At 36.2% G+C, this 1,028,298-nt stretch overlaps 1 protein-coding gene, 1 long non-coding RNA gene and 3 pseudogenes across 3 annotated transcripts; 3 read left to right on the top strand and 2 right to left on the bottom strand.

Moving 5' to 3' along the window:
* Positions 1-7,013: 7,013 nt before the first annotated feature.
* Positions 7,014-7,723, top strand: LOC122484231 (annotated as a pseudogene).
* A 15,370-nt stretch (positions 7,724-23,093) lies between these two features.
* Positions 23,094-23,848, top strand: LOC122484230 (annotated as a pseudogene).
* A 32,902-nt stretch (positions 23,849-56,750) lies between these two features.
* Positions 56,751-814,759, bottom strand: LOC122483280. 2 transcript variants are annotated; one of them, XR_006297374.1, is made up of 3 exons: positions 814,384-814,759; positions 419,179-419,222; positions 56,751-56,850 (listed from the first exon to the last, which is right to left on the bottom strand). It is a non-coding gene; the product is annotated as an uncharacterized LOC122483280 (long non-coding RNA). The 2 variants fall into 2 exon arrangements; XR_006297373.1 differs by lacking the exon at positions 814,384-814,759 and adding an exon at positions 427,449-427,983.
* On the bottom strand, positions 62,186-62,843 carry LOC122483278 (60S ribosomal protein L28-like). The gene has a single exon (XM_043580109.1). The coding sequence runs from the start codon at positions 62,811-62,813 to the stop codon at positions 62,346-62,348; it is 468 nt and encodes a 155-aa protein (XP_043436044.1). The 5' UTR covers positions 62,814-62,843; the 3' UTR covers positions 62,186-62,345.
* LOC122483279 lies at positions 747,885-748,857 on the top strand (annotated as a pseudogene).
* Positions 814,760-1,028,298: the final 213,539 nt, after the last annotated feature.

Here is a 1,028,298-nt window from a genome sequence, read left to right as displayed (position 1 = left end):
TCCCTTCCCTCTCTTTCTGCCCCCCCCCCCCGACTAGAATTCTCTCCTCTTTCTCTCAAAAATAAATAAAAACATTAAAAAGTAAAAGTAAATTTAAAAAGTTTGTTATTGTTGTTTTGTTTAATATTTAAGGTTAAGATAAAATCTCATAGCAGGACTAATTTGATGTTTTCGCACTTTTAGCTTCTTCTTCAGATGGAAACGTTGACATTTGTTCATACCACCCTGTCTTTGCTCACAGTGCTTCCTTGGTTTACACTGCCCAAGTTCTGCTTTTCTATGGGGTAAACTTCTCCCCATTCTAGAATTTTTCTATTGCCACATCATCTATAAATCTTGTTTGACCTCCTTATGGTAGTTTTTTCTCCACTCATGTTTCTATGATGCAATTCTATTATTACCCTTATCATCAGTCACTGTTACTATATGTTTAAATGTTTGTATCTTGGAGATTGGAATCTGTCTCTAAACCTGACTTCATATTCTTGGAAACTAATAGAGTACTTGGAACATAGTGCTATTTTCATGTTCATCATTTTTTTTTTTGATCAATAGAACCTCATTTCTTGTGGGATTCATCTAAAAACTCTTTACCAGTGGTTCTACCAGAGAACCACATTCTGAGGATAGAAATGACTGATGCTGATGAAGTTTAGCTGGTTGGGAGCTGAAAATACACAACTTTGAGAAAAAGTCAGTTGCTGAAGCTAAGGGAAAACTGTACAAGAATGAAAGGATTTGGGTAAGAGGGGACGGAATTATTAAAGGTATGAAAAAGGAAGTGAAAATTCAAGAAAGGAGTATTTTTCAGCATTGTGCAAATGTTCCCAATCAAAACTTATATTCTAGGTGTGAATTTCCCTGGCTGATAAACTGATCATCTTATATTTTAGTTCTATCTTTTTCATTTTCTCTCCCAGATCTTCAGTACCATCTATCCTTTTCTCTGCCAGTGCAGGTTCTTATTTGACATTCAATGAATGATATTAGTTCCATGGCAAATTGACTTTGCAAAATAGGAGATATATAAGAGGAGAAGCATTTTACTAAAGAAAGACCACAATGAAATGAATAATAAACTATAAAATCAATGACTCATGCTTAGGGAGGTGGCCCAGGCTCTGGAATCACCCTGACTGAGGTTCAAATTCTTATTGTCACTCACTGGTTGTGAAAATTGTTTATTAACTCTCTGAGCTCCAGTTTCCTCCTCTGTATGACTGGATAATACCTACTTCATATGATGATTGAGAAAAAGAAAATAAGTTATACAGAGTGGTGAATGTATGCTCAGTGTGTACTGAACTCAGTACAGTTTTTTTTTTTAATTTTTTTTCAACGTTTTTTATTTATTTTTTGGGACAGAGAGAGACAGAGCATGAACGGGGGAGGGGCAGAGAGAGAGGGAGACACAGAATCGGAAACAGGCTCCAGGCTCTGAGCCATCAGCCCAGAGCCTGACACGGGGCTCGAACTCACGGACCGCGAGATCGTGACCTGGCTGAAGTCGGACGCTTAACCGACTGCGCCACCCAGGCTGAACTCAGTACAGTTTTAACACAACTGAACTTAGTTGAGTTAAAAGAAATTTGTATGGGCTTACAGATTTATCTCATTCCATTCAAGCAATAACCCATTTAAAAATTTTAGGGAACTTAAATTTAAATAAGTGAATTAACCCGTCCAAAGTTTCCAAGTTAATAACTGGTACAATCAGAATTAGAGCACTGGAAGAACAAAGAAAAGTTATTTAAAAGGACATATTGTAACAATTACCATCTCAGAAGGATTCTTGAGCATATAGACAATATTATAATATGACATATGAGAAAAAATAATTTTATTCTCTGTAAGTAGCAATTAATAACAAATTAATAAACATTTGCCAAATAATGAATCATACTTGATTTCCATCAGGGAATGACTAATTCTTATCTGTTTCATCACTTAGATTAAAACAAATGCATGGTTATGTTCAAGTGATATCATCTCTGATAGAAAAGTCTGAAGATCTAAGAGTTATTACTTACTGTGTGGAAGGTGTTAATACATCTCTTTGGAACCTCAGTGCATTTTTTGGAGAAGAAACCTAATGGAGCTTTGTGAGTCATTTTAGAATTAGAGGAAAAAAAAAGATGACTTCAGATTAATGAGGCAGTGGCTTCAGGATTCCATTCCACTCAACAGCAGGCTTTCCTTACCACTCATTACCAATCTAAAGTTTTCCGGGCAGTTTAAACTTTATTCCGGAAATGTAAGCCCATCTGCGGCAGATATTTATTGGAGAAGAATTAACAAAGGCCTGGGTATTTCTGGAGCTGTGCTCCTGGAAGCATGTGCAGGTGCGAGCACTTTCCCCCACCTTCCACTTGCAGTAGGGGAAGCTGGAGGCATTTTTCAATGAGGTTGCTCTGGGCAAACCCTAAGGGCCTGTCTTCCTGCTGTGTGTACCCAGTCCAAGGAGTTGAGTAGGAGGCAGTGAAACTGGAGAAGATGAAAAGTGGCATCACTGAAGCCTCCCTCTAACTCTCCTTCAGGTATGCAGCATCCGGTAAACAACAATTAGAACATACACCCATGCCCTCTTGTCAGCACCTATGATCAGCTGGTCAAGCATTGGTGACTCCTGACTGTACTCAGCAGCCCAGAAAATCACACCCGAAGGCAGAGTCAGCTCACCTTTGTCAGAGTAGGAAAGGCTTTTCCTGTTCTGGGGCCTATGGGCTTATCTAAGAAGCCTGGTATGGACATCTCAGGATGTAGTGATAATCATTTCACGGATTTACAGATTTGATCTGGGAAGTTCTGGGCAATTACCTGCTTACTCTGCTCCCTGCCCTCATGGAGGTGACCTTTGTGAGTGTCCATGTCAGAGTTTTCCAGTTTCAAGGCTTCAAGCACATCTCCCAGTTATTGATATCACTGTCTTTCCAACCAAAATAAATTAAATTTGAGACAAGTTGTTCATTCCCAATCACCTACACTTTTCAGTACATCTTACAGATAAAGGCAGACTCCAGTTTTCATAAAAAGCCAGCTCAGTACTTGTCTGGACAAGTGGGATACCCAGGAAAAATGAAAGATCTCCAGACTGTGCTTCTAAAAGCTATGTTAATCCTGAGACGATAGCACGTTATTAAAGAGTGAAGATAGCACACGAAAAGTAGCTAGCTAGCAGGGCAATGTCTGATGCACCACTAGCATTTAATAATAACAGAAGGTACAAGGCATTCCTTCTGCATGGTATTAGTTCTTTTGCTCATGTCTGCACCTTGCCCTTTCATTGTCCAGATGGAGAGGACTCTGTTACTTCTTTCAAGTGTAATTACTGCAAATTGCTCTTGGCTCAGCCCCTTCCCAGATACTGGGTTGTCAAGAAACCCCACTTCAGGGCTGTCCCATGCATCTGTATGAGTGTACATCTCTCCCCTTCCCCAGCTCTCTCTCTCTTTGTGGATGCATAAACATATCTCTCTGTGTCTCACTTTCAAACCTGTGGCCTTTTAGTTTTAGGAACCTGAAGATGCTCAAACAGAAATCATTACCATTAATATACGATAAGAGGATGCCTGTTTGACCATCAAATAAGCACATTTTTAATTCAAGTCTAAAACTGACAAACTCTAAAACTATGTACTACAAGACAAGAAAAAATACATTATCAAGATTAGCAAATTAAAAAAAAATAACAAAATAAAGCCTCTGCAACTGAAAAAACTAAGTTATCAAAATTTACTTCAGAAGAAAGAGTGTTTTTTACTGAAAGCCTGAATTAGAGTCCTGGCTCTTCCATTTTCTAGTTAAGAGATGGAGTGGGGGGGACTTAGTTCATTTCTCCTGCCCATGTTCCCTCCACCCGTGAAGTGAGATTAATAAATGTTTCCTTTCCAGGCCTGAGGTGAAGAGTTACTTATAAAGACACACCAATGACAAACATTTACATTCACGAAGCCTTAGTATGTACCAGCACCTTAAGCACTTTGCATGATACATGATACTCCATATGAGAAGGAATATTTATATTCCCATTTAATATAGGAGAATCTGAGTCTGTATTATATAATTATAGTACAAATTACTTTTTTGCCAAAGCATGCCCTGTAATGGCATTTGTTAGTTGTTATTATTTTCCCTTCCAAAAGTAAGTGAACACAAGATTTTTGCAAAGAACCGTGTTTGGTTTCTCTCAAGGAAATGAAGCTGTCCTGTGCCCACCATTTTCCCTCCACTGCCAGGCTTTGGAGATGTACCATCTACACTTGCAGACTCCAATTATGTGTGACTCTTCCCTTCTCATGCTCCTGCAATCTTCATCTCATTCCCACACCTCCTGATTCAGAATGAAAACGGAAATAATATTTCTATTAAAATAAAGGGACCAGAATTGCATCATTTCTTAATTAATTAGAAGATGCCTGTCTCTCTCCTCTCGTAATTACATGCTTCTCTTTTCATTTCTTTCTTGTGATGAGAATCTACACTCTTAAATGAAATCAATATAAGATTTGAGTTGAATGGGTATCAACTTTACTCTGGGGAAAAATGGCATTTGCTCACTACACCAGCTCAAAAAAGAACTTGAGGGTTGTGAGGATTAAGTTAGCTTATTCTTGATTTACTCCACACATCTTTATTGAGCAATGCTAAGTACTGGACACAAATCAGTCAATAAGAGAGATGTGCTGTCTGTTCTTGTGGGGTCACGTTAGCAGGGGGAGACAGACCTTGTCTGTGCCACTTATGAGTGGGGATGGGAAGTGTGCATCTGTGTCTTATTTCACTTGATAGTAGGGCATAGCAGTAGTTATGGGTGTTACAGTAAGGTCTCACAGGGCACTGAAACATCACTTGAAATAAAACTTGATGGGGAAAATCGTATTTACCAGAACTCTTTTTAAGAAGAAAAAAGTGGTTGGCAAAAGTAGTTTATATGGTTACTGGGCATGGAGGCTGAAAATCTTCAGCAGGGATGAGTTACTCTAAAGTACCTTCAAAAGAAGTTGGGTCCTGTTAACTTTCACCTTTGTTTGTCTTTGTCAAAAGGCAGTGTGCATGATGGAAACAAAACTGGGTTACTCTCTGTAACTGATGAGACACTGAGCATTGACAATGTTCCCTGCCAGTCCCTCATGCAAACCCGAGTTTCCTCCAAACATATGTTAGAACTCAAAAACTATGATTCAAACAAACACAGGTCATAGTCCCCCAAATCATTTTCACTCTTTAGACAGGTCCTGAACTTTACAATTATGTCAAATAATTTCCTGCTTTACAAATCCTCCCTTTTCTGGTATCTATCTTTCTTTCCTTAACTGCTATCATCCTGCTGCTATATATGTATGTATACTACTATGTATATATGTATGTATGTACTACTATTACCTTCCCAATTTCTTTTCTAATCATTTTTTATCTGACTTCACTATCAAGTGTGAGTTCCATAAATATAGTGATTTGTCTTATTCATCTTGGTACTCCATTGCTAATACCCTGAATCCATATAGGTGTAATAAATATTTACATTATGTTATTATTTAAATAATAATTTTCTACTGAAGGAAAAATTCCAGTAACTTGTTTACTAAGTCACACCTACTACACCCAAGAAAACTGTATTCACAGATCAGACATCCAATAAATATTTGTTGAATGTCTATATGATTGTCTGATCCCTTGTTCCTCTAAATGATGTTAATTTCCTCTAATAAGAGCAAATCATTTTCTTTTACTTTCTTTGGATAGTCTTTTTGCTATTCTTATATTTCAGAACATTCAGAAGCGGTTTAGTTTCAAAACTGTGAAGTGTGTTAAAAATGTGTTATTTATAGACTAATTGGCAAAGCCATATAAACGTAATGATGGCAGCTCAATTTCTGGGTACAGTCTTGTTTGGTTCATCATAATTTGACAAGTTGGCATGCATGAGGTTAATGAGAAAATTCATTTTATCTGACATACTAGGCATTTAGGAGAGCAACAGTCACACTAATAAGGAATTACATGTTATACATATTGCATAGTCTTTGCAATTTTTCTTAAAAATATTTAATGAATGGTTTGCTTTGCTGAACTCTAGATAAGCAAAGAAAGAAAGGGCAACACCAAGGACTTCAGAAGAGAAACAGAATGTCTTAATAGCTTCATGTTCAAGGCAGAAGTTCAAGGTGATAGCCCAGAAGGGCAAACATAGACCTTACCCCTGCCTGGTGTGGAAGTACACAACAGAATTGAATTATTTGTCCACATTACTCTGAAAATAATTGTTTACAGTAATCATACCAGGAACATGCCACTAGCTCTCATAAACATCCTTTTAAAATAAGCTAACAACTAAGAATATAGGAAAACAACACTTTTCCCAAAGGCAGTGAACAGAGATCCAAATAGCATTCACATTACGCCCACTGGAAGGAAAAATTCAACTATCCTTTCTAGATAAATCTTTGTTGGTGCCTACTATATGACAAGCACCATGCAAGGTGCTAGAGAAACAGTGGACGGCAGACATATTGTCACTGCCCTCAAGGAGCACACAATCTAGTAGGAAAAGCTTACAGTTATGGTAGGTTCAAGGTTAATGTGTCCTGGGTGAGAACCTTTGCAGGTGAGATTCAGCAAGTGAATGATGTCAAGGAGAGACAAGTCTGGTTCTTTCTGAGTACACTGGACACCTGGTTAGTTCTATGAGGATCTCTGTCCTAACATGGGTTATTCCATAAGAAACAGAAGAGCATATACAATCTCTATTTTAAGCACCACATCTAATCATTTCCCAACTTGGAAAAACTTTCATTGTGAGTCTAATTTCTTGTGCTTGTCATTCACGGTCTTGCTTGCCACTTCTGGCCCCAGTGTGTGAACATACTTAGCAAAAAAATAAATAAAAATAAAAATAAAAATAAAACGAAACAAAAAACCTCATACCAAAACCAAACCAAAACAAACAAAATAGCAAAAACAACAACAAAACACTATACGTGTAAAGGGCTTGAGATCATTGTATTTACCTATTTAGATACTAAGCAGTAGTAGGTCCAAAAAAGATCATGGGAGGAAGGCTCTTTCCTTTCCATGTGGCGGCAGCCATCTGCTCAAAGGTAAGCAGGACAGGCACTTACACGTACCCCCAGGAACTAAGGAGGAAGAAACAGTCCAGTGTAATGCGCTTTCTTCTCAGGTTGTGCTGCTGCCAGTACCTCCAGCTCTCTACACTCCACAGGAACCCCTGACCAACCTGGCCTGATAAAGCACACAGACTGGGATACAAGGCCAAGCAAGGTTATGCCATATTTCAGATTCGTGAGCGACGAGGTGGCCGTGAACTCCCAGTTCCTAAGGGTGCTACCGCTGGCAAGCCTGTTCATCATGGTGTTAACCAGCTAGTTTGCCGGAAGCCTTCAGTCTGTTGCAGAAGAGTGAGCTGGATGCTACTGTGGGGCTCTGAGAGTCTTGAATTCTTACTGGGTTGCAAAGATTCCACGCACAAACCCTTTGAGGTTATCCTCATTGATCCATTCCATAAAGCTCTCAGAAGAACTCCTGACACCCAGTGGATCACCAAACCAGTCCACAAGCATAGGGAGCTGTGAGGGCTGACATCCTCAGGCTCCTGCATGGCCTTGGGAAGGGTCATAAGTTCTACTACACTATTGGTGGTTCTCACTGCACAGCATGGAGAAGATGTAATAGTCTCCAGCTCCACTGTTACCGCCAATATAAGTAAAGTTTGTAAAAATCTTACCTGGTAAACAATTTAGGACAGTCAAAAATAGATACTACACAATCATCACAATATCTAGCATTTGTATTGAGATTCACTGTTTACAATATGCTTTCAAAGTGCATTTCTTAGTGGTTCTCAACCCTGGCTGTGCCACAGAATTACTTATATGTGTTGTTAACATCACCAATATCCAGACTGCAGGCCAGCAGATTCTGATTCAGTAGATCAAAAATGGTATTTTTAAGCAGCTTCATGGATGATCTTGAATTGCAGTCAGGATGGAGAAGCATGGCTTCATGTCATTTGTTTCTTCCACAGTGTTCCTGGGAAATAGGTTTTATTTATACTCCATCAACTTTCACTCCCTTATGCCTAGAATGATTTTCCTGAGGCACCTCCTTGGGGAACCCTCCCCTAACCACATCGTCTTCTCACCCAGTCTACCACACAGGCAGATCCAAATCACAGATGAGGATACTGAGCATACCACTGATTTGTCATTCTAATGTGCTGGGTTTTTTTGTTTGTTTGTTTGTTTGTTTGTTTGTTTTGCTTTTAATCACAGTACCTTATTCAGTTAGTCTTCTACTTACTTGTGAGCTCCTTAAGAGCATGGACTTCCTGGGACACCTAGGTGGCTCAGTCAGTTAAGCAGCTGACTCTTGATTTCAGCTCAGGTCACGATCTCATGGTTCACGAGATCAAGTCCCATGTTGGGCTCTGTGCTGACATCAAAGAACCTGCTTGGAATTCCCTCTCTCTCTCCCTCTTTCTCTGCCCCTCCCCCGCTGTGCTCTCTCTCTCAAAATAAATAAATAAACATTAAAAAAATAAACATGGACTTATTATGTATTTGCTCTTTTCTCTTAAGAATGCGTTATATTACTTGGACATGGTAGGATTAAAATTAATAATAACAATAATAATACATTATGTTACTATGTGCCAGTTACCATCACCTGCATTGTATAGATATGAATCGATTTAATCTTCATGCCAACTCTATGACATAGATGAGGTAAGTATTGTTCTTATCCTCATTTTGCAGATAAGGAAACTGGAACACAAAGAAAGTTAGAAGCCTGAGGTCACGTTGTCTGATCAATGGAGAAGCATTAATATCACGTCCGTATCACAGGATGAAGAAAATTCTTTTCACTTCACAGATGAGAAAATGGAAACTTTTCCTATTATACCAGCATGGACCATTTATACTGTGGTTTGGATACTTGTTCTTTATTACAATATCTGGAGTTTGGGGGATTCTTTCAGTTCAGTGTATCCTGTGTGTAATACTTCTACATTGTTCTATTATCTTTTAAATGGGGGAGACAGACGATACCAGCAGAACCACTGCAGTGCATGTACCTCCAGTTGAAGACAGACGATGTTAAGGAGAACTGCCAGCCATCTGTTGACATACTGATTTGCCACAGAAAAAAATGGGAGTGCATTTGTTCACACTTCCAGATTATTTAAAAATAAGGAGCAATGGGAGTTATTAAGTTGGGCAATCTGAGTTCTAAGTAGCATTTGTACACTTTTTTTTCCTGGATGCCTTCCTTAAAATTAAATTTTTAATAACCTTTAAGCCTTGCAGCCTTGAGGGAATAATTTCTTTCACAGTAGTTCAAAGGTTTAATTTCACAGTAAAGCTTTTGAAATATGGTATTATCCCTTTTGTTCTAGAAAATTACTGTTTAAAAAAATCATATTTCAAAGTAATGATTATAATGAGAAAAAGATATGAGGCCCAACTTCAAAAGGAAAAAATGATAACCTCGCCTGTGATGTCCTCTAGTGAGCCTTTCCCTCGTGGATTCTAATTTGTAACAGTTCGAAAAATCTCTGGAATTGTGCAGTCTCTGCCTGGTAATACAGCCCGGGCTGCGGTCTCACAGTGAGGAGGGGTTGATATAGACATAACGGAAGCCATTAACTTTCTTATGTAAGTAAAATGCGGTATGTCTTCAGTCCTGCTGCGTGTGTGTTTTCTGTAATGCTATTTCCAAACAATGTTATCTTTGGAGTTCTAAAGCCATTTTGTGGACATTAGAGTTGCTTGGAGTTGCAGAGCAGGCAGTGGGTACCGTGAAGCATAGCAGAGTCTGACAGGGAAAGAGGACGAGAACCATCTAATAACAGAGCACCCAGTCTGGGCTTTACAAATGTTTTATCTTTTTAATCTTCATAGTAGCTCTCTGAGATCAACAGTATTGGCCCCATTTTACTAATGTTAAGGCCTCCTATAAAAGAAAATACTCATCTGGTCTAATTAGTTTAAGAATCAAAGTCCTCACTGCAACTTTCATTCAGAGCTCCTTGGCCTATTTATCACTTTATAAGAGTTTTCGTTTTTTTGTTTGTTTGTTTGTTTGTTTGTTTGAGAGAGAGAGATAGAGTGTGTGTGTGTGTGTGTGTGTGTGTGTGTGCATGCACACACGAGCAGGGGAGGGGCTGAGGGAGAGAGGGAGAGGGAGAGAGGGAGAGAGAATGTCTCAAGCAGGCTCCACGCTCAGCATGGAGCCTATCACAGGGCTTAATCCCATGACCTTGGGATCTTGACCTGAGTCGAAATCAAGAGTTGGATGCTCCACCAACTGAGCCAACCAGATGCCCCAGGACTATTTGTTAAGTTGTAAATTCATAGACATGAAAAAGTTAATGAAGAAAGACTCATCATATGCAGGATACAATTAGAACCATAAGTATCCAAAATTAAAAAAAATACTACTGTTAGCTATTAAAGGACTGACGTTAAAGGAAATGTTGGGTAGTAGGGACATGGGATGAGATCTCAAAATACATGCATTTAATCTCTAGGGCTATAAAATCTGGGACAATTCACTGAAATCCTCTTAGCTTCAATTTCTGCATCTGAGAAATGGGCACAAAAGACATAAAATATTTCCCTCAAGTGATAAAAAGGATATGGATGTGAGAAAGCTTTCTGAACTATTGACTCTCACGTTAATGCACCCATGGTCATTCACTCTGCAGCTCTGTGTATGCATGTGTATAATTATTGGTTTTTAGATGTTTCCAACTCAGTATTTATCATACTTCATGGCAATGATCTATTTAGATATTTTTCCCACAAACATACTCTAAGATCTTTAGGGCAGAGATTGTATTTTGTTCATCATTATATTTATCACATATTATATACTCAGCCACCTGCTTAAAATTTAATACTGCATTCCTATTTATGCATTCATACATTCATTCAATTAGCATTAATATCTACTAAATGCAAGATAATCAATAGAATGGAGTCAATTTAATCTAGGAGCTTTCACAAAATAATATATTGAATGAATTATGGAAGTATGGGCCATAGATAGTAATATAAATTTTATTCTTGTTATTCCCTCTGTGCCCTTTAAACTTTGGTAAACACAATAATAGTAACTAACTTTTACTGAATGCATACTACTCACCATGCTGTATGATAAGTAACCTGCATGTGTTATCTCACCAATATCTCCCCCAAAATAAAAAGGTTAGTACTGGAGAAAGAAAGAAAGAAAGAAAGAAAGAAAGAAAGAAAGAAAGAAAGAAAGAAAGAAAGAAAGAAAGAAAGAAAGAAAGAAAGAAAGAAGAAAAAAGAAAGAAAAAGAAAAGAAAAGAAAGAAAGAAAGAAAGAGAAAGAAAGAAGAAAAAAGAAATAAAGAAAAGAAAAGAAAAGAAAGAAAGAAAGAAAGAAAGAAAGAAAGAAGGAAGGAAAAGGAAAAGGAAAAGGAAAAGGAAAAAAGAAAAGAAAAGCATAGGCTGGGGGCACCTAGATGGCTCAGTCAGTTAAGAATTTGACTTTGGCTCAGGTCATGATTTCATGGCTCCTGAGTTCTGGCCCTGCATCTGGCTCTTGCTGACAACACTGAGACTGGAGCCTGCTTCCGATTCTGTCTCCATCCTCCTCTGCCCCTCTGCTGCTCACACTTTCTCTCTCACACACACAAAAAAATAAACATTTAAAAATTTAAAAAAAAAAAAAAGAAAAGAAAAGAAAAGAAAAGAAAAGAAAAGAAAAGAAAAAAAGAAAACCACAGGCTGAAAATAGTGTCACTTAGACCAAGTTCCCAAACCAGGGCTTAATATCCAATCTAACTGCAGTTTCAACCTCCCCCAGAAATGTGACCTTAACCAGTCAGTCAGGAAATGTTTTGTTTTGTTTTTCATCAGCACCAATGAGTCTGTCACCTGGGTCCTCTCCATTTACCAAAGAAAGATGAGGTAATCTGCAAGATAAGACACCTTGCTTTTTCCCCTAGCAAACAGCCTCCTGGGGAACAATCCTTTTCTTGTGCTAATAACTTTCTTATTCCATGCTCTGTCTATAAAAATCTTCCATATTGTGTAACTCCTCAGAGTGCCTCTCTACTTGCTAGGTGGGGTTTTGCCTAATTCATGAATCATTTAATAAACTCAATTAGATCTTCAAATTTACTTAGGCAAATTTTATTATTAAACAGTACTATCACTATAAATATTGAGGAAACTGAGGCCTTAATAGGTTAGGTAATTTGTTCAAGGTCACAGTAAATACTGAGGTCAAGATTCAAAACTAGGTCTTCCCGATTCGTTTATTCAACAAATCTTTATTATACTCCTACTATGTGCCAGATGCTAGGCTACTTACTGGGGACTCAATGGTGAATAAGAACTCAGTGCTTACCTTTGTGTGCTTATTGCCTAGCAGGAAAAGAAAGATTAAACATAGAAATATGTGATTGATTATTATAATTATTTTAAGTTTCCTTTAAATGTTTAAACTGATACTTATAAAATCCAAACTCAGAACTGTCTTCTTATATTCTAAATATACAGAGAAGGGGCGCCTGGGTGGCGCAGTCGGTTAAGCGTCCGACTTCAGCCAGGTCACAATCTCGCGGTCCGTGAGTTCGAGCCCCGCGTCGGGCTCTGGGTTGATGGCTCAGAGCCTGGAGCCTGTTTCCGATTCTGTGTCTCCCTCTCTCTCTGCCCCTCCCCCGTTCATGCTCTGTCTCTCTCTGTCCCAAAAATAAATAAAAACGTGGAGAAAAAAAAAAATTAAAAAAAAAAAATAAATATACAGAGAAATTTTCTCCTTTCTGATAGGTACCTGATAGAGATGGGCAGGTGGTGGTCTTTTATTCTCTCCAAGTTCAGAGTCATTCATCATAACTAATCTGCTTAGTTATGATATTTTCAGCCAGTAATTCAGATTTTCATGTTTACATTCAATTTTAAACACTATGGAACTATAATGCATCAACATAAATACATACATACATACATACATACTAAATATTTTTTAAATGTTGGATACATATTCTCTTAAGTAGCCAAAAAGTCCTGAGGTTGGTCTCTAAAAGGCACTTTTCAGGAATGAATTCCCTTCTGGTACTAGAACTAGGTCACATAGATTGATATATTTCATCTTTGTAGCACATTGACTTAATCTGTCCCATCATAATTCCTTTTCTCTGAACCAAGAGGCCCTGTTGGATAAATTTAAGCTTATGAGTAGGATAAGTTTCTGTGATCTGTATTAAAAGAATGGATGGTTACGGTAAAATTAAAAAAAAAATGTGTATTTGGTCTTTGTCTCTGGATCCTGGCAAGAGTTCCTAAAATCTTTGGAACTCTCTGAGTGATAAGAGTTTCTTTTATCATCCATAACAGGTCCCTTTTGACCATATTAGAGTTTATGGTAATGAGGTAACTCTCGGTAGGCCCCTTGATAGCCTCAAGATGGGTTACAGAGGAACCAATCACACGATTAGAAGGTTAGAACTATCAGTTCCACCTGACCCCCAACCTCTGAGGAAGGGAGAAGGGCTAGAGATTGAATTCAGTCACCACTACCCAATGATTTAATCAATTGTGCCTATGTAATGAGACCGTTAAAACCTCTGAAACAATGAAGTTTGAAGGAGCTCACAGGTTGATGAATGGAGAGTTGTAAGAACTCCTAAATTTGTAGCAAGCTAGGCAGAGTGCAGGTAGCATAAGGACCCCATTTCCTGCTGACATCTAAAATATAGGCAGTCTTGTGGAATTAAGCTCCCTTGGTTCTGCACTAACTCCAGGTTGTTAGTGTCAGAATTAAATTGCATTGTAGGACACCTAGTTGATATCAGAGAATGGGAGAACTGATTGATGTTGGAAAGATGTATTTCAATTGTTTTAAGGAAACACACAATAGTACTAAGTGTCTGACTTGGTTTTGCCAAAGGGCCATCACCTTAAATAGCTTCAGTTCTAGTTCTGGCATTTAGAATTTGTGTGACCTTGAACAGATTACCTAATTTCTTGAAGGTTCTGTTTCCCTATCCATAAAATGGAAGCATTCATAACAGGATTGTTAGAAAGATTAAAATAGTAACTGTAAAAATAAGCTTTTTTTTTCAATAGCTGACACCTAGTTAAGTATTTAGTCATTTTTAATCTCACTCCCTCTTCTTTTCCTTTCCCTCAAATTTAGTTCTAGAACAAACTATTTAGTAATAGCCCAGAAATCCAGTATGGTTCTAATTATACTTTTTACACTTCAGAAATTCCAGTATTTCTCTAACAATGGATGTCTTCTCTCAGGCAGTTTACAGCTGTGGATCAGACCATCTAGTAGGCAACATGTCCCAGTTTGGGGTTTGGGAAATATAGTTACCACTCCAGATTACATGGTGATTAAAATGCAGGAGACAGTGCAAGACAATACTGAATTCATTAACATTTACAACATATTAGCTATGGGATTATTTCCAGGGGCAAGAGCCAGGAAAAAAGGGGTTGAGCATTTGCTTCTAATAGGAGGTAGAGGTACCTTTAAGGTTTAACCACTAAAGTTCTAACAAACCAGCTTCTCTGATAAGGCAGACCAGCCAGCCTCTGTGTGTTTTGCAATTTTCAATACACAGTTCCGCTTTCACACTTCAATAATTCATTTTCTAGCACTTAGAATCCAGAAACCTGCTCTCACTGATGTAGCTAAAATGTAAGGAACAGAGTTTAATACCAACATCTCTACTTATCTCATCTCATTCTCCAGTAAATTGTATTGGAAAACATGTGTAAATAGTACCAAGCAAACAGAGCATTTATGGTCTCCGTTAGAATGTGTTCTATTTGAATTCTAGATTTATAGAGGTAATAATTTTATAGAGGTAACAATTTTCCATAACAAAAATGCAAAACTTTCTAAAATGAAAATTCTAATACTATCAAAGAATTGTAGAATCTTCAGACTTACATTCAAATAGAACAAACATATGTGGAGTACCCAATTTCTCCTCGTAGTATTCTGAAAGGTTTCAATCTCTGTGTGGCAGGTATTATCACTCTCATTTTGCAGACAAAGCCCCTTAGAATACTAGAGGTTAAATTATTTTCCTATGGTTGGAGTAAAAATAGAGCTTGGAAAATCCAAATAGAATTGAATGCTCCTCATGTTCAAATATGAATAATCATTAGATATGTCAAATTAATAAAATAATCTAAAAAGGTCCTCCTTCCAATGATCTTAAATTTTAGAAAATAAAACAAACATCTCAGAGCATATGAGATGCCCTTTAAGTGCATGGGTGTCATACACATTATCAGATATTTGTTTTTCAAAATTTATTTAGTGATATTTAGATACATTAAGCAACAATCACAATTCCGTTTGACTGGTAGCCAGCATGGCTCTAACCTAATCCAGGCGGAACTACAGCTGGGTTAAGAATTTAAGACCATCATCAATATAAGCTTAAACTGTGAAGGCCACCAATATTTAAAAGGCCCATGACAAAACTTTCTTCAATGTGTCTCCAATGACTTAAAGGTGATGTTAAGGTACATGGGCAATCTCATGAATATTAAGAATTTTGTTCATGATGTAGTAATAAATCATTACTTATTTGGTATTAAGGCAAATAACACTCGCAATCATAACAGCTAACAATGATTAAGCAATCTCTTTGTGCTAGACACTCCGATAGTTAATTTACATATTTTACATATTTCAACTCCAGATCTATATAAACATTGTTAACGTCTGCCACGGTCTAACAATTTTACAGTAGAGGATACCAATGCTCAGAAAAGTCAAGATAGCGCAAGGACCTGAGCTAGGATCCAAACTCAAGTATGTTGGACACCAAAGGCAGAGCTTCACTCCTCACTGCCACTGTTGAATATTTGAAAAGATTAGAGCAGACTTTAATAAAGTAGTGTCATTCATCCCTAGCCAAACAGAGCTCTTCATCAGATGTCCAGCAGATTAAAAACCTAAAATATGGACTGTGACAACAATGGCATTCTGACCACCAAAGATTAATGCTTCCTTTTCATAATATGAAAAGTCAGCCACAGACTGCATTTTGTCAGCTCCCTTGAATCTAGAAATCGGTCTAAGTCTGACCAAGTAATACTGATAGAAGAGATGTACAACATTTCCAGGCCTGGTCCAGCCTCCTGAGTGATGCTTCATTGTGTCTCTTTTCTTTATGCTAGTTTTCTATCAAACTCCAAGATGATCTTGGAAGCCAAATGTTGAAAGGGAAGAATCTCTTTTGGTTAGGTCCTTCAAGCACAGTAACTGTCCTTTATTCCTACCTTATACTGTCTGGTCTCTAGATGAATGAGAAATAACTTCTATTATATCAAAACACTAAGACTTGGTATTTTCTCTCTTGGAGTAGTTTGTGATAACTGATAAAGATTATTAGATATGCATAATAGTTCCAGTAATGTGGCCACTCAAATCTACAAACATCAAATTAGTCTTGTAGAAGAGCAAAATATTACAATAGCTTTAGTTCCATTTCACTTTTAGAGAAGAATTTTAACTTTGGTTAATGATGGAAGGAAAAAAAGAAGTGTTACTTTGGAATGCAGTACGGCTGCACCTTTCGCTGGTGCTTCACAGAACCACTAGTTTTAATAAGAAACCATTCATTTTCAGAGTCCTTGAGGCCAGAAAGCAGTAGAGTTTGTTTTAGTGGTTGGAGATGAAGTAAAATATCAAAAGAAATGATAAAATGTGATAATGACATTTCACTGTTTTCAGTTTAAAAAAACAGGAATATTTTGAGTAAAACTTAAAAAGTCAAAGTTAACTATACAGTTGAAATCTTTCTCTTTTCTGTTTCTCTAACCACCTTGAATATAGATAAAAAATGTTGACCCTGATAAAAATATTGCCTACCATCTACTACAAACCTTTTATATTTTAAAAAAGTATTGCTACATACTCTGCATATTATTGTCACAATAATATTCAAAACAGCACCATAAAATAAGCCTTATCCATTTTATAGTTAGGGAAATCAACTCATAAAGATTACACAAAATGCTCATGGTCATATGGCAGACATGGATGGGAACCGGGGCACATCTGCTTAGTCATCCTCCTCTACCCACAATATTTCAGGCTTCCATCTCCAACAACCTGTTGGCTCTACTCTCTATTTTTGTCTGTGACTGTGTAAATGGTAAAACTAATATGATTATCAAGCTGCCCCCTACTTAGCCACTCTACAGAATCTGACTCTGCTGGAAATTCCCTCTTTTGGCTTACCCAGCACCATCATCTTGTTCCTTTCTTAACTGTGCCTAATCCTGGGCATCCTTCCCTCCTGTCTGCCCTAAAAGACTTGATCTACTGCTCTCCTTACTGGTAAAATTTCAGTTTTCAGTTCCCCATGTGGTTCCTCAACACATGAAAAAATTTCCCCCAGTAGACTGTTGTTACGGAATTTATGTTCGGGGCTCATATATTCTTAGAGAAGAAACACATTTTATTCTTTATGGAAGTCTGTATTTTATGTTGTATACTTATGCAAAGGACATGTTCTGTATAAATCTTACAAATGAAAATGTGAATATGAACATGCAAATCTGGTAACAACTGTGAATTGAGATATAAATAGAGGAGCAAATACATGAAACATTTCTTCAAGGCAGGAAAAATAGATCAAGGGAGACAAAAAGATTTGCTTCAGGGCTTGGGACCTTGTTTTCTGCCAAAGTCAAAAAATATAAACAACAGTATTGACTTTGTAAGGTCAAAGTTACTGGGTTTTAAACAAAATGACTACAGTGGAAGGAATATTTTTTTGATGTGCATCAAAAAAGAAAAAGAAAACATACCCCTCAGAATAAAAGCTGAAGCTTGTCAATCATTAGCATTTTAATCTTTAGACACATGAAACTATTTATAATTTAAAAGTATTCTGTAGGATTACAAGTAGAGGCAACAAGCATTTATCAAGACCTTACTATGTTTCAGGAATTTTACTAGATTAATCATCACAAAAGCTCTTTGAGGAGAATTATATATTTGTTTGTTTCAATTTAAAGTCCAAAAATTTGTGCCTGAGAAGTAGGTGATCTTCACAAAAGTCTTAAAGCTGGTGAGAGGTACGACCATGATTTAAAATTAAGTCTGTTTACAAACAAAAACTAAAGGAGTTCATGAACACTAAACCAGCCCCGCAAGAAATATTAAAGGGGACTATTTGAGTGAAAAGGAGAGGAGAGACCAAAGTAACAGTAAAAGGTAGGAAACACAAAATCAGTAAAAATGAATATTTCTGTAAAAAAGCAGTCAAGGAACTCACAAAATAAAAGGATATAAAATATAAAAACATATACCTTAAACAAGGGGAGGAGAGGAGTAAATAATGGGTTAAAACTTAAATAAACATCAAGTATAGACTACTATGTGCAGAATAGGTTATATGCAAATCTAATGGTAACCATATATCTAACACTACTAATATATATGCAAAGAATAAAGAGAAAGAACAGGACTCCTGGATGGTTCAGTCAGTTAAGCATGCGACTTCTGCTCAGGTCATGATCTCTTGCCTCATGGGTTTGAGCTCCACATCAGGCTCTGTGATGACAGCTCGGAGCCTGGAACCTGCTTCAGATTCTGTGTCTCCCTCTTTCTCTTGGCCACTCCTCCACTTGTGCTTTCTCTCCCTCTCCCCGCCCCCCACCTCTCTCTCTCAAAAATAAACATTAATTTTTTTTAATGAATACAGAGCATTCCTAATACATAATAAAGAAAAACAGCAAAACATGGAAGAAAGACAAGTAAGGATAAGAAATAATCTTCAGAAACAATAACAAAACAAATAATAAATTGACAATAAATATATATTTATCAATAATTACTTTGAATGTAAATGGACTAAATGCTCCAATCAAAAGACATAGGGTGATAGAATGGATAAAAAACACAAACAAAAACAAACAAGATCCATGCATATGCTGCCTATAAGAGATTCATTTTAAACCTAAAGACATGTACAGATTGAAAGGCAGGTGGAAGTTGAAACATCTTTCAAGCAAATGGATGTTAAAAGAAAGCTGAAGTAGCAATACTCATGAGACGAAACAGACTTTAAAACAAAGGTTATAACCAAAGACAAAGAAGGACACTATATAATAATAAAGGGGACAATCCAATAGGAAGATATAAGAATTGTAAATATTTATGCTCACAATGTGAAAGAACCCAAATACATAGAACAGTTAATAACAAACATAAAGGAAGTAATCAATAATAATAGGGAACTTTAACACCCCACTTATATCAATGTACAGATCATCTAAACAGAAACTCAACAAGAAAACAATGGCTTTGAAAGACACCCTGGACCAGATGAATTTAACAGATATATTTGGAACATTCCAATCTAAAACAGCAGAACATACAATCTTACCAAGGACCCAAGTGCACAAGGAACATTCTCCAGAATAGATCACATACTAACTCACAAAACAAGCCTCAACAAAGCCAAAAAGATAATAGCCATACTATGCATCCATTCTGGCCACAATGCTGTGAAACTAGAAGTCAACCATAAGAAAAAAATCTAGAAAGACCATAAATACATAGAAGTTAAATAACATGCCACTAAACATGGGTCAACCAGGAAATAAAAGAAGAAATAAAAAGTTCATGGAAAAAAATGAAAATGAAAACTCAATGGTGCAAAACCTTTCAGGTGCAGCAAGAACAGTTCTAAGAGGAAAGTATACAGCAATAAAGGCCTACCCCAAGGGGCAAGAAAAATTGCAAATAAATGACCTAAGTATTCACCTGGAGGAGCTAGCAAAAGAACAAACAAAACCTAAAACCAGCAGAAAGAAGGAAATAATAAATATCAAAGCATAAATAAATGAAGTAGACTCTAAAAAAAACATGACAAACCAAAATAGAACAGATCAATGAAGCCAGGAGCTGTTTCTTTCAAAAAAAAAATCAATAAAATTGATAACCCTCTAGCCAGATTTATCAAGAAAATAAGAGAAAGGACCCAAATAAATAAAATTGACAATGAAAGAGTGCTGATGCTGGAAGCCAAGCTATCCCAGCCTGAGTTGCAGGGCCCGGGCTGTGGTGGATTGGTGACTGCAGGGCGGCCTGCCAACAGTGTAGCTTCTTGTCCTCCCACTTTTAGGTAATTTGGCCTTAAAAGTACCTGGGGTATTGTCTGTTGGGGAATTGCCCTCAGCAGGCCCCTGGGAAAAGAACCATTAGGGAAGAAAATAAGGCTCCGCAAGAAATTGTGCGGCCTTACGTTTAGCCCTTGCCATCCTCTATGGAGACTCCTCTACTTACAGGAAGGATGATAGCCTCATACCTTTGCCAGCCAAGAGGGCCTGTAAAGGAGAGACATATGGATTTGAAAGCCCCACTCCAGCAACTAAGGAGTGTATCTCTGGGCACAGGTGACTTTAACCCCTAGGCCCACCTGGCCCCCCGGAGGCATTCCTGATGATGACTGAACCCAGTCGGTTAAGCTACAGAATGGTTCTTTGGTTCCTAGGTGCATTATCTCTCTGAGAATGTATGAGGCATGGGTTTCTAAGGCCTTTTCAGCCCCTTTCTGGCACCTCGGACCGAGGCAAACACATTGTTCTTCTGGCCTCATGTGGTTAGGAGGTCATGTTCCTGTAACTGTTCCACTTGAGGTGCTGAGAAATGGAGGGCCTTTCACGAGAACAGCAAAGCAAATGCTTTGTAGATTATAGATAAACGCAGATGCAGAATGGAATAATGTAAGAAATTAATCTATAATCAAAGGGTATGCAGGAAAGTTAGGGGAAAATTGCCATGTTATTTCTTAAAGGTTGTTTATACATAGGAACATTTTCAAAATTAGGTAATGTTAGAAAAACATAGATGACGTATGCTACAAGGAAATCATAGCATATATAATGCCACGTTTACTACAATAAATTGGCCAGTTCAACACACTGCTATTGTCTGTGTCCATTTTTATTTTAGTTTTAGTTTTTTATTTTAGTTTTTATTTTCTAGTTTTTTATTTTAATTTTGTTTTATTTTCACTGACGCCGTTCTTCCTTCGGGAACCCCTGGTTGCTGGAGCTGGTCTCCGGCAAAAGAGAAGAAATAACCAACACCCTGGAAATAAAAACAATTATAAGAATGTTATGAAAAACCATACCCCAACAAATTGGATAACCAAGAAGAAATGGATAAATTCCTAGAAACATAAACTACCAAAACTGAAACAGGAAGAAATAGAAAATTTGAACAGACTGATATCCAGCAATGATTCAAAAAACTTCCAACAAACAAACAAAAAAAATCCAAGACCATATGGCTTCGCAGGCAAATTCTACCAAACATTTAAAGAAGATTTAATACCTTATCTTCTCAAACTATTCTAAAAAAATACAAAAGGAAGGAAAACTTCCAAATTTATTACATTGACACCAAAGCCAGATAAATACAGCACACACACAAAAGAGAACTACAGCATAATACCCCTGATGAAGACAGATGTAAAAATCCTCAACAAAATACTAGTAAAATGAATTTCAACAATACATTAAAAAAATCATTCACTGTGATCAAGTGGGATTTATTCCTGGGTTACAAGGGTGGTTCAATATTTGCAAATCAGTCAATGTGATATAACACGTCAATAAGACAAAGGATAAGAACCATATGATCATTTCCATTAGATGCAGAAAAAGCATTTGACAAAGTACAACACCCATTCATGATAAAAACCTTCAACCAAGTAGGTTTAGAGGGAACATAGCTCAATATAATAAAGGCCATACATGAAAAACCCACAGCCAACATCATCCTCGATGGGAAAAAACTGATAGCATTTCCTATAAGGTCAGGAACAAGACAAGGATGTCCACTCTCTCCACTTTTATTCAACACAGTATTGTATTTGCTAGTTAAAAGACAACAAAAAGAAATAAAAGGCATTCAAGGCATCCTACCTTTCCAAGGTAAGGAAAAAGTAAAACTTTCACTATTTGCAGACGACATGATACTATATATAAAATATCCAAAAGACTCCACCAAAACAACTCCTGGAACTGATAAATGAATTCAGTAAAGTCACAGGACACAAAATGAATCCACAGAAATCTGTTGCATTTCTATACACCAATAATGAAGCAGCAGAAAGAGAAATGAAAAAAAGATCCCATTTTCAATTGCACCAATAACAAGAATATATCTAAGAAATAAACATAACCAAACAGGTGAAAGACCTCTAGTCTAAAAACTATAAAACACTGATGAAAGAAACTGAAGACCACACCAAGAATTGGAAAGACATTCCATGCTCATGGATTGAAAGAACAAATATTGTCAAAAATGTCTATACTACCCAATCAATCTCTATCAAAATACCAAAAGCATTTTTCACGGAACTAAAACAAACAATCCTAAAAATTTGTATGGAAGCACAAAAGACTCTGAATAGCAAGGCAATCTTGAAAAAGAAAAGCAAAGCCAGAATCATCACAATGCCGACTTCCAGTTACACTATAAAGCTACAGTGAATGAAACAACATAGTACTGGCACCAAAATAGGCACACAGATCAATGGAACAGAATAGAAAACCCAGAAATAAACCCACAACTGTATGGTCAATAATCTTCCACAAAGCTGGAAAGAATATCCAATGGAAAAAAGACAGTTTCTTCAACAAGTGGTGTTGGGAAAACTGGTCAGCAATATGCAAAAGAAAGAAACTGGACCACTTTCTCTCACCATCCACAAAAATTAATTTAAAATGGATTAGAGACCTAAATATGATACCTGAAACCACAAAAATCATAGAAGAGAACAGAGGCAGTAATGTCTTTGATATCAGCCATAGTAACTTTTCCTAGATAGGTCCCCTGAAGCAAGGGAAACAAAAGCAAAAATAAACTATTAGAACTAAATCAAAATAAAAAGCTTCTGCACAGTGAAAGAAATAACAAAACTAAAAGAGAACCTACTGGCGTTCTAGTATTTCAGGGTGGAATGGGTGGAAGTGGGGGTAAGAAGTGGCTGCAGTGTGGATGGAAGGAGGCCAGAAGCTGAGAGCAAGCATGGGCTGGGTGGGCACCATGGTAGGGATCACCACCATGTAGGCGGTGAAAGGCAGGATCTACGTTCTGCAGCAGCAAGCAGGTGACACAGAGGAATGGGTGGAGAACCTGCAGTGGGAAGTGGAGGAGGAAAGGTGGCCAAGAGCAGGCTGAGGCTGAGGTGGCCTCCTTGATCCCTAGGATGCAGCTGGTTGATGAGGAGCTGAACAGTGCCCAGGAGCACCTGGCAGCTGCCCTGCAAAAGTGGAGGAAACTGAGAAAGCTGCTACTCAGAGCAAGAGAGGTATGGATGTTATTGAAAACCTAGCCTTAACATATGAAGAAAAGATGGAACTCCAGGAAATCAACTCTAAGAAGCTTAGCACATTGCAGAAGAGGCAAATCTAAAGTCCAAAAAGGGGCTCAGAAGTTGGTGATTATTGAGGAGCACGAGGAATGACCTGAGCTGGCATAGTCTCGTTGCCAAGACATGGATGAGCAGATCAGACTGATGGACCAGAACCTGAAGTGCCTGAGAGCTACTGCAGAAAATTACTCTCAAGCAGAGGACACATATGAAGAGGAGATAAATATTCTTACAGATAAACTCAAGGAAGCAGAGACCCGTGCATGATGAGTTTGCTGACAGGTCAGTGGCCAAACTGGAGAAGACAACTGATGACCTGGGAGATAAGCTGAAATGCACCAAAGAGGAACACCTCTGTACACAAAGGATGCTGGACCAGACTCCGCTTGACCTGAATGAGAGGCAGAGCATCCCAGTCCTGCTCTGACACTGCTCCTCCCTCTCAGCCCGACTCCTCCTAAGGTTGAAGCTGGCCTTGAAACTGAGAGCTGATCTTTAACTGGAAGGCTGTCTCCTTTTGCCACCTCTCCCACCCCAACCCCTGTGTCTTTTTCGCCAAACTGTCTCTGTCTCTCCCCAGGCATTCCAGTTGGGCTTCAAGCTGAGCACCCTGGGGACAATGTTTTTTTGCAATGTGTGCACAATGCAAAGTGTCTTTAAAAGCATGTTGTGATGTACACACTTTGTAATTACCTTTTTTTTCTGTTGATGTAGTAACCATTTGTACAACATCCAAATAATTCCACAGTTCTGAAGCAGCAGTCTAACCCCTTCCTCACATTTGGAAAGAAATTTTTCAGCTTAACATATACTGCCCTCTCCAAATTTATTTTGAAACTTCACTTCTTTAGGGTTGGGGCACATTGGCCACCCCGTCTGGCTGAGAACTCTCTCTACAGTCTGTGGGCTGATAATATGCTGATCTTTTAAGTTTCTTTCCCTGCCCAGTTCCCCTTTTTGGTGAGGTTACCATGAGGTCTGTTAGGTGTTTATCCTGCAGCTTATTGGCTTAAAATGCATTCTCCTTTGGTTTGTTCTCTGTGGCACTGATTGAGAGAAAGAAACCAATAGTAAAACTGTTTTGATATAATTGTCCTTTTGAAATAAAGAAACAGTCCCTCCAACCCCCCCCCCAAAAAAAAAGAAAGAAAAGAAAAGAAAAGAAAAGAAAAGAAAGGCAACCTACTGAATGGGAGAAGATATTTGCAAGTAATTTATCTCATAAAGGGTTAGTATCCAAAATATTTAAAGAACTTATAAAACTCAACACCTAAAAAACAAATAATCCAATTAAAAAGTGGGCAGAAGGCATGCACAGACATTTCTCCAAAGACATATAGATGGCAAGCAAATACATGAAAAGATGTGCAACATCACTTACCATCAGAGAAATGCAAATCAAAACTACAATGAGATACCACCTCACACCTGTTAGAACAGATGAAATCAACAACACAAGAAACAACAGGTGTCAGTGAGGATGTGGAGAAAGGGGAACCCTCCCACACCATTGGTAGGAATGAAAACTAGTGCAGCTACTCTAGAAAACAGTATGGAGGTTCCTTCAAAAGTTAAGAATAGATTTACCCAATGATCCAGCAATTGCACTCTTGGGTATTTACCTAAAGAATACAAAAGCACTAATTCAAAGGGACATAGGTACTCTTATGTTTATAGCAGCATTGTTTGTAATAGTCAAGATATGGAAGCAACCTAAATGTCCATCAATAGATAAATGGATAAAGAACAAGTGTCTGTGTATGTATATATGTGTACATGGTCTGGAGACTTTATATATATATAAAATCTACTGTGTGTCTGTGTGTACACACACACAGACACACACACACAGAATATTATTCAGCCATAAAAAAGAATGAAATCTTGTCATTTGCAAGGACATAGAGCTAGAGAGTATTATGCTAAGTGAAATAAGTCAGTCAGAGAGAGACAAATAGCATATGATTTCACTCATATGTGGAATTTCACTCATATTTGGAAATAAAACGAACAAGCAAAGGGAAAAAAGAGACACAACTTAAGAAACAGTCTCTTGGGGCGCCTGGGTGGCGCAGTCGGTTAAGCGTCCGACTTCAGCCAGGTCACGATCTCGCGGTCCGGGAGTTCGAGCCCCGCGTCGGGCTCTGGGTTGACAGCTCAGAGCCTGGAGCCTGTTTCCGATTCTGTGTCTCCCTCTCTCTCTGCCCCTCCCCCATTCATGCTCTGTCTCTCTCTGTCCCAAAAATAAATAAACGTTGAAAAAAAAAATTTTTAAAAAAGAAACAGTCTCTTAATTTTAGAGAACAAACCCAATAGTTACGAGAGGGGAGGGGGATGGAGGGATGGGTTAAATAGATGATGAGGATTAAGGAAAGCACCTATCCCAGTGAGCACTGGGTGAGGTATGGAATTGTTGAATCGCTGTATTGTACACCTGAAACTAATATAACACTCTATGTTGACTAACTGGAATTAAAATAAAAATATGAAATCTAATATGGCTAAACATTGTAATTTTAAATAAAATCAGTCTTAAAATTTCATCCTCCAAAGGCTGTATTTACGAAACCGATCATATGCAAATTTTAGAGTACAACCTTACAATCCTGTTGGTGGACACTATGAATGCCTAGATTTAAGATGAGATAGATTTATCTCACTTCCACAATCAACTTCTGATAACTTTGCCATCCATGGATTTCATACAACTAATCTAGTTTTACCATCAGTTTGCATCCAATATGAATTATGGATTCCGATGGCATCATATCACCTTCAAAATAATGAAAGCATAGAACACAGGATGAGAACATGACATGTGGGGCCAGATCTGCATGGGTTAAGACCCTTGGTTCCTTGTTCTAAATGTGACCTTGGACAAGTGACTCTATCCTTTGGTGCTTCTGTTTTAAGACCTATAAAATGGGGATAATCATAGTTCCTAACTCATAGAACTGTTACAAGAATCTAGTAACTATATAAGCAATATGCTTGGAACATCGGTCTGCATATAGTAGGTATTAGAGTTTAATTATTTTTATTACCTCTTCCAGTTCTTTCCATTACCTCCTCTATACACAAACAGTATATCCCTGGCCTACAAAATTAGTTGTGGATTACTGTGGACTCTGAGTTCTATAACACTATGCCTTTGAGTGATTTGTTCCCTCTGCCTTAAAATTCTTTCCACAGTTTCCAGGCCTTGGAAGACTCTTACTTTTCCATCAGACCAAAACTACTTTCACCTTATCTCAGATTTCCTTGATTATTTTTGGCATGATTAATTACTGTAACTTACACAACATCCAGGGACTCTTCTTTTAGAATATTTGATATAATTAAAAATACTCAATGACATATCTGTTTTCACTCCTAAGCAAAATTGTTTTCGATGACAAGAATGAAATTGCATTAATTTCTACATTTTCAAAAAGTAGTGTTCTTATGGTAGACATTAATAAATAAGTGTATTTCGAATAAATGAATGAATGAATGGCAACATCAATGTGTTTAAAAACAACATAAGGGCTGCTCTCATGCCAGGTGGGAACCTCACTATACTGTTTTTTTGAAGTTCTTGCAATAAGTCTGCCTTTCATGCAATACAACATGATTAATGGGGTCATTTTAATATGTTAGCAATTAAGTCTTCGGGTATGGTCTGGATCCTACTCTACAATCAAGCATATTATAATAAGACTTCAGGATATTTGAAACAGGGCTATAAAGAGTAAATCACATTTTTTTGTGAAGAGTAAAATTCTTATTTATGTGGAAGACTAGGGAAAGGAAAAAGAGGGGGAAAAATAAGATTAGCTGCTTTCTTACATTATTGAGTGTCACACCTGCTCTCAGGACCTTCACAATGAGTCTCTCATTTCTCATTCAATTTTTATGTGAGGTTAGGTTGTATCCCACATCACAAAGTTATAGGGATATTTTTCAAATTTTATTTTTGCAATATTCTGCAAACGTTCCTCCTGTGTGTTTGCATTTGTACATATGTGTGTAGTCAGGTTTTCTGAGGTGTAATTTATACACTGCAAAGGCTTTTGTGTTTTCTATCACTTTTCCCCATAAATAGGGTGACCACAAGTATCAGTTTGCCTGGTGTTTCTGGTAGGTTTCCCTGAGCAGCAAACTTGGAGATGGACTATGGATGCTAGAGTGAAAGATACTGACTAGACAGTATCCTGGGATTTACATTTGTGGAAGGGAAGGGAAAGAAGCAGCACTGGACAGAAGGAAAGGAGGAGCTGCAATGAACCTCAGTGTATCTCCAGCCAATCTCATAGGGAGCTCTGAAGCTGAGTAGACCCGACAGAATTGTCCTGAGTTGAAGATGGCAAGCCTTTATATCTCCTCTGCACCAACACACACACACACACACACACACACACACACACACACACACACACACTCTGGATCAGTCATTTATTGCTCTGAAAAAGGAGTGTGATGGTGGGTAAAGTGACTTCCCTACACTGAGTCCATCTCCCTTAAGGGGGATATGGGTAGCATATCACAGTATCTACCACGCCTGCTTGTTCCTGGCTTATGCCCATTGTCCCAATGTATTTATGAATAGTGCCCCCCTTCACACTCAAGATTATCCTAATTTGAACAACAATCCCCTACCCTTAAATCATGTCTCCTGGGCACTACAAACCTGGGGGAAAGGAAGTGCAAAGGAAGAGGGATATTCTGGAAGGAAAGAAAGAAAAAACTGAACTCATAAGTCCTTTTAACCATGAGGGAATATAGGCAAGAAAAAGAGATAACAAAAGGTCAAAGAGGAGTGAGTCCTCACTTTTTCTTTCTTAGTGTGAAACTTAGAGGAGAAGAGAGTAATAGAACTATCCAGAGTTATGTTTCTGGTGACACCTGAGAATATGAGCGGTACAGAGATCTATGGGTAGCTTGTAGCATCAAGTCTCTAGAAGAAGCTCTGGGTGTGGCATCTTCAAGAAGGTATGGTGCTACAGCATGAAGCGACAGCAATGTGCAATATGTCTAGATAGGTGGACTGTGGCAGCTCTATCAGATCCCACAGCATGGAGTGGGATGTGCACAAAAAATGGGAATCTGTGCATGTCCTAGCATGAGGATACCAGAATCTAATAGAGCTATAAAGATCCTCTGAGGGAGCAGGGAGACTTCGTAGGCTCTCACTCCAGCAGGGCGTGTCATCACATTGGGGCAGCAGACCAGATAAGCCACTGTGCAGCAAAAAGCAAGGAAAATGCAGAAAATACAAAGTAGAATATTATAATATTCATGGATTCTATCCACATCCTCATACCTATTTTGGCTTAACTGGCTTATTAGTCTGAAAGGAGAAACAGGTTTGTGAGGCAGAGCCCTTTCTTCTTTCTATTGGCAGCAGCTATTTGCTGGTTGCACCAGAGCCTCTGTGTCAGTAGGTCAGTCCATCTCTGTTTAGTATTAGAAAGATCACTTGCTTGTATATATTAATCACGCTAAAAAAATCCACTTCATCAGTAGTGAAGGCTCACTGTTGGCCAGGCGGTGGTCATAACAGTGGTCACTGCCTACACATTTACTAATATTAAATGTTCCTATATCAAAACTTGCTGAATGGGTATCAGAAAGAGGACTGGAGAAAGTCCTCAGGATTGTTTTTAAGCCTTAGGAACCAAATAGTGAGGAATTACATCTAATATGTTTAGGAACATACCCTGTCAAAGCATGAGTGAAAATGAGGCTAGTTCCTCATGTTTGAAAAGCCAGTTTAAAAGTCCAGCAGGGCACCTGGTGTCTCCATCGGCTCAGTCGGCTCTGACTCTTGGTTTCAGGTCAGGTCATGATCTCACAGTTCATGAGTTCTACCCTTGCATCTGGCTCTGTGTAGACAATGCAGAGCCTGCTTGGGATTCTCTCTCTCTCCTTCTCTCTGCCATGTGTGCGCTCTCTAAATAAATAATAAAAGCTTTAAAAAAAAAAAAAAGTCTAACACAATGACTTCTGGATTTTTTTCTAAGGGCCTATTTTAAGAATGCCATATCGCCAAGACTTCTGACAGGAGACAAGCAAAATTATACAGAAAAAAGCTCAGAAATTGATCTACCCAAGTGAAAAATAACAATCTCTCAATACAAAGATGCTTTATGAAAACCTTTGCCAGTTTAGTTGGTTCACATTTTCTTTATGTTTGGATAAGACTAATGCAAAATAAAAATACATGAACTAAGTCTATTTTTTCAAGCGTAAAATAGAAATTACAAGTTGTAAGAAAGTATATTGTCAAATATTAATTAGCAGTGCTTTTATCTAAAGTATATAAAATAATGGTATGCCTTAAAATAACTACATTTCCCTGGATTCAAAGAAATGTGATATTTTGGTCATTTTATTTACTTCTTTGCTGTTATTTCTCAACTGGCTCAAACTTTGGAGGTGAGGGGTACTATTTATAGAATCCTTTCAAAGACTCCCAATGCCATTCTTGTGGAACGTGAACTTTTAAACAAAAGTGAAAGTGACTTTTTTAAATGAAAGGGGATTATTTAAAACAGAAGAGACTCAGGTATGTATAATTACTAAGCTTATACTATCATACTATCCAATAGTTTAGGAGATTCACAGAAGAAACATTAGGCCTGCTACAGGAAATAGAAAAGCAACATTTAACTCATGAATTTTAATAATACTCAGGAAATATACAGCTTACTTGCACCAACAATTGTTGGAGATGAGGACAAACATGTAAAAGGGCTTGATTAACCTGCCCAAGACCACACAGCTAGTACAATTTAGCTAAGAGTTAAACCCCCAGGCCATTCCATTCCAAAGCCCTTTCTGATCCCAAAGTAACATACTCTCTTCCCTTTCCACACATTGTACTATCATTGTGTGAAGTTTAATTCTGTCTCAACTTGACAATCTTTAGTGTTACCTGAAGTAGGTAAGAATAAGGAAAAAATGAATGGAACCAAAGTGTTCTGTACAGCATCTGGTTTTTGATTCTGGATTTTGATAATTTAAGCTTTGGGGTCAGTGTGTACATCTGAAACTATAAAGAGATTGTAAAAAGGGAAGGTCCTTAAATTCATGCTTGAAATAAATCTATGGTTAACAAGGCTCAGGTTTGAAGCTAATGAATATTTAATTAAAATGTTTGACTTCATCAAGGAGACTTAGTAAATTACTGTCAAAAGTGCTACGCCTATTAACATCCTTTCCAGCTCATGAATGTACCTAGAGCTAAAGTACAGACAAGATGATCAAGATTCAAAGGATGTTGCACTCTCAAGGTCTTTAGAGATCATCTCATCTGGTGCTTTTTGACATGTGTTCTGCTCAACGCAGTTCCTAGATATTGTCTAAAAACAGGGGATTCTTTTATCAAATGAGCTGAAAATACAATCACCTGGGAGATTCTAGGCCCCATCAGCCTAGAAAAGACTTCAAGAAATCTTCTAATTAAAAAACAACAACAATAAAATTAATCCATTTAATTCCCAGCTTTTCCTAAAACTGATTTGGCCATTTAAAAACGGTTTCTCTATATTTTAACAGATACCAAAAGCTCAAGGAACAAGTGGTTCTAATGCTCATTTAATGTAAATACCACATCATTTTGCTTACAGTAAGGGAAATGAAGCTCAAAGTGAGCTTCTGGAGCTCAACTGACCTACTGGAGCCATCTAATGAATTAATGATCAAGTCAGGGGGTCTACTGATCCAGATCTACATTTTTTTTCCCATTAGAAAGACTTTAGAACCTACTGTTTGAGAAGGTGTCTCATGTACCCCATAACATTTAACGGTCTTTAGTGAGCTCACAGGTTTTGTAGTTTTCCTTCCAGTTTTAACATATACCTGAGGGACTACGTTCCTCTTCCACAATTATGCAAAGACTTAGCTTCACTTCATTTCAACATTTAATCAAATCTTGCTTAGTATCCCTCCCCCATCCCTTCTCCGGAGCTGCTAATTGCTTTATGTGCATCTCTACCCTGAATATTCTTAATTGTGAAAGAGTTTAAATGGATATGGGGTTTAAATTTGATTTATAAAAATCTCTTAAGTGGTCTTCATTGCCTTTAGTGGAAAGTATCCTTATTTCCTTTTCTGTTTGAAGAGGTGTTAATTAAATACTTTGAGTTAATTTAAAATTAACAGTGGATGTAATTTGATGTCTTTCTATTGAATCAGCAAGTTCTAAATGAAGATTCTCAGGTCAAGAAGATTCTTGTTTTAGGTGTGGTTAATCTAAGTGAATAGACCATTTCGGAGAATGAATCATCTGTGCTTCTATAATTATATTATGTGGAAGGGGGATCTCAATGCAGAGCCCAGTCCACTTTGAAATGCAAAGAAAATTGTGTGCCTAAACAAATTGAACCTACCCACAAGTACAGAGGGGCCAGTGGCTTTCATGGAGCCTGTCATCTGGCAATACACTTGATAATTCTATAGAGTTGTCAAAGCTGGAAAATCTTTGGAGATCAAATTATCCAACTCCCTTACTGTGAAGACTAGAACACTGAAACCCATACAAGAGAAAAATGAGCTCAGGGTTACCCAGTAAATTAGCACTAGTGTCTGAAATTGAGCAATTGCGGGGCCCCTTAGTGGCTCAGTCAGTTAAGTGTCCAGCTTTGGCTCAGGTCATGATCTCGTGGTTCTTGAGTTTAAGCCCCCCATTGGACTCTGCTGACAGCTCAGAGCCTGGAGCCTAATTCAGATTTTGTGTCTCCCTCTCTATCTGCCCTTCCCCCACTCAAGGTCTGTCTCTCTCTCTCTGTCAAAAATAAATAAACATTACAAAATTTTTCAAAATTAAAATAGAACAATTGTCCTTAACTTATAACCCCCAGATACATCTACGAGTCACAAACTTATAGGTTAAGCCAGTTTTTGTTCTTGTAAAAGTCATGGAGGCAACAATCACTGCAGCATATGAATTTCAAAGTGTGGCACACCATTCTTTTTGGTTCAGCTTTCCTGATATATTTACTTTTCAATTGCTGTATAACAAATTATTACAAATCTAACAGCTTGCAACAATACATACTCATTATTTCATAGTTTCTACGGATCAGGAGTACAGGCGTGGCTCTTCTGGGTCCCCTGCACAAGGTCTCACAATGCTGCAGTTAAGATGTTTGCTAAGCTATGTTCCTTTCTTTTTTTTTTAATTTTTTAAAGTTTATTCATTTTTGAGAGAGAGACAGAGACAGAGCATGAACAGGGGAGGGGCAGAGAGAGACAGGGAGACACAGAATCCGAAGCAGGCTTCAGGTTCCAAGCTGCCAGCACAGAGCCTGATGAGGGCTCGAACTTACGAACCACAAGACCGTGACCTGAGCCAAAGTTGGACGCTCAACCAACTGAGCCACCCAGGTGTCCTAGGACGCATGGGGACATGCTTTCTTTCTGGAGCATGGGGTCCCATTCTAACCTCATGTAGCTGGCAGAATTTTATTTCTTGTCCTTGTATGGCTAAGATCCCTACTTTCTTGCTGGCTGTCAACTCTTAGTTCTTAAATATTGTTCACAACTCCTTACCATATGGCCCTCTCACAATGTGGTATCTTATTTCTTTACAGTCAGCAGGAAAACTATCCCCATATCTCTTTTATGTGCTCACCTGATTAGGTGAGGTCCACCAGGATAATCTCCCTGTGGATTTACTCAACATCAAATGATTAGACACCATAATTGCACCTGCAAAATTCTTTCACCTTGCCACATAATGTAATTGAATCATGATGGCACATCCATTATGTCCACAGGTCACATTACATGGAAACATTCACTAGGCAGTAGGAATCTTGGGACCATCTTAGAATTCTATTCACCATACCAGACCAACTTCACCTTCTTCCAGAGACGGACGTAAGGGGAAGTTTATGTTGCTTACATTTCAAGTCTTTTCACTTGCATGGCCACTGCAAGTACTGGGAATGGTTGGGAGTTACAGAATATTCTAAGCAGAGAGAAGAAGATAAGTTTTGATATGGCAGCATTTCCATTTAAACATTTCTAAATAAGCTAACTCAGAAAGAAAGGGACCTAATTCTCTAAAAATCTAGTGTGTGTGTGTGTGTGTGTGTGTGATTTCTTTTCTTATTCTAAATAAATATGCCCTATATCTTACCTAATTCTATGTGTGCTTTCCTCAATAAGGGCTCCTCAACTTTTGCAAGCTTCAGATCTCAAAACTCATGGCCCTGTCACTCGCATGATTTTAGGGCAAATACCTGGAGCCACTGCTTATCTTAGAACTCATTAGGATTTATAATATTTATCATTTTATAGTTGTAACATAAGCTATGGAAACCCTAATGACCCTTCTATGCTTGCCTGTCTCCTATCATCTTCAAAAATCAACAAATGGGCCTCATCTCTCAGTTGGTTTGGGAACCCTACTTCAGCGCTTATTTTTGTAATACCACATGGATTTTAATTATATTTCCTTTCGTATCCTGTCTCTCTACCTCCATTATCTCAATCTTAACACTCCACCTAACCCAAGCTTGTCCTTAAGAAGGGAGGAGTGCATTTTCCTTTCTAGTTTCTCAATGCTTACTCTCATTAGGCACTCACAGATTTTTTTTTGCATAAATACAGAATAAATAGTCAGAGTGTGTGGTTGCATTTAAAATTATGATAAAAAGAAAAAAGTTAATGGCATTGGTTTTAGACACAAAACTCATTGAATTTTTTTTTTCAAAATTAAGTTTCTCCTTTATACTATTGTTTAAAGGATTACTTTTCACACTAATTTTTATTCACAGAACCATAAAATGTGAAGGCCCTGGGCTTAGTGAAGAGACTTTGCATATTGAAGTGTAAATCTGGGCTTGGGAAAATGACCAGGTCAGTTTGAAACCCGAGTATCCTCATCTGTAAAATAGACTTAATTTCAATCCCAGCATTGCTATGAAGATTGATAATGAGATGACATATCTGAAAGTACCTAGTAGCTGCCTGGCACATCAGTAAATAGAATTAAACAAAAACACTAATAATAACAACAAACTAATACATTAAAAATCCACCCTAGGCACCAGATGGAATAATTACAGTTATTACCATTTGATAGTTGAGACTCAGAGACATTAAGTAACACAGGAGAACTAATACAGGCATATGAACTTAACCCAACTATTTAATCTCTCTTAGCCTCAATTTCCCCATGGGAAAAGTGGGAATAGAAACAGATAATGTTTATATTACTGTGGGGATAAATTGAAATAGCATATGCAAGAGTGGCTAGATGGTACATAGCACAGAGTCAAAAAAATTAAAAAAATTAAAAAAAAAAAAAAAAAAAGAAAAGAAAGGAAGCAAAAACCAAAAGGTAATGGAGAGAATGAGCCAAAAACTACAATCTGGGAATCAGAGAACTAATTATTTTTTCCTATTTTGAAACTGCAAAAATTGAGGCTCATAATACACAAATATCATGTCCAGCATCACACAACTTGATGCTGACAAGATGGAACTTAAGTCTCCTTGCACTGTGTAGGTTCTTTCTATTGCTGAGCTCATCTGTGGCTCCTCAGCAAATGCATATCCCACAAGGCATTAATTAATTCCTAGCTGCTCTGCGGAGACTATATTAGTGTTATGAGCAGATCTGTACTTTAGGCATACAGAGGAACTTGGTTCACAAATGCCATATTGGAATTACAGATTAAGGGAATGCCAGGTTATACACAGAAGGCTGTAGGTCATTGCCAGACAATAATTTCCCTTTAAAATATTCTCCTGTAGAGAAAAGGATTCAATTTAATAAAATTGAGTAAATTGAAAAAAAAAAAGAGTATGGCATGGTAGCTAAGCAGTCAGGTTCTAAAGTCAGACTGACAAGGGTATTAGCCTGAGCCTACCACTACCTTAGGCAAGTCAAATAAATTTCTTTTCTATAAAATGAAGATAATTTCTACTTCTTGAGATTGCTGGGCAGATTAAATGGCAAAATGCATATAAATTCTCAGGAAAGTGTCTAGAGTAGCTCTCTGTTAATGTTAACTACATAGTAGTCCAAGCGCACCTGTGTAAAGCCTGCATTCCTATGCAACCTCATACAGGTGCTTCCTGGACTGTGTTATTCTCCATGTTTACCCACACCTAAAATGGACAAGGATTTGTAGTGCAGCTCTGTATTGTAAATGTTCCTATTGGAATCATTTGCTTCTGCGTTTGATACATAGTTTGATACATTTTTGCAACTAAACACCACTCATGTAATTAGCAAGGAAATCCAGACCATAAACAGCACCCAGAACCCCTTTCGTACTCATCCAGTCACAATCCCACCTGTCATCCAGAAGTAACTTTGATCCGATTCCATCAACATATATTAGGTTTACCTGCTTTTAATTTAATATAAAATGAATTATTACAGTGTTTATATTGTGTGAATTTTCCCTCAATATTATGTTGTGAGATTCATTTATCTTTGTGAACATAGTTGGAGATCACCCAATTCTCATTGCTTTATATTCCGTTGTATGAACACGCCACAACTACTATCCATTTCATTGTTGACTGACATTTGTGTAGATTCCAATTAGGGGCTGTCACAAACAAAGTTGTGATACATGTTTTAGTATGTAGACTTTGGTAAACATGAAAATGCGCTCTGTTGAGTATAAAGCTAGGCAGGAGTGAATTGCTCAGGTTACATTTAATGGTCAGGTTTAGTAGACATTCTCAAACAGTTTACAAATGTCTGTACCAAACTGCAGTTTTACCAACAAGTGTAGGAGAGTTCTGGTTCATTCCCATCCTTGCCAACATCTGATATGTTCCATCTGGTTCATCTTAGCTTGATGGATATGTAGTGATAAAGCATTATGTTTTTAATTTATATTCCCTCATGACCAGTGAAGTTGAACAATTTTTTCATATATTTTGATAGCTATTTGGATATCCTTTTTTGTGTGTGAAATACCCAAATCCTTCGCCCCACTGGTCCATTGGGTTGACCACCTTTTTCCTATTGATTTATAGAAGTTCTTCAGGTCTTCTGGATGTAAGTCCTGTGTCAGACATAATATACTGAAAATATCTTTACCACTCTGTGAGCTTCCTTTTTTGTTCTCTGGGTAAGTAGATGTTCCTAATTTATAACATATTGTGATTGATGTGGGAAACAAAGACAGAAGGAAATGGCAGGTCAAATTAAATTTCCTTATAACCTGCAGCCCATTGACAAATACTTGAGGCTGGCAGAGTTTCTACAGGAACCCCCTACTGTCTTAATGCTAATGCTTTGCTAGAGGGAAAAACAACTTTAGCTTGGCAGTAGCTAGGCCCCCAGTATCCTGTGAGTCTTCTTTAGCATAGGAAAATCTCACTGGAAACTTCCCCCAGACTTTACCTCCCCAACTGCATAGTATATAACCTGTCTCTCTTCATGGTCCCTGGGCAGCTCTTCCTGCCCATGGGTCCTGTCCCTATGCTTTAATAAAATCACCTATTTTGCACTAAAGACGTCTCAAGAATTCTTTCTTGGCTGTCGGCTCTGGACCCTAAGAACCCCACTGTCACTCCCAAAAAGCTTCATCAATGATTATTTTATTATATTTCAAAAATATATATTTAAGGGTTCTGTTAGCTGTATTAAAAGCAACGGTTTCCTTCTGCTGCTGAATAACAGGAATGCAATGAGGTTCAAATATTATAGCTACCCAAAGTAAGTTCAATGCTTCCATCCAAATCCTGTGCTCCACTGTGATCTACTAGAGGCCCAAGCTAATCTGTCTTGCCTTAGGATACCAAGCCCTCTCTTATTTTCTTATTTCTTCCACAATTAGCTCTAGCCATTAAAATCTGTAATAGACTCATCAGCATTATATGGGCAAAATAGTACTGCTTAATAATTTTAAAAGAAAGTATGGCACATAACAAGGTAGATTGTAGGGAGAATTATTATATTTGGGAAGAGGTAGAAGATTGTAAAAAAGACCTGTGTAAATGTAAGTTGAGTTAAGTAGTATGTTCAGGAACTTCACCTATATACAAAAATCCTTTCCCACCATGTCTCTTCGATCTCTTCTGCCAAGGATCTCAAAATCGAATGAGTGAGATGCAGCTCTACCGTCCTGTCAGGAACATGTTACAGTATTGTCAAAGACAGTGTTTTTCAGCCAGTGTCCTGGGAGCATGGAGATATTTAAGATTGTGATGAAAACAATCTTCACAGTAACAGATGCCTAGAGCTAGGTTTGAAGAATGAGGACGTCTTCAGGTATAAAAGGAAGGAAATGCTAGATTTTTTTGGCTGGCTGGTTGGTTTTTAATCGCCAGGAATTACCCAGAAGGCAGGGTGTAAGTAAAATCAGTGTTATTTTACTTACATAAAATACCATTTACTTCAGGCAATGGATGAGAATTTGTAAGGCTGGGATATAGCTACCCATTGTTCACTGGAAGAGCACATACAGTTTTAGATAAAAAGGGAGAAAGAACATTTCTCTACTTTGTTTTTGCTACACTATGGGGCATCTCATAGAATCTGCAAGGGAAGATAATGCACAGAGCAATCTTAACAGCACAACAGATGGGTGCTGCAGGTGACATCTGAGGTGACATGTTAGCTAGCCTCCAAGACCATCCATCAGACTGCATAGGCCCAGTCTAGTCTCAGGTGCCATCTCAGGCAAATTAATAACAATATGTAAAAATCTCCTCCAAAGGCTAAAACTTTTTATTTTGATTTTGTCTTTAAGTTTTTGGGTTATCTTTCATTAAAAAAAATGTGTATCAACAACAAAATGTGGAAAATCACATATAAACCAACATTTTAAGTAAACACAGAAAATACATGCTCTGTTCCTCTAAAATACCCAAACATGTCCTCGTCAATAGCTTTGAAATATAATGTGAATCGCATAAAAATGTTAACATGTTTTAGTAGTTACATTAAAACAGTAAAAACAAGCAAAATTAGTTTAATAATATATTTTATTTCATCCAACATATCCAAAATATCATTTTAGTAGGTAATCAATAACAAAATTATTAATGAGAATATTTTACATTCTTTTTTTTTTGTATGAACTAAGTCTTTCAAATCAGGTGTGCATTTTACACTTAAAGCACATCTCATTTTCCATGAGCCATATTTCAAGAGCTCAGTAGCCTCAGGTGGATAGTAACTGCCATATTGGACAATGAGAATAATTTTTAAAAGGAATTTAAATTTTTAGTAATAAATGTTAAAAGAATAACTTCAATTCAAAGCTAGTTATGCCTTGCACATATGTGTTTTATAACACATTTTACAACACTTGTGTTTTATAACACAAGGCACATTTATAATGTGCCTTTCACATTATGTGTTTTTTTTTAGAATAATTTCAGGTTGACATAAAAATTGGAAAGATAGAAGTTTCTGTCTACACTGCACCTGATTTTCCCTACTGCTAACATGTATATTTTCTACAGCACATTCATCACAATCAATGGGACCGATATTGACAAATTCTTATTAACTAAACTCCATACTTTATTCATAGTTTGTTAGATTTTCTTAATGCCCTTTTCCTATTCCAAGATTCCATTCAGGATACCACATTACATTCAGTTGTCAGGTCTTCTTAGGCTGCTGGGCTTTGACAGTTTCTCAGATTTTCCCTGATGACCCTGACAGTTTTGAAGTAAGACATTTTACAGAGTGTTCTTCAATTTAGGTTTGTGTGATTTTTTTCCCTTATGGTTAGACTGGGATTATAAGCTTTGAGAAGGAAACCCTCCACAGGTGAAGTGCTATTCTCAACACATATCAGTGGTACATGTGATCAACATCTGATTTATCACTGGTGTTGACATTAATCAACTATCTAAGGTAGTATTTGACAGGATTCTCTACCATAAAGTTATTTTTCCTCTTTTCCATACTGTGCTCTTTGTAATCAAGTCACTAAGTGTAGTCCATAATCAAAGAGTAGAAGGGCAAGTTTTTATATAAATTATTTGAAATTCTGTGTGGGAGATTTATTTCCTTTTCTCTACTTATGTTTATCATTTATTTATATCAGCATACACTTTATTTTGTACTCAGATGTAGAGGGTAATACTACATTATTTTGTGACTAAATTGTTGCATCTTTGGCCATTGGGAGCTTTTTCAGATGGCTTTTTTTCATTTCTTCATCATTTGTGTTCTGATCAATTCCTTAGTTTCTAGCACTACTAGATGCCCCAGGTTTAGCTTGTATATTCTATGTCCCATCTCTAAAATCTGCCATTGTTCTGTTCAAGGGCTATTGGAACCTTCTGTTGGAACATGGTGTTAGAAACCAAAACCTGGGTACTGGGTCACATTATCTTTTGATGAAGGAGTCCTGTCCTCTTCTATAAATGTACAGACTACTGTATACTTTGATGAATTTGGTATTTCAGGTTGAGCTTGATACCCCCCAGGGGCTGCAACTTTTAAGCCCCATTTCTCACTCCTACAGCAGGTAAGAAAGGCAAGCTATATGTTGATTTTTCACAAAGAACTCCTCTTTTTTCAAATGAAGATTGACAGTTTTTACGTGTGCATGAACACTTAATTGAAAATATTCTCTGACGTAATATGAATAATAGAGAACTGAAAATGAAGAACTTTCTAGGAAACATTTTCTATGAAAACATCATTTCACAGATTTATCTATCCTTGTGGATGGGCTATCTGTCAGAATGTTTTACTTGAACTTGAAAAGAACTGGCCGTGGAGACCTCTACAACCACACAGCATCGACAATCACATCCATAGTTTATTCAGTGCTACTTGCCGGGCACTGGGCTAATTAATCTGGACCAGGATCTCACTTAATCCTTAAAACAGTCCCATGCATAGATGCTATTTGTGACCTCTCATTTCTACTTAACAGTTAAGGAAACAACCTGAAAAATGAACTTACCTATAACCACACTTGTAGACAATGACTGAGATGGAGCTTTGAGTGTGAATCTCTCTGACCCAAATTAGCTTCACTTACCCAATCACTGTACTATATGGCCTGAAATAGGGCCAGTCTTCTCAGACTGCCTGCTTCAATATAACTTTAGTGCTTAATATATAAGGGTTACTTGTAATTTTAAGAAAAAACAATATTTGCTTCCAGAACACTCAAATTTTGAATGAGCAAGCACAATCACCATAAACATGGCTGGAAAATTCCACCAAAACTCATCTATATAAAGACTTAGGAGAAAAGAGGGCATATTCATTGGGAAATTCTCTGGGAAATCATGTTAAGTAAGAAAATTTACATTTGCTTTTGCAATTCAATGTTTTATACAAATACTGATATAAATATGCAGATTTGGTTGGTATAAATAGCAATACCAAAGGATTGCCACTAATAAATGAACATTTCTTATATTTTCTTTTATGTTTAATATTAAGTTAGAAAACAGCAATGAAGAGTAGAAAACACATGGGTTTGGAACCCAGTAGAAACTTGATTTAAGTTCTGCCACTTATGAACTGAATAATTTTTAAAAAGTTTCTTGAATGCTCTATGCCTCTATTTTCACACTAGTAAAATGAAAGAATAAAGGAATGCTATGAAGGGTAAGCAAGATAGCACATGCAAAGTACAGTATTCATTCCCACTACTCTGCACTATTCAGCTACGCCACAACAACATGAACATATAACGATAACATGCACAGTGCGGATAGCTGAGTTCAGTGGTGTGGATGCCTGGTACAATACGATTCTCACAGAAATCCTTTCAGATGTGCATTACTGTTATAGTTAATTTCACAAATAAGGAAAAGATACTTAGGAATATAAAGAAATTTATCAGAGACAGGGTGCAGAAAGTCGGAGTTTGAACCCAGTGTTGTCTAAAAATTTGTTCACACTATGGTCTAACTGTTCTGCTTAATGCATGATAATGCACATTAGGGTCAATAAATGAATGGGGACCAATGAGTGAATGAGAACTAATCTTTTTTTTCTCTCTCCAACTAAGTATAATTTAGCCAAATTAGAAAGGAATTTCTTAATCCTTAGGCCCAGCTTTATTCCCTTCTCTTTCTTGCCTCCAAACATGATTTTGTAACAAGTCTGAAACACTCATCGCTCATTCTTTTGTGTGAAAATTGCACCAGCAAACTCCAGTCCCATCCAACTTATAATAAAAAAGAGTAAATGACAAGTCTATTATTAAAGTTTTGATTAGTACTATTAGCCAAAGTCCAAAGAGGGTTTTTGTTCAACAGATCTGAAAAGCCAAACAGGCAAATTTTATGTAGGTTTCTATGCATTTGCCACAGAATGAATGACTGACATTTCAGATTGTCAAAATGTCAAATTCCTTCAAAGATTTCCAAATAGGATGGAATAGGGGTAACTGCTTTTCATGTTTCCAGAAGACTGCTAATTTTAAAGTTTAACCTCTCCTTTGCCAAATAAATTTAAGTTTGGCATTCTTGCTTTCTATGCTTGCTAAATCTTAGAGATTGTCTGAGAAGCAATCTAAGCTGGGTTATATTAGAGATACTGCTCTGGAATCAATATGGAGCACTGCGCCCACAGTGGCCCACAGTAAGCCATGCAAGACAGTGAATTCCCATTTTAATCACTTTTAATCTGTGTCACTTTGGGGATGATCTTGGAATGTGACTTATATTCTCAAATAAAAAGCTGTAGATGTAATCCATTATTGGTATAGCCTACTCAGCTTCCATTAAGAACCACTGCAGCAGACCGTGGCATTATATAACATCCAGTCTACATTCTGATTTGAGAAAAGACTTGAAAATTCTGAAAATTTCCCATTAAGTTTTGGAATGAGGTTTGTACCCAGGTAGGGGAGGGCATGTGTAGTGGAAAGAGAAATAGCTTTGAATCAGACAGGCTTAGTTTTCAGTCACTGCTCTGCCATTTACTAGTTTGTATGCCAGTGTGGGCCAATTTGTTTTAATGGCTACAGAGTAAGTCCCTAACCCCACCAGCGCTTTTTCAAATATATGCTAATTGGTTTCACTGGAAATCCTGCAGAGATTATTTGGAACATTTGTTGCAATTCCATTATAATGTTAAAAAAAAAAAAGAATGTGTGTTGCCAGTCCTCTCCCTTCACGGCTGCCAATCACACTGCTAAAATGCAAATAATGTAACTGGCCCACTAACCACCTTCAAGGGCTCTACACTGCCTGAAGAATAAAGTCTAAGGCCCTGAGAAGGATGGGGGAGTGGGGGTTAGACTTGTACACCACTCTTGCTCTCTTTGCTACCATTGTCTGTCTCAATATTTATTTTTCAGCTCTTTCAAACTTTTGTGCTGTAAATGTATAGTTTAATAATCATTGATATATATAGATAGAGATATAGATGATACAGATATAGATAGAGATTTAGATATAGATATAGATAGATAGATTTCCTGAAATCATCACCAATATTCAGATAATGAATATATCCATTACCCATTATCCATATACCCAAAAATTCTTCTTCCTTATTTTATTATTTTTTTTAATGTTTACTTGCTTTTGAGAGAGACAGAGTGTGAGCCGGGGGCGGCTGGTGGGAGCAGAGAGAGAGGGAGACACAGAATCAGAAGCAGGCTCCAGGCTCTGTGCTGTCAGCACAGAGCCCAAAGTGGGGCTCGAACTCACAAACAGTGAGATCATGACCTGAGCTGAAGTAGGATACCTAAGTGACTGAGCCACCCAGGTGCCCCATCTTCTTCCTTATTTTAAAACCACTCCTCCCTAATTCTTAGTTTCTGGATAACTACTGATTTGTTTCTTGTCACTGCTGATTAGTGTCTACTTTCTAGAATTTTATGTAAATAGAAATCAAATAATATCTGCTCTTTTATATGGCTTCTTCATCACAGAAAATTATTATGACATTCTTCGGTATTACTGCATGTCAGAAGTTTATTTTTATTGTCTCTTATTGTGGGACTCTGTTGTATGGCTACACCACAGCTGATATATCTATCCATTCACCTGTTGGTGGATATTTGGGTGGTTTCCAGTTTGGGGAGGATACAAATGTTGCTACAAGCATTCATCTATAAGTCTTCACATAGATGTATACTTTAATTTTTCATGGGTAAATACCTAAGAATGTAATGGTTGTATCAATTGGGAAGTGTTTTTAACTTTCTAAGAAATCACCCAAATGTTTTTTCAAGGGTTTTTACCACTTTGCCTCCCTACCAGCAGGACATGAGATTTCTAACTGCTCCACATCCATGTCAACAATTGCTGTCATCGTTCCTTTTAATTTTAGACATCCGAATAAGGTGTAGAGTGGCATCTTTTGTGGTTTTATTTATTTTATCTTTTGTGGTTTTAATTTATATTTCCCTAATGATTAATGACAAATGCTTACTTACTATACATATGTTTCTCTGGTGAAGTTTATGTAAAAATGTTTCACTTGTTATTTATTTAGTTGACTTCTTATAATTAAGATTTGGAGTTCTTTATATATTATGAAATGAAATCTTTCATCGGATATTTGATTTGCAAATACCTTTTCCATGTCTGTAGTTTTTAAATATTCTTAGTCTTCTAAAGAGCAAACATTTAATTGTGATGAACTCTAATTTATTATAACTGTTATAGATCTTGCTTGCAGTGTCATATCTAAGAAATTTGCCTAACCCAAGGCCACACTGACTGTTTTTTCCCATTTTCTTCTAGAAGTTTTGCAGTTTTATATTTAAAATTTAGATATATGATCCATTTTGTTAATTTTTGTGTATAGTAAGAGGTATGAATCCAAGTTCACATTTTTGCGTATGAATAGCCAATTGTTTCAAAACCATTTGTTGGAAAGACTATCTTTTTTCCAATGAATTGCTTTTGTAAAACCTCAGTTAGTTGTAAATAAATGTATGGATCTATATCTGTGAATCTCTATTCTGTTCCATTGGTCCATAAGTCTTTATGCTGCTACTACACTGTATTAGTCCAGGAGCATTATAGTAAGTCTTGACATCAGGTAGTATAATTCTTCCAACTTTATACTTCTTTTCCAACATTGTTTTGGCTACTCCAAGTATTTTGTATTGTCATATGAATTTTAGGATCAGCTTGTCAATTTTTACCAAAAAAATGTTTTTTTATGGGAAATTTATTAGAATTGCATTGAATCCACAGACAAATTTGAAGAGAATTAAAATGTTCATATTGATTCTTACCAATCATGAACACAGATTATCTCTCCACTGATTTGGTCTTCAAAATCTTTCAGGAATGTTTTTCGTTTGTTTCTTCTCAGGATATAAGTCTTGCACATCTTCTGTCAGATTTTTCCCTAATCATTTCACATTTTTGACACTACTTTCCTTTTTTTTAAGTTCATTTATTTATTTTGAGAGAGACAGAGACAGCATGAGTGTGGGAGGTGCAGAGAGAGAGAGAGAGAGAGAGAGAGAGAGAGAGAGAGAGAATCCCAAGCAGGTTCCATGCGACTAGCTTGTGGAGACCAATGTGGGACTTGAACCCACAAACCACAAGATCATGACCTGAGCAGAAACCAAGAGTCTGTCACTTAACTGACTGAGCCACCCAGATGCCTTGATGCTACTTTAAGTAGAATGTTAAAAACTAACAGTAAATTTCTAATTGTATCCTGCAACCTTGCTAAACTTACTAGAGTCTAGTAGCTGTTTTATAGCCTCCATAGGGTTTTTTTTTTTACATGGACAATTATACCATCTGCAAATAAAGACAGTTTTAATTTTTCCATCTCAATGTTTTCTATCTCCCTCTCTCTTCTTCTTTTTCTTTTTTTCCTTATTGCATATACTAGAGTCTTCAGCATAATGTGGAAAACAAGTGTTAAGACAGACATTCTTACCTTGTTCCTGATCTCTGGGAGCAACATTCAGCCTTTCAACATTCTATACTGTTTCACAGGCTGAGGAATTTCCCCTCCTGTCCAAGTTAATCAGGAATAAGTTTTAAAAATACTTTCTACACCTCTATTGAGATGGTTACGTGGTTTACTGTTTAAGTCAACCTTGCATTCCTGTAATAAGCTCCAATCGTGTAGCAAGAATTGCCCATTTTACATATTGTTGGATTTTGCTGAAGTTTTGTTAAGAATTTTTTCACGTGGGGCACCTAGGTGGCCCAGTCGGTTAAGTGACTGACTCTTAATTTCAGCTCAGATCATGATCTCACAGTTCATGAGATAGGGCCCTGAGTCAGGCTCTGGGCTAATGGTACAGAACCTGATTGAGATTCTCTTCCTCTCCTTCTCTCTCTGCCCCTTCCCTGCTGTTTGTCTCAATACAAATAAAAAATGTAAAAAAAATTTTTTCATATATGTTCACGAGGGATATTACTCTGCAGTAATAGTTTTGTCTGATTTAGGCATTAAAGTAACACTGGCTTGAAATAATTAGCTGAGAAACATAGCTCTTCAGTTTCCTACAATAATTTGTATTAAGAATTAATACTATTTCTCCTTTAAATGTTTGCTGGAATTTACAAATAAAACCATCTTGGCATGAACATTTCCTTGTGGGAGGTTATTAAGTACAAATTCAATTTCATTAATAGTTATATTATCACTTTATCAATTTATTTTTGAATGAGAATGGCTGTAACGCACTGACACAAACTGGGTGGCTTGAAACAACAGGAATTTATTTTCTCACACTTTCTGGTGTCCAGAAGTCTGAAATCAAGGTTTCAGCAGGGCCAACGCTCTCCGAAAGATCTAGAGAGAACCCTTCCTTGCCTTTGGCAACTTTCTGGTGGCTCCTGGAATTCCTTGGCTTGTGGCAGCATAACTCTAAGCCCTGCCTCAGTCTTCACATGGCTTTCTTCCCTGTGTCTCTCTATGGGTAAATCTCTCTTCTTTCTCTTATAAAGACATCAGTCATCAGATTTAGGGTCTAAGTTCCGGAACACTTCATCTCAAGATACTTAGCTAATTACACCTGCAAAGACTGTAATTTTGGGGACACTTGTACTTTGTATCTTTCAAGAGATTTGTCCATTCCATCCAAGTTGCCAAATCTATTGGTATGAAGTTAGTCATCATACTCACTTCACACATTCTTGATGTCAGTAATATGTGTCTATTTTATTTTTATGCTAGATTAGTCTGGCTACAGGTTTATCAATTTTCCTTATCTTTTCAAAGAATAAGCTTTTTGTTTCATTGATTTTCTCTAATGTTTTTTCTGTCTTCTTTTCATTGAGGGAGATTGCATTGAATCTTTACTATTCCCTATCTTTTGCTTACCTTGTATTTAATTTTTTTCTTATTAGTTTCTTAAGGTAGAAGCTAAAGTCATTCATGTTCTTATTTTCTAAAATAGACATTTTGTGTTCTAAAATTTCCTATAAGCTCTGTCTTAGGTAAATCCCATAAATTTTGATGTTTTGTTTTCACTTTCATCCAGTTCAAATACTTCCTGAATTTCCTCTTATTTTTTTCTTTGAGCCATGGGTTATTTAGGTGTGGTATTTAGTTTTCAAATTTTGGGGATTTTCCATGTATCTTTGTTACCGATTTCTAATTTCATTTCATTATAGTCATAGAACATACTGTGTAACTGTAATTATTTTAAATGTACTGAAATACATGTTTGGGCCAGAATATGGTCTATCTTGTTAAATGTTTCATGTGTACTTGAAAAGAATGTATAGTCCACTCCAACTGCATTGGGGTACTCTATAAATGTTAATTAGGTCAAGTTGGTTTTTAGTGTTATTCATCTATAACCTTACTGATTTTCTGTTGACTTGTCCTATTTCTTATGAGAAGTATTCTAATATCAAATTATGATAATGATTTATTGATTTCTACTTGGAGTTCTGATAGATTTTGTTTCATATATTTTGAAGCTCTGTTGGTACATACACAATGGCTTATAATTGTTACTTCCACTTTCTGACTTATCACCTTTAAAATTATGAATGACCCTCAATTTCCTTGTAGTATTTCTGTCTGAAATGTATTCTGTCTGATATATCTACTGCAGCTGTTTCTGTGCTTAGTGTTAGCATGACATGTTTTTCTATTTTTTTTTTAATTGTAACGTATTTGTATTTTTATATTTAATGTATCTTACTTGTATTCGAAATACAGTTTTGCCTAATCTCACAATCTCTAACTTTTAATTGAGGTATTTAATCCATTTATATCCATTTATATTTAATGAGTTTATTGATGCTGGTTTTAAATCTACAATCATTTTAACTATTTGTCTCATATATTCTTAGTAGTCTTGTTCCTCTCATCATGCCTTCTTTTGTATTAACTAAGTATTTTTAATTGCTTTTTACTTCATTTTTAGCTATACTTCCATTTTATTATTTTAGTGGTTGCTGTAGAATTTATAGCATAGATCTTTATATATATATATATATATATATATATATATATATATATATATATGGGGGGGCCATGAGTGTGTGTGTATTTTAGAAAGAGAGAACACATTATCAGGGGAGGGGGCAGAGGGGGAGAGACAGAGAAGCTTAAGCAGCCTTAAAGCTCAGCACAGAGCCTGACATGGGGCTTGATTCCATGACCCTGGGATCATAACCTGAGCCAAAATCAAGAATCAGACACTCAACTGACTGAGCCACCCAGATGCCCCTATAGCATGTATCTTTGATTTATTAGTCTACCTTTAAGTACTAGGATAATACTTCATATATGGTGTAAGAAGCTTACATAATAGACTCTCATTTCTTCCCTGCTGCAGTTTCACTATTATTGTCATATATTTTGCTTCTCTGTATGATATGAAATTCATAATATGTTGTTAATATTTTTGCTTTAAATAATTATCTTTTAAATATACTTAAATAGAAGATTCTTTTTTTGTAATATATACGTACTCATGTAGTTTCCATGTCTGGTGTTGTGCATTACTTTTAGTGGGCATGTGTGTTGACAGGTTTTGACCATTCAGTGCAAATAATGTACCCACACATTTTATATAAGCAATTGTCTTTTCAAGTCATGACAAAAAACTTTAATTGCTTTATTGATACATATGCTACAATTCACCCATTTAAAATACATAATCAAGGGTGCCTGGATGGCTCAGTCAGTTGAATGTCTGACTTGATTTTGGTTCAGGTCATGATCCCAGGGTTGTGGGATATTTTTGTACCCATCAGGCTCCACAGTAACTGTGGAGTCTGCTTAAGATTCTCTCTCCCACACCCTCTGGCCTCTATCCCACTTGGGCGTGCTCTCTCACTCTCTCTAAAATAAAACAAAAATTAAAATAAGATAAAATAAAATATATAATCAATGATATTTAGCATATTCACAGAGTTAGGCAAGCACCATGACAATCTAATTTTATAAACTTTTGAATATCAAATAAATAAATAAGTATCCATGATCACTCCTTATTTCCTCCCCATATTTTTCCTGCATACTCTTAGGCAAACCTTAATTTACTTTCCCTCTCCATATGTTTCTCTATTTTGGACATTTCATACAAATGGAATGACACCATAGTTGGTCTTTTATAGTCTGTTGAGAATGATTTATTTCACTTAGCACAATGTTTTCAAGGTCCCTCCATGTTGTAGCATGTATCAGCATTCCATTTCTTTATATTGCTGAATAATATTCCATCATATAAATACACTATATTTTGTTTACCTATTCATCAGGTGATGGAAACTTGGGCAGTTTATATTTTGGGCCCATTTTGAGTATTGCTATAATAAACATTTACGTATAAAGTTTAATGTGGAAACATGTTTTAAATTATCTTAGGTATATTACTAGGAGTGAAATTGCTAGAAGTCATAGAACAATTCTATGTTTAACTCACTGAAGACAAGCCAAAGTATTTTCCAAAGTGCTATACCATTCTATATCCCTACCAGAAATGTATGAGGATTCCAATTTTTACATAGCCTTGCCAACATTTGTCACTATCCTTAATTTTTATCAGTTATGGCCATGAAGTAACATCACATTGTTGTTCTAATTTGTACTTCCCTAATGAGTAATGTTGTACATTTCATCACATGTTTACTGACCACATGTATACTATCTTTGAAGAAATATGTCTATTTATATTCTCTATCCATTTTTACTATTTGTAGTCTTACTTGTTATTTATTTATTACTGAGCTATAATAGTCATTTATACATTCTAAACACAAGACTCTTGCCACATAAATAATATCCAAAACTTTTCTCTCATTCACTGGGTCTTCTTTTCACCTCATTAATATTGTTTACAGGGCAAAAGTTTTATAATTTGGTGAATTTATCTTTTTTTTCTTTCATCATTTACAATTTTGGCTTCATATCTAAGACTTTGCTTAGCAAACAATTCCAGCAGCCACTGAGCTCAGCTCTAGAATGAAAAAAGGGATGGTTCCTGTTTTCACGTAGTTTGTTTAGTTGGAGAGATAGGCATTTATTTATTCACATTAACACACAAATACATAATTGCAAAGTAATTAGTTATGTGAGAGAAAAAGAAAAAAAAAAACCCAGCAGCTGTAAGGAAATATAACAGAAAACCAGAAGTGTATGTGCATATATATGTGTGTGTGTGTGTGTGTGTGTGTGTGTGTGTGTGTGTGTGTGTGTTTCAGGATAAAGTAGTAAAGGGAGTGTTTCCTAAGGAAACAATACTTGAATTGAGACCTATAAGTCCGAAAAGAGAAAAGGGTAATGGAGAAAGCCTTCTATGCAGAAAGGCATGTTACCGAAAGAAACTGAAATTGGACAGTATTGAGTTGCAGAGGGAGGAGGGCTGAGAGGCTCATCACGTAAGACTATAGAAGTAAGCAGGGTTAATGTCATGCAGAGACTTGTAGATCATTTTAAGGACTTTAGTATTTTCCCTAAAAGCATGGAGTGATGTAGGATTAATAACTTTGGCTGCAGCATGTAAAACTAGATTGTGGAGAGAGTAAGTAGCAATGAGGCAATAGGTTAGGAGGAAATTGCAATTGTTCAGGCAAAAGATGATGCTGGCATGGTGTATGATGACAGCAGTGGAGGTGGAATGAAGTAAAGAAATCAGGGAGACATTTACTTAGAAAAATGAAAGAACTGGACTTGGATAGAATATGTGAGGTACAGGGATTGGTAGCTATGTTTGCCCTAGAAAGAAGGCGTCCTTTGAGTCTTGAGTCTGTAAGTTAGCTGCTCTGGTTCACAAATCAATATGCAGTTGTCCCTCAAAAAGACTGAGTACCTGAACTGCTTGCTTTGTTCTGCTTCCAAATATGATCTCATTAACTTGTTATTTCTGATATTTTCTTTTTTTATTAAGTTTTTAATTTTAATCCCAGTATAGTTAACATACAGTGTTATTTTAGCTTCAGGTGTATAATATAGTGACTCAACACTTCTATACATTACTTGGTGCTCATCATGATAAGCACGGTCTTAATCTCCATCACCTATTTCACCCATTCCCCACACCCACCTCCCCTTTGGTAACTGTTTTTTATAGTTCAGAGTCTGTTTCTTGGTCGGTCTCTCTCTCTCTCTCTCTCTCTCTCTCTCTCTCTCTCTCTCTCCCCCCCCCTTTGCTTGCTTGCTTATTTATTTATTTATATTTTATTTTATTTATTTATTTTGAGAAAGAGACAGAGACAGAGTGAGCAGGTGAAGGGCAGATAGAGAGGACAGAGAGAATCCCAAGTAAGCTGTGTGCTGTCAGTGTGGAACCTGATGTGTGGTTCGATCCCAAGAACCAAACCCTGAGATCATGAACTCAGCTGAAATCAAGAGTCTGATGCTCAACCAACTGAGCCACCCAGGTGCCTCTGTTTTGTTTCTTAAATTCCACATATGAGTGAGATCAAAGTTGCTTGTCTTTCTCTGTTTTATCTGGCTTTGCACTATACTTTCTAGCTCCATTCTCCTGTACTCTCTAGCTCCATTCTCCTATATCGAGACTTCATATTACACTTCAGACACAACCCTTGGTACAGCTCTCCATGTACTAATATTGCATCCACTACTCTTCTAAATGCTGTTCATTTACCTCCATAGGTAATTTTTCTTCTGGCAGCCATTGGTACAACCTGCCCAATCAAGTTCCATCTTTCAGAACATTACCAGGTACTAGATTTTGTAGTTGGCATTCTCATGGGCAGAATTCTAGATTGTGGAGCAGGCAAGGAGAACTTTCCTCTCACCCACTGAAAACCAGTTTCAAGTAGAAACAAGCAAGGCCTATAACTGACAAGTAGGTCTTAACAGCTCTAGAACCAATATGCTTCCAAAATACAAACATCCTCCACATTCACAATATCTACTCATATTCTGCTTCCCTAATCAGACCACCCATTCACCACACCTTCTGCCGAACACAATAAAATATTTAATGTCTCTTTCAGATATAAAAATGGGTGAATTTCTTCCTAGATGTTGAAACTTTAGGGAACATGATATATAATTACCCTCTCCTATAATTTCCTGTATTACAACTCTGAAGTTTGCAGTGCATATCCCTATAATTACTTCTATATGTAATTACATTTACATAATACTTACATGATTTTTATTTACATAATGTATAAGGTAATGATTCATTTTTCAGCAACTTTTTATGTGTCCCCAAACGGGACACATTGGAGCTATATTATTTCTTACATGAAATGCTAAAAATATAAGCATAAACATATACATTAGCTTGTCATCATTTGGCAAGTTTTGAGAAATTTCGGGATAGATATTCAAATAGATGTAAGTAAAATGAAAGAGTAGAAAAGGTATTCTCATGTCAGAGTGACAACACATTGTTTCCACGTAACATCAAGAAGAGGTACATTACATCCTAAGTATAATCAACATTACAAGCACTCCATAATGATGAAAAGATTGAACGCATGGATTTTTCCCCTGGAGTTGTAGCTACTCCACCCCAGGTGTGTGTAACAACCAGTGGGTTTCAATACATAATAGGAAGATTTAAAGCTTTGGAGTCAATTACTTCTGGCTTTAAATCCTACCTCTGCAACTTCCAGTTGAATGATCTTAGACAAGTTACTTCCTTTGAATCAAATTTTTCCATCAAAGTTCACATAATAATGTATACTTCAGAATGTTGCTATAAGGATTACATAACTAAGAGAAATCAAAGAGTTTGTTGCATAAGGTAGGTGATCAGCAAAATTTCATTTCCCTCTCAATTATTTTCAGAATTTTATGTATCTTCATAGTGGTTTTTGCCTATTGGTAGGTAAGCCATGTAATTAAGATTAGTTTACAGATGGAACTAATTTCCAAATAATTTATTTAATATAGCCCCAGGAGAGCTTGTTAATCCATGAGTTCTCAGCACCCCCCCCCCATCAGAATTTTTGACATAGGTGGTTTGAGTGGGCCCAAGAATTTGTATTTTGTTTAAAAGTTAGGCTGATGTTGCTAGTTGGGTACCATACTTTGAAAACTGCTACTAGTTTGCACCCACCAAAATGATACCATTGGCAAAAAGGGAGGAATAGCCACATTTCCCAAAGCCATATTTGCTGTCCTAAACTATAAATATATTCTAAGAGTCAACATGATCCCATAGATAGGAGTCAGCAGACCCAGACCTGTCCTTCTCTCAGTGTGTGACCTAGGTCATGTCACTTCACTATGTTTGGCTTCAGTTTCTCCATCTTAAAATGAAATGAACTGGACGAGGTCAATGTTTTCCTTTCTTCTTTCTTTCTTTCTTTCTTTCTTTCTTTCTTTCTTTCTTTCTTTCTTTCTTTCTTTCTTTCTTTCTTTCTTTCTTTCTTTCTTTCTTTCTTTCTTTCTTTCTTTCTTTCTTTCTTTCTTTCTTTCTTTCTTTCTTTCTTTCTTTCTTTCTTTCTTTCTTTCTTTCTTTCTTTCTAAACTGTGTTCTCTAAGCATTGCAGGCAGGGGGTCTTCAGAGCTAACTCAGGGATGGGTTGGTGACAGAGTAGAAGAAACAAGAATTTGAGCTTCTCTCATTCCCAAATAGATCAGCTCTTCTTCCTCCTCCTCCTATACTTCTTTTTTATTTACTCATTGAGACGGGGGCAGGGGGGAGAGAGAGAGAGAGAGAGAGAGAGAGAGAGAGAGATTGAGAGAGAGAAGAACATGTGGGAGGAGGAGAAAGGGAGAGAGAGAATCCCAAGCAGGATCCACACTACCAAGCACAGAGCCCCATGTGAGGCTCAAACCCATGAACTGTGAGACCATGACCTTAACTGAACCAAGAGTCAGACACTATTTTAATAAACTGGTCCACCCAGGCACCCTTAGATCAACTCTTATATTACTTTTATATATAGTTTAGTTCCATAAACACACATAAAAATCAAATAAAACAAATTCAAACAAATAATCCAGTCTGAAAAGTCTTTGTGCTAGATCATATCTGTGGCTTTTTTTTTACATTGGTTTTGCACACATATTAAACTCCATATATAGAACATTCTATACTCCTAGTTTTCTGTGCTTACAATGATAGTCAGTAGTGATAAATCCTGAAGCACTGTAAATCTTAAACTTCAATCTATCTTCAGTGTACTTTTAGGGTTAAGATTTTTTTTGTATACTAATTATTTGAGAACAGATATGCCATCCTCATTCCTTGTGGTGATGCTATTAATCTATATATATACATATACTACTCTAATTAATATTCTAGGCAATTTCATGATATAGTTAACAGGGTTGAGTATTTCCTTTGTGCTGCACAGTATACTAAGAGTTTGAAATGTATTACCTGTTCAATCATTGGAAAAACTCTTTTAAATAATATCATTGTTCCCTACCATTTACAGATGTGACATCTGTAGCAAGGAATCACAGTTGGTAAAAGATGAGGATAGAATATAATCCTAAATCTACTTGCCTCTAAAGCTTATTCTATTTACACTATAAAAAGATCAAACACTCATGTAGTTGTCAAATGGATCAACCAAAATATATTTAAATAAATATCTAATACTAAAAAAAAATTAAAAGAACAAAGATACTATATCCCAATGAGAGGAGTCATCCCTACTCCAACAAAGGCCTTTCATACAGTGAATAAAAAGGAAGATTTAAATGGTTTGCCCAGAATCACGGAGGCAGTCTTATGAACTATGAAACATTATTATTTCATTATCTATTTGATTTTTCACAGTTTTCAAATGTTGAATGATAGGCTTAGGTTAAGTTAACGAAATTAAAACAAACAACAGCACATGTTAACTAAATACCATAGTCTAAGGCAATAACACGTTTGAGTTGGAAGTGTAAGATTTGAAGTAGGGAAGACATCATGAAACACTGAAATCCCACTGTAGTGCCACCTTCTTGACCAGGAAAACTAATAACCTCTTAATCATGGGTACTGACTCCAAAGATGCTTCATTTTGAACCTCTTATTCTATGTGAAGTAAGCTTTAATGGAGATTAGATCCATGGGTCATTATCTAAAGAGACTTAGATAGTAATTCTGTACAAACTCTGAGAAGGTCAGTAGACAGAGGAATCATCCTTACCCCAAAACACTCATCATCTTTTTATTAACTCTTCAAGCAATTCAGACAAAAAACAATTGGCTACCTCTTATCAGCCTGATGATTGAAATATGATAACCCTCTTGAAGTGGTTAACTTACAATTTGCATTGTAAATTAGGGTTTTAAGGCTCACCCTATTATTCTTCCTTGGGAGGTTAGCTAACTAGGCATTCTTCCCCAATGGGGCCTATCATCTGTATTCTGCAGCTGTATTCATTACCTATTTGCAGGTACTATTTGTGAAGGTTGTGAGAAGGAATAAACACAAACTTTATTTAAATAAAGGTGTAAGTTACAATACGGACAATCCCTGACTCATGATGGTTTGATTTAGCATTTTTTGACCTTAAGAAGATGCAAAAGTAATACACATTCAGTAGAAACCATAGTTTGAATTTTGATCTTTTCCAAGGCTAGCCAGCAGGTGTTATGATACGTTCTCACAATTCTGGGTAATGGTAGTGAAGCTGGAGCTCCCAGGTGGCCACAAGATAACCAGGGTAAACGACAAAACACACTTACAACCATTTTATACTCAAATGACTATTCTGTTTTTCAATTTCAGCAGTGTGCACAATAGATTACATGATATATTCAACACGTTATTATAAAATAGGCTTTGTGTTGGGTGATTTTCCCTGACCGTAGGCTAAATGTAAGTGTTGTGAGCATGTGAAGGTAGGCTGGATAAGCTATGAAGTTAAGTAAGTTAAGTGTGTTAAACTGATTTTCAACTTAACAATATTTTCAACTTACAGTGGATTTACTCATACATAACTCCACGTTAAGTAGAGGAAGATCTGCACTGTTTTTACAAACAAAAATGGGAATCACCTTGGCCTCAATTATTTCCTCAATTATGAAATTAAAGTTAGCCATTGAGACATACATTATATTTAATTTTTTTTTCTCATGGCCTTATAAAATCCCAGTAAAAAATATTAGCTAAGGAATACATGTAGAAACAGGAGATAAATATTATCAACATGAGAGAAATCAGATTTCTGTTACAGTCTTCAAATTTTGACAATTAAATGTCATATGCAACTGATTTTTTATAGCATTTTCAATCAAAAAGCAAAGACACATCTAATATTAATAACAATAGTAATATACTAATGAATGACAATCCATTCATAAGCTCTTATAATTCTTCTGTTAATTCCCTGATGCATGAATTCACCTGGCATGAAATTCTGATTGTTCTGTTTTCTACTTTCATGTTTCTCCTAGTCTCCTTGTCAAAATCACCATCCATTGAAGGCAAATAGCATTTCATGTTACCAACATACTAGAGTTCTTTGTCTATTCTCCAGAGTGGACAGTAAAAGTAAAGTTATTTCCAAATATCATCTATTTTGCAGGTCACAGATCTTTAAACTTTGACTGGTACCTGATTTTCACTACACAAAAATTTGTATCCAACCATCTTGAAAAATACATGCAAAGACTGAATATTCAGTTTAATTTGTGGTTTTAACCCCTACATTTTCACATTCAAGGGAAACATCTGTCCTACTAATCATTGTTACTTTCATTTCAACAGACAATGCATTCAAATACTGATTAGAATAAGATGCTGGGAGCTTCCAGTGCATATCAAACAGAAGAACAATGAACACCCAGATTACATTAGAAGGACTGTGACTAAAGACATTTAGACAGAATATGTGTTGATAGGGTAATTATTAGTTGGAGTAAATTGCAATGTAGAAGCTTTAACAAGTACTTGTATAGTTTCTTTTCCACAAAAGAGATCTTGTGGTACAGAAAAAAATGGTTCCTACTTCTAATAATTTCCAAAATCAATCGCCTCAATCGTAAGAGTATTTTTAAACTTTCACTCTGAAGTGTAGTATATGTATTTAATTTGAGTGAGTACTTTTTTTGTACTGGAAGCCATACCTGATCCAGTGATTTCTTCTTTGCCCCGTGCTGTGAGAATCAACAGAGAACTGATGCTGTAAGACAAGCTACCTGGAGTGACCTAAAATGAAAAAGGCATTTTGAAATTAGGGAAAGAAACCTGCAAACTTTAGTAAAGATGGCTTCATAATAGGATGTTTTTCAGTCATTCAACATTTACAGTATTGAGCCCAGTTAGCTGTGGGCATGCAAGTGAAAAAGAGAGAATGGAAAAAACCTAGCTAAATGTCACTAAAATTAGTGATATGAATGGATGAGCAATGAAAAATGAAAAAAAATTCTTTATCTGCATGAGTTTATAAATTATTTGAGAGAGAAAATACCATATGAAAAAGATCCACTAATTGTAGTATATCAAATACATAAATCTGAATTATTTTATACAAAGTTTCTTTTTTATACAAAGTTTCTAAAATAACTTTTTAACTGAGGATGCAATTAAAAGGAAAATGTGAATGGGATTAAAATGGAGGCTTCCCAGAAGATGGATTACTTCTGGAGAAACTACAGGAACCCCCTAGGTCACAAATGTTTAGTCCTAATTCTAGAGAGCAGATGTCCCCTGGAAGAAAAGGGATTACAATAAACACACACACACACACACACACACACACACACACCCTATACCCACACATATATGTACACACACACCTATATACATATACATATGTGTGTATAGATATGTAAGTTACCACAAATGGCTTTATTTTATGAATGTTATTGGTTTTGGATATAAATCTCAGTTACCCTAATTAAAAACTACATTCTATGGTGTTCACTCGGCATCATATTAAAAAGACTGGTGTCAGCTACAAGGGCTTCTTTTATACATCTCCATCTACACCTGAGGCTTTCATAATTAATCTGATGAATGTAAAAAAAAATTTCTGCACTGGTGAAATTAGTGGCTTATTGATTAGTATGTTTAAGATATGCAGATCTGCTTGTATGCTTTAGTCAGGCTCCCCTCTCCTTTCACAAGATGTAAGAATCATGATATAAAATTGAGTGAGGCTTGTAAACTATTTCCTCAAAGATAGTGGACACATGGATCCATGTATCCATGTATAACTTAATTATAACTATAATGCAGGAGAACACAATTGCCTAACGACAGCTATATGTGTTACCTGTTCACATCCACCTCAAGTGAAGTTTCATACCAGGTGGTAGTCAGAACAAGTAAAAGCACCACATGACTTCTGGCCACATTGATTTTGACCACATTGAGATTAAAATATAGGTTGTAATAAATTGTTTTATGTTTGATTGCCAATGGATATCTATACTTAATAAATTTATATGTGTATGTCAGAATTTGGCTTAACTCGTTTTTATTTTAACTTGATACCAAAATTACAGGTGTAGACAACCCTCAACCTGAAACTTCTTTGGTAGTTAGCATTATCTACCGGAAAAAAACCTGCGAGGTAAGGGTGACCAAATGGGTATAGCTCAGCTTGCATCAATTATCTGAGTACAGTTCTCCTAATCTTCAAGTCCTCTCCACTGACCCCTTATGGTGAGGGTCATTGCTCTCCAGAGATCTCTATAGATCAATGATTTCAATCCAGAAGCAGTCACTGAACACATTCTCTTTGTTAGGCTCTGAATTTAGCACTGGTGATACAGAGATATACAAGTAAAAATCATTACTGTCTTGGAGTTCACAGTCTAGTAAGGAAGCCTAACAGTTTATAAGATAATTATGATTTAGTATGATAAATAGAAGGTGAGATAGGCTAATAGCTAAAAGCAAAGTTATGGATAGATATACAATTGTGGAGAAGTTATTAAATTCCCCTAAGTTTTATTTTTCTTATATTAGGAATAAAAATAACAAATGCATATGCAAAGGTTCGCAGAGCAGCTGGCACACAGTAAGTGATCATAAATGCTAGCTGTTATTATGTTGTTAAATGAATTCCTATATGTATTTATTTAATCATCCAACAAACACTTTAATTCATATTACTTACTATGTATCAGGCATAGAGAAAAAGAGACATAGTCCCTGCCACTTTAAAGCTTTTTGAGCTGTATATATACATTATGAACACATAGAGGAGCTGAAAATTATGAGATCTCATTCTGCTTGATATATTCCTTTAAGAAGCTTATTCAGGACATAATTTTTATCTTTCAAAAATCTCCAATTTTAACATGACTATTTCCATAGAAACTGGAATTAAGTTAATGAACACCCTTTACAAAAGTGTCAAACCCAGGTCTTCTACTGCTATCAATTTATCTTGACCATTACCCATGGGTAGGTATAAGACAATTCACCAAAGGCAATAGCAAACCAAAGATATGGATGAACAATGCTTAATTTAACATGGATCAACAAAAATGTGAGTCAATGGACTCAAGACTTTATGTTTTGTTCTTTATTGGATATGTAGTTAACAAAATGCCTGGTAAACTAGGTGAACTTAAAAAAACGTAATGAGTGAGAAACACTAGCATGTAAGATAGCATTCAGACATGCATACCAAAAATGTGTCCAAATGATTCTTAGCATCATCTTTCAATTATCTATGATAACAACACTTATATAAATCAGTGTTATATTTAAAGTAGAAGAAATGTCACTTTGTCAGCTATAGACACAGCCACCTCAACAGACACTCAAACTTCTTCAATGGGAGCCCACTGCTCTGAAGTGCTTTGGTGCTGTTATTCAAGTTTGACAATTGAAGTTGTTAAAAAATGAACCGCTTTGCAAAATAGAGAAGAATTTGGGGATGCCAGGGTATCTGAGTGACAGGGAGAAAAGAAGAGGGATAGGGACAGTAGGAGTGTCAGAGATGGAAGGAAGGGATCAATGAAATTGATGGTCATGCCCACAAACTTCCAAATTTTCAGTAAAACAAGCAAAACTCCTGACTAATGTGATAGTTATATTTTATGGAAGTTACTAAAAGAAATTCCTTGCAGATGGCATTGACACAGTGTAGAAGAGTGTAAGCTCCCTGGCAATTAACAGACTCCTTAAAGAAGGGCTTTCAAATGTCATAGGCTATAAAGTCCAGAGAAGTAAGTGTTCAGGAAAATTTCATAGAGATAAAGAAACTCATTAAACATAAAAACAAAACAAAACAAAACAAAACAAAACAAAACTAGGGGCACGTGGGTGGCTCAGTCAGTTAAACATCTGACTTTCAGCTCAGGTCATGATCTCACAGTTCTTGACCTCAAGCCCCACATCGGGCTCTCTGCTGTCAGCATGGAGCCTGCTTTGGATCCTTTGTCTCCCTCTCTCTCTCTGCCCCTGCCCCTCATACATACTCTCTCTCAAAAATATATAAACATTTAAAAAACCATAAAAACATATTTAAATAATATTCATGCAATATAACACATTTACCTAAATCTCAGTGTAGTTGGCTGAATGACAACTCCTTCCTTCAAAGGTGTCCACATCTTAATTTCCAGAACCTATGAATGTTCCCTTACACAACAAAGGAGACTCTATAGGTGTGATTAAATTAAGGATCTCGAGATGGAGATATTATCCTGGATTATCTGGGTAAGCCCAAAGTAACTATAAAGGTCCTTATAAGTGAAAGCTGGAGGCAAGAGGAATTCAAAGATGAGATTTCTCTCATCTCTCCATCTCTTAAAGAGAGAGATTCAAAGATGTTATACTGCTGGCTTTGAAGATGAAGTAAGGGGCCATGAGGAAAAGATGTGCATAGTCTCTGGAAATTTGAAAAGACAAGGAAATGGATTCCCCCTAAAGCCTCCAGAAGAAAAGCAGCCTGGCTAACACTGTGATTATAGCTTAGAAACATCTCCAACCTTATTAATAAGATACTAAATTTGTGTTGTTTTAAGCCATGAAATTTGTCATACTTTGTTATACCAACAGTAAGAAACTAACACACTCAGATGAGTAAATCTTGATTAAGAATCAGATCCACAACGTTTTCAAGACATGGCCAAGTAGTAAGAAACATACATGAATTAGATTGCTAAGACACAGACAGAAGGGAGGATGAAAACCACTGAACTGTACAGTTTAAAATGGTTAATTTTATGTTAAATGAATTATATCTCAGTAAACATCAATCTATAATCAATCAATAATTTACCGAATACAGATTATACAATAATAGCCAAGTTTTGCTTTAACCTATTGTTTGTTTCAATGTAACACTGCTGCGCTTTGCTATTTTTCTGAAAATGGAACTTTAATGATGGTGGTGGTAATGATGATGATGATGATGATGATGATGATGATGTTGTTGTCAATGACAATGTTAAGAATTTTTATGATGACAACCAGCTTGTTTATTGTCCAGTCTGTTACTTTAATGTCTGTTCCCACCCTAAAGAAATATAATAAGTGAATAACAAATATCATACCCATTATTCATTGACCTGATTCTGATCCACTAGCTTTGCCTCCCTAGCATTATCCCTTAATTTTTTTTTTTTTACCATCTCCTTTCCTACTGACTTCCACCCAACTTAATCTCAGTCTAAAATACTCTTCATCAACTACCCTGAATATTGTTTTTGCCTCTATTCCGGAGTGACCCTGTAATCTGCCTTCCAAGAGGGCATCCAGCCCCTGGACTCTATCTTTCTCTAAACTGAGATACGATTGGGCAGTTCACCCCTAAATGGAGATAAAGATTTTGTATCATCACCACTAGAATACTGGGCATGATCAGGTAGAAAAACAGACTCATGAATGAAGGAGGTAGGTCAAGTCAGTAGCAGGTAGGGAGGCTATTTTGCAGTGCAGGCTTGAAGACTGTAAAGAACTTGGACCACATCATGGGGTGATGTGAGCTCAGATGTAGAGAGAGCTAATGAGCTATGTTGTCCCAGCAACTAAGAGTATTGGCCCAGGTATTAAAGACAATAGGAAAATTTGAGCTTAGTGGCTTCTTGTTTAAGAATATTGAAGGCGCTGGGGTGCCTGGGTTGCTCAGTCGGCTAAGTGCCCGATTTTGGCTTAGGTCATGATCTCTTGGTCTGTGAGTTCCAGCCCCCAATTGGGCTCCGTGCTGACAGCTCAGAGCCTGGAGCCTGCTTCAGATTCTGTCGCCCTCTCTCTATGTCCTTCCCCCACTCATGCTCTGTCTCTCTCAAAAATAAACAAACATTTAAAAAAATTAAAAAATACAAAGAATATTTAGGGTGCCTGTGTAACCCCGTTAGTTAAGCCTCTGACTCTTGACTTCAGCTCAGGTTATGGTCTCAGAGTTTGTGAATTTGAGCCCCACATAAGGCTCTGAGGTGACAGTTGCAGAGCCTGCTTGCAGTTCTCTCTCTGGCTGCCCCTCCCTCCCTCTCTCTCTCTTTCAAAATATGCTTTAAAAAAGAATATTGCACATAGTATATTAATAAATGTCCCCCCCCCCAAGAATCCATTATGAGGATGCATCACACTAAAACAGACATTTGAGTCTTCATTAGGGTCAACTGTACAGATTTTTATGAAGCTTACATCTTGGATTCACTTTTAAGATGATGAGATCAATAGGAAGCCTAGGCAGATATTTCAATCTGTATGAAGCATTATGTGTATTTATTTATTTTTTAGGTGGCTGACATCTTTATTGCTTTGGAGTTGGGGGGTAGGCATTCAGGAGCTCTTGATAGGGCGACCTGCTCCCTCTTCACCATCTCAGGCTTGTTCTTGTGGATCATGTGCCTGATGCTGCTGAGAGTGCCCTGGGCAGTCTTTTTGGTGACGGGCCACAGGAAGGAGGTGGCGGGCTTTTGCTGGCTGGATTTCCCCTTCATGGCCACCACTACACCTTTGCCATCAGCCGCCAGCTCCACACTCACAGTCTTGTGGTGAACCAGCCCACTGTAGCAGAAGTAGTTACGAGCCTTCAGGTTATTGAGTTCTGTGTTACGTGTCTGCTTGTTCCTCTTAATCAGGAAGCTGGAGCAGTTCTGCACGACCATCCATCCACTGCAGGTGGACAGAACCAATGGCCAGAGACAGAAAGAGCTATTTATTTTTAAGCTAACATTTAGTGATTGTGATGGACCAAGCATTGTGGTAATCACCTTCTCTGTAGCATATTATGTAATCATCATAACAAACCCAAAAATTTGGTTTAACTTTTCTATTTTATAAGTGAAGAAACTAGAGATCAAACACTGAATAACTTTACCTAATTAGTAAACACTGATACCCTGATTCAGTTCTACATCTGTTTCACTGTAAACTCATGCTTTAAACCTCCTTTGTTAAAAAATAACCTATTTTTTAAAAAATATAACAGTGTACTAGATCTACTATCACTATAATTTAAGCTTTAAAAAATCATTTGAGTCATTATTTTTTTCTTTTCATTTCTTTTAAGGCAGATTGGGTAATTCACAAAGCAAAATACCTTCTAATAATTTTTACTATATTTACTGCCTTGTCCTTTCATTTGAAGACATATACACTAGAGAAAATGGCTGAATTTTCCTATGGAGAGAGCTCTTGCATTCTTTCAGAAATTCGCTACTATTATAAAATAATTATCTTAATTTCAATGAACAAATGCAAGGACTAATGGCAAATCACGAATGGAGATTTTTATCAGGCACTCAGTTAAGTTACTAAGACTTAAAATATATGGGAAAGTGTTACTCTGGAAAAGAGAATTATACAGAATTACACAAGGCTATAATAAATATTGCAGCTTTACTGCATACTAGGAAAGGGATGCAAGTTATTAAGAAACACATCAGGTTCAGAGATCTATAATTAATCTTGTCAACGGATGTGGCAGGACAGATTTCTATTTAAACTTGCATTCTGATGAGGCTTTTCCCTCATTTACTGTATCAGTACAGAGCACATTGGAGACCCAAGGGACCTAAACCCATTACAGTGGTTTCATAGTCAAGTTCATGCTCATTGCATGCCCTGCCTTGTGCTTGGTGACATTAAATATTTAACTAACTGTGACCATGATGTTGTTGAGAAAGCAGCAGCTTTTAGTGCATCTTTTATACACACTGTTGAAGAACAAATACAAAACTAAAACCTCTCTAAGATTCAGTGTAGAATAAATGGTCAGGGGACAACATAATCTGTTTAGCTCCTGTAACTGAATTATACTAGAAAGCTTCCTCATTATATGTAGGTATCATATTCTACAGCAGCTAAGTGAAATGTAAAGAGTCATAAGCAATAATTCTGTCATTTGATTTTAACATGTAAGCACAACTTGGATAAGAAAGCATGCTTCTAAACCCTGAAACAATACTAGAGAAGGTAAATTACTTTGGAAACTGAGAGATGAATTAAATTATTATCTTTTAGTAACATTTAAAACAGAGGAAACAGTTGTACATCAAGGAAAAACGAGGTCTCTTTAGTAAACAAATGGGTGAGCTGTGGAGTTTTATTTTGATCAGATTTATTCCTCATGATTTGCCTTTGGGAAAGAAACAGCGAAGTTAATTTTTAGTTTTGCTCATACGCTTTCTATTAGTTACAGTTCTTTTTTTAGAAGTTTCCATTTTTAACCATAATTCAGCAGCATGCCACTTTAGCTTATGATATGACATGATTTTATACATTTATATAATTAATGGCACAATAAAGTTAATGGAAAATGAGAAGTGTTTCTTTTATTAGAATACTACAAATGACACAAAGAAGACCTGTTTCTTTTCTATCTCATTCTCAACCTCCTGAGTCCAAGTAATTTCTTATCTGCATGGTATCAGATAGGTGGAATATGATCTATTCTACAACATGCAATAGAACAGTGGACAGGAGGGGAGCCTGGGTGGCTCAATCGGTTAGGCGTCTGACTTCAGCTCAGGTCATGATCTCACAGTTTGTGAGTTCAACCCCGCATCAGGCTCTGTGCTGACAGATCAGAGCCTGGAGCCTACTTCGGGTTCTGTGTCTCCCTCTCTCTCTGCCCTTCCCCTGATCATGCTCTGTCTCTCTCTGTCTCAAAAATAAATGAAACATTAAAAAAAAAAAAGAACAGTGGACAGGAAAACAAAGAAAAAAATACCATTAGTAGATAAATGTTTAGAATTTACTGGATCCAGTTAGAAGGATTCTAATATCCTGTATAAAAAGTTCCTTGGTTTAAGAGAAATCAGAGAAGTTTTATATAACTGTTATCCTAAGGGCCCATTTTATAGCATTTTCATTTGATTTAAGTCACCAAGCATTAATTCTCTTCATATTTTATTGATATATAATACAATATTACACATTTATTTGTCTACTTGTTATCTTCTCCACTAGAATGAAATTTCACTCAATTTTTTTTTGTCTTTTAACCTTCCTATATAAAGGCTTTTGAAGATTACTTCACTTTGATGGTCTGTGAGAAATAACCAAGGACTATTCCTTGCCTACCATGCAAACAACAGGCAGTAATTATTATTTTTCTCTAGGCACATCAATCCAGGGGTCTCTGGACCCATGGGGAGTAAGGGAATAGTGAGCATTTATCTTAAAGGTTAGAGAAGTTTACACAGAGAAGCCATGTGTACAATTTTGACTTTTCTCAAAGTTATTGTAGTTCCTTTTCTACTATAATACCTTAACAATGTCTGTCTTCTTGCTGATTTACACCCTAGTCTTACTGAAGTTCTTCCACTTCCTAGAATATATCACATGCCCCACTTGTCTCTGGTCCTTTGCATCTAACTGCCATCTGTCTGGATTAGTGTCTTCCTTCAAACCCCACTGCTCATCCTTATGGTCAGTCTGGTGTTACCTCTTTTGAGAAGTCTTTCCTAATTCTGACTCTGCATTTGGTGTTCCTTTTTGTGATCTCATATTATCATGGATATCCCATCCCATGTTTACCACTCCTACCACCACGCCAACTGTAACTGTTTTCAAGTTTGATTTCTTCAACAGAGCAGAAGCTTACTGAAGGTAGATCTCACGACATGTTTCTTCATCATTGTTTCTCCATATATTAACTAGGTCCCTAATACAAATATATTTACATTTTATGGGCATATGTGCACATATAATGGTAAGGTATTTACATTTTACCAGTGATAAATGGAAATATCACTTGTCACAGAAAAATATTATCACTAATATTCTAAAATGAACTATAAAATGTCAAACTATTTTCAAAATATTTTGCTTGTAAAAAAAAGTACTCTATTAATGAAAATCTTCTACTTATTGCCATATATTTATGCCAGGTTCTGGCACTTGAGAGGCCAGATTTTGGCCACCAGGAGAACTCAGGCATAGAGTTCAGCATTCTTCAATGACCACTTTGGATCCCTAGGCTGAAACGATGCTCTGAGCTTTCATGACGTTGGCTCAATGACATGAATGCCAGTGGCTGTTACACATGTTCACTGAAAGGAGACAAAAATTGTGCCATAGCTGGAAAAATCAGAAATATTGATAGGAAGACATGTATTATTATTTTTTCTATATTGTAATAATGACTCAATATTTTTTTCCCAAATGATTACCCTATTTTCTTGTAGGGGCATTAGATTATTCTATAAAACATCCCTCCACCATGGTATTACTACCACTTTATTTTTACCTATCAGCATTTGTATATGGTTCTGTGGCTTTCAGCAGCCCCTTTTCTTCCCATAAAATCCTCACTCTATGTATGATGCTGTGTAACTTGAAGTTCCGCAGTGTCCTCTCACTGTGAGCAACATCTGAAGGATAAATGTGCACTTGTGTCACTTATCACACCTTATCACACCTTAGTGTGTACATGGAAGTTAGTTTCTATAATAGCTGGGGAAATCTGAATCACAATGTCATGCAACTGAGACAGAAATTGCATCTAAAGTGACAGGTAACAGCAGGTACAATATGAGGTGGATGAGCTGATATATATGGATTATGATAGGGAGACCAGGAGTGTGAGCCAAGATTTTGTTTTAACAATCATCAGTGGTGTTTTGACCTTTATAGCACTTTCATATTGTGACTATTCTCTGAAGCATAGAATTCTGATCACTGACAATCAATCAATAAGCTGTGATGGATGAGGAAGGTATCCTTCTGGTCTGAGGCAGACACCAATGTGAAAGGAACCACTCCTTGTGAATACCTGTGAAGTGCCAGATGCTGAGATTCTTTTTTTTTTTAATGTTTATTTATTTTTGAGAGAGAGAGAGAGAGAGAGCGAGCGAGCGAGCAGGGGAGGGGCAGAGAGGGGGGGACAGAGGATCCAAAGCGGGCTCTGTGCTGACAGCAGAGACCCTGACGTGGGGCTTGAACTCACGAACCGTGAGATCATGACCTGAGCCGAAACAAAGAGTCAGGCGCTTAACTGACAGAGCCACCCAGGCGCCCCTACTGAGATTCTTTTTGATACACAGTACTGACACAAGTCTGAGAGGTAGGTATTACTATTCCAGTTTTATACATGTGGAAACTGAGGTTTAAGTTAAGTTACAGAGAAACCAGGGATGAATCTAGAAATTGAATCCAGTTATCCCAGAAATCAAATTCCAGGCAACTGGGTATCAAAATGCTGCCAAAGCTATAATTATGGATCAGGGTCCACCTTTTTTTCTGTATTGAGATTTCCTGGGATGCCCTCAAAAAGGCTGATGAAAGTGACAGATATTCTTCCTGGAAAATAAAAATACTTATTTTTGTATATTCTTTTCGAGAATTCATGGACTCTGAAATTTATCAACAGACACCCGGATCTCAGAATAAAGACAATCTATAGGGAAGAAACCCAGTCTTATTAACCTTTGCTTTCTCCTTGTTACATAAGATCCTTTCCAAGCATGGAACTGGTGTAAAGATTGTTGAATGAATTAACTGAATTAAAGAATGAATGAATAAAAAAGTTCTTCTAACTCACTGCTGCTAATTCACATTATGCCTGTGTGGGTGTCTGGCTTAATTACATACCATTATATCTCATGTTCTAATATTTATTGAGGATCTATTAAATGTCAGGCCCTTTTTCATCAGTCTATGTGCATTATTTAATTTAATCCTTACCATGGTTTTCAATAGCAGACATTACCTTTTTATAAACAGTGAAGATTTGTAGCAAATCCGCATTAAGCAAGTCTGTCAGCACCATTTTTTAAACAACATTTGTATACTTTATGTCTCTGTATCACATTTTGGTAATTCCTGCAATATTTCAAACTTTCTCATTATTAATGCAGTTGTTATGATCTGTGATCACTGATTTTTAATGTTTATTTTTGAGAGAGAGAGAGAGACAGAGCATGAGCGGGGAAGGGGCAGAGAGGGAGGGAGACACAGCATCCGAAGCAGGCTCCAGGCTCCGAGCTGTCAGCACAGAGCCCGACGCGGGGCTCAAACCCACGAACAGTGAGATCATGACTTGAGCCGAAGTCGGATGCTTAACCGGCTGAGCCACCCAGGTGCCCCTGTGATCGCTGATTTTTGATGTTACTATTACGGTTGTGTTGGGGCTCCACAAACAGTGCCCATAAAAGCCAGCAAACGTAATTTGTGTTCTGACTGCTCCACCAACCGGTTCCTCTGCTTCTCTCTCCCTCTCCTTGCACCTTTCTATTCTCTGAGATACCACATGTTGAAATTTAGGCCAATTAATAACCCCATAATGACCTCTTAAGTGTTCAAGTCAAAGGAAGAAAGAATCTCACATATGTCACTTTAAATCAAAAGCTCGAGGGGCCCTTGGGTGGCACAGTCGGTTAAGCATCTGACTTCACCTCAGGTTATGACCTCATGGCTTGTGAGTTCCAGCCCCTCATCAGGCTTGCCACGATCAGCACAGAGCCTGCTTCAGATCCTGTCTCTCTCTTTTCCTGCCCCTTCCCCACCTTGCACACACACACTCTCTCTCTCTCAAAAATAAACAGACATTAAAAAATATTTTAAAAAGCTACAAATGATTAAACTTTTAGTGTGGAAGGCATGCTGAAAACCAAAATAAGCCAAAAGTTAGGTCTCTCACACACAGCGGTCAGCCAAGTTGTGAATGCAAGGGAAAAGTCCTTGAAGGAAATTAGAAGTGCTATTCCAGTGAACACATGAATGGTAAAGCAAAACAGCTTTACTGCTGATATAGAGAACATTTTAGTGGTCTGGATAGAAGGTCAAGCCAGCCACATTACCTTAAGCCAAAGCCTGATCCCCCAGAACAAGGCCCTAACTCTTTCCATTTTGTGAAGGCTGAGAAAGGTGAGGAAGCTGTGGAAGAAAAGTTTGAAGCTAGCAGAGGCAGGTTCATGAAGTTTAAGGAAAGAAGCCATCTCCATAACATGAATGTGCAAAGTGATGCAGCAAGTGCGGATGCAGAAGCTGCAGCAAGTTATCCGTATCTAGGCAAGATAATTTATGAAGGTGGCGACACTTAACAATGCATTTTCAATGTAGATATAACTGCTTTTTGGAGGAAAAAGATGCTGTCTAGAACTTTTATAGCTAGAGAAGAGGAGTCAACGTCTGCCTTCAAAGCTTTAAAGGACAGCATAAGTCTTGTGTTAGGGGCTAATACAGCTGATGACTTAAAAGTTGAAGCCAGTGCTCACTTACCAGTTGGAAAATCCTAGGGCCCTAAAGAATTAAGCTAAATCTACACTGCTGAAGCTCTGTAAATGGAATGACAAAGCCTAGGCGACAGCATATCTGTTTAGAACACAAGTTCCTACTTATTTAAATTCCATTGTTAAGACCTACCACTCAAAAAAAAAAAAGATCTCTTTCAAAATATTATTGCTCATCGACAATGCATGTGGTCGCCCAAGAGCTGATGGCCATGTACAATGAGATCATTTTTTTATGCCTGCTAATATAATGCCCATTCTCCAGCCCATGAATCAAGGAGTAATTCTGACTTTAAAGCCTTAATATTTAAGAAATATACTTCATAAGGCTATAGCTGCCACACATAGTAATGTTTCTTGATGTATCTGAGCAAAGTAAATTGAAAAGCTTCTGGAAAGAATTTACCATTCTAGATGCCATGATAACATTCATGATTATTGGGAAGAGGTTAAATATCAACATGAACAGCAGTTTGGAAGAAGTTGGTTCCAGCCCTCATGAGGGACTTTGAGGAATTCAAGACTGCAGTGGAGGAAATAACTGTAGATGTGGTGGAAATTACAAGAGAACTGGAATTACAAGTGGAGCCTAATGATGTGACTGAATTGCTGCCGTCTCACGATAAAACTTGAACAGATGAGGAGTTGTTCCCCATGGATGAGCAAAGAAAGTGCTTTCTTGAGATGGAATCTACTCCTGGTGAAGATGCCATGAAGACTGTTGAAATGACAACAAAGATTTAGAATATTACATAAAATTAGTTGATAAAGCAGCAGCAGAGTTGGAGAGGATTGGCTCTAATTGTAAAAGTAGTTCTACCCACAGTAGGGGTAATATGCCACCCTAACCTTAAGCAAATACCTGACCAGTCAGCAACCATCAACATCAAGGCAAGACTCTCTACTAGCAAAAAAGATTATGACTCGCCAAAAGCTCAGATGACAGTTAGCATTTTCTAGTAATGAAGCATTTTTAATTAAGGTATGTATGTTGATTTTGCAGATACAATGCTATTGCACAATTAATAGACTCTGTTATAGTTTGAACATAATTTTTATTTGTACTGTAAAAACAAATAAATATTTTTGACTCACTTAATTATAAGATTCATCTTATCGCAGTGATCTAGAACTGAACCAGCAATATGTCCAAGGTATGCTTGTATATAAATTTTACATCCAGGCACTACAACAGTGTCTAACACATGGGGATAAAATACAAATTATAGGAAAAATTTGATATACATGTTCAGTAATGCTTACATTTATTAAATGCTTGTTATGTACAATGCAGACATCCAAATGTTTTACCTATATTATCCTAACTTAATCCTCACAACCCTATGAAGCTAGTATTCAACGGGAAATTTCTTTTACTAAATATATAACTGAGATTTAAACAAGTAAAAGGTCTTGCCTAAGGTCAAAAAGCTATTAAGGAACAGAGACAAGATTTGAATCTAGGGCTTTCTGACCTTAAATCTCATGCAAAGTGAGACAAAGAGACACAGTAGCTTGTCTGGAATCACAAAGCTACTGTATGACAAAGCAGGAAGATTAATCCCATCTTTCTTTCCACTACACCATTTCAACTCTACATACCATCAATCATTTCATACCCCAAAATTGACAAACACAACTTTAATGCTAGCCTTGATTTATAAATTGTTAGCACTAACTAGCTGTGGTGTCTATAGTTCATGGGAGAGCAAGGGGAAAATGAATACTAATTTGGCCACAGAACTTGGGAGCTTCATTGATCTTATGAGGCTCCAAACATTTGGGGACCAGGATGATCAAACATGCTACAAATGCTTAAACTTGACAAGACACTTATTTAGACTGGAGAACTTCCCATATCTTTTTTCAATCTCATTTCAACTCAGTCCTGTATTAAAACTACAACTGTATCTCATAATAGTCATTCAAAGGAAGTATGAAAAGAGGCAAAATGTGGTCCTTAGCACTTTATTTTATGAACTATGATTAATTATAACAGTCTATATTAGAATGTTCAATCTTTAGCTACTCCTAGGCTCTTGCCATTTTGATATTTAATTACACAACTTTAGTTCATATGTGCTTTCTCCATAAACCAGCATCTATACATCAAATAGTAGGCTATTTACATACAACTTAACAAATGGAAGTAAATTTAAAAATATACCATAAAGTATGGCTTACAATCATGGGTTTTAAATTCAGTAAGATATGAATTTAAATCTTGGCTCCATTCATCTGATACTTGTGGGCCCTTCAGCAAACTATGTATCTAGTCTAAATCTCCCTCTTATCTTCAGTAAAGTAAAAATAATAAGACAGGTGTCTCATAATGTAATGGATATTAACATATAATTGTACAGATAAACACATGGAATAGGCCCTGCATATAAAAAGTGCTAAATAAATGTTAACTTTACTAAATACACATCTTGTACAAATGACCCTCGAGCGACACTGGTTTGAACTGTGTGAGCCCACCTATATGCTGATTTTTTTTCAATAAATATATTGGAAAATTTTTTGGATTTGAAAAAACTAGCAGACAAGCCACAAAGCCTAGAAATTAAAAAAAAAAAAATTTAAAAAGTTGGGTATGCCGGGGCACCTGGGTGGCTCAGTCGGTTAAGGGTCCAACTTTGGCTCAGGTCACCATCTTGTGGTTCATGAGTTTGAGCCCTGCGTCAGGCTCTGTGCTGACAGCTCAGAGCCTGGAGCCAGCTTCGGATGCTGTGTCTCCCTCTCTCTCTGCCCCTCCCCCACTCATGCTCTCTCTCTCTCTCTCTCTCTCTCTCTCTCTCTCTCTGTGTGTCTCTGTCTCTCTCAAAAATAAACATTATTTTTTAAAGTTGCATATTTCATGAATGCATATATGTTGATACCAGTCTACTTTATCACTTATCCTATAAGATATACACAAATCTATTACAAAAAGTTAAAATCTATCAAAACTTGTGCATATAAACACAGATTGTACAGGGCATAATTCACAGTTGAAATAAATGTAAACAAATGTAAAGATGCACTATTAAATCATAACTGCATAAAATTAACTATAGCAGACACTTTACTACTGTAATAATTTTGTAGCCACCTCTTGTTGCCATTGTGGTGAGCCTAAGTGTTGCCAAGTATTTGCTTAAAATGCTGTGTGACTCTAATCATCTCTGCATGAGCAGTTCTTGTCTCCAGTAAATTGTGTACTGAAATAAAAAGTGATCTCTTGAGGTTCTTACTATTAGTAGTTAAGTTTTTAGGGAGTCAAAAGTTCTATGTGAATTTCTGACTATGCAGGGGAATTGGTGCCCTCAAGCCTCATGTTGTTGACTAGTCAACTCTATTTTCCTTAGACTTACACTTCACTTACTGAGTACTGCTCTCAATTCTATCTTTCTACCTACCTACCTACCTACTTATCTACCTATCCATCTATTCATCTAAATCACTGGTTCACTTAATCCTCACCTCACCCCCACGATATTTGATTATTATCCCCATTTAATGAAAGAGGAAACCAAATCTGGAAAGATTAAGTAATTTGCAAAAATATCAAACATTTAGTAATAAAATATAACTTTCCTGGGGGTGCCTGGGTGACTCAGTTGGTAGACTGTCCAACTCTTGATTTCAGCTTAGGTCATGACCCCAGGATCATGGGGTTGAGCCCCTCATTGGGCTCTGTGCTGAGTATGGCGTCTGCTTAAGATTCTCTCTCTCTCTCTCTCTCTCTCTCTCTCTCTCTCTCTCTCCTCTCTCTCTCTCTCCCTTTGTCCCTCTCCCCCACTCATGCTTCTCTCTAAAAAAAGTAAAGTAAAAAATTAAAAAGATTAAAAAATTTAAAAAAATTAAAAATTTACCTGTAGTAGTATAATCATAAAGGGACAATAGACAGCTCTGATGAAAACAGAATACAAAATATGCACAATTATCTCCACCCTGGACTTATGCCAGGAATGCAGGCTTAGAAAAACAACATCTGACCATGAGAACAAATTTAAAAAGCTACTAGTATGGACACATTAAAAATGAAAACTATTTGTCTTAAAATGTATACCCAAAGTTGTTCAACTCAATTTTCAAATGATATATCCAACAAAAGGTTAATATCCAAAATATAGAAATAATTCATACATCTGAACACCAAAATCATCATCATCATCATCATCATCATCATCATCATCATCTTTATCATCTGATTAAAAATGGGCAGAGGACCTTAACAAACATGTTTTTCCAAAGAAGACATACAGATGGGCAACAGACACATGAAAAGATGTTCAATATCACTCATCAGGGAAATGCAAATCAAAACCACAATGAGTTATCACTTCACACCAGTCAGAATGACTAATATCAAAATGACAAGAAATAACATGTATTGGTGAGGATGTAAAGCAAAGGGAACTCTCATGCACTGGTGGGAATGTAAATTGGCATAGCCACTGTGGAGTATAAGGTGGAGGTTCCTCAAAAAATTAAAAATAGAACTACTATATGATCCAGTAATTCCACTGCTGAGAATGTACCCAAAGAAAACAAAAATACTAATTTGAAAGGATATATGCAATCCTATGTTTATTGCAGCATCATTTAAAATAGCCAAATTATGGAAGCAACCTAACTGTCCCTAATTAGTTAAATGGATAAAGAAGCTGTGGCAATATATATACAGCAAGTGTGTATACACACACAAACACAATGAAATATTACTCAACCATAAAAAAAGAATGACATCTTGCCATTTATGACAACCATTTATGACAACATGGTTGGACCTAAAGGGTATCATAGTAAGTGAAGTAAGTCATACAAAGGAAGATAAATAATATATGATTTAAATGTAGAATATAAAAACAAAAACAAGACAAAACAAAACAAATGGAACAAATAAAAAAAAAACCAACAGAAACAGACTCGTAAGTACAGAGAACTGGTGGTTGCCAGAGAGGAGGGTGGTAGGGGATGAGCCAAATAGGTGAAGGGCATTAAAAGGAACAATTTCCAGTTATGAAATAAATAAGTCATGGGATGAAAAGTACAGCATAGGGAATATAGTCAATAATATTGAAATAGCGCTGTATGGTGACAGATGGTAACTACACTTAAGGTGGTGAACACTGAATAGCCTATACACTGATGATGCATTAAGCTGTATTCTTGGATCTAACATGACATTTTAGGTGTAAAACTAATACCACATTGTATGGCAACTATATTTCAATGAAAAAGTCCAATTAAAAAAAATTCAATATTATTACTTTAAATCTATTGTACTTCTTCATTATTTAACAATGTTTTGGGATAAAACAGTTACACAGAAAAGAATTAAGGATTATAAAAATGCAAGTTGCATGAAACAGCTCCTTTTATAAAGGAAAGGAAAGGAAAGGAAAGGAAAGGAAAGGAAAGGAAAGGAAAGGAAAGGAAAGGAAAGGAAAGGAGACCCTGTGAATAGTAAAGGATGTGAGACTAAATAATATAATGGAGAGGGAAAGAAACTTACTATCTATCAACCTACGTTCAAATCCTGGTGACCTTGACAATTAATTCACTTCATCTCTCAGAGGCTCATTTTTTTCTCATCAATAAAGTGGAAATAAAAATAAAACAAGGATTCTTGCTACAGACAGTCATATTTCTGTGATAAAGAGGCATCTTAGTTCACCATAAATGGCGTAAACACTAAGGAAGAGCTGGTTCTGTACTCTAAGAGCAAAACCGACCACAGAAGTATGCATTTTAGGTTATCAAAAGTCTCTGTAAGCAGCAAGTACAAAATGTGTATTTGTTGATTGCTTTAATAAAGCACTTTGGAAACAATTTACAGAATAATAAGAATGTGTATAGAATTGGATCTTCAAAGCTCAAAATCCATTATATATTTGGCTCCTGCCTTGCAGTGAATTTATCTTCACCACCCTTTAGCCCCAGGTACAGTACTTTGTTCATTTAACTCTATTCAGCCAAATGCTTTCCCCTGTCTAAGGTTAGGACTATGGACTGTTGAGGTCAATTTGTGAAGTTTGGCAACAGCTGGGATTTACAATGGTGATTCAATAAGCACTACTGTGTGAGTTTATTAACGTTTATGAGAAAGTAACACTAAATGAATTCTATGGAAAATTAGGGGAGTTTGATCAACATTATAAATCATGTTTTTGTGATTTTTTTCAGTGTTTTTCCATCTCAGTGAAAATATGATTTAGAAGGCAGTAGTCATCCTTTATCATGCCATATAAAATCATTATGGACTATTACTAGCTTTCTGAATTTATCAAATTATTAGCTTTGAGTTCCAATTTCATTTTTTTAAAGTGGCAGTAAAGTACAGACACTAGAAAAAATAGGTTCATGAATTATGTTACTCCTTACATTTCTACAGACAAGTCTAATCATTTGTTTAAATACAAATTCTCTTTTTATAGAACAAGTTAGGGCTAAGAAACTCAAACGACAGTTCCTTTTGATTCCACATTATCATGCCATCTGTCACTAAAGTATACAAATTATCTGCTTCACTCACTTTCTGTATTCAATGTCCGCCGGCTTCCTGAAGCTGCATGCAAATGTTCCTAAAATATTCATACTCCTCCTCCATTACCATTGTCACTGTCCTAGTGAAGGAACTCATCATCTAGACAGCTATCCCAGGTCCCTACTCAGCCTCCCACCTGCCTTCAGTCTCTCTCCCTTCTGACCTTCCACGAATCACATGATCAGTGACTAAAAAAAGCTCTCCCTGTGCATCATCTGCCTCTGGATTAGTTTTAAAAAAATCAGTCTGGCCCTTCTGTGGCCCCTGGTTACAGACTGGAACTAATGCTCAAGGTATTGCAATTCAGCAGGTAACCACTAAGCCTGATGAAATGCCATTTCTGAAGCTTAATCCCCACTGAGGCAGCTACATCCTTACTCCATCCTCAGAAGTGGTATGGTTTATTTGCAACTTACCTTCTACACCACCACCAGTTACGTGTCTGAAAACATCTGACATAGCTCATGAATGATACTCTTTAATTGTAGACATATATAATATAGCATGTAACCAGTGTCAGTAAATACATATTTTCATCTCCTATCACATGCATCACTGTGTAGTTTTGCACATGCCGTCCCCTCTCTGTAGAATGATCTTTCGCCCATTCCCTGTCCAGAAAATGCTGGATCGTCCTTCAAAGCCCACTTTACAGGGAACCTCCTACCTGAATCTTTCATCAATGCAATTCACCTGCTTCCTAACAAGAGGCATTGACAGTTCTCACATATCACTTTGATTTTAAGAATCTCGCTGAAAACTGCTCATACTGTATTTGAATTGGGTATGTCTATCCCTGTCTCCTTGACAAGGCTGCAAATTCCCTAAGGGAAGTCATCATGTTGTACTCATTCCTATATTTCCAATGCATGCCATAGTGGTTGCCACATATGAGGGACACAATAAAAATCTTGTTTGAGTTTTTGAAGCCCTGTTTAAAAGATGTCTTTTAGCTAAAATGAGACAAATAGAAGAGATATTGGAATTGGGAGTGATAGAGGGCAAAGACAGAAAACAGAACTTCTCTGGTCCTAAATTAATAATGTCAAAGCCAAAGATCTGAAGCAAAATACCAGTCATGGGTGGAACAAGTGACTCAAATGGTCTCTAAACACATTAAGAAATGAGGGAAGAAAACTAGTATTTATTAAACACTTATTGTATGCCAGTCAGTGTACTAGGCGCTGTAACAGTTTTAACTCATTTAATAGATACAACCTTCTGCATTATATATAATTCCAACAGTGTTAGGAAAGTGATGTTCAGTGAGATGAAATAGTTCACCTACAATATCATCGCTGTTAATAGTAGAGCTAGGATTGCAACCCAAATGTGTGCAATTGTAGAGTTAAACATTTTCCCACTTAAATGTTCATTTTAATGACTTGTATGTAACAGGAACTAGAGACAGGTGTTAATAATAATAGTATTAATAATAAAAATTCCTAACATTTACTGAACATTTATTATATGTCAGGTACAGGGCTGGGCACTGGGGACAAACAGGTAAATTAGACACATCTTCTTCTCAAAGGTTTTAAAATCCACTTGAATTGAATTGAATTGAACCTAAAGCTTTAGTGTATCCAACCTTAAAATAATTCTGGGGTTTATCAAACAAACAGAAAGTGCTTAGTTTTGTTTGGCTTCTGGGACTATATAAGGAGGAAAAAGAGTCTCTTTATCAAATAGTGTGGAGGCAAGAGGCTCTCTTCCATGCCAGGAGAGTGACTTCGATAATTACCAAAGGAGCGGGAGACATCCAGATCCTTCCAATTAACTTCTGTTACAGAGTGCTGTTGACTGCTCGCCTGACAGCCACACGCAGATGGGGGAGAGAAGTGCACACAAGATTTCTCTGCATTTCATAGTTCACAGATTAAAGGCAGTGTCAAGTGCAAGTCAAAGTTGAAAAATTGATTTATTTGGCATGGAGTGTGTGAGGAAGGACCACTTCTGAGTCATTACAAACAAGGCTGAGCTGCTTTCATATCATGCACTGCCTCTTGGTACACAAATCAAACCATTTTTTCCTTTCAGATGCATTTACTCTGAGAGTGTCACTGCCACAAAACATGGCTAGATCCAGCTTTCTTAAATCCCAGCACTGACAACCTTAGTGGTAGCTGTTATAATTATTCTAGCCCTAGCTCAAATGTTTACTTGTAGCTGCTGATGGAGAATGGGAATAAGCCGTCGTAGACTGGTTAGAGAAGATTCAGGAGAACCTGATCTTGGCTAAAAGGAAAGCAACCCAGATTGCCAGACCCAGAAACATGAAAATAATATATTAAAAACAACAATAGTAAACTTAATAATAGCAACTAGTCAAATAACATCTGCATGGTGTAAGGCTTTTTTAGGAGTGTGTGTGCTTATGTGTACACATGTATACATGTATACAGTTACATGTATGTGTGTATACACACACAATCTATATATATATGTGTGTGCATATATGTGATAACAGACTATGCAGATGCCCTATACCTCATCAAAATTTCTACCTGGATTAGCATCCACTGATGGCTCTTTTCTGATCCTGTTTTCACTACAACAATGCAAAACATTAGTTTTCCAAATTGTACACTTCCTCTGCATTAAACAATTGGCCGTTGGAATTTTACTGTACTCAAGAGCCCTCTCTTCTCTCCCAATGACTGACTCATTGATTTGATCTATTTATTATTGGATATGGCTAAATTAATGTCTATTTTCCAATTGTTTATAACTCTTTATTGTACTTAATCTTTTTTATGTTCAAATTGTTACAGATTTGTCCAGTGGAAGCCCTATCATACTACTCATGTTCATGTGGCATGCTACCATTATTTTTTTTTTTTGAGAACTCCATGGGTTTTAGCTAATACAATGTGTCAGGCTCATCTTATACCTACCTTCAAAGTCCTAGGATTGGCCACTTCTCTGAAGGTCACTGCTTCATTACAGTGAGAAATCGTGTTACATAACAACATCTAGAAACTAGATTTACTTATTGCTGTTGGAGTGTCTTTTGTTCCTGGCTCTTTTACCCAATGGAACTAAGAAACATATGCATGCACACATACATAAAAAATACACATGAATGAATACACCAAAATATATGGACACATGCAAAAGCGAATATAAATGTATGATGCATATACACATATGTATAGTAGAAATCATGAATTCATAAATTACAAGGAATTTTTTTTGGTTTTTGCCATATATCTTTTCACATTTGTATTCTACTTTAATCACATTGAAAAGCCAGTCTTCCTTTAATATCAACATATATACTGGCTGACTCAACTCTAAAAAATACCTAAAATACTTTCATAATTTTTTTGTCTATACTACCACCAAAAAAAGAAAAGAAAAGAAAACTATTAAAAATATTTTGGTTTGTTGGCATCTATTCCTCCTACTCACACCTCTTACTCCTGTAACTGAGAGTTCAAAGTCAAATACTATTACAATGTTACCTTCAATCAATCCTTTCCTCTTTCCCCTTTAGTTTTATTATTTTCCTCCTTAATCTAATTAATTTTATTTTAGAATATGTAGAACATTAACACATTTGCAAAAATCAAAACTGGCACAAAAACAGACACATAGATCAATGGACCAGAATAGAGAACCCAGAAATGGACCCATAGCTATATGGCCAACTAATCTTTGACAAAGTAGGAAAGAATATCCAATAGAAAAAAGGCAGTCTCTTCAACAAATAGTGTTGGAAAACTGTATGGCGACATGCAGAAGAATGAAACTGGACCACTTTCTTACACTATACACAAAAATAAATTTAAAATGGATGAAAGACATAAATATGAGACAGGAAACTATCAAAATCGTAGAGGAGAACAGAGGCAGCAACCTCTGACCTTAGCCAGAGCAACTTCTTACTAGACATGTCGCCGAAGACAAGGGAAACAAAAGCAAACATGAACTACTGGGAAGTCATCAAGATACAAAGCTTCTGCACAGTGAAGGAAACAATCAACAAAACTAAAAGGCAGCCTATGAAATGGGAGAAGATACTTGCAAATGACATGTCAGATAAAGGGTTAGTACCCAAAATATATAAAGAACTTACCAAACTCAACACCCAAAAAACAAATAACCCAGTTACAAAATGGGCAGAAGACAAGAATAGACATGTTTCCAAAGAATACATCCAGATGGCTAACAGACACATGAAAAGATGTTCAACATCACCATCATCAGGGAAATACAAAGCAAAACCATGATGGGATGCTACCTCACATCTGTCAGAATGGTTAAAATTAACAACACAAGAAACAACTGGTGTTGGCGAGTATGTGGAGAAAGGGGAAGCTTCTTGCACTGTTGGTGGGAATGTAAACTGGTGCGGCCACTCTGGAAAACAGTATGGAGGTTCCTCAAGAAACTACCCTATGATGATCAGCAATTACACTATTAGGTATTTACTCAAAGGATACAGAAATACAGATTTGAAGGTATACATGCACCCCAATGTTTACAGCAGCATTATGAACAATAGCTAAACTACAGAGAGCCAAAATGTCCATAACTGATGAATAGATAAAGAAGATGTGGTGTGTGTGTGTATATATATATATATATATATATATATATATATATATATATAATGGAATATTACTCAGCCATCAAAAATGAAATTTTGCCATTGGTAATGACATAGATAAAGCTAGAATGTATTATGCTAAGCAAAACAAGTCAATCAGGGAAAGACAAATACCATATGATTTCACTCATATGTAGAATTTCAAAACAAAAAAGAACATATGGGAAGGGTGGAAGAGAAGAGAGGGAAAGAAGCCACAAGAGACTCTTAATTATAGAGAATAAACTATGGGCTGATGGAGGGAGGTGGTGGGAGATGGGCTAGATGGGTGATGAATACTAAGGAGTACACTTGTTGTAATGACAACTGGGTGTTTAGTAAGTGGTAAGTGATGTAACTGATGAATCACTGAATTCTCCTGAAACAAATATTGCACTGTATGTTAACTAAATTTTAAATTAAAAAAAAACTCAATTGTCATTTCCCCCTGTATTCTTACCACCCCATTTTCAGCTCATTGTACCCCTTATGTTTAACCAGTTCCTATTGTTTCCTGGCTTGTATTTCTTGTTTTTCTTTTTGCAATTACAAGAGGCATATTCATATTTTCTTATTTTCACTTCTTTTGTACATAAAATTCAGGATTCCATATATGTTTCTATGTACTTTTTAAAACTTATGCTATCTCCTGAAAATTTCTCCATATCGGTTCAGAGGTCTTCATCATTCTTTGTACAGCTGCATAGTACTCAAGTGTGTGTGTGTGTGTGTGTGTGCATGTGTGTGTGGTGTGTGTATGTGGTGTGTGTGTGTGTGTGTGTGTGTGTGTGTGTATGCATGTTTACACACACCATAATTCAACAAACACTCACACCATAATTCAACAAATACTCTTTGGTTAGAGATTTGGGTAATTTTCATTATTTTGCAGATATAAAAAATGATGTAATAAATACATTTGTATACATGTAATTTTACATTCTTGGTGGTACACCATCAGGGTAATCCCTAGAAGTGAGTATTCTGGGTCAAAAGGGAAGTACATCTGTACAACTTCCATAAAGGTTGTACTATTTGGTGTTCTCACCAGCAATGCATGTGTTTCCCTACCACCTCACCAATAGAGTGTATGATCAAGTTCTTCAATTTTTGACAATCTACTGCATGACAAATAGTTCCCTGTTCTAGTATTAATTTTAATTTCTCTTATCTGAGTGAAGGGAAACATCTTTTCTTATGTTTAAGGTCCACTTTAATCTTTTGGTGAATTGCAGGCTAATGGCTTTTAACCAATTTTCTAGAGGCCAAATTATATTTCCTTTTCAATTTTTCCTTTAAAAATTAGGAATATTGGTCTTTACTCTCTGATGCGCATTGAAAATTTTATTTTCAGTTAGTTATTTTTTGTTTGAATTGGTGCTATTCAAAATGTGTTTTCTTATTTTTATGTACTCAAATTTATCAATTTTTATTTTTATTTGTTCTTTTAAAGTTTATTTATTTTTGAGAGAGAGAGCATGAGCAGGTAAGGGGCAGAGAGAGAGAATCCCAAGAAGGCTCCATGCTGTCAGCATAGAGCCCAATGCGGGGATCGATCTCACAAACTGTGAAATCATGACCTGGGTCAAAATCAAGAGTTGGATGCCTAACCAAATAAGCCACCGAGGTGCTCCAAATTAATCAATTTTTAAAATTGCATGTGGGTTTTTACTCATAGTTAAAAAGATTTTTCCTATAATCATGTTTACAGAAGACTTTACCTGTTTTCTTTTTTTCTTATTTTTTCTTTTTTTCTTCTTAAGCAACTTAGACTCCCTAGTTGCTTTGGATTATCTATAGCTTTGGTTTCTAAACAATTCTACAAAACCTTACAGCTCCACAGAAGAGACTCAGGAGGAATGAAAATGACTAATTTAAAATATATTTTGTCAGTTAAAATCTTTAATTAAAAACAACATATCTACTTAAATATGTCAAATAAAATTTTAACATATTGAAGATAATTAATATACTAAAATTAGCTGCCAGACAAAATAATTTCAGTAAAGCTAACACAGTATAATTTCTCCTTCTATATCTGGATATATATTGAACCTTTGGGAATATATAATTGACTAGCAAGATTGTAGCCCTTCCCTGATTTTTTTTTTTAATTCAGGCCTATACATGTCTGATAAAACAAAACAAAACTCCAATAAACCAGTACATCAGATGTGCCATGCTTAATTAAGACTATGCAAAGCTCAGATATATCTGCTTTATTCATACCCTTCATACACTGCAACAGTGAGATGTGAAGGAGCAAGTAAACAATTGAAACACAGTATGAGATGTCAGAGTGTTGGCATCTGTAGAACACAATATGAGTTTTAAGTCCTTCTTCTCTCACTCTTATATTAATTCATTCCAAGATCATTTGTTAAAAACCTAAGATGTACCAGGAACACTACTGGGTCTGAGATGTAAAGCAATGAACAAAGTGTTCATGTTCCTTGCTATTTCAGAAACTTTTAATTCATAAAAGTACTTTAACTTATAACAGCTAATTTATATGTCCAGGCAAGACATATTAAACACTTAATTATAATAAAAAATGATAAGAGTTATAATAGAAGAAGTACTACATGTCATAAGTTTCTATAAGAGAATATATGGCCCATGGGGTATGGAAGGTGTTACTCATAAAACAGCACTTAAACTAAGTGCTTATGTACAGCTTATATGTTTTAGATATTAACCCTTTAAATGATACATGGTTTGCAAATATCTTCTCCCATGCCATAGGCTGCCCCTCCATTCTGTTCCTTATTTCTTTTGTTGTTTGTTAGGTGTTTCAGTTTCCTGTAGTCCTACTTGTTTATATTTGCTTCTTCTACTGCTTTTGCTTTGGGGTCATATCCAAAAAAATCATTGCCAAGACCAATGTCAAGGAGATTTTTCCCTGCTTTCTTTTGAGAGTTTTATAGTTACAGAGCTTATATTTAAGTCTCTAATTTATTCAGAGTTAACTTTTGTGAGTGCTTTAAGACAAGGGTCCAATTTCATTCTTTTGCATGTGAAGACGTAGTTTAACCAACACCATTTATGGAAAAAACTATCTTTTCCCCACTGAATATTCTGGGATCCCTTGTCAAATATTAGTTGTGCATGTATGGGTTTATTTCTGAGCTCTCTATTCTATTCCATTGGTCTACGTGTCAGTTTTTATGCCAGGATCCTACTGTTTTGATTACTACGGTTTTATAGATTACTTGAAATCAGGAAGTACAATGCTTTCAGCTTTGTTCTTTCTCAAGACTTCTTTGGCTATTTGAGGTCTTGTGTGGTTACATATTAACTTTAGATTTGTTTTTCTTTGAAAATTGTCCCTGGAATTTTGATGGGGATTGTACTGAATCTACAGGTGGCTTTGGGGAGTATGGATATTTTAACAATATTAATTTTTCTGAACCACAAATATGATTTATCTTCCCACTAATGTGTATCTTCTTCAATTTCTCTCATTGATATCTCATTGTTTTTAGTATACAGATTTTTCATCTCCTTGGTTACATTTCTTCCTAGGTATTTTATTGTTCTCAGTGCTACTGTAAATGAGACTGTTTCTTTATTTCTCCAGATATTTTGTTATTAGTGTACAAAAATTCACATCAAATAGTCACATTGTACACCCTGAATTTATACAATGCTATATGGCAATTATATTTCAATAAAACTGGGGGGGGGACTTAAAAAAAGAAGAACTCAGTAACTTTGAAAGCCTCCCTGTCAACCTCCACCATTCATCACTGTTACATACTCCTACTAATGTATTAAGATTTGTGTTGTGTTGTGTTGTTTAAGATTTGATTCAGGCATTGAATTTAAAAGGATATATTCCTGTTCCCTGTTCTATGTCTATGCCTATGCTTTCAGTTCTTATAGTATCCTGTATATTTCTCTCTTTACTCTGACATTTATCATACTTCACTCTGTTTCTCTGGCCTCACCACTAGATAGATGCTCAGATCCTCCAGTCAGGATCAAGTCTTATTCATTCAGCACAATTGCTAACACTTTGCAGTCACTCTATATATATTCAGTAAATGAAGATTTGCCAAGATAAAAGAGGGAAGCATATTGTAGAAGAGAACTGCATGTTATAAAAAGAGGACAAGGTAAAAAAGAGTATTTCAGGCTTAAGACATAGGGAAACAGGTGTTTGGAAAACATTTTTTTTCTAGGGATACAGAAAGCCATCATGGGATATCTGAGAGAAAGAGAGAAAAAAAATGGAGGCCAGACACATAGAGGCCTGTAGTTCCTGATAATAAGTGTGGACATTAGTTTACAGGCCATGGCAAACTTGTAAATTCCATGGCAGGTAGATAATGGTCACCAAAGACATCAGGTCTCTGGACTCTGAAAATGTTACCTCCTAAGACAAAGAGTTTCTGAAGATGTGACTAAGTTGAGGACCTTGGGATAGGATAGAGACCTTATCCTGGATTATCCAGGTGGGCCCTACATGCAACCACATCTACCCTTGTAAGAAAGAAGCAGAGGGAAATCTGACACACAGAGAAGAGAAGGTGATGTGAAGACACAGCAGAGAAAGATCTGAAGATGCTGGTCTTAAAAACTGGAGTGATATGACACGAGCCAAGAGATGCTAGTGGCCACCAGTAGTGGGGAGAGGCAAAGCACAGATCCTGTCCTCCGAGCCTTAAGAGGGCATATGGCCCCACCAGTAGCTTCAATTAGGCCCAGAAGTACTAACTTAGGACTTATGGTCTCCAGAACTGAGAGAATAAATTTAAATTGTTTTAAGCCATCAATTCTGTGGCAATTTGTTACAGCAGACACAGGAAACTAATACAGCTTTAATGTAGGAGAGGTGGAAAATTACTTATTTGTAACAAGAGAATTCTGGCATTAATAAGGAAGGAGGCCTAGAGAGGTAACTGCAGGGGCAGAGGAGGAAGCCAATTTGGAGATAATGACATTAATGCAGGTGAGTCATCGATGGAGACTAAAATAATGTGGCACCATTATTAAATAATGGTGAAAAGCGAATGAAAGTTCACTTGTAAAATATCCCTAGCTACAATTATTGATTTATGTGGTCAAGAAAATTTTACAAAATTTATATAAAAGAGTTTTTATGGTCTTGTGGTTTAAACAAGAACACCTAAAATAAATATATTTTAATCGTTAGAAATACAATAATAATTGTTACAGTACTGTGTACTGGGTTGCATCAGAATTAAACTTTCTTCCAGATGGGAAAGCAACAGTATTTCTTGGATACAGAGAAACAATCCCAATCTTTTTGGATCTTAGAAAATCGGGGCTAGAAGGGAATTCAGATATCTAACTTGGTCTCTTTAATAGTTTTTCTAGCATTTTAGAGAGGTGGTCATTTGACTTCTGCCAGTCCAACAAGCAATTCACTTCTACCACAGACAGCCCATACACAGAGCTTTGCTTGTTATGCACTCATATAGCAAATATTTATCAAATGTCTTCTGTGTGTGTGTGTGTGTGTGTGTGTGTGTGTGTGTGTGTGTCGGGTACTCTTCTAGTTCTAGAGATTCAGACTCATGGAACTTCCATTCTAGCAGGAGATAGATGATAACCAAGGAACCAAATACATAATAATCGGATTCTGACAATATGTGCTAGGAGGAAGATAAAACACAGTTATAGGATATTGGATATTAAAATTCTGTGGGTAGAGAAGGCATCTCTGAGGAAGCAACCTTTGAGCCCAGGCCTAAATGGAGGGTAGGAGCTGGCTATGCAAAAGCCTGGGCCAGAGTATTCCAGGCTGATGTAGCAAAAATGCAAATTTCTGAGGGTGGGGACAAGCTTGGTTTGTTTAGGGGACAAAGGTCAGTATTGCTGGCACATAATGAAGGGTAGAATATTTAAAAGTTCATAGTTCCAATTATAAAAGTCACAATTTTACACAATTCCCCACTACATATAATTCAGAGCATGGGTAGCATAGCGATGTGTTAGAAGGAGAAAAGCAATGGTTAGGAATTCAGTGACCTGAGTTTTATTTCTTGCCCTTTACTTCAACAGGTGTGTGTTCTAAGATTTTTCTTTGCCTCTTTAGATTTACATCTTCTGCTATTTCTGATAAGTGATACAGTCGGACTAGATCACTCATTTTCCAGTGGTACTATATAGGGGCAGTAAGGGGCTTAGCTTATGGGGCTCACATCTGATCACTGGTTTGATCAGAGAAACCCTGTTGCTTGCATTTTCAAAACAACTATATTTAAACCATGGATTCTTGAAGTCAAGAAAGTTTATAAACCAGTAGCCAAAATTAACTATTTAATTATTTTAAACATCACATCCAGTGATTCTAAACTATAGAAAAGACAATTCTGACTCAGTTCAATGGAAAAAATAAACAATATACATATGAAATGTATAGTCTTGTATAGTACCTCCTCAGCACAGGAGTTGTGCTAAAACAAAAGCAAAAGCAAGCAAAAAACAAAACCCTGCATTTAGGGAATGCTGGGTTACACATATTTAAATGATTTATTTATTGCAAATATTTTCAGAGCCTTTAGTGACCCAATGTTATTTATGAATTTCCATGAGAAAAAAATGCAATGTGTTTCATAGCCTAGACTTTTTTAGGACTTTTGTTTTATGGAGTATAAGATTAGTGTTCCATAGATCCTTTATTAAAACTATTACCTTATCACTCTGAGATACTAGGATTCTATGCCTTCATTATAATCCCTTAGAGAAATAAGGTCATCTCTGTTCTGTTCACAGCTGTATTTGTAATGTTTTGTATACTGCTAAGATGGCAATATTCCATTAGTAAATCATTATATAATGACAGACTGAATGTATGAGTGAAAAAGGAAATATGAAATCTAACTGTTCCTGAGGAGAATAGAGCCCTGTAGTGGCTCTCTGACATCACCAACACACCAAAACCAGAAACAAGCCAAGCACCCATTATTCTGACGCTACATCCCTAAGCTTCTTCCAATGAGTTTCTAGTTTCTCTAAGGACCCCAGTTTCTCTTTACAGGCATTGTTCATTTATTCAGCAATATTGTTTGAGTATCTTATGTTCCAGATACTTGAGTAGGTTTGGGGAAGCAATGATGAGCTTACAGCCTAAGGGGAAATATGGATGGTAATAAGATAATCAAATATATAACTACAAACTTAATACTGTCAAGGGCACATACAAACAGCTATGATTTGATTTAGTATTGAGAAGCGTGAAAGGAGTTCCTTGAGAAGTAACATGTGAGCTTCGAAATCTGAAGACAAGTGGGGGTTAACTACATATAGCAGAGGAAGGAGAGTGGTTAACAGACAAAAGAGCAAGACCCTGAGGTGAAGGTGAGCATGAGTAAAAGGGATGAAGACATGGTGAGAGAGGCTAGAATGAAGGAATCAAAACAGTTGTTACTGAGGTTGGGGACCTGGGTAGGCAGTCTATTCAGGCCTTGTGGTATATTAAGGACTTTTGCTTATTTTTTTTTCTTAACTCTAAAAGTGATATTAAGAGATAAGGAAAGGAACATCATCATTTTCTTCACTTTTTTTTTAAAGAAAACTTCACTGTGGCTGCACAGTGTACGCAAGATTAGAAGAAAAAAATAAAATGAGAGGGCTTAACCAGGAGTGATAGCAGTGTGGACAATGAGATTCCTGAGATATTCAGCAACTAAAATGTTTACTATAATGTGATACTATAACACATGTAGCATATAAAAAAATAATGATTTATAACTTTTGGACCTGTGCCACTATGCTAATGGGTGCCATTCAAGGGAAACTAGGAAAAGGATTCACTTTGCAAGGGAAAGAATAGGAGGTCAATTTCAGACCTGCTGCATTATGGTTTCCTTGGGATATCCAATCACAAATGTTGAAAATAAGACTGGAACTCAGAAGAGAAGTCTACATTAAAGATATGAAATTATAAATTTCAAGAATTAAAATAGTACTTAAATCCTCCAGCATGAAAAAGACCATTTTGAGACAAAAATACAGCATGAAAGGGGAACCATGATATGACTTGAAGAACAGGTATAAGAAAATAACAAATTTCTTTTTAGCATTTAAAAAAATTTAACATTTATTTACTTTTGAGAGAGAGAGACAGAGACAGAGACAGAAGGCAAGCAGGGGAGGAGCAGAGAGAGGGAGACACAAAATCTGAAGCAGGCTCCAGGCTCTGAGCTGTCAGCACAGAGCCCGACATGGGGCTTGAACCCATGAACAGCAAGATCATGACCTGAGTTGGAGTCAGAAGACTGAACTACCCAGGTGCCACTCTTTAGCATTTTCTATGTCTCAGGCACTGTCTCAAGCAATTAAATTTGTTACTTCTTTCAAAAAAATATTTTGATGAAGTTAACAGTATTATTAGCATTTTTACAGAGGAGTTATCTGTGCTGACTTACTGGTGATATGATTCACAGTCAGGAATTGAATCTGAAAAGGCTGGCTTCAGAACCTAAAATCATGAGGTTACAGGATGAGCCAATAAAGAAGCACAGGAAAAGAACAGGAGAGTGGGGGAGGCCAGGGCTATCATCAAAGTTAAGAGAAGAAAGTTTTAAGAAAGAAATAGACTGAAGGCTGATGGGGAAGTAAAATAAATTCAGCATAAAAATTGCCTACTGCATTTAGCAACATGGTGATCACTGGAAATCCATCTTGATGGAAAGAAGAATGCAGAAGATACTTTGAAGAAGTAGGGAGATAAAAGAAGGTGAAGAAAGGGAAGAAAATGCAAATACACACTTTCCTGAGAATCCTGATTATAAGGGGAGAAAGCTTTTAAGGCACTGGCTGGTAGAAGAGAAGCCAAGGTAGTTTTCTTTTGTTTGAAAATAGAGAGTGTTGGGCATATTCTGGTGCAATGGGAAGAATATAGTAGAGACAGAGAGATTGAAGACACAGGAAAGGTTAATCAATACCGGTAATCAATGTTGTGAGATTCAAGAGACAGCAGGAAAAATCAGGATACAGCCCAGTGGAAAACTACATAGGATGTTGAGGCAGAGCACAAGAATGTAACCGGCAGAAATGGAAAGAATAAGGGGGCAACTACTGGTCAGAGCATAAATTGGGAAGGCGAAAATTGAAGGTGAAAGTGTTTGATAGCTCTTCCTTTGTTGTTTGTTTTTGAAGGGGGGATGTAAGCACAGTATCTAGTGCAAAAGGAGAGATTAGCTGGCGGGGAAGACTCCAAAATCTGTCAGCTACAAAGAAGGTTTGAAGTAGTTATCGAAACACAGGAGGAAGTAGACCAGAGTAAGAGAGTAGTGCTGCTGGGTAGTGTTGAGAGATAGTTGATTACGACCTTAATACATTTTGGTGATGCTAACTGCTGTATGGGTCATTTGTTTTAGAAACGTTAAGCTGCCCAAGTATGTGCCCATACACATACTAAATAGCAACAGTATGTGTATGGGGGAGATTTCACATAGGTATGAATACACAGAAAATATAGATTTCATACACACACACGATGGATTTTGTTTTTAGTTCAGATTGTTCATAATCAGTATTTATATTTGTTTAGATGACACATATTACTCCATAAGTACAGATCTTCCTCAATTTACCATGGAGTTATACCTCAATAAAGTCACTGTGAATTGAAAATACCGTAAGTCGAAAATGCATCTAATACACCTAACTTACTGAACATCGTAGCTTAGCCTAGTCTGCTAATGTGCTCAGCACACTTAGTCTACAGTTGGCCAGAATCAATACAAAACCTGTTTTATAATCAAGTGTTGAGTCATAGTTGATTGAATACTGGCTGACTAGGGGCTGCCTCCCTGCTACTGCCCAGCATTAAGACAGAGTATTGTGCTGCACAGCACGAGCCCAGAAAAGGACCAAGGACTCAAAATTTGAAGTACAGTTTCTACTGACTCAGTATCACTTTAGCACCATTATAAAACTGAAAAATTGTATATCAAATCATTGTAAGTCAGGGACCATCTAAATTGAGTTTACACATACTTGTGATACTTTTAATCATGGCCTGTGTCTTAGCTCCCACAAGGAGTTCATCTGTTCTCCACTCCTCTCCATTCTTCCTAGTTCCTTTCCTCCCTTTTCTCCCTCTTTTTTTCCTTCCTCTTCCTTTCCCCCTTCCCTTCCTCCTTACTTCCTTTCTTTTTATTCTTTTCTTCCCTCTTTCTTCTCCTAACTTCCATTGTTTCTCTCCATACTTATAAAGCAGGGATTTTTAACTCTGGTTATAAATTAAAGTTACCTAAGAAGCTATAGAAAACACCTATCTCTGAAAAAAAAAAAGAAAGAAAAAGAAAGAAATTACCTATATCTGGATTACAACAAAGTCAAAATTAATTCAGGATATGTAGGGTGAGGTTCAGGGCATTAATACCACATTTGTTAAATGAACAAATATCATTCCAAATCAAAACCCAATTAAAACATTTTTTAAGCCAATTATTTATTTTGAGAGAGAGAGAACATGTGCAGGGGAGGGACAGAGAGAGAGAGAGAGAGAGAGAGAGAGAGAGAGAGAGAGAGAATCCCAAGCAGACTCCACACTGTCAGAGCAGAGGCCGACGCAGGGCTCGAACTCACCAACTGCAAGATCACAACCTGAGCCGAGATCAAGAGTTGGGATGCTCAACTGACTGAGCCACCTAGGTGCTCCAAAACAGTTTTTTTTCTACAGACTTTTACAATACATTAATAGGATAACATGCACAGGAACAGCAAAATTCAAAATAAATCAGTAACAGAACAAAACCAGATGCTCTCTGCCCCTCACCCTGCATCTTTAGTCAGTCTGATAGCTCACTGTGCTTACCAGTCATTCTGAAGTGTCCCTAGCTGTGCCTAAATTAACCTAGTAGAGCTTGGGGAAGATTAGGAGCTGTCTTTTTCTAATGAAATTATGTGTTGGGAGAAGTAAGGAGGACAGGGTTTTCTCTCTTCTTCTTCCCTCAATGTGAAACTTCCAGCATGTGACTTCACCCCTCTGAATTTCAGTTTCCTCATTTGTAAGTAGAATTTTAGCATATTTCTTATCAAAGATGTAGAGAGAGCACCCCATAACACATCAGTTTCACATTTGCACCATAATAACAATTTATTAAACGCCTTTGGCATTCAAAGTGCCTGGTATAATTGCGACATGTGCTAAGGAGCACTGAAAGATCTAAAGTGACCAGGGCTTTAGTAAATGGTTTGTAAATACTTGGTGCTTTTCATTATAAAATGAAGTTGTTTATATGAATGTAAGTCCTCAGACAATTTTAGAAGCCTTGAAAATAAGAGGTCTCAACCTTTCCTTGTTCGATTACCAAAAGAGATCATTGTGTCCACAGTGAAATGAAATTAAACCACCAGCCACTGAATCATTCCTAGGAGACAGACAAAGTCAAATGTTCGGGAGTTTGGATACCATCAACCAAATGAATGTAAGTATTACCTGAAAGAAGAGAGGTATCATTTCATTCAGGATGAATCCTACACTTTAAATGTATTTAAGGTACTGAATCTTTCTCCCTAAAAATTTTTATTCATTTTTAGAAGAGGCCTTGGTCCAAAGTTGGCTAACATTTTACAATTCAAGCTGAAAGACTTTTGGCTTCTGAGCGCAGTTCTAAGCTTTCAGCCTAACATGGGGCTTTCATTCCTTGCCAGACCAGAGTGACCACAGAGCTGCCGGGCAAGCCTTCTGAAATCTCTTTCTGGATTACCATCACATTTTTCAGACAGCAGGAATCTGGCTGTATCACCAAGTCTTCTCAGCTTTCATGGGGCTCCAAGACTATTTTGTTTATAAAAGAGGAAGGAAGTCTGGATAAAAATTTACTTTTATATTTGGTATACTGGCCTTCACTGAACAGGAAACCATTTTTGGATTATCAGACACCTACAGTGGTTCCCTTAGCCAGTTTTGTCATCTGAGAATAAAGTAAGTGTATCACTGTGCTCTTTCATTTATTTACCCACTTTTTAAAACATATTTAGTATACCAAGTAATTGCTAGACATCAGTGTATGAGGAAGGTTCCCAGAATGAAACAAATGGCAGGACCCTAGAATAAAATCAGATTTTCACGATTCGAGGAGGGTTTAAAAAGAAACTATTTACAAAGGTGAGGGCAGGGTGAATAAACACTCAAGGGGTAGTGTAGATTCCTCCCCACCTTGCCCCGAGGCTAGTGAAATAAAGGTGCTATTAGCATTTTCAGGATTGAAGGGAGAAGAAAAGGAAAGAGTAGCCCACCGGTATTCACTCTCCCTCTACTCTGCCTCCATCTCCTGCCAGGGCTTCCCACTGGTTGAATCTTACCAGAAGGCAGAAGGCAAAGCATTCTCTTGAACATAGACTTGTAAGTCAAGCATCTCCTGGCAGAAATCAGAGCAGACCAGGCTACAGAATGGATCCAGAGGGACAAACAAAAGGTAATTATCATCCTGGAATTGCAAACATAGTCTGAAGGATATATTTCCATTCTTATTTTTATCTAAAACATAACCATAAAGGTGGGGGGTGGGGGGAGCCTGGGCGACTCAGTTGGTTGAGTGTCTGGTTTTGGCTCAGGTCATGATCTCATGGTTTGTGCGTTCGGGCCCCGCATCAGGTTCTGTGCTGACAGATTAGAGCCTGGAGCCTGCTTTGGATTCTGTGTCCCTCTCTCACTCTGCTCCTCCCCTGCTCATGCTCTGTCTCTCTCTCTCAAGAATAAATAAGAAAAACATTTTAAAAATTAAAAATAAATAAATAAAGCCATAAGGAAAACCACTGCTGAAGCAGAAATCTAAAATTTCTTTTCTGATCATTCACCGAAAAAATAAAATTCCAGTAAATTAGTTTCAATCCACATGAAATGGTGTTCTCTCTTAAGCAATTAAGCTCTATTCTTTTTCTGAGGCCATGCACTCAAAGGAAAAGAACAAATGCTTGGTTTTTTAACAAACCACATTCAAATACAGACTTTGTGACTTACTATCTACATGACCCTGGGTAAATTATTTAATCTTTCCGAACCTCAGTTTCCTGGCCTGCAAAACTGGGATTAGTTACACCTGCCTGGTACTATGCATGACACACAGTAATAGCTCAGAAGATACCTTTCACAATGCTTAATAATGTTCTTGATTACCTAAGAAGTAACTTGTGTGAAAGGATTCGTTTCTTCTCACTACTTAGAGCATGTGCAGTGCCACCCCTCTTTCATGACTTATACTTTATTTCTCTATTTTCAGAAATAATGAATTTTGTAACATTTTCTGATTTTCCTTATTCTTTCCCACTCTTGGCAATTTCAATGTTTCCTCTGCCTAAAATAATCTTCTCTCTCATCTTCCTTATTCCTCCACATCCTTCTTTTTTTTCTTTAAAGTTTATTCATTTATTTTGAGACAGAGAGAGAGAGAGAGAGAGAGAGAGAGAGAGAGAGAGAGGAGAGAGAGCATGTGCACAAGTGGGGTAGGGGCAGAGAGAATGAGAGAGAGAGAGAGAGAGAGAGAGAGAGAGAGAGAGAGAGAGAGAATCCCAAGCAGGTTCCATGCTGTCAGCACAGAGCTCAACATGGGCTCAATCTCAGTGAGATCATGAGCTGAGCCAAAATCAAGAGTAGGATGCTCAACTAACTGAGCCACTAAGGTGCCCCAAATGAGTTACGGTGTTTTGTGTTTTTTTTTTTTAAGTATGCTCCATGCCCAATATGGGGCTTGAACTCACCAGCCTGAGATCAATGCAGATTCCCTGCTGACTAAGCCACCCAGGCACCCACCTACATATCTTTCTTATTTAGACTTCACATCTTCATAAAAACCTTTCTTTGATTCCACTGGTGTTACTTTTTTTTAAAAGATTTATTTATTTATTTTGAGAGAGAGAGAGAGAGAGAGAGAGAGAGATCACAAAGGAGGAGGAGAGAGGGAGGAGAGAGAATCCCAAGCAGGCTCCATACTGTCAGCACAGAGCATAACTCAGGGCTTGAACTCACGAACTCAAGATCATTCCCTGAGCCGAAACCAAGAGTCAGGTATTCAACTGACTAAGCTACCCAGGGGCCCCTCCACTCATGTTACTTTAAGTGTATGTACCTGGTTATATGCTTTAAAATTTCCTTTTTCATAATCACTGCATCTGATATTTCTCATTGTAATGTCTGAGTTTCTTTCTAAGCAGTTAAGTTCTCTGATGATATGGCCCATTTCTATCTTGTTCACTACTGTATCTTCAGTGTCTACACCAGTACTTAATAACCAATAAATATTTGTGTAAAGTGATAAGCAAATGAACCACTTTCTTCTTCTGCACCTTATTTCAACTTTATTTAATTCTCTTCATCGTTTATCATTCATTAAAAATACTGTCCTGTTTGTTTACTTTGAGGTAACTAGAACAAAAGGCAATTCTTATTCAGTAGACTGTTCCTTGCCCTGCTAAGAATAATGGAGGCCCCACCAGCCTGGGTCCTTGAGGGACTTGTGTAAGGGAGAACCACCCCTCTTCCTTCCCATCATCCCAATGAGATATCTAACATGAACAAGATAGAAAATTGCACTGTAAGAATTTATTATTGCAGCATAACCAAGTTTATACGGACTACCTCAGGAATAATAAAGTTTCCTTTAAAAATAATCTATTTAGTCCACGGCCATACCACCAAAATAAAAAAAATAAGAAGAAGAAGAAAAAAATAAAAATAATTTAATTTAAAATGAAAAAAAAAGTAAAGATAAAATGAGACGATTTGTAGAAATATATTAAGCAAATGACAGTTCAATCTGTCATAAAAACCAAGAATTCCACTTCTGGGTATATATCCCCAAATACTAAAATTAGGGACTTGAACAGATATTTGTACAATCATGTTCATAGCAACCTTATTTACAAGAACCAAAGGGTGGTAACACTCCAAAGATGAATGGATAAACCAAGTGATGTATATGTACAATGGGATGTTATGAAGCCTATGATGAATGGCTTGGTTTTCAGAATATTTCACATATTTACCTGTAACAGGTCATCAGTCTGTACACTTTAAGTGTATGCAACTTTTCATTGTAAATTATACCTTAATAAAACTGAGGGGGGGGACACTGAAATTCTGATACATGCTATAACATGTATGAACCTTGAAAACATTATGCTAAGTGAAATAAGCCTGACTCAAAAGGACAAATTGTATGATTCCACTTATATGGGGTACCTAGATCAGTCACAGTCATAGAGACAGAAAGTAGAATAGTGGCTAACAGGGGCTGGGGGTAGGGGGTGATGGTGAATTAGTGTTTAATGGATACCAAGTTTCAGTTGGAATGATGAAAAAGTTCTGGAGATGGATGGTGGTAATGGTTACACAACAATGTGAATATACTTAATGCCATTTAAAATACTTTTTTCAAGGTTTAAAATGGTAAATTCTATGTTATGCATATTTTACCACAATAAAAATATTTCATGTGGTATTCAAATATCACAAAAATCATCAAGACTATAAAAAATTAAAGGTTCTGAAATGCTGACAGGGAATTAGCATGAGCTTTCAAATCAGAGAATCTTTGGCATTTGTTGACTTTTCTCAGTCTCCCTTTCAGTATGTGTAACATAGGGTCATTGTAAAGATAAACAAAGTAACAGGCAAAGCACTTAGAACAAAGTAGGTACATTGTAGAAACCAAATTAATGTTTCCAGTTAATATATTGTCATTGTTTTTGTTATGTTTTAAAAGAAAATAGGAGACTCCAGTGTTTTCTAGGCAGTGGGTTTTGGTTGTTGTTTTGTTTTCACATAACATAAATTTGGTTAGAAATCAAGTTATGAAAAACAAGATTCCGTTCCAGTAGAGTTATTGAATATTTTATCATTTTAGAAGTCCAATTTTCTTTACTCATTCTCAGTGTCTTCTGTCTTTATAAGATAAGGGACAGATTCAATTTATACTGTCAAACACTAGCTGCCTAGCTATCTAAAAGACTCCTCCTTTTAACCTTCTTTTATGTTTACCTTGCTGAAACATAGTTAAATGCTTTCAGTAAAACACAAAACCTCTGAGAGTCAAAACCTACCAAATAATTCTATACCTCCAGATATAAACAGATCTTTTGAGAAAAAGGAACTATTTAACTTAATAAAATTTTACATTCTTGACTTTGTAGACCACTTGTAAGCAAGCCTGACCATTCCTATTTTGTCGAATAAATTTTGTTCAATGCCCATTATGTTATCATAATATGTCTGGGGTTATGGAAGAGCAGAAATAAGGATATTTCCACAGACCCTAATCTGAAGGAGGTATAAATTATACAGACTGATGATGTGAATGACCACTTTTAGACAAGCCTTCACTGGTAGAGTTTAAAGCAGGGAATAGCGACTGAACACTTAATTCAGTATTCCCTAAAACAAAATTTATGCTACATGATGAACTCCCCCTATAATATTGGTATCTTGTTGTATTATTTCTTAACTCATTGTTTCTATTCATGCTTTGCTTCTGGAAGGCCCTACTCTCTTGTACATAACTATCTACATCCTCTACCATCTCTAAAGTCCTGTCTAAAGTCAGCCCTGCCTATTGTACTATATAATAGTGTGTCACAAATCAGTATCACCTTTAACATAAAATTCTAATACCAGATTGCATACAGTTCTCTGTTTACTACCAAGGCCTAGAGAGAAGATATTCATTTCTATTTAAATTTAAAACATCTTGAAGAAGAAAAATGCATTCCCTTATGCATTTATATTCATAGTTTTCCGAAAATTGATTATTATAATTTAGGCATTCAATAAATACTTGCTAATATGACAGCTAAGATAATTGGATACAGGGAGCTTTCCTTGGTCTTTCTAGTTACAAAGTGCAGTGATAATGCACTCTTTTTGTTATAGACATTGCAGAAATTCCACAAGAGTTTAAGTTGTATTGGTAGCCCTTACAGGAAATTAGTTCCCAATATTTCACCTATATCTTGGGCATTTCTGCCTTATTATTCTAATTATTCCATGGGAAGAATTTACCATGAAACTTAAATGCAATCTACTATGCAAAGACAAACAAATCAACCAAGTCAGTCAAACTAATAATATATTTATAGGGTGGAATAACTATAGTACAGGGTTAAATTAACATTATAATTTAGGGAAATGTCCTCATACAATGAGAAACAAACCATACATTTTCAATGAGGCAGCCCTGTCACTAAAAGTTTTCAGTTCCCTACGTATTTAATTTGGTCACTTTATAGACTGTTACTATCAAATAATCTTTTGTCCACATTATTATACTCTCTTTTTAAAACCTTTAGTAATGACCACATGCAGTCTGTGTAATGAATCAAGCAAATTAATAAGGTAAATTTAGGGACACTTGGGTGACCCAGTCAGTTAAGCTGATTGAGCTGACTCTTGATTGCAGCTCAGGTCATGATCTCATGGTTCTTAGGAAAGAGCCCTGCATCAGGCTCTGAGCTGACAGTGTGGAGCCTGCTTTGGGATTCTCTCTCCCTCTCTCTGTCTCTCCCCCATTTGCACAGGCTCGCTCTCTCTCTCTAAACAAAGTTTAAAAAAATTCTTAAAGTAAACGGTAAATTTAGACCTACTGATGACAAATAAGGAAAATAAAAGATCAGTCTTCCCAAATCCATTCTTATCATACACCTAAATGAGGATTTTCAAAAAGAAAAAAATCCAGGAGGAAAACAATCTATTTTTTCTTCGTTTTTAGACCATTACAGAAAGACCTTACTTAAGGTAATGACTCAACTGTAAGACTTTTCATGTTTAGCTGTGTTTGAAATGACACCAGAAAAAAAAAAGTATTATTTTAAAAGTATATCAGACATACAATTATAAGGCTACTGATATCTACCTTGAGTTCAAATGTCATCACTTCAGTTGAGTCTCCTTTTAATCTCTCATTTAAGTAAGTTCATTACTCCATTATCTATGATAGCCTACGTGACATTTACATATCTTTATTTTATTGAACTTTAGTTTACTATCCACCTTACTTGATCCTTACATCCTTGAAATATATGTATATATATTTCCTACCAATAACCTGGGACTGTTTACATTACAGTTTGGGCTAAACATTGAAGCAATTCTAAGGTAAATTAACTGCACTAAGTAAATTCATCTGTCAGCCATACAAAGAAAACATATCAAGAGATGAAAATTATGATGTTCTGCCATTATTAATATTATTAAAAATAATGTAACAACAAGAAGAATAGATTGGTATAGTTACTAAGATCTAGCACACTAGATATTCTACAGATCATCTTACTGAATCCTCCAATAAATTTGAAATTAGGTATCATTCTCCCATTTCAAAGATGAGGCCACCACAGCTTGAAAATTGTAGGGGCGCCTGGGTGGCACAGTCGGTTAAGCGTCCAACTTCAGCCAGGTCACGATCTCGTGGTCCGGGAGTTCGAGCCCCGAGTCAGGCTCTGGGCTGATGGCTCGGAGCCTGGAGCCTGTTTCCGATTCTGTGTCTCCCTCTTTCTCTGCCCCTCCCCCGTTCATGCTCTGTCTCTCTCTGTCCCAAAAATAAATAAACGTTGAAAAAAAAATTAAAAAAAAAGAAAAGAAAATTGTTAAGTAACCAACCTGCACAAAGCTATACAACTGGTAAGTGGCAAAGCTGAAGTCCAACCTCAGGTCTGGTTGGCTGCTGCCCAAGCACAGCCCTGTCACAATGAGTCCTGGGCCTGGGTTTATTTCTGGTTGTGAGCCATTTCTTTCACTCTGCTGAGTGGCCCCAGTATTGGACTGTCTTTGCTTCTCTTTCTATCTGGCACCTTTATTTCATTGTTGCACAATGCTTCCATGGATATAGCTGCCACTCCCACTGTAACCCATGGTCAGATTTGGCTCTGTTTAGGTAATTGCAAACATATGCTTGAAGAGAATGGCTCAACATATAGGCAACTGGCTGGCTTTTAAAGCTTTCATTTGATGTTTAGTATTACATGGCACAAATCTTACCTTTATACAGTCCTTTCATTGAAACAGATGTGGCTCAGGGAAGATGGAACATGGGGAATCAATTAATACAAAAGACTGATTGGTGTATTTTAAAAATGGACAGTGATGGCCAGATACACTAACTATTCACACGTCTAGCAATGGGAACCACAGTGATGTCCCCATGTCTATGTATTTTTGGTGAGTCAGTAATTCTTCCTGTCTGTGGGGATTATCCAGCTGTCCTTTTTGGAGTGGATCAAGTATTTAAAGAAAAGCAGAGAAAACCTTTTCATCTCTCTGGCCTGGGAAAAGTGAAATAAGCCCTGTCAATAAACATCTTTGGACTTCACAAATTTCCATCTTCCTCGATTATTCATGTCTTTTCAAACCTCAAACATATGTCATGGGGATTTGATAGTATACAATTTTCAGTTAAATTGCCACAAATACCCACAGAGAATTCAGTTTGACTTGGGGATTATCCCTAATTTTTCTTTGATCAAAGTTGCAGCCTGTGGATTTTTTTTTTTTTCGGGCCACTTCAAACAACTGCGTTGGAAAGAGTTCATGTGTGCATTTCTGCATGCTCCAAACTCTGATCATGTAGGCTCTATTTGGGTCAACTGAACAGAATCTTGGACTCTTTTCACAGACTCTCTTAATTAACAAGGAAATGAAATTGACACCCCCATGAAAAAACTAGAACTCTTTAGAAAATCCATTCAATTCTTTGGAAGTTAATAATCTCATGTTATAATTCTAACTTTAGAGATCTCGTTATCTTTATGCCACTTGGAGAATTTCATATGTGATATTACCTTTCAGGGAGAAATCAATTCTTCTATGTGACACACACTCTTCTTTCTAAAGGTATCTTGGTAAAAACCTTAGTGGCTATCTCAAAAAAGAAAACAAAAACAAAAACAAACAAAGAACATGGAAGAACATGGCATGATAAAAATAACTCCTTCTTCAACAATCACTTAGCATCTGCTCTGTGTCAGGATTTAAATACAGGCCGTGATAAACATTCCTTAATACTGATATCCAGGCCCTTCTCACCTCATAAACTTTTCCCCCCACTACTTTACCACCTCCTATCCCCACTATGATTTCCTCCCAGCTTCCTGAACACACTCTTCTTGTTCTTGCCTACAGCACTTTGCACAGGCTGATTCTTCTGCTGAGGATTCTCTGTTCTTGCTTTCCCATTTTGACGGACTGAATTCTACTATGCGTGGGACTCTCCTTGAACATAGATCTTTTCCTCAGTGAGACTTCCCTGATTTCCTAATTCTGTGTTCAATGACCCTTCTATGTATCTCCACAGCACCTTATTTTTACCCTGTCAAGGTCTTTTTCACACTGTAGGAACTGCTTCATTTGTTTTTAGCCCCCAGTAGATTGCAATGGAAGGCAGGGGTAGCTTTCCCTCCATTTAGCATTGTATGGCTCAGCATCTATCACAGCGACTAACACATAATAGGTCCTTAATAGACACTTCCTGAGTAATGACGACCACCATTTACTGTATCTATTATTTGCCAGGGGCTGCGTTGGGCACTTTAGATATGTTATATCTACTGCTTACATCATATATATACATATATACATATATATGTATTATTTTCATTTCAGATATAAGGGAAATGTAAACAGATTAAATAAACTATCTAAGATCTGTGAATCTTCAGCAACAAAGCCTGCACTTTCTCTCATTTTCACAGCACTTCCAAGAAGATAGTATCCCAGTACATATTTTAACCTCTGTTAAAACAGAGGTTTTCTCTTTATGTTTGTATGTGAAGCACATACAGATTCTTAACTAGTTTTCTTTGAAATGTTTTAAATTTGATAAGACAGTTATGAGACATAATAGTATTTATCTGCAAGCTGCTCCTAAGCATAATTATATCTACTCTTTCATTCTTGCTCTGTGAAGGAGTATTTTCTTCCTCAATGCTTGTATTCTTGGGCAAATAACCTTGAAAAAATAGGCAAAGAAACAGGCAAAAACATATCAGAGATAAGTTCAGTAAAAGGAATTCCCGTTAACCTTTTATACAAATAAATGACCAAATGTAGACACTACACTGTGGAGATTTCATTATTCCCAGTTCCTAACATAAACTGAGGGTTCGTGACACTTTAATAACAGTGATAGTAACAAAAATCCTGTTAGATTGGTATAAAGTTTTGACTTTTGCAAAGTGCTTTCATCTACATGATTTTATTTCTCAAACTTATCCATGAGGAAGAAAGGGCATTGTGGTTGGACTGGATAGGGGGAACATGAGGTTCAGAAAAGTTAAGTGCTGCTGAGGCAGTAGTGAAATGTGCCCCAAAGACTTCCTACTACAGGGAGCCTGGAGTGTAACTGCTATATAACGCATGTGCTATTCCCAGCCAATGACTGAGTACAGCTGGGCTACCAAGGCAGATCTATTTCTGAGAGGCCTGAGTCCCATCTGATGGCATCCTTTTGCTCATGTCTCCTCAATGGCTCTGCTGAAGCTACTTTAGCTGTACTGAGTCTGAAACACTTTCACCCAGCCTCACTCCTCTTTCCTTCACTCCAGCTCACACTTGCAGTTCAGCTGGTGGCACTTCCAGCTTTCTCCAGCTCCTTCCGTATTTCCAATCACAATCATTACCCTTAACACAATCTTTGCATGTATAATTCCAATGCGGCACCTGCTTCTAGGAGAACCAGACTAACACAGCTGGCCCTGTGTTAGGTATGCTATGTAGCACAAACTAGATCTCATGGTTCATGTCCGGAGTGAGAGAATCATTTCTTTACAGCAATCACAGTAACTACTGAGCCAGGCAAGAATCATTAATTAATGTTAAACGTAGAGAGAAATTTGAATCAGGGAGTAAGCTATTCACACCACGGTCTTAAAGCATACCGCCACAGATTACTGGAAATAAAGCGGAAAAAAAATAAGAACTACACCATGAGGAAATAAAACAATATCTTGATGGATTGATCAATGTGGCAGATGGACATACCTCCAGAAGTGATACTCTTGAGACATTCACAATATCACGTATCTAGTATTCCAGCTAGAAATGTATAACCTGAAACTAATCATGTGGAAACAGAAGAAGTAGAAGAAGAAGTAGAAGCAGCAGCAGGAGGAGGAGGAGGGGAGAAAGAGGAGGAGAAGGGGAAGAAGAGCCTATTTTTGAAAGAAGGAAATGCTATTTAAAAAAATCAATAGCATAAAATACCAAAAAAAGTCATAGAAATTTTCCAGATTACAGAAGACTAGAGAGGCATGATATTTTAAGTACAATATTAATCCTCAATTTGATCCTAAACTAGAAGAAAAAAATGTCATAAAGGATATCATTGGTTCAATCAATTAACACTGTAATATGGCTAACATACAAGGAAAAGCTTTTATCATATTTAGCCTAACTGATAACTGTTTGGATTACATATGAAGATATCCCAGATTTCAGAAAACACATTGAAGCATTTTAAATTAAAGGCCTATGATATATGCAATTTACCCTCAGGTGATTCAGAAACCAAAATCAATCCAAAAACATATGTATAAATAGATGGATAGGTAGATAGATAGATAATATGTGAGCATAAAAGAGAGAGAATGCACAAATTGTAAATGAAATAAAATGTTAACAATTGTTTTCTAGATAAAAGGTATTGTGTGTTCCTTGTACTGTCTGTATTCTTGCAACTTTTCTGTGAATTTGAAGTTACTTTCAAACAAAATGTAAAATATATTTTATTTACCCAAAGCTTTTGGCATAACAAAATGAAAAAATAAATAAAGTAAATGCAGAGAAGAGTATGACATGTATGTTTTCCACCTGGGAAGATGCAATTTGCCTTCTGGGGCTTACCCTGCCGTATCTGTATGCCTAATATCCCAAGAAGGACTTACCTGAACCCTTCCTTCCTAGACCTTGATCATGCTCCATGTTATACAGACCATCTTTACTATCACCATTCAGAATGCTAATAGGCTGATCAATAAGGTGAGACCTAGATTTGGCTCTGTGATATAATTGGGGGGGGGGGGAATGTGTCGTATGCTTACATTCAAAGACGCAGAGCAACCTTTGGCAAGTCTTCCTTCCTTCCTTCTTTCCTTCCTCTTCATTTGAACCTCAGTTTCTTTATTTATTTATACAAGTTATTACTGAGTTTCTGCTATGTGATGAATAAAACAGCCCATACACCTCAGTTCTTGTCAGTCTAGCACTTTGATTAGAAACACAGGCTCTAGAACAAGATTGCCTGGGTTCAAATTCTGGCTTCTTGACAAGTGTAATGTTGGGCTAGTTGCTTAATCTCTTTGGCATCAGCTTCCTTATATGTAAATGGGGGTAAAAAGAATAGCACTTATAGCAAAAGATTGTTTTGAGGGTCAAGAAAATGATGGTCACTACTTAATAACTTTTCAAAAAACAGTAATTATTTTCAATATCAACACCATTATTATTATTACTCACAGGACTCAGCTTCCTCATCACATCTTCTAATATTGTTGTTAGGATTTTATATAATACATGCAAAGCATCTACTACTCCCTAAACAAAAATCTTTCAACAAAGGTAATTATTATTCTTTAAATAAAGAGAGACAGCTGGTTGAGTTGGGTGGTCTAACCCAACTCTCAAATTTCCACCCTGAGAGCCAAACTCTCAGTACCCTATGAAAGCCATCCTTTTTTCTTGTGTGCCCTAAATTTCAATGTAAAGGCAATTTTCAAAACAGTTAATCAGATCAGGCTTATGTGTATAGCTTGGGATTCACATGTGGCCAATGGTTTCCCTAAATTAGGTCCGACTCTCTAACATTTCCATCTGGTCTGGAAGCATTTATTTTCTTTAATGATCTTGCTGGAGACAAAGATTCCCTATAAATGACTTTGCTCTTTGGCCATATGAGTCAGGCAATGCTCTGTATGTGGAAAGTAACACCCATTTCCCACCACTTTGCCTCCTTTTTTTTGTAATGTCTTTTAAGCTGCAAGCAAAATAGTTGCAATAACTGTCCCCAGACACTATCACATTTCTTCTTGCTTCTTTGATTATTGTCTAAAAGTGAACTGGGGAAAATATAACTAAGTTCTCTTCAATAATTAGTTCATTGGCCAAGGAAAAATTGGCTGAGGAAAAAGAATTAGCGATTCCATTCTGTCATTAAAGCCTCATTATTTGGGGGTCCAGTTAGCACCATTTTATAAATTAGAACTAAGAACAGCTGGTGGATAAGATGAAAGATGCCAAGTGCATCTGATTTCCTCTATATTCTGCCTCTCCTATTATTAAAAAAGAGATGAAATTTTATCGCTAAAAATGATAATAACTAAGGTATTGGCCAACTTAAGTTTGAATGCATGTTAATATCATATAATAAAATAAATACTAAATTAGCAGAATGTGTATTTGAGTTCTGTTATTATTTCTGTTACTGATTAACTCTGACCTTGGACAAAATCACTTAACCTTTCATGTTTTCAATTTCCTCATCACTTACATTGAAATAGCACATATCTTAACTATATTATAGAGCAATAACAATAATTAAATGTATAAATTTGTGTGTAAATAGTTTGAAAAGTAAAAAAAACTATACAAATTTTTATTTTTGTGTTATTCATGCTACTATGCGTAAAATCTTCTGAATGTAGCATTTGTATTAAAGTCATGTAGTTTCTGTGAAGACAAGAGACTATTATTCCAGTAAGTTTATATTTTCTTCAAAATTCCTAACAAATATTTTCTGCACAAGTGATTAAAAGTTAAAAAATAAAAGCACCTGTATCAGTCAGGTAAATTTGGATATTATCAAGTAGGTACATCTGAATAAACAGAAATGGGACCTTGTTTGATTTAAAATGATAAAAGTGATGATGATGGTGATGATGAGATTATGATGAGGAAAATGATAATGATATTAGTTGTCATGTATATATAGCACAGGTTTTTATAATGCACTGGTATTTCTTATAGTATTTTAGTTTTTTGAAACCTCTGAAAAAATAAAAATGGATACATATTATCCTTATATTATGATGAGGAAACTGATAGGTGAAATTTCCTGACGAAGTGAGAAACTCAAGAGTCTTCATTCATTCATCAGCTAATTCAATCAGTCATTCAGTCAACAAACACTGAGCATCTGCCACCTGTCCTGAAGTGTGATAAACACTAATGATAGAAGAATGACTACAATGCAGTGGGATTGAGCTTTGATAGTTTAGGAAAAGTGGATAAAATAATTAAATCAATAATTATAACATCAAAGTGTGAAAGCAGTAATAGCACTATTTATAAGATATTATGGATACAAAAGAGACCCATTCTATTATCCCAACTTGTTCCCATGTGATTTTTTTTTCCATAACCAAAAGGTTAACTCCACTCACATCCCTGCACTGGTGTAGATGCACATGGTTTACAAAATTAGTAATTTCATATTGTTCATCAATGTTTTCAACTTCTTTTATCTCCTATTAATACAGCCTCTCTAGATCAGTTAGCAGAGCTTCAAGCCCACAGAATGCTTCCAAGTATTCTGGCCATGACAATACTCTTTCAAAAGAGTAAGTCCTAAAGCTGGAAAACAAGAAAGAATCTATGAACTTTTCCTTTAGGATTTCTAGTTGACTAACCTTTTTCTATTTCCCTAACAATGATCTGTTCCGTTTAAAGATGCATCTTTGGAAATCATAAAGAAACGGAGTCTTAGAGGATCAATGTAGCCAGAAAATAGCTTTAACCATCTAACAGTAAACAAAACTCAGAAAATTAAATGTGAGTGGAACACCACAAATCACTGTTTATGCAATTTAGTACCATAGAAAATGACCCAAAAAATCAAAAACAGAAATATTTACCCTGAGAGAAGAGATGGATAATTCAAGACCATAAAAGAACTTAAGAGCCCTCTAATTAATATATCCAAAAGGATTTGAAAAGATATTCTATCCATAAAGTGAGGACTGATGTGATGGAGAAAAAAGGCAAAGTATAATAAATCACTCTTAGAGTTTAAATATAGGATCATAAACATTTAAAAAATATCAATAGGGGGGTCTACAATATAAAGATGACAAAATCTCACAGAATATATAATAATAGCAATAAAAATAGATAGACACAAAATAAGAGGAAAGGTTAGAGACAATGAAGCTCAAACCAAGAGATCCAATAGGCTACCAGTAGGATTCCTTGAAAGAATATTAAAACATAGAAGGTGGGGCGCCTGGGTGGTGCAGTCAGTTAAGCGTCCGACTTCAGCCAGGTCACAATCTCACGGTCCGGGAGTTCGAGCCCCGCGTCGGGCTCTGGGCTGATGGCTCAGAGCCTGGAGCCTGTTTCCGATTCTGTGTCTCCCTCTCTCTGACCCTCCCCCGTTCATGCTCTGTCTCTCTCTGTCCCAAAAATAAATAAACGTTGAAAAAAAAATTTAAAAACATAGAAGGAAAATCATTAAACATATAAGGAAGAGTATTTCCCTGTGGCTAAAGAAAGATGTAAGTCATCAGAAAAACAGGACCGCTAAATATCCTACACATGGATAATTTTTAAAAAATGGAAAAAATAAACTAATTGCATCCTTGTGAATTTCAAAATGCAGATACTAATCTTTACAGAGAGAAGGAAGAGAGTAGCATATAAAGGAATGAGAGAGAAGGAGACTGGTATCACCTTCTAATCAGCATTATTAGAATATTAGAAGCTAGAAAACAATGGGGTTAATGCCTTGAATATTTTTAGGGGAAATGATTTTTACTTGGGTATGAAACATGGCTAAAATATCGATAAAGCATGATGAGAAATCAAGGTACTGTTAAACACAAAAGTAATCAGGAAGTTTATGTTCCACATACTATTTTTTGAAAAGCTACTTTAGGATATACTCTATTAACTATATCAAAACAAGAAGAGTAAATAAAACGTGGAATCTGGGAAAAGGTAAACCTAGTCTAGTGGAGTAGTGCAGGGGTGTCTTGGGGTTGAGGCTGGGTAGAAATTACAAAAATCACTAGTTCATATCAATACAGGATTATAAAAGGTTCCAACAGAGGAAGTCCGGGGGAAAGGAGGGTGGGCATGAAGGTAGCAGAGTCACTTGCCAAAGTAGAAAATAACGATTCAGAACTTGAGGGAAATAGGAATTTTAAAAAATAAGTGACACGGGGCACCTGGGTGGCTCAGTCTGTTAAGTGTCCGACTTTGGCTCAGGTCATGATCTCATGGTTCATGAGTTTTGAGCCCCTCACTGGGATCTCTGGTATCCATGCAGCTTTGGATCCTCTGCCTCTCTCTCTCTCTCTGCCATTCCCCGACTTTCTCTCTCTCTCTCTCCCCCTCCCTCCCTCTCTCAAAAACAAATAAAAACATTTGAAAAATTAAAAAAAAATGACACAGGAAAAAATAAAAGTAATTAGAAATGCAAAAAAGAAAAAAAAATACAATCACTATGCAAGAATATAATGAACCAAATATGAAGCAACTTAAATATTGCTGGATTTTAGACAGATGATAGAATGCAAGAAAAAGAATTAATTTGAATATGCATCTAGGAGCATTCTCCTTTAAGAGGCCCAAGGCTTTGACACTGGATTCACAGAAAAGGAAATTCATTTTTGGACCAACACTGGACAATATGTATTTAGTCATTATAATACAAATGCTTTTGATTAGTCTTCAGCTTTTAGATTTAAACTATGCACAAAGCCACAAAGACTTGAGTGTGGCTGTAAGAGACAAATGCTAAGAATTTTGATCATGCAAACATAAAAATGGACCTGTGAGATGACAGATCTCAGAAAGCAAAAGGAAAATAATTATTAAGAGATAATATCATAAATTGATAGAATAAGATAAGGATATAAAATTATTAGATTGTAATAGCAATCAATAGAAAAGGTAAAACAGTAATATAAACATACACTGTTATTAGTCCAGGGAGAGAATAGCAATCAAGCATGTGAGCTAAAAACTGATCTTCATATTGTGGAGTCAATAGATGCTATTTAAAGTTGATATATTGGGGCGCCTGCGTGGCTCAGTCGGTTAAGTGTCCGACTTCGGCTCAGGTCATGATCTCGCGGTCTGTGAGTTCAAGCCCCGTGTCAGGCTCTGTGCTGATGGCTCAGAGCCTGGAGCTTGTTTCAGATTCTGTGTCTCCCTCTCTCTCTGACCCTCCCCCGTTCATGCTCTGTCTCTCTCTGTCTCAAAAATAAATAAACGTTAAAAAAAATTAAAAAAAATAAAGTTGATATATTAAGCTAATAAGATATATTATCTATAGGTTCAGGAAAAGCCACCATAGTAATTAAAAACTGAAACAATTAAGAGTCTGCCTCTGAGTCCAGGGTTGGGAATAAGATACTTATTATCATAAACCTCTCTTTGTCTATTTTTTTATCATCATATATGCAACTGAAAAAAAAAACCAAACAACTCAGGAATATAGCATTTCCTAAAATCTGTAGCTTAAATGTAAGCCCTACTATGTTGGGGGTAGGTGAGATGGGGGTAGACTCTATTGTTAAACACACTTGAGAATTACTGTCAGTTTGGTGACTCATAATGCAGAGTGCTTTACTAAAGCTCACAGAAGACTATACAAAAGAGATCTAGTGATCCCCAAACTTTGATAAAGGAAATATTTTTGTTTATTGCATTAAGACTACTCATTTTCAACCCAAGAAACAACTGTTCTTCAAAACTCACTTTCAGAAAACACTTTCCTAAGAAAACTCTATTCAAACAAGAAGAGAGACTTTCATGAAAATTGTTTGATTTCCTCTCCTTTATCCAAAATTACTATTTTAAAATGTAAACAAAGGCATGGATCTGTCAATTTTTGCTACATCAAAATTATATCCCCGAACTTCTTTTAAATCCTGCAATAGGCCTCTAAATTCCAGTCCTGTCCTCATATCCCAAATTCGATCCTTCTGAAGATATTACCTTGTTAATGTTAACCTTTCTTTACTTCATCCATATTATTTCTATATTTATTCTCCTCACACACACACACACACACACACATACACACACACACATACACACTACTGAAAAAGCTAGTAACAACTTCTATAACCTTCCTCTTTATCCCAGCCTCTAACCCAGTCACCACATTAATACCAAAAATAATCTTAGAAACATACATTTAAGAGGATTACTAATTATCTTTTAAAGCCTGGCTACAAGAGAGCATGATAGGCAAAACCCTGCCTATCTGAGAGCAAGTTCTGTTTGCAAACTCTTCTACCATATCTTTTCCATGAATGCTCTCCAGTAATAGGGAACCATTATTTAGGGTGAAAATATGTCTGTGTGTATGTTAATCGGTATACATCTTACACTTTCCACACATGCATTTCACTTTATCTACCAAACAAACTCCTACTCTTCCATCAAGACCCAGATAAAATATCCCCTTCTCTGAGAAGTCAATAAAGGAAAGAATAGTTAAGTGAACTCTTACTACGTAAGTGAATACCTAAGTGAACTCCTACTGTGTACTGGGCTAAGAGTAAAGGTACAGGTTAGATATTTACTCATAACAATACTCTAAAAGAGATATTATCATCACCGTATTGTAGATTAGAAAATGGAGTCTCAGAGGAGTTAAGCAAAATGCCCAAAGTTACATACTATAGAAATGGCTGAAAAAAAAAAATTCTGCCTGACTTCAAAGCCCAATCTTTTTCTGTTTTACCGCTCCATTAAAAATTTCTGCCTCTGTGTGTCTACAATCCTTTTTTACACATTTTATACAGAGCTGTATACCATAGCACTATATAGCATATTGTTATGTTAAGTAAAATACCATATTGTAATTACTTGTTTACTTATGTGTGTCCCCTATTTGGATCCCCATATTTTAAAGACCAGGAATCCTACCTAAGCTTATGTCTACATTCCTAGTACCCAGTACACTGAACTACAGAAGAAATATAGTAAATTCTTGTTGAAAGAATGAATGAATATAAAAATAAGGAAATTTCAGAATCAGAAAATCTTGTTATTTATCAAAATCTTCTTTTAATACTGACCCGGTAATTAATGATGGTATATTAAAGATTCAAAGAAACATAGCAGCATTTATATTCGGCTCCCATTTGGTTTCTTCTGACCCAGTTCATATTCCTGGGATTATGTGCATGGGTTAATCAACATAAAAATTTAGTTCTTCCAGGAACCTGATAGATTATTGAAGGTAATTCGTATTACTTTATTAACATAAGGCTCAGAGAGGGGGAACCACATTTCAGTCACTGAGCTTGTGAGATGTAGGGCTGGGAATTGAACTCAGGTACTTATTCTTCTAAGCCAAGTTTACTTTCCCGATACTATGAATAGAGAATTTCATAGCAATTTGAGAAATATACACAGATATAGGTTCAACCAGACTTCCACATACCTCAGACCAAGTGGAACTGTTTATGGCTATGTGAAATCAAGTTGCAACCAAAAGGAATCCATTCTTACCTGAGGATCCATTAAATGACCAACTCCTCCAGATTCACATTTTATATGTCCAAGTAATATGCCATAATTGGCTGATATTTCTCTTCCCACATGAGTTAGCACAATCATGAATATGGTGTAGACTTAGAGAGGAAAAACGAGCTAGCATTTATTAAGTATTTACTATATGCCTAGCAACTTACACAGTCATTTAATACTCCTCAATCCTGTAAGTTTTATAACTGTATACATTTTACACATAGGGAAAAAAAGGACTAAAAAAGGCAAGTAATTGCCCAAACCTCACAGTGTGTAGGTGGTGGGGTCTAGAATCAATCCATGCAGGGACACCTACAGTACCTTCTCTCTTAACCAGTAATCTCCCTTCTCTCTTCATTTCAATAAACCTTGTTTCTACTTGGTTGCCCTCAACAGGTAACATGTTACTGAGGTATCCAAGGTTGTTGGCTAATGCAATCCTTCACAATATTGTACTAGAGACCAGGCCTCTGGGAGCAGCCTGAGGCTTGGGAGGGAGGAAATTCACTGCAGACGAACCTTGGGAACCATCTGAACTCAACTCTCTAATTCCCAAGAAGATAGTTTTATTATAGAAAAGATAAAACTGACTGTTATGCTCACATAAAATTAATTCCACAGTTGTTCTTTACCAATGAATGCATTAGAAGTCTAAAAATAACCATTGTAAATGAAAACAGTTGGTTTATAGAGGAGTGGGATTCTTGAAGTTCCTTGCTTCCTCCCCTCCATTGTTTTTGTTTTGTTTTGTTTTGTTTTATTTTGTTTTTGCTTTCTGTTACTCTTGAAACAGTATTATTTATTGTTTGGTTTTCCATCAAAGTTATCATAAATATTAACAACACTAAAGAAATAAGTGTTTCTACTTTGTCCCCCCAAAACTCCAAGATGATAAAATTCCTAAGAGAACGATGGTTAATAGAGTTTTGCTAGAGTCTTAAAATGCAAATAAAGCATGTACATGGGGGGAAAGTAATGCCTTTTTAGTGCACCAAGCAATTTGCATTACAACTTGGAGCAACTCATCTTCTACATAGTCTTGCTTATAAAAACCGAGTACATATATAGCAATGGTAGAGATCTAGTTTTCATTGTGAAAACTATAAAAAATAAATGTGTGAATATAAATGATCTATTTGTAACCAGACTTCAGGAGCCCTGAAATAAAAGCCAAGAAGCAAGATGGTGTACAATAATATTGCTTTTGAGCATTGATTTATATGATATTCTGGTGCTGGCAGGAGTTCCTAGTTATTATTGCAGCTTAACAAACATACAGCAAGGAGAATTTGGCAGTCACTGTTCACTTAGAAGAAAGCTCATTTCTTATTTTTACAATACACAGCAGCTGGCAAAGCTATGCTGTCACTTGTACATTCTTCTAACAAATAGTGATGAAGTGCCTACTATGTGTAAGACATTGAACTGAGGGTTGTCATAAGGCAAGGTAATTAGTTGAAAGAATTTCTAGGAGATACATATGCGTGTTTTATATCTCACCCTCAAATGATCTTCGAAATGCTAAAAAAGACATTCACAAATACTCAGCGGACCTCTTAAACTCTGCTAGTGATGACTGCTATGGGTTTGTACTCCACTCATCCCACTAGTGTAATCCCTATTTCTTGACAATGCCTTTGCTTGACAATCTTCAGGTAAAATTCATCATTCTTTCCTTCATGCCTTTTCATGTAATAGTATGTATGTATCCACCATACATTCAATTGTCCATTACATTTATTTGTGGATATTTCAGTATACTACCATTGGACTATAAAATCTTTGAGGGCATTTCTGTACTCCCAGCACTCAACAAAATACCAGGCTCACAGAGGGTGCTCAATAATATTTTATGTATACATGGTAATTTTGATTAAAGTAAGAACCAGTACAATGAGAGTAGGGGGAAGGGAATGAATTGTAAAGGAGCTGAGTGGGGGAAAGGTTTTGAGCTTATCCCCAATGATAATTATAGTAGGACAGAGAAATCACTCTCTAAGTAGGAAAAATTACACAAGCTGCTACTGCTCAAAGATGATCTTGGTTCGCTCCTGACAAACATTTACTGAGGGGACAAAAAATGAAGGGAGGGGACTTCTGTACCTAGGTGCACATTATCTTCCTCCTTTCTCAAGAACTGAATGATTCTGACTCACATCCATATCTGATCATTCAACGCACCCTTCAACCTTCTTTTAATGAGTATTCACTATTCCTCACACCACTGGGTCTTTTCCGAATCTGTTTAATTTTCCTGCCTCTGTTTTTTCTCTTTTGGGTCCTACCTAGAAAATCTAATCTCTGCCTTCACATTCATCCCCACCTATATTAATAACCCACAGGTAGAACTCCCCACCTACATCCTTCCCCCTCTTCTGTACTTGCTTATCTCCAGCTGTCTCCATTATCAGTTCCTCTGTGTCACTGCCAGCTTTGACTGAAGATATGAAAAACAGTCACTTATTTTTTTTTATTCTTACCTTTTATTCTTCTTTCACTTCTCTATCACTGTCACTGATTATATTTCTTCCACTGCAAATACTCATAATTTGTATCACATTTGATCCTTAGCTCTCATTTGTATTATCATCTAGGTTTTAATTCCATAATAAATATAAATTGAATTTAGAAGCATTACACAAAATCTCTTCTCCATCATTATAGGTTAAGTATATACTAAGCATCTCTGTTTTAAAGATATCATAGTAGACTGCATGTATTGTAATAACCATTATTTACTGAGTTTACATGCTGCTCTGGGCCCTCCATAAGTTATCCAAAACACATAGGATTCTACACACACGCGCGCGCGCACGCGCGCGCACACACACACAATATTAAGAACCCATGCATGTACTTCCACAATAGGGAAAGGTCCTCTTTCAAATAAGTGAATAAGAAATATACTAGAAAACTATGGACCTGTGAATTTTTACTTTTTTGTTTGGTAGTGTTGTTTTGTTTGTTATTTTCTACAGCAAAATCTCAAAAGTGCTTCACGGTGTCACTACAAAATAGCTTTAGTTATATTCAGAGTATTAGAATGGACTTATTTATCTTAAGAAGCTATTTCCTAGGGGGGAAAAACACAAGTTTAAACCTTTATGATATGTAAGGATAGAGCCACTGACATGTGCATTTGCTTCTTGTTATTTATCTGAGGAGAATAACGAAATGTGCAGATACTTGTAGGTTCATTAGGATAGTTACGGTGGGGTAAGGATCGACAATTACCATAATTTTTAGTCCGTTTTGTCCTAGAAGACTTACAGACTTAAAAAAAAGAAAAAAAAAAAGAAACCTGACACTTTGCCCCGCTTCCAACAGAACTGTTTCCCATACACCAGTCAGAGGATAAAAAACAGTAACAAAACAGACAAAATAGCACTCTGCACCCTGAGATAAACCACAAATAACAGCATCACCTGATTAATTCTGGTCCCCAAGACAATAAAACCTTGGAGACTTCTCATAAACCTGGACTACCTATAAAACAATTTTATCTCTGATTTTAGCTGTGCTGATGTCTGAATATACGGCATGACCTTTATGAATACGATAATTCTGCGGGAAAGCTTCCGAACATCTATGAGCAGACTAATAGACATTTGGTAAGCTTCATTATTTTGCAGGGTTACCTTTAAATACTTCTGTATTTTATTTGGCCAGTAAGCCATTTGGACTTCCCTACACCATTCGCAGGTCACCTCTTCCATTCCCTTTCTAAATCTGCTTTGCCTTTCAGACCCTTCTGACAGATTCTAGGCTCTGGAGAAGGCAGCAGGCACACCACGGATATGCCTCTGAAATCTTGCATTCAAGTATCCTTCTCTGACCACAAACTTACAAAAGTTCAGCTCTCCGATTAAGTTCGTCCATGTCTCTGGACCGTCAGTCTTACATAGACATTCAGTCTCTAGAGGCTCATGATTAGGGTTCCGTGTACTTCCTAGTTTTGTTTACCCCCTCCCAAACTATAGCGCCCTCCCCCCCCCCCCCCCCCCGCCTTGTACTTCCCTGTTTTGTTTGTCCCCACCCCCCCACACACACACACACCCACCCCCTCACCCCCTTAGGTGAGCCGGGAAAGCTAAAGCAAGCTGGTATTTCTCTGCTTCCAGGTCAGTTAGACACTGGCAAAACCCTACTGGTTAGGCTCAGCTAAAACAGCTTCCCTTGAGGGCAAGCCACCTTAAGCAAAACGCACTCCTGGCTTATTTTGAAACAAATGGCTACTGAGTTGCCTGGCCCGCCTCCCCGCCCCCACCTTCTCAGAAGCGGAGGGAGGGGGAAAGACTTCTGTGGAGTCAACACTGGGAGAACCTGGAGGTAAAACTCACCAGAGTCTGGGTTCCCCCATGACTCGGTCCCCTTGCAGTTTTTAAGTCTCAAATCTGTTCTTGCTGCGCCTCCAGCAAATCCCCGATACAGTTCAGGTTTGCTTACCCGGTACTGGTTCCCGCAAGGGGGGGGGGGGGGTGGTGTTCCGGTGTGTATCTTTGCATGTGTCTTGTCTCTCCTTTAGGAGGGGTATCGGTCTGCCCTCGGATTTGCCCTCGGTTGGACCTACGAAGACTTGCTGAGTTTCAGTTTGTTCAGTTGTTTTTTTTTTTTTTTTTTTTCTCTTCGTGGGCAACGCGAAAGACGACTTTCAGCCTCCAAGCTGGCTTCTCACCCACCCAACCGGAACCGGAACCTGGAAGTCCGCTGTCCAGTCTCTAGTGGCCCCTATATGTGTTTCCCATGCATCTTCTCTTAAGACTTACTGCAATGCAATGCTGTTTCAATCACTCACCAGTATACTGAAACCCCAGTTCTGACTCAGCCCAGCTGGTTGGCTCTCTCCCTCTGGACTACTGAGGATTTTTGAAAAAACTTGCAAGCCCTTCAAGACTTGCTGTGCCTGTCCCTCTCAGTATTTCCTTCAGGTGTACCTGTCTCCATCAATCACTTGAAACGAAGTTGAATTCTTCCTTAGCTCCTTCCATCAAGGGAACTTACTGATTCTGTCTAAAAACTGTTCTTCCCTGTCCTTTTACGTTCACCATTAATGAAGGCAGTAATTACGGCATACTTAATTCCTGCTGCTTTCCTTCTGGGCTTTTATTTGCTCTCCCTCGCTTTAGCCTTGATCTCTCCAATCTATTTCCCCGTTTGTGGCTAGACAGATGATTCTAAAATGCAATTTAATTGTGATGTTCTCCTCAAAAATCTCCTTGTTCCTCACTGACTTCAGGATACAGTCCATACTCAATAGGGACTCCTTATGGTTTTCAGAGCCCCTCAGGATGTGGTGTCTTCCCTAGCTCTCCTGCCATGGCTCTTTTCATTTAAATTTTGTTATTTTATTGAACCAAATTGTTCATGACCTCCAATTTCTAGAAGGTACCATGGTCTCACGTCTTAGCAAGTCTGTATGAGCTGAACTCTCTTATATCTCAAACTAGATACCAATTATTCCAATAAGAATGACCAGTCAAGACTTGACTACTCCCCCGTCCTCCCTTAGAACCTTGCCCTCCTCTTATTATTCAATCCATACTGTCCTAAATTTTATTTGCCCTTTATTTTATCTCTTTCTCATGAGGAAAGAGATCTTGTCTCTTATTTATAATTGTATCCTCAGTATCTAGCATAGTGCCAGTCACATAAAATGCAAACAATGAATATTTATAATGAACTACAAGAGAATGCCATATGGGATTACATAAAACATGAAACTAGGCTCTATCTCACTATTCTTAACCTGCTTGCTGAACTTACATGGTTGTGTTCTTGCTGTAAACTATAGGATATTATACTCACCAGAAGTTGCAATAGCCAGCTTACAGGCCAAATGATCCCCACAAAAATGTTTGTTTTGGTACTTTCAGTGCTTGAGAGAAAATGGGGCCAATATTTAAATATCAGATGATTAAATATTTAAATTTTCAATTGATCATTAAAGTCAGAAAACCTAGAAATACAGACTATCAAACAGGCTTCGTGGTCACTCAAATATCGGTATGCATGGATATGTAAGTTTTCATTTACAAACTTATTGTGGTTGGTTAAATTTTTCAACATCTCTAATCTTTAATGAACTTCTCTGTGAAATAGACTTGATGCCTAGAATTATTGTGACTCTCGAGTTAATTAATTAGGTAATATATGCAAAGCATATCTCACATTATCTGGCCTAGGATAAGGATTCAGTCAATAAATTATTGATTATTATTTAATATTATTTAAATTAGCTATGGGCTTCTTGAGAAAAGTTTGAATACACATGTTACTCCTGCTAACTCATGAGTTGGTTCAAACAGCTATTAACTTTAATGAATTTGATATTGTAATGGAAGGTCATAAGCCATTGGGTGGTTCATCCCTTCCATTGTTAAGAGTTTTGCCTCTGTTTCTCTGTATTAGTCACCAGGTCCCCAATACAACTCAGTATAGTTCTCACATCCTTTCTCTCCCAGTACGTTATCAGTTGAGACAGAAAAAAAGTGTCAGTTCCTCTGCCTACCTCTGCCCCCACACTCCTATTCTCCTCAAAGGAAAAATAAATCTGGATTTTCAGAGTTCAAGGCATTAATTGGGTGACCTTCACTACTGGTTGCACCCATTCAAAGACCCTTCTCTTCTAATTCCTTTCTTCCTAGGATCAATAAATTTTAGGAAAACCTAATGAGAGTACACATTGTCATATCTCTTCTCTCATCCTCTCTTCCTTCTTAAGCAGCTGGATAATATGTTAATTGACTAAGAGGCAGGGAAGTGATGTTTCCAGATCTGCTTTCATCTTTCTTTCACTACCTAGTAAACTTGCCTTACAGCTATTGGTCTGATGTACAATCATATCCTAAGCCAGTCTGGCCCTAAGCATGAAGGGCAAACATACTCTTCCTTCCTATCTCTCTCTTTCATTGTTTGGAGCAATGATAGGGATATTATGAACAGGTGTCTCCTCACAATATAGAGGCCCTGAAGTATGGAAAGGTGAATTAGACAGAAAGTTGAAAAGACATACCTAAAATATAAGTCCAGCTTCCATAGGCATTCACAACAAATTATGACACTGAGAAACTAGGTTGCTATATTTAGCAAACCTGGACAGAATTAGTACTCAGAAGAACAGAAGGAAAAGAACAAGTTCCCTTATTGACTTTGGACCAAGGGCAGCTGTCCTTGTGGAGGTAAATTAGATGCCCAGGGAGAGAGTACACATCTCCCACAGAAGCACTGGTTACAGATTTTTCAACAACTGGTTCTGGAAGAGCTTTATTATCCTAGCTTGTCATTCAACTCTCTATCATGTTTCTAATCTACAGATGCAGACTAGGCTTTCAGGATATATGAAGCAACAAGCCACTGGTACATGAGAATTATGGCCCATGGGGTATTTATACTAGGATAAGGGGAGGTCCCACAGGTTGATTGCTTATTGCATATATTTTTGTTTGTTTGCATTGTTTTCAAAATTTCTCTCACCCCATCACTCTTCCATCTTGTTTCTCAACTAGATCTAAAGGAAATTGTCAGGAGAAAGTAGGGTACAGGCTTAATAGAAATAGAAATTTTTCTGCTACCACTGAAGTATGAAGGTTGAAAAATGTTTGGGGGGGATTAAATAAGAACCATAAACTAGTAGGCAGCAAAGTTTAGGGAGGAACATAGCAAATAACAGATTATTGGACCTTTGAAGGCACAGACTTGGAAATACTTACAGCATATATCAGGGCTTACAGGGTTTTCTGAACAGTCCAATAGAAGCCTACTGTCATTGCAATGGCTGTTGTGAAGATCGTACAACGTTGTGGCCTTAGAAATCACTTATGTATTCAGCGACATCTTGGTAAGGTGAAATAACAAAAACAACTAGTTTTTTTTTTTTCTTCCTGCATTCTCTATTTTTATTTTGCTAGATATCAGCAGATTTGATAAACATAACAGAAATATTACCTCTGCTTGGGAATATCTTCCTGCAATAGCTACATGTCATATTGAAATTTGTGGTCAAGGGACTGATATAGCTCTATACTTTTGTGATTGTGGAATCACTGAACTTTGGGAAAATGAACACACAAGAAACTAGGGGCTTTACTTTTCAACATTAGAGTGTTCTTAGGGAAGTAACTAGATATGCCTGTTCTGCGGGAAAACAACCCATGATGTAGTTACTGAAGACATGCCCCAGGCTGACCAGAAATGCGGGTGCTGTTGGAGGAAAAAAGGGAAATGATCAAGGAGAAGAGTTTGAGAATCCAACTACCTCAGGGGTGGGGAATAAGGTGAATTTTATATTTATATTCCTGTGGGTTTTTTTTCTTTTAACAATTTATTAAAGGAGACAGGGGATACTTCATAATAAAGCATTGCTACATTTGGGCAGCTGAGGTAAAGTAGTCTGGAGACTATGGGACAACATAATATAACAAGCAGATTTAAAATAAGGAGATGTGACATTTTGGCTTAATTTACAAACTGGCTTTCAAGTTAATTATTGTCCTGACTCATTTAAGGGACTTCTGAGATATTTGGTTAAACCCTCCATTGCACTACTCAAGGAAAGACGCAGAGGTACAGATAGGGTTTCCCTGAAACTCCAGTGATCCATCTCTGAGTGATCCATCATAGGAGTGACTACTTAACTGAGCACAAACCAAGTCACATGGCAGGAATTGAGGCAGTAAGGATTGTGTTGTGAGCTGTCTCTTATTCCCTCACTCCCTATTCTTCCCAAGGGGAAGTTTCTAACCTGACACATGAGAGTCCAGCATGTTGACTGGGAGTCATAGGGCCAATGTAGCTTAAAAAGTGATGCATTGGCCCATGGCTGCCTTTGGCTGTCTTCTATTTTCTATACCCATTATGTACCTCATTGATAAGCCAATCCAAGACTTCTCTCAGCATGCGTGCCTAAGGGTGCTAGTCACTGCACCGGGTTCCTAAACCATATAGGTCAAAGATGATAAGATCAGTCATCTTTTCTTTGGTAGGAGAGAAGAGGCCCCACCAGATCTTAGATTCTAAGTCACAGATTCCTACCCAGCATCCTCAGAGTTTTATAGGGAGTAATTGGAAGTGAGCCACTGAAGTACCATGTGGGACTCTGTATTCCATGTATGCCTCGCTTCTTTTAGAAACTTTTTTCATGGAGGTTAACTGGCAGGGCAATATTACTTCATCCTAGTTAAACCCCATCAATACCAGAAATACACAATAGACTGTTTACATTCTTTGTACGTTTATTTCCAATGGTCTAAATTCTGCTCTCCTACTTTTCAGCATAGTATTTTACAAAAGTTCCTTCAGAAATGTCTCTGCTGGTAGAGATGATTAACACATAACCCTGGGTCTGAAGGTATAGGCCAAAGCAACCCATCATGGGTTCTCTAAACAGCTCTCTAAAGTTCTACAAAATAACAATGGCAGCAGCAAAAACAACAACAATAACAACAGAAATAATAGTTATGCAACTATAGGATATAGCAAGTTTATTTTTAAATTATGTTTTAAGTTAGTTATTACTGATTAAAAGCAATTAAGCAGGGGAGGCAAGGAATCAGGCTTTGTAATACTGCAGCATGGGTTTGAACCCACATTTTCCATTTACTAGCTGTGTGTCCTACAGCCAGTTATTTACAACACTTTGAGCTTCACTTTCCTCATCAGTAGGAAAGCATGAAAGAAACAAACAAAAAAAAACCTACTCCATTGGTTTAATATGAAGGTAAAGTTATTATGTATAATATTATAATGTATGCTCAATAGTAGTTATAATTTTTAAAGATATATCCCCCTCTTTTGCACATCATATACATCCAGCCTTCTGTCTTCAGTTGCCAGGAGTATGCCAGCTCTGGTTTGAGAAGCATGAATGTTGGTGATGAGAGCCATTTCTGGAAGATGCATTCTCTCCTCCAGGCCCTACGCTCCACGTGGACATATACCGTGACTTATTTTACATTTGCTTCAAAGAATGAAGCAAAACGGCACTGTCCCAAGTTGCCTTGCCCTAGGGAAATGGATTCACAGTTTGCTTTTGGTTTAACTAATCCTTTCTTCCTCTGGCTGTTCATTTTTGTTTCTCTTTTTAAACATCTTCCAGATTTGTCCATGCCTTCCAGCTATTCCTGCTGTCCAAAACATGGTGATGGATTCTGATATAGCAGCGACAGCTGGAGAGTTTCGCATTTTCCTTTGGGAGAGCCCATTGGTTGGTGAAACTGAAAATGAAGACATTTTTAGGCATTTCCCTAAAGTGTTTCTCTACCATCCTTATGGCTAGTTTGTTTGCTCACACTGCTCTAGCAGTGGTCTGTTAACACAATGATTGCAAAACATCTGGGAGAAATATTTAGATATAAGGGGTTGCAGGAGTAGCTTTTATTGTTATTAATGAAAGCAGCTCACCATTTGGCACAATGTCCTATGCCTTCCGAGTGCTGTATAAAGTAATGCCTGATTGCCTGAGATATGCTTTGTCCCCAGGATTCACTGCCAATTAAAATAATAAATAAGCAACACAAGCTATAGAGATTAGAGGGAAGGATAATTGTCCTTCCTTGTCAAATAAATGAGAGGCTGGCTGGGACAAAGAAAAGGAGAACTAGAGAGGTATATATTTTCCTCTCCTGTGGTATCATTTTTATTGTTATTTTATCTACATGACAATGGGAGATTAAGTCACATCGCAGTAATAACAACCAACTGAACTGCCCCCATCCTCATAAGCCAAAGACAGACAGTTTCCTTTCAGCAGTTCTGACTAAAATCGCATCTCAAGTTCCCCCCGTGGCTCCTGTAGGAAGCTTGGATGCAATTACTTCATCCAAGTAACATGGGTAAGGGAAGAGAATACATTAGCTTCATTCTAATGGGGGAAACCAAGAAAGGCTGAATTAGTTCAGGACGTAAGTAAGTAAATACATACATACATACATACATACATACATACAACAAGGATATTCTATCTCAGACTGAGAATAACACAAATGAATTTGTCAATCTAATTATAACGTCAACAACAAATGCTTACTGTGTGCCATTCCCTGTGGTAAGAAATCACATCTATTATCTTATTTAACTTCCTAAAATACTTCTGGTGCTATTATTTCCATAAGGATGAGAGAATTTAATTAATTTGCCTATGATCACAGAAGATTCAGTGACCACTTCCATAAGTCACTTCAAAACAACATCTGATGTCAGTTATTCATTTCATTACTCTTGATGTGACAGATTTTTGGTAAGTGGATGTATAATAGTTTATAAAGAAAATAATCAGCAGCATTATCTGATAGTGTTAACAATGAATGTCTGCTTTTTATTACCCTGCTTAATTATAAGACTGGAATAACCTTGAATGAATAGGAGTTGGAATTTGAACTAACACATGTAGTTTTGTGTCACACTTTATTGAATTGTTTGTTTACATGTTCTCCCTCCCCTCCCTATGACTCACACCTATGCACATTTAACAGTGCTAAACTAAGGACCTAGTTATATTCATCTCAATATGTCTATATTTCCCTTCCTTATTACAAGCTCAAATAAGATCACGTTAAAACAGTTAAAATCAGAAAGGAGGGGAGATGAGAGGGAATTACTTTTTCTTTGCGAATTTATATTGTACTAACAGAATTACAGATCTATGTATTATTTCACATTCATGTTGTGGTTTGGAAGAAGGTAGGATGATCCTAGATATAATAATGATAAGGGAACAAAGTTTCCAAGAAGTTGCATGATTGTAGATCACTTAGTCGATGGTATAACTGGAGTGGGAATCTGTTTTTGCCAACTACTCAGTCAATGCTTTTTTTTTTTTTTTTTTTAACGTTTTTTTATTTATTTTTGAGACAGAGAAAGACAGAGCATGAACGGGGGAGGGTCAGAGAGAGAGGGAGACACAGAATCGGAAGCAGGCTCCAGGCTCTGAGCCATCATCAGCCCAGAGCCTGACGCGGGGCTCGAACTCACGGACCGCGAGATCGTGACCTGAGCTGAAGTCGGACGCTTAACCGACTGAGCCACCCAGGCGCCCCAATGCTTTTTCTACAACATAATGTTGAGCATGTAAGTTTTTACCACTACTGGTCTTACACAATTATGGTTAACTTAACTTCCAACTCTGCTCATGAATCAACAAATCACCCTCAGGACTGGGCGACTGGCAAACTATCCATCCAGAAAGAGCATAGAGGAAGAGAAACAATGTTTAGGTCTGTTTCTTTCTGGGCTGTTCAGTTTGAGGCAACTGTAGGGCACACAAAGGGAAATTTTCCATAGGAGCTGAAAAGATGAGTTCAAAATTGAGGAGATAAATTTGTGCAAGAGAGGAAGGTTTGGGAAATGGATTCTAAAGGTGGCAGTTAAAGTCATGGAAGTCACTGAGGTCCCTGGAAGAAAGATTACAGACTGAGAAGAGTGCTAAAGGCTAGCTTTATGAAATTGAGCCGAGCAAGTCTGAAGTGAAGAGCCAGCCAGTGAAGTAAAGAACCAAGACCTACGTATACCAGAAGATATGAGAAGAAAAACAGTTTTAGGAAAGAAGAAACTGGAATATATTAAAGTGATTGAGGATATTTCTATTAGATGTAACAACCAGGAGTTCTGATCTGTCAACTATTTGGATATTTTGAAGTTTTAGGGTTATATCAGAATAGCTTAGGGACACTGAGTTGAGAGAATGTTTGATTTAAGAACATCAATAAAGAAAACTCCAGGGTATACTTCTAAGTAACACTCAATATAAATAGAGAATGACTGATACCATGAAAGAAGATTCCATCTCTATCCTCACATTCTGACTTATTTTGCTTTATGCATTTATTATCACCTAATATGTTGCTTATGTATCTGTCATCTGCCTCCTCATGGTAGCATATATGGGGCACTTTATTTTGTTACGACAGTATCTTCAGGGTCTAGAACAAGAATTGGTCAAAAACAGCCCACTCCTTATAAGTGTAAATAAAACTGTATTATAACACAAGGCCTGTTCATAGGATGGCTACTTTGGCTGAGTTGAGTCCATATACGAGAGACCATATGCTCACAAACCAAAAATATTTACTATCTGCTCCTTTACAGAAACAAGTTTGCCAATCCCTGCTCTAGAATACTACTTGCACATGGTGGGCACTCAATAACTATAACAGACAAGTAAATGATAGAATTAATAAAGTGAAGGCATTAGTCTCAATTATTTAATGTTTTTGGGCAAACTGACCATTCTGAGCTGTGTTTCCCCATTTGTAAGATGAGATACTAATTATATCTATATTTATGTCGATATAGATATAGATATCTTAAAGGACAAAAGTGAGCATTATAGGAAATATATGTAACTGGCAAATGGACAAATCAAAAAACATAAATACTCATCCCCTTCCCTTTCTCTCCTTGAAATGTTATGTCTATGAAGGTGATTTCACTGGCTCCTTCAGAGCCCTTTCTAATCGCTCCGGTTGGGAGTGTCAGCAATATGAAGCCAACAAAATAATATCGATTCACCCACATAAGATGTCCTCTGGGGGCGCCTGGGGGGCTCAGTGGTTTGAGTGCCTCAGACCCTTGAGATGAGCTAAGGTTGTGATCTCACAGTTTGAATGGAGCCCCACATCCAGCTCTGTGCTGACAGTGTGGAGCCTACTTGGGGATTCTCTCTCCCTCTTTCTCTGCCCACCCCCCCCCCCTTTCACTGGCACGTGCGTGTTTCTCTCTCTCTCTCTCTCTCTCAAAATAAATAAATATATACATAAAAATATGTCCTCTGTCTTTGGAAATTGTGAGACCTAGATTGCATAATTGTGACAAGGGGTCACTCTAGGAAATCACAAGCCCCCAACTCCCAAGTCATCCCACTCCCTTAAAGCCTGTACATCAGCAGTAACATTATTTTTATTGTGGCAAAAAAGCAGTAGATAATAGACAGAGACATTTTGGATTGATAAAGACACTTGGAATAATTTTCCAAGGCACTGGCCTTCACCTTTCTAATCATTCCAGAAAAGCCCTTCATTATTCATGGCTTTCTCTGCAGTGTAGTGCCTTGTTCAGCATAGCTGTCAAGACCATTCAGCCTCTTATTTTTTTTGTATTTTTTGTTATTTTTTTTCTTATGGTTGTTGGATATCCAATAAAGAAGTTTTATTATTTTTTAAATCCATTTAGCTTTTAAAAAGCACTAGTACTGAAAACTATTATAAGCTTTTCTTCTTAAATGTGCACACTCAACCAAGGGACATATTTTCAATTTTATTTTGAAAAGGGACTTGAACATTAAAATTGAAGCCTTTGGAATTGGCAGTTGCTAAGAAGGAGAAAGAAGAAAAGGAAGATATTTCAATTTTCAAAAACATTTTATCAGGTAAAAAAAATACAACAGAGAGAGTATAAGAACAGAAGAAAGTTAGAAAAATAATGCTATGAAAAGCAAGTGTTCAACTCTTTTTCTTTTAGGCCCTAAATACAACTTTATTGTGTGATGCAACATCAGATTACATCATAAATTGCACAATTCTTATCTTCCCTGGATATCAAGTCCTTTCATGAATAAAATATACGGTGAGCTTCTGCATTTTGTGACATAGTATGCAAAGAAATAGGGGCACCACAGAGAATGAAAGACCAGCCCTGACCTCAGGCACACTGTCAATCAGGGGACCCTGACTCAAAAACATATTACATACAAGTACTACCTCTGAAAAGAGAAAAGTCTTCTTACAAAGAAAGAAGACCAATTACAAACAACATGTATAAAACATCATGGGATACATATCACTTATTCATTTGGTTGACAAACATTTTTCCACCATGTGTTAAACAATGTACAAGGGGCCAAGAAGACCACAATACTACCTCAAACAAACATAATAAATATTTCTTAGGAATATGTATGAGCTAGGAATATTTTTCACATTGGACTTTTGTCCCGTTAATGACAAATAAATTCCAATCAAAGTTAAATGAGATGTTAAAGAAGAATGTTTTGCAAACACATTTCAAAGATGATATATTTTATCTACTTGTATTTCATCTAAAGTTTTCAACCTTAAATCTTTGAAATTTATGACTAAATTAAAAAGTAATTTGGATCATTCTGTTTTGTTTCTAAATGGTGAAATAAGAATTATTTCAGGGTGCCATTCGCACTTTTCTACAAATAAAAAATTTAGGGGGTGGATAGTCTCAGTTGAAGATAAATGAAGAAGAGATTGTATATACAGTCACTTCTTTTTTCTCTCTTTAACAGTGGCTTTGGCAAGTTGGAGACACCTTGATGCATTACAAATTTTGATCAAATGACCACAATTTACAAACCTAGTAGATGTTGGCTTACCATGAATTTGCAGAATTAATTTTACCTTTGTGATCATCATTATCTGGTTTTTAATTTGTTTACACAAAGCACAGATGTTACTGACCAGTTTCTTCTGTCAGACTACCTGAGTTCAAATCCTCTTTCTACCTTACTTTTGGACAAAATCTAACCTCTCTGAGCCACAGTTTTTTGGGTTTTTTTTTTCCATCTGTAACATGAGTATAATAGTCCCAACTACCTCCTAGAGTAGTTGTGAAAATTATATGAATTAGTTCATACAAAGTAGGTTGGACATTTTCATGCTTATGTACCACTACTTCAAGGTATTACAGAAAACTCACTGTATATTACATAGAACACGGTGGTACTTTCAACTTTTCAAATTTTTCACATGGTCCTATATAAATCACTAAACATATCAGAATCTCCAGGGTTTTTTTTTCTTCATTTTTTTATATTGAAAATCCCTACTAAATAGGTTACTGATGGGGAGTGAACTGAATAATGAATGTAAATTAGCATACTCATTGGCCCGTTGTAGTACTGAATTCACATTTTTATTTTTATTTTTTTTAATTTTTTGATGTTTTTATTTATTTTTGAGACAGAGAGAGACAGGGCATGAACAGGGGAGGGGCAGAGAGAGAGGGAGACACAGAATCTGAAGCAAGCTCCAGGCTCTGAGCTGTCAGCACAGAGCCTGATATAGGGCTCGAACTCACAGACTGTGAGATCACGACCTGAGCTGAAGTTGGACGCCCAACCGACCGAGCCACCCAGGTGCCCCTGAATTCACATTTTTAAAAGATTTAGTCAAATTCATGGAAAAATATAAAATAAATACACCCAAAAAGTGAGTGGCAAAAGGCAGAAAACTCTTGCTATAAATATAATAGCAAGGTTTATATTTTTTTCATATACAAAAAGTTCTTAGAAATCAATTAAAAATCCACTAAGATTCCAACAGGTAAATGAGCATAGAACCAAAGAAGGCTAATTGTTAGAAGAGAAAATCCTAATGGCAAATGAATATATTTAAAAAATCAACTTTATCATATAATGAGAAAAGAAATCAGGTCCCCCCTCCCTCCTTATTACAGAGTGCTTCCCATGATGTGGTGGCTCAATCATATAATGCTTCTGGAACTTTTGATTAGTATAACCTAATGAAACCTCTAATTATTGTAACCTTTAAATAGAGGAGATTGACAATATGTATCCAGTTACTTAAAAATGATCACAGTCTTGGGGCGCCTGGGTGGCGCAGTCGGTTAAGCATCCGACTTCAGCCAGGTCACGATCTCGCGGCCCGTGAGTTCGAGCCCCACGTCGGGCTCTGGGCTGATGGCTCAGAGCCTGGACCCTGTTTCAGATTCTGTGTCTCCCTCTCTCTCTGCCCCTCCCCCGTTCATGCTCTGTCTCTCTCTGTCCCAAAAATAAATAAACATTGAAAAAAAAAATTTAAAAAAAAATGATCACAGTCTTGGGCCTAGTAAGTCATATAAAGGAAGGAACCAGAGATGCTGAATAATTGTTATGCATAAAGTTGTTCATGCATACCTTAATTTTTAATAGCAAAAATTATAAAAATTTCAATGTGCAATAAGAGGGGAATTGATTTAAAAAGCAAATAATATTTAATGAGAGAAAATATTTATAATGTCAAATGAAAACAGCAATTTGAGTTCTGTTTCTATATATGTGTTATTGATTATACAACCAGGTTAGTAATGAGCTAGACTCCTTAAGCCTCAATTTGAAAGAGCTTTACTTTTCCCTAATACTACATTCAATTTGCCATGCTAGCTCTCTCTTTTGCACTAGCAGGACAGTATCTTTGCATGGCATGTAACTATTCAGCCATTAGATCACTCTTACTTTCAAGAAATGAGAAGTCTGGTTCACAATGACTGGGGTGGACAAAGCAGTAGAGTGCTTTCTGTGCATATGAAACCCATTCAAGAAATCCTCTTATCTTTCTCGTTACAATAAAACTTCAGTCACTTTGTACATAGGTTGGCAATATGTGATGGATGGGCTAGTTTGATTTTCTGGAATGATTTTGGCCACCTCTCAGCAAGTTTGGAGGTAACATATCAAGCATTTCTCAGAACCAGGTGTGTGTTTATCACCTATCATTCTGAGCTGTGTTGTGAATCCAGCTTCTCTCTGTAGAATATGTGGGCAATTATCACTTACAGTACTCAGCTATGGGACATTTGTCTAAAAAATAAGAAAAAAATACCTTCTAACAATCTTTTAACTTTGGAATTATAGATCATTTCTGTTCTCTTCTTGATACTGTACCTTGCAAGTTTTTTAGGCATCTGGCCTTCTATTTATAAGAATGAAACAGTAACTACTAAGTAATTTCATTTTTTTGGTATCAGTGTGTATTATTACATCACCAAAAGTATAATCTACTTGAAGACCATGATCACTTTTATTTTTATACAAATCATAGGCACTGAATAAAATCACTGTTTAGGAAAAAGTCAACAGAGGTGGATAATAGATAACTCAATATAGACCTTTGAGAGCGAAAAAGGAAATCAGAGTTGGGATGGGATTTTACTCACCCAAATAATTATGTGGTATAACTATACCTTTACTCCTACCTCTGCTTGTGCCTCATAGCACTATACAACTGCTACTCACAGTGGGTTAAACTCTATGCTAAATGTGGTATATAAAATTTTCTAGCTTTGTCCCTGATATCTCTAAAAATACGAACTGGCCATTTCAGACAGAGGCTTGAAGAAGTGGTATATTTTACCAAGTTTACTTAACTACAAAGTTGGCACAACTGGTATTCAAACTGGCTGGATATAACATTGTCTCAGACTAGAGACAAATTTTATTAGAACTGTGGAGCATGGTGCTATCATTATATTCAAAATTCTCACTCTTGCCAAGGTGAAAAATTACCATGCATATTTGATCCTGCATAATCAAGGTACATAAGATTATTGGTATCTGGCATTTTGGGGTAAAGAAAGTAACTAATGTAAATAGGATATATAATATATATAAAATCTGATACAGTGTAGTATAACATGTTCCCATGCAGAACTTATTTTGTTTTGTAAAGGGAGATTTAATTATTACAGCTTGCAAAGTCCGCCTTTTATTGAAATTAACAAGGTAGAGTGCTGTAGCCACATGCTGAATCCCATGGCTGGCTCGAATCTAACAAGGACCAGTCGCTTCATTCAATTTCTTTCTTCCTCCAAAATGCAATTAACAGACTGTGATTAGTTGAACAAATTCCAAATCGTATTCAAATGAAAGCAATTTACCCTGAGTCTGGGTCCAACAGGTGATCATTTTCAAAGCTCCTGGAAGAATTAGATGGTTTCATCTAATTGTTCTCAGGAAGAAATGGATTTAAATGCATGACTCCAACAGGCCCCTCCAAGTACAGCCCATATGGTGGTGGTTCAGTGCTGGCCTTTCAGCTTCACTAGCCCAAAGGGCAGCCTGGGTAATTACATCTTGCTTCCAAAATATTTTTATGGTGAACTACAATGTTTCAATCTAGCACAAAATAACAGCCATAATTTCCTACTACTAGGCAAAGAAAGTCTAGGGATATATTTGAGGGAGCAGGATGTTTGTGTGAAGAAGGGTTGTAATTCAGAAGAAGGAGGGGAGTAGCAAAAGATTAATTGTAAACATTGTGTGCTAGGTATGAAACACTGGAAGTTATCTCTCTCTCTCTCTCTTTTAGGGTTAAATGGGCCTTGAAACTGTAAGGTATGCATTATTTTCTTCATTATTCAAGGAAGAAACAAAGGTTTAGGAAGTATTAACAAAATTTGCATAGAGGCACCCAGGTGACCCAGTCATCCACTGAGCATCCAACTTAGGCTCAGGTCATGATCTCAGTTTCCAAGTTTGAGCTGGGCATCCAGCTCTCTGTTGTCAGCACAGACTCTGCTTCAGATCCTCTGTCCCCCTTTCTCTCTGCACCTTCCCTGCTCACTCTCTCTTTCTCAAAAATAAATACACATTTTTAGAAATTTGCATAAATCATACATGGTTTGAACATGGAGAAGCAGGATATTCAAAACTACATCGCATAGCTCCCCTGTTATCAATAGGGGATACATTTCAAAATTCCTAGTGAGTGCCTGACCCTGTATATACTATGTTTTCTATATAGTACTGGACCCATCTATACCATGTTTTGTTTTTCCTATACACACATATCTATGATAAAGTTTAATTTATAAACTAGGGACACTAATAAATTAACAATAGCTAATAATAAAATAGAACAATTATAACATTATACTATCATAAAAGTTACGTGAATGTGGTCTCCTCTCTCAAAATATCTCCCCGTGATGACATGAGATGATAAATCACCTATGTGATGAGATGAAGTGAGGTGAATAATGTAAGCATTGTGACACTGTGTTAGGTTGCTGCTGACCTTCTGACAATAGGTCATAAGGAGGGTGACCTGCTTCCAAAAGGTGTTGCATCATGGGTAACTGAAACCATGGAAAGATAAACTGCAGAAAGAAGAAAGGAGGTGGGGATTAACGTACAAATCTATAACTTTGAAGGCCATTTTCTATTTTCACCATCAGATTGACTTTGTTTCTATTTTAAGTACCCTAGAAATTTGGCTGAAACCTTTTGTCTTCATTTCACCTAAGAAAGAAAGTCTAATTTAAAAAGAATTACACACAGAGACAGATGGACACACATGTACACACATAAACACACTCTTTTCCACTTCTAGTTCTGCATATAAGGAAGGAAGGAGCTTCAACATTACCACTCTATTGTAACAACAAGTAAAAAGCTGAACAGACTGAAAACACAACTCTGCTTGTATCCGTAAGAGAGATGAGGGCATAGGGCAAACTGTTGCCCCCACGACTGAGAAACAGACAGTTATATTCAAAGAGTCGGGGCTTATAGGAGCACTGACTCACAAGCACAAACCACCTTGTGAGCCAATGTCCAGGTAGACAAATCTAAACTCTAATTGATGAATTGCTGAAGTTTCAGTATAGACAAGTCTGGTAATTAGTTATGTCAGGGGGACCCAGAGCTATACACTTTTGTGAGTTTTTATCTCAATAACTTGGTCAGGAGCTCACAGTAAAGAGCAAAGAAAATCCCTCTCATGCTTTCAGTAGGGAAAGGGGGGAAAAAAACCATTTTGAAATATACCAGTGCACTTGGTTCTTTTAACAAGGCCTACCTTCAGTAGAAACTAGTTAACTAACACCTTCCCTGCTAGGGAATTATCATACCCAATTCTAGCACACTTTAGCAATCCTTTCCCACCCAAGGTGGGAGAAAACAAACAAACCAATCCAAGAAACACTCGTGAAGTTCACAGAGTAGAGGGATAGGCCTACTAAAAGAATGATATCTAATCATAGGACCATAGAATGTTCTCCCATCACACCTTGCCACCATACTATTAAAGCAGTTCTTTTCACCGTGTACATCATGCAACACTGTTGAGAAAAAAAATTACAAGCAATATGAAAAGAAAAACAAACACACAATTTGAAGAGACAGAGTAAGCATCAAAATCAGACATGATACGGATGTTAGAATTATCAGACTTGTAATTTCAAACTATGACTAATATGCTCAGGGCTCTAAGAGATAAAGTAGAAAGAACATAGTAACAAATGGGTAATGTAGGCTGAGGGATAGAAATCCTAAGAAAGACCAAAAAGAAGTGTTAGTCATCAAAGCACTATAACAGAAAGGAAGAATACCTTTGATGGGCATAATAGTCTGGACGTGATGTAGACAACCATCTCTAAACTTGAGGATATATCAATAGCAACCTCCAAAACTGAGAAGCAAAGAGAATGAAGAATAAGAAAAACAGAACAGAATATCCAAGGACTTTGGGATAACAACAAAAGGTGTCTAATATGCATAGAATGCCAGAAAGAGAGAAAGGAACAGAAGAAATATTTGAAACAGTAATAATTGAGAATTTCTCCCAGATGAATGTTCTTCCAAACACAAAGCCACAGATCCAAAAAGCTCAGAAAACACCAAGCAGAACAAATGCAAACAAAACAAAACAAAACAAAACAACAACAACAACAACAACAAATCCCGCAAAGTACATATAGGTATGTCATTTCAAACTACAGAAAATAAAAGATACAGAAAAAAATCATGAAAGAATCCATCTTACAACTGAAGCTTATTCATCTTACAACTGAAGGCTTATACCCTTTAAATAGCATCTCCCCCTCTCCTGCAAACCCCAGCCCAGGTAACTAATGTTTAATTCTGTTTCTATGAGTTTGACTTTTTTTTTTTTTTAGATTCTACTTGTAATTGTGATCATACAATGTTTGCCTTCATATAATTTCACATAGACATAATGTGCTCTAGGTCCATCCATGCTGTCATAAATGGCATTTCTTTTCTCCCTCAGAGCTGAATTCTATGCTATTATATATATACACGTATATATATATATATATATACATATACATATATACGTATATACACATACGTATATATGTATATGTATATACATATACATGTATAATATATATAATTATATATATATACATAGCTATTGTATACATAATGTGTATGTACATTATATATTATATACACATACATATATTTATATATTCACACATACATACATAAACATATATACGCATTTATATATTATATATCATTATATTATATATATATACATACTTATATATGTATATGTGTATATATATATACATATATAAGTATGTATATATACACACACACACACTCATACCACATCTTCTTTATCCACTCATCTGTCAAAACTTAGGTTGTTTTCTTATTTTGGCTATTCTGAATAATACTGCAAAGAAGATGGGAATGCAGATATCTCTTTAAGACATAGATTTAATTTACTTGAGATATATTTTCCAAAATGAAATTGCTTGATCATATGGTAGTTATATTTTTAATTCTTTGGAAAAATGTCTACTCAGGACCTTTGACCATTTTTAATTGGATTATTTGCTTGTTTTGCTACAGAGTTGCATAAACCTCTTATATATTGTGGATGCTCCTTATCGGATATATAGGTTTCCTTTGCTGTGCTGAACATTTTTAGATCAATGTAATCCTATTTATTTTTGCTCTTGTTTCCTGTGCTTTTAATATCACATTCAAGAAATTATTGCCAAAACCAATGTCAAGGAGCTTTTTCTCTATTCTTCTAGAAGTTTTAAAGTTACAATCTTATATTTAAGTGTTCAATCCATTTTGCATTATTTTTTGTGAGTGGTGTAAGATAGGAGTCCAATTTCATTCTTTAGCATGAGGATAGCCATTTTGGCCAATATGTTTAATTGAAGAGACTATGCTTTTCCTATTGTGTGTTCTTGATGCCTTTGTCAAAGATTAGTGGAACATGTGTGCATGGAATTATTTCTGTGCTCTCTATTCTGTTCCTTTGGTTTATGTGTCTGTTATGCCAGTATCATACTGTGTTGATTTCTAGAGCTTTGCAATATAGTTGAAATCAGGAAATGTGATGCTTTCACTTTTGTCCTTCTTTCTCAAGACTGCTTTGGCAATTCAGGTGTTTTGTTTTGTTTTGTTTTTTGTGATTCCAGCTGAATTTTAGGATTTTTTAAAAGATAAGACAGATAATTTTATTTCTTCCTTTCATACTCAAACACCTTTTATTTCTTCTTTTTGCCCAATTGCACTGGCTAGGACTTCCAGTATGATGCTGAACAGAAGTGCCCACAGTGGCTGGGCATCCTTTTCTTGTTCCTAGTTTTAGAAGGAATGTTTTCAGCTTTTCACCATTGAGTTTGACGTTAGCTGTGGGATTACAATATGTAGCCTTATTGGGTTGAGGTACATTCCTTCGATGCCCAATTCGATGAAAGTTTTTATCATGAAAATAAATGAATTTTGTCAAATGCTGTTTCTTTGTATTAAGATTATATAATTTCTAGCCTTCATTTTATTAATGTTGGTGTATCACTTTTATTAATCTGTATATGTTGAGTCATTCTTGCATCCTAACAATAAATCTAAATTGGTCATGATGTGTAATCCCATTAATCTGCTGTTTCCTTTGGTTGGCTAATAATTTGTTGAGGACTTTGTTTTTTCATCTGTGTTCATCAGCGATATCAGCCTATATTCTCCTTTTCCTTTGATGTCCTTATCTGGCTTTGGTATCAGGGTAATGCTGACCTCATAAAATGAGTTTGGAAGAGTTCCCTCTTCAGTTTTTTGCAAGAGTTTGAGAAAGATTGGTATTAATTCTTCAAATGGTTGGTGGAATTCTCCAGTAAAGCCATTTATGATCTGAGATTTTCTTTGCTGAGAGGTTTTTGATTACCGATCTAAATTCTTTATGCATTGTTGGACATTCAGATTTTTTTGTTTCCTTGTGATTGATTCACTCTTAGTAGGTTGTACATTTCTAGGAATTTATCCATTTGTCTAGGTTATCCAATTTTGGCATATAATTTTTCACAGATGTCTCTTATGCTAGTTTGTATATCTGCATTGCATTGTCCCCTGCAATGTCCCATTGCAATGTCCCTTCTTTCATTTCTGATTTTTTTTCCATTTATGTTCTCTCATTTTTCTTATTTTTTTTTAATTTTTTAAATGTTTTTATTTATTTTTGAGACAGAGAGAGACAAAGCATAAGCAGGGGAGGGGCAGAGAGAGAGGGAGACACAGAATCTGAAGCAGACTCCAGGTTCTGAGCTGTCACCACAGAGCCCCACATAGGGCTCGAACTCACAGACTGTGAGATCATGACCTGAGCTGAAGTCGGATGTTTAACCGACTGAGCCACCCAGGCGCCCCCCATTTTTCTTAATTTAGCTAAAGGTTTGTCAACTCTGTTTAACTCTTCAGGAAAAAAAAGTTCTTATTTTCACTGATCTTTTCTATTATTTTTCTGGTCTCTATTCTATTTATTTCTGTTCTGGTCATTGTTATTTCCTCCCTTCTGTTAATTTTGGGATTACTTCTTTTTCTAGTTCTTTGAGGTGTAAAGTTCTTTATCTGGGGCTTTTCTTTTCTATTTAATGTAGACATTTATCATTACAAACTACCTTCTTAGAACTGCTTTTGCTACATCATCCTATCAGTTTTGATGTTGTACTTCATTTTTGTTTCATGGTATTTTTATTCCCTTTTAATTTCGTCTTCGATAACACTGTTTTGTGACCTAACATATGATCTATCCTGGAGAACGTTTTGTGTGCACTTAAGAAGAATGTGTATTCTGCTGCTGTTGGATGCACGTTCTGTATATGTCTGTTAGATCCATTTAGTCTACAGGGTGGCTCATGTCCAGTGTATCCTTACTGATTTTTTTTTTGTCTGATTAACCTATTCATTGTTGAAGGTGAAATATTGATGTTCCCTATTATTATTGATTGCTGTCTATTTCTCCCTTCATAACTGTTAGTATTTACTCAATTTTTTAGGTATTCAGTGTTGGGTACATATATTTTTACAGTTGTTATATCTGCTTGATGAGTCAACTCCTTTATCATTATATAATGATCTTTTTGTCTCTTGTTAAAGTTTTGACCTAAATTTCATTTTGCATGATGTAATATAGCTATCTTTCTGTCTTTTAGTTTCTACTTGGAAGGAATATCTCCTTCTATCCTTTCACTTTGAACCTATGTGTGTCCTTAAAGCTGTATATTTCTTATAGGCAGTATACAGTTGAGTTTGTCTTCATCCATTCACTCACTGTATGCCTTTGGTGGAGAATTTAATCTATTTACATTCAAAGTAATTACTGATAGGTAAAGGCTCTCTAAAGTCATCTTCTTAAATGTTTTCTGGCTGTCTAGTAGTTTATTTGTTCCCTTATTCCTTTCTGGCTTTCTTCCCTCATGAAATGATGATTTTCCAAAATCATTTGCTTTGTCTTCCTTCTCTTTATATTTTGTAAATCTCCTGTAGGTTTTTGCTATGTGGCTACCCTTGAGGCTTACATAAAACATCTTATTGTTATAATATTTTAAACTGATAATAAACTTAACTTTGATGACATACAAATACTATCCTTTTACTCTCAACATTTGATGGTTTATGTCATAAATTACATATTTTTATATTGTGTGTCCATTAAAAATTAGTGTAGCTATAGTTATTTATAATGCTCTTGTTCTTTAACCCTATACTAAAGTGATTAACACACAACCATGTTGCAGTCTAGGTTGTTGTTGTTTTGACTATATACTTACCTTACCAATATGCTTTATATTTTTATGCTAGTAAGTATAATAAGTATATTTTAATTTCAACATTTGTTGTAAGGCAGGTCTAGTGGTGATAAACTCTCTCAGCTTTTGTTTGTCTGGGAAAGGCCATATCTCTCCTTCATTTCTGAAAGACAGTTTTACCAGATCAAGTATTTTCGGTTGACATTTTTTTTCCTTTCAGCACTCTGAATATATCATCCTACCCTCTCTTCTTCTGCTAGGTTTCTGCTGATAGACTTAAGAGTGTTCCCCTTATATGTGAGGAAGTGTGTGTTTTTTCATTTGTTTGTTTTTAATATCGCTCCTTTTAATGCTCTCTCTTTACCTTTGACTTTAGATATTTCTATTATAATGTATTTTGGAGAAGATCTCTTAGGGTTGAATCATTTAGGGAATCTATGAGCTTTAGGAACTTGGATATCTGAATCTCTCCCCAAATTTGTGGTATTCTCAAGCCATTGTTTCTTTAAATAAGCTTTCTATCCCTTTCTCCATCTCTTCTCCTGTGACTCCAATAATATATAGATTGTTCATTTTATAGTATCCTATAATCCCTAAGATTTTCTTCACTTTTTTTTGTTGTTGTTGTTCTCCTCTGAGTGGATTATTTCAAACAATCTATCTTTGATGACACAGATTTGTTTTTCTACTTCTGGATCAAGTCTGCTATTGATGTTGTCTATTGCATTTTTAAATTTCATGTATTCTTTTGCTCTAGAATTTTCTTTGGCTCCCTATTATGATGTCTCTTACTCTCTTAAACTTCTTGTTTTGTTCACATATTAGTTTCCTGATTTCATTGCATTGCCTTTGCTTATTTGTTTCTGTATAGTTAATTGAGTTTCTTTAAGATCACTACTTAGAATTCTTCAGCAGGCAAATCAAAGGTCTTCATTTCTTTGGGGTCATTACTGGGAAATTATTGCATTCCTTTGGTGGTGTCATGTTTTCTTGATTTTTATGTTCCTTGAAGTCTTCTGTTGCTGTCTTTGCAATTGAAGAAGCAGCACCTCCTCTAGTCTTTACTGATTGGCTTCAGAAGAAGAGTGCATTCTGTCAGTCCTGCCAGGGATTTTGAGGTGTTCTCAGAACTTCTCTATCAGTATGCCTGCTCCATATTTCTTGTTCCCTCTGTGGAGAAAATTCTTAAGATTGTATGTCTTCTCTCAATCCTGCAAAGCCTGGCTGGGTGCTGACAGCCTCCTGTTTGCTTTCTCTAGGGTGGTTAAATATTCAAGATTGTGTACTCTCTCCTAACCCTGCAGACTTAGTCCAGATTTCTGAGTGTGAAAACTAGCTATCTGTGAAATCTCATACTCACCACCATCAGGTGTGTGCAACGAGCTGGTCATGGGGTTGGTATGTGTGTGAGGGTAAGGCATGCAGAGCATTGGTCGTGTCTGTGGGGTCGCTGGGGGGATCTACAGGTGACATGATCCTAGAAGCTTGTGGGTGTGTTTCCTGATAAATTCCACAAAGCAGTTAGTAAGATCCACATCCCTTCAATATCCTTGGAATTCTGGCTGCTATTCTCCCAGTCCTTTAAGGTCCTCCAGTTGTATAGCACACTTCAGTATTCTAGATGGGGCAAGAAAGAAGTAGACCTCTTTGGCAGTGTCTTACACAGCTGGGAAATCCAGGCACTCGCCCACAAACTCACTTTTCCTTATGGGGGAAATTATAGGCTTAGAAGTTCTCTTCTGGCAGTAAGATGTCCTGCCTTGGGGGTAGGGTGATGCGGGTAAAGTGTAATGGCTTCTCTTACCCTCTTCAGTGGGTCCAAACTCAGAATTTTTTCTCCAGTAGTGTGCTGGAACTTCTTTGTTAGACTCCCAGAATTCCACAAAGGCATGTAAATCTGTGGCTAATTGTCACAATCAGTGTTCTCTGAGGGAAAGACAGTATTATACTACTACTCCACCATTTTGCTGACATCCACTAGTTTACAGTGTTATTTGAAAGTGAACTTGGATTAGTTGTAAGCGTATATTAAAAACTTTAGGATACCCAGTAACAGAAGTTAAAAAGAAAGTGTATCTGATATGCTAAGAAAGGAGAGAATATGAAATCACATAAAATGTTGAATTAAAATCACAAAAAGCAGAAAAATAGTGAAGAAAAAGACAGGAATAAAGAACAAAATTAGAAACAAATAGAAAGCTGTAACAAATATAGTAGCTATTAATCCAACTATATACACAACCACTTTGAATGATGATGGTCTAAATACACTAATTAAAAGACAGAGATTATCAGAGTGGATTAAAAAAGACCAATTAAATGATGCCTACAAAAAACAAAAACACTTTAAATATAAAGACAGATATATATTAAATACAGCTAGATGAAGAAAATATACCATGGTAACACTAATAAAAAGAAAGCAGGAGCCAACTTCAAAGCAAGGAAAGTTATTTGTGATAAAGGAGGACATTACAAAATGATAAAGGAGTAAATTCTCCAAGAAGAAATAAAATTTAATGTGTATGTATCTAAAAACAGAGCATATAACTATATAAGACAAAAATTGGTAGATTTTCAAGAAGAAATAGGTTAATCTATTATCATAGTTGGAGACTTATTAGAAATGGACATATTCAGCACACTAAAAATCAGTAAGGACACAGTTGGATTCAACATCACTATCAGTCACCTGGGTATAATTGACATCTATGGACGACATCATCCAACAACAGAAGAATACATGTTCTTCTCAAGCTCACATGGAACATTCACCAGAATACATCTTATTCTGGCTAATAAAACACACTTTGACAAATTTAAAAGAATAGGAATCATATAATAATGTCTGCTCCCAGACTACATGGAATTAAACTAAAAATATAACAAAAAGATTAACTGAAAAATTCCTAAATGTATGCACACTTTTAAATAACACATAAGTAAAAAAAGAAATCTCAAGAGAAATTTTAAAATATTTTGAACTTAACAACTACTACAACAACAATAAACCCAGACAATTTACCAAAATCAGTTGGATGCAGTAAAAGCAGTGCTTAGAAGGAAATTTATAACATTGAAACCATATATCAGGAAAGGAGAAACTAAAATCAATCATCTAATTTTATACCTTAAGAAACTATAAAAATAAGAGTAAATTAAATACAAAGTAAGCAGAAGAAAAGAAATATAATAATTACAGCAAAAATGAATGAAATTTAAAACAAGAAATCAATTAATTTTGGGGGCACCTGGGTGGCGCAGTCGGTTAAGCGTCCGACTTCAGCCAGGTCACGATCTCGCGGTCCGTGAGTTCAAGCCCCGCGTCAGGCTCTGGGCTGATGGCTCAGAGCCTGGAGACTGTTTCCGATTCTGTGTCTACCTCTCTCTCTGCCCCTCCCCCGTTCATGCTCTGTCTCTCTGTCCCAAAAATAAAATAAACGCTGAAAAAAAAAAAAAAAAGAAATCAATTAATTTTTTAAAAGCTGTTTTCCAAAAAGATAATATCAGAAATGAAAGAGGAGATATCACTACAGATCCAAAAGACAATAAAATGATAATAAATACTATTAACAATTCTATGCCCACAGACTTGATAACATAGATGAAATAGAACAATTTCTTGAAAGACACAATTTATTATATCTTACACATGAAGAAGCAGAAATCTTGAATAGGCTTATATCTACATAAAAATTCAATCAGTAATTAACAACTTTCTAAAACAGAAAATACCAGACCTACATGGGTTCACTGGTGAATTCTACTAAATATTAAGGAAGAAATTCTAACTCTCTAAAATTGGAGCACAGAAGCAGAGAGAATATTTCCTAATTCATTCTTTGAAGCAAGAATCACCCTGATGTCAAAGCCAGACAAAGACATCACCAGAAACAATTACCAGACCAGTATCTCTCATGAACATACACGCAAAAATCCTCAACAAAATACCAATGATGGACAAAAATAATTATATAATCCAATTTATCCCAGGTATGCAAGGCAGTTTCAATATTTGAAAATCAGTTAAATCAATCCATCACATCAACAATCTAAGAAAGAAAAAAAAATCACATGATCACATCAATATATGCAGAAAACTATTTTATAAAATATAACACCGTTTCATGAAAAAAACCCTCTTAGACAACTAGGATTAGAGGGGAACTTCCTTAACCTCATAAAGAATATCTACCAAAACATACAGTTAAAGTCACATTTAATGGTGAGAAATGAGAAGATTCCCCACTAGGATCAGGAACAAGGTAAATGTCCCCCCTCTTGCCACTCATTGTCAACACTGTATTGGAAGCATTAACTAATTCAATAAAAAAAAAAGTAAAGGGAATAAAATATATACAGTTTCAGAAGAAGAAATAAAACTATCTTGTTCATACATGACATCACGACCTATGTAGAAATTCTGAAGAAAAAGGAGAAAAAAACACTCTTGGAACTAATAAATCATTGCAGAAAGATCGAAAGATACAATGTCAATATACAATAGTAAATAGTTCTTATATACCAGAAATGAACAAATGTAATTTGAAAATAAAAACACCATACCATTTATATTAGCACCCCCCAAATGAAATGCATAGGTCTAAAGCTAACAAAATATGTACAAGATCTATATGAGAAAAAACACAAAACTGATAAATAAAAATCAAAGAAGTACTAAACAAATGGAGATATATTTCATGTTCATGGATAGGAAGACTGAAGTTGTCAAGATGTTGGTTGTTTATAATTTGATTTATAGAATCAGTGCGATCCCAATCAAAATCCCAGTAAGTTATGATGTAGATATAAACAGATTTTAAAAGTTTACACGTAGCGGCAAAAGACCCAAGATATCTAATACAATATTGAAAGAAAGAAATAAAGTTGGGGAACTAACAATATTTGACATCAAGACTTATGATAAAGCTATAGTAAATAAGACATTATGTTATCAGCAAATGACTAGACAAACAGATCAATTGAACAGAATACAGAACCCAAAAATAGATTTACGTAAATATATACAGTCAACTGATCATTGACAAAGGAACAAAAGCAATACAATGCAACAAAGATAGGTTTTCAACAAATAATGTTGGAATAACTGGACAGCCACATGCAAAACAAAAAAATTAATATGGACACAGACTTTATACCTTTCACAAATATTACCTCAAATGGATCACAGGCCTAACTATAAAATGTAGAACTATAAAATTCTTAAAAGCTAATATAAGAGAAAACCTATATGTTCTTGGGTATAGTGATGCCTCTTTTAAATACAATACCAAAGATGTAACCTATGAAAGAAATCACTGGTAAGCTGGACTTCATTAAAATTAAAAACTGCTCTGTGAAAGACCAAGCCAAGAGAATGAGAAGCCAACCCACTGGCTGGGAGAAAATATTTGCTCCAGATCCATCTGATAAAACACTGTTATCCCAAATATACAATAAACTCTTAAAACTCAGCAATAAGAAAATAATCTGGTTTAAAAATGGACCAAAGACCTTAACCACCATCTCACCCAAGAAAACAGACAGATGGCAAATCAGCATATGAAAAGATGTTCCATATCATATGTCACCAGGGAAATGGAAATTAAAATAGCTCTGAGATACCACTACAGTTGAACATCCACAAATACCAAACACTGGTGAGGATGTGGAGCAACAGGAACTCTCAATCATTGCTGTTGGGAATGCAAAATGGTATGGCCACTTGGGAAGACAGTTTTACAGTTTCATATAAACAAAACATAGCCTTACTAAACAATCTGGGAATCACACTCCCTAGTAATTACCTGAAAAGTTGAATACTTATTTCCACATAAAAATAAGGATTATAATGGATTGATTCATAATTGCCAAAACATGGAATCAACCAAGATGTCTTTGGTAGATGAATTGATCAAACAAACAAACAAGGAGACAAACACCTGTAGTAATCCATACAATGGAGTGATATTTAGTGCTGAAAAAGTTAAAGTTATCAAGCCATGAATAGGCATGAAGGAAACTTAAATGCATATTATAACACTCTGCTAAAGGTAAAGATACTATAGAAATAGTACCAAGATTAGAGGTTGTCAGGGGTTCATGGAGATGAAGGAGAGGAATGAATAAGAGTAAAGAGGATTTTTAGGGCAGTAAAAACATTTGGTATATACTGTAATGATGGCTATATGTCATTATACATTTATCCAAAATCACAGAATATACAACACCAAAAATGAACTGTAATGTAAACTATGGACTTTGAATATTAATGATGCTTCAAAGTAGGTTCATCACTTGTAAAAAATGTACGACTGTTGTTGGGGATGTTGATAATGGTGGATGTTATGGTTTGTGTAGGGGTGGGATTATATGGGAAAATCTCTGTACTTTCATCCTTCAATTTTACTATGAAGCTAAAACTGCTCTAAAAAATCATGTATAATATATAATATAAAATAAATTATTTCCACAAATATTATAGATAATAAAGTTATATATAATACATTATAAGATATTTTCTTTCCTTAAATGTATCAAAATCATTAGAGATGATACCATGAGGCATCATATTCAAATAGTATTCTAACACTGATATTAAAGGTTATCTTGAGAAATGTTCTGAGTTTTACTCACATTTTACAAAATCTTCAGTGTTCATATTATTTGAGGGTGGAAGCCTTGACAGTGGGGTAGAATAAAAAATAACATACATCTAAAAAACATCCAGTTATAGCACTTAGGGACCATGCAGGCATAGGCATTTATGCCAATTTTCTAGATTTCTAATAGATTATTTTAGGAAGCTATTCTCAAGTGATAAACTATTCTTTCATAAATTCTAAGCAATAAAAAAACATATTACAACAGCATTAGGAATCAAAAGAAACAAATATGTAAATGACTCTGGTGGGATCCCATTATATTTTGGGCAATAGTATATTATCATTATCTCTTCGTATATATCCATCAATACACCCTGAGCTCCTCAAAGGGTCAGGTCATTTTTTATTACAGTTGTCATTGCCTGTGTAACTCAATAACTGTTTACTGCTATAATCAACACATTAAAGCAATTTCATAATCATAACCTACATTTCAACCCTCCTTCCAGCCATTTACTTCCTAATCAATGCAGTCTTTATTTTTCTCCATCAACATGGAGGACAGAATACCTTGTTATTTCTTCTGGAAAAAAAAAATCTATCAAAAAGCATTACTGAAAATTATATAGATTGAATTGTGTCCATCAATATTCATATGTTAATCTCAGAATGTGACCTTATTTGGAAATAGAGTCATTGTAGAAATCATTAGTAAAGATAATTTCTGGAGTAGGTGGGCCCTTACTGGATGAAATGACTAATGTCCTTAGAAAAAAGTGTAAATTTGGATGCAGAAATGCACATATAGGGAACACCATCTTAAGATTAGAATGATGCTGCCATGAACCAAGGAACTACCAGAAACTAGCAGGAAGCCCTGGAATAGATCATCCCCTGATATCTTCAGAGAAAGCATGGCCCTGCTAACACCTTAAGCTAGTACTTCTGGTCTCCAGATTCCTGAGACAATAGATTTGTGTTGCTCACCCAGTTTCTGGAACTTTATTCCAGTAGCCTTAGCACTGGAATGTTCACTAATACAGTGAGTCATGAAAACTATATTGCCTCATTTCCCTTGTTCAAGCAAACATCTTACATTTCCTCAATAGATGCATTTTCCCTAGTCTTTTCTTGGCACCAGGAGGCATTTTATTTTCTTAGATCCTTCCCCAAACCAAGAGCCTCTTCTACTCCACAACTGCATATCTTTATCTCATTAATATGCAGAACAATTCAAAACTACCCCAAAATTCTACCCCAAGTAATGGCAGAGTAATCTGAATTACATATGTTAACTTTCTTTCCATTCTTATAAACTTTTACATTCTAGGTATTATCATATTCAGTTGACAGTTAAAGAAAATGAAATTCCAAATATTAAGTGGTTTCAGATCACAGAGCAAGAAGGTGGGGCAGCCAGCATTCCAACCCAGATTAGTGTTTTCATAGTCAAAAGCACCTAACTCCTATTTGGCTATGTCCACACATAGAGGTAGTTGGACTGAACTGAATCTTCAGTTTAGTTTAAAAACTGGTCAGATTGAAATGAAAAATTAACTAAATTGAAGATCAACTTGAATGATGGCTCCATCCAATCTAGCCAAACTAAGTGAAATGGTCATACATCAGATAGTCTATGATTTCCTTTACTCTTGTTGAATAAATCACCTGAGGATTTCCCTGAGGAGCCGTAGTCAGGATTCCTCGCTGTAGAAGACTTTGGCCTGTGCTTTAACATATGTTCAGTGATGTGCAGATTCTTCTGGGACATTCATACTAGATAATCAATTGTCTGCTTATTATTGTGAAAACCACTAGAGACATTTCCCTCCCCAACCCACATTCTTTTCACAAAAAGTTTAATGTATTACTCTTCACATATCAAACTTATCTCTTCCCTTTTCCTCCACTCCTACTCTCTGTCATGTCTCATATTTTGTAATTCACACAGACATATCTGATAAAGGCCCATCAAAACCACTGAAACTCATCCTTTGTCTTTCCAGTTCTCATCACTCATTAGTGACACATACAGATAAGTCTTTGACTATTTTGCTATCTCTCTCTCTCTCTCTCTCTCTCTCTCTGTCTCTCTTTCTTTTTAATTCCTCACATGTTAGTGTGCACAAAGAGCTGAGAGACAAAGGCTCATCAAAGCCATTATTAGGCTACGTTTATCTGCTGTGAAATGCCTTTGTCTTCTATTAGTTTTTAAAATGGTCCCGGCCCTTGTGTTGCTAGCTGGAATCTCTCATTACATTTGCTCCTTTTTCATCTGTTACTGAAATAGCAGGGTTACTTGGTGACTTTTTTGTCTTGCATATCCAGTGATGAGAGTATCTCTGAGCAATCTTCTAGAGGTTTGAATTCAAAAGGAAGGTTTTTTTTTAAATTAAAATATTAAGTGCTGCCTGCATTTATGCTTATTATCTGTGGAGTGTTCATTTTTCATACTCATTCCCTTGCAGTGTGAGAGCATTGTTATGCAATGATTATTCCCAATGCCAAACTATCAACAGGAGCATTTTGAGATAAACAATGTGTTTACAATAGGAACTGTAGTGGTGTCTTTTGTTTTGGAAGATGTTGGCATTTGTGTTATTATTCTGCTCAGGAACGAGCCTTTCTTTCTCAGCCTATTGGAGAATTGCTATAATTTTCTCAGTGATTGTAAACAGAATTGGACCTCTCCTCCATGTCACTACCAGCTGAGGTAAGGTTCTTTAGATTTTTGGTGACTCTAGTTACTTTATTCACTCATTTGTGCATTCATTTATTCACACACTCATTTATCAACCACTAACAGCACAGTTTAAAATAATCTCCAGGAAATTGTCCTTGTAACATCCTCTCATCAAACTCTTAATCTATGAATTTTCAGGGAAAAAAATAAAGTTTATAGTAACAGGGAAAACTAAAACCAGTAGACAAATCTAGGAGGGATTTTCACTGATTTAAAGGCTGAGTGATTTAGATTATGAAATATAAGTGGTACCTATTAAGACTTAACCTCACATAACAGTCAGTAGCCAGAAAGTTAATTGTCTCTTCCATTCTATTTTATACTGAAATATACTGGAGTAGGGTGACCCCAGCTTTAAAATAAATACACAGAAAGACAAATAAACACATATGCATTTGGAAAGATCATCTCAGAAATAATGGATACAAAGTAAGGGGAATTAGGAGATATGGAGGTAGTTTAGAGGAAAATGATGGCACTCATATATATTTCTTCAAACAAAATCCATGTAGGGGTGGAAAGTGGAACTAAAACTAGTGATCATAGAAATGCACTCTAGCCCTAGGAGTTATTTATTTGTGTGTTCTTCTCCTGCCCACCAAATCTCAGGAAACTCAGCAATAAGAGTGGGAGAATAGCCACCTGTCTCAGAAGAGCCACTGCACTAGAAAGGACCTATTCAACCCAGGAAATTGAGCTAGTGGTGTTTATCAACCTTCCTTGTAAAAAGGAACAGAGCCAAAAAAATGTAAAGGAGCACAGCCAAATAAAACTCTATACTATTTTGCATATATATATATACATATATATATATATATGTATATGTATATATATATATGACATAAAGAAGCAGAATCAAATAAAATTACTATACTATACTCTCTTATCAAGTGACAAATCAAAACAAGAAATTTAATAGCCCATAATTACCTATTTATGAATTTTGTGGCTATATCACAGATTTCTGATAAATGCCCTATTCTAGATAAACTTTTCTGAATGCTTTATTTTGAAAGACATTATTCAAAATTGGTATAGATTATCAGCTCTAACTCTGGCTTCTGTGGTCTCTGTCTTGTAATACCTATTGAAATAGCTTATGGAGATTTAAGATACCTCTGAATATTCAGGTTAATATTCCCTTTCCCTTAACATATACTATTAGGTTTTCCTTAATTTCTCCATTTTTCAAATGAGGAGAGTTAACAAATATTGCTATGGAGGTACAGGGCAAAAGCGAGGATATTGATTACCTGAAGTTTCCTTGGATTCAATTACAGAAAATTTAAGGCTCTTATTCTAAGTTGAGTATTTGAGAATAGTTACACCATGGGTCCTTGTGCTACTGTACTTTTAATAAGTGGGAATTTTTGTTTATATACTGTTTGAAAGTCTAATATAGGATGTTAGAGGTCTAAGAGGTTAAGGTCAAACAATGGTTAAATATCTATATATTAAAGTATCCTGGGATTGCTTCTGCTGCAATTTATTTTCTTTAAGGCTTCTCACAGAGTCTGCTTGGTGTAACAGAAAGGACATCAACTTTGCAGAGAATAATCTGGATTTGAATCCAGGCTTTATTAATTACTATTTTTGTGATCTTGAGCAACATGCTGATATCTCTGAGCCTCGTCAGTAATGAGAATGATGATTGTATTTGATTATCAAATGAAATTACCCATACAAAGCACACAGGGAATAAACACTCAATTAGTTGTTTCTTTATTCCTAGTGCATATTGCTAGTGTACTCATATCCACACACAATACATGCAACTTTTTAGTTCAAAGTCTATGGGGGCAAGTTATCACTATCTTAAAAATATTTTGCAAGAGTCTTCTCTTCTCTGTTTTTTTTTCCCCCATGGGCTGGGTGAAGATAGCCTAATAGAAGACGGGTCATCATAAAATTATCAAGTTTTACTTTTTTAGAACCTTCTCTGGAGACGGTGACTTTATTGACATTTAAATAGATAGTTTCATTGCATCCACACTTTCATTGTATGTATTTGCTCATAAACTTACCTGGGCTCATTGTCAGACCACATTTCCCAGTTTCCCTTGCAATCAGATGTTTCCATATGACTGAGTTCTAGCCAATGAAATAGAAGGTCCCTCTCAAGCCTGGTCCATGAAAAGTGTCTCTTATGTATTTCTTCTTTCTCTCCTTTTCCATTTCTTTCTTTTTATTTAATGATTATTTATTTATTTTGAGAGAAAGAGCGCGCACATGCACAATTGGCAAAAGGGCAGAGAGAGAGGGGGAGAGAGGAAATCCTCAGTGGGCTCCACAGTAAGCACAGAGCTCGCTGCAGGGCTCCATCTCAGGAACCTTGAGATCACTACCTGAGCAGAAACCAAGAGCTGGACGTATAACTGACTGAGCCACCCAGGCATCCCTCTCCTTTTCCATGTCTGCTGGCTGCAATAAAGGAGGTCTACAGGGAAATCTTAGGAATCACAAATTGCAGATGAGAGAGGCTCAAGGTACCAAGAGTTTGAACACTGCTTGGAAGACAGCTGCCCAACCAAGATACCAACTTATCTGAGCAAGAAATAGACATCCTTTGTATTAAGCCTGTATTGCCTTAATTAATAGAAGTACTTAGCACAACAGATAGCAAACAGTAAGCATCCAATAATTGTTCTCCTTTCCCCTTGTCAGCACATATTAATTCAATACATAGTCTAAACTGTGGACAGACCCTGGAAATAATCTCTGGTACTGCCCAACTGCAATTACAGCTTTGTGACCTGACCACTTGTTTATATATGTGCCTCCCACTACCACCCCGGTAACTTTTGAGCAGCTTAAAAATTGATTATTCACTGTTCCATCTCTGTTGCATTGCTCTAAATGCTTAATAAATGTTTCTTGAACGAAAGAAAGAAAAATGCCAGCAGGAAGACCAAGGCTGGAAAAGAAAATACAGTTAAGGCCAGGACATGTAAAATATAGTGGTGAAAAGCTCAGATTCTTTTACTCAGAAAGCCCAAATTTTGTGGCAGAATCCTGAGTAAACCCCTTATTAGCTGAGGTTAGTTGACCTCACTGAATTTCATTTCCTCATGTATAAATTGAAGATAATAATAGTACTCATAGGATTAGCCAAGGTTTGCTGTGTTATCATTGTTATTATCATTAGGAAGGGAATTTGTAGCTATATGAAGACAGCAGAGAAGGCCCATACACTCTTCAAAAATTCCTGGAGTGATAGGATCTGTCTCAGATCCTTCCAGTGAATATTAGTTCCTTTAAAAGAACAAACTCTCAGAGATACACCAGGCATTACTAAGCAATTACTCATCCATAGCCCAAAACAGTATTTGTTAATGTCACAGTGACTCTTATGTAGCTAGGAAACATCTTAACTTTTTGAAATTTTGAGCAAATCAAACTCATGCCTGGAATTCAAAACTATAACAAAAAAGAAAAAAAATGCAAGCCACAAGACAAACAAAACAAACACAAAAGAAAAGAAATTAAAAGAAAAGAAAGGGTGGAAGATAAGAGAAACCAAAGTAAATGAAATAAGTGAGAAGCAGTTTTTCACTGAATCAGAATGGAGAAGAATAAAATAGGTGTATATGACATAATCACTGCTTGCAGCTGAATTAACATTGGCAATGCTAGCATAATTTGACATCTAAATAAAGATATTGAAAGTGGGAAAAAAGGTGACATTTCAAAAGAGTCAACTGTGTGATTAGGCAGTGTAAAAGTTGTTTAAATATCAACCTTACAAATCATTTAGAAAGCATTTAACACACAAAACAGTTGGAGATTGAAAAAATAAAATGATTAGTTAAAGACAAAGTAGGTGGCTTTTAAAGAGTATAAACTGTCAGGGATAATGGAAAAGATAATTCTGTAGATATTACCTCTGCTTATTACTCTTTTTATCATTTCTTTTTCTTAAAAGCAAACAAAATGAGTTATGCAGCCCCAAAACCTTTGTATTTAGAATCTCCACTCAGTGTGCATTCTTCTTGCCTCCTTTCTACACATTAGAAAAACTGTTCAGGTTAAAAAACAATAGATGCCTGATATGTGTAAGTTTATCCTACAGATAGAAGTAGAAGATAGTGGTGTTTCAAGATTCCAGAATGGCAGTGTCTGAAGGAACCTTTAAGGCAAACATACTCGATTTCTAGCTCTGACGCATACATACTAATCGTGGATTATTTCATCTCACAGAACCTCAGTTTCCTCATCCATAAAAATGAATAATAACATATAACAGATTCAGGATACTGAAATATTCATAAATATACTTGCTTTTGTACTCCAAAAGTACTTTTGTACTTTTTTGTACTCTGAAAGATCTCCCTTGTCCTTGCCCCAGATCAAACAGCACATTAGTGCCAAAGATAAGATTAAAACATACAGCCTAATCTGTTATAAATCCACTTATTAACAAATAATTGTAAAGCATTTGCTATGTGTCCAACAATGTTCTAATTACTGGCCACACACTGGTAATCTGTGGAGACATATTGCCTGGACTTGAGGAGCCCATGGCCTGTCCAGGGACAGAAGTGGGAGGGCAGAAGACAGAAAATAAACAAAACAAATATCAGATGGTGGTACCTTGTAGTGAGTGAATTAAAATAGGATGCTTTGATAGAAAGGTGGCTCTGTTGGGGTTTTTACGGAAGACCTCTTTGGGGAGATAATATTTAATCTGTGAACTTAAGTACATGATGAAAGTCGCCACAGGGACGAAACTGGTGTGGAACTGGTAGAGCAGGAATTGGCTGAGCATATTCAAGAAACAGGAAGAAGTCAAACAGAGCGGACAGAAATAGGGTGGCATCAGACAAAGTCAGAGAGGTGGGCAGATACCATTTATGCCACCTATTATAGGTGTTTTCAAGCCAAGGTAAGAGTTTGGATTTCATTCTATGTGATATTAATAGACAAAACAAAACAAAACAAAAACATTGGAAGGTCTTAGCTGGAATGAAATAAACAGATTTAGAGCTACAGAAGAAAGTGAGAGAAAGCTTGGAAGAGAGTTTCCAGAACAAAGAAAGGAAGTAAGAGAGAGAGGGAAAAGAGAGAGAGAGAGAGAGAAAGAGAGAGAGAGAGATGAAGAGACAAGGAGAGGGAGAGAGAGATTGGAAGGAAGAGAAGGAGAAGGAATAAGGTATACAACAATGTGTTAACTGGCCATGATTTATCTTTGTTAGCATCAAAGTTCAAGCCACTCTTAGATACTGTCTCAAGAAAACAAAACAAAATAACAATAAATAAAAACCTGTAGATGAGTATCGTTCTAAAACAAGGGAAAATAGAGAATGTTTTGTTGAAGATATTGGGAACTAGGAAAGCAGGAGGAGGTGACTTTTGAAACACAAAGCAAAGCAGCCTCAAAAATGTCCTTTCCACATGTCAACTCCCCCCCAAATCCTCATCCTACAAACCTGCCTCATGTCTCCCCTTCTCTCTGCTTCTCAGCACACCTCTCTGCCTTGCCTCTGCTCACAGCACTGCAGGAATGTCTTCTTCTCCCTGCGCTGGAACTTCTCCTTAGGGTCTTCTCTCTCTGAAGTTGATCAATTTAGTCCTAATTTAGATCCAGCCATGTTCCAACTCAGGGACACAAAGGTTCTTTCTTTGGATTCCCCGGATTAGTAAAGGAAGAAATCTCACTGGTAGAAGTGGGAAAGTTGTGACTGACTAGTAATGGTGATAATTTGTTTTAATTTTTTAAATGTTTTTAATTTATTTTTGAGAAAGAGACCAAGCATGAACAGGGGAGGGGAAACAGAGAGGGAGACACAGAGATTTCTTTTTTTGTTGCTGTTGTTTTTAATGGAGGAGGATCATATATGTATCAATTCAGTGAATCCTTAGTGTAGGCAGCATTATAAGATCCTCCCAAAGATTCCTGTCCCTTATATAATCTCCCTTCCCTTGAGTGTGTGTGGGTCTTGTGATTGTAAAGGATGTCACTCTTGTGATTAGCTTACATTATATGTCATAAATAAAGGGATTGGCAGATGTTATTAAGATTCCTAATCAGCTGACATTGAGTTCATCAAAAGGGAGATCAGGTGAACCTTGTAGTAGAGAATGTAGGCCATATATGAAGAAACAAATTTGAAGCAAGGCAAACTCTGTTTTGCCATATTGTTGAGAAAGCCCATGTAAAGAACATGTGACCAAGATCTAGGTGCTGAGCAAGAATATGGCATCCTCAGTCCTACACACTCAAACAACTAAAGTCAGCCAACAACCACATGATTTGGAAAACAACTTCAGTCTGCAGAGAGGAAAGCAGTGCATTTGCAGCACACTTGAGAACCTGTGCAGAGGATGCAGCCTTGGTCTCTGGAACCTAGACTCCAGACCCATGGAGACTATGACCCGTATATATGATACATGTTGTAAGTGGTTCAATTCATGACAGTTTGTTATGCATCAAGAGAAAACTAATATAGTCTGTGGATAACATTTACAGACTGATCTCAATACTCTTACTGTGCAGTTATTTTCACTTTCTCTGTAAACTCCCTTTTTCTGCCTTTAGAACAATGTTTTTATCTCTATCTTAGCATTTTTTTTTTTTAGTTACTATTACTGGTTTAGTCTATCCACTTGATGGCCTGTTGTAACCATTTTCTAACTGGTTTTTCTAACTGGCATTATCAAACATTCACTCATTTCCCAAGGTCATATGTGTTTATTTTTTTATCCTTCTTTTAAAATCCTACTTACCCTTCTAAATATAGTTTAAAGCCACAACCACAATAAAGCCTCATCTGAGTACAGTAATGTCCATTGATTCTAAATTCCTTTAAAACTTTCCTTATGCATTTTTGTATTGCTTTTTGCTTTGTTTTATGGTTATTTGATTGTTTCCTAACTTCAATTGTATTGCAAGCTTCTTGATAGCAGAAATCATATTTTTTCACTAGAACGAATACAATATTCATTATTTGCAGCTTCTATATATGCAAATATATTTGTAACTCTAAAATCAATAATCATGGCATTTCCACAGGTTTTTCACACTTTTTAAGGGACAGGCACACATGCAGTGACAAAACTTGAGTTGCCTGATGCACATATTCCAAGCTGAGGTGGACCAAGGCAATCCTGATTTTTTTGTTTCCAGTCCCATACTAGAAGCAAGTGTTCTTTTTGTAGTCTACTTAGCGCCACACTTTTTGCATTGTTGTGCTTTTTTTTTTTTTTTGGTGATTTTGCTGTTTAAAATGGATCCCAAGCACAGCACTGAAGTACTGTCTAGTATTCTTACATTCAAGAAAGCTATGATATACCTTATGAAGAAAATACAAGTGTTAGGTGGGCTTCATTTAGGCATTAGTTATAGCATTGTGGACTGTGAGTTCAATGTTAATAAATTGATGATATATTCTAAATAAGGAGGTATCTTTAAACAGAGATGCACATAAAATAAGACTATGTATTGATCAACTGACGAAAGTGTTGTGACTTGAGGCTCACAGGAACCTAACCTTATCTTTCTCCTAGGAACAATGATTTTGCATTTGCTAATTCAGTGTTCATAGCAACTTTATAGAATGTAACTACTGCAAATAACAAGAATCAGCTGTATTTGGTACATTTTTTCACTGCCATCTAAGAATTCCCAAATGTGCCGTGTTTTCTTATACAACTGGTTCGTTTGTCCATTCATTCACCCACCTGACTGTTCATTAAATATTTATTTATCCTTTTTGCCAGACACTGCTTGGGATGAAGATGCAAGGACAAATAAGAGAGGCATTATCCTTGTTTAGGAATCTCACAGCCTAGCAGTGAATGACATAAAATGGTAAATGCTAAAATGCAACAGATACAGCATTTATGGAAGTTCACAGCGGGAAAACCAAACTTAGAATAGGATGTCAGTTTTTTTCTGAATGAGTAATAAATAAAAAATAGTCTGCTGAAGGAAAATGTCAGAAAAAAGGATGGGTCCTTAAGTGTGAGAAAACTTGGCATGGGTAAAGAGTTGAAACAATTCTAGTATAGCTGGAGGGTGGCAATTCAGAAAGAGAATGATACGGGGTAAAGTGAGAGATACAGAAAGGACTTAGTCTCCTTTTATTTATTTATTTATTTAATTTTTTTAATGGTTTTCTTAAATTTATTTTTGGCAGCAAGAGAGACAGAGCATGAGTGGGGGAGGGGCAGCGAGAGAGGGAGACACAGAATCCAAAACAGGCTTCAGGCTCTGAGCTGTCAGCACACAGCCTGACCCAGGGCTTGAACCCATGAACTGTGAGATCATGACCTGAGCTGAAGTCAGATGCTTACCTGACTAAGCCACCCAGGCACCCCAGAACTTGGTATACTTTTGTAACAACCTGCTCCTCTGCACAGAAAAATGCTCCTTAGAAGTGATTGTCTGGGCACCTGGGTGGCTCAGTTAGTTAAGGGTCCAACTCTTGATTTCAGCTCAGGTCATGATCCATGGTTCATAGGATTGAGCCCTGTATCCGCGTTCATGTTTGAGATTCCTTTTCTCCCTCTCTCTCTGCCTCTCCCCTGCTCTCTCTCTCTCTTAAAAAAACAAATAAAAAAAGTGATTGTCAAAAAGAATAATAAGAATAATCAATACATGATGGCTGAAGGGATAAACTAAATTTTACATAAATTACCCAAAAGGTAGATTTTTAAAATGGATTTATTCTAAATTAGTAGCAGTAACATTTTAAGATATATATGTATATGCCATTAGTTAAATTAGCTGTTCAAATGGTAAACTGAAAACTCCTGCAAGGTTAAAAATCAAAGCAAAACAAGCAACCCAACAAACAAACAAAACGTTTATAAAGCATTTTGCATAATAGAATAACACAATTTAAGGAGTGTCCTGCCAATACTTAATTTTCCATCAATAAGGTAAATTAATTCACTATCAATACAGCTTTTCAAAAGCACATAATCCCCTAGTGGTTTATGAAACATTAATACAGGTTTATCATATCATGAAACTATCATTCTCATTTAAAATTCCAGAGTGGATGAGTTTTGATTCCTGTTGCCTGTTCCAAAACCATAATAGGCTGATTCTTTTCCCTGGAGTCCTCATAAAATAGAGGTTTGTATCCTGTCAATTTTAACGTTAGTAGTTGTCTTAAATTTTTTAATTTCTTCTAAATTTAAAATTTTTCGTGTACTAATGACTTTCAGTCTGGCTAAATATCTCTCAAAGGAGATACAGTCATGTGGGATATTAACTATTTGCATCTGTACTTTGTTGAGCCCTTATGGATCAAGAGAGTTTTCTGTTGACCTTGGTATCACCTAATCTGTGACCACAGTTCTTTGTGAAATTAAATTACCATTAAAAATTTCATCACTGATATTAAATCCACTATAAATAAATACTTATTCCACTGAGAATATTGAAGCATGTAACCCACCTGAAGGGATATATGGTTAACTATAGTGAAAGATTATCTAAATCTGCAGCTATATCTGTATCTATCTGTTTATGTCTCTATAGATATAGATATATCCATACACTTATCACTATATATGTGTGTGTGTGTGTGTGTATATATATATATATATATAGCTGAAAATAAATATATAAACAAATCTATTTCCTATATACTAGGAAGGAAGAAAGGAAAATTATTCAAAAGAAGTAAGATTTATTCAAGGACTGACTACTAGTCCTTGATTTTTCCTAAGCCTCCAAGGAAATTTAATTCATGTTTTATGATTTAAGTAGATATGAATACATGAAAGAAAGTACACAAGATTAAATGAATTTTTGAATGTATATCACACTGTTTTATTTGGTACAGTATGAGAGAAGATTAGTTTGTTTTTTTTTTTTATTGTGTGTTCCATGGCACAGTAATTTTATAGGAAGTTAATGGATCTTGCTTGAAAAAAGAGAGAAAGGGCTCTTTATAGGATCAGAAGATCGAGAAAACAACAGAGGATTAGCAGAACGGAGTCGCCAGAGCCAAACGCAGACGAGAGGCTGAGGCTCGCGGAAGAGGGTAGGAAGGGCGGCGAGGCGGTGCGCGCTCCAAGGACTGGCGGGAGGGAGCCGGGGCGGAGGGGCGGCTCGCCGGCCAAGCAGAGTCCCCGAGTCTGGCTTGCAAAAGCGGAGGGGCCGGGCGGACTGTGTTCCGACAGCAAGCGCGACTTAGCGTCTGGGAGGTCATAAGTTAACAGCTCTGCTCGGAAAGCGGGAAGGCTGGAGGACAAAGGGAGGGAGAGCTGCTGAGCCCCCTGACAAAAGAGCTCAGTTTGGTGGGGAACAAAGGCGCTCGCCAGCGCCATCTCCCCCGCCCATCCCCCAGCCAAAATCCCAAAGAGAACCAGTTCCTGCCAGGGAACTTGCTCGCTCCGCGCAAACACCCAACTCTGCGCTTCTGCGGAGCCAAACCTCCAGCAGCGGATCTGACTCCCTCCCGCTGCCACAGGGCCCCTCCTGAAGTGGATCACCTAAGGAGAAGCGATCTAAGCCTGCCCCTCCTGCCCCCGTGCACCTTGCCTACCCACCCCAGCTAATACGCCAGATCCCCAGCATCACAAGCCTGGCAGGGTGCAAGTAGCCCAGACGAGCCACCCCACCCCACAGTGAATCCTGCCCCTAGGAGAGGGGAAGAGAAGGCACACACCAGTCTGACTGTGGCCCCAGCGGTGGGCTGGGGGCAGACATCAGGTCTGACTGCGGCCCCGCCCACCAACTCCAGTTATACACCACAGCACAGGGGAAGTGCCCTGCAGGTCCTCACCTCGCCAGGGACTATCCAAAATGACCAAGCGGAAGAATTCCCCTCAGAAGAATCTCCAGGAAATAACAACAGCTAATGAGCTGATCAAAAAGGATTTAAATAATATAACAGAAAGTGAATTTAGAATAATAGTCATAAAATTAATCGCTGGGCTTGAAAACAGTATACAGGACAGCAGAGAATCTCTTGCTACAGAGATCAAGGGACTAAGGAACAGTCACGAGGAGCTGAAAAACGCTTTAAACGAAATGCATAACAAAATGGAAACCACCACAGCTCGGCTTGAAGAGGCAGAGGAGAGAATAGGTGAACTAGAAGATAAAGTTATGGAAAAAGAGGAAGCTGAGAAAAAGAGAGATAAAAAAATCCAGGAGTATGAGGCAAAAATTAGAGAACTAAGTGATGCACTAAAGAGAAATAATATACGCATAATTGGTATCCCAGAGGAGGAAGAGAGAGGGAAAGGTGCTGAAGGGGTACTGGAAGAAATAATAGCTGAGAACTTCCCTGAACTGGGGAAGGAAAAAGGCATTGAAATCCAAGAGGCACAGAGAACTCCCTTCAGACGTAACTTGAATCGATCTTCTGCACGACATATCATAGTGAAACTGGCAAAATACAAGGATAAAGAGAAAATTCTGAAAGCAGCAAGGGGTAAACGTGCCCTCACATATAAAGGGAGACCTATAAGACTCGTGACAGATCTCTCTTTTGAAACTTGGCAGGCCAGAAAGAATTGGCACGAGATTTTCAGGGTGCTAGACAGAAAAAATATGCAGCCGAGAATCCTTTATCCAGCAAGTCTGTCATTTAGAATAGAAGGAGAGATAAAGGTCTTCCCGAACAAACAAAAACTGAAGGAATTTGTCACCACTAAACCAGCCCTACAAGAGATCCTAAGGGGGACCCTGTGAGACAAAGTCCCAGAGACATCACTACAAGCATAAAACATACAGACATCACAATGACTCTAAACCCGTATCTTTCTATAATAACACTGAATGTAAATGGATTAAATGCGCCAACCAAAAGACATAGGGTATCAGAATGGATAAAAAAACAAGACCCATCTATTTGCTGTCTACAAGAGACTCATTTTAGACCTGAGGACACCTTTAGATTGAGAGTGAGGGGATGGAGAACTATTTATCATGCTACTGGAAGCCAAAAAAAAGCTGGAGTAGCCATACTTATATCAGACAAACTAGACTTTAAATTAAAGGCTGTAACAAGAGATGAAGAAGGACATTATATAATAGTTACAGGGTCTATCCATCAGGAAGAGCTAACAATTATAAATGTCTATGCGCCGAACACCGGAGCCCCCAAATATATAAAACAATTACTCATAAACATAAGCAACCTTATTGATAAGAATGTGGTAATTGCAGGGGACTTTAACACCCCACTTACAGAAATGGATAGATCATCTAGACACACGGTCAATAAAGAAACAAGGGCCCTGAATGAGACATTGGATCAGATGGACTTGACAGATATATTTAGAACTCTGCATCCCAAAGCAACAGAATATACTTTCTTCTCGAGTGCACATGGAACATTCTCCAAGATAGATCATATACTGGGTCACAAAACAGCCCTTCATAAGTTTACAAGAATTGAAATTATACCATGCTTACTTTCAGACCACAATGCTATGAAGCTTGAAATCAACCACAGAAAAAAGTCTGGAAAACCTCCAAAAGCATGGAGGTTAAAGAACACCCTACTAACGAATGAGTGGGTCAACCAGGCAATTAGAGAAGAAATTAAAAAATATATGGAAACAAACGAAAATGAAAATACAACAATCCAAACTCTTTGGGACGCAGCGAAGGCAGTCCTGAGAGGAAAATACATTGCAATCCAGTCCTATCTCAAGAAACAAGAAAAATCCCAAATACAAAATCTAACAGCACACCTAAAGGAACTAGAAGCAGAACAGCAAAGGCAGCCTAAACCTAGCAGAAGAAGAGAAATAATAAAGATCAGAGCAGAAATAAACAATATAGAATCTAAAAAAACTGTAGAGCAGATCAATGAAACCAAGAGTTGGTTTTTTGAAAAAATAAACAAAATTGACAAACCTCTAGCCAGGCTTCTCAAAAAGAAAAGGGAGATGACCCAAATAGATAAAATCATGAATGAAAATGGAATTATTACAACCAATCCCTCAGAGATACAAGCAATTATCAGGGAATACTATGAAAAATTATATGCCAACAAACTGGACAACGTGGAAGAAATGGACAAATTCCTGAACACCCACACTCTTCCAAAACTCAATCAGGAGGAAATAGAAAGCTTGAACAGACCCATAACCAGCGAAGAAATTGAATCGGTTATCAAAAATCTCCCAACAAATAAGAGTCCAGGACCAGATGGCTTCCCAGGGGAGTTCTACCAGACGTTTAAAGCAGAGATAATACCTATCCTTCTCAAGCTATTCCAAGAAATAGAAAGGGAAGGAAAACTTCCAGACTCATTCTATGAAGCCAGTATTACTTTGATTCCTAAACCAGGCAGAGACCCAGTAAAAAAAGAGAACTACAGGCCAATATCCCTGATGAATATGGATGCAAAAATTCTCAATAAGATACTAGCAAATCGAATTCAACGACATATAAAAAGAATTATTCACCATGATCAAGTGGGATTCATTCCTGGGATGCAGGGCTGGTTCAACATTCGCAAATCAATCAACGTGATACATCACATTAACAAAAAAAGAGAGAAGAACCATATGATCCTGTCAATCGATGCAGAAAAGGCCTTCGACAAAATCCAGCACCCTTTCTTAATAAAAACCCTTGAGAAAGTCGGGATAGAAGGAACATATTTAAAGATCATAAAAGCCATTTATGAAAAGCCCACAGCTAACATCATCCTCAACGGGGAAAAACTGAGAGCTTTTTCCCTGAGATCAGGAACACGACAAGGATGCCCACTCTCACCGCTGCTGTTTAACATAGTGCTGGAAGTTCTAGCATCAGCAATCAGACAACAAAAGGAAATCAAAGGCATCCAAATTGGCAAAGATGAAGTCAAGCTTTCGCTTTTTGCAGATGACATGATATTATACATGGAAAATCCGATAGACTCCACCAAAAGTCTGCTAGAACTGATACATGAATTCAGCAAAGTTGCAGGATACAAAATCAATGTACAGAAATCAATTGCATTCTTATACACTAACAATGAAGCAACAGAAAGACAAATAAAGAAACTGATCCCATTCACAATTGCACCAAGAAGCATAAAATACCTAGGAATAAATCTAACCAAAGATGTAAAGGATCTGTATGCTGAAAATTATAGAAAGCTTATGAAGGAAATTGAAGAAGATTTAAAGAAATGGAAAGACATTCCCTGCTCATGGATTGGAAAAATAAATATTGTCAAAATGTCAATACTACCCAAAGCTATCTACACATTCAATGCAATCCCAATCAAAATTGCACCAGCATTCTTCTCGAAACTAGAACAAGCAATCCTAAAATTCATATGGAACCACAAAAGGCCCCGAATAGCCAAAGGAATTTTGAAGAAGAAGACCAAAGCAGGAGGCATCACAATCCCAGACTTTAGCCTCTACTACAAAGCTGTCATCATCAAGACAGCATGGTATTGGCACCAAAACAGACACATAGACCAATGGAATAGAATAGAAACCCCAGAACTAGACCCACAAACGTATGGCCAACTCATCTTTGACAAAGCAGGAAAGAACATCCAATGGAAAAAAGACAGCCTCTTTAACAAATGGTGCTGGGAGAACTGGACAGCAACATGCAGAAGGTTGAAACTAGACCACTTTCTCACACCATTCACAAAAATAAACTCAAAATGGATAAAGGACCTAAATGTGAGACAGGAAACCATCAAAACCTTAGAGGAGAAAGCAGGAAAAGACCTCTCTGACCTCAGCCGTAGCAATCTCTTACTCGACACATCCCCAAAGGCAAGGGAATTAAAAGCAAAAGTGAATTACTGGGACCTTATGAAGATAAAAAGCTTCTGCACAGCAAAGGAAACAACCAACAAAACTAAAAGGCAACCAACGGAATGGGAAAAGATATTCGCAAATGACATATCGGACAAAGGGCTAGTATCCAAAATCTATAAAGAGCTCACCAAACTCCACACCCGAAAAACAAATAACCCAGTGAAGAAATGGGCAGAAAACATGAATAGACACTTCTCTAAAGAAGACATCCGGATGGCCAACAGGCACATGAAAAGATGTTCAGCGTCGCTCCTTATCAGGGAAATACAAATCAAAACCACACTCAGGTATCACCTCACGCCAGTCAGAGTGGCCAAAATGAACAAATCAGGAGACTATAGATGCTGGAGAGGATGTGGAGAAACGGGAACCCTCTTGCACTGTTGGTGGGAATGCAAATTGGTGCAGCCGCTCTGGAAAGCAGTGTGGAGGTTCCTCAGAAAATTAAAAATAGACCTACCCTATGACCCAGCAATAGCACTGCTAGGAATTTACCCAAGGGATACAGGAGTACTGATGCATAGGGGCACTTGTACCCCAATGTTCATAGCAGCACTCTCAACAATAGCCAAATTATGGAAAGAGCCTAAATGTCCATCAACTGATGAATGGATAAAGAAATTGTGGTTTATATACACAATGGAATATTACGTGGCAATGAGAAAAAATGAAATATGGCCTTTTGTAGCAACGTGGATGGAACTGGAGAGTGTGATGCTAAGTGAAATAAGCCATACAGAGAAAGACAGATACCATATGGTCTCACTCTTATGTGGACCCTCAGAAACTTACCAGGAACCCATGGGGGAGGGGAAGGAAAAAAAAAAAAAAAGAGGTTAGAGTGGGAGACAGCCAAAGCATAAGAGACTGTTAAAAACCGAGAACTGAGGGTTGATGGAGGGTGGGAGGGAGGGGAGGGTGGGTGATGGGTATTGAGGAGGGCACCTTTTGGGATGAGCACTGGGTGTTGTATGGAAACCAATTTGTCAATAAATTTCATAAAAAATAAAAAAAAAAAAAATAAATAAAAAAAAAAAAAAAAAAAAAAAAAAAAAAAAAAAAAGGATCAGAAGATCATTCAGAGAAATGCTGAGCTGGAGAGGAACGACTGACCTTTACAAGATGCTGACCACACCTGAAATATGAATAAAAACAATAAGGAAAAGGAGATGGTTTTCACTTATATGACAAAAATCAAAAAGAATGATGCTATTCAGAACTGCATGAAGGGGAAATGATTTCAAGAAGTAATTAGGGAATCCAGCAAAACTAAATGGGCCTTTATGTTTACCACTGCATTTTTATAATATGTATTTTATAACACTGCAATAAGAAATAACCTAAACATTAGGCATGTGGATGTCAATTTCGTGCATTGTGATATATTAAAATGAAAAAATGTGGGGGGTCATAAGATGACTATGGAAAGACAATTGTTATGAAATACATTGTTAAATATGGAAAAGTATATTATAGTATTATATATATGAATATTCACTAATATATTAATAAGTTCAGAAAGATAAGGACAAAATATTAACATTTCTGGATGGCTTAGTAGTGATTCTATTTTATATTTATATACTATTTTATATGCTCACATGATTTTTAATTTTTCTACAATAATGATTATTGTATCATATATGTAAAACAAATTTTAGTTAGTACCTTTCACTCTATTTTCTTATATGTTCCTTTCTGACCTCCTCAAGTGATTTTAGTTTTGCTGGGAACTATCTGAAATATAGAAGTATTGTCTTATTGAAGTTAAAGATGAGCTTCCATAGGCTGTTTGAGCAGAAGAGGAAATTTATAAGGACTTCTACAAATTCAACCTTCAAAATCGGCTTCTAAACTACTTGTGGAAGGGTTCAGTTAGGCATGCAATTACCCATCACAGGTCTAATTGCCCATTTGCATGCACAATTTAGAAAGGCACAGTTGAAATTTAGTTCTGGGCTCTCCAATGCTAATTTTCTCCCTTGAAATTGACATTTCAAAGAACATCAGGTGGCTAAAACCCCAGATTTGTTATTTATCTCAACAGGAAGAAAACTATTTTCCCTTCCAAGTTTAAGGTTTGGTTTAAAAAATTAAATTAAAAGATGAAAGGGAAAAGACAAGCATGCAAAGGAATATACAGTCCCTCCACATTATCAAGAACAGACTCTTGTTTCCCTTGAAAGGAGTTAACATGTGATTGGTTATCCAATTAGCAAGGTTTGTCCATACTTCTGCATGGAGAGGGAAAGATATTTAACCATCCTTTAGCTTTATGCCTCCTTTTACAAATATCTGTAACCTCCCCTGTAAAATTAGTGGTAATAGCACATTATTTCTTTGGATAGTTTTGAGAATTAGAGTCAATAATGTATATAAAAATTTACATAGTAGGCCCTCAATATTAGTCATCTATTTGTTCCTGTTTTCTCATTTTCTGTACTGCGAGCCTTCACCTTCATAGGTTATAATATATAGAATTGATTCGTACCAGATAATGACTGAAAGGATTAGTAAGTGACAAAACAGAGACTTCTCTTACTTGCCAAGTGAGTTTTGTGGGCCTTAAATGAAGAGATTGGAAACAGGTGTATTTATTAATTTGCTAGTTAGGCTCACTCACTGAGCTGTTTAAAATAGTGGTTATCAACAGCTGGTATCAATGGTAAGGGAAAAGGTGAAGTCCTTACTAACTAGCAGGTATTGTGAAAATCTAGCAATCAATCTTGCCTGCACCATATACATTAAAGACAAAACAAACCAACCAAACCAACTAACAACTGTGGAGGCCCTTGGGAGTGTCCTACACACATAGAAGGTGTCTGACTTCTATGTAAATCCCGGAGGAGTAAGGGGTGGTCTGACTAGCTGCTTTGGCAGTAAAACAAGGTGTAATTGTGCTGCCTTGTGGCTAGCCTGGACTCTCAGAGAAAAACATATGGCTTCCTGTGGAGCATGATCTTAGACTTGTCCAAGAGAGCCAACTGGAGAGATAAACACCCCTTGGTAGAGAGAAACTAGAAGGCAACCATGCTGCTCTTGCTCTCCCAACTCCTACAGCTTTCCTGATTAATGTTCTCCCTGGCTGAGGGACAGACTTCGACTCTAAATCAAGGAGAGTTTTTACTATTCCATGAGCTTAAGCATGTCTTAGTGAGTACCAGCCTCTTATCAGACGTGTGGATGCCTGAAACATCACAAATAATCAACACATGGACACATGGATGGAAGAAAGGAAGGGAGGGAGGGAGGGAGGGAGAAAGGAAGAAAGGTTGGGAGGAGAGAAGGGAGGAAGGGAGGGAGGTTGAGGGAGGGATGGAGGAAGGCAGGCAGGAAGGAAGAAGTTCAATAATGTTTGTGAATATAGAAGCATATATTTGCCTATAAAAACAGCAGGGCAAATTTCAGGAATGAGGGAATAATCTCTTTTACACTTATTCCCCCTGTCATCTTTTCAGATCATCCTTCATCCTACTCTTTGTATCTTTCTCCTAGCCTTGCACAATCCCAGTCATTGATGTAAAGGCCTCATAACACATTTTTTTAAGAAAGAGAGAGGGGGACAGTGCACACAGGGGAGGGGCAGAGCAAGAAGAAGAGAGAGAAACTTAAGCAGGCTCTACCCTCAGTGCAGAGCTGGACACTGGACTTGGTCCCACAACTATGGGATCATGAGCCGAAATTAAGAGGGGACACTTAACTGACTGAGCCACCCAGGTGCCCCAACAATACATTTTTTCATGGAGAAACTTCCTTTATAAAACCTGATATTAGTGAAGGGAGTAACACCAGATTAAAAAGAGGCTTCCTGCTCCCCTCACCTCCACCAGGGTATAATACTGCTTCTGTTAATATTAGTCAAAATATGTGGGTTAAGGAATACAAACCTCCACCCCACACCTTTCCTGAACAAGTGCTCTTGCATCTGTTATGGCAAGGAGCTTCTATCGAAATCATTGAATAGCTGACTGTTTAACTCCAATATTTGGTATAGGTGGTAACGGTGAAGGAAACACTGATAAATTAATTCCTTAGTATGATGGTGAACACAGTACCTGAGCAGGTTTTTGAAGAAATTAAAAAGGAAATGGATATCACATAGTATTATAGTCTTAGAGACCAACAAGTATCTTTTGAAGTATCCTAGTTATATTATCTCTGGGTGCAATCAGTATTATTTCTGCCTGAGTTTCCCCTTGCCTCACGATCATTAAAAAGTGGATGAGTGCTTTTGTTGTCGTCTCATGAAGTTTGAAGATGTGTGAGCAGCACTGTAGGGGAAGAGGGAGATATGTGCTGGGCTGAGCAGGGGTGGAATGAGTAACATCGGCTGCTCAGATTTTTGCCACATTCACCACCCCCTTCTAAAGAGTTCTTTTGCTGATTATGGGGCAGCAGTCCTTCTTTAACTACAGATAACCATATTCTTTGTTTTTAATCCTTCCCATTAATGTAGCCTCAGTCTCCTTGGCTTGTTTTTCCTCCTCTGCTTAATTTTTGAACATTCAAAGACCTCTGAGCCTGAACCTCAGCATCATCTTTACTCTAATTCTACCATCTCTCTAGGTTATTTCTATCAATGATGACTAATGGCATTTGTAAAGCCACTGGAGATGATATGATATGATATGATATGATATGACATGATTAATATAATATAATATAATATAATATAATATAATATAATATATTCAGTTCTGATTTTACAGCTAATCTCAAGTCCAACATGCCTCTTGGACATCTCCACTTAGGTATCTAATAGCCATTTCAAAGTTAACACAAATAAAAAATTACTTTTGTTATCTCCACCCCCTGGAACACCCACGCCCAATTTTTTTTCTCCTCTAGTGTTTCCATTCCAATGGCTCAAGCATAAACTCAGTTACTTAAACCAAATATCTAGGAATTATCTTTAACACCTATTCTTCTTTTCTTTCTTTACCTTATACTCTTATCTACTCTAATAGCAAATTCTTCCCAGTCCAAAATATATTAAAAACTCAACCACTTCTCTTAATTTTCACTTTTCTCCATCTACCCTTCCCAAAGCCATCATCATCTTTCTTCCAGACTCCTGTAATACCTGACAGTTTCTTGCCTCCATTCCTACCCACACTCTAGCAATTAGATCTTTTAAAAACAGACTGCAAATCAGACAATCACCTCATCCACGACCTTTCCATAACAACCTCCAATAGGATCCCATTCATATTATTTTTTAATTTTTTTAACGTTTATTTTTGAGAGACATAGAGCATGAGCAGGGGAAGGGCAGAGAGAGAGGGAGACACAAAATCTGAAGCAAGCTCCAGGCTCTGAACTGTCAACACAACTCATGAACTGTGAAATCATGAGCCGAAGTCAGACGCTTAACCGACCCCGACCGAGCCACCCAGGTGCCCAATCCCAATCATATTTGTAACAAAAGCAAATTCCTTAAAATGAGTACAAGATCTTACATTGTTGGGACTTTAACTCTACTTCTCACTTTGTCACTCCCCACTCTCTTCCCAGGTCAGCCTGCTTTGGGCACATGACTTTCTCTCCATTCCTATTTTAGAGACTATTCCTCCTGCTTAAAATGCTCTCCTCCCACATACCAATGTTTTGATAACAAGTCTATCTGTCATTTAGGTCTCAGCATAAAGGTTACATTCTCTATGGATCCCATCTAATAACTCAAGCACCGATTGTCCTCTGTCTCTTCTTCACTGTACTCAACCAGTCTGAAATTACTCTGTTCATTTACAAATCCACTTGCTTGTTTTCTGTACTTCCCTACAAGTATGAAAGCTTTTTGTAGTGCATGGCATATTGTAGATACCCATTCATATGAATTTAGGAAATAATGTTCTGAATATAGTGGCCCAGATAATGGCCATATTCATAAGTTAGTCAACTGAGAGGAGCTGCCACAAAAATTCTACTTGAGTAAGTAACACTAAGACCTAACTATGACTCAGAGACATAAGTACTTAGCATGCATTGACTCTTCAACCATTGTATAAGATATTCCATATATATTGTTTTATAGATGAGCAAAGTGAGGCATAGGAGTGTAAATAAGTTGCCCAAGGTCATATCACATCACAGTACTCAGCTGAACTGAACTTTGAACCAGGCTGTCTGGCTCGAGTCTGTACTGCTAATCACCATATTTGGCTGGTGGCAGGAAGCACCCTTATTAGCCACACCACCCAGAAGTACTCTCTGGGATTATGAGTTTAGGAGAGACAGAGAATCAATCATTATTAGAAATAGGCAGGTAACGGAGACATGAAACAGAGACTGTACGAGACATTTTGTATCAAAGACTCAACCAATCAACAGCCACCCACCCACCTACCCACCCCCCCAAAAAAACCAGAGATCAGGTAGTTGGTTAGTAGCCTGGAGAAGCAGAGAAACAGAATGATGTCACCTTTGCTTTAGAGGCCACAATACATATCCTGATCCACTTGCTTCCTTGGATCTAAAATGACAGTTTAAGTGTCAGGGAGGGTCAGTTTCAAGCTACAGGGCTGTTTTTTTGTTTGTTTCCTCATGATATTCCCTTTATTGTTGTTATTTCTGTGTTTTTTCTCTATAATAAATCACCAGTACTTGAGGTGATATGTGGGAATCTCTGTTTCTTGAAAACAAAATTTCCCAGTATAGCCAGAAGTTATTACCTCAGAATTCCTATAATGTCTTCTTTCCACTCTCAATTAGATGTCAATGATTTTCTAAGATGTCACTGACTAATTACGGGTCTGGTTTAAGATGGCTTATAGAAGGGTTTCTCCATTGAAGTGCTCCTGGGGGCAGACGAGGGGATGGGGGTCCTTGGGATTTCAAGGTACTGCATGTGCAGTAACCTCTGCAGGAGAGAAAGAACTTTGAAGTCTTGCTTATTAGCTTACAAATCCATATGACTTTTGTATTCTTTCACAATATGAGCATGCTCATTTTACTAAAAATTGTATATTCCATGGTTTTGAGGACTACCTCACACAGTACCATGTACATTGTTTTGAAAGGCACAACATTGAAGTGTAAGCCCTTTCAAAAAATGTATGCAGTTTTAAAGTAGTCATCACAAAATGGAAAAAAAAATGCAGTTAAGCATCACACAATATATAAAAGCATTTAGTTATAATTGTGGAAACCTAAATAATGAAACTGCTATTTGCTGACATGAAGTCCTGACTTGGACACTTATCAAAGAGATTTATAGATCACATAAGCTGCAGAGGCATCCACAAGTGACACTGTTGGTTATTTCTAGATTTGTGTGCAGAGCAATGGCTTTCCAGCATTTTGCCTCAATAAGAAATACATTTTACATCTCAGTCTACTATATACAGCCACACACTCAAAGCCAAATATCCATGAAATAATAGGGTATCTTATTACATATTATACTCTCTACCCCATCATAATTTTATTTTCTGAGATATGCTGGTCAGGACCCATTAAACAAATTCTACAGCCCAGGAATATGTTACATAGTTTGAAAGACTATGCATTAGACAATATCCTTTCATGTGTCCTACAAGGGCAACAAATTTAGATATGGGAATGACACAGATGTGATTGGACACGAGGGAAATCAAGCTTAAAAGAGATCTACTGCATCCTCCAAATGAAGTTTAGAGCCTACGAGGTCACTATTTAAAGAATGAGACTTGTTTTTCCTCTTAAGAATCAATACCCTATTGAAGACTTACTTCTCTATTGATGAGACTGTATTCATTGCATCTCCTCTAACTGACCCTCAGATCTTGGGTTTCATCTCTTTATTATAAAACTTAAGCACCATGACTTGCTTAGCTCTTTTTTTTTTCTTTTTTAATTTGAGAACTGTGGACGTTCACAAGAGAAGTGTTCAAAAAAACCACCTGTTGTCCTGTGACTTATTATTTTTTTGAAGTATATAAAGTCTAAAGTGAAGCCCCCCTCCCTTCATCCTTCTTTCTCATTACAACTTTCAGAAATAATTTTTGTTAACAGTTTGATACATAAACCTGTAACTCTCTGACTATTCATGCATGATATATATATTCATGGTATATATAGAGAAATAATTTCATACATATACAAATACACTTTTAAATAGAATTTTGTCATATATAGTTACAAAGTGAGTTTCAAAACGAAACATAACATATATGTTTTGTGTTTAGTACATACACATGTACTCCATTGACACTTGTTGAATGACATTTAATTTTCATACTGTTCTCAACACTACCACATGCTACAAAGACTCTCTAAGCCATATATGTATATATTTCAAGTTTATTTATTTATTTTGAGAGAGAGTAAATATAAGTAAGGGAGGGGCAGAGAGGGAGGGAGAGAGAATCAGAAGCAGGCCCCATGTACTGTCAGCACGCAGCCCTATGTGGGGCTTGATCGCACAATCCATGAGATCATGACCTGAGCTGAAATCAAGAGTCTGCAGCTTAACTGACTGAGCCATCCAGGCACCCCACCCACATATATTTATAAGCCCAAGATATTTCTGTGATAAAGTAGATTCCTGAAAATGAGGACTGGTATTTCAATTTTTAATTGAGGCTTCAAATCACCCTCCAAAACATTTCTACCAGTCTATGATTTCACTAATATTATCTGAGACTGCTCATTTCCCAGATCTTTGTTAACACTGATACTATCACCATTTAAAATTTTTAGTAAATTTTGTGGGCAAAATGTGCATGTCTCATTATTATTTAATTTTGTATTTCCCTGAGTTTTGCAGTGAGTTTAAGCATCTTTTTATGTCATGTGCACTTCAGTGTTTTCTTTTCCGAATTATTGGCTGATACATGTTGCTCGTTTTTCTATTTGGCTTTATTTCTATTTGGCTCTGCACTTTTCTAAAACTTCATTTATAGAAAATACATGTGATAAAGTCCTGTGTTCATTCTATGTACTCCATTCTTTCCTCAGCAGGCCATTGTCTTTTAACATGTTTGGCGTTTAAACCTATATTTAAATTTATATTTAAATTTGTATTGGTATTTTATATTTAAATTTGCTTATTATTAGACATGCAGTTAAATGTGTTGCTATTTGTTGATGATCACTGTGTTTGGCCACACTAAAACAAGCTTCTCCACTTTAAAGAATAGTCCTGTGGATTTTTTTTCATAGACTTTTAAAGTAGTGTATTTTTTTTATGTTTATTTGTTTATTTGAGGGGGAGGGGCAGTGAGAGAGTAGAGAGAATCCCAAGCAGGGTCCACACTGTGAGCATAAGCCCAATGCAGGGCTTGATCTCACGATCTGTGAGACCATGACCTGAGCTGAAATCAAGAGTCAGATGCTCAACTGACTAAGCCACCAAGGTGCCCCTAAAATAGTATATTTTTAAATGTAATACTCCTGATATTTATTTTTGTGTAACTGGGCCAATTTCAATAATTTGTGTTTTTGCTAGAAAATCATCCATTTTATTATTCAAATTTATTTGCATATTTATAGAAATAAAATTACCTTATAGGGTTTTTTTAAGTTTATTTATTTTGAGAGTAAGAAAGACAGTGCAAGAGGGGCAGAGAGATTGGGAGAGAAAGAATTCCAAGCAGACTCCACACCGTCAACACAGAGCCAGAAGTGGGGCTCAAACTCATGAACGCTGAGATCATGACCTGAGCCAAAACCTAGTCAGATGTTTAACGGACTGAGCTACCCACGTGCCCCTCCTAGTTTTGCTTAATCTCACTTGTATCTATAGTTATAACTCATACCTTTTTACCCTACTATTGTATATTTTTGCTTTTTAAAATTTTCTGAGTCTGGCTTACTAGGCACTTACTGATTCTTCTGTTGACTTTTTGTTACCAAAATATATTTTACTTTCATAATTCTTACTTTTATTTTAGTTTTATAATATATTAACTTTTAATCATTAACACTTTTACTTTTCTGTCTTTATTTTGTTTTGTTTCCTAGTTCTGAAGCTGAATTTTAGTTTACTTATTTACAATAATTTTATTAAGGCATATAAAATTATAAATTTTGTTCTGAGTACAGTCACAATTGCATTCCATAACTTTAAAAACTATATTCCCATTTCTGTTAAGTTCCAAATAGTCTATATTTAACATCTTGATTTTCTTTTTGAAATATCTATTTGAAGCAGCAGCAAACATTTGAATTCATTTAGGAAAGTAGATATGTCTAGGCATACCTACTAAATGAATTAGAAAGAGAAGTATGACCAATTTCTTTTTCCTATACACTTGGTGTGGTTGAAAGGAGGGGGGGGGATCTGCAGTTCTAGAAGGGAAAGTAAAAGCAAAGAATAATTGTTTTCCTCAGACCTTGGCATAAAGCCCAGTGAAAGGAACAGGATACTAGCCTTCAGTCTTTTTGAAGAAAGATCTGCCTGCAGAAGTTTAAGGCACTGTTTCCACAAGGGGCTCTCTCCCTGACATACTAGCAAAAACAAGCGAGCTTTTGAAACCCAGTTGTATAATTAGACAGTGAAGGGAGAACAGAGACATCTCCATCCTTCTGTATCGGCCATAGTGTTACTCCAATACATTCAGAATGCCAGGAAAGGCTTTGGTACCTCTCATTTATTCTTTGTATAAATGTTTTCAAGCACCTGCTTCATGCAAAATGAGGTTACTTGGTCCTGGACAAGCAGTGAGGGACAGTGTTGACTGTATCGTGGGCTGAATCCTCAGCATGGACAACTGCTCTGTCATACTGAACACTGGTAGCTGAGGGCACTGGAAGGTTAGGATGGGGATCTGAGACCACTCGCACCCCAAGGAGTCTCAGAAGTTGAAGACAACAAAAAAGAGGGACAGAGGAGAACATGAGAGGGTTCTACATGAATACACATGAAACTTCTTCCTAGAATCCCCACAAATACGTGGGTGAGGGCTCCACATTTATAGGTTGCAGCAAGATCTAGAATTATGTAGGTTATTACAATTTGTGTCCCTGCATTGATTCCAAAGACTCGTAAGCCCATCACATATGCATTTGCTTATTACTGACAGTATACCAAACATTGGGAAAAGGAGGGGACTTCATCTTTTTTCTATTGTATGCCAACTTATCCAGTGTCTTATCCAATATAACAAGAGGATTTCAAATTTATCCAAATAAAATATGTGTCAGACTGTATGTCCCTGGGACTTGTGTACACAGCATTGTGTTTTTTAGTAAAACATCCCTCTACAGTAATTATCATCACCGCTGCTATAGGGTAAGAAACAGGGTGAAGAAGATTGAATCACTGACTAACACCATCTCACTATCACAGAGTAAAGTCATTCCCAGGAATTGCTCAGCCAGTGTCTGTTAAGCCAAGGATGGTGTCAGACACAGCTTCATTACCTGTTTGGCTGCAACAATTTAAATTGAGATTGATTTGAGTGACATCCACTGAGTAATAGAAAAGAACTCGAAATTACTCCCTACTTCAGAGTATCCTATAATAAAATATTTTAAAAAATATTTCACTTCTCACCACAGAGTTTTGTAGAGGTATGAAAAGATATTACAATATGTAATTATCTAGAGTGAAGCATTGCAGTGGGCACAAATAAATATGGAAGAAGTGAATATTAGTTTCATTATAATTGTTCATTAGATTTAATCATTTAGTTATTCAAATGCATGCCTTGAGCATCTCCACATTACCATTGCTAGACAGTATGAGAGAAAAAAAATATGGACTTCTTTCTAAAAGGAAGATAGATGAGATTTGTACTCTATATAGAAAACACTGTCTGTCATCTGAGACATAATAGTACCCAATAGAACACTAGAACTGAATTTTCTGCCCCTACCACACATCGGATGTGGATCTCTTTGCCCTTGGTGGGGTACAGGGGAGGCCACCCCAAAATATGCCATTTTGGTATATTGATTATTTTGAATTAAAATTACTCAAGAAACAGCCAGTGCAAGGATGCTGTGATCCTCCTTTGTCCCCTTGAAAGCAGGTGATATTCTGCATGTGAAAGCCCCTGGCCCTGGATAGTAGAGGCATCCTTATCACCAGAGGTAGGTAATTTAGGGCTGAGAAGGCTGTGGAAACAAACTACTTTTTCCATTCATTTGCTCTCCTAAGCCCAAATGCCTTCATCAATTCTTCACAAATACTTGTTTCTTTGTTTAAAAGGTATAAAAGCTACCTCCTTTGGTCATTTCAGGGAGTCTCATATTTCTGTGAGCTCCCATATATGTACGAAATTAAAATTTATTTTTCTCCTGTTAATCTGTCTTATGTCAATTTAATTATTAGGCCAACCAAACAAACTAGAAGGGAAAGAAGGAAAAATTTTCCTCCTCTGCACCCTTATGTTTTCTCTCTGGAGTTTGGTTTTCTCATCAGTAAAATGAAAATAGTAATATAGGGCAGAATGCTAAAATCTCCAGTATTTTTTGAGTATCAGAATTGTATAAATTATTTAGGGAGACTAATTCTGCCTGGATTGGGAAAAACATTAAAAAGGAGGAATTGCATTTGAGCCAATCAGGAATGATTTAATTTGAAAGCTTTCATAACAGACAAAGGGAGAATAAGTCAGCTTTTAGGAAAAAAATGTTTACTGCTAGAATATTCTATTAAATCATGATATTGGTTTAACGACAAAACATGGCTTAGTCCTCAGCATCCATGGAGAGTGTTTGGGGAAGTGGCAGGAAGAGATTGGAAGATTTAAGCAAAAATGTTCCAGAAATTGGAATTTAAATTCTCATCTCTGTGTGATCTATGCCTTTCAGTTTTTGAAACTCTGTGTCTTTACTATTATTTGGAAATTGTTTGCACACCAGCATGCATTCTTTTTAATTTAGCAGCAAACTTTTAGTTATGCAATTTGCCCACATTTCAACACCTTTCCTCTCATCCTATAAAATTGATGTATCTTGTTCAAGAGTTCCTATTTATATTGAAATCTTACCATTATCAATCTTTATCTTGCACACATTTTTGCAAATATGTCTTGATTGCCTCCCCAACACTGAAATATTCTCACGAAAATGAAAAAAATATCAATCAATCATCTTGGTATCAAGCAAACAGTTGGCTGACTGAACTATTTAGCATTCATCCAGATGTTAAGTTATAGTAATCAACCAAAGGCAGCATATGTGTATGTGTGTGCGTGCATGCACATGTGAACACGCATGTATGTGTTTTGCAGTTATCTGATATATTTAAATATTTTCTTTGGATATACAGATCTTGAAATTCTCCTGGCTTTAATCTGTGAATTAAATTAAAACCACTACTAATGGTGCCACCTTGTGTCTGAAATTTAAAATCAAGAGTGTATGTTTATACATTACAGATGTTTCAAGCTAAAAATTAGCATATACATCAATCTACTCTAAAGTTCTCTTTAGAGTAAGCACCTAAGCTTACTTAGGTAAGCAGTTGGAGGTCTAGGGAAGTGAAGTGACTTTTTTAAGCCACTCAATCATTGAATGGTGTGGGTAAGACCAAAACCCAAGATTCTTGATTTTAGTTTTTTTTTTTAATATATCACATATTTTAAATAATAATTTTTGATGACATAAAAAAAGTAATCAATTTTAGTTTTATTAAAGGCAGGTATAGATACTACATTAAGTTAGCTTTAATTTATAGTCACAGTAGGGTTCAATTTGGGTACTTAAGTACTTTAAAATCCAGGTAGTTAATGAATGTGTATAGCAATAATGTTGGCTTCTATTATTAATGGGTGCCAGGGACAATTAACTTGAAGAATTTTATCATTTTAATTGTTTTTTTTAAACATATTAATTTAAGAGAAGTCACCTAAGACATCTTTGCCCATATTATCTAATTTTATACTGAATTTAAGACATGAAAGCACATTTCTTTCCAGAAGTAATTTTTAAAAGAAGATTGAGAGTAAACGGCACAGTAGTGGTACAACAACAAATGATGCAAGATAAGAGGTTTGACAGATCTTTCATCCATGTATTAGAAAACTGGTTATCATGTATTTTCATAGAATATAAATTGAGGCCTCCTTTATCAGACTTTAAATCAGATTTTTCCATTAACAAAGAAGTGTATGCGTAGCACTCTTCTGGTCAGAATAGAATGCGAAAAGAGGTAGAATACATGGTCTCCATCCTGAGAACACACAAGCCTTCTTTAGTTATCTTTCAAAATTAAGTTTGATTTACTAATACTGAATCAAAAATTCATGCAACTCCTATGTTTTCTGGTGGTGAGAAAATGGAAACCATTTGATGGGAAATGGAAGGTAAACAAAGAAAATATTTCTTAGCCACTTTTGATATGCTAGGAGCATCACAAACATTCTGATCCAGTAAATTGGGAAAAGGCTTTAGAGATTATCCAGCTCCCACTGACCCTCCATAGTAGTGTTGCCTCCAGCTTCCAAGTTCCCATTCTGCTTCGCGGGCCCTTACAGTGGTTAAAAAAAAATCTCTAAAAAATATTACAGAGAGACAGAGATGGAGACAAAGAGAGAAAGAGAGAGACAGAGAGACACTGAGAGAGAATGAGTGTAAGAGAGAGTGGGCTAAAAATTGACTTCCCTATAATGTGGTTCCGAATCCGTCACCTAGTAGAAATATAGAACAAAACCTCCATTCACCCTGTCCCTTTCTAGATTTTTTTAATTAAGGCATTAATAAATTCAGCTTTTTTGAAGTTTGCTTGGTTTTACTGATGTCTAGAATGATCTTAAAAGATGAACTATGTTTTCTGGTCATTATTTTTGAACAGGAGCAAGTCAAGCTAATGTACTATTTTCCAAGTTTAAGGAATAAAGATTTTCAAATGCATCCAGTTGTCTGGGGAAAAAAAATCCTTTCAGAATGTAAAACAACCGTGAAGAAGAAATTAGGAACCATTTCTCTTAAGTGCCTCCATGAGTGTTCATAGTCATAACCTCTGAAACAAAAATCTGTGTATAAGAAGTGTGCAAAACCAAAGTCTTGGTTCGCTGCATTTTCTTTTAGTGACTTTATGTAAATTCAGTTGTGTCATCCTGGTTGCCATGATGGAAGTGACACAGCCAAGGTGAGAGTGCATAGCATGATGTTTTTTAAAAGGGGGTATGGGACAAAAAATAAAGCACTACAAATGTGGAAAAACAGAAGAGGACAGCAAGGAGGACCCTCAAAGCCACAGCTAGGTTTATCTGATGACCCATAAAGTAACTGTTAAACTCAAAAGAAAAATGAGCAAACAACAAACATCTTCCATGTCAAAAATCAGATCACTTGATGCATCATTCAAAATTGGCACATCTAGCTCAGAATAAAATTCCCCAAAGATGCTTTGTGCTGTCAGCTGCCTAATTAGGAAGGAGATCAGAGTATTAACCTTCAATACAAAAAAAAATGTAGACTTAAATGCCAAAAAATACGTAGCTTAACTCCCTGGCTTCTTTCCTAGTACTAGTCTCTATCAAGTGAGAATTTTATGAGTTTTGGAAGATTTGGCTTTCTGAAGGTTGCCACATAGTGACTATTAAGACTTCTTTGCAGAACACTGTGTTTTTAAAGAAATCACAATTCACAGTGCTCCTGGTGAAATATAAATATGACCTGCAAATTTGACATCTTCTGGGGTAAAGGATAAAATAAAGGCCGTGTCAAGAACCAAAGAGATTAGTTTAATGCTATCTCAGCACCGTTAACTAACTCCTGGAATTTATGAAATATTAAGAGAAGGATTTATCTACTGACCTGTAAGGGAAATGAGAAAGCTATGTACTGAGTAGAACTAAAATATTTGTCCCAGCTTAGAGACTTGATAAATTAACATGCTTAAGAGTCAGGCCTCAAATCAAAAATTGGAAAGATCAGTGTCCAGAAATATAAATTGGGTAAAGAGCAAAGAAGGTCTGGATTTCCAAAATAATGTCTGTAAGGGGGCTATAGTAGGAAGAACACTGCACAGGTATTCTTTGCAATCCAGCTTACTGTGAGAGGATTAGAGGAAACCACACACACACACACACACACACACACACACACACACATCTGCTACAATTGATTTTATAAATCTCAATATAGGTGGATAATTAAGGCATACATACCTGGGCACTATTTAAAAAAAAAACTGGAGTATTTTGGTATCATCAGTGGATATTAGTGTCAAAGAAAGAGGATCAACAATTTTTTGTTAAGTATAAATCAACAAATCAGAAAGTTAACTGCATCATCATTCCATTACAAAGAGAGAGAGAGAGAAAAGAAAAAATATGTGTGGAAGAAATGTATTTTTAAGGTAGTAATTTGAATGAAATTATGGAACATTTTTCTTCTTTTAGCTTATCTGTAATTTCATTGTTTTCCTATAATAAATAGATATCACTTTGACAAAAATAAGGTCACTATATGAAACCAAATAAACAAAGAAGAGGAAACAACAAACACAAAGTTTTAAGACATAATTTTTCAAAGAATGATTGGACATTCCCTGGGAGTCAGATGTCAGAGCTGTGGGTCATGGATCACTCACAGTGTCATTCATAGCAAGCAGATGTACTATTGCCTTACATCCATGTAACGAACCTCCAGAAAGCACAGTGACTTGGGACAGTCGAAGAATGAGACAATACACACAATAAAGGTAAAGAGGAGGAAATGGATGAAAAGAGGAAACAGCAAGGAAGGAAAGAGGGAAGGAGGAAGGAGAGAAACAAAGAAAAGTAAGGGGTAGGAAAAAAAAAAGAAGTAACAGAGAGAGGTAAAATGAATCATACAGTTCATTTAGTAATCACATATGCTGTATTTCACCCTTCCCACATATAATACTGTATAGTCTCACTGAAACCATTTTTAAAAATAGGTATCATAATACTTTCATCATGTAAAGACAAAATTAAAAGAGAGAGTGAGAGAGAGAAAAGACTAACAGAGTACCTAGCATACAGTTTATACACATTGCACATGTTGGGTATTTTAGAGAGCTTAGTGATCTGGTTTCACTCTGTGGTACACTGGGAGGTAGAAGGTGAAAATGAAGCTGGCAGCAGTATAAAACTGAGAGCAGATAGTTAGGAAAAGACAGAATAACTATGCAACACTGACAAAAGTGAAATGTGTGACATTGGTGATCACATCCATATACCCTTTTGGAAGGCATTACTTTTTTACAGATTACTATAATATTGGAATTACAAATGATGACTCGTGTCATAATGAAAATGTTATATTATGTACCACATCATTTGCTTAAGATTTCAGGTGTTTAATCTCTTCAATTAAATAATTTAAATAAACAAATATAATTTTTAAAGTTTATTTTAGAGAGAGAGAGCAAGTGAAGGAGGGGCAGAGAGAGAGGGAGAGAGACAGAGAATCCCAAGCAGGTTTCACACTGTCAGTGCAGAGCTCCATGTCAGGCTTGAACCCATGAACCATGAGATTATAACCTGAGCTTAAGTCAGATGCTTAACCAACTGACCCACCCAGGCGCCCCTAAGAAAATATAATTTTTAATTAAAATGTCATCCAGGACAGAAAAACATTAGAATTTCCATATAATGTTGGTGGTAAAATACATTGTACATTATTTGAGAGAAATAATGTATCATTATTCACTATAAGCCACAGAATTTTTTAAACCCTCTAATACAGTAAGCCCAAGAAATTCAAATATGAAGAAATATATATGAATATACATATATGTTCATCATAGGCTTATTTACTACAGTGTTTGACATGATAATGTTACCTAAATGCTCAACAACATGGCAATGGTTAAATAAATTATAGTATATCTACTTTGTGGAATATAATGAATGCATTAAATATATTACTCTGTGCCACTTCCTAAAAATAGCCATGATATAAAGTTAAGAAGTTGGAATGCAGAAAGAGTATAACCTCTGCCACTATATTAAATATGCATCAAATACGTACTGGAAAGAAAGAATCTAAAAGACAATACTGATTGAACTAGGATGGTGATACAGGCATATTTTCTGTCATTGCTTTCTTTTCTAAATTATTTTCTATTATTATCTTAATTTTTAAAAGGTATACGCAGTAGAATAAGTGTTTTGCTATGAAATCGAGATATAAATGTCTGACGTGCGTGTCTGCAAACGTGCACATACATAAATACCTTCCTTTGGAGTTTATTGCAGTTCATGTAAATAAAATAACTTGAAGAATTTTCCATCAGAAAATGTTCAAAATCTGTAAAGCAGTAGGGACCTCTAAATAAACACTTTCAGACAGTAAGATTTACTGTGTATAATCTCATGGAATGTTTTGTTTTGTTTTCTGTTATTCATTTACTTTTATAAATTTTTTTTTCAACGTTTATTTATTTCTGGGACAGAGAGAGACAGAGCGTGAATGGGGGAGGGGCAGAGAGAGAGGGAGACACAGAATCGGAAACAGGCTCCAGGCTCTGAGCCATCAGCCCAGAGCCCGACACGGGGCTCGAACTCACGGACCGCGAGATCGTGACCTGGCTGAAGTCGGACGCTTAACCGACTGCGCCACCCAGGCGCCCAGTTCATTTACTTTTAATTTGAGAGAGTAACGTGTAGTTTGCTGACATAAGGCATATGTGTCCAGGAAGACAACAATGTAAGTATGGCTGAGGCTGAGTGAAGGTACTAGGGAGGCAGGAAATGAAGCCCACAGGCTATGGAGTTTGCTCTTTGGTATGTGTGTGATGTAGAAAGTGGGTGTATTTTACTCAGAGGCATAACGTGGCTGTATGTGCATTTTTAAAAGATTGTTTCTCACTTCAAGTGACGGAGGGAGCCTAGAGGGAGCATTTGCACGGATGTCCCTTCTCCACTTCTTGGGAGGTTGGCTCTAGTAGGGTGGGGCTGGCACACCACACCTCTGGTTACGGCTTGTTTTTATCAGCTGGTGTCCACCTCTCTGGTTACACAGTGGATACTTCACGGTTTGGTTTGGTGTGTACTGATATAGAGATTATGTTGCTAAATAACTGAAATAATAAGAAAGAGCAGCATCAGTCCCTTGGTTTATTGTTCAGTGTTCACCTCAAAAAATATACATAAAAGTGAGAAAATACATTTGTAATTTTTACAACGATTGAGTCAATTATGGCACAGTAACAGAATTATAGAGATTTATATGAGATAATTCAGATAAGCAACCTACTTTGGTTTCGATCAGTCTGGGAAATTGCAACAAACAATGGAAAATTACCTAACAATTTGCCAAAATGCCACTTAAATTTTGATAGGATGTATTAAGTTAATTTTTAACATCTTTAAATTTTAGATATAGAAAAGAAATGTACATGTGCCAGGCTCTGTGAATTCCTCTCTTTATAAATCATTTTACATTTTTAAGTAAAAAGTATTTATATATAGAGGCGCATGAGTGGCTCAGTCAGTTGAGTGTCCGACTTCAGCTCAGGTCATGATCTCGCGCTTCCAGAGTTTGAGCCCTGTGTAGGGTTCTGTGTTGATAGCTTGGGGCCTGGAGCCTGCATCGGAGTCTGTGTCTCCCTCTCTCTGCCCCTGCCCCACTCACATTCTTACACCATACACAAAAATAAACTCAAAATGGATGAAAGACCTCAATGTAAGACAGGAAGCCATCAAAATCCTCGAGGAAAAAAACAGGCAAAAACCTCTTTGATCTTGGCCGCAGCAACTTCTTACTCAACACCTCTCTAGAGGCAAGGGAAACAAAAGCAAAAATAAACCATTGGGACCTCATTAAAATAAAAAGCTTCTGCACAGCAAAGGAAACAATCAGTGAAAGTAAAAGGCAACTGACAGAATGGGAGAAGATATTGGCAAACGACATATCAGATAAAGGGTTAGTATCCAAAATCTATAAAGAACTTATCAAACTCAACACCTAAAATACAAATAATCCAGTGAAAAAAATGGGCAAACGACATGAATAGACACTTCTCCAAAGACATCCAGATGGCCAACCAACACATGAAAAAATGTTCAACATCACTCATCATCAGGGAAATACAAATCAAAACCACAATGAGATACCACCTCACACCTGTCAGAATGGCTAACATTAACAACTCAGGCAACAACAGATGTTGGCAAGGATGCAGAGAAAGAGGATCTCTTTTGCACTGCTGGTGGGAATGCAAACTGGTGCAGCCACTCTGGAAAACAGTATGCATGTTCCTCAAAAAATTAAAAATAGAACTACCCTATGACCTAGCAATTGCACTACTAGGTATTTATCCAGGGGATACAGGCATGTTGTTTCAAAGGGGCACATGCACCCTAATGTTTATAGAAGCACTATCGACAATAGCCAAAGTATGGAAAGAGCCCAAATGTCCATCAATGGATGAATGGATAAAGAAGATGTGGTATATATATATATATATATATATATATATATATATATATATGTGTATATATATATATATATATATATATATATATATATATATATAATGGAGTATTACCCAGCAATCAAAAAGAATGAAATCTTGCCATGTGCAACTATGTGGATGGGAGGGTATTACGCTAAGTGAAATTAGTCAGAGAAAGACAAATATATGACCTCACTCATATGAGGACTTTCAGATACAAAACAGATGAACATAAGGGAAGGGAAGCAAAAATAATATAAAAACAGGGAGGGGGGCAAAACATAAGAGACTCTTAAATATGAAGAACAAACAGAGGGTTACTGGAGGGGTTGTGGGTGGGGGATGGGCTAAATGGGTAAGAGGCATTAAGGAATCTATTCCTGAAATCATTGTTGCACTATATGCTAACTAATTTGGATGTGAATTAAAAAATAAAAATAAAAATAAATAAATAAAATAAAAAATTAATAAGCATTAAAAAATTTTAAAAATATTTGTATCTACTCACAAGCATCTATTATGTCATTATGCTCTGAAATTCTTTCTACCTCCAAGTGAATTTCGTGATATTACCCTCCCACCCTCACCTATGTTCCTCATCCTAAACTGATAATGAGCAAATGTAAATGCTTTGTTAAAGTCATATAGTAATACTCTGGTCTCATTCAAAATAGGAGTATATTTTCAACATGAAGTATCTTGCACTGCTCTGAGAGTTTTATACAATGTCATCATATCTTTTTCTTCACTGTGTACTATACTTCCAAGATCCTTTACAACCTTTTTCTGAAGGAATTATCTCATATTAACAAAATATTTTATCTTTCATTATTTGTAAAAATCTCAAAGAAAATGAGAATATGAAATTTTGTCCAAAATTTATTTCCATTTTATTATTCTTATCCTACATTTAGTAGACATTGAACATTTTTATCCTATAATTTGAACAGAAACCTCTCTTTACATTAAGATTAATTTCAAGCTTAGTCATACAACAATGAATCCTAATGGTTAAGATAGGAAGGAAATATTACTTAAGATGTTGAGAAGTTTTATAATTAAACTGAAGGCCGTCATACTAAGACTTATGAAATAAAGATGTATAGCCAATATTTACAGCTTGGGCAGTAGCTGCTCCAGGACATCAATTAGTCCTAACCACATCTAGTTGGATTAATATAAACATAGTCAGGCCTTTATTGCTATGCCACTGCCTGGTCAAACTTACCCTCCAGATTGTCCTTTATCCCCCATCCTCAAATCCTTAGTGGTTAACTCCTCAAATATCCCCTTATGAAAAATAATGTCCTGGATTACTATCACTCCCATACACTATATCCCTCTGTTCTGATTCATTTTAACCAAAGCCCTTATCATCACCAATATGTCACATATTTTAATTATCTGTTATTTTGTATCTATTTGTCTTATCTCTCATTTCTTATCTAAAGTTATCTATCATCTAATAGCTATATCCCTTCATGAGAATACAAGGTCCACAAGAGAAGGTTTTGGGCATTGTTTTCCTCATGAGCATCAGAGTATCTGGCACATAGTAGACAGCCTACAAAAAAGTGTTGACTGAACTGAATCCATAAAAAGGATGATGTGGACCCTACCAAACTTAGGTAATAATACTAGGTCTGCCTCCAGTCCATGAGTAATTATTGGCAAAAATCACCTTACAAGGGGGGGAAATCTATAAGAAGGGGGTTTTTGAGGCTCACTGCATGGAAGAAACTTGAAAGAGTAAGGATGGAGGGGAAAACATGGCATCTGGATGCCCTTTCCTGCAGATGAATAAAATCTGAGCCTCAGAGAGGTGGAAGAATGCTATAGACTCAGGGCACTGAGAACTTAACACGTTAGCTCAGAAGTACTGTGGGTCAACCTGCATCTATCTATCTATCTATCTATCTATCTATCTACCTACCTATCTATCTACCTACCTATCATCTATCTATCTACCTCCCTATCTGTCTATCTATCATCATTCAACTACTTAAAAATAAAGATGAAGGGAATGGAGTATGTCCCCAGAGCCACCCTCCACAAGAACACAGCAGAAGAATGAAAATGACAAATGCTTAGCATACATAGCACAAAAAGGCTACAATATATAACAGTATCTAATGAGAGACCTACTAGAGTCTTCCAGAAATAAATGGCAACAGGGACCATTGTACAAGTTAGAAGGCCTATGAGATATGAGTGCAGTATTATATTGAAAATTTGGGTAAATGAGGTAAGTATTACCGCATTTGAACTCACAGGCTGATGAAGCACAGGGTAATATGGGATACACAGTGAATGATAGAGACACAACTGGAACAAGAGTGAAAATCATTTATGGTTGTTTATTAACCTCTTCAGATTAATAACTCCTCAGACATTTCAGGATGAAAACATTCTTCATTTTAGCAAATATTTAATAAACATCTGCTATATTAGCCAGACAATGTATTAGGCACAAGCATATGAAGATGAATAAAACAGAGATTTGCCCTTGAGCAGTTGGATCTCATCTCATCTCTCTCTCTCTCTCTACTCCAGTGTGGCAAGTTCCATACTAGAGATAAATGGGAATCTCTTCATCTTCCTAGATGATGATGAATATATCATAAATGTACAAATATTGGTTAATGGTTTTAGTTTACATACCTATGAGGGGTGTGGAGAAAAACAACTTTTATGCTTAAATAAAGAACTGACTTGAAAATAAATGATTAAAAGTAACTCATGAAATACATTCATTGCTTAATGGTTTGGTTACAATCCCCAAATTAAAGACACTCATTCATCTACAAACTCTGTTTCTACACACCACTAGTAGAACAGGTACAGAAAATTTCTAACTGCATGTTGTGATTAAGTTAAGGGGGATTTCATCAATATTTACAAGATCAAGCAAACATTGATGTTAGGTGGATGGATGCGCTTTGTATATTTCAATCACAATATTAAATTAGAAAAAATCACTTTGAAAATGCTTGGTGTAGCCACCTTTAAATTAATACTAGACAAGAAAGAGGTCCAGGTATAAGCAGAGGCCAGTACTATTATTCCTAGAATTTCAAAAGAATGTTCTATTCTAGAAAATTATGATGTCTGTAAGAGCTTTCTTTCTAATCCAGGGTTTCAAAGCACCATGTTGTAAAGCCTAGACTTTGTACAGGTATGGTTATAAGAAAGTCCTCAATAGCCATTGTTTCCTGCTGATAATTGTGAAGGCCTCTCCTTATGATAATTGAATCCCTTTTACAGAACAGTAGAGGTAAAAATGATATCTACATTTCTGTGAAAGCACCAGAGGAAATGAAAGTAAAAGTTACAGAAAAAGGAATAGGGGGAGAAGAGGAGGAAAACGCACAACCATATAATAAATCCTAAAGTTTTTGACTATTAATCCAGACAGTATACAGTGGTCAAGGCCACCTCAAGTAATTCTGGGGACATCTGGGTGGCTCAGTTGGTTAAGTGTCCAACTTCATCTCAGGTCGTGGTCTCACGGTTCATGAGTTTGAGCCCCACATTGGGCTTTGTACTGACAGCTCAGAGCCTGGAGCCTGCTTCAGATTCTGTGTCTCCCTCTCTCTCTCTCTCTGCCCCTCCCCCCGCTCACATTCTGTCTCTCTCTCAAAAATAAATAAACATTAAAAATAAAATTTAAAAAAAAATCCTGAAACATGTGGGAGGAAGTAGGATAGAATAAGGATTATTCTTTTCTCAGAATTTTATTAAGCTTTGTGCTTCCTTCCTGATAGATGACCACTAAACTTTCTCAAGGTTCTATTTTCCTATCTCCCATATATATCTTCCTATATGCTAATGATGATACAATCTCTTCCTGTCAACTCTTCCCTTTCCAGTGACTCTGCAAGTCCCACCTCACTGCTTCTCTGCTGCCAGACCAACTGAACTAGAATTTGCTGAAGAGAGGCCTAAGAATTGGTATGCTACCAACTCTCAAGGAGTTACTTTTATCTTTACTTAATATTCTGGATTGAATGTTTACAATCACCCAAATTCATAGTCATTGACACTCTAACTGGAACGTTTCTAGTATTTTGAGATTGGGCTTTTGGGAGATAATCAGGGTTAGCTGAAGTCATGAGAGTGGGGCTCTCTTGATGGGATTAGAGCCAGTATAATAAGAAACACCAAAAGAAACATCTTTTTCCCATTCAGTGCACCAAGAGGTCACATGAGCACATTGTGAGATAGTGACTATCTTCAAGCCAAGAGAAGATGACTCACAATGTAACCTACACTGCTTCCACCTTGATCTTGGACTTCCCAACTTAGAGAACTGCAAGAAATGAATTCCTATTGTTTAAGCCACCCAGTCTATGATATTTTGTTATGGCAGCCTGAGCTGACTTAGACTGGCTACTTCAATACAGCTTTGCTTCTTAGGCTGGGGGGTCTCCTTGCAAGTTATCTGGAAATTAGTATTAAGATTTAGCACTTGAGTCTCACCTTGAGAGATGACTTCCATAAAGTTTACTATTAGAATAGTCTTCATGGGCATACATCTAAGTGATTACATGACTCATAGAGCTTTAAAGGGCAGGGAACAATAGTTGAATTTGTCCACATGGACATTTTCTACAAAGGAATCTTATATTCTTTCCTTAAAGCAAATGGCTCTGTTAGCATACTTGTTTTCAGAAGACTATTGAATTTCTTTCTGGAGACATTTATTGGAATCATTTAAAGGATCTTTCGAGAATGGGTATAAAAAAGAAAAGGAAAGTAGGCAAGTTACCATTTCATACTATTTTTTCCATTTGGGATGTTTGGCTCAGGGGAGGAATTCACATATTAAAATGTATGGAGAAAAATGGGATCTTTCATGATTACAGGCATTGTACTCTTAAAATATGTATACAGGGAAAGTGTCAAGTGCATAGGATATTATTGGCTTTATTCATTAATGTGTCACAACGCTTAGAACAGTTCCTCGCCATTTGCAGGTGTTCCAGAAATATTTGTTGAAAGAATGAATTAAGGAGGAAATGGATGAGGAGGACTACCTCAGGAAAAATTTCTCTCAGGTACGTGGGATGGTCACAGTGGCAAGCTCTTCCATGAGTGAAAGATAAAAATGTGGCACAAAGAACTGGTGAATGTAAATGATGGGTATGCAGGTATTCACTTTACCTTTCTTTCAACTATTCTGAAGATTTAAAATGTTACAAAAATAACAAGTTAGGGAAAAACATAATGATAGGATAATTGATATATACTCCCATCCTTGTCACTGTTGACCTAATTCCATTTGCTTCCATAGACAACTATTTTCATTACTTTCATGTGTAACCCTTCACTTGAGAAAAGTTTAATGTAGATACAAGCACATATGAATATATATTCTTATTTCCCCCTTTCTTACATAAAAGACAACATACAACTCAGTTTTGTTGTGTGCTTCTCTCACTCATTCTCTCTCTTCCACTCCCTCTCTTTTTTCCTCTTTCTCCATCACTCTTGGTTTAACAATAAATCCTGGTACATTTTTCTTTGTATAAGTTCAAGGAGAGCTTTCTTATTCGGTATTCTAGCAAAAAATTCCTTAGAGTGTTTCTACCATTGTTTATGTGACCAGTGATTGGTAAAAAAAAAGTTCTATAATAACTTCATTACATATTAAATTCTAATAAATATATGTATATATATATATATATATAGACACAATATGATATTATTTAATAGTTGATATTTTACATGTTTTAATATCTGCTAGGGTCACTTCTCCTTTATTGTTTTTATTTTTCTTTTCTAGAGTTTTCTTCAATGTTCTTGATTGGTAATTTTTTTCATATCAACTTTAGAATTAGTCTAGTCTTGGGGAAGCAACCTATATGTAGATAGATGGATAAGTTGAATGTAGATTAAATTATTTGGGGAGTATTTTATATTAAATTTACTAATAAACATTGAGAGAATTGTTCTATTGCTGTTGAGTCATTATATTTAAAAACATGATATATCTTTCCATTTGTTTCATGTAATTTTCAAATTGTTGATCAAGTATCAGTTGTTTCTCTGAAAATATACAACTGAATCTCAACATCGAGTTATCTCTCCATTTTCTCATCTTATCTATATCTTACCATTTGTTCTATCACTGTAAGTACCATGTTCTGATAAAATTATTCCTTTTTATGACTATCTCCCTTTCTGACAGTAATTTCCATAAGAGGAGTCATGGATTTCATATGAGGGACTCAATATGTATTCACTAGAATGAAGAAAACTATAAGGTACAGTTCTCATTATTCCCGTGTAAGAGTCTTCTAAGGTATGGAGTGGTTGGGCAGCTCAGTTGGCTAAGCATCTGACTTCAGTTCAGGTCATGAAAACACAGTTCTGGAGCTCAAGCCCCGCGTTGGGCTCTGTGCTGACAGCTTGAAGCCTGGAGCTTGCTTCGGATTCTGTGTCTCCCTCTCTCTCTGCCCCTCCACTGCTCATGTTCTCTCTCTCTCTCTCTCTCTCTCTCTCTCTCTCTCTCAAAAATAAATAAACATTACAATTTTTTAAAAGAATTTTCTAAGGTAAGATTTAGAGATTTGTAACTTGGCTAATCTTAAAACTACCAAACTATTAATTGAAGCCTATTCCCAGATGAAGATTCTCTTATTTAAATCCTGTATTCCTCCATACCCCATGCAGGAAAGTTACCTGCTAAAATATTATGGTTTTTCAATTTTATGTCTTTCTACTTCCATAGAAGTTAGCATTGTCACAAATAATTTTTATGATAATGTGAAATCTAAATAAAGACACCTCTAAGTGATGAAATTTCATGCTATGGCACCAGGGAAAGAGATATACTTGGCCATTTGATCTTACACGGGGTAAATCACATCATGATCATCATCATAATAGAAACAAAGCACTGTGCAACACATTTTGAATCAGTATTTTAACATATGATTTCATTAAACTTTTCAACATTGCTATTACTATACTGTTTTTGCAGATGAGGAAACTGAGGCTGAGAGAACTTAAGCAACTTGCACAAGGACCTAGGATTGGTTAGGGGCAGAAGCAACAGTCAAATCCAGATCTGCTCAACTTCAAACTCAAGTTTTTTTCTGCTGAGCTGCTTTTCATGAAGGAGGCATGTACTCTATCCATGTCTAAATTTTGTATTCAACTGCTTTGGATTCTCTGTCTCCCTGTCTCTCTGCCCCTCCCATTCTCTCTCTCTCTCTCTCTCTCTCTCTCTCTCTCTCTCTCAAAAATAAATACACATTTTTAAAAATTTTTAAAAATTTGCATTCAAGGATATTTGCTCAGAATTTCCAGTTTTCATCGAATTAAGATGGATTTGTAACAAGGTAGCAGATCAAAGAGAGAGAGAGAGAGAGAGAAAGAGAGAGAGAGAGAGAGAGAGAGAGAGAGAAAGAGAGAGAGAGAAAGAAAGAGAGAGAGAGAGAGAGAGAGAGAGAGAGAGAGAAAGAGAGAGAGAGAGAGAGAGAGAGAGTGCCCTCTCCTGTTGATAAAGTATTCAGTGTATTCAGTGTCATTATTTATTTATTTTTAACCAAATGGCCTTTGGAGTTTTTAGTATTTCTTCTCTGTGAAAATGTATTTGCATATCCTGTAGCTGAAAAAGTCAATTAGTAATTCATGAGTAATTTAGGAAATGCTGGCTATAAAGTTGTAGATATTTACATAGTTCCCATAAATTATAGTCAAAAACTGTAATTTGTTCAATTGGAATTCTGCTAAAAGCTTGCATTTACATAGAATATCCAAATGCCAAATGTTGACATGCATTTTTAAAACCAACATATTGGGGCTATTTCCTCATATATTTTAAATTAAATTCATACTCCATACCAGAAGCAATAAGGTTTGTTTTCTTCTATCCAGGGGGAAAAAAAACCAAAACTATTTATGCACAGTTAGAGGCAAGCACATGGTGGAAATAACTGCAAACCTATAAACATGACAGGAGCAAGAAATGTTTAGCAAACATAAATAAACTGTCTGAGTAACATATACAATGCAAATATCTTTACAGAAATGGAACGTATAGTGCCCTTCAGAGAATTAGCTATCAGAATAAAATTATAACCAAACTGAAAAAAAATGAAGTGAAGGTGTGGTCAGGAAAACATGACATTTTCTGAGTGGAGAATACTGTGGGAAGATGAGGTTTATGTTGGGAATCAAGGGATGAGCTTTGTGTAGTTTCAGTTGGAGATCTTTGGCAAATGATCACAGAGAGATATTTGAGTAAGCTATTAGATACAGGACCCGGGGATGCCTGGGTGGCTCAGGCTGTTAAGCATCCGACTTCGGCTCAGGTCATGATCTCACAGTTCGTGAGTTAGAGGCCTGCATAGGGCTCTGTGCTGACAGCCCAGAGTCTGAAGCCTGCTTCAGATTCTGTGTCTCCCTCTCTCTCTCTCTCTGCCCTTCCCCCGTTCATGCTCTTTTTCTCTCGTAAAAATAAATAAACATTAATTTTTTTATGATATAGGACCCTGAAATCCAAAGAAAAATTGGACTATAGATATAAATGGGAAGTCATTGCCATATGGTAATACTTAAACCCACTAGAAAAAACAAGCATGATGCTACAAGAGACTTCCTAGGGAAACATTCCTGGGGAAAGAAGGTAGATGGAGAATATGGAATATCCAGGCAGAAATCCTAAGGTTTTCCAATATTCAGATATGGAATCAATGAAAAGGAACCCACAAAGTATACTGTAAGGAGTTACAGCTGAGGCAGGATGTGAGACAATAGAGAATGGTGATTTATAGCCAAATGAAGAAGAAATCTAATGAAGAAGAGTTGGTTAATTATATGAAACCCTTCTGAAAGAAAAGTAAGGTAAGGGCCAAAAACTATCCATTATATTTAGCATCAAAGAGGATATGGATGATGTTGTCAAAGGTGTTCAGTAAAGTCATGGGTATGAAAGCCTCATGGGAATGGACACAAGAGAAACTGCAGGAGACCATTGGGAAGAAGGGGAGTTAGCTCTTTTGAGGAATTTGGCTATGAAGTGGAGCAGAGAAGTGAGGTCACAGGAGCGGGAATGTGGATCGGAGAAATTTTTAAGATGGGAAGCAGGATAACACACATCTACGTGATATAAATGATCAAATAAAGACAGAAATACTAATGATATAGAAGAGAGAGGGAAAGGAAGTATGAGAAGAGGTGAGAGGAAGTGAGATTCAATGCACAGGTCAAAGAGGTGGCCTGAGGAAGAAGCATGGTCTGTTGACCAATTAAAAAAGAATTTTCCATTTTTTATCAGTGATAATAACTATTCTTGTCTGATATCTGAGGACCTCAGGTGTCCTGAAAAAAAAAAGAGAGACATGAACGTCTAATATAATTGTGACCTTCACTATATGTTGAATCTTTCAAACATACTATGGCTTACATGAGTAAGCCTAGTGGAGACAAACGTGTTAGGAAGTAGCAGAAACTTATCTTTAATAATAAAATATCAAAACCACAGCTTTCATTCACAAGCGATTTTGAGAAGTGTTTTGAGTTGAACTGAACTAAACTCTGGGGGTTTAAAATATGACAGTAGGAGTTCCTTTCTTAATTTATTGAACAAACTTCTATGGAAAGACTATATAGATGGATAAAATATAGTCCTTGCAGGGTGCCTAGCTGGCTCAGTCGGTTAAGTGTCTGACTTGATTTCAGCTCAGGTCATTATCTCATAGTTTGTGTGTTTGAGCCATGCATTGGGCTCTGTGCTGACAGCGTGGAGCCTGCTTAGGTTTCTCTCTCAATCCCCCCTCTCTCTGCTTCTCCCCCATACGTGCTCTCTCTCAAAAAAAAAAAAAACGTTATATATACATACCTACATATGTATGTATATATGTATATATATATGCACATATGTGTGTACATATGTATGTATATATGTACACACACACACACACACACACACACAGTCCTTGCTTTTAAGGGGCCAGTAAGGGGAGAGTGTAGAAGAGAATTAGCAATTTATAGTATAGTATGATTAGTGCAGTGATAAAAATTAATGCACATGGAAATGTGGGAATAAAGAATAGAAGTAAATCATTAGGGAGATAGGGCAGGATGAATAAAGACCTCCTCTATACAGATGCATCACCAAAGTTTTAAAGGATGATTTGATAATCAAATGAATGAATGAATGTGAAGGGTAGTGGAAGAAAGACTGCCCAGAATGAGGAAGCAGCACAAAGGTGAGAAACAGCCTGAGGTCATTAGCCCACTGAATGCTGCTGGCCACATCCCCTGGCATGTGAGTTAGTACAGTTATAACTACTGTTGCACAGCACTAGCAAGCTTCCCATACTTAATACCAACCGTGACTTTATTGTGAATGTATGTGTGAACTGTGAATTAACATTCACATTCCATTAATTGATCATTATATTACAATTGAGAACATATACTATGAACTATAAAACCTGTGTGAAGAAAATTCTCTTTTACTTTCACAGTAATTCTTATGTATTATTAGAAATACTTCAACGTCTATCATTGGTTCTCTTTCATACAATAATTTCTTATTTTAGTGGTTCCAGATAGGATCTATTCAGTTTGACACACATTTTAAGTGTTAAATGTTATTTTTCTATTAAAATTCATAAAGTCAAGGAAAACTTCAATTCAATACAAGTTAAATGCCTTACCTCCCACCTGCCATCTGCACAAAGCATATAATTTCCCTAAAATTATGCAAAAATTAGCTAATTAAGATTTAATTTGCTAATCCTTGCTCAGTTAAACTAGTGACATATGCAAATTGCCTGCTGAGCCCTTTAAAATTTTTGAAGCAAATGATAAACAGCATTTCTTTTGAGTTTAAAAAAATGTAAAGAATCAGGTGATTGGCACAACATAGCAGTAGACAGTTATTAAATACTATAGTTTTATTAGAAGCACAAATTGGTATATTGATGAAATGCCTGTATAGTCATGTTAATTACAATGTCTCAAGGACCATAAAAGCATTAGAACAAGAGGAAATTAGCAGTATGGACTTCTGGAAAGAGAATATATTTCCCGTCTTACTTATAAAATTATGGAAATCTCCATAGTTTTTCTAAAACATTGATTCGCTGCCTGTTTTTCACCTTTGATAAAAATTCCTGTTCAATGAGAAGCAGAATATCTACTATGTTTTGGGGGGAATTACTTGGAATGAGTTAGCAATGAAAATTCTTAAGAAAGGGTCAGTGAATATCAAAACAATTCCTTAAGACAATATGGTGTATGAATATTTTCTAGACCCCAAAACTCTAGTTCTTTTATTGAATTATTCAATGATAAGGAAGCTTTGTTGGTGTTGTATAGAAATGGATCAATCAAGAGGAAAGATACATTGAAAAATACATTGTGTGTGTATGTGTGTGTGCGTGTATTGTGTAATGCAGATGTCCCATATATAAGTTTCTATCAATACTTGACTTTTTAAATAGTTAAAACACAGAGGAGGTCTAAACAGATCCACATTAAGCACATCATAAAAAAATCTTTAAGAAGGAATTTATCTGTTGATAAATGCTATTTATACTTATAATATGATACAACATTGTTTTATTTTTTTAATTTTTAAATTTTTTTAAATGTTTATTCTTGAAAGAGAGAGAGAGACAGAGCATGAGCATGAGCAGGGGAAGGGCAGAGACAGAGGGAGACACAGAATCTAAAGTAGGCTCCAGGCTCTGAGTTGTCAGCACAGAGCCTGACGCAGGATTCCAACTCACAAGCTGTGAGATCATGACCTGAGCAGAAGTTGGACGCCCAACAAACTGAGCCACCCAGGTGCCCCTGACACAATATTGTTTTAAATAGTTGAATATTATATATCTGATGATCCATGAAATGATATGAAAAGTTCTCAATTGTTTACATAGAACAAACACTCTACTAGGTCATTTCCATATACTGTTTGGGAACAGCTTTGGATGTCTGATCTCTGGAATTATAAGGTAACACATGTGTATTGTTTTAAGCAACTAAGTTAACAGCAATTTGTTATAGCAACAATGAGAAATTAATACAGCTACTTATTATTATTACTGATACTAAGGGAACAGTTATTTTATAGCTTGATTGGGAAAAATAAATGCTTATCTCTGGAGATCGCTGGATGTGTGGTTTTGACTATTGGCTAAATAACAGGCAGTGAGATTGATCATGTGCTTGTAAAGTTTGAAATTCCCTTGGGGAATAGCAGAAGTCTGTTTACTGATGGCTTCACTTTACAAAACTGATTAGATAGTCTGGCTTGGCTATGTGACCAGAGGGGAAAAAAGACCCCACTGGAAATTCTTCCTTAATTTTTCCTAAAATCAAGATTCACAGCACAGTTCTTGGTGGTTCAGTCTGGAAACAAAGGTTTTTTCCACGTGTGAATCAGGATCCTGGGGAACTTAAACTTGGATGTGTCTATATCAGTAATGCTCTCCTGCACTATCTTCTCTTATTATATATATCCTTTGCCTTTAAATGAAAACCTTGTATGTATGTTTGGTAGAGACTTAGAAGTTCTTTAAAATATCCAAATTTGGTAAGTTTTTACACTATTATTTTAACATGTTTTTTTTTAACATTTCTGCTTTTGAAATTAGGTTCTAGAAATTGCACCAGCTTCCTAAGATATCCAGGAACCCCTATAAACTCCTATTATAGGGATTATTGGATATTTTAAAGAAATTTGTTATATGATGTCTTAAAAATTACACTAGGATATCACTCTTTGCAATTTTATTTCTTAAATATTTGTATCTCCCAACATATTATGGTGAATGCACTAATCACTGAACATTGAGTTAAGCAATGTGCAAGGGAAATGATCGAATTAATCTTACACACACACACACACACACACACACACACATACACAAACTGTAATCTCGTAAGATATGGCTTTTGGCATCATTTGCATCATTGGCTAATATTTCATAAGTTGATATTTCTTTAAAATGCTCATCAGAATGCTTCAGAGGATCCTCAAAACAATCGCCAATGTGGCAGATTAGCAAACACGCAAAGAGCCCACTTGCTATGAAGTGCATTTCATGTTATAGCAGCAGAGTGTAATCAACCAGAAATTAATCCTTTTCGTGTTGTGACCCATATAACTGTGAAGTGAAATGTGATCTTGACATTGGGAATTAGAGTTGCTCGCAATCAGACAGGAGTAATGCTATTCAAGTGACACCATTTTGTGAGGTTTCAATTAGTTCACACAATAGGGGGCTTTATGATGACAGGAGCATGAGTCAAACCAATATCAAGGGGTTATCAAAACAGTGTTGTTTCAGTGACTCACTCGACTATTCCCTCTTTGCTCATCACTGAGTTTAGATGGAGCTCTCAAGAGTTGGCTAATATGGAATCTTGTGGAGGTTTGGATCTCAGATGTTGAAGTTAGATAATCTTTCATTTTTTATGCTTCCTCCTGTAACACCTGCTTCTTTTATGCGATAATAATCAAGGCATAAAGAATCTCTGCAGGATTAATGATCTGAGGAAGGGAATTGTAAGCATAAGAAGGAGTTGCTAGCTATTAGCCCTCAGTGACCATTCATTATTGAAAAATATACCTGAAGTCTTACTTTCTTTTTGAATTAAACCGATAGCAAAATTAACCAAACAAAATAGAACAAAACACTCTACCTTATATCCATTTGAAAAAATTTCTCATACATTAAATGATCAACCATTTTAACTAGACTAGATGTGAAAATATGCTGTGCCAGTTATAGTAATGAATTTATTTATTCATACACATAGCAAAAAGCTAACTTGTTATATGTCAGGCTTTGTGTTGGATTGTACTAATACAAACTGAATAACAATTGTAGCATTTATGTATAGAGTCTCAAAACTACTGTATAGTGTAGGTTCCAGAATACTTTCTAGAAGTAGAATTGTCTATTCACTGAGTTCATATCTTCAATCAAAAATAAATTTTAGAAATCACATCTTTATACGAGTTTATATGAAAGCATCACTTATAGAAACAAATTCAATTATAAGAAGGGAAAAGCTAATTAAGTTATCATGCAACCTATAATGGAATATTACATGGCTATTCAAAATCATGTTATTCAAGAGTATTAGTAACATAATAAATCCTCAAGATTAAATGCTCAATTTATCAGCATATCAAACAAAATATGCATTATGAATCCAACAGTGATGGAAAATATATCACTATTAAAAAGGACCTGAAAAGTAATAAACAGTCATAATTCCAGGGGCCATGGTTTTTCAAAGCAATTTATCAAGAGGTATAAAAATCTTTAAAGATGTTTATATCTTTAGACCCAATAATTTTATTTCATCAAGGTATTATACATAATTTTGAATATCAAGAATTTTGAATATAATTGAGTAATAATCAAAATGTATGTAGATATTCAAAACAACTAATGAAAAAGTTCAGTGATATGAGAACTATTAATAGCACAATGGAAGGTGAAACCATCAAGATGTTTTCAACAATGTAAATATACACAAGCATGTTGGTAGTCTAACCTTGAAGCTGTGACCAAAGATTCAAATGTAGCCTTGATATCTGCAGAATCATTTTAGCATCTAGGAAGACAATGAGTTTCTCTTGTAGACAAGAAGACTCAAGACAATTCTGTCAATTTTTAATTCTTTACAGACAGTGGGAAGATAGTTTAATATCTTAGCCAAAGAAATACAAAAACTAAACAAGATATTTGGCAGACTGAGTAGATTGGAAGGTTCCTGTGTAGATTAGGATCTTGAACTATGTAAATTTTGAGGACTGTAAGACAAACCCTTCTTTATCAGGAAGTCCTTGACACAAACTACACTCAGCAAAGGCTCCAGCATGAAATTCAGTCAGGGCTCCAGCCAAATTTTATCCATCATCCAAACTCTACTTGCTGAGATGGTTGTCCATCAATTAGGAAAATACAATTACTTTTTTAGTGAGTAAATGCTAATTAAAAAAAACCATGAAAATGAAAACTATACATGAATAATTTGGATCTTAAGAAAGAAAGGATGGATATTTTGCATTTTAAAGACTTGTAATATTTAAAATAATCCAGCCTACTGGAGAAATATTAAGCTGTCTGATGCCAAATCACCATATATAATTGAGTAACTTAGTTATGATTTTTTTGAGTTTTTCTTTATATATTTTGACACAGAGAGAAAGCAGGGGAGGGGCACAGAGACAGGGAGAGAGAGAATCCCAAACAGGCTCCACACAGCTTGGAGCCCAATGTGGGGCTTAATCCCACAAACAATGAGACTAAAACCTAAGCTGAAATCAAGACTTGGACACCTAACTGACTGAGCCACCCAGGAGCCCCTAGTTAGGATTTTTGGTGGAAATCTTTTTAGATTTGTATACAATCTTGGAACATAAAATTCCTTATATTTGTGAATTTAACTTATTAGATGTAAGTTTTTTAATTATTAGTAAATGTTTTTTAAAACATTAGGAGTGTTTTTTTAATTATTAGTAAAATAGAACTGAAGTGCTTATAAATGGAAATCAAATACATAAATTTATAATTGTAGTATGAAATAATTGAAGGAACTTGAGAAACTTTGTAATTGGGACCAAATATTATCAAAGACACCCTACAATTGAATTTTTAAAATATTTCAGATTATACACTTGTCAAATGTTGGCAAAGTGAATTTAATACTTAATGGAGAGCTATGTTTCTAATTATTATAATATTAGTAGCAATTAGTAATTTTAAAAATGCACCTCTGAACGATAATCTTTTCTAGGCCCCTGTAACTGCTACTGCGTATATTGGACAGCCTGTATTAACAACATGATATGCATATATATAATAAATCTGCAATAACATACCCCAAAATTTTTATAGTATTAATCTCTATTTCATGCAATTACATATTTTTATATTGTCTTGATTTCCTACAGTCAATATATATCATGTTATAACTAAAAAATAGCAAAGATTAACCTTTTTGTGAGACTGAACTGTGATTGCCTCCTTCTCCTAAAAACAAGCACAGTATCTTACCTCTAAAAAGAGTTTAAAAATTAGAATGTAAACTCTTTGGAATTTTGAAATTAAATTGTATCAATTATTTTGCTGGTTAAAATAATACACTGCAATTGAATATTTGCCTTAAAAATAACAACAAAATGTGCTGTGATTTAAAAAAATATATATCAACATGTAAAGTTATTTGGTCACAGACTCACTGGTATTTTCAATAAGTATCTTACTGAAAAAAAAATTCCTTTTTCACAAGAAGTAGGCTAATGCCTGGATTCTGAAAATCTAGTTGAAATTTACCAATTCTAAAAAGAGAGAGAGAGAGAGAGAGAGAGAGAGATGAGTGGAGGGTGCCTGGGTGGCCGAGTCAGTTGCGTGTTCAACTCTTGATTTCAGGTAAGGTCATGATCCCAGGGTTGTGGGATCGAGCCCTGCATTGTGCTCCACACTCAGTGGAAGTTCTTTCTCTCTTTCTCTCTCTCTCTCCCTTTCTCTCTCTCTCCCCCCCCACCCCTCTCCTCCACTTGTGCACACTGTCCCTGTCTCTAAATTAAAAAAGAAAAGAAGAAAGAAAAGAAAAGAAAAGAAAAGAAAAGAAAGAAAGAAAGAAAGAAAGAAAGAAAGAAAGAAAGAAAGAAAGAAAGAAAGAAAAATAAATCACTAATTCTGCAACCACTTTACCACTTGACCACAATGTGACTCTGGACAAATGACTAAGCTCGCCTTGCTTCTTCCTGAGCAATATGGGAATAACACTATCACTTCACAGGATTATTATTAACATTTAAAGACAAATAAGAATAAATACACTGTTTAAACTATAAAATCCTATACCAATGGAAGGTTTTTGTTCTGATCATCTTTATAGAAATATCATAATGATAGAAAATAGATGTCTTGTCTTCAGGAAGATTATAGAGGGTATGAATCAGTCCTCAGTGAACAAATTCTTCAACAGGAATAAAGCAATCTGATGAAGAAAATAAACAAGAGGGTTGATGAATAGGTCCTATCAATGAGGAGAATATGAAAAATATTAAATTGATATTGTAAAAAGAGATTCCTTTGTTTAGAATTCCATAGACTAAGTACTGTGATAAACACATGAAATATAACATTAACAACAGGATATAACCTAGTGTGAGAAGTGACACCATAGTGATGAATATATATTGATTGGCAGTGGGGTTTATAGGTGTTTCAGAGGGATGATGGAGAACTTCACAGTGGTGTCTAATCAGGGTTTTTAAGAGTGAACAGAAGTTTCATCAGACAGAAAAGAGGAAAAAGGTTATTTTAAGTAAATAAATATAATTTATTTATATGTACATATAATTTATTATTAAATATAATTTATTTAAATATAATAAAAAAGGTTATTTTAAGTAAATAAATATAATTTATTGTCAAATTGGTTTCCATAGAACACCCAGTGCTCATCCCAACAGGTGCCCTCCTCAATGCCCATTACCCACTTTCTCCTCTCCCCCACCCAAGGAAAGAGTACTTTTAAAGGCAGAGCAGCAAAACATTCCTTGGTGTATTTGAGAATGTGTGTAATACATTTGGATGCTAGGCAAAGTTTGATCATGTATTCTGCAATATTGGAGGACAGATAAAATTCAGGGAACACAGGGAAGCACTGGATTGATGCTGTATACCTCCATATCTCCATTTTATGGTTATGCTTTTTTTTCTGTTGTATATATACACGTGTTTCTCTATGCGTTAAAATGTTAATTACAATCAATATACATAAGTGAGGATGCTATGAAGGTTAAGTTGGATTTCAGGCAAATATATATATTTTTTTACTTCAAGTGTATGCCACTTGAAGGAAAAATAATGTTTTTAATAAAACAACTATGACAAGTTAAAGACTCAGATTTCAGAATGATAGCAAAGTTTTTCATCACAAAATCTGATGACTACATGGTCCCAGATAACAAAATTCCCAGATTACACTGTTTCATTTGCCTTTTGTAGTAGTTTTCTTGTTTTTCCTTTGGTGTTTTCCTTACTAGTTTTTTTAGTAAGGTACAGCCATCTAATAGTGGTTAGAATTCTCTAGAGATCAATTAGAAGAAAGAGAATCATTTTTCCTGTCAGATGTACAATGCACTGACACTTAAGATCACTTACTAACTCATCTAAAAAATAAATCCCCCAAACTAATCTTTGGGATGAAGTCAACCAAGATTTGCTGTTTTTAATTCTATTGCCAATAGCAGCAATTTCATTTCTTTTTGCAAAATGAAATAATTATTTACTCACATAAAACTTCTTACACATCCCTTGAGAACATCAACAGAAAGAAAAGAATCGCAAATTATTTGACCAAGATTTTAAAATATTAATGTTTTGGGAAGATTAAATAGCATCGAAGAATAATTTTACCTCAAATAACAAGACAGTTTTGGGAAGGTGTAGAGAGAGACTATTCGGGTAATTTACAAAGTCAATGTTCAGTTTTCACAGGGTTTTACAGAGGCTCTCAAGTAATATTTTGTGTGTGTGTTTTGGTTTTGCTCCAAAGTTTATTGAGATATAATCTACATACTATACAATTCACCTATTTAACATGTAAAACTCAATGTTTTTTAAGTATATTCCCAGTGTTGTGCAACCATCACAAAATCTAATGTTAGAACATTTTGGTTCCCACTTAAATAAACCCATGCTCATCTATCTGTAGTCATTCCCTATTCTTCCCATCCCTCCCCAACCCTAAGCAGCAACTAATCTGTTTTCTGTAGATTATTACGTGAAAAAACGTTATTTTTTGTAAAGATTGTGAGGTATAATTTCAGCTCTATTCTTTTGCATATGGTAATCCAAGTGTCTCTGTACCATTTGCTGAAAAGAAATTCTTTCCAAACTGAATGATCTTGGTACTCCTGTTGAAAACCAGTTAATCTTAGATACATGGGTTTATTTCTGGACTCTCAATTATATTCTATCAGTCTGTGTATCTATCTCTACACCAGTATTACATCATCATTACTAGTGTAGCTCTGTAATAAGTTTTGAAATCAGAAATGTGAGCCCTCCAACTTCATTCTCCTTTCTCAAGATTGTTTGACCATTATGAATAATTGCCATTTCCATTTAAATTTTAGGATTATCCTGTCAATTTCTGCAAAAAAGTCAACCGGGATTCAAACAGTGATTGTGTTAATCTAAGACAAATTGGGGAGTATTTCTCCCTTAACAATAGTAAATCTCCTGATCCATGAACATGGAATGTTCTTCCATTTATGTCAATCTTCTTTACTCTCTTCGAAAAACATTTTATAGTGTTCAATGTATAAGTCTTGTACTTATTTTGTTAAACTTATATGTAATTTTTTGGATATTATTATAAATGGAGTTCTTTTCTTAGTTTTGCTTTCAGAATATTCATTGCCAATGCATAGAAATACAATTGATTTGTGTATACTGATTTTATATCCTGTAACTTTGTTATTTTTTTTTTAAGTTTGCTTATTTATTTTGAGAGTGAGAGACAGGGTGGGAGAGAGAGATTATCAAGCAGGAGCCCCACTGATGCCAAACTTGATCTCATGAACTGTGAGATCATGAACTGAACCAAAATTGAGAGCCAGATGCTTACCAACTGTGCCACCCAGGTGCCCCAACTTTGTTAAAAGTTTTAATAGCTCTAATCATTTTCTCCTTGATTACTTAAGACTTTTTCTGTTCAAAATCACATCACCTTTAAACAGAGACACCTTTACTCCTTCCTTTGAAATCTGGATTCCTTTGAGTCATTTTTCTTAATCACCGTGCCTAGAACCTTCATTAAAATGGTCAACACAGGGGCAGCTGGCTCAGTGGGTTGGGTATCTGAGTTCGGCTCAGGTCATGACCTCAGGGTTTGTGGGTTGGAGCCCTGCATTGGGCTCTGTCCTGACAGCTTGGAGTGGAGCCTGCTTTGGATTCTGTGTCTCCCTCACTCTCTGTCCCTCCCCTACTTGTGCTCTATCACTCTCTCTCAAATACATAAAGAAAGAAAGAAACATTAAAAAATTTTTAAAGGGTCAACACAATAAGGAGAGTGGACTTTATTTTTTTTAATTTCTAATGTCAGCAGGAAAGCATTTAGCATTTTAACATTCCATAAAATGTTAATTGTGGGTTTTCTATAGATGTCTTTTATCAAGTTGACAAAGTTCCCTTCTGTTCCTAGTTTGTTAAACATTTTGTCATGAAACGGTACTAGTTATGTTAAATGTTTTTAATGTGTTTATTGCGATAATCATATGATTTTTATCCTTTTTTTCTATTGATATGATAAATGACATTAATTGATTTTCAAATGTTAAGCCAACCTTGCATCTTTGAATAAATCTTACTTGGCTGTGGTATAATTATTCTTATACATTGCTGGATTCACTTTGCTAATATTAATATTTTATTGATTTTTTTTTTTGCTTCCCTGTATTCATAAGGGGTATTAGTCTATATATCTCTTTTCCTGTGATGTCTTTGGTGTCAGGGTAACTTTGGACTCATAGCCACTGGTTTGGAAGACAATTCCTCCCTTTCTATTTTTTAGAAGAGGTGGAATTTTTTATTAAAAAAAAGTGATATTGATGTTGGCATTGAATAATGCTTTTCTGAAGAGTTGATATTAATTCTCTTTTAAATGTTTTGTAAATGAGGGGCGCCTGGGTGACTCAGTCAGTTAAGCTTCCGACTTCAGCTCAGGTCATGATCTCATGGTTTGTGAGTTCGAGCCCCTCATTGGGCTCTGTGCTGACAGCTTGGAGCCTGAAGCCTGCTTCGGATTCTGTGTCTCCCTCTCTCTGTTCCTCCCCCACTCGCACTCTGTCTCTCTCTCTCTCTCAAAAATAAATAAAGATTAAAAAAATAATAAATAAATAAATAAATGTTTTGTAAATTTTACCAGGCCTGTTTCTTTTGGGGAAGTTTTTTTTTTTTTTTAAATTAAGAATTCAATATCTCTGCATGTATAAATCTATTTTGATTTTCTATTTTCTCCTAATACAGTTTTAGTAGTTTGTGTCTTGCTAGAAATTTTTCCCATTCTATCTATCTAATCTGTTGCCATATTCCTTTGTAAAGAGAAAAATGTTTACTTTTCTGTGGTATGCAAAGGATGTATCCTGTTTTATTCCTGATTTTAGTAGTTTGAGGCTTCTCTTTTTTATTCTGGACAGTCAGGCTAAATGTCTGTCAATTTTGTTGATCTTCTCAAAGAACCAAATTTTTGCTTTGTTTATTTTTGCTATAGTTTTCTTTTCTCTATCTCATTAGTTTACACTCTCATCTTTATTATTTCCTTCCTTCTGCTTATTTTCAGTTTTGTCTTTGTTTTCTCCAGAGTCTTAAGGAAAAATTAGGTTATTGATTTGAGATGTGTTTTTTCAGACATTTACAGCTGTAAATTTCCCTCTAGGCCCTGCTTTAGGTTCATGTCATAGGCTTTGTTATTTTGTGTCTTCATTTTTATTCATCTTAAAATACTCTCTAATTTGTCTTGTAATTTCTTCTTTGACTCATTGGTTGTTTAGATGTGTGCTGTTTAAGTGTCTCATATTTGTATATTTAACACATTTATTTCTATCATCGGTTTCAAGTTTTATCTAATTGCAGCTGCAGAGCATACTTAGAATGATTTTAAACCTTTTAAATTTATTGAGGCTTGTTTTATGTCCTAGATAGTCTATCCTGGAAAAATGTTCCATGTGCACTAGGAAAAAAATGTACATTCCACTGTTCTTGGGTGAAAGTTGTTATAGATGTCTATTAGGTCTAGTTGTTTTATAGTGTTTTTTTGCGTTTCTGTTTCCTTATGGATACTGTTCTTAGCTTTTCTATCAATTATTACAGTGAGGTATTAAAGTCTCCAACTATTATTGCTCAATTATCTCCCTTTAATTCAATTAGTTTTTTTTTTCTTTTAGTTTTGGAGCTAAATTCCATTTAGTTTTGTGTATCTGAGTTAATATCCAGGGGGAATACTGCTTATGCATGATTGATAACTTGGATTTCAAAATTATATCTATATGTTGGAACTTACATTAGGACATTGCACCACTTTTAATATTACATCATATGAGAAATTCACATGGTTTAAATCCCAATTCTACAGTCAAATTAATCTGGATTTAAATCTTGCTTACATGCCTTTGTAGTAATGGAACCTGGGTGAAATTACTTGGTTTTCTGAATTTCTTTCCTGTGGATTTCCATTATCCACCAACAGAGGCCTTTGTATCCTCAAGTCCCATCACTCACTCCCTAGCACCCAAGTTCTTATTACAGCCCTTTTAATAAATGCATTTGTTCCATATATTTATTTATGGACGTCCTTGTTCTTTCTTCATAGATTGTCTCTCCTATGTAGAACTTGAGAAACTTAACATGGGAGAAGGGAAGGGAAAAAAATAGTTTCAAACAGAGAGGGAGGCAAACCCATAAGAGACTCTTAAATACAGAGAAAAAACTGAAGGTTGACTCGGGAAGCAGGGCAGAGATGAAAATAGGTGATGGGCATTGAGGAGGGCACCTGTTGGGATGAGTGAGCACTGGGTGTTCTATGTAAGCGATGAATTACAGGAATCTACCCCCCAAACCAAAAGCACACTATATACACTGTATGTTAGCTAACTTGACAATAAATTATATTTAAGAAAAAAAGAACTTAGAAAATATTCTTCTACATCCAACTCAAGCATCGTCTTCTCTGCAACCCAGCAAAGATAATAATTGCTTTCATTATCTCACCATGCACCTCATATAAAATATTCATTTAAGATTCCATTTCCCTAAAATAGGAAGATTTCATTGTGGAAAGAAACTTTCCTCCTTGCCTAACTCCATGCCTGCTGCACGCAAGGTATTAAAAAAAGGTTTGCTGCATTGGGCAGAACTGAATCAAGAGTTATAAAAACACATTCTGAAGCAAAGGTCAAATGAAGTTGTTCTCCTTCATAATCAGTACATAATAATACTCAACTTAGGAAACACAGATCCAGGTTGGCAAGCCAGAATGATTGTGTTGTTCACAGGTCATCGAATCAGTATGAAAAAGAACATAGATTTTGCACTGGGAGTGCCTTTGCAATCCTTACAAATTTTCTTATTTTTCCTAAATCAGATTCTTTGCCTCTGAGCCTCAATTTATGCTGTTCCCTAACCTTAAAAAGTTATAATAATCTGTCCCACCAACCCAGCCTCATCTTTTTCTCCTATGTCTTTCATTTCATGTTGTACTACTACCAAGTTCCCTCTCATAAATTCTCTCTCACACTTCCTTGAATCACTATGCATGTTGTTACCTCTGCCTTGGACATCCTCCACCTCAATTCTAAACGTATTCATCTGGTAAACCTGCAATTTATTCTTGAGGCTGCATTTAAGCTACATCATCTGTGAAATAGTTCCTGACTTTCACAGCAGTTTTAGGGATATGTTTCCCTGTGTTTCCACTAGAATGTGTAGAAATGAGGTGATGATACTGTAATTAACTGCATTTATGTAAATTATTTGAGGTCATATAATGGTTATTTCACTCGAGTTCTCATAATATAACATGGTTCCTGGCATGCACTGGGGGCTTAATAAATATTAGTTAAATTAATGAACTGTAAATTCGTTAACAGTAAGATTTTCTTATCCTGGCTTTCCCTGCAAAATAAATATTAACCTAATCATAAAAGTTACCTCTTCTTTTCAGGTGGAAGTTACATGTTGGTAGTATATAAAATGAAACACATGTCTGAATACATTTATTTTAAAGTTAAGTAATAGCATTATGAAAGACATTTCTAATTTGAGAAAGACAGGGGCCTGTCATTAAAAAGTTCAAATTGTAGGGGCACCTGGGTGGCTCAGTCGGTTGAGCATCTGACTTTGGCTCAGGTCACGATCTCACAATTCGTGAGTTTGAGCCCCACATCAGGCTCTGTGCTAACAGCTCAGAGCCTGGAGCCTGCTTCAGATTCTGTGTCTCCCTCTCTCTCTGCTCTTTCCCTGCTCACATGCTGTCTCTCTCTCAAAAATAAATAAAGGCTAAAAAAATTTTTTCAAACAAAGTTCAAATTGTAGAATGTCTTTGAAGAAATGCTTGGGCAGGTTTTTAATTAAGTACAGTTCTTACATTGGTGTATACAAAGAGAAATGCTACAGTATTAATGAAAGTTTATCTGTGCACATGTTCATAACTATTCCACAAACATACACTGAATGCGAAGTACCAGTTTATTACCAGTAAGCCAACTGCAACACTATGTTGACATAAGGTGGGAAAAGGACAAGAGTGGGTTATTGACTGGAAATAAATAAAAAGTGAATTTTCCACCTTTTTTCATAAAATAAAAAATAAAACTTTATTTCAAAAATCCAGAGTTGATATTATTTAATACAGTAATTTACTTTGGCAGTCTAATAGGTATCAGACCACTATATCATGTTGAATATAGATTCACTATATTTAATTTAATTATCTCTCTCTGGTTGTATCCCCAGTATTTCATGTTTGTCTATAAAACTTTCTCACGCTTACTTTTTGTATGTTGTAAGTGCATTAAAATTCAGAAGTCTTATTTGAAGATGATATGAATAAATATTTAAAATTAATGAACAGTATTAAGAAAGTAAAAAGACAACCTGCAGAACAGGAGAAAAGATTTGAAAATTATATATCTGTGAAGCATCTAGTATCCAGAATATGTAAATAACTCTTACAATCCAACAGAAAAAAGATAAAAATTCAAAATGGGAAAAGAACTTGAAAAGACATTTCTCCAAATAAGATATACAAATGGTCAATAAGTGCATAAAACAATTTCAACATCATCAGTGATTAGGAAAATGCAAATAAAAACCACAAGATAACAATTCACATTCACTAGAATGTATATAATTTTAAAAAATCGGAAAATCACAAGTATTGGTGAGAATGTGGAGAAACTACAACATCCCTACATTGCTGGCAGGAATGCAAAATAGTTCAGCCACTACGGAAGACAGTTTGGCTGTTCCTCAAAAAGTTAAGTGTGAAATTACAATACAACCCAGCAACTCCACTCTTAATTTTCACTCCAGAGGAACTGAAGACAAGCACTCAAACCAATACATGGATGTGCATGTTTACAGCAACACTATGAACCATAGCCATAAGGTGAAAACCACCCAAATGTCTATAAACAAATGGGTGGATAAACAAAGGGTAGTGTATACATACCATGTATGATTCAGCTGTGAAAAGGAATGAACTACTGACACCTGCTACGATTTGGATGAACCATAACAACATTATGCTGAGTGAAAGAAGCCAGTAAGAAAAGGTTGCATATTATGATTTCATTTATAAAACAAATGTCTAGAATAGGTAAATTCATAGAGACAGAGAGCAGGTTGGTGGCTGGTTGCCAGAGGCTGGGGAGAGGGAAGGTAAGTAAAATAACTGCTTAATGGGTACAGGGTTCGCTTTTGGGATGAGGAAAATTTTTGGAGGTAGACAGCAATGGTAGTTGAATTGTGAATGTATTTAATGTTCCTGAATTGTTCACTTTAAAATGGGTTAAATTTATGTTATGTGAATTTCACCCCAATAAAAAAAAATCAAAATGATCATATGATTATATTGAAAAAGCAAAATATAAATGGAATTTCCAGAATTCGTTTAGCAATGTAAAATACAAATATAACAGACTGAAGAAGGTATGTCAGTGTATTGAGAGTGGAAAACTATGGAAAATATTATGGATATATCTTTTATTTATATTTGTTTGGAGTAGCAACTTCTATTACTGATGATCTCCTATTTCCTAGGTGCTGTGCTGGGTATCTTCCTTATATTATCTAATTTAATACTCACAGTACCTAAATATTATTATATTTACTTTATAGAGAGAAAACTGAGGCTCAGGCAGTATGTAAATAAAACAAAATAACAAAACTAAAAAGTGACAAAGCCAAGATCCTAATCCAGTTTCATCAGAAACCAAAGATTTGTTATTTAATTTACAGTATTCCCTTTTCATGATTTTTCTCTAAAATAATTCCTTAACAGCATTTCTTTGTCATCAGATGTTTAAAAATAGAAGTCTTACTCAAATCTTCCTAAACTTACTTAAGGTTAAAATTTGAGTTTTGCTATTAGTGGGCATGTTTGCTTTTAAAGGATACTTTGTCTCTGAACATACATATGATTTATAATGCCTATTTCCTGAGTAGAGGAAGGTAATTTTCAAAGTCAAGCTCCTTTTGTCCGTTACATTAGTTAGGACTATTAACAGCTGACCTCACAGACAGCACTTTCCTGGCTGGCCCACAAGCTCATGTGTGACATGGGCAGCCAACCAATATGATAATACAGCCAATCAACCAATGAAAAAAAAAAGCTGTGTCCCCACTCATGCAGGGATGGTATCCCTCATCTGTTTTGTTCAATTCACATCATCCTTCCAATCTTCAGTTTCTTTACAACTGTCATAAAAAGAGCTTCTCTAAATTTCCATTCGCTGTATGTTATCTCACAGCTGTACGTGATTTTGCAAAGACCGTGGATGTTAAGTGGGGCTTATGGTGGTAAATTTGGGCATGAAATAAGTTCACAGATAATGAGTATCCAGGTACTTTTGATCATAAAATCATGCATTATCATCTGGACTTACGATCACCATGCACAATTAAAAAAATCTGCACACATTTTTCTGCTTTTTTATACTCGTCTTGCAAGTAGAAAGCATGGGCTTCAGAGTTATATAGGCTTAAGAACAGTTGCTGGATCTACCATTTATAAACTGTACGATTTGGAACAAATTGGTTAACCTTACTAACCTCTGCATCCTCCTCCAGAAAAAGAAGATAACAATGTCATGGCAGGGTCACCACCAGGGTTGTGCCCAATACTCTCTGTGAAGTGTCCAGCAAAGTGCCTGATGTTATCATTGCTAAATAAATGTTACATTTTATTATATTACCATTTAATTATTATAGCTTATTCACAAGGTTTTTCAGGGCTGAGGCTTGTGGTCGGAGTATCTGAGAACTGAGTCTCAGCTAAGATGGGAGTGAGGTCACATGCAGAAGACAATGAGACTCAGGTAGTGAGCCTGCCATTACCCCCATCCATGTCTCAACTCACAGCAACCTGGCAACCAGGGTTCAGACATCCCAGAAAGGAGACTGCAAGATTTCCTTCAGTATAAACTGACCATAGCAACACACACACACACACACACACACACACACACAGATGCTGACATTTGGAGGTGCCCAAAACAAATTGCTGGGACTATTAATAGGTAAGTACCACCCAGGGCATACACAGTTTTAATAAGTGTTTAAAACTGTGACAGCATATTACATTCATTAGAAAAAATTTAAAAATAGCTTGTCAAGAAAATTAAATTATTTGTAGTTAATATTAATAAATATTTACCTAAGTTAACTATAAATGAGCCCCTATTAAAGTCTTTTGTGGAAACCTCTATTAATATTAAAGTAAAAATATTTTTTCTACTGGAAAGATGACTACATTTGGCATACCAAGGTCATTCTTGTGTTGGCATGAGATTTCCTGATGCCTTTTTAAAAAGATTTCTTATTGTTTCTTATTATTGAGGCTGAGATATAGCAGAATAAGAGGACTCTAGGCCCACTTCATCCGAAAGATAAAACTATATAACATTCACATCAGCATATATAATCCCCAAAATGACCTAAAGATTGGCAGAGCAAGCTCCACAACTAAAGATAGAGGAGAGGCCACACCCAAGAGGGTAGGAAGGGTAGAAGTACAGTGGGAACCTAAATGGACTGAAGCCATCCATGGTAGAGAGGGAGCCAGGGGTACAGAGAAGGGCAAGAACAGACTATCACACTGGGAAGCGCAAAGAGGAAAGATGAATCCCTACAACATTTGGCTTTGAAACCTGGAGGGGTTTAATTTCCTGAGTTCCTATAACTGGCAGTACTAAAAGCCTGGAATTTTAAACATTAGCAGACTTGGCAGAAAATATAAGTAAACAAATAAACAAACAAATAAATAAATTAATAAATAAAATCAGCTAATGTCATACTCACTGGGGACAAATTGCGAGCATTTCCTGTAAGGTCAAGAACAAGACAAGGCTGTCCACTCTCACCACTTTTATTCAACACAGTATTGGAAGTCCTAGCCATGGTAATCAGACAACAAAAAGAAATAAAAAGCATCCAAATTAGTAAGGGAGAAGTAAAACTTTCACTATTTGCAGATGACATGATATATATATGGAAAATCCTAAAGACTCCACCAGAAAACTACTAGAACTGATAAATGAATTTAGTAAGGTAGTAGGATATAAAATCAATGTACAGAAATCTGTTGCATTTCCATACACTAATAATGAAGTAGTAGAAAAAAATTAAGAAAACAATCTGATTTACAAGTTCACCAAAAATAGGTGAAAGGCCTATATCTGAAAACTGTAAAACACTGATGAAAGAAATTGAAAATGACATGAAGAAATGTAAAGATATTCCACGCTCATGAATTTGAAGAACAAAAATTGTTAAAATTTCTATACTATCCAAAGCAATCTACACATGTAATTCAATCCTTATCAAAATACCAACAGAATTCTTCACAGAACTAAAACAAACTATCCTAAAATTTGTATGGAACCACAAAGACTCTGAATACCCAAAGCAACCTTGAAAAAGAAAAAGAAAACTAGAGTTATCCTAATTCCAGACCTCATGTTACACTACAAAGATGTAGTAATTAAAACAATATGGTAGTGACACAAAAACAGACACATAGATCAATAGAACAGAATGGAGAGCTGAGAAATAAATTCATGATTATATGGTCAATTAATCTTTGATACAGGAGGTAAGACTATGCAATGAGGAAAAGACGGTCTCTTCAAAAAATGGTGCTGGGAAAACTGGTCAGCTACATGTCACATAATGAAACCAGACTACTTTCTTAGGCTATACACAAAAATAAACCCAAAATGTTTTAAGGACCTAAATATGAGACCTGAAACCATAAAAATCTTAAGACAGCACAAGCAGTAATTCTTCTGACACTGATCATAGGAACATCTTACTAGATATGGCTCCTGAGGCAAGGGAAACACAAGCAAAAATAAACTATTGGGATTACATCCAAATTAAAAGCTTCTGCACAGGAAAAGAAACAACCAAAAAAACTAAGAGACAACCTACTGAATGGGAGAAAGTATTTGCAAATAATGTATCAGATAAAGGGTTAGTTTCCAAAATACATAAAGAACTTACATAACTCAAACCCCAAAAAATCTCAAATAATTCAAATAAATGGACAGAAGATATGAATAAACATTTCTTCAAGGGCAACATACAGATGGGCAACAGACACATGAAAAAGATATTCAACATCACTCATCATCAGAGAAACGAAAATCCAAATCACAATGAGATATCACCTCACACCTGTCAGAATGGCTAAAATCAAGAACTGAAGAAACAACAAGTGTCAACAAGGATGTGGGGAAAAGGAACACTCATACACTCACGCACTGTTGGTGGGAAAGCAAACTGGTACAGTGACTGTGGAAGACAGAATGGAGATTTCTCAAAAAATTAAAAATAGAAATACCCTACCATTCAAGAATTGTGCTATTGGGTATTCACCCAAAGAATATAAAAGCACTGGGGTTCCTGGGTGGCTCGTAGGTTAAACGTTCGACTTCAGCTCTGGTCACCATCTCATGGTTCATGAGTTTGAGTCCTGCATCAGACTCTGTGCTGATAGCTCAGAGCCTGGAGCCTGTTTTGGATTCTGTGTCTCCCTCTCTCTCTGTCCCTCCCCTGCTCACTCTCTGTCTCTCTCTAAAAAATAAATAAATGTTAAAAATAAATTTAAAAAAAAAGAATACAAAAGCACTAAATTGAAGGGATATATGCACCCCTAGGTTTATAACAGCATTATTTACAATAATCAGATTATGTAAGCAGCCCAAGTGTTCCTTGCTAGATGCACAAAGAAGATACATATATATGATGGGATATTATTCATCCATAAAAAAAGAATGAAATTTTTCCATTTGCAACAATATTGATGGATCTACAGAGTATAATGCTCACCAAATTAACCAGTCAGAGAAAGATAAACACCCTATATATGTGGAATTTAAGAAACAAAACAAATTAATGTAGAGAAAGAGGGAAAAATCAAAAACAAACTCCTAACTATCCAGAACAAACTGATGGTTACCAAAGGGAAGGTGGTTGTGGAGTGGGTGAAATAGGTGAAGGAGATTAAGAGTACACTTATCTTGACAGGCACTGAATGATGTATAGAATTGTTGAATCACTATTGTATACCTGAAACTAATATAAACCTGTATGTCAAATACACTGGAATTAAAATAAAAAAGTATGTATATATACATGCACACATATATATTTTAAGTTCATGAAATTAAAAAAATTAACAATTCTCATTATTTGCATATTTTAGCGAATCCATTTATGTGCTGTCAGACCCTCTGAAAATTTGCTAATTACATTTCACATTGCACACCCATACAATTTAAACAATTATTTATATTCTCTACCACTCATTTGTGTTCCTTTTCAATATTTTGAGGTTTTAACTTGTAAATTACTTTCATTATGTATATTGCTTTTAATGAAAATATCAAGATAACAGAGATCATGTATGCTTAACTTTTTTGCCAAAAGTCACTGTACTCTACTACAAAAAAAGACTTATACGGTGTTCAGATTCAAATAGGCAACATGTATTTGCATAAACTTTGGCCAAGTGCTTCCACAGTCAGAATGTGACAGTCCTGAACAACAGATTGCTGCATGATAAACAAAATGTTCTTAGTGAAAGGACGGATGGATGATTTACTACACAGCGAGTTGTATATTAGCACTATTCCCATTTTATAGTAACAAAGAGACAATTTATGGATATGGAAAGGTACATGTTTAAGTTAAGACTGTTTTAGTAAAACAGAGTTGTTTTTTTTAATGGGAGTCACATGCAGTATTTAAAATAGGTTACATTTTACTGTCCATAAAAGGAGCATGGTACACAAGAATGTTGATCTCACTTGCCAAGAAAATGGAATAAGACTTGTCTGACTGCGCTGTCTTCCTGATCCCTATGGAATAGAAGGAGGAGAGCAAAATGGGAACATTACAGAAGCACTTTAACTCTGGGAAATTATGCAAAGATATCTCTAACGGAATTGTTATCGAATGGAGACCATCATGATCCACTGGGGACACCTGTGGTCACTTAGCTTTCCATTTTCCTCCCAACTGCATTAAGGGAAGCATTTGGGCCTAAAACAGTTGGGAGCAGCGGGAAGAACATAGTTTGAAAATCAAAAACACTGAGTCTGAATTCCATTTTTGTTGCTTTAGAAATTGTGCAAATTTAATACCATTATAATACCTTGAACTTTAGCTTTCTTATCTTTCTGTTTGGGCTGATGTTACCTCATTTCATACCAATTATGAAGGCTGAGTGACGTTAGATTGTGTATTTAAAAAATTTAACATAGTGTCACATTTATTTTATAGTAGTTCAACTATCAATCCTCCTTCCACTGAGGGAAAAACATAAGTAAGGGTTTGACACTGGGGAAACTGTGAAAGCACAACCTTCATCTCAAGTGGCTTTGAATGATGAGAATCAAATTCTCCCTGTACACACACACAAAAATATTAAGACCCCGAATGGAAGCTTTTGTAGTGAAGTCTACTTACAGTTAGGTTATATTTGGGGGCGAGTACAGAAGAGGAAAGGGACTAAATCGGAAACTGTGTGGGATGAAGGTACTGTGAGGTATACTGTTTCCCACCTACCCTCCCTCACAGAAAAGAAATGGAGATCTAGATTCACTAAGTAGCATTTTCTGGACCACAAGAAACGTTAGAGCAAGAAGTGGAGCCCACGATGGCTGACAGCATACTCAGTGCTCTTTCCATCAAGCCTCTTATTATTTCTGGGCTTTTCTTCTTCTACCCATTAAGTGAATGGGCTGGTCTTTATTTTTTTCATAATTTTTTATTTTTATTGATATATAATTAACATACAGTGTTACATTAGTTTCTGATGTACAATATAATGATTCAACAATCCTGTATATTACACAGTGCTCATCAAGATATGTGTATTCTTAATCCCTTTCACCTATTTCACCCATCCCCTACCCAACACCCCTATGGCAACTACCAGTTTGTTCTCTGTATATGAGTCCATTTTCATTTGCTTGTTTGTTTGTTTTGCTTTGCTGTTGTTTGTCTCTTATTTTCTTTGTTCATTTGTTTTGCTTTATAAGTTCCACATGAGTGAAATCATACGGTATTTGTCTTTCTCTGATTTATTTCATTCAACATTAAACCCTCTGGGTTCATCCATGCTGTGGCAAACGGCAAGATCTCATTCTTGTTTATGGCTGAGTAATATTCCATTTTATATATTCCATATATTCCTTATCCAGTCCAGTATGGATGGACACTTGGATCACTTCCATATCTTAGCCATTATAAATACTGCTGCAATACACATAGGGGTGCATGTATCCCTTTGATTTCGCACTTTTGTATTTTTTGGATAAATACGAAATAGTGCAATCACTGAATCATAGGGTAGTTCTATATTCAACTTTTTGAGGAAACTCCCTACTCTTTTCCACAGTGGCTGTACCAGTTTGAAATACCAGCAAGAGTGCAAAAGCATTCCTTTCTCTCCACATCCTAGGTAACACTTGTTATTTCTTGTGTTTTTGATTTTAGTCATTCTGACAGGTATGCGGTGGTATCTCATTGTGTTCTTTTTTAATTTTTTTAATGTTTATTTATTTTTGAGGGAAACAGAGACAGAATGTGAATGGGTTAAGGGCAGAGAGAGAGGGAGACACAGAATTGGAAGCAGGCTCCAGGCTCTGAGCTGTCAGCACAGAGCCCTACGCAGGGCTTGAACTCACGAGCATGAGATCATGACCTGAGCTGAAGTCGGATGCTCAACTGACTAAGCCACCCAGGCACCCCATCACTGTGGTTTTTTAAATGATTATTTATTTATTTTTGGGGGGTGGGGGGAAGAGACAGAGGGGACAGAGAGAATCCTAATCAGGCTCTGTGCTGTCATCATGGAGGCCAAAGTGGGGCTCGATCTCATGAACTGTGAAATCATGAAATAAGCTGAATTAAGAGTTAGATACCTAACTGACTAACTTTCCCAGGAGTCCCTCATTATGGTTTTGCTTTGCACTGAAGGGGTTGGTCTTTAATGGTCACTCTTTAAATGGGCTTTGGGGTATGTGATAGTCACTATCTGGACCAAAGCAGACATATAGGATAACAAAATAGGTTTTAGTTGGAAAACCAATTTCAAACTCTGACATTTTCTATTTGTTTGACCCTAGAAAAGTTAGGTAACTATTTTTTTTTAATTTTAATGTTTATTTTTATTTTTAAGAGAAAGACACACAGAGTGTGAGTGGAGTTGGGGCAGAGAGAGAGGGAGACACAGAATCCAAAGCAGTCTCTAGGCTCTGAGCTATCAGCACAGAGCCTAACACGAGGCTCGAACTCACAAGTGGTGAGATCATAATCTGAGCTGAATTTGGACACTTGACCAACTGAGCCACCTAGGTGCCCCTGTAACTATCCTTTTTAAATTCAATTATCTTATATGAAAATTAAAACCAAAAAAGCAAAAAATGGGAAATATATTAGCTAACACTCAGGGTTTAGTGGTAACTATGTTTATAAAGTCTGTAATACTTTGTCAACTGTATAGTAAGCACTATAAAACTGTAGATGTGAACTTTTTTGGATATATGTTCCAATATTATTATTGATCTTATATGTCTTAGTTTAGGAGAAAAAGTATGGAGTTATTTGCCTATAAAAGGGCTAAGTGAAGCTTTCACTTTAGGAGCACTAAAAAAACAAGCTTTGGCCCATCTTATAAGCACTTCATACTTGAATCTGCTGTGTTTTAGAGCCTTTATGTGTGGTCCCGTGGGCTCACAGGGCAGTGACTAAACATGGTAGGAGGGAGGCCGTTCATTCCCTACTCTCCCAATGTATATACATCAGCACGGCAGGGATCTGGAGGCTGAGAAGCTTATGGTGAAACCCCCTTGCCTCCTCCTCCTCAAAAGTCCTTGACACAGAAACCGAGAAGCATTAAAAAGAAATGAAAAAGGTTGCCCATGCCTGTCTGAAGTAACTAAGTTACAAGGACCTTTGAGGATTTTTGTGAGCTGCTGAAACGGGTTTTGGAGGGCTGAATTTGTATATTTCTTTACATTTTATTACATTTCCACCTGACCACAGCCCCTACAGATGCAGCTTCATGCTCCAAGTAGTTCAGCTAGTGAATCTGAAGAAGGCTCCTGGGATAGGCCTCTTGTAACACTCAACCAAGGTTTTTTTTGGGTTTTTTTTTGGTTTTTTTTTTTTTGTTTTTTTGGTTTTTTTTGCTTTTTTCCCCAGTCTTTTCCTCGGGCCTCTCAAGGAATCATTTTCTTGTGCACTTGAAGGGGCTTTTGTTAAGTGGCCTGGAAGGGAGGTTGAAGAGCGTCATCTTGGCAAAGTTAATCCGGGAGTGAAAATGCCAGAAGGGAACCAGTTGTTTCTATTCTGAACACTTTTTTCAGTGTCTGAATGCGAAAGCAAAATGCTTCCACCAAACCTCCCTCATAGCACCACTGAGGATTATCAATACCTCTTTCTTCCAATCAATGCCTTCATCAAAGCTGAAGGGAGGCAAGTCCTTAGCAAGCAGGAGACTTAATCTCACAATAAAAAAAAAAAAAAAAAAAAAAAAAAAAAAAAAAAAAAAAAAGACAGTTGCCAATCTCATCAGTCACTAGCAAAACTGCAATTGAATTCTTTAGAAATTATACAAGGGACACAATGATGCAGAGAAAAAATAGTTCATGAAGTGTTCAAAATGCACACACTCACTAGCTTCCCTGGGGGATAAAGGCATTGTCTTTGGGGTCAGATAATGAGCCTCAGAAGCTACTTTCCTACTTTACATTCATGAGGATTTGGGCAACTCAGTTTCCTCATATCTAAGTGGGATTGTTAGTGAGATGATGTTATGTGCAAAGCATGCAGGAATAGCGAGAAGTGATGGGGAATGTTTAGATAAAATAGGCACAGACTCAGGACAGAGATGGTGCATCAAAGAGAACCATTTGTACAATAACAGCTTTTGCAATTGATGTCTGGCCCTCTCTGTGTCCCTCGCTGTCCTCCCCACGTACACCCCAGGGTGGCATTTGCACGGTTCTGAGAGTGTTGCCTCCCTGCACTGCTCTGTGAGGTCTTTGAGGGCAGGTCTGTGACTGATCGTGTCTTATTTGGCTTTATTATCGGAATCTGCATAGGACTGGACTCTGAGAAACCACTTACCAAAAATGAATTGGATATATGCGTTAGGCATTGTATGAAAAAATATATTCTGTTTGGTTAAACTAACAGAATATGAGAACTGTAAGAGAGAACTGGAGTCACCTGACTCTTCCTTTACATACAGAGTTGTTGCAACCCAGGGAGTCTGTTTGTTCCATCCAAGTAACTTCGAAGTAGATCCAGAATTAGAATGCCCATCACTAGGCTCCGAAACACTGTGCCTTCTCTACTACGTCACACTGTTTGCCTTCAAGGGGCTGCTTTTTCAGTCAGATGTCAGAAAATGAGGAACTGGGGTCTGTAAGGCTTCTCATAAGAGCTACTGTTACTGCTTTTCTCCTCTTACTTTTAAAAATATACATTTGTATAAAGCGACCACAACATTTGCAGATTTCTTTTATTAGGTAAAGTGGATGCTGAAATGTTTAAATTCATTTTAACAGAATATTTTCTGGCAAAGCACATGGACCACAGATGTGACAAAAATGCTGATTCCAGGCAGAGAAAAGCTAGTGCTTTCTAATAAAACCTATAAAAGCACAGAGAAAAGTGCAGTGCTGTATTTAGGAACTGGCTGGATTATTTTACAATGAATGCATATTTGAAGTCTTCATTGGTTGGTACAATATAATTTCATAGCTGATCTTAAATACTTAGGCAGTTGAAGTAGTAGGAGTTCCCATTTTCAGAGTACTGCATGTTTAAATCATTAACTTCAAGGTCACTGATTCAGGATTTATGATAAGTATAATTGAGAAATGCTCACATTTATCTTTAAATTATCCTACAAAAAGAGATGTGAGCAAGTTTTCCTTATGGGTAAGATTGTCCCTGTGGTGATTAAATTCCTCAGGTGGAAGTTTATTTTGCCCACTTACCTATTAATATTAGTTTTGAGGGCAAAGCACTTTATGTTTGACTTCAGTTGAGTCTGTTACTTTGTAACTGTAACTTGGGACAACATAGTGGGCTTAACTAAGTATCAACTTACTACTGTGTCAAATGAGGATAATGCTGGTGACTTTGTGTGCCTTGCACCTGCAATGCAAAGGAAAGATTCTCACACTCAGCACAGACTGAATTATGATTATCAGCGATAATTATATAACAATTACAAATTAGTATCTCTCATCAAGCAAATCTAGCCGTTCCATATTGTATTTGCTTGTTTTACGCTTCTGGATATACTTGAAAATATTAAAACTATAATTTACAACATAATGTCAATTCAGAGCTGTCTCTAATTTATTCTAGTTTATCTCCTAATTATTTACTAGCGAGGTTTCCTCATATCTGAAATATGCCCAAATACCATCTTCTGTAGTAGACTGAATCATTGCTCAAAGTATTTGCAGTCTCCCTGCCCCGACGGTTATTTTTCCTGAGGAAGGATTATGTGCATGCCCTCATGTACCTACGAGTGGCCATGTGATTTACTTTGCCAAGAAAATGAGAGTGAATGTAACATACATCATTTCCCAGAGAAACTCTGTGTACAAGCTCATGGTTTTCAATGTCCCTTTTTTCCTCTCTGTCACCAAACTACCAGGGCCCCAGAGGAGGCCACTTTGTCAGTTTGGGTCCCAGAGAAAGGATGGCATAGAATGGGGTTACATGTAACCCATAATGAACATATGATATAAGCTGAAGATTTCAAAATATTAAGTGATTCAGATTTTATCACTACATAATTTAGCCTAAGTTGACTGAAACAGCTTTATAGAATACAGAGCTGTTCAAGCCCCTCCCTCCTTAAACATATCACCATCATCCATGGTATAATGCCCAGATCTGTAGCATGATATTTTATAATTCTCAGGCCCTTATTCCAGACAAACCTTCCCCAGCCTCATTGCCTTTATTCCCATATAGTCAATTACACCATCCAGTAATTTCAGATTGCTTCTAGTTCTCAGAAAGTTTTGGGCTGCAAAGAAGTCTGTGTGTATACCCCACTTTCTAGCATCCTAGAGATTCACATTTTTCTTGCAAAATCCAGGACAAACCACTCTTTCTTTAGGAAGTTGGACCCCGTACCCCTTGATCCTGATAGAGATAAATAATCCATCCCCTAAATTCTTTCTGTCTCTGTGTTTTCTTCCATAAAAACACTTAGCACAAGACACCAACAGTATAATGTTTTAAGTTCATGAGAGCAGATACAGGATCCTATTTACTTTTCCTTTCCTGATGATGGCTGGTACAATGCAGACATTCAATAAATGTTGATTTACGTTGCCTTCATTTATTTTAAAGTGAGGGAAATTTAAACACAAACCATATGTTTAAACGAAGGAACCACATTTTGTGGCCCAAGGAGGTCCATACTTCTTTGTAAGTCTGTTTTTCTCTCAGGAATGATAGTTTTTAAAATATAGAACGTGCTCTAAAGTTATCGTGAAGCACTAAAAGTAAAAGTTATTAATCATATTCAAGGTTATTTACAAACATATTTCATTAGCTCTCCCTAATTCCCACTAGGAAGAATTAATAGGGGTTTTATTGACAGAAATCTTTGTAAAAGAGAGTTGTCTCATTTGAAAATCAAATGAATGTGTCACAATGTAGATGGAATGCTCTAACCTTTTAAAATTCTTTTTCATCTATTTTACTTCACTGACATGCACCTACCCTTATAATATCGTTCTGAACCTGGTATTTATATGAGCAACTCTCCAGAGTTAAATTAGTCATATATTTGGGGGGAAAGGCAAGAATTTTACAAATCACAGCCTTGTAGGAAACTCGCAGGCAAGGATGACTTTTCAGACTCTACTGAGAATCCCCACTTTAAAATAAAAATGCTACCACTATACATTCTTAAAACATTTCTATCAAAGACCTGCATTATAATGCCTACTTTAGAGATGAGGAAACTGAGGCCCAGTTCGCCCTAGGTGCTCAACACAAGTGACATGGCAACATGACAAGTTAGGTGACAGACATAAGAGATTAAAATAATGACACTGGGCTCAGCTCTCTGTTCTCAGAAGTGTCTAGTCCAGTGAGGAGAGTACCTCATGGATTAAGAGAATTCTTTTGGTGACAGAACAGAGGTATGAATCAAGTCGTAGAGGTACAGAAGAGACAGAGTCTTCCTATAGTTGGGGTAGAGGAAGGGAGAGGAATGGATGAGGTAAAGCTAAAGGGAGCCGATATTGGATTCGACGTTGAAGGATGAATGGTGCCATGTGGACACGTCAGAGGACACAGCATGTGCCACGACATGGTGATATAAAAACAAAGCATACTTTTCAGAACTATGAATGACTTACGTCTGAATCAAACAGAAGGAAGGTAGGTAGGCCTATATTGATGAGTGACCAAGAGCATCATCTCTGGTCCCAGATTGCTTTTGTTAGAGGGTGGAGTATCAATTTTATGTGTGAGTGGTGAGGACATTTAAGATCTATTCTCTTAGTAAATTTCAAATATATGATACAGTACTCTTAACTATAGTCACCATGCGATACATTACATCCCCAGAACTCATCCCTCTTGTAACTGAACTTTACCCTTTGATCAACATCTCCACATTTCGCCTGCACGCCAGCCCCTGGCAAACCCCAGTCTACTCTCTATTTCTAGGAGTTTGGATTTTTCTTTAGATTCCACATAAAAGTGAGATCATGCAGTATTTCTCTTTCTCTGACTTAGTGCACTTAGCATAATGCCCTCAAGTTCCATCCACTTGTTGCAAATGACAAGATTTCTTTTTTTTTAATGGCTGAATGACATTCAATTTTATATATATTTCACATTTTCTTTATCCATTCATTTGTTATAGACACTTAAGTTGTTTCTGTGTCTTGGCTAATACAAATAATGCTATAGTGAACACGGAGGGTGTAGATATCTCCTTGAGGTAGTGATTTCACATTGCTATTGTTAGAATACTACCTATGCAAACCCTCTAGCCAAAAGTTCCATCATAATGGATGGATTTCAAACTTGGGAAGGAGGTATGGACTTGAGAAAAGGACATTTATACTTTGGGAGGATACAAGCACTAAAGGGCAAAGCACACTGAAGTTCTGAGGAACCAGGTCTCAATTGTCCATCCAAATCATTTACCACTCTAAGCAAAATTGTTTTGCTCTGCATGTATCTTAATCATTGGTTCATTAAATGACCATAGCCTCACAAGATGGGGCATCATGTGATTATTTAAATTTTGTTTATAAAAGTTTTTAATGACATGGAAAACATGTATAATAGTCTTTTTTTTTTTAATTTTAAATGCTTATTTATTTTTTTGAGAGAGAGAGAGAGAGAGAGAGACAGAGAGACAGAGTACAAGCAGGGGAGGAACAGAGAGGGAGGGAGACACAGAATCAGAAGCAGGCTCCAGGCTCTGAGCTGTCAGCATAGAGCCCAACATGGGGTTCAAACCCACAAACTGTGAGATCATGACCTGAACCGACGTCCTGAGCCACCCAGGAGCCCCTACAATGCAGTCTTTTTAAAATGTGCCAATAAAATTGTAAAATAGTGTGATTTCAACCTATGAAAAACAAGCATAAACATAAATTGTTGTAAAATTAGAAGGAAATATACTGGCATTGCCACAGCAGGTTTTTCTGGGTGGAAGTTTTCTGATTTTTTTAAAATTAATTTCTTCATCCACATCCCTTCTGTGTTCAGCAATTTGTGTAAAATGAATATATATGCTTATAACTACACACATAGAAAATAAATTTTGTCAAGAATAAAACTATAAACTACAAAGGTGAGTATCACAGTTTGTCCTTGGTAAGATTAGTTTTGCTTACACTAGGTGAGGTACTCCAGTCACAGACTTGGACATTCTCAATGGAAATAACTGAATCTTATTATGAAGAGTGCTTCACGAAACACTTATGATTTACCTTGATCAACCGTTCAAATGGGTTTCTACTCCAAGAATTGCCTTAACGTCTTACATAATGCAGGACTTGGTTGACCTTTTATATCGGATTAAAGCACCGTATAATTAACTTTTTTATATACAGAGTTAAAACTTAATGAAAACGTGAGGTGAAAAGCCAAGACTTAATTTGCAGACTGACTCCTTTCCTTGTTCACACCGTGAGCAGCTAAGTCTTAGTTTATTGCTCTCTTGCTCTCAGGCACTTTGATTCTGACCAGACCAAGATGTGCTAAGTGTATCCAGGTAGCTCACTCAAAAAGAGACCACAGAAAGAAGTAGGAGATGCAGAGCCCAAGGGGAAAAGGTGAAATTTGAGCTCCAGCAAGCCAAGCTACTTGTCACTCTTACACAGGAATCAGACCAACCTAAATTCACAGCTTAGCTTCTAAACTTAACAACAGCAAATTGTAGGAAAATTTCTTAGTATTTAAACCCTCATAACCTTAACTTTAAAATAGGAATAAAAATAATTGTATCTCGAAGAGTTATCTGAAAGATGGAAAAAAAGGCAGTATACATAAATTATAACTGACATATTTTCAAGGGCACAGTAAACATTTATTGTTAATTTGTTGAGGACTCTTCATGTGTGGCCCATGACATGCCTCCGACTTTCGATCACACCATTCTCCATCCCATCCCCCTCTCCACCTCTGTTTAAGTCACATGGAAATAAACAGCATTTCTTGAACATCTGACTATTTTCTGCTTACAGCCAAAGCTATTGTTTTCCTCCAAAAATCCAATCTCCTCTGCTTCCATAATAATAGAATTTTCACTTGACACACAGCCTCAAGGAACGTACACTACAGATCCCAGCCTCCTTTGCAGCTAGATGCCACTAGGTTTTGGGAAATGAGATGTAAGAGAGTGATGGGGTGATTTCTCAGAATATCTTTGAGAGTTAGCATGTACCCTCTGAACCCTATTTCTTTCTTTTTTTAAAAAAAAATCCTGCTGTATAAATACAGATGCCAATTGAGACTGAGAGAATGAGAGTCATGTCCAGGGACAGTAGAGAAGCAAGTGAGAAAAGAAGCCTGGATCCTCAAGGAATCCAGCAGTCCTGAAACTATATTTATGACAAAAACAAGCATCTCTTTAACTTAAATCCCTATTAATCTGATGTTTTCCGGCTACAAATCTAATCCTACCTGAAAGAGTACAGAACTCTTTATGTATACTAATGCTATGTAGATACTATCTCCTGGACTTATTATTATTATTATTATTATTATTATTTTGTCATAGATTTCTACTACTTTCCACGAAGATGTAGCCTAGGGAGTTCCCCCTCCAGGAATCTTTCTCTAAATTCCATAGGCCAGACATCCTCTCTTTTATGGCAATTATCACTGTGCATTTTGCTGATTACTTTTCTTGCTTGCTTCCCCCTCTACATTGTGAGATCCATGGGAACTAGGTGTTGTATTTTACTTCTTTCTTAATTACACATGCTCTGTAGAGAGGTCGGCCCAGCGAGGCATATGAAAACTGTTGAATGAATGAGTAAGTGGGTGAATGAATGACTAGAATAACTGATTGACAAAGAAAGAAAAAGAATCTGTGAGGATTTCTCTGTTCCTAGTCAGTCAGGGTCCTCATATCACTCAGTTTTGTTTTCTCATCTGCTTATTCCCTCCCCCAGCAGTAGGAAGGAGCTGCCTCAACACTGAGTAACAATTGCCTTCAGAGTTCCTTAGTCACATCAGAATGCCCTCCTCCAAGGTTCACCGTAAATTCCTATTGATTTTTCTAAACAGAAATCTCATTCACTGATGTGACCGCAAAGGAAAGTAGGAAGAACAGTGTGAAATCCATTCCCTACCTAAATCTTCATTACCTTCTGCTGTTCTTGTTCCAAGATGATTCAATTACATATTATGTTCTCAAGTTCTTTTTTTTTTTTTTAACCTTAGGGCTGCTTATGAAAAATTAAACTAGTTACATAAAAGAGATTATATTGCTGTTCTTCCACGACTCAGAAAAAAAATGAATCATCAGAAACTAGAATAGGCCAATACAAGTTATTTTGATTTAAATTTCAGATTAGTTCACTGGTGGGGTTTATGTGCTCGTATATTGCTACTACAAATTTTCCTAAAATATCAATACAAAATGTGATTAGATCTTTTTTCAAGGTCTTATTTCCTCCAATCTACAGAATATAAATTGCTTTCTAAAGACTCTCTTTACCTTACCAAATAATCCATATTGCTTAAATTTTTGTATGTGGTAAACAGCCCTTCCAGTATTATCACAACTCAGACATGTTTAAATTCAGATTCAATTGGCTCCAATTATGGTGGCTTCAGCCAATCAAAAAGGGATTTTAATCTAAAATATATACTTTAAATGGTTCAGAGGATTTTAGAATTTGAACTTTGCTTTCTCAGTTAGCTTCTTTGAGTGATATGGGAATGGGTAAGGCAAACAGAAGCTCATCTTGATTATAACATAATTCAAACTGAACTATTGGTAACAATGATTCACAAAGCCCCTAAGCAGTTTGAACTAGTTAGCATTAACTCTTTACAGATAGGTCCCAAACTATTTATAAAGTTCTATATTTGGGGGACTTCCTAAAGTCATTCAGGTATTATTACCTGAATGTTTTATTATTTAGGTATTATTTATTTAGGTATTTATTTAGGTATTTATTTATTTATTTAGGTATTATTTAGGTATTATTTAGGTATTATTACCTGAAGAGTTAGCATTAACTCTTTACAGATAGGTCCCAAACTATTTATAAAGTTCTATATTTGGGGGACTTCCTAAAGTCATTCAGGTCAACTTACACAATTTTTTGAGCACCTATCAGATGCCAGGTGCTGGGACAACGCCCTCAGGTAAATACAGCACAGTTCAGTGGACACTTAAAATACTCTGTCAGTTCACAAGGTGAAAAGCACAGAGTTCAAAGAGCAACACGGAAGGGGCAACTAGCTCAGTCTTGGCTGAATAAAAGCATCCTTTGGTTTTTACTTTTTTACTGTTTTCTTTAGAGAGAGAGAGAGAGAGTTTTTGGGGAGGCATAGAGACAGAAAGGGAGAGGGAGAGAATCTTCAGCAGGCTCCTCACCTAGCTAGGAGCCCGACACATGGCTTGATCTCACGAGGGTGAGATCATGACCTGAGCTGAAATCCAGACTCAGACACTTAACCAACTGAACCACCAAGGTGCCCCTAAAAGCATTCTTTACAGAGGACCTGATATTTAGGTTGACATTATAAAGACACATTGTGATTAGTCAAGCAAAATAGTGAAGGGGGCAGGTGCTCAGAGAGAAGAGGAGTTTAGGGGGAAGAAAGGAGGCAGTCGAGGTAAGGACTAGCTCAAGTTATCTACCATCTCTTCCACTTCATAAGTTTGGATCTGGATCAGTCCAGCACATAGGCCTCCTGCCAACTGAGGAGCAACAGTCATTTTTCATCCCCTCCTGAGAGGGATTATGGCATAGTAGAGTGAGGAGGCATGGAGACTCTGGAGGCAGACCACCAGGGTTTAAACCTCAGCTTTACAACTTCAGGCATTTATTCACTTGCTCATTATTTAATCAGGAATCATCTATTGAATGTTAACTATGTGTCAAAGGTTGTTCAAGTTCTTGGAATACAACAATGCACAAAACTGACAAACCCTTCACCCTTGTGGAGGTTATATTCTAGTAGGGGCAGATCAACAACATAAATGAGTACAGTATTTGGTATTTTATTTACATTTTAAAGTTTATTTATCTATTTTGAGAGAGACAGAAACAGAGCAGAGGAGGGGGAGGGGCAGGGAGAGAGGGAGAGAGAGAATTCCAAGCAGGCTTGATGCTATCAGCACAGCACCCACAGAGAGGGGCTTGATCTCACAAACCATGAGATCATGACCTGAACTGAGATCAAGTCAGGCACTTAACTCACTGAGCCACCCAGGTGGCTACTTTAGAGCAGGATATAACTGAGAGTGCAGTGGAGAGGCTAGTGTTATAGTCTTAAGTAGAATGGTTAGGGTGGGCTTCAATGAGAAAAGACTAAAAGACTAGGAGATGATGGGATTAATCATGCAAATGTATTAAGGTGAAACTGTGCCTGGCTGTATGATTTTTAGCAAGTCTACATCTCTGCTTCAGTATCCTTATCTGTAAAATGGGAATAAGAGTACTACTGGACTCATAGAGTTGTAATAACTAAATGAGTTAATACATGTAACTATGCTTAGAGTAGTGTCTGGCACAGAGTAAGCACTTATCTAAGTGTTTTCTACTATTATTGTTATTGTTTAAGTTGGGTCCCTTAAGTCCCGTCCTCCCTTTCAGAAAATCTACACGAAGTTATCTTTGTTTCCTTCCTCTCCGTCATTCTTGCAAAGCTAAGACAACAGCAAATCATATTTCTCAGTGTCCAATGTATATACTCAGTTTGTCAACCCCCCACCCCACCCCTTCTCCTCTGTTACTATCTTAATCTAAGGTGATCAGGATTGTTCAAAAGCCTCCCCAGTTGTCTCCTTGCCTCCTGTCTTGTTCTATTACAGGCCATTCTCCATGTAGGCCATTCTTTTTAAAACATAAATTGGGTCATGTTACTTTCCTACTTAAATATTCAGTAACTTCTCATTGCATTAATGATAAAATTTAAATTTATTCTCCCACTCTACGAAGTGATAGTCCACATTGGTTGTTTGGTCTCTCTCTGCTCTTTTGCTCTGGTCAAACCGAACTTCTTGTGATTATTTGTAGAAGCTGAGCTTGTATTCTACCTTGGGAATTTCTTTTTGCTCTTCCCTGGATCTGGAACAGTCTTCCCACCTGCCTTTGAATAGCTGGCCATTTCTCTGATTCAAGTGTCAGCTTAAAAGTCATCTCCTCAGAGAGGCTTTCAGTGACTATTCAGTCTAGAGTCAACCTCCAGTCACTCTCCAACATATTAGCCTGCATTATTTTCTTCAGGAGGCTATTTTTATATTATAGTACCTGTTCCTGTTTCTTTACTACTAGAGAACAAAGGTATGGATCTTATTTGTTTTGTGTACCATTATCTCCCCTGGGCTTAGTACTATAACTGGTTTTGTTAAATAAATAGATGAATGAAGTAATGATTTGTCTTGGCTGAAGGTTCAGAGATAAATAAGTCACTGAAACTTCTCTTGATCATAGTATATATGTAAACCAATGCTGGTGATTATTATCCAGACAAGGAGGGCACCCTAATAGATCAGCAATTGAACCTTCACAGTCTTTTCACAATCCTTTGGGTTCCACTACTATACAAACTGCTGCAGACTTTTTACTATTTTAAGTTATTTACAGTCTCCTGAATATGTTCTGTTGATATCACCTCACCATCTTTGCACCTTAGCATGCATTTTCTACTTTATCCGACTGGAAAATTCCAAGTATCACTTAAGAACCAACTCAACCATCATCTATTACAAATCATTTTTCTGAACCACCTGCTCTATGTCACCACTGAAATCCATGAAAACATCAATTTTAGTATTTGTCATGTTGTCTGGAACTATGCATCTATACATATTTCCTTAGCTTCCAATCTGGGAATTCTTTGAGAGAAGGGAAAATATATTAATAATCTTTGTACCATATTGCTCAATGCATAGGAGGTACTGAGTGCTTGGTAAATCAGTTATGAAGGGGGAGTTTACCTGCTGTTCATCTCATGCTTTATTTAGGTAGTGTTTTAACAATTGTGCTGACATGGTCATGAATCTAGACTCAGAATCTGAAGTTTTAACAGGTGCACCCTTTTGTTAAAACAAAAGACTCCATGCATCCATATTTGTGGTCAATTATCTCTAAATAGAACTCAGACACAAAGATGGGTTTGATAGTACAGAGCCATAAAGATTTAATTAATGTTTCACCTCAGAATGGGGTACTGTCCATTCAATTATTTAATCAATAAATGAACTGAATTGCTTCAGGAAAATTATAATTTATCTAAAATCCAAAATTAAATATTATGGAATAATGCATAGCTTTGTGTCACAAATGTCTGTATCTGATGTAGATAAAGACACATAATTCTCTCTCAATCTTTTAAATGGGTCATAAAAATATGGCGTTCAAACCTCGATGAAACAAAAGGGCCAAAATGTATGATATAATTAGTTTGTAATATAATCTTAAAAACTGTTTTTGAAAGATATTCATGAGCAAAGATGAAATCAATTTTGCACAAAACAAAGCAAAGAATAAATTATGCCAATACTCTTCAATTTTAATCATGTTATAAACACTTTCATTTAATTAAACCAAATGTCTTTCCAAAAAGAATTTAAAGTGATTTACAAAAGGTCATAATAATAAAAAGAAAAAAATGTAATTAGAAAAATTATAATTATGGATTTTTTTAAAAGAAGCAATTTTAGTCATTTTTGGTATTATCACTAGAGCTGTGAACTAAAATTAAAATTCAGTTTGTGTTTCCTATAGAAACACAATACTGTACATATCTCTATCAGCAAAGAGGTATTTTGCTTCAGGAAAAGAAAAGATTTTCCTAGCATTCATTCTAAAATAACCTGTCAGCTACAGACCTTGATATAAGGGAGATCATGTGACCTAGTGCAATATTTTTGGAATCAATGAGTAAAAGTCCAAGAGTAAGGGGCATCTGGGTGGCTCAGTGGGTTAAGTGTCCAACTTCAGCTCAGGTCTTGATCTCACAGTTCATGAGTTCAAGTCCTACATTGGGCTCTGTGTTGACAGCTCAGAGTTGGAGCCTGCTTCAGATTCTGTGTTCCTTACTCGCTCTGCCCCTCCCCCACTCATACTCTTGCTCACGCTCTCTCTCTGTCTCTCAAAAATAAACATTAAAAAATATTTTAAAAAGCCTTATAATAGTAAACAAAATAATAATGATGATGGCAGAAATAATAATAATGGCAGCATTCTAGTATATTCATAGGATACTCAGCATTTGCCATGCTGTATTTTTCCATATAATTTCCAGGTCACCATTTTATAAATGAGAAAACTGTTCAAGACAACACCATTACTAACATTTCCAACACTCCTTTGTCTGACTCCAAGATTCATACTTTTCCCACCATAATTTCTTTAAAATAAATGCAGAAGTGGATAATAGTCTAGGTTATAAGATTAAAACAAAAGCCATTAAATGCGATTTGATTGCAAATGAAGCTAATGTGTTCAAAAAATATATTGTCTTCTGTTGGTTTAACGTGATTATATGAACACAAATTAGAATCCTACAGGAGTAAATGGATAATATTCACCAGACTATCTTTCTTTATTGTTTTCTTGAGTAGCTAGATAAGCAGACAGTTTGCATTTATACTTGAACAAGGGGGAAGGAATGCCTACATACAGATTCAAATTCAGTGCTGAACTATCCTAGGTGCTGATATCACAGTTAACCTTAGAGTGATGGGTCATTATCTATGTTATTATTACTCACTCAACAAATCCTTAGTGAATACCTAGCATAGTCTGAGCACTATGCTAGGCATGTAACCCTGAACTTTGATTACAAAAATGCAAGTGGAAGAGTCAACATTTATTATGAGAATTGAAAATCCTGCTCCACGTCTGGCCACACATCTCTACAACTTCTATGAGCAGTGAACAGTTTAATCTCTACTGGAAACATTCAGTAGTGTTTCTGAGATTTATAAACTTTGAATAAAGTTCCCAGAGGAGATACCAGTGAATTTATAACATGAAGCCAAACCTCCACCACACACACTCTTCCCAAACCCATAAGTATTATAATTGCCAAATCAAAGCTGTTTTCCTATGCAGTTGGACAGGACAGGTAAAACCTTTCATTCATTTGAGGAAGATAAGTTAGTGACATTTAATGCAACAATTAACATGCTCCCTAGAAATAAAAGAGGATATGAGGGCACAAATAATTTTCTGATTTATTTCTTTGAAAAAACAAAACAAAACAAAACAATGCCCATCTACAACAGAAGCCCAACAATTTTCCAGCCAGAGAAGAAATCTTAAATTGCATGGAAATTGTACTTCAAACATCATCTAGTCTAGAATGTTACAATTTGTGAAAATTGTTTTGGAGTTTTTATCTCTGGGTGTGCAAAGGAAATGTCTTGTTATAATCAGTAGTAGAAATATGCTTCTATGCAGCATCATGGAATTTACACTCTCAGGGAGATCTCAGAACAGGTAAGCAAGCTCCCCAAATGCAATTATCCAGCATTAAAGAGCATTATCATTGATGTTTTATACTTCACCTGACTAACCACAAAAGGTAAGAATCATGCTACCTAAAATTACCAGTCACTCCTCCTCTGCTCTTCTCTTACACTTCACCTGATGTGTGGCTTTGGAATTTAAGTCTAATTGTCCTCTGTTGGAAGTAAATAGCAAATTCTTTCAAGGAGGCAGTAACACTCAGAGTTATAAATGCCTACAGCTTGCACTCCCAAACACCTGCTGATACCCACAGAAACTCTACTTCGTCTGTAATGGGCAGTTTCTTTATACAACTAGTATGCTTGTTGCATTTTTGAAACAAAGTATTTTTAATTTATTCATCCAAAAAGAAGTAGGTGGCACTGAGTTACCATTATACACAGATCAGCAAAAAGGTTATTTCATAGCAGGGATTTGTTTTATACTGTCAAAAGGAGAGACTATTCTAAATAAATTGCAACCAGACTTTATTGGTAGTTTCTCTCTTCTAAGAAGAGGAAATTATTTTGCTGAGGTGATGTAGGATCATGAAGACAGTGTTATTACTCCTCTGGATGTTTTGTTTAGTAGGCAGGGAAAGGAATGAAATTAACATTTATTGAGTTCCTGTATAGAAGCTGGGTACTATACTTGGCATCTATGTGGATGATATTTAATTACATTTCTGTAATAACACTGAGAGGGAGGTGCCATAATTCCAATTTTCAGGATAAAATAATAGCACATCACATTTATTGAGTGCCTACTATGTGCATGCCAGCCATAACAGTCAGTAATGCTAATCCTCCTTCATATGCACAATCACACTTAACCCTTATAAATCAATTCTTTTGAGACTATATGGGAATAACAGTGAAATGTCCCTGAAAGATATGTAGGTAAATGAAATAAACTGACCACTTTGAATTAGCTAGTAAAATTTGTACACTTTATATAATTAACTTTCTGTGTAAGGACATCAGCAGTGTGATCACTCTCAATTCTAACTAAAATGATTTAGTAATAATTCCTGAGACCTAGGTAAGTGACAGTTTAATTCAGTACACAGAAACCAAATTAATCGCATTATAGTGTCTCTAGACAAAACCTGTATGAAGAAATCGGTTAATCTAGATCAAAGTATTTCCAACGCAGAACCAAAATGTAAAGAATAGGTCTAATTTGGTTATTTGACAAAATATTCTATGGTTTTAGAAACTCTGACACGTCTCCCAAAAGACCATAATTTTCCCAGAGCATATGGAAAAATCCTTGAATTCGAGACTTTTAAAAAAGTGCCAAAGTCTTTATTCAAGGGCTGTGGATACAAACATCTCTGTTTCCATGACCAGTCTCCTCTTTAAGGTTTAATTATCTTCAAGGATACACTCAAGTCGCCTTCGGGGGAGAAAACAAGGAATTTCCTAAGGTCAAGTAATAATTATGAGTCTTGAGTTCTGGTTTTCTGAACAACAATATTCTGGTGATAAAATCCTGGGATCAGAGTCACAACAATGCCAAAAATAGTAGCATTTCTGTCCACAGTTTACAATTCTAATTGTAAATTAACAACTTATTATTATTTTTCACCCCCACCCACACACACCCCACAGACCTCTGCCTCCTAGAGAGATGAAGACACTATCAATGTGCAGCACCACTTGAATTCTGGGTCAGCAATAACCCTGCCACCAGACCATAGATGATGATGAATTCCCTGGAGGTAAATGTGTCCTTGGTCTGCTTCATCCTTGCAAACAGGACCTTATTTTTTTACTTTTTCCTTATATGATAAGTGTATCTCAAGAGGGATGATGGGTGCCTCCCCAGTGCCATAGGATGCATCTTGATTAATGGAAATCAATCATTGTAATCCTGTCCCCCCATGCAGTGATTCCCTGGCAGGGCTATGCATTCTTTGTGAGAGGAAGCTTGGTAGGGGGTTTGTAGAAGCTTTGCCTGCTTTCTTAAAAAGATACACAAAACAGACTTATTTTCTACCTCTGATCAATGGCATATGCTTATCATAGTGGGAACAGCTACTTTAGAAGTATGGGGGGCCACAGTGAAATTACAAGAAAATAAGCTGAGAAATGTTGTACACAAAGAGAATCTGTTCAATGAACAATCCCTCTACCATCAACCACTTGTGGGAGAGGGCTCATAAATTTCCAATTGTTCATTTTAGTTGGTGTTTTCTGTTGCTTCTAGGCATGTGAGAACTGAGAGAAGGTCCATTCAGACTTCTTCAGGCAACCTCCCTCTATAACACATACATGAAGAAGTTCAGAACTGATAACTAACATCTTCTCTTTTCAGATGAGCAAGCTAAAGATCTAACATATAGGAATGTTGTTAACATTTCCCAAGAGGGGGGTAGAGCTAATATTCTGACTTGACTGTGACTCCAGAGCAAGATCTTTCTGCTACATCATGCTTTGATGGACAGTGAAAGGGCTGTTAACTGTATGAGGAATCCGTATAATTCATAAAATATAAATTGTATGTCAATGTATATATCTTTTGAAACTAAATGAGGAAATCATTAAAAAAAAATGCAAGGAGTCTCCAAATACTCAGGAGATCTAGTGAATGTATCAAGCCCTTGAAAATTGTGTTGTGGTAGGATAACGTTTTATGTATGTCACATAATTTTCTTTTCCAGCACAAGGAGAACTGTACATTTCAGTCTTTCTTGTTCTAACTCAAGAATCATAGAAGGTGGAAGGAGCCTACAATATAAAAATTTGGAAAAGGCCAATTGCTTTAAAGTTTTACCTGTGTGTTTGCAAATTAGATGTCTTATTATAATCAATAGAAGAAATGTGCTTCTTTCCAGGATTATAGGACTTACACTCTAAGAACAAATAAGATCTCAGAACAGATATGGCAAGCTTCCTAAATATAATTACCTAGCATGAAAGAATATTTTTATTGATATATTATTATCATCCAATATTTCATACTGAATTAGTTCTCAAGATTTCTGTTAAATAATAGCAAGCTGATTGCCTCTACAAAACTTCTATTCTGGTAGCATACACACATAATAAGGAAGAAATAAGTAAAAAGTAGAGCCAATTAGCAAATATTAATCATTAAAAATAAACAGTAATAGGAGTAAGTGGGATATCAGTTGGAGAGAGACAGATAGTGAAAACTTTTGGTAGGGTTGCCTGGGAAATCTGTTCATGGAAGTTAACTTTTAAAAATTAATTGTATCAAGGACGCCTGAGTGGCTCGGGTGGTTAAGTGTCTGATTTCGGCTCAGTCATGATTTCATGGCTTGTGGGTTCAAGCTCTGTGTCTGACTCTGTGCTGACAGTTCAGAGCCTGGAACCTGCCTCAGATTCTGTGTCTCCCTCTCTCTCCCCTCCTTCGCTTGCTCTGTCAAAAAATAAACACTAAAAAAATTAAAAAATAATTATCTCAGATTATAATGTATACACAGTGCAGTGCACCTATTCTAAGTATATCATTTATCACATTTTAGTAAATGTCTATATCCTATTAGCATTGCTATAGTGAAACCATAGAACATCTCTATTACCCTAAAACCTTTCCATGTTCCTTTTCCTGATGATCCCTGATTTGGAACCTCAGGAAATCTTTAATCTGCTTTCTGACACTATATATTAGATTTTCCTTTTCTACAATTGTATATAAATAGAATCTTAAAGCATATAGTCTTTTGTATCTATTTGGCTTCTTTAGCTCAGCATATTGTTTTCGGAAATCATCCACATTATTGTATCAGTTTCACCCTATTTATTTATTTATAAGTTGTTAAAATTTATTTTTATTTATTTCCCTTTTAGGGATATAGTGTACTCGGTTTATCCACTCACCTTTGATGGACATTTGGGTGGTTTCTACTTTTCACTATTATAAAATGTGAGCACTATTTGTTGCTCATATGAAAATTTGTGTACACATCTATTAGTGGGCATATGTTCTCATTTCTCCTGGGTAAATAACTAGGAGTAGAATTGTTGGGGCATATGGTAGGTATTTGTTTAACTGTATAAAGAAAGCTACCAAACTGTTTTTCAAAGTGACTATAATGACATACTCTCCCATTAACATATGCGTGTTGGATCCAATGAGTTCATATCCTCACCAACACATTCTGTTGTCAGTGTTCTGTTGTGGTGGTTTTAATTTTCATTTTTCTGAAGATGAATGATTTTCAGCATATTTTTAGGTGTTTATTGGTGTATGTATATGATATATGTGCACATATATTGAGCATATTTTCAAGTATTTATTGATATATACATACACACACACACACATGTATATCAATAAACGTGCACACACACACAGTCTGCCCATTTTTAATTGAGTTATTTGGTGTCTAATTACTGAGGGTTTATTTTTTTAAAAAAATATTCTGGACTTAAGACCTTTTCAAACATATTCACTGAAAATATTTGGTTCCAGTTGGTAGCTTACCTTATTGTCTTCTTAATGGTGTCCTTTGAAGAGCACAAGTATTATTTTTTGTTTTTTTCTTTCTTTAGAGACAGAAAGCTAGCTGGGGAGAGGGGCAGAAGCAGGGGAGAGAGAGAGAAATGGGGGGTGGGGGGCTTGGAGCCTAGCACAGGGCTTGATCCCAGGACTCTGGGATGGTGACCTGAGCTGAAACCAAGAGTCAGACATTCAACCAACTGAGCCATCCAGGCACTCCTCAAGTATCATTTCTTGAATACTCCATGTTTTTTCTGTCCTATCTAAGAAACTTTTGCCCATCCCTAGGTCATGAAGATTTTCTCCTTTTTCTTTTGGATGTTTTATAATATATTAGCATTTATATTCAGGCCATTGTACAATCCTATTAGATTTAATATTTGTGTGATGTAAAGCTAAGGGTTAAGATGCATTTTTTTTCTACATGGAAATATGTTTTTTATAGTATTATTTGTTGGAAAGATTAACTTTTTCCATTGCATTACCTTGGCACTGTAAAAAAATTAGTTGACCATCGATGTATTGTCAATTTCTAGACTCTATTTTTTTCCATTGGTTAAATTATCTATCCTGAAATCAATACTACATTGTCTTGATTACTAGTAACTTAGAATATCTTGAAATTAAGTAATGCAAGCTCTCTAATGTTGTTTTTCTCCCTTAGGTATTTTTTTCCCCACATATGTTTTAGAATAATATTGTCATCTCCTACAAAAATTTTCTATTGAGATTTGAATAGGAGTTGTGTTTCCTAATTATTAGTTGAAGTAATATGGAAATAAAATTGAATTTTATATATTGATCTTGTTTCCTAAGATCTTGCTAATTTCACTGATCATTTAAAATAGATTTCTTTAGGAATGACTCAGTTAAGTCTCCAACTCTTGGTTTCAGCTCAGGTCATGATCTCACGGTTCCTGAGTTCAAATCCTGCATTGGGCTCCATGCCAGAGGGGAGTCAGCTTGGGATTCTCTCTCTCGCTCTCTCTCTGCACCTTTCCCCTGCATGCACACATGTACATTCTCTCTCAAAATAAATAAACTTACAAAAATCAAATAAAATAGATTTCTTTGTATGTTACCTAGGATTTTCCATGTACATGCTCACATTATCTGCAAAGAAACAGCATTTTATTTCTTCCTTAGCAATCTACCTATCTCTATGCTTTTTGTTTTAATTTTATTGCACTAATTAGAAACTCCAGTACAAAGTTGAATAGAAATGGTCATTCTTTGTTCCTGATTTTAAGGGAAATCATTCACTCTTTTAGTATGTATGATGTTAGATGTAAACTTTTCATAGAGGTTCTTTATCATATTGAGATAGTTTTCATAAAATATATTAGCAGTTGAATATTATCAAATAATTCTTCTGTATCTATTAAAATAATCACATTTCTCTTTTTTTGTCTTGTTATGAATTATAATGATTGATTTTCAAACGTTAAACCAAAATTGCATTCACGAGATAAAGTCCACATGATCTGGATATATTATTCCATGTTTTTAGGTTGCTAAGTTTCATTTGCTAATATTTTGTTAAAGATTATTATGTCTACATTAATGATCATTTTGGTATTTAGTTTTATTTTTGTACACTGTGTTGTCTAATTTTGGTGTTAAGGTAATGTTCGTTTCATAAAATCAAGTGGCAAGTGCTCCTTCTAGCCTTTGCTAAAGAATTGGTAGTATTAGTATTTCTTCTTTCTGAAATGTATGCTGGAGTACATAATGCAACCATTGGGGTCTACAGCTTTCTTTATGAGAAAGTATTGACTTATGAGTTCAATGTTTTTAATAGGTTATTCAGTTTTTTAAATATTTCTCCTGAAGTCAATTTTGATAATTTGTATTTTTAAAGGAATTTGTCTTTTTTTTCTATGTAGTTAGATTTTTTGGCCTGAAGCCATAAATGTATTTTTAAATTCCTTTCAATGTCTCTGTAGTCATGTCCTCTCTTTCCTGATATTGATCATCGTGTTTTCTCTCTTTTATGTCTTGATTAGTCCAGCTACAGGATTAGAAATTTCATTCACCTTTTCAAAAAACCAACGTTTGGCTTTTTTGAATTTCTACACTGTTGTTTTCTATTGTATTTATTTTTACTTCTTAGTGTTATTATGTGCTTTCTCCTGCTGAATTTGGGTTTAAGTTCCTTCTTTTCATTTGTTTTTCCTTTTCTTTAATTTCTTTTAGTTTCTTAATGTATATGCTTGAATTTAAAAAATATAAACCAAATTATAAATTTCTCTGTAAGTACTATTTTAACTCTCACCAAATTTGAATATATTGTGTGTGCATGTGTGTTTTCCATTTTCATTTAGTTAGAAAAATTTCCATTTCTCTTATGATTTCTTCTTTGACCCATGCATTATTTATACATATTTTGTATATTTCCAAATATTTGGAGTTACTTAGGCATAACTTAATTTGGTCATAACAAAAGACAAAATCTATATCATTTCAATTCTCTCAAATACATTTTAAAAATTTCATGACCCAGCATATGGCCTACTTTGATACATATTCTGTGTGTACTTTTATTTATTTTATTTTATTTTTTAAAATTTTTTTTACATTTATTTATTTTTGAGAAACAGAGTGAGACAAAGCGTGAGTGGGGGAGGAGCAGAGAGAGAAGGAGACACAGAATCTGAAGCAGGCTCCAGGCTCTGAGCAAGCCATCAGCACAGAGCCTGATGCAGGGCTCAAACCCACAAACTCTGAGATCATGACCTGAGCCGAAGTCAGAGGCTCAACCAACTGAGCCACCCAGGCGCCCTCTGTGTGTACTTTTACAATATGTGTGATTCTTTTGTTGCTGAGTAGCTTGTTCAATAAATGATAATTAAGTTGAATTAGTTGGTAGTATTCATGGAATCTTCTCTATACTTATTTGTCTATTTGTTTTTCTCAATTACTGTGAAACGAGTGTAGATGTTTCCAACTATAAACATGGATTTATCTATGTCAGTTTTCAGCTCAGTCAGATTTTGCTCCCTGTATTTTGAATTTTGTTTTTAGGGGCATACATATTTAGAATTGCTATGGACTTTTTTTAATGGCTCACCTTTATTATCATGAAAAGCCTCTTTTTATCCCTGGCAATATTTCTTCTGAAGTTCTCTTTTTTTTTTTTTTTTTTTTTTTCAACGTTTATTTATTTTTGGGACAGAGAGAGACAGAGCATGAACGGGGGAGGGGCAGAGAGAGAAGGAGACACAGAATCGGAAACAGGCTCCAGGCTCTGAGCCATCAGCCCAGAGCCTGACACGGGGCTCGAACTCACGGACCGCAAGATCGTGACCTGGCTGAAGTCGGACGCTTAACCGATTGCGCCACCCAGGCGCCCCTGAAGTTCTCTTTTTTGATGTTAAATAGACATTCTATCAACTCCGGGTTTCTCATATTTTTTGTTTGCATGTTATATGTTTTTCCATACAGTAACTTGATTTTGATGAGGCTTATTATTTTAATTACAAAATGTTTAAAGCCATTATTATTCAATTGCCTTTCACCCCTGCTCCATTATACTAACATATTAGTCTCTCTTGTCTTCAGCTCTATTGAAGTATCATTGAAAAACACAATGTATACAAATACCAAATCATCACACTGTACATTCAGTAACTTTAACCTGTGTATTTATAATTAAAGTGACTTTCTTTGAACAAGTGTTTGATTTGTCCTGCTTTTTAGTTCAGTTCTGACACTCTCTGTCTTTTAATTAGGGTGTTTAGACCATTTACATGCAAAGTAATTATTTATATAGTTGGATTTAAATAGATTATCTTAGTATTGATTTCTACTCATCCCCATCTGTACTTTGCTCCTTTTCCTTTCCATTTGCTTGTATTCTTTTGGATCGACATATACATTTTCCCATTAAATTTAATTTCCATGACTGGTTTATTAGAACTCATTGTTATTATTTTAAATTGTTGCTCTAAAGTTTGCAATATGTATCCTTAAATTTTCCATCGTCTATCTTTAAATAATATTATACTATTTCATGTAAAAAGTAAGGTCCTTAAAATATTAGACTTCCAATCCCCATTTCCCATCTTGTGTACTTCTGTCATATTTTACTTACCAATTTATATAACTTCTTTGTTATTCTCCCTTCCTTTGTATATTTCCTAGCTTCTACTTGAGATCATTTTGCTCTAGCTGAAAATTTTCTTTAACATTGCTTGTGGTGTTGGTGATAAATTCTCCCAAACTTTCTTTTAAAAACAAAAATCTTTATTTTGCTTTAAGTTTTAGATTTCTCTCTTTATATAAAATTCTAAGTTGGTTTTATGTTCTTTAATTGTTATAAATAAAACTCTTTAATTGCTATAAATATGTCCCATTGCATAGTTTCAGGAAATGTCTATGTTCATAATGTATATATTCCCCACCACCCTCCCCCCCAGCTAGTTTTATGTTTGTCTGTTTTCCTTTCATTGGCTTTCAGCAATTTGACTATTAAATGACTTCATCAGTCATCTTTAGGATTATCCTACTTGTGGTAACTTTAGCTTTTGTACCTATAGGTTTATAGTTTTCTTCAAATTTGGAAAATATTTCAGCCATAGTTTCTTTAAAAAAATTTTTTTTTTCAACGTTTATTTATTTTTAAGACAGAGAGAGACAGAGCATGAATGGGGGAGGGGCAGAGAGAGAGGGAGACACAGAATCGGAAGCAGGCTCCAGGCTCTGAGCCATCAGCCCAGAGCCTGACACTGGGCTTGAACTCACGGACCACGAGATCATGACCTGGCTGAAGTTGGACGCTTAACCAACTGTGTCACCCAGGCGCCCCTGGCCATAGTTTCTTAAAGTAGTTACTCAGCCCCAAAGCCCTCACTTTTATTCTGAACTCCACTGTTAGGGTATTTGATTCCACAGACTACTGAAGCTCAGGGATTTTGTTTGTTTGTTTTTTTGTTTGTTTGTTTTCAGTCTTTTTTGTATATGAACTTAAATTTGGATAGTTTCCATTGCTATGCCTTCAAGCTCACTCATTTTTCTTCTATAATGTTTAATTTGATATTAATCGCAGTAGTGATTTTCTTTTTCTTTTTTTTCCCCCTTTCCTTTAATTATACTTCCTTAATGAAAAGGTACATTTTGGGGGTCCATTTCACATCTTTTATTTCTTTCCTTATTATGTACACATTTTTCTTTCAGTTCCTGTGCATAATTACAAAGAGCTATTTTAACATTATTTTGTATTAGCCATCATCTATGTCCTCTCTGAATCTATTTTAGAGACCAATTTTTCTCCTGATTATAGATTGCATTTTCATGTTTCTTTACATGACTGGTAATTCTTCAATGTTAACATCTTCAAATGCTTAATTTTGTTGTCTTTTTTAAAGATAATGTTACACTTTGTCTGGTAGGAGCTAACTTACTTGTGAACCAGCTTGATTTTTTTAGGCTTGGTATGATAGGTTTACAGAAGCCTTTAATCAATGGCTAGTTTAGCATTACTCTTAGGATATGACCTTTTAGTATATCTACTGAATCTTCCAGGCATTTAACAAGAATTTCTTCTGTTTGGAGAATAAGAACACCTGCAAGCCATGTTCAGTTTACAACTCCATGGCTGTTCTTTGCCATTCTCAAGGAGTTTCATCCTATGTAAGTTATTAATAAGTTACTAATATTACTATGTGTAGTAATACTATATATATAATACTGTGTGTACTGTTCAGCCAAAGTCAAGGGGCTCCTAAGTAGAGTTCTGATGCAGTTTTGGATGCTCCCTTCTTTCTGGCACTCTACCCTCAAACTGAAATTACCTTAGTCTCTCCAACTTCTGATCTCTGTCTCCTCAACTTATCTAGACCAATATGTTTGCTTGGGATTCCCATCCTTGCACTTGAGTATAGAAAATGATTCAGGGGGTGCCTGGGTGGCTCAGTCTGTTGAGCATCTGACTTCAGCTCAGGTCATGATCTTGTGGTTTGTGGGATTGAGCCCCTGGTTGGGCTGGGTGCTGACAGCTCAGAGCCTGGAGCCTACTTCAGAGCCCCCCTCTCTCTCTGCCTCTCCCCTGCTGCACTAGGTCTCTCTCTCTCTCTCTCTCTGTTTCTCTCAAAAATAAATAAACATTAAAAAAATGAAAAAGAAAAAGAAAATGCCTCAGGTAGAATACCAAGAAGATGGTAGGGCTTACTTTTTTCTGTTTCCTTTGTCTCAGTGATCACTGTCCATATGTATTGATTATGTCTGAAAACATTGTTTAAGAAAAATATATTTGGTTTACTTTTCTAGTTATTAATTTTAGGAGAACAAATCTGGTCCCAGGCACTCCATAATTTCTAAAAACAGAAATTATAAGAGGATAACTTTGGAGTAAATCATGGTGCAAGGGTTAAATTGTAGTGTAGCGCTAACCTGTAGCCTTAAGAATTAACAGATTAAGAGATAACAGCCTTGTCCTATCAATCAAGGGAACAAAAGTTCAAGGAAAATCAACTGGATTAGTGTTTGATTGGATTGGAGCAAGGGCATGTCTGAACTGTTTCCACCCCCATCTGGGAACTATTTCTTTGTTCTGTCCCCAGGTGATGATAAGACGATGTGGTCAGCTATAAAGACTCTGTACTCTGTACTCTGTACTCCGGCTGTTTGGGGACCGCACTCTGGTCAAGAGTGTCGGTCCAGATCGGTTGGCCTTGCCTCTCATTGCAATAAACTTTGTCATGACTGTCACTGGTGCCCGTAGCATTCTGATTCAGGAGTCGTGTGGATGCAACAATGGAAGAATTGAAGGAACTTAACTTAAAAAAACTGGAGAAAGATTTATAGTAATAGTAATAGTGATCATTGTGATGGATCTAAGGCATCTGTGTGTCTGGTCAGTGTAAGAAACAGTAAGAAAGACAATGAGGATGGTCGTAGAAAAAGAGAGAGGAGAACAGTTAAAAGTTGAGGTCAGAGATTGAATTGGGGCCCACTCCTAGAGACATTTATCGTTCACAGTAAGGACACTAGCTTTTCCCTTGAGTGAGGTGAGAGAACTTTGGAAACTTCTGCTTGTTTGTATTTCATTTAGTTGGTATGATGGAGGACTGACATGACTTGACTTCATTTTAATAAAATTATTCTGCTACTGAAGGAGGGTGAGGGCAGAAGTAGGGACACAAGTCCGCAGGCTACTACAATAAGCCAGGAAATGCATATTCATGACTTGACCAGAGTACTTGACTGTCATTAGTTATGAGAAGTGACATCTTTAACATATTTAGGAGCTTTTTGTGATGTATGTGCAACACCTATTCATGTCCTTCTTGCCAACGAAACAAAGAAAAAGCATGTTGCTCCTGTACAGATAGAAGACTTTTACTTCCTTATTTAACTATAAAGTAAAATTAAACACTAAGCACATCTAGACAGAGTACTACATCTATAATTCTCTCTCATTGACTCATGTGTACTCTCCTTTCTCCCACTATCAAACCCTGTGGCTTCACGAGGGTGAAGTTTTGTCAAAAATTTCTCTGCCCAATTTCTATTTGGATGACACATATTCTTTCTAAATGTACATAATTCGTGCTTAGAACAATTTATGCTTCCAATCCACTTATTCTTTGAATTTGTAGGGTTAAACTGTAAGTAAAGCACCACTACCTAGCTCTGGGCTCTAAGAGGGCACAACTAGGGCAGGGAAGTCTGCCACAAGCTGTGAGGACTGCACTGAAACAGGAATGAGACAAGTGGCGATTGTTAAGAAGAACTTAGGATCAAACGCCAAGGTAAACAAATATAAAAGTGATGGCCAAAAGGCCAATGTCAGATGCTTAATTTCAAATAAAAGTTGAAGTTGAGAGGAACTCTTAAGAGAAAGAGGAGGTAGTAAGTTACAAACAAGTTTAAACTGAGGTCATAGAAGTACCTGTTAAGAATAACCTTTGGGTAGTTGCTGTTTCAGTGGATATATGGATACTTGTGAGCAGGGTGTGTATGTGTGTGTGTTACTGTGTGGGCACAAACTGCTCTGGATTAAAGTGCCAGAGGAGGGCTCATATTAGAAATGAAAGAGATACAAGTACAGGCCTAGTTGCTAATGCATTAATGAGTTATTTAAATAGAATACACCCCATGGAGCAAAATCACACATCTTTCACAATATATAATGTGGCTAGATGTGTTTCCACATTTGAGTTATACATATGTAACAGAGCACAGAGAAAAAACTGAGTATAAATGGGAGGTTCACTCAAGCAAATATCTGAAACAGAATTTTTTTTTAAATGGAACCAGGGTGGGGGTGGGGGTTGGAATCTACTCCCCGCCGTTTTTCTGATTTGTTCCTAAGCTCATTAGATGCTCAGCACCTCCTCCAGGGGATGAATCTCATCTTCAGACAATGTTAAACTCATTCTCCTGAGCAGAGGTGAAAAAGCTATTTCCCCACTGGAGTTTTCAAAGGCAAACATTTCCTGTAGGAAATCAAACAATTCTAGGACTTGATAAGGTAGCTAAGTATATTCAGTTTAGCAAGTAGTTGCCAGTAGAAACCTCTGTATACCTCCACAGGCAGCCTCAGGCCCCTGAGGGGATGACAAGGCCATTAGTTTAAGAAAGAAGGGAAGATCTCTGCAAATCATCCTGCAGCAAACTCTGATACTGCCAAAAGAGGAATGGGTAATCTCAGATGATGAAGATTAGATTCCAAATTTCTTAATTTCATTATTAGTACATACATGAATATGTATATCTTGCCTTCTGAAACTGGCATGTATGATAATTAGGCTCTGAATTCTTTCAGATTTCAACTGTTTATCTTTGTGGACTTTTTTTCCTTTAAATTTCCCTTCTCTAACAAGTATTATTTGAGTCCTAGTGTCTGTTAGGCAGTTTGATGGGGGTTGGCTGTACCCAATGGACAAGAAGGCACAGTCCCTGCCATGTTGCTCCATAACCGAGAACAGAGGATTGAAAATAAATCAGTCAGCAAACATATCACAAACTGTGCTAAGAATGAAGAAGGAAATGAGCAGAGATGGTGAAGTTTGGGGGTGATGGGGGGAGGGGGTTCTGGAGCCGACCACCAAGAAAGAATTCTTGAAGACATCTTTGGTGCAAAAAGTGACTTTATTAAAGCATGGGGACAGGACCCGTGGGCAGGAAGACCAGCCCTGGGACCATGAGGAGAGACTGGTTATATACTATGCAGTTGGGGGAGGTAAAGTCCAGGGGAAGTTTCCACTGAGATTTTCCTATGCTAAAGAAGACTCACAGGATACTGGGGGCCTAGCTATTGCCAAGCTAAAGTTGTTTTTCCCTCTAGCAAAGCATTAGCATTAAGACAGTAGGGAGTTCCTGTAGAAACTCTGCCAGCCTCAAGTATTTGTCAATTGACTGCAGGTTATAAAGAAATTTAATTTGACCTGCCATCTCCTTCTGCCTTTGTTTCCCACATCAGACCGATGAAAGAAAAATAGGTAAGATTCATTTACATAAAAAGGTCAAGAACTGTCTTTCTGAGGGTGAGACACCTATGTGCTGAGATGATGCCAACTTTGAATAGCAGTGGGGAGACTGTTTCAGACAGGAGAGTAAGGGCAGAGGCTCTCAGGCCAGAAGCTAACAAACTCTGTGTGGCAGATGTGGCAACATGAAGCAAGGAAGGGGAAGGCTGGCCTAATAGGAGGATGGACAAAGTTCAGAGAGAGATCATGTTAGACCTCTCAGACAGTGCTCAGATGTTGTGATATTATATACACAAGACAACAGCAAATAAATAGGAAGTGGTAGTCAAGTAAAACACTTTGTTCATTCATATGATGCTCTGTTTTGCTAAAGATCCTTTCTCTATTATTCTACTTTCTTCTTTAGCCCAACCAGTCCTTCCCTCCTCTCACTGGCAATGTACCTTTATTTTTAAGTTTATTTTGAGGGAAAGCAGAGGAGAGCAGAGACAGAAGGAGAGAGAGAATCCCAAGCAGGCTCGGCATTCTCAGCATAGAGCCTGATGTGGGGCTAGAACTCAGAAATCGCGAGATCATGGCCTGACCCAAATCAAGGGTCGGACGTTTAACCGACTGGGCCACCCAGGTGCCCCTAGAATTGTACCTTTTCAGTGAGTGAGGGAGAGAGAGGGAAACAGAGAGATAGAAAGACAGAGAGAAGAAAAATAAAAGTCTACTTTCTAAATAAATCTGATTAGAAAATACCCATTCCAGAAATAGACTAGAAATGCGAATAGGGAAACAATAAGAGTTGGTAAAGTTACCATCTAAATATGTATAATTTTCTGAAAATGAAAAACAGGTTCTCTTTCTAAGAAGACTCTCCTACTGGAATTTCTCTCCATTACCCATTACCATTCTCCCCATTCTTTCTTTCCTGAGCTCTCCAGAAATTACTTGGAATGCTGTAAATATTCTCCTTGCTCAGGTATCCCAACACTTGACTGATCATCAGAATCTCCCAAGTAAGTACCTTAAAAATAAATAGTACTTATGCATATGCATATACACACACATATATTATTGCTGTTTCCTCTTAGAAATTCTAATTCCTCGGATGAGTCTCAATAATCAGTACTTTACCTCTAGCCCTATTTTTCTGAGGCAGAATCAAGGGACATTCACTGTCCTAACTGGTTCTGTTACGGAAACTGGTCTAGATCACCCTGCAGAAGAACCAAGCGGCACTCAGAGTTCTTGTAAGGCAGGAGGTTTATTTTACACCATGGGCTCAGAGGAGATCATTGTGCAGAGGTCTGAGCCCAGAGAATCCGCAGAGGGGACAATTTGTCATCTGTTACTTCCTCATTCCTCATTACTAGTAATTTGGCACCTGGGGCAAGCAGTGTGGGAAGAAGAACCCGGAAGGGGAGTCTTCAGGCAGGGACTGGAGTTCCCCTATCAGTGCTGTAGGCCATCTTATAACAGATTTTCCCCTATCAGTTCCTCTGCCTCCCTTCTGCTCCATCATAGTCCACTCTCCACTCTGCAAACAGCCCAGCTCATAAAGTCTAAATCTAGTCATATTGCTCCACCATTCAAAAGTTTTATTTTATTCCGTACAGACTTAAAGCCACTTGAGATGGCTATCTGCAAAACTCTATGGATTTATGACAATCATCAACATCATCATCATCATCATCACCACTATGGTAATAGTAAAGTCTAAGAGGAAGCCTAAGACAGGTATGTATATTTAAAAAAAATAAAACAAACAAAACAACTTGTTTGTTTGAATAGCAAAGCACAGCAGCTAATGATAGTAGATAGAACAGTGCTTAGGTCATCTGAAACTCACAAAGAAGGCAATTATCTAGAAAGAATATCTGTTGATTAGAATCTGCATCTGTTTACCTGAATGATATATTGGCCCCAGAGTTCAACTTCTGATAATTACACAATACTTAGGTAGATTAAGTATTTTATACATTTTTGTTATACAAGTAATATTTGAATAAATCTTCATTACTAAAATGTAAACAATATAGAAGTATATAGAGCCAATAGTGAAAGGCTACCTTATAGCCTTGCCAATTATTTTATTCTTCTTAGAAGAAATAAAAATTAGTTTGGTTTTATCTTTCCAGATTTTTAAAAATTTATGTGAGTCAGTATATACAATTCAAATACAGAGCTTTGGCTTGCTGGGAATTTTTTCTTTAAAAATTTTTTGCGTATAGGAGATCATTTATTTTGCTATTTTATTTTTCTAGTTAAAGTAGTAATGTGTGTGTTTATTTCCTAACTCTTTCTAACTTTTGTATAATATTTCATAATATGAAATACCAAAAACTATTTACCTATGCTTTTACTGATTAGACATCAAGGTTGTTTCTAATTACTCAGGATTACCAACAATACTGTAGTAAAAATCCTTTCACTTCCATTTTTATTTACATTGACATTTTTTAAACAGTTAATTTTTTTCCATAGCTCTAGTCATGCCCTCTTTGTTATTCTTAACATTATATATTTGAATTCTCACTCACATCCTCTTTCTTGTTCCCTTTTTTCCTATCTTTAAATAATTAAATTTATGAAAGATACTCTATCATTTATTTCAAAACACCCATTAAAGATTACTTTATTATTCAAATCTACTTACTTCTATTTTTTGTGTTTTATTTATTCTGATATTTCGAGTTTGGTGCTTAGATATGATTTATTCTTTTTGCTTTCTAGGAATTTAGTCTATATATTTTTATTTGATTATTATCCAAAGCACATGTAGTAAGTTCATTGCCGTCCATTTCTAAGGAATTGGCAATTTCAGTTTCGGCTTTCTTTTTTTTTTTTTTTTTTTTTTTTTTTTTTTTTTTTAGCAAATAATGTCAAGGGCTTGAAAATAAAAAATGAAATTTCATTGATTTTTTTTTTCTGAGAATTTTGTTATTTCTAGTTTTATAAGCCAAAAAATTCTTACATTAAATAACATGGCCCTATAGGCAGAGATTCCCAATTTGTGACTTCACCCTCAAAAAAAGAAAAACAAAGAAGCTGCATTGATGATAAAGAATATTTACTTTACTAAGGCCTAACTGATCTTGGAGCACACTAATAGACCAGATTTTCACCTTGAGATCCGTTTTCCATACTATATTACAAACAGCTTCCTATTTCATTTACGGCACAGCGATAGATTGGAAATTAACCTAAGGTCTGGGCAGGATGCTGGGAGTGTAAGTGTATATTTGTGGAATATTATATATGAGGAAATTTTGTCATTCTTTTAGCAAACACTTATTGAGAACCTACAATGTACAAGGCGTGTCACACTTGGGGCTTATTAGTGAAAACAGAAAGATAATCTGTGCCCATATAGAGTTTGTGTTTCATTAAGGAAGCTAGACAATAGGGTTGCCTGGGTGGCTCAGTTGGTTAAGCTTAAGACTTCACCTCAGGCTTTGATCTCACAGTTTGTGAGTTTGAGCACTGCATTGGGCTCTGTGCTGACAGCTCAGAGCCTGGAACCTGCTTCGGATTCTGTGTCTCCCTCCCCCTCTTTCTGCCCCTCCCATGCTCATGCTCTGTCTCTCTCTGTCTCTTGATAATAAATAAACGGTAAAATTTTTTTTTAAAAAGCCAGACAATAAAAAACAAACAGAATATATGTTATGAGATATTTTTGAAATTGATAAGTACTTGGATAAAATTAATAAAATAAGTAAGAAGGATCAGGATTCTTAGTTATAATTAAAAACAATTAATGTGTATTTATTTTTGAGACAGAGACAGAGTGTGAGCAGGGGAAGAGGCAGAGAGAGGGAGACACAGAATTTGAAGCAGGCTTCAGGTTCTGGACTGTCAGAACAAAGCCTGACGTGGGTCTTGAACCCACAAGCTGTGAGATCATGACCTAGGCTGAAGTTGGAAGGTCTCAACAAACTGAGCCACCCAGGCATCCCTTAACTATAAATTTAAAATAAGGCAGTCAGAGTGGAATTAAGAGTTGAGGAGGCAGATATCTAGAGAAAGAGAATCCAAGGCAGAAAGTAAAGAATGTTCAAAGGCCCTGAGGTAGAGAGCATTTGGGGGACTGGAGGACAAACCAGAGGGCTTGGAAAAGTGAACAAGGCAGGAAACTGTGGGAGGGGAGATCAGAAATTAAAGGGAGGTGATAAGGTCATGTAAAACCTAAATAGGTAACAAGAATTTGTGATCCATAAATATTTTGAGATCTAAAATGTTTTCTGTAGGTATTTTGTACCAAGCCTTCTTCCTTTGGATTTAAATTGTAAAATTTCTTCATCTTTAATTAATAATTCAAGAAAGCTCCTGCTTTGTCACATTCCTTCCCTGCAGTTTGGGCTTCGCTCCCTTCCCTTGAGCACCTTGGAAGTAGAAAAATATCAAGTTCTAAAGATTTACAAATGCAAGTCTACAGTTATACCAAAAATGGCCAGGTATTTAAAGAATGGATCAGTTTTGACCACGAATGCTACCCAGGGCTCTGGGTACCATTTTGCCTTCTTTCTTTGTCTCCCCACCTTCTCCTGTCCTGTCATCATCTAAAGGTATTATATTTTGAAGCAGTGTCAGACATTAATCTGGCCTTTTATTTTTTTTTTTATTTTTTTTTTCTGAAATTTATTGACAAATTGGTTTCCATACAACACCCAGTGCTCATCCCAAAAGGTGCCCTCCTCAATACCCATCACCCACCCTCTCCTCCCTCCCACCCCCCATCAACCCTCAGTTTGTTCTCAGTTTTTAACAGTCTCTTATGCTTTGGCTCTCTCCCACTCTAACCTCTTTTTTTTTTTTTCTTCCTTCCCCTCCCCCATGGGTTTCTGTTAAGTTTCTCAGGATCCACATAAGAGTGAACACATATGGTATCTGTCTTTCTCTGTATGGCTTATTTCACTTAGCATCACACTCTCCAGTTCCATCCACGTTGCTACAAAAGGCCATATTTCATTTTTTCTCATTGCCATGTAATATTCCATTGTGTATATAAACCACAATTTCTTTATCCATTCATCAGTTGATGGACATTTAGGCTCTTTCCATAATTTGGCTATTGTTGAGAGTGCTGCTATGAACATTGGGGTACAAGTGGCCCTATGCATCAGTGCTCCTGTATCCCTTGGATAAATTCCTAGCAGTGCTATTGCTGGGTCATAGGGTAGGTCTATTTTTAATTTTCTGAGGAACCTCCACACTGCTTTCCAGAGCGGCTGCACCAATTTGCATTCCCACCAACAGTGCAAGAGGGTTCCCGTTTCTCCACATCCTCTCCAGCATCTATAGTCTCCTGATTTGTTCATTTTGGCCACTCTGACTGGCGTGAGGTGATACCTGAGTGTGGTTTTGATTTGTATTTCCCTGATAAGGAGCGACGCTGAACATCTTTTCATGTGCCTGTTGGCCATCCGGATGTCTTCTTTAGAGAAGTGTCTATTCATGTTTTCTGCCCATTTCTTCACTGGGTTATTTGTTTTTCGGGTGTGGAGTTTGGTGAGCTCTTTATAGATTTTGGATACTAGCCCTTTGTCCTAATCTGGCCTTTTAATTAAGCATGGACAACAGCTTGTTCCTGGCAGTCCCAATGCAGACAACTATTGATTTACTTCTCAGTTTACCATACGTACAATGTACCAGACTGACAGCCACACAAACTTGAGTCTTTTTTTTTTTTTCAACTTTCTAAACTTTCTGCTATGAATGCTACCTAGCTGGACCTAGGACTGCCTTATTTAAAATTTTTAAATTTAAATTTTTAAAAATTTATAGTTAAGTGATGCCTGTGTGGCTCAGTTCGTTGAGACCTTCCAACTTCTACCTTTCCTTAACCTAGAACACATGTGATCCATGCTGGATGAAACAAGGTATTCACATATATAAAAAATAAAATAAAATAAAATAAAATAAAATAAAATAAAATAAAATAAAATAAAATAAAATAAAATAAAATACGACGATCAGATACCAAGGATAGTGTAGATCAGAGATGGACAGCCTCATGATGTAAGAAACTGACTGTTTGGTTCACCACATGTAACTACTTCCACAGTATTTGATTAAATACTTGTGGAATAAATGGGTAAATGGAAAGTAGATATATTTTTTAGTAAGATACATTGCTAAGTACTGTTTCCTACTTATTAATTCTATGTCCTTGGCCACTGTGCATAACTTCTCTATGCCTCAGTCTTCATCTATAAAATGGGTCTAATAGTGTCCATTCATTGTATTATTATGCTAACAAAATAAACAATTCGATGCAAGTAAAAATCATCTGGCACATCCTCAGCTCTCACATTTTATTTCTATCATTTCTCATGCTCTACCACAGTTTCCGTGTACACATACTCATATATGATTGTCTTCCCACACAATTCTGTGTTTGAAATATTTTGCTAAGTGCCTCAGATATACCTGTTGATAACTTGTTTATTGTTCAAGGCCTGACTCCTTTGATTAGCCTCTCTGGTACCCCCATCTTCGGAGCATGCCTAGAACTTCATTTGCAGCTGCCTTTGCTGCTTCTTGTCTCCTGCTGCATTCTGAATATGAAAATCCTGAGAGCAAGGAATTCCAGCAGGACTTCTCATCGCGACTTCTTCCCTAAGCCAGCACTCAATAGATAGAAATGATTTATGTGGTCAGACTATCGGAATTATTGTACATTGCATATTGATATCCAAGCCTTTGTTATCCATAATCAGGCTTCCATGAATTAGCTGAAAAACTGGATACCTACAACATAGAAGAGTTTTCTGTAACCTGAATATTTACTTTTGGAAGTGTCACTCTTGGGCGAATTATTTCAACTCACTATTTCACAACTTACTCTCCTCTAAAATGGGGCGAGAAATGTACCTAATCCATAGTGTTTCTGTGAGGACTATATAAGTTAACACATGTAAACTACTTTGAACCATTCCTGGCTCATAGGGAACAGCTATATATGGCTGCTGTATGTGGTCCCTATTTTCTTTATTTGCTATTATCTTCACACTGGGGAGAGCCTATTATTTTTTGTAAGGATATATTTGCACTATATCTTCATCATTGACATCAAAGTGGTCTTAACTTGTGGCTCTCTGTAAATAGAAATGATCAATATTTAGTCAAGATGAAGAAATCGGGAAATATTTATTAAACAGATGAACACCAGGCCTAATGTTGTCTGGCTTCCTTCCATTTTCTGTCCCCTTCTCTTGCCTTTCTTCATATGTACCCTTTTTTCAGACATGGTGTTTTCTCAAGAAGAGCCTCCTCACTTCCACCATCCATTTTGTTCATCTGCTCATTCCCTAACTGCACTACAAAATGTTATTCAAGGCACACTCATGAGCAAGCCTCTCTTGGCCAACTGTATTTACTCAGTGCCATTTTAGTGGTTGTGAATGGGTCAGAGCTCAGGCTCTGCAGCAAGCCAACCAAGGCAATGATCCCGGCTCTGCCATGCCAATGCACAAGGGTGTAAGTTACTTAATACCTCCAGGTCGTACAGCTCAGTTCCTCCATATATGAAATGTACCTACTTCAGAAAGTTGATCTAGTGAGAAAATGCATCTAATGTTTCAACACAGTGTTTGCATACAGGAAAGACTTTTATTAACCTGGCCATTTTCTGGTCATTTTTACTGTTTGACTCACTCCTTAACTTTCATAACATTTTCCACCTTGCATTATAATCATCAATATACACATCCGTCTCTAATCCTGTCAGACACTTAAGACACATTTATTCAATGGAGGAATAATAAATGTGCCCCCAGGGGCACAGTCTGTCCCTGGTTCTGCAAAGCTAGGTTTGTGATACCAAGCACGAGTAACTTGAATTAGGGTTTCCAGATTTGGCAAATAAATATACAAGGCACCCAGATAAATTCGAACTTTAGTTAAAAAAAACAAACTAGTTTTAGTAACATTATGTTCCATGCAATATTTGAGATATACTTATACTAGAAATTTATTGATTGTTGACCTGAAGTTCAAGTGTAACTGAGTGTCCTACATTTTATTTGGCAACCTAACCCTGAATCCTCTTTCAAATCCATAAATCTCTCTCTTTCCACACCAAGATTGTGAATCCAGATCCCAAGACTGGATCTATGGGACATCCAGTCAAGGTCATGATGCACATAAATTGGATGTAATCCTATTATTATTCATCTATTCAATCTAGCTGTAAGTAAAAATCATTTCTTTTGAAGTGGCCACTACTATTAAATTAGCTTTCAGGGTACCTGGGTGGTTCAGTCAGTTAAGCATCTGACTCTTCATCTCAGCTCAGGTCATGATCTCACGGTTTGTGAGTTGGAGTCCGCATGGAGCTCTGTGGTGACAGAGTGGAGCCCGCTCGGACTCTTTCTTTCTCTTTCTCTGACCCTCCCCAGCTCACACACTTTCTCTTTCTCAAAATAAATGAATTAATTAAAAAAATGAAAATAATTAGCTTTCATTCCTCAGAATATGCTGGGGTGGACCATGTTGTTTTTTCCTACTAAAGTAGTAATAAAAAGTTGTGTAAAAGTTTCCAAAACTACAGAGGCAACAGTATACTGGCCGAAGGCAATGTTAAGTCAGGACTTCATTTACCCTTTTTTTTTTTTTTTTATTTGATCAGTTCCAGGGAAGAAGCAGAGCTTGTGGGCTGGTCCTGTTCATCCCAAGTCATTTTATTTGGGAAGTTAATTAGTTGCTGGGTTTATGGTTGATATCCCTGGCATCAGTGACAATTTTTTTCCAATATAATTTAGTTCTTAGACATTTTCAATCTGTAAATAGCCAGCATGGGTTGTTGCTACATGCAATACATATATTCCATATGTGTCTTGTGCAATTCTTTATCCTTAGCTCTTAGCAAAATTCTCAGTCCAGAGTTGCAGATCAATATACAGCTGGTGAATAAACAAGTGGTTAAGATCTTGGGCTCTAGAGACAGACAAAATCAGATTCAAATTCTGACTCTGTTATTTATTACATAGCTCTGTGATCTTCCAAAGTTCCTTATTCTCTCAAGACTTAATTTCCTTGTCTATAAAATGGGGATAAAAATAGCTGCTTGGACATAGTTATGCTTTGAAAAATAAATGAAATCTTGCACTTAAGCTGCTTAGTAGAGGGCTTGACCAAGCAGCAAGTGCTTTAAAATGTTAGCTAATATTATGTTACATGTTTTAATGCTACTGTGGGCAAAATGTCTACAAAATATCACCACTGCTACATAAGAACCTTCCCTTGAGTTAATTCTCTAGTGCTACTCCCCTAAAAAACCTGATAAGACTAAGACAGTCAACATATTTCTAGGCAACATAGCTAATGTAAAAGCTATCCCTGAGTGGTAAACTACATTTGGACTGGAAAGAAGTACAGCTAAACTATCTATACGTGATGACTACATCATGCTTTGGGATTCTCTGGGTGTTGTGTAACACGTATATTGTAATAAATCTGTCTTGTGTGGTGATTCTAGAAGTCATTTCTACAGAGTGTTAAGAGAGATATTGGCCCTTCAAAGCAGGACAGTCTTATACACACCAGTCTTATCCTCTTGGACCTCATGGTGTCATAAGGAAAGAAGACAGCTTCTGGAGGACAGTGGGTACTGCTATCTGAACTGTGACAAAGAGGAAGGCTTGACACTACCCTGATAGCAAGCTGTACTCCTCCCCTACCATCTCGGTAGACTCCCAGGGTGGCCTATTGTAGTCTCAAAGGTCTAAAGCTCATGTAAGCCTGAGAAGATGCCTGATGGATGTTCTAGCCCTTTCCAGGAGCAGGTACATCGGTTTTTGTATCCTCAATAAATTGCCCAAGGATCTTGGCATCTTAAGACTAGAAGCAGTTTTACATGCCATCACCTTTGACAGTTTGTCTAGTGTGGGAAGCTTTCTTCAATATTTTCAACAACTGGCCAGCTGACCTCATTTCCAAAACTTTTAGCCACAGGAAAGAGATTTTCCCCTTAGAAGTTCAATGCATTGCCAGCCAGTCTTCATTATAAAAGGCTTTGTTCTGGACAGAGATCTGCCTCTCTAAAATATCCTAACCATTAGCTGTATCTCCATTTTATCTTGAGAGCTACACAGAATGTTTAGATTCTTCCACATGACTAATCCTCACATATTTGCAGACATCAATTTTGTCTTTCACTAATCTCTTATTTTTTTCAACAAAAGCATGCCAAGTTTCCTCAGTTATCTCCTACTACATTTACCACCTATGTGCCCTTCTTCCTATATTAAGCTATCACATTAATATGTCAGTGTTGTTGCTAGAGCAGGTAGTACTATTTCTAACTCAGAGCAAAGGTATACTTCTTGAAATAGGGCTCATTTCTTTTGCATTAGAGGAATAATAAAGAATTAATCATTTTATAACTTTGGAAAGGCAAAAGCATAGAAAAGGCAGCTAAAATACTAAAAAAACATTATTATTATTATAAAATGCATATATGTACATGAGATGAAAGATAATAATTAATAAAAGATATCAGCAATATAATGCTATCCTTGAATTCATGCTTCAGAGTAATAATGGCACCTGTATTCACATGCTGTTACTACAAATTATTAGGCATAAAAATTTGGGAAAGTTATTCATTTTCTCTAAGCCTCAGTTGACCCATCTGAAAAACAGGGATAATAATGGTATAGATTTCATTAGTATGTTGAGAATACAAAAAATAATCTATGTGAAATATTCCATGTACACCTGAGAGTAAACAGGATAAAAACCAATATTGCATGCTGGTAAAGATCATAAACTCTGAACATGAATTTCTTTTCTACTGTTTACTAAGTATAAAATCTTGGACAGCTTATTTAACTTCCTTCAACTCCATTTTCTCAGATGAAAAAATGGAGATTGTTGTAGATTATATCTTATAAAGAAGGGCACAAAAATATTTCCAGTTTGACATCTCAACACTTGCCAATTCCTTCATCAAGAGGTGGCATCTCTACCCTTTCCTTACAACTGAGTATGTTCTTTGTGACTGCCTGAATGGTCGGAATTGGCAAAGTGATGCCATATGACTTTCAAGGCTAGGTCATACAATTTGATACAGCTTCTATTCTGTGTGTGTGTGTGTGTGTGTGTGTGTGAGTGTGTGCATGTGCGGGTGTGAAGCTGCCATGATGAAGAGATTACATAGAAAAAGAAAGAGCTGTCTCAACAGTTGCCTCTGTTCCAGTTTCCAGCTATTTACATCTTCCCAACACAGGCCATATGTGTCAGCAAGCCCTCAGATCATTCCAATCCCACCATCTGACTGCAATCGTGGGACACCCAAAATGAGAACACACTGCAAGGTGCGTTAATTAACCTCCAGAATCATAAGTGATAATGACAAAACTACTGTTGTTCTTTTAAGTCATCACCTTTTAGGATGATTGGCTAGGCAGTAAGAGTTAACTAATGCAAAAGTTGAATAGTATTTGACTCATAAGTTTTATGTGGATTAAATGAGATGACGCATATAAAGTATTCAACATAAAGGAGTGGTTCTCAAATTTAAGTGTCCAATATGATCACCTGGAGGCTTATTACAAAATGGATTCCAGGGCACCTGGGTGGCTCAGTTGGTTAAGTGTCTGACTTTAGATTTCACCTCAGGTTGGTGAGATAGATCCAGTCCAGCATGGGGCTCTGTGCTGGGTGTAAAGACTGCTTAAGATTGTTTCTCTTCCTCTCCCACTGTCCCTCCCTCCCTCTCTCTCTCTTTCTTTCTTGCTCTCTCTCTCTTGGAAAAAAAAAAAAGGATTCCAGGGCCCCTCTCCCTGAATTGCTGATTTAGTAAGTCTAGAGTGAAGCCTGAGCACTTGCATATCTAACATGTTCTAGCTGATGCCGATGCTACTGGTCCAGGAACCACATTTTGCAAACATAACATAGAGCAAACACTCAATTTATGAATTTTATTCTTACTACCATTTTTAGTACTTACTGTTTTTATTTCATGAAAATAATTATGCACCATCAGTTCCTTTGAGTACAAAGGAAATTTATGCCCAGTTTCTCTCCATAACTCACTGTCTAGTTTATCTTATCTAGCTCTAGTGTTGATCACAATAGCTCTCATGTCAAGCAAGTAACAACTGCTTGTTAGAGAAAATACGAACAGATCCCACTTTGAAGGGAGATAGTGTAAGAAAAAGAGCGAGAGAGATAAAGGAAAAGAGAGGGGAGTGGGGTAGGGAGGGCTGCAGAGGAGAGGGTACAACAAGGGTGGGAGTAAAATGTCATGCTTCTTGCTCTAAAACTTTTTTTCTTTATACTATGACAAGTTTTCACAATGTCCTTTTCTAATTTTAGGATATGCTCCTCAAGATAGAAGCACATTGTCTCCAAATAACCCTTTCATTTCTTCAGTTCCTTTAAAATTGAATGGTAAAATTATGAAACAACTCTATAACAGAACTAGTAAAAAAAACTACCATTAGACTATTTTATTTCACAGCTACTGCTTAGTCTGATAAAAAAAATGCATCAATTATTTAGATGTTTGAAAACTCTTTTTAGCTTGGAATGCTGGTACACTGGCATTCATCTTATTGACAAGATACTGTGGATATGAATGTATAAAAATATAACTGGACAGAGTAAGACTTGAGGATTCCCTGAAGGCCTCTGGTTTCCAGAGAGCCCATGTTTTAAGGGTACTTACAAGGTTGGTCACATCTATGAAACCTATCAATATTTCAAAGTACATATTTATGTTTGGCTCCCTCCTTTCCTATCCCATCTAGAGGTATGTCATGAGAACAAATGACACAATCTATATAAGAACTCTCCAAACCTGCAGAACTCTACTTATAAACACTTAAAGTAATTAATACCTGTTTCCTTATTTCTAACAGCTTGTATGTCATATTGAGAATTCAAATGCTAGTTTACATACTATAGAACTTATGTATGATGTGTTGAGGGTATCTAGTTCCCATCAATTCATAAATGCTTAAGGAAAATCACAAAAGGAGAAAATGTAGCCCTTGCCCTAATGGAAGACACAATTTTGAGAGAAAGACAACATCTGTAAGTGAGACAAGCTTTGCCTTTTTTAAACTGACATGGGATCATGTTATTTTCCTGCTAAAAGTCTTTTGTCTTTGTGATACCACTTTTAGGAAAAAGCAGAAAGTTTACAGAATTATTGGCAAAGCCCAATGATCTAGCTCATCTTCCATCTCTCTCTTTTTAAGTTTATTTATTTATTTTGAGAGAGAGGGAAAGAGAGAATTCCAAGCAGGTTCCATGCTGTCAACATAGAGCCCAAAGTGGGGCTCCATCTCATGAACCGTGAGATAATAACCTGAGCTGACAGGGAGCGGGACACTCAACCCCCTGAGCCATCCAGGTGCCCTCCTCTTTCCATCTCTAGCCAGTCTCAATTTTCTCATGTCTTCCATGTACACACAGTACTCCAGCCCCTTGGACTTGGCAGCCATTCTAGCACTCACCATTCCCTTTCACATTACCATGTTTTTGCACTCATGGTTTCCTTTTCCTGGAATATATCCACTATTGGTGTTTATACAGTGTCCAATACAAAGTAATCATACCATAGAAAGAATTTCTAGAATTATCAATTAATACTGCCTCTACTATGTTATTTTAACTATTGCCTATGCCAATAGACTGCAAGGTGAATGCCGAAGTTTGTGCCAACCTCTCCTTTGTATCACCCCACAAATCCTAGTGGAATTCCTAGTTAATTAAAATAAGAAAAATAGATATATTCTAAATAATAGGATGAAATTAAAAATAGAATTAAAAAATTCTAAACCATGTGGTATTAACAAAAATGACTAAGGACTGTGATTAAACTAGAAATCACTTTAGCTAAGGATGATTTCAAGGAAGAGGTAAACCTTGATCTCGGTTAACATGTGAAATTGAACATTTGGAAACAGGTTCATACTCTTGGTGGCAATAAGTGCACCACCAGCTGAGAAAGTCTTGCATATCCATCAACCTTATCTGTGAGAAGGAAAGCAGGATATAAAAGTTAGGGAACTCACACTTGCTAATTGCATATAATGTAATAATATTTCAGTAAGAGTTGGAACAATCCTACGAAATAAAAACTTACATCCATTATAATAGAGGAGTATTGAGTCTCCAAGAAGTAAATAAATTTCACAAAATCAACCACATTAAGTGGCAGATCTAGGATTCAGACCTAGGGGTCTACCAAAGCTCACGATCTTCTCCATTTTTCAGGAGGTTACTCAAAGTTACTAAAGGAAGAGAATGAAAAGGAACATAGCTTTCCCATCATAGCATGTTTTCTAGAAAAGGAAGAAAAAAGTATTAAAACTATGATTCATTCACTTAAGCTCTTAGTAAAGCTCCATTCTGGGGATACAATAGTAAGTACCAAAATAGCACAAATGGAGGGGCCTTCTTCTTGTGGAGTTTATGAGAAGCAGGCATAAGTAAAAATTTACATGAATCAATGTGAAGTTACAACAGTGGTAAATGTAATTTAAAAAACAAAGCTATTTGGTACTTTCAATTTGCTATAATATTAGAGGTAGAATACAGGAGTAGAATACAGGTAGAATACAGGAGTGTGCGTGTTGGCAGAGAGGAGCACTCAGAAGGAAAAAACATTTCAGGGATAGGAAATAGCCCAAGCAAAAGCCCTGGGAACAGGAGGGACCATTTTATGTTTGAGGAACTCAAAAGAGAATATTGTATTCTAGACTTTTTGACCTAGGACAATAGTATATATATGGCAATGTCTTACATTTAAATATTTAAATCCAGGAAAATAAGAAGATTTGTGTCTAGGAAAGAGCAAATTTGATTTAATTAAAGCATCAAGCTGAGCTCATCAAATTTCTTCCTTCTTTTAGGCACCTGGGTGGCTCAGTAGTTTCGGCATCGGACTCTTGGTTTTGGCTCAGGTCATGATCCCAGAGTTGTGGGATGGAGCCCCAAGACAGGCTCCATCCATGCTGAGCATGGAGTCTGCTTAGGATTCTCTCTCTCTCTTTCTGCCCCTCTCCACCGCTTACATGTGCTCTCTCTCTCTCTAGAATTAAAATAAAAACTAAACTAAAAAAATTCTTCTCTTCTTTAATCATCCCACTTCTCACCCCACAGTGCAGATGAGGAGGTAAAGTCTGAAGCCACAGATACTCATTCAAGCTGCAGCATATGATGGATTTGCTTCAGGGGAATCACCAGAACAATTGTTATAAATTTCCTTAATAATCAAGTAGAGATTGTGCGGAAATCTGGGATTTATAACAGGAATAAGCATGGTCTTTGGATTTTGCCAGGTTTTGGCTCAAAACCAAATACTTGATAGCTTGTGCAGGAAATTTAAATTCTCTGAGTTTCAGATTCTTTATCTATAAAATATTGTAATAAGTAAATAGGAAAAAGAATATAATGGGCTAAGCATACATTCAATACCTTGCCCTGGATTTCCCCTTTCCTTTCTTCATTCAATTCCATTTCATCTTCTTATACTATGTATATTGCTTTTGCTCTTCTGACAAAATTCCTTCTATCCATCCCTGCTGTCACTTTTTTTTTTTTTTTTTGCTTTGGTATTCTTTTTCCCTCTTTTATTCTTTGTGATAAATCAAAGAAAACCTTACTTTTATTACCTGCATGCTGTATTGAATCTCCAAGAGTGTTATTCTATCATAAGCCAGGGATAATCTCTTCTAAGTTATTTTTCCCTTAAAGAAATGATGCTGTATAGGGGCACCTGGTGGCTCAGTTAAGCATCTGAATCTTGGTTTCAGCTCAGGTCATGATCTTACAGTTTCGTGGGGTTCTAGCCCCACATCAGAGTCTGTGTTGTCAGTGCAGAGCCTGCTTGTGATTCTCTCTCTCTCTCATTCTCCCCCTCCACCCCAACTCTTCCCCAGCTCACACTGTCTCTGTATCTCTCAAAAATAAAGAAATAAACATAAAAATAGAAAAAAGAAAAACAATGCTATATAATTGCTTTCCTTTCTACAGCGCGCGCGCGCGCACACACACACACACACACACACACACACACACACACAAGACAGTGCAGGAGAATTATATTTTTATCCATTTCAAAGACAAGAGCTTCCTAGAAAATTATGTTGAATCAATGAGGCTCACTTAAGAAAGCAAAGTCCTTTGTGATGGAGGTGTGTTGAGGAGTCCAAGTGATGGGCTATATTTGCATTTGCCACACACAGTAATGCTTATTTGGGGTATAAGAATTCATGGAGATATACTTTTTTAAACCCAATTTGCAATTTATCCATTATTAGCAGCACTACAAATATGAGGCTTGGAAATGCCAGGTGTTTTGTTTTGCAATTCTCCTTAGATGAGCTTTTGCATTAGTGCTAGGAATAGCCCCTATTCTGGAAGCCAGCTGCGTGCCTACAGTCAAGATTGTTAATCCAGGGGTGGCAACATAGCTCTCCCTCTAAATGTTATTGTTTCAAGAACCAAAGCTATGAATAAAGGAAAGCACTGTCCTTGGCCCTTCTATCTAGATATGTAGTCACCCTTCACCTCTCTTCCTCTTACATCCCTATTTTCTTATGTGTAAGCGCTCCACTAAATAGTAAGCTCTTGAATCAAAAGACTTTTTCTTGTCCATAATTATATTCCTAGCACAAAGTAAGTGTCCCCTAAATAGGAGTTTAATCAAGAAATAGGGAGAGATTGCCCCTACCTCAATGCATCTACCATTTTCTGGCAGTGTATTCTAGGTTCTTTCCTATCATAGCCTTTCTCAAAGATTTTTCTCTCAGGAAGAGATAAAGAAAAAATAAGTACCTGGTAAGTGCTAGGTACCATGTTCTGTGTTTTTCATACATTATCTCATTTAACTTGTACCCAGTTATGGTAGTCCAGTACTTCCTCCCATGTTTTACAGAAAAGGTAAGTAGGGCTCAGAGAAATTAGATGACCTTCTCAATGTTATATGGCAGGGAAGTGTCAGAACATAGATTTGAAGACATAGCAAAGTTGGGAAAAACTGTTTTGGCTAGAGGTGGTGGTGGCAGGGGCTGATTTTTGGGGGAGGGGAAAGGAAAAGAGAACAATGATAAATGAGGAAAATTGATCACAAGGATTCTAATGGAAAGCCTAAGTGAATGGGATTACATATTTTGTGAATGTAACACCTATTTGAAAAGTCTCAACAGAAATTTGAATTTTGAATAACTAGATCTCTAAGTAGACTTTGATTATCTGTATATCTAGTTTTGAGCATAGTCAACATTTTTCAGTAAGAATAATCTATAAGAAGGCTAATAATAAAGCAACTGGTTGAATGAAAGAAAGTATTTATCATTGAATTCTTGTATGCTTTATGCAACCAGAATGTGAAAATTGAAGGCTAATACGGTCTTATGCTACAATTGCTAGGTCTGATTTTGTGAGCCAAATGGCTTGGCATAAAGGGCATGGGTTCCCTCTGGGGGGCATTTTGAACAGAAGCAATCAGGCAGTGATGCAATTATAGCACCTGCAAATATTATTGTAACCTTTTCTACCCACTATGTACCACAGGTTGGGTTCCCAGGGAAGCAAATTCTAAGATGGAATTTAGCATGCAGTATGCTTATTTAGGTATGCCTTTGGGAGCAACACCTGTGGAAGGGTTGAGTGGGAAGCAGGAAGCTGGCACAGGGAGAAGTCAAGCTGCAAATTAGCCAACTACAGCCTCCATCTACCACATGGAGGGCTCTGGGGCTAGAATAGCACCTCAGAATTGCCCCCAAATGGGCCAAGATGATCATGTTTTTATACTGCTGGCCTGATTAATCCTTCAATGTCAGACAAGCTAGAAAAAGGCTTTACCTTGGGTATGGCAGCTCTCTGCAGCCAGGCTAATCCCTGAAGGAGCTAACAGCTGAAGGCTATTGTCTGACAGCACATCAGCAGCTAGGGTGACATGTCCTTAATGGAAAAGAAATTTGGGTGGTGTTGGCACATACCATGTCCACCAGAGTCCAAATGATATAATACCCTCCTCAGATGTCCTTCCAAATGTAGGGAAATCCAACCATGGAGGTGTTCCCTTCTTCTAAACTAGGATAGCAGCCACATGGTTATTAGAGTCTGCTTGCATTTACTTATAAGCCCACTTATAGTTTTAATTTAGGTAAAACAAAGAGGGCTACTTTGTGAGAGTTTTTTGGGTTATATTATAGATGAGTTTACACACAAACTTTACAAAGTGTATTAGTCAACTCAGGCTGCCATAACAACATAGCACAGACTGGGTGGCTTAAATAGTAGAAATTTATTTTCTCATAGTTCTAAAGGCTTGAATTCCCAGATCAAGCTACTGGCAGATTCGGTTTCTGGTGAAGTCTCTCTTTCTGGATTTCAGATGGCCACCTTCTCACTGTGTCCACTCATGGCATTTTGTCCATGCACATATGGAGAGAAAGATCTCTGGTGTCTCTTCCTCTTTTTATGAGGGCACCAGCCCTATCAGAAAAATGTTGTACCCTTATAACATCATTTAACCTTAATTGCCTCCCCAATTGCCCCATCTCCAAATATAGTCAACTTGTGGGTTATGGTTTCAACACATGAATTTTGGGGAATACAGTTTAGTTCATAACATTAAGTAATTAAATTAAGATTTATAGGGGCACCTGGGTGGTTCAGATGGTCGAGTGTTTGCCTTTGGCTCAGGTCATGATCTCATGGTTCATGAGTTCGAGTCCTACATCTGGCTCCTGCTGTCAGAACAAAGCCTGCTTTGGATCCTCTGTCCCTTCTTTCTCTGCGCCTCCCCACTAACACATGTGAACCCCTATGCTCTCTCTCTAAAAAATAAATAACCATTAAAAATATATATTAAAAAAGAATTATATTATAATGTTGTACACAATGTGAATGTCTCTTTGGTTATTTATCCTTTGCAGAGACCTCATAAATATTTTTAAGGATGACAATGCCTTAATTGTTTGATTTTAATTAGCTGTCTGTTTAATTTATATTTAGGCTTATTCTGAATTTACTCTGCTATTTTATACCTAGGGCTGAATGCTCCTAACTTCAAAAACCTATCTTCTATGCTTGCTCATTTAAGCTTCATGTGTTCCACATATTACACAAAATATCTGACATTTCTTTTTGTTCTGTTGGTTTGACTTAAATTGCATGTATAGCTGAGATGTATGAAACTCACTGTTCCCTCATGTTAGTCGGGAAGAACAACCTATGATGAGTTGGGAGAAAATTCTGTCATTTTGATTATAATACAAATTGTTTCATTACAAAAAGACTTCCTCCAGTAAGCTGCCTACCCTTTGACCCTGTAATTGTAAGGTTTTACCCTGAGAAAATAAGTTTAAGCAATGTAATCATCTAATAATGAGGTTCTAGTACAATAAATTATGATACATAGACTCAATAAAATAACATGTAGCCAAAAAAAGATGCTTAGTATTTTATGACAAGGGCCATTTCCCTTATTCTAAATAAAAAACTATTTGTGCTACAAAGTAGTGTATAAAAATTTCTCTTTGCATATGAATATTTATGTACATAGAAAAACATAGAATAATACATAGCAAACTATCAATAGATGCTATCCCTGAGGGGCAGGAATATAGATAATGTTTATTTTATTCTTTTTTTTAGGTTTATTTATTTATTTTGAGAAGGGGAGAACAAGAGCAGGGGAGAGGCAGAGAGAGAGGAAGACAGAGAGAATCCTAAGCAGGCTTCGCAGTGTCAGAGCTCAAACTCATGAACTGCGAGATCATGACCTGAGCTGAAATCAAGATTTGAGGGGCTTGACCAACTGAGTCATGCAGGGTCCCTATTTTATTCTTGATGTTTTACTTATTCCTATTTTTTCAAACTTTCTATAATTAAAATGCCTAAGAAATGGCAAATGCTTACATTTTGTCAAAAATAATAAATTAGTATTCAATCTAATATTACTAACAATAAGGGTAGTTAATACTGATTGTTTACTATATGCCTATTGCTGCCCTAAGATCTTTATCTAAATTAGTTCATACAACTCCAGAAATTTAAGGCAACCATCCATATAAAGATTTCTGTATATTTATTTTTATTTTTATTATTTTTATTTTTATTTAGAAAGAGAAAGAGATCATGAGCAGGGGGAGAGGGGCAAAGGGAGAGAGAGAGAATCCCAAGTAGGTCCCAGGCTCAGCATGGACCCCAAAACCGGGTTTGATCCCAGGGCCCTGGGATCATGATCTGAGCCAAAATTGAGCTGGGCACTCAACCAGCTGAGCCACCCAGATGCCCCTCTGTATATTTCTTAAAAACAATGATGACAACAACCACCACAACAAGAACCCAGTTTTTTCTATACTATTCTTTACTGCCAACTCATTTAACAGCTTTGTGTTAAATGATGGACCAGAAAAAAACAGTTTTAAAATAAAGGAAAATTGGGGGACCTGGATGGCTCAGTCAGTTAAGCATCTGACTTCGGCTCAGGTCATGATCTTGTGGTTGGTGACTTCGAGCTCTGCATCGGGACTCTGTGCCGACAGTGCAGAGCCTGGAGCCTGCTTCAGATTCTGTGTTCCCCTCTATCTCTCTGCCCCTGCCTCCCCCCACCCCCACTCTCAAAAGTAAAAAATAAACATTAAAAAAATAAAATAACGGAAAATATAACAAACAGTCAGGAATTTATCCATGTATATATGTAATGGAAAAAAAAAACACTAAAGGAAATAGAAACTAAAGCATGAGAGCACATGCCAGACTTGAAGGCCCTGAAAAGTTACTCCAATTTGGTTAATTACAGATGAGGACAATCTGTTTCAGAGGAGGGGAAAAAAAATGACATGTGAAGGCCTTCTAGAACTAGAACTCAGCTCTTGTCTCTCAAATCCCTGATTGTTTGCATGTGAGGTATAATATAGCATGAGCAGCCCAGAACTGCTCAGAACTCAGAGCACAATATTCACAAAGTGTTCGTCATTTCAGAAGTTATTTCACCAACTGTTGGCTTAGGGTCTGGATTTTTAGTCAGAATCAACTTGCCTGAACCACCATATCAGAACCTAAAGCCAGACTTTTATGATATTTAATCTTGTGATTACTAATTTATAGATATGGAGATTGAGGGTAAATTTTTCAAAAATCTTGTTTAATATAATATACATATTAAGAACTTGGCTAAGGTAGATAATACTCAAAACCGAGGCCATTTTACTTGAAACTCCTTTTATTTTACAAGGCATTCCCTCATCACTCCAACCTCCCCCGCCCCCCAGGACAACCCTTTGAATTAGAGAAAAACCCCCATCAAGAGATGCAAAATAATAAAGATAAAAGTTTCTTCACTTTACCATTGGTAATAGAAGACCAAATTTATAAAATTCATAACATTTGCTGCCAAAATTTTAGTAAATGGAAAAAATATTTGGGGGAAGATGCAAAATTGAAATAGAAGTTATGAATCACATCAAATATTAGCCTCGACATGCAATTTATTTTTGTATTTTTTGGCAATATAATGCATTTGGAAAACTCAGATGTGCATTGTTGCAAATAGCAATTGCTTTTTAAAGTCATCTACCTTGTAATTTCAGGATATTTTTCAGTTAAATAAAAATGACAGGAAAAACTGATTCTAAGAGTTGTGTAAGTAAAATAAAATAGAGTCCTGTTTTACTTTGTTTAGTGCTCTCCCATAGGCTTACTGTTCCATCTCCAGGGTCTAGCAGACTGTCTGGCACATGGCAAGACCTAAAGAAACATTCTGGGAAACAAAACAGTAAAGAACCCACAGAGACTTGATCTTGTTCTTTGATGGCAACACTTCCCTGCCCCCCCAGCACCCCTAGTGATAGGTTAGTTATCAAAAATGGGCTGGAGAAGAATTAATTCTTTTGAGCCCACTACTTCTACTACTAGGGATTAACAAAACTTCTAAAAGTTATCTGAGAAATGAGGCTGGAGGAATTGTATAGTGAGTATACTGTGGTCTTCCCTCCTTTGTTCTCTGTACTCTTCTCTGTGTCCCACCCTGAGGGAATGGCGGTGAACTCCTGAGCTGAAGAGAAAATGCCAACCCTCCAGAAACCTGTCTGGGAAGAAATGGGAGGTGAGCTTTGGGGACTGGAATGTGGGATGCCAGACACAGGAAGAGAAGGTTAGTGTCCTCAAATTCAACCGATAAGACACAGGAGGGACCCACCCTATGTGCTCTTCAACCCCATAATTTATAGGGGAGTGGAACACAGCCTGCTGTATCATTCTTCCTTCCCAAGCCATGAACACAGGAAAATGCCCCGGATAGCCTCTGGAGCCACTGTATTTTCATATTCTACATCTCTATTCTGTCCTTTCCCTCAATGCTGGCAGGCATGGCTCTCCAGCCCAGAGTGTGTTTGTCTGCTAAGTAGCCTGTCTCCAGAGAGATATAGACCTTCTTTTAGAAAGGTCTGTCTAATCTCTTCAGTGAAGAGTAAATGCCAATGATTCTCTGGCCTCAAGGTTTGATGGGTGAGGAGATGCACCAGTACTCCTCATGGCCCATGATGCCTCACCCCAGCAACAGTGCCCTGCTCTGGGGCAATGGGAAGCCTTCCCAAGTCTTCCCATTTACTGTGAACTTGGAGGACTTTTGGAGTCCTGCAGGCCTTGTCTTATTGAATGATAACAGAGGCACACATTTTCACTCTGTTATGCAAAAAGGGATGTTTACTGTTTACTTTGAAGTCTGAAGGAATTAAATGTATTTGCCCTACTTTTTCACTTATACATCGTGCATTATTTTAATGTAAGTTGACAGACATCTAATAAGCTTTTCTCAAAGCTACTTTATTATTTTAAAGTTTATTTATTTTGAGACAGAGAGAGAGACAGAGAGACAGAGAGTGCAAGTGGGGGACGGGCAGAGAGAGAGGGAGAGAGAAGGAATCCCAAGCAGGTTCCACACTGTCAGCATGGAGCCCGATGTGGGGCTTGAACTCATGAACCATGTGAAATCATGACCTGAGCCAAAACCAAGAGTCAGATGTTTAATCGACTGAACTACTCAGGTGCGCCTCAAAGTGACTTTTAGAAAATGGAATTAATTTTTTTTTATTTTCTTTTCCCAAATAAAATGGACTCAAGTAAGGAAATACCATGTATCCAAACGTTTATTGAGTAGCTGCTATGTGACAGGAATCTTTCAAGATTCTCACAAGAGTGGGATAATATGATTTTAGATTGACAATATCAAAAATGATCACTTGTTAAGCACCTACTCTATGCAGTATTAAGTGCAATAATGGGATATATAAAGATATGTCAAAGAGCATATGTCAGATCACAGCTGCTGATTTGCTTGTGACAGGTGACAGAGGGTCTTGACAAAGCAACACAGATGAAAACTGCCTACTGGGCCTTGACCCCATGCATAGTCATGCCCAGTCACATTCTGAGCTGTAATGGGTGATGTCCTCAGGAGAAGAGATGGAGACAGCGGGAGCTCTGGGGCTGCTTTCTTACCACCTGTAGAACATTTATCTTGGATTGATTATCTGGTCTAAAACGGTCTTGAAGCCAATTCAGTATCTAGAAATCTGGGGATTTCTTCATTCTTTCAGTCAACTCCTTGTTTTTTTTTTTTTTTTTTTAATTTTTTTTTCAACGTTTATTTATTTTTGGGACAGAGAAAGACAGAGCATGAACGGGGAGGGGCAGAGAGAGAGGGAGACACAGAATCGGAAACAGGCTCCAGTCTCTGAGCCATCAGCCCAGAGCCTGACGTGGGGCTCGAACTCACGGACCGTGAGATCGTGACCTGGCTGAAGTCGGATGCTTAACCGACTGCGCCACCCAGGCGCCCCTCAACTCCTTGTTTTTCTGAAGGCATTAAGAAATTTACTGAACTCACAATTCTATGAGAGCCTGGTATCTGATTTTCTGTGCTAATTCTGTTTCTGATGGTAGCAAAATAACTAGATTTACAGTCAGGTGTTCTCACTACCATGAACATCAAATGGGATTAGTTTACTAAATATTTGCAGCCCTGCAGTCAAGAGTGCTAATATATGTTCTAATAATACATTTGGATCTGTGATAAAATGACCTTAGTAACTAGATCCACTAATGCAGTTAGCTAGACACTGGCACAACTCTGAAGACTTGAAGCATATCAATTTTAAGCATGTTCTTCCAAACTTGCACAACTTCTGTGATATCTATGAATTCTGACCATGGATAACTTTCTTTTTATAAAAGGCAAAGAGGAGCCATTTATTATAATTTATATATAAAAATCTAATTCAATATGTTAAACTTCTGTAGGCAGCTTCTCTTTCAAAATAAAATTTTATTTTACAAAGTAAAGAATTTAAGCAAATAGGCACCCAATGATTCGAAAATGGGTCACTGGATTTGGACACCATGACAAACAATTGAAAGTGAGAAGCTCAGAAATGTTAAGGTTCATTACTCTGACCCATTGAAACTTACTATTACTTCAATTTTACAATTCAGCATTTTGAAGTCTCATAGTTATAATAAATCATAAAAATTTCCCAGTTATAATAAATAGCAAACTGCTCTTTGGTAAGAGACAGTGGTAAGTTTAAATAAGCAATGAATGACATATGCTATAATCAAGAACAATTGGCAGACATGGTACAGAGCAGCTATTTTAGAGTTCATGGTCTCTTTCTTCATGTCCCTCCATGAGATATAGAAACTTTTCAAAGATTTCTACAAATTTTACCCGTAAAGACTTTGTTCCAGTATATTGTCAAAGTAGTGTTTTTTTAATAGCTGATACCTGGCTTTGCCAAAATGATTTTAATAAAATGTTTAATTGCATGTGCTTAACATAGAAAAACAAAGCAACTCAAACTTTAGGAATAAAGGGATCAAGGCATAAATGAAAGGTCTTCTGGTCATGATTTTAAGAAATATTTTTTGAGAGAATAATATAAGTCAAGCATTGTTCTAGGCACTGGAAATACACATATAAACAAGACAACTTGCATTCTAATGGAGAAGAGAAGCTATATATGTACTTATATATACTATATATAAGTATATATTAAGCATATATATATAAGCTATATATACCATAATTTATGGTAATGGTAATACATTTTGTTCACTTATCTCATATTTACTGAGCACACACCAGTGGGTGCTTAAGATTTATCAGTGAATGAAAACAGATATCTCTGCCCTCATGAGGCATGCACATTAACTCTATGAAAAAATGAAACAGAATAAAATGGGAATAAGAGATTTGGGTTTGTTTTTTGTTTTTTGTTTGTTTGTTTTCAAACAAGGAGGAGACAGGGAGAGCCTGAGAATGTGATATTTTAAGAGAGACTATTAAAGAACAAGAAGGAATGAGAACCATGAAGGTCTGGGGGAGTAGAATTCTGGGCAGAGAAAATATCAAATGTAAAGGCTTTGAAACAGACAAGAGGTTGGTGGGTGCTAGGAGTGGCAAGAGCCTTATTGCCTGGAGCACAGTGGCATGGGAGTGGGTGGCATGAGGCAAGATAAACGAGTTCCAAAAATACAGGTCCTTGAAGATCATGATAACACTTCCAGATTTTGATCCAAGAGTAGTGGGAAGTCATTAGTAAGTTTGAAGCTGGTGAGTGATATGATCACATTTATCTTTATAAAACATTCCTCTCAGTAATATTTGAGGACTAGATTGTAGAGGGAACAAGAGTGGAAGCAGGGGGACAATTTAGGAGGCATTGCATTAGATGAGAAAAGAGATGTTGGCTTAGAAAAGAGTGATCAAAGCGGATGTGGCAAGAAGTGACCAAATAGGGATATATTGCAAAGTTAGAGGACAAAATGATTTCCTGATAGATTCAAGGTTGGTTGTTAGTGAAAGCAAAGATTCAAGGATCCACCTAGGCTGTTGGCCTAAGTAGTAGGGTAAATCATGATGCCACCTACAAAGATGGAGAGTAAGAGAGAAGTGGCTTTTGATGGTGGGGTGTGGGAAATCATGAGTTATTTTTGGACATGAAAACTCAAAGGTACCTATTATACACTGAGATGTCAAGGAGACAGTGATTTGTTCAATTCTGTGGCTTCTGTGAGAGGTTCGGGCTGGAAATAAATTTGGGAATCAGTGGAATTTAGGTGAAAGTCAAAGTATAACACTTGAAAAAAATCAACTAAGGAGAGATGGAAATTAAAAAGACAAGAGAGGTAAAGATTGAGCCTTTGACACTGCAGAATTTAGAAGTGGGAAGAAGAGTCCACAAGAGTCTGAGAAGAAGCATTAGATGTTTAAGTGAGTTCTGAAGTGTTGGCAGTGAAAGGAAACGGGAGAGGTGAGATAAAAGCTCGGAGGACAGGAAAGCATGACCCAATAGGAATGGAAAACAACTTCTATACAGCAGGAGAGCAGAATACAAAGGGGAGAGAGACCAGAATTGACCCTGGAGAGGGAAGGATCAATAATAGTGAAGAAGGTTGTTATGGTTATCAAAGCAAACAATGATGGTGGCCTGCTCCTGGAGGTGGCAGGAGGAAGGGAACATAATAGTTAAGTTAGGGAGATTCCTTTGAGGCAAGACTGTCCCAAAGTAACAATGTTTGGATATTGGGGGTGAAAAGAGGAAGTTCGGGTTTTAGCTTGGCTGTAATGTAGATTATTATTCTAACTACTGTACTTCCTTTTACATTCCATAATAATATAGTTGTGAAAACAGGAAAAAATTACCTGTAACCCCAACTAGCTTAACAGAAATACTAGTATTCTTTCCACATTTTAACAGTATGCGTGCATATAATTTCTCAATGTGGTTATCCTAATAAATATACACATCTCTGTTTTTTTCCAATTTACAGTATGCCATAAACACTTCTATGCTGCTTCATAATATCTACAATTATCATTTAAATGAAAGCATATTATTTCATAGACTACAACTGTTTAATTTACTATTTCTCCCTATTTTAATGATGTTATTACTTCCGATATCTACCCATTGTTACTAGCAGTACATGCTCATGAACATGTATTTTTCCTATTTTTGAATTATTTATGCAGGATAAATTTGAAGACACTGAAAACACATAAATATTACCAACTGCTTTTTTAAACATTTTGCCAATAGACAATTCTCTCAGGAATATACCAGTGTGACAGATTTACCACATTCTCAATGGAATTAAATGTTTTTCTTAAAAACATCTGACTGAATCTGTGTGAATTTCAATTTCAGTTAGTATGTTTCATTTCTAGCAAGATTAATTGTTTATCTAACTAAATACTCTCCTTGTTGCTAAGCATTTATATTAAGACCTAAGTTACCTATTTTTTTCTTCAGACAGTTGTGTAGGTTTCTTATATAATAATGTTATTAATAATAATGAGTTCTTTTGAAAAACGTTCCTAAGATTAAAAAAAAAACACACAGAATCTAGAAATAAAGGATGAAGATTTGGGATGAAGATTTCCTGGTTTTGGTTTTTACTAGTTAGGTTAGAATCCTGGTTCTTATTTATCAATTGTGCTTTTTGAGCTGACTTGGGTTTAAAGTCAGGGTACCTGGGTGGCTCAGTCGCTTAAGCGTCCAACTTTGGCTCAGGTCAGGATCTCACAATTCATGAGTTCAAGCCTTGCGTAGGGCTCTGTGCTGACAGCTCAGAGCCTTGAGCCTGCTTCAGATTCTATGTCTCCCTCTCTCTGTCCCTTCCCCCATTTGCACTCTCTTTCTCTCTCTCTAAAATAAACACACATGAAAAAAAATATGGTCCTACTTTCTCAATACTTTACAGTATTATGGTTTAGGGTTCAAGTAAGTTAATATATATGTAAATGTTTAAGTGGAAAACTCCACAAGTTTTGGTGATGTTATTATCTGAGCATTTCAATTGGGCACTTGGGGGTGGAGGAGACTATATAATTCTTGACATCACTGAAGCCATAAGAGATAGTGTCCATCTCCTGTTTACATACCAGGTGAGTCTTGTGCTTAGTGAACAGAACAATCCATGAGATGTTGATGCTTTTAAATAAATATAGGTAGATATATTTAATTTTAATTTTCAACTTAGCCAAGTGAAGAAATAGTATAACAAATAAAGTCACAAAACTCAGAAATTATATTAGAATCCCATGATGGTTATAAAACATATTTTAGATGTTCATTTACTGTAATATAACAGAGACAGGAGAACCGATAAAATGTTTCCAGTACCAGAATGTAAATATATTTTTGATGGCATTTTAAAAATTAGAATTAGCCATGCAGTGTTTTTTACAAAAGACTGATAACTTAATGGTAACCAAACTGGACTTTCATGCTTTTAATTCATAGTTTTAAAAAATAATCTGAGAATGATGAATTTGGCAAAGACTCAAGACTCCAGATAATTCAGTAAGCTACATTATCAATTATAAAATAAAACAAATGCTAACTGCACTTATTATGGTGGGTACTGTATAATCTATAGAATTGTCAAATTACAATGTTGTCCACCTGAAAGTAATACAACACTACATCCACTATACTTCAATAATAAACATTTGTGAAAAAGAACATGCTGATCTGAGCAACAACAAAAAATAAGACTTTCCAACTTAGTGGATGATGATATATGACGGACACCAATGTGTTATATTTCATAGGGAGAAAAAAACTTCTTCAATAATAGGTATTTAGAATTCAGGTGTTCATGTTCTTTCCTAAATACTTAAGAGATAGTAAAATTACCAAAGATAAATTAATTCACAGAGACACAATTATTGTTTTTCTGTTTTCTTTCTCTTGCCCTAAGTATTTGTCAAACATAGATGTTGAATTCATCCAAATTATACAGTAAGAAATGGCTTCAGCCAAAGCACAGAAGGACTTGTCTGAGTTACCTCTGAAATCTTAAAAATTTTCTGATAACAATTATCATTTTGAAAATTGCAAATCATTTAGGGAAATACAAACTCTTTGTTTTCACCCCTAATTGGTTTTCATTTAAATATAGATATTAGGTACACATATTAGAACAGGCAACTGTTCCCACTAGTGTGTTTATCTAATTTAGGTGATGGAAGCTATTCAAGAGCTGTCTTTTGCTATGATCTTGGAAAACTCACTTGACAAATTTAGACTAAATACCACCTCTACAGCAGTGACTTTAATGGTTAGCACCTGTGCTGAGAATAGCATAGTCCTTCTGGACTGCCAAAAGCTTCATCTCCTTGCGAACTTTCCCATCCTCTAAAACTAATCATGAACTCTCATCTCTCTTAACCATATGCTTCACATTTGTGAAGGTATCAGTCATGTGTGCTTCTATAATCTGCACTTGTGGTTCGGAGTTAAATAGCAAAACCAAAATCACAGGGTGTCACAGAGGAATTGTTTCTGCCCATTCTTAATTATGCGCTTAAAATGGAAATGGTCAAGAGCAGAACGTATCATTTTCCTTGAACCAATCTGCTGTGAAGAGGATCTACGTCAGGTGCTGACACCACTTTTTACTCAGGAATCTGGAACCAAGGTATTGTCTGTCCTTCTCTCCTTTCTCTCCCTGCCATTTTTATATCCAAACCATTCCTTGAGCCACCTTCTTCTCATCTTCTGCCACTTTTCTAGTTGAATCAAAATCACAGTTCATGAGTGTTAGTGAAACAGACTTCTCACTTGTCATCTTGAATTAATCTCGTCCATCTTAAATATGTATTACTGCCAAACTGATTTATATTTTTATTTAAAACTTTAAATATTTCAAATTATAGAAAGGTAAAGACATTACTGCAAACACTCACGCACTCATCATTCACACATTCTGCTTTATGGCTTCAGATCATTTACAATTGTAGCTACTGCCTTATAAAACACTTTCATGCTCGTAATAGAAGTGCTGTAAGATGCTCATGAGCAAGGTACTTTTATTATCCCTGTCTTAGTCAGCTTGGGATGCCATAACAAAATACCACAGACTGGGTGACTTAAGCAATGGGGATTTATCTTCTCACAGATCTGGAGGCTGTGAGCCTGAGATCAGGAAGCCAGATTGGTCAGGTTCTGGTGACAGCCTTCTTCCTGGCTTGCCGATGGCTACTTTCTAGCTGTGTCCTCACATGGCAGAGAGAGAGAGCCCCATGCCTCAATGCCATCATGTTGGGAGTTAGGGTTTTAACATATGAGGTTTCAGGAAACAGAATGGAGTGCACAGCAATTCCTATTTTAGAAAAAAAAAGGAAACTGAGGTACAGAGTACTTTAGGAAAAAGGAAATAAGCACAGAAAGGATAAGTAATTTGCCCAAGGGTAGTAAGTGGCAAAACCAAGGCGGCCTAGCTTCAAAACTGACATTCTTAGCCATTATCCTATCACTTCTTAAAGAAAAATAAAGCATATATATTTATATTTATGTGTGTGTACCCATATGTATATATAATATAGATGCATATATATACCTATGTATATAATACATGCATATACACACATATACCTATCTATATCACCTATATTTCTATAATATATGCCTATAACATATTTTAAATATAGTTTACATAAGTGGAATCAACTTGTACTTATGTTTTCAACCCTTTTTCTTACTTGACTGTGTTTTTGAGCACTATGTTTATCGAAAATTATTATTCACCACATTTACTTTATCAATGTTTCTCATCTGCACCATTCTGTCATTTCCTCCTTACTCATCTTACATTCCATGACCAAAGATTGTCATCACTCCTTTGAATACATGCTCACCCTCCTCTCCCTTCCTCTACGTTGTCATACTTTCCTGTCATTCCCACAGAACCAGTTCCACCCTCCCTCCCCTACACTCATTCTGTGTATACACCTGCACATATGAAGATGGATACAGAAGATCATATAAGTGGTCTCACTTTATTATATTTATTTTATATAGAAGTTGAAAAACAACTTCAAATTTATGACTGGTAATCGAGTGGCCTATTGCTTATAGCTAACAATCATGTTAAGTCTCCATATTTCATTCCGTCTTCCATGCTGTCCGTGACTGTTCTCTATCTTCCCCTTTCTCCTCAAACCTCCATCATTCTAGTCTTTAGCTGCTGATGTCACTTTCTATTTCCCTGAGAAAATGAAAGCAATTATGAAGAGAGGTTCTACACCCTCCTATTAGAACAGCTGCCGACACCCCTGCACCTGTGCTGTGTGTACTTCTCTACTGACCTTTAAATAATCAACTGCCTGTGTTTCTAAAGTCAACTCCTTCCCACATGCAGTAGGCTTTCACCTGGGACATTGCTCTAGAAATTCTTCCCTCCTCCTGCCTCGTACATTTTCTCTCTCTATGGAATCATTTTTTCCATCAATACAAACATGCTGTACTATAAAAAAAAAATACAAACCTTTCTTGAGCCCACATTTCTCTTCATCCACTGTCCTATTAACCTGTTCTCTCTTTTAAGAAAATAGTCTGAGTCCTCTCTTTTCACTTGTTCCTGAACTCATACCAATCAGGTTTTCATCTATAACACTCTGCCCAATGCTGTACCTGTGACTTCATATTTACAAATTCAAAACCCAGTCCTCTTCTTACTTAACTGATCTACACCTTTAGTATATTTGGTCACTCTCTTTGCCTTTCCCTCCTTAGCCAGTGTGGTTGATTATTTTTACATGTTTTAGGTGGATGAAATTGCTTCTTCTGTGTATTATGCATTCATATCCTTGGTCCTCATTTTTTTTAACAGGATTGTGAAAAAAATAGATTGTGGATATAATTCTCCAGTTTCTTCTTAAAAAACATTTTTGTTGGTGTCATTTTGTTTTGCTTTAAATGTTATATTTTGAGGAATTCAAAACTCTTGATCTCATCTTTTGTGACTTATGTTTTTTTTTAAGTGCCTTGCTTAAGTAATAGTTTACTTCTAAACGTCCTAAATTCATTATTTATATTTTTCTTTAACAATAATAAATTTTGGGGGCACCTGGGTGGTTTAATTGGTTAAGCATCTGACTCTTGATTTTGCCTCAGGTTGTGATCTCATGGTTCATGAGTTCTAAGCTCTGCTTTGGGCTCTACACTAGCAGTGCAAAGCCTGTTGGGATTCTCTCTCTTTCCCTCTCTGCCCCTCCACTGCACTCAGGTACCTGGCCTTTCTCTCTCTCAAAATAAATCAACTTAAAAAAAAGTCTTTGCAATTCTAGTACACTTGCTCTTTCATATACATTTTATGAATTTATTATGATTTACATAAACATTGTTCAGAATTTTTGTCGAAATTGATAAAATTGAATTACATTTCTATTATCTGGATATCATTATTTTGAGCTCTCCATCTGTTATATGTCAATGTACTTATTCTCATCTCCTTTTATGACTTCTAATACATTTTAAAGAGTTTCTCCATGTACGTCTTACACATCTTTTATTAGATTTATTTCTTTGCATGTTATAGTTTGTGAATTTTTAAATACACCTCTGTTACTAGTGTATAGTAAGCTTACTGATTTTTTTTCCTATGGTCTTGTTTCAACAATCTTGATGAAGTCTTATTTGTATATTTTGTAGATGTTCTTGTATTCACATGTATTAACTTTGTACACAATTATAGTGTCTGATAATAACAATGTACTTCTTTTTCTTTTTATCCTATTTTCTCATTTCTTTTTTTTTTTTGACTAATTATATTACCATTCTTACAACCATTATTTATACAGTTCTTAATAGTCCGAGAATAGAAATTTCAATATATTGATTTTAAAACACTATTACATATTTTTTAAATGTTTATTTCTTTTTGAGAGGGAGAGAGAGGGGGAGAGAAGGAGAGAGAGACAGTGTGCGAGCAGGGGAGAGGCAGAGAGAGAGAGGGAGACACAGAATCGGAAACAGGCTCCAGGCTCTGAGCTGTCTGCACAGAGCCCAATGTGGGGCTTGAACTCAGGAACTAGAAGATCATGGCCCGAGTTGAAGCTGGATGCTTAACCGAATGAGGCACCCAGGTGCTTCTAAACGCTGTTACTTAGTATTTTTGAAGCTATGTCTGTCAATAAAAATAGCCTAGAATTTTCTTTTCGTTTCAGCAAGTTGCAAGTTATTTTTACCCAGAGGCCAAACTTACCTTCAGGGTGTTAATTTAAATTTACTATTTGTGCTTTTAAGTACATACATACATGTTTCTCCAACAGGAACTACATAATCATTTATCACTCCTGTGGCAGAGACAATTAATTGGCACCCGATATATATCCATTCTGCCCTCTTTTATGGTAACAGGTATGGGTTCTATTTATACATACATAAATATAATACATAAACATATATATTATATATGATATAGATGCACACACATGCATCATATACACACACATACACACATATACATACATATATATCAAGTATACATATATGCTAAGTCATCTGGACTAAATAAAATCATTTTTCAGGCTCTCTTATAGCCAGGTATGCACTTGTGACTAAATGTTGACCATGAATGTAAGTGGAAGTAATGTGTCCAACTTCTAGGAAGTGTAGATATGTGTTTTGCCTCTCCACCCTCCTTCTTCCTGTACTTTGGACTAAAACTATTTGAGAAAAGTGTTAAAATCCCTAATTTGTTAGATTTGTTAATTTCTCCCTCTGGTTCTGCCAGTTTTGGGTTTATGTATATAAAATTTTGTTATAGATGCATATACATTCAGGATTATTATGGTGTGGTGAACTGACATTTAACATTATACAGTTGAATTTTAGTTGTAAGTTGATATAAGGACAAAAGTTCACTTGGTCTGAAATTAGCATAACTTCATTGGTCTTCATGTGCTATGTATTTGCTTGACATATCATTTTACATCTTTGTACTTCCAACCTATGTGTGTCTTTATATTTAACACACATCCCATATAAATAGCGTATAATAAAGTCCTGATTTTTTAATCTAGGATGATGACCACTGCCATGTAATTCAATCTAATTATTAGTATGTTTGGGTATTAGGCTATAGTATTTCTGTTTATTTCCCCTTCCTTTGATATTTTTCTGTGTTCTTGAAGTTTGATAAATTACATTGTAGGATTTAATGTTTATATTCTCTATTGGTTTTTTAGTTTTTCCAATTGTGTGTGTGTGTGTGTGTGTGTGTGTGTGTGGTGTGATACATTTCTGGGTTTTTTTTCAAGTAATTTATTTTTATTTATTTTTTCAATATATGAAATTTATTGTCAAATTGGTTTCCATACAACACCCAGTGCTCATCCCAAAAGGTGCCCTCCTCAATACCCATCACCCACCCTCCCCTCCCTCCCACCCCCCATCAACCCTCAGTTTGTTCTCAGTTTTTAAGTCTCTTATGCTTTGGCTCTCTCCCACTCTAACTTCCTTTTTTTTTTCCTTCCCCTCCCCATGGGTTTCTGTTAAGTTTCTCAGGATTCACATAAGAGTGAAAACATATGGTATCTGTCTTTCTCTGTATGGCTTATTTCACTTAGCATCACACTCTCCACTTCCATCCATGTTGCTACAAAGGGCCATATTTCATTCTTTCTCATTGCCATGTAGTACTCCATTGTGTATATAAACCATAATTTCTTTATCCATTCATCAGGTGACGGACATTTAGGCTCTTTCCATAATTTGGCTATTGTTGAGAGTGCTGCTATAAACATCGGGGTACAAGTGCCCCTATGCATCAGTACTCCTGTATCCCTTGGGTAAATTCTTAGCAGTGCTATTGCTGGGTCATACGGTAGGTCTATTTTTAATTTTTTGAGGAAACTACACACTGTTTTCCAGAGCAGCTGCACCAATTTGCATTCCAACCAACAGTGCAAGAGGGTTCCCGTTTCTCCACATCCTCTCCAGCATCTATAGTCTCCTGATTTGTTCATTTTGGCAACTCTGGCTGGCGTGAGGTGGTATCTGAGTGTGGTTTTGATTTGTATTTCCCGGATGAGGAGCGACATTGAGCATCTTTTCATCTGTCTGTTGGCCATCTGGATGTCTTCTTTAGAGAAATGTCTATTCATATTTTCTGCCCATTTCTTCACTGGGTTGTTTTCCGGGTGTGGACTTTGGTGAGCTCTTTATAGATTTTGGATACTAACCCTTTGTCCGATATGGCATTTGCAAATATCTTTTCCTATTCTGTTGGTTGCCTTTTAGTTTTGTTGGTTGTTTCCTTTGCTGTGCAGAAGCTTTGTATCTTCATAAGGTCCCTGTAGTTCATTTTTGCTTTTAATTCCCTTGCCTTTGGGGATGTGTCAAGTAAGAAATTGCTACAGCTGAGGTCAGAGAGGTCTTTTCCTGCTTTCTCCTCTAGGGTTTTGATGGTTTCCTGTCTCACATTCAGGTCCTTTATCCATTTTGAGTTCATTTTTGTGAATGGTGTGAGAAAGTGGTCTAGTTTCAACCTTCTGCATGTTGCTGTCCAGTTCTCCCAACACCATTTGTTAAAGAGACTGTCTTTTTTCCATTGGATGTTCTTTCCTGCTTTTCAAAGATGAGTTGGCCATACGTTTGTGGGTCTAGTTCTGGGGTTTCTATTCTATTCCATTGGTCTATGTGTCTGTTTTTGTGCGAATACCATGCTGTGTTGATGATTACAGCTTTGTAGTAGAGGCTAAAGTCTGGGATTGTGATGCCTCCCGCCTTGGTCTTCTTCTTCAAAATTCCTTTGGCTATTCGGGGCCTTTTGTGGTTCCATATGAATTTTAGGATGGCTTGTTCTAGTTTCGAGAAGAATGCTGGTGCAATTTTGATTGGGATGGCATTGAATGTGTAGATAGCTTTGGGCGGTATTGACATTTTGACAATATTTATTCTTCCAATCCATGAGCACGGAATGTTTTTTCCATTTCTTTATATCTTCTTCAATTAACTTCATAAGCTTTCTATAGTTTTCAGCATACAGATCCTTTACATCTTTGGTTAGATTTATTCCTAGGTATGTTATGCTTCTTGGTGCAATTGTGAATGGGATCAGTTTCTTTATTTGTCTTTGTGTTGCTTCATTATTAGTGTATATGAATGCAACTGATTTCTGTACATTGTTTTTGTATCCTGCAACTTTGCTAAAGTCACGTATCAGTTCTAGCAGACTTTTGGTGGAGTGTATCGGATTTTCCATGTATAATATCATGTCATCTGCAAAAAGTGAAAGCTTAACTTCATCTTTGCCAATTTTGATGCCTTTGATTTCCTTTTGTTGCCTGATTGCTGATACTAGAGCTTCCAACACTATGTTAAACAAAAGCGGTGAGAGTGGACATCCCTGTCGTGTTCCTGATCTCAGGGAAAAAGCTCTCAGTTTTCCCCCATTGAGGATGATGTTAGCTGTGGGCTTTTCATGAATGGCTTTTACGATGTTTAAGTATGTTCCTTCTATCCCGACTTTCTCGAGGGTTTTTATTAAGAAAGGATGCTGAATGTTGTCAAAGGCCTTTTCTGCATCGATTGACAGGATCATATAGTTCTTATCTTTGCTTTTATTAATGTGATGTATCACGTTGATTGATTTGCGAATGTTGAACCAGCCCTGCATCCCAGGAATGAATCCCACTTGATCATGGTGAATAATTCTTTTTATATGCTGTTGAATTTGATTTGCTAGTATCTTATTGAGAATTTTTGCATCCATATTCATCAGGGATATTGGCCTGTAGTTCTCTTTTTTTTACTGGGTCTTTGTCTGGTTTAGGAATCAAAGTAATACTGGCTTCATAGAATGAGTCTGGAAGTTTTCCTTCCCTTTCTATTTTTTGGAATACCTTGAGAAGGATAGGTATTATCTCTGCGTTAAACGTCTGGTAGAACTCCCCTGGGAACCCATCTGGTCCTGGACTCTTATTTGTTGGGAGATTTTTGATGACTGATTCAATTTCTTTGCTGGTCATGGGTCTGTTCAAGCTTTCTATTTCCTCCTGATTGAGTTTTGGAAGCATGTAGGTGTTTAGGAATTTGTCTATTTCTTCCAGGTTGTCCAGTTTGTTGGCATATAATTTTCCATAGTATTCCCTGATAATTGCTTGTATCTCTGAGGGATTGGTTGTAATAATTCCATTTCCATTCATGATTTTATCTATTTGAGTCATCTCCCTTTTCTTTTTGAGAAGCCTGGCTAGAGGTTTATCAATTTTGTTTATTTTTTCAAAAAACCAACTCTTGGTTTCCTTGATCTGCTCTACAGTTTTTTTAGATTCTATATTGTTTATTTCTGCTCTGCTCTTTATTATTTCTCTTCTTCTGCTGGGTTTAGGCTGTCTTTGCTATTCTGCTTCTATTTCCTTTAGGTGTGCTGTCAGATTTTGTATTTGGGATTTTTCTTGTTTCTTGAAGATAGGCCTGGATTGCAATGTATTTTCCTCTCAGGACTGCCTTCGCTGCATCCCAAAGCATTTGGATTGTTGTATTTTCATTTTTGTTTGTTTCCTTATAATTTTTAATTTCTTCTCTAATTGCCTGGTTGACCCATTCATTCTTTAGTAGGGTGTTCTTTAACCTCCATGCTTTTGGAGGTTTTCCAGACTTTTTCCTGTGGTTGATTTCAAGCTTCATAGCATTATGGTCTGAAAGTATGCATGGTATGATTTCAATTCTTGTATACTTATGAAGGGCTGTTTTGTGACCCAGTATGTGATCTATCTTGGAGAATGTTCCATGTGCACTCGAGAAGAAAGTATATTCTGTTGCTTTGGGATGCAGAGTTCTAAATATATCTGTCAAGTCTATCTGATCCAATGTATTATTTAGGGCCCTTGTTTCTTTATTGAACATGTGTCTACATGATCTATCCATTTCTGTAAGTGGAGTGTTAAAGTCCCTGCAATTACCACATTCTTATCAATAAGGTTGCTTATGTTTGTTAGTAATTGTTTTATATATTTGGGCGCTCCTGTATTCGGTGCATAGACATTTATAATTGTTATCTCTTCCTGATGGATAGACCCTGATGGATAGATTATTATATAATGCCCTTCTTCATCTCTTGTTACAGCCTTTAATTTAAAGTCCAGTTTGTCTGACATAAGTATGGTTACTCCAGCTTTCTTTTGACTTCCAGTGGCATGATAAATAGTTCTCCATCCCCTCACTCTCAATCTGAAGGTGTCCTCAGGTCTAAAATGAGTCTCTTGTAGATAGCAAATAGATGGGTCTTGTTTTTTTTATCCATTCTGATACGCTATGTCTTTTGGTTGGCGCATTTAGTCCATTTATATTCAGTGTTATTATAGAAAGATATGGGTTTAGAGTAATTGTGATGTCTGTAGGTTTCATGCTTGTAGCGATGTCTCTGGTACTTTGTCTCACAGGATTCCCCTTAGGATCTCTTGTAGGGCTGGTTTAGTGGTGACGAATTCCTTCAGTTTTTGTTTGTTTGGGAAGACCTTTATCTCTCCTTCTATGCTAAACGACAGACTTGATGGATAAAGGATTCTCGGCTGCATATTTTTTCTGCTCATCACATTGAAGATTTCCTGCCATTCCTTTCTGGCCTGCCAAGTTTCAGTAGAGAGATGGGTCACGAGTCTTATAGGTCTCCCTTTTTATGTTAGAGCACGTTTATCTCTAGCTGCTTTCAGAATTTTCTCTTTATCCTTGTATTTGCCATACTATGTATGGCATAGTATGTATTTACATACTATGATATGTAATGCAGAAGATGGATTCAAGTTACGTCTAAAGGGAGTTCTCTGTGTCTCTTGGATTTCAATGCCCTTTTCCTTCCCCAGATCAGGGAAGTTCTCATCTATTATTTCTTCAAGTACACCTTCAGCACCTTTCCCTCTCTCTTCCTCCTCTGGAATACCAATTATGCGTAGATTATTTCTCTTTAGTGCATCACTTAGTTCTCTAATTTTCCCCTCATACTCCTGGATTTTTTTTGTTTCTCTTTTTCTCAGCTCCTTCTTTTTCCATAATTTTATCTTCTAGTTCACCTATTCTCTCCTCTATCTCTTCAATCCGAGCTGTGGTTGTCTCCATTTTATTTTGCAGTTCATTGATAGCATTTTTTAGCTCCTCCTGGCTGTTCCTTAGTCCCTTGATCTCTGTAGCAGGAGATTCTCTGCTGTCCTTTATACTGTTTTCAAGCCCAGCGATTAATTTTATGACTATTATTTTAAATGCACTTTCTGTTATATTGTTTAAATCGTTTTTGATCAGTTCCTTAGCTGTTGTTATTTCCTGGACGTTTTTTTTGAGGAGAATTCTTCTGTTTCGTCATTTTGGATAGTCCCTGAAGTGGTGCGGGACTGCAGGGCACTTCCCTGTGCTGTCTTGAATAACTTGCATTAGTGGGCGGGGCCGCAGTCTGACCTGATGTCTGCCCCCAGTCACAATTGGGGCCACAGTCAGACTGGTGTGTGCCTTCTCTTCCCCTCTCCTAGGGATGGGATTCACTGTGGGGTGGTGTGGCCCGTCTGGGCTACTTGCACATTGTGCCAGGCTCGTGGTGCTGGGGGTCTGGCGTATTAGCTGGGGTGGATTGGCAAGGTGCACAGGGGCGGGAGGGCAGGCTCAGCTTGCTTATCCTTCGGAGATCCGCTTCGGGAGGGGCCCTGTGGCACCTGGAGGGAGTCAGACCTGCCGGAGGGTTGGATCTGCAGAAGCACAGCATTGGGTGTTTGTGCAGTGCAAGCAAGTTCCCTGGCAGGAACTGGTTCCCTTTGGGATTTTGGCTGGGGGATGGGCGAGGGAGATGGTGCTGGCGATCGCCTTTGTTCCCCGCCAAGCTGAGCTCTGTTTTCCAGGGCTCAGCAACTCTCCCTCCCATTTCTTCCAACCCTCCTGTTCTCCGAGCAGAGTTGTTAACTTATAACCTTCCAGATGTTAAGTCCCGCTTGCTGTCTGAACACACTCAGTCCGGCCCCTCCGCTTTTGCAAACTAGACTCGGGGTCTCTGCTTTGCCGGCGGGCTGCCCCTCTACCCCAGCTCCCTCCCGCCAGTCCGTGGAGCGCGCACCGCCTCGCCGCCCTTCCTACCCTCTTCCGTGGGCCTCTCGTCTGCGCTTGGCTCCGGAGACTCCGTTCTGCTAATCTTATGGCGGTTTTCTGGGTTATTTAAGCAGGTGTAGGTGGAATCTAAGTGATCAGCAGGATGCGCGGTTAGCCCAGTGTCCTCCTAGGCCACCATCTTCCCAGGATTCTCTTGATACATTTCTGGTTTGATTAGGTCAAGCTACTTAGTCTGACAGCATTCATTCAAGTGGTGCTCAGGGATCCAGATTCTTTCTGTCTCATGACTTTGCCATTTTTAACATGGGATCATACAGGGTATTTTATTGTTTGGCCTCTATGTAGAAAAATCACTTTCTCCCATATTCCACTTCCAAAGCTCAGTCATATGTTGCAATGTAACGGAATAGGAAGTTAAGAAAGGTTAATGAAATGTATTTAATGTAAGAAAGAAAGAAAGAAAATATCCCAGGTGGAGGAAAGAGGATGGGTAATGAGCAGGAGATAACAATGTGGTGTGGGCTAAGCAAATGGATTATTTCAGATGGTGGTGATAACTATGGTTGAGCTGACAGGACATGTCCAGATTACAGAGTTTTGGCAATTTAGCCAGAAATGCTGAGATTTAGCTTTATGTTTGGAAATATGGTAGATTACATAGTTCACCATTATGCACTCTCTCGCCTGTAACAGGATTATCCACACAACCTGTCAAATGTGACTTGCTATGTCTTCCAGTAGGTGGAATATTTCCTTGCCTCAGTATAATGTGTAATGTATGTCCAGGGCCTAATATTTAAAATGTGTTTAGGGGCACCTGGGTGGCTCAGTGGGTTAAGTATCTGACTCCTGGTTTTGGTTCAGGTCGTGATCTCACAGTTTTGTGGGTTTGAGCCCCACATTGGGTTCTGTGCTGGCAACATGGAGCCTGCTTGGGAATCTCTCTCTCTCTCTCTCTCTCTCTCTCTCTCTCTCTCTCTCACACACACACACACACCCCTCTCCTCCACCCCTCCCTCCCCTACTCTTGCTGTCTCTGTTTCTCTCAAAAGAAATAAGTAAACTTAAAAAAATCAACTGTGTTTAAATGTCATCACCAATATAGAAACATTACCCATGCATACCAAACCAAGTTCATGGATTATCTCACATACGTGGGTGTGAAGAACTCAGTGTGGCCTGGAAGAAAAGTTTCAGGTGTTGGCATCCCAAAGACTGGTGTTCACAATTGTAGCTTTGCCGGCTTAGCAGCTGTTGACCTTCTTTTGCAAATCATATAAACCTTAGTCTCCTTGCCTTCAAACTGGAGGCAAATCATGCCTACTTCACATAATGACGTGACATAAATGTGATCACATGTGCAAGAACCTGTTTAATTCTGGATGTGGAATAAAGTAGATACTGCAAAGCATGTTCCTTTATGAAGAAAGTTGCAAAGGAGTGAAGTACAGAAATTGAAACACCTGATGAGAGTCATTTAATCACCTTGGGATGCAGAGATCTCAACTGGAAAATTGGGATGCTACTTCAAAAGCATTTTATGTGTTGACTAATTTACGATCAGGAGGCACTTTAAAACACCAAGCATCCAACTTCATAATAGCATATTAATAGCGATAAAAACTAGCATGCCATGCAAATTCTAAATCTAAAACACATTCTGTATAAACTCCCTTGGCAGATTCATTTGGCTCTAATAAAACCATTCATTTTCCATCTTAAGATGCAGTTCAGTGTTACTTTGGGTTATCACACAGTTATTTTATTCTACTCCAGGGGAGAACACTTGAGTTGGATGAAATGGTCCCTCTGTGAGGTTACTATATATTCCTTAGTTAAACTGGCTGGCATGGAGAGGCTTAATTAGCAACTGTAAAGCATTTCCAAGATCTTCAGATAGATTTCCAGGAATACTAACTTGGATTATAATTTTTGAACTCCATATATTTATTTATTAAAGGTATATGGACTCCTTTGTTTTTTATTTCTGTTTTAGTCACCTAAGGATGGGTAATTCTTAAGAAAAAGAAAATGTGTTACTAAGGTCTTTATGCTTTATTATTTGAATGTATATAAGTCATCTTACAGAAATGAGATGAACATGTTACAATAAACAAAAGGTAGAAGAGATTATCTGAGAACGAACAAGTCTGTGAAATAATGAGCACTCAATTATAAACAAATCTACAAAGGCTAGGAGTGACAGACCAGAGGTGTGGGAAGGAAGAGGCAACAACAAAAATTAAAAAAAATGCATATAAAAGAAAAACTAAATGTGAGATATGATTGTCTACATACAAAATGAAATATATGTTTATACATCAGTATAAAAAATTAGAGAAAAGAGTTTTACTTTTATCTGTAGAGGTGATGCTGTTGAAAGAAAATGGAAACAAATGTATACGGTATGATTTCATTTAGGTAAAAACAAAACAATTCCTAGTATGTTCTTTATATGAGTATATGTGTTTGCATATGTCTTTATGAGTGAAGAAACACAGGTGCACCATCCTGTTAAAGTTGGTTTGGAGATCTGTGTGGTTGAGTGAGGAATGAGAGCAAATAAGAGGGGGACGATGAACTTTGCCTTTTTAATCTTTTGTTGTGTTGCTTTATTTGTTATAAGTAGGTGCATATTAAGCTTGTAGTTTGAAAATTATCTAATAAAATGTTTAAATTTTTTTTAAGTTTATTTTTTGAGAGAGAGACAGAGACAGAGACAGCGAGTGAGTGGGTGAGGGGCAGGGACAGAGGGAGACACAGAATCAGAAGCAGGTTCCAGGCTCTGAGATGTCAGCACAGAGCCCGTCACAGGGCTTGAACTCACGGACCACGAAATCATGACCTGAGCCAAAGTTGGACGCTTAAAGTTGACTGAGCCACCCAGTGATCCTCTAACAAAATATTTCAAATACTTCACTATTTGCCTTTTTATTAAAACTTTCTCTTCAACTCAGAACCTTCAACAACTACCCTATTCTTTAATCTTCTCCACAGCCAAGATTCTCAAACCCTGTTTCTGGATCTGCTGCCTCCTCTGCTCCTCTCTTTCACTCTTTGCTCCTCCAATCTTTTCCTACTCTTACCACTTTTAAAAAATTATTCTAGGGGTGCCTGGGTGGCTCAGTTGGTTAAGCATCCAACTGTTGAATTCAGCTTAGGTCATGATCTCATAGTTTCATGAGTTCGAGCCCCACGTGGGCTCTGTGCTGAAAGCTCAGAGCCTGGAGCCTGCTTCGGATTCTGTATCTCCCTCTCTCTCTGCCCATCACCCACTCATGCTCTACTTCTCTCAAAATGAATAAACTTAAAAAAATTATTCTCACCAATGTTACCAATAATCACGTTGTGCTGAATCCAGCAGACTTTTTTTCAGAACTTATCTGAAAGCATTTAGGACAGCTGACCCTTCTTATCTCCTTGGATCATTCTCTTCCCATGGCTTCATTGTCCTGGTCTCTTCGCATCTATCTCTAAGCTCAGTGTTCTTAATATCTCTTCTTCTCCAAGTTGATGTGTCATTTGGGGTTGTTCTGTGTTTCAGTGCTGGTCCTACTTTTTTCTTATTGAACATTCCCTCCCCAGAAAATCTCATCTGCATTTTAAATGTCATCTATATTTCAGTGATTCTCAAAGTTAGATCTCCATTCCAGGTCCCCTGTCTGACTTCCCAAGTATATCTATGCTAGACCTAACACCTGTCTATCCAGCTGATTTTCATGCCAGAAAACCAGAACTGTACTTGCTTCTTCTTTTTTATTTAGCTCTTTTATCAATCATAATCAATGTTACAATCTTCAATAAATATAAAAGAACATGATGTTATTATAAAATAGCCAAAATAACTATGATGATAATGTGGTAAGCATAAATCTATAAAGATTTCCTGTATTATTTTATGTATTGCTTTTGTTATTGCTTTCAATAATGCAATGAAATAAACACAGGTATCCCATTTTACAAACGAGGAAATGAAACCTTAGAAAGGTTAAGTAAAGTGGTGAAGTTCAGAACCCACAGTCGTTACTATAATTCTACTGTCCACCTCTCTTCAGTGTTTTTCTGCTACAGGTAGGAAAAATTCGTAACTCACTGACTTGGAATGACCGTGCATAATCCAGTCCTTCTCTACATGTCTGACTCTTCTATATTCTAGGCCTAGACTAGGCAATTCGGTTATTTGAAAACTTCAGGCCCTATCCTCTTAGGGCCTTTGTTTACATGATTTTCTTTGCCTAGAACACTTTTCCACCACCTTTCATCTGGCTAACTTGTAGAGTCTTTATATTTGAACTTTAATGTTGCCTTAAGGCAGAGAACCTCTGACCCACTAATGTAAATTAGACGTCTCTTATACACATGTACTCTGTATCTTTCATAAGGCATAATTTATATATGTTTTTGTCTGTCTCATTTTTAGATGTAATTTTAAAAAGACAGGAACTGTCTGTTTTTCATCTTTGAATTCTCAAGATCAAATACAGTCCCTGGTAATTCTTGGAGGATTTCTTTCACTCTGTGATGCTGATTCACACATCTGAGTGTGTATGGCTTTACTCATGGAAAGTACACTACACAAGCTTATTTTTTATGGTCAGTTTATAACACTACAGAGTTTGCCATGGATGTGTGTGGTGTGTGGTACAGGTCTACACAACAATGGAAATAATCATCAGAGTGAAGAGACTATTAAATGGAAGAAAATATTTGCAAACCATATATCTGACAAGAAGTTAATACCCAAAATATATAACAAACTCGGATACTCAAAAGAAAAAAAAACAAGCTGACTAAAAAGTGGGCAAAGGACCTGAATGGACATTTCTCAAAAAATGACATGAATGGCCAACAGGTATATGAAAAGATGTTAACCATCACTAGTAGAGAAATGCAAAACAAAACCACAATGAGTTAGTATTTCACACCTGTTAAAATGGCTATTATGAAAAAGGTAAAGTAAAACAAGTATTAGTAAGGATGTAAAGAAAAGGGAACTCTTGTACACTATTGGTGTGAGTGTAACTCAGTACAGCCATTATGGAAAACAGTATGGAGGTTCCTCAAAAAATTAAAAATAGAACTATAAGTAATCCAGCAATCCCACCTCCGAATATATATCCAAATGAAATAAAATCAGTTTCTCAAAGAGATATATGTTCTCCCATCTGTTCATTGCAACATTATTCATAATGGCCAAAATATACAAACAATCTGTTTCCCATCACACAAGAACGGATAAAGAAAATACAACACACACACACACACACACACACACACACACACACACACACATGAATATCATTAAGCCATAAAAAAAAAAGAAATTCTGCCATTTATATGCCATGGATAAACCTGAAGGTGATTACTAATTGAAATAATTCAGATGTAGAAAAATAAATACTGCATAATCTTACCTGTATGTGAAATCTAAAAAAGTTAAACACATAAAGCAGAGAATAGAATGGGGCTGAAGGGTGGGGAAAATGGGGAGATGTTGGACAAAGTGTGCAACATTTCAGTAATTCAGAATGAAGGAATTCTGGAAAACTAATGGATAGTGTGGTGACTACAGTTAATAATACTCTATTGTATCTTTGACATTTGCTAAGAGACAAGATTTTAACTCTTCTCACCACTGTCACCACCACCAAAAAAGGTTAACTCTGTAAGGAGATGGATATATTAATTAGTCTAATTGTGGTGACCATTTCACAGTGTATATGAACATCAAAACATCATACTGTATACCTTACATATATATAATTTTTAAATGTCAACGGTACCCCCAATAAAGCTGGAAAAAATATAGTGGGGACAGCAGTGGTTCTCAAACAGGATTACTGAATAGATTGAGCAAGCTGGTATTTGCAAAGCTTATCCCCCATTCTTTGCAATTTGTGGATTTATTCACTCTTTTCCTGAGGGTCCCAATGTGTTTCTGCACAAAGCAGTGGAAAGGAACCTAAAACCTAAAATGGGAATCATGGCTGCACCTGTAACCACATGTGTAATTTCAGATAAGTAATTCCCTTTTCTGACTCGTTTGCTGTCTCTCTTCTGCAAAATGTCTCTAATAATAACATGTAACTCTCCAAGCTTCAGAACCAAATAAGACACTGTACATCAAAGTGCTTCCAGAAGACCAACAGGCCAAAGATAGTAAATATTATTATTTACCAAAACATATCTTTAGGAATAAAATTATGAAGTCATTCCCACTAAACCTAAATGACTGAGAATGTTTAAGGAATTATCTCTTCCATGGAGAGATTGCATTTTAGGAATAACCCAAACTAAATTTTGTTCTGTAGAAAACTAGGTTCAAGGGGTGTTAATATTGTCAAGGTATATTGCTTGGGAACAAAACCCCTAAGTTAAATATATTTCACAACAAATTCTGTTACAATACTTACCACATGCCCCTAATTGTGCTTATTCTGAAGATATAAAGATGAACAGAAAAGACATAGGCATTAGACCATTAAATCTTGTATTTTTATAGGGGAGACAAAAGATTTAAAAAAGCTAACAAGCAAGATAATTGGAGCTTGGGATAAGAGCTAATAACAAATGCTATGACAGCAAATAATGTGGGACAAGGGGACTACTTCAGATGAGGTGGTTGGAAAGAAAAGAGGCCTCTGAAATGACAGATGAGTAAAGACCTAAAGGCTGAGGAAGTTGACATATGTAGAACCATGTTCCAGGAGGAGGAAACAACAAGTGCAAGCAAAAGCAATCTGAGAGAAGGAGTTTGCATTTCCAGGGGCATTAGAAGACAATGTATGGGTGGGGGAATGGGGGAACTAGATAAAGAGGATTAAAAGTACACTTAACTTGATGAGCACTGAGTGACTTATAGAATTGCTGAATCACAATATTGTATGCCTAAAACTAATTTAGTGGGTAGTTATACTTCAATAAAAAAAATTTTTTTTTTTTTTTTTGAGAAAAGAAGACAACGAGGCTGAAGCATGGTGAGGTCAATTGGGATAGGGACAGAGCGGACACCTCAGGGTTAGGCTGGGCCAGAGTACATTCTTGATTTAGAAAGTACTGGTAAAACATTTGAATTTTGTTAAACAATACAATGGAAATGATATGAATAAATCTTAAGAACATTATGCTGAGAATAAAAAAGTGTGTTATGTAAAAGAATCCACACTGCTATGAAATGCTAGAAAGGCAAACAAAAAAATGGGAGAAATTAGATCTGTGGTTATATCTGGTTGGGTAGGGAAGGGCTTTTGGGAAAGACCATGATATCCTATTTTCTTTTCTTTTCTTTTCTTTTCTTTTCTTTTCTTTTCTTTTCTTTTCTTGAGAGAGAGAGAGAGAGAGCAACACATGCACATGAGTGGGGAAGAGGCAGAGAGAGAGGGAGAGAGGATCCCAAGCAGGTTCCACACTGTCAGCATGGAGCCTGGTGCAGGGCTTGAACTCACAAGTTCGTGACCCGAGCCAAAATCAAGAGTCAGAAGCTTAACTAATCGAGCCACTCAGGCACCCCAATATTCTATTTCTTGATAAAGGACTGGGTTATACAGGAATATGCATGTCACACTCACTGACTGCATTTTTTTTTTTAACGTTTATTTTATTTTTGAAAGAGAGAGACAGAGCATGAGCAGCGGAGGGGCAGAGAGAGAGGGAGACACAGAATCCAAAGCAGGATCCAGGCTCTGAGCTGTCAGCGCAGAGCCTGACATGGGGCTCAAACTCGTGAACCGTGACATCATGACCTGAGTCAAAGTCAGACACTTAACTGACTGAGCCATTGAGATGCCCCACATGGAATGCGTTCATAAGATTAATCTCCTTATATGTAAGATTTAATTCAAAAGATAAAAAAATCATAAATGTTGAGTTCTTGTTGGTATGTATAGTGAAGCAGTTGAGGGGGCATGTATGGCTGTCTGCAATTTTATTTTGAAATCTAAAAGAAATTTTAAAAAGGCTATGGACGATGGGAGACACAGGGATGGCTAGACACTTAATAAAGCAAGTATAGTAAAACATTATTTACAGAATCTAGATGATGGTTATATGGGGGTTCTTTGTAAAACTATTTCAACTTTTCAGTATGTTAAACATTTTTCATTAGAAATCCTGGAGAGAAAGAGGCATGAGTGCCATATTACACCATAGGGCATACTGAAATACAGGAATGGTGCTCTGATTGTGGTGATGTAAGTAGCCACCAACCTTTAAGAGACAAGTGATGATTTGTCCTCTCCATGCCCATGTGGCAGACATCCCTGTTGAAGGTATTTCTTTGTTTCTCCAATGTTGCAATAAACTAATATCTTCAAAAAAATGAATCCCCAAAGGTTATAAACTAAGTACCAATAAAGGTTATTCAGATCAAGACAGATGTAGGTGAAATGAAAAGCAAACTGTCTTTGACAGAAAAACTGATGAAGGTTAACGTAAATGTTAATGGCAGAGCTGCTTTGGAAGGTTATCCCACAGCCTTCATATGAAAAGCCAGAGCGAGAATCTGAGAACTTGAAATTACACCTTGCAGTACATGTCAGAGAATTTTAAAGTTATGATTATAGGAATTAGATATAGTTTGGAAGGCCTGAATCTTTGAAATTTATATCTAGAATATTCTACCTTATAAATACAAGACATGAAATATTTGGCATTAATATGAGGGCAACTGGTGAAAAGGTAGTTGGTCAACCTTATTTAATCTGACGTACATACACATTTTCCACAGATTTTTTTTTCTAATCTGTTTTAACCTTTCAGATTTAAAATCCTAAACCTCAGTTACATCATCAGAAAATTTAAGGTTAATACAAGCCCACCTCCCAAGGTTGATGTGAGCATCAAATTGATGCACATGTATGAGTAACTGCTAACTACATTCAAAATGCAAGGTATTATTTTCTATAAAACGTATTGAGTCTATAGAAGCCTCCCTGATTAAGGGTCTAAATCTATTTTGAATACCTGCCTCTTTACCACCATTTGTAAAGTGTCTGTCATTTTTACATCATCATAAGGAAGTAAATGGTTACTTCCTTTTCACATTCAATAAGAACTATCACTATGTTCTAGTTCAACACATGGTCCTGTCATTGTAGATGAAAGTCATTTTGAACTATGTGTCCATCCCCTGTCCAGAAGTTACTTTAAATGTTTTCCAAGCTCATTTCTGCTTCCCCCCAGCTACCTATGAGTGTCTAATAGAGTGAGGGAAGCACTACCAGTTCATCTGCAGGTTTGAAAAAGCAGTGACCTGTACATAGGGTTATAGGAAGGAGAGAGGAGATTTAAGAACTGCTTCAGGGCTCTTTAATAAAGACTTGAATCCATGTTGTCATTAACAGGAGTCAGTCTCTTGCTAGAGAATTACATTCATTCATACATTTATTTATTCAGTTACTCATTCCTTAGAAAACTTTTAGAAGGTGCCTTAAATATGCCAGACACTGTGATATAGTCTGTGGATATAATGACAAATTTGCAGAATCCATTGAAAACAAATTTAAAGTTTGAAAAGCATAACTCAGATTTAATTTTTGCCCTGAAAAATATATACATCGAGAGATAAAAATAATAGAAGAGCATGAAGATAATAAATGTATTGCTGCTAACACAGATAATATAGTACATAGTGATGCAATTTTGTCTTCTGCCATGTGGTCTCAAGGCACATAGCACATGCCCTAATATGTGTAGTGTTCAACAACAAAGGCCAAAAGTAATTGCATAAACAAATCTATTAAGAATGTATTTTCTACTTAGTAACACTATGTATTGTGTCAGATTCCATTAATGCATAGATGAATAAAACATAACCCTTGTTGGGTACCTGGGTGGCTCAGTTGATTGAGCCTCCAACTTCGGCTCAGGTCATGATCTCACGGTTGACAAGTTTGAGCCCCGCATTGGGATGTATGCTGACAGCTCAGAGCCTGGAGCCTGCTTCGGATTCTGTGTTTCTCTTTCTCTCTGTCCCTCCCCCACTCATTCTCTGTCTCTGTCTCAAAAAAACAAACAAAAAAACAAACAAAAAACCCCACAAAAAACAAACATAACCCTTGTCACTAATGAGATTGTGATTTCATAGAGGAGTGAGGCATATGCTAATATTTTTAATACAAGATTTCCAGGGCTTGGAAAGATTTCTCTTGCTTATACTGCTGGGCAAAAGAGGATAAACAACGTTGGGGTAAAGATGGTCTGGAAAGATTTTGGTTAGAAGGCCACACTCTAACTAGATCTTGAAAAATGATAATGATCATGAATGATAGTAGAATTCGTAACTTACTATTTGCCAGGAACAGTTCCAAATACTTTGCCAGAAATAAAATAATTTAATCTACATATGACCCTATGAGGTAGGTACTATTTACAATTCTATTTTATAGAAGAGGAGATCAAGGCAAAGGGAAGTTCAGTAACTTGACCAAAGAGGCACAGTAAGTACTAGAGCAAGCAAGACAACATGGGTAGATAGCACCCACACCCAAGCCCAGGAAAAGCATAAGGAAGCCTTCATTTAGACATTAGGGGCAAATAAGCATACCTACAGGAACCAAGCTGGAAACCTAAATGAGAGAAGAAAGGGGTATGTGACCTTGGGTAACCAGATCTCACGTGCCCAGTCTGAAGTGGCTAAATTACCCACATTCACTGACTATTGCCAGGGGACAGTGAAGACCTGATATTGCCAGAAGTCAGATCTAATTTTTATGTGCAATATCATGATCTTTCTTAAAGGTTAGCAACTAAGACTATTACTTCAAAAATACTCAGGGTACCAAAGAAAGTACTTCTGTCTGTTGAATCAGGCCTGTTTGTGATCTCCTAATTTAAAGGAAGAGCTGCAGGAAAACCAAACTCTTATATCCACACGTGGGGAAATAAGGCCTGAATGTTGTGGGCGCTCTACCTCTCAGGTCACAGCCACAGGTAATCCGTATCGTCATAGAGGGCATGCCTCTGGCTTCAGAGTGGTCTCTTCATTCACCCTAGAATACATAGACTTTCCTCACTGGTACTGTTTTTCATCTCATAAATCACATATTATCTATTCACTCATATGGGTCTTACCATTCCCTCCCTCATATTTTTTAAAAAAAAATTTTTTTTCAACATTTATTTATTTTTGGGACAGAGAGAGACAGAGCATGAATGGGGGAGGGGCAGAGAGAGAGGGAGACACAGAATCGGAAACAGGCTCCAGACTCTGAGCCATCAGCCCAGAGCCCGACGCGGGGCTCGAACTCACGGACCGCGAGATCATGACCTGGCTGAAGTCGGACGCTTAACCGACTGCGCCACCCAGGCGCCCCTCCTCCCTCATATTTTTAATTCTTATATTTCAACTTCATTGTAAGACACAGTTTGTCAAACTAAAATTCAGGAAAGGATACATGTTAGAATTAGTATGTTCCACTAAAATAGTTACAGTACTTGTGTTCTCCAAATGCAAAATTATTATTAAACTGACTGTCCAGCTTACATGCAATGACTTCTTAGGATAGAGGAAATACAGTATCTTCTCAGGTGGAAAGGTTTTATTCCCATTGAGATTATGCCTTGTGTTTTATTATAGCCTTTATAGCATCTACACCATTCATACTCAGTGTACACTCACTGCTTCGATTTTTGAATGTGGAAGCAAAAATTTCTAGTGTAATAAGATTATTTGTATTTTTGTTATATTAGATGGGGAAAATATTCCACTGGTAGAAAGTATGAGCTTTGCTCCACTGATGAGAATAAGAAAGTCACAAGTTTTTAATATATCCCAGTCAAATTTAATTATTATTTTTATTTTTAAAACTTCAACCTACTGGGCTGGAAGCAATTTCAGCCACAGACACAACTAGAGTTCCTTCTCCTCCCTGCAGGGATGAATGAAGGTTCTTGGCATCCTATATTCTCCAGAAAACTGTCCACTGCTAACATTTTTGCTGTCTGTGTCCAGAAGATAAGGAACTCAAATCATTTTTTGTTTTGAGAGAGATAGAGAGAGGGTGCAAGTGAGAGAGGGGCAAAGAGAGAGAGAATCCCAGGAGAGGCAGAGGGAAAAAGCGGGGCTCATGCTCACTGAAGTGGGGCTCAAGCTCACCAGATGTGGTATGCTCACCCTATGTGGGACTCAAACTCATGAACCGTGAGATCATGACCTGAGCCAAAGTCAGATGCTTAACGACTGAGCCACGCAGGCGCCCCAAGGAAGTCAAATCGTTTTGAGCTAAGTTTGAAGATGAGGTTTTTAATAAAGCAAACCCCCAGGATTTAAGTGCCCTCCAGGAACACCCCACAGCTGTTTCCTTCTGAGATTCCCCCCACTATCCTAGAGCCCTGTATGGAAACAGAAGGTCTCCTCAGACCAGGATCCTCCAGATTCCCCTGTCAGAAACATCTGCTAATTTAGCTCTCCTCCTCACTTTTGGTGGATCTAGATAGACTCCATTGCATTCTCCTACAGGAGCCTGCTTTAAAAATAAAGAAAACCTCTGCTTTGGTCATGTTAAAAAAATGGAATTTAGGGAAGACAAAGTTTTAGGTACAGATAAAAATGGCTGGAAAACATCTACAACTTTACTTAATCCAATAGAAATGTGTTACATGTCTGCTCTTTGCCAAGAGCATTTCTAGATATCAGTTGTAGCAATAAACTAAATAATGCCTTTTTCCAGTGTAGGGCTTATATTTTCTAGCAAAGAGAATAAAAAAGAAAATTCATTTCTTTACTCATTTATTCAATTAATGGTAAGTGCTTTGAGGAAAATTAATATAAAAAAAAGGAAGAGGGTAATGGAAGAAAACTATAGATTGTGAGGTCAGTGTAAGTCTGAAGTGACTGAATTGCCTAGAAACTTGGAAAAAAATGTGTAAGAGAGAAATAAATATATAGAAGAAAAAGTCATTCCGGCAAAAAAAAAAAAAAAAAAAAAGCCAGTGGCAGGTCCTAAGTTTGGTATCCCCAGGCATTAGCAAGGAAGCCAGTGAAGCTGGAGGTAGAGTATGGAAGTCAAGGAGATAGGAGAATTAATTAGGAATCTGATCATTGGGAGTCTCATAAGTCAGAAATTGAACCTTGAATACATTCTAAGTATGACAGGAAGTTTGGGGAATATTAAATTAAAAATTGTTGCTTTGATTGTTTGTATGTAGATATGACTAAAGATGGCCAAGAAAGAACAGAAAGGCTTATGAGGCTACTGAAGCATCTTAGTCATTATATAAAGTAGATTGGAGCAGGAGGGAGAAACAATGAGATGTCCATTGTACAGTGTGGATCTATTTTCATTTCTTTTGAAGGACATGTAGTGAATGCTTCCAAACAAGAAGCAAGTATTTTTCCTGACACAAAATTTTCTTGAAGCATCCTATTAAAAATTTCCTCCTCCACTAAAAAAGAATCTTTATTTTCTTGGCTGAGGTCATTTTAAAACTCTTATTATTTTGAAGACAGACCTCCCATGATTCTAATTTTCATGCATTTTCACTCTTATTTCCCTTCTCTTTACATTTTTGCTCCCCTTCAGCAATATTTCTTCAACTTCATATTTGAAGCATTTCATTGACAAAGGGCACCTAAGTGGCTCAGTCGGTTGAGCGTCCGACTTTGGCTCAGGTCATGATCTCACAGCTTGTGAGTTTGAGCCCCACATTGGGCTCTGTGTTGACACCTCAGAGCTTGGAGTCTGCTTCAGATTCTGTGCATCCCTCTCTCTCTGCCCCTAACCCACTCACATTTGGTCTCTCTCTCTCTCTCTCAAAAATAAATAAACAAAAAAAAAGTTGAAGCATTTCATTGAATTTTGATTTCTGATATTATATCTATATATGTTACTCTATGAAACATAAAATTATAGGGGCACCTGGGTGGCTCAGTCGTTGGAGTGTCCAACTTGGGCTCAGGTCATGATCTCGCAGCTCATGAGTTCGAGTCCCGCATCAGGCTCTGTGCTGACAGTTCAGAGGCTGGAGCTTGCTTCAGATTCTGTCTCCCTCTGTCTTTGCCCCTTTCCCACTCATGCTCTATCTCTCTCTCAAAAATAAATAAACTTAAAAAAAAACACATAAAATTATACATTGAATATATGATAATATACTATTAATATAAATATATATAAAAACTACATATAATTACTAAGAGTTCTTTGTTTTCTAAATATACCTTAATATAGCATTCTATCCTTGTTCAATAAACTATGTATTTTCTCCTAGTCCCCTGAGGGTGTCAATGATTTTGTTTGTTTTCTTTTTATACTTTTAGTTTATTGAGAATTGCTTTTTCTTTGTTGGTTTGTTATTTATATTTCATATTAGAGGCATTCTATTCTTTGTTGCCTATAACTTTTAGTTATCTTCTTATATTTAAGAGTGGGGAAACTAAAAATCTATTTGGAAGCTTGAGCCAGTATGTGAGACCTGTAGACTGTGGGATAATTTTAGGGTTATTGGCTGGTTTGTTTACTTTATGTTTTTCCTCTTGGGTTAATCAGTTTCTCCTGAGAGAGAATTTCCACACTTGTGCCTGGAGACTATCTGGAAGATAGGGAAGAGAGTGGTAGCTCTCAGCATTCCATGTGTAAACACACTTGACCTTTCTGTTCTCGGTGTAGCACTGCCCTGACAACCCCGGCTGATAAGTTCATACCAGAAATCCCCATTTCACCCTCTTTAGTCTTCTAATAGTTGGAAGATAAAGTGGAGAGATTATATGGAGATTTAATTGCTTCTCTCACATATTTTCAATCAGTCTTTTTAAAAATTTTTGGCTTTATCCCCAATCCCAGAAGTACTGATATTTAATCCCTGCCTCTTTTTTTTTTTTTTGAGAGGGTTTTTTATATGCATTATATATGCAATGGCTTTTCGTTTTTCTCATTACTGGTTTAGGATTCCGCTTCCTTGGATATACTCACCTAACAGTTGTCTATCAACTTCACAGCTCTCAAAATTTATTGCTTTTATCTCCTTTTCTCTTTTCCTCTGTGGGTTTGTGTAATTTAAGACATATTTAATTTCCATTTAGGGAATAAAGGCAAGTGTGTTTTCACCCCACTATCTCTACCCAGAGTCCATTAGTATGAATTATCTCGAAGACCATGTAAAGGTAGAATGCACCTATTTTACAAAAGTAAAAATTAAACTCAGAGAATGTAAGTAGTTGTTTTATACTCTCAAGGCTTACAATTGGTAGACTCAGAATTGTTGCCCAGTCCATAGTGACTCCAAACCTGTGTCTTGTCCCATTACATGCTGCTGCTTCAGTTAACACCCTTGTTTACAGTGGACTAAATGCAAACATACTGTCCACCTGCCAGGAATCGTTAGTGGCTTATCACAGTCCCATGTGGCCTGCACACACATCCTATTGACTTTGTCTTCTCACTCCCAAAGCAGACAAGTCTGCAAATCTCCACTTTCCAATTAGTCAAGTTAATGAAGCTTTTTAAAGAAATCCATAAAGTCTGCCTCTATGGTCCTAACATTTAGTAACTTCTGGATAGTGGTCTCTGGGGACCTTCTCCACTAAAATATTGTGTATGGTGAGTCCTAAAGTGCTGACTCTGAGAATTCCTTAGGATGGGATGAGGAGGCATTTCCTCTGAGTCTTCCCAAAACCCAGGATAAATACATAAAAATGACATTTTTAATAGTCAAGCCCACTAATAAGCCACCCTTAATGTAGTTGTCTCCTGTCAGATAATCTATAGCTTTCTGAATGAGGTGGAACAGCTGAATGTAGGAACAAAGGGAAAAGACAATGAGCCTGGGGTTGAGTCTTCTCATGGCCAAAATAAGACCTGTGAGTGAAGAGATGATCCATATAGTAAAAAGAAGATAGGTTATAAGCTGGACTCCTCAAAACCCAGGACAATGTAACCTCTTGGTGCTTCAGGTTTCTCTTCTGTGCAATCAGAATAATATCTTGTTCTTAATTTAGTCTTTAGGAAGGTTCAAATAAGAGCAAGAGTGGGGATATATTACCCATATGGAAGGAATTAAAAAAAAATCAACACTGTGATGTTCATATTAAGCTTGGACAGTACGGCTAAGCAAGTTGAATCACATTTCTAATATTTCCCCCACAACTTGGAGGCATATTTTTCCCCCCTTGGTTAATAGCCCTTTCTGTCACATACCTTACCCAAAACATAAAGCTTTCTGGAAATTTGCTTTGTTCATTTCGGTCACATATTTTGGGCACTTATTTGTATTTACCTATCAGGCTTATTTAATCTAATTAAATAGTGCATAAACCATCCTGGGGTATTTTTTGCCTCATGTATGTTTTGCTTTCCTGTACCACGTCAGAAGCTATGGGCAAGTCAGTGAATATATTTATTACTTCTTGTCATTTAATACCTATGCTGATGCTATGTATTTTCATTCACTTCTTCACCCCCATATTTATTGGTACTAGGGGCCCCTGGTGGTTCAGTTAGTGGAGTGTCTTACTCTTGATTTCGACTCAGGTCATGATCCCAGGGTCATGGGATCAGGCCCCAAGTCAGGCTCTGCTGAATTGGAGCCTGCTTAAGATTCTCTCTGTCTCTCTAGGTCTCTCCACCCCTCCCTCACTCACATTCTCTTTCTTTCTCCCTCTCTCTCTCTCTCTCTCTCTCACGCACGCTCTCTCTGTCTCTCTGTCTCTCTCTCAAAAAAAATAAAAATAAAAATAAAAATATTTATTTTAAAATATGTGTCAGATACTGAGTTAGGTGCTAGGGGACAGAAAGGAAACATGATTCTAGCTTGGAATATTATTGAAGGGAAAAGAGACTCTTAAGTCTCTTAAGTGCCTCTGTATCCACATCCTGTAGTCCTATGTGTTACAGTGGGATTAGAGATGAAAGGTATCCCTGCCCTCAAGGAAAATTCTTTCCATAGATCAGAAGCAGAGAAATAAAAGAACATGTACAACATAATGTTATCTGTTTAAGGTTGGAGGCGATCTTTGAAGACTGATGGGCACAGAGGAGGAATTTCTGTAGTGTTGATTTCCAAGAGTAAATCATCCTGACCTAAGTGCTAAATAATAGTGTCGAGACTTTTAGTCAAAGTTCCTGGCCAACTACAGCAACTATCACCCCTTACACCTTCGTTGACACTGGCATTTAAACTAATCCCTTCATCACTTAGCAATTGTTGAAAAGCATCTATGCTTTTAGACATCTACACTAAAATAATAATGATAATAATAATAATAATAATAATAATAATTCCTTTACCTACTTCTTGCCATTAGTACAGTGGAGCACAGATGTCACTCAAGCTACACATGCTCCACCTAGTGCTTTGTATTTTCTCATGGCCCATGTGATTCCAAAACAGTATGCTCTCTTTTGCTCTTATGATGAGAACATCACTCTTCACTTCTTCCCTCTGGTTAAGTATAACTTACGTGTCAAGACTCAGTGGAAGAGAAGCATTCTTCATGTCCCAGAGCAGAGGAAAGAGTTGGTACATGTGCATAGCACTGTGAACAGACCCTAAATTTAATTATCTTTATTCACTAAACCAGGGGCTACTCAAACATAGAAATAATGCCTAATTTTTCTCTGATCCTTCTCACCATCACCTAACCCAGTACTTGGCCCACAGCTGCACTCAACAACTGAATATTGAATGTGAATAACATCATGAAGACAAGTCTGCCAGAAGTCATTTCCATAAAAAATTGACAGTAAAATTCCACCAAAGAACAGCATTCTCTTGGTTGAATGCAATCCACGTTCTCAATACATTCTCACCTATATGATTTGATCCCTAACAACTTTTGCAGATTCATTTCCTATGTCTCTTCCTCTCGTTCATTGTTCTCCAACAAACTGATGAGGTAGGTACAGATATTTCCCCATTTTATAAAGAAGGAAACTGAACCTCAAAAGGCATTTATTTGATTGTGTTTATCCCTCTGGGAAGCAACAGAATAAGGACTGCACTCTAACTTTATGCCTCTCAGTCTAGTGCACTTTCCACTACATTGTGGCTACCCTTGACTCTTGCCTTTATTCAAAACCTGGGCAGCATTTTGCGGTTAAGATCCCTCTTAAATCATGAATTCTTATAAAAGCACTCTACTCCAGTGAGACAACTCTATATTCTAAAATAAGCAATGATCATTTAGGTCACTAGAAATCATTTATTACCCCCGATGCCTCTTCTACGTTTGCCGTTATTTTTACACAATGTTATTGCTAAGTGACCTTCTATATGCTTCCATTATTTCTCTCCCCTTATGTTCTCTGAAAAACAAACGTTGTTTATGCATAGGACTTAGTACATAGCTATGAATGTGGTAGGTGCTAGTCTGAGATTATTTCCTCAAGTGCTAACCCTCCTTTTACAATTAGTCTATGAGATATGTTTGGAATCCTCAAATATTTTGATGAAGTGATAATCAAATGATGCATAAACAATGAAAGTAAAGAAGGAGAGTGGGGTGAGGTGGAAAAGCCCAAAAAGCCATTGATGTCAAAAGTCCACCTTCTTTATCAACAAATCTTTTTTGGCACCAATAAACCTGTATGCCAAAGGTTAAAGAGAAAATATTCCCTTTTAGACTTTGGGAAATTCCTCCCTTTGTTTCCATGCTATTGTATTGGTCTACACATAGAGTTACAATTAGAAGATATCCACTCCCATTCTTGTATACAAATTATCAAAATATCGCTTGATTAAAAAGTGATTTTCATTATAAAAGAGTAATGCCCACAATAGATTTTTTTTTAAAAGAGAAGCCATAAGATTAAAATAGAAACTGGCCTATAGTTACAGCACCCAGATTAATCACTGTTGATATTTGATTTTAGTATCTGTACTAAGAAAATGTATACATTTTTTGTTTCTTTTTATGGTAATATAAAGATTATGAGAAACTAGCTTGTTTCATTTAACAATGTACCATGAACATTTTTCCACTTCATTAACTATTCTACAATATCACTTTAATGACTACATGAATATATTTTTATGTATTGCAAGAATATCATAAACCAATCCACTATTACTAAATAGTTAGGCTTTATCTAATGTTTTCCTTGTTATTACAAAGAATGTGCAAACTAGTAGGTTTTGTGACTTATCTAGCACTCCCTTTTTTAATTTAAAAAATAGGGAGAGCAATAGTACCTGTCATGATGGGGATTAAAAAGTACACTTATGATGAGCACTGAGAAGTGTATAGAATTGTTGAATCCCTATATTGTACACCTGAAACTAACCTTGTATGTCAATTATGCTGGAATTAAAATAAAAAGCTTAATAAAAAAATTGTACCTGTCAGAGTGTTATGTGAGAGATTAAATAAGCTAATTTATGGCAACCAATAAGTGCCAGTGATTATTAATGATCATTCTTAAGCTGCTATATACAACTACTGATACTTTCTTTGTACACATTTTTTTGTGTGTGCGCTCTGATTTCTTTGGAATTTCTACGTTAACAGTGTTTTGTCTTTGTGTCTTATGACATATAATGGAAAACTTACTTTCCCCTAAATGAACCAATGTACATACCCATCAGCAATGTGTGAAAGCATCCATTTCTTACATCGTCACCGACCTAGTTCTTGAAATTACTTAGTTTTCTCAAGCATGATGGATATAAAACTGTTATCTCTTTGCTATTTTAATTCACGTTCCTCTGTGGATGAACCTTTTTACATCAGTTTATTGATCCTTACTAAGTCTTCGTTTATGAGTTTCCAGTTACTATCCTTTACCTAGTTTCATAAAGAGCTTTTCATCAGTTTTTATTAAGTTGTAAAATATACTTATAAATGCAAGGTAAAACTTGTTCTTTTTCATATATATTACAATTTTATTTTTTCAAATTTGATTATGTATATCCTGTCACATCCACACAGAAGATGTAAATTTCTATGTAACTATATGCATAAATCTCCCTTCCTTTAGAGTCATGTTTATAAAGCCCTGCTTATTCTCAGACTATGCAAATATTCAACTATTCATTTTCTCCTAGAACTTGTATTGATTTGATTTTCATTTAGCATTTTTATAAAAGTTTATGGTGTAAAATTGAGATATCTTTTTTTTCTCCCAAATAGTAAGCTAAAGGGTTTAATATTCAGGAATTTTACACATATTTAAAATGATGACTTTTATAATATTTTCCTATCTGTACTTTTTAAACTAACAATATGTTCCTTATTGTTTTAGAGCTGGTAATATGTTAATAAAATATTTCTTGGCAAGATTTTAGTTTTTTAAACAAATTCTTCCAGCTGTACTTTAAAAGAGGATATGGCATTACTATTGTTGCAATGCATTAAAATTTTAAATTAAGGAGGGGCACCTGGGTTCCTCAGTTGGTTAAGTGTCCAACTTTGGCTCAGGTCATGATCTCACAGTTTGTGGATTCAAGCCCCATATTGGGCTCTGCGCTGACAGCTCGGGACCTGGAGCCTGCTTCGGATTCTGTGTCTCCCTCTCTCTCTCTCTGCCCCTCCCTGTTCATGCTCTCTCTCTCTCATAAATAAATAAACATTTAAAAATTTTTAAATTAATTATACAAATGTGAAGTCTTCAGTGTTGAGTTTTCTAATTCAAAAATGTCAAATATAACTCTCCATTAACATATTATATATACTTATTATATATTTATATATATTTGTAATATATCTCAATGTTTTGTAGTGCTCTTGATATTGACATATATATTTTTAAAATAGAGTCATACTTCATGAATTTTTATCATAAATAGAATTTTCTTATATTGAGGGGCACCCGGGTGGCTCAGTTGGTTAAGTGTCTGACTTCGGCTCAGCTCATGATCTCACAGTCTGTGAGTGCGAGCCCCATGTCAGGGTCTGTGCTGACAGCTTGGAGCCTGGAGCCTGCTTTAGATTCCGTTCTCTTTCTTTTCCCCACCCCTGCTCATACTCTGTCTCTCTCTGACTCAAAAATAAATAAACATTAAAAAAATTAAAGAAAAAAAAGAATTTTCTTATATTGATACAATCATTTAAATATAAAAGAAAATGCTGTTCATGTATAGCTTTCCTTTGCAATTTTCCAAGTCACTCCTTGCTTTTCAGAAACTTTTGAAAGATTTTTTAATAGTTTTATTTAGATGTATTGTGTACACTTTTAAGACCAAAGAAAAATGTTTTCCTGTTCCAAACAGGGGATCCACTTCAGCTAATAGCTAATCATTGTGTATCAATGGCTTATATATTTGGAGCTGAGAAGTATACTCCTTGCCTGGCCTGCCATTTCTTTTTGTTTCCTAGAACTTATTAGTTGAATTTCTTGGACACTGCAGGAAGAAAATCATAGAACTTAAAAAAATATTTCACTTTGCTATTTATAAACATTATACACTTTTCTTAGCTTATTGTATTGGATAGAAAGCTTAATCTTTCCATTCATTAAAAGTTTGTTTCACCTTATATGCTGAAAAAATGTTGACATAGGTAGGAAATCCCTAAGACTGTAGTACTACCACCTTACACCTATATAGTTCCGTTTAGTTTTCCAAAATCCTTTAATACCTTTTATCTATTTTTTTTTCTTAACAAGCCTGTGATATACAGGTGTTTTATATTTTTTTCATTTTAATATGAAAAAAACCCTGGAATTTTAGATAACTCATCCAAGGTACTATAGCCATCAATGTATAAAAACCGGACTAATCTTCAGGTTTTTCAGTTTCTAGGCTAGCACTCTTGTCAAAACAGTAGCTCAGCTAGCTACCTACTCTTGTGTAAATCATTTGGAAAGTCTTGAAATTTTGGGTATAATAAAAATATTTCTGGTATATATAGATATTTCCAGCGTGATGAGATGTTATTTGACAACTTTTATTTATTCAACAATATACATATGTGTTTCATCGAGGAACATGTAAAATAGCTAAATCACCACAATTTAACATCAGTTCAGAAAGTACTAATATAGACCAAGCCTTTAGGTGCTAGGGTATAAGAATTGCTAAAACACAACAAATATATTAGAATAAAATAAGTTTTGCTGTAATTAGCAAAATACTATCCCAAATCACTATGGCCTACAATTTTCTATCAAACCACATGACAATTTTTGGGTGACCATGATAGTGTTGTGCTCACACAGTAACGTAGAAATCACCACTGACTTTTTTTACACAGTTTCCCACAATCCACATGGCAGTGGAACAGGATATAGCACACCACACTCTGGTTATTGAAGGTTCACTACAGAGGTGGCTCAGACCACAAGACTATGAGTAATTTGAAAAGGGGTGAGGAAGCACAATCATACTATGTATTTGGAAGGAGGGGGTCAGAATATTTACAAACGTCCTAACAACTCTCAAAACTTCTGTCCTGGAGCATTCATGGTAATTTGGAAAAGACAGAAAGTAAATACATAAGTATGGTAATTACAATATGCATGATAAACTGGGCAAAGTTGGGAGCAAATTAATCTGTAGTAGAACACGATTAAGTGAATTTTCTTGGAGAAGACAGGAAATACTTCTCAGAGAAACTGGCATGTGACAGGAACTATAAAGATAAATTTACTAAGGAGATCATAAAAGAAAGCATTCTATTCACAAACTTCAAATTAATTCTTTTTATATGAAATTGAAAACAACCACTTTGAGAAATAGGCATAAAGAAAGATTTAGTTTCAATGGACTATTCACAATAAGTTACATGGCTTTAGATTAAATACATTGCTCTCTAGACCACAAGCTTCATGATAATATAAGGAAAGTGAGTTAATAAGAATATTTGCAGCTTTAACATTATATGTTGGAATTTTTTATGTTGTAAATTTGTCAGTAATTTGAAAATCCTAATATTTTGTTAATTGTTATGTATCAAAGAAAGGTAGATGGCAGCCACCATGAATGAGTTTTCAGCCTGTAGGCCAATTCTAATTATTTTGAAAGTTCTGAACAAGAGGCAGCCTGAAAAAAAGTAGTGTGAACCACTGACAGCGTCTTCCATGAACTCAGAAGTAAAGGTGGGATTGAGTACAGATGTAGAAGTTATTCCCAAGAGTTCTTGCTCTTGAAGTGGTGCCACTTTAAATGGTTGTTAGGCCTGTGATCAAAATAAATTGATGTGATATTGGTGATATATGGTGATATCACACTAGTATATTTTGATCACAGGCCTAACAATGGATGAAATGGCACCACTTTTATAGTGATATATTTTATGTATCACTTTTTTATAGTGGTATATCTCACACACACACACACACACACACACACACACACACATTCTGTGTGATACACAAAAATTTAACAGCAGTAGTCAGATGAATCATCTAGTAGTCAGAGTGCTCCTTTTCTTTCTTTAACATGCTTGCTCTGGCACTGATGAATACAGAAGACTAATTCACCCAGGACCCAGCACCTAATCCTAACCAGCCATACCCAACATCAGGTATTCCCTTTCCTATACTGAAATCTATTTTGAATCCAGGAGTATGTATGTAAAATTGGTGAAGAAAAGGAAAGCAGAGAAAAATTATACTGGTGATGAAGACTAGAAAATACAGAGAAATGTAGGGGAAAGTAATGAATCACTTTTAAAAAGTGGATACAGGGGCGCCTGGGTGGCGCAGTCGGTTAAGCGTCGACTTCAGCCAGGTCACGATCTCGCGGTCCGGGAGTTCGAGCCCCGCGTCGGGCTCTGGGCTGATGGCTCAGAGCCTGGAGCCTGTTTCCGATTCTGTGACTCCCTCTCTCTCTGCCCCTCCCCCGTTCATGCTCTGTCTCTCTGTCCCCAAAATAAATAAACGTTGAAAAAAAAAATTAAAAAAAAAAAAGTGGATACAGTTTCTTCCATCCTTTAAATGAACTATTCTCATTTTTACAAAATTTTTCCCTAAATAAACTGAAGGTTAAAACCTATTCTCAAAATATCTCTGTACTTTCTAAATACCTCCCTTAGAGATTTAGGCAGTTTTATAGCATTATATAAGTTCTGGCAAATGAGAATTTATCATCCAGTTGATATAATTATTAAATGTTAAGCAATTTTTTTACTTTCAGCTAAGAATAATGACTGAATGAAAATGACTTGTCAGACAATGAACTGTCTCTTAAGTAGAATAATATAGGTTTATGTTTTTCTTTTCTAGTAAATAGACTACTTACCTGTGCAACTCTGTCATAAAATGTGCATTTCAGATTGAAAAGTATAGATAGAACAAATCCCAGTGTATAATTTTTCGGCTTCACTCCAGTGGAAACTCATTTCCAGAAGTCAGCAGCTATGTATAATTTTCAAGTGGATTTTTTCCAAAACATTTCTTAGTTCAAGATTTATAACTATGTATTTACTCTTATCAAGTCCTTAGAGAGTCAAGACTTGTGCTGTGGATTACAACTAAACCAATTATAAGGGAAAATAAGTGGAAGAGATATGAAATATGTGAGTGAAAACGGTATATAACAACATAAGGTCTAGTTTTAATTGCCCCCAAGTAATACCAATTATTTCAATCTAGTTTGTGATAGAAATCCAATAAGGAATACAGAAATATTTTAATTAACCCATCAGAGTATAAACTTGCTTAATTTATTATTCAATTATTGGCTGTAAACAGATAACTTTCAGTGATGTTGACATGGATAAAATAGCTGTATCTAGAAATGACTTAATCCAATTAATAATTACAAACCATAATGATACCTCATTTGATTTTCTATTATTTCCTAACACTTTGTGTTCTCTTCTGCTCTGTACTCTTACAAACATATTCACCATACACCATCCATACACACTTAGAAAACTGTGTCAGCAAACCAACACCAACATTTCTTTGTAAGATAACAAAATTACATCTGGACATTGTTGTTTTATATATTTATTACTTACTTGTTTGTTTTTATTGCCATTGTATTTTCTTTTGAAATACTTCCATAGGGATAGATCCTTACAATTCAAAGATAACCCTTTGATACCAATGTATTTAGATGTATACAACAAACCATCATGATGTGCTATTTACATGTATTATTTCTCCAATTCGCCTAACAATTTCTGTGCTCTTAATCTTTGAAGAAGGAAACAAATTATTATTATTATTATTATTATTATTATTATTATTATTTAAAACAATGAGAAGACTGAACTGTAGACAAACTAAATGAATTTTCCATTTCTCCAATTCTCCTAACAATTTCTGTGCTCTTAATCTTTGAAGAAAGAAACAAATTATTATTATTATTATTATTACTATTATTTAAAACAATGAGAAGACTGAAGTATAGACAAACTAAATGAATTTTCCATTTCTCCAATTCACCTAAAAATTTCTGTGCTCTTAATCTTTTTCTAAAATTATTTTTAATGGTTATTTATTTTTGAAGGAGAGAGAGACAGAGCATGAATGGGGGAAGTGAAGCCTGGGGCTTCAGGCTCTGAGCTGTTAACACCGGGCCCCATGCAGGGCTCGAACTCACAAACTGTGACATCATGACCTGAGCTAAAGTCAGACGCTTAACTGACTGAGCCATCCAGGTGCCCCTGTGCTCTTAATCTTTGAAGAGGAAAGGAATTTATTATTATTATTGTTATTATTATTACTATTACTATTATTATTTAAAACAATGAGAAGACTAAAGTGTAGACAAACTAAATGAATTTTCCAGTGTTAGCAGTTATGTGATTTTGGACTCAAAATAAGGTGTACAAACTTACCTAATGTGTCTTATGTAGAAGAAAATTATTGTAAATATTTTCATAGATAACTGTGTAAAATAAAGCTACAGCTATGTAAAAATGGAGAAACCTTATGTAGGTATTGGAGGAATTTGCTATTAAGTTACAATGTCTCATTATTATGTCTAACTATCCGTAATTACCTGACTAGAAATCTCCACATTCCCATTGCTTGTAAACTGTAATTCTAGACTAGTGCCATCCGATAGCCACCAGCCACATGTAGCCATTTAAATATAAGCATACAAACTGACATTAAATAAAAGAAAAAATTTAGTATTCATTTACATGAATGCTCAAGTGTTCAAGAGCTCAATAGTCACATGTGGCTAGTGATTATTGTAAAGGACAGTATAGATAGAGAAGATTTCCATCATCACAGAATGTTCTTAGTGTTTCTCTAGACAAATATGTGAATTACTGGTTATTATGTCTGTTTTTATGAGGTAACTTCATAAGATAGATCTATATTTTATACTTTCCACATACGAGATTGTGGTTGATCACTATATGTTAGTCACATGTTGTAACATTACAGAGTAGAGCACAGACAAGACACCTCTGATAATCATTTGCTATTGCATAATCAATTAAAATAACATAAAGTAGTTGAACTATTTTTTTTTAATCCATAAGACCTGGAATTAAATCAGCTACTCCACTTAATACCACACAACCTTTGACAGTTCTGTTATGTGGGGTGTGTGTGTGTGTGTGTGTGTGTGTGTGTTTAAAGGTGCTTGAGGGGCTAGCCAAAACAATGATGTTTAGAAAACAAAATGAAGGGGCGCCTGGGTGGCGCAGTCGGTTAAGCGTCCGACTTCAGCCAGGTCACGATCTCGCGGTCTGTGAGTTCGAGCCCCGCGTCAGGCTCTGGGCTGATGGCTCGGAGCCTGGAGCCTGTTTCCGATTCTGTGTCTCCCTCTCTCTCTGCCCCTCCCCTGTTCATGCTCTGTCTCTCTCTGTCCCCAAAATAAATAAAAATGTTGAGAAAAAAAATTAAAAAAAAAAAAGAAAACAAAATGAAGAAAGCAGTCATCCCTGGATCAAGAATGCAATGATGACCTTTGTTCAGGGTATATAACTAATCATCCTCAGTGGCTTAATGAAGGGCATTTAAAACATGAGTTCAGTGTATTTCAAGTCTAATAGATAGGAATTACAAGTTAAGAGAACTAATCTACCAATATGTTTATTAATATCTTTGCTAACAATTGTTTTACTTTTTATTGAACTCCTTCTTTCTGGTTCAATATTATTTTACCTTAGGAATATTATTCATTGGATCTTTTAATATCAGAGTAGGATTAATTTACTTTCTCAATCTTTGCTAGTCTGCAAAAGGCTTTAAGTGTTACATTATTGACTAATAATTTAGCTTACTGTAAAATTCTAGGTTGACAATAATTTTCTTCTTCTAGTACATTGAAGTTATCAATCAATGGCCTCATGCTAAGTATGATCGCTGAATAGAAGCCTATCTTCAAACTATTTTATCATTGTTACTGCTCTGTACTAATCTTCGTCTTGTATTATTAATTTGATTTTCTCTTACACTTTGTTTTGATATTATACATTTTCTTAAAAAAATTTTTTTTAAATGTTTATTCATTTTTTAGAGAGAGACAGAGACAGAGCGTGAGTGGGGGAGGGGCAGAGATAGAGGGAGATCTAGAATTCGAAGCAGGCTTCAGACTCTGAGCTGTCAGCAGAGAGCCCAGTGTGGGCTCAAACTCAAGAGCCATGAGATCATGACCTGAGCTGAAGTCAGAAACTTAACTGAGTCACCCAGGCGCCCCTGATGTTACACATTTTTACTATGAGGTATCTGCTGTAAATTTCTATTTTTTTTTCCTGCTCAGGATTCAATGTGCTCTTTCTTCTTTTATTTTTTTTTAGGTTTATTTATTTATTTTGAGAGACAGAGAGAATGGGGAGGGTTGGAGAGAGAGGGAGAAAGAAAGAGGACAGAGAGGCGGGGAGAGAGAAAATCCCAATGCACTGTCAGCGTGGAGCCCGACACAGGGCTTGAAACCAAGAACCATGAGATCATGACCAAGCCAAAATCAAGAGTCAGATGCTTAACTGACTGAGCCACCTGGGCACTGGCCCCATTAATATGCTCTTTCTAAACCAAGAATCATATATTTAATTCTGAAAAATTCTTAGTCATTGTATTCAAATATAGAAGGACTTCACTAGATCTTTAATGCCCCATAAGTTCATTCATATTTTCTCTTATATTTTCTCAACAACATTTTGAGCTATTTCTTAAGCTTTATCATTTTGTTTAATAGAAATCTGTAGGAATATATGTCTGGTTTATTCTTTAAGTCATAATTTAGGTTATTATTTTTTCCATAGCTATACATTTGGTCTAGAAGTTCTACCTGATAATTTTTAATATTTCCTGATTTTCCCATATTATATTTTTCCTTAAGTTTATATTTTATCTTCAGCTATTTGAACACTTGAAATATCTCTTTCAGTTTATTAGTTCTACTTATATTGTGAATTCTCTTTGAAGTGTTGACTGATTCTCCCACAATGTGGATTGCTTCTTGTTGTGTTTGTAATTTTTTTTATTGTGGACTCATCTTTAGGAGTTTTTATTTTATTCATTTGTGTGTGTGTGTGTGTGTGTGTGTGTGTGTGTGAATATATGCATGTGCATGCGTATGCTTGTTTGTGTGCATGTTTGTGTGTGAGAATACTTTCTATCTTGAGTTACTAAAGCAGCATTTTTTATTTGCTTCAGTTCAGTGCCCTAAGTCTTCATCAGTTCCTGATCATTTTTTGTGTTAATTTCTCAGCTTCTGTCTATGTATAGGATAATATTATAATTTAATATCCAAACAGGACACATATGAAAGTGAACTGGAACTTTACAACAGTCATAAACCAGGACTGTCCTAGACCAATAGGATATATGTTCATTCCATTCACGTGCCACGAGAACAATGACATTGTGAAACTACAACCATGAATGGATAATGCATAGTGAAGATTTTTTTCCCCCTTAGATGACAAACCCTGAGGCAATGGAAAGCTCCTATCAAGGTCCTCTTAGCAAGTAAGTACAGGTTTTCTAATCACATTTTATGGAGTAGACAAGTCCTAGTCCGTAGATAAATTACCTTTGGGCTTCATCCAAGTAGTTCAGTTCCTGTGGCTTGGACTTGTTACACCAGGTGGACTTTGCAGCCCTAGTTTCCAATTATTAAAAGGCTTATATCTAGTTCTGATCTGTGTATCAGTGATTATACTTCAGATTTTATTCATCTTCACTGCATCTGGGCATTGTCCTTTATGGTTTAAACTCATAGTTATATTTTAATTTTTAATACAATTTTTTACTCAGCATTATTATTTATTTGCTTGGAGTAGAAGTAGGTGTTTTTCTATATCAACTTGCTCCACTGTATTTCTGAGTACAATTGTAGACAGATTATATTAACATATTGTTAAATAACATAAGATATGTTCTATTTCTTTCCATATACACTTATTTTCATTTATCTCTTCATCAAAGGACTCTAATAATCTTATAATTTATTTCACTGACTATATTTTCTACATTCTTCTCTTTTCCTTTTTGGTGTAAGGTTTCCCCATATATGTACCAGTTTGGATATAAACCAAGATTCTCTATATAAATGTTTTGTGATAGCCTGAAAGAGAGGATCACCTGTATCAAGGGTAAGCATATCAAGGTCTATGGGCCAAATACTGCCCACTGACTCATTTTGAGACTGTAAGCTAAATTTTTATGGTTGTAAACAATTTGAAAAAAAGTCAAAAGAATTATATTTTTAACTTATGAAATGATACAAGATTCAGACCAGTTGTCCATTTAGAGTTGTTTTTTTTTTTTTTAACTCAGCCACACACACTTATGTATTACTTATGGCTTCTGTACATTACAAAGGCAGATTTGAGTAGCTAGAGCAAATACCATAGATCTAAAACCCTAAAATATTTACTGACTTGCACTTGATAGGAAAGGTTTCCGGATCTCTCATCTACATAATTAAAAGAACAAAGTAATGGCAGGTACTTGTTTAACAAATCTAGAATTTCTGTGATTAACATCAAAGGATTCATTTTAATTGTTCAGGCAAAAATAAGTTTATGTGACATTATGCTTTAGAGATTGGAGTGAAAGAGGTGGGATGAGTGATATTTTGTAATTTATCATAAGGTAAGTTTGCTGGTACAAAAAGCAAAAGTAAAAACAGAAAACGACACATAATAGAAAGGAATAGTGAAATGTTTGTGTATATAGCCAAACAGTTTTCTAATAAGCATCATTATTTTAGGGCACAGATATAAATACATAACACTAACACTGGGGAAAAAAACAAACAGAAAATTCACCATGCAAAATCTTGGTGAATCTATGACTTCATGAAGTACAGAGGGATGAAAAACATTTGACTACATTAAATATAGATCAATAAAACCATACTAAGAGAAATGAGAGCCACATGCTCTTCTGGGGAAAAGCTCACAGAGGCAAAAAAGAAAGAGAAAACTGGTATTAGCAAAGAAGCTCAAAGGTTCCCTCTCCTGAGAGCCCTCTCCTAATGGAAACCAGAGTTTCCATTAACATATCAAGGGATTGATATGCTGGGAAACAATTGGTTGCAACAACAGAAAAATAAATCAAGTATGATATAAAACTAATGAATATTTCTATATAATTAATAGCATAATTTCTCTGAATTCCTCATTTTGTGGAAAACAATATAGGAGTGCTAACTTTTTTAAATAAGAAAACCAGGGGCGCCTGGGTCAGTTAAGCGTCCAAATCAGTTTTAGCTCAGAAACCAACACGGTTTCATGAGTTCAAGCCCTGCCTGAGGTTCTGCACTGGCAGCACCAAGCTTGCTTGAGATTCTCTGTCTCCTTCTCTCTCTCTGCCCCTCCTCACTACTGCTGTCTCTATCTCTCTCAGAGTAAATAAATAGGGGTGCCTGGGTGGCTCAGTCTGTTGAGCATCCAACTTCGGCTCAGGTCATGATCTCACAGCTTGTGAGTTCAAGCCCCATGTCGGACTCTGTGCTGACAGCTCGGAGCCTGGAGCCTGCTTTGGATTCTGTCTCCCCCTCTCTCTCTGCCCCTAACCCACTCGCATTCTGTCTCTGTCTCACTCAAAAATAAATAAACATAATAAATAAATAAACTTAAAAAAATTTAAATAATGAAGGACCTGTAATTCCTAAGGTGGTCTCTGGAACCAAATTTTATTTTTAACTCTGAATAACTGAACCAAATTAAAAAATATATTTTATGTGCTATTGAATTTACAAAGGTATTTTTATTTTTAGTTATTTAAAAAAATTTTTAACATTTATTCATTTTTTTTTTGAGAGTGAGAGAGACAGAGCATGAGTGGGGGAGGGGCAGAGAGAGTGGAAGACAAAGAATCCAAAGCAGGCTCCAGGCTCCAAGGTGTCAGCACAGAGCATGACGTGGGGACCGGACTCACGGATCGCAATCATGACCTGAGCTGAAGTTGTATGCTTAACCAACTAAGACACCCAGGCGCCCCTACAAAGGTATTTTTTAAATATTTATTTATCTATGTTTCAACTCTTGAGTAACTAGGAGTATGGAATTTCAGAAAAAAACTATTTTCATTGACAAATGTTCAGTAAGTGTCCAAAGAGAAATGTGTATCCTAATCAGATCATAGTTCTATAAATGGGTCAAGGGGAGTGATTACAGTATTATAGGGATTGTAGTAAGTTACTTATTTGTATTATTTAACCTAATATTTAAAAATGGTGACAAGTTACTCTTGCTTTACACATGAGAAAATTGAGATTCACAGAAAACATGTATCTGTTGTCTAGTTAGTAGGAAGTGATAAAGCTGAAGTTAGAAGCTATGCGTCTGTCTAAATCCAGAACTTACCGTTATCAGGACACTGCTCTGTTTGTATTTATGACAGGAGCATCCCAGGACAAACCGCAACTCATACAGACATAGCCAAAAGGTAAAAACCACAGGCTTTGGACTCAGATGGATCTGGATTTAGTGTTCAAGTCAGAAAGTACCAAGTCCAAACTGAGAAACTATTTAACTTCTTGAACTATAGTTTTCTTAACTGTGAAATGGGTGTAATATTATCTACTGCAAAGAATTGTGAAGGTCAAATAAGTTAATTGTTTCTATGAAGTTTCCCATTCTTTCTCCAGGTAGATTCACTCTGTCTACTTGGTGAACCTTATATTATTGTAGCATTTATCACACTGACCTTTAATATTTATACCCAGCATAACATGTTGCATTAGCAGATCTGAACTCATTATTAAAATAGTAAAAACTGGGACACCTGGGTGGCTCAGTAGGTTAAGTGCCTGACTTCGGCTCAGGTCATGATCTCACAGTCCGTGAGTTCGAGCCCCATGTCAGGCTCTGTGCTAACAGCTCAGAGCCTGGAGCCTGCTTCAGATTCTGTGTCTCCCTCTCTCTCTGCCCCTACCCTGCTCATGCTCTGTCTCTCTCATCTCAAAAATAAATAAAAACATTAAATTTTTTTTGAAAAATAGTAAAAATTATTTCATTTCAAAAATAGTCTGTTAACTTATTCAACAATAATTGAATAGTTTGGTTTACAACCGTGAAAGGTTTTTTTTCCTCCTCATAAAGCACACAGAAAATACATAAATAACAAAGGAAGAAACGTTTTCAGGTAATGATAAATGTTATAAAGAAAAATAAAATAGGGTAAAGGGACGAAGAAGATCTGTTTTAGATAGGCCACTTGAAGACTGCTCTTCTGAGGATACCCTGGAGGAAAGGCTTAAATGAAGGCAAAGTCAGGCAAGCCTGATTCAGGAAAAGACTGTACCAGGCTCAGGGAAGAGCACAGGTAAAAGCCCATGTAACCCAAGTGTAGGGAGGTAGAGAGGAGAAGGTAGGAGACGGAATGCAGAAGATAGTAGGGCTCACCCGTAGTTGTCTGGACTGTAATCTAAATGTTATGGGAATCCATTGGAGAGTTCTGAGTAGTGAGAGGCATGATTTAAGTTGTGTTTTTAAAAGAGCCTTCTGTCTTTTCCCTCAGGAGGAAAGGGGAAGGAAAGAGATCAGTGAGGTAGCTACATTGGTCTTGTTGAGGACAGATGGAATTGTGACTTGGACTAGGGACAAAGATGTGGTGACCAGTACTCTGATTTAGGAAATATTTTGTGAGTGGAGATAACAAGACTGTTGCTGGATTGGTTATGGGATTTCAAATACTGTACATTCCTTTGTTAAAAGATCTATTGATCTCACTGTGTCTACAGTAATGAATGAGAAATTTATGAAAGCAACATGTAGCTATGACTCCGTGAAAGTTTGTGAAAAACAAAGTGTTTATTAAAACCTGAGGCTGTGATAGACGCCAAACCACATGGACTGCTTATAAACAGTTTAAATGCTATTTAAAGTTAAATGCCTAACATTTATGAATTGAATGCAAGAAGACAGCGTTGTCAGGAGGCTTTGAGAGGTATTTTGACACCTCCTCCTACATCCCTTAAACCAACACCCATGTCCTGCTACTCTTTGATATGATCAGTGAACATTTTCTCTATCTTCAGGAAAGTGATATACTAATGCTATCTGAAGCCCCTTTCCCTCTTCCTGTCAAATTTCTGGACAGACTAAGCATTTCTTAAAAATGAACACAAACATCTACATGCTAACCAGGGTGTTTAAGGTTTTTTTGTCTTTATTATTAGTAGTAGCAGTATTATTGATATATATCACACACTTGCTTGGTAATTGGCTAAAGTGACCACATGAAATCTATGTTCATCATTATCTTGAAAGAAAACCTGTTAAATAAATAGAAAAGATGGGAGATGATTATGTAATGTTACCCAAGCCTCTTTTTCTTCCTAGGTGACTGGTACTAGTTACTGTTATGTTGGGGCTGGTCAATGTGTTCAAACCTGGACACATTGTGGAGCAGAGAGGGCTGCAACAGATAGTGTGCCTGGATTGATAGTTATGCCTAAAATAGGAATTCTGGAGCTATCCTTGGGTCCCAAGCAATTAGCTTATACTTTTTATCCCTTTCAATTTGGCTGTTCTGGTCAGTTTAATTGTAGCTGTCGTTCAATGTGAGTAATCAGTTTAATCACTGTATCCAGAGTGGTTAGTCCAGGCAGGCAGAGTGTCTTTGAATGTGTCCTATGCTCAGACTTGGGTTTTTATTGCAGAGTGGAAATAGAGGTTCGAGTGAGGAATTGTTGGCTCCTTGTAGGATGTGGGGTTTCCTGATACCAGAAGTTTCCATCTGGTTTTATGGAGCCAGTTTTTGAAAGATGACATCTAAGTCCTGAAAGCGGAAGAACTGATGCATACTCTTTCTTACCACTATCCAGTTACTTCTTTCAAACTTAGATCTCACACAGGTAAGGTACTGGAGGTAGTATGATCTTATGGGAATGGACTGTACAGCTGCCTACATCATAGCCTGGTTGACAGGACACTCATCTTTCTCTCTATGGCCTTCTCCCAAGCTTCTTACAGGGTGTGCATTCTTGTCATGATCCAGGGTCCCCGAGAGACTGTACTTCCCCAAACTCAGTACTTTCCTTCTTCCAAATACAGTGTGTTGTCAGAGGCAGCATGTGGGCTGAGAACTTTGGAGTTGGCCATCCTGGATAACTTAATTTCCCTTAGGTAAGTGACTTAACTCCTATGATGCTCAATTTCCTCATTTTTGAAACAGGTACATCATTTCTGACTTCATAGAGCTCTTGTAAAGAGTAAATTCACTTATGCATGTAACCCACTTAGCTCATGTCTGGCATAGTGTTGGTGTTCAACAAATGATGGATATTATTTTTCAGATTAAAAAAATGATTCAGTATACTTTTCCTAAGTGCACTATGTAATTTTCATGACAACACTATACTGGTATAATAAACAAGTGAACACCAAATCTTTGAGAACCTTAAGGAAATAGTCAATAACAACATTTAAATTTATGAAACATGTCTAAGAAATTTAAAAGATGTATTTACACTAATGTTTCTCTTTTTGTACTGAGCCTTATGAGAAAAGATACCATAACTTATTTATATTTGAGTATGCTCAAAACTTACTCATAATCCACATTTTAATTATCCTTCAAAGACAGTATGAGGCAATGAATATATGTATTTTTGCTCTTTAACTGAACTGCAAGCCCTAAATAGCAGCAAGAGTATTTTGTTAACTAGAATTAGAATATGTATTTTATTTCTTCAATTTATTTTTATTGAGGTATAATTGGCATATAACATTATATTAATTTCAGCTGTAGAACAATGATTTGATATGTGGGTATATTACAAAATGATAGGCACAATAAGTTCATCTGACATCAATCACTACATATAGTTACAAAGAAATGTTCTTTTTTTAATGAGGACTTTTAAGTTTACTCTCTAGGCAACTTTCATATATGCAATACAATATTATTAACTATAGTCCCTATACAGTAGTTATATCCCTATGACTTTTTTTTTATATATAGAGAGAGACGGGGCGGGGGGCGGGTAATGGGACAGAGAGAGAGAGAGAGAGAGAGAGAGAGAGAGAAAGAGAGAGAGAAAGAGAGAGAGAATCCCAAGCAGACTTCACGCTGAAGAGGGGATAAATCCCCCGACCCTGAGATCATGACCTGAGCTGAAATCAAGAGTTGGATGCTGAACTGACTGAGCCATCCAGGCGCCCCCCACCCATGACTTATTTATTTTATAACTGGGAGTTTGTACCTTTTGACTCCATTCAACCATTTCACTCACCTCCCACCCCCACCTTTGGCAACCACAAATCTGTTCTCTGTATCTACAAGCTTGTTTTGTTTGTTTATTTATTTAGATTCCACATATAAATGAGATCTGATGGTATTTGTCTTTCTCTGTCTGACTTACTTTGCCTAGCATAACACCCTCAAGGTCTATTCTTGTTGCAAATGGCAAGATTTTGTTCTTTTTTTTTTTTTTATGGCAGAATACTCCTGTGTGTATATGTGTGTATGTAACCATTTTCTTGTTTTCTTTTTTTTCTTTATCCCTTCATCATCTATAGTGTATGTATTTTAAATTATTTTTGAAAGCATTGAGTGACACATAAAAAATACATGCCTTGCCTAATGCTGAATGAGTTAGGTACTCCAGCTCTCTTTATAAGCCATCTGTTTGTATGTGTGGTCACTGACAAACAGAGCAAGCAGTTTACCTCATTATCAAAATTGGCCTGCACATGTCTTTAAATGTCAATTTTGTAAGAATCAAGTTTCCTCAAAAGACTACTGTCGTAGTTTGATACACTGTAATTTTAAAAACCCTGCTTGCCTTATGCCCAAGGTTGTTCTCAATACACTGCTAAGTAGCACATAACTAGCATAACTGTAGAATGAGGCAAAAAAGAGATGAATCATTCAGGTCCCTTTGTACTAGAAAGAAGGTGGAAAATCAGTAGTAATGGTCACAGTTAATTAGCAAAAGCATGGTCACCTGCAAACAGAGGCTCAGATGAGAGTAAGGGCTCAACCTGTGGCTACACTAAAAAGAACATTTATTTAAGGAAAGACAAGGATTTCTGCTGAACCAAAATATACTTTTGTGAAAATTAGAAAAAAAATTAAATTATATTTTTCATACCTTCAACAGCTGGCTCAGGAAAACTTTTCAGAATCCAAAAGCAGAACACTAGCTATACATGTGCACACATGCCCCAAAATTAGCCTTCCCACACACTCCCTGATACTACATGGACGCAAATGCCATTACTACAGAACATGTTTTGTGCCATGCCACCCCGACTCAGGTTGAGATGACTGTGTCAGATTCAGAATTGGACGAAGGGGAAGATTTTGGCCTCAGAAATCAGCGGGTAGGCAGGAGAAAGCAACCTCAGGGTACATCTGGAACATAGTTGGAACAAAGGCACAGCTGAACATGAATGGCTGCAAGGTAGATTTAAGCAGGTAGGGTTTACATAGGTCAATTTATTGCTGCTCTACTACTTGACTTGAAAGCCCAGAATCTCCGTGTCTAAGATGTGAATGGAATAGCCCTCGGTTGTGCCTTCTTTGTATAGTACACAACCTGAACACCCAGATGTGACAGATATGACTGTGAGAAAGAATAAGACATTTTCACACTTATATCTGATGTCCAGTGCAAATATTACACCCAGACACAAATATAGAATGGTCTAAGACAAGAATAAAAAGGTAATCCAAGATGACTAATAGACACAAGTAACGCATTTGAGAAATACGTGCCATTACGTAAGAGTCTGTATTTCTTCCAAAATTCTTTCTGTTATTTCCTTTTCGGTATTCTTTAGGTCACTTTGTTAACTATTTTGTTAGTTATGGACTATCACTAACATGGAATATTAAAGCTACATACGGATTTAGAGATAATTAACTTTTAATTAGTTAACGTCATAAGTGATGAACTTGACATCCTGAAAGATTAAGGGGCCTGAGATGACATAGCACCCAGAGAGGAAAGCAGAAACAAATTCTTAGCTGCCTGATCACTGGTATTGTTTTTGGTATGCATCTTTATTAGTCATTTTAAGGAAAAATAACTTAATCATTTTAATGCATGAGTTTAATTATTTTGCTTTTTGCTAGTCATGCCTTTTGTCTTCCCCCTTCAGTTTACCTTTTGTACTGCAATTGCTGTGATCATTCCAAAACAGAACTAACAGAAATAGGATCATGTAAATCTCCTGCATGGAATATTAATGCGTTTCCGCTCTGTGTGTATTGATTTATTCATTTCTTCAAAACATATCTATCACGTATCTGAAAGATGCTGGTTACACTGCAATGAAAACACACATAGTTTCTGACCTCATGGTATATCTGGTGAGAGACACATACTATGGCAAAGAAGCAAAACATCATATAAATAAGTACATAATTATAAATTTTGCTTAGTGATAATAAGAAAAATAGGGGTTGTTCTAAAGTTGATGATGCAGGAGAAAGAGAGATTCACTAAAGAGACAGAGTCATTCAGGAGAGAAGGGCAGGGTCTGGAGTACAGGAGACGGTGCCCACACACTTGTGGGCTACCAGCTGCAAGTTCACAAGCAGTCACACCGTTGCATCTCTCTAGCCTCATCTCTATCCCTTCTCCTTATTGCTCCATAAAATTTTCATGCACCCCTACTTCAAGATACTTCCTTTTCTGTTCGTAGAAATATAATTCAGACTCTAAAATCCAGTTAAAAAAAAAAAAACTTTCTCCTCTGACAAACCCATTAAGAAGAACTCACCATAGGCTCTCACCACTCAACCAGGGCTCTCATGTGCTTCGCACAGGTTCCAATTACCACTTGGTACTTTGCTGATCTATTTGCATTTGTTTGTACTATTAGACTGTGAATTCAATGAGAATAAGAACTATATTTTACTTATTTCTCTACATGAATAAATTAATGAGTTAAATTCCTCAAGTCACAAAAAATGTCACAAGGGTGTTAGTGACAGATTTGGGACTAGAACCCAGAACTGTGAATCCCGAACCCAGTTCCACTTGGCATTCTAAACATACAAACTGGGTGTATCTTTACAACATGACATAGTATCAGAAAGACAAAGGCAATTTATATGGAGTTTGAAGGGGGAGATGATATTGGTTCTCTCCATGCAAATCTAAGAAAATGTGTTTGGAAAATGACATTCAATTTAGAGCACTGCCAAACTGCATAAACATGAGGACACAGAAAAGAAAAACAGAACGTGTTAGGCAAACGAACATGCTGGCTTAGAAAGAATCACAAGGATTCACACCTGAATTGGCTACTTAACAAGAAGGAGGAGAACAGTGCAGTGCATAAATAAGAGAACGAAATACTGGATATTTTCTCAAAGGAAGAAATAAAATCATATTTTAAGCCAAGGTTTATTACAACTAATTAATGGAATAAATAAGTAACATGCAGTAGCTACGTTTTTTAAAAATTTCTTAATGTTTATTTTTGAGAGAGAGACAGAGACAGAGCATGAGCAGAGGAGGGCAGAGAGAGAGGGAGACACAGAATCCAAAGCAGGCTTCAGGCTCCGAGCTGCCAGCAGCCTGAGGTGGGGCTCAAACTGATGAACCGTGAGACCATGACCTGAGCCAAAATCGGACGTTCAACTGACTGAGCCATCCAGGCGCCCACAGTAGCTATGGTTTTTAAAGCATGTTTATAGTCACTGCCTCAAAACTGTACAATAAGATTAGGTAACTCTGTATTATGATCTTCATTTAACAGCTTGGGAAAAGGGGTCTGATTTGCCAAAATCATACCAGAGTTAGAATTACATGTGAATCATCTACTTCTTGGGAGAGTGTGCTCACAGCTATATCACAATGGAATCAACCTTCTGTAAATGAATACATGGTAGGCAAAATATGAGAAAAATATCTAGGAGCGAGAGCCCTGCCTTTGGGATCTGAACATTTTCTGACATGTCAATGCATGTTCCAGTGCAAAACATTACTGCTCTTACTTTAGAGGAGAGATATGCATCTTAACAGTTCTGCATAAATCTCTTTTGCTTTGGTAATTATATATTATATTATAAATGTACTGACAGCTTACAATTAAAAGGAAACCTAAAATAAAAACTTCTGTAACATAATCACATAATTATAATAACCATTCCATTTCATAGTACAGGTATCTTGTAACTTCCACATTTTAAAAAGCAGGAGCAACTTTGATTCATGTTGATGTCATATGATTTTTGTATCCTACCATTCAGGAAAACCTTATCTTACCGCTGTCTGTTGCCTTCTCCCTGGTACATTCAATGTTTGTTCCCTCTTTGCCTTTTCCTGGATTTCTCCATGTCAGTAATCATATGATTCTTACTCTTCTGTCATTAACTATTTAAAATTCTGCTTCTTTTCCAGAAAATAATTTTGATGATTTGAAAATGAGAAAGGACATCTTAGTGTCCACCCCTGCTTTTGATCTTTTGCTCCAGCGCAAGATGGAGAATATAGTCCTGACTAGTGGGGAGACTGGGAAATGGAGCTGTCATATCCAATACCCATATCAACTGGTGACATGACCTTGAGCAAATTCAATCATGTTGTATACCTCCTTAGACGCAGTTTTCTTAACCTCCCAGAGAGCGAAGAAGGTTGAGTGTTGATGTAAATAACCTGGGGTCAGGAGGCATTTTTTTGATTGATGTTCATAGACCGAATCCCACCTCTAGGATAGGACCAGTCTTTTTGGCACTCAGTTGAAGGGATGAACAGGAGGTAACAAAGTTGTCATTATTTGAATTTCTATTATCAGACATAATCTTCTCTGAACCATGTCAGCACTGCTGAAATGAAAAGAGTTCTGCTTATCAGGGTATTTGATTTGCAATGACAGCTGTCAGAGGGCTCTGCTAAGGCCCAGATTTTAGAATGCAGGATTAGAGAACAGCTTCCCCAGTCCTTGTTTGCTTCCATTTTTTCCCTTATTCTAGTTTGAAAGAGCAAATTCTAAATTGCATTTCATGGTTCAGAGAAGATAGGAACAGAGCTCAATTATCTAGGTTTATTTATCATTTGTACCAATTGGATAAATTGTCATATTCTATACTACTAAAGCAGAAACCAGAGATCTTGGTATATTTTGCAGTATTTAGTAGGCTCCACCCAAGAAAATTAACTTTAGGTCAGAGGAATCCATTGCTATATAGATAGCTTGGCTTCTTAAATTTGTTAGCACTTGACAAAAATCAAGGCCTATTTATATTATTTTTCTGATCAAAATGTTGATATCTGGGGGGGGTTGCCTGGGTGTCTCAGTCTAAGCATCCTACTCTTGATTTTGGCTCAGGTCATAATCTCACAATTCCTGAGATTAAGCCCCGCATCAGGCTCTGCATTGATCACAAATGATCTGCTTGGGGTTTCTCTCTCCCTCTCTCTGACCCTACCCCACTCACCTGCATGAGTGAACTGTCTGTCTCTCTCTCTCTTTCTCTCTATCTCTCTCAAGATAAATAAATAAACATTAAAAAATAAAATGAAATGTTAAGATCTGGTATTGGACTTCTTAGAGAATGACATAGCTAGAAGAAAATTTACACAGACACAATGATAAGCAAAAAGAATATGGTACTAATGATCCTGAAGCTTATAATCTAAGAAGAAAATCAAATATAAACATACACAATTATATATTCAATTATACTGAATTAATTGATATAAAGGAAAATAGGTAAGAGTATAACTAGAGTATATATAGGTAAGAGTATATCTAGGTTAGGAAAATGCTAGTTAAGAGTATAACATGGAAATCTAATTTAGATTGGAAATTTGAAGAAATCTTTACATGCGAATAATCATGTCATTTAATCTTAGTAATGTTCAAATAGCTTAATATCATGCCTACTTTGTGGATAAAGAAAGGTAGCTAAGAAAGTGTTGAGAAAAAAAAAATAATTAGCAAATCACCATGAGAACTGATAACCAAGGCAAGATCTTTTCTCAATCCCCAAGTCAATGTTTCTTGTCTGTGTGAATTCTACTTCAACACTGTGATTTTGTTTATGTCATCCTGGCAAGGCTACTGTTCCCAGGCAGACTCAAACATTAATCTAAGTACTGCTGTGGATTTATTGTGGATGTGATTAAAGTCCATAATCAGTTGACTTTAGCTAAGGGAGATCATCCTAGAGCTACTTGATGGGCTTGATTCAGTCAATCAAAAGGCCTTAAAAGCAGAACAGTCCTCAAAGGGGGAACTGCACTGGAGAACAGTAGCTTCAGCTTATGCCCCAGAGTTCTAGCTCCTTCTTGACAATCTGCTCAATGGATTCCAGGTTTGCCTAGCAAGCCCCTGTAACCACACAGCCAAGTCCTTGCAATAATCTCTGTATGTAGATCTCTTACTGATTCTTCTCCAGTTGAAGTCTTACTGGTTTAAATCTTCAAATTTGTACCTGATACAAAGAAAATATAGATAGCTCTTCAAGTATCAGTAAGCTATTTTAGAAAGTGAATGAAAAAAAATATTTATAGCAGCACTTTCAACAATAGCCAAATTATGGAAAGAGCCTAAATGTCCATCAACTGATGAATGGATAAAGAAATTGTTGTTTATATAAACAATGGAATACTACATGGCAAGGAGATAGAATGAAATATGGCCTTTTGTAGCAACGTGGATGGAACTGGAGAGTGTTCTGCTAAGTGAAGTAAGTCATACAGAGAAAGACAGATACCATATGTTTTCACTCCTATATGGATCCTGAGAAACTTAACAGAAGACCGTGAGGGAGGGGAAGGAAAAAAAAGTTAGAGAGGGAGGGAGCCAAACCATAAGAGACTTAAAAACTGAGAACAAACTGAGGGTTGATGGGGGTTGGAGGGAGGGGTGGGTGGGTGATGGGTATTGAGGAGGGCACCTGTTGGGATGAGCACTGGGTGTTGTATGGAAACAATTTGACAATAAATTTCATATTAAAAAAATAAAAAAATAAATATTCAAACCATTTTAGAATAATTTTTGAAAGTTATTTTCAAGTGTTACATATTTTTCTTTCCTTTTTCAAAGACAGTTCTCCAAAATTCCATGGCACCAAGCTGAAGAACGGAGTGAAACAATGGATACACTTTTTCCTCATTGCCTTGGGAAAAGGCACTGAACTGGAATAAACATGTCTTGGTTTCAGGTCACAACCCTGCTACTTTCCAGTTCATCAGTTTTTGTGAACTTCACCTTTTTCAATGTCAAATGAAGCTCATGATTGCTGTCCTGCTTATCTCTGGGCTTGCAGTGAGCATTACAGAGATTACAAATGTGAAAGCACTTTGCTTAATATTAATGCTTTTAACAAAATAAGAAGTAGAGCAACATGGTAGATTCAATTTTGATTGTGTGTCATTTGCTTGATCTGCAGCAATGCCTCAGTAGCTTTGCATAGCATAGGGGCACAGATGCTTTCTTCTTATGACTTACATGGATGCAAATTGTAGGCAACAGAACAATACTGGTATTACATGTCAAAGCACAATAGGAGACAGAATAAAAAGGTTATAATCAAGCTGCACAAATCTCTTCAGTCAACTTTCTGTCTGAAATATGTCAAATGCTATTTCTTGGAATTTGGGGCACTTAATGACTGAGCTTATTAGAAAGTACATCTATCTCAGGTAGGCACTACTACAAAATTTTAGTAATAAAACAGCAAACACAAATGCACGCATACACAAACATATACAGGTTATTATGAATTATTTCTTGTCATTATTATGAATTCTACTTGTCACTATTTTCTTAGATATATAAAGAATATTTTATTTACTTCTTGTTCTGGCACTGAGAAACTTTTTGTATTGAGATTTTATATTATTTTCTGATCATGAAAACAAAGCGTTAAGTAAAAAGGGGCAATGAACTATTTTAGATCTGTAGTATTTCTATGGCTTTCCTCTAATTTCATCAAGAAAGCATTTAAAAAAGATGTAGAAATAGTACACATAATTTTCAGAAAGTATTGTTACAGAATTAACAGCTAAAGCTTTTTAAAGCTCTTAAAATCAACAAAGAAGCAGAAGAAAATAAAGTTGCCCTACATTGTCTTTTGTTGATGTAATAATTTTATATAGACAAAAGCAATATAGATTCAAAACGAAGAAGAAAACAGTAATTATCTAAACATACATGATACTCTATAATAGAACGATTATTAGAATCACAAAATTTCAAAAACGTGACAGATATAAGGCTAAGGTTCAAAAATAAATTATTTATTCCTTTTCACCAGTAAATCCAAGCTGAAAATGAAAGAGATAATATAACCATTTGCTTTCGCAACAAAACTATAATGTATCTAGAAATTAATCCAATTATTTTGAAGAGGGTCATGAAACTCTATAAAGGACATAATACAAAATACAAATATACTGAGAATAATACCACACCAAATATAGTGACTTAGTATTATAAAGATTTCAATACTCTCCACATTGATAATTTCAAAATAATTTTAATAAAAATACAAGATTTTTGAAGAATTAATAAGTTAATTCTAAAATTTGTAAGACAGAATAATAGTGTACCAATAGTAACACGATTTGAGAAAGAATATCAATGACAAGAGGTCTCATTTACCAGCTATTAAGACATTTAGAGCCACATTAAATTAAACAAGTTCATACAATTAAAACAAAAGAAAAATAAGCCAGTGTGTTAGAATAGGAGTTCAGCAAGTTACCTATGCTATTTTTTAAAAATTAGTTCATAATGGAGGTAGCATAAAAAAATCAGTATATCAATGTAGAGTGAGTTATTTTGTAAAAGAATGTTGGAAATATCAGTTCATTGTTTAATAATAATGATGGTGATGATAATAATAAAGAAATAACAGTACTTATGTGGCATTCAAAATGTGTCAGATAATGATCTAAACACCTCAAATTTACTAACTCTTTTGATGAGACAGTGCTATAAGATAAGCATTATTTGTGCATTTTTAAAGATCAGGAAACTGAGGTACAGACTGGAGTTAAGAAAATTGCACTAAGAGACACACAAGTGTGGGGAATAAGTTTAGAATGAATTCTCTGGGCTTGCACAGATGGGTTAACAAGGCATAAATAATTAGAAAGCCATAGGATGCTTACACCCAAGTTTGGGTAAACAAGATTAGGTAAATAGGTATAGAGAAGGCAGGGCAAAGGCCCCAATATAGAACAAAGGTATATGAGGTAAACAAGAATAGGTATTCAGGGTGGAAATGGCCCCCAATTTAGTCCAATAGCAGAGAGCTGCTTTCACAGGAAGGAAGGACCAAATTAGGTAAACAGGTAAATAGGGCTATAGACCACTGTGGGGTGCCCAGCACAGAGGACCTAATTCACAAAAGAAAGGTGCCTTGTTGATCCTGAGGTAGCATGCTCTGTCTTTCTTGTCACCTAGACCACTTTAGGTAAACAGAGGTGATGCCTCAAGTCTGCTGTAAACAACCTTCCACCCAGCACTGATTTTGTTTTGTATTAACCCAAACCTCTAACATGGCATATTCTCCAAACCCCCTTTCCCTCACACCCATGAGTTAATGTTCACAGTTTCACTGTCTCTTTGTGCATGTCCATCACCATGTTTGTAAGCCTTCTGATCCTGACAAAAACGGAGCAAGGACCCTTAATTGGGGCTCTTGTCTTCTCCCGGACATTAGCCATCTCTCACATTTTTTAAAATTTGTTTTTTAATTTTTTTTTCAACGTTTATTTATTTTTGGGACAGAGAGAGACAGAGCATGAACAGGGGAGGGGCAGAGAGAGAGGGAGACACAGAATCGGAAACAGGCTCCAGGCTCTGAGTCATCAGCCCAGAGCCCGACGCGGGGCTCGAACTCACGGACTGCGAGATCGTGACCTGGCTGAAGTCGGATGCTTAACCGACTGCACCACCCAGGCGCCCCTGTTTTTTAATTTTTTTAATGTTTATTCATTTGTGAGAGACAGAGAGAACACAGCATGAGTCGGGGAGGGGCAGAGAGAGAGGGAGAGAGTATCCAAAGCAGGCTCCAGGCTCTGAGCTGTCAGCAGGGCTTGAACTCAGGGACCAAGTGATAATGACCTGAGCTGAAGTCAGACACTCAACCGGCTGAGCCACCCAGGTGCCCCAGCTATCTCTCATATTTTAACCCTGTGTTTTGGTTTCTTGCTGGACAAGAAAGAACTCTAGACCCAGAGTTTATGACAACAAGTAATAGTCAGGATACAAACTCAATGGATTGGCTACGAAGTCTTATCATGTATCCATTATATTTTGCTGCCTTTACAGGGGAAAAATTAATTAGAGTCTTATCTCTTGCCATATACACAAGGAAAATTCCAGATGACTTAAGGATATATATGAAATTTAAATCTAAAAGTATTAAATGCAGTGGAATATACAAGGTAAACAGATGGATTCCCTGCTGTAAATTGATATTCTAGATATTTCTAGACTACATTAAGGAACACCTGAAGATCAGTGAAGAAAAGCCATAAAAGTAATATAAAAATAGTCAAAGAATAGAAAATAGGTAATTTACCAACCAAAAAGCCTATATGCCTAATAAGAATATCAAGAAATGTTCAACCTCACTAGTAATTAGCAAATGTTTTAAAGATGAGGTATTTACTTATGAGCTGACAAAAAAACAAAATGCTTTTGATTACAACCAAGTACTTGTTAATGTGGGTTAAAAGTGACATAACCATTTAGAGAACACTCTGGAAAAACAAAATTAAATATGAGCCCTCTGCCTGCTCCATTCTATTTCTGGTTTTATCCACCAAACAAAACCTAACAAAGGAGTCCAAGGAGACAGGTGAAGGTGCTCATCACATTGTTGACAGTAAGTGTTGGAGGCAACCTAAGTGACTTTACCAGAATAATATGTACCAGGAATTCTAAGGAGTGATGAGAAGGAGTGACCTAAGACTATACAGAGAAACAAAGGGAAATAGGAGATGCAGGCTTTCAGTTAGATGGTAGCCACACTTGTGGTGTGTGTGCGTGTGTGTGCGTGTGTGTGTGTGTGTGTATTTAACCGGTTGAACTGGTTAAATGGAAGTAAGTATAATTTTGTCATGTTAACATATTAGAAAAGTACAGAAGACACAGGGGAGTTAGAATATTTTCTTTTATAGAGATTTAACTGGTATGCTGTTAAAGTTATATTTCCATGTAATATTTTTCTAATATAATTTGGAAATCATACTTTCACAATTCAATGATGCTTCTTTGATTTATATAAGAAGAGCATTGGTATATCAAACCAAACTTAATAAAATCAAATAAATTAAACCATCTTCTTGAAGAATGAAAGACAAACTTTCAATTTAGCCTTAATATTCTAATTAATTTTATAGAAATATTAATATTTATAGAAATATAAATTAGGGATGTTTTCAATAACTTTTGAAGGACAATTCATATGCAAATAGTCTTTTGACCTTCAAATTGAAAGTTCTAGCATTTATGTGTGTGTTTTAAACAAAATTACCTGAATTATTACCCACATGGATAACTGAATTTCATAATATAATTCCAAAACAAATAAACCAAAAACAACAAATCATTCAACTTTCTTTCCCAAAGTACATTTAATTCCTCTCTCTACTCAAATGGAATAAAGAAACAGAAATTATCTTGTAGAGATTTAAGCCTTGCTATTCCTTTATGTCTGCTCCTAAATCTTTTTGATAAATTGTTCTGTTCCTTAACAAGAGAAAAAAAAAACTAAGAAAAACAACAGAAATACATTTCTGAGGATGAAACTTTTAGTGTTTAGAAAAGAATGTTTGTATAATCTAATTATAAACATGAAATCTCCTAACATTGCTTGCTAAGATTTTCTTCTGATAATATTATGCAGGCAAGACCCTGGGCTTTGGAACCCAAGATATCTGATTGAAACCCATGCTCTATTATTGCAAGACATATGGTACTTGACAAATGTCTTTGCCATTGAACTTCATAGATATTTTGTTTAGGATTATATCAGGTGGTGATTTCTTAGTTATATTATAGTTGCTGGCCATAGAATATAATCGGATAGTGATGATTAATAATAAAGGTAATGATTAAAATGATGTAGTTGAAATTGATAGTAATGAGGAGGATGATAAAGAGTAGAAGCTTCATCACATTCTTTTGCTAAGGAGTTTTTGCTTCAAATAGGAGTCAAATAATCAAACTGCATTGTAAAGAAAATAGCATATAGATCTTCACAGTTTCTTCCTATATGGAAGCACTTTCATCCCTTTTATTAACCACAAAAGACACATATTCTTGGGTCTATAAAAACTTGGTTTGGGGATGCGTGAGTGGCTCAGTCAGTGAAGCATTCCAACTCTTGATTTCGACTCAAGTCACGATCTCAGGAACCGTGAGATTGAGCCCCATGTTGTGCTCTGCTGACAGCATTGGAGCCTGCTCGGGATTCTCTCTCTCTCTCTCTCTCTCTCTCTCTCTCTCTCTAGCCACCCACCCCTACTCTGCTCTCTCTCTCTCTCTCTCTCTCTCTCTCTCTCTCTCTCTCTTTCTCTCTGTCTCAAAATAAATAAACAATTTTTAAAAACTTGGTTTCATGCCCTTTAGAGGAAGGACCAGGGCTGGCTTCATGGTGATCTGTGCAGTTGCACTGGGTACCATGCTCACAAAGTCTCTCTCTCTCTTTCTAAGTTTTTTTTTTTTTTTTTTTTTTTTTTTTTTATTTATTTTTGGGACAGAGAGAGACAGAGCATGAACGGGGGAGGGGCAGAGAGAGAGGGAGACACAGAATCGGAAACAGGCTCCAGGCTCTGAGCCATCAGCCCAGAGCCTGACGCGGGGCTTGAACTCACGGACCGCGAGATCGTGACCTGGCTGAAGTCGGACGCTTAACCGACTGCGCCACCCAGGCGCCCCTCTTTCTAAGTTTTTATTTGAATCACCTGGTGCTCATCACAACAAATGAACTCCTAATCCCCATCACCAGTTTCACCCAAATCCCCACTCACCCACATCCCCTCTGGTAACCAACAGTTTTTTCTCTATAGTTAAAAGTATGCTCCTTGGGTTTCTCTCTTTCTCTCTTTTTTTCCCCTTTGCTTGTTTGTTTTGTTTTTTTATATTTCACATATGAGTGAAATCATATGGTATTTGTCTTTCTCTGACTGATTTATTTCACTTAGCATTATACTTTCTAGTCCTATCCATTCATTGCAAATGGCAAGATTTCATTCATTTTTATGGCTGATTAATATTGCATTGTATGTATATGTGTGTGTATATATAAATAACATACCTTCCTTATCCATTCATCAATCATTAGCATTTGGGCTGCTTCTACAATTTGGTTGTTGTAAATAATGCTTCTATAAACACAGGGGTGCATGTAACCCTTTGAATGAGGATTTTTGTATTCTTTGGGTAAATACTCAATAGTGTGATTCCAGGATCATAAAGTAGTTCTATTTTTAACTTTTTGAGGAACCTCCATACTGTTTTCCACAGTGGCTACACCAGTTTGCATCCCCACCAACAGTGCAAGAGGGTTCCTTTTTCTCTGTATCCTCACCAACACCTACTGTTTCTTGTGTTTTTGAGTTTACCCTAGGTGTGAGGTGATACATCATTGTAGTTTTGATTTGCACTTCCCTGATGATAAATGATGATGAGCATCTTTTCATGTATCTGTTGGCCATCTATATGTCTTCTTTGGAGAAGTGTCTGTTAATGTCTTCTGCCCAATTTTAATGGTATTATTTGGTTTTAGGGGTGTTGAGTTTTATAAGGTCTTTATATATTTTGGATATTAATCTTTTATCACAAGGTCTTCACTCTTGATTTAATGTTCTTTTGTCCCCATACTGAAATTCTTAATAATCTGTGAACAAGAAAACCTACATTTTCATTTTCTGTTGGGCCCAGGAAATTATGTAGCCAGCCCTGAGAAGAACTAAAGAAACTAACCAATTGTTTTAAAATTTGTTGCTTGAACTTCAGAGCATACTTCCTAATAAAAAGAAGAATATAACTTATTTTGTCCTAGTTGAGCCATTAACATGCTCTACAATCCATAAACATGTTAAACTATTGAACATATTCCAGTTATTAACTCCGTATTTTGGGGTAGGTTGGCTAACTGAAATCAATATCTCAGTTTGTACCTCTACAAGTTGGGAATAATAATACTCATTTTGAAGATTCATTTTAAGGGGACACCTAGGTGGCTCAGTCAGTTAAATGTCCGACTATTGATTTCAGCTCAGGTCATGATCTCACAGTTCATAGGTTCAAGTCCCACACTGGGCTGCTTAGGATTCTGTCTCCCTCTCTCTGCCCCTCTCCTACTCTCTATCTCTTTCTCTCTCAGAATAAATAAATAAACATTTAAAAAGTTAAAGATTTGTTCTAAGGATTAAATAGTATAGTGTCTTTAAAACTAATTTACTCATACCTAGATATGGAAATGGCTCAATGGTAAATATAATCATGTATACATGAGGTTAGATAATGTTATATAATAATGTTAAATAAGTTAAAGCTAATAGTTTATAATATAATAATTATTTATTAAATACATGTTTGAGAGCACAGTAATATATACATGCTTTAATAATTTTTTAAAGGAATTAATGAAAGCAGGTTTATAAACTTTTGACACAGCAGTTTTCAACCATGTCTTTTTTTTTTTTTTTTTTTTTTTTTGCCTACTACCTTATTCCCTGATTTTGAAGTTTCAAAGAAAGCAGCATGTCTAAGGTAACAGTGGTAGTAAGAGCCAGGCCTGAGGCTGAAAACATGGTTTTCTAATACAAAGTTCTTCCATTTACACCAAACAGATACTTCATAGATAATTCACACTCAGTAAATGATAGGTTGTGTAACACTCCAAAAGAGCAGAAATCTTGGTCACTGTCCTTGAAGAGTTTATAATTTTGTTGGTACAACAGAACACATGGAGACCAGCATACATGAGACAAATAGAGATTAGGACAGTATAAAAAAGAAAGGCTGCATTTCATGATCTGAGGAGGTCTGGGGATTTGAAACATTCATCTAAGTAGATTGCTTTAAGGCATACTAAAGTTTGGTCCTAAAAAATTCTTGAAGGGTGTGTGGGTGGCTGAGTTGCTTAAGATTCCAACTCTTTATTTTGGCTCAGGTCATGATCTCATGGTTCAGTGACAACACGTGGCCTGCTTGGGATTCTCCTCTCTCTCTGTCTCTGTCTCTCTCAAAATAAGTTAAAATATTCTTGAACCTTCTCAACCCTATGTTACTAAAATGCTCTCAGTCACTGGGAACCTCTCTGTCTGTCCTAACCTGCCTGTCTCCAAGATTATACCTCTAAAACATACTATTGTACTTACGGGAATTTAAATGAAACTAAGATTTTCGCATTTCTGTTCTCAGGTTTTGATCAAAATGTAAATATATTTTTGCCACCACTGACTATAAATGTGAACATTATGGCCTAATGAAGACATAGAAGCATAACGGACTCCTAAATAAGACTGTCTATATTCAAATCCTAACTGCACTACCTACTGGGTCTTGACCTTGGATGGATTATCTAACCACAAAAAGACTTGCTACTCTAATGATAGCACCCTCCGAAGAGTGGTGATGAGGAATTGATAAGGCAAGTCGTATAAAGCATTTAGCTAACAGGACCTGTCAGATAGTAAACACTCAATATATGTTAGAAATGATGATAAGAAGGAGAAGAATGATGACAATAATGGTGATGATGGTGATGATGATGCAGGGATTACAACATTAGGGTGTTGAATTGAGTAGCTTTCTAGAAACTGTAGTGCTAAGCACCACCTGTTTAGAAGTATGATGCATAACACAGCATCTGTCCGGCAACACAGAAAACACAGGAACTTACATTTTGAGTAAGAGCTACATTTATGGAGTTAACAGCTCTACATAGATAATGAATTATTTTATATACTTTATCTAGACACAGCCGTAGTTTTGTGTTGTAATTACTGCTAATATACTAACTATTGTTTGGAGAGTTTTAATTACTTAAAATGCACCACCAACAGTTCTTAAACACAAGAAGGCCAAAAAATGTGGAATTACCTTTCACAAAGGAACAGGAAAGTTAAACATATTATTTATTAAAAATATACTCTATTACAAGTACTGGGCTTGGCTTTTTTTGCATAGTTTAAATCATCTAATCTTCACAGTCTTATATAATCTTTGAGGCAATAATGGGTATCAACCTCTCACAGATGAGGAAATCGGAGAGACAGGTTGCCTAACTCCTTCAATATCATACAGATACGACATAAGAAAAGGTTCAATGTCAGATCTCAGTTTCAGAGGCAGAACCTGTCCCCCTTCCATTAACACCTCTTATTCCTACCCCCACAGGAATGATCACCATCATCTACAAAAGACAAAATTATGAGTTAAATACGGACAGATCTTCTGTAAACAGGCTACTTTTGAATGCCTTGATAATTCCCCAGTAAAAATGGTATCTATCTTGGAATAAAGGGATGCAAAGCCACTGAATTTTTAAAGATTGTCATGAGGTTGGGGCACCTAGGTGGCTCAGTCAGTTAAGCGTCTGATTTTTTTGATTTCAGCTCAGGTCATGATCTCAGGGTTTGTGAATTCAAGCCCCATGTGAGTCTATGTGCTGGCAGTGTGGAGCCTGCTGGGATTCTTTCTCTCTTTCCCTCTCTCTCTCTGCCCCTCCTCTGCCTATACACACACTCTATATCTCAAAATAAATAAATAAACCTTAAAATAATTAAAAAATAGATTGTCATGGGGTTCAAAAGTGTGCCGTACAATTACATTAAAAAATCTATGGCTGTCCAGTATGTCACAGTAGAAAAATCTCTGTCTATCCAGGGGCTGACGGGAATCTTGATTAAATTTTGGATCCATGCTTGACTTACCTCATCTTTCTCAGTCACAGTGTCTCCACTTACAAAATAAAGAGAAATATATAATTTAACAAATGATTATTGGGCTTGAAATGTATAACAGAGTAGAAATCACTGATAAGCTTTTAAGCATAATTCGAATGAAAGTCATTATCATCATATCAGCTGAAAACCAAACTAGAAGCTGGACATATTCTTATGAAGATTAAGAACTATTAATTACATTTATCAATCAGGTAAATTTCCAAAATATAATCTTATTTGTAAGTTTTATTCAAAAATTTTTTCAATACTGCTATACTTGACAAAGTTATGCATTATCTATATAGTCCAAATACACAAATGTGCCTTGAATTGTATCTCCACATCCATCTGAAAAACTAATAATTACTTGTACATGAATATACAATTGTTTACAGTACTGGTAATTATTATATTTTCCTAAATTTCCTAAATCCTACACAAATGTGAAACATTCATTTCAAGGAAGATTTATTTGTAAAATATACTTCCTACTATAATACTGGAGCCCCAAAACAAAGTAATTCACAGTAGGCAGTGGAGAATAGTTTTGGTTAGCATGAGTTAGAAGTAGATGTAGTTGGGGGTTGGGAAGAAAAAAGAGGAATGATGGCAGAAAAAGACTGAATGTCTTGGAATGAAGCATTGAAAGAGGAGAATAAATCAGGGATAACATGTCCCAGAGTCTTAGGAACACATCTCTGGATATATGCAGATTGAATTTGCCGAGATGTACAATGAAGGATGTAGGCCAGAATGATCTGCTCCACCCAGCTGTCTTTCAGCATGGTATTATCATGACTGCAGCTAAAATCAGAAACAACATATGATTCTTTCTGATTTATGTAAGTAACTGAAGTTTATTCTGAGCCCTTTTATATGACTCCCAATCCACTCAGTATCCATAGAATCTCAACACACCAGTCTGCTCTAAAGTTTATAAGTGTAAAAAAAGTCCTCATTATGACCTTGAACTTGGTTCTGAAGGCTAACAGAATTAACAAATAGGTAAACTTGCATGAGACTCATTAAAAATCTTAATATATATTAAAAGTAACTAAATAGGCTTTTGGTCACATTGGGGTATATGGGGCCCCATGGAATGGGAGATGAAATATGAGTCAAATATGAAAGGAGCAGAAATATTTCAGAATTCCAGGAAAATGCACCTTTCAATTATCATGGGACTGGCACATTTTATTGAATTTTACTGTATTTGTATTTCACCAAATTTATGTGATTTAGTCTTTTGCTGACTAAATCAAGAAAAAAATAACCTGTCATAATCACTATTAATCTGAGATGATCTTAAAACTAAAGAATCCAGGGGCACCTGGGTGGCTCAGTCAGTTAAATATCAGACTCTCGGTTTCAGGTTGCTTCATGATCTTCCAGTTCATGGGTCTGAGCCCTACATCATGGGCTCTGCCTACAGCACAAAGCCTGTTTGGGATTCTCTCTCTCCCTTTCTCTCTGCCCCTCCTCTACTCTTTCTTTCAAAATCAACAAACAAGCAAACAAACAAACAAAGAATGCATTGATCAAATGTGATTCCTTAATGAGTCCTTGGAAGACTGTATTATTTCAATGTAGTGCACCCAGCTCCTTGTGCAATACCTTTCACCTAACAAACATTCAGCAAGTGCAAGCTCTAGAAAGCCTTCCCCTGGTAAATACAAAGATTGTACACAATCAAGTACTTGCAACACCTGCATTTTTAGGAAAATCTTACATGACAGTGAACAATTTTTTAAGTTACAACTTGGCTCCTTTATTCTACAGAATGTATTCAGAAAGTCTCCATATTAGGTATGTAAAGCAAAAGTAATATGGGAAAACATCTCTAAGGGACAATGCAGGAATGGACTGACTGAGGGAAGAATCTAGATGAACTGGCATTGTCTTCTCTTTCTGTAATGACTTTTTATTCTACTCCTAAAACCATTTGTGTCCACATATATAAACTGCATTTCCATGCAATCTATTTGTATACAGTACCTTAAAATAGTTCAATAAGTTTGAAATCCAAGAGAAAGGTACAGCGAAGAATATAAAATGAAAGGATTCAGCTGTAAGAAAATTTTGAGGAACATTTACCAAACTATCTAAAACATAATCACTGTATTTCCTTATCACATTTATGCCCTCTGTCTTATCTCCCCTCTCCTACATTCACACAAAGATTGCTCAGCCAGAAAGGAGTTCTTTGTTGATTCTAGGTAGGGAAAGTGAAGTGGGGCTTCCTGCCTGAGGTCACAGAGGCACTAACTGCCGGAATCAGTCTCCAAACTCAAGGCTCTCTAGCTCCAGAGGTGGAGACTTGACCAATACACATTGCTTCCTTTTTTAAAACCAGAAGAAGACACCTTGCTTCTCTTCTTTATAATGTATACTCTAATGGAGGTTTGGTATAGCTTTCTATATTAATAAAACATTAAAATGATTCTGTTAATTAAAAAGCTAACTGTGCCATCGCTTAATCTCTAACAAATTTAATTTCCATCTAGTGAAGGATATAAAAAGTAAGCCCTTTTCTAATTTTTGTTTTACAATTTTCTTTTTAAATTGGTAGACTAAACTAAATAGAGATTGCACTGTGGAGTTTTGTTTTTGTTTTTGTATTTATTTTTATTTTTGCTTTTTGCTCACTAACAGCATTTAGCTAATTTAGCCAAAATGAAAATATATATTTATAAAAATGCTAATAATACTACTGCCACCAGCACATAGCATTTATGTACTATTTTATGTTTTTTTTTTCTTTTTTAAGTCTATTTTTACTTTGAGAGAGACAGAGAAAGCATGAGTAGGGGGAGGGACAGAGAGAGAAACCCAAGCAGGCTCTGTGCTGCCAGCACAGAGACTGATGTAAGGCTTGAACCCAACAAGCCACAAGATCATGACCTAAGCTGAAACCAAGAACTGGACATTTAACTGACTGAGCCAACCAGGTGCCTCTATTTTATGCTTTTAAATTGTAATTTCTATAAGACACGGGTGACTTCATAATAGATAATGACAGCATCATCTTTATTTTATAGGTGAGGCAACCAAATTCCTAAAATTTTCAGTGATATAATTAGTATAATTCTCTATCTAGTAAGTTATAGAGTCTAGACTAAAATTCATGTCTTTATCCTAATCTAGTGTCTATTCTTCTACATTAAGTCACCCTTAACTGTTTTCATAAAACTGTTACAGGCAAAAGTAAAATGAGGTAAAATGGGCAGCCAGTTCAAGGATGTACCTCTAGTGACAAGAATGTTTAGGAAAGAACATACATTCCAGATATATTCCCTATGGTAATAAAATGCTATTTTTAAAACAAATTAACTTTTTTAGAACAGCTTTAAAGTTGAGCAGAAGGTAGAGTTTTCCATGTGTTTGTCCTGCCCCACATGTAACATAGCTTCTCCTGTTAGCAATATCCCCACTCGAGTGGTACATTGATTTCAAATGATTAACTTAAAATGACAAAGCATTATCATCGGGAGTCTACGGTTAACATTAGGGTTCACTCTTGGTGTTGTGCATTCTTTGGGTTTGGACAAATGTATAATGACATGTAGCCATCATTACAGTATAACAGAATATTTTCACTATCTTAAAAATCCTTTGTACTCTGACAACATGATACTTTTAATATTATAAATAAAAATATAATGAAAAAATGCTCATGAAAGTTAGCCTTTCAGAGTACTTACAGTCTTAGGCAGACATCTTGCATTACACTGTGGTGCATTTAGAGTTTAAAAAGAATCCCTCAAAAATATGGGATCATTTGTGCAACAGTACATGACTGCTTAGAAAATACTTCACAAGAACAGAACACACAGCTCAGAAAAACTACTGGAAGACTAGGCCAGATAAGGAATCACACTGAAATTTAAAAGAGCAAACCTTCTTTAGGAAATTTCAGTAAAATAAATAATGTATAAATGTGCTTTTCACAGATGAATGGCAACAGGAAGAAAGAACTGTAGACTAGTCCATGGTGGGATATGGTCATTTCAGCATAAGAAAATTTAGGCTGAGAGAAGACATAAGGTTTATCTTTTTTAATTCTTTCAACTAGACACATTTCATATAGGTTTATAAAGATGCTACTTTAGGATTTATATACCCAAATGCCTGAACATTAATCAATTGAGCTAATGTTTATTGTTTTAGGTGATTTGTCAGTACCCCTGTTTTAAGTATACATGCACATTTTCTCTTAAATTTAAAAGTTCTATAAATTTAAAAAGCTATAAAAGTAGACAAAAATGTTGTTTGGCCATAGTATCAATTAGTGTTTCACTGTTATTTTTTTTGTCCATTAATTTCAGCCCAACACCTGATGTATGGTTAATTCATTGTCTGGTAACTGTACACATTTCTATATTCAAATTTAGATCTACTAAGTCAAATGTGATTATTAGATTTGTTGTACTTATTCCAAATCCAGAATGTTATCTAGTTTTGCTTTAAATACATAACATAAAAATTTCTTCCTTTTTTTTGCCTTTTCTGCTAAAATATAGGGGATGCAAATAAAGAACAACTAAACATCTCACTCTGCTCAATTGAGGTTTGAGTCAATCATGGCTTACGTTTATGATCTTATCTTGTTATGCAATTATATGCAGCTACCTCAGGAACTAAGTAATCGGTAATTTTTTTTTTGGATTTTTAAAAATAATTTATCAATTTACTCATTCGGATGTTAGTAGACATCTATACTATAAAATTCTTATTATATGGAAACACATTCATTTATTTCATTCCATAATATTTTGTTATTCACTTTTCAAAATTTCCAATTTTGAAACCATCTACACAAAGCATACTTACTAGAATTTGAACATAAAACTAAATTGTGAACATTCTGGCAGTCAATGAAAAAGGGTAACTCAGTGGTTTTTACACATTATTAGATGGTAGGTATATGACTATGTATAGAAATGACTTTCTGTTGCAAGCATCTAACGTTCTGTAAAGAAAAGGAACACAACCAATAGATTCCAATAGAACATGGCAATAGATTCAGAGCAAGTCTGTGAGCAACTTGTTCTTAGTGCATGGAATGAAGAAAATAATTTTTTTTGTGGGCAACCCCAGGAAGGCTTCCTAGAGGATATACAATTTGAGTTTCACTTTAAAAGGTAACAGACACCAGCATAAAGAAAAGGTTAGTGGAAATAGCAATAATTATTGCATCAAAGCAATCTAGATGCTTTATAAAAATATAAAGACATATAAAAATATGTCTTCATAGCAGATGTACCATGTTAGGACACTGACTCACATAAGTATTTAATTCTTCCAAAGCACAAATAAAAAAAAGGCAGAGGTATTATAACAATGACTTATGTAGATATTGGGTAAAAAACTAATGACATACTGTGGCTGTCACTCTTTAAATTGCAGAAATTGAAACACATAAATATTACATGTGCACACACGTTCACACACAAGCAAGTATACATGCATGCTTCACTTTTCCTTATAAATCCATTTTTCATGGCATTTTAGCCTGATAAAAGACTCTCAGAAATGCTATCTTTACTCATTCAGTGTTACCAAAAAAAAAAAAAATGAAAAAAATTAGGAGACTCAGAAGTAAGTCCCTTCTGTCCGTTACTTATTGATTAGTGCTCCAGGTATCTATTTCTGTGCAACGAAGTACCCCAAAGCTTAGTGACTTATAACAATGACTATTTAATTTTTCTCATGATTTTGTGGGTGAGGAATTCAGTCCTAGCTCTATGACACTGATGGTGGTCTTCAGGTAGTATTCAGCTGGCAGTTAGGATCTAGAAAGTCCAAGACAGATTTACTTACATTGTTGGTGCTTTGAATGGAATGGCTGGAAGGCTGAACTCAGCTGGGGCTGTCAACAGTGGCCTCTCTAACACAGTGGCTTTAGGGTAACTGGACTTTTTATAAAGTTAGTCAGGGCTCTGAGCAAACTTTTGGTGAATAAGTCAGAAACTTCCAGGTCTTATATGACCTGGCCCTGGAAGTCATTTGGTGTCAGTTCCACTGTGCCCAACTGGTTGAACCAATTACAAGCCTACCCAGATCCAAGGATTAGGACATAGACGCCACCTCTCAATGGGAGGAGTTTCAAAAAATGTGGGGCTATGTTTTAAAGCTACCACTATGGACTGACTTAGATTAAAATAAGACTTAAATCTCTGTTCTGAAATACACACTTAGAATATTTGCCTGTGTCTATGTGTTCTAGCAGGTTAGCCAATCAAACCTATTCTCCTCACTTTCCCTGATTAACCATCATGAAATTAACCATTCTGAAACTATTAAAATATTACAGTTTGTAGCTCAATGTATTCCTATGTCTTAAATATGCATCTAATATCTATGCATATTACTTTTATATGCATAAGTTTTCCTTAACACAGATGTCTATGTCATCATCTGTGCCACACGTTGGAAAATGTGCCTGAGGTTTTCAAAATCCATTGACTTTTGGAGATTCTAGGGCTATACTGAGAATATTGGGCACCTGTCAGATGTTGGCAGCTAATTATGACAGCAAGAGCATTCTTAGCTCCCAAAAATCTGGCCCAAGGTTTCCAGATAGTGACATCAAGTATTCACATCATGGGAATAACCCTTTGATCTTACTTAAAGCCAGGGCGGGACATATCATCTGTTAAATGTTAAATCCAAAGGAAATATATCAAGTAACTTTCAGACAACAGGACATTCTGGAACACCAAACAGGGGAAGGGCAGTATGTATGTGGGTTGTCATGGTGAAGCTATTTTGGGCAGCCAAGAGATAGATGACACTGACAAAGTAGAAGAGGGCCTAAAAGGAGAGGTCATGGAATAAGAATGAGAAGATTTGGAAAAGAGGAGATTAGGGGAGGAATATTTTCCTTAAGAATATTAAGAAGGAGAAGAGGGAAAATAAACAGAAAACCTATTTAATAGAAGATTGCTATTACAGGCATTCATCATGTATCAACACCCATGCTAATTTTTTTTTTTTTTTTTTTTTACAGACGTATGGTTACCTATTAGGTGATTCTCATCATGTTTCTAATGGCAAGATAGTAAAGTATAGAACTGCAAACTAACTTGTTCAAAGTCTTAAAGCTAGAGATGGAAGCACCAAGATTCAACCTCGGGTTTATCGGATTCCTTAACCACTCTACCTACTTTAAAGATCTTATGCCATTTCAACTCTCAAAAGACTAGTATAATGAACAGTTGGGCAAGATATTCTGTTATTCGGAGTTTGGGCAGACTTTCCAGAAGGTAATAATTTAATTGCCTTTTATAGGATATCAAGATTTTTCTAGGTGGAAAAAGAAGGGCAACATTTATAAAGGAATCATTGTGAGCAAATGTCCAGAAGTATAAAAACTGGTACCTTGCAGGATATGGTGCACATTTAAATGAAGCAATCAGAAATGAGTCTGCTAAAGGCACAGAATATTTTAGAAGGTTCTCAGGCTTTGGAATCAAATAGAGTTAAAGTCATAGTCATATGTGGTCATATATATTTTAAACAATCTATGTGAAGTTAAACTTTTCTCATGTATTCCATGTGTGCATTCATTACTTTATTCATTATTTCAGCAAATATCTATTTGGACACTTATTATATACCAGTCAATATGCTAGGTACTAGGGATGTACTTGTGAACAAAATAGGTATAACCTCTGCTTGTATGGAACTTAGAGTCTCATGGAGGAGACTCATGACTGATTATCAGTATTGAGCTTCCAGCTTGCATATGTGAGAGACGGTTCTGGAAACAGCTAGTAGGGGCTACAGCCACATTTTGTGTTCTAGATCACAGCTACTGTGGAGTGTCTTTGAATTCAATAGTCTAGTGACCGTCCCCTGATTTCTGCTGCCCTAGCTCTTCCAATGATTTGATTTAAAATATATTTATGTATATATGTATATATTTATATATATATTTTTTATGTATATTTAAATATATATATAAAATTGCTTTCTGCTTAAAATACCTAGAATATTTTTTGTTTCCTAAGTTAAATCATGTCCATAACAGTGAGTCAGACATATAAATAGGCAACTTATATAATATGTTAAGTGCTATGGCAGCCAAAAGCATAGTGACAAGACAACCAAAAAGTACTTTTAATCAACCTATGGATTATAGCACTGAATACTAACTACCAAAGAGTCTATAAAAAGTCTTCCAGAGAAATCGGCATAGCAACAAGAAGAGCATAGAGTCACCGAGAGCAAGGGAGGAAAAGAAATATCACTCTGGCCACCTTTGCCAAGACTGTGAGTTTTTCTGAGCATGTCTTTCCATAGATGCAAAAGCTTGAGACTAAACTAAGTGCTCTTTCTGTTCTAAAATTCCATAAATCTATTAGAAAGACTTTGCTTATAAGAAAACATTTTCAAACATGTCAGAATTTCATAAGGTATTTTCTTTTGTATCATTAGTCTACACTCTTACAAGGATAAAGGTCAAACTAGTTGCTATAATGGGAGGAAATCATTTAGCTACTTGGGAGTTTTCAGATTCTAATGAAATTAAGATAAAATTCATACGTCTTCTATGTGAACAATGGTACACAGGTGTTAGCGAGCCACACCATCAGAAAACACAGAGTGAGATATCAATATCTTAAGCTTTTATCATGACACATGCTCCCTGTTCTCGTTGCCAATTTATTATTAAAACCAGAGAAAATGAACTTCTCAAATTCAGGAACAATTTATACCTTTATTGTGAGACAGGAAGATTGGGAACAAAAAAGATACTTTTGTATTTTCCAGGCACTATAATTTCTAAGAAAGTTTCAAGAGTAGTCAACATGTCAGTTGTCGTCATCCCCTACCCTCAATTATAAATGATTCATGAGCAGAAATTATTACTTAATAGCCACTTCAAGAAGCACCAAAACATCGTAGCTCTTCAGTTCAAATTCTTTTTTTAATTTAATTTTATTTTTTTTAATATATGAAGTTTATTGTTAAATTGGTTTCCATACAACACCCAGTGCTCATCCCAAAAGGTGCCCTCCTCAATACCTATCACCCACCCTCCCCTCCCTCCCACCCCCCATCAACCCTCAGTTTTTAAATCCTCAGTTCAAATTCTCAGTTAAAAACTGTTCTCAGTTTTTAAATCCTCAGTTCAAATTCTTATGTTTCTGACAGTAATCATACAACCTAGACATTCTTTTCCTATGCAAAGGCATTTCTATAAATTATTGCTGGTGCTGCTGAACCTCAATGCTCAGTGTTTTGTTTTTTTTGGTGTGTGTTTTTTTACTATTCTTTAGGCTTCGTGCATCACAATCTCTGAAACAAATGTAACCTTTTGTTGAGAGAGTAGAAAGATCTTTCTACTTATCACAGTAAGTTTCTTTGAAAAGAATCAGTGACCTACTGATTGGGTAGCATGGCAGGGAAACGTGCATTTGTTTGCTTGCTTTCCTTCTATAAACTAGGCAGGTCACCCCATTCTATTTAGAACAGAGTGACTTTCCCTATCTCAGAAAGCCTTTCCACACACTGAATGCTTTTTTATAGCTTTTGAGACATTGCGGCGTACTGTACTATTGTCTAACAGAAGTAGAAGGAAAAAGAGCTCCCTGAGAGCAAAGGAAGTGTCTTTTTTTTCTCCTTCTCTGTAGCACCTAGCACAAAGCTTGACAGTTTGACAAAACTCAATAAATTTGGACTAAATCATCTTAAAATATATACAAATGCTAATTTAAAAGATCTGGTAGGGGCACCTGGGTGGCTCAGTCTGTTAAGTGTCCGACTTCGGCTCAGGTCATGATCTCACGGTTCATGAGTTTGAGCCCTACATCGGGCTCTGTGCTGACAGCTGAGAGCCTGGAAACTGCTTCAGATTCTCTGTCTCCCCCTCTCTCTGCCCCTCGTCCACTCACATTGTGTGTGTGTCTCTCTCTCTCTCATAAATAAACATTAAAAAAAGAAAAGATCTGGTAAATTTAGTAGACCTAAGAAACCTAGAGGAAAAAAAATAAATCCTTACTCATAGATTGTTACATAAGGAATTATTAGGAAGCAAGTCTTTAAAGAATGACACAATTTCAAGAGTGTTTGAGCTGATGTATAAGCAAATGCATTGATTTTGAATATGAAAATGTAACTATTCAAACTACCTATTTATTGTAACTTTGATAAAAAAAAGTAAATGTGAAATAAAGTCTAAATGCTTTAGTAAAATAAACTTGGACTTACAAACATAAAATTTTATAAACCTCAAATAAAGTTTGAGTCCTTAAGGTATGTAATGGTTAATTTTACATGTTGGCCTGACTAGACTATATTGACCAATTGTTTGGTGAAACAGTAGTCTAGATGTTGCTTTAAAGATACAGTTCAGTTATAACTAACATTTAAATCAGTTGACTTTAAGTAGACTACCCTGCATAATTTGGGCTGGCCTTATCCAACCAGTTGAAGGCCTTATTAGCAAAGGTTTCCCAAAGAAAAAGAAAAAAAGAGTACAGTTTCCAGACAGCAACATATAGATGCTACCCAAGTTTCTAGCCTTCAGAGTCAAAACTGCAATATGAACTCTTACCTAAATCTGCAGCCTGCTGGCTTGCCTTATAGATTTTGGAGTGGCAGTCCCCAGTCATGTGATCTAATTCCTAATAGGTGATAACATAAACCAGGAGCAGAGAGACTTAGGTTACTGTATAGGCCCAAATAGCCTATGGACCTATAAAGGTCTATCATTTTCTGGTGATAACAGATGGTTTGCTATTAACATCTGTATTTTAGGTGATTTCCAAAGCATTCCTTCTTTGTATACTAAAGGGTGTAACTCTTAAGAGGGTGTGAACAATAAAAACATTCTTTCTAGTATTCCCAGTTCAATGTTCCCTCGTCTTCTTTTCCATTCCTACTGCTATGCTTGATGTGGGTACATAATTTTCACTATAGCAAGGAAGATAGCCTCCTATAACTCTTCCTCTTCCAAGTCACAACTCCTTGCAGCGTCTCCTCACAGGACAGACTTCCAACGGGCAAATTTAGTTTATTTCTCTCCTATTTAATATCTGTCAGTGGTGGCCCAGGTCCTTGAACAAGAAGGCTAAACTCCTATAAAGATGACATTCACAGTCCGCTGTAATCATGGCCAACCTCTTCCTTGCTCCATCCCCAAACTTGCCTTATCCTCTGTCTCTGATCAAGCATTAATACGCTCTCTGGTACCCTGCATTGCCTTATCACATCCCATCTTTGATCTAGAAATGTGTAGACCTCACACACTTTTTAAGCCTCATATACTTTAGAGTTGAGAGTATAAGCTATCCACGATGTGAAACCTTCACTCTCAGGTAGAATTAGATACATGTTCTTGCATGGACCCACTGCTTCTCAATAGCACTCTGACTTCACAGTAGCAATTGCCACAAGAACATGGTTGCTGACTTCCATATACATTTCCCTATTAGCTTTTGTCCTTCTTGAGGGTAGTTTCCATGGTTTCAGACTTGTATTTGCGTGCATATTCTAGGGCATAACACACAGACAGTGAATTGTTGTTGACTGAATAATGATACAAATGTAGAGTTGGTGCCAGTAATTGGTTTCAGTGTAACTCAGCATTAATTGTTAGTTGTTTCTTCACAGGCCAAGACCATTTCCTTTATCTCCATCTAACAATATGGACTCTGAAAACCTAACAACAAGTTTACTTTTCAATAGCTGAATTGCATCAATTTGGTGAACTTATAATGGGTTTGTTTTATTCATCACCTTGTTTTATTCACCATCTTCAGTTGTAAATTCTTTTCATGGGGTTTCTATGGTTTAATGATAACCAGAAATGACTCAAGCAGTTAAAGAATTCACTTCATTAGTGCAGAGTATACTAATTTGCATCACAAAACAATTCATTTAAATACAGAAAGCTGCTCTGCATGTCTCTTCTTCATGCCTAGTATAATTGTACCTTTATTAATGCAATCTCTCAAGGTATCCATCTAAACTAGCTTGTTCTCCAGCTGTCTGGGATGGTGAAGACCGACATTTTCTCTGATGCTTTTAAGCAGTGAAGAGAGGCCAATGCTATGAAGTAAAAACCTATGCTAATTAAGTATATTGTTTTCACTTTTGCAGTAACAAACATAGTATGCGTGACCCCTTGTGTTACAGTGGCAGGACCATGGAAGGGACCTAAATTCAAACCCTAGTTCTATCACTTAACTGCACTGCATTTTATAAATTCACGTAGATTATTCCAACCATCTCCCAATTTCTTTCTTTCTGTGTGTGTGTGTGTGTGTGTGTGCGCGCACGTGCATGTGCACATGTGCTTATGCAAGTTTTTCAAAACCACAAACTATGTAAATGTCCCAGGAATGATACCACTACAGAGTAATATAATTGTAGTATTGTGCTTTTGAGTCAGCAGACCTAGAATAAAGTTCTTCTCTAGTGTGTATTATCTGCACATTTTAAACTCATTCTTCACTGAGTAGTTGTGAGGATGAAATGAGATGGTGCATAGTACAATGTTAGATGCCCAGTAAGTGATGGATAAATGTTAGGGGACCCATGCAATGATGACTCAGACAGTATATGCTACATTTCTCCCTCTCTCCTTTCCTTCCTCCTTTCTGTGTGTATCTATTACCTATCCAGGGATGTAAACCCTTACAAAGGGAGGTTCAGACTCACAATTGTAAAGAAATTTCTGAACGTGTAGCCTTCATTTCTGATGTCCTTCCTCTTCCTCTTCAGAATATGCTGATATTTTTCTGATACATAATCCCCTTCTAGTTTTGAACAGAAAATTATCTGCTACAATCATTTATATCTTGATTGATATACATTCAAAATAAACTCAGACTCCTCTCTGTGTTCTGAGTGCTTCTGAAGAGAGTATCTGCTACAATCAAAGCTATTGGAGGTAATTGCAAGGAGGATGGAAACCAGATACAGCAGCTGCCAGTATCTGAGCACCTATCGGGGACACTAAGTGTGATCTCTAAGTCCCACAGCCACTATGAAGGTGAGAGTTCCTGTATATAATTCAGAAACGAGAAACTAAGGGTCAAAGAGAAATAAGGGATCAAAGACATCTAATTAGAAAAAAAGCCACATTTCTCATCTGCTTAGTAGTCAACACCTTTTCTAATTAATCATATTGCCTGTCACATCTGAAATTATCTTATGATAAAGAAGAAACCTGATTGCTTTAGGAAAAATAAAGGCTGTCTGCTGGACTTGGACATCTGTTTCATAAAGCTGCTGGATAAAATGTTCAAATATCATTTGCTTTATGTGGGGGTCTTCTCTCCCCTCTACTTTAACATTTACTCAGTCTTATAATGAGGCACAGGGAAGAGCTACAGACAGAGGCCCATATACCATGTATGTAAACATTTAAAAATTATTAATCAAATGATAAAATAGTTAAAGTATTGCATCTTTCAACCAGAAAGGTCAAACATACATTTAGAACGATTGCATTTCCAGGAATCCTCCCAGTCCCCAATCCCCAGCCCCAAACCTTCAGCCCCACTCCTTCTCTGATGCCCTGGCTCATCCACAGTGAGGAGGGCCTTGGGGACACATATAGGGGTCTCCTTTCAACACATTCAAACTCCATCTGTATCCCACACACACAACCTGTGACCACACAGATCTACGATGTATTTCACAAAAGTACAGAGGAAGACTACAGGAAAATTTAGACAGTGAATTCTGGGATCCCAAGTACTCAAAGCATATATGTATCTAAGGACGTTCACAGGCTCCAGTCAGTCATGTCTCTGACTTCATTGGATTTTCACCAAATAAGAAGTTGTATAGTGAGAAGAAGGCAAGGTGCCTAAACAGGTCCCTCTCGACCTGATATAAAACTAGTTGTGTTCTTTCCCTACACAGTAAGAACCCAGGGCCACTTCTCCTTGAAGTCCCTGCATCCTGTGTTCCACCATCCCTGTTAAAAGTTCTGACACTTGCTGTAACTGGGAATCAAACTGATTTCACACTTCTCTCCTCTATTTCTGTGTCGCTCTCCTTTGTCCTCTTTCTCCTTCGTTCTCTTTCTCCTTTCCACTCTCTCTGTTTAAATGCATTGGCTTAGGAGTCCGACAACATGAGCTCAAATACTGGCTCCTTTACTTGAAATTCATATGGGCTTGCTGTCTCTGTAAAGCCTGGAAAATAAGAGCTACAATCTTATTTGACTGTGATGAGGATTATAGGAGGCAATGTGTGTGAAGCATTTAACATGTGCCAGTCAAATTTAGTGGCTTAAAAAACAGTGGTTTCCTTTCTTTTCTGCCCTCCCTCCCTCTTTATCACCTTCCTTTAATTTTCCCACGATTTCCCCCCCTTGTTTCTGTTTTTGTTTTCCTTGTTTCTTAATTAATCACTGGCTAGTCTGTGGCTACTGTAGTTCTAGGTCTAGAACCACAGTGATTCTCAAACTAGGGACGGTTTCTACCACCAGAGAACATTTACCAATGTCTGGATGCAAAACTTTGTCACAAGTAAAAGAAAGATGCTAATATATCTGGTGGGGAGAAGGAGGGATGCTGTCAAACATTTATAATGCACTGGACGGCCCTCTATAATAAAGAATTATCCACTCCCAAATGTTAGTGGTGCTGAGTTTGAGACCCCTGTTCTAGAGGTTTGGACTCTCATCTTAAAGAGTCTAAGGTCTCACAGGAAAGACAGACGAAACACTAACAATATTCTCTTTTAAGCCACAAGTGCTGGTTGCTGTAGAAGTAAAAAGGAAACATCGGTGAACTTCGAACAAAAGAAATGATATTTTGGATGACTCTTAAAGATTACTAAAAATACAATAGACATTTCCACTTACTGAGTGCTTTTTATACACCAGCACCGGGCTAAGCTATTTCCATACATTATGAGAGAATGTGTTGTTTCTGAGCTTTGTGTGGGGAGGAACAAGATCTATATCTTCAGCATCTGTATCAATGTCAGGCACATATTAAGAACTCAATAAATACATGCTGAATGAGTAGATGGATGTAAATATCTTAGTTCTGAGCTTAAAATACAATAAGAACTCAGCAAATAGCATTTATTATTAATGTATCGTTTATTATTAATGTATGTCATATTGAATATACTAGGTCATATACTAGTAAGTTTTAATACAAATTGGTTTATGATTTCAATGTTCATACTCTTAACAATTAAGCCCCCGAAATTGTATAGGAAAACAAGTTAAGAACAGATGAAGGATAAAGCATTATGAATGGAAAAGCAGAGGACAGTCACGGAGAAAACAAGGGCTGTTGTGAGGCAATATTAGATGACACAAGGACAGGAGAGGTTACAAGGCAGAACAACAGCAAAGAGGTTGAAAAGGTGGGTCACGGTCAGATTGCAGAGGCCCTTGTAGGTCATGCAAAAGTGCGCCTTGGATCTGGGCTATTGACGAATGGTTAAGTGTTTCTTCTGCAGTTACCCCTTCAATCTTTAGAAATGGGGTCAAGCACAAGGATTTCTATCCCTGCTCAAGGAACACTGAGCAGTTTGTAAAGGAGGGACAAGTGGTAAACGAGATGGATTTTGCAGGTCTGGCAGGATAGCTGTCCTAAGGAACAGGGAAAAAGAAGCCAGTGCAAAAAAAAAAAAAAAAAGTACCCAGGAACCTGATTATACAAAATACCAAAATTACATGATGTCAGCCTCATTGTCTAACATCTTTTTCTTGCAATTAAGAATTCAGTATTAAGATTTTTCTAAGTTTCCTGTCATTATCACCCTTTGTGCTAACAGTGTTTTTCCATCACACAGGTTCTACAGGTGCAAACGTTTTGGCACCAAATAGTTCAGACTCCTGCCAGAAAGTCTTGCCACACAGCAAGATTTCCAAGCTCAATCATGGCCTAATCTTGATTCTTAGCAAGTCTCTTCTCTGTAAGACTCCTCAACTGAGTTTTAGAGATAAGAACCTAAAATGAGTTATTCCCATTTCACTAAATAGGACCAAGGGCCAAAGAAAATTAACCAATAAGTCCCTCTTTCAGATTTCTGTCTTAATTCTACTTATTCTTTAAGGACCATCTCAGAGTATTGAGTGTTATTATACTATACAATTCCTAGGTAACATGCACATGATACATAATTTAAATATATCTCATGTAAGCTCTTCTAAAACCCTGTGGCTAGATAATCTTCATTTTGCAAATGAAGGAAATAAGTCTTAAAAATCCAATAATAGCTAGCATTTATTGAGCAGAAATATTTGACAACAGACATTCTAAATGCTTTTTCTTGTACTATCTTACTTTTTCTCATAAGATATTTTCTGTAGACTCACCCTGACTATCCTCCTACACCAAAGTAATGAACAAAACTATTCACCTACCTCCACAGTCCTTAACCTCAAGTGCTAAGGAGAAGGTGTTCAAGGAATGTGCAATGAAGAAAAAGAAGAAAATAAAAAGAAGGAAAGGAGGGAGCTATAGGTAAGGAAAGATGGAAGGTAGGAGGTTATCAAGTTCATACCATTCTAGTGAAAAAGAAAAATAGGTAAAATAATATGTAAAGCCCAGTATGGTCAGCTCTACAATGGAAGTATACACAACAATAAAGCACAAGGAAAAGGTAATTACAACAGTATGGGGATTCCTGGAATACTTCTATGGAGATGCTTTGTCTTGGCTAAGTTCTACAAGATGAAGAGTAGTTTCCTGGGCACCAAAGAGAGAAGAAGCCATGGTCCACATGGTTGAACCAAAGAGTAAATGATAAGGTACTAACAAATCTTAGAAAATCACTCCTGTTAGTCAAATGAAGGCATCAGTTGTACATGCATTGCAACACCTCCTTAACCCTAGTAACCTCATGAGTAGTGATTTACTTGTGAGGAACATTTGACAAGAGATTTTAGGTGTAGACACACACCAAAAAAAAAAAAAAATCAATTAAAGGTTTGTTTTCACCCAGATGTGAAGTTGTGAGCACTTTAACATTTGGTCCCTTAATTGTTTTGTTTCTGACTCAGATCACAGCTTGAAATACTGAGTGTTAGGTTTCGCAGATTCCTACCATAAATCTCCCCAGTGGGCTTGTGGTTGTCATTACAGCCTTACTGGAGTATGTTGCTTTTTTGAAGACACTTCTTGGAATCACCAGGAAACTGTGATTCTTATCAATGATCTGACATTTAATCATTTATTGGTGTTATTTTTGGAGAGATGTTAACTCCTCAGCAAAACAATAGAGACCTTGAGATTTGGACCATACTTGATACTTTCTGTTTCCCAGTGAAACACCATATAGTGACATGTCCTTAGGAAAACTGTGAGAATATATCTTCAATTAATTAAGTAATGAAGAGGCTGATTCTTCAGCGCTTACTAAAAGGGTAAAATCTGCCTTCTAGTCATTGACTACAAGGTCTGTATAAAATAGATTGTAGGCAGAAAAAAAGGATGAAAAATGGACTGTGTGGAGAAAAGACATAAAGCTATTGCTCAGAATCACAGCAAGAATGGTAGAGGGAGGGAAATGCTGCTGTAATATGCTAATCACAGAAAGATGCAAGACTAGAACATAAAACAGAATGGTTTAAGAATCAAGAAGAAGAAACAAAGAGAGCCAGTTTGGAAGAGACAGCAAAAGACAGTAATAACTTGGGGCGCCTGGGTGGCGCAGTCGGTTAAGCGTCCGACTTCAGCCAGGTAACCATCTCGCGGTCCGTGAGTTCGAGCCCCGCGTCAGGCTCTGGGCTGATGGCTCAGAGCCTGGAGCCTGTTTCCGATTCTGTGTCTCCCTCTCTCTCTGCCCCTCCCCCGTTCATGCTCTGTCTCTCTCTGTCCCAAAAATAAATAAATGTTGAAAAAAAATTTAAAAAAAAAAGACAGTAATAACTGGACATTGATATATTTACTATGGGACTCACTACCTTCCCCCCCTACTAAAGACATAGTATATGCTCAGGACAAAACAAGAGACCAGAGTCATGTGGGAGCCTTAAGAAAAATGCAATGGATCAAAATTTAATTTAGCAATTCAGCAAACATTTATTAGGTATCTACTGTGGACCAAGAATTGTGTTAGGCTGTGAAAGTACAAAGATGAATGGGACAAAGACAAATGAGCTCATGGCTTACTGGGGCTAAATGACATGCATTATAGCTTTTTGTTAACAGTGCCGTGAGTGTTATAATAGAAGTATATGTGCAGGGCTTTGGAAACAGTGGAGAGAACAGTTTAATCTATCTGAGAGAGTCCAGGAAAAAAATAAAATCCATGGCAAAGCAATGACATTCCCAACTGGACTTCAAGGTTGTTAAAACATTCTCCAAATAGATAAGGGAGAGTAAAGGACAGATTTTCTAGGTCAAGAAAGGTCATGAGCAAAGGCAATGCAGATACACATTGTTGGTGTGTCAGAAAAAATCCTCCTGTAAAGTGGCAGGATTTGGCTGAAGTATTGGCTACTCAATTAAGGATCAAAAATAAATAAGAAGTAGCTAGGTTATAAAAGGCTCTGAATTATATGCTAACAAATCTGGACCTTTTTCTCTAGCCAAGATATTAGAAGCTTTAAAATGAGAAGTTGTGATCAGAGCATGTTTTAGAAAATCACTCTAGTGCCATGGTAAAAATAAAAATGAGCTTGGTGAGGTCTTAAAGAGATTAAGGCAGGAAGGTCAATTAGGGGGTGATTTTTAGTTGATTCAAACTGAGAAAGAAAAGGGAAATGATTGAAAATATCCACAGAGCCACTTCTGGCATAGACTCTTACTAGTGCCCTTTCTAAGAGTCTAGATATTTAATAATGTGGATATTTGTAGGCAACGTTGTCTAAACACACTTATGGCCAATACTATATAAATATATAGTGCATTTCATTTGAATAGTTTGTAACATGGTCGTGCTTGCATCCTCTTATTATTGCCCAGCACATAAAATAATTTGTGTGAATGAATGAAAAGTGTTCATGTGAAACTGCACTCAAAGGTTTTTCTCTGTAAGCAACACTGTCAAACCTCTATGAGGGATTGTTTGTATCAGAGACACCTGTGTCTGGTGGAACACCAGCAGTAACTGAGTTTTCTGATTTATCAAGAAAATATTTTGAGTACGAAAATTAATTTTTATGAATTTATAAAAGCCTGCCTAGGTAAATGGAATGGTAAGCATTAAAAAAGAACAATGACAGAAGACCAATCAACTCAGTAAGTTATTTCTGTGGACTGAAAAGCGCAGGATTATACGAGCCATGTTGGCTTAAATGAAGAGTAGGTAGTGTTACCGGTACTGCCTTGCTCTCTTGTGGCAAAACGTGATGGCAAACCCCTTTCAAAAAGAAAAGGAAAATACTTCAGTTGTTTTCATTTCCATATATAAATTAATATGGCTCTTTGGTGTCGGGCCATTTTTAAAAAGTATTCTTGCTTGGCATAAAATTTCCATATTTATCAGTATCAGAAAGAATGTTTTATTTGAAGGCAGATAGAACTGGTTTCAAATCTTAGAGCTTTTCCTTGATGGTTGTGTGACCTGGAAAGAGACCAAATTTCTTTGACTCTCAGGTGTTTTGTTTTGTTTTGTTTTATCAATAAATCCAGGCAAATGTTTCATACCCATTTTTGGAAAGAGCAGATAAGACAATGTATGGAAAATGCTTTACTCTCTTTAGGAGCACATGTGAAGATCCAGAATTCTGCTTCTCCTTCTTTCCTCTCTCATTGCACTCATTTATCTTCCTATCTCCCCACATACATATATTTTCTAAAACAGACAAATAAAAAACAAAAATTTTAAAAAGCCCTGTAGTAACTGGAAAGCAAAATTGTCACAAAGTTCAGAGAAAGTTGAAGTAATTAGACTGCACTGGTATTTGATCTCAAATTAAAAACCCGACTCCCTGAGAAGAGTTTCAGATATGCTGGCAATAATTCCAACACCCAACGCTTTTCGTATCTTAGGTAGTAGCCTTTACAAAGTAACAATTTTAAGGAGCAAAGTACTAAGACTCTTTGTGTATGTGACTGAGCAATAAATACAGTTAAGACTTTACATTTCAGGGACAAAATAAACTTAAAAAGTTTTTAAACATTTATTTTTGACAGAGAGAGAGAGGGAGGGAGGGAAGGGGAGAGAGAGAGAGAGAGAGAGAGAGAGAGAGAGAGAGAGAGAGACAGAGAGAGGGAGAGAGAAAGAGAGGGAATGAGCGGGGGAGGGGCAGAGAGAGAGGAAGAGGGAGACACAGAATCTGAAGCAGACTTCTGGCTCTGAACTGTCAGCACAGATCCCAACTTGGGCCTCAAACTCAGTGACCATGAGATCATGACCTGGGCCAAAGTCGGATGCTTACCTGACTGAGCCACCGAGGTGTTCCAAAGCTTTAGAAGTCTCAGCTCACACAATGATGACACTCCCAAACTCCCCACTACCCAACAAATTTGGTTTGTCATGCTTTAAACAAGAGAACAAGTATGTTTTCTACTCAGTTATGGGTAACTTCTCTCTGGCCTAGAGAAAGCAGTGGAATCATGGTCTAAAGCCATGCTGAATGCCTCCTGATCCCTCAATGCATTTGGCATAACATGTTTGTTTAATTTGATGCTATCTCAGTGTTAATGCTTTTGTTTCCTTCCTAAAAGATTCCTGTGAATCCTTTAGCTGAACTTATTTATTATACTGTGTCTGTGATTTTCTGGAGAACTACTACATAAAGTAAGGAAGGGCTGGATCTCATTATGGCATTGCTAATCTACTATTTTCAACTCTCATTCCATAGTATCTAATTGGCATTTTCCTAATGTCATGCTGACAGTAAGTCCTACGCCATCACTGGAGATTAAAAAGCCCTTGAAAGTCTATTATGTAACCTTTATTTCTAGCAACATTTCTGCACCTCTCTGGGGTGAAGAGCAGATTTAAAGAAAAGCTGAGGACATACATGCTTCCTCCTGGAAGACAACTGTCTGCAAGAGAAAGGGAACCAACTATGACACATGCAGAATGTCGAAGCTCAGTTTTCCCAGAATGGACTTAACCATCAATATTGTTCAGGTTGATACAACTCAACTTTCTCTCCATCACTGCTCTCTATAAACATGTTCCTTCTCTGGTGTTACTCACAAGGGTGAGCAGCACTTGTGTTCTAAGAGGTGCTCAAACCAGCAATCTAGACACATTTCTGAGCTTTCTCTCTCTCTCTCTCTCTGGATCCTTTCAACAGCAAATTTTGTTGGTCCTACATCCTAAAACCTTAAGACAATCCATATGAGAATTTCTGAGAAATTCCACTGCAACTTCTGTGGACCTGGATACCACTACTTTTCGATTGGTTTATTGCATAAGCTTTCTAAGTAGTTTCCTGCCTCTCTATCAACCAGCTCTGATACAGACCCTACAGACAGAATAGCCTGACTCAGTGCAAGTATAATCATATCATTCCCCTATGAAAAACCCCTCAATGTCTTCCAGTTTATCTATAATAAAACCTTATGTCTTTAAAACATGTTAGTTAAGACTTTCCACCCTCATCATCAATCTTCACAGTAATTCACGTGATACAAATCCCTTTCACATCTTTACTTGCACCATGAGCTTTCCTTTATGTCTTCCTGCATGCTCTTCTCATTGCCTGAAATAATTCCTCCTTCTCCACATCCCTTAGGCCTTAGCTAAGCCATCAATTTTTCAGGGAAACTTTCTTGACACACTAAATCTGGTCAGTTATTCTTCCAAGGTGTTCCCATATTTTTCTATATTTCTTTTAATTAGTCCATAATTGGCTCTATTTATTGTATTACAAGTTTACTCATCTATATCTTTTCAAGATGCTTTTCAAGTATGCTTTTCAGGAAAAGTACTCTATGCTAGTCTATTTGCTATTGTACCCTCAACAATTAGTCCCGCATATAGTAAAACCCAATAGTTATCAATTAAATTAATGATTATGTGAATCCTGTGTACAAGGCTCATGATATGAAAAATTACTTGGATTCATAAGAGAAATTTCTTTGTTTTTCATGGTCTAAGTAAACAATAAATAGGTAACTTAAAATTTTTATTACCTCAAACATTCAAACTTGTAGATCACCCTGTCTCTGTCCCTAAACAAGGATCTAGATTAAAACATAATCTTCCTGGACCCTTAGAATATACATAGGCATGTTTTTTTTTTTTTTAATATTCTATTTTCCTCTATTAAACTAATTGTCATAGGATCACTTCCACCTCTCTCACATATTAATCTACAACTTGGTTAACTGTGAATTAACACCCTAAGGTGGGCCAGGAAGATAAAAGACATAGTTAACTTATCACTGAGGCAGAATTCATGCATCTTGGGAATGCTATTTTTTTAATGTTTATTTGTTTTTTTAAGGTCACACTTTTTAAAAAATATAATTTATTGTCAAATTGGTTTCCATACAACACCCAGTGCTCTTCCCAACAAGTGCCCTCCTCAATGCCCATCATCCACTTTTCCCTCTCCCCTACCCCCCATCAACCTTCAGTTTGTTCTCTATATTGAAGAGTCTCTTATGGTTTTCCTCCCTCCCTCTCTGTAACTTTTTTCCCCCTTCCTTTCCCCCATGGTCTTCTGTTAAGTTTCTCAAGATCCACATACGAGTGAAAACATGGTATCTTTCTCTGACTGACTTATTTCACCTAGCATAATACCCTCCAGTTCCATCCACATTGCTGCAAATGGCCAGATTTCATTCTTTCTCATTGCCAAGTAGTATTCTATTGTGTATATAAACCACATCTTCCTTATCCATTCATCAGTTGATGGACATTTAGGCTTTTTCCATAATTTGGCTATTGTTGAAAGTGCTGCTATAAACGTTGGGGTACATGTGCCCCTGTGCATCAGCACTCCTGTATCCCTTGGGTAAATGTCTAGCAGTGCTATTGCTGGGTCATAGGGTAGTTCTATTTTTAATTTTTTTGAGGAATCTCCACACTGTTTCCTAGAGCGGCTGTACCAGTTGAGGGAATGCTATTTTCTAAAAGCCTAAAGTTCATTCTAGGTAAATAAACAAAGGTCAGGACCAAGAGATTATCATGCCTAGATAGAGAAATGGTTTGTGCCCTGGAATTCATTGATATATTAATAAAATTATATCAAAAGTTAGCTACTGAAGAAGTAAAAAAAGGTAAAAGACACTTGAGGTTGGTGTCTAAGGCTGTTATCAACATGACAGAAACAATCCTTTTACTTTGAAAAAGACATGTTAACTTCTGGTTTTTCTCCTCTGTAAACTGGGGCTCTCTGCCTCACTTTTCATAACCCAAAGAATTTTTCTAAAGCTCAAACAGTAATGATGTTGGCTCTGGAAAATATCCACACACTAAAGACTTGCAGTATCTTGTAGAACTCTTAGAAGACAGCAGAGAGCTACACACTAGAATGCAGTGGCCCCCACACTGTGAAGGCTGGGTGGTCCTTCTGTAAATTCTCTTTCCAGAAGGAACTGCATTCTGGGAAATCAAAGAAGTAATATTCTTCCATTTCTGGTGCTTATGAAGTGCCTAGAAAATACTGTGTTTTCAATAAATGTTTGTGGAAGAAAAAAGTTTGTATATATATATAGATATACATATCTATATGTATGTGTGTGTGTGTATACATACATATATATCTATATGTATGTATATATATAGGTATACTTTTCCTTTTTTTAAATGTTTATTTATTTTTGAGAGAGAGAGTGCAAGTAGGGGAAAGGCAGAGAAACAGGGAGACACAGAGTCCAAAGCAGGCTCCAAGCTCTGAGCTGCCAGCACAGAGCCTGACACAGGGCCCAAACTCATGAACGGTGAGATCATGACTTGAGCCGAAGTTGGACATTTAAGTGACTGAGCCACCCGGGCACCCCTATATATACATTTCCTGATGCAAAAGTATCAACAAATAGGGGCGCCTGGGTGGCGCAGTCGGTTAAGCGTCCGACTTCAGCCAGGTCACGATCTCACTGTCCGTGAGTTCGAGCCCCGCGTCGGGCTCTGGGCTGATGGCTCAGAGCCTGGAGCCTGTTTCTGATTCTGTGTCTCCCTCTCTCTCTGCCCCTCCCCCATTCATGCTCTGTCTCTCTCTGTCCCAAAAATAAATAAACGTTGGAAAAAAAAATTAAAAAAAAAAGTATCAACAAATATTTTAAGAGGAAAGAATAAATATCTAAATTAAGTAGAGCACATTTCAAGAAAGAGGGAAAGAGAGCTGATGTGTCACTACTACAGACTCTATTCCTGAGTCTATGCTAATACCATTAGATATTTTATTCCATCTGAAACTCATTTCTGAAAGAAAATTGGCACCATTTTACTGCTGAGACAACCGAGGCTCAGAGAGGTGAGAGAGATTGTTTCACAATTAAAAAGTGGTAGAACCAGGATTGAAAACTGAGTCTACTGCTTTCAAATTTTGTTTTCTATCTAATTTCAATTATTGATAGAGGTAGGATTCTAATGCAAGGAAGAATATTTTCTGTAACTTCCTCTTAAAGATTCTATAAGTACTTACATTTCCCCAAAGCAAGTAGACCTCATAGTAGTTCTCAATAGCTAGGACTATTTTAATCACCCCCAATAGAAAGAATGGCAAATCATACTGTGTGGTCAGAAATTGGAAGATAAATTAGGTTCCTTACTGAAGCACATTTCCTTGATGCATATGTAATATCAATCAGGATCTCTCTTGATGACTCAGTGGGATAGAACAGCAGGAACTCGTTCAACATCCAGCGGGAAGCCTGGTCTGTAGCCTGTTCCAAGTGTTATTTGAGAAGGAAAAGTTTGAAGGAGGGTACAAGATTGGTCCTGCCAACTCAGTATTAACCAAACTCTAGCTGGGCTGAGATCAAACTTCCCCAACTTGTTCTGATGTCTTGCATTTCCAGATCACCCATATGAATTCAGTTAAATCCATTCTAAAGCATACAAAATACATTTTCAATATTCATATGCAGCATAAACACCATGTTAATCATGAAGGACATTTTTTCCCCTGTAAGAATATGTAGAAGGCAAAAGATAACTCTAAAAGTGTTTTCTTCATGTAAATGACAGGCAGAAATTAATTCAAAGGCTAAATGTGTCAGAATGCTCAGTGGTCCAGGTATAATACAGCTCAATCTCCTCTCGTTTGCAGTCTGTGACCATAGTGGAGTGTTGTGCAAAGATTCTGAAAGACTCTTTGTCAGGGAACTTTGCATCCAGTTCCAGATCTAATATTTCTTTGCTAGGAGCCCTTAGCAAGTAGTTAGTGCCCTAAATGATAATATAATACAGCCATCGGGCTTTGTATTTTGACCTGAACACTATTCATTCTTTAAGACTCAATTTTAATATTTACCTTATTATAAGATAAATTCTATATGGAGAGGAGTTTTCTTATCTATTTTTGTAGTTACCAGAACCCATATAACCTAAGGCCTCACTTAAACTAGGTACTTTTCAATATTTGTTAAATACATTAACGTGAAGTGATCACTGACTTCTGATGGTGACTTATCCTTCTCTGTGGCTCTTACCTTATTTTACATTTATCTCTGTCAAAGTATTGATAGCATGGAACAACCTATATTTACCTAGCTATCTGTCCCCCTATTAGATTGAGATCTTATTTATATTTGTATGTCCAGTGCACAGAACTCTATATGGCTTGTGGTTTTAAATAAATATATCTTAGTGAACTGTGTGATTTTGTGATTATCAAAGCAAGTTCTTCTGTGTTTGAGAGTCTTTGCTTCTACTGGAGCCTATTCTGATCTCATTCTTGCTCAACCTTCTTGTATTTTTAGTCAGTAGCACCTAGTAGTGATTATGTATTATATTTCTACCATGATAAACATGATAGTAAACACTCATATGGGGGTTATTGTCTGTCAGATGCTGTTTTTATCTATTATCAATATTATATTATTATATATAATGTATATTCAATCGATTTCTCTTATTACATAATGGTGGCTATTATTTCCATTTCCTAAATGAGAAAACTGAGGCACATATTGGTTAAGGGACTCACCTGAGATCATATAAGAAGTGGAAGAAACAAGATTATAAAGTCTGATAATCTAGTTCTGAAGTCCATGCCTTTAATCATGATTCCATACTGCCTCTCTTTGGAGTAGGTATTTATGTATATGTTTTCTATTATTCCCTATAATAATTCTTTAACATCTTTATTACTATTTCTCTTAAACCAATGAGGAAATAGAGACTTAGAGAAATTAGGTAACTCACTCTCAAATCTCACATGTAGTAACTATCCAAGGTCAGAATTTCCCTGACTACAGCTTTTAACTCCATGTTCTATACTTGTTCTATGTTGTAGCACAGAATTTAATTAATTACCATTTGTTTCATACCTTTCAGTCTGTTTCCTTCAACTAGACTTTAAATCTTTAGTAGAAAAATTGTATATGTAGTATGAGTATATCTTTCTCAACACTGAGTACAATTCTTATCATATAAAATTAGTATTAATTGTTGCCCTATTAATTAATATTAACTGAGACTTACACAATTATGAGCCTGTGTATGTAAAAATCGGGAATACAAGTGAGTTACAAATATAAAGATATGAGCTATGCAATGAGCATTTTAAGTAAAATGTAACTAGAGATTTAAAGAAAATTTATGGCTCTGGGTTATTATTCACACAGCATGAAATTGAGAAGTAATTTGGTCTTGTGGGTAAAACACAAGAAGTCAAGAATTGTGGGCTTTCTGCTTTAAATGCTACTTTATGTGACTTTCTTTACATAGCTTCTCTGTCTATGAAAGGGAGGGAATTTAATTTCTTTGTCGAAAAGAAGAAACATATTTTCCACTGAGAAATCCATACATAAAAAAAAAGTGTGTTACACAAATATCCATTATTCTTAAAAAGCTTAAATCATCAAACTCTTCCCTATGTGGATGTCTTTTTTTGTCCAAAACCAGCAGTATCTGGTTTACCTGAGAGCTTGCAAGAAAATGAAGAAATCTCTGGCTTCATCCCAGACCTAGTAAATCAGAATCTGCTACTTGAACAAAATATCTAAGCAATTCACACACATTAAAGTTTGAGAAGTTTGTTCTTTACATTTAGGAGTCTGTTTCTCTCTTTGTCGTTGTTACTGTTGGTTCATTTGTTTTGCTTTTTTAGATTCCACATGAGTGAAATCATATGGTGCTTGTCTTTCTCTTTCTGGTTTATTTCACTTAGCATAATACTCTCTAGTTTCATGATTGTTGTTGCTAATGGCAAGATTTCATAGTTTTTATGGCTGATTGATATTCCATTGTGCATATATACCACATCTTCTTTATTCATTAATTTATTGATGAAAACTTAGGTTGCTTATATATCTTGACTATTATAAATAATACCACGATAAGCATAGGGTGCATATATATGCCAAAGGGGAAGGGGGTGGGAAGATGGGTGAAATAAGTGAAAGGGGTTAAGAGGTGCAAACTTCCAGTTAATAAGTCACAGGGATGACAATTACAGCACTGGGAATATTGTCGACAATATTATAATGTACTTATCTTGTTGAGCATTTCATAATATATGTATTTGTTGAATAAGTATATTGTACATCTGAAACTAATTTGATATATGTCAACTATACTTTAGATAAAATTTAAAATGTTTATACTATAGTAAGTTCATCCCATATGGAAGAGTTCCTCCAGGATTTTTTTTTTCTTTTTGATATCTTATCCTGGGATTTAGTTCAGAATTGTGTGTTTTTTAGTGTTTACTTATTTTATTTTGAGAAAGAAAGAGTATGTGTAAGCAGGGGAGGGGAAAAGGGAGAGAGAGGGAGAGAGAGAATCCCAAGCAGGTTCCACTCTGTCAGCACAAAGCCTGATACAGGGCTCTATCCCACAAACCTTGAGATCATGACCTGTGCCAAAACCAAGAGTCAGACGCTTAACCAACTGAGCCATGCAGGCATCCCCAGAATTGTTTCTTAATCTTACATTTTTTCTTCCCAGCACCAGAATTACCAATAAAACCATTTTCTACTGCTTGAGATTCCATATATCTTATTTTGGGTTACTAACCCTTCCAAACAAGGCAAATGACCAGGTACATCACTAGCAGTTCTTCTTACAAGGATGTTCATGACTAACTTTTGGGGTCACTCTTGATAGGATCTATGCAGGATCAGGTTAGTTTTGGCTTGTGCGCACATAATGAGATGTCCCATCTTTGAAAAAGTGGGTCCTTTTTTTCTCCTCTGTAAGAGTCTCCACCTACCCTCAAGCAGCCATACATGTAACCTAAGTTGATTACACCTAGTTTCAACCAAGTGCCACCACCTGGCTTCTATTCTTCAAGGATCCCTTTATCCCCATTACTCTCAGAAAGCACTCAGAGAAGAGCCACCAATGAGCTTCTCAGTAATGCTGTTTCCTCATTAAGACATTCCTCATGGTAATTCCTTTGGTAAATGGATCGCCCCAGGCCCTGCTTTCTCATGTTCTGGACTTATGAAACCTATTCTTTCTATTGTTCCCATAGTTCTGAGCCATTTGATGACTTTTTTCCCACCATCTTCTGTGTCATTTCTGATATTCCTACTTCATTTATCTTTTCTTGTGAAGTTTCCAAGAACATCCTTAGCTTCCTAGACCTATGACTAACTCCCAGCGTCCTTGCCAAAGTGTTAAATCTTCTTTTATGGGATAATACTGCTATATCAATAAATATTTGTAGATAAGCTTTTCCTTAGCTAAATTAACATTTCATCATCCCTCCAAGTCATGGTGTCTTTAAAATCCATACATTCTCCTGACTTCTGCTAGTACATGTTGGCTAGACACTGGGTTTTTTAGGTATAACCACTGTCTTCCTATAGAAACATCACCTCTCCAGTCAGATTATATTATAATTTGATCCTAGTTGCTCGTTTCATAGCCATATTCTCTTAGATATAAAAATCTCTCTATCATCTTCAAGCTATGAGAGAACAGTAGCCTTCAACAGAAAGGGTTGAGCCATTTCTGTAGGCCAGAAGTTTCAGGGGAATTTAGGCATTCAGAGTTTTAAAACTTTTTTTTTTCAAAGTTTTTTATTTATTTTTGGGACAGAGAGAAACAGAGCGTGAACTGGGGAGGGGCAGAGAGAGAGGGAGACACAGCATCCGAAACAGGCTCCAGGCTCCGAGCCATCAGCCCAGAGCCTGACGCGGGGCTCGAACTCAGGGACCGCGAGATCGTTACCTGGCTGAAGTCGGACGCTTAACCGACTGCGCCACCCAGGCGCCCCTAGGCATTCAGAGTTTTAAAGTGCACCGACCCAGGTATTCTCATCCCAAGTGTCAGATTCTCACTTATCCCTATTCATGGTCCTGACCTTGGCATAGTAGACCTGCAGTGTTTGAGAATTTAATCATTTTTGGAGCTCTGTGGCACATATAATTGAGTCCTGGATCTGATCCTCCACTTTGCCCCCCAGGTGCAGATGAGAGTCTCTTTATGTGCTGCCAAAGAGGTCCTCTGGCTTTGACAGTTTGCCTTTAATTGGTGATTAAAAATCTAGTCTTTCATTATCTTTTCCAATCCATCAATCGTACCCAGCAAGAGCCATTCAAATGCATACTCCTTATAATTGCTACTCCCTCAAATTTTCCAAGGTCTGAGTTATTGTACCAGTCAGTGCATTACCTTTTGTGGTAACTCATCCTAGTTCATCACCAGAGAGTTTTAACACTGCCAGGGGCTATAAGTACTCCATCTATCACTGCACTGCCAACTGCCTGGAGGGTGACCAACTCAAAATCCCATTTTAGAGTCTGATTCCTACAATCGTTTCAAATACCAATCATCCCAAAATTACATTTCCCAGGAAACAGACTATTAGGCAGATATTTATGTGCAGGGGTTTTACTGGAGAGTGTTTAGGAAAATATACCCGAATGGAAGTGCAGAAACAGGTTTGGGCAGAGGGAGAACTGTGAGATGTAGTTGTTATAGAGCCCTCACCATATCCTCTGGGAAACCCTTGAGCCAGAATAGTCCTTCCAAGTTTCTTGAATAAAGGCAAGGCGTTCAGACCCTTGTATTTCCCATATTAACCAGTTTTGGATATGGTTATTTCCCAGGAAGGAAGCACAACCTTAGTTGAGACAACTTACTTCAACTGAAATCAATTCCTGAAGAGGACTTAGATGTGAGATATTAGCACCAGCACTCCTGGCTGAAGTGAGAAGAAAGAGGGAAAAAAGAGAAAAATTAGTGTCAGGCTGCCTGGGTGGCTCAGTCAGTTAAGCATCTGACTCTTGATTTCAGCTCAGGTCATGGTGTCACACACAGTTTGTGAGACTGAGTACCACTTCTGGCTCAGTAGCATGGAGCCTGCTTAGGATTCTCTTTCTCTCTTCCCCTCCCCTGCTCATTCTCTCTCTCTCTCTCTCTCTCTCTCTCTCTCTCTCTCTCTCTCACTCTCTCTCTCTCTCTGTCTCTCTCTCTCTCAATAATAAGCTTAAAAAAAGGAAATTACTGTCTTTTTAAACTTTGAAATATTAAACAAAACAACAGGACAAGAAATAAACAAGTTATTTCTTAGAAGTCCTAGGTTGGTTGCTAAGATCAGAAAGATAAGGCAGAGAAGAGGTCCTGAAAAGTGAACAATAGTATGCCCAAACACTCTTTGACTATCAAATCCTTAAGGTATTAGAATATGTAGTAAAGTAATTGTATTTTATGTTTAAGATCTCTATTTGATTAGTGACATGCTCAGTCAATCATTCAATGCTAGATTTTAAGTTCATTAAGGCAGGGCTCACATCTGTCCTGTTCACTCTCAACATAGTACCTCTCACGTAATAGGCATCCACTATATACTTAATGAATAAAGGATTTATGGTATGGCAATATCAAAGAGAATTATGAGCCTTAAGTTCCAATATAAATTCTATCTTTGTTAACCCTAAAGCCTGTCTTTTATGTGTCCCCACATGTCTCATATGTAGCGAGCCCAGTGCTACCTTCTGGAGTGAATATTAACATTATTGCAACCTCATAGAAATATGAATAAAATATGATATTCATGTCTTAAGTGTGAACAAAATTTTCATGAATGCTTAGTATTTTTTCCAAAATGCTAAACAAGTCAATTGAGGCACATGACTTATCAGACTGATCAAAATGTTAAGCTTTTGGTATGTGTCTCCTGTCAAATTAATACTTTATATTTGGAATGATTTCTCTAGTTGAAGAGGAAATAAAAATTAAGACAAGTGCACAGAATTAAAAGGCAAAAGCTAATGAAGATGAAATCAATATCAAGTTCTGTAAGTACAATACTCAGACCCACCCTTGTCAAATAGATACCCCAATCTAAGGAAAAAGTTTTGTGTAAGATATTCTGCCCTAAATGTGGCTATATTTTTAACTAACAAGAAAAAAAGTAACTAGGCTTGTGATGAAATGATAAAGTACTGTATCTAAATAGTTTAGGGAAAAGCTCCAGGAACTCACTTGCCCTTTACAAAATGGGAATATTCCTGTAGGATTTTCACAGCGCCTGTATCCAATAGTTATAGAAAGCCAAAGCCAAAATGTGCTCTGTAAATAGAGCCAGCTTGAACACAGAGTACCAACTTGGACAAGATACAAACACAAGAATCCAGAGATATGAAGCCAGAAGACATTAAACTGTGAGCACCTATCTGTTACCCTGTAATTTGGGACAAGAAGAAGAGCATGTGTCTCAAGCTCCTAATCCCTGAAAGGGAATGAACCACACCAACAGAAGCCTAGGATCATCTCAAAGACTCAAGGAGATAATGGATGCAAAAGCACTTCAAAGGCTGTGTATCTTCAACCTATATTTATAATCATTGTTATGGCAGTGATTTCAAATTTTCTCTAGGCTGGTGAGCTCACAAGTTTGATGGCAAGGGCTCAGAATTAAATATAGGCCTGGCAAAGGGAAATACAAGTATTTCAAGCAGAATGGTGTCTACATAGAAAAAGGGGGAAAGCTCTCTTTTTTTTAATCTATCATGTGATCTGAACATTTTTTTCTGCAGTGATATTTTTCTCTATACATGTTACTTAATAATAATTACAAAGCTTTGTATAAAGAAAACCCTATCACATTGTTACATTGCAACAGATATGCTTTAGACCTAAGTAGCTGAAAGCATTAATGCAATAAAATACAATTATGTAGCTAAATTATTCCTTGAATTATTGATGCAATATTGACTCATTTAGTATCTCTTGTAACAAATGGGCAGAACATACACTTACAGGTTAATATACCCTACCAAGGGAAGAAATGCACAGCAGCTGAACCCATAAATTCAGTAATTTTATAACCCTATGTTTTATTAAAATCCATTAGATTCCTTCAAAGGCACAAGGTCAAGGAAGAACAAAAAAAAAAAAAAGAAAGAAAAGAAAAAGGTGTCCCATACTAGTTTAAACAAGTTTAAACAGATACAAAAACAATGGTGAATATGTACCATTTGTCATTTTAATTACCAACATCCATTTTCTGTTAATTCTCTGTAACATAGAGATGTGGTTAAACAATAAAAACTGTTAATAGCTCATGAACTCTTTGGCCCCAATTATCTATCTCTACAAGGAATGATTTTGTTTTTGCTAGAAAATTCACTACATATACTGTATTTCTGAGACATGCAGAAAACCTAAAGATGCATTTAAATACCAGTGACCCTGAGAATCATGGTGTACATACAGTAAGTAAGTAATTGGCAAATGCTTGTTTATTTTTTAAACTACAAAAGATTCTTATGTTCTTCATTTTCAACAGTACATATATTATTTGCTTTTGCATATTCTTTCTTCATAGCTAGTTAACACCTTGAGAATAGAGCCTGTCTCTTTTTTTTTTTTTAATTTTTTTTTTCAACGTTTATTTATTTTTGGGACTGAGAGAGACAGAGCATGAACGGGGGAGGGGCAGAGAGAGAGGCAGACACAGAATCGGAAACAGGCTCCAGGCTCTGAGCCATCAGCCCAGAGCCCGACGCGGGGCTCGAACTCACGGACCGCGAGATCGTGACCTGGCTGAAGTCGGAGGCTTAACCGACTGCGCCACCCAGGCGCCCCTAGAGCCTGTCTCTTAAGTTCTTTTTGAATATCCCATAGGTTCTGAAAATGCACTGAATACAGAGACAAATTAATATGCACCAAAATTACTTATAACATTCAAGCTCTCAGTTATGAAATGGAGGTCAAAAAGATAATACTATCAGGTGACAGTATCCTAAATCTCAAACTAAATCCAATGTTTGCATTATATTTAAATATGATATATAATGTCACAAAGAACAGCAGCTGAATACCATCAAAGATGGCTTTTTTGACCAAATATCATTCTTTGGATAAGCATCATATAGTGCGGTTCTGAGTCATAGTAGCTTTTGGCTAAAATGTGAACTTTACCAAGTTTTCAGGTACTTACTTTGAGTAAATAAGAGCTTTCTGAGTTCTTAGGTATAAGGGTGAATGTTGGCATTTCTGACATTTCAAGGGAATGCCTCAAATTTTCATAGAATCTTTAGGACTTGCTCTTTATCTTTTTTTTTTTTTTTAAGAAAACAATTTGGCCATATATTACTGATTAAATGAGTCTATAAAAAGGAAGAGAAGTTCTTTTTTTTTTTCTTTCAGGGTAAGTGTTCTTCATTCTACTGAATGGCATCTTAAAATTACAGAGTTGGGGCACAAATAAAATAAAAACAAGTTTGGTTTCATTAAGGAAAAAATGCTTATATAATTTTATCATCTGACAACATAAAAAAAAAAAAGGCTTCAATAGTGCCTTGTAGGATTGATTGAGAATTCTGCATTGCTGTATATCTCACTCTCTTCATAGTCTTGAGATCTTCTAGGCAATGTGAACAGTATCTCCTGAGTCTGATGGTTAACAAAAAGGTTTGCATAGCTTCAATGTCTATGCTACATACAAAATGTACTCTAACCTTTAATCTGGTCAGAAGTAGGAGACTGAGACACTATTTCTAGATGGGGGAAGTCCGTTCCCCTAATCTCTCTTGCCCAAAGTCCAGTGCATGAGCACCTTGACCACTGCAACCATCCCTGAAGAATAAATCACTTCTTTATCTGGCTACCTCTGTACCTGGTACATACTTCCACTTTTGCACTTACCACACAAGAATTTAATGTATTTCTGGCACGTTTGTCACTTCCAATAGACTGAACTTCTGGAAGAAACGAATTTTGTTTTATATATCTTTGTATCTCCAGGACCAAGCATGACCCCTAGTCTTTAGTAAATTCTAACCAATTAGCCTCTGTTACTAGTCAAACTTCAATAAATATGTCTTATTGAGGATTTTCTGTGATATATCTGCTTATATTAATCCTGATTCCTCAGTTCAATAAATGTAAGGAATAAGGTGAATCATTTTTCTAGACAAAGTCTGTAAGTCTAATTAATAGAAAAAGAAAGGGAATCATGAAAGGAGCATCTATGGAGAAAGGAGTAAAGAGTAGAGTTAACCTTAGGAACTTTGGGCTAGAGAGTCCTGGTGTCTGGAATATTTTTCCCCTGATTTTGGCATATATGAATACATTTTGTCATTTAGATCTCTGTTTATATCTTAAGAGAGGTCTCTCCCTTAAGTGCCCAATCTAAAGTAATCACTTTATCATGTCATCTTATTTTAATTAACTGCATAATTTTAGTCATTGTCTGATGACTGTTTTTATTTACTTATTCTTTTTATGTATGCATTTATTTACTGCCTATCTACTAAAATGTAGGATCCATGAAACAAAGCTGCTAGTCACTACTTTTATGTCTAAATACTACTTGGCTCATAGTAAGTGCTTAGTAAATATATGATGAGTAAATATATGAATGATGAGTTGATTTAAAAAGCAAATCAAGGGGCGCCTGGGTGGCGCAGTCAGTTAAGCGTCCGACTTCAGCCAGGTCACGATCTCCCGGTCCGTGAGTTCGAGCCCCGCGTCGGGCTCTGGGCTGATGGCTCAGAGCCTGGAGCCTGTTTCAGATTCTGTGTCTCCCTCTCTCTCTGCCCCTCCCCCGTTCATGCTCTGTCTCTCTCTGTCCCAAAAATAAATAAACGTTGAAAAAAAAAAAAAAAAAAAAAGCAAATCAATTGGGGTGGCTGGGTGGCTCAGTCAGTTGAGCATCCGACTTCGGCTCAGGTCATGATCTCGTGGTCTTTGAGTTCGAGCCCCTCATCAGGCTCTGTGCTGACAGCTCAGAGCCTGGAGCCTGCTTTGGATTCTGTGTCTCCTTCTCTCTCTGCCCCTCCCCTGCTCATGCTCTGTCTCTCTGTCAAAAATAAGTACACATTAAAAAAAAAGCAAATCAATTGCAAAATTTGATATTTTTCACTAGAAGTAAATTACTTAAAAAAATACCTAACATTTAAATGTTCCCTAAGAATATACTTCAAAAGTCTCAGGTAAGAATAGGAAATGTAGGAAGTCAGAGAGAACAGAGAGAACATATTGGCCTTCCATCATCACCCCAGTGAGAAAGGAAGGGACAAAAGTATTGGATTCAAAAGCATCTTTAGGGTAGTTAATGGTAATGCGTTAGAGGGACAGTCAATGAAAACCTAGGAGGAAATAAATGATAAATTAAATAGCTTCCTTAATAGCTGATTGAATACAGTCATACATATGTGAAGAGATTCTTTTCGCAAAACCAGATGAACATCAAGGTTGTTAAACAAGGAAGCCATTAAACTGATGTGGTTTTAATGCCTTAGTAGCCTACATAACCAAACCAAAACCTAAGCCTGTAACATCTCAAGATTAAGAAATCAAAATCTAAGGACAACAAATCACAATCAGCCCAGTAGCTTCACCAAATAAGGCAACTGTGTAAGTTACAGCCAATCAAATAATTTCCTAACTTTGCTTCTGCCTTTTCTCTAAAACGTCCTTCTCCTAGCTCCTATCGGTGGAGTGCTTCTAACCACTTCTGGTTTCCTGCTGACCAATTTGAATCAATTTTTGCTCAATAAACTCCTAAATGTGTAATATGCCTCAGTTTATCTTTTAACAAGGTCAATTTGAATCTTAAATAGGAAATACAGTATTCATATGGATTTGTATTTTTATAAATGGCAGAGAAAATGCTATCAGTCCACCAATCCTGCTTCCTTTACTCTTTGCGCCCACAGTCTACATTTAGGTACAGCCCTATGGTCTAGACAATAGACAATAGAATGTGGACAGAAGAGTTTACCAATTCCAGGCATGGCCCCTAAAACTCTCAAGAGATCTCCCCCAATTTCTCTGATGCAGTGAATTCAGTGGATGGTTCTGAGGTGCCACTGAATAGAAAGCTATCTATCAAACACCTAATTGGACTCTGAAGTGAAGGAGAAATAAACTCTGCCAAGCCACTGCAATGTTGTAATCATATATGCTGACATGTCTTGATTTTATTTCCCAACATGCTCCTGTCCTCCTCCTCTTAGAAGTTTTATCTATATGCTTCTATGCTAATTAGTGACCAAGGTATTCTATCTCAGGGTTGATTTGTACAAGTGTAGAAATAAGGCTGAGGTCAGGGCAAGTGCAACCCTCCTTTGGATTTTTTAACAGAATCTAGGGAAGAGTTTGAGGCCCCCCATAATGGTGAGATTAGACTATGTGCAAGTAGACTTCCTGAGAGACTAAAGCAGATGGCAGAGTAATACAGAGATGAGCATCCTGTAAGCATCTGAGGCACTGGCTTTGTGTGTCCCAGAGGTCCGGCTAAAAGCTTGCTTTTCCACAGTTTTCAGAGATACCCCATTATTCTTCTTGTCAGTTCTCTGTTACTTAAACCCAAGAATTCATGTATAATATTGAGACTGAATATCACTGTATTTTAGCAAATAGAATTATGTAGGATTCATCAAAACCATTTATACAGGGCTTTCCCATCCTCACTGCATGAGCAAACTTGAACCATAAAGCACTACTCTCTATTCTCGGCTGTCATTTCTCAGACATATGACAAGTCCATCTGCCAGGGAATAGGAAGAAGGAGTGGAGGAAACAACCACAAGTCACCAAATGATTCGGCTATTCTATATTTAAGTAGTGTGTCTCAAACTCTAATATATCTATGAATTACCTAGAGATATTATTAAAATGAAGATGTGGATACAGGACTGGACTGGGACCTGAGACTCTGCATTTCTGAAATGCTTTCAAGTGCTGCTACTTTCAAGTGCTTGTTTACTACCACACTTTGTGGAGCAAGGTTCTAGAGCAGATTGTGTGTCTCTTGTGGTTATTCCTTCCTTGTATATGATGCTCAGTGGGGACAACTAGAACAGCTTCATAATGTTTCTCAAAAGCTCTCATAGGATTCATTATGCAGTTCTCAGAAAAGCAGCATTGGCATCATCTGGGAGCACATCAGAAATGCAAATTTTGGAGTTCTACCTTAATCTACTGAATCAGAAGGTTTGGGCACGGGGCCCTAGAAATTATATTTGTAAACTCTGTACGCAAACATTATGCACTATAAAGGCTGAAAAAACTAGAAACTGTGGATTGGGAGCTGACAAAGTATCTTTGAGTAAATACCACTTTCATAGGCTTCAGAAGCTATGCTATGACTGAGAAAAACACACAGGCCAAGCACAAGAGACTCTGGGAAAGGCTTAGTCAACCTGAATGACACTTTAACCCTTTACATGTGTTCTATCAAGAGCAAAGTTCATTAGTGCATGAATGGCATGGTCCAGCAGGAGAGGCTGGGCAAAGGTAGAGATAATAGCAGATCTATTTTTCTGTCTGGGCTTCACATGCAAGCCATAACTTCTACAAAAACAGTCTCCTGATATACAAACTCAAATTGTTACCATCATTCTCTACCTGTCAAAGAAAAGGGGATAACTAAATGTGAGACTTTATATATTGCCCTTTGAGAATTCTAACCACCAGGGTATTTGCTAGTGGTTGATATTTATGTAAGAAATATTTTAATCAATTATAAGGAGTTCATTATTTGTCAGGAAAGAAAAAAGGAGAATTTACCATATGGAAGGTAAAAATAATTTAAAAAGGAAAAAAAAAAACGTTTAGAAGAAGAGGGTAATAAAGATCTAAGTGATCTCGAGAAAGGCTTTATGCAATAAAGAGCTGAAATCAGATATATAAAATCTGATACCTATATATAGAGAGATAAAAATATATACCTTTTGAGACTAAAGAAAGCCTTTTGTTACTGTCTTCTACACTCCTTTTTTCTATTAATGCCTGGTTACCATGAATGTCTGTTGTTCAGACTATCATGCTTACAGCTATGTATTTATTTTAATCTTTAAAACAAGGCTGTGAAGTCTTTGAAACAGGGTCATTTGTTTTTGATGAAATATATTTTTGATAGATTTATTTGACCTGGATCTATGTAGGTAAAGAAATATCATCTTGAGAGAAGACTACAACATTAAGAAAAGATATTTTGCACAAGGAGTCTACCTACCTGTTTATTATTACCCTTTTATTCCCAGATTTGGGTAAAGGAAGCTGAGAAGCTGAGTGGGTACAGTCACATAACAAAGATGTCAACATAAATGGATTCATCATCAAGATCCTCTGACCTAACTTGGACAAATTCTTGGTGAAAATAATTAAAAGGAAATGAAGATAAAGTTACTAAGGAGTGGAAAACAGTAAGGAAAATAATATTTTGTACCTTGCGTTTCTGGGCAATGATATTCAACATCCCTGAGCTTTTGGTTAAATTAAGCTTAATATGTTTTTTCTCATCCCAGAGCACATTGCACATGGCTCCGCCTCCCATTCCCACCCCTTCTGCTGTCCACTCCAATTTAGTTTGTACAGGATGTGTAATTAATACCCAATTTATGTCCTTTTATGAAATGTTCATGAAGACAAATAGATATGGCCCCCCAAATGACCTTTGTTGAATCCCTTGATACCTTTCCCTCAAATGGATGTTTTAGCATTTACAAATCACTTTCATTTTCCTTTCGCCTGCCAGATGGCTTTGAATCTCTATGGTGGCTTTCTTCTCCAAACACCACAGTTTTCTAAAGGATCAAATAAAGTTCATCGTGGCTTATCTCAATTTCCCTGGGATAACTCACATTTCAAAATGAAAAAGTCAGAATAAATCAACAGCAGTAGCAGGCAGTTATAGAGGTCCACGCTGAGGGCACTTGCTTCCCCGTACCTACTGTGAGGTATATGTGAAGCGGGTCTCAGGAAGAGAGGCGCATGGGACGGCGGCAAGCAGAAAGTGTGATGGAGATGATTAGGAGGTGAGCAAATATGATGCAGCATCCAGGAAAGGTAAAAATGTGAAAGGCTCACAAACTTATTAATCCTGTGTCCATAAAACAGTCGGTACAGATGCGCAAACCAGGAAGAGGAGGGGAGGGAGGAGCCCAAATTGGAACCGGAAATGCCCTGTGCTTAAGATGATCTGGCAAGCAAATGACTCCCTGAGCAGAGTAGGGAGACATAATTGTTTTGTGTTGTTATTGATAATATTATAAAACATTTTTTTAATCCTTTACCAAGTACCTGTTGTGCTATGTATGCACTTTATATGTGTATCTCATAATCCACACAATCCAGAATTTGTATTATGATCACGCTCATTTTAAAAACATGAAAACTATGTGCACCTGGCTGGCTCTGTGGGTACTGCATGTGACTCTTGATCTCTGGGTTGTAAGTTCAAACCCCACATTGGGTGTAGAGATTACTTAAAAATAAAAAATATTTTTAAAAAAGGTTCCAAAAGACTTCAAATATCCTATTGATTCAGAACTAGGTTTCGAAGTAAATCTCTAATGTTGAGACAGTTACTTAACAAAGTTAATATATTTTAAGCAATTGTAACTTGCTATACTATTGCTCTCCCCCTAATTCCTATCATAAATATATATGACTTTTAAAGTTACTGTGACCCATGGAGTAAAATTATGGAGACAAGTTGTTTCTCATTGATTACGGTAATATCTAACAAATTAAATAGTGATGAGAGTTTAAATAATTTTTACTATATGTCTTTAATTTTGCTTTTATATAATTTTTCTAATTCATAATAAGCACCATGCTTGCCACATAAATATATGTAACTTTCTTCTATTTTTTTTGTCTTGACACTAAGAATACTTGCAAAGGAGTAAAAGATCCCCAGTTGTGCCTGCCACTTGATGGGCCATGCTTAATGAGTAACAAGGGGAGCAGAGTGAAGGGACTTTCAAAACAGGGCCACAAAAGAGATCAAAGGGGAAAGTATCTCCATGCAGCACAATTCCAGAAGACCTCTCTCACACCATACTCTAAGTAAAAAGCATGCAGTGGAGCAACACCATGTGAATGGTGCCTAGGGGTTATGCAGTACATGGCCCTGGATGAAGGGGAAACACCTGTAAGGGCTTTCACAGCAAAACAGCACTGACATCTTCCAAGACGCCACAGCAAAGACTTTTTTTAATTTTTAATTTCAATTTTTTTTTTAATTTTGAGAGGAGGGGGTGGAGAGGAGGGGCAGAGAGAGAGGGAGACACAGAATCCAAGGCAGGATCCGAGGCAGGATACAAACTTTGAGCTGTCAGTACAGAGTCCGATGCGGGACTTGAACTCATGAACGTAAGATCATGACTTGAGCCAAAGTCAGATGCTTAACTGACCGAGCAACCCCGGCACCCCCACGGCAAAGCCTTATAACTCTTAAGACTCACTTGCATAGAAAATGCTGTAGGAACTTCTCCAGAAGCTGCTCATCATTCAAGACTTAGTTGAAATGGGGCTTTTCCTGACACTTTTGGTTAGCTTCAACATCATTGTTGTCTATGTTCCTAACCACTTTGTTTATACCTCTAGCTTAGCATGTGGACTTTGTGTTACATGGCCTTCTACTGTGTAGGACTATGACTTTTTTGAAGCCAACAGCTTTGTGGGACGGGTACACCTCAGAGTCACAGCTCTGGGGTCAAACCCTGTATATACCAATTATTAGTTCTTGCCTTTTTGAACTTTAGTTTCTCTACCTTTAAATGGGAATAATTTATGGTATCTATTTCATAGATTTGTTTTATGATTATATGAATGACAAGGTATGAAAATAATGTTGGATACTTTATTAATAGTATTTCTTACCTAGAACTAAAGGGTGCCAGAGAAATAGCAGAATTTCACATATAGGTTAGAATTTTCTATTATCTCTTAAATCATGCCACCCAAGGAGCTGCCTATAATAGATTATTGGTGGTATTACAGGTTTTCTATAGATTAAATATTTTGTTATGCTATATTATTTTTCAAAACTTAAACTGAGTTTAAACCATTTAAATACTACTTCTAATATAAATCCCAGAACAAATCATCTTAACAATAAATTTCCATATAGATGCTCAGTCTGTCTTATTAAAGGCACATGGTCGCCTTCAATGGTACAAACTATAAGCCAGTGCTTAAATAACACTGGTGCCCAGAGATAAATAGATGCGAAAGCATGGATTCACAGACACACAAAATGAGACTTATTTTGATTTTTCTCCCCCAATACTGGACTCCCCAGTAATACAGAATTGCATATCCTTTCCCATCCTGACACTTACTCAGAAACCTAGTCTTAAGTAATAATGGGATTTCAAGTGAAGCCTTTTAACCCTTCTAGGAACAGTTAAGAACCTTTCCTCCTATGGGATCACTTGATAAAAATCTCTCAGAATAATAATCACTGTGACTTAAGCTCACTGAGTATGCGCATCTCTCAATCTCATCTGGGAGAGAGACAGCACTCAGTGTGTTCGTAAAGTGAATGAATGAATGAATGAATGGCCAATGAGTCATATCACAGATTACCCGCAATCTTACCACCAGGGGTAGAGCAGTGATAGAAATGGTTCCTGAAAGCATGGCAGCTTCCACTGTTACTCTCCTCCTCTATCTCATGAACTAAAAGGCAGAGAAAATCAACTTGGAAATTCCCTTTTCTAGAGTTTCATCCTTCCATAGTATGTAATCTTCACAGGTAGGCATGTGCTAAACTATAAGGGTATAGTGAACTCCCAGACCACAGCGCACCTAGGTTCGGGGTAAACAAATGTCCTTGTGAGGGAAATGAATGAAAATCAAGCCTGTAAATATTGAAAACAAGATGCAAATTCATTGTACAACTGTATATGAGAAAATGTCTTTTTAAAAATTTCCCTCTAGGGGCGCCTGGGTGGCTCAGTCGGTTGAGCATCTGACTTCAGCTCGGGTCATGATCTCACAGTCTGTGAGTTCGAGCCTCTGTGCTGACAGCTCAGAGCCCGGGGCCTGCTTCAGATTCTGTGTTTCCCTCTCTCTCTGACCCTCCCCCGTTCATACTCTGTCTCTCTCTGTCTCAAAAATAAATAAACATTAAAAAAAATAAAAATAAATAAAAATTAAAAAAAATAAAAATTTCCCTCTAATAAAGCAAGAATTCTATTGCAATATAAAACAGTCTTCATTTCACTTAGATCCCTATAATCCTACACCCATATTTTGAAATTACAATAAAAAATTTTGTATTTAGACATAAATAGTTCTTTTGAATTTTTTTTCACATCTTTGGTTATCATGATAAAATATACATAACAAAATTTAACCACTTTTGAGTGTACAATTCAACAACCTTAAGTTCATTCACACTGTTGTGCAACCGTCACCACATTTTATCCCCAGAACTTTTTTCATCTTCCCAAACAAAACTCTATATCCATTAAACAGTAACTCCTCATTTGCTTTTCCCTATAGCCCCTAACTTCTATTCTGTTTCCATGCATTTGATTACTGGAAAAGGCAAAAATATGGAGGCAGTAAAAAAATCAGTGGTTTCCTTTCTTTTGCTGAAGGGTCTGGAAGAGGTCCCTTGGCTATGCCTGCCTACCTAGGAAGGGTAAGAAAAGGTTCTGCTTCCTGCTCCTTCTTGCAGGCTGCTCTGGTCATAGGCAGGATTAGGGATATCCTTTGCTAGGACACACGCGTGACCAGCGTCCTCCACAGAGTCTCCCAACCTGTACATTAGGTATTACAAAGATTTTTTTTCTTTCCTGACTACATCACAGAGCACAAAGGATTTTTAGGGCATTGAAACTACTACACAGGATACTACAATTGGATATATGTCATTCTATATCATTCAAACTCACAGAAGGTACAATACCAAGAGTGAACCCTAATCAACTACTGACTCTAGTTGATTAATGTACCACTCCAGTGGGGATGTTTGTAATAGAGAAGGCTATGTTTATGTGAGGGCAGGGGTGATATGAGAAATGTCTGTATCTTCTGCTCAATGTTGCTATGAACCTAAAACTGTTCTTAAAAAAAAAGTCTATTTTAAAAAAAGAAAGGAAGGGTGCCTGGTGGCTCAGTCACTTTAAGTGTCCAACTCTAGGACATTTTCAGCTCAGGTCATGATCACAGTCATGGGATCGAGTCCCACATTGGGCTCTGTGCTGGGCATGAATGAAGCCTCTTGAAGATTCTCTCTCTCCTCTTCCCTCTGCCCCTCCATCACTTGTTCAAGAAAGAGAAAGGAAGAAAGGAAGAAAGGAAGAAAGGAAGGAAGGAAGGAAGGAAGAAAGAAGAAAGAAAGAAAGAAAGAAAGAAAGAAAGAAAGAAAGAAAGAAAGAAAGAAAGAAAGAAAGTTAGTTAGTTCTGACATATGCTACAACATGAACTTTGAAGACATTATGCTAAGTGAAATAAGCCAGTCACAAAAAGACAAATGTTAGGGATGCCCAGGTGGCTCAGTGGGTTAAGTGTCCAACTTCAGCTAGATCATGAAATCATGGTTCATGAGTTTGAGCCTCACATCAGTCTCTGTGCTGACAGTGCAGAGCCTGCTTGGGATTTTCTCTCTCTCCCTCTATCTCACTCTGCCTCTCCCCCATTCATGCTCTCTCTCTCAAAATAAATAAATAAAAGCTTAAAAATTAAAATAAAAAAAAAGACAAATGTTAGATGATTCTACTTATATAAGGAACCTAGAGTGGTCAAAATTATGGAGATGAAAAATTCTTTTTAATTTTTAATTTTTTAAGAATTAAATTCCATTTAGAATCACTGCACAAATAATTAAAGCAACATTAAAGCATCACTCATGGCACCTGGGTGGCTCAATAGGTTGAGCTTCTAACTCTTAATTTCAGGTCAGGTCATGATCTCATGGTTCGTGGGATTAATCTCCACCTTGGGCTCTGCACTGACCGTGTGGAGCCAGCTTGAGATTCTGTCTCCCTCTCTCTCTGCCTCTTCCTTCCTTGCATTCTCTCTCTCTCTCAAAATAAGCAAATAAACTTAAAAAAATCATTGCTCATAATGCAATATTTTAATCCTAACACAACTGTTCAAATGAATCCGTTTTGTGTACTGAAAGTTATTTATTTTGTATACATAAACTTAAAATGCTATAGTCAAACTCTTCAAATTGTTTTATGTCTTCTTCATTTCATATAAGAAATTACTTATAAGCATTAATTATGTAACTAATGTTATATTTTTCAACTGATACAGTTAATAATTTAATCATCCTCTTGGAGTTTTTTTCCTATTAATTTGTATTTATTGACAGTAAAGACCAACTCAATGATCATCTTTATGCTCACATATTTCTTCCTTATTTTTAGAATGGATGCATTCAGGCCAATATTCTTTTAAAAACACCTCTCAAAATTTTATATCTATCACATTATTTTGTCTTACTTTATAGCATTTATCCCATGTAAAGTTTCTGGTCCTGCCTGCATGCGTGTGTATATGTATGTGTGTGTGTGCGTGCATGTGCGCTTATTTGTGTGTATGTGTACTGTCTCTTCCCTGACTACTGTGCTTGCTTATGATGACAAGGACATTGTCTGTTTTCTCACTATTATATAGTCAATCACTATAACATTTCCAGATATATATTAGGCATTCATAAACATGTATGAAAATTAAAGTAATAATTACATGAACAAATAAATGGATAGCTTTGGATAAACAATAAGTTATTTCTTCACACTTAAGGATATTATTTGGCATCAGTATTTAGAATTTTTTATAAATTAAAATATGAATAAAATTTCAAAGTAAAACTTACTATTTCTAAAACTCTCATAAAAATAATGCTTAGAAAAATAGAAAAGGAAAATCCTCCACATTCTCATTACTCAAATGCTGAGCTTTTCAGCGACTTTATTTCTGGTCTTTTTTGTTCATACAGATTTACATGAAATTATGAGCTAATTAGCATATAATATATACACAAATTTCTAAGCATATTTCTCTTCATGTAGTGGATGTATTCACAAAGAAACATTTTGAAGACTGCTTTTATATTAGGTATAAATAGTATTATGTGCATTTTATTGAATTTATGGTTTATTTATGCTGCATTCAGGAGAATATGCTGAATGCATCATGCTACCAACAAAGGAAAGTTAAAATGCTAAACATGGAGAATGTTATTTATAGGGATTTTAATTGTTGTAGGAAAATAAAACCATAAATCTGCATGCTACACTGAAAGCTTTATGAAATGAAAAGGTTTTAAATGCCTATTTCAAGGTTGACAGTGTCATACTATTTCCACTAAAATATCTTTTTGTGTTCAGGGTGCAGTGTAAAGATACCAATAAAATCACCCACAAAAATTATCAGAAGTAAAGATTATATGAGCTCTTAGAAATCTACTCTAGTCTCTCTGAAATTATGAACAAATAAAAATATCACCCAATGTCAATATTTCTTATTTACTGGGAAAGTATTTTTAGAAGTTAAAGGAAAATTATTTTTAGTTACTGTTTACACAGCAGAATAATTTTGTGGCATAGAAAGAGTGATCTCTTAAGTGAGACAAATGTTCAAATTCTGGTTTGATAATCAAAGCAAGTTATTTATTTTTCCAGGCCCAGATGCCTCATTTCTAGAATTAAAAATAATATAACTTCTTTTATGAGATAATTATGAGGATTAAATAAAAAAATGTGCACTAGGTGCTTAGTATGCTACCTGCCCCATGATAAGCACTCCGTAACTGGCAGTCACGTAATACTAAAAGATGATGAAGTCTATTCATGAGGTGAGGGATGAACCACACTCATCCCTAGTGGTTCAGATTACTCCCTGGTTACAAAGAGAGGCCAAGTCACACGCCAACATTTGTTTGGGAAGCTGCATATTTTGAAGACACTAAATTTATTTTTTAGTAAGACTGTAGTTGAAAATAACAAGAAAAAATGACACAAGCCAAACAAGTTTAAAACCAAAGATAAATTAACTATTATTAATTCACATAGTTAAATTTCAGAGGCAGTTTTAACTTTAGACATGGCTTAATTAGAAGCTAAAAATCTGGCATCAAGAGGAATTATGGTTTCAACCTACTTCTCCAAAACTCAGCAACTTAAAGTCAGAGTTTTTGGTTTCTGATTGGCTATCTAGGGTCAATTACCTAGCCATTCCTGAACCTGTCACCGTGGCTTGTGGCATGGGAGATTCTAATTGGCTCATCTAAACCCACATCTCTCCATTGGAGCTTCATAAACTAAGAGCTGAAGAAGGATGGTATCACAAATACACTATGCTTCCTTACCTCTGTCAAACCAGGGTGTTATTCTCAGGAACAGGATAAATAAATATTTCAGTGAACAAACACAATGGATTTCTACTCCCATGACCTAAAACAATCTAATGCAGATGAAATAAGGATTGTGGAGATATGTTATGAGATTCAGAACCCTAATGGAACATACTTCTGTTTTGCTGAATAACAATAATTCTTACAAAAATTCATCTTTAGCATGTAGGAAAGGCTGGCCAGCATTGCAGGTTAGACAAGTTATTAATACTAAGCAGTTCTTACTGTATGACTAATCATTCACTTACTCTTTCTGCCCTTTATCCCCTCCTTCCTTTGTTGTCTCTTTTCTCTCCCAATATTATTTTCTTTCTCAAACATTTATTGATCACCTCCTATGTACAGCCTTCCTGTAAATTGATAAAAGATATTTCTGCCTCTAATGAAATTTATGATCTAGTTAGAAAGGTACAACAGAAGAAAGTGTATTATATTGAAAAAAAGCAGTGCCAGATAGGACCAAACAAGTACAATTGTGGAGGGTAGCAATAATGTTATAATGGAATTAAAATATGGCTTGGGGTCAAACGCCCTGGATCATATTCCTAGTTCTGTCTCTTACCAACTGTGTGACTTTTGGAAAGTCATGTAAGCAATATGAGCCTCCAATTCTTCATTCATGTCACAGAGATGATACCACCTGTCTCAAAGCAATGTGGTGAGGATCAAAAGAATGACATATGTGGAAGTGCCAACAACATTCTCTGACACATAACTGGCATCACAACGTTTCTAAATAAAGTGTCCTGGGTTTTTCATAAGAGGGAGAAATATTTTAAGCTGCAGGAACCAGGGAAGACTTCACTGGGATGGCATTAAATAAAACTAATAGAACTGGATAACACATATGGAGGAAAAGACCATTCTGATATTAGGGGAAAAATAAGCAAAACAATGGAAACGAACACATAATTTTTTAATGAAAGTAGAGAACATTGCATGTTGGCTGAAATAATGAGGTTTTGTTTGTTTTAGTTGTAGAATTATTTCCTCAATGAATTTTTTAGGCACCTAATACGTGCAACAGTTAAGGGACCCACTCTTGTTGAAAATAGGTGTGAGAAGACCCCCTACCTCACAATCCCACTAAGGAAATCTAGGACTTCACAATGCATAGTTTTAAAACCAATGCAGTGTTAATAGAAAACAGGAAAACTGGGCTAGGGATCAAACACAACATTCAGTGACTGAAGACAGACCTAATTTGTAATTTTGCAAGTTATACCACACTTTCTTATGTCTCATGCCTTTGCACATGAAGACTCTGTTATTGGAATGTATCCCTCATGAATCCACCAGCTTCTTGTCCTTTAAGATGCAGTTCAGCAAAGCCTTCCTTGATCTTCTTTGTCCATCCTTTAAGCTTCTTGCTGAACTAAGTGCTAATTCTCTGAGCCACATGCTGAACCAAGTATATAATTTTTCTTGATCTTCTATGGATATGAACTGACTTGCTCATTAGGAAGCTTGCTTTCTTTCCTTTTCTTTCTTTCTTTCTTTCTTTCTTTCTTTCTTTCTTTCTTTCTTTCTTTCTTTCTTTCTTTTTCCTTCCTTCCTTCCTTCCTTCCTTCCTTCCTTCCTTCCTTCCTTCCTCTCTTATCTTTTCTCCTCTTTCCTCTTCTTTTCTTTTTTTCAAATTTCTAACAGCCTTATTGAGGTGTAATTGGCATATAACAAACCACACGTTTCAGAATAAAACACACATCTCTGAAAGTACAATTAACATATAATAAACCATACATTTCTGAAACCATACATTTCTTAAATGTATACATATCATATATGAAATTGTATACAGTTTGATAAGTTTTGACATATATATGCACCCATGAACAAACCGCCACGGCCAAAATATGAAGATTATATTCTCAATATCCTCACACCAGTTTGTAATACCTTCATTTCACCTTTGTCAGTCCCCCTTTATTCCCAGTCAATGACTGGTCTGCTTTCTGCCATTAGTTTTTTTGTTTGTTCATTTATTTGTCTTCTATTTTCGAATACTCTAATTGAAACAAAGAGCCCTTTTAGTCTTGTTTTTTTCAATCAGCATTAATTATTTTGAGATTCACCCATGTATGTAGCATTGCCAAGTAGTATTCAATTATATGCATGTACTACAAGTTTTTTGTTTTTGTTTTTGTTTTTTGTGTGCTTTTTGTGTTCTTTTAACTCACGAACTTGTTCAGAGATGCTAGGATTATTTTTGATTTTTGGTTATTACAAGTAGAGATGCTATGAACACTCATATAAAATATTTATGTGGATATATATTTTAATTTCAGTTGGAAAAACACAAATTCATAAAATAGCTGGATAATAAGGTAGGTATATGTTTAACTTAAAAATTTTTTTCTTTACAGATAGTTTATCAATGTATAATACCCATTTATATTTGTCAACCTTTTAACTGTTCTAATAGGAACAGAGAATAAAACTGCATTTCTGTAAAGAAGAATTATCTTGGGCATCTTTTTATGTGCTTATTTATATTCCACATATTTTCTTTAGTAAAGTGACTATTTATTTATTTATTTATTGTGTGTTTTGTTTTCTTATTGTGTTAAGGGTTCTTATTTTTCTGGCATAAGTCACTCATCAGCTATATGATTTGCAAATATTTAGTTCCTATGTCTGGCCTTCCTCGTCCACTTAATATCTTTTGAAGATATTAATTTTGATTAAGTATAATTTATTGTTCTATGGATTTCTGCTTTGTGTTTAAGAAAATTTTGTCTAACTCAAGATCACAAAGAACGATTTTTTTATTCTAAACATGTAATAAATTAATGTTTCACATTTATATCTATAATTTTAATAACATAAATAACATGTATATGGTATAAGTTACGAATTGGAAGGTCTTTTGTGTGTGTTCTTTGTTTTTGTTTTGTTTTGCAAATGAATATGCAATAGTTCAAAAAATCAATTGCTCATATATATCTGGACTCGACTTTATTCTGTTCCATTTATCTATTTATCTTTTTAACTTTTTTAAGTTTATTTATTTGAGAGAGACAGAAACAACACAAGTGTGGGAGGGGCAGAGATGGAGGGAGAGAGAGAATCCCAAAATCCCAAGCAGACTCTGCACCATCAGCATACAGCCTGATGTGGAACTCAAAAGCATGAAACTGTGAGATCATGACCTGAGCTAAAACAAAGGCCCAGACGCTTAACTGATTGAGCCACTCAGCCGCCCATATCTATCTTTTATTTTTTAATGTTTATTTACTTATTTTTGAGAGACAGAGAGGGAGAGAGGGGCATAGAAAGAGGGAGACAGAGAATCCCAAGCAGGCTCTGTGCTGTCATCACAGATCCCATGTAGGGATCAAGCTCACAAACCATGAGGTGATGACCTGTGCCAAAACCAGACACTTGACTGAGCCACCCAGGCACCCCATCTATGTATCTATTTATTATACTATGCACTACATATCTGTGGTTTATTTACTACTTGTTGAAAGTTTGTATCTTAAACACCATCAATCTTATCCCCCTACCCTCCATCCCCTGGTAGCCACTACTTTAGTCTCTGGTTTCTTTATTTATAATTTATTTTGAAAGACAGAGAGAGAGAGAGAGAGAGAGAGAGAGAGAGAGAGAGAGAGAAAGAGAGAGAGAGAGAGAGAGAGAGAGAGAGAGAGCGAGCATGAGCAAGGGAGGGGCAGAGAGAGCAGGAGAGAGAGAATCCCAAGCAGGCTCTACACTAATAGCACAGAGCCCAATGTGGGGCTAAAACTCATGAACTGTGAGATCATGACCTGAGTCAAAATGATCATGACAAGAGTGAGATCATGACAAGAGTCTCACGCTTAACTGACTGAGCCACCCAGTCACACCTATTTATTTATTTTTACAGATTTGACTTTTTTAGATTCTACATAAGAGTGGTATCATATGGTACATGTCTTTCTCTGTCTGACTTATCTCACTCAGCATAATGTGCTCAAGGTCCATCCATGTTGTCACAAATGGAAGGATATCCTTCTATGTAATGGGTGAATAATATCCCATTATGTGTGTGAATAAATATAAATATAAATATAAAGTATAAATATAAATATAAATATAAATATAATGTATATGTATATCATGTCTTTTTCCTTGTCCATTCATCTGCTGATAAACATTTGGGGTGTTTCCATATCTTGGCTATTGTAAATACTCCTGCAATAAACATGGGTGTACACATATCTCATCAAAATCTTGTTTTCATTTCCTTTGGGTATATACCCAGAAGTGGAATTGTTGAATCATATAAAGATGTATTTTTAATTTTTTGGAGGAAACTCATTATTTTTTTCCATAGTGGTTAGATTATTTTACATAGTCTACACCAACAGTGTAGGATTCCCTTTTTACCACACCCTCACCAACATGTCTTGTTTTTTGCCTTAAAAGTTTTAATTTAAAGTCCACTTAGTTAGGGGCGCCTGGGTGGCTCAGTCGGTTAAGCGTCCGACTTCGGCTCAGGTCATGATCTCACGGTCCTTGAGTTCAAGCCCCGCATAGGGCTCTTTGCTGACAGCTCAGAGCCTGGAGCCTGTTTCAGATTCTGTGTCTCCCTCTCTCTCTGCCCCTCCCCTGTTCATGCTCTCTCTCTGTCTCAAAAAATAAATAAATGTTAAAAAAAATTTAAAAAAAAGTCCACTTAGTTAACATATATTGTAATATTAGTTTCAGGCATACGATATGGTGATCCAACACTTCCACACAACAGCCAGTGCTCATCACAGCAAGTGCATTCCTTAATATAATTCCCAAGGAATTTCACTCATCCCCCCACCTACTACCCCTCTTGTAATTATCTTTTTGTTTTCTATAGTTAAGAGTCTCTTTCTTGGTTTGCCTCTCTCTGTTTTATTTTTCCTTTGCTTGTTTGTTTTGTTTCTTAAATTTCACATATGAGTGAAATCATACAATATTTTTCTTTCTTTGATTGACTTATTTAACTTAGCATGATATTCTCTAGCTCTGTGAATGTCGTTGAAAATTATAAGATTTCATTCTTTTTATAGCCAAGTAATATTCCTGTGCGTGTGCATGTGTGTGCATGCACACACACAAATGACACATCTTCCTTAGTCATTCATCAGTCAGTGGGCACTTGGGCTGTTTCCACAATTTTGATATTGTAGAAAATGATGGTATAAACATCAGGGTACGTGTATCCCTTTGAATTAGTACTGTTCTATTCTTTGGGTAAATACCTAATGGTGCACTTACTGGAATGTAGGGTAATTTTATTTTTAATTTTTTGAGGAAACTCCATAGTGTTTTCTAGAGTGGCTGCAACAGTTTGCATTTCCAACAGTGCAAGACAGTTTGCCTCCCTCCACATTTTCTCCAACACCTATTGTTTCTTTCTTTCTTTTTTTTTTTTTTTTACTTTTAGCCATTCTGACAGGTGTGAGGTAATATCTCATTGTAGTTTTGATTTGTATTTCCTGATAATCATTGATGTTGAGCATCTTTTCATATGCCTGTTGATCATCTGTGTATTAAATGCCTATTGGAAAAATGCCTACTCATGTCTTCTGCCCATTTTTCATTGGATTACTCATTTTGGGGTATTGAGTTTTGTAAGTTCTTTATACATTTTGGATACTAACCCTTTATCAAATCTGTCATTTGCAAATACTTCTCCCATTCTATAGGTTACCTTTTAGTTTTGTTGATTGTTTCCTTTTCTATACAGAAGTTTTTTGTTTTTGTTTTTGTTTTTTTGTCTTTTATTTTTGTTTTGGTTTTGTTTTGTTTTTATGAAGTCCAGTAGTTTATTTTTCTTTTGTTTTCCTTGCCTTAGGAGACATATTTAGTAAGAAGTTGCTATGGCCAATGTCAAAGATGTTACTGCCTGTGTTCTCCACTAGATTTTAATGGTTTCAAGTCTTTCATTTGGGTCTTTAACCTATTTTGAATTTATTGTTGTGTAAAAAGTCATCATGTTTCATTCTTTTGCATGTTGCTGTCCATTTTTCCAACATTTGTTGAAGAGACTGTCTTTTTTCCATTGGATATTCTTTCCTGCTTTGCTGAAGGTTAGTTGGCCATATATTTGTGGGTTCACTTCTGTAGGTTCATTAATTGTGGATTTTCTGTTCTGATCTATTGATCAATATGTTCATTTCTGTGCTGCCACCATAATATTTTGATCACCATAGCTTTGTAAAATAACTTGAAGTCTGGAATTTTGATGTTTCCAACTCTGATTTTATTTTTCAAAGTTGCTTTGGCTATTTGGGGTCTTTTGTGGTTCAATACAAATTTTAGCTCTGTTAAAATTGTTCTAGCTCTATGAAAAATGTTGGTATTTTGGCAGGGATTGCATTAAATGCACAGATTGTTTTGGGTAGTATAGAGATTTTAACGATATTTATTCTTCCAATCCATGAGCATGGAATGTTTTTTCCATTTCTTTGTGTCATCTTCAGTTTATTTCACAGGTGTTCTATAGTTTTCAGAGAATATGTATTTTACCTCTTTGGTTAGATTTATTCTGAGGTATCCTACAATTTTTGGTGCAACTGTAAATGGGATCCATTCCTTAATTTCTCTTTCAGCTGCTTTATTATCAGTATACAGAAATTCAACAGATTTCTGTATGTTGATTTTGTATCCTGCACTTTAATGAATTTGTAAATATCAATATTGTAAATATCAATTTGGGCAGTGTTTTGGTGGAGTCCCTTGGGTTCTCCATATAAACTATCATGTCATCTGCAAACAGTGAAAGTTTTATTTCTTTCCAACCAATATAGATGTTTTTTATTTGTTTTTGTTGTTTTATTGCTATGGCTAGGACTCCCAATCCTATGTTAAATAACAGTGGTGTACGTGGACATCTCTACCTTGTTCCTGACCACAGAGGAAAAGCTCTCAGGGGGCCTGGGTGGCTCAGTCGGTTAAGCATCTGACTCTTGATTTCAGTTCAAGTGATGATCTCAAGGTCATGAGATGAAGTCTTGAGTCAGGCTTTGCACTTGGGATGGAGTCTGCTTAATATTTTCTCCCTCCCTCTCCCTCTTCTCCTCCCCTACTCTTGCTCCAGTGCTCCAGCTCTCTCTTTCATTCTCAAAACAAAACGAACAAAAACAAAAACAAAAAAGAAAAACAAAAAAGGAAAAAAAAAACCTCTCAAATTTTCCCTATTGAGGATGATATTAGCTGTGGATTGTTTTATATATATCACCTTTATTATTTTGAGGTATGTTCCTCTAGCTCTATTTTATGTTGATCAGGGATATTGGCCTGTAGTTCTCTTCTTTTTTAGTGGAGTCTTTATCTGGTTTTAGTATCAGGGTAATGCTGGCCTCATAGAATTAATTTGGAAGTTTTCCTTCCTTTTATATTATCTTGTAAGAGTTTTAGAAGAATGGGTATTTACTCTTCTTTAAATGTTTGGTAGAATTCACAAAACATGTGAAGCTATCTGGTCCTGGTCTTTTGCTGAGACTTTTTTGATTACCGATTCAAAATTTTTGTGGTTATTGGTCTGTTCAAGTTTTCTGTTTTCTCCTGTTTCTGTTTTGATAGTTTATATGTTTCTAGGAATTTATCCATTTCTTCCAAGTTGTCCAATTTGTTGGCATATGGTGTTTCATAACATTCTCTTATAATTATTTGTATTTATGTTGTATTGGCTGATATTTCTCTATCATTTGCGATTTTATTTATTTTGGTGTTTTCTCTTTGCTTTTTGGTAAGTCTGGCTAGAGGTTTATCAATTTTATTTTATTTTTCAAAACCAGCTCCTGGCTTCCTGATCTTTTGTATTGTTTTTTGGTTTTTGTTTTTAGTTTCTATGTCACTTATTTCTGCTCTAATCTTTATTTTTTTCCTTCCTTCCGCTGGTTTTAGATTTTGTTTGTTCTTCATTTTCCAGCTCCTTTAGGCATAAATGTAGGTCGCTTATTTGAGATTTTCTTGCTCCCTGTTATAGCCCTGTATTTCTATAAACTTCCCTCTTAGTACCACTTTTGCTGCTTTCCAAAGATTTTGCACTGTTGAGTTTTCATTCTAATTTTTTTCCAAGTAATTTATAGTTTATTCTTTAATGTCCTCTCTGGCCCATTCGTTGTTTAGCAGCATTTTGTTTAACCTCCATCTAGTTGTCATCTTTCCAAATTTTTTCTCATGGTTGACTTCTAGTTTCATAGTGTTGTGGACAGCAAAGGTGCATGGTACAACTTCATTTTTTGTGTATTTGTTGAGGTCTGTTTTGTGACCTAGTTTGTGATCTATTCTGGAGACAGTTCCATGTGAACCTGAAAAGAATGTGTACCCTGTTATTTTAGGATGGGATGTTGTGAATATATCTATTCATTCCACCTGGTCCAGTGTGTCATTCAAAGCCATTGTTTCCTTGTTGATTTTCTGTTTAGATGATCTACTGAAGTAAGTGAATTGTTAAAGTCCTCTACTATTATCGTGGTATTATCCATTAGTTCCTTTATTTTTGTTATTAATTGTTCTACATATTTTTGTGCTATCAGGTTGGGCACATAAATATTTACAATTGTTAGATCTTATTGGGTTGTTCTCCTGATTATACTATATTCTTCTTTGTATATTTTTACAGTCTTTTAAAAATTTTTATTTATGTTATTTCATTTTTATTATGTTTATTTATTTTTGATATAGAGAGACAGAGTGTGAGCAGGGGAGGGGCAGAGAGTGAGGGAGATACAGAATCTGAGCAGGATCCAGGCTCTGAGCTATCAGCACATAGCCTGACGTGGGGCTTGGACCCATGAAACTTGGGATCATGACCTGAGCCAAAGTCAGATGCTTAACCAACTGAGCCAACCAGGTGCCCCACAGTCTTTTAAAAATGTTTTGTTTATTTTTGAGAGGGGGGAGGGGCAGAGAGAGGGAGACAGAGGATTCAAAGCAGGCTATGTGCTGACAGCAGAGAGCCTGATGGAGGGCTCGAATTCACAAACTGTGAGGTCATGACCTGAGATGAAGTTGTATGCTTAACCAATTGAGCCACCCAGGCACTCCCAGTCTTTGTTTTAAAGTATAGCTTGTCTATTACAAGCATTATTATTCCAGCTTTGTTTTCACACCATTTACATGATAAACGTTTCTCCAGCCACTCACTTTCATTAAGCAGGTGTCTTTAGGTCAAAAAGAGTCTGCTTTGACACACACACATATAGGTGTGTCTTTTTATTTTAACCCACCCTGACATCCTATGTCTTGTAATTGGAGAGTTTAGTCCATTTTCATTTAAAGCAATTATTGATATGCATGTATTGCCATCTTAATACTTCTTTTGCCATTGTTTCTGTAGATTTTCTCTTTTCCTTTCTTGTCTTTGTCACTTTTGGTTTCTTCTCCTTTAATATTTCTCCTTTAACATTTCTTGCAGGGCTGGTTTAGTGATCACAACTCCTTTAGTTTTGTTTGGGAAACTCTATCTCTCCTTCTATTCCAAATGTTCGACTTGCTGGATAGAGTATTCTTGGCTGCAGATTTCTCTCATCAGCACTTTGACTCTATCATGTCATTTCCTTCTCGATTTTCACATGTCTGTTGAGAAATCTCCAGTTAGCCTTATGGATTTTCCCTAGTAAAGTAAGGACTATTTTAGACATGCTGCTTTAAAATTTTTTTCATCACTATATTTTACAACTTCAATTACAATATATCTTGATGTTGGATTTTGTTGATTTTGATGGAAGTTCTCTGTGCCTTCTGGATCTGGATGTCTATTTCCTTTCCCAGATTTGGGAAGCTTTCTGCTATTATTTCTTGAATAAAAATTTTCAGCCCACCTTTTCTCTCTCTCCTTCTTTTGAGACTCCTATGTTATCATGTTTCATGGAATCACTGAGTTCCCTAAGTCTATTCTCGTACTGCATAATTCTTCTTTCTCTGTTTTGTTCAGCTTCATTATCTTCCATTATTTTGTCTTCTATGTCACTAATTCATGCCTCTGCTTTTCCAGTCTACTATCCATTGCATCAAGCTTGTTTCCAATCTTATTTATTGCATTCTTCATCTCTTTTTTAACTCTATTATCTCTTTGGTAAGGGTCTTATTGAAGTATTCTATTCTTTTCTCAAGCCCAGTGAGTATCGTTATGATTGTTTCTTTAAATTCTCCATCAGGCATGTTATTTTTGTCTGTTTCACTTAGATCTCTGGCTGTGGTCTTACCTTGTCTTTTCATTTGGGATAAATTCTTCCATCTTGGCATTTTTGTAAGTTTCTGTCTCTTCTCTGTGTTAGAAAAGCCAGTATGTCTCTTGATCCTGAAAGTAATGGCCTTACAAAGAAGAAGTCATGTAGTTCCCAGGGCCATGGCACTTCAAGGAGTGTCTCTAGTGTGAGCTGCATGTGCTTTGCTGTTGTGTTTTGGCTGCTCTATCCTTTAGGGCAGTCATCTGCTGAGGCTCTCCTTGCCTACTGTGGGAAATGTTTGGTCTCTGGCCTGAATGTGGTGAGTTTTAACAGGTGTGCTCTGGTCTGCTTGTGAAATGAGACCTGACACCAACTCCACCAGAATGGAGGACCAGCAGAACTCTCTGGTAGGGAGATGTGGTATAGACAGGGGATTGTGCCCATATTCTGGGGGAGGGGTCTACTGTGCTGGGACTGAGGCAAGCTTGAATGAGAAGGGGCAATCCTTCCAGACTGCAGGGTGGAGGGGCTTGGTGTATGCAAGTATCCTTGCTGAGCTGTTTCCCATAGGTAGCTCTGTGTTTATGTTCAGGGGTGGGAGAGGAAAATGGTGCCAGCCAGGTCTTTCATTCCTGGAAAAGCATGTCCATGAATGCTGCTTCTCAGGAAAGTGCTCCTAGAATAGCAAATAATCTTCCCTCTGTGTGCCCTAGGTATTTTTCAGATTGTGATTTCCATGCCATTTTCCTCCAGGGTTTTTGCCTGCCTTCTCTCCAGGAGCAGTGCAGGGCCTTTCAGGCTCAATCCCAGCCAAGCCCACTGATCTTTAAAACTCCAGGCTTTAAGCCCCACTGGTTGCAAGAACTCATGAAATTCAGCCCATCTCCTTTTCCAACCAAATGGCTTGGGGGAAATGTTCTCCTTGTGCATTTCCCTATGTGTTCCTCTCTCTCTCTCACCCTTTTGTGACCATGGGTCCCTCCCCTCTGCAGCATGGTGAGCCATTTCTCCCCTAAACCACATCTCCACACTTCCTACCTTCTTCAGTGTGGCTTCTCCTTACCCTTCAGTTGTGGTGTTTGCTCTGTCAGTATTGGGTTTATTTCTGGGGTATTTAGGATGATGATAGCTATCTAGTTGTATTTGCAGAACAAGATGAACCTAGTGTCCTCCTTACTCTGCTGCTATCTTTCTTTCCTCCCAGCCATAGGTTTTTAAGATGTCCTTTAGCAGGTTAGGGACATTCTTATCTATCCATAGTTAGGTGGGAGCTTTTATCAAAAATTTGTTTGGTTTTGTCAAATGCTATATTTCTTTATGTCTGAAAAAGGTTTTATTTTGCTTTTGTTTTAGAAAGATAGTTTTTCCGGGTATAAATTCTAGATTGACAGTGTTTTATCTTTTAGTAATTTATAGATGGGCCCCACTGTTTTCTCAAGTGAATTGGAAACTAGGAGAAGTCCAGTAACAAGATGCCAGTCTTATCTTTGTTTCTCTGTACATAATGCTTTTCCCCCTGGATTCTTTTTTCATGGTCTTCTTTTCCCATCTCTATTCCTAAGACCATTATTCATAATTTTAGTGGATTTCCTCCTGGTTCCTTGACCTCTAATAGCAGCTTATCTCCCTTCTTCCACTCTTGTCCTCCAGAGAACCTTCCTAGTTCTTTCCTTTACTTTCCATTTTATCTACAAATTACAGTAATATTGGCATTCTTTCTGTTTTTCTAATATGTCAAGCTTATTTTTGCCTTTAGAACCTGAAAACATAGGTCATCAGGTCTTCAAGGCTTGGCTCCTCTTGTAAACATCTCAGTTTAGAGGTTACCTCCTCAGGGACTCTCCCCATTCTTGACCTAAAAGAACAGTCTAATCACTCTGAATGACATCATCCTGTTTTAAATTTCTGCAGGTTTCTTGAGATCTATAAAGAAGCAAAATATAATTTGTATTTTTATCACCACTTTAAAACAACTTTATAATGAGGTGCTTGGTTTAGTTTTCTTCACGTTCCTTGTAATTGTTGAGCTTCCTAAATATGCAATTTTATAGTTTTCCTCAAATTTGACAATTTTCAGCCATCCTCTCTTCAAAAAACTTTGCTGCCCTCTCTTAGGTCAATCAAAGATGTCTCCAAGTTCACTGGTGCTATTTCATCCTGCCCCCTCTTTTTTCTTTTTCTTTCTTTATTCCATCTTGGGTAGGTTTGTTGTATTTTTCTTTGTTTGTTTGTTTTTTGCTGTACTTTCAAATTTTCTTTTCTTCTGCAATGATTAATTTATTTGGAATCCTATCTAATGTAGTTTTACCTAAAACATTGTAGCTTTCACCATTAGAAACTTGATTTGGGTGTTTTCTTATCTCTTCTATATATCCTAACTTTGAGAATATGCCAATGTCTGCTAGTTCTTACATCTGTGTTGGTTCTGACTTCACCTCAAGTGATCAGTTTTCTTTTCAGTATGGATTATGTATTCCTGATTTTTTTTAAAGCTTGGTGATTTTTTATTGGATGCTAAATAATATGAATTTTATCTTATTTGAGGTGGATATATTTGTAAGAAGTATTCTTGAGCTTTCTTCTAGAATGCATTTAAATTATTTAGAAACACTTTGATGCTGGGGTTTCTGGCTGGCTCAGTCAGTAGAGCATGTGACTCTTTTTTTTTTATTTATTTAAAAAAAATTTTTTTTTCAACGTTTATTTATTTTTGGGACAGAGAGAGACAGAGCATGAACGGGGGAGGGGCAGAGAGAGAGGGAGACACAGAATCGGAAACAGGCTCCAGGCTCTGAGCCATCAGCCCAGAGCCCGACTCGGGGCTTGAACTCCCGGACCGGACCGCGAGATCGTGACCTGGCTGAAGTCGGACGCTTAACCGACTGCGCCACCCAGGCGCCCCTAGAGCATGTGACTCTTGATCTCAGGGTTTTAAGTTTGAATGTCCATTGGGTGTAGAGATTAAAGAAATAATTTGATCTTTTTAGGTCTAGCTTTTATGATATGCTATGCAGGATCAGGGTAGTGCTCAGTTAAGATCTCTATCCTCCACTAATGAAATAAAATCCTGAAATGTATTCTACCCAGTCTCCGATGAATCATGAATCTTTCCCATCTGCTGATGGAAGCAGACATTATTTCTCGTCCTGTAGTAATGGTAGGCACTGTTCCCTCCCATCCCTTCTAGGTAGTTCTTCCTCTAGTCTCATGCAGTTTTCTCATATGCATGCACTGATCAGTACTCAGTTGAATAGTCAAAAGGACACTTGGTAGTCTCTAAAGTTTTCTTTCTGTGCAGCTTTGTCCTCTGTGCTATCAGTTTTGTGAATTCACATCCTTTTAGTCTCTCCAGACTGTCAAGTCCACTTTCTCAACTGTAAGAACCAAGCATAGTAATTGACATAGAACTAAGAGTCCAGGTAAATCTGACCACATTTGTTACCCTATCACTAGGTTCTGCCTGAGTTCCCTTTCTTTGTACCACAAACAGAAACTCAAAGTAATAAAGTATTTCTTCAGGATTCTACAGAATACCTAATTCTTAATAAGGACATAATATATGCTCCATACCTTCATTTTTTTTTAACATTTATTATTTCTAAGACAGAGTGTGAGTGGGGCAGGGGTAGAGAAAGAGGGAGACACAGAATCCAAAGCAGGCTCCAGGCTCTGAGCTGTCAGCACAGAGCTCAACCCTTTGCTCAAACTCACAAATTGTGAGGTCATGAACTGAGCTGAAGTCAGATGCTTACCGACTGAGCCACCTAGGTACCTCAGTTCATACCTTTAAATTAATCAATAAAATTACTCTGAGTTGTAAAGTAGATAAATTTGAAATGCAAGTTAAATGTACAGGATTTGTTTTTAAAATCACAGGCTCTCAAACAAATAAGACTTCTTCTAAAGGATTAACAATGGAAATGGAGAAAATGAGGAAAACATGAAACATGGGATAAAAAAATAAAAATAAAAAAAATCAATATAATGGATCTCCTGTGTGGACTTTCTGAAAAGAATCAGAGGAAGACCATTAGGCAAGGCTTTTGAACCATGTCCCAAAGGAGATACAAGTCAGGCTCTGCTGAAAAAAAAATCAAACAAAACAACAAACAAACAAAAACATATGGAACATCCAGGAGGAGAAAAAAAGATTTGGTATCTGGAGAGTAGTAAGTCCTATAAAACTGCTACAAAGGGTAGGAAAGCAGATGCAGGAAAGCAGATCAGAAAGATAGATTAATCCAGACTGTGAAGATCATGCTTGCAATGCAACAGGATTTAAAATTTATCTTGTAGGCTAACGGTTCTCAACCCTATCTGTGTATCCGAATCACCCTTGGAGATCTTGAGAAATGTACTTGCCATAATATGACTTTTGGAGACACTTATGTAGTAGTTCTCAGGCACAGCCCAGGCCTCCAATGTTTTAAAATCTTAACAGGTGGGGCTGACGCACAGCCAGATTTTTATGACAGCAGTTTTAGGTCAACTTTGTAGGTCAAAGTTGCTACAAAAAATAAAACAATAATATATACCTTCTTTAATATTTATATTTGTGCCTTTTCTAACTCTTCAGAGAATAATAGCACTGAATAAAAAAAAATATAAAACTTATCCAATAGGAAATGATCTCTAAAATATTCCCAGTAGCCATTTATCCAAAAAACACATTGAGAGGTATGTTCTGGGTACAATACTGACCATCTGTTTCATAATTATATGATATTAGGCAAGGTATTATTTTATAGTGGCAGATACAACACAAGGACTCAGGTAAAAGTCAGAAAGTTCTCTTTATTACTGACCTCTCCAAATAAGGGAAAGCTACCATGCAGGGTCATACACATGGTTGCACCTGCGACAGAGTAACAGCAAGGTGGCACTGTAGAAGGTAATTTATGCATAGTTAGATTTCACGGTCTTTATGTGGACTGCATATTTTAAATAATTCTTACAGCCCAAGGAAGAAGGGGCCTTCCCTGAGTGTTAGGTAACTGAGAGCCTCTAGTATGGGTATGTGTGTTGTAAAATCCAGGATGTTAGGGCCTGATAAGAAAAGCAGTTGGGGGTCAAGGCTTAGAAAAACGCCCATGAAGGGGAATTGAGAATTTTTAGCCATGACTTCAAATCTGGGTCAACACATCACTTGTGAAATATTCTATTACACTACACCATGTAAAACACATCGCTAGCAAGGATGTTGCAATTATTGTATCTTATAGCTGACTTTTGGCTGTCCAGTAATTAGATCCTTTCATAGTGTGGATATACCCACTGTATGAATCTTGGAGAGAGGCAATATTCATACAGTGGGATATCTAAAAAGTATCGTGCTACTCTTAGCAGAGAGCATCGAATTATCATTTTGATGAACTGGTCAGGAGATACTTTACAGAAAAGTTTGTGATTTCATGTACACTGTGGCAGAAATTATGCCGTATGTTTACTACATCACTTCTTCCATGGTAAATAGAAAAGCTACATTTCTCAACCTGTTTTTTTAAAAAATATTTATTTTGAGAGAGACAGAGAATGAGTGGGAGAGGGGCAGAGAGAGAGGGAGAGAGAGAATCCCAAGCAGGCTCTGTCCTGTCAGTGCTGAGCCCATTGCAGGGCTCGAACTCATGAACTGTGAGATCACCTGAGTTGAAACCAAGAGTCAGATGCTTAACCGATTGAACCACGCAGGTGACCGTCAACTTCTTTTAGAGTTATTTTGTAAACACATGACAGTCTGGCCAATAAAATGTGAGCAGAAGGGTTTTAATCCACTTTAAGACTTGGCTTTTTAAAATTATCACGTTTCTCCATCCTCCTTCCCCTACAATAGCCTCAAATGGTGTTGTCACAGGTTCAAAGAGCTAAAAGCTGAGTCACAGGAGGAGATCCTTAAAGGGAAAGCCACTCAATCTGCACTAAATTTTGCACGATCAAGATATAATTCTTTATACATTTAAGCCATTGAGATTTAAGACTTTGTTATTGCAGCAGAGCCTGTAATATCCTGACTAATCTGTGTACACCATGGAAATGCAGTTGAAAAATTTCTCTTTGCCAGTGTCTATTAAACTTTTGGCATTTTGTAGAGGTTAGAGAAACTGAAATGAGTAAGAAAAATTTCCTAGTCATAAGTATCTCAAAGACACTAAATGATATTGCCAGGATAGCCAAGCTGGTAGATTCTAGACTACATCTGCCAAAATTCCAAAGCAAGAAATTTAAACTTTGCTTTAATTTTAGAGTTTAAAAAAGGATACTGAAGAGGTAGAGAAACCCAATGAGTCACTCATACACATAATGCTACTAGTGTTTATATTTTGAAGATGAGAATTTTGGGGTTCAGAGATGTTAAACAACATGCCCAAGGTTACATAGCTCATAAGTAGAAGATAGTGAATTTGAACACTGATTTATCTAACTATAACTATAAAGAATGCCTCAAGGACTGTAGTCTATTGCATATAATTATCTACTAAGGATACAAAATAGTAAGTCCAAAAACCCAATCTTGTCTATATAAATGCATACTGATCTATCTGGTTTTCCCTATTTCCATAGTTTATACCTTTAATTCTAAAAAGTTAATATGTTCTCCTATGCTGAGATATTGACACAAGAAAAATTCCTGGCACAAAAGAAAACTCTACAAAGTTATACCTACTTCATTTTCTTAATTAAAGCAAGAGTAACCTAAAAAAAATAATAAAGTAATCATAACCTTAAAACCATGTAGTAAATTATTCAATTTGGTATGAAAACTCTATTTCATATACTTAGCTTTTTACTCTATTCATGTAGGTATGTACACATAATAGAGGAACAAAGCTTACTATTGCTTTAATTGAATTCATTTTTTTTCCAATTTACATTTTCAGAAAAATCCTTTTAACAAGTGTTACTGTTATATATAGTATCTATTTATGTATCTATCATTGGTCTATCAATTTTCTGTTTGTTGAAACATTCGGTATCTTCAGATAACTTTAAAAACAAGGAGAGGCATAATGTATCCTGGTCCATACTATATTAGTTACAACTTTCTCAACAAAAATAACTCAGTATTATCAGTCTTTACTTATCAGTATTTATTTACTTATTTACTTATTTATCTATTTATTTTGAGAGAGAGAGAGTGAGTGAGCAGAAGAAAGAGGCAGAGAGAGAGAGAGAGAGAGAGAGAGAGAGAGAGAGAGAGAGAGAATCCCAAGCAGGCTTTATGCTCATCATGGAGCCTAAAGCAGGGCTTGATCCCATGACCCCCAGAATCATGACCTGAGCCAAAACCAAGAATCAGACACTCAACCAAATGAGGCCCCCAGGCACACTAAAGATTGTTTTTAATATATCAGGCTTTTTTCTATTTTATTTCAATTTGAAAATGTGGTGAGGCTGGAAATGTAGTTATTTGTTACTGTGATAAATATCAAGATAAGCCTTAGAGAAAAAGTGACAACTCATGGACAACCAGAAAAATGTTGCTTTAAAGCACTATTCTATTCATGTTACAATTTTTGTTTGTTTTTCTTGTATCCTTTCTTTATATCCAAGGGCATTTGCATGATATGTATGTCTTTTTGAGAATGCAGTTTATCCTTCATGAGAAATCAAACAGTGAAACCTACAGAATTCAAAATACTGCTTTCAAAAGATGAACAAAACCTATAGGGAGCAATATTAGAGATTGATAAGCCTATTTTGGATTACATCATAATTTTAATTACTGTTGGATATAGAATTAAGCTATACAGATCTTGTCTGTGTTGCTCCATAACTATATATGTTTGAAATTCCAAATATATTTTTCAGCACAGTCTTGAAAATATTATACATATAATATACACATGATATACATATACATGTATATCCCTCTTACTATGAGTATATGTGTGATATAATATTTATATATGTACATAATTTTGTGTCTATATATGTACATATGCATATATGTGGGTATATCTTAAACACACACACACACACACACACACCACTGGCTGAGTGTCATGGCATGAATAAAATGGTGTTGAAATTATATGCTACATAAAAAGGAAAATTAGTCCTCAGAAAATTAGTCTATTTGGAAATGCAAAAACTCATAGGCTTGTATCTAAAATCCTAGAAATCAAAGAATATTTTGTTTATCAAAATTGCTAATAAAATGTTAAACAAAGATTCTATTTTCACACCATTGCCTTTGATGATAGAGAATTAAAAACAGCAGGAGAAACACCTACAATAACAAGCAGCAGCAACATTGATAAGCAAATCCCATTGAGCCTACAGGCAGGATTGAACAGAGAAATGCTGGACTGAGAGACACAGGAGAACTGATTCCAAATTTCCCTGATGTTAATTTCTTTGATTCTGTCAGCAGTAGTCATGGTATTATTTGGCAGAACTATGCCAAACAATGCTCTTACACTGTGGTGTCTGTCTCCAGCCTCTGTAACTGCACATGATACATGTAAACAAAAGAAGTAAACTCCCTTTACAAATCTGAAGATTGTTTGCCTTTCCACTACCTAAAATATCAGGTTCGATCTCCTTACTATGACCCACAGAGCATTCACATTTTGCCCCCTTTGATTTCACTAAAACATCTTAGTCTCATGTGCCACCCTCTTCTCACAAATGGTTCTTGTCTCTAGTCACTTTACATGTGTAATGCACAGAGCACACAGTGCTGTTACCTCAGCCCTCAGTGCCTTTGCACATGAACTTTCTAATACTTAGAACAATGCCCAAACATAATCCCACTCTACATTTAAGACCCAATGAAAATGTCATTTTCTCTGTGAATTCTTTGTGAAGAAATCCTCCTTGTTTCCCTAATTTTCTCCTCCTCGTTTTGATTCCAGATTCCCCGGGACAAAGTAAAATGTGTGCTTGGGGATCTAAGATAAAATATTGAAATTACAGATGAACTACTTATTACAACAGTGACCATAAATAGAATAATTTAACTATTCAGAGTTTCAGCTTATTCAGACATAAATCAAGCATGATAAAATCAAAATTATGTTTTTTTTTCATGAAGACTTAAGGAAATACGCAAGTAAAAGTCCTCAAAAAGGTCCTAACACAGGGTAGATATCCAAGAAGTACTGTCCTTTATCCTTCATTCCTTTCCCCAGACTCTTATGGGCTTTTCATAAAACCAAAGTAACTCATCTTATTTCCATATACATGCCTACTGATCTCCTTACCATCAACAGCTTGATGGGACAGTCATGATTTCTTTATCTTTGTACTCTCAATCATGGCAAATTATTGTTGGTCTTCAAGGATGTTTAATAAATATATCAAATAAACTAGCCTCCTTTTCCTATGTTTCCTTTTTTCCCCTCATGTGAATATACATATTTTGACATAAAATAATGAAAAAGATATCTTCAAATTGTGCTTTAATTTTAACTTAATATTTTGTCCAATTTGTTTCAGATTCCTCTTAATTGCTGCTTGTGATGATTACTTATTATTTCATTACAGTGATATGCCAAAAATTTATAATCTCTCAAATGTTGTTGAGCACCTAAGGTGTTTCTTATTTTTTACCATTATAATGATACTTGAATAAGTATCTTTATGTACACATGCTTTTTCTTCAAAATACAATTGGTAGTTTGCATTATTAGAATGCACTGATAAGTCTAAGAAGGGGTGGACACTCCTTTGGCTCTAGAAATAATTTGCCAAATTACTTCCAAAATGATTTCCACATTCTATCACCATTGAGGCATGTATAAGCCAGTTGTACCAAAATCTACAGAAATTGCATTTAATTTTTCTGCAGATAACTGTTTCACCTGCTCTTCACTTCATCCATTTCTTTTTTGTTGGTTTTTTTTTTCAATGTTTATTTATTTTTGAGGCAAAGAGAGACAAAGCATGAACAGGGGAGGGGCAGAGAGAGGGAGACACAGAATCTGAAGCAGGCTCCAGACTCTGAGCTGTCAGCACAGAGCCTGATGCGGGGCTCGAACTCACAGACCGTGAGATCGTGACCTGAGCCAAAGTGGGATGCTCAACCGACTGAGCCACCCAAGCGCCCCAGTTCTTCCATTCCTATGACAGCTTCTCCTATTCCCATTTCAACCATGTGGTCTAACGGGATGTTATTTGCTTACTTTAACCCTGTCTTATTAGGCAGGGTTAATTGCTGTAATAATAAGTACCTGGACCTCACAGAGAATTTTCAGGTCTATAATTAAATAAGGAGCCAATCTCTTTCTCAGGCTAGGAAGTAAAGGTTGTAAAGATAATAGACTTTGATTTTCTGTCCCCAGGGCTTTGAACTTAATATGGTTGGTTCATTGCCATCATCCCCCATCACTTTCTAGTTTGTCTATATTATTTTATTTTTTAATAAAAATGTATAAGATTACTCATTGCTAGATTGCTTATTTTCTCTCTCATTCCTCAATATCCCTACCTCCCTCTGTAAGAGACAATAAGCTTCATGAGGTCTGGTTGTTTCAGTCTTATTTGGTATTGCATTCCTAGCACCAGGAAAATTACCTGGTGAAGAGAAGCGTGTCAAGAACAATTTGTTGAATAAATATTGAATTAATATGTAAGATATCCACTTTTTCTGTCAATAAATTTGAACTGAAGTTGAATCACAAAAGAATTCTGATTGATACAGACCTAAATTTGAGTCTTACTCAAAGACTATATATGCTTCAGTTTCCTTAGTTGTTCAAGGTTTTAAAAGTAAAATTCAGGGCATGAAAAAATATAACTTCTTCCAATGGGAAATTTGTGGAAACTCCAAAAGGAAGAACAAACTCTTGTAATCAAGGTCTCTCATCAGGTTCCACCAGCCATTTGTCATGTCTCTAATTCTCTACCCAATTTCATACAGAGGAAAGGAGTTTTACAACAGGAGCTCATTGCAGAAATTAAAACTCAAACTGGCTGTCCTCTGTTCATTTGCCACACGACATAGGTTTCTGGTGACATTCAGCTAATGAATTTTCTTCATGATTAACTACCCGTTATAGGTGGCCATTATAATGGAAATATATTCAGCCTGTGCTGCACCCCTTACAAGCAAGGTAGTTGTGTAAAGGGTCATTAATATAAGTGAGCTGGGACAGTCTTCTTTTATGAAGTCAGAGAAAAATGGAGCTTGAAAAATATTGCTCACAATCAAACAAATTGCTGAAACAAAAACTATGCTCTGCTGGACCATAACATCTATTCTTTTTTATTAGGATGCAAGCAAATGTTATGCAAAATTAGATGATATATGCAATACAGGAATTCTCTATTTCATTCTTCCGGATGCACTGAAGGAAAGGCAAAAAGAACTAAAAAAAGTCGAAGAACTGTCCAATTATTTCTCTTTTAAAATCAACATCTTCTAGTATTTGCTTAACTTGTCAAAATTCTCTGTAGAATTTATACTATGGGAGGCTTTCACCATTGCTTAATCTGTAGTGACATCTGGTGGCCCAAATCACTCAAGTAGTTGGAGAAAACTTACATCTTCATTATACATCTTTTAAGACTCCTTATTGGATATAAGTCCTTATGTGGTCACCATTAAGAATGAGTTAACCCTTTCTTGGATTCTAAACCCAAGTGTACATGTGTGATGTGCAAGAGAATGGAGGGATAGCACAACTACATTTAAAAAGACTATAAAAGTGCCTGAATTTGGGATTAAAGTATAATCTCACTTTATGATTCTTTTTCATGTTCAAAATGATTTGCCTTTATACATTATTTTGGACTAAATTATTTACTGACTGCCTAGTAATCATCAAATACTATGGGTACTTTGCTTCTTTATCATTAATCTACTCAATATTTTATTGAGCATCTATTATGAACCACATTATTTACAAAAATTTACCTATAAATAGGTTTGATCACTCTGATTTTATCAGTGGAAAATCAATATGCCATTTCAATAGTGACTTCTGGATTTCCTAGTGTCCCAGCAAATATCTCAAGATTTTCAACCATGTTTTCACAGTTCTGCATACCTGATACCCTTAGCATATCAGGTATATTTCTGGGCATTCAGCAATTATTCAGATATACATGACAATCAAATGCCTGCTGACTACTGATATATTGTGCACTTCTAATAAATTAATCATTAATAGACTAATGAAGCAATGCATTCTTTCACTACTTCTATTCTCAATAAATAGGTACCCCTTCAACAGTTACACAAATCAAGTACACAGGAAATACCCTTGATTCCTCTCCTTCCTTAAAACCAATCCATCACCAATTCCTATTGATTTTATTTCCTGAATAGATTCCAAATGTGTTGAAGTCTTCCCATTTATCATATCCTTAATGTCAGTTCCAATTATTTCTAAACAGAATTACCAACCAGACTAACTAATCTCCTCATATGTACTTGTATTCTCCCAGCATTTTTCTCCGCAATGCAGCCAGACTGATCTTTTCCACATCAAATCTTGTCATCTCCATGTTTAAAATCCTCTACTGGCTTCCCATTACTCTAGTAAACAGACAAAAATGTTTAACTATGCATGGTCTTACTGAGTCTTACTTTGAACCTCAATCCATCAAAGGAGCCTTCTTCCTACCTTAGAAAAGCCTGTATCATTTTTGTATATCAGGTTACAAATTATTTTGTAAAAAACCGGCCTTCCTGTCCATATTAACCTGTCCATATATTTAAGCAGGTTAAATATAACACCCCTAAAATATAAACATGTACCTCAATATAATGGTAATTTCATATTACTTCCATTTGGTTAATATCTGCCTCCCCTCCTAGACTGTTAACTTCTTAATGAACAGAAATGTGTCTGCTTTGGCTAATCATTGTATCTTTAGCACCTAGACCAAAATCTGGCATACCCACTGCAGTTGCTTGTTAAATATCAGTTAAAAGAATGACTCTCTCTCTATATATGTAAGGGTAATTAATAAAATGGGTGTTGTACTCCAAAACACTTGTGTTTAAATCCTGACACTGTTGTTATATTGTTCTATGAAACTTGATACATTATTTCTATGAACCTCTGTCTTCTCATCTGCAAATGGGTAAAGGCTGTTGTAAGGATAAAATTAAATAAGTTAATGAATGCAAAACCCTTACCACAAAGTTAATTGCCTAATAAATGGTAGCTATTGTGATTATTATCATCCATATTTAAAGAAAATGCATCAAATTATAGAAGAATATGTGCCACTCTCAATGGCTTTGTGATTATGTAGAAGGTTGTAAGCAGGGCTCTAGGTGAGCTTACCTGTAAAACTATATCACACATCAATTCCGTATTAGGAAATGGAAAAGATGCAAGAAGGTAGTGGACAAACAAAGTGGTTACCAACAATTTTCCCGGAGTAGTAAAATGTAGAATAAGCAGGTGAATTATCATTTTTAATGTTTATTTTTGAGAGAGAGAGAGAGAGAGCATGAGTGGGGGAGAGGCAGAGAGAGAGAGAGAGAGAGAGAGAGAGAGAGAGAGAGAGAGAGAAACAGAATCTGAAGCAGGCTCCAGGCTCTGAGCTGTCAGCACAGAGCCTGATGTGGGGCTTGAACTCGTAAACTGTGAGATCATGACCTGAGCCGAAGTTGGATGCTTAACCGACTGAGGCAACCAGGCGTCCCAGCAGGTGAATTATCATTCTATACATATATACACACACACAGGTAACCAGAAATACATTTGTGTGTGTGCGCCTCTGTGTGTGTGAGTACTTTTAGTAAGCATGAAGGCTTTAAAAGACACCAACACTACAAAATGGGTTTGCTAAGAAACACCAGAGGGCTCCCCTGCAAGGCAGGACACTGAAGACTGTGGCAAGAAGAATATCCTGGGGAGGGACATGAAGAGGTAAGAGACTCTCCCCAACCAGCAGTAGGTGATAAGGAAACATGCTATTCTCGTTTGAACCACAAAGTTAGAGATCTGAGTGAGGGGCATCCTCATCTATTTTCTCATGATTCCTTACTTGTGCATAGATATTTTTAGACAAAAGTACTACATTATGCATGATTTACATTTCTAGTTTTCCTTGGCTACTATATTATATAATAAAGAATATGGTTTAAATTATATTTTTTATAAATCATTTAGAAAAGATATGAAAGGATAGGATCTATGATATATCTTTTTAAAGTTCTGAGTGTGAGAACCACAACTATTTGTGATAAATATGTGTGTGCCCGGCCCTAGGCACTTCTTTCCACCCTCTGTTTCTGAGAGATTATTCCTGGTATGTCTTACAAGTATATCATGGAAGTAGAAATGGAGAAAAATCTGGGAAGCACCAAATATATACCAGAGTAGAGAGGAAATATAACAACAAAATAATTTGACAATTAAGGAAGAGCTATAGTTTTTAATTAAGGGAGCATACCAAAAACACATGCCCGAACCCTAAACTTTACTACTTGCAATGGACTCTCTAGGATATGGAGCTCAATGTGTCAGCTTTGAAGAAGTTTCGCATTGGTTTTAATGAGCATCCACATTGAAGAACCCACAAGTATATACCAGAAAGCAGCGAGTTGAGGGGGAATTATTTCCCTATTAGTTTATTCAGTACTTTTCAAACACATATGGATTTTAATTTCTCCGTATTTTTTCCTTGATGTTCCCTTAGTCTCAGTTGCCATTCTGTTTTCCTCTTACGAGGGCATTATATCATCTGTCCGTGAAAGGTTTTCCTATGTTCTTCAATTAATACGAACCCCCGCCTTCCTTCATGTTCCCATGAGTCTTTTGATGTAAACACAACAATAATTTTGCTTGGCCTCACAATACTTAAGGTTGTATGCTTTCTTTAGGTAAAGAGCTTATTCAGATCTATATCCTACCAGGACTTTTGCACAGAGCTTTAGACACAGAAAGTGCTCAATTAATGTTATTGGACAGAAAGAATGAAGGCATAAATTAATCAATTACTTATTTTCCCAATTTCAAATTTATATTCAAGAAAGAATAGCATAGTGATCTAGATGTCAGACTCTGGAGTCAGAATACCTGAGGGCTTATACCAGTTTGGCCATTTACATAACATCTCAGTATCTCATTTCCTTCTTTGGAAAAGAAAGATTATAATAACATCTACCTAAAGTGTTGTTATAACACTTTAGCATTTGCAAAATACTTAGATAAACATATGGCATGTAGAAAGTATTCAGAAATAGGCTTCATTGATTGAACCACTAATCTACAGAGACACTGTTCTCGGTCACAATTAAAACAGTTGGAAAGTATTCATTGCCTCTTCTTTTTGCTCAGTCTAAATTACAATAAAGTAAAATCTCATGTTGAATTGATAGTCTCTTCTCAAGCAGTCCAAACACTTGCAAAAAATACATTAATTTTAACTCTGTGAAGCATTATCATAATTAATATTTATTAAGCACCCAGTGTGGAATATACAGCATAGAGAAGATAGAGAACTTGAATTTGAAAGAGACAATCTGATGTTTCCCTATACCTGCATTGACATTTTAATCAAGCATTCCAGTAGACAGACATTCCACAGACCATTTTCAGGATCTGTAAAGCTTCTGTGACTGCCAAAAGTCCCTCACATGCCCCATCTAAAGTAATTTAACAGGGGGCTAGATGTAGTAGAAAAAGTCTGAGTTGCACGAAGATGTTCCTGGGTTTGAGATAAGATCAATTGGCTTTATGACTTTGGGCAAGATACAGGACCATTTTGGGCCCCAGTTATTTTACCTTGAATACTGGAATTATAATATTTACATGGCAGGGATAGTCATTGGCAGATACTAAATGTCATGGTTATTATTTTCTCAGTCAGTTAAAAATGATTTTGAATTATCATTATGGTTCTAAGATCTAATGTTCTGGGAGGTCATCCTAGGTTACCAGAATTACTTAAATATTTGCATGGGGAATTAAAATTGCTCAGAGTCACAAAATTTCATATTGGTCATAGGAATTGTCGGCAGCTACAGAAAAACCAACTTCAAAGCCCTTTGCATTAATAGCATAGCGTCTGGTTATGGGGGGAGTCTGATATATCTCTCATCCATAACAAATGACCTGCAGGGCAAAGAAGAATAATTATCCTTGCAGTCACTGGCTTTGTAAGGTGACTCACCTTTCTGCTTGAGAGATTTCTTTACCATTGCACATTTAGAGGAGTGAGAACCGTAAAAGAGTTGAAAGTACATCAAACATTTATCTCTAGTTTCATTTTCTAAGGAAGAGCAGGTGTGTCATACGATTTCTCGGAGGGGCAAAGACTCCTCTAAGGCCTCTTCTGGTACTCATAGAGATGGAGGGCATGGGATGGAAAGCCACAGATAAATACTTCACTCAGAGACACCAGGTCCAGGCAGTACATTCTCACAAGACTAAGAGTCTCAGAAATAGTCAAATTGTTATGACTTAAAGAGAAAACTCTTATAAACTCTTATAGGAGACAGTTTTAAAAACTGATATAAACTCAATATAAAATATCCTTAAATCACACTACTGAGAACACTTCAATGATGGCCTCTGAGACATATTTCTCTCTCCATCCTCTGTGCCTCCACCCCACCACTGATGCATGCACATCTACACATTCATAAAACCAGAAACAAGATTTAGCATACCGCCACTGTTATAGTTTATTTGTTTTTGCTATTCAACCAGCCGGTACTGAACATCTAAAAAGAATAATTAATGTATGTAAAAGTGTCTCAAGCACAAAGTGCTTTGTGATTACTATTTAACAGAGAAAATCTCCTTTCCCATAGGCAGAGTAACAGTCTTCAAACATATTTTACCTGTGAATTTTCTCTAAATAACAATTTTATTTTTCTTTTAAAGTTTTATTGATTTATTTTGAGAGAGAGACAGACACACACAAAAGCAGGTAAGGGGCAGAGAGAAGGAGAGACAGAATCCCAAGCAGGCTCCATGCCTGAAACCCTGATGCAGGGCTTGAACTCATGAACTCTGAGATCATGAACTCATGAACTCATGAACATGATGAACCTGAGCCTAGATCAAGAGTCAGACACTTAACTGACTGAGTCACCTAGGTGCCCCTCCAAATAATAATTTTAATAGGCAACATTCCCTGAACACTTAGCCAGTTACTAGGTATTATTCTGTTTGCTTTCCATTTACTAATTTATTTCACCATCAGAATTTTACAAGGTTGGACTATTATTGGTCTTTTAAAATTATTAGTAGAGATGAAGAAACTGAGGCTGAGAGAAGTGAGGTGACTCGGCGTTAAATAGCTCGTGACTGATGAAACTAATTTTTGAACCCAGTCTTTTTCCAGAAACCTTACTCCTAACTTATCCAACACGTGTTAAATTTAGAAAACAATGAAGCAGAGAGGCTCTGGTAAATTCATTCATTCAACAAATATTTAGTACCTACAATGAGTTCTGCTACATCTTAATCATTAGAAGTAGCCAATGAATTTGTTCTTGTTCATATGAAACATGCAGTAGAGTAGAAGAATAGATAATAAAACTAATAATATACAAAGAAAAAGCAAATGTATAGTAATTGTGATAATCAACTCTGTAGTCCTTTTCCACACATGTTCTTTCTACACCTCCGTGATCCCCAAGACAACACAAAGCGCCACCAATCACCAAGTTATTCATTGCTCAAATGTTGAAATAATTTGATTCAAATCCAACCAAAACTTCTATCAGCTATACCTTCAAAGTATATTTCTAATCTGACTTTGTGCTTCTATAATATGATCCTAAGCCAGGCCACATCATCTCTTACCAGGATTACTGCTCTAACCTCCCCCTAGTCTTCATGCTTCCCCTCCCCACTTTCTCTCCAACATTTCCTGTCTAGTGGGACAGTAAGTTCTGCTAATTCTACCTGTTGAATCATTCTAACTCTTCAATTTGTTGTTATTTTCGTAATTTAGATCCACATCTTTGACTCTATTGGTGCTAAGTCAGGGACTGTGGAACACTGAGGAGCCCCAGAGTTGTAAGAGGTCTCTGAAGACATGTGTGCACATAAAACTTTCTGTAGCTTCCATAAGGGCAAGAACAACTACCACTAACTGGGAATAAGGAAAAAAGTTACATTTAAAATAGACTTCTGTAGGAGTGTTGACAACACTGACTCTCATTTTTGGCCCTCCATCTTGTTCATGCCCATGCAAAAACCTCCCTCCCTTTCTACGTGTTCCAGGCCCCATGGTATTAATGTGTGCCCTGACTGGAATGTGGGAAGGTTTGTTCTGCTCTTCCCCAAAATGGCACACAGAAGCCTCCACTTTGGACAAGTAGTAGAGATGACTGACACACAGAAACGTCCACTTTAGATATGTATCCTGTGACCTCATCAGCATGTCCCATTGCTCCATGAAAGCTGAGGATTAAGGTCTGGACTGGGTGGAGAAGTGCTGTAGAGACTGGGGGCAGAGAATGGCCAAGTACCCCCTGGATTTTCCCTTCTTCCAATCTGCCCCATAAGTTATCCTGAATAAAATTCTTTATAAGTGGTATGGAGTAGTTTGTTTCATTTCTCAGTCTTGAAGTGCTTTCTCAATCTGGAGGATATTTTACTAAACCTCCTCAATTTTCTAACAACTTCCAAATTGAAAAGTTAGGAACCAGTGACAAACCTCTTGACCACTTACACACATCATACATTTTCTTCACTCCCAACACTGTTCCTTCTCAAGTTAATAGATCTGATCATTTCACTAATATGCTGACATCAATGTCTTCCTATTGTTTAGGGAGAAATATCCTAACTCCTTAGTTTGTTGTTTGGGATCTCTGTTGTACCATACCCTCATTGTTGTACCCTCTGTACCTTAATTACTACCTAATTTGTTATTCATTAGTTATATTAAAAAATCTTCATGACTTCATGTTTTAGCTTATGTTTTATTCATGTTTTGGCTCTAATGTCTTTTTTATTCTTTATCTCCTAGACAAAATATTTCAAGACCAAGCCTAATTGCTCTTTCTTTGGAGCCTTTCTGATTCCCTTTATGCAAAGTAAGTTAATCATTCTACCAGTACTTCCATAGCACTTATAAAGTGGTAATAAGTTACACATCATAATTTTCCCCTTTGACAGAATGACCTAAAACCAGAAACTTTAAAAATCTAAAGTATCAACAAACCTTAGAATATATTCTGCTGTATAGTAGGCCTGTAAACATTTGATACATCATCTTTGTTGTTTTTTTTTTGTCTTTGTCTTTCTGACTTTATTTTCTTTCTTCCTTCCTTCTTTCCTCCCTTTCTGTCCTCCTTTCTTTCCTTCTTTCTTTTCTTTCTTTCTCTCATTTTCTGTCTTTGAGTGTAGTTGACACAATGTTATATTGATTTTATATTTATCCATGCTATTTAAATTTAAATTCAAACATAAAGTATACAAATTGTATGCTTTCAAATATCATCTTAGTTTCAAGTTTTGCTCATAAATTTTGAAAGGAAATATATTATTACTTATTACTATACATACATTAACAAGTCTTGATTCACAACCACACTTTATTAGGGTAAACAGCCTACTATTTGGTCTTCCACCTTAGGCTTACCCTTCTTCAGTTCAATGTCCATTTTATAGTCAGAGAGCTATTTCCATAATAAGAAGTTTGATTATGTTTCTCCCTTGAACTGCAAACCCTTTCACATCCTAGATGAAGTCCAAACTCCTTTCCATGGTTTGCCAGATCCCTCCTTTCTGGTACCTCCTCGTCTCTTCTGTCTTGTCTCCCCCCACTTTCAACTCTATCTACCCCAAAGCTCAAAATCCTATTCTATGCTCCAGGCATGTCAAACTTGTTTTAGTTTCCCTTTTATCATGCACCTCTGTGAATGCTGCTTCTCTATGCTTCTGTTTATACATCCTTCTCCTATCATTTTCCCTTCAATTCCTTGGTGTTCTTTAGAGTTACTACTTAATTTAAATGTCAACTAGTCCAATGTCTTTCCTGACAAACTCTACACTCTCTCCTCCAACAACACTAGGTAGCTGTTGTCCCTCTATCTTCCACTGTACCATGTGCCTGCCACTATCACAGAACTTACCAGGGTTTATTTTTATTTCCTGTTTACTTGTTTGAACACCTCACTAAACTTCAGAATCTTTGAGTTCTTGAACAATCTTATTATCATAGTGTCTCTAGAATCTTGCACAGCCCCTAGCACCTAATAAATACTAAGTAAATATTTGTTAAATGGATGAATGCAAACTCCTATTCAGACCTTAGACTCAGCCAAAATCTCAAGAGCAATGTGAGATCTTAGGAAAAATAAATCTCAAGATGGTTTAAGGATTCTAAGTGAGAAAGTTATTCTAAATGAGGCTCATTCTGAGCCTTAGGCTGGGAGAAGAGGATTTTAACCACAGAAAAAGAGATACTCATCGTGAAGTAGACCTTCAGATACCAAATCTGGTTTTAAAAGCCCTAGTAATTTTAGAATGAAAACATGTTGTTCCCCAGAAAAGCTGAGCAGGTAGGTTTTAGTTTTCTTCATAGGAAAGGAGAGAAGACAAATCTACAAGGCAGAGACAAAGATTACATATCCGAATTAGATGGTGACCTTGGGCAAGTAAATTCCCCTCTTTCATCCCATTTCAACCACAAAATAGAGAAACAGGTTGAATTTTCTTCAGGATCCTTGATGGCCGATTTCTGTTTAATGAGTCTAGAAGATAACCCTCACCTCTATTACCTACTACTGCAAAGTCTCCCTAAATGTGTATCATCTTCTGCTCTGATATATCCTCTATACTACCAAAACTTTCATTTCTGACATAAGAACATAATCATACCACCAATAATTTATATCTTCCAATCACTGCCCTATACTCCTTGATGCTCCAGCTGGGGAATGGACCTATGTTTGATCAATAGAATAATTTACCTACTCATACTTGGATGTGTCCATGACCCATCAGCTCAACATTTTGGCTAGAAGGACTAGAAAAGTGTTCTTGCCACTGCTATTGCCAGGCTGGTAGGATATCAGCCTCATGTGAATGTGGTAAGAGCCAAGCTGTAAAAAAGATGGCACAAAGGAAGGCAAGGCAAACAGGTACAATGAGGATTAAGACCTGTTCCTGGTTCCAATATTTTTGAGTCCTCAGGTTCAGTCAAATGTTAGCACTACCTTTCAGCTTTCAGTTATTATGAATTGGTTTACTATCACTTCAATAATCTTAATATATTATATTTAAGGTGAATCTCAACATCTATGTTTAATAATGAGAAAAATGCCACTTCTTTTAAGGTTGCTGTTAAAATAATGTATGAAAAATTGAATAGCCTATTGTGTTGACTTGTATGGGCTTTCAACACATACTACCTTCTTTCTTTTCTTATCTGAATATATATATATATATATATATATATATATATATATATATATATACACATACATACACACACACACACACACACACACACACAGTCTTGGTAGTTCTATTATCCTTCCCATGGAAGGTCAAATTACTGTCTATATTATGAAATAAATAAATTCACAAGGCAAATGCTTTGTTAAAGTGTGGACTGAAAAGCTAATTTATGTGAACAAGGACAAGTTTCAAGCATTGAGGCATGCTTGGGCTCCACATTCTTCGACCTCATAGTTTATATTGCTGACTACTTTTTTGTGTTTACTATAACAGTTAATCCTCACAATAATCCTATTAGGGAGGTCTTTATTATGCCTATTCTTAGATATCTAAACCATATTAGTTTCCTTGTGTTTTCCCACTTTCTAGAGGGTGCCTGCATTCCTTGGGCTAACTCTGACCTCTGCTTCTGTCACACTGTCTCTGTCTCTGACTTTGACCTTCCTTGTCTCCCTCTAATAAGGACTCTTGGTTACGTTGGGCCCATCTAAACAATGCAGTATAACCTCCCCATCTCAATTCCTTAATTTAATCATATCTGCAAATTCCTTTTTAGCATTTCAGGCGACATATTCACAAGTTTCAAGGATTAGTATGTGGACATATTGTTAGGGTAGGATGGGCATTATCCAGCCTACAATATAAACTAATCTTTACAGAAATTAGAAGACAGGCCCAAAGCTACACAGATGGTTACTCTGAAGGCTAGGTTTCAATTCCAGTAAAGACAATCTAATTCCAAAGCGTGTGCTCTTATCTATCATGTCTATGATATGTAGACAGGGCTTCATGGCACACTCTATAATACTATAAAAATATAGAAAACACAGTATAGATTTATTCACTGTCAGTCTCCAGAATAGTTTGTTTGGTTCTGCCTGAAGCTTTTTTTCTCAGCCATAAGCTGCAGAAAAGTGAATCTGTTACTTGGAAAAGTACATCTGTGTGCTTTCTCCAGGCAGTCATGAGACTTTCATGTCCTTATGATTTACACTGTATACAAACCTTGGCACCCCGTTAGTTTCCTGTTGGCAAAATGACTTCACTATATACATCATTCTTATCTTAAATGTTTGTGAAAGTCAGTCAGTCAACAAGCATTTATCGAGTGCCTAAAAAAGCATTTCACATAAATCAATGTGCTATAAGTCAATAAGATAATCACTCAAATGTCACCAATATAAATGGCATTCCTCAAATGAAAGTTTTAAAACACTGAGATTGTGAAAACACACAAAAAATATGACCACATGGCCAAATTATACTTAATGACCTAAAGGTTTAGAAGATGTTTAAATGTATGTCTATCTAGCTACCTACCTAACCACGACCCTCACACATACACACACACATAAGACACCTACATGTTTAAGTCAAATATTTTCAGTGAATCAAGCTATTCATTTTTTTTAGATGTAACGCTGAGCACATGGATATAAGCACAGTAAATAATTAATCATAAAATGTTTGCTGAACTAGGAGGTACTATGAATTGGACCCTAAAGCATACATATGCACTCCACCATTGAGACTTCTTAGAGATGAGAATGCCGAGTTACACGCAGCTCTCTGGATGTATTATACTCTGGTGAAGGAAACTTTAACATGGAGTTCCACTGACTGAAATGCTCTCTTCAATCTCTTCACCTAGTTAAGCCATATTGATACCTCAAGTGTCACCTTCTCCAAGGTACTTCTCATTCCCATTTACACACTTTCACAGCACTCAGTACTTGCCTCTATGATGACAGAGATTATCATTCAAGTTAGCTGAGCTATCAATCTGTATTACCTACTGTATTATGATCTCCATGAAGACAAAGCTGCATTTTATCTACTTTAATCCATGCAGTCCCCAGCATGGATTCTGGCCTAAAATAAAGAAAATGCAATGGGATCTGGAAGATGAAAGGTCTAATATTGTGTAGAGATACATAAAATTTCTGTAAAACTGGAACTCTCAATACAAGTACTACTCAGAACCATAATCCTACTTTCCCCTAGTTGATGAAACCCCTTCACTTTTAGTTCTGAAATTAGTTCAGAATGTGGAATCAATACTTCCCTTAAATGGCAGCATGTAAATTATATGTGTAATTCTTTATGGATAGTAATGAAAACACCAATAATGCAAGAATCATGGCCCAGGAAGAAATTTAGCTTCTCACATCAGCCAGTATCACCACCAGATGCATGGCAGCCCATGCTGGGATTTGGAGGCCAAGGGACTACACACTGAACTAGGCTGCATCTGTTCCAGTTCTGGGTGGTCAAACTTTCTTCTAAAAATATTCTCTTTTCTTGATGAAATAAATTGATAATGTAATCTATCAGATTGTGTTGTGGGGTGTGCACATCTGCATTTGGTTTCTATCTGCCAAACTTGAAAATGACATAAAATATCAGGGAAAGCTTTATAAAAGAACTAACATTTGAACAAGGAGTTTTATAGAAGTTTAGAGTTTGTCCTGTGCAGGAGTAAGAATAACAGCCTTCAAGGTAGAGAGAAAATGTACAAATCTATAGAATATTCAGGAAAAGAGGAAAAAATGGCTGCAGCATAAAATGAAATTGGACTTATAGGTGGAGAATATTGGAAGTATTCTCCTTCCAATATTGAAGGTAAGGTTGGAGACGTGGATTGGACCTTGACATTGAATGTCTTTGAAAACCAAATTAAAGAGTAAATGCTAGGAAAACAAAATGGCATGAAAAGGATTTTTTAAAATAGGATTTTTAGTATTTAATAGATAGCTATTTAAAAGTCATATAATGCTAATGCTGTTTTGTTGATTTATCAGGCCTCTTGAATTTAAATATTTTCCACTGTTCATCTTCCCAGAACACTGTCCTTGCTGGTTTCTGATGCTAAAATATACACAAGAAAATCATCTAGGCCCAGGCTAAAGACCTACCTCATTTGTGAAACCATTCCAAATTCTCACTTACTAAGTGCCCTATTATATTCTTTCTATTTATAGCTTCTGGAATGTATCATACTTTATATTATAATTAGTTTTGTTTATACCTGTCTCTCCTACTATAATATGAACGCCTTAAGCTTTAAGGCATGTCTGATTTCCAACAGCAGCAACTATGAAAACAATAATAATGATTAATAACCATGTAATGTTTGCTGTATGATAGGGACATCTCTAAGCACATTACCAGCTCATTCAATACTCTGAGACAATGAAAGTATGACATAGAGAGGCATGAGATCATATACTTGGATGAGCCAGATCATCATCCCCAAATTCTGGATCCAGAGTTTTTGCCCTTAAATATATGTAATACTATTTCTTTACCAAAACCAAGGATGATGTTTTTTATATATTCTATAATCAAATAATAATTGTAATAATAAAAACACTATTTACCCTCAAAACATATAATTGATTTATTTAAAAAATTTATTAAAGTAGGTTATATTTCAAGCACTTTTTGTTTTCTCAGGATTCAAAACTAAAGCCGTTTCTGCTCTTGTAGACCTGATAGTCACAAGATATTATATATCTACAAAATGTCACCTACAGATAAATTTTTAGTCATTTAAAATGGTATCAACAGCCAAATTATGTCTTCAGTCATAATTTCTAATGATAAATGTAAACCTGGATTAGTGCTGATTATTTTAGTGAATTCATATATCCTTTGGGCATTTTATTGTTACACGACCTTATCAAGAAAACAAATTTTAGTCATTTATGTGGTTGAGAAGTTTTAACAAATTACTTTAGAGAGACTGTTTTCTTGCTTATCAGGATTTATGTATCAGAAAGTATATCCAAAGTAGATAGAAATTCTTCAATTGCAAGAAGGACTAATTTTAGACCCAGAAACAAGCCTTTGATACAACAATTCTTGACATTTGAATTCATCATGGTATAACTGCTTGAGAAATAGCTGCTCACCTATAAAAGTTAAATGTACTCTCTCATCCATACAAAGTATTCAATCATATGTTAGTCAGTTTCTCATGTTTCCAGCTCAGTACCACAAATAAGCCATTATTTTTCTCTTGATTTAACATATACACTTACATAGTTTTTATAAATTCCATAATTTGGTGTCAAATGAAGTACAGAAATACTGGTACTGAAAATAACTTTTTTTTTTTGAAAGTTGAGAGGTTAAACAATCAAAACTCAAGGCTGCTTCTTTGGACCCACTAAATGGCTGTTCAATTTCACCAACAAGGCTAGTTAATGACTAGTTATTTCCAGATTAAATTTCAAGAGGTCCTTTATAGCATTTTTCTGCAATCTTCTACATCATAGTTCTCTCTAATATGACTGTCAATCAGATCCTGCTTAGTTAAGGTAACACATGTCAAATATTTTCAAGAAAAATGTCTCAACAAGTCTCTTATACTTCATTTTAAAAATCAAATTAATTTAAAAATATGTTAAATAACCAAACATCTCTTCAGATGCCCTAACTTTCCACTTTGTAGACAGCATGTTTACATAAAAATACTCTTGTTCATACATAATGACTTGGTCTCTCACTTTGCAACTTCTATATTTTCTATTCACTGATTTAATTTCTTTTCTACTTTTATTCATTCTATTTTTTCCAGGTTTTCATGGTCCATTTAAAAAAAACATAACTTTTTTAGAATATTCTCAACTGATTCTTAGAAAGTAGGCTATAATTGCTCAACATTATCATATTTGCTTGTGGTGATATCAAATAGCATTGTCTCATTTGCAAAATGAGTACTTAAAAGAGAAATGCTTTGGGAACAAATCAACTTTATTATAAAATGTTAATAGGCTGGTAAGGTAGTATAGAGTAAGCCTATTTCAACTCCTCTAATAATATTTCCTCCTGTATTCTCAAAGGAGATGGTTAAAAGTGTTTTGTTAAGATGTCTGTGTAAAATAAAAATATTACATAGACACTAACATAAATCCCAATTCCTAAATAATAATTAAAAATTATGTGTAATTGTATTTTCACTGGCTCTCCCAAGATATCTTGCATTATTCAATGAAGTAATGAGACATGAAAACACCAACAATTCCTCTTGAATAACCCATCTGATTTATAATACATTTAAGTCAAGAATAAATTCTTCCTGCTGTATTGTTTCTCAGCTAAGTTACATAGATTCATAAGGACATAGATAGAGCCACAGAACATCTAAATTATTTATTAGGAAAGAAACGAGATTTCCCTTGGTTTAAGATAAAACCTGTGACTTCACAGTGATGGTTTTTTTCAACTTCGATGCATTGTGAATAGCAACAGAAAATATCAGCTGCCATTAAAATTATTAAATAAACTCCCCCAAAATACTTAGTTTGAAATTAGCTCTCAGATAAAATTAATAAGTTCTTGTAAACTTGATTATTAAATGTGCATACTTCAATATTAGGAAACCTAACATTTTCTGACAGGATTTTATTACTTTGATACATCAAAGAAACTAAATACTTCATCCCATTCAAATTCTGGAACAAGAATGAATCATTCATTTCCATATTTCTAAGCATTTTATGAGACGAAAGAATTTCATAGACATTCCATATTTTTCATGGGGTGCTAAAACCTTTAAAAAATAGAAAATCTAAGCAAATTACATTGTTTATAGAAGTTAGCACTGTATAGTTCCTCTCAGGTTAGTTTTTCTATTTTTCCTTTTTTTTCTTTATTCATCTGGACCCTGGTTTTTCTTTATTCATATGAACCCTGTGCTTTCATGACAACACAAACACTAAGTGTTCTCCAAATCATTTAATTCCATTATCTTTTGCCACTTTGCAGATGGAACTGTTTCACCCATCATATCACTTAGTGAGGGATAAACAAAAAATATTTCTCTAGGAACTTTATCTGCAGGTGGAGAATAGAATATTACAATATCCCTAAATCATAGGTTTGGTTTCTAGCTTTAAGGATCAGGGTGTCAGAATATCTACTTTTTAAAAATGCATCACATTAAGAAACGTGGTATCACTTACCAGTCAGTTTACATCTCGGCACCCATCTCCAAACAAAATTGACACTGAAAGAATTAAAAAAATATTAAATAAAATATAAAAGCAAAAAATACAAAGTCTGATTATTTCATATAAAATTACAAATCATATTATTAAGTATATATTAACACAGCTACTGAAAAAATACAGTATTTAGACAGAATGCATTTTAATAATATAATGACAATAGACTTTCCATAGATAGGCAAATTTGTACAAACTAATCTTCATTTATGGGAAGGAAGTAAATTCAGTATAAATTTTTTTAAGGTATCAGCTAGGTTAGAATGCATTAAGGATAAAAACAATTTCAGTTAGCATCTATGCTGAATTATTGCCCAAGCAGTTATGATAAAAATAGTGCTGGTCAAAAAATAATAAAATATCTAGGAATAAACTTAACCAAATTGGTGAAAGATTCATTCTGTGGAGACTATAAAACATGGATGAAAGAAATTGAAGATAACACAAACAAATGGAAAGACATTCCATGTGCATGTGTTGTAAAACAATACTGTTAAAATGTCTATACCCAAAAAAATCTACACATTTAATGCAATCCATATCAAAATACTAACATTTTTCAAAGAACTACAACAACAAATGTAAAATTTATATGCAACCACAAAAGATCAAAAATAGTGTAAGCAATCTTGAGAAAGAAGAACAAAAGTGAAGGTATCACAATCCCAGATTTCAAGATATACTGCAAAACTGTAGTAATTAAAACAGTACAGTACTTGCACAAAAATAGATGCATAGATCAACAGAACAGAATAGAAAGCCCAAAAATAAACCCACACCTATACGTCAATTAATCTTTGACAAAGAAGGCAAGAAGACACAATGGGAAAAAGACAGTCCAGATAGTCCCTTCGATAATGGCTTTGGGAAAATGGGACAGCTACATGCCAAAAGAAAGAAAGAAAAGAAAGAAAGAAAGAAAGAAAGAAAGAAAGAAAGAAAGAAAGAAAGAAAGAAAGAAAGAAAGAAAGAAAGAAAGAAAGAAAGAAACAAAGAAACAAAGAAAGAAACAAAGAAAAAGGACCACTTTCTTACATCACACTCAAAAATAAACTCAAAATGGAGTAGAGACCAAAATGTTAGACCTGAAATCATCCTAGAAGAAAGCAGTCAGTAATTTCTCTGACATGGGCAGTGGCAACATTTATCTAGGTATATCTCCTGAAGAAAGGAAAACAAAAGCAAAAATAAACTTTTGGGTCTTCATCAAAATAAAAAGCTTCTGCACAGCAAAGGAAACAATCAATAAAACTAAAAGATAGCCTACTTAACTGGAGAAAATGTTTGCAAAGGACATATCTGATAAAAGGTTAGCATACAAAATTTATAAAGAACTTATCCAACTCAACACCAAAAAAAAAACCCCAAATAAACCAATTAAAAACAAATGGGCCGAAGACTTGAAAAGACATTTATCAAATAAGACATTCAGAGGGCCAACAGACACATGAAAAGATGTTCAATACTACTTATCATGAGAGAAATGCAAACTGAAACTACAATGAGATATCACCTCACACCTGTCAGAATGGTTAAAATAAGAAATGGAAGACACAAGTGTCATGAGGATGTGGAGAAAAAGGAATCCTCATGCACTGTTGGTGGGAATGCAAACTGGTACAGTCACTGTAGAAGACAGTATGTAGGTACCTCGAAAAATGAAAAATAGAATTACCTTATGATCCAATAATTCCACTACTGGGTATTATCCAAAGAACAAAAAAAGACTAACTAAAGAAGGTATATGCACCCCTATGTTTATAGTAGCATTATTTACAACATTCAAGATATGCAGCCTAAGTGTTCTTTACTAGATGAATGGATAAAGAAGACGTGGTGTGTGTGTGTGTGTGTGTGTGTGTGTGTGTGTGTGTGTGCATATGCAACAAAACAAAATATTACTCAGCCATTAAAAAAAATGAAATCTTGTCATTTGCATCAACATGGGTGGATGTAAAGAGTATAATGCTAAATGAAATAAATCAGAGAAGGACAAATACCAGATGATTTCACTCAAGCAAATGAACAAAGGAAAAAAGTCAAAAACCAAGAAACAGACTCAAACAAACTGATGGGTACCAGAGGGGATTTTCCTGGGGAGATGGGTGAAACAGGTAAAGGGAATTAAGAGTACACTTGTCTTCATGAGTACTGAGTAATGTACAGAATTGCTGAATTAGTATATTGTACACCCGAAACGAATATAACACCTAATGTTTACCAGACTGGAATTAAAATAAATAGAGATGGTCATATTCATTGCAGCTTTAAAAAATAAAATATACATAGCATGGCAATTGGCAAACTTCTTATCTAAAGAGACAATAAATATTTTAGGCTTCAGGGGCATGCAGTCTCTTTCTCAACTACTCGACTCTGTATGTAAAGGAATAGGTATGTCTGTGCAATTAAACTTTATTGACAAAATCAGCCAGCTGGCAAGAATTTGGCCCCAGGCCACAATTTTCTGACTCCCGGAAAAACACACTGAGTATTCCAACTCAGGAATATCAATCTTAACACATGACAGACAAATGAAATATAGAGAATTACTGTGACTGAATAATTAGAGCCCATTGCTTCAGAATAAACTATGTGATTTAAAATCACCCTACAGGGGCGCCTGGGTGGCTCAGTCAGTTAAACGGCCGACTTTGGCTCAGGTCATGATCTTGCGGTCCGTGAGTTCGAGCCCTGTGTTGGGCTCTGTGCTGACAGCTCAGAACCTGGACCCTGTTTCAGATTCTGTGTCTCCCTCTCTCTGACCCTCCCCTGTTCATGCTCTGTCTCTCCCTGTCTCAAAAATAAATTTAAAAAAAAAGTTAAAAAAAATTTAAAATCACACTACAAACACCTGCAGAGCTCTCAGCCCCAAATGATGAAATAGGAGACTCAGAGTAATTATTTTTAATATTTACAGTAAATATTAAAAATATATTGTAAATATAAAGTAGATATCTAAAAGTGATAGTAAATAGGAAATCTCATAATTTTAAAAGAATAAAGACAATTATTTGACTTTTAATTATGCATTTTAAAAAATGCTAAGTAACAGCAAGATTCCTGGGACCTAACTTTTGCTTGTAGATTAGGGAATTCAACTAAATTAGGAAGAATAATAGATTGGAATTACCCAGGTAGAATCATAAGGCCAAGCTTTACAATCCTTGGAAAATGAGTTGAAAAGATGAATCCTGAAAGTATTGTTCCAGATAAAGATCTGGTGTCAGTCTGGAAGGGAGTTTACGGGCTTCCTGCAATAGTTTCACTATCTGATCATTAGCTAACCAATATGTAATACTGGTAAAAACAAGAGAACAGACTCAATTGCAAACACACTTAGGTATTCAAAGAAATACTAATTTTACTGATTTTGGCAATATGAGATAAAACTCAAACTGGGAAACAGATTATGCAGAAGACAACTAATTATATTTGCTTTTCTAAAATTTTTATTTATTTTGAGGGAGAGAAAGTGCATGAGTGGAAGGGGGGCAGATAGAGAGGGAGAGAGAGAATCTCAAGCAAGCCTGATGCTCAGCACAGAGCCCAACTCGGGGCTTGATCCCACGACCTTGAGATCAAAACCTGAGCTAATATCAGGAGTTAAAGGCTTAACCAACTGAGCCACGAAGGTGCCCAGAAACTATTATATTTGTGACAGATTTGTGACAGAAGAGGCTAGCAATAAGAATTCTTGCTATTACTTCACAGTTAGAATTGCTATTCATTTTTGAATTTTTGAAAATGGTTGTGTGTGATAGACCTTGAAGTAGTGCATTTTAGTTTTTAGTGAACACTGAACACTGACCCCAGACCACATACCTATACACCTACTTTTACTCCATGTGGTTATTTTTCATTTTGAATGGCTAGATCATCCTAGTAACTTTACCTTTATAGTCGAAATATGGTTCTACTTGTCAGAGCAAAAGAAAAAAATGTTAAGAAGGCATCTCTGACAAACATAAATAATAGATTTCTTGTGCTCTTCATTCATGACTCCCAGTTATGGGCCCCATGTGTCTTCCCAAAATCCATATAAAATCCTAACCCCAGTACCTCAGAATGTGACTGTACCTGTAGAAAGAGCCTTTACAAAGGTAATTAAAATGAAATGAGATCATTAGACTTGGCCCTGATCCTTTATGACTGGTGTTCTTATAGGAAGAATAAACTCAGAGACAAACATGAGCACACACAGAAGATCATCTGAAGACACAGGGAGAAGAAATCCATCTACAAGCAGACAGGCCTCAAATAAAAACAGAAATAAAAATAAAACAAAAGCACAACCCTGCCAACACCTTGATCTCACATGTCTTGGCCCTAGAACTGTGAACAAGTAAAATTCTGTTTTGAAGCCACTTTGTGGTACAGAGAGTGTATGATGCTCTTGCTCTCCCCTCCCCACCTATGAGGCCAATCGAGGAATGGCAGCAGTGAAACAGACTAAAAGTCAACTTACCCACCCCTCTTTCTCTACCACCTCCAGTGACTACTAGCAATTACCGAAGTAAGTGTGTCACACACTTGCACTGAGAAAGAATAACTGGCTACAGGTGGAGGAAGGAGGAGGAAGGCTCATTCTAAACGGCAGTTCTCCATTTTAAGAAAAATGAATGCAGAAAATGTAGTTGAAATCCATGTGGTCAGAAACTATACATTGTCCCTCTTTTTGTAAATTCTCAGTTATTGGCTGCACTCCAGAGGCCACAGGTTGGAATTCCAATTAACCATGAAACTGTCAAAAATAAGGGTTGTATCATGAGACCTTAACAGTCTGCTCATCATTTCAGAGAAAACTGAGGCTCTTAAACATTAATTTGCTCAAAGTCACAAAGGTAATGAATGTAGATCTTGCATTCATTACACAATCACGTTGGTCTTTTTCCAAAGTTTGTACACTATGGAAACTCTGCCTCAGTGGGCAGTTCATTCATTGTTTCAACAAATGTTTATTGATTGCCTGCTATGTTCCAGAGACACTTCTTGGTATTAGGATACAACAGTGAGCAACATAGACTAAAGCTGGCTTCCTGAGTTTATATTCTAACATTGGGTGATAGACAGTAAACAATAATCATAATAGGCAGTTGTATTCCATAATATAAGATTAAAAGTGTTAGGCAGAAAAGAAAAAGTATAGCAGGGTAAAGGGATTGGGGATAGCAGGATGGAAGCTGATGCAGAGCAGGGCAGGAGGCAGTTTGCGATTTTAAATTGGGTGTTCAAGGTAGGTTCATTGACATTTAAGCAAACAATTTAAAGAGATAAGGGAGCTAACTAGAAACCTATTTCTGTGAAGATTGATCCAGAGAATTCTAGTGCAACCTTAAGTTTTCAGATTGGCCCCTGCCTGACTTTTTGGAGAAACAACAGGGCAACCAGTGTGGCTGCAGTAGAGGGAATGATGGAGAAAGTAGTAGGAGAGGAATGGAGGCAAATGAGGGATGGAGAGGTGAATAGATCTGGTTCAGAGGGCCTTGCAAGCTATTGAAAGTACTCTAAGTACCCATTACAGGGTGTTGAGCAAAAATTAGTGTTTTATTAATGTTTATTTATTTTTGAGATTCAGAGAGAGCAAGATAGCACAAGCATGAGGGGGAGGGCAGAGAGACAGGGAGAGAGAATTCGAAGCAGGCTCCAGGCTCTGAGCTGTCAGAACAGAGCCTGATGCAGGGCTGGAACTCATAACTGGTGATATTATGACCTGAGCTGAAGTCAGACACTCAACCAACTGAGCCACCTAGGTGCTTAGAGCAAAAATTAGTTCTTATTAAAAGTAATACTCTGGCTGCTATCTTGACCATATATCTGGGTTTTAGGCAGGGTGTAAGCAGGGAGAGGTGTTAGGAAGTTAGTTACTGCAGTCATACTCAAGAAAGAAGGTGGTGGCTTGGACCATGGTAGTAGCATGGAAATGATAAGAAGCAACTGATTGTTGATGTATTTTAAGTATATTAGAAAGGTGAAGATATTCTGGCACATTAGGTATAGGTTATGAGAGAAAGAGAGGAAGAAATCTGTTGTGTTAGCATGTAAGCTTTTTCCATGAAGGTTTCTCTTTTATATAATACATGTGTTATGGTGTGATAAGCATGAGCTTGGAAGAAAGGCAAATGTGGCATTGATTTCTGGTCCTAGTGGGTACTAGGCATCTCTTTCAACAAAATAGTGCTGCGCTTAAGAGCTCAAATCTAGGGACACATGGGTGGCTCAGTCAGTTAAGCGTGGGAAGTCAGTTTAGGTCATGATCTCATGGTTCATGGGTTCAAGACCCACATCTGCCGCTGTGCTGACAGCCTGGAGCCTGCTTCTTATTTCAGGCATCCCTCCCTCTGTCTCCCTGCCCCTTCCTCACTCATGCTCTGTTCCTTTCTCTCAAAAATAAAACATTAAAAAAAACTTAAAAACAAAAAGAGCTCAAGTCTAAAGCCCTGTGATCCTTTCTATGAAAGCTGCCTCTTTCACTTACTGAGAAACTTTGAGGGATTTAAATTTGACCCTCTAATCCTCAGTATCCTCATTATATTATTGGGTAATAAACATAATTACCAGAGAGGGAGAGACAAAGAGGTGGGGGAGGGAGGAAAAATGTATCACATCTGTTAAGGCCTATTAAGCAGTATGAGCTTAGCGCCAAACAAATAGCAGGTGTAGTAGATTGAATTAATGGCTCCAATGCCTTCTCCCTCCCTGTAGCCACACCCTTTGCCATGTAATTTCCTAATAGCCCCTACTCAAGAGGAAGAGTATAGTTCCTTACTGTTTAACTTTGGGTTGTGCCCTGTGACTTACTTTGGCCTGCAGAATGAGAATAGAAGTGATAGTGTGACAAATCTAACCAAGCCTAGTCCTTAAGAGGCTTTGGGTATTTCTGCTTTTCCTTTTGTACCTCTCTCCTGTCCCTGGATTCCCGAACATGAGAGTGTTGTGGGGCAGAGCCACTTCTTCTGACCCTTGACCTGCATCTGGAGGCAGAGCAGCTTCAGCTACCTCACCCTGAAGCAGAGGTGCCCAGAGCCCGGAGGAACCCCCGACCAATGGGAAGACATGTGCGTAAGAATAAGCAGTTAGTGCTTTCAGTCACTGAGGTTGGGGATGCTTTGTTACACAGTAATAGCTCAGTAAGTGATAGAATGGGCACTGAATAATCCTAGTCTATTTCCTTAAAGTTTTCATTAAAACAACAACAAAAACCCGAATACCCTCTACGTTGATTGAACTGTCTTCCTTTGCTTTATAGTTTTTAATATTTTGATACTGAGAGCAGATTGGGAGTTAAGACACAAGTCAAATTCCACAAAACAAAATTCCAGGGGTTCCTGGGTGGCTGAGTTGGTTGAACATCTAACTCTTGATTTGGGCTCAGGTCATGATCCCAAGGTCATGGGATTGAGCCTGCATCCATCTCTGAACTGAGTGTGGAGGCTGTTTAAGATTATCTTGCTCCCCGGGGTGCCTGGGTGGCTCAGTCAGTTGAGCGCCTGACTTTGGCTCAGGTCATGATCTTGTGGTCTGTGAGTTCGGGCCCGCATGGGGCTCTGTGCTGATAGCTCAGAGCCTGCAGCCTGCTTTGGATTATGTGTCTCCCTCTCTCTCTGCCCCTCCCCCGCTCATGTTCTGTCTCTCTGTCAAAAATAAACATTAAAAAGATAAAAATGATTATCTTGCTCCCCCTCTGGCCCTCTGCCCTCCTTCCATGCTCTCTTTCTAAAAATAACATAACAATAAAATTAAAAAAATTAAAAAAAACCAAACTCTACATTATACCAGCCAAGAGTTACTTAACTTTTCCCTCTTTAAGTTATAGAATACCTTAGAGAGTTGGTAAGTGTTAAAAAGCTCAAATGGGATTGTCAGCCAGAGCCAGTGAGTTTGAGCAATATCCTTGACTATATCAGAGCACTCTCTTACTCACTGTAAATACAATTGGGGATTGAGCTCCTATAAGCCAATTCTTTCTGAATGAAATATGCCTAAAAGAGAAAATAAAATATTCTCTAGTGTGTGTGTTGGGGGTATATATTGCTCTCACTGAGGCTATCACTATATTTTAAATAATTTTAAGTGATATGTATAGAAAAATGTGTCTATCCTCATTCCTCGTGGATTCTGTGTTTACAAATGTGTGTACTAAAATATACGTGTAATCCCCAATTAAACATATGTGGGACTTTCAATCATTTGTAGACATGCTCAGTGTGGTGAGAATTTTGAGTTACCTGGTGAGTCTGTTCCCAGTGGAGGTCCAACAAGGCAGTTTCTGCTTTGCTTCAGCACTCACTCTGGAAACAAGTGTGTCCTTTTCATGGTCTATTTAGTGCCATGTTTTTCTCATTTTTGTGCTTTTTACTGGTGATTTCACTGTTTAAAATGGCCCCCGAGTGTAGTGCAAAAGTGCTGTCAAGGCTGTGATGTGCCTAATGGAGAAAATAGATAAGTTATATAAGCTTTGTTCAGGCATGAGTTACAGTGGTGTTGACTGTGAGTTCAGTGTTAACAAATCAACAATATATACGGTGTCTTCATGCATACTACAAGGTTATATATTAATCAGTTGACAAAGATGTGTGACCGGAGGCTCACAGAACAGAACCCTGTATTTTTCCTAGGAGTATTCATTTACTGTTTGCTAGTTTAATATTTGTGGTAACTATAGCACAAAACTACAGCAAATCGTGAGAAGTGACTTCGTGTATATGTGTATTTGTGTGTGTGTATTCATATATCTGCATATCTCCCTATATCGATCATATGTCTCCCTTAGAATAGCTTTTAATTATATCCTCCAATAGTTTCAATCACCAAACAATTCTTTACCGAAAGAAGCTACTACCTTCTGTAAGGCAAGCCTGGGCCCTGTCATGAGAAGATGATGATAGACAACTTCCTATCAGTATTAGTCATTCAGATCTTTATCTTTTTATACTTCTTGGGTTGTAACACTTAAATGAGTAAGATTATTGCCATGAGATTCAGTGGAAGAAAAAAACCTGAATGACTGACTTTCTCAAACTTGGAAAACAACCTTCCAGAAAGAGTTAAAGATATTATTAAAATAAGGATTACGAAAAGACTTAATAAGAAGTATCAAGGGCAACCACTTATCCCTAAAATAACCATTTTCTCACTGGATTCTCCTTTCTTTTTGACCTTAAAGTATCTTCTACATATCTCATTATTGCACGTGAATTCTATTGCAATAATCTCACTGCTTTTCTTTTGTCTTTGATTTCTCAATCCCTAGCCCACTGTCTGCCACACAATGAGTTCTCAGTGCACGTCATGAACTATAATTATGGACTATTTAAGTGTTACCACACTACACTGGAGCTTCACACGCATTTTATATGCATATGTATGTGTGCATAATTTGTGATATTTAAAAGGTAACATTAATCTCAGTATAAACTACCCCAAAGCAAATACTTTACTCACACTTCCCAGGAATTTCTTTTTAATATTTACTTCAGTCTAAGTCAAAACCAGTTGCTGGAGGAAGTCATCCAGAAGATACGACCACCGATCGATCTGTGAGCTGGAACCAGAAATAGGAGGCTCCTCACCTCCTCGCCTGTCCTTGGAATGTATGTTGCACCCACTGTTCCCAAAGCTGGAGTCGTTTTAAAGACTCAGCCCTGAGGAAGTAATGCTGAGACCATCTGGAAGGTATACATGACTTAACCTCATTAATGTCTCTAAATAAACATTTTAAGATTCTGTCGGGTGGATGGAGATATCTACTTGTCTTGTGGCCACCCAAGATAAGCCTCATATAGAAGTTCTCTTGCTTATTAAACCTGTCTCCTGGGGCACATGGGTGGCTCAGTCGGTTAAGCATCCAACTTCAGCTCAGGTCATGATATCCCGGTTTGTGAGTTCGAGCCCCGTGTTGGGCTCTGTGCTGACGATTCAGAGCCTGGAGCCTGCTTGAGATTCGTGTCTCTGTCTCTGTCTCTCTCTCTGCCCCTCCCTGTTCACACTCTGTCTCTCTCTCAAAAATAAATTAAAACAAACAAACAAACAAAAAAAACACGGCCTCCTAACAGTCTGCAGTGGCCTGCCTCTTTCTTTGGTCTTTTCTTGCTGTTCGTGTCTGGGCCTGGTTTGCAAACCAACACCAGCATAATGGAAAGAACATGGTCTTTATTAAATAGGGGTTTATATTCTGCCACAGCTGAAACAGCTTCTGATTCTGTGTCTCCCTCTCTCTCCCTGCCCCTCCCCTGCTTGCACTCTGTCTCAAAAAAAAAAAAAAAAAACATTAAAAAAATTAAAAATAAAAAACAACACCAAAAGCCACAGAGCAGCTAAGGGATGGAACCAGAAATTGAATGGAGTCTGTCTCTAGAGTTCACATTCTTCTCCACTCTATAAACTGTACTCATTGTGGAACATCCAAAAAAGTTACAAAACTTTTCTAATCTTCAACTTCTTTATATGTCAAATGGGTGTTAGAATAAAACTGCTCATGAAATAGCTGTGTGGATCATGCCAGATCTAACATGTGGATATGGGTGCATATCGTATCCACTTTATATATGCTAGTTCTTTTCTTCCAAAGCCTTATTTATGTCCATATCTTGAAATAGTTCAATGATAAATTAGCTTCTCCTAAACATGATCCTTGTTGTTTTAATTTTCAGAAATGTAGGAATCTGGATTGCAGCTGGAGGGCTGTGAATTATCAAAAAAAAAGTCTCTGCTATAGGCAATAATTTTAATGTTAATTAACTCCATCTGGAAGGAAAAGCAGGTGTTGAAATTGATCACTTAAGTACAGAAAGCAAAGGCTGTTTACTAAACTCTCCCTAAATTAATTTGGCTGAGCTTGTGGTTAAATTGCTTTCAAGTCACTTTTCTATAAATGCCTTATACCAAATGCTGAAATTGGAAAAAGAAGTAGACCAAGCAGATTTTAATGAAATGTAACAAATTGGACTGAAAGGTCACCTAAAAATAAAAATTGTATTTTAAAAATGAAAAAATACAACAGCTTTGCTTCAATAGCAACTGGAATTTGAACAAAACCTGTGGTATTTCTCATGTGTTGTTCACAAATCACCTGAATCAAATCTAAGTGCATGCACTAGAAAAAGTATATAGAGTTCTGGGCTCTCTACCAGACCAATTGAGTCAGATATGACAGCAAGGTCTAGGAATCTGCATTTAACAACTCAGGTGATTTTTATTCTCACTAAAACTTAGGAATCATTGTCCTAAGGATGGGGAGATACCAAATCACACAGTAGTGATATATAATCCTAAAAAGATGACAGATTAGTATAATAGTTATCTGAGAAGGTAAAATATAACACTGAAGCTTGCAAAATATTTACTCTTTCAGAAGAGTACTCTTTCTGAGTAAAGATTCTGGGAATCTTTACTCTTTCAGAAGATATCGAACAATTATAGTGTTCAATTTCCTTGTCTTCTGTCATTACCTAACACCTCACTAGAAAGCCCAGATTCCCTAAACTTTTTCCAAGGCTTTCCATAACGTGATTTGATTGTCCATTCCACTCCAAAGTTCAGTCCCAAACCAGCAGAATCAGCATCACTCATATTTACAGAATCAGAAATTCCAAGGGTGGAACCCCAGCAATGTGTGTTGTAGCAAAGCCTCCAGGTGATTTCAATGCAGACTAGAATTTGAACACTATGTACCCTTCATGATTTGTTGTGATTCATCAGACTTCAGTCACTTGTTATGCACAAGGCATTAGGGATGATATTAATGTAGTAAAATAACTGGGTATCTTGTTTCCATTGCTAGACAAAGGGCACAAATTTTCAGTTGTCAAATGAGTAAGTTCTAGGTATCTAATACACAGCATGGTGACTATAATTAACAATAATGTATTGTATAGTTAAAAGTTGCTCTGACAGGAGAGCTTTAATGTTCTCACCATAACAAAAACAAAATGGTAGTTATCTGAGATAAAGGATGTGTTAACTAACCTTATTGTGGTAAACATTTCACAACATAAACATGTATGAAATCATTACCTAGTACACCTTAAACTTACACAATGGTGTATGTTAATTATATCTCAAAACTAGAAAAAAAGAAAATTGCATGGAAAAAAAAAGTTTTTGATAGAACCTGCTATTGTCTCCAACTATGAAAGAACCAACACTTAATGAATATTTAGCACACATTAGTTACTCTTCTGAGTGCTTGGCATTTATTATCCCCCTAGAGGCGCCTGAGTGGCTCAGTTGGTTAAGTGTCTGACTTCCACTCAGGTCATGATCTAGAGATTAGTTAAGTTCAAGCCCCGCGTCGGGTTCTGTACTAACCGCTCAGAGCCTGGAGCCTGCTTCTGATTCTGTGTCTCCCTCTCTCTCTGCCCCTCCCCTGCTTGCATTCTGTCTCAAAAATTTAAAAAAAATTAAAAAATTAAAAATAAAAAACACCAAAAGCCATAGAGCAGCTAAGAGATGGAACCAGAAATTGAACTGAGTCTGTCTCTAGAGTTCACATTCTTCTCCACTCTATAAACTGCTATCAGTTTGTTAGCAATTCTCAAACACCACCTGAAGAATCCTTAGCCCTAATCAGGACAAAGACAATGCCCAAACCTGAGAAAAGAATAGGACTTTTAAGATCGTAAGATACAATATTTTTACACTAGAGTAAATTTGTTCCCAATATCCTACCTTTTTTAAAATCATCTCAAAGCCTGCTTATCTTTAGGTTTCTAATAAAACAGACTTTATTAGAAAAGGCTTTCACCTGTGTGAACATGAAGCAAAACACAGTGTATCAAAGCCTAGGCTTCCCTATGTATAGACTGAAGATAACAATATTATTTAACCATAGAGAAACAGTATGAAATGGGGGAATATATGTGAAAGTGCATTCTAAACTTTCAAACAATGATTATTTGCTTGTAATGTGGTGTCACAGTATTTTTCATACCAAAGTTTTCAGAATTTGTTTGCAGAGTGTCTCCTTTTACTGACCTTTTATACCACAATTAGCACTGTCTGTATAGACTGATTGCACAAAGTATGTTTAAAAAATTTTTTTTAATGTTTTATTTTACTTTTGAGACAGAGAGAGACAGAGCATGGATGGGGGAGGGTCAGAGAGAGAGGGAGACACAGAATCTGAAACAGGCTCCAGGATCTGAGCTGTCAGCACAGAGCCCAAGGTGGGGCTCGAAATCACAGACCCTGAGATCACGACCTGAGCCAAAGTCAGAAGCTCAACCGACTGAGCCATCCTGGCGCCCCACTTTTTTTTTTTTTTTAGTAACTCATTCATCAAATCTCAACCCTCAACCTCCACCTCTCAGTGGAGTTTTCAAACTTTCCTTACTATAAAATTAACCAAAGGTGCTTTGAAAATGATAGCTTCTAGTGTCTCCCTGGAATTTTTATTATTTAGATCTGGCATGAGATCCAGATACATAGTTTAAGAAATATCCCAGGGGCGCCTGGGTGGCTCAGTTGGTTAAGTGTCTAACTTCAGCTCAGGTCAGGATCTCAAGGCTCGTGAGTTCAAGCCCCACATCAGGCTCTGTGTTGACAGCTTAGAGCCTGGACCCTGCTTCAGACTGTGTTTCCATCTCTCTCTGGCCCTCTCCCTCTTGTGTTCTTTCTCTCTCTCTCAAAAATAAATAAGCATAAAAAAATAAAGAAATATCCCAAAGGATTGTCATAATGAGTTGAGTGGCAGAAATATTAGAGTAAATACTAAAACTCTTCTAAAGATTTAAAGCAGAAAAAAATCCTCTCACTTTCTATTAGCATCAAGATTATTTTTGGACATAGTTTTGGGCATAGTTTTTGTTTGTTTGTTTTTGGTTATTTTGTTTTTTTTTACTCCAAAACATTTGTCAGAAATGGCATTTTTTTTTTCCTGGGAGGAAGGTATGTTAATAAAGTATTTATTTAGATAGACAAAGTTATGAGAAAGTAACAGCGTAGACACAAATCCCAGTGTTTTAACATAATAAATACCTCAGCTTGGTTCACAGGGAATGCCCACTGAGGGTGGACAGATGGGGGAATGAGAATGGAGGCTCTACTCCATGGGGTAACTAAGGGAACCAGAAGTGACACACAACTCAATCCTTAGTTCATTGGCCAAAACAGCCAAACATGCCCATCACAATAAAAGGGGCTTAGAAATATGGAGTGACAAGTGGGGTATTTTGTAAGCTTTACTATCTCTGCTTCAGTCTACTTAAATTCAATGAGTACTCCAAATAAATAATCACCAATCTTTAAGCAATGTAAAGCTACCCAGCAATCTGGGAAAAAGAGAAAGTGCTAATCAAATTGCTCTCTCACCCCAAGAATTTAAAATTGACCAAAGAGAGGGCGCCTGGGTGGCTCAGTCGGTTAAGCGTCCAACTTCAGCTCAGGTCATGATCTCACAGTCCGTGAGTTTGAGCCCCACGTCAGGCTCTCTGCTGACAGCTCAGAGCCTGGAGACTGCTTTAGATTCTGTGTCTCCCTCTCTCTCTGCCCCTCCCCTGATCATGCTCTGTCTCTCTCTGTCTCAAAAATAAATACAAACATTAAAAATAATAATAAAATAAAATTTACCTAAGACTGTAGTAAATCATCAAATTACAAAGATTATGCATTAAAGAGATGACTTGTGTGACACATGGTTTAATCTCAAAAAATGAACACCTTTAGAAGGCAGAGCTTCATGAAAGAAATTAGATAAATTAGGACCACAAGATTTCCAAAAAGAATCTGAGAATATGCAGACATATCCTAAACTTTGAGGGACTCACCATGAGAAAAACACAAATCAAGCTTAGGATAAATCATGGAATTGAGTGCATGATTCAGGAAAATACAATATGACTCATCATTATAGGAAAGAAAGGAAGCAAATAAAACAAGTATCTTTAAGAATCTTCCATATGCAAGGACTCAGCTGATGCTTTACCTATGTTATCTCCATTTTATCAATTAAACCCTCAGAAGCAATTATTATTCCCATTTTACAGATGAAATTTAAAAATGTGAAGCAGCTAGATTAACACTACACATTTAGTAAATAACAAAACTAAGATTCAAAACCATGACTGTGAGTCCCATGTTGTGTACGGGAATGTGTATATTTTTTAATTTAAATTTTGTTAATATTTATTTACTTTTGAGAGAGAGGTAGAGAGAATGGAGGAGGGGCAGAGAGAGAGGGGGACATAGAATCCAAAGCAGGTTCCAGGTTCCAAGGTGTCAGCACAGAGCCTGATGAGGGGCTTGAACCCACCAACCATGAGATCATGACCTCAGCCAGTCAGACGCTTAACAGACTGAGCCACCCAGGCTCCCTGGGAATGTGTATATTTTCCCCATTATATTATGTGATGCTATGCTAACCTAGGACCTCCTTCACTAAAATCTTGCCTTTATAAAAGAGAAAGAATACTTCTAAGACACTACAGTAGTAATGTTTAATGAAGTCATAATCTATTCACAGCCATAGTCAGTGATCCTGTGATAACTTCATGTATAACATTCCTGTGCTACAGTACCAGAGACATATAAAACAAATAGGCAAGATCACTGAGGCATATTCCTTTGAACAGTCCTTCTCTGCCTTTTCCTTCTAAATTGCACAAGAATTGGCAGCTAATTAACAACTCATTAGCAACATTGATAAACCATGTGACAAAAACAAATTCTGTGCTAACAGAAGGGAGAGCTTTCTAATGAATATAAAACAGAATATAGGATAACATCAAATATGTGAAACTAGCTTCCTATGGATTTCTTTAAAAAAATTTTTTTTAACATTTATTTACTCTTATGACACAGAGAGAGACAGAGCATGAGTGGGGGGTGGGCAAGGAGAGAAGAAACACAGAATCTGAAGCAGGCTCCAGGCTCTGAGATGTGAGCACAAAGCCTGATATGGGGGTTGAGCTCACTGACCCAACCATGAGATCATACCTGAGCCAAAGCTGGACACCTAACTGACTAAGCCACCCAAGCACCTCGTATATAGATTTCTAAATTATTCTTGTATTTCATGCTTTCTTAGTCATTCATACATTAAAATATATATTAATCACCATGTTCAAAGCAATGTGGTAATTTTAGGGACCAAAAAAGTGTCAAATACAATTCGTGCCTTCAGGAAGTTTACAGTATAAAAAGATGATTAGGGAGTGTATACATTTCCATTTTAGGAAACAAACTTTATGAGGCTGGAATATGATCTTTTTAGCTAAATGTTGGCATTTCATTGATGTATCCACAGATGAACATCTGACTGCATATTTGCTAGATGCACTGCTTTTAGAGTAGGTATGAAATTCATGGTTAAGAGGCTGGGAAAATTTTGGATGTGTATAAAAATTGGATCTCACAGATTAATTTGAAGCATTTTGAATAACTAGACCTGCAACTTTTTCAAGTAAAGACATTCAGTTATTCTCGTTTCTGTTAAAAGAAAGTTATAACTCCTTAAAATGGTTCACAAGGTCTTGACAATGTCTTTCCACTTTTTGTGTGTTCTGTCCATTTCATGGATCTCAGAAGAGGCCACACTGTATCACACTTGCGTTATACCCTTTCCACTGTGTGAATTTCACCCAACCTACCAACTCACTTGATCTTTACCATTGCTCCTCACGCTTTAAGATGTAGTTAACTTCACTAAATATAGAAGGCCTGCCTAAACTCAAGTCAGAGTTACCATATCTACTTATATTGAACTCATCACACCACATAATAGGTATCATATTTGTCTTGTATTTATCCCTTTGGCTTTTGGACTTTCTTGAGAACAGAGGTTTTATCTTTTCAGCTCTGTATCTTTGGGGGCTAATACTAGGCAAGGGCATAGTATGAACTTAATATCTCAACTATTAAGTGGATCAATAAGTGTGTACTATTCCATTTCACATCTATAATGAGAATATATGAATGCTGGGCCAGTGGGTATCACGGTCACAGGAAACTACTTTAAGCTACAGACATGGTTAATAGAAAAAGATGCACTAACATTTTTTTCTCTTAAAAGAACAGATCCAGCTATTTTGATGAAGTAGTTAAGTAGATCATCTCATACAACAAACCCTTAAAGAAATAAATACAGATTTTTTAATGTTTCCTTTCAATAAAATTTGTACTTGTCATGATCATAGCTTAGTTACATAATTACATCTAGGAGATTCAAATAGAATTATAGAATACTTAAAATTCTCTGCTTCAACAGATAGTAGCTATTAGCATTCTGTGAGTTTTCTTTACAACCTGCCTTTGCAAAAGATGTAACACTTAAAAGGAGTACATCATTTTTTTCCCTTGTCTTTCTTAAGTTTAAACAGGAAAAAAAGAAAATCCTAGGTTCAGACCATTGGAACATGAATGCACCTGAGCTGAATGTACTTTTGAAGCAAATAAGAAATTGAGCCATGAAAATGAGACATGGAATGTGAAAAATCAGCCTATGAGTACCACAATAAGAAAATGGTCCTCTTGGGGCACCTGGGTGGCTTAGTTGGTTGAGGGTCTGACGCCTGATTTTGGCTCAGGTTATGATCTCAGGGTCATGGGATTGAGCCCTGCATCAGGCTCCATGATGACCATGGAGCCTGCTTAAGATTCTCTCTCTCTCTCTCTCTCTCTCTCTCTCTCTCTCTCTCTCTCTCTCTGTCTCTATTTCCATCCACCCATCTCCCTCACTCATGCTCTCTCCCTTTCTAAAAGAGAGGAGGGAGAGGAGGAAGGAAAGAAGTAAAGAAGGAAGGCAGGAAGGCAGGAAGGCAGGAAGGCAGGAAGGAAGGAATAAGGGAAGGAAACAGGGAAGGAAGGAAATGGTCCTCTTCTCCCCTACTTCAGTGTTATGCTCATTTAATCACTTTTTAATTCACTCTACCTGACCTGAGTCTTGCCAGAATTGTGGATGCCTGTGACTATAGGATTCAGGCCCATTGACATTAAAACAAGTGTTTAATCAATGTGATGAACAGAAAAAATATGCAGCTGAGAATCCTTTATCCAGCAAGCCTGTCATTCAGAATAGAAGGAGAGATAAAGTTTTCCCAAACAAACAAAAACTGAAGGAATTCATCACCACTAAACCAGTCCTACAAGAGATCCTAAGGGGGATTCTGTGAGTGAAATGTTGCAAGGACCACAAAGTACCAGAGACATCACTACAAGCATGAAACCTACAGACATCACAATGACTCTAAACCCATATCTTTCCATAATAACACTGAATGTAAATGGACTAAATGCTCCAACCAAGACACAGGGTATCAGAATGGATAAAAAAACAAGACCCATCTATTTGCTGTCTACAAGAAACTCATTTTAGACCTGAGGACACCTTCAGATTGAAAGTGAGGGGATGGAGATCTATCTATCATGCTACTGGAAGTCAAAAGAAAGCTGGAGTAGCCATACTTATATCAAACAAACTAGACTTAAATTAAAGGCTGTAACAAGAGATGAAGAAGGGCATTATATAATCATTACAGGGTCTATCCATCAGGAAGAGCGAACAATTATAAATGTATATGTACCGAATATGGGAGCCCCCAAATATATAAAACAATTACTCACAAACATAAGTAACCTTATTGATAAGAATGTGGTAATTTCAGGGGACTTTAATACCACACTTCCAACAATGCATAGATCATCTAGACACAGGATCAATAAAGAAACAAGGGTCCTAAATGATACATTGGATCAGATAGACTTGACAGATATATTTAGAACTCTGCATCCCAAAGCAACAGAATATACTTTCTTCTCGAGTGCACATGGAACATTCTCCAACATAAATCACATACTTGGTCACAAAACAGCCCTTAATAAGTATAAAAGAACTGAGATCATACCATGCACACTTTCAGACCAGAATGCTATGAAGCTTGAAATCAACCACAGGAAAAAGTCTGGAAAACCTCCAAAAGCATGGAGGTTAAAGAACACCCTACTAAAGAATGAATGGGTCAACCAGGCAATTAGAGAAGAAATTAAAAAATATATGGAAACAAATGAAAATGAAAATAAAACAATCCAAATGCTTTGGGATGCAGCGAAGGCAGTCCTGAGAGGAAAATACATTGCAATCCAGGCCTATCTTCAAGAAACAAGAAAAATCCCAAATGCAAAATCTAACAGTACACCTAAAGGAAATAGAAGCAGAACAGCAAAGACACCCCAAACCCAGAAGAAGAAGAGAAATAGTAAAGATCAGAGCAGAAAAAAAAAACAATATAGAATCTAAAAAAACTGTAGAGCAGATCAATGAAACAAAGAGTTGGTTTCTGAAAAATTAAATAAAATTGATAAATCCCTAGCCAGGCTTCTCAAAAAGAAAAGGGAGATGACCCAAATAGATAAAATTATGAATGAAAATGGAATTATTACAACCAATCCCTCAGAGATACAAACAATTATCAGGGAATACTATGGAAAATTATATGCCAAACAAAGTGGACAACCTGGAAGAAATGGACAAATTCCTAAACACCCACACACTTCCAAATCTCAAACAGGAAGAAATAGAAAGCTTGAACAGACCCATAACCAGTGAAGAAATTGAATCAGTTATCAAAAATCTCCCAACAAATAAGAGTCCAGGACCAGATGGCTTCCCTGGGGAATTCTACCAGACATTTAAAGCACAGATAATACCTATCCTTCTCAAGCTGTTCCAAAAAATTGAAAGGGAAGGAAAACTTCCAGACTCATTCTATGAAGCCAGCATTACTTTGATTCCCAAACCAGACAGAAACCCAGCAAAAAAAGAGAACTACAGGCCAATATCCCTGATGAATATGGATGCAAAAATTTTCAACAAGATACTAGTAAATCGAATTCAACAGCATATAAAAAGAATTATTCACCATGATCAAGTGGGATTCATTCCTGGGCTGCAGGGCTGGTTCAACATTCACAAATCAATCAATGTGATACATCACATTAAGAAAAGAACAGATAAGAACCACATGATCCTGTCAATCGATGCAGAAAAAGCATTTGACAAAATTCAGCATCCTTTCTTAATAAAAACCCTTGAGAGAGTTGGGATAGAAGAAACATACTTACACATTATAAAAGCCATATATGAAAATCCCACAGCTAATATCATACTCAATAGGGAAAAACTGAGAGCTTTCCCCCTGAGATCAGGAACGTGACAGGGATGTCCACTCTCACCGCTGTTGTTTAACATAGTGTTGGAAGTTCTAGCATCAGCAATCAGACAACAAAAGGAAGTCAAAGACATCAAAATTGGCAAAGATGAAGTTAAGCTTTCGCTTTTTGCAGGTGGCATTATATTATACATGGAAAATCCGATAGACTCCACCAAAAGTCTGCTAGAACTGATACATGAATTTAGCAAAGTTGCAGGATACAAAATCAATGTACAGAAATCAGTGGCATTCTTATACACTAATAATGAAGCAACAGAAAGACAAATAAAGAAACTGATCCCACTCACAATTGCACCAAGAAGCATAAAATACCTAGGAATAAATCTAACCAAAGATGTACAAGATCTGTGTGCTGAAAAGTATAGAAAGCTCATGAAGGAAATTGAAGAAGATATAAAGAAATGGAAAAACATTCCATGCTCATGGATTGGAAGAATAAATATTGTCAAAATGTCAATACTACCCAAAGCTATCCACATATTCAATGCAATCCCAATCAAAATTGCACCAGCATTCTTCTCAAAACTAGAACAAGCAATCCTAAAATTCATATGGAACCACAAAAGGCCCCGAATAGCCAAAGGAATTTTGAAGAAGAAGACCAAAGCAGGAGGCATCACAATCCCAGACTTTAGCCTCTACTACAAAGCTGTCATCATCAAGACAGCATGGTTTTGGCACAAAAACAGACACATAGACCAATGGAATAGAGACTCCAGAATTGGACCCACAAACGTATGGCCAACTAATCTTTGAAAAAGCAGGAAAGAATATCCAATGGAAAAAAGACAGTCTCTTTAACAAATGGTGCTGGGAGAACTGGACAGCAACATGCAGAAGGTTGAAACTAGACCACTTTCTTACACCATTCACAAAAATGAACTCAAAATGGATAAAGGACCTGAATGTGAGACAGGAAACCATCAAAACCCTAGAGAGAAAGCAGGAAAAAACCTCTCTGACCTCACCCACAGCAATTTCTTACTTGACACATCTCCAAAGGCAAGGGAATTAAAAGCAGAAATGAACTATTCAGACCTCATCAAGATAAAAAGCTTCTGCAGGAGGAGCCAAGATGGTGGAATAGCATGGAAGCTTTTTGCGTGTCTCGAGTCCATGAAATACAGCCAGAACAACACTAAACCATCCTGCATACCTAGAAAACTGATTGGAGGGGGCGCCTGGGTGGCGCAGTCGGTTGGGCGTCCGACTTCAGCCAGGTCACGATCTCGCAGTCCGTGAGTTCGAGCCCCGCGTCGGGCTCTGGGCTGATGGCTCGGAGCCTGGAGCCTGTTTCCGATTCTGTGTCTCCCTCTCTCTCTGCCCCTCCCCCATTCATGCTCTGTCTCTCTCTGTCCCAAAAATAAATAAACGTTGAAAAAAAATTAAAAAAAAAAAAAAAAAAAAGAAAACTGATTGGAGGATTAATACAACATCTCCACAACCTGAACCACAGAATTCATCAGGTACACAGCACAGACAGGTGAACTTGGGGAGCGAGAAGCCGCGGGAAGGGAGGAGCTTTTGCAGGCGGAAAGAGGACGGAGAGGGGGGCGGGGGAGAATACAGGAAAAGCACCCCTCCCCAAAAGCAGCTGGAGAGAAAGTGGAAAATTGGAAACAGCCACAGAGACTAAACTAAAAAGGGAGAAAGGAGAAAGGAGAGGGTTTAAATTCCATTAAGACTGTAAACAAGGGGAGCGCAAAGGCTGCAACTCTGCAGCTCTATACCTGGCGGTGCTCTGGTGGGAAGGGCGAATCCCCAGGAGCAGAGTGGGGTCCAGGAGGTTCTCGGGCCACACGGGGAAAAGTGGTTCCACTGCTGGAAGGACATTTGGTAGAGACTGTTGAAGCCACCTGGTCCCGGCAGACCCCAGAAAACTGCCACATTTGCTGGTGCTGGAACAAGGTCATTAAGGGTGAATGAAGCCTGGTGCCACATGTGTGTTGTGATTTTCCATAATCCCTGAAACGCTGCTGCTACAATATCTCGAGAACTTTTTCTGGTGCGGGCTGGCACCTGGCCTCAGTCTCGGGGCACCAGCAGCACCAAGGTCCAGCAAGCATTCCTGGGTGCAGCCGACATTTGGCCATTGCTCAGTGAGACCCTCCCGCAGAGGGGCAGAGCAGGTCAAAGCCGCAGTCCTTCGGAAGTAAGGGGCCAGGGAAAACAGCCACATCTGAGACAAAACTTGCGAGAGAGGTACACCTGGGGCCTGGTCACGGAGAGTGAAAAAGCAGGGAGTGGACAAATGCTGAAGACAGAGAACAGGTGCATGATTGCTGATGCGGGAGACAGAGTTCCAATACTAGAGATTGGGTAGATGGGTGAAGACAGGGTCACCACTCCCAAGCATGCGCATACTCATCTACAAACGCCAAACACTCCACCCCAGTAGGCTAGCAGCGCCATCTAGTGGAGAACAGAGCCGTTACACTGATCCCTGCCCAACTGGGCCAACCTTGTTCTTCAATAACACATGTCTCACCACCTACTTAGTTTATGGACTACAAAGCACTTCATAATCTGACTTCTATGGGAAAATGAAGTAATTTCAGTCCTATTTCAATCTGTTAGCAGTTCTATCCAATTTTCTCTTTTTTTTCTTGTACTTCTTTTCTTTTTCTTGAATACAGAAAGGGAAAAAATTCATTTTTATTTTCAATTTCTATTAAAAATATATTTCTTTAAATTTTTAGCTATATTTTTTACTTTGGTGTAAATTTTTTTAAATTCTATTTTATTTCATACATCATTTTATTTTAGTCTACTTCAGTGTATTCCCTTTTTCAAATTTTCAAATGATTTCCTTTTTATTTTTCTTTTTTCTCTTTTTTGTTTCTTTTCTTTTTCCTGAATGCAGAAAGTGAAAAACTTCATTTTTACTTTCAATTTCTATTAAAAATATTTTCTTTAATTTTTTACTATATTTTTTGCTTAGTGTAATTTTTTTCAAATTATATTTTACTTCCATCACTTTATTTTAGTCTACTACAGTGTATTCACTTTGTCAAAATTTCAAACTATTTCCTTTCTTTTTTTCTCTTTTTTCTATTTTTCTTGAATACAGAAAAAGAAAAAATTAATTTTTATTTTTATTAAAAATATTTTCTTTAATTTTTTTCTACCATATTCTTTACTTTTGTGTAATTTTTTTTCAAATTCTATTTTACTCCCATCATCTCATTTTAGTCTACTTCAGTGTATTCATTTTTTCAAATTCTCAAACATTTTTCTTTTTTTTTCTCCCCACCCCTGTTTTCTATCTACTGTCAAACCACTTTAAACACCCAGACCAAAACACTCCTAGGATCTAGCATCATTACTCGATTTTTTGTGTGTATGTGATTTTAATTTTTTAATTTTAATATTATTTATTTTATTTTTTTAATTTTAATTTTTCTACCTCATTAATCCCTTTTCCCCCTCCAAAATGACAAAACGAAGGGATTCACCCCAAAAGAAAGAGCACAAAGAAACGACAGCCAGGGACTTAATCAACACAGGTACAAGCAAGATGTCTGAACCAGAATTTAGAATCACAATAATAAGAATCATAGTTGGAGTCGAAAATAGATTAGAATCCCTTTCTGCAGAGATAAAAGAAGTAAAAAATAGAATGAAATTAAAAATGCTATAACTGGGCTGCAATCATGGATGGATGCAGCGGTGGCAAGGATGGATGAGGCAGAACAGAGAATCAGCAATATAGAAGACAAACTTATAGAGAATAAGGAAGCAGAAAAAAAGAGGGAGATTAAGGCAAAAGAGCACGATTTTAGAATTAGAGAAATCAGTGACTCATTAAAAAGGAACAACATCAGAATCATAGGGGTCCCAGAAGAGGAACAGAAAGAAATAGGGGTAGAAGGGTTATGTGAGCAAATCATAGTGGAAAACTTTCCTAACCTGGGGAAAGACACAGACATCAAAATCCAGGAAGCACAGAGGACCCCCCATTAGATTCAACAAAAACTGACCATTAACAAGGCATTTCATAGTCAAATTCACAATATACTCAGGCAAGGAGAGAATCATGAAAGCAGCAAGGGAAAAAAGTTCCTAACCTACAAAGGAAGACAGATCAGGTTTACAGCAGACCTATCCACAGATATTTGGCAGGCCAAAAAGGAGTGGCAGGATATATTCAATGTACTGAGTCAGAAAAATATGCAGCCAAGACTTCTTTATTCAGCAAGGCTGTCATTCAAAATAGAAGGAGAGATAAAACGTTTCCCAGACAAACAAAAATTAAAGGAGTTTGTGACCATTAAACCAGCCCTGCAAGAAATTTTAAGGGAGACTCTCTGAGGCGAGAAAATATGAAAATTATATATAAATACCAAAAGCAAGAAAGATCAGAAAGGATCAAAGAATACCACCAGAAACTCCAACTCTATAAGCATCATAATGGCAATAAATTCATATCTTTCAGTATGTACTCTAAACGTCAATGGACTCAAAGCTCCAAACAAAAGACATAGGGTAACAGTTGGATAAGAAAACAAGATCCATCTATATGCTGTTTACAAGAGGCCCACTTTAGACCTAAAGAGACCTTGAGATTGAAAATAAGGGGAGGAAGAACAATCTATCATGCTAAAGGTCAACAAAAGAAAGCTGAAGTAGCCATACTTATATCAAACAATCTAGACTTTAAAATAAAGACTGTATCAAGAGATGCAGAAGGGCATTATTATCATAATCAAGGGGTCTATCCACCAAGAAGACCTAACAATTATAAAGATTTATGTGCCAAAAGTGGAGCACCCAATTACATAAATCAATTAATCACAAACATAAAGAAACTCATTGATAGTAATACCATAATAGTAGGAGACTTCAACACCACACAACAATGGACAGATCATCTAATCAAAAAATCAACAAGGAAACAATGGCTTTGAATGACACACTGGACCAGATGGACTTAACAGATACATTCAGAACATTTCATCCTAGAGCAGCAGAACATACATTCTTCTCCAATGCACATGGAATGTTCTCCAGAATAGACCATATACTGGGACACAAATCAGCCCTAAGTAAGTACAAAAAGATCGAGATCAATACCATGCATATTTTCAGACCACAACGCTATGAAACTCGAAATCAACCACAGGAAAAAATTTGGAAAGGTAACAAATACTTGGAGACTGAAGAACATCCTACTAAAGAATGAATGGGCTAACCAAGAAGTTAAAGATGATATTAAAAAGTATATGGAAGTCAATGAAAATGATAACACCACAACCCAAAACCTCTGGGATACAGCAAAGGTGGTCGGTCATAAGAGGAAAGTATATAGCAATCCAGGCCTTCCTAAAGACGGAAGAAAGATCTCAGACACACTACCTAACCTTATGCCTTATGGAGCTGGAAATGGAATAGCAAATGAAACCCAAAACCAGCAGAAGACAGGAAATAATAAAGATTAGAGCAGAAATTAATGCTATCAAAACCAAAAAAAGAGAACAGATTAATGAAACCAGAAGCTGATTCTTTGAAAGAATTAACAAAATTGATAAACTGCTAGCCAGTTTGATCAAAAAGAAAAAGGAAAGGACCCAAATAAATAAAATCAATAATGAAAGAGGAGAGATCACAACCAACAAACAGAAATAAAAAAATGATAATAAGAATTACATGCCAATAAAATGGGCAATCTGGAAGAAAGGGACAAATTCCTAGAACATATATACTACCAAAACTGAAACAGGAAGGGATAGAAAATTTGAACAGATACATAGCCAGTAAGGAAATCGAATTAGTAATCAAAAATCTGTCAAAAACCAAGAGTCCAGGGCCAGATGGCTTTCCAGGGGAATTCTACCAAACATTTAAAGAAGAGTTAATACCTATTCTCTTGAAACTGTTCCAAAAAATAGAAATGGAAGGAAAACTTCCAAATTGTTTCTATGAAGCCAGCATGACCTTAATTCCAAAACCAGACAGAGAACCCACTAAAAAGGAAAACTATAGACCAATTTCCCTTATGAACATGGACGCAAAAATCCTCAACAAGATATTAGCCAACTGGCTTCAACAATACATTAAAAAAATTATTCACCCCGACCAAGTGGGATTTATACCTGGGATGCACGGCTGGTTCAATATCTGCAAAACAATTAACGTGATTCATCACATCAATAAAATAAAGGACAACAACCACATGATCCTCTCAATAGATGCAGAGAAAGCCTTTGACAAAATACAGCATCCTTTCTTGATAAAAACCCTCAAGAAAGTAGGGATAGAAGGAGCATACCTCGACATCATAAAAGCCATATATGAATGACCCAATGCTAATATCATCCTCAATGGGAAAAAACTGAGAGCTTTCCCCCTAAGGTCAGGAACAAGATAGGGATGTCCACTCTCGCCACTGTTATTCAACATAGTATTGGAAGTATTAGCCTCTGCAGTCAGACAACACAAAGAAATAAAAGGCATCCAAATTGGCCAGGAGGAGCTCAAACTTTGACTCTTCGCAGATGACGTGATACTCTATGGAAAACCTAAAAGATTCCACCAAAAAACTGCTGGAATTTATTCATGAATTCAGCAAAGTTGCAGGATATAAAATCAACACACAGAAATCGGTTGCATTCCTATACACCAACAATAAAGTGACAGAAAGAGAAATCAAGAAATCGATCCCATTTACAGTTGCACAAGAAACCATAAAATACCTAGAAATAAATCTAACCAAAGAGGTGAAAAATATATACACTGAAAACTATAGAAAGCTTATGAAAGAAATTGAAGAAGACACAAAAAAATGGAAAAAGATTCCATGCTCCTGGATAGGATGAACAAATATTGTTAAAATGTCAATACTACCCAAAGCAATCTCCGTATTCAATGCAATCCCTATCAAAATAACACCAGCATTCTTCACAGAGCTAGAACAAATAATCCTAAAATTTGTATGGAACCAGAAAAGACCCCAAATAGCCAAAGCAATCTTGAAAAAGAAAACCTAAGCAGGAGGCATCACAATTCCAGACTTCAAGCTATACTACAAAGCTGTAATCATCAAGACAGTATGGTACTGGCCCAAGAACAGACACTCAGATCAATGGAACAGAATAGAGAACCCAGAAACGGACCCACAAACGTATGGCCAACTAATCTTTGACAAAGCAGGAAAGAATATCCAATGGAATAAAGACAGTCTCTTCAGCAAGTGGTGCTGGGAAAACTGGACAGCAACCTGCAGAAGAATGAACATGGACCACTTTCTTACACCATACACAAAAATAAACTCAAAATGGATGAAAGACCTCAATGTAAGACAGGAAGCCATCAAAATCTTCAAGGAGAAAGCAGGCAAAAACCTCTTTGATCTTGGCCACAGCAACTTCTTACTCAACACGTCTCCAGAGGCATGGGAAACAAAAGCAAAAATGAACTACTGGGACCTCATCAAAATAAAAAGCTTCTGCACAGTGAAGGAAACAATCAGCAAAACTAAAAGGCAATCGATAGAATGGGAGAAGACATTTGTAAATGACATATCAGATAAAGGGTTAGTATCCAAAATGTATAAAGAACTTACCAAAATCAACACCCAAAAAACAAATAATCCCATGAAGAAATGGGCAAAAGACATGAATAGACACTTCTCCGAGGAAGACATCCAGATGGCCAACCGACACATGAAAAAAAGCTCAACATCACTCATCATCAGGGAAATACAAATCAAAACCACAATGAGATACCACCTCACACCTGTCAGAATGGCTAACTAATAACTCAGGCAACAACAGATGTTGGCGAGGATGCAGAGAAAGAGGATCTCTTTTGCATTGTTGGTGGTAATGCAAGCTGGTGCAGCTACTCTGGAAAACAGTATGGAGGTTCCTCAAAAAACTAAAAATAGAATTATACTAGGACCCAGAAATTGCACTACTAGGTATTTATCCAAGGGATAAAGGTGTGCTGTTTCAAAGGGACACATGCACCCCCATGTTCACAGCAGCACTATCAACAATAGCCAAAGCATGAAAAGAGCCCAAATGTCCATCGAGAGATGCATGGATAAAGAAGGTGTGGTATATATATATGTATATATATACAATGGAGTATTACTTGGCAATCAAAGAGAATGAAATCTTGCCATTTGCAACTACATGGATGGAACTGGAGGGTATTATGCTAAGTGAAATTAGTCAGAGAAAGACCAAAATCATATGACTTCACTCATATGAGGACTTTAAGAGACAAAACAGATGAACATAAGGGAAGGGAAACAAAAATAATATAAAAACAGAGAGGGGGACAAAACAGAAGAGATTCATAAATATGGAGAACAAACTGAGGGTTACTGGAGGGAGGGGGGATGGGCTAAATAGGTAAGGGGCACTAAGGAATGTACTCCTGAAATCATTGTAGCACTATATGCTAACTAATTTGGATGTAAATTAAAAAAAAAATAAAACATAATATAAAAATAAATAAAAAGCTTCTGCACTGCAAAGGAAACAATCAACAAAACTAAAAGGCAACCAACCGAATGGGAAAAGATATTGCAAATGACATATCAGACAAAGGGCTAGTATCCAAAATCTATTATCCAAACTATATCCAATCTATCTAGTATCCAAAATCCAAACTCCACACCTGAAAAACAAATAATCCAGTGAAAAAAATGGGCAAAAGACTTGAATAGACACTTCTCTAAAGAAGACATCCAGATGGCCAACAGGCACATGAAAAGATACTCAACGTCACTCCTCATCAGGGAAATACAAATCAAAACCACACTCAGATACCACCTCATGCCAGTCAGAGTGGCCAAAATGAACAAATCAGGAGACTATAGATGCTGGAGAGGATGTGGAGAAATGGGAACCCTCTTGCACTGCTGGTGGGAATGCAAACTGGTGCAGCTGCTCTGGAAAACAGTGTGGAGGTTCCTCAAAAAATAAAAAATAGATCTATCCTATGACCCAGCAATAGCACTGCTAGGAATTTATCCAAGGGATACAGTAGTGCTGGTGCATAGGGGCACTTTTACCCCAATGTTTATAGCAGCACTTTCAACAATAGCCAAATTGTGGAAAGAGCCTAAATGTCCATTGACTGATGAATGGATAAAGAAGTTGTGTTTTATATATACAATGGAATACCACTTGGCTATGAGAAAGAATGAAATATGGCCTTTTATAGCAGCATGGACGGAACTGGAGAGTGTGATGCTAAGTGAAATAAGTCATACAGAGAAAGACAGATACCATATGTTTTCACTCTTATGTGGATCCTGAGAAACTTAACAGAAGACCATGGTGGAGGGGAAGGGAAAAAAAATAGTTAGAGAGGGAGGGAGCCAAAGCATAAGAGACTCTTGAAAACTGAGAATAAACTGAGGGTTGATGGAGGGTGGGAGGGAAGGGAAAGTGGGTAATGGGTATTGAGGAGAGCACCTGTTGGGATGAGCACTGGGTATTGTATGGAAACCAATTTGACAATAAATTTCTTATAAAAAAACAAAATAAAACAAAACAATTAAAAGAAAAAAACAAGTGTTTTACTTCCAATTTAAAATGTCAACAAATTAGCAGCCTTTGACACATCTTTCAACTTCAAATTCAATTTTTTTCTACTTTCTTACAATGATACATAAAAAGACAAATGGAGAAAACTATTGGCAAAATTACGAAACAAGTGGTATTAGTTTGACAGTATGCTGATCAACATGGGCTTTGCCTCATGAAAGAGATTAACTTCTCTTGCAGAAAAGAACACAGACATTTCATTACAGTGTTTCGTTAATTTAGAGACTCAGGGTCTACTAAATCAGAAACTGTTGGTGGTTGTGGTGGTGGTAGTTTTGAGTGGCAAGAAAGAAAGCTGTAGGAAATGGGAGATGATTCCACTTGAGTGGAGCCACAACCGCTAAATTTCTATAGTAGTTACACATACCTCATCACCTTCCAGGTATTACACTAAGACAGGTTCCATGAGAATTAAAATGTTGGGGTAGAAGATTTAAGAGGAATACTTAGGCCCTGTATGTTAGGAAACTTCAATTTTGTCTATATCTATCACTGGCTTTATTTGGGGAGAATAAGATGGAAAAAAAAAAGAACCTTTAAAATAAATTATAAAAATCAAAAGTATGTGTATTCTTAAATCAACATAAATTTAAGAAAAATAGGCATTTTCAATAGAAGAAAAAATTAAATTGGTTTTTGAAACAAATAAAGACTAAAAAGGAGGTTGTAATAGGGGCACCTTGGTGGCTCAGTTGATTAAGTGTCTGACTTGGGCTCAGGTCATGATCTCACAGTTTGTGAGTTCAAGCCTTGAATTCGGCTCTGTGCTGACAGCTCAGAGCCTGGAGCCCACTTTGGATTCTGTGTCTCCCTCTCTCTCTGCCTCTCTCCTGCTCATGCTCTCTCTCTCTCCTTCAAACATAAATAAACATTAAAAAAAATTAAAAATAGAGGTTGTAATAAACAGAGAGTGTTTTTCTACTTTTAATAATATCCTAAAAAACTAGTCAACAGAATCAAACTTATTTGAAAGAGTGCATGAAAAATAAAATTATATTACCAGTGTCATGAAAGCCAGTGTAAATCTATAGGGAGTCTAGTCATTAATGCAAAAAGCAGACTGAAAAATCTCTTGAGAATACAGAAGAAAAATGAAAGCATGGCAAAGATTAAAGTATTGAGACAGCTAGTAGATAGACAGAAAAAATACATCAAATGTTGAAATCTAAGGATTTCAGCAAATATAAACAAAATTGTATAGTGTAATTAACAGTGACATAATTGCAGAAATTCCGCAGCAACTAAAAGTACCAATGTCTTTAAGTTCTTCAAGCTAAATTAAATAGAAATGTTCCATAACAAGATGAACTTTGAAAAAAAAAGTTTGATTTTCAATGACAATTTTAAATGATCTACACATTAAAACAGTATCTAAAAGTATATGGAAATACTGATTCAACCAAACCTCATGGCAATAAATTCCAAAAAAGAAAAAAAAACCCACAATGAAACAAAATTTAAAGGATTTTGAGTCCATGAATATAATGTTCCAAAGGATAATAAATATAGAGGAAGACAAAGATATATTAATCTATAACAGATAGGTAAATATACTCAGAAAATGTGTAATTTTTTTTAAGTGAGATTTTCCCATTATATTTATAATAAAAATTCAAGAAGAAAAAGATGTAAAGTGAGTTCAACATTAGATTTGCTCTATATTTTGTAAATATGGGAACATTTGTTTATAAAACATTTAATATAAAGACGACAAAAGCTATTTATATAAAAATACATTAACACTAAAAATCAGGTGGTTGTCAAAAACTAAGAACTCACTCTCGGTAAGACAGTTTCGTTACAGTTATCTCATTATTAACATACATGTTTTTTGTAGAAAACACAAGTAGACAGAAACGTGTACATGTGCGTGTGTGTGTGCGTGTGTGTGTGTGTGTGTGTGTGTATAATCTCCTTCCAGTTCCCTAGAATTAATCTTGCATAACCTTGCTCTGGTGAGCATCTTTTATGAAATGGGAAAAATTCTCCCTCACTATATTCTGAAGTCTTTCTTGTTGTTCTTAATAGCGCATTACCCAAAAATCCTGTTATGAAGGACTCTTTTTGTTTTGTTAAGGAGGTGATGGCTACCTGGCATGCCTAGGAACTAATTCTAAGGCAACCTTATATAGTTGTGTGTCTTAAAGGTCATGAAAAACATACAATTTCTTACATATCTGGCTAAAAATGGTGTGAACATAACAGTGACAGCTAATGGTTAAAGAAGTGCCTTATGGCTGAAATGGGTAAATGAAGCCATGGTTTCATATGTCCATCCTAAGAATCATGATATTCTCTTGCATAACCCCAGTATAGCTATCAACTTCAATAATTTTTACATGAATACAATCCTTCTAATTTGTTATTTGTATTCGACCATTTTCAATAGACCAAATAATGTCCTCTATAGCATGTTTTCTCCTCCCATCTAGGGCCAGGTAGAAAATTACTTCTCAAGCCTCTTTTAATCTAGAATATTACCCTAATTCTTCAATGACTTTGATACTGACATTTTTGAAGATTTCAGTTCACCATCCTTTTTTCTAATAGAACATTTTCATTTCATTTGTCTGAGGTTTCTTAATAATTACTTTCACTCTTTGCTTTATTGGCCAGGACACAACATAGGTGGTGAGTACTTCTTAGATTTGGAGGCACATGATGTCCATTGGTCTTTCACTAGAGATTTTAATTTTGATAATCTGGTAAACATTTTGCCCACTTAATGGACATTTGTCCATTGACTGATTATATACAACCATATATATATATATATATATATATATATATATATATACACACACACACACATATATATATGTGTACACACATATATATGTGTATATATATATATACACATACATATATACACACACACATATATACATATACGTATACATATATATACTCAAATATATATTCAAAGCGAAAGTATTCAACTTAGTGATCATTTTGTGTATTTCATATATGTCTCTACATTGAGTGTTGTGGTTTTTGTCTAAGTCTAAGGGAGCTGGTCATGACTGAGGTATTGTATGCACATTATTAACCTTGTACCCTCAGATTGTAGAAGAGTGAATGTACTGCATGTGCTAGTAAGAAGGGGAACACAATTAAAATACAAAGTTCAGACTTTTTTTTAACTGAAAGTGATTAAAAATAACAACAAATATTACACATTATAATTAATTAAATGCATCAGAGAGAATCAATCTCAAGAACAAAGAACAAATCAAACAACAAGGATGGAGGGGAGGAAAACAGTAAAGACAATGAAAAGTGATCCATTGGAAAGGGTAGGGACAGCAGAAACATCACATGTCTATATGCCTAAGATTTACAAAAAACCATGTGTAGTGGACACGAGGGTCTGCTGTTTATAATTATCTTTTGGGAACAGAGCTGTCTCTCATTACCCAACCTGCCAGTGATAGTAGCTGCTGATGACTCAAAGTTATGCTCCTTTCTGGGAGTTGCTCTTGACCAAAGAGAGGTATCTCAGCTAAGGTTATATTTCCCTCTCAATGTATGTGTGACTGGGGGAGGCAGCCTGAATCTAGTGACTAGTTGATGAGATGTTAAAATGTTCAGGTCTCCTTGCTTTGATTTTGGCCTTCCTTTAAGGTCCAGACCAGCTGATGAAATTGCTATTGCAAGGCATGGATGATGTAGGATGTTCAATCCCTGCCTGAATATAGATGGCAAGATGATATCTATAATATCATTGTATGCCAGAGTAGTTTAACCTTCTTTGAATAAGGAAAATCTAATTTATTTGCTTAGCAAATAATGTCTGATAGAAAAAATACTAATATGTACACTTTATATATTGCTTTATTATTATACACACACACATTCAGCAAGAAATAAAAATAAATGGAAAGTTCTAACATTTCAAAGCACAAATTCTCATTCTTATTTCATAATAATATATATGGAAAGTGTTGGCCCAAAATAAACCTTTCAACTTTCCAATGAGTAGACTTACACAAAGTTTTCTCATAAACATTTTTAGCTATTTTCTCATCTTCAAACCAGACGGAGGTAGTATCCATATTTACAGAAGGAGAAAATAAGGCTTGAAGAGCTTAAACAACTGGTTCAAAGCCACATGGCAGCAAGTGATACAGTCAGGATTTGAACTATAGTTGACTTCAAAGTCGTAATTATTTGACCCCTTTCACAATGTCACTGCTCCAAAATATGATTTAGAGGTTACTTAAATTACTTGGAAAATGTGGGAAACAAAACCTCATCATATTTCCACCCACAAGTGATTACTTCCCTTGAAGAATCAAGATAAATGCATAGTACGGCATGATAACTTCGTATCCATACACCCAGGTTCAAGCACGGACTTTGCCACTAAGTAGCTGGGTGATTTTGGCTGAATTACATGACTTTTCCAAGTCCCAACTTGTTCATCTGAAAATCAGAACGGTGATAGGAACCTCCAAAAGTGTTGGTGGAGATAAAATGTGTTGACGAGTTAAAGCGCTTAGCACAGTGCTTGGCACACAGTAAGCACTCAACAGATGATAGCCGCCATTACATTAGATAAAATGTGACAAAGAACAATATCAGAAGATTGTTTCTGTTTTCTATTTGTACTAATACAACATTATAAATCTCGACAAGTCACAAGGTATTTCAAGGTCAAACATTTAAAAATAACTAATTAATTATATTTTCCTTTTAGTAAATCATTATTGGAAGAAATCATTAGGTGACCTTTTTTGGTTACAGCAATCCAATGAAACTTACATTAGCCAGTGTTTCAGGAACATTAGTCTAATGTGCTTTCAGAGATCACCTTCTCTGAGCAGTATAATAAGTTTGTGTGAAAAGCATAAAGCATGTAATATATAATAAGATTTGGACTTTAATGAACCATCTTGGCAAACTGACTAGTACTATAATTCAAAGGTGAGTTTTCCTTAATTAATGAATTAAAAAAGCCAAGAGTATTCCCTAAATGCTACACTTGATTATACTTTCACTTATTTTCCGTTTTTGCCACAAATCTTTTAATTGTTTAGCAACATGAAGTAAATCTGAAGTGACCTTGGTTATGAAGTTAATAGGGAAGAATAGGAGCAACTTAAAAACAGTTGGCACAGTTAGCAATTTGTGTAGCTTCAAAGCCTGGAAATATTAGCAAGTTTGGCTTCTGTTTGATTATAAATCCACTCAGGTAATTTCCTGAAAATTCCCCCTACCAGGTGTATACAAAAAGGGTCTTACTAAACCACTGGATCAGACTTAGGTAAACATTCACATTGCAAGATTCCAAGAACACAAGACTAGCAGGTCACGTCACAGGGTAACTTCATCTCTGTTAGTCCTATAGCCTTTGAAAGAGTTTGGAACAGTTGACTGTATTATGTATTGTGCCATACAAACTAGTAAATTCCCCATGTGAAGGAAGTTTGCAGAAATGCAGGGTGTTTCTGATATTTAGTAAATGCCTGATAAATAGGCTTGGAATGCAGTGAATGTGTGATTGCTGAAGAAATGAATATGTGAACGAGCAAGTGACAAATAACATTTCTTCATTTGGCTTAAAGTATTCTCCTATGAATATACTCGACTTAGCTATACCTGAAAGTGTTAGTTCTTATGTAAATCTAAAATTTCAACAAGTCTCAGGTGCCAGGAGTGATAGGAAGAACTAGTATTTTATGTGAACTTAAGAAAGAAAGGAAAACACTGCTGACTTAATTGTGATTACATTGTCGTGCCTTCATTTCTAAGGCAAATTTCACTGAAATTTTGAGAAATAAAATTTGGAAAAAAATACATCTTAGCATGAATACTATTTCATTTTTGTTGTTGTTTTATTTAAATAAGCCTTAAGTTTTCACGGAAGACAAAAGCAGAGAGAATGAAATAGAACTGTTTAACACCCCTTGATGAAGAAAAATGACTTAGGAAGAGGCCACTGAGGAGAGTGTAGATGAATCTCTACTCTTTAAATCTTTTCTGGAGGCAGTTCTGGGAAGCTGAGGATCTACTAGAACTTGCGGAGAACATTGAGCTTTCTATGGTACTTAGACTCAGCAACTGTTAGAAAAATGACTTTTCTTAAAATTGTTATAAGGAGAAACAGCATGAAAACAAAAACTGCAATAGTTATTTCTAACCCCAGAAGTTGTACTTAGTGTGTAACAGAAAGGATTCAGTTCTAGAAACAAAAATATAAATTTTGGGTAAATTTATTGAGGTTTACTTACCTCTGATGTAACTAACGATAGCCACAACTTTTAAGTTAATTGCTTCCTAAGTGAGCTGCACTGCATTGCTTTCTACAACAGTATAAATAATATAAACATAGGTAGTCATAGAGATGTACAGCTTATGATTTATGTTTTAAAGGAAGTAAAGAGAGGTCTATACATATGAGAAAGAGTTCTTATATTTTTGGGCTTCTGGTATCAAAATGGCAAATTTTGAGAGAAAGGATAGGCTTTGGAAAATTCAATGTGCCTTTTGACTTTAGGCTATGTCTTAACAAAACTAGATAATCAACACTATGAACTATCAGCTATTTAAAATATTTTAGAGGTAATTTAGTTTATCACATAAATGTCTTAGCCACTGCCTCATTTCCTTTGAACTTAAGTAGGGCTTATTTTCAAGGAGGGTATTCTGGTGTCACCTACTTCTTTCTTGAAGAAAGGAATTGTGTCATTTTATCTCTATGCTCTTTCATGGTAAACTTAAGACAGCCAGGGATTGAGTTAATAGTTGTGTAACCTTCTGGGGTCTTCATGTACCTTAATTGTAATAAAAGGATACTTGCTCACCTCCAAATGATATGCTGGAAATAAACCAAAGTGGTGACATCTACCAGAAGCATGTTCCTGTCTCTATATATCTTCTCTGTTAGCTGTCCATAACAATGGCTAGCAGTATTGTAAAGGGACAAGAAAAACTTTGAAATGTGATATGGTTTCTCTTGGAGGTACCCAATAAATTGCCTAATTGTAAAAAATATAAACTTTTAATGGAGGAATCTATTTTTTTTCTTCTTTAAACACTCAAAGCCCTTGGGAAAGGGCTCTCCTGCCTCTTGCCAAGCTAGTTCACATATGTAGCAACCACGGGACAAAGTGTTGCTATCCTTATTGATCAGAGGCTGAGGCATCTATGGGTCACCTCTTATTAGTGGAGCCAGTTATGTTGCCTTACAAGGACTTCCCTATATTCATCTTCACTCATTCTTTACTTACAGGGAATGTAGCTTTCTTATATTTCCTCTTTCCCTCAGGTAAACAACTTAAGAAAATGAATGCCGGGGCGCCTGGGTGGCGCAGTCGGTTAAGCGTCCGACTTCAGCCAGGTCACGATCTCGCGGTCCGGGAGTTCGAGCCCCGCGTCAGGCTCTGGGCTGATGGCTCAGAGCCTAGAGCCTGTTTCCGATTCTGTGTCTCCCTCTCTCTCTGCCCCTCCCCCGTTCATGCTCTGTCTCTCTCTGTCCCAAAAAAAAAAAAAATAATAAATAAACGTTGAAAAAAAAATTAAAAAAAAAAAAAAGAAAATGAATGCCTTGTTGTGTGACCACACTATTGCTCACCAATTTATTCCACTTGCAAATAAGTTGGCTCAGTACCCTGCCAATGCTTGTCCTGCTGCTGACTATGACTGCCTTGTACTATTGTCATGAAAATTAAATGAGTTAATACACACAAAGTGGTTTGAAAAGCACCTGGCCCACAGAGTACTTTTAGTAAGTGTTTGTTAGCATCATTGTCGCTGGTAAGTGTACCTTGATTCTATACCATATCTCAGGCCCTTTAGATGCAAGGAAGAAGGAGAAAAAGTCCCAATTAGCTTCCTAAACACAAGCTTAGGTGATAACAAATTTTACTAGTATCACTAGCATTCATTTCTCAGCTGGCTTTTGTCCTTATGAAGATAATTCTTTGTCCTAGAACCTGAGGACAGGTGAGTAGTAGGATATTCAGACACTAAAATTTCTGACAAGTCTTAACAAGAGTGATTACTGTAGAATTCCAGATAAATATTTGGGAAAAAATTATCCCTAGGTTTTATCAGCAAGTAAATATTACTAGTGTCAGTGACAAAGGTTCAAAGGTTAGCGGATCACATCTGTTTTCAGTTTAGTTTTGATTGGGGAAGGAGGACAGGGTTGATTAGGCATAACTCAGCATGACTGTTGAAAACAAAGCCATGTCCAACTGAAAGAAAGAACAAGATGTTGGCCAAATTCAGGTATTGTGTATCCTGAGACAACCTAAGAAAAAAGCTATTATAAGGGACCAAGAAAGTTACCTAAAAAATGCAGAGCTTGCATTATATTTTTTGCCTCTGAACAATACTTGTCTGGACCCCACATGAACTTCCATAACATTATAATTCAACTAATCCTCTGGCTGCCTTACTCCAATACAAAAAGTAGACAAAATGAAAAGGTTGAGCACTGTTTATAAACATGAGTAATGAACATGGCAGCTATGTATTTCTTGGTGGGAGACACCCTGCTGAAACTGAGGCAGGATGAAACAAAATAAAATACTCTTGAGACTGAAATCTTGTATTCTATGCACTGCATATTTACATGTATATAGACATATCTATACATACGTACACCAAAAGTTGGGGGCATTGAAGAAAGAATATTCCATGAGAAGAATCTTCTAGGATAAAGATTCAATTGCTTACCAGTGGTAACTATTAAGGAAACTATTTAATGTTTCTGAGTCCATTTATCTATATGCAACAGGGAACTATTATCATCTGTTCTCTTCATGTTTCACTTGTACTTTCAATTTGATACCTCAGATCAAGTAATGCAGAAGAAAACCTTTTTCATAGTAAAAAACAGTATGCATGAGTAAGAGCTTATTAACTGTAAAGTAATATAATAAACACTGAATTTAAACTTTCCAGACTATGTTGGACTGAGGGTGTAGGCATCTGTCTCTTCCCCAAACACAAATCCCATTTGTAATACATAATTGCACAACTTGGAAAGAAAAATGTTATGCAAATCTCAGGAGCTTCCTATTTACCTTCACGGGTTATTTCTACAATTTCTCCAGAAAATGAATTGTTAATGTGTGTGCTACAAATAATTGCATAAATAATGACAGTGCCAAAGAAACAATCAATAATTATCCATGCAACTTTTATAACAGTAAATTCCAAGTGCAAAATGCTTGGCAACTTAAAGAAAGAAGTTGAACTTGTTAATTTTCTGGCAATAAGGTTAAATAGAAATGAAGCAATTCAAACATATGTGAGCAGCTGGGCTCCCTGGCAATTGAAATCCCTAAACAGCTGGCAGAGAGAGAACCTACTATAGAGGATGCATCACGGCTGGAGGTGTGGGGGGAGAGGGCGTGGATAAGAAGAAAAGAAAGAGGCAAGAGAAGGCATTACAGATGTTTTCTTGGAGATGTGTTCAATTTGTCCCTCAAAACTTGTCTGGGGAGGCTGGGTGGTTCAGTGGGTTAAGCGTCTGACTTCGGCTCAGGTGATGATGTCGTGGTCTGTGAGTTCAAGCCCCGCGTTGGGCTCTGTGCTGACAGCTCGGAGCCTGGAGCCTGTTTCAGATTTTGTGTCTCCCTCTCTCTCTGACCCTCCCCCTTTCATGCTCTGTGTCTCTCTGTCTCAAAAAGAAATAAATGTTAAAAAATTAAAAAAAAAACTTTGTCTGATTAAGATCAAAGTTCTGCAATGCTACAGATAACATTTTCTGAAGATCTATTCCATGTTAGAAATTTTATATGTGATTATCTCATTTTACTCCACACAAACTGAAGATAATACTATGATTCCCATTTTGTGACTGAATAAACCAAGTCTAGGTGGTTTCGGTGATTTGACCAAGGTAAGTTATAGACTCAGCAGCATTCACATCTGTGTGCATCTGACTCTAAAGCCCACATTTTTTGTAGTTTTTACCCTCTCTTTGGAGCATGCATGTGCAGAAGAGCCGCAGGGAATCTTTCAAGGGTTAAAACTTCCACACTTCTGTCACACAACTTCTTGGCGACCAGAGACACTTAATATTTTTCAAACTAGGTTAAATCATATGAAATTGCCAACATTAGACCACTTTGGACCATCAAAATAACAAATTAATTTATGTACTAAACAATTTAGCTTTTATGCTCCAACCTAATATGTGTCCTCCCGACTTTTACCATTTAGCCACCCCTCAGTCTCTTATTCTACTCTCCAAATACCAAAAGTCTCCTCAGTTCTTTTCAGACTTGGCTCAAATGTAAACTCCTCCTTTAAGACATTTCTCAAACTCCTTGATAGGAAAAAAATTGTCAAAGACCCTAAATAAGATGTCTTCTCTTAAGCTTCTTTATCTGAATACTCCTTGGAGAATTTTTTCCCTTTTCATCTTAAGTTATAAATATTTTGAATCCATATTTGATATTATAATCTCTATAAGGTGACAGACTGCAGGTTCATCATATTTCAATTCCTTAAGATTGGAACTATAGTAATCAATAAGCATATACATAATTCAAGATGCCATGTTTGAACCATAAATACCTGGATCTTACCACTTTTCCCATTACTTGTTACCTTTCACATTTTGCACATGATTCTAGCACCTAAATGCAGGGAACTTGTCTTGTATATCTTTGAATCGTTCAAACCTATTTCAGGGCCAGTGCACAGTTAGTGCTTACTGAATGCACATTCCTACAGTGTGCCTCCGTGATTCAGTCCCAACTCCACCCATTAACTAGGATTAATGTAGCTTTAGTTTATGTTTACCAAGTGTGCTTATACCATGATGCGACAGTCAGCCTCCACGTCTCTTACTTTACCAGTTGATTTACCAGTTTATCGCTCACGAAAGTGTCGTATGCACAGATGGCAATGGTCTTTATTCAATATTAAAGCTTTGGAGGCACCAATTTTCCGATAATATACTTGAACCTGCCTGTAATTGTTAATTGTGTACTTTTTTGTTTGTGAGTGAGGACTCAATAACTTAATCTATGTCTTAACAATTTTAAAAGCAATAATTAAGTTTCTAGCACTTTAATGTTACAGAGATGTAAATTTTTAGAAATAGGAAAAATTGTACTCATGTGCTCAATGGATGCTTTGCAACCTAATTCATTTAATTCTTTTTTTTTAAATGTTTATTTACCTTTGAGAGAGAGAGACAGACAGACAGACAGACAGAGCGGGAGAGGGTCAGAGAGAGAGAGGGAGACACAGAATCTGAAGCAAGCTCCAGGCTCTGAGCTGTCAGCACAGAGCCTGACATAGGGCTTGAACTCACTAGCCGCAAGATCATGACCTGAGCAGAAGTTGGATGCTTAACCAGCTGAGCCACCCAGGCACCCATTAATTCATTTAATTCTTAAAGTAATCCTATACGTGTCATGTTATTAAACCAGGTTAACTGTAGGATGAGACTTAAGAAAAGGTAAGTAACTTAGTCAAGATCATATAGTAAGCAGTTGGCAGAGATGAAAGTTACCCAATCTTCTCTCGCTCCACAGTCTATACTTTATTCACTTCATAATGTACAAATATAAAATGAATCCCAGGAATAAGGCTAACTACAATCACTGTTTTTATTTTGATACTATAATTTACCTTTTCAGTCATGTGCTCACACAACCCAATTAGTCATTAAACAATCATAAGAATTATTAAGAATTGAATCATTATGAATGCAGAAAGGTAACCATCATTTGCTCAGTTTCTAGAAGGTGTCACAATTCCTGCAAGAGTTTTCTTAAACACTGTTTTCTGTACTCTGCAATAACCGTTGGCAATAAAAATATATAGTGACTTTGATGTGACTCTGACATAGGCAAAGGAGAGCTCAGAAATGAATAACTCATTCAGGCCAACAGCCTGAGGTGAGTGAGGTGCCATGCAGATCCAGGTCTACGTAACTTTAAACACTTGTTCTACCACATTAGTCCAAGCTCTCTCCCTAAGAGTGATAAAAATCCTTTTTTGGGACAAATGCGTAGTGGGAATTATACTGCAATGAACCACTGGACCTTCTATTGCTAATTTTGGGACTCTGCACATTATGAGGAAGTTTTTTTGTTTGTTTCTTTTATATATTTACTTAAAAAAAATTAAAGCCCCTGACAAACTTACAATTAGATTAAAAAAGTTCGGGAAATCTAATGTAGATCATAGTGATCATTGTCAACAATACAATATTATAGGCTTAAGTTGCTAACAGACTAGATCTTAATTGCTTTCATTACCAAAAAAAAAAAAAAAAAAAGAGAGAGAGAAAGAAATGATAATTATGTGACAGAGGTGTTAGATAATGCTATGGTGGTAATCATACTCCTACATATAAATGCATCAAATCAACACATTGCACACCTTACACTTACAGTGTTATATGGCAATTATGTCTCAATTTTAAGAAGAAAAAAACTACATTGACCCTTTGACATAGACAAATGCCTTACAAAGAGAAGTTAAGGAAATTCACTGAATTAACAAGTAAGAAATCCTCCGCACCAGAAATGATTAACATTTATTTTTATTGGTGTATTTTCTTTTTCATTCTTTAGCATCTTATGTATTCATTGAGTACCTGGAACAAAGCAATGCCCAGCATTTTGGTATCCATTTCCAGGAATGTCATTGTCCTTGGCACTGGATCCCAAATCCGGCTTGGCATCAGGATAATCAGGGATATTTGAAAAATACAGCTTTTCAAGTCCTATAGTTTATTTAGAATCTTTGGAATATCATTATAGTTATATTTAATACAATGGATTTTGGTATTAACAATGACTTGAAGGATTTGTATTGCGTCATTTTAGGCAAATATGGAATTACATTCCCTAGAATTACCTTCCATTCATGGTTCCCGCTTAGCTTGCCATACAACACATTTTGCATGAGATCTGGAAGGCAGGAGTGAAGCAGCAAGTGTCTTATTTTTAATACTCAGAAAGTCAGTGTAAGACATAAAGTCCTATACAGCACCCACCTATGATTTATTGTAAGCAGACTCACCTTGGTGGTGTGGAGCAACAGTTGGGTCCAAAGAATCTTGATTCCCTGACAAATTTCTTCCATCTTCTCTGACTCCTTGGTCAGGGGCATATTTTACTCTGTGATGAAGGGTAACCAACTATCATCTTTTGGAGGATACTCCTAATGTTTAAATTAGAGCTTTGGAGGGGATGAGAGACCCAAAGGTTCCAGTTCATCTTTGTAGGTTCCAATTCAACCTTGAAGATTCCAACTGTTCTTATTTCTACCACATCATGTGTATATTATGTTCTCAGATATTAACCCCAAACATAAACAACAGTTTTACATAGTTTGTATGACCATCTCCCACAGGTGCCTTATGCCAAATCCTTATAATAAATCTTTATATATCATTTATATGTGTGTAGGTGTACGTATATATGTATACATATATGTATATTTACACACTCAAACATATATATATTTATTCATGTATATACACAGATATTAGTATGGATATAAGTGTGTGTCAGTGTATACAAACATATACACTCACATAAACACATAAATATATACACATCCATTTATCCATCTAACTAAAAACATCCAAGTCGTTCTGCTTTTCTGAAAACCTCAAATGATAATGAATTTGATACTAAAAGTGATTTCAGAGGAATTGAACTTTAATGATGAGTTATATGAATTGGTTCTGGTTTCTCTGGAGTTAGTTCCCTGATATGATTAAAGACACTAATACTCTTTCCAGTGGTAAGCAGGACATTAGTAGTAGCTGTTTAAAAATATCACCTGTAGACCCCAGTAATAAATTGCATAGAGAGAGCAACCCTTTATGTCGCCAAGTATTTGAGGCTGTAAAATATATTAGTAAAAGTAAATAAGATAATTGAGTGGATTGATTACTTCTAAGTGCTTTTTGGAGAACTTGGGGGAAAAGTGATGACCTCAAGGCTTTAAATTCCCAGCTAAAACTTCATGTAAAGACTATAAAAAACTTCTGTGATCACCCTAAAATAAGCCCTTATATCCCACAGCTGCAGAACAAAGATTTTTGAAAACCAAACTAAGTCTTATCTTCTAGGCAGTTAAATTACAATGCAAATTGACCTTCCAACTTCTCAGAATGTATTGTATTAAAGTTAGGCTGTTAATTGGGAAGGATTATAACTGAAAATTGGGATGGAGACATACGGGAAGATTTTCATAAACCTAGGAGCAGGGACCATTAAATTCTGTTGAGTCTCATTTGTCAGTAGAAACAGCTTTCCTGCTGTCTGAGGGGGTTAGTCAGCTCTTGCCTCAAGAAACTATCATGGCTTTCCTTGAAGTACTTATCTTGTGAAGGGTCACTAATCCTTTTCAAGACATATCACCAGCACTCCTCACTACTTCTAGCCCTAAAACTAGATTCGAAACCACATGGGCTCCAGATAATAAGGTACAAAGTTTGACCCCTAATAAGGTGTGAAACATGTCACAAATGCATGACTTTGATAATGTATATAAACTGAAACTGGGGGTAAAGATCCTTCAGAGACAGGATTGTGGTGGAAGAAATATAAAATTAAATTAGATAAAATTATTTTGGCTTGAACCATAATTTATTATGGATTCACTAAGCAGATACTTGGATTAAACATGTTAGATTGAGGGTTAGGCATAAATTCTAACAGTTAAGTTACTTGTGGACCAAAAAGTCACCCACACTAAATAACTTGAAATATAGGAACTTCTTTGGTGTATAAAAGAAGGCTTTTAGGGTAACGAGTGCTATCGTGTACTTAAAAGATCTTCTCATTCACCCCCTAAATATATCTCCTGGAAGAGTCTGAAGGACAGTTAGTTCTGTTATCATGACTGGAAAATATATTTGCGAGGGGAGTTCCATCATCCTTGACCAGCTCTGAGATGTTCTCTGTAAGCCAGAAATGACAAAAGAAACTGCTGACATTGATTCTAAATCCCTAACTGTAAGGCATAGGATCCTAGATATCAGAAGCCAAGTTTCAGTACTTTGTTGCTGAAGCCAAGGTCAGTGTGGTTGCCAAAAAGGGTAGCATAGTTGAAACACTTGTCATCGTATACTGAGCCTCAGAGATGTTTGTCATTGACTAATAATGTTGATCCTAGAACTGAAATATATGGGTAGGTTTTTAAAGTCTTTATTAGTACAAGCAGAAGAGCTCTAGGTCTGAGTTTATAATGGAGAGTCAAGACCTGTCAATAAAATCTCAGACACGAGCCAATTCCCAGACACAGATTCTCATGGAAGAAGGGTAGAGGAATTCTCTGCTATGAAACCAAATATGTATATTGTAAATCTTCTTCCTAGATTTCTCCCCAAAGAAACTTCTGCCATTTATTGGGAGGCAGCAATAAGGAAGACAAAAATAGCATTCGGACTTGCAGAATTCCTCGATACGGGATCCGAAATGACACTAATTCTTACAAACCAAACCTCAGTTGTGGTTCCCCCAGTCAGAATAGAGACTTGTGGAGATAAAGTCATCAATGGAATTGGGGGTTGGTTCTGTCTCACAGAGTGCACAAAGAGTCCCTGAGCCCATATTATAGTTTTCCCTCAGATCTGGATCATGAAACTGGAGTAGACATGCTTGCAGATGGAGAATTTCCACAATTGTTATCTGACCTGTGGAGTACAGTCGCTTATGATAGGGAGAGCCAAAAGGACAACTTTAGAACTGGCTCCGTCTACCAAAATAGTAAATTAAAAGCAAGGCCACACTTTTTAATGGATTAGAAAAATTACTAAACCATGTAGGACTTGAAAAATGAAAGAGTACTTATTCCTCCCTCTTCTCATTTCAACTGACCTTCCTGGCCTGTGCAGAACCCAGATGGATCTTGGGGAACTACAGTGGCATATCATAAAATTCACATATGGTGGCTGCAAATGCGGCTACTCTTCTAGGTGTGATTTCATTATTAGAATAAATCAGTGCATCTTTTGGCACCTGGTATTAGATATTGATCTTTATATCCCCTTTCTGTATATCTCCCTTGCTTCTGTAGTTGTTAGCAAAGATCACCAGGAGATATTTAGTTTCAGCCAGAAGGACCAGCAACATGTCTTCGCTGTTACACATTGAGACTCTGCCAACTCATCATTGCTATTTTGTAATCCATTCCTTAGGAACCTGGTCATCTTCCCATTCTACAGGACACATATTACATTGATGATGCCATACTGACTGGACTTGATGACAAGGACATCATTGGTACTGTAGGCTCACATGTAAAGGAAGTGTGCCAGAGAGTGGGGATTTTTTTTTTTCACAAAAACACAAGAACGTGCCAACTAGTTAAATTTCTCAGGACCCTGTAGTCTGCTGGCTTGTTGAGATATATTTTCTGAGGTAAAAGAAACTGTTGCATCTGAACTTCCTACCATTAAGAAAGAGGCATGATAAGTAATGTGTCACTTTGGATATAGGAGGGAAGATACTTCATTTAAGCAGGCTGCTTTGATTTATTTATTGAAGAATCTGAAAAGCTATTAGTTTTGAGTGAGGCCCAGAAAAAGACAGGGCTCTCCAACAGGTCCAGGTCATGGTACAAAATGTTTTGCTCTTTGGGCTGTATGCCTCAGCAGATCTGATGGTGCTTCAAGTGTTACTGGAAGACAGGAATACTGTATCTCTATGTCAGACCACAATAGGTGAATCATAATACATACCTTTATGATTTGGAACTAAGCTATATCTTCAGATAACCATTCTACTTTTGAGTAAGAATATTTGGCTTGGTGCTGGACCTTCTTAATATAGCCAGAATGCTTGACAATGAGCCAGTAAGTTATGTAATCTGAACAGCCTATCATGATGTAGGTATTATTTGATCTACCAATCCATTAAGTTGATTATGCAGAGCATTACATCATCAAATGTAAATTATATATATATATATATATATATATATATATATATATATATAATCTTATATATATATAAGACTGTGCTCAAGCACATTCTGAAGTTGCATGAGCAAGTGGCATAGATGGCTATGGCTTGCATTCCTGTTATATTACCTCCTTCCTTCTGACCTGTACCTATGACCTCATGGGGAGTTTCCCTGTGGTCAGTTGGCTGTGGAATAAGCAAAAATAAGATCTTGTTTACAGATGGTTCTGAAAAATATGATGGTGCTACCTGAAAGTATATGACTGTAGAATTATAGCTCTACAATCCATCACAGATCCATTCTGTGGAAGCCCTGAACAACAGTGGTAGACAAAAATTCTTCCTATGGGCACAAATTCAAGCAGAAATTTGATTGGTCATTTTGACAGAGTGGTATGTGCTTGTGTGTGTGCATGCATGCACATGAATAAAATCATGGGCTAATGGTTTGACGGGATGGTCAGGGCTTAGAGAGAACATGATTAAGAAACTGGCAACAAGAAGACAGAGCTATATAGACAGACTTCTCTGGATGGACACAAAATATGAAAATATGTGTGTTACATGTGAATGTTCACCAAAGGTTAACCTCAGGAGAGGAGGATCTTAATAACAGGGTGGACCATAAACCTGTAATCATTAATCATGTTCTTTACCCAACTACTCCTACTTTTTCCCAGTACGCTCATAACAAAAAGTGGTCATGGTACCAACAGTGGAGTTTATGTGTGGTTTCAGCAAGATGGAATTCCGCTCACAAATTATGATCTGGTTATGGCTACTGCTCATTGCCCAATGAATCAACAGCAGATATCAACACTAAGAACCCCCTCTCCCATATGCCATCATTCCTGGTGGGATCACATGGTATCAGGTTGGTTAGATAAGATCATTTCCATTAAGGAAGAAGAGCTTTGTTCTCACTGAAACACATTTAGGCTGGATATAGATTTACCTTCCCTACCACTGTGTTTGCTAAAATTACTATCTATTGACTTACAGGATGTCTACTCTACTGTCATGATATTCCATATAGCATTGCTCTTGACCATAGAACTCATTTTACAGTGAACAAAGTATGGCAATAGGCTCATTCTCACGGGATTTGCTTGTCTTATCGTGTTACCATCACCTTGAACCAGCTGGTCTAAGAGTGATGAAATGCTTTTTGAAGACTGAATTCAAACCTGGGTGACACAACTTACAGGCCTGGGTTAATGTCCTCTAGGCTGTGGCACATGCCCTAAATCAGTGACCAAGAATTCCTAACCTATGGGGAATGTTAATGAAAAGGCAATTAGAGCTTACGATTCTAGATACCCCAGGAATATACATACTAATTTATATTTCCAGGGGACCAGTAAGGTATATTCTGAGTTACAAACAACCAGGAAAGAGATAGGATTACCCTGAATTGGGAAATCTGGATTGTCCTGCATGGAAATTAATTGTTCCTTGTTCCAAAAATATAACACAAATAAGCAAATATTACTGTGTTGAATAACTGTATCATTTAATTATACTTCAGGAAAGGTATTCGCCTTGAAAGAATGTGGCTCCAACATGTAATTTTAAGGAAAAAATAGAATAGTAATGTTTACTATGATGACCGTCCATCCAAGCACTTAAAACACAAGTGAATCATATGAGGAAAAATTTACCAATTGCCAGTGTCACCCAAAGTTATTACAAACACAACTGGGATGAAAATATATCACAGTGTCAATTTCCATTATTTTACATAATGCAAATCATTCACTGGAATTTGAAAACTTAAATAGCCACATGGATCACAAGATTGCTCATTAGTCCATAAAAAGAAGAAAAAGGGGAAAAACACTATATACAGCCTCAGCACTTTGTGTAATCTGTTGTGTTTGCATTATTTTAATTATTGATGAGCTCATAGGAATATCTTAACACTTTGAGTAAAGGAACCTGAAATTTAGCATTGGACAAGTAGAGGGGCAGAAGCCATAGAGTGTGTCCAGTACAACAGCAAGGATCCCCACTCTAGTTCCAAGCCCAGAATTTTCCCCTCATCCCAACTGCACTGGTTTTATGGGAGGCCTTCTCAGTGGAGAAAACTGGTTGGCAATGATATTATAGTACATTAAAATTCTCGAAACTTTGTGGTACTTGTTCAACTACTTATATTTAATAACTGCTATATGTGACATGTTTGCTAAATATCTCTTGTCAGCGCCTATTGCAAGTTTTTATAGGAAAGGAATAATTAATTAGAAGAGAGAGATTTAAAGGATGAATGATCTATGAATGACAGAGATGCTCACAGGCTGAGTACCTGCAATTTACTCCCTCTGATGTGTCTGCAGTCCTGAGTAACTAAAAACACTCAAGACCTATGCTTAACCCTGGGTTCTGTGACGTGTTGCTGGGTGACTTTGGGCAAGATACTCAACAACTATAAGTCTTGGTTTACTGATCCATATAATGTCACTATAATATTGATCCTCTGCAATGTATCTATAAAAACTGCATGTGAAACCATTGTAAAATCCTTATTCTGAAATTATTTGTGATGCATGCTAAGTACTCAGTAAATGGTAGCTACAATTATTTTATAAGACATCCAAATTTGCAAATTAAACGCTGTCATGATTTGTTATATTTTGAACAAGAAAAAACACTAATTCTACACCATTTTTTACTTGCAAATAAAAATAGAAAGTGACAAGTAGCTGCTAGAAACTGTGCAGATAAGGTTCACAAATTCTTCAGAATGATCATTTGCCTCTTTCTTTCCAACTTGAAAAGAAAGGTAATCTGTTTTCCAAGTTGTTTTGTGCACCCCCCCCCCTCAATCTTTAACAGTACCTTATTTACTTGTTTTCTAATGATTTCCTGCTGCTTTTCTCATCAGGTTGTCTCATCTGGAACAGAACATACGCACTACAGGCCCTAATTAAGGCTAGCTAAAGTACCTCTTGCTTTTCTGTTTATCCAGTCTGCTAGCAATCAAGAGAAATGACCCTGCCATGGCAGGCACAGCCACAGCTCGGCTGCACTACCAAAATGGGACACTGTGTCCATGTCAAGTGTGAGCCCAAAATGATACCAGATAAGAATGAAAAATGACAGAATCCCTCACATGACAAATTATGCCTCTTAAGAGCAAACAGCCAGTTTGAAAGCATTTAGGAAAAACACAGAGAAAATATTTGGGAGTAATTAGGAAAACAGAGTGCTTCGAAAGTAAAAACAAAAATAACCTCCTGTTATATAATTTCCCACTCCTCAGCCTTCCATGTAATTCTAAAATTAAATCAAACTTGAAGGGAGATTATTTAATTTTGAGATTTATGTCCTGTTTTACCAAGAAATGAGATAAGATGGTAAACATGGCTTTCCTTCAGCTCCAAGAAATTTTATTTTGAGTCATTGCTTGGACACATTCTGACTGTTCTCTTTTTCTAGTTAATGAGAACCGTTTATTGAATTATGTGCCTTCAAAACCAACACCAAGACTGATACAGCAAGGTACTTTGTGGACACCACTTGGCTCCCTTCAAAACCAGTCATCACCTGCTTGTCTTTCCTTGGTAAGTCTGTGCAATGGCACCTGCCAGGCAATGTCTACTGCAGTGGAACTGTCTTCTAAAGAGGCACTGCCTCTACCTCTCCAGGGGCATGTGTCCTCACCTTTAACTCCTTGTCACAGTATTTTATTCTTCTTTAGTTGTTTTCAACCCTCTTCCCTAAAATCAATGCAATTCCCAGTGACAGGATAACAAGGGTATTTCCCTGACTGGTTCATACCCATTGTGACTAACTGGTGAAGGGAAAGAGAACGGGTGTTGGATCCAGACAGGTCTGAATTCCCCTCCAGTCTATGTGGTCCTTGACAAGTCCCATTTTTTTTGGACTCCACGCTATCACCTGGGTTTCTGCTTTAAGACAACATTGCATAAATGCTTCAGAATGGTCGGATTTAAGTGATAAAATAAAGTACCTGTAATGCCTGATATGGAGTGGGCACACAAGTTTTGTTTCAAATTATATTAAATTATGGGATATGGAAATTATATCATTCAGATGTCTTCCCACTTTACCACCAACCATAACCTCCTAAAGGACAGGGCTCTAATTCCTAACTACTGTTCAGCTACCCATGACTTTTGGTTCTAACAGACTTTGTCCCTGCTGCTCTATCAAAAGTTACGGGTCGACTGCCATTGTCATACGCCTTCACACTAAAGAAAAAGGTGAGGTTGCAGGCCCCCAGAACAATGTCAGAGCATACTTCTTTGAAATCAGAAAGTTCCCGTCATTGTGCACCTTTCAAGAGCTTTATTTTTCGTTTAGATTAAAGCTCATCCTTCCTGGCATTTTATAAAAGCTTCTTCATTTATGGTTCTCCTCGACCTCTTCCTGCTCATTTTCAACCAGTTCCACTACTCAGAGACACTCCTATCTGTGTCTGTATTTGTTTCTCACTGTCTAGAAGACTCTGCCGAACCCTCTTTACAGCCTACCGACTTCTCAAGACTCGGATCAAAGATTCTCACCGCAAGAAGTCTTTCCTTAGTAATTCAAGCCATGAGGTCTTTCTTGCTCTTCATTCTCTAAGTCATGCCTCATTCCAGCCCATAACCATAACTACCAGAGAGTCACTCAGCACACATTTCTTAAATTACTTAATAAATAATATTTATCTCAATGAATTATCATGACTTGACTGTTCTTTTTTATCCACGAGAAACACCTTAAGAACAGAAGATAATGTTCTAGCTTGGCCTCAAACTTGTCAGAACATGGGTAGTCAGTATGTGTGTACTGAAAAAAGAAGGTCAATAGCAACACAGATATTAAAATTTCTCTTACATACAGTTGTACTGCTACATAGGTGGAAAGGACAGAGCCACACCAAGTGATATACACATGAACTGGGTTATCTTCATAGGAGAAACAATGACTTTCTATTTTATTAATAACTAATATTTATTATGTGCAAGGTAATGTGCTAAGAGCTATAGATGCATTATCTTTTGTAATCATCATTACAACTCTATGAGGTAGATACTGCTATTACTCTTGCCTTAAAGTTAAGGAAACTGAATCTTAAAGGGGCTGGTGGGTCACCAATGTTACAACTCTAGAAGATGATAAAGTTGGGACAAGAATCATGTCTACATGAGCCAAAGCCCAAGCTGTCAATAATCTAATATATACTGTCCACTGCTGCTCCTATGGATGTTACCTTGTAGATTGTCACTAATACAGTAACAATATTAATGTTTTAGAAATGATGCCCTGACAGCTTAGAGAAATGCAGGTGGCAAGTGACTGAAGCGTTCCTGGGGAGAACTTTAAGCTTCAGGGGACCTGAAGTCATTAATTGGGGTTTGATTAACATCCCAAACATTTGACACAATGCACACAAACACAATGGGGCAAGGGTTGCAGCATGGTCAAACACTTATTGTGCACAATCATGATGCTGTGCAGTACAAGACTTTGAAAAGGTGAGAGCAGATGATGCCTATCATATGTAATCATCAGGATAACTTTATGATGTGGGACATTACATTTCTTTGATAAACTAATTCATACAATCACGGTAAGATAATTTTTTGAATTAATTTCTGTCTTGTTCTAGTTGCTGTAGGAATAAGAAAGATAAAGTTTCCCCTCATTTCTTCCATTTGCCATAGTGACTCTCTGGGTTCTTTTATCAAGCAGAGGCTGGAATACGGGATTAATATCTCATGTTTCTTAGTGCACTCTAAATGCCATCACTCCCCATGCGTTACATGGCCTGGCCTTTGTTTATCTGGGTATATTGGCTAACAATTTGGAAAATACAGGGTTGCCACACAACCAGTGGGTAGAGGGTTGTCTCCCCATTACCTGAGAGAACACTGAGTATTATGTGTTCCTGGAGGTGCTCTTTGGCCATCACTGGTATACAGCACTCCAAGGGAAGTTGAAACTTGAGGTTAATCAATTCCATGGATGTTTTAGGGACTAGGACTCAGTAGGTATCCACATCCAGCATAGGGAGAATGAAATAGCATAATTATCAATAGCCCATGTGAGTAAGCACAAGCACTGGCATCTATAATAAATTTAAAATCAATGGGCACTTTTAAATTTTTTCTGAACAGTGAGAACCCAGGGTTTTCTGTATGACCCCAGGGAATTATTTCTTGATCCTTCCTTTACCCTCAAATAACAAATTACACTTCCAGGCAGCCCTAAAAATGTGAAAATGACTCCTTGCTAATCGGATAGAGGGGGGAAATACATAAATTAGTCTTTTTTCTGCAACCTGAGTGTGTCAGTATATAATTATTTAATAACTCTTCATTAATCACCAAAATGTTTCAGGCATTCTGAAGCATACAGGGATAAAATAATGAACCTTATTTTAAAGGGCCCAGAGTTCTAGAAAGACAAAGATAGGTGGCAGATACAGGATAGCATAGAACACCCAAGACTATAGTAAGCATATGCAATCCATTATAAAGGATCATAAAAGATATTGCTGATTTACTCTTTCAGGATCAGGGAAGACTTCCTGGAAAGCTGTTCTCAAAACAGTCAAAAAACAATGCCAGTTTGGGCAGGTCTACAAAGGTTGAGGAGTATGGACTCAGAAAGATTAAGTAGCTAGTGCAACTAGAAAATGGCAGAGCTGCAATCCAAATCCTGTGCTGGTTCTACTAATGTGTGCTATTAGGGGAGGACTTCGTCTAATGAAGACAGGAATGGGCCAACCAAACAAAATTAAAAGAAAAGCAGACTTCAGCTACTGAGGCCAACATAGAACTCTTGTGTTGAGGCCCCATCTGAGGCCCAATCTTCAGAAACAGATGAGCAGGCCAGATGTACACAGTTAGTCTGCTACCCTACTGGTTCAATAATTCTCATTATAGCAATTGCAATCAAATGTTGGTAAGATCGGAGGCCCAGAGTCTCTCTTTTCCCCTTTAATTCCATGACACAAAACAGAGCTGCAATTGCATTTCCAGACTAGAGAGGAAATGCTACTTCCTCTCTGGATGGACCCCTGCAGACACCATTGACTAAAAGATGCTAAGACGAAAAAAGGAAGTATTAGCAGTCCCTAGGCTTACCATATGTATTATACAAAGCACCCAGGAACTGCACACACGAGAGGATAATACACGCTGTGTGGCAGCAGCAGCATGAGCAGCAGTTATAGACAGCTGTGGTACAGCCACCATGAATTTGCATGAGATGTAATTTTATTAGATAGATGGCCCTATTTGATTAATCATAGCAACTGGTGGCAAACAATATTTGCATAGAACATATCTTTTCTGTCCTAGCATCCATTGGTATGTGAGACACATTCAACAAAAAGCAGTTAGCAAATGGGCGTCAGGCACATAAAAGGTTTATGTTGTTTTTACGAACAAAATTGCTGTTTACAAATATCACACAGCAGGTTCTCTGTTTTATGGACAAAAATAATTCACTCGGAAGCTATAAAGGTCCCAGAGAAATGGGTTTGCTTATATCTATTCCATTTTAAATTATGAGAAGCCCATGCCACCACCCCAGAGGCTTGCACCTTTCCTGGCCATGCCTTGAATATTCACGCATCCTAGCCAAATGATGAATCCTAGCTAGGAAGGCTTGAGGCTACAGTTCATTTACAGCATGTTAGCTAAATGTCATTCTTTGCGAAGCACAGGCAAACACAGAAGTTTCTATAGCAGGAAAAGCCTTACTCCTCATTTTTCCAAAAGGGGTATGTTTCAGTCCATTTCAAGGGGACAGGAGAACAAAGATTGTAAACAAATAAAAAGTAATTCCCACTATAAAGCACTTTGGAAACAATCCTCCCAGACACATTTAAATCTTTTTTTCAAAAGGAATTTAAAGCATAAGATTTTTTTTTTTTTTTGGCCTATTTTAACATTCTTTATTCTCTTTTACTTAAAACAGCCAACGACTTAATTTGGAAAGTGAGATTGGCTTTCAAATTTATTATCATCATTAATGTAATAGGAGAAGGAGGATCTCTCTCCTCTGCCCAATTATTAAAGGTATTTATAGGACTTCTGATTTGAAATGGTAACCAAGCACTGATGTTGTCTTTCCATCCATAGTAGCATTTTTCTGACAACCAGAAAATATTACTACAACAAAAGCAAAGAGAAGAAAGTCCTAACAGACTTTCTGAAAAACAAAACAAAATTTATTTATTTAAAGATTTTTATACTTAATAGATAACTATGCAAATAAAACCTAATAATTATAGAATGGGATACAAACATCGTATCATTATAAAATTTTAAGAATGAGCTGGAAGGAAAGTGAAAGGACAGAAGGGAGGGTAAATGTGAACTTTTTAAAGCTTTTAAAAACTAAACTATGTTAATTTAAACTATAATGTTAATCATTAAAGAAAAGAACTAAATATAGGGGAGAGGTTTTTTTTTTCCACTTTATATCCATTTGTATTGTTCTAAAAAATTTGCTCCGTATGCATACATATTCCTCTGTAAATTAAAACATAAGCTGGGACACCTGGGTGGCTCAGAGAGTTAAGTGTCCGACATTTGATTTCCCTCAGGTCATGATCTCACAGTTTGTGAGTTCGAGCCCCTCATCGGTTTCTTCACTGACAACAGCAAAGCCTGCTTGGGATTCTCTCTCTCTCCCTCTTTCTCTGCCCCTTCACTGATCACACACTCTCTCTCAAAATAAATAAACTTTTAAAAATTAATTAATTAATTAAAACATGAGCTAGCTAGCATATATATTATGACTCCAACTATGTTAAAGAAAAAGAAAATATAATTTATTTAATATGCATAACATATAGTAGAACTAAAGGCAAAAACTGTAAGGGGAAGAGGGGCTGATGGGACTAGGAGAGCAGCAGAGGGAAGACAGAAGCACTTCAGTGGGTTTGTTGTATCTGAGTGAGAGTTTTACTCTCTGTGGTAAGTAAACAAGTTTGGCTCTCCTGAGGAATGCATGTGAGAGATTTTTTAAAGAGCCCGTGGGACCCTATGTAGGACACAGTGCTAGCATGAGGGAGTCCACTTCTCACATCCTAGTATCCCTACCCACAGTGCACACTTCAGCCCCTTGCTTCTGGGGTTACCTCAGCCTGGAGACCACCTTTGTTCAATGTCAACTAAAACCAAGAGAAACTCACCTCTCCTTTGTCTGTATCAGATCAAAGAGGGGGAGTTCAGGATGCTCCACTGAAGCCATCTCTCTCTGCTCTGGGACCATTTTTCACATCCCCTGCACATACACCCATCTCAGATGAGCAAACACAGACTAAACATGGGCCCACCCTGGAACTGTGAAATCAGTGTGCTGGTTGTAGACATCCTCAATCTCATGGTTGATTCCCTTAGAAATCACCTCATTTGGATATAGGGAGTGGAAAGTCTTTTAATAGGAACACTGCATTTTGTGCAAGATCAACACTTTCTGCCCTATAGCATCTTCCTTCAAGGTGCTTTTCTTGTAACTGAGAAAAGGAAATGACAATGTTTTGCAATTGAACTGGTTCTGCCCTTGCGTCTCTCCAAAAGCTGGGCTTGGTGGATTGGTCTCAACTGCAGGTGACTCCTTGACTTTGTGATGTGGGTTGCCTTTGACCACAGCTCAGGTTTGAGAGAGTAAGAAAACTCCCTGTTTATGCATTTGCTTACAGTGAGAGTTCAGTCCAGCAGCTATTATAGTATTCTAACTAGGAGAAGATGAGGCTGAGTTTTGAATAGATATTCGCATGGAGGTTATAGAAGTTCAAATGACATTTCTCAAATAAAATCAGTAGGACCATGTGAAAAATTCCAGTGCAGGAGAGGGTGAATGGTGTGAAAAAGAGAAAGAATCAAGAGGGTTTTCCAGGTTTTTGACTTGAGTAGTTCCCTAGATCACCATCTGAGAAGGCAAATGCATGAGGATGGGTTTGGGGCAGCAAAGTTGATGACCAGACTTTGAGGAAAATTTCAGTTTGACATATCTGTAGCACACCCTGAAGAAAATGCTGAGAAGATAGTTGGTCTGAAACTCAAGGTGAGCAATCAGAGCTGGAGTCCTATATCGGTAGTCATATGAATACTTCTGATGAATAGGACTACAGGGAAAGAAGAGGAAACCTTGTTTTCAGTGAAAGGATAACAAAGAAGCCTCAATTATTTGACGACAGGAGACTGTGTTTTAACAGTGAAGGGGTAGGGGTGCCTGGGTGGTGCAGTCAGTTGAGCGTCTGCCTCTTAATTTCGGCTCAGGTCATGATCCCAGGGTCATGGGATGGAGCCCTACATCGGGCTCTGTACTCAATGTGGAGCCTGCTTAAGATTCTCCTTCTCTCTCCTTTTGTCTCTCCCTGCTCTCTCTTCTCGAAAAAATAAAAATAAATAAGTAGAAAAATAAAGAAATAAAAGTGAAGGACTAAATAAAAGATGGGATTTCTCCTTGAATAACTAACATGGCTGGTTATTCAAGAATCCAGTACTTCTGGGGCACCTGGGTGGATTGGCCAGTTAAGTGTCCAACTTAGGCTCAGGTCATGATCTCACGGTCCGTGGGTTTGAGCCCCGCATTGGCCTCTGTGCAGACAGCAAATAAATGCCCCTCCCTCGCTCATGCTCTGTGTCTCTTAAAAATAAATAAACATTAAAAAAAAAAAAAAGAATCCAGTACTTCTACCAGTAGCAGTGACTTAGATGATAAATGAAGAGGTAGCTGCTGCATGGTTGCCAGACCCCTTCTCCAGCATTTTACTAAAATAGGAAGGAGGATAGGATGGTATGGAAAACATGACTCCCGACTTTAAATTAAAAACTTGCTATATGTGATGTTTCAAACGTTATTAAGAAAACAGTTTTTAACTTGGAACTTAGAAAATGCTATTTTTGTGATCTTCTTAGTTGAATCACTGAAATGCATCCTGCTTATACCAAGACAAACTTAGTGGCAGAGTTAAGCCACGGTCTTGTAGTAAATGATTATAGGTAGGAAATTCCATTAGATGAGAATTTCGTTGCCATTCATGCAGCAACCTCAGGACCAAAACAACTGACTGAGTCTTGTAATATCTCAGGCATAATATTCCAGTGACTGAAAAAGCTGATATCACACAACCATTTGTAGCACTTCTAACCCATAGATCAATAAATTATTACTGTAATATTCTATCACAGGAGATGCACAGAAAATAAATTTATTTTATGATTACTCAGTTTAGTCATTATCAAACACAGGTACTATGTGATTCTTTTTGCTAATTCAAATGCCATCCTAATTTTCTTATTTTATAGTGTAGAGGATCAATCAATAAATACTAAATCAATAAATATTTGTTTGCCAACATTTCTCCCTCCTCCTTTATCCTGCCCTTCACAGCCCTCTGTGTATCTAGCAACTAGAATGTGTCTGAATTACAGTAGGGCAGAGAAGAAACCAAGATTTGAGGTTCACAACTTGGTTAACAAATAAGACTAAAATAGTTAAAGATAAGGAGCTATGGGCATCAAATTCCACAGTCTAGACTGGAAATATGCTAGAGAAGCCATTCAGAGAAACAAGAGATCAATAGGGCCATAAAAAGTAGTAATGACCTTCATGGAGTGTCAGCTAAGTTTTGAAGGGTATTTTGAATAGGCAGAGATGAAAGAAACTGAAAAAGACACAAACAAATGAAAGGATATTTCATGGTTATAGATTGGTAGAATTAATGTGAAAATGTCCATACTACCCAAAACAATCTACAGATTCAGTGTAACCCCTATCAAAATTCCAGTGGCATTTTCACAAAATTAGAAAAAACAATTCTAAAATTTGTATGGAACCACAAAAGGCCCCCAAAAGATAAAGCAATCTTGAGAAAGAAGAACACTAGAGGCTTCACCTAACCTGATTTCAAAATATATTACAAAGCTATAGTATTGAGAACAGTATAGTATTGGCATAAAAACAGAAACATTGATCAATGGAACAGAATAGAAAGCCCAGCTATCAACTCTCTCATAAATAGTCCATTAACTTACAACAAAACAGGCAAGAATATACAATGATGAAAGGGCAGTCTCTTCAATAAATGGTGCTGAGAAAATAGGGCAGCCACATAAATGAGAATGAAACTGCTCAACTGTCTTACACGATGCACAAAAATTAACTCCAAATAGATTAAAGCCACAAAACTCCTAGGAGAAGATAGAGGCATTAAGCAACTTGATGTCGGTCTTAGAAATCATTTTTTTTAATTTGACACTAAAAGCAAAGAAAACAAAAGCAAAAATAAATACGTGGAACTACATCAAACTAAAAGCTTCTATGTAGCAGAGAAAACCATTAGTAAAATGAATATGAAAACTAATGAATGGGAGAAAATGTTTGCAAATCATATATTTGATAAGACATTAATACCCAAAATATATAAATAACTCATACAACTCAACAGCAAAAAATCAATCAATGAAAAATGAGAAGATCTAAACATACATTTTTTCCCCCAAAAGACATATGGATAGTCAACAGGTACATGAAAAGATTTTCAACATTACTAATCATCAGAGAAATGCATACCAAAACCACAATGAGATACCACCTCATCCCTCTTAGAATGGCTATCAAAAGCCCCCAAATTAACAAGAGTCAGTAAGGATGTGGAAAACAGGGAACTCTTGTACACTGTTGAGGGGGATATAAATTGGTGCAGTCACTATGGAAAAGAATAGGGAGTTTCCTCCAAAAAATAAAAAATAGAACTACCATATGATATAGCAATTCAACTTCTGGGTGTTTATACAAAGAAAACAAAAACAGTAATTTCAAAAGGTATATGCACCCCCATGTTCACTGCAACATTGTTTACAACAGCCAAGAAATGAAGCAACTTTAGTGCCCATTGATGGATCAATAGATGAAGAAAATGTGGTATATATATTTATATACATGCATACATACACACATACACACACACATACACACACAGATACACATACAAAGATAAACACCATGGGATATTATTAAGCCATAAAAAGAGTGAAATCTTGCCATTCGTGTCAACATGGATAGACCTTGAGGGCTTTATGCTAAGTGGAGTTAAGTCAGATTTGTTTGCTTTTCAGATTGGCATGGTGGCAGTTTAAAGAATGAACTGAGTTTCACAAAACAATCTAAAGGTTATTCTTTCAGGTACCCATATGTGGACCAACTAAGACTAAGTGCCTATTCTCTGTATATCTGTTGGCTCACAACACTCTCAGGAGTTTCCCAGGTGTAATCTGAAACTGGCCCCTGAACTCAGAGGGCAGGGGGAGACAGAAGAAAGACCACTCAAGGTTGGTAGGTGGCAGTTTCAATAAGCAAAGGGAACTTACACATGAGGTTTGTCTTGCGCAACAACAAGCTGAGTGGATCTCTGCACCTGCCCACCAAATCTTAAAAATTATTATAAAGAGGTATGTATGTTGTTTTCAAGACCCCATCACCATCTCAAGGCCATGTCTGGAACAGCTTCAGAGAAAGACGAGAACCCACATTCCAAGGAAAAGGCAGTGGATGAGGAGCCTCCGAATACCTGGGTCCAGTTCACAGGTCAATCTGTGGTCATGTCCTTTTTTAAAAATTGTAATTCCAGTGTAGTTAATATACAGTGCTAAATTAGTTTCAGGTGTACAACACAGTGATCCAAAAGTTCTATACATTACTCAGTGCTCATCAAGACAAGTGCACTACTAATCCCCTTCACCTATTTCACTCAGCCCTCACCCACCTCTCCTCTGGTACCATCTGTTTGTTCTCTATAGTTAAGAGTTTGCTTTTGGTTTCTCGATTTTTCTCCTTTGTTCATTTGTTTTGTTTCTTAAATTCCACAAATGAGTGAAATCATATGGTATTTGTCTTTCTCTTATCAGCTTATTTTGCTTACTATTATACCCTCTAGATTCATCCATGTTGTAGCAAATGGCAAAATTTCAACTTTATCTATGGCTGAATAATATACTATTATATATATTCTTCTTTATCCATTCATCTATTTCTGGACACTTAGGCTGCTTCCATACTGTGGCTATTGTAAATAATGCTGCAATAAACATAGGGGTGCATATATCCCTAGTAATTAGTGTTTTTGTATTCTTTGAGTAAATACCCTGAAGTGTGATTCCTAGATTGTAGGGTAGTTTTAGTTTTAATTTTATAACATTTATTCATTTTTGAGAGAGACAGAGCACAAGCAGGGGAGGGACAGAGGTACAGGGAGACATAGAATCCGAAGCAAGCTCCAGGCTCTGAGCTGTCAGCACAGAGCCCAACGCAGGGCTTGAACTCACGAACTGTGAGATCATGACCTGAGCCAAGGTCAGATGCTTAACCAAATGAGCCACCCAGGCACCGCTCTAGTTTTAATTTTTGGAGGAAACTTCAAATTGTCTTCCACAGTGGCTGCTCCAGTTTGTATTCATATCAACAGTACACAAGGGTTCCTTTTCCTCCACATCCTTGCCAACACTTGCTGTTTCTAGTGTTTTTGGTTTTAGCCATTCTGATACGTGTGAGGTGATATCTCATTGTAGTTTTGATTTGCATTTCCCTGATGATGAGTGATGTTGAGCATCTTTCCATGTGTCTGTTGACCATCTGTATGTCTTCTTCGGATAGATGTCTGTTCGTGTCTTCTGCCATTTTTAACTGGATTGTTTGTTTTTTGGGTGTTGTATAAGCTCTTTATATATTTTGGATACTAACCCTTTACTGGATATGTCATTTGCAAAATTATCTTCCATTCAGTACGCTGTATTTTAGTTTTGTTGATTGTTTTTCTTTTGTTTTGTTTTTTTGCTGTGTAGAAGCTTTTTATTTTGACCTAGTTCCAACCGTTTATTTTTGCTTCTGTTTCCCTCGCCTAAGGAAACAGATATAGAAAGATATTACTATGATCAATGTCAGAGAAACTGCTTTTACTCTCTTCGAGGATTTTTATGGTTTTAGGTTTCACATTTAAATATTTAAACCAATTTGAGTTTTATTTTTGTGTATGGTGTAAAAAGTGGTCTTATTTTCATTCTTTGGCATGTAGCTGTCCAGTTTTCCCAACAGCTTTTGATGAAGAGACTGTCTTTTTTCCATTGCATATTCTTGTCTCCTGTGTCAAAGATTAATTGTCCATATAATTGTGGGTTTATTTCATGGCTTTCTATTGTATCCTATAGATCTGTGTGTCTGTTTTTGTCCCAGTATCATACTCTTTTGATTACTACAGTTTTGTAATATGATTTGAAGTCTGAAATTGTGATACCTCCAGCTTTTTCTTTTTCAAAATTGCTTTGAATATTTAGGGTATTTTGTGGTTCCATACAAATTGTAGGATTGTTTGTTCTAGTTCTGTGAAAAATGCTATTGGTATTTTGATAGGGACTCCATTACATATGTAGATGCTTTGGGTAGTATAGACATTTTAACAATATTTGTTCTTCCAATCCATGAGCATGGAATGTCTTTCCATTTCTTTGCTTCATCTTGAATTTCTTTCATTAACATTTTATAATTTTCAGAGTACAGGTCTTTCATCTCTTCGGTTTAGGTTTATTTCTAGGAATTTTATTCTTTTTGATGCAATTGCAAATGGTATTTTCTTAATTTCTCCTTCGGCTGCTTCATTATTGGTGTATAGAAATGCAATGGATTTCTGTACATTCATTTTGTATCCTATGACTTTACTGAATTGATTTATCAGTTCTGGTAGTTTTTGTTGGAATCTTAAAGGTTTTCTTTACATAGTGTCAGGTCATATACAAATAGTGAAGGTTTTAATTCTTCCTTACCAATTTGGATGCCTTTCATTTATTTTTGTTGTCTGATGGCTGTGGCTAGAACTTCCAGTACTAAGTGGAACAAAAGTAGTAAGAGTGGATATTATTTTCTTGCTCCTGGCAGTCATGTCTTTTTGATGACATCCTCCAATGATGTCATAATGTTGGATCCTATCTCATGGGAACTGATAGCTTAAAGTGGGTTTGGGGCAAAGCTATAAAATATGCAAACTCCACAAAAGAAGAAGCACAATATAAATATGATTTTAAGTGGACTGCATAGTATACTGAAGAGAAAAATGTTTTAAAAAATTTTAGCAAATTCCAAATAATCAATAAAAATACTGATTAGATAGGTGTTATCTGTATACCCATGTATTAAGTGTAGCCATTTTTTCCTACCCATGTAAATATGTGTTTTTAGACAGAATGTAAAGAATGGAAAGTAGATAGGGTGAAGCAGATTTTTGGTTGGAATAACAGCTCATCACTCATTTGTGTAAGCATGAGCGAGTCACTTACTTCTCTGAAATTGAACATCTTCATCTGTAAAAGAAGGGATACTTAATCCTCCTACCTCATAGGATATTATAAGGATTAGAGATAATGTATGCGAAGTGCCTACCAAAGCAAACAGCAAAGACTTCAGGAGTTGCTAGATCCCAGGTAGTCTGCAGATAGATTCAGAGTGCTTTTAAAATTACATAGAAAAAAATTAATTTTACTACCACCAACTGAAATTTAGTGTTTCTTTCAATGATAAATATAGATAATATATATAACAAATAATCTTAGCAGTACCTGTGACTTTATTACCAACAGAGATTGTTATAGGTATCTTCATATCACATTACAGGGTGCAGATACATTGAAATATCTTTAGCAATTATCACTATTTTGAAATTATGGCATAAACCTGCTATAGTATCTTGCTATTTGATGAATTTAAAAAGAATAAAACAATATTGTAGTAATAACTTTTTAGGAAAATATTTGGACAAATATATTGGAATGCAAGTGATTGATTTGTGCATTTTATTTTATGAATTTGAAGTCACTTACAAACATTCCTCTGAGAAAAAGCCCATGAACTTCTCAAGATCGCCAAAGGAGTCCACAGCATAAAAGGGTTAAGAACTCAAGTTCTTATTGCCTTTTAATAGTCTGTTAAATACTTAGAAATCTTAGCACTTAACAGATGATCATTACACACCATGGAACCTGGCTGGGAGTGTAAGTAGAAGAGAAGCATAGAGATTTCATAGCACTAGGGGAGCTCTGAAGTTTTGATGTTAGAAATTTAAAATGAAGTTGGAGTTGTTTACTTCACACCTGTTCATATTATCTCAGTGCCAAGAATCAGACAAAGCTGCCAATCGTCAAGCAAACAGATTTTCCTCATATTTAGGTACTGAGTCCTCAACTGAGTTTAGCTCCTAACTCCATGAGTTCATGATTAAGCAACACAAATCTTTCCTTTGTCCTTGCCATGTGTACCAAGATTTAGACTGGGAACACATACCATTATGTAAGCTTACATTTGTCTTATGTCTCATTTAAATGTATCAAACACTTTCACATAAATCAGGAGAATTGGAAGCCATTTGAGGCATTCATTATTCTGATAAGAACACAGCCCATCATAGTACAGGGCACAGACCCTCCAATATTGTACAGTTACAAGTATAACTCTCTGTGCCACTACTTAGTTTAGAGAAGTTGCCTAACCCTCTGAGTCTCAGGGTACTCATGGGGAAAGTAAGAAGATCAATACTCATTTTACAGAGTAAAGATCAAACACACCCTCAGTAGTTGTTAGTTCCTTTTCTTTCAAAAAGGGCAGTATTTCTACAGCTAATGGTTTATTTCAAATTCCAATTGTTATTTGTGGCTACCCTTTTTTTTTTCCTTCAAGTTTATTCCCCATCCTCCCCACCCCCACATAATTCTTCCATTTTGATTACTTCCTGGGTTAATGACTGTGTTAAGTTTTTCCTTCAAACAACGTTGGGAAAACCTGATTCACTTCACAGTTAGTAAGCCCTGAATTTAAATTCCAGGACCAACGCTTGCTAGTTTTATAGCTTTGGATTGTCATTTGCCTTCTTGGTATATCTGTTTCTTTATCAGTAAACTAGTTTTAATGATGCCTAAGCTACAAGGTTATTGTGAAAGTTTGTATATGAAGATACCTGGCACATAGTGATTTTTAGAAACTAATTTTCTGGTTTTAGTGAAACATTTATCAGGATCCAGTGTTATGTGTATGAAGGAGAGAAATGGGTGACATCATAAAGGTGGCCATGACAAAGCTCTTGATGGAAATACCATGTTACTCAAAGTATTGCCTATTTCTTTACTATATGAAATCTCAGTGAATTTTGTGTATACTATGAAGTCCCAAAGGAGAAGAGTACTATGAATATAATGCATATATCTTACCCTAATATGTTATATACTATATCTACTAATATATATACAACCTACTATGCTATATAATAAAGTAATCTAATATATTAATACTAAGCTTATTTTAATAGAAGGAACTTCAGCATGAATCTTTTGGAACAATCCTAAATTTTCTGGACAATCTTACACTCAGCACTATAACGGAGAATACTTTAAATATAATTGGAAGTTGAGTGGCAGAAGACAAATACATGGGTCAATTGGAGAATCATTTTACAACAGTGTGTCAAGTGTTTGAAACAGACAGACATTTAGCAAATTCAGGGGGAAAACTTCTTGTTAGGGTGTGTACTGGCCAGAGGAAACATACAGTGAAATCCAGTCCAAAACTTATTTTGACTTATGAAGAACCAGGAAATTCATCCCAAAGAGAAAGAGGATGAAGTGAATGCCAACTTCTTAAGTGTTGCAATATTATGATGTTCTGTTCATATATGTTTAAATGCCTAAAAGGATGTTTAAGGTTGCTTGCATTGATGCATTCATTAGATCTTCAACCAGCGCTCTTGCAAATATGAGAGTGCCCCAAAGTGAGAACTGTACTTCCATTATGGGCCCCATAATGACAGATAATTACAGGTGATCCAATTATCACTGCTGCCTGGGGAGGACTACTTTCTATTTCCCTCTTCTTTTTGTAATATTTATTGATTTTGAGGGAAAGAGAGAGCGTGAGCAGGGGAAGGGCAGAGAGAGAGTGAGAGAGAGGATACCAAGCAGGCTCCATGCTGTCAGCACAGAGCCTGACATGGGGCTCGATCCCACAAACTGTGTGATCATGACCTGAGCTGATATCAAGAGTCAGATGCTTAACCAGCAGAGCCAACCGGGTGCCCCTCTATTTTCTCATTAATGTGAAACTGTAAAGGAAGAAAAAAAAATTGGGTTTAACTGTGAAGTATTGCGACGGCAATACTCACCTAGATTCTGTGTCCCTATGAAAGAAACTATGACAAAACTGACTCCATTCTTAGTGTGACTAACTTAATTGAGTCCAAATCAGCTCTACCAAATCTAAACAAGACATGAAAATAATACCTTGGAGGTTAACAGTACAAGTTTCTCATGATCTCGTCGGTGTTTGTGACAACCCATGTGGGGTGAGTTTTATTATAACCATTTGATAGAAAGTTAACTGAGGCTCAGAAAGGATATTAACCTAAATTTACAAAACTAGTGAAACTAACCTCAAATTATATCTGGAGACACCAAAACCTGTCTTTCTCCTTACTACAGTTTATAGCAGTGCCTGGGCAGGAAGGATATAGCCAGACTCCTAGTATGTGGATAGCAATTCCTTATATTTATTTCATAGCCTCCCATCTAATTGTCCATTTGTTTACTTTCTCCTCTCCCTTTTCAAGTTTATTTATTTATTTTGAGAGAGGGGAGGGGCAGAGAGACAGGGAGAGACGGAATCTCAAGCAGTCTCTGTGCTGTCAGCGTGGAGCCCAATGCGGGGTTGAATCTCACAAACAGTGAGATGGAGCCCAATGTGGGGTTCAATCCCACAAACAGTGAGATCATGACCTGAGCCAAAATCAAAAGTTGGAAGATTAACTCACTGAGCCACCCAGGCACTCAGACTCCTCTCCCTTTTCTAACATTTTGTTTGTGTTGGTCAAATAAGATCTTTAAAGTAGTCTTAATGTAAGGGAACTACTTGATATAATGTTTGATGCTATTTCTGTAGGATCAACAATCTTAGCAAGAAAACCATATTTTTATCATTAACATATAATACGTCATACAGTCAAAAATAGGGTTCTGCTGGGTGTTGGGACCCTATACCAGAGTGCTCCAGTGGGAGCGAAGTCCCAAAGGCCTTTGCCCTAGTTTGCACCTGATTAACTATTCCAGTAATGAGCACAGAGTACAATTAAGTTTAAGTACTTCCTCAGGTGCTTCGCAAAAGCCGATTCTGGTATAGTTAAACCCATGCACACAGGGAGGGGTAAATTGAACCACATGAAAATAGTGTCTTTGGTGTTTATAAAGTTGATCTGCCCCTGCTGTTTATTACCCACCTGAAGTCATAAGCCTGTGCTTGTGACACCCCAAGTGCTTGCTGTATGAATTATGATTAATGTGGAAAATGAAAAGTGCAAGCACCTTTTTTCCCACACAGGTGTTACCAGCATCTGAGGTGGAGCTTCTAAAAAGGAGGAGAGATGAGGATGGCATAGCTCCTCAGACAGGCTCTGTACCTTCATTTGGATAATTGGAAACATTAAGACCAGCCCGCTGTAGGTGATTGGTAATTCCCTGGTGCCCCAGAGGAGCCTCATAAAGAGATGATCTGGCAATCAGCAACATCATTTGACAATTTGCTAGGAGAAACCTCATCTATTTAGTTTTATTTTTTATCACATTCCCTACATGATAGTAATTTTAATAGGAAGTGTGATTCAAAGAGTTTTCAAGCCCCTAATTTTTCCAATCCAGAATATTCTCTCCAAGGTCCAATTACAGCAAACCCCAGAGAGTGGATACTGATTTAAGCATATGAATCAGGGTATCAACTCCTTGTTTTATCTTAAGTTTGTCAAGGGATACTTATTTCATTGGATATTTTATCTGATAAAGCTAGTTTCTCCACTTGCCCAGTCAATCTTTCCTCAATTAAATTACTGATTAAATTCCTACTGCCTGGTAGGCATTGTTCTTGGCAATATAGATGGGGAAAAAAATCACATTCTTCATCACAAGGAATTTAATCTCTAGAATCAGCAATATTAAATGCAATCAAATGTTGCAGGTGATTGAGAGGAATTGAACAGCATGACACAGAAAGAAGGCAGGGTGATGGGGACGTACATTTCTGTCCAGACAGATATCTAAGACATCTTAGAGAAGGTGACTGTCTTAAACTGAATACTGAAGATGACAGTCTATTCACAATGTAAGTAGGAAAGAGAAGTGCATATTAGAGTTCTAACAAAGGAAACAGAAGGATCGGAGGTGTGAAGGTGCAGATTTACTTTGTGTATTCAAAAAATGGGGCTAGGTACATGGCTATAGATAATAATAGCTAACATTTATCTGTATCTGGAATACACATATATTCCATAGATAGTTCTAAGTCCTTTATATGTATTAATCCATTTTAAATGTATATGCTCCTTATGACATAAATATTATTATCCTCATTTTTCAAATGAGTAAAATGAAGGTTGTGTGACTTGCCCAAGATCATACAGCTAGTGAGAAAAAGAAGAAGAATTCAAGCCAGGTAGTCTTATTTCAGAACAATGTTTTCAACCATGATATTGTATCTCGAGGAAGAGGTCCACAATCATGTCAATGACTTTGACAGGATCTCATTTGTGGGTTTAATCGGAAAGATTCCACACTCCAATTATAATTATAGGGGAAACAAAACACCAAGACTACAATGAGGTATATAAAACACTTGTCAAGAAAAGGTTATTTCATGGAGCACCATGGTGGTTCAGTTGGTTAAGCACCCGACTTCGGCTCCGGTCATTATCTCACCATGGTTCGTAGGTTCTAGCCCCACTTCGGGCTCTGTGTGACAGCTCAGAGTCTGGAGCCTGCTTCGGATTTCTGTCTCCCTTTCTCTCTGCCCCTCCTCTGCTCATGATCTATCTCTCTCTGTCTCTTAAAAATCAATAAACATTAAAAAATTTTTTTTAAAGAAAAGGTTATTTCAATAGTCCAGGCAAGAGCTAATGAAGTCTATAATTATACGAAAGATGAGAAGAATGGAGCAGGACAGATTTGAGTGGTGGTAAAGGGATCAGACTAAGGAGTTTGTAGAGAATACGGGTAAGAAAGAAATGGAAGGTGGAACACAGTGTGTCTGGCATAGATCACGAATGGGTTCTCTACTTAATTTTCAAATTCAGCAATTGTAGTCATTATGATATTTTTAGAATTGGTAAGGAAACAGTCAACACCTAACTTTACATCACAACTCAGAAATATCAATTTATGCCCCTGGCGTAAGATTTAAGTGCTTTGCACATCTGGAGGAATCTGTTCTCTATGCATTAAGTTTCTTTCACCAAACAGTGTTGAACATTTTTTTTCTCTCTCATAATATATACAGAAAATAATTCTCTCTCATCAATCTCACAAAACCTGCTCATTGCGATTTTAGCTCTACAATGACCTTTTCTTATTGCCTGAGTAATGCCTGCCTAGCCCATTTTGTAACAAATACAGATTGCTTTCCTTCTCTTTCTGTCTGGTGATGAGCTGATTAATAGCAGCACAAGTGGCTGCTCCTTGAGACTAATTAATCACCTGTCATAATTGTTCAACAGTTAAATAACTATTAATCTGGATGCTAGTCAGAGTGAAGGTTGACAGGATTAGGAAAGAGGACAGTTCTCACGGTGAAATTAGGGCTAAGCTTTTGCTAAAATGCTGCTTCTAAAAGTCAGAAGATTGTGCTGCATTTGGGGAAGAGTCTCTTAAAGGCTTTTGTACATATGAAAGATTAAGAGATTGAAGGTCATTGCAAGCTTACTATTTAGCCATTATAGTGTGTCACATAAAATAGTATTGTAATTAGCACCAAAGATGTAAATAGGTGGCAGTAATCTGAGAGTTGTGGGTCAAGGCTTGTATCTGGAAAGGGACAAGCCCAAAGGAAATGTAAAGCATCAAAAGGAACCGCCTCATTGAAAGCATGGAGACTAGGTGGAAAATAACAAAAATACCCTGCTTTCCTAAAAACACGAGATAATAAAAAAAGGAAATGTGAGGTGAGAGGACAACTTTGCAACATTTTCTGTTTCTCCTGCCCATTATTGAGGCTGGAGGAAGTTTTGTAACTATCATTCAGACAGCTTGCACACAAATCAGATTTGCTTCTGGGTCCCAAAGAGGCTGCTGCTGCTCACCCCTGAGGTGTGGGGCAGTGAGGGAATAGAGTACTATTTAGGAAGATATGCAGCAGAAGCCATCTCATGCAGAACTGAAGGGGAGAGATAAGTTCATTCCTTTCCATGTTAACAGAGGTGAAAATTTTTTTTTTCAACTCATGATTGGGAATAATGGCAGGGGTGATTTTTAGCTCTCTAAGTGGCAATCATTAAAAGCTTGCAATAGTATAGTTGTGTTATAATATCATGTCATGTTTTGTTATCACATTAGCTCCTATCATATATGGGCTTGTTCCCTATTCCACATATCATTAGGAGAACAGAGAAAGGAGAGTGTTGCAAAGTGAATATTTGAAGAACTTCTCAAAGCATGACCTGTTATGGGTATAATTAATATTATTTATTTTGTCAATAATTCTATAATTATTAACAGTAATTGGACCCATTACCAAGACAGGTTAGTGGTAAAATATTTTTGACTAGTATGTTTTCAAGTTATAGTGTATTGTTGTAAAGGTATTCTTCATACTTCATTTAACAATTGGTTTAACCCTATTGTTACACAACTTGCCCTGGGAATATAATTTTGCATGACAAAATAAGAAATTTGGGAGGTATGCTTTCTGTCACTTATTCTAATTAAGTAACAATTTCCTCAACATTATCTGCATCGGTTGGTTTCCCATGTGATATTTATTCATTGAGGAGATACCTGACAGATCCTGTGATATCTGTGTGTTTGTTCTACCCAGTTGTTTCCATGAAACATCTTACCCATTACACAAAAGTTTATCCATCCGGGTCTCAAATATTCCTCTCTCATTTTTTTTCTTCTCCTTTCCCTTTTTTGTCTTAATTATTATAACAATAATATGAATAACATATTACAACTAGAGCAAGTATTTTGCCTGCCTTAAACTCATTTAAGCCTCTAAACTCTAAGGTTTGGAGCAGGTCAAGAAAAAAACAAAAACAAAAAACAATTGGACTGGAAAAAGGGTAGATAGCCTAGTATGTTTAGGGACAGTATAAAATAGAAGGGTGAACATGTATTCTTGGAATAAGGCTGTCCACATTTAATTCTTGACTCTTGCTCAATTGCTTTGGTAGTTATTAAACTCCCAGTTACCTCTATTACTTCATCTGTATACTAGAGATACATTGTCTACTTTCTAGGGCCATCATAACCATTTAACTTAAAAAGGATTTAACATCAGGGCGCCTGGGTGGCTCAGTTGGTTAAGTGTCTGACTTCGGCTCAGGTCATGATCTCTCAGTTCACGAGTTCAAGCCCTGCGTCAGGCTCTGTGCTGATAGCTCGAAGCCTGGAGCCTCCTTCAGATTCTGTGTCTCCCTCTCTCTTTGACCCTCCCCCTGTTCATGCTCTGTCTCTGTCTCTCTGTCTCAAAAATAAATAACCATTAAAAATTAAAAAAAAAGGATTTAACATCGCTAATAAGCCAATAGTAAGCACTTAGTGAATGTTAGTAGAAATAACTTAAGAATAGAGACTTGTCACATCCCACTAGAAATTAAACTCTAGTTTGACACTAATTCATAGCATTTACTCTTTCCATTATGTGCAAAGACCCTCCATCATCTGATTCCAATCTAAAAACATCCCACAGTATAGCCATATTTAACATATGGGATTCTCTAAAAATATTTATTGTGTGTTGAGTTGTGTCCCCCCTAAACTCATATGTTGATGTTCTAGCCCCCAATACCTCATAATGTGAACCTATTTGGAGATAGGGTCTTTGCAGAAATAATTAAGTGAAAACGACATCACTGGGGAGGCCCTAGTCCAATATGACTAATGTCTTTATAAAAAGAGGCAACTGGGTGACAAACACACACAGGGAGAACACCATGTGAAGATAAAGGCAGAGATTGAGGAAATGCTTCTACAAGCCAGGGAATTGAATACTAAAGATTGGCGGAAAACTGCCAGACGCTAGGAGAGAAACATAGAGAAAATTCTTTCTCATCCAGAGGACCCAACGTTGCCAACACCTTGATCTTAGACTTCTAATTTCCAGAATAGTGAGACAACAAATTTCTGTTCTCAGTTACCTAGTTTGTGGTACCGTGTTATGGCATCTCTAGTGAACTAATACAATATAGTATTATTTCTTTTTACATATTTGTACTTCTTCTCAAATATTATTCTCTTTTTATCTCTGTAGACAAATACTATTTTTTTCTTCCATATAAATTCCAAACATTTATTCAGAGAGGTCTTAGGTAGGACTGTTTAGGCTTCTTTTTGCCATATTGCAAAGTCAAGGCTGAAGTGAGAATATCCAAGTCACTTACGAAATGTTGCTATTATCCAGCTCTTACTTTTACAGAATATTAATGCATATTATTTGAGAGCATTGGCCTATTTTAAAATCATAGGTTCTTAGAGGACTCTGATCTTTGTACACTGGGTTTCCTCCCTCCTCTGCTTTGTCTTACTGTGATCCCAAAGTATCTCATGCTACATAAGATTTTACCATTTATAGATTCCCCAAAGCCAGTTGCTATGTAATATAAGAAAAGAAAAGCTAAGTCTGCCACCATATGGCTATTTGTTTATGTGAGCTGGCCAGTGTTGAAATCCATTTGAATGATGACAGATGTTTAGTCATCATATTTAAGCTTATTAGTGAACTGCAGATATAAGCAATGCATCTTTCAGCAATGCCTCAGTTATTCTGAACCAAGCATTTGTGAGACTTGACCTATAAATTACACTCACAAGAACACTAGGATTTAACAAAAGAATGTATTATGATTAATGGTCTAGTCCCATTGGAATTAATGAATTTCTATTAGGAAATACTACACTCATGAGTCTTGGTCATGAATGTATGTGAGATTCCATTAAGCCATTTACCCTAATAGACTGCTGTTTTACACACAAGTCTGAATACTTCTAACACATGAATGTGGGGAAATCTTTTAAACCGCCCACACCCATGCCATATGCCCTAACAGAGAGCAAAGAGGAATAAATGACAACCTCTTTCGTGCTCTTAGTTGCTTTCAGAAGAAAGTCAAAATTCCCTAAAATGGTGTGATGTCCTGTCTTCTGCCTATTCCACTAACCTCATGTTTTGGTATTTCTACTAAATAATACACTAGATATTAAGAACTTGTTCAGTTAAATTAATGTGTCATTCTGTTTCACATTCCTGTCCCTCCATAACTGCTGCTGTCCTTCCCTGGACTTTTCTCTCCCCTTGTGTGCTAGGGTGTTCAGTCCACAAGCTATGTTTTCTAGGAAAACTTCACTGATTTCTCTGGCAACTTAATGTGCTTTTTCTCTTTTGTTTTCATTCATCTTATATACACGTCCATTGTATCACTATAATTACTCATAACTAGTCTACTTCTCCAGCAGACGGGAAGCTTCTTTTGGATAGGTACTCTTTTATGATCACATTCCCATTCTAAATACTCCACTGAGTCACTAGAAAAAACTGACAGAGTGATCTTTCGATATATGGGTGTCTTCATCAATTCAGGCTACCATGATATTTTACCATAGAGGGTGACTTAAACAAGAAATATTTATTTCTCACAGTTCTAGAGACTGAGAAGTCCAAGATCAAGAAGCTGACAGGGGTGCATGGGTGGTTCAGTAATTTAAGCATCTGACACTTGATTTTGGCTCAGGTCATGACCTCATAGTTGTGAAATCGAGCCCTACATCAGGCTTCACGCTGAGCACAGAGCGTAGCGCCTGCTTGAGATTCTGCCCACTCCCACTCTCTAAAATAAAAGAAGAAGGAGGAGGACGAGGAGAAGAAGGACAAGGAGAAGAAAAAGGAGAAGAAATTGACAGATTTGCTATCTTCTTGCTGTATCCTCACATGGCACAGTAAAGGAGCTGTACATTTTTTATACTCTTATAAAGGCACCAATCTATCATGAAGGCTTTATTCTCATTACCACATTCAAACCGTGTCACCTCCCAGAAACTCCATCTCCAAATACAATCACAATGGGGATTAGTCTTCAACACAGGAATGTTTTAGGGGGATACAAACATTTGGACCGTATCAATGGGTGAGTGAGTGAATAAGTTAGTTAATGAATGAGTGAATGGAAGAGTAAATTACTGGGAAGATAAATGAATGAACTGAAAAGAAATAATTTCTCTAAAATAATCTTTGTCTTTCTTTAATATTAAGTTATTGTTATATTGGTAGAGCTGTCCAAACGGAGCCAATACTATGTGTATAGAAAGTTTTGTTAAATCTGTAAGGCAAGATTGTGCCTAGAGCCAATTCTTTAAGCGAATGGTAGTCTTCATGACTAGAAAAACTGGGGGGGGGGGCCCAAGCAGAATAAAAATGGAGTCTCCTCTCTCCCATTCCTTCTACCCATTAGATATTACTATTACGAAGAGCCAAAATGGCCAAACTCTTGGAAGTATGGTCATGCTGATTAGTGTCAACACATTGCTAGTCTTAGGGAGATCATCTTACGCTAAGAAGTGAAGAAACCTGGAAATGGAATCTATATCATCTCTTTGGAGTTCAGCTAGAATGTGAAAGTCTCAATGGCATTGGAAACCATCTTAGATAAGATAGGAAATACAAATATATACTTGTATGGTAGACTACTATGGTCTTTTAATTTTTTGTCAGTGTTTCTATTGTTATCTTTAAGTTTTTGGTAATGACTTTTTTTGAAATATCTCAGTTATGCAAGGGGATCTAAATGGAAACCTGGCTTATACTTCAAAACAGAAAGGCTTAGCTTCTGTTTTATATGAAAAGAGCCCAAAAGTTGGATAAACTTGATGAGAATATAATTAGGTATTCTTGGTACAGCTGACTTTCTTCAGTGGGGTGATCTCCTTTCAGAGTCACATATCTGGATTCTACATCTTAGGAGAGATTTTATCTACTAACAAATTCCTTCAGGGTTATCACTGACAGTACCTGGCACCCTGCAGGCACTCATCAATAATGTGAATAATTGTGAGAGTTTAGTATACATTTATAGACAGGTGATGGCTAAAGATCCCTCAGTCATATAGGCTCTGTACCACTATGGGTCTTTTGCCCCTCCTTTCTGCTTCCATTTTTTGTTTTGTGGTACTCTTGAGTTCTTATGGTTGTGAAATTCTGGAGAATTTTATTATTAACTAACAAAAAATGTCTTTAAACACACTATTTTAAATAATTGAAATTGCCACTCTCCACAGGATTTCAAGGGCAAAAAGAAAAAAAATCATTGTTAAGATTTCTGACCTCAATATCTCCCATGTCACTATGGTTAATAACTTAATATTTCTAAGTCTCCATTTGATTAAATAGGGGAGGTAAAATTTATTACGTCTGCATTAAAGTTTATTGTAAGAATTAAATGAGATAAATTAACACCTTAAGCTAACAATAAACCTAATTGTCAAATTAACATTTGGAGCTAGGTGGCCAACTGACCCCAAAGATTCATGCTCCTTTTCTGTAATGTAGAGCTGCTCTGTTTAACTGCCCAAACAAGGTCCTAGTTTCCTTACAGCAATGTGGGATTAAATGAACAATTACAATTTCTTGCCAGCAGAATGTGAGTGGAAGTGATGTGTGTCACTTCTAGGCCCAGGAATTTAAGAAACACATGTGATTTTCTCTACATCTCATTTCTGTGTCTCTGTCAGCCTGATATCAATGTCACTGTTAACCTTCAAAGCTTCTAACTTCAAAGGGAGATAGAACAGCCTCCATCATTTTGGATCACTGAATGATTATGTAGAACACAGCCCTACAGATTTCCTATAGCACTCAATTAGACAGGCAAGAAAAAAGTTTTGTAGCGTTAAGCCTCTGAGGTTTAGAGATTATAACAGCATTTTCATTTCTCTAACTAGCTAACTACCTAACTATAACTTGAATTAAAGAGCTGCTTCAACAACAATCTCAAATACATAATGTTGGCTTAGTGGCTGGATGGCAGGCATCAAGGAAGAAGAGTAATTTGGAAAGATGCAGAGTTCTGTTTTACTGTAACAAAATGTTTGATTAAAACAATGTGCCTGTTGGCCCTATAGTTCTAGGGAAAATGGTTAGATTAAGCCAGAATGTTAGCGTGGGTGGCTACTATTGGCTGTCCAGAGTATTTGAAAGAAAGCAATGAACTCAAGCAAAGATTGGAAGATTTTCAAGCAGAGATTAAAGGAATTAAGAAAAAGTCTGGAGATTAACGACATTACATAGTAGAAAGGTTACTGTTTTCTGGGCCCTCAAGTAGCAAGATACAGTGTTTAAAAGATCGACCATGCAACAAAAAACCACTATGTCTCTCTAAACTAAATAGTATGAGCTCTGTTGCAAATCACACCTATGTCTCTCCAAACTAAATAGTATGAGCTCTGTTGCAAATAATACCTTAAGAGAGGTACATCCCATTGAAGTCCATTGTTTCAGATGATTTCAAGATAGATACTATTAAGCTTAAAGATAGAACAATGGGGATGAGAAAGTTAAGAAATAAAGCAGATTTGAGAAACATGTCCAGGAAACAATTTTAGATGGCCAATGGAATTTACTAAAGCACAAATACTACAAACAGTTAAAAGCTGTGCTTTTATTTTTGTTTTTGTTTTTATTTCTCAGGGAATTGTATTGCTAAAGAAACCGAAGTCCAGATTTAAAATATCTTCTGACATTCAATTTTTAAAATAACCCTTGTTCCTCTAAAGTTACATGAACATCTAGTAGGCTGTGAAAATTTCAGATATGTCATGGAAGATAGAAGAGGAAGAGATTTTGCAGCAATGAATCCAGGAACAATTGAGAGTAAAATAATTCTTCCCAGAGAGCAGAATTACTAATCAAGGAATTATCCCCACAACAGGGCAGGGTTCCTTACAATGCCAATCCTGGAGGATCTCATTACTTCTACAGGCTGGTGACTGTTATATGTCTCTTATTCTTTTATTTTCCAACTGGGAGTTTTGAATTTAGTTATTCTACCCGTGTTTTCTGCACTGTACACTGGGTGACACATAAATAGATAGCTTGTCTCTAAATTTATAGTTTTATAAATAATGAGGAGTTATATATATGACCTGATGTAGAAATTGTGATTACACAGAAACTTAGCCTTTGAGATGAGTAGAGGATCCACCAGTATAGCATTTAAGATTTTCCCCTTTGAGGGGAAGGGGAAAGCAGTACTGAATATGTTCTTTGCTTGGGAAGAAGAGTACACAAAGAAATTTGATGACCAGAGGGGCAGACCTTAGTAGAGATGCCAAGCTATCCACCAAATATCTGTTTTCTTCAAGAGATCTTTCTTCAAAACCTCTTTCTTCAAGAGATTTTTTTTTCTGAGAAGCATCTGTCCAGTCAAGAACCATATTTTCCAGAAAATGCTTGCATCAAGGCAGGACCATCAACTTCTTGCTACAGGACTATGAGCAAAAGTGATGTATGTCAATTCTGGACCAAAATGATTAAGAAGTGTTTGTGTGTGCCTTCTTTTATTCTTCTCTTATTTGTAAGCTAAAAGTCATATGGTAAACAGGGTATATGCTGAAGATAGGTGAATAAGACCCATGTCCAGCAGTTAGTGACAACTGGCCTTTTTCTGACTTTGAAGATAGGTTCAGCCTTCATGGGGTCCATGCAGGCTATATCATCTGAATTCTGTTCAGTCCAAACACTCGCTTCTTTCAAGTTTTAATTTGTACATATTTCCCTAGCTGGCATAATTTCACCAAAGATAACCTGGAATTGCAGTGGCTAGTTTGGGAAAATTTTGATATAAATGAGATTATTCATTTGAGACACACTTGAGAACAAAAAAAGAAAAATTAAAAAAGAAAAAAAATCTTGTGAAGAGATTCACTATCCTGTCTGCCACAAAATAAGATTAATTTGTATAATACATGAGATATATTCTTTCATTTTATGCTTCAGGGATGAATAAGTGTCAGCTTGTTGATTGAATGACTTGATGAAATAATGAGAAGCCTGAATTATTATTTAAACCAGTTCTAAAAACTTTCTTTCTTTTGGGTATATGTATTAAGATGTGTATTCCTACATTTATGTCTTCTTTCCCTGCAGAAGTCAGGAAAATAAACCTTTTAAAGTGATGGTCTTATAAAAAAATGATAACTGGGAAGAAAATATTTAACTATGAGTTTGAGTAATGACCTTTGTTCTGAGCTACTATGTGAGAAGAAAAACTAGACACACAGGGTTTGGGATATTATTTCAAGAATCTTTTAAAATTTGGCTTATGAATATAGAAATTTATAAATTATATTGAAAACACTTCATGTTATTTTCCTGACAATAAATTAATCTGTAAACCAATTAGCTTGATTTAATTTAGCTTAGAATCCAACATATAAAAATTGGGTTAGCACGGTATTTTAGCTAGTACATGGATTAGGTTTAATTTTTCATGATTTAAAGGTGGTAATTTATATAAATGACTGAATGAAATTATGTAGGATAGTTACTGAAAGTACAGAACAATGAATATGATCTATTTGTTTATCAAGGGAATTATTATGGTTAAGATGGTAAATTCAATATATGTGTTGTTTTATTTGGTAGTATGATAAAATTTAATTTTATTTTGTTCTGAATTTGAAAACTTTAAATATGTTATCTATTTGTGTGTACATGTATATATACATAAGTGTGTTAATATCTCTGTTAATTAGATAGCTTGGGCTGTAATCACAAAATACCACAGGTCAGTGGCTTGAACAAATAAGATGTATTTTCTCATAGCTCTAGAGGCTGGAAAATCAAAACTGGATGTTCCAACAGGGTACAGTTTCTGATGTGAATTCTCTTCCTGGCTTGCAGATGGCTGCCTGCATGATGGAGAGAGAAAGCAAGCTCCCTGACAACTCTTCCTAAAAGGATGCTAATCCTGGGGTGCCTGGGTGGGTTGGTCAGTTGAGCATCAAACTCTTAGTTGTGGCTCAAGTCATGATCTCATGGTTTTGTAAGTTCAACCCCCATGGTTGAGCTGTGCATAGGGGCTGCCCCTCCCCTACTTGTGCTGTCTCTCTCTATGTCAAATACAGAAATAAATAAACTTTGAAAAAATAGGATTCTATCCTATCAAATTAGGGCACCGCCATCATTTAACATTAATTACGTCCTTATATCAAATACAGTCATAATGGGGTTAGGGTTTCTTTTGGGGAGCACAATTTAGTCCATAGAAATCTGAATATACCTATAAAATATACTAATCAATGTTTGTTCTATAGTGTTAGATGGATAGTATTTAAATGGAATGAAGTTAGATTTTTTCCCCATATAATGACTCAATTATTCTGTGCTTAGATTACAGAAATGTCACACACTATGTTATATATCTATACTTTTGGCATAAGCCTGGATCATTATAACAACAAATCTTTATTTTTGAAAAAAAAAGTTAAAAGTTCCTAATGGTCATGGTTTTTCAATGCTGTATGTTTTGATAATATTGCCTGTTTGGATACTAATGGCATGTTCATGCTTGGTCTACTTTGGCAAACTCCTGATCCAAATGCCAAATTCAGAATAATAAAATGCTCAAGAAGCTTTCTATGCCTAAACTATCTTTTATAAACTAATACAAAGTTTATATAATTTATGTAAACTAATAGATTTCATTTGCATTTGTAAAACAAATGCCAATAGGAATAGTTAGGGTTCTTTGTCATTTCCAAATTTTTATTTGTTAAAAATCACTGTTATTGATAATAAATATACATCTGAAAAATCAATAGAACAATTCCATCTTTCTAGGCAAATTATATGTAAGCAAAATACAAAAATATACATATAATTCAGTGATATTTCTTATATTAAAATAAACATAATTATGCTTAACTATAAAGTCTGGCATAATAATTGTCTCAAAATTGATCTTATTTCTAGGTTTCTACCACCTGTATCAACCAGGACAATCAGCATAAATTCTGGAATAAATCAAAGGCTATGGAGGTTTGCAATGCTCTTAGTGTTTTTTATACGTTCTTATTCCCAGAAGCCATTAACTGCAGCCTTATTAATTAATTCTATGTTATACTACAAGAGAGGATTGTTCTCTCTTTCATTCTTATTCTATCAGTTAATATAATAGATTAATTAGCCACAGCTGTTTTGTTCATTTTGTTAACATAACAGAGATAAACTGGATGTGACCTTATGCCAACTGATAGGAACTTTATAGTCATGAAGGTGTCTGGTATATGTTCTACTTGTCTGTACCAAAATCCCGACAAAACTTTAAAAGGTAAGGCAGGGACTAGAGCTAAAATCTTGATGACTCTTTGCCTACAGATGGACTTTATAGTATTTTCCCAGAAATAGGCTATGGATTTGCTTAGGTGATTGTATAATTATTCTCAAGATAGAACAAAGCTTTTCCATGTTGGAAAGCCACAACTTTACAGTATAACAGTATAACAAAGAAAAAGGATTGACTGACATTTTTCTTACTGAGGCCCAAACTATCTCATGATAGAAACACTCACCTTACTAATGCTGCTGTTAGGTAGTTTCAAAGGCACCTCCTCTTATTTAAAATGGTACTGCCCAGATGACATGATATTATACATGGAAAATCCGATAGACTCCACCAGAAGTCTGCTAGAACTGATACAGGAATTTAGCAAAGTTGCAGGATACAAAATCAATGTACAGAAATCAGTGGCATTCTTATACACTAATAATGAAGCAACAGAAAGACAAATAAAGAAACTGATCCCATTCACAATTGCACCAAGAAGCATAAAATACCTAGGAATAAATCTAACCAAAGATGTACAAGATCTGTATGCTGAAAACTATAGAAAGCTTATGAAGGAAATTGAAGAAGATATAAAGAAATGGAAAAACATTCCGTGCTCATGGATTGGAAGAATAAATATTGTCAAAATGTCAATACTACCCAAAGCTATCTACACATTCAATGCAATCCCAATCAAAATTGCACCAGCATTCTTCTCGAAACTAGAACAAGCAATCCTAAAATTCATATGGAACCACAAAAGGCCCCGAATAGCCAAAGGAATTTTGAAGAAGACCAAAGCAGGAGGCATCACAATCCCAGACTTTAGCCTCTACTACAAAGCTGTCATCATCAAGACAGCATGGTATTGGCACAAAAACAGACACAGAGACCAATGGAATAGAATAGAAACCCCAGAACTAGACCCACAAACGTATGGCCAACTCATCTTTGAAAAGCAGGAAAGAACATCCAATGGAAAAAAGACAGTCTCTTTAACAAATGGTGCTGGGAGAACTGGACAGCAACATGCAGAAGGTTGAAACTAGACCACTTTCTCACACCATTCACAAAAATAAACTCAAAATGGATAAAGGACCTGAATGTGAGACAGGAAACCATCAAAACCCTAGAGCAGAAAGCAGGAAAAGACCTTTCTGACCTCAGCCGTAGCAATCTCTTACTTGACACATCCCCAAACGCAAGGGAATTAAAAGCAAAAATGAATTACTGGGGCCTTATGAAGATACAAAGCTTCTGCACAGCAAAGGAAACAACCAACAAAACTAAAAGGCAACCAACGGAATGGCAAAAGATATTTGCAAATGACATATCGGACAAAGGGCTAGTATCCAAAATCTATAAAGAGCTCACCAAACTCCACACCCGAAAAACAAATAACCCAGTGAAGAAATGGGCAGAAAACATGAATAGACACTTCTCTAAAGAAGACATCCGGATGGCCAACAGGCACATGAAAAGATGCTCAACGTCGCTCCTCATCAGGGAAATACAAATCAAAATCACACTCAGATACCACCTCACGCCAGTCAGAGTGGCCAAAATGAACAAATCAGGAGACTATAGATGCTGGAGAGGATGTGGAGAAACGGGAACCCTCTTGCACTGTTGGTGGGAATGCAAATTGGTGCAGCCTCTCTGGAAAACAGTGTGGAGGTTCCTCAAAAAATTAAAAATAGACCTACCCTATGACCCAGAAATAGCACTGCTAGGAATTTACTCAAGGGATACAGGAGTGCTGATGCATAGGGGCACTTGTACCCCAATGTTTATAGCAGCACTCTCAACACTAGCCAAATTATGTAAAGAGCCTAAATGTCCATCAACTGATGACTGGATAAAGAAATTGTGGTTTATATACACAATGGAGTACTATGTGGCAATGAGAAAGAATGAAATATGGCCCTTTGTAGCAACATGGATGGAACTGGAGAGTGTGATGCTAAGTGAAATACGTCATACAGATAAAGACAGATACCATATGGTTTCACTCTTATGTGGATCCTGAGAAACTTAACAGAAACCCATGGGGGAGGGGAAGGAAAAAGAAAAAAAAGAGTTTAGAGTGGGAGAGAGCCAAAGCATAAGAGACTCTTAAAAACTGAGAACAAACTGAGGGTTGATGGGGGGTGGGAGGGAGGGTGGGTGATGGGTATTGAGGAGGGCACCTTTTGGGATGAGCACTGGGTATTGTATGGAAACCAATTTGACAATAAACTTCATATATTGAAAAAATAAATAAATTAATTAAATGGTACTGCCCATATCACATTCAATATTCAAGTAACGTTAAAAGGACAAAATTAATTCTCAAACTTAAATTAGTAGGTATACACCCAAAACAATTGCAAACAGGTATTCATACAGATGCTTGCACATGAATGTTTATAAGCAGCATTATTTGCAATAGCCAAAAGATGGAAACAATCCAAATGTCCATCAATGGATGAATGGATAACAAAATGTGATATGTCCTTATGATAGAAGATTAACGCAGCCATAAAAGGAATGAAGTTTTGGCACAAACTATAATGTGAGTAAAATTCAAAAATATTGTACAAAATTAAAGCTAGACATAAAAAGTCATGTATTATATGATTTCAATTATATGAAATATCTAGAATAGGTAAATCCCTAGAGACAGAAAGTATATTAGTGATTGACAGGGGCTGAGAAAAGGGGGGATAGGGAGTGACTTCTTAATGAGAATGTGTTTTCTTCTGGAGGTGATGAGAACATTTTGAAACTAGATAAAGTGTGACTGGCTGCACAACACTGTGAACAAATAAAAAACACACTCCTGACTTATTCACTTTTAAATGATTACTTTTATGTTATATTAATTTCACCTCAAAAAAACATAAAAAATTAAGTAAGCCAAACTTTAAGAAACTCTTTTTTTTTTTAAGTTTATTTATTTATTTAGAGAGAGACTTGGGGAGGGGCAGAGAGAAAAGGAGAAAGAATCCCAAGCAAGCTCTGTGCTGTCAGTGCAGAGTCCAACAGGGGACTTAAACTCATGAACCATGAAATCATGACCTGAGCTGACCTGAAGCCAAGAGTTGGACACTTAACGGGGCACCTGGATGGCTCAGTTGGTTGGGCGACCTACTTTGGCTCAGGTCATGATCTCGCAGTTTGTGAGTTTGAGCCCTGCGTCGGGTTCTGTGCTGACAGCTCAGAGCCTGGAGCCTGCTTCGGATTCTGTGTCTTCTCCTCTCTCTACCCCTCTCCTGCTCACGCTCTGTGTCTGTCTCTCAATAATAAATAAATGTTTAAACAATTAAAAAAAAGAGTTGGACGCTTAACCTACTGAGCCACCCAGGCACCCCGAGAGACTCTTGAACTTTCTTAGCCTAAATTTTTACCTTTGACCTTAATGACAATGAAGTCAACTCTTTTGAAAGTCCATTTATTCTATTGGTCCATATAAACTGAGAATCCTAGCTATCTGGAAGTACTACTACAGTTCCAGACACTACATTATTACAGAGTGATATGAGTAATAATTACAAAGAATTCAACCAATGCACCCAGTCTTATTACCAAGATAGAAGCAGCTTTTCCTCAACATCTTAAATAAAAAACAAATAAACAACGACAAAACCTCTTCACAAATTTAAACCCACAGACTTCATCTTTTAGAAATGACCTCAGAGAAACCATCCTAGAGTCTCCGTGAAAAGGACCTTTCAGGTACTGTTATCATTGTACTCTGAACCCTAGAGTGCTTATTCATCAAAGAGATGTAAGTCAACCTTTAATCATTATAAGACTGTTTCAACTGATGACCTCAAACTAAAAATTCTTAGGAATTCTTAAAACTGAATTAGACAGCTCCTGCCTGCCAATTCTAAATCATCAGGAAAATGTAAATCAAAACTACAATGAGATATCATCTCACACCTGTTAGGGTATCTGTTATTATATATATATATATATTCCAAGTATTGACAAGGACATGGAGAAAGGTGAACCCTTAAATACTATTGGTGGGAAGGTGAATTAGTACAGCCATCAAGGAAATCAGTATGGAAGTTCCTTAAAAAATTAAAAATATGTAAAAAGTAAAAATTAAAATCATTTTACCTAGCAGTCTCACTTGTGGGTATATATCCAAGGAATGAAATCAGAATTATGAAGACCTATCAGTACTTTCATGTTTATTTCAGAATTACTCACAATAACCAACATATGAAAAGAACCTAAATTTCCTTCAATGAATGGATAAATACACACACACATACACACACACTAACACACACACACACAAACAGGGATCATATTCTGCCTTGAAAGAAGATAATACTGTGATTTGTGAAAATGTGTATGGGGCTGGAGAACACTAGGCTAAATGAAATAAGCAAGACACAGGAAGAGAAAAGATGCATGATCTCACTTACATGTGTTATCTAAAATAGTCAAAATCCTAGAAGCAGAGATTAAGACAGTGTTTGCTGATAGGGTCAGGAGGGTAATGGAATGAGTTGGCCAAAGGGTACAGTCTCAGTTATGCACGATGAATAAATTCTGGAGATCTAATGTACAGCATGGTGATGGGTAATTAACAATATTGTGTAATGGACATTTGCTAAGGGAGTAGATTTTAAATCTCAACACACACACACAGAAATGGCAAGTGAGATGATGAATGTGTCAATCAGCTTTATCATGGTCATCATTTCAGAATGTATACATATATCATAACATGAAATTGTATACCTATGTATTTTACAATTTTATAAGTCAGTGATATCTTGATAAAGCTGTTTAAAAATACATCATGTTTTTGTATACTTTTGAAATGCAGCCAAACTAAACAAATAAAGAAGGATTTTGTTTTATAAAGTATGCACATTTTTCAACTGCTAACCCTTATACAAAAATGTGGTGCCCACCAAAATATGTGAAGATTAGTAGTACTTGATAAAGTCTCAAAATAAAAATAAATACATATTTTAACTTGGTCTATTATCAACCACTTGCCTTCTTAAAAAATTCACTTTAAACTATTCAAGTCCAGACCCTATAGATGGATGTCCTTTCCAAAGTCCTCCTTTTGAGACTACTAAGATCCTCAGTGGTATTCTCACTTCCTACAACTGGTGTAAAATAGTTCATCTTTGATAAAAAAGGTTGCACTAGTGAGTTTTCTGTCATCATGGCCTACTACCTAATCAACAGCTATTTTTAGATATCTTATAGACATTTTATATTTAACATGCTTAAAACGAAATTCTGTTTCACATCCACCTGTTTACCCCACACCTTCATTTCTCACTGAGTAGAGAACCACTTCATACTTGCAGATACTCAGACTCCAAATCATAGAATCATCCTTGATTTCTTTATTTCTGTTATAGCTTGCAGTCCTTTTAGGTCTTGGTGTAGCAAATATAGTTTTACAAATCCGAACACTTCTTCCCACTCTTGTTAACACAGTGCTCCAAGCAACCATTTCTCTTTATTGGATTATTGTAATTATCTTGTAGGGTCGCCTTGCCTCTGCCTTTTTCCCTACCCCCAGTGGTCTCGTATCAGGTCATGCCAAATCTGCTAGGAACACTCCAGTGAATTTCCAGCTCATTCAGATAACAGCCAGACTCCTAGGAGGAAGCATTATCTGTTTCATGCCCTTTGACTCTCAGACCTTATTTCCCATTGCTCTTCTTGTTCACTCCTTTATAACCACATCAATCTCCTTATTAATAATCGAACAGAACAGGTCTATTCCAGTTTCAAGAATTTGTTCTTCCTGTTCGCTCTAACTAAAATGATGTTTCCTGAGATATTTGCATAAATTCTTTACTTTCCTCAGCTTTTTAGTAAAATGACAACTTTTCAATAAGACCTTCAAAGACTATCACATTCAAAATGGGGGCCTATGTAGCATTATTGACAATAGCCACGACATGGAAGTAATGTAAGCATCCATAAACAGACAAATGGAAAAGGAAAATGTGGTGTATACACCACACAGACAGACAGACAGACACACACACACACACACACACACACACACACTGGAATATTAGGAAGAAGATAATGCCATTTGAGACAACATATATAGACCTATAGGGTATTATGCTAAGTGAAATAAATAAGACAGAGAAAGACAATTCCATATGAGTCCACTCATAAATGGAAAATTTAAACAAAGAATAAACAACAAAATGTGCAATCACAACAATAAATACAGAGAACACACTGATGTATGCCAGAGGGGAGAGGAATGGGGAGAATGGGCAAATGAGTGAAGGGGAGAGGAAGATAAAGACCTCCAGTTATGGAATTAGTAAATCATGGGAATAAAAAGCAGGGCACAAAGAAAACAGCGATACTGTTTTTTTTTAACTTGTTCATTTATTTTTGAGAGACAGAGAAAATGCAAGTAGGGGAAGGGCAGAAAGAGAGAATCCCAAGCAGGCTCTGCACTGTCAGTGCAAAGCCTAATGCAGGGCTCCAACCCATGAACCAGAAGATCATGACCTGACGCTAAACCAACTGAGCCACCCAGGGGCCTCCTGTCAGTGATATTGTAATAGTGATGTAATGGGACAGATGGTAGCTATATTTGTGGTGAACATAGCACAACAAACAAACTTGTCAAATCACTACATTGTACACATGAAACTAATGTAACATTGTCTGTCAACTAGGGACCTATTTCATCTTGCCCTATACCCCTTGACTGCTTTGTACTTGTCTTTAGCACATATGACTCATATAATTATCTAATATTTATTTTTACACATGATAGAAAGGATTTTGTCTCCCTTTGTTTTTTTTAAGTAGGCTCCTCACCCAACATGGGGCTCAAACTCCCAACCCTGAGATCAAGAGTCCCCAGCATATAGAACAGTGTTTTAATAAACAATTGTTATTGTTTATTAATCTACATGGACTGTACTATATTAATTTATGCTACACATGATAGAGGGCTGACTATGGACTTTTCTCTTCAGCCTCTGAGTTCTGACCTTAGACTGTCTATTGCTGGTGCTGTTTAGCAGAAAACCTCTTGATTTCATTTTAGAAAGTAATATTGGCTTATCTCCTCAAATTTATTATCACCCTCACAATACCATAATTCTGTACCTTGTGCTTTGCTCAAACGTTCCATTGGCAGTGACTGTGGCTCAGAGATACCCAGGTTGGTTACATGACCCAATATATATCAGCCTATGTACTATCTAGGCAATATTTATTAAAAAGCATCTTGTAACAAAATCAGCTGTTTTCCCCTCCTTGCCCATTTCCATCTTGCCCTTTCATATGTTGAACTTATTTCCATCTAGTGGCTAGCACTTTAGAAGCCTGACTGAATGTGTGCAGCATGTTAGCTTCTCAAGAGAGGTTTGAAAATGTGGGGGGACAGTAATGTAACTTTCTGACTTCCCACTTGTTGATGCAAGCCCTGTATTACCATTGTAGAAGCATTTACCTTAATACTCAGTATCTCAATACTCAGTATCTAATGCATAAATAGGTCCTAAGTTTATATATATATATATATATATATATATATATATATATATATATTCCCTTTAGAATTCTAAAATGAAGTACTCAAAGTGGAATCTCTTCGTTTAAGCAGTAGTTCCCATAAGGCACAGGTTGTATTATCTGGGATAGCTTAGTATCCTTCCCCTATATCTCCATGTCTTTTCTGAAGCCAAATATGTCCTATATGAAGCAAATGTGGCAATACACTTATGTTTTAGAACCTGCTATTCTTGCTCTTATATGTGTGTAGGTTGTCATTTTATCTTCGTATCTCAGTTTCACTTCAAATTGAAACCATCTTTGAATTGTATACGTGGTTTTCAGGATCACGCTGTACATATAGATACACAGCTTGCTGTCCTGTTCCCTGCCTAGTGCCTCAAGCTCTCTTTGTTAGAAAAGAGATTAATATAAATATTGAAGGTTGTTTATGCAAACTTTAATTACCTTTGTGAAAATGTTCACCCTGAGAGTCAAGCCATAAGAGACTCTTAAATATAGAGAACAAACTGAGGGTTGGTGGGGGGCGGGGGCGGGGATGGGTGATGAGCACTAGGGAGGACACTTGTTGAGATGAGCACTGGGTATTGTATGTAAGTGATGAATCATGGGAATCTACCTCCAAAACCAAGAGCACACTGTACATATACTGTATGTTAGTTAACTTGACAATAAATTATATATATATGTATATATATATATATGTATATATACACATTTCACTACAAAAATGATGCTCTTGACCTTTCTAGACTTTTAACATATTATCACTCACAATGATATTCTAATAGTGATATAAATAGGGACTCCTATATACCATATCATATCAAAGATACTGACTTTGTAATAAAATGAAGTTGTTTTATATTTTCAAGTCACGTTGTGAATGTACTTTTCTACAGGAGGAGAGAAAAGAGCTTTTATTTATTTATTTTTTTATTTTTATTTTTTTTTTAACGTTTATTTATTTTTGGGACAGAGAGAGACAGAGCATGAATGGGGGAGGGGCAGAGAGAGAGGGAGACACAGAATTGGAAACAGGCTCCAGGCTCTGAGCCATCAGCCCAGAGCCTGACGCGGGGCTCGAACTCACGGATCGCAAGATCGTGACCTGGCTGAAGCCGGACGCTTAACCGACTGCGCCACCCAGGCGCCCCAGAAAAGAGCTTTTAGACAAGTTTCATAATAATTAACCCCAGCTCCTCCCATCTTACCCAGCTTGAAAGTGTGACTATATGGCCCCATAAAAAGATTCAGAAATGACAAGATCTTCCAACTCTGTCTCGTGTGGGCAAATGAAAGCAAAACTCTCATGCCCCAGAAACATGATATGAGTGTAGCTCACACCCCCCAGGAGCAGCCAATATTATGGTATGAGCCTGTTCTGGACTCCAGTCGGAACCATAAACAGCCGGTTGCCTGAAAATGATCAATTAATAGCCAATAATTTCCTCACTGATGTATAATCTGAGTAATTTACAAATAAAAGACATATCCAAGAATTCATATGCTTTTGTAGGTGATTTCTAAAGCTAAGTGCTATCTCAGTGGACAGATACAGGATGTGTTCTGTTAGCTCTCCTCCCTGGGAAGCCAAGAGACATAGGAACTTCCTTCTTGGAAAACAAGAACACATAGTGTTCCTTATAAAATTTTTTTTCAACGTTTATTTATTTTTGGGACAGAGAGAGACAGAGCATGAACGGGGGAGGGGCAGAGAGAGAGGGAGACACAGAATCGGAAACAGGCTCCAGGCTCTGAGCCATCAGCCCAGAGCCCAACGTGGGGCTCGAACTCACGGACCGCGAGATCGTGACCTGGCTGAAGTTGGACGCTTAACCGACTGCGCCACCCAGGCGCCCCCTTTTTTTTTTTCTAATTTTTTTTTAATTTTTTTTAATTTTATTATTTTTTTTTCATAGTGTTCCTTATATAACAGATTACATTCCAGTAGCTGAGGTGGGCTTTTAAATGCAAAGAATATACCTTTTTTCTTATTATGATATATTAATCATAATTGTTATTAAAATCTGGAAAGTATAGACAAGTAAAAAAATAACAAAAAGCAATGTCTTTAATATGTAGAGATAACATGGTTTATTGTATCTACATTTACTAATTTTCTCCTTTTTCTGATGTATGTGTGTATATATATATTCAACATATCTGTTTTATAAACTATTTTTGTCTAATAAGATAGTTTGAATGGTTTATGTTATGATATAGTCCTATAATGGTGTACTTTTTAAAAAGCTGCATAGTACTACATACTAAAATTGTATCAGAGGCTATTTATACAAGCCTCTGATGTATTGAGATGAATGTATTTGCAAATTTTCATATGCTATCATGGGCATAGCAATATCCTCGTTTTTGAGTCATACGTGCTATAAATTATTTCTTTAACTGTGAATTACCAGTTAAAATTGTTTGAAAAAGGGGCGCCTGGGTGGCTCAGTCAGTTGAGCCTACAACTTTGGCTCAGAAGTACCTCACAGTTCGTGAGTTCGAGCTCCACGTCAGCCTCTGTGCTGACAGCTGAGAGTCTGGAGCCTGTTTTGGATTCTGTGTCTCCTTCTCTCTCTCTGCCCCTCCCCTTCTCTCTCTCTCTCTCTCTCTCTCTCTCTCTCTCTCTCTCTAAAAGTAAAAGTAAATAAACATTAAATTTTTTTTTAAAAATTGTGTGAATAAGATAAAGGATTCAGTTACATATTGGCAAATGCTTTTCAAATGATTGTAACCCATTATATTCCTACTAGGACATACATACCTATTCTCTAAAACACGAACAGCATCAAATGTCCTCACTTCAAAATAGTCTCATTGAGGGAAAAATGCTGCAAACTTACTTTTTTCCTTTAAATTCATTTGATAATGATATTGTACATGTTTATACTTTTATAATTCATTTCAATGTCTTTTTTTAGGCTTGTTCAATTTCCTTGCCTATATTTCTGTTAAGGTGGCATTTTCTATTGATCTGTAATAACTTTTTTTATATTAAAGATAAAAACACTGTATACTATACATGACACACACCAGTTATTTCTCTTTTAGTTTGTAGATCATATCCTTGAAATTTGCAATTTTAAAGAAAATACACCTAAGTTTCCTTTTAGTACATACTTGATATACTAAATTATGGAGTTATTTTGGTATATACTATAAGGTAGAAATCTACTTATCTCCAAATAATCATTTGTCCTAAGATGATTAAATGTTTTTTTTAATTCATTGAAGAATAGCATAGATTCAGTTAGACATTTTATCCTCCATGTATCCCTTATAGTAAGCTGGGTAATTCTCTGCAATGACCATAGGAGACAAGAGACAAGAGACCATAGGAGAAGTTACCATTACTAGACAGAAGAGCAGAATGGCCTTAATGTAGTGTTATCACGCTCAGTGGTCCCTTTTGTAATAAACTAACAGATAAAAGAAACTGAAAGAAATAGAGCTACATGGTAACCCCAGTGGTCTTATGGACAGAGAAAAAGAAGGGCTTTCAAATCTGAATGCCTGACAACATCTAGGAGCCTTGTGAGCATTGCCTCAGACAGAGGACTTGCATCTGGCCAGTTTATGGATCTATAATCTGTTGGACAGAGTGACAGAAGTAATGCACAAATTTTTATATATAGCAGGTAATTGTGAAAATAACCCCTTTATGATGTGTTCCAGTATTTCCATGATTTTTTCCACATTACAAATTGTCCACACCTTCCACAATGTTTTTTTTTACAACACTCCAAATCCCAGCCAAACCAAACCATCTACCAATTTATTGAAAATATTTGTAACTTTAATTTTTTGAATGTTATTCCTTCTGTCTTGAATGTTCTTTTCTACTCATTCTATGAAACTTATGCTCATCCTTGCTAAGGTCCAACTTAAATGGCATGTCTTCCACAAAAAATTCCTAATTACCCTAGGCAGAATTAACGACTTCTTTTTTTTCCGTATTTTCCCAGCAGTGATCTTATCATCTACTTGTCATTTATTTTTATGCCTTACATTACACTAAGTTATTTACATGTCTATCACCACCTACTTAACTATGAGGTCCATTGAGAGACTCTTTTCTAGTTCATCACTGAACCTTAAGTAGTATCTAGCATCCTGCATACTATTTAGTATGTAGTTAACAAATATTTGCATCATGGATTCATACATGAGGTTTATATAAATAAAAGTAGTCAAACAAGTGGATGAGGAGAAGAAACAAACATATTTTAGCTGTCCAGTGTGTATTAGGTGCTATGTAAATATTCTCAGTTAATATTCAGAGCTCCATGAGTATGTATAATTACTTTGATTATTTAGAAATGGAAATTGAAATATAAGAAAATGACATACTTTGTCCAAGGCCACAGGAGCAGGAAGTGTGAGAGCCAAGATTTAATCAATTTAGGTATCTCTTATTCTAATGTATACCTGCCTTTTTGTGTCTCACCCAAGTCTTTGTTCTTAGCCTTTCTTTCTGTCCTGTATTTAAGCAGCATAGATTTAAGCAATTTATGCTCAAAACATTATCAATAAAATCATGTAGAAGTGTAGACTGGGATGTTTTTAGAAGCTATTTGAGTTATCTATTTATGAAATTTTCCAAGGAAGAACTCAGTCATGAAACAAAGGACAGTTCAATACTGGACAGCATTGGGCAGACATACTACGATAGATGCTCAGAGAAGGTATAGAGTAATGTAGTCTAGACTGATCTGGAAGACCCTGAGTGCTGGCTGGAAAATATGGAGGCTACATGGAGTCTGTGTGTCAATTGTAGGCACAGGCTAGTCTCATAGAACCAAACTAAGTAAGTAATACATCCATCCCCATTTGAACATTTCAAGCTAGAGAACTAATGAAAAGTCTTACCTGGATCCCACACCTTCTAATTTAGAATATGCTTTTATCAAATGGTGTCTTATATCATCTTCACAACCCTGCCATAAAGGCAGTAAGGGAGACACCAAATTTGTTCAAACATTGACTCAATGATTATTTTATTCACACAGAAAGTTACCGGTGATTCTCTATGTGATAAGTATAGTTCTAGGAACTTTAGACATAAATATAAAATGGGCTTTGGTGTTTAGTACCATCATTCTTATTTCAGATTGATAATTTGACTTACCCAACCATATAGAATTATTAAAGAGCAGAGTAGGAATTGTAATCAAATTATCTGACTCTCCAGTAGGTCAAAGAAAATCCTGGTCTTGCCTAAAAAGTGTGACAAAATTAAATAGATAGTATAAAAACTACAAATTTAGTAGGTATCTGTACATTACTTCAATCTTATTGTCTATTTTAACCTCTCTAATTCAGCCATTCTCAGAGCCCCTGGTTAAATCTCTCCAATCTTTTCTCTGTATTTCTCACTAGACTGAACAAAATATTCTAGTTAGGTTTTTACCGATGGAAAGGTAGACACCCAGAGGCAAAGCTGAGTGCTGCAGACTTGGAGCTACCTAAAACCCAAATTAATTTGCTGATAGATTCAATGTTAGGAATGGGCCTCTCTTTTAAATTCAATACTCTCTTAACTGTATCCAAAAGCCATTTCAGTTCAATGAAAAGACATTACTAAAAAGTCGCAGTGTTGTCACCCATGCAAAGGACACTTAGCAGGCCTCCTTCATCTAAAAAGAAATATACCAATGGTTCTATTACAACACAGAAGGTCGTCTTATCCAGGGATAATAGAAGGCATTATAATACCTATTTGAAGAGTTTCCAGTTCAAATTGTAACTCCTTTGAGTCCAGTTTTTGATGCTTAAAATGCATCATTTTATTATGCTGAGAAAGGGGAGAAAACGTATTGATCATACACCAGGCACATACATTAGCCAATTTAAAGAATTTCTCAAAACAAGAATATTGGTGTTACTACTGTTATTTGTTACCCAGGCTTTTGGGGTCATATAAATGTACACAGAGTAATGATAATTTAATTTTATTATTAAGTCAGTTTTCTCATCCATAAAAATGGGCCTATTATTGACTTTTCCTACCAAGAGAACTGGGGAGAGAATCAAGGGAGTAATAAGCATTGTAAATTATAAATTGATATATAATTAAAGGTAAGGTTTCTTTTAAAATGCTGCTTGGGGCACCTGGGTGGCTCAGCTGGTTGAACACCCAACTCTTGATTTCAGCTCAGGTCATGATCCCAGGGTCAGGGGATAAAGCCTTGCGTCTGGCTCCATGATGAGTGTGAAGTCTACTTAACATTCTCTTTCTCTCTCCCTCTGCTCCTCTCCCCACTCCCATTTGCCCTAAAAAAAAATAAAACAAAATAAAATAAAATTGCCGCTTGATTCCAGCAGCAAATGGGCCTGCCTGAATTGGTGGATCCTAATGCCTACTTTCATCTAAGTTGTCACTCTACCTTTTCAAGAATAAACAGTTGACATTGGAACATTCCTTTCCTATTATCATGATCAATAGGGTTTACTTATCTGTGCCCATATTCATAATGATAAAGAAATAACCAACCTTGCTAAAAACCGTTAATGTTTTTTTTTTTACCATGTTAAAGTTCTTACAAACACAAGAATCCATTGGGGTCTATCTTAATGTTAGTTATACACAATGTACCTGGCACAGAAATCTCTAGCTGCGTCAGAGCATTAGACCTCAGTGACTCTTTTGCCTAGCCCAGGAGAGTGGTGATATTTCATACTTTAATAATTGATTCTGAATCATATAGAGATAGAACACTGTATTTTTTTCTATTCAATGGACATAGGACAACAAAGTAAAAAAGAATCCAAATTTGTTCATTTGAGTTTATAGTGATCAGTGTAATGAGAAAGTGTTCTAATCCACCTATTAAGTGGTTCCTATATGCTAGCACATCATTGTGGTTGTTATAATCACATACCAATGTGATTTTTTTCCTACAAACCATTTGTTCAGAAGGTATAGATGGAGAAATCAAGGTAACTATCTAGAAGGTCACAAAAAGAACAGAGAGGAGCTATGATGAGAATTTAGATCTATCTAACTCCTTTCAACTAATGATTATTTTTCCTAATCCCCTTTATTACATCATGGACTACACAGTGTGAAAGATTTTGTCATCCAGAGAAAGTGTGTTTATTAAGTAATGAATTATTTTCTCATTTATTAATAAATCAAAATATAATAATGTCAGTTAGTGTTCTGATAAGTCTAAGATAGCCAGCTCTATCACAACGATTTGACACAACAGTTAAGAAATACTCCTATTTATTTATTCAGCCTTATATCAGAATTAAATTTGTGTGATGCTCCAAAAATTACAAAATGTCAAGAACTAGTGTTTATGTCTTTTCAGAATCAGAGGTCTTGGAGTAAGGAACCAGTGACTTGGGGATAGTATGATCGGTAAACCCAGAGGTACCTGCAATGAAAGGCTCTTTTTCTCAGCACTGAATGAGATAAAGTAGAGACGAGGGAGGCATATACTAACTGAAATCAACTCTTGGCTTTTCATATTTTCAAGGATCCTGAAACTGGGCTAAGGACAAGAGGTAGGTTTCTAGAGATTCAGGATCAAGGATCATCTTCTATTGTACATCCAGAGTTCCATTCCTTATACCCTGCCTCCGCACTATTCCTTTCTTCAGTCTGTCCAAGAAATTAAGGCTTTGCTCTGTGTTGTATTAAGCTTTTTTAAAGCTTTTTTTAAAATGAGATTCCACAACTGAATTTTTAGTTATGAGTATCTGTACCATTTGTAATTTAGAAATTCCAGGTTTCACCTGGCTGCTTATGAGTCACGTTTACAGTAATGGTCCATACCTCATGCATCAAACCTATACCTTCTGATCAGCAGGAAGACCTGTATTTTCAATAGGTCCTGCTATTCAACTATTTTTGAGATTCCTAAACAATAAAAATCTTCATATCTCAAATGCTCCTTAAACCTTATTAGTTTATGCAATCTGGGTAAGATAAATCTCCTTTTGGTGTAGTTACTCTGTAACATATTATCCAAACTTGGGTACTTTTGAGAGTTAAAGAGGACTTTTACCAGATGAGATAGCTGGGTCTGTCCAGACCAAACTGGTGCTTGAGGTCATTGTACCTACCTCTAGGGATGCTCTAGAAGCAAATAATGCCACATACTCTCATCTGTCCCCTGGTGGATGGCAGTGTCATATCTACCCCCTAGTCCACATCTACTCTCAACTCACAACAAATCTTCAAGGGTCTTTGGTGGTTTTTCCTGAATCTACAGACTTTCAACCTCGGGCATGCAGTTATTCCTCAATGGATAATGTGGCAGAGGAATGTCCATGTAGAAATTTTCCAGTTTCACCTTTTATCTCCAACTTCCATATCCTGGTACATGGGCCGTGCAATTCAACATGAACTTCTACCTTTAATAATGCGATCTTCACTGGCCCTGCAGCCATGTGCCTCTCTGATCCCATACTTTCTTTGGCCACTTGGAACCCATTCAAGTGCTTCTAAAAATTTGATGAGTTAACTATCTAGAATATTCTTTGACGTTAGAAGGTTGGTTAGCCAAAGACTAAATCCGCATGCCAACTGAAAAAAAAATTACCACCAGCTCAGCCAAGATAGCCTGCTCTATTATTATTACTTACACAATACAATCTAGTTCATATTAATTCCTTCACCAATCCCAAGTGTTATTTATCACCAAGTATTATTATCACCAAGTATTATTTATCATTCATTTTGTTGTTGAGAAAACTGAGGTTCAGAGAAGTTTTAAAATTCTTCCCAGGGTCATAAAAAATAAATAAATAAAAATTTTCCCAGGGTTTAACAATTAAATAGTGACTTAACCAGAAAACAAAGTCTGTATTTTCTGCAGTTACATTTTGTGCCCTACAAACACTGAACATCCTCACTGCAACAACTTTTTTCAATGGCCTTAACCAACACCAATGACAGGAAGTTGAAAGACATGGGTAGAGCACCAAGGTGAACACCAGTCACCATCCAGTGGTCCCTTTTCATTAAATATCCCTTTATTTTTCTGCTTGAAGGATCTCTGTTTGCAATGGAATCAACTTTCTCTGGCTTGAATAGTTCAGCTTCAACCTTAAGTTTATGTCCCTTTATATTCTCTTAGATAAATGCCATCCCTTGGGACACATAAGGGGTTGTCTGGTACCTTTTTAATCATTTGTATTGCCTTTTTAACATCTTGCATTATCTTGCTGATGCTGGAAACACCAGGGCATCATTTTACACAGATCAGCAACTCTGTGTACAGTAGTTTGGGTATTTTGCATTTGTGACAGAATACATTCCATTTATTTGTCTCATAGATGTCAGTTGCATTTAAAACTTATTTTTCAGATCTAAAGACTGCACCTCCAATGCTGCACCAAAAAATGTCAGGCACTATTTTATATGTATCTTCAATATTTATGATCAGTATTAGAATAGTGTGGTGTAGAATAAGGTTTTGGGTTTAGGCTGAAGTTCTTACTCTATCACTAATTCATCTGATGATGGGCAAATTACTAAAATGCTCTGAGACTCATTTTTCTCACCTGTCCAGTGGTTATTATGATTACACCATGTATATTAAAATGCCCAAGACAGCCTAAGTGCTCAATATATGGGAGCTCTCATTAAAATTAACAGTAATGACCTCTACTGAATCAGTAATTAACACATTTTTGTTTGATTTTGTTTTGTTTAAAGAAGGTAGACAATAATGACTTAAAAGCTGTAATGCATAATAAGGTGAGATGATATCCCAAATACTGACCTCAGACACATGGAGTGCTAAAAAGTAAACTAACTCAAAGCCAAGTGGGCTTTGCCTGCAAAGGACCTAAACTGACTAAAACTACTTCACCATGAGACTCAATTCAGAAAAAGATAACTCATTCCCAAAACTTTTATGGTTTCCATTCAAGTTATTAAAAGAATTATTTTCATTAGATAATTTATTATTCAGATGCTTGCTCATGCCTTCCTTTTTGCTCCAGACATTTTTTTATTTTTAAATCATATCTTCTGAACTGAATCCTGAATATTACCCTGAAAGACTCTACTAACTCTGTTACCCATCTCTGGTGGATGGCATTTTATTTAATGAAGTTGAAAATGTAAAATGTGTAAGTTCATTAAGGGCACAATAGGTGGAACCTTCATGGGAAGAGCACAGGAAAACACTTAAGCAGAAAAAGGTCATGCACAGAAAAGAAAACGCAACTGGGAACTGGAAGACCAAACATTATGATGCATGACCTTGACAACTGATTGAATCCCTCTGGGGTTAAATCTTCCCATCTGTTAAGAAGATGGGGTATGTGATGAGCTGTGATGTTCCTTGTTGAGTTCTAATCATTAAATGTTGAGAGAGATTTTCTAGAAATTTTTGGTTTTCTTTTTCATTTGAAACTCAGATCCAGTCAATTGAGTTAGTCATAAAACTCAGTTATAGCTTTCTATAATCATTCATTTACAGAAGTTTAATTATTGTTTTTATAGTTTTTTGGTTTGTCTCTTCTCCTATCATCACTGAAACTTCCATTCCTATCTTCCCCATGATTGGTCTTGCTCTAAGTTAATATATGTTTTTGGAAGAATTTTTAGATACATTTTTCCATTACCTAGAGAATACTTTACTGTACATTCCATTTTTTTTACTTATGTTTGTCCCAACACTGTGTTAAACTCTTTGTATCTCCAGCTCATGGTTTCTCAATGCCACCATAGTATTTTCACAGGAAACTTCCAGACTTACCTATTCTCCCAGGGTAGGACACATAGATGACCACCATCTAAATATTACCCCAATTATTCAGTCTTTACCAGGATAATTCTTAGGTAATTTATAGTTTTGTTGGTATTATGAGCAGTATCCTTCCTCCCACACCCCCCGTACTTTTATCAAGCTGTTTATATCTGGTGAGGAAAAAACATATAGATTTGTTAGTATCCTGTATTTGAACATCTTACTTAATCCTCTTATTAGTTTTACTGGTGTACTAGTAGACTCTATTTGATTTTTTAATAGATGACAATATTATCTGCAATAGGGGTTTGGTGTCTTCCTATCCTTATGCTTTTATACCTCTTTATTTTATTAAAGTGGCAAAAAAAACCTTCTGTTATTAGTGATAGCAGCCTTCTCTTCTTCATTATCTTAAAGGAAATGAGTCAAAGTTTGTTCACTGAATTTGATATTTACTGTATGTTTTGATATAAAGCTTTTACTGAGTTAAGAAAGCTATATTCTGTTGTTAGCAATAAAAGCATTTTCTATACACATTTTAACAATATTAACTCTTCCAATCCATAAACCCCGGATACTTCCTGTTTATGATTCTATTTCTGTCTGTCTTCAGTTTCTTTCATCAACGCCTTTTAGCTTTCATGTAAAGCAACAATCCCACTTTTGCATACATATCCAAAGGGAATTAAATAAGTAGCTCTGAGATAACTTCACTTTCATATTCACTGAAGTACTATTCACAATCACCAAGACATGAAAATAACTTGTGTCTGTCAATGGATGAAGGCATAAAGAAAATGCCTCACTCACACACACACACACACACACACACACACACACACAGGAATATTACTTAGCCTTAAAAAAGAAGGAAATCCTACAATTTTCAACAACATGGATGAACTTAGAGGACATATTCTAAGTGAAATAAGCCAGACACAGAATGACAAATATTGTATGATCTCAATAATATGTAAAATCTAAAAAAGTCAAATTCATAAAAGCAGAGAGTAGGACAATGGCTGCCAGGGACTACGGGGTGGAAAATAATGGGAAGATACTAGTCAAAATATTATAAGACAAATAACTTCAGGGATCTAATACATAGCATGGTGATTATAGTTAATAATACTGTATTGTATATATAAGACTTACTAAGACATTAAATCTCAAGTATTCACACATGCACATGCAAAAGAGGTAACTATGTGAAGTGATGAATGTATTAATTAGCTTAACTGGGCAGTCATTGCACAATGTAAACATATATTAAATCATCATGTTTTATCTCCTAAGTACATATAATTTTTATTTGTCATTTTACGTGAATAAAGCTAGGAGGAAAAAAAGTCTGTTCCTATGGGATTCAAGGAAGATACTATATAACTAAATTGTTATATATGTCCAGTTAGTTAAGTAGTGTACATTCTCGCTGAAGATAATTGCTAGACATCCACAATTAGTGCAAAACTAGGCAATGCAATGATTACAAACCCTACCACAGAGAAATTAAAAATTCAAGTAGAAAAACCAACTGTGAATACAAACAAGAATAAGAAACAGCAAAGCATGCTAATATTTATAAGGCAACGTCAGGAAAGCCAACGTCTCAACTATGGGAGTTGAGAGGAGAACAAATTCCTTCCTAAGATAGTGGTTTGGGAAGATGAGGGGTGGTATATAGAAGGATTTGCTAAAGGAGCATCACTTTAACATGTGCCTGGAAGTGTAGGTAGAGAAGGGCATGTGCAGAAGGAAAAATGGAACACAGTTATAAACCTGAGAGAACTCAGGCTACAGTGAGAAACGACAAGTCCCCTGAAGGGGTTAAATAGGAAACTTCATAGCTGGGGGCTCAGGGATTATGGGGAAGTTTAAATTTATATAAACTGAAGTCTTAAATACCACACTAAAGGATGTTGACTGTAACCAGTAGGGAATCTGAAAGAACAGAAGGATTTTAAACAGAAAAGTGATATGATCAGAATCAAACTTCCAAACAAAAATGATTGCAAGTCCCATTATAGGTTACTGAAATAATCCAGAGGTGAGTAATTGAGCTATGGATATGAGATACTGGTATGGGGAAGAAAGAATATAGATATGAAAAATTCTTAGCAGGTAAAATTGTGAGAATAGGACATGTGATTCAAAAATTAAAAATCAGGGGCGCCTGGGTGGCGCAGTCGGTTGGGCGTCCGACTTCAGCCAGGTCACGATCTCGCGGTCCGGGAGTTTGAGCCCCGCGTCGGGCTCTGGGCTGATGGCTCAGAGCCTGGAGCCTGTTTCCGATTCTATGTCTCCCTCTCTCTCTGCCCCTCCCCCGTTCATGCTCTGTCTCTCTCTGTCCCAAAAAATAAATAAACGTTGAAAAAAAATTTAAAAAAAAATTAAAAATCTAAGGGCACTTAGGTGGCTCAGCTGGTTAAGAATCCGACTCTGGATTTTGTCTCAGGTTATGATCTCACAGTTCATGAGAATGAGCCCCACACTGGGGTCTATGCTGACAGTGCAGAGCCTGCTTGGGATTCTCTCACTCCCTCTTGCTCTCAGCCTCTCTCCCCTCTCAAAATAAATAAACAAGCATTTTTAAAATTAAAAAAATAAAAACTAAAAATCAAAATATTAACAAAGTGACACATATATGAATTACAATTATTGATAGAAATGTTGTGTCCATAGGCGAACAGTGAGACTTTTAAAAGCCTATAAAAAAACAAAACACACACATACACACACACACACAAATAGGCATAAAGCACCATAATTTCACAATATAAATGGATCCATGTTTACAGGACCTAAAACTCAAGCAATTTTAGGGATCTAACCTCTTTAAGGAACAGAATAAAACTAACAAACAAATATTTTTGGTTTTAATGAAAATAAAAAATATATATAAGAAATTAATTATAAGAAACTTAGTTTTAAGAGAGAGAAAGCAGGGGAGGGGCAGAGAGAGAGATGGAGACAGAGAATCCAAAGCAGGCTCTGAGCTGTCAGTGCAGAGCCCAAGGCAGGGCTCAAACTCATGAACTGTGACATCATGACCTGAGCTGAAGTTGGATGCTTAACCGACTGAGCCACCCAGGCAACCCTCATTCTATTTTTTTTTTTTTTGGTTACTGTTAGTGTAGTTGAGCTTAAAAAAAATCATTTTACAAAGTGTTATTTGAATTGCCATGTAAATTTTCAGGATTACTATCAAACTTGGAAAATGTCAATTTCTTTATCACATATGATTTGCAAGATCTGAAAGAATTTTTCATAGCCTAGCTTCTAGGTCTGTAATCCCCACTCGTGTCTCCTCCGCTACCCACATATCTCTGCACCTGGGGTGCACAGGGCAATCTGAGCAAATGGCATTGATCTCTTTGCTCTGAGTCAGCCCAGCAGACAGCAGGAATATTCCTGGTAGCTCTTCTGACACTGAGATGCATCCAAATAATTTTGCCTCTACATGGATGTGACTATGAACTACATAAATATATCCCACTATACATAAACTAGATGTATCCCTAACTGTACCTTAGTCGTATCCCAAAACTGCACTGGGCAATTCCACCACCATCTGCCAAGAAAGAGTGTGACAGAAAGGAATATGACATGAAAAGAGAAGGCTGGCCCAACAGATTGTAGTTAAACTATCTTAATTTCGTAAATTTTACTATATATATGGCTACATGAACACCAAGGCCTTGAAAGGGACCCAGGCAAGTGAGGGGCCTAGAAACACCATTTCATTAGCGTTGTGGTAAAATTGTCTCTAAAAAACAATTAAAATGCATTTGGTGATACTTTTTATAAAAGAGGAGTTCTGCTTTAGATTGGCTGAGGATGAGAGGCCAGTAGCACATCTAGGGAGAAATATCCAGCACACAGTGATTATAGATTGGCAATGTTAGAGGGGAAGTAGAGAAGAGGGCACTCATCCTTGGAAAGGTAGTCACTGGGGGATACTAAATAATTGACTATTAAGATAACACAGAACACAACCTCTTTAAGAAAGATAGATTTGAAGGAAAGGCACACTAATGAACTGTGTCCAAAAGTTTACAAACAGCAATGGAAATGTGGCATGGGGCTAATTTCCTCTCCACTGTGACCATATGCTTGGTGAAGGCATTAATGGCACTAATTGCTCAGGGGTGGCTCTGTGAAGTACATTTTATCCGCTTTGCTGAGAAATATAACAGAAAACATAAAATCTCAAGATTGCTGTTTGTAGCCCCTTCACAAATAAGACACAATTTATCTAAGTAGGATTTGGTATTAAGAGAAAAGCCTGATCTTTCTTCTGCATGGACCAAATAAATCTCTGTTCAGCCCAGGAGCAAAGGTTTTCCAAATTAACTCTTCACGGATGGGTTGCTTGTCACCATTTCTGAGTCAACACAGATGGAAACACATGCTGTAGTTCTGTTCCTGAGTATGGTCCTGTAATTACTCTAAAATACCAAACAGTGTATTATAAGTAAGTAAGTAAGATGACAGGCAGAAAATGAAAGACTTCAGATACTTAGGGGATCCATGAACACAAGTAAATCTGTTATTTCATTTCTAAGTAATTGGCTATTTAGAAAGTTGGGTTTGACACAATTAGATTATCCAACTAAACTAGAAATTGTGTTTACCCACAAAACACATGTAACATCTAAGTAATTAGGCATGGCCTAGAGAGCTGATGGCTAAGCAGAGGACTCAATGTGAGTCAGAAGGAGCATTAGAAAAGAAGGTATACTGATGGATGGATAAGAATGCCCCTCTCCCCAGCCCCAGAAGTCAGAATTAGCTTTCACCAGTGTAAAAAATCTCTAGAGTAAAGCAAAGTCAATGGCAAGCCTGCAAAGGAAAATGTGAAAGCAAGAGAAGAACTGAAGTTTTTTTGCTCACCTTTTTTTAGTGTCAGTGACTCTCCTTGTATTTTGCAGGATTCAGGATAGGCAAAAGTGGCTGCACTGGAGACTATAGAATTTCCAGCATTTTACTGTATTCTAGTATGGTTGGAGTGACAAGTAGGGCATGTTGTAGAGTCTTAATTGAAGGAAAAAAAAATAAGAAAAAAAGCTTCCCCATACCATCAAGCACTGTGATCAAGAGGGAGGATTTTACTGTTACCATCTTCATAGCCAGTTCATGACATAATCATGCTATGAATCAGTATGTCGGGAGAACTACAGAATGTCATCCTTGGTGGAATGAAAGCATCATGTGGTGTATGTAGCATATTAGGCATTTCTATAATATGCTACCCCTAGAGCAAAGTTAGATACTCTTCTATGAGGAGTCATCATCTCAAACTTCCATTACTTTGACAGCCAGACAGGAGTTTACTAATATTTAATGTTCTACTGACAATCAGTGGTAAAATTCAAGTGATCATAAGCAACTGAAGGCAGATGGAGAATTTATGTCTAACAAAGATCCCCCCAAGGACTGTAGCGCCTGGATGCTCAGGCAGCGCCCCACCCAGAGGTGTCCCAGCAGCGGTGGGCAGACGGAGATGGACATCTTGCCAGGCAGATGTTGCCAGTTGGATCTACCTCAAAAGGGCTCTTTTGCAAATTCACTCAAAGACCTGTGCATTGCAGACAGTAATCTCACAAGTCATATGTGAAAAGGTCTTTCATCCCAAATCACCCAGAACAGTGATTCTTCAATGACGAAGCAAACCCAGAAAGATACCATGATACCTGTGAAATGTTCCTCTACAGACAAGTCCTCCTCTTCTTAGTACCTTTGGTCTATAGAACAGTGGGAAAGAGGAAAATGCTTTTCAGTAAGACAAATAGATTTGGTTCAAATCACAACTATTGCTGCCACTCAGGGGATGTTTGAGCTGAGACAAAGCATTTAACCTCCTGAAGCACGAGTTTTTCTGCTTCTTCACTTCAACTTTCATATCTGGGCTCTTCTGCAATGAAGCAAAACATGGGCACCAGATAACATAGAAGGTCTAGGAATAAATTTAGGAATGCATGAGTTTTACCAAAACTTTTGTGGATAAGAGTGGAGGCCAAGTATAGAATCTCCTTTAAATACTTAGATGATAATTTCATTTGCTCACATTTATACAAAAATTACTGGAAATTATTAAATAGGGTATCTTTCCCAAATGCTATCCTGGAGTAAAAGGCAAACTTCCAGAAGTTTTTTTGTGATTCAGTCAACATTTTAACCATTATGGACCTCAGTCTACCTCAAAATATTTTTTGGCAATTAGGTATTTATTTCGTACTACATCCAAATGAAGAGATTGGCCTTGTTGAATCATGTATTTTTTGAGATGTTAACAAACTCAGATAATATATTATTTCAATACTATAATAATATGCTCACCTATTTGGGCCTGTCCATTGCCTGGCATTCAGCAAACTTGGCACATTTTTTGATGCAAGTGCATTTCCTAAGGAATGGCTTTATCGGATACACAAGCCGATGCGCTACAAGTTGCCAGTGTTAAAGGAGATGTCACCTTAACAGCAGGGTGACCAGGGAGGTAATAGCATGATGGAACCCAAAATCAAGAGGCCTAGGCAAAATGATCATTTCTAAATTTTCTTCCAGCATTTAAATCTGCATTAATGAAATGTGACTTTGCAGAACGAATGCAGCCCATATCAAATGGAAAATTCAGGAAACAGCACCCTGGAGTCCAGGGAAAGCTGGTGGGACAATGATATGGCAGCCTTAGAATAGTTCGTAGAAACTCTTTAATACCTGAATTTCTTTTATTATTTTTTAATATGAAATCTATTGTCAAATTGGTTTCTATACAACACCCAGTGCTCATCCCAACAGGTGCCCTCCTCAATGTCCATCACTCACTTTCCCCTCCCTCCCACCCCCCATCAACCCTCAGTTTATTCTCAGTTTTCAAGAGTCTCTTATGCTTTGGCTCCCTCTCTCTGTAACTTTTTTTTCCTTCCCCTGCCCCATGGTCTTCTGTTAAGGTTCTCAGGATCCACCTAAGAGTGAAAACATATGGTATCTGTCTTTCTCTGTATGACTTATTTCACTTAGCATAACACTCTCCAGTTCTATCCACGTTGCTACAAAAGGCCGTATTTCATTCTTTCTCATTGCCATGTAGTATTCTATTGTGTATATAAACCACAATTTCTTTACCCATTCATCAGGTGATGTACATTTAGGCTCTTTCCATAATTTGGCTGTTGTTGAAAGTGCTGCTATAAACATTGGGGTACAAGTGCCCCTATGCATCAGCACTCCTGTATCCCTTGGGTAAATTCTTAGCAGTGCTATCGCTGGGTCATAGGGTAGATCTATTTTTAATTTTTTGAGGAACCTCCACACTGTTTTCCAGAGCAGCTGCACCAGTTTGCATTCCCAGCAACAGTGCAAGAGGGTTCCCGTTTTTCCACATCCTCACCAGCATCTATAGTCTCCTGATTTGTTCACTTTAGCCACTCTGGCATGAGGTGGTATCTGATTGTGATTTTGATTTGTATTTCCCTGATGAGGAGTGACGTTGAGCAACTTTTCATGTGCCTATTGGCCAACTGGATGTCTTCTTTAGAGAAGTGTCTATTATTGTACAAAAAATGCATTTTCTGCACTGATTTTTCCCCAGGATTTCTTATTCCATGTCTGCAGCCTTCATAACACCATTCACTCTTCCACATAAACACTCTTACTGCCTACCATCTTCCTTGTGCTTCTGCATTTATCCTTCATGATATAAGCACAATCGCTTTCTGGCTTCCAGACTGAGGGAGGTGGACCTCCCCCATATGCCTCTTTCAGCACACTTAGATCGCATTTTATTTGTTAAGTTATAGGTTACCATTTTCCTCATTCAGAATAATGCCTTTGCTTCACTCATCTCTGAATCATCTGAATTTAGGGAAATGACTGGCAAATAATAGATGCCTATTAACACCTTACCTAAAAGTCCATGAAGAAAGGAATGAGGTTGTAATTAATAGACTTTGGTGAATTTGTAACTCTGTATTCATGTGCTAGGTAACACCATCACCTGGGTATATGGTTCCTTTCCTCTTACATTTTATAGTATAGAAGATAACTGGGAATTCTCATCACTGATATATTTTTTTCCAAAGGAGAAAAATAAAGAAAAGAAAGAAGGAGAGATAGCAAGAGAGGGTAAGTAGGAAAGAAAGGAAGGAAGGAAAGAAGGAAGAAAGGATGAACTAATCAACAAGCAAAAATGATAAAACACACTTCTGCAAATCTGGAAGAGATTCTGTTTTTGGTTTCTGCTCCCTTGTGCAGTCATACTGAGGCCTTGCTTAAGTGTGTCCATGCAATTGCCCTAATTGGAGTTAACTAAGTATTTTTGCATGTGCGTATTTTCCCCCAGAGCTAATTTGTGCATTCTCAGTATATCCAATTCTAAAGGATATATGCATCCCTATGTTTATAGCAAAATAATTTATAATAACCAAATTTCGGAAGAAGCCCAAATGGCCACTGACTGATGAATGGATAAAGAAGATGCAGCACATATATACATAATGAAATATTATTCAGCCATAAAAAAGAATGAAATCTTGCCATCTGCAACAACATGGATGGAATTAGAGAGTATAATGCTATGTGAAATAAATCAGTCAGAGAAAGGCAAATACCATATGATTTCACTCATATGTGGAATCTAAGAAACAAACAAACAGAAAACAAGCAAAGGAAAAAAAAGTGAGAGAGGCAAACCAAAAACAGACTCTTAACTATAGAGAACAAACTGATGGCTACCAGAGGGGAGGCAGGTGGGGGAATAGGTGAAATAAGTGAAATAGGTGATGGGGATTAAGGAGAGCACTTGTGATGAGCTGGGATGATGTAAGGAATTGCTGAATCTCTATATTGTACACCAAAAACCAATATAACACTGTATGTTACCTATACTGGAATTTAAAATTAAATGAAATTTTAACAAGGTTTAAAAAAATATAGCTAATTCAACCCAAAAAGCATTTATTAAGCAAATAATATATTCTAGTCAAGGTAAAATACAAATTTGAGCAAGTCATTGTCTCTGCACTCAAAGGAAAGGAAAAAAAATTGAGTGAATAGATTTGGGGCCGCTTATGTGCCATACAGACTTTGGTCGTGAACATGTATGGGGGAGAAATCTGTTTCCCCCAATTTAATTTTCTAGTCTGTGTGCAAGCTTTACATAGCCTGTCATGTAGAACAAAATTTACAGGAAAGAATTTCCTATAGGTGGGATGCACTCCCACAATCAACTTTGGACAATTCACAGGTCACCTTGAAGGATGTGTCCTCCCATCCTCCTGACTTTACAGTGTATTCTGGAGAGTAAGAGAAGTTTGTTTTAAAATACAATGGGTTGAGTTTTGTTTTTGTTTTTTTTTTTTTTTTGGAAGAAGATTTGTATGTGTGTTTGTGTGAGATGTTAGATAAAAGTCCTGATGCTCTAAAAAGAGAAAAAACTAACAATGTACTTCTGAGATTAGGTGGGTAATTTAGAACACCAAGTCATTTCACATCCCTGGGGTGGAAAGAGGCACACAGCCTGCTCTTAGAATCGATAATCAAAACAAATCCTACCCCAGCAGGACATACAGTATCTGTCCAGTTAATAAAAGCTTGAGCTCCTATTTTTAGATTTATTCTCACACTAGGGAGACAGCAGTGACATAAAGGAGTTTTGTTCAAAAGCCATCTAGACTTTTTCAGAAGGGAGTTTTCCCTTAGTTTTTTTTTTTTTTCCCATCTCCTCTTTCCCTTCCTTCCTGTTCTAATTAAAGCATATTTAAGGGAGGAACTCACATTTTCAAAGCCAAATTTTATGTTTTGAGGGTTGGCTCTGAGTTTTCTATTTGATGAATAAACCAGGCACTTGGCATGCTTGCTAAACAAAGTATTTTTTTGTTTGTTTGTTCTCCAGAAACCTCAGAGAATATGAGGATTTTAGAATCAACCCCTATGAATTCCTTGCCAAATCCCTGAAAGTCTCACTGTTGTTTTGGGAGGAAAAATATGGTGTCTGTGTTTGAAAACCAGGTCAAAGGTGGCAGAAGGTTAACAGTCTATATATATGGGCAAGACAATTAACCTTGGCCAAGGGTGAAGCAATACAGAGAAAAGTAGAGAATCAGGAATGAATGTATATCCAATATTGTTCTCTCATCACGCCGGACCTCTCTGCTGGGCTATCTATAGTTTCTAGGTTTTGAAAGAAACCTGGATATTCTCATCTTTAGTTCATGACTAAGATCCCCCTTGAAAGACTTGAAAAACACTAATATATATATAATATATAATAGATATTTATTATATATACTACATATTTATTATGTATAATATATATTACATATATATGTAATTCAGTTGTTCTGGAGAAAAGGCAACATATAAGATTGAATAAACTCTAGTGAGAAAAGCTTCCCAATCTCAGCTAAAACCTCAAAGAGTCAGAGGAGGGAGACCAGTCTTGACACCAGACAAAATGAACTTTAATATTCATCTCTGCTACTTTCTGAGCCATACTGGGGAAATCATTTGATCTCTTTGAAGGTTGGCTGGTTAATTTTTAAAAATAATACATGTTTTATTAATTATACTTTTCATATGCTAGGCCTTTGCTTGACTAATACCACCTTGCTTGATACTCAAAACAACTTTAAGAGGGAGACCATATTATTCTATTTTCGATGAGGTCATGGAAGTTTAGAAAGATCATGCAACTAAATGAAAAGTGGAAATAAGTTGCAAGGGAGCAGTTAAAATATTAAAAGCCAAATACATAGAGCACCTGGCGTGTGGCAGACACAGTAATGCTGGGGATGCTAATAGGACTGGTGATGGTGGTGGCAGTGGTTCTAGTGGCTGGAATCATGAACTGCTGATTAGAGCATGGGCTAAGGAGTGAGGAACAAGGACCAAGGAGGTTCTGGAGCTCCTTCAAACCTAGCTCAGTGCCTTGCAACAAATGCATTGCAACAAACATGCACTGACTGACATTGCCAGGATTATGTGTGGGCCCCTAGGACTTGGAGGACAGATGTAGGCATCTTTGAGGTACATGACTCAAGGCTGGCTTATCTAAACAGTGCACCATCAGAGAAGATGAGCACACAGTTTCAGTAAAGACAATCCTGTGAGTTATGAAACTCCAGGGAGGTTCTGCGTGGGTGGCATACTAACACTTTCTGAAACAGGTTCTACACTTTTCTAAAATTTTGCCTTAAGCAGCTGGACTGTTTCAAACTCAGGTTTCAATAAAACTCAAACCATCTGGACATTTTCGAACTGAGGTTTCAATATTGCTCAGGCTACCTATAAAAATGAAAGTAGAGAGTTAATATTAAGCTTTTACACTTGTGAATAATAAATAAATTGAATATGAACACTTGGCTAATGCACTGACACTGAATATAAGCTCATTGAACTAAAAAAAAAAAGAGCCTTAAATGGCATTCATTGTAAAAATGAACTTGCATTTGTTTTACAAATATAAATTTATTGAGGCACCTGGGTGGCTCAGTTTGTTAAGCATTTGACTCTTGATTTTAGCTCAGGTCATGATCTCGCATTTCATGAGATGGAGTCCCTGTGCTGGCTCTGGGCTAACAACACAGAACCTGTCTGGGATTCTCTCTCTCCCTCTCTCTCTGCCCCTCCCCTGCTCACATGCACGTGTGCTCTCCGCCCCCGCCCCCCACCCTGTCTTTCTTGAAATAAATAAACTATTATATAAATATAAATAAATATAAATATATAAATATTTAAAATGTATAAATATATTTATATTTTATATAAATATTATATATATATAATTTTTCAAAAAATGAATTTCAGGTGGTGGCTGATATTGTAGCTAGATAGCTGGGGCAAAGGAGGCAGGAATTATCTTCCCAGGACATATTTTCTCTTTTAGTGATCAGCAATGATGGTCCTACAATATAAATTATTAAATGCCTGTTACACTCTTTATTATCTCATTTAGTTTAACCTCACAAAAACTCTGTGAAGCAAGTATTCTATCTTCCCTTTCTAGATGCTGAATTTGGGGAACAGGAACACGAAGCCATTGAGAGGTTGTACAGCTTCACTGGAAGGATTATGATTAGATGCAGATTTGACCATACGACTCATGTTTTCATTTACAGCAAAGAAACCGTGACAATACATCTTGTGGACCTAGATACTTTGTACAATACATTTGCCTTGCCCTGTCATCCCCCTAGGCTAATTTTAGACAAATGTCTCTCCTAGCCTGGCTGCCTTGGAGAGTGGGGAGTCTTCTCCAGTCATACCTCATACCATGTATCTGGAATGATACATCACCTCCTAAGGCTGTATTGAAAACTGTCATTTCTATATGAGAAATCTATTTATGTGTAGAAATCTCTATGTGAGAAATCTCTATATGCCAATGAGAGAGAGGCTCACCTCTTATAGAACCTGAGGGACTCCCAGAAGGGCCGTCTAACTCGGAGATCCAGATCACCTAACTGGGGAAAACCTGATTCCATCTTTTCAAACATTCATGATCTATTGCGAGAAATAGGCAATAAGTAGGTAATCATTAAACAATGAAAGTGAACATGGAGGCACTATAGGAACAAAGAGAAGGGGCACCAATATAGAGCTAAATGGAGATGATCCATTGTTAAAGAGGTGTCTGAAATTGATATTGAAAGCTCATGTGAGGTGGACAGGAGAAATGATAAGTGGCAGCCTGAAGGGCAGGTGGTAGCAGAAGGTGCAGAATAAATCATCATTGAGGAAGCACACATGAGGAGGACCTCAATTTTTTGTGTTATTGAGACTTAAAGGGTGACGTGGAGAGTGACAGGGCATATGCCTGGTCATTGAGAGCCCTGCATGTCATGTTAAGGAGCCTGGATTTCTATCTCACTGAGAGGTCCAGCAGAAAAGATGCTTCTCAGATCTATATTTTAAATTAAAATACTAATTAAACATTAATACTAATACTACTAATAATAATTCTAACGTTTCTAGAGCTGACCTCTTCCTTTTTTTAAAAATTTATTTTAATTAATTAATTAATTAACTTATTTTTTTTTATCCCTAGCTAGATGTCTTGTTCATGTGGCTGGCTCACCACTATGAACACAGTCCGTTGACATTCCAGATGTGACTCTGGAGCTAGGATAGTTCCTTTACCATTTTCTTACTTAGCTAGACCTTATTGCATTTATCCCAGCCTTTCCCAGGCTATCCCAAACCCCAACGTGCCTTGCTTCCATAGAACCTTCTTTGAGTGTACACCATTGCCATCTCTAGAAGTTCTGTTCCCATGTAAATGTGAGTGGTATGGGGGAGAAAGCACAGTCATCCAAGTCATTTCCATGGTTTACCTCATGAAAATACATACACCTATGAGTTGTTATTATTATTACCATCACATTTAACAGATGGAGAAGGGAAGCACAGAGGCTGTGAGTGACAGAGCTGGGATTTAAAACACACTGGGCGGGCTGTCTGTCTGGAGAGCCTAAGCTCCCACACACTGTGCAACACAGATTCTTAATATTAAGTCACTCTCAGCCCTAGCTTTATACAGTAATACTGAGACTGACAGGACCAAGATCTCAGATTTGTCTGCCAATTCTATGACAGGCTTTATTCAATTTTTATTCCATTATTTTTAATTATTTTTATTATTAATAGAAATGACATTTTATATTGTCTTGCTTTACAGTTTTCAAGCATATACACATATCTCCCTCTTCCTCAGAATGAGAGTATATTGCCAGAGTCTAAGAATGATTTTATGCTTTATGTAACTGATCAGCCAACTGTAAAGAAGAGTTGCCATTTTAGAAACTCCTCAGTCATCAACATGAGTGACAGCAGTCACAAATAAATCAGATGCAATGCCTAGAAGGTAAATTGTTCATAAAGTATGTTTCTCATGCCATTTTCAAATGTTTCTCCTAGCTGAGACAGTAAGATAAACACTCATCTCCTCTCTTAAGCCAGTTAACTGTAATTGGGTAGAGGATCTTACCTCAAGGAGAATAGCTTTGTGCTGCCAAAAAACCCCAAGGGCTCCCATGCTACAGAAGCACCTTCTAAAATGGAAATCATAAAAAGACCCCTTCTAAAGCAGGACCGGAAAGCAGGATGGGGCTGGAGGGTTTAGTTAACTCTGAATCTGCGATTCATAAAGATGGACGCAGTAGCAATGAAGGTGGAATTCTCTGGTCCCTAACTGCCAGGAGAGACCACCGTGAGGAACAAATTCTATCTTCGTATTCAATCTTTCTGCTAACCTGATGAGCAAAAATTATAGACTTGTATTCCCATGAAGAGACATCAGATCTGTATCTTCCGGTGGGGAAGAAGGGAAGGAAAAACAAAACAAACAAACAAGAAAACAAATCTGACTGGATGGACGTGTTTATTTGGCAATAGTACTATCAGACTTGCCTGAACAACTTAGCCTGTGGAGCTTCCCAATGATATTGGAATTGTTTCTTTTGACTTTTGTTTTAACATGTGTTCTTTTTTGTTTAGTTACTCTAAATTACTTTCATTTTCTAAGAAGAAATTAGTATGAACTGGAATCAGTTCCAGCTGCTACTGATTCTAACTTCACTTCAGAAAGCTAAGTGGTCCCAAAGAATTTGTTTGACCTTTACAACCTTCCTTTTTCTTATCTATGCAGTGGGGATGACACCATTCTCTCAACTCACAGAGATATTGTGGGGGTTTGATAAGATTCACGCCCACACAACTTAGTGCCTGACATACAGATCGCATTTAGTATATTGTAGATTTTATGATTATTTTCTTAGTCCACTGAATGTTAAGGGTTGCCCACTGAATTTTCTTTTTGTAGTCACTTAGTGTTTGAGGTATTGTCCATTCCACTGGTTCTCAAACATTTCTCTTTCAAGACTCCTTTATATTCCATAAATTGTGGAAGGCAACAAATAGCTGTTTTATTTTTTTTTTAATTTTTTTAACGTTTTTATTTATTTTTGAGACAGCGAGAGACAAAGCATGAAAGGGGGAGGGTCAGAGAGAGAGGGAGACACAGAATCTGAAACAGGCTCCAGGCTCCGAGCAGTCAGCACAGAGCCCGACTCGGGGCTCGAACTGACATACCGCAAGGTCATGACCTGAGCCGAAGTCGGACGCTTAACCAACTGCGCCAGCCAGGCGCCCCAAGTAGCTGTTTTAAAAGTGTAGGTTAGGGGCGCCTGGGTGGCGCAGTCGGTTAAGCGTCCGACTTCAGCCAGGTCACGATCTCGTGGTCCCGGAGTTCGAGCCCTGCGTCAGGCTCTGGGCTGATGGCTCAGAGCCTGGAGCCTGTTTCCGATTCTGTGTCTCCCTCTCTCTCTGCCCCTCCCCCGTTCATGCTCTGTCTCTCTCTGTCCCAAAAATAAATAAGCGTTGAAAAAAATAAGATTAAGAAAAAAAAAAGCATAGGTTATATCTATTAGTATTTGCCACATTAAAAACTAGAACTCATGTTTAAACTTTATTATTATATTTAAAATTACAATGCTATACTCAAGACATTGACATAAATACCTTATTTTAAGAAACGTGATACTTTGTAAAACAAAAACAGAATAAGGACAGTGGTATTGTGTGTTTTTTGCAATTCTCTAGTTTTTGGCTTAGTTGAAGTTATCTCTGCGTGCATATCTGCTTCTGTATCCAATCTGTTACGATACATACTTTTATTGAGTTGAAGGATATGAAGAAATATGGGTGCACACAGATAGGCAGTTAGAAAACTGTAGGTCCTCATAGACCTCCTGAAAGGTTCTCAAAGACCTCCCACGACTTTCCTTTGAAAAACTCAGTTCTATTCAAAGCACAGATTTCCACTACTCACCTTGCCTCATTTACCATGTTGATAGCCCTAAAGAAAGAGTACTAATCTGAAGTGTCAGGCACCCAGCTGGCACTTCTCTTTTCCCCAAATATGTAATAGAAGTGGAAAGCTGACTCTCTTTACTATCTAGTTTATCAATTCACATGTGGCATTGTTCCATTGATGCCAAGGGCATGCCAGGGCTGATTCTATTTCTTCCCCCAATTTGTACTCTGGGCCTTTATGAAGGCTGTGGACACACCACTCTCAGCTTGGGGACAGAGATAAACAAAGCAAGCTTAATCAAGGTATATTTTTGGGGAAATGGAAATATATTGTCATCCAAAAAGAAGTTTCATATAGGAAATAGAAACAAGAAAAATAATAACAGTTTAACAGTTTATCACCTTGACAGTATATATATATACTTTTCATATGTAATAGCTTTGATTTTTACTTTCAGCAACAGTGTTGGAAAATAAAAGAGGTTTATCAATGGAACAAAAATACTAAGGAAATTATAAATGTTAGAAAGAAAATGAGGTCAAATCTATGGTAAAAACAGAGGAGAGGAAAACATAGGCTAAAAATGGGAAGCAAAAGCCGTTCTTCGTAACAATCCTTGGAGAAACTCCAAAACCACATTCATCAAGCATATTATTTAAGAACTACACTTGGAACCTTCAACTAATTAGGTCTTGCCCTCTTCCCTGTGAAGCCTAGTAAGATCTTTTCAGGTGATAGAATGCTCTATAATCTGAACTGTCCAATACGGTAGCCACTAGTTACACAGAACTACTGGGCACTTGAAATGTACTGAGTGTAATTGAGGAATTGTATTTTTAACTTTATTTAATTTTAATTAAGTTAAGTTTTAGAAGTCAAATGTGACTAGTGGCTATTATACTAGATAGTGGAGAACTGAAATGAAAAAAGATGTCTTCATATGAAAAGTGTTAATTACATTTTGTTTTAATCAAATATTGAAATGCAATGCTGTTGTTGGAAAGAATGAGGTAGGTCTAGTGACTGGCAGAGATGTTGACAATGTGATTATTTTTAAAAGAGAGTTGGAGAGTGTTAGAATGTTAGAGATGGTATAGTGCATATTTGTAGAAAAAGAATTTGAAAGAATATATACCACCCTGGGAAGGGTTGGAATTTTACTTCTATATATGTTTAGTGTTATGGGACAAAAATGTTAAAAATAGAGACATGAAGGGGAAATTAGTCATAAATGGGATGCCTACAAGATAACAACTTTTATGAGTTAAACATATTTGCTTTGGGGCCCCTGGGTGGCTTAGTCAGTTAAGCGTCACACTCTTGGTTTCATCTCAGGTCATATCTCTCAGTTCATGAGTTCAAGCCCCACATCAGGCTCCGCATTGACACTGCAGAGCCTGCTTGGGATTCTCTCTCTCCCCACCTCTCTGCCGCTCACATGTGCTCACTCTCTCTCTCTCAAAATAAATAAATAAACCTTAAAAAATATATATATATACTTCATTTGCCAAATGTATTCAAATAGATTGTTTAAAAAGTTACATATAAACACTGAAAGCTTTTAAAAAAATAGAATGAAATTAATTTACCTCATTTTGAGATGAGAAAGTACTTGTTAGGTATTACAAAGAGCAGAAATACCAAATTCTAAAAGAATAGTTCAATATATTTGAAAAGGAGAACTGTTACATTTTAAAATGCATTGCAAGTAGAACTAAACTCACATAAACTCAGTAAAAATATCTGTCTGCAAAATGACAAATGAGCCACTGTGAAGGTAGGTAGGGATAATGCATGTCTCATTCATCATTGTATCCCCAGATAACTAAAACGAGTGCCCAACACAAAGATGTCCCTACATAGATATGTGCAAAATATGAAGGAATTTTTATGCACTGGAAAAGAACAAGAATAAGCAGTTCACATGGGAGGAAATGGAAGTGACTAATACAAATATGAAAAAGTTAACTTCATTAATAATCAAAGAAAAGCAAATGGAAGCTTTTATATGCAATCTTTTCTTTTCAGAGCAGCAGTCATTCAAATAATGCTGGAGAGAATACTGGCCACAAAGCTGTATATGTCAGAGGTGTGTATGTATTAGAGGTTGTCATGAAATTGGTAAATCTCTCTGGAAAACAGTTCAATCAAATGCTTCATGAAATTTAAATACATGTTTGACCAAAACATTCTAATACTAAATCAGAAGGCAAACCAAATATGTAACAATATTAAAATGGTAATATACACACAAACTATTATATACAATGGAACAGTATGCAATTACACACATTTTAAATAGTTTTATGTGGCATGCAAACTTTTTTTTTTCATTTCATATCAAACAGTTTTCAACTTTTCTTGGAAAAAAATTGTTTTTCACTGAAATTGTGTATAGAAACATAATATTGTAATATAAAAGTGGTGACTTTATTCTACAAGTTAATATTTATAAAAAATGTATTACAAAACCGCACAATGATAGTACTAATACTTTTTAACAAATTCAGGAATGAAAGATGGCATTTGCAAACATATATAAGCTTAGACCTCAAAATCATTTCAGTTATTTTGATTATATCATATCAGAAAATTTTTATTGCCTAGAATTTTGAATGGTGAAAAAAATGTTGATAATTTTAATATGCTTTTAATAATTTTAGTTAACTTGGTAAAACAATCTGCCTTGTAATTCAAATTAAACTTATTCAAAACCTTAAATGAACAGTAGTAGGAAATTGCGATTTTAAGTGGACATGCTATGGCTTATGTAGCTTATCATAATTTTTTTTTTCTTTTAGAAATCAAAGACAACATAGCTTTATTAGGACTACTTTTTATAAGTTTTTCTTTGCTCCAGTATTGTTAACATATAGTGTTGTATTAGTTTAAGTGTACAATATAGTGACTCAACAATTCTATACATTACTCAGTGCTCATCATAAGTGTATTCTTAATCTCCTTCAGCTGTTTCACCTGTCCCCCCTCCCATCTCCCCTCTGTAACCATCAGTTTATTCTCTGTAGTTAACTGTCTGATTCTTGGTCTGTCTCTCTCTCTTTTTTTCCCTTTACTCATTTATTTCTTAATTCCACACATGAGTGAGACCCTATGTGTATGAGCACTTAGCATTATACCCTCTAGCTCCATCCAAGTGGTTGTGAATGGCAAGATTTCATTCTTTTATGGATGAATATTAAAGTTAAAAAAAAGAATAACCAAAATGTATATCTAATACACAAATCAATAAATATGATATAATCATATAAGATATACATTTTCAGTGCAAAACTGATTATTAAGCCCTGAAGAAGGCAAGCTCCTTGCTCAAAATTTGGTGTGATATGTGAGGGTTGCGTATGGGTGCTGCAGTAACGGCCTTAACTTACACTCTATGTAGGGGCAAGTTTCAGCTCCAATGACTTAAAATACTTGTACTTATCTTTAAATTTTCCCATTAATTACACTTTAAATGAGTATAAATATACCTTGAGAGTTGAGAAAAATTTCCAAGGTATTCCTAAAATACTGTCTGACACATTTGAATACGGTGGTGTTTATATGCTTGCTTTAGAAATAGATAAAAAATATATTCTAAAATAAAATTTTAATTAGCTACCCTAAAGCACTTCCAAAGAACACTGCTATAAAGACTTATAATAATTCTGCAGAATAAATATCAATATTGATACCACTTGAAGCATGTGTGTGTGTGTGTGTGTGTGTGTGTGTGTGTGTGTTTGTACATGCGTGCAGACAGAGGTAAAATTCAGATAAAGATATGTCTTGGGGAAAAAGAACAAAACAACTAAACATTGCAAATTTTATAAGTAGGCTGTGATCTGAAAAGCATTTCTACTTTGTTTTCTTTATTATCCAGATTATTATGAGAATTTTCTTATTACTAAACTTTTTATGATCATTTAAGAGATTTTTCTTCTCAAAACTGTCCTTTCACCTTTTAGTTGAGCTGTAATACAATTTGAAAATAAAAAAATTATGAATCAGTGGTTCTGATAAGTATTACTTTAGTAAAAGATCTTTCTTTTTAATTTTTTAAATGTTTATTCATTTTTGAGAGACAGAGTACGAGCACGGGAGGGTCAGAGAAAGAGGGCGACACAGAACCTGAAGCAGGCTCCAGGCTCCAAGCTGTCAGCACAAAGCCTGACTTGGGGCTCGAAACCACCAACCGTGAGATCGTGACCTCAGCCGAAGTGGGACACTTAACCGACTGAGCCACCCAGGCGCCTCTAAAAGATCTTCTTGACTGCCACAAATTTTATGTTCCATCTAATTATCATAGCTTCATTTATTAGTCATTTTATTCAATAAATAGTTTTTGAGGACTCACTGTGTGCCAGGAACTGAAGTATCACTGAATAAATCCTTTTATTCAGGTCTTAGGGCTGGCAACTAAATTTGCAGCACATTAAGATCACACCCATTTTCTGTATTATTACAGTCAAGACATACTTAAAAGAATCTTGCATAGAACACTGTTTACTGAACTCCCCAAACTAAAAATATGCATGTGCATGTGTGTGCCTGAGTGTATGTCAATGTGAAACAAATTATTTTTATTAAAATACTCTAGTTTTAATATTAGGACACATATTTTAGATGGAAGGCTCATGTTTCAATGCCACAGATTCATTTCTTGCTGCTGTTGTTGTTGTTGTTTTTAATGTGCTAGATGCCAAAGATTACTAAACACATTAGATAATTGATCATTTTATCAAGGCAAATGATATTACCTTACTTCCACATGGATAAATACATTATTATTTTTGGGCACCTGGGTGGCTTAGCTGGTTGAGCGTCTGACTCTTGATTTCAGCTCAGGTCATGATCTCGCAGTTTTGTGAGTTCAAGCCCCACGTTGGGCTCTGTACTCACAGTGTGGAGCCTGCTTGAGATTCTCCCTCTCTCCCTCTGTTTCTCTTTGCCCCTCCCCTGATTGCACTCTCTCTGTCCTTCTCAAAAAGAAAGAAAAAGAAAGAAAGAAAGAAAGAAAGAAAGAAAGAAAGAAAGAAAGAGAAAGAAAGAAAGAAGGAAAAGAGAAGAAAAAAAAAGAAAAAAAAGGAAAGAAGGAAAGGCTTTAAAAAATGTTATGTTTTTCCCAAATGCAAAGCAAAATTAAGTGGACTTTGAATTGAGAGCCATGCATAAAATACTTACCCTCTGGTGCTAGGGTTAAGATGTGCTTGAATATAAAAATAAAATTCATAAAAGGCCAACTCACAATAAAGAAAAATTTAAAGTTTAAAATAAAATGTCTCCTGAATGTCCTTGCTTATAATCACGAGGCAGCTCACAAGAATATTTATGGACCAAGCCATGAAATATTTTGCATGTATTTATTTCTAAGTCACTCAGAAGCTTTCTGAGTTACAAGCACAGTCCGTAGCCATTCATTCCAACAGTATATTTTAATAAGTCTCTAGATGCACTCTCACAGCTGAACCTAAGAATGAGCCCTAGAACTAATTTTGGTAAAGGTATGCCAGAAGCTATTAGTGAGCTGAATCTATTGCATAATTTGTCATTCACTGAAGCTATAAGGCATCACTTTGTCCCCAAGAGCCCAATAAATATATTCCTCCTTCTCTCCATATGTGTTAATTCCACTTTTGGGTCTTACTAGGATATCATAAAATTTGGATTATATTTTGGCTAAATCCATGTACAATATGTGCATACACATACACCTACATTTCTTTGGATTGTATTCTTTTTTCTAATGGATACCAAATCTTTAACTGACAAATACCTTTTAATAAATTTTAAAATCTATCTTCCTTATAATAATGTAATAATGATATAACATTGATTCCACTTATCTCTGTAAGTGCTACTGAAGCATTATAAAAATACATTATTTTTTTCTTAAAAGAATTTTATACTTTTTGATAAATTTATTTATAAAATAATTAGTTCCTTGTGGCTTTATCCTACTTTTAAAATTATACAAGTTAAAGGCAAATCTGACCATGTTTCTTCTAAAATTCTCCTCCATGGCTTCTCATCATCTGTAGAATAAATTTCTAATTCTGCCAGGTAGCTCACTAGAAGGTCCATGATGAGTTTCTCCCTGCCCTCCTAGTTCATCCTCCATCACTCTTCCACATTCAGCCACTTCCAACTGCCTGCCTGTCCAGCTTGCCACGCCTTTCCTCAGTGGTCCTGTCTCTAGAATGCTCCTTCCTATTTCAATCACAAAACTTACACGCTTTCTTCGAGTTCAATCTCCTCTGGCTTTTCCTAAATTCACAGTAATGTCACATTCTTACTCCTATGTAATAACAACATATTTTATTTTATTTATATTTTTGCAAATCTACTTTCTACACTAAACTGGGAGTTTTTCAAGGTTAGGGATAATACTTTACTACTGCCTAGCCCAATGCCTGAAGAATATAGGTATTTAGTTCCTATCTATAAAAACATGTGGGTGAATTAATAGATGCATGAATTTTAAAAAGTGGCAAAGCACTAATAAAGTAAGAAGCAAAACTTATTTGCCGATTCAAGGAATATTATATTTGAAATTTACTAAACGCAGGTACTGATCTTCTGTACACATAGTGCAGAAGAGCCAAATGTACCAAAGTTGACCTATAAGAGATGTGCCTCCAGAGTGTTATTATAGGGTCATACTATTATTCATATATGTAAATATAACATATAATATGTATTTCATATAAATATATAGATATAGATAGATATAATAACTTGGCCAAAGCCACTCACTGAAACAGTATCTCAAATAACAGTTCTTATTTCTGTACAAAACATATGGTGACTCCTTTAAATCATAGATCTGAGCCAATGTTGAGTTCAAAATTCCATTCAACTATATAGAAATAGATATTTTTGGCCATACCCCAATAAATCCATATACTTTAATTTTCACTTGTGTTTGTGAGAGTTATCTTTCTTTTCTGGGATGTTTCAGGTTTAAACAAAGGTATTTGTTTTTTCTTTTCCAATCCTTACATAAACAAGATATAAAACAATAAGCTGGAGGAGACGTGGGGAGAGGGGCATGTTTTTAGGAAGAGAAAACTCAAATGCCTATAGGTCTCAGGTGATGAGAATGACAGACGATGAGTAACAATAGGGGATGGTAGGGTTGACTCTAACTGGAAAGCCCCTGTCCTGCCTGAGAGCAGCAGTTGCATTAAGCTCTAACAGATGCCTCATGGAATGATTACTAGGTAGTGCATTGCCAAAACTACTTCTGCTGCATTTTCTTCTCTCCTTCCTTTTCCTTCTAGCTCTTCTTCCTTCTCCTTCACAACAAATGACAGAAATCCATTTTTTTCGTGAGAAAAATCGAATTTAGTAAAGTCAGAAACATGTAATATTTTGACAAAGACTGTACAAGTGAAACCAAGCATTTCTGAATCCTACCCTTTTGTGCTATGTGGTCTAGGCTCACTCACTAGCTAAGTGCTTGGACATTCTCATGGTGGACAGGATTCAAATTTATTTCTTTAAGAAAAGAGGAATGCACATTGTGAAATTTTCTACTTTCTATCAAGTGGATGAATTTGACTCGGTCATTCTATGAATGCTTGTTTGTTCGATCTCCAATTTCAGATGCCTCGTATTTCCCTGTCTGGGTGGCTTTCCCTAATGAGTTATGTTTCATCTCTTTCCTCTACTATGTCTACATAGACTAAATTTTATCCTCATTTTAAAAACCATCTCAAATACTTCTATTTTCTTTGACAGAGTAAGAGTAACATTTCTTTTGCTTTTTAAAAATTTTTTAAGGTTTATTTATTTTTGAGAGAGAGATACAGAGTGTGAGTGGGGCAGGGGCAGAGAGAAAGAGAAACACAGAATCCAAAGCAGGCTCCAGGCTCTGAGCGGTCAGCACAGACCCTGACATGGGGCTCTAATTCACAGACTGTGAGATTATGACCTGAACAGAAGTCCTACGCTTAACCGACTGATCCATCCAAGCACCCTGAGTAACATTTTCTTTGATTTCCAATTACTGTTCTCTCTGCCTCTCTCTGTATGCTTCTATACCTACTCATATTATACATATCTATATTATATCTTATATACTACACTAGATCTTAAGCTCACTCCTTTGTTTCCTAGTGGAGCCAGGCACAGTGGTTTTCACATATTTAATGTTTCTGGTAAGTTTCTATCACAGCTTTTACATTTGTTAAAGAGTTAGTATAGACTATTAATATAAAATTCAGAATTAATCTCCCCTGATATGAAAATGACCTTTAAATAAAGCACTTATAGGTATCTAAATTGCATTTAGTTTGCTCTATTATCTAACTGGCTGTTGTCAGATAAATAACTTCAATGTAAAGGAAGTTCAGGCAGTCTACAGATGTTGAGTTACATGTATGTTTTGTTTGTTTTTAAGAAGTCCCATGCTTGATATAAAAGAGTATTATTAGTAATGGCATTCCTAGACTATTACTTAATGTTTGTTTGTTTGTTTGCTTGTTTGTTTATTTATTTATCTGTTTTATATTTTCTTAATGTTAATTTATTTTTGAGAGAGAGAGAGACAGACAGACAGACAGACAGAATGCAAGCAGGGAAGGGGCAGAGAGAGACAGGGAGACATGGAATCTAAAGCAGTCTCCAGGCTCCCAGTGTCAGTACAGAGCCTGTCGTGGGCTCAAACTCACTGACTGCGAAATCATGACTTGAGCCCAAGTCAGACTCTTAACCGACTGAGCCGCCCAGGTGCCCCCCTTAATTTTTTTGTAACTTATAAACAGGTTCCTGGACTCTTTGGAAACAGTTTAAGATAAGTTTCATAATCTTTTTTAAATAAAGGATTACATGCTTAATCAAAAAACAGAAAAGGAAATTCAATTGAAAGGCAGAGTAGAAACCTATAAAAACTGATTTTTTTTCAAGAGATTAGATATATTAGGCAAAGTGTTCAGGTAATTAGAAGTGCTTTTCCCCCATTTCTAATTAAAATGCAAATAACCTTAGAACTAGATATGGGCTCCAATAGCGAGCGGTTGGGGAAATCTGTAGTACTTGGAGTCAGAACATCTAAATTCAAGCCAACCAAGTTATGTGATCTCGGAAGGGTTACTTTCTTTCTTACTCCCCATTTTTTTCACATAGGAACTTAATATAGTCATGGGAAAAATGTTATTAAAAAGATAAAAGAAGAATCCAGTGAAGGCAAACTAATGTTTTGTGATTGAATTAAATAAGATAATATGTAAATGTGACCCATATTATATGCAGCTCTAAGCTGTGTCATTGTTATGGTATTTTCTTCAAATAAAACCACTGTTTTCTGCAGGGAGATAGATCTCCGATGGTCTGGATGGAATCTGGCAGGAATTTCACCCCACTATGTTTAGGTTATCATTGACTCTCAATATTATCTATCAAAGAAAGGGAGAGTCAGATTAGATAAACCTCACAGTTCTCTTGCAAACCAAAAACAGAACAAAACAGAGAATGATAGAACCACGTATGTCCAAGTTGTAGGATTCGGTTGGATCTGAAAATAAATATAAAAAATGGTTTTTATATGATATGCTCACTTTTCTAAGGGTAAATGACTACTGGCACATCAGTGATAATATAAAGTTTTTAGAGCTGTTTTAAAAATAATTTTAAGGGGCGCCTGGGTGGCGCAGTCGGTTAAGCGTCCGACTTCAGCCAGGTCACGATCTCGTGGTCCGTGAGTTCGAGCCCCGCGTCAGGCTCTGGGCTGATGGCTCAGCGCCTGGAGCCTGTTTCCGATTCTGTGTCTCCCTCTCTCTCTGCCCCTCCCCCGTTCATGCTCTGTCTCTCTCTGTCCCAAAAATAAATAAACGTTGAAAAAAAAATAAAATAATTTTAAAATACACATTTTGTTTAAAGCTAAAGCTATCATGTTTTAGAGAACATTCTGCAGAACAGAATACTTTAAAATGCTTTAAACATACTTTAACATTCTAATTGGTTTCTTGACACTAGTACTGTACTTTTGACTATACAAATATACCTAGAGTTATATTATCAACAGGTCTCCACAATATTTGGATCATTTGATATTCACTAAGGAGAACTTGAAAGCTTTATTAATTTGAAACAATTAATTTAGTTTGTAGTTATTCTCCTTTGGAAAATGTAATAAATGAGAAAATTAGCTTTTGAAGAAATTAGTTAATTATTATCTCATATGTGTAAGCAACTCTTATGAAGACATTTGTTCTGATAAAGGGACAAAAACAAAAATAGAATAAACCAATAAGTCACTCAATGTCATTCCTTTTTGTTTGTTAAGGAAAAGAGATATAATATATAAATATATTATATTTATAATAAAAATAAAATAGCTTTAAGTGGTGGAAAGGAAAATAAAAAAGAAACCATCAACTCTATATTCCTAGATAATAGAGTTTGAGAGTTACCCTGTTAAAATATCCCAAGTCCCAATCATACCTCAGGTTATGTTCCTAAACACCTGAACTTTTAACTGAACATTTCCCCGAGGTTGTGGTTAATCGAATTCCATTATTTAGGCAATTGTGAAACGTAAAATGTTGACTCTAATTTGGATTGCCCTCCAGGGTCCTTGCTACACAAATTTTGTACTGATTTTTACAGAAAAGGTATTTAAAGGGAAAAAAATATATATGTGATTAGCTAAACTGGATTTTATGGGGGCAAAGGGCCAACTCCTTGGACTTGTGAAGAATACCACATGATCCTTCTTAACACAAATCAAGACTTTTCTTCCCCCCACCCCCAAAGCCTGCAATCTCAGCATCTCACTAACCCTTTAAATCCCTGCACTAAATGGAAAAAGAAGGCTTCCAGTTGATGGACAGTGACATTTCTCCCTGTCATACCTTCAGTTTATAAAGCAATATGCTGAGTATAGGCTCCTGTTTCTTGACCTTCTCTAAGCCTCATCTGGAATGACCTTTGTGGTCTAAGCATTAATATAAGAAATTACTTGGTGTGTCCATGCCATAATCCAGACCAATCAAGGAGTTCCTGAGTTACCAGCTGGTAGGATCTAAAATTACTCCTGCTCTCATCAATATAATATTCATAATGACACAAGCTTTTTAAGACCAACTAAATTCCTCTTCCCACCCTAGCTTCCCCACGTTGTCATAGTCTACATGGCTACAATAATAGCAATATCAACAACTACAAAAATATTACATTTACCTCACCCATGTGAAGTAGCAGGTGTTTGCCTGGCATTAGGCATGTGAAGTCTATCATTCCTGTTATCAATGTCACTGTTACTTTCACCATGAAGGAATCGATAGACTGAATTCAGGTTCAGTTAAGGTTAGGTAACTTACTAAAGGCTGGGGACTAAGCTTCTCTTTCAGTTTGTCTATCAATCCTCAATCTCAGAATTCTTGCACCAACTTAGTTCTTAAAATTTGGGTTCTTCTCAGGAAATATGAATGAAATGACCTAGTGATGTCACAATAACACCATCTCACTTTTCTTCAACGTATGCATACAATTTCTATTTTTGTTCCTAATATTTTAATAAACTGCAATATTAACTGGAATAACCTCCAGTTATAGAACTATTTCCTAAAAAAAAAAACGGTTATTCAAAACATTGTTCAAATCCATCCTATCCAAAAGGCAGTCCTGTATTTTACTGCTTACAATTCTGTTCTGCGAACTTTGAGATCCCGGCTCTGCTGGCTTTATCTCTTAAGGTTCTTGGCTTTTTTTTACTTTAAGCACCAAGAACACACAGTCACCGGTCATCACATGGGTACAACACGAATTTCCTTATATTGGTGTTTCTGTTTATGCTCTGCCTGGGATGTTTTCTTCAAAATGTTTATTCACTGAACACCTACTCTAATTCTTTAAGAACCACATAAGATATTAGCTCTTCTAGGAAGCCTGCTCTGACTCTCAAAGTCTATGTACCCACAATAACATGCTCTCAGAGAGCACCAATTATACTGAAATTATTCATGTATGTGTCTTTCTCCCTCACAAGACAATGTCCTGTTGCCTCCACAGCACGTTGTCTAAAGCCATGCATATTTTAAAATAAATACACGATGAGAAGTTTTATAACATTAAAATATGCCTTATAAGGCATTAATTATTTCTGTGTGGTTGCATGCTCGAGCCTGTTATTTATGTGTTATTATTTATTCAGTCAATAATGTCCGTGCCCTATCCCAGTGGTCAAGAAGACAACTCTCTCAAGATTGTCTGGCTTGACCAAATACTATCAGTAAAATCTTGTCCAAGTTACTTAACTTGTCTTCATTTTATTTCTCTCATCTAAAAATAGACATAATAATAGTTTCTATCTAATAGCTTTCTAATGAGAATTAAATAATTGCATATATAAAGAGCTTTTACAATAGTGCTTGCTTTATAGTAAGTACACTATTTTTAGGTCCTATTCTTAGCTATTAATGTATTAATTCTTAGCATCCATTTGCATATGTACACTGAATGGATATATAGCCTAGGAAATGCACTCAGTTTTGAGTACATATTATGAAAACAAAAAATCCATGGCTTGGTCTGCGTAAAGAACACTGAATGAAAAAGACAAAATAAGTAAAGAAATTATATATATATATATATATACCATAGACATAGACACACATATCTATATAATTAAAATATATGATAAGTTGTGATAATGTCATAAATAAAATCATCAAGTGACCTGTGAGAGAAAATAATGTGGGTATCCAACCTTATGTCACATAGCCAAATAAGGCTTCATTGAGGAGGATCATTTAAGCTGAGAAATAGTAAGAATGAACTACTTTAACATTTGAAAAAGAGTATTTTGAAAAGATAGACTATAAAATGCAAGGCCTGACAGATGGAGAAAGCCTGGTGTGCTGGAAGAATCAACGAAAGGCCAGGATATAAGAATATAGTCAGTGAAGGAAAGAATGACAGGAATTTGAAATAGACAGGGGAGACACAATGTATGACTTTGTAACCAAAGTGAGACCTCCTTTCTGAACAACCTTACAACACCTCTAGGAGACACCCAGTAAATACTTACTATATGGACCTGAATTGCCTCAAAACTGGTTATTTAATATAATTCTAAACTTTAAAAAGACAAAGCGAACTATTTCTATAATTATTTTGCTGATTAAATTTAAAAAAGAAGTACCACATGATTCCACTTCTGGGTACCCACTAATTAGTAGAAGTACCCACTAATTCCACTACACTATTTCAAAAAGATAAATGTACCCTATGCTCATTGCAGCATTATTTATAATAGCCAAGATATGGAAGCAGCCCAATGTCCATGGATAGATGAATGGACAAAGAAGATGTGATATGCTTGTGTGTGTGTGTGTATGCGTGCATGTGTGTGTATCCATTCATCTATTCATGGACACATCTGCAGGTGTGTATACGTACCTTATGACATTATCCTATGTGTGTGTGTGTGTATGTGTATATATATATATACACACACACACACACACACACACATATATATATATATATATATATATATATATATATATTGCTCAGCCATAAAAAAGGATGAGATCATGCCATTTGCAACAACAGTGATGGACCTAGAGGATACAATTCTAAGTGAAATAAGTCAGACAAAGACAAATACCAAATTACTTCACTTATATGTGGAATCTAAAAAATAAAACAGATGAATAAACAAACTAACAAACAAAAAGCAGAATCAGACCTATAAACACAGAAAACAAACTGATGGTTGCCAGAGGGGAGGGAAGTGGTAGAATGGGTAAAATGAGTAAGGGGAGTAGAAGATACAGGCTTCTAGTTATGGAATGAGTAAGCCATGGGGATGAAAGGTACAGCATAGGAAATATAATCAGTGCTATTAAAATTGGTTACATAGTGACAGACAGTAGGTACACTTGTAGTGAGCATAGCATAATGTACAGAATTATTGAAGCAATATATTGTACACCCGAAACTATTGTGACACTGTGTCAACTATACTCAAATACAAATAAATAAGTCAATAAGGTATATTTCATGCAAGTATAAGTTAGATAAATGTTAAGCCAAATGTTTTAAAAGCTTAAAATGTTTCTTTACTATCGAACTTAGAAATTCTTTAATATGTTACTGTGAACTATTGACTACTCAAAAATGAAATACGATATGAAGTCGTCCCCAAATGTTGTTCTGAAACTCTTGTTTTAGAGCATTCATTTGCTCTAAAATTACAACAAAACACCCAGTTTGGTAAATGCTGGTTGAGATAAATAAGAGAGTTTAATATTACAGTCCACACTCGAATTTGTTGTGTGGCCTTGACAAGAGTCTTAAAGTTCCTAAACCTCAGTCCTTTCATTTTAAAATGGAGAGAATAAGTCATTTCAACTGGTCATAGTATAAGTTAATCTATGTAAATGAGCCTAAAGTCTAGCATGTTTTAGTCAAAAAATATTACTACTTAAAAACATGGAAATATGCTTGTTGGGAATGTATTTTTATAATTTGACATTGGTTTAGCTTTATTCAGATTTTATCCTAGGGTTTTCCACAGATATCAAAGTCGAGTAAAATGTTAAAGGTTTCATCTTAAGAGAAAAAAGAATTTATATGTTTAACTGACTTCGACAAGATGTTATAAAACTCAAAAAAAAAAAAAAGATAATGAATAAAAAGCAATGTAAAAGACCAACCTTCTGCCCAGATCTTAAAGGTATGGGGTTTCAAAGGTACAAACCTTAGTTTTAGTGATAACTGGCTTCTGATGACCCCCGATGATCCCTACCTTTTTGTATTCATGCCCTTTATTCGGGCTCTTTCTACATTAAATCATAGCTGGCCTGTCAGACTAGTAGAATGTGGTAGAAGTGATGGTGTACAACTTCCAAGGTTAGGTTAAAAAAACATTGTAGCTTCTGTTTTGACCTGCTAGAATACTTGCTCTGGGTGAAGCTAGCCACCATATCATAAGGAAAGACAATAGTCCCTATGGAAAGGACCAAATGGAGGGGTATAGGGAGCTTGCCCACAGCGAAGCCAACTTGCTGATTATGTGAGTGAGCCACCTTCGGAGTGGATCCTCGAGCCTTCAAATGATTACAACCTTGGACTACATGTTGACTTTAACTTCCTGAAAGACCATTCAGTTAAACCGACCTTAAATGCCTGCTTCATGAAAACTGTAATGTATAGAAACTACGGTTTGGATAATTTTCTTTGCAGCAACAGGTAAGTAACAAATCTATAAACTGCTTTGTTGAGAATGTTTTGCTTAGTTCCATTTCCCCTTTTTAGGACTAATACACATTATTCCCAAATATTATACTTACTTCCCAAAGAGATTCTTTGTTCTGTTATTTTCTTCCTTTTTCTCATTATCATCACCATCTATATCAACCTTACTTATTTGGAGGTCTTGATACCCATTTACCATTCTGCTGGCTTCTTCAGTGAAATATCTGCTCCTCTGCATCTTTCTCTCTCATCAATGACTCTTTTTTTCTTTTTATACAATTTGAGTTTTCTCTTATTAACAACAAACACAGAAAACACATTTTGTTCTGAAATTCTGCCACATCATCAAGGTACTATTTACTCATTCATTTAACCATTTATTCAACAAATGTGAAATACCACTAAACAGTATCTTCCAGGTGGAAGTAAGATACAAATAGTTTCAAAAGATGATCTTTACTCTCATGAGATCACAAACAAGTCAATAAGAAATTATAAATTAGACTGGCAAATGACAATGATCGGGGTCAGATCGCTAAACAGGTTATGGACAAGGACAAGGAAGACATAAAATAATGGTAGGGCTTGGTGTGCAGAGGAACAGCTAATGTCCTTACTTCCTCATCGAATAAGAGGTGTGGCCACGAGTTAATAACAAGGATGTGACAGACAGTAACGTAGCAGAGTCTCAAGGAAGCCAGATTTTTTACAGACCTATGAAGGAGTGGTTATTTAGGTATGGAGGAATGGGGGATACTGAACACACTTCTGAATACAAAGTACATAAGATATGCAAAAATAAGAAGTTTCATTTGAAAGAACAGGATAAGTCAGATTCACAGAAGAAAAGCAAGAAGTTTATGCTGAGATATGAGGTATGGCGCATATTCAGTGAAAAGTTTGAAGATGTAGAAGGATACAGTAGTTAAGGAACTGATTATCCATATGACATAATAAAGGAATATAGGGGTCCATTAGTTATGAGAGGAGAAGAAAGTTAGATCAGAGCATGGGAATTAGAAAGAAGTACAGAGGTGAATTTATAATAAAAGACATATGACCAGAGGCACTTATGTCTTAAGTAGTTGGCCAAGGGTAATGGGGTGTGAACCATGATGAATATAAATGACTGCAATATTGTCCTTAAGCATCAGTACTTAGAAGGCCCTTGGCACAATGTCTTACACATAGAAGGCACTTAACATGTTTATGTTGAATGAGAGACCTCTAGGTCGAAAAAAGGTAATTGAAAGTTACTAAGCTACAGATGGTAATTGAAATAATATGAGTTAACAGAATTAGCCAAGGGGGCCATGATGACATTTACAAGGTCAAGAAACTCCTGGGAAATGGGTGTATGTATATATATGTACACATACATACATGTACGCATACATAAATATAGAAAACATTGTCAACTATTTATGTGGAAGAATAGAGATAATATATACAATTACGAAAAGTGATTAAATTATTTTAATTTGTTTAATTATTTAATTAAATTTAATTATTTAATTATTTATTTAATTATTTTAATAATCAAATTATTCAACACAGTCATTCTAACCTTGCCATGCTATTACCTGAGACCAAAAGTTTGGACCTGAGACCAAAAGTTTGGACCTGGAGCTTCTGCATCACCTGGGGACTTAGAAACAGCAATGCTTCCACCCAACTTCACAGCTACTGAATCATAAATTGGACTGGAGCCCAGGCATTGACTCCTAATTATATGATTAGAATATTGCCTCATTACCTTGTCTAATAAGTAATTCTATGTGAGTACCTTAGGTTTATACTCAATTCCATTTGTAAAGTATTTAGTGTAGTCTAGAACAACCACTTCCTCTCTTCTCTCTTCTTCATTCTCACCCCTCTACAGGAAAATATCTATGCCATTTCTGACAAGTGATAATTATAATTTTAAAAACATGTTAAGTGAGGCAGAGATTACTCTTATATACGGACCATCCTATATTCTTGACTTTGGAAAGTTCTTCCATATTTGGAATTGATATCTTACTCTATGGAAGTCCTGCTTTTACACACTTCTAAGTGTAACCTTGGAAAGGTTATTTACTTTCTCAGAATCACTCAGGATGCTATCATAAATCAGAGGCAGAATATCTAGTCAACTGTGGGGGATGATTTGTGATTCTGAATTCCTCAGCACAAGATACATTTTCTTTTTACCCAATGTGGAACTAAACTTTTTAAACATATACACACAGAGAGTAGAAAACCATATATCAATAAATGTTTCATGTACTTGACGTATAAAATATTATCTTTAATTCCTTACCTTTTACCTCTTTATTTAGTTCATGCTAATGCTTTAAAAATGATTATGCAAAATCTGATTCTATGTACATATGCATTTGTAAATACAGTTTATGCCAAAAAAATAATCTTTCTTAATTATCTGCATTTAAATGTCTGTATACCACATTTCCTATTTATAGTAAGTTTACATGAAAACAACAGCTGCCCTTGAAAAATAATTGCCAGGAAAGAATCATGGTATAACTAAGCAACCATGGGCATTTCCTGGTGAAATAAATCTATTTGACTGAAAGCAACTCTGAATGTTGAAATGGGAAGAGGAAAACATCCATGAGCATGTTGCTCCTCCTTCAAGAGCAACCAGATTTCAGATTTAATTAGATAACTATATTCTCTATCTATATTTCTATTTTTTATAAGCCACCAGGCTTCCATAATTCTCACAGTGAACATACAGAGAACTGAGATACTAATATGGAAACAAGGGAGACTGAACATAACGGTTTTTAGAATAGCTTGATCAATTGGCAAGAGTATTAAATACCTACTAATTTTAACTTCATTAAACCCCAAAGTTGCTTCATATGTTTCACTGACTTTAAACCTGTCTTTGTAGCAGATTTAAACTTAGTGAACTATAGAGAGATGTGTCTTATTAATCTTTTAAAATGAGATTTAGCCTAATTTGAGGATTATGTGTAATATAATTTCAATACATGTTTGTAATAAATTGGTCAACAGTAAAATTAGTATGGCTGCTAGAAACTAAAACATTTCTATGTGTTGAATCTTGCTTTCATTTTCTTAATGCATTTGTCTCTAAACCGAATGTTTTAAAACTGCTTATTAGATGATATTTTAAAACATATGATAAAAAATAAATTTCAAATGAAGTATAGTGAAAAGGAAGTTCCTTCCATTTTAGATACTTTGCACCTATCTTCTTTTTTTCATTTTTTTAATGTTTGTTTATTTTTGAGAGAGACAGGGTACAAGCAGGGGAGGGGCAGAGAGGGAGAGAGAATCTAAAGCAGGCTCCAGGCTCTCAGCTGTCAGCACAGAGCCCGATGCGGGGCTTGAACTCATGAACCGCGAGATCATGACCTGAGCCAAAGCTGGATGCTCAACTGACTGAGCCTCCCAGATGCCCAATTTGCGCCTATCTTCTATTAACAGATTTCAGTATCCTTCAAGAATATTTTTTCCCATCCTTTTCCCCTTTGTAGTACATAGTAGACAATATTTAAATAATATGCAAATATATACATATATAATGCATTATATATGTCTACCTGTCTACATATGATATTACAAAATTAAGAGGTGTTATGTATTCTGTTCTGGATATTAATTTTGCTTTTGTTTTGTAAGTGGTTATGTGTGTTCACATATCTTACAAATGCTTCCAGTAGACAGTATATAGATACACTTTTACCATATGAGAGTTCCTAAGTGTTCCATAATTATGATGCTGTTTAATCAGACCCGATTATTAGGCATTTAGATAGTTTCTGATTTTTCACTGTTACAAATAAAGTTGCCACACGTACCTTTTTCATGCATTTTTGTGTGTGGGCCATTACCGTGTGCACATCTGTAAAGCGGAATCCCAAGAGTGAAGCTGCTGGGTTAAAAGGTCTGTGCATTTTAAATTTTGACAGAAACTGACAACTTGTCCTCAGATCACTAACCGTTTTAAAATAATAACTACTGTATTCTGGGCCAAAATTCAAAATCTCTTACTCATACATCTGACCCCCGCATTTTACTCAAAGTAAACATAAAGTATCAGATTATTTTTTTTAAAGTCTGCTCAAAAGGTTACTATACAAGTCCTTTTTTTACAGAGCCCCCCTTGTCCTCACAGAAAAATACAATCTAAGTAAAAATATCGTGTCTGTTGTCTGTCAGGCAAGCACAGCTTCAACACATAAGCCTTGGGCCCCTTTCCATTCAGATTGTCATACCTCATCCCCTTCTCTGAAGGTGCTGAACCAAGTCACAATCCTGCCAACAATGATTGTGAGTGTTTATTTACACACAACCTTGTCACTATCGTCTTTTTTCAAATGTGTTACTATTTGCCAATGTGTCATGAGAAGTAAAGGTGTCTCATTATTTTAGTTGGCATTTATGTAGTTATAAAAGTGACTTGAGTACCTCCTTCATTTCATTAAAACTTGGGATTCCTTCATAAACTTATCCGTTATTCTTCAAGAGCTATGCTAATTTTGTCATCATTGAACCAATATTATTGTATGACTTCTGAAGTAAGCACACTAGGCCAATTGATTTCTTAAGCAAGTTTTATATTTAGAAGGTTAGAGGAAAGGTGCTAAGTGGATGGTAGAAGTGTCTTGGTAGACAGGTGAAAAGGCAGAGTAAATCACTAGAATGGCAACATGTTGTAATGAAAGGAGCCAAACACTGGGAATGTTCATTGAATATACCATTTGTATATCATTTAGTGAATAAGGGATGGTCCAAGCCTTGAAGAAGGGGAAAAAAACAGCAGTAACAACAACAAAAAATTGTTGAACTGATGCAGAGAATCAGACATTGCGCTGATTTCCCTGCCTAGACATTTAAGGGAGAAGTTAATGTGGCAGCTTTACAGAGGAGGAAACAGAGGCATAGAAATATTACCCAGTTAATGAAAAAGGGAGAATTTAAACCCAAAGTCTGTCTCTTTCCATACCTGTGATTTTTTTCACAGTACTGCACTCATTTTTATCAACATGCAATTCTGATGAGAACCAGAAAGGTGAGTTTGCAAATAATTACAACTGGAGGCTGACAGAACTCCAAGAGGGAACAGAGAGGGAGAGGAGTGAGAGACAGACAGAAAGCTGTCTTTTGCATTTTGCACATGGGAAATGGTGACTAGGCTCCTTGTACACAATGAGTAAAGAAGGGGCATTAACTTAGAATCACACACCTTGGCTTCAAGAATTGTGTTCCCACCTTAATTTGTTGTCAGATTTCAACATCTGCATCTCTTATCCATTCCCAAAGACTTCAGTGTATGTGCTCTTCAAATAGCTCTAGGTCATACAATAGTTTATATTCTCCCTGAATCTGAGTTCATTGTAAGTGATTTAATGTGACAAGAGATAGAAAATTGTATTGGCAGACTGTTGCTAAACTTAATTACTCACTAGATCCAACCCCAATCAATTAACTACAGCATTAGACAACATAAATTCTAGATTATCTTCTACTAGAAAGGTTGTTACTCCTGATTCTTCTCAATTAACAACTCTAACCCTTTCATTTATTATACAGAGTCATAGACAGTGAATACATGTTAATTTATAATAATCAAGCTTTATATTTATATAGCAATTGCCATTTTCAAAGCACTTTCATATCTCCTAACTCAGTTCAGCTCCATCATAGAATAACTCATAAATCAAAGCAGATAACATTTTTGCAACTTTTCAGGTCATTAAAATGAGACTTGGAGAGGTCAATGACTCATCTAATGTAACATGTTTAGGAAATTTTAGGTGTCAGACATGCCATAGTCCTGGGAGGTCAACAGATGTCTTTTTCAGAAAACTTCTAAATATAATATATGAGGAAGTCAAGACTTAGAAAACTTCAACAACTTGTCTAAAGTCACATACCTAGATAGGGGTAGAACTGAGAACTGCAGACAGTTTTTACCTTCTGGTCCAGTGCAAAACTCAAAACAACACTCAAACTCCTAACAATTAGAAACAATATAAAAATCAGACATATTGGAGAAATTATGGTTTATGCTGTTGACCAAGTCTATTACAACTCACCTTGCCCTTGTGATACCTAAGCTTTTTCCAGTGTATCTACAACATCTCAAGAGTAATGGCAAAATTAAAAATTTTAACTAACCATTTGTTTTATCAACATAAACCAAAGTACAATTCAGTTTGTTTTTATCAAAGGTATATTCCTTAAATTTTTAATACTTTTTTTAAATTTTTTTAAAATTTTTATTTATTTCTGAGAGAGACAGAGACAGAATGCAAGTGGGTCAGGGGCAGAGAGAGAGGGAGACACAGAATCCGAAGCAGGCTCCAGGCTCCAAGCTTTCAGCACAGAGCCCAACGCGGGGCTCGAACTTACAAACCGAGAGATCATGACGTGAGCCGAAGCCAGACCCTCAACCGACTGAGCCACCCAGGTGCCCCTTTAAATTCTTAATTCCAAGACACTCCCCTCTTCACCTTCATTTCCACACCCAGTATGTAACTTCCTATCATTACCTCACTCCCCTTGCCTACCAATGCCAGCCGACTAGACTTGTATGTATTCATTCTGCCACCTTCTCTGTCAGACAGCCTTACATATTTTCAATTCAACATTATGTCCTTTTACCCCAACACATGCTGTTTGTTTGTTTGTTTTTCTGTGTGTGTTTTAAATTTTATTTATATTGACAGAGCAAGTGGGGAAAGAGCAGAATAAGGGACAGAGAGAGAATCCTAGTCAGTCTATACACTGTCAGTGCAGAGCCGGATGTGGGGCTCGAACTCACAAACCGTGAGATCATGACCTGTGTTGAAGTTAGATGCTTAACTGAGTAAGCCACTGTTTTGTTGTTGTTGTTGTTGTTGTTGTTGTTTACTGCTCCTTTCAAGTTTTTCACTTGACACGTATTCACAATCTGGATTTTTCTCATCTTAATTTATCCCACCTCTTAACTTTGGAAACTTATCTCATACCTCATGTATTCTACTATGTCTCCTCAGACTGCCCAGTTCATTTTGATACTTCCAATTACAAAACACATAAACGCACCCCTTTTGGAGAAAATAAAGTGTGCCCCCAAAATAAGAAAGCATCATTGTCTTTCTGGCACAATTCAGAGACCTCTGCACATGTTATCATCCTTGATCATCATAATTGCAAATATTTGGTAGGATTAGAAAAGTTAAATGAGTTGTCTGTGTTAGAAAATACTAGTACTACCAACACTACTACTATTAATGATAGTAACATTAACAAAATTATTAAGTTCTTCCTATATACAGGAGGGTGCTAAGTGGTTTAAGCATATTATGAAATTTTATGATAACAAAATAATCATAATAACACTACTCCCACTTTACAAATACAAAACATAAGGCCCACAGCTGTTAATCATGCTACTTAAGGTTTTATAACTGTATGTAATGAAGCTTAGCCATGAACCAATCCAAATGATTTTATGGCTCTTGAACAAACTTTCAACCATGTTTCTTTCTATACTTCAAAGAACAGACACAGCAATATACCATGATTTATCACCAGATCTATTACTGGTTTGACTCATACATTCTATGTCACACTTTTTTAAAGATGGAATAGTCCTAACACTTTGCACTTTAAAATTTGTCTTGATAATCTGGCTGAGGGTTTATAAAAATGAAAAGGCACCTTACTAAATAGGACAAGATAATTTGTAAATTATTTATCTGATAAAGGGTTTATCTAAAGGGTTTATATCTAAAACACATAAAGAATTTATATAAATCAACATCAAAACAACAAATAATCTGATTTAAAAATGGGCAGAGGACCTGAATAGACATTCTTCCAAAGAAGACACAGAGATGGCCAACAGACACATGAAAAGATGTTCCGCATCACTAATCACCAGGGAAATGCAAGTCAAAACTACAATGAGGTAACACCTCACACTTGCCAGAATGGCTAGCATCAAAGACAAAAGAAATAAGGAGTATTGGCAAAGATATGGAGATATGGAGGAAAAGGAACCCTCATGCACTACTGATGGGGTTATAAGTCTGTGCAGTCACTGTGGAAATCAGTACACAGATTCCTCAAAAAGTTAAAAATAGAAATACCATATAGTGTATAATGTATTCCACTACTGGGTATTTAATAAAAAAAATGAAAATGCTAATTAAAAAAATATATGCACCTCTATGTTTATTGCAGCATTATTTACAATAGCCAAGATACCGGAGCAACCTAAGTGTCCATCAATAGATGAATAGAAAAAGAAGACATTGTATATAGATGTATATATATGTATGTGTATATATATGTATACATATATATGTATGTGTATATGTATATGTACATATATATGTATACATATATACACATACATATATATGTATATACATATATGTGTACATATATACATATAAACACATATATACATATACATATATGTATATATACATATATATACACACACAATACATATATATATATATGAGAGAGAGAGATACAAACACAATATGAAACATTATTCAGTTATAAAAAATAATGAGATCTTGTCATTTGCAATAATATAGATTGAGGGCATTATGCTAACTGAAGTAAATCAGACAGAAAAAGACAAATATGATACAATTTCACTAGTATGTTGAATTTTTTTTAAAAAAATGAACAAAAACAACAAAAAAGACCCATATATACAGAGGGCAAACTAGTGGCTGCTGGGGGCGGGGGGGTTGTAGGGGTGGGGAGGAAAATGCGTGAAGAAAAGTGAGAGATACAGACTTCTAGTTATGGAATGACTAAGCCACAGGGATGAAAAGTACAGCAAAGGGTATATAGTCAGTGGTGCTGTAACAGTGTTGTATGGTGACAGAGGATAGCTGCACTGAGCTGAGCACAGCATAATGCATACAGTTGTCAAATCACTATGTTGCACACCCAAAATTAATGTAAGATTGTGTGTCAACCGTACTTCAATTTAAAAAATGTCTTGGAAGTTAGTTTCCCTGAAATAACAATAATTTATGCATCATTTATAAGTGCTAAGTATTATAAATATTATCTCAAGTCTCCAACCCTGTGCTGTAATTATGAGTACCCAAATTTTCTAAACAGGAAAACTGAAGCCTGTAATTTCACAACAAGAAGTGGCCAAACTAGAATCCAAATCTTGTTCCATTGCTTTCAAAGTCATCGTGTCCCACTATTCTCCACCACCACTCTTGCATCAATAATGTGGTTATAACATTGTTGGCAATTGATACATATTTGGTGCTGGAACCTTGCTTCTGTCTGATCTGATTTTGCGGAAACCGAAGGATCCATTTTGTGTGATTACGTTTTCCTAAGCATAAATCAAAGAAGGTTGTGAAAAAAGCCTTTCCTCCATACATGATTTCTAGTTCATGTTACTGAAAAATTGTACTGAGTATAAAATGCAAATTGTATTTAATTATATATTTAGAGATTTACTTATTTTGAGAATAAATTATACAACATCAAGACTCTGTAATTAATATGGGGACATATGGCCATCATATGCTCTGCAGCTTAAGTTTGATACTATAGATATGATTAATGAACCATTTTGTAGGCTTAAGGAATAGAAGAAGCAAGCTCTTCCTAAATACTTGTTAAGTAAGGAGTTAAAAATTCATACGCACTCAGTTATGCCTTCAGTGTTAAAACTAATTAACATTCTTGCCATTATCTAAACATCTTTAAAAAAATCAAATTTTACAAGCATCTCAAATTCTTTTCCAAGGTTATTTTTCTCTTCTTTCTTTAGATTATTAACAGAGAAATGACCAGTTAAATCTAACTCTTTGTGTCTCTGTCAGTATCAGGAAGTCACTGCATTATGAAGAAGAGAAACAGAAATAATGCAAGATGCACTTTGCCTGTATCATTTTCTTTAGTATTTATAACAATCCAGCAAGGTAGCTATTATTATAATAAATTAACATTCTATGAAGTTGAGCCTGAGAAATGTACTAACTTGTCATACATCAAAATAATGGCCGAAAAGTAATGACTAGAAACCCAGAGACATGTGATATTTGAGACAATACTTTCCCCTCTATCTTAAACTCTTTATGGGGCACCTGGGTGGCTCAGTCAGTTAAGTGTCCAACTTCAGCTCAGGCCATGATCTGGCTGTTTGTGGGTTTGTGCCCCACATTGGGCTCTGTGCTGAGAGCTCAGAGCCTGGAGTCTGCTTTGGATTTTGTGTCTCCCTTTCTCTCTGCCCCTCCCCTGCCTGTGCTCTGTCTCTCTCTCTCAAAAATAAAATAAAACTTTAAAAAGAAATGTAAACTCTTTACTACACACTCACCAAATACTAGTTTTCTTTTCTCTTTTAATAAAAATAGGTATGTCTGTTAACCATGTCCAAAAAATGCTGCATAACAAATCACTCCAAACTCATTGGGTTAAAGCAACAATTATTTTATCTTTGATGATCTGCAGAGTACCTGGGGTCAGCTGGTGTGACCTAAGCTTTTCTCTAGTGACTGTCCTCAATAAGTCTCTCTTCTTCCTGGGACCAGCAGGCTAGCACAGGCACATCTGGTGATGGCACAGAGGCACATGTGTGGGCAAACTCAAGTGTACAGGGCTTTAGCTACATCATCTTTCTAACATCCTATTAGCTAACATGGCAACACCACGATGTGACATTATACACTTCACACACAGTTCAGAAAACTGCCAAATTATTATTAAATGGCATAGATATGGAAAAAAGATGGAGAATCACGATCAGGAATGCAATTTACCACAGAAGGGATAAACATTTCTTTACCAATGGTTCTTAAAGTGGAGTATAAATCAAGAACACCAAGGAAGTTTCCTAAAAATACAAAGTTTGGGCTACCTCTAGAGCTTAAATTTCTTTGATCTGGGGCAGCTGAGTGGCTCAGCCAGTTAAGTGTCTGACTCTTGATTTCACCTCAGGTCATGCTCTTAGGGTTCATGGGATCGAGCCCTGAGCTGGGTTCTGCACTGACAATGCAGAGTCTACTTGGGAATCTCTCCCTCTCCCGCTCTCTGCCCCTCCCCCACTTGTTCCTGCTTGTGCATGCTCGCTTGCTTGCTCTCTCTCTCTCTCTCCCTCTCTCTGTCAAAAATAAATAAATAAACATTTAAGAAAATTCCTTTGATCTGGGTTTGGGCACCAAAATTATGTATTTTAACAAGAACCTAAGTGACTCTGAAGCAGGAGGCTCATACTTTGAAAAGCACGCTTCTACGTAGCATTTTTTTCTTTCTAATATGTAGCCCTTTGACATATCTCACAGAAATATTTTATTCAATGTGCCAACTTCAGACCATTCAGTTAAAAATGTCATGTCTATGACTCAGCAATCGAAACTCAGCTTTCTGCCCTAGGTCCAGAGAAATCCCACAATTAAAATATTTCAATCATAGATTTGTTACTAATACTTTGATGATATTTTGATATTATACCAAATACAAAAATTTGTATGTGCTACAGTAATGGCCAACACCAAAAGAATTAGCAAATGCAACCCTAATTTGGAACTTTCAGGAAAAGATGAAAAGAAAAGACACATGTATGAAGTAATCTATTGATACATAGATTTCCCTTTCAGCTTTGTTCTAAAGTTTCCTTATATAAAAATTCAAGAGTACTCTATTATCTTGATACTGAAAAACAATAAATAACAATAACTAAAAGTTAAAAAACATAGAATTTTACCATAATACAAAACAGTTGGTACTCAAATGTCTTCAAAATTATTTCTGAAGTGCTCTCAACAAGCTTTTTTAATTCTATGATTTTATGGGGGGAAGGGACTCTGTGAGGTGCTCATCTCTCTTTAATGCTTTGCATCTATTAGAATTTCCTACAGAGAGAGGATGATTCTTTTTTTTTTTTTTTTTTTTTTTACAGGGACAGGAGTCAGCCAGGATAGTGATGTATTGATAAACACAGAGGTTGAAGCGGTCCCAGAAAAGATGAAGTACAGGAAAACTATGGTATCTTGAAAGTCCTCTCTAAATGGTCAAAATAAAATATTCTAGTGTGACCTGAACTGAGATAGGTGAATTAAGTCTGAGCCTGGGTGGCTCAGTCAGTTAAACATCTGACTTCAGTTCACTCAGGTCATGATCTCACAGTTTGTAAGTTCTATCGAGCCCCACATTGAGTTCGCTGCTGTCAGTGCAGTACCTGCTTCTGATAATCTGTCCCTCTCTCTCTCTCTGCTCCTCTCCTGCTCGCGCGCTCTCTCTCAAGAGAGATTTGTTATGTAGAAATTTGTAGTTCTTATATCTTCATTGGCAATTGTGACATGCCCTATAGAATTATAAAATATCCTTATTTTCCTTGTTAAATGCTTTTTTTATTCCTGACCTAACTTTTCTAATATTAATATTTCAACCCCTGCTGCCTCTCCCCAGCTCACATTCAATCTCTTTCCCTCTCTCTCTCAAAATAAATAAGTAAAGAAACAATAAATAAAATTAATTTTGATATTCTGGATTGCCTATGCTTGCGTGTACTTCTGGAAATCTACATTGAAGGGATTATATCTTACTTGTTCCCTCTTCATTAATATGTTAAATAAAAACTTTGGTAAAGGTTTATTCCATATACATTTAAGTACAGATTACAAAATAATTTCCCTTAATCACTTTCTTTTTTTTTTTTTAATTTTTTTCAATGTTTATTCATTTTGGAGAGACAGAGACAGAGAGCAAGCTGGAGAGGGAGAGAGACGAGACACAGAATCTGAAGCAGGCTCCAGGCACAGAGCCTGATGCAGAGCTCCAACTCACCAACCATGAGATCCTGACCTGAGCCGAAACTGGATGCTCAACTGACTGAGCCACCCAGGTGCTCCTCATTTTTTTTTTAACACTTATTTTGAGTGAGCATGCACACGCACTTATGCATATAAGTACATATTACAAAAACAATTTCCCTTAATCTCTTTCATTTCTTTTTTTTTAATGCTTATTTATTTTGAGAGAAAGGGGGATCAAGAGCATGCATGCAAAGGAGGAGCAGAGAGAGAATCCCAAGCAAGTTCCATGCTGTCAGCAACAGCCCAAAGTGGGGCCTGAACACACTAAATGTGAGATCATTACCTGAAATGAAACCAGTGATGCTTAACCAACTGAGCCATACAGTTGCCCAAATGGCTTTCATTTCTAAGTTATCTGAGTTATGTTGTTTCAATTCTGCCTCTTTGATACAGTGTTTATTTGGGTTTTGCTTTTTAATCCAGTCTCTTTCCTTTTGAATTTACATTTAAAAATTTTTTTTTAATTTATTTTTGACAGAGAGAGGGACAGAGCATCAGCAGGGGAAGGGCAGACAGAGACAGAAACACAGAATCTGAAGCAGGATCCAGGCTCTGAGCTGTCAGCAGGGCTCGAGCCCGACGCAGGGCTCGAACCCATGAACCACGAGATCATGACCTGAGCCGAAGTCAGCCACTTAACTGACTGAGCCACCCAGGTGCCCTGAATTTACATTTTAAGTTTTAATATAAATTACAAATGTTATATTTGTTGAATTATACACATACTATATATTATTTTTATTTTAATATATATTATATTGTATATATATTATAAAGTCTTTTACTGTATTCTCATTTCCTAAAGATTTCCCATTTTCCTCTTCTTTGGTTGGAATTTAAGTAATTTCCTCATGAATGGCTTATAAGAATAATAGAACCTGAGGAAGAGAATAAATGCAACCATCCTTTAATATACCAAAAGATATTAAGCTTCATTTATATTGAGAGAAATGCTAAGTATAGTCACACGGAGAAACCGTTTTTTACCTATCGTGTTGGCAAAAATCTAAGTTTGACAACAAACTCCAGAAACTGGAAAAACAATGGACTCTTTATCTGTTGTTGATGTGAGTTCAAAATAATGAAACCCATAAAAGGCAATTTGTGACTATCAAAATTACAAATACCTTTAACATTTGACCTAGCAATTGCACCTTTTGGAATTTATCTTTAAAAATACCCACAACATGTTTGCCATATGTACAAACTATATACTATAGCATTTTGGGGGGTAAGTTTTTTTTTTTTTTTTTATTTTGAAAGAGACAAAGACTGCACGAGTGGGGAAGGGTCAGACAGAGAGGGAGACAGAGAATCCCAAGCAGGCTCTGCACTGTCAGTGTGGAGCCTGATGTGGGGCTCAAACCCACGAAACTGTGAGATGGTGACCTGAACTGAAACCAAGAGATGGACACTTAACCAACTGTGCCAACCACATACCCCCGCAGCATGGTTTTTAATAACAAAATCTGAGGCACAAAACAAATGTCCACCAATAGACGAGTAGTTCTATAAACCAAGGGGCACCTGTACTTATAATACAGGGCTTGTCTTAAAAAATGAAGAATCTCTTTATACTGATATGGGGGTAAAAACCCTCTAGTAGATTGTCAAGTAAAAAAAGGAAATCATAATATGCTGCTACTTTTATAAAAGAAAGGGCATACAATACTAATATACACTTATATTTACTTCTATCTATTTAAGGAAACATTGGAAGGATATACAAAGAAAAAAAGTGGTTACTTACAGGGGCTGAGAGAAGCATAGTGCACAGGACATAAGTGATAGAAAACCTATCAGTTAGTAACTGCCTTATTTTAATCAGAAGTCATATTCAAATATATATTTATATACAAATATATATACTTACACACACACACACACACACACACACACACACACCAGTGCAGCACTATCCAGATGGGAACATTAACCCATCTATTTGTGCAAAGACCAATCAAAATGGATTCTGACCAAAAACAACCCATATGACTATACCAGAGAGTATAAATATAACTAAACCACAACACATAATCTGGTTCTTAAATTCTCATAGAGTATGTATCGAACAGCAAATTATTTTACACTTTCAGACATAATATAGGCTTAGGTCTGAAAATACAATAATTATATTCCTCAATAATTCTCTTGATATAAACAATAATCTAGACTTTTCTAAGGCGTAACTTCTAAAAGTATGCTTTTAAGGTCTGCTTCTCTTATAAGACTTCCCATAAAAATTTCCAAAATCAAATATATTTGCAAGTAGTATATATTGTGACCTTAGAGTCAATAAAAGCTATTAAAATATTGAAAGCTCTAAGAATTAAGGCACTAAAAGAACTGATAAAAGTTGTTTGAGATAGCTCAGTAAATTACATAACCATAGAACTCTTCATTTTTGTCACAGTATTCCACTGAAAACTATGTTTGATATTATTTGCTAACTTCTCTAACTAACCTTACATACGTAATCAGGAATATGCGATCAAGTTGGCACCGATTGTGGCTTGCAAAGGTGTCCATCTTTTCCCTCAGTAACTGTATTCCTGGATGTTTGGTGTGTTTATCAAATTCAAACTAATCCAGTCATTTTAAATTTAAATTTTAGGAAAGAGCCTGCTAGATAAAAATTGCCCAAATGACATGGTCTAAAAATATCCATTCTACAGCTGCTCTGCTAATTCAATTTCATTTTTAAAACAGGTTATGAATAAACAAACAATTGACAAGAAAATTATGCAATTAAAAACAATATAATAAGAAAGAAAATGCTTGGAGTTTGGTTCTAGTTATACTCGTTTTTTTTTTTTTAATCTTGCCCCTTCTGCTTATAAGCTGCATGAAAATGAACAATTCACTTTGCTGACTTTCAATTCTCTAATCCATATATATGTGGATATACACCTTGCATGACTGTTGTCAGAATTACACAAAATATGTGTTGATTGCTCAATGAGGTGGTTATCATGAGAACTAACTTGGTTTTCTTCCTCCCTGTCCAGAAATACAAGCAAGAGTGGGGTTTTTTGTTTGTTTTTTGGTTGTTTTGTTTTGTTTTTTGTTTTTAATGAGAGCAAGCATGAATGGGGGAGAGGGGCAAAGGGAGAGAGAGAGGGAAGCTGCAGCAGACTCCACACTCAGTGCAGAGTCCGACCCAGGGCTTAATACCAAGACCCTGCAATCATGACATGAGCCAAAATCAAGTCCAACGCCACCCAGGTGCCCCAAGAGTGAGTTATTTCTTAATAATTCAAGATCCAATAAAAAAAAAAAAAAACATGCAAAGTTGTTAGGTCAGTGTGCTAGTGGACTCAAAGCCAGCTTGAATTTAAAGGAAAAAAATTCAAAATTAAAGCATGACTTGAGGCTTACATTTTTCTATGGACAGAGAGCAAGTTAGCAAAGCTTCTCAACTGTAATCCTGGGGCAATCCTTAGAGAAAAGGAAGCATTTATCACAGAACAGAATTAATAGTCTCAGAAAACTCCACACAGGGGTAAATTGGGTTTCTAATAAATACATGTTCCCTGTCTTGGGACAGTAAGATTTGGGGCATGTGCTGTTGCTATCTATCTCGTTTTGAATGTGTTTATTGGAGTTACTCTATCACTATCTTCTAGTAGGTTTTTTATTTATTGGAACAGGTAACTTGTCTTTTTAGACCACAAATCTCTGCATTTAAAAACAAACAAGCAAACAAACAAATAAACAAACATCTGTGAAGCCAACTTTAAAGAGGAGCCTCATCCACACCTGGATAAGATTTATACACTTATATCTTATACTTTAAGCCTGAACTTCATGCTGTAATAGGATATGACTTCTGGTGGTCTTCAGAGAGGGGGTTAGTAACTTTATATTTCTGGAGAAATATGGATATTTTATGACCAGAGGTCAGACTGTGGTGAATTCAAGTTAGCCCAAATTTGCTGCCATTCCATGTCTTTAATCCAGGCTGGCTTATGACTTACTGCAGTTGACAGAATGAGGCAAACTTGTAACTTCTTAAAGTGAACTTTAAGCGGGCATGTAAGAAATCAGCAGTTTCCATTTTTAATTGTCTCTCTCGTGGAATCCAGCTTCCATGATCTATGAAGCTCAAACCATGTAGGGAGGTCAGGTCACATGGGGGAGAACTGAGGTGCTCTAGTTAACTGTCCCACCTGACAGCCAGCACCAATGGCCAGCCAGGTGAGTGAGCTGTCCTGGAGGTTTGAAACATTTGAGTCTCCCAGATGACTGCAGCTCCAGCCATCCCCACCTAAAACAGAACTTTCCAGTTGAACTCAGTCAACCTGAGTCATGAGAGGTAATAAATGTCTGTTATTGTTTTAAGCTATTGGAATTTATGGTATTTTTTATACAGACATAGATACATAGTCATAATATTTGCTAAATGTATTCTAAGGGTGGCAAAAATCCTTTTTATACCCTAATAAACCTGTAAATTTCTTTTTTTTTAAATTTACTTGAGAGAGGCAGAGTGAGGAGAGAGAGAATCAGAAGCAGGCTCTGCGCTGTCAGTGCAGAGCCTGATGTGGGGCTTGAACTCACAAACCAAGAGGTCATGATTGAGCCAAAGTCAAGAGTTGGATGCTTAGCTGACTGACAGGTGCCCAAATTTATTTTTTTTTTAAGTTTATTAATTTATTTTGAGAGAGAGAGAGAGAGAGAGAGAGAGAGAGACACCATGTGTGAGGGGGAAGGGGCAGAGAGAGCAGGATAGAGAGAATTCCAAGCAGGCTCCATGCAGTCAATGTGGAGGATGATGAGAGTCTCAGTCTCACAACCATGAGATCATGACCTGAGCTGAAATCCAGAGTCAGACACTTAACCAACTCAGCCACCCAAGTGCCCCAAACCTGTAAGTTTCTAAGAGTTGAGGATGATTGGCTCTGTTTCCCAGTTTCCCTCTCTGCACCCAATGACTCTCCTTCTGTGGATAATCTCCTAAGTAGTAGAACTAGTTTTCAAAGTAACATGCTTTGGTTAAGAAGACTTATTTGAGATTAAAAAAAAATTTAGCCAAACCATTTATTAGTTTTGAAAACTCATTAAGCTATTCAACATTTTGGAGTCTCAATTGTTACCTTTTAATTTTATTTTTTATTTTTCATTTATTTTTTTAAGGAGTCTCCATGCCCAACATGGGGCTTGAATTCACAACCTGGAGACTGAGAGTCACATGCTCTACAGATAAGAGAATCCCAATTGTCACCTTTTTAAAATGGAGATAATAATACCCACTTTACAGAATATACATGAGTATTACATAAAATAAGACATAAAAATCATCCATCAAGAATTCCATTAAGTGCAGGCACTTAGTTTTATTAACTACTACCATTATTATCTAACAACATAGGAAGTGGCTTATTGATTTGGGTGCATGAAATGACTCTGTCTTTCAGAGCAGATGTAGGAGGTTGATATCCATTTATGGTACAAATTATTGCAGTAATTTAATTAAAGAATGGTAAGCACTACTTTTTCTGGAAAGAAACTTTACTTTTCTATAAGTAGTAAACACTCTGGGAAAAGTTACCACGTATTTTCTTGGCAACTGGAATTGAGGAAGTCATTTTATAAGGCAGTTCATAATGCCACACATATATATACTTCCCCCTTCACAGCACAGTGTGTGTTGGTAGGTTAGATGATGGCAGAAAGGGTGCATCTGGCTCCCCTAAGTCTAGGCAGATGAGTTCCTTTCTTAGTAGCCACATGCCTATTCAATCAATGCTAATCCTAACTCTGTTTCACCTTCATACACTCTGAGGGAGAAGCCATGCTGATTAGCAATCAAAGACAATAGCTAGCTTTTTCCAGTTTTCTCCCTAAAGTAAATACAAATCACAATTTAACTCCTTCCCAGGGGAGGGAAATATCAAGAGCTAGAAACCCGAAAGAACTGTAAAAAGCATGTGGATTCAGTTGTATATTTGTTAATGCTAAGTCTACTTGTTTCTTCAAATAGAAAAGTTTAATAAAAATAATGAGGCATCTTTTTTGAACCCAGTCCCCTTGTATATGTACTCTATGCCATTCCCCATATCCTTATGACCACTTCACGCCTGTGTGAAATGGATTCAAATTAGCGCTTCTACCTTGGGCACCACCTTGGACTCTATTTCAGACAGAGTGGGATGAAAGGTATCTAAGGACACAGAAAGAATTAGAAAAGCTTATTTCCTGAGTGTTTCACCGAGTGTGGTTCCCAGGGCAGTAGCATCAGCATCTCCTGAAACTTGTTAGAAATGAAAATTATGGAGCGTCACCACACACCAGCTCCACCACAGACTCAGAAACTCTGTGGTAAGGTGATGCAATCAGTGCTTTAACAAGTCCCCCTGGTGATTCTGAATGCTTAAAATTTGGGAACAGTCAGTGCAGCAGGTGGAGGTGAAGAAACATTCAAAAACACAAACAAATATAACACTAACCCCTGATCTCTCAGAAATCTGCATTTCAAGACTGATTCCATAAAATAGCAAGGAAACCATTATGTGCCAATATTAGATGGTTGAAAGAGCTCTACTTCTGGAATCAGAAAGAACTGTAATTAATACATGGCTCTCTGATTCTACCTGATTTTACCTAATCATTCTGAATGTGCTCTCAGTTGTGAAATAGAGATAACAATATCTCTCTCAGTATGTATTAAATCAAATCACATGTATAAAATATCTAGTATAGAGCTAGGAACTCAGTATTCATTCCATTCATTATAGTTTTTGCTAACAATGTGGGCAGTAACTTCAACTCAACAGGGTACAAGCTGCCTACTTCCGGGGTATGGAGGGAAGGTTGTGAGGAATGGAGATGTTAAAATAGAAGTAGCAAAAAAGATAGGCATTGATAAGTTCACTCACTTCTTATCACCGAGGCTACTTCTTCACAGACAATAGTGGAGAAGTAGTGTTAGGATTATCTGTGGCAGTGAATTCTATGTATGCATTTGTCTGAATTCTCTGGCTTCATTCATTTTCAAGTACTGAATGACTGCCTCTGAAGTGCCAGGAGCAGTGCCAGCCAATGAAGGTGAAACAGGCTATTCAGAAAGAGGCAGTGTAGGGTAACAATCAAGAACTTGGGCTTGAACCCGACCTGCCTGGTTTTGTATCCAGGCCTATCATCTATCTACTGTGTGACCTCAGGGAAGTCACTTAACCTCCAGGGTCTTGCTTTTTAATCTTTATTATTAGAAGGTGGTAATATAAAATACCTTGTAGGACTGTGGTGAGAATAAAATGAATTAATGTACATTAAAAATTAGACGAGTAGCCAAGCAACAGAGATCCTTCATACATGTGGGTTATGATCATCTTGTGCCACCATTGGCAGATTTCACTCCATGAAAGGCTTTCCCTGACATCCCACTGTCTGTGTGATTGAGTCTGAATTTTACCCTGGCAGGCCCCTAGACCAGTGCATCTCAATCTTTAATGTGACTAGGATCGCTCAGGGGGTCTTGTCAAAGTACAGGTTCTGATTCAGTAAGCCTAGGGTAAGGCCTGAGTTCCTGCATTCCTAGCAAGTTTCTGGGGGATGCCAGCACTGCCTGTTCTCAGACCACAACTTCAATGCAAAACTACATTCTAATTCCAAATCAGAATGTAGCCCATTGCAAGGCTGGGACATCATTTTAATAGAGATCCCTAAAAGATGCCATGGAAAAGAATAACTAATTCTTCCCCCACTTGGAGATCAAGCAATCTTTTAAGTACATATTGGTCATAAGGGAAGACAAACTATAAGCCAAAGGAAAAATATAAAAGTGTTCTTTGTTATGACTTTGGTATCAAGGGCACAGAATCCGAATCTGATCTAGACAGCGGCAGGAGACCAGAGCAATGACTGAGAAGTAATATTGAGAGAGTTGCAGGGCAGGGAAGAAAGCTTTTACTAACTGCTGTGCTGAGAGCTCCACCACAGAGACAGGGGAAATACAATTCACAGGCATGGAGTCAGAGTAGCAGGAAGTCATTTTTACAGATTCCTACACATGTTATATTGAATTATGGTGGAACGTTATTGCAAAACATGTTGGCTGTTCAGAATGCAATTTACTTCATTATGTCATTTTATTTTTAGGGATAGTATTTACCTCAGAGGTATTACACAGATAAAATGAATTAATAGATATGGGGAATATAAAGTTTTTAGAATAGAATTGTACCTGACACACAGTAAGCATTAGGTTTATTTATATGATATATACTTATAAATTAATTTTACCATATATTATATTAACAAGAACAAGCTAAAAAGAGAGAAAAAATTTAGTTGACTTCTAAATGTTTCAACCCACAAACAATCATTCTAAGACTAAAGCTACCACAAACAGTAAATTCCAGCCATGTTTCCCTTCCTTAAGCACCTCCAAGATGCCATATAGTTCCCAACTTAGGATCTTTCTTGGTGTTTCCTTGGTGGGAAGACTCTAACCCTACCTAGGTCTCGACATGGCTAACTCCTTTTTATCATTGAGGTCCTAGTTAAAATGCCGTCTATTCAGAGAGAACTTCCTGAACATTAATCTTAATTATTTCTCTCCATCCCTACCTCAACAAGTTCAATAACTCTATATCATACATACCATTTTACTCCTTTGGAATACTTATTGCTATATGAAATCTTGCCCATATGTATGTTTCTTTGCTTGTTGAATGTTTCCTTCCAAGGAGAATGTCAGAGTGTAAGCACCTGGAGATTAGAATCTCCCTTCCTTGCTGAATTTGGGTTGCAATCCCTGTACCTGGATCCAGAACATGGTAGACACTCAATAACTATTTCCTTAATAAGTAAATAAAGATAAATAAGACGTGCTTCTCAAAACACCAAAATGTTAACAATTTCCAGATATACTTATAATAGTTTAAAATGTTATTCTTTGTATGTGTAGGCAATCTCCATCTAAAATTAGCAGCAATTAAACATTTATTGTATAGTATTTCTAGATTTGCAATGATATTCCTGCTACCTAGCTTTTGGCAGGTAAGAATAAAGTGAAGGAAGGACCTACAATCAATGGCTCCCTATGAATTGGTCAATGTACACATGTCGTGCTGAGTATAAGTCTATAACTCTGAACACAAAAATCACATTTAATTTTACACAGCCTCTCAGCTACAAGTGAACTTGGGTGTAACATGAAGATCAGATTTTATCATTTAAATAGTGAGTGAAATAAAACCAATGTTGAAATGAATAAAACGGACATACAATTTTTATGTGTTCTTACTATATATTAAGCAATACTACTATATATTAACTTTAGTTGACAATAGGATTTCTAAATGTTATCAAATTATTTAATTTGTCATATGAATAACCTAGTTCTTTACATTAACAGAAAGGAGAAGTGTTTGTTAAGAATGGAAAAGGGATTTACTGGGAGGAAAAGTCACAATCTGGTATTTCTATGATCCTATATACTACAGTGACAGTTACTCAACTTTATACCTAGAAAATACTCAAGATAAAGTCAAAGGATATATAGCATTTATTTTCAGTTTGGGGTGTGAAAAAAAAGGAGTCTTATCAGAAGTCCAATTCTTAGTGTTGCCTTTTTCACACCGAAGTATTTCATTTTTGTGAAAGCAATGTTCAATTGTATCAGGCCTGTATATATAATAATAAGCTGCGAAAACAAGCTGCAGAGGTGAGGTGGTGTAAAAATGGTCTTTCTACAAATTGTCTTTGATTGAAAGTAAAGATGTTAAAGCATCCTTAATTTTAATACCTAGCATGGCACATACCGAGCAGTTAATAACTATCCAGACCTAACAGATGCCATTTTTTAGTGTTTTCGTGTTCATTTTTAATTTTCATATTTATCGTTGATATTAAAATTAAAATCCTCCCTCTTCTTCCTGCTCCTTCAAAGTGTTTCTTTGGATTGATGGTTTGATCTTTCCTTTTGGGTTATTCATCTTATGCTCTTGTTTTCTTTGTCAGTTAGTTATCAACAAAGAAAGGCAATGCCCTATGTATTATTCACCTCAGTTTCCAAACATTTCTTGAGCACCAATTCTGTTCAAATAAGATTTTGTATAAGGTCCTAAAAATGGTACAGAAATGAACAAAATATAGTCCTATGCTTGAAAAACATACACATTGTTATGGGGAAAATCTGAAGAGGTAAAAAAAATGATTCATCCAAGAAGTAACAATTGGGATCCGTTTCTTGAAAAATGGTTGGGATTTTGATATGTGGGAGAGAGTTTAGAGATAATGGCAGAATGGCATATTAGCCAAATCATGGAACACAGACCAAAAAATCATAGTAAAATCAAGAATTTTTGAGAAGTAATATTGATATGTGATGTGGAACACAAGTCTGAAGGTTAAATTTGGGAAAATATAATGGATAAAAAGTAATTTTTTAAACAATGACCTAGCTCAAAAATTTTAGCAACAGGATTAAACATTTTCTTAGTATTATCGTCTTTTCCTTTTATTATAAATTGGACTTCCCTAAAATTGCCTCATCTAATATTTCCCCCATCTTAGATACCCTTACTATATTTTGAATCCTTCCACTTTTCTCCATTACATATCATTTTCCTATTGTCTTAACTAGACTCAGAAAGAATACCTCCTACAGCTATTGTTTCTTACTTCCAATCATTTCTCTATACCATAGCCAGTAAACTTTGTAAAATGAAAACTTTCCACATCATTTTCCTGATTCAAAAATCTTCACTAGTTTCCCAATACCCTTAAGACTCCTAAACGTGATTTATGAGCTCTCGACTCCAACTCTTTATCCTTTCCAGTATCTCCTGTGTACATATCCCTCTGTAACTCATTTCCAAGCTTTTGCCTATGCTCTTCTGTCTGAAATTCACTACCCTCACCCCACTCAGTTTTAGACCTCAGTCCTTCAGGAAAAATTTTTGACTCTCTCTGTTCAGCATTCTCCTCTCCATGTCCTCAGTATGCTCTTTTTATCATATTAGATTGTAACACAATATTTGCAGGGTCCTATCATCCTCACAAAGCTGGATGCTCTGTGAGGCTGGGCTCATATATATATATATATATATATATATATATATATATATATGAGCTAAATGCATACAGAAAGAATAAATGATGTATTAACTGAATGAATGAGAAAGTAATAAAGGCAAAAATGAGGAAGTTAAGCTTTTCTAACTAATTTATGTGTTACTCATGAAAAGATTTAGATCTTATGAATTAATGAAAAACTTATATAAACAATACTCCTAATAGCTATTATTTATTGGGACACAAATAGGTGTCAAATCAGTGCTTGTAGTATTTTATCCAGGACTTGGCACAGTGCTGAGTACCAATATACAGATATATATGATTGGCTGGCTAAATATTATTCTCATAACATTCCACAAATGCATTTACTATTCTGTTTTCTCATTTTATGCAAAAGGAAATCAATATTTTTTAAAGTTTACTTATTTATTTTTGAAAGAGGGAGAGAGAGAGAGAGAGCAAGCATGGGTGGGGGAAGGCAAAGAGAGAGGGGGAGAGAGAATATCCCAAGTGGGCACTGGATTGTCAGTGCAGAGCCCAATGTGGGGCTGAATCTCATGAAGCATGAGATCATGACCTGAGTCGAAGAGTTGGACACTCAACCAACTGAGCCACCCAGATGCCCAGGAAATCAATATTAAAAGAAGTAATTTCCCTAAAATCACACAATTCTGTTTGATCTAAAGGTTGTGTTTCCAATTATGTCAAAGTTTTCTAACATTTTCAAATATCAGAGCCCTTTTTTTCCTCTCCCACAATAAAGGTTATATATAAATATAATATATGAGGCTTTTGAAAATGGACCTACTCTGGGATGGGGCAATCCATTTCTCCTCCCCCTTGCACACGTAAGTTGGTCCCTGAGTAATCTCCAGGGATACCTACAAGTAATTATAGAGGATATCTGATACCTTACTGACCCACTCCTTGCTTACTGGTATTAAATGAGTAAATGCTCAAGGCACAGTATTCACTATTAGGAATTTCTCTTGAATTCCCTGCCAGTATATTTGCAACATAACGCAATATATTTACTGTGGTCTAATATAGGCCTAGTTGTCAAATCAAAAGGTTGATATCAGGAGATATACTGGCCAGGAGCACAGCTAAGAACTTCGGAAGTTTGGCATTCAATGTTCTCCAAGCATGGTAAAATGAGAATTTAGGAGAATTTACAACCAGGATTGGAGGACTCTGAAAGTTGATAGGATGGTAAAGTTGGAGATCTGCATTCAGGCACTTTCTAAATTAGGACTATGCAGAAGTAGATTACAGTTTGAAAATGAATTCAGTTTCTTTCTGTTCTGGGAAGTGCATTGTATATGATGTTATGGTCAAGAGCAAAGGCTTTAGAATCTGATACATATACATTCATGACTTAGCCTTGACACCACCCCTCCAAAATAAAGCTTACTTAAGACTATGTCTCTCACCCAAGTGTTTATTTTGGGAACAGAAATGAAGGACTGAAACAGGGAATGAGAGCCAGTCAATCAAAGTGCACAATATTGCTGCAGGCAACTGGAAATCCATTTGCCTGGGGTATAAGAGGACAGGAAGCATGCCAGGTAGCATATCATTTGAATAATTTTCATCTGCATTTTTATTCATGGCAGTGCTGTTTGTTCAAGACATTCTCTGGCAAGGAATGTCATGTTGAAATTTCTTTATAGAATCCTAGGCCACAGCATTTAACTGGAATTCAATTAATACTTTAGATTTAAAATTAATTAAATAATAAGTGATGTTCTCCTCTGATTTTTAAGGAGAAAGATGTAAAAGAGAAGAGAGAGAGAAAGTAAGAAACTAAAATGAAATGCCTGGATTTTAGTTATTTTCTTTGAGGACTTCACAGTCTATTTGAACTCAGCCTTTAACAACAACAATTAAATCTAGTTAAAATTCAATAGCAAAAGTAGACCTAATTCTGGTATTTCTCCATATAAGAATTCTGTGAATGATCGTGTCCACTCACAGAAAAATTTGTACCCACATATTTCATTATTGCATGTGGGAGCTGATTCCATTTGTCTTGACCAGAGGAAGCTACCTGTGAAATAGAAGACTTAGACTGGACAAATTATTTTTTGCCTGTTCCTCCACCCGGCAAAAATGCAGGAAGTAGCAATTCTGTGTAATGTATTGTAAACAGTTAAGGCTGCCCTTTGGAAAACCACACTTCAAATGAGCTTTTGCAGATTGCTGTTAAAACCAAAGGGATGAATTATATCCTCTACTGCACATAATGAACCCAGCAGTCTGGTGTGAGGATTTAGGACAATGTTCCAATGAATATAATGTTTTGGCCAATTTGAGAGGGATTTAGAAAAGCACCAGGTATATCTTTGGAGACTTTAATTGAATTAAGAATTATTAAGGGAATGGGAGAATGAGGGTTGTATCCTCATGCAATCTTCCTTCCTAGAGGACAGAGGCAGGTAACGAACCACAAATCCCAGCCTTAGAGCTTGATCCTGGCTCACACTCTTCCTGGGTAGGAGTCAGATCCCTCCTCTGTGAGCCAAGGGATGTGTGTCCTTGTCACAGAATATTGGGATACTCTAGCACCAGAAGGCTCCTTACAGACCATCTGATCCAGGGATTCCACATTCAAACATCTTTAGGGTCAAACAGGTAGAATAAATGAATAAAGAAGTTAAGCATATGGCCATTTAAGATCCTGGCATCTGCAGATCAAATTTTCTTCCTGGACTAGTGGTTTAAGTCCTCTAATGACTATAATAATTACTACATTCTGGTAATAAGAATATAAAGTTTGAAATATATAAGGTTTAAGTCGATCTCCTTTGGATTTTAACACAGTTAAATCATCTACTAGCTGTGGAACCTAGAACAAGTTGCTTAATATTTCTTAGTCTCCCTTTGTTCATCTGTGAAATAAAGGAAAACAATACCTAATCTGCAGAGTTGTGAGGAAGGTCATACATGTGTGTGTATGTTATCTATAAATATATGTTATGTATCTTATATGTGTGTGTGTGTGTGTGTGCGTGCACGTGCTCCTTATAGGCATATGTGTGTGTGCATATATATACACATTCAAATTATATTTTTGTATTTTTTGGGTAAATATCCAGAGTGGTATTACGGGATCATATGGTAATTCAATTTTAATTTTTAAGTAACCTCCACAATATTTTCCACAGTGGTTGCAACAGTTTGCATTCTCACCAACAGTGTGCAAGGGTTCCTCTTTCTCCACAACCTCACCAAAACTTGATGTTTCTTCAGTCTGGTATTTTAATTAACTCAGTAGTCTATATGATATTAAATTCAATCCAAAAATTGGACTAATTGATTTCTCTTTTCTCCTGTGACAAAAAATTACCAGAAAATAAAAGGTTTCCTCCCCTGCAGGATTCCACAAAGTTTGTTATGATATCCTATGGAAATGGAACCAAAGTAATTGATCAGGTTTTAGTTTTTAAATCTGTGGCTATATTGTATTAAATATAGAATTGCTGAATTAAAACATTAGTATTACATGGTTAAAGAATAGAGACATGCAAGTTTTAGACAGATGATATACTCTGTACACAAATACATATTTCTTAGCCAAAACTCCTAACTAGTACATACATTAGAATAACCTGTGAAAATGTAGCTTCACAAGCTACAAACAGAAACTGCTATCTCACTGTCTTCAAGATAGAAGTTGTTCATGTGAAATCTATTGTTGTATCAATACCTAGTAAAGATTTCTTTCACTTGACTTTATTTTTTAACTACAATTTTTATAACTTCAAAATTGATGATAAAAAAAGAAATTAATGATGGCACATTAGGATAGAGTTCACAGTCAGGTTCACTAACAGCTATGTGCTGTGACTTTCTATTCCTCCTCAAGTGTAGTCTATTACAAATTGCAAATTACTGTCTTCAATGAAACTTATTGTCTACAATGAGTAACTGTGAGGTTACTCATAAACACTTGAAACCTTAAATAATAAATCGATGGCTTTTTATCAACTACTGTACATTTAATGTTTGGACATTAGGTAACTTATTAAATTGTTATTGATGGCAATTAAAAAGAGTAATGTTGGGGCGCCTGGGTGGCGCAGTTGGTTAAGCTTCCGACTTCAGCCAGGTCACGATCTCGCGGTCTGTGAGTTCGAGCCCCGCGTCGGGCTCTGGGCTGATGGCTCAGAGCCTGGAGCCTGTTTCCGATTCTGTGTCTCCCTCTCTCTCTGTCCCTCCCCCGTTCATGCTCTATCTCTCTCTGTCCCAAAAATAAATAAAAAAACGTTGAAAATAAAATAAAATAAAATAAAATAAAATAAAATAAAATAAAAAGAGTAATGTTAAATGAGAAATAGAAAATAAGGGCCCTGGTATTTAGCTTGAGTGACAAAATATTTCCTGCATTTCTCTAGTTTCATATCAGAGTTTGTTTACAGGGTTACGTTTTCCTGGTGCTCAACAGCCATAATTGTACAATGGCTTTTTTGTGGTTTTAATTTAGACCAGCAGCTGTCAATCCTTTTGATCTCAGGGCATCTTTACAAATTTACAGTCTTTGAGAATTCCAAAGAGTTTTTGTTTACATGGTTTATATTTATTGGTATTAACTATAATTTAAAACCTATAAATGTATATAATGATTATTTTAAATTATTAAAAATAATGACAATTACATGCTTACATGAACAACATATTTTATGAAAAATAACTATTTGGGGGACTGGGGTTACTCAGTCAGTTAAGTCCAATTTTGGCTCAGGTCATGATCTCATGGTCTGTGGGTTTGAGACCCATATCTGGGTGGCTGCTTACAACATGGAGCCTACTTCAGATCCTCTGTCCCTGTCTCCCCAGTCTCTGTCTACCCCTGTTCATACTCTCTCTCTCTCTCAAAAATAAACTTAAAAAAAAAGAAAAATAACTATATTTCAAAAAAGTAATTTTAATATGAAGAATAGCATGGTTTTAAGTTTTTATAAATTCTTTTAATATGTAGCTCCAAAAGAGACAGCTGAATTCTCATATTTGTTCCCATATTCAATCTTTTGCAATATCACCTATCATGTAGCCTTTGGAAAACTTCTGCTATATACTCATGAAAGAATGAGAGTAAGGAAGGCAAATATTATCTTAGTATTATTATGAAATAGTTTTGAAACTCATGGATCCTCTGAAAGAGTCTTGGGGACCTCCAGGGGTCTCTGGACTGTACTTTCAGAAAAGTTTTTTGAAATCAGTAGTCTAGGGGCGCCTGGGTGGCGCAGTCGGTTAAGCGTCCGACTTCAGCCAGGTCACGATCTCGCGGTCCGTGAGTTCGAGCCCCGCGTCGGGCTCTGGGCTGATGGCTCAGAGCCTGGAGCCTGTTTCCGATTCTGTGTCTCCCTCTCTCTCTGCCCCTCCCCCGTTCATGCTCTGTCTCTCTCTGTCCCAAAAATAAATAAACGTTGAAAAAAAAAAATAATAAGAAATCAGTAGTCTATCCTGGTCAGTCTATGTTATCCATATGAGCAGGTGTAATTGTCCTCTCAAAGGACAGCAGTTTTCCATATCTGACATCTAAAATGCAGCATACACAATTCATGAAACACAAATGGATGTAACTTAATCTGTCTGAAATTTTAATTACTTTGGATTATGTCCAAAAAATGTTTTAATGAGGCAAATATAGTCTCATTGTAAGTAATTATGGGATGTGGGATGTATCATGGGGACTGGAAAGAATAAATATTGGAGACTTAAAGGTGTGTTGAGACCTAAAGAAACTACTGTAAAAAGGGTTTTTGTCACTTGCTTTAGATTTTGTTTTGTCTTTTGGAAGGCTTTGCATGATATAGGGAATATTTTATGTCAATTGGCATGATCAAAACATTTCTCTAAAGTCCTTAAAACAAGAATGTACTCTGTGTAATTAACTTCAGGACCTGGAAAACTGAGTAGTGTGCTAGATCCTTTAAGAATCACATATAAATTTCATATTAAACATTGACTAGAATTAATGGCTGAAGTTGAACACAAGTATGCACCCATGTATATTTTCCATTCCTTCTTCGACAATGGTTATAAGGATATACACTGACACAATGCTGTCTGCTGGTATTACTACCATAAAAAGAAATACAGTATCACAGTAATAATACATTTGACCTCATTGGTTAATATTCAAAGTGATGGTCAAGAAGGTTATAAGCAAACATCAGCTTTCTTTCACACCTCTTAGCTCATTCTGCAAATTAATAACATCATCTTGGGAGCATTCAAGACCCTGGATAATGAATGTTAACAGCAGTTCCTGTTGGCTGCATCTGAGGATGCATTTATTTTTCTCATTATCTTACACACAATCTTTTAGCTATTGTCTGCCACTGCTGCTCACTCAGGAAGCCACAGAAAGTGCTAAAGATGTCAAGAAGCAATAAGCCTCATTTATTTTTACGGCCTTCATCAGCATTTTTTTTTCTCTCTCACTTTTTTTTTTTTAACTTAAAGGCCTATAATAGAATTTGCTGATTAGAATCAGAAGCGTATCTAAGTATAGATATGAGAGACCTTCTCGGAAAGTGATGGGCTATGGAAGGGCACTTTACCAGTATCATACCCCTGACAGATGGTGAATCTAAAGTCAATTAATGGGTATGTCTTCTTTCCTTTCTGTCTGTGTTCTAGGTATTTCACAATTGATTAAAACTACTAATATTATGGGGTGCCTGAGTGGCTCAGTCAGTTAACCGTCTGGCTCTTGGTTTCAACTCAGGTCATGATCTCACAGTTCATGGGTTCAAGCCCCACATCGGGTTCTGTGCTGACAGTGCAAAGCCTGCTTGGATTCCCTCTCCTCTTCTCTCTTTGCCCCTCCTCCACTTGCTCTCTCTGTCTCTCTCAAAATAAATAAATAAACTTAAAACCTAATAATATTATGAAAGTGAGTAAAAGATTTGGATGAATGATAGATAGTAAGTGGATTAAAATATGGCCAGCAGGGATATTCAGGGCAATATTATATGCAAATGACTGAAAAGCAAGATATATTATATCCCCTTAGCTATTAAAAGGTTATCCCTGGGGCACCTGGGTGGCTCAGTCAGTTAAGCATCTGACTTTGGCTCAGGTCATGATCTCATTGTTCGAGAGTTCGAGCCCCGCTTGGAGCCTGCTTCAGATTCTGTGTCTCCCTCTCTCTCTGCCCCTCTCCCATTCATGCTCTGTCTCTTTCTCTCAAAAATAAATAAACACTAAAAAAAAAAAAAGAAATTAAAAGTGAGTAAGATTAAAATTTGTGCCAACAAAGACACAAAAGATTGAGGAAATAAATGAAGATAAAGTGATATAATGCCTTTTTATTGTCTCTCTCTCAAAAATAAACATTAAAGAAAATTTAAAAAAAGGTTAGCCTTAATTTCTCTCCATATATCATTGAGACAAGAAAACAAAAGCAAATGATCACAATAAAGAAAGGTACAATGAGATAAAACATAATTTCATGTTACAATGGAAACCTTTTTGAGCTCATCAGTGGACGTGCCTGGACATGTAGGCTTTTGGACTAGGGTAGACTTAACAGTTCAAGGAACTTCTCCTCTGTAATAATAGAACATGCAGCCAGGGACACACATTAAAATTCCTTTTCTGAAGGAAAAGCAAATCCAGATGTGACAAAACGTCAGGACTTGTTTGTCAATTCAAGGAGCTGAATGGACAGTAAAAGGTAAGATGCTAACCTCAAAATGATACAGAGATCATAGAAGCACTTCATTTGGATTATCAGTGATCAATTATCCATTAGAAAAATGATAATCCTTGAAGAATATCTTAGGTACATTAGAGGTTTAGGATTATCAATCTCTCAGGAAGGGATGAAGGTAAAGGTGCATTTGAAGTACCTATAGAGCACTTTAGTTAAAAATGAGAGAACATCGGGGCGCCTGGGTGGTGCAGTCGGTTAAGCGTCCGACTTCAGCCAAGTCACGATCTCGCGGTCCGTGAGTTCGAGCCCCGCGTCAGGCTCTGGGCTGATGGCTCGGAGCCTGGAGCCTGTTTCCGATTCTGTGTCTCCCTCTCTCTCTGCCCCTCCCCCGTTCATGCTCTGTCTCTCTCTGTCCCAAAAATAAATAAAAACGTTGAAGAAAAAAAAAAATGAGTGAACATCAACTGTTTGTATAAAAGCAAGTAGGTGTTGATAAATACTATTAACTACCAATTACATACAGTTTCTGATCACAATCTCTCTTCCTATCATATGCCTTGGTTAACTTAGAAACTGAGGGCATGATGCTGGTATTTTGAGGGGTATTAGATATTTCTGATGGAGATGGAGAAGAAGAGTAGGGGCTTGGAGAGGAGAGGTGGGTATTACTGAAAAAGACAAGAACTGATAAAAATGGAGTCCTGATGACTTCTGCCAAGAATACATACCACTCCCTTTATTTGGGGATGTTTTCAGAGCTTGATCTATACCACTGTCATCTTCCTATTTCTCTGTTGTGATCTGGCCAATTGATACTTGCTCTGACTAGTTGGGTTTTATCCATTATCAAACTATTGAAGGCTGTCCTTAATAGCTATGGTCAGCTAAGGCTGAAACTGTTTTGCAGTTTGACCCCTTGTGTTCTAAATTATGTTGTCCCTGATCTACGAATTCCAGGTATTCCTCTAGGAAGGTGAGGAATTCAGCAGGCTTCCAAAACCAAAGGGAAAATCTTAAAGCTGAAGATTTCAAAGAGCTCTCTTTATAAAAACCTATTGCAAATAAAAAATTCTTAAAAAGTCAGAAGAGTTAGCGTAGCTTTTACAATAGAAGAGTCTCCATGGTTGCTCATACTTGGACCTTTTCTCTGTGCTAAGCTAGTTAAAATGTACTTGTGGATTACAACTTTTAAGATCTTTATGGTTGAAAGGCAAACACGGAGTCATTGACAAAGTCAGTGAAAAAGGGATGTCTTCAAAACAAATGTAATTATACAACTCTTCAAACGTACTTTTCTCCTTAAGGCCTTAGTGTATATGGTAAAGAGATACACGTTAGGAAAGAGTCACTATCTGATAACCTACCTTCAAAGTAAGTTTGTAGTCCTCCAAGAGCTTTAAAATCCACAGGAGTTTAGATTTTTTATGCTAGTTCTTATAATAAGACAGTAGAACAGTAAATGTCAAGAGCGTCTTTATGGTTTCAGAAGCATATTGCTTGGATTGTAACCAATTATTCACTGTGTTAGAAAAGAAAACAAACTAAGTGAAAAAATAAAGAAGTAGTACCAGCCGCTATGAATCAATCACTATGGTAGTTTTACAAAATGCGCAAGTGACCTATGAGGAAAATATTGCTATTAAAAAATCCCATGCCAACAACGATATTGAGAACTTTACATTTTAAATAGAGATAAAGACATATTTGTTTGTAAAATGTAAACCAATACTTGGCATGAACTATTATTGAAGTCACAGCAAAATTCCCAAGAGAATTAAATTGAAACTTTACGTAAGAGTTAGCAGAGAGACATCTGTTCATTCAACAAAAATTCATCGAGTGACTTCTGAGTGCATGACACTGTCTTCAGTTGTGAAGACAGGGCAGGGATCATGACAGAAAACGTCCTTAAAGCTGTCTTGTAGAGAAGCTTCCATCTCCATACCATTTTCTTTTAACCAATTCGCTTGGAGTGGGGCAAGAATGCTTAAGTTTGAAAAAAGAGTAGTGTGGAATAAGAGTGGAGCCACTTATTAGTGGATTTTGAAATCCATGATGTAATGGAGTCAATAAGAATCATTCAGGGTCTGTTTTCATGGAATCTCCTAATCATTTCTGCATTTCATGAAGAAACTCTGTTGTTTACATGGAAGTTGCATTAAAATTCCTCATTAGCATTCATATAATATTAGAAGTAATAAATCTTCTTAATACTCCCATCCCTAATACACATAACTGATCTACAAGCTGCTTATCATCTCAGCACTTGAAATAAATCATTTTCTTGTATTTGGTCATGTTATTGAGGGCCTAGAAATAGGACTTTAAAAAGTCATATAAATTATTCTATATCAATGTGTAACATGATGAAGTAGAACTAAAATACCACTAGACAAACAAAAGTTCTAGTCAAGACTTTGATACTATCTTTATAGCCCTGGTGAAGTCATTAAACATTGTATCTCAATTTTCTTAAAAAGAAAAGGAAGATAATGTTACCTACATTGCCCTCTTCCCAGAGCTAGTATAGATTTCCATAGGTCTATATACAAATAGCCTTTGACAAAGAAATACAACAAAACAAACAAAAGTTCATTTAAAGCACTGTGTCATAATTTACATTACATTATTACATGACTAACAGGTCCCTGAAGTGTAAAGTGTAAACAACCTCTAATTTGTCACTCTTCCACAATATAAGATGATATCCACCCTACTCCTCTAGAAAAGTATATTGTGTTCATTTCAGATTCCGTCAATGGTGCTCATGGTAGTGAGACCAGCAGGTAATTTAGACTATAGTAGGCCTTTCAGTGAGTCACTTCCTGATGTAGGGTGATATTACAGGCTGGTATTATCAAGTATGACAGTGTATGGCTCTACAGAGATGCTGTGTCATCCTAAAAATGCTAATGACTTCTCAGTTGGACGGAGAAGCCTCAGAAGACTTTTATAAAGCAAGTCTTCAGTATAAGAGAGGTGGCTTTAATAACGTGGAAAAAAGGGAAACTGAAAAAAAGAATTTTAGGGATGGGAGAAACTGTGGACACTGACTTTTCCAATCTATTAACATAACCTTGGGAAGACAGATATGGCAGAGGATTTGAGCCACTTACACAAGGTCATCCACTTAGGCATTATCCAAATTGGAGCCAGAACTCGTTTCTTTTTTTTTTTAATTTTTCTTTTTTCAACTTTTTAAATTTATTTTTGGGACAGAGAGAGACAGAGCATGAACGGGGGAAGGGCAGAGAGAGAGGGAGACACAGAATCGGAAACAGGCTCCAGGTTCTGAGCCATCAGCCCAGAGCCCGACGCGGGGCTCGAACTCACAGACCGCGAGATCGTGACCTGGCTGAAGCCGGACGCTTAACCGACTGCGCCACCCAGGCGCCCCAGAACTCGTTTCTTTTAATACTTCACCCACTGTCCTTGCCATTTTTTCCAGTTTACATGTTTTTGTGACTGTGATTATTGAAAGAAGTTATGTCTTTTTCTTTCTGCTCATACTTATATTCTTATTATATTTGGGTCAATCTTCCTTCTTACAGTTTGCAATCTGCACACTTTGTAATCCTATAAATATAGTGTCATTTGGCATTTCTATTAATATGCCATTTACTCCACCATTCTAGATCTTTAATAAAAATGTTAAATAAGACCAGACCTAGCATTTGTTACTTTTTGTTTATAAGCTTTTCCTCAATTTTAATCTGACTGATTTTCTTGTCATCTAAGCTCATTTAAAACAAATTTGCAAGTAAAATATCATCAGACATAGTATCAGATGTTTTGCTAATGCCTAAATATATCACATTTTCCCTTCTATCCATTAATTTTGAGAATTTATCAAAGGAAGGAACTCAGCTTGTCTACCATGAATTTTCATTTATAAACTCCTGCTGTTCTAGGTCTTTAAGCCTCTTTCTTTCAGTTGCTTTGAATTGTTCAGCTACTTTATAAAATACTTCTATCCATTTTCATACAATTTGTAATTTCCTTCCTTATCACCGACACAGATTTTGAGGGTGGGGATGGGAGTACCACCATATACTGGTATGTGAAATTCTTAAATGAAAACACCAGACATCAAAAACCTTGGTCTCCTTAATTGAAAATAGTGTAAGTTCTTGGTGGAACCCTGATCTTTCAGTTCAAGGTACTAAATGCATTATTATGGATTATGAGAGACTGTAGACTAAGAAAATATTTATAAATCAGAACTCTTAATTCTGTATCAGCAACATTCTTCTAGCCTGAGTTCTCTCTGTGTTACTGCTTCTGCCTGGGTTTAGACTCTTACTATCTCTTAATTGGAATTTTCTGACAATTTCTAGCCCATCTCTCTACCACTGTCTCTACCCACGGATCACATCTCCTCAGCATCACTAGCTATTTACCAAAAACTATGGGTCTTTTATGTACCACTAATTATTTCTCATTTTCTGTAATGTAAAGTTTAAACTCCTTAACAAGCTCATACAAGACCCTTTACAATATGTCCCCTAACTCTCTTTGAACACCAATTCATTCTTTTCTAAGCCTATTGTTCTCTATTACTCGATGTCTTTATATGGACCCAGAACTCCCCTTCTTCCCTTTTTCACCTGGGAATTACACTTCATCCTTGATGACCCTGCTCTCTGGCATCTAAGTGAAGCCTTTCTCAACCACTTCAGACAGTTGGGAACATCATGTTTCAATATCACAAGTATATTGATAATTTTGCTCTCACTTCTATCATTGTGTTGTAATCTATCATAATAGAACTCAGCTCCTGTAGGACAGACACTGTTTCTTCCTTAACAGGCTTGCCCTGTTTGCCAACATGCAGTGAGCATAAAACATTTGTTGAAATACTAGGTGAATGCTCTGAAATTATTGAACATAGAAGTAGACTGCATCTAGAAAATGGACACCTTACTAGTACTGATGCCTTTTATTCTTGCAGTTCATTTTCACATTTATCAGCCCAAGATACACCAAATTGCCTTCTCTATAAACACAGTGTTACTCACTTTGAATAGTGAAAATATTCTCTTGTAGCTTATAAAATCAAGCCTCAAAACTTTATCAGAGAAATCACATATAATTTTTATTTTTACCTTTTCTTCATCAGTAAAAGTGTTACAATGCATTAGTCTTCTTAAATTTGAATTTGACATTGTAATTTCTCTGGTGAGCATCTAGCATGAGCACTAGCCATTAGCTTTCCCTGGTACATTAGTGATCACCACTAAGTTTCCAAAATATTTCATTCTCTTCTTGTTCTACACAGTCTCCCTTAGCTAGTATCATAAATTGATTTGTGTGAACTTGTTTGTCCATTCAATCCTTCCCAGCTCTAGTATCTTGCAGAAACTGAAGACCTTCGGACTTCAGGATCAGCCTTACCTACTGTGTGAGTTACTCCTGAGCATGCCCTGTCCTACTGGCCATTGGTGTCTGAAATTGATTTTGCTGCTCATAACTCAATACCTATTAGGGCTGATGTGAACATTCCTGATCTCCCCACACCCACAAATCAACCAAACTTCATGGCATGTTTGTATCCACAATTAGACTCAAATCCTGAGCCAATATTCAGTTCTTTCTTCTTGGGTGGTACTAAAGACTGAATGTTTGCGTTCCTCCCTGCCCCCTAAATTCATATATTGAAACCTAATTCTAATGTGATGGTATCCAGAGGCAAGGCCTTTAGGAGATGATTGGGTCATAGGGTGGAGCCCTCACAAATGGTTTTAATGTTTTTATAAAAGGGACCACAAAAAACTAGCTAGTCCCTTCCACCACGTGAAAAAGCCATCTATGAAAATGAAGCAGTTTCTCACCAGACACTGAATCTGCCAGTACCTTGATCTTTGACATCCCATTCTTCAGAACTGTGAGAAATAAATCTGTATTGTTTATAAATGACTTGGCCTATGGTATTCTGTTATAGTAGCCCATGTTGACTAAGACAAATGGGAAACTCAAGTTTTTATATTTGTACTCACCACATGAGATCTAATCCAAACAAGACAGATCCACCCTGTGTACTAATAATTATACCTTATATTTGAGAAATGTGTAGAGTCCATAAATTCTTTCATATAGGTTATTCCATTCAGTTCATACAACACAGTGAGAAAGGCAGAGTATCAAAAAGAAGCACCAGTCGTACAATCATTTCCTAACCGAGTAAGGAATTCTCTACAAACTCAGTACATTAGTGGTGGGTTCTGCAATTAGTCTTACTGGCCAACCATGATAACCAGTGTGTTCCAGTTGCTCCAATCAGATACTGGGAATCATCCTTCTTCCTTTCCCTCACCATCCAATTAGTCATTAGGTCATCAATTCTACCTCTAAAATATCCTTTGTATCTTTCATGTCCATCTCTCTCCATCATGATCTATGCCTTCATGTCTCCCCTAGACTTTTTTTTTTGTTAATTTTTTTAACGTTTTATTTATTTTTGAGACAGGAGAGACAGAGCACGAACAGGGGAGGGTCGGAGAGAGGGAGACACAGAATCTGAAACAGGCTTCAGGCTCTGAGCTGTCAGCACAGAGTCCGACGCGGGGCTCGAACTCACGGACTGCGAGATCACGACCTGAGCTGAAGTCGGCCGCTTAACCGACTGAGCCACCCAGGCGCCCCTCCCCATATTTTGAAAAGTCTGTTTTCAAAATATGTTCATTTCGGACCTCCTTCACACCCCACACTCTCTAATTCTTCTAGTACATGACAGCCAGAATCATTTTTTTTTCTGAAATACAAATCTGATTATGTCTTGTCTCCTTTCAAAATCACTAACTGGATCCCCTTGTTCTTGGAATCAAACACAATCTCTGTAACTAGGTATTGTAGTTTTCTCCCAATTTTACTTCAAACCATCTTAAAACAACTCTCTTTTCTCTTTCTTTCAGTCTTATTTCAGGCATTCCAAAAACTCTTTCAGTCCCTCAATTGTGTCTGTTTTCTCTCTTCACTGAATATTCATTCATACCTTCTTTTCCCTTTCTCTGAAACCTGCCTCTCTACCTTCTTCTCCTTCTAGATAAGTACCTCTTGCTCTTCAGATCTTGTTCCCTTTTTTCTCTCATTTTTTTGTGTTAAAAAACACTGTTTTTGAACTATAGTTGACACACAATATTACATTAGTTTCAGCTGTACAACATAGTGAATCTACAACCATATACAATGTGTTATGCTCACCATGAGTGTAGCTACCACGTGTCACCATACAATGCTAATACAATATCACTGACTGTGTTCCCTATGCTGTACCTCCCATCTCTGTGACTTTGTTCATTCCATAACTAGAAGCCTATCCCTTCTACTTGACTTCACCCACTTTGCCCACCACCATCCCCTATCTCATTTTAGAGTCTTCTTCCTATGAAGTCTTCTCTGACTTCATGATGGAGAGAGCATAGGTTGGCTCACCACAGCAGTCTTTAGTGTCTCACATATTACTGTAGTCCCCACTAGGTTATTCATTCCGGGAATCTAAACACTGTACCTTCTTTGCCTTATTCACCATTTGCTACCCAACACCTGACACAGCTGGTGCTCCCTAACTACTAGTTATTATTGAAAGACTTCTGTCTTCATCTCCTCATACTGCAGGTTCCTGCATGGCTCATGGCTACCTGTCTCCTCTTACTTTCAGTATCTTCCATCATCTCTGCTCTAGCTCCAAACAAAAGTAAGCTTAGTCATTCTCTTTCCTATCATACAAACGGTGAGAGGAATTTGGACAAATGCTCATAAAATGCCTCTAACAGTTTTTCCTCACAAGAATGATAGGCCAATTTCTGGGTAGTTATGACTCATTCTGCAATTTGGGGTATGTATCTTTATCTAAAATCTATAGAAAGATCTATAAACTACCCTGTCAAATCTGAGTGCAAAAATTCTCATTCTATCTATATATACATTTTACCCCTTTTGTAAGTAATATTATTTTTTTCCTAACCTTCTAAGAGAAAGAAGTGTCAAACATTTCAGGATTCTACATTTATTTTCCATGGGTACCCTTCACTTTCTTTTTCATTGTTATCACCAACTCTGCTATCAAAAGGAACAGTAAGGTGAGTTAGTGATTTGATAAACAAATACAAAGGAATTTTAGGTTTCTGAGTTACAATTAAAGGGCCATTTGACAACACTGCATAGTTCCTAAAAGAGTACAAGATATTCAAATGTGAGGTAAAAATAAAATTACCAAACTGACACCTAATTCCCAGGAATTTTGCCTTAACACTATTGATAATAGTCCCATGCTTGCTAATCTTGACTCAATCCCTTTGAGCAGAAGCTTCAGCTACTTCTTTTAGTTCCACAGACACATTATTCTTAAAAATTCCATGTGAGATTGACATTGGAAATTTTCTTAGCTGTCAGAGAATGGATCTTAGAAGCATGATCTATATTGGATTTACCAGGGAAGGCTTTTCATTGTGTTCTATGCATGTGGGTATGGTTTGGCATAAAAATAGAAAATCTTTAAAAAGGTATGGAATGCTCTTGTTGCAGTACTGTTGATCACAGAGTTATGCTTAGAGGAGCTAACGCTTAGAAGTATCAAACAGGTTACCTAACCGAACCCTCTCAACAACCTTGTAAGGGTTGTCAAGCTTCAACTCAGTAATTCTCAGCCTTGGCTACACATAGGGATCACTTAAGGAGATTTAAAAATACAGATACTTTTGCCCCAATACCAAGGACTATAATTTAATTTGTTTTGGGTAAGGCCCAGGCATCTAGATTTTTCAAAGCTCTCCAGGAGATTCTAATGAACAGTCTGGATTGAGGAACATTGCTTTAATTTTATTAACTGAGAGCTGGAGTCAGTGATGCCTGCTAAGTACAGGCTCAGTCCTATCTGTCTAGTCATTGAGTCAAGGACATCCTGGGCAGGAAATAAATGAAAAGTCACAGCCCACAAGCTGATATATAGCTTAGAAGTAGCTTTGCTCAGGAAATGGTTTGAATGTTTATGCCCCCCTCCAAGATCCATATATTGTAACCTACCCTGAAAGGTGATGGTATTAGGTGGCAGGGTCTTTGTGATTGGATTAGTTTGTGAGGGCAGAGCCCTCATGAATTACATTGGTGTCCTTATATATATAAAAGTCCTGAGAGAGCTCCTTTTTCTCCTCACACCATATGAGAACATTTGAACTTTGTAACTGCTACAATGAGAATTCTGGGACCCAAAACAGAGCCCTTACCCTACCATGCTAGGACCATTATCCTGAACTTCCAGCCACCACAATTGGGAGAAATAAATTCCAGTTGTTTATAAGACACCCAAATTTTGGTATTTTGTTATATTGTTACAGTGGCTTGAATGGTCCAAGACAGTTGCCATGTTACTTTACATTATTCATAGATTAAAATACAGATTTACGAAAACACATAAGGCCAGTCATAAGCTGCTTACATTTCCAAATATAATTCATACCATCTTCTCCCTCATTCACCATGCACCAGCCACACTGTTTTCCGTCTGTTTCTTCAAGAGTGCATGTTCTCACACTTAACTGCCTATGATTCTTCCTCCCCTGGAAATACTGGTTCATTCTCATCCTTAGGGTATTAGTTCAGATGTCACCTCTTCAAAATAGTCTTTTTTCAATTCTCCTTACCCAATTACACTCCATCTCACCCCTTTATTTTGATTTTTAATATAATAAATGATGTGATTTTTCTTGCCTATTTTTCTAGTTTATTGTATATCTTTTCCACCATCCTTTAAGTTGACAGATTGATTCATTTATTAAATAAAGAATGAATGAAGGAATAAATGAATGAAAAATAGAGTGGACTGGTCACTTTAAAAAATTCCTAAGGATCTGAGTTATAGTCTCTTCTAATTCTACCCTTGTAGTGTCTAACGTCTACATTTTATTCTCTCTCTCCAACCATCCATCCACTTTCTGCCCATTCACTCATCTTTTATTTCCTTATTTATAGATCAAATGTAGCAATCTACATATTCAATGCAATCACCATCAAAGTAACACCAGCATTCTTCACAGAGCTAGTACAAATAATCCTAAAATTTGTATGGAACCAGAAAAGACACTGAATAGCAAAAGCAATCTTGAAAAAGAAAACCAAAGCAGGAGGCATCACAATCCCAGAGTTCAAGCTATACTACAAAGCTATAATCAAGACAGTATGGTACTGGCACAAGAACACTCAGATCAATGGAAAAGAAGAGAGAACCAGAAATGGACACAAAAACGTATGGCCAACTAATCTTTGACAAAGCAGGAAAGAATATCAAATGGAATAAAGACAGTCTTTTCAGCAAGTGGTGCTGGGAAAACAGGACAACCACATGCAGAAGAATGAACCTGGACCACTTTCTTATACCATACACAAAAATAAACTCAAAATGGATGAAAGACCTCAATGTAAGACAGGCAGCCATCAAAATCCTCAAGGAGAAAGAAGGCAAAAACCTCTTTGATCTTGGCCACAGCAACTTCTTACTCAACACGTCTCCAGAGACAAGGGAAACAAAAGCAAAAATGAACTACTGGGACCTCATCAAAAAAAAAAAAAAACTTTTCTGCACAGCGAAGGAAACAAACTAAAAGGCAATGGACAGGATGGAAGAAGATATTTACAAACGACATACCAGATAAAGGGTTAGTATCCAAAATTTACAAAGAACTGATCAAACTCAACACCCAAAAAAACAAAGAATCCAGTGAAGAAATGGGCAAAAGACATGAAGAGACACTTCTCCAAAGAAGACATCCAGATGCCCAACCAACACATGAAAAAATGCTCAACATCACTCATCATCAGGGAAATACAAATCAAAACCATAATGAGATACCACCTGACACCTGTCAGAATGGCTAACATTAACAACTCAGGCAACAACAGATGTTGGCAAGGATGCGGAGAAAGAGGATCTGTTTTGCTACTGGTGGGAATGCAAACTGGTGCAGCCACTCTGGAAAACAGTATGCAGGTTCCTCAAAAAACTAAAAATAGAACTACCCTAGGACCCAGCAATTGCACTACGAGGTATTTATACAAGGGATACAGGTGTGCTGTTTTGAAGGGACACATGCACCCCAATGTTTAGACCAGCACTATCAACAATAGCCAAAGTACAGAAAGAGCCCAAATGTCCATCGATGGATGAATGAATAATGAAGATGCGGTATATACATACAATGGAGTATTACTCGGCAATCAAAAAGAATGATATCTTGCCATTAGTAACTACGTGGATGGAACTGGAGGGTATTATGCTAAGTGACATTAGTCAGTCAGAGAAAGACAAATATCAAATGACTTCACTCAAACAAGGACTTTAAGAGACAAAAGAGATGAACACAAGGGAAGGGAAACAAAAATAATATAAAAAGTGGGAGGGGGACAAAACATAAGAGACTCTTAAATATGGAGAACAAATAGAGGGTGACTGGAGGGGTTGTGGGAGGGGGAATGGGCTAAATGGGTCAGGAGCATTAAGGAATCTACTCCTGAAATCACTGTTGCACTATATGCTAACTAATTTGGATGTAAATTCAAAAAAATAAAATTAAAAATAATAAATTAAATAAATTTTAAAAATGTAGTATCATGTAGTAGGAAAAACAAAAAACAAGACAAAACAATCAACAAATATATCCATATCTATATCTCTATCTGCATGTATATCTATATCTATCTATATTTATATTCATATATATTATATCATGCTATATACAGAACTAGTTTTTCAGAAGCACTTCTGAATCCCCTGTAATTGGAAACCCATAGCCAAAGGTAACAACTCTCCCAACATTTGCTTAACCACATATTAGTTTTGCCTATATTTGAACTTTATGAAAATTAAATCATACTAAATGCATCATGTTTTACTTCACTGCTCAACATTCTGTTTGTGATACTTATTTTTATTATTACGTTTTGAAACATTTTGGTATTCATTTGTACCATTCAAGTAATATATAAATCTACTATCACTAAATTATCTATTAAGTGATAGGCATTACTGATAGGCACTGAGTAGCTTCAGTATTTGGTTATTAGGCATAGTGCTGCTATGATCACAGTTGTATATGCTTTCGGCATCTGTATGCAGTTTAGTGGGATATCGAGATGCGCCTAGGAGTGAAAGCTTGGTCAGAGAATATGCAAAGGTTCAGTACTAATAGACAGTGCTAAACGATTTTTTAAATTCACTGTACTGTTTTACAGGGTATGAGGAAAGTGAGAGAGTTACAGTTGCTCTACATTTTTACCACCACTTGGTAATGTCAAATATGAATATTTATAATCAGTGTATTTATTATATTTTCATATTTATTACATTTTACATTATATATATAGTCATATTAAATAAATTTTATTCCATTAAATATTTATAAAAATATATACAAATAAATATATAATATAGTATTATATTTATATTCTTATAAGTATTAGTATTTCATTCTTGTTTAACTTGTGGTTCCCTTATAGCTAATAAGTGACTCTTTCATATGTTTATGGCACTTTGAAAATCCAATCTGTGAAGTGCCTGCTCAAGTCATTAGACCATTTTAATTGGATTATCTGTCTTTCTCTTAATGACATGTAGTTCTTACATGTTCTGGACATGAAATTTTTGTTAGATAAACACAGAAAGAATATATTCTTTGTCTATGGCTTATTGTTTTACTCTTTTAAAAGTGTCTTTTGATGAATGTAATTTTAGTGAAGGCAACTTCGTTGTTTTTTCGGGGGGTTATTTAACATTTTTATATGATTTTAAGTCATATTTAAACTTTCTTCATTTCCTAATTGTGGATAATAAATGAAAATGTAATTTTATGCAGCAGCCTCGTTAAATTTACATTTTAATTGTATGTCTTTATTGACAGACACTTTCTACTTTTCAAAGTATACTGCTGTCCATACATAATGATATTCTTATTTCTTTCTTTGCAGTCCTAATGATAGGATGCAATGATGCAGTACTGGGACAGGAAAAAAGTGATAGTGAGGTGATTTCCCTATAATCAACTACTTGTAGGTAGAACCTTTTCTCTTCATGAACAATAAAGGGGCATTATGTCACTTATATCTTCATTTAGTTCCTCAATCTTTTGTGTCTTTGTTGGCACAAATTTTAATTCTACTCACTTTTATTTTCTTAATTTTTTAAATTTATTTTTGAGAGAGAAAGCAAGAGAGAGAGCGAGAGAGCAGGGAAGGAACAGAGAGAGAGGGAGAAAGAGGATCCAAAGTGGGCTTCGTTCTGAGAGCGGAGAGCCCCATGTGGGGCTCGAACTCATAAACTGTGAGATCATGACCTGAGTCGATGTCAGATGCTTAACTGACTGAGCCACCCAGGCACCCCCAATTCTACTCACTTTTAATGGAGAAGGTAAAAAATTATAGAGCACATGCCTTTAAAAGTCTATATCATCTGGTTATGAGATAAAGTACAATTTTGCCAATTTGGAATCTCATTTTGAAATCTCAATATGCTTCCTTCTTTGATTTGGTTCTTTGCAGTAAAAGATGTGGATTGAGTTTTCACTTCTGGTCTTGGGTTTCTTGGTGAGGTCATACTCATTAATTTGTATAGAAAATTAGTTACTCAAAATAACAGAACTCTTGAAGCTCCCTGGAAGAAGATCTCCCAAGATGAGCACAGTCCCTTCATTACTGGGCTCAGTGGTACCCAGGGGGAGCACTCTGTGTTCCTTCTCATCCCTATTCCTTCTTCTTTTGATGATCCCTTGTTTTATATTGTTTTTGTAACATGCCCCACTCTCAGTAATAAGCATAATAAAAAGTTAAAAATTATTTGAGCCACTGAATCTTTTGTGACAATAAGTATATATATATATATATATTTTTTTCTTCTTCTTCTTTGACAGATGACTGTGTGTATATATATTATATATTATTTTTATGATTTTCTATATAAATTATACATATACACTCATCTGTCAAAGAAGGAAGATTTGGAACTTGATTAAAAATGATGGTGTTCTATTTAGAAGAAAATGGATTTGCATAGGGAGGCCTGAGGTTAAATGACAGCTCTGCTACTTAGGATGTCCCTCAAGTAATTTAATTTGATTCTCCATTCTCTATTCTTTAATAGATACTGTGGTAGATACACTGTAATAAAGACAGATACTGTGGTAGACTGTTTGCAAAAATGGCCTCAATCTTTCCCCTCTCAGTATCGCTATCCCTTTGCAGAGTGACTGGAATGGGGAACCACATGGAGCAGAGAAGAGATGTTCCAGCTGAGGCTACCACCTAGCAAACCCCCTGGGGGGCCCACAGTTGCATGACTGAGCCAGCTGAGAGCAGAAGAATCTTGCAACTTAGTTTCACCCAGTGCAAACTGCCAACCTGCAGAAGAGTGAGCTAAGTAGCTTGTTGTTGTCAAGGCACTAAATTTTGTGGTGATTTGTAACATAGTAGAACCTGAAACAGGGGATTATAGTATCTGGTTTTTCTTCCTGGAAGAATTTAATTGAAATGATTTACTATGTGAAACAGATCATTTTGCCTAGCAAATTAACATAATTAATGCTTCATGTAATTTAACTGGAGAAAATAATGATGCAAGTATAAACTAAGAACTTGCAATGCAGTTAGAACAGAAAAAAAAAGTGACTACTGTAAGATTTTCCAGATTATAATAGTTTGACCCTTTAGATAGTTTACTTCAAAAATGCTTTTTATTATGATTTGTATTCAGGGGAAAAATAGAGTAAGATTGTCTCTCAATTGAGTTTTGTCACAATTTATGTAATGATTAGGGATTATGAAGTGATTTCACAAAAGTAACTGGTTTGATATTATACTGACTTTTAAATAATAAAGCTTAGGGTGCCTGGGTGGTTCAGTTGGTTAAGCGACTGACTCTTGGTTTCTGCTCAGATAATGATCTCAGGGTTTGAGGTGGAGCCCCGCATTTGCTCTGTGCTGACACAGAGCCTGCATGGGATTCTCTCTCTCCTTCTCTCTCTGCTCCTCCTCTGCTCACAAGCACACACACACTTTCTCTCTCAAAATAAATAAACTTAATAAACAATAAAGTTTGGCAGTAAAAAAATGATTTGTTTATCTAATTTTATAGTTTCAATGTGGCAGACACAAGATTTGAATCCAGAAATTTTTAAAGTTTATTTATTTATTTTGAGAGGGGAGTTAGGGGCAGAGATGGAGAGAGAGAATACCAAGCAGGCCCCAGGATGTCAGTGTGCCTGATGCGGGGTTCCGTCTCACCAACTGAACCTTGAGATCATGACCTGAAACTAAATCAAGAGTCAACAGGGGCACCTGGGTGGCTCAGTCGGTTAAGCGGCCGACTTTGGCTCAGGTCACGATCTCGCGGTCCGTGAGTTCGAGCCCCGTGCCGGGCTCTGTGCTGACAGCTCAGAGCCTGGAGCCTGCTTCGGATTCTGTGTCTCCCTCTCTCTGACCCTCCCCTGTTCATGCTCTGTCTCTCCCTGTCTCAAAAATAAATAAACGTTAAAAAAAAATGAGTCAACACTTACCTGACCGAGTCACCTAGGTGCCCCCAGATTTCTTTTTTAATGTATCTTCATGACATCATTGGCCACAGTGCTTAAGGTAACAGTCAAGCTCAAACATACTTGGGTTTCTGTCCTTACTTTCCTTCTTACTAACTTTGTGATCTTAAGTCAGCTGCTTAAGTGTACAAACCCTGCTCTCTTGTCTGATAGTTGTTATGGAGACAATGGAATAATTCAAACACATATTTCAGAATATAGTTTTAACATATAAAGAATGACTATTTTTTTTCTGAAGTAATTTTTTTTAAAGACTATGAAAAGACAAACCTCAATCATATAAAATCTCTATCTTTAAGTATTTAGGATTTAACACAAGAGTTCTGAACTTAAGGTACACATAGAATTCAGGGTCTATGAATTTGGATCAAAAAAACTCTGTAATTTATTTTCTTACTAACTTCTCCCCTGAAATCAGCATTTACTTAATTATAAATTAGGAAAACCCCAATAGCATTAACAGTAATGATAACTTTCTGATTGATAGAAACTGAAGATATTTTTAGAGCACATTATAGTTATTAAAGATACATTGAAATAGGGGCGCCTGGGTGGCGCAGTCGGTTAAGCGTCCGACTTCAGCCAGGTCACGATCTCGCGGTCCGTGAGTTCGAGCCCCACGTCGGGCTCTGGGCTGATGGCTCAGAGCCTGGAGCCTGTTTCCGATTCTGTGTCTCCCTCTCTCTCTGCCCCTCCCCCGTTCATGCTCTGTCTCTCTCTGTCCCCAAAATAAATAAACGTTGAAAAAAAAAATTAAAAAAAAAAGATACATTGAAATATTGTTTGTCATTACTATTTTTCAGTTAACTATATTAGATTAAATACAAATGAAAATAGACTAAAAAACAAAACCCATGTCATTTAGCCATTTCATTTGTGATGAAGAGAAAACTGATGCTTTTGAAATCTTGAATGCATTCAGTGAATCAACATCTGAATTCTAGGTATTATGTCAAATTTTGGAAACAAGGAGATAAAGCTTATTTGTTGAGATTATAGTATGAAAAGTTCTGTGATACCAGTATGCACAAGATACAATAAAAGGTCAAAGAAGGAATATCTAATCCAGACGGGGTGGGACAAAGTCTTCCAAAGGAAAGCACTTCTGAGATTGGTCTTGATGGGCTAGAAAGGGCTGTTGTGTGAAGAATGGATGGAGTTGATTAAGGGTGAACAGAAGACAATAAAAGAAAGTAATAAAACCTGGCAGCTACTTAAAGAACTGTTTTCCCTTTTTCCTGGGGCTGCAGTTGGACTGCGCTTCCCAACCCCTTTGCAGTCCATAAGGTCATTTGGCAGGTTCTATTCAGTGCAAGGGAAACAGAAGTAAGCTATATAAAGATTTCAAAAACTCTCCCACAGGCAACCCAATGACTTTGAAATTAATAAAGTAATTGTCTCAATTGTTTCAATGATTCAGAATTCTAATCAGTTTCTAGCTACTCAACAATCTTGATTATGAATAGCTAAGCAATCAGTAAAATAGGAAATCTGAATAACTCTGTGGGTGCCGAATATCTCATTCAGAATTCCAAAGTAATATAAGAAAAATCTCATGATTTCTTATGAAATTGCTTAAGAATTACTTCTTGTGGGAAAGAAGTGTAAATGAGCTAAAGGAAGCAAACTTGGGGTCACCCATGGGAGAACTTTGATACTTGATTTGAAAGCCCTGCATCCCAGTTTCTTCCTTTATAAAAAGAAAAAGATATTTACATTTTATAGCATTTTGATGATGCCTTAAAATATAGAGGACATGTAAGCTGAGTACTTGGTTTTGAGTACACATTAAATAAAAATCAGTTCCCTCTGCTAAATATATAGTGCTCTTATTACGATGATGAGGATTTTGTGTGGATTTTTCTGTTTGAAATGATTTAAACTGAATCATCCAAATTCATCTTGATCTTTTATTCCTACAGGCAAATACTTTCAAAAATGACTATATGGAATTAAGATTACAGTCTGTAAAATAGTTCCCTCCATGAGAAGGAGACTGGCTTTATTTGCAATATGCATTAATAAAGCACACTGAACTACTTTACTTTAAAGTGTAAGCACCTCTCTGCCCAATACCATAAATAGAAGTTTAATGAAATGTTTGGTCAAGTTTAGATGAATTACATTTAGCACAGCATGCATGTAATACGATGTGAATTTAAAAAGCCTTGGGCAGAAGTTATGTCTCCTGTGTCTTATCTAGCGCTAAGTACACTGCCAACAATCTCAACTGACGATAATAATAATTCAAAGGCATTTACAGTTTAATCAAAATTCAGAGATCCTTTTACTCATTTTGCAGTTGTTAGGTTGAACAAAATGCAGGTGAACCTATATCTTGGCATTTGTTTTCTACTTTTTTTTTTTTAAAGGTATTTCCTCCATGGAAAGATTCAGCCTTTCCATTACTGTTCAAATGGTATACCTATGAGCTGCATGAAGTCAAAAATTAAGATTAACATTATTTTCAAATATTTGAGGGTGATAAAACACATCCAACAGAAGAGCCTAATCCAAGCCACATATTTCTTTAATTTTTTTAATGTTTATTTATTTTTGAGAGAGAGACAGAGAGACAGAGTGTAAGCAGGGGAGGGGCAAAGAAAGAGGGAGACAGAATTTAAAGCAGGCTCCAGGCTCCTAGCTGTCAGCACAGAGCCCACCACAGGGCTCAAACTCATGAGCCATGAGACCATGGCCTGAGCCAAAGTCAGATGCCCAAGGGACTGAGCTACCCAGGGGCCCATAGGCCACATATTTCATACTGATGATCCCTCCAGCTTCTAGCGTGGTATCCTGTCACTGAGGATGAATTGATGAATGGATATCAGCCTCAAAATATAACAGATGCCTCCCTTTTATTCACCTAGTACTGAATTGTCATTCAACATTTTATGAAAACTTTGGAAGTCTCTATATTTAATTAGGAAGACATCGTGGCTTAATGAATTACAGAAATTACTTCTCACTGTGTTAAATTTGAGTTTTATGTTCTCTAAACTTACTTCTCTCAAATGTTGAGTTCCAGTTCTACCTTCTGGTTGTGGGAGGCAGAGTTTTAGCTCCATGATCTTCAACCCCTGGTGGTACTTCCATGGTTATGTTTCCTTACATGGCAGAAGAGACTTTGCCTCTGTAATTGGGTTACTTACTAATCAATGATTTTAAAATGGAGAGATTATCCTGGATTGTCTGATTGAACACAACGTAATCCCATAAGCCTTTAAAAGATGAAGGAGGAAAGAAGAAGGGGAAGTCAGGGAGATTCAAACCTTAAGAAAGACTCAACACCCCATTGCTAGCTTAAAGATGTAGAGAGCCATATGAAAATCATGGATAGGAAGTATATTCTGCTAACTAGCAGTGAGTGTAGAACAGGACTCCAAGTCCCAGATGAAAACTGCAGCCCAGCTGACAGCTTGATTTTAGCCCTGTGATTCACTGAGCTGAGAACCTAGGTATGCCATGCTGGAATTCTGATCCACAGAGCTATGAGATAATACATATGATTCTTTTTAAGCTGCTAAGTTTATGGTAATAAAAATAGAAAACTAACACATTTTTGTTGTGTGAGATGGTAGATACTCCTATCCACTAGTCATATCCTCGATGGTAGTTTTAAATTTGAATACACACGATCTGTCTCTTGCAAGCTGGCTGAAAATCTTACGATGCCTAGAATCTTCTGCATGCTCTTCTTTGAACTGTTTCTAGGGCCACTTTGACCCTCTACGACTTATTTGACCAGAACATTTATATATACATTTATATGCACTACGAATATGTATAGTTATTCTGAGAACTATTGTCACCACAGTATCACAATCAACCAATTTCTGTGTATAGGAAATGGCCTACACAATAGCACCAATCTTCTAAAGCTAATACTTGTTTTTAAACAAGAACTTTTTTTAAGGCATAAAAGAACAGTACTATGGCACATAAATCTACTGATAATGTGGATCATGGTAACTGATGTCAGCCAACTAGTTTATATTCAACATCATTAATCTCTTGGACATGACAAATCTTGGTAGCAGAAGGGAATAAGTTCCAGATAATACATTTTTGAAGGAATGAATAACCCTTCCTATGAAGCACTTTAATGACTCTCCTTGTCAGATTTAAAATTTTATTATTAACGTTAGAAAATGGAAGCCCAAAAAGATACAGTTGCAAATCAATTTCACTGTGCCTTCATAATGAGTCCCTAATTGAACTCAATTTCTGATATAGTTGTGAATTTCCTTCCATACTTAATTTTAATGACATATACAGAAGGATTTAGTGACTGGGCATAAAGGAATTTATTTTAACTCTCCATTTTTATGTAGTTTAATAGATGAAATATAAATCATCACCACATTAATATGATGATAGGGAATGTATTTATGTCTCTTTACAGGTTTGAGTATGATCACTCTGTTAAGTGGGTGTTTTCACTTAACTCATTAAAAATAAATGATAAGTAAGAACAACCCCAAATGCTAATGTTCATTATGTAAATCTGCATGGTAGATTTACATTCAATTTATTTAATGTCTAATAAAGAAATACTGCTTATTTTTTCCCTTAAATTAATTGTTTGATTGCCATATAGAAAAAAAAATGAATTACAAATATAGGTGACTATTTCAAATGGTCAGAAGCTAGCCTTCAATATCTAAGAAAAAAAATAATAAAGCATTTTCTCCAAAGAATGGCACAAGATGATAAATGTTTGCTTAAAATTAACATCTTTAATTGCATTGCAATGTTCTGACAATATTAAAAATTGAGAATCATTGGAATGATGGACTTTTGCATAATCTGAGGACCACATACATCTGTGCTTTACTCTTTCTAATATAGATCTACTCGCTCTAATTCATATATGGCTTTCTTTTTAATCAATCACCTTGTATAGCTGGGATATAGCATCTCATTTTTTTTTTCCTTAGCATGGTTTAGTGGCAATAGGACAGGCATTGCTATCAGATGAACCTCGTTACAGACTCTAAACCTTGATAACCGTCAACCTTGAAAAAGTAACTCGAAATCTTGAGCATTACTTTCAATATCTGAAAATGGGAAAGTATTCCTACCTTGAAGAATTGTAAAGATAATCTGAGATAATTTATGCAAATTGTACAGTGCAATGTTTGGTACCTAGTACACATATGAAATTCAACAAATACAGCTAATGTGATAATGAAGATGAAGATGATGATGATGACTATATAATTTTCTTTGTTCTAATTCCCATCCCTTTTGTGAATTCCACTTGTTCATTACACAATTTGAAATGAAAGCATTTACTGAGACCTGATTTTATGCCAGGTATTATGTTAAATTTGGGTACATGAAATCTAATAAAATATCACCTTTGCTAAGAAGATAGATATCTACATACATTTTTTTCACATTTACATAAAGTCCATAATGATATTTGTAAGACCTGCTTTATATTTTTACTTTTTAACGTTTATTTATTTTTGGGACAGAGAGAGACAGAGCATGAACGGGCAAGGGGCAGAGAGAGAGGGAGACTCAGAATCGGAAACAGGCTCCAGGCTCTGAGCCATCAGCCCAGAGCCCGACGCAGGGCTCGAACTCACCTGGCTGAAGTCGGACGCTTAACCGACTGCGCCACCCAGGCGCCCCTATATTTTTACTTTTTAATTGCCATCTTATCATTTCAAAGTTATATATTTTATATCCTTAACTGAAATATCAACTCGCATTGACAAGAGGTTTTTGGTTTTTTTTACTTATCAGAATTGGTAAGTCATTTCATTACTTAAAAACCCTTCACATACAATGAATACTAGGTAGTTAATGACTGAGAAAGAAGACGAAGTAATGAAATAAATTAGTGACTTAAGATGGACAAAATGGAACTTAATGTGCCTTACTATCTTCTCCATACATTTACTTCAAGCTTCAGGAACACTAAGCCACTTAGAGATCCTTCCATCATTGGTGTTTTTCCTTTTTTTTTTTTTTTTTTTTTAGTGCTCCTAACCTAACTTCTCACTCAACTCCACTCAGTGTTGACTTTTCCTTCCTCTGCATAATTAGCACATCTTATTCATTCAACGAATACTTACCCTCTCTGTGTCATGAATTGTCACAGGATGGAAGACTACAGTAGGAAACAAAATGTAATTTCTGCCCTCACTGAGATCACTGACTAAAAGCCAAGAGAATTCTTAAGCAAAAAATTTCCACAAATATTTAATAAAATACAATTGCTCTATGAGCTACAAAGTACAAGATGCTAGATAGTAGATAAATGGAAGACACAGAAAAGTCTGAGATGTTACCAAGTTTCTAGACTTTGAGACTGAGATCCTAGGACAAAAATAAGGTCAGGTTATTCAGCCCCTACGTAATAGGAGTTCACTGAAAGAGTCATGCCAGGAGTGAATATTGGTATCCTAAAGGTTTTCTTGGAATAGTTGCTCTCATTAGTTGCTAAATACTTACTCCAGGCCTAGGCCTTATGCTTCTTATTTATAGTGTCTAGCACAATGATCAGTGAGTGACTGGCATCTAAAAAATTGTTGTATGGAGGGCGCCTGGGTGGCTCAGTCAGTTGAGGGTCCAACTCTTGATTTCACCTTGGTCATGATCCCAGGGTCGTGGGATAGCGTCCTGTGTCTGGCTCCACGATGAGTGCAGAGACTGCTTGAGATTCTCTCTCTCTCTCTCTCTCTCTCTCTCTCTCTCTCTCTCTCTCTCCTCTCTATCTCTCTGCCTCTCTCTCCCAGTTGTACTCTCTCTCTCTCAAAAGAAAAATATACATATATACATACAGACATACAGACAGACGTAAACATTTGCATGGAGAAGCAGAAGAGTCTGACCATACAACTGGCTAGTTCTCAGGGCTTGCATGTACATTTTCTGAGATACAAAGGCCACAGGGGTTATCTTCTCAGAGCTTAGAACTCAGCCATCAGCACAAGATATCTGGGAGAAACTTGGATTGTTCTCAACAAGGAGTGATTCTCCCCTACATTATCCTGCTTTAGACTCAAGATAATGGCCAATTTGTAACTAGACTGTTCCACCAAATAAATAGAAGATGAAGAATGAGAAGGGAAATAATATCAAGCTTCTGCTTTTATAGTAGGCACTTTCTCGTGCCTTTAGCTCTGTTAAGAAATGTCCAAAATGTGGAATTCAGGCAAAAAGAGAGTAAAACATGTCCTTTCAATGTTATACTGGTGCATTACTTAACAGGCCTAACTGATCTTATTTAATTTTCTAGGATAGCAGTTCTCAAGTATTTTGTTGTTAGGACCTCTTTTCTGCCTTAGTAATTGTTCAGTATCCAAAGAGGGTTGGATTTGGTGGGTTACAACTATGGAGTTTTACCACATGGGAAATCTAAATTATAAAATTGAAAAATATATATTTATTAACTTTAACATAACTATAATTGCATGCTAACATATATTACATGTGTTTATAAAAGAAATACATTTTCCAAAACAAATGAGAAATTAGTGAAGAGTAGCACTGCTTTACGTTTTTATAAATCTCATTAATGTCTAGATTAAGGGAAAATAGCTGAATTCTCATGTCTGTTCCTACATTTAATCTGTTAACAATATCACACATCATATAACCTCTAGAAAACTCCATTAATGAGTAAATAAGAGCAAAAGAGGCAAATAAAAACCCAGTATGATTATTAACATAGTTTTGATGTTGTAGATATTCTGAAAGAGGCCTGGCTGAAAAGCACAGCCTAAGATAAAATACCAGCACTTGACTTTGCTATTTGAGCTCAGATACTATAGAACTTTATGTTAACCTGAAGATTTACGTTAAGTAGAAAAGGTAACCCAAAGATTATTAATTTTGCTGTCTTTAAGTAACATTAACCATTTTAGTGTTTAACTTAAAAATCTTTGTCTAACATTCTTTGTTCAAACAAAACATAGTTTTTCAAATGTTCTTGGTACTAGCTTTATCATCCTTCTATTTTCCTTATTAATGATTTAATAAATTAACACATTTTCATTCTATATTTGTATGAGTTTATTTTTAACTATTTGAAACTAAATTTGACTGTAATCTCTACCTCAATAAATCTCCTCAATAACCAGGGGCGCCTGGGTGGCTCAGTCGGTTGGGCGATTGACTTCGGCTCAGGTCATCATCTCACAGTTCATGAGTTTGAGCCCCACGTCAGGCTCTGTGCTGACAGCTTGGGGCTGGGAGCCTGCTTCGTATTCTGTTGTCTCCCTCTCTCTCAGCTCCTCCCTTGCTCACACTCTCTCTCTCAAAAATAAATAAAGATTAAAAAAAATAAAAAAATAATCTCCTCAATAACCAATAAAATACATTATGTCAATTTTACAGAGGAGGAAACTGAGGCTCAGGAAGTACACGTGATATCTCTGAGATGAGCTGTTAGCCCTAGTGATCTCCCAGATCTGATTCTGGTACCATCTTCCTGGCTTTCTATGCTGGATTCCAGATAATCTCTGGATTTGTATAATCTTTTCTATCTCACAGGCTGAGATACAGGAAAGGAAATATTGTAAACATTCCTTTCAAACCGGTATCCCTAAAGGGGAGACCCTGAATATACGTTTCACCAAACATTTTGTGATTTCAGTACAAAATGAGAAAAATCAATTTAGTGTGTTGGATGCAGGTTCCCAGAATCAATCTTTCCTTGTCAAGAAACACTTTATTGTGGTTTCTTAATATAAAACTATCTATCCCTCATGAAGAATGCAGAGAAGAGATGATAAAGTATTAAACTAACACATTTAGAGATGCCTGAGGCTAGAATCTGGACTAAATAGATTTAGAAACCTTGATGGAATATGAGAAAATCAAATGTAGGAATGGAAGAAAAAAAAAAAGTCTAGGCATCTGTTATCCTTCCTAGGGACCTTAGGCCTGCATTAATACTGACTGTTATGAATTAAAGTTGGCAATGGACTAGAAACATAAAGAGGCTTTTTCATTTCATTTCATTTTTAGTATTATTATTAGGGGAGCCAGAAGAAATATGAATGCTCTTCTCTGGTAAAAGATCCTGAGAGAGCAAAGACCTGACACTTTAAAAATGATCAAGCCATTTTTGTGTAACTGCTCCCATCTTTTATAGGAACAAGTATGCAATAAGTTTCTGAGTATCAGAAACCTCTTGTTTTTATCACTTGTTGTGCAGTGAAGAAGACACTGTGACACAGACAGGAGGGACCAGTTGAGGGAAGTCATTTGTGGCATTTTGTAGCAAAGAATATCAACCAATGTCTGGAGTTGGTTACCAAAGGTGGTTTTGCATCAGAATGACAAAAGGATATTTTTACAAATACAAATGCTGGGGACTTGCCTTTACTTACTGATCAGAATCTCCCAAGAACAGAACTGAGGAACATGTATTAAAGTAACCTGGCTTATGTGTCATGACCTCTTTCTTGGAAATTCAAGAGAATGTGTTATAACATGCAAACAACACAAGTCTTTATTGTTAATCTTGAATTGTATCAAATAGTATTCAGAAAGAGAAACAAAGACAGAGAGAGACCAAGAAAGAGAAGGAGGAGGGGTAAGGAGAGGTAGAGAGGTGGAGAGGTCAAGAGGTGGAGAGAGAGTACTAGAGAAAGAAAGTTATTTTTCTTTTCCAACTTGTACTATTTGTTTGAAATCTCTTATTTCTTTGGAGGCTACAAGAACTGTAGAGGAAGCATGGGCATGAAAACAGATCTCATATCTAACCTTAGTTGTGTGAGCTTGAAAAAATTAATAACCTATCAGAGCATTAGTTTAACTTGTAAAGTGGAGAAAATAGGATTGCTGTATGGATTAAAAGAGATCATATAATGGAACACTTAGAATATTATCTGTTTTAAGAGTGTTAAAAAGTGAAAGTTATTATTTGGTGCTATTTCCATAATTCAGAGTTTATATCAGATGCATAAAAAGGGATTACACATTTTTAAGCTGTTTAGCATTTTTCATTGGAAAAGCTATTTATCTACCTACCTACCTACAAACCTATCTTTCTCATATATAATGGGACACTATATATATAAGTATATAATACATACTACAATATACACCATATATAATATATATATTCATTGTCACCAATTTATAGCTCAGGAGAGGCATCACCAAGTCCAGTGCCAGCAAGCAAATAGATGCATTGTCAGACAATGGGAGCTACTGCATTTAAGCACTCATATGCTCCTCTAAATTTCCCCCTTTGAGCCATCTATCTTTACTGACACATTGTTGTTTGTATTCTATGTAATTGAGCTGTGTTGGAAGAAATCAACACCCTCATTTTCTTTGTAACATTTTATTTTTAAATTCCCTAGACTCAAAATTACATTCACATGAAGCTCCTTTTATAACCCTGGGTAAGTACTTAGAAGGTTAACTAGTTAAATTTGAGTTTATCCTTTCAATTGCTCTTCTACTGTGTATTAATTAAATATTTTTGTGAACCTTTCATGTTGCATATGGTAGAATAATGACATATTTGAATTATGCATCAAAAAGTCCTCATAACTGTGCCAGTCTGAATGAGAGGACTCACCACAACTCAGTAGTTAAAAAGGAAGGCTATTCCTTAAGGAAAAAAAAAAAGCCCTGATGTGCCTGAATGGCTCAGTTAGTTGAGCATGTGACTCTTAATTTTGGCTCAGGTCATGATCACAGGGTCGTGGGATCAGGCCCCACATCAAGCCCCACATGGAGCCCTACATTGGGCTCCATGCTAACTGTGGAGCCTGCTTAAGATTCTCTCTCTCTCCCTCTCTCACTCTCTCTCTCTAAATTAAAATAATAAAAAAAATTTTTAAAACAGCCCCAAGTTAACCTTGGTTATAAAGTCTGATTCTACCACTTCTTGATTATATGGCTTGAAACTCATTACTTAACTAGTCTGAATTCCCAACTCAGTATCTATAAAATGAGCCTGGTTATAGATGCAATTCAGGGTTTTTATGAGCATTCATGAGACAATAGTTTTAGAACTCAAAAACATGGTAGGTTACTCAAATGATAATCTCATCACCCTTTTAAAAATATTTAGAAAATATTATAATTAGCATAATATCTAATATGGATTGACTATTTATGACGTATCAGAGACTCTGGTAAATATTCTGCAAATACTCTAACTTATAATGTCAAAATATCAAAGGTGGGAGAATTGAGATATAAGCTGTGTCTATTTTATATTAAGCACATAGGATCAGAAACCAGACTGCTTAGATGTGTATCCTAGATCTGCCCCTTAAACACTCAGAGTCCATGGTCAAGTTACATAACTTTCCATGACATGAATTTGTCATCTATAATTGAAAATTATGAATTGCCTCTCTCACAGGGTGATTGAGAATATTTAATCAATTAATACTTGCTAAGTGCTAAGAATATTGGCTAGCGCATAGTAAATGTTCAATAGTGCTAGCTAGCTATTAGAATCATTAGGTACTATTATTATTATTCAATGAAGACGACAGTCAAAACATCTAATAACTCTCTTCAGATGATTTTGAAAGTACTGTACAGTCTCTTAGTATAAGAAACACAAAATGTTATAGCTACTGTATTGTCAGATTGAAAAGGTGTGAAACGCTCAGTAAGGTAGCTAACAGCTCTAAAGACAGGGAGAGAATCAACACTTCTAGAATCAATTCCAAATCATAGCATTTTATGTATTTTTAAGTGCCCAGTCACACCTACTTCATGGAGGAAAACACCTAAGGGCAAGGGCTGTAGCTTTTACTTGGCTTGCAAAGTGCTACAAAATCTTGATTTCTGGCAAGAGCTCGTTCTCTAGAAATTGATGGGGTGGCTGAGGTAAGCCTTTAAGTAATTTAGATGGAGCATTTTAAAATCCATTTAGAAGCTATTTAGGGAAGTATGAGTCTGAAGTCAAAGTTGAAGCTGAAACGTCCTATGAGGCCTGAGGCAGAGAACCACAATCGATAAAGGCCATTATCCTAAATAAGTCCAGAACACCTTACAACCAGCTGAGTATTTTATTCCCTTTCTGGCAAGGGAGCAAAGGCAGATAGCAAGACACAAAGGGCCCAGGGGCTCAGAGGACTGCAGAAGCAGAAGAAGACATAAAATTCTTCTGCCAAGAAGTCTCTCCGCCCCTAGCAATTTTCTCCTTTGGCTTCCTCCCCATTCCTGCCCTTCCCCTGCTGTTGTTCTATCCCATATTCATCCACTACTCCCACATTATTCTAGCCTAGCAAAGCCTCAGACTATCAAGACTCAACCAGAAAATGGTATCCTCTTAAAGGCTTTCTAGACATCTCCCTTTGTCCAACTGGTGGCTCTCAAACATGGTTGCACATTAGAATCATCTGGGATCATTTCATAGGCTCAGCAGGTAGCTCCCAAGATTTGGATTCAGGTTGCCTAGAGTAGGCACTGGCAATGGATCTTCTGCAACAGGTTTCTAGTTGATTCTATTAAACAGCTAAATTTGGGCACCACTTTGGATTGGCCCATCTCTTCTTCTCACTCCAGCTTTGCCTTGTACTCTGCTGGATTTGTGTAGCTTCTGTTTTTCGTCTTTCAAAACTGCTATACCATGAACTTCAGGAGTTCAAGGTCCTCTCTCCTTTTTCTTTTCTTTTTTTTTCTTCTGGACTGAAGTTTATACTCAATAAATATTCCTTGAATTATGAATTAATTTGTTTATTCACTCTTCATTTATTCATGTTTTTAATCTTATATTCTGGCATCTATTGATTCACTCATTCATTTACTGATGCATTCATTCACCAACAATACAGGTCTTACATTATTCAAACAATGCATGAATGACTGAATAAATGAATGGATAACTTATATTCATCAAAGTGTGATGCCACTTTTTAGGAAAAGCACTTAGAACAAGATGTGCAAAGGAGAAAATGCCACAATTGTATATGACTTATACATACTTACACAGTCATACCTATCCAAATGTACACACTCCACATGCATACACATGAATTTATTTATACTAATAATACTAATAAATGTATTTATACTAAGTTGGAGCTTAATGGTTAAGAGCATAAATTCTTGAAACTAGACTGCCTGGGTTGATCCCTAGCTCCGCCAGTTATAATCTCTTCCATTTATCTATCTGTCCTTCAGTTCCCTCATTTAAAAAGTAGGGATAATAGTTCAAGCTGCCTAATATGGATGCTGTGAGAATGAACTATATTAATGTATGTAAAGCAAGAGTAAGCACTACACAAATATTAGCAATTATTATAATTATCATTATTATTGTCAGCTTCTTCTTCATATTTTGTGCTATTTCACATTCATGTACAGCACTTCAGGACTAGCTAAGTCAGGCTGGGACAGACTGATGGCTTTCAAATTTTTCATATCATCAGCATGTCAAGAGTTAGAGTTTTAAATGATGACCTTGTCATTTCTCCACAGTAAATTGTTTGCATACTTGAAAGACAGACAGACAGACAGACAGACAGAAAGAGAGAAAGAAAGAAAGAAAGAAAGAAAGAAAGAAAGAAAGAAAGAAAGAAAGAAAGAAAGAAGATAGGGTGAAGAGGGAAGGAAGGAGGGAGAAAGAGAGGAAGGGGGGGAGGAAGAGAGGGATGACAGGAGGGAGGAAGGAAAGGTAGGTAAATAAAATAAAACAAATGTCAACCTGAAGTCTTCCAACCACTTAAAATAATTGCTATCAATTAATATGCTGTCTTATCCAAGTAGCAGTTAACATCTGTACTCCTGACAGATGTTCACCATGTCTGATATAACTGCTCCCCAATTACCCACATATGCTTTATTCTCTTTGTGAATTCCATACAGCAGATATTCACCCAAGTGATTTTTCCTTCCTGCTACTACTTCATGGTCAGGGAATCTACTTAAAATTTTTGTTTTTGTTTTTGTTTTTAACAGAACAACAGAAATGATGAAATACTAAAGGAAAAAATACATCCCATATATAAAATATGTAATGTAACTTTGTTATATAATGTAAACTCTTCATACTACATACTAGTGCAGGATTCCATAAGAAATAAAACAAGGTATAAAGTATTAATTACACAATTAGAAGCATTTATTTTACTTACTAACCTAAGTTTTGAGACTCAAGAGTTGTTTCTTCATTAAGCCTTCTTGACAAAAAGTCTAAGATTCAATTCTTCAACACTAAAAGCATCTCAAATTTGATACTGGGATATTTATTACACATTCCTGAAATTGTCTACATCTATGGCAATAGCTGACTGCAAAGAAATCTCAATAGAAATATTTCTTTTTTTTCTTTCTCTATATAACACCAATTGCCACTAGAAAACATTCACATTTACAATAAAGATTTTCTTACTGATTTTCTGCCCCTGGGTAGATGGAATAATTACTGAGAAAGAAGATAATGCAATGGAGTGTAGGAATCCATTATTTCCTAATTTTATGTCTTCATTGACAGAAAACTTATGCTGAACTCTTGCATTTACTATGTGACCCAGGGTTAGTAAAACAATTTCTCTCAGCCACAAGGTTTTCATCATTAAAACATGATTATATGTCAAAGAAATTTTATAGTTTCCATCTTTGTGTCTTCCATGTCTAGCACAATGTCTACAGCATGGTTCTTAGTAACGATTTAAAGAAACTAAAGAGACGGGGCGCCTGGGTGGCGCAGTCGGTTAAGCGTCCGACTTCAGCCAGGTCACGATCTCGCGGTCCGGGAGTTCGAGCCCCGCGTCAGGCTCTGGGCTGATGGCTCAGAGCCTGGAGCCTGTTTCCAATTCTGTGTCTCACTCTCTCTCTGCCCCTCCCCCGTTCATGCTCTGTCTCTCTCTGTCCCAAAAATAAATAAACGTTGAAAAAAAAATTAAAAAAAAAAAGAAACTAAAGAGGAATCCAATACACAAACTCCACACTTTGCTTGTTTTAATGGCCTTTTGCCAGAGTCAAGTTAAATAATGGTTGTAGAAAATTACAGTGTCATGCCAACATAAATAGTAGTTCCACCACCAGTGCCAACTCCTCCTCTGTCATCACTGCTGTCGATATTGGAGATGCTACAAGGTGCTTCTCTGTGATGATAAGTGTATATTTTCATTATCAAGTTGGATTTGTGCTAGATGATTGCCCACTACTCTAATATAAATAATACAGAGTACTGGATATATTTCTTTTTTTTTTCAATATATGAAATTTATTGTCAAATTGGTTTCCATACAACACCCAGTGCTCAACCAAAAGGTGCCCTCCTCAATACCCATCACCCAGCCTCCCCACCCTCCCATCCCCCCATCAGCCCTCAGTTTGTTCTCAGTTTTTAACAGTCTCTTATGCTTTGGCTCTCTCCCACTCTAACCTCTTTTTTTTTTTTTCCCTTCTCCTCCCCCATGGGTTTCTGTTAAGTTTCTCAAGATCCACATAAGAGTGAAACCATATGGTATCTGTCTTTCTCTGTATGGCTTATTTCACTTAGCATCACACTCTCCAGTTCCATCCACGTTGCTACAAAAGGCCATATTTCATTCTTTCTCATTGCCACGTAGTACTCCATTGTGTATATAAACCACAATTTCTTTACCCATTCATCAGTTGATGGAAATTTAGGCTCTTTCCACAATTTGGCTATTGTTGAGAGTGCTGCTATAAACATTGGGGTACAAGTGCCCCTATGCATCAGTACTCCTGTATCCCTTGGGTAAATTCCTAGCAGTGCTATTGCTGGGTCATAGGGTAGGTCTATTTTTAATTTTCTGAGGAACCTCCACACTGCTTTCCAGAGCAGCTGCACCAATTTGCATTCCCACCAACAGTGAAAGAGGGTTCCCGTTTCTCCACGTCCTCTCCAGCATCTATAGTCTCCTGATTTGTTCATTTTGGCCACTCTGACTGGCGTGAGGTGATATCGGAGTGTGGTTTTGATTTGTATTTCCCTGATAAGGAGCGACGCTGAACATCTTTTCATGTGCGTGTTGGCCATCCAGATGTCTTCTTTAGAGAAGTGTCTATTCATGTTTTCTGTCCATTTCTTCACTGGGTTATTTGTTTTTCAGGTGTGGAGTTTGGTGAGCTCTTTATAGATTTTGGATACTAGCCCTTTGTCCAATATGTCATTTGCAAATATCTTTTCCTATTCCGTTGGTTGCCTTTTAGTTTTGTTGGTTGTTTCCTTTGCTGTGCAGAAGCTTTGTATCTTCATAAGGTCCCAGTAATTCATTTTTGCTTTTAATTCCCTTGCCGTTGGGGTGTGTCGAGTAAGAGATTGCTACGGCTGAGGTCAGAGAGGTCTTTTCCGGCTTTCTCCTCTAAGGTTTTGATGGTTTCCTGTCTCACATTCAGGTCCTTTATCCATTTTGAGTTTATTTTTGTGAATGGTGTGAGAAAGTGGTCTAGTTTCAACCTTCTGCATGTTGCTGTCCAGTTCTCCCAGCACCATTTGTTAAAGAGACTTTTTTCCATTGGATATTCTTTCCTGCTTTGTCAAAGGTTAGTTGGCCATACGTTTGTGGGTCTAGTTCTGGGGTTTCTATTCTATTCCATTGGTCTATGTGTCTGTTTTGGTGCCAATACCATGCTGTCTTGATGATGACAGCTTGGTAGTAGAGGCTAAAGTCTGGGATTGTGATGCCTCCTGCTTTGGTCTTCTTCTTCAAAATCCCTTTGGCTATTCGGGGCCTTTTGTGGTTCCATATGAATTTTAGGATTGCTTGTTCTAGTTTTGAGAAGAATGCTGGTGCAATTTTGATTGGGATTGCATTGAATGTGTAGATAGCTTTGGGTAGTATTGACATTTTGACAATATTTATTTTTCCAATCCATGAGCAGGGAATGTCTTTCCATTTCTTTATATCTTCTTCAATTACCTTCATAAGCTTTCTATAGTTTTCAGCATACAGATCTTTTACATCTTTGGTTAGATTTAATCCCAGGTATTTTTTGCTTCTTGGTGCAATTGTGAATGGGATCAGTTTCTTTATTTGTCTTTCTGTTGCTTCATTGTTAGTGTATAAGAATGCAACTGATTTCTGTACATTGATTTTGTATCCTGCAACTTTGCTGAATTCCTGTATCAGTTCTAGAAGACTTTTGGTGGAGTCTATCAGATTTTCCATGTATAATATCATGTCATCTGCAAAAAGCCAAAGCTTGACTTCATCTTTGCCAATTTTGATGCCTTTGATTCCTTTTGTTGTTGATTGCTGATGCTAGAACTTCGAGCACTATGTTAAACAACAGCGGTGAGAGTGGGCATCCCTGTCGTGTTCCTGATCTCATGGAAAAAGCTCTCAATTTTTCCCCATTGAGGATGATGTTAGCTGTGGGCTTTTCATAAATGGCTTTTATGATGTGCAAGTATGTTCCTTCTATCCCGACTTTCTCAAGGGTTTTTATTAAGAAAGGGTGCTGGAGGGGCGCCTGGGTGGCGCAGTCGGTTAAGCGTCCGACTTCAGCCAGGTCACGATCTCGCGGTCCGGGAGTTCGAGCCCCGCGTCAGGCTCTGGGCTGATGGCTCAGAGCCTGGAGTCAGTTTCCGATTCTGTGTCTCCCTCTCTCTCTGACCCTCCCCCATTCATGCTCTGTCTCTCTCTGTCCCAAAAATAAATAAACGTTGAAAAAAAAAATTAAAAAAAAAAAAAGAAAGGGTGCTGGATTTTGTCAAAGGCCTTTTCTGCATCGATTGACAGGATCATATGGTTCTTATCTTTTTTTTTATTAATGTGATGTATCACGTTGATTGATTTGCGAATGTTGAACCAGCCCTGCATCCCAGGAATGAATCCCACTTGATCATGGTGAATAATTCTTTTTATATGCTGTTGAATTCGATTTGCTAGTATCTTATTGAGAATTTTTGCATCCATATTCATCAGGGATATTGGCCTGTAGTTCTCTTTTTTTACTGGGTGTCTGTCTGGTTTAGGAATCAAAGTAAACTGGCTTCATAGAATGAGTCTGGAAGTTTCCCTTCCCTTTCTATTTCTTGGAATAGCTTGAGAAGGATAGGTATTATCTCTGCTTTAAACGTCTGGTAGAACTCCCCTGGGAAGCCATCTGGTCCTGGACTCTTACTTGTTGGGAGATTTTTGATAACCGATTCAATTTCTTCGCTGGTTATGGGTCTGTTCAAGCTTTCTATTTCCTCCTGATTGAGTTTTGGAAGCGTGTGGGTGTTCAGGAATTTGTCCATTTCTTCCAGGTTTTCCAGTTTGTTGGCATATAATTTTTCATAGTATTCCCTGATAATTGTTTGTATCTCTGAGGGATTGGTTGTAATAATTCCATTTTCATTCATGATTTTATCTATTTGGGTCATCTCCCTTTTCTTTTTGAGAAGCCTGGCTAGAGGTTTGTCAATTTTGTTTATTTTTTCAAAAAACCAACTCTTGGTTTCGTTGATCTGCTCTACAGTTTTTTTAGATTCTATATTGTTTATTTCTGCTCTGATCTTTATTATTTTTCTCCTTCTGCTGGGTTTAGGCTGCCTTTGCTGTTCTGCTTCTAGTTCCTTTAGGTGTGCTGTTAGATTTTGTATTTGGGTTTTTTCTTGTTTCATGAGATAGGCCTGGATTGCGATGTATTTTCCTCTCAGGACTGCCTTTGCTGCATCTCAAAGCATCTGGATTGTTGTATTTTCATTTTCGTTTGTTTCCAGGTATTTTTTAATTTCTTCTCTAATTGCCTGGTTGACCCACTCATTGTTCAGTAGGGTGTTCTTTAACCTCCATGCTTTTGGAGGTTTTCTAGACTTTTTCCTGTGGTTGATTTCAAGCTTCATAGCATTGTGGTCTGAAAGTATGCATGGTAGGGGCGCCTGGGTGGCGCAGTCGGTTAAGCATCCAACTTCAGCCAGGTCACGATCTCGCGGTCCGTGAGTTCGAGCCCCGCATCGGGCTCTGGGCTGATGGCTCAGAACCTGGAGCCTGTTTCCGATTCTGTGTCTCCCTCTCTCTCTGCCCCTCCCCCGTTCAAGCTCTGTCTCTCTCTGTCCCAAAAATAAATAAACGTAGAAAAAAAAAAACCCACCTTGGAGGTTTTCACTAAAAAAAAAAAAAAAAAAAAAAAAAAAAATGAAAGTATGCATGGTATAATTTCAATTCTTGTAAACTTATGAAGGGCTGTTTTGTGACCCAGTATATGATCTATCTGGAGAATGTTCCATGTGCACTCGAGAAGAAAGTATATTCTGTTGCTTTGGGATGCAGAGTTCTAAATATATCTGTCAAGTCCATCTGATCCAATGTATCATTCAGGGCCCTTGTTTCTTTATTGACCATGTGTCTAGATGATCTATCCATTTCTGTAAGTGGGGTGTTAAAGTCCCCTGCAATGACCACATTCTTATCAATAAGGTTGCTTATGATTATGAGTAATTGTTTTATATATTTGGGGGCTCCGGTATTCGGCGCATAGACATTTATAATTGTTAGCTCTTTCTGGTGGATAGACCCTGTAACTATTATATAATGTCCTTCTTCATCTCTTGTAACAGCCTTTAATTTAAAGTCTAGTTTGTCTGATATAAGTATGGCTACTCCAGCTTTCTTTTGGTTTAGTACTGGATCTATTTCAAAAAGTGGTGCACATCATCACCTAACCACCCATTTATTCAACATTTATTGAATGCTTGTTAGGTTCCCAATCTGTGTGAGAATTGGGGAAACAGAAGAGTACAGAGAATAATCTAACACAGTCCCTTTTTATCAAAATGGTTAGTATTTAGTCTGGAAAAATAATCATGTTTATAAACAGATATTGCAAGGCAGAAAATTATAAATTCCATGAAGGAAATGATGTGAAAATTTAGAGGAAGGAGATCATTTTAAAATGGACACAAATAAGAAGGACTTCACAAAAGTGTAGTTTGTGGCCTAGATTACAAGTGATAATTAGTGAGTCGATGTGTATAAATCCAACATTTTTATAAACATTACTTACCTGGTGCTAGGCCTCATATTCAGTACTGAACATTCTGATATAAAGAGTCCCTGCCTTCAGTGTATTTACAATCTAAGTGAAGAGGAAAATATAGTATAAAAAATAAGTACAATAACATAAATACATCCATTGATATGATGAGATACCACTGCCAAAGGATCCTTAGGGAATGATTCCCAGAAGAAAAGTTACCTACACTTAAGCTTGAAGAAGAATAAAGCAATTATGGGATCAAAATATTTGTGGAAGGAGAAATTACGGTAAGAGGTTAGATGTTCTAGATGAAGATAAGGAGTGATTCAAGCACATCTGTCTGACATCATAAAATATTTTATATTTCTTCAACTATCCAAGAAAGGCATGCAATATCAAAGTAAGCAAGACAGGCATTGTTTTGCACACTGGATATTGTCATGAACAAGGAAGGAGAAAAAGGAAGAACTAGTCCTCATAGTGATTTACATACCATGAGGATTTTATTCTAAGGATTCTTAGCAGGATTATTCAACATTCATGGAACATTCTGTCTTTTAAATGCCTCAAATAAGAGATGAACATGATGTCAATATCCTATACATTGCAAGCAAAGGCACACAGGCAGGAACATGTGAATGTGTGAGGAGCAGAGTAAGCATCTAACTAGTCTAGGAATGGGTGAACAAAGATTAGTGGACTGGATTGGGACTAGATTATTGAGAATCTTGTCACCATGCTAAGGAGTTGACACTGATCTGTGCTTTATTAAGATTGATGTGGCACCCTGTGTACAATGGAGTAAAAGGCAAAACCTGACAGCAGAGACAAGTTAGAAGTTATAACAGGAGTTTAAATGGGATTTCAAAATTCCAGAACTAGGGGTCCCTGGGGGGCTCAGTCAGTTAAGTGTCTGACTTTAGCTCAGGTCATGATCTAGTGGTTCATGAGCTGGAGCCTCACATCGGTCTCTGTGCTGACAGCTCAGAGCCTGGAGCCTGCTTCAGACTCTGTGTCTCCCTCTCTCTCAGCCCCTGAGATTTTTTTAATAAAATTTTTTAATAAATAAAATTCCAGAACTAGGCTAGGTGATCAGAGATCTGAATCATGCTTTGGCGGCATAATCTGCAATTAAAAGGTTTGTCATCTCCTATTAGTTGGTTCTCAGCTGATGTGCTGATTACCAAGGAGAGCATAAGCAAGGGTATCCATACACATTTATCACAATTATTACAAATTAGACCCAGAAAGCAAATCACTTTTGAAAATCTAGTGTGCCAATTGAATTAATACAATATTTTCATGCTAATCCATACACAAATCAAATGTGCAAAGCTTTTACTTTCAATTTAATTAGCCTTACCCTAGCAGAAATATTTACACTGAGTAATAAATTGCTTCCTAATTTCTGAGTGTGACCTAAACCAAACTGGGAACATTTTGTTTGTTATGTGTGGTTCTAGCTTTTTTAGGGTGAATTGTAAATTTAGTAACATGCAATTCTGGAGAAGGCCTAGAAGAAGGAATTTGCTCCAAAGAATGGAATTTGTTTATTTTAGCCTGGATGTTGTTGCATCTTTAGTTGATCAGTTCAACAACTGGCTTCATTTATGAAAAGTTTTCTGAGTCTTGGTAAAGTTTTTTGGATGGTGAAAAACTGGATTGAACAAAAGCAGTATTACAAGATTTGTAATAGGCTAAAAGTGTGGAGAATACTTCCCCATGCCACTTTGGTTTTTTTTCATTTTGTTTTGTTTTTACTTATTTAGTTGTTTATTTTTTTAAATTTTTTACTGACTAAAATATCACATTACTTTCAGGTGTACCACTTAGTGATTCAATACCTCGTTACACTGTTATGGTCATTTGATTTCTCTTTAGGCCATCCTAAGCCACAGTCAGCAAGAATTTTACGCTATGATATAGCATCTTTGTCAATAAAGCTTAAACTTTACTGACATATATCCCAATATAATCTGGTTTCCTCTTATTGGAAAGAATCCAACTTTTTTTTTCTTCTAAGAAAAATATCCCCCAAGGGATATTTACCTAGGGTAAAAATAGAAAAAAAGAAAAAGGAAAAATAATTGGGAAGTTCTTCATAATCTACTTTTGTAGAAACATTTCATAAAAGGGAAATAACATATAAAAATACATCCATCTAGAATATAATAAAACTAACACTTAAACCTAGAAAATTCCCTATCTCCTAGTGGCGCTGATCACTCTAGCAATCTTAGAGTGATCTGATAATACAGAATGTATGATTCAATTTCCACTGGAGAATATGAGTACATTATATAAAAATACTTTCTCTGAATCACAGGAAAGGAAGCCTCACATAAATTTTGGCTGTGGTGAACACTCAGCAAATATTTAGTGATGATGATAATGACTAATTCTTTCCAATGAGTTTGAACAAATAATGGTAGTCACTGCTTCTGTAGTACATTATACAGACAAGTTGTACTACATGTCAACACTCTTCACATCTGTGGCTCTCCTTTAATCCTCCCCTAAAACTCTGAGGGAGGAATCATGTTCTTTACCTCTTATTTTCCAAGAAGGAGACAATAGAAGCCTGCAGAAAACGGAATCACTAGTGACTGTAGCCAGTAGGTTGTATGTTTTAAAAGCCGTAAAGACAGAGCCCAGGCCAAGTAATTCACCTCTCATTAGTAAACAAGGGAAGAGCTCCACATGGATTTCCATGATTGATGCAAGACCCTAGAGGGTAGGGCTTTGGTCTGTCGTCCTGATCATTGGCTCTCAAGTACTAAATCACACAGTCTCAGACACACTGTAGATACTTAGTATATGTTTCTTGGATAGATGAACAAATGGAGGGCCATCACCAACAGGAGGCATTCACTGAGTAATGGAATTGGAATCAATACTATATTAGATTAAACTTAGTAAGATAAAATATGACACATCAACAAGTTTTCATATATTAATGACGTTATCCTTCATCCATGATCTATACTAGAGAACAAGTAGGACCCCATTTCATGGTAATAAAAGAAGGAAAAGATCATTGGCAGCTGCATGCAAATGTGCAGGTTTAGTGTTAAGATACAGACAACGTTTCCATCTGGGGACTTCTATAGTATGCCATTTGTAGAGAATGCTAGAGGTGGTGCAATGAGTTGAAGAGATGAGCATATGATGCTATGTAATCAGCCCTTCCCCTTATGCTTCTAGTTTCAGCTTGCTTTCTCTCTTCTGCAAAGCTACATCCTGCCAGAGAAGCCTTTCCTGGCCACACTCTCTAATGCATCTCCTATATGCTGTCTAACCTCAGCCCCAAGTGTTCAATGTCCAGTTGGTTTCCTTAACAGCACTTATCACCATGTATAATTATTTTATTAGTTTATTTGCATATTATTATATTCCCTAGTAGTTAGCTGATTCCATCAGACAAAAGGTGGTGACCTTGTCCATAGCTATTTCTGTAGTCGAATAGGACTTTAATAAATATATAATAATGAATGAGTATAGGTTGAAATGTAAAAGAATATGTAGCAAGCATCTCTCTTGATCAAAGGACAGACATTGGCAGGTGAGCAAAAGTTTCTTTCGAAAAGAATATAAAGTTTTCAACTAAGCTGTGCAAGGAGAGGTAGAGTGAGGGAGGAAAAATCAAGTGAAAATGGCATCCAGAATTCAGCTGCATAGCCAGATGTTATCTCCTGAGTAGTGTCACTTGGGGCAATCCACAATCACTCTGAGCTTTAGTGTATCCACAAGAGAGGATTTTGGCCATAGGTAGTCTCTAAGACCATTCCAACCTCATAAATAATATGGCATTCTCTTTCCTCTATGCTCTCTTCATGCTTCGTGCATATGTCTATAATAAATGCTATCACATTGCTTTATCCTTGCCTTACATGTATAAAATACTTGCTTTTTTCACTTCATGACCATAATAATTCAAACACATGTAAGAGAACAGTGGGGATGGAAGAAGCTATTGAATTTAAATTTTTTTTGTTTGTTTGCTAGCAGATTTGAAGTAACGTATGGTCCTCTGAAATTGTGTAAAAGTACAATTCTAGGCAGATATTTCCATGAACTGCTGGACAAGAGTTATTCTGGTCCGTTTCTTCCAAACCACCCAGATCAAATTGTTTCCATACTCTTTTTTTTAGAGTAATTTTTATGACTTTCTAAATCTTTTCACTTGGCTGCCACAGGTTTGAGACAGATAATACATTTTATTCTTCTTCTTCTTTTTTTTTTTTCACTTTCCTGATCTAAATGACCAGGCTGCAGGAGACAATAAAACAGGCTATGAATTCCTGAGCTGGTTTCCATTTGTAGGAGACATTAAACTCCACAAGATTGATCAGATTTCACATCACTAGTCCCAACAGCCCTGGCAGTGCCTCAGATAATTATTTAATTTATAGCTGTAAATCACATTTGGATCATAAAATTCCAGTTAGATGAGTCCATGGAGCAAACATGTAATTAAGATTAGGGTGCCCACACAAAGAAGGCGATTATTATTTATGGTCATTACCATCCTGACACTGCAGAACAAATTGAGGATTCAGGATTCTTGAATTGTTTAAAGGTCTGAAGGTAATTGAATATTTATTAATAAACCCAGCTAAATTAGTAACAATTATTGGCATTGACCATAAAGCTGCAAGTACAAGAAAAAAAAATGGTATACCTGCTTGTAACATATTTAGAGTTTAGAGTGATGATTTAAATGCCAAATTTAGAGGTGTCTGGGTGGCTCAGTTGGTTAAGCATTTGACTCTTGATTTCAGCTCAAGTCATGAGGTTGATAAGTTTGAGCCCTTGGGATTCTCTCTCCCTCTTTGTGCCCCTCCCCGGCGTTCACTCGTTTTCTCTCTCTCTCTCTCTCTCTCTCTCTCTCTCTCTCTCTCTCTCTCCCCACCTCTCAAAATAAATAAATAAACTTAAAAAATAAATGCAAAATTTATATGAGTGCTCATTAGGGAGGTAAATTTATACTGTTATTGTAAGACACATGATTGAAAATAAACCATGGTGTGTTTCCTTCTCTGTGTAGACGTCTTTCCCCACACAACACTTGGTGAAGGAAGTCCCTTCTCATCTTTCTAAGCCTAGTTCCAACACAGTGCTAGGCTCTTCATAGGCACTGAGGAAATAATTGTTAATTGAAATTCCTGGAATACAATGTCTTCAGTGGGAAATTAGGCAATCATATGAAACACATTCACATTTTCAGAATACACAGAAAGTGTTTGTGTTATAAAATGATATATTAAAGTGAAAGACTGTGATCACACCCATGAAATAAACTCTAGTTAAGTGTGGTTATTGCTATTCTAGGTGAAGCAATTATAGTAGATTTTAGTTTCCTTCTCAGTTTTCTTTGTTTTATTTAAAATTATACATTCAGTATTTCTTGCTTTAGGACATTAAAACAGCAACAAAAAATACTTTTAGAAAAACACTCCTTTTTCTGAATGTATGAACCTGTAATTATTTCCTGTGGTAGGCAGAACGGTGCTCCAAAGATGTTCATGTGAAGCTCCTTGAAAAGTGTGAATATCTTATGCCATGTAGCAAAGGGACTTTGCAGATTTGGGTCACAGACCTCAAAAGTGGAGAGTATTCTGGATTACCCATATGGGTTTAATCTAAACACAAGAGCCTTTCAAAACAAAGAATTTTCTCCAGCTGAAGGCAGAAGAGATATAGTGTTAGGGAACATGAGGGAAATCCCAAGTGTGATAAGTATTCAGAGAGCCTTTGCTGGTTGTAAGACGTAAGGAGCCATGTGCAAAGACCAGGGACAGGCCTCTGGGTGTTAAGGGCAGCCCAGCAATGAAAAATTGACCTCACTCCTAAAACCTATGGAACTGAATTCTGCCACCAACCTGAATAAATTTGGAAGCAGATTCTTCCCACAAGTATCCAGAAAATAGCTTAGCCTGACAACATATTCACTTGAGACTGATGAGATCCTAAGGAACAGTCATACCATACCAGACTTCTAACCAATAGCAACTGTAAGGTAAAAAGCAGAGAGGGTATGTTACAGCAGTGACAGAAAAATAATAGATTGTAGCACTTTATGGCTGAAGATTATTCTGAGACTTAGCAAACCACTTACTTAAGATATACAGCCATATACAGAAGAAGTCTGTTTCACAGCAGGAGTGTGATTTTTTTCTACCACACAATAGTTACATAGGAACTAATAATTATGAAAGATAAATCACTTTCTCTGCCTGCGTCTTAGCATACCACTTAACATGTGAAAACAACAATAATCATTACAACTACAACATAAAAAAACCATAGTTTAAAATGTTTGCCATATGCCACGCATTTTGCCAACCACTTTCCACTGTCCATCATATCAAATGTCTACAACAATGGTATGAATTTGTTCTGACAGCATTCCCATTTTATAGATGAGGGAAGAGAGATTTAGAAAGGTTAAGTCTCAGGTCACCTGGGTGGTTCAGTTGGTTAAATGTCTAACTTCAGCTCAGGTCATAATCTCACGGATCATGGGTTTGAGCCCCGTTTCGGGCTTTGTGCTGACAGCTCAGCGCCTGGAGCCTGCTTTGGATTGTGTCTCCCTCTCTCTCTGCCCATCTCTCTCTCCCTCTCTCTCTCAACTAAATAAACATTAAAACAAAATTTAGAAAGGTTAAGTCACTTGGTAAAATAAGTGGCACAAAAGGAGTATTGTACTCAAGTTTTCAGCCTGAAAACCTGGGTATATAACCACTGTATTGCACTCTGGTAGAAGCCCAAAAAGACTGACAAGCAAGTTATGCATGAAAGTAAATAACACAATCTATGGCATGTAAGAAGAGCTTAAATATTACTTGTTGGTGCTCTTATTGTCGATAAAAATAGACAAATGTTTTTAGCTCATAAAAATAGACCATATTTTTAGCTCTGACTTTTTGCCAGATACCAGGCATTCATCTAGATAGTTTATATATATTCAATGATTTATCTCCACAGACACATGAAACAGAGATGTGCCTTTTTAAAATTTAAGGAGATACAGGTTTACAAAATTTACATATTTTTTCTCAGGCCACAAGGCTAGAAAATGGTAGATAGAGCCATATATAAACTCAGGTCTGTGTGACTCCAAACACCCTGCTTTCAAATTTCCAAATCTTAATTTTCAGACATTAATCACAATAAAGAAAGGAGACCTTCTCCTCCTTGGGAGTATATGAAGGTTTATATTGACCTTTGGAAATAAAAAGCCACTCAGCCCACCTAAATCTTCCAGGCCCTTGGGTTCTGGCTCAGTGGAAGGCGTGGGTGAGTCCATGGAGGCATCCTTGGCTTTATATGGAGGCTTCTTGAAGAAGTCTCCGCTACCAAAGGCAGAGCAAGTCTAATTCCTTCCAATTATAACTACATCTTGAAACACAGACATGTAGGAGAGAACTTTTGCGGCTAATACATCTTTAATATCAATCATTTCCTTGTGTTAGAAAAGTGTGTTTTCAGTACTGATGCCACCTGAGAACAAATTATCACACTTTATAGTTAATCTGGAGACCTGAGAACCTTTCTGCCCTCTCTCAGTCTTAAAGATACCTTATCTCTTTATGAAGGCTCTAAAAATTTTACTGTCTTGGCTAAAATTATGTGAAAGAGTACTGTGAGTATTTTAAGGTATTTCTTGTACAGTTTTAAGGTAGGAACATATATTAGACAACTAAAATGTATTTTGTTCTTAACTAAGGAATGGTGACTTGGCCAACCATGATGAGATTTCCTGAGGGGGAGACAGAAATTAACATGTATTTAATATGTCTGGTTCAGCTGGTGCTGTGCTGTTAATCACATTTATATTGTGATGGCCAGTCTTTCTCTTTCTCTTTCTCTACACCTGACATATATACACACATTAGTAGAGGTCTTGCAATTTCCATTTTATTGATGAGCTAACTGACACTACAAGGAGATAAACACATTTGCTAGCGATAAAAAAGAGAGAGAGAGAGAGACCATGATAGAGATGAAGTTCAAACCAACACAATCTGATTTCAAAGCACTTGGTACTACCCAAAGCATACTAGATTTATATGGCTTTCTTTATAGTGAAGAGTAAGGACTTGAAAATACTCCACAATATTGAGGATAAGTTTTCATTTGTGATATGACTTATTCAGAATCTGCTATGGTGGCAGAGGTAGTGGTTTTACTATTATATCATCATCTATCAAAATTTTAAATACACTTTATCAAAGCTCTTTTAGCTATGTCAAGTATGGAATATATCTGTAAAACAATTACTTTCTTGAGTGCAATATGAGAACACAGTCACTGGTGCCTTGGTAACTAATATTTGCATTGCACTTTATAATTTACCAAGTGTTGACTCATGCAGTTAATGTTCACAGCCCTGTGGCTCGTGTAAACAAGTTGGCATTATTTCAGATGAGGCTGAAGGAGATTAAATGGTAAGTCTAAGATCCCACAGAGAGTGAGGGGCTGTACCAGATCCCATATCCTGGTCCAATCAACACTGTCCCAATCTTATGCTGTTTCCACAATTCTACAAACAATAATCAACAAACAACTAAAAAACAAAATCACTGTGTTTATTAAATTCCTATATTGCCTACAGTGTCTACTTTCTAAACTTTAAGAGCTCGGCCACGATGCTGGGTCATGAGGCTGTTGTTATTTTTACATTAGACCCATATACTTTCTTTAAAGAGATGGTCTCCATGCTCAACATATCCTTTGATTGCAAACATCCTGAAGAATTTACACATCAATGTGACATCCTTGCACTAAAGAAAAACAAATCAGAACAAAACATTGCCCCTTCTGCCCTAAATTACACATAGTTTTCTAAATAGCTGAGAAATGCTTAGTGAACAGGCAAAAGAGTGCGACTTTCTCAGAGTAATGCATTCTCACTTCTGGTGGGAGATACTCAAAATATATGCTATTGATGGAGGATTAATAACATCTGATTCCAAGGTGATAGTATCCTTATTGAAGTATGCTTTTATGATTAAAGAAGCATATTTCAAAAACATGCATTTATTAATCTCTCTAAAACAATGATTTCTGATGTTATTCATTCAAAACAATTGTCATTCTGTTTATCTAGAACACCCTTATTCATTCTCCTTCATCTATGTAATTCCTACTTAGAGTTTATGTTCAACTCAAACTTTACCTCCTCAAGACTTTTCCTAATTTCATTAGTCTGATTTAGATGCATTTGTTCTGTGTCACCAAAGAAATTGTTTTGTAAATGTATCACAATATTTTGGTACTGTTATTTTACCGGAATATAAGTGTCTCATCAAGCTTTTAGGCTGTGTTTACTTACTCATATTCTCAGTTTAGTAGAATCACATTATGTACTCAGTAAATTCTTACTAAACGAATAATACGGTTAAAATTTTTAATGCATTTTGTTAATAACTGGGATTTTAAGAATATTTTGTATAGTTTGAAATAGGAAAACTATTTTCAGCAGAGAGGATTTCGCATAATTTTCATCCACAAGAGGCTTTGTTAAGGGCAAATATTTGACCTTTATAGATGAAAATCTAGACTGAGTAAGGTAAAAACTTAGTAATTAACTATAGGAAGTGATTTTTCACTATGGTTGATAGGAGTGCAAATAACTTAATTTGACTGTAAATGATATGTCTGTCTTTGTCATAAACTGCCCACCTGGAATTACAATTGGTGGTGGGGAGGTGGGTATGTTACAAGGAGATTAATCAAGCAAATCCATCTAGCTCCCTTCTAACTTCACATCAGGATAACAGAATGTCCAAAGATAGGGTTTTGATTAATAAAGGTAGGTAAGTCCTTGACGAGCTTACAGTACAGTCTCAGAAACGTGGAGAGATGGTCAGTTAAGGTTCAACATAATATGCTATCATGCATATATGGATGGGATACTAAGGCAGCACAGGGGATAGGAACTTGGTCCAAATTTTGTGGCACTTGTAATGTAACTCACTCTCTATTGTCTTGAGCTATTTTAGCACATTGCCTAATGCATTACAGGCATTCAATACAGTTTAGTTCTCCACCTACTCTCTTTTTCCTTCTGTCTCTTTCTTTAAAAGTTTTTTTTTTTTTGGTTTGTGTTTTTTGTTGTTGTTTGTTTACTTGTTCCCATTAGCCACAAGTGATTTGCTTATCCTCAGATAGACATTAGGGGTAAAAAGGATGACTATATGAATATATCAAAGCAACATCTCCTTTAGATTATACCAGTGTTTGTTCCTTATAATAATAAGTGAATACTTTCTGCAATTGATTTGGTCCACCCTTGGCTTAAATATGTTTTGTAAGAGATATCTATAGTCAAATCCCAGTATATTCTTAGATATATAGTAATTAGAGAGATGCTGTACCAAACAGACTGAGGCAAACAGAGCTTCTGTTTTGGGAACAGCCTTGAACACTCCAGGAAGAAGCCAGAGGTGAGAAAGGTCAGCCCATAAATTCATACTCTGAACTTGTTTGAAGATGTCCATGCTGTCTCCTTTGTTCAGGATACAAAGGACATCCAGAGTTCTCCCTTTCTCCAGCCCACAAAGAAATCTGTGAAGATCACAGATGAGCAGTGGGATGCATCTGGGATGCAGCTCACCCTCACACAAGTGTGTCCACTTGCAAAAAGTATGTATTATTTTGTAAATCAAAGTATCCAGAAAAGTTAGATGTCTCTATGATTCAACTGGGGGCTGTAGGGAAATGGGCAGAAAATCTCATTATTTTATTATTTAATTTTAGAAAAATAAAGAAGATATTTTGAAGGGTTAAAGTTCTTGGAATAAAAGAGAATAGCTGTTAAAAAAAAAAAAAAAGAGGGAGAATGGCTCATTGGTTTACTGTATTATGCCATAGCCTAAAAGACAACTAGAAGCCTCTGTGCTTATGATGGTTCAAGTTTTACCATATCTCAAATACATCATCAGAAAAATTGCTTTTCATTATTTCTACTACTTCTTTCCCACTTAAAAAATTATTTTGTGGGGCGCCTGGGTGGCGCAGTCGGTTAAGCGTCCGACTTCAGCCAGGTCACGATCTCGCGGTCCGTGAGTTCGAGCCCCGCGTCAGGCTCTGGGCTGATGGCTCAGAGCCTGGAGCCTGTTTCCGATTCTGTGTCTCCCTCTCTCTCTGCCCCTCCCTCGTTCATGCTCTGTCTCTCTCTGTCCCAAAAATAAATAAACTTTGAAAAAAAAATCTTTAAAAAAAAGTTATTTTGTAATACAATGTAAAATAGTAGAGCAAAAGATTACCTCATGCCATATGGCTATATAAGCAAAAAACTCACAGACTTGTAGTCTATTTGAAATATGACCTGATGCCCTAGTTTTCAAATCGTGGTCCACAAAACCCTAAGAATATCCACAGATATGTATCAGGACTTATGTGGAGGTGAGAAATGGATATTTGAGAGTACCCACACCAGACCCTCACACCTGCACCAAATAGAAGCACAGCTTCAACCTGTTTTATATATAGGCTTCTGTGAAAGATTTTGTTTGGGGAAAAAAAATGTCCTGATGCTAAAAATATATTTGAAAACCATTAGTTTAAGAAAGAATACAAGCCATAGAAATCCATGAACTAAAACTTTATATTGAAATTCTACCACTTGTTAATGATATGACACTGTAAAGATCTTTTAATTTCTTTGAACTTTATTTTACTTATCAAAAAATGGGGATATTACCACTGCTTTTACAGAGTGATTCAGAGAAGTAAGGGCAAGGGAACTCACATTTATAGAGGCCATATTAATTACCAGGCTGTACAGAAAACTATACAACAAATTCTGTATTCCTTTCGGGTTTCCCCACCAACCCTCATGTGCACTAAATATATGATTCTCAAATAAATTATAGTATACTGTTTTTTTAATGTTTGTTTCTTTACTTATTGAGAGAGAGAGACAGGAGCAGAGAGAGAGGGAAAGAGAATCCCAAGCAGGCTTCCCACTGTTAGTGGAGACCCAATGTGGGGTTTAATCTGACAAAGCTTGAGATCATGACCTGAGCTGATATCAACAGGTGGGTGCTTAAGTGACTGAGCCACCCAGGCACCCCTGCAGTAGACTACTAATCCAGACTGGTATTTATTTACATTAACATGTGCTCTTATATACAAGCACCTTAATTATCAAGGTGATACAGCCTGTTTTGAGAGAACTTCAACAGTTCCAAGGAGAGGGTTTTGTGTTAATTTATTGCCATTCATTGCCTCGTTATTTGAACATTAACACTCTAAATCCTGTGGAAACAATCACTCCATTTCATCCCAGAACTACAATCCCCTGTACTTTACAGCATGACCCTGTAATATTTCATGACTCTCCATTTCCTTTCAATTGCCACCACATTTAAAGGTGATTGGCCCTAGCTTTCTCTTAATCACCAAGATGCCAGGACAAACCACAAAAATTTAGCTAACCCTGCCTTAATAGAAAACCATGAAGTCTCTAAAAATTAAGTAAGTTGGAAGGAATGATGGATGGTAAACAGAAAATAGAAAGATAGATGTTTATGGAAAATGTAGTTACAGCATTCTGAATGTAAAATAAAGCTTATTTACAGGTAGGGATCAGTAGTGCCTAAATTAAAATGTTTATACTTAATATTAGACCAATTTAGGTTCTCAAGAAGGGCATCATAAAGAAAGCAATTAAAGAACACGATCATAGCTACCATTTGTTGAGAACTCTTCATGGCTAAGCCTTGGAAGTTACTTTATATATAGGAAGTTTAATTTTCACAATGTTTATATTAACTAATGTTTATATTTAATTAATACGGAGTCTTAACTTCATATATTACATTAAAATATTAAATCTTAAAATAACTAAGTAAGATGAGTTTAAGGTAACATTCAGGATCAATGACAGAGGTTTTTAAAAAAAATGAGAACTTTTTCTATAACTTATCAACAGAAATTTCCATTTCCTTAGGTTAACAGATTTTTTAATACTTACTTTAGGTAATGGTCATGTCACTATGGCAAATGCCTTCCCATATGGAGTTACATAAACTGAAACAGAGAATTAGAATTGAGTACTGGGTAACAGCCAAGACTTTGGTATCAGACCCAAGAATAAACCCTGACTCTAACACTTATTAACTGTAAGGCCTTGGATTAATCACAGAACATTTCTGGGTATTGGTCTGTTATATGAAATGGACATCCATTCCTAACTCACACAGTTGTGACAAGGATTATTAAACTAGTGCAAGTGCAGTTGCTTTAGGTGTAGTAAGTATTCAGTAGTTAGGTGATGGAATCTGAGGGTATTTCACACTCTCCAAATGACCAAAATTCTGTTTCTCCTTTGTGAAAGTCACCTTTTCTCATTCATCAATGTGAATACAAGATAATATTCTCAACCCAGTATAACAGTTATCAATCTTCACTTCCAGACATTTGTCATCTAAAACACCTTTATCTTCTTCAGCATCATCTTGTGGCATTAATATGGGGTTGTTTTGGAGTGACAGCCTCCTCATCCCTCTTGAGTCTCAGTCTCTTGATATTTAAATGAAATAAAGAGAGGGGCGCCTGGGTGGCGCAGTCGGTTAAGCGTCCAACTTCAGCCAGGTCACGATCTCACGGTCCGTGAGTTCGAGCCCCGCGTCGGGCTCTGGGCTGATGGCTCAGAGCCTGGAGCCTGTTTCCGATTCTGTGTCTCCCTCTCTCTCTGCCCCTCCCCGTTCATGCTCTGTCTCTCTCTGTCCCAAAAATAAATAAACGTTTAAAAAAAAAATAAATAAATGAAATAAAGAGAAATATAATCCAGCTACCTTTCTATTTTGGTCAATCTTTATGAAACAATTGTTTGAGAAAAGTTTAAGGAATACATATAATCGAAAATATGTATTCCTTTGTATGAAACAATTGTTTGAGAAATAAGTAAGGAATACATATGATAAAGTAAGGAATACATATAATTGAAAATATGTATTCCTTTGTATGAAACAATTGTTTGAGAAAAGTTTAAGGAATACATATAATCGAAAATATGAAAATAAATGAATTTATTATGTACTTCCTCAAAATGTCTAGAAGTATATATTCAAAATCTGACAAGATAAAACAAATAAACAACAACAACAAAAACCGTGTCTGGGTCCTTTGAGTTTCAATGCCTACAGAACATCTTCGTTGACTTTTCACATTAATGCTACCTTTTTGGTTCATCATGAAAACATATCTTTGGGAGAACACTCCTGGATAGTTCTTAAAGTCACCATCAGGTACTCTTCATTATGAGATTATGTGCCCAATATGTAAGTACTAACATTTAAAAAATACTACTTACACATTTGAACTTTGAAGATGTTTACTTCTTTTCAAACTAGTGTATATGTGCCCATGTCTATCAATAACAACTATGAAATCTGTTTTTCCATATTCACCAAAACTTGCAAAAATCACATGATATTGAATGGTCATTCATATATTATTCTATATTAAATATACATAATCTTCCTGGTACCTACAGTATAATGTTTTGAGCTTCTATTATATGTAATTTATATTATCTCAAAACCATTTAGAAATACCACGAGTGTAAACAGAATAACAACAAAAACCTCCTATCCTTCAAAATCAAACGGAAAAAAAAATACTAGCCATTTAGTAAAAGAAAAGGCATCAAATACAAAACCTTATTTTTGATGCTGACGATATAGCCTTGCAAGAGTAAATCTTATTTTCATGACATTAATCAACACTGCATTGACTATTATGGCAACTTCAGGTTCTACAAAGATAGGTGATATTTATCTACTGGGCTGCTCCTTAGTGGCTTTATACTCTGATTTAATTTTCCTCATGTCCTTGTTATGGATTTAGAAGTGTACTAGTGTCAGAAGCAAAAAGAGAAGCAAAGAAACCCAGGAGAATTCAATATACCATCATTCATTTTCATTCCCTTCTCTCATTTAAGGCAGTTCTCCTGGTTGTTGATTTTGGACAGGCTTCTCAGCCCACAGTGACACTCAGTGGTGGTTGAGCAGACAACAGCAGAGGATTCAGAGAAAAGAATCTCAAACAATGCTCATCTGGGCTGTGAAAAGCATAGGCATCTAGCTTGAATCAATCAATATGCAATTGTCTTTTCAAGGAGAGTACCCTTAGTTTGTAATGAGTATAACTCTTTGAATGCTGGCTCATTATCATGATTGCTTTCACTGGGCATTTTACCAAAGAAGAAAATTGGCCTCTTTATTGTAAACGCATAAAAGATAAACATCTTGTATCAGAATGTTCCACCCTCTATAAATTCAGGGAAAAAATATGCACCCACATTCACACTTCCCTTTCTCTCTCAATCTTGCTGTACAACATGGTCACAGTTAGTCACATGGCTATAAAGCACATGAAAAGTGGCTGAGAGTGAAAAAATAAATTTTTAATTTAATTTAATTTTAATTAATTTTAATTTAAACATAAAACTGGAAAACATTTTTCTTAAACTGGAAAAATTTTAAGTATACCTGAAACAACGTGAACATGGGAATCTACTTTTCCAATTGAAAATTTTGTGAAATTCAGATGCAGATCAAGCATTCCCAGAGAAAATTTAGCATACAAATTGAGATGTGTTATAAGTGTATAATACACATTGGATTTGAAAGATTTAATAGGAAAAAGATCATGTGAAATACTTCATTAACAATCTTTATTCTGATTTAATGTTGAGATATTCTGTATATAATGAATTAAGATATATTATTATAACGTTTACATGTGCTGTTTCATTTTACCTTTGTTGAGATGGCTAACAAAAAACAACTAAAAATACCTATATTGCTGACATATTTTTGTTAGGGAGCACTGTTCTAGCTGGTCCATTATCCAGGCCCTTCTTTTTTATTTTCTAATTTATTTACTTTGAGAGACAGAGCAAATGCAATCAGGGGAGAGGCAGAGAGAGAGAGGGAGTGAAAGAGAATCCCAAACAGGCTCCACACTGATGGTGCAGAGCCTAAGGTGGGGCTCAAACTCACAAACCATGAAACCATGACCTGAGCCAAGATCAACAGTCAGATGATTAACTGACTCAGCCACTCAGGTGCCCCTATCCAGGCCCTCCTTAGATCTACTTTAAAAAAGAACAAAACTTTAGACTTCCTTTATCCCTGATTATTCCTAAGGTTGAAAGTAAGAAAACACAAGTAAGAGGGCAGGGAACACAGGTAGTATAGCAAACAGAGTCTTGTGTTTTCTTGTTTTACAAAAAGGCATCCTCGTTAAATGATCAATTTTTATGTAATCAACTTAACAGATATTTATTGTCTACTCTTTACCTGGCCTTGGGTAAACCTTGGGAAATGAAAGAGAAAAAAGGCTCATGACTTATGAAACTTATAAAAAGTGTTGCAGACAAACATTAAACAAATAGACAAATGAAAGAGGATACACTGGATGAATACGCACAAGTGGACTAGTTTCAGGGACAGAAAATAGGGTAGGTGGAAGACCTTCTTGGGTTAACTATGGAACAGCTTCCCAAGTCTATGAAGTTTAGTTCAAGCCTTGACAAATGAATAGAAATGGGCAAAGAACCAATAAGACAGGATTCAATGCAGAAGTAGAACGTGCTCAAATAACTCAAGGCAGAAAAAAGTTCAACGTGTTTTTAAAACATTTTTGTAATGTTTATTTCTTTTTGAGGAGAGAGAGACAGAGTGTGAGCTGGGGAGGAGCAGAGAGAGAGGGAGACACAGAATCTGAAGCAGGTTGCAGCCTCTGGGCTGTGGGCTGTCAGCACAGAGCCCAACACGCAGCTCCAACTCATGAACTGCTAGATCACAACCCAAGCCAAAGAAGTTGGACGCTTAACTGAGAAACCCAGGAGAGCCTAGAGTTCTATATGTTTAATAAACGACAGAGGATCAACAAGACTGCAGCTAAGGGGTGAGCATTGCAATGGCCACAAATTAGGCTGGAATGGTTCGCAGTATCTGAATATTTTGATAGCTGACAGACTAAGGCAAGGAATTTGGATTTTATTTAAGGTGTACTATCTTTAAGCACAGGAGGAAATATAGTATAATACTGTAACTGCTATGTGGAGACTACATTGGAGAAAGATGGTAAGAAAGGAGATCCAGAAATGGTATTATAGCTGTCCATATAGGGCATGATGATGTCTTGGAATTAGGGGACAGGGCAGTATAAATTAACAGGTTCGAATCTTTAATATGTATGTATATACATACATAATACTTCCTCCACCTAGGAATATTAACTCATTAAAGATTTGACTCTTATTTAATTCATCTTATACAGAAAGAACACAACTCAGACCTGACACATAATAGATGATTGATATTGAGCTTTTAATATATATATAATTTTAATATATATATAAATTATATATAAAGCTTATAATTATATATATATTTTAATATATATGTGCATGCGCACACACACAAATATATATATATATATATATATATATATATATATACACACACACACACACACACACACACACACACACACACATACATACTATGAATAATTCCCTCTCCTCTTTCAAAAAACTTCCCAAGCTGCTGGGTGGCTCAGTCAGTTAAGCGACCAACTCTTTTTTTTTTTATATATATATATATGAAATTTATTGACCAATTGGTTTCCATACAACACCCAGTGCTCATCCCAAAAGGTGCACTCCTCAATACCCATCACCCACCCTCCCCTCCCTCCCACCCCCCATCAACCCTCAGTTTGTTCTCAGTTTTTAACAGTCTCTTATGCTTTGGCTCTCTCCCACTCTAACCTCTTTTTTTTTTTTTTCCTTCCCCTCCCCCATGGGTTCCTGTTAAGTTTCTTAGGATCCACATAAGAGTGAAAACATATGGTATCTGTCTTTCTCTGTATGGCTTATTTCACTTAGCATCACACTCTCCAGTTCCATCCACGTTGCTACAAAAGGCCACATTTCATTTTTTCTCATTGCCACGTAGTATTCCACTGTGTATATAAACCACAATTTCTTTATCCATTCATCAGTTGATGGACATTTAGGCTCTTTCCATAATTTGGCTATTGTTGAGAGTGCTGCTATGAACATTGGGGTACAAGTGCCCCTATGCATCAGTACTCCTGTATCCCTTGGATAAATTCCTAGCAGTGCTATTGCTGGGTCATAGGGTAGGTCTATTTTTAATTTTCTGAGGAACCCCCACACTGCTTTCCAGAGCGGCTGCACCAATTTGCATTCCCACCAACAGTGCAAGAGGGTTCCCGTTTCTCCACATCCTCTCCAGCATCTATAGTCTCCTGATTTGTTCATTTTGGCCACTCTGACTGGCGTGAGGTGATACCTGAGTGTGGTTTTGATTTGTATTTCCCTGATAAGGAGCGACGCTGAACATCTTTTCATGTGCCTGTTGGCCATCTGGATGTCTTCTTTAGAGAAGTGTCTATTCATGTTTTCTGCCCATTTCTTCACTGGGTTATTTGTTTTTCAGGTGTACAGTTTGGTGAGCTCTTTATAGATTTTGGATACTAGCCCTTTGTCCGATATGTCATTTGCAAATATCTTTTCCCATTCCGTTGGTTGCCTTTTAGTTTTGTTGGTTGTTTCCTTTGCTGTGCAGAAGCTTTGTATCTTCATAAGGTCCCAGTAATTCACTTTTGCTTTTAATTCCCTTGCCTTTGGGGATGTGTCAAGTAAGAGATTGCTATGGCTGAGGTCAGAGAGGTCTTTTCCTGCTTTCTCCTCTAGGGTTTTGATGGTTTCCTGTCTCACATTCAGGTCCTTTATCCATTTTGAGTTTATTTTTGTGAATGGTGTGAGAAAGTGGTCTAGTTTCAACCTTCTGCATGTTGCTGTCCAGTTCTCCCAGCACCATTTGTTAAAGAGACTGTCTTTTTTCCATTGGATGTTCTTTCCTGCTTTGTCAAAGATGAGTTGGCCATACGTTTGTGGGTCTAGTTCTGGGGTTTCTATTCTATTCCATTGGTCTATGTGTCTGTTTTTGTGCCAATACCATGCTGTCTTGATGATGACAGCTTTGTAGTAGAGGCTAAAGTCTGGGATTGTGATGCCTCCTGCTTTGGTCTTCTTCTTCAAAATTCCTTTGGCTATTCGGGGCCTTTTGTGGTTCCATATGAATTTTAGGATTGCTTGTTCTAGTTTCGAGAAGAATGCTGGTGCAATTTTGATTGGGATTGCATTGAATGTGTAGATAGCTTTGGGTAGTATTGACATTTTGACAATATTTATTCTTCCAATCCATGAGCAGGGAATGTCTTTCCATTTCTTTATATCTTCTTCAATTTCCTTCATAAGCTTTCTATAGTTTTCAGCATACAGATCCTTTACATCTTTGGTTAGATTTATTCCTAGGTATTTTATGCTTCTTGGTGCAATTGTGAATGGGATCAGTTTCTTTATTTGTCTTTCTGTTGCTTCATTGTTAGTGTATAAGAATGCAACTGATTTCTGTACATTGATTTTGTATCCTGCAACTTTGCTGAATTCCTGTATCAGTTCTAGCAGACTTTTGGTGGAGTCTATCGGATTTTCCATGTATAATATCATGTCATCTGCAAAAAGCCAAAGCTTGACTTCATCTTTGCCAATTTTGATGCCTTTGATTTCCTTTTGTTGTCTGATTGCTGATGCTAGAACTTCCAGCACTATGTTAAACAACAGCGGTGAGAGTGGGCATCCTTGTCGTGTTCCTGATCTCAGGGAAAAAGCTCTCAGTTTTTCCCCATTGAGGATGATGTTAGCTGTGGGCTTTTCATAAATGGCTTTTATGATCTTTAAGTATGTTCCTTCTATCCCGACTTTCTCAAGGGTTTTTATTAAGAAAGGGTGCTGGATTTTGTCAAAGGCCTTTTCTGCATCGATTGACAGGATCATATGGTTCTTCTCTTTTTTTTGTTAATGTGATGTATCACGTTGATTGATTTGCGAATGTTGAACCAGCCCTGCATCCCAGGAATGAATCCCACTTGATCATGGTGAATAATTCTTTTTATATGCCGTTGAATTCGATTTGCTAGTATCTTATTGAGAATTTTTGCATCCATATTCATCAGGGATATTGGCCTGTAGTTCTCTTTTTTTACTGGGTCTCTGTCTGGTTTAGGAATCAAAGTAATACTGGCTTCATAGAATGAGTCTGGAAGTTTTCCTTCCCTTTCTATTTCTTGGAATAGCTTGAGAAGGATAGGTATTATCTCTGCTTTAAACGTCTGGTAGAACTCCCCTGGGAAGCCATCTGGTCCTGGACTCTTATTTGTTGGGAGATTTTTGATAACCGATTCAATTTCTTCGCTGGTTATGGGTCTGTTCAAGCTTTCTATTTCCTCCTGATTGAGTTTTGGAAGAGTGTGGGTGTTCAGGAATTTGTCCATTTCTTCCAGGTTGTCCAGTTTGTTGGCATATAATTTTTCATAGTATTCCCTGATAATTGTTTGTATCTCTGAGGGATTGGTTGTAATAATTCCATTTTCATTCATGATTTTATCTATTTGGGTCATCTCCCTTTTCTTTTTGAGAAGCCTGGCTAGAGGTTTGTCAATTTTGTTTATTTTTTCAAAAAACCAACTCTTGGTTTCGTTGATCTGCTCTACAGTTTTTTTAGATTCTATATTGTTTATTTCTGCTCTGATCTTTATTATTTCTCTTCTTCTGCTGGGTTTAGGCTGCCTTTGCTGTTCTGCTTCTATTTCCTTTAGGTGTGCTGTTAGATTTTGTATTTGGGATTTTTCTTGTTTCTTGAGATAGGCCTGGATTGCAATGTATTTTCCTCTCAGGACTGCCTTCGCTGCATCCCAAAGCGTTTGGATTGTTGTATTTTCATTTTCGTTTGTTTCCATATATTTTTTAATTTCTTCTCTAATTGCCTGGTTGACCCACTCATTCGTTAGTAGGGTGTTCTTTAACCTCCATGCTTTTGGAGGTTTTCCAGACTTTTTCCTGTGGTTGATTTCAAGCTTCATAGCATTGTGGTCTGAAAGTAAGCATGGTATAATTTCAATTCTTGTAAACTTATGAAGGGCTGTTTTGTGACCCAGCATATGATCTATCTTGGAGAATGTTCCATGTGCACTCGAGAAGAAAGTATATTCTGTTGCTTTGGGATGCAGAGTTCTAAATATATCTGTCAAGTCCATCTGATCCAATGTCTCATTCAGGGCCCTTGTTTCTTTATTGACCGTGTGTCTAGATGATCTATCCATTTCTGTAAGTGGGGTGTTAAAGTCCCCTGCAATGACCACATTCTTATCAATAAGGTTGCTTATGTTTATGAGTAATTGTTTTATATATTTGGGGGCTCCGGTATTCGGCGCATAGACATTTATAATTGTTAGCTCTTCCTGATGGATAGACCCTGTAACTATTATATAATGTCCTTCTTCATCTCTTGTTACAGCCTTTAATTTAAAGTCTAGTTTGTCTGATATAAGTATGGCTACTCCAGCTTTCTTTTGGCTTCCAGTCGCATGGTAAATAGTTCTCCATCCCCTCACTCTCAATCTGAAGGTGTCCTCAGGTCTAAAATGAGTCTCTTGTAGACAGCAAATAGATGGGTCTTGTTTTTTTATCCATTCTGATACCCTATGTCTTTTGGTTGGTGCATTTAATCCATTTACATTCAGTGTTATTATAGAAAGATACGGGTTTAGAGTCATTGTGATGTCTGTATGTTTTATGCTTCTAGTGATGTCTCTGGTACTTTGTCTCACAGGGTCCCCCTTAGGATCTCTTGTAGGGCTGGTTTAGTGGTGACAAATTCCTTCAGTTTTTGTTTGTTTGGGAAGACCTTTATCTCTCCTTCTATTCTAAATGACAGACTTGCTGGATAAAGGATTCTTGGCTGCATATTTTTTCTGTCTAGCACACTGAAAATCTCGTGCCAATTCTTTCTGGCCTGCCAAGTTTCAAAAGAGAGATCAGTCACGAGTCTTATAGGTCTCCCTTTATATGTGAGGGCACGTTTACCCCTTGCTGCTTTCAGAATTTTCTCTTTATCCTTGTATTTTGCCAGTTTCACTATGATATGTCATGCAGAAGATCGATTCAAGTTACGTCTGAAGGGAGTTCTCTGTGCCTCTTGGATTTCAATGCCTTTTTCCTTCCCCAGTTCAGGGAAGTTCTCAGCTATGATTTCTTCAAGTACCCCTTCAGCCCCTTTCCCTCTCTCTTCCTCCTCTGGGATACCAATTATGCGTATATTATTTCTTTTTAGTGTATCACTTAGTTCTCTAATTTTCCCCTCATACTCCTGGATTTTTTTATCTCTCTTTTTCTCAGCTTCCTCTTTTTCCATAACTTTATCTTCTAGTTCACCTATTCTCTCCTCTGCCTCTTCAATCCGAGCCGTGGTGGTTTCCATTTTGTTTTGCATTTCATTTAAAGCACTTTTCAGCTCCTCGTGACTGTTCCTTAGTCCCTTGATCTCTGTAGCAAGAGATTCTCTGCTGTCCTGTATACTGTTTTCAAGCCCAGCGATTAATTTTATGACTATTATTCTAAATTCACTTTCTGTTATATTATTTAAATCCTTTTTGATCAGCTCATTAGCTGTTGTTATTTCTGGAGATTCTTCTGAGGGGAATTCTTCCGCTTGGTCATTTTGGATAGTCCCTGGTGTGGTGAGGACCTGCAGGGCACTTCCCCTGTGCTGTGGTATATAACTGGAGTTGGTGGGAGGGGCCGCAGTCAGACCTGATGTCTGCCCCCAGCCCACCGCTGGGGCCACAGTCAGACTGGTGTGTGCCTTCTCTTCCCCTCTCCTAGGGGCGGGATTCACTGTGGGGTGGTGTGGCCTGTCTGGGCTACTTGCACACTGCCAGGCTTGTGGTGCTGGGGATCTGGCGTATTATTAGCTGGGGTGGGTAGGCAAGGTGCACGGGGGCAGGAGGGGCAGGCTTAGCTCGCTTCTCCTTAGGTGATCCACTTCAGGAGGGGCCCTGTGGCAGCAGGAGGGAGTCAGATCCGCTGCTGGAGGTTTGGCTCTGCAGAAGCACAGAGTTGGGTGTTTGCGCAGAGCAAGCAATTTCCCCGGCAGGAACCGGTTCCCTTTGGGATTTTGGCTGGGGGATGGGCGGGGGAGATGGCGCTGGCGAGCGCCTTTGTTCCCCACCAAACTGAGCTCTGTTGTCCGGGGGGCTCAGCAGCTCTCCCTCCCTTTGTCCTCCAGCCTTCCCGCTTTCTGAGCAGAGCTGTTAACTTATGACTTCCCAGACGTTAAGACCTGCTTGCTGTTGGAACACAGTCCATCAGGCCCCTCCGCTTCTGCAAGCCAGACTCGGGGACTCTGCTTGGCCGGTGAGCCGCCCCTCCGTCCCGGTTCCCTCCCGCCAGTCCGTGGAGCGCGCACCGCCTCTCCGCCCTTCCTACCCTCTTCCGTGGGCCTCTCGTCTGTGCTTGGCTCCGGCGACTCCGTTCTGCTAATCCTCTGGCGGTTTTCTGGGTTATTTAGGCAGGTGTAGGTGGAATCTAAGTGATCAGCAGGACGCGTGGTGAGCCCAGTGTCCTCCTACGCCGCCATCTTCCCCTCAACCCCAAGCGACCAACTCTTGATATTGGCTCAGGTGTTGATCTCATGGTCCTGAGATCTGGTCAGTCGTAAAATCAAGCCCCCAGTCGGGCTCTATGCTGAATGTGGAAACTGCTTAATATTCTCTCTCTCCCTCTGCCCCTCCCTCCCTCTTTTCCTTTCTCTCTCTCTCTCTCTTTCTCAAAATAAATAAACTTAAAAAAAAACTTAAAAAAAACTTTCCATGCCTCCCTATTGCTTAGACAGTAAAGTCCAAACTCCTTAGAATGGCATTTGCGATGCAGAAAAGTAGGACTCCAAGCTATCCTTTTACCCAACATTCTCCCATGAGAATTGCTCCTACTCACTTGACCATATTGCAATATGCCTTTTTCTTTACCCAGAACAAAACTACTCTTATTTTAGATCCTAGCTCAAGTGTAAGCACAAACCACTTGCCTGCAAGAGCAGAAGCCACAGAAAGCAGAGTTCATGTTTCAATGTTGTGCTCTTGCCTGGCATGATGCATGCTGTATCCCAGATATTTGCCAAATAAGCACTGATTAGGGAGGAGCTCCTAAGACAAGAGGCTGAACTAATATGATGAAAAATGATGTTGTAACCCTCCTTTTCCTTAATGTCCTCAATCTCTCCGTGGTGAAATCCTACTAACATCACTTTATGGTCCTTCATGAAGGAGAGAGAAGTCTCTGTATGGACGAAAGTTAAATTCTGATTTTGCATAATCTTAAAAGATTAGTGTCCTAATATCCTCCTGGAAGCACTGACCAAGGTCAATGAATAAAATTTCTTTTGGCACATCTGCACATGAGCATAGGAAGCCAGAATCCAGTTCTTATTTGATTGTTACACCCCTCTGCTTTATCTTAATTGGGCAGAAGGACTAGTCAAATAAAAGTCATTTCTGAAAGTATAGCCAAAAAAAACTGAAGACATGTACTGCATTAAGGCCTCCTCAGACCACAATAGTATATTGGTTGGAGCATCTTTACAACTGGTTTTTCTTCAGTATCACATATCTGTGAGGTGAGTTTTTCAGCATTAACAATTTATTTGACAAATATTCAATAAAATTCTGAATCAAAACACGTTTCTGAAAATTAGTTTTACAATGTAGATGGCATATAAAAATTAGAAGACAGATGACCACCTGGTAAATAATCAATCAGCATTTATAGTGTGTGTGTGTGTGTGTGTGTGTGTGTATGTATATATATATGTGTATATATATATGTATATGTATATATATATATATATATATATATATATGCATGCCTATGGCACTTCCTTTCAAGCTAATATTATCCCTTAAAAGCATTATACTGCCTGGAATGCCTGGTTTCTTTTAAGTGATCTTAAAATATATTTATAATTCAAATGTGCAACTTCTTGCAAAATTGCAGGGCATCAACCCAGAACAAACAACTCATCAGGACCCATAAACATAGTGGGATCCCAATAATGAAAACTGAGCTTTGCCACAGCCGACATTTAACATTGGAACGGAAAGCTCATTCTAAAAGCTTTCTGAACACATGGGTAATTATTGAAGAATGATGACAGCAATGCATTAGGAAGCAAGGCTGATTTTCTCTACTTTAAAGAATGTACTAGGGCACCTAGGTGGCTCAGTCAGTTAACCGTCCGACTCTTGATTTTGACTCAGGTCATGATTTCATGATTCTTGAGTTCAAACCCTACATCAAGCCCTTTGCCAAAAGCATGGAATCTGCTTGGGATTCTCTGTCTCCCTCTATTCTCTGCCCCACCCCTGATCACTCCCTATCTCTCTCTGTGTCAAAATAAAAAAAAAATAAACATTAAAAAAATAAAAATAAAGAATGGACTATTTCCTATTGGTGGTAGTTTGTTGCTTAATGACACTATACAAACATAATGATCAGAATCCCTAAAATCCTAGATCAGGTAATGCTTAAGAGACACATTGACCCAGGACAAAACTGAAGTAGAAGGAATCTGTATCAGCAAGATCATCAGAATGTTATTCTACATGGAACTAGATTGTCTGGAGGACAGAGAGATGTAGAACTTCGTTCCACCATGGTCCTGGGTGTTTGAGTCCATTCCTTGTGAAAGGATTAAGTCACTCCACCATTAACATATCACCCTCATACTCAATGCTCTCCATTGTCTCTTGATATCCCAAACTGCAGATACTCTATGTGTGTCAAAATCCTTTCATCCTAGGACCATCTTGATTTTCAAGACCTCCACAAAAATGTCTTTGCTGACTCCAACACTTACTAGTGCCTGGCTCCTGCCCATGACCCCTTAATTTCAAGAGCACTTGTGTTATGTCATTTACCAACTTGCCATGAAACACCTTGCATTTGATGTTATATCATGGTTGTTCAACTCCTCAAATATATTTCAATTAAAAAAATCAGATTACAGGGGCACCTGTGTGGCTCAGTCGGCTGAGCATCCAACTTTTGATTTCGGCTCAAGTTATTATCTCACATTTTGTGGGATCAAGCCCTGCGTGGGACTCTGTGCTGACAGCACAGAGCCTGCTTGGGATTCTCTCTCTCCTTCTCTCTGTCCCTCCCCCACTCACATTCTCTCACTCTCTCACAATCAGTAAATTTAAAAAATCTGATTATAGAGGTGCCTGGGTGACTCAGTCAGTTGAGTGTCTGACTTTGGCCCAGGTCATGAATTCACAGTTTGTGAGTTTCAGCCCCACGTCAAGCTCTGTGCTAACAGCTCAGAGGCTGGAGCGTGCTTCAGATTCTGTGTGTGTGTGTCTCTCTGTCTCTCCCCCATTCACACCCTCTCAAAAATAAACATTAAAAAATTTATTTTTTAAAATCAGATTACATATTACCATCTCCTCTCCCTACACCATAGATTCTGAATTTGAGAAGACACAGGTATGAATCCCACTAGGTGTACGGCCTAGGATAAATAATTTACTTATACTCCACTTTAGTTTGCTGATCTTTAAAATGGAGATAGTAAAGCTTATCTTGTGGGGTTCTCATGAGAATTGTGTGCATAACAGATGTGAATGTACTTAGGATAGTTCTGTTACTCAGTGAATATGTCTTATTTGTTCTTCTTTTTAAATTTTTATTTATTTACTTTGAGAGAGAGAGAGAGAGAGAGAGAGAGAGAGAGAGAGAGAGAGAATGAGCAGAGAAGGGAGAGAGAGAATCCCAAGCAGGTGAAGCCCGACATGGGGCTTGATCTAATGAACTGCAAGAACATGACCTGAGCCTAAATCAAGAGTCCAACACTTAACTTACCAAGCCACCCAGGTGCCCCTCTTTGTTCTTCATTACCATGACCTAGTGTCATGTTGAGGCTACTGTAAAAACTCTATAAGGAGCTGACTTAACAGTTAATTTTCCTAATCTTTGCCGTGGAATGGCCATTTTTTTCCAGCTTCAGGGTTGATGAAGATGTACTTCTGAACTGGAATTAAAATGGTTAAAGAAATTTATTTGAAACCACTCAATTATTTCAGTGTCAAAATACTTCAAAATACAGAAGATCAGTACAGTCTATGTGTTCACCCTTGCAGCAGAGGAAGGATTAAGATATGGAAGAACTTGAACTCCAGATAGTATCCTAGACTGCTTTACTGTATTTTCCCAACTGCTCCAGCATGTGAGAAACAAATATGCTCCTTTTTTGCTTTTCATAATTTTCCCCAGTGATGAAGGAATTGATGAGAACAGCTTAGGAGGTGGGGACAACACTGTATAACAACAACAATAATAACAACAACATCAACAAAAACAGCAGCAACAAAAAACAAGAGGCAATCAGCACTGTTTCCATTCTTTGATTGCTATTACCAAATATTGAAAAGCTCCTCAAAGGATTACATAAAATGGTAATTTACCTACACATGTCTCCATCTCTTTTGGACCTTACGCTCCTTGGAGGTAGGCTGACAAATGGACTGCACCTTATTGGCTGTCATACCCCAAACAGTCGAGCACACTTTTTGGCATAGTAGATGTTCAGTACGTGTTCACTGGATGGTGCTCTTACATCTGCTAAAGGAGAAGGGAGCTAATCTTGCTCATGCCAAATTTTCTACTTCATCTTCTTTCACTCTCTGGACCTAAGTTCAAATGAAGGATCTGCACTAACTGAATGGCCTCAAGTAATTTATTTAACCAAAACAAACACTGTGTTCTTCATTATTAGAATTATGCATATCAATGATTCCTCCTTTTGCAGAATTAGGCAGTCACTTCCCTAATACTCATATTTTAAATTACCAATTATATTAGGTTTATCATCTGATACTTATGTTTAACCATTTATTAGGCATTTAGTTGGCTACCCCACAGATACTGCAAACCCAGTAAATACAGAATTGGCCTTATTATTTCACAACTCACAGCTTATTCCAATGAAAGTTACCACTACCAACCCAGTAATCCAAACTAGAAACCTGGGAGTTGGTTTCTCAAAACCATGTGGGGCTGAAACTCATCTGAAAGATGCTAACTCTTCCAGCTTCTTCTTTTTTTTTTTAAAGACTGTGTTTGGGGGCACCTGGGTGGCTCAGTTGGTTAAGCGTCCGACTTTGGCTCAGGTCATGATCTCAGTCCGTGAGTTCAAGCCCCGCGTCGGGCTCTGTGCTGACCACTCAGAGCCTGGAGCCTGTTTCAAATTCTGTGTCTCCCTCTCTCTCTGACCCTCCCCTGTTCATGCTCTGTCTCTCTCTGTCTCAAAAATAAATAAACATTAAAAAAATTAAAAAAAAATAAAGACTGTGTTTGGATGATTATTTATTTATTTATTTAATATAATTTATTGTCAAATTAGCTAACATACAGTGTATATACAGTGTGATCTTGGTTTCGGGGGTAGATTTCCAGGATACATTGCTTATATGTAACACCCAGTGCTCAACCCAACAAGTGCCCTCCTCAAGTGCCCATCAGCCATTTTCCCCTCTCCCCTGCCCCCACCATCAACCCTCAGTTTGTTCTCTGTATTTAAGAGATTCTTTTGGCTTGCTTCCCTCTCTGGTTGAAACTATTTTTTCCCTTTCCCTTCTCCCATGGTCTTCTGTTAAGTTGCTCAAGTTCCACATGAGTGAAAACACGGTATCTGTCTTTCTCTGACTGACTTATTTCACTTAGTGTAATACCCTTCAGTTTCGTCCATGTTGGTGCAAACAGCATGATTTCATTCTTTTTCATTGCCAAGTAGCATTCCACTGTATATATAAATCACATGTTCTTTATCCATTCATCAGTTGATGGACATTGGGCTCTTTCCATAATTTGGCTATTGTGAAAGCACTGCTATAAACACTAGGGTGCAAGCACCCTTATGAATGACCATTCCCATATCCGTTGTATAAATTCCTAGTATTGCTATTGCTGGGTTGTAGGGTAGTTCTATTTTTAATTTTTTGAGGAACCTTCATACTGTTTTCCAGAGAGGCTGCACCAGTTTGTTTCCCACCAACAGTGCAAGAGGGTTCCCATTTCTCCACATCCTTGTCAACATCTGCTGTTTATTTTAGCCACTCTGAGTTGTTAATTTTAGCCACTCTGACCAGTATGAAGTGTTATCTCAGTATGGTTTTCATTTGTATTTCCCTGATGAGGAGTGATGTTGAGCATCTTATCATGTGTCTGATGGCCATCTGGATGTCTTCTTTGGAAACGGTCTATTCATGCCTTCTGCCCATTTCTTCACTGGATTATTTGTTTTTCGAGTGTTGAGTTTGATAAGTTGTTTATCAATTGTGGATACTGACCCTTTATCTGATATGTCATTTGCAAATATCTTCTCCCATTCTATCGGTTGCCTTTTATTTTTGTTGATTGTTTCCTTTAGGTGCAGAAGCTTTTTATCTTGCTGAGGCCCCAAAGGTTCATTTTTTTCTTTTATTTCCCTTGCCTTTGGAGAAGTGTTGGGCAAGAAATTGTTGTGGCTGAGGTCAAAGAGGTTGTTGGCTGTTTTCTCCTCTAGGGTTTTGATGGTTTGCTGTCTCACATTTAGGTCTTTCATCCGTTTTGAGTTTATTTTTGTGTATAGTATAAGAAAGTGGTCCACTTTAATTATTCTGCACGTTTCTGTCCAGTTCTCCCAGCACGATTTGATAAAGAGACTGTCTTTTTTTCCATTGGATACTCTTTCCTGCTGTGTCACAGATTAGTTTGCCATACATTTGTGAGTCCAGTTCTGGGTCCTCTATTCTATTTCATTGGTTTATGTATCTGTTTTTGTGCCAATACCATACTGTCTTGATGATTACAGCTTTGTAGTACAGGCTAAAGTCCGGGATTGTGATGCCTCCCACTTTGGTTTTCTTTTTCAACATTACTTTGGCTATCCCAGGTCTTCTGTGGTTCCACACAAATTTTAGGATTGTTTGTTCTAGCTTTGAAAGGAATGCCGGTACAATTTTGATTGGGATTGTATTGCATGTGTAGATTGCTTTGGGTAGTATTGACATTTGTTATTTGTTATTTATAACAATAACAATATTTGTTATTACAACCCATGAGCATGGAATATCTTTCCATCTCTTTGTGTCTTCTTCAATTTCATTCATAAATTTTCTAAATTTATGGAATTTATGAAATAATTTTCACAAGTTTTCAGCATACAGATCTTTTACATCTTTGGTTGGGTTTATTCCTAGATATTTTATCGTTCTTGGTGCAATTGTTAATGGGATCAATTTCTTGATTTCTCTTTCTGTTGCTTCATTATTAGTATATAGAAATACAACCAGTCTGTACATTGATTTCATATCCTGCAATCTTGCTGAATTCACGTATCAGTTCTAGTGGCTTTTTGGTGGAGTCTTTCCGGTTTTCCATGTAGAGTATCAGGTCATCTGTGGAAAGTGAAAGTTTGACTTCTTCTTTGCCAATTTGATGCATTTTATTTTACTTTGTTGTCTGGTTGCTGAGACTAGAACTTCCGACGCTATGTTAAACAACAGCGGTGAGAGTGGACATCCCTGTCATGTTCCTGATCTCAGGGGGAAAGCTCTCAGTTTTCCCCCACTGAGGATGATACTAGCTGTGGGATTTTCATATATGGCTTTTATGATGTTAAGGTTTGTTACTTGTACCCGACTTTCTTGAGGTTTTTTATTGAGAAAGGATGCTGTATTTTGTCAAATGCTTTTCCTGCATCTATTGACAAAATTATATGGCTCTTATTCTTTCTTCTATTAATGTGATGTATCACATTGATTGATTTGCGAATATTGAACCAGCCTTGTAGCCCAGGAATGAATCCCATTGGTCATGGTGAATAATTCTTTTAATATACTGTTGAATTTGATTTGCTAGTATCCTGTTGAAAATTTTTACATCCATATTCATCAGGTATATAGGCCCATAATTCTCTTTTTTAGTAGAACTTCTGTCTGGTTTGGGAATCAAAGTAATGCTGGCTTCATTGAATGAGTCCTGAAGCTTTCCTTCCATTTCTATTTTTTGGAACAGCTTGAGAAGGATAGATATTATATCTGCTTTAAATGTCTTGTAGAATTCCCCTGGGAAACCATCTGGCCCAGGACTCTTATTTGTAGGGACATTTTTGATAACTGATTCAATTTCTTCAGTAGTTATGGGTCTGTTCAAATTTTCTATTTCTTCCTGTTTGAGTTTTGGGTGTCTAAGAATTTGTCCTACTAAGAATGACTGGGTCAACCAGGAAATTAAAGAAGAAATTAAAAAAATATATGGAAACAAATGAAAATGTAAACACAACAGTCCATACACTTTGGGATGCAGCAAAGGCAGTGATAAGGGGAAAATACATCGCAATCCAGGCCTATCTCAAGAAACAAGAAAAATCCCAAATACAAAACCTAACTGCATACCTAAAGGAACTAAAAACAGAACTGTAAAGAAACCCCAAAGTCAGCAGAAGAGAAGTAATAAATATTGGAGCAGAAATAATATAGAATAAAAAAAAACAGTAGAACAGATCAATAAATCTAAGAGCTAGTTTTTTGAAAACATAAACAATATTGATAAACCCCTAGCCAGACTTCTCAAAAACAAAAGAGAATCCAAATAGATAAAATCATGAAATAAAGAGGAGAGATCACAACCAACACCACAGAAATACAAAAAAGTTATTAACTCTTCCTGCTTCTAACTATTTAAGAGCTAACATAATATATATTTCTGTCTCTATTACCATTGTTCCTAACTATGCTGTAACTATCATTCCTGCCTGAATGGCTCATGTCTACAAGCAGTCTTCTCCAACATTTCAGCTAAAACAATCTCTCTAAAATGCCACCCAGCTCTAAACACTCTTCTCTTGAAAATGTTTATGGTTATTTGAATAATAACAGTAATAATAATATGCATTTATTGAAAAATGTATGGCAGGAACTTTGAAAAGGAGAAAGAATACAAAACAGTAAGAACAGCAAGTACTAAGACACTAAAGAAGTAGTAAGTATGCTGACCCAGAAAGTAGAAAATACTTGGTCAAGACTATGGCACTGGGGTGCTTGAGAGAATGGCAAAAGCTGAGTGTAGAGAAGCGAACAGAGGATAGATCATGGAGAGTTTTACATGCTAAGAAGTGTGTGTGTGTGTGTGTGTGTTTCTATGTATATATTTGTTATTTTATTTATTTTTACAAGTACTAGATCCAATAGAATTGTTATGTCTGCCATCAAAGAATTCTGCATTTTTATACCATCTGTCACACTGTTGTGTCTAAAGAGAAGGCCATTTCCTTCAAAAAAAAGAAAAGAAAACCTCAGGTAGAAGCGGAGAGTATTATTGATTACCTTCCCCTTCAATCATACTGATTTTACATCAACCACTCTTAATACCAACCACTATTTCTCCACTAAATAATTCAGTCACCTTTTCGTCCAAAGTGGTCCATAAAATACTGGCCATATTGTTGAGAGTAACAGGTATGTACTAATAAATTTAATAGTCAATAAGATGATCTTGAGTATTCATTTAGAGAACTAAAAATCAGTGAACTAAGGCCCATAACAAAGAAATCTCTTGCTAAAATTAATATCACTAAAAACAGTAAAATATTTTCTGCTTGATAAGAAAATAGGAATCAATATTCTCCTTAGTATCCCTGCATATCCTACAAATTTACTGACTTACATCTTAGGTATAAAAATCCATCTCTTTCTTTCTTCGTTTCTTCCATCCTGCTTTCCTATCTTCCTGTATTCCTTTTTTTTTCTTTATTTCATTTCCATCGTTACAACACAGACCCATCTACTACTATGTTCTCTACTCTGAAGCAAGAACATTCTTTTAGTTGCTTACAACCCTTCTAGCAGCTCCCTGCTGACCTTAAAATAACAACCCAGAATCTCAGCAGTGACTTTCAGGCCCTCTCACTTCTGGCCTTTGCACTTCTATAGCCTCATTGCACCTGCCTGACCTGTTCTGGCCAAACCCGCCACCCTACCCCATGCAAACACTGTGGCTGCTTGCTCCTGCTCTCAGGGCTTCTGCAAAGACTGCTCTCTTTATAAATAAGCTGTAACCCTAGCCTCCTATTCATTTATTCCTATATATCTCTCAATCTTAATAGCAATTTATAAGAATTTAATGAAGATAATTGTTATTTCTAATGCATTAACTCCCTAAAATTTTACTTCTTGTAGTATAAAATACGTCTAAATGTTGTTTACTGGAGTATAAAATATACACAATAAAACGTACAAAAGGCAATATAGAGCTTGAAAAAATTTTACAAAGTGACACTATCATGCTTTGATTTCCAATATAATTAACTGATTTTGATTAAGCATCTGCTCTGTAATTTGAAACATGCTTAGTCCATGAAGGATACAAAAATACAATAAAAGAATTGTTCCTTGTCTTCATGGAAAAATATTTTGATGAGATCTATATAATAGGATAATTAGGAGCAGGAAAAGCTAGAAATGACTCATTTATGCATTCATTCATTTAGTATTTGTTGAATCATCTCTGGATATAAAACATGGCTCATAGAAGACAGATTCAGCCCCTGCCCTCATGGAGCTTAACTGAGTGAAGAACAAACAGAACACATGCCAGTGAGAGTACTACATATATAGACATTCACAGGAATGAAAAGGAATTCCAGTTTGAGCAGCCTGGGGTTGGGAGTGGCAGTGAGAGGTAAAGTTTTCTGAAGATAGTAAGAGTGAAGCTAAGACCTGAAAGTTAAAAGAGAGCTAGTCAATAAAGAGAGAGGAAAGGTGAAGCATCTTTCAGACAGAGGTTAAAACACTGAAAAAGGTCCAGAGGAAAGGAACAGCTTGTTGCATCTGGAGAACTGAACACATTTCAGTATGGGGAAACTGGCAATGCCTGCTCTTATTTCTACCACATTTATTTCTATAGTCCGATATAGGCTTGTCTCTCAGGATTTTTTTTCCAAATTAAGTTATAAAATCTATATGAAAACTGCAAGTCAGATATTCTGAATACCAAAACGCAAAACTCAGGCTCAAGGACCATGAAGCCTGCTTGGACTTATCTCCAGGGATCATGTGCAATTATCTAAAGTGAGAGGTGTAATGGGAAGATATTGACAAAGCAGGACTTATTGAACCCAGGAGGAACAAGGCAGGCCATGATAATGGCTTCAATAAAGCTTGTGCCTGGGGCAGGATTTAATATGTGTAAACAATAGTCTTAATATAGAGATGTTTCTTTTCACTGTAGGCCAAAAAGAAAACTTGTAAGAAAATGGAAAATTGTCATCTACCAATACATCGTGTGTTACACATTTCCTTTAGGGTCTGATTTTGCTCTATTTTCCCAAGAGTAATGGCCATAAAGGACAGGGAGTTAATGCCATATATATAAGGATGGACTAGGTATTATGATCAGTGGGTTTAACAACTCACACTTGTTGCTCATTTTCATTGAAAATCATTACTGATCCTGTGCTGCTGGTTTGACACAAGCACTGGGCACAGTGGTGAATGAGAGATTAGAGAAACTTCTCTAATGGAGCTTATATTTCAGAGACAGAGACAATGGGTGAATGAACAAATAAGTAAGATGACTTCAACTAGTAATATGTGAAGGAACACAAGGAAGAAAAGGGATTACTCCAGAGAGAAGTCTGTGGAAAGGAGATACTTAACCAGACATCTGACAAAGGAGAAATAGACCAGGAGAAAGAACCTAATGGTAGATGGAGTATCAAGAGCAAAAACCCTGAGACAGAAATGAACTTGGGCTCACTGCAATGACACAAAAGGAGGCAGTGACAAGGAAGCATCTCTGCTTTCTAGAGCATGTAGGGCATCTAGAGATGCTCTCTAGAACATTCCTAGAATATCTTGCTCTCTAGAGCAAGAAAGAGAAGGATGGTAGAAGTTGCATTCACAGAAGCAAGCAGATACAATGTAGCTGTTATATGTCAAGTTAACAAATTTGGGTTGTATTCTAAGAAAAACAATGATTTGATTTACACGTTTAAGTTTTGTTTTCTGGCTATGTCATAAACTTTTTTTTTCTTTTTTTTTTCTTTTTTTTTTTTTAAATTTTTTTTTCAACGTTTTTTATTTATTTTTGGGACAGAGAGAGACAGAGCATGAACGGGGGAGGGGCAGAGAGAGAGGGAGACACAGAATCGGAAACAGGCTCCAGGCTCTGAGCCATCAGCCCAGAGCCTGACGCGGGGCTCGAACTCACGGACCGCGAGATCGTGACCTGGCTGAAGTCGGACGCTTAACCGACTGCGCCACCCAGGCGCCCCTATGTCATAAACTTTTGTAGAGAAATGCAAGCATGTAAGTGTGTAAGTGATTGCAGTAATTTAGGCAAGATGTGATACTAACCTAGGCTACATACCCGTCTTGAAATAGGCTGATAGCAGTGAAGACAGACAGGGGTCAATCTCAGGATACACTTAAGAAACAGAGCTGACCAGGCATTGTGATGGAAAGCATATGTGCATGAAGCAATGTAAGGAATCCAGGAGAACCCTTCTTTTACTAGTTTCAGCAAATTGTAGATAGTAATGTCAGTGACCTGAAAACAAACACCTCTTTTTTTTAAATTATTTTTTTAACATTTATTTATTTTTGAGACAGAGAGAGAGAGAGCATGAACAGGAGAGGGTCAGAGAAAGAGGAAGACACAGAATCTGAAACAGGCTCCAGCCTCTGAGCTGTCAGCACAGAGCCTGAAGTGGGGCTCAGACCCACAGACCGCGAGATCATGACCTGAGCCGAAGTTGGACGCTTAACCAACTGAGCCACCCAGGTACCCCAAAGACCTCTTTTATTGATGAATGTTAAGGCAATGACTAAATAATGTTAACCCTCTACCACATTATCTTCTACAATTAATTATAGGAGGGAAATTGCTTACCATTTTAAAGGTAAGAATGGGGAACAGTGTGGGATAGTACAAGAATAAAAAGGAAATGAGTTCTATCTCATCTCAGGGGCTGATTCCATCCTCCTGGAATCAAGAACATGCCTAATCTAGAACAATCATGGGAACGATTCTGGAGCCCTATCTGGTATATCTGGGAATAATGTTGAGATTTAGAAAAACCAAGAGTGGAAATAAAGAGGGAAAGGTTGGCACACCTGCCATATATCTCTGAAAGTCAAATGAAACAATACTATTGCATTTAGAGTCAGGTAGAACATGAGCTGCAAACACTAGGGTAAGTTACTCAATGTCCATGGCCCTTTCTCTTCATCTATCAAATGGGGATACAAATTCAAATCTTACATACATGTAGGAAATCCTGAATGTAATAAAATATGTCAAGTAACTAACATTTAAGAGAAAATGAAAACTCATAGCTTTCTTCCTTAAGAAATAACTTGCATATATTATATGTATATATATGTATATGTATATGTATATGTATATGTATATGTATATGTATATCTATATCTATATCTATATCTATATCATCTATATCTATATCTGTCTGCTTAATCCTCTGGAGATCAGAGGATTTGATTCACCAAAAACACATGAAAACAAGTACCTCCATCTTATTTTCTCTGTCACTCCGAGATCTCTGAGATGACTTATCATTCCAGACATTTTCCCCAAAAGAATTTTAACTTCATTGTTTGGCACACTCTGCCACCTTCTAAATTATCTTAAGTCTTTAGACAAATTAAGTTAATTTGATTATAGTGATGATAATGATGATGATGACAAAAATAGCAATAAGCTTCAAAATAAATAGAGATTGGCAGGCAGCTAGAAGAAGAGACATAGAGCTTTCAGGAAGACACTGAAAATAGCCAGTGGATTATACATGGAAGTTGCTCCATTAATTTAACACAGTTTCTCTTCCTTCCTTCCTTCCTTCCTTCCTTCCTTCCTTCCTTCCTTCCTTCCCTCTCTCCCTCCCTCCCTCCCTCCCTGCCTTCTTCCTTTCTTCCTCTCTCCCTTTCTTTCTTTCCTTTCTTTTTTTCTTTCTTTCCAGATTGGAAGTGAGTGGGTTAATGGATAATACTACTACAATAAAAGGACTCATTACAGAGTCAGCTAATGTTTTTACCTTGAGCTTAACTCAGGTGTGGGCCCATTAATGTCAGAACATGCCTAATCTGCTCAGATCCCTTCACAAAATTCCTGACTCACTCAGAGTAAATGTCAAAGTCCTTAAGATGGCCTATAATACTTTCTTCTCTTCACAAAACAAAGGGGTAGAAATGAGAGAGGTTAAATGATTTGCAAATGGCCATAAAGTTAGCCACTAGAGGGGTTGAAAGTAGAACTGAATTTCAAAGCTGTCATTCCTTCCACTATATACTCACTGCCATAATGACCATACCATACACTCATATTCCCATGCAAACTTAATTATCAGGTTAGCACTTGCATGGCAGCGCAAGCAAAATTTACATAGAGTTCTTATTATATGTTCAGTTCTTGGTATACAATAGTTGCTTAATAAATACATGTGTGTTTCCCTTAGCTATTGGGTGCATAAGATTCCAACCAGATACTGCATAATTTTCAGCTACACAGAGTCTCTGTCCAGTTTGAACAGACTGTGACTAGCCTAATTGGTACAAATTGAAGGCTGTCTAAGCCACCTTTTACACTAATGTGCTGATTAAAAAATCTTCACCCTAGCCATACAGGTTCAAACACACATGACAAATTGTCACTCATTTAAGGAAAAAAAAATGAAGGGGCAATGGATTGACATTTTTGATGTAAGCACAAAAAAAGAGAGAAATTGTCTAAGTTCAGGCTGTAATTATTCTCAAAATGTATATGAAATAGAGAATAGAGAATGAGAAAATGATTAGTTTCACACACAGAGCAGTGAAGTATTTTGAAGCGATCTGTATTCTTTGTCTCTTTGAGCTACATTCAAATAAGAAAAGCCACAGTTCCACATGCTTGAAAGAAATTAAATCAAATAAATTCCATGCACTGAATATTCTCTGCCGCTCTTTAGTACCACTGATATGGGACATATAAATAACTCTAGATTGTGTGTCAGGGCACTTGTTTCTAGTTTAGGTTTGTCAATTAAACATTATTTTGAATGAAGCAAATCCCTTCACCTCTTGACATTACCCTTTACAGAATCATTTAATACAAAACTAAAATGGGAAGAAATTTCAACTATTACCATGTTTATTTTAGGTACAATAAAAAGGTTTGCATTCTATTCTACATGGGGAAAAGAATATGGTTTCATGGTTACGAGTGTAAGCTTTGGAATCAGATTGTATGGGTTTGAATATGTCCTAAGTTATTTACTGCTTCTGAAAGCTTGGTTATATAAGTTTATGCCTTTAGGGCTTCAGTTTCTCATTTGTAAATGATTATAACAATAGTACGTACCTTAAAGTGTTTTTTGTAGAAGAGATAATCAATGTAGATGACTAGCAGAGCATCTAAAAGAAAGCATTCAACATTTTCTTCTCCTTATATTATTATTAATATCCGTATGATTACTGTTGAAATTAGAATAGGCTATAGTTCTTAACTGGGCTCTACTATTGGCTAGCTGCCTAACTTTGAACCCAGTGATGATATTGAACTATCTTTCTCTCTTATTCTTTCACTAGAAAGAATAATGCCAACTGTGCTTGGCTGTTAGGTAGATCAGCCATTCTACAGATTAAATTCCTAACATATATGATATGTTCAATAACTACAAGTTGATGTAATCACATTCACTCCAGCTTCCTATAATTTCAATTTCCTCATCTAATTACCCCAGGGTATAAGGCTTATTTCAGTTGAAGATCTATTCCAGGGCCTCTAGATGGCATGATTCATCATTAAGCTTTGACACTGCTGACCAAAACTTTGTAGAACAGAAGCTGTATGATTAAAAGGACACAGATGTGTCCTCCCTTCCACTGGTCTCAATGAAATTGCCAACTGCCAATGGAGGAAACTACAGAGAAACCAGTTTCGGAGCCTAGCCAAGAAGACGAAGTCATGGGGCACACACTTGTCAAGGAAGTGACTGTGGAAATGCCTGAAGGTCAGAAGAGTAATATGCCTGTCCATCTACTTCAGGGCAACCCTCTCCCACAAAACCTCTTAGTTTCAGAAAAGTTCATTTTTTTTTTCCAAATGAAGTTTGCTACATTTCAACTCCTTTAAATTAATCCACCAGAGCTGAAGAAGTGGATACTGAGACCAAGCAGAAAGTCAAAAACCCATCCAAAACTTCTTCATAAAGCTCTCTCTGATTCCAAATCCTTTACTCTTAGCCACTGTGCTCTGCTTTCTTCTGCATGATCTAACATCTGGGATTCCTCATTCCCTTCATAAGGGTATGCATCTCCTCAAAACTGAACTGTCTGGAGAACAGAGGTCCACTCTGACCCTCAGAACTGCAGCACATTTCCCACATACAGTTATTTCACTCCTCTTCTAAAGGAGAGGAAAGGCTTAAAGCAGATTTTTAAACTACTTACAACTGTATTTCTCAGATCAGCCTCCACTTAAAGAAGCACACTGTTCACATAAGGTTATTCTATAGTCATTGAACATTATACTTTCCAAAATCTATCTCCTCATCTATTAACTCATTTATCTTTCTAAAAAGAATAATACAGAGAATAGTAGAAAAACTAAATCCAGAAATCCTCATTTCTTTGCTTCCAGCTTAATTAATTATATTTATGATACTTTCTAGGGAATGTACAGCATATAAACATATTTTCATATACACATATGATAACATAAGGAAACATACTATTAACAATTTAGACTTGCATGCATGTGTATATACAGATATCATGATTTCCTTCTGTTCCTCTAATATCATCTAGACTTATTGTCTTGCTTCTCTTCAAACTTTATCTTTGTTATTTCTACCCTAAAAGTTTTTGGTCAAGTAATTATGGATTTTTATATTTCGCCAAATAAGCCACGATATTCTTCACTTTAGTGTCTTTGTACAGACTGCTTTCTCTTTCTAAGATAGATAAGGCTACAGTTGTGTGTTAAGCAAACATGTATTCATTCTCCAAGAACCAGAAATAGTGTCTCCTTTTTTGTTTGTTTGTTTGTTTGTTTGTTTGTTTCTTACCTTTCTCCCTAGCCAGGGAAATTTAATAATCACCCTCGTTTTTGTTGTCACTGTACCTTATACTTTTAAAAATATTTACCACCATGTCTTATAGATACTTAATTGCCAATCTCTAATTGAGTTTTGGAAGTTTTCATAATGTCTTTCCCATAGTGGGTGTTTAATAATTGTTGGTTGAGAGACTATATGATCATGTACTAGAAGGTTAGATATAGAAGATAACTTTTTCTAACAGGAAAAGGAAAACAATGAGAAACGAACAACCATATAAACCAGTCCCATTATATTTTATATAATTATTTCATAAACAGCTAATAGCAATCTTAGCCTATTTCTATTATGCTAATTTGTGGATGACTTGATTATGAAGTGCAATAGTTAGACAGTCATACATTTATAGTCATGTTCTAATTTATCAATTATCAAGTTCTATGTTCAAATTCCCACAGATTACAACATATTATTCTCCTAAGGGAATAGATGCATTTTAACTGTCAGATGAATTAAGGATCATCAATATGCTTATGGAAGCCAGCTAGATAGAGATGCACTCCTGGTGAAACTTGGAAACAGATCTATGACATTTATGCCATTTTGGTTTTTATTACCTGGACAGCTCCACTAAGCTTCAATTTTCCTGACCACAAAATCTCCTCTATGAGCTCTCATCCACTTTATATCCCTCCTTGGTAGTGCTTATCACTTCTGCATTTTGACATTTGTTTTTGGGGACATCTGATTAGTTTTATTCTTTCCAATTAAAGTATGAATTCCTTAAGGGCAGAAAATGGATCTCTTTTACGCAGCATAGAATGTACAGTATCTGTTACATGGTCAATAAATAACTAATAAATCGATATATAAAAATGAAAAAAAAATGTCTTTCATCCATCTTTGAAGTGATGCTTGGTTTCAGTTATTAGTTGGGAAGAACAATATATAGCAGTAGATCCTAAACCCATGAGGCTGTCAAGTGTTGCTTTGGGAACTTTCTGCAAATGCATACTTAGTTAGGCATAATGTTAATAATGACATTAAGGATAAAAACCAAGGGGTGCCTGGGTGACTCAGTTGGTAAAAAGTCCAGTCTGACTCTGGATTTTGCTTCAGATCATGATCTCCCAATTCCCAGGATTGAGCCTCATGTTGGGCTCTGTACTGACAGCACAGAGCCTGCTTGGGATTCTCTCTCTTTCTCTTTCTCTCTCTCTCACTCTGCCCCTCACCCCATCCCCTCAAAATAAATAAATCAACTTAAAAAAAAGGAATAAAAACAAGAGCAATAACAAATAATAGCATTAAAAACAAAAGTGAGTTAGTGGTAGTAATAATGATAACGATTACAGCGAGAGAGTCCACAAAATACTAGAGTTGATTTCATACAACATTCCAAATCCATGCCACAAACTCCCAAGGTCAGTTGTAATATTCTACTAATGAAAAAGAAAAAGTGAGTCCTAGGAAGGTTACTCAGTTACTGACTGACTGTGGGACTGCAGACTTATTTGACTATGCAATGTCATTTTGTTCTATGACCTTTCTTTAACATTTCATTAATAAGAGCTTTTCTAAGCTTAGGTTTAGATACTAAAAGGTAAACACTATTAGTATCCCTGAAAATCATCTGTAATGTTATACAGTTATATAATGTATTTATTCATGAGTCTTTTAATCTCTCACTATAGTCTGTGCTGCCTGAAACAAGGGGAAGGAAATGAATTATTGGCATTTATTTTTGAAATTACAGGATAGCACACTGTTATTGATATAATGGTGCTTGATAAATGTTTGTGAGAATGAAATTTAAATGTTTGGCCAACTCTTCACATAAATATAGGTGAAATTCATTCAAACAGAAAAATTATTAACCTCACTTATACTCACTGCACATGTGGAATATTTCACTTTGCCTATGTCCCAAATGTATTTCTTCTCATATATGTATCTGCAAATCTCTGAAGATGAAAAATTCTGGATTGTTAATATTTAACTAATTGCTACTTCATTAAATTACTCTTTTAGTCATTATCCTTATTAAAAACTATATAATCCTAAAATAAATTAGTTGCTGGTTACTTATGTTATATAAATTTATATGCAAATTATGGATTTATTTGGGATTTTAGAAATATTGCTCAACTTGAAAAATAATGTTCTGTAAGAATTTTCATCTAAAATATGAATATTTAACTAACTGAGAAAACCTATGGTTAGCTTTGGGATTGAAAACCTTAGTGATCTGACATGCCTTGGCCCCTCTTTGGTTTCAAATCCCATTCTCAGGAAGCATTCAGAACACTCAGAATGTGTGTGTGTGTGTGTGTGTGTGTGTATACTTACAATGGGAATTGGAGGAAAGCAAAGGAGGAATCATTTAAGCCCAACCATTCGTATTGCTACCACAGTTTTCCCAGTGGTTCCCATCATAACTGAACGTTTTATTTAACAATTGCTGAGACACCCAGCCTTACTGAATGTGATAGAATCTGGTTTTTCAGTGAGCTACTGTAGTAAAAGAAATGAACATGGAGTTTATAGTATTAATTTCCATTCAAGTATCAGCTCTGTCACTTACTGGATTTAATGTCTTTGGGAAATAATTCATTTTTATCTGAGTCTCTGTTTCTTCATCTATAAAAATGGGCTAATAACAACACTTAACTTATAATATTGTTGGGAGCCTTTAATAAGGCAATGGCTACAAAAAAAAGGGCTTGGTAAATAATAAAATAATATTTATAAATATGTATTGCGAAGTAAAAAGAGAAAAACAAACTGACTAGAGTTTCTCAAGTTTTTTTTGACTACTGGACATTTTTAAGGTCCAAGAAAAAAAAAAGTAAAAAAAAAAAAAAATGAAACCAAAAAAATAGTCTTCAAAGTCTTATATGCCTGAGCACTTTAGTTCTGTCTGTTACAGACATGTGCTCTTGATAAATTACTTTACCTTTATAATTAAAAAAAATTGTAATATATTTGAGAGAGAGAGAGAGAGACAGAGCATGAGCTGGAGTGGCAAAAAGAGAGGGAGACACAGAATCCAAAGCAGGTTCCAGGCTCTGAGCTGTCAGCACAGAGCCAGATGCGGGGCTAGAGCCCACAAACCGTGAGATCATGACCTGAGCTGAAGTCAGACACTTAACTGACTGAGCCACCCAGGCGCTCCTTTACCCTTATAATTTTTAATTTTCTTATCTGAGAAATGGGAGTGAAATTTTCCTTAGAGAGTATTTATGAGGATGCAATAATAAAGGTGAATTTCCTGGCACAGTTATAATGCACAACTATTTTTTAAACAATCCTGTTTGCTCCATGGTTGTAATTTGTACTAAGCACTATAGAAAACCTACTGGGTTCATAATTAATAAAAAGAGAAGAGTTAAATGAAAAACCAAAAGATAAAAATAAGAAAAAAAGAAGATAAAAGAAAACTTAATTCTAAAGATGGCGAACACTATCTTTATAGTTTGTGTAGTAATAAATTGTACTTGAATTTAATGTGTTTCCATGACAATCGAACATTATTTACCCTTGGATGAGGACATTAAACAAAAAGTAGATGAAATACAGAGCATATACTGGCATTTCTCTGGGGGAATTTGTGGGCTAGTCTTGTCTTTTGTGTAGATGAAGAGCTGAGGGAGATAATTGGCTGACACATTTCATATTTTCAAGAAGATGAGGAAAAACTAGCTTGTTCCTCCCTTTGGAAGTAAAATGTCAAGCAAATAAATGGAAATGTGGTTCTGCACCATGTGTGATTTGGGGATGATTCACAGCCTTAGATGCATCCTGAGTTCAGGAGCAGAGCTTGGCAATTTTCTTTCCCAAACCACATTTGAACAAGTGTGCTTTTAAAGATAACTGTAATAAAATCTTATGTTTCAGATCATAAACTGTTTACTGCAAGAATTCTGAAGGAAGACATGGTTTTCCTCGCACTTTCTCTGAAAGCCCCCTCCCCCCACTTAAGACCACTTCCCCACTGTGGTCTCTGACCCCAACCCATAGGCAGTGGCCCACTCCCAGCCTGATTTAGGTATCCTTCTCTGCACACCCATCATATGTTCATCACTGCACTAACCACAAAGTATTGATGTTTTATGACTTCTCTGTCCTCCATCAAAATGTTATTTTTTTTAGGGCACACACTAAACTCATTTTTATCTCTGTATTCCCGGAACCAAGCAAATAAGCAGGCATAAGAGCTCATAATTTGGTAGATGAATGAATATACTGTCACGCTTTATTCTTCTTGGACATGTTGTATCTTCATCAAAGGCAAATTGTCAGAGAAAGAGCAAGACGCAAGCAACATTAGGGACTGTGATAATGAAGTAAAGAAATTCCCTTTGGGCATCCTTGTGTAGAGAGAACCTGGAAGTCCCTCTCAACTGGTAGTATGGTATTCAAATACTAAAATTATAAAAAATAAGATGGTGAGCTTTTCAATCAGACTAATTTGAACCCTGCACCCTAGTTTCTATGCACCTAGTTTTAATGCAGTTGGGTAAGGAGACTTGAGATGGAAAGATAATTTATTTTTATTTAGTCACCAGGGGATCACAAAACTTAAACTCACAGGATATTTTGAGAATACAATGAATATGTCAAGGTTACAGTTCACTTTTGAGCGCACAAGGTTTTTGATATAACCTTGTTTCTGTTTTATCTTTACACCCATCACAGCTTGCAATTTTTGTTGTATGTTTACTAGATATTTAACACTGGAATTTGCATAAGACAGTTTGAAAGACATCAAAAGCAGACCTGATTCATGGATTGACTACATATAAATTTCTAAAGAAAGCAAAGGTTCCTCTCTCACAGAGACAGAACGCCTGCTCCAAAAGTTGGCCCAAGGCTCAGACATTATCTGTTTCTAGTATCATTTGCTGGCCTAGGCTTTGGGGACCTGGAGATCTGGATCCATATTTGGACTCTGACATTTTTTAGTTGTTCTCTTGTAAATTACGCAAACTCTCTCTCAGTTTCTCCACCCCTAAAAGGGTTAATGAATTATTTCTAATGGGATAATTATAAATATTATATTACAACTAAACTGTGTGAGTCCTGGAATTATATTTATCTTAGTCTCTACTGATGATCTAGATCTTGGCAATGATCTAGATCTGCATACAGTAAATGCTCAATACATATGTCTGGAGTGAATTAACAAACAGGTTCGTTTATGTAAGCCTTTTTATACCTAAGCCAGTTCAGACTGAACTGTTGCTGACAAACAAAAGAGTCCTTACTGACAGAGAAATTGCTTCAACTCAGAGGAAGCTGATAAGCACTTATTCTCAGAATACTGTTTGCTTTACCACCTCCTTTGCCTTGCTTATAAATTTACCTTAACCTCAATGCCAATTCCATATCTAGCTTTAAATATCTTCCCATTTTCAATGTCCACTTAAAAGGCTATCTACCAGAGTAAACTTTTCTCTCCATCATCTTAATGTGATTTCTTCCTCTTTTGAATCCCCGAGTCCTCCTTATATTCTATTTTATACTGCAGCTAAACTATGTGTGTCCATGTATAGTAAATCAATATCTCCTTTGCTTCTCCCAATTCTCCACCAAAAGCTGTCATGAATTATCATTACATTGTGTACAGGGTCCTGTTATTATACAGTCTATATAATATTGTAATTGTGTGCTTTATGTTATTTCATTATTCTACTTTGTTATTTCATTATTCTAATGTGTCATAATTTATTAATCTCACTACTATAGTCTTGCCCATGAATGGATGTTTAGTGACTGAAGTTATCTTAAGAGAATAGAATCTTTTCCAGGAAAAAGTTTTGATGTTATTCATCCTCAGAAACAAAAACAAACAAACAAAAAAACAAAAAAACAAACAATAAAACAACAACAAAAAAAGTCACTATGGCAGACATTGCTAATTGGCTTCCAGTATCTTTTCTCTCTTCCACAGTGATAGAAAATAAATTTTCAGCAGAGCAAAAGGTTAACCAGACTAGAACTACCTTTTCTAGCCTCCATTATGAAGTAAGCCCATGTGATTGAGTTTTGTCTATTAGGTTAGCAAAACTGTCCTGTTGTGGTTCCCAAGAAGTTTGTTACGGGACCTCTCCATGTATTTTTTTTATCTCTTATTATTTACTCTCCTTAATCCTGCTGTCTGGAACATGAATGTTATGGATGGAGACCCAGCTGTCATTGTAAACCCACAAGACAAGCCTATGGTAGAATAGCAAACAAACTGGAGCTGTGGTCCCTTCCTCAAGCAGAGCTGCTATATAATTCTGGTTTGTATGTACAAAGTATTTACACTGTGAAAACAAATGGATATATATTTTTTTCTTAAGCCACTGTTATCTTCATAACTCACAGGCAAACTCCTAGCCCATGCTCAAAATTTTCTTTCTGAATTATCTTCATAGTTCATTCTTATCTATGTATCTTCACTGGTGTGCCTTCCCTGGAAATGTTCAGGGATAAAGTGAAGATCTGGCTTACAAACAGTCCTTTATAAGAATGTAGCCACAGAAGTACAGCCAAAAAAATAATTAAAACCTTGGTAATAATCAAAAGAAAATAGTATATTTTCCACCATGGGATCAGTAGTATGCTATGGAGATAGAGGACAAAAAGTGAACTCAGTTCTATACTTTGGCCCCCAGAAGTGCATAGTCTACTGGGGTCTCACGATACAGACAGAACAAAATAATTTCTGAGGTTGTTAGCCTATAGGATACAGACTAAATATACTGAGAATCAGAGAGGGAAAACAAAAGGTGGGTCATTTTTATTCTATTCTGTTCTATTCTATTCTATTCTATTCTATTCTATTCTATTCTATTCTATTTCTTAATCCCCATCACCTATTTAACCAATCCCTCCAACCACCTCCCTTCTGGTAACTATCAGTTTGTTCTCTATAGTTAAGAGTCTGTTTCTTGATTTTTACCTCTCTCTCTCTCTCTCTCTCTCTCTCTCTCTCTCTCTCTTTTGTTCCCTTTGTTCATTTGTTTTGCTCCTAAAATTCCACATATGAGTGAAATCATATAGTTATTTTTCTTTCCCTGATTGGCTTATTTTGTTTAGCATAACACTCTCTAGCCCCATCTGTATCACTGCAAATGGCAAGATATCATTCTTTTTTATGGCTGAATTATACACACACACACACACACACACACACACACACACATACATATGTATATATATGGCACCTCTTCTTTATCCATTTACCAATCAATGGACACTTCAGCTGTTTCCAAAATTTGGCTGTTGTATATAATATTGCTATAAACATAGAAGTACATGTATCTCTTTGAATTAGTATTTGTTTATTCTCTGGGTAAATACATAGTAGTATGATTACTGGATCATAGGGTAGTTCTATTTTTATTTTTTTGAGAAACCTCCGTACTGTTTTCCAAACGGCTATACCAGTTTGCACTCCCACCAACAGTGTAAGAGTGTTCCCCTTTCTCCACATCTTCACCATACCTGTTGTTTCTTTATTGATTTTAGCCATTCTGACAGGTGCAAGGTGTTACTTCATTGTAATTTTGATTTGCATGTCCCTCATAATCAGTGACATTGAGCATCTTCCAATGTGTGTAATGGCCATCTCATGCCTTCTTTAGAGAAATTTCTGTTAGTGTCTTCTTCCCATTTTTTCATTGGATTATTCATTTTATGGGTGTTGAGTTTTATAGATTTTGGATACTAACCCTTTATCTGATACATCATTTGCAAATATCTTCTCCCATTCTGAAGGCTGCCTTTTATTTTCACTGATGGTTTCTTTTGCTGTGCAGACACTTTTTATTTTGATGTAGTCCCAATAGTTTATTTTTGCTTTTGTTTCCCTTGCCTCAGGAGACATATCTAGAAAAAATTGCTAGGGCCAATGTCAAAAAAGTTACTGCCTGTATTGTCTTCTAGGATTTTTATGGGTTCAGGTCTCACATTTAGGTCTTTAATCCATTTTTAGTTTATTTTTGTGTGTGGTGTAAGAAAGTGGTCCAGTTTCATTCTTTTGTGTGTTGCTGTCCAGTTTTCCCAACACACTTTGTTAAAGAGACATTCTTTCTTCCATTGGATATTCTTTCTTACTTTGTCAAAGATTAATTGGCCATATATTGTGGGTTCATTTCTGGGTTTTGTATTTTTTTAATGTTTATTTATTTTTGAGACAGAGAGAACATGGTGAGGGAGGGGGAAAGAGAAGGGGACAGAGGATCCAAAACAGGCTCTGTGCTGACAGCAATGAGCCCGATGCAGGGATCAAACTCACTCATGACCCATGAGATCATTACCTGAGCTAAAGTCAGTTCAACTGACTGAGTCACCCAGGCACCCCATGGGTTTTCTATTCTGTTCCGTTGATCTATGTGACTATGTTTGTGCCAGTGCCATACCATTTCGATCACTACAGCTTTGTAAAGTAACTTTATGTCTGGAATTGTGATGCCTCTAGCTTTGCTTTGCTTTTCAAGGCTGCTTTTGTTATTTGGGCTCTTTTGTGGTTCTGGGCATATGTTAGGATTGTTTACTCTAGCTCTGTGAAAATGCTCTTGGTATTTTGAGAGGGATTGCCTTAAATCTGTAGATAGCTTTGTGTAGTATAGACATTTTAACAATATTTGTTCTTCTAATCTGTGAGCATGGAAGATCTTTCTATGTCTGTGTCCTCTCCAATTTCTTTCATCATGTCATCTGCAAAGAGTGAAAGTTTTACTTCTTCCTTACTGATTTAGATGCCTTTTCTTTCTTTTTGTTGTCTAATTGTTTTGCTAGGACTTGCCAGTACTATGTTAAATAAAAGTGGTAAAAGTGGACATCCCTGTCTTGTTCTTGACTGTAGAGGAAAGCTCTCAGTTTTTCCCCATTTGGAGCATTAGCCGTGGGTTTCTCATAGATGGCCTTTATTATGTTGAGGTATGTTCCCTCTAAACATACTTTGTTGAGGGCTATTATCATGAATGGATGTTGTACTTTGTCAAATGTTTTTTCTGCATATATTGAAAAGATCATATGGTTCTCATCCTTTCTATTATTGTGATGTATCATGTTGATTGGTTTGCAAATATTAAACCATGCTTGCAAACCATGAATAAATCCCACTTGATCATGGTGAATGATTTTTTTAACGTATTGTTGAATTTGGTTTGCTAGTATTTTGTTGAGGATTTTTTGCACCTATGTTCCTTGGGAATAGTGACCTATAGTTCTCTTTTTTGTGTGGTGTCTTTATCTGGTTTTGATGTCAGGGTAATTCTCACCTCATAGAATAAAATTTGGAAGTTTTCCTTCCTCTTCTATATTTTGTAATAGTTTGAGAATGGGTATTAACTCTTCTTTAAATGTTCGGTAGAATTCCCCGAGAAGCCATCTGGCAATGGGCTTTTGTTGGTTGAGAGGTTGTTGTTTTTTCTTTAATTACTGATTCAATTTTTTTGCTAGTTATAGGTCTGTTCAAATTTTCTGTTTCTTCCTCTTTCAGTTTTGGTAATTGAAATGTTTCTAGGAATTTATCCATTTCTTCCAGGTTGTCCAATTTGTTGACAAATAGTTTTTCATAATATTCTCATAATTATTTGTATTTCTGTGGTGTTGGTTGTTATTTCATCTCTCTCATTTGTGATTTCATTTATTTGGGTGCTTTCTCTTTTCTTTTCAATAAGTCTGGCTGGAGGTTTATCAATGTTATTATTTTTTTCAAAGAACCATGTCCTGGTTACATTGATCAGTTATTTTGTTTTGGGGTTTTTAAGTTTCTATATAATTTATTTCTGCTTAATCTTCATTATTACCTTCTTTCTGCTAGCTTTAGGCTTCATTTGTTTTTCTCCTACTAGCTCCTCTAGATGTAAGGTTTAGTTGTTTGAGATTTTTCTTGTTTCTAGAGGTAGACCTGTATTGCTGTATACTTCTCTCATAGGACCATTTTTGCTGCATCCAAAAGTTCTGGACAATTGTGTTTTCATTTTCATTTGTTTCCATTTATTTATTTTTTTTTATTTCTTCTTTGATTTCCTGGATGACCCACACTCCCTATTTAGCAGCTGGCTGTATAACCTCCATATATTTGTTGTCTTTTCAGATTTCTTCTTGTGGTTGACATCTAGTTTCAGAGCATTGTGGTCAGTAAAGTTTCATGTTATGACATCAGTCTTTTTGTATTTATCGAGGCCAGTGTTATGGCCTAATATGTGATTATGGAGCATGTTCCATATGCACTTGAAAACAATGTCTATTCTGCTGTTTTAGGATGGAATGTTCAGAATATATCTGTTAAGTCCATCTGGTCATTGTGTCATTCAAAGACATTTCTTATTTATTTTGTGTTTAGATGATCTATCCTTTGATGTAAGTAGGGTGTTAAAGTTCCCTATTACTGTGATATTACCCATTAGTTCCTTTATGTTTATTATTGTTTTACATATTTGGCTTCTTTCAGGTTTGGGGCATAAATATTGACAATTGTTAGATCTTCTTGTTGGATTGTCCCTTTTATTATTATATAGTGCTCTTTTTGTCTTTTGTTACAGTGTTTTAAAGTCTATTTTGTATAAGTATTGCCACTCAGGCTTTCCTTTGACGTCGATTTGTGTGACAAATGTATCCTCATCCCTTCATTTTCAATCTGCAGGTGTCTTTAGGTCTAAAATGAGTCCGTTGGGGGTGCATGAGTGGCTCAATTGGTTGAGCATCCAACTTTGGCTCAGGTCATGATCTCGCAGTTTGTGAGTTCAAGGCCTGTGTCAGGCTCTGTGCTGACAGCTCAGAGCCTAGAGCCTGCTTCAGATTCTGTCTCCATATCTCTGGCCCTCCCCCACTTGCACGCTCACTCTCTCTCTCTCAAAAATAAATACACATTAAAAAAAATGTGACACATTTGGATTCCTTTCTCTTTATTCTTTTCATGTTGATTAGTGATTTAAATGTAGATCTTTTATAGTCAAATTAAAGATTCAGAAGGGGATGTTTGGATGAGGAAAATGCAAGATACGGCATTAAAATCACCAATATGGACACACATGTTGCCACCCTGTCTTTACCCAAGCAGATGCTTTTGGACTCTTCTTTGACACATGCAGAGTCACCCTTCTTATTGTACTACCACCTAGGGAGCTACAATCAAACATTTTAATACTCTGTATGGAACCTATTTGCTATCTCTGAGGTAGATTATTCTGAGAAGTGGAAGAGCATAAGCAAAGTTGCAGAGATAGGAATGAAGAATGCATGGTTTCAGGCACCTGGGTGGCTCAGTGGGTTAAGCATCTGACTCCAAATTTGGCTCAGGACATGATCTCACGGTTTGTGAGTTCAAGCCTCATATTGGGCTCTGCGCTGGCAATGTGGAGCCTACTTGGGAATTTCTCTCTCTCTGCCCTCCCCAGCTTGCTCTCTCTCTCTCTCTAGGTTAATAAATAATCTTAAAAATAAAAAAAATAAAATAAATTAAAAAATAAAAAAATAAAGAATGCATAGTTTCTGGAATATGGCTAGACATGAGTAAGGGATATAGTCTAGAAAAGTGAATGGTGACATTGGCTCTCTGGGATTTCAATGGTTATGTCTTTGGAATCTACAAAGCAATCCTACCAAACTCCCCCTAAACTGCCTCCACTGGAAAAGGTCATTAACTCTTTTATCTTGTCTCTGACTAATAATTTTTATTATTAGGAGCTCAGTGTTTAAAATATAGATTTGAAAACATATATACTATCTCTAATATAATAATAAGAACCATAATAAAAATATGTTTAAAATAAAATGGAGGAGCACCTGGGTGACTCAGTCAGTTGACCATCTGACTCCTGATTTCTGCTCAGGTCATGATCCCAGGATCATGGAATGGAGCCCCCATAGTGGACTCCACACTGAGCGTGATTGGGATTCTCTCTCTCTCTCCCTCTGCTCCTCTTCCCCGCTTGTGCTCTATCTTTAAAATAAAATAAAATGAGAAAAATACAATGGAAATAAAGAAAAGAGAACCTCTAAATCTAGCAAGGTAGGGAGCTATTAGCAAGAGGACTCAAAAACTGGTAATTCAGTCTTAAGGCAAATGTAGTTCACAAAATAAGCATTCTAAGAAGAAACAAAACCAGAATGGATAAAAACTCTTGAAAGGATTTGGTATTTTTAAATATCAGAAAGTAATCTCAAGTGGATAGAGAGTAAGCCACATGCAATATGATGGAAAAATATAGAATTAGAAAAGGTGGGAATGATTTTTTAGCCCAAACTTGCTCTCTATACAGAAATCTACCTTTTTTTCTTTTCTTTTCTTTTTTTTTTTTTTTTTTTTTATCTATGGGTGACCTGGCTTTGCTTTAGAAATTTTAGGGGCAAGTATGCCTGGGTGGCTCAGTCAGCTGAGAATCCAACCTCGGCTCCAGTCATGATCTCATGATTTGTGAGTTAGAGCCCCACATCAGGCTCTGTGCTGACAGCTCAGAGCATAGAGCCTCCTTCGGATTCTGTGTCTCCCTATTTCTCTGTCCCTCCCATACTTGCACTCTATCTCTCTCTCAAAAATATACAAGCATTTAAAAAAAAAATTTTTTTTTAAGAAACTTTAGGGGCAAAACAATCCACATTGCCACTTTTTTGGAGCAGTCTGTTTTGTCTTCCAATAATTCAAATCACTACGTAACAATGATGATAATAACAATAGTCATTATTATTGTTTATAATTGAGTTAAATATGACTACCTGCAACTAGGTATAGTGCATATGTTTGGACTTTTGTGTTAGATAAGCCTGGTTTACACCTCAGTCCTACTACTTAGCTATGTATTCCTTTTCTGGTTGCTTAACGTCTCAGAACCTATTACATCAAGTTGAAATATAAAGATATATACAATTACATTTCACCTATGGTGTCATATTTGAGTTAAATAAGATCACATAGAATGTAACAGATTCTCTTTTTCTACTTTTCTTCAATTATTGGTTTTTCTTTTTCTACCTTTCTTCAAGTCCCTTTGTAAAATCCTTTGACATTATCTTTCTTTTAAATTCACCACCCAGTCTATTTTCTAATACAAAGCTGCTAATATGCAAATGAGTTTTCTTTGTGCCTCTACACAGGGCTGTAAGAGGTTTAAATAAAGGCATCTTGTCATAGCCACTGCTTTCCAGACAATTAACCCATCAAGCCTCTGGCTCAGCTATTGGCCATGATTTTGGGTAATTATTTTCTTCATTGGCACTGTTTTTAATAGCTTGTTACGTGCTACAAGGAAAATCCATCCCAATAAAATTAAATGGAATACTTTATGAGAAGGCCAATAAATAGACAACAGCAAGCTGGTTCAAAATGATAATTAATATGTTATTGACTCACACTAAAAATATGGCCTTTATTTCTAAAGATATTATCTGGATTCTGCTTGGAGTCCTAAGCATTTAATTAATTCTTTACTTTTATTATAAAAATAACACAGATTTAAAAGCACACATATCATATGATTAAAAATGAAGAATACTTTCAATATTAACCTTTTATTTACTGCTACACTTTGTACACTTGTAGCCTAATACAGATGTGAATAAAAAATCATATTTAATAATTATTACAGTAGAATTTATCTTCCTGATAAAGATCAATTTACCTTTTTAAGATTCAACTTAAACTTTGTCTCTGTTATAAAACTCTCCCTGAACCTTCCTCACCTCTGCCAGGTCAGATCTCACTCTTTCTCCTTGGTTACCTCCACCCTACTCCATTCATCTCTCTCTCATAGCATCTCTCTCTCAATGCTAGGTTTTGCTTTTGTTGACATGTTTGTCACCTACTACTAGATTCTAATATCCATAAGGGAAAGAGGCAGTTTTAAATTCATTTTTTTTAATTTCTGACACCTAAAGCAATGCTTATACAGAGTATCTATATTTCACATTAATACATTTCATATTTTCGACTTAATGGTAATTATTGCTGACACCTGTCCCACTATGAAATATTGCTCTAGGGTAAGTTTGCTAAATAAATATAACATAACATAACATAACATAACATAACATAACATAACACAATGTAACATAATATGACAAATATAAGAGAGTCAAATTGTAATGTCAGATAAACAAAGAATAACTTTTTAGCAAAAAGCTGTCCCAAATACTGCATTCAAATTTAACTGGGAATACTGTATTTTTATTTGATAGGTTTGGCGATCCTATCTAGAGGCAGAGAAAACCTGTTTGATTTAATGAGAGAAAAATTTTAGATAAACTTTGGTGACATATTTAACTCAACTTTACCACAGAGAAGTCTCCATATTTCATGGTGGATTTCCTAAATCCCTCTGTAATGGAAGGGAATACTAAAGATACCTTTGCTTCACCCAGATAATCTATGCCCGCACACCGCTTATAAGGAGCTATAGAGAATTGAGAAACAATCTCTAATCTGACCAATTTAACACATCAGTACTCTTATCCCCAATTTGAGCAAATAGACAAGAGTGAAAGTGAAAACTAGGTGAATTTCTCCTCTTCCACAGATATAAATGACAAGCTTTTGTCTATTCTACCACCAACTTTCCTTCTCTCCTCCCATGTCTCCTTTACTATAATTAGTAATACTAATAACTGAAAGTTTTGCAATTATCCAAATAAGTGCATAAGACACTTTAAAAAATTAACTTTATAACAACTATGTAGCTGTTATTAATAATAATTACCTTTCCCAAATTCATTTGTGAAAAGGAACTCATCAGGGCGCCTGGGTGGCGCAGTTGGTTAAGCGTCCGACTTCAACCAGGTCATGATCTCGCGGTCCGTGAGTTCGAGCCCCGCCTCAGGCTCTGGGCTGATGGCTCAGAGCCTGGAGCCTGTTTCCGATTCTGTGTCTCCCTCTCTCTCTGCCCCTCCCCCGTTCATGCTCTGTCTCTCTCTGTCCCAAAAATAAATAAACGTTGAAAAAAAAATTTTTTTTTAATAAAAAAAAAAAAAGAAAAGGAACTCATCACTTCAGGAGCCAGAAACTTCTATTTTTGTGTAGAAAAATCTTTTAAAAGGTTTCTCATTAATATGGGACAGAACACTGCCTTCCTGTAACTTGCATGGATCACACCTAGTTATGATTTTTGGAACTACAAAAGAGGGATCAGATGTTTCTCCCTACATGGCATCCCTTCAAAAAGCTCCAATATCTATTTTCTGCACACACACGTCCTAACGTGTACTTTTCTATAGCTCAAAGAGCCCTTTACCTCTTTCTAATATAACCAAAGTTGGAGACATTTTTTTCCATCTGAATTTCCCTAAGTATGCTGACTCCATGAGGAATAGATCCTGTGTTGGCATTATTTTATCTCCAATTATCTAGCAGAGCACCTGACATATCACGAGGCTCAGTAAATATGTGTGACATAAATGAATTAATCCTGCCTCTCTTGGCTTAGACCCTTAAATGTGAAAAGAAAATTCTAGGAGGCCCACAAGTCACATGGTCAGTTTTGATATCATTCATTCATTTACTCATCTAACAAATACTTTTCTAGCACTTAAACTGTCTTCCAGGAAGGATGCTGTGTCCTGGTGAATACAGTGGGAAATAAGAGAGGCAAGGCTCCTGCCTCAAAGAGATGGCATGTGTCCCATCAGTGGGACGTTGTGACTCTCCTAAGGCCATCAAAATTGACAGGACCTGTTTAAGTCTGCAAAGTAACTCTTGGTCAACTAAATCCATAACTATTTTCATGTCAATTGCATTAATCTAGAACTCCAGATTCTTTACTGAAATAATTTTCTCTCATTTGTTCCTTATTTTGTTTTGTGCTGTGTTGTTTTAACCAAAGTACTTGGCTTTGCATTTATGCCTACAGATTATTTTAGTCAGGAATCTGTTTCAAATCTTAGCCGATACAATTATTTTTAGTCTGAATACTTTAGCCATAATACTTTTATTTTTCCTTAGCGAATATCATCTTTGCCCTCTATGTCCTTCCACAGAACTAAAAAGGAACCAAAACCACAGGGAAAAAAATAGAACATAGTATGTCCTCTTTCTCTTTTCCCTGTTGTTCTCATGTTCTCTCTTCTCTGAAAGTTCAATAGACAGACATTCCTCTTATGGACCTCTATCCTTTACACTATAGCATCATGTTACACCTGAAAGTTGAAATCGGACAAAGTGAATTCAAATTCAGGCTCAGACTCTCTCTGAGTATTTGGAGTGTAACCTCTGTCTCTATTTCTTTATGTGTATAAAAGAGAATGTTAACAGCATCAACAGAGGGTTACATGAAGGTTCAATGAGATATAATAAGTGCCTGCAGGAGTTTCTGGTGTATAGTTGGCACTAAATATCTACTGGGACTTTCCCTCTTCCTAAGTGCTTTCTACGTCACCCCTCTCCACAAGGATCTGTTTTTTAAGTCATTATCAGAGAGAATGTACTTATGGTATAGTGCATTATCCAGTAGATATTCTCCTGAACCCCCTCCTTAACTGTTTCCCACCATACCTGCCCTGAAGTTTGGTTTCCTCTCAGGAAACTGGAGTGAAAAGTTAATCAAATGCAATTGTGTCTGGAACAGAACCTTTCAAGAGATTTCAATTTATCTGTTTGTTCTTGGCACATAAGATTCTGAGTTGTACAGAATTTGGTTTGATACTGTAAACTATAATAAGAAACATATCTGTGGTCTTGCCCTGTGTCAGGCACACAGTTCCTCAAATCTTCAGAATTTCCTAATAAGACCCATAAAGTGTCTTTTGATATTCAAAACAAACCCTTTCAATCACCTTTATATTAATGAGATGACTTTTGGAAAGCACCTGAAGATGTAGCCAGTTGCCAGGGGAACCAACCATGTGATTTAGTGGTTAGAATTTCAGCCTTCCTTTCCAATGCTGGGGAGGGGACAGGAGCTGAAAATGGAGTTCAATTACCACTGGCCAATGATTTAATCAAGTATTCCTATGTAATGAAACCTCTAAAAAAAACTAAAAGGATGAGATCAGAAAGCTTCCTGGTGGGTAAACACCTAGAGATGCGGGGTGGGTAGCACACCCAAAGAGGGCATGGAAGCTCCATGCTCCTTCCCACATATTTTGTCCTCCGCATGTCTTCCATCTAGCTGTTCTTGATTTTTACCCTTTTACAATAATCTGGTAATCTAGAAAGTGAAATGTTTTCCTGAACTCTGTGACCCACTTTAGCAAATTAATTGAACCCAAGGAGGAGGTTATGGGAACCTCTTATCTACAGCCAGTTTGTCAGAAGTACAGGTGACAAACTGGACTTGTGATTGGAATCTGAAGTTGGGGTAAGAGGATAGTCTTGTAGGATTGAGCCCTTAACCTGTGGGATATGACACTATTTGCAGGACACTAAGCCGGTGGTGCAGAATTGCCTGATTGTGTGGAAAGCCCACACATCTGGTATCAGAAGTGGAGCAGTGTAGTAGTAGAATACTGACAGCAGAGCACACTCAGGAGTGTGTTTTCCACTAGCCATTTCTGCTGTGCATATAAGCTACGTGTCTAAATCACCCTTAATTTTGTTTTGTTTTGTTTTTTCCTCTAAAAACAGAGACTTGGCAATATCAACCTTGCATGATGTTGATGGTTAAATGAGATGCCATGTGTAAAGCATTTAACAGGTTTCTTGACCAAGTTAAGTATAGAGGCAGCTTCCAGGCAATAGGCTTGACAATGGAAACCTGAGTAAGAGGAAAGGCCCCACAGTGACCACAAGGCTGAATGCAAACCGACTCTTGAGACACACCTCAAAATATCTACAAGCACCAGCTGACAACTGGGCTACTTACAAGGGGCACAGGCACCAAAAAGGTAAAATTCCATACATTCCCATACCTTCTCAGTCCCCTCCCCAACCACTGTCCCTTAACTACAGCTCCTGACCACTGCCTCCCGGCAGATAGTTTCTCCTTTGCTGTCCTAGCTTCTGCTCCCTTGCAGTGTATTCAATAAACTGTTATCTCCTTTGTTCTGCCTTGGGTGAATACTTTTATTGCCTGTGCCAGCCTCCACACAATAGGTCCGCTCCTCCCCCCCCCCCCCCCCCGCCATAGTCAGTGCTCCATAAATGACTGTTTCCTCCCTAATTTGTCTTCCCAATCATTTTAATCTCCTTCTTCATCCAAGGCAAAGTTCAAATATCCTCTCCCTCTGCAAGTAACACCCTGAACTCCAGCACTATTTATTGTTCATACCTCATGATCACATTTTAACTGTTTTACTTCCACACCTTCACCCCATCTATTCCTTTGCTTTGGCCGTGGACTATCTGCTTTTCATTTTTCTGTAGGTGTTCTTAACATTAACATTCCCCATAAGATAGTTGGCTGATACTTTGGTAGAGGCAGTTACTCACCACTTAATCCTTAATCCTTTCCAAGGTGTAATTAATGCAGGGAGCGGTTACTCAATCAGGGGCTACATTTCCCACCATCTCCTATATCTAGGCAGGACCTTGTGATTAGTTCTAGCCAGGAAGATATGAAGTTGGAATGAGCATATCACTCTGATAAAAATGGTAAAGGATAAAGTTTGAATTTGCTGTAGTCTCTATCTCTGGCTGAACAGAGAAGGCTCTTGGTATCTACAAGAGTGTGGGACTATGAACACACCCGGGTCCCTAAGTGCCACCTGACTAGGAACAATGCATCAGACTGTGTTGAATGAAAAACTTATGTTGTCTTAGGCCACTGGCAATTTAAAGGTTTTCTGTTTGTGCAGCCAGAATTACTTTTATTAATGCAGATGTCATGCCATTTTCATATTATGGATACATGGTAGATGATGTCCCAGAGACATCATTTAACTTGCATACTCTTTTGGAAAACGTGATTTTCTCAACATATCAGAGCTTTAATTTCATAGTAGAAAGATAATCTGGTAACTACTTCATGTTCTCCTCCTGCTAACTCACCTACCTAAGGTACCTGGATTACTTTCAGCAAATTTGCTCTGTGTGTTCTTGTTGCAGTCAGGATATCAGTTTCCTTCCAAGTCTTTTCCTTGCACTCGATGCTTCAATGTAGAGTTTTGTTGATCACAGTCTGTGTCTGTGACAGAGTGTCAAAAGAAATCAGCTGGAAGATTTAAAGGAGTTTCAAAAGGGGGTGCATGCATGCACTCATTCTGGAGCAACCCTTGCCAGCCTGGCAGCTACAATATGAAGGGAGAGGCCTGACATTTTGCATCAAAATACCCAAGTTTTGACCCTGAACCTTTCATTCTCAACTTGCAACCTGGCACAAGTCACTAAATTTCTAAAGCTCAGTTTCTTCATGTATAAAATTAGAATTATTGAAATAATTAAATAGGATATTTGCCTCATGAAGTCCAGCAAATAGCAATTTTTCAATGCATCTTAACACTTATTTTCCCTTCACATAGTCATTGAGGAAAACAAGTACACATGCTTAGCCAGTAACAAGCATATATAATCCATTGACTTGTTTATTCCTTTCTTCTTTGTATCCAAAAGGGATCCAAGTATAGAGTAAAGGTTATGTGCTTTATTCACAACATGTCTAAAAGCTGGCAGAAATGTAAGTTTAGGATCATTTTCCAAATAATCAAGAGAAAACAGAAATGTTTTATAAAAATTACTCCCCATTGAACTTCAAAATACATTATAAAACTTAATTCTAAGTATTTTTTCCAATAATCATCACTTTACGAGAATATGTACTTGTATGTCAAAAAAATTTTAATATAATTATAGTTTAGGAAAATCTCATGATTAAGCCAATGGACTAAAATAATTTTAATTAATGAGGTTGGAATGAAGGAGGATTAAGTAATCACAGGCCTTTAACACCAGTAATTTTCTCTCTAGATCCTGCACAGAAAATTTAAGTTAAGTCTCATGATGATACACAGTTGATTTGCTTGTTATCTATGCTATCACTCTGCTGAGAAATACTTAGAAGAAGCTGTCATTGCCAAGTCTATTATTCTAATATATTAGACCCTATAAACATGAATAGCTTGCAGTTACTATTAATTATGCATTGATTTCACAGAGATTGTCAAAACTTTCATGGTAAGAAGCTCTTTTCTCAACAACACTAAAGGAATCACATTTTCTGATGACTTTCTTTTTCCTCTTGAAGAGAAAAAAAATAGTGATATTAGAAACAAGCAAGGTTTTTGTCATTGGAGTATTTTCCTTGTGCAAAGTATTCTGTTTATATGCAGAAAAATAGTTTTCCCCCTAAATTTCTATTAGACTGATTAAGACAATGTGTTTTCTGAAATAAGAACAAAATTGTACTAACCACTGTATGCATTTTAACTCCATTGACAAAAATAGCATGCTTCCTGGAACACAGTAAGGATAATCACTTAAGATAAATAAAATATTCTTATAAAAGTGTTACAAAAAACTGAATAGCGTTCATTTCACACAACTTGAAAGAGCTATCTCGTTTCTGGATCATATGCAATGAGTATTGCCATCACAAGATCCTGGCTGATTTTGTTGCCCTGAAAAAAAGGAGGAGAGGAGGAGGAAGAGGAGGAAAAAGAAGAGGAGGAGGAAGAGGAGGAAGAAGAAGCAGAGGAGGAGGAGGCAGAGGAGGAGGAGGAGGAAGAAGAAGAAGAAGAAGCAGGAGAAGGAGGAGAAGAAGAAGAAAAGAAGGAAGAAAAACAGAAACTTTTGGTGCCCTCATTAATTTCTCAGTGTGGTCAACTATGCAATGGGATTATACCTCAATGTCCTACTGCTTTGAACATTAAATGAGGCACTGTTATCTTTTAAATTTTAACATGAGAAACACACAGAATTTGCTATTATTAACATCATCTTAGAGTTGATATGCACCCATCTTTTAGACCCAGTATTTTAAAATCATAGACTCAGAATTCTCCTTGGTAATCTGCTACAGATGTTCCATCCATAGAATTATTATTAAGTAAAGACCTTTCCAAATAATCATATTGCAAAAAGTTACATTCACAGTCTAGTCTTTAGAAATCAAACAGCTCATAAATCAGTAAGTGAAAACACATAACAAGCATAACCACGTGTTGTATTCTTCATGAAGTGGTTTCACTTATAATATTGCACTTGATCTAACAACCACCATGCAAAATCATTACTACCAAACCTCCTTTATTGATGAAGAATTAAAGATAATTGACAGGTTAAGATACACAGGGATAAAAGATGGCATTGCCAAGGTTTCACCTTGAGTTTCCTGACTCTAAAACTCTGAATTCCATTTGTGAACACCACTGAAGTATGAAAGGGTCCTAATCATTGCCAACATCTTGAAATGCCCTGTTTTGAAAAATGTCAAATCTGAAACATGTATAGTAGAGAAAGAAGAGAAATGGGCATCTGAAAGGCCGAATCTTTTCCTTAAAGTTCCTGGAGTATGCTTAGTCAGATAGGGCAATGCTAAGATAAGATGGTGAGGAGTCCTAAGAGATCATATCCCACATTGTCACAAGGTCTAATTTTATCATTCATCCAACAAATTATATGACAACCCTACAGATTAGGGCCTAGGGAATACATCTTTCAAGAGAAACTGTTCCAACCTTCAAAATATTTATCATCTTATAAAGAAGACAGACAAATAAACTGGACAATTGAATTTGATAAAAAAAAGTTCAAGAGACTAAAAATGCAGACAATGCCAATAGCGTGGCTGCTCTGGAAATGAGAATCAAATAGACACTGGGATGGGGTGACGCCTGAGGGCCCAATGCAGTCATAACAAGTTGGAGTGACTGCCCAAGGCTGCTAGGGTGGCAGGTTCCTAAATGGAAATGCAGAAGTTTGTTAGTGTAGAAGCCAGAATATTTGATAGGAAATATTTTGATCTTACCAAAAGAGACAAACAGAAACAGTGGAATAAATGTTAATCTCACATAATTCACATACATATACACACACACATGCACACGTCTCTATTCTTACTATACTTGATGAACAGTTTACACCCTAAAAAAATATCCAGAGGCATGAACATGTAAAACACCTAGCAAGCAAGGAAAATGAACCACTGAAAAATGAACTATTTATTTTATGAAACAAAAATAAACCCCCATTTTATATACCTCTTCAAAACATACACACAAACACACACAAAAGATGGAAAAATGCAAGGCCAAAGAATCAAGTGATGTTTCTTAAACAGAATCCCCTATTAAATGAGAGATAGCTTTGATAGGCTATTATCCAACCGATTTATAGGTTAAGTGCTCTAAGATGCAAAGAGATCAAATGATATTCCAAAAGTTGCATAGCCTTAACCTGCAACTTCTAGTCACACTGCATAATACAGGGTGGGAACAGCGTGTATTATTTGCCCTATAGGTTTTATTAAAGAAAAACATGCTAAATGCACTTTCATTCATTCGATGAATTAATCAACACTTATTAAGCAGCTACTATGTTCCATTCACTGTGAAAAACTGTAGAGATACAATATATCTGGCCATGGTCTAGTGAGGGGAGGCAGATAATAATCAAAGAATCACACATATAAATTAAAAGATTAAATATATTATTACCAGGACATGCTACATTGTGCTCTGCATTGTGTGATAGTCATAAAAATTAGACCAGGCTCTTTCCAGGAAGGAATAAGTGAACCACAGTCTGAAGAAAAGATGGAGTTGATGAGAAGGTTGGGAAGGTGAGTTACTAAGCCAACATGAGCACAATGACATTCAGTGGAATTAAAAAGAGCAATGTGTGGCCAAAGCAAAGGAAGTATCAGGGAGCATCATGTGTGACAAGGCTGAAGGGACAGACAGGGGATGATAGATCATGCAAGGGATGACAGACACTGCAGACCAAGTTAAGAATTTGCTCTTTGTTCCCTAAGAGAAATCACAAGCCATTAAGAGTTTAATGTAAGGGAAGTAATGTGATCAGATTTTCTTTGTAAAAAGATCATCCTAGTTGCTGAGAGCAGGAGAGAGTAGACATAGTGGATCAGGCAAGTTGTGGGAGCTTGCATTAAGATGATGATAGTGAGGGGGCACCTGGGTGCCTCAGTAGGTTAGATGTCTAACTCTTGATTTTGGCTCAGCTCGTGGCTGGTGGGTTTGAGTGCCAAGTGAGGCTCTGTGCATGGAGACTGCTTAGGATTCTCTCTCTTCCTCTCTCTCTGCCCCTTCCCCCTTCTCTCTCTCTCTCTCTCTCTCTCTCTCTCTCTCTCTCTCTCTCTGTTTCTCTCAAAATAAACAAATAAACTTAAAAAAATAATGATAGGACAAAGAGGAATGGCTGAAGAGATATTTTGAAACTAAATTCTATGAAACATATTTGATGTGTATCACCTAAAGGGGTAAAAGAGAATTTTCAAACATGACTCGGAGTTCTTAAATTGTAAAAGGGAATAAGATGATCATAACATTCTTGAAAATAATCAGAATGGAAGTCGGGGCAGGAGGGTTGGATGGAAGCAAACCTGAGTGTTAATTAGGCCATTTGAGTTTGAGGTATTTGACACTTACAAGTGAGTATGTTCAGTACATAGACAGATAGAGAGGCTCCATACTCAGAGAAGCTTAAGATATCTAAATGTATATATATGATGGGGACAAACCTCAGTCACATTATAGAATATGTGCTAGCTTTGGCCTCAGCTATACTGTGTGCCTAACATTCAGGACCTCCTACCTAATTTGTGAGAACCAATACAAAATGTGAATACAAGGCCCTGCTTGAGGGCAGGCAAGTTTAGCTCTCCTTCCCATGGGCCCACCACTTCAACCCAGGGTAGGTAAATGACCAGTCACACACTGAAACCTCTCCTCTGTTTCAGGATGTACTCAGTATCCAGATAAAGGGACTGAGTATGAGCGTCGTGCTGAGACACCTGCTGAATGTGCAATGGCATTGCCGGCAAGTTCAGGGGTGGCTGCCATCTTGCCTAGCCCAAGAAAATTCAGAGTGTGTGCCTGACTCTAAATCCATTTGTCCAAATCAGGGAGTGGCAGTGGCACTGCAATGGAAGAACATGGTCTCCCCTTCATGTGATCGAACTGTCATCCTGGGTGAACAGCATCAAGTCCTAGGGCAGGGGTAGGAAGGGAAGCAAGGCTGGGACCTGGGGTACCAGGGAGAAGAAAGAAGGCAACAGAGAAGCCTATCCCAGGAAGGTAGAGAAGAGGTAGGAGGTAGTTATCATTTATGAGCCAAAACTCCAATTCCCAGGGAATGTTCCATTGTGCCAGCAGAATTCACTTACAAATTCAAAGACCAACTAATTAAGAATTTCAAGATGGCAATCATTGGGTTTCAATCCCAAAGGCAAGGTTCTTCTGAATGCTAGGCTCTGAACACTGCATTGGTCACATGCTCATGAAGCCAGCTCTGAGAATCTTGGCAATAAAGTATTCTAAGCAATAAGTAATAGAGAACCCAAGACTTTCTCTGAATTTGGAGTGTTTACCCATAATGTTGCTTCCAAATGATTCCTGTTTGAGTTCATCAACCAAACCTCCAAAAGTTCAGTGGATCCTAATATGGATTGCAGTTGAAAATTCTAATACATTTCTAATAATCTTTCTACTAAGTCAAAGAAATAAAATATTTTTGAGTACCTTACCTCATAGGCAAGTTCAATTAAATCATTATATGTTCCTTCTGAAGTGATATTATCCCAATTATTAATTCAGTGACTTGAGTTACCAACATACACATAATGAGTGTTACTGCATTTTGGACACTGTGACAAACAGTCTATTCTTGCAATGTACTGGGTACATAATTTCACTTACTCCTCACAACCATTCTATAAAATCAGTATTTTTATCTCCATTTTGTTTTAAATGATAGCATTTGATGCCTATAGAGATTAAGTTACTTGCTCCTGTTCTCACAAGTATCAGAGATATAACTTGAACTTGGATCTCTAGGGCTCTCACCTATAAGCTTTCTTTCTTACATAATACCATCTTTATTAAAAAACAAGCAAACAAAAGACCCTGCTGTTTGGTCACTCTGGATACTCTTCAACACATTCTCTGTAATTCTAATCTAGAGTAGTCCTCAATTTAGAGCAATTCCTATAAGTGTATTCCTGCGTATCACTTTTGATACAGTTCCTCAGTATGACAGGCAATAAGAACAGGGCTTCCACCATGTTTGGCTTATTTCTATGTCTCCCTGACCAAAGCGGTTACATCAATGGCTTTCAGTTACTTGAATTTCTTGTTTTTCATCATGTTCATCTCTCAATCTGAATTAACGGCTCCTTTTGCTGATGTGGTTTATTTATCACATAGATTATTTTACTTTTAAATCTGTGTGGGCAGATGCCTTCAGTACTTCCCCCACACTAGAATATAAGGAAAGGTAGGAGAGTTTGCATAAGAAAAGGGGATATTTGCTGAGTAACTACCATGCAAAGGACATTCTGTTCTTACCCTCATTTAATCCTCACAAATGACTCTATAAATTGGGTATTATTATTCCCATTTTCTCTGACAAAACTTAGAGAAAGTATTATATAAACAAAGAGTATCTATTTGGTCAACACATAATATCTATTTGTCAGGTATGGGGTTAGTCAGTGAACATAATAGGAAATAAAAGAGATTCAGCCAAGAAGCAACAGATGGGGCCCCAAACTCAAAGCTCTTTGGTATCAAACCACATGCTTCTTCCAAGACAGAAGGTTGAGTACCATTCATTTTTTTTTAATTTTTTACCATTACATAGCATGTTGTTGTATATAGTTGATGTGTTATAACGTGTTAACTTAATGATTATTGCTCCAACTCTGATTATTAAACAAAGGGCCCTTTCTTGACTTTTCAGAGGATGAGTTCAGACTGAGCTAGCACAGAAAAACTAATTGAACAGGCATCCTAACATGGAAGAAATGCCAGCTGTAATTGTCCCTGGATGTCACTAGCTTCAGTACATTGCTAATGAGAGCTCTGTCATCTGTTTGATGACTGTGTGGTCCCCTTAGTTTTATGGTCTTCTGTGGCCAGAGACTATACCCCTAACCCCAGCCAGCTGTCTCTGCAATTTATTCTGCTGATGATTAGGTAGTCCAAGCCAAAAAGTATGGCTGGATTCACCGAGAATCACACACTTCAACACAGAAAAGGCTTTAGAGATTATATAGTTCATCCTAATATTGCAGGTCAGGAAACAGAGGTTATAGGAATTTTTCAAAGACATATAGTCAAGTAGTAGCAGAGCCAAAGTTAGAACTTGCATCTCCTAGCTACTATTTAAAAGCATACCAGGTATGTAACCACAAAGCAGCGTATAGTGTCCTCTACATTTATTATTGTGCAATTTTATGATGATACTGTATGATTAGACAATGATTTGTAGTTTATAAAGCTCTTTGATCTTCATGGAAATTTAAGATATGGTCAGGGAAGTTACTACCATATCAATTTTCTAGATGTGTAAATTGAGATTAAGTGACTTCTATCTGGTTAGAAGCATCGCTAAAGTTTCATGCTAGGGCCATAATTCTCACCCTCTGAATTTCTCCCGATTGCTCTCTCAGTATACTATGCTCCTTCTCCAGGTGATACCTTTAAGTAATTGACAAGATTCCAGAATATTATTTTGAATCTTGTAAACCATTCTTCCAAACAGTCACTATAGTATAATTTAGAGAGAACGAGAAACATTTAGGAAGAGCTTGGTTTTAAAGCTGATTCCACCAATTATTACCTGTGCAGCCTTGGGCAAATCACTTATCTTTCCTTTTTTATAATCTTTAAAATTGGGGTTATAATATAAATGCTATTTTAACCCACGGAAGCGTTGATAGGTTCAAATAAAATGATCTGTATGAATCCTATAAACAAAGTGCTTTGTAAATGCTGTAGACTAAGGGATATTTATAAATTCTAAGATATGAGATATCTAAGCAGGTGAGGTTACATTTTTAATACCAACTTCTTCTGATATGATACACACATATCATTTTTTCTGTAAGACTTTCTTTACTGGTCTGGACTTAAATACTTTCAAAGCATTTCATTTCTGGGTGGAAGCAAGAAAAAATTGTGAGAGATAGAATTTACTACTACTTTGCCATATAGTTATAATTGCTTACAAATAAGAAATGACCAGCATTGTACAATGTCTTCATAAATTTGTACTGGATTTTAAAAATGATTTTAATAATATTATTTTAAATTTCTTTCATGCAAATAGCTGATGGTTTATATAATGCAATGGAAGGGAAGATGATTGATCTGTAACTCTATACAATGAAAATAATTAAATCATGAAGTGATCCATTCAGTATTTAAAACAGGTATGCACTGACCTATATAACAATGTGTTAAATTCCTTAGATGATGCAAAAACTTGATATTAGGTAGTTAGATATTATGGCCCCGATTAAGAAACCAACACTCTTGTTGGGACTAAAAGACTATCATTTGAAACAGAATAAGAAAATACTTGTTCATTTATCTAACTGACAAAGATTTGATGATCTATTGTTTGCCAACAAGTGTGCTTGTCCATAAACTGCCTCTAGTTTAATGAGGCAAATAAGCAAGGGAAAAAATACTGCCAAACAGAGTGATGTTGTAACAGGAGCAGGACATTTGTTGAACAAAGGAAGGGTGGCTCAATGTGCTTATAAACGACAGGGAAACCTTCACAAATAGAAGACATGTGAGCTGTGTTTTGAAGAATGATGATTTTCACCAGATAGATAATAGGCAACAAAGGTATTTACAGGTAAAGGAAAAGCGTGTGCAAACTCAAGGAACAGAAAGGTAGAGCTGTGCATAAGAAACAACGTTAGTGGACTTTGCTTTCTAAGTCCTTCTGGAATCCCCTTCTCTGAATTCCCTTCCCATCTTAATCTTTGGGGGGAAGATATCATCATTCTTTGTGACTCACTTCAAGCATTTATCTTTGAATCCCTAATGTGAACTGTTTCTTCCTTTATTTTAACCTTGACTGAACCTCTATAACTGGTAGTATTGTATTACATTTGCCTGCTTACTTGTTTGTCCCACTAGTATATTAGCATCTCAAATATAGAAATTATCTTATTCAATTGATGCCCTAATCACCCACCACTGCTTTTGACAAAGGCTACTTCACATGCTGATTAAATCACACGTGAAAAAAATTAACTGTGACAATCTTTTTTTCACCAATTAATGGGAAGTATTGTTTTTGCTTCTACTTAAAAACTCCATTCACACAGTATTCATATAGAGCCATCACATGAATTTCAAATCTAGGAAGGAATACAGAGTTTTTTGTTTTTGTTTGTTTTTCCTCCCAGGTTCTCTATAAAGTTGTGATTAACCAGCTACAAGCATAACCCTGGAGGGACAAGAAAATGACTCAATGGGCTGTAGGTTTTTCAAAACAATTCTTAAGACTACTATCCTTCACTTGTTATGTCTTTTAACCAATATTGCAGATTTCTCCCGCCAACCCCACCTGACAATAACATGACTCCAACTTAAAAATTATTATTATCTTCTTTGGGGGCACCTGCGTGGCTCAGTCAGTGAAGCGTCCCACTTCGGCTCAGGTCATGATTTCATGGTTTGTGGGTTCAAGCCCATGTCAGGCTCTGTGCTTACAGCTCAGAGCCTGGAGCCTGTTTTGGATTCTGTGTCTCCCTGTCTCTCTGCCCCTCCCCTGCTCACACTCTGTCGCTCTCTCTCAAAAATAAACATAAAATAAATTTTTAAAAATTATTATCTTTGGGTTTTATAGTTACCATGGCAATATCTTTTTTTTTCTTATCTATATCATTATACATTTCAAAACTGAACAAAATCATTTGTTTTAAAACCAGAGTTGTAAAACTGGTTTCCATCAATACAAAGGCAGTAATCCTGTCCTTAAAATTTACCATCAATGATAAATGAAACAACACAATGTCTATAAACATCTCTATATATTTCTCAGAATAAAGTGCCCTTTTATTTCTATCATGCTGAGCTCTTCGTTCTTTGATATAGTAATGGGAGGAATATAAAACCGGAAAGGTTAAGAATCACTGTTCCACAGCAACGTTATGGATCCTCATGTGATTAATACGCGACAACACAGATGAGTCTTCAAATCCTTAGTTAAATATTTATTGAGCATCCGCTATCAAACTCATGGTGAGAAATAAAAGGAAAAATAATAGTTTCAGTTCTCCAATGTTCCTTACTCTATTAAAAGACTAGAAAGGCATTCAAAATTAACTTTCTTTCCTATAAACATTCAACAAGGAATAGATGTGATGATAATATGTGTCTACTGAATGGGAATCTCCTCCTTTCAAGGCTCAGTGACTGGCACTTCTCACATTATCACATAGTTAAAAAAGTACCTATAGGCTTTTTCTACTTCACACTAGAATTCAGAGACTCAGAGAGTTTAGGCAAGGTGTTCTATATTAAGCAACTGGTAAGAGTAGAATGATAATTACCTCTAGGGCCCAAACTCCTGCCTGCGGCCTGTTTTTGTAAGTAAAGGTTTTTTGGAAGACAGCCACACTTATTCATTTATTTATTGTCTATGGCTGCTTTTGTACTAAAACAAATTTGCATAGTTGCGACAGAGACTGTGGCCAAAAAGGCCTAAATTGTTTACTATCTAGCCATATAGAAAAAAATTGCTGAACTCTGCTCTAGAGCATTAAATAATGAACAGAAAACAATGATTTATTTAGCACTGTTATGCTGTCATGTTTATGCTTAGGGCACTATAAATACTCAAAATGTAAGACCTTGAGTTCTTTCTTGAAGGAGCCTATAATTTATCCAACTGGTAAAAAAACAACACACACACACACACTAAAAAAAACTGTAATAAGATGAGCACATAACCAGTTTGTCTGTATCAATTAGTCACCCTGTTTATCTTCCTATAGGAAAAAAAAAAGAAATTTAACACATAAAATAATTTTATTTTTAGTGGCCAGGCTATCTTAACAATGAAGAAAGTGCCAAAAGGACCTATAGCAGGTGTAAGTGTTCACAAATATTTACTTGTTCTTTTTCCTAACATACAGCTAGATTACATTTCATAGTTTCTTTTGCAGTGTGGTGTGACCATGTGCCTGATACGAGGCCAAGCTTTTCAAGCGGTGTGCTTGCTCTGTACATGCCTTCATGCTACCTCCCCTGTGAGCTGGTGTGATGATGACAAGATCATAGAAAATAGTGAAGCCAGAAGAAGACAGATGTTTGCAAAGAAGACAACTAACTGCTTACAGATCATACATATCCACCTCAGGCTGTTATTTCAGCCATTAATTATAATGGCAGGTCTAGCCATTAGCACATGTTAAACATGTTAACATGTTAAACAATGTTCATGTTAAACAATGTAAGAATTGTGCTATTAGCACATGTTAAACATGTTAACATGTTAAACAGTGTTGATGTTAAACAATATAAGAATTAGTGCTTTGAAGTGAAGTGTTGCTGTAAAATAATTTAAATTATGTGGCACTGCAAGGTGACAAGGAAATATGAATTAGAGCCTGGAAAAACAGGGATTCATTTAATTCAATGGCAAAATAGTTGGTAAAGCTCTTGCTGTGTAATAACATGAAAGGTAGACCAAATGCCTAGAAGTCTATAATTCAAGGAAACAGAGGCAGAAAAAGATATCATATTAGTGTGTATTAGCTATTACTTGCCATATTAAGCAAGACAGTAAACAAAAAGGAAGAGCTCTACCAAGAACTATTTGCCTTGAGAGCATAAATGAAAGAAAACAAAGAATCCAGAAAATTTTGGGCCTTGCAGAGTTCATTGTTTCTGGATTTAAAATAGTAGAAAATGAGATAGTCAAATATTTTAGGGAATAGAAAGAAATCTATTCATAATTATAAATTGAACACAGGGATTAAGCCCTTTGGCAAAAATCAGATTAAGACAAAAAGGGATGAGGGGAGAAAGGGGGAAGGGGAGGGTACATGGAGTTGAGGAAGCAGCAAAGACATATGCAGGTATGAGTTCCATGTTTAAGAAAGAAATTTGATTGTGCTGACTGACTACATGTTAACATGACTGAGAAGCAAACAGATCAAAAGTCTCAAAAGCTTTCAAGGGAATTCATATTGTCCCAAAAGTCCATGACCGGTAAACAGTCCTCAGGCCTCTTAATCCTCACTGACAAAAAGTAGCTCAGAGGGTACACTTTGCAAAACCCACTTCAGATCTCCAATGAGGACACTGAACAAGAAAGAACTTTCCAGAATTCAGAAGCAGGAGCTATGCAGAACAATGCAAGGGAATTATCTCAAAGAGCAGATCCCCTTTCTATTTAAAGGACTTTTCAACTGCACAGTTTTTCACAACACGTCAAGTAAGATTCCATCAACGGTGTGGACCAGTGACCACCACGGTCTCTGCCTTCTTTCCTTTCTAAAGAAGACGTTTTACTGTGGATACCCTGTTCTGTACCTATCATCACATACTATGTGGGGTGTTTCTGCATATGTGTGTATGCACACATGTATGTTTATAGGTTTCTAAAACACAAGAGCCCTCATCTGAACCCGAATAACAATTCTGCACACTACTAAAAGGTCCTAGACTGATGGACACTTTAACTTGATGGGAAAGATGGTTAAGACAGAACCAGTCAGCTTCTGTTTAAAATCCATGGAGTGGCAAGGTCACTGTTTTCCAGCATCCAATTAGCAGAGATGTCACTACCAAGAGGACCCTGATATAATTTATGTCAATTCCCCCATTTCTTTTTTTAAAGATACATTTAATTTTTATTTAAAAACATTCTTGGCAATTACAAATAAAAGGAAATTACTGGAATCTACAGATTTTGTTTACAACTTTTACCTTGTAAACAAGTTGATAAAGCATTTGTAAAGTTAGTCAATTAGTATTGAGTGTAGTTATAAATCAGTGTAACAAAACATGGATAAGTTCTGGTTGAGACAATTACAAAATTATATTGAAATATGTTAAAAAGTATTAGTCAACGGGCACGTATGCCAGCTTCATAAGTAAGGAGATAAGGAGACACAACATCACAGAGATTATCAATATTCCTTAACTGATATATACATTCAACATAAATTCAAAATTTTTGTGGTAAAATTTGACAAAAAATGTATATAATGGAAGAAAGAACATGGGGGAGGGGAAGGAAAAAATAAAAGTTAGAGAGGGAGCCAAACCATAAGAGACTCTTAAAAACTGAGAACAAACTGAGGGCTAATGGGGGGATGGGAGGGAGTGGTGGGAGGGTGATGGGTATTGAGGAGGGCACCTGTTGGGATGAGCACCGGGTATTGTATGGAAACCAATTTGACAATAAATTTCATATTAAAAAATAATGATATTAATTTTTATAATGGTTTAAAAGATTTTTAACATCAAACTTGGAAAAACAGAACATATGCTCACTTATGAAACTTAAGAATTACAGAAGAAAAAATTTAAAAAATATATAGAATTTATCTTTTTCAAATAACAATCATTTATATTTGATGAACTTATTCATGTATCTATCCGTCTAGAAAAACATAGATGATAAATAGACACGAATGTCATCAAGAATTGGCATCTTACTGCTTGCTATTATTGGCAAAGGTTGTATTAATTTCTGTATTTTTAGCTTGACAGAAGAAATGGAATTTCAGAAGTATTAAATTGCTTTATATTTTGATACTTTATTAAATTGGATGGAATCTGCTATGCATGTTTTATCAGAAACCTAATCCCCATATATTCTTGACGTCTTTATAAGCTCCTTATTCTCTTTCAGTTTTTCTCCATCTCAGTCTTAATAGATGTAACTCCAGAATTATTACTGATATCTATTAGGGAAGATCTTCCTTATCTTTTTTAGTTATCAATTCCCCCATTTCCATATAAATACATTTAATGATAGAGAGCCCATGTGCTTTGCGCATATATTTAGTAGATACTAATAAGTCCTACCATATTAACATTTCTAGGAAAGGGAGATGAAGAGAACTACTGTGGATGAATACTTACGTGTAAGGAACTATACTGAAAACAAAACCACTTGTAAAAAACTGCCTTATAGGGCATTCTTTCAATTTATGCCCCTTTCTATTTCTTTCTGTGAAGTCCGCTCAGCAACTCTTCAGTATTTTGAAACAATCTGAGCTCTCCTATTCCCCTCCTCATTTCCAGATCCAAATTCTTTTCTAGGATACTTTGCCATTTGCCTTTTGAAAAATATCTGATTTTGTAAAGATTTTAGATGGCAAATCAGTATAGCATTTAAATTACTTTCAATTGTTTTACAGTACTCAGTGGCAAAGATACAGGCAAAACCTTGCACTGACTGACTGATGGGTACTAGCAATAAAACCAAACAGGGCCACTCTAGAACCATTGTGTTATTTTGTGGTATGCAAATTTAACATAGTAAGGGCTTTTTTAATTGAGTAGTTATTCAGTATTTATTTAATTGAGAAGTTATTCAGCATTGTTACATTCTATGCAGTTAGGTAGTGTTTAGAAGTGCTTCTACATACAGATGATTGATTAATTACGTAGTAAACTTTCCATGGAATTCCTTATGAGGATTCCTTATATGTCTGTTGTATTAAAGCTACTTATCCCTCATACATATACGGCCTCTTAACTAGTGTATTGTTATTTTTTGTCATTACAAAGTTTTCAACTGAGTGTCACAATTCTTTGGACTCTAAATGCTACTTCAAATCAGAAATAAAGATTGTCAGTATCTAAGGCATATGATGTTATATATGTTCACACTGGGAGACCATTAAATATACAAACATTATAAGTTTAATTCTAACCACCACTAAAGGAAAATTCTAGAGTTACGAATCTAGTAAATAATGTTGCTATTCTTTAGCCTCACATTATGTTTTGCCATCAGTATCTTTCATTCAGCATTCTTTACCTAAAATGGTGGCTCCAGTCAGCACAGTGAGTATTGCTGTGACAGTTAACACACAATAAATGTCAAGTCAATCATTCCATTCTTTTAAGCTACCATTAAGAGATTTAAATTTCACCAAAAACAAATGCAAATACTGACAGGACACATATGCAAGAAGTAGACAAGTAGTTTGGGCAAGAAGTAATTATCATATATACATTTAATTAGTTGATTACAATTATAAATGAAGATACTAATGATGTTCAGTTAAACTTTGTTGAATTAAACTTCATTATACTGCTGACAATAATAATTTCATTATTAGCTCTTCATTCACAAGTGGGATGGCATTTTCATATATTACTATACTTTGATGTGTCTTTCAACGTGTGACTTTGGTAAATTAATTTCACATCACTTATTATTGGTTGACTTTTTAATAGAATAAAGGGCTTAAATCATACACTCTAAAATGAACCTATTAGCTCAATGTTAATACATGAGAACGGCGAGTTTTGGTATTTTAAAATGTTAGATAACAAACACTCGTTCAGACCCATTTAAGAAACAAGCACCTTTGGAGTTATACACGGTGAGTTATCTCAGGGGCAAAATGATAGATTTTATGATATCAAATCTAAATTATCTTATCCATGGAGCTTATATTAAAAGGGGAGAGGGGAATGCCATTCTTCTGTGATAAAATGTTTCACATGAATCCAGTTCCCTAAAACCATCATGACAAAAGTCATGAAAGAGCCATTCCCTGCTCTACCATATTGAATATAGCTCTGCTATCACAATTATCTTACCTATATGACAGTGAGATTCTTATCCATAAGAGCATATCCTATCAGACTACATGGTATGTTATAAGTGCTTGATAACTGCTACTGAATTTATCTACATTTAAATTAGTTATTTCACCTTTGTTTGAAATTAAAGTACTATATGATAAATTGTGATGGTTTTATGTACAAATTTACATATATATGCATATGTATATATACAACAAGAGTGTGATAAGAATGTCTATTTTCCTGCAGGAAAACCTGATTATTTCACTAATTGAGAGGGAGGGTGTTTGAGAGAGTAAGGTTTAATTTTTTTTTAACTTAAATTGAAACAGTAAGTGATGAGCAAGGTGAGCTTGGTATAGCATGAATGAAAAACCCTAGGATTTAGTTCCACATGGTCATATAGGGGTGTGGCCTGAGGTAAATCACTTAAAATCCCTAAACTTCAATTCCCTCATATATAAACCAAACTGTAATAATTCTTGTAAACATCAGAATATAAAAATGTTTAAGAAAATATATTTATTGGGGCACCTGGGTGGCTCAGTTGGTTGAGCATCTGACTCCTGATTTCAGCTCAGGTCATGATTTTATGGTCGTGAGATCAAGCCCCACATTGTGCTCTGGGCTGAGTGTGGAGCCTGTTTGGGATTCTCTCTATTCCTCTCTCTTTGCTTCTCCCCCTCTTGCACTCTCTCTTGAAGTAAACAAATATTTTTTAAAGAAAATATATTTATTAATGTAAAGTATATTTGAAATACAAATGTGTGTAGTGAACATGTAGTTATGAAAAAGCCAATTAACTGGGATCTAATGCATATATGTAAAAGGCTACTAATTAACAAATGTGTAAGGAATATTTGCAAACCCATACATCCACATAGATAAATGTACACATATACACATAGCCTGCAAATGTATATACTGTATGCACAACCATAAACACAAATCAAAATACTACACTTTCTGGAAATTCCTACCAAAGAAGGAACTTTTACAAAATTATGTGCTCTTGCATGTAATTCTTTTTTCAATAAGGTTAAGTATTATTTATTCGGTAAGGTTTTCTGCTTGATCAGATATGCAAATAACAAGTAAAATCCTTTTGGTAAAAGATACAGCACTTATTAAATGCAAACATTAGTGTCGGAGACCTCTTCATTAGTGATGACTGTGGCATCATGCAGAGCCTCAGTCAGGCAAGTACTCAAGCCGCCCTCCAATGAGGAGGTGCCCTTCCAGAGCCTTCACCCCACTGGCTGCAGGTATCTGGTATCAGCCTAGTTCCTCACTCCCATTCAAGAAACAATAGGAATTCTGCTCTGAATAACTATTTATCTTTAGACACAATGGCTCTAATATTTTGTGTCTTTTTAATTCTTTTTAAAAATTTATTTTTATTTTTAATTTACATCCAAGTTAGCATATAGTGCAATGATTTCAGGAGTAGAATCCAGTGATTTATCCCCTATATATAACACCCAGTGCTCATCCCCAAAGGTGTCTTCCTCAATGCCCCTTGCCCATTTAGCCATCCCCCCACCCACAACCCCTCTAGTAGCAATTTGCTCTCCATATTTAAGAGTCTTTTATGTTTTGTCCCCCTCCATATTTTTATATTATTTTTGCTTCCCTTTCCCTTATGGTCATCTGTTTTGTACTTTAAATGCCACATATGAGTGAAGTTATATGATATTTGTCTTTCTCTGACTAATTTGACTCAGCATAATACCCGCTAGTTCCATCCATGTGGCTGCAAATGGCAAGATTTCTTCTTTTTGATTGCTAAGTAATATTCCATTATACACACACACACACACACACACACACACACACACACACCCCACATCTTCTTTATCCATTCGTCTGTCAATGGACACGGGCTCTTTCTATACTTTGGCTATTGTCGATAGGACTGCTATAAACTTTGGGTTACATGTTCCCTTTGAGCAGCACACCTGCACCATTTGGATAAATACCTAGTAGTGCAATTGCTGGGTCGTCGGGTAGTTCTGTTTTTAACTTTTTGAGGAACCTCCATACTATTTGCCAGAGTGGCTGTACCAGTTTGCATTCCCACCAATAGTACAAAAGAGTTCCCCTTCCTCCACATCCTTGCCAACATCTGTTATTGCCTGCTGAGTTGTTAATTTTAACCATCATAACTGGTGTGAGGTGGTATATCATTGTGGTTTTGATTTGTACTTCTCTGATGATGAGTGATGTCGAGCATTTTTTCATATGTCATTTGGCCATCTGGATGGCCAACATGTCTTTTGCCCATTTCTTCACTGGATTATTTGGTTTTTTGGATTTTGAGTTTGATAAGTTCTTTATAGGTTTTGGATACTAACCCTTTATCTGATATGTCATTTGCAAATATCATCTCCCATTCTGTTGGTTGCCTTTTAGTTTTGCTGATTGTTTCCTTTTACCTTGATAAGGTACCAATAGTTCATTTTTGCTTTTGTTTCCCGTGCCTCTGGAGACCTACTGAGTAAGAAGTTGCTGTGGCCAAGGTCAAAGAGGTTTTTGCCTGCTTTCTCCTCTAGGGTTTTGATGGCTTCCTGTCTTATGTTTATGTCTTTTATCTATTTTGAATTTATTTCTAATATTTTCAGACCTAGCATACCACACAACCAGGCTTCATTTGTCCAAATTTTGTGGGTTAGTGGCTTTTGCTTAATTATGTCGCATGAAACCATGTGCTCTAAGGCTGATCACGTTAAGTAATAATAGGTAGCATTTGTTCGTTGTTCAAAGTGTTTTCTCTTCAATAACTCCTTCAATATCCTAACAACATTTCCAATGCAGTAGACACTATTATTTGCATTTAATAGATGAGGGATTGAGGCACAGAATGGGGTCAAATGACCCAAAGTAATTGTTAGATAATTTAGCAGAGTCAAAATTCAACTCCCAGAGAGCCAAGAGATTAACTCTTCTAGTAGAAGAATAATCTTGATTTTTCTATCAATTCACTTCAATTTCTTCACTGTAGTACTCTTGTTGGGTCAACAAAATAAATCAGCTAAGTAGAGTGCCCAGCACAATGTCAACATGTAGTAGGAACTCTATAATGTTGAGGAACACTATAATGTTAAAAGTAGTAGTAGTAACAGTGCTAGTAGGAGGAGGAGGAGGGGAAGCTCATAATTGCTTTATTAGAGTCTCATGGAATATTTTGTATCCTAAATATATCTCATTTGTAACTTATCAAGTAAGAACAAAGAGATGTAAGTGAGTCTGACTTAAGATATGTAATTACCTCTTTAAAACAAAGCTCTGGGATTGTCTTAATAAAAGTAAAGAAAACTTAACTCTTCACATTGCTTGCTGCCTTAGGCATTTAATGTGGTTCCATTAATGGGAGACAAAAAAATATCTTTCTAAAGATTATATCCCTATCTTAAAGCTCTCTCTAGTACCAATTTCAATGTTTCATATAATCTTTTCATTTAACAGTATCTAGAGTATCTATGTGATATGTGTTTAAAGTAAAGCTTGGGTCCATATGGAAAGCAGGAAGTTCCAAATGTTTTAGTAAAATAAAGCTGTCAGTAACAAAGACAGCTGTGGGCTCTATCATGGTATGGTCCAGGTCATTTTTATATCTTTATATTCCCTAGAGCTAGGAAGAAGGCAACCATGGCTATTGAACTTCTTAAGGCTCCCCACCTCCTTCTACTCCTGCCAATGTTTTCTGAATAATTAATTTATATAACCAACCTGTTTCTTTAGAATAAGCACCAAGAAATATCTGATACCACTGAAAGATGGAAAGGATATCTGAGGTCAGTTTTCCCAAAGATAACTGTCTGCTTTTTTAGGTCAAGAAAGAATTAGAATGCATACTTTCTGAGAATTCTTCTAACCATGTGAAATGAACAGAAGCCTTTGAAAATGACAGAGTAGTATTTAAATTCTGAGTCCAACACTTTGTTACCGTGTAACCTTAATCCAGTTGCTATCCCTTCCTAAGCCTCAGTTTTGTTTGTTTGTTTGTTTGTTTTCAATCTACCAAATGGCTATGACACTATCTATCTTTCTTGATGGCTATGTAGTTTAAATATGTTGGAAGCAAAGCTCTTGGAATGTTGCTTCACTCGAGGAATTAGTTTCCTTCTACTTTGCCCATTTTCTCACTGCAAAGGGGTACACTGTGAGAAGCTCCTCAAGAGGAGGAGGATGAATTAATAATAACACGAATTAATAATAATAATAGCAGATAATATGTATACAGTCCTCATATGCCATAAGCAAATTTCCCAAGACCACAAAGACAGCAAATGACATTGCTGAGGTCAGATGCAATCTGGCTACAGATACTATACTTTTATATATGTTACTGTAAAAATACTGCTCCAGACACATCCCTTATGTCCAGGGCCTGTAAGGATTGAGAAATAGCAATCAATGGAAAGGTAATGAAGATTAGCTTTGTACACTGACCAGCTGCACAGTTTCCCTAAATGGATCTTGTCTTCCCGATACTGACACATCCTGCTGTCAACACATAAAGGCCCTGCAGAGATCTTTTGTTCACTGAAGTGCAATGATCTCAATGCTGTCGGTTTTCCTTTTCTATTCCTAGCAGGTCTTACTCTCAATTTCTCGGCCTGCCCTTCCCAAAGTAGAACCTGCACTTCTGTGAGCCATTCTTGCTTAAGCATTTTTCCTCTGAAGAACTGTTTGGGATCATATTTCCAGCTTGTACTCGCCTTGTTTTTGAGATGGGATGCTGCTTCCTCCTCTTGACTGAATACATATAGACAGCTGTGGGGAGAAGCATGCTGGTTTCCTTCCCTAAACTCAAAGTATTCAGGCTGGTCTTTAAGATTCAGTGCAATCAGGGAATTAACATGTCATCAAAGTTTGACCTTTGATTGGAAAAGCATCTAGAATTATAAACTGAAAAAAATCCAAACTCTTTTTACTTTTACTTGTAATGTGCCACTCCACTGTACTCCATACAGTCATCTCATTTGTGTCCTTTTGATATACCAAAAGCAGACACATGTCCATGGCTGAACATGGTATGAAGAATAAGCTTGCTGAGACCAGGGGATCCCTGCTGGCTATGTGGATCTTTGTAAACGTTCTTTCTGAGCTGACAGAAAACTTACTCAGGAAGTTTGGGTGCATCATTCTAAGTCAAAGAGAACAAGTGATTAGTTTGTTCAGTAAAGTCAGGTATAATGTCATCTAGGGACAGTTTCAATTAATGCACAAGTTGAAACAGTGGACAGTTTTACTGAGGCAGTTTGGCCTTAGTTCTGTTCACTATATCTTGCGGGGAGTGCCTGAAGGCACAGGAGGAACCAGATCTTGTTGAAAGAAACTGACAAGAAACAGAACTTGGAAACCCAGACAAGTCAGGATGGCACACAGAGAAAATGCCCTGTTCCAAATGGAGAGAGGGCAATGGGTAAGATACTTGGACAAACAACTTAGTAAGGATGAATCTGAGAAGTAAAGACGGTGAAACGAGGATACAGCAGATTCTGAAGTTTGGAGAGAAACTGCTGCCCAAGTGAGTCACAATGTTACATAATGCTGGCCTGGTAGGATTAACAGAGTAAGCAAATAAAAATACAGAATTCTGGTTAAATTTGATTCTCAAATCAACAAAAACACTTTTTAAAAAATAACCATGTCCCAAATATTGCATGGAATATACTTATACTCAAAAAATTATTATTTTTTTTTTTTTTAAATTTTTTTTTTCAACGTTTATTTATTTTTGGGGACAGAGAGAGACAGAGCATGAACGGGCGAGGGCCAGAGAGAGAGGGAGACACAGAATGGAAACAGGCTCCAGGCTCTGAGCTATCAGCCCAGAGCCCGACGCGGGGCTCGAACTCACGGACCGCGAGATCGTGACCTGGCTGATGTCGGACGCTTAACCGACTGCGCCACCCAGGCGCCCCTCAAAAAATTATTTTTTATTTGAAATTCAAATTAAACTGTCCAGTGTCTAGACTATATTCAAAATCTATTAGACAGGAGTGTTTCTATGAAGGAAATCCTTCTCAGTATTTCTCAGTAAGTTAATACATTTTTTCTGGATCCCTAAAAAAAATCATGTCAAGATGTTAGGGAAAAAATAGTAAAAATCTTTGTCAGTCTCCTCTGAGAATTAAAACATAAGCAACACAGCAACATTATAGGTTTGAAAGAATCCTGTAAGCTCAGGTTAAAGAGTAGGAAATGCTGACCCTCAGAGTTTAAGGTCAGGGTTGAAAGTTCTAGGAACAAGAATACAAAGGCAAAGAGCTGTTGATGTGTTATGAGTGTGGTCCTGTCTGCTGCTAATGATGGATCATTCATGTAAACAAAATAAATATTAATAAAACTTTACATGCATGATCTATTTTATATAAATCCTATGAGTTATACTCCAAGAAAATAGTTTGAGAAGCAAAATATGTCAGCATATTGACTTGTTACCATTCTGTGTAGTACTGTTTATCTAAGAGATACAAATGCCATATTTTTAATACTACCTAATAGTGCTTGCTAAAGCCTTATGGTGTTTATATTTTTGTTATAACCTACAATTTCTTGTAAATATTATATCCATACTAATGACTAATGAGCCTCTAAGTGGTCCCCAATGAGTCTGTCCCCTTGGTATACACACTTTTGTGTAATCATTTCCTATAAGGTATTAGAGTTGGTCTGTGTGATCAAGAGAATATGGCAGAAGGGGTGGTATATCACTTTCATGACTGATTATAATATAAAGGGCACTTCAACTACATGCACTCACTTGCGCTCTCTCTCTCTCTCTCTCTCACTCTCTCTCTCTCTGCCCCTGTCTCTCATTCTCACTCTAGTTCTCTCTCACCACCACTTAGCTCTGGGGATAAACCATGTGTGAGGAATCCTAAAGAAACACATGTGATACCATGCACACCATAGGTTCCTGATTCAGAAAGTAATTACTACCTATCAAAAATTCCACTATTATAAAATGGAAGAGTTACATGGTTCAAATATTTCTCTACAAGGCGAGAAATGGATGAGGAACCTATGGTCTGTATGGTACATGACTTCTTTGACTAGAGGAAAGGCTGATCGAATCTGAAGAATGGAGTTAAGGTTCTTAAAAGAGGCAGATAAACTCAATGGGTTATTTCTTTCCTTAGACTCTGTATCAAATCACATCTGCTTTATGATTTAGAATTTCTTAGCATTTTTATTTCCACATACATATCCAGACCCTGGAGTGCTTACTCTTGAATACCCACATTCTGGCTCCCTCCCAAGAATTTTACATATCTGGCAAATTATCCTAATATCATGGAAAGAAACACAGGCTTTGAAGTATAAGCACTGGTTTGAGTCAAGGTGCTGATCTTTATTAATTATGCCACTTACCTCTGGTTCTTAGTCCCATCATTTGTTAAATGGAGCTGGTAATATTTCTCTTATTGGTTATGTGAGAACAGAAAAAAAAATTAGTGAAAACCTGTTAAAGAGTAGGTTCCAATAAAGAGGATTCCCAATATTGTTATATCATTTGATTATTTTATCTTCAGTTCTGTGAGGTTAGTACAGCATATTTTTAATGTAGTATTTAAGTATAACATTCACAATTTCACAAACTAAACAAAAGTTATGCAGTGCCTAGGTTAAGAAATAGAACAAATCTATTATCTTGAAAGTCTTCCCACCCATGTCCTATTCCAATCATAAATCATATCCTCCCCAGGGATACCACCTATCATGATTTCTAACACATTGATTAATTTTGCCTGTTTTTGAATTTTACATTCACTTTCTAATTCCCAAAATCTGTCAATATGTTACATGACCAATGGCCTTAGCAGATGTGAGTAAGTTAAGGACTTTGAGATGGGGTCATTGTCCTTGGTTGGTTATTCAGGTGGGTCAATGTAATCGGTCCTTAAAAGGAGAGAAGCTTTCCTGGCTATGGTGAGGGAGAGACAGAGAGAGAGAGGCACAGAGAGAAAAGGAGAGAAAGACAAAGAGATAGATATAGAGGTAGAGAGAGATAGAGCCAGGCAGAGAGAGATGTGATGAGGGAAAAAGGGGTGAAGGAATCCAACACTGCTGGCTTTAAAAATGAAGGAAAGGGGGCGCCTGGGTGGCGTAGTCGGTTAAGCGTCCGACTTCAGCCAGGTCATGATCTCGCGGTCCGTGAGTTCGAGCCCCGCGTCAGGCTCTGGGCTGATGGCTCAGAGCCTGGAGCCTGTTTCCGATTCTGTGTCTCCCTCTCTCTCTGCCCCTCCCCCGTTCATGCTCTGTCTCTCTCTGTCCCAAAAATAAAATAAAACGTTGAAAAAAAAATTTTTTTTAAATGAAGGAAGGGGTAATGAGAAAAAGAATACAGGAGACTTCCAGAAGCTGTGAGTGGCATGAGAAGGGATTCTAACCTAGCGTCCAGAAAGGAACATAAAATACCTTTATTGTTGCCCAAGGAGACCTGTTTGGGTTTTTAATCTAAAGAACTATAAGATAATACATTTGTGTTGTTTTCAGCCACTAAATTTATAGTAATTTGTTACAACAGCAATAGAAAACTAATACAGCATATCCCTAGAGCAAAGATTTGCTGAGTCACAGGGTACACTTATACTTACCTTTATTGGAAACTGTCAAACAACTCTTAAAATGATTTTGCCAGTTTATATTTTTACCAAGAGTAAGTACATGAGAGTTCTAGTCCCTCCACATCCTCCTCATCATTTGGAATTTTCACTTCTCTGATAAAAAATCATATTGTGATTTTATTTTGCATTTCTCCAACGATCAATGAGGTTGAACACTTTCATATTTTTATGGGGCACCTGGGCATCCTATCTTGTGATGTGACTGGTAAGTCTCTCACCTATTTGTCAATGTATTTTCCTTATTCAGTTCTGAGGGATTTTTAAATATATTCCAGATATAGCATCATTTTCCAGACATAGTATCACAAATATATGTTCTTATCTGTTTTGTCTTTCACACTCTTACTTGTTAACAAAGATAAAGGAAAACATTAAGACATTCTAAATCTCTTTGGGTTCTATTTAATAAAGCTTTTCCTATTCCAAGATCTACACCAGAAAATCTTTAGATTTTCTCCTATGATTTCTTCTAAATCCTTTATTTATTTATTTGGTCTTTTTTTTTTTTTTTGTCTGAATATGCAATCTGTCCTTAAGGCAAAAATTTTAAATCATCTGTTACAAATAAGAAAGGCAAGTGAGCTATGGAGATTTAAACATCAAATAGGAAGCAAAAGAATAGCCTGAAACTTGGTCTTCTGCCTTACTTGTCCACAAACACTGTCTGACCTCATGAAGTCTTTCTTGATATTCAAAAATCAAATTGATCTTTCCCTCCTATAGGCCTTACAATACGCAATATCACTCATGAAATGTATTTTATAACAAGTATAGATATTGTATGTATTTGTGCCTGCCTGTCTGCCCTGCTGGATTGTTAGCCCCTGTGATCAATGGCTGCTTTATTATTCATCTTCATGGGTTTCACAGAGTTAGATCAGCATAAAACTGGTGGTTTTAAAAAGAAGGAAGAATAACCATTAATTCCTGTGCTTTATATCTATATTTTACATGGCAACAGTGACTTGCTATATGGCTCAAAAGTCATGTAAAAAACCTTATTATAAATAACAGTCTTCTGGCATAAAAAAAATGATCTGAGAGAAAATCTTAAATTAAAAAAAAAGAGATGTTTTTAAGTAACATAACCATGAGAACAGGCGTGCTAACATTTTATAATTCTCTGTTCTCAGAAGGTTCATTCTTAGTTACTTGTACTTAAATTAAAAAGCATATCAAGTTAATGGAGCCGGTTATCCTCAACTACATTTTATGTTGTCAGCATCTTTAGTCCTCAATCTCTTTACAGACTCAAGCTGCCTTCAGAGAGCCATTTGTGTTGGCTGAAAGTACCTTCCCAAGTATTCTTTCTCAATGGTTCTTTTGCAAGTTCAAGATGAGATGTGTTTCCCTGTTCTCTTGTGTCTGTAGTGTTTTTTCTTCCCAAATTACTTTTCCCATAACTACACAGTTTTCTATCATTCCTAATACACATTGATAACAGTGGTTTTGTAGCATGTCATTCATTGGCCATTGTCATACTTCATTAATTTGTTAAAGTCAACATAATAGCTATGCAACATGATTAATTCAATTTACCACTTAGATTCATTTAATTCTACTCCTACACACAACCATTCTTGGTATTTTAAGGATCCCTGCCCAATTGCTCCTGCACTGGGACACTGGAAAAAGCAAAAGATTTGAAGTGAAGTAAACACTGGTTTAAATATATCGTTTACTAGCTTCTGTCCTTGGACAAATCTACTTAATCTCTCTTAACCTCCATTTCTTTATTTTTAAACTATAGGATTGTTATGAGAAAACTAGCAAAGTATACTTATGCAAAGTACATAGCACCATGTCTGCAAAATACTAGGTCCTCAACAAATGTCAGTTCTCCTTTTCTGACAACAGAAACAAAGTTTAAAGGTAAATAAGTGATCTTGATTGACACGTTAAAATGTTCAGGAGGCTAATAGGAAGGCAGTGAGGATTATTTTTTTTTAAGTCTTATATATTTACTTTGAGAAAGAGCACGTACGATGGGTGAAGGAACAGAGAGGGAGAGAGAATCCCAAGCAGGCTCCATGCTGCCAGTATAGAGCCCGACACGGGGCTCAAACTCACAAACTGTGAGGTCAAGACATGAGCCAAAATCAAGAATTGGACGCTTAACTGACTGAACCACTCAGGCACCCCAGGGAGCCAGTGAAGATTCTCAGGAAGCAGATTAGTTTGGTCAAATTTGAGAAGAGAAAGAATACTCTGGTGACACTGTAGGATAAACATGGCAAAATAAGATCTTTTTGGACTAAGTAGGTGCCATCAGTGGGTAAAGAAATGGGAATTACTGGAGCAATGATGATCTGGAGAATGCATGCCTTGCTTGTATGTTAAAATTCCAATGATTAATATTAAAATTCCTTTAATTGTTTTAAGAAATCATAAAGACCCGGACAAAAAAGTGGCTCCCATTGGGATAAAGTGACCCTATAAGGACAAAGGATGTTACCAGAATAAATTAGTCGCTTTAAAATTTAAATATTATTAAAAGAATCATATTGCAAATGCTTGCCAAGAGTTAGCTATTAAAGATATATCTTTACGTAAAAGAATCTAAAATACATCTTTTGTTTAAATCCTGATTAATAAGTATTAAAAGTGCTTAGGTAGCCCTAAGTAGACGTAGCTTCAAAAACATATATAAATACATATGCATATATTTAAGTGATAACAAATTACATGTGTTATAAATTACACATAAATCAATTGCTTTTAATTTCATCATGTTTTTTTTTTTTACTGTGAAGATCATTTTCAGCTTTTCCAATGAGAATTACAATATTGCCCTATTAATAATCCCTCCAAAAAACAAGGCAGATGCACTAATGGATTTTCATGGTGGGGTGGATAATGCTATAATTATGAGGAGGTTGCTGCTTACTCATGAAAGCAGGTTTTAGATTTAAGCTGAGGGGTGAAATCCAGGTACTGGCCATGTAAGGTCATTAAAAAGCTGATTTTACTTGCTGAGATGAGCTGTACTTCTTTGGCTAAAATCCAATTCAGTTTATGGTAGTATTTCCTGAAATCATTCCTGGACTTTATAAATAACTACCATCTACTAAGAATCAACACTGTATAACTCAATTTACGTACATTATTTATAATCCTTACAACACTACCCAAGATAATTATAACATTTTCCTTACAGATGGGGAGATAAATGCATGCACAATAAAAAAAAACTTGAATCACGTTCATAGTATGTGAGAAATGCATGGTTTAAAACCAGATCTCTTTTCCTCACAAGTCATGAGCTTTTGATGTATCACATGAAAACTTCTATTTTATTACTCACAAACATGATACAAATGTCATAGTTTTCTGTTATAGACATGGATACAAAGAAGCATGGGCAGTAGTGAGGAATCAACATCAGCCATTTTCATTAGACATAGACAAGTGTCCTTAATAAAATTTCAAAGTATACATAACAACAATTTTAGACTGTCCATACTTTATGACCCATATGCTCAGTGACCCAATCTAAGGAAAATCAAAGATGAATACAATTGATAATACTGCATTGTATATTTGCAAGTTGCTAACTGAGACATACTAAAAGTTCTTATCACAAGAAAAAAAAATTTAACTATGTGTGATGATGGATGTTAACTGGACTTAATGTGGAGATCATTTCACAATATATACATGTATTTAATCATTATGTTGTACACCTAAAACTCATATAATGTGATATGTCAATTACATCTCAAAAAAGGAGATAAAGGGGAGCCTGGGTGACTCAGTCAGTTAAGCGTCCGACTTCGGCTCAGGTCATGATCTCACGGTCCGTGAGTTCGAGCCCCGCATTGGGCTCTGTGCTGACAGCTCAGAGCCTGGAGCCTGTTTCAGATTCTGTGTCTCCCTCTCTCTCTGCCCCTCCCCTGTTCATGCTCTGTCTCTCTCTGTCTCAAAAATAAATAAACGTTAAAAAAAAAATTAAAAAAAAAGAGAGAGATAAATACAAAGAATGGCATATGAGTTTTTAACATACTGTTACTTACAATTCCCAAAATTAGAAAGCAACATATTAAACCAAAAATTAGTTAGGGGCGCCTGGGTGGCGCAGTCGGTTAAGCGTCCGACTTCAGCCAGGTCACGATCTCGCGGTCCGTGAGTTCGAGCCCCGCGTCAGGCTCTGGGCTGATGGCTCAGAGCCTGGAGCCTGTTTCCGATTCTGTGTCTCCCTCTCTCTCTGCCTCTCCCCCGTTCATGCTCTGTCTCTCTCTGTCCCAAAAATAAATAAACATTGAAAAAAAATTTTTTAATCCAAAAATTAGTTAAGATAACTGTTCTATCACATATCTGTATGATATGGTATTCTAATCATTAAAAGACTATTTACAATTAATATACAAAGAAGTGATTATAGAATAATGTTCTATGAAAGTAAACAGAAGATAAAAAAATATATGATTGTGAACATTATATATGTCTATCCACATCTCTGCATATATTTCTTCCATTCTTTTTCTCTCTCTCTGTCCATTGATCCATCCATCCATCCATCCATCCATCCATCTAGCCATCCATCCACTTGTCTACCTTAATTATTAATGTTGTTTGTTAAAGATGACATACATTTTTAAAAATTAAACTCTTGTTTATAATTTCATTTTTCTGATTTAAACATACATTGTTTTTAGTTTTAAAATAAAATCCACAATACTTTCTAAAGATAATATTTTTTGCCTGTCATGTTCCAAACAGCCTTTCTTTTCATAGTTTTAGGGCTTTAGAGCCAGAACCTAGCTCAGATTTGGCTAAAGTAAAAAAAAAAACAACAAAACTCTTTTCCTGACTCAGGCGAGAAGGTAAGAAGAATAGATGGGAAGATCTAAAGCTGAAAAATATGTGAAGGGAAAAAGTGATGATAGGTGATAAGAATCCTCTTTGGCTTGAATAAGGTAGTCCTTGGAAGAATGGAGTGAGGAATTAACACCTTTAGCTATTCATTCTATGATTGAATTAGTGTCATAAATATTATGTTAACCCCATAAAAATAATAAAATAAAATTTAAAATAATTTTTAAAAGAACCCCATGTACTTTATGCTGAGAATTGTTGCTACTAAGTAATTCCTATTTTTAAATTTTATAAGCTTTATTTTTATTCTTTATTGGCAAGAACTACTAGTTGTAGCAGTGACCTAAAATCTGATGTACTTAGTCTACATGCATATATAAAGTGATGAATTTCTTAATATAGTATAGACTTTATAAGGTATTTTAATTCTTGGCAAGAGCAATAAAAAAGGGGAGGGATCTAAAATCTATTTAGTAAACACCTCTTAATACTTTAGTAAATACAATTTCTGGCCAGCGGTACAGAAAAACCCACCACTGCTTATTCCAAACTATGGTAAATTGTGGGTAGTTCTAGTGAGGTGTCAGAGCTATCTCAAAGAAAGGAATATATTCATGTGTATGCTAGAGCCAGCTCATATGACCTCATGAGAGCCAAATGTCACAGTTTCAGAGATACTGTAATCTGAGTGATAAACACAACCATCATAAAAAAAATGTTATAGGGGTACCTGGGTGGATCAGTCAGTTGAGTATCTGACTCCTAATTTCTGCTCAGGTCATGATTCCAGGGTCATGGGATCAAGCCACACATCAGGCTCTGTGTTGTACATGAAACCTGCTTGGTATTCTCTCTTTCTCTTTCTCTCTCTCTCCCCCTCTCTCTTGCTCCCTCCCTCCCTCCCTCCCTCTGTCCCTCCCTGCTCATGCTCTAAGTAAATAAATGAATTTTATAAACCTACACCTAAAAAATGTTACAGACAAAAATACTAAGGATTCAAAATTCATGAATCCTTAACTATTTTCCTATATTTCATTCTTATCTATACTCTTGAAATTACTTATATCTCTTGTTTTCTGTATTCTGGAAATACTGTGTAATGGTGTGCTACTACAAATCTCTTTCCAATTTCACTTTCAGTAAGGCCACATTAGTAACTTGAAATCAGTAATGGTGGAAGTATTTACACTATGTAAATAAACCAGGAAATTCTAAATCAGTTCTTTATTCCCACCTTCACTGGAAATCTGGTTATTAATATTTATCAGTAACCACAGAACACATTATTTCTACATGACTTCTTCTTTTTCTTTTTCCCCAGGCATGTCCAAATACAATAAGTTGTATTTGGATATCATCCATTTTTATGCATTTATATCATGGAAAAACAAAAAGCAATCGATCACAATATCTTTTATATTTATTGATTATTTGATAATATGCTTAGGGCCATCCCATGACACTGATGCTGTAGAGGGTAAAAAGACAAATAAAATATAGCCATTGCCTGCCATCATGGCAAGGAGAGGGGGAATGGATGGATAGATATTCAAGTATGCACTGCTTTGTTACTGAAGATAATGTATACCTATAAATATTGATTAATATTTAAAATAGCTTCATAAAAAGTCTCTTTCATTTGTTTCTCACATAAACATACCCTGGGAAGTAAACTAGTAATTTAGTATTATGCCCACTTAACCAATAAGAAACTTAAGACACATCCAAGGTCACAGAGTGAGAATAATGCAGAGATAAAATAAAATCCAATATCCTACTCCTTAACTCTAAGTCCCGTGCCATTTGTGTTCTCTTCTACTATTAAAATTAGAAAAAGAAAACAGTTCCCAAATTCTATCCACTAGACTCAGTGAACTTTGTCTGGATACACTGAGCTTTTTCTGGAAAACCTCAAAGGCCTGTTATAGAAATCTTAAAATCATTGGCCTATTTCATGTAGTATAATCATACAATGATTCTCTAATGCTGGATTCTCATCAATCCATAAAACAATATACTACACTTGAGATGTCAACCAGGACAGGTGGGTTGACAGAAGACACACACACTGCTGCCCCTGAATCTGTGCTTCAGGTGCTTGGGACACTGATGGGCACAAGGAGTCTCTGGTTCAGAAAGGCTATAAAATGAAAAGCATTTTTTTCAAAAGCAAAGACTGCTGAAAGAGACAAGAGGCATCTAATGAGGTGGAGGATGAGTCAGGCTGTAAGTGCATGAAGAGAATTACAGGAAAAAAGAATGCTTAAAAAGCCAAAAACTCAGTCAGATTGATGATATGAAATAAAGAGACTAAGTTATAAAAATCTGAGTCAATCTGTGTTTATCTTTAAGAATGTTCAGATTTCTATGGAAAAAGTCTACTCAAAAGTTCCAATTACTAAGTTAGTCCCAGACCAAATCTATTCAAATATATCCCAGATAATCTGGTATGAATTCATAAATGCCACTGAAGGGTAAGTGCAACAAATAGAAAATACAAAATAAAGGAAAAACAGACTCACTCTTGTTGGTATTGTTTTAATCATTAGTTTAGATATCTGATCATTATCTAAAACACTGACTATAAAATATACCAAAGATTCTAGTTGACTCAGTACCCCAGAGATTATGATAAATATGTAGCAAAAAGTGGGAATGCAGGACATATTATGAAAATGAAATATTTTATCAGCTTAAACAGAGTGATTAATGACCTGCATCTATCTATGAAGATGAAGTTTCTTCTCAGAATCTCCAATAGTCCTCTGCCATTAAGCAAAACAGGAACTTCACTTTGTTGTAAAGAGGGGGATGCAGGGTAAAAGGGAAAATGAGTGAGAAGTTCTAAGTAACAATCCTTGTTTGTAGAGTAGCCCTGTTGACTTTGTCCTATTCAGTCCCTCTTCTATCTGCGTATTATCATGCTCTTCCCCATTAGCTCCAAAAATCTGTTTTGCAACCTAAAGAATACATGGGACTCATTGACAACTATGCCATGAATAAGCCAATATTAAGGTGGTTAGTATGCAGAATGGTTCAGGAGTGTGGTACCAGAATGCAATACTGCTAACTGCTAGCCAGGTGGGCAGCAAGCTTGCACAGCACAGCGGTGAGGCAGAGACTTTGCAGTCTTCCATGGCTTAGCTTATTTGAACTTGTTTCCTCATCTGTAAAAAGGGACTAATCAGTGTACCTATTTTACAGGCATTTTATGAGGATTCAATGAGTTAATATGTATAAAAAGCCTTTAACTGTGCCAGAATATAGTCAGGGTCGAATAAAGTATATATTTATATACAAATATAATTTACAAATATACATACAAATTTGTAAATACATATACAAATATATAATGTAGTATCATAGAAATCATTATTTATGTATATATATAATGATTTCTATGATACTATATATGTATAATGATTTATATGATACTATATTATATATTTGTATATACATACATACATATGTATCTACATACATAAACATATATATATATGTATCAGATCAGTCTGAAGTAATGAAAAATCACAGCTAACTAAATGGAGTATCTAATCTGAATAAACATAGATATTGTCATGTAAGTTGCAGCAGCCGTTTAAACTGAAACTTGGACTTGATCAAGTCAATAATTTCTTTATAAAGTTAATAAGAAAGTAAGAATCTAATGATATTGGCCTATGTCTTTTAGATATTGGCATTCTGATATAAGGATTATAGGAGCCTATAGACTTCAGAGGAGCTCTATCTAACCTTTTTGGATAAGGTCATTATATTAGTTACTAATTCCGCAAAAAACTCACCCAAAAAATGAGGGATTTCAAAAAATAACCATTTATTACCTCTCAGAGTTTCTGTGGGTTAGAAATTTAAAAGCAATGTGATTGGGTAGTTGTGACTCAGGATCTCTCATTAGGTTACAGGAATGAGAATGTCTCAGGATACAATCATCTGAGAGCCTGACTGGGTCTGGGGAACACATTTTCAAGGTGGTTTACACAGGCTGCCAAATTGATGTAAGTGTTGGCAGGCTTCAAGCCCTCTTCATATGGGCCTCTCTAGTGGCTACCTGAGGGTCTTCAGGGTCATAAACCAGGTTCCCCTAGATACTGCAATCCAAGAGTTCAAAAGGAAAGCCGAAATGTCTTTTAAGCCCCAACCTCAGAAGTCATAGTATCACTTTAGTAATATTCTGTGACTCATATACATCAACTCTGATGTAATGTGGAAGACCACACAAAACTGTGCATGACAGGAAGCAAGAGCTACTGGGGGCTATTTTATAGGTTGTCTACTAGAGTCATAAATTATAATCATTTGTCCTGAAGAACAAACATGGACACCAAATAGATCTATTTATACTGTAGGATAATATATTCCCTTCTTCAACAATCATTTATTGAGAACCTATAACGTGTCAAGTAAAATGTTACACGCTTGGTTGCATAAATTGAAGATAACAAAACACTAGATACAGGGATATAGAGAGGTTTATGTTTTAATAATAACTCAGGAGAGTTGGTGATGCAAAATAATTGACAGTTCCAATAAAAACAGACATCTTGTTCTGTCGTGACTTTGGTTAGGTTAAGTTCGTCTCTCAGATTTTGTGTCTTTAAGTAAACTTATGAAGTTGATTCCATGAACATAAATAAAGAACCATTTCTTGGGACAATGGTGATCCCACCAAGTTAGAAATGTGTTCTGGAGCTTGGGCTAGAAAGACAGAGAACAGCTATCACGTTCATTACTAACCTAGGGAGAGTAATGACCATAACTGAATTCATGGGGATGTAGTGCACACAAAGTGAAGAAAAGACGACTTATATTTCTGAAGACTATTATATGGAAGAGAAAATGAACTAGTGTAGTTTAATAAAATAGCGCAGTTTAGGTGGTCACCTTATTCAGGAATGCCTGGTTGGTTATTTCTGATGGGTGTCTATTAAATTTCATTTTCTCGGATTCAAGTGCAATGACTCTAGCTTAGGTTTTGGGTTGCTTACATAGGCCACCAAGGTATTAGAGCCACTTCAGTCAGGCCTTCTTATTTAACAATATATAACTAATGTAGATATTGAGAAAGGGCATGTTCCTTCCTTCAAAAACCACAAAAACAATGAAGCATGAGCACACGTTATGGGAGTGTAGCGGCTGTGTTTCTTTTGGCAATCATGCCAATTCTCCAATGTACTCAATGATATACACTGTGTTAGCGAAATAAAAAGCCTCAGAAAATTAGAGTAGCTTCAGTTTCATTTACAACACAAACTGAACTCTGCCAAACATCTCTTTCAAAATCTAGTAGATTAAACAAAAAATTGTCCACATTTCCTGATACCATGCTCATAAGATACTACCAAATTCAGAAGGAAGGAGAGTAAAGCCAATCAGATTGCAGCCTGGCTGCTAAATGGACTTGAACTATAATCATCTTCTTATGAAAGATATCATGAGCACATTTCAAATGGGAAGATACCTAATATCACTTCACAATTCTTTTTCTAATTACTGTTTTCTCCTCAAAATTCTAATGAAATGATATTGCATTTACATATCTTTAATGATGTTTCAATCATCCGTTATGAATACAGGCAATTTGCAACTTTTATTCAACATACTCAGTTGTGCACTGTTTATGAATTCTGATGTTTATTAGATAATTGACTAATTAAATCTTGTTTAGGGCTGAATTATGTAAGCATGCCCCATAGACTCCATTTTTATTCCACTTAAATTCTAAAAGTCCTCGACATTCTCTACTGTAAAACTCTGAATAAAGAACCCTTAGCATTTAAGAGCTTTGAATTCCCACAAAGTTTATAAAGCTATTTATACTACAGATAAATATTCACAGTGGCAAGGTGTCATATGATCTCTCGTCACTCTAGGATTTCTTAAGTCAATTACCGGTTCCTGAGATAGCAATTAAATGTTGCTTTCTCCCAGGCCATTATTCCAGAAGTATCTAGCTCATTATTTAGAAATACACACAAAACATTTTCCAAACACACAAAACATCATGACAATCACTGTGGTTGTATAAAATATTTAAAAGGTAAAAACACAAGAATCTTTGGAGAAATAATCAAGTCTGATTTTTTTTTTTGGTTTCTTTGCTCCTGTTTTTATCGTATGTAGCATTCCACATTTCTGTAAGTGTTAATGGGAATTTGTCAAGCTTGGATAAGTAATTCCATATTTAAACAGATTTAATTATCCAATACATAGCTGATTTTCTAAACTGTCCACACTGAGTTTGCTGAATAAATGTTACAAATGAACTATATAAATGATGATTGAAATATTTTAAAATGCAAATACTTTCCTATCTTAAAAGAAGAAAAAGTGAAACTGGAAACAATAAACAGAATATCTTAAAGGTTTTCTCCTGGATTTCTGCCTACTGATTAGACTAATGACATCAAGAGACATCCTCAATGACTGCGTATCACTTAACATCAGTCTTCTCTTGGAGAGCAGATGAAACAGCTTTTACAGAGAAGACACAAAGTGTTCTTTGGTTACTGAAAGTAACTTTAGGATTATATCAAAGGTTCAGCTAAGACTTTGAATCTTTATAAGGTTAGAAAAACAGTTACATTTTCAAACGATATTAGAATTTTAATTTTTGTGAAATCTCTCTTTTATAAATACCATTTTCCACTGAATCCATCAAGCCGTAATAATTTGAGTCATTGTAATCTCTTTAGTCATATAGTGTTCAAATACTTATATCTCTGGTAGATACTGGGAAGAAAATTTTTGAAGGGCTGCATGTGGAATGAGATCTTGGAAAAAGACAGATATGTATCTATTTCAGTACATTCTTTTCTAAAATGTGAAAAGTAAGTGTATGATAAACTATTACCCCTGGGTATTCTTTGAGAATACAACTGAGTGCTTCAATCAATTTGTAAATTTTAGCTTTTCCTTTTTATTTATTTTATTTTTTTAATTTTAGGGTGAGAGACAAACAGAGAGTACACAAGCAGAGGAGAGTGGCAGAGGGATAGAGAGAGAATCCTAAGCAGGCTCCCTGCTCAGCATGGACCCCAACACAGGGCTCAATCCCATGACCCTGGAATCACGACCTGAGCCTAAATCAAGAGTCAGATGCTCAACTGACTGAACCATCCAGTCAAAAAACCATCTTGTTTTTTTTTTTATTTTTAATTTCATTTACAGTCAATATTTTTCCAGTTATTCATTACTACTAGATCTGGACATTTTATGATTTAAAGTGTTTTATACTTTTAGAATGCTTATCACAACATAAGCAGAATTGATTTTGTTCATTATCTCTATTAATTGATTTATTTATATCAACTTTTTTTCAAATAAGAATTCTTGTTCTGACCCTATGACTTAATAAGTCATATGTGACTTATTAACATATCACATAAGTGATATGTTATTAAATATTCCCTTTATAGGGAACTTTATTTTTTAATTTTTTAATGTTTATTAATTTTTGAGATAGAGAGAGACAGAGCACTAGTGGGGGCGGGGCAGAGAGGGAGCCACAGAATCCAAAGTAGGCTCCAGGCTCCGAGCTGTCAGCACAGAACCCAATGTGAGGCTCAAACTCACAAACTGAGAGATCATGACCAACCGCGAGATCATGACCTGAGTAGAAGTCAGACGCTTAACTGACTGAACCACCCAGGAGCCCCTATAGGGAACGTTATAAAACTGTAACTGTTTATATTCAGTTTATTTGTATTGATACCTTAGCAATGTCTTCATTGAAGTTTAGAAAGTCAATGGAATTAAATTCTACCTTACTTCAAAATTTATATTTTTGTTTCCTTTTATTGATAATGTATAAAAATATTTATTAATTACTCTGTTAATCTTTCATAAAATATAAAAGTAAACCACATGCATCACTTAATAAGTTTATAGTATAAAATGTAAAGGCAAGTATAGTAATTCTCATATAAAAGAGAAAACATCATGTATCTTATGAGGTAAATATACAGTCAATGGGAAACCAGGAGACCCTAAATACTGCTTCCCCTTGAGAAGATTAGGTAACAATTCTAGAATAAGTAGCTTTTGAGATGGAATGTCTTAGAAGTATATGGTTAAATAAGCAATGTGTAAGGGAAGAGGGCATTTCAGACAGAGAGAAGGTAAACTATGAATAGGCATAGAGGCAGAAAATCACAAAGTAACAGAGAAAAAAATTACTTCAGTCTAGTTGGACATGGTTAGATCCAAAATGGTATCATCTGAAAAAGCTTACAAGTTTGAATCCAAACTATAATCAACTATCCTCATTTTGTGAACAGATTATGAACTAGTATCTACAAACCCTCCATGAAAAATTTCAAGATAGTAAGAGAAAGAATGAATATATAAATACAATATACAAAGTTATGTTAATAAACATATACATTCATATATATGAATATACATATGATATATATGCATACATATTACATGTATTATATATATGTGTATATGTATATATATATATATACATACATACACATATATACACACATAATCTGTAGTAAATCTTTTGTGGGTTAGCAAGAGCAAATGATGCATTAACTCCTAAGTGTATGTAAAATACCTGTAAAACTAAGTGTATGTAAAATACCTGTAAAAACACTAAAGCACTGTGGAACCTCCTTTTGAAGCAGACTGAAAGGAAACATACCAGTTTTCTTCCCTTTTGAAAAATGGCATAACTCTCTATGGCAAGTTTATTTCTGCCCTGTATTACTCTTTGTGCACATTTATATACTTGCTCCACAAATATTTTCTAAGTGTCTAAAATATGCATGGCACAGTGGTAAAAGCAGGGTCAAAAGCACACACACGCAACTAAATAAATTGTCTATCCTTTAAAATAGTTTGTAAAAACATCTAGAAAAGAATAAGACAGGGGGAAAACTAAGATGAAAGAACTAACTTTTATAGGAGTACTACCCTGAGTACCTAATACAGTCCAGTTGAAGAAGCCATACATTCTGCCCTTGGATGATGAAAATGAAGTCATGAATAAAAGACAGTATAGACACTAGTTACTGTAATGGTAATCATTGTATATTCAGACTTCAATAAGACATCTACAAAGTCTTATCAAGCATACATATTCTTTAAATATTTTTATTATCTTGATTTTTAAAATACCATTAAGGTATTACCCCTTTATACTTCTTTCTTCTTTCATCTAACATTTCATATTCCACATAGCCACAGTACCTGACACAGTTAACTTTCCTAAAGGGATCAACAGTTGAATTAACCTGACAAAAATCAGAACAGCTATTTGGATTTAATGAAGCCAAATGAAAACATTTCTAAATGATCCCCCTCCTTCTAGCCACCATGTACACACCAGTGCTATAAGAAAATTTAAGTGTAACCCTCTTTCTTTTCTTTAAAAAAATTCTTTTCATGTTTATTCATTTTTGAAGGAGAGACAGAGTGTGAGCGGGGGAGGAGCAGAGAGAGAGGGAGAGACACAGAATCTGAAGCAGGCTCCAAGCTCCGAGCTGTCAGCCCGACGCAGGGCCCAAACCCACAAACCACGAGATCATGACCTGAGTTGAAGTCGGACGTTCAACCAACTGAGCCCCAACCCAGGCGCCCCAAGTATAACCCTCTTTCTTAAGGCAAAACTTCATTTAAAATCCAATGATTTGGTTATACTTATATTCCCATGTATGGCTCAAGCACCTGTTAGGAAGTTCCAAGATTCTGAATGTAAATTGCCATGACACAGATGAGCAGGTTAGTATGTTCCTGGTGAAATTCTCAGTAAAGCATATTATTCTTCTTTCTCCAAGTGGGATATGGATGGCATGTAAGAGAGGGGACTGAATATTCTTTCCTCCAGAAAAAAAGCCAATTTGATAGTTCTTTGATATTCTTAGTAAAATAGGTAATCATACATTTTCTGACAACTGGTTAACATTCTAGGAGTCTTAATGCTATCAGTAGTATATGTATTAATATAAACTATTAATGGCCGACAAAGTGATGGGCACTGTAGTGGATATCTCTTAAGTATCACTAATATACATCTTGTAGACAAGGTAATTGAGATGCAGACGCTTTACATGACCAACCTAAATCAGCAGCTGCCAGAAACTAGTGGAGGGGAGTCAGCACTAGGCTGTAATTTTCACACTGACATCAGTCAGTCAGTTGGAGCCTCACAGTGAACCCTCATGCACACATCCTTTAGTTACTGTCCCTCCCTTCCTGAGTGTGTTACTACTAAAAATTCACCTATCCAGGCATGGTGGTATAAGAAAATCATGAGCCTGGGACTTTGAATTCAAACACGCGGCCTATGCAGATATGTAAACTCTTTGTATTAAGTTTCCTCTTATACTGAACAGAAGTAGTACATGGAGTTTGCTTTTGTGAGGCATATGCTTTGTAACTGCTCTGTATTCCATGTTAGGAAATAAAGTGAAAACTGAGGGTTCCTCACATGTTTGGGAAAATATTCTCTTTACAGGGAGCTTGTCCAAGTTGTCCAATCATGTGTAGAAAAAGTTCCAGTTATTCCTCCACATGTGGGATGGCAGAAAGGCATCCACTCAAAGAGAACAGCATGTAAAAAGCCTGGATGCATGAAAGGCTTTGTCCCATAGATGATGAAAGAGCTCGTTTTCTACACTGAAAAATGAGGAACAGGTAGAGACCTGGTTGAAAAGGAAGTAGGGCCCATTTAGAAGGATCTTTTCTGCCTGTCTAAAGGGGGGCTCAACTTACATCTGTGACTGTGTGTGTGTGTGTGTCTGCTCAGAGATGGGCAACTCAGGGTTTTAGGAATAGGATGGCTACATTTGCTTTACAGAGATTACGTTAGAAGGGAGGTGAATTGAAGAGGTACACTATTTATTGCAGGGATTAGGGAGATGAAAATAAAAACAGGATTGGGATATTTTACACATTTATTTAACTTGACAATGACCAGTTTTCCAGTTCCAAAACCAAAACAAAATAAAAAACCAGAAAACTAATACTGTATTTGCTATTTGTCAGAAAGTATGCTATTAGCAAACTTTACTAGAAACTTATTTTCCTTTTTTCCTGAAGGGTGTTTTTCTTATCCTTCCATCTTCCTCTTCTTTCCTGAATGTGGCTCAAAACCAGCATTAAACTTAGAATGTTACATATGGCCTTTATGTCATGAAATCACCCAGGATACTGAATGGATAAATGGGAAGTAGTTGTCTGTTGGGATTAACCATATGTTGCTAATTAAGAGTTAATTGGTAGGAAATCTTTATTTATAGAAGGCAAATCCATACTATTCTGGAAATTTAAAGTCTTCATCTTCTCAAAGAATTCCATCCAATGTATAAGTTTTCTTGACCACATAATAAGCACACCTGCTCATGGAAAACATTCTGTCTGAACTATGAAATTAGAATGTAATTGGTAAAATCAATTTCTTGAATAACGTCACAGGAAGACAAAGGTCTATCAAAGAAGAAAAAGAAAGAGAAACTTCATTTAATAATTCAACTAGCCATGATTTTTTTAAAGATATAAAAGCTTAGGGGCGCCTGGGTGGCGCAGTCGGTTAAGCGTCCGACTTCAGCCAGGTCACGATCTCACGGTCCGTGAGTTCGAGCCCCGCGTCGGGCTCTGGGGCTGATGGCTCGGAGCCTGGAGCCTGTTTCCGATTCTGTGTCTCCCTCTCTCTCTGCCCCTCCCCCGTTCATCCTCTGTCTCTCTCTGTCCCAAAAATAAATAAACGTTGAAAAAAAAAATTAAAAAAAAAAAAGATATAAAAGCTTAGATACAGGCAGTAAGCATTCATGAAAACACAATAAAACAGTACATAACTCTTTATAACAATATAATGCTACTCTTGTGGCAAACTTTTCCCTTTTGCAGAGTCAATTTCACATCTTTGGTAAAATTTCACTCAGAAATTTAACTCTAGAACCACATTTTGCCTTACTGCTGTTTACCACTTGACAACGTAATTCATCCATGGAAAATAAGACATGCTCTACGTGTTCTAAGGCAGTTATCTCCATTTGGCAAATGAAAAGCTTATTATATTGAAATCAGGGCGTGTACTGATAAAAATAGTGACACGAGCATTAAAGTTCTACTTGCTCTAAGAATTATATTGCCCCAGATGCATCTTTCATTGTCTCCTCCTGCCTCATGCTGCAGCCAATTTTGCTGGAGCAAAATTGCTCCAAACTATTTACGTGTATTTATTTGGCTTCCTACCTATGCACAAGCTGTTCCACTTTCCTGACACAATCCTTTCTTCAGTCCTCCTCCTTTGCTTAGCTAACTCCTATTCAACTTTAAGTTTTCATCAGCTACTAACTGGGTTAAGGACAATGCCTTTCATTCTTAGCACTCAGTGTTATGCCCAATATGGCAATTAATATTCACATCATAATTCAAATTACCCTGTTTTCCTCCCCCATCAGTTGGAAAGATCCCTGAATATAGACAAAACTGTTAATTTTACTTCACCTAAGAATGTTCTAATGTACTAAGAAGTCTGTTGAATGAATACATGCATGATAAATAAGTAACTGACAGGAATGAGGAGGTTAATATTAACTTGATCTTAATAGTAACCTCCTCATTCCTGTCAGTTACTTATTTATCATGCATTTATTCATTCAACGGCAACCTCATCTGACACTTAAATTGTGCCATCTACTGACAACAATCCCTAAATATTCTTCATCACCAGTCTACCCTAGTGCATAAATAATAGGCCCTGGTATGTATTTCAGTTAGTTGTACTTTGTTGAATTTAACTCTATTCCAGATCACTGACACTCAAACTTTAATATGCTTAGGGATCACTTGAGTGAAAAATACTAGAAGTTCACATTTGTGTTTCTACCATTATAGATTCTAATTAAATTGGCCTGGGACAGGATCAAGACTTCTGTCTTCTTAAAAAATATTTATAGTAAGCCTCAGGGGTTCCTGGGTGGCTCAGTCAGTTAAGCGTCCAACTCTTGATTTCTGCTCAGGTCATGATTTCATGGTTTATGAGACTGAGGCCCATGTCAGGCTCTGCACTCACAGCACAGGGTCCGCTTGGGGTTCTCTCTCTCCCTCTCGCTCTCTGCCCCTCCCCCATGTGTGCGCACATTCTATCTCAAAATAAATAAATAAACTTTAAAAATAAAATAAGTCTCATGTAGGTCATCCAGGGACCATATTTTGACAAAGACTCTTCCACTAAAAAAAGAAATGTGCTTGGTGGGACATATCCTGTCCTCTGGTGAAACCATATAAGTTTCAACTGTTGCCTTTTCTTTGAGGCCAGTATAAAGTACCTTTTAAAAAACAGCTCTAGAATTTTCTAAGGACAAATATCAAAGGAGATTTTTTCTTTTTTCCTATTTTAAAACATATGTATGCCCTCTCATTTTAATCCTCATAATAATAAATCCTTAGGTTTAAATCCTTATTTAAACCTAAAAAAGAAAAGCACTGATATTTGTGTTCTTCAAAATAAGAAAGCAGAGTCTCAGAGAGATTAAAGAACTTGAGCAAATTCAAAGAAGTAAGTAGTAAAACTATAACATGGGACAGCTCAATTCCAGAGTTTGTGTCTATTCTTCCCCCACCTTACTACATTGGATCCCTGAGAAACATGTTTTACCTACAATCTATCTAATGACAGTAGCCCCTAAAAGCCCAGTTAGTTGTAGTAGACTTGGTAGTTAGAAGTAGTGTCATGAAGAGACCAAAAGGAATCAACTGATGATGAATCTGAGGAACACAGCTTTGATTTATGCCAGACACTGCACATGTGGCCTGTGGCCCATCAAGACAAAAGTGTTCTGTGTGTCCCATGAAACGGCACATGAGTTAACATGAATGACAATGATCATGCATCAAACCTTGAGCTTACCAACAATGATCTCATCATTGCAGGCCAACATGCCACTTGTCTTAAAAGTTCATAGCCAAACAATGGAGAGAGCCCAAATGTCCAGTGACTGATCAATGGATAAAGAATAGGTGTGTGTGTGTGTGTGTGTGTGTGTGTGTGTGTGTGTGTATCATAGAATATTATTAGGCCATAAAAAAGAATGAAATCTTGCCATTTGCAATGACGTGGATGGAGCTAGAGTGTATTATGCTAAGACAAATAAGTCAGAGAAAGACAAATACCATATGATTTCACTCATATGTGGAATTTAAGAAACAAAATAGATGAACATATGGTGGGGGGGAGAGAAAGAGAATGAAACAAACCATAACAGACTCTTAAAGAGACAGAACAAACTGAGGATGGATGGAGGGCATTGGGTGGGGGATTGGCTAGATGGGTGATGGATATTAGGAAGGGCACTTGTTATGTAGAGCACTGGGTGTTGCATGTAAGTGACTCATCCCTGAATTCTACTACTCCTGAAACCAATATTGTTTGTATGTTAACTAAATAGAATTTAAATTAAAATTTGAAAAGAAAAAAAAAAGTTTATAGCCTATTAAGGAAGAGAGATGAGTAAATAAGATAGATTATCATGAGTGCAAAAATGCAGATCCTGGAGGAACTTTAGAGAGTCCAAAAAATGATGCCAACCAGGTAGACCAAGGTAACTCCACGGAGAAGATAATATATAAACACAACTGGGATAGTAATACGCTCCACTTTATTCAAGTCTCTAATCTGTGAAGCTGTGGGGCTTTCTGTCCAGCAAATTCCCTCAATAGGAATAAGCCAAGGATTCAATTTCATTTTAATTGCATTAAATCCCAGAAGACTAGAAAAATTGCAAATGCGGTCCCTACAGTGAATGACTGTACCAGTATCCTCTTCATGCTTAACTGAAGCAGATAGAAAACCCACTAATTAACACAGGCAAAAAAGAGTAATTTAAGATTTTATTTAATTGAAAGCTCATAACTTACAACACAACAATTACATAATTAGATCATGCTTGTATTAATCTTTCTCCCTGATGCTTATAAATTCCATCAAGTTAGCTAGCTCACTGTACTTTGGGACTTAATAAAGTTTTCTTAACTCATTTTTGTATAGATAACCATTGCTCTATATATTCAGGAAGTGGGTGCTACAGAATCTATTTTGAGTACCCATTATAAAGACAGAAAAGAAGTAGCTGAAGGACAATTATATTAGGGGAGAAGGATGATTTCAATTTTTTGACACTTAATTTCTTTTTCCAAAATTTTCCCTCCCCAAACTATCAGCTTTGGGAATAGATTTGGAAGTTATGTGAACACTTGCTGTAAAATATGAGGATACTTTCTAACACAGGGACCATCTCTTAGTCCATAATACTAGAAATGTGTATGGAGGTATCTATAGTGATCTTTTGCACAGAGATTGTGACTATGGCCTCTGTTCCAAAAATAAGCAACATCTCTTAACACATGGCACATACACCAAGTCTTCTGTCATCCAGTCAATCTTGATGCTCTCCAATGTTCTTGGTGTTGATTTTTCTTATTCTTTACGATATATTAGTGGTCATTTGTGGGTACACATGAGTAGGACTGTGGGTGGAGTCCTTTTTATTTTTAAGTTAACTACTAAGTTTCAATTATATCATATTATTTATATTATAAAATAATACAGAATAGAAAACTTGGAAAGTGGAATATGAAAAACAAATTCTCTTCCTGCTCTAACCCAACTGGGGTTACATTTTTGAAGTTTATTTTTTCATAGTTGTAATCATATCGTACTGATTATTTTAATCACACCATTACCACTTTGTAACATAAGCATTTATCCATGACTCCTGCAGAACTTTTCATTTCACTCATAAGTTCTGTCTCTCTATCTCCATCTCTTTATCTCCCTCCTGCATCTTTGGTCTTTTTCTTGTCAATCTCCACTTTCTTTTTCCATTCATTCTTCATTAGTCTACCACTATTTGGTTTTGGCCTCACTCCTCTACTGATACCATTCTATCTAAGGCTAAAAGTGACTTCCTGCTTTCATATACACAATGTATACTTTCAGTACTTATCCTTATCTTTGTTTTAGAGATGAAACAGGAGATGGGGGTGGTTACGCAAAATATTATCAAAATCAGGAGCAAGAGGTATAATGGAACATGTTAGAAATCTTGAGATGACATAGTTTTAAATGTTGTCAAACTGTCTGCAGTTTTGCACTAAGATTCTTTCCCAGACTTAAGAGTTAGGGAGTCAGGGATAGAGAAAGTGACCATGTAGATATGACAGAATAAAGTTGGTGTAGTCTTCACTGTTTGCCTTTTGGGCTTGAAAGCTCAAAACCAGTAGCGCTATAAGCAACAGTTTCATTTTTGTGGCTCACACTCATGGTCTCTCCCCTAGTTCAGGCCCCATAAGCTACCTAAGTCAACAACTATAGTATCCTCTAACCTGGCCTCCAATTATCTCACTAATTTAAGCTCTGTAGTCATGACAATGACCTTTCACATGTGGAAGTGCTATATCACAAAATAAAATGGCCAACATTTCATCACTTTAACACAACTGTAGTTATAATTTTGTGATGTTTTGTTACACGTAACTGTATTTACATTATATAAATACATACACACATTATCTATCTATCTATCTATCTATCTATCTAGAATGCTTATAGTATAAGCATTCCCCCAAGCCTCCTGGGAATATAGAAGTAGGAAAGACTTTCCAGAGAACTTGAATTGAATGAGTTGCTCTTATTTTAGAAACTCAATAATTACAAGGTACAGATAACAAATAGTAATAACTAACAGCATGCACAGTGGGCCCACACTTCCAGGATTCAAATCTTGCCTCAACTAATTAGTTTGTGACTTTGAACAAGCAATTTGACTTTCCTGTGCGTACTGTCTACATTGAAGAAAATATAATATTTATGTCATATAGTTGTTGTTAAAGATTAAACAACATATTATATGTAAGGAATGTAAGTGTTTAAAAGTATCTGGCACAGGGGTGCCTGGGTGGCTCAGTCGGTTAGCATCTGACTTTGGCTGAGGTCATGATCTCACAGTTTGTGAGTCTGAGCCCCACATCAGGCTATGTGCTGACAGCTCAGAGCCTGGTGCCCACTTCAGATCCTGTGTCTCCTTCTACCTCTGCCCCTCCCCCACTCATTCTCTTTCTCTCTCTCTCTCTCTCAAAAATAAAATAAACATTAATTTTTTTAATTTAAAAATGTATCTGGCACATAGTAACACAGTTACTACATATATATATATATATATATGTACATATATATATCAAGTAATATTACCACATCTGTATATATTACACACACACACACACACACACACACACACACACACACACACACATATATATAATTCAAGTAACATTATTGTATCTGGAAAACATAAAAAAATACACATTTTATTTTACGAGAGGGAGGCAATTTAGTGTACTATAAGCAAGGACTGGATTTCAGAAGACCTCATATCTAATCTAGCTCTAATAATAATTATTGTATAATTTAGGGAAAATCTCCATAACTAGCTAATTACAAGATAATTATATTCTACAGATTTCATGCATGAGGAAACTAAGGTTTGCAGAACCTTTTGACCAATGTTTTACAAATGGGAAATGACACCAAGGACTCAGAAGCATCTCCCTACAACATTGCTGCCTCTGTAAAATACATGCATTGGGTCAAGTGATCTTGAAAATCCTTTAAAGAAAATCAATTACATGATAACGTAAAATAGCAAATTCAACAATAAGTAAATGAATATAGTTGCCCTACTCAATTAAAATTTATTGAGACATTAAGTCTTTTTAATATAGATATTCCTGGCAAAGACATAGAATCATGTCTGCTGAGAACAAAAATACTATCTCATTCTTCATTGTGAAATTCATTTTTCTTTCGCTATTTCTTAAAACAGTGCCAAAAATCATAGACATTTAAGGATTGGGTTTTTTTTTCCTCCTTCCTGCTTGTTTGACCATGATGGAAAAATATATAATGAACACCTTTTTACTGTCAAGAACTGTTTCAGTTTATTCAGAAGCTCTGCTAGTAACAATAGATATCTTTATGTCAAAATTACTTTTATCAAGATTTTCCTCTTTCTTCTTTGATTCAAAAGCATGTTTTACAATAACAGCACCATGCCTACATTAAGCATAAACTTCAGGAAGTACAACTGAATAGTATAATATGTTCAGTGCCAAAGTTCACACTTTCTTGAACCCTAGAAATGTCACCTTCCCTTGCAGGTTTCAAAACGTGTCTCTTTACCAGGAATATAACAAAGCTTCAAAGGTTCCAGAGTCAGGCACCAGGCTCCTGTAATTGGAGGGTGGATATGTTCTCACTGGAAATAGTGCCCAAAATAGAATAGAAATAAGCCAGATGGTCCTGACTAGAAGCTTAATGAGAAAGCTTATATATTAGTAAGTCCCCAGTTATGAATTAAAGATAAAAATTATTTAAGGTAGAAATATCACTACAGTCCAAGGAGAACTGCTGAAGCTAGAAACAACTTCAGAAATATTTAAGCCAAGTGCTTCCATTTTAATCAAGGAAACTGAAGTCCAGAGAGGTTAATGAGGTAATGTCTTGCAGCAAATTCAGGGAAAAGCAAAGACTGGGACTCAGGAGTTCAGACTCTTACTGCAATATAACTAAATATATGTTTTTCATAATGTGCCATTTAGCATGTAAAATTTACGTCATGCCTGCCTACCAGAGACTGCCATCCTATTGATATTAGACATTTTGTATTGCTTTTGTTCTAGGTGAACTAAAACGTGGTGCTCATGAACACCTTACTGCACATGAAGTTGTTTAAAATGTATGTTCGAGCAAAAACCGAAATGGGAGAAACTGTCAGTGATGCTACAAGGAGAGTGTCATGTCACTGCAGGAAAGGATTAACTTATTTTCTAATCTAAATGTAAGCAAAAAGTGACTTTTTCTGCTTGATAGTTTGAATGTGTCTCTTCTTGGTGCAGGTGGCAAGGATGCAACCACCAGAGAGAGAACTAATTTCACATGGGGGACACAAAGAGCTCTTGGATCAGGGACAGAGAGCTATGACATCCTGAGTCACAGCCAAATTTCTCAGGTTATGTTACAAGAAAGCAAAGCAAAGTCTGTAAAAAATCACGTTGCAGACTGAGAATATCAATACTGCACTTGGAACAAGTGAATAGGAAAAGAGATACACTGAGTCATAAAGATTTCAGCATGAGAATTTAAAATCCAACTAAAAATCTGATGGTGTGAAATGCAACAATATGACATCAGCAGGAGAAGTCAGGTTAATCCAGCCCAAATATTATTCCACAGGCCAAATTGATTACAAATAATTCCCAGCTGTTTTAATATTAGAAACCAGAAAATGATATTGATATCAATCTTTAGAGCCTGAGAGCTATCAAGTATGATTAAAATTGCATAAGTATGCATTAATATGTGTAATTTTTATGGGAGCAGATTTCAAACTTTGGGCTTAAAATTATTTGTCATTTTCATAAATACCTGAATTAAAAATATCCACGTTTTCTTGAAGTTATTAAAGATATACATATATCAAGACTGGGAAATTTTATATACTTGATATTCAAAATTTTCATACAGAGATACACAGAAACACTTCAGGTAGCACAACTCTGTACTATACATCATAAACACACACACACACACACACCTTCCCTGAATTCCATCTGGAGTACTCTATATTACTGTGAAATTAGAAAATCAGAGACTGAGAAGCAGATGTCAGTCATAGAATCCAATCCCACAGCTCTAAACCTGGAGGTATGTGGCTGCTTAGTGTCTTCTAGACAACTGGAAAAATCTAGTTTTATTTATACCCTACTGTGTAACTGTTTGAACAGAGGGTTGTAGGGTTTTGATAGCTATGTTATAGATTTTTTTTTTGTTTTTACTTTTTAGTTTTTTGCAAACATAGTATTTTGAAAACGTGTGTCTTGTACTCTGCGATATTCTCTATTTGAACTCATGTAACTTTTATTTTATACAACACGTGATATCATTTGATGCAAAACACCATTTACCTAATTGATGTAAAATGCCCATTTCTATATTTTTTCTTCTTTATTTTCAAAATAATCATCCAAGTAATCAATAATGTAAGTTAGACTGTATTTAAGGTGAAAGTTATATACACACACATATATACAATGACAATTATATATGTATGTATACATATATATATATATATATATATATAGAGAGAGAGAGAGAGAGAGAGGGAGAGAAAGAGAGAGAGAGAGAGAGAGAGAGAGAGAGAGAGAGAGAGAGAGGGAGAGGGAGAGAGAGAAGGAGGGAGGAAGGGAGGGAGGGGGGGAGAGAGAGAACTCTATATACAGTTATAGAAAACCCTAATTATAAAAGAGTATGACCAGGACACCTGGGTGACTCAGTCAGTTAAGCACCCTACTCTTGGTTGTGGCTCAGATCATGACCTCCTGGTTCGTGAGTTTCAGCGCTACATCAGGCTCCCCACTGACAGTGCAGAGACTGCTTGGGATTCTCTCTTTCCCTCTCTCTGCCCCACCCCCACTTGCTCTGTCTCTCTCAAAATAAATAAATAAATTTAAAAATATATTTAAAAAATCAAAATAAAGGAGTATGACCACTAACTGCTAGAGATAAGTGCCAGCTAGAGAAAATGGGAAACATACAATGGCTAAAATTCATGTAGTTTTCTGTAGAAGTTTTATTGAAGGTTTAAGTAACAATTACAAATTAGTGCTCTCTTATATGCCAACTCGAGTAACTGTTGAAAGCAATTTTGAGGGCGCCTGGGTGGCGCAGTCAGTTAAGCATCCGACTTCAGCCAGGTCACGATCTCGCGGTCCGGGAGTTCGAGCCCCGCGTCAGGCTCTGGGCTGATGGCTCGGAGCCTGGAGCCTGTTTCCGATTCTGTGTCTCCCTCTCTCTCTGCCCCTCCCCCATTCATGCTCTGTCTCTCTCTGTCCCAAAAATAAAAAAATAAAAAAAATTAAAAAAAGCAATTTTGAGAAAGAGTCTATCTAGGATTTCATCTAATCTCAGCAGGAAAAGAAGTTGAGTATGAAAAATAGGCCTGCTGTAGGTTGATGAAAAAGAAAGTCAGGCCATGTGACCATGTAATGACACTCTATGCTCAGAATCATGTTGCATCAGGCACACAATTTTTTGAGAAACATAAATCATGACTCCTGTTCTCATGGACCTTGTATTTTTTAGAAATGTCCAATGAGTAAGAAGCAACCAGAACATATAAAGTTGCATATAATAAACAGGTGATTTCTGCAATATGTATACCAGACATGCTATAAGAGTTCAGGGGCCTATAAAAGTAAAAGCTTATAAGGCAGTATATTTGGCATGGTGATTGGATTAAAGATGGCTATTCATGACCTTAATAAAGACTGCAAATGATAAAGTTGCTTATGTTTGATGATAAAAAAAAGTAAAAATGAAAATTTTAAATTAACATGTTAAATGTAAATTTACATTAACATCCCAAATTGTCAAATACCTAGGGAAATTTAATGAAAAAATGTATAATCTTTTTAAACTGAAAACCCAAATCCATTGCTAAGAGAACTTAAATAATATCTAAATAAATGGAAAAATATCTAATACTCATGAATAGAAAGAATCAAAATTGTGATGATGTTAATTCCCCTCAAATTGATCTAGAGACTTAGTGAAATCTCAATCAGAATGCAAATAGAGGTGTATATGTGTGTTTATGTGAAAACTGACAAACTATTTTATTATTTTCTAATTTTAGTTGATACACTATTATGTTGAAGTATACAACACGGTGATTCAACTTCTCTCTACATTATGCTACGCTCACCAAGTATAGCTACCATCTGTCACCATACAATGCTATTACAATATCATTGACTATATTCCCTATGCTGTCCCTTTTATTCCTGTAACTTAGTCAGTCTACCACCAGAAGCTTGTATCTCCCACTCTCCTTCACCCATTTTGCCCATCCCCCAGACAAGCTATTTTTAATTATGTTTTATGGAAAGGCAAAGCACCAAAAGGAGTCAAACCAATCTTGAAGAACAAGACTGCAAAACATACTACCATAGTTCAGATTTACTATCATTAAGACAGTATGGTATTGGCACAAGGACAGAAATTAAGATTAACGGAAAGAATAAAGAGGTGGGTTTTTTTTTAATACACACTTTTAAGGTAACTTGATTTTCAATAAACATGTAACTGCAATTCAGTGAGAAGAGGATAACACTTTCAATAAATGTTGTGGAAAAAGTTAAATATTTGTGTGGAAAAAAAATCTTGACCCTTACCTCCAGACCATTCATAACATTTAAATCAAAATGAACTTCAGATGAAAGGTAAAACCTGAAAAAATAAAGCTTCTAGAATAAGGCAAAGAAAAATATTCTAGTGACCATGGATTCAGTAAAGATTTTTAAGACAATAAATAAAATTCACTAACTGTTAAAATAGAGACTGATGAGTAGGATTTATTAAAATTAAAATTAAAACATTTATCAAAATATAACATGAACAACATGAATATGCAAACCACATGCTGAGAGAATGTATTTTCTGTGTGGGGCTGGGGGTGGGTGTGTATCCAAAAGAAAACTCCAAAATATATTAAAAAAGCATTAAAAATGCGTATCAATAAGAAAAAAAATGAAAAATATGGTCAAAAGACTAAGTAGGAGCTTCAAAACAATGATTTTTCTCATTTATAGGGCACTTTCAAATACAGGACATTCTCCAAACATGTAAAAGGATATTCAACATCACTAGTTATCAAGAAAATGAAAATTAAAACCATGAGCCCTTTTACACAGGCATGAGAACGGTAAAATGTAAAAAGATCACAAATATTGTTGGTAAGGTTGTATAGTATCTAAACATCCTACAGTGGGATATTACATATAACATATTATCTACCTATTCTAATCTCTATCTCTATGTATCTGTATCTATCTATATATCTATCTATCTATCAGGAATATAAGTTGTCATAATCACTTTGAATATCTGTATCTACAGTAGTTATTCTATTGCCCAGTTATCTAACTATATACCCATGAGAACTGAGGGCTTTTATCAACCAAAAGATATATTCAAGGGATGTTTGTAACAGCATTAACATAACAGTCATGGAGAAAAAAGAAATAACCATCAACAGTAGAATAAATTCATAAAATAGGATATTAAATAAAATCTTTGAAAAATAAGAGACACTATGTACACAAAAACATGAATCTCATAGACATTATGCTGAGTGAAAGAAACTATAAAACAAAGAGTACATAATGTAAGTCCATTATAATTCACTTAAGAAAAAGGCAATAAATATCAGCAGAGTGGTTACCTTGGGTGAGAGGCTGGTGGTATTTGGCTGGGAGAGAAACTCAGAAACTTTCTGAGGCTCTGTAAATGCCCTTTATCTTGGCCTAAATGATGACTACATGAATTACAGATCTGTAAATACTCAGCGAGCTGCACATTTAAACTAGTAAACATTATCTTTGATATTATTTTATAATTACATTGTTTACCACTGAAAATGTAATAACATGGACTAACATTTTAAAAATATATATTTATTCATGTATGGCTTTTTAGAACCATAAGGGATCTTAGAGATCATTTAATCTAGTATTTACCAAAATGTGATCTATGGTCCACTTTTGGGGGTATCACTCTCTGGAAAGCTTATTCACTATGGGCTCCTAAGATACACACTGGGCATACTGACCCAAATCTCTGGGGATAGGACTTGGAATTCTATATTTTAAACAGGTCTCCTAGATATTATTTATATCTACTAACGGTTGAGAACTATCATCTAATTCAGCCTCTTAAGTTTACAGTTAAAACTTGAGGCTGGGTTGATCCAAAGATATATAATAACCACTGGCACAATCAAGTAAGATTCAAAAAAACTTTTGGAAAGCCTTATACACAGCAGAGATATCTTATCTCATTTTATTTTCTTACATCACTTGACAGCTATTACCCTTAGTTTTTACATAGAGAAATCAATTCCCAGAAATGCGTTCTCATCTAACTTCAGAAAGTGTGTAAAATTTTGAGCCAGCATGCAATTTCGTACCTTCTGACTTAGAGTCCACTATCACCCTATGCTTTCCACTGTGCTGTAGGTTGAGTGTTAACTGCACATTCTTCAGAGTTATCATTATATGACTCAGATTCAAGGCTTTTGGTATGGATGCTACAGTAAGGCAACTCAAACACAGCTGAATGGTTTTAAATAAAATAGCAGCCCTACAGGATATATACTTATATAATGTAACCAGGTGAAAAAACTCTGTACCATAACACAAATGTTTCTTGTCATAAACTCTTAATCGTTAATACATTCAGTCTCAGGAATTCTTAAAACGGTAGATCTCTCCGTATTTCACTCCCAAGTTTCCCTATTAGAATCTCTGCATCTAATGTTAACAAAGCATCCTGTTGTGTGAAGCTATAGCAGATAATTGCCCTTGGGTTTTGAATATCTTTACATTGTGTTGAAAAAGAAGAATATGCATATAGCTAGATGGGATGAAGATAAAGGATTAAATAAAATTTAACAGAAAAGCAAAACAAAGGCTTATCCTTTTCAGTCCCATAATTTGAAAAAAAAAAAGAAATAAATTCCCCAAGCAGATCTGCCCCGAGACAACCTTAAGCAGCATTAAGGTTAGTGATTTTGGAACCCAACCAATCTATGAGAAACTTCTCAGGGGGGAAAGAAAAAGTGATAATTACACAGCACTTGTTATATATCAGTGCTTTTAAAAGAGATTTCATATGTATTACCTCTTTTCAAATTTATAAAAACACTAAAAAGCGAGTATCATTTTATTATCCTTATTTTACTAACTGGAGCACAGATGGGTGAAGTAACTTGTCTAAGGTTGCTAGCTCTTTCTTGGATGATCTCTTATTCCTTCTTTTGTTGCTCACACACCACTGTGTGCATGTTTGCATCACATTATTGTTATAGCCTGCCTTATATTTGGGAAAAGAAGTGGCTGTGGAAGATCATCTCTCCCTGGATAGGTTTCAAGATACTTCAGTGTAAATAAAGGCATCAAACTGAGAGGATAACCAGGAAACTTTAGGCTATCACCACCAACTACAAAAAGAGTAAGTAACAATTACTGAAAACCCACATTAAGTGTTTTACTTACATAATAACATCAAATCAACAAATACCTATTTACCCTTGTTACTAGATAAAGAAACTCATTAAGTGGGAGTAGCTTACCCATTATGTCAGAGTAAATGACAAAGCAAGAATTCAAACTCCAATCTGTCTCCAAAACCCATGCATTATCCCTACTGCACTAAATACCAAGTTGTCCTAGTCTGTTTGCCTCAACTAAGTGATGGCATGAATTCAGACTGTTTTGCATATCAAAGGGAAAAGTAAAAAGTTGTTTAAATGTGAGATGCTAACAGGAGTTGTGATAAGATGACACTCACCTTCTGCTCAGGAATAAAACTATTATTCATTTGAAAGCCCCTATTCTCAGTGGGAAAAAAAAATAAGGAAAAATACAGACACAGTGAGGATTTTCTACATTGACTGGATCTTCGCAATCTTTCAGTCAACAGTATCTTAAAGAGGAATGCCAATCCATTATAACTTCAGGATTTGGTACCATTTTCACAATGAGCATAGCAATGAACATAGCTTATGAAGTCCAGCCTCTGAGTACTTGGCAAGCTGATCTCAGAAAAGACAAAGGGGTGATATGCAACATGATAACCCTTAAACACTTCTATTATGAGCATTCACTCTTTCAACACATTCACCCAGATGATTCACTCTTTCACCCAGAGAATTTTGTGAGTCACTGGTGGAAGGGTGGATACAAAGATGGCTTACAGTCATTTTTTTTTATATATAATTGCATTGGCTTAGTTTTGAAAAAGTTATTTCCTCCTTGGCAATTTGGTTATAATTACAGTAAACAATTACTAGAGAGAAAGAGAATTAACCCTTGTGGATGACATAAGTTATATGAGGAACAAGTGTTTTATGTATGTTATCTCATTTAATACCCCCACCAACCCCAACAAATGTTACAACTAAGTTATAGACAGATGAGCTATTTTTCTAAGAACAGGAAGAAATGTAGTGGTAAAGCAGAAATTCATACTTTCTGGGAGTGTCTGGATGGCTTAGTCAGTTAAGCATCTGACTCTTGGTTTTGGCTCAGGTCGTGAACTCATGGCTCATGAGTTCTAGCCCCACATCAAGCAGTTCTAGCCCCTGCTTAGGATTCTCTCTCTCTGCATCTGTCCTCCACCCCCACCCCCACCCCCACTCAAAATAAATAAATAAGTTTTAAAAAAAAGAAAGAAATGGCTCCAAATACCCTGCCTTTTCTTCTCACTCAATTCAATATTGTAATGGCTATGGCCTCATAAGATAATATGGACACTTGTTCACTTTACCGTATTTGGGAAACACACATACACATACACAGAGGCACTTACACACACATATACATGCAATACAACAGAAAAAGAAAGAAAAAACTTAACTGAAACAGTATAGCCTTAAAAAGAGTTAGGGAGGTACTTGCTAACTACACATTCAATAAATGTTTATTAATCTTTCAGGAGCCAGCAGAAAAGGGGAGTTTGGTGAACTGGGACAGAAAGAGATAATTGTTGGCATAGTGTTCCCAAAGAGTTGGAAGGCAATGTCTTATGGGGAGGGGGGAGGTGGACATTAGAAATGTATGCTTATGTAGAATCTGTGATGTGTGAGGCACTGTGTTAGGAAGTTTTGTACAATATCTCACCTGATCTTCAAACAACCCTGTGAAGTAGGAAATATTAACTTCTACAGATGATCATGTGAATGTTTGAGAGATTATATAACTTTTCAAATTCATGTTAGGGTATGACAAGAAGAGTCTAACCTCCATTTCCACACGCTAAAGCTGCCGCACAGTTGGAACAATTATATATAAGTTAAGAAATTAACTTTTTTAAGAAATTAATTCTTATAACTAAGATTGGGGTTTGAAGGAAGGTAAATTTGGGAAATTCAAATCTCTATTTTCACTGCCAAATGGCAGATAATGACCACTTGAGAATAATCATTAGCCTGACCTTCTCCTTTCTATTGACTCATCAGCAATGCTCCTTAGCTACACTAAAGGGGTGTCCTCACATCCTCACAGACCTGCAGCTGCTTGGCCTGTGCTATGTCCTCCACTAGGTCTGATAGCAATGGAACCTGGGGTCGGACCAAACCTCTGGGAAAGAGCCAAGTTGTCCACAGGAGATTTTCAAATATGAGTTAAATAAAAAGGAAGAGCAAAAAAGAATATAATAAGCCCATTAGAGCAATCATATATTATCTTCCACCAAAGCCACTGAACTTTGTTGTTGCTCTTACTGTTTTTCATGAAACAAAGTATGGAAAGAGGCTGTAAACCTTCCATGCTGTAGCGGTTTTGGGATTAACCTTTTTTCGCCTCTATACAATATTACTGTCTATGCTGGTTCTGAAGTTCATTAGCTCTTTGAAATCTTGTGTATATTTTTTTTGTTTTGTTTTACATTAGAAACACTTTGTAAATAATGTTACTTCCTGTTGTTTAAAAAAAAAAAGAGTCAGGGACACAGAAGCCAATGCTTTAGGTGCAATTCAATATTGTTCTCAGTTTCTAATTATTCTCAGTCATTATTTAGCTTAACCTCATCCTTGACTTCTGGCATAAGTAGAGTATTTCTTTCAACTTACCAGCTAGCCTTACACTGTTAGTTCAAAACATATCCTGTGGCATGCTTCTAATGATCTAGAGGCCAGAATTAAAACAACTGTTCTTGGTTTTTAATCCTATGAGGAAAAATGATTCCAGAACTTTACTTAAAATTAATCAAAGTGCAGTGTTTATTTTGCCTTTTTAGAACCTGGCTTTTGACCTAAGATACACTATGAAAATATTCCCCCCAAAAAGAAAAAATAGTCCTCTGTCATCCATTTCTAACTCTATTGATTTCCCTGCTATAAGACTATCAAAAGCATGAAATCCCTTCCAATAATAACACCATGTTATCCATTAGGTTGTGTCCACACTCCCACCCAAAATGACATGTTGAAGTACCTCAGAATGTATTTTTATTTGGTAAAAGAGTCAGTGCACATATAATTAGTTAAGATGAGGTCCTACTGAGTAGGGTGGGCCTGTAATCCAATCTGACTGGTGTCCTTATAAGACAGTCACATGAAGACAGAGACACAGGGGAGAAATGCCATCGGCTGACAAAGCAGTGATTGAAATGATGTAGTGCAAACCAAGGAGCACCAAAGATTATCGGCGAGTCATCAGAAGTTAGGAAAAAACAGGGAGGACTTTCCCTACATATTTGGAGGGAGTATGGCCATGCTGGCACCTTGATTTTAAGCATCTAGGCTGAACACCGTGAGAAAATAAATTTCTGTTATTTTAAGACACCCTGTCTGTTGTAATGTGTTTCATCAGCCCTAAGAAACTCACACACATTATAATAAATGTGTATATTTATTGTAGACTCCACCATATTTGCATGCTTTGTATTGAATTCAAGTCTCAAAGTAATGTTTTTTATGTCTATTTAATCTATCTTAAATACACTGGCATTCCCTTAACCTGGTACTTATTCATCGATATCAACTATTTCCTTACTTTCCTTACTCCTTATGCAAATCTCAGTTGGAAAGTCTCCTCCGGAAAGAGGCCTTCCCTCACTACCCTATTTAAAATAGTACCTCATACCAGGGGTGTCTGGGTGGCTCAGTTGGTTAAGTGTCTGACTCTTGATGTTGACTCAGGTAAGGTCATGATCTCATAGTTCGTGAGTTCAAGCCCCACATTGGACCCTGTACTGACAGAATCCCCCTGCTTGGGATTCTCTCTCTCTCCCTCTCTCTCTGTTCCTCCCCTGCTGTGCTCTATCTCTTCCAAAATAAATAAAAAGCTTGAAATAAAATAAAATAAAATAAAATAAAATAAAATAAAATAAAATAAAATAAAATAAAATAAAATAAAATAAAATAAAATAAAATAAAATAGTTAGACCTCAGATCGCTCCTTATCTCCTTATTCTGCTTTATTATTTTCATGTCACATAAGAATTCCTGACACTATATTGTATATTTATTTTTGTACATATTTTCTGTTTGTCCAAACTTGAGGGTAGACTCCACAGAGATAGGAATTTTGTCTTTTGCCCTCCTTCGTACTTTCAGTATTTGTAACAGAGATTAACACTGTAGGCATCAAAATAAACTTTGAGGGTTGAACAAAACCATTACCATTCTGTATATGAGGAACCTGTTCTCAGTACTAATTTAATATTAGAAAGGACCAAAAAGTTCACCCAAATATGGACCTGAATATCTGAAGAAAAAAGTCTGAGCCTAGGCTAATCTGAATTCTGTATGTTGTTATTGTTTCTATGCTGCCTTCTAAAAAGATTATAGCTTTTAAAGACCTAGTTCTTCAGATTATTTTATACATACCAGAAGTGTATATTCTATTATCTAGTTCTGAAGCTCATCTCTTTACAACTTCAAAATAGAAACACTGCTTCACTTTCATAATACAAATTTTTCTCTGTAGAAGAATGTCAACACACATTACTACAGAGCTTTTCTTATATAGGAGCTCTTAAATTCAATCATAAAAATGCTGAATTCATTTATTCATTCAATCGTTCATTTATTCATTTGTCCTTAATTAAATATGTGCCCCTGTTATGGGGTAAAACTCAGGCTGAGCACTGTGAGGGATTTAAAGTTGCAAACTGGTGCACCTGGGTGTCTCAGTCAGTTAAGCATCTGACTTCAGCTCAAGTCATGACCTCGTACTTCATGGGTTCAAGCCCCACATAGGGCTCTGCGCTGGCAGCTCAGAGCCTGGAGCCTGCTTCAGAATCTGTGTCTCCTTCTCTCTCTGCCCCTCCCCTGCTCATGCTCTGTCTCTCTCTGTCTCTCGAAAATAAATAAACATTAAAACAAATTTAAAGATAAGTGGCAAAGAGGCTCAATGTTATAGTCCCATGGAAGAGATAAAAGAGATATATAAATCAAGATATTTTAGTTAGAAAGTGATAAATCCATAAAATACGCATCATACTAGTTAAATTAAAAAAAGACATGAAGCCAGAGCTGTGGGTCCTCACCTCTCACTGAGGTTTGATGCTCTATTTGTTCTCCTTCCCCTCAGTCCTAAGGATGTTAAGGGCCCCCCTTCCCATCATTTCTAGGCTTTGGGTGACTCACTTTGCTTCTTTGTTCCTTTAACTCTGGCAACACCTCTGTAAATTCATTAAAGTTTATTTATGAAAGCTGCTTCATTTGAACCTTTTGGGAAGAAATCTATTTCCTATGATATAATTGCTGTACTTAGTATATTTCCTGATCTATAGTAGTCACTCAATAAATGTTATTTATTAACAGTTACTGTTATTCCAAACTATACTTTCTTTTTTTTTTTTTTTTTTTTTTTAATTAAGTAACCCCATGCCTAATGCAGGGCTTGAACTCACGATCCTGAGATCAAGAGTCGCATTAAGGGCTTAACACAGGTGCCAGGAGTCCCCACACTAGAACATTTCTAATAATCATGCAGCCATGCATAAGCAGGTATGAATTACTACTGCAGATATACATTCACTAATATTAGTCTTGAACTAATTTCACCTTTAATTACCAAAATATGCCTTTATTTTAAGTTAACATCAGGGACAAAAAAATTGATCCTACTGGCATATGAAGCAAGTTTTCATTATTTCATTGGTTGAAACTTATCGTAAGCAAGCAAACATTAAAATCAGAAGTACCTTTGAAGGAATAAATACACTTAAAATTTCTTAGCTTTCTGAAAAATTTAATGATAATTACATTTTTATTATAGATAATAAGATGATTAATATTTTTAAAGTCCTAATAAAAAAATGTAGGTCAAAATACTTTAAAGAGCTTGTTGGAAATTAATGATTGTCCTTTGGCATTTTCCACTAATTTTCTGTCTTTTAAAGAATTGCAGAAGATAAGTGTTTTGTCTGAATCAAGCATCTCTTGTGTCAGACTACATCCTTAACAAGTGCATAGAAATAACAGAAATGATTTTGTGCTCTCCAACTGTATTCTCAGAACCCTCTTAGGAGCTTCTGAGAAAAACAAATAAAGAAAAGAGGGGTGATATTATGTGCTGAATTGTATGCTCCACTCCTCAAATTCTTATGTCTAAGCCCTAGTGCCACAGAATGTGACTGCATTTTGAGACAGAGCCTTTAAAGAGGTAATTAACTCAAAATGAGGCCATTAGGGTGGACACTAATCCAATCTGACTGTGGTCTTCTTAAGAAGAGGAGATTAAGACATACAGAGTGACAGCAGAGTTGCCTGGACACAAAGGAAAGGCCATCTGTAAGCCAAGGAAAAAGGCCTCAGAGAAAATCAACTCTTCCAAATCCTTGATCTTGGACTCACAGCCTCCAGACCTTTGAGAAAACCTGTTGATAAATGCATGTTGTTAACCCAGTACTGTACCACCCAGTAGGTGATATGTTGTCATGGTAGCCCAAGCAAACTAATACACTCAGTATATATTTATTTGATTGCTTTTCATAAAATGCATGAAGCATGTGATATTTTCACTAACTTAAGGAAAAACATATTGCCACATTTTTCATATAAAGATTATTAATTTTTAAAAATGTATAGGTAACATAATAAAAACAATTCCAAACATATTAAATTGCTGTTACAACAAAATTTTAAAAGCTTAAAGATGTTTATCCTCATAAGGAAAGTCAAGATCATAGAACATATTTTTTGGCAAAATGTAGTAAAAAGAATATATTGGTTTCATTCAAACTTATAAACAAAAAAATCCCAGTAATAATATAGAATCTAAAATAATCTCTGAATAGCAAAATAATGGAATTAATTTCAAACCTTTTCTGCTTTTTTGGCACATATTTATTGAGCAACATTGATAAGGTATCACAATATAGAGTTGTCCAATATGATAGCCACTAGCTACATGTGGCTATATAAATTTAAATTGATTCAAATTGAATAAAATTTAAAATTCCATTCTTCAGTTGCACTAGTCACATTTCAAGTGTTTAATAGTGACATGTGGCTAGTGGCTAAATTATTGGGTCCCGCAGATATAGAACATTTCTATCACTGCCCACTGTTCTATTAGACATTAGTCCTGGGTCCATGTCCTGGATTTTTCACTTACTAGTTATTTAATCTTTCTGTAACTCAATTAATTTATTTTCAGGTAGGGAGCAATGAGTAAGCCAACTCTCAAAAGATTATTATGAGAATTTAATGAGCTAATACCTGTGAAGGTCAATTGTAAATTGAGAAATGTTATAATAAGTGTTGTGCTATGCCAAATGAATGTACTAGTGAGTCAGATATGTAGCCTAATTTGAAGGAGAGTATATGGCATAGGTAAGTTAAGGCTTGTAGACAAATAACTACCATACAAAATAGAAGGTGAGAAATACATAATTAATGGGGAACTACAGAAATGTTCAAATATTTTCCCCATTGCTTAGGTATAATAGTCCAAACTCTAAACAATCTGGTCTTCTGATCTCTTGGTTATTTATTTGTTTGTCTTGTGTTTTTCTTTATGCTCTATTCTACCTAGATTTATTATTATTAGAGTTTGCTTTTTTTTAAAAACTCAACTCTTCCAGGTAAAACCTCACTTTCAGACTTTCCTCACTCTTTCCTGGACTGTGTAATGTGGGGCTAGGCTGCTCCAGTTTGACCCCTAGCTTCTTCCATCCCTTCATCTGGCTGACTCATCTCAGACACCACCATTTCTCAGAACACTCCTCTGACTATCCTAGTTGTCTATCATCACGATTATGGTATTTGGTTGAAATGTCCTGTAAACTGAAATTGCCTCTCTCTCTACTGACTGCAAATTCTGGATAATTAGGAATTATTATTCTCTCTATCACTGTTAAACCCTCAACACCTACCACTGTTGCTAGCTCATAGTAAGTGTCCAATATGTTAACTGAAAAAGGGAAAGAAAAAATGCTTTTAGCTGATGAGATTGTATATGTGGGTAAGTAATCAATGAGATGGTGTTTTAATGACTTCCTTCAAATGTGATTTTTTTTTTCTTTTTGACTCAACCATGCTGTGTGCACCACAAACATAAGGACTAGGTCTTTCCTTCATGTCTAACATAGAACCTAAGCCTACATTTTGATTCACAAACTTAATATTTGGCATACTTTATCTATAATTTGTTGTTTAGTTCATTGCAGAATGAACTAAATATAAACTAAAGTGGGATAGAAAATATCTTAAGTATTTCATAGTCATTTACTTTGTGCCTGGGAATGCCCCCACCCTTTTATATGGATTATTTCATGAAACCCTTACCACAACCCTGAGAGTTAAGTATTATATTCATTTGACAGATAAATAAATAAAAGCTAAAAGCAGTTAAGTGACTTGTCAAATGTAGAGCTAGTAATTGGTGGAACTGGAAATTAAACCAGGTCTATCTGATTTGAGGGACAATACATATCCCATCAGAACAGTAAGGTAACTATGGGATGATGACTCCATCTCTCAATCATAGGTAATATTTATGTGAAAATTTCAGGTCCTTTTTCCCTTGCAACCAGGGTAAAGGATATCTGATTTTTTTTTTAGATAATAATTTCACTCATCTGTTATTTCTGTCATCACAAATGTTTTAAAGATATACTGTATTTAAGCTCATTTCATTTATAGTCTCCTTGTGCATAAATATCTCTTTAATCCATTCAGTTTGTTTCAACTTCTCAGATTTAATTTACCCCAAAGTTTTTCCATTAACAACTTACTGTATAGAACAAAAAAATTCTTCTCTAAATAACATTTATACCAATGAAGAGCATTCACTATTCTTTTTTCATTTATGTATGTGTATGTATAGGTATATGTAAGGAATCTGAGATAAACACATTTGATACAAATCTCTGGGAAAAGGGATTTTTTCTTAATGTTTTACAATTTTTTTCATTTATGAATGTTTGAGTTGATTTATTGAGTTTAAACTAAACTGATACATTATTCATATTAATGATGCACATAAATAATGTTGATTTTTATCTCCAAAAGTTCCTTTAACAAATTCACTAGGAAGAAGGCTATAACTCATTGCCAATACTTTATCAACTCATTAGAACATGAAATTTGTAAGAATCTTTGTTTAGCTCAAGGGAGAAAGTGTGTAACATTTTTTCATAGGTAAGGTGAATGCTAAATATACTCAGGCAAATTAGAACAAGGACAAATTATTATTATCAACATTTTAAAAGACAACTCTTGAAATCTCTTATAAATGGCTGTTCCACTGCATTTTAACTCTCTACAAATTTGGCATGAGAACATTTCATTTATTTTGCAAAATAAACACGTCAACCTGCTAATTGGAAAAAGTAACCATGTTCCTAACATTCTCCGTGATATCTGTCCTGTCAAAACCCTTCATTTTTTCATGTAATTCAAATTCCAGGATCTTCCACACTGTCTTTAAAATGGTCCCAAGTTAGAAACATCTACAGTCATTCAGAGTACTATTCATTGTGTCATTAAAGAACCTAGTATGCCTACTTTGGCAGATCAAACTGTCATATCCAGGGTGAGGAAAAAGGAATAAGGAAGATGAAGACTGACGACAGCATCAAATATAAAGCTCCGAGTAACCATTCATTCACTTTGCAAACATTTACCTAAAATTTATTCACGCTAAGTAATTCCTAGCTACTACAGATACAGAGAGGAGTGGGATGCAGTCCCTGTGATCAAGAGACATTTATATAAGTAACTAAAAAATGCAATAATAGGATTCTAGCTATAAATTAGATAATATCTATAGCTTGGATAGCAGAGTGCTGACACATGAAAGATTCTCAGTAAATATTAGACTTTTATTATATATAATACTATAAGCACAGCTACATTATACATTCATATATATTATGAATACTATATGCCATATATATGCAATTTTTGTGCTATTAATATTAATAAAAGCAGAGGGTTTTATTTTTTAAAGTTCTGAAAAGTAAAGTGTTATAATTAGGATGAGAAAGGAAAGTCACCAAAGCTCGCATAAAATGGTTAACAGATTAGGTGGATCTCAAGAAATAAATCAAATAATACTTATAGAAAAATGAGGAGAATTTTGTACTAAATAAATAAGCAGTATTTCACTTGCGTGTGGGAAAAGAGGAGCTTGTGTCCTAAATCCTGAACTTCAGGGGGCCCACCCCATCCTAATAGTGCGACTATTCCCCACCCAAAGTTTACACCTCACATTTTAGACCATGCTCTGGATATACAGGTCACTGGAGTTCCAAAGAACCATACAGTCTTTTATTCCACCTTCATTCTCTTAGGTGCTGACCAAACCACCATTGTTGGGTTTTTTTGTTTGTTGTTTTGATAGAAATCACATTCCATTGTTTTGTTTTTTTATAGAAATCACATATTTTATTTTATTATTTTATATTTTTAAATATAATTTGTTGTCAAATTGCCTAACATACAGTGTATAAAGTGTGTTCTTGGTTTTTGGGGTAGATTCCCATGGCGAACCACCATCGTTCTAAGTATATTACTGAATGGTGGCTCAGGGTTGTCTTTTTATGAGGTGTTTGGTTAGAGACTGAATTAGTGGGCTGGGCTGTTCAGATGTGGAGGATTCAGAACATGGACCAGGGATAACAGTTTAGGGTAATTTTTCTTTGTGCCATTACATTCTGGGGTAGAATTCTAAGGCAAGAAGAAGATTCTAAATTTGAACTGAGATTTCAAAACCATTATCAAATTATTTTTATCAAAGAAAGAAGATATACTTAACAGTGTGATAATCAATTTGCAGTTTTTAACTATTTAGACACATGTACTTTTTAATGAATTTTTAACTATTTAGGTAGGAGGACCTCCATTTGGATGCTTGCCCCAGGACCTGAAAAATGGATGGGTTTGTGACCTAACCATAAAAGTAAAGTTGTCCATGTCATGGTATATTGATCTATATAACAGAAAAACAGACAAGAGAAATGAATAGTGGGGAGAAAATGGTGACTAGAACAGTAATGTTAAATTCAGATCAGAAAAGACTGGTGCTAAGAAGCAAGAGTTTTATCCTCTAGAGTGGTGTGGTAGGGAGAATAATGGCTTCCCAGGATATCTACATCCAAATCCCTATAAACAGTGAATATTACCTTACATGGCAAAAGGGATTTTGAAGATGTGATTAAATTTCCAGATTTAGAGATGAGGAGATTATCCTGGAATATCCAGGGGGTCCTAATCTAATTATATAAGTCCTTAAAAGCTGAGAACCCTCCCCAGCTGTGTTCAGAGAGATGGCCCTATGGGAAGAGAAGCATGAGATGGACTCAGGATTGCTGGCTCTGAAGTGGAAGGAAGGAACCATGAGCTATAGAAGGCAAGTGGCCTCGAGGAGCTAGAAAGGGCAAGAAAACTAATTCTCTCCTGGAGCTTCCAGGATCTAATGCAGCCCTGCTGGTGCCCTGACGTTAGCCCCTAATACCCATGACAGATTTCTTTCCTCCAGATAATAAATGTTATTTTAAGCCTCTAAATTTTTATTAATTTGTTACAGCAGTGATGGAAAAGGCAGAATATAGGCAGCATCATTGGTGAGGACTGGCTTATTTAGCCAACTCCTAGGTAAAAGAAAGTAGCAGAAGATGAGCATTTTATGTAGAGACATTGCCGGAATTCTGATGGTAAGGAAGAAGTAATAAAGGGAAAATACGGGGAAATAATGCAGGTTTCTGAATTGCAGGACTTCTCAAAGCCTCTCATCAGTTAGGGCACACTGTGACTCTCCAAGAAGGATACACAGCATTTCCCTAAATTATTTGAATAAGGACAAATCAGTTTATTTTCATATGGAGGAATACCTCACCAGACAGAACGTTGCTTGTAAAACTATTATAAGGAAAGAGTCATCAAAGGATTCTGAATAGGGAAAGAACCTGATCCAATATCAATCTCGTACCAGGCTGGCTATGGGCAATAGGAAGATATCTCATTGTATCCTATACTTATGCTGCATTCAAGGTGCAAGCACAGAGCCAGGTACAAGAGGGGGACCAAATATTCCCTAGCATCAGAAAAGGGCAATAAATGCTTTAAAGCCCTCCGAATCTTCTCTCTTAAAATATATACAATGTTCATCAGTACAAAGCATTAATTATTCAATTTTCAAGAATCTAAAGAAATTAATTTGTCTTTTTATTAGTTATTTATATATACTGGGAAGCCTTTAGGAAGGCAATACTCAAATCATTATTTTTTTCACTTAAAGTGGAAAGAGAAGTGAAGAGAACATCGAGTGAATCCTTAGTAGTGTTGAGGAGAGAACTCACATCCAGAGGTTGGCAACCTGTTTATGATTACACAGCTGTCTGACGGTGTCCTTACGGCTAGAGCCCAGTTCTCTCATTATCCGAAATTGTGGTTTTCCTATTATTCGTTAGGATCATTGTGCAGTAAGCATTATGTTTCAGGGAATATTATTAGAATGCAGTATACATATATGTATAGACCCTTTTCCCTTCTATAAAATAAAATTACCATCTCCTACCTTCCACTGTTTCCAAAGAGTTTTAAATGGATGAGTTTTGCAGATGTCTTTAAGATGATAATAGGGTTCTACTTTACTTAAAATATTATCTGCTTGGAATGAGATAGAATTGCTTAATTCAGTTAACTTGTGTGGGCATAGTTATAAATTCAGTGGCATATTTTAACATAACATGCTATGTTCTTCCCCTGTTTATTTATTGAGCACTTATTAAGGACAGAGCCCTCTGCTGGGCACCGAAGATACAATGTGTGGGACACACAGTCATCCTTAAAAGATATTTTACTTTGGGTTGAGAGACAAGTAAGTGATTCAGAAACTGGCAACTAAACCCGCAAGGCAAGTAGGGTTCAGGAAAAGGAATACAATATAAGCAGAGAGCAAATCATAAAAAGAATTGTGTTTACTACAGACTTAGGGAGCATCAAAGACTATCCAGGCCTCAAAACTACATCACTGGGACTCAAGAAAACCCAGAGTACAGGACAAGAAGAAAGAGGTAGAGGAAGAGGAAGAGGAAGAGGAAGAGGAGGAGGAGGAAAAGCAGGAGGAGGAGGAGGAAGAAAGAAAGGGGAAAAAGAAGGGAGAAGGAGAAGGGAGGGGTAGAGGAAGAAGAAGGAGGAGGAAGTACAGGAAGGAGAAAATGATTCCTCCTCCCCCCCAGTGGCATTCAGCTGACCCATTTTTGTATGCTCCTAATACCCTAGGCACACCCTCAGTTTTGCCATTGTTTCAATACTTTGTAATGTTCTGTTTATCTATTTACCTGTGTGTGCAACCAAAAAGATTTTTAATCTCCTGTAGGTAATTAACCAAGTGGCCTTCAGTTCTTATCTTTTCCATGACAAGCAAGGTGCCAGGCTTATGGTAAGTACTATGTTAATATTAATTAAATGAATTATTAAGGCATGAAAATATTTCAGGAGAGGGAATTATTCTTTCTCATTACTTTTATTCCTGCAAATACAATACTTACTGCTGGGCTGAGAATTTGAGTTTGCATCATATCCCTTAGCACCATTTGATTTGGCAGTAGGGTGAGTCAGAGAGTTACACAAACTCAGGTTCACCCTGACTTTCAGAGACCCACAACAGCCAGTCCATCTCTCAGCACTACAAAGACAGAACCCCTAGTATAAACTATTGATTTTAGTTAATAACAACATATCATTAGCTCATCAACTGTAACAACTGTACTAACCTATGTGAAATTTTAATAATAGAGAAAATTGTGAGGAACTGCTGTACTTCCTTCTCAATTTTCTATAAACTCAGAATTGCTCTAAAAATAAAAGTCTATTACTTTAAAAAAAATCTAGTGCACATATGCTTGCTTCTCATCTAAAACTTCAGCATATTGAATTCTGTGGGTATGGTACACTTCAAGTGTATGTTTCTAAGTTCAGGAATTAGATTCTTAAATTTTACTATATAAAGTGTCGAATTTTGTGACAGCACATTTTTTTTTTTGTTACTAGGATAGTTTAGATTAAAAAAAATTTTTTTAATGTTTATTTACTTTTGACAGAGAGACAAAGCAAGAACAAAGGGGAGGGGCAGAGAGAGAGGGACACACACAATCTGAAGCAGGCTCCAGGCTCCAAGCTGTCAGCACAGAGCCTGATGCGGGGCTCAAATCCATGAACCATGAGATCGTGACCTGAGCCGAAGTCGGACGCTCAACCAACTGAGCCACCCAGGGTCCCCATTACTAGGGTAGTTTAAAAACAAGTACAACTAGGGGCGCCTGGGTGGTGCAGTCGGTTAAGCGTCCAACTTCAGCCAGGTCACGATCTCGCGGTCCGTGAGTTTGAGCCCCACGTCGGGCTCTGGGCTGATGGCTCAGAGCCTGGAGCCTGTTTCTGATTCTGTGTCTCCCTCTCTCTCTGCCCCTCCCCCGTTCATGCTCTGTCTCTCTCTGTCCCAAAAATAAATAAAAAACGTTGAAAAAAAAATTTTAAAAACAAGTACAACTAGCAATAAGTTTAAAGTGAAATATATTCCTATATAATCTTTACAGCTTAAAGTAGGCACTGTTGCTTTCCCCTTTATAGCTGAGAAAACAGACTCAGAGATTTGAGGTCAAATGTCTCACAACCAGCAAGCAGCAAGTCAAAATTCAAACTGAGTCATTTTTCTTAACATTTATGCTGCTTTTAACAACATAAAGGTTAAGTATAGAGATACTGGTGAAGCATATATAAATATATAAATACAAGGAAATTTGGGCCTAACTCTTCAGTTACTTGACAGACAGCCTGGCTCGTATCCACTATGTAGCAGCAACCCATCCATGTCCTCAACATACTGACTTATTTATTAAACAATATTCTGCCAAAAGGTCACAATTTAAATAATGAAAGCAATAAAGTAATGGATACATTTCTGGATGAAATACTGTTGGCTAATTCCCCCCGATCTATTCACAGTCATTTTTAATTAATATTTACAACAGAAAGAATTCCTGTTCCAAGCAAGCAGCTATGGGTTCTAGGAGCTGCTCAGCATGGAGGTCTAAATGTTATCCAATGCTAATATACAGATGGATGATCCAGGCGGGACTGCAACAGAGAGTCCTTCGGAGAGTGTAGAACTTTCTTCCTCCTAATCTCAGATATGACATCATTGGCATATTAAAACTTACCTACTTGGTACAATACATGTGTGTTGTAGGCCATGTGTCCGTGAGGCTCATTTGTATTGGCTTTTGCATGTTGCTCTTTGAGGACTGGGAATGCTTTTCTCTACTACATAAGTACTAGTACCTCAAGTACTACTGAAAGAATTTCACCATGACTGAGAAAATGGGAAAATGAAAGCAAAACATGACAATGTCACAGTAAGCACAGTCCAGGAGAACTAACATTGTATTTTCAGATTTAAAAATGTTTCAAACCACAACTTTATGAAAATTGAAGCCTTTGTTTAGTCTATTTTATGTTATTTTATGTCATTAATTTCTTCCCTATTAATGGCATTGCAAAGCAATTATGGAAACTACAGGTATAATTTCCAGGCAACAGACCCTGGTACATACTTGGTATTTTCGGGGTTTTCACTGAGATGGTATATACATCTTTTTTTTTCCCTTTATTAAAGTAAGAACCTATATTACTATACTATTACTATTAATTATTATTACCGAATATATTCTATAGTAAAATTTGAGATCTAGAGTAAGATTTCTGGGATTTACACTGTACCTCCTCCAATATTCCTTAATAAGAAATTCTGGGGCACCTGGGTGGCTCAGTTACTTAAGTGGCTGGCTCTTGGTTTTGGCTCAGGTCAGGATCTCACAATTTATGAGATCAAGCCTGGCATCAGGCTGTATGCTGACAGTGCAAAGCCTGCTTGGAATTCTCCCTCTCTCTCTCTCTCTCTATCGTGTGCACGCGTGCGTGCAAAATAAATAAATAAACATAAAAAAATAGAATTCCTCATGGAAAACTGTTGAAATCCTTTGGCTGTTTGAAGTTAGTTTGCTCACTTTAAAATTTAAATAATAATGTAATTTATTGCCTTGAGAAAATATCCAAACCTAGTATCCTAACATTTAAACCCCACTTCTATCCACTTGCTTTCTCCATACTGACCACATATCTCTTGGTGTCACCTCAACCCCAGACTCCTATTGAGCCAAGAACAGTCAGTTGTACATGCTCTCCCATACCCAATGCCCCATAGCTCAACTTCCAAGAGGGATGTCTCACTCCCTGCCTTCTTGCCCTAACTGTTCTATCTTCTAACCATCTTCTTTTTTTTATTGACCAACTGACTTCTAAATCTTCGTTTGTCTTTCAAACACTCCTCTCAGAAATACCTTCTCTGCAAACCCTCTCTAGCTTTAGATTTATATCACACTGGGATGCCTATTCACCATTCATTCTCTGCTTTTGCCTTCCTAACACAACACCCATTTTGTCCTCTTCAAATTCTAGTTTCTTTGATTGCCATTCCTTGTTATTTCAGGATGAGGATGTTTGATACAGAGGTCGAGGGAGAGATCTCATCTGAGAAGGTGCTATTCTACATCCACTTATCATGAGGTGCACTGGTCTGGACTACTGGAATCAGAGACCTGGATCCAATCTCAACTGTACTACTTACTGGCGGTGCAGTCTCTAACAAGTTTACTTTCCTGAGTTCTAGTTTTCTAGTATTATAATTAAGATTATAATGTCTCTTTTATAAGATTATTATAAAAGGTAATTTTTATGAAAGGCCTAGAATAGCTCTTGGCTCATAAAAAGAAAGGGATATTATATATGGAAGTATACATAACCACTCTTCTGTGTAGAATACTACACAATATTTTCAATAAAAACCCTAAGTCTTTTACATCTTGAAACTATACTTTGTTCATCAATCTGTAAATTGCTTTTTATTCATTTATGTATATGATATATAGACAGATACAAAATTATACCAAATATATATGTATATGTAATTACATGTAAAGAGATATATAAACATATATTCATACATTTGGATATATGTGGTCATCTTTTTCCCCCTTCTTTCTCTATAAATATATATATTTATCTCTCTATGAATATATATACATATATTTATATTTATATTTATATGACCAGAAGATGAAGATGGTAGGTAGAAGTTCAGTGTAGTATATAAAATTCCAGCTCTGGATGGATGGGGGTTGAATTCCAATTATCTATGGCATCTGTTAGTAGCATGGCCTAAGCAAGCAACTTAAGACTTCTGAACCTCAATTTCTTTGTTGAAAGTTTAAGAAAATAGAATCTACCAGTACAAGTTATTTCTAGGATTGAAGGTTACCATCTACATGCAATGTACCTGCATGTGTATGTGGGTGTGTGTGGTATGTATTTCCCCTAGGAACAACAGTTCAGTATTCACTAATTCAGTGTTTGTGAAGGCTTCATATAGCTACCACAAACAATAAGAATTAAATATATATATATACATTATGTATACGTATATATATTGTATTCTGTATATACATATATATTGCATTATGTATATATATGTTATATATACATATAATACACACACACACATATATATATGTAATGTGCATATATATCTACACATTTATTGCCTTGAGGATCTAATTTACCATTGTATACACCACTGCACTCTGTCAATAACTATTGTTTAACAAGGATTCAGTTCATTTTTGCAGAAGAAAGCAAAGGAAAAATAGAGGTATGGAGAGAAGAAAAGACATCAGGGACTGAATGGAAGGTGATTGCGTCCAAGACGGTTCTGAAACTCATCACAAGGTTGACATGTGGCTAATGACTCTTTTCCCATCAAAACTTGACTGCCAGGTTTTCATGGAATGTTCCTCTGTAATACCTTTCATGGTTGGTGCCCTTACTCCCTGCCACTTCCCTTGAATGCCAAATATACCTACACATGCTTTCATTTTTCTTCTTAAAATATTTGCCACCATTTATAGCATCACCTTCTTTGTCTCGGTCATCCTTTTTTCCAGTTATGACAAGCTCTTGCTAAATCTGTAAATGAGCTCAGAGGCTTCCTTCCTTTAGGATAATTCTTCATCTTTCTCCCTCTACTTTGCACTTCATGCTGGAATTGCTTGTGCCCTGTCTACATATTATTTTTCTTTTCAAGCAAGCTGAGCAAGAGACCAAAGGAACAATTTAACAAGAAAAAGTAAAGCTATTTGGTGATATATGAGAAAATTTTGACAAAAAGTGATAGTAATAATAATTCCATGAGTAAATGACAGCTACAAGCTGGGCATCATATTAGACCTTTTATATACTTTTATGGGCTGAACTGTGCTCCCACAAAATTCATATGTCGAAGTCCTAACCTCTAGTACTTCAAAATGTGACAGTATTTGGAGATAGAGCCTTTAAAGAGGTAATTAAGGTAAAATGAGGTTGTAAGGATAGGCTCTAACCTAAATGACTCATGTCTTTATAGGAAGAGGAGATTAGGACACAGATGTGCACAGAGAAAAGACCAGGGAAGACAGATGGGGATAACGGCCATTTAAAAGCCAAGGAGAGGTATCTTAGAAGAAATCAACTCTGCTGACACCTTGATCTTAGAATTCTAGTCTCCAGAACTATGAGGAAATAAATTTCTCTTGTTTAAGCCCCCAGGCTGTGGTACTTTGTTACAGCAACCCTAGCAACTAATACATACACTTCATTTTATTTGCTTCCCACAGCATCCCATAAAGAACAAATAAGTATCACTCTCCCCTTTTTATACATGGTGAGAGGAAGGCTCAAAAATAACATTTGAAGGATGCCATTTGAAGTGGAAAATCAACCCACTGATGAACGTGATTAAATAGAAACTAGAAGCAAAAATAATCTGAAGCAATAGGTTTGTAGGCTGATCCTCATATATTAAATATGTTTTCTAGTTCCCTATGTTATTTACTTAACTGATTTTGTCCATTTTGTGCCATGCTTTGTGATATGTGCTGAGGATTCAGAGAGAAAACAGTTCTTGCCCCCCAGAAGCCCATGGCTTTTTAGAGAAGATCCACACAAAATTCATTCATTAATTCAATATATTGTACTGGATATATTCACTACATCTAACTGCCACAAGTCTAGACACAGACATGATCAACTCTGCTGAGCATCAAGGAAAGCCTTGTAAGCAGACAGGTGGGCCTGCAGTCCTGTGGTGGTGCTCCCCGAATCCTCATGTCCCTGCCAGCACCTTCTGGATGGCTTCCCAGAACCACAACCCAGCCTCCACCAGCATCACTGCTTGCTGCCCACAAAGGAGCCAAGCCCAGCCAGGGCACTGGCCACTCCATGGGCAAGAGGCTACAGCAGGAGCTGATGACCCTGATGATGTCTGGCAACACAGGAATTCCTATCTTCCCTGAATCAGACAACCATTTTAAGTGGACAGAGGCCATCCATGGAGCAGCTGACAGAGTATATGAAGATCTGAGGTATAAGCTTTCCTTGGAGTTTCCAGTGGCTAACCTTAAAATGCACCCACAGTGCACTTCCTCACACCCTGCTACCACCCCACTGTGCACACCTGGGGTAGCATCTGGTTAACATCCTGAAGGACAAGTGGGCCACCCTGTATGATTGTCAGGATCCTCCTGCTGTCCATACAGAGCCTGCTAGGAGAACCCAACATTGATAGCCCTTTGAACATACAAGCTGCTGAGCCCTGAAAAAAAAAGCCCACAACCTTTAAAAAGTATCTGCAAGAAACCTGCTCAAAGCAGGTCTCCAGACAAGAACGCTGCCTTATCCAGCCTCTCTCCTTGTGTTGTCTTTTTAGTTTTCCCTTAGCTGGTCTACCGTTTCCTTGATTTCTGCATAGGACTGTATCTTAACCTGTAGTGTCATTTTTGTTTTCTGTTTTTTGTTTTTTGTGTTTTTTTTTAATTAAGTCTCTGATTGAGTCCTTATGATAAATATATTAAATGAATACATTTTGGGATTTTTATAAAAATCAAAGGTCTTAAAACAATGACTCATCTGAGGCTTGAAGTATGAGGTGATAAGACAGAACAATGGCTGATGGCTTCTCAAATGGAAACAAAGACCTATGCTACTGTTTAGTCACTAGCTGGGCAAAAAAGCAGATAAACAGAGCAAGGTGAACTGAGGCACTCCTGAGCCATTTCAGTTTTCATCCAGACTAGCCTTGCTCTGACATGTTGCTCCCCTGAACACAGCATGGCTACTGCTTCCAGCAGAGTTACCTGCAAATAGTGGAAACCCTGTCAATCCTGATGATAGACTGACTAACTGAACAACTGGTTTATACTTGCCCATTTATTTTTAATCTGAGCTGATAATGCTACCAAGCTCTTCCCTTGGGAATGTATATGAAGATAAATGAGGTAATTTATGCCATAGGGTTCTGAACTCCTTAGAAGAAAAATGTTACAATAAATTTACAGTTATATTATATATTCTTTAATAAATATTTGATTGGATGTGCATAGAATATCTATGATCCCTTAAGAGATTTAGAGGAAAATAGCCAAGAAAAGACCTATAAGCCTTAAACTGCCAAAACCCCAGAAGATGATTTAAGCAATGCAATAAGTAAGTAGGTTGACCTATTTCTCATTTTAAGGGCAGAAATAAAATTACCATTCCTATGTAGGAAAAGGCTTCTTCCCACGGCGAGTATGAGCAATATTAACACCAAGCTTTCTCTTTCTTTAGAAACACTTCTAAGTTAGGTTTAGAATGAAAGAAGCTCAGACAAATACAAAAATACAACCATGAAAATTAATTACAGTAGCAGGTCCTTGACTAACCAATCTAGTCCCTTTTATGCTGTCCCTCAGTCAGGGTACACTGTGGAAAAAGCAAGGGCCTTGAAGTCATAATGACTGGTGTTCCACTCCTTTCTCTTCCAATTATAGGCCTCTGACCTTGGACAAGTGAGTGACACTCTCTGTGCTTTCATTTGCTCATCCATAAAATAAAGACATTAATAGGCAATGTGAAGATTTGCTGTGAATACCCAATAAGATAATTTTTTTTCAAATACCTAGAACTCCAGCCAAGGTATAGCAGATGGTTCCAAATGTTATATATTGTGCTTTCCACCAAATGTGTGGTTTCTAATAGCCATGGCATTAGACTAAATTTTAGGACCTTAATGATGATATATTAAACAGTAATTATATTATCTTATTTAATCCCCAATAACCTTCTATAGTATAGATACTAGTACCATTACTATTTTACAGATGAGAAAACTAAGCTTTAGAGAGGTTAATGGAAATTTTAAGAAGGGGAGGGGGCCCTGAATGGCTCAGTTGTTTGAGTGTCCAACTCTTGATTTCAATTCAGATAATGATCCGAGGATCGTGGGATCAAGTCCCACACTGGACTCTGTACTGAGCATGGAGCATGCTTGAGATTCTCTCTCTCCCCCACCCCCTTACCCCTCTTCCCAGCTTGTGTGCGTGCTCTCTCTCTCTCTAAAATAACAAATAAATAAATAAACAAACAAATAAAATAAAGAGCTTAACGAACTTACTAGATTCAGAATGTTAATAAATGGCACACGACGGACTTCACACTAGTACAGTACAGAAGAAACTACTTTAAAATCACCACCAGAGGCAACTGTGTGTGTGTCAGTGTGAGTGTGAATGTGTGTGTGTGTGTGTGTGTGTGTGTGTGTGTGTGTCTGTATGTGGGTGACTCAACCCAAGCAAAACTTTAGTTTAGTTCCTGTTTAATGATGATAATTATATCTCAGGTTTCTATAACATATTTATATTTTATAAATTGTTTTTCTTTTTCTATTTTTTGTTGTTTGTTTGTTTTGAGGGATTTCTTTTGTACAAGAGAAATGTAAGCATTCAGAGTGAAGAAATCACTCCCCCATATTTTAGGAGATAAAAGTGATTCTCAGAGAATAAGTAACCCTACCTTATTTTTACATACTTAAAATCCATACTAAAACACTGTAGTTTTGCTTTTGATTAATTAACACCTTTTAACTTTTTAACATATCTTAACTGTGAGATCTCTGTGATAAATTAGCAATTGTTGGGAAAATATTCTATAATCATACTAGTGTTGCACATGGGGTAATGCTGCTGGGCAGTGGGGCGAAAGTCCGGGTCAGAAGCCCCGGCTAAGCTGCTGACTAACCTAGGGAACTTAGGCAAATCACTTATTTATGCTCAGGGTCACCTTCTCAGGTAACAATGGCTATAAAACTTTCATCTAAGTATCTTACCTTACCAGAGTGGAGGTAGCTCAGCCCCAGCACCAGCAGCTATGCCCTCCATGGCTCAGGTCTACCACAGACTCCTCAACTAACTTGTTTCTCTCTTTATCCCAGTACTTGTATTTAGAGTTTCTTGTTCCATCCTTCAGGATTAATTACCTAGTTAGACTATATCCATACTTTGGTTTAATTTTTCCCCACTTCCTCTGTCTCAGATTTTCCCAAATTCATATGCTGCAGCCTGTAGGTATTTCCCATTCCATACTAAATTACTTCAGGCCTGAGGAAAATGTAGTGCAGCAAATTCAGAAGTCTGGGCTGCTTCTTGTCTGGGAGAATGACCCGTACAGAATATAAAAGAGACAAAGGGAAGTGAAAGAAAAAGAGAAAGGCCCAGAAGTTAATGGGAGAAAACTTTAGGGAAAATGCCAGTTTAGGATGGCCATGTACTCCCCCGCAGAAAGGGTAAGAGCTGAACTTTTAGGAGACAGATGTGCTTGCAAAATTCTATGTGACCCAGACATCTCCAAACACCTCGAAGATCACTACCAGACATTGTGGGAGCTCCTGGAATGTAGGTGTATCATGTCTTATTCTTGATTATGTCTGCAGTAACTGGAGCGATACACTGATGGTAGGGTACAAAGATACGTGTTCAAAGGGAAACCTGCCTTTGTTCCCCAAAAATGTTCCTCAGTTCTGAAAAATGTAATTAAGTACTCCCAAAACCTAAACATAATGCCCTAAACATTTCTATCCTCTTTACTCAGTGGGAAGAAGAGAGGTAGATTCCAATAATTTAGACTCAGATAACTTATTAGTGAAAAGAGTAGAAACGTGACGTCTAAGGTTAAAACAAAATTAAATAAATGGAAATTAATATGTAGTTGTGGTTCAAAGTTTGATGAGAATAAGCATAGAAATAGGTTGATGTAGGGGTGCCTGGGTGGCTCAGTCAGTTAAGCATCTGGCCTCGGCTTAGGTCATGATTTCGTGGTTCGTGGGTCCCGGCCCTGTGTCGGGCTCTGTGCTGACAGCTCAGAGCCTGGAGCCTGCTTCGAATTCTGTGTCTCCCTCTCTATGCCCCTCCCCTGCTCATGTTCTGTCTCTCAACAATGAATAAATGTTAAAAAATATTTAAATTAAAAATGTTTTAAAATAGGTTGATGTATCTGTGAAATATCACCTCTTTTATTCAGTATGATTTTGTGGCAGTCAACACAACATATTTTATAAATTCTAAGATACATACTTTATGTTTTAACACTTCTGAAGTTGGGATGCATCTTAAAATTGATAGCATGAATTGGCTTAACTGGCAGCATTTTTAATGATACATAAAATAGCACTGAATTTTAAAACTAGTAGTATCTTAGAGTCAGTGAATTATGTTAATAAATGTATGATGAATAAGTTTTTGAAGGACACAGAAAGAGACACCCTTACAATTCTTACAAGATTTCAGTCAATAGTTCTCAAACTTACAAATACATCAGAATCATCTGGGAGGCTTATTATATAATACAAACTGCTATCCCTTCCCCCGACCCCAGAGTTTCAGATTCAGTACCTCTAAATTTGATGCTCATACCACTGGTCTGAGACCCATTGTTGTAGGCCATTTAAAAAAATGTTTGTTTTATTTTTTCATCTCAACTTTCACTGATACTAATTTAAAATTTTCAGTTAGATTTTTATGATATCACACCTAGAAAATTATTGTTGCCTCCTAAATTGTCTACTTAACTGTCATGCTTTCCTCATTTAGAACCATCTTTTTTTTAGAAATTACAGAGTTAGTACCTCCATACACACACACACACACACACACACACACACACAGAGGCATACGTGTGCTTAGTTTATAACTGAAGGTTATTCATAGACCATAATCTTCCTGATCTAATCTACTCCTCTGAATGTTTTGACCGTGGATTCAGCCCAAGAACATTTTATCAACTAGTTCCCAATATGTCAATCTAGTTCCCAATATGTCAATCTCTTTTACAACCAAATGTGTTTGCCCTTACTTGTTGCTCACCTACAGGGTGCAGGCCTACTTTATTTAGTTCAGCACAGACTACTTTCCAGAAACATCATCTCCTGTTTCCATTTGTTTTTTTTTTTTTTTTGAATACACCAAAAGAGACATTACTTCTTGACATGAAATTCATTAACATTATCATATAGTCATATTACATAATCATTATGTGGGTGTGCTTAGTTTTTACTTCATCTAGAGTAGGATCATCTTACACTGAAATCATATTTTATTTCATTTCTCTGAATGAATGATTAACAGAATTCTTGTCACACCATTAAGACTCAATGAATGTTAAATGGAAGTATATGTGGAATTAGCTATATTTTCAATTAGTTTTTGGACTAGTATGCAAGTGGTCAATATACATATGTGGTTCTATTTGACTCAACAAAAGACTACTAAATATTATGTGGAAGTTCTTATCTAAGGCACTGAAAAGAAGAGAGATGGAAAATATACAGGATCAATTTGGCAGTACATATATTTATTGAACACCTACAACTTGTTACGTGCATCTAAGAAACTCTCAGAGTAAAAGGCTAATGATACTCCACCAAGGGGCAATGTTTTGCAGAAGGCTGTGAAAATATTCTGTTGAGTTAGAGACTCAATATTGCTCCTTATAGTATTCCACTGAGGTTTAAACAAAGAGCTTTCCAAAAAGAATTAAATCATACTCACTGGGGCCAGAGGAAAGATGGTCCCCTCCAGACATGAAAGGAAGCAAGTGCATTTCAGAAATAAATGACTTTACATAGACGCACAGGCCTCTCAAGGGTGGAGTAGGCACTCCAACTGGAAAGCTCTCAGACTAAATCAGACAGCAAAAGGTCATGACTGACAAAAAGGGAATCTCTCTAACTTCATTTTTTTTTTATTTTTACATTTCTCAACCTTAATAAGAAACTACTTCAAGCCTCTTAGTGAGTGACTCAGTTTCAAGTGCAAATTGAAGAAAGATAGGTCAAGACAGTGTTACGGTTCAGAAATTTGGGTAAACACATACTTGGTTTCCACACCAGTGCTCTTAATCAAATAATCTTAAGTATTTTATTTGAAAACTGCACACGAAAAAAAGCCAACATCCTAAAGCACATTATCTTCTTTTTCTAGTATCTATCAAGATTCCTACATGAATCTTATATGGCAGAGGCTCTCAAGTAGCAAGAACAAAAGGGAGGTTTCATGGATATTGAAAATTCTAGACATACAGTTTTCTAGTTTATATTCACATAATTAACCTTTTATAAATCACTGCTTGTTTAATCCATATCAGACAAAGTCTCATTTGTTGATAAAAAAAACTGAGGTTCAGAAAAGTCACATAGCCAACAAGTGGAAGTGTACATATTCAAATCCAATTTCCAGCTGCCAGTTTTCTTTATATGCCTGTCACCCTATCCTTCTAAATTGCCAAGCATCACTTTTCTTGATGTCTCCAACACTGCATTACTTATTTTTAAATCTTTGTTTCTTTGAGTAGGCACACTAAATGTTTTCTTTGAAAAAATGTATTTTTACCAGGTTTCCAGAAGATGCTCTTTTTTTTTTTAATCTTTTTAATGTTTATTTATTTTTGGGACAGAGAGAGACAGAGCATGAATGGGGGAGGGGCAGAGAGAGAGGGAGACACAGAATCCGAAGCAGGCTCCAGGCTCTGAGCCATCAGCCCAGAGCCCGACGCGGGGCTCGAACTCACGGACCGCGAGATCATGACCTGGCTGAAGTCGGACGCTTAACCGACTGCGCCACCCAGGCGCCCCAAGAAGATGCTCTTTTGAGAATGTTTGTATGTTATATTTGGAGGTGATCACATTCCTGTATTTAATTATTTAAATTATTGTCATAAAATCTACTCTACCCTTAGTAAATATCTCCTAAAAATAATTTTAACATCAAAGAAATCTGGATATGAAATGGTATTGCTAGGGGCGCCTGGGCGGCGCAGTCAGTTAAGGGACCGACTTCAGCCAGGTCACGATCTCGCAGTCCGTGAGTTCGAGCCCCGCCTCAGGCTCTGGGCTGATGGCTCAGAGCCTGGAGCCTGTTTCCGATTCTGTGTCTCCCTCTCTCTCTGCCCCTCCCCCGTTCATGCTCTGTCTCTCTCTGTCCCAAAAATAAATAAACGTTGAAAAAAAAATTAAAAAAAAAAAAAAAGAAATGGTATTGCTAAAGATTCCAAGTGGGAAACATCGGAGTCAGAAAAATTAAACTTTTATCAGTCCCTTCATCTTCACCCTCGTTCAAAATTAAATGCAACTATAAATTGTTCCAAGTAAAGTGAATTTTTACTCTCACTCTCTTCTAAAGGACAAAATTAGAAGTATGAAATAAAAATTAATTCAGCTGAAAAGTTATCACTTCTATTTGGCTTTCTCACTTAGAAATGATAGATTTTCAGTGGCTAGGTGAATTGCCCTATAATCTTTTGATGAAAAGCAGTATCATCTCAATTTTAGGCATGGTTTCTGGAACCACTTAGGTTTTCATGAAATTAATTTTGTTTCTCACATTACAACATATAAAAAGTTGAACTTAAAACCCCTAAATTTTCCTATTTATTTCAAGAATAAAATGCAATTTGATGGGTGCTCTCATCATCCACAGTAAAAGGCCTTTACTTTACGGCTCTGAACATAGTTGAGGTAGAGTGTAGATTAAGAATACAAACTCTAGTCTCTGATTACTGGAATTCAAATTCAATTCTATCACTTGCTGGAAGTGTAACCTTTGCAGGAGGGGACTTAATCTCTCTGTGTCTCACTTTCCCAACCTGTAAAATGGAGAATACCTATCAATACAGGATTTAAAAAGGTAATCAATTATTTTAAGCACAATTTTCAAAATATTATATGTAAATGTAAATAGGATCTGTCACTCAATCACTAAGGTAAGTCCTTAATAAATGGTTCCTACTTTTTGTGGAGACGGCATTTATCTGGATGTCTAAGATTCTAGTATCATTCATATTTCTACCCCTCTGTAACAGTGAAGACATTTCTTCATTCATTCAGCAAATGTGAATAAATCTTGAACTAAATGTTGAAAATATAATGTCCAACAAAATGCAGTTGCTGACCTAAGGCAGTTTATATATGTTAGAGAATGACACACTAGAGGCAATAATTCAGTTTGTGAACTTTTATTTCTCCATTTATAAAATAAGAGATTGATCTATATTACTTCAGTTCTCTTATCTTCTAAAGGGCTAAATTTTTATGAACTCAGTTTATGTGTAAAGAACAGCCCATTGTAACATGGTCTGTCATGAATCTGAGCTCTGAGAACAAATGTGTGAGTGAGTGTGAAATGTTTCCAAGATATTCCTTTGGATAAGTAGTAGAATACTATCATCACTAAAAAAATGACCTTTCTTTGATAATTTTTGTTTTATTTCTTCAGTGTAAATATTAAATATTTAATACATAAATATTAATTAACACATAAATGCACAAGCAATGGGCCAAATAAGAAATAAAATGGAAAATCAAAATATGTCTCAAAACAAAAGAAAAAGAAAACACAATGTTCTAAAACCTATGGGAAGAAGCAAAAGCAGATGTTAGAGTAAAATTTATGCTACAAATCGTATTTATTCTAAGCAGGGTCATTGAATGGGTGTTGAGCTCTACCTTCCAGGGATTCAACTTCACAATAGTGGGTAGAGGAATTTAGTGCAGTTCCAAGCAGAAAAGTGATTCTCAGTAGATCCTACTTACTGAAAGAACAAATACTCTGATATGGGTCTGAGTCAGACTAGAGAGATTGAGCTTAGTTGTAGCCAACAAAAGAGCTAATAGGAATTTCTAAGGGAAATCAGGGAAATACAATAAAACAACAAACCCTACTTGAAGGGTCAAAGATCTTTCCAGGGAGGCTAGGCTTCAAGTCTAGAATCCAAGTGAGCAAGACACTGGATTGAGAACAGCAGAGAAGGCTGAGCGAGATGACTGGGCTCCGTAAATCAGTCTTTACACAAAGTTCCTTGGCACCTTGTTCACCCCTAACATAAAGATCATCCTGAAGGACAAAAGATCTTCCCATCTCCATCCCAAACTCAAGTGGAAAAAACTTTCTTCACTATGGCAGTGGTTGAATTTTATTGACTCATGGGGATGGAAGGAGAATGTAGCAGCAGGTAAATCCTGCCCTAAACTATTAGGGGCTGCAGAAGACAGATGCTGTCACACTCAGGGTCCTGGAAATTCACTCTTCTCTAAAGGGCACTTTGCAGAGGAAAAAAATGCAATTTTCTTAAAGCTCCAGGGAAACAGTATCTGAAGGGAAGGGAGAATTAAAAAAGGAAGAGCTAAGAAAAAGAAAACAAGGGACGTTCCTTGAAAAACCTTACTAAAAAATCAGGTTTCTCAAGGGATTGTGCCTTTCAGTGCTTATGGATGTTCTGCAGCCTGTGACTGACTGTATCAGACAGTGAGGATCTGTGAGGAGTAATGTACACAGCACAGCAGCAGCTATCAATTTGGTGTTGGAGGGAATAGTCTTCACAGCATTCTCCAAAATAAAAGCAGAAGAACAAGTAACTCAAGAAATAGAAGTTTTGCTTTAAGATGATACTTTGTACAGGCATATGATTTGAATGAATTTTTATAATATATAATTCCCATTGTCTGTTTCTAAATACAAAACAATATTTATTACAACAACCTGAGTTAAAAATCTATAGATACAAAAAATAACCATCAAAATTAAATATTACCTAGAAATCTCTACCATATATAAATAACAGCTGTTAGTATATTGGTTTTGAGTCTTTTAGTCATATATTAGAAATAATGTAAATTATAAGTAAATCATATGGTAGATATGATTTTACATTTTTTCAAACTAAATACATTACAGATATATTTGTACATTATTATATACTTTTATATTCTTTTATTGCTGCAGTTTATGATAGAATGATCAGACTTTGAATTATTCCAATTGTGTTGTAATTCCTTTATCTGCCTCTTCCCAGATGAATACTCTTTGACATCAACTTTTCCAAATTGATATTATAAGCCCATGACCAATATTAGCTTCCTTACACTTAACTGCAAGTAATGAAAGGCATTCGTTTTATTGGAAAGAAGGGCAGGGGCAATAAGAAAGTTGTATGCCATGGGAATGATCCTTTTGGCAGAGTGGAGGAAGTATTGGAAACGGGATGGATAGACATCAAAACACAAAGACCAGTTGGTTTCAATACCAAGGAGGAAATTAAGAAGGAACTGAAAAAAGGGTTTGTAAGAATCATTTTACACAAAGTGCCAATGTAAGAACACTATGATTTCCAATCAGACATAATTAGAAGCTAGAGTTAGATGTCAAGGCTGGCTCACCTCTGATTGCACATTTATTACTTAATCTGCCCAAACCTATATATTCCTAATATAAATAAGTAAAGTCACATTTTAAAAATAACTTTACTGCAGAAGGTTTTGTCTATTTGTTTTTTTTAGTTTTAATCCATTTTTGCATTAAATATTAGATGTTTTAGCAGAAAACAATTCAGAATGTGGCAACAATTTATGGAAGCAACATATAGGGATTAACTTATTTTGTTTATTCTTTTAGGTTCTTCGCAAACCTGTTTTGCAAAGTACCTTAAAACATTAAAGGAAAAGAAAAGCAGTGTTTTTTTCCTAGACTTGAGCAAATACCTACGAATGAATAACTATTCTTCAAATTTCCCTGTGTCCACTGCCACTTCTAAATTATCAAATATGTGACATATATAAAGAACAGTTCCGCTAGGGATGCCTGGGTGGCTCATTGATTAAGCATTCAACTCAATTTCTGCTCAGGTCACGACCTCAGAGTCACGAAATTGAGCCCCACATTGGCTCTGTGCTGAGTGTGGAGCCTGTTTAAGACTCGCTCTCGCTCTCTTGCTCTCTTGCTCTCTTGCTCTCTCTTTCTCTGGCCCTTATTGGCTCTCTCTCTTGTTCTCAAAAACAACAACAACAACAACAACAACAACAACAACAACAACAACAACAGTTCCACTAAAGTAATGCATTTCCTCCAAGGTCTGCAAAGTCTCCTCCCCTTTACCTACAGTAAAGCCTAACTACACTACCTGTTTTTCATCTCCCTCTCTAATCTATCTATAAGCCACATTTTCAGTCTCATTTCCCAATGTGTCTTTTTACTCACCCAGTCACTTGACAAACAGAATTACTAGCTCTGTCTCTCCTTCCTCTCTTACTCATCTCTGTGCCTCCACTTACACACGGAATGCTTTTCCCCTCACTTCTCCAGTCCTTGAATTCCATTCAGCTGATGTTTTCTCTACAAATCTCTTCCTGATTCATTTGTTCAAAAGTAACAAATTATTCCACTAGTTTACACACACTATTTCTGCCTATCACTTGGTAATTTTACTTCAGCTTCAGTTTTATTTTATACTTGGTTTATCTACCCTTCAACATGTAAAGGAAAAAAAAGAAAATGGCATGTAGCATTTGTATTTGCCTTTTCAGTTCTATGTATAGCACTTACATAGGCTGGGCTTGTTTAATTCTCAAAAATTAAAGCAATAAAACTGATATAAAATAACTACAGTAAATTACAAGAGAAGGAAACTGAAATAGAAATAAGCAAAATAATCTGGACTGCATTCTGTAACTAGAAATCAATAAAACCAATCAGCAGTGCCCAAATCTACTATACTACACTACATTAATTCTGGCAAATGGAAACAAAAAGTACTGAAAAGTGGAAAGTATTGAAAGTTACCTATTGTCATTCATATTATGCCCATTTTTCTCCATTACTCTTTATCTTCATTCACCGACCCCCATACCTCTATCTCTTCTTCTCTTCCTCTCTCCTTCCCACTCCCCTCGTCCCTTCCCTCCCTTTCATTCCCTCTCCCTTCTCTTCCTTTGTAGTGAGCATGGATCTTTCAAGACCATCACCTTTCCTTGTCCCAACCATTATAGACTTACTTGAGTTTAAACTCTGAAATATACATATGAAAATCTCTTTTTTTTCCTTGGGGTTATTTACAAACTCCATTGCATACTTGAGGGGATTCTCAGAGAGACATGTTGGTTAGGTTATAGCAATATTACCTTCCCTATATAGGTTAACAATGGTTCTTTAGTTTCTGGACTATATCTGCTTCATCTGTCTCTCTGTTTTGTGTGAGATTCTATCACTTGATTTCCCTTTTTCTCTTTCTATTTCTAGAAAGGTTTCTATCTCTTTCTCCAGCCTACCTGTCTCTTCTGCTGTCTCTTGCATCTGCCATTCACCAACCAATTTCATTGGTCCATTTTTTATCCCTATTTACATTTGTTAATCTACTGCTGCTGGCCCAGGATTTGAGAAGGACTCACTATTAATGTGTCCCAACAAAGCAGACTTTTTCTTATCTCAATCACCACTTAGATAAGGAAATTTTTAAAAAAGTTAGACAGGGAGAGAGCCAAACCATAAGAGACTCTTAAAAACTGAGAATAAACTGAGGGTTGATGGGAGGTGGGAGGGAGGGGAGGGTGGGTAATGGGCACTGAGGAGGGCACCTGTTGGGATGAGCACTGGGTGTTGTATGGAAACCAATTTGACAATAAATTTCATATTAAAAAAAAATAAATGAATGAATGAATGAATGAATGAATAAATAAATAAATAAGGAAATTTGAAACCAGGTGAATTTAGCCATCTTCACTGATGTTAATGATTATCTCTCCTCTCAGCAGCAGACTTGTACTATCTGCTGACAATATCTATAGTCCACACATCGCCCCATTTGAACTTGAATTTGTTTAGATGATGGAGAGGTTGCCAGCTTGTTTGGATTCACAAGTACTGTGGAAGGAATTTGTGTGAGCACAGGACTGATAGCTAAAATAAATGAACTCAAATTCCTGTTCTATCTTGTGTCATCTTTCAGAACACCCATGCTCTTCATCTCCAAAGTGGAATTGCTATGAAAGTCTCCCTTAGAGGGTGACGTAAGGATTGAAATGAGTTAATGTATATGAAAGACATGGACTTCCATTAAGTTGATCCTCAACATCTTCCTAACATTTCCTTCTCTCTAAATCCATTTCCCAATAGTCTTCCCAACACAGAGAAGACCTTTGACATTCTCAGAATAAATACATGTTTTTACATCAGGCATTAGGATAAAAAATTTTAGAGGAATTTACATACCATGTTAAGAAATTGCAGCCCTATTCTGTAGGCAATATATGATTTTGCAGTATTGTAATTACTTGGCCCTCAGCAGCATCAGCCTTTGGAAAAGCTCACTTTATACCAGAAGTTTTGGAAAGTTCATTCGTTAGTTATTTGCGTTAATAAGGGGTAGAAGATCCTTACTGGGGACAATCAATTGATACACACCAATAATCTCATTAATTAATACAAGCGACTACTTGAGCTCTACCAGTATATTCTCCACAAAATTTCTTTTTTTCTCTTATCCCCACTACTCTCCCTCCTTTGCACCTGCTTCCTCTACTTCTCATATTATGTGTTTTTTCCCTTCCCCATGCTAGAAACTTCTATTGCTACATTATGACATTGTTGAAGCCCGCAGGTCATTCCTAGAGCTCAGGCCAATCCCTACAACTGGATTGTTTTTGTACTGTCCCTATACTTACAAGAGTGAATGGTAATCAAACACAAATGTTCACTGAGTTCTTTCTATGTGTCAGGCATAGAGCTGAGATCTTTATACCTCATAAGAGTTTGTACTTTACAACAACCCGTGAGGCAGCTATGACTGTTATCCCCAGTTTACACTTGCAAAAAATGAGGCAAAAAAAGATTTAGTTTCCCAAGAAACATAACTTGGTATTATGACATAAGTCACTGTTTTACCTGGCAGCTTTTAGTAAATGTTTATTGAATAAGTACTCAGAGTTTTGTCGTACTTCACGGCCCAGCTCAAACTCACTCTTTCTAAAACAAACAAAAACAAAAATAAAAAAAATTAAAAAAAACAAGGATCCTCTCAACCACCCTTCAAGGAAGAAATCTTTTTCTCTAAACTCCTAACTATGTTTATTTTCTACCTTACATGTAGTCAGCTATTAATTTACTTTCATTTAATGCTTACATGTATAGGAAAGTGTAAGTCCCTTAAAATAGCATCTGGCTTACAGTGTCTATATGTGGTTTTAATGAATTAGTAACTAATTGAAAATTTATACAAATAGTGTTATCATGACAATATATGTGTTAATTGCCAAGAATCTAAAAATTAAACTCAAGGAGTGTGTTATCCTAAGCGAAATAAGTCAGAGAAAGATAAATATCATTAAATTTCACTCATATGTGGAACTGTAGAAACAAAACAGATGAACATAGGGGAAGAGAAGGAAAAATAAGATACAAATGGAGAGGGACACAAACCATAAGAGGCTCTTAAGTACAGAGAACAAAACTGAGGGCTGCTGGAGGGGAGATGGCAGGGGTGATGGGCTAAATGGGTGATGGGCATTAAAGAGGGCACTTGTTGGGGTGCCTGGGTGGCTCAGTCAGTTAAGCGGCCGACTTCGGCTCAGGTCACGATCTCACAGTCCGTGAGTTCGAGCCCCGCGTCGGGCTCTGTGCTGACCGCTCAGAGCCTGGAGCCTGTTTCAGATTCTGTGTCTCCCTCTCTCTCTGACCCTCCCCCGTTCATGCTCTGTCTCTCTCTGTCTCAAAAATAAATAAACGTTAAAAAAAAATTTTTTTTAATAAATAAAATAAAAAAAAATAAAGAGGGCACTTGTTGGGATGGACACTGGGTGTTATATGTAAGTGATGAATCACTAAATTCTGCTCCTTAAGTATTATTACACTATATGTTAACTAACTGGATTTAAATAAAATTTAAAAATAAAATAAATTAACACAAGGAATTTGTATATATAAGCCACATGTGGTATGATATGTGTTTAATATTTTAATAGAGAGATGTATATAATATTTATGGAAATTATCCTATATTCAATAAGAGACATCAATATTATAGTTAAAGAGTGACATGTACTCTAAATTAACAACAAGTATTTATTACTTCTATATTAGCCTGAAAGAATTTTACTTGTGTAAAGGATCTTCCCTCTGTTCTTAGATACTCTCTAGCACCTAACATAAGCTTTGTATACCGTAGGTTCTCGGTAAATGAGTGAATTAATAAATATCAAGATTGCTTACACAAAGCTTAATGCTAAATATGTTAGAAAATCTCATTTTCTTAACACAGCTTCTTTTAACTATGGCTCTCAAAGTAGAAATATATTCACCTTCTAAGGATTTTTCCCATCTGTAAGAGTAAACACCTAGACTCACATCTTTTCCACATTTACTATAAAACTCAAGATCCTTCTACATGGGTAGACAGATTTGGGAGACCTAGGACACTAAAAACATGCCTATTATTACTATTGTATATGTGCTAGGGTATGAGATGCCCAAGGTGGGAAAGAGGAGACTAAGCTTCTAATCCTTGCTCTCCACAAACCAGCTATTTGATCCTGTGAGACTTATTTAATCTAGTTTCCTCCTTTGCTAATTGATGGAGTTGAGTACAATAACTCTAAGGTGGCTTTCAACTCCAATATTTCTTAGTAATCCATAGTATAAATGATCTGACAGAAGCAGAAATAATTAGTATGTGAGGTATACTTCTTTTTCCACTCCTTTCCCTTACAAGTGCTGTCAGACAAATGCTGAATCTAAAATAAAAATGTAGGTTCCAAGCATGAATATAAATGCAGTTTTTCAGATGATTCAGGGATTTTCTAAAAATCCTCCCATGAAATGAGACCAGATACCTCTTTTGACTTTTTACATATCTATCTTCCTCTTCATGTTTTAAATATCTGTCTTGATGTTTTAGTTACCTCTCTCAATGTTTTAGATATCTCTCTTATTTTCTTTCATTGAAAATATGCTTCAGTGATGTATAGCACAGAGTCATATTTCATATGGATGATACCAGAAAGAAAATAGCCTTCCTCCAAAATATATTAATACTTCCTTACAAATGCAATGTTGATATCTCAATTTTCATGTAATAAAAATGAGTAATTCTTTTGTTCCTATTATGTGCTGAGCCAATTGCTGAAGATATAACAGTGAACATGGCACAAGAATGTACCATCTAGTAGGAAAAGAGGTAATAAGCAGGCAACTGTGACACTGTATAGAACATACTAGAGTGGAGATATAGAATACACAGAGTGTGAAGGAAATCATTCACCAGGGCAGATATATCCAAGAAAGGTTTCTCTGGAGGTAAGCAATACCTAAATCAGAAAAAGAGGACATAGAGCACATTATAAGCCAATGGAGAGTCTACAGGACAGAAACTACAATTAGCCTCTGATGTTTAGTGTGAATGGTTTGAAAGACGGTATTAAGAGATAATGCAAGAAAGGCAAGAATAGGCCTTGCAATAAGTGAATGTACATGTAATACTCAATTATGAAAATTACACTTCCTCCCAATTGCATCAGAAGTCCATTATTTAGAAATTGTTTTTCAGAAACAAGTATAACAGATAAAAGGTAATGCAAACGATACCTCACTGCTAAAAACATGAGTATGTAGAGAACCTAAAATGATCTATGGATAGACTGAATTATGAAATATTTTAAATGTCTTCCCTCAGGTTCAATATGACATTGAAAGTGGTTGTATAAAGTTCTTCCAGAATATTTCAAGAGTTAAGACTTCTCATTCATATGTTAATGACATATAATAAACAATGTAATCAAAACCTAGAAGGTAAGAATCCTGACTACTGTTTTACCACTAACAAATTTACATCCTTGGAGAAGGCACATAAATAACTTCTATGGGCATCAGTTTCTACCAAAGAAGAGTATTTCACTTATTTAACATCAAAGTCGCTTTCAAAACTGTAATTCTGAATAATATTTTTGAACATTTTTATTTTATAATATGATCTATGGATTTAGCTTTTTGTGTAAGTGTGTACTTAAAATGTTTGTTCTTGCAGGTAGATAAAATGTAGTTTACATTACCAGTTAACTTTGAAAACATGTGTGCTAGATAATACAAACATAAATGGTGTCTTGTCGGAATTTCCATTTAACAGGAGATTTGAACTAAGCTAGTTTGTGGCCCATTTAAAGCACTTCATACATTAGGTAGGGGATTCTTCAGAGGTTTATGACACTTCATCTTTGTTTTCACTCCTTGTGCTCAATCCAACATCTGATAATGAGTACACAAAACTTGTTGACTCAAAAATATATGTTCTAAAATAGAAACAGCTTTTTGAGACCCCTTATATAGCTGTATATACACTAAAATTTTAGATCACAAAAGGCTGGTGCTATTTATCAGTATGCGTTTCTATGGAGTCCAATTGGCAAAGGAAATGATGAGGTAAAAAGATTTAGATGATTTTACCAAGGTGACTAGTCAGTCAGTTAAAAATAAGTTCTAGAGGGCGCCTGGGTGGCGCAGTCGGTTAGGCGTCCGACTTCAGCCAGGTCACGATCTCGCGGTCTGTGAGTTCGAGCCCCGCGTTGGGCTCTGGGCTGATGGCTCAGAGCCTGGAGCCTGTTTCCGATTCTGTGTCTCCCTCTCTCTCTGCCCTCCCCCGTTCATGCTCTGTCTCTCTCTGTCCCAAAAATAAATAAACGTTGAAAAAAAAATAATAAGTTCTAGATTCTCTAAACCATTACTTTGATCTTAAGCCCATAGTGACTTTATTTTTTTTCTTTTTCTAATCTATTTGATTTCTGCTGGCAGCCATTACCATTGTCAATAATATTTAAAAGAAAAGAGGGCGTTATTTATTCACTCATTTATTTATATTATATATTTGCAGTCTTGGACACATATTTTAATAGGAGATTGACGAATCAAACTAAATCCTGTGATTTTCATAAATGTGAACATCCATTCTCAGGAATGGCTCAATGCCAAGATTCTACACAGTGTACCAGAAAGAAAATAAGGTGTCCATGTCTTAAATCTAGCAAAAAAAATTTTGGCCAGATAATTATGAATTAATCTTCCCAAAGGAAATCCAGTTTCATTTATATTCCTATTAATAGAGCACAGTTACACTTTTCTAAGAGTTTAGATTTGAATGCTAATCAATATTCAGTGATCTAGAAAAGGACATCCATTTCAAATTCTTCTTAGTGTACATTTTAAGGTCACCTTTGATGTACTATCTTTTAAACCTTTATTATTTAATCATTTAAGTCTTCAAAGGAAATGTCATTCTATTATGTTTTTGTCCCTGAGTTTAACATGAATAGACAAAGAGTAATGTTAGCACTTTTACACAATTTTGGTTAGAAAAGACTCATCTCAAAAAAAAAAAAAGAAAAAAAAAAGAAAAGACTCATCTCATCTCTGATGAGTTGTATTTGCAAAGCAATTAATATACTTGGGATGCTGTCATTAAAAACAAGTTCTTTTGTTTTTGTTTTTGTTTTTTGTTTCGTTTTGTTTTGTTTGAGAGAGAGAGGGCACAATTAAGTGAGGGGCAGAGAGAGAGAGAGAGAGAGAGAGAGAGAGAGAGAGAGAAGCAGGGCTCGCCCAAAGTGGGGCTTGTGTTTTACTTGAAGCGGGCTGGTGCTCACCTGAAGTGGGCCTGAAGCTCACCTGATGTGGGGCTCGAATTCACAAACCTTGAGATCATGACCTGAGCCAAAGTAAGGTACGTAATGACTGAGCCACCCATAAACCCTAAAAATAGGTTCTTGATGTGATGCGAATAAAAACCAGAAAATATGTTTAGAGTTTTGTATATAAGTGTTTATAAAAATTTCAAACTGGGGAGTACACCTACACAGATAACAACTCCTGCGTAAGTGTAAGGAACATACATGTACATTTTAATGAATCACAGAAACCTTCCATTCAGGTGGAATAATTAGAATTAATTAATTAATTAATTCTAATTATTCCACCTAAATGTGGAACTCCTTCATAACAGGAGGTATAATAGTAGTAAAAAAAAATAATAACATCAGTTATAAATATTTATTGAGCACCTTCACTCTTCATGGGTTAAAGTAGTAATATGTATCATCTCTAATCATCACAATAATTCTAGAGGCTGTGTATTTTTAGCTATAATTTATAAGTGAATGAACTTAGATGAGCCATGATTAAAGAAATTGTCCAGAGTCACACAGGTAAGATGTGAGATTACCAGGCTTAAAACCCAATTCTTTTCATCTCCAAACCTATCACTTTTTACTATGACATGGCCTTTACTTTCTTATAGGTTATATTATAAATAATCTATAAAAACACAACACATCATTATTATATTATCGCTGTTTTCCCAACCTCTCCATTCTATGCACACTGTTCAGGTTCCCAGTAAATGGCCCAGCTGATCCATTATAGATGATAATTTTTTTTAAGCTTGAATTCTCATAAATAAGACCACTGACCCAGACTGGCCAGTCAAAAGGTAGCTTCAGACTCAAAGGCCTGTGAGTATCTTTGCATCTTTCAAGAGCTTGGTATAGTCCCTCTCATGTTTTTGTTTTGCTTAAAATTTTGGGCTTTCTTAATAACTTTTGGAGTAGAACGTAACCAAGCTGAACTCTTCATCCTTAGAATCCTTAGGCTCTGAGGACTCCCTGACCATATATATGAAGACCTTGAGAGCTCTCTGCAGCATAAGTATAGCATATATTTTCCATAGAATGGAAGGTATTGCAACATTCCTACAATCAGAGGGTGTTGTAGAAAGGCTATAGCAGTTGCCAGCCAGTCTGTGATCCATGTTTGTATACTGAAGATAGCTAAGAAGTAACAGAAAAATTAGAAAAGTGGCATGTGAAGACACTCTTGTCCCAATCAGACATGTAAGAAACTGGTTCCTTACATAGCATAGATATACTATGGGAGTAGTGGCCAAATCCTCATATTTGCACTTACATCATGGGCATCACAAACATGACGAATAGATATACATATGCACACAGATCACATTCAGAAACAAATATCAGCAGTTGAATGTGAAAGGCAAAGTGAATGATATCAAAACAAACATGTTCCCTATACAGTTTGGTATATAAATAAATGAGTAATGGAGCCCATTTCCTATCTCTGTCCCTCACCATCTATATTAATTAGGGCAAACTAAACATCCCCTCTGAGCCTGTAACCCCATCTGTCAAATGGGCATAAATACTGCTGTCTATGGTATGGCTACTGTGAACATTTTAGGAGAATGTTATAGAAACAGCATATGGCATACATATAACACAGTCCAGTGATGAACATGAGCCATAAATAAATGACTAAAATATGTAATAGAATTAAATTATTGAGTGTCTCCTATACCAGAGCCTAGGCCAGGCATTGAAGTCTAGAGAGAATAAACTCAGCCTCTTTCCTTGAGTACCTTATGATTAAACAGATGGTTATTTTCACAAAATAGGCATTACTGGCAAAGGGAATAACATGAACATAAAAGTGATGGTGTATGTACAGGGAGGAGAAATAATTAAAATTTTCAGACTATGAAGGGTAAGGCAAAACATATCAAGCAATAAATATAGAAAAAAGGCAAACCCCAAATCTCTGAGGGCATTTTGGGCCACCTAAATTAAGTTTACTTACTGTTTTCCTCTTTTATCCTTTATATGCCATAGTTTATACTTATATTGAGAAGACAATTAGTAAATATTATTGAGGTGAAATGCTGAAATATGATCTGAGATATGGCTAGAAATCTATCTTAAACATAGTTGGAATATTTCCTTCTTTAGACATTCAGCACATTTAATTAAGAAATATATACCGATAACCACTATGTGCAAGGTATTCTGCAAAGCCCTGGAACAGATAATGGAGATTGAAAAGGACAAAAGAAAGCTGACTGTTAAAGTCAGTCTGAAAAGGAAACACACAATGCTTATAACATTAAACTGGTAATGATGACAAAAAAATAGAGGTCTCAGTTCTAGCTTGGTCACATAATCAGTGACACTGGCTACAGGATTATGAATAAGTTGCTTTAGTTTCTGAGCCTGCTTCTTCTTTTTACACAAAGGATAAGAATTCTTAATTTGTCAAACACACAGGGTTATTTTAATTCATAACTATGACAGAGGATGTGAAATTCCTCAGTATGTGGTAAAACTCACATGTTTGGAAAAAAACAGGGTAGCTATTAAAAACCTACTCCAAGCTGGCAAAGTGTTCTCCATACCTGATCTCGTTTCATTCTCGACAAGCCCAGGAGGTAGACAGTATTATTATTCTCATTTTTCAGATGTGAGAAACAGTCTCAAAGAGTTTAAGCAACATCCTCAAATTCACAGAGCTAACCAGTATTGGAATTATGACCCAAACCCAGGGAACTATTTGGTGTCTGATCTCAAACCTCACCATCTGTCTCCACCTCTACTTTATACTAAGTGAAAATGCTACAAGCCTACTTCGCAAAAGCAGGGTCTGCTGAAAACAAACAAGTTGAAGTGGCAAACAACAGTGACAGCATGAGCATCATGGAGAATACAGTTGGTAAAGAACTAGAATGCACCAGAATTTTGTTGACGCTTGAGAACCTCAGGGAGTGTTCACTAACCGACAGTGTGCCGGGCCTCTAAAGAGAATTGACATGATGAGAAAGAAAAGAAAAGAAAGGGAAGAACAGGCAGATGAACATCCATCAGCCAGAGTGGGCCAGACAACTGCCTGGCCTGCAAGCAGCCAGAATAAGGCAGTCCAAGAAGAGACCACCACCCTGCAAGAAAAGAAAAGGCCTCAGCCTTACCTGGCGAGAGGAAGAGAAGCAAAGGCCTGAGAGACAAAGGCACCAAAAAAGGAGACCACAAAAGCCCTGTGGAGGCCTGAGAGATAAAGATGGCTTTAATTATCCCATAAAAGGTCATTGGAAATGCCACTTTCTTTCTGTGAAAGAGAGTTTAGCCTGCTGCATGTGGCTGTGAAGAAACTTTATGTGTTCAAACTGTATGCATCTCAGGAAGGACGTTTTGTTCTCTGCAGGCCTTTGGACTGTGGAGACCATGAAAACACATTTTGTCAAAATAGGTTTGTAGGACATATTTGATTTCTTCTGCGGCAGCTCCAAAACTAACCCTTAGGGATAAAATGGAAGGAAAAAAAGTGGAGGAATACAGGGTAAAATACTGTGACAGGACAATAAAAATATACCACTTATGAAAAAAAGAATAATTGAAATGGAAAAAAAATTAAGGAGTAAAGCAACTTAGGTGTTTGGAAAAGGACATCAAATCTAGGTTGTGATTTGAGTCCACGGCAATGCCTGACACCCACACCCCCCACTTCTAAGCCTCTTCCTCTTGTAGGTCAGGAATTGCTCTACCTTCTGCAACAAGCCTTTCATTCTCAGTGGTGTGCATATGTAACAATATAATAATAGAATTTGAAAAATCCTGGGATTTCTCATTCTGTTTCTTAAAAGACACTAGGGACACCCAGAAATGAATGACTCACCAGGCTTAGCAAAAGCATTAAATGGAAATGTTAAAAATGCCAAGCTTAGACCAAAAAGGAAAGGTATTTTTGTCATTTGGAACACAGGCTATGCACCGTGGTGTAACCTGAGTTCAAATCCTGACACCGTTATTTTCTAGTTTTGTGAAAGATGGATAGATTAACCATCCCATCTGAACCTCAATTTCTTCACCTGTGAGAATGCCACTCCACGTTTTTGTCAAGATTAAGTTACAGTTTATGAGCATTTTTTTTTCAGTGCCTGGCACAATAGTTATTCAAATATTATTTGTTATTTCTAGTGTAGATAAAAATTAAACTTAGTCCTGTTTAAGCTTATAATCACAATTTTATAAATAGAATCCATAACCATGTCAATTGTAACTATGAAGCAATTAAAACTGATTTCATTTTAACTTGAATAAATCCACATTTCTGTGAAGGAAGGACTGTCCCCTTAAGTATCTGCAATGGATTCAAAAGCTGTTTCTGTCCCAAATGTTCCCTGGTTCCTCCCTAAAAAAAACATGTTTGTTTGTTTTTTTTTTTTAATTTTTTTTTCAACGTTTATTTATTTTTGGGACAGAGAGAGACAGAGCATGAACGGGGGAGGGGCAGAGAGAGAGGGAGACACAGAATCGGAAGCAGGCTCCAGGCTCTGAGCCATCAGCCCAGAGCCCGACGCGGGGCTCGAACTCACGGACCGCGAGATCGTGACCTGGCTGAAGTCGGACGCTTAACCGACTGTGCCACCCAGGCGCCCCTGTTTGTTTTTTTAAGACTATTTTTAAAATTTTTTTCTTTTAATGTTTATTTATTATTGAAAGACAGAGAGAGACACAGAGCGAGCAGGGGAGGGGCAGAGAGAGAGGGAGACACATAATCTGAAGCAGGCTCCAGGCTGCGAGCTGTCAGCACACAGCCCGATGTGGGGCTCTAACTCACAAATCACGAGATCATGACCTGAGCCAAAGTCAGACACTTAACCGACTGAGCCACCCAGGCTCCCTGTAAGACTGTTTTTTAAAAGAAGTTTCAGGTTCACAGCAAACTTAAGAGAGAGGTATAGAGATTTCCCATATATTTCCTGCCCCTACTCAGGCATAGCATTTCCCATTAGCATTAGCAGCATCCTCCATCAAAATGGTACATTTGTTACAACCGGTGAACCACGTGAATATAATCACCGACAGTCCAGAGTTTACATTAAGGTCCAGAACGCATTTTTTAGTAAGTAAATGATTATGAAATTCTTATAAAATATTACTGAAACAAACAATGCTAAGTAACATCCTATAAGTGGGTGGTGTTGTATCATTTTGTCCCTTTTCACTATAGCACCACAAAAAATGGGACATGATCTTATAAACTGAGCCTAAGGTACTTAATTTGAGTAATAAAACAATTGGACATCAATGTCCATATTTGCAGAACCAGGTACAGGCATAGCAAACATTTTATTTTTTTAATATTTTAATAAAGAAATAAAGAAATAAATAAAATTTATTTTGTTAGAATTAGATTGTTCAATTTCTTAGCAGTCCAATTAATGTTTTACACATTTTACAAAAGTGTTTACCCTAATTCCATAACACCATAGCATTCAAAATTGTAAATGACCTATAGTGACGCCTTTGTCACATACCTAACATTTAATTTAGTCTCAAGTAGACACTGTTATGAGAATTTATTGATTTTGTAGGAGTTCTTTAAACTTTTTTTAATCCTTTAAAAATTATTTGAGTATATGTGGGGCGCCTGGGTGGCTCAGTTGGTTGAGCGACCAACTTCAGCTCAGGTCATGATCTCACGGTTTGTGAGTTCGAGCCCCGTGTTGGGCTCTGTGCTTACAGTTCAGAGCCTGGAGCCTGCTTCGGATGCTGCGTCTCCCTCTCTCCCCCCTCCCCCAACTCATGCTCTGTCTCTCTCTGTCTCAGAAATAAACATAAAAAAATTAAACAAAAATTATTCGAGTATATGGACCCATAGGGAATTCGTATCTCCCTTGAAATTATTTGCAAAATGTTATATGAAAAAAAGTCTGTTTGGATTTTCTTAGGAAAGGAACTATGGGTTTCATAAAACTCTTTAATGGGTAAGTAAACTAGTTCGAAATACAATGGTCAATTCAATTTAACAAATGTTTATTGTCAAACATTTACTGGAGTTGGGTGTTTGATATGTTTGAGTAGCTACTATAATTTAGGTACAAAGTTTTGTTTTGTTCGTTAACACATATTATTAAGTAAAATAGGACCATACCATGGCCTATTTAGCAGATAATAGAACATAAAATGGGGAAGCAATTGATTGACACTCTTCTTTCCCCACTGAGGTAAGCTTTGATTTCATAATTTAATAATGAATTGCTACAAAGGACATAGCTTGATGTGTCATATGGAAAGGCATCAAATTAGGTTGCATCTGGTGTGTTACCCCTTTGGCATAAATTACAGAAAATGGAAGGAATAAAATAAATATATGTCTTCCTATCTACTTAAAAGTATCATCTACCAAGGGTACCTAATTTGGACGACAGAGACTAAAGCCTTTGCACGAAAATTTAAAGCACAAGGAAATGAAATATTCTAGACATGAGAAATGTAAAATCAATTAAAGATAAAACTGTTATCCTAAAATATGCCTTTGTAGATTCTGCCACTGGAATTAACTCAGGAGAAAACAGTAGTCCTTCTTCCGAAGTTACTCAAATCCAATTGATGTCACCATATGCAAGTTTAGCTGACATCCAGCGGCAATTTAATTGGCTATATTCTTTGTTTCTAAAGGGCAATTTTGTGCGTGTTATCTAGGTGTTCTCTGTTTGCTATTGCATTGACCTTTAGAGATTCTTAGAAATAGTCTTTGAGGTTTCATTCCGTTTTTTCCAGGCTGAAAACAGCTTATTAAATCGTTTCCTCTGAGATAATAACATCACCATTACAGAAAGGTGGATATGGACACACCAAGGCTGTGTCAACAGTATCCCAAGCATATACAAATATTATTGAGTTTAGGTCATGGGCTTTTTAGTTTGTTTGTTTGCCTAGTTTAACTTTTCATTGTGTTTTCATTTCTTATCTCACGAACATAGGATGATCGATTACCAAGGAAATATTGTATTAGCAGACAATGTATGAAATAATTAACGTTAATAAAATTATCTTTGTAAAGGACATAGAGACCTCAGGAAATAAAAACTGATGTTCGTTGTGCCAGATTTTTATCTTATTTTTGACTTAAAAAGATATCCATGATTGGGAGAAAATTACATGTTCTTAAAGAACTCAATTTGGAAAGACCATGCAAGTATTAAGGATCATGGGACCCAAAAAGAGCATTTTCTCTCTTTTTTTCTATTAGTAAAGCTATCTCAGGAAAGTACCATTGCTACTGTAATTACTATTACTTGTGAATACTAAACTATTCAATCACATTGCCTTATAATTGAAAATCGCCAGTGCATTTTATATATTAGCCCATTAGTAAACTTTAGGCAAAAATAATTGACTCATGGGGAACTTTTAAAGATAAAGTCTCTGACCTTCAAGGGTCATAGATCTCTTCCTGAAATGTCTGAGAGGCTAAAAGGCAGTTGAGACTTTGCTGACACATGGAAGTGTGTACAGTCCTTTTGCATTGTTGATATGACTATGAAAACAGGCTTCTGAGTCAGATAAAAGGACCTCAAAGAACTGGATCCCAGAGCACCAGTAGTATGAACGCAGGTTAATCATTTAGCTCCTTTCATCTAAATTTTCTCATTCATAAATTCAAAATAATAATATAAATTGTGGCATTTTATGAGAATTGAATTTTTTAATATACATAAGGCTTGCACTATAGGCCAAAATATGGTGATCACAGAGAACAAACTGAGGGTGGATGGGGGGGGTGGAGAGGGGAGAGGGGAAAATGGGTGATGGGCATTGAGGAGGGTACTTGTTGGGTTGAGCACTGGGTGTTGTATGTAAGTGATGAATCACGGGAATCTACCCCCATAACCAAGAGCACACTTTACACACTGTATGTTAGCCAATCTGACAATAAATTATATTAAATAAATAAGTATTTTAAAAGAAAAAGAAAAAAAAAGGACAGAAACTCAAACTATCTTAAGACAAAAGTGAATTTTTGACCTATATAACTAGGAAGTCCAAAGAATAGAATTAGCTTTTGGCATAGATGGATCCAGAGGCTCAAATGATATAATCAGAATTCTCTTCCTTTCTCTCCCAGTTCTGTGTGCTTCTGTTTGGCCTTGTTTTCAGGAAGGTTCCTTCTAGAGCTACTTCCTGCTGCTACTATCAGGCCTAATCTACAAATAGCCATGCACTTCACATTTCCAGAAAATATATATATATATTTTCCTACTCTTTAATTTTATTTTTAAAAAACTGTAAAAAGCACATTTTATGACTACATACATAAAACTATATTTCAACATGGACTAAAAAAGCACACGCCAAATCCCACATCCGGTGAAATATTTTCTTCCTGGAACTGAGAGCACAATAGTCTCTGTGAAGGTAAAAAGGAGGTAGCAACTTTATCTTAAATGTTCTTCTTTATTAACAAAATGGAAAAAAAACGAACAATAGGAGGTAGAATGGAAAATGCTAATACCTGTTAATTCTTTAAAAAACTTTTCTTTACATTTATTTATTTATTTTTGAGAGAGAGAGAGAGACAGACAGACAGACAGACAGAGGATGAGTGGGGGAGGGGCAGAGAGAGAGGGAGACACAGAATCTGAAACAGGCTCCAGGCTCTGAGCTGTCAGCGCTGAGCCTGATGTGGGGCTTGAACTCACAGACTGAGAGATTATGACCTGAGCCGAAGTCAGACGCCTAACCCACTGAGCCACCTAGATGCCCCGCTTTTTAATTCTGAGTGATAGATATATGGGTGTTTTTGCATTTATTTTCTTTGTGATCCCATATTTTTTTTCAAATGTTCATTATAAAAAAGGGTCCAATGGGAGTTTCAGCATGGGTCTTCGCAGCTTCATAGGATAGACTCGGCATACTACAGTCATATTAGTCTACGTAAATTCATCTAAAATAAAAATGGTCAGTTGCAGAAAACAGAAGTCAAAATGATAATAATAATAGGTAAGACTTTTGTGGTACCTACTATGTGCCATACAAACCAAAAAAGCATGAAGTAGGCATTATTTTATCCTTGTTTTACAATTCAGGAAACTGAGGTCCAGTAAAGTTGAATACCTTGCTCAGAATTTTCTATTAGTAAGAGGAAATAACAGGATTTGAATCAGGGCATCTTTGCTCCAGAATTTTTACACATGACGGCTTATGCTATTGAGTGGGAACAGGGTGGAAATGTTGATCTTTTCCCACTTTCTGAAAGACAGAAATACCCCACTGGAATCAAAGACGCAGGAAAGAGAAAGTCTTAAAAATCCCAGATGCATTTGCAAAATGAGACTTAAGAGAAATTTACTTGTCTTATAACTGACCCGGAATGAAGCACATATTCAATAGAAACATATATATGTGGATTGATGCCGACTGCAAACTGTCCTCCCCATAGATGAAATGGTGTGTTGCCATCCAAAACCTTTTTGAGCTAGGGGTTCATGTTGCCCTGCATTGGTTCCAGCCTTTAGACTAAAATGTATAGCATATTATGTCTGGACCAAATTGAGTGATACTGTGAGAGCAGCTACTATCTATGAAAACCTTATGGATTCAGGATGTAGTGGGGCTGCCCCCCAATGACTAGATGATCACTGTGAAAGACTGATGGGTAAGACTAAGACTGAGCACACAGAGTGAGAGTAGGCATTAATTCCCACCACTTCATTTAATTTTACTTATCCAGTGAATTTATTATTTTCAATAGTGTAGAGAAATAACATATGCCATTTGACTGAATTATGACCTTATACTAAATATGACAGATGGAAAAGCAGAACATTAAAATTATCTGACATTTCTAGAATAAAAATACACTGTTTCTGAATAGAAAATTGGGCTACAGATTAGTCGTTCCCTTGGATTATAGAACCGGATTTATTATTTCAAAGCTTTAACAAATCACAAAAACTTGCTGAAACTTGTTTTTTCTTCTGTGAAATGAGACTGGTAAAGCTCATAAATTCTGAATGTTATGATTTTAAATCAGAGCCTTCCATTTGATTGCTACATTTTTATAGGAAGATAGCTTTCCCCCACTCATTCACCCATTCATTGATTCATTTATTCATTCATGCATTCATTCATTCATTCATTCACCAACCAACAGTTTACAGCCCTGCTATGATTAGGACGTTTGTTAAGAAAGGGGGATACAGAGGGACGCCTGGGTGGCTCAGTTGGTTAAGCATCCGACTTCGGCTCAGGTCAGTCATGATCTCATGGTTCATGAGTTTGAGCCCTGCGTCAGGTAGGCTCTGTGCTGTCAGCTCGGAGCCTAGAGCCTGCTTCAGATGCTGTGTCTCTCTCTCTGCTCCTAATCCACTCACTCTCTGTCTCTGTCTCTCTCTCAAAGAAAAAACATTAATAATAAAAAAAAAAAAAGAAAAGTAAAAAATGTGACAAGGATACAGAGAGGAACTATAGTAGTCTATTGACACTAGACTAACCTCCTTTTTCCACATACCTCCAGATACTGAAGAGGACCAATGGAAGAGGATTATATAATGAGGAATAAGTCAGGAAAAAATGGATTCCTATGTGAAGCATGCACTCAGCCCATCATGTGCTAATATCAGAGAGAAAACTGCTGTATTTGCATAGTTGTACAGAAAGACGGAGTAATATTATGATATTCAGAACATAAGATATGGAAAAGGGAAGAGGTATTTAAAGGTATCAGCAGATTGTGAAAGGTATGCAAGGTACATGGAATCACAAGCAAAATTTAGTAAGTTACATTGATTGCCAAAAGTTTAATGTCTTTTATTCATACTTACTTAAGGTTTTGATATTTTGTTACAAGAAATTTCAACAATCAATGTTTTCAGGTCTGTAATGAGTAAATGAAATATTTAATGTTATAGTTTCAACAACCAAAAGTCTTGTAAAACCACTAATAAACACAAATACAAAACTATTTTAGGAAACCTATTTTCACTTATAGTAAAACTCTTTAGGGCTGAATTCAGCAAATGGAATCATTATTGGATAAGACTTTAATCTTAAGGATCAACACTACATTTATAAGTCGCTGGCTTTAAAATGAGTTGGAGGTCTGGTATATTAGGTGAAATTAAAACTCAAATTGATTCTGTCAATCTCAAGTATTAAAAATAAAACCTTATGTTTATGAGGCTTAAGGTTGTGAGGCTGTAGTATAAATCGCTTACTGAAATAGTCTAGAAATACACACAATGATGATAAAGTCTATTCTACTAATCCTCACATTTAATACTATTCATATATGCCAAATACAGTCAAGGCTTAATGTATACTTTTTGTCAGTTCTGTGAATATCTCTTGATTTATAACTTTTAGTTTTCTAGGATATTACTTTCATAACTATATCTACCCATGTTTCTAAACCCTGATTTTTCTTTTCATTCACTTTTCTTTGCCTATTCATTTCTGATATCAGTCTTATTTTAGGATTCATTGTATTTAAAATTTTTCAGGAGTGCCTGGGTGGCTCAGTTGGTTAGGCATCCCACTCATGAGATCAGGTCATGATGTCATGGTTTGTGGGTTTGAGCCCCACATTGGGCTCTGTACTTATGGCTTGGAACCTGCTGGGATTTTATTTCTCCCTCTCTCTCTGCCCCTTCCCCATTCATTCTGTCTCTCTTTCAAAATAAATAAACTTTAAACATAATTTTGAAAGACATTTACTTCATACTCATCACCTTTTTAAAAAAGCAGGTGATTAAATCATTTAAAAATGAAAGTGTTGCAATCAATATTTCAATATGGTTTAGACACTAAAAATATTCTACAAATATCTCCAGTACTTAAATCAAAAGAGTGAAATTTTCTTCTATAAATTTTTAGTTTCCCAGTTCCTCCTGAATAAAGACAGACAGACAAATAGAGACAGATATACAATCCAGCATTCTTTGATGGTTGTTCCTTCAGTGAAATTTTACAGAAAGTGAGATGCTAACTATATATATTTAGTGCTATTAAGCAACCAACAATCAATGTTAAGACTTCTATACCATGGGAAGAGAAATTGTCAATATCTGTTTATTCTAGACCTAGACTAGACCTAGATATACTACTTTAAATTGTTTTTAAGGTTTATTTATTTTTGACAGAGAGAGAGACACAGAGCATGAGTGGGGGAGGGGCAGAGAGAGAGGGAGACAGAATCTGAAGCAGGCTCCAGGCTCCGAGCTGTCAGCACAGAGCCCAAAGCGGGGCTCGAACTTACAGACCACGAGATCATGACCTGAGCCAAAGTCGGACGCTCAACTGACTGAGCCACCAAGGTGTCCCTAGATATACTATTTCAAACAAGAAATGGGGGGAAAAACCAAATCATCTCAGAGATGAAGGCAAAAGACTTTTTATTTGGACATTATCATGTAAAACAATGATGGTACCTAATACCATGTAGTTAGGTATTTATAATAGCTCTAGTAAGCATCTTAGCTTTACTACAAATTCTATCAATTTATTCAGAGTCCCTGGGGATGGGATCACTGTGCATGTCATATTTCCTCTGAAAGTCTCCTATTTGCTCTCTTTTCTAGTCAAAACTAAGCACATACAGTGAACAGCCAGTCCTTTCTTCCAGCCCCACTTTTGCTGACCACAGCCTGACTCTGTCCTACTTTCTTCTATCCTCCTTTATCCCCAGCTCTTTAAACAGAAGTAAGAGCCAAACAAACCAGATGATTAAGTTTTCCAGCTGTTACAGTCTAGTCTGTAAGAGTGTAGGAAAACCCTTTCTGTTCTCTGAGCCTTAGTTTTCTCATCTGTATATTGAGAAGGTAGGTTCTGCTGAGATAGGCTTTTCCAAATTTATCATTCTCCAATGCCATGGCTAATGTCACAGATAGTACCCTAGTCCCCTGAAATTATCTTCTGCTGCCCTTTCCACTGGACATTGGTGTCTTCCAGCTGAGACACCTCCTATAGTGTCTCATGGTGAGATTTTCTTACACAATTTGCAGAGAATACAAAAGGCATTATTCTCCCAGAAGTATTGTATGGTGGGCAAATTTCACTCCCTCACACTGGCCTTTCTTACATACTGCAGAATCAACATGATATTCTGACCTTCAGATGTGAATATGAACAATAAGGATATACTCCTTTCTAAGAAAAGAATCATCCTGAGTTTGTGCTTTGTTTGATTCCTTGAGCTTAATGTCTTTCAGAAAAGCTTCTGCTACATCAAACTGTTAACACCAGTTTTCTCTGGGAAGGGAAGAAGAAGAAAAGTCATGGATGGCCATTTTCTTTTATTTTCTATTACATGTATTGGTCTATATTTTAGCCCACGCAGAATACATTTCTTTTATAAATATACATATTTTATTTTTTAAAAAAATTACTTTTCTCAGGAAGGTAGCATGTGCATGTGCTTCAATATTATCCATAATGGCTAATGATACAATTTATTTTTATTTATCTTCAGCAGTTACTGTGAAATAGATTTAACAACAGTTCATACCTAAAATGTGTTTAGGCCTATTAATTTTATCAAAGATTTTTGAATCTCACTTTTTATTCTCTCTTCACAGAATTTCTTCCTGGTGGTTAGGCTCATTATTATTACGGCTATACTACAAATTTGAAGAAAAGGAGACCTGAAATCACTACTGGTATTACATATTCCTAAATTAAACAGTAAATTCAAAATAAGCAGTGACAGCACAGTGATCATATAAAATCAAAGAAATGCATCTTGAGTCATTCCATGTAACCATTTGGATTTTATGTTTCAGTTTAAATTCTCTGAATGGTAAATACATGAGGAGTGTCTAGAACCTATTGCAAAGAAATAAACACACAGAGAGTATTGAAATTTCTAGAACATAGTTGAAACAGGAATTTGTTGTGAATTTCTGCCAGACTCTCATTCTCTCTCTCTTTCTCTCTCTCTCTCTCTTGCTCTCTGAGTATTATATGTGAAACATACGTGTATATATAATATAAATTTATATGTAAATGTGTGTATATATAAATATATGTATATTATATATGTAAATGTATATATAAGTGTATATGTAAAAGAAACTTTTCAGAAATGAACAAAAAGTATTTTCTGATCAACTATGAGCAAAGGCAGATAGCCATTATCTAGTTATACTAGCTATTGATCATGAATATTAGAGAAAATAACTTTTGATGAACTCATTGACAAATTTACAGAAGTCAGGGCTTAAAAACAGATCATGTATTTTATTACTGTGCTAATAATATGCAGGTATAAGTCATCTTTCCCTTTCAAACACATCCTAATTTAAAGTACAATTCAATTTTCCCTTTTTTTAATTGTAATGTTTCATTTGTTTATACTTGTAGAATTATATATATACATATTTCAATAAAAGGAAATTTTCATTATGTTTCTTTTATGTCCATTAACATGATTTACTTCATTACATGATTATCTCTAAAAACAAATGCGTTAAAAAATGACCTACCTGGGATCTTAAATATACAAGACACAGTGCTGCAACATTCTGAGTAGCAGATTTTTATGCATTTGGTATCAGCAGTCAAAGGGAAATATTGTGCCCAGAAAGGAAAAACAAATATCCATCAAGGAAATATCGTAAACTGCATCTACTCAGCATCTTTAGGAAGTTATAATTCCATTTCTTAGTCCCTGATCTAAATCCAATATAATGGATTTCAATGTATTTTAAAGTCAAATAAGTAACCTTCCTCTGTCTTATTTTAATAGCATGTCTATGTGATATCTTTATTAAATCATTCTATTTTTCTAATTGCCTGAATAACTCAACCCTGTGTTGATGCCAAGGTGATGAGTCCAGTGTTCCCTCTTATACTATTTTGAGGTATCCAGATGCCTTTTTCCAAGTTAATATAGTTTCTAAATTAACCATGTGCACCCCTGTATCAGGTTATATGGAAATTAAAGATCAATCGGCAGCTAATGCCCATGTTTGAGAGAAAAATAATATTAAATTCATGAACTGTACTTGTGAATAACATTTCTATCTTAACAATACTTAAAAAAATTAAGTTCTATCTCTTTGATTATAACTACTTATCTGAACAATACATTTGTTAAATCCCTTCTTGGTATTAAATAGCTAAAACCAAACAGAAAAAACAAACAAACAAACAAACAGTAGTCAGTGACTAAAGATCTATCTGTATATAACACATATAATTTTACTTAAACTAATACCTGACTTTGGGGATATATAGGCAAAAGCACCAATCTTAAAGTTCTTCAATTACCTACATTAAAGATGGGGTCAGCCATCAGACTAATCCAAATGGACTAATCTTATAAATACAGTTGATATGGTCAACATATAGTTTTGAAAGTAGGTTTTAAGATAGATAAATTTAATAGTCTGTACATTTGCTTTATCTTTAATAGAAATGACAATTATGTAATCCAGTCATAAGTAGCTCATCAAAATATGGAAACTTTCCTTGAGTCTAGAACAATGAATGATCACATCATCAGAACTTATCTGAGCACAAAAGTCAGTTCAGAAATTTTTTATAAATCAAAACCCAGCCACCTTTCAACAAGTTTTAGGGGACTGTCTTAGTTAGCTTCAGATGCTATAATAAAATTCCACAGGTTGAGTGCAAAGAAAGAAAGACTAACAACTGATAGGAAATAAACTAGTTTCCTGAAGTTACAAGACACTGTTCACAGATTTTAGTCCACCTAACTTCCCAAGAACTCTGCAAAGGAGGTACTATTCCCATTTTACAAATAAGGAAACTAAAGCTCAGAGATACAGAACAACTCGCCCATGGTCAGACAGAGTCTGGACCCAGTTGTTGCTAATCAGAAAAGCCATTCTCAGTCTTCATATGACACCAACTCAGAAGTATCCCTTTCCATTTTGAGTATATGTTAAAGCAAAACCCAATGGATGTTGAGACCTGTGGATAACAGAGCAGTGGTCCAACCAACACTCAGCTGGGAGGTGCCTCAGCCCCACCACCTTCCCACTACAGCCCTTGAGTAAGAGCTCTTCTGTCCTGGAGTGGTTAAGGTTGTAACTTTGAGATCAGAAACCTTGATAGCTCTGTACTCCACCCCACCCCCTTGCTTCACACTTTCTTAAAGGCCATTTAATTGTGGGAATAAACCTCACTGTCAGCAAGATCCAATACCTGTTCTCTCTCACATTTTGCCTGAGCAGCACGCTGGTCAGTATCAGGTATACAAACAGAGCAGTCACACAGGGCTCCATGCCCCGAGGGTCCTGCAATTAAGTTTAATGCTCTGAAGTCACTTGAAATTCTGAGTTATCTGTGAATCTGTGCTTTGGAAATGAATTCCAATGGGACAATGGAGAATGCTTTGAGGACCTGGAGACTTGGCTCAAGGTCATGCCCTCCCTGGAAGCCTACCTCCCTTCTACCTACCTCCCTTGACGTGGGTTTTCCAGCGCCTGCTTCTCTGTCACCTAGAATTTTAGGTCCCATTCGATCTGCCTCCTCCATGCCACCCAGCAACCACTGTTGCTCTGCACCTTTGATATGAGTCTGGGCACAGGTTTAGGGAGAGTCAAGGTTAGTCTTGTGCTCAGCAGGGTCTCGGGCTGAGACACAGCAGCACCTTTCCCCGAGATCAGCTGACCATAGAGCTTAGTGGATGACCCTCTACCCATCCCTCAGGGCAGAGGTTGTAATCACTTGTCTGTGGCCCATCCCCATGGATGGGGGGTCAGCAGATCCATGGGAAGGGGAGATGCCTGGATCTATTTCTCACTGACTGGGCATGGCTGGTTGGGAGTGGAGATGTGCCAGCTGGTAAATCATACGTACAAACTGATTTGCAAGGTGGAGCCTGGGAGCTGTGAGGGTCCACACATGCCCCAGGAGTATCCCTTGCCTGAAGGAGTGTGACATTAAAGGCAAATTAAAAACACCATGACAGGCTGAGAAAGTGTCCCTGGAAGAAAGGAAAAATTTTATATTTTTGAACAAAGGTCAGTTTTCACATTTTCATTTTGCACTGGGCACTGTAAATAATGTAGCCAGTCCTGACACTGGCATAAAGGGATTGGACTTCCCTGAATATAAAGCAAATCAGTGAGCATATGTGAGCCTGTTTGACATCTGCTTCTTTTCTTGCTGAAATCCTGAGAAAATGTATGATTCTTTGGTAGCCTTAGAGTGCATTTGCTTTTTCAACTGCATAACAAATGGGTTTTATATATTTAAAAAATTATCTCGTATATTTTGGTTTCTTAAAAGAAAATAGCTATAGTTCTTTTTAAAAATCTGTATACTTGCTGTTTTGAAAATAAAAGGCAGTAAGTGAATATTGGGTATTGGGATTCTGAAATCTAAGAAAATACAGTTTAGTTCTACTTTTTCTCTGATTTACACACTCAAAGATATTAGTCTTCTGAAAAAAAGCTGCACAAACTGTAATATCTTTTTCAGAAATGGTTACAAATGTAGCATTGTACAGGTCTGACTACCCATGCAATGGTCAGATAAGCCATTCACTAAATAAGTAGTCCCTGGGTGTCCACTGTGCATCTATCTTATACTAGTTGCAAGGAAAAGAAAAGTGACATATACTCACGTTTATTGTGAATCCTCTATATGCCAGACAATTTGTGTGTTTACAGTCTTTAATCTTCAGAACAAATCAAGAGGTGGATATTATTGGCCCTGTTTTCCAAATAAAGGCATTGAGGTTCCATTTATTATGATTAAAAGCTGTTTTCTACTAGAAAGTGGGAAGGAAGTCTATTCAATGATGATATTAATGAGGAACTGATCATTTATAGTGACTGGATTTTTTTGTATTAATATAAACACTCCATGGTTTAGCTGACCTATCACAGCCTCCACTCCCATGTATAATCTGAACACCTGGCAGGAAAAAACAAACTACAGCTCTCAGCATGTTTACATGGTTATCTTTAAAGTAAATGATGATGCTGAAAGAGCACATCTCAGTGCACAAAGTGTTATTCTCAGCAACTTGTAATCGAAGCCCTTCCTGTTTCTATTAGAGTTTGTCACTTGGAGGGCCTCTTTTCTAACACCCAGGCATAACATTCAGTGAGAAGACACTTTCAGTTAGGAAAGAACTGACTGCGTTTGTCCTAGAGAAGGACAAAGGTGGTTTTCCTTAACCTAACACCAGCCACTCCAGCATTCTTCATGTTATGTTTTGCTTGGAGAAAAACATTGCCCATGTCCAAGTTTGAGTTCTTAGGAGGTCTCTTGGACCCCCTTCCTTACCTAGTGTGGCTGATGTGTTTTACCTGAGAAAGCACCTTATACTTTATAGAGCCTTGAAGGAAAAAAAAAATAATAATGCTAATAGTAATTAGCTAATTGCATTAGCTAATATGCAAACATTAATTAACCAATTCTCAAAAGAGATATGGATTAAAAAGTAGGGTATTCTATGCTAATTCAGCAATGGGAAAGTTCTAGTTAAATAACTCGGTCTATCAAGGTCATATTCTGTGTCAAAGAAATAGGAACGATAGACAAAAGTAAAAAGGACCAAACTGGTTGATGGCCCCACTGAACAAAACTCTATCTACCATTAGTTTCCAAGTAGAGGCCTTATTTTTGTGCCTCCCTTTTCCTTATTCAAAACTAGGTAACTCCATCCATGAAGTTGTCCCTTATGTTCCAACTCACATGAATACCTGCCTTCTCCAGCAACTCCTCATCTATACTGCTTCCATCAATTTGCAAGTGTTAATTTAAGTATGAAATGCATGGTTATTTTTCCCAAACCAGTCTTTATAAGGTCAGACACAATGGTCAGCCTGCTTTAGGAACACAGCCATATGCTACACATGATGGGAAAATATATTAATAGTTTCCAATTTGGTTTCACAGACTCTGTACTAATTTGTTTTTACTGAACATAAGAACTGATTATTGTTATTCCACCATATATATGTGGAAATTGAGTCTCTGCATGGCTAAAATACTTCCTGGGATCATATAAACAGTACATAACAGAGAAGATTTTCATTTTTCATCAATCTTTTGAAAAAAGTGAGAATTATAACAATTCCAGTTTTACAGATTTGAAAACCTAGGCTCAAAAAGCGATAGCCTTTGCTCAAGTTTACAAACCAAATTACAGGGGAGGAGTACGATATTGTGAGAAAGAGGTGACATGACCAATTAACTGCCAAAGGAAGCATTGCAGAAAAACTGGTTTACAGGCCAGGGACAGCAGCTGCCCCCTGCTTACAGAGATGAGCCTCAGAGCAGCCGACCAGGATCCCATTTGAACTCCATGAGCTGCTGCTGGAGTTCAGCTCAGAGGCTGGAGCTCAAAAGCTATGTGGATGGTATGAACACTAACATGGCAGGTGTAAAAGGAGAAACTTCTCAGGGATCCCTGCCCACTCGTGTCACTTCCCCTTGTCTGTACCTGTGAAGTCAAACATTCTGATCACATCAGTTAGATCATACTAAATAATAAGTACTGGTTTTGAGAGCCTACCAAGTTCTAATTCCAGATAATTAAATTTCTGTGAGGTAAGGATTATCTTCCCCATGTTACAGATGTGGGAGATGAAGCTCACACCTCCATTCCTTTATTTGAAAGACATTTCATCTCCACCGTATGCCAAGAATAGTGCTCAGTTCTGGGTAAGCCAAGTAGAAAGACTTTCTTTCCTTGTGGAGCTTGTAACATTAAAGATAAACAAAGAGGTAAACACACATATTTATGATTTTTTTGAGAAAAATGCTATTAACACACTGTTATTATAGAGGAAAAGTGGGACCCTGTATGGAAAACTATGTGTGAGTATCTAGAAAAGATTTTAATATGAAGTCTGAAGCATGAGAAGAACTATCCCTTCCCAAGAGTTAACGGCAGGCCCGTGGAAGCCAGGGACAGTAAAGATAAAAGTTTTGACATAGAAGAGATTTTGGTGTTTTTAGAAACTGAATATATCCAGGGTGGCTAGGTCAGTTTGAACAATCACAGAATAACAGAAAAGATGACATTTTAGAGGGGCGCCTGGGTGGCTCAGTCAGTTAGGCATCCGACTCTGGCTCAGGTCATGGTCTCACGGTTTGTGGGTTCAAGTCCACGTTGGGCTCTGTGCTGACAGCTCAGAGCCTGGAGCCTGCTTTGGATTCTGTGACTTCCTCTCTCTCTGCCCCTCCTCCGTTCATTCTCTCTCTCTCTCTCTCTCTCTCTCTCTCTCTTTCAAAGAATAAATAATGTTAAAACAAATTAAAAAAAAAAAGTAATCTAACTTTGAGTTTTGACTCAGGTCATTATCTCCTGATTTTGTGAGTTTGAGCCCCGTGTTGGGCTCTGTGCTGGCAGCATGAAGCCTGCTCAGGATTCTCCCTCTCTCCCTGCCTCTCCCCAACTTGTGCTGTCTCTGTCTCTCTCAAAATAAATAAACTTAAAAAAATTTCTCTTAATAAAAGATGGCATTTTGAAACAGGAAAAGAAAATGAGTAAGTAATCAAGAAATGGTAAGTTGAAGAAGAATGGAGTAGAGATATAGGAAGAGGTCTCATAGTATCCCAAAGCTAAAAGAGGCAGAGCCATCATATAAAGCCAAGTCTCTCTGAACTGAAACCCATATATTTAACCACAACACTCCTGCACCTCTAACAGTGACTCACTCACTGCTGGACAAAAGTATCTAACCTAGTATCATGATCATATTGTAGTCAGACACCATGGAGCTTAACCTGGAGAAACTGAGATCCAGACAGGTAAACTCCAAAGTCACAAGACTAGTAGTCCAGGTCTTAGGAAGTACAGTAGGGATAAAAGAGGGGGGTGTGCAGTGGGAGGGAGGGAGAGAACACAGGGAAAGGGAGAAGAGAAGGGAAAAGAGAGAATAAGAGTGGATCAAATCATAACATCTAGAACAAACCATTGACTCCAATTAGACCAAAACTGAATCTGAATCTAAGAAGTTCAGTTTAGCCAAGATCTTACAAGTAATTTAAGCATGACTACACTAGAATCCAGCTGCCCCCACACTTAAGGATGAATGTGAGCTTGCGGCAAACAACAAAATATAGCAGATTTTGAAGATCTGAAGTTTTGTAATGATTCCTGTTAAAATGTGACCATGGCCGAGGTGGTGGTAATCCAGACAATGACTATGTTTGGAATTAAGGTGGGGATAGCTTTAATTATCTCCACTGTGAATTCATTTGCAGGTGATTTACAAGTGTCTGAAACACAAAGCAAATACATTTCTCCTGATGCAGGTGATTATGTTGTTGCATATGGTAGAGTTTCATTGTTCTGTGTAATATAATAGTTTTTAGATTTAAAAGAGAGTTTGTTTTTTTACAAAGTATTAGTTAATCCACACTGCAAAGGGATGAGGGTGGAGAAAAACAGTTTTCATGTCATCCTCTTAACTTTTATTCTGGAAAATGACTACTAATTACACGATAGTTGTTGTATTTGACCAGATCATTTATTTTCTCAATCCTTTCTACCATTTAGTGGGCTATCAATATCCCTCATACCCTTTGTCTCTTTGGGGAGAGATTTATACTATCCCCAAAACTATTGTGAAACTAGACGCATCTTTAAGGGAAAAATAATAGATACTTCCAAAATTTAAAGGAGACAGTAAAAAATGTTTAAAGACGATACGACAAATGTGTGAAGACACCAAGCATTATACCTGACACACAGTAGACTCTTTTCTATATGCAAACTCCTTCCTCTATATTTTCAGGTCTAATTCAGCTCAGGCCCAACTACTCCTGCATGTGGTGCATTACAAATCAGTTTGTTTTTGTAGTAAGTCCAACTATTAAGTAATCTGGAACTCCATACAATTAATAGTCTAAGTTAAATGATATATTTGATTGAAAGGGAAGCCAGTTAATTTAGTAAACTATCTCTTTTATTAAAATCAAATTAATAGTGGTTCAGAGTTGGTATTGGATCTGCTTTCCAGGATTTTTTTATGCTCAAGGCAAAACCTGTTTGTAAACACGTAGACTATGTATCTATAAGGAAAGCAATTCACTTGAAGGATTGATGTACTTATGCTTTCTCTAATAATTTTGGATATCATCCAATACAGCAGTGTGATACTATAGCATGGCTTGTGGGCTCCAGAAAAACCTTTGGCCACCTACTGGTCTATTCTGGGTTTTCAAGACACAGAAAAAAAAATGTTACTGTGTTTTAGTTGCTCATACTTTTTGTTTTCTTGGGGATTTTATTGGGGTGGGTAATGTGGATTATCATTTTTATGTACATTCAAATATATCTCCATCAGAAACATCAAGCAGAATTCAAAATTGATATTATCACTTATATACATATTATAACGAAATGGAATGAATATTAGAGCTATATAGCTCCCATATTCATTAGGGACATTTTATTTCTACTTCTTATGAAGATAATTCAGAAAATAATTATCAAATCCTTATAACAGTACAAAATACTTTTTAAAAAACTACACAAATGAGTAAGAGCAAATAAGTAAATATCTATTATGAGTCACATGTATAAACATGGCAATTAATCCTTACAAGTCCTCAAGGGTCTAGGAAAGGTCATAAATGTAGAAGGTGGTAACTGAGTTGAGTTTTGAAAGCACAGTAGCCTCTGCTTACAGAAAGTACATGTATGCATATGTGTGTGTGTGTGTGTGTGTGTGTGTGTGTGTGTGTGTATGTGTGTGTGTGTAGGTGGGGCCATAATAGGAAGTACAGATATTTGGAAATCCAGGTCAAAGGATAGATAGAAACAAAGGCTTTGCTGCAGGAAAAATTCAGAGCATGATGTTTTTCGGAATAAGACATATCACTAAGTTATTGAAACATATGGCATATGCAATGTAGGATAAACATCCTAAAATGCCTTTAACTATTATCACTAAACAATAAGAATAGGGAGGCTCTGAATAAAGCATTGCCTTCTACAGTTAATCTGAAATATGCCATACACTAAGTTTGAACAAATAAGTATTAAAAAAGTAAACCCAGCACTTGCAATGATTTATAATTCCTACCTCAATTCATCAAAACAAGTATCTTCATCTGGGAGCTGAAATTTGGAAATTTGCTTCTTCTTTTTTTTCTTTTTTGAGTGTCTTAAAACAACAGAAATTTATTCTCTCAAAGTTATGAAGCCAGACTCAGGTGTTTACAGGGCCATGCTCTCTCCAAAGAGTCTGGAAAGAATTCTTTCTTGACTCTTCTAGGTTCTGGTGGTTACCAGTAACCCTTAGTGTTCCTTAGCTTATAGATGCATCACCCCAATCTCCACCTCTATCTTCACTTGACCTTCCCGCCTGTGTCTATGTGCAGATTTCCCTCTTCTAATAAGGACATAAATCATTGGATTAGGCTACATCCTAATCCCGTATGACCTCATCTTGATTACATCTGTAAAGACCCTATTTCCAAATTAAGTAACATTCACAGGATCTGGGTAGACATGAATTTGGAGGTTGGGGGTGGGGATATTGGACACTATTCAACCCAGTACAATGGGTTTATAGTTTTCATCAAATTTCGAAAATGTTCAGCCATTATTTTTTAGGTTTTTTTTTCTCCCTCCTCCTTCCAAAACTCTAATTATAGAAATGTTAGGCTACTTGGTATTCTCTAAGGTTACTGAATCTCTGTTCATGTTTTTGTCTTTTTTACTCTACTTCATTTTGGAAATTTGCTTGTTTAACTGGCCTCATGATTGTAAAGCATAATGAATCCTTGACCTTTTGCACCCAAGCTGGACAATCAGCTCCAGGCAGGCTTATCAAGTAGATGGTTGCATGAGAGGATTCAAGGGTCTTGTCATGGCCATATGTGAGTATTTCAAAGTCAAGAACATTAGTGTTCTACACAAATTAAAAGAATATAGAATTTTAGCAATACAGACTAAAGCTACTGAGTGGAATCAAGCAATTGAGGCCATGCAACAGAGATAAACAAGTCCCCTATTACCATGATGCCATTTATAGGATTTGTTCTCTATAAAATACTATACTGTAGAAGTAGATGGGGTGAAGATAAATACCAATTCAGCTACAAAACAACTGTTTCTTTTCTTGAGCTCTAGAAAAGAAGGACAGACCTATAGACAAGAGTGTGGGAAAAAACAACATAAACCAAAGTGCCAGCAAAGGGATTGCTACAGACCAGTAAGCTGATGCAACCACTCCTGACCAGAAATGATGACACATTCAGTTTCTATGACCCTCAGTATTTTCAGATATATTTGGTGAAAAGCATAAACACCAAAGTCCCATCAGAAGTTTCACTGAGTTCAACTTAATACCACCAGAATCCACTTTTATAAATAGGAAAATTTGTAAAGATTATTTTTACCCTAAGCGTACCTAATGACAAAGCATGTACATTGCAATAAATATCTTAGGAAGAGTGTTCTTTTAACCTGAATAAAACTTTAAAAAAGAATGCAAACATGGGCTTACTTGAAAACAACAAAGTCAAATCAGAGCAATGAATCTATCTTCTTATGAGCTCACTGGAGCCCAACCATTTCATTTTAATCATAAATTAGTTTTACTCTTATAATTGATATTAATGGAAATCTAAAAAATGATACTAAAACTAAGAGTGAAAAACCATGCATGGCTCTTCCAAGGAAAAAAGTAGCAGGAATTAACATGCAAATAAGTGACTGCTTCCAATAAGAGAAAACTCTTGGCCTTACACAGCTGAACGGTTAAGAAGTTGTGTGTCATCTGTGCTTCGTAAAAACCTCTCACACAAAAGCAATAGTACACACTCTATCGATGAATAAGCTAGGTTTCAAAGTTTCCCAAATCCATGCAGCTAATCAGTAGAAGAGCTTCTGGTACCCAGTTCTGCTCATCTCTCCAAGTCAAGTATAACTTGTCACAGGAAAAACATCGTGCTAGGTTTTAAACACCTGAGGCTGTTGATTTCCCCTGATCTTACAAGAAAACAATACTTCATAATTTTTTTTGGCAAAACTTATGGTTCATAAGTCACACTCTGAGTAAAATAAAAATAAGGTCATAGTAGGAGTCACAAAAAACATTTTCTAAATTCTCATTCATTCCATGGAAGTTTCAGGCCCTGCATTTCTTTTCAATAGTATTAGAGCCAGTAGGGTGGAATCTCACACATGTTCTAGAACTAATCTGCTTATCATTATTTAATAATTCAACACAATTATCTTTGTTGTCTATGATAGAAAAGTAAATAAAGAAATAAGTCCTATTGGTTAAATTCTGCAAGTGTGAAAATTACTGTTAAAGTTCAGGGCTGAGAGTCCTGGTATTCACAGAAAGAGCTCTCACCTAAAGATCTCTGTCCTCTTCCTCCTCAGCTCATTACCAGCACCAATCCTACCAAGTTCTTATAGGCCAGATTCTGAAACAGCTCTATTATTTTCACTATTACTTTTCAGATTTAATTTGCCAATTTGGGAGACTAGCCTAGGAAAACCATCTGAGAGACAGATATTGTATTATATTTTTTGGCTACCCTCTCTTCAATTTTGTTAATAGATGCAGGGTGGGACCACCCTGTCTCTCTTCTAAATGAGCCTGAGATATCAGAATGCATTTTCATTAAGCTACACACAAGTTTGGGTAAAACAAGCCTGGAATGTAAAATACTTGCAAAGTCATTTACAAAGAACCTATTAGTAGCAAGTTACTATTCTACGCTGTGTAGATACAATGACAAAGACGACAGGAACAGTCCCAGATATTCTGGATCTTACAGTCTAGTGAAAAAGAGAAACATTAAACAGATTATCACATAAATAACTGAAACTTCTATTATCATCACAGCAGTAAAGTGACATAATAATATAATTCAAATTGGGTAAGTGCTTTGAAGCACATGATAGGGGGAATTAACCTAGTCTCACAGAGCAAAGGGTGAAGTGGGAGAAGGTAGGGTGGAGCTTACATAAGCAAAGAAAGCATTACTAAAATAGTCCAAGAACATTAAAATGAATCTAGCAAAGAATGAGAGCACTGAAATATGTTAAAATAGTGCTTACATTAAGTAAATAAAAACATGACATTAAATTATATCTATGATACGAGATCAGTTAAATAAAAATGCTTAAAAAAAAGAGTAAAACATTTTAAATAAATAACCCAAGACATAAGTTGATTATTTCTAAAGGCTGGTATTGTTAGCTATTTAAAAAAATAGCTTTATATTTATATGCTTAAAATTTAAAAAAGAAAACTCTTAGAATCAGGGGAATGAACTGGACTACCTTGGGGAGGAGGGATGGTATTTTTCAAACATATGTTTGCTTCATTATCTATACGATTTCACTGAGGAAAACAAATGTAGTAAGTAATCATCTTAGATTAAAATCTACTTTAGGAAAATCCCAGGGCCATATTATGACTACTGCATATGTGTATGCACATAAATATCATTCATATTTATACATAGTACTTAAAGGTCACTATCAATGTGTTGAAATACAGCTTTAATAAATTTGTTCATCTGGTCATCATTACATATGAACTCAGGGTGGTTACTGAAGATTACATGAAAGCCATCTTAGTTTTATATTAAAACTTTAGGGGCGCCTGGGTGGCACAGTCGGTTGAGCGTCCGACTTCAGCCAGGTCACGATCTCGCGGTCCGTGAGTTCGAGCCCCGCGTCAGGCTCTGGGCTGATGGCTCAGAGCCTGGAGCCTGTTTCCGATTCTGTGTCTCCCTCTCTCTCTGCCCCTCCCCCGTTCATGCTCTGTCTCTCTCTGTCCCAAAAATAAATAAACGTTGAAAAAAAATTAAAAAAAAAACTTTAATTCTCAGAAGTAATGGCAAAAGTCAGTTGGACAGTAATCAATGGTGACTCTTACAAAGTATTTAATATATGCCAGCAATTGCTCAATGTTTGTTCATACGCTTTATCTCATTCACTTCTCATAAAACCCCTGAGAGTTGGGTTTTGCATACTAATTTATGAAATAAGATCAAACTGAGGCACAAAAAGGTGAATAATTATTTCAGTCTCATAAACTGGAGCAGTGTTCAGCCTCTAGAAATCCTAAGCATTAAAATCAGTATGATTTTCTTCACATAATTTTTAATAAAAATAATCTGAAAACATACTATATATATAAACACACACACACACACACGTATATATATACACAAGTCAACGAATATTCTCACTTTTCCCATAACTAATTTGATTGTTTTTCATGAAATAACATATAATTTATTAAAAGAATAATTATGTTGCTTGTTCTTAGCACACCTATTCAGTAATATAGTATCTAAAGGCAAAGCTAGACTGTAACACTGGCTATGCCTTTTCAATATATAATTCTTTAATATTGAACATGACTTTGAATTTGGAGTAATGATGTCTGGGGGTAAGTGGAGGGCATTCTTAAGAATCAAATATTAGAAGGGATAAGAGTAGCTTTTTACAATCAGAAACATTCTTCATGTTGGATGAGTACAGGCATTTGCTCCTTCTGAACAATTATTGAGCACTTCCTATGTGTAAGATACTGTAAGAGACTCCAGGAACACACAGATGAATGAGACATGGAATTTATATTATTGGAAAAGGATTCTGGGTAAAGAGACAATGACAGGTGATGCCATGCACTCTGAAAGAAATAAGGAGAGAGAGGGAGAGAGAGAATAATAAAGATAAATGTAGTCAAAGAATTGCTTCTAAGCATTAATATCTGAGAAAGGCCTAATGGAAAAACTGGAGCATTAGGAGGAACATGTACCATAACAGTGTAGGAAATTAAGCTTAGGAGTTCCCTGAGCTTGCACGGATGGGTTAACAAGGCATAAAGAAATAGAAAGCCACAGGATGAAAGCATCGAAGATTAGGTAAACAAGATTAGGTAAACAGGGCAAAGGCCCCCATTATAGGACAAAAGTATAGGAAATCTCAGGATGGAAGCATCCAAAATTAGGTAAACAAGATTAGGTATTAAGGGTGGAAATGCCCCCCAACTTAGTACAATAGCAGAAAGCTGCTTTCACAGGAAGGAAGGACAAAAATAGGAAAGTAGGACTTTACACCACAGCAGGGGGAAGTTGCTGAGAGTGGAGCTAATTAGAAAAAAGAAAGGTGCCTTGTTGACCCTGAGGTAGCATGCTCTGTCTTTCTTGTCCCCTAGGCCAGTTTAGGTAAACAGAGGTGGCTCCTCATGTATGCTGTAAACAAACTTCCGCCCAGTGCCAGGATTTTGTTTTGTATTGGTCCAAACCCCTAATACCACATTATCTTCAAAACCCACTTTCCCTCAAGCCCATGACTTAAAGTTCACGGTTTCATTACCTCTTTGTGCACATCCATCACGCTTGTAAGCCTTCTGATCCTAATAAAAACAGAGCAAGGACCCTTACTCAGGGCTCTTGTCTCCTCCCGGACATTAGCCTCTCTTGCATTTCAATCCTGCATCCTCTCTCTTGCTGGACAAGAAAGAACTTCAGAACCAGAGTGTACGACATAACAGGATGGGAGGCCAGCTACTGCAGCCTTGTGAGAAAATGTGGGCAACTTCCTATGGCTGGAACACAGTGGTTCAAGGGAAGTGGTTGGACATGAAACACAAGAGAGTCCAGACCATACAGAGATTGATAAACACCAAAGAGCTCAGGTTTCCTCCTGAATACAATGGCACGTTATTGAAGGATTTCAAGTGAATGGTCATATGATTTGATTTATATTACAGAAATTTCATGTTGAGTCTATAGACAGCTTAGTTCCAGATTCTAAAAGCTCTCAGAAGGTTTCATAGCAATTGTGTTTTTCTCACAGTGTGACATTATTCCCGTATCTTCTTCCTACGATGTTTAGACTTGAAACATTTTAGAAATAAATAGGCATATAGTCTTTCCGAGTTAGTCCTGGAGCACAGTTGAGAGGAAGTGTGTGGGTGTGTGATGAGGCCAAGTTGCCAAGAAAGATGTCCATATGCTAGAGTCAAGTAGTTGTGTGGGCAGGCCACAGACATCACACAGACATCACCACAGATGTCCTAGAGCTCTAGCACTCACGGGTCTAAGGAGTAGTGTCAAGATCCCATCCTTTGTAAAGAAAGTGAATGTTTTGTAATAAACTTGTATAGAATTAAATCAGTCAAGCTACTTGTTCTGATTTGCCACCCAGGATAATTAAAGTTAACAAGACAAGAATGAAAGAGGCAATAGAGACATAGAGTGAAAAAGCATTAAGGAACATCTTACCTAAAAGGTGTTTTTTTGAAAAGTGATATAATCCAATAAGGATATCAAGTTCTATCCCAATGTTCAATAGTTTTCTCTGAGCTAACATATTTTATATTTGTTAGATCATCTGCTTAACGATTGGGACAACCCAAACTTTGGATGGAAGAAATAAAAGCATATTTAAGTGAGTTGGAATTACAAAAAAATAAACTTTATTTTCCTAAAGTCTGTGACATAGTCAGCTTTTGGTTAATTATGAGACTAAATTTTTAAAAATGTTATGATGCCTTTTAAAGCACCCATCAGCATTTTAGTTTGTATATCAATCTTAAGGCGATACAGTTATCTTTGTGGGATAAAGTTGAAGGATAAAGTGGCTTAGTCACCTGCATTCTTTGCTCTGACTAGTGTTAGGAGTAACCCTAGCTACCAACAAGAGACAGATGTCCCCTTGCATTCAAAGAAGCTATCCTTACTATGACCCAGCAAAAACAAGTGTTACTCACATCCTTGCTTAAAGATGAGAAACCTGAGACTCTAAGAGATTAAAAAAATTTCCCTAGGTCAGAGCCACATAAATTGGGAAACATCACTCATGTACTGGTCTCTTTGCCTGTAAAACTTGCATGTTTTCCGTTACCTGGCTTAGCCTGTGCAAATGAGGCAAGAATTTTTCTCCCTGGCTTGATCAAATTCTGTAGGCTTTCTTTTCCTCTTTCTACCTAGGAAAATGTAGACCTGTTTTTCTCTTTCCCATATAGGTTTATCTTTTCTGAGTCATTTATAGTTTGTTTTTCCTTTTTCCTAGAACAAGGGCTAGCCCTTTCCTAGCCCCTTCCTAGCCCTTTCCTAGAACAAGGGCTAATTTGTTAAAACATACATAGAAAAACACTTGTCCTGGCAGAGCTTTACCTGTTTCAAATCGTCTTATCTTTTGGCAGGACATACTAATCATTTTTCAGTCCTTTGATTGATATTCATACAGCATCTTTCTCGACTGACAGTATTAAGGCCCAGATATAGAAAATCTTAAATAAAAAAAAAGAAACCTAATTTGCAATCTTATTTTCCTTCTACCAAAAGGAAGCCTACCTGTGGACAATAATTTCATACATTAACCAGATATCAGGACCCTTGGAGGAAAATACATACTATCGTGTTGAAAATTGAGTATTTTCAGAAAATGATGAGCTTTCCCAGCTTATGACTATAGCTTTAATAATAAGAGAGAAGCTCCAGCAGGGACAAGGGCAATTAAAACCAATCTGAAAGCATGCAAATGAAATGGATTATAAAACAACTAAAGTAAAATTACCTAAGGAAACATTTGTAAGAGCGATTAAAGACTTGGTATAGGCTGATTAATCATATTTAGAAGTGAAAAAAAAGTATTCTGAACAAATGTAATTGCAAATAAGTAAATAACTGCTATTTATTTGAACATGTATTCTTTCTGATATAAGTAATGTTTCACATAATATACTATCAGAAACATTGATTTAATGGAAGAGAACATGGGACTAGGTATTGTGCCATAACATCATTTTGGTATTAACTTGCAGTATAAATTTGGACCACCACTACCTGTCCCTAGTAAGGGAGTTGACCTAGAGAAGCGTTTCTTAAAGTATGGCTCTAGACCATCAGCCTCATCCTCATCATCATTTGAAAACTTGCTAAAAATGCATATTATTGGGCCCTACCTAGACCCACTGAATTGAAAAATTTGAGAGTGGGGTCCTGCAGTCTATAATTGAACAAGACTTCTAAGTATATCTGAGGCACACTAAAACCTGAGACCCACTGAACTGGACCAACTGTAAAGTGTCCCTAATATCAATATTCTCTGGTTATGTAAGGTATTTCCCAAAATGGTTTAGCTCATGGTCAGCTACCTTCCTCTTCTAGGACCTATGTAGCTCACTAAGAATGTAACCATGATATTGAGGCACCTAGGTGGCTCAGTTGGTTAAGTGGCTGACTCTTGGTTTAGGCTCAGGTCATGACCTCATGATTGGTGATTTTGAGCCGTGCATGGGGTTCTGTGCTAACAGTGTGCACCCTGCTTGGGATTCTGTTTTTCTCTCTCTGCACCCGTCCTCTGCTCTCTCAATTGCTCTAAATAAATAGATAAACATTTAAAAACAAAAAGAAGGGGCAACTGAGTAGCTCACTTGGTTAAGTGTCCAACTTCTGCTCAGGTCATATTAGAGTTCATGAGTTAAAGCCCCATATCAGGCTCTCTGCTGTCAGCATGGAGCCTACTTTGGATCCTCTGTCTCCCCTCTCTCTGCTCCACCCCCACTCTCACACACTTTCTCTCTTAAAAATAAATAAACATTAAAAAAAGAATATAACCATGACAATGACATGTGAGAAAGTGTCAGGAGATGAATATTAAGAAATTGGATACATTATGGGAGACTATTAAGACTTTATACTTGGGGGCACCTGGGTTGCTCAGTTGGTCTCAACCTACTGACTCTTGATTTCACCTCAGGTGATGATCCCAGGATTGTGAGAAAGAGCCCCACAATGGGCTCCAGGCTAAGCATGGAGTCTGCTTAAGATATTTTGTCTGTCTCTCTCTCTCTATCTCTCTTTGCCCCGCCTGCTCCTCCCCCACTTGCATGCATGCACTCTCTCTCTCTCAAATTAAAAAAAAAAAAAAAGACTTTAGAATCAGACTGACACTGATTAGGAGGTATAAAAATGAGAGACACTGTCTCTCAAAAATTTGAAGTTTAAAATAATTTAGAATAAAAATAACATATTATCAAAGTAATGAGGTCAATCACAGACTTAAGATATTGGGACATTAGAGATGGGAAAACCTTAATTCATTTATGCTATTATTTGTTGATAAAAAATCTGAATCACAGATAAGAGAAATAAATTGTCTCCAGTCAGCTTGTGAGAAAATAAAAACATGCTGAATCTTCATGTAGCAGGTGATTTAAAAATATTTGTTGAACTATATCAAAAAGATTTGTGGAGTGGAGGTAAAACAAATTAGTTTCTGTATGTGCACGATTCTGTGCACTTCTGGAGCAATCTGGATGTGGCTTTAAAACATTCATGTAGGAATCATTTACTATGTCACTGCCTAGAGACATTTTTGGAACTTCTAGGATTAGCTTTCAACTTAAAATTATCTGGAAATGAGTCATGTTCAATCTATTCCATCATATCTTTATTTCTCATTATGGCATGAATCAGAAAGTTGGTCACAGGTCTCTATACACAGCTGAATCTTATGTAACCTTAGCTACAGCTGACCACAGGTCTGGTCTCAATGCCTGAAAATAATATAAAACAAAACAACAACAATGACAAAAACAGAAGAAAACCGTGGTTTTTGAATACTTATAAAGCATTACTACATGTAGCTCTATTTAATTTCTCATGAAAACATTATTGAAAGAGATAAATCATCTTTTTTGATGTTCAGTCATTAAGGTGAACAGCGTGCTAAGTACTGTATGATTTAATGAGGCCACATAGACTCTGCTCATGTATGCCAATTAAAAAAAAATCATTCAACATACATTTTGCACTTTCTATTTGTCTGGTCAAAGTGCCACACCTTGAGAATATAAAGATGAATAAGACAATATCCATGTCTCAATCACTGTTTTTTTTTAACCTAAGCATTTATAGAATTCATCAATTCATTTTAGTAACCAGCTCTATGATAACTCAATTCAGAATTTCTAAGGTAATATAAGTTACGAATAGTTGTACCAATCGCTGGATACTTAAGCAAACCATAGTTAGAATCCAGGCCCATTAATGTCTGAATATTTCTGATATTTCAGGTAGATAATTACATTAACAGACTATGTATTTCACTTCTTTTTTAAAGCAAACCTATGACATAAATATTACCTGTATTTTGTAGGTAAGGAAATGGAAAACAGAAACCTTCGGTGACTTTCAAAGTCATACTAGAAGTGAATGAGGGATCTAGGATTCACAGCCTGGTCATATTCTGAGTGCAGAGATTTTTTTCTACTCATTTAGAACATTTTGTTTTTTAGGGGAAAAGAGAGATACATAGAAGAATGATAAGGAAAGGAGAACAAGAGAGAGAGACAGAGAAGAATGTAGGTATGCAATTCTTCATACATAGGGGCAATACTTGGTCTATTTTGATAATCAAATAAATATGTGTCAACCTAGACATCACCACAATTCTGAGGGGCAGGAATTCTTAGACAATATAGAGAAGTAAAAAATGGAACATTTTTTATTCTGTTACTTTTGCAGTCTCAAGTCATCTAGGTCTTCTAACATATATTATATTTATCAGTTGATGGACTGATGAATGGATAAAGATGTGGTTTACATATACAATGGAATACTGCCTGGCAATGAGAAAGAATGAAATCATGCCATTTGCAGCAATGTGGATGAAACTGGAAGGTATTATGCTGAGTAAAATAAGTCAGTCAGAGAAAGACAGATATCATATGTTTTCACTCCTATGTGGAAGTTGAGAAACTTAACAGAAGACAAGAGGGGAAGGAAAGGGGGAAAAATAGTTACAAACAGAGAGGGAGGGAGGCAAACGATAAGAGACTCTTAAATACAGAGAACAAACTGAGGGTGGATGAGGGGGGTGGGGGAGAGGGGGAAATGGGCGATGGGCATTGAGGAGGGCACTTGTTGGGATGAGCACTGGGTGTTGTATGTAAGCGATGAACCACGGGAATCTACCCCCAAAACCAAGAGCACACTTTACACACTGTATGTTAGCCAATTTGACAATAAATTATATTTTAAAAAATGGAAGGGAAAAAAAAGACTGAACATGGTTTAGAGTTGTCTCTCTTCTAGGTTTTCTCATGGGGCTACAAAGATAAAATTCAGGAAGTCAAACTCTAGGATCAGAAGGAGAGACAGGGAAGAAGCTTGAGATCCTCTTTGTCCCAAATCACATAGCTCCTGTAAGTGCAGAACTTACCAGGCCTGATGGGGTCCTGGCATTGGAAACGCCATTGCTGACTCCAACCACAAGTCCAGGTAGAAGCAATGGATGTATCAGTTATGCCTTTGAGGGAAGACATTTTATTTTGCAGAAATTCAGCATCCTGGGGGGGAATATCTCAGCAACCCAAATGTAAATCTAAATGCCACTTATGGAATTACCGTTTTGTTCCATAGCCATAATTTTCCCCTTCTTCTGCACTCTAACAACAATATGGAGATGGGAGGGATCCAAGGAAGAATAAAGGGTCCCATTCCTTTCTCCAGGTAAGTTAGAGAGAGACACTCCCCAGCCTGAGGCAGATCCACTCCAAAGGCCAGTGAATGAGGAGTTCCTGGGGATACCAAGAACGGTGTCTGGAGCTGTGGTGACATAGGACAGAGAAGAGAAGAATGCCCTGGAATCACCTGGTACTACTGCTCTCGGCCTTGATTCTGACTACGAAGAATATCAGGAAGTTATGCATCAACCAGAACTGACGACGTGATGATTTGTGAACGCAGGGGGAGAAGACAAGGGAGGGAAGGTGACAATAAATCGACCACTACAATAAAAATAAATACAATAAACAAATAAGATATATTTTACATATCATTACTTGATTTAATTTTAATAATATTTGTTTTAAAAAATCATGCCACAGAGAGAAGGACAGCCATGGAAAGTAGTATGCGCTACAATCCAGAGAATCAAATTTTGGAATCTAAATAAAGTCGAATTCTATTAGGATATCATTTACCATAGAGAAAGGACAGAATAATTTGTCATTCACATAGACTGGTTTTGAGTAATCATAATTATGAATTTTGTAACACCTCCTCGGACGAATCTTACTCTTTGGCAGTTCAAAATTATTCTTCCTATAATGTCCCTTTCCCTACAGAGAATCTCCAGAAGCTTACATAGAGAATCACAAGTTCACCCATAGATAGAAGGAATAATAACATTTTCCTTTTTCCAGCAATAAGAAATGCAATTATTTATTATTATTATTTTTTTGGAGACAGAGAGAGAGAGAGAGAGAGAGAGAGAGAGAGAATGAGAATGAGTGGGGGAAAGGCAGACAGAGAAGACGAAAGAGGATCCAAAGCAGGCTCTGTGCTGACAGCAGAGGGCCCAATGCAGGGCTCAAAATCATGAACCATGAGATCATAACCTGGGCCGAAGTCGGAGGCTTAAATGACAGAGCCACCAGGCTCCCTGAAATGCAATTATTTTTAATTGCCAGAAAATGATACATTTTTGGAAAGTTGGCATCTTTGCCAACTTGCAAAAACACTGTCACAGTCCATTATTGCTTTGAGGTATCTTTGAGGAGCATGTCCCTCTGGCTTAAAAATTCTCTAAAGCTTCTTAGTATGGGATAGAATCTCTCCACATTTGGCACTTGCCCACCTCTTGCAATATCATACCATTGCTCCTCTCCATATTTTCCCTGTCTTCATTGTCTTAGTTTCCAAAATAAATAAATAAACAAACAAACAATAAATAAATAAAAGCAATTTGTTCTCAGATCACTATAAATGTTGTATTGGCCGTAGGGTCTGAAACAATTTTCACACTTTTCTTTTTTTTGGCCTTGTAAATTTCTCCTTCAAAACCTAGGTGAAAGTTGTAACCTTTGTTAAACCTTCTTTCAGGAGAATGGATACTTAGTACTATGGTATCCTGCTTTCATTATTCTGTCATAGCACAGGCTATATTCTTTTTCTAGTATTTTGTCACTTGTCCAAGCTCCTCAGCTCAGGGGCCATACTATAGTCTTCTCTATAGTTCTAACATCGTATGCAGAATTGGAAAACACGTGTTGATGTCATGTGTTCTAAAGAATAAAGGATTATATGAAACACAATAGGAAATAAGGAAAAAATGGCCTCTGTGAGATTTTTCCCCCCATTATGGAGATGGAAACAAGAAAGTTATACCTAACACTTAGATAGCACTCACTATATGTCAAGCACTGTTCTAAGTGCTTTGTATACACATATGAATACATTTAATCCTCATTCTAACTGCATGAGGAAAACATTATTATCCCATTTTACAAATCAGAAAACTAACACATACACAGAGGTTAAGTAACTTACTTACCATCACTCAGTTGGTGCATAGAAGCATACTATAAACCAGGCTGCAAACACCATACTCAACTACCTCTCATAGGCCCTAAGAAAAAAGTCTAGAAGTACTTCAGAAGCATGCATTCACTTAGCTGCACTTGCTATAGTATGAGCTTTAGTTAACGAACTAAGCATTAATGAGCTGGGGCTAGATCAGAGGATAAAGGAATAGCTACGCTCTGGTCCTAGAACTATTACCAATTATCAATGAAGCTAAGGTCTTCTGGTTAGGATTTTTGTGACATTTTTGGAACTTCCCAGGATCTCAATTTCCTCATTCTGAAAGGGGAGCAATCACAGCCCCAAATTCATGGGATTGATTTGAAGGTGAAAATAGACAACACTCATGAGATGCTCAGCACAGAATCTGCCACATGAAGATAAAGTTGAAACTAAACAATCAAAAACACTGGCGTCCCTATGCTGACCTCTGTCACCACCACCACATTTGACTGGTCAGGAATTTGCATGGCAACTATGGCAAGAGAGAAAAGGGAGAGACACCGTAAAATGGGACGAAGTGAAGGTGAGGCACTGCACCCTTTAATCTTGCAAGCATCTTTTTTTTTAAATAAAAAGTAGTAACTTGAGTATCAAAGTTGTATGACACAGTCATATGAGTAACCTGTAGACTCCCCACATTGCCTCTCTGAGGCTGCCTTTCAAATGTCACATCAGCTCAGTACTTCACATCTTGTGACTCATAATGTTGTATGAGCACTTTATTCTGACCATCCATAATACATCTGAATCTGACCATGATCTCAATTCCCTCTACTCCTGCAGAGAGACAATTCATGGACTGAGTTCTTGAATCACAATCTTAGATTCAATTTCTAAGTTTTTGTTATTTTTTTAAACTCTCACCTATTTTATTCAATGTTTAGCCAAGCAAGAGATTTAAATTATGCACAACCTAGAGACACGAAAATGAAAGCAAGCAAAAGACATTTCTCTCAAATGCTCAGCTTGTACTCACGTGCAATAGGCTGTATGTTGGAATCATACAGAACCTTCTGTGCCGTTTCTCTTTCCCTTCCCTAAATGAAGACTCCGAAGGATTAGAGGAAAGAAGTAGTCTGAGGCCACCAAAATCAGGATATTGGTGGCCCTTTAACATTCCCTAAAAATATACACTTAATATGAATCCAGTTTATAAAACCTTTCCCACAGCTTATGAAAAAATTTTAAGCTCGTAGTTTTACTATGTTATTTTGAGTTGTGTTGTCTGAGACAAAAATACTAACAGACAGATTTAGAGAAAATGTTTGTTTTTACATAGTCATACATCCAATCTCTAAGTTTATGGAATAGTTATTCAAAATCCTTTGCCACTACCCTCATTCTGTGTCTTCCCTCCCCATGGCAAACTGAAAATATAACTGAAAACAAATCAAATATTCATCAGCCTAAAAAACACCTCCTCACTTGTCCCCAGGAAACAGCCACCAGGAGAAATACAGTAATATTACATTTTTTTTAGAAAAAACCCAATATACAGCACTGACTATAAAATTCACTTGTTGTATGTTATCTTTATTTTTCTAGAATCCTATAATTCATAACTAGTGTTTCTAGTTGTTTTTCTTAATTAATCTAAATACCAGCTGCCTCTTCCTCAGATGATTTTATTTAAAACAAAAACTCACAAAATTAATTTTACCTATTGGCAATATACTGTGATTTTTATTCTTTTGTGGGTAATTATGACTTCTACTTTTAATGGGTTTTTTTGACCAATTCTGATTATATCTCAAAATGGCTTCTTAAATGCACTCCCAAATGCAAAATGTCAGATGTAAAGAAGAAGCAAGTTTGGAATTTACTTCTCTAGCAATGATACAATGTTCCTGATAGAGTAGGCAGTTAGCCAGATACGAGCAGGGAACAGGAGTTTTCCAACCATTAAGAAGGGCAGAAACAGGGAGCCTGGGTGGCTTAGTTGGTTAAGCATCTGACTTCAGCTCAGGTCATGATCGAATGGCGGTTTGTGATCTCAAGTCCTGCGTCCAGCTCTGTGCTGATGGCTCAGAGCCTGCAGCCTGCTTCTCTCTCTGCCCCTCCCCAACCCTCACTCTGTCTCTCGCACTCAAAATAAATAAATAAATAAATAAATAAATAAATAAATAAATAAACAAACAAACAAACATACATTAAAAATTTTTTTTAAAAGACAAGATGAAGGAGAAGAAGGGCAGAAACAAGTTTCAAACAGCAGGAAAACACCAGGAACACACATGAGCTCTTCTCTATAACAACTGCCCTACAGTAACCTATACCTTCATTAAATATATTTACATTGTGATTTTGACACTCTTTGTGGGGGATGGCTGCCATGACACTTCTGATAAGGACCATATGGGGCCCAACCCCTCCCTCCCGACCTGTAGGGGAAGACCCTTAGATGATTGGGGGCAACCCGAGTCAGAGACCACCCGAGCTATGACCCATAACTCTTACAGCATAAAAAATGAAGACAACCTGACCCTCAGTGCACTTGCTGCCTCTGGGCCTGCCTGTTCTCCCATCTTGAGAGAGTACTTTCACTTCAACTGCTATTAAATTCTTACTTACTTCAGAGTTTGTCTCTGAATTCTTTCTTTGCTGAACTCAAAAGCTGCTTTGGGGGTGGGGACAGGACATACTACTGACATCCCCAAATGTTAATAAAATAATATATTCATCAAACACAGTATTCATATCAAGACTTTCTAAAGCTATTTATCCTGTGGTCTTAACTAAATACCAGGACAAATGCTTGAAAGACTTAGGATAGATGGGATAAGTCCAATTTTTTAGTACTCATAGAGATCACAGAATTAAAAAAAATCATTTAAACAAGAAAAAAATTACCCATATATTTTTTTTCCATTGGTGCTAAAATCTAGACAGAGCTGAGATCCTTTAAAATGCTGAAATAATAAATAATAAAATAAACTAAGTATGTTTGCAATAAAAACAAGAATATTGTGAAGAGACAGGCTAACTGCCTTGGGCCAATGGTATAGTATTTAATAAAAACTGAGAGAAGTGAAATTAACCAATGAATTTTTACTTCCAAGAACAAAAGTCTTCATTTGTACTATAAACGGTAATACAAATGTAGGCCATCAAAGATTAAAACCAAAAAGAGGTAGGATTGTAGCTACAGAATACATACCTGAGCAAAGGTGTTCATCAGATGTAAGAGTAAAACTGCTCTTGGTAATTATTCAAACATTCCAGAGAATAGAAGAATTTCCTAAAGACTAGTGATGAAGAAAAATGAACTTGTAAGTTTATCACCTACCACACAAGACTTTATAATGGATTATTATCCATAGCTTGTAAAATTTTTCAATACTATATAGTGATTATCAGAAGCCTATATAAGTTTATGAGAATTCTTGTCAACAAAACTTTTTTTTAATTGAATCTTTTTGCTAAGGAGTTATTGTAAGACACAGTAATTTCAGTAAAGATTTGATGAAGTCTCAACTGAGATAGATCCTTACCAACAGAAGGAAAGCATGTAGAACAGAGGGTGCACAGTTAGATCCAGCGTTGTACCTCAAGCACAGATGACAATTACTGTGAATGACCGCTTTAATGCCAAAACAAAGGGGGTTTCCTGGCAAGTTGGTGAACTCTACCCTGTTCAACCTCATAGATGTATATGCAGAAGATGTAGAAGACACATTTATTAAATTCATTGATGACACAGGGCAGGCTGACTAATTGAGTTAGATCAGATTCAACACTTAAAAAGGCTTCAGTATGAAGGATCTGATAATGTCAAATTTAGTTGATTTAAAAAATCCAAGTGCCACTATGTCCAAGGCACAGTGGAACACACAAATAAGACAATCCAAATAACAGAAACCTATTAACAGTCCTGACTTGAGGAAATTTTGTGTTAACAGCTTTCTTAGCAGGCTCAAGCATAGCTACCAAATGGTAAACTGGATATTCTCTTTGATTCAAAAGATCTGATGTAGGGTACCCATGAAAGGACCAAGTCTCTAGCTCAGGACTTAAGAAATAAAGTTACTCAGCTAAGGAGACCCAGAAATGCCATACCTTATATATGGCACAGAAGTTTGCCGTCTTCTGTGACTGTGTTTAAGAATTACTACCTAAAAATGCTAATTCTTGTGTACCATGCCAGAAATGGTGAATAAGAATAATCTCCATGGGAGGTTACAGGAAAGTTATTATTTAAAGAAAAAAAAAAACATGTCAGGCAATGTCTATCATTGTAAAGATTTTGGTAACACTGATCTATGTGAATAGCTCTGAACCTCAAGAAATCTATACAGGAGAGGAGACACAACACACCAAATGTTCACAAAAGTTTCAGATTCAGTAAATGGCTATATGCATGAGAAAGTTACTCTAATTCTTATTAGCCTGTAAGTTATAAGGGAGAAAATACAGAAAGGATTTTAAATGTTGAAAAGTGATTTTTCTCAGAGATATTAACAAAGGCAAGGTTTCAATCGTTATTTAAATCTGTTCTTTTCTTTCACCACCATACCTTTTTAGGAGGTAAATGAGAGTGGCTGATCTGTCTCTCTAGGTAGAAGAGTGTGTCATTTTCATGTTCTCAGTAGGTTTTCTTTTTTACCCAAAGCTGTAGTTGAAGGATGTACCCAATTGAACAGAAACCAAAACGATAGTCCAGATGAGCTGAGACACATCAGTCACATTTACTACAAATGTAAACTCTGTGGCCTAAGATGACCAGGGTAATGATGCCACGTGCTCAGTGAAATCAGAAAGAAAGACAATGTGGAATTCTCATTCCTGTGGGCAAGGTGACACTCCCCTAGAATCTTAAGATAGAGACACATACAAAATTGGTAGGTATGTAAGGTAGTATGGCATTTCCTGGTTCTCCTTAGCTGAGCAATTGTATTTCTTAAGTCCAGAGCTAGAGACTTGGTCCTTCCATAGGTACCCTATATCAGATCTTTTGAATCAAAGAGAATATCCAGTTTACCATGTAGTAGGTATGCTTGAGCCTGCTAAAAAAGCTGTTAACACAAAATTTCCGCAAGTCAGGACTGTTACTAGGTTTTTGTTATTTGGATTGTGATAACCATTTTATATCCAATCAGTACAAAGCAAAATTCCTACAATATGAAGGAGCATTGGGCATATTATTGTCCTTTTTGTATTGGAATTTTTTTTTTTTTGATCGTTGTTACACTTAAGGACAATAGTAAGGGATTCCAAAAAACAGCGAGAATAGTGGAGGGTAAAACAAAACAAGAAACAGCTGACTCGTTATGAAGAATAATGGATTAGAAACTTTCAGCCTATAATTGAAGAAAATTATGAATATATGATATAGTCATCACTGCTGGGTATTTGAAAAGTACTATGAATAAATGGTCTAACAATCTCTGTTCCCATGGTATATCACAATTGAGTTGTTCTAAATGACACATTTTATTTAGAATGATTAAGCACTATCCTATTTAGTATTCAGTAAGACTATTTATAACCACTTAAAACTGCTTTATTTTGGGGGTGCTGGGGTGGCTCAGTCAGGTGAGCATCCAACTTCGGCTTGGGTCAGGTCTGTAGGTTCAAACCCTGCATCAGGCTCTGTGCTGACAGCTCAGAGCCTGGAGCCTGCTTTGGATTCTGTGTCTCCCTCACTCTCTGCCACTCCCCCACTGGTGCTATCTGTCTCTCTCTCACTCTCTCTCTCAAAACTAAATAAACATCAAAAAAATGTTTTAAAAAGTGCTTTATTTTGGACTACTGAGTACACAGAAGAGTGAGGCGGTTTTCTAAATTATTGCTTCTAATTAAATAATAATGATAGTAATAGCAAATGTTATTATAAAAGCAAATATGTAAATTATTCATAAATAAATATTACCTTGGAAAACAAGCCTAGAGAATAAGAGAGTTTATATTGCCTCACTTGCTCGTTCACAGCTTCAACTGACACATAATAGGCAGATAATAAGTTTCCTTTAAAGACTGGAATAAACTGCGGACTAAGTGGCTCTGAGAAGTGTTCAAGCTGCCTGACCCTGAAGGCATATACTTGAAGGCAGCCTCACTGAGATGTCCTCAGTTTCTAAAGCAAATGAGGAAGGTCCAAAAATATCCTGCTTCTTAGACAGGTCGATTTTTTTTTAACCTGGTGTGATTTATGCAGAGAATCTGTAAAATATTCCAGTTCATCAAAAGTCTAATTTACATACATTTAAAGGACATTGTGGAAAATAATTAACCAAATGTATCACAATTCAGACACTGAATGTTGACTAGGGATTTTGAGACACTTAAATGGAATACTGGGAGGTTAAATCAGCACACTGGATTGCTAGGGGAAAAAAGAAAGAAGGAAGGACGAAGGGAGGGAAAGAGAGACTGAGAGAAATGGGAAGTTGCTTTCTTTGCAATGCTTCATACCCTAAAGTCACGCAAAATAAAGGGCTCTATTCCTTTTTCCCCCTATATTTTATGAGTGAATAATATAATTGTGTTGCTTACCAGCCATCATCTTGAAATAATATATTAGAATGATTATAATACTGTGTGCATCCTGTAGCACATCTCGAGGTCTAGCTTAGAGATTTACAAGGAGAGAAACATGTGGCTTGTGAAAATCAAACTAAATTCCCATCAAAATTGTACTCCCCATCACTGATGCACATGGGAAAAATCTCAAATGAAATTTTATGGACAGATTATAAACTTTTTATTAATTTTCATGAACACTTAAGATTTAGTGGGAATTTCCTAAAGGTGTGAATATTCCAGATTACTAACCCATTATATTAAAAGTATTTAAATAATCTCTTTATAGTTCTTCACAATAACCTGGAAGCTGGCCCTTGATCAACAGAATGATTTTATTATACATAATTCTACTTCGTGGACAATAGATTGAATAAGATTTATGAGCTTCTTTTTACCATTTAGGTTTCAAACAAGTGGAGCATTATATAATAACTTGAGATTGAATCAGGAATTATTAATTTCTGTTTGTAGTCATACTTCAAGCTATCAATAACTTATTTGGAAGAAAAACTTTCAAAGCCATGTCTTTCTACTATTTTTTTTTAAATGTATACAGAGAGTTATTAGTTTATACTGGCTGTGTGCTCACATAAATGACTTCAGTTGAAGAACAGCATGGATAAGGCGGGGCTACCTGGAAGGAAACTGACTTCAAGACCAAGAATGCAAATCTATACACTTGATCCTGGCTAGAACCTTCTCTAAATAGTGCCATTATAAAAGAGTGAATAAAAGAATTAACCGAATTACCTACCATTCACCTTCACAAATTTGTTTTTCTTTTTGATCAGAGTAAAATGTCATTAATACAAGGCCTAGTTTAACTGGATCTCCCCTACCTGCCCCCAATTCTTCTAAATTGGAAGTAACCATCTGGAGTAACCATGTCCTTCATTTGCACAGTACTTTCGCACTTGCTTATATATTTAGAGAACCCCATTCCCAAAGGCCTTTGAGCTTCCAAAGAGTTGTTTCCAGGCAATAGCTATGCCTCCTATTCCAATGCCAATACTGATCTGAAGTACTGAAAGAGAGAGCTATATTGAAAAGAAATAAGGAAATAGGACATGGGCTGTTGTAGTTTTGATAACAGATTACACAGAGTCTTAAAAAGGCATAGGAAATGATACCTACTAACTCTACTTTGATATAGAACAAAGGAATACCTTTACCTGTACATTTATATTTATTTCTCTCATTCTCTTCACATGTTTACATTCATAGATATATAAATATTTCCTCAAATACAAACATAACTAAGCATACTGAACTATATTTTACATAAGCTATTCAAAATACAGTATAAATATCCTGGGGAAACATGTAATTTTATTGCTTTTTAATGAATTTTTTACATATATTTACACATTAGTATTTATAACATACCTATAAAATATTTATTATTAAGTTCATGAAAAATAACAAACATTTTTAAAACAAATACACACAAGGAAAAATTTGAGGGAAAAGACATCATATCAGGGTAGAAAAATAAGGAATAAAGTTATGAAATCTGTACTTGTAACTAAAATGTTGATTTGAAAAGCAGAGATATCATTGAAGGGAGCTTCACAAAACCAACAACCCTTTGCAATATAACAAAATTAGCAGTGCTCCATCACCTTGGAAGACTCAGCGAAAAATATCAAAATTACTCTTCATCACCACTAGGTGGCTCACTCTCTATATCTATGCCTCAGCAGACAACACCAGTGTGGCCCCAGAGGTTGTAGGCATTAAGATTCTCCCTAGAAAGTACAGGTAGTAGAAAAATGATCACTTCGAAGCAAACCTAATATCTTGAACAAAGGAACACCTGAGCAATCCCCCGTAAGTTATTATCAGAATTGTCTTTACAGACACAGGAGAATTAGAAGAGTTGGTCTTAGACCAGAGACATTTAGAAAGCCAGATGGAAACCTGTCTAATAATCATTCTGCAACCATGCCCAGTCTCATATACCTTCAAATGCATTCATAATGTGGAAGAGATACCCGGGGATGGGGGGAAAGGGTGAGAGAAAGAAAAGAAAGCAACACCTTAAAAATTCAAACAACAACAAGTCACATTATCTACTTTTGACTGAATTTGGATTTAGAATGGGAGAAAAGTTAAGGATTAGGGAAATAAAAATAAGCCAGCAAAGATGGGAAATTTAACGTGTAGAGAAAGTTCACTTTTCTAGATTTGCAAGATTGCTCTTAGCAATCAGTTCCTCCACCAAACTGCATTTTAGCAGAGGGAATGTAATAGGGCAGTAGCCACAGAAACTTGTAATACCATCCAATGTATTGCTATAAAAAGCTTTACCATCTGGATCCTAATTCTCTTCAATATTGAAACTGTAGAGCATTTTCTTCTCTTCATTCTAATTTACAGCTATCACTCAGTGCAGCCCTGAAGGGTGCATACAATATGCCATTGTTAGAGCTAGTGTATAATCCAAGGCAATTTGGGGAAAATCAGCTTGTAAGTGTAACTGCATGGTTTTCTCAGTATTCAGCACCTTTTGTATTTCGTGAAAGCTTATAAATTCTGCCTATATGTTTTTTTCTTCTCTTCCTTTTGCCTTGGTCAGAATAGGTCTGTAAAAGTTGTCATGCATGTATAGAACTGCTTGTGGACTGCACCATCAACTTCATCCCACTGACAGCTGAGAAGTTAAATGTGTATGATCTAACAGTACTGAATATTAACCTACTTCTTTGATGGAACCCATAGTATCCCTTTTTTGCTTTTATTAAAAAAATCCCCCAAAACATCAATTCACCAAGCTACCAAGGAAAGGAATACAGAGAAGGAATAAAGATACAGACACAGAGGAGGAATAAAACTATTTCAAAATTAAGAAGGCTTGTGACTAGAAGCCACCATGGTGACAGAGGAGTCATCACCTCTGGCTGCAAATAAAATGAAATTGATTCCCTCTCAGCAAAGACAGCTCAGACCGGAGATCCATAATGTGCAAGCAACTGGCTAACTTTTCATCTGCCCCACAAATCTAGATTAGAGAGGAGATGGAGTAAGGGGAAACAAGAATAAGAAGCTAGCTCAACATATGAATTAGATTACCTCTCACCTCTACAAAATGCCTGGTTAAGATCACATCTTTGGATGTTTTATGTTGCTTGCCGCATTAGTCATTACGGACAAAAGAAAAATAAAAACAGAGAGTGTGTTCTCTCCCTCTCCAAGATTCCATTCAAAGTACACACCACCCGCCCAACATGAAAAAAAAAAGTTATGTGTCCTCAATCTCCCCAGCTATTTCTGATCTCCTAATATTACTAAGAGCAATATCAATTCCTTGGACTAAGTCATCAGCTGCCACAGCACCATGGAGAAAGTAATATGAGTAGGCTTATCCCAAGTTTGAATATGAAGCAAAGTGTGGAGTAACAAAAAGTAAAGTTGTGCTTTTTTGGTATTGTAACAGTACAGCAAACTGTAGAATCTTTTTGCCAAATTACTTTAATAGCAGCCTATGCAGAAATCTTAGATATTTGTAGGAGCCAAAAGCAATGACAGAAAATATTACGTTAAATATTTGTCATGGGCTAAAAGTCTTTGTTGAGCACTGCAGAGGGGTCTGTTGCATTAAACATTAATGACATGTGAAGAAAGCAACTCTTTTTTCTTTCTTCTACCTTCCAAAGGGGCAGCAAATAGCCTCACACACATGGTTTTTTTGCTCAAGGGGTCCCTGGAGTTATCAGTGGAGAAGATACCTCGCTGGCCAACCTTGAAAATTCTTGATCCCGGGTGATGCCTTGACTTTCAAGCATAAAGCTAGATCTGCCTAAAGTTACGTGCCATGTTCCCACATCAGAACTGAGGTCATGCATGTCAAGACAGACATACCTTCAAGATACACTGTGGCTTAGAGGCACTTTCCAGAAGGATAATGGAAAGACATATTAAGTTTTACAAGTGCAGCACAATACAAAGTGCTATCTGCAAAAAGTCACAAATACCTACATTGTCTGATTAATTTGCAAATTATCACAAACTCTTATAAGACCTCACTTTTGAAGTCAGTGGTAATTCAGTCATTAACCTGACTTACATACGGGATGCATGCCTTCTAAGTAATATTTCTTTATTATTTCATTTCAATCCAACTGGCTAAATTATGGCTATTATTCTCTCATAAAACTCCCTGTGAGATAATATGCATGAAATGATTTAAATGAATATTAAGAGATGGAAATGTTTAACAAGTTGTTGAAACGTTTCTCCAATAATTTTCCTTTACTGAGAATTGTGGACAGGAAAAGGGGTACAGTTAAGAAATGTTTGGGGTGACAACAAGTGCAGATTAAGGTCACTAAGGGAAGCAGACTCAAATCAACAAACCATAGTCTGTTTGGAGTTTCACAAAGATAAATCTGATAGTAAGAACCCCCTAAATGCAATCCTGGAATCCAGCGCCTATTAGCAGAAGATATCCCCTCCAGTCAATTCCTTACCGTGTTAATTAATCAGTTTACCCCCCTTACCAAAACAGACTTCTCTCAACCCAAAACTTCTCTTCAAATCCACATTCTCCAGATATACATAAGAGCCCAAACAGATGAAAAGACATTTGCTTCCTGGCTTTCTCTGACAAATACAGCGATTTGCATGAATATTAAACTTCTGTGATTCAGCAACTTTCCTCTTGTCTGCATATCACTGCATGTTAAATGCTGAGGAAGAGTTTGGATCACTTGGCTTTTATTTTAGGAGTCGGAGGTAGGTTTTCCTCAGCCAAAGGAGAGCATATTTAAAGGTCTCCAAATCACACATGCAGAGTTACATAACAATTGTCACTAACTCCAAAGGTTGGAACCACACAGGCGCTAAATGTGGAGTTGCCTATGAATCACAAACTGGAGCTGAGTTTCCTATTTGCAGAATATTTATAAGGGCGAGGAGAGAGGAGAGTTAACCATCTGCGTCGAAACTTTAATCAGAACGAAATCACTGCCGAACTACCAAACCCTCCTCGGCCTGCTTGCCAGGGTGAAAAAGTCTCCAGCCGTTAAAGTGAATGCGGCGAGAGGGAAGGTTCCCAAAAAACTGCTGGCGCCTACCTGAAAGTGGCCGGTGAGGCAGCTGGCACGGCGGGAGAGAGGAGCAGGAAGCGGTGTCGGCGTCCTCTCGGAGCACCCTCCTCCCCAGGCTGACCGGCTTTGGGAAGAGGGAGCCCTCTTGCTGGGGCCGGGGAAGAGGCAGCTGCCGGCCGGGTGCCTCGAAACCCGGCTCGGGGCTCCGCTGGCGAATCAGGCAGCGCCGCCGGGAGCTCAGCCCGGGAGCTGGGGCTGCGCTTGCTAACGCCGCCTCACTTGAGGGATAAGCGCTGGGGTGCGCGCGTATGCGTGAGCGTGTGCGTGTGTGTGCACTAAAGTGCCGGCCCCAGGCTGAGCCGATGTGTTCTGCATACTCAAAATGCTCCTGCGGGGAGGAGGTTCCTCCGCACAGACCCCAGCGTCCCCGCTTGAGGAATCAGTCCGCTGACCTTGCTGCTGGGGATTCTGGCCGTACAGCTCACTCATCAATAGATTTAACAATCAATCAAATAGAGATGTGATCAGCCTTGGATAGAGACAACTGCCTCCCGCATACGCACAAGATTAAAAGAAAAAAAAAAACGTATCTCTACTCAACATTTTATAGCTAGAATTGATTTTTTTTTCCCTTTAAACCCCTATGTCTTGAGCACAAAGTCTAATTGATGAATCCCGAAGTTAAAACTTTTCAGGTTGTTTTCCTAGGCAAGATAGGCTCTTACCTAGAAGGCAATTCAAAACATTAATTCCACAGAGAGCTGCAGATGCAGACTTATTTATAACAATCGAATTATGATGGTTTAAACTAATGACTACTTTAAAATCAGGGATTCTGTGTTATAGCAGAAATGTTTGGGGCTAGAGGCAAAATCTGAGTTCAAATGCAATCTCAATTTCCTTTAAACATTAATCCAATGGCAAGATTGAGGAAGACCCACGGCTATGAGTGAGTCATTTAAAGTGCACAAGAATATGCTCTGTAAAGTATGAAGGGTTAACCACAAGCTATAGATTTTTTTTTTTATTGACACAAAGAATGTGTAAGCCTCTTTGAGGCACAAATGAGTCTTTTCAGGGTCTATACCCTAACTGATACAGTGTTTCATTGGTGTGTGCCATTCCTTACGATTTTACATTCTAGAACTGATCCATCAGAAAAGCCAGAAGAGAACTTGCCATTAACCTTATATTGTTTATTCTGTCTCTGCAAAAAGGCTACAACATTAAGATTAAAATTATCTTCCCTCAAACTAAGCTCTGCCACTAACAATGTGAGATCAAACTCAAATCAAGAAATGCAATACAGTGGAAAAGAACAGAAGAATCAAGATACTTGGTGTCAGTCTGAGATCTGTCATGGAGTCCTTGGATCCCTGGGCATGTTTACAATAATGATCATGTAAAGACCACCAGCAGCAGCAGCCAGGAGAATCACATAATGGAAACTAATAGTTACTGCTTGTTACTAATAGTTACAACTTGCCAGGCACTTTCTAGGCATCTTGCATTTATCATTATTTTTAATCCTCACAGCAAATCATGAAGTAGATCATAGTATTATCCCCATTTTGCAGATCAGGACCACAAGACAAAGGACAGGAAAGTTAATGGCTAACAATCTTTTCAGGGCTCGTTTGTATTAAGTTAGGCAACTATGTTAAACATTTAATATTTAAAACCTCTTTATTTGATAATAACTTTAAATATATAGAATAGTTATAAAAATAAGAATAATACAAAACACTTGCATGCCCTTTACTTAGATTTATTTATTACTAACATTTGGTTAACCTGCTTTATCATTTGATCTAGCAACAGAAAGAAAGATTTGAGCCATTTGAGGATAATGTATTTATATCATGTCCCCTTGCTAGTTTTTTCAAAGTACATTTTACAAGAGTAAAATATATAATCAAGTGCTTTTATCAACTTCAGTAAATTTAACACTAACAAAAGCTTAATCAAATCTATTGTCCATTTTCCAATTTGTCACTTGAACCATTAATGTCCTTTGTAGCATTTTTTCCTCTAGGAGAATAGCCAATCTAGAGTCAGCTATTGCATTTATCTCTCATATCTTTTTGGCCTCCTTTAACCTGGAAGTCCCATAGCTGTTCTTTTGTTTTCATGACATTTTTTTGAGGAATGCATTTCCTTCTTTTTTTTTTTTCCTTAATAGATCATTTCCAATTTTACATTTGTCTTATGTTTCCTAATGATTAGATTCAGGTTATACATTCTCAGTTGTAATATTGCATAATTGATGTGCTCTTCTCAGAGTATCATCTCTGAAGGCATAGAGGTCTGTCTGCCCCTCACTGGTTCTGTAAATTTTAATCAGCCAATCATGTTTTTTTCCTAGTTATACACTCTCTCATTATTGTTTCCCCCCTCGTAATCATTAAGCCATTTGTGGAAAAACCCTTTAAGGTCATGCCCATATGTTTCATCCATATTTCCCCTTGTATTAACACCCATTGATGATATAATGGTTACAAAACAATAATTTTCTGACTCCAATACTCTCCATGTCCATAACATACTAAGTATTCTACTATTAGCAAGAGATCTCCTTCTCTGCTGTCTGTCTCTCTGTCTCTCTCTCTGTCTCTATGTTTTTCTCTATCGGAAAGGATTCATGGAGTCCTATTTTTTTCCAATTATCTGTAATTCATTACTGTACTTATTTCTTTTAATGCTCCCAAATTGCTCAGTGGAAGCCCTTTCTACCTGGTTCCAATGTCATTATTACATGCCACGTCATTTTTTAGAACTTATTAATTTAAAATTTTTAGCTTTCCAGAAAGATAAGATGTTCCAAGATCATCATCAGCATACCTTACTCTAGCCTTGGAATCAGCAATTCTTTTGTTGAGTTTTTATTTTTTCTATTCTTTTTTGTTTTTATTTATTTAAAGGGAGGAATGGTGTTAGAAATAACAATCTGTACACGAAGCATGTTCATTTCTAGGTGAGATACAGATGTTATTTGCTTCTTGGCTTTTACAGAGGCAAAGCTAGAAAGTATACGTGCACATAAACATAGGCACATGTATATACATATATACATATGAGCACAAATACATGCATGAACACGAATGTGGCAATATTTCAAAAAAAAAAAACAGGCATGAGTTTACATCAATACTACCAGTTCTAATCCCTCCCTAGAGCACTGTTTTGTATCCTCCCCTATTCTATATTTGTATATCCCTTTTGCCTTACTGGTTACCCTGGTTCCCAATAACCAGCAGATGTCTAATTTGTTCATTTATTATCACCACAAAAAAAAAAACTTGCTGAACTTCTGCAAATGAAATATACATACTTTTCCCATATCCCATTAAGTACAATAAAAAAAAGACTCCAGGATTCTATATAAAACAAACATATGAAGATTCCGAAAAGTAAAGAGAAGGAGGAAGATTAGATAGAAACCTTGGGAACTAGCAGCATGGTAGTGAGATAACTAGGTTTCCCTCGGCCTCATATATAAGATATGTATATATTCTATTAGCATAGAGTATAGTGTCCAGAAGCACACTGTACATTAACGAAACCATGATAAACAATAGAGGTAGCACTGTGAAGTAGTGGAGAAAGTACAATCTTTACAAATGACAGAAAACATTAGGTATCTATAAGAAAAGAAAAAGAAATTAAATCCCTACCTCACATTGCAAACAATAATCAGGGGAATTCCTTTAATGACTAAACATAACAAGTAAAATAAGGCTTTTAGAAGATAATTGGGCAGCGGATTTTCAAGACCTTGGAAATGTGAAGGGTTTACAAGACAGCAGAAAAGTAAAAGAAAAACAGATTAATGTACAAACTGTACTACTCATAATTGTCACAGTCTTCTACTTTGCTAAATGCAAAAATATTTTTGTATTTATATATATTTAAAGATAACTAAATTAAACTAAACTAAAGTAGCATCCTACCAGTGACTGTATTTTTTAATGGTACACACAGAGAGAAAATGGTAAAATAAATAACATTAAAACTTCCTCAAACACCCCAAAACACCCCAGAAGTAAAAAGACAAGCCACATAACAGAAGATGTCTGAAACATGTTAATTACCAAGAGAATTATATATTAAGAAAGCATAAGTATTTGTAAAAAATCAACTCGAAAAATGGGCTTTTTAGGAAGTTTCCTAGTGTCCAATTACATGTAAAAATTACTCAACCTCACAATCATCAGAGAAATTAATATTAAAATCACAACAAAGGTGCAAGGTAGCATAGCAGCAAACATTAAAGTCTCACAATCCTAGGGACCTGGGTGGCTCAGTCAGTTAAATGTCCAACTCTTGATTTCAGCTCAGGTCATGATCTCACAGTTAAGGTTGAGCCCCATGTCAGGCTCTGTGTTGACAGCATGGAGCCTACTGGAGATTCTCTCTCTCCCTCTCCTTCTCTCTGCCCCTCCCCTCTCTCAAAATAAATAATAAACTTTAAAAAAAAGTCTCACAATCCTGGGGTGCCTGGGTTGTTCATTCAGTTGAGTGTCCAGCTCCTGATTTCTGCTCAGGTCATAATCTCTCAGTTCATGAGTTAGAGCCCCACATCAGGCTCTGTGCTAACAGCAGAGCCTGCTTGGGACACACACACACACACACACACACACACACACTCTCTCTCTCTCTCTCTCTCTCTCTCTCTCTCTCTCTCTCTCTCAAAATAAATACATATTTTTTTTAAAAAGTCTCACAATCCGAAATGTCAGTGAAGCATACCAACGCAGTGCTGGGCTAACAAAGCTAGTCAACTCCCTCTAGGAAGTGTTTAGGCAGCATCTGCTAAAGCTAAACATATGACATGAGCAACATTTCTATTACTTTTCCCAAGAAACAACAGAAATGACCATGTGGGTCCCAAAAGGGGGGGGGGGGTGGGGCATTCACAGCAGTAATTTATGTTGGCTGCATAGTAAAAATACCCAATGCCTACCACCAGCTGGTTGAATAAATAAATGGTGGTGCAGTCACGCTGCTGAAGAGTAATCTCTGCATCAGCACCCACCCAATGCTTATAAGCACAGGCTCCCCTATAAATTTAGTGACATCCTGGGGCTGGTGTAGTTCTTGTCCACAAAGCCATCCTTCTCTTGAATCCCAGGCATCACAGGTACCGTGGAGGACTCCCTGAAGGGGTCTTTACAGAGGAGTTCTGTGAAGTCAGGGAATAACACAGGGCCTAGCAAGAAGTCCAAGGCATAGATGTCCTAGGGACAGATTGGGGCTGGGAATTCTCCTCAGGCCTGGCCCTGGCTGAGGCCTGTGGGCCCTGCTGCTGGGAAGATTCCCAAAGAGCTGGATATGGAGGGGACTCTAGAAATAGGTCCTCTCTTGCCCCTCCCTGCTAAAACAGTTGCTCAGAGACAGTCTCCTGGGCATATGATTGATGCACCATGGACTCTCCAGCTTGCCTTACTGCCTCTGGAGTCATTGCTGTGGCTACTGCCTAGAGGATCTGGCCCAGTAGGTCTTGAACCACACCTGTACATTTTGCTCTCTTAAGACTCAAGTCTACAGATTCTTGCTGAAGGGGTACTTGCTCTTGAAGGTTTCTCTGGCTCCTGCTGCTGTTTCTTGCCTGTGGACCTTGCTCTACTTCATACCTCTTAGGGGCAGGGGTTGGAAATAGGGATCCTGGAGGGCCCAAGAGATACTTGGGTTTTTACATCCTCAGTCCTGCTCTGTTTCCTGTTCGTCCACAAATGATTTTGACAAAAACACAAAAGCAATTCAATGGAGATAGGAACCTTTTCAAAAAATGGTGTACATTTGGACATACATAGAAATTTGGATGTACAGAATGTTAAAAAGAAAAAAAAAGGAGCTGCAACCTACATCTCAAAGCTTACATAAAAATTAACTCAAGGGGTGCCTGCGTGGCTCAGTATGTTGAGCATCTGACTCTTGCTTTCAGCTCAGGTCATGATCCCAGTGTTGTGGGATAGAGCCCCACTTTGGGCTCTATACTGAGTGTGTAGCCTGCTTAAAGATTCTCTCTTGCTCTCTCTCTCTCTCTTTCTCCCTCTGCCCCTCTACCCTGCTTCTCTCTGTCTCTCCAAAAAAAAAAAAAAAAATCAAAATAGAACACAGACTTAAATATGGAATATAAAACTATAAAACTTTTAGGGAAAAAAAAAGAAACCATGAGAAAATATTCATAATCCAGGGCTAGGCAAAGACTTCTTAGACTTGACATATAAAGCATGAATAATGAAAGGGAAACTGATAAATATGATTTCATCAACATTTAATTAAAACTTTTGTTATATGAAAGACACTGTTAAGAAGATTAAAAGGTGAATTATGCAATGGGAGAAAATATTTGCAAAGCAAAAATTTGGCAACGTTCTAGTATCTAGAATATACACATAAAAAATACTCTCAGAAGTCTATAATAAACAAATAATACAATCCAAAAAGGAGAAAAGGACACAAACAGGTATTTCCTCAAAGATGATATACAGATGGCAAAAAAAGCACATGCGATGATGTTCAACATCGTTAGCCGTTAGAGACATGCAAATTAAAACCACAATGAAACATCACTAATCGCTTACCAGAAGAGATAAAGTAAAAAAATAGTAACAACACCAAATGCTGGTGAGAATTCACAGAAACTGGGTCAGTCACACATTACTAATGGGAATATAAAATTCTGCAACCAGCGAAAAATAGTTTGCCATTTTCTTTAAAAAAAGAAATAAGAAGTTGTGCTATGACACAGTAACTGAACTCTTGGATATTTATCCCAGAGAAATAAAGACTTACATACACAATAAATCCTGCACAACTGTTTGTAATAGTGCTTCATTTGTAATAGTCAAAGTTGGAAACAACTCATGTGCTTTAACAGGAGAATAGCTAACAAACTGTAGCCTATCTCACAGTATATTACTTAGCAATAAAAATGAATGAACTATTGATAGGTGCTACATTTTGAATACCCAGAGAATCATGATCCATTTGAAGCATATACTTGGGTATGGTATGCAGAATGAATTTAACTTTAACTATTATTTTTCCAAATGGCTATCCAGTTGTCCCAACAATTATTACAATTATATTCTTTCCTTAGTGATTGAGATATCTCATTTGTCACCTTTCTAAATGTGGTTGTATATTTTTCTGGACTTGCTATATCTTTCCATTAGTCTATGTGTCACATCAGGAACTAGTACTACACTGTTTTAATTACAAAGGTATTGCAAAATGTCTTAACAACTTACACTTTCCTTTTTTTACCCAAAAATTGTTTAGTAGAAGGATTTTCATTTCTAGGTAGTTCATTTTTCAACATTTGTATAGCCATAATGCCTTATAATTCACTTATAGTAAATTTTATTTAAAATATAAAGTTTGAAAATTTGACATCACCAGTGGAAATCATCTCCACAATCATGACAACAGATATATCACTCACCCCTCCCTGCAAAGTTTCTTATGCCCCTCTGTATGCTGTGTATCCTGCTCTCCCTAACCCAGAGATCCTTCTGTCACCAGGCAAATATCAATCTGCTTTTTTTCCACTATAAATAAGTTTGGATTTTCCAGGATTTTATAATAATGAGTTTTTACATATGTATTCATTTTTCAGACTTCTTTCACTGACCTAAATGATTCTGAGAGTTAAGCACACTGCAGCATTTATCATTTATTTGTATTACTGAGTAGCATTCTCGTGTATGAATACAACGTAAATTATTTTTCTATTTACTTGTTGATGGACATTTTGGGTTGTTTCAGTCCTCTCTCATCCATTCTATTTAACATCATCCTACAGGGTAAAGGAAATAGGGAAAGTAATTAAAAGTATAAAGATGACAAAGGCTGTGTTAAAATAATCTCTAATCTCAAATATGATTGTTTATGTAGAAAAAAACCTAAGAAATTAACACATTCCTAAAATTAATAAGCAAATTTACCAAGTTTCAGAATAAATGTTCACTTTTAAAAGATCAATTGAATGTCTATACACCAGAAACTACAGTTGGAAAATATTTTTTAAATTTATTTTTTTATTTTGAAAGAGAGAGAGAGAGAGAGAGAGAGAGAGAGAGAGGCAGAGAGAGACAGAGAGAGAGAGAACCCCAAACAGGTTCTGTGCTGTCAGCACAGAGCCTGATGCAGGGCTTGAACTCACAAACCATGAGATCATATGCTGAATCAAATTCAAGACTCAGACGCTTAACCAACTGAGCCACCCATGCACCCTGGAAAATACTTTATAATCCCATTTAAAATATATATTACAGTGAAATAAATTTAATATTAATTCAAGATGGATCAATCAGAAACAAAAATGGAAATGCTAGAATTCTAAAATTTAGGAGAACACATAGACAAAGTAATCCTAGGAGGACCAAAGAAATGCAATAACAAACAGAAAGCACATGGTATTTTGGTAACTTTAAACAGAGATATTTTTCTTAAGACAGATTCTTCAAAGTGAAATATGGTTCTGAACATGATGCACATTTTAAATAAATCTGCTGTTTCAGTACCTTGGAAACTCTCCCCATTAATACCCAGGGGGCTGGGACTTGGAAATTTCCCTTGCCCTATGACCACGACATAAAGGATTTGGAGAAGCACAGTTAATAAAGCTTTTCTTTGGTCAGAGAGATGGCAGGCATGACAACACTGAATGTTGGAAGTGGTTACAAATACCAAAATTATAATAACAATACATTGAAAATTTAGATAAAATAATAAAGTGGCACAGGATGGAAAGGAAGTGTTTGTAGAATAAGAAAGAATAAGAGCTCAACTAGTGAAATGGAAGACAAATTAAACAGTAGGTGCTTGGGAAGAGAAATACTACAACAAAAAATACCAAAAGGAAAGAGAGTGGAAGGGAGGGAGGGAAGAAGGGTGGGAGAGAGGAAAAGAGGGTGGGAGACAGAAAGCAAGAGACAGAAAGGAAGGAAGGAAGGAAGGAAGGAAGGAAGGAAGGAAGGAAGGAAGGAAGGAAGGAAGAAAAGGAAGGAAAGGAAGGAAGTTGGAGGGACAGAGTGAGGAAGGAAGGAAGGGGAAAGGGGGAATTGGCTGCTGGCATAAAAAGATGAAAAGAATATAAACCCAGTGAGTACAGGGTATAGGGATGCTCTTTGTCTTTTTTATTCACTGATGTACCTACAGTAACGAACTTATGTCTAGTACATAGTGGATATTCAATAAACATTCCTGAATGAAAAAGAAAAAGAAAGAATCAAAGGAAAACGGACCTTGAACACCTATTATGTTGAAACTCTGTCATGCATTCTTTCTAATTAAGAAGCAATCATGTAAATGGCTAAGAAAAAGTTTTTGTTTCAAACATGATATTATCATCTGTGTGAACTCAGCTTCTGTTTGTCATCTGGAAAAATGAAGGCAATAATAAATACATAAAGTATATAGTCCAGGGGTTATGTAGAGTAAGAGTTAAAGTTGATAGCTATTAATATTATTAAAATATTCCACTTCAATAAATTAGCCATTTGGTATTTATTAAATGTCTACTATGTGGCAAATACTATAATATTGACACAAGGAATGAAACAGTAAGGCTCTGTCTTTATAAATTTGACTCTAGTTTGATGAAACTAGACTCCAAGTCAGTGGATGTTTCTTTTTCTGATTCTGTATCATGATTGTATTCTTTAGATTATTCAACATCCATCACATTTTAACCACCTGGTACATATTTGTTCCTGAAATATACAGATTATTATTTATTCATATATTTATCTCCTAAGGTGTGAACACCTCAAGGTCAACAGTTGTGTCTGATTCAGCTTGTTATTCTGAATGCCCAGCACGATGCCTGACATGTCAGAGGTCAATGTTTGTGAATGGAGCAGAAAATTCGCACATATATAAGTATGAGCTGGATACTTGACTTCTAGATGAGTTAAAGATCAGAAAATGAAGTTGTCATAGGTGTCTCAGCCTTATAGAGGTCAGATGTATGAAGGAGATATAGTAATAGATGAGTTAAATGTGGGACACTTAAACCCAGACTACCTGTGTTTGAACCACAGCTCTACCAGCAATAAACTTTATGACCTGGACAAGATTGTACTTAGACAAGACTTGCTATGTCTCATTCATCTCACTTACAAAATGGAAACAACTGTATCTATCTCATAGAGTTGCTGTAAAGATTAAATTAATATAAAGCATATATAAGAATGCCTCACACATAGTACACTTATCATCATCATCATCATCATCATTATCATTATCTCAAAAATAATAATTTTTCCACAATGGAACTTATTCTTGCTACCGTATACAGGATCCTAAGTCAACCATTAGTTTGCTTTCTAATTTTCCCAATGTACTGAATGTCTATAAATAAAAGATATAATCAAAGAAATAGTATGTTGAAGGAAAGTGCAACCAAATAAAGCAGGCAGAACATTACTAGGCAGAGAGGGAGAAAAAAGACAAAAGTCAACAAGAAAATCAAATAAAAGGTAATTTTCAAAGTGAAACATGGGAAGTAAAGTCCAGAGAGATTAATCACATGACCTCAAGCATCATGTATATTTTTCATAATACACATTCAAAAAAGCTGTTAAATAATTAATTCCCTGGGAAATAAAAACAGGGCTTCAGTAAAGGTGTGGGGACTCAGATAGGTGTCAGGAACAAATAGAAGGAGAAAAAAAAACCTGTTAATCCGCTGTTTAGTAAGGGTGATCTATTCAGAAAAAAATATCTGAGTCCATAATTCTAAAACTCCAATTTTATTACCACATTTGGCCCCTGGATATATGCCCTTTTTCTCACTTTATCTTGCATTTGGACTTTGTATCACTTGCCAAACTCTAGCCTTGCTTGATTCACCTGAACCTATCATCTCCCTTGTTGGTCCCAGAGAATTCTAAAACATTCAAGTACAATGTGGCCACTCAGCTTCCATCCAGCTGGATCAACCCTGGCCTCTCGAGAGGGGTAAGAGAGATTCAGAATGCTACTAAGTAACAAGATCAGGTTCAAAATTTTGCTCTTCCAACACCAAATCAGTGTTGTTGTTGTTTTTTAAAGAAAATGCACTACATATGCAGATATATATATATATATATAGATAGATAGATAGATATCAGTATACATGTATGCACAAAAAAATGGGTGTGTTTAGAAAACACTGCAAAAAACTATAAACATCATAAGTCACCAGTCATAGAAAATCACTATAATTTAAAAATATTTTTCTGCCACTCTCTCTCATATACAAACACACACACACACACACACACACGTACAATTTCTTCCCACAAAATTTGAATTTTGTAGCCATGTAACTTTGTAGCCAGCATTCTCACATAATTTTTTATGAATGTCTTTCCATTGGATTAAATACTACTGCACAGCATCTTTATTACTAGTATTATATTCCATATATGGATGTGCCATAGTTTATTTAAATAATCTACTTTTACATAAAAGGGTTATTATCAATTTATTCCTCAGTATAAATAACTTCAGTGAAAATCTTTACATATAAATCATTATCCTCAGCCTATTATTTCCACAAGATGTACTTCTGTAATTGGAATTACTAGGTCATGAGTAGACAAAATATATAAAGGAAGTCCTTCCTAAAAGAGGATTTTTAAAGCAAGTGAATGAAAAAGTGTACCATTAATGTTTAGAAAATACAAATGAAAACGAAAATGGTATATGAATACATCACTTTTAGAATGGTTATAATTAAAAACACAAACACTATCAAGTGTGGGCAAAGATATGAAGCAAATGGAATCCTTTGCATGTACATTGATACAACTACTTGAAATTTGTTTCAAAGTACCCATTCATGTTTAGCATATGCCTACCCTATGATCCTACATTTCTGATTTTTAGGAATGTACTTAAGGGAAATGAGATTTTAAGTTCATCATACACACACACACACACACACACACACACACACACATGTTCAGAGAAGATTTATTCATAAAATCCCCCAAATGGGACTAACCTAAATGTCCATACAAAGCATAATGGCTAAATAAAGTGTAAGATAGCTACACAATGGAATATTATGTGTTAACAAGAAGAGTCACTAGTATATTTAATAGAATGGATGAACCTCACAAATACAATGTTAAATGAAAGAAGCCAGGTACAAAAGTATATGTATTCTATGGATTTATCTATATTTATAAATATATATTATATATATAAATTACTGTTATAAATATACAGAACATATATTTAAGCAAAACAAATTCATTGTCAAAGAAGTCTGAACAGTGCTTACCTCTGTGTAGAGAAGGGTATATTGATTAAGAACAGTCACCTGGGTGCTGTAAATATTCTAAATCTTATCCTACATTGTGGTCAATTGGTTGTAGACGTATACATAAATCCATGTCTTTACACCTAAGACTTCTTATGCACCGTACTGGTGCTATACACCAGTACAATGGTTATTAAAAAGGAGAAATTTGAAGTTTTCTGAGGTTATAAAGTCATTCTAAATCCACACTTCTTATAGTTAGCAGAACTTGGCTGCCAAACAAGACTGGCCTGTCTCCAAAACTCATGTTTTTATATTCATTCTTCCTCTCATACAGATTCTTCAGGGCCACTGACCTCCTCCCTCTCTCTCTCTCTCTCTCTCTCTCTCTCTCTCTCTCTCTCTCTCTGTTTCTCTCTTTCTCTTTCTCTTTTCAAAACCTAAAGTAACTTACCTATCTGAGACCTCAGATGGAAAGCAGAACTATTGAAATGATAGTGAATATGATTAATAGTTCTTAATAGCTTCTATTTTAATAGCTATTAACAGTTTTCCCTGAAGGGACTGGATGCATAGCCTTTCACCTGAAAATACCTAATGACACCAATCACACTGAGAATACTAACCTGGTTAAAAAAAAAAAAAAGTAGAAGCAGGGACCATTTTGTCCTAATTGTTTAATCAACTTAAATGTGTGACAGCCTTTTATCCATAAACCATTATCAGAGGCAGAGTAAGCTTCTTCTGCCAAACTTTAAACACAATACACATCTTGATATATAAATGTATATATCTTGTTTCCAAAAGGAGTTACAGTTAGTAATGACAAATATATATGAATGGATATATACATAAAACAAACACAAGAGCAGAAAGTCAGGGTTCAATAGAATTGAGCATCAACATGTGGTAACCATAAGAATCAATATAACTTCAGTGACTGATCTTCATATTTGTTTTTGAGATTCCTCATAGCCAAAGCAAAATCAGTGAATCAGAGGGTAAACATCTCCATTATTCAAAGAAATAACACCTTTTATATAACTAAATCCCAAAAGAATTTTTTAATCTATGACTTTATAGGGATTATCTGTAATATTATGGTTATTGCTCTTGAAATAGTACATTTATATTGCTCATTCTGGTTGTGACTTTCAATAAAATCCAAGGGCATAACTTTAAAATGCAACTCAGTGGGGGTAAACCATCTTAGTAAAAAACATTTAAACAAGAGTAAAACATTTGGACAAATCATAATGATCAAAAGTTATAATTCTAGAAGAGTCATTGGACACTGGACACAAGAGAAACAGAAGAGTTTCCTTCTTCATATGCTGCTAAAGTAAGATTTTTCTTTCAAATATATTAAGTTATATAAGGTATATTAATTTTTATTTTATTTTTGAGGAAGGAAACGAGAGCACGTGCACAAAAATGGGGGAGGGGCAGAGAGGGAGGGAGACAGAGAATCTGAAGTAGGGTCCTTGTCAGCACAGAGCCTGATGCAGGGCTCGAAACCACAAACCATGAGATCATGACCTGAGTTGAATTCAGATGCTTAACCGACTGAGCCACCCAGGTGCCCCTATAAAGTATATTCTTATTTGCCATTACTATATTCCAGTACCTGAATTTCATATTAAAATATATAATCTGCAACAAAGCAGGAAAGAATATCCAGTGGAAAAAAGATAGTCCCTTAAACAAATGGTGTTGGGCAAACTGGAGAGCGACAGGCAGAAACATGAAATTGGACAACTTTCTTATACCATATACAAAAATAAATTCAAGATGGATTAAAGACCTAAATGTGAGACAGGAAACAATCAAAGTCCTAGCAGAGAACACAGGAAACAACCTCTTTAGCCTTGGCGGTAGCAACTTCTTACTAGATATGTCACCAAGGCAAGGGAAACAAAAGCAAACATGAAGTATTCATTAAGATTAAAATCTTCTGCACAGAAAAGGAGCTATCAACAAAACTAAAAGGCAACCTTCAAAATGGGAGAAGATATTTGCAAATGACATATCAAAAAAGGGTTAGTATCCAAAATCTATAAAGAACTTATAAAACTCAACACCCCAAAAAACACAAATAACCCAGTTAAGAAAAGGGAAGAGGACATGAATAGACACTTTTCCAAAGACATCCAGATGGCTAACAGACAGACGAAAAGATGCTCAATATCACTCATCATCAGGGAAATACAAATCAAAGCCACACTGAGATACCACCTCACACCTCTCAGAATAGCTAAAATTAACACCACAAGAAACAACAGATATCGGTGAGGACTCAGAGAAAAGGCTACCCTCTTGCACTGTTGGTGGGAATACAAACCAGTGGGCCACTCTGAAGAACAGCATGGAGCATCCTCAAAAGGGTAAAAATAGAACTACCTTATGACCCAGCACTACTAGGTATTTATCCAAAGGATATAGGAGTGCTATTTCAAAGGGGCACATGCACCCCAATGTTTATAGCAGCATTGTCAACAATAACCAAACTATGGAGAGAGTCCAAACGTGATGCATGAATAAGCAAGATGGATAGATATATAGATAGATGGATAGATAATGAAATATTACTCAGCCATCCAAAAGAATGAAATCTTGCCATTTGCAATGATGTAGATGGAGCTAGAATGTATTATGCTAAGCATAATAAGTCAATCAGAGAAAAACACATATCATACAATTTCACTCATATGTGAAATTTAAGAAACAAAACAGATGACCCAATGGGAAGGGGATGGGCAAAGAGAAGAGAGGGAAACAAACCCTGAAAGACTCAATGATGGGGTTGATGGGGGAAGGTGGGTGGGAGATGGGCTAGATGGGTGATAGGTATTAAGGAGGGTTACTTATTGTGATAAATACTGGATGTTGTATGTAAGTGATGAATTCTACTCCTGGTTAGTTAACCATTTAGTATGTTAACTAACTAAACTTTAAAAATAAATAAATAAATAAATATATAAACAAACAAATAAATAAATAAGTTAGTTTATGGAATGGCATTCATTTGCCATATACATATTTATGGAATGAATTTCCTCCATGTGATACAGCAATTATATTCAAAAATAATATTGGTAAAATTTTAATGTTCAATATTAATATGACCCACATATTACAGTAGATTAGGGTTCAACACTGTCCAGGGTCAGAAAAATCAGATTCATACCTGGACTATACTATTGAAAGCCTCTGTCTGATATAAGTACCAGCAAAATTAGAGCTCAAGCAGTTCAATTTTATCTATTACTCATGATTTCCTTTATTTTGCTCCTCTTTTTCTGCTAATTTCACTCAGTATCACAGGCTACCTGATCATTTTTTCCTTCTATTTTTGCTCCTGAATTTGTCCTTTCTTGTCCTTGTCAAATGAACTTAGTTTCCTAAGCACAGACTCAATACTCTCTAATCATTTTGGTTTATACTCAGATTTCTAATTCATACTTGCTTGTCTTAGATAATATATTTGCAGTATAGGTCTAGCCACTCATATCTTAAATAATAGTCATAATAATTAATACACAATAGATACACCAAGTGCCTACTGTGTGCCAGGAATAAAACATGTCATACATATTATTTCCTATAAACCTCATACTTTAAAGATACATACAAAACAAGTAATAAAACTAAAATGTAATGACTTTAATAAACAGGATCAAGACCTTCATAGTAAATGGTAAAGCTGAGATTTGAAACCAGGTACAATGTCAAAACTCATTAGTTTTCCACTAAAATATGGTTGCTTGTTGTCTGCCTGTGGGAACTACGTATAACCATGAATAAGTCTCTTAAATTCCCTGCATTTTTAGTTGATTTGTATAGAGAGAGGGTGAAAAGGATTATCTATGCACGCTAAGTCTATGAAGCTTACTTCTGGCCTGGTTAAAGCCAAATATTCAACCAACAAAAAGCATCTATTTTTGAAATTATGTGGATGGAAGAAGATATTGTCAAAGGGAAATCTGAGTCCTTTATCAGGAACTCTCCTTACCCACAGGGTGATATCACCCAGCCCTCAATTGTACCATTAGGCTATTTCATACAAGTCCAAGTCTTGAGATTGTAACTGTAGACCTAAAATGTAACAGAAGCTGGGAAAGTCTATACTTTTTCACCTGGGCACACAGACACATTTCTACCAACTTATGTGAATAAGTTCCTTTCTATATTTTAATTTTAAGGAATCATCGAATCCCTGTATAATTAAATGATAAATTATAATAAGAAGGCTATACATTTCTCTTTCTCAAAAATAAGCATAATCAAAGTTAAATTAATCAAGCATCATTATATCTTCAGTTTGCAGCTAATATATTTCAATCTTTCAATCAAGTCACTGTCCTAGAAAATAAGTATGGATCATGTTTATTTACCTTACCATTAAACTGATAAAGGCATCATCTACAAAGAAGTAAGGTCAAAACCAGCTACTCTGATTTGCTTGAATTCCTGCATAATTTTTCTATTTGATCATCTTGAATACAGTGCTGACCCAATTTAATCAATTCTCCACATGGAAGTCAAGGAGATTTTTCAAATCTTAAAGTGCTTTACTTAAAATTCTTCAAATAACTCACCACTGTAATTACAGTAGGTCTAAACACTTTAATATGTCATTTAAAACCAGGTGAGGGGCACCTAGGTGGCTCAGTGGGTTAAACATCTGACTTCAACTCAGGTCATGATCTCACAGTTTGTGGGTTCAAGCCCCACATCAGCACAGAGCCAGCTTTGTATCATCTGTCTCCCTCTCTCTCTCTGCCCCTCTGCTGCTCATGCTCTCTCTCCCTCTCTTAAAAATGAACCAACACTAAAAAATAATAAAATAAAATAAAATAAAATAAAATAAAATAAAATAAAATAAAATAAAATAAAATAATAAATAAGAGCAGCTGGGATCTGTCCAGTTATCTCAACATCTTCACCTGTCACCAATTCTCTCCATCATATTCTCCACTGCATTCATGTTGAACTGCCAGTAAGACAGTATAGTAGTAAACATACAGAGGCCTAAGAAAATACTTTAAGGAAGGTAACTACCTTGGTCAAACTTGCTGTCTTCCAGATAGATAACCTCATCTAAGAGAATAATTACTTTTGATGGCCTGTGTATACTGTTCCTGGATGATTGAGGCAAATATCTCTATAAAGATTTAAAAACATATTGTCTTGGTATCAATAAACAAGCATAGAGATTGGGAATGATAAAGAATGTGTGTGTATCTTGTGTGCATAGTATCTACAATATTTAGAATTTCTGATATTATGCATGAGATAATAGTCTAGCAATAGCCTATTTAAAATATAAAGGAAAAAATAAAAATGTAAAGGAAAAAAAACAATACCAATGAATAGTATTAGAAACTCCTCATACTTTATGTAGAATTTAACTTTTGCACTTCAAAAATATAGGGCAGGACTTCTAGTTTCAGTTCTAATATGTAAGGAAATCAGAAACCATACATCCTATCCTTTCAACAAGAAACACAAAGAGCAAACTGGAAAACAACGACTTTCCTTGGTCCCAACAGAGAACAAAGATTGCAGAGAAGGTGTTACATCAGAACCTGTAGAGACAGGTGAATCCAGAGAGCCGTAATCAAAATGTGTTTACTTACAGCAGAAACTACTTGGGATACAGACACTAACAGGAATGATTGGGTGGTAATTTTGATGATGTGCTAGAGGCTAACTGTGGAGTGAGAAACTCCTGGGGGCTTCTGTCTTGGAAGGGTTTCACAATTTCATGCTGTTTTAGTTTTATCTCCAGGAAACACATCCAGATCTCACAATGAAAATCTGAGAACGATCCTTTTATGGTTCAGGCAGGGGACAGGAAACAATAATCATTGTAAAATATGACCAGAATATACTCTATGGCAAATACCTACCCTCCCTACCAAAGGAAAAGACTTCACTGGAGTCTTATCCCAACTGGCAGAATTCTTCTTACTCCACTAGCCCTTTTGTTTCCCTACCCTCTAAAGAGAGGGTAGGGAAATAAAGCCACATCACTGGAGAAACATGAAAGGGTCACAGTCCCAAGTCTCAAGACTACTAAAAGAATGAGAGCAAATTACAGATTTATAAAATTCTCCCTCTCTCCAAATCTTGCCACCATATCAACAGGACTCCAGTATAACAACAGTAGATTACACCTGGAAGAGCTACAAAGTGCAGACTCTAAGGAAGAGTACACAGGGAAGTTCAAAGTAACATAGAAGACAAAATGAGTGACAGAGGACTTTGAAACCTCTGGCATCTACCATACAGTAAACCCTTGGCCAGATTAACATAAATCGTCTCAGTAAATGTCTATTTACTTCAGTTCCAGTGTCTGATACAACATGTTTGGCTCTCAATAAAAGATAGTTAGCATGCCAAATGGAAATAAAAAACAAAAATCACAATCTGATGGGACAAAGAAGCAAAAAAAACAACCTAACCAGATTCATACATGACATATTAGAGTTGTCAGATACAGATCTGAAATAACTATCATTAATATTTTAAAAGTTTGGGGGCTCCTGGGTGGCTCCGTCAGTTGAGCATCTGACTTCAGCTCAGGTCAAGACCTCGTGTTTGTGGGCTCAAGACCCGCATTGGGCTCTGTGCTGACAGCTCAGAGCCTAGAGCCTGCTTTGGATTCTGTGTCTCCCTCTCTCTGTGCCCTTCCCCTGCTCATACTCTCTCAAAAAATAAAATGTACACAATTTTTAAAAAAATATTTTAAAAGTTTGAATAGAAAAAAATAAAATAAAAAACATGCAACAAAAATGGATAATGTAGGCAGAGTGATGGAAACTCTAAGAAAGAATCAAAATGAAATGGCAGAAATAAAACAGCATTATAACAGAAAGGAAAATGCCTTTATGTGCTCATCAACAGACTTGACACAGCCTAAAAACAATAAGTAAGCTTGAAGACATGTTAACAGAAATTTCCAAAACAGAAATATAGAGGGAATAATAACAATAGAAAAGAACCTTTATAAGGTGTGGGACAATTTTAAAAGATATAACATATGCATAATTGGAATATCATAAATAAAGAAGAAAAAAAATGAAACAGAAGAAAGATTTGAGGTAATAATGGATGAGTATTTCCCAGAATTAATGGCAGACAATAAATGACAGATCCAGGAAGTCAGAGAGCAATAAGGATAAATACAAACAACAAAAAACAATGACACCTAGATATTTCATTTTCAAACTGTACAAAATCAAAGACAAATGAAAACCTTGAAAACATCCTGAAGAGAAGGGCATAGAAAAGAATAGAAGATACAGTACATTTCTCATCAGAAACCATGCAAGCATGAATTAAATTGAGTGAACTATTTAAAGTACTGAAAGAAAAAACACTAACCTGGATTGCTATAGTCAGTAATACTGACTTCTAAGAGTAAAGAAAAGGTAAAGATATTATCAGAAAACACAATCTGAGAGAATTCATTAATACCAGATCTTCTCTGCAAGAAATGTTAAGTTTTTCAAGGAGAAAGAAAATAATGTAGTCAGATACTTGAATCTACATAAATGAAGGAAGAATACAGGAGAATCAATTAGTGAAGGTGATATAAAGTTATTATTTTCTTATTCCAAATAAAAAAATGTATAAAATAATATTATAAACAATATATTGATTATAGCAGATAGATATGTGAAATAAATGAGAAAATAAAGGATAGAAGAGAAAAATTGATAATGCTCTGTTATAAAGTCCAGGTACTATACATGAAAAGGTGCAGTATTATTAGAGGTAGATTATGATTACTTAAAAGTATATATTGGAAATTTTAATGTGACCACTAAAAATAATACATTGGAGAGAGAATACAATTTTCAATAAGAAACAGAGATGTCAGTGAAAGAGAGGGAGAGGAACAAGGAACAAGTATAATGAATGGAAAACATTGGTAGTTATTAATCTAACTATATCAGTATCACTTTAAATGGAAATAGCTTAAGTACACCAGTTTAAAATCAGACATTGTCAGAGTGGATAACAAACAAACCCCAAAACTTTAAATATTCAGGTAGGTTAAAGGCAAAGAATTGGAAAAGATAAACCATGCTGACACTAATCAAAAGAAATCTTTAGTATCTATATCAATTTCAGAAAAAGTACACTTCAAAGTTATTAAAGAAAAAGAGGGGAATTATATGATAAAGGGGGATTCTCCAAAATATAGCAACTCTAAACATACATGCATCTAGTATCAAACTACACAAAGGAAAATTGATAGAATTAAAAGAAATAAATTCACTTTCATAGCTATAAATTTCAACATCCCCTTTTGAGTGATTAATAAATCAAGTGGGATCCCAAATCATTAAAGATATAGTTGACCTAAATAGTGCTATCAATCAGTTTGCTCTAATTTACATTTATAAAATTTTCCATTTTTCAATAGCAGAATACATATTCCTTTCAAACTGATATAGAACATTTACCAATTTGGATCAAATTCTTGGCCATAAAACATACATCGACTAGTTTAAAAGAAGAGAAATAATACAAAATATGTTGTTAGGCCACAATGGACTTAAACTAGGAACCAGAAAAAGAAAGATTAAAAATCACCAAATATTTGGAAATGAAATAATAACATACTTACAGATAAAATATGGTTTAGTAGATTCTCAAGAAAAATTTTAAAATATTTTCATTTAAAATAAAAACACAACTTTTCAATATTATTGGGATGCAACAAAAGCAGTGCTTATGGAGAAATTGCTAGGAAAAAAATACATATTTAATAACAATATCTAAACTCACAACTTAATCTTTCTTGGTGGTAAACTAGAGACATAAGAGAAATTAAAGCATAAAGCAAGCAGAAAAAAAATTAGAGCAGAAATTAATGACACTTAAAAGAAAAAAATAGAAAAATCAACACAACTGTTCTTTGAAACGGTCACAAAATTAATAAACTTATGCAGTCTAACCAAGAAAAAAATAACTAACAATAGAAATGAAAGCAGAGTCATCACTACTGATTAATGGATGTTAAAATGTTAACAGGGAAAATCACAAGCAAGTTTTGCCACATATTGAACAATTAGGTGAAATGGAGCACCATCCTGAAATAGAAAATTTACCTAAACTCATGCAAAGAGAAATAAATCATCTCAATTGACCTGTATCTATAAGTTGAATTGATAATGAAAGAAAATTACAAAAATATAAGCACTATCCCAAATGGTAACAGTACTGAATTCCATAAAATATGGAAGCAGAGAAAATACTCTCTACATAATTCTTTCAAACATTACCCTTACACCAAAAGCAGATGGACATAACAAAAACTGGTTTAACAGACCAGTATCCTTCACAAATAAAGATAAAAAACCTCCTCAACAAAATATTAGCAAATCAAACAAGGGATAAATCTAATTATATACCACAACAATGTACTCCTGATATACAAGGCTGTTTCAACATTTGAAAATCAATTAATAAATTCACCATATCAACAGCCTAAAATCCAAACAGAAAATCAAATGATCGTATCAATTGATAGAGAAAAAAACACTGAGAAAATCCAGCACTCATTCATGAAAAAATACTCAAAAACTCAAAAAAGGAATAGAGGGAAAACTCATCGAATTGATAAAAGAATATTTCTAAAACACCTACAGCTAATATCATACTTAATGATGAGAAACTGGACATTTTCACCCTAAGATGAACAAAACAAGAAAGTTATCTTTTACCATTTCTCCTCAACAGTGTACTGGAGGTCCTAGTAAAAAGACAAATAAAGTAAAGAAAAGATACATAGATAGGAAAGAAGAAATAAAACTGTCTTCATTTGCAGATGACATGATTATTTACGTAGAAAATGTCAAAGAAATTTTTTTAAGTTTATTTATTTATTTTGAGATAGAGAGAGGGAGACAGAGAATCCCAAGCAGGCTCTCTGCACTCGGTGGCAGAGCTTTACGTGGGGCTTGAACACAGGAAACATGAGATCATGACCTGAGCCGAAACCAAGAGTCAGAGGCTTAACTCACTGAGCCACCCAGGCACCCCTCCAAGAATTAAAAAAAAAAAAAAAAAAAAAAAAGCTGTCCTAGAACTAATAAGCAAGTATACCAAAGGCACAGGATATAAGGTTAGTATATAAAAACCAAATATTTTCTTATATATCAGCAATAAAAAATTACAATTTGAAATGTAAATATATATATATATATATATATATATAATTTGAAATAGGATTAATAAATGTAATGCTTAAGTATAAATCTAACAAAGTATGAATAAGATCTATATGTGGAAAACAGATAAACTGAAAAATATCAAAGATAATTTTAATAAATGGAAAGATACTCTGTGTCCATGGATCGTAAGACTCATTAATGTTCAGATGTCAATTCTTCCCAACTTTATAGATTCAAAACACTATCAAAATTCTAGCAAGCTCTTTTATAGCTACTGAAAAACTGATTCTAAAATTTATATGTAAAAGTCAGGCCAGTACTGAAAAGAATACAGTTAAAGTACTCACACTACTCAATTTTAAGGCTGACTTATAGCAATCAAAACAGTGTAGTATTTGTTAAAGGAATGACACATCAATTAAATGAATGAATATAGATATCAGAAATAGATCCAAACAGGAGCACCTGGGTGGTTCAGTCAGGTAAGCATCCAGTTCTTGATTTCAGCTCAGGTCCTGATCTCATGCTTTGTGTGATCAGGCCCCGTGTTGGGCTTTTGGCTGACAGCACAGAGCCTGCTTGGGATTCTCTCTCTGTTCCTCCCCTGCTTGTGCTTTCTTTCTCTCTCTCTCTCAAAATAAATAAATAAACATTAAAAAAAAAGAGAGAGAAACAGACCCACACAAATATAGTCAACTTACCTTGACAAAGTAACAAAGACAATTAATAGAGAAAAGATAGCCTATTCAACACAGCATGTAGTAAGTAATAATTGGATACTCATATGCAAAAATACATAAATAAGCCTATACACAGACCTTACATATTTTATAGCTGTTATCTTAAAATGGATCATAGACTTATATGTAAGATAAAATTTTTGAAAGTTTAAGTAGGAAATCGGAAAAGAAAACCTATGTGACCTTGGGTTGATGATAAATTTTTAGATATAACACTTAATGATGTTGACCCATGAAAGCAAAAGTAGATAATTTGAACTTTATTAAAATCTGAAATTTCTGCTCTGTGAAAGACACTGTTAAAATAATTAAGAGACAAATAATAGACAAGAAATAATATTTGCAAGCCATATATCTGATAAAGGACTTGCATTTAAAATATAAAAAAATAAGTTTAAAAAACAATAAGAAAATAAACAACACAATTAAAAATGGGCAAAACACTCAGAGAGACACTTCACCAAAGAAGATAAACAGATGGCAAATAAGCTTATGAAAATATATTCAACATAATCTGTTATTAGGGAAATGAAAATTAAAAGAAGATGTCTATTAGAGTTACTAATTACTCTTTTATTTCTATACAGAACATTTGTGGTATAAATGGTGCAAGTGGATTAAGGAATCTTCAGTTTTGTATTTGGTATCTAGCCACTTTACTGTCCTTGTTTTCAGTAGCTCTTTCTTTTCTTTACTGATCTAGTCTCTTGCATTTCTTAATTATACAATCATATTATAAATGAATAGATGACTTAGCTTTCCTAACATTTATTGTTCTAACTCAGTTTCCTTGTTGAGTAACTGAAATTGAAAAGTGAATCTAGAATAATATTTATGAATATTATGAGTACCATGTCTTACTTACAAATTTACTGGAAGTGCTTCTTTTATTTATTTACCATCATTCTGCTATATAATGTGATATATGCATTACATGCATCTATAATCCTAAAAGCATATGTATGTGTGTGTGTATGTATATATATACATACATATGTCTGTGTGTGTGTGTGTGTGTGTGTGTGTATATATATATATATATTTAACCTAGTTTAACAATTATCCATGTATTCCTATCTTAAATTTTTTTTTACATTTATTTATTTTTTGAGAGACATAGAGAAACAGAGTGTGAGTGGGGGAGGGACAGAGAGAGAAAAAGACACAGAATCCGAAGCAGGCTCCAGGCTCTGAGCTGTCAGCACAGAGCCTGACACGGGGCTCGAACCCATGGAGTGCAAGACCATGACCTGAGCCAAAGTCAGACGCTTAACTGGCTGAGCCACCCGGCGCCCCTCCATGTATTCCTATCTTAATAAAGTTTTTTTATTCAGAAAATAAGTGTATTATAGTAATACACATGTATGGTAACAAGTTTTTAAATATTTATTTATTTTTGAGAGACAGAGCGCAAGCAGGGTAGAGGCAAAGAGAGAGAGACACAGATTCCAAAGCATGCTCCAGGCTCCGAGCTGTCAGCACAGAGCCCAATCAATGCGGGACTCCAACCCATGAACTGCAAGATCATGACCTGAGCCAAAGTTGGACACTTAACTAACTGAGCCACCTAGGTGCCTGATAACATGTTTTATAATAATGAATTGTCCTCAATTAATGAACTAAACCCTACTAATTTTAGCTATAATTATTTCAGTGTACCATTGTAGCATACTCATTATAATTTTACATTTTTTTTGTTTCTTGGTCATGTTTTTGTTCAAGTGTAATTAACATACAGTGTTATATTAGTTTCAGATGTACAATATAGTGATTCAACAATTCCATATATTACACAGTGCTTATAATAATAATTATTCTAAGTTTGTATTAGTATACTCATAATAATTTTGAAGATTTTTCTCCAAACACTTAGGGTCCTTCCTTCAGGTCTTCTCTGCTCTCTCTGTTACATGGTCTACATGTTTCCCTCAGTAATGTTTATTTAATCCTATCCAGAACTAGAAATCCAGAATCCAAACTCTAGAAATGCAGCCATTCCCAACACAGAAATCTCCCTTTTGATCAGAGCAGCTACAAGGTGCAGTTTCTGCTATCATTGACTTTTCATGTGAGAGACTGTGATCCAGGAACTACCGAAGACACATTTCAAGCTCTCTAGGTTATACTTTTGAACCGTTTTACCTGGGCTTACAGTAAGGAAAAGCTTCTGCATGAACCCACAAAGTAGAAACACGGTGAATTTCATTTATAGATACATGTAAAAAATTCTTATTTATATGTAACAGAGCAAATAATGTTTTAAAAGAGAAGAATACAATGAAAAATGGGTAACAAATAAAAATTGGCATTTAATACTAATGAAAAGGTTGTGTGACATGTAAAATTGCTCAAACTCACTAGAAACAATAGAAATACAAATTAAAATACTAATTTGCCATTTTCCACACAGTGTGGAGAAGAGTGTGAAGAATCAAACATTCATGTGCATTGTTGATACATGTGTAAATTAAAGCAACTTCTTTGGAATGCAAGTTCTATTAAAATAACATTTATATTCTGGCCCAGAAATTCCACTTTTGGGAATTTATTACCATAGAAATATATAAAGCTGAAAATAAAAAGTTGTTCTTTACTGCATTGTTTATAATAGAAAATAGAAGCTCTATCTGGATGCTTAAACAACTCAATAAGAGTTGTTTAATGAAATTGTGCCATATCTATACAGGACCAACATTTAGTTTGATGAATAGTAGCATTAGTTTATAAATATATGTTTCTTCACATACTGTTCTTGCATTGATATCCCTCTGGCATATCCCTCTAAATGTGCATGTGTGGTTAGGCAAACTTGGATTCTTGCCATCCACAGTGAGAATATTTCCCAAAGAAGGTCCTCTCTTTCAGCCTAAGTTGCAAAGTAAGAAACACGCAAGCCAGCTGAACTCAAAACCAGTGGATATATAAACTCAAGAATGAGAATTTATATACATTATAAACCACTAAGTACTTTTGTTGTTGTTTCGTGACACTATCATACCAGTGCTTGTTCTGGTCAGATAGCCATTATTATTGCACAGTAGTTACACTAATTATTAACTTTAATAAAAAACCTGCATATTTACAATAAAATACATTTGAATATCATTAGAGAAAGAGATTACTTTATGTGCTTAATGAAAATATTATCAGGATTTACTTTAGGTAATATGATATAGAAATGTGTATCTCTTTATTTATGAATGTGAATTTGTATGTATGTATATTAGTATGCATCTTTGCAAAGAAAAAAGTCTAGAAATGCATATAAGATAAACAATGCCCTTAAGTGCTTAAATTGAGTACTAGTATTGACAGAGATGTGCATTTAGTTTTGTGTACTTTCCAAAAAAATTTAAATGTGTGCATATATTATTTCTTCAGTAAAGTACATAATGTTTTAAAGTTAAAAATAAATATACAAGAAGTAATAAAGCATTCCGTCTGGCTAAGAACACTGTAAAGTATGTTATAATTTTAATAAAATGATTAAAAATAATCTGTGATTGTCCTGGCTGGTGATCTAAATTTTGATTTATAAAATTATTTGTTCTGAAAGAACTCAGTTGAGATCATGTCCTGATTTCCCTTCATTATAATGTAATCATAGTTGACATTTATTGACTAATTAATATAAGCCAGGAAATTTGCAGAGTACTTAACTTGCATTATCTTATGTAATACAATACCATTTGAAGTAGGTGTATGAATAATCATGGTATACAAATGATTTTTAATATCAAAGTTTTTTTTTTTCAGGTATACTCACTAAACTGCAAAACAACATTTGCCTTTGAATCAGCTACTCTATCTTTTCCTAGTGACTGTATTAACTGGCATTGCAGTTGATTTTATTTTTTATCTTAAAATAATTTAAAACACACAGAAAGATACAAAACTCATAAAACAAAATAAAACAAAACACCTGTATGCCATTCACCCAACAATTCCATTAAATTTCTCCCAATGTTCCAAAAAGTCCTTCAGAGCAAAAGGATCCAAACCAGTTGTTATGTATTTATGTTCTATTGTGATTAGACAGAGGTCATGCATTATGAGCTTATATATCACAGAAGTGATGCCGAGTCCTTCATTGCACCCTGTTAAATGGCACACATGTGGAAGCATCCCATTAATGGTTCTTTCATCATGTTCATAAAACATTGTTTCATCCCTATGAGATTTTCCAATGTAAACACACTTTTTCATACACTTTGAAATTAATGTATATTGTGTGAGACTATACTTTGAGATCATGTAAAATCTTACTCCTTATTCACAAGCACCCAGTAGTTCTATCATCATTTACCATTGTGTTGTTACTATCATTATAAAGCAAGAATTTTCTAAATGGGGATAAGATTCACATAACTTAAAATTATTCCTTTTACAAAAAAATTAAAAATAAAAAAATAAAATTATTCCTTTTAAAAGGAACAATGCATTCGGGACACCTGGGTGGCTCAGTCGGTTGAGCGTCCAACTGTGGCTCAGGTCATGATCTCATGGTTCGTGAGTTCGAGCCCTGCCTTGGGCCCTGTGCTGACAGCTCAGAGCCTGGAGACTGCTTCAGATTCTGTGGCTCTGTCTCTCTCTGCCCCTCCCCTGCTCATGCTCTGCCTCTCTCTCAAAAGTAAATAAACATTAAAAATAAACAAACAAATAAATAAACAAATAAATAAATAAATAAATAAATAAATGGAACAATACATTCAACTAGGAAAAAAAAATCTCTATCCAGTTCAAAACATTTTCATAACCCCAATATAAAAACTCCACACCCATTAGGCAGGTACTGTCCATTCTCTCCTCCTTCCAGCCCTTGACAACCACCAGTTCTTCTGTTTCTACAGATTTGCCTATTCCAAATATTTCACATAAATAGAATCACACAATAATATGTGACCTTTTGTGTCCAACTACCTTAATTTAGCATAACACTTTCAAGGTGTATCTATGTTGTAACATTTATCAGTATTTAATTCATTTTTATTGCTGAATAATGTTCCATTGAATAAATAGTCCACATTTTTAAAATACATTTGTCTATTGATAGACATTTGTGTTGTTTCTTCCCTTTGGCTATTGTGAATAATCCTGCTATGAACACCCATGTAAAAGTATGTATTTCAATATCAATGTTCAATCCTTTTAGGTATATACCTAGGAGTTGAATTACTGGACCATATGTATTCTAGGTTTTTTGTTTTTGTTTTTGTTTTTTGAATAACCACTAAATTGTTTTCCATAGCAGCTACATCATTTTACAGTACCTCTAGTAATGTATGAGGTTTCGAATTTCTCCACACTACTGTCAACACTTACTACTTTTTTTTTATTTTAGCCATCCTAGTAAGTATACAGTGGTACCTCACTGAAATTTTATGTTTCCCTAATGACTAATAATATTGAATATATCTTCATAGTACTTGTTAGTAATTTCCATATCTTCCTTGAGAAATGTCTATTGAAGTCCTTTACAATTAAATAATTTTTTAAATTGAATTGTCTTTTTGTTATTGACCTGTAAACATTTTTTTATATTTTGTGGAAGCTAAACCTTCTCAGATATATGTTTTACAAATATTGCCTCCCATACTGTAAGTTGTTTCTAACTTTCTTAATGATGTCATTTAATGAACAAAAGTTTTCTACTTTGGTAAAGTCAAATTCATATAGTTCTTTTTCATTGCTTAGAGTGTCATACCTAAGAATCCACTGCCAACTCTAAAGTCATGAAGAACTTATCCCTATGTTTTTTTCAAAGAGTTTTATGGTTTTAGCTCCCATATGTAGGACATTAATCTATTTTGACTTAAGTATTGTATAACTGTATGTTATTTATCGCATACGCTGTGAAGTAGGGGTTTGAGTTAATGTTTTTATATGATGGGAAATATGGGTTCAATTTCATTATTTTGCATGTGGATATCCAGTTTCTTGTGTACAACTGTATTCAGACTATTCTTCACTCATTGAATGGACTTGATGCCTTTGTCGAAATTAAGTAGCCATCAATGTCTGGGTTTATTCCTGGACTCTGAATTCTGTCCTTTTGGTCTATATGTCTATCCTTATGCCAGTACCACATTGTTTATCATTGCTTTGTAGTAAATTTCAAAATTTAGAAGTGTAAGTCTCTGACTTTATTCTTTTACAATATCATTTGGCTATGCAATGTCTGTTACAAATGTAAGAATTTGTAGTACCTTTAAGTAGACAGTAGATCTTTAGAAAACAAGTTCTGAGTTCTAGATATGCTCATTGCTACTGGAGTATTTTTGGTCTCAGGTCCTTTGAATGGGCAGTTAGAATATATATAAATTGAACCCAATTGTTGAATCTAGCTTTCTTCTTTTCTGTATTTGTACTGTTCTTCTTCAAGAGTGAACATTCTAACCCCTATTATCTTCAATATCTATCTATCCAGCCAGCCACCCAGCCATCGACATACCACTAGTCTGATGACCCTAACCAACACCTTGTCTGAAAGCCTTGTTCATGCAGGCCTTGATTCCCATAGGGTCGGTTCCCAGCTGGACGCTATTAGTCTGCTAGGCCTGCCATAATAAAATTCCACAGAATGAGTAGTTTCAACCACAGAAATTTATTTTCCCACAGTTCTGGAGGCTAGCAGTCTAGATCAAGGTGTCAGCAGGTTTGGTTTCTCCTGAGGCTTGTCTCCTTGGCCTGCAGAGGGCTGCCTTCTTGATGTGTCCTCACCTGGCCCATTCTGTGTGTGGCGCACATCCTTCTGTCTGTATTCCTGTACTTAAAAGGACTCCAGTCATATCAGATTTGGACCACCTTCAAGGTGTCATTTTAGTGTAATCACCACTTTAAAGACCCTATCTCTAAATATGGTCACATTCTGAGGGACTGGGGGTGAGAGCTTCAACATATGGATTCTAGAGGAACAAAACCCTACCCATTCTGGGACATCCCTGCTCCTTGTCAGATTATCTTCCCCTCTGCTCTGATTAATTTTTCCATGAGCAGCAGACACTACCAGTGTCTAGGTAGAAGGGCAGCTTTGTCTTCTTTATAAATTGAATATTATCAACTGATTTAAATTGAGAATATTTAAAGAGGTTTGAACCTCAGAGAAAAAGAGGGTCAAAGCTATAGAGCTATGGAGGGAGGCAAGTTAAAAGTGCTTCTGTGAGGCTGAAAACTGTTGGTAGAAAGTATTGATTCTGTGTTATTCCTTCCTTCCTTCCTTCCTTCCTTCTTTCCTTCCTTCCTTCCTTCCTTCCTCCCTTCCTCTCTCCCTCCCCCCCTTCCCCTTCCTTTCTCTTTCTTTCCTTCCTTTCCTTCCTTTCTCTTCCACTTTCTATCATCTCTTCTTTCTTTCTTACTAATACTGATTGGCCACCAGGTGTCTTAGTTATGATCATAGTCTTCCAGTGATTATTGCTGACATGAGAATTTTTTTTAAGTTTATTTGTTTATTTTGAGAGAGAGAGAGAGAGAGAGAGAGAGAGAGAGAGAGAGAGAGATAGGGCACGAGTGAAAGAGGGGCAGAGAGAGAGAGAGGGAGAGTGAGAATCCTAAACAGGCTCCACACTGTCAGCACAGAGCCTGACATGGGGTTTGAACTCACGAAACCATGAGATCATGACCTGAGACGAGACCAAGAGTCAGAGGCTTCTCTGATTGAGCCACCCAGGTGCCCCTGACATGAAGAATTTTTAAATTCTATTTTCCAAGAAAAAGGTAAAAACTTTTGAATCTTACTTAGGTATGGATGATATTACATCAGAGTCCATATTAGGCTATTAAATAGAATGATTTATGTAGTCTTTCTTCTTCTGAGGAAATTGTACAGCATAAATATAGAATATAATACTGTGGCAGAGAGGTCAGGTTTTTTTTGTTGTTGTTTTTTAATTTTGGTAGATGAATGGTTTTTTTCTGGTTGGCCTTTTTTTTTTAAGAGAGACCCATTTATTAATCAAGTATCCAATGAAGATCTATGTTTTAGAAATAGAGCCATTGCTTTAACATGAAAGAGCAAAAAATCCACTGGAAAAACACAAAGTAACATAGACTTTATTTGTTTATTTTTAATTATTTTAATGTTTATTAATTCTTGAGAGAGAGAGAGAGAGATGGACTGTGAGTGGGGGAGGGGCAGAGAGACAGGGAGACACAGAATCTGAAGCAGGCTCCAAGCTATGAGCTATCAACACAAAGCCCAACATGGGGCTTGAACCTGTGAACTGTGAGATCATGACCTGAGTCAAAGTTGTATGCTTAACCAACTGAGCCACCCAGGCACCCCATAACTTTATTTTTTAAATTTTAATTCCAGTATAGTTAACCAGTAGTGTTAAATTAGCTTCAGGTATATAATAAAGAACATTGACTTCAACACACATAGTGACAATGATGTGATGAAGTATGCTTGCAGCAAAACACTCAGAAGAGGCACTAAACCAACACCATAGAGAAAACACTGAAGAGATATATTACTCTCGTAGAAGGTACTTACGAAACAGAAGCTCCAAATACCAGGAAGAATTAGATGGATTCTGGAGAAAGAACAATCTGGACTCAGAAAACACAATAAGGAAGCATCTGACACACTCAAGGAAATATTAAGAGACTAGCATTCTTATAGTAAAGAGTCTGAGTAGAAGATGAAAGAAGAGGGCATTCCTGGCAGGTACCAACACTGGAAGACTGTATGACATAAAAAGCAATTTGCGTTTAATCTGCAAGTCAGTGGAGAAACACTGAGTGACTTGAAGGAAAAGAGTGAAATCATCCAATTTACATATAGAAGATTGCTCACAGTGTGGAGGATGAATTAGAAGGACATGAGATTAAAGGCAAGAAGTTAATGCAGTTCCACAGATTATAATAGAGTCAATCACAGTAATGTCAGAGTGGCATATTTTTTAACCTTGCACTACATTTTATATAAATTCATGGCATGGGAAAATATAAATTATGCTTATAAAAATGTGACATTTTTAACAAATAATGACTTACACATCCAAATAAACCCTTCTAAGTAGTAATCCACAAAAACTAACAGCACTATCACCTCTCAAAAATATTTGAATCTCTTCCTTTAAATTTGCATTCAAAGGTAGTTTACATCACACTAAAAATGTTTACTGTTTTATAAATTATTGTTTTAATGTTATTGCTAGCAGATATTTGAACAAAAATGTCACTGCCTTACTTAATCTGTTATTTTGTTGACAAATACCCTTGAACCTTCTCTAAATTGAATGAAAGGAATTTGGGTGCTTAGAGAAAAAAAAAGAAATATCTAGAGCTTACAGTGTCACAGCCCCTGTAGGTGCTTTATAAATAAAGCCTCCTTTTTTATAAAGAATACATATTCTGTCTGACTCTATTTTCCACCACCCCCTCCTGTACTCATTTAATTTACTTGCCTGTAACCTTAAGGTATTTTATTTTCTTAGTTCTACTATGTTTAGAACCTCACTGTCTCTCCTAGTAAAAGAGTAATTAAATCTAACTTACAGATTTGCTGTGAAGGTTTACAGGAGGATTCAAGACAATGTACACAGAGTACTTAGCTTTGTGTCATTTTAAAAATCTTTTTTTTTTTAAATTATTACATTGGTTAACCCAGTGGGAGACATAAATAATCTGATTTCATTACTCAGATTCCTAGATGAACCAGGTTGGTAACGCAGAGAAAAACAAGGGCATAGAAAATGTATATTATAATATTAATATTAGATTAAACAGAATTTTGTATTTGGGTGTTTCACTCATAACATAATTTGGCAGGACCTTCAGATCTTTATTATGAGCACCAGCATTTTATAACAGTTCACTTTGGATGAATTGGATAAATAGTAAAATGTGAGACAATGTACCATTTTAACTGAAGTATAGTTGATACACAATGTTGTATTAGCTTCAGGTTTACAATAGCATGATTCCACAAATCTACACCTCATGCTATGTTCACATGTGTAGCTACCATGGAGACAACTTATCTTTAAGTTAATACATTCATACTAAAAAAGAATTCCTTCCAGAGACTGTACTAAGATATAGATTAAGGTAGAGTTTATTATGTCAGCTTATTTAGGACAAACCTTTTTGGTTTTACTGTCTACTTGAGCGAAATTAGATTTGTCTTCACAGAATGTGTTAGAAAAATCCAGTGGGCTTTGCTGAACAAGTGTGTATCCTCAGGAACTTTCCCATTATCTTATGCTCTTATCTACCTTTATAAAACTGAGTCCACTATTCGTTCTTAACAGTTGTGACTTACCTAATATAATTCTCAGCATGACTTTAACCCAAGTGAACTCTTTCCTTTATTATAGATACTTCTTAAACTCAATACATTCAATACACATTTAAGCTACATCAATATATTCTCTTCATGGAACTAGGGAAACTTCAAATTAGAAGAGGTTACAAGAGAGACATGAAATTCAATCCTTAACTTAGAAATATCAAGAGGCTTCTACAGTTTACAAGAATGTCCCTTCAATTTTTGTATAGCTTCAATCTTAGAAATATTATTCATATTTAATGTAAATTTTCCTTCACTGATTTCCAACAATAATTCATGCCTTAAATTGTATTTTACTATGCTCTGAAGATACTGAAATGAACTAGACAGATTTATTCCTTATCTTCAAAGATTATACAAACTAGAAGACAAAATGAACAAGTTTATAAGGATAGTGGATATCATGAAGGCAAAGTAACAGAGTGTTATTGGAATATACAATTAATAGACTTTATTTAATCTGAGTTAACTGAAATTACTTGCTTAATATTTTGCCCACCCATCATTGGTCCAAAGATTATTAAGAAGACTGATTATCTCATTCATCATTGTATTCTCAGCATGAGGACAAAATCTTATTTATAGCTTCATTTTTATTTTATGAGTTATTTCCATTGTTCTAGTCTGTCTTGATCTTTTAACAACTTTTTGTTAATTGTGCATTATCTACAAATGTATCAAGTGTTTTTAAGAAATAAAAACAATGAATGGTACCAATTTAACTCAAATTGTGTTTAATACTTAACATGAGTCCATTGGTCAGCTATACGTTGTGAAATACTGAAAGCTCAGTGGAATATTTTTAGTATATAATAATAGGTATTCTATATACATAATACTATGCTTACTAAAAAATAGAATTTAATGAGCTATAGCTATAACTAGTTAACAGAAGTTTTAATATCTTGTTGCTAAGAGATGGTTTCTTATGAGACACATATTTGTCATTGGAGAAAGAAATCAGTCACTTCAGGTTTGATTTCCCTTACCTAGTCAAAATCTATTTGGGTTTGCAAAATAAGGTAAATTGTATGTGAAAGTCCTGTAGATAAAATAAGGTGACTGAGCCTTTTACATGTTATAATTATGAAGACAACAACTCTAAATTTGTTCATCATTTTAGTACATATTTGAAGTACATATTGCATGCAGCCATTGTACTAGACCCCAGAAGTATAAAGATTATGACAGGACTCCCATACCTTTTACTGTATATACAGTCTTCAAGGGTATGCAGAATCACAAGTTAAAAAAAAAGTGACACAGGCTAAGTGCCATAAAGTAGTCACAAAGTGGTATACAAGCACAAAGATAAGACTGACTGATTTTTGCCTTGGTTTATCTGAATTATTTTGACAATTCGGCTCACTTATTTGTCTCAAATTCTTACATTTTTAAAGCTTTTTATGGGAGTAACTATTATACATATAGAGAGGTGAAAAGTAATTTATAGTGTAGAGATTGATTTTTTACTAATAGTACATTCTCATGTAATACTGTTAATGTAATAAACTATATCTGTAGTTTATATTTTGTAGCATGTAAGACATTGTACACCCATTTTTAATTTAATGTCTTTTTCTCTTAATATGTATGTCCAGAAAAACATCTAAGATTTACTTACTAAATATTGACCTTTTTCTAAGTAGGGACCATTCATTTCTTCACTCACTTATTTTATTTTTTTAAATTTTGTATCAACAATATTTATTCTGACCTGACTTTTTTTCAGGGTTGACTTTGTGCTAGGACACAGTACCTGTCCTCAAGGAAAGACAAGGAAACCACTGAGAAAGCTCAGGCCACTAAATGTCAGGGCAAAGAGGCTTCTACAAAGAATCTTATAAAATATCCCAGATGAATTTATGGAGTCATAGGTCAACAATTGTTCATGATTATTATTGTTTTTAAAGCGTGCACGTGTGTGTGTGTGTGTGTGTGTGTGTGTGTGTGTGTGGCAAGATTTCATTCCTTTTCGTGACTGGAATATTCCATTAACTCAGTCATGAAAAGGAATGAAATCTTGCCATTTGCACCAACATGGGTGGATCTAGAAAGCATAATGCTAAGTGAAATAAGCTGATCAGAGAAAGACAAATACCTTATGATTTCACTCATATGTGAGATTTAAGGAACAAAACAATGAACAAAGTGGGGGAAAAACAAAAACAACTCTTAACTATAGAAAACACACTGAAGGTTACCAGAGGGGAGATGGGTTGGGGTTGGGTGAAACCAGTTAAGGGGATTAAGAGTGCATTTATCTTTATGAGCACTGAATAATGTATAGAATTGTTGAATCACTATACTGTGCATCTGAAACTAATATAACACTGTATGTTAACTGAATTGGAATTACAATTAAAAAAAATTTATATCTTTTTCACTAAATGTTTCAAGTGTGTATATGTGTATGTGTCTACTTCTTGCACACATTTTATTATGTGTTTATTGTGTATTCTAATATATTTGATATTTTCTAAAAAAATATTGGATAGTCGCATTTTGTACAATTTTTAAAATTAATAATTTTATATTTATGTATTATATTTATATTAAGTACAGTTGATTTTTGTATTGAGCCTTTATCATCTTAAATTCACTTTATAATAACTTATCTATACATTATTTGGAATTTTAAAATATACAAATATATGATTTACATTTTTTTAATGTTTATTTATTTTGAGAGAGAGAGAGAGAGAGAGAGAGAGAGAGAGAGAGAGAGAGAGACAATGTAGGGTAGGGACAGAGAGAGAGGGAAAGAGAGAATCCCAAACAGACTCTGCACTCATAGTAGGACTTGAACTCATGAACTGTGAGATCATGACCTGAGCCGAAATCAAGAGTCAGATGCTATACTTACTGAACTACCCAGGTGCACCCAAATATGTGATTTGTAAACAATGACAATATCATTCTGTTTTTCATCCAGACACTGCTTATTTCTTCTTCATGCCTTAATTCACTTGCTAGAATCATCAGTTACAAGTGGAATAGAAGTAACAGTAGTTAGCACTTTGTCATTTTCTAGTCTTCAGAAAGTATCAATAAATTACCATATCCATGATGTTGACTGAAAATTATTTGTAGAGACCCTGTTATAAATTAGACATTGTGCCCCCTACTCCAATTTTACTTAAGATTTCAAAATTAATGGATATTGAATTTTATCTGCACATATTGAGATGAACTTTTTTTAATCCTCTGTTAATTTAATAAATAACATCAACTTATTTTTGATATCTAAGCAAATTTGTGTTCTTTTTAAAAAAAGGGTTTTTAATGTTTATTTTTGAGAGACAGAGACAGAGACAGAGAGAGACAGAGCACAAGTTGGGGAGGGGCAGAGAGAGAGGAAGACACAGAATCTGAAGCAGGCTCCAGGCTCTGAGCTGTCAGCACAAAGCCCAACGCGGGGGGGGGGGGGGGGGGGCAAATCCACAAACCATGAGATCATGACCTGAGTTGAAGTTGGTCGCTTAACCAACTGAACCACCCAGGCACCCCTGTGTTCTTAATTAGAAAAAGAGATTAAGAGATCTGGATTTTGTGGTTTGGTAATATTTTATGATTTTAGTTCCATGCTTATGAAAGATAATAGTCTCCAATTTTAATTTCTCATAATGCTGTCATCAGGCTTTTATTTCAAATTTATTTGAGCTTTAGAAAATGTATCTTCTCTTTCTCTATTCCGATATAGTTATTTGTGTTATCTCTTTCTCAAATGTTTGGCAGAATTCACCCATGAAGCAATTTGGATGTGGGGTTTTTTTGTGGCTCGTTTTAAAATTACAGACTCTACAGCTTTAATACTTTTAGAATAAATCAGATTTTCTATTTCTTCATGCATTTATTTAGTGAATGGCAATTTTCTTAAAATTTTATTATTTTATGTAAATTTTTCAATGTATTTCATTATTCATAACATTTTTCTACTATATATTTAAAACTTGTAGGATATGTTGTAATAGTCCTTTTTTTCTGGTAATGGCAATTTATATTATTTAATATCTCTTCTATTTGGTCATTCTTTTCAGGCTATATCTAATTTATTAATCTTTTCAAGTAATCAATTTTGGCTTTACTGATCATTATTTTACATTTATGATTCCACTAATTTCTGTTCTAATCTTTGTTATTTTATTTTCCTATTCAGCTTCAGTCTAATTTTCTGTTTATCTTAAAATTGGATATGGATGCTTGGTATGAAAGTAGTTTTGTTCTAATATGTTCATTAAATATATCCATTTCTTTCTAAGCTCAGATCTTGTTGCCTCCACAAGTTCAAATTTTCCCTTGTAAGTTTTTCTTTACCCAATGAGTTATTTAAAACTACATTTCCAAACAATTTGAGATTTTTTTAGTAATCTCTGTTACTGATGTCTAATTTATTTTCACTTTGGTAAGGAAACATTTTAATTGACTCCAATATTCTGAAGTTAACATTGTCTTCGTGGCATGGCATAGAGCCAATTGTGGTAACTACATCATTTACACTTGAATAGGATGTGCATTCTTCAGTTCCTTGGTTGAAGTGTTCTATGCATGCAATCAATTGAAGTTGGGAAATTCTATTGTTCAGACCTCTATTCTTACTAACTTTTCATTTGCTGGTCTTATCCATTGATATCAGAACAGTGTTAACATCCTCCTCTTTGATTATGGATTTTTTTCATTTCCTTTCATGTTATGCTGTTTTGCCTTTAATATATTCTAGCTATGAATTTAATTCTTCATTACATTTTATCTTTAAAGAACATTTTTGTTATCATGTGGGAGCTCTTTTTTATCTCTAATAATGCTTATTGCTTAAAAGTTTATTTTTTCTGATACTACTATAACACATGCAGCAATATTTTGAAAATTTCTTTGTATATCTCTTCCCATTTTTTTTCAATCTTATTCTAGTCTTACATCAAAACCGTATCATATGTGGGAGGGAAGTGTGGGTGATGGGCATTGAGGAGGGCACCTGTTGCGATGAGCATTGGATGTTGCATGGAAACCAATTTGACAAGAAATTTCATATTTAAAAAAACCCGTATCATTTTTTAAAAAAAATTTTTAACGTTTATTTATTTTTGAGACAGAGAGAGACAGAGCATGAACAGGGGAGGGGCAGAGAGAGAGGGAGACACAGAATCCGAAACAGGCTCCAGACTCTGAGCTGTCAGCACAGAGCCTGATGCGGGGCTCGAACTCACAGACCATGAGATCATGACCTGAGCCAAAGTCGGATGCTTAACTGACCGAGCCACCCAGGTGCCCCAAAAACCCGTATCATTTGTATGATGAATATGATCTGTTGGTTTAGAACTTAGTCTTATAATCTTCTTTTAAATGAATATTTACTTTATTTACACTTAATGTAGTATCTAATATATTTGAATATACTACTTTATTACCATTTGTCTTATATATACACCAATTTTTTGTGTTCTGTTTCTTCTCCTTTTTTCTTCTTTTGGCTTTATTAAATTTGTTAAATATTTATTCTCTTTACTAACTTTATTGTTACATTATCTAATTATTCTTTTAGTTGTTAATTTATTTTATTTTTTATTTTTTTAAAGTTACTTATTTATTTTGAGAGGGGGAGAGCAGACACAGAGAGAGAATCCTAAGCAGGCTCTGCACTGACAGCCCCCCACATGGGTCTTGATCTTAGGAACCAGGAGATAATGACGTGAGCTGAGTTCAAGAGTCGGATACTTAACTGACTGAGCCACCTACACACCCCTTAGTTGTTACTTTAAAGTTTAGGGGATGTATCCTTGACTTACTAACTTCTAATATAAATTAATATGTTTACCATTTTCCAGAAATCCCAAGGATTTTATTTAATTTTTTTTTTTTTGTACATTTAGATATTTTTGAGAGACAGAGACAGAGCACAAGTCAGGGAGGGGCAGAGACAGAAGGAGACACAGAATCCAGGCTCCAGGCTTCAGGCTCTGAGCTGTTAGCACACAGCCTATCGCAGGGCTCAAACCCACAAACCGTGAGGTCATGACGTAAGCCAAAGTCAGGCTCCGATGTGAGGCTCGAACTCACAAACTATGAGATCATGACCTGAACCAAAGTCAGGCGCTTAATAGACTGAGCCACCCAGGCACCCCAGAAATTCCAAGGATTTTAAAGTACTCACTGTTTAATTAGAAAAATTTCAACTAACATGTATTCCAATTCAAATCTTTACCTAGCCTTTTCGAATCTACTGTTAAATGTATTCATTCACTTCCTAATTATTTTTATTTTAAATAATGGAATTTCTATTTTGCTCTTTTTTGTATTTTAAGAGTTTAACTGAAATTCCTCATCTTGGAATTTTTCTAAAGCATTTACTTTTCAGAACTCATCTCCCACTATGTATCTACCTCAATTCTTCTATGCTATAAATAAATGCTCATTTAATTTGTCATCACTGAAATATGCTTAGTTTTCCCATGCCTGGACCTAGGTGCCAATGATTCTACACTCTCTTTTATTGAAACCTTGCCAATCAGGTCAAACTAGAACTCTTATCAAGAGAAAACTGTTTCTCTACTCAAAATACTTGATTCCAAATGTGTCAGGTTTACACAAGAAGTAATTTTTCTAATTCTCTGTAGACACCAACTGGATGTTTTACAATTTAATTCTGATACTAACTATTCAAGTTAGCACAGACTCTATGGGTTAAGGGCTCAATCCCACCAGACTATGACCCACTTCAGATGCAAATCACAAGTATTGGGTCCCCAGGTACCTACACTATTGTCTAACTGTTATAAATCAAAGGTTCCCATGACTCCCTCCTCAGTTTCAATAATTTGCTATAATGGCTCACAGAATTCAGGTTAACACTTATGTTTACTGGTTTATTATAAAGGATATTATAAAGGATATTTACATCCTGCAAATAAATTGCCAGATGAAGAAGTACACAGTGTGAGACTGGGAAAGTTCCTGAGCACAGGGGCCTCTGTCCCCATGGAATTGGGGTACACCATTTTCCCAGATGAATGCTCACCAACCCAAAAACTCTCCAGACCTCACTCATAAGGGATTTTTACACAGGTTCCATCATGTAGGCATGACTGATTATTAATTTAGTCTCCAAAGAATAGGGGGATGGGTCTAATGGTTCCAAGTTTCTAATGATGGCTTGGTATTTCTAGTGACCAACATCCATCCTGAATCTATCCAGGAGCCTACCAAAAGTTGCTTTGTTAGAACAAAAGACACTCCTATCAGCCAAGAAATTACAAAGGATTCAGGAGCTCTACATAAGATACTCCAATCACTTTTATCACTCGGGAATTTACAAGGATTTTAGAAACTTTTAGTCAGGAACCTAAGACAGAGAACAAATACATATATTTCTTAAATCACACTTAGATACATTTGTCCTGATCTAAATAATTATATATCATTATGTAATATTTTTCCTATTATTTATTTATACATATTGTATATTGTATTGTGTGTATGTTCTCTTTTACATATCAAAAACTTTGTGAGGACTGGTCAAGCTCATATTCTTTGGTGCCCCGCATAGCAGGTGTCTTAACTATAATCACTTTACAACAAATATAAGCTATATAGAGATAGCATAGCCTAGTGGAAAGAATTTGAAATTGAAATGATAATAAAATTCTGGATTCAAACTTCAATTCTTCCACCTACTAGCTGTGGGATATTCAATGATTTATCTGAGACTCAGTTTCTTATATATAATTTTGGAATGTTATTAATAGTATAGTCTATAGTGCAAAGTCTTGGGACTAACTGGAAAAATGCCTAAAAAAACCATCAAGCCTGGGTAGCTCATTAGGTTAAGCATCTGACTCTTGATTTCAGCTCAGGTCATGAACTCACAGTTCATGAGATCAAGTCCTGCATTGGGCTCTGTGCTCACAGCAAGGAGCCTGCTTGAGATTCTCTCTCTCCTTTCCTCTCTGCATCCGCCCTGCTCATGCTCTCTCTTTCTCAAAATAAATAAACTTTAAAAAATACATGCTCCCATATAAATAAACATTCATAATAGTCTATATTTGTTATGGGCCTCTGCTTATGTAGTCAAATGGTTAAATGTTTGTGAAAATAAAAATTTGTAGATTATTTTTTGTGATTTAATTCAAAGGTTAGGTTGCTTCATGGCATGCTGCTGAAGCAACCTAAGTAAACAATTATTGAAAATAAAATATAGGCACTTGTAGCATTTTAAATTTCTCCTTTATTTTCTGAAAATAGATAAAATTGATTTTGTATGAAAGAATAACTGCAGGATGAACAGTAAAACAGATCTACAACTTTCAGTAGTTTGACCAGATGATATTTTTTTCTGAGGAATGAAGCACAGACCTGATCACATCTTGCAGCTCCGTCTCACTTTCCAACCAAATGCCTTTACTGAAACTGCAAACTATCTCATGTAGAAAACAAAAAGGCACAAAAGTGCTCATTTGGCAATTTCTCTCTTGGCTGAAAGATTTCTGACATTTCAGTATCTTCTCACTCTATAATTTGATAAAAATAATGTTATATTGATTTTTTGGCTGGCAACTACCTAACGATTTTAAAACAATAATAATCATGGAGAATTGTTGACCTATGACTCCATGAGTTCATCTGGGATATTTTATAAGATTTTTTGTAGAAGCCTCTTTGCCCTGACACTTAGTGGCCTGAGCTTTCTCAATGGTTTCCTTGTCTTTCCTTTAAGACAGGTACTGTGTCCTAGCACAAAGTCAACTCTGAAAAAAAGTCAGGTCAGAATAAATATTGATACAAAATAAAAATAAAATAAGTGAGTGAACAAATGAGTGATTGGTCCCTACTTAGAAAAAAAAGTCATCTTGGATTTTTTTTCTGGACATATGTATTCATTTAAGAGAAAAAGGCATTGACAATGTGTGTACAATGTCTTATATGCCACAAAAGGCACTTCTGTCACTTACCTAATGTAAGCTTCTGAACTATGCAAAAATAGGTCCCTTATGATACTTTCCTGTACAAATCATTATAACATTACCTAAATGAAGTCTTCTTCCCATACTATTTCCATGCTGACTCAGTGGAACTATCTCCCATATCATCTATAATGTCTTCCTTCTCTGATCTCAGAGACCTTGGAGATCTATACCATTTAAAATAATGCCTGACTATGTTTCATTATACATAGGCTTCTATTATAAAGTTACATGTCTTTTCCCAAACAATAGTAATTTCTTTAAGATAAAATATGAGATGCTCAGCTTATTGCAGAGAAGAAAGCACTTAATACATACATGCAAACATTTAAATGAAGTGAAATTCAGTATCAAGAGTATAGAAATACCATTCAGTCAAGTTAGTGAAAAGCAGTTGATAGTGCTCTGAACAACATGCATTGGTCTCCTAAATAAAATTTATTTAATTATTATTATTATTATTATTATTATTATTATTTATTTTGCCAGAAATGTTTCTGGATAAGTATAACTGCTCATTGCTGAGGTCCCTATCTTTACAATCTTTAATATAATGTAGTGCCAAAGGATTGTGGGCTTTCATTCTGCATTTTTTAGATTTTATTACCCATGATATTCTGACTACCAAGGAAGAACATAGCCATAAAACTAAAGGGAAAATATGTAAATATATCTCTAAAGTTGTTCGCTGTTCCCCAATAAATATTTCATCTTCTGAAACAAGCAAAGGAAATGAAAGAATAAAGAAAGAAATAGCCAAAAAATATAAAAAGTTACATTGAGTAGACTTGCTTGGTGCTTATGGACTAGAGATTTATCATTTGGTAGAGGAGTAATAATTTTCAGAGCTTTCAGGTGCCTTATACTAACTAGTAATTCTACCCTACTGACAGCATTTTCCGTTTCTCACTTTCTAAAAAGAATTTAAATTTTCTTCCCTTTCTTCGCAAGTACATCTTCTCCCAATTAGCTAATAATTATGCTTTATACTTAATTGAAGCATGTATGAATCAACTTCAATCAACTGCTAATCTGTTAGCATCTGTAGACTATCCATACTCCTTGTTTTTCTTGTCACCAGAGATTCAGTCTTTATATTCCATCCGGGCTCTATAATTGATTCCAAAACTTCTATTTATCACCATTGCCATTATTAGCCATCATTGCCTATTTCTTAGACTACTGAGAACAGTTTTATCTCTTGCCCCCTAAAATCTATTTTTTTACAGAATCCAAATTAAGCTTGTTTAATTCACCCATCAATGTATTCATTTATTCATTCACTCAAACATGTTCTGACTGCTTACTCTGTGTCAGGCACTATTTGACATACTGAGGATATAATGATAAGCAAAACAGACAAAAACCCCTATCATGATGGAGGTTATATTTTTAAGGATGAGAAATATAATCACTAAGTTAAATTATTTTATATATGGCATGTAAGTTATATAGAGAGGTGGATGTGATATCTATCTATATCTACACATCTATCATCTATCTATCTGCTGTACAAGAAAAAATAAAGAGAGGGGATATTAAATACTCGTCGATTAAAATTTAGTTAGAGTAATCTGAAAACTCTTCACAGAATAGCTTTGTTTTTGAGTAAAGACCTGAGGAAATGAGGCATTTATTTGGTTGAAGAGTTTTCTATAGACAGTGTGATTGCTGTATTGAGACTGCTGGGGCAAAGTCAGGAAGACCAGCTAGGGAGCTATAGCAATGATTATATGGATTCTATGCTCCAGAGTGTTGGTGATGAAAGTGACTCAGGCAAGGTGGATATACAGATCTGGAGTCAGGGAGAAATTAGGACTTGTTATAGACTAAATATTTGTGTGTCTGTCCCAGATTCATAGATTGACCTAAAGAAACGTGTACAAATGATTGTGTCAGGATACATTATAGAAAGAAATCTGATATAACAAATTCGATAAAGAACAACACTTCACCACTGAGTTGCCTTTCAATAACAACAGTGACCCTTACTTCTGAGATTTCGTGAATACTTCTTAGAATCTTTAAGAATGACTTCAAGGAGAATCACAAAGATTAAGTATATTAATGTTCTTGTCTTTATACTTTATCTAGTGTTTGACAGACTATATTTAAGTCTGCCGGTTTTAAATTATGGGGTCTTTTTCCTAAGGGCATGAAATATGTGCCTACTACTCCTCACTAACTGTTAAAACCGCCTTCCACAACAATATTCTTATGCCTTTTATTGGCTATCTAGGAATTTTTACCGTATGAGTTTTGGAAGATAGCACTTACCAAGAAAAATTATATAGATTTTGACAAACGAAAACAAATTGAATACAAATTTCAGGTGCAAAATCAGATAGATAAATATGATCTTTAAAAATATTTCTTTAGAAATATCAATAGCCAAACCATAAAATAAAAATAAAAATAAAAACTCACTTAATTGCATGAATGTTTTAGGATCTATTTTATAATACTTAAATATTTGAAACAAAGAGATCAAGTTTTTTCACATTGTCCTTTTTATCTAATAACTTATCAGTTTGTAAATATAAGGCCAAACTAACCTTCCTCGGTTTCAGTTTTTTCTTTTGAAAACTACAGGCCTTATTCTAGTTGACAAATTGTATCTTTTCTATCTTGATGGTGTTAAGGTTCAGTGGTATATTATCCATGAGGTTGACTACTGAGGGAGTACATAATTTCACCCTACCTAGACCAATGATATCCTCTCTGTCCCTCAAAAGAGCATATCACATAACAAAATGAATACCTAGCAATGGAAATCTTCACAAAAACAGAGAACCCACGTAAATACTAGTATGTTGAAAAATGTGGAAAGCTGGCAAAGTTAAATGTTTTTCCCACTACAACTAGAATGAACATTTGGTTTTATAATGAGTATTAATAAAAAGCAACAATTTGGCCCATTGTGGTACATTTGTTAAAAATGAAGTGTTTCTTGGTAAAGACACAAAAACTTATGTGATAAAATACAAGTTCTTTGTACATGCCTTGAAATATCTGGGGTCTCAAGATGCCATTACTTCCATTAAATTAATATTTGGTAATTATTCCTTTACTTTGGACAAAAAACATACTATGTCTGGGTGAAAGTATCATCTAATTTGAGAATTAGTAGAAAAAAGTAAATACATACACATGTGTATTTATATGTATGTGCATTTGATAATACTTACTATAGTGAATGCAGTGTTTAATATATTGTACAATGTTAATAAATGCTACTTCTTATATGGACTCTCTTTAGCAGCTGGAAAAGATAGAATTCATTTCCAAAAATTTCTATCTGAACACAGACAGTATCACATTTTGGAACATCTGAACTGTGATATTGAAGATACTTTATATTTCTTAAAGTAAATTTTCATTATCAATGTAAAATTTATTATCAGAGTCTTGCTGAAACTCATAAAATGAGATACTAAGTATTTTGTGCTTATAATTCAGAGTAATTGAGTGAAGATAACCCTTTTTATAAGAGAATTCTGGTCAGTGCTGACTCCTGGATTCTTTTGTTCTACATTTCACTATAATTTATGTTGCTGAGGCACACAGGCAGTTACTGAGCCAGAGTAGAACCTTCCCATGCAACTCATTAAAGATATCTGATGCTCAGCTTAAACACACGAGGAGATCAAATCTGTTGAAAGATAACTGTGCATTCTCTAAATTGTTTTAGGAACTTGATTAACGGAAATTATTAATAAATTCAACCCTAAACATGCTAATACTGAATTACTAGATTAGGTGGAGCAAATGGAAAGATTAGCAGAAAATGCCTAGATGTAAGTATTAACCAAGAGAAATGTGACTACACTAAAAATAATATTAATGATGATTTCATGTATAAAATCAAATTCTGTGTCCATAAATACCACTCTGATGATATATGTATACACCTTTAACATACACATTTCCCTTACAAATAATTTATTTTTCACTTGTATGAGGACTTTATACCATATCATAGAAGGGATTTTTGAGAGAAGGTGAATATTAGCCGAGGGAATATAAAATCAGAACATATAACATAGCAACATTAATACTGATCTATGTGAATGAGGCTTTTTAAAAGATTAGAAGAAAATTTAGAAAGTACCATTAGCTAACAGTAAAAGGCAGCATGAGTAATTTAGGGAGTAATATGTTTGCTACTATTAGAGGGATTCAAAAATAAGTTACACAGCCAGGGCTAGACTTTACCAGTTTAGTAGTCTGTGATTTCATGTGCAATTCTCCAGAAAATGGTAGATTATCAGTGGCAATATTATACAGACACTATATATTATGCCAAATATAATATTATTGTGAAAGAATCTCTTGATAGGTATTAACATGTTCAACCTGCAGTATGAATGTTGGAGAAATCATGAAGCATTTGGCAGAATGTATATCCCTTATAAAGAATAACATACTGGGCACCTGGGTGGCTCAGTCAGTTGAGCATCTGACTCTGGATTTTGGCTCAGGTCATGATCTCACGGTCTGTGGTATCGAGCCCTGCATCAGTCTCCATGCTGATAGCCCCTCCCCTGCTTGTGCACTCTCTCTCTCTTTCTCTCTCTCAAAATAAATAAATAATCTTAAAAAAAAAGAACAGCATAGTGTATATTCATCTTTCCTAAGGATTTAAATAATGAAGATGTCAAAAGAAAACAACACGAAGTTCCAAAGTCTTAGAAGAATTGAAGATGTTGCCTAACTTTCAGAGGAAACACGTATGATGACTTTCTAGACAAAATTAACACAAGACAATCCTGTAGAACATGCCATTGTATCCAATTTACTAAATGCTTAAAATTATAAGGAAATAAAGAATGCTAAGAAAACACCATGCATCTCCAGTAGTGTCTTTATCATGAGGTTGCATTTAAACAAAACTCACCTGAGTGAGGTTAGATAAAATTACACTTAAGAAACAATCTTGGAAATAGTCTCTCAAGCAGCCCAGGAAGTGTTACATATTAAAGTCAGCATCTACCTAGTCTTGCCATGGTACTGACAAGCACTTGGTATCACATAATAATATGCCATTCAGAGCAACATAGTATCACATTATAATAACACATTATTATGCCAAACACTACTACTCATTTAACAAAGAATCTAATTCATTACACTTTTCCAATTTTCCTAGTGTCTGCCTTGCTTTATTTCTTGCAACTACATCTCACTACATATTTAACTTGGAACTTGGTTTTCCACCCCAATTTTGATTCCCAATCATATTCAGCTAGTGATCCCCAAGCAGTATCTTATCACTATTTTTGGTACCTTACATCATGCTAAAAGTCCTTGACTTTGTGGCTAAAACCAGTTTCCACTGGTCCAAGAGTGATGTAAGGAAAATATTGGGTACTATGTATCAGTCTCAGGAAAAAATATGCACATTTTTAAAGTAGCCATTGAAAAATAATAATAGTTGATATGGAAGCACCCCACTGTGTGAATCTTATTTTTAAAAAATTACAGCAAAGAGATCATGCAGAAATAAAATTAAAAATAGATTTATAAGTGGCCAAATTGAGATCACAATCAATTCACCAAACTTCATGCACTTCAGAGCTCCATTAAAGCCTATTTACTCTTACTATACATGAAATTCTAATCAGCCTTGATATTCCATTGCTTTCAAAGGAGTGAAAAAGACACAAAGAGCATGGCAAGCATTGACAACTATCAAAAAATATTAAACATAATGAGTCAAATTAAAAAAGGTGAAACAGACCAAAATGTACAGGTTTGGAGCTATTTAACCCACCTGCTTAAAATTCATTACAAGTTACCCACTGCCCTCAAGAATGAAATTCAGATATTACTTTCATGACTTTAACAGTATGGACCTTCAGCTCACATCTTTGAGCACATTACCTTTGGCCCACACCTTTGAGCGCATTCATATTTCTCTTTTCCTTCTCTCCACCTGTGCCTTCCTCACCTCCCTCTCTGTCTCCTTCTCTCCCTCCCCCTGTGCTCTGTCTATCCCATTTTTCTCCAACCACACTACCCTTCTTACTCTTTTTTAAACAATACAAGCTCATTGTCTCCCTGGGATTCATGTAGTATCTATTCCTACTGCGTGAAATTATTACTTCTTTTTGCCAGGCTGGCTTTTTAAAAAATGTTTATTTATTTTGGGAGACAGAAAGAAAGAGAGAGAGAGCAGGGGAGGGGCACAGAGAGAGGGAGAGAGAGAATCCCAAGCAGTCTTCATGTTGAGCATGGCTCTGTCTCACAACCATGAGATCATAACCTGAGCTGAAATCAAGAGTCAATGGCTTAACCGACTGAGCCACCCAGGCATGTTTGGCTTTTTTTTTTTTAACCTTTCTGGTATCAGTTAAATGTGTGTCATATAGAACTTTCATGATCACTCTAACAAAAATAGACATTTAGATGTTCTGGTTCAAGATGGTGACATAGGAAGATCCTGAACTCACCTCCTTCCATAGATATATAAAGTTTACAGACATATATGGAACAATTTCCTCTTAAAATTAAAAAAAAAAAAGAACATCTAAAATCTGAGCAACAATGACACATTCAGCAAATGAGAAGAAAAAAACACATCTAAGTAAGTAGAAGAAGCTGGGACACAATCTCATCACAAACCCCACCTCCAGCAGCAACCCACAACCGAGAGAAAATTTAAAACACAGAACCTCTCTCTAAGAAGCAGAGGATTGGAACTCCACATCAGGCACCTCCGTTTTTGGGACCTGCACCTGAGAGATGAGCCCCCAAATACCTAACTTTGAAACCAAAGGGTCCCATGTCCCAAGACCCACAAACTGTAGCTATGGGGGAGACAGTTTCAAAAAGGGCGCACATGTTAGCACTTACCTGCTCCACGGTCCAGATCAGAGGCAGCTGATGACGCCCAGACTTGATGTGAAGGAGGCTTATCAGTTCATCTGAAAGCACTGGCCCAAGGAACAGGCATCTAATGTAGCACACACATCTAGGAGCTTCCTGGAGCACCCTGCAGGGACGGACACTGGCAAGTGCCATCTTCACACTCTCCTTTGGCCATGCTCCAGAACACCAGTATCTTCCAGAAGGCAGCTTTTACGTGTGTGTCTGGTGCCCTGACCTTTACGGCTGCTGCACAGGAACACTTCTTTACCGTCTGGCTCTGGAAACCAGGGAGGCTTATGTTTCTGGTCCATGGGACTGCATAATCAATGTCCCCAAGAAAGGAGCTCACACACCTGTCTGGTACCCTGATATTTTCAGCTGCTACCAGGAGACACCTCTACATCTGGCAACCAGTGGGTCTTATGCTCGTGGGTCCCAAAGGACGGTAACCAAAAAACAGAGTTCTTAAATAGCTACTATCCCCAGGACACAGCAAGAGGCTACGGACCTAGGAAGTCAGTCTTTCTGTGAAAGACTATTTGTTAGGCCTTTAATCTAATCATCATGGCTGCAGCCTGAGAGCCAGACTTCTAATTAAATACACATGTAGGGGCTGATTGTATCCTTTCCACAGGACTGGGAGGAGGGACGCTATCTTCCAATTTTCCTCTGCAGTATTCCAGAGTTCCGGTGTCTCCTAAAGGGAAGCTTTATACCTGGCTGCTACCCTGATTTTTATATCTGGCCCCTCAGGTTTTACAACTGCCATCCAGGGGACACAACTTGATTGCCTGGCTCTGGTAACCAGGGGGACTTGCATTCCTGGGTCCCACAGGACTGTGGCAAACTGAGGGATGGTTCTTGGCAGACTGCCACCCCCAAGGCACTTTGCAGACAATACACTGAGGCACACCCCCCACTCCCCAGTCTTTCTGTGAAGGGGGCCTCTTGGCTTGTCCCAGATCTTTGGCCTGAGGGGCACTCTTAATGTTTCTCACACTTTAGTACACTATGGAGCTGCCCTCAAGGAACATATGCTATGGACACCTTCTTGGGCTCTCCCTCTGCCTTGCTCCAGCTCGCAGGTATCTCCTGGAAGAGCTTACACACTCGTGCCAAGCAAGGGAAATCACCAGATCTGCAGGTCAATGGGGCTTACAGTTGCAGTCCCATAGGACTGTATATATTTGCATACTTTTAAAAGTTGCTGCCTGAGGGTCTGGTTTGCAAACAGCCTGAATCTAGGTGCTGAGATCCTCCCCTTTGGGACACTGACAACTTTCAGCACAGCTTCAACTATGGGGAGGTATTAAAAGTAGAATAGGCTGCTTGAACAAGCACAAAGGTTTGAGAAACAACAACACTTGTGTCTTTTAGAAGATATTTAAGAAATACATGATTTAAGTCAACAGTTCTCAAATTTTTTGAACTCTAGTCCCTTATACTTGTTTTGTGTGTGTGTGTGTGTGTGTGTGTGTGTGAGTGTGTGTGTGTGTGTTGGGGGAGTTCAAATGATACTTTATTGAGTAGCATTTATTTATATATGTATTTATTGTTTGTTTATTATTTATATTTGAGTATTTACACTAGTTTCAGGTGTACAACATAGTGGTTAATGGATGGACCTAGAAGGTATTATGCTAAGTGAAATAAATCAGAGAAAGACAAATGCCATATGATTTCACTTAGATGTGGAGTTGAGTCCTCTACACTCAACTTGGCACTGTGTTTGCTGCCATCACACACACACACACACATAACACAAAAATAATTCAGTATATTGAGTTTGTTAATAAACATGAGAAATAGTACATATACCTATAAAAGAATAGAAACTCAGTCTTACTGTATCATCTCACTGAATTTTATTTATTTGTTTTTTATGTTTTTATTATTATTATTTATTTTTGAGAGAGAGAGACAGAGCATGAGCAGGGTAGGGGCAGAGAGAGAGGGAGACACAGAATCTGAAGCAGCTCCATGCTCTGAGCTGTCAGCACAGGGCCTGATGTGGGGCTTGAACTCACAAACCCTGAGATCATGACCTGAGCTGAAGTCAGAAGCTTAACTGACTGAGCCACCTAGACACCCCTCACTGAATTTTAATTTCAACATAGTTTTTGCATTTACGTGATATATTTGCCTGAGTATGTGTTACCATTATTTATATTTTCTACTTGATCCCCTCTCCTCACTGTCCTCCACAAATAAAATGTCGGCTGCATGGGGACATCAGCTTCTTTCATCTTGTTGTCTTCTGAGCTAAGAATAATTTCTGTGCAAATTAAACAACAACAAAATAATCTTATTCCTTTAAGAATAAGGAATTCCTTTAAAGGAATAAAGCTCATAACATCCCTATGAATAGACTTTAGAATATTTCAGATTATGATAATCTTTAAACAGACTGACATTTTTAAAAATGTTTATTTATTTATTTTGAGAGAGAGAGAACACAAGTTGGGGAAGAAGTGTTGAGAGAGGGAGACTGAGAATCCCAAGCAGGCTCTGAGCTGTCAGCACAGAGTCCAATGTTGGGCTCAATCTCACAAACCACGAAATCATGACGAGAGCCCAAAGCAAGAGTCAGATGCCTAACTGACTGAACTACCCACATGTCCCCAGTAGATTGACTTTTTAAAATAGACTATTTCAGATAATTTTACAAAAAAATAATCACCTATGAGAACAGAATTCCCATGCAACCCCACCCAGTTTTTCTAATCGTTAGTATATTAAATTAGTGGTATATTTGTCACACTAAGTAAGTAATATCAATCCCATTGCTAAGTCCATAATTCATTTGCATTCCCTTAGTTTTTACTTAATGTCTTCTCTCTGTGACAGGATATCATATTAAAATTACTTGTCATGTCTCCTTTGGCTGTCTGTGATAATTTCTTAGACTTTCCTAGTTTTTGATGACCTTGACTGTTTTGAAGGTCAGGTATTTTGAAGAATATCCTTTAAGTGGGATTTCCCGATACCCTTTTCACAATTAGACTGGGGTATGAGTTTTCATGAAGACCTTAGAGGTAAAATGCCATTCTCAAAACATCATGTCAAAGGCACATGCTATCAACTTATCATTGCTGATGTTAACTTTGATCACCTGGTGAGGTAATGGTTTTTAGTGTCTCTGCCATACAGTTACTCCTTTTCCCCTATCAATACAGTATTCCTTGAAAAAAGTCACTATTCATACCTCACACTTGTGAGATGGAAGCTGGGCTCCACCTCCTCGAGGAAGAAGCATGTACATAAAACCATTTGGAACTCTCCATCTGGCAGATTTATCTATTCTCCCCCATTTATGTATCACTATGGACTCATGGTATTTGTTTTATAATTTGTGATATAATGTATACATTATTAAGTTTTTGGCTCAAATTGTTCCAGTTTTGGTCATTGAGAGTTCTTCCAAGTAAGCTTGTGGCCTACTTTTTCTATTAGCATCCCTAACCTACTAACCATAGTTATTGTAAATACCTGCCTGATAATTCCAACACCTTCATTATATCTGAGCCAGATCTGATGCTTTTTGGTTTTGGCCTTTCAGACAGTTCCCCCCCCCCCACCTTGTCATTGCATGTTTCAATTTATTATTTAAAGTTAAACACGCTATCTCAGGTAATAGAAATTGAAGTAAATAAACCTTTACTGTCAAATTTTATGTTAACCTGGCTAGTGCTGGATTGTGTTTATTTTTCTCTGTATAGATTCTAGAAGCTTCAAATCCCTCTAGAGTTCTTGCTTTTGTTTTTTTTCCCCACCAGTTAGTTTTAATCTTCCTTCCTTGAAAACTCTTTAAATAGAGTATGCACTTTGCCGTTCTGTCAACTTTAATCCTCTGTTATTTTACTGGAGTTTTGGTGCTGGTGGTAAGGTGCTGGAGACGTACATTATTCTATAATTTTATGACTGAATCTCAGTTTATAGCGGTCTGTGTACCTGGGCTGTGACTTTAACAAGTGTATCTTAACTTATATTTTTTCTCCATAGGTAAGACAGGCTAAAGGGGGCTGTGGACAGAAAAACTGGCAGTCCCTCAGGTGGGATAAGGCTCTGGTAAAGTGTTTTTACCTTGAAAGATGGTCTTTGTTATGGAGCATGATCTGGGAGTATTTCACAATGGTTATTTTTCCCCTTCACATGCCAGAGCCCCAAAGGTATCATTTTTGGCTTTTCACCTTAAGAACCTGGTGAGGTTTCTGGAGGTAAAAGTCACGAAAGTGTGAGGGCTACCTTGAGACTGAGACCCCCAAGAGTTTTTTGTTCTTACACCAATCCACACTCAGCCTCTAGCAATTTGACAAAATGACTATTTAAATGTTTCTACCAGTTTATGGCTCCACTGGCCCTGATCCCGGTAAACTCATCTCAGCTGTGATTCTTTTTTTTTTTTAATGTTTATTTTTGAGAGAGAAAGAGAGAGAGAGAGACACAGAGAGAGCGCGCGAGCGAGCGGGGGAGGGGCAGAGAGAGAGGGGGACACAGAATCTGAAGCAGGTTCCAGGCTCCAAGCTGTTAGCACCAAGCCTGATGAGGGGCTCACAGACCCTGAGATCATGACCTGAGCCGAAGTCAGGTTCTTAACCAACTGAGCCACCCAGGCGCCTCTCAGCTGTGATTGTTTGCCTGTGTCTGCAAATTTTGGGTATTGCTTTGCCTTTATGATCTCAGTTCTCTAATGGGTCCAAGAAAAGACACTGATTTTCAGTTTCTTCACTTCTTTCTCTTTCTCATTGTAAGGACAGGAATGGCAACTTCTAAGCTCTGCATTTTGGAGTTGAAACAAGAAATTTTAAAGTTTAGTTTTTAGTTTTATCCTCCCTTAATTAAGACAGAAAGGCTGGTGCTACTGTTGGAGTTGGGAGTAATAATACCTTCTCCCTACCTGGGATCCAGTTTCAGAACAGTGCTCTGTTCAAGCCATTAAAACTGAATCATAGGCTTTTTTATTTTTATTTTTATTAATCAATTTATTTAAATAAGGCTGTGGGTGTTTTGCAATGTTTACTCTTTCCTTCCTCATCCTAGGACCATGAGGGAATCTTTTCCATATCCTCACTATGAGGAACTGGTGATGTTTCTGGATAAAAAAACTAGGTTAGTGTAGGGAACAAGAAAATTGTGGCTCCCAGGATTTTTTTACTCTCATACTAGCCCACAATCTGTTTCCAGAAATTCATGAAATTATCTTTTATATGTTCTTCCAGCACTTTCTGCTCCAGGAGATCTTAGTTACTTTATCTGTGTAGAAGCATTCGTTTTTCCAGACTTTAGGTATTGGTTTGCCTTGTGCCTCAATTCTCTATTGTGGCCAAGAAAAGCCACTGATAGTCAGATTTTCCTTTTTTTTTTTTTTTTTTTTTTTTTTTTCCGGTGGGGGGCAGGTTGAGAACCTTTGTTGATAGATTTTCTATTTTTGTTTTTCCTTGTTGCAAATGGGTAGTGAGCACTTCTTAACACTTTACATGTTGGAGATGAAGCCAGAATTCTAGGGTTGACCTTTCAATTTGGTTCTTTGTCACTGAGTACAACATGAGGGTTGTAGTGTTTTCTGTATAATTAATTCTATGTATGACATGTTGTTTTTATACTTTTCATGCCATCTTTATGGATTTCAACAATGCTTTGTGGTCCTCAGCTCAGTTACTTCAGCATTTGCTTATTCCATCCTTTCCTACTCAAGTGGAGACTTGAATTTAATCTATAATTAATAATCTGATTTCATCAAAGTCAACAGAAAATTTTATAGATGAGAAAATTTTGGACCTAGAAAGATTTAGTAGTTTTCCAAGATAACCTAGGTTAATTTGTAACTTAGAACTAAACAAACAAACAAACAAACAAATACCCAGAATTTCGTAAAACCTTACTATGTAAAATATATGTCTCCAAGAATAGACTATAAATAAATTGCCTCTAAATTATGGGAGTGTTTCACAATGCAGTAATTAAGATTTGGGTTCCTTAAGTTAGTAGGTAATAATAGAAAACCTGACCAAACCAGCTTAAATCAATGTAGGTTTATTATCTCACAAAACAAGAAGTTGTGATGTAGGTGATAGAGTGGCTCAAAGGGGCTATCAGGGACCAAAACTCTATCTTCTGTTCAGCCAGTCTTAGCATTTAAATCTCATTCTCATGTTGGTAAATTTATAGTCCCTAAATGGTGCTGGAGATTTATATCTGAGTTACAAAGGATGGAAGGAAGTGATGAAGAGCAAAAAGTAAGACTGTATTTTTTAATGTATGTTATTTTTTCCTCATTGGTCAGAACTAAGTGAAATGACATCTTGGAATTGCTAGGGAGAGTGAGAGCCAAGTATTTTGATTCCAGCCTTTATAGTAGTAGGAAGCAAGTAAAAGGTGTTTAGTCAACAACTTCCACATCCCATAAAAGGTGTCTAAGAAATATTTCTTGCTATATAAACACATTGTCTCTATTTTAAATTTTCCATGTGATTCCTTCGTGAATCACATGTCTTCTCTTAGCTTCAAATTTACCTAGTTCTCTTTGTGATGCTAAAGCTGAGATTCTGCAAATCACATTTCCATCTTGCCAGCTCCTTTCCTGTTATGCTTTGCCGTGGGCAATGCTGGAGGGAGACTGGAAGGCCTGAAGAGACAGGATTTGCTGCTTTCTGTTTTACTTCCTATTAGTATCAATCAGGTAATCCTTTATTCTGGCAACAACAGCTATATCCATTTGCAAGCTATATATTTTTTCCCCACATTGCAGGACCTGCCCCCATCATACTCTTTCAAGGATTGTAGCAGTAGCTGGCCTCTGCCCACCTTGGCAGGGGCCTTCATTCAAGATCATGCGGCTTCAGCACTGGTAGAGCTGGAACCCTCCTCTAAATTTGAATCCCAACTCTGTAGGAACCCTCCCTATGTTACTAAATTCTATTAATCCTTAGGTTTTTTCCCCTGTTTTCCCTGACCCTGAAGACAAAAGCTGTTTTCTGAAGTTACTTCTGTACTAACTTAGTGTTCTCTCTTTGGTTTTTCAGTTCTCCAATCCTGAAAACAATTATTTATATTAAATTCTCTATTTCATATTAAATTCCTGACAGAAATCCTGAGTGATACAAAAATTAGTACCAGGAAGGCCTCGGGATGAAGATGCTCAAAGATGGGCTTTCTGTTATTGGTTTGATTGTGTCCCTGGGCTTGAACATAAAAGCGAGCTCCTTGAAAATGGGAAATAGGGTGCTAAGAATCATGTCATGCAGTGGCATCATAATTAATCAAATTATCATCTATGGTTGATTGTGATAATGTCCTTACTGAAACAAGTTCCTTGAGGGACCAATAAGCTATTATGTTATTAACTATTGTGGCAGCAACAATGACTGCAAGGACAGTAAAGTGAGATACTGCTCTTGCCTGCACTGAAATCAAATGGAGGAAAATAAAAAGAATAAGCTTAGGTCTTTAAACTCTCAGCTTAAATCTCGGTCAGAAAATTAGACAGCTTCTGTCCTGACCCTAAAGGAAATCTCTTAGTTTTGTAGCTTCAAGGCTGATCTCACTGCAATTGTAATTGTATGTGCTGCAGAATTGCTATATAAGTTGATTTTTGTGGTGGATGCTATGATGTGCCACCCAGATCTCCCTTGAGGAATAAAGACCTTATTCTCACAGCTGCTCTCAGTACTAGAGGAGGGACATCAGCTGTACCATTTTTTGGGGGGAATACATTGACTGAAGATGAATGCCTCTCTCAAGGTCATGCCTCATTTTAGGGCAATTCTGCATCTCCAATGACTGATTGATGCCAGTGTATAAAGACCAGGTCCTCTTTTCTCCACTCGGTATAAAACTGAAGAGGTGTCTCAGGTCCAAACTCCTCATGCACTGGCTGAAGTCCAATCTAGCTTCTTTCCCCTACTTTCCACACATGTTGATACCACAAGCATTCTTTAACATTCATCTGAAACATTGTTTCCCATGGAACCTAACTTGTGACCAATTTACAGCCCCACCAATCCTCTAATGTGAAAAATACTGAAAAATGCTTAGTATGGAGTACTGAGACTATGAGGCTTAAAAGAAGATCATCCAGATGAATTTAGATAAAACTGATAATCTGGAACCCCTAGGCTTCTCTGAGTCTCCCTTCCAAGTAGAAGCATACCCTTCTCTTGTGTCTGAGTGTATTTGATTTCCTTTCCTTAGAAACCCTTCAATAAGTCATCCTGGGATGATTATTTTCATGAAGAGGTACCTACTCTCTGCAAGACTCAACACAGTTAATCCCTGCCATTAGACTCTTATCTAGAGGCAGATTTAAATATATTCCAGGGGGAAAAATTCAAAATCTGAATCTATAAATAGCTTATATTAAAAAGTAATTAAGGGGCACCTGGGTGCCTCAGTCGGTTAATCGTCCGACTCTTGATTTCGGCTCAGGTCATGATCTCACGGTTTGTGAGATAGAGACCCACACTGGGCTGTTTGGGATTCTGTCTCCTCCCTCTCTGCCTCTCCCCTGCTCTCTCTCTCTCTCTCTCTCTCTCTCAAAATAAATAAATAAACATTAAGAAAATTTTAAAGATTTGTTCTAAAGATTAAATAGTATAGTCTATTTAAAACTATTTTACTCATACCTAGATGTGGAAATGGTTCAACATTAAATATGATCATATATATAAGGTTAGATAGATAATATACTTTTTCTCTGTGTCAGTCTCTGTCCTCTGCTTCAATCACTATGTGTGATCTCCTTTTGATTTCATAATCATATGTCCTTCTTTGACTCTGTCTCTCTTGCCTCCCTTATAAGAACTTTTGTAATTACATTGGATTTGCATGGTTAATACAGAAAAATTTGTCTATATCAACATTCTCATCTTAATATAACCATATGTGCAACTCTCTTTTTGCCATGCAAGATAACATATTCTCAGGTTTAAAAGAGTAGGATTAGGACTTGGACATTTTTTAGGGAGAGTACTATTTAACCTATCAGAGTCAGTACTCTGACCTGCACAGAATTTTTTCTGTCCCACATGCAAAATACATTCACCTCATCCTAACATCCTCATGAGTTTCAAACTTTAACATGTCAATTCAAAGTTTAAAATCTCAAAAACAAACAAAAAACAAACTTCAAAGTCCCATCCAAATCTCGTTAACTCAAGTGTCTCAGATCTGACCAACTAAATCTTCCAAATCAGGTATGGGTGAGATTTTGGATGTGATCCATCCTTAAACAAAATCCTTCTCTATCTGTGCAGTTGTAAAACCAGAAAAGTTATCTGCTTCCCAACTACAATGGCTGGACAGACATAGGATAAATATTAAACATTCTTGGTCAAAAGGGAAGATAATGGAAGGCCAAAAGAAGACACTCATCCCAAGTAATTTTGAAATCCAACTGGGCAAACTCTAATAGGTTTCAAGCTCTGGGGATAATCTTTTGTAGATCAGGGTTCCTCTATCTAACTCTATGGCTCCCACCTCAACGTCATCTTTCCTATTTAATGAAGGATAGTACATGTTTGAAGCCAAGTAATTTTATCAGACTGTTTACTGCCTGTATAATTTTGTGAGTCTGGCATCCTTTTTTCATTTTATTCTCTCTTTATTCCTTTCGGTTCAAACTGGCAGTGTTACTGCTGTTAGAAGAGTCTCAAGAACTCCCAAGTATGTCATGAGATTCACTTCATTAGACACGAGGCTCCTCCACAGATCATTCCTGGATAGTTTCATCTCTTTTCCTGGCCCCCACTGAGATAGCTTTGGGTATCCCTGAATTGCATGTCTATTCTCTTTTAAAAGCCCTTTATGTGATTGAATGCTTTGACTTATTGATTCTTCTGAGGTACTAGCAAAGGATTGTTCAGGCACATGCTTGGCTTTCTCTACAGAGCAGACTTTACTAACAGCAAATCTCTTAATTTTAGCATCTTTTGCAATCTGGATAGGCTGAGAATTTCCCAAATCATCAAGTTCTGTTTTTGTTTTTGTTTTTTAATTGCTTAACAGTTCTTTCTTCAGTCTCTTATTTTACTATAAGCAGCAATAATAATCCAGGCCACTTCCTCAACATTTTACATGAAAATCTTCTTAGCGAAATATCCAAGGTAATCACTGACATATTCTGCTTTTCACATAACTGCAGGACATAATTCTGCTAAGCTTTCTGCCACTATATAACAAGAAATTTCTTTCTTTCAATTTCGAATAATATAGACTCCATTTACTTCTGAATGTCTATATTTCAATCATATTTATGATTTAGACCTCTCAAAATTATTATGTTACTATTTAGATCTATCACCTGGTGGTGGCCAACATAGAGATTACTGGCTTTTTAACTCAGTTTGTAAACCAGAATACCTTGTTTGAAGGCTGGAATCTGTTTAGAAAAACTCTAAAACAATGTCACAACCATGTACTTTAAATTTTCTTCTTCTAAGAATTCTCCAAAGAGAATGCAGCCATTTACCAAGGTGACTATGCACTGAGGAAAAGAAGAATTTAAATTGGCAGTAGAGGCGCCTGGGTGGCTCAGTCAGTTAAGTGTCTGACTTCAGCTCAGGTCATGATCTCGTGGTTTGTGGGTTCGAGCCCCGCGTTGGGCTCTGTGCTGACAGCTCAGAGCCTGGAGCCTGCTTCGGATTCTGTGTCTCCTTCTCTCTCTCCCCTCCCCCACTTGTGCTCTGTCTCTCTCTGTCAAAAAAAATTTTTTTTTTTTTAAATTGGCACTAGATTGACAAACACTTGCAGATCGAAGATGCCACTACAGTCCACTAGTCAATATGTGGTCTTCTGGCAGAAAGGTGATAAACAGAGTTTTATGCCTAAGTTCAGGTCACAGTGGATCCAAAATCCATCCTGTAGTTATTTCCTCAGTTGCTGAATGTATAATTGAATCACCATATACCATAGACTTCTCTCCCACTACAAGCTGAAAATCTAATAACAGGTCCTACTTCTAGTTGATATAATGAAGTCATAAAAGTCACAGAGGTATCCAATTGCAAGAATAATGATAAAGAAAAATTGATTTTATTTTCAATGCTATCGGTAACTTAATTTGGATATGAAATGAGATGGCTCTTTATAAAGCACAATGAAAGCCATAAATGCTGGTCAGGAGAAATACAGCTTCTACATCAAGGGCCTTTTCACTGACCTTCAGTAAAACAAAGAACATCAAAACAACAAAATACTATAGAGAATCCTCTGGATAACCTTTCTTTTCAGCTAAGGCAACAAACAGTTGCTGAGAGAAAGACAGGAAATTGTCTAGATAGAGTACCCTGTACATGATAAAGCAGGAATTACATTTATCATATTTTGATCTACCAGCATAAAGGGTCCACTCTTCATTATTGTCCCCTCAGCAGTCAATCAATTTGTTGAACAAAGGACTGGAAATCCTTGAATCGAGTATCCATATCTCAATTTTCTTCCATCATACTATATCGTCCTTCATCTTTACATTAGAATGATTATTCCTTTTCTTTCCTTCTTTTGGTTCACAAATTGGCTCCCTGTACACAGTGGGTGAGGAAAGAATGAAGAAAGAGGCAGACCACTCCAGATTGGCAGGTGGCGGTTTAAATAAGCAGGGGAACTTACATATGAGGCTTATCATGGACAGCTGCGAGATGAGTAAATCTACACACAAAACTCCCAGAATCTTAAACGTTTATATAGATGCTTTAACTGGCTTTAATCACATATACTGTGTTGGAGCACAATCAAGTGCAAAGAGTGTCCATAAGGGGAGATGATGTTTACATGGTGCAAAGTATTCATGCAAAATACAGGATGAGGAAAGTTTTTGTGCAGAAGAAAGACCAGCATCGTGTGTTAAAGTGCAAGTTAAATGTTTGATAGAAGTGGGAAATTTAGCTAGTTTAGTAAATCTACCAAAAACCACCTACGAATTGCAAAGATCAAAAGAGTAAAATGGAGAAGACCGGCAGACATCCCCTTCATCATGGGGTCAAAGTAAACATCAAATGTAATGGGATAAAACAAAATTATGTGCAATCTTACAGAATGTAATGAGAATACAGAGCAACATTTAAGAGATCTTTCCTGAAGGGGTGCCTGGGTGGCTCATTCGGTTAAGCATTCAACTTTAGCTCAGGTCATGATTTCGTAGTTTGTGGGTTCGAACTCCGTGTTGGGCTCTGTGCTGACATATTGGACCCTGGAGCCTGCTTCGGATTCTGTGCCTCCCTCTCTCTCTGCCCCTCCCTCACTTGCGCTTTGTCTCTCTCCCTCTCTCTCTCAAAATAAACATTAAAAAAGAGAGAGAGAGAGAGATCTTTCCCGAAAAGATGCATAAACTAAATCTTTTAGGAAAACATCAGACATACCTAAAATGACTTTCTATAAAATAAGTCATCTGTTATTACTTACTCACAAAATAAGGGATGAGGAAGAGTTCTGAACTAAAGGAGATAAAGGAGACATGACAACTAAATGCAATGTATGATTCAGAACTGGATTATTTTCCTATAAAGGGTATAATTTGGACAACTGGTAAAACATCAGTGGGGAAGTAATATGTAACCAATTGCACAATATTTTAATGAGAAAACTGGTGTTTAGGACAGGGACTAACCTTACTTTAAGTGTTAAATACAAGTAGTCTAGTTGTGTTTGTTTTTATGTGTCATAGGTTGAATATTTGTATCATCCCCAAATTTATATATTTGAACCTAATCCCCAATGTGTTGTTCATGAAAGTACAGACTTCATGAATATGACTGCTCTTATGAGACATCAAAGAGTACCCTTGCCCCTTCACCTTGTGAGATAACAGCGAGAAGAAAGCCATCTAACCCAGGAGGCTCTCACCAGACACCCAAATTTGCTGGTGCCTTGATCTTGGATTCCTTAGCCTCCAGAACTGTGGAGGAGAAATACATTTCTGTTGCTTATCAACTACCCAGGCTATGGTGTTTTTGTTAAAGTAACCTGAATGGACTAAGAAAATATATTTGTTTTTCAATTCTGTCAATATTCTTTTATTAACCATGGATATTCTCTTTCTATACCAAATACACGAAGGGACTGGGGAGAAGCCTTCTGTTCCAGTTCCACTATTCTCTAAAAACCCTCCATATGGAAGAAGGGCTATTGCATCTGATTAGTGAGATAGAGACAAAGGTGTAGATTGGCCCCACACTCCATGAAGATTTCTGTATCCCAGAACTGAATGAGTATGAAGCAGAACTCTGAGATGTGGTGACTAGATGCATGTCTAAATTTAGGAAGACATGGAAAGGCTCAAACTGGGTTACCAGCTCTAGCCGTCAGCTCAAATCCAGCTTTACTATTAATAAAGCAGATACTAACGTTTACTCTTCATTAGATTCCAATAAATATATTTTACTACCCTTCAGAATGCAGAAGAAAAAAAGGATTTCATTAAAGGTCATCCTCAAAATGCTCAATTTATGGTCATAAACTAAAAATCCCTACAAAAGAGTAGTCACTTAAGATTCAATAAACAACCAATAGAGATTAAAGTTTCTGGAGCAGCCCTGAATTTAGTGATCTTAGACTGTGAAGGTCTTTGAATTTATTGTGTTGTTGTAGGTGTCACTGTGCTTGGTGTTAGTAGTCATATAATGGTGATAGGTAAGCAAATCGCTTTAGTACTTTTATTACTTTGCTAGGGCTACCATAACAAGGTACCACAAACTGAATGGCTTAAATAACAATACAAATTTTATTGTCTCAAAAGGCTAGAAATCTGAGATCACCATGTCAATGATTGGATCCTTCTAAGGGCTGTGAGAAAGAATCTGTTCGTTTGCCCTCTCCTCTAACTTCCAGTTAGTTGCTGACAACCTTTCGTCTTCCTTGACTTGCAGAAACATCACATCAATCTCTGACTTCATCTTCATATGATATTATCACTATGTGCATGTCTTCCAAAATATCTTCTTTTTATGTTGGAATGGGGACCCACCCTACTCTGTATGAACTCAGCTTAACTAACTACATCTGCAATGACCCAATTTCCTAGTAAGGTCATATTTTGAGTTACTGGGGCTGAAGGTTTCAATATATGAATTTTGGGGGATACAATTCCACCCATGACAGTACTATTTGCCCAAGAATTGGAATTCTAAGCAACATCTAATTATGACTGGGTTTTAGAGTCTAGAATGTAGGTTCACCCCAGAGTGATAGATTTTATTAATGAATATTTTTAAATGGAGTTGTTTTTTTCTGTTTTTTTTTTTTTTAAACTTGCACCTGAAACATTATTTCTAGTAATTGGGTTTGCTCTCAGAATCAGCTAAAGAGGATTCAGACTGGCTTTGTAAAGTTATATATAGATATGTATCTCTATGAATCTATGTCACAGCCAGTAAGAAAATAGTAGTAGAGTAAGGGAAATTAAAGAGGGGATCATTGTGGGGGTGTTTTTATTTGTTCACAATTGCTACTATAACAAATTGCCATTAAATTTAGTGACTTAAACCAATGCAAAAATATTGTCTTACAGTTCAGTAAAGAAGTCTCAATCTGTTTCAGTGGCCTAAACCAAGTTTTCAAGGGGTGTTTTGTTTTGTTTTGTTTTGTTTTTTTCCTGGGAAACTCTAGGGAAATCCATTTCCTAGTCTTTTCCAGTTTCTTGAGAACATTCCACATTCTTTGGCTCATGACCCCTTCCTGCATGCAGGAAGATGCACATTGCATCTCTCTGACCATTCTTCCATTGCATTTCCCTCTATGTTTTTCTGACACACTCTTCCACCTCTTAAGATCCTTTTGATTGCATTGAGCCTACATGGATAATTCAAGATAATCTCTCCATTTTAAAGTAAACTGATTAGCAACTTTAATTCTACCTTGTAATTTAGCCTGTCTGAGGATTAGAACTTCAACATCTCAAAGACGGTGGTTATTTTACTTACCACTACTTCCTTGGGAGAAAGTTGCAGATACAGAAGGCAGACTAAAGTATGTGAAAACAGAAATGAAGTATGCCTGCACATAAATCATTTGAAGACAGAACTAGAAAGAAGGATGTTGAGTTGTTATTAAATCAGGTTGTTACTAAATCAGATAAGATAAAAGTGAAGATAAAAAGTCATAATATGCAGGGCCAGAACACAATGACTTCCCTAGGAGGACCCTATCAAAAAAACTTTTCTAAAACTATTTTTTTTTTAAACTACAAGGGATGTCAATAGCAAAAAAATAGGAAACTGTCATTTAAAAACTTGGAAGTATGGTTGTTAAATATGATTTTTAAAATTTGATTGAGGAAGTTAGATACCACTGAAATGTATTTAAAGTATATTTGATGAAATCATGCCAAAGAAAGAGTCTTATATTATGGATTATATCTGTTAGAGGAAACATCCCTTGATATTTTTTCCTATAGCACAGTACATTGATTTTAGTTCTAATTAAGAAATAAACTGATTTCAGGATATTTCCATTAGGATATAACCAACTCAAGCAGATGAAGTTGATCAAAGCATTGCAAACTGTTAGCAGAATAAAATCACACCACCTTCACATTGATCACCGCAGCAGTCACTCAGAGATAGATGGATATAATTCTCCAGGAAGAGTCCAAAGGTATAGCAAACTTGGTTGATGATTTAAAAGAGCTTGGAATCAAAGCATCATAATTCCAGTTTTTGCACCAATATTTAAAGACTTTCTAAGTCATAATGCCCATACCTACAAAAGGAAAACCTTGAAAAAATTGATGACTTTTCTTGGACCCATTAGAGATCTGATTTTTTGGGGCAAAGCACTACCCAGAATCCTGAGAGGGAGGCAAATCCAAAAAACCTCAGCAGAAATATGCTTACTTGGAGAGAGCCTCTAGAACCATAAAATGGTAGGAACATTTAATTGGTGATTTTGATGAACTAGTGGAAGCTGAGTGTGGATGAGTTTGAGAGCTAGAAACTGCTAGAGTCCATAATCTTAGAGAGATCCTATGATCCTGTGATTTATGGGACTTTACCTTCAGTAATCCCATCAGACTCTCACAGTAAAAATCTGAGATGAATACTTGCAAAGTTCTAGCAGGGAGATAGAGTAATCTTTGTGAGAAAGACCCAGTGTCTTATCCATAACAAAGGATAAAATATTACCACAGTTCTTTAGTCTTCCTCCCCAGGGACAAAGACATTACAGTCTTACCTCAGAGTCTCCAGGGAAGGACATACCTTTCACTTCAGTTTTCTCTGACTTCCAGGTTCCTACTAAAATAATGAGATTTAATTGAAGATTAAAGAACACTGTACCTTCTAATAGAAAAGGTAGACAATAATGAAAGAACAGATAAATAACAGAAGCAGAGAAATGAAAAAAGAACTAAGAAAGAATGAAAAGAAAATGCAAGAAGTTGGAAACAATATTGTATATATAAAGAATGCCTTTGATTTGCCTGATCATTAGATTGGACATGACCAAGGAAAGAGTTAGTGAGATAAAAGATAATCCAATAGAATCTTTTCAAACTGAAATATGAAAAAAAACAAACAAAAACAAGTTATCCAAGAGTGTGACATAATTTCAAAGGATGTAATATGTACAAATTTATAGTGCAAGAGGAAAAGAAACAACAGGGGAAAAGAAATATTTGAAATATTTAAACTAATAATAATATTTGAAATATTTAAACTAAATTTAATAAGACACCAAACTACAGATCTAGGAAGCTTGTAGAACAGCAAGCAGAATTAATATAAGAATTAATACAATTAATACAAGAAAAACTCCAGTGTACCTAGTCATGTCTTATTAAATTGAAAAAAAAACAAAAACATATACAAAATAATGAAAGAAACCAGAAGAGAAAAAAATGAATAAAATGAAACTCCTTAGTTATAAAGGAACAAAGATAATAATTGCAGCAGACTCTTCATCAGAAACCTGGAAAATAAGAAGAGAGGAATGAAAATTTAAGTGTTGAAATTAAAAGAAAAACAACCTAAAATTAAGTATCCATGGAAATCAACCTCCAAAAATAAATGAGACATTAAAACACTTTCAGAAAACAAAAATTAAGGGAATTGTTCACCAGAAGAGCTGTTCTGCAAGAAATACTAAAAATTTTCTTCAGCGAAAAGAAAATCACATAGGTCAGAAACTTGGATCTACATAAAGAAAGAAAAAACACTGCAGAAGAAATAAAAGGTAAAACAAGATCTGTTTTGTCTTATTCTTAGTTGACATAAAAGATAACTGTTAAAATAACAAGAGCAGCAAGTATTGAACAATAATAGCCCATCGATAAAGGAAATTGATATTTGAAAATCAAATCTTTCAACGTATAAGTGGAATTATCCCCATGATCAAGTACAACTTTATTCCAGGTATCCAAGGATGGCTCAGTATTCAAAAATCAATTGATATCATGTACCATATCAACTGATAAAGAAAAAACATATTATATTAATTGACACAGAATAAAAGAATTTGAAAAAAAATCCAATACCAATTCATGATAAATACTCTTACCACACCAGGAAAATAATTGAAATAATTGATCTTCCACAAATTGATAAAGAACATCTATAAAAACTATAGCTAACATCACACTTAATTGTCAGGTAAAAAAAAAAAAAAAAAAGAACAATTTTCCCCTTAGATCATTAACAAGGCAAGAATGCTTTCTCTTTCCACTCCTATTCAACATGGTAGTAAAAGACCTAGCTAAGGCAAGAGGCATGAAAAAAATAAAAAAATGAAAAAAAATAAAATTATACATATTGAAAAGGGATAAATAAAACTGTGCTTATTTGCAGATGATATAATTATCTATGTAGAATTGCTTGGCTTTTCTTTAATTTCCTGTTCTAGATTCAGTATTTCATATGTGATACATTTAGTCATGTATCAGGCTTCTCTGCCTGTGACAGTTTCTCAGACTTTCCTTTTTTTCTTGAAATTTTTCAGTACTACTGGTAAAGTATTTTGTAGCACGTCCCTCAGTTGGGAATCTGTCTGATGTTCTTCTGATTACACTAGAGTTAGGAAGGAAGTTCACAGAGTTAGAGAGGCACTTTTAGGGGTACATATTATCAACATGACTTATCACTGTTGACATTAACATGGCCAAGGTCGTGTTTGTTAGGTTTCTTTACTGTAATACTGCTTGTATTCCTTCACTTGCCCCTTGATTCCATACTATATTCTTTAGAAGGATGTCAATACGTACACCTTCATTTAAGGAGAGGAAAGTTATGTTCATCTCTTTGAACATGTAGAATCTACATAATTTATTTGGAATTCTGCACAAGAGTTTTCTCCATCCTACCTTATTTATTTATTCAATTATTTATTTATAGCAGTATGGACTCATGGATATTTATGTTATATTTTGGGTTATAATCCAGTAATATTTTGCTAATGGCTGTCTATTTCTCCATTTATTATGTATGTATGTATGTATGTATGTATATATGTATTTAGAGAGAAAGTGTATGGATGTGCCTGAGTGGGGGAGGGGCAAAGAAAGAAGGAGAAAGAGACTCCCAAGCAGGCTCCATGGCAGCATGGACTCCCACGTGGGGCTCAAACTCATGACCATGAGATTATGACCTGAGCTAAAATGAAGAGTCCAATGCTCAGCCAACTGAGCCACCCAGGCACTCCTCTATTTTTCCTTTTAAATCAATCTCTACTTCACATATTTTGACTCTTTGTTGTTATGTACAAACATGTTTTAGATTGTTATATCTTACTGAAGAATTGACCCCTTTATCATTACATAATGCTCCTCTATGTCCCCATTATTTTTCTTGTTTTGATATCTGCTCTGTCTGAAATTAGAGCTACTCCAGCTCTCTTGTGTGTTTGTATATCTTAACGTGGTATTTATTTTCCATACTTTTACTTTCAATGTGTATGTGTTCTTTATACTTAAGATTTCTTTCTAGATTTTTATAAACAATTAATAGTTGAATATTTTAAATTCACAAGCTTTATCTGTAGGGTTTTTTTTGCTTTTTGTTTTGCTTTCTTTTGTTTTGTTTTTTTTATAGAGAGAGTGAGCAGGGAAGGGGCAGAGGGAGAGGAAGAGAGAATTTTAAGCTGACTTCATGTTGAGCATGGAGCCCAACTCAGGGCTCAATCTCATGACCCTGAGACTATGACCTGAACCAAAATCAAGAGTCAGACACTTAACTGATTGAGCAACCCAGAGGCTCCAGCCATATCTGTATTTTAATTGCTATATTCAGATTATTCACATTTAGGGTGATTATTGATATAGTTAAATAACATATGCTATTTGTGTAAATGTTTTCTATGCATTGTATTTGGCCTTGGAGTCTTTTATTTCTTCTTCTCTTTTTCTGCCTTCTCTGCTTTTTTGCTTGTTTGTTTGTTTGTTGTCTCCTCTGGTTTTGATGGTATGTTTTATATGACTTCATTTTCCATGTTTCTTGGTATATTGATTTTAATTCATTTAAAAATATTTTTATTTATTTTTAATGATTGCTGTGGACTTTACCATATATAATATACATTTTCAATGAATCTAAGTTGGTTTTTGAATAACCATATTCTGCTTCATGGATAATCCAGGTGCCTTATAATTATTATTCAGTCTTATTATTTTTTAAATGTTTATTTATTTTGAGAGAGAGAGCATGTGCATGTGGGGAAGGAGCAGAGGGAAAAGGATAGAAAGAATCTTAAGCAGAGTCCACTCTCAGTGTGGAGCCTGATGCAAGGCTGAATCCCACTACCCTGGGATCATGACCTGAACTGAAATCAAGAGTTGGACGCTCAACCAATTGAGCCATCCAGGTGCCCCTTATTCAGTATTCTTAATTCCTTTAATTTCTTATAACATTGCTATAATTTATTCACGTATCCATGTGCTATAATCTGTAATATATTATACATATATAGTCACCCAATATATTGTTACTGTTATGGCTTGAAATAATTACCTATTAAATCAATTAAGAATAATAAAAAAAATCAAATATTTTAATTTCTTTTACTTCTTCTTCAGCATTGTTTCTTTCTTTATGTAGATTTGAAGTTCATAGGTCAAAGGCCTCAATAATATGGGGAACTAATTCCCATGATGCTTAATATATTTTTAAAAAAATGGATGCCCTACACATATAATTGGCTTGGTAATTTATATTTTCCATTCACAGTGAGTCCTCCTATAGTTGACTATGTCATAAAAATAAATACATGTACTTAAAAGAAAAGGGAAATTCTTCGAAGAGAACTCATGGTCTGGCAAACACAGTAACACTTCAGATGGCTGAGGATGGAAGAATCCAGCTTAGAAAAGAAGCAATTTATAAATTTAAAATCTCATCCGGGCCCTACTGAACAAAGTAAGCCAAGAGAAAATTCAGGAAACATAGAGTTGTGTCCCTGTTGCTTCAGAAAAGAAAGTGACACAAAAGTACATTTGCAATGCCATTAAATTAGTGCCATTAAATTAGTGAAGTTCAAAAAGATGACCAAGGTCAAGATTTTGAGAATCTTATCATGAATAAGAGAGCAGTCCTCCTTGTGCTCAATATGACCTCCCTGGGCCCTAATCTCTAGATTCTCTAAATCTCATAGCTTTGGGAGAACTTCCAACTTCTCATTCTGCTGCTGAGATAATTGTGATAACAAGGGCGAAGGCTACCCTAGGAGGCAGGGTGTGGCATCACAACAAATTACAAAGAGGAAGCAGTGGTTACAATCACTCTATCACAGGGCTACAAATCTCTTGGCTACAAATCCCATTAAAAAGTAAAGAAAAACATGCATGTGGAGTCCAACAACATACAATATGATTATTTTTTCCTTATTTTTAGAGTAATTGGCTAAAAAGTATGGGTTCTCTGTTCAGGAGTTGTGGAGGCTATGTTTGTCACTGGATAGAGCCCACATTTACTCTAGCTCTCAAGGGTGAAACATACATAGTTGAGCAAGAAAATAAAAGTTACTGGGAGATGGCATAAGACTCATATAGTCTCTTCTTGCAGTCATGCTGGAAGTGGAACCCACAGGGGATTCTTGACTTACCTTCCTTTTGGGAATATTTGAGGGTACTATTATGAAGGGCATTGGACTAAATGGGGCAGCTCAGGATAGTTAAAATACAGAAATGCATAATGGTGCAATGAGTGGGGTTAGGGGCTGGGGTGGTTAACCTGGGATTCTTGAAACTCCCTCAATTTCAAGAATATATGGCACATAGTGGTTTCAAAGCCTATAGCCTGCCAAGACATTCTCTGGTACAGCAAGTAGAGCCATCTCTCTCTCTCTCTCTCTCTCACACACACACACACACACACACACACACATACACACACACAAATGGCGATGTACTCCCCCAAATTCAAAGGAATAAATAGAAAGCATGACATTTATAGCACCTATGAAAAATATTTTGAGCCAAAACAGCAAGAATGTCCTCAATCTCTGAATAAAACAAGGGTGAAATGACATCACAGAGGTTTCAGATGTTAGCAGAATATGCCAAAGGAACTCCAGGATGGGACTGATCATATCAGAGCAATCACCACCCAGTGAACACCCAAGGAACTGTGTGGGGCCAAGTATGTCATTCCACAATATGCTGTTCTATGTATTTGTTACAGGTGATTAGTTTTAAAGGGTTTGCATACACTACATTATGACCATGTTATTTGGGAAAGCAGAATTTACAGATGAAGCTATTTTTAAAGCATAAAACTGACTTAAGACTAAGAAGTTTTGCTAGATTTTAAATTAGAGATTGATTATAAATGCCTCTTTGAGAGTAGTATGCTCTTCTAAGATGTTCCCATCTGTAAAGATCAACTTGCCTAAGTCAGTTGCATTTTTAGATTACCTTCTTCAAGTTTCATAAGGCAAATAGCCTAGGACCTATTGAATCTGAACCAATGGATAATAAATAGTTTCCTTTTATTCCACTGCACTTTAATTTTTTTTTCTAAGTAAAAATAATCACTTCTGTGTGCAAGGAGTCTGGGTAAATTTGGACCTGTGAGCTATAATGATTGTCTGGAAGTAATTAGGAGAAAGATGGTTAATGTGGACTTGAGCCCTTTCTGCTTCTTAATCAGGGAAGGAAAGGGGAAAAATAAATACTTGACAAAGCCACACCATGATCATTGAAAAACAGACTGTTACTCTTAGACTCTTTTTACACTGTTGTGAAGACAGTATAAGGATGTATTACAGGAGGATTTTCCACACTGTCTCTCTCTAATTCTGCTCATATAATTTTGTTAGTGTTTTCAATATAGTTCTCCTTCTACCTACCACACATTAAGAAAGATTTAGATGTGCTGGCCTTCAAGTTAATTGATCAAGAGGACTGGTTCATGAAGTATATGAGGATCCAAAGGCTATTTAGAGCTTAAGATGGTGAGTTTCCTGGTAGATGAGTTGGCCAAGGATATGTCCCTTAGAAAACATGAGTACTGAGTATAGAGGGTGATTTCGTATGAAGAATCAGAAGACCAAAGACTTGTTTCTTTAGTGAACACTATTATTACTTCAATCTAATTTCTCAAGGAATACTGTTTTGTTTGTTTGTTGTTGTTGTTTTAAAGCAACAGTGTAGGGAGTGAAGCTTTAAAGGTGAAGACCAATTATCTTCTTTATAAGCACTCCTCTCTTTTGGATGGTTATTGAAATTATGCAGTTAGAGAAAAATGCCCAGGTCTGCCTCTTAGAGACAGCCGCCTCTGTCCTCAAAAGCCCTCTAGATGATGAAGTAAGAATCAAAGTAGTGTTCAGAAAGATAAATCAGGACTGTGGCCATTAACATCTATTTGGCGTGTATATAGGAAGAACCTAACCACTCAAGGATTTTTAGCCCAGTAGATAAAAGAGTCTACATGAAGGTGAGAGACCAAAACCCTAATTGGCAATAAAGTGAATATTTGCATAAATAGTCTCTTGGTTGGTGCAAGAGTTAGGGCTTTGACATTCCAGCTAAATGTTCTTTAACTAGAAATACACGTTTAACAGAAAGATAGAAGGGAATGGCCTAGAAGTCAAGAGGAGTACACCTAGTAGAACAAAATGTCAGAGATATATTCCTATAGTTTCAGGTATTCTGTGGCATAAGAAAGTACAGATTTGAGACCACTGGATAGGTTATAAAATTTTAAAATGCCTTCCAATAACATTTGGCACTTTCTGAGAAAAGTAGTCCCTGGAGATTCTTTATGGTATGTGTAGAGAGGCCATGAGTTTTTGTTTTTTGTTCTTCTTTAATGTTAATTAACTCAATGTTAAAGGGTAAAGGGAATGACCCCCTAGTCACCTAGAAAACCCAGGATGTGCTTTTATAGGGCCAGAGTTTGAGCAAGCACGTGTACCATAGTTCTCAAATGTAAGTGGCATACATATTATGTGCCTTATTTTATCATCTTAGGGATGATTTTTCCCTTTTCATAGGGAGCAGATAGTCTTAGAACATCATTGCAGCTTGCTCAGTGGCACACAGATGCACTACAGGAGGCCAAATTTAAATACTCAGACCTCTATCCAATATTTCAAAGCTCTCCTCAATCCTTCTTAACAGGAGCTAGCTGGGAGCTACTAGCTCAGTCTTAGACACTTGGCTAATTTTATTATTCTAGATCAACTAATCTCAAAGTTCAGAGACAAAGCATGAAAAAATTCAACCCAACACCATGCATGATACCTCAGCTCAGGATATTCACTGTATATAAAATAGCTTATTTATCACTATATATTAAGTAGTATATCTAATAGCAGAAGATATCAATTTATGTCCCCTAGTTAAAGAATCTGGTTCCTAGGTCTTCTCAAATTACATCTTTTTACAGTTCCAGTGTCTTAGGTGGAACACACAGTTAACCCCATGGCACAAAGATATGACTTTTTTCTGCTTGAAGTCAAAGTTCACTCAGAAAACTACACTGAAATAAATTTCAGATGTCTGGAAGTATTGGCCTTAATAGGAACTACTATTCTATATGGCTAGAATGGATCTTCTCCTTTTTTTTTAAAAAAAATATTTTTATTTGTTTTTGAGAGAGAGAACGAGCAGGGGAGGAGCAGAGAGAGAGGGAGACACAGAATCTGAAGCAGGCTCCAGGCTCTGAACTGTCAGCACAGAACCCGACACTCGCGAACCGTGAGATCATGACCTGAGCTGAAGTCAAAAACTCAACTGACTGAGCCACCCTGGTGCTCCTAGAATGGATCTTGTTGACAAGGTGATTAGAGGAAGACAGGCTGGATATGATCGTGATGGCACTGTAGAGACTCCTCAAAGTTTGTAAGTTTCGAATGTAAAACTGGAGTGGTTCTCCATGAGGATCCAGAGCGGTTATTCATAATCTCTTCTTCATTATCACACTGTCTACATTCAACATCTTGTGTATGGTGGTACAGCACGACAGCAGGGAAAAATACAAAAAGAACATTTTCTGAATAAACATCAATAGAGCAGAGTGTGAGCAAGTACCCTTCTCTAGAGTGTATACTTGATGTACTCAATCTTGCTAAAATCTTCAAGTAATAAAATATGGCTATTTTGGAAGCTTTGTAAGCATCAGTTATATAGAAGGAAGGTTAAATTATAGCCCAGAAACTGCATCAGAGAGGCCAAGATGAATGTACAGTGGTCTCAAGATTAATGTGGTTTTAAAAAACAGCTTGCACATCAAGAAACTATTGGTACACACTACAGATTCCATTAAAAACAAAAACAAAAACAAAACCCACAGTAACAAGATTGAGCCACAATGTCAAATATGGAGAAAATGGGAAATTTAGATAAAGGAGCATGGGATACTTTTTTGCAAAAGGCTCCAAACATATTGTTATTTGGAGTAAACTACAAAGAAATCTAACCAAAAGAATATCCTTTTCTACCTTGCATTATTAACAGACTTAAAATATTTCTCAGTCACTGAAATTATACACTTAGCAAATTATAGAAACCTCCCTATGTCCCGTAAAATTCTCTTCTCTGTATGCATACTACAATTTGAGGGGTCTACATTTTTACTTTATTTTTAAAGAGATTTTGTTCTTGCAGTTGCTCAAGTGATATGAAAATACAGTTTCTTATTTTGACTCCACCACTCTAAATCTCTAGTGTTAGATCAGTCATTTCAGTGATCCTGTGGCACACTTCCTCTGTCTCAAAAATGATAGAAAAGGGGAAAATAAATCAAATTGAAGATTGATATATGTGCTTTACAAAACAGTGCATAAACTAGGCACATAAGATATGAAAAGGTGATCTCTGCTCTCTGATCGCTCTCAGTACTGCTCTCTGGAGTTTCTTTGTATAGAAGAATATGAGAGCTGATAGTATATAATATGCTTATGAAGAACTATAAAGAGAAATGGTTAGTTTTAAATTGAAATACATTCATTCATATAATTTGATCCTCATAATATCCCAAATCTGGCAAACAAATAGCAAAATGCAGATTTATAGATGAGGTAAATGAATCAGTCGCCAGGCTAAAAGTGGAGCTGAGAACCAGGCCCCAGAGCCTTTTGTGTACATCACCATTTTACTTCCCCCACCAGTTTCATGCCAGCCTGTTGGTCTACCAGCCAACCTGCTACCTGTTTTTGTAAACACAATTTTACAAAACTGTGGGAACACACATATATCTGGGGCACAGACATACTCATTTGTTTCAATATTAGATATGGCTGCTTTTTTCACTAGAGCACAATTCAGTAGCTATGATAGAGACCTTGTGACCTACAAAGCCTACAATATTTACTCTTTGGTCCTTTGTAGAGAAAAAAAAATTACCGACGCCTGCTCTATTTCATCGGTAGTGCAGGGAACTTGAGTTTTTAATATGTATTCTCACCCCTTGGTGAGGATGAGTTGGTTATTGAAAGAAGGATGAAAGGAAGGAAGGAAGAAGAAGGAATGGAGGCTGCAGGATAACAACTGAGATAACAGCTGAATTTGACCATATCTAATTTCTTCAACACAGGCTTTCTTATCAGTGAGCTAAGTAACCATAGTTTTACCAATGGAGAGTAAGTATGCAGGAGACTGACTGACTGACAGAATGAATGAATAATCTGTCATTCTTTAGCCAATATTCAGATTTTATTTTTTAACTTCAAGTTTAAACCATTTTAGGAAAAGGATAACTCCTAGTTTGCCTGCCCAACTTCTGTATAAAGAAGCACCACAGGCTGGCTGGTACAGTGGCAAATGTTATGTGTATAAATCCCAATCCCTATGGACAACTTTAATTACTAAACTGCACTCATTTCACTTCTGCTGATTATTTCACAGACCAGCAAAGTCTTATTTTTGGCACAACTGAGTCACACACACATGGCACTTTAAAAATGCCCAGCCACGTTCAATTTGGATTTCAAATGGTATCGATGAATAATTTCACCAAAGAAGATTTTTGAGGATTTTTTAAAAACACTACCTGTATTCAATTCTAAAGTTCCTTCTCTGATTAGGCTTACTTTTCAGCTCAAAATACATGATGTTATCTTTCACATTATGCTGTGTACTCAAAACTGCAACAATTTCCCTGATCACTTTAGTGTTGGCATATTAGCATCTAAATTCAAAGCTGAGACAATGAATGTGTTAAGGAGGCAATTTAACACCTTCCAACTTCTTTTTTCGCTCAGCTGCACATCTTGGAAAATCAGCAGCATTTGTGTGAACATATGTTTCACTTGTCAAGCTTCAGTCCATGGGGTCTTGCTTTGACCTTCGATTAACATTATACAGCCTCAGTCCCCAAAAACCAGCCTTGAAAGGAGAATATTGGCCAGGGGATCATCAGCATACTTTCAGTAGTCTGACACTTTTTTTTTCCTTTAAATAAAAAGAGAAGATAAAATTGAATGTCAATAAAGAGTTAAAGGTTTCATAAATTGGATCGACTACAGAGTGTGAGAAGTTTATCAAGCCAGTGAAGGTGATCAGGTAAAAACTCTTCGGTTTTAAACAGATTGAGGAATGGTACCAAAGTGTATTTCTACAAGCCTTGTCTAATGTTATGTGTCACTCTGTACCACTTCTTGTACAGAGCAGGCACATGTCACCACCCTGCTTCAGGAGCACCTTAATCCTTGCAGGATAAAAACCAAACCAAGAAACAGACTCTTTTTTTTTTTAATCTTCATTTATTTTTGAGAGAGAGACAGAGTGTGAGCAGGGGAGGAGCAGAGAGAGAGGGAGACACAGAATCTGAAGCAGGCTCCAGGCTCTGAGCTGTCAGCACAAAACCTGATGCTGGGCTCGAACTCATGAACCGTGAGATCATGACCTGAGCCGAAGTCGGATGCTCAACCGACTGAGCCACTCAGGTGTCCCAAGAAACAGACTCTTAACTGTGGAAAACAAACTGGTGGTTACCAGAGGTGAGGTGGGGGCAATGGGTGAAATAGTTGAAGGGATTAAGAGCACGTTTACAATGTGAACAGAGTAATGTATAGAATTGTTGAATCACTACATTGTACACCTGCAACTAATATAAAACTATATGTTAGCTACACTGGAATTAAAATTAAAAACTTAACTAAAAGACAACAACTATGGGACAAAGAATTCAAGGCCTTCTGGATCTAGACCTTGCTCACCTGCTAATGCTGGTGCATCTCTACACAGTCCAGCTAAACTAAACTACCTGTTGTCTTCCGTAAGTGTGCCGTTTCCCTCAACTCCATTCCTCTAAACAGCCCAATCTAATTTTTGAAATGGGGAAATCAGATTGAATTTATATTAATTTTCTTCTAGCTCTGAAATCTTACTCTTCTGATAACCCAAAATCACATAAGTAAGAGGTGAAATGGACATCTTATTCTGTTATAAACCTCTACATCCTTATTTCCCACAATGTCCGTTCCATCAAGGCCAGGTTCAGTGCCCCAAGTCAAGAAACTGGAAAATTGCCTTTCCTAAAAGTTTGCTCAATCTGTTCAATTTTCCTATTCTACACTATATCCTCTCTCTATTTATCTAAATCCACCTCTTCCTTTTATGTCCAACTATTAGCACACATTGAAGAGCCCATCCATTCACAGGGATCCTCACTGTGACTTCTTCAATAGAGAAAACATTTTAATTATATTTGCATTCTGTCCCTTCCAGGATTTGTCCACACCTCCAAAGATATCACTGCTTTGCATTCTATAGTCACATAACACATTTGAAAGCTTTATCTTGCTTGAAATGTGCACCCAGCTTCTGTCCCAAGTATTAACAACTGAAAAATTCTCAAGACTGCTTCATCTTTTATGAGTCCTTTTTCCAACTTCTACACTCTTCTGCTAGAAATAATCTCTCTAGACTCTCCTTCCAAAATGTTCCCAGTGTTTTTCAAAATATGCATTTATAGGGGCACCTGGGTGGCTCAATATGTTGTGCATCCGACTTTGGTTCAGGTCATGATCTCACGGTTTGTGGGTTCAAGCCCAGCGCCAGGCTCTGTGTTGATACCTGGGAGCCTGGAGCCTGCTTCAGATTCTGTGTCTCCCTCTCTCTCTGCCCCTCCCCTGCTTGTGCTCTGTCTCTCTCTGTCTCTCAAAAATGAATAAATGTAATAAGAAATTTAAAAAAAATTTTTAAAAATATGCATTTATATTACTACGTATATTAGTAGCAACTTTATAATACCAGGAAATAACAACTTTGTGACAGACTGGTAACAATGCTAGAGTCCTTTATTATCCCTTTCGTAAGTATTAAGAGGTGAAAAAGACAAAAATTTCTTCAGAATTCCTATTGACTTGTCTAGAACTACTGAACTCATATTGAAGAACAAAACCTTAACTGGCATATGTGTTCAATCTAACTGAAGACTTGGATCTCCCTTAATTTTCTGCCCTTATTCTCTAAAACTTTAGCTCTTTGAAAAGCAAAGAAAAAGGAAAGGCACGAGATCCTTCTGGAGCTGTTACCATCTGGAAAAGACTGCGAAAGTCACCCATCTTCATCAGCTTACCATTTAAAACATAATTTCTGCCCTTTACCCTGGATTTCATTTTTAAAGCTGGAATTCTCTACAATTTGGGACAACACTGCTATCCCAATTCAGTATCTCCAGCTATAACATGGATACTTACTATATATTTGTAGTTATGTATGTTTTACATGGGCTATCACATGTAACCTTACTATATTAAATCCTTAAATACTAAAAATAGTCCTGTATAATATATATGCCCACAGAGAGACAGACACAGAAAGAGAGAGAGAGAGAGAGAGAGAGCGCGCGCGCTGGAAATAAGAAGTTGGGAACCAGAAAGAAGATTAGAAGGAACAAAAGAAGGATTCTCTACAATTTGTCACCATAATTATTAAAATGCCCATACCTATAGTGACATTGGCTTACTAAAATAAGAAATATAAATAAGCAATCATTTACTGAGTCCCTGATTTGGCCAAGCTACTGAATTAAAGTACAATATGGATGTTTGGTTTTCAAATATAGAAGACTTAAGCAAATGTAATATTTTTTTTAAGTTCTACTACAAGGACTTGAATTGTCTTTCGTATCATCATCCTATTTGTATATTCTTACCTGAACTTGGTGACACTGAATGTAAAATGTTGATGTTTACATCTAAATAAGCATTATGTTTGAGAGAAGAATTCATACCATGGACTGTATCTGCATTTCCAAAGTAGACTCTGAGTTACGGTAGTTGTAAGAACTGTGAAACTGCACCCATGATGTCACTGATGATGATGAAGATGAGAGCGCAGCTTTACCTCACCTGAGTGAAATGCCTGGAGGTTGAATTGATTTTTAAGAGCCACACTTTCAAAACAATGCATAGAACAAGCAAATGTAGTGCAGGTAGTCCAGAAAAGAGTAAGCAGAGAGGGTGAGCTATCTTAACCATACGAGGAGCAGTTGGAAGCTTTGGGGCCATTTTGCTATAAGAAAAAGTTTGGTGTGGGGCGCCTGGGTGGCGCAGTCGGTTAAGCGTCCGACTTCAGCCAGGTCACGATCTCGCGGTCCGTGAGTTCGAGCCCCGCGTCGGGCTCTGGGCTGATGGCTCAGAGCCTGGAGCCTGTTTCTGATTCTGTGTCTCCCTCTCTCTCTGCCCCTCCCCCGTTCATGCTCTGTCTCTCTCTGTCCCAAAAATAAATAAACGTTGAAAAAAAAAATTTAAAAAAAAGAAAAAGTTTGGTGTGCATGAGAGTTTTGTTTTTGTTTTTGTTTTCTGATCCCACAGTGAGCAGAGAATGCAGGAACAATGGGGGAAGGCTATATATATTCTTCTTTTGACTTGGATTTCAAACAAATTTTCCCCAAATTGAAAGAATTACCATGGGAACTATTCATCATTCCGCAGACAACTGCTTTATGGAGGACTTACTTTAGACAAAATAATTTTTATAATCTTTGAGCTGCAAGAGACTTCACAGGTAATCTGATTAGCACCATCCTTTTTTTGCTTTTGTATTTTTATTAAAGCCCAAATTTATAGTAACAAATGTCTTTTTAGTATTTGGAGGTGGGAGAGGAAAATGGTATAAAAACTCAGGATACTAAAATAAACTGGTCAGGTCCACCAAACTGTAAATTCTTATAGTCAAGAATCACTGTCCTAATGTCTTCATTATCCACTGCCCACACCAGGGCCCAGTAAAAATTGGTTGCAACAAGTTGAGCTTCTGGACACATTCCATTGCTCTTTCAGGTTTTTGCTTGTAAAGGCAATATTCTCCATAAGAATGGAAAATCCCACTCAAAATAATTGCAGTAGGTCACTTTTAAGTATGTGTTTCTGTTTGTTTGTTTTACAGTATTGATCCATTTTAGCATTAGAAATCTTTGGTGTTGTTGAGCACAAAGGATCTTTCTTGGACCTGAATCAAGCAACCTGAATTTGTTTCTTCCTCCCCTTCCTCACTGTAGTTTCCTCTCATGACTGATCATCCTCTGTCTAAACAATGGCATCAAATGCCCAGCAGTTTCCCAGTCTCCAGTCTTTCCAAGTTAACTCCATGAGATTGTACTATGTCATGTTCCTATTTAAAGATCATCACTGGTTCCTCCACTTCCTACCGACAGACAAGTTTAAATCTCCTTAGTATCACAAAAAAAAAAAAAAAAATCAGACCTCTGAGCTTCCTAGATGTTTATCTTCAACTTGTCTTTTACTCATACTTTAAGGCACAGATTTTATGACTCTTTGGTTTGTCTTTGTGTTCCCTAAGCTTGGCACAAAAAGTAGATAACCAATTTGTATTTACTGAAAGAATGACTGTTTGGAAGTGCAATAAACCAACACGGTCATCAAAAATGAAAGCCAAGAATAATGTTAATCTCTCTCAACCCCCTCCAATAATATGCACCCAGACCTAGAAACACTTCAATGTTACAGTGGTTTTTACTGCTTCATGGTAATCCATTTAAAATAGCATTTTTGAAAAGCCCACACCTTTTTCTCTTTTCATATTCTGGTTGAAAATGAAGCACAAAACAGATTTTTCAGAGCTATTATTATGCTGACATTGAAACTAAATACATCAAAAACACTAGCTGGAAACCTTGGAGACTTTGTAGTTTTTTTTAAGTTTTGATTTTCCATCCTCTATATATCCAAGTTGATCTCTAATAAATTTATGAATACTACTGCTGCTGCCTGTATTTACTACCCATTATTGAATATTTTTTAGCCTGTATACAAACTAATCATAAGACATGGTGAACCATCACAGAGAATACAATACGTATAACCAAGGCTCTGTCCAAGCAATGTCTCCAAATTGTTTCATCCTTTCTAAGATCCCTAGTATTAGTGTAGTAGAGTAGATGGCCAGATGTTCACCATTTCCAAACTCTTTCTTTGTTCAGATTGTGAGCATAAAACATACTTTTCTTTATATTCTTAGTTGCTGCATTTCAGAACCCTGACTTTTATTTATTTTTCTTTAATCCTATAGATGACTGGTCTTGCTCCCATCCTGCCATTGTTCTTAGTGACAACATTTGTCAGCCCTCACTATTAACATTCAGACCAATCGCATGAGTGACACAAAATTACAATTTAAATAACTTAGAGGGGCACCTGAGTGGCTCAGTTGGTTAAGTGTCCGACTTCGGCTTAGGTCATGATCTCATGTTTCGTGGGTTTGAGCCCCACGTTGGGCTCTGTGCCGACAGCTCAGAGCTTGGAGCCTGCTTCAGATTTTGCATCTTCCTCACTGCCTGCCCCTCCCCTGCTGGCTCATGCTCTCTCTCTTCTCTCTCTCTCAAAAATAACTATTAAACATTTTAAAAATTAAAAAAAAATCTTAGAAAGCATGAGGAATGGAATTAAGGTGCAACAGTGAAGAAGATAAAGTGGAAACCAACACAAAGACTGAGGCCTTAGTTAAGTGAAGGAGCAGAGATCACATTGCTACTGAACATGTAAAAGCATGAATTTTGGCCCTCACTTCCTCCTTTAATACTCTTAAAAGTAATTATCATATAACACTGTTATTTGACTCAGTAACCCTCTCCAATTAATCTCATTCTATCATGTGACTTTATTTCCAGACAGTTCTACACTACTTATGCCTTCCTGCAGAAACTTTCTGGAAGTCAGTTACCTTCACTCTCTCCCCAAGGTGGTCTCTGGCAAGTTCAAAAGTTCTCTTTCCTCTAAATGAGAGTGTAATGGGCTGAATTCTGTCCTCCAAAGATTCATGTGTTGAAGTTCTAACTACTAGTACTTCATAACATTACTGTGTTTGGTTTGGAGATAGGGTCTTTACAGAGGTAATTACATTCAATGAAGTCATTGGGGTAGAATCTAAACCAGTGTGACTAACTTACTTATTATGTTTTTTTAATCCATGCTCCGTGCTTCTGACTCTGCCCTGTTGTCTTTCTTATTCATTAGAAGATGTTCTCTCAACCTGCTTTCTGCCCATAAAAAAAAAAAAAAAAAAAAAAAAAAAGAGGGCCTAAATAGTTCTTCTCATTTTGAATTGTCTCTGCTCATTTTAGTGAAAGTTGGTGGTACTTTAGCAAGTATTTGTCTTAAAATGTAACTGGTGTCCTCATAAGAAGAGATTAGGATACAGACACATAGAGAGGAATAACCACGTGAAGACAGAGGGAGGAGATGGCCACGTACAAGCCAAGGATCAGGCCTTAGAAGAAACTACCTCTGATCTCAGACTTCTAGCCCCCAGAACTAGGAGCAAATAAGTTTCTGTTGTTTAAGCCAACAAGCTGTGATATTTCATTATGGTATCCCTAGCAAACTTATATGGAGAAAAATAAGTTGTTTATTGATAAAACACTTTTTAAAATTATTATTGCAATGAATTTTGGCTAATTTGATCTGTTTCCTTCTTGGTGTAATGGGCGACTTTGCAATTCCTCTCCTACCCCTTTTTAAATTTCAACCAATCACAAATTTGTGGCTGAGAAGTTGTTGGGTACAATGTAAGAACAAAAACAAGTCCTTCAATCAGCAAATGTCAAGTGCCTGCTTTGATCAGGAAAAGTATGAAGCAAAGAGATGCTGTAAGTAATTCTTGTCAGGTTAAACTCTGGAACAGGAGGGGGAAAAGAAAAAAAAAACAAAAAATTAAAAATAAAAAATACAGCACTATGATGTAAGGATAAAATTGTGATATAGTTCCTGTCCTGTTTTCGATAATGTGCAATGTTGTAGGTAATGGAAGATAAGAGAAGATAGGCTGATAAATTCTACCCTCCCAAATTCATTACTGTACAGCCCAGAGTTGTGCTTAAAAAAGAGATTAGGATCTTGCTTTAAAATAAGAAAGAAAGAAACAAAAGAAGAAAATTAAAGAAGGAAAAGGAGGGAGATTAATAGAGAAAGAGAGAGAATATGTCTTCACATTGCATACAAGGAAATTATAAAATTAGCAGGAAATTCAAAAGGTTTACAATATCCCAGGTTGCTTTACCTTAATGACATTAAAAAAATTTTTTTAATGTTTATTTATTTTTGAGAGAGAGAGAGAGAGCAAGGGAGGGGCAGAGAGAGAGGAAGACAGAATCTGGAGCTGGCTCTAGGCTGAGCTGTAAGCACAGAGCCCAACATGGGACTCAAATTCACCAACGGTGAGATCATGACCTGAGCCGGAAGTCTGATACTCAACCGACTGAGCCACCCAGGTGCCACTACCTTAATGACATTTTGATGTAGGCCCTGAATAAAACGATTTCCCATAAGTTCCCATTTGTCAAAATTCTTCTTATTCAACAACTAGGGACTACTGTCCACATGACCTCTCCTCTATGGGGTTTTGATAAATATATCAGAATTTCTTGTTTTACCATCTTTTCCACAGTACTTTGGAGATACCTATGCCAGTATCTACTAAACTGCATTCTATTTCCTGCTCTCTGTTAGACTGTAAGCCTAAGGGTACAAATTTGAGTCTGAAATAATCATTCAGCAAATAAACGACTAGAATGACAAATAAGGAATATAGAAAGTGGATACTTCAAGAACTTAGACAAGAGGGAAAGATAATTGTTTGAATACTTCATGATGAAAGTGCATTTGCACTGAATTTTGGAAAGCTGTTGACCCTTGAACAATGTGGGATTCCAGGTGCTTACTCCATGCACAGTTGAAATCCAAGTATATCTTTAGACTCCCCCAAATTTAACTACTAATAGCCTACTGTTGACAGGAAGCCATATCAACAACCTAAACCATTGATTAACACTTATTTTGTATGTTACATGTACTATATACTGTAACCTTATTATAAAGTAAGCTAGAGAAAAGGTTATTAAGAAAATCATAAGGACAGAAAATACATTTAGAGTACCGGATGGTATTTTTTGAAAAAGAAATCAGTTTATAGGTAGCTTCTGTGACAAGGGCAACAGTAGCATCAGGTCTAGATACAGGATGGCAATATTCTGTAGCCGGTGGCCCCAGTTTACACTGGCAGCTGCAGGGTGGGCCCTCTGGCAGTGACAGTGGCCTGCAGGTGCAGTACAAATGCCCATTTACCTAAAGTTGTACCACAGGTCCAAGACTATTGGCAGCTGTGGTCACACATGAGTATACCAGCCTTTGGGGGGCCTGAGTCCAGGGTGCTCCTGTGAGGAGGGACTGAAGCCCATGGCTACCAAGGCATAGCCTGGAAGGCTGTCTGGGTGCACAAAAGACCCAGGAGGTGGGTGGATTAGGGACACTGTGCCCCCTGCATTATGTCATCTCTGCCCACTGGGCACCTTCTTCCACTTCAGCCCAGTCTTCTGCCCACTAGCCCCCTGGTGCTCCATTGAACCACCTATTGGCACAGAGAGACCTGCAGCTCTGCCCAGACCCAGGGCCCTGGAGGCTGCTGTTGGTGTCAGAGGGCCTCCCCAGATACTTAGAGGACAGCTGGCACAACCTTTGCACCAGTCACCTTTGATTCAGTCCTGTGGAGACTGCGATAGACAGTGGTACATAAATGTCTTATGGGTTCTGCTGTCGACTCTTAAATAAAAACAAAACAAAACAACCCATGTGTAACTGGACTTGTGCACTTCAAATCTCTGTAGTGAAGGGTCAAATGTAATATGATTAGACTGAATGACACTTTGGAGCATTCAACCTTTCAACAAATATTAAGTGGGATTCCATTTGCATGGGGGATTATTTGAAAGGAAAATTACAGGAACTTAGTAAGAACTTTTTTTAAATTAGGAAAAATTAATAGGAGGAGAATATGTGAAAAAATTAACTTAAAGGGAAATTCTTTTATCATCATGGCCTTCAGTATATACTTACTGCCTCATTGTTTTTGTTCTACACTTTCAAAACAAGCAAGTATGAAATCAATGTCAAACCAAATACTCAAATACACTCAATAGAAACTGTACAACTCTGGCTTAAATTGAGATAATTAAGATCCTCAATACTACTAAATTAATGGTCTTTAATTTTTTTGTTTTAAACCTAAGATATACATGTGCACATTAAAATTTCATGATACGTGTATGTCCATCCATAAATGTTTAATGGCTTATTAGAAAACATGATTATAATGAATATAATTCCCTTGGCTTAAGAGGGAAATGTCATAATATCATTGTGTTCTTGTTTTTATGCCACTATCATGTTATATTAAAATAAAGTAAGGGCTCGGTTGATGTGCAGAGTATTAAATATGTATCATTTCAGGGAGAATGGTACAATCATCAAAGCACAGACCTAAACTGACCCTGGCATTGTCCCTCTCAAGTAGGTATTATTATCTCTATTTTATAGTTGGAAAAACTAAGACTTTAATAAATTCATAGAGCACATTATCATTGAACCTGTCAGGACACAATGTCCTGATCTTGCCATCCATCCAATGATCGTAAAGTCAATGATCTTCATCTTTTATCTTCTATCTCCCCATCTGTAATAAAAGTGAGTTATACTAAATCTAGTCAACAATAATCATTAAAATATCCTAAATCTGATACTATGGTTTATTTATGCATTTATTTATACATACCTAACTTTGTACTATGAAGTCTTTTAGGCATCTAAATTTATGATGTGAGAGTCCTAATATCTTTTCTTTTTAATAAAAATTAAGTCTTCATCTTAGTGCTCTGAAAAAAAACCTCTGTGAATGGCAAAACATTTTTTTTTGAAAAAATACAAAAAGCATTTATACCTAAAACAATACAAGGATATAATTGGGCTCTTCGGGTAGTAAATATGTATATTTGAGACACTTTTCTTTATAACAAACAAAAATGAAAACTACCAATGTGTCTTTATGTCATTTTTTATTAATTACTACTTAGAGTAAAAATAACAATAACTTCTGGCATCTATCTATGTAAAATATTTTGGTTCAAAATTGCTTTCACATATCTATTTTTCTTGATCCTAACATCTTTATTCCTACAAGGTAGGGATCACCTTTTTGTCTTATGCCTGATTTACAACTAGACAAAATAATGCCCATTGAGTATAAATAAATGCTGAATCATCTGAATCCAAACTTCCGCTTCAATAACCTTTTCTCTATAATAAAAACAATATAATAGTATCAATACCGACAATGAATGAAAGCAGCGACTAACACTTACGTGGTGTTTATTACATGCCAGCCATTTATTTCTTCAAATGAGGGGTGTGTGTGCGTGCGTGCGTGTGTGTGTGTGTGTGTAATGTATTCCTCCTAACTAATCTATGTGATAGGTATTCAGATGCTCTGTTTTATAGATGAGGTAATTAAGAATAGAAGGATTGAGTAATGCTCCAAGTGTCACAGCTGATAAGTAACAGAGGAGAGCTTTAAATTCCAAACTCAGGCCATCTGGCTTTGGTCTATTTACTCCTATATATTAGCATAAATAATTCTTATTCATTCATTTGCAATTGAGTAATTTTTAAAGATGCCAGGAATTATTCTAGACTCCATGAGAGAATTACATAATTCCAGGTTCTTCTGGAGGTACAAAGACACAATCCCAGACTCCTAAGATTTACAGTCTGCTAAATGCTGGGGGACCACTACAAACCATGTTTAAAAGAAATATGATCACAGATTAGAATATATAAGTTAGAATACATAAATACATTAAATTAAGTGACCATGATTATTTGGATACACAGTCAATCTGAAAGAAATGTATTTCTTATGGTCATAATGATCAGCGGGGAAAGACACTCAGTGGACCTGGGAGAAAGGAGATATGCCAGAGCAAAGGCTGGGCACTGGTCCATTTCCCTTCTCCTCATAAAGAAAAGTTGCCAATAGCTCATTCAGACTAAGAGATTCACTAAAACCAATGTGACAATAACGTGCAATGTATAGTATTCACATTGTGAAAATTAAAAATTAAGTTCACATAAGTGATGGAAATTAAGGAGTGTACTTAAGATGAGCACTGGCTGGCGTATTGAATTATGGAATCACTATACTGTATACCTGAAACTAATATAACACTGTATGTTAATTATATTGGAATTAAAATTAAAAAAAAAGAAAATTAAGTTCACTCTTTAGTTGAAGAAGGATTGTAGAAGTATAGAACATTCATAGATTCAAAAATATTTAACCAGCTTAAGTTGTAGACATCTCTGCTTGGGAAGTTTTCAATCTTCAATCTAGTTGAGGGTCTTGGGTAATAAATGAACAAAAATAAGTAAAATATATCATATGAGAGGTATTGATAATTGATTTGGAGAAAATATATAACTGGAAAAGATAAAAGGAAGTGTATGTATGTTGAGGTGACATTCTATAAAAGAATATGTATTCATTATTGAAAATTTGGTAGATATGGAAATGGAAAATAATTAAAAAATTATATATAATCTCACTAACAAGATGGGCATCATGGCCATTCTGGTGTGTATCTTTTCTGACTTTTTAAAATATGAATAGGAAGATATTTTGTCTCTCATTTAAAAAAATTAAACACTAATTTAGGAATTACTTGTTCATTGTGCTAGTGTTTTAAAAATATCTATGTCATTAGCATATTCTTCTAGAACAGTGGTTCTTGAAGAGTAAGAAATGAAAAGCATTTACCAGAATAACCTGCAGCTACATTCTTGGGAACAACCAGTGTACGATGAGTATGATCTTGCTGGTCAACTCTGGAAGGAAAGTGTATCTTGAGAAGTCCCAGCAGGAGATTCTAATATCATCCATCACACCACCAATCCTCTCATCACCACTGGAAAACAAATGTTCTATAATATGTTTAATTATTGCAGTTCACTAAATATATATGCAATAATCATTCTTCTCGTGCTACACATTCAGGTCTTCCCCCAGATGTTCACTATAAGAGCAATGTAAATATCTTCGAAACTCTATTATACTCATAATTATTAGTATTCTTAGAATGAGAATCTGAGAAAAGGTGTGAAGAATTCTATGATTCTGATACATATTTCCCAATGTATTCCTCCATTATTTATTCCATAATTATTCCATAATTATTTGCTTTTTGGATTTTTTTATGTCTTTCACACCCCAGTATTAGTTTTATTTTTAACCTTTTGATTTAAACTTTTTTTAAAATCATGTCTTGGCATCTAATTTGAATTTCTTTGACTATTAAATATTTTTCAAGTTTATTGACTCTATTTCTTCTATAAATGATTTACATATGTGTTTTTAAAATTTTTTAGATTTTTCAATATATTAAAGACAACACTCCTCTGTCATACATGTTATCTAAAAGATTTTCTTTTTTTTTATGTTTTTATTTTATCTTTGAGAGAGAGAGACAGTGTGAGTGGGAGAGGGGCAGAAAGGCTGGGAGACACAGAACCTGAAGCAGGCTCCAGGCTCTGAGCTGTCAGCACAGAGACTGATGCGGGGCTTGAACTCATGAACTGTGAGATCATGACCTGAGCCAAAGTCAGTCACTCAACCGACTGAGCCACCCAGGTGCCCCTCTAAAAGATTTTCTTAAGAGAAAAATATAAATCTCTTCCATGAGATCTTTGGGTAACGTATATAAGTTAAATCCATCTTCATACTCTGCCTTTTTAAAAGGCATATTATTATTATTTATATTATTATTGACTCACATTTTCTTATTTCGTTTTTCTTATTTTGCCAGGAATTTCACATTTTGAAAAATTCCTATTATAAATTCTATTCTTGACATTTCTTAAAGCTCAAATACATCCTTTGGGCTGACCTATTCCTCTCTAGGTTTGCCAGTAGATTCCCAAAAGTCCTCACTTAGTAAACTGAAAAATAATAGCAATGGCTGGAGGTGGTTTTAAATAGAAAAAAATGCAAAAGTGTTCTTATGACTTTATCCCAAGAACTCTGTATGCTGTATATTATTTATTCATTCATTCATTTATTTATTCAGCAAGTATTTATTAAGCACTCTAGAGCATACACCTCACTTATTATTTATCTAATAAATGGGGCTAAAACAGGCTTGCTGTGAGAAGTATATGATTTAATATAAAGTAAGAACAATGAAGCTCTTCAGATGGGATGCTTGCCTGTTGGTAGGCTTTTTCACCAATTAGCTGAATCCCTCCTGTATCTTGGCTTAGAAGCTCACAGTATATTTTCCTGGCCAGAATTACAAATGAGCTTTCTTTAAATGCATTTAGACAAAACTGAATACTGTGCCATTGCATGCTAAGATTCAACAGTTTTCTAATTCACAAAAATGAATGAAAATATGCATACATTCTAACAAATATGCTTAAGTTCTAAAGTAAAATAAAATAATGGAATTGGTCTCTAAGTATATGCCATGGCAGTCCTTCCCCAAGATGATAAAAATTCTATGACACAAAACAAGGTTGTTTTTTTTTTTTTTGAGAGGATTTTGCTGTTACTCACAACATACAAACATATCTTTAAATACTGAAACAAAAATTGCCTTTAGCTACATGAAATGTTCATTAATTGCTGAAATTTAGTATTTGGCTTTATCTTGCTAAGGATATAACAATTGTAGAAAAGCCCCCCCCCCTTTTGTTTTTAACAGTAGCATCTTGCTCTGGCTTCCATGTTTAACAAGTCCATTAAAGCTAAATGGCTTTAGCCTACAGACTGAAACTACACCATTGTATATACTATTAATTCATATTCAAAAATGACTCTACAGATACAGAAAGTCATCTCTATGGGTGTCATGCTAGGGGCAGTGCAGCAATTAGTTCCAAGTCTCTCAGTTCCCCAGTCTTCTTGGGGATGGCACAAACCACACAAACTAGCACCTTAACTTCAGTGTAGACCATGTTACTAGATCACAGGTAGACCCTTCTGCTGTGACTGATACTTTCCATTCCTCTGGCTGCTTCCCTTTACTATTCCAAGAGCCTTAGCTTCTGTGGACCTTTTCATATTTTACAAGCCCTAACCCCAACCTGTCCTTGCTCACATGTCAGATCACTAAAATTGAAACAGAATTATTTCAACATTTATTGAGAGATAATATGCAGTATATAATGGAGAAGTCAAGACGAAGATATTGCCCTGCCTCAAGAAATCCTGAGTAGAAAAGAAGGGAAATACCATATATGTAGAATATGTATGTTTTACATACTAGACATGTTCAGTGTTTATGGAGCAATTTTATTATCGAAGAGTATCTGTTAAGTTGAGCTGAAGGCCAACTCCTCTGATCTACCATTTCCCAATCTAGTAGTTTATGAATTTAAACCTCTCAGTCACTGGTATGCCTATTCATTCTTTGAAGGTAACAAATGAGAAATGACTTATCTGACATGCTGTAATGTGTTTTAACACCTTTGCTTATGATATAAACAACAGCAACAAGGGAAGAAAGAAAGAAAGAAAGAAAGAAAGAAAGAAAGAAAGAAAGATGGAAGGATGGAAGGAAGGAAAAAGGAATGAAATAAGGAAGGGAGGGAGAAAGGGAGAAAGGAAAGAAGCAGGGGGAAAGAAAAAAGAAAGAAGGACAACACTGTTGGAAGTATACAATATGGCTGAGTGTGGGCCAATTATAGTGACTTACCTGATTTTTAGCATGGCCTTGAGGAATTAAATATTTATTGAATGACTATGTGCCAATTAATATTATGTACATTATAGGGGTGCCTGGGTGGCTCAGTTGGTTGAACGTCCAACTTCAGCTCAGGTCATGATTTCACAGTTTGTGGGTTCACGTCCCATGTCAGGCTCTGTGCTGACAGCTCGGAGCCTGGAGCCTGCTTTGGATTCTGTCTCCCTCTCTCTCTGCCCACCCCAGCTTGAGCTCCATTTCTCTCTCTCTCTCTCTTGAAAATCAATAAATTTAAAAAAAAAATTTTAAATAAAAAAATATTTTGTGCATTATATACATCTTGCAAACACTTGGATATAAATTAAAAAAATAAAAATAAAAATAAATCCTCCTGAGACCTGGGTAACAATATTATTTTACAGATGAGAACACAAAGAACTATAGAGTAGCACTTAAGTTTCTCATCCACTAACACACATTTGGTAAGTGTACGCTTTGTGCATACCAACTCCAAAACTAAAATTCTTTATGTCCTTTTCTAATTGCAGCATTTGTAAACCTTAAGAATTTAAGAGGCTCCAAGATACCAAAGGATAGTTGAAGCTGATGGGAACTGATAAATCCTAAGAAATTCTAAGGATTAAGAAATCCTAAGAAACCTCACACTATTTGAGAATATCATTTACAGCATAAACATGGAGACACCTCTGTGTGTATGCTTTTCTTCCACTAATGTGTTGGGAAACTTCCCAGCTTAAGCAATTATATAAATGTTAATATTATAAATATTATATTATATGTAACATTATATATAGCAATATAATGCTAGCTAGCCAGATAATGTTCTCTGAGCTATTTCTCCATAATATTCTTTGTCTTTCTCTTCCTCTCCTCTCCTTCTGAGAAGGAACTCTCCAGGTATGGAATTTGAGGTGACTTCTCTAATCCCATAGCTTTAAGATCATTTAATTAGATCCATAGGAATAGTAGTAAATAGCCTGCCCTCTTTAGAGCTAGAAGAGCTAAATAGCTCACAAAGTGCCCCTATTATACATCATCCCTGGGTGGAGATCCTGATATATTACATTTTACTTAATCACTCAGCATCTTTAGATAAAGGAGACCTAAAAAATATATGGTAAGTCACAGAATAGTGCCTGTCTTTAAAAAAAAAAATCTTTCAAAATCTTAGCATTATCTCCTCTAAAATCTGGTACCTCCAGGCTGTTTGAATTTTCTGATATACTTTATCACATAAACCTACCATTTTCTCTTTGTTTTTATCAATGCAAAGCTTTTTCCAAACTGTGAAACAAAGACACAGTAAAGCTTCTAGGGAGAACAAAATTACATATATTTTTAAAAGGCACTAAAAATCCAAACCATAAATATTGGAGACTAAGAAACCTTTTAGGTCATTGATTCTGCAATCTTCCAAAGGTGGAACAATAACTGAACCAACAGAATCAGTTGCACCAGAATAGAATGCCTATTAATATCAATTTAATATCTTTGCCCTGAGAACACAATTTGCTTTTGAGTGGATGCTGTGGTTGTTTCCACTGAAAGGTAAATAATCTCTCCTCTTTGGAAACATGCATTTAATAAAGAAGAATCCCTCCTGTGGCTGAACTAATGTGTCTCCCCACACATCCATTGTTCTATTGCTAATAAAAAGGATTATCAGGCAAATAGAAATGTAGTTTACAGTTGCAATAGCTCACACCATTACTTTTTACCTCAATAAGTAAATCAAGCTTTTATGCCTGAAAACTACTTAAAAGCCAACTTTTCAGAATCTGTATTCCTCTGACAGCATATAATGAATATTTTGTCATAGCAAGTAACAAATTTTATTATAGCCTAATGCTTAAAATTCCATCTGTTTCCACAAACAGAACATGAATACAGGAAAGCAACCATTAATCTTAAAATGCACTAAAAAATCCTCCTAATAAAGGGCTTCTAAAGGCATTTAAACATATTCAAGACCTGTTAATGATGGGATGTTTTGTGTCCGACACCTCAGTTTCCATTCACTGGTTGCTCAGAGACCAACCATGTTTATCCCACAGACATTTGTAAAAGGCAATAATCTTTCAAAATGGGAAACTATGCCCAGTTTGGTAATAAGTTGAACAATGTTCACTCACTACTTTGTCTATAGGCTTGAAGAGCAAGAAAACAAAGAACTTGGGCCACAGAATCATGGAATATTTTTCATCAAAATATCTATTCACTCACATATGCATCAGACATTCACTGAACACTTACAAAGTGTTCAGAAATGAAAATTCAGAAATGAAAAGGCATAGCCTCTGTCCTCAAGTGTCTCATATTTAACTAGATATTACCATGCAGTAAATAGAGCACAAGATAGAGGTGTGCACTCTTTAATCAGAAGGAAATGAAGAAATGTTTCTCCAATCATGTAGCATATGGGGAGGGTTGAATAATGAGTAGGTACTAACCAGGTGGAAAAGAAGACAAGAATTATATTCAGGACAATCTAGCCCAACTCATATTATCCCTTGTCATTTTTAAAATAGGAATACAAAATCTCATAAAAGTTAAGTGACTGAAATGGGGCCTGAAATTCTGTGACTCAACTCACAACAGGTAAGAGCTCATTGATAGCACCTGATACTGATAGTATTTTTTCACAAACATATATAAACACAAAGATTACGAATTAAAAAATTATTACTAATAATTACACTATTGTATTTATTTGTTTAGAAATTTTCTTGATAAATAATTATTGAAGTTATGATTCTACCTTTGGGGAGTATTTTTTTATTTTATTTTTAATTCTAAACCATCACTCATCCCAGTTGGCTGAGGCATATCACATGGAAATGTTTCTATTTGTGTGTTTATTTTATAATTAATCAAATAGATACTCTATAGAATGAGAAGGTATGGATTTGTTTTTATAGGATAATGTGCATTTGCACTATATACCCTGGTTAAATATCAAAGGCATAAGAGATAAATACAAATGAAGGATAAGAGTTTTCCCAAGTCATAATCATCTGAATTGTCTTGTAGCAGATGAATCCCTGAACTATTTACAAGCATCTACATCTATTAGAATCCTCTGAGATGAGACTGATATGATGTTAGTAGTGGAGATTTAAGATACATTAGAGATACATACAAAATATACAGGTAAATGTTTAACAACAAGCTCCCCAGGGGCAAAATGCTCTGGTTTGTAGCATTTCTCAATTTTGAGGCATAAATACTCTCACAATGACTGATTTTAAGCCACTAACATGACATCACTTAACTTCAGAATTCAGAATTGTGCAAAGATACACACAATTGACTTTTTAAAGCCAGTATAACTCAAATTTAGTATACCAACAAAAGCATCCAAAGGATATTAGAATTACCCAAAGCAAAAGAAGCATTAGATTGAACTTCAGTAAAATCATAGGACACCATCCAAAAAGGCTTAATTAAGGTCATTGCTCCAAAATAACAATTCTCAAAGTGTGTTCCACCAAACCTGGGAGGGCCCAACTCCCTTACACTGGGTCAACGAAACCAACTACTTCAATAATAATTTTTGCAATGCTATTTGCTTTTTATTGTGTAGATATTTGTAGTAATGACATAATGGTATCTTTTTTTTTTCTTTTTGACAGCATCTTTTAAATACATAACAAACATTACATCATATACATAAAATAAAACTTTCCATTTGTAAATGAAATTCCGCTTGAGTATAGGAAAGATTACTATTATTATACATCCCAAAGGTATTATCTATCTTTCCATGGATTATTTAACTCAAAGAACTATCCCTCAAGATATGAATTAGATACGTGATTCCTTTCAAGGACAATTTTTTTTTCATATTAATTCATTTTTGAGAGGCAGAGTGTGAGCAGGGGAGGGGCAGAGAGAGAGGGAGACACAGAATTCAAAGCAGGCTCCAGGCTCTGAGCTGTCGGCATAGAGCCCTACACGGGGCTCGAACTCAGGAACCGTGAGATCACGACCTGAGCTGAAGACAGATGCTCAGCCAACTGAGCCACCCAGGTACTCCTGAAGGACAAGAATCTTAATGACAGGTCCAAAATGTCCAAACAACAGATCCTTTCTAGGCAGAGTCAAGTCCTGGAACTTTGAGTCTAGTGGAGTCACATAGCATATTATTATTTGTGGCAAGAATCTTATGTGGTTTTGCTTGTAGCTTTACAACTGAGTGCCAATACTGGGCAAAATCATTCATTCATTTTATATTGCTTCTCTTGCTGCTTTTCATACTATGCTAATACAGAGTGATAATGTTTCCTTACTTTGGTGATTGTTTTTACCAACCATTACTCTCCTCTTTATATTCTTGCTATTAATCACCTGTACTGTGCAAAAAGTATAACCAACAGAAGAAACTTCCACTGTATAGGAGAATTTTGTTTCCTGAAAAGCAGATTTTTTTTCATGCTGTATTATGCAGGTCAATGACATTGCAACTAGAGGTGCCAATCGTCTTCATTAGACATGCAAGCAATCAATCCAAAAACAGATTTTAAATCCTAATCCTATCCCCAAGAGTTTGCTGCTGGCATAAATGGATACACAATGGCTTTAAAGAGGTAATTAACAGATGATTAAATATTTATACCATGTATAAGCAAAGGCCTAAGTGCTTTTGTGGGAGGGTAGATTCAGGACATGACTTACTTTGCATAGAGATGCAATTGACATGACAAGAGAGCAGAAAGTAACTAAAAGAATCCTGTCTCCAGATTTTGACCATGCGATCCTAAAGAACTAGAATTATGCTTATTTTCTCATGTTCATTCAAGAAACAAAATGTGTTGTGTGTCTATTTAATGCCAATTTGTGAGACATAAAGAGTAGTTAATAAATCATCTCACTCTCGAGATTTCACTCCAGTGAAATAAAGCAAACTATTTCTTTAAAAAAATTTTTTAACGTTTATTCATTTTTGACACACACATGCACACACACACACACACACACACACACACAGAGTCTGAGTGGGGGGAGGGGCAGAGAGAGAGAGGGAAACACAGAATCTGAAGCAGGCTTCAGACTCTAAGCCTTCAGCACAGAGCTGGATGCAGGGCTCGAACCCATGAGCTGTGAGATCATGACCTGAGCCAAAACTGGATGCCCAACCAACTGAGCTACCAAGCGCCCGTAATGCAAACTATTTCTTAACACAAACATTATACGAAATTCAAATTAGTATCCACTAATAAAGTTTTATTGAAACATTGCCATTTTCGTTTGTTTATGGATTGCATATGGCTGCTGTCACATTGCAACTACTGAGTTGAGTATCTGCGATAGAAACTATCTGGAAAGCAAATCCTAAAATATTTAGTATTCAGTTCTTCACAAGAAAAGTTCATAAAGAGATTATGCAGATATTAATTTTTTCTTAAAACATGGAGATAAAATTGTGATGATGAGGAAAAGGAGGAAAAGGAGAAAGAAGAGGAGCATCATGATCATGATCATATTAGTTTTATTCTGTTTTACCTGTCTCCAGGCTTGGACCATTTCTTGGGTGGACCACTTCAACAAAGAGTACATTCAATCAGTTATAGTGATTCCTATTCATTTATTTCCTAGAAATAAAACGTGTTTTTACATTTTGTGCAACCTTTCATCCTTTATGATCATTTCTAATGTTTTAACATGCTATTCTCTACTTAATGATATTTTGGTTTGTAATATTAAAATATAAGAACTATTTTTAACATTATTACATCTAAAACACATTAATGGTAGTTACTTAATATCATGAAATATCCAACTACTTTTCAAAATCCCAATGACCTCATAAATATTAAAATATATTATTTTTAATAATTCTTTTGAACTGGGATTACAGTGAGTTTCACACATCACAATCAATTGGCATGTCTTATAAATATCTATGAATTTATTTTTCTCTCTTTCTTGCTCTTGTCCTCCCTCATTCTTTTGACTTTCTTTTTCTTCACTCTCTCACTGTTGCAGAAACTGATTATTGGTCCTTTAGGGTCTTTCACAGTTTAGATCTGTCTTGTTCAAAAGAAAGTTTCTTCAGTGATGGAAATGTTCTAGGCTGTTCAATATGGTAGCCACTAGCCACATATAGTTATTGAGTTCTTGACAGAAATGTGTACAGTGTGCCCCAGTAACTGAAACAAGTTTTGTTTCATTTTATTGTTAAGTTTAAATTTAAATAATTACATGTGGCTGATAACTTATGACTACAACACTGGACAGAAAAGCTCTAGAGTTTGTTGACTGTGTCACTATGGCATAGTTTAACATGCCTCTCAGAGCTTTTTATTTCTTGTAAACAGGTACCTAAATCCAAAGGAGAGGCTTAATCAGTTTCAATTGTTTTTCCTTTTTCCTTTGTTTGTAAGAATTCTTCAGATACTTTTATGTTCTTCCTTCCAGAGGCATATAAACCTTGGCAGTCTTTCTGTTTATGATATTAGCTGTCCTGGATGTTCAAAATCTAGATGTATTATTAGTTCATCAGAGGTTGCAAAATGGTAACATTCAAATTCTACTATTTCTTCTTCGTTTAGTACATCTATGTGGAGATTAATGGCAGGGTAAATTGTGATTCTTTCCCTTTATTTACCAATGTTCAAATAGTGATTTAGATTCCTAGCATCGTCTATAAACATGATTTTAGCATAATTTAAACTCATGCATTTATTAATACTTAATACGCTTTCATCCACTGCAGTTATTATCATTAGAAGTATTTATAATTTCCAATATTTGGTCAGTGGTAGTCTTATTTAGTTGTCTCCGGAGTCCTTTTGAGATGACTTTAGTAATCTTTGATAGCTTACATTTTATTTTTAAATTCTTTAGATCATTGCTCTTGGTAAAACATAAATCAAGTAAAAATTTTACTATAACAACATTCTTTTGCCTATTTAATTACTAATACAAACATTATTAGCCCCAAAAGACTGACTATCTAGGCATGTGCAACATGCAACAATAATTGCATTCGGATGTCCCTCATATTGAGTTACCTTTTGGTTATATAAGGACCATAACATTTTATATACATATATATATATATATGTATATATTTTATATATATATAGGTATATATATTTTATATATATACCTATATATAGGTATTGTGTATCCATTTATGTATCCATTTGTGTATCCATTTATGCCAGCAGCAAACTCTTGGGGATAGGATTAGGATTTAAAATCTGTTTTTGGATTGATTGCTTGCATGTCTAATGAAGACGATTTTATATATATATAGGTATATATTTTATATATATATATATATATATATAGGTATATATATAATTTTGAAGTTGTATTTATCAGGAAAGCAAATATATAGCATCTAGTACTTAAATATTAGAAATATTAACCTACATTTGTACTTTTGCCTCAAAAGTCAAAAAATATTGAGGGTGAGCTTCTTAATGGCATAATGTAAAACAAACTACAAATAAGTCCACATTTGCTACATTGAAGGAAACATTACTGCACCTAATTTTGCCACAACTTTTGATATAAGTAAAATTTCTAATGCTGGATTTGGTAGTAAACTGAGTCTTAGAGACGTTAAAAGGCTTTTCCAAGACAAAAACTAGTAAATGTTTGAATTAGGACCATTTATAATATTAAGACCAATAATATTTCCACTGCACCAAGAATTGGGATTTGGTATTTTAAGCCATCTGTGCTACAAATTACTTAAAGCGAACATTCAGATTTCATTGAAGATATCTTTAATTCTAAATAAATTTTAGAATTTAAATCTATTTAAAAATACAAATGTAAGTATATAACTTTTAGGTAAAATCATTTTTCCCAAAACTATAAATCAATTAATCAATCTCTATCATCTTTGAACTGTTTTACCATCTCCAGAATTTTACAGTTTTTCGTTTTGTCTTTTCTTTTTTTTTCCTTTTCCTTTTCTTTTTCTTTTTTCTTTTCTTTTCTTTTCTTTTCTTTCCCCTCTTTTTCTCTTTTCCTTTTTTCTTTTCTTTTCTATTATCTATAGATACTATCTTTTCAGAGTAAAGGAAGAAAACTTTCTTGGGGAATTGATGGAAACAATAAATACTGAATTTCAGACCTGTATGGATTCTATGAAATCAGTTTTTTTGGCTTACAGTTCACCATATATTCTCATCTCTTTTCTAAGTCAGAGAAGTGCTTTATCTTCCTGGAATAAGTAAAACTCAAGAAGATGAAACAACTTCAGAAAGTATATGTTTGCCCCAAGGTAATATTTGCATTACTCAGAGTCCCTTATGCTAGGTGATAGTAGAGGTTCAGTTTAGAGACTTTCCCCTGAGGTATTCACCCCAAAGTCCAGTTCTTGTGCTTAACAAGTCAATGCTCTGGCCTGATTCTTTGTCCATAATCATAATAATGAAGTGATATGAATAATTTTCAACATCTTCTTTGTGTCAGGCTCTTTACACATAAGATAGGACAATTTAATTAAGGGGTTAGTGTATGTAGTATATGTCTTTGTTGCTATCGAAGAATAAGAATGAATGAAAGAAACACCTTTCTCTGTCTGTCACCCATACCCATTTAGAAAGGTTTAGGTTCTACGGTATCATGTTTGCTTTGCCCTAGTGAAGAATAAATCTCTACATATCTAAATCCATTACTTCAGAAGCATAGATATTTTGTTGGAGATGGCTAATAATGGTGCAGGGCTGTGCAAAGCATTATCTTAGACACTGTGAGTGGAGAGGCAGAAGAGGCTGAGCTAGAGAGATTTATCTTACATGAAAAAACACACTATTTTGAGAGAAATCTCAGCAAATGATACTGACGTCTATCCTACCTTCACTCTGCACTGTATATGCATACACCCTCTGCTGGGTGGCATGTGCAGGTGAAGAGCTCTGCCCTTGCAGGGATGGCTTTAGGACCTGTAGCAGCTGATTTACCATGCTCAGCTTTGTCCTCTGCTGGCCATAGCAACACTGTTCACTTCCATGAAGAGCGAATTTACCCTGAACACACACCTGCTGAAGAGGCTTAGCACTCATTCTCCCTTTTCAGGGAGTGAGCTGCCCTTAGAGAAGAAGGTTTTGCTGAACACTCCCAGGTGTTCTTTTCCAATGCATAAGATTTCAAAATCCAGTAGTGCCATGACCTAAAACCAGGTCTTCCAACTTGGTTTCTTTCTAGTAATAAAGGTAATAATACAGTTTCATCTTTCATATTTTTGGTGTGTTGCTGCTAAAATTGTGCAGCAATTTTATTTTTTATTCTCCTGGCAGAGAAAAGTGGTTTAATTCATTAGCCTCCCTGAGACCATCGGTAATATTCACTCACCTATCTAATGCTTTTTATTTGTTGTTATTACTACATACAACGGACTGCTCTATGTGCTAACACTAATGTTTCTGATATGCACCTTTAAAAGGACTAAGTGAGAGACGGAGTGCCTGGGTGGCTCAGTCAGTTAAGTGAAGGACTCTTGATATCAGCTTAGGTCGTGATCTCACAGTCCTGAGACTGAACCCCTGCCTCAGGCTCCACCCTGAGCATGGAACCTGCTTAGAATTCTCTTTCATCTCTCTCTCTGCCCTTCCCTCCCCCAAAATAAATAAATAACCTTAAAAAAAATACAAGGACTATGTGGAATTCTCACCATGATTACTGAACCACATAAAAAGGACAGGGGCTGATATACACATTTTTATGATTTTTTTCTTATTCATTAATTTTGTAACTATATGCATTTACCATTGATTTTAGAAGGCATTAGAACAAATATGTGTTGAATTAATGAACACATTAATAAATGTTTGGAGTAGAATACAATTGTAACATAGTTTTGTATTTCTTTTTTTTTTATTAAAAAAATTTTTTTTCAACGTTTATTTATTTTTGGGACAGAGAGAGACAGAGCATGAACGTGGGAGGGGCAGAGAGAGAGGGAGACACAGAATCGGAAACAGGCTCCAGGCTCTGAGCCATCAGCCCAGAGCCCGACGTGGGGCTCGAACTCCCGGACCACGAAATCGTGACCTGGCTGAAGTCGGACGCTTAACTGACTGCGCCACCCAGGCGCCCCTAGTTTTGTATTTCTTGAGTAGGAGGAACTTGAGTCTTATGCGGAAGCAGAGAAAATTCAAAGTTCGAACTCTGTCACTTAGCTGTAATTGGATCTTTTTTGCACAAGTATTTAACATCTTTGAGCCTCAGTTGCAGGATCTGTAAAGTGGGGTAAAACTGTATGTAGCTTATAGCATTATTGTTACTTTTATAAACAACATGAAGCTCTTGGCACATAGCAGGCACTTGGTCACCGAAATAGAGCTGTTTGAACAGAAAGACTGTTTTTGAGTGAAGCTCAAGCCAAATGTTTTCATTTGGTTCAATACACACACCTCTCATTTGAAATTTCATGCTATGAGGACACAAGGGAAAGAGACAGCAAATGTGATATTAATCACTCACATCATAGTCGTAGACCAATAAAAGGAAATAATTTACCACTTGACTAGGAAACCGTTTTATCTTGGTTGCTTGAGTAAGGAACCTGAAAGGACTCTAAGCCTGAGTCCAATCAGAGCTTATTAATTTTGTGACAACAAACTATTTACTTTGAAGCCAGTGAAAATGAAAATATTAACACAGGGACCCAAATAAGTATTAATGTAGTCTTTATGTAGTGATATCACCACAATGAACTCGGCTTCCATTTTACTTGTAGAGTATAAGTAGTTACACAAAATTAACATCCAAAGCCAAAAAACAAACGAAAGAAAGAAAAAAAAAAAAAAAAGAAGTAGCGTGTGGGGATAGAGAAAAATCCATTAGACAATGATCAAAAGCATCAGAAAACATTTAACTTCCCCCACTTGGTCCCATTTCATTGGTTTCCTAGGATGGATTCTGTGTGGCTGGGACTGAGATGCACCAGTCAACGTTACATAGATGGAGGGATCCCAGAAGACCTCGTATCTATATGACTATAAGAGAATAGGAGGTAAGATTCTCTACAAGGGGAGAAAAGTCCTGGTCAAATAAGCGGAAGAGTAGAAGAACCCAAAAGGATGTAGGATTCACCAAACTGGATAACAGAAGAGAAAGGAAATTAGATAAATGAAGCAAAGCTTGAATACAGAGAAATCAGAGGGGAGACAGAAGTATGGCTTAATAATATTTTAAGACTAATTTCCCTAACTCAACCAATATTACTGTGTTATTTTCTTGTGAACTGGGTTTTGGTAGGGTTGACTGAACCAGGGACATATCTCTAAAGCAGCAGAACCAGTCCCAGAACATGGAATCTAAAAAGGAGCTGCTATATTTTTAAAAGGGCCTGTAGGGAGAGTGGGTGCTGGCCTAAATCTCCATCTGTTGTTTGTTTTGTACCCCCTCCCTTTTTTTTTGTGGCTCTTCCCCTGTGCTTCACAAACTGACTCATTCCTAGTCGACACCAAGTGTTGTTTGAAATACAAAAAAAAATTTACGTGAGTTTCTATGCAATGTATTAGCTTTAACATTTTATCATCTAACCTCTTTTTTTTTAATGAAATGTGTATTTTTTCCACCAGGAACTGTTGCAAATACTTTATAATCCTAATTCAATTCAATCCATGTTTATGGATTTTATTCAATGTATCATTTTAATGTCATCCCTGTGCTTCCAGCTATGAAAAATATAAGACCCCACTTCTTTAACAGTCCAGTGGGAAGGATACTGTGCATATATATATAACCACTGACTTATCTGTTAGGGGTGTATAAGAGGAGATTTAAAGTATCAAATACACTGATCTAGATTGGTGGTCTCAAACTGGACACACGTATCTTGGTGGTATAGTGAGGTATTTCAAGGAACCTGATTTTCAGGTCCTCATTGACCAGCCTGAGAGCTTACCTGTGGTTCCCTTTTCTACCTCCTTTTTTATAATTGCCCTTCTTTCACACTACAAAAGAAAAGTATTATAAAGCTGAAACATCTAGAATTACCATAGTGCACTCCCCAGGAATGACAAACAAAACAAACAAAACCTGTAGGATGTCATATACATAAAAAATTTAAAATATTGGTGCCAGAGATGTCTCTTTTAATTAAAGCTCTATATTTCAACCACTATTTCAATACAAGATACATTTCTAATAAAATTTAAATTATGTTACTAATTGCTGGAATTTAAGTTGTTTGGTTCAATTATGCACTACTAATAACTATATAATGCACTCAAAAATACTTTTTAAGTTATAAAAAATTGCAGGAAGTAGAAAAAATTTGAGTACACACTTCTGTTATAGAAGATAGGGTGACCCATAAAAGATAAAAATATTCAAATACAAAAATATATCACATTGGGATAAAATTCTCAGGGAGAAGTAAAATTATGATCTATTAAGAAGAAAAATAGGTAAAAAACTTGTTTGTGTATTAAAAAAATTTTTTTAACGCTTATTTATTTTTGAGGGACAGAGACAGAGTGTGAGTGGGGGAGGGACAGAGAGAGACACACAGAATCCTAAGCAGATTCCAGGCTCTGAGCTGTCAGCACAGACCCCAATGAAGGACTCGAACCCATGAACTTGAGATCACGACCTGAGCCAAAGTCAGACCCTTAACCAACTAGGCTACCCAGGCACCCGGGTATATTTTTAAAATTGATTGTAATGGTTATCAATTTACTTTCACATTTGGATTTCATCACATACACTAAAACATCTTATGATTATATGTATTCAATGATCCCAATTCTCTTATTTTCTCTTGCCTTTCACAGTAATGATAGGACTAGACTCTCATTCTTTCGGTAGCTGTTTGGTGTATATTTCTCTATTCTTTTACTTTCAAAGTCTGTATATACTTTTTTAAATTGTGTGTTTTTTTTCAAACAATGTATAGTTGACTCTAAAAATAAATTAACAGTTATCTTTTAGTAAGAACATTTATCAAGGCATTTATATTTAATGTGATTATTGGTATACATAGGTTTACAGCTATATTTTAGTGTATTTTTTCTATTTATCCTGAGTAGTATTTGTTCTTTTTTCCCTCTCATTCCCTGGCTTTTTTTAGATTATTTTTTCATTATTCCACTACTCTTTTTTTGTTTAGAAGATAAAACAAGCATTTACCAATCTTTCAGTGGTTATCCTGACAATTTCAACATGCTGTTTTTCTTATCAATATAGTTACTTTTACCTTCTTCCTAGGCAATAGCAAAGAACTTCTGGCAAGAAATCTCCACTCACCTGGGATTCATCAAACTAGCTCCCGTTCAACATTTTAGTGTTCAGTGTTAACTCTGCTTTCTCAGAGTAGCCTGTCCTAATGCACCTTTCCCTCAAACTAAACTCCTAATTAAAACAACAACAAAAAAATTAACCCTGTGCTCATCTCACATTGCACTATATGCTTTTCTTCAAATATCTTATCATAAATTAGCAATATCTTTCATTTGAATGATTTATTTAAAACCTAGTTCCCCCACTAGAAGGCTAAAAGGTAAATTTCATGGGATTTGTGACATTTTTAACCTTGTATGCTGTTGTATCTCTGCACTTGGATCTTTGTAGACAACAAATGCTTATTTATAGCATAGTATAAATGTTCCCACCATGGCTGATTTTGAACCACCAACTAGATATCACTAAATGCAAATTTGGGAAGAGACTTATAATTGGCTTCAGCACACAATGTAAGAAGGATTTTTGTCACTTGCACTATAAATTGTTAGAAATCTACTAAACTAGTTCCTCTTTATTTATGGTCTAATGCATATTTGAAAAGTAAGAAATCCTTGACATGTGGAATATTTTAAGAGATTATTTTGGAGTATATTTAGGTTGGATTATTGTTGTATATTTGTTTTCCTCCAAATAATTTAAGCTTTCAGTTACATTAACATCTATGCTTTTGCTAAATACAGGTATATCAAATAATCAGATTAATAGTGTCATCATCCATTTGAATAAAGTTGATTTAACTAATAACTTCAGAATATTTGGGTTCATCAAATGAAATATATATATATATATATATATAGTATTCATATATGTACTTTTGATGAGGTATTTATATGTACCATATATATTACTAATATATATATAAATACATTATTTTTTTAATTTTTTTAATGTTTATTTTTGAGAGAGAAAGAGAGACAGAGCATGAGCAGGGAAGGAGCAGAGAGAGAGAGGGAGTTACAGAATCTAAAGCAGGCTCCAGGCTCTGAGCTGTCAGCACAGAGCCTGATGCCAGGCTCGAACTCACAAACCATGAAATCATGACCTGAGCCAGTCAGATGCTTAATCGACTGAGCCACTCAGGTGCCCCAATAATATATTATTAAATATATTATGAGTATATATACATACCTCTGATGAGGAGAGTGGTCTGGCTACATCTAGCTAACCATATAGTATATAACCCACTCCCCTGTTCCCCCCAAAACTCTAGGTAGTCACAAGTTTACCTAGTGCATTTCCATAAATGCAATGCATTGCAAACCTCCCATTTAAAATAAGACAAGGAGAAATGGAAAACAAACACAGGTCATTGATATATTACTAAGCTAAAGGATTTCCTGCTAAGAAAGCCAAAGATTGATCTACATTAAAAATGTGATTTACTCCAGAAAGAGAATAATTAAGCATTAGTCAATAGCTAAGGCATTTTAATACTATCTTTCTAACAGCCGAAAGTGCATTAAAAGACTAAAATCTGGACCTGAGAAAAGCTTCATTAATTAAACAAAAATCTTTTTCTTCACACTGGGAAACTGTCAAAATGTTTTCAGAAATGGATATCAGATTAAACAGATACACAGTTACACATGGAAATTCTCTGAGTTCATATGAGTTCTAGAATCTGGAAGCGTTAGCCATTTGATTAATTCAAATTGTGAGAAGAATTTAGATTATATCAATATCTTATGTATCATTAAAATGAATTAAGTAAGCCTAGTATTTGTGCAGGGCTCCTTCTGTATCCAGCTAAGCTCAGTGGGGAATATTATGGAAGATTGAAGAAAGCTCCCTGACTTGAAGATGCTTTAACTTGAACTTGGGAAACAGAACAAAGCTAGGTGAAATAAAAAAATGTAAGTACATCCTGTTTGTATAATACTACCTTGTAAGTAGCATTTAGGTTTAGTGAAGTTTTAGTGAGTATGGGCTAAAGAAGTCAAAGAATGATGCCTGGAGAAAATTCTGTGTGTGGGTTGGGGGGGCAGCGGGGCAGTGTTGAGTAGGGGTAGACACTATTCTTCAAACTTTTAAACATGGGTAGAATTGTGAAGGATGGGAGAGGCATAGATCTTTTGGAGGAAAACAGCCTAACAAAGGAGTAGGAAAAAGAATTATCAGGAGAATGCGAGGCCTACTGAGATATTTAGAACATCAGCCCAATTTCCTTGACTCATGTGCATCAAGGGATAAGACACATCAGGATCTTGTAATACTAATGTAAAAATGTCTAAGGATCTTGTAATACTAATGGGAAAATAATGATGATAAAAATAGTAACAGGCAACTTAATGTGTAAGCTATGTAGATGATTTTATTTTTACAACTCTATGTGTGTATTATTTCACTTTACAGATGGGAAACTGATTCTTAGGCATAAAAAGTAGCCAGTCCCAAATTATACACTAACAAGTGATAGAATTGCGCTTTAAATGCCTTTCAAGTGAACGTTCTACTCTGTTTCAGCCAGCACAGGCAAAATTAAAGGAAGCTTTCAAAAATGCGTTAATCCCTGTTCTCTAGGAGGGAGAAAGAAACCAAATTTATTGTACACTTAAATACACACTTAAGCACACAGAGTAGGAAATAGATCCTGACCTATGTGATTTCTTATGTGTCCTCCAGTTCTTTCACATGGACCTGTCTCCTCGACTCAGTAAAGTCATGAGTAAGGAGTATGCCATTAGAACAAGCATGGATTTGGGAATCAGTATGCTCTCCTTCTAGGCCTTCTCCATACTTTATAACCTTGTTTGACAGTCTAACTCTTCCAGTCTCAGCTTCCTAAGAATACCTTCCTCTACAGAATGGGGACATAAAACCAACTTTGCCTAATTGTTGAGAAGGTGAAATGTGATAATGTGTATTATATATGTAGCACAGGATATATGACCTTAATTATTAGGATTCCATTGTTTCCCACAGAAAGAAAAGGCTATCTATATTCTATTACAGGCCCTTAGTAACCAGAACCACAATGAGGATTTGTTATATTCTGCTTTGTTTTATAGGCATGCATGTACAGTTGCTCTCTTCAAGGGATCAGTGTCTCAGAGGACAAAGGCTATGGTTCATTTGCTTGCTTACTCCCTCTCCCACCTGGGGGCACAGACATTGTCTAGCATTTTTCAGACATAATCAGGCAGTACCTTCTTTAAAAATTGAGAAAGGCATATCTAGGGGAAGGCACACAGTAAATGCCCATCAGATGGCTGTTATTATTAACCTTATTTTTTAGATATAGAAAGTGAGGTCCAAAGAGGTTACCAGCCAACTTTCACAACACATAGCACGTGGAGTTGGGATTTAAAACACACAATATAGTTCCAGAGATTGTACCCAATTGTTTTGCTGTAAAATATATATATTGAATTCAAATATCAGCCCACCTTCTCTACTGTACAACCTCTCCAAATATATATACATGCACCCATGCACACACACACACACACACACACACACACCACTGATATATTAAAAAAACTCAGTCACTTAATTTAAGCCAGATCAATGTGCAAAAGGCAGAAACAAAGATACATTAATATAACCATGACCAACAATAAACGGAAATACATGTGTCATAAATTGTTATGGAATCTGTAGTCAAATAATATGTTGGTTGTGGTGGAAGTACAGAGTAGAGAGTGCCCAGCTCTCCCATTAGTGTCAACAAAGGCTTCATAGAGAAGGAAAGCTCTCAATTTTGAAGGATGACCAACCAGGCATTGAAAACAGGTATTGGCAGGTAACTACTAAATAATAATTTAAAGTAAAGTTGGACCATTAATGTAAAGTTTTGCAAAGTGTGCTTGTCAGAACAATTGTTTTACGTGGTGTTCTAAAGGGGCCTTATCTAGATAGACTAGGCAAATACCTCAATAGGGTAAACAAAGAACACAATTTGGGATGTTTCTTCATTATTTTCCTAGGTCATTGTAGTATATCTCAGAGTTTTTCCTTTGCTAATGGGATTTGTAATTTTCCAAGCTGGTGACAGCCTATTTTAAAGTTTGTTTTGAAAATTACTGTAAAACCCTTTTCTAGGTAGCATTTCTGAGGGAAAACCTTCAAAAAAACCCCAAAACAAACAAAAACTTTTGGATGGTGCTGTTTCTGGGGTCTTCCTCATCTGACATATGAGAAATGTGAAGTTCAGCATGTCACCACTTTTGCTCAATGGTCACTTCACAATGTTTGCTACATTTCATTATAATACAATTCCTCTCTTGCTAGCTTTCTAACCCAGATGACCACATTGTTCTTCCTATTTCAGCTCTTTAGAGGTCCTTTAAATCTTTCCTGATTTCAGCTGATTATGCCCCTGGGTAACCAGTCACTCTCCATTCTCCAAACAAATCATTTCTGAGAAATCTTGCTCTTGAGAGTCAAGTTTGCATTCCTTCATTAATGGAAATGTGATATTAGTTTTAAATGGCTTTTCTTCTATCATTTGTTGGAAAATAAATGTAGAAAAGAAAGGTGTTGGCATGTCCCTTGGCTCTTGAAGTGTTTTGGTTTAATCAACAGCTGTAGCGATGGGAGAAGGGACTCTGCTGAAAACAATATAAATAACAATGTGAAAAACACAAAAGGAATAATATTAACAACAACAACAACAACAACAACAACAAAAATGCCACTGGCTGTTTTCCACTTTCCCATGCAGGATCTTAGCCTTTACAGAATGCCAGCTTTTCTAGGAGTTGTCAGTGAATTTCTCATAAGCACTCATGAATGATCTCTCTCTTTGAGAGATCTCTCAAAGAGTGTGGGGAAGGACAGAGAGAGGGAGACTGAGAATCCCAAGCAGGTTCCACACTGTCAGAGCAGAGCCCCAAGTGGGGCTCAATCTCATGAACCTGAGATCATGACCTGGGCTGAAATCAAGAGTCTGATGTTTAACAGACTGAGCCACCCAGGCTCCCAACAATCTTGTCTTTATGATGGTATCATTGCTCTGTTGCTAGGGATCCACTGGGTACCACTTTGCTGAGGGCCCTTTTGTAGTTGGAGCTTTATACCCATAGACTTCACAGCTGTACAGTATGTAGTTGTGCTATGTGAGAAAATAGTCCATCCCATTAGTACAATGTTCCCTAAGATGGATTCAAATCAGCAATTTTGGTGTTCTAGTTTCCTACAGTTCTTGTTGCAAAAAAAAAATTAATGGAAAAATAAACCTCTGGTAACTTATAATGCTCTTGCACATAAATGTTCATACTTTGTCCCATGACAAGGAGATGAGACAGATATTATTCTCATTGTACATATGAAGAATCTGAGCCAAAGTGATTGTCAGAACAACTGTCCTTTTCTTCTGTTCTGACTGTTCCCTGAAGCACCATTTTCTATAATGTAAAACAGTCCCAAAGTTTGGGACAGATCTCTGCAAAATTCAAAATGCTAATCTTCACGTTTGGGAAAAGCAGCCACTTGTCAAGCTGTTAGCAAACCAGTGAAGTTATTTATTACTCTATGATAGCAATTATACAGATTCCTGGTACCAATGTTTCTACTGAGGTCCTTGATCATGATCATAGTTCCCTATGTCTGAGGCCAATTGGTCTCTGTAATCTTAAAACATATTTTTATGTTATAGTTATACTCTTTATATGTTCCACATCTAAATGGATCTATATGTGTATGTAGATCTTAAACTAAGCTTTAAATATACCTAAACACACACACACACACAAACACACACACACAATTATTTGAACTAGCCATACCATAACAAGATAGATGGCAGTTTTAAAGTAGATAAATCTATGGGACGCCTGGGTGGCTCAGTTGGCTAAGGGTCTGATTTCGGCTCAGGTCATGATCTTGCAGTTTGTGAGTTTGAGCCCCAAGTGGGGCTCTGTGCTGACAGTTCATAGCCTTGAGCCTGCTTTGAATTCTGTGTCTCCCTCTCTCTCTGCTCCTTCCTTGCTCATGCTTTGTCTCTATATCTCTCAAAAACAATTAACATTAAAAACATTTAAAGTAGATAAATCTACAGAAACCATGGAAATTGAGGTGTAAAAATATGTTTACATGCAAACATTTAGAAATATATTTATATATGGGGAACACTGACTCAGATTTCCCATCTATACAGAACCATAGAGTTTTTAAGCAATTAGCCACTACTGGTTGACATGGATTAATTATTATTTTTTGTCTTTACTACTTTTGAGTATAAAGATATTGTTTTCATTTTTTAAATGTGAAAAAAAGAGGCCCACTTGGATGAAATGATAGCTGAAATGAAGCTGGGATTATAATACAGGTCTTTGCACTCCACAGGCCATGATTATTTTACAGCACCTGAATGATGTCTGAGGCTTTCTAGACCATCGCATCCTATAAGTCTATTCCTTTAATTAACAAATATTTATTGAGCATCATCTATGCTCCAGGTATTGCTCTAGGTTTTTGGGTTAGAATATCTTACTGTCAGGGAGTTAAACTTGAAGTCGAATTGAGGAAAAATAAAATGAAGGAGAAAGAAGCGATAAAGTAAATAAATAAATTGAAATAAAACATTTAGAGAGAAATGATGCATTTTATTTACTTTTTAAAAGAGTACTTTTTGAAAAGCTTATTTATTTATTTTGGGGGGCACAGGGGCTGAGAGAGAGAGAGAATCCCAAACAATTCCACTGACAGTGTAAACCTGACATGGTGCTTGATCCTATAAATTGAGATCATGACCTGAGCCAATATCAAGATTTGGTACCACCCAGGCATCCCTAAAAAATGACACATTTTAAAGTGTATTATCACAAATAGCTTTATGGAGAAAAATGATACATTTTAAAGTGTAACCTCATAAAGAGTTATGGAGGATCTAGGGTAATGGGGATGTAATTCCCTAGAGTTTAGTGAGTAAAAAATGAATAATAAGAGATGAGGTCTGAGCATAGCCTGGGCCACATCTTTTGGGTCTTGTAAGTCAAAGTAAAAAGTTTTGATTTTTTTCTAAATGTAGTTGGGGAGTTTTAAGGTAATGCTATCATATAGTATAGATTTTAATAAATTAGATTGATTACTGTGTAAAAATAAGTTGGAAGAGGCAGAAGTAATGTAGATACATCATTCAGGAACCTATTATGTCATTCAGACAACCAAAGATAGTGGTTTAGACTAACCTAATAGCAGTAGCTATAAATTCTTTATAATCCGGAAGTTTCTGTATTATTTTTTTGTCTTAGAAAGTGCAGGTACACAGAAGTTGGCCACTTTATGGCTTTGACGAAATCATTCCGTCAAAATCTGTTGTCAACTTCTCATTCATCAGATGAGCATGAAGGGACACATGAGTGCCTCCGGGCAGCCTTTGTTCAGCCTGTTTCCTCCTGACAGCCCTCCTCACTCCCACTCACATATATAGAAGATGAGTTTCTTTCTGTGTCCCCCAAGGAAGTTCTTTTGATTTTTTATATCTTTGCCTGCACTAATTTTTGAGGTATTTACTTTTAAACTCTGACAGATTCTGAGAGGGAAAGAAAGATGAGAGCTGCATGTTGAAATGGTAAAAATGAAAGGGAGTTGGAAATACATAACACAGTCATAGATCAGAGGAGAGAGAGTCTGGCAGCATGGTGAAGACTTCTCAAGCATTCCTACTGTCTTTTATTTGCTTTGATTCAAATACAAATTTCTGGCATTCATTTGCAGCTGACTAGGACATAGAGAGACAAGCCACACACAGGAGATCTCAACAGAATGTTTCACTATGGGATCAAAAATTGAGAACAGAATTTCATAACCTCAAGGAACAGATGAAAACAAAGAATGGCCAGGACTGGAGGAGCTGGAGAGCATGGAAGGTATTAGGACAAACACATAACTTGACACGTAGCTTGACCCCATATGGTGTACCCGTATGTCCATTAACACATGATCCCCAGATGTTGTTTGTGGGTAGGACTTAACCTCACTTGTTTTAGATTTTTGTTTAATTTTCCCTATCCTCTTTACATTACTTTGTGTTAATCCTTCAACTGAAGTCCTCTTTAAGGACTCTCACTTTAACTTAACATCAGATTTTCCTACCTCAAAGAATCTTAGTTTGTATTCCTGCCAGAGTAGAGTCTTTTTGGATCAAATTCCTCTTATTTATAACTGATTAGCATCATTGTTTGCCCACCTCATTGCTTATTCAGGGAGAAAATGGAATTCAGATATTGGGATATAGGCATGAAAGAAACAGAAAAGATGGAAAAAGAAAAAAAAACACATACACATAACTTGTTTTTTTAACTGGTTTTAAGAAGAGTATTTCTCAAGGAGAATATCATGAGTCTCATCACTAAAGTTGAGACATTGAATCAGAAAGTGAGCATTCTTCAGGCTAAACTTGCTCTTAATTATCTCTTTCATGGACAGAGCAAAGAACTGATTACAAAATTGGAACATGGATTAAAGTTGTGTCAGGAATTATGGTGGCCACCATGGAGAGTTGGACAATTTAGAAGGTGGGACACAAAACAAGTTAGTTTACCCAGAACTATGTGTAAGCTGCTTTAAATTCCTCCAATTCAGGGCATGGGCTCTTGGGAAGACAAATAGCACTAACTGTCATCAAAGGTACTGGTTTAGGGAAAACCTATCTTTTAATATTTTTATTATCTATATGTTGTACTACTATTTAAATTTATAATGAATGTACAATGCAGTAATAGAACACTAATTAATAATTTCAAACAATCATTTAAAATATTCCCAATTCTAGAAGTTAAACACATTTTTTTTCTTTTCAGTTATTTTTCTATATTTTATCTAGTTACAGATGGTGTGTGTATAGCTTTGTTCATTGTTTTGTTTTGCTTTTCTGTGTGTGCACTTACATGAAAATGAGAAAGGGGGGAAGAAAAAGAAAGAGAGAGAGAGAGTCCATGTGTGTATGTGTGTGTTAGTATTCTGCCCTTTCATCCCTTTCATGAAGCATGTTGGCATGGATACTTTATATTTTCCTACATAATCTTACATGCATATTAGTCTTGTATATTTCCATAACAAATTACTATAAACTTAGGGCTTTACTCATAAAGAAATGATTCACTCTTATGTCATATGTAGAGAAAATATTTTTCTATATAGGTTGTTACTGTATTTTAGCTTAAAATTTTCAACACATGATATTTTAAAAATATTTAATTTGTCATATTTTCCTTTGATATTGTTCTCCTTGATTCAAATATGGGAAAGTTACCATTTCTTCACGGATCTTATCAAATTTTTTAACTCTCCAAATCATCTCATGCTGGTGTAGATGTAGTATTCTGATCTACCTTTCAAGGATTGATTTGCGTCCTGGACATTTTTCAACAGAAGGCAGCATTTTGCATTTGGTCTGCTTTGTGGCTACATATTTCAACCACAGAACACCAAATGTCCTGAAATCTTACTCAGTACACACAGTGAAACAAGAGAACAACATGTACAAGTGCATTTTTATGGAAACAAAAGATCTATTTTCTTATCATAGAGCTTCTGAGAGATTCTTAAATATTCTTTGAAATGCAATGAATGCTCTTTAAATCATTAATTGTGGTGAAAACAATAAAGAAACAGTGCATATTAGAAAAAAATGAGTCAGCTTTAGAAGAGGGCAGCAATGATAGAAGGTTTTATCCAAAACTGCAGCACATTCGAATATGACAGAACAGCTAAGGCAGTAAGGCTTGAATTTGCTGCAGGCGATGTAACCAATTTGGGGCAAGATTTGCAACTAAAGCTTTATTCTCTATATGACTGAATAAAAAAAGTTCGCATTATGTTTTTAATTGTCTTCATGGTAAATTAGGGATCCTTTACATGACCCACAAGGCCTTTTATATTCTAGCTGAGACCTCAAAATACAAGCAAGCGTTCTCTTTTTCCAGTAGAGTCAGTGTTTCCCAACTTCAGTCTTTATCCTGTTTTTACATTACTGTCTATACATTACTTTTTGTTAAACCCTATGCTTTTTCAGGACCTGTCTTTGTCTCATTTTCTTTACATTGCAATTTGAGGACCCCAGAGAACACAATATAGACACTCATTAAATAAGGAATGGAGTATCACTGATTAGCTTGGTAGTATTTTTCCCCTAACATTTCTGGTATTTGTCTGATATGTATGTATTTTATAAATAAAATAAGATAAAATAAAATATAATCTAATATTATATTATATATTATAATATGACATAATATAATAATATAATAAATATAACATGATATAAATAGATGTGTATATATAAAATCCCTGACTTTGTCTCTTTGTCTCATTTCAATAAAAATTATTTCAGTAAATAATGTGCCTTTTCCTTTAAGAATCTTATGGAACATAACCAGATGTTTCTGTACGATATTTTGAAATTTTTGATTGAAATATATCAGTGGAATTAGAAACTATGCAATTCCATTAGGTTCCTAGAGTTCAATGTACATCCATTCCTGATTTCTAAACGCATCACAGTTTTAGGGCCACTGAGATTGGAGGCCATAAAAGAAGTCAGAACCCTTTATACTTTATTTTCTCATTTTTTCATTTTTTGATGTTTATATATTTATTTTGACAGAGAGAGAGAGAGCGACAGCATGAGTAGTGGAGAAGCAGAGAGAGAGAGGGACAGAGAGAATCTCAAGCAGGCTCCACATTGTCAGCGCAGAGCATGATGTGGGGCTGGAACTCAGGACTGTGTGATCATGACCTGAGCCAAAATCAAGCCAGACACCCAACCTACTGAGCCATCCAGGTGCCCCAGAAGTTTATATTTTAATAGGTCTAAATTGTCTGGATTGAGATGAAAGGAAAAATAATGCTGTGTACCACACACCTCTGTAAGATGGCATAAATGAGTACAAATTAATAATCTTTAGAAATGGCCATGGAGTGATAAAAGGTCTGACGTTTGATCTAGCCTTCATAAAGCACAGGTAAGAAAATTATAGACTAACTCTTGAAACCTCTATACAGGGTAAATATTCCAACTGTTGTTGCTCAGTGCTGAAACATTTCAAGAGCAAGCACAAAGTGCTTGTACTCAGCAAACTGACTATTTATTGAATGCTTCCCATGAGCCAAGGACTGCCAGGTACATGGAATACAGTAATAGATAAGAGAAAATATATGTACAGTGGGGCCAGAGTCTTAGAATAAACTGTGCATCAGAAAGTTCTTTTCTTGTAGATAATTAGAGATCCTAAAGAAGGTGTGGCTATAATGGTGCTATGAATCACCTAGAGGAAACTGCCTAGAGGAGAGAGCCTGTCTCTTATCCATCATTTGTTCCTGGCACCAGGTCTTGCACAAAGTGTGGAACTGTACAGAATGAATAAATGAGTGGATATATGAATGAATGAATGCATGAATGAATGAATGAAGAGTAATTTGTAAACATATATTTGCTCTTTTATTATAAAATATTTCAAACAGTTTGAGAATAAAAAAATGTGTTCCCACCCTGCCAAACTAAAAAATATAAAAATTTTCCACACCATTTACAGATTTTTAATAGAAATAAAATATTACATATGGGGCCTCCTTAGTATCTCTCTCTGACCTTATTTCCTCTTCTCTGTCCTCAAAGGCAAAAATATTCTTGAAGTTGGTGTTTAATCTTCTTTTCCATGTTTTTATATTTCAACTTCTAATGTATACTTCCCTAAACAATATATATTATTTTAATTTAATTAAACATCAATGGTAAGATAGTCTATGCATTTTTTTCCAAATTGAATCTTTTGCTCTGCACTATGCTTATAAAAATTATGTTAACAGCTAGATAAAATCTATTATACATGCTATTTAATATTTATGAATAAAACACATTATTAATTCTACAACCGATGGACACTTAGGAACAATCCAAATTGTTGGTATTATTAAAAATGCTGATTGGGGTGCCTGGGTGGCTCAGTCGGTTAAGCCGCCGACTTCGGCTCAGGTCATGATCTCGCGGTCTGTGAGTTCCAGCCCCGCGTCGGGCTCTGTGCTGACAGCTCAGAGCCTGGAGCCTGTTTCAGATTCTGTGTCTCCCTCTCTCTGCTCCTCCCCCGTTCATGCTCTGTCTCTCTCTGTCTCAAAAATAAACGTTAAAAAATTAAAAAAAAATGCTGATTGGTCTTTTTGTGTGTCTCCTTGGGCATAAGCTCCAGAATGTCTTTAGAATTTACACCCAGAACTGGAATTTCTGGTTCATTCAATATGCACATCCTCAAATTTTATAGATTCCTACATTCCTACTTTATTCAACAAAGTATAAAATCTGCATTTTCATAAGCAGTGTGAGTTTTCCTGTTTATTCAAATTTTCACCAAAACTCAATTCTATTCCATTACTTGTTTACAAAGTTGTGCTAATTCTATATTCTTTTACTTACTCTAGATTTATACCACATTAATATCATGTTAGTATATTTCTTGCTTCTTAAAAGGTCTCTCAAAATTGGCTTCACTATTTCTGCCCCTACACTTTCAATATTAATTTCAGGAGAAATCTGTCAAATTCTCTGAGACATCCTGTGGGGAGTTGTGTCTAGAATTATATTGGATATTCAGATTAATTTAGGGTCATTGGTATCTTTAAAATACTGACTCATAATCCACTGATGTGTTTTATAATATTTTGTAATTATGTCTACAAAGGCCTTGCAAATATTTCATAAATTTATTCCTAGATACCTTCGTTTTTTTTTCTTACAATTGTAAATAATTATTTCTGATGTTCTTTTTGGCTGCTATAGCTACTGAGTTTTACTAGCCTCATAAAATTAGCAGAGAAGCAGTTCTGTTTTTGATTTTCTGAAATAAATTTTTAAATATCACAGAGATTTTCTTTTTGAAGTAGCAGATTCATTACTTATTCAATTCACTAAAGGATCATCAGTTCAGCTTTACATTCATTATGTAGCAGTTATGATGTTCTTAGATTTTTATGGAAATTATAAGTTCAACTCAGTATAAAACATATTGTTTTATGAAGTGAAAATTTCTTTTAAATATATTTACATTTTGCTTTTAATTTTGATATTATTATTGACTTTGACTTTTTTTCTTAGACCAGTATACATTTTTCTAAAAGAAAGACTATCTTCTGTTGGTTAGTTCTTCTATATCTTTATTTTACATGATTTTCTTTTGTATTTCTGTATTTCTGAATACATAGAGTATCTGCCATAGCAATTACACCTCATCCCACAGCCAGGACCTGCTGCAGCGTCCACCTTCCCAGCACAGCCTGGAGGTCCACTGCTTTCACACCTGGGGGCTCCACTCTTCTGCAAGCCTGTGCCCTACCTCAAGGACACATGCCTCCCTCTTTCAAAGCCAGCCTAGCCTTCCAGAAGACTGCCTTTTTTATTTCATCCTTCTATGCAACGGGATTGTCCATCTTCACCGGGGATGGTCCTATGAGCCCAGATGGTGTCTATGAAGTCCTTAAGCTGTTCCCAAAGAACAGAATATGGGTGTGGTCTTCTTGGGAATCTCAGCACTTTTTGCCAAAATGTAAAACAAGTCTAGAGGGTTAGGAGCAAACTAACTCTTTCCTAGCATCTCTTTGAGCCTCAGGAGCATCTCCAGGCTGATGGCTAGTCTGCCTGTTAAGCAAACTCAACTCCAGTCTTTCCTTAAAGGGGTCCCCTGGCCTGAGAACCTGCCTCTGGCATGATTTCAGAAGCCAGCATGTGTCTGTCTGTTAACAATGTGTCAGCAGGCTGCATCAGGCAGGAGACTCAGGTGTCTGCACTGGCTGGGCACAACCGGCTGGTGCATCAAGGTTCTTTCTTCTCCCAGAGAGCAGACACCCACAGCATACCCGGTTTTAACCTGGCTCCCAACTAGGTTAACCTTCCTCCTCACCCAACCACTAAACTTGAGAATTAGGGACAAGGATTTGCAAAGACTTGACCGGATCTTGTTCTCCTGAAGCTCTTGAACTCAACAGGTCATCCATAGCCTCTACCGCCGTCACCTTTTTTATTTTTAATTTTTCTATCCTTATTGAGGTGTAATTGACAAATGAAAGTGTATATATTTAAAGTGAGCAACGTGATGATTTCATATACATATACATTATGAAATGATTACCTCAATTAAGTTAATTAACACATCTATCATCTAACATAGTTACTATCTTTTTGTGTGTGATGGGAAAACTTAAATTCTACTCTCTTAGCAAATTTCAAGTAAACGATATAGTGTTATTTACTATAATTATGCTGTAGATTATGTCCCAGAAACTTACCCATCTTATACTGAAAGTTTATACCCTTCTACTAACATCTCCCCTGTTCCCTCACTTTTAGCCACTAGCAACCACCCCTTCCAATTTCTGCCTGTATGACTTCAACATTTTTTATTATTTTTTTAACATTTATTTATTTTTGAGAGAGAGAGAGAAAGCACAGCAGGCGAGGGGAAGAGTGAGAGGGAGACACAAAATCTAAAACAGGCTCCAGGTTCTGAGCTGTCAGCACAGAGTCCAACTTTCAGCTCGAATTTGGGAATGGCAAGACCATGACCTGAGCTGAGGTCAGATGCTTAACTGACTGAGCCACCCAAGCACCAAAGTTCAAGTTTGTGTGTTTTTTTTAAATTTTGATTCTACCTATAAGGGAGATCATATAATATTTTTCTTTCTCACTCTGCTTATTTGAAATTTTATTATATAATTATGTATAAATAATATATATTCCATTATTTATATATGATTTTTGAACTTTAATTACAATTAAAATTACACATTTTCATCCACTTATCTGTCAAAATACACTTAGGTTGTTTCCATCTTCACTACTGTAAATAATGCTGAACGACATGACAGTACAGATACAGATATAGATTTTAAGATACAGATTTTATTTCCTCTGGATATATACCCAAAAATGGGATAATATGGTAGTTCTAATTTTAATTTTTTGAGGAGCCTCCTTACTGTTTTCCATAGTGACTGTACCAATTCACTTTCCCACCAAAAGTGTACAGGGTTCCCTTAATTCCACATCCTCATCAACACTAGTTATCTTGTCATTTTAATAATAGCCATTCTGACTAGCGTGTGGTGATATTTCATTGGCATTTTTATTTGCATTTCTCTGGTGATTAGCAATGCTGAGTGCCTTTTTTTTATTAAATAGCCGTTGCTATTTTGCTATTGAGTTGAAGGAGCTGCTTCAAAATAGGTGCAAAACAGCACCCCACCACCTCCTTATGTAATCTTGGCACCTTGTTGAAGATCAGTTGACTGTAAATGTGTAGGTCTTTCTTCTGTTCCATTGGTCTATACATCTGTCTTTATGCCAGTGCTATACTGTTTTATTACTATAACTTTGTAATGTAATTTGACATCAGTAAGTATGATGCTTCTAGATATGTTCTTCTTTCTCAAGATTGTTTTGTCTTGGGGCGCCTGGGTGGCTCAGTCGGTTGAGCGTCTGACTTTGGCTCAGGTCATGATCTCACAGTTTGTGAATTCAAGCCCCGCATAGGGCTCTGTGCTGAAAGCTCAGAAGTTGGAGCCTGCTTTGGATTCTGTGTCTCCCTCTCTCTGCCCCTTCCCCATTCATGCTCTGTCTCTCTCAAAAAAGAATAAGCATTACAAAAAAAAAAAAAGATTGTTTTGTCTATACTGGGTCTGTAATTCCATGTGATTTTTAGTATTGTTTTTTCTTTTCCTGTGAGAAAATGTCTTTGGGGTTCTGATAAGGTTTCCATGAATCTGTGCATCACTTTGGGAAGTAGAGACATTTTAATAATACTGTCTTGCAATCCATGAACACAGGATGTCTTTATATTTATTTGTGACTTCTTTAATTTTTTTTATCAGTGTGTTGTAGTTTCCAGTATTTAGGTCTCTCACCCTAAATTAACTTTACTCCTAAGTATTTTATTTTTTTATGATATGGAATTGTTTATGCTAATGGAATTATTTTCATAATCTCCTTTGTGGTTAGTTCTTTGTTAATGTAGAGACACAGCTATTTTTTGGTTGTAGATTTTGCATCCCGCAACTTTACTAAATTTATTAGTTCTAAGAGGTGTGTGTGTGTGTGTGTGTGTGTAGTCATTAGAGTTTTTCACATAAAGTTAATGTCATCTGCAAATGAAGATGATTTAACCTCTTCTTTTCCAATTTGGATGCCGTTTCTTTCTTTTCCCATGTTTATTTCATTTATTCTTAGTGTTTTCCTAATTTAGCTATGTTTCAAATATTCTGATACCTAGTAATTTTATTATCTCTTTGCTAATAAAAACATTTTTTTCATTCAAATGTGCCTTTTCTGTTATGAATTACTTAAGAGTGATTTTTTTCTTAAAAATATGTTCATATTTATTTTTCCATACTATGATTTTATTTTAATTTACAATTTAATGGTTTTAGAATCATGGACTAATGTTACCACAGGTAACATTCATTCTTTGAAGTGTGCTAAGTTATCTTACATGGCTTACTGCATGGAATATTGTTTAAAATGTAGTAGTGTCCTTGAAGAACATGTTTTTGTCTATTGTTTTGGTCTGACTATGAGGCTAATTTTGCATTCACATTTTTACAGCTATTCTAATTTTTTATTCTTTCATTTATCAATTTGGTTACGGCATATTAAAATTCCCACTATCATTGTGAATTTGTTTTTTTTCTTTTAATTCTCTGATAATTTACCAATATTTATTTTCCAATGACATTAGTCCATGCCTATAAGTCCATTATTTCTTTGGTTAATTGTTTTTTAGTGCTGTTTTTTGCCTATTTAAGATTTTGGTATTAAATTGTATTTGCCTGATAATTGTATTCCAAAGCCAGATACTATATTTCTTCTTTTGATTGGTAGTACCTTGATATACTTTTTATTTCTTTATTTTTAATCTCTGTCTTTATCTCTCTCACTCTCTTTGATGGTGTTGAAATGCCTTTCACACACATAACAAAATTGGATTTTAAACATATATTCTTATATACTTTCTCCTTTCAAATTAATTTAAATACATCTTTATAAATTATATACATTCAGATTTTTTTAAGCTAGGTTGTGTTATATGTTTCCCTCTCACCTTTCTCTTTTCCTCTTTCTCCTTTCCTACGTTTGCATTATATTTTTTTCTCCTGAAATTATGAAGATATAATCTGGCCTGTAAAATTTTCTAACGAATTTAATGAAAATCAACATTTCTACCACTCCCAAATAGGAGATGTTTACATGTTTTAATTACACATTTAACATGTCCTTATCTGTTATCACTGTGATACACAGTCTTAATTTTCATTTTTCTTATTAAAAACAGCTATTATTACTTCCATATGAAGCCTACAGTTGAATTCACCAGTATATTATTAAGTTATGTGCCCATTATTTTCCCCACTCCTTATTTCTTCATTTCTTTTTCTTGTTGTCAATGAATAATGTATATTCTTTAGTAACTGTTTGCAGTGAGGAATTGTGGGTGGTAAAGTCAATCAGTCTTGGTACATAGGACCTTTCATTTCTATTTGACAGTTTATAGAATTTTAGGTTGAGTTTTATCTTCAGCATTTTAGATATTGCTCTGTGCTTCGTCTGACTTAAAATTCTCTTGCCTATTTTGTTTGTATGTTTACTTCTCTCTCCTCTTCTATTAACCTTCAGTTCTATGACAAACTCCACCATCTTGCAGGAAGCCATAGGGAATTAAAAAAAAAAAAAAGAAGAAGTGTCCAGAAGCAGATATAAGGTAAGCAAAGTGTTGTTGACACTGCAAATCATCAATTTGTAGTGCCGAGAGAGGACCAGAGAGAGCAGATTGCTTCATATTTGGGTGCTTTAAGGATGATGTGGCAGAAGGATTAGGCAATTACTGAGCTAAAGATTCTGCTGACAAAGGGTTAGATGACCAGGTTCTGATTCACAGGGGGCAAAGGAAAAGTCAGAAATGGGGTGATTTTACTGGTTGATCTATTTCACTTATAGCATCTTTCGGTTGACCCCACATCACAAAAATTCAATGCACAGGAAATTTAAATCTCCTCAATTTTGTTTATTCACTTCAGTCCTGGCTTAGCACTTGCTTTCCATGGAGACAGTTCAGGATGTCTTTGATTTCCATGGAGTTCAGTTCGGAGGGCCTGACTATTCTACATGAGCTGTCTTTTTTCCTCACCAAATTGGTCAAGATTAGAAACATAGACTTTTGATTTATTTCTTCTGAGTCTTGATGCTGCTTATCTTAGTGAGAAATAAATTTGACTGGATTTTGGAAAGACAGAGTGTTATCCTCAACAATTAAATCTTACCTTTCAGTATTAGATATAACTATCCCTATTACAGAAACAAAACTTTAAAAAAAAAAGAAATTCCTTAACCACCTCTTTAGCTCTGGCTCCAATATATCAATATGTGAAGTCCTGGGAGATTCTCTCTCTGTCTTTCCCTCCCTCCCTTTCTCTCTCTGTCCCTCTCTCCCTCCCTCCCTTTATCCATCTCTCACTTCTTTCTTTCTTCATTATTCTTTTCCTATTCTCTGATCCTTGTACCTTAGGAAGAAAGAGACAATTTATCCCATATTCTTTTGCAATAGAGTTGCCTTCATGCCTTACTACCAAATCATTAAGAGCCTCTTTTTGGTTGACCAAGGATATGGCCAAAGCTTTGCAATCACAGATTGTGAGGTATCACTAATTAAAGTGTTGAACTGAAGCTCTTTCCTCCAGATTCTCTTTACTTGCTAGAGCAGAAAGCAACATTTATTGATGCATTTGTGTACTTGTTAATTTGTCTGCCAGAATTCTATTTTCCTTTACAATATGATTAGTAAAAATGTAGGGGCACCTGGGTGGTTCAGTCAGTTGAGCACCTGACTCTTGATTTTGGCTCAGGTCATGATCCCAGGGTCAAGGGATTGAGCCCTGTGTCAGGCTATGTGCTGACAATAACTTAAAATTTTCTCTCTCTCTCTCTCCCTCTCTTTCTCTCTCTCCCTTTGTCCTTCTCCATGACTTGCATGCACACTCTCTCTCTAAAATAAAAAAAATGTAATTAATAGTTTCTTCATATCTGCTTATAAACAAACACCAGCCAGGGAGACTGGAGGGCTATAAAATCAACATATTTTACAGTCAAAGTATTGATTGATGACTAACTAGAGAAAGAAAAATCATATATGAAACACAGCTGAAACCATAGAATCAATTTCTACAAATATTGAATTACAATGAACGTATGTAAAGAAAACAGACATACCTATATTGTATTTATTAACACAAAATCATTACAAAAAGCATTAGAATAAAAGTGCTTTCAGCCTTATGTTAATGACCTTAGAAAAATTTAACTTCATGTTGCATCCATAAGTTTGTTTTGGGTCAAATGAAGGAATTCATATTCTATCATTTAATGACTGTATGGCTTTATAAATTACCAAACTTTTCCAAATCTCATATTCGTAAAATGGGAACACTAATGTCTAATTTCTAAGACAATTAGGGAAATGCAGGAAAATGGTATTTATGAGGGTGCTTCTACAAATATAGAAAAAGTATTTAATCTATTGTAGTCCTTAAATTCTATTCTGTTTTTAGAAAAAAGTAGATCATAAAATTTAATTTGCAAATATGAAAACAAAAAAATTGCATATTTAAAGAAAATTGCCACAAAGATCAGGATTCATCTACTCAAAGCTGTTGTTTTATTTTTGTTTATCCTCCCTAGAATTTTTACTGTTTTCATACAACTGCTTTTGGCTCTAAACTAACACCTTTCAAATGATGTAAAGCAATGTGATGTGGAAATTACTAGAAAGCAAAAGGAATCAAGCACACAGGAACAATCTTTATTCCTTTGAGAGAAGCAATTGCATAGCTATAGATGGAAATTGCAAGAAGTCTTATTTACCAAGGCACTTTCCCTGTTCTTTTGAAATTGGAAATGAAATCACTGTAAAGAAAGCTGTCAGAACCTATATATTTCAAATGACCCAAGCACTCTTATGCTCTTTGTTCTTGCCCACGCATAATGCATTTTCCACTGTTTTTAATTCCATTAATGAGGAGAAAGACATGCAAGTAAATGCCTGTTATATGAAATAATAAACCTGCTTGGGCCACAAATGGGCTGGAGATAAAATATGACTCAAAACAAAGCATTTTCTGAGTATTTAAAGGACATCATCTGGTAAGTGGGTTAATAGTAACAATAACTGCTTCATTCTCTGGTGAGAATGATCTGAAATGAAACACATACACATACCATAAGGAACTAATTCAAGCTGGACAGTGTATAGTGCTTCTCATTTAAAGTTGTATGATTTTACAGTCCATGTTTACATGACTCCAGGCTAGCATGGACTTTAGTTCTTCCTGAGATAATCTGATATTGGTCCCCTATATTAGTTGCTCAGCAATGTTTTGGGAATGACTCACATTATCTGCCCTGCTGGTGAGGGTGAGAAAGACAGTAATACTTGCTGATTAAGAGTTCAGACTCTGAAGCCCAACTGGTTGTGTTCAATCCACATGACCCTGGGCAAGTCACTTACATTTCCATGCTTTAGTTTCTGCATCTGTATAATGGGAAATAACAATATCCTCTATCTTACAGGATTTCTGTAAATATTAAATGGATTATAAACACTTAGAACAGTGTCTGGTGCAGATAAACATTTAAAAACAGCTATGGTTATTCCCAGGCCTGATACACTTGTAACTTAAAATCTCCAGTTTATGGTTTGCACCTGAGTATGCCAGACCAGCACATTATTTCAAAGACATACTTGCTATACATAACAGTGGATAATGACTATGGGAGAAAAAGGCCACCTACCCTCACCCCTGTAAAGAGCCCAGTTTTAGCTTCTGGGCCCTTGGGTAGGAACTGACATGAGTTTCCTCCACTTGACAGCTGTTTGCCATTTAAATCCCTCTCTTCATAAAATTACAATGTTGCATCATTTATATCTTTTTAAATCAGGGCTACACAATTTATCACAATCAATTTGGTAACCATCACGCAGGGAATATGAGCCTTCATATTCATATTCATGTTGGAGAATGAATGCATTAAAACATGGATACAGGAATAATGGTGTAAAAGGGTCCCAAATATTCCTGGATTACATTGCTTTTCAGTGGTAGAAATATCTGTTCTGATATTAGAGAATAGTGTCACTGTTATCATTAGTTTATTAATAAAAACAGTTAATCTGACCATACTGCACTTCATAAAACTCCGTGATGACGCTCCATTGCTCTTAGGATAAAGACCAACATTTTTAACACGTGCACCTGTCTGACTCCTGCCCTATTGTGTACCAGTGCTTCTTATTTTATCCACACTGCTCTTTTTAAGATCCTTGAATATGCTATAAATTTAGGTGAACTCAATAGAGTCCAATAAACATACATCATCTTCTACTTATTTTTTTCAGTTAGGCAGAAACCTAACTCAAACCAAAAACAAATGTAAACTCATTGTCTCTTATGAAAGACACAACTGGGTCAGAGTTCAAATGACATCACTTGGACTCTTGAACTTTCTCTCCCTTCGCTCTGCTTTGTTCTGGGTTGGCTTCACTCTCAAGCAGGTTCAGGCAAAGTGGGCAAGCACTGCCTCGGGTTTACTGCTTCACAGCTAGCAGTATCAAAGATGCCTTTTATCTTCTACTCTCCAGGACAGCCCTACAGGGGACAAGTACCAGTGCGGGAACAATGTGAAGGAAATACCTGGGGAAATAGGTTCTCTAATTTGCCAAAACAAAGGTCAATGTGTCACCCAGGTGGCAAAGAATAGGGTGGCTCAGCTCCATCCAAACCAGACAAAAACAGAGGCTGTATTGCCACACTAACAGAAAAAGATGTGGAACAGGAAAAAGCAGCATACCTGTCCCGTTCCATCTTTCTCTTCTTTCATGCTTTTGCTCAATTGCACTGGCCCATCAAAGATGGCTTCTTTGAAGTTTGGTGTGACATAATTTTTTTTACTTATTTTTTAAAAATAATTTTTGTCTGTATTTGGCAAATTGAACAGATGATATTGTTAAGTGGAGGATCAGACTTCTGAATTCACTAATCTTAACTTTCCATAAAAGATTTAGGATGTTTCCTAGCAGTTTTAGTATCTGGTTTTTATTCTGGCCCTCCTATGCCATTAAGTACTACAATCCCTTTACACTTATTTTCTAATCTCCCAAATTCTGAAAATATTTTATTTTTATTTTTTACTGATTACTTATTTAACAAATATTTATTGAGCATTTACTTTATGCCTAGCACTGAGATCTGTATTCACTTTTATATGTATATAAAAGATATATCTAACTATTATTATCTAGCTATTATTCTGTATATGTCTTAGTCCTCACAATAATCTAACAAGAACAAGAAGGAACATTCTTTCAAGTTTACAGCTAGGGAGACTGTGAGATTGCTCTGGAAAAGGATCAGAAACAAAAACCAAGGAAAAGAAGTGTCATATCTTTGGTGACAGGAAAAGTTTTCTGATACAGAAACACTTTTACCTATGTGAAAAACACTTTTTTTGTAAAAAAAAAAAAAAAAAGCTTCATATTTCCACCCATCAATACCAAATGTCATGACTCTCCATCCAGTGTCAATAGTTTTTCTAAAATATATTTTTGGGTGCCAGGGTGGCTCAGTTGGTTAAGCATCTGACTTCGGCTCAGGTCATGATCTCGCAGTTTGTGAGTTTGAGCCCTGTGTCGGGCTCTGTGCTGACAGCTTAGAGCCTGGAGCCTGCTTCTGATTCTGTGTCTCCCTCTCTCTGCCCCTCCCCTGCTCATGCTCTATATCTCTCCCCCTCTCTCAAAAATAATGAAACATTAAAAAATAATAATAAAACACATTTTTTTACTAGGACATTTTTTACCACTGCATCTAATTTAATGTCCAGATAGCTATAAATTGCCAATGGTGGGAATATTTTGATAAATTTATTGTTTTATAGATTAAAGTTATCAAAAGAACCAAAAAAGTTTAATATTAATATAGTTATTACTTATTTTAAAGAATGAGTATTAAAGTGAAACAAAAGAAGATAATGGTTTCAAAATCTTTTAGGAATTTCTATGTGAAGTTCAAAATTTCAAAATTTAAACTCTTTAGAGGAATGGAAGTTCCATCACTATCAATTTCTGCTGACATATATAATTTCAATACCACAGCCCTGCCTGCATCATATGCTTTATAAACTTCCTACTGTTCTACAAACACAAAATACTTTCACATTTGTTTACCTTTACAAAAAAATCATGATTTCACATTATTCCATGTTACTACCTTGTGTTAACTTCTATTATGATACTTCTTTCTTTTAAGTTTATTTATTTATTTTTGAGAGAGAGACACAGAGAACAAGTTGGGGAGGGACAGAGAGAGAGAGGGAGAGAGAGAATCTCAAGCAGGCTCCACACTGTCAGCATGGAGCCCGATGTCGGGCTGGAACTCATGAACCGTGAGATCATGACCTGAGTTGAAACCAAGAATCAGACTCTTAACTGACTGAGCCACCCAGGTGCCTCCACTATACTTCTTACTCAGGTTTTGGATTATCTACTTACTTCTATATCTTCCCCCAAATACCATGAGTACCTGTGAAAAGGAGACTGTCTTACAGACTGTCTCTGAATGCCATAGCATGACACCACTAAATAAAACAAAGAATTATGAAAAGAATTAAGAGGAACAAAGCTTGACTGAGAAACAAAGCTTCATCATGGTGTTCTTAATTTCCCTTCCTCTCCTTCGTCAGATTCATCTTTCAGAAACTGAAGTCTCAAATATGCAAGTTTTAAAAATCTTTATTACACTTCCACATAGAATTCATTGTAGCTATTACTACATATATTTTATGTATACTTATTAGGAAATGCATTTCTTAAGAATTGGTGTGCTATCTGCTTTGGGTAAATTTTTACTTTGAAATAATTTAAAATTTGCTAAAAAGTTGCAAAGATACATGTACAGTGCTTTTTTCCCCCCATCTTTACACCTACTACAGTACTTAACATAATGCCTTAACTGCTTAATGAATATTTTCTATTCAAACATCAATTTTATATAAAGACCCATTGATTCTGTTAGTCAGTTTCATAAAGAAAGGATTTAGAATTGTGTTTGTATAGTTGCCCTGCTTAATTATATACTTTCTATTATTATTATTATGGTCATTATTAATTGACCACATAATTAATTATAATACTAAGAAATACTCATCTCCATTCTGCCCTTATAGGAAGGACATAGAAAACAGAAAATAAGCAGAATCAGCACCACAATATTGGCTTTGGTCTGTTATGGATGTCTGGATCAGAAACCCACAGTAGAAGGGAGAATATTATTGGTTTTTGCTAAATGGAAGATATTTATCAGAAACAGAAAGATCATCTGGGAAATTAGAATGATACAATAATAAATTTGGAATGGGCCCTACATATCATTCAGTCCACCTCTCATACTTTGCACATAAAGAAATAGGTTTAGACATGTTCAGTAATTTACAAGAAGGATGATGCAGCCAGTAAGTAGCAGTATTGGAAATAAACCATGACCTCTGATTCTCAGTCCGGAACTTTCCCCCCTATACTAAAATGAACAGTATATTGCTAACCACTTGGGTGGTTCTTGTTTCCTGACGGCTCTTTTGATGAGAATGTGGATTTCATGTCTCTAAATACACCACTGAACGCTATGAGAATCAACCACAGAGAATGGCAACATCATACCCTATTATGGGTCCAGGTTTTAATGCTTCACATTCTTAGATTTGAATTCTGCCTGGTACTTTTTTTTAGTGAGGTGATAGTCATAAAATTAATCTAACAAAGTCTTAGTTTTCCAGGGAGCATATAGTAAACATTTAAGCTTACTCTGAGAATCAAAGTGGGTCTGGTTTAAAATACCTTCTTTGGAACCTGACATATGATCGGCGATGAATAAGTATTGTTTTTTCTCTCCACCACTTTTGTAGAGAGGGACAATTTTTCTAGGAGACAGAGTGGTGTTAGAAAAAGGCCTGGGTGTTGGTGTATGACTGGGTACTATTAGCAAATCTTCCATTGTTGTATGTGTGACCAGTGTCTCTGATATTTGAGTTCTTCATTTGTTAAGCAGGGATAATACCTGTTTCACATTACATTGTGAAAATTGAATGCCTGGCATATAGTAAGCACTCAGCAACTGCTCTATAATTTTTCCATTTCCTTTATTAGCTACCATTTAGAGCAAAATGAGATTTTACTGATTTTTTGAAATTTTTAAAATGAGTTAAATCTTGTTATGAACATATTTCTAAAATTATCAACTTTATTGATTTTCAGAAAATAAAAACCACACAATGGAAATTGTCTATCTGTAGTTTCTTTACACACTTGTTTCCAGGGGAAAAAATAATTAAAAAGTGCTAATAAAAATATTTGCCAAAAAATTACTTTATAAGCAATCTAGGTAATATCTCTTAGGATGTAGCAGCACTGACTGTTATTCTCCTTTATATATATATATATAGGTAGTAATAATGAGGAGAAGGAGAGTAACAATAGCTATGCTGTATTAGGTGCTTAATATGTTATCTTAAATTCCCCAAATGACCCAAATATTATTATACTCATATCACAGATGAGGAAACAATGTTTCTAGGCAAGTTAAATTATAACATGACTGGGTTGACACATATAGTAAAATATTGACTCTGAATCCAGATATGGCTGCCATCAAAGACCTTTTTCTTTCTAGAAATTTTGCAACTAACTCTATTTTTTTGTGATGAGATAAGATATAATAAAAATTTAAAAAAATAGAAGTCTTGGAAAATTGAGAATGTGAAAACAACAGTACTGTATCCAACTCTTCTTTCCCAAATTACTGGCTTGCTATGCAAGAGACAATAACATGTGCAAATACCTATACAACTATACTTGATCATTTTGGTTGACTTCAGTAGAAACTAAAATATACCATGTGCAACCTCTCCTTTCCTGGACAGCAGTCTTGTAATTAATGTCCCTATTCTTTCTACCAGAACTAATTAAATTTTGTTAATTAGAAATTGAAACCAAAAGTGGTAATGTGAAAATAATATGCTTATACTATCACAGAATTTATAAACATCAGATCAATGATTACATTCTGCATAAACTAAAAATTGTAGATATTTTCTGCAGGTGGAAGTTTTGCATAGAATATTAATTTCCCTTCACAGTTTATGATAAGAACGAACCTACTTTTATGTCCTCTACATGTGGGAAACTCTTCTAGCCTCTATACACTTCCCTCCTGCTCAATCTGGCAGCACGGCATGGAGAGCATCATGGACAACAATGTGGAGGTTGAGCCTCAACACCGAGTTTCAGCCTCGGCTCCACCTCTTAATAATTATGAAAACTTTGGAAAAACACCATTCACATCGTCAGATTTTTCCTCAACTGTAAAATGAGGAGAGTCTTTCAGTCCTATTTTCAGATCTACTGGAAGATTTCAATGAGAAAGTGTATTTGAGAATGCTTGCTTGCAAATTGTGAAAGGCAAATGAAAAGACCCTGATATTCAGGGTGTGCAAGTGAGTGTGTGAGTGCATCTGGATCAAACCTTACCATTGCTGCAAAGCCTTATGACCTGCTTTCAAGTCTTCACTTCCTAAGAGACTTTGTTTTTCTTTCCTCTCAGCGGTGAATGTGCTCCTTTCTGGAGTTCTTGCCTCCGTCCCTGCCTCACTCTCTCCCCCAGCTTCCTCCCTTCTCTTGTTTTGCCTTCTAGATCCATAGCCTTCCACATAACTGTGTCTTCTCTAATTATAATCACAACAACAACAGCAACATTGATGGTAAAAGTAATACCTAGTGTTTACTAAATACCTATTATGTGTCAGGCATTGTTCATAGTGCTTTACATGCTTCATCTCAATCAATATTCATAGCATCCTCATAAAGAAAATATTACTACCATACACAGCATGGAGACTTGCCCCTCCATTCATCCCATCCATTGCTTCTGGATTTTTCTCAGAATAATTTTTCTCAGAATAAAAAAAATATATATATATATATATACACACACACATGTATATATGTATATATATGTATATACATATACATATATGTATATATATACACATGTATATATATGTATGTATGTATATATGTGTATATATATATGTATATATATATATGTATATATTAGAAAAATCACCATTAAAGAAGGAATGAAATCACTTCCGACAAGATTCCTCTATAAGATCAGCTTTCCCAAGGGGAGAACCCAAGGATGACACTGCTAAGTTTGTTGATGTAGATTCCTTGTGGCATTTTAATATTTGTTCTAATAGTAGGAATATGAGATTTGAATCAGAGAGTCATCAGTTTGTCTTCACCACCACTATCATGAAACAATAACTGTCATATACACACCATTTCATAATTTAAATTGTATTTCTCATGTAAGCTCATTTTACCGTGACTTAGCCAATATGGAAATCCATATAAACAGCTTTTCCCAATATAATCATGCATGTACATGTTTTAATTCATGTTGACTGGGAATGCTATGGGGAAATGTGATCCTACTTGTGAGGCTGAGCTACTACAGTATAGTGAGAGGTAGAAAAAAAGGAAACTAATATTGATTGTGTTTGCTTTGCTCCAGGCAAAGTCCTCGGTACCTCACATACAGCTCAATATTAGAAAACCTATTTTTCAGTGAGGTTCTTGAGTCAGGGCTAGTGTGGTTTACTAACTTGCCCATGGGCCAAGGGTACAGCCAGAATTAGAGCACAGGCCTTTGATTTTTCAAGGCCAACATGCTTTCCACTACACTTAGCTGCTTCATTTACTTCTGGGAATGAAGGTTATGTTGTGCACATATAAAGTCATGTACTTACCATTCACAGGCAATTCTTTGGTTTTCATGGGCAGTTTTGAACATAGTTCTGACTCTTGGGACATTAGTTCCCTGCCATTTAGGAAACCAAAAAGATGATTTGTTAAATTGTATCTTAGCTGCCCCAAAGTTAATATAATTTTAAATTTTTTTCTGAGTTTTAATCAGAGAATGATTTTAGCCCCTGAGAAAATCTGATTCAACAATAAGTCAAAATGGTAATAAAATGTAATTTCACCATCTTAGATATGAAAGACATTAATGGGACTTTTTGATCGATACAGGCCTTTTCTCAAAATTTGGGTACTGTGAAAACATTCCTTAAATCAATTGAGCCATTTATTTCCTGGTGTTCTCATCTTTCTCTTACACTTGATGATTCTGCCTGTCTTGAATAACTGCAGATTGCAAATCATTTTAATGTTTATTTCTCCAATTGACTTTCCTCTCAGATGTGAATAATTCATCTACACTTCTTTCCGTGAGTCTCAAGTGCCAAATCCTATTGTATGAAATGCTAATGTAATCTAGATGATTTTTGTGCAAAAAGAAGGGAGAGTAAGTTGATTCATCTTTAAAAAAATATATGGCCCTCATCGAATTTTATATGGAAAAGAGACACAGGAATTAGTTAATTAGTCCCACAGATAATATAACTTTAATTTTTTTTTTGAATTTTGGTCAGAGCATGATTTTAGAAGTTTTGTTGTTGTTGTTTATTAAATACTACCTATTATTTTTAGTTTTTTTATTTTATTTATGAGAGAGAGAGAGAGAGAGTGCACATGAGTGGGGGAAGGGGCAGAGAGAGAGGGAGAGAGAGAATTCCAAGCAGGGTCCACACTGTCAGCATAGAGCCCGATGTGGGGCTCAAACTCATGAATCGTGAGATCATGATCCGAGCTGACATCAAGAGTCGATGTTTAATGATGTGAGCTACCCAGATGCCTCTAAATACTACCTATTAAACTTCTATGACATAATGTTTGCTACGTATGTTATGTTATAGGCCATAAATGTAAACAAACATTACTTTTATATTGTAGACAAAAATGGTACCTTTCCAAAATATCAGAATGATTATATCATGAAATAAAATGGTTGAGTTAGAAGACATTTGAAGACATAAGGATAATAATGAAATGTGGCTTGGCCTAATAAAAGTTCACAGATAATGGGTATGTTATTAGTTTTCTCTTGAAAATTTTTGTGTTTCTGCATATTTTAAAAGGAATCTTATATGTAGACACTACTATTTTCCACTGTCAGCCAGACAGAATACATACCAGAATTAGATGATAAGACAGTAAGGAAAATGACGTATTTCTAAATGGTTACATACCATACTTTACAAGGATGGCAGGTCCTCCTCCCAATGCCTAATGCATCCTTTGTTGACAACTGGTCAGGCAGAAGCATTTGGGGGGCCATGGAGTAACTGGAGATATGCAGGACTACCTCTTTTGACCACCCTATAGAAGAGGTAAAGAAATACATGGAATGGAATCTAAATTATGTCTTATTAGGAACTGATTGAATAATCAAAACAAATTTTTATTAGCTAATCAATGTCTTCTAGAGTAAGTTTTCTAGTGCTTAGCTCAGAACTCTGTCCATAGGCCCCATTTCCCCTTTTAAAAATTATATCTGTGGCTTAATGGTGATACCAAAGGAAAACATAGCCAAATGGCTGCTTCTGATGAAGCCAGGTCAAACCAAGAATATGTAGGATAGGTATACTAAAAAGAGCTAACATATACTGAGCACTGTGCTTTGGACTTTATATCATCTCTCTTAATATCCACAATAACCCTATAAAATAGGTGACATTATTAACTTTATTTTACAACCAAGGAATCTGAGTTTAGGATAAAGACATACTCTCCTGTTCAACACTTAATCTAAAAATAACTAGGATTCAAATCATGAGCTTCCATTGTTCACAGCATATTATTTTAATGCCTGACCTCAGTATTCCCTATACTTTGAACATCATGGTACAGTGAAAAAAAGAAAAGAGACTATAAGTTGAATCTAGCAAGCTTAAATTATTAAAAATAAATATCTTCCAGACATGTCTAAAATTATTCTCTATCTACAGTGTCCTTCGTTTCTTTGATTTACTTTTGAGATTTGTACTGATCTTAGACCTGACTGAAAAGTCACCTCCAATACGAAGCCCTCTCTGACAACCCTCCAAATAGATGATCATTTTCCCCCTCTCATTTTCTATAATGACCTGGACATTTATACTTTTTCATGACTTTCGTTTTTTAATTATTACAATAATTTAAATATATCTATTTGTGAATTTCTTGTTTTATTCTAATGAACATTGAGCCCCTTCAGGGAAAGTACCAAGTCTGATTAATCTTTTAATTTCCAAAGGCTATGAAACTCAATAGACTTTCAACAGATACCTCAATGAAAACATGAAAACAGAAAAAGAATTAAAATGATCAACTTGCATAAAGATGCAAAATGTATCTATGCAACTTGGACATTCCGTGTCTAAAGCTACTAGGAGGAGGTATCTCTAGAGAAGCAAACTTCAAAGATTTACATTATATATATACTACTGATATGCATACCTTCTTTTTCAACGCATCAATGATATTATCCATTTATATCCACTTTCAAATCATGTAAATCTGTCACAATCCTTACTGTTTCCATGACTTGGATGGAAATGCCATCTCTTCCTACAATGACCCACCTTTCTTTTTTCTTCTACTCACGCAAACAAAACCCACGTCAGACTTCCCATTTTCAAAGCAGCCTTTCTCAATACTACCCAAGCCCAAGTTTTTGTCTTTCTGAGTTTAGATGTAAGTTTTCATTGGAGTATTCTGGGAGTGACAGCTGCCAATCACCTGGAGATCTGGTACCTGTGGGGAGCTGACTACAGTATAACTGAACTCTTACGAAAACTGAAGGAGCTTCTGAGTCCAGTTACTGCTTGTTCAGGGAACTAAGAGGCTGAAGGTTTGTAGGGTCAATTTTGAACAATCTTAGAGTTGTACCACAGTACCTAGGTGATTGTGGCACATATAAATCAATATATAAATAAGTTTCTGAAGGGGTATATTCTTTGTAGGAAGTATATACATTGGGTAACATATTGTCAGTACACTGTATTGTAAATTGTAACTCAACTTTCCTAAAGCACAAATTACTTTTATTTCACTCCCTTATTAACTCTCCCTAATTTTTTCCGGTTTTCTGAGTGCTCAACGCCAAAGTCCTTAACATGGCCCTGCCTTAATTTCAAGCTTCAAGTTCTTATTGTTTCCTTTATATTTTCTGGGCTTTAATTCACATTCTAAAGGAAATGCTACCAATACCATGAATAAGTCATGGTGCTTAATGGTTTATGCTCTTCCTTCTATCTTGACTTTCCTTCAGCTTGCAGACCCCATCTCAAGACTCAGCTCAAAGCTAAACCTCTTAATAAAGTCTTTTACCCTCTCCTGTGAGCCCCACAGCATCTGGTCCTAGAAACTTCTGCTACAGTGTCACTGTAGCAATTGTGCTTTTCTTTCCTCTCCAAACTGTTTTCCCTGAAGGATGAAATACTTCTCTTAGATTTCCAGATACCCATAGCTCCGACCACAGTATTCAGATTTTAGTAACTTTTTTGTTGAATGACTAACAACAACAACAACAATATCTAGTTGAAAGTAAATGAAACAATAGAATTGCTTCTTTATGGCCACATATAAAGCTGTTAATTTAAAATTTTTAGGATATTTTCAGACACTAAAATACAATGTTATAATCTGGACTTTTGTATTTTAAATTGTACATTCATGCCAGGAATTTTATTAAAGGTTTATTCTGGATATCAAGCAGAGAATGTCCAACTCAGAACATCTCAGCTTCAATCTTACAGAAGGCTTAATTCAAAAACTTAATGCACATACTAGAAAGCATTTGCTCAGCCATTTGTATTACAACCTACTGATAATTAAGTAGAAATGCCTGCATGTGCCATAGAGATAGAGATAATTGTTATAGGAAGTCAAGACAGATAAGATGAGATTCAGTCTTAGGGAAATAGGTTTGTACTTTCAGTGCTATCAATTGGGCTGAAAGCAACTGTTTTCAGTCTGGTGGAATGGCTCATAAAAGGTAATAAACAAATTCTTCTCTTTTCATATATCTGAGCCTTAAGAAAGGATTCCCAGCATGCAAATTGGTTTTAGATAAATATCTAAACCCAGAGTTTTAAAACAAAACAAAAAGTCCAAACAATAGCTCTAAATGAAGATTCATGTCTCCCTTCTGTAGTTTTATAATAGTGTTAGAATTACCACGTTAATCACTTAAAAGCTAGACATTAAAACCAAAACCCAATTACAGGGGATGAAAAACCTGGGTGAGTGTGTGAGAAGCGAAAATGAAGAAAGAGGTAGGTGTTAGAGAGAAAGACAGACAAAATAAATATAATTTCCTCAACAGATATTCCCTGCCAAGCACTGTTACTGGTTTCAGAACACTGGACAGTTTAGGGTAGTGGGAAGAACAGTGGCTTACATCATGGCTCTGTCCCTCAGTAGCTGTGTAACCATAAGTGGATTACTTAGCTACCTTAACCTCCAGTTACTCATGCATAAAATTAGATTGGTAATAATTTCACTTTTGGGTGGTTAGAATGAAATAATACATGTAAAACACTTAGAAAATAGACATTTTAATAAATCAGGTTTTTAAAAAATTCCTGTTTTAACTAAAATCTGATCCCATTATTCACTCGCTAAAAGCCCTTTTCTGTTTTTTTTCCTATTGTGCTCAAAAACAAATCCAAACTCATACTTGGCTCTGTGGTTTCCTTATGTTCCACCTCCCTTGTGATCTCTCCAGCGTCACTCGTATGCTTCCTTGCTTTTAGCCTCCTGTGTTTCTCAACAACCCATGTTCAGTCCTGTAGGTAATTTCAGAATCTTGTATTATTTTTTTTTTCTGTCAGAGACGTTCCTCTGTCAGCAAATTCCATACTTAAGCTAACCTTTCTTAGTCCTCGGTCCTTTACTGAATGTTACCTCCACAGAGAGCCTTCCCCGGTCACCATACTTATACACTGGTTAGATCTGTCCTAAATACACATATACTCATACTTGTCTGTGATTGCATGGTGATTCTTTCCATTATTGTGCTTTCAAAACTTTAATTATACTTGTTTACTTGTGCATTATCTGTCTCCTGAGCTACATTTTTAATCACCTTGATAATAGAGACCAAGCATGCTTCTCTAAGTGCCCAAGAAATGTTTGTTGCATGAAGGCAAAGGAGATGACAGAGAGGTAAAGTAATATTTTCCAAAATGCCCTAAGGAAAAGTGGAACATTTTTCTGAGAACAAATTAGTCATAGGAAAAGTATGTAAGTAACTGAGAAAGAACATATACTTGCAGTAGGAATTGTGAGTAATTACAGCAAAAAACACTTAGAATAATGTTCTCTTACTACAGAGAAGTAAACATTAGATGAAGAACTCTGTAGCATGTAGAAAAAAAAAAGATAAATACAAATAATGGACACCAAACAGTACCAAAGCAAGGAAAATATTCTTACGTAAACTTTGATGAGACTTTCACAAACTTCATAGTAAAAGACAGGAATCAAATATGTAGCAGAACTCCACTATGTGCTATTTGCAGATTGTGGCCATTTAAGGAGAAATAGCTAACTTGGCTGTGCATGCTATTATTATTTTAGGCAAGATCTCTCTCTTTTTTTCAAGTTTATTTATTTATTTTGAGAGAGAGAGAGCAAGAGATAAGGGGAGGGGCAGATAGAGGGAGAGAGAGCAAATCCTAAGAAGACTCCACACCACCAGCATGGAGCCTGATGCGGGGCTCAAACTCATAAACTGTGAAATCATGACCTGAGCAGAAATTAAGAGTCTGACGTTAACTGGCTGAGCCACCCAGGTGCCCCTCAGTCGCTGCTTATACATTATTGGTAGGAGTACAAAGGTTGCAGTCTTTTCAGAAACATTATTTATTGATAACCACAAAATATACATGCCACTTAGCCTAACAATTCTACCCCTGGGACTCTGTCCTTAAATAATAATACAAATAGGCTTTATGCACAAAGATGTTTATTGTCACATTATTTACAACAGTGAAATAGACTAATTATCCTAAAACTACTGACATAATAATAATTGTGTAGAAAATAAAATTCTGTTTCCAAAGAGTTTGTAATGTATTGCAAAAATGCATGTCATATTTTTAGTGGCAATGAATAAATTTAAATATTTACAATGATAATTTCTATTTATTTCTATTTGGAATTTTCACAATTTTTTAAATGAGCATATATTACCGTACCAGAGTTCAATCACCTAAGCAGAACCTATACTATATATATGTGGCATAGCCAATCATTAAATATATTTAAAATTCTGTATTTAAAGCCTAAAGCCCATAGGATAGGTAGCAAGGAAGGAAGACAAATCAGGCTATAACCCCAAAGGCATGAGCTGAAGCTTGTTTCCACAGGCAGGTAGTCAGGAGGGAAGATCCAGGGAGAAGGGAGGGCAATTGTAGATGCAGCTACTGTTTGGTGTCTATCAACTCAGGGAAGGTCCATGTACTCTTTAAAGAGCTTCCAATAGGTTAAATCAGGTCCGCCCTAAATACTCTCTCTTTTGATAACTTAACGTGCATTGATTAAGGATTTTAATGATATCTTTAGATCCCATCACAGCAGTATCCAAGTTAGTGTTTGATTGAATAACTGGAGAAGATATGTGTTGGCTACAAAATGTGGCTGCCTCCCTTTCATCTTCTACCTCTTTTGGAAGAATACACCTGAAGCCAACTTGAAGAGGAAATGTGCCAGAAAAGGAAATCTGCGGATTGTATTTCAGAGCAGGCAGGTTGACACTTCAGAAAGCTATCACATTCCCTTTATAAAAGGAAAAAGAAAAAGGAGCTGATAAAAATGTTAATACCTGTAATAGTAACAGAAATTAAAAGAAAGATACTATTTACTGAGGTCTATTATGTGAAGTTAGTCGACATGTACAATGCCACTTATCTAATATTATAAAATATTTATAAGTATTGTGTCTGATTTATCAATTTGATGTAAGTTATATGAGAGGAACTTGCTCTATCTTATTCAGTGCTGCCTGTATTTCCAGTGTCCAGAAGAGGATCTGCACTTAATAAGTACTTGCTAAATAAATAAGCAAACTAACCAACAAACAAATAAGTGTTCCTATCAATACTAGGAAGTAATTTGTCCTCATTTTATAAGGAAGAAAATAAAAATTTAAATACTTTCCCCTGGATATGAAACAAAATGTTAGAAACAAATTGCAAATCTCTAAGACTTTAGTTCTTAAGCCCAAATTCTCTGTATAACAGTACTCTACCCACTAAATGTGTTTTATTCTTGCATAAAGGCTCTTTATGAACTATAAGATGTCATCCAAATTAAGGAATCATCATCATGCACTTTATTGTCTAAGATAAGAAGGAGGCAGAGGAGGAGGAGGGAAAGCATGAGTGGGTACACTTTCATCCATGGAGGAAGGACTAGGAAAGGAGAGATCATGGGCTGTGGCAGGTGAGGTCAGTGGAAGGCCATCTGGTTTGAAAGAGCCCCTGTGGAGTGAGCCAGGCTCTAAGACAGATAAGATCAATGTGAAAATCAAATGCATTATCTTTGTTTACATCCCAGGTACTGGAGTGTGAGAGTCTTCGGCAAGAAAAGGAGCCAGGCTGTAAGTGATGGATGTCCCACTTAAATGACGCTTTGCAAAGCCTTCATCATGTACTGGCAGAAGAGTCACAAGAGAATAAATGACTTTCTTTTAAGTTCCAAGAACAGGACAGAGGAGACAGACAGTGTGAATGTCACAGTCCCCATTCAATTGATTTCTCAGCCGCAGATGCTAAAGAGCAGTCTCCAGAGGAAAGAGAAGGCTCGCAAATATACCAACTCACGGAAGTTTGAATTGCCTATAATGAAATACAAACCATTTTATTTCTTCTATTTACTTTTAAAGACAATTCTTTACCCATTATACATAAATGGAACTAAATGACCAAAGAAGAAAAAATGGTCATTATTTATTCCTTAACTCTTACAGTCTTGTTTTTCGAGTTTTCCCTTTTAACTTTATTTTTTAATTTAAATTTTAGTTAGTTAACATACAGTGCAATATTGGTTTCAGGAGTAGAATTCAGTGATTCATCACTTACATACAACACCCAGTGCTCATCACAGCAAGTCTTCTTAATACCATCGCCATCTAGCCCATCTCCCACCCACCTCCCTCCATCAACCCTCACTTTGTTCTCTATTGTTAAGCTCTTTTACCTTTTAATGGAAATGAGTTTCAGACTTAAACTTACACAGTGACAAACACACTTATTTGTCTCTTTTAGTTAAGCTTTGCATTAATTAAATCAAATATATTAAAAGGCAGATCCGTAAGTCATCAAATATAGTGAGAAATTATTTGGAATGTATTCCTCACTTGCTCATCCAATACATTCTGTAAACATGTGTTTTCCTTATGCATACGAGGACTCATTTACTGACTCTATTTTTTTAATGTTTATTAATTTTGAAAGAGTGTGCACACACATGTGCATGAGTGAGACAGAGAGAGAGAGAGAGAGAGAGAGAGAGGATCCTAAGAAGGCTCTGCACTCTCAGTGCAGAGCCCGAAGTGGGGCTTGAACTCCCAAACTGTGAGATCATGACCTGAGCTGAAGTCAGACTTAAATAAGAGAGCCTCCCAGGTGCCCCTCATTTACTGACTTTAAAGTTTAGAGAAAAGTAAGGAGTGAGGAGAGCAGCGGCAACATTTCACCAAAATATACAAAGTAATTGGTGATTTTTGAACATTCTTAAATGAAGGTAGTTACATCATATATCTAGGGGAAACTAGAATTCAAATTACATACACAAAAGAATTATTAAAATAAACCTTACCAGCAATGCATCCAGTCTATAAAATGAACAAGTCCTGCCTTATGAGAAGTCAATCATCAGTTACAAAGAAGTTCAGTCCCAACATAAGGAGTGGGTGAAATAACTACAATAACTAGGGAAATGCTTGAAATAGGACTTTTTCTGGGTTCTATTCCTCAATTCATTCATTCACCTCTTCAAATATTTCAGTATATATTGAGCATCTATGCTGAGCCACGTATTGTTTCAGGAGCTGGAGATTAATTGGTTAGAAGACTAAGATTGCTAGTTTCAAGTATTAGTAGACTGGAGAGCCATGTAAAGAGTCTCAATTTCACACAAATAAGTGGTAAAATAATTGATGAGGTAGTGCTGTGGACTCAGAGGAGAGACACCTCAATTATTCTCAATATTTTATATATTTCAGAAGAGGTGATGCCCAAGGTGAGGCTTGAACAAAACAGCAGGAGTGAGCATGATGAAGATGGCAAAGGCAGAGATGATTAAGCAGGAACAGCAAATACACAGAGAGACAGGACACATTATGGATCAATATGGAGAGTTAAAAATAGTTTAATGTGATGAGAGCATAAGATTAGGAAGAAATTGGTTTCAGAGGAGGCTGAAGAAATAAGCAGAAATAAGCATCGTGAAGAAATTTGTAATCCAAAATAAAGCATTTCCTTTTTATTCCATAGGAAAGGCATTTAATTATTTTAATCAGGGGAGGTGGGTCTCTCAATAACAGAGGGATGTTGTGGTTTCACAGTGCCTAGCCATCAGCTCAGATTTCCTCAGACACAGGAGGGATGGGATAGGAAACTTTCCTAAATAAACTCATCCCTCTTCATAATCTTGGGACTTTCCTTTGAGACCCACATAAAGCAGAAGAGAAGTCTGATTCACCATTAGGGGTAGCCCATTGTAATGACTGCTAAGATGCCTCTAGAACACACTCTCGCATCGAGTACACAAATACAGATATATTCCCAGGCTTGCAAAAGAAAATTATAAACAGGGGCGCCTGAGTGGTTCAGTTGGTTGAGCATCTGACTTTGGCTCAGGTCATGATCTCACGGTCTGTGAGTTCGAGCCCTGCGTCGGGCTCTGTGCTGACAGCTCAGAGCCTGGAGCCTGCCTCGGATTCTGTGTCTCCCTCTCTCTCTCTGCCCCTCCCCTGCTCATGCTCTGTCTCTCTCTCTCTCTCTCTCTCTCTCTCGGTCAAAAATAAACAAACATTTTTTAAAAATTATAAACATATGTCAGTGCCTCAAGGATTTCAGTGAAGCCAGTTGCAACACCTTTACTTAATAGGCTTTGGAATTCTACTCTAACACACTCTAATTTTTAAATTGTGAACTAAAAGATTGGGCAATACCATCCGGACATTTTTCTATATACTGTAGGAAGAGCCTACTCAGCAACATATGAAGCCACATTCTCCTGACAGCATCTCTGTTATGTGATTTCTGTATTGAGGTAGATATGTGAGGTCTAAGTAGTCTATATACAGAGTCCTTGAGCTGCACTATTAAATCAATTTGTCCTTAACTCTAAACATTCTGATCCCTGACAACAGTTAACCCAATCTATCCTTTTTTGTAGCTGATGCTGCCTACACACTCCTTCCTCTTTATATTCAGTCCACCTTTGACATCTGCCACGCACACTAGACCACACGCTGCTAGATGGCAAAGGTTGCATCTTCTTCAGTGTAGAGGCTGCAAGTGGCAACTGAGTGTGTCAAAAACGAGCAGGAAGAGTGGGGAAAACAAGCTGCCTAAGTAAGGTCAGACCCATCACAAAAGGCAGACCTCGTACCTCTTTAGTCCCAGCAGTGACATGCTCTTTCTGAGGGCACATGCCAAATCTCTGGTACCCCAAAGCTCTTTATTTCCTCCTGTCCCACTCTGCAGGTAAATTATGATACTCCTTACCACTATTGCTACCTCTTCTGATCCCAGGAATGGTCTCTTTCTGTCCTCAGCCCACTTGTCTCTCCTTTTCTGTTTTGGCTTCATGGTTCAAGGAATCACCTAAAGCTTCAGCAGCCTCCAAGTGTTTTTATCTGATTCTATAATCTGACAACTGCAGATGATATAGACATCAGGTAAGTCATAGTGAGAGAAGATATTTTAAAATAACTGTCTCACAAAGTAGGGTTTTTCTATAAAAATAAAGAACTATACAACTCAGTACTAAAAGACGAACAACCAGGGCACCTGGGTGGCCCAGTAGGTTGCATGTCTGACTCTTGATTTTGACTCAGGTCATGATCTTGTGGCTTGTAAGATCAACCCCCATGTCTGACTTCATGCTGACAGTGGAGAGTCTGCTTGGAATTCTCTCTCTCTCCCCCTCTCTCAAAATACACATTAAAAAAAAGAGAGAGAGAGACAAACAACCCATAAAAGGGACAGGAGTAAATGACTGAAAAAGAGTATGACTTCTAGAGTCCTGATGATCTTCTACTTCTTTATTTGGGTGTTCACTATATGGGTATTTTTCCTTTGTGAAAAGTCACAGAGCTGTTAATATGTGATTTGTTCATTTGGTATTTGTATGTTCAACTTTAACAGAATTGCATAAAATCAAAGGAGAAAAACGTATTTTCAGACAGAAAATTGCCTAGTGAGTCTTGGTCTACAGATATTTGAAAAAAAAAATTAAGATGGAAAAGGTAGATAATTTATCAATAATAAGTACTTAATAAATCTTATCCAAAGTTCCGAAGATACACTAGTATTACCAAGACTTGCACTCATTACTCTTCCCAAGAATTCAATACATAAAGACACAAAATAATGTGTTTAGTTCTACTTAATTTACAACACAGTTTCAAATGTTATTTCTTTTTAAGTTTACACTTAGCAACTTGGTTTTACACAGTTGATTTTATACAGTTAGCTGTTGGATTTAATATTCAAAATCAGCAAACAATTATGAGCACCAATTAAAGTGGTAATAATTTTTCTATTGAAACCCTTTCTATTTAATTCTAATAGAAAATATGTAAGTGCTACTTTTTGTCCTTTCAGAATGAGAAAATGGAGGATAGTAGTATGTAAGTAACTTGCCGTTAAATTGAGGTTCTCCAATTCTAATAATAATCTCACTTCTACTTCCAAAAATGGGAATAGGCGTGGTAGTGGAAGATTCCTGTCTAAGTGTACCAGTTAGTTTTCATGTCAGTTTTTTTTTTTCAGGACCCAAAGAAGGGCTTTTGACCTCTTGCAGTGGGTATACATGACCTCTTATAGTGGGCTGATGACATCTGAAGAAGTGGCCCAAGTTGCTTGAGGAGCATAAGACCTCTTTTGGGTTCAGGAATGGACCTTTAAGATTCATTGTTCTTCTATTTTGTAAAATCTGCACTCTATAAAATGACTAAGACTTTTTATGACCTAGCCTCATTTTCTTTTCTCTATCACTATATCTCACACAAAATACTCTTAGGGTATCTGTAGATGTATTTATTGACTGCTAGAGGATTGGTGAACAGATATGCCAGCTTGACTTACAGGCAGAGGGTTCAGACAAGCAAGAAGCAGAAGTGATTTAGAAGGAGCATAAATTTAGGAGAAAAGTATAATTAAAGAACCATTATTTAAGGAGTTATTACTCTGTGTAAGGTACTTTAAACGCATTATCTTATTCACACAATATGTTGAATATCTCTACCTTGTACTCTGGCAGCTAATCTTGAGCCAAATGTCTCACAGATTCATGGAATGAAGCCATTCACATCACCTCAAACTTTTTCAGAAAGGTTCTTTTGACACATTACCTGCCATGTGAAATCTTCCCCAATGACAAACTTTCTTCACTTATTTCCTTATGCATCTCTTCCTTCTCTAGGGACCCTGTAACTAGCCTAAACCTGGGCAGGACTTAATGACTAAAACATAATTCTGACTTATATCCAAAGAATATTCTTTCTTCTCTTACACCAACACCTCTTCATCTCTTCTTCCTGAACCAGAGCCATTTCTATCTTTCTTCCTCAAATCTAGGTCACAGACTGTCTTTCCTGATTTACTTCCTTCATTATATTTTATTACTATCCTGTTATAATTAGGAGGGCCGTGCAGAAGATTTATTTGTCAGGAAACAGCAAACCTAATTTGCAATCAGCTCTTCCTCACACCTGCTTAGTCCAACTCTTGTGACTTTTGTCTGTTAATAGTGACTCTGATGGGTTCTTCTAACTCTTGCTAGACTCTTCACTTCTTTCAGGCTTATTAGCAGTTCTCTTTATTCATCCCTTCAATTTAAACACATAGACAGAAAGTACATATCTATACTTTTAGTAAAATAATATGTAACAACAACTGAAAATAATGAACCTTGACAGACACCGACAAACTACATTCCATATTTCCCACTTTATACATAGAGTAATTGAATACAGGGAAGTAAAGAAAGCTGACTAAGTTCACACAATTAGTATGTGGCAGATTCAGAACTTAAAATTAGGTCTGTGTACAGAATGCAAATCCTGTACTTTCAACCCTATCACTTTAGTGACAAATAGACCCTAACGTTATATGTGGACTTGACCTTTGTATTTGTTCTGTTGAGCTTCAATTTCTTAATTTTTTAAAATGAAAATGTTACCATTTCCTTTATATGTTTTACTCCCTTATTGTGAAAATAAAACCTTGGATGTTTTACAACAGCATAATATTGTAAAATTTTGTAAAATATTGTAAAAACAATATCCAAATATTATTTGCTATTATTATTCTAACTCTCTTTTTAAACTTAATGTTCATATCACACTATATTGTTCACTTTTTGTTTTAGTCATGTCTTTTTTTTTAAATCTATACTAGAGTTCCTACCCTAAAAATTTGAACTGGTAGAGAAATTCCTGATGACAAATATTTAAGATATATGAAAAATATCTTTAACTGGAATTACAGTCCCTGGGGATTTTTACAACTATTTTTTTTTCTCCTAAAGGATTTTCCTCAGTTCTGGTATGTTAAAAGATGAATGAGGGGATGATTAGTTGATGTGCTTTTCTTCTAAAAACTCTTTTAAAAATTACAGCCTGAAAAAAAAAATCAATGCTTTGAATCTTTGTCAGTTATATATAATATCAAGCAGTAGGTAGCCAGAGTAATTGAAGAAATTATGCACATCTTTCTGTGTCTGTTGGTAAGCTACGTTGGATGTCTTAAAGTTGAAAAAGGCTGAATCTGAAATTATCAGCAGTAGGCCTTTATAAATAAAAGAAATTTTGCTTTTTCTTTATCTTGTTTAGTATTCTGTCATACTCATGCCTGGCAGAATAACTCATTATATTTTAATGTCCTACTGAAGTCAAAAAACACACGGAAGTTAAGGAAATGCATATGAAACAGTAATTTTAGAATAAGCATTGGTATTTATTATCTTTACAAAATTAAGATTACTTTCTAATTCAGTTTTAAAAATTACTTGATGAATATTGTGTTGTGAAATAATAAGAAATATATATATTTGTCTCTTCCCCTGGTTCCTGCTAATACTTGGCCTTTGATCTCAGTTCCTGGTAGAGTCCTCCTTAAACCATTTTCATTTCCTACATGATAGGAGTGTCTGAAACAGAAATCTTAGGATAGGAACGTCTTTTGTATTAATGAGGTGACTTTTGGTGTTTGGCTCTTGGATGGAAGCTGATCACTAGAAAGACTAAGCCATGATTAGAAACTTGGAACTCTCAGCCTTAACCCTCACTCTGTGGATAGAGAAGGGGTCTAGAAATAGAGTTAATAATCAATCATGCCTATATGATTAAGCCTCCATAAATATCCCCAAAGTACAGGATTCAGAGAGCTTCCAGGCTGGTGGACAACTTTAGAAACCAGGAGGATGGCAGACCCGAAGACAGAAGCTCTTGGACTTGGGAAACTTCCAGACCTTGCCCTATGTATCTCTTTATCTGGCTATTTACTTGTATCATTTAAAATATGTTTTGTATTAAATCAAAAATGGTAAATAAACTTTTTTTCCTGCATTCTATGAACCTCTCTAACAAATTATTGAATCTGAGGAGGATTTTGTGGAAATCTCCAATTTGTAACCAAGTTGGACAGAAGTTGTGAGTAACCTGGGAAAACACTACTTGTGACTGGCATTTGAAGTGGGAGGCAGTCTTGTGGGATTGAGCTCTTAATCTTATGGAGTCTGTCCTAACTCTAGGAAGTTAGTATCAGAATAATCTAGTGTATAAAACCCATACATATGGTATCAGAAATGGGAATGTGAGTAGAGAAAAATAGTTAATTTTTCCCAGACACACATAAAAAGAGCTGTGATATTCACTCAATCAGATATGTATTATCTGTACTTCTCTTCCTATACAAATTGTATGTATCTATCAAGGCTTAGCATAGGTGTCACTTCAGAAAATTTCCTAGATTCTGCCAAATAAAAGCAAATGAACTCTTGTGGCATTTTCTCTTTTACTTTTTATTCATTTTTATTCTCTTTACATGGAGATTAAATAACATACTTCAAATATCACATTCATCAAAAAAGAAATCTCAACAAAATCTTTAAAAAATACTTTGAACAAATGAAAATGAAAACACAATTATCAAAATGTGTAGGATGCAGGTAAGATGTGCTCAGAAAGCAATTTATGCATATATTTATGCATATATACATGCATTACATGCATATATTAAAAAATAAAAACATCTAAGATCAAAAACTAAATTTCCACTTTAGGAAACTAGAAAAAGAAGAGCAAATTGAATTTAAAGCAAACAGAATAAAATAAATCATTAGAATTAGAGTAGAAATCAATGAGGTTTAAATAGGAAATCAATAGAAAATTTCAATGGACACAAAAGCTGGTTCTTTAAAAGGTTGGTTTCTTGAAAAGATTAATAAAATTGATAAGCCTTTAGTCAGTGCAACAAAGAAAATCAATGAGAGAATACAGTTAGAAATGAAAGAGAGGACATTACAGATCCTTTCTCTCCAATGAGAGAATACAGTATTTCTCTCCAATGAGAGAATACAGTTAGAAATGAAAGAGAGGATCATTACAGATCCTTTGGACATTAAGAGAATAGTAAAGAAATACTACGCCCACAGCTCTAGTAATCTAGATGAAATAAACCAATTCCTTGAATGACAAAAACTGTCAAAACTCACACAACAAGAAATAAATGATTTAAACAGGCCTATATCTCTTAAAAAAAAAACTGTATCAATAGTTAATAACCTCCCAAAACATTAAGCACCAGTTCCAGATGGGTTCACTGGTGACTTCTTCAAACTTTTAAGAAAGGATTTATACCAATTACCTATAATATCTTTCAGAGGACAGAAGCCAAGAGATTACTTCCTAAGTCATTCCAAGAAGCCAGCATTACCATAATACCAAAACCAGACAAAGGCATCAGAAGAAAACTACAAACCAATATCTCTTGTGAACATAGATACAAAAATCCTTAAAAAATATTAGCAAGTTGAATCCAACAAATAATAAAATGAATTATACATTAAGACCAAGTTATATTTAGCCTAGGTATGCAAGACTAGTTTGATATTCAAAAAGTAATTAATTAATCCATCATGTCAACAGAATACAAAGAAAAACATCACATGATCATATCAATAGATTCAGAAAAAGCATTTGACAAAATCCAGTACCCATTAATGATGAAAACTGTCAATAAGTTAGGAATGAAGGGGAACTTCCTCAACTTGATGGGAATATTTACAAAAACCTTACAGCTAATATCATACTTAATGGTGAGGAACTCAAGTATTTCCCACTAAGAGTGGGAACAAGGCAAGAATGTTTCCTCTCAACACTCCTTTCAACATTGTACTGTAAGTTCTAGCTAAGGCAATAAGACAAGATTAAAAAATAAGAGATATACAATTGAGAAGAAATAAATAAAACTGTTCTTGTTCACAGATGAAATGATTATCTATGTAGAAAATATGAAAGAAGTGACCAAAAAAAAAGCCCTGAAATTAATAAGCAATTTTAGCACAGTTGTCACATATGCAGTCATTATGCAAAATACTATGAATAGAAAACATTTCTGCAGAACCCAAATTAATATAACCAAAATTATATCAAGAAGTAACTGAAAAGTGATGAAGCTTGGCATATTTCTATTCTACAAAACAAATGACCCTAAAGTTTAGTGTCTTGAACCAGCAATCATATATTTAGTTCACAATTTTGCTTAGCAAGTTTTCTGGTCTAGGTCAGTCTTGGCTGGTCTTAGTTGGGCTTGAGAATAAGTCAATGAGTTGGAAGGGAACTGGCTGGTTCTAGGTCTCACTCACATGTATGACAGTTGGCTGGCTGTCTATTGGAACATGAGTGGTGAGCAGACCAAGTGGCAGTCATCATCTAACACAGAAGCCTTGAACTTTCTAACACTTCTTCAAAATAAACACTTTATTTTTAGGTCACCTCCACAAATAGATGCTACAAAAAATATTTTAGATAACTTCAACCTTCAAATATAAAAGGATAATAATGTAACATCTCTTTTTCAAGGTAAATTTCACATCATATTCTTAGCAAAACAAAAATCTTGCCTTCAGCCATAGCAAGTGGGCCTTACTCTCTAAAAACAAACAAAAAATCGTACACTGAGACCTATACTTTAATATAGTTTGAGAACTTTGAAGGAATTAAAACCACCCATTGTCATGAAGGTTAACAAGATATTATGGAAAATGGCACATGGCGCATGCTAAGATTTAATAGACCAGTTTAAAATCCTGGCACATGATCAACTCTAAAGTAACAAAATAATAGGTCCATTAGAGTGAAAATATTTTTAGACTATTTATGGCTATAATTTAAATTTTAGCTGCTTCAAAACTAGATTCTAGCCACTTTCTTTCAGTTTCCATCCTGTCTTCATATAAATAATAACTATGATGGTGATGACAACTATTACTACTATCAAAATCACCATGATGTTCATTAAAAATAGCCATTTTTAAATGACAAAGTTGTGCCAAACATTATGTTAAACCATGAGGCACAATATGAATAAAGGTAACATTTCACCCAAGAGTTCAGAGTACAGTTGTGCATCTGTGACATTTGCTCATCTCATCTTACCATCAGAAAGGGTCCTTAAGGTAGGTACGCATTGTTCCCATATCTCATTTTTTTTTAATAGAAAAGCAAGACTCAAAGAAGTTAAGCCATTTACCCATATTCACATAGAAAGAAGGGGAAACAGCTGGGATTCAATTTCCTTTCTCTCAGGTTCTCATATTCCAAACAAACAAAAAAAAAAAACCCCAAAAAAACAACAACAAAAAAAAAACTTGTGTTTTGCCACTTTACTTTCTTTCTACATGCCAGAAATTATACTAGAGTTTTTCAACAACTGTAGAGAATTTAATGGAATTAGAGGTTGAAGTGAAATAATACAGCTGGAAAATAAAAAGGGAAAAGTAGTGGTGAAAATCCTATAGAAATATATGAAGGTATGATATAGCCACATATATTACCCCAGAACAACATTAAATGTTTATAGTGATTAAAAATAGAGTTATACTGCACTTGTAGTTGAAGATTTAAGGAACAAATGATAGGATATGACTCTTATGCTAAACCAAAAAACTATTGGATGTTTTCAAGCGGGAGAGAAGCATCGTCTAATTTGTATTTAGAAAAATTTCTTTGTCTTCATACTAAGAATGATAATAGAAAATTTAGTAGTTCTGTCTTTGAATCTGAAACTAAACAAAACTTTATATCTCTATCAATTGCTTCAGTACTGTCAGCATCAGTAAATTTTCCAGTGGAAAAATAAATGTTAATAAAACTTGACTTTCTACCTTCCAGCAATACCTAGTTTGATATTTGAGAAACTTGTCATGTTCTAAAATTGAAATGATTTTTATCAATATATGTTTGCTTTAGGCATTTTATCACTAGTTGGTGTTCTTGACTATGAACAGACATGTCTTATTAGTACAACCCATAGCACTTATTTTATGATTACTTCTAGTGCCACTATAAATTAATATAATATTGCTGCCTGTAGCATGAATTCCATATTTGGAAGAGCAAATGGAAGACAATGAATGACTTCTCTGAGGATAAAGTTTCCCAAAGTTTATTCTGTGTTATGTGAGACATTAATACATTTTATTTTAATTTACCAAAGAATATCTCAATACCTTTAATATGCTTATATTTCTTATATATCAAAGAAGGGATGCCAAAAACGTATTGGTCAAGGGACACTTAATTTTTCTCCTAAGCAACTTGGGATCACACAAGAAGGGAATTATATTGTAAAAATGAGGATAACAGTCACCATTTATTAGATATTTACTGTGGTACTGGAATTTTGCTAGGAAATTTACTTAATATAATTCCACTGAATATAACCCTTCAAATAGAAATATACAGTAGACATGTTATCTCTAACAATGGTAAACTGGAGCTCAAAGAAGTTAAATACATATAGTTATTGGCAGAACTGGTATTTGGGAGTTAGTATGTACAACTTCTAAATTTATACTTTTGTCATTATGCTTCAGAGAAGGGAGATGAGGCCAGAATTTGGAAATAGATTGACCAAATGACAGAGTGATAATGCCAACAGCATAGGCCTGGAGAATGTCCAATAAGAACAGAATGTCTATCTCTGAGGGTCTGATAGAACAGTGAGGTCCTGCAAAGCAAGACGTCTGAATAGGTGGTAAAATTCAAAGCATTGGACTACGCCTAGAGGCAAAAGGCCCATCTCTAGGAGGAAAAGAGAGAAGGATATGGAATAATAAAGAAGCCTGGAAGTTAAGCAAAGGCTGGAGCCTAGGAAGAAACAATTCTAGCCACCAGAACTAAAGAAATGAGAGGACTGGTAAGCATCAGTATCTGGAGCAATGATGATACACTGTTAGGGAGAAGAACTATATAGAGAATAGAGTTCTCGCTTTGAAGACTTGTTTTCAAACCTGGATCTGTCATTTACAATCTCTAGTTTAACCATGTTGAAATTCAGTTTATGAATCACAAAATGAAAATGGTACTTTTCTAACTCCTGCAGTTGTTAAGAATGGAGATAGTTTATAAATATGTTGATTATAAGAACTGGTAGTTGAAACGGAAGGAAATTATAGAAGTAGAATTACAGTAGAAAAGAATTAGATGCATTCATGCCACCAAAATTGTTGTAGAGAGCACAATCTACTTCCTAGTAACACATTTTTTCTTTAATTTGGAACTGATTGTTTTTCTTTATAAAAACCATTAAAAATGTGTTTTATATCATTATGGACCACATACAGTTGTCATTTATTTTTTTATAATTAACATAGCTGATTTATTATACTTGTACAGATGATTTTTTAATACTATATTCTGTCACATTTCTGATCTGTGTATTTCCTCTTCACCTTTTGAGTGGATTTTTGAAATGTTGGGGAAGAAACAGGCTTTACATGTGTTGGCAAATACATACCCCATGTTGCACACTCCATTCTGCTATTATTTTTCAGTTTTTCCTAAAATGTCTATACAGTAAATGCATAGATTTTAAAGCATATGGTTTGATTAGATTTGACAAATGCATATACCCCATCAACATACTGAATACTTCCATTGCCCTCAAATTTTTCTTGTACCCTTTTTTAGGCAGATTCCCTCAGAGGCAATCACTGATTTCATTTCTCTCACCATAGATAACCTTTGTCTATCCTAGAACTATATGTAAATGGATGTATATATTATATACCCTTTTCTGTAAGATTCATATGTATACACACACACACACATATATAAATTATAGGCATCTCTAAATAAAAGGAAACTTAGAGCTTCACATAGCTTATAACAGAAATGTACAAACTTGCCAGTGTACAATATGTCCAATATGACAAGTTAATACAGTAGTCCCAGTTTTTCCACAGTTTCCCTTTTCATGGTTTCAATTACTCGTAGTTAACTGTGGTTTGTAAACAGATTATCCTCCTACCCATGATATATCAGAAAGTCAATAGTAGCCTGAAGCTATGTCAAAATGCCCATGCCATTCACTTCACTTTGTCTCATTACATAGACATTTTATCATCTCACATTATCACATGAAAAAGAAAGGTGAATACAATACAATAGTATATTCTGGGAGAGAACCACATTCATAGAGCTTTTATTACAGTATATTGCTATAATTGCTCTAATTTGTTTTTAGTTATTATAACTAATCTCTTACTGTGACTAATTTATAAATTAAACTTCATCATATGTATATATGCATAGGAAAAAAGCAGTAGATAAGTTGCAGTACTATCTATGGTTTCAGGCATCCACTAGGGGTCTTGGAATGTATACCTCATGGATGGAGGGGACCACTATTAAGATGGTTTTTAACGTACCAGCAAAAGAAATACATCATGTGACATCATATATAACTTAAATTCTGGGTTATTATAGATAGTTTTTTTTTAATTTTCATTTGTGCGTGTATATGTGTACATGTGAATGTGTTTGCTTTGACACCAACTGACTTTAGTAAGATATTTGATTACCCATGCTGTACCTATCTCTTGCAGTATCCCCTAGATTTGTTTTTTTTATCTTACTTCAGCACTCTTTCCAACATTATTTTCAGTTGACTGAGTGGTAAAATCTTCTTAGGACTTTTTAATAACTGTCACTTTTGGTTTTATAGATTTAACTAGCACTGGGTAGATGCTGGTTGCATAGCATGTAACCCAACAGCCTTGAATGTTTGGAAGACTGAGGTAGAAGAGTGAATGACAAGGATGGGTTAACACTTTTCCATTCATTTGTCCTAATTTTTCATCCCAACAGTCCTTCTCTCCTGCCCTTGTCTTATCTTTGTGAATACCAGCATCAGAAGCCTGAACTCTTAGGGAGCTAAGAGTAGTCCAAAGGCAACAGAGACAGGAAAGAGCTTGGCTCCAACTGCTCTTCTCTCTAAGTTTTTGTCTCACTGTCTTAGGAGGTAGCTATTCCTCCCCACGCTACAAACTCTTGAGCTCAAACAGCCTTCTATCTTACTGGTGTTCCTCAGGTTTGTTTAGCTTTTACTGATGGCTGCTGTTGATGTTGACATTATTTCCTTGATTCAGTGTTTCCTTCTATCATTTCTCCTAAGATTGATTTTACAGGAGGGAAGCCTGCATCCTGAATTAATTGAACTCTTTGTAGGCAAATTTTTGCAGACAAATCATTTGCTATATCTGCATCCTTAGCATTTTGCATAGTGCCTGGGTTATAGGGAGTCCTCAAAAACTATTGCATGATGATAATTTGGACAGGCTCTGGCATTTATGAAAGCAAGATATCCCTTAAAGATGAGGCAACTAATTCTTTAGTCCTTTAATGATAGGTAAAGTAGATATTTCACAAATAATGCTACCAGGTAATATTATACATACTACCTTATTCCCTTCAGTGCCACAGTAAGGTATATTTTGCTCTAATTGGATTTTAGCAGAGAAGCAGAAGAAGCAGAACCCAGATATCCTGCCTCCTGGTTCTGTGCTGTATCTTGTTCTATCTTGCTGGAAGCATTAGTTTTAGTCCTCCAAATTTTGATGAAAATTTCAGTGTCACTCTATCAAATGAATTTATTTTGTCATATGAGCTCCCAATCCTCAAAATAAATATTTTCCAGATATTGGCTGATCATTACCCTAGAAATCAATTCATAGCCAATGTATATAATTAACTTTATTTTCCATTGATAAATTGACACTATTTTAAAATGCATTTGAGCAAGCAAGGAACCTTCTAAAAACTGAGGCTATCTTCACCACTATACCTTGTTTATCAAAATGACAGGTTGTAAGATATTTTAGTGTGTGTGTGTGTGGGGGGGGTAATGGATTGAAAACAAGTCTGCAAACCATAACTTTCATAATAATAAATTAAGGAGCCCTAACTGCCAACCTATGAAACCCAATTGAGGGGCAGTAGCCCTGAAACAAAAAAATCACAACAATTCAGAAACCATTAACACTAATGTGGTAATAAATCTATCCCATAAAAACCAGGAAGTTGGTTAATACTATATTCAAAAGGCCAACTTTGTGGAAATGACTGTTAAAGACATTTAAAATAAACACTGGAAGGAAAAGTAACATATTTACCTATTATGCCAAAAAGAGTAGCCTAAATTAGCCCTTATCAAACAACATGAATGAATACAGTTATTTTTATATAACCTAAAAGTATGTTAGGACTTACCTGAGGAGTTTATGTCTCTATAGAAATTAAAGAGGCAGAATTTCTTTTGTGACGTGAATGAGCCCAAACACTGTTTCTGCACGGGCAGGGTGGGGTGTTTGGGAGAGTGACTGGGGAATGGAAGAAAAGATAAAAGTCATTGAACTGTAATGTCAACTTGGCCTGTTTGTTTGAAGGTCAGTGGTAGCTCAGATAAAATCAAATATAGAGATACAGAGATTATAGAAAATAAAAGTATGTATCTTAGGTGTTAAGTTCCATTAATTTTGATAACCACCCACAGAAGGTATAAAACATTTACATCACTACAGAATAATTGCTTATGCCCTTCAGTCAATCCTTACCCACAGGAAGACTTGTCCTAATTTATATGAAAGGGATCTGTTTTGTCATCCATGCATTTCATAAAAGTAGAATCACACAGGCTTCTGTTTCTAGTCAAGAAGTAACCAGGATTGGATCTACCCTCTCTCTCCAAATAAGTAAAGAGTCAGACAAAATATATGAGGAGAAAAGGGGGCGGGTTATGACAGTGGACATCTGGCAATGAAGATCACTGATCTCTGAGGCATAGGAAACACATGAGGTAAGCCTTACAATTGACTCAGCTTATGGCCAATGCAGGTGCTGCACAAATCTGGGGAACTTAGGCAGAGGTGTAAAGACTTCTTGAGTGAAGGACATAGTGCTGAGTCCAGAGAGAACAAGGTGGCTAGAGTTTGCAGGACGTAGTGCCAGAAAGGGAAGCATTGCAAAGAAACAGGATTTGGGAGATCTCTACAGGGATCCCCTCATTTATTCATCAGAGTACTACTAATCAGAGCATGTGTGTGAATGGAAAATGTCTAAATAAAAGTCAACAACCATTAAAAATAATTAAAAGGAAGAACACTCAGCACTCACACAGGACCAGGAAAGGTACCAGGCATTAGCCAGACAGGAAAACTACATGGTGTACAGGACATTGGTTAGAGTACTCAGAAAGGTCTTGCTTCAGTAATACAGTATAATTATCCCTGGACTAATGACAGTCTTTATCCCACATAACGTGTCTTAAGAACAAAGGATCAAAGCAAAGGATCAAACTGTTTTCAAATAACTGCACTCCAGATTAAAAAAAAAAATTAGGAACACAAAAGTATCAGGTAGTGAATAATGTAAATATCCCCAAATCTATTGTCCAATAAAAATAGTACTAGGCATGTAAAGAAACAGATGAATATAATATAAAATAAAGAGAAAAGTCAATCAATCAAAATCCACAGATTTAGAAATTTTGTAGCACAAATGTTAGAAATTTTAGATAAGGACATTTAAAAAATAACTTGTAACTGGATTGAATATTCTTTAAGTATATATATATGCAGAGAGAGAGAGGGAGAGAGATGAATTACATATAAACTAGAGATGGAAACTACGATGCTTGAGGACAAGGTACCCACATCTCTGCTAAAATTCTCATATATCTGTATACGTGTTACCTGCCTTCTTTTCTACCAGATCCCTTAGGAGTTCTGCAGTAGTGTTTTATTGTTTGGTTCTATACTCTAATCATTGCAACATCTGGGTCATCTCTTTGTATATCCTGTTGACTGTTTCCTTTCATGACTGTGGGTTTATTATGTTTCTATGTATTATGATTCTTAATTAAGTACTGGATATTTTTATTACAACTCAGTAGATATTGAAGTAAATAATGTCTATGCTCAGAAAGTGCTATTTCTCTGCTTCTGACAGTTTGCTGGAGTAGGGGCTGAGTTGACACATAGCCGGGCGAAACTGTTTGGGAATTGCTGCAAATTTAGGTTGATTCAGTTTCAAAAGGAACTAAAAATTTCCTTTCAGCAGAGCCTGTGATCTTAGCATTGGCAAGACTTTTGAAGTCTGCATCTATTTCAGATCCCAGCTGCCTAGTCTCTATCCTATGGGAGATCTCTCCTTGCCTTACAGCTAGGGCACAATGTTTTGTAGTCTCTCTCTCTCTCTCTCTCTCTCTCTCTCTCTCACTCTCCCCCCCCCCCCCTTATATCTCCAGTTTTCTGTCTTGTTCCTTTGACTGACATTTCTCTACTTTCTGTGAAGACTGAGGTTACTCTGCAGGAATTTCTCTCAGCTCTTCTTCCCTGTCCCAAATCAACAGGAATGGAAAGCCTAAAGGATCTGGTGGGGATAGAGGAGCACTTTATCTCAAGCTGAAAGTCTTGAGTGCACAGAGATTTGTCCTGAACTTTCCTGGTCCTTCCCCATCTTTAGAAGCTGAAATTCTGAGTGAATTCTGTCTTGTTCTTTCTATCACTGCTTCCTAGATATTATTCCCAGGACTTGGTAAACACTGTTCAAGAAAATCCAGGAGAGTAATTCAGTCTTTCTTGATTTCCACTCTCTTGGATGCTAACCTGTCATGTTCTGTCAATAAATAGCTGCTAATACTTGTCACAAGATAAGTTACATTCTCTTTATCTTTGAAGATTCTTCCTCCTCCTTCAGCCAGGGATAATAGCAGGTATGGACTTATCTTTTACAATAGATTTGTCTCTTCCTGGAGCTTAGTTTATTAGTTCCTTCAGGTTACTACCCTGATGTAACAAACAAACAAATATGAAGTATAATTTTGTAGATTATCCACCTTGCTTCAGGTGTTAGGGGAAGATAATTGTTTCTTGTAACCTTTTATATTCATACAGGAGTAAAATAGGATTTTAAAAAGCGGTTTCTTCACATATTTAATCTCCACAAGCCTCCCTTAATGTAGATATTATTATTTACAACATTTTTCAGGCATGGAAAGTGAGGTTTACGGGAGTTAAATGACTTGTCCCATTTTGCTAAGCTAAAAGCTTTGCATCTCTCTTATGAAACTATGCTAAAAGCTGAAGAATTATATAATAAACTATGAAATTTATATCTCAATATGAATCAGTACATAAGGATTAAAGTAAGCTTTTGTGGAGTATTTAAACTGTACCTCTAAGGAGACACTTATCACTATCATTAAGTTTTTGCATTAATTTTAAACTTCAAGCAACCCATTATAACAAAAATGTATATTTGATAATACATTAGTGGATACAATATGCAAAGTGTTTTCTATGCACCAGATATGGCATTAGGTTCTTTAAACATGTCTGTTTTAATGTTCACAAAATGCTGTCAAACTGAAATTCCCATTAAGTAATAAGCCAGTAACAAACCCTCCATAACTTTGCCTTGATCACATAGCTAACAAAGACAAAGAGCTGGAAACTGATTCTATGTCTCTCTGATTACAAAGCTAGTCTTTTTTTCCACTATTCTAACATGGATTTGGCAAATCCAAGGCAAAAATCTATGTAAGATAAAGCAGAGATCCACAGTCCTGCAGCTCACTCATAGAGATTCCTGCAGAATCTCTATGATTCTGTGACTGGGCCACTATAGCTACTTTATAGCAGTTAGTCAAACTGGGAGGAATGGTTTTTACTTTCTGACAAGAAATTAAGACATAATATATGTCTTAGCAGAAAGAACACTGAACCCAGATTTGAAGGCACTCTATCTATCAACAACGAAACCCTAACCTCTTCACAGCTGCCAGTTTGCATACTAGATTTTACAATACCCCCACCATACGGCGGGCATAAAAATCAGTGAGATGGATGTGTAGGCCATCTGGGTGAAACATCTGTCACATCACTGATCGCCTGGGTTGATTCCATTGATCTGGTTGTCTAGGCTCTTGTCCCCTTTCTCCCTTATTCCTCTATATGCATTCCTTCTGAAGCTACATGATTGGTCAAAGAGGATAACCTTCCCAGATAGAATATGGTTCTTTGGCCAAGAGTATAGTAGAGAAGCTGTGCTTCTCTACTAGAACCTCTAAACAAGCTTTCTAAAGCCAATGAGATAACAATCATGAAGTACTTAATAGAGCGCCTGGCCCTTAAAAGATGGGAAGTGAGGAAACAGGATTCTAAATCTAGGCTGTCTGACAGTAATGCCACACTCCTATAATGTTGGAGAAGTCTACAGGTAGAAATGGAGAAATACCCAGATGCTAAAATACATGGAGATTGGAGAAATTTATCAACCTCTTTGGAAGGAAGTAGTCTTTAAGAATTCAAGCCTACAGAGCTAGTAACTTTTACGTTCAATTATCTAAATGCATACCTAGTTAAAAATAAATACATAAATATATTGATGTCAAAAAAGGGCTCATGGAAGGCATGTTACTGTGATGGCCAATGAGGAACCTGTTCCATTTGGCACAGCTTTCTTTATGAAAAGAATAAGGAAATTGGATCAGATTGAAAACACCGTAGAACTTTACAAAAAAACACTTGAGTAAAACAAGAAAAAAATTAACAAGTTCTTTCAACTTTGTGAGATTTTGACTTTTGATAAATTGTTTAATAATAAAGATACTGTAAACACTTGAGACCCACTCTTAAAAAATAAGCTAGTTATATATATAACTTTAAAAAGTGTTATGTATGTAGTAGGGTCAGTCAAAATTAAACTTTTGAAGTCAAACGTTCCTAGATTTCAATCCTCAGCTCTAACACACCCTACCTATGTGGCATTGGACACATGAATTCACATTTCTAAGCTTCAGTTCCCTTATTTATACAGTGAGGATAATAGCAATAATAACTAGGTAAATAGGACAGTGCCATGGTAAGTGATATAATTTATGTAAAATGTGATATATGAGGATATATGCAAATGCTTAATAAATGTTAGATTTTATTATCTAAGTAGTGTAAACCATAATTTGAGATAAGAAAGTATATTTGGAAAGTGTGTGTATGTGTGTGTGTGTGTGTCCCAAGTAAAATTTCATTTAAAAGCTAGATTTTTGACATTAAATATACATTAGAAGAAGTATTTATAAACACTTTTGTATAAGTAGGTCAACTCAATATTAAATAACTAAATAATTTAATTTACATGGCAGTTTTCAAATGAATTAACTATTTACCTTAATTTACATTACCCTCTTTATATGTATGTAAAAAGAGTCATACCCTAAATTCGCATTTTTGCCAATGGTTAATTATCAAATATGATGATTACTATAAACATGCATTCTTTTCACATAACTTATTTAAAATTATATGTATATTCTCGTTTGTCTAAGTTTCTTGTTTTGCCTAATTTCTAAATTGGGGCCTATAGAGAAACCAAATTCTGAGAAAGACAAATACTTGATATTTTTATATTTCCATGGACTTAAAGAATTATCTCACAGAAATGAAATTTATGCTGTAAGGTAACTCAAAATGTGGAAACATATAATTATATAAGGAGACCAGCTCAGAGTAGGGTAACTCAATATTAGTTCTCATTTTTAAGTTATGGTTTATTTCATTTTAAATGCATTTTTAGACTTCTTTTGATCAACAAGAAGGAGAATTTAAAGGAATATAGAATACAGATCTGAGAAAGTTATCTCACCACACAGGCTGAATATATGTCCTACTCTATCCAGTTTGCTCATGGATTGATTTTTATCATTGATTTTCCAGAAAGAGTAAACTGTAAGAGTAGATAACAAATGTTATCAGCAATTGTCTTGCTAGGAAAGTAGGATTAGGAGCCAATGAAATAGAAATTTAGATAGAAATTATTTATATAAGTTATATATATATATATATATATATATATATATATATATATGAAAAATTTATACATACCATCTTCAGGTCTTGATAGGAGGAATTTTTAAACCTCAGGAATTACATAAACAGCTTTAATCTAATCTTGCCAGGTTTCAGCTTTGACAGCAGAGTTTACAGCATCTGAAAGTTTCTCTTTTTGTCTGTTTAATGATAAGAACTTCAAGGCTTACTTTTACTAAGAAGCAAAAACTTGAGACTTGCCTGATTTTACATGATTATGTTGAAGACCTGGTTGCTTTTGGTCTCTTACTTATTTCACAATACCCAATAGGAAATATATGTTAGGTAACTATTTTATATTTTACATAAAGAATGGTAAGATGCTAATTTTTTGAAAAGGTTACCTAGAATGGAATCTTCATGTACAATATTCATTCTGAAATCACTCACTGGTCATCATATTTTACTAAGTGCTGGAAAAGAAACAACCCATTTCAGATCTGGGAGGGACCATAATAATTCAGTGCATTTTCCTGAAGCCCAGAGATTTTGCATGATTTGCCTCAGGTCATACAGCAGTTTAGTGTCAGAACCAGATCTAAAACCAGGACCAACTTGTTTCCTACTGTATCTCTGAAACATACTAAGAGGTAAAATTGGCAAAAGATAATAGAAGTTTAGGGAGTTTCAACTTATCTCACATAGAGTGCAAACTGGCATTCGATAAACAACACACTTCCTTTCAGAATATATTTAAATATCTTAGAATAGGCTACATTCTCATAGTTTTCACTACTCCCTCACTGTCCAGTATATGAACCACTTTACCTAATTGCCAGGTTATTGAAAATACTTGAAACTGTAAAGCCCTATGTTACTAGGTATTGTCATATGACTGTCTTCTGCTGAGTCTTCTCACAAGATACTAATTCTAATTTTCCTAGTAGTATATTCCTTTATTACTACTTTGCTCAAAGTTTCCTCCCCACTCACCTCACTGCTATAAGATGGTAAAATCCATGAGGATAATAGTTATGCATTATCTATTTCTGTTTTTATTTTTTTTAATATTTTATTTATTGGGGCACCTGAGTGGTTTAGTTGGGTGACCAGCTAACTTTAGCTCAGGTCATGATCTCTCCCTTAGGGAGTTTGAGCACCGCATGGGGCTTGCTGCTATCAGCCAAGAGCCCACTTAGGAACCTCTGTGCCCCCCTCTCTCTCTCTGCCGCACTCTGGCTCACATTCTCTCTCTCTCTCTCTCTCTCTCTCTCTCTCAGAAAATGTATTTTTGAGAGAGCCAGCAGGGGTGGAGTAGAGAGAAGTGAGTGCAGAGAATCTGAAGTGGGCTCTGTGCTTACAGCAGTGAGCCCAATGAAGGGCTTGTGTGAGCCAATGCAGGGTTGAACTAAGGAACTGGGAGATTATGACTTGAACTGAAGTAAGCCACTGAACCAATGGAACCACCCAGTCGCCATTCTATTTCTGTATTTATGTTACTGGACTTCTTTCCTCACATGTAAAAAGAAATATAGTGATATTAAATACCAATTGAATATAATTTTGAGTGTTCAATTTAAGTTCATTTCCAAACCCAAAATAAGAAGAAACAAAAAAGAAGTTATATGAACTATATGAGAATAATCAATTCTTACATTTTCCACAAAAAGCATCTCAGTCGGGCCACTACTGCAGTGAAATTAACAAAAGTTGAGGAAATTTTTGGAGATGTCATGCCATAGTGGAAAGTACACTCACTGGATCTGTGGTTTCTAGTCCTTTTTAAGTTACATTTAGTTAACTTAGTACAAGATTATCCTTAATTTTGTTATCATGCCATATTTTTACTGACCCAGTTACTAGATTAACTCTGAATTTTCATTGTTTTCTTTTTCAATTTGTTGAACAGTGCGTCCTTAATAAGGCCTTTCTACTGTTGCTCTTAAAAAGTCATTTGTTAGCAAAATCGCTGTTCTATTGTAAATAATTTGACTTTTCTCCTTTAGCATTCTGCAGTTTCACTATGAATTATGTGTCAATTTATTTTTATTTATCCTGCTCAGAATTTATTGAGCTTTCTAAATCTATGAATTGGTTTCTTCCCAAATCTCTGGAAAGCTCTTACCTGTTTCCTTCTCAAATACTTAGCCTCAGCTTATTCCACTGTCCCATTGTAATTCCAATTAAATATATTTTAGTTTTTTTTATTCTCTCTCCCACCTGTCTTAACATTCATTCACTTCTCAGCAGCTTAAGTAGTTCATTAATTCTCTCTTCAGCTTAGTCTACTCTACTGTTTTGTTCATCTATTTTGTTGTTTCTATTTATGTATATGTATGTGTGCTTATGTTTGCATAATATGTCTTTAAAAAATATCTATTTTGTTTTTTATTAATCTGCTACTTCCATACTATTATTTCTCCTCTTCTCTTTGCTTAATTTAAATGCGTTAAATATTATTATTTATATTTTGTAACATATGAAGTCTTTGCAGGTCAAATTCTGTTTTGTTTCTGTCCCACACTGTTCACTTCACACCCACTCAGAAGGCCTTTGTTGCTTATGTGTTTTGTGATCTTAGACTTGGAACTTTATCTGTGAGAATGTTCTAAGATCTGGATTGAAAGTGTTTTTTCTAGAGATAATTTGTGTTTGCTTTGCAGCACGTTTGACCGTTAACAATCTAAAGCCACTTTAAATTGATTCTTTACCGAGAGTTTCTTTTATTACAAGATGATCTTAAATTTATCTGCAAATCTTTATGAAAATTGGCTCAGGATTACAGAGTCTCAGGACATTTTTAATTTGTCTTTGTCTGGCATCAAAAATAGTATGTTGAAATTTCCTTGATTTGTTTTTTCTGTATGATGTGTCTACTTCCCGTTTGCCCTTATTCTAGTGGCAGCATCCCATTGGTTCTGGTTTTACAAAGGTCTCCTTGTAAGATATATAACTTTGTTTAGGCATTTAGGTATAAAAACATTATGCTTATGATGAATCTAAAATAATACTAAACTAAAATTATCTTTTTTTCCAGTTATAATATTGGAGACAGAACACTCCTGTCCCTGTAACTACATATATAGGTTATGGTACATGACGGAAAACACATAGCTGGAGAAAAGAATGAAAAAAGTTTTATATGTGAATATGGAAAGTCTCCAGAATTCATTAGGAAAGAAAAAAAATTTCAGAATATGTATATGAAATGATATCTTTTGTGTAAAATGAAGGAGAACATAAAAATGTAGATTTCAATTTGTTGATATTTACATAAAGTAATAATTTAAAGAATATTTAAGAAAATAACATAAAATTTATATATGGAGATGAGGATGAAAATTACATCAATGTAGTGAAAGAGGGAAATGAGAGTTTTCAAGGTGCATATTTTGCTAAAATTTAAAGATTTTTCAAACATGTTAATATGTAAGTAATTTCAATAAAAAGACATATTTTGGATTTCATGTATTTTTACTTGTCTTCTATGACCATCTAATGCACCAGATGATTAGAAATAGAAATCACCCTGTTTAAATGTTTAAATGCAGTGTATACTTGGGACTCAGTTGGGTGGCTCAGTCGGTTAAGCGGATCATTCTTGATTTCTACTCAGGTCAGTATCTCAGGGTTTGTGAGTTTCAGCCCCACATTGGGCTCAGTGCTGATACAGGGGAAACTCCATGTGATTATGTCTCCCTGTCTCTGCTCCTTCCCTGCTTTCGCGCTCTCAAAATAAATAAAAGTAAACTAAACTTTAAAAAATAAAATAAAATAATAAATGCAATGTATACTTACTGAAAAAATAGAAACCTGTAATTGCCCCTCTATGAAAAAAATGTAGATTTAAATTTGTTTATATTTACATATAAAAATAACTAAAGGGCACATAAAAATAACAAGATTTTTAGGTATAGGGGTGATAATTATGTCAATTGCCCCACCCTAAATGATAAATTTTAATCACACACATAGTACTGCTATTTCTGTCATGTACACATGTATGCATATGCGCATGTGTATATACATAAAACTGTGTGTATTAAGACAGCAAAAAGAGGCATTATACATATACATGCACGATCTAATGGTTACATATACCTTATTTTTCTCCTGAAATAGATTAATATTAGTTATATTGTTTTCATCTCAATTATACTATGGAAATATTTGCATGGCAGTGCAGAGTATTCTAATATCTGGATATAAATTTTTTTCTTTTATATTTAAAGTGATTCTTTTTGCTGGACAGCTAAACTGCTAGAGTTTGTTTTGTTTTTAATTACTGAAATGTTTTAATGAACAAAATTACATTTTTGCTCCATTTTCAAATCAAGTTACTTTTTTTTTTTCAACGTTTATTTATTTTTGGGACAGAGAGAGACAGAGCATGAACGGGGGAGGGGCAGAGAGAGAGGGAGACACAGAATCGGAAACAGGCTCCAGGCTCTGAGCCATCAGCTCTGAGCCATCAGCCCAGAGCCTGACGTGGGGCTCGAACTCACGGACCGGAGATCGTGACCTGGCTGAAGTCGGACACTTAACCGACTGCGCCACCCAGGCGCCCCTCAAGTTACTTTTTTAAAAATTTCTTTAAGTTCCCTCTACTAATGTGAGATATAAATAAAATATTTGAAATTATAGCCTACCTTAAATAAAACATATTATAATTGTTCACTGGCTTCTATATATGTTTTATTAGTCCATAAGGTCATTTAAAAAAAGAGGTTGTAGGGGCGCCTGGGTGGCGCAGTCGGTTGAGCCTCCGACTTCAGCCAGGTCACGATCTCGCGGTCCGTGAGTTCGAGCCCCGCATCGGGCTCTGGGCTGATGACTCGGAGCCTGGAGCCTGTTTCTGATTCTGTGTCTCCCTCTCTCTCTGCACCTTGCCCGTTCATGCTCTGTCTCTCTCTGTCCCATGCTCTGTCTCTCTCTGTCTCAAAAATAAATAAACGTTGAAAAAAAATTAAAAAAAAAGAGGTTGTAAAATACCTTTTTTCTGAAATTCTTATTCCCTAAATATATAAAGGGTGTTCAATACAAGTATATTTAATACATGGTCACATTCTAGTTTCTATAAGTAACATGAGCGTCCAATTTTATGTGACCTCTGCCCTAGTAACACATACACACGTGCACACACACACACACACACACACAAATGAATATACATGTTACTCTTACTCTCCCTAATATAGAACAAGTACAGTGTTATTTACTGTTTCATTGGATTTCATCAAGATTTGACTCTTCAATCTAAAATGCTTTGGGCCTTTTGGGTGTAAAGTCACTTTAATACCAGTCATATTTATTCAAATATAATAAATCAGGCTACATTTCACTTTAACTCTTTGTCCCAAAGGAAGTTCCCTTTTGAAAATATTTTTCTTTTCTCCTTATAATGAAAATTGTATTACCTTTACACTTATAAGTATTAATACTTTCTTTTTCTTCAGACACCTTTGCTTAACTATGAAAAACTGTATTAATGAAATTTCTTTTAGCGCAACTACAAAGTCTAGGTAGCCTAGTCTAGCCATAATTACATGACTAAAGATCAATATCTGAGCAAAACAACCATTCTTTGAAAGTCTGAAATTATACCTTCTTTGGACAAAAGGGGAATTGGTTTTAACCTCAAACCAAATTATTGTTTGTCAGAAGAAATTTATTGCATTTTGAAGCACCATAAGATAAGCATATTTTGATATAGGCTGCAATTTCTTTTTTGCAAGCCAGTATTTATTTAAGAGTATTTTGTTTTCGCTATGCATATTTCTGGCTTTCCCTCCCAAGCTATTTGCCGTTTTATAGCAAATGAAAATATGTTTGCGGAAATTGCATATAAAACTGTTTATTGAGACTTAAATCTTTTCTGGTTGTATTTTTTCCCCCTCCAAACCTCATAGTTGCAGTTCCTTCCCTCCCTCCCTTCCTCTCTCTCTCTCCCTCCACCCTCTCCTTTCCTCCTTCTCTGCCCTTTCTCCTCTCAACCTCCCTCTTTGTCTAAAGAGCCTTTATATAATTAAATCCTGTATCATATATACCCTTGGTCTGTCATTCAATCCAAGAGTTCGGCTAGGCCACTGTGAGGTAAACCTCAACTATTTAATGCTGCTGAACAGATGAGTAAAGAAAGAATGGTTGCATGCCCTGGATCTAAGAACAGTTATATTTTGCATATAAATGTAAGAAGGTAGTTTTTGTATATTATATTGCTTAGAATTTAGGTTTGGCTATATACAGAAACTCATAGCAGCTTAACCAAAATAGAGGTGTTATTATTTTCTGAAAGTTAGCCCAAGTGCAAGCAGGTTAGGACTACTACTGTAGTCCTAGCAGTGTAGCACCATAGTGATTCATAAGTGGGTTGCTTCCAGTTTCCTGCTATATACACTTGGGGTGCAGTCCATGAAGCTGGATAGAGGAAATGGGAAGAAGAGCCTGACCCCACCATTTAGACAATAATACCAAAATAATTCACCTCTCTTCCCTCTTACATGTTTTTTGACCAGAATTGGTTAAAAGGCTATAAGAGAGACATGAAAAGGTGATATCTATATTGGATGGCCACAAGCCTACCCTAATATTTAGAAATTCCATTGCTGAAGAGGAAAGGACATAAATTAGCAGTATCTGGAGATTCATTAAATATTTTTATGTGGAAACAGAAAGATAATTTCAATAAAATACAGAGAAATAGCGTAGTAACAAAAAAAAAGATATGGAGTGAAAAAAATGTTTAAGTGTCATCAATATTCAATATTTTTTTTCAACGTTTTTATTTATTTTTGGGACAGAGAGAGACAGAGCATGAACGGGGGAGGGGCAGAGAGAGAGGGAGACACAGAATCGGAAACAGGCTCCAGGCTCTGAGCCATCAGCCCAGAGCCCGACGCGGGGCTCAAACTCACGGACCGCAAGATCGTGACCTGGCTGAAGTCGGACGCTTAACCGACTGCGCCACCCAGGCGCCCCAATATTCAATATTTTTATGCTGATGGTACTATTCTATTAGGGAGATCTGTTGATGTCAGATAGGAAAAGGTAATCACAGGAGTAAAGTTCTTGAAGGTGTCATATGAAATAGAGGGAAATAAGTCAGACAGAGAAAGACAAATCCTATACGCCCTGTCAATGTTAGCGTATTTCATAGAAACATATTCAGCAGCTCTGAGGTAGACAGAGAGTTGAAAGTTGAAAGTTGTAACAATTGTATATTTGCCAGACAAGTTCTTCAAACAGAAGAAAGCAACAATAAAGAAGTTGGTGATATTTAGAATCAAAACCATATGATGCTTGCTGGGTATGAAAGGAAGTGAGGCATAAGGGGAATGAAAGATAGGAAAAGTGGTCAAGTTGATGCATTGACAGTTATGATGGGGCTGAAGAACACTGGAGCGAGGGTAGAGCTCATGTGAGATGGAAAATTAAGAAGTGGTGATCAAAATGAGATGTAGACCTTGAGTATGGCTATGGAAATGCATGGTTGAGATGGGTAAAATCATTGAAAACAAGGAGGTTTTTACAAGTTAGATGGCCATGAATAATCTACTATATTGTTAAATGTATTATGAATAATAATGAGAGTAAAGGAAGGGCAAGCAAGATAGTATGTGCTAAAATCTTCAGTGACCATAACGAGGGGACCAGAATGGCAGAGATGACTGAAACAAGGAAGAGGAGGAGTTGACATAGTTTGATGGTATTTGCTTCATAGAATCTGTGGAGATTTATGGAGTAGGAAGGAAAAACCATTTGAAAGTGAGAACGAGAATCAAGGAAAGCACCTACTTAACTTCCAGAGGTCATGACATTTAAATAGCTTGTATGGGAACCTGACTTCTGAGAGAACAACTGCCTTGCCACTAGAGCAATACATTGAGAGATATTCAGAGAAGAGAATGGGGATTGAGAGAATGTTCATGATGACAGACCATGAGTTACAGACAGCAGAGGAGAAGAGTTTGGTAGCTATGATATCTGAGTTAGAGTAAGGGAATATAAAGCATTGTAGAGACTAGGGATGACCTCAAAGACTTCAACTCCTTGTGGTAAAAGAATTAACAAGATTGTAGGGAATTATAAAATCAGTCCCCATGGTCACCCAAGGCAAGATGGTAATAAGTTCTAATTATACTCATTGGGCAATAGGAGGTTGCACTCCTAAACAATTTTCTGTGATGCAGCAATGTAGATGCAGATCTACATGATGCAGATCATGTAGATGGGTGGTATGGCAATCTCAACAGAAGACACCTGTTTAATTCTGTATATACCTGTTTAAATGTCTTGGCACAAAGTAAAGGCCAGGCAAAGAGAGGGCTTATCAGGACACAGATGACTTGACACATTTAAGATGTGGAAATATCTACTACATGATACGACCCTGGCTAGGCGGTTCTGGAGATACAGATGAATGTTAAAGATCTTTGTAAAGTATACATTGTTAGGCTTCTATGTCATTTTGCTCACTATATATTAACTGCCTGGTACAGGGTTACTCACTTAAAGGGTATTAACTGTACACATTGCTGAAAGGGACCACTTACTCTTCACTAAGCTACACCTCATTTAATTCTCATGATCACTTAATGAAGGAATAATGTAATTAGATATACCTATATTTTATAGATGAATAAACCAGCATTTAAACAGAAAGAAAGATATTATTCTCAAGTCATATAGCTGGTAAGTGGCAGAGTCTGGATTCAAACTCAAAACACCTGATTTAACACCTGTGTTCTTATAACAAAAAGATGAAAATGATACAGCCCACATTATTATGGAGGACCTCATATTATATCCAAAAGAAAGGGGGATAAACTGCCAACATCGCACAGTATGATGCACAAATGGGCAAGTAGAGAATCACAGAATAGACATCATTTTATATAAATCTTGAAGAAAAGGTAAAAATTCTTCAAATGAGAAGAAGGAGAAGGAGAGATCTTTCCCATCAGGGATATTAAAGGTGTGAAGGACACAGTGAGACTTTGGAACAAGTGATTAAAAGGTAGGCGTGTGTGTGTGTGTGTGTGTGTGTGTGTGTGTGTGTTTGTATACAAGTTCTGGAAGTTAAAAAGAACTGGATGTAGATAGTAATGAGACTTGATTTTGATTCTAAGTAAGTTGGACGTTATTCTTAAGATATTAAGGACATATTAAACCCTTTTTTACGGTAAGGGACATATTTGAATTTGTTTAGAATTATCCCTTTGGAAAGAGTGCGTAGGATAGATTGGAAAAGGTTCAGGTTGAAAGCAGCGACTACGAAAGTATGCAACATTCCCTGTTTTGTATGTTATTTCTCCATAAATTTAATGAAGTATGAAGTCAGAACAACTTTTTTTTTTCATTTCCCAGACAATTGATTTGCTAAATACTTCTTCCCTCTCAACCTACCAGGTAAATTTGCTCACTGTGGAGTATCATAGTAACTTGATTGTACCTAGGTAAAGGTGATCTCAAAATGAGACTTCATAGGACACAAATAGTACCATAACAAGATTTAGATATGCTGCACAATGCAACTGGCATTTGATGTGTGTGTGTATGTATGTGTATAAACTTTACTTGCATGTGCATATGTACATATTGGTGTGAGAGAAAGAAGTGTGAAAAGGCTCAGCGGAATTAGTTAGGGGCATATGCCAGTCTGAGAAAAGTAAGGTTTATGTCACACTACAGCTTTTCAGCTAATCTGTGGGGCTGCTGAACAACCATTCTGTGACTCTCCTGTCACTTCAGTAGGAGACATATGTCGTATATCACCAAATATTACACCCCAAATATTACAGACACTGTGAAACAATGGGTCTCACTTCTTTTTCTTAACTCATACAGCAGTCCATTTGAAAGGATCTCAGTGATTTGAAATGAAAAGGAGTTCAGTGTTGCATAAAGAAAGATACAAAATCTAGGGGAATAGAAAGCATCTTCTTATGCTGCTCTGAGGTGACTATATAACGTCTAGTACCAGAAGTGACATATTTAATCACATTCCTTTACTCAACAAATATTAAAATCATGCTGTGAACCAGGTACTGTGAATACAGAGATGAATAATGTAGAGCTCTGCACTGGAAACTCTCTAGTAAAGGGTACAGAGTAAAGATCCATGTAAAAAAAAATAATTGCAATATAGTGTCTCTAATAGAGATATGAACAGAGAACCATGAGGACTTCATAAAGGAAGTGACTAGTTGTGCTTTGGGACAAAAAGAAATATTATAGGGACTATATTCCAGACACTAAAGTAGGCAATTTACACAGGCTAAATATCAGGCTCCAGGTCAAACAGCTATTATTTAGATTTTGATTTCAAACACAGCCTCTAATCCTGTGCTACTTTATGATACCACACTACTTCCATTAACTATGGTATGTTGAGATATAGGATTCCACATGAGAAGAGATTAATCTTACATAAAAGAAACCCCAGAAGCACTTGATTTCCAAGTTTTCATGCTCTATGAAGAGCCTTCATGCAGATAGAGCAGGTGTAGAAACATAGTTGAATGATACCTGGATCCCTACGAAAAAATACTTTCTCACAGTCAGATTATCAATAATTGAAACATCTTTCTCACATAGGAGTAAGTATTCCTGCTACTGAGAATATTCAAACAGATATATGATGAGTGGTGAGACAAATAAGCAAACAGCTTCCAAATTCTCTTCAAATTATATTCTGCCGGTCCATAAAAGAATGAAAAGGTAGAGGCGCCTGGGTGGCTCAGTCGGTTAAGCGACCGACTTCGGCTCAGGTCGTGATCTTGCGGTCCGTGAGTTCGAGCCCCACATCAGGCTCCGTGCTGACAGCTCAGAGCCTGGAGCCTGTTTCATATTCTGTGTCTCCCTCTCTCTCTGACCCTCCTCCGTTCATGCTCTGTCTCTCTCTGTCTCAAAAATAAACATTTAAAAAAATTAAAAAAAAAGAATGATAAGGTATATGAGAAAACCATTGAGGCAAGCTCTAAAGTGGTGTTATGGAGGCACAGCAATAACTAAATGAAATAAATCTTTCCTATATCACCAGCTTCAACTCCATCTTTCACATACAGATGAAAGAGCAAGAAGTAATATAAGTGCTATTATATATGCCAGGGCCAACTCTGCTCTATTAGCATTATCTTAAGCAGGGTCTGGGCATATGGGATGTAAAGTTTCTAGGAATTCACAAGAAAAAATAAATAAATGCAGAGCTAGAGGAATCTGCTGTAGGAAGGTCTGGGATGGAATATAGGTGTCACAGTAATAATGAAGAATTCTGGACAGGTAGGTTTAGTGGAACGGTAGTTGGTACCTGAGAATTAAAGAAAAGAAGGAAAGGACAATCAAAGGGGTATCATGTTTTATCTTTAACATCTTTAAAAATTAGCTAACCCTTACTAAGCCATGCTGACCAAGTAGTGTTTGCATTTAAAATTCAGTGTACCAATGTGAAGGCAGACAAAAGTGATGCCTTAATTTATGTGCCATGTAAAGCTCTCTATTAAAGTAGCCAAGGGGTATGGGGTGCCTGGGTTGCTCAGTCGGTTAAGTGTCCAACTCTTGATTTCAGCTCAGGTGCTAATCTTGTGGTTCGTGGGATGGAGCCCCTGGGTTGGGGTCTGTGCCAACAATGCAGAGCCTGCTTGGGATTCTCTCTTCCTCTCTCTCTGCCCCTCCCCTGGTCACACTCTTTCTCTCTCTCAAAATAAATAAAGAAACGTTTAAAGTAGCCATGGGAGTATTCATGTATTAAATAAATGCATGAACAACTCTGCCAAAGACTAATGAATCCTTTAATGTGAAATGTTCTTGGTCCAAAGCCAGGGATATCCATGCATATCATAGCTCATTGGTAGCATTTTATACAAAGTCAACATTTGCATTTGAATGCAAACCTAAGAACTAGAATATTTGTATATATATTTATATCATCCACTAATTGAATTATTCACGATTAGATGAATCCTAATATAAGTAGAAAAACATACTAACCCAATTTGAACAGTATATTCACAATTAGATTGACTTAATATAATAAACACTTTATCATTGATTGCTATCTCTTTAACCTAAAACATATTGTTTAATCTCTTTGAATTTTTGTTTTTATCTCAGTAACACAGAGATTTTTTTTTTTGCCTAATATGGTTGCTGAAATCAATCAATAAGATACATTTTTATTATTCTTTAATGTATTTGTTTACTATTTATTGAGCAGTTACATAAATACTATGTTCTGGAAGAGACATTTGAGACATAAAAATGAATAATATACGTTACCTGAGTAAATGACCCCAGCAAAGTGTAAAGGAGATATTGAGTCTTCCTAAGATTTTAGTTACATGGCTTATATAACAGCTTCTGAGTAATATTTGCCAGTTGAACCATGAATTTACATAAAAGATATTATTATAAGTTATATTATTATAAGTTATTATTATATAATATATTATTATTATATTATTATAACACATATGTTGCAGGAGAGTTGCAAACCAATAACTACTGTTTTTGTTTTTTGTTTTTTGTTTTTTTTTTTTTTAATATACAGCCTTACCATTCATTGAGTACTGTTACTTACATTATTACATTTGCTACTCACAGCCATCTTTTGGGGTCAATGATTGGGCATTACTATATTTCCTATTATTTAGACAAAGAAACCTAAACTCAGAGAAATTAGTGGATGTTTTCTGAATTCAAAATTCAATTGTTTCTTGATGACCCAGGCTGTCTCCATATAAGCTGTGCTATACTCAGAAAGACTGGATCTAAGAAGAAGGACTGAAGTGTTTGTTATTTGGTAAGGAATGGGAGATAGAATCAAAAAGATTATTTCAGTTTATGTAGTAATTAGAAAGAATAATGGAATAATAACTACTTATCATCTGATGTTACTATGGTTGTATTGTCCATTTGCCTTTAAAACTAAGTAAAATTTTGTCATTGGTGGGTTTTACCCATTTGTCTTAATTATCCTTAAGGGAGTAACTGTGTAATTGGAGATGATAAAATGTTTGCTTTAATTTTACTCATTTTAAGTAATCCAATCTGGCACCAAATGCATTTGTATGTCTTTCTTTAATTATCCCCACCAGAGAAGATCTCCATTTCCCTCGATCTCTTTTTGTTAAGAGCATTAAGGTGTTAAGTGCAAAGTTACTGCTTGATGGAACAAGGCTCCAGACAGTCTGAGTTGAGAAAAATCAGCACTGGGACTTAGTTGCCACAAGATACTGTTGATCAAACATTAGGTAACTTGGGACAGTATTAGATTTTTTTTTGTTGTTGTTGTTAATAAAGGAAGAATAGTAAGTAGTTCAGAAAGGATGTTCCAATACAAAGTTTCAATAAAGTTGTTGACATGCTCTTCAAGGGCCTAGGATGCCATAATTTTGAAAAAGGTTGTAGGAAAAAGAAAAATAAACATTGTCTTAGGTCATATGAATAAAAAAGGTAAAGTTATCCGTGTTTCCTTTTAGAAAGGAGTTGTCTCATTTAAAAGTACATATGCAAAAATAAAAGCTTACATAATACATTGACTTTATATGAAAATTTTAATCTATCACTACATACGCTCAAAGTGTTCATGGAAAAATATCTTCTTAGAAACAGTATTTAACATTAAATATAAATTAATATTAGTTTTTAAAAAGTCTTTATTTGATCAATTTTATTTTCTATAGCTTTCTTGGAATTTAGAGGTCTTTATGCTACCAGCAGAAAACCTCTTTTACCTTATTTGTAATTTAAAAAAAGTAGGTATACCTATTTCCTTATTATTTGTAATTCAGAGGAAACACTTCCATTCTACCCAAAAAGTTGTTTGAGAACTCTATTCTGGAGTTTTTCTTGGGCAGATATAAAGCTTCATGTTTTTTACACCTTTATACTTTCCATCCAAGAGAAAAGTCATCCTAGAAAAGAGCTCTGAAAAGAATTTTGAGATCAGCTGGACAGAGAAATTTAAAAAATTTCCCCAACACTTTGCTTTTATAAGAAAATTCTATAATTTGCAAAGACAAATCTTTTACTCTTAGACAACTGTCTGTGGCTGGGAACAATGTTGGTATCAAGAACTTATTTAAAAAAAGCTAATAACTTGGGGATAAATCAATTGTTGCAATGAAGTTCAGCCTTTTTCTTTAGGCTCAACTGTGAAAGCTGAGTTTTAAAAAAAAAGAAAGAGAAGTGAAAACTAGATCTAAGTTAATGAAGACTGAACTTCTGATTCCACAATCTGTGAAAGTCCAAAACTGTAATTTCTTCAAATTTCTTGTATTTACTTTCTTATGAATCTTCTTCAGAAGTCTGTATTTACAGGTATTTATCATGTTCCTCCACAACAACCCTGGTACAGAATTAAGCCTATTACCCAATTTATACCACTAATTCTTTCTTACCATGTGCATCATAAGAACTATATTTCATAGACATTTGAAAGGACTGTGGAGAGGCACCAGATCAACATTCTACCTGTGGTCTTGCTGGCTTCCCTTCTCTTATCTCAGCTCTTCATCTCTTTCTTGGGTTTGTCCCCCAATAAGACAAAAAAAATGAAAAGAAAAGAAAAAAAAAAAGAAACAAAAACCCAACCAACCAACCAACCTAACAAATCTCTCACTTTTCTACTTAATCAAGGATTTCAGGTTCTTGCCAGTTTAGGAACAAAACTGGTGATGCATACTGAAGAACATAGAACTTGTCATTAAGTAGTCTATCAGTGTTTCCCAAATGTCTTCCCATTTTGGAGCACACAGAAAATCATAATATTTATTCAGTGCTGTGAGATCAACCAAGAAGGCACTAGGATTCTAATTTAAATGCCTTGAAGCCTCCATGTACCAGACCCCAGAGAGGACCAGCTTTCCAGTACACCTGTAGGTCTTTTAAGGTTCAGTAGTGGGCTCAGGCAGGTTGCCTATTAAGATTTGGGGGTACTGTCTCCACAGGAGACTAGTGTGATTATTGAAGAAAGAGAAATAGAAGGAGGATGGCCTCATCTGCAGGGTGAAAGAGGGTGTTAGGAAAGATTAGGGAATGTCTCCAGATAAGGGAATATCTCCACTTATGCAGAAAAAAAATCAGTGATTACACAATCTTGGTGCTGAAATAAGGCCATATTACAATATTATATTCCTAAGCATGTGTCTCCAATTTAGCCTCTTATCCTGGACTCCAATTTCCTGTGGCTCCAACTATATTTTATTTGTATTTTTCAAACTCAAACTATACTAAACTGTATCATCATCTTCCTCACAGAAGTACTTTTCCTACGTTTACTGCCATCTAGTTCTGCTGGGCTTTTATTCACTTCCTCAACCATGCCACACTTTCACTTCTGACAAAGGTTGACAGGACCAAGATTCAGTATCTAGGGGAATAAAAAAACCTGGGTGTTTTGCTTTCTCTAGTAATGAGGGTTATTTTGCTCAGGCATTTCTTCTCTGAGCAGAGCTGTTTGCTGATACTATATAGGGTTTTAAAACTGTATAGAGTTCGGAGATTGATAGATTTTCAGGGACCTATATTGTACCTAACCAGTTTATTGGTTTTCAGGGACCTATATTGAAATTTTAAATAGTTGGTTGAAGATATTTTTGACGGATTGGCACTTAGAAGAGTTATTATTGGTGGATTTTCATTCCTAATTGGCTGACTCTTAAATGTGAGGAACTGTCATGGGTTCATCAACTTTTAAGAACTTGTTTGCTGAGGTGAGCTGTCCTCATTGATTGACTGACAGAGTTTAAATGTGTTTCTGGTGGCTACTTGTTACCATGGCTATAGAAAAATTAGTCTTTTTTCTAAAAGAGTGGGGATTTGTTTTATTCTTCTCTGCCCACTACTTACCCTTATTTGCCTAGCATCTGTTTATCTTTAGGACTCAGCTTACTGAATCTTATCTGAATCCTTATCTGAACATTTCTGTCACCCTCAGAGATGGTGTTCTCCATGTACTAAGCCTCCCTGCTAGAAATCACCATTTTCTCCTACCCTTCCTTCTGTTGCTAACACACATCAAAGTATTAACTATTACTTCTCTATCTATCTTACCAGCTAGACTCTAATCTCCATAATGAACGGAGCCACATCTTTGTTTACCAATGTATATTTCTTATTACCTATAGGAAATGGAGGCTGGAAAGAGACTACATTTAGCCTACAATTATGTCTCAAAACACACAGACCATAAGAGACAGAGCCCTCTTTCAATCCTACATCTTCTTCTTCTTCTTCTTTTTGTTTTTTTTTTAAATATTTTCATTCATTTATGAGAGAGTGCAAGCGGGGAAGAGCAGAGAGAGGGGACAGAGGATCTGAAGCGGGCTCTGCACTGACAGCAGCAAGCCTAATGTGGGTCTTGAACTCATGAACTGTCAGATCATGACCTGAGCCAAAGTCGGACACTCAACTGACTGAGCCACCCAGGCCCATCTTCTAACACCAAATCCAGTGCTCCTTCCACCAAACTCTAGGTGTCTTATACAAGCAGTGTTAGGAAGGAAATGACAGAAGTCCCTGAAATGTGTTTAAAAAAGCCATCTTCATTTTTCTAAAGAATCTTGGGTGATTTTTCTTAATACTATAACAAACCTTCTTTAGAAATGGAGAAAAGTAGCCCTTGTAAAACTTTCAGCAGGAAGTAGCTACTATATCTCTCTAATATACTGTGTTGTTAAATTATTATCACAATATTATGGCAACAGTGAGATATGCCAGGGAATTATGGAATGCCACTCAGCTCCTACAAACAAGAAATATATACTTATATGCTGTGAAAGAAGTCAGTCACTCAGAAACTTAAATAAGTGGCAGTGTACCAACTCTCACTGAAAACAGACTGACAGTCTTGTGATATTTAGAGGGGACTCTCTCTACATTTTCACCTAATAGGGGTGAAATTTTCATCCTGGGTGGGAGAATTTGGATCTAAAAGATGTAGTCTCATCATGTGTTATTTGAACATCTACTAAGCGTCTTCATCTACTATTACCAGCACAGATAACAAAGTAAAGGCTCTGTCCAGGGTGGGCTTGTTTTTTATTAAATATAACTTTGTTTTATTTTTTTTTCAATACAAAGATCTATTTTATTTCATTTACTCCAAATGGCTTAATACTTCATCCAGAACTACGCAAAAGCACCTTATCTGAAAATTTCTGATTTCAGGATGGAGGCCTCAGTGTCTCAAAAAAACAGGTTTTGGAGGATCCTGAGAAGATGGCAGCATAGGAGGACGCTAGGCTCACAGCGCACACTGCTGATCACTTAGATTCCACCTACAGCTGCCTAAATAACACAGAAATCCACCAGAAAACTAGCAGAATGGAGTCTCCAGAGCTAAGCGCAGACGAGAGGCCCACGGAAGAGGGTAGGAAGGGTGGACAGGCGGTGCGCGCTCCACGGACTGGCGGGAGGGAGTGGGCGGAGGGGCGGCCTGCCAGCCAAGCAGAGCCCCGAGTCTGGCTTGCAAAAGCAGAGGGGCCGGACGGAGTGTGTTCTGACAGCAAGCGGGACTTAACATCTGGAAGGTTATAAGCTAACAGCTCTGTTCGGACAGCGGGAGGGCTGGAGGACAACGGGAGGGAGAGTTGGTGAGCCCCCGTCGACAGAGCTCAGCTTGGCAGGGAACAAAGGCACTCGCCAGCGCCATCTCCCTCGCCATCGCCCAGCCAAAATCCCAAAGGGAACCAGTTCCTGTCAGGGAACTTGCTTGCACTGTGCAAACACCCAACGCTGTCCTTCTGCAGATCCATCCCTCCTGCAGGTCTAACTCCCTCCCTCCTGCAGGTCTAACATCCCTCCTGCAGGTCTGGCCCCTCCCAGTGCCACAGGGCCACTCCCGAAGCAGATCTCTGAAGGAAAAGCGAGCTGAGCCTGCCCCTCCCGAGCCTGTGCACCTTGCTGATCCACCCCGGCTAATGTGCCAGATCCCCAGCACCACAAGCCTGGCACTGTGCAAGTAGCCCAGATGGGCCACACCACCCCACAGTGAATCCCGCCCCTAGGAGAGGGAAAGAGAAGGCACACACCAGTCTGACTGTAGCCCCAGCGGTGTGCTGGGGGCAGACATCAGTGCTGCGGCCCCGCCCACCAACGCAAGTTATTCAAGACAGCACAGGGGAAGTGCCCCACAGTTCCGCACCACTCCAGGGACTATCCAAAATGACAAAACGGAAGAATTCCCCTCAAAAAAACATTCAGGAAACAACAACAGCTAACGAACTGATCAAAAACGATTTAAACAATATAACAGTAAGTGAATTTAGAATAATAGTCATAAAATTAATTGCTGGGCTTGAAAACAGTATAAAGGACAGCAGAGAATCTAATGCTACAGAGATCAAGGGACTAAGGAACAGCCAGGAGGAGCTAAAAAAAATGCTATCAATGAGCTGCAAAATAAAGTGGAGACAACCACGGCTCGGATTGAAGAGGCAGAGGAGAGAATAGGTGAACTAGAAGATAAAATTATGGAAAAAGAAGGAGCTGAGAAAAAGAGAGATAAAAAAAATCTAGGAGTATGAGGGGAAAATTAGAGAACTAAGTGATAATTTAAAGAGAAATAATCTACGCATAATTGCTATTCCAGAGAAGAAGAGAGAGGGAAAGGTGCTGAAGGTGTACTTGAAGAAATAATAGCTGAGAACTTCCCGGATCTGGGGAAGGAAAAAGGCATTGAAATCCAAGAGGCACAGAGAACTCCCTTCAGACGTAACTTGAATCGATCTTCTGCACGACATATCATAGTGAAACTGGCAAAATACAAGGATAAAAAGAAAATTCTGAAATCAGCAAGGGATAAACGTGCTCTAACATATAAAGGGAGACCTATAAGACTTGTGACCAATCTCTCTACTGAAACTTGGCAGGCCAGAAAGGAATGGCAGGAGATCTTCAATGTGATGAACAGAAAATATATGCAGCCAAGAATCCTTTATCCAGCAAGTCTGTCATTTAGAATAGAAGGAGAGATAAAGGTCTTCCCAAACAAACAAAAACTGAAGGAATTCATCACCACTAAACCAGCCCTACAAGAGATCCTAAGGGGAATCCTGTGAGACAAAGTACCAGGGACATCACTACAAGCATGAAACCTATGGACATCACAATGACTCTAAACCCATATCTTTCTATAATAACAATGAACGTAAATGGACTAAATCTGCCAACCAAAAGACATAGGGTATCAGAATGGATAAAAAAACAAGACCCATCTATTTGCTGTCTACAAGAGACTCATTTTAGACCTGAGGACACCTTTAGATTGAAAGTGAGGGGATGGAGAACTATTTATCATGCCACTGGAAGTCAAAAGAAAGCTGGAGTAGCCATACTTATATCAGACAAACCAGACTTTAAATTAAAGGCTGTAACAAGAGATGAAGAAGGGCATTATATAAAAATCATAGGGTCTATCCATCAGGAAGAGCTAACAATTATAAATGTCCATGTGCTGAATACAGGAGCCCCCAAATATATAAAACAATTACTCACAAACATAAGCAACTTTATTGACAAGAATGTGGTTATTGCAGGGGACTTTAACACTCCACTTACAGAAATGGATAGATCATCTAGACACACGGTCAATAAAGAAACAAGGGCCCTGAATGATACATTGGATCAGATGGACTTGACAGATATATTTAGAACTCTGCATCCCAAAGAAACAGAATATACTTTCTTCTCGAGTGCACATGGAACATTCTCCAAGATAGATGACATACTGGGTCACAAAATAGCCCTTCATAAGTATACAAGAATTGAGATCATACCATGCATACGTTCAGACCACAATGCTATGAAGCTTGAAATCAACCACAGGAAAAATATGGAAAACCTCCCAAAGCATGCAGGTTAAAAAACACCCTACTAAAGAATGAATGGGTCAACCAGGCAATTAGATAAGAAGTTAAAAAATATATGGAAACAAACGAAAATGAAAATACAACAATCCAAACGCTTTGGGATGCAGCGAAGGCAGTCCTGAGAGGAAAATACATTGCAATCCAGGCCTATATCAAGGAACAAGAAAAATCACAAATACAAAATCTAACAGCACACCTAAAGGAACTAGAAGCAGAACAGCAAAGGCAGCCTAAACCCAGCAGAAGAGAAATAATAAAGATCAGAGCAGAAATAAACAATATAGAATCTAAAAAAACTGTAGAGCAGATCAATGAAACCAAGTGTTGGCTTTTTGAAAAAATAAACAAAATTGATAAACCTCTAGCCAGGTTTCTCAAAAAGAAAAGGGAGATGACTCAAAGATAATATCATGAATGAAAATGGAATTCTTACAACCAATCCCTCAGAGATACAAGCAATTATCAGGGAATACTATGAAAAATTATATGCCAACAAACTGGACAACCTGGAAGAAATGGACAAATTCCTGAACACCCACACCCTTCCAAAACTCAATCAGGAGGAAATAGAAAGCTTGAACAGACCCATAACCAGCGAAGAAATTGAATCAGTCATCAAAAATCTCCCAACTAATAAGAGTCCAGGACCAGATGGCTTCCCAAGGGAGTTCTACCAGACGTTTAAAGCAGAGATAATACTTATCCTTCTCAAGCTATTCCAAAAAATAGAAAGGGAAGGAAACTTCCAGACTCATTCTATGAAGCCAGTATTACTTTGATTCCTAAACCAGACAGAGACCCAGTAAAAAAAGAGAACTACAGGCCAATATCCCTGATGAATGTGGATGCAAAAATTCTCAATAAGATACTAGCAAATCGAATTCAACAGCATATAAAAAGAATTATTCACCATGATCAAGTGGGATTCATTCCTGGGATGCAGGGCTGGTTCAACATTCGCAAATCAATCAACGTGATACATCACATTCATAAAAGAAAAGAACCATATGATCCTGTCAATCGATGATGAAAAGGCCTTTGACAAAATTCAGCAACTTTCTTAATAAAAACCCTCGAGAAAGTCGGGATAGAAGGAACATACTTACACATCATAAAAGCCATTTATGAAAAGCCCACAGCTAACATCATCCTCAATGGGGAAAAACTGAGAGCTTTTTCCCTGAGATCAGGAACACGACAGGGATGCCCACTCTCACCGCTGTTGTTTAACATAGTGTTGGAAGTGCTAGCATCAGCAATCAGACAACAAAAGGAAATCAAAGGCATCAAAATTGGCAAAGATGAAGTCAAGCTTTCGCTTTTTGCAGATGACATGATATTATACATGGAAAAGCCAATAGACTCCACCAAAAGTCTGCTAGAACTGATACAGGAATTCAGCAAAGTTGCAGGATACAAAATCAATGTACAGAAATCAGTTGCATTCTTATACACTAACAATGAAGCAACAGAAAGACAAATAAAGAAACTGATCCCATTCACAATTGCACCAAGAAGCATAAAATACCTAGGAATAAATCTAACCAAAGATGTAAAAGATCTGTATGCTGAAAACTATAGAAAGCTTATGAAGGTAATTGAAGAAGATATAAAGAAATGGAAAGACATTCCCTGCTCATGGATTGGAAGAATAAATATTGTCAAAATGTCAATACTACCCAAAGCTATCTACACATTCAATGCAATCCCAATCAAAATGCACCAGCATTCTTCTCGAAACTAGAACAAGCAATCCTAAAATTCATATGGAACCACAAAAGGCCCCGAATAGCCAAAGTAATTTTGAAGAAGAAGACCAAAGCAGGAGGCATCACAATCCCAGACTTTAGCCTCTACTACCAAGCTGTCATCATCAAGACAGCATGGTATTGGCACAAAAACAGACACATAGACCAATGGAATAGAATAGAAACCCCAGAACTAGACCCACAAATGTATGGCCAACTCATCTTTGACAAAGCAGGAAAGAACATCCAATGGAAAAAAGACAGTCTCTTTAACAAATGGTGCTGGGAGAACTGGACAGCAACATGCAGAAGGTTGAAACTAGACCACTTTCTTACACCATTCACAAAAATAAACTCAAAACGGATAAAGGACCTGAATGTGAGACAGGAAACCATCAAAACCCTAGATCAGAAAGCAGGAAAAGACCTCTCTGACCTCAGCCGTAGCAATATCTTACTTGACACATCCCCAAAAGCAAGGGAATTAAAAGCAAAAATGAACTATTGGGACCTTATGAAAATAAAAAGCTTCTGCACAGCAAAGGAAACAACCAACAAAACTAAAAGGCAACCAATGGAATGGGAAAAGATATTTGCAAATGACATATCGGACAAAGGGCTAGTATCCAAAATGTATAAAGAGCTCACCAAACTCCACACCCAAAAAACCAATAACCCAGTGAAGAAATGGGCAGAAAACATGAATAGAAACTTCTCTAAAGAAGACATCCGGATGGCCAACAGGCACATGAAAAGATGCTCAACGTTGCTCCTTATCAGGGAAATACAAATCAAAACCACACTGAGATATCACCTCACGCCAGTCAGAGTGGCCAAAATGAACAAATCAGGAGACTATAGATGCTGGCGAGGATGCGGAGAAACAGGAACCCTCTTGCACTGTTGGTGGGAATGCAAATTGGTGCAGCCACTCTGGAAAACAGTGTGGAGGTTCCTCAAAAAATTAAAAATAGACATACCTTATGACCCAGCAGTAGCACTGCTAGGAATTTACCCAAGGGATACAGGAGTACTGATGCATAGGGCACTTGTACCCCAATGTTTATAGCAACACTCTCAACATTAGCCATATTGTGGAAAAAGCCTAAATGTCCATCAACTGATGACTGGATAAAGAAATTGTGGTTTATATACACAATGGAGTACTACGTGGCAATGAGAAAGAATGAAATATGGCCTTCTGTAGCAACATGGATGGAACTGGAGAGTGTGATGCTAAGTGAAATAAGCCATACAGAGAAAGACAGATACCATATGGTTTCACTCTTATGTGGATCCTCAGAAACTTAACAGAAACCCATGGGGGAGGGGAAGGGAAAAAAAAAAGCAGGTTAGAGTGGAGAGAGCCAAAGCATAAGAGACTGTTAAAAACTGAGAACAAACTGAGGGTTGATGGGGGGTGGGCGGGAGGGGAGGCTGGGTGATGGGTATTGAGGAGGGCATCTTTTGGGATGAGCACTGGGTGTTGTATGGAAACCAATTTGACAATAAACCTCATATATTGAAAAAACAAAACAAAACAGGTTTTGATACATTGAGGCTCAAGTTGAATGATATAGTTACAAACTTTCAAGGTAGCCCAAGACGTTTCTTCAAGGAAGTCAATCCTTGCAGAATAGAGAACCAAGAAAATAGGCTTAGAATAAAAACAAGTTTTTCTGTTGAAGGGGAAGGAGATTTTTTTAAGTATATATATGGAGCCATTGGTGACAGTGTGAAAAAACTATGAAATTATATAATAAAAAATGGTTTGTGTTATAGAAGCTTCAATTTCATCCAATGATAGGTAATTTAAAGAAAATTATTTTTATATTAAAACAACATAAACACTACTAAAATAAAACTGAAAAAAATAAGCATGTCAAATAACATACAATATCTTATAAATGTTTGCTTAAGGATGTGCTTTCACATTTCTCTACTAATATTAGCGGGCCAGAGCACTTTGAAAGCACTGGATTATAGACTGATGTTTGCTCCTTTTTTTTTTCTTTCCTCCAGCCATCTTCTCTCTGATCTCAATTTTTTTTAAATTTTTTTTAATGTTTATTTATTTTTGACAGAGAGAGAGACAGAGACAGAGCATGAGCGGGGGAAGGGCAGAGAGAGAGGAAGACACGGAATCCTAAACAGGCTCTAGGCTCTGAGCTGTCAGCACAGAGCCCGACCCAGGGCTTGAACTCACAGACCAGGAGATCATGACCTGAGTGGAAGTCAGATCCTCAACCGACTGAGCCAGCCAGGTGCCCCCGATTTCAATTTTTAAGTGGAAAGATCTATATTCCTGAAGTCAAGAGACACCAGAAAATATTTTCTTAGATTGGCAATGGGTAGAATTTTTGATATTAAGCTCTGTTAGAAGCTGTTGGAACACACTTTGAAATATCTGGCACTGAACAATAAAAAGATAGTACCACAGAAGTTGGAAATGAAAGAAAGCAGGTCACAAATGGTTGTTAAAAGAATAACAGATGTCGGGGCGCCTGGGTGGCGCAGTCGGTTAAGCGTCCGACTTCAGCCAGGTCACGATCTCGCGGTCAGTGAGTTCGAGCCCCGCGTCAGGCTCTGGGCTGATGGCTCGGAGCCTGGAGCCTGTTTCCGATTCTGTGTCTCCCTCTCTCTCTGCCCCTCCCCCGTTCATGCTCTGTCTCTCTCTGTCCCAAAAATAAATAAAAACGTTAAAAAAAAATTAAAAAAAAAAAGAATAACAGATGTCAATAATGGCCAGATACAATTTTGGCCACAGTGAATGAGACATTTCATACAGATTTTCTGAGTTGACTGTGGGGAGATCTTAAGCTTCCCCAAATCTGTAGTTGAAGAAAATGTCAGCGAAAAACTTCTCTTTTTTTGCCTATATCGAGGTATAATTGAGACATAAAATTATAAGATATTTAAAGCATATTTCATAATGATTTGATATCATTTTACATTGTGAAAGGATTTTCCCATCTAGTTAATTAACACATCCATCACCTCAGATATTTATTTATTTTTTTGGTGAAAACATTTTGTTTTAATGTTTTTATTGATTTGCATGTATTTGACACACTACCGTACATTAGTTTCAGATGTACAACATACTGATTCAACTTCTCTGTGTTATTCTATGTTCACCACAAATGTAGCTACCATCTGTCTTGGTGAGAATATTTAAGTTCTATTCTTTTAGCAAACTTCTGTTAAACAATACAGAGTTACCAACTATAGTCACTATGTTTTATGTTAAGTCCTTATACCATATTAATTTTATAACTGGAAGTTTGTATCGTTTTACCAAACTCCTTACTTCTTCCTCATGGCAGCCTCTGCCAATCACTTTTCACTCCTTTTTGTTTGTTTGTTTGACTTTTTTTCTAGAGTAAAACTTCTTTTTAAAGTGTCTGAGGACAGTATGTCCAGAGGGGCAAAGGGAATACTATACATATAGACTGAAGTGTCATTTCTATATTGTTGGAAACTGAACACAAAAGTACGACTGTTAGATACAGTTACTTGTTTCTATGAAAACATGAATGATAATGGGTTTTTTTTCTTCTTTTGAAGGTTTTATTTAAATTCCAGTTCATTGACATACAGTGTAATACTAGTTTCAGGTAGAATTTAGTGATTCACCACTTACGTATGACACCTGGTGCTTATCACGGCATGTGCCCTCCTTAATTAATGCCCATCACCTATTTAACCCATCCTCTCCTGCCCACCTCCCCTCTAGCAACTCTCAGTTTGTTCTCTATATTTAAAAGTCTATTTCCTGGTTTGCCTCTCTCTTTTTCCTCCCTATATTCATGTGTTTAGCTTTATCAATTCCACCGAGGAGTGAAACAGATGGTATTTCTTTTTCTCTGAGTAACTTACTTTGCTTAGCATAATACCCTCAAGCTCCATCCATGTAGTTGCAATGGCAAGATTTCATTCTTTTTTATGGCTGAGTAATATTCTACTGTATATATGCCACATCTTCTTTATCATTCAAATGATGGCTGTTTAAACCAGATTGGTGAAATCATGAACTTTACAAAAAAGGACAGTAGTTGAGTTTGAAAAAGAGAATGTGTGTCAGACATTTGAAAGAGAGAGGATGGTTCATGCCAAAAAGATAATATTTAAGAGATTACAAAGGCTTAAATGTATAGAAAATATTTGGGGGGTTACAGATAGTTTAGTAGGGCTGCTGTTTGTAAAATATTAGTAAAGAATTAAAATAATGAAAAAAGGTCAAGTCAGACCTTAGAACTGCTTTTGCTGCATCTGCCAAATTTGGACCATTGTATTTTCATGTTCGTTTCCATGTAATTTTTGATTATGTTTTTGATTTCTTGGTTGACCCATTCATTGTTTAGTAGTATGTTTTTTAACTGCCATGTATTTTTGCCCTTTCCAGATTTTTTCTTGTGGTTGATTTCCTCAGGCCTATCATGACAGTAAAAAAAATCTCAAACAACTTAACCTTACACCTAAAGGACCTAGAAAAAAGAGAACAAACAAAATCCCAAAGCATAAGAAGGAAGAAAATAATAAAGATTATAGTAGAAGTAGATGATATAGAAACTAAAAATAAAATAAAATAGAACAATCAATGAAATCAGGGCTGGTTCTTTGGAAAGATCAACTAAACTGATGAAACTATAGCCAGACTCATCAAAAAAAAAAAAAAAAAAGGTGTGTGTGTGAGAGAGCTCAAATGAACAAAATCACAAATGAAAGAGGAGGAATAACCAACACCACAGAAATAAAAACAATTGTAAAAGGATATTATGAAAAATTATATGCCAATAAATTGGACAACCTACCACAAGTGTATAAATTCCTACTCACATATAACCTTTCAAAATTGAAGCAGGAAGAAATAGGAAATTTGAACAGACTGATTACCAGCAATGAAATTGAATCAGTAATTTAAAAACTCCCTAGGGGATGGGGCGCCTGGGTGCCTCAGTCAGTTGAGCGTCCGACTTCGCTCAGGTCACGATCTCACGGTCCGTGAGTTCGAGCCCCGCATCAGGCTCTGTGCTGACAGCTCAGAGCCTGGAGCCTGCTTCAGATTCTATGTCTCCCTCTCTCTCTGGCCCTCCCCCCGTTCATGCTCTGTCTCTCTCTGTCTCAAAAATAAATAAATGTTAAAAAAAAATAAATAAAATAAAATAAAATAAAAACTCCCTAGGGGCCCCTGGGTGGTTTAGTCGGTAAGCGTCTGACTTTGGCTCAGGTCATGATCTCACAGTTCATGAGTTCGAGCCCTGCCTTGGGGTCTGTGCTGGCAGCTCAAAGCCTGGAGCCTACTTCGTATTCTGTGTCTCCCCCCTCTCTCTCTCTTGCCCTCCTCCACTCATGCTCTGTCTCTGTCTCTCAAAAATGAATAAGCTTTAAAAAAAATTTTTTTAAATAAAAATAAAAAAATTAAAATTAAAACTCCCAATAAATAAAAGTCAAGGACTAGATGTCTTCACAGACAAATTCTACCAAACATTAAAAGTTAATACTTAATTTTCTCAAACCATTTCAAGAAAAAGAAGAGGAACAAAAATTCCAAATTCATTTTAAGAGGCCAGCATTACCCTGATACCAAAACCAGATAAATATCACACACACACACACACACACACACACACACAGAAAGAAAGAGTGTGTGTGTGTGTGTGTGTGTGTGTGTGTGTGTGTGTGAGGGGGGAGGGAACTACAGGCCAATATCTCTGATGAACATAGACACAAAAGTTATCAACAAAACAGTAGCAAACCCAATCCAACAATACATTAAAAAAATCATTCACCATGATCAAGTGGGATTTATTCTTGGATGCAACAAAGGTGGTTTAATATTTGCAAATCAAACAATATAACGTATCACATCAATATGAAAACGATAAAAACCATATAATCATTTCAATAAATGCAGAAAAAGCATTTGACAAAGTACAACACCCATTCATGATAAAAACCATGAACAAAGTAGGTCTACAGGGAATATACCTCAACCTAATAAAGGCTTTATATGAAAAACTCACAGCAAATATCTTACTTAATTGTGAGACACTGAGCACTTTTGCCCTAAGGTCAGGAATAAGACAAGGATTTCCACTCTTGCCACTTTTATCAACTTAGCATTGGAAGTCCTAGCCAGGGCAATCAGACAACAACAACAACAAAATAGAAAAGGCATCAAAATTGATAAGAAAGAAGTAAAACTTTCACTATTTGTAGATAATGTGATACTATATATACTATATTATATATAGAAAACCCTAAAGACTCCACCATAAAACTACTAGAACTGATAAATGAATTCAATAAAGTTGCAGCATACAAAATCAATGTACAGAAATCTGATGCATTTCTATACACTAATAGTGAAGCAGCAGAAAGAGAAATTATGAAAACAATCCCATTTACAGTTGCACCAAAAATAACAAAATACCTGGAAATAAACTTAACCAATGAGGTGAAAAAGTTATACTCTGAAAACTATATAAGCATTGGTGAAGAAATTGAAGATGACCCAAGGAAATGGAAAGACAGTTCATGCTCACGGATTGGAAGAACGAATAGTGTTAAATGTCTACACTACTAAAGCAATCTACAGATTTAATGCAATTCTTATCAAAATACCAAAAACATTTTTCACAGAACTAGAACAAATAATCCCAAATTTTGTACGGAACAACAAAAGACCCTGAATAGCCAATGCAGTCTTTGAAAGGTAAAGCAAAGCTGGAGGTATTACAATTCTAGACTTCAAGTTATATTACAAAGCTATAGTAATCAAAACAGCATGGTACTGGCACAAAAACAGACACACAGAATAGAAAACACAGACATAAGCCCACAATTATATGGCCAATTAATCTGTGACAGAGCAGGGAAGAATATCCAATATGTCTGTCCAATGGACAGACACATGCAAAAGAAAAAAAAAAACTGGACCACTTTCTTACACCATACACACACACAAAAAAAAACTCAAAATGGATGAAAGACCTATATGTGAGACCTGAAAACATAAAAATCCTAGAAGAGAACACTGGCAGTAACTTCTCTGACATCAGCTATAGCAAATTTTTTTCTAGATAGGTCCACTGAGGCAAGGGAAACAAAAGCAAAAATAAACTGTTGCAACAACATCAAAATAAAAAGCATCTGCCCAGCAAAGGAAACAATCAACAAAACTAAAAAGTAACCTATGGAACGGGGTAAAGTTCTGCCAATGACACATCTGGTAAAAGATTAGTATCCAAAATATGTAAAGAACTTCTATAACTCAACACCCAAAATCAAATAATCCAATTCAAAAATGGGCAGAAGCAATTAACACACATTTCTCACATGTCTCAAGAAGATACTCAGGTGGCTTATAGACACATAAAAATATGCTCAACATCACTTATCATCAGGGAAATGCAAATCAAATCTACAATAATATATCACTTCACACTGGTCAGAATGATTGAAATCAACAACACAAGTAACAGGTGTGGAGAAAAAGGAACAATTTCGCACTCTTGTTGGGAATGCAAACTGGTTCAACCACTGTGGAAAACAGTATAGAGATTCCTCAAAAAGTTAAAAATATAACTACTCTGGGATCCAGCAATGGCAGTACTGGGTATTTACCCAAAGAATAAAAAAACACTCATTCAAAGGGATACATGCACCCCTATGTTTATAGCAGCATTATTTACCATAACCAAAATATGGAAGCAGTCCAAGTGTCGGTTGATTGATGAACACTTGAGTGATGAACACATCGATTGATGAATAAACACACACACACACACACACACACACACACACTGAAATGTTATTCATTCATGAAAAGAATGAAATCTTACCATTTGCAATGACATGGATGGAGTTAGAGAATAAATGCTAGGAGAAATAAGCCAGAGAAAGACAAATACCATATGATTTCATGAATGTGGAATTCAAGAAACAAAACAAATAAGAAAAGGGGAGGGGGAAGAAAGAGAGAGTCAACCAAGAAACAGACTCATAACTATAAAAAAAACCAAGTTGATGGTTACCAGAGGAGAAGTGGCTGGGAGGATGGGACTAAAGAGTTCACTTAACATGATGGAAAAAAAAAAGGAAATAGTAGGAAAGGTGTATTAGCTCTTTATGACTGAATAACAGATTACCCTCAAACTTAGTGGTTTAAAACAACAGACATTTATTTTCTCATGGTTTCTGAGGATAAGTAACCTGGGAGAAATTTAGCTGAGTAATTCAGACTTAAGGCCTTTAATAAGTTTGCAATAAAGCTGCATCATTTGATGCTTGGACTGGGGTAGGAGGATTTACTTCCAAGAAGACTCACTCATGGCCGTTATCTGGAGTCCTCCTTTCCTTATTGGCTGTATTTGGATGCCTCAGTTTCTCACCACGTGGTCCTTTACAAAGGGCTAAGAGTGACAGAAAGAACCCAAGATGGAAGCATGGAAGCTTCAATCTTTTATACCCTAATCTCAGAAGTGACTTTTCCTCATGTCTGCTATAGTCACACAGACCAATCCTGCTATTATGTGGATGGAGACAAAGATTGGGGATCATTGGAAGTCACCTTTGAGGCTACCTATCACAGAGGGTAACAGACAATAAAAGAAAAGACAGGAAAAACAATTTTGGGGCACTTGAGTGGCTCATTCAAACGTCCAACTCTTGATTTCAGTTCAGGTCATGATCTCATAGATCATGAGATTGAGCCTCACATCAGGCTCTGTGCCTGCTTGGGAGTCTCTCTCTCCATTCTCTTTCTCTGCCCCTCCCCCACTCATGCTCTCTCTCTCTCTCTCTCTCTCTCTCTCTCTCTCAAAGTAAATAAACTTAAAAAAAGAGACAATTTCAAAATTAGTTATATGTAAATTAATAGTTTGAAAATAAACAGCTTCCACCAAATTATACTTTAGCCTTCCAATTTTCAGCCTATCTACAATATAGCTTTCATATCTCAAATTCACACCTAGAACAATTTAAAATTAAGAACAGAGTAGTTTCATAACAGAGTTAGTAAAACAATAAGTAGAATAGCCATTTTTTCAATGCTATTTTATTTAGTTGAACTATGACAGATCATTTTTATTTCTGTAGATATATGAAGCTTAATGGCCAATCAGTTCATACATGTGAAAACAGCAAGGTCAACATGTGAACTGATTTCTCCAAGGTTTTAGCTGTGTTGACAATGAGATTCCATCCCCATTCCACACCCTATTTTATCTCAGCTGTCCCCTGTTGATTTCCTCACAGCTATATACCACAGTATTGTCCAATGGAATCTGCATACTCTCATGGTCTACAGTGATCTCCAATATGGAAGCCACTAGCATGTACAATTTTATTTTAAATTTGTATTTAAGTTAATTACTATTTAAATTTTTTTAACCTTAAAAATAAGTTTCTAAGTTGTACCAGGTACATTTCAAGAGCTAAATAGCAACGTACTAGAAGTGACCATATTAGACAATAACTACATAGAACATTTCATCATCACCCAAAATTTTGTTGTATAGCACTAGTCTGTAGTATATCCCAGATTTCCTTATGAGATATGAATATAGGCTGGGTACTATGATCCACCCAAATCCAAATATTATTTTTCCTACTTATACCTAAATAGCTATGCTATAGTTTAGTCTGTGGTATTTAATGGCTAATTAATTTTGAAAGGCCACAATGAAAATTTTAATTGGTTGTTCCACATCCTTTACAAAGATGCCCACAACTATTTAATTAAATATCTATCACAGAACAATTAATTAATTAGGCTACAGATGTAGGGAAAAACCTCATCTGTCACAGAGCTCTGTTCTTTTCCATGTTTTTTTCTCTTTTTTTAAAGTTAAAAGCCTAATTACTAAGAGAAAATAAACCCTACATTTTCCTTACTCTAGGCTCTTATATACACCACCTAAGCTTTTACAAAAGCAACTTATTTGATTTCCCTACTTTCAGTTCACCTCATTACCATTCACCCTTATAACACTATCATATTCTTCAAAACACTATTCTGATAAAGTTCCTCCCCTTCTTTGAGACATTTTTAATCTTTAATAAATTCCATTTCCTTAACATACTACACTAATGCAAGCATAATCTGGAGTCAACCCACCTGTCTATATTTGTCTCCTGCAACACCTTTGAACTCACTATCCTTAGTTTTTCTCATTGTATATGTTATTTTTTCCTCCCTTCTCTTCTTTGACACTCCTATATATCCTTTAAGGCTCAGCTCAAGTATTACTCCAATAAAGACTTTATTGGGCATAATTACTAAGCTGCCCTTTGTGTTCCCACAGCTGTAACGCATATGCCAAGAAATCATTATAGCACTTTCTAGCGTGTATCAACATTTCTATACCCCCTCTGTAAGCTTCTAAGTGACTAAGCTATATCTTAATGGTAAGAGATAGCATTCATGACGGTGCCAGCTATCAAACATAGTTTGAGAGTGAATGAATAGATGGATAGATGATTGGATGGATGAGTAAATAAATGAGTGAATTAATGAATACATGGATGAATACATAAATGTTTACAAAATAGCAATCCAAGAGAAATTATCTGGAGTTTTTCATGCCTCTTTCTAGGTTTAACAGTGCATATCAATTTGGATTTTCTTTGCCCCTCACATTTTCTATAAATAGCACCTACCTTAAATTTCATGGTTACAGTCATTAACTCTTGGAAGAAATATTCTAAAAACATGATTGAACCTCACTGGTCTAGCTAAATGAACACAACTGGACATTTGGTTTACATTGGCCAAATTGACTCTTCCCAATAAATTTGAATCTGAAATTAAGAGATCCTATCCTTGGTCTGGCTGTTCTTTTGAAAAAACAAGATAGATAAATTATCACATGAAGCTAGAATTGGTTTTTATTATAAGTAATCAAAATAGTTCCAAGTAATATGGCAACCATTTAAATAGATCTATTTAAATAGATTCATTTAAGGAGATGAAGCACTACCATAAAAAAGCTTCTGCTGGTACTTTAATTAAAAGATCCCCAAGAATAGTCTGTAAGACATTCCCTGCATTGTTTTACACAAGCAATCTTAAATTCAATCTCCTATCCTGCATTTTCTTCTTTTAAAGCTATGTTATTTCTGTCTAATTATTTTCATTCAATCTTTCATCTCTTGGTAGCTTTCTTATCCCTAGCTTCTCTGTAAGAAATCTATAATTCTATTAAAAAAACTTATCTACTTATTCCTATATTAATATAACAGTTCATGCTCTTTATTTATATGCCTGCATGTATCTAACATACTGTTATAAAATTAATCACCAAAAAGTGCTGAGTTATTATAATGCCATGTATTTAACAATAATTATATATTGCCTGCTTGAACATGCCTTGCATCTAATATTCTTTCAACCTGCTACTATCCTGGTCAAGATTAAGTTTATGAAATAATACTACTGGGAATTTTTTTGTGAGCTCCTCTTGGCCTGTCAACTTCCCCAAAATATCAGTATAGTTTATTTCAGTTTAATGAGCATTTACTGAGGGAGTATTATTTGTTAATACCTCTGTTAGTTGTCTTTTCTCAAGTAGGTCAAAATTTACAAAGAGAGATGTACATAAAAACAGGCAATTGCAAAAAAATCTGTCCCTGAGATATGCATTACAGGCAGACCAATCAGCATAATCAAAAACATCAAGCAATCCAAATATTAATGCTATTATTAAGATCAATAGGAACTATGATCATTCTCTACGCCTTGGAAATATGCAACAAGATGGATAATGGCAGAACATACTGGCCAGGTAGATAGTTCTATAATTTATGGAGGTTCTGGGCTTTCTCCTGTGGGTAATGGCTATTAATTAAAGAGTTGTCAGTAGTACTATAGACTAAATGTTTGTGTCCTCCTAAAATTTATATATTAAATCCTAGTATTCCACATGTTAGTATTTGGATGTGGGGCCTTTGGGGTGATTAGATCATGAAGCGCCCTCATGAGTGGGATTAGTGCCCTTATTTAAAAAAAAAAGACCCCAGAGAGACCCCTTACTCTTTCCATCATGTGAGGATACAGCAAAATCATAACTGTGAACCAGGAAACAGAACCTCATTACCAGACCAAATCTACCAACACCCTGGTCCTGGACTTCCCAGCCTCTATAGCTGGAAGAACAGATATCTGATGTTTATAAGCCACCCAATCTAGGGCATTTTGTTACAGCAGCCTGAAAGGATTAAAACAAGTAGAAATACTATATTATCAGATATGTGTTCATTGATATTTTTGCTAAATAAGTACTATTTTTTATTAAAAAATTACATATATCTGATACTTAATTAAGTGAAATATTCTGTAATCCCACTCTAAAAATTATTTAAATGTTCATTTGTTTTTTGTGAGGGGGGAAGTGAGGAGCACAAAGAGAGTGACAGTAGATTCAAAACAGGCTCTGTGGTGACAGCAGAGAGCCTGATGCGGGGCTTGAACTCATAAACCATGGGATCATGACCTAAGCCTAATCAGGAGTCAGATGTCTAACCAATTGAGTTAGCCAGGTTCCCTTCTAATCCCACTCTTTAAATACAATCACTGGTTAATAGTTTAGTGTTGGTTTTCAACATTTCCCTATATACTTAATATATAGTGAAAATATTGAATGTTGATGCATATACACTTCCGCAATTTCTCAATTAACATATGGAATGTATAGAATGTCAGTATAGCACTATCTTCATTCTTTTGTAACAGCTACAGATTATATCTTTCATTACTTGTATACAAAATAATTTATTTCAGCAGGTCTAGTTTAATAAACATTTAAAGTGTTCCTGTTTATTTATTCAAATAATACTGAGGTGCACAACTCCCTACACATATCTGCTCTTTTTGCACTTTTTTCATAAGATGAATTCTTGAAATTCTGAGTCAGAGGCAAAGGTACCATATGAATGATTCCAGAAAACAGCATTCCCATGATCTCTGGGAAAAATATCCTTGAAATTGTGTCATGTATACAACCCACACTCTTTAACCCTACATTATACTGCCCCTTGGTATGTGTCAGGCACTATTCTAAGTGCTTCACATGCAAAAACTCATTTCTTCCTAACGACAACCTCATGAAGATGAAGTATGCAGTTTATTCCCATTTTACACATGAGAAAATAAATGCTTACAGAAGTTAAATGATTTGTACATGGTTATCTAAACCTTTAGTGAATGACATGTGAACTTGGGTAGATAAACAATGGAACGTGTTTTTTTTTTAATATCAGGAAGTATTAAATGGCCTTCAAAACCTAGGTTTAAAGTCCCTTTCTAAAGGCAAAGAAGTCAACATTGAGTCTGCAAAACTTTACTGTATAGAAAAAACAAAATCCTTCCGATGAAATTCCCTTCTGTAACTCCTCTGAATTCACTGTATCAGAGCCGTAGAATGGAACTCTTGGGCCAACAGTGGAAGCTGTAAATCTGGGGCTTGTGTCACAGCATTAAATTATAGTGTCAGAAATAAGGATCTAAAGCCCGTCAGTGGTATAAATAACTGAAAAGAGATTACAGTCTAAAACGGGTTGCATACATATTTAAAAAGTGCTGTGTATACCGCTTGGGAAAATATATGATGCTAAATCTAATAGCCCTATCTTGCTTGCTAGCTCTTGAGCAGTAATTTAAAGTCCCAGCATTTTGAAGGAGGAAGAAAAGGACTATGAATACCATGAACACATGCAAGTTGAAATGCACTAATGACTGCTGTGCTATAAATGAAAGTCCATCTCTTAGAGCCATGTTATTTTTTTAATTCTGTAATAAATGATATTTGCTAAATTAAATAAACAAAATGGTCCTGCAGTTCTCAGATTTTAAGAATGATGTAGTTGTGGTTGTGTGTGTGTTTCTGTATTTTCTGGGTGGTGGAAGGGGGATGGAGGAGACCCTTAAAATTCATTTCAGGCTCAAGTGGATTATATATACACATAGACTACATAGTCTACATAGACTACATAAGTCTACAGAGACCAAAAAATTACAGTAAAAAAACAGTAGATTAATGTTATTGGTGGAATATTTGCCCATAATATGATCATATTTTATTATAGAGGAAAAAATACAAATTTTAATTAGTTTCTTTTGGCATAAAGGTGATAAAGATGCCCTTTTTAATGTTTAAAAAATTGTCAAAATTGTATTCAATTTTGTATTCAATGAAGTATTCATTTCATTTTGCTTATTTGTATTCATCAAAGATCTCTGTAAGCACATTTTTTAAGAGAAATTGAGAGAAACCAGATTAATAAAAAGATCATTTTAAAAGTTCTTTATTTCTCATGTGAAGTATGAAATTTTTATCAGCAGCTGAATTTTAGATGCTCTTATTTGATGAGTTATAAGCTTCTAAATGTCACCTTTATACATTCAAAAAATTATTTAGTTATTTTATCATAAGTAGGTTTATTGCTCAGTACTTTGGGGAAAATTATGTTAGATGGGAGAGTTCTGAATCTTCTGAAAACATCACGTCCCTAGTATCTTCCTTTTATTGAGAATTTAAAATGGTTCCTTGTGTCTATCAAAGTATGTTCAGGATCCTCATTTCATCATTGGAAGACATTCAAACAAATATGTAAGCCTTATCAAGAGGGTAGGAGAAATTGAAATATGGGCAGGTATTGGATTCCAGCAAGTAGAGGGAAGTGGATAATTTATGCCAGTCATCTCAGAGGATAGGTATATGTGTAGAACTTTATTCACTAGCACTTCAGTACAAATGGTTAAGAACAGATACATATTGAAATCAAAATCTTAACCCAGGTCTTTTCTTCCACTATACTGTGCTTGCCTTCTCTACTGGTAGTTCTGATATTACCACAACGTGTTCTTTCTCAGTACTTCTCTAAAAATAAACCCCTATTGAATTAGGATCCAAGAAAGAAAGAGATGTGTTTTTTAAAAACTCACTTAAGAAAGTTTTGCTTCAACATTAATGGAAAAGGTTTAAAGATGGGAATATTTACAAAGATCATGGAGAGAGATAATGAGACCAATAAAGGATGATTAAATATCCAGGCACTAGCTACATTAGGGAGTCATTTTCACTCAACTGGATGACCAAATGTATAGTTAAATGGAACCTGATGATAGTTGTTACCTTGAGAATGTAAGCAACTGATAGAAACTGGTCTTTTGTAAAAGAATACAGTCATTGTCTTTGTAAACTCACTCCTCTCCTATGGCCAAACAGGGAGGGCGTGGGGGAAGTATAGATCCTAATTTCTCTCATCCTCTCATCAGGAAACCTCTGATTTCCTATGCTTGCCATCCCTGAGCCAAACCAAGGTAAGAGCAATATTAAGAATAATGAAGAGTTCACAATGAGGTAACATCTCAAACCTATTTGAATGGCTATTTGTGTGCAGCAGCATGCTAAATCCTTCACATGTGTTATCTTGATTCTCAAACAACCCTTTTGCACAAGTACTACTTTTATCATATTTTACTTGAGTAAACCAGCCTAAGGTACTCAGTTAATAATTGAAAGTATCTAAATTTAAATCTAGTAGTCAACCACCAAAGGTTTTAGAATGAAAATGAATCTCCCATTCTCGGCCAGAAGGTGGGAAAGAATTGATGAGTCAGCAGTCTTAGAGTTCATTAAGATGTTCAAAATGTTATTACAAAGAGTAGACTATTCAACCACATTAAAAGAATCAAATGAGAAATGAGTCTGGCCTTTGTGCTAAAACTGATCTGGGCTCCTCTTTTCCACCTGTCTACTGTAAAACAAACAATATATGCTAGAAAATTTCCCTGTTGTGCATTTCATATCACATACAACAAATCTATAGAATAGTAATCACTAGCTGTGTTTTACATACAAACAACATAAGCTTATAGAAAGTTAATAACCTCCCCTAATTCTTAATTACTAGGAATTCCTAATTCCTAGTAAATTCTGGATTCACAGTTCTTCATGTAGTCTAATCCAATCTCAAAGCCTATATTTGTGAATACTGGATTTTCCTGCATTCTTGGACACTATATTCAACTGGTCTACCATTGTAGGGAAGCTAAGCTATGCCTTTTTAAATTCAGAGCTCACTTGCAAGCAGGGTTGGAGTGATTCTTGCAAACATCTTCATCCCGGACTTACAATGTCAAGCCCCTTCCTTAGCCACATCTGGGTTTAAGTATTTCATACTGTTGTGCTGGTGATTTGACAACTACTCTAAAATATTCCAAATCCCTTTATTTTCCTGTTATCTTAAAGGATCACAATCCAGACTGGAGGTTGCAAAAATGTTCTTCATATAGCTTGTATTTACTCATAGAAACATCCCCATGCTTTTGAAGTAAACATGGTTACTGTCTTTTCAGTGAAATGCCATTTCCAAATCTTGTACATTTTGGCATAGGACCTTTGTATGTTCAGGGAAAAGTCTGAGCTTGACCATTCACTGATTACATGACTTAGTTAACGCACTTAAGCTTTCTGTACTTCATTTTCCCCATCTGTAAGATGTGGGTAATGATTGTATCTGACAAGATGTTTTAATGTCAAGTACATCTATTTATGTAAATGCTTAGCATAGTGCCTGGTATGTAGCAGATGCTAGGTAAATGATAATTCTTGTTAAGGGTGAGCAGTTTGTCTTGCCTTTGAAAAATAATTTGTTCTTTTCTTGGCAAGGTTAACATTGTATGACCTCATTCAATAAGTCTTCTGAAGTATCTCATTTTTCATATGTGGAAACTGAGGCGCAAAGAGATTAAATAACTTATTTGAGGTCACAACACTTAATATTAATGATTTAATAAGAAACCAGGTCTTCTGACTATTGGCTGAATGCAACATCATCTCCTAATTTCTAAAATTTTAAAGAATTCCATGCAGAGTGCAACAGTTAATACTTTACTTGGAAAAAAACATCTTGTAGATTCACTCATTCATGAGACTTACAGATCACGCAAATGCATCTCAGCCTTCAACACGCACAGGGGAACTTCAAATAATTAGAAGTATGAATTTATTTCCTAGTAAGGTATCTGAGTAATTTCCTATACTCAAACTTCTTGGTATGGTAATACATCCAGATACATTTCTAAATACATCTATAATTACCTACAAACACAGGTGACATACTTTCTGCTTTCCTACCTGATTTACAAATCAAAGCATCAGCTCAACTTGGAAATCAAAGATGTAATTTAACCTTTCAAACATTATTTTTCATTCTTAAATAAAAGAGAAACCTGATAAAAATCAGTTTCTCAATTACCTCATTATGAAATTACATTAAGTTTTTGCAACAGAATTTGTTATTTTTTTAATGCAGTCACTTGGCTGAGCAGCTTAATGGGCATGCTCTGCCTGCAGATGTTTGGGAAATTAGTGAGAATACAATATTATGCAAATTGGCTTAAACATTCAGTTAGGTCTTTTGAGTGCAATGACACACTGACCTACTCCTCTAACTGATCCATCCCCTCCCTGATTCCCATGGAAATGATCAAAGGATTCTAAGAACCAAGGACAAGGACAATTGAACTCACTTAAGAAATGTGGTTTATTCAATAAATGGTGCCATGACCATTGGTTCACCATTATTCAAATAAAAAAAGCTGGATCCCTACCTCATACCATAAAACAATAAATTACAGAAAAACTTAAGAATTAAATCTATAATAAAATGATAAATAATAAATCAAGTAATTATATATTGATGTGGCCATTACTAAGCCTTAAAGGAAAAGAAATTTGTGAAGAAAAATTGAAAAATAAATTAGTAAATAAAATGTAAGCCTTCTGTGAGCCAACAAAATACTGTAAATTTAAAGATGAAGAACAATATAAACACACACATACGCAAACAAATGTTTCTAAATATGTGATGAAATGCAATAAAAGTAAAAGAAAGCAAAAAAAAAATTGCCCCCCGTAAAAACAAACAAACAAACAAAAAACACCTAAGACAGCTAAATAAAGTGGGCAAAAAGAAAATTAATACAAATTACCAATAAGGATATGAAAAAAGTTTATCTTCATTAATACCGAATGAATACAATTGTAAAACAATATGGAGAAATATTTTTATCTACCATGATTTTAAGTGGAATTAAGGCAGCATGAAAATGGAACTATACTTTGTTATTATATTTGGAAAAGAATAAGGGTATGATCTCAAGGTAGTGACATTATTGGTGATTTTAATTCTTTTTCCAGATTATCCTTTTTTTTTAATTTTCAAATAGTAAATATATTTGACTTTGCTTCAGGTTTATTCCTAATTTTATCGGATTATTTTTTAACTTTTCTTTTAATTCCAGTTAGTGAAAATACAGTGTTATATTAGCTTCAGGTGTACGATAGAGTGATTCAGCAATTCCATATGTCACCTAGTGCTCATCAAAACATGTGCACTCCTTGATCCCCATCACTTATTTAACCCACTCCCCCACCTGCCTCCCTTTTGGTAACCAACCATCAACTTGTTCTCCATAGTTAAGAACCTGTTTTTTGATTTGCTGCCCCCTCTCTCTTTTTTTTCTCTTAGCTCTTTTTGTTTCTTAAATTCCACATGTAAGTAAAATTATGTAGTATTTGTCTTTCTCTAACTTATTTTGCTTAACATTATAATCTCTAGCTCCATCCATGTTGGATTGCAAATGTCAAGATTTCATTCTTTTTATGGCTGAGTAATATTCCATTGTGGATATCTATATCTATATCTATACCTATATATCACTTCTTATTTAGCCATTCATAAATCAATGGACATTTGGGCATTCCATATGGACATTCCAATATGGACATCCCATAATTTGCCTATTGTAAATAATGATGCTATAAACATAGAAATGCATGTATCCCTTTGAATTAATGTTTTTGTTCTTTGGGTAAATACCCAGTACTTGCATTGCTGCGTCCTATGGTACTTATATTTTTAACTTTTTGAGGAACCTCCATACTCTTTTCCACAGTGGCTGCACCAGTTTGCATTCCCACTAACAGTAAAGGAGTATTTCTTTTTATCCACATCCTTGCCAACACCTGTTTGTTGTGTTATTGAGTTTAGCCATTCTGACAGGTGTGAGGTGATATTTCATTGTAGTTTTGATTTGCTTTTCGCTGATGGTAAGTGGTAATGAACATCTTTTCATGTGTCTATTGATCTTTTGTGTGTTTTCTTTTGAGAAATGTCTGTTCATGTCTTCTGCCCATTTTTAATTTGATTATTTGTTTATTGGGGTGTTGAATTGTACAAGTTTTTTGTCTATTTTTTAATACTGGGCCTTTATCAGATATGTTATCTGCAAATATCTTCTCACATTCCAAGTGTTGCCTTTTAGTTTTGTTGATTGTTTCCTTCACTGCAGAGAATTTTTTAAAAATTTTAATGTAGTCCTAATAGTTCATTTTTGCTATTTTTGCTTTTATTTCCCTTGTATCAGGAAACATAGCTAGAAAAAAGTTGCTATAGCCAGTGTCAAAGAAGTTACTGCTTGTGTTATCTTCTAGGATTTTTAGAATTTCAGGCCTCCCATTTAGGTCTTTAATCCATTTTGAGTTTATTCTTGTGTATGGTGTAAGAAAGTGGTCCAATTTCTTTCTTTTGCATGTGTCAGTCCGGTTTTCCCAACATCATTTATTGAAGAGACTTATTTCCCCACTGTATGTTCATTCCTCATTTGTTGAAGATTAACTGACCATATAATTGTGAGTCTATTTCTGTGTTGCAATGGTGATTCAATATTTGCAAATCAATCAAGGTGATACATCACATCAATAAGATAAAGGATAAGAACCATATGATCATTTCAATAGATGCAGAAAAAGCATTTGACAAAGTACAACATGCATTCATTAAAAAACTTTCAACTATGTAGCTTTAGAGGGAACTAAGTCAACATAATAAGGACCATCTACAAAAAACCCACAGCTAACATCATCCTCAGCGGGGAAAAACAAAGCTTTTCCCCTAAGGTCAAGAATAAGACAAGGATGTCCACTCTCACCACTTTTATTAAATATAGTACTGCAATCAGACAACAAAAAAGAAGTAAAAGGCACCCAAGCTGGTAAGGAAGAAGTAAAACTTTCACAATTTGCAGATGACATGACACTTTACATAGAAACCTGAAAGACTCCACCAAAAAACTGCTAGAACCAATAAACAAATTCAGTAAAGTCACAGGAAAAAAAAATGTACAGAAATTTGTTGCATTTGTATACACCCATAATGAAGCAGAAGAGGGGCACGTGGGTGGCTCAGCCAGTTGAGCCTCAGACTTTGGCTCAGGTCATGACCTCACAGCTTGTGTTTGAGCCCTTCATGGAGATCTGTGCTGACAGCTCAGAGCCTGAAGCCTGCTTCAGGTTCTGTGTCTCCTTCTCTCTCTGCTGCTTCCCTGCTCATGCTCTGTGTCTCTCTCAAAATAAATAAGCATTGGAAAAATTTAAAAAAAATAATGAAGGAGCAGAAAGAGAAATTAAGAAAACAATGCCATTTATAATTGCAGGAAAAATAATAAGATATGCAGATGATTTAAAATTTCTTTTCTTTTTTTTTAAGTTTATTTATTTATTTTGAGAGGAGAGACAGAACGCATGAGCAAGCAGGAGACAGGAAGAGAGAGAGGAGAGAGAATCCCAAGCCAGCTTCAAGCTGTGAGTGCAGAGCCTGGTGCGGGGCTCGAACTCACAAACTGTGGGGTAATGACCTGAGCCAAAATCAAGAGTCAGATGCTCAACCAACTGAGCAAACCAGGTTCCCCAATTTCCTTTTTTTTAATTCAAATTTTTATTTATATTCTAGTTAGTTAAAATATAAGGTAAAATTGGTTTCAGGTATAGATTTTAGTGATTCATCATTTGTATATAACACCCAGTACTCATCACAACAAGTGCCCTTCTTAATACCCATCACCCATTTAGTCCATCTCTGGCCCACCTTCCTCCATTAGCCCTCAGTTCTCTATAGTTAAGTGTTTCTTATAGTTTGCTTTACCCCCATCTTTTTTTCCTTTCCCTATTGTTCATCTGTTTTGTTTCTGAAATTCCACATATGAATGAAATCATACGGTGTTTGTCTTTCTCTTACTGACTTACTTTGCTTAGCATAATACACTCTAGCTCCATCCATATCATTGCAAACAGCAAGATTTCATATTTTTGATGGCTGAGTAATATTCCATTGTATATAAACATATCTTCTTTATCCAGTCATCTGTCCATGGACATTTGGGCTCTTTCCACAGTTTGGCTATTATTAATAATGCTGCTATAAACATGGGGGTGCATATGCCCCTTCAAATCAGTATTTTTATATCTGTTGGGTAAATACCTAACAGTGCAATCGCTGTGTTTTGGGTAGTTCTATTTTTAACTTTTTGAAGAACCTCCATACTGTTCTCCAGAGTGACTGCAATAGTTTGCATTCCCACCAACAGTGTAAGAGTGTTCCCCTTTCTCTGAATCCTCTCCAATATCTGTTGTTTTCTGTGTTGTTAATTGACAGATATTTTAATAATCAGAAAAAAAAATCCATAATGAAAATTTTCACACAGATAACACTGTTTTCAGAGGTTGAATGCCTGTGTTCTGATAATCATGGTGATCCCCAACACTCCTATCCATCTGAAACTTACAATTTGATGAGCCATTGGTAAGCACATATCCTGTGTTGGATACCCAGATAGAAAAATTCTTAACCTATGTGTATATGGAACTGACATTTTCTGTCATAAAATTTTGAGACATTTTACATATTATGGACCCTTTGGGTATATTATCTAATTTAATACTTTCAATAGCCCTGCTAGCAAGGGCAACAGCATCATGCAGAAGAGAACAAGAAAGGGAAAGTTCTTTGCCTAAAGCAATCCAACAAAAGGGTTGAGTCTAGCTTAAGGGCTACATGTACCTATATCACCAGAGGAAATGCTTTTTCTGTATTGAAAAAAAAATTAATGTTTATTATTTTTGAGAGAGAGAGAGAGAGGGAGAGAGAGAGAGAGAGCAGGGATGGGGCAGAAAGAAAAGGAGACACAGAATCTGAAGTGGGCTCCAGGCTCCAGCTGTCAGCACAGAGTGGGGCTCAAACCCACAAACCACGAGATCATGACCTGAGCCCAAGTCAGATGTTTAACTGACTGAGCCACCTAGGTACCCTGAAAATTCTTTTTATATGGCTTCTAAAAGTTTATTTACTACCTCTGAGCCCCTCTGGGATCATTTAATCATAGACATTACATTTGACCAGGTGGTTTTCTGTAAGACATTTTAGCATAGGCTATATGAGTTCAAGTAGCTCAAGCCACAACTCTTTAAGGAAACTCTCCTGGCTACTACATCTCTATGTTGGGTTAAATGATCCTCTTGGCTCACAGGGCACAGTGTTTATCCCTCTATTCTAGCACATATGGCATAATCTTGTTCATCATACATCTCTTTTCCTATGAAATGGTTATCACTTTGAATATAAAGTTGTATTTCATTGTCTTATTTATCATTATATACTTAATATATACAAGGGTACGAGATCTATAGTAAATTATTGTTTATTTTTCTAAGAATAAGTTATAATATTAAAGAAATCTCAAAAAGCTTTTGTCTATAAACTATATATACCTTAAAAAGGCATAACATTTATTTGGGTAAATATTCAGCCAGGTTCTCAGAGTTTTCTCTCTCTGTCTCTCTCTCTGTCTCTCTCTGTCTCTCTGTCTCTCTGTCTCTCTCTCTCATTTAAAATTATATTCTTAAAGTCTCAAAGGTTCTACTTCATATTTATTGGAAATTACTGATAGATTGTCAGGGGATAGTCTAATCAAAAGCATCATATACAGAGGGAAGTCATAACTGTGTGCATATGGGGATTGAGAAAACTGGGTGATGAGAATGCTAGAAGATAGAAACATTAGCAAATTAATAAATAAACAGTAAATACGTTAAGTGGGAATATATGCTAGGAAAAAATAAATCAGAAAATGAGCACAGCAGTACAGAAGGCAGAGGGTGACTTGTTTATTTAGGGTTATTACATTTTCTATTGGATTTACTATTTTGAGGTGTATCAGGGAAAGCCCTACAATACATTGGCATTGAGTGGAGGACTGAAGGAAAGAAAGAACAGTCACTGAGGTATCATGTAGATGTTTCACAATGAGGCTCCTTGCACCTAATATACTTGAAAAGTCTTTTGTCTATTTACGAAAAGGGACATTTCAGCACGTCAAAAAAGCTTCTTGAAGTGAAAAGCTATTTTTGCTCATTTCATCAAGGCCTACATCCATCCTAGGCTCTGTGCCAGTCATGAGCCTTTATCTCTCAGTGCACCCATGGTCTTAGTTACTTATTTTGGCCCTGAGCTACATGCACCATCTTCTGGTACATCAGTCCTAAGCATCATCTCTGGGTGGCCTTGGAGGGCAAGGGCCAGAGCACTTTACCCTTAAGACTACCTGAGAGCCATCTGTGGGAAACAGAACCTCAAATTCTCATCTGTACTCGTACTCCTGGCCCTGAACTTAGCCTGAACCAGATGGCCTGTTTCTGAACTTTGCCTCTGGAGGCAACTTGTCAGAGTGGAAAAATTGTGAATTGAGGAGTCAGGCAGATGTGACACAGGATCCCATTTTCATTATCGGTCGCATGGGATTTCAGGCAGTGACTAAATCCTGATTTTCTTCAGTTGATAATAATGACTCTGATATTTACTTTTAGAGTTTCAGAATCATCTGGAGGACTGGTTACAATGCAGATTGCTTGACCCATTCCCAAGACTTTCTGATTCAGTAGGTCTGAGGGTGGAGCCCAATAATTTGCATTGATAACAATCTGCTAGATGATGCTGCTGGTTGCTCAGGGCACCACACTTTGAAAACTGCTGATAAAGACTTTGATATTAAAATAGATATTATATTTATTTTTACTATGTGTAATTCACAGTTCTACAGACTTTACATAAGTAAAATGCCTGTTAAAGTGGCTTTCCTCCTACTACCAGTACCTGGCTGTGACGACTCAACATCCAAGTCTTTGACCTTCACTTGGGCCTTTTATCCAGCTTCCTTACAACTTTGTTAATGCTCACAGTTCAAAGGGATCACCAAGCACTAAATTGGGACATGGATTGGTTATGTGAGCCTCTGAACTATTAACAGGCTGGCTCCTTGGGCTCTTATTAATGCTTTTGTATCCTTTGGCCTTCGGTTGTCATCTGTTTTCCTTATAAGATAGATGGGTTTTTTTGTTTTTTTTTTGTTTTTAATTTTTATTTATTTTTGGGACAGAGAGAGACAGAGCATGAACGGGGGAGGGGCAGAGAGAGAGGGAGACACAGAATCGGAAACAGGCTCCACGCTCTGAGCCATCAGCCCAGAGCCCGACGCGGGGCTCGTACTCACGGACCGCGAGATCGTGACCTGGCTGAAGTCGGACGCTTAACCGACTGCGCCACCCAGGCGCCCCGATAGATGTTTTTTTAAATAGACTTTGCTCCTGATGAAATTACCTTTCCTAAAGGACAGCAAGCTACACACCTATCATGCCTATCTATTGTTTTCAAGCAGTTGGCATTGTTTTATATTAAATTGCTAATTGTTATTAATTACCTTGGCATTTCTGGGAAGAGCATTAATCTTGGCACAGTCATTTTGTATTTCAATAGAAGCATCATTTGCCTCCCATCAGAAGGAATTTCTTTCTTGAGAGCTATTCATAAATATGTCATTTATTGCAAATCACCACTTAAGGGAACAAAATCCAACATCTGGATGAACACTGGTAAGGTCAAAGGTGTCAGGGCTAATTTAACCCTCCTTATATTTAGATCAATCATTCTGTTTCCATGCAGCACCACTAAAGAAAGAGAGTTGTTAGAGAGAGTAAAGTATTTCAATGCTAGAGAGATAAATAGGTATCAATGCTATCAGTAATAACAGTAACAGCAACTACTAAAAGCATTGGCTCTTAATATACTCCTGGTAATATCATTAGTGATCCGCATGCACAAGCTCTTTTAACCTTGAAAATACTTTAGTGAACTGGGTACTGCTATTATTCCCATTTTACAGATGAGGAAGTTGAGGTTTAGAGTAAATAAGTGGCTCAGGACAGACCAAGTGCTAAATGAAGAGGCTGGGACTTGAATCCAGATTACCTTGATGACAAAATTTGAGGTATTAACCACAAATAAGGCATGGTCCCTGCCTTTGGAAAACTTAGAGTTTCAATTAAGGAAGTGATGGACCCATATGGTAAAGTACAAAGCCAGTGGCAAAACTGATGTAGTATTCAAAAATAAGGAATAATTAAAACCGGAAGAGAGAGAATAATTAATTACATAAGAAAATTCTGAAAAACAGTAGAATTTGAGCAGAGGCAGTTGTACGTAATTTTTACAGCACATTTGTCATGATGAGTTTAGCCCTCACTTGCTAATTGCCATAAAAATGGTATTTAATTGTGCCTAGATTTTTGACTAAAAATGTGCATGGATGATATTTTATGCTGTATGGTGAGACTTCAATTATATCCGAAAGATGTTTTTAGAACAATGGTTAATTGTTAAAAATGATAACAATGGTTATCATGAGAGTTGTATAAATGGTGGCTATTTGAACGGAATTACAGTTGATGGTATAAATTTGATATATAGCAGTGAGAAAATTCAAGAGGGTATAGCTTAGAACAACATGATTGAGGAAAGACTACCATGCTTGTTTGAGAAGGACTGCCCAGAGGGAATGGAGCCTAGTGCAATGTGGTATATGGGAAGAAGTATGTGGAAAGAAACATAGTGACCACCTTTGAAGGAACCTGTATGCCAAGTAAGAGAACTTGGATTTTATTCCATACTTAAAAGTGATCAAAGATTTCCTCGGAATAATATGCCATGATTAGAGCTGCACCTTCAGGATGTGGGGCCAAATGTTATGCATAGACCAGTACAGTGAAACCTCAGGGAGAGAAATTAGGCTACTGTACCAGTCACACACAGTAGTGAGGAAACAGAGTCATCAATGAAATAAAAATGAAGACAGTGGTAGTAGCAGCAAAAAGCCTGGAAGAGGTGCTGGAATATTTGGTGAACTGACTGGATGTGAAACACTGGGGACAGGAAAGAGTCAAAGATAACTGAGGTATGGTATCTGAGTACTGAGCTTTGATTAGAGAAGAACATATTCTTTTTCAATGGAACTGTGCCCACATAGCTTCTTTAATGGAATAGTAATAACATTTTAGAATAACTTCTCTTGAATGCTTCCCATGTACCAGTTTGTCACATATTTTATCATATTTTCTCCTTACAAAAACCCGACAAAGGTAATATTACTCTTCTCATTATAGATAATAGAAAACTGTGTGGTATAATAATTTCCTCAAGAAGACATAATAGTGAAGTCTGAGTGTAGTCTAGAATGATTTGATTTTAGAGCCCAATACTATTATTCCATTGTACATCCTGAAGAATAAAGTGTAGCATTTTACAGGTAAGTGATTCCCCAAGAGGTCTGAGTGAATGTGTCACAAAGATAATCCCAGGGGGAAAAAATGTGATGTGTAATTTTTTATGGCCTTTCAAGTTGAAGTTTCCCAAAAGCATAATGGACATAGTTATAGTAACTCCCATATTGTTATAATATTTTACAATTAAAAAGACTGCTTACTTTATAAACTCAGTGCATTCTTATACTCATTCTATAAGGTGAACAAGTAAGTGCCATTGTCAACATTTTATAGGTGATGACAATGGGGCTTGTAGACAGATGACAAATGACATCCAAGGACATTCAGACAGTGGTAACGCTGGATCTAGACACCAGTCTCACACCACTCCCAGCATTGTTTCCTGTACTTCAAATAGTTTTAAGTAAAAGACAATAACTTACTCTAACATAAAAATTTCGCTATAAAAATATAATTAATGTCAGAAAGCAGAGATATTTTGTAAAGAACATTTTAACACTAGGTTGAAGAAGAGGATATAATTTGAGACATTCTCCCTTTCTGTATTTCAGTGTCAGACTTCCACACAAAACATTCTTGGTACCACTATTCACTCCCCTTATATAAATACACAATTTGGGAAGATTTCTGCTTCCAATCAAGATAAGGTAACAAGACTTGGTTTATACTTCTGCTTGAAACAACCAAAACATTTGCAAAACACTAGACATCAGACAAAGAAAGATAGTGATATCTGAGAACCAGGAACAAATGACATGAGCCATTTGATTACCCCAGGGTAAAGGCTTGAGATAATTTTCAGGCTGAAGAGTAGGGAAAGGGAACTCAGGTACAGTCAAGAAGACTCCTTGAGTTGAGGAGATGGAAATGAGCGTGCAACTTCAGAAGACAGAGTAAAAAACAGGAGAAAGCTGCACAGAGAGAAATCTACATATCTCAGAGGGTAACTCTCAAGAATTCAGTTGGGTTCTGATTAGTTCATAAATTGAGAGAAAAATACACGAAGCTGGGGAAAATCATCCAAAGGATTAACAAGAGCAGGACCTGGCCAGAAATCATGCCAGTTCCCACCAGATTCATTGAGCATTGGATAGAGTATACAAAAAGGACTGGGCTCAGTAGGAGAAAATAATTAGTCATACTATTACCAGCGTCCCAGTCCTACCTAAAAAACTATAACAGTAATGTGTAAAAGGATAAAACTATTTACAAGTTAATCAATTGTATTCCAGAACAAAGTTCAAGAATATTTATGTGAATATAAAAAATATCCAATGTCATAAAGGTAAAATATTTGGCATCCAATTAAACATTACCAGTCATACAAAGAAACAGGAAAATACAACCCTTTATAAGTAACTGAATCAATCAGAACTGACATAGCTATTAGAATTAAGAGCCAAGGGTATTCAAAGTGATTTATAAATATATTCCATATGTTAAAAAAAGTAAGAAGACATGAAAGATAAAAATGACCAACTTTGAATTTCTGGTGATGAAAATTACTGTCTGACATACAAAATTCTATGTACTTGAATAACAGCAGAATAAATATTACAGACAAAAAGATTAGTGAACTTGAAGACAAAGCAATAAAACTATCCAAAATAAAACACAAAGAGAAGGGAAAGTAATCACTTTAGTTATCACTTAGTTGTAGGACAACACCAAGTAGCCAAATGTATGTATAAATGTGGAATAGAAGTCCCTGAAGGGGGTGTAAAAAGATATTTCAAGATATTATGGATTTCTTTCCTATTTAAACTTTTAAATTACAAATATATTTTTAAACAAAATAATAAGATAATGTGAGGTTTATAAAACATGTAAAAGTAAAATGTATAAGAATAATAAAACAAAGGTCAGATGTTTAGAAGTCAAAGGTTGCTATTGCAAAGCTCTTATACTGTATATTAAGGGGTAAAATTTCACTTGAAGGTAGATTGTGAAAGTTACAGGTGAATAATATAAAACCTAAAGCAACTACAAAAACAATAAACAATTATAGCTAATATGCCAATATCCTAATATTAGTGCACTTAATAACAACTTTGAAATACACAAATCAAGAACCGATAGAATTTCAAAGCAGTACACAAAAATGCACAGTTATAGACAGAAATTTAAATAACTCCCCCTCAATAGAACAAATAGAAAATCAGTAAGGGTATTAAAAATTGGAACACTATAATTGTTCCAATTGACATTTACAGAACATAACATTCAGTGAAAACAGAAGACATATTATTTCAGGTAGATGGAGGCAATGGAGAACATTTACCAAAATAGATCATATCCAGGTATCAAAATTTGGTATCAAAATCTGGCCATGATGGAATTAAATTGGTATTCAATAATAAATAGATCTCTGGAAAGCCTTTTAGTATTTGGAAACTAACCCTTGTTTATGTAATCCATGGATCAAAGTAAAAACAAGAAATAGTAAAGTGAAACTAAATACAAAATTAAAACATCCATATCACAATTTGTGGGAGGTGCTAAGGTACCACTTAGAGCAGTATACACATATCAGAAAAGAAGGAAAGATCTCAAATAAATGACCTCAACCTCAAGAAGCAAGTAAAGAAGATCTATTAAACCCTAAGTAAGTAGGGGAGAATAAAAAAGAAAGAGCAGAGTAGAAATCAATGAAATAGAAAACAGAGGGCATTAATTAAATCCAAAGCTGCTTCTTTCAGAAAATCTATAAAGTTGTTTAAGTTCTAGTCAGACTAATAAAGAAAAGAAAGATAAACAAATTACTAAAATCAGGAAAGAAAGAAGATATATGTGAAGATATATATACACGTATATATGTATACGTATAAATATATATGTATATATATACATATACATACATATATCTACACATACACACACATATAAAGAGATACATATAATAAGGGAAATTGTACATAACTTTTTACCAATAATTTAAATAACTTTGGTGAAATGGACAAATTCCTTGAAATATACAACCTATTAAAGCTCGTTCAAGAAGTCGGAACATGAAAAGTTCAACATCTATTAAAGAAATGGAATTTATAGTCAAAATCCTTCCTACAATGAGAACTCCAGACACAGATAGCCTCACTGGTGAATTTTACTCAACATTTAAGAAAGACATCATACCAAGTCTACATAATATTTACTGAAAATTGGAAAAAAAGTAAAATCTCAAAACATTCTGTGACATCTCTATTGTTCCATTACCAAAATCAAAGACTTTATAATATAGGAAAACTAGACAATAACAATGTTAGCAAATTGATTCTAACACTGCATGAAAAGGTTGTTACACCATGACAAAGCAGTTCTATGTCTAGAATTCAGGGTTGGTTTAATATCTTAATATCTATTAATTTACCATATTAGTAATGTAAAAATGAATAATTATATACTCAACATAATAGATACAGAAAAATAGTTTGACAGGATCCAACATCAATTCCTGGTAAAACTCTTGCCTAACTAGGAATCAAAGGGCAATTAAGGTCACCTTCAAAAACCTACAGTTGACAATGCAGTAAATGAAGAAAAACTGAATGCTTTCCCCTCAAGATCAGCTACACGAGAAGGATGTTTGCTCTGACTATTTCTATTCAACATTTTACTGGAAATGCTAGCCATTCTAATAAGAATATTTTTTACAGGCGTCCAAAGTAAAAAGGAAGAAGTAAACACTGTCTTTATTTACAGATAACAATGATTATCTATGTAGAAAATCTGATATAATCTACAAAAATCTTCTAGACCTAAAAAGTGAGTTTAGCAAGGTTGTATGACACAAAAACAGTATTAAAAGCTTAGGCATATATCTATACATAGTAGTGAAGAACAATTAGAAACTGAAAAAATTTTAAATGCCATTTGCAACAACATTGAAAGTATAAAATGGTATAGATGAGTGCAACAAAATTTATGAAAACCTTCATGTTGGACTCCATAAAACTGCTTAGAGAAGTTGAATAAGATATAAGTTAGAGAGACATATTATTTTCACAGTTTTAAAGAATCAGTATTGTTAAATGTCAATTTTCTCCCAAACTGATCTAAAGATTCTATGCAAACCAAAATCAAAATTTTATACTTTTAGAAATTTTCAAACCAGTTCTAAAATTCATGTGGAGATGCACAAGTCTTATAATACTCAAAACAATGTTTTAAAACAAGAACTAGTACTACCTTATTTCAATGCTTATTACTAAGCTCCAGTAGTCAAGATACTGCAGTACTGGTGTAAAGACAGACATATAGAAGAGAGTCCAGAAATGGGGCCTCATCTATCTGGATAACTTATTTTTGAGAAAACTTTTGGCGGTGGTAATATGTTCATCACACTGGTTGTGATCAGGCTTTGGTGTTAAATTTATCAAATTATACTTGAGTGATGCACAACTTACTTTATGTTAATTATAATTCAATAAACCTGTTAAAAGTACATCTCTGTACATAAGGAGCTAACATATATGTTACCTTCATCTCTGCCCTTTTACTTTTTTCATTGCTTCTTCCTCCATGCTTCCTTTCTTCTCCTCTTCAATCTTTCCCCCTCCACATATTTCTACCTTCCTGCCTAAAACTTATTTTAATTCCATAATATAAGTTCTGAAAAACTGAGGAAAAATCAAAATTTCATTTGATGTCTGCCTGTTGTCACTGCAGGTAGTTGTATCTAGAGCCAACATGGCCAAATGCGATGAACACAGGCTTTGGGGTTAGACAGTAATAAGTTCAAGTCCTTGCTTTATCTCTTTCAACTTGTGTGATCTGAAGCAAGTCGCTCTCAATTTACCTCAATTTCCTCATCTGCAAAATAAGAATAATTAGAGCTATTCTTTAACGATAATATATAGATTAAATTTAGAGATCATTTGAAGCAAGACTTTATCTCCTTGAGTTTTAATTGCCTAATGTAAAAAAAAATAGGGAAAATTGTAACTATTCTCTTAAGGATAATATAAGGATTAAACTTAGATGATGCGTGCTAACATTTCTGGTCCTTACTTCTAAACATGATAATTTCTCTCCTCTTTTTAGGAAAGAGCCTCCCTCCAAGAAGATAATGTACTAATGCTCTCCTTTGTGCAAAAGGTAGAATTATACTTCTAATAATGTTAGAGTTGAAAGACATTGTAGAGATAATTTCATTTAAAAGCTTGTATTTCCATAATGGTAGAATGCTGATGTCTAAAACCCCCAATAGAAAATTGGATAAGTCAAGCCTGCCTAGAAATTTGTGAGTCTCTCAAGCCTCTGTCCTTCATGCCATGAATTGTATAAGATTGAGTAGAAACTTCCTTAGGCTTCCAACAGTTCAACTGTCCTGATTCTTTAGGAAAGCTGGTGATCACT

This window comes from Prionailurus bengalensis, chromosome D1 (genome assembly GCF_016509475.1).
Source record: "Prionailurus bengalensis isolate Pbe53 chromosome D1, Fcat_Pben_1.1_paternal_pri, whole genome shotgun sequence".
Taxonomy (NCBI): Eukaryota; Metazoa; Chordata; class Mammalia; order Carnivora; family Felidae; genus Prionailurus; species Prionailurus bengalensis.
The sequence above is the reverse complement of the archived record's forward strand: the minus strand, read 5'-3'. Positions and strand labels throughout refer to the sequence as shown.

Excerpts from the sequence above, each read along its gene's own strand:
- LOC122483278 (XM_043580109.1), bottom strand. The coding sequence starts at position 62,813 with ATGCTTGGTCCATCACAATCACTAAATGTTAGCTTAAAAATAAATAGC.